Source organism: Eurosta solidaginis, chromosome X, assembly GCF_040869045.1.
Source record: "Eurosta solidaginis isolate ZX-2024a chromosome X, ASM4086904v1, whole genome shotgun sequence".
NCBI classification, from domain to species: domain Eukaryota; kingdom Metazoa; phylum Arthropoda; class Insecta; order Diptera; family Tephritidae; genus Eurosta; species Eurosta solidaginis.
Window position 1 is genome coordinate 189,978,250 of NC_090324.1, and position 1,153,433 is coordinate 191,131,682.

A 1,153,433-nucleotide genomic window follows, 5' to 3' on the forward strand; every position below is an offset into this window, starting at 1 on the left:
GATTGTTCAGATAAGGAACTTTTCGCAATTTCTACCCCATATTAACAGCGATAAGCTTCAAATTTCACCGATTGCTTACGTATATAGTATGTATTGTTGTGTCAAATAATCATAGAGATCGGTGATATATATAATATATATATGATGGTATATATAGTATATATATATAGTATATATATATTTTTTTTGCGATTTCGGCCTCATTTTAACAGCTTCAAATTTCACCAAATGCTTACGTGTATAGCATATATTGATGTCTGAAAAAATCATTGAGATCGGTGGTATACATAGTATATATCTCATACAACCGATTGTTCAGATAAGAAACTTTGCGCAATTTCTGCCCCCTTTTAACAGCTAGAAGCTTCAAAATTCACAAAATGCTTACGTATATAGCATATATTGTTGTCTGAAAAAATCATAGAGATCGGTGGTATATATATTATATACTTCATATAAACTATTATTTTTGCCCCTTTTTTACGGCTAGAAGCTTCAAAATTCATCAAATTTCATCAAATAGTTACGTTTACGTCATATATTTTTGAAAGACGTGATTCGTAGCCATAGTTTTTACATGCAGACCACAAAAAACGTGAAGCTTTGCATCCTCACACAGATTACCTACCTATTTTTATACCTTTCATGAAAATGAAATGGTATATTAATTTCGTCACGAAACCGAAAATTGTAAGTCCTTAAAGGAAAATAGATAGACCCACCATTAAGTATACCGAAATAATCAGGTTGAAGAGCTGAGTTGATTTAGCCATGTCCGTCTGTCCGTCTGTCTGTTTGTATGCAAACTAGTCCCTCAATTTTTGAGATATCTTGATAAAATTTGGTGAGCGGGTGTATTTGGGTGTCCGATTAGACATTTGTCGGAACCGACCGGATCGGACCACTATAGCATATATCCTCCATACAACCGATTTTCAGAAAAAGAGGATTTTTGTAATATCTTACCCAATTTAACAGATTGAAGCTTCAAACTTCACCATATACTTTCGTATATTGCACGTATTGTTGCCTGAAAAAATTGATGAGATCGGTCGTATATATAGTATATATCCCCCACAACCGATTGTTCAGATAAGGAACTTTTCGTAATTACTGCCCTATTTTAAGAGCTAGAGGCTTCAAATTTCAACGAATGCTTACGTATATAGCATATATTGTTGTCTAAAAAAATCATAAAGATCGGTAGTATATATAGTATATATATGGTGGTATATATAGTATATATATATAGAATATATATACATATATTCGCAAATTTTAGCCCCATTTTAACAGCTAGAAGCTTCAAATTTCACAGAATACTTACGCATATAGCATATATTGTTGTCTGAAAAAATCATAGAGATCGGTTGTATATATAGTATATATCTCATACAACCGATTGTTCAGATAAGAAACTTTTCGCAATTTCTACCCCATTTTAACAGCTATAAGCTTAAAATTTCACCGATTGCTTACGTATATAGCATATATTTTTGTCTGAAAAAATCATAGAGAGCGGTTGTATATATAGTATATATCTCATACAACCGATTGTTCAGATAAGAAACTTTTCGCAATTTCTACCCCATTTTAACAGCTATAAGCTTCAAATTTCACCGATTGCTTACGTATATAGCATATATTGTTGTCTGAAAAAATCATAGAGATCGGTTGTATATATAGTATATATCTCATACAACCGATTATTCAGATAAGAAACTTTTCGCAATTTCTACCCCATTTTAACAGCTATAAGTTTCAAATTTCACCGATTGCTTACGTATATAGTATGTATTGTTGTGTCAAAAGATCATAGAGATCGGTGATATATATAATATATATATGATGGTATATATAGTATATATATATAGTATATATATATTTTTTTTGCATTTCGGCCTCATTTTAACAGCTTCAAATTTCACCAAATGCTTACGTGTATAGCATATATTGATGTCTGAAAAAATCATTGAGATCGGTGGTATACATAGTATATATCTCATACAACCGATTGTTCAGATAAGAAACTTTGCGCAATTTCTGCCCCGTTTTAACAGCTAGAAGCTTCAAAATTCACAAAATTCTTACGTATATAGCATATATTGTTGTCTGAAAAAATCATAGAGATCGGTGGTATATATATTATATACTTCATATAAACTGTCATTTTTGCCCCTTTTTTACGGCTAGAAGCTTCAAAATTCATCAAATTTCATCAAATAGTTACGTTTACGTCATATATTTTTGAAAACGTGATTCGTAGTCATAGTTTTTACATGCAGACCACAAAAAACGTGAAGCTTTGCATCCTCACACAGATTACCTACCTATTTTTTATTTTATATTTATCTTAAAAATCGTTTAGATATGTTCAAATTTCACCAAATGCTTACGTGTGTAGCATGTATTGTTGTCTGAGAAAATCATAGATACCGGTGGTATATATAGTATATATCTCATACAACCGATTGTTCAGATAAGAAACTTTGCGCAATTTCTTCCCCATTTTAACAGCTAGAAGCTTAAAATTTCACCAAATGCTTACGTGTATAGCATATATTGTTGTCTGAAAAAATCATTGAGATCGGTGGTATATATAGTATATATCTCATACAACCGATTGTTCAGATAAGAAACTGTGCGCAATTTCTGCCCCTTTTTAACAGCTAGACGCTTCAAATTTCACCATATGCTTACGTATATAGCATATATTGTTGTCTGAAAAAATCATAGAAATCGGTGGTATATATATTATATACCCCATATAAACTCTAATTTTTGCCCCCTTTTTACGGCTAGAAGCTCCAAAACTCATCAAATTTCATCAAATAATTACGTTTACGTCATATATTGTTGAAATACGTGATTCCTTTCATGAAAATTAAATGGTATATTAATTTCGTCACGAAACCGAAAATTGTAAGTCCTTAAAGGAAAATAGATAGACCCACCATTAAGTATACCAAAATAATCAGGTTGAAGAGCTGAGTTGATTTAGCCATGTCCGTCTGTCCGTCTGTCCGTCTGTCTGTTTGTATGCAAACTAGTCCCTCAATTTTTGAGATATCTTGATAAAATTTGGTGAGCGTGTGTATTTGGGTGTCCGATTAGACATTTGTCGGAACCGACTGGATCGGACCACTATAGCATATATCCTCCATACAACCGATTTTTCAGAAAAAGAGGATTTTTGTAATATCTTACCCAATTTAACAGATTTAAGCTTCAAAGTTCACCATATACTTTCGTATATTGCACGTATTGTTGCCTGAAAAAATTGATGAGATCGGTCGTATATATAGTATATATCCCCCACAACCGATTGTTCAGATAAGGAACTTTTCGTAATTACTGCCCTATTTTAAGAGCTAGAGGCTTCAAATTTCAACGAATGCTTATGTATATAGCATGTATTGTTGTCTGAAAAAATCATAAAGATCGGTGGTATATATAGTATATATATGGTGGTATATATAGTATATATATATATATTTTCGCAAATTTTAGCCCAATTTCAACAGCTAGAAGCTTCAAATTTCACAGAATACTTACGTATATAGCATATATTGTTGTCTGAAAAAATCATAGAGATCGGTTGTATATATAGTATAAATCTCATACAACCGATTGTTCAGATAAGAAACTTTTCGCAATTTCTACCCCATTTTAACAGCTATAAGCTTAAAATTTCACCGATTGCTTACGTATATAGCATATATTGTTGTCTCAAAAAATCATAGAGATCGGTTGCATATATAGTATATATCTCATACAACCGATTGTTCGGATAAGAAACTTTTCGCAATTTCTACCAAATTTTAACAGCTATAAGCTTCAAATTTCACCGGTTGCTTACGTATATAGCATATATTGTTGTCTGAAAAAATCATAGAGATCGGTTGTATATATAGTATATATCTCATACAACCGATTGTTCAGATAAGAAACTTTTCGCAATTTCTACCCCATTTTAACAGCTTTAAGCTTCAAATTTCACCGATTGCTTACGTATATAGTATGTATTGTTGTGTCAAAAAATCATAGAGATCGGTGATATATATAATATATATATGATGGTATATATAGTATATATATATATGTTAAAAGTTATGTTGAGGTGTTTCCCAAAGATCAATAAGTAAAAACACGAGTGTACTGTTCAACGTTTATTAAGAGACTCAAAGTGTCAAAAACAATAAAAGAGTGAGATTATCTGACATACGCATTGCTACAAATTTAGGGTTGCTATTTTATGTATCATATTTCAACACCCCTCCTCAATGCGAATGTTATTCTTCTAAACTTAACAATTTCATTAAATCTATATGTTTCTTCTTCGACAAATTTTTTGTTAAAATATCAGCTATCATGTTATTAGTTGATACATATTCTAACTTTATTTCACCTTTCTCAACAATCTCTCTAATAAAATGATATCTGATATCAATGTGCTTCGATCTAGCATGATGCACTGGATTCTTTGCCAAATGTTGGGCACTAATGTTATCCCCGTACAATATCGTTGGAGTTTGACCGTTACCACATCCAATCTCAATTATAATACGTCTTAAATGTAGTGCTTCTTTTGCTGCCGATGACATGGCCATGTATTCGGCCTCGGTACTGCTTAAGGCTACTCAATCCTGTTTTTCTGACTTCCAGGAAATCGCCCCTCCTGCAAGGAAGAACACGTAGCCGGTGTATGATCTTCGATCAATTCTGTTGGTGCCCCAATCGGCATCTGCGTAACCCTTCAACCCTTGACCGCATGCTCTATATCGCAACTTCATATTTTTGGTTGATGCTAGGTATCTTAAAATGTGCTTTATGCCCGCCAAATGTTCGCTATGTGGATCTTTGTTTCGCTGTGCCAACTTGGCTACCGAATGGAATATATCCGGTCTTGTCGAAAGCGCCAGCCACATCAGCGCCCCAATCGTAGATTGGTATAATGTCTGATCAACCCTAGTACAACGTTCATCATCACACGCTACTTGGTAACCAGCATCTAATGGTGTCGATGCTGACCTACATACTTCCATACAATGCTGCGTCAATAAATCTTTGATATATTGGGATTGAACAATGGTGATATCACCTAGTTCACCTTCACGCTCAATCTGCATACCCAAAAACATATGAAGGGGACCCTTGTCTATGCATTCAAAAATATCACATATATTCGCCTTGACCCTAGTCATTTCCTTCGATTGGCATGCTAGAAGCAGATCATCAACATAAACAAGGATTAAGCAAAGGTTACCTTCTATATCTTGTTTATACAAACAGCGTTCGCTCTCGCACTGACTGAAACCTAAACTTCTCAACGCTTCATCTAACTTGAAATTCCAAGCTCTTCCAGACTGCTTCAAACCGTATATGGCCTTGTTCAACCTTAAGACTTTTGTTGGTTGACTTTCATCACGGTAACCTTGTGGTTGTTTCATGTATACGACATCATCTAGTTCGCTGTTTAAATATGCTGTGCATACATCCATCTGGTGTACATGTAGTTTCATCTCTGCTGCTAATGCCAATACCAACCGTATGGTCTCAAACCGACATACTGGAGAAAAAGTGTCCGAGTAATTCACTCCATATTTCTGTGAACACCCCTTTGCCACCAACCGTGCCTTATACCGCTCAATGCCACCATGTTCGTTGCGCTTTAGGGTATATACCCACTTGCACCCTACGATTGACTGGCCCTTTGGTAAGTCTACCAAAGACCATGTATTATTTCCAACCAACGAATCGTGTTCTTTTTTCATGGCGGCCTTCCATAAATCAACTTCATCGCTACTAATTGCCTCCTCGTATGTTTGAGGAACAAGCACCTCCTTAGTACTCATAGCATTTAAAACATTAAATACTTTTCGTGGACGACCTCGTTTACCATTACGCACGAGCTTAGGTTTACCACGCCCAATGTGCTCAACTTCTTCTTCAGCACTCGCATACATATCGCTTGCATTATCATCGCTACAGATTTCTTTATTATCATCGCTACAGATTTCTTTATCAGAATCTACATCACCAGCAGTACCAGTGTCAGCTTGAACCTGATGGTTATCAAAAAAATCGAATGTTATTTGTTCGTCGTTACACGCTTCCACGCTATGGCATTCATCAAATAATACGTCGCGTTTTTCAACCACCTGTCTAACATCAGGATCGTATAATCTATACGCTTTTGAAACCATTGAGTAACCAACCATTTTGTATTGTTTACCCTTCACTTTAAATTTGCTACGCTGCGTTTTATCTAATGCCACTGCCGTAGAGCCAAATACTCGCAAATGTTTTATTGTAGGTTTCTTACCACACCATGCTTCATATGGTGTCATATTATTTAATGCCTTAGTTGGCAATCGATTCCGCAAATACACGGTAGTTGCCACTGCCTCTGCCCATAGCGCCGCACACATACCCGAATGTGCCAATAAACACCTGGCCATTTCAACCAACGTGCGGTTTGCCCTCTCAGCCACCCCATTTTGCTGAGGAGTGTAGGGAACTGTTAATTGCCGCACTATGCCATGCTTATCAAAATATTCATTAAATGATTTGTTGACGTACTCACGTCCATTGTCACTACGAACTGCATTCACTTTTCTGCCAGTTTGTCGCTCTACCATTGAGCAAAACGATACAAATTTATCAAAAACTTCATCTTTTGATTTTAAGAAGTAAACAAAAACTCGCCTTGACATGTCGTCAATAAATAGTAAAAAATACTTCGCACCACCAAGTGAAGTTGTTTCAAATGGCCCACATACATCCGTATGTATCAATTCTAACAAATTCTTTGATTTGTTTTCTGCTGCACTTGGAAATGGTTGTGTGTGTATTTTGCTAAGCATACACGTTTGACACGATGGCTTCACAGAAAAATCTACATTTTCTAAACCATTTACAATGCACTTGTTTGACATTTCTTTCAAACTCGCATAATTTATGTGGCCAAATCTATTATGCCACATTACTGCGTCACTTTGAATAGCACCAAAACAACCACTTTTCTCATTACTCAGCGTAAACAAATGCTTTGTTCCTTTTTCACGCAAAATATCGGCGCCGTTTTTCTTAATTGTTGCAAATTCGCTGCCAAAAACTACTGCGCAGCCCATCTCGACTGCACGACCAACTGATATAAAATTGCCTCTCATACCAGGCACGAACAAAACGTCTTTTAGTGTCACAACATACATGTCCGTTTGTATTTTGACATCGCCTTTACCTTCTGCACGAATGCTGTTGTCACCGGCCAATGCGATCCACTCTGTATGATTCACAAAGTTCGAGAACAATTTTCGGTCGCAACACATATGCGCTGTCGCACCGCTATCTAAACACCACTTTCCTCTGTCGAATGTTTCGCAATCTGTTGCACCCAAAACAGTGAAGGAGCTTTGTTGTTGCTGTTTAGCTGAATCGTTTTCTTTCGTAGATTTGTTTAATTTCACCGAACAATTGCTTTTTATATGGCCCTTTTTTCCACAACGATAGCAAGTAACATTGTTGTAATTGCCTTTTTTCTTCTCTCTGTTGCCGCTAGACATCGACTTCGCTGCAAACGCTTGCGGTCCACTAAATTCGTTAGCTGTATGTTCATGCATGCTACCACGACGCTCACCTTCTTCTAGAAGCTTCAATTTTAGCACGTCAACCGCTGGAAGATTGTCCCTCGTTTCCATCGCAATGACAAAATTCTCGAATTCTTTTGGAAAACTAGATAATAATATAATGCCAACCAGCTCTTGATTTAGCTCTATGCCCACTTCAGCTAGTTTGTCCATAATTGTGGTGAACACATTCAAATACGCCGCAACGTTTTCACCCTCTGACATTTTTAGGCTCAATAACTTTTTATAAAGTGAAACTTTTCTTACCGGACCACTTGGCTGATAAACTTCTTTAAGTTTTTTCCACGCTTCTTCCGACGTTTTGCAATGCCGCAAATAATTCAGTTGCGTTGGCTTCACGCTTAATGTGACCATGGCCAAAGCCTTCTCGTCGCGAGCAATCCACTTTGCCACTTCGTCAGCATCACCTGTGTCGTCTCTTTTGCACTCCCCTGAAGTTATTTTCCATAGCTCAGAATGCACCAACACACTGCGCATCTGAACGGACCAAGAATCATAATTCTTATCGTCCAGCTTCTCGATCAGGTACATCGAACTCATTTTACGAAAAATATACTTTTTAACTTTCAATTGAACATGCGCTTACTGGGCCCATAACCTGTTAAAAGTTATGTTCAGGTGTTTCCCAAAGATCAATAAGTAAAAACACGAGTGTACTGTTCAACGTTTAATAAGAGACTCAAAGTGTCAAAAACAATAAAAGAGTGAGATTATCTGACATACGCATTGTTACAAATTTAGGGTTGCTATTTTATGTATCATATTTCAACAATATAGTATATATATATTTTTTTTGCGATTTCGGCCTCATTTAAACAGCTTCAAATTTCACCAAATGCTTACGTGTATAGCATATATTGTTGTCTGAAAAAATCATAGAGATCGGTGGTATACATAGTATATATCTCATACAACCGATTGTTCAGATAAGAAACTTTGCGCAATTTCTGCCCCGTTTTAACAGCTAGAAGCCTCAAAATTCACAAAATTCTTACCTATATAGCATATATTGTTGTCTGAAAAAATCATAGAGATCGGTGGTATATATATTATATACTTCATATAAACTGTCATTTTTGCCCCTTTTTTACGGCTAGAAGCTTCAAAATTCATCAACTTTCATCAAATAGTTACGTTTACGTCATATATTTTTGAAAGACGTGATTCGTAGTCATAGCTTGTACATGCAGACCACAAAAAACGTGAAGCTTTGCATCCTCACACAGATTACCTACCTATTTTTATACCTTTCATGAAAATGAAATGGTATATTAATTTCGTTTATAACTTTCATGAAAATGAAATGGTATATTAATTTCGTCACGAAACCGAAAATTGTAAGTCCTTAAAGGAAAATAGATAGACCCACCATTAAGTATACCGAAATAATCAGGTTGAAGAGCTGAGTTGATTTAGCCATGTCCGTCTGTCCCTCTGTCTGTTTGTATGCAAACTAGTCCCTCAATTTTTGAGATATTTTGATAAAATTTGGTGAGCGGGTGTATTTGGGTGTCCGATTAGACATTTGTCCGAACCGACCGGATCGGACCACTATAGCATATATCCTCCATACACCCGATTTTTCAGAAAAAGAGGATTTTTGTAATATCTTACCCAATTTAACAATTTGAAACTTCAAACTTCACCATATACTTTCGTATATTGCACGTATTGTTGCCTGAAAAAATTGATGAGATCGGTCGTATATATAGTATATATCCCCCACAACCGATTGTTCAGATAAGGATTTTTTCGTAATTACTGCCCTATTTTAAGAGCTAGAGGCTTCAAATTTCAACGAATGCTTACGTATATAGCATATATTGTTGTCTGAAAAAATCATAAAGATCGGTGGTATATATAGTATATATCTCATACAACCGATTGTTCAGATAAGAAACTTTTCGCAATTTCTACCCCATTTTAACAGCTATAAGCTTCAAATTTCACCGATTGCTTACGTATATAGCATATATTGTTGTCTGAAAAAATCATAAAGATCGGTGGTATATATAGTATATATATATAGCATATATATATATATTTTTTTTCGCAAATTTTAGCCCCATTTTAACAGCTAGAAGCTTCAAATTTCACAGAATACTTACGTATATAGCATATATTGTTTTCTGAAAAAATCATAGAGATCGGTTGTATATATAGTATATATCTCATACAACCGATTGTTCAGATAAGAAACTTTTCGCAATTTCTACCCCATTTTAATAGCTATAAGCTTAAAATTTCACCGATTGCTTACGTATATTGCATATATTGTTGTCTGAAAAAACCATAGAGATCGGTTGTATATATAGTATATATCTCATACAACCGATTGTTCAGATAAGAAACTTTTCGCAATTTCTACCCCATTTTAACAGCTATAAGCTTCAAATTTCACCGATTGCTTGCGTATATAGCATATATTTTTGTCTGAAAAAATCATTGAGATCGGTTGTATATATAGTATATATCTCATACAACCGATTGTTCAGATAAGAAACTTTTCGCAATTTCTACCCCATTTTAACAGCTATAAGCTTCAAATTTCACCGATTGCTTACGTATATAGTATGTATTATTGGTTCAAAAAATCATAGAGATCGGTGATATATATAATACATATATGATGGTATATATAGTATATATATATAGTATATATATATTTTTTTTGCGATTTCGGCCTCATTTTAACAGCTTCAAATTTCACCAAATGCTTACGTGTATAGCATATATTGATGTCTGAAAAAATCATTGAGATTGGTGGTATACATAGTATATATCTCATACAACCGATTGTTCAGATAAGAAACTTTGTGCAATTTCTGCCCCGTTTTAACAGCTAGAAGCTTCAAATTTCAACGATTGCTTACGTATATAGCATATATTGTTGTCTGAAAAAATCATAGAGATCGGTTGTATATATAGTATATATCTCATACAACCGATTGTTCAGATAAGAAACTTTTCGCAATTTCTACCCCATTTTAACAGCTATAAGCTTCAAATTTCACCGTTTGCTTACGTATATAGTATGTATTGTTGTGTCAAAAAATCATAGAGATCGGTGATATATATAATATATATATGATGGTATATATAGTATATATATATAGTATATATATATTTTTTTGCGATTTCGGCCTCATTTTAACAGGTTCAAATTTCACCAAATGCTTACGTGTATAGCATATATTGATGGCTGAAAAAATCATTGAGATCGGTGGTATACATAGTATATATCTCATACAACCGATTGTTCAGATAAGAAACTTTGCGCAATTTCTGCCCCGTTTTAACAGCTAGAAGCTTCAAAATTCACAAAATGCTTACGTATATAGCATATATTGTTGTCTGAAAAAATCATAGAGATCGGTGGTATATATATTATATACTTCATATAAACTGTCATTTTTGCCCCTTTTTTACGGCTAGAAGCTTCAAAATTCATCAAATTTCATCAAATAGTTACGTTGACGTCATATATTTTTGAAAGACGTGATTCGTAGTCATAGTTTTTACATGCAGACCACAAAAAACGTGAAGCTTTGCATCCTCACACAGATTACCTACCTATTTTTATACCTTTCATGAAAATGAAATGGTATATTAATTTCGTCACGAAACCGAAAATTGTAAGTCCTTAAAAGAAAATAGATAGACCCACCATTAAGTATACCGAAATAATCAGGTTGAAGAGCTGAGTTGATTTAGCCATGTCCGTCTGTCTGTTTGTATGCAAACTAGTCCCTCAATTTTTGAGATATCTTGATAAAATTTGGTGAGCGGGTGTATTCGGGTGTCCGATTAGACATTTGTCGGAACCAACCAGATCGGACCACTATAGCATATATCCTCCATACAACCGATTTTTCAGAAAAAGAGGATTTTTGTAATATCTTACCCAATTTAACAGATTGAAGCTTCAAACTTCACCATATACTTTCGTATATTGCACGTATTGTTGCCTGAAAAAATTTATGAGATCGGTCGTATATATAGTATATATCCCCCACAACCGATTGTTCAGATAAGGAACTTTTCGTAATTACTGCCCTATTTTAAAAGCTAGAGGCTTCAAATTTCAACGAATGCTTACGTATATAGCATATATCGTTGTCTGAAAAAATCATAAAGATCAGTGGTATATATGTTGAAATATATTGCACGGCACACTTATATACAACGACCATATTCATGCAACACTGTTTTTATTATTCTATGTTCTTTGTACATAATTTCAACTTGTTCAAATGAAATCGAAGTGACTTGCTTTTTAACTGCGTTCGAGTAAACATCTCAATAAATATATTATAATCAAAGTAACTTGTTTTTCTTCATTGGGTACCAGAAGCAAGTTTGGTATAGAAAGTGTTCTTGTAAATCCAAAGATATCTCAAGAGATATAAGCATACATTTCAAGAGGTTATGGGACCAGGTGCAAATTCCTTGGTATCTAGAAAATAACAAGTTCGAGATAGTTGCCAAAAAGAAATAATTGGTGAAACGCAATATATACGTATACAATAAGTGTGTATAGCAACGATGAGTTCGTCTCTGTTCAATATTGCGAAATTGGATGAGTCCAATTATGACTCGTGGAGCATCCAGCTCAAGAGTGTACTAATACACCAAGAATTGTGCGCAGTAACTTCTGGTAGTGAAACTTGTCCAGAGCCTGCGGAAAATGGCGACAATAAAGAAGTTTTGGCATGGAAAGCTAAAGATGAAAAAGCATCTGCTACAATTATTTTAAGCATTGGCGTTATGCAGATAAAGCCCATCAAAAATTGTACGACGGCAAACGAATCATGGAATACCCTACGCGATGTGCACAGACCAAAAGGGCCAATACGAAAAGTAACGCTATTCAAACGCTTACTTGGAATGCGTATGACCGATGGTGAGTGCGTGCAACAATATGTGTGTAACTTTGTGTCAGTGGCAGAGAAGCTTAGAGAAATTGGCGTATCGCTTCAAGATGAGTTCTTAGTGATAATGCTACTCGCAAGTTTGCCAAAATCTTTCGAAAGTTTGGTGGTAGCATTGGAATCAAGAGATGATCTTCCAAATCCAAGTGCTGTAAAGATTAAGCTAATTGAAGAAGGCGAGCGACGCAAGTGTACGAAGTCTGAAAATGCAGAAGGCAACGCACAAGCATTTATGGTGTGCGAAAATACATGCGCAAAATATTCAGCAAAAAATGAACAGATAAACACACGGTCGGGTACATCAAACAACAACAACAAAAACAATCAAAGAAACAAGCGTCAAAATTCAAAATGTTTCAGTTACGGCAAGAAAGGCCACTTTGCAGCCGAGTGCAGAGAGAAACAACAACAAAATCATCAGAAAGGCGACAACTACAATAGCAAGAACGGATTATTTGCAACAGTAAATGAAAACGTATTAAATACAGACGTTTGGTGCGTTGACAGTGGCGCCTCATCACATTTATGTTGTAATCGAAATATGTTCGTTGAATTTGAGAAATATGAAGAAATCATGCTAGCTGGCGACAACAAGATGTTGGCTACAGGCAGAGGAGTTGTGCGGTTGAAATCCAACAAGTTTGACGTAACACTAGTGAACGTGTTGTATGTGCAAGGGTTGCAATGCAACTTTGTATCAGTTTCAAGAGCAGTCAACAGTGGGTACAGCGTGGAATTTTACGGAAACACGGCAACAATCAAGAACAAGCACGGAGGCACAATTTTACGTGCAAATAAGGTCAGTGATTTGTTTATATTTGAAGCAAATAAAAACACACTATTTTTTGCAAGGAAATCTGTTGAAGAGGCAAATAAATGGCATTCTCCTTATGGCCATCTCAATTTTGCTAGCATAAAATATTTGAACGACAAACAAATGGTGCGGGGACTGAATGTGAGCATACCAAAAGATATGATTTGTACGGTATGTATGCAAAGCAAGTGTACACAGAAACCATATAGCAAAGCTGAAAACAGAGCAGTAGATGTTTTGGGTTTAGTACATACAGATGTATGTGGCCCTATGAGAAATTAATCAATTGGTGGCGCAAAATATGTTTTGACTTTCATTGACGACACGCCGCGATATGTATTTGTTTATTTTTTACGAACAAAAGATGAAGTCTTTGAAAAGTTTAAAGAATTTAAGATTATGGCTGAGTGCCAGACTGGTAAAAAACTTAAGATTCTGCGTAGCGATAATGGTACAGAATTTATTAATAATGCTTTTGGCAAATATTTAAAAGATAATGGTATAGTGAGACAGCTTACCGTGCCCTACACACCCCAGCAGAATGGTGTGGCAGAGCGGTTTAACCGAAATCTTATCGAAATGGCAAGATGTATGTTGCTGAGTTCAGGTGTAAGTGAATCGTTATGGGCAGATGCTGTGAATACTGCAGCTTATTTACGAAACCGGTCACCAACAAGGGCGTTATATGCGCAAACCCCATTTGAAGTATGGCATAATTATAAGCCGACGGTATCTCATTTACGTATTTTTGGTTCAGTTGCAATTGCATTAGATAAGCGACAAAATAATAAGTTCAAAGCAAAGGGGAAAGAGTACATATTTGTGGGATACTCTGATACATCGAAGGCATATCGGTTGTATGATAGTGAAGCTAGGCGATTGATTGTCAGCAGAGGTGTGTTCTTTGTTGAAAGTATGACGTCAATACCACGTAATGATTATTGTTCAGCTAAACATACAGCTGATGGTGTACAAGATGGTACACAGGTACTTGAAGTGGTCATACAGCACAACAGTGGCGATAAATGTGTAAATAGGAATGTAAATACAGACGAAGATGAAATGCAACAAGCAGCATCGACAGTAAACAGCGAAAATGAATTTGAATCAGCCGAGTCAGCTGAAGAAGAAGAAGCACATACTGTGGAAAATGTAAAGAGAGGCCGTGGTAGACCAAGTCTTTATCGTAGCGGATCAAGAGGTAGACCAAAAAAAGTATATAATTATTTGAACATAATGAAGTATGAAGGCATTCAGATACCTGATACAGTACAAGAAGCTATGGCAAGTAAATACAGTAATGAATGGTATAGAGATATGCAAAATGAATATGAATCATTGTTAAAAAATGATACGTGGCAAATTTCGGAATTACCTAAGGGCCAAAAGGCGGTACGTAGCAAATGGGTATTTACTTTGAAGAAAGATAAAAATGGCCATGTAGAGCGTTTCAAAGCAAGATTAGTTGCGAAAGGTTGTTCTCAAACTTATGGCGTAAATTATAATGAGACATTTTCTCCGGTGGTACGATATAGAACAATAAGAATGATTTTTGCAATAGCGGCTGAATTTGGTTTACATCACACCAAATGGATGTATCAACCGCGTACTTGAACAGTGAGTTGTGTGACGAAATATATATGTACCAGCCAGAGATGTTCATAGATAAACGTTTCCCAAATCATTATTTAAACTTAAAGAAAGCATTGTATGGCCTTAAACAGTCAGGACGACAATGGAATATTAAGCTTGACAGTATTTTAAAGAAGATAGGTTTCAAAGAATGTGAGAGTGAACCTTGTGTGTATGTAAAACACAGTGATGGTAATGTCAACATAATAGCAATCTATGTAGATGATTTGTTGATAGCGTGCTCTGAATATAAACAGATGCAACAAATAAAGAAAAGTATTTCCGATGAAGTCGAGGTAGTCGACAAAGGACCTGTACAACATTTTTTGAGTATGGAAATAGATCGTGATGGGGAAACAGGGCGTATATGTATTGGACAAAAATCACATATACGTAAATTGTTGAGCGAATATGGAATGCATGATTGCAGGCCAATTACAGTTCCATTAGATGCAGGGCATCAAGTTAATTGTGACAAAAGTGAGTGTCAGAAGGCTGATCAAACAAAATATCAGTCGTTAGTTGGGTCATTGATGTACTTAGCCATATGTACACGACCGGATATTTTACACTCAGAATGTAAACTTGCTCAACGTAACAACGATCCACATTCAGAGCATATGGCAGCAGCGAAACGAATCTTGAGTTATCTAAACACTACGCAAGACAAACAGTTAAGATACTATAGCACCGGAAAAGACATAGAAGGTTTTGTTGATGCAGATTGGAGCGGCGATGACAGCGATCGAAAATCTTATACTGGTTACGCATTTTTCTTCGCTGGTTGCGTATTTTCGTATGAATCGAAAAAACAGGCAACAGTTGCATTGAGTAGTACCGAAGCGGAGTATATGGCTTTAACAGCTGCAGCAAAGGAGGCAATTTATTTAAAGCAGCTACTGAATGAAATGAACCTTCAATGTCCGAAAGCGATTGTAGTGAATGGTGACAACTTAAGCGCCATGAATCTTGTTAAGAACTCGGTATATCATTCAAGGAGTAAACATATTGACATCAAGTATTATTATGTTAGAAATGCTTATAGAGGCGGCGAAATTGAATTAAAATATTGTTGCAGTAGTAACATGGTAGCAGATATATTAACTAAGAATTTGGCTAGACCTAGTCACGACAAATTTACTAAATTGTTAGGTTTAAGCTAAATTATTTGTGTATTGATTTAAATTGAATTTTAATGCACGAATATGACCGTTGAGGAGGCGTGTTGAAATATATTGCACGGCACACTTATATACAACGACCATATTCATGCAACACTGTTTTTATTATTCTATGTTCTTTGTACATAATTTCAACTTGTTCAAATGAAATCGAAGTGACTTGCTTTTTAACTGCGTTCGAGTAAACATCTCAATAAATATATTATAATCAAAGTAACTTGTTTTTCTTCATTGGGTACCAGAAGCAAGTTTAGTATAGAAAGTGTTCTTGTAAATCCAAAGATATCTCAAGAGATATAAGCATAAATTTCAAGAATATATAGTATATATATGGTGGTATATATAGTATATATATATAGTATATATATATATATATATATTTTCGCAAATTTTAGCCCCATTTTAACAGCTAGAAGCTTCAAATTTCACAGAATACTTACGTATATAGCATATATTGTTGTCTGAAAAAATCATAGAGATCGGTTGTGTATATAGTATATATCTCATACAACCGATTGTTCAGATAAGAAACTTTTCGCAATTTCTACCCCATTTTAACAGCTATAAGCTTAAAATTTCACCGATTGCTTACGTATATAGCATATATTGTTGTCTGAAAAAATCATAGAGATCGGTTGTATATATAGTATATATCTCATACAACCGATTGTTCAGATAAGAAACTTTTCGCAATTTCTACCCCATTTTAACAGCTATAAGCTTCAAATTTCACCGATTGCTTACGTATATAGCATATATTGTTGTGTGAAAAAATCATAGAGATCGGTTGTATATATAGTATATATCTCATACAACCGATTGTTCAGATAAGAAACTTTTCGCAATTTCTACCCCATTTTAACAGCTATAAGCTTCAAATTTCACCGATTGCTTACGTATATAGTATGTATTGTTGTGTCAAAAAATCATAGAGATCGGTGATATATATAATATATATATGATGGTATATATAGTATATATATATAGTATATATATATTTTTTTGCGATTTCGGCCTCATTTTATCAGCTTCAAATTTCACCAAATGCTTACGTGTATAGCATATATTGATGTCTGAAAAAATCATTGAGATCGGTGGTATACATAGTATATATCTCATACAACCGATTGTTCAGATAAGAAACTTTGCTCAATTTCTGCCCCGTTTTAACAGCTAGAAGCTTCAAAATTCATAAAATGCTTACGTATATAGCATATATTGTTGTCTGAAAAAATCATAGAGATCGGTGGTATATATATTATATACTTCATATAAACTGTCATTTTTGCCCCTTTTTTACGACTAGAAGCTTCAAAATTCATCAAATTTCATCAAATAGTTACGGTTACGTCATATATTTTTGAAATACGTGATTCGTAGTCATAGTTTTTACATGCAGACCACAAAAAACGTGAAGCTTTGCATCCTCACACAGATTACCTACCTATTTGTATACCTTTCATGAAAATGAAATGGTATATTAATTTCGTCACGAAACCGAAAATTGTAAGTCCTTAAAGGAAAATAGATAGACCCACCATTAAGTATACCGAAATAATCAGGTTGAAGAGCTGAGTTGATTTAGCCATGTCCGTCTGTCCGTCTGTCTGTTTGTATGCAAACTAGTCCCTCAATTTTTGAGATATTTATTTATTTATTTATTTATTATTTAAAGTCGACGACAAACTATGGTCGACTGCATAATATAAAATTTAAGATATATCGAGATTTCAACAATGTTATATTACAAACAAAGAAATATTAATGAACATTACTATTTAATTTCAAAATATAATAATAATAAGAAATATGAGTAGAAATAAGACCTTATGACGAAATCTTATACTGGCGGAATGCATCAGATTCCGCTCAGCATGATATCGGAATGCAGTGGATTCCAATCTCCCTGTTGGAATGCAACAAGATTCCAATCAGCATGTCATGGGAATCCGGCAGTGCTAAGAGTAGTGTAATGAGGATACGCCATCACAAGGCATAAAAAAGTAACATGACCTGTGTTGTTGGAATGCACCGGATTCCAATCAGCTCGATGCCTGACCCATAAGATTATACTGCCGGAATGCATACGATTCCGGTCAGTAACTCATGAAAAAGCATGTTTTTTACGTTGTTGGAATGTACCAGATTCCAATCAACACAGTACTGTCTTGTTCCTTCTTAATGATACATGTTGATAAATGTTCCTCCATCCTTAAGCGAAATAGTTCCTGTTTTTTATCGAAGGAATAAAATGCCGGCAAATTAAATTAGCTTGTATCTCTTAAATTAGATAGGCAAGTATTGCATTACGTATAGTGGCAAAAGTACATTCAAGACTGATGCAGCTATACAAGTCATTGTAGTGCGCGCACCAGATAAGAAGAGGATTATTTTTAGCAAAGTTTCGTCGACAAAGGGGTAAATAGAAAGGAACGTAGTGTCTGGATACTCTAGGGGGAACCGCAAAAAACAAGCGGCTGAGGAGGTCCGCGGAATCAATTTCTCCAATAATGAGCTTATGGATGAACAATACCCCCAGTAATATTCTCCGATTTTCCAGAGTGGGTAAGTTAATAAGAAGAAGTCTACTTCTGTATGGAGGAAGGTGGAGACTTGAGTCCCAATTAAGGCCGCGCAATGCAAATATCAAAAATTGCTTTTGAACTGACTCAAGACGCTTTATATGCTTTTGAGAAACAGAGGACCAAACGCATGAGCAATACTCGAGTATTGGACGAACCAGCGATGTGTAAAGAACCTTAGTGAGGTACGGATCATCGAACTCTTTAGCCCATCTTTTAACAAATCCAAGTAAACTCAAAGCTTTGTTGGCTATAGATGAAATATGCATGTTAAAATTCAATTTCGGATCAAAAAGAACACCTAGATCATTTGCAATAGATATACGCTCCAAAGGCGTACCATCTATTACATAAGATTTCAATGCTGGCTTCACTCGGTGAAATGTCATATGCTTACATATAGAGCAATTTAAAGCTAGTAAATTTGTTGTGCACCAACATTGGAACGAGTCCAAGTCGGCCTGAAGAAGATCCAAGGAACTCAAATCGGTAGGACAGTAAGTGTAGCAAAGTTTTACATCATCCGCATACATTATAGTATGGGAATATAATATTGTCTGTGGCAAGTCATTAATGAAAAGGGCAAAGAGCAAAGGGCCTAGATGACTTCCCTGGGGTACGCCGGAGGAAACTCCGAACGATTCCGACAGATTGCACTTGAACAGGACTTTTTGGGTCCGGTTAGAAAGATAGCTTTTCAGCCACATTAATAGGTGAAACGGAAAGCCCAGTAAATCAAGCTTATGAATAAGCAACTCATGGTTGACGGTATCAAATGCTTTGCTGAAGTCCGTGTAGATGACATCCGGTGAGCGGGTGTATTTGGGTGTCCGATTAGACATTTGTCGGAACCGACCGGATCGGACCGCTATAGCATATATCCTCCATACAACCGATTTTTCAGAAAAAGAGGATTTTTGTAAAGCTTACCCAATTTAACAGATTGAAGCTTCAAACTTCACCATATACTTTCGTATATTGCACGTATTGTTGCCTGAAAAAATTGATGAGATCGGTCGTATATATAGTATATATCCCCCACAACCGATTGTTCAGATAAGGAACTTTTCGTAATTACTGCCCTATTTTAAGAGCTAGAGGCTTCAAATTTCAACGAATGCCTACGTATATAGCATATATTGTTGTCTGAAAAAATCATAAAGATCGGTGGTATATATAGTATATGGTGGTATATATAGTATATATATATATATATATATTTTCGCAAATTTTAGCCCCATTTTAACAGCTAGAAGCTTCAAATTTCACAGAATACTTACGTATATAGCATATATTGTTGTCTGAAAAAATCATAGAGATCGGTTGTATATATAGTATATATCTCATACAACCGATTGTTCAGATAAGAAACTTTTCGCAATTTCTACCCCATTTTAACAGCTATAAGCTTAAAATTTCACCGATTGCTTACGTATATAGCATATATTGTTGTCTGAAAAAATCATATTATATGTATATTAGATCGGGGTACTTAGAAAGTTATCCGTCTGAAGTCTACAACCTTAGGAGCAATCTGCTTCCATCGGTACAAATCCCGTATGCTAGGACATCTCACTTCAGAAGTTTTTAGACATACACGTCGTGCAAAATGTTCAACACTCTCCCTACTTCTGTACAAGTTATAAGAAATCTTAACCTATTTCAAAATAAAATAAAAATGTATCTGATTAGTTTTAGCCACTACGATCTAGAAGCCTTGCTGAGGACGTTGTTGTAAGTCATATGTAACTTTTTTAACTATATCAACTGTTTCTCTATCGGAACCTTAACTAATTAACGAATTATCAATTGTTTCTCTATCGTAATCTTAACTAATTATCTGAATTATTATGAGTTTATTCTATAATATTATTAAAAACTATACACCCCACACTGAAAAAGAATTTTAATATGTGAACTGGCATTTAATACTATTTTAAAAATTTAATATAAAAAATGCCATGTACCTTTCTTATGCTATAGAGTAATAGAATGTGCTCTTTCAATATTGTAATTTATTTAAAATATGCATTAAGAAATGTTTAATAAATAAAAAAAAAAAAAAAAAATAGAGATCGGTTGTATATTATAGTATATATCTCATACAACCGATTGTTCAGATAAGAAACTTTTCGCAATTTCTACCCCTTTTTAACAGCTATAGCTTCAAATTTCACCGATTGCTTACGTATATAGCATATATTGTTGTCTGAAAAAATCATAGAGATCGGTTGTATATATAGTATATATCTCATACAACCGATTGTTCAGATAAGAAACTTTTCGCAATTTCTACCCCATTTTAACAGCTATAAGCTTCAAATTTCACCGATTGCTTACGTATATAGTATGTTTTGTTGTGTCAAAAAATCATAGAGATCGGTGATATATATAATATATATATGATGGTATATATAGAATACATATATAGTATATATATATTTTTTTTGCGATTTCGGCCTCATTTTAACAGCTTCAAATTTCACCAAATGCTTACGTGTATAGCATATATTGATGTCTGAAAAAATCATTGAGATCGGTGGTATACATAGTATATATCTCATACAACCGATTGTTCAGATAAGAAACTTTGCGAAATTTCTGCCCCGTTTTAACAGCTAGAAGCTTCAAAATTCACAAAATGCTTACGTATATAGCATATATTGTTGTCTGAAAAAATCATAGAGATCGGTGGTATATATATTATATACTTCATATAAACTGTCATTTTTGCCCCTTTTTTACGGCTAGAAGCTTCAAAATTCATCAAATAGTTACGTTTACGTCATATATTTTTGAAAGACGTGATTCGTAGCCATAGTTTTTACATGCAGACCACAAAAAACGTGAAGCTTTGCATCCTCACACAGATTACCTACCTATTTTTATACCTTTCATGAAAATGAAATGGTATATTAATTTCGTCACGAAACCGAAAATTGTAAGTCCTTAAAGGAAAATAGATAGACCCACCATTAAGTATACCGAAATAATCAGGTTGAAGAGCTGAGTTGATTTAGCCATGTCCGTCTGTCCGTCTGTCTGTTTGTATGCAAACTAGTCCCTCAATTTTTGAGATATCTTGATAAAATTTGGTGAGCGGGTGTATTTGGGTGTCCGATTAGACATTTGTCGGAACCGACCGGATCGGACCACTATAGCATATATCCTCCATACAACCGATTTTTCAGAAAAAGAGGATTTTTGTAATATCTTACCCAATTTAACAGATTGAAGCTTCAAACTTCACCATATACTTTCGTATATTGCACGTATTGTTGCCTGAAAAAATTTATGAGATCGGTCGTATATATAGTATATATCCCCCACAACCGATTGTTCAGATAAGGAACTTTTCGGAATTACTGCCCTATTTTAAGAGCTAGAGGCTTCAAATTTCAACGAATGCTTACGTATATAGCATGTATTGTTGTCTGAAAAAATCATAAAAATCGGTGGTATATATAGTATATATATGGTGGTATATATAATATATATATATCGTATATATATATATATATATTTTCGCAAATTTTAGCCCCATTTTAACAGCTAAAAGCTTCAAATTTCACAGAATACTTACGTATATAGCATATATTGTTGTCTGAAAAAAATCATAGGATCGGTTGTATATATAGTATATATCTCATACAACCGATTGTTCAGATAAGAAACTTTTCGCAATTTCTACCCCATTTTAACAGCTATAAGCTTCAAATTTCACCGATTGCTTACGCATATAGAATATATTGTTGTCTGAAAAAATCATAGAGATCGGTTGTATATATAGTATATATCTCATACAACCGATTGTTCAGATAAGAAACTTTTCGCAATTTCTACCCCATTTTAACAGCTATAAGCTTCAAATTTCACCGATTGCTTACGTATATAATATGTATTGTTGTGTCAAAAAATCATAGAAATCGGTGATATATATAATATATATATGAAGGTATATATAGTATATATATATAGTATATATATATTTTTTTTGCGATTTCGGCCTCATTTTAACAGCTTCAAATTTCACTAAATGCTTACGAATATAGCATATATTGTTGTCTGAAAAAATCATAGAGATCGGTGGTATATTTATTATATACTTCATATAAACTGTCATTTTTGCCCCTTTTTTACGGCTAGAAGCTTCAAAATTCATCAAATTTCATCAAATAGTTACGTTTACGTCATATATTTTTGAAAGACGTGATTCGTAGTCATAGTTTTTACATGCAGACCACAAAAAACGTGAAGCTTTGCATCCTCACACAGATTACCTACCTATTTTTATACCTTTCATGAAAATGAAATGGTATATTAATTTCGCCACGAAACCGAAAATTGTAAGTCCTTAAAGGAAAATAGATAGACCCACCATTAAGTATACCGAAATAATCAGGTTGAAGAGCTGAGTTGATTTAGCCATGTCCGTCTGTCCGTCTGTCTGTTTGTATGCAAACTAGTCCCTCAATTTTTGAGATATTTTGATAAAATTTGGTGAGCGGATGTATTTGGGTGTCCGATTAGACATTTGTCGGAACCGACCGGATCGGACAACTATAGCATATATCCTCCATACAACCGATTTTTCAGAAAAAGAGGATTTTTGTAATATCTTACCCAATTTAACAGATTGAAGCTTCAAACTTCACCATATACTTTCGTATATTGCACGTATTGTTGCCTGAAAAAATTGATGAGATCGGTCGTATACATAGTATATATCCCCCACAACCGATTGTTCAGATAAGGAACTTTTCGTAATTACTGCCCTATTTTAAGAGCTAGAGGTTTCAAATTTCAACGAATGCTTACGTATATAGCATATATTGTTGTCTGAAAAAATCATAAAGATCGGTGGTATATATAGTATATATATGGTGGTATATATAGTATATATATATAGTATATATATATATATATATATTCGCAAATTTTAGCCCCATTTTAACAGCTAGAAGCTTCAAATTTTACAGAATACTTACGTATATAGCATATATTGTTGTCTGAAAAAATCATAGAGATCGGTTATATATATAGTATATATCTCATACAACGGATTGTTCAGATAAGAAACTTTTCGCAATTTCTACCCCATTTTAACAGCTATAAGCTTCAAATTTCACCGATTGCTTACGTATATAGCATATATTGTTGTCTGAAAAAATCATAGAGATCGGTTGTATATATAGTATATATCTCATACAACCGATTGTTCAGATAAGAAACTTTTCGCAATTTCTACCCCATTTTAACAGCTATAAGCTTCAAATTTCACCGATTGCTTACGTATATAGTATGTATTGTTGTGTCAAAAAATCATAGAGATCGGTGATATATATAATATAAATATGATGGTATATATAGTATATATATATAGCATATATATATTTTTTTTGCGATTTCGGCCTCATTTTAACAGCTTCAAATTTCACCAAATGCTTACGTATATAGCATATATTGTTGTCTGAAAAAATCATAGAGATCGGTGGTATATATATTATATACTTCATATAAACTGTCATTTTTGCCCCTTTTTTACGGCTAGAAGCTTCAAAATTCATCAAATTTCATCAAATAGTTACGTTTACGTCATATATTTTTGAAAGACGTGATTCGTAGTCATAGTTTTTACATGCAGACCACAAAAAACGTGAAGCTTTGCATCCTCACACAGATTACCTACCTATTTTTATACCTTTCATGTAAATGAAATGGTATATTAATTTCGCCACGAAACCGAAAATTGTAAGTCCTTAAAGGAAAATAGATAGACCCACCATTAAGTATACCGAAATAATCAGGTTGAAGAGCTGAGTTGATTTAGCCATGTCCGTCTGTCTGTTTGTATGCAAACTAGTCCCTCAATTTTTGAGATATTTTGATAAAATTTGGTGAGCGGGTGTATTTGGGTGTCCGATTAGACATTTGTCGGAACCGACCGGATCGGACCACTATAGCATATATCCTCCATACAACCGATTTTTCAGAAAAAGAGGATTTTTGTAATATCTTACCCAATTTAACAGATTGAAGCTTCAAACTTCACCATGTACTTTCGTATATTGCACGTATTGTTGCCTGAAAAAATTGATGAGATCGGTCGTATATATAGTATATATCCCCCACAACCGATTGTTCAGATAAGGAACTTTTCGGAATTACTGCCCTATTTTAAGAGCTAGAGGCTTCAAATTTCAACGAATGCTTACGTATATAGCATGTATTGTTGTCTGAAAAAATCATAAAAATCGGTGGTATATATAGTATATATATGGTGGTATATATATTATATATATATATTTTCGCAAATTTTAGCCCCATTTTAACAGCTAGAAGCTTCAAATTTCACAGAATACTTACGTATATAGCCTATGTTGTTGTCTGAAAAAATCATAGGATCGGTTGTATATATAGTATATATCTCATACAACCGATTGTTCAGATAAGAAACTTTTCGCAATTTCTACCCCATTTTAACAGCTATAAGCTTCAAATTTCACCGATTGCTTACGCATATAGCATATATTGTTGTCTGAAAAAATCATAGAGATCGGTTGTATATATAGTATATATCTCATACAACCGATTGTTCAGATAAGAAACTTTTCGCAATTTCTACCCCATTTTAACAGCTATAAGCTTCAAATTTCACCGATTGCTTACGTATATAGTATGTATTGTTGTGTCAAAAAATCATAGAGATCGGTGATATATATAATATATATATGAAGGTATATATAGTATATATATATAGTATATATATATTTTTTTTGCGATTTCGGCCTCATTTTAACAGCTTCAAATTTCACTAAATGCTTACGAATATAGCATATATTGTTGTCTGAAAAAATCATAGAGATCGTTGGTATATTTATTATATACTTCATATAAACTGTCATTTTTGCCCCTTTTTTACGGCTAGAAGCTTCAAAATTCATCAAATTTCATCAAATAGTCACGTTTACGTCATATATTTTTGAAAAACGTGATTCGTAGTCATAGTTTTTACATGCAGACCACAAAAAACGTGAAGCTTTGCATCCTCACACAGATTACCTACCTATTTTTATACCTTTCATGAAAATGAAATGGTATATTAATTTCGTCACGAAACCGAAAATTGTAAGTCCTTAAAGGAAAATAGATAGACCCACCATTAAGTGTACCGAAATAATCAGGTTGAAGAGCTGAGTTGATTTAGCCATGTCCGTCTGTCCGTCTGTCGGTTTGTATGCAAACTAGTCCCTCAATTTTTGAGATATTTTGATAAAATTTGGTGAGCGGGTGTATTTGGGTGTCCGATTAGACATTTGTCGGAACCGACCGGATCGGACCACTATAGCATATATCCTCCATACAACCGATTTTTCAGAAAAAGAGGATTTTTGTAATATCTTACCCAATTTAACAGATTGAAGCTTCAAACTTCACCACATACTTTCGTATATTGCACGTATTGTTGCCTGAAAAAATTGATGAGATCGGTCGTATATATAGTATATATCCCCCACAACCGATTGTTCAGATAAGGAACTTTTCGGAATTACTGCCCTATTTTAAGAGCTAGAGGCTTCAAATTTCAACGAATGCTTACGTATATAGCATATATTGTTGTCTGAAAAAATCATAAAGATCGGTGGTATATATGTAAGTCGGGTGAGGAGGCACTGTGATAGCACGCATATACCAACACATATGGCAGCGCAAACGTAAAACACTCAAGGCGAATAACGAGCGCACAGCCTGAGTAAATTAGCTCGGAGAAAATCTAATAGCGAGCGGACAAGTGAGTCGTAATCAGCCGTCGACCAAAGCAGCCGTCGTTACTATAATTATTCGCTGTACCAACCTACTTTAATTGTAATCCACTTTAAACCATAACTTTAATTGTACTTATTTTTGAATACTCAACTTTGAATTGAATAATAAACGTTATTAATTGCATAACTTTACATTTGGGGGCTCAACCTGCCGAACCTTAATACAAATTGAATCAAACTTATCCGAATTGAAGAACAATAGGCAAGCAGTGCAATAAAGTGAAGTTGGCAAAACAGTACTTCTACAGTTGCAGTTCAGTCGCAAAAAAAAAAAAAAAAAAAAAAAAACAAAAAAAGGGTCGTTGATCGGTCAAAAAAAAATTCCGTTCAACGCATATGACTCGTGCTAGTCGCCAAAGCGCAGGCGATTCAAAAAACACCACCAAAGTCAAAAAGCAGACAAAGCAGGTAGAGGAAGTGAGACGGCGTTACAACACACGCTCAACAAAGCAGGCAACGAGGTGGAGAGAATACGCTCAGACAGCTTCCAAGAAAGTCATGGCCGAAGCAGAGCAGCAGAAAGCAGTAAAAGAAGCAGCGGCAATGGCAGAACAAAACAAAACAGTGGAATGTAAGAATAATTAATTGCTACAACAGCTGGTGCAATTGCTTACATTGAAAATCCAAGCAGACGAAACAAAGCAGGCCGAAACCAAAATTACGGCAGAAAGTTTTGGCAAAATTATACCCGAATTTGATGGAGGAAATATGCCAGTGAAACACTGGTTTACTAACTTTGAATTAAACGCAGCTGCATACGGTTTGAACAATGTACAGAAGTACGTGCAAGCAAGGGCGAAAATGACGAAAACTGCGAAACTTTTTCTTGAATCGGTAGCTGTTTACGAATATGGTGCAATGCGCACAATGTTGGAAGACGAATTTGACAAGTCAAAAATGTGTAGTGCTGATGTTCACGCAGAGCTACGAGAACGGAAAAACCAAAAGAATGAGAGTTTCCACGAATATGTGCTGCAGATGAAGAAATTGGCTACACGTAGTAATATAGACACGCAGTCGGTGATTCGTTATATAGTTGGTGGACTGCAATTAAAAGACGAATTTAAATACAACCTTTGGAGCTGTAAGTCATATAAGGAATTGCAAGATCAATACGAAGTTTACGAGAAAATAGTTTTGCGGGAAAAAAGCAACAAAGAGCATAAAGGGCAAGTACACGTAAACGAGAAGCGTTCGCACATTTCAAGCGAAAAGAAAACACACTGCTTTAACTGTGGCGCTACGGATCATATGCGGAAAAATTGCCAAGCAGAAACAAAGTGTTTTCGTTGCAATAAAAGTGGGCATATGTCGAAAGACTGTCCAACTGTAGCTGCTGCTGTAAACCTGGTTCATAATTCGAAACGCTGTAAAAACATAAAGATTAACAACGTCGAAGTAAGCGGGTTAGTAGACACGGGCGCAGATATAACTATTATGAAAAAAAGTACATTCGAAAAAGTTGGTGGAGGTGTGCTGCAAACATATATGCAACAGCTTCGCGGCCTCGGTACTAAATCTACAAAACCAATTGGGTGTTTCGTTGCTGAAGTAGGTGTTGACGACTTACTGACGCAGCAAAAATTCATTGTAGTATCTGACAAAGACGTTATGTATGATGCGCTACTGGGTTACGATTTCATTTCGAAGTTCAACTTGGCGGCGACGGCAGATGGATATAAGTTTTCTCCACTAAACGTGGGGGAAACTTATGAGGATCTTAATCAGATAAGTATTTATAATGTAACCGACACAAATTCTCATGTTGATGTTCCTCCGCAGTACGAAGCCGAAATTCGCTCCTTGATTGCCAACTACAGGCCAATCGATTATGTTGAGGAATGTCCAGTTGTATTGAAGATCATTCCGGAGGGTAACGTTGTCCCGTTCAGGCACGCTCCAAGTCGCATACCATTCCACGAAGTTGAAGCAGTCAACAAGCAAATTGATGAGTGGCTTAAAGCTGTAATCATAAGACAGTCTACGTCCAACTTCGCCAGCCGCATGGTTATCGTGAAGAAAAAGGACGGTACGTGCCGCATTTGTGTGGATTTTCGAAAACTTAACTCGGCTGTACTAAAAGATTGTTTTCCGGTCCCTATAATTGAGGACGTACTCGAAAAGTTGCAGAAGTCGAAATTTTTTACGGTTTTGGATTTGGAAAATGGGTTTTTCCACGTCCCCATTGAAGAGAGTTGCAAAAAATACACCGCTTTCACAACAACAAGGGGGCTTTACGAATTTAATAGGGCTCCGTTTGGCTTCTGCAACTCTCCCGCCGTTTTTATACGTTTCGTTAACTATGTCTTCCAGAATCTAATAAATAATAACGTATTAGACTTATATATGGACGATATTATCATTCACGCAGAAACAGCTGATGATTGTCTTCGTAAGACAAAGCTGGTTTTTGCAACGGCAGCAGAACACGGTTTGAAAATCAAATGGCCAAAATGCCATTTTATGCAGGCATCTGTAAGTTTCCTGGGTCACTTGGTTAAAGATGGATGCGTGTGGCCAGGCAAAGAGAAAACGGATGCGGTTAATAAGTTTGCAATCCCAAAAAATGTTAAGGCCGTGCAGTCGTTTTTAGGCCTAACGGGATTTTTTCGAAAGTTCATTAATTGCATATATATAGTATATATATATATATATTTTCGCAAATTTTTGCCCCATTTTAACAGCTAGAAGCTTCAAATTTCACAGAATACTTACGTATATAGCATATATTGTTGTCTGAAAAAATCATAGGATCAGTTGTATATATAGTATATATCTCATACAACCGATTGTTCAGATAAGAAACTTTTCGCAATTTCTACCCCATTTTAACAGCTATAAGCTTAAAATTTCACCGATTGCTTACGTATATAGCATATATTGTTGTCTGAAAAAATCATAGAGATCGGTTGTATATATAGTATATATCTCATACAACCGATTGTTCAGATAAGAAACTTTTCGCAATTTCTACCCCATTTTAACAGCTACGAGCTTCAAATTTCACCGATTGCTTACGTATATAGCAGATATTGTTGTCTGAAAAAATCATAGAGATCGGTTGTATATATAGTATATATCTCATACAACCGATTGTTCAGATAAGAAACTTTTCGCAATTTCTGCCCCATTTTAACAGCTATAAGCTTCAAATTTCACCGATTGCTTACGTATATAGTATGTATTGTTGTGTCAAAAAATCATAGAGATCGGTGATATATATAATATATATATGATGGTATATATAGTATATATATATAGTATATATATATTTTTTTGCGATTTCGGCCTCATTTTAACAGCTTCAAATTTCACCAAATGCTTACGTGTATAGAATATATTGATGTCTGAAAAAATCATTGAGATCGGTGGTATACATAGTATATATCTCATACAACCGATTGTTCAGATAAGAAACTTTGCGCAATTTCTGCCCCGTTTTAACAGCTAGAAGCTTCAAAATTCACAAAATGCTTACGTATATAGCATATATTGTTGTCTGAAAAAATCATAGATATCGGTGGTATATATATTATATACTTCATATAAACTGTCATTTTTGCCCCTTTTTTACGGCTAAAAGCTTCAAAATTCATCAAATTTCATCAAATAGTTACGTGTACGTCATATATTTTGGAAAGACGTGATCCGTAGTCATAGTTTCTACATGCAGACCACAAAAAACCTGAAGCTTTGCATCCTCACACACAGATTACCTAGCTATTTTTTATTTTATATTTATCTTAAAAATCGTTTAGATATGTTCAAATTTCACCAAATGCTTACGTGTATAGCATATATTGTTGTCTGAGAAAATCATAGATACCGGTGATATATATAGTATATATCTCATACAACCGATTGTTCAGATAAGAAACTGTGCGCAATTTCTGCCCCTTTTTAACAGCTAGACGCTTCAAATTTCACCATATGCTTACGTGTATAGCATATATTGTTGTCTGAAAAAATCATTGAGATCGGTGGTATATATAGTATATATCTCATACAACCGATTGTTCAGATAAGAAACTGTGCGCAATTTCTGCCCCTTTTTAACAGCTAGACGCTTCAAATTTCACCATATGCTTACGTATATACCATATATTGTTGTCTGAAAAAATCATAGAGATCGGTGGTATATATATTATATACCCCATATAAACTCTAATTTTTGCCCCCTTTTTACGGCTAGAAGCTTCAAAATTCATCAAATTTCATCAAATAGTTACGTTTACGTCATATATTGTTGAAATATTGATTCGTAGTCATAGTTTTTACACGCAGACCACAAAAAACCTGAAACTTTGCACCCTCACACAAAGTACCTACCTGTTTTTATACCTTTCATGAAAATGAAATGGTATATTAATTTCGTCACGAAACCGAAAATTGTAAGTCCTTAAAGGAAAATAGATAGACCCACCATTAAGTATACCGAAATAATCAGGTTGAAGAGCTGAGTTGATTTAGCCATGTCCGTCTGTCTGTTTGTATGCAAACTAGTCCCTCAATTTTTGAGATATCTTGATAAAATTTGGTGAGCGGGTGTATTTGGGTGTCCGATTAGACATTTGTCGGAACCGACCGGATCGGACCACTATAGCATATATCCTCCATACAACCGATTTTTCAGAAAAAGAGGATTTTTGTAATATCTTACCCATTTAACAGATTGAAGCTTCAAACTTCACCATATACTTTCGTATATTGCACGTATTGTTGCCTGAAAAAATTGATGAGATCGGTCGTATATATAGTATATATCCCCCACAACTGATTGTTCAGATAAGGAACTTTTCGTAATTACTGCCCTATTTTAACAGCTAGAGGCTTCAAATTTCAACGAATGCTTACGTATATAGCATATATCGTTGTCTGAAAAAATCATAAAGACCGGTGGTATATATAGTATATATATATAGTATATATATATATATATATATATATATATTTTCGCAAATTTTAGCCCCATTTTAACAGCTAGAAGCTTCAAATTTCACAGAATACTTACGTATATAGCATATATTGTTGTCTGAAAAAATCATAGAGATCGGTTGTATATATAGTATATATCTCATACAACCGATTGTTCAGATAAGAAACTTTTCGCAATATCTACCCCATTTTAACAGCTATAAGCTTAAAATTTCCCCGATTGCTTACGTATATAGCATATATTGTTGTCTGAAAAAATCATAGAGATCGGTTTGTATATATAGTATATATCTCATACAACCGATTGTTCGGATAAGAAACTTTTCGCAATTTCTACCCCATTTTAACAGCTATAAGCTTCAAATTTCACCAATTGCTTACGTATATAGTATGTATTGTTGTGTCAAAAATCATAGAGATCGGTAATATATATAATATATATATGATGGTATATATAATATATATATATAGTATATATATATTTTTTTTTGCGATTTCGGCCTCATTTTAACAGCTTCAAATTTCACCAAATGCTTACGTGTATAGCATATATTGATGTCTGAAAAAATCATTGAGATCGGTGGTATACATAGTATATATCTCATACAACTGATTGTTCAGATAAGAAACTTTGCGCAATTTCTGCCCCGCTTTAATAGCTAGAAGCTTCAAAATTCAAAAAATGCTTACGTATATAGCATATATTGTTGTCTGAAAAAATCATAGAGATCGGTGGTATATATATTATATACTTCATATAAACTGTCATTTTTGCCCCTTTTTTACGGCTAGAAGCTTCAAAATTCATCAAATTTCATCAAATAGTTACGTTTACGTCATATATTTTTGAAAGACGTGATTCGTAGTCATAGTTTTTGCATGGAGACCACAAAAAACGTGAAACTTTGCATCCTCACACAGATTACCTACCTATTTTTATACCTTTCATGAAAATGAAATGCTATATTAATTTCGTCACGAAACCGAAAATTGTAAGTCCTTAAAGGAAAATAGATAGACCCACCATTAAGTATACCGAAATAATCAGGTTGAAGAGCTGAGTTGATTTAGCCATGTCCGTCTGTCCGTCTGTCTGTTTGTATGCAAACTAGTCCCTCAATTTTTGAGATATCTTGATAAAATTTGGTGAGCGGGTGTATTTGGGTGTCCGATTAGACATTTGTCGGAACCGACCGGATCGGACCACTATAGCATATATCCTCCATACAACCGATTTTTCAGAAAAAGAGGATTTTTGTAATATCTTACCCAATTTAACAGATTGAAGCTTGAACCTTCACCATATACTTTCGTATATTGCACGTATTGTTGCCTGAAAAAATTGTTGAGATCGGTCGTATATATAGTATATATCCCCCACAACCGATTGTTCAGATAAGGAACTTTTCGGAATTACTGCCCTATTTTAAGAGCTAGAGGCTTCAAATTTCAACGAATGCTTACGTATATAGCATATATTGTTGTCTGAAAAAATCATAAAGATCGGTGGTATATATAGTATATATATATATATATTTTCGCAAATTTTTGCCCCATTTTAACAGCTAGAAGCTTCAAATTTCACAGAATACTTACGTATATAGCATATATTGTTGTCTGAAAAAATCATAGGATCGGTTGTATATATAGTATATATCTCATACAACCGATTGTTCAGATAAGAAACTTTTCGCAATTTCTACCCCATTTTAACAGCTAAAAGCTTAAAATTTCACCGATTGCTTACGTATATAGCATATATTGTTGTCTGAAAAAATCATAGAGATCGGTTGTATATATAGTATATATCTCATACAACCGATTGTTCAGATAAGAAACTTTTCGCAATTTCTACCCCATTTTAACAGCTAAAAGCTTCAAATTTCACCGATTGCTTACGTATATAGCAAATATTGTTGTCTGAAAAAATCATAGAGATCGGTTGTATATATAGTATATATCTCATACAACCGATTGTTCAGATAAGAAACTTTTCGCAATTTCTACCCCATTTTAACAGCTATAAGCTTCAAATTTCACCGATTGCTTACGAATATAGTATGTATTGTTGTGTCAAAAAATCATAGAGATCGGTGATATATATAATATATATATGATGGTATATATAGTATATATATATAGTATATATATATTTTTTTGCGATTTCGGCCTTATTTTAACAGCTTCAAGTTTCACCAAATGCTTACGTGTATAGCATATATTGATGTCTGAAAAAATCATTGAGATCGGTGGTATACATAGTATATATCTCATACAACCGATTGTTCAGATAAGAAACTTTGCGCAATTTCTGCCCCGTTTTAACAGCTAGAAGCTTCAAAATTCACAAAATGCTTACGTATATAGCATATATTGTTGTCTGAAAAAATCATAGAGATCGGTGGTATATATATTATATACTTCATATAAACTGTCATTTTTGCCCCTTTTTTACGGCTAAAAGCTTCAAAATTCATCAAATTTCATCAAATAGTTACGTTTACGTCATATATTTTGGAAATACGTGATTCGTAGTCATAGTTTTTACATGCAGACCACAAAAAACGTGAAGCTTTGCATTCTCACACAGATTACCTACCTATTTTTATACCTTTCATGAAAATGAAATGGTATATTAATTTCGTCACGAAACCAAAAATTGTAAGTCCTTAAAGGAAAATAGATAGACCCACCATTAAGTATACCGAAATAATCAATTTGAAGAGCTGAGTTGATTAAGCCATGTCCGTCTGTCCGTCTGTCCGTCTGTCTGTTTGTATGCAAACTAGTCCCTCAATTTTTGAGATATCTTGATCAAATTTGGTGAGCGGGTGTATTTGGGTGTCCGATTAGACATTTGTCGGAACCGACCGGATCGGACCACTATAGCATATATCCTCCATACAACCGATTTTTCAGAAAAAGAGGATTTTTGTAATATCTTACCCAATTTAACAGATTGAAGCTTCAAACTTCACCATATACTTTCGTATATTGCACGTATTGTTGCCTGAAAAAATTGATGAGATCGGTAGTATATATAGTATATATCCCCCACAACCGATTGTTCAGATAAGGAACTTTTCGTAATTACTGCCCTATTTTAAGAGCTAGAGGCTTCAAATTTCAACGAATGCTTACGAATATAGCATATATCGTTGTCTGAAAAAATCATAAAGATCGGTGGTATATATAGTATATATGATCTGGTAACCTTACCGTGCGCGGACGTGTTTTTGATCGCTCTTCAAATTGTTATTCTTTTTACTTTGTAAACAAGTTTTATCACTTATAAATATTTATTCATATAATAGACAACAGTTTATAAGTTTAATTTGGTATTAAATCTTTACACAGTGCAATATACATAGTGGCTTTTTGTGCAATTTAAACATTCAGTCTGGGTGTTCATATATCATAGATTTTCACAAAAATTTGTGTAACTGCATACCTTTTTGTTGGTAGCTGCTATGAGCAAGTCATTGTGTGCCCTTTTTGCTTTGTGTTATGTTCGCTGCTAGCTATACGCTGTCTTACGATTTGCATCCAGTGCTCCAAAATAACTCTCGCCCATAATTTTTGAACAGCTGTTCAATTTATCCTATACTCATAGTTTCTTTTGCCTATTTTTCTTTTGGGTTTGTTTAACTTTGCAACTATGTGTAACGACAGCCTGTCTCCATACTGGCCTAACTGAGTGGCAGAGTGTATATGCGTCTATGCGTTTATGTGTTTTGTGTCCAGGTCCGTGCCTTAGCCGCAATGTTGCCATCAACATAACATTAACATAATAACATTAACATTGACAACATTGTACCGATAATGAACACAATGTTGCAGCGGAAGTAAGATGTTGCGCTTGGCATCATGCTGGGATAATAAATAAAATGTCACCATGCTGCTAATAACTTAGCAGCATCGATGAATGCCATACACCTATGTGTTTGTTTCGTTCTGTGTTATGTACGTGGAGGTGTATTTGTGCAAGGCTATGAGCGTGTGAATGCATCAGTGTGAGCGGTAAAGGCACGAACCAAATGTATCTGTGTAGGTGTTCGTTGTGTGGAGCGGTAAGCGTATGAATGTATGAGTGCATGATTGTATAGATGGAAAATACGGGAAAGCCGAAAAGAAAGGTTGACATGTAATGGTAAAAATTTTCCGTTTCTGGGTAACGTTCCTAATCACGGCGGTAGTTATAAAAGGACACAACGTTAGGCAACGGGCCAAAGTATTATTTTATCGGTGCCAGTGAGTGTAAAGGAAAGTGGTTAACACAAAGAAAAAAAAAAATTTTTTTAAATCTTTAAATAATCCAAGTTTTTAGTGCGCGCCTCAAAACGAAGTACTAGCCGGTTTGCTAAATTTTGTAACCAAGTAGCTTCTTTTTAATTGTGTAGTGCGTGGCGAAAAGTGTCTCGCGACCGCTAGAACCAGGCAAATCTGGTTTGCCAGCTAGCTCCCGATCCTGACCGTTGCAGCAAAAACAAATTAGACCACAAAAGCTATCGCCACTGCTAAAACCAGGTAAGTCTGATGGATTTAATTGCCCTTGGATTTCTTTTTTGTTTTCCTCCAACTTGGCATGCCCACTGGGAAGCTGGTTGCTATATAGCCAATTTTCCAAGCAAGCCAAGAGCAAACTTGCAGGCATGTATACACGCCCACATACAGACATATGTGTGTCAGTGTGTATATTAATAATGCAGACAAAGATATAGATTCAACATCACCAGTTTTGCACACTAGGAATTCTTGAAGAATAACGTTTTTTGTATATTACTAGGGCACTTTTGGAAAGCACCACTGGGCACGTCAATTTTAACTACATACCGCTCGGCAACAACAACAACCACGCACTGCACTATGTTTTAATTGGTAGCGCACTCCACAGCATAAACCACTACAGCACTTTTTTTATTGGCAATATACGGCCGCAACAACCACAACAGAATTTTGCTTTGTATTGGTGGCATAACGCTCAACAACGCAACACGCATTTCTTTTCAACGGCACACCATTTGCTTCCACCAGCAACGAATCGTTATTCGCTTATTTGGTCATCAGCGGCGCAAAGCCAACAACAACTGCGTCACCTTTTCCACTGGCAATAACACCTCCCACCTGCGGCCACACGTTTTGTTATCGGCAATATATTGTCACCACAACAACATCTACAACAACACTACCCCTTTGGCCTCTCAGTCGACGGCAAAACACCCAATTTTCATTTCTTTAATTTTTCCACTTCAGTTTGACATTTAAATTTTTCGTGTATTTTCATGTCTCCGTCTTCTATCATATACACATTTTTCTTTTACACATGGTTTTTGCTACCTCTGGTAGCACCAAATTGGAACTTTAAAATTTTTGCAATTTTATATATATTTTTTTTTAGATATTTTTGTTTTACACTTACTCTTTAGGGGTATTGGCAATATCATTCCCAATATAACTTCTTTTAGCCTCAGAAACCCGAGATTAGTAATTTTAGCGTGCCTTCCGCACCAAAGGCATTTTTTTTGGGTAGAGGACACATTTTTTTTATCTCGCACTTAATGTTCACGCTGGTAGATTTGATACTACTAAAGCACTCATTACTAAAAGATTGCTAGCGAGTGATCTTGGCTGAGTGAGTACGGGTGGCCAACGTGGGCGTGGCCTGTAGAATTGTATGCATGATAGGAGTATCTCTTTTCAGCGTTTTCAGCAAAGCTACTCAACTGCAGCGGCACCGTTGGATAAGGAGAGTAACTTGGTGAGTGTTTTGAGTGAAATATAAAAATTTATCAATATACACCTGTTTAGTTGTATGTACATGTGTTAGTACAGATTCCTGCTCTTGCAAAAATAGAACAGGAATTAGCAAAGCAGAAAAATAAAAACAGATTGCAACGAACATATGTGCATGCATGAAAAACGTCACAAACGTACATTTGCCTTACATACATACCATTTGTTTTCATATACACATAAATTCTTTTCCTTGTTGACCTACTTTTGCTGTGTACATAATTGATCTTATGTTTATTTGAGCGGTTGCGGTAGGTCAGGGACTAGGGTATTTGAATTTTTTTTTCGCCCTCTTATTTTATTTTATTTGAATTTGTATCTTTAGAATTTAGGATTAGCTCCTATTAATAATATCGCATTAGAGTGGCCCTAAAAGTTTAAATTTTTTTATTTTAGGCCAGAAACTTTGTCTATTAGTCGTAGGTATTTTTCTTATTGAATTGAATTTGAAATGTATCTAGTTCCTCTTGCACTCTCATGAATTTTTAATATTCATTAGTAATAAAAATTAGCATTAAGTTTGAACAATTTTTTTTTTGTTACTTCTAGTAAATTGTTGGAAATCCTTGTCAAAGGATTGTATATTAAACTCGGAGTTTAAGAGTTTTTTTTTGAATTACTGAACCGTTAGCGTTGGTAATTTGTAAGCCTAAACTTTGTAAATAAATTATAAGAATTATGTTTGGATGAAAAATTTTAGATGTTTTCATAATGCAGGGCTAAAGTTTTAAGTCGGTGTTGGTGCTGCGCGGAAAGGTTAGGTGAAGGTGAGTGTTTAGGGAAAATGACTGAGTGACAGGGGACAGACCAGTGTCAGGTTTGGGGGCACTGTAAGTAGATAGGAGTCACCACAGTGCCCATGGTGCGGTGCAGGTTGCACTGCAGAGGGAGGGTAGACTCCACCTGACAGGACAGGTTTTCATCTTTTTCCTCCATTTAACTTAGCCCCTCACGTTTATTTCTATCTTTTTCAGCTTTTTCACTCCTTTCTATACACATGCAGGTATGAACCCTCTTTTTGTTCATGTGGCTGCGGGTGAGGTCGGTGGTGCAATACCCCGCCCAAGACGACGAGCTAGCCTGGGCCCGCAAGCATACCTGCTTGCCGCCGCTCCTCACCACCCAAACAGTCAGCCACGTAACAATGGCGCCCAACGTTAATAGCCCGGTAATCTTTTTAGTTTTTTTTTTGTCTTTCCATTTAGTTAATTTCATTCAGTTTTGTTTTGATCTACATAAATCCGCCTTAATTCCTTTTAGTTCCAAAAATTTTCTTTCAGTTCTTAGCTTTTGTATTCTCAACGTTCATAGCCCGATCAATTTTTCATTTCCACGCTAATTGACTACCTCTTACTTTAAATTTCCCAATATTTTTTTTTATTTTAATCCGTACTTTTAATTGTTGAATTTCTTAATCTATTTTTTTCTACCTTTCCTTCCTTAAATTTCCCAAATTTTGTTCTTCAGACCTTCTTACCCTTCCAAGCCCCATCCCTATTTCCGTCTTCCGACTTAGGACAGGGACAGTCAAGATGGCAACGCCGAGTGGGTTCACCTGATCGACAAGTGTCATCATGACCAGAGGATAGGGATTAGCTGAGTGTCCATGTCAGGGTTCCTTTGTTGAACTTTAACAGCTCGACAAAGTGGTAACTGGTATGGCACTTAGCTAGCGACGGACTTAGGTAGGAGATCGTGGCGAGCTGTTCAAGCTACCTTACCGGGAGTCCAGCACTGCGGGTAAGTGAGGTTTACAGTCGTCGCCACGATATTTAGGAGTAGGATGTGTGGCATCCACACATAGGAATAAGTTCTTGAACGTGAAGTGCCACACTTCCACGGACAGCACGATTGACCAGACTTCAAATACATAGAGACGGACTAACCACCTTCGCTGAACCTTCGCCAAGGCAGCACCACAGACACCAATACTAATACATTAAATTTCATTTGGTAACTTTTGATTTCAAATTCAAAATTTGATATTCTTGAAGTTTCGAGATTATTCAAAAATTTTTTTTACTGAATATTTCTTAGGAGGATTATTTCCAAACATCTTGCTTGAATTGCGTTTTTTTTTTTTTTTGAAAATTTACATTTACCTAGCTCACCCACACAAACATAGTGTTCGAGATTGGTTTTAGTTTTAGTTTAATTTTGTTTTCAGTTCTATCCCTGAGGTTTTTTTTTGATTCTGGGTCAGACCCTTAAATCGTGAAACCTAGATCACTAGGTTTGTCTTGCGACGCATACACACGCAAGCCAACATATAATTTGAATTCTCCCGTTTGCATGTCCTAAGTTTCTATGTTTCGATTAGCATATACATAATACTTTACACCTAAACAAACCTTGTTTTTATTCTCACACACACACACGCACATAGCCCCTGAATTTAACTTCAGTTTTAATATTTTTTTTTTTTTATACTTAAGCATTTTTGTTTTTGTAACTAGCGTATAAGTTTTTTTTTCTCATACGCACAAACCCACAAATCACTTGAATTACCATACACATACATACATACACACAAACCTATCACTTAATAATTGAATTGAAATTTTATATACATACATATATTGTAATTTTTATATCCGTTATTTAATATCCTTTATTTATTTTGTTTTTCCATTTGGGTTGCGGTCGGGATAGCGTTTCCTTGGAGGTATTATATATATTTAGTCGATTGTTCCTGCGTTTTTTTTGGGTTTTTGGATTAAAAGTTCTGGCCGCTGCAGACAGTGAATGTCTGACCAAGACCGGGAAAAATATACGGAGGAAAGACCTTTTGGGGGATTGGGAATTTTAGATTCCAATAGGCGTGTTACAAGGAGTCGTGCCAGGGCTCTGGAAAACCAGATTGCTGGCTCACTTTTCACGCAAATTGACACAGGGATACCGAGGCCCATAGACTTTGTGCCTACGGATTATTTCAATAGGTGTGCTTCGCGGATTTTCGGTTCGTTTGACCCTGAACGCCCGATTAGGATCTCTGTCGCGAACGGGGTGTCAGTCAGTGAGGCCGAAAATTCATTGAACTTTTCCCAGAATATCGATTTGGTGTGCCAAATGTTGGATAGCGGAGATGAGGGTGGCCGAGGGGGCGATGTTCCGGTGATGGGCGCACCAGCAGGGGGTCCCAGAGGTCTTAATGCCCCTCTTCCTGACGGCACCCGCCAAGACACCAATGTCGAACAGCTGAGCCGAATGATGGCTATGATGGCGCAACAGCAAGACTTGGTTGTGCAAATGGCAGGGGAGGTCAGGAGCATTAAGACCAATGTTGATATCCTTGGTGGTCGCGTAGCGGATATGGAGGCTTCCGCGCAACCTTCGGGACATCGGTCCGCCGTGGCATCAACGCCACAACCTCAAAACCAGAGGGGGAAACTACTGCTCGTGACGGTACGCCGAATACCAATCGGAATGCCGAGCGGGACGGTGGTAACCCTCCAAGGTGGAAAAAATTAGATTTGGACAAGTGGCACATCAAATTCGATGGGACAAACAAGGGAATGAGCGTCGAAAGCTTCGTATTCCGGGTGGAGAGAATGCGGGAACAACACAACATCTCCTACTACCAGTTATTCACGGACTTTCATTGTCTGGTTTCCGGTGGTGCCTTGAAGTGGTATTGGCAGGTGCTCGAAGACCATTCCGATGATCCCGATTTTGGGTATTTTGGTCTGAAAGCAGAACTGCTAAGTCACTTCAAGTCCGCCGAGTCCGACTATGAAATAATCCGTGAAATAATGGAACGGAAACAGCAGCCCGCAGAAGCTTTCGACGACTTTTATAGCGAAGTCCACAACCTGACGTTCCGTTTGCGGAAGAGGATCCCTGAGAGGGAATTGGTTAGCACAATTAGGGGAAATCTTAAACCGTACCTAGCCAACCTGACCTTCGCCATTAAAATGGACTCGTTGGCGGAGCTCAAAGCTGAGTGTAAGAGAGCGGAAAAACTTATTAGGGAATATAAGAACCGGTCCAGACCAGTTAGTGAGATAGGGTTCGAACAGCCCGATATACTGGGAGAGAGAAAGTTAGAAGCTTTTTATAGGAAGCCTCAGCGCCCACCCCAACACCAATCCCAATCCTTACCCCAACACCAAACCACAGCCAATCCCAATAGTGTTCGTCCTTCTGTTAGTCCTTCCGTGTCCAACTGTACCGTCAATTCCTTTTGTGCATCACCCTTCCACTTGATGTTGTGTTTTTCGTGCGGTATGCCGGTGGATCACTTTGTGAAAAACCCGGCAGAAGCACAAAAACCAAATAAATGTTCGTCCTCGTTCCACAATATGGTCTGTTTTGCGTGTGGAAGTGATTCGTTCTTTTGCGTGTTTAAGCCCAAACAGGGAAACACGGGGCTGGCGGAGTTGACCGGGGACTCCAGCCAGGAGTCAGGCAACCCGGCAGATCTGAAATAAAAATTTTGAAGAAAGAAGAAATAGAACAGAGAGGAGGTTAGGAAACCACAAGGGACGGTGGAAAAACGCGAGGTAAAGACTTTACACCAAAGAAAGATGGAGTATGAAGAAGCCAGAAGAAGGATATTTTGTGACACTATAAGTACTAATAGGAAAAAGAGAAATTTTGAGCAGATTCATAAGATGAGGGAGAAAAGGAGATATTTTAAGAAGTTGCGCAGCAAAATTGTCGCGACAATTGTCACTGTAAAAGGTGACAATAGATTTTTTGCAAAAACCGCGATAGGAGGTAGGGAAGTTTTAGCTCTCTTGGACTCAGGGGCGATTGCCAGCTGTTTAGGAAAAGGCTCAGCGGCACTCCTGTGCGGTAAAGAGGCCTTGATTGTGCCGATCAGGGGTCAAAATATCCGGACCGCGAACGGGGAGGAAACCGCTGTGGTGGGGGTAATAAAGTTACCTGTGGTTTGGGATAATGCCACAAAAGATTTGGAATTTTTGATAGTACCAGGCTTGCAGCAACAGGTTTATCTCGGCATAGATTTTTGGCAGGAATTTGGTATGAGTGTGGTGAGCAAAGGTATGAAAGGGAATGTGTGTCCAAGTGTTGCCAGTGTGGCGGAGCTCGTGCAAACCGAGGGTGACTTGTCTTTCGATGCTGTGCAGCACGTTTTAACGCCGGAGCAAAATAATAGGTTGGAGCGTCTAAAAGCCCAATTCCCGTCCTTCGCGTTATTAGGGTTAGGCCAAACAGATAAGGAGGAACACGTCATCGAGGTGGTTGACGAGAATCTTCCAGTAAAGCAGCGCCATTAACCGATTTCATCAGCTATTCAAAAACTCATATACGCAGAGCTAGATCGAATGTTGGGCATGGGAGTCATCGAGGAGTCCAACAGCAGCTGGAATTCGCCGGTATCGCTGGTAATAAAAGGGACGAAAAACCGCTTGTGCCTTGACGCTCGCAAAGTCAACGAACGAACAATTAAGGATGTCTACCCCTTACCCCACATTGATGGAATCCTCAGCCGACTACAAAATACACGATTTATTTCCGCGATAGATTTGAAGGATGCCTTCTGGCAGATTCCTCTGGAGAGGAAGTCAAGAGAAAAGGCTGCTTTTACTGTCCCTGGCCGACCCCTTTACCAATTTACCGTCATGCCTTTCGGGTTGTGCAATGCAGCACAACGAATGTGTCGCCTCATGGACAAGGTCATTCCGGCCGCTTTACGTGAATGTGTTTTTGTATATCTTGACGATTTTTTAGTTTGTTCTGTAGATTTCGAGTCCCATATGTGTTTACTGGAAAAGGTCGCTCGGTGTCTTCGCGAGGCTAAGTTAACAATTAATGTCGAAAAGAGCAAGTTTTGTTCCAAAGAAGTTCGATATCTAGGGTACGTAGTCGGGGATGGATGTATCAGGACGGACGCCAACAAAGTGGTAGCTGTGAGGGACTTTCCAGTTCCGAAAACCCCGAAGCAACTACGACGGTTCCTGGGTATGTCGGGCTGGTACCGACGTTTTATACAGGACTATGCGACTATTGCAGCCCCGCTGCACGACTGCCTCAAGAAAGACAAAATCAAAAAGTTTGCAATGATGGAAGAAGCAATAAAATCATTTGAAATTTTAAAGCAGAGTTTGGTTTCTGCACCGGTGCTCACACATCCTGACTTTAAGCGTCGTTTCTATATTCAATGTGATGCATCAACGGACGGAGTGGGAGGGGTTTTGTTTCAACTGGACGATGACCAGAACGAAAGACCGATTGCCTATGTTTCGGCAAAACTTAATAAGGCGCAGAAAAACTATAGCATTACTGAACTTGAATGCTACGCCGCGGTCGTGAGTGTGAAAAGATTCCGACCTTATGTGGAAGGAACCCCGTTCACCATCATAACTGATCATGAATCAGAAAGATCTTTCTGGGAGGTTGGCAAGGTGGAGTTTGAAACTCCAGGGTTATGATTTCGATATCCAACATCGAAAAGGTGCGCAAAACGTGGTTCCCGACACACTCTCACGAATGCACATGGACGAAATACAGACGAATGACAGAGCCATAGACGTGTGTCTCGAGTCACCGTACTTCGAGTCGGAGGAGTATACGGAGTTGAAAAAGACGGTCACCGAGAACAAAGACAAGTTACCGGATCTGTGTTTATCGGACGGTTACGTTTACAAACGGACGCAATTCGACAGGGGGACGATCTTCTAGCGGACCAGACCTGGAAGCTCTGGGTTCCGTCGGAACTGCGACCGGGGCTGGTAGAGTCGTCTCATAGCTCACCGTCGGCTGGTCATGGTGGCATCCACAAGACACTGTCACGACTACGTCAGAAATATTACTGGCCAGGAATGGTCACCGACGTATGCGCCCATGTAAAAGACTGCGAAACCTGCAAAACTAACAAAACTCAAAACGTGTTTAAACAACCCATGATGGGAAAGCAAAAGCTCACAGAGCAACCTTTCCAACGTCTGTACATTGATTTTATGGGTCCTTATCCGCGTACTAGTGAGGGTCATGTGTATGTCTTTGTATGTTTAGATATTTCTCGAAGTTTGTGTTTTTAAAACCGATGAGAAGGGCAACTTCAGCTGAAGTCAAAAAATATTTAGAGAAAGATGTCTTCCACGTATTCGGCGTGCCCGAATATGTCCATTCGGATAACGGAAAACAGTTTGTGTCTGAGATCTTCAACAACTTTTTAGAAAAATATGGTACCAAACATATAAAAACTGCATTTTATTCGCCACAGGGTAACGCTGCGGAGAGGGTAAATAGATCTGTTCTGCAGATCATTAGATCCTTTATAAGGAATAACCAGAAAAACTGGGACAAATGCGTCAGCGATGCCGCATTTGCCCTCCGCAGCGTTGTACACTCAGCCATCAACATGTATCCATATTATGCCACTTTCGGTATGCCTATGATACAGCATGCTGCATCATACGAGCTATACCGAAAGCTGGCGGCGGTAAAGGATGGTGATTGTGAGATAGAGGCAACAAGCGATAGAATGCAAATGATTAGGAGCAAGATTATGAAAGAGCTGAAGTTGGCCCATGATAGGAGTAAAAAGATATATGACACTAGAAGTAGAGATGTAAAGTTTCAAATTGGACAAGTGGTATACCGCCGAAACTTTAAAACAAGTAACAAGTAAAATGTATCGTACTTAATTTTATAGGTAATTCAATGTACGAGGTTGGCGATAGTAGTGGGAAAAAGATCGGCGTATACCATGCTAAAGACATGTTTGCAAAATAGTTTAATGCTTTTCGTAGTGCTAGTACTCTTGTTCTATGTTATTTATTTATTTATCGACGTATTGTATTTATTAATTTATTGACGTATGTGATTATATTATTAAATTATTTTTATTTATTTTTTTGACCTTTTTATTTATTTGATTATTTTTGCATTTATTTATTTATTTATTTTGCCTACTCGACTATTGGATCTGTGATATTTTATCCTATAAATTTTTTTTATTGTTCTGCTAACTGTGATATTTTGTGTTATTTTATTTTATTTTATTTTATTTTATTTTACTTTATATTTTTTTATTTATTTTTTTGTATTTATTCTATATGTGATATTTTATTTACTATTATATATGTAGAGTAGTATCTGTGATATAGGTTTAAGTAGTAGCATTAGCCCAGTGATTTAGTTTGTAAGTAAACAAAACAAAAGTTTAAAGGCGGGAAGAGAAATAGGCCCGGCATTGAGTCGTGGGTCGAGGCCACACGTTGGACGCGGGAAATGATATTTAGCAGGCTGCGTTTGAATTCTTTACGCCCACGCCCATAGTGCAGGCACCATCGGCGGTTGCGAGCCTGTAACGACAGCCTGTCTCCATACTGGCCTAACTGAGTGGCAGAGTGTATACGCGTCTATGTGTTTATGTGTTTTGTGTCCAGGTCCGTGCCTTAGCCGCAATGTTGCCATCAACATAACATTAACATTGACAACATTGTACCGATAATGAACACAATGTTGCAGCGGAAGTAAGATGTTGCGCTTGGCATCATGCTGGGATAATAAATAAAATGTCACCATGCTGCTAATAACTTAGCAGCATCGATGAATGCCATACACCTATGTGTTTGTTTCGTTCTGTGTTATGTACGTGGAGGTGTATTTGTGCAAGGCTATGAGCGTGTGAATGCATCAGTGTGAGCGGTCAAGGCACGAACCAATTGTATCTGTGTAGGTGTTCGTTGTGTGGAGCGGTAAGCGTATGAATGTATGAGTGCATGATTGTATAGATGGAAAATACGGGAAAGCCGAAAAGAAAGGTTGACATGTAATGGTACAAATTTTCCGTTTCTGGGTAACGTTCCTTACCACGGCGGTAGTTATAAAAGGGCACAACGTTAGGCAACGGGCCAAAGTATTATTTTATCGGTGCCAGTGAGTGTAAAGGAAAGTGGTTAACACAAAGAAAAAAAAAATTGTTAAAATCTTTAAATAATCCAAGTTTTTAGTGCGCGTCTGAAAACGAAGTACTAGCCGGTTTGCTAAATTTTGTAACCAAGTAGCTTCTTTTTAATTGTGTAGTGCGCGGCGAAAAGTGTCTCGCGACCGCTAGAACCAGACAAATCTGGTTTGCCAGCTAGCTCCCGCTCCTGACCGTTGCAGCAAAAATAAATTAGACCACAAAGGCTATCGCCACTGCTAAAACCAGTTAAGTCTGATGGATTTAATTGCCCTTGGATTTATTTTTTGTTTTCCTCCAACTTGGCATGCCCACTGGGAAGCTGGCTGCTATATAGCCAATTTTGCAAGCAAGCCAAGAGCAAACTTGCATGCATGTATACACGCCCACATACAGACATATGTGTGTCAGTGTGTATATTAATAATGCAGACAAAGATATAGATTCAACATCACCAGTTTTGCACACTAGGAATTCTTGAAGAATAACGTTTTTTGTATATTACTAGGGCACTTTTGGAAAGCACCACTGGGCACGTCAATTTTAACTACATACCGCTCGGCAACAACAACAACCACGCACTACACTATGTTTTAATTGGTAGCGCACTCCACAACATAAACCACTACAGCACTTTTTTTATTGGCAATATACGGCCGCAACAACCACAACAGAATTTTGCTTTGTATTGGTGGCATAACGCTCAACAACGCAACACGCATTTCTTTTCAACGGCACACCATTTGCTTCCACCAGCAACGAATCGTTATTCGCTTATTTGGTCATCAGCGGCGCAACGCCAACAATAACTGCGTCACCTTTTCCACTGGCAATAACAACTCCCACCTGCGGCCACACGTTTTGGTATCGGCAATATGTTGTCACCACAACAACAACTACAACAACACTACCCTTTTGGCCTCTCAGTCGACGGCAAAACACCCAACAACAACACCAGCAACAACCACAGCCATTGCCTATTTTTTATTGGCGATACACCGCCCAACAACAAGTACTACAAACACCCACAAACACTACATTGTATTTAATTTGTTGCATGCGCACACCTCAACAACAACCACAAGAAATTGGCAACTGTGAGTATCGCAATTTTCACCGGCGGCACTGGGCCGCAACAACAACAGCCACTACACCACACACAACAAAGAAAAAAAAACACAACAACAAACACCGGCGGAGGGATGAGCTTTGCAGACAACACATCTAGCTGTATTTTGAAATTCGTATATTTTGGATATATTATTAAGTTAATTTAAATATTGGTAAAAGGGTCATAATTTTTACAGGGAACTGGCAAAAGGGGCAGCATATCTCCGGGGTCAAGCATTTCCTTTTCGCGCATACAACGTCTGAGTGTTACTTTAACTCCATATTTCAGGAGTTAATGGTGGCACTTTTGCATCCATAATTTTTTTTCGTTTCGTCTCGTCATTTCTTTAATTTTTCCACTTCAGTTTGACATTTAAATTTTTCGTGTATTTTCATGTCTCCGTCTTCTATCATATACACATTTTTCTTTTACACATGGTTTTTGCTACCTCTGGTAGCACCAAATTGGAACTTTAAAATTTTTGCCATTTTATATATATTTTTTTTTTTAGATATTTTTGTTTTACACTTACGTTTTAGGGGTATTGGCAATATCATTCCCAATATAACTTCTTTTAGCCTCAGAAACCCGAGATTAGTAATTTTAGCGTGCCTTCCGCACCAAATGCATTTTTTTTGGGTAGAGGACACATTTTTTTTATCTCGCACTTGATGTTCACGCTGGTAGATTTGATACTACTAAAGCACTCATTACTAAAAGATTGCTAGCGAGTGATCTTGGCTGAGTGAGTACGGGTGGCCGAGGTGGGCGTGGCCTGTAGAATTGTATGCATGATAGGAGTATCTCTTTTCAGCGTTTTCAGCAAAGCTACTCAACTGCAGCGGCGCCGTTGGATAAGGAGAGTAACTTGGTGAGTGTTTTGAGTGAAATATAAAAATTTATCAATATACACCTGTTTAGTGGTATGTACATGTGTTAGTACAGATTCCTGCTCTTGCAAAAATAGAACAGGAATTAGCAAAGCAGAAAAATAAAAACAGATTGCAACGAACATATGTGCATGCATGAAAAACGTCACAAACGTACATTTGCACTTACATACATACCATTTGTTTTCATATACACATAAATTCTTTTCCTTGTTGACCTACTTTTGCTGTGTACATAATTGATCTTATGTTTATTTGAGCGGTTGCGGTAGGTCAGGGACTAGGGTATTTGAATTTTTTTTGTTCGCCCTCTTATTTTATTTTATTTGAATTTGTATCTTTAGAATTTAGGATTAGCTCCTATTAATAATATCGCATTAGGGTGGCCCTAAAAGTTTAAATTTTTTTATTTTAGGCCAGAAACTTTGTCTATTAGTCGTAGGAATTTTTCTTATTGAATTGAATTTGAAATGTATCTAGTTCCCCTTGCACTCTCATGAATTTTTAATATTCATTAGTAATAAAAATTAGCATTAAGTTTGAACAATTTTTTTATTGTTACTTCTGGTAAATTGTTGGAAATCCTTGTCAAAGGATTGTATATTAAACTCGGAGTTTAAGAGTTTTTTTTTTGAATTACTGAACCGTTAGCAGGGTGTTAGTTGGTAATTTGTAAGCCTAAACTTTGTAAATAAATTATAAGAATTATGTTTGGATGAAAAATTTTAGATGTTTTCATAATGCAGGGCTAAAGTTTTAAGTCGGTGTTGGTGCTGCGCTTGTGCGCGGAAAGGTTAGGTGAAGGTGAGTGTTTAGGGAAAATGACTGAGTGACAGGGGACAGACCAGTGTCAGGTTTGGGGGCACTGTAAGTAGATAGGAGTCAGCAAAGTGCCCATGGTGCGGTGCAGGTTGCACTGCAGAGGGAGGGTAGACTCCACCTGACAGGACAGGCCTTCATCTTTTTCCTCCATTTAACTTAGCCTCTCACGTTTATTTCTATCGTTTTCAGCTTTTTCACTCCTTTCTATACACATGCAGGTATGAACCCTCTTTTTGTTCATGTGGCTGCGGGTGAGGTCGGTGGTGCAATACCCCGCCCAAGACGACGAGCTAGCCTGGGCCCGCAAGCATATCTGCTTGCCGCCGCTCCTCACCACCCAAACAGTCAGCCACGTAACATATGTTGGATTGCTCTGTCAAGAAGTGCACCAATCAAAAGAAAATTTCCCGTGGTGATACTATCTGTGCCGGTTTCTCTCACATAGGTGGTCGGGTGGTTGACCTAATATCCAGCAAAATTGGACTGAACTGGACATGTCATGATTGTCGTTCCGTAGAAAATGACATGCGAGCTTTTATGAGGCAAACTCAGAAAGAGTTCAACAACATTTTTATTGGGTTTCGTGACCTTAACGAAAGATTCAAAACGATGGAGGCTCACTTTAAAAAATTGAAAGTGATATCTGAATCCCCAAAACGTAAGAAATGTATGCCCAACAATAACTCCAACTTGTCTTCGAGTCAGGGGCAAAGCTGTCCTCCTACGAATGTCCCTTCAACCACGTTGACTGATACGAACAGGATTACCAAAGACGTTATGAACAATGCAGCTCAGGAATCTCCACAAGGTTGTGTCGAGACTTCCAGTGAGACGATCTCTGGCAAATTAAATGATGCACGAACTAATAGTGGTACCTTTGCCGCTGTTTGTTCTACGTCACCAATGTTGATTTTGCTGGACTCCCCAATTCATCCTACACCTCCACCGGTATCTTTAGCTCCAACAATAACAGTTACCGATACTGGGGTTGTTGCTAACGATACAAGTGTACCTGAAAAAAATAGTACGGGCTCGATAACCAACGCTATAACGGCCGCACCTTCCCAGCTCTCTGGTGCGCTATCCGCTACTCCTTTGCAGGTGACTGCCGTGCCACCTTGTAGGGCTGTATTTGTGTCCCGATTACACGCCTCGCTTACCGAAAATGACATTGCTCATTACGTTTGCTCTAAACTTGGTGTTGCACCCACTAGTAACATCAATGTGTATAAATTTAACTTTAAATATAAGAGAGACATCTCCTCATTTAAAATATCCCTTTCAGATGAATATTTCGATAAGGTACTTGATTCCTCTTTTTGGCCCAAGCATACTGTGGTTCACTTGTTCACGAGAAAGGCGAGGGCCTAACCTGTTTTATTACAGCCAAAAAACGGTATGACGAACACAGTAATAACAACACAAAGGTAATTGCTGATCTGTCCCGTCTTCCCATTAATTACCAAAATGTTCGTGGTTTACGATCAAAACTTGTTCCATCCTTCTTTAATTCTTTCAACTTTTCTGCACAAGTTGTAGCTTTTACGGAGACCTGGCGAAAGCCTGATAATTACAATTCTGAGGTTTTATCAAATAAATATGCTGTTTATCGGCGTGATCGCATCTCTAGAGCGGGAGGTGTCCTTATTGCTGTTGAATCTAACCTTACGTCTGAGTTGATTTCGCTGGACCATATCTCTCATATCGAATTCATAGCAGTTAGGCTTTCATTCGGTAGCTATAGCGTAATTGTTTGCTGTTCGTATATACCACCTCGTTCGGATATGGATGTTTATGCTAGTCATAGCTCGGCCATCTGTGATTTGCATTCGCAGTTGGGAGATAACGATCGACTTGTTGTTGTTGGTGACTTTAACTTGCCAACAGTTAGTTGGGTTAATATAAGTGATTCAAACTTTTTAACTCCCACTGCTCAACATGAGTTTCTCAATTGCTTGTTAGACTCATCTCTTTTACAGATTAACAATGTTCCAAATAGTGGAAATAAAATGCTGGATTTAGTATTTGTGGATGGCTCGGTGGGTACTGCCCTTACGCGAATACCACCTTTATCCCTTCCAGAAGACCCTCTTCACCCTACGCTAGAGATATCACTTGATATCAGCCTACCCCGTAGGATTCAAGTACAGTCTCGTCCCCGATCTAGATGCTTCTACAAAGCGAATTTCATTATGCTCAATGATCTTTTGGCTTCCCATGATTGGTCGGATCTCTATGCTTGCACTGATGTCGATTCGGCTATCTCTATATTTTACAGTACGCTTGATGGCTTCTTTGATACCTGCATTCCTACTCGCTATACCCTATGTTCGAATAAGCCCCCTTGGTTTTCAAGGCAACTTATCAGACTTAATAACATTAAATCTAGGCTTTATAAGAGGTTCAAGAAATCTGGAGCATCTGCAGACCTCTCTAAATATCTAATAGCTCATTCTAAATTTCACCGTCTTAATCAGCTTTGTTATACAAATTACTTGAGTTGTTGTAAAGCCCAATTTTTTAGAAATCCAAAAAAGTTTTACAGTTTCGTAAATTCAAAGCGGAAAACTTCTGGGTATCCTTCCTCATTAACCTTTGGAGGTAAAAAAGCTTGCACTGATGACGACGTTGCTGAACTATTTTCTGAGTTCTTTAAGTCCACGTATTCATCCAGTGGTTTTCATTCCGGTCAATATCCCTATCACTTAGATAGCTCAAATTACATTAGGAATCCTGCTATTGATGGTAATATTATTCTTCAGAGTCTTCAATCTTTGAAGCCCACCTTTTCTCCGGGACCGGACGGTGTTCCTAGTTGCGTGCTTAGGTATTGCGCCGAAAACATGTATGAGCCTATTTTAAAATTGTTTGAGCTATCTCTGGGATCTGCGTCATTCCCGGCACTTTGGAAACAGTCTTTTATTATACCCCTGCATAAAAAAGGTAGTAGGTCAAAAGTTGAAAACTACAGGGGTATTGCTAAACTTTCAGTCATTCCTAAAGTCTTTGAACAGATTGTCACCAGTCAACTGCAATATCAGTGTTCTAGTCTTTTATCTGCATGCCAACACGGTTTTATTCGTCAAAGGTCAACCACTACAAATTTGCTTGTATTCACATCTATAGTTATGGAAGGATTTTTAGCGAACAAGCAAACGGATGTCATCTACACGGACTTCAGCAAAGCATTTGATACCGTCAACCATGAGTTGCTTATTCATAAGCTTTATTTACTGGGCTTTCCGTTTCACCTATTAATGTGACTGAAAAGCTATCTTTCTAACCGGACCCAAAAAGTCCTGTTCAAGTGCAATCTGTCGGAATCGTTCGGAGTTTCCTCCGGCGTACCCCAGGGAAGTCATCTAGGCCCTTTGCTCTTTGCCCTTTTCATTAATGACTTGCCACAGACAATATTATATTCCCATACTATAATGTATGCGGATGATGTAAAACTTTGCTACACTTACTGTCCTACCGATTTGAGTTCCTTGGATCTTCTTCAGGCCGACTTGGACTCGTTCCAATGTTGGTGCACAACAAATTTACTAGCTTTAAATTGCTCTAAATATAAGCATATGACATTTCACCGAGTGAAGCCAGCATTGAAATCTTATGTAATAGATGGTACGCCTTTGGAGCGTATATCTATTGCAAATGATCTAGGTGTTCTTTTTGATCCGAAATTGAATTTTAACATGCATATTTCATCTATAGCCAACAAAGCTTTGGGTTTACTTGGATTTGTTAAAAGATGGGCTAAAGAGTTCGATGATCCGTGCCTCACTAAGGTTCTTTACACATCGCTGGTTCGTCCAATACTCGAGTATTGCTCATGCGTTTGGTCCCCTGTTTCTCAAAAGCATATAAAGCGTCTTGAGTCAGTTCAAAAGCAATTTTCGATATTTGCATTGCGCGGCCTTAATTAGGACTCAAGTCTCCACCTTCCTCCATACAGAAATAGACTTCTTCTTATTAACTTACCCATCCTGGATAATCGGAGAATATTACTGGGGGTATTGTTCATCCATAAGCTCATTATTGGAGAAATTGATTCCGCGGACCTCCTCAGCCGCTTGTTTTTTGCGGTTCCCCCTAGAGTATCCAGACACTACGTTCCTTTCTATTTACCCCTTTGTCGACGAATCTTTGCTTAAAATAATCCTCTTCTTATCTGGTGCGCGCACTACAATGACTTGTATAGCTGCATCAGTCTTGAATGTACTTTTGCCACTATACGTAATGCAATACTTGCCTATCTAATTTAAGAGATACAAGCTAATTTAATTTGCCGGCATTTTATTCCTTCGATAAAAAACAGGAACTATTTCGCTTAAGGATCGAGGAACATTTATCAACATGTATCATTAAGAAGGAACAAGACAGTACTGTGTTGAGTGGAATCTGGTACATTCCAACAACGTAAAAAACATGCTTTTTCATGAGTTACTGACCGGAATCGTATGCATTCCGGCAGTATAATCTTATGGGTCAGGCATCGAGCTGATTGGAATCCGGTGCATTCCAACAGCACAGGTCATGTTACTTTTTTATGCCTTGTGATGGCGTATCCTCATCAAACTACTCTTAGCACTGCCGGATTCCCATGACATGCTGATTGGAATCTTGTTGCATTCCAACAGGGAGATTGGAATCCACTGCTTACGTGTATAGCATATATTGTTGTCTGAAAAAATCATTGAGATCGGTGGTATATATAGTATATATCTCATACAACCGATTGTTCAGATAAGAAACTGTGCGCAACTTCTGCCCCTTTTTAACAGCTAGACGCTTCAAATTTCACCATATGCTTACGTATATAGCATATATTGTTGTCTGAAAAAATTATAGAGATCGGTGGTATATATATTATATACCCCATATAAACTCTAATTTTTGCCCCCTTTTTACGGCTAGAAGCTTCAAAATTCATCAAATTTCATCAAATAGTTACGTTTACGTCATATATTGTTGAAATACGCGATTCGTAGTCATAGTTTTTACACGCAGACCACAAAAAACCTGAAACTTTGCATCCTCACACAAAGTACCTACCTGTTTTTATACCTTTCATGAAAATGAAATGGTATATTAATTTCGTCACGAAACCGAAAATTGTAAGTCCTTAAAGGAAAATAGATATACCCACCACTAAGTATACCGAAATAATCAGGTTGAAGAGCTGAGTTGATTTAGCCATGTCCGTCTGTCCGTCTGTCTGTTTGTATGCAAACTAGTCCCTCAATTTTTGAGATATCTTGATAAAATTTGGTGAGCTGGTGTACTTGGGTGTCCGTTTAGACATTTGTCGGAACCGACCGGATCGGACCACTATAGCATATATCCTCCATACAACAGATTTTTCAGAAAAAGGGGATTTTTGTAATATCTTACCCAATTTAACAGATTGAAGCTTCAAACTTCACCATATACTTTCGTATATTGCACGTATTGTTGCCTGAAAAAATTGATGAGATCGGCCGTATATATAGTATATATCCCCCACAACCGATTGTTCAGATAAGGAACTTTTCGTAATTACTGCCCTATTTTAAGAGCTAGAGTCTTCAAATTTCAACGAATGCTTACGTATATAGCATATATTGTTGTCTGAAAAAATCATAAAGATCGGTGGTATATATAGTATATATATGGTGGTATATATAGTATACATATATAGTATATATATATATATATATATTTTCGCAAATTTTAGCCCCATTTTAACAGCTAGAAGCTTTCAATTTCACAGAATACTTACGTATATAGCATATATTGTTGTCTGAAAAAATCATAGAGATCGGTTGTATATATAGTATATATCTCATACAACCGATTGTTCAGATAAGAAACTTTTCGCAATTTCTACCCCATTTTAACAGCTATAAGCTTCAAAATTCACAAAATGCTTACGTATATAGCATATATTGTTGTCTGAAAAAATCATAGAGATCGGTGGTATATATATTATATACTTCATATAAACTGTCATTTTTGCCCCTTTTTTACGGCTAGAAGCTTCAAAATTCATCAAATTTCATCAAATAGTTACACCGACCGGATCGGACCACTATAGCATATATCCTCCATACAACCGATTTTTCAGAAAAAGAGGATTTTTGTAATATCTTACCCAATTTAACAGATTGAAGCTTCAAACTTCACCATATATTTTCGTATATTGCACGTATGGTTGCCTGAAAAAATTGATGAGATCGGTCGTATATATAGTATATATCCTGTTGCGAAAGATGTGTTTCGACCTTAGTAGTCAGTCAAAGAAAAGTTTTGAAGTACGATGCAACCTTGCGCGTGAGTGTCCAATTCAGTGCAAATGGTTGCCGCGACCAACTTAACTCTGCCACTTCCGGCCTTTTCAACTCCAACCACCAAGCAGAACACACGGCGAAGAATAGACTAGGTAAGATTTGCAATCGAAATTAGAAAAGGGGAGCAGATTCTCATGAATGGCATCTCATTAGACTAGATTTGATTCCATCGCCCTACGTAAATGGCAATTCACAAGAAAATACTGTAAAAGATCAACAACACACAGTGTCTCAGCAGCAAAGCCGGCAGAGGAGTCACAAAATTGCATCCTCAAACTGGCAGGGCATCGAAGCACTAAGAAGCTTGGAATATTTCCACGGCAATTTGGTGTTGAATACGAATGTGCGCAAGCCAGCGCGAGAAAAGAATCGACGAAACACCAAGTAAAGGAGCAGAGCAGCGTGGACAGACTGTAGGCGCCGGCACAACAGTTCGATCATCACAGCGATTCAACAACAAGAACTCAGCACACGGGAGCAGTATATACAACCAGGTAGTTAGCTTTAAACCAAAAGTTCGGCTGGGGCCATGCGTTGCTAATTAATTCGAACACACACTTGCTTCAAGCAGCAAACGCTAGTGCAGGCAGAAACGCTTGGATGAGCGCGCAGCACGGAGTGCTCGCGAACAGTGGCCACTCGCCCGAGCAGCATAATGACACATATATGTACATAGGAAGTGGGTGGCGGCGCGCTGATCAAAGGGGGTGATTTTTGTGAGAAGGAAAAAGACAAACGCGAATCTATAAGTCAAGAGCAACAGACGTGTCTGTATCCAGCACAAGGAAGCTGGATAGCCAAAGCAGTGGATGAACGGCAGAAAATAACGAGCGCCATATATAATTTTAATAATGCTGTTGTTGTGGTAAGCGGGTTTATTTAAGAGCGACTATTGTTGCGGGCATCGGCGAGGGTAACTATTGGTATAGCGGCAACCGTGAATCTCTTCATCAAAAGCAACTAAACGGTGGCTGGTCGAATTGCTTGTAGCCAGCGCATGGAAGCTAGGAGGTAGTTTAAGAGCGTGCACAACAGCGAAAATATTGTTGATTAATTATTGTGGTTGTTATCTAAGAGTTGTTTGTGAGTGACCACTGTCTTGAGCGTGGGACAGAGAGTGAGTGGTGCGCTTGATATAGAAACATAATAGTAAAGCGCAATGAGCGCTGTGTGCCCCGTTGCTAGTTACCAAAGGCGCCTTAGGGTAATCAGCTGGTGAGGTTTTGTTTATTTTGCTTGGGTGTCTGTGCCAAGAGATTATGTCTCGCGGTTGTCGCCCCACTCAATCCCTATCTGATTCCCTCTATTCATACTGACACCACTATTTGTGTGCGCTCACATATAATGCACACTGGCACATTTCACATTTTCATATTCCGGGTGACTCTTAAAAGGAATGAATGAACGAAATATGCGGCCGTGGTGTTATGTATGCCTGTGTAAAAGCGCGTGAATCAACGCAAGGTTATTTAGTTCAGTTAAAGGTCCAAAAAGGGGACGGTCACATATTTCGTTAATTCAAAGTGAAGAGCTAACTGCAAGGCATTCGAGGACGGAATGGTAAGAGCATCTCATCGTAGTGGCTAATCCTAGAGGCGCGCACCCCTATTCGTGTTGATAGTCGTTTGTTATCTCGGCTGGAATGCTGAATACCGGTAAACGATTCCCTGCTCAAATGCCTTCGCTTCAGGCTTTTGTTTAAGCAAATTGGTTTAGATCAAGTATCCCCTTCCTAAACCACTATATTACACTACACGCATACATTTGAATTTGTACATATTCGTTCTCAAACGCGAGATGAAGTAAGTTTGAGTTAATGCACTGATGAAAGTGATCGGGTGTAGTAATAACTGAAGAATCGGAAAATTTAGTATAGGTCGATTTAGTTGTATAAAAACACGGCTGATGCACGCCGCTCAATGTGCATTAGGAATATAAGCCATTAGGTGCGATGACACCTGTAAATATGAAATTTAACCTTGTCGTAGATATAAGCTATTGCTAATAAATAATGAATTGCTAAGGATGAAGATGTAGTATGTGGTGAATGGGGGATGTCGGGGTGATCTGTTGGTGATGGACAGACGGACATAAGGACAGGTATTTACTATGGGGCCAGCCAGTGGTGGCCATGGCGGGCAATGGTAGGGGGGAGTTGTGAAGGCAGATGGGCCTGCCTCGATTGTATGGAGGCGAACTGCAGGACGATGGCGACGAGGTATCATGGTTGAGGTCAGGTGAGTAAGGGGGTTATGTTAGTGGCAGCGAAGGGGTACGATTTTTTTTTATTGTTTCTGCGGTTTACCTAAGCGGTGACACCTATGATGATTGCAAAACCCACCCCATCCGGCGAGCTAAGTCGATAATGCAAGCGTACCCAGCTGATCATCGTGCCCTATTTTCCTTTCGGGGGAACTTAATTGCGGCAACCGGGAGTAACAATAGAAAATGGCGCCCAACGTGGGGCCACGTGTAGTGGCTTCCACACAATTCGGAGTTAGATGAGGACCAATACCGTGATATATCGCTCGTCTAGACAGGGACGTAAGTAGACAGGGGAGCAACGTTGACAGCTTACTAGGCTTTGGTTGGTGCCTTATAAATGTGTCAACGCTGTTACATAATTTTTCTTGTTATTTTCTTGAGGGAGGGTCGGCTACTAACTATCGGGTCATTGTTCGATTTTTATGAGGTACATCCTCTGGCAGAGTGGGTGTTTAGATTGGAGGAGGTGGGCTACTGACCTATGGGCTTAGTAAGGAGAGCGTTCGTATGAGGGTAGCTCCCATGGACACGCACTGAGGGGACCTCGTGTCCAGCCCATTAGGATGAGGGTCAAGTCCTTTTGGTTGTGGACACTGGTTCTGGGGAGACGATGTTTATAAAATTGGGGGGTAAGGCCGACGGGGACAGGACTGAGTAGTCAAGATAGGTCACTCTAAGCTAAGTTCATCACACACACAGCTATTGAGCGTAAATACGGTGCTATTCAGAGGGATATACATATCAGGGAATTAACACAATTCAAAATTTTTCTATATAACCTACTGTCGCTAAAGCGTACATAAACACAAACAAAACATTTAATTGGCATTTAACAAAATTTAATTATGCCTAAAAAGGGTAGAAAGAAAAGGGCCGTCACGAGAAGCCAGGTTGATGCTTCGAAGTCGGTGGAGGAGATTGAGTCGGAAGAGGGAGGGAGCAGTTATCCTCGAACAAGGTTAGTCCAGGGGCCATCGGGCTCTGGGAATTCGAGGCAAAGAATGATCGCCGTTGGGGATGTTGCTACTCCGGAAGCGACTATACTAGATAAAGTGGGGGGCGAGCTTTTACAAAAGTTCGAATCATTATTCTTCCAATATCAGACGGAAGTTATCGCACATACGGCTGAAGCTATAGGCGAAGCCATAAACGGGATGCGAAAGGAGCTCAAGGTCACTGGGGGAGTGAGTCTCGAAAGTCCGAGAAGGCCTTGCGAGGGCCTTCGGGCAGACGCGAATTGTGGTCTCCCGGAAACTGACGTTCTTTCCGCATCGGCGGGATGCGAAGACACAAGGGGAGAAGGGGAGAGAGAAGAGAGAGAGACAGTGGACCAGGTGGAGCTCACCGGCCGTCGGCTCTTTACTCCATCTCCGCAGAAAAGACATTCTTACTCGGCTAGTAACAAGAACAAGTTCAAAACCATCAGGGACTGGGGGTTGAAGTACGACGGTGGTGCCAAATCAAATCCCTATAGAGCGGTTTCTGTTTAGAGTGGAGACTCTAAAAAGACAACACGCAGTGTCGTCTGAGGATCTACATGCCAATTTTCACCTGCTGTTGAGCGGAGCTGCCCAAGAGTGGTTTTGGTTGTATATGGAGGAACACGCTGGTCTGTGAAGGAGATGCTTTTACTCACCTGCGTGAGGCGCTCGTTGAGCAGTTCCACAAGGCGGACTGTGACGAGGAAATTCGTCAAGCGATGAACGAAAGGAAGCAGGATCAGCGCGAATCATTTGACGAATTTTACGCGTGCGTGAGGGGCATGGCGTTGACCATGAAAACCCAGATACCAGAACGGAGTTTGGTGAGTCTCATACGCAAGAACTTGAAGGCGAAGGTGAAGAATATCGTGTTGGTTGTCACATAACAACGCTCGCGGAGTTGAAAGCGGAGTGCAGACGTGCAGAGAAACATTTCGCGGACCAGGAGCGAAAGTTTGAGACGAGAAGGGTTCCGATGAAGTTGACCTAGTCCGGGAAGAGGTCGCCAAGGATGAGGATCGGCGAGCAGTAGAGGCACTGGAAAAACGAGGACGCGCGATGAATGCAAGGGAAAGCTCAGCAAGGCCATCAGACGCGGCCGGAGGAAATATGATGAACAGGGATGTGACTCACACTTCCACGAACTGCGGTGTTACAAATGCGATAAGACAGGTGCTAGACTAGTACCGTGCGAGAAGTGCGGGGACGAAAACCGTCTTCCTGGCGGAAGCACCGGGTCGTCTCGCCAGGAAAAGAAGATCCCGGAGACCCAGCAGCAGTCAAATCCATTTTAAAAGCAGTCGCCTCAACACCTAAGGTGGAATGCAAACCGGCGGTGACACCATTCAAGACATTGGAGGAAAGGGAGAAACAGTACCGAGAAGCAAAAAAGAGGATTATTTGGGACTGTGGGGACATAGCGAGAAGACGTGGAGTACCGGAGCCACAGGGAGGAATACGAAAAAGATCAAGGCATTGCGTAAGAAGGCGAGGAACGAAAGCGGCTGAGAAAAGCGATGACGTCGACCATAATAAAAGACGAGGTGGACCGAAGACCGTATGCGGATGGTCATAGTGGGAGACATTCGGATGCGCGCACTGTTAGACAGCGGGGCTTCAGTCAGCTGTCTGGGAGGACCCGCCATCGGAAGATTGGACCTGGAGGGCGTCGTTGCTATGGATGAGCAGCTAAGAACAGCGGACGGAAAGGGACAGGCAGTTGTGGGAAAAGTGAGGCTGAGATAAGCTGGCGTGGCAAGACAAGTGTTTTAGATGTGTACCTGGTGCCCAACTTAAAGCAGGAATTATACCTAGGGATAGATTTTTTGGAGGCATTTGGATTATGGACGTCGGAAATAGCGGAAATTGACATTGATAGTTCAGGTATGGTGGAGCTGACCCCAAAACAAAAGATGGAATTGCAGCGGGTAAAGCAGAAACTGGCCTATCAGGAAAATAGACAGAATGCTGGAACTCGGAGTAATAGAAGAGAGCGATAGTTGCTTGGAGCTCGCCTATAGTGCTTGTCCAAAAACCCGGAAAGAACCGACTTTGTGTAGATATGCGCAAGTTGAATGAATACACGAAGAAGGACGCTTACCCGACCCAGCATATCGAGGGCATCCTTAGTCGGCTACAGGATACCTACTTCATAACGGAGATCGATCTGAAGGATGCCTTTTGGCAGATCCCGTTAGCGAAGGCGGCACGCGAAAAGACGGCCTTCACAGTCCCCCCGGGCGTCCACTGTATCACTTCAAAGTAATGCCATTCGGGCTGTGTAATGCCAGTCAGCGACTTTGCCGATTGATGGATCGCGTCATTCCCTCAAGGCTACGAGAAAATGTCTTTGTGTATATTGATGATTTGCTGATATGCTCGCCGGACTTCGAGACGCATCTGCAACATCTCGCGGAGGTCGCGGAGTGTCTATCGAAGGCAGGGCTCACCATCAATCTGCTAAAGTCACAATTTCTGCCAAAAGGAGATAAAGTACTTAGGTTTCATAATAGGGGCAAGGAAAGGTGAAGACGGATCCAATCAAAGTGCAGGCTATGTTAGATTTTCCGGTTCCGAGTACCACCAAGCACTGCGACGATTTTGGGCTTGACAGGGTGGTACAGAAGATTCATCCCGAACTTTGCGACAAAGACCGCACCACTTACGGACTGCCTGAGGAAGAAGAAGGAGTTCGAGATGACGGCCGAGGCCGTAGAGGCTTTCGAACAACTCAAGCTGGAGCTGACTTCGCCAAAGGTGCTCACGAATCCAGACTTCGGGAAACGTTTTTATGTCCAGTGTGACGCATCCACCACAGGCGTAGGAGCAGTGCTATTTCAGTTAAACGAGGAAGGCAATGAGCGCCCTATTTCGTACATCTCGCAGAAGTTGAACGTGGCCCAGCGAAATTATACAATTGCGGAGTTGGAATGTCTGGCTGCGGTCAACAGTGTGAAGAAATTTCGCCCCTATATCGACGGAACTCCATTCACTATCATCACAGACCACATGAGTTTGAAATGGCTCATGGTCAAAAGGATCTGGCAGGTCGTCTGGCGTGCTGGAGTCTCAGGTTGCAAGCGTACGATTTTGACATCATGCATCGCAAGGGCACCCAGAATGTGGTGCCGGACGCGCTCAGCAGAATGCACATGGGCGAAATCGATGTCAGAAGCCTTTCGACGGACATCTCACAAGAGGACGCCGAGTTCAAGTCAGACACCTATCGGGACTTGGTAAGAGTCACGAGTTCCAATGCAGAGAGACTGCCTGACGTGAAGGTCATACGCGGTATAATTTATAAGAGAGACGGGTTCAGGAGAGAAGAGGATGATGAGGAGGGCTTTGGAAGATATGGGTAACCGGAGGGTCTTCGCGAGACGCTGCTGAAGAAGATGCATGATGGACCGGCAGCCGGTCATGGAGGCATAGCCAAAACGCTCAGGCGCTTGAGGGCCAGATACTATTGGCCAGGAGTGGTGACCTCGGTCAAAAGCTTCGTAGGAAACTGCGACGTTTGCAAACGCTGTAAGGCCTCGAACACCACGAGCCGACCTCTCATGGGCGGACGGACAGTGACGGACAGAGCGTTCCAGCGTCTATGCGTGGATTTTTGCGGACCTTATCCGCGATCTCAAGACGGAAACAGTTACGTGTTTGTGGTGCTGGATCACTTCTCCAAGTTTCTGTTCCTGAAGCCCATGAGGAGTGCCACGGCGAAGGAGGTGGTCCGTTACCTTGAGGCGGATGTATTCCATGTATTCGGAGTGCCCGAGGTTATCCATTCCGACAACGGGCGTCAGTTCGTATCGGAACTGTTTGCGAGCTTCCTGAATAGCTATGTCGTGAGACATGTTCGGACGGGGGTGTATTCCCCACAAGCGAATGCCTCAGAGAGGGTGAACAGATCGTTATTGGCGGTAATCCGGTCATACATTGAAGAGGACGACCAGAGGTCTTGGGACAGGCAGGTGTCAAGGGCAGCTTTTGCACTGCGCAGCGCGGTGCATGAGGCGATTGGAGCGGAGCCATACAGGGTTGTTTTCGGGCAGACAATGGTCCAACATGCGGAAACTTATCCGATACTGCGAGCTTTGGGCGAGGCCGCTGACTCGAAAACTGTGATAGCTCCGAAGGATGTGAGGCTCAAGCTGCTAAGAGAAAAGGTAACCAAGAACCTGAGGCTGGCATACGAGAAGGGTCAAAGAGCCTACAACACACGAGCCAAGCCGAGATCGTTCCAGGTGGGTCAATTGGTCTACCGAAGGAACTTCCGCCAAAGTGAGGCAACACAGGGTTATAACGCGAAACTGGCGCCGAAGTTCATTAGAGCGTTGGTAACAAAACGCGTTGGCCAATGCTTGTACCAGTTATCTGACTTACGGGGGAGGTCCATAGGGGTCTTCCATGCCAAAGATCTTAAGATCTGACATAGGGACGTGGGTTCGAGCCCCATACGCGCGGACGTATAGCAAAACATCTTCCTGCTTTTCGAGCTCATCGAATCCCCGTAGCATCTTCGATTAACTTGCCCTGTTCAAAGAAAAGTTTTGAAGTACGATGCAACCTTGCGCGTGAGTGTCCAATTCAATGCAAATGGTTGCCGCGACCAACTTAACTCTGCCACTTCCGGCCTTTTCAACTCCAACCACCAAGCAGAACACACGGCGAAGAATAGACTAGGTAAGATTTGCAATCGAAATTAAAAAAGGGGAGCAGATTCTCATGAATGGCATCTCATTAGACTAGATTTGATTCCATCGCCCTACGTAAATGGCAATTCACAAGAAAATACTGTAAAAGATCAACAACACACAGTGTCTCAGCAGCAAAGCCGGCAGAGGAGTCACAAAATTGCAGCCTCACACTGGCAGGGCATCGAAGCACTAAGAAGCTTGGAATATTTCCACGGCAATTTGGTGTTGAATACGAATGTGCGCAAGCCAGCGCGAGAAAAGAATCGACGAAACACCAAGTAAAGGAGCAGAGCAGCGTGGACAGACTGTAGGCGCCGGCACAACAGTTCGATCATCACAGCGATTCAACAACAAGAACTCAGCACACGGGAGCAGTATATACAACCAGGTAGTTAGTTTTAAACCAAAAGTTCGGCTGGGGCCATGCGTTGCTAATTAGTTCGAACACACACTTGCTTCAAGCAGCAAACGCTAGTGCAGGCAGAAACGCTTGGTTGAGCGCGCAGCACGGAGTGCTCGCGAACACGGGCCACTCGCCCGAGCAGCATAATAACACATATATGTGCATAGGGAGTGGGTGGCGGCGCGCTGATCAAAGGGGGTGATTTTTGTGAGAAGGAAAAAGACAAACGCGAATCTATTCGTCAAGAGCCACAGACGTGTCTGTATCCAGCACAAGGAAGCTGGATAGCCAAAGCAGTGGATGAACGGCAGAAAATAACGAGCGCCATATATAATTTTAATAATGCTGTTGTTGTGGTAAGCGGGTTTATTTAAGAGCGACTATTGTTGCGGGCATCGGCGAGGGTAACTATTGGTATAGCGGCAACCGTGAATCTCTTCATCAAAAGCAGCTAAACGGTGGCTGGTCGAATTGCTTGTAGCCAGCGCACGGAAGCTAGGAGGTAATTTAAGAGCATGCACAACAGCGAAAATATTGTTGATTAATTATTGTGGTTGTTATCTAAGAGTTGTTTGTGAGTGACCACTTTCTTGAGCGTGGGACAGAGAGTGAGTGGTGCGCTTGATATAGAAACATAATAGTAAAGCGCAATGAGCGCTGTGTGCCCCGTTGCTAGTTACCAAAGGCGCCTTAGGGTAATCAGCTGGTGAGGTTTTGTTTGTTTTGCTTGGGTGTCTGTGCCAAGAGATTATGTCTCGCGGTTGTCGCCCCACTCAATCCCTATCTGATTCCCTCTATTCATACTGACACTACTATTTGTGTGCACTCACATATAATGCACACTGGCACATTTCACATTTTCATATTCCGGGTGACTCTTAAAACGAATGAATGAACGAAATATGCGGCCGTGGTGTTATGTATGCCTGTGTAAAAGCGCGTGAATCAACGCAAGGTTATTTAGTTCAGTTAAAGGTCCAAAAAGGAGACGGTCACATATTCAAAGTGAAGAGCTAACTGCAAGGCATTCGAGGACGGAATGGTAAGAGCATCTCATCGTAGTGGCTAATCCTATAGGCGCGCACCCCTATTCGTGTTGATAGTCGTTTGTTATCTCGGCTGGAATGCTGGATTTCACCGATTGCTTACGTATATAGCATATGTTGTTGTCTGAAAAAATCATAGAGATCGGTTGTATATATAGTATATATCTCATACAACCGATTGTTCAGATAAGAAACTTTTCGCAATTTCTACCCCATTTTAACAGCTATAAGCTTCAAATTTCACCGATTGCTTACGTATATAGTATGTATTGTTGTGTCAAAAAATCATAGAGATCGGTGATATATATAATATAAATATGATGGTATATATAGTATATATATATAGCATATATATATTTTTTTGCGATTTCGGCCTCATTTTAACAGCTTCAAATTTCACCAAATGCTTACGTATATAGCATATATTGTTGTCTGAAAAAATCATAGAGATCGGTGGTATATATATTATATACTTCATATAAACTGTCATTTTTGCCCCTTTTTTACGGCTAGAAGCTTCAAAATTCATCAAATTTCATCAAATAGTTACGTTTACGTCATATATTTTTGAAAGACGTGATTCGTAGTCATAGTTTTTACATGCAGACCACAAAAAACGTGAAGCTTTGCGTCTTCACACACAGATTACCTACCTATTTTTATACCTTTCATGAAAATGAAAAGGTATATTAATTTCGCCACGAAACCGAAAATTGTAAGTCCTTAAAGGAAAATAGATAGACCCACCATTAAGTATACCGAAATAATCAGGTTGAAGAGCTGAGTTGATTTAGCCATGTCCGTCTGTCCGTCTGTCTGTTTGTATGCAAACTAGTCCCTCAATTTTTGAGATATTTTGATAAAATTTGGTGAGCGGGTGTATTTGGGTGTCCGATTAGACATTTGTCGGAACCGACCGGATCGGACCACTATAGCATATATCCTCAATACAACCGATTTTTCAGAAAAAGAGGATATTTGTAATATCTTACCCAATTTAACAGATTGAAGCTTCAAACTTCACCATATACTTTCGTATATTGCACGTATTGTTGCCTGAAAAAATTGATGAGATCGGTCGTATATATAGTATATATCCCCCACAACCGATTGTTCAGATAAGGAACTTTTCGGAATTACTGCCCTATTTTAAGAGCTAGAGGCTTCAAATTTCAACGAATGCTTACGTATATAGCATATATTGTTGTCTGAAAAAATCATAAACATCGGTGGTATATATAGTATATATAGTATATATATATATATATTTTCGCAAATTTTTACCCCATTTTAACAGCTAGAAGCTTCAAATTTCACAGAATACTTACGTATATAGCATATATTGTTGTCTGAAAAAATCATAGGATCGGTTGTATATATAGTATATATCTCATACAACCGATTGTTCAGATAAGAAACTTTTCGCAATTTCTACCCCATTTTAACACTATAAGCTTAAAATTTCACCGACTGCTTACGTATATAGCATATATTGTTGTCTGAAAAAATCATAGAGATCGGTTGTATATATAGTATATATCTCATACAACAGATTGTTCAGATAAGAAACTTTTCGCAATTTCTACCCCATTTTAACAGCTACGAGCTTCAAATTTCACCGATTGCTTACGTATATAGCAAATATTGTTGTCTGAAAAAATCTTAGAGATCGGTTGTATATATAGTATATATCTCATACAACCGATTGTTCAGATAAGAAACTTTTCGCAATTTCTACCCCATTTTAACAGCTATAAGCTTCAAATTTCACCGATTGCTTACGTATATAGTATGTATTGTTGTGTCAAAAAATCATAGAGATCGGTGATATATATAATATATATATGATGGTATATATAGTATATATATATATAGTATATATATATTTTTTTGCGATTTCGGCCTCATTTTAACAGCTTCAAATTTCACCAAATGCTTACGTGTATAGCATATATTGATGTCTGAAAAAATCATTGAGATCGGTGGTATACATAGTATATATCTCATACAACCGATTGTTCAGATAAGAAACTTTGCGCAATTTCTGCCCCGTTTTAACAGCTAGAAGCTTCAAAATTCACAAAATGCTTACGTATATAGCATATATTGTTGTCTGAAAAAATCATAGAGATCGGTGGTATATATATTATATACTTCATATAAACTGTCATTTTTGCCCCTTTTTTACGGCTAAAAGCTTCAAAATTCATCATAATTTCATCAAATAGTTACGTTTACGTCATATATTTTGGAAAGACGTGATTCGTAGTCATATTTTTTACATGCAGACCACAAAAAACCTGAAGCTTTGCATCCTCATACAGATTACCTACCTATTTTTTATTTTATATTTATCTTAAAAATCGTTTAGATATGTTCAAATTTCACCAAATGCTTACGTGTATAGCATATATTGTTGTCTGAGAAAATCATAGATACCGGTGATATATATAGTATATATCTCATACAACCGATTGTTCAGATAAGAAACTGTGCGCAATTTCTGCCCCTTTTTAACAGCTAGACGCTTCAAATTTCACCATATGCTTACGTGTATAGCATATATTGTTGTCTGAAAAAATCATTGAGATCGGTGGTATATATAGTATATATCTCATACAACCGATTGTTCAGATAAGAAACTGTGCGCAATTTCTGCCCCTTTTTAACAGCTAGACGCTTCAAATTTCACCATATGCTTACGTATATACCATATATTGTTGTCTGAAAAAATCATAGAGATCGGTGGTATATATATTATATACCCCATATAAACTCTAATTTTTGCCCCCTTTTTACGGCTAGAAGCTTCAAAATTCATCAAATTTCATCAAATAGTTACGTTTACGTCATATATTGTTGAAATACGTGATTCGTAGTCATAGTTTTTACATGCAGACCACAAAAAACGTGAAGCTTTGCATCCTCACACAGATTACCTACCTATTTTTATACCTTTCATGAAAATGAAATGGTATATTAATTTCGTCACGAAACCGAAAATTGTAAGTCCTTAAAGTAAAATAGATAGACCCACCATTAAGTATACCGAAATAATCAGGTTGAAGAGCTGAGTTGATTTAGCCATGTCCGTCTGTCCGTCTGTCTGTTTGTATGCAAACTAGTCCCTCAATTTTTGAGATATTTTGATAAAATTTGGCGAGCGGGTGTATTTGGGTGTCCGATTAGACATTTGTCGGAACCGACCGGATCGGACCACTATAGCTATATCCTCCATACAACCGATTTTTCAGAAAAAGAGGATTTTTGTAATATCTTACCCAATTTAACAGATTGAAGCTTCAAACTTCACCATATACTTTCGTATATTGCACGTATTGTTGCCTGAAAAAATTGATGAGATCGGTCGTATATATAGTATATATCCCCCACAACCGATTGTTCAGATAAGGAACTTTTCGGAATTACTGCCCTATTTTAAGAGCTAGAGGCTTCAAATTTCAACGAATGCTTACGTATATAGCATATATTGTTGTCTGAAAAAATCATAAAGATCGGTGGTATATATAGTATATATAGTATATATATATATATATTTTCTCAAATTTTTGCCCCATTTTAACAGCTAGAAGCTTCAAATTTCACAGAATACTTACGTATATAGCATATATTGTTGTCTGAAAAAATCATAGGATCGGTTGTATATATAGTATATATCTCATACAACCGATTGTTCAGATAAGAAACTTTTCGCAATTTCTACCCCATTTTAACAGCTATAAGCTTAAAATTTCACCGATTGCTTACGTATATAGCATATATTGTTGTCTGAAAAAATCATAGAGATCGGTTGTATATATAGTATATATCTCATACAACCGATTGTTCAGATAAGAAACTTTTCGCAATTTCTACCCCATTTTAACAGCTACAAGCTTCAAATTTCACCGATTGCTTACGTATATAGCAAATATTGTTGTCTGAAAAAATCATAGAGATCGGTTGTATATATGGTATATATCTCATACAACCGATTGTTCAGATAAGAAACTTTTCGCAATTTCTACCCCATTTTAACAGCTATAAGCTTCAAATTTCACCGATTGCTTACGTATATAGTATGTATTGTTGTGTCAAAAAATCATAGAGATCGGTGATATATATAATATATATAAGATGGTATATATAGTATGTATATATAGTATATATATATTTTTTTGCGATTTCGGCCTCATTTTAACAGCTTCAAATTTCACCAAATGCTTACGTGTATAGCATATATTGATGTCTGAAAAAATCATTGAGATCGGTGGTATACATAGTATATCTCATACAACCGATTGTTCAGATAAGAAACTTTGCGCAATTTCTGCCCCGTTTTAACAGCTAGAAGCTTCAAAATTCACAAAATGCTTACGTATATAGCATATATTGTTGTCTGAAAAAATCATAGAGATCGGTGGTATATATATTATATACTTCATATAAACTGTCATTTTTGCCCCTTTTTTACGGCTAGAAGCTTCAAAATTCATCAAATTTCATCAAATAGTTACGTTTACGTCATATATTTTTGAAACACGTGATTCGTAGTCATAGTTTTTACATGCAGACCACAAAAAACGTGAAGCTTTGCATCCTCACACAGATTACCTACCTATTTTTATACCTTTCATGAAAATGAAATGGTATATTAATTTCGTCACGAAACCGAAAATTGTAGGTCCTTAAAGGAAAATAGATAGACCCACCATTAAGTATACCGAAATAATCAGGTTGAAGAGCTGAGTTGATTTAGCCATGTCCGTCTGTCCGTCTGTCTGTTTTTATGCAAACTAGTCCCTCAATTTTTGAGATATCTTGATAAAATTTGGTGAGCGAGTGTATTTGGGTGTCCGATTAGACATTTGTCGGAACCGACCGGATCGGACCACAATAGCATATATCCTCCATACAACCGATTTTTCAGAAAAAGAGGATTTTTGTAATATCTTACCCATTTAACAGATTGAAGCTTCAAACTTCACCATATACTTTCGTATATTGCACGTATTGTTGCCTGAAAAAATTGATGAGATCGGTCGTATATATAGTATATATCCCCCACAACCGATTGTTCAGATAAGGAACTTTTCGTAATTACTGCCCTATTTTAACAGCTAGAGGCTTCAAATTTCAACGAATGCTTACGTATATAGCATATATCGTTGTCTGAAAAAATCATAAAGATCGGTGGTATATATAGTATATATATATAGTATATATATATATATATATTTTCGCAAATTTTAGCCCCATTTTAACAGCTAGAAGCTTCAAATTTCACAGAATTCTTACGTATATAGCATATATTGTTGTCTGAAAAAATCATAGAGATCGGTTGTATATATAGTATATATCTCATACAACCGATTGTTCAGATAAGAAACTTTTCGCAATTTCTACCCCATTTTAACAGCTATAAGCTTAAAATTTCACCGATTGATTACGTATATAGCATATATTGTTGTCTGAAAAAATCATAGAGATCGGTTTGTATATATAGTATATATCTCATACAACCGATTGTTCGGATAAGAAACTTTTCGCAATTTCTACCCCATTTTAACAGCTATAAGCTTCAAATTTCACCGATTGCTTACGTATATAGCATATATTGTTGTCTGAAAAAATCATAGAGATCGGTAATATATATAATATATATATGATGGTATATATAGTATATATATATAGTATATATATTTTTTTTTTGCGATTTCGGCCTTATTTTAACAGCTTTAAATTTCACCAAATGCTTACGTGTATAGCATATATTGATGTCTGAAAAAATCATTGAGATCGGTGGTATACATAGTATATCTCATACAACCGATTGTTCAGATAAGAAACTTTGCGCAATTTCTGCCCCGTTTTAACAGCTAGAAGCTTCAAAATTCACAAAATGCTTACGTATATAGCATATATTGTTGTCTGAAAAAATCATAGAGATCGGTGGTATATATATTATATACTTCATATAAACTGTCATTTTTGCCCCTTTTTTACAGCTAGAAGCTTCAAAATTCATCAAATTTCATCAAATAGTTACGTTTACGTCATATATTTTTGAAAGACGTGATTCGTAGTCATAGTTATTACATGCAGACCACAAAAAACGTGAAGCTTTGCATCCTCACACAGATTACCTACCTATTTTTATACCTTTCATGAAAATGAAATGCTATATTAATTCGTCACGAAACCGAAAATTGTAAGTCCTTAAAGGAAAATAGATAGACCCACCATTAAGTATACCGAAATAATCAGGTTGAAGAGCTGAGTTGATTTAGCCATGTCCGTCTGTCCGTCTGTCTGTTTGTATGCAAACTAGTCCCTCAATTTTTGAGATATCTTGATAAAATTTGGTGAGCGGGTGTATTTGGGTGTCCGATTAGACATTTGTCGGAACCGACCGGATCGGACCACTATAGCATATATCCTCCATACAACCGATTTTTCAGAAAAAGAGGATTTTTGTAATATCTTACCCAATTTAACAGATTGAAGCTTCAACCTTCACCATATACTTTCGTATATTGCACGTATTGTTGCCTGAAAAAATTGATGAGATCGGTCGTATATATAGTATATATCCCCCACAACCGATTGTTCAGATAAGGAACTTTTCGGAATTACTGCCCTATTTTAAGAGCTAGAGGCTTCAAATTTCAACGAATGCTTACGTATATAGCATATATTGTTGTCTGAAAAAATCATAAAGATCGGTGGTATATATAGTATATATAGTATATATGTATATATTTTCGCAAATTTTTGCCCCATTTTAACAGCTAGAAGTTTCAAATTTCACAGAATACTTACGTATATAGCATATATTGTTGTCTGGAAAAATCATAGGATCGGTTGTATATATAGTATATATCTCATACAACCGATTGTTCAGATAAGAAACTTTTCGCAATTTCTACCCCATTTTAACAGCTATGAGCTTAAAATTTCACCGATTGCTTACGTATATAGCATATATTGTTGTCTGAAAAAATCATAGAGATCGGTTGTATATATAGTATATATCTCATACAACCGATTGTTCAGATAAGAAACTTTTCGCAATTTCTACCCCATTTTAACAGCTACAAGCTTCAAATTTCACCGATTGCTTACGTATATAGTATGTATTGTTGTGTCAAAAAATCATAGAGATCGGTGATATATATAATATATATTTGATGGTATATATAGTATATATATATAGTATATATATATTTTTTTGCGATTTCGGCCTCATTTTAACAGCTTCAAATTTCACCAAATGCTTACGTGTATAGCATATATTGATGTCTGAAAAAATCATTGAGATCGGTGGTATACATAGTATATATCTCATACAACCGATTGTTCAGATAAGAAACTTTGCGCAATTTCTGCCCCGTTTTAACAGCTAGAAGCTTCAAAATTCACAAAATGCTTACGTATATAGCATATATTGTTGTCTGAAAAAATCATAGAGATCGGTGGTATATATATTATATACTTCATATAAACTGTCATTTTTGCCCCTTTTTTACGGCTAAAAGCTTCAAAATTCATCAAATTTCATCAAATAGTTACGTTTACGTCATATATTTTGGAAAGACGTGATTCGTAGTCATAGTTATTACATGCAGACCACAAAAAACGTGAAGCTTTGCATCCTCACACAGATTACCTACCTATTTTTATACCTTTCATGAAAATGAAATGGTATACTAATTTCGTCACGAAACCGAAAATTGTAAGTCCTTAAAGGAAAATAGATAGACCCACCATTAAGTATACCGAAATAATCAGGTTGAAGAGCTGATTTGATTAAGCCATGTCCGTCTGTCCGTCTGTCTGTTTGTATGCAAACTAGTCCCTCAATTTTTGAGATATCTTGATAAAATTTGGTGAGCGGGTGTATTTGGGTGTCCGATTAGACATTTGTCGGAACCGACCGGATCGGACCACTATAGTATATATCCTCCATACAACCGATTTTTCAGAAAAAGAGGATTTTTGTAATATCTTACCCAATTTAACAGATTGAAGCTTCAAACTTCACCATATACTTTCGTATATTGCACGTATTGTTGCCTGAAAAAATTGATGAGATCGGTAGTATATATAATATATATCCCCCACAACCGATTGTTCAGATAAGGAACTTTTCGTAATTACTGCCCTATTTTAAGAGCTAGAGGCTTCAAATTTCAACGAATGCTTACGTATATAGCATATATCGTTGTCTGAAAAAATCATAAAGATCAGTGGTATATATAGTATATATGATCTGGTAACCTTGCCGTGCGCGGACGTGTTTTTGATCGCTCTTCAAATTGTTATTCTTTTTACTTTGTAAACAAGTTTTATCACTTATAAATATTTATTCATATAATAGACAACAGTTTAAAAGTTTAATTTGGTATTAAATCTTTACACAGTGCAATATATATAGTGCCTTTTTGTGCAATTTAAACATTCAGTCTGGGTGTTCATATATCATAGATTTTCACAAAAATTTGTGTAACTGCATACCTTTTTGTTGGTAGCTGCTATTAGCAAGTCATTGTGTGCCCTTTTTGCTTTGTGTTGTGTTCGCTGCTAGCTATACGCTGTCTTGCGATTTGCATCCAGTGCTCCAAAATAACTCTCGCCCATAATTTTTGAACAGCTGTTCAATTTATCCTATACTCATAGTTTCTTTTGCCTATTTTTCTTTTGGGTTTGTTTAACTTTGCAACTATGTGTAACGACAGCCTGTCTCCATACTGGCCTAACTGAGTGGCAGAATGTATATGCGTCTATGTGTTTATGTGTTTTGTGTCCAGGTCCGTGCCTTAGCCGCAATGTTGCCATCAACATAACATTAACATAATAACATTAACATTGACAACATTGTACCGATAGTGAACACAATGTTGCAGCGGAAGTAAGATGTTGCGCTTGGCATCATGCTGGGATAATAAATAAAATGTCACCATGCTGCTAATAACTTAGCAGCATCGATGAATGCCATACACCTATGTGTTTGTTTCGTTCTGTGTTATGTACGTGGAGGTGTATTTGTGCAAGGCTATGAGCGTGTGAATGCATCAGTGTGAGTGGTCAAGGCACGAACCAATTGTATCTGTGTAGGTGTTCGTTGTGTGGAGCGGTAAGCGTATGAATGTATGAGTGCATGATTGTATAGATGGAAAATACGGGAAAGCCGAAAAGAAAGGTTGACATGTAATGGTAAAAATTTTCCGTTTCTGGGTAACGTTCCTTATCACGGCGGTAGTTATAAAAGGACACAACGTTAGGCAACGGGCCAAAGTATTATTTTATCGGTGCCAGTGAGTGTAAAGGAAAGTGGTTAACACAAAGAAAAAAAAAATTTGTTAAAATCTTTAAATAATCCAAGTTTTTAGTGCGCGCCTCAAAACGAAGTACTAGCCGGTTTGCTAAATTTTGTAACCAAGTAGCTTCTTTTTAATTGTGTAGTGCGCGGCGAAAAGTGTCTCGCGACCGCTAGAACCAGGCAAATCTGGTTTGCCAGCTAGCTCCCGATCCTGACCGTTGCAGCAAAAACAAATTAGACCACAAAGGCTATCGCCACTGCTAAAACCAGGTAAGTCTGATGGATTTAATTGCCCTTGGATTTCTTTTTTGTTTTCCTCCAACTTGGCATGCCCACTGGGAAGCTGGCTGCTATATAGCCAATTTTCCAAGCAAGCCAAGAGCAAACTTGCATGCATGTATACACGCCCACATACAGACATATGTGTGTCAGTGTGTATATTAATAATGCAGACAAAGATATAGATTCAACATCACCAGTTTTGCACACTAGGAATTCTTGAAGAATAACGTTTTTTGTATATTATTAGGGCACTTTTGGAAAGCACCACTGGGCACGTCAATTTTAACTACATACCGCTCGGCAACAACAACAACCACGCACTGCACTATGTTTTAATTGGTAGCGCACTCCACAGCATAAACCACTACAGCACTTTTTTTATTGGCAATATACGGCCGCAACAACCACAACAGAATTTTGCTTTGTATTGGTGGCATAACGCTCAACAACGCAACACGCATTTCTTTTCAACGGCACACCATTTGCTTCCACCAGCAACGAATCGTTATTCGCTTATTTGGTCATCAGCGGCGCAACGCCAACAACAACTGCCTCACCTTTTCCACTGGCAATAACAACTCCCACCTGCGGCCACACGTTTTGTTATCGGCAATATATTGTCACCACAACAACAACTACAACAACACTACCCTTTTGGCCTCTCAGTCGACGGCAAAACACCCAACAACAACACCAGCAACAACCACAGCCATTGCCTATTTTTTATTGGCGATACACCGCCCAACAACAAGTACTACAAACACCCACAAACACTACATTGTATTTAATTTGTTGCATGCGCACACCTCAACAACAACCACAAGAAATTGGCGACTGTGAGTATCGCAATTTTCACCGGCGGCACTGGGCCGCAACAACAACAGCCACTACACCACACACAACAAAGAAAAAAAAACACAACAACAAACACCGGCGGAGGGATGAGCTTTGCAGACAACCCATCTAGCTGTATTTTGAAATTCGTATATTTTGGATATATTATTAAGTTTATTTAAATATTGGTAAAAGGGTCATAATTTTTACAGGGAACGGGCAAAAGGGGCATCATATCTCCGGGGTCAAGCATTTCCTTTTCGCGCATATAACGTCTGAGTGTTACTTTAACTCCATATTTCAGGAGTTAATGGTGACACTTTTGCCTCCATAATTTTTTTTCGTTTCGTCTCGTCATTTCTTTAATTTTTCCACTTAAGTTTGACATTTAAATTTTTCGTGTATTTTCATGTCTCCGTCTTCTATCATATACACATTTTTCTTTTACACATGGTTTTTGCTACCTCTGGTAGCACCAAATTGGAACTTTAAAATTTTTGCAATTTTATATATATTTTTTTTAGATATTTTTGTTTTACACTTACTCTTTAGGGGTATTGGCAATATCATTCCCAATATAACTTCTTTTAGCCTCAGAAACCCGAGATTAGTAATTTTAGCGTGCCTTCCGCACCAAAGGCATTTTTTTTGGGTAGAGGACACATTTTTTTTATCTCGCACTTGATGTTCACGCTGGTAGATTTGATACTACTAAAGCACTCATTACTAAAAGATTGCTAGCGAGTGATCTTGGCTGAGTGAGTACGGGTGGCCAACGTGGGCGTGCCCTGTAAAATTGTATGCATGATAGGAGTATCTCTTTTCAGCGTTTTCAGCAAAGCTACTCAACTGCAGCGGCGCCGTTGGATAAGGAGAGTAACTTGGTGAGTGTTTTGAGTGAAATATAAAAATTTATCAATATACACCTGTTTAGTTGTATATACATGTGTTAGTACAGATTCCTGCTCTTGCAAAAATAGAACAGGAATTAGCAAAGCAGAAAAATAAAAACAGATTGCAACGAACATATGTGCATGCATGAAAAACGTCACAAACGTACATTTGCACTTACATACATACCATTTGTTTTCATATACACATAAATTCTTTTCCTTGTTGACCTACTTTTGCTGTGTACATAATTGATCTTATGTTTATTTGAGCGGTTGCGGTAGGTCAGGGACTAGGGTATTTGAATTTTTTTGTTCGCCCTCTTATTTTATTTTATTTGAATTTGTATCTTTAGAATTTTGGATTAGCTCCTATTAACAATATCGCATTAGGGTGGCCCTAAAAATTTAAATTTTTTTATTTTAGGCCAGAAATTTTGTCTATTAGTCGTAGGTATTTTTCTTATTGAATTGAATTTGAAATGTATCTAGTTCCTCTTGCACTCTCATGAATTTTTAATATTCATTAGTAATAAAAATTAGCATTAAGTTTGAACAATTTTTTTATTGTTACTTCTAGTAAATTGTTGGAAATCCTTGTCAAAGGATTGTATATTAAACTCGGAGTTTAAGAGTTTTTTTTTGAATTACTGAACCGTTAGCGTTGGTAATTTGTAAGCCTAAACTTTGTAAATAAATTATAAGAATTATGTTTGGATGAAAAATTTTAGATGTTTTCATAATGCAGGGCTAAAGTTTTAGGTCGGTGTTGGTGCTGCGCTTGTGCGCGGAAAGGTTAGGTGAAGGTGAGTGTTTAGGGAAAATGACTGAGTGACAGGGGACAGACCAGTGTCAGGTTTGGGGGCACTGTAAGTAGATAGGAGTCACCACAGTGCCCATGGTGCGGTGCAGGTTGCACTGCAGAGGGAGGGTAGACTCCACCTGACAGGACAGGTCTTCATCTTTTTCCTCCATTTAACTTAGCCCCTCACGTTTATTTCTATCTTTTTCAGCTTTTTCACTCCTTTCTATACACATGCAGGTATGAACCCTCTTTTTGTTCATGTGGCTGCGGGTGAGGTCGGTGGTGCAATACCCCGCCCAAGACGACGAGCTAGCCTGGGCCCGCAAGCATACCTGCTTGCCGCCGCTCCTCACCACCCAAACAGTCAGCCACGTAACAATGGCGCCCAACGTTAATAGCCCGGTAATCTTTTTAGTTTTTTTTTGTCTTTCCATTTAGTTAATTTCTTTCAGTTTTGTTTTGATCTACATAAATCCGCCTTAATTCCTTTTAGTTCCAAAAATTTTCTTTCAGTTCTTAGCTTTTGTATTCTCAACGTTCATAGCCCGATCAATTTTTCATTTCCACGCTAATTGACTACCTCTTACTTTAAATTTCCCAATATTTTTTTTTATTTTAATCCGTACTTTTAATTTTTGAATTTCTTAATCTATTTTTTTCTACCTTTCCTTCCTTAAATTTCCCAAATTTTGTTCTTCAGACCTTCTTACCCTTCCAAGCCCCATCCCTATTTCCGTCTTCCGACTTAGGACAGGGACAGTCAAGATGGCAACGCCGAGTGGGTTCACCTGATCGACAAGTGTCATCATGACCAGAGGATAGGGATTAGCTGAGTGTCCATGTCAAGGTTCCTTTGTTGAACTTTAACAGCTCGACAAAGTGGTAACTGGTATGGCACTTAGCTAGCGACGGACTTAGGTAGGAGATCGTGGCGAGCTGTTCAAGCTACCTTACCGGGAGTCCAGCACTGCCGGTAAGTGAGGTTTACAGTCGTCGCCACGATATTTAGGAGAAGGAGGTGTGGCATCCACACATAGGAATAAGTTCTTGAACGTGAAGTGCCACACTTCCACGGACAGCACGATTGACCAGACTTCAAATACATAGAGACGGCCTAACCACCTTCGCTGAACCTTCGCCAAGGCAGCACCACAGACACCAATACTAATACATTAAATTTCATTTGGTAACTTTTGATTTCAAATTCAAAATTTGATATTCTTGAAGTTTCGAGATTATTCAAAAATTTTTTTTACTGAATATTTCTTAGGAGGATTATTTCCAAACATCTTGCTTGAATTGCCTTTTTTTTTTTTTTTGAAAATTTACATTTACCTAGCTCACCCACACAAACATAGTGTTCGAGATTGGTTTCAGTTTTAGTTTAATTTTGTTTTCAGTTCTATTCCTGAGGTTTTTTTTTGATTCTGGGTCAGACCCTTAAATCGTGAAACCTAGATCACTAGGTTTGTCTTGCGACGCATACACACGCAAGCCAACATATAATTTGAATTCTCCCGTTTGCAAGTCCTAAGTTTCTATGTTTCGATTAGCATATACATAATACTTTACACCTAAACAAACCTTGTTTTAATTCTCACACACACACACGCACATAGCCCCTGAATTTAACTTCAGTTTTAATATATTTTTTTTTTTATATACTTAAGCATTTTTGTTTTTGATACTAGCGTATAAGTTTTTTTTTCTCATACGCACAAACCCACAAATCACTTGAATTATCATACACATACATACATACAACCAAACCTATCACTTAATAATTGAATTGAAATTTTATATACATACATATATTGTAATTTTTATATCCGTTATTTAATATCCTTTATTTATATATATTTTTTTTTATTGGGTTTTGGGTGAATTTGGACCTATTATCTTATATTATTTATTTTTTTTTTTGGATCTGCAAATACAAACAGATTGTTCTTACCGGAATATTTTCCGCGAACTGGGTGTCAGTCAGTGAGGCCGAAAATTCATTGAACGTTTCCCAGAAGATCGATTTGGTGTGCCAAATGTCGGATAGCGGAGATGAGGGTGGCCGAGGGGGCGATGTTCCGGTGATGGGCGCACCAGCAGGGGGTCCCAGAGGTCTTAATGCCCCTCTTCCTGACGCCACCCGCCAAGACACCAATGTCGAACAGCTGAGCCGAATGATGGCTATGATGGCGCAACAGCAAGACTTGGTTGTGCAAATGGCAGGGGAGGTCAGGAGCATTAAGACCAATGTTGATATCCTTGGTGGTCGCGTAGCGGATATGGAGGCTTCCGCGCAACCTTCGGGACATCGGTCCGCCGTGGCATCAACGCCACAACCTCAAAACCAGAGGGGGGAAACTACTGCTCGTGACGGTACGCCGAATACCAATCGGACTGCCGAGCGGGACGGTGGTAACCCTCCAAGGTGGAAAAAATTAGATTTGGACAAGTGGCACATCAAATTCGATGGGACAAACAAGGGAATGAGCGTCGAAAGCTTCGTATTCCGGGTGGAGAGAATGCGGGAACAACACAACATCTCCTACTACCAGTTATTCACGGACTTTCATTGTCTGGTTTCCGGCAGTGCCTTGAAGTGGTATTGGCAGGTGCTCGAAGACCATTCCGATGATCCCGATTTTGGGTATTTTGGTCTGAAAGCAGAACTGCTAAGTCACTTCTAGTCCGCCGAATCCGACTATGAAATAATCCGTGAAATAATGGAACGGAAACAGCAGCCCGCAGAAGCTTTCGACGACTTCTATAGCGAAGTCCACAACCTGACGTTCCGTTTGCGGAAGAGGATCCCTGAGAGGGAATTGGTTGGCACAATTAGGGGAAATCTTAAACCGTACCTAGCCAACCTGACCTTCGCCATTAAAATGGACTCGTTGGCGGAGCTCAAAGCTGAGTGTAAGAGAGCGGAAAAACTCATTAGAGAAAATAAGAACCGGTCCAGACCAGTTAGTGAGATAGGGTTCGAACAGCCCGATATACTGGGAGAGAGAAAGTTAGAAGCTTTTGATAGGAAGCCTCAGCGCCCACCTCAACACCAATCCCAATCCTTACCCCAACACCAAACCACAGCCAATCCCAATAGCGTTCGTCCTTCTGTTAGTCCTTCCGTGTCCAACTGTACCGTCAATTCCTTTTGTGCATCACCCTTCCACTTGATGTTGTGTTTTTCGTGCGGTATGCCGGTGGATCACTTTGTGAAAAACCCGGCAAGAGCACAAAAACCAAATAAATGTTCGTCCTCGTTCCACAATATGGTCTGTTTTGCGTGTGGAAATGATTCGTCCTTTTGCGTGTTTAAGCCCAAACAGGGAAACACGAGGCTGGCGGAGTTGACCGGGGACTCCAGCCAGGAGTCAGGCAACCCGGCAGATCTGAAATAAAAATTTTGAAGAAAGAAGAATTAGAACAGAGAGAGGAGGTTAGGAAAGCACAAGGGGCGGTGGAAAAACGCGAGGTAAAGAGTTTACACCAAAGAAAGATGGAGTATGAAGAAGCCAGAAGAAGGATATTTTGTGACACTATAAGTACTAATAGGAAAAAGAGAAATTTTGAGAAGATTCATAAGATGAGGGAGAAAAGGAGATATTTTAAGAAGTTGCGCAGCAAAATTGTCGCTACAATTGTCACTGTAAAAGGTGACAATAGATTTTTTGCAAAAACCGCGATAGGAGGTAGGGAAGTTTTAGCTCTCTTGGACTCAGGGGCGATTGCCAGCTGTTTAGGAAAAGGCGCAGCGGCACTCCTGTGCGGTAAAGAGGCCTTGATTGTGCCGATCAGGGGTCAAAATATCCGGACCGCGAACGGGGAGGAAACCGCTGTGGTGGGGGTAATAAAGTTACCTGTGGTTTGGGATAATGCCACAAAAGATTTGGAATTTTTGATAGTACCAGGCTTGCAGCAACAGGTTTATCTCGGCATAGATTTTTGGCAGGAATTTGGTATGAGTGTGGTGAGCAAAAGTATGAAAGGGAATGTGTGTCCAAGTGTTGCCAGTGTGGCGGAGCTCGTGCCCGCCGAGGGTGACTTGTCTTTCGATGCTGTGCAGCACGTTTTAACGCCGGAGCAAAATAATAGGTTGGATCGTGCAAAAGCCCAATTCCCGTCCTTCGCGGTATGAGGGTTAGGCCAAACAGATAAGGAGGAACACGTCATCGAGGTGGTTGACGAGAATCTGCCAGTAAAGCAGCGCCATTACCCGATTTCATATTCATATATTCATATTCATATTCATATTTATTGAGTCAATGGCAGAAACCTTACTGACTAGATTTACAAGTTTGCAAATTAACTTAAAACTAAGCAACTAAAATTAATTAATTCAAGGATGAGACAAATTTTCTCGATAGTAAGACTCAATCCGTAACTTAAACAAAGGCCTGGGCATTGCAAAGTCAAGATTTAGTATTCTGGAAATTTTATTAAACTCTTCGAGACCTCTTGTGAGAGGGGCAAAGCTAAGGTAATTGGTTCTCAGAACTTCGCCGTAGAATATATTATGAGAGCGTAGAGATCTACTAGGAACTAGAAAATTTAACTGCTCCAACAGAGCTGAGCAATCAATAGTACCAGAGATAATATCGTAAATAAACATTAAATGTTGTACTGAGCGTCTGACATGCAGTGGCATAACATTTATAAGCATGCACCTGTTTATATAAGGTGGTAGGGGATTAACAAAATGAAGGGGTAGGAGGGCGAATCGAATGAATTTACGTTAAACCCTTTCAATTCTAGCAGAGTATGTGCTGTAAATGGGATTCCATATGATAGAGGCGTACTCTAATTTAGATCGCACTAATGAATTATACAATATACTCCTAGTGTATGGGTCCTTAAAATCCTTCGCATAACGCCGTAAAAAAGCTAAATTAGCATACGCTTTTGGTATAAGATAGTTAACATGGTTAACGAAAGTGAACGAAGAGTCGAAAATGACACCAAGATCACGAAATTCTTTGACCGAGGCAAGATATGTATTAGCGATATAGTATGTTGACGTAAGCGCACTTGTAGATCTAGAAAACGTTATATGCCAACATTTGCTACTGTTAAGTCTCAGATGATTATTAAAAGCCCACACATTAAGAGCATCCAAATCTCTCTGTAGGAGCAATGCATCAGATACAGTGGTGATACGCCTAAACAGTTTTAAATCATCAGCATAAAGTAAATAATTTGAATGCTTTAAATATAAGCCGACGTCATTAATGAAGATAACAAATAAGATTGGACCGAGATACGACCTCATATTCTCGATTTCAACAAATAAAATTCGGTTTGTCAGGTATGACTTTAACCATGACAGAAAAGCTGAATGGAAACCAATGTACTCAAGTTTCTGAAGAAGTATCTTGTGGGACACTGTATCAAACGCCTTAGAGAAATCTGTATATATAGTATCAACTTGATACCCATCCTTAAAAGCAGAAACACAGTATTGCGAAAAAACAGCTAAGTTTGTCACTGTTGAACGACACGCAACAAACCCATGCTGACATGGATCGATTATTCCTTTAATAGCGAAAGCCAACTTCTCCTTTACTACTTTCTCAAACAGTTTTGAACAGGTTGATAGTTTAGAGATTGGCCTGTAGTTTGCTACCTCGCTCTTATTTCCAGACTTGAAGATTGGAGTAATAGAAGCCAATTTCCATCGATCAATGAAAACGCCAGTGGACAAAGACACATTAAAGATATGGCACAACGGCACGCATAGCGAACTACTACATTTTTTAACCAAAAAAGAAGACAGCCCATCAATATCTTTTTTTAAAGAAGATTGTAGGGACGAGATGCCAATAATAATATCTGATTCCGATACCAATAATGAGCCAAAGTCCAAGGAATTAACTGTATCAGAACCAACCCTAACATCAGAAATATTAGAGTCAACAACAAAATTAGATTTGAAAAAATCAGCAAAAAGGTTCACTGTTTCCACTAAACTGTTTGAACTAATGCCATTAAAATTGACAGAGGTTGGAATATTGGAGCAACCTTTTTTTGTACGGACAAAGTTCCAAAAGGCCTTGGGATTTTGCTTTAACTCTTCTTCGAAACGGGAGATGTATTTATTATATAAAAACTTATCAAGCACATTGAACTGACTCATGTATAATAAATATCGATCTCTAAATGAAAAGTCGTTGGTTGCTTTGTACAACTTAAAATACTTATTTCTAAGATTTTTAAGCTTTTTTAACCTGGTATTGTACCAGGGTAATTTATGTATTTTGCTTCGAAGAAGGGGGAGATTTCTACTAAATATATCAGATAATTGCACCAGAAAAATTTTAAAGCATTCAGAGGCATTTTTAGCACAGAAAATAGACTTCCAGTCAATTTCAGCAATACTCGAATTGAGTGCATCAAAATTTGCATCTTTGAAATTGTAGGAGGGAGTATTTTGAGTGGTATTGTTGGTAGGTACAAATTCAATGAATTTTAATAATAAAGATAAGGGTACGTGATGCATGTCCGATTTCCAGATAGGAAATTGACACTCAGATAAGTGAGAAATTAAATTTTCATCGACAAAAATAAGATCCAGTATGTTATTTAGCTGGTTCACAAATGAATTAATCTGAACAAAGTTGGCACTAAAAAGAGTATCTAAAAAATATATTTCATGTTGATGATTGACATTCATAGGTGTTAATAGATTGTCATTTAGCAATTTTGACCAAACAACCCTGTTCATATTAAAATCACCCAAAACGCAAAAATGACTGTTTACATTTTTTTCGTAAACTTCAAAAATATTATTCACATGCGCGCAGTACAGAGACTCATTACTACAAGGCGGAATATACGAAACACAAATAAACAGCTTTCCAAACAGCCCACAAATAGAGACACACATTTGGTCCAGTAGCGAGTCAGTATTGGGGAGCTGAACGAAAGAAGAAAGGAGGGTACGTCTTACGGCAATTAGTACCCCGCCACCTCTTTGGCATCCCGTTTTGATTGGATCCCTATCCTTACGATAGGTATGAAACAAAGTAGTATCAAAAAATTCTGCGTCAAAGAAATCATTGTTGAGCCAGGTCTCAACTATGACATACACATCATATTCACAGCGCGAAGTGACTAAGAAAATATCCTTAGCTTTAGTTCTCATCCCCGAGATATTTTGGTAGTAAATATTTACATTATTAAAAATTGAATTTTGCGGATTATTTACTAGGGGTTGAGCGTTTGGCCTTTGCCCTTTTGAAAAAAACGAAACGGCTTTACTTTAACATCAGTTGGCCATATAGAAGAGTCTAGTAATTTACTATAGATTGAAGTCGAGACCCCAAGTTTAAAATTGCATCTTACTAACGAGCTAGAATCTGTGTTTTTCTTTACTAACTTATAACAATGAATAAGAGATGGCGAAATATTTGCATTTTTTGATACATAACTGATGATATCACTTGCATTAACTGACGGCTTGAATGAGGATAAATGTAACCATTTTAGGCGAACAGCTAGATCAAGATCAGCATTTACATTACTGCCTACAACGATAGTAGCAGCCTTCTTGGATTTGTTTGTCTTAATTTCAGAAGTTACGTCATCAGATGTAGATTGCTTATTGTTGCCTTTATCCATAATAGTGACGCCACCACAGGTAGGCACGGTCTCACTGGCAGAAGCAACGTCATCAGATGCAGATTGTTTATTATTACCTGTCACCATAATAGTGACGTCAGCATAAGTAGGCACAGTTTCACTGGCAGACTTCAACGGCATCACATTCTTTGCAGTCATAGTGTTATTGCTTTGCATGGCAGGCGATTGAGAGTCACTACTGGTTGTGTTTGTCAAAGACAAATCAATTAGAGGCTGATTTGTTGTTGCAGCCGAATTGGTATTTGCATTTTGTTTAGCTATATTAGCTAATTGTTTAGCTTTAGAGGCCGAGACATTGTTAGTCGCCGATTTATTTACAGGCTGCATTGTTTTTGCACCCGAGAGCATGTCATTGTCTTTGTTTTTAGTGCTTGGATGCTTTGTTTTTTTGGACAATTCAGCCTGCATTGATTTTGCACTCGCATCAGATTTATTGTCTTTGTTGTTATTGGTTGGCTTCTTTGTTTTTTCAGCCAATTCTTTATTGTCATCTTTTTGTAAAGAACCAGCACGAGTTGATTTTTGCCCATTGGCAAAAGCAGCAATAACACTATGCACATTCTTTAGTTCCAATGATAAAGTAGAGATTTCTGTGATTTTATCAACAATCGAAGATTTTAGAGAGCGAACTTCAGCAAATAGAGAATCTTGCTTTTGCGAGTTTGATATTCAAAAACTCATATACGCAGAGTTAGATCGAATGTTGGGCATGGGAGTCATCGAGGAGTCCAACAGCAGCTGGAATTCGCCGGTATCGCTGGTAATAAAAGGGACGAAAAACCGCTTGTGCCTTGACGCTCGCAAAGTCAACGAACGAACAATTAAGGATGCCTACCCCTTACCCCACATTGATGGAATCCTCAGCCGACTACAAAATACACGATTTATTTCCGCGATAGATTTGAAGGATGCCTTCTGGCAGATTCCTCTGGAGAGGGAGTCAAGAGAAAAGACTGCTTTTACTGTCCCTGGCCGACCCCTTTACCAATTTACCGTCATGCCTTTCGGGTTGTGAAATGCAGCACAACGAATATGTCGTCTCATGGACAAGGTCATTCCGGCCGCTTTACGTGAATGTGTTTTTGTTTATCTTGACGATTTGTTAGTTTGTTCTGTAGATTTCGAGTCCCATATGTGTTTACTGGAAAAGGTCGCTCGGTGTCTTCGCGAGGCTAAGTTAACAATTAATGTCGAAAAGAGCAAGTTTTGTTCCAAAGAAGTTCGATATCTAGGGTACGTAGTCGGGGATGGATGTATCAGGACGGACGCCAACAAAGTGGTAGCTGTGAGGGACTTTCCAGTTCCGAAAACCCCGAAGCAACTACGACGGTTCCTGGGTATGTCGGGCTGGTACCGACGTTTTATACAGGACTATGCGACTATTGCAGCCCCGCTGCACGACTGCCTCAAGAAAGACAAAATCAAAAAGTTTGCAATGACGGAAGAAGCAATAAAATCATTTGAAATTTTAAAGCAGAGTTTGGTTTCTGCACCGGTGCTCACACATCCTAACTTTAAGCGTCGTTTCTATATTCAATGTGATGCATCAACGGACGGAGTGGGAGGGGTTTTGTTTCAACTGGACGATGACCAGAACGAAAGACCGATTGCCTATGTTTCGGCAAAACTTAATAAGGCGCAGAAAAACTATAAGATTACTGAACTTGAATGCTACGCCGCAATCGTGAGTGTGAAAAGATTCCGACCTTATGTGGAAGGAACCCCGTTCACCATCATAACTGACCATGCCAGCCTCAAATGGCTCATGAATCAGAAAGATCTTTCTGGGAGGTTGGCAAGGTGGAGTTTGAAACTCCAGGGTTATGGTTTCGATATCCAACATCGAAAAGGTGCGCAAAACGTGGTTCCCGACACACTCTCACGAATGAACATGGACGAAATACAGACGAATGACAGAGCCATAGACGTGTGTCTCGAGTCACCGTGCTTCGAGTCGGAGGAGTATACGGAGTTGAAAAAGACGGTCACCGAGAACAAAGACAAGTTACCGGATCTGTGTTTATCGGACGGTTACGTTTACAAACGGACGCAATTCGACAGGGGGACGATCTTCTAGCGGATCAGACCTGGAAGCTCTGGGTTCCGTCGGAACTGCGACCGGGGCTGGTAGAGTCGTCTCATAGCTCACCGTCCGCTGGTCATGGTGGCATCCACAAGACACTGTCACGACTACGTCAGAAATATTACTGGCCAGGAATGGTCACCGACGTATGCGCCCATGTAAAAGACTGCGAAACCTGCAAAACTAACAAAACTCAAAACGTGATTAAACAACCCATGATGGGAAAGCAAAAGCTCACAGAGCGACCTTTCCAACGTCTGTTCATTGATTTTATGGGTCCTTATCCGCGTACTAGTGAGGGTCATGTGTATGTCTTTGTATGTTTAGATATTTCTCGAAGTTTGTGTTTTTAAAACCGATGAGAAGGGCAACTTCAGCTGAAGTCAAAAAATATTTAGAGAAAGATGTCTTCCACGTATTCGGCGTGCCCGAATATGTCCATTCGGACAACGGAAAACAGTTTGTGTCTGAGATCTTCAACAACTTTTTAGAAAAATATGGTACCAAACATATAAAAACTGCATTTTATTCGCCACAGGGTAACGCTGCGGAGAGGGTAAATAGATCTGTTCTGCAGATCATTAGATCCTTTATAAGGGATAACCAGAAAAACTGGGACAAATGCGTCAGCGATGCCGCATTTGCCCTCCGCAGCGTTGTACACTCAGCCATCAACATGTCTCCATATTATGTCACTTTCGGTATGCCTATGATACAGCATGCTGCATCATACGAGCTATACCGAAAGCTGGCGGCGGTAAAGGATGTTGATTGTGAGATAGAGGCAACAAGCGATAGAATGCAAATGATTAGGAACAAGATTATGAAAGAGCTGAAGTTGGCCCATGATAGGAGTAAAAAGATATATGACACTAGAAGTAGAGATGTAAAGTTTCAAATTGGACAAGTGGTATACCGCCGAAACTTTAAGCAAAGTTCCCAGGTCGATAACTACAACGCCAAGCTAGCTCCGAAACAAGTAAAATGTATCGTACTTTATTTTATAGGTAATTCAATGTACGAGCTTGGCGATAGTAGTGGGAGAAAGATCGGCGTATACCATGCTAAAGACATGTTTGCAAAATAGTTTAATGTTTTTCGTAGTGCTAGTACTCTTGTTCTATGTTATTTATTTATTTATCGACGTATTGTATTTATTAATTTATTGACGTATGTGATTATATTATTAAATTATTTTTATTTATTTTTTTTTTACCTTTTTATTTATTTGATTATTTTTGCATTTATTTATTTTTTTATTTATTTATCTATTTTACCTACTCGACTATTGGATCTGTGATATTTTATCCTATAAATTTTTTTAATTGTTCTGCTAACTGTGATATTTTGTGTTATTTTATTTATTTTATTTTATTTTACTTTATATTTTTTTATTTATTTTTTTGTATTTATTCTATCTGTGATATTTTATTTACTATTAGATATGTAGAGTAGTATCTGTGATATAGGTTTAAGTAGTAGCATTAGCCCAGTGATTTAGTTTGTAAGTAAACAAAACAAAAGTTTAAAGGCGGGAAGAGAAATAGGCCCGGCATTGAGTCGTGGGTCGAGGCCACACGTTGGACGCGGGAAATGATATTTAGCAGGCTGCGTTTGAATTCTTTACGCCCACGCTCCATAGTGCAGGCACCATCGGCGGTTGCGAGCCTGTAACGACAGCATGTCTCCATACTGGCCTAACTGAGTGGCAGAGTGTATATGCGTCTATGTGTTTATGTGTTTTGTGTCCAGGTCCGTGCCTTAGCCGCAATGTTGCCATCAACATAACATTAACATTGACAACATTGTACCGATAATGAACACAATGTTGCAGCGGAAGTAAGATGTTGCGCTTGGCATCATGCTGGGATAATAAATAAAATGTCACCATGCTGCTAATAACTTAGCAACATCGATGAATGCCATACACCTATGTGTTTGTTTCGTTCTGTGTTATGTACGTGGAGGTGTATTTGTGCAAGGCTATGAGCGTGTGAATGCATCAGTGTGAGCGGTCAAGGCACGAACCAATTGTATCTGTGTAGGTGTTCGCTGTGTGGAGCGGTAAGCGTATGAATGTATGAGTGCATGATTGTATAGATGGAAAATACGGGAAAGCCGAAAAGAAAGTTTGACATGTAATGGTAAAAATTTTCCGTTTCTGGGTAACGTTCCTTACCACGGCGGTAGTTATAAAAGGGCACAACGTTAGGCAACGGGCCAAAGTATTATTTTATCGGTGCCAGTGAGTGTAAAAGAAAGTGGTTAACACAAAGAAAAAAACAAATGTTAAAATCTTTAAATAATCCAAGTTTTTAGTGCGCGCCTCAAAACGAAGTACTAGCCGGTTTGCTAAATTTTGTAACCAAGTAGCTTCTTTTTAATTGTGTAGTGCGCGGCGAAAAGTGTCTCGCGACCGCTAGCACCAGACAAATCTGGTTTGCCAGCTAGCTCCCGATCCTGACCGTTGCAGCAAAAATAAATTAGACCACAAAGGCTATCGCCACTGCTAAAACCAGGTAAGTCTGATGGATTTAATTGCCCTTGGATTTCTTTTTTGTTTTCCTCCAACTTGGCATGCCCACTGGGAAGCTGGCTGCTATATAGCCAATTTTCCAAGCAAGCCAAGAGCAAACTTGCATGCATGTATACACGCCCACATACAGACATATGTGTGTCAGTGTGTATATTAATAATGCAGACAAAGATATAGATTCAACATCACCAGTTTTGCACACTAGGAATTCTTGAAGAATAACGTTTTTTGTATATTACTAGGGCACTTTTGGAAAGCACCACTGGGCACGTCAATTTTAACTACATACCGCTCGGCAACAACAACAACCACGCACTACACTATGTTTTAATTGGTAGCGCACTCCACAACATAAACCACTACAGCACTTTTTTTATTGGCAATATACGGCCGCAACAACCACAACAGAATTTTGCTTTGTATTGGTGGCATAACGCTCAACAACGCAACACGCATTTCTTTTCAACGGCACACCATTTGCTTCCACCAGCAACGAATCGTTATTCGCTTATTTGGTCATCAGCGGCGCAACGCCAACAATAACTGCGTCACCTTTTCCACTGGCAATAACAACTCCCACCTGCGGCCACACGTTTTGGTATCGGCAATATATTGTCACCACAACAACAACTACAACAACACTACCCTTTTGGCCTCTCAGTCGACGGAAAAACACCCAACAACAACACCAGCAACAGCCATTGCCTATTTTTTATTGGCGATACACCGCCCAACAACAAGTACTACAAACACCCACAAACACTACATTGTATTTAATTTGTTGCATGCGCACACCTCAACAACAACCACAAGAAATTGGCAACTGTGAGTATCGCAATTTTCACCGGCGGCACTGGGCCGCAACAACAACAGCCACTACACCACACACAACAAAGAAAAAAAAACACAACAACAAACACCGGCGGAGGGATGAGCTTTGCAGACAACCCATCTAGCTGTATTTTGAAATTCGTATATTTTGGATATATTATTAAGTTTATTTAAATATTGGTAAAAGGGTCATAATTTTTACAGGGAACGGGCAAAAGGGGCATCATATCTCCGGGGTCAAGCATTTCCTTTTCGCGCATATAACGTCTGAGTGTTACTTTAACTCCATATTTCAGGAGTTAATGGTGGCACTTTTGCCTCCATAATTTTTTTTCGTTTCGTCTCGTCATTTTTTTAATTTTTCCACTTCAGTTTGACATTTAAATTTTTCGTGTATTTTCATGTCTCCGTCTTCTATCATATACACATTTTTCTTTTACACATGGTTTTTGCTACCTCTGGTAGCACCAAATTGGAACTTTAAAATTTTTGCCATTTTATATATATTGTTTTTTTAGATATTTTTGTTTTACACTTACGTTTTAGGGGTATTGGCAATATCATTCCCAATATAACTTCTTTTAGCCTCAGAAACCCGAGATTAGTAATTTTAGCGTGCCTTCCGCACCAAAGGCATTTTTTTTTGGGTAGAGGACACATTTTTTTTATCTCGCACTTGATGTTCACGCTGGTAGATTTGATACTACTAAAGCACTCATTACTAAAAGATTGTTAGCGAGTGATCTTGGCTGAGTGAGTACGGGTGGCCAACGTGGGCGTGGCCTGTAAAATTGTATGCATGATAGGAGTATCTCTTTTCAGCGTTTTCAGCAAAGCTACTCAACTGCAGCGGCGCCGTTGGATAAGGAGAGTAACTTGGTGAGTGTTTTGAGTGAAATATAAAAATTTATCAATATATACTTGTTTAGTTGTATGTACATGTGTTAGTACAGATTCCTGCTCTTGCAAAAATAGAACAGGAATTAGCAAAGCAGAAAAATAAAAACAGATTGCAACGAACATATGTGCATGCATGAAAAACGTCACAAACGTACATTTGCACTTACATACATACCATTTGTTTTCATATACACATAAATTCTTTTCCTTGTTGACCTACTTTTGCTGTGTACATAATTGATCTTATGTTTATTTGAGCGGTTGCGGTAGGTCAGGGACTAGGGTATTTGAATTTTTTTTGTTCGCCCTCTTATTTTATTTTATTTGAATTTGTATCTTTAGAATTCAGGATTAGCTCCTATTAATAATATCGCATTAGGGTGGCCCTAAAAGTTTAAATTTTTTTATTTTAGGCCAGAAACTTTGTCTATTAGTCGTAGGTATTTTTCTTATTGAATTGAATTTGAAATGTATCTAGTTCCTCTTGCACTCTCATGAATTTTTAATATTCATTAGTAATAAAAATTAGCATTAAGTTTGAACAATTTTTTTATTGTTACTTCTAGTAAATTGTTGGAAATCCTTGTCAAAGGATTGTATATTAAACTCGGAGTTTAAGAGTTTTTTTTTTGAATTACTGAACCATTAGCAGAGTGTTAGTTGGTAATTTGTAAGCATAAACTTTGTAAATAAATTATAAGAATTATGTTTGGATGAAAAATTTTAGATGTTTTCATAATGCAGGGCTAAAGTTTTAAGTCGGTGTTGGTGCTGCGCTTGTGCGCGGAAAGGTTAGGTGAAGGTGAGTGTTTAGGGAAAATGACTGAGTGACAGGGGACAGACCAGTGTCAGGTTTGGGGGCACTGTAAGTAGATAGGAGTCAGCACGGTGCAGGTTGCACTGCAGAGGGAGGGTAGACTCCACCTGACAGGACAGGCCTTCATCTTTTTCCTCCATTTAACTTAGCCCCTCACGTTTATTTCTATCGTTTTCAGCTTTTTCACTCCTTTCTATACACATGCAGGTATGAACCCTCTTTTTGTTCATGTGGCTGCGGGTGAGGTCGGTGGTGCAATACCCCGCCCAAGACGACGAGCTAGCCTGGGCCCGCAAGCATACCTGCTTGCCGCCGCTCCTCACCACCCAAACAGTCAGCCACGTAACATATGTTGGATTGCTCTGTCAAGAAGTGCACCAATCAAAAGAAAATTTCCCGTGGTGATACTATCTGTGCCGGTTTCTCTCACATAGGTGGTCGGGTGGTTGACCTAATATCCAGCAAAATTGGACTGAACTGGACATGTCATGATTGTCGTTCCGTAGAAAAAGACATGCGAGCTTTTATGAGGCAAACTCAGAAAGAGTTCAACAACATTTTTATTGGGTTTCGTGACCTTAACGAAAGATTCAAAACGATGGAGGCTCACTTTAAAAAATTGAAAGTGATATCTGAATCCCCAAAACGTAAGAAATGTATGCCCAACAATAACTCCAACTTGTCTTCGAGTCATGGGCAAAGCTGTCCTCCTACGAATGTCCCTTCAACCGCGTTGACTGATACGAACAGGCTTACCAAAGACGTTATGAACAATGAAGCTCAGGAATCTCCACAAGAATCTCCACAAGGTTGTGTCGAGACTTCCAGTGAGACGATCTCTGGCAAATTAAATGATGCACGAACTAATAGTGGTACCTTTGCGGCTGTTTGTTCTACGTCACCAATGTTGATTTTGCTGGACTCCCCAATTCATCCTACACCTCCACCGGTATCTTTAGCTCCAACAATAACAGCTACCGATACTGGGGTTGTTGCTAACGATACAAGTGTACCTGAAAAAAATAGTACGGGCTCGATAACCAACGCTATAACGGCCGCACCTTCCCAGCTCTCTGGTGCGCTATCCGCTACTCCTTTGCAGGTGACTGCCGTGCCACCTCGTAGGGCTGTATTTGTGTCCCGATTACACACCTCGCTTACCGAAAATGACATTGCTCATTACGTTTGCTCTAAACTTGGTGTTGCACCCACTAGTAACATCAATGTGTATAAATTTAACTTTAAATATGAGAGAGACATCTCCTCATTTAAAATATCCCTTTCAGATGAATATTTCGATAAGGTACTTGATTCCTCTTTTTGGCCCAAGCATACTGTGGTTCACTTGTTCACGAGAAAGGCGAGGGCCGCACCTGTTTTATTACAGCCAAAAAACGGTATGACGAACACAGTAATAACAACACAAAGGTAATTGCTGATCTGTCCCGTCTTCCCATTAATTACCAAAATGTTCGTGGTTTACGATCAAAACTTGTTCCATTCTTCTTTAATTCTTTCAACTTTTCTGCACAAGTTGTAGCTTTTACGGAGACCTGGCTAAAGCCTGATAATTACAATTCTGATGTTTTTTCAAATAAATATGCTGTTTATCGGCGTGATCGCATCTCTAGAGCGGGAGGTGTCCTTATTGCTGTTGAATCTAACCTTACGTCTGAGTTGATTTCGCTGGACCATATCTCTCATATCGAATTCATAGCAGTTAGGCTTTCATTCGGTAGCTATAGCGTAATTGTTTGCTGTTCGTATATACCACCTCGTTCGGATATGGATGTTTATGCTAGTCATAGCTCGGCCATCTGTGATTTGCATTCGCAGTTGGGAGATAACGATCGACTTGTTGTTGTTGGTGACTTTAACTTGCCAACAGTTAGTTGGGTTAATATAAGTGATTCAAACTTTTTAACTCCCACTGCTCAACATGAGTTTCTCAATTGCTTGTTAGACTCATCTCTTTTACAGATTAACAATGTTCCAAATAGTGGAAATAAAATGCTGGATTTAGTATTTGTGGATGGCTCGGTGGGTACTGCCCTTACGCGAATACCACCTTTATCCCTTCTAGAAGACCCTCTTCACCCTACGCTAGAGATATCACTTGATATCAGCCTACCCCGTAGGATTCAAGTACAGTCTCGTCCCCGATCTAGATGCTTCTACAAAGCGAATTTCATTATGCTCAATGATCTGTTGGCTTCCCATGATTGGTCGGATCTCTATGCTTGCACTGATGTCGATTCGGCTATCTCTATATTTTACAGTACGCTTGATGGCTTCTTTGATACCTGCATTCCTACTCGCTATACCCTATGTTCGAATAAGCCCCCTTGGTTTTCAAGGCAACTTATCAGACTTAATAACATTAAATCTAGGCTTTATAAGAGGTTCAAGAAATCTGGAGCATCTGCAGACCTCTCTAAATATCTAATAGCTCATTCTAAATTTCACCGTCTTAATCAGCTTTGTTATACAAATTACTTGAGTTGTTGTAAAGCCCAATTTTTTAGAAATCCAAAAAAGTTTTACAGTTTCGTAAATTCAAAGCGGAAAACTTCTGGGTATCCTTCCTCATTAACCTTTGGAGGTAAAAAAGCTTGCACTGATGACGACGTTGCTGAACTATTTTCTGAGTTCTTTAAGTCCACGTATTCATCCAGTGGTTTTCATTCCGGTCAATATCCCTATCACTTAGATAGCTCAAATTACATTAGGAATCCTGCTATTGATGGTAATATTATTCTTCAGAGTCTTCAATCTTTGAAGCCCACCTTTTCTCCGGGACCGGACGGTGTTCCTAGTTGCGTGCTTAGGTATTGCGCCGAAAGCATGTATGAGCCTATTTTAAAATTGTTTGAGCTATCTCTGGGATCTGCGTCATTCCCGGCACTTTGGAAACAGTCTTTTATTATACCCCTGCATAAAAAAGGTAGTAGGTCAAAAGTTGAAAACTACAGGGGTATTGCTAAACTTTCAGTCATTCCTAAAGTCTTTGAACAGATTGTCACCAGTCAACTGCAATATCAGTGTTCTAGTCTTTTATCTGCATGCCAACACGGTTTTATTCGTCAAAGGTCAACCACTACAAATTTGCTTGTATTCACATCTATAGTTATGGAAGGATTTTTAGCGAACAAGCAAACGGATGTCATCTACACGGACTTCAGCAAAGCATTTGATACCGTCAACCATGAGTTGCTTATTCATAAGCTTTATTTACTGGGCTTTCCGTTTCACCTATTAATGTGACTGAAAAGCTATCTTTCTAACCGGACCCAAAAAGTCCTGTTCAAGTGCAATCTGTCGGAATCGTTCGGAGTTTCCTCCGGCGTACCCCAGGGAAGTCATCTAGGCCCTTTGCTCTTTGCCCTTTTCATTAATGACTTGCCACAGACAATATTATATTCCCATACTATAATGTATGCGGATGATGTAAAACTTTGCTACACTTACTGTCCTACCGATTTGAGTTCCTTGGATCTTCTTCAGGCCGACTTGGACTCGTTCCAATGTTGGTGCACAACAAATTTACTAGCTTTAAATTGCTCTAAATGTAAGCATATGACATTTCACCGAGTGAAGCCAGCATTGAAATCTTATGTAATAGATGGTACGCCTTTGGAGCGTATATCTATTGCAAATGATCTAGGTGTTCTTTTTGATCCGAAATTGAATTTTAACATGCATATTTCATCTATAGCCAACAAAGCTTTGGGTTTACTTGGATTTGTTAAAAGATGGGCTAAAGAGTTCGATGATCCGTACCTCACTAAGGTTCTTTACACATCGCTGGTTCGTCCAATACTCGAGTATTGCTCATGCGTTTGATCCCCTGTTTCTCAAAAGCATATAAAGCGTCTTGAGTAAGTTCAAAAGCAATTTTTGATATTTGCATTGCGCGGCCTTAATTGGGACTCAAGTCTCCACCTTCCTCCATACAGAAGTAGACTTCTTATTAACTTACCCACTCTGGAAAATCGGAGAATATTACTGGGGGTATTGTTCATCCATAAGCTCATTATTGGAGAAATTGATTCCGCGGACCTCCTCAGCCGCTCGTTTTTTGCGGTTCCCCCTAGAGTATCCAGACACTACGTTCCTTTCTATTTACCCCTTTGTCGACGAAACTTTGCTAAAAATAATCCTCTTCTTATCTGGTGCGCGCACTACAATGACTTGTATAGCTGCATCAGTCTTGAATGTACTTTTGCCACTATACGTAATGCAATACTTGCCTATCTAATTTAAGAGATACAAGCTAATTTAATTTGCCGGCATTTCATTCCTTCGATAAAAAACAGGAACTATTTCGCTTAAGGATGGAGGAACATTTATCAACATGTATCATTAAGAAGGAACAAGACAGTACTGTGTTGATTGGAATCTGGTACATTCCAACAACGTAAAAAACATGCTTTTTCATGAGTTACTGACCGGAATCGTATGCATTCCGGCAGTATAATCTTATGGGTCAGGCATCGAGCTGATTGGAATCCGGTGCATTCCAACAGCACAGGTCATGTTACTTTTTTATGCCTTGTGATGGCGTATCCTCATCAAACTACTCTTAGCACTGCCGGATTCCCATGACATGCTGATTGGAATCTTGTTGCATTCCAACAGGGAGATTGGAATCCACTGCTTACGTGTATAGCATATATTGTTGTCTGAAAAAATCATTGAGATCGGTGGTATATATAGTATATATCTCATACAACCGATTGTTCAGATAAGAAACTGTGCGCAACTTCTGCCCCTTTTTAACAGCTAGACGCTTCAAATTTCACCATATGCTTACGTATATAGCATATATTGTTGTCTGAAAAAATCATAGAGATCGGTGGTATATATATTATATACCCCATATAAACTCTAATTTTTGCCCCCTTTTTACGGCTAGAAGCTTCAAAATTCATCAAATTTCATCAAATAGTTACGTTTACGTCATATATTGTTGAAATACGCGATTCGTAGTCATAGTTTTTACACGCAGACCACAAAAAACTGAAACCTGAAACTTTGCATCCTCACACAAAGTACCTGCCTGTTTTTATACCTTTCATGAAAATGAAATGGTATATTAATTTCGTCACGAAACCGAAAATTGTAAGTCCTTAAAGGAAAATAGATAGACCCACCACTAAGTATACCGAAATAATCAGGTTGAAGAGCTGAGTTGATTTAGCCATGTCCGTCTGTCCGTCTGTCTGTTTGTATGCAAACTAGTCCCTCAATTTTTGAGATATCTTGATAAAATTTGGTGAGCTGGTGTATTTGGGTGTCCGATTAGACATTTGTCGGAACCGACCGGATCGGACCACTATAGCATATATCCTCCATACAACCGATTTTTCAGAAAAAGAGGATTTTTGTAATATCTTACCCAATTTAACAGATTGAAGCTTCAAACTTCACCATATACTTTCGTATATTGCACGTATTGTTGCCTGAAAAAATTGATGAGATCGGCCGTATATGTAGTATATATCCCCCACACCGATTGTTCAGATAAGGAACTTTTCGTAATTACTGCCCTATTTTAAGAGCTAGAGTCTTCAAATTTCAACGAATGCTTACGTATATAGCATATATTGTTGTCTGAAAAAATCATAAAGATCGGTGGTATATATAGTATATATATGGTGGTATATATAGTATATATATATAGTATATATATATATATTTTTTCGCAAATTTTAGCCCCATTTTAACAGCTAGAAGCTTTCAATTTCACAGAATACTTACGTATATAGCATATATTGTTGTCTGAAAAAATCATAGAGATCGGTTGTATATATAGTATATATCTCATACAACCGATTGTTCAGATAAGAAACTTTTCGCAATTTCTACCCCATTTTAACAGCTATAAGCTTCAAAATTCACAAAATGCTTACGTATATAGCATATATTGTTGTCAGAAAAAATCATAGAGATCGGTGGTATATATATTATATACTTCATATAAACTGTAATTTTTGCCCCTTTTTTACGGCTAGAAGCTTCAAAATTCATCAAATTTCATCAAATAGTTACACCGATCGGATCGGACCACTATAGAATATATCCTCCATACAACCGATTTTTCAGAAAAAGAGGATTTTTGTAATATCTTACCCAATTTAACAGATTGAAGCTTCAAACTTCACCATATACTTTCGTATATTGCACGTATGGTTGCCTGAAAAAATTGATGAGATCGGTCGTATATATAGTATATATCCTGTTGCGAAAGATGTGTTTCGACCTTAGTGGTCAGTCAAAGAAAAGTTTTGAAGTACGATGCAACCTTGCGCGTGAGTGTCCAATTCAGTGCAAATGGTTGCCGCGACCAACTTAACTCTGCCACTTCCGGCCTTTTCAACTCCAACCACCAAGCAGAACACACGGCGAAGAATAGACTAGGTAAGATTTGCAATCGAAATTAGAAAAGGGGAGCAGATTCTCATGAATGGCATCTCATTAGACTAGATTTGATTCCATCGCTCTACGTAAATGGCAATTCACAAGAAAATACTGTAAAAGATCAACAACACACAGTGTCTCAGCAGCAAAGCCGGCAGGGGAGTCACAAAATTGCAGCCTCACACTGGCAGGGCATCGAAGCACTAAGAAGCTTGGAATATTTCCACGGCAATTTGGTGTTGAATACGAATGTGCGCATGCCAGCGCGAGAAAAGAATCGACGAAACACCAAGTAAAGGAGCAGAGCAGCGTGGACAGACTGTAGGCGCCGGCACAACAGTTCGATCATCACAGCGATTCAACAACAAGAACTCAGCACACGGGAGCAGTATATACAACCAGGTAGTTAGTTTTAAACCAAAAGTTCGGCTGGGGCCATGCGTTGCTAATTAGTTCGAACACACACTTGCTTCAAGCAGCAAACGCTAGTGCAGGCAGAAACGCTTGGTTGAGCGCGCAGCACGGAGTGCTCGCGAACACGGGCCACTCGCCCGAGCAGCATAATAACACATATATGTGCATAGGGAGTGGGTGGCGGCGCGCTGATCAAAGGGGGTGATTTTTGTGAGAAGGAAAAAGACAAACGCGAATCTATTCGTCAAGAGCAACAGACGTGTCTGTATCCAGCACAAGGAAGCTGGATAGCCAAAGCAGTGGATGAACGGCAGAAAATAACGAGCGCCATATATAATTTTAATAATGCTGTTGTTGTGGTAAGCGGGTTTATTTAAGAGCGACTATTGTTGCGGGCATCGGCGAGGGTAACTATTGGTATAGCGGCAACCGTGAATCTCTTCATCAAAAGCAGCTAAACGGTGGCTGGTCGAATTGCTTGTAGCCAGCGCATGGAAGCTAGGAGGTAGTTTAAGAGCATGCACAACAGCGAAAATATTGTTGATTAATTATTGTGGTTGTTATCTAAGAGTTGTTTGTGAGTGACCACTGTCTTGAGCGTAGGACAGAGAGTGAATGGTGCGCTTGATATAGAAACATAATAGTAAAGCGCAATGAGCGCTGTGTGCGCCGTTGTTAGTTACCAAAGGCGCCATAGGGTAATCAGCTGGTGAGGTTTTGTTTGTTTTGCTTGGGTGTCTGTGCCAAGAGATTATGTCTCGCGGTTGTCGCCCCACTCAATCCCTATCTGATTCCCTCTCTTCATACTGACACTACTATTTGTGTGCGCTCACATATTATGCACACTGGCACATTTCACATTTTCATATTCCGGGTGACTCTTAAAACGAATGAATGAACGAAATATGCGGCCATGGTGTTATGTATGCCTGTGTAAAAGCGCGTGAATCAACGCAAGGTTATTTAGTTCAGTTAAAGGTCCAAAAAGGGGACGGTCACATATTTCGTTAATTCAAAGTGAAGAGCTAACTGCAAGGCATTCGAGGACGGAATGGTAAGAGCATCTCATCGTAGTGGCTAATCCTAGAGGCGCGCACCCCTATTCGTGTTGATAGTCGTTTGTTATCTCGGCTGGAATGCTGAATACCGGTAAACGATTCCCTGCTCAAATGCCTTCGCTTCAGGCTTTTGTTTAAGCAAATTGGTTTAGATCAAGTATCCCCTTCCTAAACCACTATATTACACTACACGTATATACATACATTTGAATTTGTACATATTCGTTCTCAAACGCGAGATGAAGTAAGTTTGAGTTAATGCACTGATGAAAGTGATCGGGTGTAGTAATAACTGAAGAATCGGAAAATTTAGTATAGGTCGATTTAGTTGTATAAAAACACGGCTGATGCACGCCGCTCAATGTGCATTAGGAATATAAGCTATTAGGTGCGATGACACCTGTAAATATGAAATTTAACCTTGTCGTAGATATAAGCTATTGCTAAATAAATAATGAATTGCTAAGGATGAAGATGTAGTGTGTGGTGAATGGGGGATGTCGGGGTGATCTGTTGGTGATGGACAGACGGACATAAGGACAGGTATTTACTATGGGGCCAGCCAGTGGTGGCCATGGCGGGCAATGGTAGGGGGGAGTTGTGAAGGCAGATGGGCCTGCCTCGATTGTATGGAGGCGAACTGCAGGACGATGGCGATGAGGTATCATGGTTGAGGTCAGGTGAGTAAGGGGGTTATGTTAGTGGCAGCAAAGGGGTACGATTTTTTTTTATTGTTTCTGCGGTTTACCTAAGCGGTTTTTGACACCTATGATGATTGCAAAACCCACCCCATCCGGCGAGCTAAGTCGATAATTCAAGCGTACCCAGCTGATCATCGTGCCCTATTTTCCTTTCGGGGGAACTTAATTGCGGCAACCGGGGGTAAAAATCCCCCACAACCGATTGTTCAGATAAGGAACTTTTCGTAATTACTGCCCTATTTTAAGAGCTATAGGCTTCAAATTTCAACGAATGCTTACGTATATAGCATACATTGTTGTCTCAAAAAATCATAAAGATCGGTGGTATATATAGTATATATATGGTGGTATATACAGTATATATATATAGTATATATATATATATATTTTCGCAAATTTTAGCCCCATTTTAACAGCTAGAAGCTTCAAATTTCACCGAAAACTTACGTATATAGCATATATTGTTGTCTGAAAAAATCATAGAGATCGGTTGTATATATAGTATATATCTCATACAACCGATTGTTCAGATAAGAAACTTTTCGCAATTTCTACCACATTTTAACAGCTATAAGCTTAAAATTTCACCGATTGCTTACGTATATAGCATATATTGTTGTCTGAAAGAATCATAGAGATCGGTTGTATTATAGTATATATCTCATACAACCGATTGTTCAGATAAGAAACTTTTCGCAATTTCTACCCCATTTTAACAGCTATAAGCTTCAAATTTCACCGATTGCTTACGTATATATATATATATATATATCTCATACAACCGATTGTTCAGATAAGAAACTTTTCGCAATTTCTACCCCATTTTAACAGCTATAAGCTTCAAATTTCAACGATTGCTTACGTATATAGTATGTATTGTTGTGTCAAAAAATCATAGAGATCGGTGATATATATAATATATATATGATTGTATATATAGTATATATATATAGTATATATATTTTTTTTTGCGATTTCGGCCTCATTTTAACAGCTTCAAATTTCACCAAATGCTTACGTGTATAGCATATATTGATGTCTGAAAAAATCATTGAGATCGGTGGTATACATAGTATATATCTCATACAACCGATTGTTCAGATAAGAAACTGTGCGCAATTTCTGCCCCGTTTTAACAGCTAGAAGCTTCAAAATTCACAAAATGCTTACGTATATAGCATATATTGTTGTCTGAAAAAATCATAGAGATCGGTGGTATATATATTATATACTTCATATAAACTGTCATTTTTGCCCCTTTTTTACGGCTAGAAGCTTCAAAATTCATCAAATTTCATCAAATAGTTACGTTTAGTCATATATTTTTGAAAGACGTGATTCGTAGTCATAGTTTTTACATGCAGACCACAAAAAACGTGAAGCTTTGCATCCTCACACAGATTACCTACCTATTTTTTATACCTTTCATGAAAATGAAATGGTATATTAATTTCGTCACGAAACCGAAAATTGTAAGTCCTTAAAGGAAAATAGATAGACCCACCATTAAGTATACCGAAATAATCAGGTTGAAGAGCTGAGTTGATTTAGCCATGTCCGTCTGTCCGTCTGTCTGTTTGTATGCAAACTAGTCCCTCAATTTTTGAGATATCTTGATAAAATTTGGTGAGCGGGTGTATTTGGGTGTCCGATTAGACATTTGTCGGAACCGACCGAATCGGACCACTATAGCATATATCCTCCATACAACCGATTTTTCAGAAAAAGAGGATTTTTGTAATATCTTACCCAATTTAACAGATTGAAGCTTCAAACTTCACCATATACTTTCATATATTGTACGTATTGTTGCCTGAAAAAATTGATGAGATCGGTCGTATATATAGTATATATCCCTCACAACCGATTGCTCAGATAAGGAACTTTTCGTAATTACTGCCCTATTTTAAGAGCTAGAGGCTTCAAATTTCAACGAGTGCTTACGTATATAGCATATATTGTTGTCTGAAAAAATCATAAAGATCGGTGATATATATAGTATATATATGGTGGTATATATAGTATATATGTAAGTCGGGTGAGGAGGCACTGTGACAGCACGCATATACCAACACATATGGCAGCGCAAATGTAAAACACTCAAGGCGAATAACGAGCGCACAGCCTGAGTAAATTAGCTCGGAGAAAATCTAATAGCGGGCGGACAAGTGAGTCGTAATCAGCCGTCGACCAAAGCAGCCGTCGTTACTATAATTATTCGCTGTACCAACCTACTTTAATTGTAATCCACTTTAAACCATAACTTTAATTGTACTTATTTTTGAATACTCAACTTTGAATTGAATAATAAACGTTATTAATTGCATAACTTTACATTTGGGGGCTCAACCTGCCGAACCTTAATACAAATTGAATCAAACTTATCCGAATTGAAGAACAATAGGCAAGCAGTGCAATAAAGTGAAGTTGGCAAAACAGTACTTCTACAGTTGCAGTTCAGTCGCAAAAAAAAAAAAAAAAAACAAAAAAAGGGTCGTTGATCGGTCAAAACAAAAAATTCCGTTCAACGCATATGACTTGTGCTAGTCGCCAAAGCGCAGGCGATTCAAAAAACACCACCAAAGTCAAAAAGCAGACAAAGCAGGTAGAGGAAGTGAGACGGCGTTACAACACACGCTCAACAAAGCAGGCAACGAGGTGGAGAGAATACACTCAGACAGCTTCCAAGAAAGTCATGGCCGAAGCAGAGCAGCAGAAAGCAGTAAAAGAAGCAGCGGCAATGGCAGAACAAAACAAAACAGTGGAATGTAAGAATAATGAATTGCTACAACAGCTGGTGCAATTGCTTACATTGAAAATCCAAGCAGACGAAACAAAGCAGGCCGAAACCAAAATTACGGCAGAAAGTTTTGGCAAAATTATACCCGAATTTGATGGAGGAAATATGCCAGTGAAACACTGGTTTACTAACTTTGAATTAAACGCAGCTGCATACGGTTTGAACAATGTACAGAAGTACGTGCAAGCAAGGGCGAAAATGACGAAAACTGCGAAACTTTTTCTTGAATCGGTAGCTGTTTACGAATATGGTGCAATGCGCACAATGTTGGAAGACGAATTTGACAAGTCAAAAATGTGTAGTGCTGATGTTCACGCAGAGCTACGAGAACGGAAAAAACAAAAGAATGAGAGTTTCCACGAATATGTGCTGCAGATGAAGAAATTGGCTACACGTAGTAATATAGACACGCAGTCGGTGATTCGTTATATAGTTGGTGGACTGCAATTAAAAGACGAATTTAAATACAACCTTTGGAGCTGTAAGTCATATAAGGAATTGCAAGATCAATACGAAGTTTACGAGAAAATAGTTTTGCGGGAAAAAAGCAACAAAGAGCATAAAGGGCAAGTACACGTAAACGAGAAGCGTTCGCACATTTCAAGCGAAAAGAAAACACATTGCTTTAACTGTGGCGCTACGGATCATATGCGGAAAAATTGCCAAGCAGAAACAAAGTGTTTTCGTTGCAATAAAAGTGGGCATATGTCGAAAGACTGTCCAACTGTAGCTGCTGCTGTAAACCTGGTTCATAATTCGAAACGCTGTAAAAACATAAAGATTAACAACGTCGAAGTAAGCGGGTTAGTAGACACGGGCGCAGATATAACTATTATGAAAAAAAGTACATTCGAAAAAGTTGGTGGAGGTGTGCTGCAAACATATATGCAACAGCTTCGCGGCCTCGGTACTAAATCTACAAAACCAATTGGGTGTTTCGTTGCTGAAGTAGGTGTTGACGACTTACTGACGCAGCAAAAATTCATTGTAGTATCTGACAAAGACGTTATGTATGATGCGCTACTGGGTTACGATTTTATTTCGAAGTTCAACTTGGCGGCGACGGCAGATGGATATAAGTTTTCTCCACTAAACGTGGGGGAAACTTATGAGGATCTTAATCAGATAAGTATTTATAATGTAACCGACACAAATTCTCATGTTGATGTTCCTCCGCAGTACGAAGCCGAAATTCGCTCCTTGATTGCCAACTACAAGCCAATCGATTATGTTGAGGAATGTCCAGTTGTATTGAAGATCATTCCGGATGGTAACGTTGTCCCGTTCAGGCACGCTCCAAGTCGCATACCATTCCACGAAGTTGAAGCAGTCAACAAGCAAATTGATGAGTGGCTTAAAGCTGGAATCATAAGACAGTCTACGTCCAACTTTGCCAGCCGCATGGTTATCGTGAAGAAAAAGGACGGTACGTGCCGCATTTGTGTGGATTTTCGAAAACTTAACTCGGCTGTACTAAAAGATTGTTTTCCGGTCCCTATAATTGAGGACGTACTCGAAAAGTTGCAGAAGTCGAAATTTTTTACGGTTTTGGATTTGGAAAATGGGTTTTTCCACGTCCCCATTGAAGAGAGTAGCAAAAAATACACCGCTTTCACAACAACAAGGGGGCTTTACGAATTTAATAGGGCTCCGTTTGGCTTCTGCAACTCTCCCGCCGTTTTTATACGTTTCGTTAACTACGTCTTCCAGAATCTAATAAATAATAACGTATTAGACTTATATATGGACGATATTATCATTCACGCAGAAACAGCTGATGATTGTCTTCGTAAGACAAAGCTGGTTTTTGCAACGGCAGCAGAACACGGTTTGAAAATCAAATGGCCAAAATGCCATTTTATGCAGGCATCTGTAAGTTTCCTGGGTCACTTGGTTAAAGATGGATGCGTGTGGCCAGGCAAAGAGAAAACGGATGCCGTTAATAAGTTTGCAATCCCAAAAAATGTTAAGGCCGTGCAGTCGTTTTTAGGCCTAACGGGATTTTTTCGAAAGTTCATTAAAGGATACTCACACATCGCCAGACCATTAACAAATCTACTGGATAGCCGACCATACGGAGCTTTTAAAATAAAAGGTGGGCTGTTATATAAAAATATTGAGGGTAACGATCTTTTGGTGGTTCCAAAGCAGATGGAAAAAGAAATTATTGTCGATGCTCACAATGTTGGTCACTTTGCAGTACAGAAAACTATGCATGCTATACAACAAAATTATTGGATACCACACCTGGAACAAAAAGTTACGCAGGTAATCAACAATTGTGTGAAATGTATCATTTATAATAAGAAGTTGGGTAAAAAAGAGGGTTATCTGCACGTAATTGATAAAGGTGACCAACCATTGCATACGTTGCATATTGACCATCTGGGACCAATGGACGCTACCTCAAAGCAGTATAAATATATCTTAGCAATCGTCGACGCGTTTACCAAATTTGTGTGGCTGTACCCCACAAAGAGCACAAGTTGCGAAGAAGCGGTTCAGAAGCTGGAGTCATGGTCTGCGGTTTTTGGAAACCCCGCACGCATAGTTACCGATAGAGGTGCCGCGTTCACGGCACATATGTTTTCCGAGCACGTAAAGGAGAGGGGTATTGATCACATCTGGAGCACTACCGGGGTCCCACGTGGAAACGGACAGATTGAAAGAGTGAATCGAACGGTTATGTCGATTATTGCAAAGCTCTCGGCAGAAGAACCTGCAAAATGGTTCAAGTTAGTTCCAAAAGTACAGCAAGCTATTAATTCACATACTCATGCGTCTACAAAGCGGCCGCCGTTTGAACTTATGTTTGGTGTCAAAATGAACCACACATGCAGTGATCAGATACAACTTTTACTCGAGCAGGAGCTATATGATGCATACGACGAAGGGCGGCACAATTTGCGGCAAGAGGCGAGGCACGAAATCGAACGCGCTCAGAATCAATACAAAAAGCAGTTTGATAGCAAACGAAAGAAGGAATACGGGTACAAGATCGGCGATTTAGTAGCAATACGACGCACGCAGTTTGTAGCCGGACGAAAGCTGGCTAGCGAATATCTCGGCCCGTACGAAATCACACAAGTTAAACGAAATGGCCGGTTCAACGTTAGAAAGGCGGCAGATGTAGAGGGGCCCTGTAATACGTCCACGAGTTGCGATAATATGAAACTTTGGAAGTATACAGTCAACAACGAAGAGCTTTTGTCATCTGAGGCAGATGACTAATCAGGGTGGCCGAATGTAAGTCGGGTGAGGAGGCACTGTGACAGCACGCATATACCAACACATATGGCAGCGCAAATGTAAAACACTCAAGGCGAATAACGAGCGCACAGCCTGAGTAAATTAGCTCGGAGAAAATCTAATAGCGGGCGGACAAGTGAGTCGTAATCAGCCGTCGACCAAAGCAGCCGTCGTTACTATAATTATTCGCTGTACCAACCTACTTTAATTGTAATCCACTTTAAACCATAACTTTAATTGTACTTATTTTTGAATACTCAACTTTGAATTGAATAATAAACGTTATTAATTGCATAACTTTACATATATATACAGTATATACATATATATATTTTTTCGCAAATTTTAGCCCCATTTTAACAGCTAGAAGCTTCAAATTTCACCGAATACTTACGTATATAGCATATATTGTTGTCTGAAAAAATCATAGAGATCGGTTGTATATATAGTATATATCTCATACAACCGATTGTTCAGATAAGAAACTTTTCGCAATTTCTACCACATTTTAACAGCTATAAGCTTAAAATTTCACCGATTGCTTACGTATATAGCATATATTGTTGTCTGAAAGAATCATAGAGATCGGTTGTATTATAGTATATATCTCATACAACCGATTGTTCAGATAAGAAACTTTTCGCAATTTCTACCCCATTTTAACAGCTATAAGCTTCAAATTTCACCGATTGCTTACGTATATAGCATATATTGTTGTCTGAAAAAATCATAGAGATCGGTTGTATATATAGTATATATCTCATACAACCGATTGTTCAGATAAGAATCTTTTCGCAATTTCTACCCATTTTAACAGCTATAAGCTTCAAATTTCACCGATTGCTTACGTATATAGCATATATTGTTGTCTGAAAAAATCATAGAGATCGGTTGTATATATAGTATATATCTCATACAACCGATTGTTCAGATAAGAAACTTTTCGCAATTTCTACCACATTTTAACAGCTATAAGCTTAAAATTTCACCGATTGCTTACGTATATAGCATATATTGTTGTCTGAAAGAATCATAGAGATCGGTTGTATTATAGTATATATCTCATACAACCGATTGTTCAGATAAGAAACTTTTCGCAATTTCTACCCCATTTTAACAGCTATAAGCTTCAAATTTCACCGATTGCTTACGTATATAGCATATATTGTTGTCTGAAAAAATCATAGAGATCGGTTGTATATATAGTACATATCTCATACAACCGATTGTTCAGATAAGAAACTTTTCGCAATTTCTACCCCATTTTAACAGCTATAAGCTTCAAATTTCACCGATTGCTTACGTATATAGTATGTATTGTTGTGTCAAAAAATCATAGAGATCGGTGATATATATAAAATATATATGATTGTATATATAGTATATATATATAGTATATATATTTTTTTTGCGATTTCGGCCTCATTTTAACAGCTTCAAATTTCACCAAATGCTTACGTGTATAGCATATATTGATGTCTGAAAAAAACATTGAGATCGGTGGTATACATAGTATATATCTCATACAACCGATTGTTCAGATAAGAAACTTTGCGCAATTTCTGCCCCGTTTTAACAGCTAGAAGCTTCAAAATTCACAAAATGCTTACGTATATAGCATATATTGTTGTCTGAAAAAATCATAGAGATCGGTGGTATATATATTATATACTTCATATAAACTGTCATTTTTGCCCCTTTTTTACGGCTAGAAGCTTCAAAATTCATCAAATTTCATCAAATAGTTACGTTTACGTCATATATTTTTGAAAGACGTGATTCGTAGTCATAGTTTTTACATGCAGACCACAAAAAACGTGAAGCTTTGCATCCTCACACAGATTACCTACCTATTTTTTATTTTATATTTATCTTAAAATCGTTTAGATATGTTCAAATTTCACCAAATGCTTACGTGTCTAGCATGTATTGTTGTCTGAGAAAATCATAGATACCGGTGGTATATATAGTATATATCTCATACAACCGATTGTTTAGATAAGAAACTGTGCGCAATCTCTGCCCCATTTTAACAGCTAGACGCTTCAAATTTCACCATATGCTTACGTATATAGCATATATTGTTGTCTGAAAAAATCATAGAGATCGGTGGTATATATATTATATACCCCATATAAACTCTAATTTTTGCCCCCTTTTTACGGCTAGAAGCTTCAAAATTCATCAAATTTCATCAAATAGTTACGTTTACGTCATATATTGTTGAAATACGTGATTCGTAGTCATAGTTTTTACACGCAGACCAAAAAAACTTGAAACTTTGCATCCTCACACAAAGTACCTACCTGTTTTTATACTCAGTTGAGCAGAGCTCACAGAGTATATTAAGTTTGATTGGATAACGGTTGGTTGTACATATATAAAGGAATCGAGATAGATATAGACTTCCATATATCAAAATAATCAGGATCGAAAAAAAATTTGATTGAGCCATGTCCGTCCGTCCGTCCGTCCGTCCGTCCGTTAACACGATAACTTGAGTAAATTTTGAGGTATCTTGATGAAATTTGGTATGTAGGTTCCTGAGAACTCATCTCAGATCGCTATTTAAAATGAACGATATCGGACTATAACCACGCCCACTTTTTCGATATCGAAAATTTCGAAAAACCGAAAAAATGCGATAATTCATTGCCAAAGGCGGTTAAAGCGATGAAACTTGGTAGATGGGTTGAAGTTATGACGCAGAATAGAAAACTAGTAAGATTTTGGACAATGGGCGTGGCACCGCCCACTTTTACAAGAAGGTAATTTAAAAGTTTTGCAAGCTGTAATTTGGCAGTCGTTGAAGATATCATGATGAAATTTGGCAGGAACGTTACTACTATTACTATATATGTGATAAATAAAAATTAGCAAAATTGGATGAAGAACACGCCCACTTTTTAAAAAAAAATTTTTTTTAATTCAAATTTTAACAAAAAAGTTAATATCTTTACTGTATATAAGTAAATTAAGTCAAAATTCAACTCCAGTAATGATATGATGCAACAAAATCCAAAAATAAAAGAAAATTTCAAAATGGGCGTGGATCCGCCCATTTTCATTTAGTTTGTCTAGAATACTTTTAATGCCATAAGTCGAACAAAAATTTACCAATCCTTCTCAAATTTGGTAGGAGCATAGATTCTGTGACGATAACTATTCTCTGTGAAAATGGGCGAAATCGGTGGAAGCCACGCCCAGTTTTTATACACAGTCCACCGTCTGTCCTTCCGCTCGGCCGTTAACACAATAACTTGAGCAAAAACCGATATATCTTTACTAAACTTAGCCCACGTACTTATCTGAACTCACTTTATCTTGGTATAAAAAATGGCCGAAATCCGACCATAACCACGCCCACTTTATCGATATCGAAAATTACGAAAAATGAAAAAAATGCCATAATTCTATACCAACTACGAAAAAAGGGATGAAACATGGTAACTGGATTGGTTTATTGACGCAAAATATAACTTTGGAAAAAACTTTGTAAAATGGGTGTGACACCTACCATATTAAGTAGAAGAAAATGAAAAAGTTCTACAAGGCGAAATCAACAGCCCTTGGAATCTTGGCAGGAATACTGTTAGTGGTATTGCATATATAAATAAATTAGCAGTACCCGACAGATGATTTTCTGGATCACCTGGTCCACATTTTGGTCGATATCGCGAGAACGCCTTCACATATACATCTAAGGGCCACTCGCTTTTAAAACCCTCATTAATACTTTTAATTTGATATCCATATCGTACAAACACATTCTAGAATCACCCTGGCCCACCCTAATGGCGATATCTCGAAAAGGCGTCCACCTATAGACCTAATGCCCACTCCCTCTTAAAATGCTCAGTAACACCTTTCGTTTGATACCCATATCGTACAAACATTCTAGAGTCACCCCTGGCCCACCCTAATGGCGATATCTCGAAAAGGCGACCACCTATATACCTAATGTCCACTCCCTCTTAAAATGCTCAGTAACACCTTTCGTTTGATACCCATATCGTACAAACATTCTAGAGTCACCCCTGGCCCACCCTAATGGCGATATCTCGAAAAGGCGTCCACCTATAGACCTAATGCCCACTCCCTCTTAAAATGCTCAGTAACACCTTTCGTTTGATACCCATATCGTACAAACATTCTAGAGTCACCCCTGGCCCACCCTAATGGCGATATCTCGAAAAGGCGTCCACATATAGACCTAGTGCCCACTCCCTCTTAAAATGCTCAGTAACACCTTTCGTTTGATACCCATATCGTACAAACATTGTAGAGTCACCCTTGGTCCACCTTTATGGCGATATCTCGAAAAGGCGTCCACCTATAGAACTAAGGATTACTCCCTTTTAAAATACTCATTACCACCTTTCATTTGATACCCATATCGTACAAACACATTCTAGAGTCACCCTGGCCCACCCTAATGGCGATATCTCGAAAAGGCGTCCACCTATAGACCTAATGCCCACTCCCTCTTAAAATGCTCAGTAACACCTTTCGTTTGATACCCATATCGTACAAACATTCTAGAGTCACCCCTGGCCCACCCTAATGGCGATATCTCGAAAAGGCGTCCACCTATAGACCTAATGCCCACTCCCTCTTAAAATGCTCAGTAACACCTTTCGTTTGATATCCATATCGTACAAACATTCTAGAGTCACCCTTGGTCCACGTTTATGGCGATATCTCGAAAAGGCGTCCACCTATAGAACTAAGGATTACTCCCTTTTAAAATACTCATTACCACCTTTCATTTGATACCCATATCGTACAAAAACATTCTGGAGTCACCCCTTTCCCACCCTAATGGCGATATCTCGAAAAGGCGTCCACCTATAGACCTAATGCCCACTCCCTCTTAAAATGCTCAGTAACACCTTTCGTTTGATACCCATATCGTACAAACATTCTAGAGTCACCCCTGGCTCACCCTAATGGCGATATCTCGAAAAGGCGTCCACCTATAGACCTAATGCCCACTCCATCTTAAAATGATCAGTAACACCTTTCGTTTGATACCCATATCGTACAAACACAATCTAGAGTCACCCCTGGCCCACCCTAATGACGATACCTCGAAAAGGCGTCCACCTATAGACCTCATGCCCACTTCCTCTTAAAATGCTCAGTAGCACCTTTCGTTTGATACCCATATCGTACAAACATTCTAGAGTCACCATTGGTCCACCTTTATGGCGATATCTCGAAAAGGCGTCCACCTATAAAACTAAGGATTACTCCCTTTTAAAATACTCATTACCATCTTTCATTTGATACCCATATCATACAAACACATTCTGGAGTCACCCCTGGCCCACCCTAATGGCGACATTTCGAAAAGGCGTGCACCTATAGACCTAATACCCACTCCCTCTTAAAATGCTCAGTAACACCTTTCATTTGATTCCCATATCGTACAACTAGAGACACCCCTGGTCCACCTTTATGGCGATATCTCGAAACGGCGTCCACCTATGGAACTAAGGATCACTGCTTTTCAAAATATTCATTAACAGCTTTAATTTGATACCCATATCGTACAAACATATTCTAGAGTCACCCCTGGTCCACCTTTATGGCGATTTCTCGAAAAGGCGTTCACCTATAGAACTAAAGCCCATTCCCTTTTAAAGTACTCATTATCACCTTTCATTTGATACCCATATCGTACAAACACATTCTAGAGTCAGCCCTGGTCCACCTTTATGGCGATATCCCTAAATGGCGTCCATCCATAGAACTATGGCCTACTCTCTCTTAAAATACTCTTTAATACCTTCCATTTGATACACATGTCATACAACCACATTCCAGGGTTACCCTAGGTTCATTTTCCTACATGGTGATTTTCCTTATCTTGTCTCCATAGCTCTCAACTGAGTATGTAATGTTCGGTTACACCCGAACTTAGCCTTCCTTACTTGTTTATTTTATATTTATCTTAAAAATCGTTAAGGTATGTAGATCTGTTCCCTATATATTTCTTATCTTATACATCCGATTATTCGGAGATTAAGAGCGGGATAAGATTATTGTTCAGCCCCATTCATGAAAGGTATGAAGTCTTCGGCACAGCCGAAGACAGTCCCGTTTTTACTTGTTTATTTTAGATTTATCTTAAAAATCGTTTAGATATGTTGAAATTTCACCAAATGTTTACGTGTATACCATATATTGTTGTCTGAAAAAATCATAGAGACCGGTGGTATATATAATCTCATACAACCGATTGTTCAGATAAGAAACTTTGCGCAATTTCTTCCCCATTTTAACAGCTAGAAGCTTCAAATTTCACCAAATGCTTACGTGTATAGCATATATTGTTGTCTGAAAAAATCATAGAGATCGGTGGTATATATAGTATATATCTCATACAACCGATTTTTCAGGTAAGAAACTTTGCTCAATTTCTGCCCCATTTTAACAGCTAGAAGCTTCAAATTTCACCAAATGCTTACGTATATAGCATATATTGTTGTCTGAAAAAATCATAGAGATCTGTGGTACATATATTATATACCCCACATAAACTGTATTTTTTGCCCCTTTTTTACGGCTAGAAGCTTCAAAATTCATAAAATTTCATCAAATAGTTAAGTTTACGTCATATATTGTTGAAATACGTGATCCGTAGTCATAGTTTTTACACGCGGACCACAAAACACCTGAAACTTTGCATCGTCACACAAAGTACCTACCTATTTTTTATTTTATATTTATCTTAAAAATCGTTAAGGTATGTAGATCTGTTCACTATATATTTCTTATCTTATACATCCGATTATTCGGAGATTACGAACGGGATAAGATTATTGTTCAGCCCCATTCATGAAAGGTATGAAGTCTCCGGCACAGCCGAAGACAGTCCCGTCCTTACTTGTTTGACACTAGTGCGATTGTATTTTCGTTGGTAAATTCATGCCTTACTTCTTGCAGAAGGTTAGTTCTTACTAAATCTGTAGTAAGCTCTTTCCCACTATTGGCAATTGCCATCACCATTGGTCGATATACATCTGGTAAACCAATTAGCATAATTTGTGCAACGATATCGTCAGGAATTTTAGTTTCAGATTTGTCAAGCTTTTGTTGGGAGCATGACGTCTTATTTACATAATCTTCCATAGATGTACAATCAGAAAGTTCCAATCGCCTTAAATACTTTAAAAAGCCCATGCGACGTAAAACACCATTGTCCTCGAACGCTGTTTCAAGGCCATCCCTTGCGGCTTTTGCTGTTGTGCAGTTTTGCACATATGAATAGTTCGACGACTCAACAAGTAGTCCAATCGCTGAAATCGCATGCAGAGTTTTCTCCACATCAGTCTCGGAGCCTTAGATACATTTCCAGTATCCTTTTAGCACAAGGTACGATTTCGAATCGAACTTCCACGTGTCGTAGCTCTCAAGGCCTTTGTTATGGATACGCATTTTCTAAGGGAAGCAGTAAGGAAGGCGGTCGGCATGATGTGGTGGTGCACAGTGGCTAGTCATTGTCGGCTGGGGCGGGTCCTTGCCAACCTTACTGTTCCTGCGCCATAAACAGAAAAAAATTCCTATCATGCATATCAAAACTGAAAGCTGTCAAAATCAAAAACCCTGACAGAAGCGCAGAGGCCGACTCAAAACGCTAATCAATTCAAAATAAAACGACATTCGGTCGACCCGGATGCCACGGACAGACCGTTAGACATTCAAAATTTCAAAAATTCAAAAAAAAATAACGCAAAAAAAATGTTACCGAACCGGACATGGCCGGTTACTAACGCTGAAAATGGAAAAAAAAACGCTGAAAAATAAAAGGAAACCAAAAAGGCCGAATATACATAGGGGCGCCGCGGGTGGTGTTGCGACGCGCGGTGCATTATCACACCCTCAAAAACCATGGCCACCGTCGCACATAAAATTCCGGTGGCCCCTTACCTGGTACCTACGTGCCTTCTAAATAAATGGCGACGCCAGCATTCCCATATTATTTACAAGTTTATTCAAATTTCATTTTTACTAACGTATGTATGCTATAAAAGAAATATTTAAAGCTATACCTATATTTATGTCACCCCCTTTTTTTCTTGACAAGGGTTATAAGCGCTTGGTGTGAAAAAAAAAATTGTAAATAAATGAGCTTATGAATAGTAGATATATTACATACAAAGTAAACATTTGGTTAAATCCCGTTTTCGATTCATTCACAAACCTACTCTAGGGCTATACAGTTTGGATACAAATTCCGATAATTGGGGCCCCCTTACAAAATTAATATGTTGTTGTAGTAGAACTTATTTTTGAGTTTAACAAAATATCAATTCGGTATAATGCCTAGTATAATGACACTAATATGTAATAAGTACTAAGAAAATTTGTTATAAACGCAATTAAGATTAAATTTGGGATAAATCATACTCCTCGAAGAAATTGTTTCACATATTCAAGTAAAACATAACTTTTAAATTTATAGGAAAATTAACGGAATCGTTTTACATGTTCAGGTAAAAGGTGTACTTTAAATTCATAGAAAAATTAACGAAATCGTTTACATGTTCAGGTAAAACGTGAACTCTTAAATTTATGGTAAAATTAACGACATCGTTTTACATGTTCAGGTAAAACGTGAACTTTTAAATTTATAGTAAGACAAACGACATCGTTTTACCTGTTCAGGCAAAATGTGAACTTTTAAAATTATAGTAAAATTAATGAATCCGTTTTAAATGTTCAGGTAAAACGTAAACTGTTTTGCATTTACCAGTCAGTGCTGGTATTGTTTTGTTTTTTTTTTTTCTTGCTTATAAGTTAACTAAACCTATCTGCTTAACTTTACGTTACGTCTACTTTTTTTTTTTTTGCGTGGTATTATAAGTTAACTTTACTACAAGTGGATGCAGGTTGCTCTCTTTAACTTAGGTATATGCATGTATGTATGTATTACGTGTTAAGAATCTATACTAGGGTGATAGCCTTGAATTTGAATATGTCTGTCTATTAACAATATATGTTGTTGCAGAGTAAAAAAAAAAAATTAAAGAACAAGGTTGAGACTACAAATACGTATATTTAGTTCAGTATTGGAACGAACTCACCACTTTAACCGCTGATATTCGTTGTCGCAATTGAGATGGCCGCAGGCCGATGTTCGCTGCCCTGTGGTTGTTATTGTAGCTGGTGTTGTTGTAGCCCGTATGGTCGTAGCTGATAAGGTTGCGGCTAGTATTGTTGTAGCCGGTATGGTCGTAGCTGATAAGGATGCGGCTAGTATTGTTGTAGCCGTTATGGTCGTAGCTGATAGGGTTGCGCTAGCATTATCATAGCCGGTATAGTCGTAGCTGATAAGGATGCGGCTAGTATTGTTGTAGCCGTTATGGTCGTAGCTGATAGGGTTGCGCTAGCATTGTTATAGCCGGTATAATCGTAGCTGATAAGGATGCGGCTAGTATTGCTGTCGGTGGTGCCCGTGATAATAGTAGGCGCCGTTGGTGGTGGTTGGCGCTTTGGGTCGAGGTAACCGAGTGAACCGGGTGGCGATAAAGCTTCGTGCTACCCTTTACGAGCCGGATGACTCGGCTCTTTGACGTTGATTGTATTACGCGGCAGCGTACTGCTGGCCCTGGAGGCAGAGGTGAGGTGGTGTCGGATGCTTTTCCGCAGATGGTAGAGTTCTTCGTAAAAGTAGAGGAAGGGGTTTATCTCACTAGGTGTGACTGCGAACGCCGACCTACTTCAACTGGATCTTGTGTCCACGCAACACAACCGGTGCAAGGTATATTAGCACCCAAAATAGACGCGTAGACACGAGATTTGTCGGAAAGAACGGTTTCGGTGCTTTGCGCTATCGACTCTTTCCTAGTTTCTGGAGAATCACCTGCTTACGCGCACAGCCGGCGAGGATGTTTTGTGATTAGTTGAGTATCGTTGGGGATGCGCAGTGAGCAATAAGGTTACCAAAGCAGTATAGTTGAGTATCGTTGGGGATGCGAAGTGAGCAATAAGGTTACTAAAGCAGTATATTAGCGGAACTTGATGCCTTTGCTGCTGAAGTTATGCCCCTAGATGTTATATATCCCGTTTGTATAATTGTAGGGTCGCCAAAATTTCGCTCACGCAATTTTCCACCTTTCCTCTTTTTCTTTTTGCCAGAAACTCATGACAATATTCGCTAGTGATGGCCGGTCTGTTTTTTTTCCTTGTTTTTCGATACTTTTTATCGCCACTTTCGCCCCATCACTAGGTGTGTTCGCGCGAATACACTCCCAACTGGACCGTAACCGTAGACCGTAGCAGCAGACCCTAACAAACCTGCTTCGCTTTGAAGACCTGGCGATGAAGCGAACAGGAAACCGGATCCGCTGTGGGAAGCCACTTCCAGGGGCCTCCGATGTCAATCAACGTGGGGCACGACTCACCCCTGAGATAAGAGTCTCAAAGTCCTACTACGAAGCTAGCCGGGCAACATAGGTCCATCAAAAAAAAACTAAGTCAAGTTGGGAATTAATTCTGTTTCCTAGTTTAAAAGGGCTTTGCGGCAATTAGACATTTGTTATGGAGAACTCGTCAAAACTCCGAAAGATGATTTCTAGTGGTTATCGCTCCCACCGGAATGCAAAACAAAAAAAAACAGGTGTAGACATTTTGATCTGGAGAACTCGTCCAAACTCCGAAAGGATAGTCCGACCTAAGCGTGGACTGCCAGGGGGTTCACCGTCCGCGGTGAGTACGCGTGTGAACATCCTATGAGGTCAGTGCTCGGGGAGAATACTGGGCGAGATGTCTCCGACCGCCAAAACGCCCAGACACAAAAAAAAGGTCCAATTGGTAGAAAAAAAAATTCAAATCGTAATTTGGCAAAGAAACGTTCTTTCTGGTTCATTGCGGACGAATGTCCGAAGCGTGAAAGCGACCTATCAATTTCCCGTTTAGGTCTTCGAGATCATACAGTGCATTGCCTATTTTTCGAAGCACGCGACACTTCAGGTATTTTGGTAGGAATTTGGCATTAATGCCCTGTTTGAAGTTACTTAAGGCAAAGTTTCTCCGAAAAACTTCCTGACCTTCCTTAAAGTTGACTTGCCTAGAGCGCTTGTTATAAGTGGTTACTCCCCTATCCTTGGCCTGATCTAAATTTCTACGGATCTGCTCACGAATATTAGTCAAAGGCTGCCGAGTTTCCCTAAAATGTTGTACGTTGAGGCATGTTGGACCATATTTTGGCCATATAATGCAAAGTATGGAGAACACTGAATCGCCGTATGAAAATCACTTCTAAAAACTGATAAAATCTTGTTTATATGCTTATCCCAATCGGTATGTTCAGGCTTATCTTTCAGGAAAATCCTAATCTTCGAAACAATTTGTCTATTAACGCGCTCGGATGCGTTTGCTTGGGGAGAATATAACCCCGTCCTCACGTGCGTCACCCCGTAATTTGCAAAAAATTGGTTCATTTCCTTCGAGATAAACTGTTTACCATTGTCACTGTGAATAAACTCAGGGACCCCTACAGCCGGAAAAATTTCTGAAGCGAAGTAATTTATAACGTTTACAGTGGTGGCTCTCTGCATGGGCTTTAGCCAAACGTATTTTGAAAAATGGTCTAGTACTATGAAAAGAAATTGATTTCGCCGCTTAGATCTCGGATACGGTCCTAGGAAATCGCAATAAAATCGCTGAAATGGCCTCTCGGATACAAAGGTATTTTCTATAGGCGGTCTCGACTGCTGATTAGTAGGTTTTACTGATTTGCAGGTATCACAACGCTGGACGTAGTCCCTGACGTCCTAAGACTGCTGCGGCCAGAAGTACTTCTGCCTAACACGTTCTAAGGTTTTCTGCCACCCGCCATGGTAACTCCGGTTAGCGTCATGTGCTAGTCTCACTGCTTCCTCAGTCAACCTTTTCGGAAACCATAATCGCCACAGCGAGTCTTCTTCCCCTTCCACTCCCTTACGAAATTTAACTCGTTTGAAAATTACCCCGTCCACCACTCGTAAATCCGGAAGCGATTCCTCATTTTCTGCGACGGTCCGAATCAAGTCTAAATATTCGTTACTGCTGAATTCGGGAGAGACTAAACCTATTTCCCCGGGTGTGGTAGTGAAAGTTAACTCATCCGCATCAAACCGCGAAAGCGCATCGGGTACTACATTCAGGGTGCCCTTACGATGTTCCATTTTAAAATCGTATCTTTGCAGTAAGAGCGACCACCTCGCCAACCTCCCGCTCAAGTCCTTTTGTGTCATTAACCACTTGAGACTGGAGTGGTCCGTGATAATACGAAACGGTAATCCCTCAACATAGGGTCGGAAACGCTTCACGCTGATTATGGCGTCGAGACATTCCAGCTCGGTTACCGTGTAATTGCGTTGAGCATTATTCAGTTTTTTCGACACAAACGCGAACGGATGCTCAGCGCCCTCGTCATCGACCTGGAACAACACTCCGACAACACCTATTTTGGAAGCGTCGCATTGTATTACGAATTCCCTTGAAAAGTCTGGTTGGGCCAAGACAGGGGCGGAACTCAAAGCTACTTTTAGCTTTTCGAAGGCCTCTGTAGCTTCAGAGGTAAGCTTGAATGGGCCTGCTGACTTACGGAGACAGTCGGTCAAGGGACCAGCCAAGTCAGCAAAATTGGTAATAAACGCCCTGTACCAATTCGCCATGCCCACAAACCTACGCACTTGCCGAGGGGATTTAGGGATCGGGAAGTTTTGCATTGCTTCTATTTTTCCCGGATCCACTTTCAGACACCCGCTGCCTATCAAGTACCCTAAGTAGCGTATTTCCTTCTGACAAAATTTACTTTTCTTCACGTTTATTGTCAGCCCTGCGTCTCTCAAATATTGGGCCACTTCCGCTAGCAATTTCAGGTGGTCTTCAAAATTAGTGCTGCATACCATCAGGTCGTCCAGATAGACAAAGACGTTTCCTGGCAAACGCGAGGGGATTGCCTTGTCCATCAGCCTACTCATAGTCTGGGTGCATTGCACAGACCAAATGGCATTACTTTGTGGTACAGAGGCCTCCCCGAAACTGCGAATGCTGTTTTTTCCTTGGAGGACTCTGTCAATTTGATCTGGAAGAACGCGTCTTTCAGATCAATGCCACTAATAAAATGCGTATCCTTTAGTCTGCTCAATAAGCCGTTGATATGAGGAAGGGGGTAGGAGTCTTTCTTAGTCGCCGCGTTGACCTTCCTCGAATCTATGCACGGCCTAACTTTACCTGGTTTCCGGACCAGTACTACAGGACTACACCACGGGGAGTTTGATTCTTCTATAACTCCTAATTCGAGTAACCTGTCTAGTTCGCTAAAAGCTTCGGCTTGCCTCGGTGGCGAAAGAGGGAAATGTTTGCTTTTTATGGGAACGACATCACCGGTGTCGATGTGATGCTCCACTAATTTAGTTTTAGGCCTAACTTCTCGTACGAAGGCAACGTCTCGATGACCTTTTGCAGTTCTAATTTCCGTTCTGGTGACAATTCATGGAGGTTAAGTTCCTCTTCCTTTTCAAGTCTAATCTCTATGCACTCTACGCTTGGGAATATTTCGGGAGCTAACGCAAATGCTCTCCAAAAATCTACCCCGAAGTAGGCTTCTTGGAGAAGTGAAGGGACAAGGTAAAAACGAATAACCTTAGTGACATTTTTAAAGGTGACCGGTAGAGATACTGAGCCTAAAATTTTTTGCTTGTTGCCGCCCGCTGTGTATACGAACGCATGTAAGGGCTGATAATCCTAATCCATTTTTCCCTAAGATGGAGACGTTGGCTCCGGAGTCCAACAGCCCTACAAGAAAACTATCTTTAATTTTAGCCTCTACGAGAGGCCGTTCATCCTCTGTAAGCGTTAACGTGGTGGCTTGTAGCAGTCTACGCTCCTGTACTCTCCTGTGGTATCTCTTCCTACACTTCAAAATATTGTCCGATACCGGGTATTGTTCGAAAATGGTATGTCTTATTCGCTCATACCTAGGTTCCCTTTCTTCTAGGTTTGGTGGAAATTGCGTTTGGCAAGCGACATCCCTATGCTGGCGTTGCAGATTTCTGGTCGGTTCGCCCATCGCGGATGAGGACGTTTGACTCTCGGATTCAGAACTATTCGAATTGTCCGTACTGTCAGGGTAAGTTATTATCACATTTGAGGGTTCTTCTGCCAGGGTACTACTGCACCTCGGAAGCTCATCACTTCCATGCAGAGATTCACCCTCTGGTTCGGTGCACGGGACGACACCTCGAGCACCGGCTGGTGTGGGAGCTATGAAGCCGAACGAGGTTCCCCGCCTTCTCGCTCGGGTACTGGTTTCCCTGCCTGCGATGGTCCCTAGGGCATTTAGGAGTAAATACACCCTTATACCCACATTTAAAACAAAAAGGATTTTTAATAGGTTCCTTGCAGTATATGTATGAGTGGCCCATTGCCTGGCAATTCCAGCATTGGATTCCCGAATAGTCTGGCTTCCTGTTGCGTCGATCTTCCAGCGCCTCTATCTGTGGATCCATTTCGCCGTCCTCGCCTTCCATACTTATGTCCAGGGTTGTCACGCGTGCTTCGTTTACATGCCGTCCTGGGTAAGTGGATCCCAACAGCTTGCTTTCTTTCAGCACTTGTTCACCTCTGCGTGCTACATCGCGTAGATCATGAAGGGTCCTTACATCTGCGTTAAAAAGCATCAGCTTAAGGCTACTGTTGACGTTTCTTTTTATTGTGTCAATCAGTAGAAGCTCCGACATGGGTTCTCTTAAGCGTGCGTTCAAGGAGATTATGTCCGTGTGGAACACGTCATAGCACTCACTTGCTTTCTGCTTTCGCATGGAGATCTCCACCATGATCTCGTGGTTAGTTTTCAAGGTGCCAAACTCTCTTTTCAATGAGTAGCATAAAAAGGCATAGGTCGCATTAGGGTTTTGTTTTGTGAACAGCCAGTACCATTCTTCGGCCCGCCCGGAAAGAAACAGGTGGAAACTAGCCATGATTTGTTCGTCCGTGCATTGAGTGCGCTCACACAAGGTGTTCAGCTTAAAAAGGAAATCGGCTACGCTCCCAGTGCCGTCGAACGAGATTTTCCACTCCTGCGGTTTCACTACTATGCTGCTCGGAGTCGGGTACATTGGTGGTACTACTGTTGAAAGTGGGTTACGGTCCAGCCTATTTGCGTTCCGGTTTTGATGAATTGATTGCTGCGCGGATTCGAGAGCGGTGTTGAGCTGGTCCATGTTGGTTCTGATTGACCCTATCTCTCTCCGCATTTCCTCCTGCGAAGCCTGGAACAGCTGGTGTAGCACGTCCACCCACGAGCCTCCACGAGTAGCTTCGTCCTGCATTCCTAGGGTATTCGCCCGATCCCCTGCAGCTTTTCCAGAGTTTCCAACTCCTTGGTGTAATGGTAAGGCACCAGCTCCATCCGGTGCATAGGTCGACACATTGGTCATTAGCCCCGAAATATCATGCGTGTTTAATAAGGGCGCATTAAGGTTACTGGCGCTTACAGGTCTGTCTATTTTATCGCGAGGGTCATTCAGGTCCGAGCCCACGTTCATTACCGTGGGATCTCCGTATTGTTCCCCTACTGGGGTGCGCACCACCAAGGGACGCCTGGCCTTGGAGAAAGCCCCTCTATTATTACCACCCCGGGTCTGATTTCCCCGGCAATTCCCCGCACTCCCGAACGGAGTATTCCGGCCCGGTTGCCGAAAGACTGGTCGCGCGACATACTCAAAAAAAAAGGTCAAATCGTAGATTAAAAAAAACTTCTGCCACGTAAGGCAGTTAGGGATTGGAGGGAGAAAAAAAGTTAAAGTCCACCCCCTTCACCTAGTATACCTAGCGATTATTGATAGGAAAAAAATTTTTTTATATATATATATATCTACAGGTGCGCGAGGAAATACAAAAAAACTCGCAAATAATAATTACTACGATTGATAGCCGTACAAAAAAAAATCAATCTGCAAATAAAAATGATCAGTTATATAATCAATAGGAATGCTGGCATCCCCTTCCCGAAGGCACTCTGCCACAGGCAAAAACAAAAAATCACAAATCCATTCATACTTGTCCCTAGTGCTCCCAACCGCAATGCGAGGGGGTCTTAAAGCCCCCCTCCGAGCCTGGTTGGGGCCACTAGGGTCACTCCAGGCACATACGGGTTGGTCTCAACACGCCCAGCCGCAACGCAGGGGCAGTCTCCAGGGGCTTGCCCATGGGACTGGTTGGGAGTGTTGAGGCCTCCCGTCCATTCTTACTGGACACCCCTCCTGCCTCCGCCGCAATGGGTGGAGCGGTTTCGGAACCGCTCCCCCAGTCTGGTGGGACAGGAAGGAGTGCCACTTTGAATCCCAGCTCAACCCGTCACAAAACAGGTGGCACTAGGTGTTGCCACCTGAGACGTGGGATGAGCTGGGGTCCTTACAATTCACCCACTCACTCACAAAAGACAACACAAATTCGGCAGGTAAAAAGTTATAAAAATTAGGCGTTACAAAAAAAAACAATTAGCGGACAAAATTTACCAACGCCGACTACGGACAACATTCCGGCAACAAAAAAAAAAACCACTTACAAAAAAAAATAAAGTGCGTGCAGCACTGCCTCATCGGGTGAATACAAAGTCCGGAGGACACGACGTTCAGTCCCGTGGCTCCTTCGGCCACTGCCCCCGATGACCAGTCCGGACAACCTGATCCGTCAACCATTCCACCGCAACGCAGGTGGCTGCTCCTGCGGCTCCTCACCTCGGACTGGTGGAATGGTCAACTTCACACGTTGCCCGAACTGACCACCGAGACCAGCGCCTCGGTTGCCCCGTTGGGCGCCATCTGTTATGGCGCCCTCAGCAACTGTCATCGATGATCATTCTGGACAACCTGATCCGTTCAACCATCCCACCGCTACGCAGGTGGCTGCTCCTGCGGCTGCAAACCTCGGACTGATGGGATGGTCAACTTCACAAGTTGACCAAAATGACCAGCGCGACAGCGCCTCGGGCACCAAATCACGATACTCAATGGGAACGCTGACATCTCCTGTTCCCGGAAGGCACTCGGGCTCCAAAAAAAAATAAAAAAACACAAACTCATTCATTCTTGTCCCTGGTGCTCCCAACCGCAACGCATAAGGGGGTCTTAAGGACCGGCCTCTGGGACTGGTTGGGGCCACTAGGGTCAATTTCCTACACACTCAGGTTGGTCCCAACCCACCCAGCCCCAACGCAGAGGCGGTCTCCAAGGACGCGCTAGTGGGACTGGCTGGGGGTGTAGAGGCCTCCCGTCATTCACCCTGGACACCCCTCCTTCCTCCGCCGCAATGGGTGGAACGGTTTTCGAGCCGCTCCCCAGACTGGTGGGACAGGAAGAGGTGCCACTTTGAATCCCAGCTCAACCCGTCACAATACAGGTGGTATTCAACCTTAACACCTGGGACGTGGGATGAGCTGGGGTCCTTTCATCGCATACACACACGCACTCACACTAACATCACAAAACAAAACAAATTCGGCAGATAAAAAGTAAAAAAAAGATTTACCAAAAAAAATTATAACAATCCCAATTAGCGGACATATAGGTACGTAGGCCGACTAACGGACCACATTCCGGGAAAATAAAAACCCCAATTACAAAAAAATAAAGTGCGTGCAGCACTGCCTCATCGGGTGAATACAAAGTCCGGATGACTTGACTTGAAGTCTCGTGACTCCTTCGACTACTGCCTCCAATGACCGGTCCGGACAACCTGATCCGTCAACCATTCCACCGCAACGCAGGTGGCTGCTTCTGTGGCTGCCCACCTCGGACTGGTGGAATGGTCAACTTCACACGTTGCCCGAACTGACCACTGAGACCAGCGCCTCAGGTGCCACGTTGGGCGCCATCTGTTATGGCGCCCTCAGCAACTGTCAACGATGGTCACTCCGGACAACTTGATCCGTCCAACCATCCCACCGCAACGCAGGTGGCTGCTCCTGCGGCTGCTCACCTCGGACTGGCGGGATGGTCAACTTCCCAAGTTGACCCGGAATGATCAGCGCGACAGCGCCTCAGACACCAAATCCCGTTGGGCGCCATCTGTTATGGATACGCATTTTCTAAGGGAAGCAGTAAGGAAGGCGGTCGGCATGATGTGGTGGTGCACATTGACTAGTCATTGTCGGCTGGGGCGGGTCCTTGCCAACCTTACTATTCCTGCGCCATAAACAGAAAAAAATTCCTATCATGCCTATCAAAACTGAAAGCTGTCAAAATCAAAAACCCTGACAGAAGCGCAGAGGCCGACTCAATTCAAAATAAAACGACATCCGGTCGACCCGGATGCCACGGACAGACCGTTAGACATTCAAAATTTCAAAAAAAACTAACGCAAAAAAAATGTTACCGAACCGGACATGGCCGGTTACTAACGCTGAAAATGGAAAAAAACGCTGAAAATTGAAAGGAAACAAAAAAGGCCGAATATACCTAGGGTTCGCCGCGGGTGGTGTTGCGACGCCCGGTGCATTATCCCTCCCTCAAAAACCATGGCCACCGTCGCACCTAAAATTCCGGTGGCCCATTACCTGGTACCCCTACGTGCCTTCTAAATAAATGGCGATGCCAGCATTCCCATATTATTTACAAGTTTATTCAAATTTCATTTTTACTAACGTATGTATGCTACAAAAGAAATATTTAAAGCTATACCTATATTTATGTCACCCCCTTTTTTTCTTGACAAGGGTTATAATCGCTTGGTGTGAAAAAAAAATTGTAAATAAATGTGCTTATGAATAGTAGACATATTACATACAAAGTAAAAATTTGGTTAAATGCCCGTTTTCGTTTCATTCACAAACCTATTCTAGGGCTATACAGTTTGGATACAAATTCCGATCATTGGGGCCCCCTTACAAAATTAATATGTTGTTGTAGTAGAACTTATTTTTGAGTTTAACAAAATATCAATTCGGTATAACGCCTAGTATAATGACACTAATATGTAATATGTACTAAGAAAATTTGTTATAAACGCAATTAAGATTAAATTTGGGGTAAATCATACTCCTCGAAGAAATTGTTTCACATATTCAAGTAAAACATAACTTTTAAATTTATAGGAAAATTAACGGAATCGTTTTACATGTTCAGGTAAAACGTGTACTTTAAATTCATAGAAAAATTAACGAAATCGTTTACATGTTCAGGTAAAATGTGAACTCTTAAATTTATGGTAAAATTAACGACATCGTTTTACATGTTCAGGTAAAACGTGAACTTTTAAATTTATAGTAAGACTAACGACATCGTTTTACCTGTTCAGGCAAAATGTGAACTTTTAAAATTATAGTAAAATTAATGAAATCGTTTTACATGTTCAGGTAAATCGTAAACTGTTTTGCATTTACCAGTCAGTGCTGGTATTGTTTTTGTTTTCTAGCTTCTAAGTTAATTAAACCTATCTGCTTAACTTTACGTTACGTCTACTTTTTTTTTGCGTGGTATAATAAGTTAACTTTACTACAAGTGGATGCAGCTTGCTCTCTTTAACTTAGGTATATGCATGTATGTATGTATTACGTGTTAAGATTCTATACTAGGGTGGTAGCCTTGAATTTGAATATGTCTGTATATTAACAATATATGTTGTTGCAGAGTCAAAAAAAAAAAATTTAAAGAACGAGGTTGAGACTACAAATACGTATATTTAGTTCAGTATTGGAACGAACTCACCGCTTTAACCGCTGATATTCGTTGTCGCAATTGGGATGGCCGCAGGCCGATGTTCGCTGCCCTGTGGTTGTTATTGTATCTGGTGTTGTTGTAGCCCGTATGGTCGTAGCTGATAAGGTTGCGGCTAGTATTGTTGTAGCCGGTATGGTCGTAGCTGATAAGGATGCGGCTAGTATTGTTGTAGCCGTTATGGTCGTAGCTGGTAGGGTTGCGCTAGCATTGTTATAGCCGGTATAGTCGTAGCTGATAAGGATGCGGCTAGTATTGTTGTAGCCGTTATGGTCGTAGCTGATAGGGTTGCGCTAGCATTGTTATAGCCGGTATAGTCGTAGCTGATAAGGATGCGGCTAGTATTGATGTAGCCGTTATGGTCGTAGCTGATAAGGTTGCGGCTAACATTGTTGTCGGTGGTGCCCGTGATAATAGTAGGCGCCGTTGGTGGTGGTTGGCGCTTTGGGTCGAGGTAACCGAGTGAACCGGGTGGCGATAAAGCTTCGTGCTACCCTTGACGAGCCGGATGACTTGGCCATTTTAACGTTAGTTGTATTACGCGGCAGCGTACTGCTGGCCCTGGAGGCGGAGGTGGTGTCGGGCGCTTTTCCGCAGGTGGTAGTGTTCTTTGTAAACGTAGAGGAAGGGGTTTATCTCACTAGGTGTGACTGTGAACGCCGACCTACTTCAACTGGATCTTGTGTCAACACAACACAACCGGTGTAAGGTTTATTACCACCCAAAATTAGATGCGTAGAAGCGAGGTTTGTCGGAATGAACGGTTTCGGTACTTTGCGCTATCGACTCCTTCCTAGTTTCTGGGCATTTACCTGTTTACGCACACCGCCGGCGAGGGTGTTTTGTGGTTAGTTGAGTATCGTTGTGGAGGCGCAGTTGAAGTGAGCAATAAAGTTACTGAAGCAGTATATTAACTGAGCTTGACGCCTTTGCTGTTGAAGTTGTCTCCCTAGGTGTTATATGATCCCTTATATATAATTGCAGGACCGCCAAAAATTTTGCTCAAGCAATTTACCAACCTTCGCAGATCTGTCTTTTTCTTGTTTTTCGATACTTTTGTATCGCACCTTTCGCCCCATCACCAATCACTAGGTGTGTTCGCACGAAAACGCTCCCAAGTGGACCGTAACCGTAGACCATAACAGCAGACCGTAACACCTTTCAGCTTTTCAATCTTTTCAATCCCAATTGTAATAAAAGTATGTGAACTTTACCCAAGATCACTATTGCGCGACAACAACAATATTATAAATATATTTTCAATAAAATATATTTTCAATACTTTATTTTACAATATTACTCGAAAAATATACACGTGTAGGCCCATAACCTATTATAAATATACGAGTAAAAGAAGAGACGTCTTACTGTTTTGAGAAGAGCGAGAGAGCTTTTATTCAAAGTGTATAAAAAGTATAAATGTCAAATGACAAGTAAGAAATAAAGAGTGACATACATTGAAAGCTCTCATACTTCACAAATCTATTACATCTACAACAGTGTTGAATATTCATTTGAGAACTGTACATTTCTCAAAATCTGTCGAAATTATGATAATAATTGGAAAATATTAATGGCATTGGAGATCAACTCGAAAACTTTTAATTTTACAAAATTTTTAAAGGTTGGATAGTGATTTGTGAATGAAGTTGGATATCAACTCGAGAAATTTGTGGCTTAAGAATAATTAAAAAATGATGATGGATATCACTTCCGGAACTATTTATATATTTCGCTGTAGAAATTTTTTTTCATGTTTGTTGGGCAAACAAAATCCAGCTGTTGTTGTATCTACAAATTATCTAGATAATAAAAAGCCAATGTTGCCGCACAAAAAAGCATACCCCAAAGGCGGCCTTCAACTGTGATTGAAAAACTGCTCAGTAGTTTAACTGAAGTTTAAATTTGACTAGAGTTTAAGCAAACTTAGTTTAAGCTTAGCGTAACCAACTACTGAAACACCGGGCCTAAGATTTATTAAGATCGTAATGTAGTTTTATCAGGTCCGCTTACACACATCGTACATTTCTGCTTCACCTCCTCATATTTTCCCACGATGTGGACGAAAGCAATTATACTTCCAATTGCAAAAAAGCCATTAGTACGAGTGCAGGTGATTATAGGCCTATCAGCATACTGCCTACATTCTCGAAGGTATGTGAAAATTTAATGGCATCACAAATTTCTAACTTTATCTAGCAAAATAAATTACGCAGTCCGTTGCAATCTGCCTTCAGACCAAAGCACAGCTGCTCTACAGCAACGGTTAAAGTATTGGATGATATAAGTACAACTTTTGATACTGGCGACCGAACACTTTTTTATTCACTGGGTTTCCCCAAAGCATTTGATTCATAAGCTGCTACATATGTATGAAGATGAAGTATTTCTTCCGATTTGATGATAGCTCAGTCAAGCTTATTGTCAACAATCTTAAGTATAGGACGCAGAAAGTTAAGTCGGGAAATTGTCTGTCGCAGTCTAAACCTGTATATTCTGGCGTACCACAAAGGTAGGTCCTTGGTCCACTTCTTTTTAGTCTCTTTGTGAATTATATTTTTGATGTGTGCCAGTATGTCCATATTCATGCATATGCCGATGACATGCAATTGTATCGTCGTATTGGTCTTGTTGAAGATTTATGTTACAAAATTAATAACGATTTGTCTACAATCTCTGTTTGGGCTAGTGAAAATTCGTTGAGTATGAATGCATCTAAGTCTTATGTTTTTCCCATATGTCATAGTGCAGTATATAAAATTAACATTCCTGCGTTGTATATTGGAACTAGTCCACTTAAATTTGTTGGCAGAGTAGAAAGTATAGGTTTTATTGTGAACTGTAAACTTACTTGTATTGTTCATGTCAACAGAGTGGTTACCAATGCTTATGCAATATTACGGATGTTAACAGTCTCGGCCCCATTCACACCCGTTGAAACCAGGCGAAAACTTGTGCTGCAGTTAATTATGCCGCTTATAACTTACGCTGAAACAGTATATGCTAAAATGGACTCAGTGTCATACAACAAAGTTGATGTAGCGTTTAACAATGCTTGGAGATACGTTTACGGGATTGGTAGATATGATCACATATAGACCATTTTTCATTAGCGCTGTTAGATTATGGATTTCAATCCCAGATAATGTGAAACCTGGACTTAATAAACTCAACTACAAGGCTGTAATACTCAAGTAATTCAAAGCTGTTTAAAAACAATACAAAAACATTGTAAGGGTTTTAAGATCCCTGCTTCTCTTTTCTTTCCCCTTTTCTCACTTTGATTTTAACTATATTTTCTTTCGTTAAGGTTTAATTTATTCTTAATATGTTAGTTTTAAGTTAGGATATACATTTGTACTTGTTTTATGTTTAATAACTTATTTGAAGTACTTCTAAAAGACTATATCTGGTCTTACTCTGTACTACGTTGGTAAATAAATATAAATGCTATATTTCAAATAGAATAAACACTATTACTCTGTAGAATAACTTCGTCCTATTTTGTCCACGCCTTTCCTGCTTCATAGATTATATGCAACTCCTGTCTGCTTTTGATTTCTCCCAACTGAATTGAGGCGTCTATCGACGACTCAGCGAGTAATGCACCCAACTCATTGCCAACTCATAGGCCTTTTCATTACCTTCAACCCTTTTATGACCGGGAACACAGTAAAGATGTATGGTCCAGCCTGAGCGAAGTTTTTTCAATGCTTCTTTGCATTCCAGAACACTTCTTGATGAAGTACTGTGTGAGATTATTGCCTTAATCGCAGTCTGATGAAGTACTGTGTGAGATTATTGCCTTAATCGCAGCCTGAATATCAATATATATGTTTTGTTTGACAACTGTCACCATTCTTATTCATTTGAAAGTATATATTGACGCGAATGCAGCTAAACACGCTTCCTCCAGACTTTCTGCTGCTTTCTCCACTGCTATAATTTCCACCTGAAAAACGAGCAGCCTATAGGATCTACTTATTTCTGGGTCAACAAAGTAAAGAGCAGACCCAACCCCTTCCACTAATTTGGAACCATCCGTATACACGTGTATAGTATGTTGTGTCATTTCCGCACCCTGGCACCAACCCACCGGCTCAATTGTGGCCCCAAGATCGCTTTCGAAGCTCAGGTACGGGACCATATATTCCGTTTGACCGATATTAGATGGCGCTATCTGCTGTGGCCATAAGGCCTGCACCGAGGCCTTAAGCCTTGTTGCAGTTGCTAGGCGGGATGTGTAGAATGGCTTGCAATGCTGCTCTCGGGGTAGTTTTTAAGGCTCCCATCATGCTAATCATTGATACTCTGCACACCCTCCCAATTTTTTTGGTATACGCATTTTTTTGTGTGGCTGTCCACCAAACAAGAACCACACAGTAAAGAATGGGTTTGACGATTGCCGTAAATACCCAAAGAGAGGGGTTTGGGTGATAGGCCCCACGTGCATCCTAGCATCCCCTTGCATGCATACAGTGCAGCGGAGGCTTTCTTCGCTCTCTCTTCCACATGTAGTTTCTACGACAACTTACTATCCAGTATAACTCCTAAATACTATGTGCTATATTTTTCTTGCAGGGTTACCAATCCAATTAGGAACCTTATACTTCCCAGCAAATAATACTATAATACTAATATACTTTTAGTAATACTTTTTTACGCGTTGGCTCTTAACCGACTCCAGACGCCCAGGCATGAACATGCCGAAGTTCCTGATCTATCAGAGAGCTGATTTTAGTGAGGCATCTGCCGCTTGTGATGCGTAAAACGTCATCTGCATATGCCGTAAGTTTGATTGGTCATCCGTCGAACCCCCTAAGCAATTGGTTTAGAACCAGCGTCTACAGCATTAATTACGTTGCCTCGTACAGACCCCAATGCAATGTCATCATTCTGCAGCTTAACATGGGGCCGATCCAATTTTGGGCCGGTTTTTTACACTTTCCTTTTTTGGTTGGATAGTCAAGCAAACTGGGAGTGCATTTTTTTAATTTTTACATTGAAACATATTGGCCGATGCATTTACTTATTTCTGTTTATTCCTCTAACAAAATTTTTTGTCATTGAAAGGCATTTTGGCGCTTAGAACGATGTACAACTTTATGTTGAAATTTTTTCGTCTGTTTTCTTAAACAGTGCATAATTTAGATTTTTTAATAGGAATTCCCAATCAACGCATCCTGGTTTTAATGGGATATGGAACTTCAAGATTCTTTGCAATTACTGATTTGTTATCAGGATTTCATATGAAAAGAGCCTTTTTAATTTAATGAGTTTTTGAAACCGTTAATAATAATACAAAGATTTGGCGTTCGGACGTGGCCAAGTGAAATATCTGATCTGAATTTCAATGAATTTGTTACAATCTTCGACTTCTGAACACGGAATTGATTACGGGTTCTTAGTGAATACTCTTTTGTACATACAGTGAGGAGCAAAAATGAGTACAACTTTGTGCTTCGTGCATTTATTACTGCATAAGAATGGAAGTAACAAAGAGCTCGGAAATTCTTCTTGATATAACTTTTGAAAGGCCGAAAATAAAAATAAAAACATCATCAGTAACAAAGAAAATTTAAAACTTTCTCTGCTCATTTATTTCAACAAGTAAAATCAAAAACAATTCGCATGTACTCAATTTTGTATCCGTTACGTTTTGAGCAAAAATATATAAGTTTGCCATGAGATTCCGTATATTTTCGTTATAATGCGAATTATTTTTGATCGCTTGTCTCGTAGCGATATCGTTAATAAATGTGTTTCTATATCGAAAAATTCACATTACGATATGTTCGTGGTGGGCTATGTGAAAATAAAAAATGATTATTAAGCAGTGCACCACAACGCCTAGGTTCCAAATAGAGCATTTGCCACACGCAGCATATTAGTTGGAGTAGCCCAATGGTTACTCTGTTGCACAAGTCATCGAAGGGTGGCGGGATCAAATGGTGGCAGATATGAAGTTTTTAATTTTTTTTTTTTTTGTTTGGGAACTTAAGTTTTTTTTATAAAAATATTGGAATTATTTTGCTTTAAACACTAATTATCACTACCTTTATAAGCAGCGTTATCCATATCCGAATCCATAACGAAAATACATTAATACCACACTTATAAAAATACCATCCAGTCATAACTACGAAAAAGGGTTGCATTTTGCTTTAAAATTCGTCCCAATCGAAAATTGTGAAGGAATGGCTTTTGGAGCAAAAATTCTTGTTGATTGAGTGGCCAGCGAATTTATGACGCGTCCAACGCTTTTATTTAATTGTCTGATCAACGCTCTAGATTGATGAGGAGTGTGATGACTAGTACCTAGGACCTACCTAATTATTTTCTAACTTTTAGTATTATTATTACTTAATGTATTGTTTTCAATAAAACCTTTTAACTTTAAATTTTTTTTAAATTATTTTTTATTTAATTGCCTATTATTTCTCATTCTATTTAATTCATTTAGTGGCTCACTGTTACAAGGACTCTTACCTGACAATTTGTTACAATCTAGGTCACATAATCCTTCCAAAGACTCTATTGTACTCGGCGCAACTTATGATTGTCCCTCCTCGAACTCCAAAATATTTTGATGTTACTTCTACCGGACTGTATGGAATATGAGTATTTGTTCCAAATGTGAGCCAAATTGGACCACAAATACGATTATCTTTAATACCTCGATCTTTACCACATCTAGAGGGATTTTTTTTCATGAGGTGATTTCTATATCTGTATGTAATATGTGTTCAAAATATGAGGCACATCGGACCAAAAATACGATTTTTATAATATATCGATCCTTGCGCCAATTGGTGGCGATTTTTTTTCATATGTCGCTTTCTATTCATGTGTGTAATATTTGTTCCAAATATCAGCCTAATTGGACCACAATTGCGATTTTTTTGAATATCTCGTTCTCTGCGCCACCTGGCGGCGATTTTTTTAATGTGTCGCTTTCTATTCATGTATGTAATATGTGTTCCAAATATGAGCCTAATTGGACCACAATTTTTTTTTTAATATTTCGATCCATGCGCCACCTATCGGAGTTTTTTTTCATATTATTGCATTGTCATCGGGCTCTGAACTATATTCCAAGTTTCAAGCTTGTAGCTTATCGGGAAGTTACTTAAATTTTAATTACAAAATTCCTTCATTACGGCCGTGCGGCCGGCTATGCGGCCTCTCAAATCAAGCTAAATGAAACCTTTTAAAAACCAATGTTACCGCACAAAAAAGCATACCCCAAAGACAGCCTTAAATTGTCATTGAAAAACTTCTCAGTAGTTTTACTGAAGTTTAAATTTGACTAGAGTTTAAGCAAACTTAGTTTAAGCTTAGCGTAACCAACTACTGAAAGACCGGGCCTAAGATTTATTAAGATCGTAATGTAGTTTTATTAGGTCCGATTACACACATCATAAATTTGTGTTTCACCTCCTCATGTTTTCCCACGATGTAGAAGAAAACAATTATACATTCTATAATGCTACGAGTGATTATAGGCCTATCAGCATACTGCCTACATTCTCGAATTTCTAACTTTATCCAGCAAAATAAATTTGGCTTCAGAAGAAACACAGCTGCTCTACAGCAATGGTTAAAGTACTGGATGATATAAGAACTAGTTTTGATGCTGGCGACCTAACACTTCTTTGTATACTGGATTTCTCCAAAGCATTTGATTCTGTGAATCATAAGCCGATATGTACGAAGCTGAAGTATTTCTTCGGATTTGAGTATAGATCAGTCAAGCTTATTGCCAGTTATCTTAAGGATAGGACGCAGAAAGTTAAGTCGGGAAACTCTCTGTCGCATTCTAAACCTGTGTGTGCTGGCGTACCACAAGGGACAGCCCTTGGTCCACTTCTTTTTAGTCTCTTCGGGAATAATAATTTTGATGTGTGCCAGTATGTCAATATTTATGCATATGCCGATAACATGCAATTGTATTTGTCGAGTCGCATTGGTCTTGTTGAAGATTTGTGCTTCAAAATTAATAACGATCTGTCTACAATCTCTGTTTGGGCTAGTGAAAATTCGTTGAGTTTGAATGCATCTAAGTCTTATGTTTTGCCTATATGTCATAGTGTAGTATATAACATTGACATTCCTGCGTTGTATATTTAAACTTGTTCACTTAAATTTGTTGACAGAGTAAAAAGTCTAGGTTTTATTGTGAACTGTACTTACATGTATTGACTATGTCAACAGGGTGGTTACCAATGCTTATGCCATATTACGGAAGTTAAGAGTCTCGGCCCCATTCACCCGTTGAAACAAGGCGAAAACTTGTGCCGCAGTTAATTATGCCGCTTATAACTTACGTTGAGGCGGTATATGCTAAAATTTACTCAGTGTCATACAACAAAACTGCTGTAGCGTTTAACGCTTACTGGATTGGTAGATATGATCACATATCTTCCTGGCGAACGAAAATTGGGTGCTAGCCGCCAGGAATTGTATCTTTATATACAAATTATTATTCTGGAAGACACCAAATTACTTATTCAAAAAGTTGAGCCCAGTGACATCACTGAGACATCAGAGTCTGGTCGTACCATCGCATAATTACTTAACCTCATCTAGACTATTTGTTATTAACGCTGTTAGATTATGGATTTCAATCCCAGATAATGTGAAAGCTGGACTTAATAGATTCAACTACAAGGCTGTAATACCCAAGTACTTCAAAGCTGTATAAAAACAATATAAAAACATTGTAAGGGTGTTTAAGATCCCTGCTTCTCTTTTCTTTCCCCTTTTCTCTCTTTTATTTTGACTATCTTCTCTTTCGTTAAGGTTTAATTTATTGTAAATCTGTTAATTAGTTTTAAGTTAGGATATACATCTTTGTACTTGTTTTATGTTTAATAACTTAGTTGAATTATTTCTAAAGACTATATCTGGTCTTACAGGCCTATTCTGTGCACTTGACAAATTCACCATCTTGCTTATTTGTCAAGTTTGACAATTTATCAAGTAATTGCTATTCTATGTAAAAAATAAAAAGCTTTTTCGCTGACAAATTGTCAATAAATCAAACGCTCTTGATAATTGACTTTATACGGATAAATTTAAATTAGAATTCTGTTATTGTGCGATCGAGAGAAAATGGAAGAACATTTATTATTTTTGCTATTATTTTGGGAAGATCCTCCTGGGGTTTTTGGGGGTAATTTCGGGATGGTGTTTGAGACTCCCTCGGGGTCCTCCGGAGGTCATTTAGGGGTCGTTCTTGGATCTTTTTGGGGACTCTCTCGGGGTCATTTGGGGGACAATCCGGGATGGTTCTGGGGACTCCATCGGGTCCTCCCGGGGTCATTTGGGGAAATTATGGGATGGTTTTGGGGACTCCATCGGGGTCATTTTGGGGGTCATTGGGAGATAGTTTTGGGGACTCCCTCGGCGTCATTTTGGGGACATTCTGGGATGGTTTTGAGGACTCCACCGGGTCCTCCCGGGGTCATTAGGGGAACATTCTGGGATGGTTTTGGGGACTCTCTCGGGTCCTCTCGGGGTCATTTGGGGGACATTCTGGGATGGTTTTGGGGACTCCATCGGGTCCTCCCGGGGTCATTTGACGGACATTCTGGGATGGTTTTGGGGACACCCTCGGGGTCATTTGGGGGACATTCTTGGATGGTTTGGTGACTACCTCGGAGTAATTTGGGGGACATTATGGGATGGTTGTGGGTACTCTCTCGGGTCGTCCCAGTGTCATATAGTGGTCGTCCCAACCATCCCCCAATGACGCCCAAAATACCCCGAGGGAGTCCCTAAAACCATCCCAGAATGTCCCCGGGAGGACCTGATGGAGTCCCGAAAGACATCCTGGAATGTGCCCCAAATGACCCCGACGGAGTCCCCAAAACCATCTCGGAAAGTCCCCCAAATTACCCCGAGGGAGTACCCAAAACCATCCCAGAATGACTCCCAAATGTCCCCAATGGAGCCCCCAAAACCATGTCCCCCAAATGACCCCGGGAGGACCCGATGGAGTCCCCAAATCCATCCCAGAATGTCCCCAAATGACCCCGAGGGTATCCCCAAAAAGATCCCGGAATTACCCCAAAATGACCCCGAGGGAGTCCCCAAAACCATCCCAAAATGTCCCCGGGAGGACCTGAGGGAGTCCCCAAAGACATCCCGAAATGAGCCCCAAATGACCCCGACGGAGTCCCCAAAACCATCCCGGAATGTCCCCCAAATAACCCTGATGGAGTCCTCAAACCCATCCCAGAATATCCCTCAAATGACCCCGAGGGAGCCCTCAAAACCATCCAGGAATTTCCCCCAAATTACCTAGAGGGAGTCCCCAAAACCATCCCAGAATGTCCCCCAAATAACCCCGAGAGAGTTTCCAAAGCCATGCCGAAATGATCCTGAAAAAACTCCGCGGATTATTTTTTCCTATTCCCATTTCGAGGTTAGCAGCATAAAATGAGACATTTTATTTATTTATTAATTATTTAAAGCCGACGACAAACTATGGTCGACTGCATAATATAAAAGATATATAAATATACAACTCAAAAGATAAAACTTAAGATATATCGAGATTTCAACAATGTTATATTACAAACAATGATATATTAATGAACATTACTCTTTAATTTCAGAATATAATAATAATAAGAAATATGAGCAGAAAAAAGGTCTTATACCGAAATCTTATACTGGTGGAATGCATCAGATTCCGCTCAGCATGATTTCGGAATAAAGTGGATTCCAATCTTCCTGTTGGAATGCAACAAGATTCCAATCAGCATGTCATGGGAATCCGGCAGTGCTAAGAGTAGTGTAATGAGGATACACCATCACAAGGCATAAAAAAGTAACATGACCTGTGTTGTTGGAATGCACCGGATTCCAAGCAGCTCGAGCCTGACCCATAAGAATGCATACGATTCCGGTCAGTGACTCATGAAAAAGCATGTTTTTTACGTTGTTGGAATGCACCAGATTCCAATCAACACAGTACTGTCTTGTTCCTTCTTAATGATACATGTTGATAAATGTCCCTCCATCCTTAAACGAGATAGTTCCTGTTTTTTATGGAAGAAATAAAATGCCGGCAAATTAAATTAGCTTGTATCTCTTAAATTAGATAGGCAAGTATTGCATTACGTATAGTGGCAAAAGTACATTCAAGGCTGATACAGCTATACAAGTCATTGTAGTGCGCGCACCAGATAAGAAGAGGATTATTTTTAGCAAAGTTTCGTCGACAAAGAGGTAAATAGAAAGGAACGTAGTGTCTGGATACTCTAGGGGGAACCGCGAAAAACAAGCGGCTGAGAAGGTCCGCAGAATATATTTCTCCAATAATGAGCTTATGGATGAACAATACCCCCAGTAATATTCTCCGATTATCCAGGATGGGTAAGTTAATAAGAAGAAGTCTACTTCTGTATGGAGGAAGGTGGAGACTTGAGTCCTAATTAAGGCCGCGCAATGCAAATATCGAAAATTGCTTTTGAACTGACTCAAGACGCTTTATATGCTTTTGAGAAACAGGGGACCAAACGCATGAGCAATACTCGAGTATTGGACGAACCAGCGATGTGTAAAGAACCTTAATGAGGTACGGTTCATCGAACTCTTTAGCCCATCTTTTAACAAATCCAAGCAACCCCAACGCTTTGTTGGCAATAGATGAAATATGCATGTTAAAATTCAATTTCGGATCAACAATGACACCTAGATCATTTGCAATAGATATACGCTCCAAAGGCGTACCATCTATTACATAAGGTTTCAATGCTAGCCTCCTTCGGTGAAATGTCATATGCTTACATTTGGAGCAATTTAAAGCTAGTAAATTTGTTGTGCACCAAGACTGGAACGAGTCCAAGTCTGCCTGAAGAAGATCCAAGGAACTCAAATCGGTAGGACAGTAAGTGTAGCAAAGTTTTACATCATCCGCATACATTATAGTATGGGAATATAATATTGTCTGTGGCAAGTCATTAATGAAAAGGGCAAAGAGCAAAGGGCCTAGATGACTTCCCTGGAGTACGCCGGAGGAAACTCCGAACGATTCCGACAGATTGCACTTGAACAGGACTTTTTGGGTCCGGTTAGAAAGATAGCTTTTCAGCCACATTAATAGGTGAAACGGAAAGCCCAGTAAATCAAGCTTATGAATAAGCAACTCATGGTTAACGGTATCAAATGCTTTGCTGAAGTCCGTGTAGATGACATCCGTTTGCTTGTTCGCTAAAAATCCTTCCATAACTATAGAGGTGAATACAAGCAAATTTGTAGTGGTTGACCTTTGATGAATGAAACCGTGTTGGCATGGAGATAAAAGGCTAGAACACTGATATTGGAGTTGACTGGTAACAATCTGTTCAAAGACTTTAGGAATGACTGAAAGTTTAGCAATACCCCTGTAGTTTTCAACTTTTGACCTACTACCTTTTTATGCAGGGGTATAATAAAAGACTGTTTCCAAAGTGCCGGGAATGACGCAGATCCCAGAGATAGCTCAAATAATTTTAAAATAGGCTCATACATGTTTTCGGCGCAGTACCTAAGCAGGCAACTAGGAACACCGTCCGGTTCCGGAGAAAAGGTGGGCGTCAAAGACTGAAGACTCTGAAGAACAATATTACCATCAATAGCAGGATTCCTAATGGAATTCGAGCTATCTAAGCGATAGGGATATTGACCGGAATGAAAACCACTGGATGAATACGTGGACTTAAAGAACTCAGAAAATAGTTCAGAAACGTCGTCATCAGTGCAAGCTTTTTTACCTCCAAAGGTTAATGAGGAAGGATACCCAGAAGTTTTCCGCTTTGAATTTACGAAACTTTAAAACTTTTTTGGATTTCTAAAAAATTGGGCTTTACAACAACTCAAGTAATTTTTATAACAAAGCTGATTAAGATGGTGAAATTTAGAACGAGCTATTAGATATTTAGAGAGGTCTGCAGATGCTCCAGATTTCTTGAATCTCTTATGAAGCCTAGATTTAATGTTATTAAGTCTGATAAGTTGCCTTGAAAACAAAGGGGGCTTATTCGAACATACCCTATAGCGAGTAGGAATGCAGGTATCAAAGAAGCCATCAAGCGTACTGTAAAATATAGAGATAGCCGAATCGATACGAGTGTCACTATGCTAACCTCATTCGAGGAATTCAATGCAAAAGAGCCGTCTGGAGTTACATTTCCAAATAAAAGGTATTTTTGAAAACAAAGAACTTTGCACTAAGTTACTATTGCAATATATTGGGGCATCAAATTATGCATTTCTAGTGACGTTAGCAGTGCCACGTGCAATTAGCGAGTTTCAATATGCCGAAATCATTAATTTACTCGAAACCCATTTTAATGTCAGAAAGAATGTTCTGGTAGAACAACATCGGTTCTTATCCGAAATCCAGAACAAAGGCCAGACGGTCGCAGAATATTCAACTCAGTTGCAAAGAAAATCTAGCGATTGCGAATTCACATGCGAATGTAGAAAGTCAGTGGCAAACTTATTTTTACGCGCGCAATTCATACGAGGGTTGAGCGATAGTCACATTAGAGAACAACTACTACAAAATCCGGCAGACACATTTGCCAAGTTAGTTGAGCGAACATCAGCTCTGGAAGCAGCAAAAATTGATAGTGAAGAAATAGCATCGGGAATCGGTCCCACTGATGTAAAAAAGATTAGAACTAAAGACAAAAAACAACAAACTAAAGCGAAATAAATACAAAGAGTTAGGGTTAGAAAATAGGTGCTTGAGATGCGCGCGCCAAAACCATTTGACAAAGAACTGTAAAATAACAAAAAGCAAATTAAACTGTCAATACTGTCATAAGACAGGGCATGTAAAAGATGTATATATACAATAAAAAACAAAGCAACGAAAAGAGCTTAACAAAAAAATAAAGTTACAGATTCAGGAAGTGAATTTTCAGAAGATGCTGCGGATATTCACAAAGTGATAGACATATATAATAAATCAGAAATGTCGAAGGGTGGGATAGAAAAGTTGTATACAAAAGTACTAATAGAGGGCAAAAGCAAAAAGTTCGAAGTTGACTCAGGGGTCGGGTATACGTTATTGCCAGAAAAGGATTTCAATAAGCTGAAACTGGAGGTAAACCAAAAGAAATCAGACGTCGCGTTCCGCTCGTATACCGGGAACATTTTTCTACCAAAAGGAGTAGCAAAAGTAACTGTAGAGTACAAGAATAAAAAGTCAATAGAAGATCTGTATGTTGTATCTTCTAGACATACTACTCTCTTAGGTCGAGTTTGGATTCGCAAGCTAGATATAACGATATAAGATGTTGATAAACAATTAAAAGCTAAAACCATATGCAACATAAATTCTATTGAAACTTTAGTAACAAAATATCCAGAAGTATTCGAAGAAAAAGTTGGGTGCATACCAAATATTTTGTCCTCGCTGAAGTTAATATCAGGAGCAAAGCCTGTATTTCTGAAGGAGCGGCAAGTGCCCGTCGCATTAAGAGATACGGTGGAAGAAGAACTTGACGAATAGGAACGCGACGAAAGTAAAGACAAGTAACTGGGGATCCCCATTGGTGGTTATTCCGATACCGAATGGCAAGGTCCGCTTGTGCGTCGACTACAAAATAGCCGTGAGCCCACAGTTCTAGCCAGCACACTACCCAATCAAAAGAGTTGACGAAATACTGAATACGCTTAAAAATTGCAAACACTTCTGTAAGCTTGATTTGTATAAAGCCTACCTGCACGTGGAATTCCCCCCGGGCCCGGGGTTTTCGCAGAAAGCCCGCCATTTAGAGGTACTAAGACATTTTTTTTTTTTAATTCAGGAGAGTCTTTAGTTGTTCCATGTGCAAATTTTGAGCCGAATTTCAAAAGCAAGGAATATTGATAATGATTTTTTGCCTGGGCCTGAGGAGACAATAAAAACATCAAACAAAAATGTGTTTCTTAGGGGGCCCGCGATTTAGAGGTACTAAGACATTTTTTTAATTCAGGAGAGTCTTTAGTTGTTCCATGTGCAAATTTTAAGCCGAATTTCAAAAGCAACGAATATAGATAATGCTTTTTTGCCTGGGCCTGAGGAGGCAATAAAAAAATCAAACAAAAATGTATGTTTACATGAATCCGAAATCGTAAAGTTTTCGTGGTGACACTGATGAAGGTTCATCTTCAAAAACTCTTCCAACAATACCACCAACTCTGTATCAAAGTCCAGATTATTTAAACGACTTCGATATCGGTACCGTGAATAATGAGTTTTTGCAATCTGAAGAAGTCAACGAAATAATTCGTCGAGGTCATCAAAAGTGACCTGTTATTTTTCCACGTGATTGTGATGACGAGGCATTTCCTACCTCGTTGTTAAACAGAATCTTGCCAATTGGAGAGAAAGTGGAGCGTGACTGGTTAGTGTGGAGTGCCAGTAGCAATGCGTTTTATTGCCTACCATGTCGTCTGTTAAGCACCAATAATTTAAATTTGTTGTCCTGGCGGATATTCGAAATTCCAGGTATAGAACAAGCTATGCGATAAACTGCCATCACACGAAAATACTCAAGATCACATTAAATGTTATATTCAATGGCGCTCTTAACAAAATCTAATTCAAAAGGAGGCTACAATTGATACATTTATCAATGAAGAGCATATCACTGAAACTTAAAAGTGGAAAGAAATTTTATATAGAGTTTTGGACACTATTTTATTTTTGGGTTAAAGAGGCCTAGCTTTCAAAGGCGAAAGTATATATTTGGGTTACCGAAACAATGGACATTTTTTGGACATCTAAGATCACATAAGCCATTATGATCCGATACTTTGAGATCATTTAGAGAAAGTTAGGATTTCACAACAGCAGCACAAACGTTTACAAGTTCAATATCTTTCCCCAAACATTCAGAACGAGTTTATAGAAATTTGTGCAAATCACGTGAGGGAAACTATATTAGATAAAGGAAAGAAAGCCAAGTATTTTGCTATTATCGTTGATGCTATGCCTGATGCTAGTCACGTTGACTACGTTCTTTTTCGCTAACTCCATTTCAATTCGAAAGCAACAAATTTTACATTTCAAATGCAGAATGTTGTACGGCTGCAATTACTTTCTTGGGATTTGTACAAAAATGTTTTACTATTTTCAGCAGCACTCTACAAAGATGGGACATCCTCAAAAAAAAATGTACCGAGATCTCTTCATAGTCTTTCAGACAAAAGCCAAATTTTACTGCGCGGAGATGTTACCGGCATGCTGTCCTCAATTTGGTTCAAAATACTGACTACCATTAATGAAGGAAACGTGGTCCTCCAAGCCAGAGACGCCACCATAGATGTTGAGGGTAGACATCTTGATGCCTTATTAGCTTATTTGAAGTTGATCAGGAACCAATGGGAAACAATTTTAAACGAATGTAAAACAGTTTCTATTCAATTGAACATCTCGCCAAAGTTTCCGGACATTCGAAAGAGAAAACCCAAAAGATGTTCTGAAGATAATTTAAAAGAGATGATTACGGATTATTCATAGTCTGATAAAAATAATACATTCCTGTTGATCGTTGATTCGGTAATCACTGGCATTACTGAACGATTTGCAGCTATGAAAAATTTGAGCGAGGCGTTTTCCTTTTTGTGGCAATTTGAAGACATGGATGAAGCTACGGCTCGGGCGAGCGCAGCAAATGTTGTCGAAAAATAAAATTCGGGCATTTCTCAAAGATTAGAATGTGAAATAATTCATTTGAAACACATTTGCGAACCAAATGAATGAATCTTGAATCTTTTTATAAGTCTAAATACTCTTCCTGTGAGGCACTTGTACTACTATAAAGTTTTAAACATTTTTTTTATGAGGAGTGGATATTTGCGTAATCCAATATATACCACCCACAGATTAAGAAGCAAGTCACACTCAAATGTTGCAGTTCCTGCAGCTCGAACCACCCTTTTCCGCAACTTTTATACCATAGTATCTTGTATGATTTAAGTAAGCTTCCTAATGATATGAAAAGTATCAGAAGGTTACCAGTTTTTCTAAAGAAGGTGAAATTGTGGCTTCTTGATGTAACGCATAATGATATAGAGGTTCTGTTAAGGCCTATCACATAATCTGTTTTACTTCTTAAATATCGAAAGTTGTTTTCTTACTACTTTTATTAAGTTCTTAATGCTTTTTTTATAGTTTACATAAATTTAGCTTTTGATATTATTAAAATTTCTAAATACTTATGTACCAATGTTTAATACACTTTCTAGCGTAATTTTGTATAACTATTGTTTTATATGATTTTTGTATTGCACCCCACAATACTCAACATCCTTTTGTATTTATTAAATGAAATGACGCTATCACGCTTTATTAAATTATTTATATATGTATACTTATCGATTATTGTCAATGATATATGAGTTCATAAGATAATAAAGAATAATCAGTTACAACAACAACAACAACAAATTTTGATAAAGGTCTGTCACCATTGGAATTGCAAAATGCCATCTATGTTCAAAATCTGTATACAATTTTCCCCAAAATTTGTATTGCTTTACATTTCTTGCACTATACCTGTCATTGTAGCTGGTGCAGAACGTTCTTTCAGCGTCCTTGCAAGAATGAAAAACTTTCATAAATCGTGTTCATCTCAAGAACGTGTTTCAGGACTTGCCACGCTTTGTGTTGAATCCGTTTTGGCAAGACAGTTAAATGATTTTATTATAAAAGCGAAAAAACAAGAAAAGCCGCTCTTTGATATCCGAACCTTCTCTATTGAATAATTGAAATTTATAATCATCATTAAATTTATCAGAAATGTATTGAAATGTTACCAAGTAACTAGAAAAGATTATTTGAAACACTATGTGGCTGTTAAAAGAGAATTTTATTTCTACGTTACAATAAAACAGTATAAATAGTGAATATTCTGTGTTAAATTTAATTTCAGCTCTTAGTCCAAAAATCATTTAGTTGATGTGGCAAACATTGTTTTGATGTAATCCATCAATAATGATTCATGAATGAGACGTCATCTTTATGTCACATTAATCAAATGTATTAGTAGATTTTTTATAGGGGGCCCGTAAATTGTTTAGTCCCGGGCCCGGATTTTCTCTCTACGGCCCTGCTTACGGGACTTGCCAGGAACATTATCGTATTTTGATGACATTATTGTATTTGCGAAAACTAAACAAGAATTCGAAGAAAGGTTAATTAAATGCTTAGAAAAATTAAAAGAATGCAACTTGCACGTTAACAGAGAAAAATTTCAGTTCTACAGAGAAAGAAAATGGGAGCGTGTCATTATTCTGTATTACAAAATTCTGGGTGACAAAATTCTGTAAATTGCAAAAAAGTTCTGCTTTCTAAAATTCTGCTTTTTTTAAATTCTGCTTTTTAAAATTCTGCTTTCTAAAATTCTGCTTTTTCAAAATTCTGCAGGTTTAATTCTGAAGTAAAATTCCGGAATCATGGCATGGCGTAGCCGGTGTTGGATCGGCTAAGGGTTATTTTTTTAAAGTGCGGCCAAAGGCCGCCTACGCAGAAGGGTCTACTACGCAGAAGGACATCACCGTGGCGATAGCCACGGTTATACCACACACCCGGACTTGGCATGGCGTAGCCCAGGGTTATATTTTTTAAGCGCGGCCGAAAGCCGCCTACGCAGAAAGGTGTTCTACGCAGAATTACCGTGCATGGCGCACTTTTTCAAAAAAATTACATGACCTCTTTAACATTGTTAACATTTTATTTTAATACAGAATTTTGAAAGCAGAATTTTAGAAAGCAGAATTTTAAAAAAGCAGAATTTTAAAAAGCAGAATTTTGTTTTTAGAATTTTGTACATACAGAATTTCGAAACCAACCCAAAAAAAATACAATATTTGGGGTATACGATAGAATACAATAAAATTACAAAGTGTTCGGAAAAAGTAAAAGCCATTCGCAATATTCCGACTCCGAAGACCCCAAATGAGCTGAGGAGATTTTTGGAAATGATAACCTATTATTCACGGTTCATCCCAAATTTACTACTACGGCCCTGTTGAGGAAGCTACTGTCCAAAACTACAAAATTTAAATGTTCGGAGGACTGTCAATCCGCGTTTGAAAGACTTAAGTGCGAAATACTAACCGATAGGGTATTAAGGCCATACGACGCTGATTTGCCTGTGGTTTTACGTGTGATGCTAGCCCTACGGGAATTGGAGCAGTGCTGGCCCATGAAGAAAATTGGGTCGAACGCCCTGTATCATTTCCCTCACTAGGGTAGGCACCTTGTCGTTGGTGTGAGGGCTTAGCCGAACTCCATAGCGCCTGACTATGAGGCGGAGCTGGTTAGGACTGACATCTACGCCGTTTCGCCTCATACTAGGGCGGCGGGATGTCGGTGACCAAGAACTGCCAACCCCCTAATCCAGGGTGTTATGCGGACCGTGCCTATTGGACGATTTGCAGCCAGGGGATAAATTCGGCTGTATTCGAACGGAGCCTTCCCGATACCGGGCCACCTCGAAAAGTATTAATGGCCTTACCACAGCAGGGGGCGCTGCTGTGGCGGACGGTTCTTTCCCCGTATATAATACTGGACCGCTGAGCCCGCCTTGTCGGGCAGGTGGTCGTACGACCAAGATGAACGACTCATTAACTGACTGTAATAAGGACGATGTAAAGAGGAGGACTGAGTCGCAATCCAAGGACGAGAAATACGAATTAAGCGATGCGTCGGACTCGGGGAGCGAGAGTAGTGCTGATTCAATGAACTCCGTGTTGGAGAAGCACACAAATGAAAACGGAGTAGAAGAGTGGAGAAGGGTACGGAGCAGAGGAAGTAACAGAGCTCTCTCGCAGTACCGTGCAGCACTAAGAATTGTTCAACGCTTGGGAGCAGTGGTCGACCCAACAGAAGTGGAGATCGAGCGCTTGGAATGGGCCCATGAAGCGGTAGAAGTAGGTCGAAGGCAGTTCAAAAGGTTTGCTGCGAGAAACCCTCGGTTCTGCAACCGGTACGAGGAGGAAGAAGTGTCGAATGGCAGAATGAAGAGGCAACGTTCGACGGAAGGCGACAAGCCTGCTTTCAAGAGGCAGAAAGGACCCAGTCCTAGAGCCGCGAGGCAAAGCAGTCGCATAGACAAGACAAGTAGGCCCAAAGCTGTAAGACAGATGGGCTCCAATAGCGAGGTAGCAACTACCTCGAAAGCTGCGAGTCAGAGGGAAGTTCCAATTAAGGAAGTAGGAGATAAGCCAAAGGGAGATAACGCTAAGACTCCGGCATTCTCGGAGGCGCTAAAGGGAGTTAACGCTAAGACTCCGGCTTTCTCGGAGGTGCAAAGGGAGATAACACTAAGACTCCTGCTTTTCCCGAGAAGATGAGTGATGTGGCAAAGCAGTCACTGACTATGGCGCTGGTTGATCATAGCAGTCCTTTCGGACAAATGACTACTGAAAGGTGGAGATCTGTGGAAAGGGAGCTTATTAGCTGAATGCTTAAGATGATGCGGGAACAACCAAGTAAGCCCCTTCCAACCTTTGATTCGGGGGGATGGTATAACGGTGTGAAGATGATAGCGTGCGACAACATCGCGAGCTTGCAGTGGCTGGAGGAAGTGGTTCCAAACCTCCAAAGGCAAGGCACGAACGCGCGGTTTGAGGTGGTGGATAAAGCGCAAATCCCCACGGTACCAAAAGTTAAGGTATGGATACCATGCGTGATGAAGTCGGAGGATACACTGTGACTTCTGCAGAATCAGAATCCGAGCATACCGACACAGGATTGGAAGGTACTTACTGTATCTCGGCCTACCGAGGATGGTCAGTTCTACATCTTCCAAATAAACAAGCACGCGGAGGATATTTTGTACACGCAGCTTGGTAAATGTCCTTTGGCACTGGAAAAATTTACATGCGACTCAGGAAAAGAAGTCCCGAGGATAAAAACCCTAACACGCTAGAGGTGGGCGAAGTTGTTGTTGTTGTTGTGGGCGAAGTCGAAAAGGACCTCAAAAGCCTAAGAGAAAAAAGACAGGTGGAGGTCCCCGACGTCACCACGAACGTGCTAGAAGAGGACCAACCGCTAAATGGTGCTGTGACTCGCACAGAGGAACACCCTGCACAACAGTCACGAGAGGCTGAAGGGGGCCTCGAATACTCTAAACCAAAAGGGCAAGGGGAGGACGACGACGTCAAGACGAAGGTGCTGGAGGGGACAAACAGCCCAATGGTGCTGCGAGTCCTACAGATAAACCTCCAACACAATAAAGCGGCGTCGAGCGAACTCCTCCTAACCCTTGAGGAGGGTTCGTTTGACGTGGCGCTGATCCAGGAGCCGTGGCTCTCATCGGGAGGAAAGGTTTCTGGACTTAGCGCGCGCGGGTTTGGCGTTTTCTACGCGCAATCGGAAGGACGGGTGCGAGCTGTAGTAATGGTAAGGAAACAGCTGCATTCATATATGCTGCCTGATTACACCACTGAGGATCTCGTAGCGGTGGCCGTTGAGCAAAAGAATAAGCAGGCATTTATCCTGGCGTCCCGCTACATGGCCCATGCTGCGGAGGTCCCACCGATGGAGTGCAAAAGGCTAGTACAGGAGGAAGGGCGCAAAGGGCGGTTCGTCATAGGCGCAGATGCAAATGCGCACTAAAATGCGTGGCGAAGAGCAGATACGAACGAGAGAGGCGAATCTCTGTTTTGTTACATCCTGCAAACCAATTTGCAGATAGCCAACAGGGGAAATTTCCCTACATACATTGATCCAACATCCAGCAATGTTCTGGATATTACATTGAGCTCCGAGCGTGATATATCAAGGTATGATTGGATGGTTCTTGATAGACCATCCTTCTCCGACCATGCGTATATCAGCTTCAGCATCCCCCTAAAGAGGGTAGAGAAGGGAGGAACCTTTAGAAACCCTAGTCCAACGAACTGGACTAAATTCCAGAAACATGTAGAAACGAAACTGGGACAACCCAAAGAGGTTGCTAATGTAGAGGAACTGGAGGAGTCGAATGAATTCTTAACAAGGACGCTTATGACTGCGTATAACAAAGCTTGACCTCTAAGAAGATTCAGAGGAAAAGCAAAGCCGCCATGGTGGAGCAATGAGCTGAGTCTTCTAAGAAGACAGGTTAAAGAAATGTTTAAGCTCGCAAAGACCGCGGAAAGCGAAGCGTGTCGGGACGAGTACAGGGATCTACTGAGGATCTACAAGCGTGAAGTTACCAGGGCGAAGAGAAACACATGGAAAAGTTTCTGTACGGCCATAGAGTGCTCCAGCGAACAGCAAGGTTGAAAAAAATTCTAGCAAAGGGAAACATAGTCCAGGGACTAATAAAGAAAGAGAACGGGGAATGGTCACGTAATAGTGAGGAATCCCTTGTGGTGCTTCTCGATACACATTTCCCATCGGGAGACGGTTTAGAGGAGCCAGCAGACATCACTCACACTTCGATCACGGAGCTAGTAGTGCCGGGCTTGGTGACCGATATCAAGATCGAGTGGGCAGTGAAGACGTTTTCTAAGGTTAAATCGCCGGGCCCAGATGGTATATTCCCGGCCATGCTACAAGTCTCAAGTAGGGCGGTCGTGGAATGGCTTAAAATAATATTCGATGGGTGCATACGACTGAATCATGTACCGCACTCTTGGAGAACTGCTCGTTTAGCTTTTCTACCAAAGACGGGGAAGATCGGTCACATGTATTCCAAAGACTATAGACCCATTAGCTTAACATCATTTCTGCTCAAAACCTTTGAGAGGCTGATAGATGTGTACATAAAGTCGAACGTAGATGAAAAGCTGCTCTCCACAACACAGCATGCGTACACCAAAGGCAATTTGGTAGACACCGCATTGCATAGGGTGGTAATAAGCATAGAGAAATCCCTGGAATATAAGGAGTATGCTCTAGGAGTCTTCTTGGACATTGCCGGGGCTTTCAATAATGTTGCAAAATGGGCGATTATGGATGGTCTTAATTACACTAAAGTACATCCTGCCTTAATCAGATGGATCGGCTGCATGTTAAATTGCAGAAAGATTACATCACAATGGGGATTGTACGAGGCCACGAAATCAGTGGACAGGGGCACGCCGCAGGGAGGGGTGCTGTCACCTCTGCTGTGGACGCTGGTCATCAACCAACTGCTCAGGCAATTCGATGAGGGACCCGTAAAACTTACGGCTTACGCAGATGACGTTGCAATTGTCATAAGTGGAAAGTGCCTTCCAACGATTAGTTCTTTGATGGATCAGGCGCTTCGCGATATTCATACCTGGGCATCTAATGTCGGGTTGAAAGTCAATGCGGAGAAGACGGATATGGTCTTGTTTACAAAGAGGTACAAGGTCCCAAATTGGACCAGGCCTAAGTTAGGAGGGGTGACCTTACAGGAGAAACCTTGCACAAAATATTTAGGAATCATCCTATAGAGTAAGCTGTCATGGAAGCTCAACTTGGAGGAGAGGGTCAAGAAGGCCTCAACGGCACTCTACGCATGTAAAAGAATGCTGGGGTGTACGTGGGGCCTATCGCCCTCTCTTTCTCATTGGGTTTTTACAGCGATTAGAAGCCCTATTCTATACTATGGAGTTCTTGTTTGGTGGAAAGCCACACAAAAAACAACATACCTCAAAAAATTAGAGGGGGTATGCAGACTATCGATGCTTAGCATTACGGGAGCCCTGAACACAACCCCGACGGCTGCACTGTATGCAATTTTGCACATCCCACCTGTAGACCTGGTAGCAAAGAACAAAGCGTTAACGACCGCAACCAGGCTCGGCGCTTCGGGGCAGCTTGAGCGCCGACCATATGGCCATAGTAGTATAGCGTCATCAATCACAAGACGAACAGACTACCTGATTCCCCCGAGGGCGATCTTAAGGCCACAATAGAGGTAAATGGCTGGCGCAAGGGTGCTCAAATGGAGGATGAGGTAGTGGAAGGAGTAGGGCCTGCGGTATACTGCGCTGATCCGCAAATAAGCAGATCCTACAGGCTGCCGGATTACTGTAGCGTTTTCCAAGCGGAAATATTAGCCGCAACCAAAGCAGTAGAAACCCTGGAAGAGAATAGCTTAAGCTGCAACCGTGTTAACTTTATATTGATAGTCAAGCAGCAATTAAGGCAATAATCTCGCATAGCACAGCATCTAAATGCGTGTTAGAGTTGTAACGTAGCGTTACAATAACGTAACCACCCCCTGTATTTCCTTATTCACTTAAACCTGAACCTCTCTGTACTCATTTTTCTATAGCATGGCTAAAAACCACTTGTACTTATTGTTTTATAGCGTAGCCAACAACCACTAAAATAGCAAACCAATGAAAAACACAATAACGGAGCGTTGAATTCTCAACCAGTTTGTGTCACCACCCATATAAACACTGAATTTGCATTTTTGCAATTCAGTCCTCGCAGGTGAGCCAGCGGGAGTGGTTGTCCTTTTAAAGACAAAGTTGCCACTCCTGCTAGCCAGCTGAGTGGAAGGGGCGCTGTCATGGCGCGGGTCACCCTCCACCCAGGTAAGGACGAGCGGGGCGGATGCCTTTGTGCTATTGCCACCCGCCGCCCCCTGGGTATTGAGCGGCCCGACGCCTTGATGACTATGTCACCCCTCCCCCTCAGCTCTGGCTTCGGCCAGCTGAGTGGAAGGGGCGCTGTCATGGCGCGGGTCACCCTTCACCCAGGTAAGGACGAGCGGGGCGGATGCCTTTGTGCTATTGCCACCCGTCGCCCCCCTGGGTATTGAGCGGCCCGACGCCCTAAAGACTACATAACCCCCTCCCCCTCAGCTCTGGCTTCGGCTAGTTTAGTGGAAGGGGAGCCGTCATGGCACGGGTCACCCTTCACCCGGGTAAGGACGAGCGGGGCAGATGCCTTTGTGCTATTGCCACCCGTCGCCCCCCTGGGTGTTGAGCGGCCCGACGCCTTAATGACTATACCCCCCTCCCCCTCAACTCTGGGTTCGGCCGTGAGTCGATGCGTGCGCATAAGGGGCTACCGCTGTGCCGTTAGGGTGCACTTCCCCTCCGCGCACGGATCGATCCACGGTGTATCGGCTGGTACAGCCCCGCCCCTCTTACGCACCTTCTATAAGCGTGCAACTAGGGAGGCGGGGGTGTCCAGCAGTGAAACCAGCACTAACGAGTCCTCTCAGTCTCTTCCGCAGGTGACTGACCCCGCGACTACCACAGCTGCCGAAGAAGAGCGACTAGACGGATCCCGTTGCAGCCGACCGACCAATAACAGCCCGTTGGTACGCCTATCCCCGCCCGGAACACGCAGCCGCTGTCCAGGTAAACCCGGCGCCGGCCTATTTTCTCTCTCTCTCTCTCTGCCCTGGTACGCCCTCCGTAGCCCACCGCCGCTGCCGTCGCCTCTCTTGTGCCGCCGCTGCTACGACGACCGTTGGCCGTTCGCCATCCTACCGCCGTTGGGCCGCTGTATCCGTCCCGCCGCTGCTACGACGACCGTTGGCCGTTCGCCATCCTACCGCCGTTGAGCCGCTGTATCCGTCCCGCCGCTGCTACGACGACCGTTGGCCGTTCGCCATCCTACCGCCGTTGAGCCGCTGTATCCGTCCCGCCGCTGCTACGACGACCGTTGGCCGTTCGCCATCCTACCGCCGTTAAGCCGCTGCATCCGTCACGCCGCTGCTACGACGACCGTTGGCCGTTCGACATCCTACCGCCGTTAAGCCGCTGCATCCGTCACGCCCCTGCTACGACGACCGTTGGCCGTTCGCCATCCTACCGCCGTTAAGCCGCTGCATCACCGTCCCTCCAGTTCGCTGGTGCCGTCACTTCGTCTATACCGCTACACCCATCCGTCCGCTAATACTGTCCGCCGTCCAGCCACTGCGCTCATACTACTTTACCAATCCGTCCGCTAATACTGTCCGCCGTCCGGCCGCCGCGCTGATCCCGCCGCTGCTCCCGGACAACCGTACCATCCCGCCCGCTACTACACCGCCGCTAAACCACCGTACCGACCCCTCCGCTACTACTACGCCTATTAGCCACCGCCTCCATCTTTGTACGGAAAGCTGCTGTCCGCCTAATATCCCCAGCCGTGTGTGCGTGCGTTCGTAACACATAAATATCGTGTATTTATTCAGTAGGGGTTTGTGGGACCTTTACTCGACTCTGGATTGACTGAGTGTTACCCCAGCCTTAGACAAAACCCACCTCATAAATGGCGCCCGAGCAGGGACCCTCCTCCGCAGATGACCGTGGAAAAACAACTACAACCACCACCAACACTGCCGGGGCGGGTTCGACGAATGCACCGCTAGAAACCACACACACACAGGCTCCGGAAGGCACGCTGCTGAACACCGACTCGCTCAATTGGATCTACCTACTTAGGAGGGAGAAGCTGATCGAGGAGTGTAAGGAACACCGAATAGACGTGGAAGGCCAAACCGTAGCCGAGCTGCGTCGCGCACTGAGTACTTACGTGCGAGCGAAACGCGCCAGGAAATCCAGTGAAGGCCTGTTGAAAGAGCTGGAACGAGAAGTGAACGAGGAAGAGAGGAAGTTCGCTACGCTACCTCAGCCAACAACAAAGCCGATCCCTTCAATCCAGATCCACAGCCCACAGCCGCACGGAGGAAAGAGAGAGAACGCATCACCGAAACGAGACGAAATGAGCGACGGTGAACTTATGAATACCGTTCGTCGCTGGGATTTGCACTTTTCGGGAGAGGAGTCACTGCACGAGTTTCTTGAGAGGATAGAGGAGCTCGCCGAATGCTACCGCATCCCCGTCGACCGGCTCCTCCCAACGCTGCCGGAGCTTCTACGCGGGAAAGCACTGCAATGGTACCGCGTCCGTAAGCAACACATACACCGCTGGAGCGATTTGCGGAGGGAGGTACAAAATTTTTTTCTACCTAAGCGACACATACGACATTTGGAAGAAGCCATCCGACAACGCAAACAGCAAGGCCGGGAGAAGGCCAAGGACTACATCCTCGCACTGGAAACGCTGATCCGCCAACACCCGACGATGTGCGAAGAGAATCACCTCGAACGGATCTACGATGGCCTACGCGTGGAATACCGCCTTTTCGTCAAGCGCAGCGAGTTCAGGACGATCGAGGAGCTCCTGGAGCTAACGGAAGAGTACGAGCTGTTAAAAGGCGAGGAAGCGAAACAGGGAAAAATGGTGGCCCACAGCCTATACCACCTACCCATGGAATACGACAGCAAAGAGTGCTGTTGGCGCTGCAAGGAACGCGGACACCACCGCTTCCAATGTAAGGGCCCCTGGAGGAAGTTCTGCTCCCGGTGTGGCCAAGACAACATCCTCTCCAGGGACTGCCCATGCCCTCCGACTAGCCCAATTACCGAGAACGCATCCCGAACACCGTCCAACGCTATTAAAGGAAGCCGCCAAGTACCGTACGTCCGACCAGAGAAGCCGAGGGAACCACCCGCCAGCAAATCAACCGCAAAAACACAGGTAGATGGCCGATTCTATATACCAGTGGTCATCGAGGACATGAGCGTGCGCGCACTAGTGGACACCGGCGCCACCCTATCCTAACAAGCGAAGCATCCAGCTGGCAGACCAGACGTGTGTCTTTACCTCGAACTCCTACCCGGCAAGGATTGTGTATCAAGGACGAGCCACAGACGCGATGCTGTCCGTTATCCCAAACTTGGCCGAACAGGTAATCCTCGGAATGGACTTCCTAAGACAGAGGGGAATCATCCTCACGCTGGATGGTCAGCCGCTAGAGGCCACCGTGACCAAGAGAGCACCCGAACTGGATACGCTATGTGCATTGACGAGCCGAGAACACCTGAGCGACGAACAAAACACGGACCTGGGAAATTTCCTGGCGCATCACCAAAAGCGGTTTGGCGAAATCATCGGACCAAGCACTGAAGCCGAGCATACGATTCGTCTCAAACACAACCGACCGCTGAAGCAACGATACTACCCCCGCAACCCGGCCATGCAACAAGTCATCAACGAAGAGGTAGACGAGCTATTAGCAGGAGGAAGGATAGAACCATCGCGAAGCGCGTACAGCTCGCCAATCGTGCTAGTCCGCAAAAACCAGGGCACGTGGAGGATGTGCATCGATTACCGTCAACTCAACGCCGCCAGCGAACCAGACGCTTTCCCGTTGCCGCAAATTGGAGCCATTCTCGACCAGCTGAAAGAGGCGAAATTCATCTCGACCATTGACTTGAAGAACGGCTACTGGCAAATCCCGCTCGCCAGAGCATCCCGACCATACACCGCATCTACAGTTCCTGGCAGAGAGTTGTTCCAGTGGAAAGTCATGCCATATGGCCTACACTCTGCTCCGGCTACCTTTCAACGCGCTCTGGATTCGATACTTGGACCCGAACTCCAACCAAAAGTTTTCGCCTACCTGGACGATATCATCGTATTGGGAGATACCTTCGCAGAACACTTGGCGATCTTGAATGAAGTGTTCGAGCGCTTACAAAGTCACAGGATGCAAGTAAACTTCGAAAAATGCAGCTTCGTCCAGCAACAACTCCATTACCTAGGACATATCATCAGTTCGAAAGGAATTCACACCGATCCAGCAAAAGTATCCGCTGTACAGGAGATGCCCGCACCGAAAACGCTCAAAGAGCTCCGCCGTTTCCTTGGACTCGTGTCATGGTACCGCCGCTTCGTGGCAGACTTCTCTACGCTCGCCGCGCCGCTTAACCAACTGCTGAAAAAGGGACAAGTCTGGAAATGGGAGGCGCAACAAAATCACGCTTTCAAAGCACTCAAGGATAAGCTCTCCAGCGCGCCAATACTTTGTTGTCCGGACTTCTCTCGACCGTTTTTTCTCCAGACCGACGCGAGCGGAGAGGGCCTGGGCGTCGTGCTCTATCAACGCCATTCCGACCACGAGAATGTAGTAGCCTACGCCAGCCGAAGCCTAACCCAGCTGGAAAAGCGATACTCGGCCACCGAACAAGAATGCCCCGCCGTGCTATGGGGTATCCATAAGATGAGACCGTACCTGGAGGGGTATCACTTCACCGTCATCACCGACCACCACTCACTAAAATGGCTGCACTCACTCCAAAACCCCTCTGGACGTCTGGCAAGATGGGCACTGGAATTGCAACAATATAATTTCGAGATAGAATACCGAAAAGGAGCACAGAACGTGGTAGCCGACGCACTCTCCCGCTGCCCGCTACAACACGCCGATGGCGACATTTTGTACACCATAACCAACGGAACAAACGACTGGCACGAGAGGAAAGCAAGACAGGCGCGGGAAAAACCTCAAGCACATCCAGATTACCAGATCGTCGATAACCGACTCTTCCGCCACATTTCCCCGAGAAATCAACTGTCGCGGTCACCGCAATGGAAGCTGTGCATCCCAGCCGACCGACGAAAGGACGTACTAAAGGAAGTCCACGACGCCGCCGCCGCCGGACATCTCGGGGTGAAGAAGACGCTTAAGAGAGAACAACAGAACTATTACTGGCCCGGGATGTTCCGCGATGTCCTCAAACACGTACGGAAGTGTATCAGATGCGCAGAATACAAAGTCGAGCAAAGACGCCCAGCAGGATTGCTGGCAACCATGCAATCATCTCGACCGTGGGAAATAGTAACCGCTGACTTCGTAGGGCCACTACCCCGATCCAAGCAAGGAAATACTTGCCTCCTAGTCATGGTGGACAAATTCTCCAAGTGGGTGGAGTTGATCCCAGTGCGCCAAGCGGCAACGGCAAGCGTAATAAAAGCACTCCAAGAAAGAGTCATATACCGATTTGGCTGCCCGAAAACCCTCCTCACAGACAATGGCAAACAATTCGTCGGGAAGGCATTAGCAACGTTTTTGAACGACCACCGCATCGATCACAAGTTTACGGCAGCCTACGCCCCGCACTAAAACCCCACCGAGCGAACCAACCGAGTCGTGAAAACCATGATGGCTCAGCGATGCAAGGACGACCACCGCACCTGGGACCAGGAGATACCGCAAATAGCATTCGCGACAAACACGGCCAGCCACGAATCTACAACAGCATCAGCAGCAGAAATCAACTTCGGTAGAGACCTTACAGCACCGCAACAAGTGCGCACGGAGGGAGCAGTACCAGCAGAGCCACCAACCGTACCACCGTCCATCACCAAGTTGTGGGACGAGATAAAAGGGCACCTAGCCAAAGCTTCAAAGCAACAGAAAAAACACTACGACTTACGCAGACGGCAATGGAAGCCACGTATAGGCGAGCAGGTGATGAAAAGGGACCACCCACTCTCATCCGCGGCAGACAAATTCGCCCAGAAGTTAGCACCAAAATTTTCCGGCCCGTACTTGGTGATGGAATACGTTTCGACGAACACGGTAAAATTAGGCCACCCAGAGCAACCAAAGCGACAACGTGCACACGCGCACTTGCAAGACTTAAAGCCGTACAAATCATAAACAACCCGTTTACCTCTTCATTTCAGGAACCAGACCGTCCAATATGAGTCGAAAACACCGGCAACCCATACCACCGGACTCACCACAACCAATACGGCCGTGGCGCCCACCGTTTGAGGCAACATTATGGCCGGCGAACAAGCCAAAAATCCAAAGAATACAAATTTTTCACGGCCCACCAATCTACGACCACCTAATGGCCATCAGGGCACAGGAGTTGGCACCAGAGAGAGAAAAAGCCGACCCGCACGCAAAACAGGTGCCCACAGAAAAGGCAATAAATGAACGACCGGACCCAGAGGAGTCTATTAAAGAAATTACGCAACAAAAACGGGGCGACACCGAACACAACCAAACAGCAAAAAAAACATCATACGAAAAGTGTGACCCTGATCCCGAACAGTTCTTCAGAGAACTGAAATTAAAGCGCTCGAACCACAAGGACAGGAAGAGCTATACGTTCCGCTGGAAAACCAAGCGGGTCAAGGTAAAAATGATAGACCAAACACAGGCGACAGTTTCACTGATGGGGAGAAAAAGGGTGGTACCAATCGAATAGGACACGAAGAGAGGAGGCCGAAATATATATCTTTTCTTTATATACACTTATACCATTTACAAAACTGTTAGACTTAAGACATAAATGAATTGTGAATTATGTTTCAAATAATAAGAAAAAAAATATATACTACAAAAACAACAACAAAACAACAAAAAAACAAACAAAAAACAAAAAAAAAAAACAACCAATATATATATATATACATATATCTACATAACATTATACAGGGAACAAGAGAAGTACGACAACGGATACAGTTTAGTACGACTCCATCCCCGACAAAAAAAAAAAAAAAAAATAGGAAACTGAAAGATAAATTTTTTTTAAACAATACTTTTTGCCATTACAACCTGAAATGTTAACATTAACTCTGTTATATATATAAGTAGAATGACTGTATATTTTTGGAAAAAATAATAATTTTTAAATAAAATGCTTCGCCCACACGCACACCGGCATAACACCTAGGCCACGCCTGGAGATCCACCTTTCCCCCACCGCAGCTTTCCGTTAACCGAAGTGGGAGGGGGACTGTGACGTAGCGTTACAATAACGTAACCACCCCCTGTATTTCCTTATTCACTTAAACCTTTTTTTTTTTTTTTTCCTTATTGTTTTATAGCGTAGCCAACAACCACTAAAATAGCAAACCAATGAAAAACACAATAACGGAGCGTTGAATTCTCAACCAGTTTGTGTCACCACCCATATAAACACTGAATTTGCATTTTTGCAATTCAGTCCTCGCAGGTGAGCCAGCGGGAGTGGTTGTCCTTTTAAAGACAAAATTGCCACTCCTGCTACCCAGCTGAGTGGAAGGGGCGCTGTCATGGCGCGGGTCACCCTCCACCCAGGTAAGGACGAGCGGGGCGGATGCCTTTGTGCTATTGCCACCCGCCGCCCCCCTGGGTATTGAGCGGCCCGACGCCTTGATGACTATGTCACCCCTCCCCCTCAGCTCTGGCTTCGGCCAGATGAGTGGAAGGGGCGCTGTCATGGCGCGGGTCACCCTTCACCCAGGTAAGGACGAGCGGGGCGGATGCCTTTGTGCTATTGCCACCAGTCGCCCCCCTGGGTGTTGAGCGGCCCGACGCCCTAAAGACTACATAACCCCCTCCCCCTCAGCTCTGGCTTCGGCTAGTTTAGTGGAAGGGGAGCCGTCATGGCACGGGTCACCCTTCACCCGGGTAAGGACGAGCGGGGCGGATGCCTTTGTGCTATTGCCACCCGTCGCCCCCCTGGGTGTTGAGCGGCCCGACGCCTTAATGACTATACCCCCCCTCCCCCTCAACTCTGGGATCGGCCGTGAGTCGATGCGTGCGCATAAGGGGCTACCGCTGTGCCGTTAGGGTGCACTTCCCCTCCGCGCACGGATCGATCCACGGTGTATCGGCTGGTACAGCCCCGCCCCTCTTACGCACCTTCTATAAGCGTGCAACTAGGGAGGCGGGGGTGTCCAGCAGTGAAACCAGCACTAACGAGTCCTCGCAGTCTCTTCCGCAGGTGACTGACCCCGCGACTACCACAGCTGCCGAAGAAGAGCGACTAGACGGATCCCGTTGCAGCCGACCGACCAATAACAGCCCGTTGGTACGCCTATCCGACCCCGCCCGGAACACGCAGCCGTTGTCCAGGTAAACCCCGTCGCCGGCCTATTTTCTCTCTCTCTCTCTCTGCCCTGGTACGCGCTCCGTAGCCCACCGCCGCTGCCGTCGCCCCTCTGGTGCCGCCGCTGCTACGACGACCGTTGGCCGTTCGCCAGCCTACCGCCGTTGGGCCGCTGTATCCGTCCCGCCGCTGCTACGACGACCGTTGGCCGTTCGCCATCCTACCGCCGTTGAGCCGCTGTATCCGTCCCGCCGCTGCTACGACGACCGTTGGCCGTTCGCCATCCTACCGCCGTTGAGCCGCTGTATCCGTCCCGCCGCTGCTACGACGACCGTTGGCCGTTCGCCATCCTACCGCCGTTAAGCCGCTGCATCCGTCACGCCGCTGCTACGACGACCGTTGGCCCTTCGACATCCTACCGCCGTTAAGCCGCTGCATACGTCACGCCGCTGCTACGACGACCGTTGGCCGTTCGCCATCCTACCGCCGTTAAGCCGCTGCATCACCGTCCCTCCAGTTCGCTGGTGCCGTCACTTCGTCTATACCGCTACACCCATCCGTCCGCTAATACTGTCCGCCGTCCAGCCACTGCGCTCATACTACTGTACCAATCCGTCCGCTAATACTGTCCGCCGTCCGGCCGCCGCGCTGATCCCGCCGCTGCTCCCGGACAACCGTACCATCCCGCCCGCTACTGCACCGCCGCTAAACCACCGTACCGACCCCTCCGCTACTACTACGCCTATTAGCCACCGCCTCCATCTTTGTACGGAAAGCTGCTGTCCGCCTAATATCCCCAGCCGTGTGTGCGTGCGTTCGTAACACATAAATATCGTGTATTTATTCAGTAGGGGTTTGTGGGACTTTACTCGACTCTGGATTGACTGAGTGTTACCCCAGCCTTAGACAAAACCCACCTCATAGAGTGTAAGCAGTCTCTGGAGAGAATCGGGACAGGGAGAAGCATACATCTATATTGGGTCCCAGGGCATATGGGAATAGATGGGAATGAAAAAGCGGACGAACTAGCTAAAAAGGGCGCATCCCTTGAAGCTTGCTCCGTAGATGTCCCAATTAGATTGGGCGAGATTAAGCGAAGGCGAGAGGTGCACATGATCGACCAAGCGGGAAAGGCGTGGGTTCAAGCGCGGGGCTGTAAAGTGTCGAAGATTATGTGTAGGTGTTACAACCTTAGACTAACACAGTTGCTCCTATCATTAAAAAGAGAGGACTGTAGACTCATGACGGGTATTCTGACTGGACACTGCCTTCTGGCGTCACATGCCTTTAAACTAGGCTTGGTCAGTGATAGCAGATGTAGGAAGTGTCGGGTTGGAGGAGGAAACGATCGAGCACGTTCTGTGCTCGTGTCCTGCACTTGCCAGGCTAAGACTCCAGCTATTAGGAGTGATACAGCTGTCAGATCTAGAAGCAGCAAGTGGCTTAAGTCCTATGAAGCTTCTAGTATTTGCCAAGAGGACGGAGTTATTTTATAACATAGGTCCTGGTTTTTGATAGGGTTTTTCAGTTTGGTCGTTAAAACAAACTTCTGGTAACACTACGGACTCAATCAGTCTATGTGAGGTCCTCATGGACCGGCCAGTTCAACCTACCTACCTGTATCATTTACCTCACGAGCACTAACTAAAGCAGAGCAAAATTATAGTCAGTTAGATCCCGAAGCACTTGCAATACTATTTGCAGTTGATACATTTTTTCAATATCTGTACGCAAGAGAGTTTACATTAGTAACAGACAACCGGCCCCTTTCTCGGATTTTACATCAGAGTGAAAAAACTCCAGCAATGACATCAGATCGACTTCTACGCTACGCCTCGTTTTTTCAAGGTTTTAGTTATAAAATGAAACATGGACAATCGGAACTAATCACACACGTCGATTGTCTATTTAGAACACCATCAAAAGACTCGTCGAATAGATTCACATATTTTTTAGATGAAGAAGTAAAGGCTATAAAAACCCAAACAGTAAATACAATATCCACTAATATAGCTACAGCAATATCCATTGCAAAAAAAAAACGAAAATGATCCGGAGCTAGCTGAATTGAGAGCAGGATTAATAAATGGCAAAATTCAAGATCCAGAATACACGTTACAAAATGGTATTGTATGGAAATGATCCCAAAAGCCCTGCGTAATGAAATCCTAAAAGAACTGCACTATATGCACTTAGGAATAGTGAAAATGAAACAAATTGCTCGCCGGTATTGCTACTGGAAAGGTTTGATGCAGATATAGAAGGCCTGGTAAGGTCATGCCATCACTGTGCAATGATTCGAAAAGATCCAGCACAAATAACCACCCATTGCTGGGAACAGCCACAAGAAAATTTTGAAAGGGTTCACGTGGACTATGCAGGTCCATTTCAAAACCATTTTTTCTTCGTTCTCATTGACGCAAAGTGAAAATGACCAGAAATAAAAGTAGTAAAGAGCGCACCAACTTCCGAGAGCACGATCGAGTTATTACAAGAAATATTTTCAACACACACACAACTTTTCAAAGCCAATCGTTCAAATTATTCGAAAAGAGATCTTGCTGCAGCTGTGGACCTACCATCAGCGCGTCGTTTAGAGAGTTTCCCGAAGAAGTCTTCATGGAGGCGTTAAAGACGACTCTCATCTTGGTCGTGGCACTCGTGTCCTTGACCACAGCGTGATGCGGCATATAATTCGTATTGGATGTACTTGGACCTGCTAACTCCATGTGACCAAGCTCACCCAGCTCTTTCATGAAATCGCTGTACCCTTTATGAAGGTTTTTATCGTTCGTGAACCTTTTTTCCATGCGGAGTAGGGCTCGGACTGCGGCGTTTCGCGACTCACCGAACTCGATTCCCTCTTTAAGCGGTAGACGCACAATGTATCGCCCGTCGTCTGCTCGTTGAGCTATTTCATCGAAGAGCTTCTCACAAAGGGTTTCTTCTGGTGTGTAATGCTTTCTAGGATTTAGTTCCTCGAGCTCCCAAAACTTACTGACGAGTTGTGTTAGCTGCATGTCGCAGTACAATGCGGGGATGGAAACAGAATGTGTTTCGGAATTGGATGCGTTGCCAAACAACACCCATCCGAACGCGGTGTTTTGCGCCATTGGTGTGCCGAGCTGTCCCTTTCGCAACCCATTTAACAAAAACTTATCCATCTCATCCATACCGATTAAAATATCTATGGGACCTGGTTTAGAAAAATGTGGGTCAGCTAGAGCCAAGTCGCGAAGGTGTGCCCATGACGATATCGAGACATCGGTGGCGGGAAATCGTTGGTGATTTTCGGTAAAACGAGTGCGTTAAATTGGAATTTGGTACCCAACGACCGCGGTGAAATTGTAATTTTGCATTCTCCTCTTGTACGACCTCCTTGTGATGAGCCGATTCCTGTAACGTAAGGCGGATGATGCCTTTCGGGTTAAGCGAAGGCGTTGAACGCAGGATTCGGTAATAAGTGAAGCGTGCGAACCACTATCTGGTGGCGCACGAGCGGGTTGCCAAGAATCAGCGTTTTCTTTCAGAAGAACTTCAGCGGTTGCCAATAAAATCACACGCTCAGTATCGGCATAGTGAGATGCGATCTTTGCGTGCTGGCCGATTGTGTTGGCTGCGGACCCAACGGGTTGATCGATTAAACTAGCTTGTAATGAGGTATGGTAACGTCGTTGGCATATGCGACATGCCGACGTGCTGTGACATTTTGCTAGAATATGCCTCTTGCTAAGGCAATTCAAGCAAGCACCTTCTTTCTTTATAGCGAATAGTTTAGACTTAGGGTCAAGTTGAATAAATTGTAAGCATGAATATATTTTATGGTCACCTTTGCAGAAGAGACATGCCGACAATTTGTTAAAATGGGATGATGCGGATTTTGGTTTAGTGCATGTGGTGTGTAAAACATTTTTTGTTGACTGACGTTGTGTTGCATTGACTACTGGGACCATTTCCAATGAGCGAGCGCGTGTTTCAAGAAAGTCTCGAAGATCTTTGAACGATGGTAAATCGTCTACAACGAGAGATAACTCCCATTGTTTGCGGGTTTCGTGCGCCAGCTTGTAAACTGTCAAATGCACTAACCAGTCATCCCAAAATTCGACAGGACGCTTTAGCACGCGTAAAGCTCCGATATGCTGTAAAGTTGCATCTAAAACGAGCTTGATTGACTTGGCTGAATCTTTGGTTGCCTTTTCAATCGAAGGCAAAGCTTTGACATGGCTCTCTACTATTACGCGCATTACTTTGTATCTCGACGTAAGCAAATCCCAAGCTTAACTATAATTGCTATCGCATATGGCTAAGCCCTTTACCAAATCGAGCGCTTCACCTTTTAAGCAATTTCGAAGATATTGTAATTTTTGTCCGTCCGACAGACTCGTATTTGCGCTAACTAACGAGCAGAAGGTATCATGGAACGATAGCCATTCTGTGGCATCACCACTAAAAGACGGCAGTTGTAATTTTGGTAAAGACACATGAGCGGTTGCAACGTGAACAGGATTTTGTAAGAACTGCGGTTGCTTTTCAGGCATGCAAAGGCGTTTGAAATTTGTTTTGGCTATTGCATACCATGCTTCAGCTTGGACGCGTGACTGCTCCTCTACAGAAGCATTGTCTTCCCCGCATGAAAGCTCTACTTCTTCTTGAGCTTTGCAAAAACGTACCATTGCTCTTCAAGTAATTGGGAATATGTCGACATGGCATCGGTATCGATTGCAGTTGAATCAGCTTTACTAGTTTGTACATACCTTTTAATTGCATTTAAAGCTGAGTCGCGAACTTTCACTGAAGCCATGTTTGTGAATTTATTTGATGACGTTGTTTGTTATGGAACTCCCCAAATGTACTTGAAAAAATATGTATATATGTATGTATTATGGCTTGACCGATTTGCCTTTGCTAAAATTTATGTATATTAAATCAGACCACTTTATAACTGTTGATGTTGTTGTTGTTGTTAAAGTTGAGCCAATTTATTTCACGAAAAGAGATATGAAATTATGATGAATATGCGGGTTTACAAATCCGGTGCGAAGGATCAGCAAATGGTGTAGCGGATTATGTATGCGGGTTGCGGTGTACAGCGTATACTGATGATACGCTTGTTCCAATTAATTAAATAAAGACCGAACAATATTTATACTATTTCACTTAACTTTATTTACAATAATTTAAGCGGTAGAAAAGTATTGCTATGCTCGCGGTATAGTGGATTGTAAGAAAGCGAATGACAAAGCGGACAACATGATAATACCAAAATGTCAAATAGCAGCTAGTGTTACCATCTAGTTCTAAAATACTTAAGTATGAAATAAACAATTTGAGTTGAGGAATTAGAAAGGCAATATATACATATATGCAAATGCAGATTAGGGGCGGCCAGTTGGAGTTGCCCAATGGTTACGGTGTTGCACAAGTCACCGAAAGGTGGCGGGATCAAATCGTGGCAGATATCAGGTTTTTAATTTTTTTTTTTTTTTTGTGAACTTAAGTTTTTTTCATAACAATTAGTTAAAAAAATCCATAAAACGAAAAACTAGCGGATATTGCAATTATTTTGCTTTAAACTCTAATTATCACTACCTTTATAGGGAGCGTTATCCATATCCGAATCCATAACGAAAATACATTAATACCACACTTATAAAAATACTACCCAGCGATAACTACGAAAAAGAGTTGCATTTCGCGTAAAAATTCGTTTCCGATTTTGTGGACAGGAGCGCATTTCCTGAGGAAGAACTCATATTTCAACAGAATTGCGACCCAATCCAAAGAGGATAAATACAATAAGAGCAGTCACTCGTTATTTTGTCGAATGTTTTCTGAGAGGGACATTTTTAATAGTCTCGCATTTATCCATGCCGTGTAGGCCCCTTGTGCAACTGTGATTTTTGAAAAGAGAATTAAATTTTTTAAATACAGTCGAGAAATAAACACAAATACCCCACGAAAATGTATAGAGGACATTTATAAACATTTCGCCCAAAAAAAAGTAGCGACTACCTCTCAGTATACATCGAGTAAATGCCAAAAAAATAACGACGGCTCTTATTGTATTTATCCTCTTTGCCCAATCGAAAATCGTAAAGCAATGGCTTTTGGAGCAACAATTCTTTTTGATTGAGTGGCCAGCGAAAATTCCCGATCTCTATCCGATCGATTATTCATATTCTCGTGAGCTGAGTATTGAACTCGAATGTCCAACATTCATACTTCATACTGGAGTTAAGGCAGATGCTTTTAACCACTCAGGCATATGAATGCCCGCTGCTCGCGGTCCCTAAAAATTGTCTTTTTGTTGCTATTCCTTTTTATTCACTATTATTTTCTCTAATATAAATAACAAAAACCATTGTATAAATCAATATCAGCAAGTCTCGCTATTTAAATTCATGTGATAACATTGACGGATGTAAAGTTGGTAATCGGGGTGGCTGTTACGGAAGATTCGTTCCAGCCGCTGTTCGCTGGTGTACCCTACGTGTCTCATCAAGCTCTGGATTCCTAGTACGTAGTCCTTATATCTCTCCTTGTTGTGCTGCCTTCGTTGGCGTATGTCGTCGTCGAGCCGCTCGAAGTACCTGACTAGTAGGAAGAAACGTAAAAAATCCTTTTTGAAGCTTGTCCACTCTCCCCAGTGCGCATTGGTATTGCGGTACCATTGTAGCGCGGCGCCCCCTAGTAGCTCGGGCATGGTTTTTGGCAGGAGGTCCACGTTTAGCGCGTATACTTCGGCTAACTCCTCTAACCGTTCGATGAACGCTAACGGGTCCCGTCCACCTTCATACTTTACGGACCACTTTCTTACCTGGTCGATGATGGGCGCGAACACCACGGTCGGTGCTTGAGTTACCTGGCATGTATAGCTCATGGCTGGTGCCGTCATTCCCGCTGGTAAGTACGGTTGAGTGGGTTGAGATGTGCCGGTTGATGATGCCGTAATTTCTGATGGTACGTGCTGTTGTGTGGGTACTGTACTCCTGGGAGGTGCCTGAGATGTACCGTTGGGTAGTACTAACAGAGGAAGTATAAAAAACAAATACTGTAAAAATCCAAACAAAATGTTCCTAAGCTTTCAAAGTGCGAGAAAAAATATTCCACACAATTAGGATTAAATTATATACAGAGTGTATCCTAAATCTATATATATAAAAATGAATCCTGGTGAGTATATGTTCAGATGCTTGAAAACTACTCGACCGACTTTTATAAAATTTTGTAGGTATATTATCCAGGTACCCGAATAGGCTATAGGCTATATTTCATACCGCTGGGTGGCTAGGGTCTTGATACCAAAACGTAGACACGGGTACCACTAGAATGTGTCTATACAATATGGATATCAAATGAAAGCTGTTGATGAGTGCTTTACTGCAGGACAATTTTCAAATTTCTCTGGGTGACTAGGGCCTTGAGATATAACCCAAAACCTGGACCCGGTTACCAATAGAATGTGTGTATACAATATGGATATGAAATTAAAGCTGTTGATAAGGGCATTCGTAAAACGTATTTTTTATACCGCTGGGTGACTAGAAGTAAGAAGAAGGTTCAAAACATGCTATCAAGCAATATTTCATGCCATTATGGGATTAACCATTCTATTTTATATGAGAAAAATTTATTTCCATGTGGTGAATCCCATGCTCGCGTATTACGCACAGTGTTGAATAGTAGCAACTCTCGATTACAGATGTCGCCCGCTAATGCTACAATATTCGTAGGTGGCATTATATGACTAGCAGGAACTTTCGACTACCGAATGACAGATGTCGCCCGTTCATAACGCTATTTATTACCCGTCGAGCAGTGTTAGTGGCGGCATTGTGGTGAAGTTTTGACTATCAGCAACTTCCGATTACCGAATTACAGATATCGCCCGCTCATGTTATGATATTCGTAGGTGGTATTTTATGACTAGGAGCAACTTTCGATTACCGAATTACAGATGTGGGCCGCTCATAACGCTATTTATTACCAGTCATAGGTGGCGTCACAGCAGTGTTATTGGCGGCATTGGGGTGAAGTTTTGACTAACAGAAACTTCCGATTACCGAATTACAGATGTCGGCCGATCATAATACCAGTACTAAATACTAAGTAGATTAGTACAGGAGAGTTATTGGCGTTACTGGCGGCATTGAGTTGCGGTGTTGAGAATTGATGTTATGTCAAAGATGAGTCTGTAGTGGTACTGCTGTTAGTGGCGTCATTGCGCCACGGTATAACGAAACAGTGTGTTAACTTCAGTGACACCAGCCCCCAAATTCCAACTTTCGCTAAGCTAAAATTCCATCGTCAAAAATCTATAAAAGAAAATCAAGTGAGCAGAAAAGAATTCAGCATTTAGTACCATGTAGTCATACGCGATAACAGCCTAACATGTATTACTAAAGCGCCAAATACACGACACGAACATTTCCGCGAACATTCCGCAATCTTGTTCGCAGCTTTGGCCATACACCATACGAACTTTTGGCCGAACATTAGTTCTCTTTCAGACAGCGATGAATACGGACAACAATTGTGCTGCAGCAATATTGCTCGCTGTGGCAATTAAGCGTAAAAAAAAGATAGAAGATCGCAAAAAAAGAATTTGGTGCAAAGAATGATTTAAAAAACGAGCATAATCATTATACTTTTTAATTCTATTACAATAATCTTTGCTTTTTACTTGCCACAATGATGGCAAAGATTTATACATTTCAATAAATTCACTCAGAAATTTTTTATTGTCCATTTTACTTTTCCGCGCACGTCTGTTCCGTTCAGAAATTACTACGATTATAAGCTATTTCGCCATACACGCACGAACAGTTCGCGCAAATGTTCGCCAAAAATTAAAATATTTTGAATTTTGGCGAACATTTGCGCGAACTGGCAAACACGACCATACACGACAGAAAAGGTCTCAGAAACATGACATAACGGGAATGTTCGCGGAAATGTTCGTGTCGTGTATTTGGCGCTTTGGTTGGTGTTTGCTATCGACCACATGGTACTAAATATTGCATGCTTTTCTGCGCACTTGATTTTGTTTTAGATATTTTTGGCGATGGAATTTTAGCTAAGTGGAAATTGGAATTTGGGGGCAGGCTCGGTATCAACTCAATAACTCAACACCGCACAGAGTTACGCAGCCTTACTTTATTCTTTTAAATTTCATAATTTGTTGTACGATGCATGTACGTATAGATCGGGTTGCGTCCTAAACGGATCGACCGATCACAACTAAATCTGCACAATCCACTAGAAACCTTCCAAGGATGGTCATAGGCTGAAAATAATTTCGATATATAAAAGGGGCGTTGCAACTCCCATACAAATGGAAACTTTGGTACTGCATAACTCTGAAGGTATTCATGCTAGAACATTAAAATTCAGTAAGGAGTTATATGAGGTCAATCCCTAACACCACCAAGAAAATGTGGGGTGAGGGAGCAGGGGCGTGGCACCTCCCATACAACTGGAATATATCATACTGCATATCTCTGGATGTAGTAATGGTAGGATAATGAAAATTGGTAAGGAGCTATATGACGTTAAGTCCTAACACCTCCAGTAAATACGGAATTGGGAAAAGGGGGCTTGGCACCTTCCCTACAAATGGGATTTTTCAGAACTATGGCTACCTTACAAACTTAGGTTATTTTAACAGCTAAAGTTTGACTGTAAAGTTCAGTTTGGCTGTTATTCCTTTTGGACGTTTAGTAATCTGCCGCCGTTAAACATTTTTGTTAACTTCAATCTGTCTACATTTTCTATATTTGTATAAAATTCAAACAAACGAGATAACTTATCAACCCATTAACACAGTCGTGAAAGAATCGCAAGCTGTGCATTATCCGGTTGAGCTGCTTAACTCCTTGGAGCCATCAGAAAGCCATCCTCATCGATTAATCCTTAAAAAAGGGTCCATAATAATTATGCTTCGTAATCTGGATCCTAAGCGCTTATGTAATGGGACATGGCTTATCATCACAAAACTTTTACCGAATATCACTGAAGCAATGATTACACTTTACACTTTTGATCTAAGCCATAGGCCGAGAAGCGATTTTATCGGGAAATTTCGAAAACAACAAAGTTTTCATACCAAGGATTCCATTAATACCGACAGACATGCCTTTCAATTTAAACGCCTCCAATTTCTTATTCGGTTGGCTTTCGCAATGCCTATCAATAAAGCTCAAGCACAGTCATTAGCTCTAGTAGGAGTCAATCTTACCAACTCATGTATCACCCATGGACAATTATAATACGTAGCCTGCTCCAGAGTTGGCTCATCGAAAAACCTTTTTCTTTATACTCCAAATAATATTACATAAAAGATTGTATATCCTATGGCTTTTAGCAGTACCAAAATTCCCAAATACACAACCTTAAAATGTGTGTTATTTATTTTGTGTATTTTTATAGAAACGTGAAGTGAAACCCACGGGCATAAGCTAGTAGTGAATAAAAAGGAATAGCAACAAAAAGGCAATTATTAGAGACCAATTGCAAAGCGAGCCGCGGGGCATTCATATGGCTGAGTGGTTGAAGGCATCTGCCTTCAAACCAGTACGAAGTATGAATATTGGAATACTCAGCTCCCGATCAATCGCCGTTTGAAAACTTTGCAGTTTTTCTCTAATAGCAATAACAAAAAACATTTTATAAAGCAATATGAGCAAGTCTCGCTAATTAAATACAAATTATAACATTGATATAATAGTAACAGAGGAAGTATTAAAAACAAATACTGTAAAAATCCAAACAAAAGATTACTAAGCTTTCAAAGTGCCCCTAAAAAACCTTCCACACAATGAGGAATTACATACAGAGTGTAGGTACCTAAATCGTGAATAAAAAGTTATTGCAACAAAAAGGCAATTCTACGAGACCAATTGCAAAGCGAGCAGCGGGGCATTCATATGGCTGAGTGGTTAAAGGCATCTGCCTTCACACCAGTATGAAGTATTAGTGTTGGAGATTCGAGTTCAATACTCAGCTCCCGAGAAGCTAGCTGATGAAAAAGTAAAATTTAGAAACATGTCCTAGTAACCATCGCCGTTTGTAAACTTTGCAATTTTTCTCTAATATCAATAATGTAAGGTTCCATTCCGGAATCTCCGAAAAAGTTGTACTTACGTACACACCCTACTGCACACTCCACACCAATACCAAAAAACACGTACTTTTAGTCTTAAGTTTTACCCTTCTTTATTTAGGTTAGCTTTAGTTACTGTAGTATAGTTAATATATTAATTTATTTAGCAATATCCTTAGTTTGTAGTTTTGGTTTGATTTAATTTAATATTTTTTTCCGCACACACTTGCTCGCTTCAGTTCAACATTTATAATTGTGTGTATAACATTTTTTATGTCAGTCATGTGGGCTGCAGTTGTATTTGACATGCGCGTTGCCACCTGTACGCGCCTGTCAAATACAACTTAAGGCCAAACCAGATAGAATACCTTATTATATTTTGGTGTTATTATATCACCCTTCCTTTTCAAAAGAAGAATTTGGCAAATTAAACACGTGTGCCATATTCTTCTTTTGTATTCTATTAATTGGTTCGGATGAACGAAAATATTAGGGTGTACCTTCCTTTATGAAATTCGTTCATCCGGAGCAATTTTACATTTTGTTGTAAGATAAGTTAAAAAGTTAGAATTACATTAATATTTTTTGCTTTATGTTTTTTTTTTTTTGTATAATAAATTTAAATTGTATATAATTCAATTATGAATTCTCAATTTCTAAAATTATATTAAGATATGTAAATACATATGGGAAAATATTTTTTGTGTTTTACATTTTGCATTGATGCACATGCTAAATTCATATAAATTTGAATCTTTTTGTTAGACATTTAAATTTGTATTTGTTTTGACCTCCTTATTGGCTGTTTGTAAATATATTGTATGTACATGTGAACGTAATATTACTGTATTTATTAATTAATTTTGTTTATTCTATTTTTATGTACCGTCTTTTCTTTTTTGTTGTTTCATCAAAAATAGTAACATTAGGGTCGCTAATTTTAATTACAACAAAAGGACCCTGGTATATATTTTCATGTTTGTGGCGTGGTTCTTTTTGTACAAGAACTTTATCGCTTATTTTAATAGCTAATGGTCGTGCCGTTCTATCATAAAACGTTTTGGTTTGTACTTTATTTTTGATTATTAAATCTTTTGCCATTTCATGTGTTTCCTGCATTCTAAATTTAATCTCTTTAGCGTAGTTTTCGGCATGGTAAAGTGGGTAAATTTTTTCCTTTCGTAATTCATGAGGCAAAGTTGCCTTTTTACCAAATACTAACTCGAAGGGAGAAAATTTATTATCGAAAACTGTGCTAGTTGTTGTATTGCGTAGAAAAATAAAGTATTTTAAGTAAATATCCCAATCATAAAAAGTATTGTTTAAATATGCACGTAAGTATTAATTAAAAACTCCATGATTACGTGCAATTGTACCAACAGTTTCGTGATGGTATGCAGTTGAAAAATTATGTTTAATATTTTAAAGTTTAGTTAATTCTTCAAATAATTCATTTTTAAATTCTGTACCTAAATCTGATTTTATGGCATACATTACACCGTAGGTTAAAATAAATGTTTCGAAAATGGCTGATTTGCCTGGTATAGAAACTGTTGCCAGGTATTTAGTCATGTGTTGGTGTTAAAACGAGTTTTTCTTTCGTTTTTGGTTTAACCTTGTTTAAAAGACAATCATTACAACTTTCGATATATTTATATATATCACGATTCATGTTCTTCCAATAAAATTTTGTTCGAAGTTTTGCATAAAGTTTTTTTCATTCCGCAATGTCCACCTGAAATTGGATCGTTATGGTAAATTTTCATTTGTTTTAGTTTTGTGTCTTCGTCTGCTACTATCTCCACTGGATCTGTTAGAATGATTTCTAAGGATTTTAAAGTTTTATTTCCAATATCTTTGAAATTTGTAATAGTATAATGTTTGAATAAAGTATCGTTTTAAAGCCATTCAATGTGCCTAATTTTGCGTTTGCCGGCTTCTAATTCAAGCCTCGCAAGTAATTTCTCTAAAGTCATTATTTCGTTAACAAGCTCAAAACTAAGTAACTCAAGTTTTTTATGTTTAATATGCGCAAAAATTCTTAAATTTGTTGTTTTATTATTTTTATCGTACGTAATTTCAGATCTTATTCGTGGAATCTTTTTTGAAAAATTAAATGAAAATTTGTCGTAGACATGTAAAGTAAGTTGTTTTTCGTCGTTTTTCCTAGGAAGGTTATTGTCGTTTTACGTTTGATTTACCCTTAATATATACACTAGTGAAATTATATTCAGCTAGTTCCAGCCTTATTCTTGAAAGTTTTGAAGATGGGTCTTTCATGTTGAATAGGTATACTAGAGGTCTATGATCTGACTTTACAATAAAATGGGTGCCATAAACGTATGGTCGAAATTGCTTGATTGCAAACTAAATAGCTAAAAGCTCTAATTCTATAATGGGTTTTTTCTGTTCGGCTTTATTAAATGCTTTAGAAGCGAAACAAATTGGTAAATCACTGCCTTGCTGTTCTTGACTCATTGCTGTTCTCGACTCAAAATAGCGCCACATCCCGTTGTTGAAGCATCAACGGTAATAATGAATTGCTTAGTAAAATCTGGATATTGAAGTTATTTTGGTGAAAGTAACGCTGCTTTCAAAGATAAAAATGCCCTTTCGCACTCAACATCCCATACAAATTCAACTCTTTTTCTGCTTAATCGATTTAGAGGCGCTGTCAGAGATGCAAAGTTAGGTAAAACCGTCTGTAATAGTTTGCGAACGCGACGAATCGTCGTACTGCGTTTTGGTCAGTCGGTTTTGTATCCTGTTTGATTGCGTTTATTTTGGAGTCGTCTGGCGACAAACCTTTGGCTGCACATTTGTGATCTAAAAATGTAACTTCTGGTCGTAAAATGTTGCATTTATTTGGGTTAAGTTTGAGATTGAAAGACCTGCAAATATTGAAAACTTTTGAGAGATTTTTAATATGGTGTGCTTCACTACAACCTATGATGATAATATCGTCGACGTATAAAAATGCGACATTGCGACGAAAAAGCTATTGTCATCATTCGTGAGAATGAATTTGGTGCTATATTTAAACCGAATGGAAGCAATTTCCATCTAAATGCACCTCGGTCAGTGCTGACAGACGTAATGTCACTTGAGTCGGGATGCAAGGGGATTTGATGAAATCCCGAAAAAAGATCTAATCTGGAAAAATACTTTGCCCTGCCAAGATTGTCTAAAATATCGTCAACTCTAGCTAGTGGAAATTTATCAGCAATGAGTTTCTTGTTTACTGCACGAAAATCTACGCACATACGATACGTTTTTTGACCATTAGTATCCTTCTTTGGGACTACAATCAAAGGACTATTGTAATTGGAGTAACTGGGTTCTATCAAATCGTTGTTTAACAATTTATTTACTTGGCGATTTATTTCTTCGCGTTGAGAGTATGGCAATCGATAGTTTTTAACATATACCGGCTCGTTGTCTGTCAATCTTAATTTTTGCTCGTAGAAGTTGTTTAAAGTCATTTTTTCAGTGTCAAGAGCGAGAATGTCGGCTTAATCTATGCAAAGGTCAATTAGTTTACTATGAGCATGTTGAGGTATTTAATTTTTTAAAATTGAAATAAGTTTTTTCGTACGTTTGTCTTCTGTTTCTGTCTTGTTAATTGTATAAACATTATAAAATGAAAGTTTTTCTGTCCGAATACTTTTTCTTTTCACATACTTTACATCATCCGTCGTATTTATGACTTTAATTATTAGGTTACTGGAATTACCAATGCACCTAGTTGTGAAAACACCTTTTTAAATTTCCTTCGAGTCCACGAAAAGTGGCTCGGGTGAATCTCCTAAATTAAAAAGTCTGAATATTTCACATCTGGGAGGAATGATACAACTGTCACTTTCTGTTCTGTGTAGGATTTGTATCGCGACTTTTTCATTACCTACCCAAAAGGAAATACTATTTCTTTCATAATTAATAATGCATTTGTTAATTTTCAGAAAATCTTTACCCAGTATGCCATCGGATGGAATATTAAAGTTTTCACTTACTACATGTAAAGTATGTTTAATAGAAAAGTTTGAAAAATTTAGCTTTACGGTAATTTTACCTAAAGTCGAAACTGAATTTGAAGTGAAACCGGTAATGTTAATAATGTCATTTTTGTTTAATGAGATATTACTGTCTATACATGCTAGTTTTATTAATGAAATGTCTGCTTGAGTGTCTACTAAAAAAGAACAAATTTTTTGTGACTCGTTAAGTTGTAATTCTATAAAATCTGAGTAATTTAAATTTAAACAAAAGATGCCTATTGGTGAGGGAAATTCGCTTACTCGGTTATTTCGTCATCCCTCAGTGTTCGCTCCTGAGGGGCACTCGCGTTTAATGCGGCAGCTACCCATCGACCTGTGCCGTACGTACGGACGTTTGTCGTACGAAACAGGTTTGACCGAACTCTCAAGCCAGTAAGAATCAATGTGTGCATCTGTGTACATGTACATAACATATTTGTGTGTGTATTGTTTACAGATAAGCATTGTTGCCATTGACCATTTTGCATGCATGCTTATGGAAACATCAACTTTTTCCAATTTAATTTTTGATATTGTAAAAGGCCGGAATAAATACTAAATAAGTATAAATAGATAACATATTTATAATCTGCCCTTTTACATAATTATTTCAAATTATTTTCACAATTTTTCAAACTTTAATTAGGTGTTTTTGCATAAAAGTGCAAACGGTCAAAAATTAGCGCACAAAAGTTTACTAGGCAACTTTGTCTAGTGAGAGAGCGATCAGCTGACACGTTCTTACGGAAAAAATCAAAATTGTTTTGATTTCTACGTTCCGGGCTACGTACGAACGGGCGTTGCACGTCGGCGAGTTTTTGTTTACATTGCACACTCATAAGATAGGTCGTGTCAGCTGACACGTTTTTGGTACGTACGTTCGTGGGTAACTGCCGCATAAAGCGCGAACGTTTGCGTTTCTACCTCTACCGTTGGACGATCTTGAATTGTTACCTCTATTGCTACTATTATTTGAGTTTGAATTTGAATTTGAACGCGCATTACTGTTGTTATTATTTTGGTTTCTATTTCTATTGTCATATCGATACCTTTGATTATTGTTACCGTTACGGTTGCTATTGTATGCAAATGAACTATTGTTTCTATAACCAGTATAGCTATGATTTGGGTAAAAACCTCGACAACTACCACGTGAATTTCTGAATGTGTTGTTACCACGTGATCGAAAAGCTAAAACCTGACGGTCTGTTACTTCTTTTTTTTGTTCTACAATTAGTTTCGCTACTACGTTTTTCGGATCAGTAAATGCCGTTGAGGCTAAAATGGTTTTGACTAAATTTGATTTTGCGTTTAAACGACACACGTTAACAGTTTGTTCGACTGCCATTTCATGAGCTTTCGCCTGAGTGATCCCTTCGATAATAAGAGACCACTCAAGTGAGTCAGATGAATCTTCAACTTTTTTGGCAAAATCTGTATAATTGTTATTATTAACGTGCAACGCTGCAATTTGCCTTGCTACAACTTTCGAGTCGTCTGGTTTTATCCTATTACGTAGATCTACTTTAATTTCGTTAACTGACGTTACTTGCGTCGGTATTGCTTCACGGGGTTTACCCTCCAGTTTTGATTTTAATAACGCTATAAAAGTACCAGTTAAATCTGCATTAGCGAATTGTTCAAGTAATTCAATTTTGTCTATAAAAGTTTCAAGTGTTAGAGGATCACCACTGTAGTCTTCTCTAATGGAATTAGCACATGTGTTAATGAAAATTCTCTTTTCCTCAGGTGTTGCCATGATTTGATCGTTAAAATCTGAAGCTGAATTAAAAGAAGGTGAGGCAACGTTTGTACTAATTGGATCGTTAAAATCTGGGTTTACGTTAGAAGAAAGGGTAACTAAGTTTGTACTATTTGAGTCCTTAAGCTCTGATTTTAAAGTAGAAGAAGGTGAAGTTAATTTTGTACTATTTGAATCGTTAAGATTTGAAGCTAAATTAGAAGTTAAATTTTTACTGGAAGAATCTTCGAAGCCTGGAAAATCTGTTGGCATAGATGATCTATTTTCCTGGTTTGTGACTTCTTCGGTCGAAGATGAAGTTAAACTTTCGTAGCTTGAGGCTGAATTATCGGAATCGGATTCAGAATCTGAAGTTTTTTGCACTTGCTTACCACTTCTAAGTTACATATGTAGTTACCAGAATAGCAAAAAGGATTCAGTTCAAATTGCTATGAAATTAATGAAGTACTTTTTTGAATGTCTGAATTTATGTTTGAAGCTGAAGTGTTGAGGAAAAAGAGACAAAAAAAAAGGTTATAAAAGGGAACTGATTTACAAGTGAGTAGTCGCTAAAGGAATATTTAACACTTTACTGGAAGAATTAATTGAAACTGCAGTATACTTGTATAAAAAATTTGTAAAAAGTAATTGAGTTTAAAGTGGCATAAATGTATATATGTATGAATTGGTAAAAATCTCAAAAATGTGTTAATCGGTTCAAAAAAAATTCATATATTTTCACGGACGCACCGCTTTATTAAACAAATTCAATTGGTTTTTCACGGAACCACCGCTAATATAAAAAAAATCTTAGTTGGTTTTTCACGGAACCACCGCATGTATAAAAAAATGTGAATTGGTTTTTGACGGAAACACCGAGTATATCAAAAAAATTTTAATTGGTTTTTAACGGAACCGCCGCATATATCAAAAAAAAATTTAATTGGTTTTTAACGGAACCACCGCATATATCAAAAAAATTTTAATTCTATAGTGTACCTGCAGACTGTTTATCTAGTTCACTCAGTCTTATATGGTGATATTTTGTTGGAAAATGCACGTATTAAAAAAAAAACTGAAGTAGAATGAAAATCTAAAAAATTGAAATTCAGGCATCTGAAACTTTAAATTGAAGATTTGTGGAATGATTTGAAAATTTGGAAATGGAAAATGAGTTGAAGAGTTTTTAAATTAGAAATTTGAAAATATGAAAAACTTGAAGAAAATGTAACTGTAAACTGAATTTAAAGTTGAGAAAAAATTTAAATGTAGATCTGCAAATGTTGAGATTTATAAAATGGTTCGAAAAAATTTTAAAATTGTTGAAACTGAGGTAGTTAAATTTAGACGCACGCGCCGTTTTAGTAAAAAATCCAAGTGTTTTATATAAACGGATGCACCGTAGTTATCAAAGAAAAAATCCAAAATGTTTTACATAAACGGACGCACCGTTGTAATCAAAAAATGCATTATATTTAATGTGAACGCACCGCACTTAATAAAAATTGTAAATTTTTGTATACATATATGTAAAAACCCGTAGGAAAAATTTTATTAATACATACATATATCATAAACTTATTTTTCTGCTTCACTTCTGCTATGATAATGGCTGCCGCTGATGTTAATGCAGGTATTCGCTGCCGCTGGCGGTGGTATCTGGATCCATTATCTGAGTGGCGTGGGTTTTGCATGCCGTTATTATGTATATGTTAGTTAAATAATATTATTACTGTATATTTTAATTAAAAATTTTGTACAAAGTAGCATTTTTGTAGTTATTTTTATTAACTCCGTAGTTTTAGTTTTTAGATAATTTATTGTATTAGCAAATAGTATTTTGTAGATTTTTGTTATTTCCGCATTTTAGAATAGTAAAATTGTATATTGTAAATTTATTACATTTTTTAAGTAAATTTTATTATGTTCGGATCACACGCACTCAACTCACCTGTACCACCACCAAAGACCGGCCCGGTCACCATGTAAGGTTCTATTCCGGAACCTCCGAAAAAGTTGTACTTACGTACACAGCCTACTGCTCACTCCACACCAATACCAAAAAACACGTACTTTTAGTCTTAAGTTTTACCCTTCTTTATTTAGGTTAGCTTTAGTTACTGTAGTATAGTTAATATATTAATTTATTTAGCAATATCCTTAGTTTGTAGTTTTAGTTTGATTCAATTTAATATTTTTGTTCCGCAGACACTTGCTCGCTTCAGTTCAACATTTATAATTGTGTGTATAACATTTTTTATGTCAGTCATGTGGGCCGCAGTTGTATTTGACATGCGCGCTGCCACCTGTACGTGCCTGTCAAATACAACTTAAGGCCCAACCACATAGAATACCTTATTATATTTTGGTGTAAGGCTTATGTTCCTTATAGTAACAAAAACCACTATATAAAGCAATATGAGCAAGTCTCGCTAATTAAATACATATGTTAACATTGATATAATAGTAGCAGAGGTAGTATTAAAAATAAATACTGTAAAAATCTAAACAAAAGATTACTAAGCTTTCAAGGGCACCTAAAAACCTTCCACACAATGAGGATTAAATTACATACAGAGTGTATGTACCTAAATCGTAAATAAAAAGCAATAGCAACAAAAAGGCAATTCTACGAGACCAATTGCAAAGCGAGCAGCGGGGCATTCATATGGCTGAGTGGTTAAAGGCATCTGCCTTCACACCAGTATGAAGTATGGATGTTGATGATTCGAGTTCAATACTCAGCTCCCGAGAAGCTAGCTGATGAAGAAGTGAAATTCAGAAACATGTTCTAGTAACCATCGCCGTTTGTAAACTTTGCAATTTCTCTCTAATATCAATAAAAAAACACAATAATATAATAGGAGAAATTATTGTGAATACGTCTCAAACTCATTAAATTCATGAATGAATAGACGATTAAATCAAAGATCATAACCAACTCAGGGTTCAGGTAACAGTTGCTGCTTAAACAAAAGCAACAACAAAAACGCCTTGTGCATAGAGTACCTCATAGAATCAGAATGATTGAGCTCTACTGCATCAAGCAAATAAAATAAAATAATGTAATTTCTAATTTAACAAGTAAGGAAGGCTAAGTTCGGGTGTAACCGAACATTGCATACTCAGTTGAGAGCTGTGGAGACAAAGTAAGGGAAAATCACCATGTTGTAAAAAGAACCTAGGGTAACCCTGGAATGTGTTTGTATGACACGTGTATCAAATGGAAGGTATTAAAGAGTATTTTAAGAGGAAGTGGGCCATAGTTCTATAGATGGACACCATTTAGGGATATCGCCACAAAGGTGGACCAGGCTTGACTCTAGAATTTGTTTGTACGATATGGGTATCAAATGAAATGTGTTAATCATAATTTTAAAAGGGAGTGAGCCCAAGTTCTATAGGTGGACGCCTTTTCGGAATATCGTTATAAAAGTGGACCAGGGGTGACTCTAGAATGCGTTTGTACAATATGGGTATCAAATGAAAGGTGTTAATGAGTATTTTAAAAGGGCGTGGGCCTTAGTTCTATAGGTGTACGCCTTTTCGAGATATCGCCATAAAGGTGGACTAGGGGTGACTCTAGAATTTGTTTGTACGATATGGGTATCAAATGAAAGGTGTTAATGAGTATTATAAAAGGGCGTGGGCCTTAGTTCTATAGGTGGACGCCTTTTCGAAATATCGCCATAAAGGTGGACTAGGGGTGACTCTAGGATTTGTTTGTACGATATGGGTATCAAATGAAACGTGTTAATGAGTATTTTAAAAGGGCGTGGGCCTTAGTTCTATAGGTGGACGCCTTTTTGAAATATCGCCATAAAGGTGGACCAGGGGTGACTCTAGAATTTGTTTGTACGATATGGGTATCAAATCAAAGCTGTTAATGAGTATTTTAAAAAGGTGTGGGCCTTGGTTCTATATGTGGACGCCTTTTCGAGATACCGCCATAAACGTGGACCAGGGGTGACTCTAGAATGTGTTTGTACGATATGGGTATCAAATTAAAGGTATTAATAGGGGTTTTAAAAGGGGAATGGCCTTTAGTTGTATATGTGAAGGTGTTTTCGAGATATCGACCAAAATGGGGACCAGGGTGATCCAGAACATCATCTGTCGGGTGCCGCTAATTTATTTATATAAGGGCTTTATATTTCGCCCTGCAAAACATTATCATTTTCTTCTACTTAATATGGTAGGTGTCACACCCATTTTACCAAGTTTTTTTCTAAAGTTATATTTTGCGTCAATAGACCAATACAATTACCATGTTTCATCCCTTTTTTCGTATTTGGTATATAATTATGGCATTTTTTTTCATTTTTCGTAATTTTCGATATCGAAAAAGTGGGCGTGGTCATAGTCGGATTTCGACCATTTTTTACACCAATACAAAGTGAGTTCAGATAAGTACGTGAACTGAGTTTAGTAAAGATATATCGATTTTTGCTCATGTTATCGTGTTAACGGCCGAGCGGAAGGACAGACGGTCGACTGTGTATAAAAACTGGGCGTGGCTTCAACCGATTTCGCCCTTTTTCACAGAAAACAGTTATCGTCCTAGAATCTAAAAAAAAAAAAAAAAAAAAAAATGGGTGTGACACCTACCATATTACGTAGGATGAAATGAAAAAGTTCTGCAGGGCGAAATAAAAAACCCTTGAAATCTTGGCAGGAATACTGTTCGTGGTCATATATATATAAATAAATTAGCGGTACCCGACAGAAGATGTTCTGGGTCACCCTGGTCCACATTTTGGTCGATATCTCGAAAACGCCTTCACATATACAACTAAGGCCTACTCCCTTTTAAAACCCTCATTAATACTTTTAATTCGATATCCATATCGTACAAACACATTCTAGAATCACCCCTGGTCCACCCTTATTGCGATATCTCGAAAGGGCGTCCACCTATAGAACTAAGGCCCACTACGTTTTAAATAATCATTAACATCTTTCATTTGATACACATGTCATACAAACACATTCCAGGGTTGCCCTAGGTTCATTTTGCTAAATGGTGATTTTCCCTTATTTTGTCTCCAAAGCTCTCAGCTGAGTATGTAATGTTCGGTTACACCTGAACTTAGCCTTCCTTACTTGTTTCGCTACAGATTGTTTGATCCGAACCCGAAGTCTATAACTTTCATCATTCTTTCCAAAACAGAAAATGTTAAACTAACTTTTACAAAAGTAGTTGTACTTTTTACCTGTATTACTCATGAAAATGACTTTTGCTCTTCTCCTTAGCCTTGATATTTATAAATATTTCTGCGGAAATAATGAAAAGATACCGGCTACTACTGCCTCGTATTTCTCTCGCGCAAAGGCCGTCTATGATTTACCCCATTTTAAATGAAGAGCCTGGAACTTTCACAAAAAATACAAGTCATGTAATGCAAGTAAATTTGTTCTGACTATTTGTTCTTTCTTTTATGGAACGGTCCCCTGATCGTCTGACTGTACACGAAAACTATGCATTTAAGTTCAAATAAAATAAACGAAAGATATCAAATATGATGCCTGATTTCATTGATTTATCAGATTTCATTTGTTATTTTAATATAATTTTATGCATACGTTTTTGTAGAATTTAAATACCTTTTTAATAACGGGATTAAATTCTTCCCACTTTTCCTTTCGTTCTAAAAAACAACCATGAGTGCTGAGAGTAAAATTTTCAAAAATGCTACATCCGCAACCTCTTGTAATTGAATCATGAGTGCATTGATAGCTAAACGCTGCGCTGATCAGAATCACTTGTCCGACAGAATTATTACTACAACTAATATTTTACAGCTGAAAAAAGAGTGATAGAAAACACGTACTTTCCAATCAGCCAATACATGTTGAGCTATGCTGATCGGAGACTCGTTCATTCCGACAGCGTAAATACCAAAGTTAATTGGAAAAACTTAATGTTACAAAATGTGTTACCTTAAGCTGGAAGAGCGTCACCTCCAACGTCCCCTAAAAGTGTTGCGTAATGAAATAAATAAATAAGAATATATAAAAATATATATTTCGGCTATATTTGGAGGGATAAAAACATGTCCGATGACCATTCAACATAAGCTTCACATTTCGGGCCGGTTAGATTAGGTTGAACTGGCCGGCCAACAAAGACCTCAGACAGACTGATTGTGTCCATAGTGTTACCAGAATTTAACGAATTGACGACCAAATGAAGTAACCCAATCAGGCGCCAGGACATATGTTATAGATTATTTTGTAACTTGTGATCCCTGTCACAATATTTTGAGCAAATATCCTTTGTTTCTGATCACGATTTGATTTTCTGTAGTATAGATGTTGATATGAACCATTCTTACTTAGGTTGCACGTTTGTGTTTCGTGATTTTAAATCATTGAATGTTAATGCGTTGTATTTCGATATGTGTGGTGTTGATTTCTTGACATGGTTCATACCGAGCTAGATTTTCTTAATAATAACTTGACCAGATTGTTTAATGTGCATGTGCCTAATCGTTGTGCAAGTGTTATTAACAGTTCGTGTCCATGGTACAATTCGAGAGTTCGATAGGCTATTAAGAAGCATCAAAACTACTATGGCAAGTGGCGTAAAAATAGGATAAATATTTCCTGGTGTCGATACAAAAAAGTGCGAAATGAAACAAACAGCTATTATCAGGTGGGCAAAGTGTAGGTACAGTAAATCAAAGCTAGATCCCTCACTTCCATCCAGCTGTGGAGAAACTTGAAAAGGTTTAAAATATATGGATGTGGATGAACTAAATGACTTCTTTGTTAGCGCTAACAATGATTTAATGCTCCAGCCCTGCTAAAAGATTACTCCTCCTATGTCGACCCTGATAACAAATTTCAATTTGATGCAACTGGCGAGGCTGATATTTTGAAGTCTTTATTAAGTATAAAATCGAATGCCTTGGGGTTGGATAGAATCTCTCTAAGGCCCGATTTTGCAGTACAAGTTCAACTCAGATTGTCAGTTAAACCACACTTCAACTTATTATGCAGTTTTTCAGTCTACTTTAACTGAAGTTTAAGCTGAGCTTAAGCGGCCGCTCTGGCAGGGTCCAACTCTAGTTAACATATAAGTACGCTTACACAGCCACCGATTTTGATCGCCCGATGCCGGTCGTAATCGTTTGATAACAATAAAAACACATGTATTTAGATGAGCGTGTGTACTTTTCAACCGATCCACAGTGTTTCGTGTATAACAAGCTAGCTGGACAAAAACAAAGTTCTTATTCCAAGAAAAGTGTAATGAGAAATGAAAGAAAACAAACAAAATAACGGGAGTTTTGCTTTTTTTTTTGATATTTTTGCTCATATATATTGAGTAATTGAAGTAAGAGGGCAGGAGTGGCCGCGAAATGCATTGATTAATTTGCAAAATTCTTGTTGAATATTAAGCTTCATATTTCTTTTAAGTGAACACTTTTATATAATTTTTTTGATGGATTCTAAGCTCTAAGGTAAATTTTTTTAATAGTAATTATTTCGCAATTAGAGTATTTCAAATATATTTAACATTCCGTTATTAAGAAGAAAAGGTATTTTTTCTCTATATTTTTAACTTTAGGGACAAAAAAGTTACATACATCCGCGGATATCCGGGCTAAATTTTACATATGTTATAGTCGCAAGTATTCTCTAATAGTCGAACGAAAAAACCATTGCGAATTATTTGCACATCTATTTTTAATTTTTTTTTTTTTTTTGTAGATTTAGTTATCTCTACATATAAACTAGGATGTATGTACGTACCAGCTCCGACGAGATATTTGAACCTTTAAAGCTGATCTACAAACGGCAAAACCAATTCCCAGGTACAGGGAACAAACACGTAGCCATAAAACACACAAAATTAAACGCGCAAGGTCAACAAGGGCACACCAAAAGCAAAAAGGCGAAGATCACTGACTTCAACCTGCCACAACCTACCGCACCAGTCACCAAGGCATACAAACAGGTACATACAAAGCAATCCTAATGCAGGTATAACCACACAGGAACGCTACACAAAACAACCCCATTTGGTAGCATCTACGCCAATACCTGAATGTAATATAAATACTGCAAAACTTGGATTGATAGTAGATAAACCAAAACCATGTTTCGGCAATACTAATGACGGCAACACTGCTCGTAGGTTTTTCGAAAATTCTGAGGCTGGTGCTGACATTACGGGACTGGATGTTACGCTCATCAAAAGATTCGACACTCTCCTTCGCGCATTAGCATCTGGGTACAATATAAATATCCAAAGATTTGAAAAATTTGCGGTAGAGACTAAAAAACTATACATAGATCTCTATCCATGGTTTAATATACCTGTTACAGTTCATAAAATCTTAGTGCATAGTACTGATATTATAAAATCAGCAAATTTACCTATTGGTCAACTTTCTGAGGAAGCACAGGAAGCCCGTAACAAAGATCTGAGACGATTCAGGGATGATAACATACAAAAGCAGTTGCGTGAAGCCACGAATAGAGATCTTATGAATATGTTGCTTATAACATCGGATCCTTTAGTTAACAGTTTTAGAGAGATACCTAAGAAAAAATTTAAAAGTCTGACTTCAGAAGTCTTAAATTTACTGTCCCCCGATAATGTTGAGGAGTCAGTTAATACCCCAGTTGTTTCAAGCTTTCACAGTAGTGTTGCTGATGCTCATGACTATTCCACAAGTGACTCATCGAATGAAAGTGATGAAAGCGAATAATAACATAATTATAAAAGATAACCTACTCTATAACTTTTTGTTGGATCAGGTTTTATTTAATTTAAATCTATTGTTTTTGTACTTTGTATGATACTTTACTTTTAAGTTTTTGTAATAAGTAATTTTCACATAATTAATTTAATTATTTACATTGTTATTATTATTATTGTAATTCACTTTTACATTCCTGACGGGTACTATAAAATAATTTTGTAAAAATTGTAGTGCCAGGATAAATACTCAAATAAATACAAAATATGTATGTACATATGTACAGTCATTCACATAAATAAGTGGACACCCTTTTTGCACAATTCTTACAATTTTCGCTTTCGCAAATTTATTTTAACTAATTCCCATAAGAAAATTTGTCACGGTCTATAACAAAAACTAAATTATATTTAAAAAATGCTTGAAAAATTCGACGAATTTTCATAAAAAGTTTTAATTTTTTCCCGAATTTTTAGAATTTTTTAGAGTATTGAGATTTGTAGTCCATTCAATTTAAGTACAATAAAGTAATATTCTTAAGTCCTTTAAATTTTTTTGGATCTATGTCACTTATTCGCATGAGTTACTGTATATAAAATATGTATGCATATGAAGTAAAATTTTGCAAAAAAATAAAAAAAAGAACATATGGCTGAAAAAAATGACGTAGTTGTAATAAATGACTGCATATGAAACGGAAAATCTCATAAAATAATTTTGTCCAGCTAGCTTGTTCTACACGAAACACTGCGATCGCCGAATTGTTGTCGGCCGTTGTCGTTTTTCACTGCCGATGAATTTGAGCGTGTTCAGTTTTATCGTACGATTCTGTTTATTAAATTGCGTGGATTTAATTATTTGTGCGATGGACTGAAAAATCAAATAATTGTATGCAAAACAGGCAGCCTTTATGGGATAAACACATAAAAGCATAAACGCAATCGTATTTTTGCGAAAAAGTAAAATGTAAGAAAAAAAGCTGCCAGCCGATAATCGGTTGCAATTTTAACACCAGCCCGGCCGATTTCATCAGCTGATTGCTATTTTTCAGTTTGTCGGTGGCTGTGTAAGCATGTCCTATCAGTTATTTTCGTTCGTTCGAAATGGCGTCCACCAACAAGCATTTGGACTTGAGTACCATTAGAACTCATGTTGATAACTAGGCATACTTTTAAAATCACAAGAGCGTACTCAGAAAAAGAGGGTGTTTTTCAAATCAAAAAATGCTATTATGCTATGAAAATATTTAATTAACAACTTGTGATTCTCTAACTGGACTCAAATGTAAGATTCCATACTACAGTATTTTCACGAAAATAAAATGATATATATATAATTTAAAAAATAAATAAATGTGACGCGATAACCTCCGAAAAGATTTTAGGCCGAGCTTCTCTTCCAATTTGCGTCGTGCTCCTTTTAATTTTGCTACAAATTGGCGGGACGGGATCTACTTGTTTTATGCTGACTCAGAACGGCAACTGCAAGGCAGATGAGTTTTGACTGAGAGCTGTTTATGGCAGAAATAAACTCGGAGTGCTTGACAAACACGAGGAGCGAAGATTTTTTTCAACTCCACCTCAACTGGATATGCAATGTAGGATATCAACTGGAGAAATTTGTTTGTTATAAATATACGAGTAAAGACGTCTTACTGCTATGAGAGTTTGAGATCGAGAGAGCTTTTATTCAAAGTATGTAAAAAGTATAAATGTCAAATTACAAGTAAGAAATAAATAGTGACATACACTGAAAGCTCTCATATTTCATTAATCTATTACATCTACAACACCCTCAATTTATGTTTCTTTCATATTATATAAACCAAAGTATTCGTATGCAAATATGTATATGCATGTATATAGGTTTGATTAGGTTGAAGTGGCTGGTCACGTAGGCCGTTGTAGCCCGTTGTGGCCCGTTGTGCTACCACGCGAGGGGGCCCTGTTACCTATTTCCCTACTTCCGAAGAAAAATGTATAGACCCCAGTGAGGCTAAACCAGCGCGTTTGTCTGATGAAACGCAAGATGTCGTTTGTGTTTGCAGATGCAAACTCCGCAAGGCACCCAAAGTAGTGTCTGTGGAGGCATCGTTACCTGGTTTTCGACAGTGCGGGACAGTAACACAGATAATGCTCTACGCTTTCTATCTACTCTTCTTCCCTACATCTGCGGCAGAAGTCATTTGTCTGAAGGCCCATATAGGCACCGTGAGTGCCCATGAGACAGTGACCTGTAAGAAGGCCCACTAGTGGGCTTATAGAGATACGGCTTAACAATATCACCGATTGCGATCCCTTTTCATCCAGCTTAGGCCAGATTTGCTTGGATATACTACATGTAGGTTTGCAGGCAGTGTTTTCAGGTGTTTACAGGAGGGCTGGCCCAACCAGCGGAGGTTATTGTTTGCAGGTTGGTGCCTTCCCTAGCTAGCTCATCCGCAGCGCAGTTTCCTTAAATGTCTCAGTGGCCAGGAACCCATATTATGCTTAGTTTGCAATTATCAGCTAGTTTGTTGAGGGTTTCTCTGCACTTCAATGCCACTAGTGACGAGAGATTACTGCATTGCAGGGATTTTATGGCAGCTTTGCTGTCCGAGAAAATTTAAATAGAATTGGTCACCTGGAAGTTAGCAAGATAGAGGGCTGCTTCCCTGATAGCTATAAGTTCAGCCTGAAAAACACTGCAGTGGTCGAGTAGGCGAAAGCTCTCCCTTAGATTGAGCTTCTCCGAGAATATTCCGCTTCCGGCTCTGTTGTTTAGTTTAGAGCCGTCTGTAAAAACGGAGATTTCGTGAGATCCCGGCTCCCTGCCGTTTGCCCACTCGTTCTTCTTTGGGATTCTTGTGGAAAATTTGTTGTTCCAGCAAGGGAACGGTGTTGTATGGTCCAACCTCAACAATGTTTCGGGGACCTGCTTCAGGATCCGGGTTTGACCAAATCTGCAGTCCCTCCATGGTTCGATAGCGTTGAGCCTTACCGCATTGCAGGAGGTACAGTATTATCCATACAGATCAGTGGGGAGAAGGAATAATATGGTTTCAAGAGCTTTGGTAGGAGTGGAGGGAAGGGCACCGCTAGTAAGCATTGCCGCCATCCTCCGCACTCTCGTTACTTTGCTCTTGTTAGAATCGATATCGAGTGCCGTCCACCATACGGTGACGGCGTAGAAGAGTATGGGTCTCACCACTGCCGTGTAGATCCAATGAACGATGCGGGGCTGGAGACCCCACCTTTTTCCCATTGCCGACTTACAAGCGTAGAGAGCCATTGTGGCTTTCCTTGATCGTTCCTCGACATTTCGCTTCCATCTCAGCGTTTTCACTGCTGATGCTTAGTCCGCATTCCCTAGACCAAGTGTTTGTTAGATTAAGAGCATTTTGCAAGAGTTCGCCAAGCACCGGAAGGTGTTAGCCAGTAGCTGTCAAGGCTATGTCATCGGCATATGCAATGACTTGGCATCCGGTGGGCTGTAGTATAGATTACAGAGCGTTCACCGTCAGGTTCCATAGTGCATGCATGTATATAAGTTATTAAATATTTCAATTCACAACTATGTTCCAATTCAAATTCAAAAAAAGATTCGAAGATAGCTTATTAATTATGTTGAACCATACTGATTAATAAATTTTGCCAAAATGGAGCTGCTTACAGGCTTTGCCATAATATCAGCAGCCATCTCAGTAGTGCTTTTGTAGTTTAATTTTATTATACCATCAGTAAGCTTCTCAAGAACAAAATGATTTTTTAAGCCTATATGTTTTGTTCGAGCACGATAATTGCTATCCATTGCTAGTTTTATTCCTCCTTGGTTATCGCAATTTAGTTGGATTGATCGTTGTATTTGTCTCGAACCGTAAGAAAATAATTCAATTTACAGCCTTTTAAGCCAGATAGCCTCTTGAATAACTGCTACCATCGACATGAATTCGGCTTCCGTAGATGACAGCGCGATTGTAGGCTGCCTTGTGAGGACCGCAAAGTCGAGGGCTTTGTACCCTCACAACATATACATATACATTTTCTTGTAATATAATATTTGAATTTTATAACCTTGAATTTATAACAATATTTGAATTTGTAACTTATACATTTCCTATGAAGTACCCGAAATGTACATTTACCCGTAAGAGTTATGCGCCAAAATATATATATTATATTGTACATTGAATTACTAATTACTAAATTGAAGGACAAATTAGACTTGCGCACTTTTGCACGCAAGCAAAATATTTACATTTCCGCCCACATAAATTGTAAATATAGGATCACCCTAATATGCACTGAATATTTGGAAGAGAAGTAGATACGCACAAAACATAAAAATGCATCGGTCAACCAACCCTTTACACACGCCAAATCCAAGGCACCCGGCTACAAATACAACATACATAATAACTTAAGTGAACGGAGATCAGCAGCAAGTCGTCAAAAATAAGCGCCGCTACTAATTGGAATTTTGCTATACACACTTACGCGCTAGCATAAAACACACCAACGCACGCCGTACAACAGAAGACAGAAACATTGAGCAAAGCAAAACACAACGTTAGAATCAGGTGACAACAAACAAATGTACAAACACACAATAGTCAATGTGAAGGCTGGAAAGCAAGGTATGCGGGCAAATACAAATGCATTGTATTCAACAAGGAGTATTGTGGTGCGTGGATATTTATGGAAAGAAATATTCACCGGAATAACTGTTGTAATATATTGTTAATATTATTAGATGGAAATTGTTATTATAAAATAACCGTTTGCCTGCATTCAAAATTAGTATATAAGGGCGACGAATTTGCATTAAAATTTAGAGATTAGGAGATAGGCATACGAGTCGGTAAGTTTTATGACTACCGACGAAGAGTACACCTGAAGGTTTTGACTTCATTTGTACTAACGTATATTCGTCTGGAGGTTTTTTACTCCATTCGACCGCAGATGTTGGCCGAAGGCTTTATTACTTCAGTCACCTCTTACAAAGCAAGGGAATAAGTTGGGAGTAGAGACAGAATTTTTATCAAATAAATAATTATAACGTTCTTTACATGAAATCAACAGAGTTATTCATTTTGAAGGACCGGTAGAGATCTCTCTTTTCAGGAACCCTGGACGGACTGAGGCCAACCCCGGCAAAACCAAAGGAAAAGTGCGTCATATTTTGGCGCCCGAGCACGTTTAAATACAAATTTTAAGACATACTTTCTGAGCTTCAGCAACGAAGAGTTCAACAAGGATTTCACATTTCTGAGTTAATACTGCGAGGATATACAGAAGAACAATGGCAAATAATAGAAGGCAAATGGTGCATCCAATCAGCTGGAGGGGCAACCAGCGATATATTATATTCGGCAGCCTGGCACATACGCAACTTCCATGGACAGAGTAAGCAAGTGGGGATTAAAGTACGACGGAGGCAAAGATCCCCTAGGATTCATTGAGAGAGTGGGGGTGCATCAAATGGCTATGAAATCAACCGCAACATAATTTCGAAAGCTTTGCCGGAGTTTTTGAAGGACAAAGCGTTGGTATGGTATAGGAATAACAACCGGAACTGGTAAGAGTGGGACGCCTGCAAGAAGGACCTCCTGAAGTTCTTCCTAAGCTCTCGTTACTTAGAGCAATTGGAAGATGAAATTCGAATGCGCGTACAACGACAAGGTGAGCTATTTAAAGATTACGTCTTAGTACTACAAGAACTCATGCGTCACGCGGGCTACACCGAGGAGCAGAAACCAACCCGCATCTACAGAAACTCGCGCACAGATTACCAACTATATATAAAGCGGAGCGAGGTCAGCAATCTTGAGGAGCTGGTAAGTTTAGCTCAAGATTATGAAAATATTACTCCCCGACAGGGAGCCAATGCGACCAACCACATGGCCATTCATACCACCGCGTCAAGAAGGTCATTACCAGTGTCTCCAGGCAGAACAAAGACAGGAGGAGTGATTATAAGTCCAACAACAGCAGAGGTCAGAGCCACAACAAGAATATGTAGACACAAGAACGGCCTGCAGACGATGCGGAAGAGGTGGTCACTTTTCATACGGGGGCCGAGGCATAAGAAGAGAATTTTGCTGGGCATGTGGTAAGATAGGCGTGCTCACGCGTGATTGTTGTAGGAAGCCACAGGGACACGACCAGAGACCACATTGGAACCGAGGGATGGAGTCTTCGGAGGTGCAACTTCGGAGAAATTAGACATGTTCAAATACACAAAGGGCCGCATAATGGTAACAACGTATGTGAACCGAGAAGAAGCGGTAGCAGCGATTGACACGGGAGCGACGAGAGGAGCTTTATAAGTGATGCAATGGCGAAAAGATTAAAAGCTGGCAAATTCAAGGAAGTAAAGACGCGAGTAAGAATGGGCGAAGGAAGAGCAATAATAATCAAAGAAGCGGTAGATGCAGAATTAAGAATGGGTGATAAAGTACAGCGGAACGAGATGCTAGTCCCACCGGGACTGGGCGATGAGGAGGTAATTGGCATGAACTATCTGGCGAAGGTAAACCTGGAGATGGGATGTGGTGGCCAAGAAATAACGTTGAGAGTAGACGAACGAAAGCAAGTGGTAGTGGCATGTACAACTGTCGAAACGAATAGCAAAGAATTCAAGAAACACAACCCAATGGCGGCGATAATAACTAGCAAGATAGAGGATTCGGTGAGTAAATTTCTCAGCCAATAATTACAGGTGCTCGCAAAGATGTCAGGAGTATCCAACGTTGCCACTATCTGAAGAATCCCAAAATGCAAGAAATTATCAACAAGCAAATCGACGAGCTGATCGAAAAAGGTTGTTTCGGACAATCGAATAGCGCGCACAGCGTACCCATAGTTTTGGCAAAGAAGAAGAATGGCAAATGGAGACTCCTCATAGACTACCATCAACTAAAAGCAGGATCAGTACCAGACGCATACCCTTTACCACGTATACAACATATTTTGGACAAATTAACAAGCACGAGATTTATCAGTAGCCTCGACTTGAAGATGGATATTGGCAAATCCCTATAGAAGCAAGCAGTACACCGCATTCACAGTACTTGGGCGTGGACTATACCAATGGAGGGTAATGTCATTTGGCTTGCACTCAGCCCTAGCAAATTTCCAGAGAGCACTTGATCGTGTCATAGGACCAGAATTGGAACCACACGCGTTTGCTTATCTTGACGATATTATCATTACAAGCAAAACATTGGAAGAGCACATTTCACATTTAACAGAAGTATTTCGAAGACTGTATAGAGCGAACCTGAAGATAAACCCCGAAAAATGTGAGTTTTTTAAGAAAAGTTTTAAATATCTAGGTCATGTCGTTAGCGAGGAAGGCATCCATACCGACCCAGACAAGATAGCATCCATCAATGAACTGGAACCACCGAAGAACATACGAGAGTTACGACGTTTTCTAGGGGTCGTGTCGTGGTATAGAAGATTCGTGCCGGATTTCTCACAAGTCTCACATAACCTCGATGCTTAAGAAAGGTAGTAAGTGGAAGTGGTCTGAAGAGCAGCAATCAGCATTCGAAGCACTTAAGGCAGCACTGACGCAGGCGCCGGTACTCGCTTGCCCAAATTTTTCAAGGAATTTTAGTTTACAGACGGATGCATTTGATTTTGGTCTTGGTGCAGTACTTACGCAAGGGTCAGGCAACGAAGAGCGAGTAATAGCATACGCAAGCCGCAGTTTAAACAAGGCAGAGATGAACTACTCACCGACAGAAAAGGAGTGTTTGGCAATAGTGTGGGCAATACAAAAGATAAGGCCGTACGTAGAAGGATACACGTTTACAGTAATAACAGATAACCTAGCATTGAAATGGTTGAATGTGATAGAGAGTCCGACTGGACGGACTGCGAGATGAGCGCTGGAACTACAGCAATACTCATTTGACGTACAGTATCGAAAAGGAAAGTTGAAAGTTGTGGCAGATGAACTATCAAGGCAAGCGATGGACGAGCAGTTGGGTACGTTGACGATGGATGACGGAAAACCGAGTGTAAGTGGCTTAAAGCAAAGACAGCAGAGGGAAGAAAGCCTCCGGAGAAATTTCCAGAGTACGTTATAGAGGATGGAAAGTTGTGCAGACGCATAAGAAGTCAAGTGGATGGCGACGATGCAGTGCCATGGAAGCTATGTTTGCCGACTCCGCAGAGACGCAGAGTGCTAGAGGGCAGGGCATATGGGCATCCGAAAATCGATAGCAAGAGCAAAAACACTTTATTACTGGCCAGGAATGTTCAGGGATATAATAAATAACGTACATCAGTGTCACGCATGTCAAATATACAATCTGAATCAACAGCCACACGCGGGTAAGGTGCTAACGAAGATTTCAGAGGAGCCTTGGGTAACAGTCTGTGCAGACTTTGTAGGTCCAATGCCACGATCGAAGCATGGCAACGCAATGGCATTAGTCTTCCTAGACAAATTTTCAAAATGAGTGCAGGTAGTACCAATCAGAAAGACAACGACAGAATGTTTAATAAGAGGATTTCGAGAGAAGATTTTGGCACGGTTCGGCGTCCCAAAAGTATTTATTACGGACAACGGAGCGCAGTTTATCAGCAGACGTTTAAAGAGATTTTTAGAGGAACTTTGCGGTAAACACCAATTAACGGCACCGTACATACCGCAGGAGAACCCGACAGAGAAAGCAAATCAAGAGGATGATGGGAAAAGAGCAGAAGACATGGGATGAGTTGTTACCAGAGATAACGCTGGCATTGTATACAAGCGTATGTGAATCGACCGGTTACAGTCCAGCATACATAGTACAAGGGAGGGAACCGAGAATTCCCAACAGCCTTTACGATGAGCTGACATTTCGTACAGGTGGGAAATTAGCGAACCCAGAAGAGAAGTCAACGAGGATGAAAGAAATATTCGAGATGGTACGACGCACAGTGGCGACTTTTGAGTTTTTTCTTTGCAAAAATCATTACTTTTGAACCAATGAAGATATTTTAAATTTTAAATGCAAATGAAAGCTAATTATTTGGAGTTTTATTGTGTGAAAGCTCAGAATGTCACAGATACAGGGTGCTTAAAAAAAATTCGTCAAAGTCGAAAATTTTTAGAAAAATGCAAAACCAAAATGTTTTTAGTAAAAAATAAAAAAAATAAAATGAGATTTGTCTTATAATGACGTATTGAAGCATCAAATAAGATAAATAATGATTTTGATAAGATAGCGGCACTGCCCACTTATGATAAAAAGTTGTATCTAAGTAGTCACGTAATCAATAACTACCAAAATCGATAGACGTATTGTTTCTTTTAAATGACAATACTCTTATAAAACTCAAATGTCCGTTTTTGGTGCCACAATAACAAGTGCTTCAAAATTCATCGTAAAATTTTACATGTTTTTTTTTTTTTTTAATTTACAAGCCAAATGTGTATTTTATTAATAATTAAAAGTTACTGAAAGTGGTTCAATGAAATTTTATTTGAGCTAAAGATTAAACAACCAACGAATTTTGGAAAAAAGGAGTGGCACTGCCCATTTATGCTAAAAAGTTTGATCTTAGTAACCGCTTTACCAATTTGTACCAAACTCGATAGACGTATTGATTTCTATAAAAATGTAATACTCGTTTGAAGGCGAAATGCCTAAGCTTTGAAATAAATTTCATAAACTTTAGAGAAATGCTATAACGAAAAGTATATATTTATAAATTACTAAATTAATTAATTCTTTTTTTTGAAATAAAAAATTAACTTGTACATAGATATCTTATTTTTCAATAAAGTAACAAAATTGATTAATAAATCTCTTTTTATACTCAGTTGAGCAGAGCTCACAGAGTATATTAACTTTGATTGGATAACGGTTGGTTTTACAAGTATAAAGGGATCGAGATAGATATAGACTTCCATATATCCAAATCCTCAGGATCGAAAAAAAATTTGATTGAGCCATGTCCGTCCATCCGCCCGTTAACACGGTAACTTGAGCAAATTTTGAGGTATCTTCATGAAATTTGTTATGTAGGTTCCTGAGCACTCATCTCAGATCGCTATTTAAAATGAATAATATCGGACTATAACCACGCCCACTTTTTCGATATCGAAAATTCCGAAAAACCGAAGAAGTGCGATAATTTATTACCAAAGACGAATAAAGCGATGAAACTTGGTAGGTGAGTTGAACTTATGACGCAGAATAGAAAATTAGTAAAATGTTGGACAATGGGCGTGGCACCGCCCACTTTTAAAAGAAGGTAATTTAAAAATTTTGCAAGCTGTAATTTGGCAGTCGTCGAAAATATCATGATGAGATTTGGCAGGAACGTTACCCCTATTACTATATGTATGCTTAATAAAAATTAGCAAAATCGGAGAACGACCACGCCCACTTTAAAAAAAAAATTTTTTTTAAGTCAAATTTTAACAAAAATTTTAATATCTTTACAGTATATAAGTAAATTATGTCAGCGTTCAACTCCAGTAATGATATGGTGCAACAAAATGCAAAAATAAAAGAAAATTTCAAAGTGGTCGTGGCTCCGCCCTTTTTCATTTAATTTGTCTAGGATACTTTTAATGCCATAAGTCGAACAAAAATTTACCAATCCTTGTGAAATTTGGTAGGGACTTAGATTCTGGGACGATAACTTATTTCTGTGAAAAAGGGCGAAATAGGTTGAAGCCACGCCCAGTTTTTATACACAGCAAAAATCGATATATCTTTAATAAACTCAGTTCACGTACTTATCTGAACTCACTTTGTATTGGTGTAAAAAATGGCCGCAATCCGACTATGACCACGCCCACTTATTCGATATCGAAAATTACGAAAAACGAAAAAAAAAAATGCCATAATTCTATACCAAATACGAAAAAAGGGATGAAACATGGTATTTGGATTAGTTTATTGACGCAAAATATAACTTTAGAAAAAAACTTTGTAAAATAGGTGTGACACCTACCATATTAAGTAGAATGAAATGAAAAAGTTCTGCAGGGCGAAATAAAAAACCCTTGAAATATTGGCAGGAACACTGTTCGTGGTATTATATATATAAATAAATTAGCGGTATCCAACAGAAGATGTTCTGGTTCACCCTGGTCCACATTTTGGTCCATATCTGGAAAACGCCTTCGCATATACAACTACCACCACTCCCTTTTAAAAGCCTCATTAATACCTTTAATTTGATACCCATATCGTACAAACACATTCTAGAGTCACCCCTGGTCCACCTTTATGGCGATATCTCGAAAAGGCGTCCACCTATAGAACTAAGCCCCACGCCCTTTTAAAATACTCATTAACACCTTTCGTTTGATACCCATATTGTACAAACGCATTCTAGAGTCACCCCTGGTCCACCTTTTTGGCGATATCTCGAAAAGGATACCACCTATACAACTATCACCACTCCCTTTTAAAACCTTCATTAGTACCTTTAATTTGATACCCATATCGTACAAGCACATTCTAGAGTCACCCCTGGTCCACCTTTATGGCGATATCTCGAAAAGGCGTCCACCTGTAGAACTAAACCCCACGCCCTTTTGAAACACTCATTAACACCTTTCATTTGATACCCATACCGTACAAACAAACTTTAGGGTCACCCCTGGTCCACCTTTATGGCGATATCTCGAAACGGCGTCCACCTATGGAATTAAGGATCACTCCCTTTTAAAATACACATTAGCAGATTTCATTTGATACCCATATCGTACTAACAAATTCTAGAGTCAACCCTGATCCACCTTTATGGCGATATCCCTAAATGGCGTCCACCTATAGAACTATGGCCCACTCCCTCTTAAAATACTCTTTAATACCTTTCACTTGATACACATGTCATACAAACACATTCCAGGGTTACCCTCGCTTCATTTTCCTACATGGTTATTTTCCCTTATGTTGCCACCATAGCTATCAACTGAGTATGCAATGTTCGGTTACACCCGAACTTAACCTTCCTTACTTGTTCATTGTTGTGATAAGAAGTGAGAAACTTATTTTTTCTTAACATAGTCATCGTCACTGGAACATATATCTAACAAAGCAACCATTTCTGAGCTATATGCATCTGTAAGATCTTTTTGTGTTCTTACATACCTCATAGATGATATGACTGGATCAGAAGATATAGCTAACATGTTGAAAAGGTCTTCGTTTTGTCTAACTCGTGATACTTTGCAGGTGTTCATACATCTATATCTTTTGTAGTCCTTGTCTTGAGCTTCTACAGACAATTCTCCTAATGGTAAGCACTGGTAATCTATTAAATCTTTTCCATGTGCTAAAATTTTATGTACCGTTGGTGTAAGTTTCTTCTCGGGATACTTTTGATGCATATTCTCCAAAATTACTTCCAATCTTTTCACAATATCTCTATCAACTCCTGTTATGCGAGCAGTCACTTCATCGTTTTCAAAAAATCTTCTTGAGGAGTTACCATCATTTGTATTTCCGTATCCATACTTTGGACAGTCAACTCTAAGGCCAATCTCTTTATAGAATGCATCCTGAGTTATTTTTTTTTCTCCTATTTTGTTTCTCCTTACATGTTGTATTGTCGTCGAAAACTTCTCCTTGTTGTGGTAGTGTATAAGCCAGCTTCAAAACAAAGCCCATACATCTTATCCTAGCATGCAAAGGAGATATTCCATACGCATAATTTAGTTCGTTAGTTATTTAATCATCACGATTTTCTAAGTCCTTTTGGCTCTTCTTACAAATTGGACATTTCTTGTAGATGTCGTATTTATTATTAAGTTCAACACTTTTCCATCGACCATTGTTAGAAGAAAATCATGCTCTATTGTAATGACATTCCCCTCTTCAATTTCAATTATTGTTGGTTCTAATTTGGCAATTTGATTTTTTATATCACTCACTGTAGCTTTTATGAGTTCCGAAGACTCCTTCTCGTATTTAAATAATATCGGGCGGCACAATATAGTTGATGACGGACGTGGATTTTTCCAACATTCAGAAGCTTCATCTTTCAGTCGTAATGGAACAATAGAAGCCATAAACATATTACTATCTGTAATTGTTTCATCGTCCACATTTATTCTTTGTTTATATGCGCTTTGTCCTGATGATCCATCACAGCCCCACTTAGTTATTAATGCTAGCTTCTTTGGCAGTGATTTCAACTTTTCTTCAGTAAAACTTTGAAGGAGTCGTGTAGACGTATGATCCATTAGGTTTTGTAGCTCAATTTCAGCTGATACTTCGGTTATTTTGGTACTTAGAGGAACTGCTTCTTTCTTGGCTTGAGTAATTTTTTTGTATCCAGGTAAAATATAGGCATTACGTTCCAATAATGGCTTACGCAATATAATATATTTTTTCTTCGTTAAACCGATATCTATAAACAGCACCAAAGCTTCTTCGGGAGTGTATTTCCTTGGTAGCGCATTTGGTGGTGTGGGAATGCTGTTTTTGATCCTCATCAGTCCCACTGGACTTGCTACCGCAACTGCTTCTGTTATATGAGACTTCACGTTTTCTTCGTCTTTTTTATATTTAATAGCCAGTGCTTCTGAAAGATGAGTCATGGCCAAAGCTTTTGTGGTATCAGACAGCTTCCTTTTCCTTGTGTAGGTAGAACACTCTTCTATGGGTTTGTTGGCCTCCCTCTAGTTGGATTGGTTGACGTGCTAGGCGTTTCTTCGTCCAAAAAAGTTTTGTCAGCTAGCCACTTTTCATGCTTACTTAGAAATTTTGAATTGTTACGATAGACGTCCTTCCATTTTCTTTCTATCATAATGTATTGTAAACCAATTTTTTCTTCCAGGCCTTCATTTTCTTTAATGCTTGTTTCACTCGCTATTTCTCTCATAATAGCCTCAACGAAGTCCCGTCTTGACTTTGTAGATTTAAACACCGCAAATAGTTTCGAGTTTTCTAGATACATATTAGAATTGGCTTCGAGTGTATCTGACTAAATATTAATCTGTGAACTATTAAAAATACTATTCACCTTATTTAAGTATACAGAATACTAAGTTCCTTAATCTCCAAAAGACGAATGATAATGTGCATTGTTTCATAGATAACTTTATATACCTACTCAAATTATTAAAATGAATTTCAGGTATACAATTCGTAACTAAAAAAATGTATGTTGTTAACAAGTTCCAATAAAAAAACGACCTTACGGTCGTACTGAATAATATATACCTGCTCAGGCGCGTATTTATGCCCAAGGTTGTTTAACTTTATTTGATGTAAAAAGTGAAGTTGCAGCTGGACGCAGGTAGACTATATGAATTTAGGTAACTGAATATTTCACAAATAACTGCTGTTAATTTGACGGAGCACATATTTAAAATTTTTTTTTTCCATCAAAGTTTTAAAAAGAGCCTAAAAATAGGTATTTCGAAAAACAGGTATATCCGCCAACTTTTAAAAAAAAAAACAATTTTTATTTTTTTTCAATCCTAAATTAAATTATCTTTAATTGCTATACGAGAAAACGACAACCGGCCGCCTTATTTACTCACAAAACCATTTTAAATACAACGAAAAAGAAGAAAAATTTAAAATTTTTCCCAATGTTGAAATTGGTCAATTTTGAGCGGCTCTACCTGGTAAACTATAATTTTCTGTGAAAAAGCAGTTGTATATTCTTAAACGCTTTCCTTATTTTTTTGATTTTTGCCATGCTTTAACGGCAGAGGCGCCACTGTGTGACGTAAGCAAGAGAGATCATCTATAGAACAAGCAAAGCATTATAATTTGAGAAGAAGGCAATAGCGACCGGCGATAGGTGACCTAGTGCTGGTAAAGGAAAATCAGCTGTCAAAAGCGGTGGATAACTTTGCAGCGAAACAAGCGCCCTGGTACAGTGGGCCTCACCGGGAAACGAACTTTGTGTCACCAATGATCGTGGAGCTAGACAAATTCTTCAGAGGAAGGAGGAGGACAGCCCACCCAAGTGAGCTGAAAGCATACCACGCAACCGAGGCCGCCGACAACAATGAATCCAGGAAGCAAAGTCATAAACAGAACAACAAGAAGAACGCTAGCGAAAATCAAACACTTCAACATCGTCCAATCGAACAGCAAGCAATATTTCCGAGGTACAACGCCAGAGAGAGAACAGCGAAGTAGCCATTTGCGGTACGCTCACACGAGCCAGCGAAGAGACTGTCACGTGGCTGACTGTTTGGGTGGTGAGGAGCGGCGGCAAGCAGGTATGCTTGCGGGCCCAGGCTAGATCGTCGTCTTGGGCGGGGTATTGCACCACCGACCTCACCCGCCGCCACATGAACAAGAACGGTTCATACCTGCATGTGTTGTAAAATAAGGGAAAGCTGAAAAAGATGGAAACATACGTGAGGGGCAAAGTTAAGAGGGGGGAAAGATGAAGGCCTGTCCTCTCATGTGGAATTTACCCTCCCTCTGCAGTGCAACTTGCACCGCACCGTGGGCGCTGTGCGGACTCCTTTCTACTTACAGTGCCCCAATCCTGACATAAGTCCATCCGTCCGTCAAAAAGTCTTTCCCTATGTTCACCTTCACTTACCCTTATCGCGCGCAAGCGCAGCAACTACACCAAATATTTAAATTTAGCCCTGCATGGCAAAAAAAAAAGGAAACCTATATATTCAACCATACATGATTTAAGATTTATTAACAACTCAAATATTCCTTAACCTCTACGTAACAATAAGTTATGATTGATTTAAAAGAGAAAGGAAATAAAAAAAAATTGGCCTACGATTTCAAACAAAAACAAGTAACGAAGGCTAAGTTCGGGTGTAACCGAACATTACATACTCAGTTGAGAGCTATGGAGACAAAATAAGGAAAATCACCATGTAGGAAAATGAACCTAGGGTAACCCTGGAATGTGGTTGTATGGCATGTGTATCAAATGGAAGGTATTAAAGAGTATTTTAAGAGAGAGTAGGCCATAGTTCTATGGATGGACGCCATTTAGGGATATCGCCATAAAGGTGGACCAGGGCTGACTCTAGAATGTGTTTGTACGATATGGGTATCAAATGAAAGGTGATAATGAGTATTTTAAAAGGGAATGGGCTTTAGTTCTATAGGTGAACGCCTTTTCGAGAAATCGCCATAAAGATGGGCCAGGGGTGACTCTAGAATATGTTTGTACGATATGGGTATCAAATGAAAGCTGTTAATGAGTATTTTGAAAAGGAGTGCTCCTTAGTTCCATAGGTGGACGCCGTTTCGAGATATCGCCATAAAGGTGGACCAGGGGTGTCTCTAGTTGTACGATATGGGAATCAAATGAAAGGTGTTACTGAGCATTTTAAGAGGGAGTGGGCATTAGGTCTATAGGTGGACGCCTTTTCGAAATGTCGCCATTAGGGTGGGCCAGGGGTGACTCTAGAATGTGTTTGTATGATATGGGTATCAAATGAAAGATGGTAATGAGTATTTTAAAAGGGAGTAATCCCTAGTTCTATAGGTGGACGCCTTTTCGAGATATCGCCATAAAGGTGGACCAAGGGTGACCCTAGAATGTTTGTACGATATGGGTATCAAACGAAAGGTGCTACTGAGCATTTTAAGAGGGAGTGGGCATGAGGTCTATAGGTGGACGCCTTTTCGAGATATCGTCATTAGGGTGGGCCAGGGGTGACTCTAGAATATGCTTGGACGATATGGGTATCAAACGAAAGGTGTTACTGAGCATTTTAAGATGGAGGGGGCATTAGGTCTATAGGTGGACGCCTTTTCGAGATATCGCCATTAGGGTGGGCCAGGGGTGACTCTAGAATGTTTGTGCGATATGGGTATCAAACGAAAGGTGTTACTGAGCATTTTAAGAGGGAGTGTGCATTAGGTCTATAGGTGGACGCCTTTTCGAGATATCGCCATTAGGGTGGGCCAGGGGTGACTCTAGAATATTTTTGTACGATATGGGTATCAAATGAAAGGTGGTAATGAGTATTTTAAAAGGGAGTAATCCTTAGTTCTATAGGTGGACGCCTTTTCGAGATATCGCCATAAAGGTGGACCAAGGGTGACTCTAGAATGTTTGTACGATATGGGTATCAAACGAAAGGTGTTACTGAGCATTTTAAGAGGAAGTGGCATTAGGGCTATAGGTGGACGCCTTTTCGAGATATCGCCATTAGGGTGGGCCAGGGGTGACTCTAGAATGTTTGTACGGTATGGGTATCAAACGAAAGGTGTTACTGAGCATTTTAAGAGGGAGTGGGCATTAGGTCTATAGGTGGACGCTTTTTCGAGATATCGCCATTAGGGTGGGCCAGGGTGACTCTAGAATGTGTTTGTACGATATGGGTATCAAATGAAAGGTTGTAATGAGTATTTTAAAAGGGAGAAATCCTTAGTTCTATAGGTGGACGCCTTTTCGAGATATCGCCATTAGGGTGGGCCAGGGGTGACTCTAGAATATTTGTACGATATGGGTATCAAACGAAAGGTGTTACTGAGCATTTTAAGATGGAGGGGGCATTAGTTCTATAGGTGAACGCCTTTTCGAGAAATCGCCATAAAGGTGGGCCAGGGGTGACTCTAGAATATTTTTGTACGATATGGGTATCAAATGAAAGGTGGTAATGAGTATTTTAAAAGGGAGTAATCCTTAGTTCTATAGGTGGACGCCTTTTCGAGATATCGCCATAAAGGTGGACCAAGGGTGACTCTAGAATGTTTGTACGATATGGGTATCAAACGAAAGGTGTTACTGAGCATTTTAGGAGGAAGTGGCATTAGGGCTATAGGTGGACGCCTTTTCGAGATATCGCCATTAGGGTGGGCCAGGGGTGACTCTAGAATGTTTGTACGATATGGGTATCAAACGAAAGGTGTTACTGAGCATTTTAAGATGGAGGGGGCATTAGTTCTATAGGTGAACGCCTTTTCGAGAAATCGCCATAAAGGTGGGCCAGGGGTGACTCTAGAATATGTTTGTACGATATGGGTATCAAATGAAAGCTGTTAATGAGTATTTTGAAAAGGAGTGCTCCTTAGTTCCATAGGTGGACGCCGTTTCGAGATATCGCCATAAAGGTGGACCAGGGGTGTCTCTAGTTGTACGATATGGGAATCAAATGAAAGGTGTTACTGAGCATTTTAAGAGGGAGTGGGCATTAGGTCTATAGGTGGACGCCTTTTCGAGATATCGCCATTAGGGTGGGCCAGGGGTGACTCTAGAATGTTTGTACGATATGGGTATCAAACGAAAGGTGTTACTGAGCATTTTAAGAGGGAGTGGACATTAGGTATATAGGTGGACGCCTTTTCGAGATATCGCCATTAGGGTGGGCCAGGGGTGACTCTAGAATGTTTGTACGATATGGGTATCAAACGAAAGGTGTTACTGAGCATTTTAAGAGGGAGTGGGCATTAGGTCTATAGGTGGACGCCTTTTCGAGATATCGCCATTAGGATGGGCCAGGGGTGACTCTAGAATGTTTGTACGATATGGGTATCAAACGAAAGGTGTTACTGAGCATTTTAAGAGGGAGTGGGCATTAGGTCTATAGGTGGACGCCTTTTCGAGATATCGCCATTAGGGTGGGCCAGGGGTGACTCTAGAATGTTTGTACGATATGGGTATCAAACGAAAGGTGTTACTGAGCATTTTAAGAGGGAGTGGACATTAGGTATATAGGTGGTCGCCTTTTCGAGATATCGCCATTAGGGTGGGCCAGGGGTGACTCTAGAATGTTTGTACGATATGGGTATCAAACGAAAGGTGTTACTGAGCATTTTAAGAGGGAGTGGGCATTAGGTCTATAGGTGGACGCCTTTTCGAGATATCGCCATTAGGGTGGGCCAGGGTGATTCTAGAATGTGTTTGTACGATATGGATATCAAATTAAAAGTATTAATGAGGGTTTTAAAAGCGAGTGGCCCTTAGATGTATATGTGAAGGCGTTCTCGCGATATCGACCAAAATGTGGACCAGGTGATCCAGAAAATCATCTGTCGGGTACTGCTAATTTATTTATATATGCAATACCACTAACAGTATTCCTGCCAAGATTCCAAGGGCTGTTGATTTCGCCTTGTAGAACTTTTTCATTTTCTTCTACTTAATATGGTAGGTGTCACACCCATTTTACAAAGTTTTTTCCAAAGTTATATTTTGCGTCAATAAACCAATCCAGTTACCATGTTTCATCCCTTTTTTCGTAGTTGGTATAGAATTATGGCATTTTTTTCATTTTTCGTAATTTTCGATATCGTTAAAGTGGGCGTGGTTATGGTCGGATTTCGGCCATTTTTTATACCAAGATAAAGTGAGTTCAGATAAGTACGTCGGCTAAGTTTAGTAAAGATATATCGGTTTTTGCTCAAGTTATTGTGTTAACGGCCGAGCGGAAGGACAGACGGTGGACTGTGTATAAAAACTGGGCGTGGCTTCCACCGATTTCGCCCATTTTCACAGAGAAAAGTTACCGTCACAGAATCTAGGCTCCTACCAAATTTGAGAATGATTGGTAAATTTTTGTTCGACTTATGGCATTAAAAGTATTCTAGACAAACTAAATGAAAATGGGCGGAGCCACGCCCATTTTGAAATTTTCTTTTATTTTTGTATTTTGTTGCGTCATATCATTACTGGAGTTGAATTTTGACTTAATTTACTTATATATAGTAAAGATATTAAATTTTTTGTTAAAATTTGAATTTAAAAAAATTTTTTTTTAAAAAGTGGGCGTGTTCTTCATCCAATTTTGCTAACTTTTATTTAGCACATATATAGTAATAGTAGTAACGTTCCTGCCAAATTTCATCATGATATCTTCAACGACTGCCAAATTACAGTTTGTAAAACTTTTAAATTACCTTCTTGTAAAAGTGGGCGGTGCCACGCCCATTGTCCATAATCTTACTAATTTTCTATTCTGCGTCATAACGTCAACCCATCTACCAAGTTTCATCGCTTTAACCGCCTTTGGCAATGAATTATCGCATTTTTTCGGTTTTTCGAAATATTCGATATCGAAAAAGTGGGCGTGGTTATAGTCCGATATCGTTCATTTTAAATAGCGATCTGAGATGAGTGCTCAGGAACCTACATACCAAATTTCATCAAGATACCTTAAAATTTACTCAAGTTATCGTGTTAACGGACGGACGGACGGACGGACATGGCTCAATCAAATTTTTTTTCGATCCTATCTATACGATCTATATCTATCTCGATTCCTTTATATATGTACAACCAACCGTTATCCAATCAAACTTAATATACTCTGTGAGCTCTGCTCAACTGAGTATAAAAACCCTAAATAAATCTAATCATAATTGGCCTTATCTCACCCTAATACTACGACTACTATTTCAATTGCCAAATAATTCAAAATAAGCAAAAACGATTACCAATAATATATAAAAAAAAAACTTAAGCTACGTTGATGTCTAATTACAAAATATTTAACTTCCAATTCACAAAAAAAAACCGTAAATACAAAAGCAAAACAAAATTATATAAATGGACACAAGGCTAATTCAAATAATTTCGCGTGGGGTTCTGACCCACCCTAATATGCTACTTTCCGTATGGAATCTAATAGATACGATTTCAAAAAAAATTCAATGACAATATTCCTTACGCTAGTAACAAAAAAAGACCGACAAAACGAACAAACCCCTATTCCCTGACCTAACTCAACATATAAATGTAACAAGAAGGGAATGTATGTACAACGGGAAGAATTAATAGTTTTGAATATAAATAGAATGACAAAAAGAAATCGAAATTATAGAAATATGTACGTATCAAAATATGTATATGCAAATATAAATTTCCACGAAATTTTGCATGCATATATACTCAAATAATAATGCAAATTGTAGTTGTTTTACTCACTTACCAAATCACTCAATTCGTTCAGGGCGCCTTCAGGTGGTTGAGTAACTACGCTGGAAAGAGAGGAAAACACTCAAAGCATATACGCTCAATACTCAGTACCCATTCAGCTGTTGATTTATTGATCACTCGCTGTTGCTTATGGGTAATGAGTGAAATGGTAGTATCGATTCACCACGTCGTCTTAATTGAAATTTGTGTGCAGGATGTAAAAAAAAAATTAGGAAAATAAAAAAATGCAAATGCCAGTTTTCAAAGCGTGGACTGTTCGCAAAAAGGGGGCGTAAATTTGCGAATAATCAATTTGCAAGTTTTAGTGTAGCACCAACAAATGTTTAGGTAAGAATTACCAAAATCTCCAAACTTGGTAATTTTGAGTAAGTGTAATATTTGCGGATAAGAGAAAATCGAAATCTAGGTTGTAGTGCCCAGTTAGCGGCACCAGATAGAATTTACTGCCAATTGAAACGGCAGCAGGTTGAATTCTCTTCTTTATTCAAAAGTTGTTTTCTTTTATACAAAATTTCTATGAGCTAAAATACTTACTTACACTAATACTTACAAACTAAGTATAACACACATATACATTCAATTCAGTTCCCTGGGAACTGCATTCTAAGCATAATTAAAATTGGCTGTGGAATGTGCAACGCAAGCATAAATGAATCATGTTAATAATTTATCTACAGGTAAAGGCTTGTCGTGAGCAAGCTCTAAACAGTGATATACTAAGGCTCAGGTTACCGTATGATGCACGGTGTACAAAATATATGTTTGTACAAATGAATGAATGTGTCAATAGAATCTCATGCCGTACCAAAGCGAGCCAAAATATACGTATGTACAATTGTATGAATATGTATGTAAGAGTCAATATATTTTGGGATTCAAGGGGTTGTGTAGCGCAATATATAGCTTCTCCAACCCAATTGTCAACCTCACCTTCGAGCGGCGAATCCCGTTTCACTAACAGACGAGGCTCTGGCGACCCCAAGCTCCTCATGGAACTTGGGGGTGGGGAGGGAGGGATGGCCTGAAGGTTCAATGTGGCCATTTAAATCGTTCCCGAGATGGTCGGGCCAGCACCTTAATGGTGCTGTGTTACCGGAGCGTATCGGATCTGTATCCGACAAAGGACCATCACATCGATAACACTCCCCAAAGCCTTCGGGGAGTAACCTAATCGCTACAACAACAACAACAGTCAATATATTTTAAGGCATTCCAAAACGGGTTGAAATATATGTTTGTACAAATGAATGAATAACTTAATGAGTAGGAATATATAATTTTGTACACGAATTATCTATGGCTACTCAAGTTAGGTTAATGGTTTTGAATCCGTTTGTGCTTACTTTGCTTGATGGTTTTTTTTTTTTGTGACATTTAGCTTGATTTTCAAAGAATAATTTACATTTGTTTTTTTTCTCTTTTGCTTTGCTTTATTATTTATCTTTTGCATACAATAGAAATTTTCTTTGTGTTTATAAAGTTAAAGTGCTCTTATTCTATGAGTTTAAGTCTATTTTTATATATTACAATTTTCTTATTTTTATTAGTTTGATTTATGTTTTCTATGTTTCTATTTTCTACATTGTTTTTATCGATCTTTTCTACCTTATAGGGAATTAATGTAAAATTATTGTTTTCATCGATATTTACTACTCTAAAGGATCCTTTATACCTACTATCTAACTTATGCCCTGATTCATTTTTTACTAACACTAAATTTCCTGAATTTATTTCTTTATATTGTATTTTCCTATCATAACTCATTTTTTGTTTTTCCTTAGCCTGTTTTACTAATTTATATGCTCTATCTTGCGCTATTTGTAACCTATACTTAATTTTTTTGTCGTAAGCCTCATAATTGTATAATGGGCTTTCTGTGTTTTCTCTTAAAAATTCGTAAGTCTGGTGTTTTTTGGCAAATACTAGTTCGTATGGACAGTAATTATGAACTGTAGATGGGGTAGTATTGTAACAATACGCAAAATATTTAAGATATTCATCCCAATCATTTTTGTCAATGGATATGTAGGAATGTACGCATTCATTGAATGTTCTATGACTACGTTCAACTGTGCCTAAAGTTTGATGGTGGTAAGGTGTTGACGTTTTATGGTTTATTTTTAGAAGCTTGCATAATTCTTCAAATAAGCTATTTTTATATTCGCTTCCCATATCCGTTATAATTGTCTTCATGCAACCATAAACTAGGATAAAATTTTCGAATATCGCTTTGGCTATTGTTTTTGCGTGTTTTCTGGGTATTGGTATTGCAACCAAATACTTATTCAAGTCACATACTATAGTAACTGCATATTCATTTCCATTTTCCGTTATGGGAAGAGGGCCTATCCTATCTATTTGTACTGCATCGAACGCTTTCGTGGGCGTTTCAGTTATAATCATAGGCTCTTTCAAATTTTTAATTATTTTATTTGTATTACAATGAGCGTATTTTTTGATATATTTTCTGATATCATTTTTCATTCCTTTCCAATAGTAGTTTTGTTTTATTTTATTTGTCATGCGATTTATTCCTGGGTGGCCACCAAAAACAGGATCGTCATGAAATTTGTGAAGAATTTCTTTAATTTTTTCATTATTTGTCACATGCATAACTTCTGGAGTTAATGCTATAATTAAATTTTTGAGAACTTTGGTACCAATTTCTTTAAATGTGTCTACCCGGGTATAATTATCTTTAAACAATTTGTCTCCTAAGGACAACTGTATTTTTCTAATTCCTAAATTGCCGGCTTCTTTCATAAGCCTGGCAAAGAATTGACCTAAGTCAATCTTCGCCTCAACAATTAAATTTTTTATATTAATTTCGCTACAATTTTTCTTTCCTTTTTTGAAACGTAATTTCGGAGGATCGAAAACGAGCTGAACTAGTCTCTTTACTTCACATTTATTTAGCGCTTCAAATATTATTCGTTTCTCTTTGTGACTTTTTATTTCTTCATTTTTACTACTGGACTGTTTGTTGTTATGATTTTTGTTTGTTTCCGACCTAGTCGTAACTTTTAATATTCTACACGCTTCTACCGATATTTGTTTTAGTTCTTTAATATCTATGCGTGATAATGCGTCGGCTACATAGTTTTCTTTACCTGCGATATATTCCACCTCGAAATCATATTCTTCCAGATCTAATCTGATTCGAGTTAATTTTGATTGATAAGAATGTTAAGGGTCTGTGGTGTGTTTTGACCAAAAATTTTATACCGTAAACGTATGGTCTAAAATATGTTATAGCCCAATGAATGGCCGCTAATTCTTTCTCAATTGTTGCTTTATTAATTTCTCCTTTAGTAAATGATCTTGATGCATAGGCAATTGGTTTTCCTTCATACTCTTGGCTCAATACTGCTCCGCAAGCATATCCACTTGCGTCAGTTGTTATACAAAATTGTTTATTGAAATCGGGATATTGTAGGATATTAGGGCTTATTAACGCAGCTTTCAAATAGTCAAAGAATTTTTTGCAATCCTCTGCCCAGTCGAAAACTACATTTTTCTTGCAAAGTCTTGTTATTATTCTAGAATATTCTGCAAAATTTGGGATAAATCTTCTGTAGTAATTGCAAAATTCGACGAATCTCTTCACCTCATCCGCGTTTTTAGGTTTTGGGTAATTTTTAACTGTTTCGAATTTACTGGGATCTGGCAAAATTCCTTCGCTTGTGCATTTATGACCAAGATAAGTTAATTCTTGGTTGAAAAATAAACATTTATTAGGATGTAATTTTAAATTATATTTTCTAAAAGTAGCGAAAACATCTCGTAAATTTTTAATCATATGATTTTCGGAGCATGCTAATACGACTAAATCGTCCATGTATAGGAATGCTTGTGAAGGTTTTAAGCCTGAAAATGGTAATGTCATCATGTTTTGGAATGAGTTCGGTGCTACTTTAAGGCCATACGGTAGTCTTTTAAAACGATAAGTACCATTATCTGCTGTAAAGGATGTGATATCTCTTGACTATTCGCTGAGTTCAATCTGATGAAATCCAGACATTAAATCTAAGCATGAACAAGTAAGGAAGGCTAAGTTCGGGTGTAACCGAACATTACATAATCAGCTGAGAGCTTTGGAGACAAAATAAGGGAAAATCACCATGTAGGAAAATGAACCTAGGGTAACCCTGGAATGTGTTTGTATGACATGGGTATCAAATGGAAGGTATTAAAGGGTATTTTAAAAGGGAGTGGGCCATAGTTCTAAAGGTGGACCAGGGGTGACTCTAGAATGTGTTTGTACGACATGGGTATCAAACGAAAGGTGGTAATGAGTATTATAAAAGCGAGTGATCCTTAGTTCTATAGGTGGACGCCTTTTCGAGATATCGCCATAAAGGTGGACCAGGGGTGACTCTAGAATGTATTTGTACGATATGGGTATAAAATGAAAGGTGTTAATGAGTATTTCAAAAGGGAGTGGGCCTTAGTCCTATAGGTGGACGCCTTTTCGAGATATTGCCATAAAGGTGGACCAGGGGTGACTCTAGAATGTGTTTGTACGATATGGTTATCAAGTGAAAGGTGTTAATGAGTATTTTAAAAGGGAGTGATCCTTACCTTCATAGGTGGACGCCGTTTCGAGACATCGCCATAAAGGTGGACCAGGGGTGACTCTAGAATGTGTTTGTACGATATGGGTATCAAATGAAAGCTGTTAATGAGTATTTTAAAAGGGATGGGCCTTAGTTCTATGGGTGGACGCCTTTTAGATATATCGCGATAAATGTGGACCAGGGGTGACTCTATAATGTGTGGTTTTAAAAGGGGTGGCGGTAGTTGTATATGTGAAGGCGTTTTCGAGATATCGACCAAAATGTGGACCAGGGTGACCCAGAACATCATCTGTCGGGTACCGCTAATTTATTTATATATGTAATACTACGAACAGTATTCTTGCCAAAATTCCAAGGGCTTTTGATTTCGCCTTACAGAACTTTTTCATTTTCTTCTACTTAATATGGTAGGTGTCACACCCATTTTACAAAGTTTTTTCTAAAGTTATTTTTTGCGTCAATAAACCAATCAAATTACCGTGTTTCATCCCTTTTTTCGCATTTTTATATAGAATTATGGCATTTTTTTCATTTTTCGTAAATTTCGATTTCGAAAAAGTGGGCGCGGTTATAGTCGGATTTCGTCCATTTTTTGTACCAAGATAAAGTGAGCTCAGATAAGTACGTGGACTAAGTTTAGTAAAGCTGTATCGGTTTTTGCTCAAGTTATCGTGTTAACGGCCGAGGGGAAGGACAGACGGACGACTGTGTATAAAAACTGGGCATGGCTTCAACCGATTTCGCCCATTTTCACAGAAAATAGTTAGCGTCATAGAATCTATGCCCCTACCAAATTTCAGAAGGATTGGTAAATTTTTGTTCGACTTATGGCATTAAAAGTATTCTAGACAAATTAAATGAAAAAGGGCGGAGCCACGCCCATTTTGAAATTTTCTTTTATTTTTGTATTTTGTTGCACCATATCATTACTGGAGTTGAATGTTGACATAATTTACCTATATACTGTAAAGATATTAACTTTTTTTTTTAAATTTGACTTTAACAAGTAAGGAAGGTTAAGTTCGGGTGTAACCGAACATTACATACTCAGTTGAGAGCTATGGTGACAACATAAGGGAAAATAACCATGTAGGAAAATGAACCGAGGGAAACCCTGGAATGTGTTTGTATGACATGTGTATTAAATGAAAGGCATTAAAGAGTATTTTATGAGGGAGTGGGCCATAGTTCTATAGGTGGACGCCATTTAGGGATATAGCCATAAAGGTGGATCAGGGTTGACCCTAGAATGCGTTTGTACGATATGGGTATCAAATGAAAGGTATTAATGAATATTTTAAAAGGGCGTGGACCTAAGTTCTATAGATGGACGCCTTTTCGAGATATCGCCGTAAAGATGGACCAGGGGTGACTCTAGAATGCGTTTGCACAATATGGGCATCAAACGAAAGGTGTTAATGAGTATTTTAAAAGGGAGTGGGCCTTAGTTCTATAGGTGGACGCCGTTTCGAGATATCGTCATAAAGGTGGACCAGGGGTGACTCTAGAATGCGTTTGTACGATATGGGTATCAAATGAAAGGTGTTAATGAGTATTTTAAAAGGGAGTAATCCTTAGTTCCATAGGTGGACGCCGTTTCGAGATATCGCCATAAAGGTGGACCAGGGGTGACCCTAGATGTTGTTTGTACAATATGGGCATCAAACGAATGGTGTTAATGAGTATTTTAAAAGGGAGTGGGCCTTAGTTCTATATGTGGTCGCCTTTTCGAAATATCGCCATAAATGTGGACCAGGGGTGACTCTAGAATGCGTTTGTACGATATGGATATCAAATTAAAGGTATTAATGAGTATTTTAAAAGGGAGTAATCCTTAGTTCCATAGGTGGACGCCGTTTCGAGATATCGCCATAAAGGTGGACCAGGGGTGACCCTAGAATTTGTTTGTACGATATAGGTATCAAAAGAAAGGTGTTAATGAGTATTTTAAAAGGGAGTAATCCTTAGTTCCATAGGTGGACGCCGTTTCGAGATATCGCCATAAAGGTGGACCAGGGGTGACCCTAGAATTTGTTTGTACAATATGGGTATCAAAAGAAAGGTGTTAATGAGTATTTTAAAGGGTGTGGGCTTAGTTCTATAGGTGGACACCTTTTCGGAATATCGCCACAAAGGTGGACCAGGGGTGACTCTAGAATGTGTTTGTACGATATGGGTATCAAATTAAAGGTATTAATGAGGGTTTTAAAAGGGAGTGGTGGTTGTTGTATAGGTGGTCGCATTGTCGAGATATCGCCATAAAGGTGGACCAGGGGTGACCCTAGAATTTGTTTGTACAATATGGGCATCAAAAGAAAGGTGATAATGAGTATTTTAAAAGGGAGTATTCCTTAGTTCCATAGGTGGACGCCGTTTCGAGATATCGCCATAAAGGTGGAGCAGGGGTGACCCTAGAATTTGTTTGTACAATATGGGTATCAAAAGAAAGGTGTTAATGAGTATCGCCGTAAAGATGGACCAGGGGTGACTCTAGAATGCGTTTGCACAATATGGGCATCAAACGAAAGGTGTTAATGAGTATTTTAAAAGGGAGTGGGCCTTAGTTCTATAGGTGGACGCCGTTTCGAGATATCGTCATAAAGGTGGACCAGGGGTGACTCTAGAATGCGTTTGTACGATATGGGTATCAAATGAAAGGTGTTAATGAGTATTTTAAAAGGGAGTAATCCTTAGTTCCATAGGTGGACGCCGTTTCGAGATATCGCCATAAAGGTGGACCAGGGGTGACCCTAGATGTTGTTTGTACAATATGGGCATCAAACGAATGGTGTTAATGAGTATTTTAAAAGGGTGTGGGGCTTAGTTCTATAGGTGGACGCAGTTTCGAGATATCGCCATAAAGGTGGACCAGGGGTGACTCTAGAATGAGTTTGTACGATTTGGGTATCAAATTAAAGGTATTAATGAGAGTTTTAAAAGGGAGTGGTGGTAGTTGTATATGTGAAGGCGTTTTCCAAATATCGACCAAAATGTGGACTAGGGTGACCCAGAACATTATCGGTTGGATACCGCTAATTTATTTATATATGTAATACCTGGCAAGATTTTAAGGGTGTTTAATTTCGCCCTGCAGAACTTTTTCATTTTCTTCTACTTAATATAGTAGGTGTCACAACCATTTTATAAAGTTTTTTCTAAAGTTATATTTCGCGTCAATAAAACAATCCAATTACCTTACCATGTTTCATCCCTTTTTTCGTATTTGGTATAGAATTATGGCATTTTTTCATTTTTCGCAATTTTCGATATCGAAAAAGTGGGCGTGGTCATAGTCGGATTTCGTTCATTTTTCATACCAAGGTAAAGTGGGTTCAGATAAGTACGTGAACTGAGTTTAGTTAAGATATATCGATTTTTGCTCAAGTTATCGTGTTAACGGCCATGCGGAAGGACAGACGGACGACTGTGTATAAAAACTGGGCGTGGCATCAACCGATTTCGCCCATTTTCACAGAAAACAGTTAGCGCCATAAAATCTATGCCCCTACCAAATTTCGAAAGGATTGGTTAATTTTTGTTCGATTTATGGTATTAAAAGTATCCTAGACAAATTAAATGAAAAAGGGCGGAGCCACGCCCATTTTTAAATTTTCTTTTATTTTTGTATTTTGTTGCACCATATCATTACTGGAGTTGAATATTGACATAATTTACTTATATACTGTAAAGATATTAAATTTTTTGTTAAAATTTTACTTTAACAAATTTTTTTTTTAAAAGTGGGCGTGGTCCTTCTCCGATTTTGCTAATTTTTATTAAGCGTACATGCAATAATAAGGGTAACGTTCCTGCCAAATTTCATCATGATATCTTCAACGACTGCCAAATTACAGCTAGCAAAATTTTTAAATTACCTTCTTTAAAAAGTGGGCGGTGCCACGCCCATTGTCCAAAATTTTACTAATTTTATATTTTGCGTCATAAGCTAAACTCATCTACCAAGTTTCGTCGCTTTATCGGTCTTTTGTAATGAATTATCGCACTTTTTCGGTTTTTCGAAATTTCCATATCGAAAAAGTGGGCGTGGTTATAGTCCGATATCGTTCATTTTAAATAGCGATCTGAGATGATTGCTCAGGAACCTACATACCAAATTTCATCAAGATACCTCAAAATTTACTCAAGTTATCGTGTTAACGGACGGACGGACGGACGGACGGACGGACATGGCTCAATCAAATTTTTTTTCGATCCTGATTATTTTGATATATGGAAGTCTATATCTATCTCGATTTCTTTATATATGTACAACCAACCGTTATCCAATCAAACTTAATATACTCTGTGAGCTCTGCTCAACTGAGTATAAAAAAAATTTTTTTTAAAGTGGGCGTGGTCGTTCTCCGATTTTGCTAATTTTTATTATGCATACATATAGCAATAGGAGTAATGTTCCTGCCAAATTTCATCATGATATCTTCAACGACTGCCAAATTACAGCTGGCAAAACTTCCAAATTACTTTCTTTTAAAAGTGGGCGGTGCCACGCCCATTGTCCAAAAACGGACGGACGGACATGGCTCAATCAAATTTTTTTTTCGATACTGATGATTTTGATATATGGAAGTCTATATCTATCTCGATTCCTTTATACCTGTGCAACCAACCGTTATGCAATCAAAGTTAATATACCCTGTGAGCTCTGCTCAACTGCGTATAAAAATATTTAGCTCTTTCTAACTGATCTAGTATGCCATCAATTCTTGGTAAAGGGAATTTATCTCTGGTTAATTTTTTATTTACTTGTCTGTAATCTACAACCATTCTTCATCTTCTTTCTTGGTTATTCGGGAGTGTTTTTTGTCGATACTAATAAAATGGGACTATTGAATTCTGAAATTGAAGGTTCTATTATGTCATCTTTAACTAATTTGTTTACTTATTTATTAATTTCACTCTTATCAGCTTCTGGTATTCTATAATTCCTTACGTAGACTGGGTTATTGTCTTTCATATGAAGTTTTGTTTGTAAAAATTATTAGTGGTAAGTGATTCCAATGAAAAAATGTCAATGAATTTCGCACATAATGCATTAAGTGTTTTCTTTGCAAACTTTGGAAAATTTTTATTGGCCTCATTTTCGATTTTTTTATTTTTAACTATTGTATAATCATTCAATTTTCTGTACGAATATTAAAATCTTGAAGTGTTGCATTTTTATCTGTTGTATTTATAATTCTAACAAATGTTTGTTGTGAATTTGCTAGTGTGTTTGCAATAAAAATACTAGACAATCTTTGTTGTGGGATTAGTAAATCTGAATTGATATTTTCTATGTGAATTTGTCGAACTACTTCTGATCGTGCGGGAATTGAAATACTATTAATTGTTGGTTTGTTAGTCATCTGAATTATTATGCTTTCTGGGTAGTCATATGGTCTTAGTATTATAGTGTCACCTTCTGTTTGATAATCTAAAATGCAATTATATTTTTTAATGAAATTTAATCCCAGTATTCCATCGCATGGGAAATTGTTTTCTACTACGTGAAATTTGTGTCTAATTAGTAGGTAATCATCTTTTAAGTCCGCTTTAACCGTGCCAATAGTGCCTGTTATCCCTTGACCAATTCCTCTTACATCTGTTTTTTGAGAATAATTTATCGTGACATTACTGTCAATTTGACCCTTTTTTATTATTAAAATATCCGCTCCCGTATCGATTACGAGGGTTGATATGAAATCATTCAGAGTTGTTCTGGAAGATTGTAGCTATTGAGGTGTAAATTGAAAATATATAATTTTTTATTTATTGAGATGGAGTTTGTTGTTTTCCTGTTGTGTAACATTTCGGACATTTCTGGTATTATTGCGGGTATTTCCTCGCGATCCGAAATTTCGACCAGATCTTCGGTTATTTTGTCTGTTATTATTATTATTGTTAAATTGAAAGAACGTCTATAATTTCCTCTATAATTATTGTTTTGGTAACTCCTACGGAAGTTACTTCGGAACTGATTTTTTTGGCGAATATGTAATATTGAATTGGTATTTCCAGTTACTTCTGTGCAACTGTTAGTCACTTTTGATATAGCTTCGTTCATTGTTGTGAACGTTCCAGCTTGCATAATTGTTTTTTCTTTATCGCTGGAGCAGTTTTACACATAGCTTTCACAGCTGATTGTGTAGCATACTTGGTCGCTAACTCTGGTGTTAGTCCGTCAGATATGTATGCTACTTCCAACGATTTTGTGAGCTTTTCAATTTCAGCAGTGTATTGATTTGCAGTTCTACCGCGCTGTTGGATATTCAGGAGTTTTGCTGCCAAAACTTCAACTGATTCACCCTTAATTGCTGTTTTTAATTTTTGTTTTATTGCCTCAATCGAGCTTTCAGTGCTTATTAGGTTTCACGCTGTTCCTTTCAGCTTGTCTTTTATCATCGAAACCGCTACAGCTTCATGGGTATACTAAGATATCCAAAGCATCCAAAAAGCTATTCAAGTTTTCAGCTTTACCATCGAATTCTGGCAAAACTGATGAAGCAGTCTTTAAAAATTCGACTATTGTTTGTGACATTTTATTGCTTTCAGTTTGTGAGGTTTTATTAAAAATTCACATTTTTGGGGTTTCCCCTAGATTTGGTTAAGTTTCAGATAATAAGGTAGCGAAATCAATTTCTATCTCTCCTTCAAATGACATTGGGACTAATGCCTCAATGTTATATCTACCTAATGAGGATACTAATTTATCTCTAACACCGGAAAAAATTTGTTGTGCTTCTAGTTGATGGCTGGCAGTTAATTTGCTATGTACTTCTTGTATAGCTTTGCCTATATTATTCAATGACTGTAATATTGTCCTCTCTCGGCGAACGAAAATCATACTCTACAAGTCACTTATCGTACCCGTCCTGCTATATGGGGCAGAAGCATGGACCATGACAACAGCAGATGAAGCGGCTTTGGGAGTGTTCGAGAGAAAAGTTCTTCAAAAGATTTATGGACCTCTACGCGTTGGCGATGACGAGTACCGAAGAAGATTTAATGATGAGCTGTACGAGCTATACGCAGACATCACCATAGTCTAGCGAATTATCTTAGGCGATTTCAATGCCCATCATGATCTATGGCATTCAAACTTGCGGGCGGACAGTAGGGGTGAGATTTTGGCGGATCAAATAGAAGAAACGACGTTCTGCACAATAAACGGAGACGCCCCCACACGTATGGTAGGAAGCTGTCACAGCTCGCCAGATATCTCAATCGTGAGCGCAGAACTCGTAAACTGCGTCAACTGGCAGCCGATGGTAACATTGGCATCCGACTACCTGCCCATACTTATTTCGCTTGAGCGTACCGCCGACTTCATCGTCTCTGAAAAACGCACTTTCATAAACTTCAAAAAAGGAAAGTGGGAAGAATATAAATCCTTTACAGACAGCCGCTTTGCTGCCCTCCCTATCCCGACTGATGCCCGCCAAGGGGAGCGTGCCTTCCGTAAGGTCATTAAATCCGCCTCGGCACATTTCATTCCCGCCGAGAAAATTCCCGAAATCCGGCACCACTTCCCGGCGGAGGCCGCAAACTTAGCGAGAGAACGTGACCTTATAAGACAGCTTGATCCAGGCGACCCCCAAATAAGGGATATACACCAACGCATCAGATTGCTTGTGCATGAACACAAGCGGGCGAAATGGGAGGAGCACCTAAGAGGTTGTAACCTCTCTACCGGTGTGGGTAAAATTTGGTCCACCGTAAAGTCCCTATCGAATCCGACTAAGCACAAAGACAAAGTTTCCATCGCCTTTGGCGACAAAGTGCCGAAAGCGCAAAAATGCGCGAGCGCTTTCTGCCGACAATATATAATGCATCCTACGGTCGACAAAGATAGACGGAGAGCCAATAGACACGCACATAAACACAAATTCAGCGCGTCACCGATCACCATCACCGCTAAAGAGGTTGAGGACGCCATTGGTCGTGCTAAACCATCCAAAGCAGTGGGCCCTGACGGCATAGCCATGCCGATGCTCAAAAGCCTAGGGAAAGAGGGTTTCAAATATTTAGCGCATGTCTTCAATCTGTCTCTTTCCACCTTTGTCATACCTGAGAAATGGAAAATGGCCAAGGTGGTTCCGCTACTAAAGCCTGGGAAACCAGCTAACATAGGTGAGTCGTATCGTCCGATATCTCTCCTATCGCCAGTGGCAAAGACGCTTGAAGCCATTTTGCTCCCTTATTTCCAAGCAAATTTGCAGCTAGTCCCTCATCAGCATGGCCTCAGAAAACTCCATAGCACTATCACCGCGCTAAATGCCATTAGCACCCAGATAAATTACGGTTTAAATCAATACCCCACCATAGAACAGTACTCGTAGCGCTAGACCTATCAAAAGCTTTTGATACGGTCAACCATGGCTCGTTACTGCAGGACCTGGAAGGGTCTACCCTTCCCCCCATGTCTTAAAAGGTGGACCGCAAATTATCTGGGTGGTCGGCAGGCATCGGTGCAATTTAGAAACGAAACATCAAAACCAAGGAGAATTAAACAAGGGGTGCCACAGGGTGGTGTCCTATCCCCACTTTTGTTTAAATCCTACATATCTAAGCTACCTTCACCACCGGAAGGAGTCACAATCGTTTCCTACGCCGATGACTGCACAATAATGGCCACAGGCCCAGGCCCAAAGATCGATGCGCTATGCAATAAAATAAACGGCTACCTCCCTGATCTCTCCAGTTTTTTCGCCTCGCGAAACCTGGCATTATCACCGAATAAATATTCCGCGACCTTATTTACAACATGGACGTCCCAAATGTCGACCATTTTGAACATCCACGTCGATGGCCCTACGCTACCGACTGTCCTACACCCCAAAATCTTGGGTGTGACGTTTGATCAGGATCTACATTTTGGTGAGCACGCAGCCGCAATTGTTCCGAGAATTCAGAGCCGTAACAAAATCCTCAAATCCCTCGCTGGCAGCACTTGGGGAAAAGATAAAGAAACGCTCATGACTACATACAAAGCAATTAGCCACCCGATTACGTGCTACGCGTCACCCATATGGTCGCCAAGCCTAAAAGTCACCCACTGGAAGAAAATACAGGCCTGCCAAAATACTGCTCTCAGAATCGCCACGGGCTGTCTTCTTATGTCCCCAGAACACCATCTGCATAATGAGGCGAGAATACTCCCCATCAGGTAGAGAAATGAGATGCTGACCAAACAGTTCCTGTTGAATACCCAGAAACCTGGGCATCCCAACAGACATCTGATTGATGAACCAGCACCGCCTAGGGCCTTAAGGAGTCATCTCCGTAAGCATTTTGAGGAAATACGGCACCTGAGAACCCAGCCGTATGAAGTGAAAAAACACAAGCAGGTCCTTGGTGAACTCCATAAACAGGCGTCGGACCTTTATGCCGGGAATTGTCCGGTGAATCCAGTACTTAACGAAAATTATCCAAAACTCGCGGAAGAGGAACGCATACTCCCCAGGGAAACGCGTGTCACTCTTGCTCAACTTCGTTCTGGATACTGTAACAGGTTAAACTCTTACCTATCCAGAATCAACCCCGACATACAAAATGTATGCCCCGCTTGCAATGTGTCCCCACATGACACCAACCATCTCTCCAATTGTAATGTGGAACCATCGCCTCTAACACCCCTTTCCTTATGGTCCACCCCTGTTGAAACGGCAAGTTTCCTTGGTCTCCCGTTAGAGGATATTGATGACAATTTGTGATCGGTCGTGGCTGTTAGGTGGGGCGAGCATTGCTACAACAACAACAGCGAATTAAAACGCAGCGGCTGCGCTGGCTAGGCCATGTTATGCGAATGAAAGATGATGCTCCTGCCAAGAAAGTGTTTCAATGGAACCCGCCTATGGAAGCAAAGGTAGAGGGCGGCCCCCACTCCGTTGGAAGGACCAGGTGGAAAACGATTTAAACTCCCTTTGTGTGACCAATTGGCGCCGGTTGGCGGAGCGAAGGAGCGACTGGCGCGCCTTGTTGGACGGCCATAACCGTTTAGACGGTTAAGCGCCAATTAAGTAAGTAAGTAAGTAAGTAAGTTTTAAATTTATTTTCATTAATACATTTATAAGCTTTTTCTGCTAAAATTTTTTCTTCCACAAGTGTGTTGAGAATTGTTTCCCATTTGCCCATCGATGTAAAAAATATATTTTGCTTTTTTTTGGGTTTAGACTTTGTCTAGACCATCTGCTCGGCTCATGTATTTTTTCTTTAAAAATTTATTATGAGTTGAGTATAATTTTAGAAATAAATTGACGCAAGTGCAGACCGTCAAAATTATCAACAAGATTTTGATAAAGTCTAATGCCTCACTATGGTCAATTACTTGAATGGAACTAATTACGTTTGCTTTGGGTTCTTCTACTTTGGATTCTTTGCCTCCCATTTTGAAATAATAATTGTTAAAAAAATGTTTTCCATTGAAAAAGTTAGTGCGAGAAGAAAAAAAATTCTTAATTTTATTAGCAAAAATCTACTTTTTGCCCGTAAACTGGCAGCCGTTAGGTTGCCAAATGCTTTTAAAATAAACTACCTAAATAATTAAATACATAATCTGCTATCTCCGTTTGTCTTCTTGATGTATGTCTGCAGCCTAAGGTCTATTTCATGTTTTCTTGATGTGTGTCTGTAGCCCAAGGTCTATTCCACTTCCCTATGCCTTACGCTTCAATTCCATGTGTTCATAATAATGTGCTATCTTCTTGATATGTGCCTTCAGGCCAAGGTCTATTCCACTTCTATATGCCTTACGCTTCAATTCCATGTGTTCATAATAATCTGCTAGACACAACTTTACGCAAAATCGATCAACTTTAGGTATCGTCTCATTGTCAAAGTCTGCATCAACTTCCTGGTCCTCCACACCAATATTTTGCAGTAATTGTGAATCATTCGAGTACCACTTTTGTAGGTTGAGGCCATGTTTTATTTATTGTATTTAAGTTGTCTGAGCCACAAATTCCGTCATCCACATAAAAGTTGTCCTGTAGAAACTGGGCCCCAGCGGATATTGCAACATATTTTCTATTGCAATTTTTGGTAAGCACTTCGTCGCGTCCTGCTAAAGATGTTTAGCAGACTGCATTGTAAACAGCAGTTTGCCTAAGCAGAATTGGCAGGATCGCCATGTAATGTTTGCGGATAAGAGAAAATCGAAATCTAGGTTGCAGTGTCCAGTACGCGGCACCAGATAGAATTTACTGCCAATTGAAACGGCAGCAGGTTGAATTCTCTTCTTTATTCAAAAGTTGTTTTCTTTTATACCAAATTTCTATGAGCTCAAATACTTACTTACGCTAATATTTACAACCTAAGTATAACACACATATACATTCAATTCAGTTCCGTGGGAACTGCATTCTAAGCATAATTAAAATTGGCTGTGGAATGTGCAACGCAAGCATAAATGAATCATGTTCATAATTTGTCTACAGGTAAAGGCTTGTCGTGAGGAAGCTCTAAACAGTGACATACCAAGGCTCAGGTTACCGTATGATGCACGGTGTACAAAATAACAAACAATTAATTGAAAGCAAGTGATCGTGGGGCGCTCACTTTCAAAACAAATTTTAAGTAAATTTTTAATCATTTATAATATATGAATTGCTTAATTTGCAAAGGAAGAATCGATCGGAATAGTGCAAATAAAATTGATTGCTCGGACTGTATGAACTATTTTCATTGCATTTGTGTTAACATCAAAGCCGCCGATATGGAATTTTTTAAGGTAAATAATAAAAAGTATCGTTGTGACAAATGCACAGCTTTGCGCAGAAAAACACTACAGGCAACTACAATAACTGCTACAACGCAGTCTGCTACCCCAAAACTGAATTTAGCAAGTGTATCAAATGTGTTAAAAAAACAACACAGTGCTATTGACTGCGGGCCAAGTTCTGCAAACCGAGACGCGCATGGTAAACAAAAAACAGGTGAGCAGCGTAAAGCAGCAAACAAAGCTGAGCAGGCAGTAAACTGCGAACATTTGGATGAAGGTAAAACAACTCTTCAGCTTTTGTACGAGGAAATACTTAGCCTGAAACAAATTAACATCGATTGCTTAAACAAAATACAACAATTAAGCGATGAAAATGTAGCGTTAAAGAAAAGAGTGAATAAGCTGGAGAGTCGGCTAAATTTTAAAGAGCAATCGGAATTAGAGAATTGTTTTGAGGTTGTTGGTGTACCGAACGTCAACATAGAAAATGCTAAAGAATGTATGGCGAAAATTTTCAGTGATGCATTAAATGTGGAGTTAATGAACGATGATATCGAAAACATTAGCATTAAGCATGCCAGTGCACGGCGATCCCAATCATCAAATGTCAATGACAGTAAGATTGTCTGCGTAAAATTTAAATCGTTCGAAAGCAAAAAGAAAATCATGATGGCCAAACGAACTGCAAGGAAAAAGTTAAATACGTCGCTTTTTTCTGATGACCGAAATAAAAATATATACATAAACAATAGCTTTACAAGTTATTTTAGAGCTCTTTTTTCAGCTGCAAACAAAGTAAAAAAAGAAAAAAGATTTAAATACTTATGGTTAAAAAATTCGAGACTGCTAATGAAAAAAAATTAAAGCGATACTGCTGTTATTATAAGAACTTTTGACGATCTTGCTGATTTCAATTTAAATTGAACCTTTTATTATACATTTTTGTTTTCTTTTCTTTTACTTTTAACTTATTATGAACTCAAGATCCGTTTTTATTGATAACAGCCCCATCGCAAATGTCATCAATGACTCTAATTTATTAACCTCTGAAGATAATATATTTACTGTTGTTCACCAAAATGTAAGAAGTCTAAGACGGAATTTTGACTCCTTGGTTTGCAACCTTGAATCCCTTGGTGAACTTCTCGATATAATATTTGTTTCAGAAATTTGGATTTTTTCCTACGAAATTAACGATTATAATATACCTGGTTATAATTGTTCTGCTAATGCAAATTACTCGTATTCTGCCGGAGGTGTTGGCGTTTTTGTCCGAGATATCTATAAGTATGAAGTGACATGCGTTAGCTTATCAAGCGCTGATGTCATAAAAATTTCAATGCTAATATCCAATGTTCAATACACTTTTATTTGCCTGTATAGGTTCCATTCAATTTCTTTTAAACTCTTTCATGAGGAGTTTTCTCTCTTTTTAAGTAGAGAAAAAGCAGCAAATACTGTTATAATGGGTGATTTTAATTTTGACTTACATAGTCATAATGTTTTATTAGACAATTATCTTAAACTTCTTGCGGACCATGGTCTAGTTTCATTCATTCATGAGACTACCCGCCCAGATTCAGGAACCTGTTTAGACCATGTATATGGTAGGTTAAATAATTTGGAGGATAACATACATATTGGTATAAATATTGATTTCGGAATCTCTGATCATTGCATGACTGGTATTCAACTTCAAAACATAAATGTAAGTAGGCGTATTACCAATTTATATACCCCATCAGGTACCAGGAAAATAAATTTTAACGTTCTCAATGAATATCTTCGCGAGGAAAACTGGGAAACGGTTTATGGTGAAACAGACGTTGCCAAGGCATATAATTTATTTATGAATAAACTCACGGTTCACATTAACAATTCGAGTATTTGTTTCTTGCCAAGACCATCATCTTTAACTCTCAAGCCATGGATAACTCGTACTTTGTTACATAAGATCCGACTGAAGAATAGGTTACGCAAAAAATGCAAAAGAAATCCGGCCAATACTAAGCTGAGAAACCGTGTCCGCCGGTTGACATATAATCTTAATAAAGAAATAAGTTCAACTCGGGAAAAATATTATCAAAATCTCTTTCTATCAGCGCAATGTAATACGAAAAAGGAATGGGCAGCTGTAAATAGAATAATGAACCGAAGCTATAAGAAAAGGTCCACCTCGATTGTGTTAAATGTGGATGGCGTGGATACATCGGAGACTCTGGTAGTAGCTAATGAACTTAATAATTTTTTTGTAAATGTAGGAGCAGCTTCTAATACAATGAGGAATCCAAATATCTGCATGTGCCGTAAAAATCGAAACATCACAGAATTCAGAACTCCCAGTAATAGTTTTTTCTTTGATCCAATTACAGGTTCAGAAATTCTTAAAATAATTCAAACTTTGAGCAAGTCTGATTCAAGTGGCAGTGACAACATTTCAAATAGGACCTTAAAAAGCATAGCTTTTAATATCGTTGATATTTTAAAGCATATATTTAATTTGAGCATAACCTCCGGAGTTTTTCCAGAAGATTTAAAATGTGCTACCGTGATACCGCTGTTCAAAAAGGGAGATAAAAAAGACAAGAATAATTACAGGCCTATATCCTTGCTATCCTCAATCTCCAAAATCTTTGAAAAGGCAGTTAAGGCTAGGGTGTTAACTTATCTCAACAAAATAAAATTTTTTAGTCCCAAGCAATTTGGTTTTATGTCAGATCTCTCAACTGAAGATGCTCTTTTAGACTTTTCTTCCTTTATACATAAGGCGATTGACGAAAAAATGTGCTGCGCTAGTCTGTTTGTAGATATTACTAAAGCATTTGATATGGTGGACCATAATATTCTACTGAGTAAGCTTAGCTCCGCTGGTTTTCGTGGCAACGTTTTTAGTTGGTTTAAGTCATACTTAACGAATAGAATTCAGAAAGTTAAAGTTGTAAATATTCAAAGTGAACCCAGACCTATTACCTTAGGGGTGCCACAAGGCTCGGTTCTTGGACCTATCTTGTTTCTAATATACATTAACTCACTATTCTCGTTGCCATTTGTTGGTAAAGTAACGGCATTTGCAGATGACCTTGCCATTGCATATGGATCTACATATGAATTTAATCTTTTTGCTGATATCAATCACGATGTTTTTATGCTGAGGTCTTGGTTTGCTAGCCACAAACTCGTTGTAAGCAACAAGACAAAGTTGATGTACTTTAATCAATGCGGAAAGGAGTTACCTAGAAACGATATTTTCTTTCACGGCTCGAACTGTATGCGGTTTCGTATGTGTTCTAGTAACTGTAATCATCAGAACTCTGTCAACACCTTTGACGAGACAATAAGGTTGGTCATCACATATTTTTGCTTTGAAATCGTACATGTTGTCAGCGGTTCGTTCATTCTCTTACCTAAAAAGGCTGTGTTCAAATCGAATGTTAGCATTAATATATCATGGGTTAGTCCACTCAAAATTACAATATGGAATCAGTTGCTGGGGTGGAGCGTATGCTAGTAAGCTAAATGCGCTTTTAATCCTACAGAAGTGCTTTATCCGACAAATGTGTAACGCAGACCGTTTATCCCACTCTATGGACCTTTTCAAAAAATTAAACATACTTCCCATTCGACACTTGTACTATTACAAAGTTTTGAAAATTTTTTTTATAAGGAGTGGGTATTCACAAAGCCCGATATATAACCCTTACAGCCTAAGAAGTAGACCGTTATCAAGTGTAAAAATTCCTCGTTTTCGGACCACACTTTTCCGTAACTTTTACACAATCGTGTCATGTAAACTGTATAATAAATTACCTGCTGTAATACAACTCATTAGAATACTTTCTTAGTTTATGAGGGAAGTGAAACGGTCGCTACTTGGTTTCAATCATGAGGGCGTAGAAATTCTGTTGCGACCCATCGTATAAATTCCGCTATGTAATATTTATGAAGTTTTTAGCTTTATATGTAAGTACTTTGTTATTTATAGTATTTCTTTTTATTTAATAAAGTATTTTTTTTTTTTATTTAAAATAGTTATTCTCTGGTCGTTACTTTAACTAGAGATTGTAGCAATTATATCTTGTGATTATTATGCGCCCCACAAGCATTTATAATTATATTTAAAGGAAATGACATTTCCACTGCTTTTATAATTAGCATTTAATGTCATTAACTATTTTCTTATTTGAATTTGTTACTTTTTATATTGTACTACTTGGAAAATTGTACGTATTTATAAGAAAATAAAGAATATACAATACATACATACATACATACATGCATATATGTTTGTACAAATAAATGAACGTGTCAATAGAATCTCATGCCGTACCAAAGCGAGCCAAAATATACGTATGTACAATTGTATGAATATGTATGTAAGAGTCAGTATATTTTTAGACATTCCAAAACGGTTTGAAATATATGTTTGTACAAATGAATGAATAACTTAATGAGTGAATGCTACATTAGCCGCTGTAACTAACTAGGAAACGCGAGTATACCGAAAATAGAGTACGTGACCATACAAAATAATGTCAGAAATAAAGCAGGATTAAATGAAATGTAAAAGAAAAAAAAAATGAAGTGAACAATGCGCAAAAGAAAAAAATGAAAATTGGAAGCAAAAATGAAACCAACTAAATGGTAGGAAAAAAGGGCAAATGGAATTTTTTTATACAAAAACAGAGCTGAAGTGAATTTATGATAAAGAAAAATAAAAAAATGAAATTTTTGAACAAAAAAGAAACTAAATGAATTTATAAAAAAAAGGAAGGAAAATGACTCCGTGATCCGTGCCCTCTCGGACGTCGGGACTGCTTCCTCTCCACCTGGTGTTGTTGTTGTCGTCGTCTCCAAATGTTGCTGGTTTTATATAACAAGGTTGGTGGTTGTTGCTTTTCGATACCTTTGCTTCTTGTTTCGTGGCTAATTGTCAACCATGACTTTTGGACAGAATCTCGCCGGTGTATAAGTGGGTATTCTTAGTAATAGTGACTGCTGTTTTTGTTGTCGTTACCAAAATTTGTTGGAACTATGGGCCGGTGAATACGATTATAATTGCATGAGTTATGGTAGTTGATGTTACTGCAGAACTTTGTGCATGTGCCTGTGTGTTGCAAATGTTAGTGGTGCGTTTTGTGGATGTAAGCTTTGTTCCCGGTTATCATCGAACTATGTTGTGTGGAGGTACTATCACAAATTATTGTTGTAGTTGTGGTTATGGCTTAGTACCAAAAAGTATCAGGTCTAATGGCCGTTGCATAAAAACATTGAAATGTTGAGTTTTACGCCACAAAATCGGGGTTAGAGCTGCTAAGGTCAGTGCCCAGTGAATCCTATCCAACCGAACTGGGGGTGTTCTAAAAAAAATATTAGTAAAAAAGATTATTCATAAAAAAAACTTTCATGGTAATGGCGACACCGGATTCATTTATATGCATACGTATATTAATTAGTTGTTTGCATGGTTAATATATTCGCCAACATACATATGTCTGTATGGAGGTGGGAATACACGCCTGCAAGTTTGCTTTTGGCTTGCCTGAAAAAAATTGGTTATAGGGAAGCCAACTTCCCAATGGGCACGCCAGATAGACAGTAAAAATGTTGGTGTCACTTACTTCAGTCTCCAAGCTTATCTGCACCCAAAAATGGAAATATAGGTAGTTTAGTTCCCCAAGATTTTCCGGACTCCGTGCGCACTATCAACTTTTCCGCGGAAACTTTTCTGGCGGGTTGAAAATCGCGCACTAAAAACTTCTTTTCCTTTTTTTAATTAAGAAAAGTATTTATTTAACACTTGACACTTCACTTCGCACTTCACACCAAGCACTGAAATAGAACTTTGGCCCGTTGCCTAACGTTATGCCCTTTTATAGCTGCCGTCGTGGCAGCGAACGTTACCCAGAAGGGGAAACTGCTTTAGCTATACGTATAAAACTTTCTTTCGGCTTTCCCGTATTATCATCCTTATACTTTCACACTCATGCATTCATACTGAAACGGTTGTACGAACTAACACTTACATACTTAACAACACAACACAAACATATAGATACATAACATTCATGTCCTGGCCGCTCACACTGATGCAAACATATATGTACGTGTATAACATTTGTGTACAGGCCGCTATGTTTCTAGGCTGTTTGCAGCATGGTGGCTGCAGATAACAGCCTGATGCCAATGCGCAACATTTTACTTCCGCTGCAACATTGCGGCAGACACTTAACCTAGGAACATGTCGTATCTTTAAGCCAGTGTGGTGAAAGGCTGTCGTTACAGGCTCGCAACCGCCGATGGTGCCGGCACTATGGAGCGTGTGCGTAAAAAAAAAACTTTGAACGCAGCCTGCAACATCTTCCCGCCCAACGTGTGGCTTCGACCCACGTCTCAATGCCGGGCCTAACTCTACTGTAATGCCTGTATTTAATTTACCTACTGACTAAGCACTGGGCTATTTCTACTCCCTATACCATACTATGACTATCTCACAGATAAAGGGTAAAAAATAAAATTAAATTAAACTTTAAATATCACCGATAAAAATGTTGAAAATAAAATTAAATTAAAATATCACAGATAAAAATGTTAAAACAAAATAAAATTAAAAATAAAATATCGCAGATGGAATCTAAAATCTAGAATAATCAAAAAAATAAAATATTACTGATAATAAAACTTAATAAAAACTATAAAATAAAATGTCACTGGTAATAAAAAAAGATGAAATAAAAGGATTAAATAAAATAAAATATTACAGATCATAGAGTCAAGTAAAAAAATATGTAAAATAAATAAATAAATAAAAAAAATTTAAATAAATGAAAAAATAATCAAATAAATAAAAGTCAAGAAGAATAAAAATAATTTAATAAAATAATCACATACGTCAATAAATTAATAAATACAATACGTCAATAAATAAATAAACAACATGGAACAAGAGTACTAGCACTACAAAAAAACATTAAACTATTTTGCAAAAATATCTTTTGCGTGGTATACGCCGACCTTTTTCCCATTGCTATCGCCAAGCTCATACATTGAATTCCCTATGGAATTAAGTACGATACATTTTACTTGTTTTGGAGCTAGCTTGGCGTTGTAGTTATCGACCTGGGAACTCTGCTTAAAGTTTCGGCGATATACCACTTGTCCAATTTGAAACTTAACATCCCTACTCCTAGTGTCATATACTTTTTTACTTCTTTCATGGGTCAACTTCAGCTCAGTCATAATCTGGTTCCTAATCATTTGCATTCTATCGCTTGTTGCCTCTACCTCACAATCAACATCCTTTACCGCCGCCAGCTTTCGGTATAGCTCATATGATGCAGCATGCTGTATCATAGGCATACCGAGAGTGGCAAAATATGGTGACATGTTGATTGCGGAATGTGTAACGTTGCGGAATGCAAATGCGGCATCACTGACGCACTTGTCCCAATTCTTTTGATTTTCTTTTATAAAGGATCTTATGGTTTGCAAGACAGATCTATTTACCATCTCCGCAGCGTTACTCTGTGGCGAATAAAATGCGGTTTTTATATGTTTGGTGCCATATTTTTCTAAAAATTTGTTGAAGATCTCAGATAAAAACTGTTTTCGTTGTCCGAATGGACATATTCGGGCACGCCGAATATGTGGAAAACATCCCTTTCTAAATATTTTATGACTTCAGCTGAAGTTGTCCTTCTCATTGGTTTTAAAAATACAAATTTTGAGAAATGATCAAGACAAACAAAGACATATACGTTACCATCTACAGTACGCGGATACGGACCCATAAAATCTATGAATAAGCGTTGGAAAGGTCGTTCTGTGATTTTTTGTTTCCCCATTGACGGTTGCTTAAAAACATTTTGTGTCTTATTTGCTTTGCAAGTTTCGCAGTCTTTAACGAATACACATACATCGCTTGCCTAGCCTGGCCACAAATATTTTTGACGTAGTCGGGATAGCGTTTTGTGGATACCACCATGACCAGCGGACGGTGACCTGTGAGACGACTCTACCAGCCCCGGTCGCAATTCCGGCGGAACCCAGAGCTTGCAGATCTGGTCCGCTATAAGGCCATCCCCCCGGTCTAATTGCGTCCGTTTATACACGTAAAAGTCCGATACACATAAGTCGGGTAGTTTTTCCTTGTTCTCGGTCACCGTCTTTTTTAACTCCGTATACTCCTCCGACTCGAAGCACGGTGACTCGAGACACACGTCTATGGCTCTGTCATTCATCTGTATTTCGTCCATCCGCATTCGTGAGAGTGTGTCGGGAACCACGTTTTGCGCACCTTTTCGATGTTGAATAACGAAGTCATAACTTTTGAGCTTCAAACTCCACCTTGCCAACCTTCCAGAAAGATCTTTCTGATTCATGAGCCATTTTAGGCTGGCATGATCAGTTATGATGGTGAACGGGGTTCCCTCCACGTAAGGTCAGATACTCTTGACACTCACGATGGCGGCGTAGCATTCAAGTTCCGTCATGCTGTAATTTTTCTGTGCCTTATTTAATTCTGCCGAAACGTGAGCAATAGGTCTTTCGTTCTGGTCATCGTCCAACTGAAAAAAAACCCCTCCCACTCTTTCGATTGAAATCCGGGTGCGTAAGCACCGGTGCCGAAATAAACCTTTGCTTTAAAATTTCAAAAGATTTCATCGCTTCGTCAGTCATAGGGAATTTCTTAATTTGTTCTTTCTTGAGGCAGTCGTGCAGCAGAGCTGCAATAGTCGCATAGTCCTGTATGAAACGTCGGTACCAGCCCGACATACCCAGGATCCGTCGTAGGTGCTTCGGGGTTTTCGGAACTGGAAAGTCCCTTACAGCTACCACTTTATTGGCATCTGTTCTGATTCAACCATCCCCGACTACGTACGCTAGATATCGAACTTCTTTGAAACAGAACTTGCTCTTTTCTACATTTATAGTTAACCTAGCCTCACGAAGACACCGAGCGACCTTTTCCAACAGATACATATGGAAAATAAAATCTTCAGAACACACTAACAAATCATCTAAATAAACAAAAACACATTCACGTAAAGCGGCCTGAATGACCTTGTCCATTAGACGACACATTCGTTGTGCTGCATTGCACAACCCAAAAGGCATGAGAGTAAATTGGTAAAGGGGTCGACCAGGGACAGTGAAGGCAGTCTTTTCACGTGATTTCCTGTCGAGGGGAATCTGCAGAAAACATCCTTCAAGTCGATTGCGGAAATATATCTCGCGTATTGTAGGCGGCTCAAAATTCCATCAATATGTGGTAAGGGGTATGCGTCCTTTATAGTTCTTTCATTCACTTTGCGAGTATCTAGGCAAAGCCGATTCTTCGTTCCTTTAATAACTAGTGATACAGGGGAATTCCAACTACTGTTTGACTCCTCGATGACTCCCATGTCCAACATTCGATCTAGCTCTGCGTATATGAGTTTTTGTATGGCCGGCGAAATTGGATAATGGCGTTGCTTGACCGGCAGATTCTCGTCCACCACCTCGATGACGTGTTCTCTTTGTCTGTCCGACCTAACCCGAGTACCACGAAGGACGGGAATTGGGTCTTCACACGCTCCAACATATGGTTTTTTCCGTCGTCAAAACGTGTTGGACTGCGTCAAAAGAGAGGTCACCCCCGGCGGGCACGGGCTCCGCCACACTGGCAGCATTCACACCCCCATTCAAACCTTTACTCACAACATTCATACCGAAAGCCTTCCAAAAGTCCACCCCAGGTATACCTCCTCTTGTAGACCAGGTACAATCAAAAACTCTAATTCCCTGGAGGTGTTACTCCACACAACTGGTAACTTTATTACCCCTACCACGGCGGTTTCCTCCCCGTTCGCGGTCCGAATATTTTGGCCCTTGATTGGCACAATCAAGGCTTCCTTTCCGCGAAGGAGTGCAGCTGAGCCTTTGCCTAAGCAGCTGGCACTCGCCCCTGCGTCCCAGAGAGCCAGGACCTCGTGACCTCCTATATTAGTTTTAGCAAAAAACCTGTTATCACCTTTCACGGTGACTATGGTTGAAAAAATTTTATTCTTTAATGTTTTAAAAAATTTCCTTTTCTACCTCATCTTTTCTATTTTCTTGAAATTTCTCTTCTTCTTCCTATCCTTGTTCATCGACTCACAATATATACCGCGAAGGACGGGAATTGGGTCTTCACACGCTCCAACATATGGTTTTGTTCCGTCGTCAAAACGTGTTGGACTGCGTCAAAAGAGAGGGCACCCCCGGCGGGCACGACCTCCGCCACACTGGCAGCATTCACACTACCATTCAAGCGTTTACTCACAACATTCATACCGAAAGCCTTCCAAAATCCACCCCCAGTTATACCTCCTCTTGTAGACCAGGTACAATCAAAAACTCTAATTCCCTGGAGGTGTTATTCCACACAACTGGTAACTTTATTACCCCTACCACGGCAGTTTCCTCTCCGTTTTGGCCCTTGATTGGCACAATCAAGGCTTCCTTTCCCCGAAGGAGTGCAGCTGAGTCTTTGCCTAAGCAGCTGGCACCCGGCCCTGAGTCTAAGAGAGTTAGGACCTCGTGACCTCCTATATTAGCTTTAGCAAAAAACCTGTTATCACCTTTCACGGTGACTATGGTTGAAATAATTTTATTCTTTAGTCTTTTCAAAAAATTCCTTTTCTCCCTCATCTTTTCTATTTTCTTGAAATTTCTCTTCTTCTTCCTATCCTTGTTCATCGACTCACAAAATATTCTTCGCCTAGCTTCCTCATATTCTAATTTTCGTTGGTGTAAGCTTTTCATTTCCTGCCTTTCGGTCACCCTTCCCTCTACTCTAATTACATTCTCCTTCTTTTCCTTCTTCAAAATCGTTACTGATGGGTTGGCGGGTGGCGTTTCTCCTGGCTGGAGTTCCCGGTCAACTCCGCCACAAGGAAGAGGAGGCCGAGAATCGTGTTGCAGGGGGATTAGTTATACTGAGCACTGCTAGACCAGTCACTAGGAGCGTTACGAGGGCCGCCCTAGAAAACCTAATAGTTGGGTCAGTTTTTAACCAAATTGACACTGGGATTCCACATCCTGTAGACTCTGTGCCCACAGATTACCTAAATAGGTGTGCGTCGCGGATCTTCGGAACTTTTGGCCCTGAGCGTTCAATTAGTGTCTCGATTTAGTGTGCCAAATGTCCGATAGCGAGAACGTGGGTGCACAAGGGAGCGATGTTCCATCACGAAACGCACCAGAAATGGTTCACGGCGGCCTAAATGCTCCTCCCACCGACGCCAGTGAGCATGCAACCAATATTGAACTGCTGAGCCGCATTTGCGCAATTGATGGCGATGATTGCGCAACAACAAGATTTGGTGGTGCAAATGGCGGGTGAAGTGCGGAGCATCAAGACCAACGTCGATCATCTTGGTGGTCGCGTGGCAGAGATGGAGGCATCTAGTCACGCGGTGGGACATCGAACCGCTGTGGCATCCACGCCCGAGCCTCAGAACCGAATGGGGGAGCCTGCTACCCGCAACGGTATTCCGAGTGGCAGTCGGATTACTGAGCGAGATGGTAGTGACCCTCTAAGGTGGAAAAAGTTAGATTTAGAAAAATGGCACATCAAATTTGATGGGACCGATAAGGGTATGCGGGTCGAAAGCTTCATATTTCGAGTCGAACGCATACGGGAGCAACACAATATTTCCTACTTCCAGCTTTTCACGGACTTTCATAGTCTGGTTCCCGGCGGTGCTTTGAAGTGGTATTGGCAGGTCCTAGAGGACCATGCAGATGAGCCCGATTTCGGCTACTTCGAGCTGAAGGCCGAGATGCTAATCCACTCCAAGTCTGCTGAGTCCGACTATGAAATAATCCGTGAAATAATCCGATTCTCGGCCTCCTCGTCCTTGTCAGATATTTACTGTCTGAAGGAACCCAAAAAAACAATTAAAATGGAAATACGGACTGCAATAAATTTACAATTTGACACCGAACACCCTAATCTACGCCAGAGCTTTTACCATGATCCTACTGAGCTACAACGCACCAACGCTATTTTCAAAAAATCGAACACGAAATTAAAGACGGAAAATTTTACCCAGACGAAAAAATTATATATATTATAAACGAAAAAGTAATAGTAATTAGTAAAAAAAAATAAAAAGGCAAATTCAAAAACTTATTTATATAAGTGAGTAAGTGTTACAGGAATTCAACTCAATCCTTATGTTTGTATGTATATTTCCAGATTTCAGACAAAAAATGTGTGTGTGTTTTTAAAAAAACACGTACTTCAGTTTGTATCTGTGTATGTGTGTGCATGAGATTATATAATAAGCCTAAAGTACCAAATTTTGGAAAATTTTACCCAAAACCCAACAATACTAATAAACCAAAGGAATGATATTATAAAAACTAGGACGTCGTTTAATACAACCAATATGTTTATACCTAGATGTTTACACCCAGGACGTAGCGTATAATTAACTTTGCGACTGTCGATATACGAATAGAAAAATAAAAAAACCAAAAAAAAAACAAACTTCGATACCTTGTAAGCAATATTATCTAACTAGCTTTACAATAGAAATCGGTTGTATGGTTAAGAACACTATCTGCAACTCAAGAATTGTAAGTTTAGAGCTTCCAATACCGCAAAAAAATTAAAATATATTAGCTTTGGTGCGTTTGGTGCTGCCTTGGCGAAGGTTCGGCTCAGGTGATTATTCCGTCTCTAAGAATCTAGTGTCAAGTCGATCGTCATACTGTCCGTGGAAGTGTGGCACATCACGCTCGAGAGCTAGTCCCTAAGAGTGGATGTCACACCTCCTCCCCTAACTATCGTGGCGGCGACTGCAAACCTCACTAGGTAGCTTAAACAGCTCGCCACGACCTCCTACTAACGTCCGTTTTCTAGCTAAGTGTCATACCAGGTACCACTTAGTCAAATTGCAAGAACCCGAAGAAGGAACCCTGGTACGAGCAAATCGCTAATCCCTACCTCATTGTCATGATGACACTTGTCTTCCAGGTGAACCCAAACGGCGTTGCCATCATGACGGTCCCTGTCCAGTCAAAAGACGGAAATAGGGATTGGGTTTGGATGGAACATGGGATAAAAAAAAATCTGGGAGAAAAGTGTGAGGATTAAAGAATAGTGAAACATAGAGGTTACTTGAAAAATGTGGGAAATAAGAGAGGATCGGTCTATTGCCGTTGGGCGCCATTGTTACGTGGCTGACTGTTTGGGTGGTGAGAAGCGGCGGCAAGCAGGTATGCTTGCGGGCCCAGGCTAGCTCGTCGTCTTGGGCGGGGTATGGCACCACCGACCTCACCCGCCCCCACATGAACAAGAAGGGTTCATACCTGCATGTGTTGCAAAAGAAGGGAAAGCTGAAAAACATGGAAACATACGTGAGGGGAAAAGTTGATAGGGGGAAAAAGATGAAGGCCTGTCCTGTCAGGTGGAGTCTACCCTCCCTCTGCAGTGCAACTTGCACCGCACCGTGGGCACTGTGCTGACTCCTTTGTACTTACAGTGCCCCCAATCCTGACATAAGTCCATCCGTCCGTCAACAAGTCATTTCCCTATGTTCACCTTCACTAACCCTTATCGCGCGCAAGCGCAGCAACTACACCGAATATTTAAATTTAGCCCTGCATGACAAAAAAAAGGAAACCTATATATTCAACCATACATTATTTAAGATTTATTAACAACTCAAATATTCCTTAACCTCTACGTAACAATAAGTTATGATTGATTTAAAAGAGAAAGGAAATTAAAAAACTAGCCTACGATTTCAAACAAAAAACCCTAAATAAATCTAATCTCAATTGGCCTTATCTCACCCTAATACTACGACTACTATTTCAATTGCCAAATAATTCAAAATAAGCAAAAGCGATTACCAATAATATATAAAAAAAACTTAAGCTACGTTGATGTCTAACTACAAAATATTTAACTTCCAATTCACAAAGAAGAACCGTAAATATAAAAGCAAAACAAAATTATATAAATGGCCACAAGGCCAATTCACAACATTTCGTGTGGGGTTCTGACCCACCCTAATATGCAACTTTCCGTATGGAATCTTATAGATACGATGTCAAAAAAATTCAATAACAATATTCCTTATGCTAGTAACAAAAAAAGAACGACAAAACTGACCTAACTCAACATATAAATGTAACAAGAAGGGAATGTATGAACAACGGGAAGAATTAATAGTTTTGCATATAAAAAGAATGACAAAAAGAAATCGAAATTATAGAAATATGTACGTATCAAAATATGTATATGCAAGCATAAATTTCCGCGAAATTTTGCATGCATATATACTCAAAAAATAATGCAAATTGTAGTTGTTTTACTCACTTACCAAATCACTCAATTCGTTGAGGGTGCCTTCACGTGGTTGAGTAGCTACTCTGGAAAGAGAGGAAAACACTCAAAGCATATACGCTCAATACTCAACACCCATTCAGCTGTTGATTTATTGATCACTCGCTGTTGCTTATGCAACGTGGTAATCGTCTTAATTGAAATTTGTGTGCAGGAAGTAAAAAATGAAATTAGGAAAACAAAAAATGCAAATGCCAGCTTTCAAAGCGTGGACTGTGCGCAAAAAGAGAGCGTAAATTTCCGAATAATCTATTTGCATCTTTTAATGTTGCACCAACAAATGTTTAGGTAAGAATTACCAAAATCTCCAAACTTCGTAATTTTGAGTTAGCCGCCGTGACTAACTAGGAAACGCGAGTATACCGCAAATAGAATACGTGACCATAAAAAATAATGTCAGAAATAAAGCAGGATTAAATGAAAGGTAAAAGAAAAGAAATGAAATGAACAATGCGCAAAAGAAAAAAATGAAAATTGGGACCAAAAATGAAACCAACAAAATGGTAGGAGAAAAAGCGCAAAAGGAATTTTTTAATACAAAAACATAGCTGAAGTGAATTTATGATAAAAAAAAATAAAAAAATTGAATTTTTGAACAAAAAGGAAACTAAATGAATTTATAAAAAAGGAACACGAGTGAATGCGCACTAAAAGAAAAAAAGAAAAAGGAAAGCTATGAAATTTTTATGTAAGAAAACTAAAGCAAACGAGATAATTTATGATAAAAGAAAATTATGTGGCCAAAAAAAACTCCCCCTCCCCCCAAAAATTTACAAAAATTATGAAAGTAGGTAATTACTCTAATAATAATCTACAATAATCTAAGTCTACAACAATCTAAAAAAAATCAAAAATGACTCCGTGATCCGTGCCCTCTCGGACGTCGGGACTGCCTCTTCTCCACCTGGTGTTGTTGTCGTCGCCGTCTCCAAATGTTACTGGTTTTATATAACAAGGTTGGTGGTTGTTTCTTTTCGATACCTTTGCTTCTTTTTTCGTGGTTAATTGTCAACCATAACTTTTGGGCAGAATCTCGCCTATGTATAAGTGGGTATTCTTAGTAATAGTGACTGGTGTCTTTGTTGCCTTACCAAAATTTGTTGGAACTATGGGCCGGTGAATACGATTATAATGGGATGAGTTATGGTAGTTGCTGTTACTGCAGAACTTTTTGCATGTGCGTGAGTGTTGCCAACGTTAGTGGTGCGGTTTGTGGATGTAAGCCTTGTTCCCGGTTATCATCGAACTATGTTGTGTGGAGGTACTATCACAAATTATTGTTGTAGTTGTGGTCATGGCTTAGTACCAAAAAGTGCCAGGTCTAATGGCCGTTGCAGAAAAACATTGCAATGTTGAGTTTTACGCCACCAAATCGGGTTTAGAGCTGCCAAGGTCAGTGCCCAGTGAATCCACTCCAACCGAACTGGGGTGTTTTAAAAAAAATATTAGTAAAAAAATTATTCACAAAAAAACGTTCATGGTAATGGGGACACCGGATTCATTGATGTGCATACGTATATTAATTAGTTGTTTGCATGGTTAATATATTCGCCAACATACATATGTCTATATGGAGTTGGGAATATACGCCTGCAAGTTCGCTTTTGCAAGAAAAAAATTGGTTATATGGAAGCCAACTTCCCAATGGGCATGCCAGATAGACAGTAAAAATGTTGGTGTCACTTACCTCAGTCTCCAAGCTTAGCTGCACCCAAAAATGGAAATATAGGTAGTTTAGTTCCCCAAGACTTTCCGGACTCCGTGCGTACTATCAACTTTTCGCGGAAACTTTTCTGGCGGGCTCAAAATCGCGCACTAAAAACTTCTTTTTCTTTTTGTTTTCTTTTTCATTACTAAAAGTATTTATTTAACACTTGGCACTTCACTTTGCACTTCACACCAAGCACTGAAGTAGAACTTTGGCCCGTTGCCTAACGTTATGCCCTTTTATAGCTGCCGCCGTGGCTGCGAACGTTACCCAGAACGGGAAACTTCTTTACCTATACGTATAAAACTTTCTTCCGGCTTTCCCGTATTATCATCCTTATACTTTCATACTCATGCATTCATACCTAAGCGCTTGTACGAACTTACACTTACATATTTAAAAACACAACACAAATACATAGATACATAAAATTCATACCCTGACCGCTCACGCTGATGCAAACATATACGTGTATAACATTTGTGTACATGCCGCTATGTTTCTAGGCTGTTTGCAGCATGGTGGCTGCAGATAACAGCTTCATGCCAATGCGCAACATTTTACTTCCGCTGCAACATTGCGTCACTTGCGACACTTAACCTAGGAACATGTTGTCGTATCTTTAAGCCAGTTTGGTGAAAGGCTCTTGTTACAAGACCGAGAGACAACACGGAGAGAACCAAGGTACAAGTCAACAGCTGAAGCATACAGAGACGTTCAAGTGCACAACATTGCGGATAATCAGGTACGAACATTTCCAGAAAGTCAGGTATGGACCGCCAGAGGACTGGTACATGGATCAAGATTACACCAGGGAAGGCAGTTCGCTATGGCAGCCCTAAAAGAACACACACCCCGAGATAACTGCGGAATAACAGACTATTTTGTAAGATTCTACTTCAATCCGGATCAAATCAGTAGTAACGGGCACGCCCAACCGGTACAGTGTAAAACGAAGAAATTTCATTTCAAGAACTACCCAGAATTCGGATCAACCACTAAAAGCTCGGTAAACTCTAAGCACAATTGCATAATCACATAAATATATTTTTTAACTGGGCTCATGATATACCACATCTTTTTTTTTTAAATCCACCATATACGGTGGGAACACTGTAAGGAAAATCCACCAGTTTTCATTTAAAGCATAGACTGGCATCACACACACCACCGACCGTAAGGGCAGCGACGAGCAACAACATAGCAGCATCCTGATAAAAGGCACAAAAACTAAATTGGTAAGAATGATCGCATGATACCCGCTGCCAGTAAAAGTACCGTCTAACGCATTAGAAGAAAAACCATATATAAATACGGCCAGGGGGGGGCCAAACCCTAAAGTATTTTGAAGCAAAGCAAGAGGAGTACACCATACCAGACTGACGAGGAGCAGTACGCCGCCGAAGGGACCAACCTTGGATCCCTACGTATGGAACTGAGGCGAACCAGGCCGGTAGAGGTACGGGAACCGGCCACAAGCAGCAAGGGAGATAGCGACGCCACCGAGGATTTCGGCTACCTTACAGAGTCGAAGTCAGAGGCAGAGGAATCGGGACCCCCAACCGATCTCCATATCCTCGGAGAATGAAGAAGACGACGAAGATGAAGGACAACGGCGTAAGCAGGCGGGTGTGCTCTCCATAAGACAGGAAGACGAGGAGACTCAGGACCGAGGGTTCTTGGAGTACACTCGGCGCGTCAATCTCAGAATGTGCATATATAACGCGCATATCGAAACCGAACCCCCGGCCAAGCAGAGGGTCGTGGAGGCGGTATGCGAACCGCCAACACCGAACAACAACGACATCAATGAGGACAGCAAAATATTAAGCCGTTTGGCCAACGAACACTTGGCATCACTTAAAATGTTAGAGTGGAATTACGCGGAGATTCAACCCCATTGGCTGAATCTCCCGTTACTAGCTATAGCATCATACGATTTTCTCGTTATGCACTTTTGCATACCGGCAAAGCTGCTTTTGAAGCGTCAGCAGTTTTTCAGTATTGAGTGGAGTTTGAAGTAAACCGGCCGACGCGCAAATTAGAAAGTGAAACAAAATTTGTAATTGGTACAAATAAGGAGGACCAAAAATAAATTGTTAGAACAAAAACCTAAAGACATTAATCGTATGAAAAAACTTAAAAGTGAACCTAAATAAAAAGAAACTAAAGTTAAAAATTAAAATAGTTTTTATTGTGCGTTTGTGTGGGCGTGCGTTGGGCTAATTTCCAAAAACGAGTATGCCACTTTACATGTGGTAGGCGAAATCGAACGATGGCTGAACGGCGCACAAACCAACACGCCAGAGACATGGCAGAATCGCTCCGGCATTCAGCCTATGCCAGAGGAACTCATTAAAGATATTAAACGACACCTACACCAGCCAAAACCACAGCCACATCGACGACGACAGCAGTCCTTTAAGCGCTTTGTTGAAAGACACCTATACCGCATACGCATCCCACGCACTGTGTTGGTGACGGTAGGTCTCATTGCGGCAGGTGAGGGGGGCGTGTGCGGACCCCAAAGCCGAGGGTTTATACATATATACATATACATTTTCTTGTAATATAATATTTGAATTTTATAACCTTGAATTTATAATAATATGTGAATTTATAACTTATACATTTCCTATGAAGTACCCGAAATGTAAATTTCCTTTAAGAATTTTGCGCCAAAATATATATATTATATTGTACATTGAATTAATAATTACTAAACTGAATGACAAATTAGACTTGCGCCGCAAGAGAAATATTTACATTATCTATACACACAAAACATAAAAACATCGGTCAACCAACCCTTTCCATACGTCAAATCCAATGCACCCGGCTACAAATACAACATACATAATAATTTAAGTGAGGGGAATCTCCAGCAAGACGTCAAAAATAAGCGCCGCTACTAATTGGAATTTTGCAATACATACTTACGCACCAGCATACAACACACCACCGCACGCCGTACAACAGAAGGCAGAAGCATTGAGCAAAGCAAAACAGAACGGTAAAGCGATGACATTGGTGCCGTTTTTCGTATCGCTGTAGTCGTCTCCCTAACGTAATCAGCTGTTTTTCGTTACGGCGGAAACCCAAAAACCAATTGGTTGGCTACGATACGGTTACGACCTTTGCGGCACCAATAATCGATTGCATTGATTCCCATTAGATTGGTCGAATCAGCTGTTATAAGGTTACCGATACGGTTACCGATAACGCACCAATGTCTGCAGCTTTAGAATCAGGTGACAACAAACAAATGTACAAACACACAATAGTCAAAGCGAAGGCTGGAAAGCAAGGTATGCGGGTAAATACAAATGCATTGTATTAAACAAGGAGTATTATGGTGCGTCGATATTTATGGAAAGAAATATTCACCGGAATAACTGTTGTAATATATTGTTAATATTATTAGATAGAAATTGTTATTATAAAATAACCGTTTGCCTGCGGAAAAGTCCGTCAGATTTTGGCGCCCGAGCATGTTTAAATACAAATTTTAAGACATACTTTCAGAGCTTCAGCAACGAAGAGTTCAAGAAGGATTTCACATTTCTGGGTTAATACTACGAGGATATACAGCACAGCAATGGCAAATAATAGAAGGCAAATGGTGCATCCAATCAGCTGGAGGGGCAACCACCGATATATTATATTCAGCAGCCTGGCACATACCTAACGACCATGGACAGAGTAAGGAAGTGGGGATTAAAGTACGACGGAGGCAAGGATCCGCTAGGATTCATCGAAAGAGTGGAGGAGCTAGCAAATGGGTATGAAATCAACCGCAACACAATTCCGAAAGCTCTACCGGAGTTGTTGAAGGACTAAGCGTTGGTATGGTATAGGAATAACAACCGGCACTGGCAAGAGTGGGACGCCTTCAAGAAGGACCTCCTGAAGTCCTTCCTAAGCTCCCGATACATAGAGCAATTGAAAGATGAAACTCGAATGCGCGTACAACGACAAGGTGAGCTATTTAAAGATTACGTCTTAGTACTACAAGGACTCGTGCGTCACGCGGGCTACACCAAGGAGAAGAAACTAACCCGCATCTACAGAAACTCGCGCACAGCGTACCAATTATATATAAAGCGGAGCGAGGTCAGCAATCTTGAGGAGCTGGTTAGTTTAGCTCAAGAATATGAAAATATTTCTCCCCTACAGGGAACCAATCCGACCAACCAGAAGGCGATTCATAGCACGGCGTCAAGAAGGTCAGTACCAGTGTCTCCAGGCAGAACAAAGACAGGAGGAGCGAGTATAAGTCCAACAACAGCAGAGGTCAGAAACACAACAAGAATATCTAGACACAAGAACGGCCTGCAGACGATGCGGAAGAGGTGGTCACTTTTCATACGGGGGCCAAGGCATAAGAAGAGAATTTTGCTGGGCATGTGGTAAGATAGGCGTGCTCACGCGTGATTGTTGTAGGAAGCCACAGGGAAACGACCAGAGACCACATTGGAACCGGGGGATGGAGTCTTCGGAGGAGCAACTTCGGAGAAATTAGACATGTTCAAATACACAAAGGGCCGCATATTGGTAACAACGTATGTGAACGGAGAAGAAGCGGTAGCAGCGATTGACACGGGAGCGACGAGAGGAGCTTTATAAGTGATGCAATGGCGAAAAGATTAAAAGCTGGCAAATTCAAGGAAGTAAAGACGCGAGTAAGAATGGGCGACGGAAGAGCAATAATAATCAAAGAAGCGGTAGATGCAGAATTAAGAATGGGTGATAAAGTACAGCGGAACGGGGTGCTAGTCCTACCGGGACTGGGCGATGAGGTGGTAATTGGCACGGACTATCTGGCGAAGGTAAACCTGGAGATGAGATGTGGTGGTCAAGAAATAACTTTGAGAGTAGACGAAGGGAAGCAAGTGGTAGTGACATGTACAACTATGGTCGAAACGAATAGTAAAGGCTTCCACAACCCAATGGCACTGATAATAACAAGCAAGACAGAGGATTCGGTGAGTAAATTTCTCAGCCAATAATTACAGGTGTTCCAATGTGGCCACACACAAAATAGTTATGAGAGATGACCGTTCAATTAAGCAAAGGTACTATCCGAAGAATCCCAAAATGCAAGAATGTATCAACAAGCAAATCGACGAGCTGATCGAAAAAGGTTGCATCGAACCATCGAATAGCCCGCACAGCGCACCCATAGTTTTGGCAAAGAAGAAGAATGGCAAATGGAGACTCTGCGAAGACTACCGTCAACTAAACCCAGGATCAGTACCAGACGCATACCTTTTACCACGTATACAACATATCTTGGACAAATTAACAAGCGCGAGATTTATCAGTAGCCTCGGCTTGAAAATGGATATTGGAAAAATCCCTATGGAAGCAAGCAGCAAGCAATACACCGCATTCACAGTACCTGGGCGTGGACTATACCAATGGAGGGTAATGCCATTTGGCGTGCACTCAGCATCAGCAAATTTCCAGAGAGCACTTGATCGTGTCATAGGACAGAATTGGAACCATACGCGTTTGCTTATCTTGACGATATTATCATTACAAGCAAAATATTGGAAGAGCACATTGCACATTTAACAGAAGTATTTCGAAGACTCCATAGAGCGAACCTGAGGATAAACCCGGAAAAATGTGAGTTTTTTAAGAAAAGTTTGTAATATCTAGGTCATGTCGTTAGCGAGGAAGGCATCCATACCGGCCCAGACAAGACAGCAGCCATCAATGAACTGGAACCACCGAAGAACATACGAGAGTTACGACGTTATATAGAAGTGGTATAGAAGATTCGTGCCGGATCTCACACCCGTTAACATTGATGCTTAAGAAAGGTAGTAAGTGGATGTGGTATGAAGAGCAGCAATCAGCATTCGAAGCACTTAAGGCAGCACTGACGCAGGCACCGGTACTCGCTTGCCCAGATTTTTCGAGGAAGTTTAGGTTACAGACGGTTGCATGTGATTTTGGTCTTGGTGCAGTACTTACGCAAGGGTCAGGCAACGAAGAGCGAGTAATAGCATACGCAAGCCGCATTTTAAATAAGGCAGAGATGAACTACACACCGACAGAAAAGGAGTGTTTGGCAATAGTTTGGGCAATACGAAAGATAAGGCCGTACGTAGAAGTATACACGTTTACAGTAATAACAGATCACCTAGCGTTGAAATGGTTGAATGCGATAGAGAGTCCGATTGGTCGGATCGCGAGATGGGCGCTGGAACTACAACAATACTCACTTGACGTACAGTATCGAAAAGTAAAGTTGTGGCAGATGAACTATCAAGGCAACCGATGGACGAGCAGTTGGGTACTTTGACGATGGATGACGGAAAAGCCGAGTGTAAGTGGCTTAAAGCAAAGATGGCAAGGGTAAGAAAGGCCCCGGAGAAATTCCCAGAGTACGTTATCGAGGATGGAAAGTTTTACAGACGCATAAGAAGTCAAGTGGATGGCGACGATGCAGTGCCATAGAAGCTATGTGTGCCGACTCCGCAGAGACGCAAGGCAATCGATGGACGAGCAGTTGGGTACTTTGACGATGGATGACGGAAAAGCCGAGTGTAAGTGGCTTAAAGCAAAGATGGCAAGGGTAAGAAAGGCCCCGGAGAAATTCCCAGAGTACGTTATCGAGGATGGAAAGTTTTACAGACGCATAAGAAGTCAAGTGGATGGCGACGATGCAGTGCCATAGAAGCTATGTGTGCCGACTCCGCAGAGACGCAGAGTGCTAAAGGAGATTCACGACACATCGAGCGCAGGGCATATGGGCATCCGAAAATCGATAGCAAGAGCAACAACACGTTATTACTGACCAGGAATGTTCAGAGATATAATAAATAACGTACAGCAGTGCCACGCATGTAAAATATACAAACCGAGTCAACAGCCAGACACGGGTAAGATGCTAACGAAGATTTCAGAGGATCCTTGGGCAACAGTCTGTGCAGACTTTGTAGGTCCAATGCCACGATCGAAGCATGGCAGCACAATGGCATTAGTCTTCCTAGACAAATTTTCAAAATGGGTAGAGGTAGCACCAATCAGAAAGGCAACGACAGAATGTTTAATAAGAGGATTTCGATAGAGGATTTTGGCATGGTTCGGCGTCCCAAAAGTATTTATTACTGACAACGGAGCGCAGTTTATCAGCAAACGTTTAAAGAGATTTGTTGAGGACCTTGGCGTGAAACACCAATTAACGGCACCGTACACACCGCAGGAGAACCCGACAGAGAGAGAAAACAAGAGCATCGAGAGGATGATAGCACAATTTACGGGAAAGGAACAGAAGACATGGGATGAGTTGTTGCCAGAGATAACGCTGGCACTGAATACAAGCGTATGTGAATCGACCGGTTACAGTCCAGCATACATAGTACAAGGGAGGGAACCGAGAATTCCCAAAAGCCTTTACGATGAGCAGACATTTGGTACAGGTGAGAAATTAGCGAACCCAGGAGAGAAATCAACGAGGATGAAAGAAATATTCGAGATGGTACGACGTAAGCAATAGAGCATCTATTGAACAAGCAAAGCATTATAATTTGAGAAGAAGGCAATGGCGATCGGCGATATGCGACCTAGTGCTGGTAAAGGAACATCAGCTCTCAAAAGCGGTGGACAACTAGCGCCCAGGTACAGTGGACCTCACCTGGTAACGAACTTTTTGTCACCAATGGTCGTGGAGCTAGACAAAGTCTTCAGAGGAAGGAGGAGGACAGCCCACATAAGTACCGTCTAATGCATAAAAGAAAAACCATATATAAATCGGGCCACGGAGGGCCAAACCTTAAAGTATTTTGAAGCAAAGCAAGATGTACACCATACCAGACTGACGAGGAGCAGTACGCCACCGAAGGGACCAACTTTGGATCCCTACGTATGAAACTGAGGCGAACCAGGCCGGCAGAGCTACGAGAACTGGCCACAAGCAGCAATGGAGATAGCGACGCCACCGAGGAATTCGGCTACCTTACAGAGTGGCAGCACTACCGTCATTGAGGATGTAGAAGAATTCTGCTACCTTGGCAGCCAAACTACTAAAGATGGCGGCGCAGAATCGGATGTATCTACAAGGATCTGTAAGGCACGAACTGCATTCCATAAGTTAGGCCGAGTATGGCGCTCTCGCATATTTTCGATGAAAACAAAACTGAGGATTTTTAACACCAGCGTGAAATCAGTTCTGTTATACGGATCCGAAACCTGGCTTGTCTCTTACCGCATTAACCGACGACTGCAAACGTTTATAAACAAGTGTCTGAGAATAGTCTGCCATATCTTCTGGCCAAGAACAACAAGCAACGGCGATCTAGTGTCACTCACGAACAACCCCACAATCTACACTGAAAATAAAAATCTAGGTGGGGTTGGATCGGTCAGACTCTCCGTAAAGAAAATGACAACGTTGCCAAAATGACCTTCCAATGGAACCCGCAAGGAATCCAGCGCAGGGGACGTCCTCGACAAACTTGGATGCGTACGATTTTCAATGAGAGCTCTTCCACCGCCACCTGGAATGAAATAAGGCGTTTAGCGACTGATAGAAGTAGCTGGAGAGCGTTCGTCTCCGCCCTATGCTCCGACTAGGAGCGATAAATTGAGCTTCTGGATGGCTATGGTATTAGTTTTAACTTTTGCGATTGTCAACTAGATGTTCAATTCTATCTAGGAATATAACACTAACAGAGTCGGAGTCAGAGGCAGAGGAATGGGGACCCCACACCGATCTCCATATCCTCGGAGAGTGAAGAGGATGACGAAGATGAAGGACAACGGCGTAAGCAGACGGGTGAGCTCTCCATAAGACCGGAAGACGAGGAGACTCAGGGCCGAGGGTTAGTGGAGTACACTCGACGCGTCAATCTTAGAATGCGCATATATAACGCGCATGTCGAAACCGAACCTCCGGCCAAGCAGAGGATCGTGGAGGCGGTATGCGAACCGCCAACACCGAACAACAACGACAACAATGAGGACAGCAAAATATTAAGCCGTTTGGCCAACGAGGTCAACGTCAGCCTAAACGACAGCAACGAGGACAGCAAAGTTTTAAGCCGTTTGGCCAGCGAGATCAACGGCAGCCTCAACGACAGCAGCAGCGACGTGCTAAGTCTGACGGCGAGCGATGAAGACATCGGCGACAGCAACAATGACAACCATATGGATGAAGACGGCAGTAGTGTGGTAGGCGAAATCGAACGATGGCTGAACGGCGCACAAACCAACACGCCAGAGACATGGGAGAATCGCTCCGGCATTCAACCACTGCCAGAGGAACTCATTAAAGATATGAAACGACACCTGCACCAGCCACCATAGCAGCCACAGTGACGACGACAGCATTCCTTCAAGCGCTTTGTTGAAGGACACCTATACCGCATACGCATCCCACGCACTGGGTTGGTGATGGTGGGTCTCATTTCTGCAGGTGAAGGGAGAGTGTGAGGACTCCAAAGCCGAGGTCTTTATACCCTCGCAACATATACATATATACATATACATTTTCTTGTAAGGTAATATTTGAATTTTATAACCTTGAATTTATAACAATATGTGAATTTATAACTTATACATTTCCTACGAAGTACCCGAAATATACATTTACCCTTAAGAATTATGCGCCAAAATATATATATTATGTTGTGCATTAATAATTACTAAATTGAAGGACAAATTAGACTTGCGCACTTTTGCACTCAAGCAAAATATTTACATTTCCGCCTACATAAATTGTAAATATAGGATCACCCTAACATGCACTGATTATTTTTTGGAAGAGAAGTAGATACGTCAAATCCAATGCACCCGGCTACAAATACAACACACATAATAATTTAAGTTAGGGGAATCACCAGCAAGTCGTCAAAAATAAGCGCCGCTGCTAATTGGAACTTTGATGTACATACTTACGCACCAGCATACAGCACACAAACGCACGCCGTACAACAGAAGGCAGACGCATAGAGCAAAGCAAAACACAACGTTAAAGCGGAGTCATTGGTGCCGTTTGTCGTATCGCTGTAGTCGTATCCCTAACGTTATCAGCTGTTTATCGTTACAGCGGAAAACCACAAACCAATTGGTAGGCTACGATACGGTTACGACCTTAGCGGCACCAATAATCGATTCCATTGATTCCCATAAGGTTGGTCGAATCAGCTGTTATAAGGTTACCGATACGGTTACCAATAACGCACCAATGTCTGCAGCTTTAGAATCAGGTGACAACAAACAAATGTACAAATACACAATAGTCAAAGCGAAGGCTGGAAAGCAAGGTATGCGGGTAAATATAAATGCATTGTATTCAACAAGGAGTATTATGGTGCATCGATATTTATGGTAAGAAATATCCACCGGAATAACTGTTGTAATATATTGTTAATATTATTAGATAGAAATTATTATTATAAAATAACCGTTTGCCTGCGGAAAAGTCCGTCAGATTTTGGCGCCCGAGCATGTTTAAATACAAATTTTAAGACATACTTTCAGAGCTTCAACAACGAAGAGTTCAAGAAGGATTTCACATTTCTGGGTTAATACTACGAGGGTATACAGCACAGCAATGGCAAATAATAGAAGGCAAATGGTGCATCCAATCAGCTGGAGGGGCAACCACCGATATATTATATTCAGCAGCCTGGCACATACCCAACGACCATGGACAGAGTAAGGAAGTGGGGATTAAAGTACGACGGAGGCAAGGATCCGCTAAGATTCATCGAAAGAGTGGAGGAGCTAGCAAATGGGTATGAAATCAACCGCAACACAATTCCGAAAGCTCTGCCGGAGTTGTTGAAGGACAAAGCGTTAATATGGTATAGGAATAACAACCGGCACTGGCGAGAGTGGGACGCCTTCAAGAAGGACCTCCTGAAGTTCTTCCTAAGCTCCCGATACATAGAGCAATTGAAAGATGAAATTCGAATGCGCGTACAACGACAAGGTGAGCTATTTAAAGATTACGCCTTAGTACTACAAGGACTCATGCGTCACGCGGGCTACACCAAGGAGAAGAAACTAACCCGCATCTACAGAAACTCGCGCACAGCGTACCAATTATATATAAAGCGGAGCGAGGTCAGCAATCTTGAGGAGCTGGTTAGTTTAACTCAACAATATGAAAATATTACTCCCCTACAGGGAACCAATCCGACCAACCAGAAGGCGATTCATAGCACGGCGTCAAGAAGGTCAGTACCAGTGTCTCCAAGCAGAACAAAGACAGGAGTAGCGAGTAGAAGTCCAACAACAGCAGAGGTCAGAAACACAACAAGAATATCTAGACACAAGAACGGCCTGCAGACGATGCGGAAGAGGTGGTCACTTTTCATACGGGGGCTAAGGCATAAGAAGAGAATTTTGCTGGGCATGTGGTAAGATAGGCGTGCTCACGCGTGATTGTTGTAGGAAGCCACAGGGAAACGACCAGAGACCACATTGGAACCAGGGGATGGAGTCTTCGGAGGAGCAACTTCGGAGAAATTAGACATGTTCAAATACACAAAGGGCCGCATATTGGTAACAACGTATGTGAACGGAGAAGAAGCGGTAGCAGCGATTGACACGGGAGCGACGAGAGGAGCTTTATAAGTGATGCAATGGCGAAAAGATTAAAAGCTGGCAAATTCAAGGAAGTAAAGACGCGAGTAAGAATGGGCGACGGAAGAGCAATAATAATCAAAGAAGCGGTAGATGCAGAATTAAGAATGGGTGATAAAGTACAGCGGAACGGGGTGCTAGTCCTACCGGGACTGGGCGATGAGGTGGTAATTGGCACGGACTATCTGGCGAAGGTAAACCTGGAGATGAGATGTGGTGGCCAAGAAATAACTTTGAGAGTAGACGAACGGAAGCAAGTGGTAGTGACATGTACAACTATGGTCGAAACGAATAGTAAAGACTTCCACAACCCAATGGCACTGATAATACCAAGCAAGACAGAGGATTCGGTGAGTAAATTTCTCAGCCAATAATTACTGGTGTTCCAACGTGGCCACACACGAAATAGTTATGAGAGATGACCGTTCAATTAAGCAAAGGTACTATCCGAAGAATCCAAAAATGCAAGAATGTATCAACAAGCAAATCGACGAGCTGATCGAAAAAGGTTGCATCGAACAATCGAATAGCCCGCACAGCGCACCCATAGTTTTGGCAAAGAAGAAGAATGGCAAATGGAGACTCTGCGAAGACTACCGTCAACTAAACCCAGGATCAGCACCAGACGCATACCCTTTACCACGTATACAACATATCTTGGACAAATTAACAAGCGCGAGATTTATCAGTAGCCTCGACTTGAAAATGGATATTGGCAAAATCCCTATGGAAGCAAGCAGCAAGCAATACATCGCATTCACGGTACCTGGGCGTGGACTATACCAATGGAGGGTAATGCCATTTGGCGTGCACTCAGCATCAGCAACTTTTTAGAGAGCACTTGATCGTGTCATAGGACCAGAATTGGAACCATACGCGTTTGCTTATCTTGACGATATTATCATTACAAGCAAAATATTGGAAGAGCACATTGCACATTTAACAGAAGTATTACGAAGACTCCATAGAGCGAACCTGAGGATAAACCCGGAAAAATGTGAGTTTTTTAAGAAAAGTTTGTAATATCTAGATCATGTCGTTAGCGAGGAAGGCATCCATACCGACCCAGACAAGATAGCAGCCATCAATGAACTGGAACCACCGAAGAACATACGAGAGTTACGACGTTATATAGAAGTGGTATAGAAGATTCGTGCCGGATCTCACACCCGTTAACATTGATGCTTAAGAAAGGTAGTAAGTGGATGTGGTCTGAAGAGCAGCAACCAGCATTCGAAGCACTTAAGGCAGCACTGACGCAGGCACCGGTACTCGCTTGCCCACATTCTTCGAGGAAGTTTAGGTTACAGACGGTTGCATGTGATTTTGGTCTTGGTGCAGTACTTACGCAAGGGTCAGGCAACGAAGAGCGAGTAATAGCATACGCAAGCCGCAGTTTAAATAAGGCAGAGATGAACTACACACCGACAGAAAAGGAGTGTTTGGCAATAGTTTGGGCAATACGAAAGGTAAGGCCGTAAGTAGAAGTATACACGTTTACAGTAATAACAGATCACCTAGCGTTGAAATGGTTGAATGCGATAGAGAGTCCGACTGGTCGGATCGCGAGATGGGCGCTGGAACTACAACAATACTCATTTGACGTAAAGTATCGAAAAGTAAAGTAGTGGCAGATGAACTATCAAGGCAACCGATGGACGAGCAGTTGGTTATGTTGACAATGGATGACGGAAAAGCCGAGTGTAAGTGGCTTAAAGCAAAGATGGCAAGGGTAAGAAAGGCCCCGGAGAAATTCCCAGAGTACGTTATCGAGGATGGAAGGTTGTACAGACGCATAAGAAGTCAAGTGGATGGCGACGATGCAGTGCCATAGAAGCTATGTGTGCCGACTCCGCAGAGACGCAGAGTGCTAGAGGAGATTCACGACACATCGAGCGCAGGGCATATGGGCATCCGAAAATCGATAGCAAGAGCAACAACACGTTATTACTGACCAGGAATGTTCAGGGATATAATAAGTAACGTACAGCAGTGTCACGCATGTAAAATATACAAACCGAGTCAACAGCCAGACGCGGGTAAGATGCTAACGAAGATTTCAGAGGATCCTTGGGCAACAGTCTGTGCAGAATTTGTAGGTCCAATGCCACGATCGAAGCATGGCATTAGTCTTCCTAGACAAATTTTCAAAATGGGTAGAGGTTGCACCAATCAGAAAGGCAACGACAGAATGTTTAATAAGAGGATTTCGATTGAGAATTTTGGCATGGTTCGGCGTCCCAAAAGTATTTATTACTGACAACGGAGCGCAGTTTATCAGCAAACGTTTAAAGAGATTTGTTGAGGAACTTGGCGTGAAAAACCAATTAACGGCACCGTACACACCGCAGGAGAACCCGACAGAGAGAGAAAACAGGAGCATCGAGAGGATGATAGCACAATTTACGGGAAAAGAACAGAAGACATGGGATGAGTTGTTACCAGAGATAACGCTGGCATTGAATACAAGCGTATGTGAATCGACCGGTTACAGTCCAGCATACATAGTACAAGGGAGGGAACCGAGAATTCCCAAAAGCCTTTACGATGAGCAGACATTTGGTACAGGTGAGAAATTAGCGAACCCAGGAGAGAAGTCAACGAGGATGAAAGAAATATTCGAGATGGTACGACGTAAGCAAGAGAGCATCTATTGAACAAGCAAAGCATTATAATTTGAGAAGAAGGCAATGGCGATCGGCGATATGCGACCTAGTGCTGGTAAAGGAACATCAGCTGTGAAAAGCGGTGGATAACTTTGCAGCCAAACTAGCGGCCAGGTACAGTGGACCTCACCTGGTAACGAACTTTGTGCCACCAATGATCGTGGGGCTAGACAAAGTCTTCAGAGGAAGGATGAGGACAGCCCACCTAAGTGAGCTGAAAGCATACCACGCAACGGAGGCCGCCGACAACAATGAATCCAGGAAGCAAAGTCATAAACAGAACAACAAGAAGAACGCTAGCGAAAATCAAACCCCTTCAACATCGTCCAATCGAACAGCAAACAATATTTCCGAGGTACAACGGCAGAGAGAGAACAGAGAGGTAGCCATTTGCGGCACGTTCACACGAGCCAGCGAAGAGACCGAGAGACAACACGGAGAGAACCAAGGTACAAGTCAACAGCTGATAACATACAGAGACGGTCAAGTGCAAAACATTGCGGAGAAACAGGTACGAACATTTCCAGAAAGTCAGGTACGGACCGCCAGAGGACCGACACATGGATCAAGATTACACCCAGGAAGGCAGCTCGCTATGGCCGCCCTAATAGAACACACACCCGAGACAACTGCGGAATAACAGACTATTTTGTAAGATTCTACTTCAATCCGGATCAAATCAGTAGTAACGGACACTCCCACGAAGAAATTTCATTTCAAGAAGTACCCGGAAGTCGTATCAATCACTAAAAGCTCGGTAAACTCTAAGCACAATTACATAATCACATAAATATATTCTTTAACTAGGCTCATGATATACCACATTTTTTTTTAAATCCACCATATACGGTGGGAACACCCTAAGGAAAATCCACCAGTTTTCATTTAGAGCATAGACTGGCATCACACACACCACCGACCGTACCTTACAGAGTCGGAGTTAGAGGCAGAGGAATGGGGACCCCACACCGATCTCCGTATCCTCGGAGAGTGAAGAAGACGGTGAAGAGGAAGGACAACGGCGTAAGCAGACGGGTGAGCTCCCCATAAGACAGGAAGACGAGGAGACTCAGGACCGTGGGTTCGTGGAGTACTCTCGGCGCGACAATCTCAGAATGCGCATATATAACGCGCATGTCGAAACCGAACCCCCGGCCAAGCAGAGGATCGCGGAGGCGGTATGCGAACCGCCAACACCGAACAACAACGACAGCAATGAGGACAGCAAAATATTAATCCGTTTGGCCAGCGAGGTCAACGGCAGCCTCAACGACAGCAGCAACGACGTGCTAAGTCTGACGGCGAGCGATGAAGACATCGGAGACAGCAACAATGACAACCATATGGACGTAGACGGCAGTAGTGTGGTAGGCATACTGGAACGATGGCTGAACGGCGCACAAACCAACACGCCAGAGACATGGGAGGATCCCTCCGGAATTCAGCCACTGGCAGAGGAACTCATTAGAGATATCAAACGACACCTGCACTAGCCACAGCGACGACGACAGCAGTCCTTCAAGCGCTTTGTTGAAGGACACCTATACCGCATACGCATCCCACGCACTGGGTTGGTGACGGTGGGTCTCATTGCGGCAGATGAGGGGGGAGTGTGAGGACCCCAAAGCCTAGGGCTTTGTACCCTCGCAACATATATATATATATACATATACAATTTCTTGTAATATAATATTTGAATTTTATAACCTTGAATTTATAAAAATATGTGAATTTATAACTTATACATTTCCTATGAAGTACCCGAAATGCACATTAACCCTTAAGAATTATGCACCAAAATATATATTATGTTGTTCATTGAATTAATAATTACTAAATTGAAGGACAAATTAGACTTGCGCACTTTTGCACGCAAGCAAAATATTTACATTTCCACCCACATAAATTGTAAATATAAGATCACCCTAACATGCACTGAATATTTGGAAGAGAAGTAGACACGCACAAAACATAAAAATGCATCGGTCAACCAACCCTTTGCATACGCCAAATCCAATGCTCCCGGCTACAAATACAACACACATAATAATTTAAGTGAGGGAAATCAGCAGCAGTCGTCAACAATAAGCGCCGCTACTAATTGGAATATTGCTATTCATACTTCCGCACCAGCATACAACACACCAACGCACGCCGTACAACAGAAGGCAGAAGCATTGAGCAAAGCAAAACACAACGTTAAAGCGGAGTCATTAGTGCCGTTTGTCGTATCGCTGTAGTCGTATCCCTAATTTAATCAGCTGTTTATCGTTACGGAAACCAAAAACCAATTGGTTGACTACGATACGGTTACGACCTTAGCGGCACAAATAATCGATTGCATTGATTTCCACCGTGGTGTGATGGTAGCGTGCTCCGCCTATCACACCGTATGCCCTGGGTTCAACTCCCGGGCAAAGCAACATCAAAATTTTAGAAATAAGATTTTTCAATTAGAAGAAAATTTTTCTAAGCGGGGTCGCCCCTCGGCAGTGTCTGGCAAGCGCTCCGATTGTATTTCTGCCATGAAAAGCTCTCAGTGAAAACTCATCTGCCTTGCAGATGCCGTTCGGGGTCGGCATAAAACATGTAGGTCCCGTCCGGCCAATTTGTAGGGAAAAATCAAGAGGAGCACGACGCAAATTGGAAGAGAAGCTCGGCCTTAGATCTCTTCGGAGGTTATCGCGCCTTACATTTATTTATTTTTTTTATTGATTCCCATAAGGTTGGTCGAATCAGCTGTTATAAGGTTACCGACACGGTTACCGATAACGCACCAATGTCTGCAGCTTTAGAATCAGGTGACAACAAACCAATGTCAAAGCGAAGGCCGGAATGCAAGGTATGCGGGCAAATACAAATGCATTGTATTCAACAAGGAGTATTATGGTGCGTGGAAAGAAATATTCACCGGAATAACTGTTGTAATATATTGTTAATATTATTAGATAGAAATCTATATATATAAAAATTTAGTCGTTTTTCGCGTTTTTATTAACTTTACGGAGAAAGGCTAAACCGATTTTAACCAAACTTTGCCACATTGAAGAGACACATGTGGAGAAGGCTTATAACTACAATTGGTTAAAATCGGTTCACGCATTCGTGACTTATGCGTACATATGTGCGTAAAATGTACGCACCATACAAACCGTTTACAACAACAACCATACGTGTAAGAGAAACGCTGCTTCATGTGTCCTGTGTTTTTTTCTTCGTGTTCATTCGTTTCTTCTTTCACTTCTCCGTCAACAGTCAGTATACACGAGGTAGCATCGTTCAATTATATGGTTGGCTCAAGTCGACAAGAACAAAACACCTTTGCACAGCTTGCCATAATCTGTGTATTGGCGCATGGTTTAATTATCATTCAACCATGCCCAACAACAGCCTTTGTTTACATTTTGAATCTCCTTTTGACAACCGCAGCGACCATGCAATGAAAAAAATAAAATCAGCTGATGACTTGAGCCAACCATATCATTCAAACATGCGAGGTAGCGTTCCTCTTACGCGTGTGGTTGTTGTTGTAAACGGTTTGCATTTAGAGTATATTTTACACAAATATGTACACAAAACCAGCATTCAAATGCTGCAATGCGTGTATTGTGGTATTGGTGACTTTGACAGCATTGTTAAACAATAAAAATTTCCAAAATATTCAAAAATTTCGCCGATGAATAACGGTTTCTGTTCTAAGTTTTTTTGGTTTCGCACGTGGTCAATTTGGAGGGAAAAAAACATAGAACAGAAATCGGCAATCATCGGCTAAAATTTTGGATATTTTGGAAAATTTTAATGAAAATATTTAAGAAAAGAGATTGTGTTCAAATTTTCCAATGATATTTTTACGAAAATTTTACAAAATATATATTATTTTTCCATATGATTGATAACAAGTGAAACAATGATATAATGGAGTGAAAAATACACACAACAGAAATCGGCAAAAAAAAATAAATATTTTAGAAGTCTTTACTAAAAATATTTAAGAAAAGAGATTGTTTTCACACTTTCCGTAAATATTTCCAAGAAAATTATCAAAAATATATACTATTTTTGCTGATGATTGCCGATTTCTGTTCTGTGTAATTTCCATTTCAACACGTGGTTATATTCAACACGTGGTCACAGTTATTATTATATTTTCAAAAGATGACGCTAACAGTATGTTAATTTGAATTCCAGTTTAAAAACAGAAAAGTAGCAATCAAGAGCTCAGAGTGACATAATGAAGACCAGTTTGATTCGATTTTGATAAAAGTGTCGTTTGAATACAACTAAAAGGTAAAAGAAATGCCAAGAGGTGGAAAAGGTAGAAGACACGCTAACATCGGACCTAATATCCGTCACAATCGAAATGTGCAAAATCACAGACAAAATGAAAATGAAAATGCTGATAGATAAGTCAACAAAGAGATCATAATAGGTCACGTTCTCAAAATCGGCCAATAAATATCAATTCTGTAAATTTGAATGGTGCAGCATTTCAATATAACCTACAACTTCATTATTCATCTCACAAATACGTTATCATTGGAAGTATGGATAAAATTTGCGGATTTTGTCAAGCATTGAAATTTAAAACTGAAACACCAGGCATGCGTTGTGCTGCAGGAAAAGTTCTTTTACCAGACATATAATATCCGCCCGAACCATTAGCTACATTATTATCCGGAACATCACCCGATTCCGAACATTTTCTTGAAAAAATTGCAACATATAATTCATCTTTTCAAATGACATCCTTTGGTGCTGGACAAATTATAACCGATAACTTCATGCCAACGTTCAAGGTGATACATCAACTTGAACGTTCAACAACATTCGCTGACACATCTAATGAATCATTAGGTTTTATGGACTCTAATTATGGCGTTTTCTGATTCAAGGGCAAGCATATCATCTAATAGGTTCATTACTACCACTACCCGATCAAGAGTCAAAATTTTTCAAATTATTACATTAATGACAACGATGATGAGCTTGAAAGACGATGTGCATTTTCCAGAAATATAAACAGAGTCATCATGAGAGAGTTATTACACACACACAATGTTTTGGTGCAAAGTTTTAAAACAACAATCGAAAGATTGTCATCTGATAATCATAAAATCAAAATTGATGCAAATAAAACGCCTGCCGGCGCACATAGTGGAAGATACAAACAAGCAACGAGGTTGCAATTGTTATATCTGGTGATGAATTTCAACCAAGGGATATTGTTTTGCAAAGAAGAAATGATACACTGCAACGTGTTAATGAAACGCAACGAAAATATGATGCATTCCAATATCCTCTTATGTTCTGTCGTGGTGAAAATGGTTATTCGATTGGCGTAAAACAAATAAATCCAGCGCAATGAATTCACCGAGAAATCTCTCTCGAATAAAGTCCTTCATTTCCTCGAAGCTTGCAAGAAAGCTAGTAATTAATTTAAGGACTGTGCAATTTCGTGGTGGCAACGGCGCGCAGCCACGTAATTGTTAAAATAAAGTGCTAATGCAGATGTGCTAATGAATTGTGTAAGCCAATAAGTAATGGCTAGTGAAAAGTGGTGTTAGTGAAAAATAAAAAATATATATGAACGCTCGTTATGGACTTTTAAAGAGCCTAACCAAGGACTGTATTAAGACTTCAAAGTGATTAGTGTCTTTATATCACCAAAAATAGATCAGTCAAACTGATTTGTGTATTGCCGCAAGTTAAAACAAAAATAAAAATATTGCAATTTAAAAAAATACAAGAAATGAGCCTATTGGCCACCCAAACAACAACAAGAATATGTGCAGTTTAAAAATAAGTGCACTTAGCACTGAAACAACAAAATAAATTGCAGTCGTACTGCTGGTGTAAATGCAAGTGATTTACATGTGAGATAAAAAATTTTATTTAACTGAATGTGCGCGTAAATTAAGTTACATATTTCTATCTAAATAACCTTAACAGATCAAAATTTATTTCGGTAAATATTTTGAAAATGAAATTTATGCAAAAGCGAAAGCAAAAAAGTGTCGCTAAGCGGTGTTGCATAACCTCAACCTAGCCTTTTAGAGCAGTGTTGTGCTACCTTGAGCTGTGTCCGGAAAATGTTACCGCGGGTGGGGGATTGTTCCAGATAGTCACAAGGAGTGCTGCACAAACTTTAAATAACTGCCTGATGCTTTTCTACTTTCGCACGAAATATTAGATTTTCACTTGCACCGTTTTACTAAAAGGAAACACTTTCTACCGATTGATAATTTTATTTTTTGAAATTCTTATTGAAAGGGAAACCCCTACCTAGCAGGGAATATTTATAAAACCACGTACCTTTATTGTATTGTCGTGATCCGGAATTAAAAAAGTGTGATTTGTGGCGTTGATATTGGATGTTGGTGATATTCCCAAGAACAGTTGCTGGTAGCACCAAGAAAGTGTGTCACTAGTTGTGTAGTGTAGATTGACGGGTTGGTTGATTATATCACGAGATTTGACAGATTTTACTGCTTGCTGACTTTGTTGGTTGTAACAAATTGCTGCTTCTTGATTTTATCTGCTTTGGAGTGAAAGTGGGCTGTATTATTTTCTTTGTTCAGTTCTCCTGACCGGCGTGGTAAGGACCATGTACAAATGCGTGGTGGCCACGGCGCGCACCCACGTAATTGTATAGAAATTTGATTAGGCGGAGAAAAATAAATGAAAATAAAAACACCAAAAGGGTTTCGTATTAATATGGAATGTCAATGATTTTTTTTATTGAATATATTGAAAAATGAACAACAATTGTTAAGAAAACTGTTTAAGAAATGTTGTGGAATATGGTATTAAGTCTTTGAGGAATGTTAGCACTTACGTGACGTGTGTTGGCAGGATGCTTTCACTTCGACGGCTTGATCAAAAGAGGCCACACGCTTGGCAGATAAAAGCCATGAGCCCACCATACAGCCACCTTCGTTGAGCTTCCCCGCCGAAAGTTGCCGTATAGTCAGTCACTAGCAGTAAAGTAAAACAAGTTTAAGTTAATGTGTATAAACAATTGCAGCTTATACATATGCATGTGTGTGTGTATTTGTGAACACACCTTTATGAATATATTGGTTAACTAAGTACATTGCTACGAGGGTGGGCAGATATATTTTAGGCCTGTGGCCTAAATAACAACAAAAACGTTTTTCCAGTCGCACCTGGTGCATTTAAGAAGAATATTCCTCCTCTTTCATTTGCAACATTGTCTATAATTATGTCATATGCCTGCCTTTGTTCTTTGTTTACTTTTGGTAGGTTTTGTTGTTACAAATGTGTTCAGCTCATTTCGATCATATTCTTTTTCACGTCTTAATTCTGCATTGTATGCGTCATGAATCCGACGATTTGGTGCGATCATACCTAACTCACTCAGAGTTTTATTTGCAATCATCAGGCAAAAGTCTTCGATTTTAATTAATGCCTCATTATATAATTCATCTGTGTAATTCAAATTTGGATTTGCAGTAATGCGACGTACTTGATGTAGAATATCTTCTGTCGTGTATTCTCGGTAACTTCTCCACATTCCTATTGGGTTTGCTGGGAAACATATAGCAATAATGATGGCAAATAGTGTTCTTATTTGGTGTGGAGAACTTGTTGCACATGCATCCATAAGAGTTGCATGATTGTCATTTTCAAGCAAATTCAATTCTTCGCATGCTTGCCGATAAGTATAACAAAGATGACCATTAACTCGTTTCAAACTTTGGAATGATCTTGGGCCGGGAACATCAACTAAGAGTATACGTAAATAGAAACATTCCGCTTGACTTGGATGCACAGTGTAAAGTCGTCCGATTGCATCACCCAAATGAACACCAGGGTATCCATTTACAGGTATTCCTCGTTGCCTTCGTACCAATGACTTTGATGATGCATTCCAAGTATAATATTTAGGCACATTTGAATAAAGCCAAGAACATTGCTGAATCTGATGAATCTGTTTCACATTAGTTGAAAAATGCAGTTAGTGTTGTTGCTGGTGGTCGTTCGGCCATTTGTTGAGCAGTATTTTCAGTGAAATAAACACGTTGTCCATTTTCTAAATGGACTGACAAATGAATAACAGCTCGATGGCGATCATGAATCGGAAATGATTATATTATCCAAACTGCTTCGTTGCTACTAATGTATATTCCCATTTGGTAGTTAGTAATTTCATAATTTTCATTTGCAACTCCAAATACTGCCATGTCACTTCCTTTATTGATATATTTGCATATGTATTTGATAGATTTTACGGAGTTACAATATTTAACATTTATATGTGCGTTAAATATTTTCGATAATAATTTAGAATACGGAACTATCCAACGGTTATCGATCTCCACATCTTGATTATTTATTTTCACAGTGACTGTTTTTCCATTATCTACTGGTGATCTTCTACGGTACAATGGATATCCATCATTTCCAGTCATTGTTTCAGCAATTAATTAGTTTGAGTAATTTTTTGAACATTTACCATCAACCATACATGCAGAGTTTTGATTTAACGTACCACACGGTCCATGAATCATGTTTTGGTTACATTAGTCTGGAATTTCAGCACATATAATATCATCAATTTTATCTGTGATTAGTTTTTGTTTTAACCAAATCAAAATATGTGCATGAGGCAAGCCTCTTTTTTGCCATTCCACAGAATAAATGAATCATTGTACATCTCCGTAAACTTTATGTTTTACAATGAAATCCATTAGAGACTGTAGCTTTCGTCTAAAAACTCTTGCAGTAATGTCATGCCTATCAGTAGCTGATTGTCCAGGATCATTGATGCCATTTTAGCTATTTTATAGCTAGATTTACCTATTTTTTTCGGCGTTTAGCTATAGAAATTCAGGTTTAGCTATTAGCTATTTTTTAGCTATTTTTTTAATCGAGTTAGCTATTTTAACTAAAAAAATTTTGTAATTTGCCATTTTATTTTCACAGAACTTTTTAGAATATAAATATCGACCGTGTGCACTCTACCTTATGGCTATCAAATTGTTCAAAAGTTGGTAGTCTGGCATGCCCAATACATTTTTTTTATATCGATTATTGGTATGTAATCGAATTGCTACTTCCAAATTTAATAGTCAATCGCTTATTCATGTGCACGTTTTTTCAGAATAGACCGTTAAAATGGAAGGGTATTACAAATTAGCCGTTTTTATATTGAAATTCTTTGCTTATTACACCTTTTTTATTTTAGGAATGACAGCAGCGATAGCAGCACTGACGAAGAGCCGTGTACAAGTGAAAAGAGGTTGTATTTCCTTGGTGAATTGGTGCAATATTTTGTGTTTAATTTTTCACCTTAGAAAGTACAAGCAAGGCTTTCGATCATCTTGGTTGAAGGACAAACGATTTTAGAAGTGGATTAGCTACGATGGAGACAATATTACTTGCAAATATTGTCACTGCCTATTGAAGCCGAAGTTGTATTGTTGATTTTACATGCGAAAACTAAAAAGGCATACATCGATTTTATCTGTTGATCATCTGATACAATTACAAAGACATATATTTGACGATAGTTAAACTGCAGCCATTTTAAAGCTTGGTAGGACAAAATGTAGCGCTGTTATAAAAAATGTATTATTTCCTCATTTCAAAAAATTATTATTATTGGGTGACAAATAAGTTTAGTCTGATAATAGACGAGTCAACTGACATTAGCGTGAAAAATATCTGGGTATTGTCATTCGTTACTATAGCGAAAGTTCCAAACAAATTATAAATCTTTTTTTAAAATTAGCTGAGCTAAAAAACTATATACATCGGAGGGCATTGTTGAATCAATTCTTAAGTCGCTGGAAGAGTGCAACTTACGCATATAAAATATGGTAGGTCTAGGAACGGACAATGCTAATGTTATGACCGGTGTCAATAGAGGTGTAATCGCTCGACTGAAAGGGCTCAATCCGAAAATGAAGCTAGTACCATGTATTTTTCATTCGATACAGATAACTGTCTCTACCGCATCCAAAATTATTCCCAGTGAAATAGAATTTCTTGTGGCAGAAACGTATAATTGGTTCTCCAAGTCTGCTGCAAGACAAAATCAATACAGAGCCATTTTTTCTGCCATTAATGATGGACTGCAACCAATACAAATTGTCAGGGCATGTGACACTAGGTGGTTATCTATTGAAGTGGTGATCAAACGATTAGTAGATCAATGGCTGGAGCTGCGAACACATTTTAAAATTGCTGCACTTAAGGAAACATGCCACAAAGCAAAGTTATTGGCATCTCTTTATAATGATACTAATTTAGCATATCTTCGGTTTTTAAAGCCGCTGCTTAGCGAAGTTCAGAAAGTTAATAAATTATTCGAATCGAATGATGCAGGTCCCACAAAACTTTTTTCTGAGCTAGTTTTGTTGATCACTGATCTATGTAATCAAATAATATCTCCATGTAAAAATGTTGACCCTTTGTGTTCTCCGCTTACAACATATTTAACTCCATTTCGACAATTTCATTATTCTTTTGAAGAATATATAAAATTAAAAAAAGACGAAGGTAGCATTGTTGAAGATGCAAAACAATGCATTCGGAAATTTTGTCAGACTTTTACTATCAAGTTAATTGAGCAGCTACGTCAACGCCTACCACAGAATATCCAATCTTTAAAAAATATTGAGTTTTTTGCTATAAAAAATACTTTAAATGTTGTGAAGCCCAAAATATTTGATACGTTTAAGGCAAAAAAGGGCTCTTTTAACGAAGATGAAATTACTGTTATAGAAATGCAATGGAAAAAACTATATTCATATCCATGGGAAGAGACCACTTCTACAGTAAAGTTTTGGATAGAGGTAAGAGAGTTTAGAAATGCCATTAATGAAAATCCGTTTGAAGAATTACAACAGTTCGTATTTAGTTTGCTAATCCTACCGCTTAATAATGCGGAAATATAACGAACTTTTTCTGTAATGAATTTAATAGAAACTAAGCAAAGGAATAGAATGCAGATTTTGATGTTAAACTCTTTATTAACTATAAGATACGGTCTTAAAAGACTTGGAAAATGTTGTCATAACTTTAGTATACCTAGTGATCTCATAAAATCAATGAATTCAGGAAATATATACGATTCAACATGTGAATTAAACGAAGAAGATGATTTTGTTTTTGAACTGTGATTCAATTTCATTTTTGAATAAAACTTGAGTGATGTATATCAACTATTCGAGATTATAATTTATGTTACTATTATAATTTAATTTATGTACATATGTACATATTGCTACCTTAATTCACAAAGGCGCTATCTACATAGGAATTGCATTGAAGATAGGGCTTTGTGAATTAAGGTAACGATATGTATTTATAAAGACTATTTTCCATGACTGAATTATTATTATTATTTTTTTTTTTGCTTTATAATAATCTATTAACTACAGACATACATATGTGGTGCAATTTAATGTGAAATAAAGGCTTATTTAGCTATTTTTAAAGAAAAAAAATTTTAGCTATTTTTTTTGGCTATGAAATTTTTTTTAGCTATTTTCTTTTGTCAATTTAGCTATAAGCTCCAAAAAATGTCTGGCAACACTGTCCAGGATATAAATGATTCTTAAAATCATCCCATTTCGGATTGCATGTAAAAGTTATGAATAAGTCGGAACGACCATAATTTCTCGCTTCCCAAGGCAGTCGGTTCTATGTACCGGAGCGACTCGGGATTTTTCCCGACCAAGGACTGTCATTTCAGTGTAACCCCATTTAATTTGTTTCGTCCCTCCCACAAATTGTCATCCTCCCAGCAGCTCCTTGCAGCAGGACTGCTCCATATTCTCTTGCTCCGGGAAGGTATCGAATCCAATCCGGGTCCGTCTCCTGACCCCGGTCCTGAGAAATGGTTTTGCTGCATCTGCCGGAAAAGAATCTTTTTAGGACGGTCATACTCTGTTCAGTGTGTCTCGTGTAAGGGATGGTTGCATCGGACAGGTTGTTCTGGGCTTGATCCCAAAACCCGACGTCCACGTAACTTTTATAAATCTTTTGTGGCTCCTTGCTGTTCACGCCAAAGGGCGCCCCGTAGTCTACGTCTAAGCGCCCCCCCCCCCCACCATTACCTTCCAGCAGCCCCGCTGCTCAGCAAGCCACAACAAGTACCCGCTGCTGCTCACGCCTTACGGCGCCAACAACTCAAACAGCTGCTACCACTCATAACTACAATCTTCGTAGTAGAGTCAGAAGCAATGCTGAGCAACAGCCCCTGCCCCCGTCTTCTCCCCCCCCCCCCCCCCCCCCTCTTTTCCGGCAGCAATCGTGTAGGTCAGGGAAACAGACTCTTAGTCCCTACCTCCGTTTGCACCGTTTGCCAGCACAGAATATATATGTTTGCGACATCCGCCCAATGCAGCTCCTGCCTTGGGTGGTGCCACTTTCCTAGATGTTCTGGTCTCCGCGACGGCAACCCCTCGACGGGTTTCATCGCGCCATGTTGCCAGGTCCCAAACCCAAATCATCCGGGTACCCCAATGCTTGCCCAAGGACGCCCAGTATCAGGGCTACAACAGCAATTGCGTCCTGGCCTTCCTCAACCCAGGCGTAGTCACCCGTCACTTACCCCCAGAGTGGCGACGTCTCCCCTCATGCACTTCAGAATTCTGCAGTTAAACTGTAATGGACTTACTGGGAAGATTACGGAGATAGTCAATTTCATGAAGCGGCACAACATCCGCATCGCTGCGATTCAAGAGACTAAACTCACAGCACGATCTGCATTGCAGACCTGCTCTGGGTATAATGTCCACAGAAAAGATCGCGAGAGCGGAAATGGAGGCGGCTTCGCGTTTATAATACACCACTTTGTGCAATATCACATATTTGATCCTGGCATCGACCGCAGGGACAACGTATTAGAACGTCAAGGCCTATCTGTCCGGTCAGGCGATGCAAACCTAGAAATCATCAACATCTACATCCCCCCTGCCACCTGTTTCCCCGGTGGATACCGCCCTAATATCAGAGCCTTACTCACTGGAAACAATCGCATTATTTTAGGCGACTTCAATGCCCATCATGATCTATGGCGTTCAAATTTGCGGGCGGACAGTAGGGGCGAGATGTTGGCGGATCAAATAGAAGAAACGACGTTCTGCACAATAAACGGAGACGCCCCCACACGTATGGTAGGAAGCTGTCACAGTTCGCCAGATATCTCAATCGTGAGCGCAGAACTCGTAAACTGCGTCAACTGGCAGCCGATTGTATCATTGGCATCTGACCACCTGCCTATACTTGTTTCGCTCGAGCGTACCGCCGACTTCATCGTCACCGAAAAACGCACTTTCATAAACTTTAAAAAAGGAAAGTGGGAAGAATATAAATCCTTTACAGACAACCTCTTTGCTGCCCTCCCTATCCCGACTGATGCCCGCCAAGGGGAGCGTGCCTTCCCCAAGGTCATTGAATCCGCCTCGGCACGTTTCATTCCCGCCGGGAGAATTCCCGAAATCCGGCCCCACTTCCCGGCGAAGGCCGCAAACTTAGCGAGAGAACGTGACCTTATAAGGCAGCTTGATGCAGGCGACCCCCAAATAAGGGATATAAACCAACGCATCAGATTGCTTGTGGATGAACACAAGCGGGCGAAATGGGAGGAGCACCTAAGAGGTTGTAACCTCTCTACCGGTGTGGGTAAAGTTTGGTCCACCGTAAAGTCCCTATCGAATCCGACTAAGCACAAAGACAAAGTTTCCATCGCCTTTGGCGACAAAGTGCTGTCGGATGCGAAAAAATGCGCGAGCGCTTTCTGCCGACAATATATAATGCATTCTACGGTCGACAAAGTTAGACGGAGGGCCAACAGACACGCACATAAACACAAATTCAGCGCGTCACCAATCACCATCACCGCTAAAGAGGTTGAGGACGCCATTGGTCGCGCTAAACCATCCAAAGCAGTGGGCCCAGACGGCATAGCCATGCCGATGCTTAAAAGCCTAGGGAAAGAGGGTTTCAAATATTTAGGTCTTCAACCTGTCTCTTTCCACCTTTGTCATACCCGAGAAATGGAGAATGGCCAAGGTGGTCCCGCTACTAAAGCCTGGTAAACCAGCTAACATAGGAGAGTCGTATCGTCCGATATCTCTCCTATCGCCAGTAGCAAAGACGCTCGAAGCCATTTTGCTCCCTTATTTCCAAGCAAATTTGCAACTAGCCTCCCATCAGCATGGCTTCAGAAAACTCCACAGCACTACCTCCGCGCTAAATGCCATTAGCACCCAGATAAATTGCGGTTTAAATCAAAACCCCCACCATAGAACAGTACTCGTAGCGCTAGACCTATCAAAAGCTTTTGATACGGTCAACCATGGCTCGTTACTGCAAGACCTGGAAGGGTCTACCCTTCCCCCATGTCTAAAAAGGTGGACCGCAAATTATCTGGGTGGTCGGCAGGCATCGGTGCTATTTAGAAACGAAACATCAAAGCCAAGGAGAATTAAACAAGGGGTGCCACAGGGTGGTGTCCTATCCCCACTTTTGTTTAATTTCTACATATCTAAGCTACCTTCACCACCGGAAGGAGTCACAATCGTTTCCTACGCCGATGACTGCACAGTAATGGCCACAGGCCCAGGCCCACAGATCGATGAGCTATGCAATAAAATAAACGGCTACCTCCCTGATCTCTCCAGTTTTTTCGCCTCGCGAAACCTGGCATTATCACCGACTAAATCTTCCGCGACCTTATTTACAACATGGACGTCCCAAATGTCGACCATTTTGAGCATCCACGTCGATGGCTCAACGCTACCGACTGTCCTACACCCCAAAATCTTGGGTGTGACGTTTGATCAGGATCTACATTTTGGTGAGCACGCAGCCGCAATTGTTCCGAGAATTCAGAGCCGTAACAAAATCCTCAAATCCCTTGCTGGCAGTACCTGGGGAAAAGATAAAGAAACGCTCATGACTACATACAAAGCAATTAGCCAGCCGATTACGTGCTACGCGTCACCCATATGGTCGCCAAGCCTAAAAATTACCCACTGGAAGAAGCTACAGGCCTGCCAAAATACTGCTCTCAGAATTGCCACGGGCTGTCTTCTTATGTCCCCAGAACACCATCTACATAATGAGGCGAGAATACTCCCCATCAGGGAAAGAAACGAGATGCTGACCAAACAGTTCCTGTTGAATACCCAGAAACCGGGGCATCCCAACAGACATCTGATTGACGAGCCAGCACCGCCTAGGGGCTTAAGGAGTCATCTCCGTAAGCATTTCGAGGAAACACGGCATCTGAGAACACAGCCGTATGAAGCGAAAAAACACAAGCAGGTCCTTGGTGAACTCCACAAACAGGCGTCGGACCTTTATGCCGGGAATTGCCCGGTGAACCCAGTACTCAAAGTAAAGTATCCAAAACTTGCGGAAGAGGAACGCATACTCCCCAGGGAAACGCGTGTCACTCTGGCTCAACTTCGTTCTGGATACTGTAACAGGTTAAACTCTTACCTATCCAGAATCAACCCCGACATACAAAATGTATGCCCCGCTTGCAATGTGTCCCCACATGACACCAACCATCTCTTTAATTGTAGTGTGGAACCAACGCCTCTAACACCCCTTTCCCTATGGTCCACCCCTGTTGAAACAGCAAGTTTCCTTGGACTCCCGTTAGAGGATATTGATGACAGTTTGTGATTGGTCGCGTCTGTTAGGTGGGGCGAAGCACTGCTACAACAACAACAACAACAACCATAATTTCTGACATAACACATTGCATCTTGGGAGTAATCATGCATATCCCTTGGACTGCCTGTATACGATGGAGGTAATATTACCATTTGACTAATGTTATTCGCGTTGGTATCGTTGTTAATTGCGTCTCGTTAATGTATGTATTCGTCACAGCGTAATTTTCTTTGGTTGAATTTAATGTAATTCAATCGTTCTGTTTCTATTTTCGCATACATGTCAACAATGTACTGATGAAATAATTTACATTTTAAAATGTGATTCTCTTGATTTCTTCTTATCATGATTCGGTATGCATAATAATTCATTACGCTTACAGGTTTATTTGTTTCTTGACCATTTTCTAGATTTATTTTTTTTACATCAATCGAATAACCATCTTCACCACGACAGAACATAAGAGGATATTGGAATGCATCATATTTTCGATGCGTTTCATTAACACGTTGCAGTGTATAATTTCTTCTTTGCAAAACAATATCCCTTGGTTGAAATTCATCACCAGATATAACAATTGCAACCTCGTTGCTTGAAGTTGGCTGATCCACGATGTTCGCCGGCAGGCGTTTTATTTGCATCACTTTTGATTTTATGATTATCAGATGACAATCTTTCGATTGTTGTTTTAAAACTTTGCACCAAAACATTGTGTGTGTGTAATAAATATTGTAACTCTCTCATGATGACTCTGTTTATATTTCTGGAAAATGCACATCGCGTTTCAAGCTCATCATCGTTGTCATTAATGAAATAAATTTGCAAAAATTTTGACTCTTGATCGGGTAGTGGTAGTAATGAACCTATTAGGTGATATGCTTGCCCTTGAATCTGTAAAAAGCCATAATTAGAGTCCATAAAACCTAATGATTCATTAGATGTGTCAGCGAATGTTGTTGAACGTTCAAGTTGATGTCCAGCACCAAAAGATGTCATTTAAAAAGATGAATTATATGTGGAAATTTTTTCAAGAAAATGTTTGGAATCGGGTGATGTTCCGGATAATAATGTAGCTAAGGGTTCGGGCTGATATTGTATGTCTGGTAAACGAACTTTTCCTGCAGCGCAACACATGCCTGGTGTTTCAGTTTTAAATTTCAATGCTTGACAAAATCCGCAAATTTTATCCATACTTCCAATGACAACGTATTTGTGAGATGAATAATCAAGTTGTGGGTTATATTGAAATGCTGCACCATTCAAATTTACAGAATTGATATTTATTGGCCGATTTTGAGAACGTGACCTATTACGATCTCTTTGTTGACTTAATCTATCAGCATTTTCATTTTCATTTTGCCTGTGATTTTGCACATTTCGATTGTGACCGGTATTAGGTCCGATGTTAGCATGTCTTCTACCTTTTCCACCTCTTGGCATTTCTTTTACCTTTCAGTTGTATTCAAACGACACTTTAATCAAAATCGAATCAAACTGCTCTTCTATATGTCACCCTGAGCTCTTGATTGCTACTTTTCTGTTTTTAGACTGGAATACGTGTTGAAATGGAAATTACACAGAACAGAAATCGGCAATCATCAGCAAAAATAGTATATATTTTTGAAATTTTTCTTGAAAATATCTACGGATAGTGTGAAAACAATCTCTTTTCTTAAATAATTTTAGTAAAGACTTCTAAAATATTTATTATTTTTGCCGATTTCTATTGTGTGTATTTTTCACTCCATTTGTTCACTGTTTCGCTTGTTATCAATCATTTGGAAAAATAATAAATATGTTGTAAAATTATCGTGAAAATATCGTTGGAAAATGTGAACACAATCTCTTTTCTTAAATATTTTCATTAAAATTTTCCAAAATTTTAGCCGATGATTGCCGATTTCTGTTCTATATTTTTTTCACTCCGAATTGACCACATGCGGAAACCAAAAAAACTTAGAACAGAAACCGTCATTCATCGGCGAAATTTTTGGAAAATTTTATTGAAAATAACGGCTGTAATTTTGTATTTTTTCTTTACTTTTAATGAAAGTATTTAAGAAAAGAGATTGTTTTCACATTTTCCGTAGATATTTTCATTAAAATTTTCCAAAATAATAATTATTTTTGACCTTGATTTACACTTTTCACTTTTACTGTTTTGCCACCGTAATTTACCAAGTCCGTTCTGTTCCAATGCCACGGCGAAATGACGCGAGGTATACGCTTGTTCTTCGTCTCAAAACTACTGAAATCATCCACCACCTTCAAGACGATCACTAATAAACTTTCGTCTATTTTGCTCGATTATCGTCTCCCTTTCGTCTTGTATTCGAGTTACAAACTACCTACCTAAACGACAACAACGTAACAACAAACTGTTTTCGTGTGGCCAGACGAACGTTTACTTACATGATACATATACACGAACGAATCGTCTGGCAGACGAAACGATCGTTTGTCTCGAGATACACAATCAGGCGTATGTTTGTGTTTAACAATGCTGTCAAAGTCACCAATACCACAATACACGCATTGCAGCATTGCAGCATTTGAATGCTGGTTTTGTGTACATATTTGAGTAAAATGTACTCTAAATGCAAACCGTTTACAACAACAACCACACGCTTAAGGGGAACGCCACCTCGCAGGGTTGAATGATATGGTTGGCTCAAGCCATCAGCTGATTTTATTTTTTTTATTGCATGGTCGCTGCGGTTGTCAAAAGGAGATACACAATGTAAACAAAGGCTGTTGTTGGGCATGGTTGAATGATAATTAAACCATGCGCCAATAAACAGGTCATGACAATCTGTGCAAAGGTGTTTTGTTCTTGTAGACTTGAGCCAACCATATAATTGAACGATGCTACCTCGTGTATACTGTGTGTTGTCCATACAAAACACACCCTTTTAGTCCAAAATGAGTAGTTGAAATCGCTATGGGAGGAGGCGAAGCAGACACATGAAGAACTCTTGAGCTCCTCAGAACTCGAGGCAAAAGAGCAGTCGGCCATTAAAAAGAAGCACAAAGTTACATACTTCAGCTTTCTCAAGTGCCAGGCAGCAATGGCTGAACTTTCGGAAAAACTTGAGAAAGCTGAAAAGAAAGAAGAAAGCTCAGGAGATAGGGAATATCGTGTGCGCCTGCCACCGTGTGATACGGACGTTTTCAAAGAGATTACCTTTCTTGGCCTTCGTTTAGAGACATGTTTACTGCTATATATATACGTACCAAAAACCTCGAAGCAATAGAAAAATTATATTACTTAAACCAAAAGACTCAAGGTGAGGCCAAAGAGATAGTTGGACGATGTCCTTTAACGAAGGACGGTTTCGAAACAGCGTGGAAAAATCTTTGCGAGAGATACGAAAATAAACGTATCTTAGCAAACGCCCAATTAAAAATTATTTTTAGTTTGAAAGCAGTTGAGAGTGAATGCGGTAGCTCTATAAAGAAACTGCAACGTGAAATAAATAATTGCATCTCGGCGCTCCAATGTCATCACATAGACATATCAAACTGGGATGCAATTATAACATATCTATGTTCCACAAAACTGCCAGAAACCACACTGGCACTCTGGGAACAAACAATTGAAAACAAAACGGAAATTTCAAAATGGGCTGATATGGATAGATTCTTATCCATTCGTTCCCAAACCCTAGAAACCGTGACTGATCTGAGAGAGGATACAGTTGTGTAAGATGTGCAAAAGTTCTGCACATCGAATTGCAAAGTGCGAAAAGTTCTTAGGTTTAACGCCTACTAAACGGTTTGAAAAAATTAAGAGCAGCCGTGGGTGTATAAACTGCCTTTCTGCTGGCCATTCGGTTACAAAGTGCACCAGTCAAATGAACTGTGCCACATGTCATTTAAGACATCATACGCTGCTTCATATTTCGAATCAGCTAATACCAACAAATACTTTAGACACTATCGGAGCATCTACGTCACGAGAAGCTCAAATACGACGCAATGCTGAAAGAGAAAATGCTCCGATTAATAATGTGAACTCATGTTTTTCTAATACAAGTAAAGGCGTATTACTAGGGACAGCTCAGGTTAATATTCATTTTAATGGTGTTGACTATTCGGCGGGAGCCCTAATAGACTCGGGATCTGAATGTTCATTCATTACCGAGAAACTCAAGCGAAGAATTAATCTGACATCCAAACACTTGCATACCCAAGTTTCGGGCATCAATAATACAATGTCTGCACAAGTAAAAGAAACATGCAACATACAACTGCGGTTACCAACAGACCCATTAATCGAGATCAATACGATCATGCTGGTATTACCACAACTAACAGGGAATCTTCCAACTTGCCAATAAACGCAATAACTAGGCAAGCATTCCCTGACTTAGTACTGGCTGGCAAAAGATTCTTTGTTAATGAGCCAGTCGATCTAATTCTGGGCGGAGACATATACCCCCAAATTATGTTAGGAAAAGATGTGCTATACACATTAATAGCACAGGAAACGGTGTTCGGCTGAATTCTGACAGGCCGGACAGATGCGGTTGATACAAATAAAACCTTAGTTTCATATTTCAACGAGGTCACTTTAGATAAACAACGGGTGGCGTTTTGGGAGATAGAAGAAATTCCAAGGAAGAGGAGTATCAATAACGATGCCACTTACTGCGAGGAGCTATACAAATCCACAACAGTTCGGAACAACGATGGCAAATATATAGTTTCCTTACCCTTTAGGAAAGAATTTAGCTTAGATGCCTCTCTAAAAAGCGCGTGTTCTCAATTTTATCGCAATGAGACACGATTAGCTAAAAATCCCGACCTACAAACAGAATACAATAGAGTTGTATCAACCGACTGTTACTTTCTCCCTCACCATGCTTTTATAACAGGAGGGAAGTACAACAACAAAGGTCAGAGTCGTATTTAATGCATCTTGTCCTACCACTAATGGCAAAAGTCTAAATGATGCCTTATATCCAGGTCCGATTCTTCAATCCTACCTAACAATCCTTATACTACGTTGGCGGCTGTAAAATAAATGTACCCCAGATATGGGTCAATGAAGACCAAACAAAATACCAGCGAATCATATTTCGCAAATGCCCCAAAAACCCAATTAACATTTACGAATTGAAACCGATAACCTTTGGGGTTAATTGTGCCCCATACCTTGCGATTCGGACGCTGTACCAACTAGCTGATGACGTGGAGACATCGCATCCAATGGCAGCAGATATCGTGCGAAATTGCACGTACGTTGATGACGTACTCGCCGGTGGACACAGCATCGAAATTGCAATAAAGGCAAGGGACGAAATATCATCGGCATTACTGTAACAGCAGCCTTATGATCTTACCCTGTTTCCACTTGGTGCAACCCTGTTGTCTATTGTGAATGGTGCTAAAGTACTACAAGCTATTTAATATATTACAAAAACTAAAACTAACTTAAATAAATAGCACAAGTTAACTTAATTAAAATACTGTGTTCAGTCATTGAGTGGAGTGGGCGTGCAAAGCGCACAAGAACAATTTTTATTCGTTGTAGGGAAGAAATGGCACTCAAGGAAGTCACGTTCACATGGCGACTGTGATCAAGATAGGTGGTGGTGCGGAATTTTTCAATAAATCGTGGTAAAAAGTGGCAGTGGGTCAAATGAAAGAAAAAGTCAAAACTATAATAAAATAAACCTAAAACTACGACTAAAATAAACGGAAATAATGCAAAATCTTTTAAAATAATAAAAATTCTAAAACCTACAATTAAATACAGCGGAAATAATACAACTAACTAAAACCTACAAATAATAAGAAACAGAAGTAATAGAAGAACTTTTAAACAATAAAAATATACTAAAACTCACAAATAAAAAGAAACGGAGGAAATATTAACTCTGGAAAAAAAGAGAAAATTTTTCGGAAATAGTAACGGCATATAAACCCACGCCACTAAATAACGGCAGAGTATTCCCCATTTTACATCCACCACCACCACCAGCGAACATCAACGGCAGTAGCAATGCCAGCACCAGCGAACATAAACGACATGCATCAACGCCACCAGCGAACAAGAGTAGCGGCACATCAAACGGAGAAAATTAGCAGCAGCGAAGTGATGACGGCAGCAGCAGTGACAGCGTATGGTGAGGCGTAGCTTCCAGTATGTATGTATGTATGTGTGAGTTGTAATATGTAGTTGCTTTTGAAATATGCATATATAATTTTTCTTACAAATATTCTTCGATATAATTTTTAAAATACTTTAAATTCGATCAATCTCAAATCAATATTTTTCGCAAAAATACTTAAAATTTCTTTCAAATTCGATCAACCTCAAATCTATATTTTTCGGAAAAATTCTTAAAACTGAATGGCAATATCGGTTGTTTCTTCAACTTTGCCAATTTTTATAATATTTTCATACAAAATAACTTTAAATTTTCATAAGTAAAGCAATTTAGATTTGCAACAATAATGTGTATAGCTTGAAATATAATCAGTCTAAATCAAACTTGTACATGTATAACTCGCAATTACTAACATTCTGGCAAATACATACTTTTAATATTGTTCAAAATTGAAGCGAAATGGATATTCGCAAATTTATTAGTTAATTAAAGTAGTTTCTGATATTCTCATATACGTAATAGACGTAGATCGAAACAAAATTGATACACATACATTTTGAATTTTTTTTTTTGCATCACTTTAAATTATCTATATATTTTCAATAAATTTTTATATATATATATTACATAAATTGTGGCTAAAAGCGAGGCATTTAAGAAAAAAGGAAAGACGTATGCATATACATAGTACATTGTGTGAAGATTTAAGTAATTTTGAATATATCCAATACTTTGAAATATTTCAACAAACTTTAAAAATTCAATACATCGAAAACCTTATTAACTCACAATACAAAAAAAAAATTAAGAAAAAAAAACAAACAAACATTTTGGTGAAACGGTGCGGCCGACACGTAAAATAATGATGAAAATTTAATAAATTTTTACAATTATATACTCCACATTTTGCTGTGTAGGGGTGCGGCCGACACGTTAAATATTAAAATTTAATACTTTTTGTGCAACGGTGCGGCCGTCACGTTAAGCAATATTGTAATAAATACTAAATTGCAATAAATATATCACGTTTAAAATTAATATTTTCTTGGAAAATTGGAAAAAACGATCAGGATTCTCTCTTGTATACCGTATATGGTAGCACACCCGGTATAAACAAAAATTTTTTAAGCCAAAATTTAATTCATTGTTCACAGGAAATACGACCCAGCTGTCTTTCAAGTGACTCCAACTTCAAATAAATAACCAATTTATTCAATTCATTAATTTTACTTCAACATTCAATACAAAATTCAAGCAAAGCGGTTTCAACTTAGGTGATAAAACTATTTCAAATTCCCTTTCAATCCCAATTTGTTTATACTCATAGCCCAAGCAATCTAAGTTATAAAACCATTCCAAATTTATTTTTCATTCAAATTCGTCCATATTCATACCTCAAACTTGCAAATTTTTCACAATTCGATTTAGATTATAAAATCATTTAAACCTTCCTTTTCATCCAAATTTGTTAATATCCAAGCATACAAAGCTGCAAGTGTAAGAGTTTTCTTCTGCTATTGTCAAATTTCGAAACAAAATTCAAAGAACGTACAGGTCGTTCTTTACCGACAAGGCAAGAGAAGTTAGATGAATATAAAAATTCTTTAATTGAGGCATATATGAACATTTCAGTAGAGGTAAATGGTCATTTTGAAACCCGACCTAGGCCAGTTGCTGTGAATAAAAGTTTATCACGTTGTAGGGAAGAATTAATTAAATGTTTTACAAAACTCAACTGCACAGTTAAAGTACCAATGAACTACAGCGACTTAGTCCAAGATAACAGTTTTATATCAGATACTGATCGGGAAGAAAAAGAATCCTTCGACGCATACAAAATCGAATCTGAGGAAGAAGAAGAACTCTCTGACTCATCAAAGCCGGAAACACTCGACAGTCGTATCGGTGAACAAAGTTGTTCTTTACCTCATACTGAAAATATTCAATTGCAAGAAAACTTCTGTGGTTTCGATAACCCAGTCGTTACACCAAACAATTCTTTAGGGCTTTTAACAACTTTCTCAAATTCCAACCAATCTCGTACTAATTTTCTAGAACCAACAATAATGGCTACACCAGAGCAAAAGAGACAGTTTATTGGGTCGTGGGCGCCCTTGTTTAGGGAAAACTATAACGGTGACCCCTTAGCGCTAGACTCCTTCATAGATAAAATTGAACTAGTAGAAGGCTGTATAGATCTAGATCTTATGCCAACTTTCATTTCACTTGTTAAATCGAAGCTCGAAGGGAAAGCAAGAGAAGCAATTCCGACAAATATAACATCTATTCAAGAAATTAAAGATGCGCTTAAAAGCTGAATAAAGCCAGACAATTCAAAAGTCTTTGCAGGGAAAATAGCTTCACTAAAAATTACGAACAATAATTTAACCGAGTTTGCTAAACGCGTAGAGGAATTATCCGATGCTTTAGAGAGGTCTCTAATTATCGAGGGCATATCAAAAGTCAAAGCGCACGAGATGGCAGTCGAACAGTCAGTAAACGTCTGTAGGCTAAATACGCGCTCAGACTTAGTCAAATCAATTCTCGCATCAACCTCTTTTAGTGACGCAAAAGACGTCGCAGCAAAAATGATAGTCGAACAAAACAATCAGGCTACAGAAAGACAGGTATTAGCTTTTCGATCAAGGTTTAACAATCAAACCAACTTTCGCAATAACAATAGAGGCAATAACTACTACAACAACAATAATAGATACAACAACAATAGTAATTTCAACAGGTTCAATAACAATAATAATTTCAATAGGTACAACAACAATAATAACGGTAGATACAATAATAACAATCAAAATAGGCAAAACAACAACTATAGGCAAAACAACGACAATCGAAACAATAGTAACTCGCGTAACACTAGCAACAGTCAAAATAGGCTAGAAAACAGAACCAATACTAACGCCAGAAGTTCAAATACGCGAAATAATGCAAACGTTCGCTCTTTAAACTTGGACGCCCCTCAGCAGCGAACACTGAGGGACGAGGAGATAAGCGAATAAATACTAAAAATATTTTTTGTCTAAACTTAAATTACTTTGATTTTATCGAAATTTATATAACCGGATCTAACAAATTATGTACATGTTTACTAGATACACAAGCGGATATTTCGCAGATTAAAATTTCAAGCTTCAATAAGCAAATTCCAATTAATTCTGATTATATAGTTAATATCACTGGTGTAGCATCAACCTCAGTTCCTACTTTGGGTAAAATAAACATAGACCTAAATTTTTCTAATAATCTAGTCGATCATAGCTTACATGTGGTAACGATGACTTCAATATCCCATCAGATGGTATACTGGGTAAAAACTTTCTTCATCATAACAAATGTGTAATAAATTATTCAAATAGTAGCATCTCATTCTGGGCAAATAAAGAGAAAGTCATTATGCCAATCCTACACGGAACGGAAAGAGATATGTGTATTATACCACCAAGATGCGAAGTTTTTCGAATTTTCGACTTAGGTCACTCAACAACTCCACTTTTCGCTGAATCTCAAAAAATACAAAAAGGCGTATTTACCGCAAGATGCATTACAAATTCCAATAATCCAGTCATAAAATTAATCAATACCACAAGTTATGTACAATTCGTACACAAAAATTCTATTAAAGCAGAAGACTTATCTAATTATCACGTCTATGTAATCGATAAAGCTAAGGCAGATGAGAAGCGAATTAATGAAATAACTTCGATTTAAAAGATCAAATTCCAAAAGATGCATCATCTGAACTTTTAGACCTATGCATACAATATGCTGACATATTCGCGCTTGACAACGATCAAATGACATTAAATAATTTTTATGAGCAGAAATTGAGGTTAACTGACAACGAACCAGTGTATATAAAGAACTATCGTCTACCCTATTTGCAGCGGGAAGAAATTAACAGACAAGTTATAAAATTACTAGAAAATGATTTAATAGAAGAAAGCTATTCTAACTACAACAGCCTCTTATCCTAGTTCCTAAAAAGAAAATAAATGGCAAAAAGCATACCGAATGTGTGTTGACTTTCGCGCAGTTAACAAGAAGCTAATAGCAGACAAATTTCCATTAGCACGAATCGATGATATTTTAGACAATCTTGGCAGAGCCAAATTTTTCTCAACCTTAGAGAGTTTTTTCTGGATTTCACCAAATACCATTACACGTAGATTCACGCGATATAACCTCATTTTCTACTGATCGCGGAGCGTATCGATGGAAGATATTGCCATTTGGTTTGAACATTGCACCAAACTCGTTTTCAAGAATGATGACCATCGAATTTTCAGAAATACCACCTAATGCAACTTTTCTTTATGTAGATGACATTATAGTCATCGGCTGTAGCGAATTCCATCACATTAAAAATTTGTCTAAAGTATTCAATACTTGTATATCATTCAACCTTAAACTCAATCCAAACAAATGTAATTTTCTAAGACCAGAAGTAACATTCCTAGGACACAAATGCTCAGCTGAAGGTCTGTCACCAGACGAATCTAAATTAGACGCAATTCGTAGCTATACTAAACCAACAGAAAAGGACACTGTAAGAAGGTTTGTAGCTTTTGTCAACTACTACAAACTCCAAACTTTGCATCTCTGGCAGCACCTCTGAATAGACTGAATAGAAAAAGAGTAGAATTTAACTGGGACGAAGCATGCGATAAAGCTTTTGATGCACTAAGAGCATCCCTAATGTCACCAAAGATATTACAATACCCAGATTTTTCCAAACAGTTTACCATTACAGTAGACGCTTCTAAGACAGGATGTGGAGCAATACTCAGCCAAGAACATCAAGGCAGCGATTTACCCATATGCTATGCGTCAAAATCTTTTAATGAGGCAGAACAAAAGAAAGCCATCATTGAGTTGGAATTATTAGCCATTTATTTTGCCATTAAACAATTCAGACCATACGTTTATGGAAATCACTTTATTGTAAAATCATATCACAGGCCTTTAGTCTATTTATTCACTATGAAAAACCCATCTTCAAAACTTTCTAGAATTAGACTTGAGTTGGCAGAATACACTTTCACAATAGAGTAAATAAAGGGAAAATCAAATGTAAGAAAAAAGATAAATGTAGATCTATCGAAAATATAGACTTATGTGGAAATATACAAACATTAAACGTTTATGATAAATTCACTCATAACTTTTCAAAAAAAATGCCTCGTATTAGATCAGAAATATTTGATGACAAAAACAGTAAACAATTTCTAAGAATATGCGCGCATATAAAGCATGAAAGAACAATTTTACTTGATTTTGAATTTTCTAACGATATAAAGAATTTCGATACTTTACTTTCGACGCTAGAAAATGAAGCCGGAAAACTTAATATTAAGGAAACAGAATTGCCAAAAAAGGATTTAATTTTCAAATACATTACAATTACAAATTTTAAAGAAAGGGGAAATAAGCTTTACAATATTTAAAAATTATTTTAATGGATCCAATTGAAACAATCACTGATCAGGAACAAAAATCAAAATTATTAGCAATTTATCACAATAATCCCATCACTGGAGGTCACTGTGGAACGAAAAAATTATACGCCAAATTACGAAACAAATTTTACTGGAAAAACATGACATAAGACATAGCTAGTTATGTTAGGAAATGCGAAAAATGTCTTCTGAATAAAGTCAAAATAGGAAATAAAGAAGAACTCGTTCTAACTCCTACTCCTAATAATTCTTTTGACATTGTCGTAATTGATACCATAGGGCCATTGCCAGAATCGAGATATGGTCATAAGTTCGCACTTACCATAATCTGCGATCTGACAAAATACGTAGTTACAATATCAATACCTGATAAAAGTGCAAAAACCATCGCGTCAGCACTATTCGAAGGCTTCATTTTAATATACGGTGCTATGAAATCCATTAAATCAGACTTAGGCACTGAATTCAAAAATGAAATTTTTGCAAATTTAACCAGTTTATTAAATATCCATCACAACTTCTCTACACCATACCATCATGAAACCGTAGGAACTGTCGAAAGAAACCATAGAGTTTTTACCGAGTACCTACGTGCGTACTTAGATGATTCCTTTGATGATTGGGATACATATTTGAGATATTTTACGTTTTGTAAAATAAACAAGTAAGGAAGGCTAAGTTCGGGTGTAACCGAACATTACATACTCAGTTGAGAGCTATGGAGACAAAATAAGGAAAATCACCATGTAGGAAAATGAACCTAGGGTAACCCTGGAATGTGGTTGTATGGCATGTGTATCAAATGGAAGGTATTAAAGAGTATTTTAAGAGAGAGTAGGCCATAGTTCTATGGATGGACGCCATTTAGGGATATCGCCATAAAGGTGGACCAGGGCTGACTCTAGAATGTGTTTGTACGATATGGGTATCAAATGAAAGGTGATAATGAGTATTTTAAAAGGGAATGGGCTTTAGTTCTATAGGTGAACGCCTTTTCGAGAAATCGCCATAAAGGTGGGCCAGGGGTGACTCTATAATATTTTTGTACGATATGGATATCAAATGAAAGCTGTTAATGAGTATTTTGAAAAGGAGTGGTCCTTAGTTCCATAGGTGGACGCCGTTTCGAGATATCGCCATAAAGGTGGACCAGGGGTGTCTCTAGTTGTACGATATGGGAATCAAATGAAAGGTGTTACTGAGCATTTTAAGAGGGAGTGGGCATTAGGTCTATAGGTGGACGCCTTTTCGAAATGTCGCCATTAGGGTGGGCCAGGGGTGACTCTAGAATGTGTTTGTATGATATGGGTATCAAATGAAAGATGGTAATGAGTATTTTAAAAGGGAGTAATCCTTAGTTCTATAGGTGGACGCCTTTTCGAGATATCGCCATAAAGGTGGACCAAGGGTGACCCTAGAATGTTTGTACGATATGGGTATCAAACGAAAGGTGCTACTGAGCATTTTAAGAGGGAGTGGGCATGAGGTCTATAGGTGGACGCCTTTTCGAGATATCGTCATTAGGGTGGGCCAGGGGTGACTCTAGAATGTGCTTGGACGATATGGGTATCAAACGAAAGGTGTTACTGAGCATTTTAAGATGGAGGGGGCATTAGGTCTATAGGTGGACGCCTTTTCGAGATATCGCCATTAGGGTGGGCCAGGGGTGACTCTAGAATGTTTTTGTACGATATGGGTATCATATGAAAGGTGGTAATGAGTATTTTAAAAGGGAGTAATCCTTAGTTCTATAGGTGGACGCCTTTTCGAGATATCGCCATAAAGGTGGACCAAGGGTGACTCTAGAATGTTTGTACGATATGGGTATCAAACGAAAGGTGTTACTGAGCATTTTAAGAGGAAGTGGGCATTAGGTCTATAGGTGGACGCCTTTTCGAGATATCGCCATTAGGGTGGGCCAGGGGTGACTCTAGAATGTTTGTACGATATGGGTATCAAACGAAAGGTGTTACTGAGCATTTTAAGAGGGAGTGGGCATTAGGTCTATAGGTGGACGCCTTTTCGAGATATCGCCATTAGGGTGGGCCAGGGTGACTCTAGAATGTGTTTGTACGATATGGGTATCAAATGAAAGGTTGTAATGAGTATTTTAAAAGGGAGTAATCCTTAGATCTATAGGTGGACGCCTTTTCGAGATATCGCCATAAAGGTGGACCAAGGGTGACTCTAGAATGTTTGTACGATGTGGGTATCAAACGAAAGGTGTTACTGAGCATTTTAAGAGGGAGTGGGCATTAGGTCTATAGGTGGACGCCTTTTCGAGATATCGCCATTAGGGTGGGCCAGGGGTGACTCTAGAATGTTTGTACGATATGGGTATCAAACGAAAGGTGTTACTGAGCATTTTAAGAGGGAGTGGGCATTAGGTCTATAGGTGGACGCCTTTTCGAGATATCGCCATTAGGATGGGCCAGGGGTGACTCTAGAATGTTTGTACGATATGGGTATCAAGCGAAAGGTGTTACTGAGCATTTTAAGAGGGAGTGGACATTAGGTATATAGGTGGACGCCTTTCCGAGATATCGCCATTAGGGAGGGCCAGGGGTGACTGTAGAATGTTTGTACGATATGGGTATCAAACGAAAAGTGTTACTGAGCATTTTAAGAGGGAGTGGGCATTAGGTCTATAGGTGGACGCCTTTTCGAGATATCGCCATTAGGGTGGGCCAGGGTGACTCTAGAATGTGTTTGTTCGATATATGGATATCAAATTAAAAGTATTAATGAGGGTTTTAAAAGCGAGTGGCCCTTAGATGTATATGTGAAGGCGTTCTCGCGATGTCGACCAAAATGTGGACCAGGTGATCCAGAAAATCATCTGTCGGGTACTGCTAATTTATTTATATATGCAATACCACTAACAGTATTCCTGCCAAGATTCCAAGGGCTGTTGATTTCGCCTTGTAGAACTTTTTCATTTTCTTCTACTTAATATGGTAGGTGTCACACACATTTTACAAAGTTTTTTCCAAAGTTATATTTTGCGTCAATAAACCATCCAGTTACCATGTTTCATCCCTTTTTTCGTAGTTGGTATAGAATTATGGCATTTTTTTCATTTTTCGTAATTTTCGATATCGTTAAAGTGGGCGTGGTTATGGTCGGATTTCGGCCATTTTTTATACCAAGATAAAGTGAGTTCAGATAAGTACGTCGGCTAAGTTAAGTAAAGATATATCGGTTTTTGCTCAAGTTATTGTGTTAACGGCCGGTGGACTGTGTATAAAAACTGGGCGTGGCTTCCACCGATTTCGCCCATTTTCACAGAGAAAAGTTACCGTCACAGAATCTAGGCTCCTACCAAATTTGAGAAGGATTGGTAAATTTTTGTTCGACTTATGGCATTAAAAGTATTCTAGACAAACTAAATGAAAATGGGCGGAGCCACGCCCATTTTGAAATTTTCTTTTATTTTTGTATTTTGTTGCGTCATATCATTACTGGAGTTGAATTTTGACTTAATTTACTTATATATAGTAAAGATATTAAATTTTTTGTTAAAATTTGAATTAAAAAAATTTTTTTTTTACAAAGTGGGCGTGTTCTTCATCCAATTTTGCTAATTTTTATTTAGCACATATATAGTAATAGTAGTAACGTTCCTGCCAAATTTCATCATGATATCTTCAACGACTGCCAAATTACAGCTTGCAAAACTTTTAAATTACCTTCTTGTAAAAGTGGGCGGTGCCACGCCCATTGTCCAAAATCTTACTAATTTTCTATTCTGCGTCATAGCGTCAACCCATCTACCAAGTTTCATCGCTTTAACCGCCTTTGGCAATGAATTATCGCATTTTTTCGGTTTTTCGAAATATTCGATATCGAAAAAGTGGGCGTGGTTATAGTCCGATATCGTTCATTTTATATAGCGATCTGAGATGAGTGCTCAGGAACCTACATACCAAATTTCATCAAGATACCTTAAAATTTACTCAAGTTGGAAGTCTATATCTATCTCGATTCCTTTATATATGTACAACCAACCGTTATCCAATCAAACTTAATATACTCTGTGAGCTCTGCTCAACTGAGTATAACAAATAGAAAACGTATGTATAAGTTACTCTACAAAACCGATGTAAATGAAATTTTGAAGTACAAAGAAAACAAACAAAAAGGTATAAAAACTATTAATATCCATATATGTAATATGTAGGCTTAAAGCACAGATACATGTAATTAATTAAATAAACTAAGCTACTTACAGAAAAAAAGAGAATAATAAATAAACTATTAATATTCATATATGTAAATATGTAGGCTTACAACAAATGAAAAACTAGGCATAACACATATAAGTACAAATAAATGTAATATATTAAATTAACTAGAGTAACTTAACTAAATCTGCCACGAAAGTCCAATTTTTTTCTCAATTTGTTCAATTTGCTATTCGGAAGGTATTGAAACCCATACCACCAAAAAAGATTGAAGCCGACAAACTTGATCAAAGTGTCGACTTCAACCTTTTTTTCGAAAAGGGGAATGTTGTAACAGCAGCCTTATGATCTTACCCTGTTCCCACTTGGTGCAACCCTGTTGTCTATTGTGAATGGACAACAGGTGTTGAAACAAGTTGGAAACGGGGAGGTCGGCAAAAGAAAAAGGCGGCCATCATTATAATATTGGACTGGAGAAGAAGAACACTCAGTTGTTGTGAAAAACTAAAATACCTAATTGCCTTGTACAAACTAAAGAATAACTTAGTGCTAAAGTACTACAAACTATTTAATATATTACGAAAATTAAAACTAACTTAAATAAATAGCACAAGTGAACTTAATTAAAATACTGTGTTCAGTCATTGAGTGCAGTGGGCGTGCAAAGCGCACAAGAACAATTTTTATTCGTTGTAGGGAAGAAATGGAGCTTCTCGAGTGGCACTCAAGGAAGTCACGTTCACATTACACTCGGCAGGTTTCCCATTGCGAAAATGGACGTCCAACTGTAATAAAATTCTACAGGGTATACCGAAACAACACTTATTAAACGAGGATTTTCCAGAATTTGAAGAAACCAGGGTAAAAGCACTCGTTATCAGGTGGAACGCCCATTTCGACGGCTTCTACTTCACAGCGAAACCCTTTGACAATAACCATGCCGTAGCAAAAAGGTTAATTCTTTCTGCGATCGCAAAGCTAGCTTTTGGCTGGCTGGCAGCAGTCATAACATTAGCCAAGATGATAATGCAAAATATTTGGTTAGAAGGGACAGACTGGGATGAAGACGTGTCAGAAACAACTTTACATCGGTGGCAATCATTCATGACAGATTACGCGAAAATCAACGACATACGCATACCCCGATGGGTTCACTACACATTGAAGAACAATATTCAAATACATGGCTTCGGTGACGCATCTGAAAAGGCATACGGTTTTCCTAAGGGTTCAAACAAAGGAGTCTTCACTAATCTGCTGATGGCCAAGACGAGAGTATCCCCGGTAAAAACTATATCCTTGCCTCGAATCGAGCTCTGCGGTGCAGTTCTACTAGCAGAAATAATCGAATCTGTGATCAAAAATATGAAACTTTCCAATATTAAAGTAACGTTTTGGACAGATTCAACTATAGTGCTGGCATGGATCCGAAAACCACCATGTTCGTGGTCATTGTTCGTGGCACATCGAATAACTAAAATCATCGACAAAGTAGGTGGCAAAGTATGGCGGCACGTAGACTCCATGTCAAATCCTGCAGATTTTGCGAGCAGAGGCCTCTTCGCTTCGGATCTAATCGACAATTCCTTGTGATGGCAGTGACCTTCTTGGTTACAAGAAGACAACGAAAATTGGTCAACACAAGAAGAAGATTACAACACGAATATTGAGGAAAAGAGGGTAAAGGTTCACGCAACATCTGTTAAAAATGATTCGAACATCCTTGACAGGTTTTCCAACTTTTCAAGGGCTCTGCGGGTTATATCATAAATTTTTCGATTTTTCCATAGAACACACCCGAAAACTAAAGCTTCTTTCAAAAGGCAGTCTCATTTAATAACACCTGATGAAATAAAAAAACGACAGAACGATTGGTAGTAATATGCCAAAGGCAATACTATCAAGAAGAGTATGCAAATTTGAAATCAGGGAAACTAATTCATGGGAAGAGTGAAATTTTACCCTTAAACCTTTTCATTGGTACTTAAGGTATAATCAGAATTGGAGGGCGCGTCGACGCATCCCAAGACATGTCCTACAATGAGCGTCACCCCAATATCCTTCCATAAAATTGTAGGTTAGCCAGACTCCTAGTCGAATTTATCCATAAGATCTCCTTCCATGGAGAAACCCAGCTGATGCTGCGCCTTATTCGAACTCAGTACTGGATTCCGCGCGCTAAAAACATGACTAAGTCTGTCATCCACAACTGTAAAGTCTGCATTTTTTACAAGCGGGCGCAAACTCAACTTATGGGAATCCTTCCAAAGGAGCGAACAACCTTTACTAGGGCCTTCACCAACACAGAAGTAGATTTCGCCGGACCATTTGACATTAAGTCGGACCTCAAAGGGATATGTCTGTATTTTTGTCTGCTTTTCAATGAAAGCGATTCATCTTGAACCGACAAACGATCTCAGTACCGGGTCTTTCCTTGCTGCTTTCGCCAGATTTGTAGCCAGGCGCGGATGCTCAAAAACGTCTACTCCGACAATGGTACTAACTTTGTCGGAGGTTCGCAATCTTTACGATCCGAGTTCAAGGCCTTTCTGCGTGAAGCAAGGGACGACACAATGAACAAATATAGCCATCAAACGCTCGCATGTCATTTCATACCCCGAGTGCTCCTCAAATGGGTGGCTTGTGGGAAGCAGGGGTAAAAAGTTTTAAAACCCATTATAGTAAAATCGCGTTCGATCATATATACACATTCGAGGAGCTTACGACTCTCTTATGCAGAATTGAGGCATGCCTCAACTCCAGACCACTCATTCCCTTATCTAACGAACCTTCTGGCCTGGAGCCGCTTACTCCAGGCTACTTTCTCGTGGGTGGGCATCTGTTAGCTCCACCCGAAATCGACTGTAATGAAAACCCTGCCTCAGTTGTAAGCCGCTGGCACACCAGCAAAAATGAATTGCAGCGTTCAGAGGGTTGTAAATTAATTGAAGACTTTCGCAATGATCGAATACTCGATGATCCAACCCTACCGGCACGATTCTCTGTACTTTCCTTTTCGGATCTTTCTATTTACAATTACTATTATTGGTTTGCTTTTCCTTGTCCGCTTACCCCAACACTGACCATACACACAGCTACTCAACAATTATTAAACATTCCAGAATGAGAGCATTTTAATAATCTACTTAAAAATTGCGAAAAACGACTAAACTTTGTTATCAAACAAGGCAGACTTTATGAGCTGAAGGATATTTTAAAAGATAGCACAATAATAGCAGAGCAAGATATTTACTTCGCTTTTGCCGATCCTAGTGAATATGAACGTCCTTCATGGTTAATGTGTAAATATGCAGCATACATATCTTACAAAATTCCTTTATTGATAGGTAAGCCAGTAAAATTATACGTTTCAATAACAAACATGAATCTGGCAACAGTCTCGTTTATACTGTACAAAAAACGGATAAAGTCAATTACGCTGAGCAAACACAATTTGTTGGCTGGAAACGGAATCGAAATCATAAAATGGGCCAACGAATGATTTCGATGCGTAATAGCATGGACCCTACTGTTTTAGTTGAAAGTGCCATAAACTTGAATTTGAAACTGATGGAATGGCGTTTGGTCCCTGAATTTAGATTTGGATATAATATTGAAAACAAAGTGCTTACTCTTTGGTGCCGGCACACTTGGATGCAATGTCGCCCGAAATTTACTTGCATGGGTTTTTAAACATATAACATTTTTAAATAGTTGTCGTGTAAGCTATTCTAATCCATTACGGCAAACGCTCTATACTCATGTTGATGCAATTGCGGGGAATGCAATGAAAGCAGAAATTGCTGCAACGCGTGTCAAGGAAATTAATTCAAATGCGACTTCTAATAGTTACCTCATGCAAATACCCATGCCTGGATATACCATCGGCACATCGTTGGAGCAACAAAGGGATGCATATTTAAATACGATTAATAGTTTAGTAGAGGAGCATGATGTAATTTCTTTTACTAACCGATTCACGTGAAAGTCGATGGTTACCGACAATATTGGGTGCTGCCTTTCAAAAGATAATGATTAATGCCGCTTTAGGATTTGATAGCTACTTAGTTATGCGTCATGGCGCTGGTTTAGTGTTCGATGACAAAGCAGGAGGCGATGCTACGCAACCCATAGATATCGACGATCTTAAATGTATAAATGGGAGCAATTTGGGCTGCTATTTTTGTAACAATCCTGGAAATTCCCTCAAAGATCGTACTCTGGACCAGCAATGCACCATTACATGATCAGGAGCATCATGTATTGCGGTAAGTTATGCAGTCGAATTGCTTGTTTCGCCGCTGTTGTATTTCGCGTTTGGATGACTTGGTGGGGCCTCGTTGGAGCTCGATATCGCGGTGCCGCCAATTGTCTCGCTCCTTTCGAGGTTTCTTTATTTTCTCCGCGGTTCGTTCGTGCTGCAATTTCGGCCACCATTCGATCACTGAATAATATTGCATTGGCTTTGGCATCATCTGGAATAGCGGCAACTTTATTGGATGGCGGTCGCACTGCCCATTATGCATTAAAGTTACCATTAAATATGCAAGTAAATGAAGAACCAACTTGCAATATTTCTAAAAATTCTGGAATGGGAAAGGTTAACCAAAAATGTAAAATTATAGTATGGGATGAGTGTACGATGGCTCATAAAAAATCACTGAAAGCCTTAAATAGAACACTGAAAGATTTGCGAAATAACACAAACATATTTGGCGGTGCACTAATTCTATTGGATGGTGATTTTCGATAAACTTTGGTGTGAAAAACTAAAATACCTAATTCCGTTGTACAAACTAAAGAACAACTTAGTGCTAAAGTACTACAAGCTATTTAATATATTACAAAAACTAAAACTAACTTAAATAAATAGCACAAGTTAACTTAATTAAAATACTGTGTTCAGTCATTGAGTGGAGTGGGCGTGCAAAGCGCACAAGAACAATTTTTATTCGTTGTAGGGAAGAAATGGCACTCAAGGAAGTCACGTTCACATGGCGACTGTGATCAAGATAGGTGGTGGTGCGGAATTTTTCAATAAATCGTGGTAAAAAGTGGCAGTGGGTCAAATGAAAGAAAAAGTCAAAATTATAATAAAATAAACCTAAAACTACGACTAAAATAAACGGAAATAATGCAAAATCTTTTAAAATAATAAAAATTCTAAAACCTACAATTAAATACAGTGGAAATAATACATCTAACTAAAACCTACAAATAATAAGAAACAGAATAGAAAGAACTTTTATATAATAAAAATATACTAAAACTCACAAATAAAAAGAAACGGAGGAAATATTAACTCTGGAAAAAAATGGAAATTTTTTCGGAAATCCTAACGGCATATAAACCCACGCCACTAAATAACGGCAGAGTATTCCCCATTTTACGTCCACCACTACCACCAGCGAACATCAACGGCAGCAGCATCGCCACCATCAGCGAACATCAACGGCAGTAGCAATGCCAGCACCAGCGAACATTAGCGACATGCATCAACGTCACCAGCGAACAAGAGTAGCGGCACATCAAACGGAGAAAATTAGCAGCAGCGAAGTGATGAAGGCAGCAGCAGTGACAGCGTATGGTGAGGCGTAGCTTCCAGTATGTATGTATGTATGTATGAGTTGTAATATGTAGTTGCTTTTGAAATATGCATACATAATTTTTCTTATAAATATTCTTCGATATAATTTTTAAAATACTTTAAATTCGATCAATCTCAAATCAATATTTTTCGCAAAAATACTTAAAATTTCTTTCGAATTCGATCAACCTCAAATCTATATTTTTCGGAAAAATTCTTAAAACTGAATCGCAATATCGGTTATTTCTTCAACTTTGCCAATTTTTATAATATTTTCATACAAAATAACTTTAAATTTTCATAAGTAAAGCAATTTAGATTTGCAACAATAATGTGTATAGCTTGAAATATAATCAGTCTAAATCAAACTTGTACATGTATAACTCGCAAATTTATTTTCAACCAATGTAATTACTAACATTCTGGCAAATACATACTTTTAATATTGTTCAAAATTGAAGCGAAATGGATATTCGCAAATTTATTAGTTAATTAAAGTAGTTTCTGATATTCTATATACGTAATAGACGTAGATCGAAACAAAATTGATACACATACATTTTAAATTTTTTTTGCATCACTTTAAATTATATGTATATTTTCAATAAATTTTTATAGAGTGTGTATGTATATACTACATAAATTGTGGCTAAAAGCGAGGCATTTAAGAAAAAAAGGAAAGACGTATGCATATACATAGTACAACGTGTGAAGATTTAAGTAATTTTGAATATATCCAATACTTTGAAATATTTCAACAAACTTTAAAAATTCAATACATCGAAAACCTTATTAACTCACAATACAAAAAAAAAATTTTAACAAAAAAAAAAAAAACAAACAAACAAAACATTTTGGTGAAACGGTGCGGCCGACACGTAAAATAATGATGAAAATTTAATAAATTTTTACAATTATATACTCCACATTTTGCTGTGTAGGGGTGCGGCCGACACGTTAAATATTAAAATTTAATACTTTTTGTGCAACGGTGCGGCCGTCACGTTAAGCAATATTGTAATAAATACTAAATTGCCATAAATATATCACGTTTAAAATTAATATTTTCTTGGAAAATTGGAAAAAACGATCAGGATTCTCTCTTGTATACCGTATATGGTAGCACACCCGGTATAAACAAAAATTTTTTAAGCCAAAATTTAATTCATTGTTCACAGTAAATACGACCCAGCTGTCTTTCAAGTAACTCCAACTTCAAATAAATAACAAATTTATTCAATTCATTAATTTTACTTCAACATTCAATACAAAATTCAAGCAAAGCGGTTTCAACTTAGGTGATAGAACTATTTCAAATTCCCTTTCAATCCCAATTTGTTTATACTCATAACCCAAACAATCTAGGTTATAAAACCATTCTAAATTTATTTTTCATTCAAATTCGTCCATATCCATACCTCAAACTTGCAAATTTTTCACAATTCGATTTAGATTATAAAATCATTTAAACCTTCCTTTTCATCCAAATTTGTTAATATCCAAGCATACAAAGCTGCAAGTGTAAGAGTTTTCTTCTGCTAATGTCAAATTTCGAAACAAAATTCAAAGAATTGAGAGACAATTTCTTTAAAATTAAAAAACGCGTTTTACATACAGGTCGTTCTTTAGCGACAAAGCAAGAGAAGTTAGATGAATATAAAAATTCTTTAATTGAGGCATATATTAACATTTTAGTAGAGGTAAATGGTCATTTTGAAACCCGACCTAGGCCAGTTGCTGTAAATAAAAGTTTATCACGTTGTAGGGAAGAATTAATTAAATGTTTTACAAAACTCAACTGTACAGTTAAAGTACCAACGAACTACAGCGACTTAGTCCAAGATAACATTTTTATATCAGATACTGATCGAGAAGAAAAAGAATCCATCGACGCATACAAAATCGAATCTGAGGAAGAAGAAGAACTCTCTGACTTATCAAAGCCGGAAACACTCGACAGTCGTATCGGTGAACAAAGTTGTTCTTTACCTCATACTGAAAATATTTAATTGCAAGAAAACTTCTGTGGTTTCGATAACCCAGTCGTTACACCAAACAATTCTTTAGGGCTTTTAACAACTTTCTCAAATTCCAACCAATCTCGTACTAATTTCCTAGAACCAACAATAATGGCTACACCAGAGCAAAAGAGACAGTTTATTGGGTCGTGGGCGCCCTTATTTAGGGAAAACTATCACGGTGACCCCTTAGCGCTAGACTCCTTCATAGATAAAATTGAACTAGTAGAAGGCTGTATAGATCTAGATCTTATGCCAACTTTCATTTCACTTGTTAAATCGAAGCTCGAAGGGAAAGCAAGAGAAGCAATTCCGACAAATATAACATCTATTCAAGAAATTAAAGATGCGCTTAAAAGCCGAATAAAGCCAGACAATTCAAAAGTCTTTGCAGGGAAAATAGCTTCACTAAAAATTACGAACAATAATTTAACCGAGTTTGCTAAACGCGTAGAGGAATTATCCGATGCTTTAGAGAGGTCTCTAATTATCGAGGGCATATCAAAGGTCAAAGCGCACAAGATGACAGTCGAACAGTCAGTAAACGTCTGTAGGCTAAATACGCGCTCAGACTTAGTAAAATCAATTCTCGCATCAACCTCTTTTAGTGACGCAAAAGACGTCGTAGCAAAAATGATAGTCGAACAAAACAATCAGGCTACAGAAAGACAGGTATTAGCTTTTCGATCAAGGTTTAAGAATCAAACCAACTTTCGCAATAACAATAGAGGCAATAACTACTACAACAACAATAATAGATACAACAACAATAGTAATTTCAACAGGTTCAATAACAATAATAATTTCAATAGGTACAACAACAATAATAACGGTAGATACAATAATAACAATCAAAATAGGAAAAAAAACAACTATTGGCAAAACAACGACAATCGAAACAATAGTAACTCGCGTAACACTAGCAACAGTCAAAATAGGCTAGAAAACAGAACCAATACCAACGCCGGAAGTTCAAATACGCGAAATAATGCAAACGTTCGCTCTTTAAACTTGGACGCCCCTCAGCAGCGAACACTGAGGGACGAGGAGATAAGCGAATAAATACTAAAAATATTTTTTGTCTAAACTTAAATTACTCAGATTTTATCGAAATTTATATAACCGGATCTAACAAATTATGTACATTTTTACTAGATACACAAGCTGATATTTCGCAGATTAAAATTTCAAGCTTCAATAAGCAAATTCCAATTAATTCTGACGATATAGTTAATATCACTGGTGTAGCATCAACCTCAGTTCCTACTTTGGGTAAAATAAACATAGACCTAAATTTTTCTAATAATCTAGTCGAACATAGCTTACATGTGGTAACGATGACATCAATATCCCATCAGATGGTATACTGGGTAAAAACTTTCTTCATCATAACAAATGTGTAATAAATTATTCAAATAGTAGCATCTCATTCTGGGCAAATAAAGAGAAAGTCATTATGCCAATCCTACACGGAACGGAAAGAGATATGTGTATTATACCACCAAGATGCGAAGTTTTTCGAATTTTCGACTTAGGTCACTCAACAACTCCACTTTTCGCTGAATCTCAAAAAATACAAAAAGGCGTATTTACCGCAAGATGCATTACAAATTCCAATAATCCAGTCATAAAATTAATCAATACCACAAGTTATGTACAATTCGTACACAAAAATTCTATTAAAGCAGAAGACTTATCTAATTATCACGTCTATGTAATCGATAAAGCTAAGGCAGATGAGAAGCGAATTAATGAAATAACTTCGATTTAAAAGATCAAATTCCAAAAGATGCACCATCTGAACTTTTAGACCTATGCATACAATATGCTGACATATTCGCGCTTGACAACGATCAAATGACATTAAATAATTTTTATGAGCAGAAATTGAGGTTAACTGACAACGAACCAGTGTATATAAAGAACTATCGTCTACCCTATTTGCAGCGGGAAGAAATTAACAGACAAGTTATAAAAGTACTAGAAAATGATTTAATAGAAGAAAGCTATTCTAACTACAACAGTCCTCTTATCCTAGTTCCTAAAAAGAAAATAAATGGCAAAAAGCATACCGAATGTGTGTTGACTTTCGCGCAGTTAACAAGAAGCTAATAGCAGACAAATTTCCATTAGCACGAATCGATGATATTTTAGACAATCTTGGCAGAGCCAAATTTTTCTCAACCTTAGGCCTTTTTTCTGGATTTCGTCAAATACCATTACACGTAGATTCACGCGATATAACCTCATTTTCTACTGATCGCGGAGCGTATCGAAGGTATTGCCATTTGGTTTGAACATTGCACCAAACTCGTTTTCAAGAATGATGACCATCGAATTTTCAGAAATACCACCTAATGCAACTTTTCTTTATGTAGATGACATTATAGTCATCGGCTGTAGCGAATCCCATCACATTAAAAATTTGTCTAAAGTATTCAATACTTGTAGATCATTCAACCTTAAACTCAATCCAAACAAATGTAATTTTCTAAGACCAGAAGTAACATTCCTAGGACACAAATGATCAGCTGAAGGTCTGTCACCAGACGAATCTAAAATAGACGCAATTCGTAGCTATACTAAACCAAAAGAAAAGGACACTGTAAGAAGGTTTGTAGCTTTTGTCAACTACTACAGACGCTTTATTCCAAACTTTGCATCTCTGGCAGCACCTCTGAATAGACTGAATAGAAAAAGAGTAGAATTTAACTGGGACGAAACATGCGATAAAGCTTTTGATGCACTAAGAGCATCCCTAATGTCACCAAAGATATTACAATACCCAGATTTTTCCAAACAGTTTACCATTACAATAGACGCTTCTAAGACAGGATGTGGAGCAATACTCAGCCAAGAACATCAAGGCAGCGATTTACCCATATGCTATGCGTCAAAATCTTTTAATGAGGCAGAACAAAAGAAAGCCATCATTGAGTTGGAATTATTAGCCATTTATTTTGCCATTAAACAATTCAGACCATACGTTTATGGAAATCACTTTATTGTAAAATCATATCACAGGCCTTTAGTCTATTTATTCACTATGAAAGACCCATCTTCAAAACTTTCTAGAATTAGACGTGAGTTGGCAGAATACAATTTCACAATAGAGTACATAAAGGGAAAATCAAATGTAGGAGCAGATGCACTTTCTCGTATAACCATTGGCGAAATAAAAGAATCAACCAAAAATATATTTGCAGTTCAGACTAGGGCAATGAGTAAGAAAAAAGATAAATGTAGATCTATCGAAAATATAGACTTATGTGGAAATATACAAACATTAAACGTTTATGATAAATTCACTCATAACTTTTCAAAAAAAATGCCTCGTATTAGATCAGAAATATTTGATGACAAAAATGGTAAACAATTTCTAAGAATATGCGCGCATATAAAGCATGAAAGAACAATTTTACTTGATTTTGAATTTTCTAACGATATAAAGAATTTCGATACTTTACTTTCGACGCTAGAAAAAGAAGCCGGAAAACTTAATATTAAGGAAATAGAATTGCCAAAAAAGGATTTAATTTTCAAATACATTACAATTACAAATTTTAAAGAAAGAGTAAATAAGCTTTACAATTTTTAAAAATTATTTTAATGGATCCAATTGAAACAATCACTGATCAGGAACAAAAATCAAAATTATTACCAATTTATCACAATAATCCCATCACTGGATGTCACTGTGGAACGAAAAAATTATACGCCAATTTACGAAGCAAATTTTACTGGAAAAACATGACAAAAGACATAGCTAGTTATGTTAGGAAATGCGAAAAATGTCTTCTGAATAAAGTCAAAATAGGAAATAAAGAAGAACTCGTTCTAACTCCTACTCCTAATAATTCTTTTGACATTGTCGTAATTGATACCACAGGCCCATTGCCAGAATCGAGATATGGTAATAAGTTCGCACTTACCATAATCTGCGATCTGACAAAATACTTAGTTACAATATCAATACCTGATAAAAGTGCAAAAACCATCGCGTCAGCACTATTCGAAGGCTTCATTTTAATATACGGTGCTATGAAATCCATTAAATCAGACTTAGGCACTGAATTCAAAAATGAAATTTTTGCAAATTGAACCAGTTTATTAAATATCCATCACAACTTCTCTACACCATACCATCATGAAACCGTAGGAACTGTCGAAAGAAACCATAGAGTTTTTAACGAGTACCTATGTGCGTACTTAGATGATTCCTTTGATGATTGGGATACATATTTGAGATATTTTACGTTTTGTAAAATAAACAAATAGAAAACGTATGTATAAGTTACTCTACAAAACCGATGTAAATGAAATTTTGAAGTACAAAGAAAACAAACAAAAAGGTATAAAAACTATGAATATCCATATATGTAATATGTAGGTTTAAAGCACAGATACATGTAATTAATTAAATAAACTAAGCTACTTACAGAAAAAAAGAGAATAATAAATAAACTATTAATATTCATATATGTAAATATGTAGGCTTACAATAAATGAAAAACTAGGCATAACACATATAAGTACAAATAAATGTAATAAATTAAATTAACTAGAGTAACTTAACTAAATCTGCCACGAAAGTCCAATTTTTTTCTCAATTTGTTCAATTTGCTATTCGGAAGGTATTTGAAACCCATACCACCAAAAAAGATTGAACTTGATCAACTTGTCGACTTCAACCTTTTTTTCGAAAAGGGGAATGGTGTAACAGCAGCCTTATGATCTTACCCTGTTTCCCACTTGGTGCAACCCTGTTGTCTATTGTGAATGGACAACAGGTGTTGAAACAAGTTGGAAACGGGGAGGTCTGCAAAAGAAAAAGGCGGCCATCATTATAATATTGGACTGGAGAAGAAGAACACTCAGTTGGTGTGAAAAACTAAAATACCTGATTGCCTTGTACAAACTAAAAAATAACTTAGTGCTAAAGTACTACAAGCTATTTAATATATTACGAAAACTAAAACTAACTTATATAAATAGCACAAGTGAACTTAATTAAAATACTGTGTTCAGTTATTGAGTGGAGTAGGCGTGCAAAGCGCACAAGGACAATTTTTATTCGTTGTAGGGAAGAAATGGAGCTTCTCGAGTGGCACTCAAGGAAGTCACGTTCACATTACACTCGGCAGGTTTCCCATTGCGAAAATGGACGTCCAACTGTAAGAAAATTTTACAGGGTATACCGAAACAACACTTATTAAACGAGGATTTTCGAGAATTTGAAGAAACCAGGGTAAAAGCACTCGATATCAGGAGGAACGCCCATTTCGATGGCTTCTACTTCACAGCGAAACCCTTTGACAATAACCTTGCCGTAGCAAAAAGGTTAATTCTTTCTGCGATCGCAAAGCCAGCTTTTGGTTGGCTGGCAGCAGTCATAACATTAGCCAAGATGATAATGCAAAATATTTGGTTAGAAGGGACAGACTGGGATGAAGACGTGTCAGAAACAACTTTACATCGGTGGCAATCATTCATGACAGATTACGCGAAAATCATGTATGCGTATGTCAACCCGATGGGTTCACTACACATTGAAGAACAATATTCAAATACATGGCTTCGGTGACGCCTCGGAAAAGGCATACGCCGCTACGGTTTTCCTAAGGGTTCAAACAAAGGATCAAGTCTTCACTAATCTGCTGATGGCCAAGACGAGAGTAGCCCCGTTAAAAACTATATCCTTGCCTCGAATCGAGCTCTGCGGTGCAGTTCTACTAGCAGAAATAATCGAATCTGTGATCAAAAATATGAAACTTTCCAATATTAAAGTAACGTTTTGGACAGATTCAACTATAGTGCTGGCATGGATCCGAAAACCACCATGTTCGTGGTCATTGTTCGTGGCACATCGAATAACTAAAATCATCGACAAAGTAGGTGGCAAAGTATGGCGGCACGTAGACTCCATGTCAAATCCTGCAGATTTTGCGAGCAGAGGCCTCTTCGCTTCGGATCTAATCGACAATTCCTTGTGATGGCAGTGACCTTCTTGGTTACAAGAAGACAACGAAAATTGGTCAACACAAGAAGAAGATTACAACACGAATATTGAGGAAAAGAGGGTAAAGGTTCACGCAACATCTGTTAAAAATGATTCGAACATCCTTGACAGGTTTTCCAACTTTTCAAGGGCTCTGCGGGTTATATCATAAATTTTTCGATTTTTCCATAGAACACACCCGAAAACTAAAGCTTCTTTCAAAAGGCAGTCTCATTTAATAACACCTGATGAAATAAAAAAAACGACAGAACGATTGGTAGTAATATGCCAAAGGCAATACTATCAAGAAGAGTATGCAAATTTAAAATCAGGGAAACTAATTCATGGGAAGAGTGAGATTTTACCCTTAAACCTTTTCATTGGTACTTAAGGTATAATCAGAATTGGAGGGCGCGTCGACGCATCCCAAGACATGTCCTACAATGAGCGTCACCCCAATATCCTTCCATAAAATTGTAGGTTAGCCAGACTCCTAGTCGAATTTATCCATAAGATCTCCTTCCATGGAGAAACCCAGCTGATGCTGCGCCTTATTCGAACTATGAACGTCATTCATGGTTGATGTGTACATATGCAGCATACATATCTTACAAAATTCCTTTATTGATAGGTAAACCAGTAAAATTATACGTTTCAATAACAAACATGAATCTGGCAACAGTCTCGTTTATACTGTACAACAAACGGATAAAGTCAATTACGCTGAGCAAACACAATTCGTTGGCTGGAAACGGAATCAAAATCATAAAATGGGCCAACGAATGGTTTCGATGCGTGATAGCATCGACCTTACTGTTTTAGTTGAAAGTGCCATAAACTTGAATTTGAAACTGATGGAATGGCGTTTGGTCCTTGAATTAAATTTGGATATAATATGGAAAACAAAGTGCTTACTCTTTGGTGCCGGAACACTTGGATGCAATGTCGCCCGAAATTTACTTGCATGAGTTTTTAAACATATAACATTTGTAGATAGTTGTCGTGTAAGCTATTCCAATCGATTACGGCAAACGCTCTATACTCATGTTGATGCAGTTGCGGGGAATGCAATGAAAGCAGAAATTGCTGCAACGCGTGTCAAGGAAATTAATCCAAATGCGACTTCTAATAGTTACATTATGCAAATACCCATGCCTGGATATACCATCGGCACATCGTTGGAGCAACAAAGGGATGCAGATTTAAATACGATTGTTGAAGACATGAGCGATAACCTTATAGAGTTTGAGGATTAAAATAAATTTATATATATAATACATACATATTATCTGAAAAGAAAAATTATAATTATACTGAAATGAATTAATTTCTAATACTTACATTATAAATATTTACCTTTTACTTACCTTTGAAATATTTACCTATATGAAATATTTGCTTAAAATTACTTACCTTTATTCTATACTCACCCTTTTTGGAATACCATGTATATTATTTACCTGTTTGAAGAACCCTGTAAATAAGAAACATAATTACTGTTTAGCGTACACATATCTATGTATACCCACATACATATGTATGCTCTCAGCAAAAGAAGTAAACGGTCCAGTGGAATGTGCTGGGCCGTTGTAAAGTTAGTTATTCGCCATCAACCTAACTAATCACGCCGCTAAATATAATAACTACGAAAACGTGAAAATTGTTAAATTAAATAATTCAACAAATAAAAATAAAGTTTATATTTTTTATACGTTTAACCTGAAAGTTATCGCGTTTTTTATTTGATAAAGTGACGTACTACCGCCCCTTAATCCCTCAGTGCACCAACTTCATAGTGCAAAAATTATACATGGTCCTTTGGTACCATACAGTGAACTAGCGACCTAGGAAATAGTGAAAATAATAATTAAATATTAATTACATTGAAAACAATATATTAAAACACTAAAAACCGGTAGACGCGACGCGCTAACATATTAATCTAATACAAAGTGCTGAAAATATAAAAAGAAACAAAATTTTTAAAATACTTAAAAAATACATTACAAGTGCTGAAAACATAGAAAGACAAACAAAAGTTTCAAAATACCTGCGATATATACATTATATTAAAAATTATTAGAAATAAAATAAAAATACAAATTAAGTGAGAAACATTAAAGAATACAAATATACAAGTACAGAAAATGTAAAAGCAACAAAAGTGCATCCAATTTTACTGAGAAAGTGAGTGAGGTGAAGTGAAGAACGCAAACGGTGAAGCTACAGTGGCCAAGTTCTGGAAAAAAGACGGTGAAAATAAAAAAGGAATAAAAACCTAGAAATTATTAAAAAGAAAAAGAAGAGATATTATATAGAAAAAGTTGTCGAAAAACAGGAAGAAAAACAAAAGTTTGAAAATATTAAAAAAGGAAAGAACGTAGGAAAATAAAAGAATTTTTATAATAAAAAAAAAAAAACGTGGAGCGCTTGTTGAAAAAAATAAAAATAAAACCAAATTAGACATAATTTACAAAAAAAAAAAAACGATTTTCAAAGTGGTTTGGAAACGCATCCACAAAGTTTTTAATTTTTAAACCACGAGCAGTAGACCTGCAAAAGTGGTACCCGGCAGCAAAACCGACGCAACAACAACGAAGCAGTACTGCCGCTAGCGCAACAGCATCAGCGACACCGAGCGACAACAACAGCAACAATCCAGCAACAGAAAAATCAGGTGGTAAAAGCAAATATGCCAAAGTAAGTACACCTTGCCCAAAACATATGCATATATAAGTGCAGCGGAATTCCCCTAAGCAAATAATCGCACTCATCTACGGTAAGGTTGACAGGATCTTGGAAAGAATCCGTACAAAACACCGCTTTGCGCAAATCTCTCTCATTTAATAAAATTCCGCTAAGATCTTCTTATATATACATAGGTATATTGGTAATACTATCAAATTTGTGATTCTTACATATATCCATATATACTCATACCCATATCACATATTTACTTATATACCAACCCGCTGTAAGATTTGTCGGGTCTTATACTAGAATTTCCCCTTAAAATTTTACCGTATACCGTTTCTCACAGCCACCACAACAAATTTGCTCTCCTAGAATAAATTACTTTAGATATTGGTTGCGACTTACAAAAGTACAAAAGTTACATATATACACATATGTATTCGTCCCAAATCAAAAGGCAAACTCCGCCTTAAAACTGCAAAATATTTAATGCTGTTTCGGTCCCTGAAACATTCAAAGTTAATCAGCGCATTATTGACTCTCTCAATTCCTTTTAGGTGTACTTATTATAACACCATTTAATTTAGGTAATTTGCAAATTAACTCCGCCCAACACTATCTATTTCTGTTCGCTGAATATATATATTTGTATGCACATAAACATACTTGGACTTAGATGCGCTAAGACAAGTATTTCCCACCCTCACTTGTTTATGCAAATCCGGCTAGTCAAAAGTACAGTGGCCCTCAACTTATAAAAAACAACTCAAAATACAGTGGGTCAAAAGAACTCAAATCACCCTGAAACTTTTGATACAATTTTAGAACCCCTAAATCAACTTCTTCCTATTGAATTAAATTCACAATGGGCGGCACAGGTGAAGAAAAACCACAATCCCTTCTACCCCAAGCACCAAAGAAAACAAGAGCGAAATCTCAGAGTGACGAAGAGGAAGCAGCAATCTTTAATACAAAATTATTGTTTGAAGCCACAAGATTAGAGAAATTTTGCGACAAGTGGTGGAACATTGCGGAAACTGACCACTCGGAAGCTGGCCTCAAGACCTATCTGGAGCAACTAAACAAACACATGGCTTTGGTGGACATGGCGAATGAAAACCTTCAGATGAGCAACATTGAAGAGACAATAAGGAAATCGAGTGAGGAAAGATACGACCACATCAACGATTCAGGATTAAATACGAGACTACGGATAAATGAGATCCTCAGTAGTATTAGGCCAGCCCCAGAAGAAGCTAGCAGAACCAATCCGACTCCGCTGGCAACGCTCCCCCCTTCTAATCAACCCAATTATTTAAAGGTACCTGCATGTGACACAGAGGTCTTCTACGGAGGATATGAAGACTGGCCATCCTTCAGGGACATGTTCACTGCAGTGTACATTAGTCACCCCAAACTCTCTCCTGCCCAAAAACTTTACCATTTGAGGCAAAAAACCCGAGGTAAAGCAGCCCTCCTTATTAAAAATTACCCGCTTAATGACCAAAGTTTTGAGCTTGCGTGGAATGCATTAAAGCATCGATATGAAAACCGCAGAATTCTCGTCGACAACCAGCTCAAAACCCTCTTTAATATCCAACCCGTAACCAGCGAAAATGGTGAACGCATACAATATGTGCAAACCACAATCAATAATTGCCTCTCAACCCTTCAGGCAAACGGAGTATCCACAGCTAATTGTGACCCGATGCTAGTATATCTCTGCTCCTCCAAATTGCCAGACGAAACCCTAGCTTTATGGGAGCAATCCCTCAACTCTCGTAAGGAGTTACCTCTTTGGTCCGAATTGGACCAGTTTCTGACTACTCGGTATGAGGTGGTTGAACGCCTAACCACATATAGGCCTAACAAACCAAAGCCTAATCAATCGAATTTCACCCCGCGGTCTTCTACTCCTACTAATAACTCGTTCCACTCAAGGAACAAGACACACTCATTGCACACTGACCCAAAAAGGCAGGCTTCGTGCAAATTGTGCAACAGTAATCACTCGCTGATTAATTGTGTCAAATTTAAAGAGCTCTCAGTTCAAGATAGAAACAAATTCGTAAGGGAAAACAGGTATTGCCAGAACTGTTTGGCTTACTCCCACTCAGAAATACAATGCGGAAGCAGTTTCACTTGCGTTTACTGCCAAAAGCGACACCACTTCCTCCTACACTACTCAGCCAACAACCAAACGCAAAACAGCTCAAAACCGAAGAAAAATCTCGTCACATCTCACGTGACCATCGATGAAGAAAAGCCTTGTACCTCTCAACAAGCGGCATCGATGAACTCTGAGCTAGCTCCTCAAAACAGCACGAAGAACGTACTCTCACACTTCTCTAGTAGTAGAGAGCGAACCTTGCTCCCTACAGCAAACATTCCCGTGTTACACAAAGGAGAAACCTTTAATATTCGTGCTCTTCTGGACCAAGGATCCCAAAAAACTTTTGTAACCTCTAGAATACAAAAGCTACTTGTTCTACCCGTTCAAAAGACCAATTACGAAATATTGGGAATGGGCGGACGAACAGTCCAGAAAGCAGATAAGGTGTGCTCAATCACCATATGTTCTCCAGATCTCAATATTAAAATCGCAACTAATGCGATCATACTCCCTCAACTGACGCAATTCTTGCCAACGTTTAAAGTCTTAAAGTAAAGGTTTTGGGAACAAGAAGAAGTGCCATCGGCTTCCTCTCTCAAAGACGATGATCTAATATGCGAAGAGCTCTACAAAAGTACCACAATCCGAAGAAATGATGGCCGCTACGTAGTAAAACTCCCATTTAAAGACTCGTTTCCCAACTCAATAGCTTTAGGGCACTCTAGACCCGCTGCTCAGCAACAATACCTCAGCGTAGAACGAAGCATTGAGAAAAAACCAGAGCTTCGAACGACCTACTCCAACGTCTTAGCGGAATACTTAACCCTAGATCATATGGAGCCCACAACCCCTCGGGAAATTATACGTGATGGAAAGTATTTCTCGTTTTACTTACCACATCATGCCGTACTCAAACCCGATAGTAAAACTACTAAAGTCCGAGTAGTTTTCAATGCATCCAAACGATCTCACTCCGGCATCTCACTCAACGACGTGCTTCATACAGGTCCCGTTTTACAAAATGATTTAATGGTCGTTATACTCAACTGGCGACTCTACAAATATGTATTTAACGGCGACATTGAGAAGATGTATCGGCAAATATATGTCCACAAGGAAGATCAAGACTTCCAACGAATACTCTTTCGTCAATTTCCTCAAGGCCAAGTAGAAGATTTTAAATTAAAAACAGTAACCTTCGGTGTTAACTGTGCTCCCTACTTGGCGATTCGCACCCTGCAGCAGCTCGCAGAAGACTGCAAAGCCGAACTCCCCCTCGCTACCAACGTTCTCCTGCGAGAGACCTACGTGGATGATATTCTCTCAGGCGGACATAACATACAGTCCATTCGCGAAACCATGACTCAGTTGATCGAAGCACTAAAGTCAGCAGGCTTCCCACTCAAAAAAATGACAGCGAACCACCCAGAAATATTGGAATCAATCCCCGAATCTGATCTTCTCGATGCGGACTTTCTAAAATTCCACGACTCAAGCTCCACAAAAACTCTTGGAGTACGCTGGAACGCACTCGAAGACTCCTTCTCTTATTCTTACAACCCCATATCAGACGCACACTCGGCAACCAAGCGATATATTCTCTCGTCCGTCGCGAAACTTTTCGACCCGGCAGGATGGCTATCGCCTATAATGATAGTAGCAAAAACTCTCCTGCAACAGCTCTGGATGGAAGGAACGGATTGGGATGAGCACGTCAAACCCGGTTCACTACTCAAATGGAAATCCTTTACGGAAGACCTCTCAGCAATTGGAGATATAAAAATTCCACGTTGGGTTCAATTCACCCCCAACGTGCCCACTCAGATACATGGTTTCTCCGACGCCTCTGAAAAGGCATATTGTGCCTGCGTCTATTTAAGAGTTCAACACAGCGATAACTCTATATCCTCTCACTTACTCGTAGCAAAAAGTAAAGTTGCACCCCTACAAACAGTGAGCCTTCCCCGATTAGAGCTCTGCGGAGCGTTACTCCTCTCAAAATTAGTAAAGCATATTCGAACTTCGCTTAAACTCACAGAGAGCAACTTGACTCTGTGGACAGACTCCTCCATAGTGCTGGCTTGGCTCGAAAAGCCACCACATACATGGAAAACCTATGTAGCAAACCGCGTATCCCAGATAGTCGACAATGTCAGTAACGCAACGTGGCGACATGTACCCAGTGGAGAAAATCCAGCCGATATGGGCACTCGGGGATGTCGACCCCAGGACTTGGTCGACTGTTCACTCTGGTGGAACGGCCCAAGGTGGCTCGTACACTCCCTTCCTGACTGGCCGAAAGATAGCCATCATAATGACTCACCCCCAGAACAACGACGGATAGAAGCCCTGCACTCACTGGAAAATCATGACTTTCTGGACCGGTTTTCGTCATTTGCTCGAGCATTGAGAGTCCTCGCTTACATTCGCCGATTTGTCTCGAAGTCCAGGAAACAGCTGATACCCTCCAAAATTCATCTCACCCAAGAAGAGATTCGTCATGCAAAGGTGCAGCTCATTGCGAACGCTCAGAAAAACCAGTATGGAAAAGTGATTGCAGACCTCAAAGCCACAAAGTCTCTCGGAAAAGGAAGTGCGTTGCTCCCGCTCAACCCGGTCTTGGACGAAATGGGACTATTACGCGTAAATGGACCCTCGCCTATGCAGACATGAGTCACAACGAAAAGCACCCTATAATCATACCCGACAACTCACGGTACTGCGCTCTCCTTTTGGACTTCCTCCATGCAACCTTACTCCATGCCGATGCATAACTTATGATCCGCATGGTCCAACAAGAATATTATATTCCCCGCCTGAAACAAAGGGTGAAAAAATGCATATTTCAGTGCAAGAAATGCACTATCTATAAGCAAAAAATGAAATCTCAAGTGATGGCCGCTCTACCACCAGAGCGCGTAACTTACTCACTGCCCTTTCATACCACTGGAGTAGACTTTGCAGGGCCTTTCCTCGTCAAAACGTCAACTCTCCGACGTGCATCATACGCCAAAGCATACGTCTGCGTTTTCGTATGCTTTTCCACTAAAGCCATACATCTCGAAGTCTGCTCAGACCTCACCACTGAAGCTTTCAAAGCAGCATCGCCCGTTTTGTGGGCCGTCGAGGCATCCCCTCAAAGATTATGTCTGATAATGGTAAAACATTTGTAGGAGCCCAACGCAGCCTGCAACGCGAGTTTACCACATTTCTCCAGGAAGCTGCCGAAGACATCGTAAGCAAGTATGCTCTCCACGGACTCTCATGGCAGTTTATCCCTCCGTACGCCCCCAACATGGGAGGATTGTGGGAAGCAGCAGTGAGAAGCTTTAAAATTCACTTAACCAAGGTTACCGGAAATCAGAAGTTTACCTTTGAGGAGTTCAACACTCTCCTCATTCGCATAGAAGCGGTCCTCAACTCCAGACCGCTTTCACCAATGTCACAAGACCCCGACGACCTAAAAGCTTTAACTCCAGGTCATTTTATACGCGGTGCTCCCCTTCTGTCTATTTCTGAGCCTAACTGTGAGAACCTCTCTTTAGTGAACAAATGGCAAAAGCTAAAGGTACTGCATCACCAATTCAGCAAACGCTGGAAAACCGAATACCTTCAGGAACTCCACAAGCGATACAAATGGCAACGCCAAGAAGCCAACATTAAGGAAGGTGACCTCGTCGTCATTAAAGACGATCTCTTACCACCCAACGAATGGCGGTTAGGCCGAATCACAAAACTTTATACTGCTCGTGATCAAAGTGTTCGCGTAGTAGATATCCGAACCGAGGGCGGAACTGTCACTCGCAACATAACGAAACTCTGTCTGTTACCCCCCACCTAATCGTATTCCTCAGTTTTTATAGGACCCCTCATGATACCCGAATGTAATCTCTCCTCATCACACATACCCCTTCTAATAAGGTTTCGACGTTTCTTTCCAGATCCAAGGATTATCGGAAGTGCCGCCTCTGCTGCCGCATTCACTCACTTCGATTTTGCCGCGCTTTTCTGGCTATGACTCCAGACGATCGCTATGAATCCGCAAAGGCGCACCGTTACTGCATAAATTGTTTAGCCACCTCACACGTAACGGGCGCCTGTGACTCTCCAACAAGTTGTCGTCGCTGCGGGCTAGCACACCATACTCTGCTTCACAGGCCCCCCCGCGCTCTATCAAAACGCTCGCCAAATCATGACCACGAAACAAATCGACCTCCGAGGAATCAGAAACAGCGAACTAGCACGGCAACCAGGCCGAAGTCCACTACTCAGTCCCAGCGCAGTCGTGTAGAGAAGCCGCGCCAACCACGTCGTCCTATCCTCCAAAGGCGCCTTCGCGGCTTATTCAATCAAGCCAAGGAAACGCTGGAGGAGCTGCAGGATCTCATGCAGATCACCTCGCCCCAGGCCCGCCGGCATGTTGAAGACATGAGCGATAACCTTATAGAGTTTGAGGATTAAAATAAATTTATATATATAATACATACATATTATCTGAAAAGAAAAATTATAATTATACTGAAATGAATTAATTTCTAATACTTACATTATAAATATTTACCTTTTACTTACCTTTGAAATATTTACCTATATGAAATATTTGCTTAAAATTACTTACCTTTATTCTATACTCACCCTTTTTGGAATACCATGTATATTTACCTGTTTGAAGAACCCTGTAAATAAGAAACATAATTACTGTTTAGCGTACACATATCTATGTATACCCACATACATATGTATGCTCTCAGCAAAAGAAGTAAACGGTCCAGTGGAATGTGCTGGGCCGTTGTAAAGTTAGTTATTCGCCATCTTCCTAACTAATCACGCCGCTAAATATAATAACTACGAAAACGTGAAAATTGTTAAATTAAATAATTCAACAAATAAAAATAAAGTTTATATTTTTTATACGTTTAACCTGAAAGTTATCGCGTTTTTTATTTGATAAAGTGACGTACTACCGCCCCTTAATCCCTCAGTGCACCAACTTCATAGTGCAAAAATTATACAACGATTAATAGTTTAGTAGAGGAGTATGATGTAATTTCTTTTACTAACCGATTCACGTGAAAGTCGATGGTTACCGACAATATTGGGTGCTGCCTTTCAAAAGATAATGATTAATGCCGCTTTAGGATTTGATAGCTACTTAGTTATGTGACATGGCGCTGGTTCAGAGTTCGATGACAAAGCATCGATGATCTTAAATGTATAAATGGGAGCAATTTGGGCGGCTATTTTTGTAACGATCCTGGAAATCCCCTCAAAGATTGTACTCTGAACCAGCAATGCACCATTACACGATCAGGAGCATCATGTATTGCGGCAAGTTATGCAGTCGAATTGCTTGTTTCGCCGCTGTTGTATTTCGCGTTTGGATGACTTGGTGGGGCCTCGTTGAATTTCGATGTCGCGGTGCCGCCAATTATCTCGTTCCTTTCGAGGTTTCTTTATTTTCTCCGCGGCTCGTTCGTGCTGCAATTTTGGCCACCATTCGATCACTGAATAATATTGCATTGGCTTTGGCATCATCTGGAATAGCGGCAACTTTATTGGATGGCGGTCGCACTGCCCATTATGCATTAAAGTTACCATTAAATATGCAAGTAAATGAAGAACCAACTTGCAATATTTCTAAAAATTCTGGAATGGGAAAGGTTTTACCAAAAATGTAAAATTATAGTATGGGATGGAATGGAATGCTCATAAAAAATCACTGGAAGCCTTAAATAGAACACTGAAAGATTTGCGAAATAACACAAACATATTTGGTGGTGCACTAATTCTATTGGCCGGTGATTTTTGACAAACTTTGCCTGCTATTCCCAAATCAACGGCAGCTGATGAATTGAGAGCATGCCTTAAATATTCTAATCTGCAGAGATATGTTCAAAAACTCACAACATTTGTTGCAAATTGGAAATGGCCGAAAGCCAATTGATAAGAATACAGGCATGATCACACTTCCAATTAATTTCTGTACCGTAACAGAATTAAGAGTATAACTTGTGCAAAATGTATTCCCAAATATTGCACAAAACTATCGAAATCAAGATTGGATAAGCGAGAGAGCTATACAAGCTGCCGAAAATGTCGATGTCAATGAAATCAATTCCAGTATTTTGACTCAAATTCCAGGTGAAGTTGTGACCTATAAATCAATTTATTCAATCACTAATCCCGACGATGTAGTGAATTATCCAATTAAATTTTTGAACTCGCTCGATTTGCCTGGCTTGCCACCACATCGTTTGCAATTGAAAGTCGGCGCAGTGATCATTATGTTGTGAAATATCAATCAGCCGAAACTATGCAATGGGACAAGATAAGCAGTGAAACGGACAATAAACAATGTAATTGAAAGAACAATTTTGAAAGGCAAATTTAAAGGTGAAGATATTTTGATTCCGTGCATTCCAATGATTCAATCAGATTTGCCTTTTGATTATAAGCGACTTCAATTTCCCATTCGCCTTGCTTTTGCTATTACAATCAATAAGTCTCAAGGTCAAACACATCAATTGTGTGGAATTGACCTAACTTATCCATGCTTTGGACATGGACAACCATCGTTACTGTATATTTACACACCGCATGAAAATAAAACCAAAAATGATGTGTATCAGAAGGCTTAAGAATAAGTTGTTAGTTTACAATCATTAGAGTAATTCACTAAAATAAATAAAACATTGTTATTAGAATAAGTCACGAAATAATGGCCGAACATGAATTAAATGATAAAACAAGAAAAAAACAAAGAACACTTTTCATTTCTATTTTTCTTTCACCCAGCGAACCGGGTGACGGTCCCTAGTTGTTATTATAAAATAACCGTTTGCCTGCGTGCAAAATTAGTATATAAGGGCGACGAGTTCGCATTAAAATTTAGAGATTAGGAGACAGGCATACGAGTCGGTAGGTTTTATGACTACCGACCAAGAGTACACCTGAAGGTTTTGACGTCATTTGTACTAACGTATATTCGTCTGGAGGTTTTTTACTCCATTCGAACTTAGAGGTTGGCCGAGGGCTTTATTACCTCAGTCACCTCTTACAAAGCAAGGGAATAAGCTAGGAGTAGAGATAGAATTTTTATGAAATAAATAATTATAACGCTGTTTACATAAAATCAACAGGATTATTCATTTTGAAGGACGGGTAGGGAACTTTATTTTCAGGAACCCTGGACGTACTGAGGCCAACCCCGGCAAAACCAAAGGAAAAGTCCGTCACAGCCTGCGCGTAGCCCACGAAATTGCACCTCCTTTCATTAGAAACACGTAGCTTGTTTTAGAGCGGCGCTTATCTTGATCACCGGCACAGTCAGCGTCGCAATAACCGACTAACTCTTCTTCGCAGTTTTTGTGAAATGCCAACTTCCTGTTTATTTTACCTTTTAGGTAACGAAGCACTCTCTTAACCGTGACCCAATGTGCTTTGCCGTAATTAGTGTTGAATCGACTGAGCACACTAACTGCAAATGATATGTCTGGTCGACTAATTTGTGCTGGGTACACGATGCATCCAACTGCTTCCTGATATGGTATAGACAATAATTCTTGTCGTTCGGCATTCGACTTTGAACACATGTCTTTCGATAATCGCTGCTTTGGAACCATGGGTGTGCTCACTGGGCTGCAGTCGCACATTGAATCGACGCAAAATGTCTGACATGTAGTGCTTCTGATCTATGAAAATGGATCCGTCGTTGTGTCGTGTAAGGTTCATACCAAGCACAGTACTGGCAAGTTCCATATCCTTCATTTAAAATGAATAGATAAATCTTGTTTAAGGTTTGTAATAATTTTATCATGGTTAACAAAAATTAGTATATCGTCGACACATATAGCTAATAAAATAATATTTTGACCTGAATGCTTAAAATATACAAATTGGTCCACAGTTGATCGCGTAAACTTCAGATTCTCCGTCAGAACAGATCTGAGTTTTAAATTCCGCACGCGACTCGATTGTTTCAACCCATATAACGACATACGGAGGCGAAAACCCATATCGGTTTTGTCACCAACTCCGGTTGACGCATGTAAATTTCTTCCTTTGTAAGAATGCCGTTACTGCATCCATTTGATGTAAGGCCATATTGTACTTGACAGCAGTGGCGAATAAAAAACGTATAGTCGAGTAACGTACAACAGGAGAGTACGTCTCGTCATAACTGATACCTCTTATTTGAGAGTACCCTTTTATTACAAGTCGGGCTTTATATCTATCAACAATACCTTTTGAGCTTCTTTTAATTTTAAAAGCCCATTTGGAGCCGATTGCCTTCCTTCCCGGGGGCAAATCTGTCAACTCCCAAGTTGAATTTTGTACTAAAGCTTTATACTCGCATTACAATTCCTACCTTCCGCGCTGTATAATGTCTCCAGAACTGTTGATGGTTCACCGGGGTCGTTAATTGCTGTAAATAAACCAATATCTGTTGCGTTTGTTGCGGTGTTGCCATTGCTTCCACCTTGTTTTTGTTGTTGTTGTAGCAATGTTTCGACACACCTAATAGCTGCGACCGATTACAAATTGTCATCAATATCCTCTAACGGGAGTCTAAGGAAACTTGCTGTTTCGACAGGTGTGGACCGTAATGAAAGGGGTGTTAGAGGCGTTGGTTCCACATTACAATTAAAGAGATGGTTGGTGTCATGTGGGGACACATTGCAAGCGGGGCATACATTTTGTATGTCGGGGTTGATTCTGGATATGTAAGAGTTTAACCTGTTACAGTATCCAGAACGAAGTTGAGCCAGAGTGACTCGCGTTTCCCTGGGGAGTATGCGTTCTTCTTCCGCAAGTTTTGCGTACTGTTCCCTGAGTACTGGATTCACCGGGCAATTCCCGGCATAAAGGTCCGACGCCTGTTTGTGGAGTTCACCAAGGACCTGCTTGTGTTTTTTTGCTTCATACGTCTGAGTTTTCAGATGCCGTATTTCCTCAAAATGCTTAAGGAGATTACTCCTTAAGTCCCTAGGCGGTGTTGGCTCATCAATCAGATGTCTGTTGGGATGCCCAGGTTTCTGGGTATTCAACAGGAGCTGTTTGGTTAGCGTCTCATTTCTCTCACTGATGGGGAGTATTCTCGCCTCATTATGTAGATGGTGTTCTGGGGGCATATGAAGACAACCCGTGGCGGTTCTGAGCGCAGTATTTTGGCAGGCCTGTAACTTCTTCCAGTGGGTAGTTTTTAGGCTTGGCGACTATATAGGGGACGCATAGCACACAAACGGCTGGCCAATTGCTTTGTATGTGGTATACTGCCAGCAAGGGATTTGAGGACTTTATTACGGCTCTGGATTTTCGGAACAATTGCGGCTGCGTGCTCACCAAAATGTAGATCCTGATCAAACGTCACACCCAAGATTTTGGGGTGTAGGACAGTCGGTAGCGTAGTGCTATGTTGTTTTTGTTCACGTCCAAGTTGTAAATGAGGTCACGGATTATATAGTCGGTGATAATGCCAGGTTTCGCGAGGTGAAAAAACTGGAGAGATCAAGGAGGTAGCCGTTTATTCTGTTGCAAAGCTCATCGATCTGTGGGCCCGGGCCTGTGGCCATTATTGTGCAGTGATCGGCGTAGGAAACGATAGTAGCTCCTTCCGGTGGCGAAGGTAGTTTTGATATGTAAAAATTAAACAAAAGTGAGGATAGGACACTACCCTGTGGCACCCTTGTTTAATTCTTCTTGGCTTTGATGTTTCGTTTCTGAATTGCACCGATGCCTGCCGACAACCCAGATAATTTGCGGTCCACCTTTTGAGACATGGGGGAAGGGTAGACCCTTCCAAGTCTTGCAATAACATGCCATGGTTGACCGTATCAAAAGCTTTTGATAGGTCTACCGCTACGAGTACTCTTCTATGGTTGGGCTTCTGATTTAACCCACAATTTATCTGGGTGCTAATGGCATTTAGCGCGGTGGTGGTGCTATGGAGTTTTCTAAAGCCATGCTGACGACAGGCTAGCTGAAAATTTGCTTTGATGTAGGGGAGCAAAATGGCTTCAATCGTCTTGGCTTCTGGCGATAGGAGAGATATCGGGCGATATGACTCTCCTATGTTAGCTGCTTTCCCAAGCTTTAGTAGCGGGACCACCTTGGCCATTTTCCCTTTTTCGGGTATGACAAAGGTGGAAAGAGACAGGTTGAAGACATGTGCTAAATATTTGAAACCCACTTTCCCTAGGCTTTTAAGCATCGGCATGACTATGCCGTCTGCGCTCATTGCTTTGGATGGTTCAGCATGACCGATGGCATCCTCAACCTCTTTGGCGGTGATGGTAATTGGTGACGCGCTGAATTAATGTTTGCGTGCGTGTCTGTTGGCCCTCCGTCTATTTTTGTCGACCGTAAAATGCATTATGTATCGTCGGCAGAAAGCGCTCGCGCATTTTTTCACATCCGACAGCACTTTGTCGCCAAAGGCGATGGAAACTTTGTCATTGTGCCTAGACGGATTCGATAGGGACTTTACAGTGGACCAGACTTTACCTACACTGGCAGAGAGGTTACAACCGCTTAGTAGCTCCTCCCATTTTGTCCGCTTGTGTTCATCCACAAGCAATCTGATGCGTTGGTTTATATCCCTTATTTGGAGGTCGCCGGCATCGAGCTGATTCAATGACCTTGTGGAAAGCACGCTCCCCTTGGCGGGCATCAGTTGGGATAGGGAGGGCAGCAAAGCGGTTGCCTGTAAAGGATTTGTATTCGTCCCATTTTCCTTTTTTAAAGTTAATGAAAGTGCGTTTTTCTGCGACGATGAAGTCGGCGGGACGCTCGAGCGAAATAAGTATAGGCAGGTGGTCGGATGCCAATGTTACCATTGGCTGCCAGTTGACGCAGTTTACGAGTTCTGCACTCACGATTGAAATATCCGGCGAACTGTGACAGCTTCCTACCATACGTATGGGGGCGTCTTCGTTTATAGTGCAGAACGTCGTTTCTTCTATTTGATCCTCTAACACCTCACCCCTACTGTCCACCCGCAAGTTTGAATGCCATAGATCGTAATGGGCATTGAAATCGCCTAAGATAATGCGATTGTTTCCAGTGAGTACGCCGCTGATATTAGGGCGGTATCCACTGGGGCAACAGGTGACAGGAGGGATGTAGATGTTGATGATTTCTAGATTTGCATCGCCCGACCGGACAGATAATCGTTGACGTTTTAAGACACTGTCCCTGCGGTCGATGTCGGGATCAAATATATGATATTGCACAGTGTGGTGTATGATAAACGCGAGGCCGCCTCTCGCGATCTTTTCTGTGGACATTATACCCTGAACAGGTCTGCAATGCAGATCTTGCTGTGAGTTTAGTCTCTTAAATCGCATCAATGCGGATGTTGTGCCGCTTCATGAAGTCGACTATCTCCGTAATCTTCCCAGTTAATCCATTACAGTTTAACTGCAGAATTCTGAAGTGCATAGGGGGAGACGTCGTCACTCTGGGAGTAAATGACGGGTGACTATGCCTGGGTTGTGGAAGGCCAGAACGCGATTGCTGTTGTGGCCTTGGGACTAGACATCCTTGGGTAGGCATTGGGGTACCCGGTGTATTTGGGTATGGGGCCTGGCAACATGGCGCAATGAAACCTGTCCGGGGGTTGCCGTCGCGGAGACCCGAACATCTAGGAAAATGGCACCGTCCATGGCAGGAGCTGCATTGTGCGGATGTCGCAAACGTATATATTCTGTGCTGGCAAACGGTGCAAAGGGAGGTAGGGACTAAGAGTCTGTTTCCCTGACCTACACACCTGCTACCGGAAAAGAGGGGGGAAGAAAACGGGGGCAGGGGCTGATGCTCGGCATTGCTCCCGACTCTACTACGGAGATTGTAGGTATGGGTGGGAGCAGCCGTGTGAGTTGGTGGCGCCGTGGGGCGCGAGCAACAGTGGGTACTTGTTGTGGCTTGCTGAGCAGCGGGGCTGCTGGAAGGTAGCGGGGGGCGCTAAGGCGCAGACTACGGGACGTCCTAGGACGTGAACCGCAAGGAGCCACAAAAGATTTATAGAAGTTACGTGGACGCCTGGTTTTGGGGCCTAGCCCAGAACAACCTGTCCGCTGCAACCATCCCTTACACGAGACACACTGACAAGAGTATGACCATCCTTAAAAGATTCTTTTCCGGCAGACGCAGCAAAACCATTTCTCAGGGCCGGGGTCAGGATACGGACCCGGATTAGGTTCGATACCTTCCCGGAGCAAGAGAATATGGAGCAATTCCGCTGCAAGGAGCTGCTGGGAGGATGACAATTTGTGGGAGGGACGCAACAAATTCAATGGGGTTACACTGAAACGGCAGTCCTTGGTCGGGAAAAATCCCGAGTAGCTCCGGTACATAGAACCGACGGAACATAGAACCGACGTTCACCTTCGGAAACCTGCCTTCCAGAATCAGCATCACGAAAAGAATCATATGTTGGGTTCCCTGAGCAGCCTCTATCACTACTCCCACTGAAGCCTTGAAATGATTCAAGTAGCGAAATCTCATTGCTGCCATTCTCACCACCCGCACTGAATCCAATATGTGATTCATTCGACGTATTGTTCGTACTTTCCTCATGTGGCTCCTCCTGTGCACGTTGCGTTCCGTTATTGACCTCACACCTTTCCTCACGTGTTTGTCAAGCAGCACCTCTTCACCAATAATACTAATATCATCATCGCTTGAGCAATAATTGATGTCACTAGCGTTATCATCGTTATTAGTTGTACTTTGGTTGTGTTGCAATGAATAATTCATTTTATTTTTCTCTTTCACATTTTTATTAGAGCTATTCTCAAAAAATGTAACATCCCGGCTTACGAAAATTTGCCTAGTTTTCTGTTGTATAATCTATATGCCTTCGATTGCTCGCTGTATCCGAGTAAAACACATTCAACTGCTTTGGAGTCCAATTTTCTCCTTTCTCCTTCGGAATATGTACCAGCGATTTGCATCCAAACACTCGAATCGACTCTAAGTTGGGTTTTACCTTTATCCAGAACTCTTCGGGTGTAATGTTTTTCATATTACGACAGGAGTGCGGTTAACTAAATATGCGACAGTTGTTGTTGCCTCAGCCCAATACTGTTTTAGCAAATCAACATCAAAGAGCATACAACGTACTTTTTCAAAAATTGATCGATTCATGCGTTTCCCAACTCCGTTTTGTTTTGGTGTGTATGGTGCAGTAAATTGATGGGCAATCCCGTGCTCTGTAGTGAATGCTTTGAACATTTTGTTGCAGAACTCTTTGCCGTTGTCAGATCGTAGAATTTTTATTGTTGCTATTTGTTGGTTTTCCACCAACTGTTTAAAATTTACCAACAATTGAAATACCTCGCTTTTTTGCTTCATTGGGTATACAAACACTTTTCTACTGAAATCGGCCACGAAGGTAAGTAGGTACTTTGACCCGCCAAATGATGATGTTGGCATCGGGCCACACACATCTGTGTGTATAATTTGCAACAACTCAGTTGCACGATTGCCAATATGTTTAAAGATGCACGCTTCCGTTTTCCCTGTGCACAAACAGTACATGAATCCAAAGAACCATTTTGTAAATTACCACCTTCAACGGACATTTTGATGCGATGTAAATTGCCTTCACATGCATGGCCCATGCGCCTATGCCACAAGTGTGTGTCTACCATTGCAGTCAAAGCACTTGCACGTGGTTCTATTATGGAGTTCAGTTTGGACAAATCAACTATTAGTGGAGCAGTTGCTATCAGATTAAATTTCTCATCAAAAGTTCGGCAGTTTTTGTCATTAAACACAATAGTTTTGCCATTTGGCTAACCGATACTAAATTTGCGCAAATGTTCGGAATACATAGCACATCACTGAGAGTTACCTGGGAACTATTGGCTTTACCACCAGAACTTAAAGTCATTCTCACGTCTCCAGCACACTGCACATTGAGACGTTCATTGTTTCCCACAATGATTTCTTAAGATTTTGGTTCCCGCAAATTTTGTAGGTTATGTGCATTGCCTGTCATGTGGGCAGATGCACCAGAATCAATAAACCATTCGTTGGAGCTTTCCCTTTTTGCCATCAAAGATAGAGACATCAGCAATAAATTATTTAAATTTCTTTTGATTTTGAGGGGCACCTGTTTGCGTAATGTCCTTTTTCATTACACTCGAAACAAGTTACAGATGATTTCTTTTTAGATTTGGAAGCATGATTTTTGTTGTTGCTTTTTGACACCAGTGCGATAGTATTTTCGTCGGTAAATGCATGCCTTACATCTTGCAGAATGTTAGTTCTTACTAATATTTTATAAGCTCTTTCCCACTATTGGAAATTGCCATCACCATTGGTCGATATACATCTGGTGAACCACTTAGCATAATTTGTGCACCGATATCGCTAGGAAATTTAGTGCCGGCTTTGCCAAGCTTTTGTTGGGGGCATGAAGTCTTATTACATTATCTTTCATAGATGTACAGAAAGTTCCAATCGCATTAAATACTTTAACAAGTCCATGCGACGTAGAACACCATTGTCCTCGAACGCTGTTTCAAGGATATCCCATGCGGCTTTTGCTATTGTGCAGTTTTGCACATATGAATAGTTCGACGACTCAACAAGTAGCCCAATCGCTGAAATCGCATGCAGATTTTTCTCCATATCAGTCTCGAAGCCTTCGATACATTTCCAGTATCCTTTTAGCATAAGGTACGATTTCGCAGCCAATTTCCACGTGTTGTAACTCTCACGGCCTTTCAGCTTTTCAATCTTTTCAATCCCAATTGTAATAAAAGTATTTGAACTGTATCCAAGATCACTATTGCGCGTCAACAACAATGTTGTGACGAATATTGGCAACATTAAGGGATACAGTCATCTCTAAGCCGATACTGAGCAGTGACTTGTATGCACATAACCAAATCGATCATTATGTCTACACATATGTCCATAAAAGTAGCGGGGAGAAACGCACAAACACATGCATATATCTGAGATACTTCCAAAGGTAGGTAATCGGTGAAAGTATCACTCACATATACACGCGCATATGAGAAGCTATAAATATGCATCTGTAGTTATAACTGATAAGTTTATAGCTGGTAAACAAGTAGTAGATTCCAGAAATAGAAACGCCTAGAAGTATGCGAACGACACAGTACAGAGTATATAAATAATAGTTTAAAAAAACTAAAAAATCACGCTTTTGTAGCTAACCGAACTAAAAAATAGAAAATAATTTTCAATTAAAAAAAATTTATATAACAGTAGTAGAAGGTCAAAAAATCATTTATAGTTAATCACCTCAAAATAAAATTATAATAAAATTTAAGTTATTAACAGAATAATTAAATTCAGATTAAAAAGCGTGGGGTGGATTTGACTACATTTCATATCTTTCCTCTCAGATAGTTGCCAATAGAATGTTTGTAACATTCAATACCAAGCACCCCACGTTTTTTACTGTGAATTAAATTATTCTGTTAATAACTTAAATTTTATTATAATTTTATTTTGAGGTGATTAACTATAAATGATTGTTTGACCTTCTACTGCTGTTATATAAACTCTTTTTAATTGAAAATTATTTTCTATATTTTAGTTCGGTTAGCTATAAAAGCGTGATTTTTTAATTTTTTAAACTATTATTTATTTTTAATTTTTATTTCAAGTAATTTTAAAAGTTTTAGTCGAGAGTGATGAAACCTCGAAACGCAAGCGGTCCATGGCACCGAAAAAGGCCAAGACGCAGGGAGGCTGGACGCGGTCTTTCGCCGAAATTGCCAAGGGTCGGCAAATCATTGGCATTATAGACGAGATTAGCGAAAATGGCAGGATCCCGAAACAACAGTGGAAGTGGATCGAGGCCGCGCTCGCTACGGTGGTCGTTAAGGTTAAGAAAGACAACCCTGGTCCACCGCCATCTTACACCGACGCAGGGTGGTTCCAGGGCAATGTCAAGATAATTGCCTGTGACGACGCCTGGTCGGTAAACCTCTATAGGGCCGCCGTCACGCTGATGGGGGTGGTATATCCGGGCGCGCCTCAAGGTAGTGGAGGCGCGTGATATCCCCTCACGAGCAAGGGCTAGAGCCTGGGTTCCAGTGACGCCAATGGACCCAGCTGACATCCTGGAACTGCTCCAGGAGTACAGCGAGTGTAGGTTTTACACGAGTACCTGTCTTCGAAGACCTAACCTCACGTATGTACCAAGTACACAGGTCAAAGCAGGTCTGACCAGCCCCCAAGGCTCGCTTACCTTGGTACCAATCGATAATCTGAGTGGACACATCATCACCTTGGTGGGGTTGGAGGGCTATCTAACACCTCTTCCATTCTATGTGTCATGGCACCCGGTTGCAATGCAACTCCACATTCGAGCTGACCAACTCTTACCGCATTCGGATATCAACCACTGCCACCACGATGCTCCCAAAGGGGTCAACCGCAATCGAACAGAAACGGAGCAAGCTCCGCGGGCTATCTGTTCCCCGTGGTACCACTTTAAAGTCTTGGTCTGACTTTCGCAGCCGAAGCCACTTCCGGTTGAGTATCCACCTACTCCGGATCGGCCGCCTAGGGTGAGGTGGGGTTAGAACCCCCCACATCCACGGACACCCACACGAATTAACCAACACGATCACCACCACGTCTCCTCCGTCTAAACACCTCCAAAGCATACCTATTGAACAAATCAATAGTCCGACTAGTGGAGAGCGCTCCACTCACATCAACCCTACCTTCTTCAACATTAACTCCACAACTACCCAAATCCCTTATGTCCGAATACTCCGGGCACTCGCACAACACATGCACCCAATCCTCACATGCAGCCCCACATACACACCCCTCCGTTTCGCTCACCACGACCCGTAAGCAGAAAACCCAGGCTCAGATTAAATCTGAAGTCTGGATTTTCCGCCACAAATGAAACGTCCCGGATGTACCCGTACGTTACCCTACCGTTGGGACTATTGTCCCACGCTCCTGCCACTTCCCTCTAACCACCCCTTCTAATCGACGCCTATTTTCTAACCATCCACTCTCCACATTATCGTCGGCGGCCCATTCATCCTTCAACAGCGGCAAACTTACCCTCCTTCTCAGCCTGAAGGAAACAGCGAGCTGTATAACCACCAGGTCGAGAGGGGGTGCACCAAGAAACACCTGTATCGCATCCGTAGATACGGTACGACACAAGGGCAAGCATGGGAGCATCATGCACCTCTGTATGCTCAGCACGCGCCTCTGACCATGAGCAGTCATGACCGTTCGGTACCATATGGCGGCACCAAAAGTAGCGCAAGCTACGAATAGACCACGATATATTGTACGAACGGCACGACGACTCAGGCCCCAGTCACTCCGAATGATACGTCGCAACTGCCCCGAAACATTCTGCATCTTATCTCTGAAAGCATCCAAGTGTGGTAGGAAGTTCATTCGCTAACCCATTGTCAGCCCCAGGTATTTGACTTTCGTCGCATATCTGATGCTGAGCCCACCGATGCGGACAACCGGTGGGCGATTCTGTGACAATCTGCCCTTAAGCAGCATCATCACACTTTTTTCCACCGAGATCTCTTCGCCAACATGGGCGCCCCAGCCAGCCACTATTTGAAATAGGGACTCACTGGTACGCTCAATGCTGGCGCGAGAATCCCCCTCCACTAATAAGAGGAGGTCATCCGCATAGGCGCAGAGTTTGCAAAGATGCTCGAGTTGCCTTAACAGGGAGTCCATCATCATGTTCCATATATATGGACCACAGATGGATCCCTGCGGACAACCTCGAGCCACCTCCCTTTCCACACTTTCACAGGCACCAACGATAGTAGCTCGTCTGTCCGAGAAATAGCTCTGCCACAAAGCAATTTCTGGGCAGCTGAGCTCCACTAACCGCTCGATAACCCTATCTCAGCGCAGGAAGTCAAACGCCCCCTGAAGTCAATAAATATGCCTAGGACATATTTATTGGAGCTTCTCTCAACACAGTCTTGGACATGCATCCAGAAGTCTTCAATGCTGCATCCTTTCCTGAACCCAAACTGTCTATCCGACTGGTTATCACCAGGCTGATACCTCGGTATAACTGAGGATCAGATCTTATTTTGTCAGGCGACTTCAAGAGAACGACAACCCTAGCAGCTTTCCACTCACGTGGGAAGGAGCCTTCCCATATGCATTTATCATAAACGGCTTCCAAGTATTCCGGAATAAACTTCCACAAACACTTGCACATTTCTCCGTTTATTCCATCCAAACCCGGAGACCTTTTAGACCTAACCAGGCCAAATGCATATTCCAGCTCTTCAACTTCTAGTGGAGGTACAGGTACATCCTGCGCAAGGTACCTGGACCTACGCCCTAGGAAAGAACCCTTCGATGAGCAGCTCTGAACATTCCCTCCATGTTGATATTGTTCTTTCGCCTACACGGAGGGAATTAACTTCGGTCTGGCGGCCACCCCTACAGATCTTTTAGACCTGTCCCCAGGGGTCATTCGAATGTTCTGACACGAATTTGCGCCATTCTTCTTCTTTCACCTCTACAATAATTCTTTATATTCACGCGTTTCCACACTTAGTTGACTTCTGAGCCGGGACAGACCATCGGAATCAATATGCCGGGCGCGTTGAAACTGACGTCTCAGGCGCCTGACAGATCTCCTCTTCTGGGTTAGATCACGCGTCCACCACCTGACACGATGAAATCGCTGCTTCTTCCACCTTTTAAACATGCTGTCATTGACCCGCCAGATACAAGCATTCAAGAGGGCAATCTGCTGATCTACTGGAAGCGCTGCAAATACATCGAGGGGTGTAGAAGTCACCTCCTGCTCGACGTATAACCCGTATAGAGTCCAATTTGCCCCGACAGCACGCCACCCCATTACAGAAGGCGTACCAAGCATATCCGGGTTGGTACGGGGAGCAACCACAATCTCAATGAGATTATGGTCGCTTATCGGCGGCAGCCTCCAACCCACAGTCCCTCACCTGGTGATCAAAGCTCAGGCAACGGAAGCAGCTGTAGGTTTGGTTCCCTGGCCGAACCAGGAAGGAGAACCATTTAACGTAGCAACGGCCCGCATCCAAGAGAGAGGACATTAACTTGTCCGGTCCCTCCAGGGTGACGGTCACCGTTGCTCCCTCGACGTCCGCCTTCCAAGGTCGGCTGATCAGCCTAACCTCTGACTTCTGACACTCAGGGTCGACCTTCATGAGGTTTAGGCGAAAGACCCCCTCCATGAATTCATCAGGGGAGATTTGGGACCGCACAGGTTTCACTTGGTGCACTCGTACACCAAGTGTCGGCCCACCCTCCTTGTTTATTTCCTCGACTACTTCTTTCGAGGATACTCCGGGTTTGCTGCCCCTGACGACCACCGACCAGGTGTGAAGCGACCTTGGTACAGCAGGCGCAGGTACGATGGCAGCCGGGACCGTCGTGCTCGGAGGCGGCATCGCCAAACGATCTGCGGTGGCAGATCCACCGCTGCGTGGGGATGCACCCCCCATCATGACGCCCCGTAATGACATCGCCTCAATTTGTCCGCGGAGTCGGGCATTCTCGGCTATAGCCGTCATTAGAAGGGCCTCATACTCTGAGGAAACCTCCATCAGCCTTTCAGCAAACTTGAGGTCTGCACCGCTGTCTCCAAAGACCACCCTGCTAAAGCTAGCGGTGATCCTCTTTAGGGCGACAACCCAGGAGCCATTCACTCCAGAGGTAGTAATAGAAGCACTAGCGCTCCCGCCAGCTGCAGGGGATCCCCCATTCGCAGTATTGCCTCCAGCGGACTGACCGCCGGAAAGCTCGGTGCCAGCGGGGGGACCACAGCTATCAACAGCGCCAGTGCCCTTCTCCCCCGATTTCTCCACAGTTTTCTCCCCCCTTAAAGACTTCACCGGCTCGTTTGCGTCCTTGCCCGCAGTTATACTGCCGTCAATTACATCCTCACCGTCAGCAGCAGTCTCTGGCACGCCATCGGCTGCTTTACCGTCGGTTGAGGAGCCAGCGGCGACAGTGGGCACCACGGACTCAGCAGCGAAACCGGTACCCTCAGCAACAACAAATTTGTCCCAACTATAGGGACCTACCCCGGATAGCCCGGATTCCGGCAGACTACGTATATCCGCGTCGTCGTCGGATTTCGGGAGAATACTGTCCTCATCCTCCAACTTCGCGGACTTACTCGGCCCGCCCTTACCCTCCTGCTCTGCAATTTTCGAGGTGGTCGCTTTCCCCGACGTCACCGGTATCCCCGAATTACCCGCTTTTTTATCCGCTTTGCGACCGGTTTGCACAGCGGCAGCCTTCCCGGTGTTCACCTTTAAGAACTGCCGCGCACTTACCCCTTTATCCTCTCCCGAGGTCGACCCGTCAGCGGCCGTCAAAGAACGACCTCCGACGGAACGTGGCCCTGGGCGCTTCTTTGCACCGCCAACCATTTCCTCAAAGCGCCTGTCCTCAGAGGCAAACCCGGTTACACTTATACGACACGGTTGTGGAAGTATATACCAAGAGAAAACCGATGCCCACTGGGCGAATGCAGGCTGCCCTAAGTTAGAGGGCTATAACCTCTCAGAACCAGTGGTCAGCAGCAGTAGCAGCCCAACTCGTCAGCTATAGCAATAGCGCGGTGACGTAGCTCGTACGCTGTTTGTCAGCAAAGTGCTGACGTGGTCACTACCACCGCCCCGACGGACATAACACTGTTCCCCGTATCGGGGACGAGCCGACTGGCACGAAAGCTACGCCGAGCTGAACGGGCAGACTATAAACACTACAGCTGATACTGCCACTAATTCAAGTATGGGTTTATGCCCCCTCACGCAGGCAGTACACAATTGCTCACTGAGCAAGTAGTCCAACACTGTTCCCAAGCGGAACAGTGTGTAGTCACACACAAGTTTTCACCTGGGTACTCACTCACAGCCGATTGAATGCGCGCACACACAAGTTTACCTCCACGTGCAAGCACCTTGAGGTTAGGGCGAATATTGGTAGCAACCAAAATCACGCGCACAAAATTAGGGCTCCGCCGGAGATTGACCTTCGACTGACCGCTAAATTGGGGCTCCAAATGTCTATCACTTTACACAATTCACAACAACAAAGGATTTTTCCGCCCCTTTGTGTATGCTACTAAAACACTCTTAACGCACTCCACGAATTTCTTTAAACAACTGTCCGCGACTTCAATGCACAATCGTTCACAACGAAATCCACACTCAGAGTGCTCCAGGAGTAAAATCCGCCACAGGTTTGGAAGTCAACCCGGATAAAACCGAGCTTGTCCTCTTCACGAGGAGGTACAAAGTACTAAATCTTACACCGCCAAGAATTGGGATACGTTCTTAGCGTTTAGCGATCAAGTCAAGTATTTGGGAGTCATTCTGGATAGAAAGCTATTATGGAGTGACTATATAGTGGGGCGATCCAAGAAGGCAGCAGCAGAGCTGTTCACCTGTTAGAGGGCAATTGGCAACTCCTGGGGATTCTCCCCTAAGCTGACGGACTGGATTTACACAGCCATTGTGCGCCCGATTCTTTTTTATGTTGCTATTGGTGATCAAAGCTCAGGCAACGGAAGCAGCTGTAGGTTTGGTTCCCTGGCCGAACCAGGAAGGAGAACCATTTAACGTAGCAACGGCCCGCATCCAAGAGAGAGGACATTAACTTGTCCGGTCCCTCCAGGGTGACGGTCACCGTTGCTCCCTCGACGTCCGCCTTCCAAGGTCGGCTGATCAGCCTAACCTCTGACTTCTGACACTCAGGGTCGACCTTCATGAGGTTTAGGCGAAAGACCCCCTCCATGAATTCATCAGGGGAGATTTGGGACCGCACAGGTTTCACTTGGTGCACTCGTACACCAAGTGTCGGCCCACCCTCCTTGTTTATTTCCTCGACTACTTCTTTCGAGGATACTCCGGGTTTGCTGCCCCTGACGACCACCGACCAGGTGTGAAGCGACCTTGGTACAGCAGGCGCAGGTACGATGGCAGCCGGGACCGTCGTGCTCGGAGGCGGCATCGCCAAACGATCTGCGGTGGCAGATCCACCGCTGCGTGGGGATGCACCCCCCATCATGACGCCCCGTAATGACATCGCCTCAATTTGTCCGCGGAGTCGGGCATTCTCGGCTATAGCCGTCATTAGAAGGGCCTCATACTCTGAGGAAACCTCCATCAGCCTTTCAGCAAACTTGAGGTCTGCACCGCTGTCTCCAAAGACCACCCTGCTAAAGCTAGCGGTGATCCTCTTTAGGGCGACAACCCAGGAGCCATTCACTCCAGAGGTAGTAATAGAAGCACTAGCGCTCCCGCCAGCTGCAGGGGATCCCCCATTCGCAGTATTGCCTCCAGCGGACTGACCGCCGGAAAGCTCGGTGCCAGCGGGGGGACCACAGCTATCAACAGCGCCAGTGCCCTTCTCCCCCGATTTCTCCACAGTTTTCTCCCCCCTTAAAGACTTCACCGGCTCGTTTGCGTCCTTGCCCGCAGTTATACTGCCGTCAATTACATCCTCACCGTCAGCAGCAGTCTCTGGCACGCCATCGGCTGCTTTACCGTCGGTTGAGGAGCCAGCGGCGACAGTGGGCACCACGGACTCAGCAGCGAAACCGGTACCCTCAGCAACAACAAATTTGTCCCAACTATAGGGACCTACCCCGGATAGCCCGGATTCCGGCAGACTACGTATATCCGCGTCGTCGTCGGATTTCGGGAGAATACTGTCCTCATCCTCCAACTTCGCGGACTTACTCGGCCCGCCCTTACCCTCCTGCTCTGCAATTTTCGAGGTGGTCGCTTTCCCCGACGTCACCGGTATCCCCGAATTACCCGCTTTTTTATCCGCTTTGCGACCGGTTTGCACAGCGGCAGCCTTCCCGGTGTTCACCTTTAAGAACTGCCGCGCACTTACCCCTTTATCCTCTCCCGAGGTCGACCCGTCAGCGGCCGTCAAAGAACGACCTCCGACGGAACGTGGCCCTGGGCGCTTCTTTGCACCGCCAACCATTTCCTCAAAGCGCCTGTCCTCAGAGGCAAACCCGGTTACACTTATACGACACGGTTGTGGAAGTATATACCAAGAGAAAACCGATGCCCACTGGGCGAATGCAGGCTGCCCTAAGTTAGAGGGCTATAACCTCTCAGAACCAGTGGTCAGCAGCAGTAGCAGCCCAACTCGTCAGCTATAGCAATAGCGCGGTGACGTAGCTCGTACGCTGTTTGTCAGCAAAGTGCTGACGTGGTCACTACCACCGCCCCGACGGACATAACACTGTTCCCCGTATCGGGGACGAGCCGACTGGCACGAAAGCTACGCCGAGCTGAACGGGCAGACTATAAACACTACAGCTGATACTGCCACTAATTCAAGTATGGGTTTATGCCCCCTCACGCAGGCAGTACACAATTGCTCACTGAGCAAGTAGTCCAACACTGTTCCCAAGCGGAACAGTGTGTAGTCACACACAAGTTTTCACCTGGGTACTCACTCACAGCCGATTGAATGCGCGCACACACAAGTTTACCTCCACGTGCAAGCACCTTGAGGTTAGGGCGAATATTGGTAGCAACCAAAATCACGCGCACAAAATTAGGGCTCCGCCGGAGATTGACCTTCGACTGACCGCTAAATTGGGGCTCCAAATGTCTATCACTTTACACAATTCACAACAACAAAGGATTTTTCCGCCCCTTTGTGTATGCTACTAAAACACTCTTAACGCACTCCACGAATTTCTTTAAACAACTGTCCGCGACTTCAATGCACAATCGTTCACAACGAAATCCACACTCAGAGTGCTCCAGGAGTAAAATCCGCCACAGGTTTGGAAGTCAACCCGGATAAAACCGAGCTTGTCCTCTTCACGAGGAGGTACAAAGTACTAAATCTTACACCGCCAAGAATTGGGATACGTTCTTAGCGTTTAGCGATCAAGTCAAGTATTTGGGAGTCATTCTGGATAGAAAGCTATTATGGAGTGACTATATAGTGGGGCGATCCAAGAAGGCAGCAGCAGAGCTGTTCACCTGTTAGAGGGCAATTGGCAACTCCTGGGGATTCTCCCCTAAGCTGACGGACTGGATTTACACAGCCATTGTGCGCCCGATTCTTTTTTATGTTGACTTGGTCTGGTGGCCTGCACTAGCTAAAAGTACCTATCTTAAAATGCTTCAAAAGGTGCAACGGATTTCGGAGCTCTGCATTACTGTGGCTCTCGGCTCCACTCCAGATTCCGTTACATACATACATTGATACATAGATAGATACAGGCCAAGCTAAAAAAGCGTGTTAAAAAGGGCTCCAGTAAGCTCTTTCGTAGATGTGCCATGCATCCACTTCTATCATTAATAAAGGAATGCGTTTTTCGCATTATGTGCAAGGTTTCAAATCTATGGCCATTTGGGGTGGTCATAAGTTCAGTTGACCTTATGTCCGTTAACCTTATGTCAGCCCACCATCACATCATTGCATTGTCATCGAGCCTTGATACGTGTGCAAAGTTTCAATTAAACTTATGGCCATTCTAAGTGGTAATAAGGCCAATTGATCTTGTGGCCGTTGACCTTATGTCACCACATTAATGTATTATCATCGAGCCTTGATACGTGTGCAAAGTTTCGATCAAATTCATGGCTATTCAAAGTGTTAATAAGGCCAATTGATCTTATGGCCGTTGACCTTATGTCACCGCACCATCACATTAATGCATTGTCATCGAGACTTGATACGTGTGCAAAGTTTCAATCAAACTTATGGCCATTCAACCCTCACTAGGGTAGGCAACTTGTCGTTGGTGTGAGGACTTAGCAGAACTCCATAGCGCCCGACTATGAGGCGGAGCTGTTTAGGACTGACATCTACGCCGTTTCGCCTCATAGGAGGGCGGCGGGATGTCGGTGACCAAGAACTGCCAACCCCCTAATCCAGGGTGTTATGCGGACCGTGCCTATTGGACGATTTGCAGCCAGGGGATAAATTCGGCTGTATTCGAACGGAGCCTTCCCGACACCGGGCCACCTTGGGAAGTATTAATGGCCTTACCATAGTAAGGGGCGCTGCTGTGGCGGACGGTTCTTTCCCCGTATATAATACTGGACCGCTGAACCCGCCTTGTCGGGCAGGTGGTCGTACGACCAAGATGAACGACTCATTACCTGATTGTAATAAGGATGATGTAAAGAGGACTGAGTCGCAATCCAAGGACGACAAATACGAATTAAGTGATGCGTCGGACTCGGGGAGCGAGAGTAGTGCTGATTCAATGAACTCCGTGTTGGAGAAGCACACAAATGAACACGGAGTAGAAGAGTGGAGAAGGGTACGGAGCAGAGGAAGTAAAAGAGCTCTCTCGCAGTACCATGCAACACTAAGAATTGTACAACGCTTGGGAGCAGTGGTCGACCCAACAGAAGTGGAGATCGAGTGCTTGGAATGGGCCCATGAAGCGGTAGAAGTAGGTCCAATGTAGTTCAAAAGGTTTGCTGCGAGAAACCCTCGGTTCTGCAACCGATACGAGGAGGATGGCAGAATGAACAGGCAACGTTCTGCGGAAGGCGACAAGCCTGCTTTGAAGAGGCAGAAAGGACTTAGCCCTAGAGCCGCGAGGCAGGGCAGTCGCATAGACAAGTCAAGTAGGCCCAATGTTACGTGGCTGACTGTTTGGGGGGGTGAGGAGCGGCGGCAAGCAGGTATGCTTGCGGGCCCAGGCTAGCTCGTCGTCTTGGGCGGGGTATTGAACCACCGACCTCACCCGCAGCCACATAAACAAAAAGGGTTCATACCCGCATATGCATAGAAAGATAGAAATAAACGTGAGGGGCAAAGTTATAGAGGGGAAAGCGTACGAGGTAGAAAAAGATGAAGGCCTGTCCCGTCAGGTGGAGTCTGCCCTCCCTCTGCAGTGCAACTTGCACCGCACCGTGTGCACTGTGCTGACTCCTATCTACTTACAGTGCCCCCAAACCTGTCACTGGTCGGTCCTCTGTCACTCGGTCATTTTCCCTAACCACTCACCTTCACCTAACCTTTCCGCGTACAAGCGCAGCACCAACACCAAACATAAAACTTTAGCCCTGCATTATGAAAAGATCTAAAATTTTTCATCCAAACATAATTCTTATAATTTATTTACAAAATTTTTGGTTTACAAATTACCAACAAACTCCTTGCTACTGGTGCAGCAATTCAAAAAAAAAACCTTAAACTCCGAGTTTAATATAAAATACTTTGACAAGGATTTCCAAAAATTTACTCGAGGTAACAATAAAAAAATTGTTCAAACTTAATGCTAAATTTTATTACTAATGAATATTAAGAATTCATGAGAGTGCAAGAGGAAGTAGATACATTTCAAATCAAATTCAATACAAAATACCTATGACTAATAGAAAGAGTGTCTGAACTCACATAAAAAATTAAAATTTGTGGGGCCGCCCTAATGTAATATTATTAATATGAGCTAATTCCAAATCCTAGAGATACGAATTCAAACAAAATAAAATAAGAGGGCGAACAAAAAAAATCAAGTACCCTAATCCCTGACCTACCGCAACCGCTCAAGTAAACATAAGATCAAATATGTACAACGCAAAAGTAGGTCATCCAAGCAAAAGAATTTGTATGTTAATGAAAACAAAAGGTATGTATGTAAGTGCAAATGTACGTTTGTGATGTTTTTCCTGCATGTACATATGTTCGTTGCAATCTGTTTTTTATTTTTTTCTGATTTGCTAATTCCTGTTCTATTTTTGCAAGAGCAGTAAGCTGTGCTAACACATGTACATACACTCAAATATGTGTATTAGCAAAAATATTGTGCTCAATTTTCACTCACCCACATACTCGTACTCCAACGGCGCCGGTGCAGTTGAGTGGATGTGCTGAATTCGTTGAAATAGCAAGAGCCAAAACATACATATGCACCTACGACCACACTCAATCACTCAACCAGATCGCTCGCTTGCAATCTTGGTTATTGAGTGTTTTGATATTAACAACTTTACTGCCGTGGTGACAATATGTTAACTAAACGTGTAATAAAAAATTAAAAAAAAAAATTATGAAAACGATGAAAAATAACTTTCAGGTGTTTAAAAGCAAGCTCCTGGGGCAACGGTGTGAAAGGCGGGGGTAAGTTCGGCGGACGCGTTCCGACAACTATATATGGATGTGCAAACTGTGCAAACCAAATTAATTAAACTAAATCAAAATTCCATAATTCCGATTTAGTCAAAAAAACTAAAAACGCATGTGCGGAAGTGAAACTATGGGCAGAGCACACCGATAAAGATCGGCGTACTCAGAACATAGTAACTAACCGAATAAAAGGAACGTAAAGAATCAAAAAAAATAAATGAATATAAAAAAAATGTCAGAAGAAAAGGAAAAGTGTGAGTGAAGAACTACTCAACAAAAATTTAAAAATTAAAGTTAAATTACTTAACAAAAAATTACTTCGGAAAATTTTCAATTTAGAAACCAACAAAAAATAAAGCTCGAAGCCCTTCGTTTCTTCACACCTTTTTCCCACCAAAATCTACATCCAAAAAGGAATATACATATGGATAGATACATACATATATAAAAAGGTATGCGCTAAATACAAAAGTGTCACTTGTTACAACGACAGAAAAGAAATTTTGAAATTAAATTTTGATGATTATATCTGCTGCTGCCGTGGTGGTGTGTTTTGTTGTGAAATGGTGTTGTTGTTGGCCTCTGGAGGCTGATAAGAATTTATTATGTTGAGCAGGGATGAAGATGGAGTTGTTGTGGTTGTAGTTGTCGTGGCGATATATCGCCGATACAATAAAAAATGGTATTGTTGCTACTGTCTGAGTCACAGGTGGTAATTGTAATTGCCAGCAGTAAAAAGGTGTCGTACTTATTGTTGGTGTTGCACCGCCGATGAAGAAAATACGTGACGTTGGGCTAGACTTTGTGTGCCGTCGGTGAAAAAAATATGTGTAGTGTCGGTAAAAGCGAATGATAGTCTTTATGGTAGGTGTTGCACCGCCAATATTCAAAGATGGAGTATTTGTTGTTGGGTGGGATGTCGCCAAGAAAAAAAATTAATACCGGTTGTGGTTGATGTTGCGCCGCCAATATAGCAAAAATGGTGTAGTTGTTGTTGCGCGTTATGCCGCCAATATAAAAACGTTGTTGTAGAGCGGTACATCGCCAATATAAAACAAATGCTGTTGTGGTTGTTGCGGCCGTATATTGCCAATAAAAAAGGTGTAGTGGTTTTTGTTGTGGAGTACGCTACCAATTTAAAATTTTAGTGTCGTGCGTGGCAGTTGTTGCCGGGCGGTATATCGCTAAAATTGCCGTGCCCAGTGGTGCTTTCCAGCAGTGAGTGCCCTGTTAGGATACGAAAAGAAGGTTATTCCTGTGAAATCGCTAGCGTTACAAATTTGTGGGGATAATGATATTTGCTGTCTGCATGATTATCTGCTCACCGACATACATATGTCGGTATGCAGGCGTGCATACGTGCATGCAAGTTTGCTTTTGGCTTGCTTGGCAAATTAGCTATATAGAAGCCAACTTCCCAGTGGGCATGCCAAGTTGAAAAAAAAAACAAATCCAAAGCCAAGGGAAACCATTAGACTTACCTGGTTTTCAGCTGTTGCGACACACGTTGTAGTTTAGTTCATTTCTGCTGCAATGGTCAGGATCGGGTGCTAGGTGGAAAACCAGATTTATTTGGTTTTAACGTTCGCGATACACTTTTCGCCGCGCACTACTCAAAAAAAACTTTAGCTGGCCAAACGATTTAAAAAACAGGCTTTAACTCCGGTTTGAGGCGCGCACTAAAAACTTGGTGTAATTAAAAATATTTTTAAGTATTTCACACTTTGCCCTTCCACGCACTGGCACTGATAAAGTGATACTTTGGCCCGTTGGGTGATTTTCCCCCTTCTTATAGCCACCGCCGTGGTAAGAAACATTACCCAGAAACGGAAAATTCCTACCTATAAAAGCTAAACCTTCTTTTCGGCTTTCCCGTATTTTTCATCCATACAATCAGGTACTCATACATTCACACGCTTACCGCTCCACAAAACGAACACCTACACAGATACATTTGGTTCGTACCTTGACCGCTCACACTGATGCATTCACACGCTCATAGCCTTGCACAAACAAATACACATCCATATACATAATACAGAACAAATCAAACACATAGGTGCATGGCATTTATTAATGTTGCTAAGTTGTTTGCAGCATGGTGACATTTTACTTATTCTAACAGCATGATGCCAAGCGCAACATCTTATTTCCGCTGCAACATTGTGTCTACTGTAGGTACAATGTTGAATGTTGTCGTTAGATTAGTGGCAACATTGCGGCTAAGGCCCGAAATTGGACACAAACCACATAAACACATAGACACATATACACGCTGCCACTCATTCAAGCCAGTATGGAGACAGGCTGTCGTTACAGGCTCGCAACCGCCGATGGTGCCTGCACTATGGAGCGTGAGCGTAGAAAATTCAAACGCAGTCTGTTATGTATTATTTTCCGCGTCCAACGTGTGGCCTCGACCCACGACTCAATGCCGGGCCTATTTTTTTTCACGCCTTTAAATTTGCACACTGCTTACCTACAAACTAAATCACCGGGCTAATGCTACTACTTAAACCTATATCACAGATACTACTCTACCTATCTAATAGTAAATAAAATATCACAGATAAAAAATAAATAAAAAAATAAAATAAAACAAAATATCACAGTTAGCAGAACAATTATAAAAAAAAATGTATAAAATAAAATATCACAGATGGCAAAAAAATGAAAAAAAAAAATATGTCACAGATCAAATAGTCAGGTAGGTAAAAAAAGTAAAAATAAATAAATTAAATAAATGCAAAAATAATAAAATAAATAAAAAGTCAAGAAAAATAAAATAATTTAATAAAATAATTACGTACGTCAATGAGTTAATAAATAAAATACGTCATTAAATAAATGAATAAAATACGTCGATAAATAGATAAACAACATAGAACAAAAGTACTAGCATTACGAAAAACATTTACCTATTTTGCAAAAATGTCTTTAGCATGGTATACGCCGATCTTTTCCCCACTACTATCGCCAAGTTCATACATCGAATTCCTGATTACATTTCAAACTATACATTTGATTTGTTTCGGGGCCAACTTAGCGCTGTAATTGTCAACTTGGGATTTTTTTTGAAATTTCGGCGGTATACCACTTGTCCAATCTGAAACTTTACATCTCTACTTCTAGTGTCATATATCTTTTTACTCCTGTCATGGACCAACTTCAGCTCTTTCATGATTTTGTCTCTGATGAGTTGCATTCTATCGCTGGATGCTTCTATTTCACAATCAACATCCTTAACCACCGCCAGCTTTCGGTATAGCTCGTATGATGCAGCATGCTGTATCATAGGCACACCGAAAGTGGCAAAATAAGGCGACATGTTGATTGCGGAGTGTGTAACGCTGCGGAGGGCAAATGCGGCATCGCTGATGCATTTGTCTCAGTTTTTCTGGTTATCCTTTATAAAGGATCTAATGATCTGCAGGACAGATCGGTTTACCCTCTCTGCAGCGTTACCCTGAGGTAAATAAAAGGCTGTTTTTACATGTTTTGTGCCATATTTCTCTAAAAAGTTACCGAACATCTCAGAAACAAGCAAAAACATGAAAAACATCCTTTTCCAAAAACTTGACTACCTCAGCTGAAGTTGCCCTTTTCATTGGTTTTAAGAACACGAACTTTGAAAAATGATCTAAACATACAAAGACATACACATTACCATCACTAGAACGTGGATAAGGACCCATAAAATCAATGAATAAACGTTGGAAAGGTCGCTCTGTGAGCTTTTGTTTACCCATCATTGGTAGTTTGAAAACGTTTTGTGTCTTGTTGATTTTGCAAGATTCGCAATCTTTTATATGGGCGCATACATCTGTGACCATTCCTGGCCAGTAATATTTCTGACGTAGTCGGGACAGCGATTTGTGTATACCGCCGTGCCCAGCAGACGGTGAGCTGTGAGACGCCTCTACCAGCCCCGGTCGCAATTCCGACGGAACCCAGAGCTTCCAGGTCTGGTCCGCTAGAAGGTCGTCCCCCCTGTCGAATTGCGTCCGTTTATAGACGTAACCGTCCGATATGCATAAGTCTGGTAACTTGTCCTTGTTCTCGGTCACCGTCTTTTTCAACTCCGTATACTCCTCCGACTCGAAGCACGGTGACTAGAGACACACGTCGATGGCTCTGTCATTCGTGTGTATTTCGTCCATGTGCATTCGTGAGAGTGTGTCGGGAACCACGTTTTGCGCACCTTTTCGATGTTGGATATCGAAATCATAACCCTGGAGTTTCAAACTCCACCTTGCCAACCTCCCAGAAAGATCTTTCTGATTCATGAGCCATTTGAGGCTGGCATGATCAGTTATGGTGGTGAACGGGGTTCCTTCCACATAAGGTCGGAATCTCTTCGCACTCACGATGGCGGCGTAGCATTCAAGTTCCGTAATGCTGTAATTTTTCTGCGCCTTATTTAATTTTGCCGAAACGTAGGCAATCGGTCTTTCGTTCTGGTCATCGTCTAGTTGGAACAAAACCCTCCCACTCCGTCCGAGGACGCATCACATTGAATATAAAAAGGACGCTTAAAGTCAGGATGTGTGAGCACCGGTGCAGAAACCAAGCTCTGCTTTAAAATTTCAAATGATTTTATTGCTTCTTCAGTCATAGTGAATTTCTTAATTTTGTTCTTTTTGAGGCAGTCGTTCAGCGGAGCTGCAATGGTCGCATAGTCCTGTATGAAACGCCGGTACCAGCCCGACATACCCAGGAACCGTCGTTGTTTCTTCGGGGTTTTCGGAACTGGAAAGTCCCTCACAGCTACCACTTTGTTGGCGTCTGTCCTAATACATCCATCCCCGACTACGTATCCTAGATATCGAACTTCTTTAAAACAGAACTTGCTTTTTTCTACATTAGTTGTTAGCTTAGCCTCGCGAAGACACCGAGCGACCTTTTCCAACAGACACATATGAAACGCGAAATCTTCGGAACACACTAACAAATCGTCGAGATAAACAAAAACACATTCACGTAAAGCGGCCGGAATGACCTTGTCCATGAGACGACACATTCGTTGTGCTGCATTGCACAACCCGAAAGGCATAACCGTGAATTGGTATAGGGGTCGGCCAGGGACAGTAAGAGCAGTATTTTCTCTTGACTTCTTCTCCAGAGGAATCTGCCAGAAAGCGTCCTTCAAATCTATCGCGGAAACAAATCGTGTATTTTGTAGTCGGCTGAGGATTCCATCAATGTGGGGTAAGGGGTAAGCATCCTTAATTGTTCGTTCGTTGACTTTGCGAGCGTCCATGCACAAGCGGTTTTTCGTCCCTTTTATTGCCAGCGATACCGGCGAATTCCAGCTGCTGTTGGACTCCTCGATGGCTCCCATGTCCAACATTCGATCTAACTCTGCGTATATGAGTTTTTGAATAGCTGGTGAAATCGGGTAATGGCGCTGCTTTACTGGCAGATTCTCGTCAATCACCTCGATGACGTGTTCCTCCTTATCTGTTTGGCTTAACCCTAATACCGTGAAGGACGGGAATTGGGCTTTTACACGCTCCAACCTATTATATTGCTCCGGCGTCAAAACGTGCTGCACAGTATCGAAAGACAAGTCACCCTCGGCGGGCACGAGCTCCGCCACACTGGCACCATTCACACTACCACTCACACCCTTACTCACAACACTCATACCGAAAGCCTGCCAAAAATCTATCCCAAAATATACTTCCTGTTGCAGATCAGGAACTATCAAAAGTTCTAATTGCCTGGTCGTATTATCCCACACGACTGGTAACTTTATGACCCCTACCACGGCGGTTTCCTCCCCGTTCGCGGTTCGGATATTTTGGCCCCTGATTGGCACAATCAAGGCCTCTTTACCGCACAGGAGTGCCGCTGAGCCTTTCCCTAAACAGCTGCCACTCGCCCTGAGTTCAAGAGAGCCAATACTTCCTGACCTCCTATAGTGGTTTTTGCAAAAAATCTATTATCACCATTCACGGTGATTATGGTGGCAATTATTTTACTTTTCAGACGTTTAAAATATCTCCTCTTCTCACGCATTTTCTCTATTTTCTTAAAATTTCTCTTCTTTCTATTAATATCTATTGTTTCACAAAAAATTCTTCTTCTAGCTTCTTCATATTCTACCTTTCTCTGGTGTAAGCTTTTTACCTCGCGCTTTTTCAACTTTCCCTCTACCTTTTCAACCCTTCTATCTCCCTCTTCCCTACTCAAAATCTTTACAGTAGTGCTGCCGGGTTGCCTGTCTTCTGGTTGAAGTCCCCGGTCAATTCCGCCAGCCTGGGGTTTCCCTGCTTCGGTTTAAAAACACAAAAGGACAAATCACTTCCACACGCAAAACATACCATATTGTGGAACGAGGACGAACATTAATTTGGTTTTTGTGCTTCTACCGGGTTTTTCACAAAGTGATCCACCGGCATACCACACGAAAAACACAACATTAAGTGGAAGGGAGAAGCACAAAAGGAGTTGACAGTGGGCTTGGACGCGGGACTAACAGAAGGACGAACACTATTGGGATTGGTTGTGGTTTGGTGTTGGGGTAAGGATTGGGATTGGTGTTGGAGTGGGCGCTGAGGCTTCCTATCAAAAGCTTCGACTTTTGTTTTCCCTAATTGCTCTGGCTGTTCAAAATTAATTTCACTAATGACCCTCGACCTACTTTTATTTTCTTTAATAAGCTTTTCGGCTCTCTTGCATTCCGACTTGAGCTCCGCCAACGAGTCCATTTTTATGGCGAAGGTCAAGTTGGCCAGTTACGGTTTGAGGTTGCCCCTGATGATGCCAACCAACTCCCTCTCAGGGATCCTATTCCGCAAACGGAACGTTAGGTTGTGGACTTCGCTATAAAAGTCGTCGAAAGCTTCTGCGGGCTGCTGTTTCCATTCCATTATTTCACGGATTATTTCATAGTCGGACTAAGCAGACTTGAAGTGGCTTAGCATTTCGGCCTTCAGTTCGAAGTAGCCGAAATCGGGCTCATCTGCATGGTCCTCTAGGACCTGCCAATACCACTTCAAGGCACCGCCGGAAACCAGATTAAGAAAGTCCGTGAAAAGTTGGAAGTAGGAAATATTGTGTTGCTCCCGCATGCGTTCGACTCGAAAGATGAAGCTTTCGACGCTTATACCCTTATCGGTCCCATCAAATTTGATGTTCCATTTTTCTAAGTCTAATTTTTTCCACCTTGGAGGGTTACCACCGTCTCGCTCGGCAGTCCGATTGGCAGTAGTTTCCCCCCTCTGGTTTTGAGGTTGTGGCGTTGATGCCACGGTGGACCGATGTCCCGAAGGTTGCGCGGAAGCCTCCATATCCGCTACGCGACCACCAAGTATATCAACATTGGTCTTAATGCTCCTGACCTCCCCTGCCATTTGAACAACCAAGTCTTGTTGTTGCGCCATCATAGCCACCATTCGGCTCAGCTGTTCGACATTGGTGTATTGGTGGGTGGCTTCAGGAAGAGGGGCATTAAGACCTCTGGAATCCCCTACTGGTACGCTCGTCACCGGAACATCGCCCCCTCGGGCACCCTCATCTCCGCTATCCGACATTTGGCACATCAAATCGATCTTCTGGGAAAAGTTCAATAATTTTTCAGCCTCACTGACTGACACCCCGTTCGCGACAGAGATCCTAATCGGGCGTTCAGGGCCAAAATATCCGAAGATCCGCGAACTTACTTACTTAATTGGCGCTTAACCGTCTAAACGGTTATGGCCGTCCAACAAGGCGCGCCAGTCGCTCCTTCGCTCCGCCAACCGGCGCCAATTGGTCACACCAAGGGAGTTTAAATCGTTTTCCACCTGGTCCTTCCAACGGAGTGGGGGCCGCCCTCTACCTCTGCTTCCATAGGCGGGTTCCGATAGAAACACTTTCTTGGCCGGAGCATCATCTTTCATTCGCATAACATGGCCTAGCCAGCGCAGCCGCTGCGTTTTAATTCGCTGGACTATGTTGATGTCTGCGTATAGCTCGTACAGCTCATCATTAAATCTTCTTCGGTACTCGCCATCGCCAACGCGTAGAGGTCCATAAATCTTTCGAAGAACTTTTCTCTCGAACACTCCCAAAGCCGCTTCATCTGCTGTTGTCATGGTCCATGCTTCTGCCCCATATAGCAGGACGGGTACGATAAGTGACTTGTAGAGTATGATTTTCGTTCGCCGAGAGAGGACTTTACTTTTCAATTGCCTACCTAGTCCAAAGTAGCATTTATTGGCAAGATTGATTCTTCGCTGGATTTCAGTGCTGATGTTGTTGCTAATGTTGATGCTGGTTCCCAAATAAACGAAGTCTTTTATTATTTCGAAATTATGGCTGCCAACAGTAGCGTGGTTGCCAAGGCGCATATGCGCTGACTCTTTGCTCGATGACAGCAGGTACTTCGTTTTGTCCTCATTCACCATCAAACCCATCTTTACCGCTTCTTTTTCCAGCTTGGAGTAAGCAGAACTAACAGCGCGGGTGTTTAGGCCGATGATATCAATGTCATCAGCATATGCCAGTAATTGCACGCTTTTATAGTATATTGTTCCAGTGCGGTTAAGTTCTGCAGCTAGTATAATTTTCTCCAGCATCAAATTAAAGAAATCGCACGATAGGGGGTCACCCTGTCTGAAACCTCGTTTAGTTTCGAACGGCTCGGAGAGGTCCTTCCCAATTCTGACTGAGCTGATGGTGTTGCTCAACGTCATTTTGCACAGCCGTATAAGTTTTGCGGGGAAACCAAATTCAGACATAGCGGCATATAGGCAGCTCCTTTTCGTGCTGTCGAAGGCGGTTTTAAAGTCGACGAAGAGGTGATGTGTGTCGATTCTCTTTTCACGGGTTTTTTCCAAGATTTGGCGCATTGTGAAAATCTGGTCGATGGTAGATTTACCAGGTCTGAAGCCGCACTGATAAGGTCCAATCAGCCGGTTCACGGTGGGCTTCAATCTTTCGCACAATACACTTGAAAGGACCTTATATGCGATATTAAGAAGGCTGATTCCACGATAGTTGGTGCATTTTGCAGTATCCCCCTTCTTGTGGACTGGGCAAAGAACACTTAGATTCCAACCGTCGGGCATGCTTTCGTCCGCCCATATTTTGCTAAGAAGCTGCTGCATGCGCCTTACCAACTCCTCGCCGCCGAACTTGAATAGCTCCGCAGGCAATCCATCAGCGCCCACGGCCTTGTTGTTTTTCAATCTGGTTATTGCTATTCTAACTTCGTCATAATCGGGCGGGGGGACATATATTCCATCATCATCGATTGCGGGATCGGGTTCTTCATCTCTGCGCGGTGAATTGCTTCCTCCATTTAGGAGAGCAGAGAAGTGTTCCCTCCATAATCTAAGCACTCTCTGGACATCAGTTACAAGGTCGCCGTTTTCATTCCTACAGGAGTTTGCCCCGGTCTTAAAACCTTCCGTCTGTCGCCGTATTTTTTTGTAGAATTTTCGGGCGTTATTCCTGGTGGCTAGCAGCTCAAGCTCCTCGCACTCACGCCTTTCTGCTTCTGCTTTTTTCTTCCTGAAAAGGCGTCTCGCTTCCCTTTTCAACTCACGATAGCGTTCACACACTCCTCTTGTCGCGCTCGCTTTTAACGTAGCCCTGTAGGCAGCGTCTTTTCTTTCGGTTGCAACGCGGCATTCTTCATCATACCAGTTGTTTTTTCGTTGCCGCCGGTAACCAATCCGCGAAGCGAACCTATTAAAATAGTCTGTGGGCACAAAGTCGACGGCCCTCGGAATACCAGTGTCGATCTGGTTGAAAACTGAACCCACTATTTGATTTTCAAGCACTCGAGTGTGACTTCTCGTAACGCGCCTATCGGAATTTAAAATCCCCAATCCCCCAATTACGCGGTTCTCTGTCTCTATATCAGACATTCACTGTCTGAACCATACATTTATGTCAAACATTTGAAAAAAAAAAACAAAAGAATCTATTTAGCCAGACACCCTAATATATCCAAGGACACGATATCCAAACCGCAACCCAAATGGTAAAAAAAAAAAATTATGCGAAAAAGAAAAAAAAATAAAATAGGTGCGAAGAAAATATTCCGATAAAAGCAATCTCTTTGTATTTGCAGACCCAATTAATAAAAAAGTATATATAAGATCAATAATAGCTCCAAATTCACCCCAAAACCCAACAATTTTAAAACACAATTTCAAAAAAAATGTTTGGAAACAATCCTAATACGAAAATAATCCGTAAAATGTAAAAAAAAACAAAAATAGTTTATAACTTCGAAACTTCAAAAATATTTAATTTTGAATTCGAAATAAAAAGTTAACAAATGAAATTTAATGTATTTGTATTGGTGTCCGTGGTGCTGCCTTGGCGAAGGTTCAGCAAAGGTGGTTAGTCCGTCTCTATTTATTTGAAGTCTGGTCAATCGTGCCGTCCGTGGAAGTGTGGCACTTCACGTTCAAGAACTTATTCCTAAGCGTGGATGCCACACCTCCTACTCCTAAATATCGTGGCGACGATTGTAAACCTCACTTACCGGCAGTGCTGGACTCCCGGTACGGTAGCTTAAACAGCTCGCCACGACCTTCTGCTAACGTCCGTCTTCTGGCAGAGTGTCATACCAGGTACCACTTAGTCCAGTTGTAGAAACCAAAAGAAGGAAACCTGGCATGAATACTCAGCCACTCCCTATACCTTTGTCATGAAGACACTTGCCGACCAGGCGAGCCCAATCAGCGTTGCCATCACAACGGTCCCTGTTCTGTCAAAAGACGGAAATAGGGATTGGGTTTGGAAGGATGAGAAGGATTAAACAAAAGTTAAGAAAATTAAAAGTAGCAATTAAGAATTAAGTGCTCAAAAGAACGAGAGAAAATTGAAATTTAAAATACGAGATAATTAACTAACTGAAAAAATTACATAAAAAATGCACGGGCTATTTTCGCTGAGAATAGAAAGGCTAAAAACTGAAAGAAAATTTTGGAAACTAAAAGGGCTAAATAAGAAATAAAACGGAACTTGAAAAATTAATAAAAAAAATGGCGGTACAAAATACAAATTTAAGAACGATTAAAAAAAAATGAAATGGAAGAGTGAAAAAGGTGATCGGGCTATTACCGTTGGGCACCATTGTTACGTGGCTGACTGTTTGGGGTGGTGAGGAGCGGCGACAAGCAGGTATGCTTGCGGGCCCAGGCTAGCTCGTCGTCTTGGGCGGGGTATTGCACCACCGACCTCACCCGCAGCCACATGAACAAAAAGGATTCATACCTGCATATGTATAGAAAGGGAAGAAAGAGCTGAAAATATAGAAATAAACGTGAGGGGCAAAGTTATAGAGGGGAAAGCGTAAGGGGTAGAAAAAGATGAAGGCCTGTCCCGTCAGGTGGAGTCTTCCCTCCCTCTGCAGTGCAACTTGCACCGCACCGTGGGCAATGTGCTGACTCCTATCTACTTACAGTGCCCCCAAACCTGACACTGGTCGGTCCTCTGTCACTCGGTCATTTTCCCTAACCACTAACCTTCACCTAACCTTTCCGCGCACAAGCGCAGCACCAACACCAAACTTAAAACTTTAGCCCTGCATTATGAAAAGATCTAAAATTTTTGATCCAAACATAATTCTTATAATTTATTTACAAAATTTTTGGTTTACAAATTACCAACAAACTCCCTGCTACTGGTTCAGTAATTCAAAAAAAAACCTTAAACTCCGAGTTTAATATAAAATACTTTGACAAGGATTTCCAAAAATTTACTCAAGGTAACAATAAAAAAATTGTTCAAACTTAATGCTAAATTTTATTACTAATGAATATTAAGAATTCATGAGAGTGCAAGAGGAAGTAGATACATTTCAAATCAAATTCAATACAAAATACCTATGACTAATAGAAAGAGTGTCTGAACTCACATAAAAAATTAAAATTTGTGGGGCCGCCCTAATGTAATATTATTAATAGGAGCTAATTCCAAATCCTAGAGATACGAATTCAAACAAAACAAAACAAGAGGGCGAACAAAAAAAAACAAGTACCCTAATCCCTGACCTACCGCAACCGCTCAAGTAAACATAAGATCAAATATGTACAACGCAAAAGTAGGTCATCCAAGCAAAAGAATTTATGTGTTTATGGAAACAAAAGGTTTGTTTGTAAGTGCAAATGTAAGTTTGTGATGTTTTTCCTGCATGTACATGTGTTCGTTGCAATCTGTTTTTTCGGCGTACTCAGAATATAGTAACTAACCGAAAAAAAATGAATGTAAAGAATCGAAAAAAATAAATGAATATAAATAAATGTCAGAAGAAAAGGAAAAGTGTGAGTGAAAAACTACTCAACAAAAATTTAAAAAGTAAAGTTAAATTACTTAACAAAAAATTACTTCGGAAAATTTTCAATTTAGAAACCAACAAAAAATAAAGCTCGAAGCTTTCTTCACACCTTTTTCCCACCAAAATCTACATCCAAAAAGGAACATACATATGGATAGATACATATAAAAAGGTATGCGCTAAATACAAAAGTGTCACTTGTTACAACGACAGAAAAGAAATTTTGAAATTAGATTTTGATGATTATTTCTCCTGCTGCCGTGGTGGTGTGTTTTGTTGTGAAATGGTGTTGTTGTTGGCCTCTGGAGGCTGACCGAGCTGATAAGAATTTATTATGTTGAGCAGCGATGAAGATGGAGTTGTTGTGGTTGTAGTTGTCGAGGCGATATATCGCCGATACAATAAAAAATGTTATTGTTGCTGCTGCCTGCGTCACAGGTGGTAATTGTAATTGCCAGCAGTAAAAAGGTGTCGTACTTATTGTTGGTGTTGCACCGCCGATGAAGAAAATACGTGACGTTGGGCTAGACTTTGTGTGCCGTCGGTGAAAAAAATATATGTGTAGTGTCGGTGAAAGCGAATGATAGTCTTTATGGTAGGTGTTGCACAGCCAATATTCAAAGACGGAGTATTTGTTGTTGGGTGGGATGTCGCCAAGAAAAAAAATAAATACCGGTTGTGGTTAGTGTTGCGCCGCCAATATAGCAAAAATGGTGTAGTTGTTGTTGCGCGTTATGTCGCCAATATAAAAACGTTGTTGTAGAGCGGTACGTCGCCAATATAAAACCAATGCTATTGTGGTTGTTGCGGCCGTATATTGCCAATAAAAAAGGTGCTGTAGTGGTTTTTGTTGTGGAGTGCGCTACCAATTTAAGATTTTTGTGTCGTGCCTGGCAGTTGTTTCCGGGCGGTATATAGCTAAAATTGCCGTGCCCAGTGGTGCTTTCCAGCAGTGCGTGCCCTGTTCGGATACGAAAAGAAGGTTATTCCTGTGAAATCGCTAGCGTTACAAATTAGTGGGGATAATGATATTTGCTGTCTGCATGATTATCTGCTCACCGACATACATATGTCGGTATGCAGGCGTGCATACGTGCATGCAAGTTTGCTTTTGGCTTGCTTGGCAAATTGGCTATATAGAAGCCAACTTCCCAGTGGGCATGCCAAGTTGAAAAGAAAACAAATCCAAAGCCAAGGGAAACCATTAGACTTACCTGGTTTTCAGCTGTTGCGATACACGTTGTAGTTTAGTTCATTTCTGCTGCAATGGTCAGGATCGGGTGCTAGGTGGAAAACCAGATTTATTTGGTTTTAACTTTCGCGATACACTTTTCGCCGCGCACTACTCAAAAAAAAACTTTAGCTGGCCAAACGATTTAAAAAACAGGCTTTAACTCCGGTTTGAGGCGCGCACTAAAAACTTGGTGTAATTAAAAAAATTTTTAAGTATTTCACACTTTGCACTTCCACGCACTGGCACTGATAAAATGATACTTTGGCCCGTTGGCTGATTTTCCCCCTTCTTATAGCCACCGCCGTGGTAAGAAACGTCCCAGAAACGGAAAATTTCTACCTATACAAGCTAAACCTTCTTTTCGGCTTTCCAGTATTTTTCATCCATACAAGCAGGCACTCATACATTCACACGCTTACCGCTCCACAAAACGAACACCTACACAGATACATTCGGTTCGTGCCTTGACCGCTCACACTGATGCATTCACACGCTCATAGCCTTGCACAAACAAATACACATCCACTTACATAATACAGAACAAAACAAACACATAGGTGCATGACATTCATCAATGTTGCTAAGTTTTTAGCAGCATGGTGACATTTTACTTATTCTAACAGCATGATGCCAAGCGCAACATCTTATTTCCGCTGCAACATTGTGTCTACTGTAGGTACAATGTTGAATGTTGTTGTTAGATTAGTGGCAACATTGCGGCTAAGGCACGAAATTGGACACAAACCACATAAACACATAGACACATATACACGCTGCCACTCATTCAAGCCAGTATGGAGACAGGCTGTCGTTACACCAAAGCTGTAAGACAGATGGGCTCCAATAGCGAGGTAGCAACTACCTCGAAAGCTGCGAGTCAGAGGGAAGTTCCAATTAAGGAATTGGGAGATAAGCCAAAGGAAGATAACGCTAAGACTCCGCCTCTCTCGGAGGCGCTAAAAGGAGTTAACGCTAAGACTCCGGCTTTCTAGGGGCTGCCAAAGGGAGATATTTCTAAGACTCCTGCTTTTCCCGAGAAGATGAGTGATGTGGCAAAGCAGTCACTGACTGTGGCGCTGGTTGATCGTAGCAGTCCTTTCGGATAAATGACTACTGAAAGGTGGAGATCTGTGGAAAGGGAGCTTATTAGCTTAATGCTTAAGATGATGCGGGAACAGCCAAGTAAGCCCCTTCCAACCTTTGATTCGGGGGGATGGTATAATGGTGTGAAGATGATAGCGTGCGACAACATCGCGAGCTTGCGGTGGCTGGAGGAAGTGGTTCAAAACCTCCAAAGGCAAGGCACGAACGCGCGGTTTGAGGTGGTGGATAAAGCGCAAATCCCCACGGTACCAAAAGTCACGGTATGGATACCATGCATGATGAAGTCGGAGGATACACTGCGACTTCTGCAGAATCAGAATCCGAACATACCGACACAGGATTGGAAGGTACTTACTGTAATTTCGGCCTACCGAGGATGGTCATTTCTACATCTTCCAAATAAACAAGCAGGCGGAGGATATTTTGTACACGCAGCTTGGCAAAATTTCCTTTGGCACTGGCAAAATTTACATGCGACTCAGGAAAAGAAGTCCCGAGAATAAAACCCCTAACACGCTAGAGGTGGGCGAAGTCGAAAAGGACCTCAAAAGCCTAAGGGAAAAAAGACAGGTGGAGGTCCCCGACGTCACCACGAACGTGCTAGAAGAGGACCAACCGGTAAATGGTGCTGTGACTTGCACAGAGGAACACCCAACACAACAGTTACGAGAGGCTGAAGGGAGCCGCGAATTCTCTAAACCAAAAGGGCAAGGGGGGACGACGACGTCAAGACGAAGGTGCTGGAGGGGGACAAACAGCTCAATGGTGCTGCGAGTCCTACAGATAAACCTCCAACACAGTAAAGTGGCATCGAGCGAACTCCTCCTAACACTTGAGGAGGGTTCGTTTGACGTGGCGCTGATCCAGGAGCCGTTGCTCTCATCGTGAGGAAAGGTTTCTGGAATTAGCGCGCGCGGGTTTGGCGTTTACTACGCGAAGGATGGGTGCGACCTGTAGTAACGGTAAGGAAACAGCTGCATTCATATACGCTGCCTAATTACACCACTGAGGATCTCGCAGCGGTGGCCGTTGAGCAAAAGAATAAGCAGGCATTTATCCTGGCGTCCTGCTACATGGCCCATGCTGCGGAGGTTCCACCGATGGAGTGCAAAAGGCTAGTTCAGGAAGAAGGGCGCAAAGGGCGGTTGGTCATAGGCGCAGATGCAAATGCGCACCACAATGCATGTGGAGGAGCAGATACGAACGAGAGAGGTATATCTCTGTTTTGTTATATCCTACAAACCAATTTGCAGATAGCCAACATGGGAAATGTCCCTACATACATTGGTCCAATATCCAGCAATGTTCTGGATATTACATTGAGCTCCGAGCGTCATATATCAAGGTATGATTTGATGGTTCTTGATAGACCATCCTTCTCCGACCATGCTTATATAAGCTTCAGCATCCCCCTAAAGAAGTTAGAGAAGGGAGGTACCTTTAGAAACCCTAGGTCAACGAACTGGACTAAATTCCATAAACATGTAGAAACAAAACTGGGACAACCCAAAGAGGTTGCTAATGTAGAGGAACTGGAGGAGTCGAATGAATTCCTAACAAGGACGCTTATGACAGCGTATAACAGGGCTTGCCCTCTAATAAGATTCAGAGGAAAAGCAAAGCCGCCATGGTGGAACAATGAGCTTAGTCTTGTAAGAAGACAGGTAAAAGAAATGTTTAAGCTCGCAAAGACCGCGGAAAGCGAAGCGTGTCGGGACGAGTACAGGGACCTACTGAGGATCTACAAGCGTGAAATTAACAGACCGAAGAGAAACTCATGGAAAAGTTTCTGTACGGACATAGAGTGCTCCAGCGAAACAGCACTGTTGAAAAAGTCCTAGCAAAAGGAAACATAGTCCAGGGACTAATAAAGAAAGAGAACGGGGAATGGTCACGTAATAGTGAGGAATCCCTTGAGGTGCTTCTCGATACACATTTCCCATCGGGAGACGGTTTAGAAAAGCCAGCAGACATCACTCACACTTCGATCACGGAGCTAGTAGTGCCGGGCTTGGTGACCGATACCAAGATCGAGTGGGCAGTGAAGACGTTTTCTAAGTTTAATTCGCCGGGCCCAGATGGTATATTCCCGGCCATGCTACAAGTCTCAAGTAGGGCGGTGGTGGAATGGCTTAAAATAATATTCGATGGGTGCATAAGACTGAATCATGTACAGCACTCTTGGAGAACTGCTCGTGTAGCTTTTCTACCAAAGGCGGGGAAGATCGGTCACGGGTATCCCAAAGACTATAGACACATTAGCTTAAAATCATTTCTGCTCAAAACCTTTGAGAGGTTGATAGATGTGTACATAAAGTTCAACGTGGATAAAAAGCTGCTCTCCACAACACAGCATGCGTACACCAAAGGCAAGTCGGTAGACACCGCATTGCATAGGGTGGTAATAAGCATAGAGAAATCCCTAGAATATAAGGAGTATGCTCTAGGAGTCTTCTTGGACATTGCCGGGGCTTCCAATAATGTTGCAAAATGGGCGATTATGGATGGTCTTAATTACATTAAAGTACATCCTGCCTTAATCAGATGGATCGGCCGCATGTTAAATTGCAGAAAGATTACATCACAATGGGGATTGTACGAGGCCACGAAATCAGTGGACAGGGGCACGCCGCAGGGAGGGGTGCTATCACCTCTGCTGTGGACGCTGGCCATGAACCAACTGCTCAGGAAATTCGATGAGGGACCCCTAAAATTTACGGCTTACGCAGATGCAGTTGCAATTGTCATAAGTGGAAAGTGCCTTCCAACGATTAGTTCTTTGATGGATCGGGCGCTTCGGGATATTCATACCTGGGCATCTAATGTCGGGTTGAAAGTCAATGAGGAGAAGACGGATATGGTCTTGTTTACAAAGAGGTACAAGGTCCCAAATTGGACCAGGCCTAAGTTAGGAGGGGTGACCTTACAGGAGAAATCTTGCACAAAATACCTAGGAATCATCCTAGACAGTAAGCTGTCATGGAAGCTCAACGTGGAGGAGAGGGTCAAGAAGGCCTCAACGGCACTCTATGCATGTAAAAGAACGCTGGGGTGTACGTGGGGCCTATCGCCCTCTCTTTCTCTTTGGGTTTTTACAGCGATTGTAAGCCCTATTCTATACTATGGAGTTCTTGTTTGGTGGAAAGCCACACAAAAACAACATACCTCAAAAAATTAGAGGGGGTATGCAGACTATCGATGCTTAGCATTACGGGAGCCCTGAAAACAACCACGACGGCTGCACTGTATGCCATTCTGCACATACCACCTGTAGACCTGGTAGCAAAGAACAAAGCGTTAACGACCGCAACCAGGCTCGGTGCTTCGGGGCAGCTTGAGCGACGACCATATTGCCATAGTAGTATAGCGTCATCAATCACCATACGAACAGACTACATGATTCCCTATCTGCGCTTCGAGGGAGATCTTAAGGCCACAATAGAGGTGGGCGCAATGGTGCGGAAATAGCGGACGAGGCGATACATGTGTACACCGATGGTTCCAAAGTAGTGGAAGGAGTAGGGTCTGTGGTATACTGCGCTGATCCGGAAATAAGCAGAGCCTACAGGCTGCCGGATTACTGTAGCGTTTTGCAAGCAGAAATATTTGCCGTAACCAAATCAGTAGAAACCCCGGAAGAGAATAGCTTAAGCTACAACCGTGTTAACTTTTATATTGACAGTCAAATCTCATGCGTCTATCTAAATGCGTGTTAGGGTGTAAGCAGTCTCTGGAGAGAATCGGGACAGGGAGAAGCATACATCTATATTGGGTCCCAGGGCATATGGGAATAGATGGGAATGAAAAAGCGGACGAACTAGCTAAAAAGGGCGCATCCCTTGAAGCTTGTTCCGTAGAAGTCCCAATTAGGTTGGGCGAGATTAAGCGAAGGCGAGAGGTGCACATGATCGACCAAGCGGGAAAGGGCTGTAAAATGTCAAAGATTATGTGTAGGTCTAACAACCTTAGACTAACATAGTTGCTCCTATCATTAAAAAGAGAGGACTGTAGACTCATGACGGGTATTCTGACTGGGCACTGCCTTCTGGCGTCACATGCCTTTAAAGTAGGCTTGGTCAGTGATATCAGATGTAGGAAGTGCGGGTTGGAGGAGGAAACGATCGAGCACGTTCTGTGCTCGTGCTCTGCACTTGCCTGGCTAAGACTCCAGCTATTAGGAGTGATACATTTGTCAGATCTAAAAGCAGCAAGTGGCTTAAGTCCTAGAAAGCTTCTAGTATTTGCCAAGAGGACAGAGTTATTTTATAACATAGGTCCTGGTTTTTGATAGGGTTTTTCAGTTTGGTCGTTCTGGTAACACTACGGACTCAATCAGTCTATGTGAGGTCCTCATGGACCGGCCAGTTCAACCTACCTACCTATGGCCATTCAAAGTGTTATTAAGGCCAATTGACCTTATGGCCGTTAACCTTAAGTCACCACACCATCACATTAATGCATTTTCATCGAGCCTTGATACGTGTGCAAAGTTTCAATCAAATTTATGGCCATTCAAAGTGGTAATAAGGCCAATTGACCTTATGGCCCTTGACCTCATGTCACCACACCATCACATTAATGCATTGTCATCGAGCCTTGATACGTGTGCAAAGTTTTAATCAAACGTATGGCCATTCAAAGTGGTAATAAGGCCAATTGACCTTATGGCCGTTGACCTTATGTCACCACACCACCACACTAATGCATTGTCATCGGTCCTTGATACGTATGCAAAGTTTCAAATTAATTAGACTTCTAGAAACCGGTGAAAATTAAGCTCAAAAATTCCGTTACATACAGGCCAAGCTAATAAAGGCGTGATAAAAAGAGCGCAAGCTGAGCAATCAGTAATTAGTTTGATTTAAGCAAGATATTGGTTGTGAAGTATCAGTGTTATTGTGAATTACTTTAATAAAGGTCATCTTGCATTATTGAATATTGTAGTTATTTATTCAACAGTTTAGCGATACGAACTTCAGTAGACGATTTGGAATAAGAATTGCACTAAATTCGTTACAGTATTATAAATATATTTGCAATAAAATATATTTTCAATACTTTATTTTACAATATTACTCGAAGAATATACACGCGTAGGCCCATAACCTGCCATAAATACAAGTAAAAGAAAAGACGTCTTACTGCTTTGAGAATTTGCGATCGAGAGAGCTTTTATTCAAAGTGTATAAAAAGTATAAATGTCAAATGACAAGTAAGAAATAAAGAGTGACATACACTGAAAGCTCTAATACTTCATAAATCAATTACATCTACAACAGTGTTGAATATGAACTGTACATTTCTCAAAATCTCTCGAAATTATGATAATAATTGGAAAATATTAATGACATTGGAGATCAACTCGAAAACTTTTTTGTGTATTTTTAAGCTCGTTCGATCTAAGTGGGTTGAGTGCAAATAAAACGAGTTATTTCACCTTACGGCCCAACGTTTCGCCAACTTTCCTTGGCATCTTCAGGGGCGGATCTATATTTTTAACAATAAAACATACCAAACAACAGTTAATGATTTAAAATAATCCCTAGAAGAACATAGTTTCATACACCAATAAATTGAAAACATTCACTTACATTGGTATTTAAACATTGAAGCTAAAATACGAATTTAGACATTGATTGTTGTCATTAAACTAAACAACTGATTTTTACAATTAAAAACGATACCATCTAATGTGGTACACTTGTCATACTAAAACTAACTAAATAATATTAAAGCTCATAAGCATAATAGGTAGCTAGCCGCCGTCTGTGTCCTCTTTCTTGTTCATAGTTTTATCTCTGTTTTGCAAAATCCATAAGCTCTCTAATGTGTATCATGGTTTTTCTTTGGCTTCCTTTTATTGTGTATTGGTTGTTGTTGGTGATTGATTTGGGTTCTGTTGCATTTCATGTAATTTGTATTGTATTAGGTCCGATATGAGGTGGTTTGGGTAATTATTTCTTTTCAGCGTCATTCTTTTTTTCTGTATATTAGCGTCATGAAATTCGCTATGGCTTATTGTCAAAGCTTTGTTTATAAAATTTTTGGCAGTATTAATTTTGTATTTTCGTGGTTGCGCTGATAGGAAATTTATTAGGCGCCCAGAAGCTGATGGTTTGGCGTACCAATCAAATATGAGGCCTTTATTAACTTTATGTATGTGTGCATCTAGGAAAGGAATGCTGTTGTTTTCTTCCATTTCCATAGTGAATTGAAGTCTGCCGTGGTATTGGTTTAGTGTGTTTAGTATTGAAGTTGCGTCGTTTCTTTTGATAATGGCAAGTATATCGTCCAAATACTTCACCAAGAATTTAATGCTCTTGTGATGTTTGCTGAGCTCCGAGTATGTATTAGTTAGAAGATCGTCCATTATAATGTCTGCGATCGTGGGGGAAATAATTATTATCTTTTAAGCAAAATTCTAAAATATTTTGAAATTTGCTCTAAGGTATGCTTGTGTGATGCTGGATTTTATCCCATTTTTTCATTATAATCTTAATGGCAAGGGCAGTCGGTATGTTTGTAAAAAGTGAGACAACATCAAAAGATACTAATACATCTTTTAATTTTACAAAATTTTTTAAAAGTTGGATAGTGATTGGTGAATGAAGTTGAATATCAACTCCAGAACTATGTGGTTTAAGAATAATTAAAAAATGATGTTGGATATCACTTCCGGAATAAGATATATATATCGCTGGAGAAATTTTTGTCCAGGTTTGTTGGGCAAACAAAATCCAGCTGTTGTTGTATCTACAAATTATCTAGATAATAAAAAACCAATGTTGCCGCACAAAAAAGCATACCCCAAAGGCGGCCTTAAACTGTGATTGAAAAATTGCTCAGTAGTTTAACTGAAGCTTAAATTTGACTAGAGTTTAAGCAAACTTAGTTTAAGCTTAGCTTAAGCAACTACTGAAACACCGGGCCTAAGATTTATTAAGATCGTAATGCTGTTTGTATTAGGTCCGCTTACACACAACAAAAATGTCTGCTTCACCTCCTCATGTTTTCCCACGATGTGGACGAAAGCAATTATACTTCCTATTGCAAAAAAGCTATTGGTACGAGTGCAGGTGATTATAGGCCTATCAGCATACTGCCTACATTCTCGAGGGTATGTGAAAATTTAATGGCAGCACAAATTTCTAACTTTATCCAGCAAAATAAATTACTCAGTCCATTGCAATCTGCCTTCAGACCAAAGCACATCTGCTCTACAGCAACGGTTAAAGTAGTGGATGGTATAAGTATTACTTTTGATGCAGGCGACCTAACATTTCTTTGTTTACTGGATTTATCCAAAGCATTTGATTCATAAGCTGCTACAAATGTATGAAGCTGAAGTATTTCTTGCGATTTGATGATAGCTCAGTCAAGCTTATTGTCAGCTATCTTAAAGATAGGACGCAGAAAGTTAAGTCAGGAAATTGTTTGTCTCAGTCTAAACCTGTGTATTCTGGCGTACCACAAAGGTAGGTCCTTGGTCCACTTCTTTTTAGTCTCTTTGTGAATTATATTTTTGATGTGTGCCAGTATGTCAATATTAATGCATATGCCGATGACATGCAATTGTATCGTCGTATTGGTCTTGTTGAAGATTTATGTTTCAAAATTATTAACGACGACAATCTCTGTTTGGGCTAGTGAAAATTCGTTGAGTTTGAATGCATCTAAGTCTTATATTTTGCCTATATGTCATAGTGTAGTATATAAAATTGACATTCCTGCGTTGTATATTGGAACTAGTCCACTTAAATTTAATTAAAGTTGACAGAGTAAAAAGTCTAGCTTTTATTGTGAACTGTATTTGTACTTACTTGAAACCAGTAGTGGAATTCACTAACTTTTTTAACCACATTTGCCATCGCTTTATTTGCGAATCGATAACTATAACGATTTCGTTATTCAGTAACTATTCTGTAACGATATTTGTTTATTGAAGATCAGCTGTGTTGTTAAATAAACAGCAAGTAAATTGGCTGCGTTAAAATCACGAAATTAATATTTCTGGCAATTTTAGTTAAAAAAGAAAAATGGAACTTATAATATTATGCAAGGCTACTTGACCTATTGCGTTGTCAGTGCAAATAAAACAAGTTTATTTACTGTTACAGCCCGACGTTTCGCTAGTCATCCTAGCATTTTCAAGGGCGGAATCTATTTTCAACAACAAACAAAAAAATTTTTTACATTATTAAAAAATATTAAATAAAAGTTAATAACTACTACATATATGTATGTATAGAGTTAAAGAGTCAACAAATTTTTTAAGCACACAGAAAATACATACACAAACATGTAATTGAGTAAAAACAAAAACATCACTTACTTTAATTATATGTATTTTAAAACTTTAAAAACTAAGTTAGGGTCATCGGTACCACACATGTTGGGTATCATTGTCATACCAAATTTGTTACAAACACAAAAGTTAAGTTGCGGCGATGTCTGCGGTGTCTTCTTTTTTGTTTATTGCGTTTCATCTCTGCTGCATTATTCTCACGCTTGCTAAGGTATATCTGGCCCTCCCACGTTTGTTTTTGTCAAAAATTTTGTATTCGCCAGATCAGCTTTATATCCACTCGATGTGATATGCTGTGATAAGGCAGTATTGTTTCTGTGGTTCTTTATGTCCGCTTCGTGTTCTGTTAGTCGAACGCCCAATGCTCGTTTCGTAGTTCCTATGTACAATTTGTTTATTTATTTATTTATTTATTTACTTGTATGTCTATTATACAGCAGACACTTAAGAATATAGTACAATTAATGTAAATTAAGTATTACTTAAAAAATAGGTTTTTAGTTTGAACTGTATAACCGATTTGGTATACGTAAAATCTAAATCCAGAAAATTTGAGAAATAGTTGCAGACATAATTCTATTCAAGGGAGCGTTAGCACCATATATTGTTCTGTTAAGTCCAACACGAAAAACAACAAAATTCCGTAAATTTCTGCAGGGCACATTAAAGTTAACTAGCTGAAGTAAGGAAGGACAACCTATCCTGCCAGAAACAAGATCCATAATAAATGTAACCGATAATAGCGTTCTCCTATCGGATAACAATACCAAACTAATTAATCGACAACGAGCAACGTACGACGGAATCGGTTCAGTAAAGTTAAGAGAGCGTAAAGCAAAACGAACAAAGCACTTTTGGACTTTCTCCAGACGATTTATGTGGACTGAATGGTATGGTCTCCAAATGACAGCTGCGTATTCCATTTTAGAACGGACAAAAGCCGAGTACAAAAGCTTATAGGTATATGGGTCTGAAAAATTAGAAGAGTGGCGTTTCACAAAGGCAAGTGTTCTAAAAGAATTTGTAATTATGTAGTTTAAATGAGTAGTAAAATTTAGTTTGCTATCAAAATACACGCAGTCCTCATTCTCTTTTCCTTTACATGTTATCTCGTACACCACGTCGTTTTATTGCTTTTCAAGACTTCTATTATTTTAAGGACATTGGCATCTTAGAATCGCTCATGGCTTATGGACAACACTTTATTTATGAAATTTTGGGCTGTGTTAATCTTATACTTTAGAGGTTGAGAGGAGTGAAAATGTATCATGCGTCCAGAAGATGTGGGCTTAGTGTACCAATCAAACATTAGACAATTGTTTTCTTTGTGTATTATTACATCCAGGAATGGAATGCAATTGTCTTTTTCCAATTTAAATGTGAATTTTAGTGGTAGCTATTAAGTGAATCTATTATTGTTTTCACGTCATTACGTCGGACAATTGCGAATATGTAGTCTACGTGTTTGACTAGAAATTTTACTTGAATATTGTGCTGTTGCTTAAGAGTTTGAAAGGCTTTGTCAAGTAGGTCGTTCATTATGATATCTGCTATCGTGGGGGAGAGGTGTTTCCCATAGGTATTCCGAAATTTGCGTATGTATTTTGTTGTCAAACATAAAATAGTTGTTGTCCAATAACCAAAGTTCAATATATTTCGAAATTTTTTTTTGGGATATACGTTGCATTTTTTTTTTCCATTTGTTCATAATTATATTGATTGTAAGAGACGTCGGAATATTATTAAAAAGAGAGACGACGTCAAACAACGCCAACACTTCATCGTCCTTGAGATACATCCCTTTTAATCTCTCTTTTATGTCATACGCATTCTTTACATTAAACTCTTCGCATATTATGGTTATTATTGTATTTCCTACATACTTATATATGTGATAGCATGGGACGTTTACTGAGGACGGGATGGAACGTAGAGGGAAGTTTGGCTTGTGGGTTTTCTCTAACCCGTAAAGTCTCCTGCAATCAATATAATTATGAACAAGTGGGGAAAAAAAAGAATACAACGAATATTCCCAAAAACAAATTTCGATTTATATTGAACTTTGGTTATTGGACAACAACTATTTTATATTTGACAACGTGGGAAACACCGTCTCCCCCATGATAGCAGATATCATAATGGACGACCTACTTGACAAAGCCTTTCAAACTCTTAAGCAACAGCACAATATTCAAGTAAAATTTCTGGTCAAATACGTAGACTATATATTCGCAATTGTCCGAGGTAATGACGTGAAAACAATTATAGATACACTTAACAGCTACCACCAAAATTCACATTTGAATTGGAAAAAGACAATTGCATTCCATTCCTGAATGTAATAATACACAAAGAAAACAATTGTCTAATATTTGATTGGTACACTAAGCCCACATCTTCTGGACGCATGATACATTTTCACTCCTCTCAACCTCTAAAGTATAAGATTAACATAGCCCAAAATTTCATAAATAAAGTGTTGTCCATAAGCCATGAGCGATTCCAAGATGCCAATAACTTTAAAATAATAGAAGTCAATAATTATCCATACAACATGATGTTAACTTTAATAAAACAGCGAAGCCTGGAAATAGACAAAAAATGAAACAGAAAACAAAACAAAGCAATTTTACAGCGTTACATATATACCTAAACTCACCGAAGGCTTTAGAAAAAATGTTATTAACGAGAAGAATAGCATAGCTCTCGCATACAAATCAAACTACGCCTTAAATAATATACAACAAAACAACGTGGTGTACGAGATCACATGTAAAGGAAAAGAGAATGAGACCTGTAACAAATTGTACATAGGAACTACGAAACGAGCATTGGGCGTTCGACTAACAGAACACGAAGCAGACATAAAGAACCACAGAAACAATACTGCCTTATCACAGCATATCACATCGAGTGGGTATAAAGCTGATCTGGCGAATACAAAATTTTAGACAAAAACAAACGTGGGAGGGCCAGATATACCTTAGCAAGCGTGAGAATAATGCAGCAGAGAGAAAACACAATAAACAAAAAAGAAGACACCGCAGACTTTGCCGCAACTTAACCTTTGTGTTTATAACAAATTTAGTATGACAACGATACCCAACATGTGTGGTACCGATGACCCTAACTTAGTTTTTAAAGTTTTAAAATACATATTATTATAGTAAGTAATGTTTTTGTTTTTACTCAAATACATGTTTGTGTATGTATGTGCTTTCTGTGTGCTTAAAACATTTGTTGACTCTTTAACTCTATACATACATATATATACTAGTTATTAACTTTTATTTAATATGTTTTAATAATGTAAAAACATTTTTTGTTTGTTGTAGAAAATAGATTCCGCCCTTGAAAATGCTAGGATGACTAGCGAAACGTCGGGCTGTAACAGTGAATAAACTTGTTTTATTTGCACTGACAACGCAGTAGGTCAAGTAGCCTTGCATGATATTATAAATCTTAAAAAATTTACCGGAAAAACCTAAAATCGGAACTTTAGTTAAATACTTTCAAACACGAAAAGCTGCTTTATTAATAAATCAAATGGCATTTGAGTACTTGGCGAACGTTTTATCACAAGATGAAGAATTACTAAGTCCATCGCCAGTGGGCAGACACCTTCTTAGAGAAGTAGATGACCCATTCCACTTGAATGCAATGGAGTTCGAAAGCTGTACCGACTAACCCCAGACTTGACTCATGATATTATTTGTCAAGTTGATGGTCAATTAAGGGGTACAAGAATCAACAGGGGAAAAAAAGAAATTAATACCGCATTTACTTACCTTTTGTTAAAATAGGTAAAAACTTTACAAAAACGACTTTTAAAAGCAGCTAGTATACGGAATTTATTTATTTTTGGCATTCCATTTGTTCTTTTTGTTGTTGTTGTGCCACCTTTGTGCTGCCAGCTTTCTGCTATTAAAACGAAATTTAAATGTCATTTATTTCGAGTCGTTAAAACTAAGTTAGTGAATAGTAAAATCGATAAGGCAAGCGACAAAATCGTTAATTTAAATCTCGACAAATCGCATTGTTATAAGTTAGTGAATTCCACTACAGGCGAAAACTTGTGCTGCAGTTAATTATGCCGCTTATAACTTACGCTAAGACAGTATATGCTAAAATGGACTCAGTGGCATACAACAAAGTTGCTGTAGCGTTTAACAATGCTTAGAGATACGTTTACGGGATTGGTAGATATGATCACATATAGACCATTTTTCATTAACGCTGTTAGATTATGGATTTCAATCCCAGATAATGTAAAATCTGGACTTAATAAATTCAACTACAAGGTTGTAATACTCAAGTACTTCAAAGCTGTATAAAAACAATTCAAAAACAGTGTAAGGGTGTTTAAGATCCCTGCTTCTCTTTTCTTTCCCCTTTTCTCACTTTGATTTTGACTATCTTTTCTTTCGTTAAGGTTTAATTTATTCTGAATATGTTGCTTAGTTTTAAGTTTATATTGACGCAACTGCAGCTAAGCACGCTTCCTCCACACTTTCTGCTGCTTTCTTCACTGCTATAATTTCCGCCCGAAACGCTGCAATAATTTGGCAGCCTACATGATCTACTTATTTCTGGATCAACAAAGTAAACAGCAGACCCAACCCCTTCCACTAATTTCGAACCAACCGTATACACGTGTATAGAATGCTTTGTCATTTCCGCACCCTGGCACCAACCCTCCGGCTCAATTGTGACCCCAAGATCGCTTTCAAAGCTCAGGCATGGGACCATGTATTCCGTTTGACCGATATTAGATGGCGCTATGTGCTGTTGCCATAAGGCCTGCACTCAAGCTGCACCGGGGCCTTACACCTTGTTGCAGTTGCTAACGCTATGTTTTTGGCCGTTAGTTCTGCAGGCGGGATGTGTAGAATGGCTTGCAATGCTGCCGTCGGGGTAGTTTTTAAGGATCCCGTCATGCTAATCATTGATACTCTGCATACCCTCTCAAGTTTTGTGGTATACGCACTTTTTTGTGTGGCTGTCTACCAAACAAGAACCCCACAGTAAAGTATGGGTTTGACAATTGCCGTAAATACCCAAAGAGAGAGGATTAGGTAAAAGGCCCCACGTGCATCCTAGATCCCCTTGCATGCATACAGTGCAGCGGAGGCTTTTTTCGCTCTCTTTGCAACATGTAGTTTCCACGACAACTTAATATCCAGCATAGCTCCTAGATACTTTGTGCTATATTTTTCTTGCAGGGTTACCCCTCCAATTAGGAACCTTATACTTCCCAGCAAATAATACTATAATACTAATATACTTTTAATAATTCGTTTTTCCGCGTTGGCGGTTAACCCGACTCCAGATGCCCAGACATGAACATCCCGAAGTGCCTGATATATCTTACTTACTTACTTACTTAATTGGCGCTTAACCGTCTAAACGGTTATGGCCGTCCAACACGGCACCCCAGTCGCTCCTTCGTTCCGCCAACCGGCGCCAATTGGTCACACCAAGGGATTTTAAATCGTTTTCCACCTGGTTCTTCCAACGGAGTGGGGCCGCCCTCTACCTCAGCTTTCATAGGCGGGTTCCGATAGAAACACGTTCTTGGCCGGAGCATCATCTTTCATTAGCATAACATGGCCTAGCCAGCGCAGCCGCTGCGTTTTAATTCGCTGGACTATGTTTATGTCTGCGTATAGCTCGTACAGCTCATCATTAAATCTTCTTCGGTACTCGCCATCCCCAACGCGTAGAGGTCCATAAATCTTTCGAAGAACTTTTCTCTCGAACACTCCCAAAGCCGCTTCATCTGCTGTTGTCATAGTCCATGCTTCTGCCCCATATAACAGGACGGGTACGATAAGTGACTAGTTGAGTATGAGTTTCGTTCGCCGAGAGAGGACTTTCCTTTTCAATTGCCTACCTAGTCCAAGTTAGCATTAATTGGCAAGATTGATTCTTCGCTAGATTTCAGTGCTGATGTTGTTGCTGGTGTTGATGCTGGTTCCCAAATAAACGAAGTCTTTTACTATTTCGAAATTATGGCTGCCAACAGCAGCGTAGTTGTCGAGGCGCGTATGCGCTGACTCTTTGTTCGATGACAGCAGGTAGTTCGTTTTTTCCTCATTCACCATCAAACCCATCTTTACCGCTTCTTTTTCGAGTTTGGAGTAAGCAGAAATAACAGCGCGGGTGTTTAGGCCGATGATATCAATATCATCACCATATACCAGTAATTGCACGCTTTTATAGAATATTGTTCCAGTGCGGTTAAGTTCTGCAGCTAGTATAATTTTCTCCAGCATCAAATTAAAGAAATCGCACGATAGGGGGTCAACCTGTCTGAGATTTCGTTTAGTTTCGAACGGTTCGGAGAGGTCCTTCCCAACTCTGACTGAGCTGATGGTGTTGCTCAACGTCATTTTGCACAGCCGTATAAGTTTTGCGGGGGAACCAAACTCAGACATAGCGGCGTATAGGCAGCTCCTTTTCGTGCTGGCGAAGGCGGCTTTAAAGTCGACGAAGAGGTGATGTGTGTCGATTCTCTTTTCACGGGTTTTTTCCAAGATTTGGCGCATTGTGAAAATCTGGTCGATGGTAGATTTTCCAGGTCTGAAGCCGCACTGATAAGGTCCAATCAGCCGGTTCACGGTGGGCTTCAATCTTTCGCACAATACACTTGAAAGGACCTTATATGCGATATTAAGAAGGCTGATTACACGATAGTTGGTGCATTTTGCAGTATCCCCCTTCATGTGGACTGGGAAAGAACACTTAGATTCCAATCGTCGGGCATGCACCCGTCCACCCATATTTTCGCCAAGCACGACTTTTATATCATGACGGGGGCAGCATGCCCTCAATTCATTGTCCTTCAAACGTTTGCCATGGTCGTCATCAATAGAGAGTGTATTTCTCCGAGGTTTGTTGGTATATTTCATTGGAGTATGGTTTTACGTGGCGGGTCCCAAGCCCAGCGCACAACCCGCTCAGCGGGAGTGAAAATATTACTTGCACGTTTATATAGCGAGCCGCTTGCTCCAAGACAGACGCCCGCTTGCAGCCGCACCTAGAGGTTTACAGACGCTGCCGATGAGATCTCCCCGGCTAGCCCTTAAACCGATTATGTCAGAGTGGCCTAGCCAGGTTGTCGCCTTTTCACATTAGCTCACATCCGTTTAGCGGCCACCCAGAGGATACTTGGCCGCAAGCGACCGGCAGTAGTGAGGTTCTTGAACCGCATTGAAAAGAATCGCTCTGGCCATTCCCAGGTGAATGGTGGTCAGAAGCTTTCCCCACTTTCGTGGACTTCTACACACGGCTCCACCCTCCACCGCCGGATCTATCAGAGAGCTGATTTTTATGAGGCATCTGCCGCTTGTGATGTGTAAAACGTCATCTGAATATGCCGTAAGTTTGATTGGTCATCCGTCGAACCCCCTAAGCAATTGGTTTATAACCAGCGTCTACAGCATTCATTGCGTTGCCCATTGCAATGTGATCATTCTGCAGCTTAACATGGAGCCGATCCAATTTTGGGCCGATGTTTTGCAATTTCTTTTTTTGGTTGGGGAGTTAAGCATACTGGGATTGCGTTTTTTTAATTTTTAAATTGAAACATATTGGCCTATGCATTTACTTATTTCTATTCCCTCTAGCACAATTTTTTATCATTGAAAGAAACAGACATTTTGGCGCTTAGAAGGGTGTACAACTTTATGTTGAAATTTTTTTATTTTGAGTAAACGCCTTTTCGTCTATTTTCTTAAACAGTGTATAATTTAGATTGTTTAATAGGAATTCCCAATCAACGCATCCTGGTTTTAGTGGGATATGGAACTTCAAGATCCTTTGCAATTGCTGATTTGTCATGAGGATTTCATATGAAAACATCCTTTTTAATATAATGACTTTTTGAAACCGTTAATCATCACCACCATTACGGTTGTCAATAGTGAGAAAATTAGTGTCGACGCTCATGAATTGGTATCGGCGTTGTCAAGGTCGATAACTATTGACGGGTGTTGACGCTTTTTGGGTATTGGCTAAAACAATGTTGAAGTTGTGTTGACGTGACGCGACACAAAATTTGCCAGCACAGTTTTTGGTGACTACAAGCGCGACAATACAGAATTCAGCTATTAAAAATTAAAAAAATAAGCTTTTTTATGCTTTTTATGATCTTCATTTATTAATTTTTTATTCAATTTCAGAAAATAGTCAAAATAACCAGCAACAGTCAGTTTAACAGAATTGTGGTAATGTTCTAGGACAGCGGTCGACTGCTAAAATACGTTCAAAAAACTCAGCAGAGGTATCAAAAGACACGTATCGACCTCGATTTTGATGATCCGAAGGCGGAAAATAAAAATTTTACTTGCGTTAGGAAATATTTGAAAAAAAAAATAGTTGCAAGCTTTCAAGTGGTTTATTAAAATGTGATTTGTGAATATTCAAGGATTTTTTATTTCCGCCTTCGGATTATTAATACGGAGGTCAATACGGGTATTTTGATACCCCTCCCGAATTCGATTCAGTTTTCCATTAGTGCACCACGCTCTGGGAGGTAGAGGAGTCGCTAATGGTGTACTAAAGAGAAATGGAATCATCTAAAATATATTCACTAAAGTTCGTAAACTAATTCCTTGTGTGTATTTTGCCAGGAATGCTTATTGGTGCACTAATAGATTTCAGCAATTATTTAGATCCACAAATTGTTCACTAAACACAAAATAAAGTCAATACAAATTGTAACTAGGCTTACGTGCAGAATACATACATTTGTCAAATTAAAAAAATTTATATGAGTATCGGTAGTGGTGTTTATGGTGGGTTCAACCGTATAATTTTTTTTGGTGCAAATAATAACTATAGGGGTAATTCCACGTCAAAAGGAAATTTTACATTTTTTTTAAAACAAAATATCTTTGAAACTGTTAAGTTAATCTTGAAAATTGTAATGTCCTTAGATAGGTAGTAAAACAAGGTTTTGTTTGATATATAAAACATCTATATTTAGATGAAATTTCTATAATAAAATTATGTTTTTATGGGAAAATGATTGCTAACTTATCATAAATCGAATAATAAGGCGAAAAAATGTGTTATCGACAAAACACTTTAATACTATCTTGTTGAAAATAATTTCATTACCTTTAATTTGGTATATATATCTTTATATTAGAAGGTATAACTTGGTTATTTAGGGGCGAAAAACAAAAAAGGTGTCATATGAGTTCAATTATTTTTATCGATGTAGGTATATATATGATGTTATTTATGTATGTATGGGTTTATGCATTGTATTAATTAATTGCAAAAATACATAATGTATAACATTGCTAATTTTTTATTGCTAAAATATACGTGAAAGGTAAACTATTTAAAATTTTGCATTCGTGAACGAGCTGGTATTACCTTATAACTCTTATGTTTATTGTTATGTATTTTCCTGGCAACTCTAGAATAAAGCTTTTAATATCTGTAAAAAGCCCGTTATTATCGAAAGTGGAATTTAATTGTGCGTGATAAAATGGATAACTTAAACTTATTAAAATTTTTTAAAATCTTCGGTTGTAACGAAAGTGGTCCATTAACAAGAGATGCACTAGCAGCTCTTCAGGAGTGTCGTTTGGTGCCTTATGAAGGTACATATTTATGTGCAGAGGGCCATGAAACGAAATTGGTCGGGTGCGCCCAGAACATTGATGGGTTTGTTTGGAGGTGAGTTTTTATTTTAGTTTTCTTGTTGCCAGTGTCGGATCGGTTAAGGGTAATTTTTTTAAAGGTGTTCTACGCAGAATTAATGTGCATGGCGTAGCCGGTGTTGGATCGGCTAAGGGTGTTCTACGCAGAATTACTGTGCATGGCGTAGCCGGTTTTGGATCGGCTAAGGGCTATTTTTAATAATAATTTGTAGACTAAGTACACTAGGTTTTAAGAAAGCTAATTTAATATATATGTTTAAAATTTTTAGTCTAAGTTAACTAGGTTAAAAGGAAGCTGTGTTTAATATAGGAATAGATAAGACTAGTTTTAGATAGTTTTAGTTAACCCTTTTTTGAAAAAAATAAAATTTTAAAAATATCCACCAAAGAAGACCTTTTTCAAATTTTTGGTAAATAAAGGCTAGAAAAGTTAAAGATATATATATACATCAGATGAAAGGTATTTTTATAAGATATTTTTCGATTTTTCAATTTTTGAAATCCATCCACTAGTTTCGGAGATATTTTGATTTGAAAAATTCATAATTTCGCCTTTTGACATGGAATTACCCCCAAACCTTTCATTTGCACCAAAAAAGAAATATACCGTTGGAATCAGCATAAAAATCTCTATAAAGTCCGATTTTTTATTTTTATAGCAGAGCTCACAGAGTATATTAACTTTGATTGGATAACGGTTGGTTGTACAGGTATAAAGGAATCGAGATAGATATAGACTTCCATATATCAAAATCATCAGAATCAAAAAAAAATTTGATTGAGCCATGTCCGTCCGTTAACACGATAACTTGAGTAAATTTTGAGGTATCCTGATGAAATTTGGTATGTAGGTTCCTGAGCACTCATCTCAGATCGCTATTTAAAATGAACGATATCGGACTATAACCACGCCCACATTTCAATATCGAAAATTTCGAAAAACCGAAAAAGTGCGATAATTCATTACCAAAGACGGATAAAGCGATGAAACTTGGTAGGTGAGTTGAACTTATGACGCAGAATAGAAAATTAGTAAAATTTTGGACAATGGGTGTGGCACCGCCCACTTTTAAGCGAAGGCAATTTAAAACTTTTGCAAGCTGTAATTTGGCAGTCGTTGAAGATATCATAATGAAATTTGGCAGGAACGTTACTCCTATTAGTATATGTATGCCTAATAAATATGAGCAAAATCGGAGAACGACCACGCCCACTTAAAAAAAAAATTTTTTAAAGAAAAATTTTAACAAAAAATTTAATATCTTTACAGTATATAAGTAAATTATGTCCACATTCAACTACAGTAATGATATGGTGCAACAAAATACAAAAATAAAGGAAAATTTCTAAATGGGCGTGGCTCCGCCCTTTTTCATTTAATTTGTCTAGGACACTTTTAATGCCATAAGTCGAACAAATATTTTCCAATTCTTGTGAAATTTGGTAGGGGCTTAGATTCTAGGACTATAACTTATTTCTGTGAAAAAGGGCGAATTCGGTTGAAGCCACGCCCAGTTTTTATACACAGTCGACCGTCTGTCCTTCCGCTCAGCCGTTAACACGATAACTTGAGCAAAAACCGATATATCTTTACTAAACTCAGTTCATGTACTTATCCGAACTCACTTTGAATTGGTATAAAAAATGGCCGAAATCCGACTATGACCACGCCCACTTTTTCGATATCGAAAATTACGAAAAATGAAAAAATTCCATAATTCTATACCAAATACGAAAAAAGGGATGAAACATGGTAATTGGTTTGGTTTGTTGACGCAAAATATAACTTTAGAAAAAACTTTTTAAAATGGGCTGTGACACCTACCATATTAAGTAGAAGAAAATAAAAAGTTCTGCAGAGCGAAATAAAAACCCCTTGAAATCTTGGCAGGAATACTGTTCGTGGTATTACATATGTAAATAAATTAGCGGTATCCAACAGATGATGTTCTGGGTTACCTGGTTCACATTTTTGTCGATATCTAGAAAACGCCTTCACATATACAACTACCACCACTCCCTTTTAAAATCCTCATTAATACCTTTAATTTGATACCCATGTCGTACAAACACATTCTAGACTCACCCCCGGTCCACCTTTATGGCGATATCTCGAAAAGGCGTCCACCTATAGAACTAAGCCCCACGCCCTTTTAAAATACTCATTAACACCTTTCATTTGATACCCATATCGTAGAAACATATTCTAGAGTCACCCCTGGTCCACCTTTATGGCGATATCTCGAAAAGGCGTTCACCTATAGAACTAAGGCCCACTCCCTTTTAAAATACTCATTAACGCCTTTCGTTTGATACCCATATTGTACAAACGCATTCTAGAGTCACCCCTGGTCCACCTTTATGGCGATATCTCGAAAAGGCGTCCACCTATAGAACTAAGCCCCACGCCCTTTTAAAAAACTCATTAATACCTTTAATTTGATACCCATATCGTACAAACAAATTCTTGGGTCACCTCTGGTCCACCTTTATGGCGATATCTCGAAAAGGCGTCCACCTATAGAACTAAGTCCACTCCCTTTTAAAATACTCATTAACCCCTTACATTTGATACCCATATCGTACAAACAAATTCTAGGGTCACCCCTGTTCCACCTTTATGGCGATATCTCGAAAAGGCAACCACCTATACAACTACCACCACTCTCTTTTAAAATCCTCATTAATACCTTTATTTTGATACCCATATCGTACAAACACATCCTAGAGTCACCCCTGGTTCACCTTTATGGCGATATCTCGAAAAGGCGACCACCTATACAACTACCACCGCTCTCTTTTAAAACCCTCATTAATACCTTTAATTTGATACCCATATCGTACAAACACATTCTAGAGTCACCCCTGGTCCACCTTTATGGCGATATCTCGAAAAGGCGTCCACCTATAGAACTAAGTCCACTCCCTTTAAAAATACTCATTAACCCCTTTCATTTGATACCCATATCGTACAAACAAATTCTAGAGTCAACCCTGATCCACCTTTATGGCGATATCCCTATTTGGCGTCCACCTATAGTACTATGGCCCACTCCCTCATAAAATACTCTTTAATGCCTTTCATTTGATACACTGTCATACAAACACATTCCAGGGTTACTCTCGGTTCATTTTCCTATATAGTTATTTTCCCTTATGTTGTCACCATAGCTCTCAACTGAGTATGTAATGTTCGGTTACACCCGAACTTAACCTTCCTTACTTGTTTTTTTATGACAAATGTATGTATTCTGCACTTGTTTCTGTAAATAAACAACTGTAAAAAATATAGGGATCGTAGTTTTATCGATATCACGTCAACATCAATACATTGCCTTAGTATATACCAATTATACATTGACGTCACATTGATGTTGATACGACGTGATGTCGATGGCGACATTGTGAATGATGACAAAGTGTGATCTCTTATCTGTCAACTGCCTGACAGGCTGTTCAATATGACTACTTTTCAGCGTTTTGACAGGCTGTTCAATATGGCGGCGCCTATCTTCAGCGGGTGATAGAAAGAGATACAGAATGAGACAGCGATAGTCAAATACGAATCATTGGAATTTTGACGTTTATGCAGAAGAGATCACACTTTGCCATCATTCACAATGGATGGCGATACGAAGTGACGGTTGACGTTTGGCGGTTGGACGTGGCCAAGTGAAATATCTCATATGAATTTCAAAGAATTTGTTACAATCTTCGACTTCTGAACACAGAATTGATTACGGGTTCTTAGTGAATACTCTTCTGTACATACAGTGAGGAGCAAAAATTAATACAACTTTGTGCTTCGTGCATTTATTACTGCATAAGAATGGAAGTAGCAAAGAAAATTTAAAACTTTGCTGATTTATTTCAACAAGTAAATCAAAAACAATTCGCATGTACTCAATTTTGCATCCGTTACGTTTTGAGCAAAAATATACAAGTTTGCCATGAGTTTCCGTATATTTTCGTTATAAAGCGAACTATTTTTGATCGCTTGTCTCGTAACGATATCGTTAATAAATGTTTTTCTATATCGAAAAATTCACATTGCGATATGTTCGTGGTGGACTATGTGAAAATAAAAAATGATGATTAAGCAGTGCACCGCAAGGCCTAGGTTCCAAATAGAGCATTTGCCACACGCAGAGTATTGGTTGGAGTAGCCCAATGGTTACGGTTAGTTACAATTAGTTAAAAAAAATCCATAAAACGAAAAACTAGCGGATATTGCAATTATTTTATTTTAAACACTAACTTTATATGCAGCGTTATCCATATCCGAATCCATAACGAAAATACATTAATGCCACACTTATAAAAATACTATCCAGCGATAACTACGAAAGAGAGTTGCATTTTCTTTTTAAATTCGTTTCCGATTTTGTGGACAGGAGCGCATTTCCTGAGGAAGAACTCATATTTCAACAGAATTGCGACTCAATCGAAAATCGTGAAGGAATGGCTTTTGGAGAAAAATTCTTTTTGACTGAGTGGCCTGCGAAAATTCCCGATCTCAATCCGATCGAGAATTTATAGAATATAGAATCCATAGATATATATTTCGCGGGAGAAATTGTATTCCATGTTTGTTGGGTAGACAAAATCCAGCCGTTGTGGTATCTACAAATTATCTAGATAATAAAAACCAATGTTTGCCGCACAAAAAAGCATACCCCAAAGGCGGCCTTAAACTGTGATTGAAAAACTTCTCAGTAGTTCAACTGAAGTTTAAATTTGACTAGAGTTTAAGCAAACTTAGTTTAAGCTTAGCTCAACCAACTACCTTTTGTAAATATGTTACTTAGTTTCAAGGTAAGATATACATATTTGTACTTGTTTTATGTTTAATTACTTAGTTGAAATACTTCTAAAATACTATATCTGGTCTTACTCTGTACTACGTTGGTAAATAAATAAATAAATGTAAATGATATATTTCAAATACAATAAACACTACTACTTCGAAGAATAACTTCGCCGTCTTTTGTCCACGCCTATCCTGCTTCATGGATTATATGCAACTCCTGTCTCCTTTTGATTTCTCCCAAATGAATTGGGACGTCTATCGACGACTCAGCGTGTATTGCACCCTCCTTTGCCAACTCATAGGCTTTTCCGTTACCTTCCATCTGTTTATGACCGGGAACCCAGTAAAAATGTATGGTCCAGCCTGAGCGAAGTTTTTTCAATGCTTCTTTGCATTCCAGAACAATTCTTGATGCAGTACTGTATGGGATTATTGCCTTAATCGCAGCCTGAATATCAATATATATGTGCTGTCAATATTCTTATTCATTTGGAAGTATATATTGACGCGACTGCAGCTAAGCACGCTTCCTCGAGAATTTCTTCTGCTTTCTCCAGAACTTCTGCTGCTTTCTCCAGAATTTCTGCTGCTTTCTCCACTGCTATAATTTCCGCCTGAAAAACGCTGCAGTAATCTGGCAGCCTATAGGATCTACTTATTTCTGGGTCAACACAGTAAACAGCAGACCTAACCCCTTCCACTAGTTTCGAACCATCCGTATACACGTGTATAGTATGTTTTGTCATTTCCGCACCCTGGCACCAACCCTCCGGCTCAATTGTGGCCCCAAAACCGGTTTCGAAGCTCAGGCACGGGACCATATATTCCGTTTGACCGATATTAGATGGCGCTATACTGCTGTGGCCATAAGGCCTGCACTCAAGCTGCACCGAGGCCTTAAGCCTTGTTTCAGTTGCTAACGCTATGTTTTTGGACGTTACTTCTGCAGGCGGGATGTGCAGAAAGGTATGCAATGCTGCTGTCGGGGTAGTTTTTATGGCTCCGGTCATGCTAATCATTGATACTCTGCATACCCTCTCAAGTTTCTTGGCATACGCACTTTTTTGTATGGCTGTCCACCAAACAAGAACCCCACAGTAAAGTATGGGTTTCACAATTGCCTTAAATACCCAAAGAGAGAGGTTTAATTGATAGGCCCCACGTGCATCCTAGCATCCACTTGCATGCACTACATGCATTACAGTGCAGCGGAGGCTTTCTACGCTCTCTCTTCCACATGGACTACTTACTATCCAGTATAACTCCTAGATACTTTGTCCTATATTTTTCTTCTCAGTAAATAATACTAGATCGGTTTTTTCGCGTTGGCGGTTAACCCGACTCCAGATGCCCAGGCATGAACATCCCGAAGTGCTTGATCCATCAGAGAGCTGATTTTTGTGAGGCATCTGCCGCTTATGATGACTAAAACGTCATCTGCATATGCCGTAAGTTGAAGCATATTGGCCTATACATTTACTTATTTCTGTTCATTCCTATAGCACAATTTTTTGTCACTGAAAAAAAAAACAGACATTTTGGCGCTTGGAACGGTGTACAGCTTTATGTTGAAATTTTTTTATTTTGAGTAAACGCCTTTTCGTCTAGTCTCTTTGTACTTTTTAATTAATAAGTCTGTTAGAACTATTTGGTAGACAATAATAAATAAATAAATAAATAAATTGCTTAATAGGAATTCCCAATCAACGCATTCTGGTGTTGTTGTTGTTGTATTAACAGTGCTTCGCCCCACTCAATGGGCACGACCACTCACAAATTGTCATCAAAATCCTCTAACGAGAATCCTAGGAAACTAGCCGTTTCAAGAGGTGCGGACCATAGGGAGATGGGTGTTAGAGGCGTAGGTTCCACATTACAATTGAAAAGATGGTTGGTGTCATGTGGGGACACATCACATGCAGGACATACATTACGTATGTCTGGGTTGATTCTGAACAAGCAAAAGTTTAACCTGTTACAGTATCCAGAACGAAGTTGGGCCAGGGTGACTCGTGTTTCCCTTGGTAGTGTGATTTCTTCTTCTGCAAGTTTGGGATATTGCATATTAATAACGGGGTTCACCGGGCGCGTCCTGACAAAGGCGTTTACCGATTCTGTATGGATTTGGATCAGGGCCTGCTTATGCTTGCCTGTGATCAAACGACAGTGTTGGCAGGTGCCGGTTCTCATCATAGTGCTTTAGGAGATGATCCCTTAATTCCCGTGGAGGCGGTGCCGAATCAAGCAGTTGTTTGCTAGGATGTCCTGGTTTGTGACAATTAAGCAAGAACTGTTTGTTCAGCATTTCATTGTGCTCTTTAATATTAAACTCTTTGGCATCACTATGTAGATGGTGTTCGGGAGTCATAAGGAGACATCCGGTGGCAGTTGTGATTGCAGTATTTTGACAGGCCTGTAGCCTTTTCCAGTGTGTATTTTTAAGACCAGGTGACCAAACTGGTGACGCGTAGCTCATGAGCGGCCGGCCAATTGCTTTGTACTGTAATGTATCCAAAGTGAATCCATACATATCTACACACATAACACGCGCGGTGTCTAAGCTGTTTAGTCTGTAACTAAGAATTTGCTGACAACGCGTATTCCTCTACTCCAACATTTTCATCCGCTTTCAGCAAGTGCATTGAAGCAACTTATGAATGCGTGTATGCATGCGCTTGGCTACATGCCTTTTTTTATTTTGTTAGACTTAGTAAGAATGTAAGAATTAGAGTAAATATGTATATGTTTATGTAGTAACTAAGTAGCGCATAAGAATTATGTATAAATACGCTGAAGTTTTTATTAATAAAGAAGATTCGGTGTTCGGCACTCAAGGGTGCCACCTCCTTAAATAATCTTGTTTAATCATTTTGGGGTATTCGGCACTTAATGGTGCCTCCACCTAAATAAATAAATTAATCTATTTTACATGGCGATCCTGCCACTTGACAATCGCCATCAATAAAGGTCATCAACATTACCAGTTCCTGACAGCGACGTTTTCGAAAAATACGGTGGTAATTTATATAGACGTGCCCAGTTCCCGAGAGCGACGGTTTCGAAAAATAAGGTGATAATTAATATAGACCTGCCCAGTTCCTGAGAGTAACGGGATAAAAATGGAGCCTACATATTAAGCAAAAGCGTTCACAGTACACAACATAGAAGGGACATAATTGACCATCCATTAACGTAATAACAGACAGAAAATAATAAGCGGCATACAAAGTGGAATAATACTGAAGAAGGACAAGAAATAAAATAATAAAAAAAATTTTAAGTTAAACGGTTTTATTGAAAACAATACTTACATGAAGCAATACTAATACTAAAAGCTAGAAAAAAATTAGGTAGGTCCTAGGTACTAATCATCACACTCCTCAGCAATCTAGAGCGTTGATCAGACAATTAAATAAAAGCGTTGGGCGCGTGAAATTTCTAAAAATGTGAGGCGTAGCATAACCTGATTAAGGTTCAGTTGGTCTTATTTATCAATAGAAATTTGGCGCGTCCAACGCTTTTATTTAATTGTCTGATCAACGTTCTAGATTGCTGAGGAGTGTGATGACTAATACCTAGGACCTACCTAATTATTTTCTAGCTTTTAGTATTATTATTACTTCATGTAAGTATTGTTTTCAATAAAACCGTTTAACTTAAAAATTTTTTTTTTAATTACTTTATTTTGAAGTTTTTATGCTTTATTCAATAGCCTATTATTTCTCATTCTATTTAGTTCATTTAGTGACTCATTATTACAATAACTTTTTCCTAACAATTTGTTACAATCTAAGTCCTCAATACATAATCCTTCCAAAGACTTTACTCGACTCTGCGCCACGTATGCTTGTCTCTCCTCCAACTCCAAAATAGTTTGATGTCACTTCTACCGGACTGTATGTAATATTTGTTCCAAATATTAGCAAAATCGGACATCATAGGTCGCTTTCTATTCATGTATGTATTATGTGTTCCAAATATGGACCAAATCGGACCACAAATACGATTTTTTGAATATCTCGATCTTTGCGCCACGTAGCGGCTATTTTTTTTATAGGTCGCTTTCTATTCTTGTATGATTTATGTGTTCCAAATATGAGCCAAATTGGACCACAAATACGATTTTTGTGAATATCTCGATATTTGCGCCCCTAGCGGCGATTTTTTCATAGGTCGCTTTCTATTCTTGCATGTATCATGTGTTCCAAATATGAGCCAAATCGGACCACAAATACGATTTTTGTGAATATCTCGATCCTTGCGCCACTAGTGGCGATTTTTTTTCATAGGTCGCTTTCTATTCTTGCATGTATCATGTGTTCCAAATATGAGCCAAATCGGACCACAAATACGATTTTTGTGAATATTTCGATCCTTGCGCCACCTAGCGGCGATTTTTTCATATCTCGCTTTCTATTATTGTATGTATTATACGTTCCAAATATGAGCCAAATCGGACCACAAATACGATTTTTGTGAATATCTCGATCCTGGCGCCACCTAGCGCCGATTTTTTTCATAGGTCGCTTTCTATTCTTGCATGTATCATGCGTTCCAAATATGAGCCAAATCGGACCACAAATAAGATTTTTGTGAATATCTCCATCCTTGCGCCACCTAGCGACGATCTTTTTCTTATTATTGCATTGTCATCGGGTTCTGAACTATATTCCAAGTTTCAAGCTTGTAGCTTATCGGGAAGATGCTTAAATTTCAATTACAAAATTCGTGCCAACCAGCCAACTCAATCTAAATAAAACCGTTTAAAAAAAAAGAAGATAACAAGCTGATTCACATACGCTGAGGACGATAACTGGCAACAGGAACAACAGAAACCTGCAACAAAATTTAGGCATTATTATTAAGTAAAATAACATTAAAATTTAATTTTTGCTGTGAATTTTTGTTTTTTCTTCTCTAATTTTTGAATTATGTTCCCAGAAGAGGACATACAAAATCAACGTCAGTTTGACCATGTATTTAATAAATTAATTAGATTAAGTTTAAATTTGCAAAGAAGTGAAAAAGAAACAACCGAACAAGTCAAGCAAGGACCTAAGCCACTAACAATCGAGGAATATAGGAAGAGAAATAGGGTTCAAAAAATTCAGGAACCAAAAATTCCAAAGTCAATCAAATTGAAGACAAAAAGAGGAGGAAAACAGGTAAACTTTAGGAGATCCATAGCTAAGCTATACGAAGAAATAAACTTAAGTACAAATAGGGAAGAAAAAATTTAATTAAAGAAGGAAATACAGGAGTTAAGAAATAATAATAATAAAAAGAAAAATTAAATAATAATACAACTGCTATTAATTAAAAAGGATTGTTAAATAATGCCCACTAAAGGCCCAATTGAAGACCTTAAAAACGAATTAGAAGTAATAGATTACAATAAAGAATTAAAATGGCTAAAAGAATTCTGGAAAACTATAGGAATGACTAGGCAGCCAACTATTAATGATGTTATAAATCCTACAACTAGAGAGGAGGAAACTAGGCGTATGATGATATTGTATAACAATACAGATAATAAATAAATAAACAAAACAAAAAAAAAAAATACAACCATTTTTATATCTATCTTTTGACAATGGGAAGCCAAGAATCAAAAGTCACTAATCCAAATGCTAACGTGGTAAACCCAGTCCAAATAATAGACCACACTGAAGCGTTGGAAACCATAAAAATTTATATTCTGGCTATTGCCATTATTAGCGCTGTGAACTTATTTTTGATATGTTATTCAATACATAACAAAATTTTGAAAAAGAGGCATCAGAGCCGTGCTGACGACATAGATCTATATATATTAAAAGAAGTGTACATTTTGATTGTCACTCCATAACTCGAGAACGGATAAAAAGATTGCCATGAAATTTTTAGAAAAGATACAGGAAGGAGAGATGATGGTTAGTTGATTTTGAAATCCCAAATCGGTTTAGCCATTCTTGAGTTATGATTTTTTTAAGAAAAAATTCAATAGGTATATAAAATTCTTCTGTCACGGTGTTAGAGGCTTAACTCCTCCGAAACGGCTGAACCGATTCTCATCAAATTTTGTGAGCATATTGCGTAGGTCTGAGAATCGGCCAGCGTCTACATTTTTTTCACTACGAGCATAGGGTCTTGATATCAAAACGTGGACCCGGGTACCGCTAGAATGTGTTTATACAATATGGATATCAAATGAAAGCTGTTGATGAGTGCTATAGTACAGAATAATTTTCATACACCTGGGTGCCTAGGATCTCGAGATATAGGCCAAAACGTGGACCCGGGTACCCCTAGAATGTGTTTATACAATATGGATATCAAATGAAAGCTGTTGATGAGTGCTATAATACAGAATAATTTTCATACACCTGGGTGCCTAGGGTCTCGAGATATAGGCCAAAACATGGACCCGGATACCCCTAGAATGTGTGTGTATTATGGATATCAAATGAAAGCTGTTGCTGAGAGCTCTAAAATTCATTGTGATATTCGATTTAGTCGCATCAACCTGGCAAAACTGATAAATATGCATGCGAAGCCGAAATAAAGGCAAGAATTAATAATACCCACTTACCTATTTACATACGTCCTATTCGATTTGCCTGAAATTTCGTATATAAATTTGCCTATATTAATATTTACGATGCTTTTTTTCTGGGAAGTATTCCAGAGACGGACTGGGACTGGGATTAGGACTAGGACTGGGACTGAGACTGCGACTCGGAGTGGGAGTGGAACAAAATACATACCACCCTCTGGGACTGGCAATAAGAGATGAAGAAGAAGGAAAAAAAATTGAGAGAAGAGAAAAGAGAGAAGGAGACTGAGAAAGAGATAGAATGAGACGAAGATGGAGATGTAGCGAAAAAGACGGAGGGAGGAGTGAATTAAAAGATTAGGAAAAAGTGTAGAGGGGTAGGGCAGTTAGACGGAAAAAGCTTATTAAAATGTATGCAGATAGGCCAAATTTAGGGCAGAACAACGTCTGCCTGGTCTGCTAGTAAAATATAAAAAACTAATTTTTTTCTGTCTCTTTACTTCAATGGGTAAATGGGAAACTATTTTCAACACACTCGTGGAAGAAAAAGCTTTGGCCGAAAACGCTTATAAATGCATTAATAAAAATTCAAGCATAATAAATGAAACTGTGTTGAAGCATCTCACGATAATATTACAGTCGTTGAATAACATAGGCAAAGCTATACAAGAGGTAAATAGCCTATTAACAGGCAATCATCAGCTGGAAGCACATCAAATTTTTTCCAGTGTTAGGGATAAATTAGTATCCTCACTAACAAGATATAATATAGGGGCAACCGTCCCAATCACATTTAAAAACGTAATAGAAATAGACTTTAATACCCTCTTGGAATCTCGATCCATTTTAGAGGAAACTCCGAAAATGGAAACCCAACACAAAAATTTCCAAACAGAAGATTTGCAGACTAAAAAATGGCGCAAACAACAGTAGAATTTTTGAAAACAGCTTCGTCTATTCTGCCTGAGTTTGATCGTAAGCCTGAAAACTTACATAGTTTCTTAGACGCACTAGATATCCTGGAACAAATTAAGGATACTCAAGAGACCATAGCAGTCTCCATGATAAAAACTAAGCTGAAGGGAACAGCTAGAAACCTCTTGAGCACTGAAAATTCAATACTAGCAATAAGGCAAAAGTTCAGTTGAGCAATTAAAGGTGAATCCATAGAGGTATTGACAGCAAAACTCTTAAACGTCCAACAGCGCAGTAAAACAGCTAACCAATACACTGTAGGAATCGAAAAATTGACAAAATCGTTGGAGGGTGCTTACATATCTGATGGTCTTGCACCTGATTTGGCAACCAAATATGCCACACAATCAGCTGTAAAGGCTCTGTGTAAGAACTCGGCTAACGAAAGAGTTAAATTGATAATGCAAGCAGGAACGTTCACATCTATGAACGAGGCTATTTCAAAATTTACGAATAGCTGTACTGAAGTCACGGGTAACTCAAATACAGTGTTACGTCTGACGCGCTCACAAGGCAATTACCGGGGTAACTTCCGAAGAAGCTACCAAAATAACAATTATCGAGGTAACCAAAACCGAAGATATTATAATAACTCTAACCGGTATAATAATAATAACAATAGAAAAAATAATAATTTCCCAAGACGCAATTTTCCAGGTCAGTCAAGATCATCTAATCAAAGTAACACGCGAAATCTCCGTAATATAAACCAACAGGAAAACCAGCAAACTCCACTTCAACAGTAAAGTCCAAGGGTAATAAAGTACATTGTACATTTAACTTGCATCTGAACAGCTACATATCTGCCAATAAAAAAAATAAATAAATGTAAGGCGCGATAACCTCCGAAGAGATTTAAGGCCGAGCTTCTCTTCCAATTTGCGTCGTGCTCCTTTTTAATTTTTCCTACAGATTGGCGGGACGGGGCCTACTTGTTTTATGCCGACTCCGAACGGCATCTGCGAGGCAGATGAGTTTTCACTGAGAGCTTTTCATAGCAGAAATACACTCGGAGTGCTTGCCAAACACTTAGACGAAGGGCGACCCCGCTTAGAAAATTTTTCTTCTAATTGAAAAACTTTATTTCTAAAATTTTGATGTTGCTTTGCTCGGGGTGTGAACACAGGGCATTCGGTGTGGAAGGCGGAGCACGCTACTATCACACCACGGTGGCCGCCAATCTTCCACCATTACTCTAAATAAGTCAACTTCAACGTTTCTGATATATATAGAGCGGATATCTCAATTATAAAGAAGGGTATAATTGACAGTAATGTCACAATAAATAACTCACAGATCACAGATTTAAAAGGTATTGGTCGAGACATAACAAGCACACTTGGAACAGTAAAAGCAGATCTAACAGATGATAGCCTTTTAATACGACACAAATTTCACATAGTAGAAAATGATTTCCCAATCCCATGTGATGGAATTTTGGGACTCGATTTCATTAAAAAATACAATTGCATTTTAGATTATAATAAAAATGGGGACAGCCTAATACTACTGTCACATAATTTTATTAAGGTGGCAATGCCGTAATGCCCACCATGTTGACAAGTACTTATTCATTTCGACAGTCATAAAAGAGAGTGAGAAACGAGTAGTCGCAGAGTAACAACGTTGTCTTTTTAAAATGTTCTTGATAATAAAAACTGTAATTGAAATCCTGACTGAATAAAACATTATATTATTAACTTTGTATTAAAATAATTTCTGACAATTTTCATAAGTGAGATGTGCTTGCGCCTACGCGAAAATAAAAAAAGAAAAGTTCTTGAACGACACTCGGTCGAGCGGTAGATTGTGCATACACTTGTGCATACAAAAATACATTCGTAACGTCGTGTAAAAATTATTTTTAATACATACAATATGCCGAAATTCAGCGAATTAAAAGTGGAGCAATTGCGTCAGAAATTGCGAGAATTAGGTTTATCTGCCGCCGGTAATAAAGCGCAATTGGTAGAAAAGCTGTGTGAACATTTTAATGAAGAGCGTTTTATGAGTGCTATGAATAATAGTGCGGTATTTAATGAAAGTAAGGAGTTAGAAAATTCCTTTCAGCATACGCATGATGAAGGTAGGCCACTGAGTAGCTCGTCTCCAGTTACAGTGACGTTGCCTTCAAGTTCGAATACGTGTGTTACTACAACGGCAAATGGTCCAACGTTTATGGCGCCTTTGCCAACGGATATATATAAAAGTAGTTGGGGAACCAACGATGGCATCTCGCTGCCAACGTATTATGGTGGCGCGGCGCCGGGTTTCCCAGTCACTTTGCCCAACGTTCACGAGCAAGCGAAAATATATATGTCATCGGCCGACGCTAATGGTCGAGTAAATGTAAGTACAAACGTATATAGTGTACCAACCGTGGCACATACATACACAAACAACGCTATGCCTGGTGTTCAAAGCCAGCCTACGATTCAAATTTCATCTGCTAGCGAAAATCACAGACATGTTCATTGGGGTACGCAAACGATAATGTCGCAGCCGACGTTCTCTGCGGACAGCGCAGTTATCGCGAAACGACGTAGTAAGAAACGACCTTCAGTATAGCTACAACGCGAACAGGCAGCAACATGTTGGAATGCCTAACATATTCGGTCGAAACGAAATTTTAAATGGCAACGGTCAACATTTTTGTTGGGGAAATCAAGCACCGAGTGATTATCCAATACAACAAACGAATGCGAGAAGCAACGAAATAAGAAATAATGGAATGACAACATTAGAAGAACGAATGTTGCCACACGAAGTGTATAGAAATGTAAACAATGAAACGAATACAAATAAATCAGTGATTTTTGGTGATGTTCGCGATATTATTGCAATTTTGCCTACATACGACCCGAGTAAAAAGAATTTAACTTCTGAACAATTTGTAAAGCGTGTCGAACAACTACGAAATGTGTATAATTGGAACGATAAAATATTGTTGTATGCAGTGCAAACAAAACTTGAGGGTGTAGCAAAAATGTGGATAGATGACAGGGCAGAAATATTTCTAAATTGGTCACATTTTGCTAATGAATTGTTGAATGAATTTCCATGTTTTGTAAATGCTGTTGATGTTCATATGGAACTAATAAATATGAAGCGAAATTATAGTGAAAGTGCAGAATCTTTTTATTATAGAGTTTTAGCGACGGGTCGGCGCGGTAATATTGACGATGCATCTATAATAAAATACATTTTAAACGGAATGAATGACGTTGATTTAAACAGAAGTGTATCGGTTAATAACTACAATACGTGTAATGAACTTTTACGGGCGATAATTAATTATTGCAAATATAATACGGTGAAAACATCAAATGCGGTAAAGCGCGTTGAAGAATCAACTCAGGCCAGTGCAAAGAAAGATAATCAAACGAAGAAAATTATTTGTTATAATTGCTATAAGCCCGGACATCTTTCGCGAGATTGTTCAGAGCCGCAAAAACGTGAACGATGTACAAAATGTTTGAAGGTGGGTCATTCCACGAATAATTGCAAGACGACGGTAGCAAAAACAAATTGTAATTCTGTGAATAAAGTTGAGAAGGATTTTACTATTAAATAAATCGAAGTAAATGGTTTGAAAACTAATGCATTCGTAGATACTGGTAGTTGTCGTACGTTGATTAGAAAATCTTTGGCGTGTAAATTTGGACAATTGGATAATTGTTGTATAACATTGAAGGGTTTCGGAGGAGCATCATATGAGTGTACTTCGAAACTTAATGTTGCGTTGAATATAGACGGTAATATGTGTAACACGGAAATGTTAGTGGTAGAGGATAATATGATTGATTATCCGGTGCTACTGGGTATCAACGTAATACATGGTAACGATAAACATTTCGTGTTCAAAGGCAATCAAATGTGGGTTATTGAAAAACCGAATAACGAAATATTGAAACATAAAGATGGTGAATTTGGTAACTTGAGCAAGATGTTGCAAAAATATAAACAGTGTTTTAGCAACGAAATGGGTACAGTAGGTAAAACAAATATAGTAAAAATGAATATATTATTAACGTCAGATATACCTGTTAATGTGAAACCCTATCGACTTCCGTTCGCGCGCCGGTCTATTGTAAAGAACATTATCGAAGACTTATTGAAATGCGAAATAATCCGTCCGTCGAGTTCTCCGTACGCGTCTCCAATCGTGCTCGTGGAAAAAAATGATAACAGCTTCCGAATGTGTGTTGATTATCGCCAATTGAATAAGATTACTGTAAAACAGCCGTACCCGATGCCGATTATTGATGAGCTTTTTGCACAGTTGTCAGGTAATAACTTCTTTACTATGTTAGATTTTAAAATGGGTTATCACCAAATTGAAGTGAGTGAGTGTTCGAAGAAATACACTGCATTTGTGACCACCGAAGGTCACTACGAATACAATCGCATGCCGTTTGGGTTAGTGAATGCCCCTGCCGTGTTTCAAGAAACTATGAACAAACTTATTAAATCGTGTGAATCGAAGAACATTATTGCGTATTTGGATGATGTAATTATTCCAAGTCAGTCGGTAGAAGAGCGTATACGAAAACTAGAAAATTGTGTGTGTGTTGTTAAAGAAAACGGTCTAACTTTACGTTTAGATAAATGCGAAAGATGAAATTGATTTTCTTGGACATAAGATATCACGTGATGGTATAAAACCGGGTGAAAGAAAAGTGCAAGCGATAAAGGATTTTAAAGTATCCACGACACAAACTGAAATTAGAAGATTCCTCGGGTTAACCGGTTTTTTTAGAAAATTCGTGGAAAACTGTTCTTTAATTGCACGACCGTTAACGAAATTAACAACGAAAGCTTGTAGTGAAAAATTTGAATGGGGCGAGTGTCAACAGAGAGCATTTGCCACTTTAATTGACAGACTCTGTAACTCACCAGTGCTAGTTTTGTACGATTTTAATGCACAACATCAAGTACACACTGATGCAAGTAGTGTAGGTATCGCAGAAGTTTTGTTGCAAGCAAAAGGTGAAGGTGACAAGTGGCAAGCGGTTATGTATTTTAGTCGTCACTGTACACCTGCAGAATCAAGTTATCATAGCTATGAACTCGAAGTATTGGCAGTTGTTGAAGCATTACAGCGGTTCCGTATATACTTACTAGGTAAGTCGTTTAAAATTTTCACTGATTGTTCTGCGATTTCGTCTCTAAAAGCTAAAAATCCACCCATACCACGTATTTCGAGATGGTTAGTCCGTCTAATGCAATACGACGCTGAAATAATTCATAGATCTGGGACTAGAATGGCTCACGTCGACGCAATGAGTCGTGCTCCTGCACCATCGAACAAAATTCTACGTATTGATGATGCTGATGATGATTGGTTGTTGACAATGCAACTAAAAAACCAATCCATACGAGATGTAATAGCAGTGTTGAAAGGCGACAACGAATCACCTCAATCAAAACAGATTCGAAAGGATTACTGTCTTCAGCGAAATCGCCTATATCGGCGCATAGATGGTAATTTATTGTTTGTTGTTCCTAAGGCAGTACGATGGCGTGTAGCTCGTTATTGTCATGACGATTTCGGTCATTTTGGTATCGAGAAAACCATAAGACGAATTCTTCAACATTTTTGGTTTCCAAAAATGAGAAAGTATGTAAAAGACTACGTGGCATCTTTTGTGGAATGCTGCTACTCCAAATCGAAAGGTGGAAAACCAGAAGGTGTGTTATACACCGAACCCATGGAGCCAATTCCATTTCGACTTTTACATATTGATCATTTCGGGCCATTTGTTATAAGTAAACGAGGCAATACACATATTATTGCGATTAGTGACGATTTTACAAAATACATAGTGGTGAAACCGGTACGTAGTACTAAAACTTTACCGGTTATACAAGCGTTGAACGAGGTATCTAGCTATTTTGGGTTACCTGCTCGCATAGTCACCGACCGTGGCTCAGCATTTACTTCAAAACAGTTCGTGAAGTATTGCACTGACAACAATTTAGTACATATTAAAACTGCTGTCCGAACTCCACGCGCTAATGGACAGGTTGAACGTGCCAACCAGCTAATTTTAACATATCTCCGTACTACCTCTTCAAATCCAAAAGAATGGGACGACCATTTGCGTAAATTACAATGGTCAGTAAATTCCCAAACAAATTCTACAACTGGGTATACTCCGAATGAACTTATATTCGATTTTAAATTAAACGATATCATACGAAATCAACTACTTGCTGCAGTTGTCAACGAAGAGAATGAACAAACAACCATACAAGATAAACGTGACATCGCTTGGTCTTCAATTCAAGAACAACGTAATTTGTGGAAAGAGCGTTTTGATAAAAAACATAAAACGCCCACTGGTTATAAGGAACATGATTTAGTTGTAATTCAAAATGAACCTTCCGCAACAGGTGAATCCCGTAAATTAGAACCAAAGTATCGTGGTCCATTTGTGGTGGCTAAAATACTTGGTAAAGATCGTTACTTACTTACCGATATCGACGGTATGCAAATCAGTCAGAAAAAGTTTGCATCCGTTTATTCGGCAGACAAAATGAAACCGTGGTGTTCTATGCCACCCGAAATTGATACATCTATCGACGATAATTCATCTGACGAAGAAGATGGCGAGGTTGCTGACATCGGGGCGATGCCATTATCAGGAGAAGCCGAGCTGTCACATAATTTTATTAAGGTGGCAATGCCGTAATGCCCACCATGTTGACACGTACTTATTCATTTCGACAGTCATAAAAGAGAGTGAGAAACGAGTAGTCGCAGAGTAACAACGTTGTCTTTTTAAAATGTTCTTGATAATAAAAACTGTAATTGAAATCCTGACTGAATAAAACATTATATTATTAACTTTGTATTAAAATAATTTCTGACACTACGACCATTTGATTTACCCGGAAGATATAGTTATACAACTGACGAATAAACCAACTGAAAAAAATGATTTAAATAAAAACGCGCTATTTCGTAAGGTTCCTGATTTTAGACAGTCTCGGTGAACTATTTAATAAGAACTAAACTCAAAAGTAAATTTACGGAGGTAAGTACATTTGGTTGAGTACATAGGTACCAGTAAAAGAGAATATAGTACAATGAGTGAATTTAAGAATGCAAATAACTAAGCAAATATGTATATGGGGTATTCCAACCCATTTCGACCAATTTTGAACCCGACTCCTTTAGAATTGGCTGAAAGTTTTTCTTCTTTTTCTAGCTTACGAAAGACGTTTTTCAGAATTTTTTCAAATTTTTTCATTCAACTCAAAAAAGTTATGACTTTAAAAAAAAACACCGTTTTTGTTTTCAAAATTCTATAACTTATAAAATTCTATAAAATTCTATAACTATAATGCTATAACTTTTTTTGTGTATTTTTTCCGAAAAGCACATTTAAAAACAAATTTAAAAAAAAAAAAGATCCCAAACGGTCAATTTTTGAAAAAAGTTATAGAATTTTGAAAACAAAAACGGTGTTTTTTTAAAAATTCATAACTTTTTTTGAGTTGGATGAAAAAATTTGAAAAAATTATGAAAAACGTCTTTCGTAAGCTAGAAAAAGAAGAAAAACTTTCAGCCAACTCTAAAGGGGTCGGGTTCAAAATTGGTCGAAATGGGATGGAATACCCCATATATATGTCAAGGTATTGAGTGACAGAATTCTGTTATATATTTAATTTTCTACATCTTCGGCTCCGGAAATGGATGATGTAATTTCGAGACGATATAGAAGTTGGATAGGTCTCTTTAGCACTTTCTTATTTGAAAGCCGAATGTCGCATGCTCTAACGCGACCGTCTCGTCCAGGATACGTAGTTTGTACAACTGCCAACCGCCATAGAAGACGCGGCTTGTTATCTTCGTGGACCAACACAACATCACCGATTTTAATGCTGCGAACTGGGCCGCCTTGGTTATGGTGAATTGAATGAAGTTGATTTAGGTAGTCTTGCTGCCAGCGCTTTAAGAAGCGCTTCATTAAGGCTTGTCGCAAATGCCATGACTTCCGTCATTTTTGAGATCGGCCTGAAATAAAATGGATTTGCAGTTAGTGAGAAAATTAGATGGAGTAAGTGGCTTTCCCAACAGCAGCCTTCAATGACATTTTCACACTTCTAACAAGGCTGCTCGTTCGAGTATGTACTTCCAATTAATGCCTTGGTGAGCTGTTAATTGCTGCATTTCATTTTTTGTCATAAGCTCGTTTAGTTTAGCTAGTTCCAGGTCTGCGCGCTTAAACGTTTTGGCATTGTCAGAGACTATGGTCGCTGTTCCTCCACTACGCGCTATAAATCTTCTTAGTGCATCTATACAGCTTTTCGTTGACATATCGCCAACCAGTTCTAAATGTACCGCCCGAATCGCCGCTCATGTAAACAGCATAATGTAAACCTTTTTTTTTTTGTTGTTTTTCGCTCTCTGAGTTTATAAAAATAGGTCCGGCAAAGTCAACACCAGTCGTTTCGAATGGGCGACTAGCTGACACTCTCTCTATAGGCAATACAGTACATGGCTCGGAAGCGCTATTACCATGCAGCCGCTTACAAATAACGCAATGTCGCAAAACACTCTTTATCAGCTGCCTTCCTTGTACTCTCCAGTACTTCTGTCGAATTTGGGCTAAAACCGCATTACCACCGGCATGAAACATATTTTTGTGCACTTCAAGCACGAGCAGCTGACTGAAATGAGACTTTTTTGGTAATATTATTGGCATAGAGATATTCTTACCAAACTTGTACGCCGGTAAACGTCCACTTAGTCGTAAGATGCCGCTTTCCAGTTTAGGGCTTAAAGAATACATTTTTTAATCATACGAAACAGTCGATCCTTTGGACAGGGCCCGAATCTCATTGTAGTAAAAATTATGCTGTGTAGTTTTTATCCAGTATAGCTCCGCCGATTGTAATTCTTGGGACGTCAGCTCTTTTACTTCGCTAATTGATATTACATATTGATTTGAGGAACGTCGCTTTAAGTTACACAAAAACCTGAATATGAATGCTGTGACACGCAAGAGCCGCTTAAGTTGACTAAATTTCTCGACGGGTAAAATTGACATTTGTTCTGTCACGCTGTTAGTTTCAAGGGTAGCTACCATTAAATTATAAAAATAAAATAAATGTAAGGCGCGATAACCTCCGAAGAGATCTAAGGCCGAGCTTCTCTTCCAATTTGCGTCGTGCTCCTCTTGATTTTTCCCTACAAATTGGCCGGACGGGACCTACATGTTTTATGCCGACTCCGAACGGCATCTGCAAGGCAGATGAGTTTTCACTGAGAGCTTTTCATGGCAGAAATACAATCGGAGCGCTTGCCAGACACTGCCGAGGGGCGACCCCGCTTAGAAAAATTTCTTCTAATTGAAAAATCTTATTTCTAAAATTTTGATGTTGCTTTGCCCGGGAGTTGAACCCAGGGCATACGGTGTGATAGGCGAAGCACGCTACCATCACACCACGGTGGTCGCCGTTACCATTAAATTAGTAAAGTTTTCAATAACAAATTTCGGGGGCCAGCTTGATGAATCTTCTGATAGCCAAGGTGGACCACATTTCCATAACTTAGATCCTGCAAGTACCTTGACTCGAACGCCTCTGGTCAAAAGATCTGCAGGATTTGTCTTACCGTGACAATGTCTCCAATGTTGTTGTTGTTGTAGTAATGCTCGCCCCACCTAATAGCCGCGACCGATCACAAATTGTCATCAATATCCTCTAACGGGGGTCCAAGGAAACTTGCCGTTTCAACAGGGGTGGACCATAAGGAAAGGGGTGTTAGAGGCGTTGGTTCCACATTACAATTAAAGAGATGGTTGGTGTCATGTGGGGACACATTGCAAGCAGGGCATACATTTTGTATGTCGGGGTTGATTCTGGATAGGTAAGAGTTTAACCTGTTACAGTATCCAGAACGAAGTTGAGCAAGAGTGACACGCGTTTCCCTGGGGAGTATGCGTTCCTCTTCTGCGAGTTCTGGATATTTTTCTTCAAGTACTGGATTCACCGGGCAATTCCCGACATAAAGGTCCGACGCCTGTCTATGGAGTTCACCAAGGACCTGTTTGTGTTTTTCCGCTTCATACGGCTGGGTTCTCAGGTGCCGTATTTCCTCAAAATGCTTACGGAGATGACTCCTTAGGCCCCTAGGCGGTGCTGGTTCGTCAATCAGATGTCTGTTGGGATGCCCAGGTTTCTGGGTATTCAACAGAAACTGTTCGGTCAGCATCTCATTTCTCTCCCTGATGGGGAGTATTCTCGCCTCATTATGCAGATGGTGTTCTGGGGACATAAGAAGACAGCCCGTGGCGATTCTGAGAGCAGTATTTTGGCAGGCCTGTAGTTTCTTCCAGTGGGTGGTTTTTAGGCTTGGCGACCATATGGGTGACGCGTAGCACGTAATCGGTTGGCTAATTGCTTTGTATGTGGTCAAGAGCGTTTCTTTATCTTTTCCCAAGGTACTGCCAGCAAGGGATTTGAGGATTTTATTACGGCTCTGAATTCTTGGAACAATTGCGGTTGCGTGCGCACCAAAATGTAGATCCTGATCAAACGTCACACCCAAGATTTTGGGGTGTAGGACAGTCGGTAGCGTAGTGCCATCGACGTGGATGTTCAATATGGTCGACATTTGGGGCGTCCATGTTGTAAATAAGGTCGCGGAAGATTTAGTCGGTGACAATGCCAGGTTTCGCGAGGCGAAAAAACTGGAGAGATCAGGGAGATAGCCGTTTATTTTATTGCATAGATCATCGATCTTTGGGCCTGGGCCTGTGGCCATTATTGTGCAGTCATCGGCGTAGGAAACGATTGTGACTCCTTCCGGTGGTGAAGGTAGCTTAGATATGTAGAAATTAAACAAAAGCGGGGATAGGACACCACCCTGTGGCACCCCTTGTTTAATTCTCCTTTGTTTTGATGTTTCGTTTCTGAATTGCACCGATGCCTGCCGACCACCCAGCTAATTTGCGGTCCACCTTTTAAGACATGGGGGAAGGGTAGACCCTTCCAGGTCTTGCAGTAACGAGCCATGGTTGACCGTATGAAAAGCTTTTGATAGGTCTAACGCTACGAGTACTGTTCTATGGTGGGGATATTGATTCAAACCGCAATTTATCTGGGTGCTAATGACATTTAGCGCGGAGGTAGTGCTATGAAGTTTTCTGAAGCCATGCTGATGAGGGGCTAGCTGCAAATGTGCTTGGAAATAAGGGAGCAGAATGGCTTCAAGCGTCTTTGCCACTGGCGATAGGAGAGATATCGGACGATATGACTCACCTACGTTAGCTGGTTTCCCAGGCTTTAGTAGCGGGACCACCTTGGCCATTTTCCATTTCTCGGGTATGACAAAGATGGAAAGAGACAGGTTGAAGACATGCGCTAAATATTTGAAACCCTCTTTCCCTAGGTTTTTAAGCATCGGCATGGCTATGCCGTCTGGGCCCACTGCTTTGGATGGTTTAGCGCGACCAATGGCGTCCTCAACCTCTCTAGCGGTGATGGAAATTGGTGACGCGCTGAGTTTGTGTTTATGTGCGTGTCTATTGGCTCTCCGTCTATCTTTGTCGACCGTAGGATGCATTATATATTGTCGGCAGAAAGCGCTCGCGCATTTTTTCGCATCCGACAGCACCTTATCGCCAAAGGCGATGGAAACTTTGTCTTTGTGCTTAGTCGGATTCGATAGGGACTTTACGGTGGACCAAAGTTTACCTACACCGGTAGAGATGTTACAACCTCTTAGGTGCTCTTCCCATTTCGCCCGCTTGTGTTCGTCCACAAGCAATCTGATGCGTTGGTTTATATCCCTTATTTGGGGGTCGCCTGGATCAAGCTGTCTTATAAGGTCGCGTTCCCTCGCTAAGCTCGCGGCCTCTGCCGGGAAGTGGGGCCGGATTTCGGGAATTCTCCCGGCGGGAATGAAATGTGCCGAGGCGGATTCAATGACCTTACGGAAGGCACGCTCCCCTTGGCGGGCATCAGTCGGGATAGGGAGGGCAGCAAAGCTGCTGTCTGTTGCAGATTTATATTCTTCCCACTTTCCTTTTTTGAAGTTTATGAAAGTGCGTTTTTCGGTGACGATGAAGTCGGCGGTACGCTCGAACGAAATAAGTATGGGCAGGTGGTCGGATGCCAATGTTACCATCGGCTGCCAGTTGACGCAGTTTACGAGTTCTGCGCTCACGATTGAGATATCTGGCGAGCTATGACAGCTTCCTACCATACGTGTGGGGGCGTCTCCGTTTATTGTGCAGAACGTCGTTTCGTCTATTTGATCCGCCAACATCTCACCCCTACTGTCCGCCCGCAAGTTTGAATGCCATAGGTCGTGATGGGCATTGAAATCGCCTAAGATAATGCGATTGTTGCCAGTGAGTAAGGCCTCGATATTAGGGCGGTATCCACTGGGGCAACAGGTGACAGGAGGTATGTAGATGTTGATGATTTCTAGATTTGCATCGCCTGACCGGACAGATAGGCCTTGACGTTCTAAGACATTGTCACTGCGGTCGATGCCAGGATCAAATATATGATATTGCACAGAGTGGTGTATAATAAACGCGAGGCCGCCTCCATTTCCGCTCTCGCGGTCTTTCCTGTGGACATTATAACCAGAGCAGGTCTGCAATGCAGATCTTGCTGTGAGTTTAGTCTCTTGAATCGCAGCAATGCGGATGTTGTGCCGCTTCATGAAATCGACTATCTCCGTAATCTTCCCAGTTAGTCCATTACAGTTGAACTGCAGGATTCTGAAGTGCATGAGGGGTGACGCCGCCACTCTAGGGGTAAGTGAGGGGTGACTACGCCTAGGTTGTGGAAGGCCAGGACGCAATTGCTGTTGTGGCCTTGGGACTGGGCTCCCTTGGGCAAGCATTGGGGTACCCGGATGATTTGGGTTTGGGACCTGGCAACATGGCGCGATGAAACCCGTCGAGGGGTTGCCGTCGCGGAGACCAGAACATCTAGGAAAGTGGCACCACCCAAGGCAGGAGCTGCATTGAGCGGATGTCGCAAACCTATATATTCTGTGCTGGCAGACGGTGCAAACGGAGGCAGGGACTAAGAGTCTGTTTCCCTGACCTGCACGATTGCTGCCAGAAAAGAGGGGGGGAGAAGACGGGGGCAGGGGCTGATGCTCAGCATTGCTACCAGCTCTACTACGAAGGTAGTAGTTATGAGTGGTATCAGCTGTTTGAGTTGTTGGCGCCGTGGGGCGCGAGCAGCAGCGGGTACTTGTTGTGGCTTGCTGAGCAGCGAAGCTGCTGGAAGGTAGTGGGTATACGCTTAGGCGTAGACTACGGGACGCCCTTGGGCGTGAGCAGCAAGGAGCCACAAAAGAGTTATAAAAGTTACGTGGACGTCGGGTTTTGGGATCAAGCCCAGAACAACCTGTCCGATGCAACCATCCCTTGCACGAGACACACTGAACAGAGTATGACCGTCCTAAAAAGATTCTTTTTGTGCAAATGCAGCAAAACCATTTCTCAGGACCGGGGTCAGGAGACGGACCCGGATTGGGTTCGATACCTTCCCGGAGTAAGAGAATATGTAGCAGTCCTGCTGCAAGGAGCTGCTGGGAGGATGACAATTTGTGGGAGGGACGAAACAAATTAAATGGGGTCACACTGAAATGACAGTCCTTGGTCGGGAAAAATCCCGAGTCGCTCCGTTACATAGAACCGACTGCCTTGGGAAGCGCTCTCCAATCATAAATATTGGTAGGGTCATTGATCTCGCTTACCCGCGCTGCAATATAGTTTTTAATTTTCTTACCATGACCGATTATCCAGTTAAGTGCTATTGCGGATCAGTCCACAAATGAACAGATGCTATTTCGAAATCCAATGGCTTTATTAAAAATTTGCTTAATCTTGCTGCTATTAATGCCGCGGTCAACTCTAACTTTGGCAAAGTGAGTTCCCTCTTCGCGGAACCCTTTTGGATTGGACTCACTCGGTTTTTTGAGCATACGAAATGTGTAGTTATAGTTCCACGGGCTGATATTCGGCGAACATACGCAACAGCTCCGTATGCCTTGTTGCTAGCATCAGCAAATATGTGTAGCTCACATTTTGAATCACTCGTGGATAAACATCGCTGTATTGCAAAATCTTGTAGTAACTGCAAATCGTCTTGCCAACATTGAAAATTACTGGACAACTCGCCGCTCAACGCTTGGTCCCATCCAACATACACTTTCCAAACGTCTTGCAAAATAAGTTTAATTGTAATTGTAAATGGACCAAGAATCCCTATTGGATCGTAGATCTTCGCCATCGCTTTCATAATATTTCGTTTTGTGCCACGCACGGACTGTAAATAGTCGATGCTGCTTGACAGATCTACGCTGATATCATCGCTTAACGTGCACCAATGTATGCCAAGAATCTTTTGATTGGGTTCGGCTTGAAACCCATCATTAAGAAAACGTTTTCATAATTCGGCATCGTTTGTGTTCCACTTTCGTAAGTTAAACTTCGCTTCACCCATCATCTTAGAGGCTTGGCAATATGTGGCCATAGCCATATCTAAATTTTGCTCGCTTAAAACCAAGTCATCAACATAAAAGGACCTTTTCAAATTATCGCAAATAGTACCATACTGTTTCTCACTAAAAGTGCTTATGAATCGTAGCTGCCAACAGAAATGGGCGGAATGCGACACCAAAGGTAACTCTCGTCATTCGGAATTCAACTATTTCTGGGAGCTCGTCTTGTGAATTAGGCAGGAACTTATACCACAAAAATCGATGCGAATCCCGATCACAAACAGCTAGGGAAATTTGTAAAAATGCCTTTTCGATATCGGAAGTAATAGCAATTGCATTGGAACGAAACCTTAAAATAGTGCTCACCAAATCCGCCACCAAATTTTCTCCTGCACTCAAATGTTCGTTGAGAGATGTAAATCCCGGTTCGCTTGAGGACACATCAAACACAATACGCATTTTTGTGGTGGCTTTATGTTCGCGATAAACTGGTCGATTGGCATGTAGTATACTGGGTTACCAACGGCGGTTTCAGGCGCCTTCTCCACGATGTTATTGTGTATTAAATCGCGAATCGCGTTATCATATTCAGCAAATTTTTCATTATTCTTTCGCAATTTGTAGGTTAGTCCATAAAGCCGACTGACGGCTACTTGTTTATTATTGTTTAGAGTCGCACAGGAAATTATCCACCGCAATTTAACTACATATCGTCCATCGTCAATCGTTGTATTAGCCAGTGTGTTTTCAATTGCCAATTTTTCATCGTGATTTTTTACGTTCGCTATGCCAATTGACTCTAAATTCCAAATTTGTGAAATATAAAAATCTCCAGTGTCCTCTTCGCGCACCTGAAATACATATGCTGCGACTTTGTTGCCTTTATGTTGACCCTGAACTGTCCAACTGAAAAATGTTTTCACTGCTACTAAGTTATCCGCTACCGAGTTGCTCTCCGATGTATTGTATTTCCAATAGTAGTCTCGCCCAATCAATAGATTTATGCCGCTGATAAGCCTTTCATTACAACTCTTATAATCTGCTAATTCCATTCGCATATTGTTTAGCTTCGTGTTGTCAACTGTCGGCGTAGGTAAAGAGTCTTCACATATTGAAGGCACTACAGTCGCTATGACTTTACTTTGAACGCCGTTGTATTAGCTCATTAGTGAAAATTGTACTCGCTTAAATTCTGTTAGGCGTTTGCTCTGATTTTTATTGCCAAATGCAATGATTCGTAATTTTTTAGTATCATATGTTGGTAAATTGAGCCCTTTCACAACTCTCTGAGTACGTATGTTCGCTGGCTTCCATTGTTCATTATAATTCTGGACAGAATACGCTCTGAATTATTTTCGTTGCTAATTATTACCTTCGCTGTTTGCAAAAAAGTTTTTGCACCGCTCTCATCTGTCGTGCTTAACGTAGCAGCACTCGCTGTCGACCGTTTATTGCGCTTTGTTCGACCGACTTTGTCGGCCGCTCACACATTGACATCACATGCCGCCCACCGCAAAACTCACATTTAAGCCACTGGACTTTGCAGAATTTTGAATTATGGTTTTTGTTTGTGCAACGAAAGCATCTTCTTTCACGACGGAGAATGGCCTTCCGCTGTTCAGCACTCAAATTACTTTTACAATTTCTTGTGGTGTGATTAGTTTTCTTACAAAACACACATTGAGTCTCCTTTCCACTTGAGCTGGTGTACAAGGCAGTGACGGTACATGTTTTAGCATGCCATCCTTTACGTTCGTGGTCATCATATCGCTTACCTTCTCGCTCTGACAAGAATGACTTTTCCAAAGCTTCCAGTTCAACTTTAATGAAATCAAGTACAGTCTTTAACTGCGCGTCACTCGTGACGATATTTTGGGAGTTGTTAGTGGTTGTGGTAAGTGTCGTACTAGAAAGAGATGCCCTACCAGCTGATCTATGGAATTGAACGCGCATGGCTGATGGGAGAGGTTTAAGCAATACCAACTTCACCATAACTTCATAGTGTGACGATGGTATTTCAAGTGCCGTTAGGGATCTCATAGTGGCGCTTACCTGATTATACAGTTGGCATTGACCATGCACGTCGCTCGACGACTTTAATATTTTAAGATACATTAAGTTTTGCAAACATTTCTCTACTAGTTTGTCACTATCGCCTTACTCCTCTTGCAACAGGGCTATGGCATCGTTGTAGCATTGTTCAGACGAAGTAAATCCGGCTATCGTAGCTGCAGTTTTCCCTATCAACGCCTCGCTTAGGAAGTTAAACTTTGCCGCTGTTGTTAATTTTTGATTCTCATGAACCGCGGCTTGAACTGATCCCATATTGGCAACCAGTTTTCCAGCCTTCCGTCAAACTTCTTTATCTCGAAAACCTTTAGTTTAATGCCATAATGACCACTTTCATTGTTTTGAACGGGTGGCGCAGTGCCCTCGCTGCTGGGTTGATTGCTTTGCCCTGGCTTAAAATAGGTAGGAAGAATGTAATCCATCTCTGCTAGTAGCGTTATGGCCTTATCGTCGTACTCGATTACGCTTCCAACCTCCTTTTGCATATCATCCAGCTTTACAGTGTTTCGTACGGCTTCATCCGCCCTTTTGAGGTTGGAATGAGCATTCTTCCTCTACTATAGCTGGACAACTTGAACCGGAAAAAATTGTAGGTTTGATTGTTACATAGCTTAGTAACTTGCGTTCGACACGATGCTCGGATAACCGCTTCCATAGTCACTTATCAATTCGATTTTAATTAGGTTTTTATTAAATTCAACCGATCGCTAAGTCCGACTGTCCCGGGTTTCGGCACCATAAAAAAAAATGATTTAAATAAAAACGCGCTATTTCGTAAGGTTCCCGATTTTAGACAGTTTCGGCACCATAAAAAAAAATGATTTAAATAAAAACGCGCTATTTCGTAAGGTTCCCGATTTTAGACAGTCCGGTGAACTATTTAATAAGAACTAAACTCAAAAGTAAATTTACGTAGGTAAGTACATTTGGTTGAGTACATAGGTACCAGTAAAAGAGAATAGAGTACAATGTGTGAATTTAAGAATGCAAATAACTAAGTAGATATGTATACATATGTCAAGCTATTGAGTGACAGAATTCTGTTATATATTTAATTTCCTACACCAACAATCAATAGCATTACAATACCCGTAAGATCCGAAGTAATTAGACAGGTTCATATCAATAGTAACAATAATGAACTATTAGTACCTCATCAAGAATTGACTGATGGCATTTTTGTAGCCAATACGATAGTAAACTCAAATCAAGCTTTAATAAGAATAATAAATACAACAGATAATTATGCAATCATTCAAGATTATGACATCAAACAGAAAATTTAGAGGACTATGCAATAATTGAAAATACACCTCACAATAAAGCTAATAGTAAAGAAAAATTAGAAAGATTGAATAAAAATTTCCCGCCATTCGCTAGTAAATCACTCAACACATTATGCTCAGAATTTGTTGATATATTTTCATTACAAACAGAACCAATCAGGACCAACAATTTTTACAAACAAAAGTTGCATATGAAAGATAATACTCCTGTCTATATTAAAAATTATAGACTACCTCAAGCACATGAGAGTAGGATAAACAAACAAGGAAACAAATTAATTCAAGATGATATTGTAGAGCCATCAATTTCAGAATATAACAGCCCTATTTGATTGGCACTTAAAAAATCCCTTCCCGGTAAATAAGAAAAGAGGTGGAGATTAGTTGTTGATTTCAGACGAATAAATAAAAAATTAACAGCTGATAAATTCCCTTTGGCTAGAATAGATGATATTCTGGATCAATTAGGAAGAGGGAAATATTTCTCATGCCTAGATTTAATGTCAGGAATTCACCAAATAGAACTCAGCCCAGAGTCAAGGGATAGCACATTCTTTACAGCGGATAACGGTACTTATCGTTTCAAAATATGTCCTTATGGCCTCATAGTAGCTCCAAACTCATTCCAGAAGATGATGACATTGGCATTCGCAGGTCTAAAACAATCACAAGCATTTGTATACATGGACGATTTAGTAGTATTGGGCTGCTCCGAAAAACATATGACACAAAATTTAAGAAATGTCTTTTCAACATGCAGAAAATATAATTTAACTGACATCCCGATAAATGTTTATTCTTCAGTCAAGAAGTTACTTATCTTGGACATACATGCACAAGTACTGGAATTTTACCAGACCCAAATAAATTTAAAATTGTTCAAAATTACCCAACTCCCAAAAATGCCGATGCAGCAAAAAGATTTGTCGCATTTTGTAATTATTATAGAAGATTCATACCAAATTTCGCGGAATACGCAAGGATACTAACAAGACTTAGTAAGAAAAATGTCATCTTCAAATGGACAGACGACTGCGAAAAATCTTTTAACTACCTAAAAAATGCATTAGTTAGTCCAAATATCCTACAATATCCCGATTTTGATAGAGAGTTCTGTATTACAACTGACGCAAGTGGTTATGCTTAAGGTGCTGTGCTAAGCCAAGAATATGAAGGAAAACAATTACCCATTGCCTACGCCTCAAGATAATTTATTTACAAAAGGCGAAATAAATAAAGCCACGATCGAAAAAGAATTGGCGGCCATACATTGGGCAATTATATATTTTAGACCATAAGTTTATGGCAGAAAATTTACAGTGAAAACAGATCATCGACCCTTAACACATTTATTTTCAATGAAAAACCCTTCATCTAAATTAACTAGAATTAGATTAGATTTCGATGAGTATGACTGGGGTGGAGTACATAGCTGGAAAAGAAAATTACGTGGCAGACGCCCGACCGGGACATTCGTCGCACCTTCCTGCCAAAACAGTAGTACCAACTCACTGCCAGCAGGTACACTAGCAGCAATCGGACTGCACACTCGGCAAAGCCTATATCCTTCAAAGCGCCTTCATCCATCTCTGACTCCCAGAGTGGCGACTACCGCCCCCCCCCTTCCCCCTATCCACTTCAGAATTCTGCAACTTAATTGGAACGGTTTAACTACATGAATAAAATAATATCCGTATTGCCGCAATTCAAGAAACAAAGCTAACCGCCAGATCGGACCTCCAAACTTGCGATGGCTACAACATTCATAGGCAAGATCGCACAAGGGGAAATGGTGGTGGCCTTGCCTTTATCACTCATCACTCTGTGCAATATAGTATATTTCAACCCAACATCAGCCGCAGGGATAATACCTTAGAAAGTCAAGGCATAACTATCCGGTCAGGCGATGTTGACCTAGAAATAATTAACATTTACATTCCCCATGCCACCTGCTGTCCAAGTGACTATCGCCGTGATATCAGTACGCTACTAGACAGTACGCTCACACCTCCCTTCTTGTCTAAAAAGATGGACCGCTAATTACTTGAGTGGTCGACAGGTGTCAGTTGAATTTAGGAAATTTCTAAACCTAGAAAAATTAAACAGGGGGTCCCACAGGGTGGTGTCCCGTCCCCGCTTCTGTTTAATTTTTACATATCAAAACTCCCTTCCCCACCATAAGGAGTCACAATAATTTCCTATGCTGACGACTGCACGATTATGGCTACAGGACCTGGCCTTTCAGTTGATAAATTAGTTTCTAAAATAAACAGCTATCTTCCCGATCTTCCCAGTTTTTTCACCTCGCGCAGCTTAGCATTATCACCGCCAAAATCCACGGCCACCCTGCTCACGACGTGGAAGGAACAGATGTCGCAAATATTGGATGTACGCGTCGATGTTGTCGCACTACCGACTGGCAGTCACCCCAAGATCTTAGGGGTAACGTTCGATAATACTCTAACCTTCAAGGCTAATGCCACCGGAATTGTTTCTAAAGTGCAAAGTCGCAACAAAATCCTCAAGTCGCTTGCCGGCAGCACATGGGGAAAAGATAAAGAAACGTTGCCAGCGTACAAAGCAATTGGCCGGCCGCTCAAGAGCTACGCGTCACCAGTTTGGTCGCCTGGTCTTAAAAATACACACTGCAAAAGGCTACGGGCCGGTAAAAATACTGCAATCAGAACTGCCACCGGATGTCTCCTTATGACTCCTGAGCACCATCTACATAGTGAGGCCAAAGAGCTCAATATTAAAGAGCACAATGAAATGTTGAACAAACATTTCTTGCTTAATTGTCACAAACCAGGACATCCTAGCAAACAACTGCTTCATTTAGCACCGCCTCCACGGGGATTAAGGGAACATCTCCTAAATCACTATGACGAGATCCGGTACCTGCCAACGCTGCCTTTTGATCTTTATTTATTTATTTATACAGTCTTGTAGACCTAAATTATTTGTATATCTATCTATATGATCATTATCTAAAAGGTAGTGCTTTGCAGTAATTATACAGTAGTTTCTTAAATTCATTGATGTTTTGGCATTGTTTTATTTCAATTGGCAGATCGTTGTATTCTCTCAGCCCTTCGTAGTATATATTTTTCTTGTCAAACTCCGTTCGTCCTGCTGGCAGGCGAAAGTTGTTTCTGTTTCTTGTTTGGTAATCGTGAACCTCGTTGTTGTATATAAGTCGGTCGTTTAGATATTTCGGCTGATTTCCTATTTTAATGTTATGTATAAATTTTAAAGTATAGTATACGATGAGTTGTTTTACACTTAGCCAATTTAGGCTTTCAATCATTTCATGTATTGGTGCATCGTAACGTTTCTTAAGCATAAACCGCATTGCTTTATTTTGCTTCACCTGGAGTTTTGAGGTATTCGAGTCCGCTAATGTGAATAAAATTGTAGGGCAATATATGAAGTGAGGTTCTATAATGGATCTATATACCATTATTTTATAATATTTGCTCACATATTTACAGGTTCGAATCATGAATCCGAATTTTTTTGATATTTTAGCTTCTGTATATTTGAGGTGCTCGTTAAACTTTAGTTTCTCATCAATTATTATTCCGAGGTATTTCATTTCATTTACTATATGAATCGTACAATTTGCTATTTTCAGCGACGTATTTTCCTCTACGGAAGATTTCCTCTTTAATATCATACATTTTGTTTTGTCAATATTTATTTTAAGCCTGTTTTGACACAACCACTTATATACTGCGTCTAAGTCCTCTTGCACCTTGGACATAGCTTCTCTCTCCGATGCACAGTTTACAATAGTGCATCATCTGCAAAAAGCCTAATCTTGCAATGGCTCAGACAGTTTTTAATATCATTTATGTATATGATGAATAGTGTTGCTGCAAGTACAGATACTTGTGGTAGGCCTATCTCAATATCAATTTCAGGGGGAATTTGATTTCTAATTATGGTTTTCTGCTTCCTTCCAGTAAGGTAGATTTTAAACCACTCCAGGGTTTTATTACGTACTCCTATGTTATGTAGATTCCTCAGTAGTATTACCCTGTCAATAGTCTCAAATGCCCTTTTTAGGTCTAGGAACACTGAGACTGTCACTAACTTGTTTGTCATTCCTTCCTTCCATTCTGCTACAACCAGTTTCACAGGAGTGTTTGGATCTGAAACCTGATTGTTCACTTATGATAATTTCATATTTATTTAAATACTCGCGAAGCTGGTTTTTGTCGACTTTTTCTATTATTTTTTCATCGCTAGGCATCGTATCAATAGGTCGTATTTCTTCTGGTTTTTCTGTGCCTTTCACTTTTTCAACTGGTACAACCGTCGCAGTTTTCCAACATGACGGAAAGATCCCGTCTCTAAAGCTTTCATTAATTATGTATGTATACATGAAACCCAGATACCCCATACTATCTTTACATACACCTTCAGTTATCAGTTTTTTTCCTCCATATTTATTTTTCAAAGTAGCTGTTATGCGCTAATCTGTTCAACGTTTATAGGTTTAAGATTCATTAATTCTCTATTTATATCTTCCAGTGCATTTTCTGGTATAATTGCTTCTATATTATTACATATTTCTTTTATGCTTCCAACGAAGTACTGGTTTAGACGACTTGCGATTTCTTGATCTTCTTCAATTGGTATGTTATTTATAATAATCCGTCTTATTTGAGACGTTTCGCTGTTTAAATTTATCGCGTCTTTAAGACATTTTCACATTTTCTTTTGATTATTACAATTTCCCATAATTTTATTTTCCATATATTGCTTCTTTTTTATTTTGATCAGTTTTTTATATTCCCGTTTAGTATAATTATAATTATCCCACTCGTCGGTTCTCTTGGCTATCTTGGGAAGCTTATACTTTATTTTGTTAAGCTCTGTAAGCTCATGATCATACCATTTATTTATTATTTTTATTTGCACTCTTTTCTCGTACGTTAGAATTTCCATTACATCACATAAAATATTATTAATGGTTTGTAAACTAAGACCAATATCACAGCTGGTATGTTCCACGAAATTGTAATTTCTTAGGAGAGTTGTTAGATTCTCCTTTGTATATCTATCCTAACACCAGCGATTTTCATATATTCTCATTTTATGTGTTTCTTTCACAGGCAGTTTGAAACAGATCGTTTAATGGTCGGTTATACGTTCTTCTTCTAGATGTTTTATTTCTATTTTATCATTGTTACTAAAAAGCAGGCCTATTTTTGTTCTGGAAGCTTCGTTTATTCTTGTATCGAATTCGACTAACTGATTCATTGATGCTGTCGCGAATGTATGAGTTAGTTGGTTGGAATACGTTGACTGTGTATTTTTGTTTATGTTGAAGTCACCAATTATGATGTTATTTTCACTTTCACTGTAATATTCGTCAAGTATCTAACCGATATATTGTATGAATTCACCATCACTTGTATTAGGAGAGTGGTATACTAACCAATTTGCCATTTCATCGCTCCACCTAGTTTTTTTATCACAATACACCATAGGTTATTGTTTATACTGTTATTATATACAATTTTAAATTAATTCGATTGATGTATGTAGATATATTAAGACACCACCTGTATGTAGGTTATATGAATCAAATCTAATAATATTTAATTCAGACTCGTTTATATTCTCTGTTGTATGGGTCTCCGCACATAAAACAATACTAGGTTTTTCTTCTTCAACCATTCTTTCAACTTCGTTCTTGTTGGCTGTTATACTATTTGTATTTAGGTATATGCATTTTAATTCATTGTTGCAGGTATTACGTTGTTTCTTTTCTTCACCGTTTTTTAATTGTTGATACCCGAGCTTATTCTTTCTAGTTTGCAGCTTATTTACATACATAGCATGGACACTCTTTGTCAAACGTATCATGGTCTATGTCTAATGGTAGGTTTAATTTTTCCTTTGCTCTTATACAATTCAAATATTTTTTTATTGGATTTTGATTACATGTTTTTGAATTATGGTTCCCATGGCACTTGTGACAGGCTTCTTCATTCTTGCATTCCGCAGATTTGTGGTTAAAGCCTTTACACTTATAGCATCTTAGTACATCTATCGCGTCAAACACTTTACATCTTTCCCAACCGACACTTAATCGTTCCGCAGCAAGTATATTTGAAAAGTCATCTTTTTCAGTTTGCATAATTATATCCAAAACCACAATATTACCCCGTTTTCTTTCAATTTTCTTTACAACTTTTAACGAACTTTCGCTAACTTGAGTATTTTGTTTTCTTATTGTATCAATCAGCGCATTATTGTCACCTTGAAAATTTACTCCTCTCACTATAAAGCTCGGTAGAATTATGTCTGGCACCTTGATTTCGTATTCTTTCCCAATATTGCTTTCAATTGCTGTTTTTATTTTATCACGCTCATCAGTATTTTCACTGTGAATTACCATTACACCATTGCTTTTAGATGTATATTCGATATATTTAAATTTGTTGGGTCTACTTTGCTATTTAAGTCTTTTTTTGTTTTTTCCACATTTTTTTTTGATTTTGGTTTCACTATTATCGCTACATCCCTTTTCAATTGTGGAACTTCAGCTTTCTTGTTACCATTTTTCATAGCTTCTGCATATGACATTTCCTTTTGTATGTTTCTACTCCCTATTTTCTTCATTTCACTGTGCGCCTTTTCGTTGTCTTTTCCGATTGTCTCTGCTTTATTTTTTACTTCTTCAATCATATCATAGAAGCTTTTTATTTCACCAACTTTCTTTTCAAACAGCTTTTGCGATCTTTCCGTTGCTGCCACTCGCTGTGTGTACCGACTCTCTACAGCCTCTAATAGAGCTTTTATTTCGTTTTGGCTTTTTAACATCACATCTTCAAATTCATGTTTATAATCATTTAATATTGAGTTATTTTTTTTTACACTCATCTGCATTTCTTGCAGCACCAAATCTACATTCTGTATATATGTTACGCACTCATCGCACATGAAGCGTACCATTTTTTTTTTCATCAAAAATCTTTACACTGTATTCGTCTACACCCGCATATGCAAGGCTCAAATGGTAAACCTTATTGCACACTCCTTCACATCGCATGCCACACCCTCCTCTAATGGAGCGATTGCACTTCGCACACCCACTCATTTTTGTGTTCCGATTTTAGCGACTTGTCCGTTTGTTTGTACTTGTATGCGTTAAAATTTTTTTAATTTGAGTCTTTTTTCTCACAGTTATTTATTCTTGCAATTCAATGATTTTGCTATTAAAATGATAAAATTTTGTTATTTTTCCACTAATATTTTTTAAATTCCCCTTTACTATGTGAGTGTCTATCTCGCTCTTGGTTAATTTTTCGCCGATCATTGGCTTTTTGCCACTTTTAAACGCGAATTTTAGAGTTGTGCTTTTTCGTTCATTTCAGAGATTCGAATCTTTAGTTCTTTTTCTGATAAACGAAGAAGTTGTTCTCTTTGTTCATCTGTTATTTTTTTTTTCAAGCAAATTTGATCAGTGCTGCTCGCACCCGCGAAAAGCCAACAAGTATAGATGGGGGTGTGTATGCAGCAATGCTTTGTGTAGGTATATTTAAATGAGTAATGAATAAATAAGTTAATATATATGTATAATTAACTTCAAAAAAGGTTACAAATTTCGGAAGATCCAGGAAATTGAAAGAGTAAAAACACAAATTGTAAATATGAACTTTTCAAGTTTAATAACTGTAATTAGTTTCTTACAAAGCATATTTTTCATAAATTGTCCATACATATATTGTTGTAGCAGTGCCACACACAAAGATGGCAACACATATCTTTAGTGTAAGTGGCATCATCGACATTCGTGCTCACTGTGAATTTCTGCGTATGTATGTATGAATTTACAATGTTCGCGAACGAGAAGAGAGAAAGAATAACATTAGATAAAACGAACTAAAAGAACAAATGAACTAAAAGAACAAAAAGAACCGAAATCGAAGATCTAGTTCACTTGTTCAGTTGAGAGACCCGGTCAATTGAACAAGTTCAGAACGAAACGACCCAACTCTAGCGAATTTACCGGAGCCACACAATACACGTCCATTCCGTTCGACTTTGGGTACTTTTCTAGGTAAACATAAGCAGACCCTTAGCCAAATCCACACAGAATCGGTAAACGCCTTTTTCAGGACGCGCCCGGTGAACCCCGCTATTAATATGCAATATCCCACCCTTGCAGAAGAAGAAAGCACACTACCAGGGAAACACGAGTCACCCTGGCCCAACTTCGTTCTGGATACTGCAACAGGTTAAACTCTTACTTGTCCAGAATTAACCCCGACATACGTAATGTATGTCCTGCATGTGATGTGTCCCCACATGACACCAACCATCTTTTCAATTGTAATGTGGAACCTACGCCTCTAACACCCATCTCCCTATGATCCGCCCCTGCTGAAACAGCCAGTTTCCTTGGACTCCCGTTAGAGGATTTTGATGACAATTTGTGAGTGGTCGTGCCCATTGAATGGGGCGAAGCGCTGTTAATACAACAACAACAACATAAAACCAACCGAGAGTTCAGGTGACAATTGCTGCTTAACCAAAAGCAACAACAAAAAATCCTTGTTCACGGAGTACCACATGGAATCAGAATAATTCAGCTCTACTGCATCAAGCAAATAAAATAAAATTAAAATAACAAAAAACAACGAACGGGAAAAACTGAAGTTAAGCCACATACAAACAGACGCAGCGAAAGCCTAATGGTAGGCCTGCGGTGTTAGAAATTTGACGACTTTGGTTCAAATCTCACTCGGGGATAATATATGTAACTTCTAATTTAAAAATACAAAGATATCTGAAGGGATCTTTGCCAGGGTCGAAATAGCCATAATATCAGCCAGTTTAATTCTTTTCAGTTTTCCCGTCATAATAAAAAATGTAATAACAGAAATTATTGTGAATACGTCTCAAACTCATTAAATTTTCGAATCTAATAAATCAAAGACATACACTTTTCTAAAGTTCAATGACATTTTAATAAAATTTTGAAAAAAGACTCATAAAAATTCATCAAGGAGTTCAAATTAGAATACCTAGGACGTAAGGGGCAAGGAGAAACCAGTATATTACCGGAATTCGTGTTTTAATAATAACGTTCAGGGAAAATACCAGAACCTTCCACTATTGTTTAAGGAAAATTTACCGAAAAGCTACAGAATAAATAAAATACTAGTAAGCTACCGGAAAAGTAGCCATATATAAAGGTTTGTTTCATTAATAGATATAGCCGTCATCCAGTGAGTTTTACAGCTCCGGCTCACGCTCAATTCTCACGGGAATGCTCTGGATCATTGAGAGACTTGAGCAGATGTCGTGAAATTTTCGCACACGTGAAATGTGATAGGCAGATGTCGCCGCTGTTTTTCATTTAACTTATACGCCGAAGGCCTAAGCAGCGACATCTATTTTTGAAAAAGTAGGTATATTAAAAGCCGCGTTGCCAACCTAAAAAGAAGTAATTAGCAAATTATCTGGCTCACAAATTGAACCAAACTTCTATCTGGATTTATCTGGCAAATCGTTGTTGTTGTTGCATTTACATGCAAAATTATTTATCTGGCTCAGGATTTTGGCACCGGATGATAGCTATTGTTTACTATCAAGGCGAAAGCATACCAGGTGGTGGCAAAGCGAATTCAATCAATTCGCCGTGCAGATGAATGTCAAGTCAAAAGAAAATTTTCATAGATTTCGATTAACTGACATTTTGTTGTACAAGGCTTTGTATGGAAAATTATCAAGAATAAGCATTCAGCTGATGGGAAAACACCACCTCAACTGAATTCGCCTTGTGTACTTTATAGTTTGGCAGCTTAAATAGAGCTTATGTTGCGAATAGAGTGGAAGGCAGTGGACTAGGCAGTCGAATGTCATATAATGAAGGAATTTATGTTCGGAGTTGTTTCAAAATTTGCCCGAAACCCTGAATCACAAAAGGGAGTGTAGTTAAGTACGAAAATGAAAAAATGTAGTTTTAGCAAGAGATTTTCATTTTAAAAATGTAATATACACACCAATGTTCATTCTATTACTTTTTAGCAGGAGATTTTCATTTTCAAAATGTAATATATAAACCAATGTTCTTTCTATTACTCATTTTATGTATGGAGCTTCACATGCACTTTTAAAAACGTGCTTTTTATTTTTACGAACTTATTCCTCAATGAAAATAAATGAAACACGTATTAATGTAAGCATTTATCATGTTTCTTACTTCTTAAATATTCTTCTTAAATATTCACCCTTATCGCGAGTTTTATTTTCACCCGAAATTATTTACAGTTTTTGTTCACCCTATCGCAAAGGGTGGCGAATAAATTTTTCATGTTCGAAAAAGATTTCGCCTTATTGGCAAATTTTTGTTCGAGCGAAATGAACAGCGGGGAAACCCCAAATTTATTCACTTATATTTTACAGGCGAACGAAAGAAAATCAAAATGTGAGTAATTTTTTTTTGCATATTGATGATCTTATAATTTTATGTATTTTTATTATTAGGACTATATCAATAGATAATGCGCAATCAGAAATGCTACTTGAAAAAATGACGCAAAATCCCGAAATTGCAAGAGGGTTTTCAAAAGAAAATCGGGAAAAAGTCGTGGACTTCTGGAAGCAGCAGAATGAAGATGAGTGGAAAAAAGTAAAACCCCTTTTTTTCATTTTTTTTTGACAACGTATCTCTTTCTAGGTATGGAATGACCAAAAAAGATATGTACGGAAGAAGGCATCAAAAAATGCTATTTACGCGAGGGGGACAAGAAGCGGACCCAACAAAACACAAAAGCTTTCTACTGCAGAAGAGGCAATATACCAACTGCTGGATTTAAAAGATATAGTTGAAGGTATTCAAGACTCACAAAGCTACGGAGTTCCTTCAAAAAAGGCCAAAATTTGTTCGCTAATCGAAATAGTATCGAACATTGTACTATGCGACGGTCCTGGTTGTAGTAGCGATGACGTCCCTGATTGTAATACGGATTTGCCTACAAGCATGGCAGACAGCGAACCTGTTGATCTTGTTGCTGCTGAACGGGAATGTCCACCAAGCGATAGCAACACTCAGCCGGTTCTGCAAAGTAGACCTAAGTCCAACAAAAAATTTACAAACACGGAGTTAATTCGCAAGGAACTAGAGACTCAACAAGACCTATGTGGTAAATTGGGCGAAATTTTAGCAGAAATTAAACCAAATAACGATAGATTGTGCCGTACACTGGATCGTATGTGCGATCTAAAAGAAAAAAAATTTGTTGAATTGAGAAAGCATAACCTGAAAATGGAAAAGTTGCGAAAACGTGAAATTGAGGAGCAAATTGAATTTAATCGACGGACGTTAGAGTTAAAAGAATTAAAAATTGAAATTCTAAGACGAAAAACCAAAGACTAAGTTTTAAATTTTTTCAAATTTATTTTAAGCGAATTTTCAATGAATGAAATAGTTATTTATTTAGTTAAATATTTTCAGTTTTATATATATGTATATAGTTTAGTGCAATGCGGTATTTGTGTTCCTTTTTTTGTACCATAAAATGAAGTATTGATGTTTGATTTTGCTAGAAATAAGTTTGATAACAAAGGTACCTTAATGCTTTAAAATAAAAATAATGAATGAATTTAAATTAATATTTTTTATTTAAAGAGTGTTTGTGATTTCTATACGAATACGCGGACCTGTCACCATATAGGTGCTATTTTCTTCGCCAATATGTTGATTTTCTAATTTAGGAGTCTCTTTCAAATATCCGTTATCAGATGGCGTTGGCAAATTTGCTTCACTTTTGTAATGAATGCAAATGTTACGTTAAACTGCGCAAACGTTAATTATTTTTATTGCCTTTGCAGGAGAATAATACAACTCTCTTGCACTTAGAAAACACCTCCATCGATTTTTAAGAACACCATTTGTTCTTTCGATTATATTTCGGCAACGCGTGTGAACTTCATTAAATTTTGCCTCAGGTGAACCACTTTCTGTAGTTCTATGTGGAGTAAGTAGCCATGGCTCTAGAGGGTACCCAGCGTCACCTGAAAACTTTTTGATTTCATTTGCATTCGTTTCATTGGTTTTAAGCTATTACCTAGTAGACGTACATTGCTGTGACTTTGCAAATAATTCTGTTCCATTTCTGATCTTCAGTCGCTTATGTTCCATATAAAGGCATCGTGGCAAGCTCCCGGGTGTGTAGCTGTCACATACCTGGAAAAATATGTATGAATACAATTTATATTTTATTTTAGCTTTAGTTATATGCACAGCACTCACCAGCATAACATTTAAACTGCATTTGCCTTTTCTTTTGTAAAATTGGTGAACGTTCTTGAAAGAGGTTGCTATGTGAACGTGTGCTCCATCAACACATCCTACAAATAGCCTGTAATATTGTAGAAAACTAGTTGAAGAGAAGTTAATTTGTTATTCAAAAGTACTGAAAATAGTAATTTTTAACTTACAGTGAGTCACTTAGCTCTAAAGGGTTATAACTGTCCCTTAATTGCCTCCGAATCGCTTTCACATTTATATTCTCCTCGCGCTCAATCAACACCAACCTAAGTGCAATACTAAACATTTTTTTCAAAAATTTGTATCTCTATTTATGCTTGTCTACAAAATTTACGCAATTGCAAATAAATTATTTGTTCACTGCTTATTCACAATAGAGCATCAGCTGTTTCGAAGTGAACTTTTTTTCGCCCGAAATTGCCGATAGGCGGAAAAAGTTCGCCCGAACAAAAAAAGTTAAGGCGAACAATTTTCCGCGTGAACTTCGCGATAAGGGTGATTATAAATGTGTTAAAAGTAGCAGGACTAAAATTTTCACCCTTATCACGAAGTTCACGCGGAAAAGTGTTCGCCTTCAGTTCTTTTGTTCGGGTGAACTTTTTCCGCCTATCGGCTATTTCGGGCGAACAAAAGTTCACTTCGAAACAGCTGACGCTCTATTGGGAATTAGCAGTGAACAAATAATTTACTTACAATTGTATAAATTTTGTAACCAAGCATATATTTCCTTAAAATACTACAAAAATACCAATAAAAAATTTATAAAATAATGTTTAGTATTGCACTTAGGTTGGTATTGATTGAGCACGAGAATATAAATGTGAAATCGATTCGGAGGCAATTAAGGGACAGTTCTAACCCTTTGGAGCTAAATGATTCACTGTAAGCTAAAAATTACTGTTTTCAGCACTTTTGAATAACAAGTTAATTTTTTTTTTTTTCAATTAGCTTTCGCCAATATTACAGGTTAAACAAGCCGGCATTCTAATATTTGCTAGATATTCTTTCCAACTCCTTGCCACCATTGAAGCAAAAATTTGGGGTTCCACCAATTGTAAAGTTGAGTACATGTCTTCGGTTTTTCGCAGAGGGAGGAGGATCAAATTTCAAAACAAAAAATTACCTACATTTTGTTTTTCTCTCGTTCGCCTGTAAAATATAAGTGAACAAATTTGCGTTTCCCCGCTGTTCATTTCACCCGAACAAAGAGTTGCCGATAAGGTGAAATCTTTTTCGAACACGAAAAATTGTTTCGCCACCCTCTGCGATAGGGTGAACAAAAACTGTGAATATTTTCGGGTGAAAATAAAACTCGCAATAAGGGTGAATATTGACAAATCTGATATGTCAAACTAATTTTATATAATAAAAAGGATTTCATAAATTGCATGCATTTTATACATATGCATTATATTTTAAATTTTCTCTAACTATTCGTTTTGTGCTGACTAAATTTTGCTTACGCATAACTTTCTTTGGCTATATAAGATAACAATTCCAGGAGCCGTCTTCACCATCATCGGTGAACGCTAACGAACACTTTATTTGAAAGAAATCGTTCAGTGATTCGTCAAATAAGGGTTACTTTAAAATAACGGACGTTAAAAGTTCCCCTGTCACATGAGGAAAAATGAAATACAACTATTTTTATAACATGAAGATAGATAGAAAATTTATTGGGGATTGCATTGCGACCGTTAATCTATTGTGCCCTCATCAGATTGCGTCGCGTTCCAGGAGGACATGTTCCACCGTCTCTCCTGATCGATCACGAAATCGACATGAATACAAAATTATGTTTTTTATTTAGTTGAACGGCGATAGAAATTCTTATATTTTTCAAGAAATCCAGGAAACTTCAAGTAGAACCCTAAGTTTTTAATTATTTGTGCGTTGCATATAGATTGAAGCAATTAAAGCGCGTGCGTTCAAAGTCAGATCTAGACGCAACGCAAGTGCCAAAACGACTCAAAAGTCACCTTAAGCTTAGTTGCTTCACGTGTTATTTATCATTATTAATTAAAAATGTTAGATCTCATAGGAGCTAAACTTAGGCAAGATACACACGATACATAGCTTCGTAGACGCGTACAAAATATGGAATGCAGCTACGATTTTCTACGCCTCAAGATTTTTTATACTGTACCTAATACGCGTCTATGAAGATACGCCTCGTGTGCATCTTCCCTTAGATTATTTTCAAAGAAAAAATGTTTTGTTTTTAAACTTTGCTAATATTCACATACATGTCTACTACTATGGCTGTCGCTTCCATACTACTATTTCATTGTTTAGAAAAAAAAATTAGTTCTGAAAAACGCAACCTTGCTACATGCGTTCTGAAACACGGTTGCCACACCATGTTTTCATTTAGCACCAAAATGCATCGAAAAAAAGACCAGATCTAAAAAAGGGACCAAATTTTAGGTTTTTTATTGGTATACAAACAATAGGGATGTTTCAATGGTTTAATATATAAAATTTAAATAAAGTAGAAACTTGGTTTTAATTCAAACTGCACAAACAAAAATAAAGTGCACATTTAGGTATTATCTGTTCACATTTCTAGGATTACTCTATGTCTTTCACCAACCAAACGTTGTGAACCTAGTTTTACTTGATTGCAATGGAATAAAGTGCATAGCGCAGTTAGGTTTTATTAAAGAACGGTTAAAAAATTTGCGTTGTGGCAAACTCAGTAAATCGTAAATAAAACTAAGCAGTGGTGTTAATGCTATTTTTATAGATGTTTACTTTTTCTCTAACAGTTTAAACTTCATACCAGAGCCTAGATTCAGTAAGTGTGAGTTGGAAGTCAGACTAAAAATCAAGCGTCTTAAAAGTTTCAACTGTGTAATAACTGAATACCGATCGAAATATCTAACCACTAAAACAAGTCTTTTTTCTGATAAGTATGTTGTTTTATCAAAGATTAATGAAAATGTGTTTGCCCGAACATTCAACACTTCCATTTTTAATGCTTGCCTAAATTATCTACCGGGTGAAATGTTATTGTTCTGCTACATTTTATAGATAGAGCAATTTTCGTGGTAAGAATTCCATTGAAGTGTAAATTGGTTAGGTATTTCAATTATTTTATACGATGTTTAATGATTAAGTTGAAACACGACTTCTCTAGTCTTAAGATTTACCGGAAGTGCCGGCCACCTTATTTATTTCCAAGGTTGCCCTCTATTTTCATATCGTTAGTTTTACAATATTTACAATAGGGTTGCTTAATTTCTAATAACTTAAGCTACATGTACATAATGGGTTTACAGAAGTAAATTGAAAATTATGTGTGGGTAATAGATTTGCCGAAAATTTTATTAGCAGTATTTTTAATTTTTGTTTCAGTAAAAAAGAAATAAAAGTACCAAATCCGTGCCGAACAAGAACCAAAATTGAGAAAAAGGGACCAACGGACCATATGGGGTTGAAAAGGGCCATTTTTTGTTCAAATGGACTGAGGTGGCAACCGTGTGCAAGCTTCCACATCAAATACATACACATATAAGTACTTCGACATTACGAAATACATTGTCGCGTTGTAAGCCAAAGTATTTTTGCATAAAACCTGACCACCACAATACCACAGATTAAGTGTAAAATTTCACAAAAATAATACTTTTTTTCGAAAAATCACACCGAATAACTGCAGTCCTTGTTTACGAATTTAGAAACAATGAGAATGGCAAACACGAACGAGTATGAAATATGTCAAAACGTATATGCACATGGTTGTATTTCAATGCACGAAAATGTTAAAAACGCATGAAATTGTTAAATTAAAGTTGAAAAAAATGTTAAAAACTTTAATATTGTAACGAATTTGCTGCAAATCCTCTTATTTGCAATCCTCTGCTAAGTTCAAATCACTAAACTGTTGAATAAATAACTCCAATTTGTAATAATGCAAAATGGCCTTTATTAAAGTACTTCACAATAACACTCAAACTGTGCAACGAATAGCTTGCTTAATAATCACACTGATTGATAGCTCAATGAAACTCTACTATTCAAAATAATACTGCTATTGCTCGCTAGATATCGTCTTAATCGAAACTGCTTGACAACTCAAATCAAACTGAATAACAGCGCCTCTACATCTGTCGCCTTTTATACTCTTTGGTTTCCTCGTTCGCATTTTCTAGAATCTACTAGCATTGTCCATGAGCTCTCAAACTTCTCAGCTATAACTAAAATTGCACAATTTTATACATCTTCTAGGCGCTTCCAGAATCTACTAGTCCAGTAGCTCTCAAGCTTCTTAGCTGTAACTACAATTGCACAATTTTATAGCTTTTCTCATTGCATACTTATAGGAGTATCCCAGATATATGCATGTGTTAGTGCATTGACTCTCCACTGCTCGTATACGTACATGGTACATATATGTAGACGCAGTTATTGTTTCGTTTATGTAGATACATAATGATTGAATTATTGATGTGCATTCACGTCACTGCTTAGCATCGGCTTAGAGACGGCAGCACTCCTTAGTTTTGCTAATATTCGTAAGAATATAAATAATAAGCTTCTTTTAATAACAACAAATACGCCTTATACTATTTATACATCAATTAATAACGTTTATCTCACTTTAAAATTTAAGCTAAATAATCTAAATTTTTTTTTTGAAATTGAGTCGAGAACTGTGCGTGTGAATGTGCGAATCTCACCGATAAGCAGTTAGTTACGCTAATTGGTAAAATTTACAATGATCGTAATATCTCAGAAATGATAGGGGAAATTTTTACAATCGTGTATGACAGATGTTTTTCAGACGCAATCACGGAAAACCGATGTGACTCACAATCACAAATCACGTTGTTCCTCAAAAATCATGGGTTCGGCAAATATAGGGTAGGTGTAGTAGAAACGGAAATCAGCCAAAAATGTGATGAGTAGCTGCACTGTTGACACTTCCCTAGCAAAACTTGAAGGAGCGACTTTCGTTGAATGTAGCAGAACCTTACTAACTGACTAAGAAATGGCTATAAGGTTTCCCAGCTTTTTGGCTTATGAGCAACTGTTCATAAAGTTCATTCAAGCAAATTATTGTTTTATTATGTTTTCTTTATTTAGTTTTTTATTTGTTTCAGAGCATACGAAATAATTTAAGTTTTCTTACTTTATGTGTACAGATTTGTTTTGTTTGGCAAATATTAAATAGCTGATAACAATTTTCATAGACATAGTATGTAGACTTCAGTGCTCACTGTATGCAAAGGCAGTTTTCAACTTTCAATTACGTATAGAAGCGTTGTGTATACCCATTGTTAATATCGTCAATGGCTCGAAATCGTACAAATCCTTGCATAGCGACAAGCTCTGCACGTTCATCACTATAACCCAGAACAGGCCCTATTGTGCTAGAAATACTGGCAGTGTATGCATTTGATTCAGATGGGCTTAAAATGGGGTTTGAAGTTAAAACTGTTGTTTCTTGTTTTTGTTGCTCTTGGTTTTGCTTTAAGCCAGAACATCGTGGTTGACTGATAAAGCTGTTTAGCGATTCGAATGTTTTGGAATGTGTTCCATTTTTGCGTTGGATTTTGCCGAAAACATATTCTCCCGAACTGCTATTGTTCTCAGTTATGGTTTCATTTATACGCCCTCGACTGGTACAATTTGATGTGCGGTTACTATTTATGGTATTTGAAAACTCTTTAAAAGCGATTATATGAGAGCACTCTACATTATTACCTGCACATAAACCGTAATTTTTAGAGCTTTGGATCTAATGAGACTGATTTTGCTGGTGTGTAATTTTGCGGTCAAGAGATAAACGAGTAAAACGTTCATGTTCACGACCAGGATTATGATCACGTTCACGTTCAAGAGACTATTTGCGCTATTGACGCATTTATTACTCTGTTGGGGTTCAGAGGTTACAGCTTTTGAATGTCCATCAGATGAGTGCTCAGCTAGTGCATTTGGCGATGCAGCTGGTAAAGACGTGGTGTCGGAGCCACGGATTATACCTACACCGTTAACATTATAGTCCTCGATACTGTTTGAAGTTCCACTTTTATGTATACCATTGCGGATGCCATGATTAAAAGAGCTATATGCTCCACAGCGACTAGTATTGGGGTTACTGGATTTATCTGGATTCTCATACGTATTGCAATTTGGGTGTATGATCTTGGGATTTTTACCACTGTAACTGTCTAAAACCCTCGGTGCCACCAACCCGTGATGGAACTCTAACCAATAATCGTTTGGCTTGCCGACACTGTTTCCAGCAACGCCACTTCGCATTGCGATTATAAATAGATCCATTTGCAGGATTCAAGGGTTCAGAATAGCAACTTTCACTTTGTATTAACAATATTTGCTGTTGAGATACCGCAGACGAGCCTGAACCTCCACTACTACTAGCCGTTGTTGAAGGGGTTGATGTTTATGGGAAATTTCGATCTCCACTGTCGTTTGCTGCACCAAAACCCGAACTACTCACGGAACAGTGCAAATCTATATTTGGATTTTCATAGTGATCAGTGGATGCATCTCTGTAGTAATCTGTATATCTTCGCGTTCCCTTAGTGTAACATCCGCTGTCATCTCCTGTCAATGTACCCTTCGAATAATATTAATTTGCATTATGATTGGTATTGTTGCTGCTAAGAGAACCAGAGTCGTATGGTCGCTGATATGTAGGCTGAGTCAACATCTGACAATCACCTGCGTTTCGGTTTCCAATGGTGCTATTTCCTACACTTAGCAGTTGAGACTGTCTGTTGCCAGAGAGGGAATTTAATGCAAACGTATCATCATAAATAAGTTTTCCAGTTCGCATAGTGTACATATGAAGATTTAAAGAATTAAAATTGAAACTCCTTATAGTCGTTTATATATATATATATATGTTTGTTTTATTTGGCAAAACAATTGTTTCGACACTCGCGACGTGTCATCATCATTTGTATTTGCATTACAAACGGCTGGATAATCAGTTTCAAATTGCTCCCGGCTGGAAGTGGACGTACATGGTAAAAAGAAACCTGCCACATTTGAATGATTGTGGTGAAACTGATGGTGAATATGCTTCTCTCGATTGCTAGTAGCGATTCTACTACCAAATGCAACACTGTGGCCAAAATTTTCGCCGGATAATCCATAATACGTGTCCCTGTTGCTCATTGTTGCTCCCGAGACCATAGCACTACCACTTCCAGTCTCCAGACCAGCTACCCACGATAGTAATATAATTATAGCTATTTCGACTAACCGCAACGAAAACTGATAGCTCCATTGAAGCCAATCGATCTCAGCAGTCACCTTCTGTATGAGCGGTCTTGCTGTTGATATAATAATAGCTCCAAATATTTGCAAAGCAGCCAAGAGAACAAACAGCAAAGCAGTCGCTATAGTTATGTGTATAGCATAGGACAGATTTTGATATCCGTGTATGTAATTTTGTGACTTGTTCCGAAGTATTTGTTTTAATACGCGATAGAGATAAAGATTAATCTTAGGCGATTTCAATGCCCATCACGATCTATGGCATTCAAACTTGCGGGTGGACAGTCGGGGCGAGATGTTAGCGGATCAAATAGCAGAAACGACGTTCTGCACTATAAACGGAAACGCCCCCACACGTATGGTAGGAAGCTGTCACAGTTCGCCGGATATTTCAATCGTGAGCGCAGAACTCGTAAACTGCGTCAACTGGCAGCCGATGGTAACATTGGCATCCGACCACCTGCCTATACTTATTTCGTTCGAGCGTCCCGCCGACTTCATCGTCGCAGAAAAACGCACTTTCATTAACTTTAAAAAAGGAAAGTGGGACGAATACAAATCCTTTACAGGCAACCGCTTTGCTGCCCTCCCTATCCCAACTGTTGCCCGCCAAGGGGAGCGTGCTTTCCGCAAGGTCATTGAATCCGCCTCAGCTCGTTTCATTCCCGCCGGTCGAATTCCCGAAATTCAGCCCCACTTCCCGGCAGGGGCCGCAAGTTTAGCGAGAGAACGTGATATAAACCAACGAATCAGATTGCTTGTGGATGAACACAAGCGGGCGAAATGGGAGGAGCCTCTCTGCCGGTGGAGGTAAACTTTGGTCCACTGTAAAGTCCCTATCGAATCCGTCTAGGCACAATGACAAAGTTTCAATCGCCTTTGGCGATAAAGTGCTGTCGGATGCGAAAACATGCGCGAACGCTTTCTGCCGACAATACATAATGCGTTCAATGGTCGACAAAAATTGACGGAGGGCCAACAGACACGCACGTAAACATAAGTTCAGCGCGTCACCAATTACCATCACCGCCAAAGAGGTTGGGGATGCCATCGGTCATGCTAAACCATCCAAAGTAGTGGGCCCAGACGGCATAGCCATGCCGATGCTTAAAAGCCTAGGGAAATAGGGTTTCAAATATTTAGCACATGTCTGCAACCTGTCCTTTCCACCTTTGTCATACCCGAAAAATGGAAAATGACCAAGGTGGTCCCGCTACTAAAGCCTTGGAAACCAGCTAACATAGCAGAGTCATATCGCTCCATATCTCTCCTATCGCCAGTAGCCAAGACGCTTGAAGCAATTTTGCTTCCCCACTTCAAAGCAAATTTGCAGCTAGCCTGTCATCAGCATGGCTTTAGAAAACTCCATAGCACCACCACCGCGCTAAATGCCAATAGCACGCAGATAAATTGTGGTTTAAATCAGAAGCCCCACCATAGAACAGTACTCGTAGCGCTAGACCTATCAAAAGCTTTTGATACGGTCAACCATGGCACGTTACTGCAAGACTTGGAAGGGTCTACCCTTCCTCCATGTCTTAAAAGGTGGACCGCAAATTATCTGGGTGGTCGGCAGGCATCGGTGCAATTCAGAAACGAAATATCAAAGCCAAGAAGAATTAAACAAGGGGTGCCTCAGGGTGGTGTCCTATCCCCACTTTTATTTAATTTTTACATATCAAAGCTATCTTCGCCACCAGAAGGAGTTACTATCGTTTCTTACGCCGATGGCTGCACAATAATGGCCACAGGCCCGGGCCCAAAGATCGATGAGCTTTGCAACAGAATAAACGGCTACCTCCCTGATCTCTCCAGTTTTTTCGCCTCGCAAAATCTGGCATTATCACCGACTAAATCATCCGCGACCCTATTTACAGCTTGGACGTCCCAAATGTCGACCATTTTGAACATCCACGTCGATGGCACTACGCTACCGACTGTCCTACACCCCAAAATCTTGGGTGTGACGTTTGATCAGGATCTACATTTTGGTGAGCACGCAGCCGCAATTGTTCCGAAAATCCAGAGCCGTAATAAAAACCTCAAATCCCTTGCTGGCAGTACTTGGGGAAAAGACAAAGAAACGCTCATTACCACATACAAAGCAATTGGCCAGCGGTTTGCGTGCTACTCGTCCCCTATATGGTGGCCAAGCTTAAAAACTACCCACTGGAAGAAGCTACAGGCCTGCCAAAATACTGCGCTCATAACCGCCACGGGCTGTCTTCTTATCTCCCCAGAACACCATCTACATAATGAGGTGAGAATACTCCCCATCAGGGAGAGAAATGAGATGCTAACCAAACAGTTCCTGTTGAATACCCAGACACCTGGGCATCCCAACAGACATCTGATTGATGAGTCAGCACCGCCTAGGGACTGAAGGAGTATCTTCGTAAGCATTTTGAGGAAATACGGCACCTGAGAACTAAGCCGTATGAAGCAAAAAAACACAAGCAGGTCCTTGGTCAACTCAACACACAGGCGTCTGACCTTTATGCCGGGAATTGCCCGGTGATTCCAGTACTCGGGGAACAGTACCCAAAACTTGCGGAAGAGGAACGCATACTCCCCACGGAAACGCGAGTCACTCTGGCTCAACTTCGTTCTGGATACTGTAACAGGTTAAACTCTTACATATCCAGAATCAACCCCGACATACAAAATGTATGCCACGCTTGCAATGTGTCCCCACATGACACCAACCATCTCTTTAATTGTAATGTGGAACCAACGCCTCTAACACCCCTTTCATTATGGTCCACCCCTGTCGAAACATCAAGTTTCCTTGGACTCCCGTTAGAGGATATTGATGAAAATTTGTGATCGGTCGCAGCTATTAGGTGGGGCGAAACATTGCTACAACAATAGGTAGTGTCCCGTCCCCGCCAGAAGGAGTCACAATCATTTCCTATGCTGACGACTGCACGATTATGGGTACAAGACCTGGCCCTTCAGCTGATGAATTAGTTTCAAAAATAAACAGCTTTCTCCCCGAATTCTCGCAGCTTAGCATTATCACTGACAAAATCCACGGCCACCCTGCTCACGACGTGGAAGGAACAGATGTCACAAATATTGGACGTACGCGTCGATGGTGTCGCACTACCGACTGTCAGTCACCCCAAGATCTTAGGGGTAACGTTCGATATTACTCTAACCTTCAATGCTCATGCCACCGAGATTGTTTCTAAAGTGCAAAGTCGCAACAAAATCCTCAAGTCGCTTGCCGGCAGCACATGGGGAAAAGATAAAGAAACGTTGCTAACCACGTACAAAGCAATTGGCCGGCCGCTCATGAGCTATGCGTTACCAGTTTGGTCGCCTGGTCTTAAAAATACACACTGGAAAAGGCTACAGGCCTGTCAAAATACTGCAATCACAACTGCCACCGGATGTCTCCTTATGACTCCTGAACACCATCTACATAGGAGCCCAAAGAGCACAATGAAATGCTGAACAAACAGTTCTTGCTTGTCACAAACCAGGACATCCTAGCAAACAACTGCTTCCTTTAGCACCTGTGAGGTTCCATTTCGGAACCTCTTTGGAAGCCACTCACTTTTGGGCGACTAGCCCCACGTGCAGACTTGATGTCCAAGTAAATTATTCTTGTTTAGGTTTTCGTTTATTTATTTATGTTGTATTTCAGTGTGTTTATTTAATAAATACTTTGTAATCTTTATGTATCTAGTCTTAGTTTGTTTTAATTGTATAATCCTTTTTTATGTTGTTTGCTTAAATAACTTAGTTTTTATTTCCAATATTTAGTTCGCGTTTTCTCGTTGTTGTCCAAATTTATAATGGCAGGTATTTTTCTGCCGAGCCGAATTGCTCTGTTTCCAAGTTGTTCCAACACCTGTTGTTCGTTCACAGTAGACAACGGGTGTTGCAGCAATTTGGAAACGGGTGACATTTTTATTATTTGTTAAGGCTCTGTTACATCATCCTTTTTAGAGAAAAGAAGAATTGACAAAGTGATCAGTTTTGTCACATTCTTCTTTGGCCATAAACTTATAAAAATTGTTGTGTGGACTAACGAAAATGTTTACCATACACTAGGGTGTTCCTTCCCTTTTGGATTCGCTAGATCGGAACCATTTTTATTACTAATTAAAAAGGATTTTATACTTATATTACTCAAATTGTAGTTACATTTTTGTAGTTTATTGTAACTTAAATAAAAGCTATAAATGTTAATAACATTTTAATTTACTACAATATATGTTGAATGTTTCTTTGTAAGTATTTATGTTTGATATATTCAATTTAAGGTTTTACATTTTTACTACATATTATGTTTTTTTTTGTTGTTTTAGCAATTGAGAAATACCCTTTTTTTCTTAAATATACAAAATTTTGTGCTATTTTCCTTTTTTTGTTTTAACAGTTTTTGAGCATTCGTGGCTGCTTAAATGCTAGTAAAAAAAATTTTTTTTGGGATTTTTTTTTTCAACCAAATTTAAAGTTTAATCAAAATATTAAAGTAACGTTAATTTACTTTACTTAGCCGACCTTTATGTTCAACGTATTCTTTATTTTTAACTTCATCGAAAATAGTTACGTTAGGTTCGTTAATTTTAGTTATAATAAACGGACCTTGATTTTCGTGTTTATGATGTGGTTCTTTCTGTAAAAGTACTTTATCACCGATTTTGACAACTAAAGGACGTGCCGTTTTATCGTAGAGATTTTTACTTTGTAATTTATTCTTATTAATTAGGTTTTGTGCCATTTTGTGCGTTTTCTGCATTCTATACTTAACTTCTTTGGCATAGTTTTCGAAATTATAAATTGGGTCAATTATTTCTTTTGTCAATTCATTAGGCAAAGTGGCATTTTTCCCAAAAAATAACTCGAAAGTAGAAAACTGACTGTTGAAAACTGTGCTACTCGTAGTATTGTGTAGGAAAGTAAAGTATTTTAAATAAACATCCCAATCAGAAAAAGTATCTTTTAAATATGCACGTAAGTATTCATTAAAAACTCTATGATTACGTTCAATCGTGCCAACAGTTTCGTGATGGTATGCAGTTGAAAAATTATGTTTAATATTTAGAAGTTTAGTTAATTCTTCAAATAATTCATTTTTAAATTCAGTACCTAAATCTGATTTTATGGCATTCATTGTGCCGTAAGTTAAAATGAATCCTTCAAAAGCTGAAGCGATTGTTTTTGCCGATTTGTCTGGCACAACGACTGTTACCAGGTATTTAGTCATCCAGTGAGTTTTCTAGCTCCGTATCACGCTCAATTGGAGGTGGGGCCGTGTGTAGAAGTCCACGAAAGTGGGGAAAGCTTCTGACCGCCATTCACCTGGGAAAGGCCAGAGTGATTCTTTTGCATGCGGTTCAAGCAGCTCACTACTGCCGGTCGCTTGCGGCCAAGTATCCTCTGGGTAGCCGCTAAACACCCGTTTAGCGGTGAGCTAATGTGAGAAGGCGACAACCTGGCTAGGCCACTCTGACATAATCGGTTTAAGGGCTAGCCGAAGGAGATCTCATCGGCAGCGTCTGTACACCTCTAGGTGCGGCTGCAAGCGGGCGTCTGTCTTGGAGCAAGCGACTCGCTATAAAAACGTGCCAAGTAATATTTTCACCCCAGCTGAGCGGGTTGTGCGCTGGGCTTGGGACCCGCCACGTAAAAACGTACTCCAATGAAATATAACAACAAGCCTCGGATAAATACACTCTCTATTGATGACGACCATGGCAAACGTTTGAAGGACAATGAATTGAGTGCATGCACCTGGAACGTCCGCTCCCCGAATGGGATTGGTGCAGATGCCCGGCTGGTTGATGTCCTCGTCAAAGCAAAATCTGACATCACCGCCATCCAAGAAATGCGTTCGACGAAGCAAGGAAGAAAGAAGATCAAAAATTGTGACATATATTGGAGTGGCCATGCGAATAAGCGCAGTTTCGGCGTCGGATTCGTGGTGGGAGAGAGACTTTGTCGCCAAGTGCTGGCGTTCACGCCTGTGGACGAGCGTCTCGCCGCTATCCGAATAAAAGCAAAATTTTTTAATATATCATTCATCTGCGCCCATGCGCCGACAGAGGAGAAAGACGATGAGGTGAAAGACACTTTTTATGAACAATTAGAACGCACATACGAGCGCTGCCCCCGTCATGATATAAAAGTAGTGCTTGGCGACTTTAACGCCAAGGTGGGCAAAGAAGGTGTTTTTGGCCCTACAGTCGGAAAGTTCAGCCTACACAATGAAACTTCTCCTAACGGACTGAAGCTGATTGACTTTGCCGGTGCTCGAAACATGGTCATATCCAGCACGAGGTTCATGCATAAAAAGATACATCAAGCTACATGGCTGTCTCCTGATCGAAATACTCGCAACCAGATCGATCACGTTGTGATAGACGGACGGCATGCCTCCAGTGTTTTAGATGTGCGCACGATCCGAGGACCTAACATCGACTCGGACCATTATCTCGTTGCAGCCAAAATACGCACCCGCCTCAACGCGGCTAAAACCAAGGAACAAAAAACACAAGGAAAGCTAGACGAAAGCTTCAATCACAACAGACTGCCAATGATTTCGCAACTCGACTCTCACACCTGCTCTCTGAGAGCTCAACTCATCCTGAAGGAATACAGGAGCAGTGGGAGCATATCTCCAAAGCACTTCGTACTGCCGCCGAGGAAAAAATTGGTTACCGGCGGCCACGAAAAAACAACTGGTATGATGAAGAATGATGCGTTGCAACCGAAAGAAAATACGCTGCCTACAGGGCTACGTTAAAAGCAAGCGCGACAAGAGGAGTGTGTGAACGCTATCGTGAGTTGAAAAGGGAAGCGAGACGCCTTTTCAGGAAGAAAAAAGCAGAAGCAGAAAGGCGTGAGTGCGAGGAGCTTGAACTGCTAGCCACCAGGAATAACGCCCGAAAATTCTACCAAAAAATACGGCGACAGACGGAAGGTTTTAAGACCGGGGCAAACTCCTGAAGGAATGAAAACGGCGACCTTGTAACTGTTGGTCAGAGAGTGCTTAGCTTATGGAGGGAATACTTCTCTGCTCTCCTAAATGGAGGCAGCAATTCACAGTGCAGAGATGAAGAACCCGATCCCGCAATCGATGATCATGGAATATATGTCCCCCGCCCGATTATGACGAAGTTAGAAGAGCAATAACCAGATTGAAAAACAACAAGGCCGTGGGCGCTGATGGATTGCCTGCGGAGCTATTCAAGTTCGGCGGCGAGGAGTTGGTAAGGCGCATGCAGCAGCTTCTTAGCAAAATATGGGCGGACGAAAGCATGCCCGACGGTTGGAATCTAAGTGTTCTTTGCCCAGTCCACAAGAAGGGGGATACTGCAAAATGCACCAACTATCGTGGAATCAGCCTTCTTAATATCGCATATAAGGTCCTTTCAAGTGTATTGTGAGAAAGATTGAAGTCCACCGTGAACCGGCTGATTGGACCTTATCAGTGCGGCTTCAGACCTGGTAAATCTACCATCGACCAGATTTTCACAATGCGCCAAATCTTGGAATAAACCCGTGAAAAGAGAATCGACACACATCACCTCTTCGTCGACTTTAAAGCCGCCTTCGACAGCACGAAAAGGAGCTGCCTATATGCCGCTATGTCTGAATTTGGTTTCCCCGCAAAACTTATACGGCTGTGCAAAATGACGTTGAACAACACCATCATCTCATTCAGAATTGGGAAGGACCTCTCCGAGCCGTTCGAAACTAAACGAGGTTTCAGACAGGGTGACCCCCTATCGTGCGATTTCTTTAATTTGATGCTGGAGAAAATTATACTAGCTGCAGAACTTAACCGCACTGGAACAATATACTATAAAAGCGTGCAATTACTGGGATATACTGATGACATTGATATCATCGGCCTAAACACCCGCGCTGTTAGTTCTGCTTACTCCAAACTGGAAAAGGAAGCGGTAAAGATGGGTTTGATGGTGAATGAGGACAAAACGAAGTACCTGCTGTCATCGAAAAAAGAGTCAGCGAATACGCGCCTTGGCAACCAGGCTACTGTTGGCAGCCATAATTTCGAAATAGTAAAAGACTTCGTTTATTTGGGAACCAGCATCAACACTAGCAACAACATCAGCACTGAAATCCAGCGAAGAATCAATCTTGCCAATAAATGCTACTTTGGACTAGGTAGGCAATTGAAAAGTAAAGTCCTCTCTCGGCGAACGAAAATCATACTCTACAAGTCACTTATCGTACCCGTCCTGCTATATGGGGCAGAAGCATGGACCATGACAAGAGCAGATGAAGCGGCTTTGGGAGTGTTCGAGAGAAAAGTTCTTCGAAAGATTTATGGACCTCTACGCGTTGGCGATGGCGAGTACCGAAGAAGATTTAATGATGAGCTGTACGAGCTATACGCAGACATCAACATAGTCCAGCGAATTAAAACGCAGCGGCTGCGCTGGCTAGGCCATGTTATGCGAATGAATGATGATGCTCCGGCCAAGAAAGTGTTTCTATCGGAACCCGCCTATGGAAGCAAAGGTAGAGGGCGGCCCCACTCCGTTGGAAGGACCAGGTGGAAAACGATTTAAACTCCCTTGGTGTGAGCAATTGGCGCCGGTTGGCGGAGCGAATGAGCGACTGGCGCGCCTTGTTGGACGGCCATAACCGTTTAGACGGTTAAGCGCCAATTAAGTAAGTAAGTATCACGCTCAATTCTCCCGGGAATACGCTAGATCATTGGTAGACTTGAGAAGCAGAGGTTATATTATTTTTGTTCACATGAGTTGTGATAGGCAGATGTCGCCGGTGTGTTTCATTTAGTACATATAGCCGTCATCCAGTGAGTTTTACAGCTCCGGTTCATGCTCAATTCTCACGAGAATGCTCTAGATCATTGAGAGACTTGAGAAGCAGATGTCGTGAAATTTTCGCACACGTGAAATGTGATAGGCAGATGTCGCCGCTGTTTTTCATTTAACCCATACGGCGAAAGTCTAAGCAGCGACATCTATTTTTGAAAAAGTAGGTTTATTAAAGGCAGCGTTGCCCAACTAAAAATAAGTAATTAACAAATTATCTGGCTCACAAATTGAACCAGACTTCTGGATCTGGATTTATCTGGCTCAAATCGTTGTTGTTGCATTTACATGCAAAATTTTTTATCTGGCTCAGGATCTTTGCTACCGGATGATGGCTTATGGCTTAAGGCCAAACAGCGGCATCTGTTTTCGAAATATTATGTTTATTATTGGATTTATTTGGCTCAAATCGTCGGTGATGCATTTATATGCAAACGTAAGTATCTGCTTCAGGATCTTTCCGACGGGATGATGGCTAATATACACACGCTAAGAACAACACCTCACAAGTGGCGTGGATCAGAATTTTGCAGCTTTTTGGATCATAATCATTGTTTACTATATAGTTTGGCAGCTTAAATAGAGCTTATGTTGCGAATAGAGTGGAAGGCAGTAGACTAGGCAGTCGAATGTCATATAATGAAGGAATTGATGTTCGGAGTTGTTTCAAAATTTGCCCGAAATCCTGAATCACAAAAGGGAGTGAAGTTAAGTACGAAAATGAAAAAATGTAGTTTTAGCAAGAGATTTTCAATTTAAAAATGTAATATACAAACCAATATTCATTTTATTACTTTTTTAGCAGGAGAATTTCATTTTAAAAATGTAATATATAAACCAATGTTCCTTCTATTACTCATTTTATCTATGGAGCTTCACATGCACTTTTAAAAACGTGCTTTTTATTTTTACGAACTTACGTTCTTCTTAAATATTATAAATGTGTTAAAAGTAGCAGGACTAAAATATTCACCCTTATCGCGAAGTTCACGCGGAAAAGTGTTCGCCTTCACTTCTTTTGTTCCAGTGAACTTTTTCGCCTATCGGCTATTTCGGGCGAACAAAAGTTCACTTCGAAACAGCTGATGCTCTATTGTGAATTAGCAGTGAACAAAAAATTTACTTACAATTGTGTAAATTTTGTAACCAAGCATATATTTCCTTAAAATACAACAAATATACCAATACAAAATTTATAAAATAATGTTTATAGTATTGCACTTAGGTTGGTATTGATTGAGCAGGAGAATGTAAATCTGAAAGCGATTCGGGACAGTTCTAACCCTTTGGAGCTAAATGATTCACTGTAAGCTAAAAATAACTATTTTCAGCACTTTTGAATAACAAGTTGGTTAGTTTCTTACCAACTCCTTGTCACCATTGAAGCAAAAATTTGGAGTTCCACCAATTGTAAAGTTGAGTACATGTCTTCGTTTTTTCGCATAGGGAAAAGGCGTTGCAAAGGACGATGAAGCCAATCTTGTTTCAGTGAGGTACTCAACATTTTGGAACCGTTGCTTTGTCCACAGTGGATAACTTGGCCGACTGATACGTTGTCATAAAAATAGAACGTACATACTTAGGCTAAGTAACTTAGCAATACAGGAATTTCACTTTTTTCCACTCAACTTCCGATTGTACATTACTTATTGGTTTATTTCTAATAATAAAACTACAAATAATTATAAGAGTATCAAATTTCAAAACAAAAAATCACTTACATTTTTTTTCCTCTCGTTCGCCTGTAAAATATAAGTGAACAAATTTGCATTTCCCCGCTGTTCATTTCGCCCGAACAAAGAGTGCCGATAAGGTGAAATGGGATTCAAGGGGTTGTGTAGCGCAATATATAGCTTCTCCAACCCAATTGTCAACCTCACCTTCGAGCGGCGAATCCCGTTTCACTAACTTTTCTAATAATAAAACTACAAATAATCATAAGAGTATCAAATTTCAAAACAAAAAATCACTTACATTGTTTTTCCTCTCGTTCGCCTGTAAAATATAAGTGAACAAATTTGCATTTCCCCGCTGTTCATTTCGCCAGAACAAAGAGTGCCGATAAGGTGAAATGGGATTCAAGGGGTTGTGTAGCGCAATATATAGCTTCTCCAACCCAATTGTCAACCTCACCTTCGAGCGGCGAATCCCGTTTCACTAACAGACGAGGCTCTGGCGACCCCAAGCTCCACAGGGAACTTGGGGTGGGGAGGGAGGGATGGCCTGAAGGTTTAATGTGGCCATATAAATCGTTCCCGAGATGGTCGGGCCAGCACCTTAATGGTGCTGTTACCGGAGCGTATCGGATCTGTATCCGAAAAAGGATCATCACATCGATAACACTCCCCAAAGCCTTCGGGGAGTAACCTAATCGCTACAACAACAACAACAACATAAGGTGAAATCTTTTTCGAACACGAAAATTTGTTTCGCCACCCTCTGCGATAGGGTGAACAAAAATTGTGAATATTTTCGGGTGAAAATAAAACTCGCGATAAGGGTAAATATTGAATATTGACAAATCTTGCTTACGCATAACTTTCTTTGGCTATATAAGATAACAATTCCAGGGGCCGTTTTCACCATCATCGGTGAACGCTAACGAACACTTTATTTGAAAGAAATCATTCAGTGATTCGTCAAATAAGGGTTACTTTAAAATAACGGACATTAAAAGTTCCCCTGTCACATGAGGAAAAATGAAATACAACTATTTTTATAACATGAAGATAGATAGAAAATTTTTTGGGGATTGCACTGCGACCGTCAATCTATTGTGCCCTCATCAGATTGCGTCGCGTTCCAGGAGGACATGTTCCACCGTCTCTCCTGATCGATCACGAAATCGACATGAATACAAAATTATGTTTTTTATTTAGTTGAACGGCGATAGAAATTCTTATATTTTTCAAGAAATCCAGGACACTTCAAGAAGAACCCCAAGTTTTTAATTATTTGTGTTTTGTGCGTTGCTTATAGATTGAAGCAATTAAAGCGCGTGTGTTCAAAGTCAGATCTAGACGCAACGCAAGTGCCAAAACGACTCAAAAGTCACCTTAAGCTTAGTTGCTTCACGTGTTATTTATCATTATTAATTAAAAATGTTGGATCTCATAAGAAGCTAAACTTAGGCAAGATACACACGAGACATAGCTTCGTAGACGCGTACAAAATATGGAATGCAGCTACGATTTTCTACGCCTCAAGATTTCTTATACTGTACCTAATACGCGTCTATGAAGATACGCCTCGTGTGCATCTTCGCTTAGATTATTTTCAAAGAAAAAATGTTTTGTTTTTTAAACTTTGCTAATATTCACATACATGTTTACTACTATGGCTGTCGCTTCCATACTACTATTTCATTGTTTAGAAAAAAAAACATTAGTTCTGAAAAATGCAACCTTGCTACATGCGTTCTGAAACACGGTTGCCACACCATGTTTTCATTTAGGACCAAAATGCATCGAAAAAAAGACCAGATCTAAAAAAGAGACCAAATTTTAGGTTTTTTATTGGTATACAAACAATAGGGATGTTTCAATGGTTTAATATATAAAATTTTAATAAAGTAGAAACTTGGTTTTAATTCAAACTGCACAAACAAAAATAAAGTGCACATTTAGGTATTATGTGTTCACATTTCTAGGATTACTCTATGTCTTTCACCAACCAAACGTTGTGAACCTAGTTTTGCTTGATTGCAATGGAATAAAGTGCATAGCGCAGTTAGGTTTTATTAAAGAACGGTTAAAAAATTTGCGTTGTGGCAAACTCAGTAAATCGTAAATAAAACTAAGCAGTGGTGTTAATGCTATTTTTATAGATGTTTACTTTTTCTCTAACAGTTTAAACTTCATACCAGAGCCTAGATTCAGTAAGTGTGAGTTGCAAGTCAGACTAAAAATCAAGCGTCTTAAAAGTTTCAACTGTGTAATAACTGAATACCGATCGAAATATCTAACCACTAAAACAAGTCTTTTTTCTGATAAGTCCGTTGTTTCATCAAAAATTAATGACAATGTGTTTGTCCGAACATTCAACACTTCCGATTTTAATGCTTGCCTAAATTATCTACCGGGTGAAATGTCATTGTTCTGCTACATTTTATAGATAGAGCAATTTTCGTGGTAAGAATTCCATTGAAGTGTAAATTGGTTAGGTATTTCAATTATTTTATACGATGTTTAATGATTAAGTTGAAACACGATTTCTCTAGTCTGTAGATTTACCGGAAGTGCCGGCCACCATATTTATTTTCAAGGTTGCCCTCTATTTTCATATCGTTAGTTTTACAATATTTACAATAGGGTTGCTTAATTTCTAATAACTTAAGCTACATGTACATAATGGGTTTACAGAAGTAAATTGAAAATTATGTGTGGGTAATAGATTTGCCGAAAATTTTATTAGCAGTATTTTGAATTTTTGTTTCAGTAAAAAAGAAATAAAAGTACCAAATCCGTGCCGAACAAGAACCAAAATTGAGAAAAAGGGACCAGCGGACCATATGGGGTTGAAAAGGGCCATTTTTTGTTCAAATGGACTGTGGTGGCAACCGTGTGCAAGCTTCCACATCAAATACATACACATATAAGTACTTCGACATTACGAAATACATTGTCGCGTTGTAAGCCAAAGTATTTTTGCATAAAACCTTTTTGACCACCACAATACCACAGATTAAGTGTAAAATTTCACAAAAATAATACATTTTTTCGAAAAATCACACCGAATAACTGCAGTCCTTGTTTACGAATTTAGAAACAATTAGAATGGCAAACACGAACGAGTATGAAATATGTCAAAACGTATATGCACATGGTTGTATTTCAATGCACGAAAATGCTTAAAAACGCATGAAATTGTTAAATTAAAGTTAAAAAAAAAATGTTAAAAACTTTAGTATAAGTAAAAAGCTTCTTTTAATAACAACAAATACGCCTTATACTATTTATACATCAATTAATAACGTTTATCTCCCTTTAAAATTTAAGCTAAATAATCTAAAGTTTTTTTTTGAAATTGAGACGAGAACTGTGCGTGTAAATGTGCGAATTTCACCGATAAGCAGTTAGTTGCGCTAATTAGTAAAATTTACAATGATCGTAATATCTCAGAAATGATAGGAGAAATTTTTAAAATCGTGTATGACAGATGTTTTTCAGACGCAATCACCGAAAACCAATGTGACTCACAATCACAAATCACGTTGTTCCTCAAAAATCATGGGTTCGGCAAATATTGGGTAGGTGTAAAACGTAAATCAGTCAAAAATGTGGTGCTGCACTGTTGACACTTCCCTAGGAAACCTTGACGGAGCGACTTTCGTTAAATGTAGCAGAACCTTACTAACTGACTAAGAAATGGCTATAAGGTTTCCCAGCTTTTTGGCTTATGAGCAACTGCTCATAAAGTTCATTCAAGCAAATTATTGTTTTATTATGTTTTCTTTATTTAGTTTTTTATTTGTTTCAGAGCATACGAAATAATTTGAGTTTTCTTACTTTATGTGTACAGATTTGTTTTGTTTGGCAAATATTAAAAAGCAGATAACAATTTTCATAGACATAGTATGTAGACTTCAGTGCTCACTGTATGCAAAGGCAGTTTTCAACTTTCAATTACGTATAGAAGCGTTGTGTATACCTATTCCCTGCGCATTGTTAATATCGTCGATGGCTCGAAATCGTACAAATCCTTGCATAGCGACAAGCTCTGCACGTTCATCACTACAACCCAGAACAGACCCTATTGTGCTAGAAATACTGGCAGTGTATGCATTTGATTCAGATGGGCGTAAAATGGGGTTTGAAGTTAAAACTGTTGTTTCTTGTTTTTGTTGCTCTTCGTTTTGCTTTAAGCCAGAACATCGTGGTTGACTGGTAAAGCTGTTTAGCGATTCGAATGTTTTGGAATGTGTTCCATTTTTGCGTTGGATTTTGCCGAAAACATATTCTCCCGAACTGCTATTGTTCTCAGTTATGGTTTCATTTATACGCCCTCGACTGGTACAATTTAATGTGCGGTTACTATTTATGGTATTTGAAAACTCTTTAAAAGCGATTATATGAGAGCATTCTACATTATCACCTGCACATATAACGTCATTTTTAGAGCTTTGGATGTGATGAGACTGATTTTGCTGGTGTGTAATTTTGCGGTCAAGAGATAAACGAGTAAAACGTTCATGTTCACGACCAGGATTATGATCACGTTCACGTTCAAGAGACATACTTGCGCTATTGACGCATTTATTACTCTGTTGGTGTTCAGAGGTTACAGCTTTTAAATGTACATCAGATGCGTGCTCAGCTAGTGCATTTGGCGATGCAGCTGGTAAAGACGTGGTGTCGGAGCCACGGATTATACCTACACCGTTAACATTACAGTCCTCGATACTGTTTGAAGTTCCACTTTTATGTATACCATTGCAGATGCCATGATTAAAAGAGTTATATGCTCCACAGCGACTAGTATTGGGGTTAGTGGATTTATCTGGATTCTCATACGTATTGCAATTTGGGTGTATGATCTTGGGATTTTTACCACTGTAACTGTCTAAAACCCTCGGTACCACCAACCCGTGATGAGACTCTAACCAATAATCGTTTGGCTTGCCGCCACTGTTTCCATCAACGCCACTTCGCATTGCGATTTCTGCGTTATTAAAATTATAAATAGATCCATTTGCAGGATTCAAGGGTTCAGAATAGCAACTTTCCCTTTGTATTAACAATATTTGCTGTTGAGATACCGCAGACGAGCCTGAACCTCTACTACTACTAGCCGTTGTTGAAGGGGTTGATGTTTTTGGGAAATTTCGATCTCCACTGTCGTTTGCTGCACCAAAACCCGAACTACTCACGGAACAGTGCAAATCTATATTTGGATTTTCATAGTGATCAGTGGATGCATCTCTGTAGTAATCTGTATATCTTCGCGTTCCCTTAGTGTAACATCCGCTGCCATCTCCTGTCAATGTACCCTTCGAATAATATTCATTTGCATTATGATTGGTATTGTTGCTGCTAAGAGAACCAGAGTCGTATGGTCGCTGATATGTAGGCTGAGTCAACATCTGACAATCACCTGCGTTTCGGTTTTCAATGGTGCTATTTCCTACACTTAGCAGTTGAGACTGTCTGTTGCCAGAGAGGGAATTTAATGCAAACGTATCATCATAAATAAGTTTTCCAGTTCGCATAGTGTACATATGAAGATTTGTATTTGCATTACAAACGGCTGGATAATCAGTTTCAAATTGCTCCTGGCTGGAAGTGGACGTACATGGTAAAAAGAAACCTGCCACATTTGAATGATTGTGGTGAAACTGATGGTGAATATGCTTCTCTCGATTGCTAGTAGCGATTCTACTACCAAACGCAACACTGTGGCCAAAATTTTCGCCGGATAATCCATAATGCGTGTCCCTGTTGCTCATTGTTGTAGCTCCCGAGACCATAGCACTACCACTTCCAGTCTCCAGACCAGCTACCCACGATAGTAATATAATTATAGCTATTTCGATTAACCGCAACGAAAACTGATAGCTCCATTGAAGCCAATCGATCTCAGCAGTCACCTTCTGTATGAGCGGTCTTGTTGTTGATATACTAATAGCTCCAAATATTTGCAAAGCAGCCAAGAGAACAAACAGCAAAGCAGTCGCTATAGTTATGTGTATAGCATAGGACAGATTTTGATATCCGTGTATGTAATTTTGTGACTTGTTCCGAAGTATTTGTTTTAATACGCGATAGAGATAAAGATACAACAATCCCAAAAATAAACACACAAATATGTAAATAATTTGACATAAAAGTGATAATACTCTGGGCGGTAATGTTCCGCTTACCGCGAAAGAGGGTGCACCTGCAGCGGATTGCAACACTAGAGATGCCTGTGCATTGTCATTAACTGCCGATGTCACAAAATTAGATGTGGACACAGTAGTGATTTCACGCTGATTTTGCTGATGGTGATGGTGAATTTGGCGTCGATAAAGCTGTTGCTGCTGTTGGTACAACAGCTGATGGTGCATATGATTGTTAAGGGTGTAGGATTCTACATAATGAAGTGTAATACAGAGCACAACATGCACACCGCAGCCTATTGTGACCGTAAGTGGGCGTAAGAGTACTGAATATTGATTGGTTTTATGGTTACATGCTTTTAAAAATAGATATAACATTAAAACCGAAAAAGAGATGGTTAGAAACGTTGCCGGCATATATAACAACAGCTCGGAAAGAAAAAAGTTAAACGTGGCATGGATATTGTAAGCATCATAACATAGATAAAATATACGCAACGAGCATATCAAGATCAAAATGATATGAATACAGATGAAATATGATTGGGAGAAGAGGTGTGTCAACTTATTGTATGTAAGCAATTTATAGAACGAATAAACTGCTAGTATTGTAAAAAGAATTACGGAAAAATAAATATGAATATTCCATGCAACTGCCCAGGTAGAATGTGATACGGAAGCAGCTACTGAAGATGATGTTGAAGACGCAGTTCCATTTTCACTGTTACCATTCATCGATTTCGCTAAAATTTTTGGATTCTTCCCCAATGTCGCACTGGTCATTGTTGAAGTTGTTGTCGTGGTTGCGGCAATAGACGGATCCGCTCCTCCAAATATTTCTATTTCAGCCGCCGTTACCGAAGACGAACCGGCAGCTTTCGAAGACATGCTTTGTCCCTTATTAGACTTCTCGTATGACTTTGTATTTAATTTGTATTCAATGGAGGCATTTCTTTCTACAGTCGCAGCGGAAATACTTTTGCTTTTGTTTATATTCGAGGTACTTGATAATCCATTATCTTCACCATTTTCAATCTGCAGCTTATTAGTGCTATTAAAAGTAACCATCGGTGGTGATGGAGAGGTCTTAAATGTAACAATCGGACGAGAGGTGGCCTGTTTTAGAAGCACCTCAGGTATTTCACCTTTTTTACCATTAGACCCGCTTAAAATACGTCGTATGCCAGGCAAAACTTCTTGCTCAGCACTGTGTTTTCGGGTATGATCGTTGTTTAGCTGTAGAGTTTCCTGCGAGCCGTTATGCAAGTTCTTGATGGAATCTGTTGATAATATATCTACACTACTAGCATTTAGGCTGAAATGTTTTGCATAAGCGTAACCATCTATACTTTCCGATGGCGTGTTAAGAGCTTTTTTGAGATCTTTATCTGTGAATGTACCAATACGTATGTTGGCGGTACTCTTGTTTTCACCAGTTGACAAGGCGATATTCGGCCCAACTTGTGCGTGTCTGGTGCCTGTAGATGGCAATAAATCCGATGGACGATAGGGTACACGTTCTTGGCCCGGCATTAAACTCGGTGGTGGTATTGGGCGCCTGTTTATATATGAGCCAGTGTTAGCAATAACGCCCTCATTATTTGTGCCACGCAAAGTTGGTTTGTCAGCAAAAGGACTTTGATATTCTGGAGGTAATGGCGGTGTAAAAAATGAACGTGCTGGTGGAGAGTATGAAGGTATATCACCAGGGTACATCGGTATGGTAGGTAATTGACCAATATTTTTTTTGATAGCATTTGACACTGTAAATGACATAAAATATTTAAAGATCATTATTTAAAATCTATATTAAAATATTGCATATAATTACATGTTGGTAAAGGCGTCGTATTAAACGCATGCCGCTGACGATCACGTTCCTGATTATAATGCTTATTCGGGTTGGGGTACATTGGGTTATTATTACTTTTTAATATGTCAGCATTTGGGGCAGATGTTGGCAAAGCATGATCACGTTCCAAATCCAATTCATAATTCCGAAGATGAATACTTACTTCTTGATTGTGAGATGACCGCTCGGCATACCTACGAGAACGAAAAATATTTCATTTGTAAACGAATTTTTAGAATATAAGAAGCATAAAAATGTAAATTAATGTGTCGCAATATGTCAGGTAAAATTTTATTTTTTTGATTTTTATGGATTTATTTAATAAGAAGCCAGTGTGTTGAGTCTCATGTAATACTAAATGAGTTAAAAGTTGGCGGAAATAGATGTCTTTGCATATTTTTGTTTTTAAATGAACAGGAAATACAGTCGTCGACTAACTTTCATACAGAACGGTTGTATTTCTAATATATCTCTCTGTTAATTCATTTTCGCAGTGCAGTTATACACCAACAACTACAGTTGGATATATGGGAAAATCCGCCAAACTTTGGTTTTTTTTGAGAAAAAATTTTTTTTTTGAAACATGGTATCACGCAAATATCTTTTTGTTAGGAACATTGAGGGGTAAATTGGAGCTATAGTGCATCGCCGTTACTCGTCTTACATAATGCCTCATAAAGATATTGTCAAAATATCGAGCAAAATGTATATAGATTGAGGTCGCAATGTTAAATATACATTTATTCCAACACTTCTGTACCGATTATATCGAAACTTTAACAAAATATGGAAATATATGTAAAATTTTTTTGATACACGAGACACAGTTTTTTAGATATCGGTAAAAATATAAAACCGAATAACCGCCAAATATTTTTTACTGCAAAGTTTGCAACACATTTATTTTAACACCTTTCTACCGATTATTTTGAAACTTTAAAAACGTATAGATATGTGAACGAATTATGTTTAGGTAAAAAAAGTTTTAATACCCGAGATCCGGTTTTGGAGATATTGATAAAAATATAAACCCGGAAAACCTTAAATTTTTTTACTTATTTAAACACTTCTTAACCGATTGTGTTGAAATTTTATCAGGATGTACATATCTATGTGGGGTATATTTAGCTAAATTTTGTTGATACCCGAAACCCGGTTTTAGAGATATCGGCAAAAATATGAAACCGGGTAACCGTCAAATATTTCATATCCGTTTGTTAATTTTTTCTCTACACTACAGTAGTAGGTCCTATTAAGGTGGCAGACACACTATAGCAAACAACAATATTATATATTAAATAATTTATACCTCATTTATTGGCAATTTAATACCGCAAAAAAAATTTAAAGCTGCGTCCGGTTCCGAGAAACGGGAGTGTCTGCTAGCTTAAGACTCAAGCCAGCAGACACTTCGTGAAAACACGACCCACAGCTTCCGAACGACTTGGATAATTGATATTACATTTATTGGCAATTTAATACGGCAAAAAAAATTAAAGCTGCGTCCGGTTCCGAGAAACGGGAGTGTCTGCTAGCTTAAGACTCAAGCCAGCAGACACTTCGTGAAAACACGACCTACAGCTTCCGAACGACTTGGATAGTTGATACTACATTTATTGGCAATTTAATACCGCAAAAAAATTTAAAGCTGCGTCCGGTTCCGAGAAACGGGAGTGTCTGCTAGCTTAAATCCCCCATTACTGATACTTAGCATAGACTTGACTTGACTTGGCGTAAACTTGGCAACTTAGCCACGATTATACTCCACTTGGCGCATAAAATCTGGCATCATAATCAGCGTTGAAATTTATTTTTAAATAAATGTCAATTTGTATGACAAAATGTCAAAATGAAATGGAAACAAACAAATGGCATCTCAAAATGTAAACGTCACTTAGAACTTACATAGAAAATCAAAATTCAACAGACTTCTAAGTCAAGTTAAGTTTTGAGTAATCAGTAACATGCAATGTTCATTTAACAGAACTGTAAGTGACAGTTCGCAAGCCAAGGCAAGTCTATGCTAAGTATCAGTAATGGAGCCTTAAGACTCAAGCCAGTAGACACTTCGTGAAAACACGACCTACAGCTTCCGAACGACTTGGATAATTGATATTACATTTATTGGCAATTTAATACCGCAAAAAAAATTAAAGCTCCATCCGGTTCCGAGAAACGGGAGTGTCTGCTAGCTTAAGACTCAAGCCAGCAGACACTTCGTGAAAACACGACCTACAGCCTCCGAACGACTTCGATAATTGATATTACATTTATTGGCAATTTAATACCGCAAACAAAAAATTTAAAGCTGCGTCCGGTTCCGAGAAACCGGAGTGTCTGCTAGCTTAAGACTCAAGCCAGCAGACACTTCGTGAAAACACGACCTACGACTTCCGAACGACCTGGATAATTGATATTACATTTATTGGCAATTTAATACCGCAAAAAAAAATTAAAGCTGCGTCCGGTTCCAAGAAACGGGAGTGTCTGCTAGCTTAAGACTCAAGCCAGCAGACACTTCGTGAAAACACGACCTACAGCTTCCGAACGACTTGGATAATTGATATTACATTTATTGGCAATTTAATACCGCAAAAAAAATTTAAAGCTGCGTCCGGTTCCGATAAACGGGAGTTTCTGCTAGCTTAAGACTCAAGCCAGCAGACACTTCGTGAAAACACGACCTACAGCTTCCGAACGACTTCGATAATTGCTATTACAATTATTGGCAATTTAATACCGCAAAAAAAATTTAAAGCTGCGTCCGGTTCCGAGAAACGGGAGTGTCTGCTAGCTTAAGACTCAAGCCAGCAGACACTTCGTGAAGACACCATCTACGACTTCCGAACGACTTGGATAATTGATATTACATTTATTGGCAATTTAATACCGCAAAAAAATATAAAGCTGCGTCCGGTTCCGATAAACGGGAGTGTCTGCTAGCTTAAGACTCAAGCCAGCAGACACTTCGTGAAGACACGACCTACGACTTCCGAACGACTTGGATAATTGATATTACATTTATTGGCAATTTAATACCGCAAAAAAATATAAAGCTGCGTCCGGTTCCGATAAACGGGAGTGTCTGCTAGCTTAAGACTCAAGCCAGCAGACACTTCGTGAAAACACGATCTAAAGCTTCCGAACGACTTTGATAATTGATATTACATTTATTGGCAATTTAATACCGCAAAAAAAAATTTAAAGCTGCGTCCGGTTCTGATAAACGGGAGTTTCCGCTAGCTTAAGACTCAAGCCAGCAGACACTTCGTGACAACACGACGTACAGCTCCCTAACGACTACAATAATTTATACCTTGATTGCCTAAATGTTTCGTTGTCCTGAAAAATATTTTTACTATACCAAAAGGAAAAAATAAATTTTATATTTTGCCGACCCTAATAAACATAAATTATAAGTTTCGAACATCAGTGAGTTGCATGTTACTGATTACTCAAAACTTAGCAACACTTAACTTGACTTAGAAGTCTGTTGAATTTTGATTTTCTATGTAAGTTCTAAGTGACGTTTACATTTTGAGATGCCATTTGTTTGTTTCCATTTCATTTTGACATACAAATTGACATTCATTGGTTATGATGCCAGAGTGTGTGCGATAAGTGGGGTATAATCGGTGCTAAATTGCCAAGTTTACGCCAAGTCAAGTCAACTCTATGCTAAGTATCAGTAATGGGCCCTTAAGTCTGAAGCCAGCAGACGCTTCGCGAAAACACGTATGAACATACATGCATACATATGTACACATGTACAATGTACATGTCAGCGCGCATACAATAATTTAAGTAATGCGTAAATTTAGTTGCATAAATATGTTGATTGTTTTTGTGTTGATGATGTTTGCAACTATAACGGGTTATAAAATACATGTCGGTCTTCTTTCTTTCGAAAATCAGAGAAAAATGTGTACATAATTCGTATTTGTATTTTCCCGCTTGCGCGCAGGATTTCTGATAACGGGTACATATGCATGTACATATGTGCTTTAGGGTGTGCCGAGAAAAACAAGTTTTCAATTTCAACCTCTCAAATGTTTCTATTTTATTAAAAAAAAAACCTCACCAAAGATGGGTCCTATAACTCCACTCTACGGGGTACGATATTTTTATTTTTTTTTTTCAAGTTAACATGGGAAAATTATTTTTTGTCCTAAATTGAATTTACTCAACTTTTTACGAAAATCTTTTATGTGCCGTTTTGCCTAGTTTTGAGGTCTAATCATATCATTTGAAAACACTCTTAAGGTATTGAGACCTTAATTACGAATTTATGTTATTATTATATTGTTTTAGTTATGGCTATGTGAATTTATGCTTTCTCATTTCAATACACGTTTTAAGTGTGAAATAACTGTTTACACAATTTCGTCAAAGAACACAACTTCAAATGGCCATGACTTTTGGAAAAAAATCGTACTTAAGATCTCAATATATTAAAGAGTGTTTATAAATGATATGATTAGAGAAAAAAATCATAAAAATTGTTTGTAGCCTGTACAAGACCTTAAAACTATGCGGGAAATCCGTTTTTCGGGTACCAATCAGGGTGGAGTAATAGGACCAAACTTTGGTGAGGGTTTTATTTTTATATACTGGACAATTATTTTCCCGATGTCCCAGTTGCGCAGGGATCTTCGCCTGCATGGTCGGCGGTCGTTGGCCATGCAGAAGTGCCTGCAATTCCAATACGGGAAAATCAAATAACCTGGGCTATAGGGTCGTTCAAGCCCTATAAGTCTCCGGGCCCGGATGGAAACATTCCTGCGCAGCTTCAAAGGTCTTTGGGGATTTCCTGCCGCTGGTTGGCCATCATATATACTAACTGCCTCAGGCTTAACTATATCCCGAAGTCTTGGCACACGGTTAGGGTTATTTTCATTCCGAAGGCCGGCAGAAGCTCTCATGTATCACCTAAGGATTTCAGGCCAATCAGTCTCTCGTCGTTTCTTCTTAAGACGTTTGAGCGGTTGAATGACCTGTACCTACGGGAAAGGATACCTCGGGGGTTACTGTCGGCTTCACAGCATGCGTACTGCAAGGGCAGATTGACGGAAACGGCTCTCCATTCGATTGTAAAGCAAATAGAGGGGTCCCTAGAACACAAAGAGTATGCTCTGGGTGCCTTCCTAGACATCGAGGGAGCTTTTAACAATGTCTTACCGGGGGCAATCGAAAGAGCTCTGGTGGTTTTAGGAGTCGAGGCGGGTCTGGTTGAATTTATTAGCAAACTTCTATGCGGCAGAATTGTTGCAGCGGAGTGGGGAGGAGCCATAATTAAGAAGGTGTGCAGGGGCCCGCTACAGGGGGGTGTCCTATCTCCTCTCCTCTGGGTTGTGGTAGTCAACGAGCTTCTTGTGGAGCTGGAAGCAAATGGTTGTCGGGTGGTTGCCTATGCAGATGACCTCGCTATCCTAGTCAGAGGCAAATTTCTGGGCACCCTGCGCGATGTTCTGCAGGGCTACCTGGATACTGTGGCTAGGTGGGCTGAATCATGTGGGTTGCCGGTCAACCCGGGAAAAACGGAATTGGTCCTTTTCACAAGGATATATAAGATGCCCGATTTCAGAACTCCCTCGATTGGAGGGGCACCGTTGGTACTTTCTGATAGGGTTAAATATTTGCGGATTGCTTTGGACAAGAAACTGTCCTGGAGACCCAATGTGGAAGATCGGGCCAGGAGGGCCGCTATTGCCTTGTACTGCTGCAGAGGAGCTATCGGAAAGAGATGGGGACTCTCGCCAAGAATAGTACACTGGCTTTATGAGATGGTGGTCAAACCGATTCTGCTATATGGGGTGCTGGTCTGGTGGAAAGCACTGGACACGGCGAGCACCTCCAAAATGTTAGTGTCAGTGCAACGGACGGCGCTGATTGGTATCAGTGGCGCTCTCAGAAAAAGACCTACCTTGGCACTGAACGGCATGCTGAACATATACCCAGTAGATATTGCGGGAAAGGCGGCCGCGGCAAGGTCGTTGGTCAGGCTTCGTGATATGGGATATAGACTTTCTGACCGCGGACACTCTAGCCTTCTTACCAGTTTCGACATTATCCCGGACAGAACGGACTACTGTATGCCGATAACTGCTCCCTATACAACCTTCACCCCAGTTATTCCAGAGAGAGAGGATTGGGGAAGAGGAATTATCTGGGGCATGGGACCGGTTAACTTGTTCACGGATGGGTCAAAGCTGGATGGAAAGGTTGGTGGGGGGTCTTCTGTCAAGAGCTAAATTTAAGCCGCAAGTTTAAGTTGGCTGATCACTGCAGCGTATTACAAGCGGAAATTGCTGCGATTAAGGATGCGGTGGATGGAATGCTATCCAGTGCTACCACGGTTAGGGAATTTAACATCTACTCTGATAGCCAAGCGGCTATCAAGGCCTTGAGCTCAACTACAGTGCGATCGAGGGTGGTCTGGGAGTGACTGACCTCACTTGCCATTGCATCGAATTATTTTACAATTAAGATTATCTGGGTCCCGGGCCATAGTGATATCCCGGGTAACTGTCAAGCGGATCTCTTAGCCCGCATCGGTACAACTGAACCGGATGAAGATGGCTGTAGGGATTTCGGGATCCCGCTGGCCACCTGTCGATTGCTCCTCCATAGCTGGGCCTCGAATCAGCTCAGCAAACGTTGGGCGGATACCACGATCTTTCTGGCCAAAGGTGGATGGCGGGAGGTCTGCTGAAATAATTGGGTTCACTAAGGCTCACCTATCAATGGTCATTGGGGTTTTGACAGGGCACTGTCCCATGAGTATCCATGCGGTACGTCTCAATATACTGGAAACTCCATCCTGCTGCAGCTGTATGGAGGATGATGAGGTGGAATCACCAAATCACTTTATGCTTGATTGTCCAGCTTTTGCCAAAACTAGGCGAAAGTACTTCGGTCGCGACTCACTAGGATATATCCAAAGTTGAGATCGGTATCATTCGGAGCTTTATCGTTGCTACCCAACGATTCTCTAAGTAGCTAGATCTAAGTCACCGTTATTTTTGGTGTATGTGGTATCACAACGGTCCTTCGTGTTGTCCAAGTGAGCTATCCTTATCAGGGCAGCTATCACCTAACCTATCCTATCCTAATTACAGTTTTAAAAATAGGTTTAGATACTGAAAAGTCGATTTCTAAAGAATTTGAGCGAATATTAAATTCTGTTAATGTTCGAGAAATGGGAGCATTAGAAGCATAGGGGGTCCGAGTAAACCCCGTATAGAACATGTTGCCATTTCTAAGCGGCCTGTTTGGTACATGGAATCGAATACCCTCGAGGAGAGCTGGCGCATCGATTAAACCGTTGATAATGTCGAAAACAAAAGTCATAGACAGCAAGGTTCTTCTGGATTCTAGAGCCTGAAGGTTGATGAGTGCACATCTGGCTTCGTAGGAAGGAATCGGGTCGGAAAAATTCAATGAACGCAGTGCAAAACGAACAAAGATTTTTTGCACACTTTCGAGCCTCTTGATATGAAACTCATGATAGGGTCGCCAAATGAAACAGGCATATTCCAACTTGGAGCGAACAAGTGAGGTGAACAGTATCCTAAGAGTATAAGGATCCGTAAAATCTGAGTTAAAACGCCGGATAAAAGCAAGAAGAGAATAAGCCTTAGCAATTGTAGAGTTTAAATATACCGAGAACGAAAATTTAGAATCGAAAAATATCCCTAAATCTTTCAGTTCTGTAAGAGTCGAGAGGCGAGAACCGCAAATGGTATAATATCATCATATCATGTTCCTTACTTCAAAACTTACCAACCAAAGTCAAGACCAGGGTTATCGAGTTATACAACCATATATTCAATCAAGGCAATCTACCGCATGCGTGGAAGAACGCATCAGTTCTCCCCATTGCAAAGGGTGTCATTGATGGGGGTGTTGCGTTTTGCACAACCCACCGCCACCCCAAAGCATCGACTCGTAAGTGCTTAGCACCCTCCCCCCGGGGTAGGGGGGGGGGGGGGGGGAGCCTCCTCGTTGTGACACCTGGTAACGCTTCGGCGGCGAATTCGAGCGGAGACCTCTTTCCCACACCCCAAAACATATTTCCTGTCTTTTACCGATCCCGCCCATACCCTATATAGTGTTAACTACTTTGTACTCTTTACTTTAATTTTTAAAATAATTTTAATTGAGTTTTCGTGTTAACTTAAAATTTTGAATAACTTCAAAAAAAAGAAAATTCTAATTAGTTAGAAAATATCTAAACTCAAAAATAAACAAAATATAAATTTTTAAAAACAAAACCAAAATAAAAGTTTTTTAAAATATCAACTTGAATGTTGATATATTGGCGATCCTACCAACGATCCTTCTGACCTACTCTCGATTTACGCGATAACAAAATTACGAAAATTCCGGATGAAATTTCGCTGTTAAAAAATCTAATAAAACTTGATTTTACAAATAATTCAACAACTAATCTACCATTGTCATTGACCTCCTTGGTACATTTAATTAACTTACAAATCGACGGCAATTCGATTAAATCCATACTACGCGTATTCTATGAACATTACGTGAACGTGCGTGTGCCTCTATCGAAAAACAACAACATCTTTATCAAAGTGATACATCATCGACATCATCGACAATTTCATTTATACCAAATAGTTCATATAACATGAGTGTAAATAGTTTGAATAACCCACGTCGTCCAACTGACGACTGTAATGACAATGCAATATCTTTCAACAATTCTTGATGAGGTATTCCAAACGAAATCAGAGGAGAGCATATTAGCTACATACGTTAATTTATCTAAAAATCTTCTCGAAACATTGCCTGAATCGCTTCAATTTCTCAAAAGCTATTTGCTCATCAGAGAAATCGATATACATAACTCAATAGACCTTCTAATCACCAGACTGGCCAGACTTCCAACTACAATCAAAACGAAAATATTTATCAACAATCAAAATTTCTCGAATAACGTAAATGCCATTGCCAATCATCAATCAACTACTTATTAATTTTAATATTTTTTTATTAAATTTAATTTTATGTAAGTACAATTTTTATTCTAATATTAAATTTAAAATTTTTCAATTATAATTTAAATTAAAATTTTAAACCTTTTAAATTTCAAATTTATTTTAAGATTATTTTTATATCTTAAAAATTTTAATATACGTTATTTAAATTTATTTATTTTTTATATAAAATTAAATATTGTATTTAAATTGTTAACTCCCTTTCCAAAAAATTCTTAAATATTTTCTTATTTTCAAATTTTTCATTTAAATTTCTTTTCATATGGTTCTACGTTCACCAATACGAACTCGTAAATTTACAAATGCAGAAAATCAAAATATCAACCATACAAATAACATCATGACTCACAATACAACTCAAAATTCTAACATTAATACAACACAAAACAACATCTCTAATACAACACAAAATACTTCAACACAAGATAACTTTACAAATTTTCCTTCTACTAAATCTATTAAATTACCACAATTTTGGCAAGATTGTCCTGATGCCTGGTTTTTGCTTGTTGAAGGACAATTTGAAATTAACAATATCAATGATGATAATTTAAAATTTCAAAATATTCTAATTACTCTTCAACGAGATACTATATCTAAAATTTTAGATGTTATTAACCCTCCTCCTCTTTTTAATAAATATGATACAATCAAAAAAATTATATGTGAAAGATTTTCTCTTAGCGAAGAAAAACGATTAGAACAATTATTTTCAAAAACTGAACTTGGTGATCGTTCACCATCTGAATTATTCAGATTTATGAAATCACTTATAGGTACTGACTCCATTGTAAGTCAAGAGTTATTTTTCAAATTATGGATTCGTAAATTGCCACAAGAAATACAAATCCATTTAACTTCTAGTAACAATCAAAATAAAGATGAAGTAATTATTTTAGCTGACAAACTTTTTGATTTAATCAACAAACGTCATTCTTCCAAATCTCCTGTAGTCTCAAGTATAAATAATAATATTTTAGAACAATGCGTTAAAAATTTAACTGAATTAACTACGGCTATTTATCAAAATTTAAATAAAATTTCTAATGATATTAATCAATTACAAATCCGTTCAAGATCTAAAGATAGAGATAGATCTAAATCTCGAAATTTTTCAAGATCAAGAAATTTTTCAAACAATCGTAAATTTAATTCACAAACAACTATTTGTTGGTATCACAAACAATTTAAGAATAACGCTCTTAAGTGTATACCCCCATGCAATTTTAATCAAAATCATAATTCAAATTGCGAACAAAATTTAAACTGAAACGATCCATTATGACGGTGACGGATAATGGAACTATTATTAAACCTACTCGTCGCCTATTCATATTTGATAAATTCAATAAACTTAATTTTCTTATCGATACCGGCGCAGTTGTATCAGTTATTCCTTTTTCTAAATTTAAAATTTATAAAAGAAATTCGGATCTTACTTTAACTGCAGCAAACGGTTCTTCAATTGAAACTTTCGGTACAAAACTACTTAAAATTGATTTAGGTTTAAGAAGAGATTTTGAATTTCCATTCATTATTGCGAATATTGATACACCAATTTTGGGAGCAAACTTTTTAGAAAAATTCGGAATTATTGTCAATATTAAAAATAAAGAAATAATGGATTCTACTACAAAAATTAAAGTTACTGGATCTTCTGGATTTTCTGATATTTTCTCACTCAAAATTCCTATTGTCGAAAATAAGTTTTCAAAATTACTTAATGAATTTCCATCTATTACCTGTGAACCAGATTATACTAAAAAAGTTAAACACCATACGGTTCACAGGATAGAAACAAAAGGTATTTTACCATTTTCGAAACCCAGACGTCTTGATCCAATCAAACTTAAAATTGCTAAAGCTGAATTTGAATTTTTAGTTAAAACGGGTATATGCAGACCCTCAAATTCTCCTATTGCATCTCCACTTCATCTCGTTCCTAAAAAAGAACCAAATGATTGGAGACCTTGCGGAGACTATCGAAGACTTAATTTTATCACTACACCAGATCGGTATCCTTTACCACATATTCACGATTTAACAATTGATTTAAAAAACAAACAATTTTTTTCCAAAATTGATCTTGTGCGTGCTTACCACCAAATTCCAATGGCAGAAGAAGACATTCATAAAACTGCAATAACTACCCCTTTTGGAATGTTTGAATTCGTAAGAATGCCTTTCGGTTTACGAAACAGTGCTCAAACTTTCCAACGCTTTATTAATGAAGTATTTTCTGATTTCGATTTTGTATTTACATACATTGATGACATTCTTATTGCCAGTGATAATGAAGATCAACATATAAATCATTTAAAATCAGTTTTCAAAAGACTTGAAGAATATAATTTAAATATCAAACCTTCAAAATGTACTCTCGGTGTAAATAAATTAAATTTTTTAAGTTACGAAATTTCAGGCGAAGGTATTAAACCATCTTTAGATAGAATTGAAATCATAACAAATTTTGAAAAACCAATTTCTATAAATAAATTACAAAAATTTTTAGGTATGATAAATTACTATCACAGATATATTAAAATGTTAGCAACAGAACTTAGTCCTCTGCATGAAATGTTAACACATGCAATTAAAAACAAACTCAAACAATTAAATTGGACAAATGAAACCACAACAGCTTTCGAAAATGTTAAAAAACTTTTTGCTAAAAATACTTTACTTACACATTTCGACAAAAATGGTACTTTATCATTAGCAGTAGATGCATCAAATGTTGCTATTGGAGCAGTTCTTCAACAAACTAGCAATAATATACTAGAACCCTTAGCTTATTTTTCAAGAAAACTAACTACAACAGAAACTAAATATTCAACATTTGATCGTGAACTTTTGGCAATTTATAATTCAATTAAACATTTTAAACATTTTCTTGAAGGTAGAACTTTTACAATTTATACTGATCATAAACCTTTAATTCATGTTCTAAATTCTAAAGTAGATAGATCTCCTCGTCAACTACGTCATATTGAATATATTGCTCAATTTACAAATGATATTCAATATATACGTGGAAAAGACAACATAGTTGCCGACACACTTTCCCGTATTCCAGAAATAAATGCAATTTCAACTCAAGATATAAATTTAGAAACTTTATATAAAGAACAACAAACTGATACATTTTTACAAAAAACCATTTCTGATCAAAATTCTAAAAATAATCTAAAGGAAATTCATATTCCAGTTATTAATTTAAATATATGGTGTGATGTTTCTCTACAACCTTTTCGACCTTATGTTCCACATTCTATGAGAAGAATTATATTTGACAAAATTCACTCATTATCTCATCCAAGTATAAGAACAACTAGAAAATTAATTCAAAATAAATATTATTGGCCTAACATGCGTAAAGAGATTAACGATTGGACTTCATCTTGCATCAATTGTCAAAAATCCAAAATTTCAAGACATACTAAATCTCCTATCCAAAAAATTCAAATACCATCAGGCCGTTTTGAACGAATTCATATGGATATTGTTGGACCTCTTCCAGTTTCAAATGGAAATTGTTATATTTTAACAATTATTGACAGATTTTCACGTTGGCCTGAAGCTTATCCGCTTAAAGATATTTCAACAAATACTATAGTAAAAACTTTTATTCAAAATTATATACCACGATTTGGTATACCATTAAATATTACAGTAGATCAAGGTTCACAATTCACCTCAAAATTTTTTACAGAATTAACTAAACTTTTAGGTTCTCATAAAATTCATACATCTCCTTACCATCCCCAAGCAAATGGCATGATAGAGAGATTTCATCGAACTTTAAAAGCAGCAATTATAGCATCAAACGACTCGGTTCATTGGTCTGACATTTTACCATTCATTCTACTTGGTTTACGAACTTCTATTAAAGAAGATTTAAAATGTTCATCTGCTGAACTTGTTTATGGCCAAACACTTAGAATACCTGGTGAATTAATTATTTCAAATAGTAATAAAGAACATGATTTTTCTAATGACGTTCTTCATAAAATAAGAGAATATTTTTCACTTGTTCGTTCTAAAGTTTTTCATCATAATAAAGAAAATTTTTTCGTTCCTAAACAATTAGAAAATTGTGAGTATGTTTTTGTTAAAGTTCTTCGTAAATCTAATTTAGAATCACCTTATGAAGGACCTTTTAAAGTTATATCTAAGAAACATAAAACATTTACAATTCAATACAATAATACTATTAAAAATATTTCAATTGATTTACTTAAACCAGCAAACATACTTATTAACACTAATTTAAATACAAATACATTAAACAACAAAAAACAAAAAAAGGTTACATTTAATATTAATTAATAATTTGTTTGTTTCAAATTTTCTTGGAGGGGGAGTAAATATAGTGTTAACTACTTTGTACTCTTTACTTTAATTTTTAAAATAATTTTAATTGAGTTTTCGTGTTAACTTAAAATTTTGAATAACTTCAAAAAAAAGAAAATTCTAATTAGTTAGAAAATATCTAAACTCAAAAATAAACAAAATATAAATTTTTAAAAACAAAACCAAAATAAAAGTTTTTTAAAATATCAACTTGAATGTTGATATACCCTATCCCACCACTCTAAGTCAAGTTCGTCCCCTCCGATGCCCGGGCAAGGTCCGAGGTATAAGTACCTTCTCTACGCATGCCGGCTCTGCGGACGAGTGACCAACCCTTTCCGTGCATACACGTGGGAACAAAATATGAACAAAAATATGATGACAAACCTAAAAAAGATAACAAAGACAGGGACGACAATATGACTAAGACGGTAACGACAACGACGTCACTGACTTTAACAAGGACGGACTCTAGCACGGGTGTAGGGGTCGACAAAACTGACGGACCTAGACTCGGAGAGGGGACTCTTCGGATGTGGAGTTCCTATCTTCAAGTCAAGAGACGGGAACAGTACTGTGGGCAACGGTACTGCGCCACGCAATCAAACATATCCGACCGCTGCTAAGAAGCAGCGGGAAACAGCTACCAAGGCACAGTCCAAGGCATTACTTGGCAGAAGGCGGTATCAGCTGGCTCTGTCTGTCCTGGATAGGATAGAGCGGAACAGGGCAAACGGTACCGTCCATCCCAAGGATGCGGAGGACCGTGTTGCTTTCCAAGCAGTGGCGGACGAGTACAGGGCGTACTTGGAAGCCGAAAACAGGGCCACCGCTGGCAAAAGGAAACGGTCTCTTGAAGAGGCCCCTAGTACCTCCAAGAGGAGCAAAATTACCAGTGGTAACGCCTCTATATCAGCCGGAGCGCTGGGAGGGGCCAAAACTCTTTCAGAAAGGGTTCGGAGTAACCTTCAAGTTGCGCTAGTGGATGCGACCACCAACAGCGGCAAGCACGTCTTGGAGAAGTGGGGGGAGCTAGAGGCAAAGCTGTCTGAGATGGTCATTGACTTTGTCATGGGTAATTTCCCCTCCTTCGACTCGGCGCAGGTTGTTCGCGGGTACCGGGTGGTTAAATGCGAGGACCAGCAGTCCAAGGACTTCTTGGAGAAGTGCGTGCTGGCCCTAGGAGACGTCTGGGAGGGCTTAAGGATGAAGCTCATCCCGGTCGCCGATATACTAAAAAGACCCCGAGCTCGGGTATGGATCCCGAGAATGAAAATAGACAGCGGGCCGCTGTTGAAGTATTTGCGGGCTCACAACCGCGATGTGGCCATGGAGGACTGGGTAGTCATCAAGGCAGAGGAATCACGACGAAACAGCCTCTCTTTCGTGCTCCTCATATCAGAGGATAGCATTACTCCGCTTGAAAAAGCTTACTTCACCCTCCCTTTTGGCGTGCGGCGCGCCAAGGTGAAAATCATCCGGTCCCCTCAGGTGGAGGAGGAAGAACCGGGTGATGCCGACGATGCTAACAAGCGCCTGGAGGACTTGCAGCTCGCCGACCAAGAACCTGGACCCTAATAGTTCCAACGGGTCTAAAGGTTGTCCAAATTAACCTCCAACACTCTAGGCTGGCCTCGGACAACCTTGCCGTCTTCCTACTAGAGGAAGACGTTGATATAGCCCTTGTTCAGGAGCCCTGGGTGTGAAACACCCAGGTGAAAGGGTTCTCAATAAAGGGATACTCTACGTTTTACAAGCGTGAGGACGGTAAGCCTAGGACATGCGTTTTGATAAAATCTAACTACAATGTTTTTCTTGTTTCTTCTCACAGCTCTTCGGATCTGACAACGATTTCGCTAGACAGCTGATGGAGTCAACATACTAATTGCTTCTTGCCCGCACGACAAGGACGCTCCATCGGAGGAGGTCCGAGCATTGATGCAGGAATGGAGAACTGCAGACATTGTGCTGGGATGTGATGCCAATTCTAGGCTCTCCCTATGGGGAAGTAAGGAAATCAACACTCGGGGTGAGTCACTTTTCGATTTTATTATTAATACTGACCTAGTAGTATGCAATCGGGGAAACACACCCCTTTGTATTTCCAACCACGGACATATTCAACGGGTGGGAGGAGGTGTTAGATGTCACGCTACTAAGCGGAAACAGCAATATTCGGGTAGACAGCTAGAGGGTATCAGATAGTCAGTCGTTTTCTTACCACAGGAGGATACTATTCAATATCTGCCTTAATGTAGAAATTCCTATTCCCTATCGTAATCCAAAGAGGACCAATTGGCGAAAGTTCGTCAAAGTGGTAGGAAATAAGCTAGGTAGGCATTCGGCACAGGAAATTTCATTAGTGGAGGACCTTGATGCTAACAGTAGCAAGCTGGAGGAGGCCTTAGGGTCTGACCTCCGGATAGCTTGTCCAACTAGTTTTAGTGAAAAGGTATACCCCCCTGGTGGAATTCCAACCTTTTTACGCTCAGGAAAGAGACTCGCAAACTATTCAACCTGAGCCGGTTAAATGGAAACTGGGAACCGTATAAAAATAGTCTCAGGTGCTACAAAACAGCTGTTCAGAAGGCAAAGACGGAATGCGGGAAAGAATTTTGCTCTTCTATCGAGTCAACTAGAGAAAAAAAATTCTCTCGATGGAAAAATCCTGCCCATCCTTCTAGAGGAAAGAAGGTGGATCATGGACAGGGAGCTCCGCTGAAACAGTGGAGCTGCTGGTAAAAACGACCTTTCCAGGCTGTAGTTCCAGCCAAGTGGAACCGAGGGAGTATAAAGGGATAATACCCTCCCTCCTGTTAATAAATGAACTTATAACGGAAAAAAAGATAGAATGGGCTATTAACAGTTTTTCGCCATACAAATCCCCAGGGCCGGATGGAATTTTCCCAACGATGCTACAAAAAACTCGCTGTCTGGTGATACCTTGGATAGAACGCATCTTTAATGCCTGCATTCGACTTAATCATGTGCCCCTGAATTGGAGAGGGACCAGAGTGGTATTCATCCCAAAGGTCAATAAGAGGGGACATGAAAAGCCTAAGGATTTCGGACCCATCACTCTTTTGTCGTTTGTTCTAAAAACGTTTGAAAGACTACTGGACGTCCACATTCACGGTAAGTTGGATACCTCGGGGTTATCAACAGCCCAACACGCCTATCTCAGGGGCCGCTCAACAAAGACCGCTCTGGCTTTGCGTTATAGACAAGATACTTTTCGTCAACTCAAATACCAAAGTTTCTTTGAAAACCGCCGTACCAAGCATAGCTTTAACACATAATTGCATACGAAGTATGCAATGTGTAAAAGATTAAAATATGCAAAAAGAAGGCAATTGGGAAAAACTTTACAACAACGAAGGCATGACGTAGCTGAATGCGTTTGTAACCATTTCAACTATCGTAGGAGTGCGGGTTCGACTCCCACTCCCGGGAGAAAAGGCTTTGAAGAGATTTACAAGGTATAATCGAAACAGCTGTCGCCTTGTCCGTCCTGATGTCACGCTGTTTAAATATTTCCCAAATTATTAAATAAATTATAAAATTAAAAAATTCCTTCAAATAAATGTTTTCATACATTTAAAAAAGCAATACGGGCAATCCCCGATTAAATCATACAAACAGACAACATTGGTAAATTCGTTATAGTTCTATAAATAGAACAAAAACAGCAACAAATACCAAAGTTTCTTTGAAAACCGCCCTACCAAGCATAGCTTTAACACATACGAAGTATGCAATGTGTAAAAGATTAAAATATGCAAGAAAAACTTTACAACAACTAAGGCATGACGTAGCTGAATGCGTTTGTAACCATTTCAACTATCATAGGAGTGCGGGTTCGACTCCCACTCCCGGGAGAAAAGGCTTTGAAGAGATTTACAAGGTATAATCGAAACAGCTGTCGCCTTGTCCGTCCAGATGTCACGTTGTTTAAATTTTTACCAAATTATTAAATAAATTATAAAATTAAAAAATTGCTTCAAACAAATGTTTTCATACATTTAAAAAATCAATACGGGCAATCCCCGATTAAATCATACAAACAGACAAAATTGGTTAATTCGTTGTAGTTCTATAAATAGAACAAAAACAGCAACAGATACCAAAGTTTCTTTGAAAACCGCCGTACCAAGCATAGCTTTAACACATAATTGCATACGAAGTATGCAATGTGTAAAAGATTAAAATATGCAAAAAGAAGGCAATTGGGAAAAACTTTACAACAACTAAGGCATGACGTAGCTGAATGCGTTTGTAACCATTTCAACTATCGTAGGAGTGCGGGTTCGACTCCCACTCCCGGGAGAAAAGGCTTTGAAGAGATTTACAAGGTATAATCGAAACAGCTGTCGCCTTGTCCGTCCTGATGTCACGTTGTTTAAATTTTTCCCAAATTATTAAATTAATTATAAAAATATTTTTTTTTTTTTGTACTGTGCACTTGCGCCATCAGAAAAATATGTCATTTTGGGAATTTTTTCAAATTTTTTTTTAACATATTCCACTAGGTATTTTTGAAATAAATGCACGGCAATTGTGTTGTGATGTAAACAGTCCGAAATGACAACAAAGCTTTTCATACGAATTTCGCCGCTTTCATGGTAGCAGAGAAATGATGTTGAATTTTCCGATGAGCCCAATCTTTGCAAATAGTTACAATTCTAAGTTTTTTTGCTCGATCACTGGTGGTAGCGAATACGTCTTTAAGAGTTTGTAATATTTCGTTTCCATAATTTTCATCGAAGCAAAATTGTCATCACTGGGTATGCCAACATTTTTTCCTGAAATTGCTTCACAAACATTCTGCATTTTTTCAGTTGAATAGCGCTTTTGATGAACCTTTTTTTTTTTGAATTGGTGAAACTCCGATTATTTTTAAGCCTTTGTTGATTAAACTAGTTGCCTCGAACATTGCTTCTCTGTCTTTCTCTAATGATACAGATGTAGAACATTCCGGAGCGTAATTCACGTCGCTATCAGTTTCAGTGAGTAATTCGCTGGAAAAATTAATAAATGTATGATAAGTACCTATTATTTGACGAATTTAATAATAATGAAGTTAAAATATGGAAAACCATATGTGTACATGAGGGCAGCTGCCAATGCCTTACATATGAGTTCCATAAATAGACATATTGTTTCAAAATTTGTATATTCAATTATTATATGTGCAAGTATATGGGGTATTCCATCCCATTTCGACCAATTTTGAACCAGACCCCTTTAGAATTGGCTGAAAGTTTTTCTTCTTTTTCTAGCTTACGAAAGACGTTTTTCAGAATTTTTTCAAATTTTTTCATCGAACTCAAAAAAAGTTATGAATTTTTAAAAAAACACCGTTTTTGTTTTCAAAATGCTATAACTTTTTCAAAAATTTACCGTTTGGGATCTTTTTTTTTAATTTATTTTTAAATGTACTTTTCGGAAAAAATAAAAAAAAAATGTTTAAAGTTTTATTTTTTAATTTTTCAGTTTTTTGAGATTTTTCGAATTTTGCCATTTTTTTCTCATAAAAAACTTCAATCAATTCTGCAATCATCCCCACTAATCCCGGAGTGGGCCGATATTTGTTTGAGGAAATCCTGATATATGTGTTAACTTAAATTGCGAAAAGATTCCAACAAATAAATTTGGTGTCTTTTAAAAAAGTGAACATTTATTTTCTACAAATCCGCACGATTTGTAAAATAATGAACCATATATAAAAATCAAATTCTGTGTGTGTGTTCCCTATGGAAACGTATTGCGCACACTTCAATCATCACCAAATTTTGGCTATAGTTCCTACGATCAAGACGAAGGTTTCTCATATTTCAGAAGTAATAATTTTGAATAAAACTTCTTTTTTTTCAATTTCACGTGCGACAAATTTTGTATGTCTGCAAAAGTTATGCATACGCCATGTACGTACTTAAGTGCAGAACTTTTCTTTGGTCATAGCATTGAATTCACAAAAAGTTAAAGCGATTTCTTTAAGTGATTTAAAAGTTTTTATTAAATTTAAGCATTCCATTGCAAAAATAGCTGTCTATATGAGATGATAGACAATGAAAATGTACTGCTGGACAAACTTACCAACAATATCAAAAAGACACAAACCAAGAAGTACGAAAAACTAAGACAAAAAGAAATGGAGAAATTAAAGATTAGGGTGGCCCCATAATGGTTTCGAAACCTAACACCGATAGAAATCCCATACAACATACAGTTGGCCCAAAATACGCCCTCGCGTCAGATAACACCGTCGAACAAATTCAGGTTAGCAAAATTTAGGTCGATTCTGAAAGTGAGGGGTGAAAATAGAGACTTTTACTAGGTTCACACACACACCAAATTGGCAATTTACACCATTTGGGCATTTTATTACGCAATTTGTCATGTAATAAATTGTAATAATAAATTGCCAAATTAAAAAAAATTGCGTAATAAATTATTTCAAACAGCAAATGCAACATTGTAAAGTGTGTTTATTGAGTATATTTAAACGTCAGTTACGCATGGCTGAACTATATGGTTGGCTCATCTCATCAGCTGATTTTATGTCTTTCATTTCACTGGTGTAGGGATTGTCAAAAGAAGATGGCAAACTCAAAATGAAACCAAAACATTGAACACATTTTCTTACAACACACAAAAATTTCAAAGTTTTATGTTCTCAGTCCATTCCATTCACCTAATACCAACACGCACATTTTGACAGTCTCAACAAAGATATGTTGTTACTGTAGAGATGAGCCAACCAGCTATCAAATTACTATTGTATAAGCTAAATAGAGTTGTATGAACACCACTCAATTTAAATCGAAATTGCCTTAATTTATTTTTCTGTTTGAACATAGTATTAAAGAGAAGACCCGTATCGCGGCGTTTGTTTATGTTAGTTCGAATTTCTTTTAATCGACCTTCGAACTTTGCAGTCAAATGCAATAAATTGCTTCCCCTTCTTCCTCTTTTTCCTCGTCTTCCTCTTTTTTGTTTCCAACCACCGCACAGGTAGCGATTTTTATTTATTTCGTACATGCGAACTAATATCAAAAATAAAGATTCAGTTAAGACTTGAAACTCAGCCGAAGCTGATGTCTTTTAATTTTCGCTCGGTGGTATTAAAATTCGCTATTAATTTTTTTTGAACTTATTTCATTTTGTGAGTGATTTAAGCTAAGTGCGTCGGTTTCATAAAAATAACAAAAACAACATTGTATAATATATATTGTATTAAAAATGTCGAAACCAAAATGTAAAATGGACCATTTTTGTAATGCTTGTGGACGTTTCATAGCAAGCGATGAAAAATGTGGCAATGCGAGTGATTGTTTTTTGGAAGCCTATAAACAATATTTCTCGCAAGAGTTTATCACTGACGTAAACTATGCCCCGAAAAAAGTTTGCTTTAATTGCAATTCAAGTCTTATGCAATGGAAAAGTGAAAAGAAGAAGGCTATGCCTTTTGTTATACCATCAACAAGAAAGTTGCTATGGATGTACCAACTACCATAAAACTTTGAATAGAAGGAAAGCAAAGAATAAAACTTATGTAGCAGTGCTAAGTGTCCAGTTACCATTACCGCACTCAGAATTCGTTCCAGTACCAACATACCGAAGTACTGATCTTGAAACAGATATCAGCACTACAACCGCCGCTGCTATATCCATGCATTTCTTCTCAGAATACGACCCTGGTGAAGGTACATCCTATGAAACATCAAAGGACCCAATCCTAGTCACACAAAACCAATTGGATGCAATTGTTGCGTTTTTTGTTTGACTCAGAAGAAATCAGAACTGGCTTCATTTTTGAAAGGAAATAACTTGCTGGCGAAAGGTACCAAAGTAACAGCTTATCGAAAACGCCAAAAAGAGTTAGAAAAGTTCTTCTATGTGAACGATGCAAAAAATTTCGCTTATTGCAACGATATCGAAAAGTTAATGGAGACGATAGGGTTACTTACTTACTACGGTTACGATAGGGTTAACCTATAAAAAAGATGATTGGCGTTTATTCATCGATAGTTCACTAATCAGCTTAAAAGTTGTGCTTTTGCACAAGACAAATAGAATGCCTTCTGTTCCAATTGCGTATATCACTGACACTAGTGAAAATGTCGATAATTTGAAACACATTCTGGAAGTAGTCAAATATAACAAACACCAGTGGCGCATTTGCTGCGACCTCAAAATAGTTTCATTGATTACAGGCTTAACAGCATCTGGCCGTCCAAAATATTTTATATCCGTGTTTTTTGTGCGATTGGGATTCACGATACGGAGAAGGTATTAGAGGAAGAGACCAGTACAAACAGCATAACTGGAATAGTCGCATTGGACGGAAATGGCCTAAAGACAATAGCCTACACGAAAGTCTTGTTCCTGAAATTAAAATTTTGTTGCCGTTGCTCCACACTAAACTTGGCATTGCTAAACAAATTTTGAAATGTATCGCAAAAAGACCAGAAGTATTCAACCGCTTAAAAGACATTTTCCCAAGACTAAGTAAGCCAAAATTCAGGAAGGGGTTGTTAATGGTCCCGACATACGGAAAGTAATGAGTCGTCAAGATTTTGACCATGTTCTGACAGACCGAGAATTAAATGCATGGCTCGCATTGAAAGCAGCCATTAAAGGACAAAATTCATCTCTTGCATCTTGATCAACTCGCTCAACAGTTGCCAACTGAATCTGATGAGCAAGGCGAACGTTATCACCAAACTGCGCTTCCATTTGAAATAAGGTAACTAGTTAGCGATTAACGATTTACAACTATGTTCGTTTCAGGTACAGAGGAAAGAAATCACCAGAAGCAACACTCGCTGAAATTTGTTGGTGGTATAAAAGCACCTTTGAAGAAGAGGGAAAAGAGGAAGAAGGGGAAGACAAAGATGAAATTCCAGAAAATCAGTTGGACGAATTTATCGACCCTTCTGATGATGATGACGGTGACCAAGATATTAGAGAGAGCAGTGATGATGATCCACACCCGCCTGCTAAACGGAGACTGGACAAATCATTAATTTAATTTATTTAATTTTTTTACTTAAAACTTTTCATAACTAATATTTCAAAATTATATTTTTTCCGTATTTTTATAATTTCTTTTTCAATGTTTCTTCAAAATCAACACTGAAAAAATTGGTACATAAGAAATGAGAAGTAAATTAATGATGTATATTGGTTTCGAGACAAACCGGTTTCGGCGTTGTGCCATCATCAGTGTATATTTTCGTTCTGATCTGTTGTTGGCATTTGTCCTGTCTTTATAGTTCGTAAGTACATGATCAGGTATTGTCAAAATTGATGCTTGTGTATATTTAGGTATGTGTATGTGCTGTGTGCTCATTCACATCCGAAGGTGGGTTTTACTGATCGATTTGTGTGGCTGACTGAGGCAGGTAAAAGTCCGTCATTTTTGTCGTTTGACCTTCTTTGTGGTTTTGTTGGTTTTGAGCGTTAATTATTTTGTGTTCATTTGTTGTTGTGTGTTTGGCTGTTGTACCTGTGTGATTACTTTGTTTCTTGTAAACAAGTTTTAAGGGCTCGAATATTGTGTCAGAAATTGTGTTTATCTGTGCGTTTATTATTCTACCGTCGAATGTTTTCTGTTTGTAGATTTCCATGTTTTCGAGTATGTTGAGACGTTGGCCTTTTGCTTGTTTGTGAAGAACACTTACTGTTTTATTTATGTTTGCTGGGGAACATTCATTTTAGACCATGTGATTTACACGCCTAAGTTAGAATCTGGTATAATGTTTGGATTCCGTGTTTTTTTTTTTTTTTGTAATCTGTAATGTGCTTTTTGAACCTCGTTCTTATTTGCCGTCCTGTTTGTCCTATGTAACTATGTTGGCATCCACATGTAAGCTTGTATACGCCGTGGCTGCTAAACGGATCCTCTGAGTTAGTGTTAGTTCTTAGTTTTCGCCTTAGATTGTTCGATGTTTTCAACGTTGTGTTAATGTTGTATTTTTTAAAGAAGTTCACCAATTTATATGTTGCTTTTCCAGTATATGTCATAGTCGTCCAGGTGTTATTATTTCCCTTTTCATTATTTCTTTTTGGTTCACCATGCGTCCTTCTGAGCTTATCTACTAGTGCTTTTTTATATCCGTTGTTTGCAGCAATGTTATATATGATTTCAAGCTCTCTCTTATATGCCTCTTGTGTAAGAGGTGTTATTTCAAGTATATGTACAAAATGCCTTAATGCTGCATTTTTATGCTGTTGGGGGTGATTTGAGGTATTATGTATTATTGTGTCGGTGGCCGTTGGCTTTCTATATATGTGATAGTTAAATCGTTTGGCAACTTTATCAATATTTATCGTGAGGTCTAGATAGTTGATTCCTCCGTCTTTTTCGGTTTCCATTGTAAATTTTATATTTCCGTGTTGATTATTGAGGTACTCCAGTACAAGCTCTTCGTTATTACACGCCTAATTTAGACTTCAGCTCCTGTATGTACTTTTCTTCCAGATTTTGCATGAACATTTCCATAAGAATGGCTGATGTGGGGCTTCCCATTCCAAGATCGTTTGTTTGTCTATATATTTTATTGTTGAATTGAAAATAGTTTTGACGTAAAGTGGTTCAGGTCGCTGAACCGGAAATTGAACAAGCTGGCAGGACGGCAAGAGTGTAACCAAAAACAAAAAACTCACCAGTTTCATGACAAGTTCGTGAACCTCACAACAGCGGCCATTACCAAGGAAGAGGCACGACTTCTCGAAAAGGTTCTGAAGCACAATATCATGGATCAAAATACAGTAAGAAGAACGGAGCAGGCGATTGTAGATGCGGAAATCGCAATATCATTGATACCACAGGAGGAAGAGGAGCACGCAAGACACTTGTGCAGGGAAATAATAAAAAAGGAAGTGAAAGCAAAGGAAGGACAAACAGCTAATGCAGAAGAGAAAACGATAAAGAATCTACGGCATAAACTAAGGAAAAACAATATTGTCACAACGAAAGCGGACAAAGGAAACACCACTGTGCTTATCGAGAAAGAGGAATATATAGCAAAAACCGAAGAACTCATTGAGGAAATGAAATGTTGGAGAATAAGAGAGGATCCCACGGATGAATACCAAAAACAAATCAAAGTTGCTATAAAAAATGCAACAAATATAATAGATTCTAACATGGCACATATATTGGTCCAAATGAGCCCTTCGGCTCCTCCACTGATTGCGCTACCAAAAATCCACAAGCCGGACAGGCCAATGCGGCCCATCATTAATTTTAAATCGGCACCATGTTACAAACTGTCCAAATATTTAAAAACGATATTGAGAGATACTCCGGAGCTAAGGAAGGAATATGCAATAGCTAACACAACAGAACTAATAGAGAAACTTGTGACCGTAGAGCTAACAAAGAACAGCAAATTGGTATCTTTTGACATAAAAGATTTATACCCATCAATACCACTGTCGGAGACTTTGGACATATGTAGTTAGCTCAACAATAGTTCATAATACAAAAAACAAAGTGAAAAGTATGCAAATCACAAATACGCTAAACCACTTTACGTCAAAACTATTTTCAATTCAACAATAAAATATATAGACAAACAAACGGTCTTGGAATGGGAAGCCCCACATCAGCCATTCTTATGGAAGTGTTCATGCAAAATCTGGAAGAAAAGTACATACAGGAGCTGAAATCTAAATTAGGCGTGTCATTTTATGCTATATAAGTGGATGACATAATATGCGTTTTAACTACAAATAACGAAGAGCTTGTACTAGAGTACCTCAACAACCAACACGGAAATATAAAATTTACAATGGAAACCGAAAAAGACGGAGGAATAAACTATCTAGACCTCACGATAAATATTGATAAAGTTGCCAAAAGATTTAACTATGACATATATAGAAAGCCAACGGCCACCGACACAATAATACATAATACCTCAAATCACCCCAGCAGCATAAAAATGCAGCATTAAGGCATTTGGTACATTAACTTGAAAGAACGCCTCTTACACAAGAGGCATATAAGAGAGAGCTTGAATTCATTGCTGCCAACAAAGGATATAAAAAAGCATTAGTAGATACGCTGAGGACGCATGGTGAACCAAAAAGAAATAATGAAAAGGAAAATAATAACATCTGGACGACTATGACATATACTGCAAAACCAACATATAAATTGGCAAACTCCTTTAAAAAATACAGCATTAACACAGCGTTCAAAACATCGAACAATCTATTGCGGAAACTAAGAACTAACATTAACTCAGAGGATCCGTTTAGCAGCCACGGCGTATACAAGCTTATCTGTGGATGCCAACATAGTTATATAGGACAAACAGGACGGAAAATAAGAGAGCACATTAGAGATTACAACAAAAAACACTACACCAGAGTCTAACTTCGCGAATCACATGTCGAAAATGAATGTTCCCCAGCAATAGTTAGGGTTCTTCACATACAAGCAAAAGGCAGACGTCTCAACGTACTCGAAAACATGGAAATCTACAAATAGAAAACATTCAAGAATAATAAACGAATTCTGACACAATATTCGAGCCTTTAAAACTTGTTTACAAGAAACAAAGTAATCACACAGGTACAACAGACAAACACACAACAACAAATAAACACAAAACAATTAACGCTCAAAAATAACAAACCCACAAAGAAGGTCAAACGACAAAAATCACGGACTTTTACCTGCCTCAGTCAGCCACACAAATCGATCAGTAAAACCCACCCTCGGTTGACAATGAGCACACAGCACATACCATACCTAAATATACACAAGCATCAATTTTGACAATACCTGTTCATGTACTTACGAACTATAAATACAGGACAAACGCCAACAACAGATCAGAACGAAAATATACACTGATGATGGCACAACGCCGAAACCGGTTTGTCTCGAAACCAAATTTGAAAAGGGATGACGGAAAATCGTTCCACTATACATCATTTATCCACCCTGTCGGAAAATCAACAAAACAAAATAAGTCAAGTAAATTAATATTAAGCTGGAAAACGCAAGTGTTGTATTATGATTGGTTTCTTTTCAAATGAAATTTATTGAAGAAACTGAGAAGCATAATATAAATCAAACAGAAAGAAAAAAGACTTAGTTTTGTGGAAAATATGTTCAAAAAGCATGAAAAAAAATTTCCAACATTTTGCTTCATAAGCACAAACAAAATTTTCTAAATCAATTTTTTTTTAAGTTTTAATTGTTGCACAGGTCTCTAGCAAAAATTTGGCTTTAACAAATTGAAAAAATATCAATTAGTCGACGAGTTATAGCCATAAAACCATAAAACATATGCTGAAAATTAGCATTTGGCTGCAAAGTTCGAAGGTCAATTAAAAAAAATTCGAACTAACATAAACAAACGCCGCTATACGGGTCTTCTAATTTAGCCTCTATTTTCACTCCTCATTCCCAGAATTGACCTAACTTTTGCTAACCTGAATTTGTTCCACAGTGTAAAGAGAAGTTTCCATTGTTTAAGTTTATAGCAGACGGGGAGAGCATCATACAACCTGTAAAAGATAGAGATATGCAAGAAATAGCCAGAGGCAATTTCACGACACTAATACAGGATCACTTAAAGAAAAAGACGACTTCACTTGGAGACAAATTTATATGGCAAACCTTAGAAGACACAAAACTGTTCCTCAAACAAAACAAACTGTTACTCAACCTTAATCCCAACAAGGGAAACGTTACGGTTGTAATAGACAAAAAAGAATACGACTCAAAAATACAGACCGTAGTCAACGACATCTCTACCTACAGGGTTGTAAAACCGACTAACAAATTACAAGAGAAAAACAAAAATTAGTACAACGAATGTTCAACAATGGCTCTATATATGCCCAGGAAAAGAATCTTCTACTGTGTAAAAACGCAAATCCACCGAGAATTTACGGATTACCAAATATCCACAAAGAAAATATACCTGTACGGCCTATATGCTCCTCGAGTCACCCCCCTTCAAGCAATTTATGTAAATATGTTGTGAAAATTCTTAAAAATGTTACTATGTCGTCCAAGTATAATGTTAAGGACTGGGCAGAATTTAAAAACAAAGTGGGTGGCACTTACATATATGATGATGAATGCTTGGCGTCCTTCGACGTAGTCTACCTGTTCCCAAGCATTCCAGTTGATGTGGCCTTGGAAATCATTTCTCCAAACTGGGATGAAATAAAAGAGTACACGACGTTAACAAGGGAACTTTTTCTAACGAGTGTCCCATTTTGCATAAGGGAGAATAGATATTTCAAATACAATGAAAAGATATACGAACAACGGACAGGAATGCCCATGGGTTCTCCAGCCTACCCGGTCATAGCAGACATCGTCATAGAAGAGCTGCTACCAAGATTTGAGATGGAACCCAATGTAAACCACGCCTACTAACTAAATTTGTAGATGATTTATTTACGATTGTCAAACGGATGAAATAGAGAATATGCTCAACGAACTCAATAGCTACAACAAGAACATCAGATTTACAATGCAGGTCGAAAAAGACGGTCAACTACCATACCTTGACACGCTAATAAACACTCACAACAATAAAATATATTTTGACTGGTACAGAACACCCACAGCTTCGGGCAGATTAATTAATTACAACTCACACCATGAAAGGAAAACAATTTTAAATACAGCCAAAAACTTCATCAGTCGGGTACTCACTATTAGCGACAGAATATACCACGGAAAGAATATTGCGATTATAAAGCAAACTCTAAAAGAAAATGAATTTCCCGGTAACCTCATCAACAAACTCATACGAAATTTCAAAATAAGAACCTCTAATGATGAGGTAACATGTGAAACGAAAAGTAAAATATACAAGTCGATAATATATGTTCCAGGAATATCGGAGAGAATAAAGACATCGCAATTATATGATAAAGACAAAATAACACTAGCAAACACATATAACAATACGTTACGACAGGTTTACCGCAATACTAAGGACAGAATCTCGAAGGATGAGAAATCCAACAACGTACTGTTAGCGATGCTATACGAACTGTTGAGATTTGAACGAGACTTCGAGTAGGTTACGTGGAAGCATTTATTTATATTTAATGAAAGATGAGATCTAATGCAACAGGAGTAAAGTTTATCAATTCCAACTTGAAGATTTATCATATCGTTTGCGGAAATTACAACAGAGTAAACTTTGAGATCATCGACACAGAAATCTAGCGTAAGAGAAGCATGAGCTAATGTCATTGATGAATAAGACAAAAAGTAATGGTCCTAAAATACTACCCTAAGGAACGCCCGCTGTCGCCAAGAAGGGATCTGATGATACCCCTTCAATAGAGACCGCACACCATCTGTTACTTAGATATGATTTAAGCCATTGCAAAAAGGTTGAGTAAAAGCCAAGGCAGTACAGTTTGTGAATTAGAATATCATGCGATACCTTATCAAAAGCTTTGGAAAATTCGGTGTAAATCATATATATAATACTTCTATATCAATACCTTCCTATCTTCCTAATGTGCAAATTTTCTGTCAATCATTATTTGCTGAAACTGTGAAAATGTATGTTCTGCGCATGCGCGGGCTTTGCTAGTGTTAGTGAATTGTAGTAGCGTGTGTAAAAAAAGTATTAAAGGGGTAAAACGGGTCACTATTCCCTTTACCCAACTTCTGCATACTAATTGTTAAAAAATCTCAGTTTAGTCGATTAAAAAACGAAAAGGCCAACAAATACAATACAAGGCTTGATGTATTTATTATTTAAACATGGGCTGCAGCTATACAAAGTACACTATTTACATAAATAGTAAAAAAAAAAGACAAGGCGAAGAATTCATATTTTTGAGATAAAAGAATTCAAATATACATGTATAAAAATATACTTATACATACATCACAACAAGCATTTCTTTAAATGTTTTTAAAAATAATTTGAAGTGAATTAGCTTGAACAAACGATATATAAACGTCTTCAGAATTTTACTCATTTTGAGTTTTTTAATGAAATAAATTTTTGATGAAATAATATCAGTTTTGCAAATTTTACTTATAACAGCTGAAAATCTTACGACCGCTAACTAGATTTGTTTTCACATTTTGTAACTGTTAATTCTGTGCATGAGAAATTCGTAGTTTTGAGTTGGCATTATTTGTTTTTTTTGTCGCTTTTTGGTCACTAAGGGCTCATTTACATACGTATATCTGCACACTCAGCACAAATCGGTAATGCTATTCTGCGGAGTTCTTAAAACAATAAAAATTTTATAATACTAATGGAAAACAAAAAGCTTACTCATTCATTTGGAGAAAGAAATAGCCAATGTACAATATTAATAGAAGCAAGACGGCTTGTTGAAATATACATATATTTAGGCCCCTTTTTTTTACAAAAATTTAACGACAGCCTTGATATTTTGTCTCCTTCGCTCGTTGTATATCTGTACTGTAATGTTTGACAGGCAGCACAGTTCAGTAGTAGTGATATATAAGTATTACATATATGGTGTGAATACAGTCGACCTGATGACCAGATGAAAAGGCAGAGATACAATATTCACTGAACTCCACAAGATTGGAAACGGTAGAGCGCCCAGAAACAAACCCATGCTGTTTCGGACAGATCAAGTACTTCACTGAAAAATAAATCTTTTCCTTGACAATGCACTCAAATAGCTTAGAAACGGTGGAAAGCTTTGAAAAGCATCAATAAAGTCACCGAAGCTAAGTGACAAATTGAAGATGATCTCTAACGGGACAACTAGGGAAGTGCATCCTTTTAGCAAGACAGCCGAAATGAAATTGACATTGAACCAAAATTTAGGGAGGAAGAAATTTCAGACGAAGTCAGACGAGGGAATAGCATCATGATTAGCAAAATTAGAACTAAAAAATTCAGCAAACGCGTTAGCCACATCGTGGGGAGTGTTAGCAGGTCTGTCATTGTAGAAGATAGTGGCAGGCACCGAGGAGCAAGATTTCTTCGACTTCGACTTCGAGGAAATTCCAGAATGCTTTCGGATTAGACTTTATATTCGTCTCAAAGCTGGTAATGTAGTTTCTGTAAAGAAACTTCTCTAGACAGCTGAACTCCTTCATATAATCTTTATATTTAGTAAAAAATAACAGGTTTTTGGTTCTTTTGAACTTTTTGAAGAACTTGTTTCTTAAATTCTTCAACTTTTTTAACCTTGATGTGTACCATGGTAACCTATATGGTTTCCTTTTCACCACTGGTACATGCCTCGTACACAGATCAAAGAGAGTCGACTTAAATATATCAAAGCAATGACCAACATCAGAGATGGAAAGCATATTGGCCCAGTCTATTTCCGCTAGATCCTGATCGAGTCTAGAAAAGTCACACTTCGCAAAGTGCAGAATGGTGCATATCCGTCGGAGCGAATGGCGCATGGCACTCAGAAAGAATAAAATTTATGTCATTAGTAATAAAAATTAGATCTAATATTCTATAGAGGCTGTTTTTGAAACTATTGATTTGATGCAAATTTAGACTTAAAATATTATCTATACGTATGACTCAAAAGACTTAGTAATATTATTAGGTAATAGGCCTGACGCAGAGTAACTATGAGACCAAGAAATATCACAAAGGTTAAAATCCCCTAAAACACATAAGTGATTATCTCCCAATTTATTAAGAAATAGGGACAATATATTGTTAACATGAGCTTTATAAACTTCTTCCAAGCTATTCGGCGGTATGTATGATGCAACCAGCTATAGAGACCCAGACTGTGGAGAGCCACGGACATTGACGCAGATCTGGTCAAGGATGGTATCAGAGTTAGCCAACATAATAAAGGAGGCATTATACTTGCGTTGAACAGCGATTAGTACGCCACCCCCTCTTGAACGCCCAGTTTTAATACAGTCCCTGTCCTTACGAAACACGACGAATAGCTTGGGATCGAAGAACTCAGCGTCGAAGAAATCTGAAGTAAGCCAGGTTTCGGCAATGAGAAAAATATCGTACAATTGGCAACTAAATGCTCTCAAAATGTACGACTTGGTCCTGATACCAGAAGCATTTTGGAAATACCCTTTAAGCTGTTTGTTAATTATGTTCTCATTACTTCTGGAAGCTAGGTGAACTGCAGTTGCTTTTCCACTTGAGGAAAAAAACGGAAAGGGCGAACGTTCACACCAGCAGGCCACAAGTCGGGCGATAAAATTGTCTCATATACAGCATTAGTAACCCCAAGCTTAAAGTTGACTTTGGTTATTGAGTTAACAGGTGTATCTTTCTTAACGAGCCTTTTGCATGACAAATTAGACCAATCAGCCTGCAGATCTTACCAGGTAGCTAATAATATCATTTGATGAAAATGATGGCTGAAATGACGATAGATGAAGCCAAATCATTCCAACAACTCCTGACTCATTATTAGCATTATTGCCAACGAAATTTGGCATATGAGCCTTGAAAACTTCAGTACTATCTTTCAGCACAGAAGAGGATAAAGATGCAGGCGTAGGAATAGATGTAGATGTGAGCGTAGAAGTAGATGATGAGTCAGTTGCAGAAGTTGTAATCGAACCGACAGTGCTAGACTGCTTACGACGTTTGTGTGTTTGTTTGGTATTAACATTGTTTTTATTAACAGCGCCATCCATACAGGTAACACTAGAGTTATTAGCGTTCTACCACTATTAGCAGAGTTGTTAACATAATTATTCTCATAAGTTTGAGACACAGCTGTGGTGGTAGAATTGTTAATAGCTATTGAAACTGCATGATTCAATCACAGGAGGTTTGCTCGGCAGAGAAATTTTTTGACAATTGCAGCCATTTTGCTCCCAAATCGAGTTGACATCCGTTAAATGTGTTGTTTCTTTGCGATTTTTCGAAAAATATTAGTAGCAGAAATAGGAAGCAATTAGTTTACAAATACTGGATATGTACTGAACTGTATAATTCCTTAGAACAATTTTCTAAATTTTATGATGAACTTATTAACAAAGTCATGATCTATTAGTGTGGCTGAACATAGGTAATTTTATGAAAAGTGAGGACACCAAGAAATCGTGCACTTTCGTAACCTACGAATTTACGAAACCTAAACCAATTTAAAATTCATCATTCAACGTCAAAAACTCGACTAGTAAATCGATTCACGTAAAAATGTAATTAGTAAATAATGGAGACGCCATAACGAAATGTACTCGTTGAGCGTGTTAACTTATTCCTTCCGTACGTCGGAACATTCGTCTGCATTTCAGAATTTCTGGAGACAATTTATATTTGAATTATTATGTTTACACTTATTTGGAATATACCGACCTCGTGAGGTAGTATCAAACGACCGTCTCCGAATATTCTAAATAAATGGTTTATTTGGAACACTTCCATGAATACTTAAACGGAAAAGAAAAAAAGTAAATATTCCCTGTGTAGCAGGACCGCACAAAAGATTAATTCTTCTGCCAAAGTCAAGGCCGGAATATAAAGTTCTAAGACAATAACCCATTTCCTAAATTTTGTTTTGGAAAGGACGCGTTTCCAATCCTCCAGTGCTCCCAGCATAATGCAACAAAATACTTTTCAAAAATTTCCCATTTCAGGATTTGTCACAAAAACGCCCTATATGAGAATTAGGTTGAAGAACACCTTACCTCAGAACGATTTTCTTTAACTCCATGTTATGCCAAAATGCATTGAACTTATGTCCAGATAGGGAGTTTTCGAAACAAATTTTGAGATAGTGTATTTTTGAATAAAATTCTGACGAACGGCATCCTTGAAACAAATTCTGAAAGAATGACCAAACCAATTCACGAAATATTTAGTTGAAAACAAATTAATACCCCAAAACCTGCTGGCATTTACAAATTTATTATCACTCCTAATATACTACTAAAGGTACTTTTCTACTAAAATTTCGCTGAGGGGGATTGAATTATTCCCCTTTCTGCTTACTTCGTAAAAGCAACCCGTCCAGATTTTTGAACTTGGGAGTGTCAAAGCTCTGTCATCATTGGAGAACAAACCTGTAGTAATTGAATCATGTTGAAACTGAAGAATTATTGTTGTTGTTGTTTTCAACGTTCATAGCACTATCTTTAACAGTAGTATCAACATTGGCAGCCATAGCACAAGTAGTAGCAACTACTGTATGTATAGAAGCAGCAGGCAAAGTAGAAAAAATAACTACTTTTTCACTTGACATGTGTGACGTTGAGGAAGTACCATTAGAATGAGCAGCACCAATTATACCCACATTCGAACGAACATTGGAAACAGCAGCAATGCAAGACTCAGAGGAAGAGCGAGAGCGACAGGTAGCCAGCGGCAAGTCACAGAGCGCATTCTGCATAGAGCTTAACTTTACTTGCAGGTCGTTGACTTGTCGACGTAAACGATTACCTTCGTCTATTGATGTTTTAAGCAGACGTAAAATCTTCTCTTCATTGCCTTTTAGCACAGCAATATCACACACTAACGACTTCAATGTTTCTCCGATATTGCACAAATTATCGTGATTGTTTTTGTTTTGCATATCATCACTGAGTGAACCAGCAGGCAGCAAGGCAGGTGATTTACAATACTCGATGACGTTTTTTTTAGTAGATGATGATTTAAGAGAGGCAGGCGGCGATCGAATCGATCCACGACGCTCACACGCACAAACTTTACAGTAAAAAGCACTATTAGACTCTCTTAAAAAGTCTTAGCCAGCCTCCAAAACACCCACACAGGGAAGATGAAAAAGTACCGAACACTTAGCACATTGAACCTTAGGTTGAGTGCGCTCAACCCTAAGACCACAAATACAAGGCATTAGAGTAAAACAAGCAACAAAAGCGATTAACTATGTCACAGTACATATAGCAACAAATACGATTAACTATGTCACAGTACATATAGGAAATACAAAATCGTTGCAGAGCGATTAGAAAACACGTCCGGTCAGCACTACTGTTCACAGCGAAATTTAAATTAAAGCTAAAGACAAGGATTTCCGCTCATAAATCCAATACAAAGCTTGGAAACAATGCTTCGGACAATAAGACGGCCTTGACAGCGCATTGTAAGGATACTGGTCACTATCCTGACTTCAAAAATGTTTCTATTTTGGATGTAGAGAAACATTATAATAAGCGCTTTACCCTGGAAATGCTCCATAATATGAGCACACCTAATGATAAGAGAATTAATTTTAAAAGTGACTCCGGCCAATGTGCATATGCATACCGACATCTATTGGTTAAGCAACAACAACATGCAGTGGAAGCTTCACGGTGCTCAGCAAAGTCAAACAGCGTCCAGCCATCATCCCGCTTAAAATCAACCCAATGGCAACAACTAAACACCATAGTTATGACTCATACACTTTTTTCTGTCTTATTGTTCCGTGTTCTATGTATTATTGTTATTGCAAAAATTTCTTACACTCAGGGTATTTTGAATTGTTTACTTTCGTTCTTATGCTTTTTATATTTAATTTTTGAACATCTGATCAGTCGATCAAACATAGTCATATGTGTAAGTTTCTTTCTTATATACCCATGATGTAATAACGACAAGGTGGTCTAGGTAGTGACAGCTCATTTTGAAAGCTCCCAATTAATACGAATGATGAGAGAAAGGGGAAGAACAGAAGAGGCCGCTTTGTGAAACAGTATTAAATCGAGTACTTTTTTATAGCAAAGCACTTAATCCAAAATAATAACGAAACTAATATCTTGTCATTTGTTTATAAAAATAAAAAGTGAATATAGGTCACTACGACTGCCGCCATATATAGGCTTGTTTACCATAACGAAATTGTGGAAGCCAGCTCAAAGTACTTTAGAAACAATTTTTTTCTTTTTTTACTTAACGGATTGGTTCTCGCGGTAAATGAAGACAATACGAAGTACTTGCTGTCACCCAAGAAAGAATCGGCCCATTTGCACCTTGACGGGTATAATTTCGACACTGTAAAGGATTTCATCTATTTTGAAACCAGCATTAACAGAAAAAACAATGTCAGATTAGAAATCAATCGGAAAATGCCTTAGGCAAACAAGTGCTACTTTGAACTAAGTAGGCAACTGAAAAGTAAAGTCCCATCCCGAACAAACAACAAAAATCACTCTGTACAAGTCACTCATCATGCCTGTCGTGCTCTATGGCTCGGGAATCATTGACGGTGTCGAGAGAAGATGGCTCTTGGAGTGTTGAGAGAAGTTTTCCGGAAGATTTATGGTCGGGCACGTGATGCCGACGGCGAGTATCCAAGCATAATCAAGCGGGTTAGGGGGTTCGAATATACCCGTGGTAGGTATGCCTGTCGTATGAGGCAGACTAAAATACCAAATATATTCAAGGGGTTGTGTAGCGCAACCCTTTGAAGGGGTTGCCAGCGTAATATATAGCTTCTCCAAACCCAATTGTCAACCTCACCTATACGTGGCGAATCCGGTTTCATTAAAAGCTGAGGCTCTGGCGACCCCGAACTCCTCATAGATCTAGGGGGTGGGAGGGCGGAATGGCCTAGAAGGTCCCATTTGGTCTTAAAAAATCGTTCCCGAGGTGTACCGGATCTGCATCCGGCAAAGGACCATCAACTCGATAACACTCCCCAAGGCCTTCAGGGAGTGTCCTTATCGCTACAACAACATCGAAAGAGGTATAGTGATGACCTCTCTGAGCTTTAACACTTTTTCATGCAGAGCGAGTTTTGAGCTGTATAGGAAACTGCTACATAAAAACACATTTGTACTGAATTAAATAATTATTAAAGGATGCGATGGAAGCAGCATCATGCGATGTTTATTGCAGTGTGCATAAAAGAAATTGTTCTGGTGCAGATAGCGTGATTCATGGCTCTATTTGAATGTTTCGCTATAATGAGGTGAAATGTGTACATTGTTCTTCAATGTTGTGTTCATGTGCGCCGCCAAACATCAGACATATAAAACAACGCAGCCAGATCGACCATGTCGCGACACGCGGAAGGCACATGCTTTAATTCTTTTTGATATGGGCAGGATTCGAGAATCAATATCAAAACGGGTCACTATCTCGTCATAGCCAAAGTCAGCCCTTGCTCTTGAGCTGCAAAACGTGCATCCTGAAACAGCAGTTAAGCAGAAACATAAGATAATTAAAATATATATTAGTTATTATTAAAAAACATCTTGCCATTATTTTCGACGGAAGTATTAAAATTCAAACAAGTTCGTTTAATATAAAATGTTTTATATAAAAAATTTACGCATTTGAGTTATAGAAAAGTCAACTCAAAATAGAATTGGAGAAAAAAGTGATGTCTTTGCATACTTTTCCAGGAAAATTGATTTGAATGGTTTTTACTACAATTTTTCCTCTGAATGAAAAAGTAGTTTCGCAAAGAGGCAAATTGAGTTTTAGAGTGGGAGTTCAAGATGGTGGATTAGAAAGAGAAGCTGCCAACGTCAGTCACCTTGTAATTGCATCATGTTATGTACCTATATGCAAAATATCATTTTATTCTAATTGTTCCTCTTTCTATTTGTGTTTGATAGTCCTGAAAATGATTTCGGACTGAAATCGAAATATCGACGAATTGAAACTAAAATACAATTTTAAATATTGTGTTTTATTTAACTACGGCCATTTAACTCATTTAATGTTTTACAATGAAAATTGTGCAGCTAAAATATTTTGATTAAGTAATGAGATTTTGAGTATGAATTGTGTGTGACAAAATAAAATTTGAAAAATAAAGCAAAGAAAGATAAATTAGAGGAGTGAGGGATCTAAGAAAAAATAAGGAGAGAGGTAGATGGTCTAAAAAAAGAAGAGGGGGAGATAAGGAAATTTTAAAGGGTAAGATATACTGGTATGAGTAACGGGAAGGAATGCGTTAGTATGAATTTTAAAATGAAACTCTTTGAATTTAATACAAAATATTTATCAACCAAACAAGTATGTACAAATCTCATATCAACGTGTTTAAATTCAATATAATATAATAACATACGTAAAATAACGTTGTACGATAATACTGATATAACAAACTTATGGTGAGCCATATTTATTTGAACTATTGTGAATGCTTCACGACGAATTCCTAATAGACAACGAACGAAACGAAGTGAAAACAGATGCGTACGCACGATCAATGTGGCCATTTCAGTCCTTTTATACTTTAGTTATAGAGCTGATTTTTATCTAGTTGCATACATATGTGATCATACATTATAGTGCATACTCAAAATCAAGTAGGTTCATAAAGTTAGTTACAGCTTTTTGACATAATTTCGTTTGAAATATATGTCAAAAAACCTGTTATATATTTATTTATTTATTAAATGAACAATAGCAATAAAATTACTATTCTACATACCAAAAGGAGCACTAGCTTCCCAAGGCAGTCGGTTCTAGAAATCATCAACATCTACATCCCTCCTGCCACCTGTTGCCCCAGTGGATACCGCCCTAATATCAGGGCCTTACTCACTGGCAACAATCGCATTATCTTAGGCGATTTCAATGCCCATCATGATCTATGGCATTCAAACTTGCGGGCGGACAGTAGGGGTGAGATGTTGGCGGATCAAATAGAAGAAACGACGTTCTGCACAATAAACGGAGACGCTCCCACACGTATGGTAGGAAGCTGTCACAGCTCGCCAGATATCTCAATCGTGAGCGCAGAACTCGTAAACTGCGTCAACTGGCAGCCGATGGTAACATTGGCATCCGACCACCTGCCCATACTTATTTCGCTCGAGCGTACCGCCGACTTCATCGTCACTGAAAAACGCACTTTCATAAACTTCAAAAAAGGAAAGTGGGAAAAATATAAATCCTTTACAGACAACCGCTTTGCTGCCCTCCCTATCCCGACTGATGCCTGCCAAGGGGAGCGTGCCTTCCGTAAGGTCATTGAATCCTCGGCACATTTCATTCCCGCCGGGAGAATTCCCGAAATCCGGCCCACTTCCCGGCGGAGGCCGCAAACTTAGCGAGAGAACGTGACCTTATAAGACAGCTTGATCCAGGCGACCCCCAAATAAGGGATATAAACCAACGCATCAGATTGCTTGTGGATGAACACAAGCGGGCGAAATGGGAGGAGCACCTAAGAGTTTGTAACCTCTCTACCGGTGTGGGTAAACTTTGGTCCACCGTAAAGTCCATATCGAATCCGACTAAGCGTAAAGACAAAGTTTCCATCGCCTTTGGCGACAAAGTGCTGTCGGACGCGAAAAAATGCGCGAGCGCTTTCTGCCGACAATATATAATGCATCCTACGGTCGACAAAGATAGACGGAGAGCCAATAGACACGCACATAAACACAAATTCAGCGCGTCACCAATCACCATCACCGCTAAAGAGGTTGAGAACGCCATTGGTCGTGCTAAACCATCCAAAGCAGTGGGCCCAGACGGCATAGCCATGCCGATGCTTAAAAGCCTAGGGAAAGAGGGTTTCAAATATTTAGCGTCTGTCTTCAACCTGTCTCTTTCCACCTTTGTCATTCCCGAGAAATGGAAAATGGCCAAGGTGGTCCCGCTACGAAAGCCTGGGAAACCAGCTAACATAGGTGAGTCGTATCATCCGATATCTCTCCTATAGCTAGTGGCAAAGACGCTTGAAGCAATTTTGCTCCCTTATTTCCAAGCAAATTTGCAGCTAGCCCCTCATCAGCATGGCTTCAGAAAACTCCATAGCACTACCACCGCGATAAATGCCATTAGCACCCAGATAAATTGCGGTTTAAATCAATACCCCCACCATAGAACAGTACTGGCTCGTTACTGCAAGACCTGGAAGGGTCTACCCTTCCCCATGTCTTAAAAGGTGGACCGCAAATTATCTGGGTGGTCGGCAGGCATCGGTGCAATTTAGAAACGAAACATCAAAACCAAGGAGAATTAAACAAGGGGTGCCACAGGGTGGTGTCCTATCCCCACTTTTGTTTAATTTCTACATATGTAAGCTACCTTCACCACCGGAAGGAGTCACAATCGTTTCCTACGCCGATGACTGCACAATAATGGCCACAGGCCCAGGCCCAAAGATCGATGCGCTATGCAATAAAATAAACGGCTACCTCCCTGATCTCTCCAGTTTTTTCGCCTCGCGAAACCTGGAATTATCACCGACTAAATCTTCCGCGACCTTATTTACAACATGGACGTCCCAAATGTCGACCATTTTGAACATCCACGTCGATGGCACTACGCTACCGACTGTCCTACACCCCAAAATCTTGGGTGTGAGGTTTGATCAGGATCTACATTTTGGTGAGCACGCAGCCGCAATTGTTCCGAGAATGCAGAGCCGTAACAAAATCCTCAAATCCCTCGCTGGCAGTACCTGGGGAAAAGATAAAGAAACGCTCATGACTACATACAAAGCAATTAGCCAGCCGATTACGTGCTACGCGTCACCCATATGGTCGCCGAGCCTAAAAATCACCCACTGGAAGAAACTACAGGCCTGCCAAAATACTGCTCTCAGAATCGCCACGGGCTGTCTTCTTATGTCCCCAGAACACCATCTGCATAATGAGGCGAGAATACTCCCCATCAGGGAGAGAAATGAGATGCTGACCAAACAGTTCCTGTTGAATACCCAGAAACCTGGGCATCCCAACAGACATCTGATTGATGAACCAGCACCGCCTAGGGGCTTAAGGAGTCATCTCCGTAAGCATTTTGAGGAAATACGGCACCTGAGAACCCAGCCGTATGAAGTGAAAAAAGACAAGCAGGTCCTTGGTGAATTCCATAAACAGGCGTGGGACCTTTATGCCGGGAATTGCACGGTGAATCCAGTACTTAAAGAAAATTATCCAAAACTCGCGGAAGAGGAACGCATACTCCCCAGGGAAACGCGTGTCACTCTTGCTCAACTTCGTTCTGGATACTGTAACAGGTTAAACTCTTACCCATCCAGAATCAACCCCGACATACAAAATGTATGCCCCGCTTGCAATGTGTCCCCACATGACACCAACCATCTCTTCAATTGTAATGTGGAACAACGCCTCTAACACCCCTTTCCTTATGGTTCACCCCTGTTGAAACGGCAAGCTTCCTTGGACTCCCGTTAGAGGATATTGATGACAATTTGTGATCGGTCGCGGCTATTAGGTGGGGAGAGCATTACTACAACAACAACAACAACAGCACTAGCTGCCAGGGCCCTCGGATCGCTCTCTAATAAAATATGGTTTAATAAGCTAAATTTAAGATAAAAGAGATCTTATAGTCTTAAATAATATTACAGCATATATTAATAATTGGTATTAACAATGAGAATAATTTAATTGTGTGAAAAAAGGAAGTAAAATAATTAGACAGGTCAATTCCAACTAAACTCTTCAGGGGTATCCCACTCATTCCCATATAAAAGGAATGGAGATGGGGAAAATTCACCGGGAGAGATTATTTAAAATTGGGGTGATAGAGTAATTCTAAACTTATAATTAATTTAAATAGTTTTCTTTATGTCAGCTCTGATCAAAAACTGCAATTTTTTCGATGTTGTCCTTGGAGACAGATTTTAGCAACTCTGACGGGTTTCCGCTGTTAAATAAGGATTCCCTAGTTGTGTGGCAGTTGTATGTCCTATGCGGAGGCGAACAAAGGCAGTTATGTCGCCTGTACGACAATTTGATGGGTAAATTACCCTAGTGGCTGTGGGATTGATTTCGGTGTGTTGGTGTTGAAAAGTTCTCCAGTCAGTGATTCTTTGGGAATTATGATACTTATTTATAAGGTTGAAAATATCCTTGCTTATCATGTAATCAAAACCCAAGAGTGGTTGTTTGTGGGCGTCTTTAGCTTTTTGATCAGCCAGTTCATTTCCCTTAATGCCTGCGTGGCCCGGGACCCACATTATTTTTAGTTGTGCGTCGTTGTCGATAAGCAAACTGCGTATATCCGATATTAGGGCAGATTTGTTTGTCGTGTTCGTTGCAGATAGCAATTGTTTTTTCTTTGGCTATGAGAGCTGATTTTAAAGCATTGTGGATGGCTGCCGCTTCAGCTGTAAAAACTGAGCAATAGGTTGGAAGTATTCCAGCCGAGATCGTGCTCCCGTCCGCGTGAGTAACGGCAAACGTAGTGTGCTCGAAAGATTTGGAGCCGTCGGTGTAAATGAATTTCCAGTGTTTTCGGAACGGGGCAGAGTACTCTATAAAGAGGCGCTGGTATTCAGTGGAGCTTGTGCTCATTTTGGGAAATTTTTTTAGCCATAACAAGAATGAAGAATGCTTCAAATGCCAAGGGGGCGCTTTGCTAACAGGTTGAATTTATGGCAAGGTTGTTATTCCTAATTCTCTGGCGTACTCTATGCACCTAAATATAGCCGTTTTACGCTTTGGTGTCTTCGTAGCGGATGCCGTAACTGTAGTTTGATGTAGAAGACTATTTTTGCATGGAAATATCTTATATATCAGCCGCATTGTAGCGTATTTTACTCTTTCATTAATGCTTGGAAGGCCAGCTTCTGCTAGGATGCAACGGGTAGGTGATGTTGGAAAAGCCCGAATGCTCCTACGAACGGCCGCGTGGTATGTGGGGCACAGCATTTTGAGGTTGGTTTGTGAACAATTTCCGTATACTGGCAACCCATAATCGATTTTAGAAAGGATCAGAGCTCGCGTGATATTGATAAGGATTTCCGTGTGAATTAGACACCGTTTAGAAGATAAATACTTAAGTATATTTAACCTGGCAGCTAAGCTTTTTTTTTAAATATACACAATGTTCCTAGAAATCTTATGCTAGACTCATTTGTAATGTTGATATTATTATAAACTATATCTAGGCTATTACATTTGTGTTTTCTGCAAATGTGGAAAGTTCTACATTTGTTAAGTGATAAGTTTGCTCCTGCACAGTGCGACCAGCTCGCAATATCTGACAATATTGCATTAAAAATATTTTGAGCAGAGTTTAAATTATTCAGCTTGGAAAAAAGCAAAACGTCATCGGCGTACATGATATGCGAGACAGACTGATGTGCTGAAATAATTTGGCTTATTTTATCGAAAGCAATAGTGAATAAGGTAACTGATAAGGGGCACCATTGGGGTATTCCGTTATACAGATCGTGCACGTTTGAATAGGAATTGTTTACTTTTGTTTTGAATTTTCGATTCGATAAAAATGATTTTACAAAGTTGTAAAGGTTCGTACCGAAATTCCATTTGCTCAACTAACGTAACACGACATGCACTCCGAAGCGATCAAAAGCCTTTTCGAAATCAAGGCTTAACCTGATAGATGGTTACGATTTGATAAGGCAGCAGCACAAGAGTATTCAAAGTATAAAAGGGCATGGGTGGTACCTTGCCCTTCTTTGAAAGCAACTTGATGTGGACTTGCGAGGCTGTTATTCGTTATATACCACATAATACATTTCGATACTATTTTTTCTAATAACATGCTCATGCAGCTTATTAGAGATATTGGTTGAAAGCCCAAAACTTCCTGGAAGGGTTACTTGATTTAGGAATCGGGACTATTAAGGCTGTCTTCCAGGCTTGTGGGAAAACTCCAGTCATTAATATATTATTATAAAGCTTTACTAACCTGTGTTTAAGCACAGATGGTAGATTTCTTGACATTTCGTAAGAAATTCTATCCAAACCTGGAGATTTCCCTTTCAGTTTGGAGATTGTTACTTCAAATCCTAGAAGAGGTACGTCAGACTCAATGACTGCTGTAGGAGCGTTAGGCTTATCGTATACGTTACTTAGGGTCTCGTATTTCTTAGCGACGAATATGTCGTTAAAATTTGAGTCAAGCGAGTAGTCGGACCAGGTGGATGCAAAGTGCTCAGCCATTAGCGCAGAGTCGTAAATTTGACCGTTTTGGCTACTCATGATAAAACTGATAGGGGTGTGGGAAGAAGTTCCTGTGAGCATTTTTATGTCCGACCAGATTTTTTTAGTACTTGAATTAGGTGTTATCGCTGAAGTTAACTTTTCGAAACTTTCCCGTTTCGCTTCTTTCGATTTCTTGCGAAAAGCTGCGTTTGATTTTTGTATAATATGAGGTTTTCTACTGATCTCGTTCTTTTATACCTTTTCCAGTTTTGCTGTTTTGTGTTCCTTAAATTTTCTAACTCTTGAGACCAGTAGGGCACTACTTTTTTACGTGGCCTATATGTGGCTTGCGGTATGGAGAGATGTGCCGCGGAACGTATAATTTTAGTAATGTTTGCAGCCTCTTCGTTAACGTTACTTGACGCTGGTATATTAGCTACGGAAGCGGGCCAGTCCGCTTTGTGAGTTAAAAACTTATGACTGGGAAGACTTTGGTTGAACCGGGAGTGGTTAATTCCGTAACGATTGGAAAGTGATCGCTGTCACACAAGTTGTCGAGCGTTCGACAGGTAAGCTTTGGGGCAATAGTTGCCGAACAAATAGATAAGTATACATGCGTAAAGGTTTTATGCGTAGAAAAATGTGTGTTAAGTTTTGTGAAGTTATGAGATTCTCTAAGATTGCACCTCTGGGACTGGTAAGTGCGGAGCACCAGAGTGGAGACTACGAGTTAAAGTCCCCCACTAAAAGAATGGGAGTGGATACTGAATTTAAAATATGTTTTAACTCTGCTAATGTAAAGCTTTGTTGAGGTGGGATATATATGCAAATATTTGTTATATTAAAGCCAACGCATACTTCCACTGCTAAAACAGATATAGTTGAGTGAATCGGCACAACTTTGTGTGGAGTTCCCTTTTTGATTAGAGCAGCTATGCCCTGTTTGTTAGAAGTATTTTGGGTCAAGTTGGAAAAATAAGCCGTGTATTTCTGCGACACGGCTGCGTCTTTATTCGCGGCAATGTGTGTTTCTTGCAAAGCAATAAAACTTGGTGATTTATCTTTAATGAGAATTTCTAAATCTGTGTAATTGTTGTAGAGCCGGCTAAGGTTCCACTGTAAAACTTTAAACATTTTAAAAATTAAGAGAAAAAAGTATGACAAGTGAGAAAGTTAAAATTCTTCATCAGAGACTGTCATGCAGTTTTCTTGTAAATTATCTGTAGTGACAGGTACTGCAGTATCATTTGCTGCAGTAAGAGATGTGCTGTTAATTAATGTTGTTGGTTGGGTTAGTAGTGAGATGTGGGGTTGGTATTCGTAGGAAGAGGGAATGGGGATAGATTGAGATTGGGGGTCGCTGATGAGTTGATAGGAAGAGTTCGGTAATACAGCGTTGGTATTAATGTTGTTGAAAATGTGATTCAAAGAAGAATCGAAAGAAGAGAGGGCATAATATTGCTCTTTGGAGTTGCCAAGAGATTCGTTGTTTGTGGTATTGTTGGATGTGTGATTTGAATTATGGTGGATATGCGGGGAATTGCTTTGTGCATTATTTGAAATTGAGGTTTGGTTAGAATTTGCATTTTTGGTATTTTTATTTGAAGATGTTTCTGTACTTTTTGTATTTTGATCGTTGTTGCTAGCTTTCTTGTTTGGATCATTTTCTTTTACTACTTGTGAGAAGGAGATGTTAGGAAGGAAGACGCTTGAGCTTTATGAATGTTAATTGCTTCGCGCATAGTGCACTTGTCCTCTATCTTGATTTTGAGAATTGCTTTTGTTTGGAGGTAACGTGGGCACGTGTTTGAAGATGGCGGATGGTCGCCAGCACAATTAGCACAAAGAACTCGAGAGCAGTCATCTGTTCCGTGAGGGGGGAAGGTACAAGTAACACAAGCAGGCTTGTTGTTGCATCGTTTTATTGTGTGCCCTAAAAGTTGGCATGACTTACACCTCATGGGGTTCGGGAAATGTGGTTTTACGTGGGCAGTGCGCCAAGAAACATTCACTTTTTCAGGGCGACTATAAAGGTCGAAAGTTAGGAGCACAACACCTGTAGGTACTTGGACATTGGTAACTAATTTCCTGAATTTATAAATAGCAACAACTCCTTGGTCTTTCATGTTTTCGATGATTTCCGTGTCAGGAACGTCATTGAGGCACGGTGTGAAAATAGTTCCCTTAGTGAAGTTGAGATTATCTTGGAAATTGACTTTCACTTCACATATTCCACTTACTTTGTTGGTAGATATGAACCTTTGTGCGATTTTAGGCGTTTTCGCTAATAGTAGCAGATTACCGTCACGTAATTCGGAAATTGAAATAACTTCTTTGCTAATACCTTCTATGGCTTTGTGCACGGCAAAGCATGAGTATTTCGAAAGAGGTTTTGATGGATCGGATGCTGCAATGGTGATGTATTTTGGGTTTTCTTGTTTCTTTTTGGGGAAGCTAGGATAGGTTATAAGTGTATATGTCGGTTTTTTTCTTTTGGGTTTGGGACTATCGGCAAGCAAAGCGTACCGATTGTCCCCCAAGTTTGGTGGCCCGGGGGCCATTATATCACTATATTTACCACCAATATATTACACAAAACAACGAAAGTGAGATCAAAAGAATATTAAATCACACACGTTTTTCTACGTTGGCGGGAAAGTGAAAAAAGAAACTTCAGTAAACGAAGAGAGAGAAAAGCACAGTCAAAGCAAAAACGTCCGCTCACGATGAGTATCAGTCGGTGACTGCTGTTACATATATAAACATGCGTTAATAGGGATAAAGGTACTTTGGCGTTCGTGAAAAGGTTGTAATGAAGCTTTTCCGTGGCCCCGTTGCTTCTTTAATAATTGCTGGGGTATACTCGCCGTGTTCGGGGTTCGTTTACAATAAATTTGTATTTAAGGGGCACCTTGCAAATCGATTTAATAGAATACTTTACTTTATTCATTGACTGCTTAAATAATACACTATAAAAGAAGACGCGTTTGTATACTTCATTTGCAAATTCACTTAGACCATCTTGCGGTATCCTCGACTGTGGTGGCGGGCCTTAACGGTCCGGCCGTATCCCGTTAGTATGTAGCGTCTGTGTCCTGTCGCGGCTTATGCCGGCGTCTCTCTCTGCCGCGGTGCTCTGTCGTGCCTTGTGTTGGCGTCTACTTGTATTTCGGAGGCGATGCTCTGCCGAGCCTTGCGTCGGCGTCTACTTGTATTGCTGAGGCGGTGCTCTGTCACGCCTTCCGTCAGCGTCCACTTGTATTGCTGGGCGATGCTCTGCCACGCCTTGCGTCGGCGTCTACTTGTATTGCTGAGGCGGTGCTCTGTCACGCCTTGCGTCGCCGTCTACTTGTATTGCTGAGGCGGTGCTCTGTCACGCCTTGCGTCGGCGTCCACTTGTATTACTGGGCGATGGTCTGCCGCGCCTTGCATCGGCGTCCACTTGTGAAGCTGGGCGATGCTCTGCCACGCGTTGCGTCGACGTCTACTTGTATTGTTGGGCGATGCTCTGCCACCTTGCGTCGCGGCGCGGTCGACGTCGGCGAGCGGACGTCACCTGTTCGCGGGTGCGCGTTACTGTGGGGGGCCTCTGCCTACGCGGGTGTGAACGAAGTCTCAAGCGGTGTGTGGTGGTACAACCGACACATTCACCACTTGAAGCCCCGACTCACTCCTATGAAACGATCTCTCTTGGTGGTACAACCGACACATTCGAGGTACGCTTCACTGGTATGATAAGATGCTATACCGCGATATTGACGCACCTCTTCTTTGGTTTCAGGTCTTTGATGGCTGCAACTTTCTCGGGGTCGGTGTGAATTCCGCTGTCGCTTACTACGTGTCCTATGTATCGGATTTCCTTCTTGAAAAATTCACATTTCTCCGGATTTATTCTGAGGTTAGCGCGCTGCAGTCGTAGCATTACTTCTTTCAAGTTGCGAATGTGCTCCTCCAAGGTGGATCCTATGATGATTATGTCATCGAGGTATGCGAAAGCGTAGGGTTCCATCTCCGGCCCAATTACCTGATGAAATGTTGCAGGTGCGGAGTGTAGGCCGAACGGCATAACGCGCCACTGGAATAACCCGCGTCCCGGTACCGGGAAAGCTGTGTAGGGACGGCTCTGGGGCTCCAGTGGTATTTGCCAGTAGCAATTTTTCAAGTACAAGCTGCTGATGTACTTCGCTCGCCGTAGCTTGTCCAGTATATGTTGTATTCTGGGTACGGGGTATGCGTCGGGTACGGATCGAGCGTTAAGCTGCCGATAATCCACGCATAACCTTCACTTCCCGTTTTTCTTCTTGGCTAGTATGATTGGTGCACTGTGTGGGCTACAGGATGGCTCGATGCATGCTTTCTGATGGTCTGCATAGCTGGGTTGCGTGGGAAGTAACGTTGCTTGATAGGGCGGTCGTCCGTCAGGATAATCTTGTGCTCTGCTATTGTCGTCACCCCACTCATGCTCCCGAATTTTCGGAGTTCTTTACCCAGAAAACCGCGCACTCGTTCACCTCGTCATCATCGTAGGTACCGTTGATCCTGTCGATCCTATCACCTATGTTGTTGTTGTCCTCGCCTGGTGGCGTTACCTCCTCCGTGATCTGTGTCGGCTCGGCTGGTGGAAATGTATGCTGTGTGACTGGCCTGGATAGCGCTAGATGACCTCCTCCGCAGGATATGGTGGACCCCATGCTCCCTAGCGTATCTAGGCCCAGTATGATGCCGTCGATTGCTCCGGGCATGACGTGTAAAACTGTGTGGTGTGACGCTTCTCCGAGGCGTACGTCAGTCCTTATGGCGTTGAAGATTGTGGTGCTAGTCCCGTTTGCCATCGTTATTTTGATGGCCACTCTCACCATTTCTCCGCTCCCAGAGTTTACCACACGTTCTGCAAGGCTGCTCGAAACGAAACTCCTCGATGCCCCTGTATCGATGACCGCCTCGGGTGATTCCGCACCGAGCCTGGCTACGGCGTAAAGGCGGCCATGCTCTTGGTGAAGCCCTCTGTCGTTTCCCTGACGTCGACGGCAGCATTCGATTGTGCGTATATCACTGCGGCCACACTCCCAGCAAAAAATTTTCCGTGGGTTTCGGCATCTATTGACGTAGTGTCCTTGTTCACCGCACCTCCTGCATACGTTGTTGGGGTGGAATCTCTGATTGCCTGGAGGCGAGTGGTGCGGTATGTTCGGTGTTGTGGCGGTGGTGGGGGTGCAGGTTGCAGTGGTGGAACCAAAGTCTTGTTACCTACGACATGTCGCCTAACTTCGCGGCGATCTCCGTCTGATGGTCTTCGATAGCCCTTGTATATGCTTTCGTATTCATCGGCAAGGGTTAAGAGTTCTGCGAGATTGGTGAAATCCCTCCGACGGATATAAAGTAGGTAATCGGGGTGGCTATTACGGAAGATTCATTCCAGCCGCTGTTCGCTGGTGTACCCTGTGTGTCTCATCAAGCTCTGTATTACTAGCACGTAATCTTGTACTTCTCCCTGTTATGCTGCCTTCGTTGGCGTATGTCGTCCTCGAGACGCTCGAAATATCTGACTGGCAGGAAGAAACATAAAAAATCTTTGAGCTTTGAGCTTGTCCACCTATCCCTGTGCGCATTGTTATTGTGATACGATTGCAACGCTGTGCCCCCTAGTAGCTCGGGCATGGTTTTTGGTAGGATATCCACGTTTAGCGCGTACACTTCGGCTAACTCCTCTAGCCGCTCGATAAACGCTAACGGATCCCGTCCACCGTCGTACTTAACTGACCACTTCTGCACTTGGTCGATGATGGGTGCGAACACAACGGCCGGTGCTTGAGTTACCTGAGATGTATAATTTATGGCTGGTACCGTTATTCCCGATGGTTAGTACGGTTGCGCGGGTTGCAAATTCCGTGGAGGTATCTGAGATGTACCGTAGGATGAACACTCTGTTTACATCATTGGTGAGGCCAATTTTGGAATATGCTTCCCTAAACTGGAGCCCACGTTATCAGATTCACTTCGATAAACTGGAATCGGTCCAAACCCAGTTTTTGCTTTGAAACACTTCCCATGGGATACGTCTTCCGTCGTACTGCAGCCCGTTAAAACTATTACAGTTGCCTACATTACAGAGCCGTAGGGAGATGCTTGGTTTCTTATTTATAGTAAAACTCTAAGAGGGATGATAGCTAGCCCATTTTTGCCAGTCAGACAGTCTATATATTTTCAACAACTGCATATAATTGCAGATCGAACTGCGAAATGCATGACAAACTTCATGGCCTTTGTCATGATTTCAATAATCACTGCAAAAACTTAAATGCTTGCGACCTGATTTTCAGAATATGGAAGGTGTAACCCGCTATACCTCTGTATGTCTTTTATACTTTTAATTTGAATGATTTAATAAGTATGCAGTATATTTTTTTAATTATTATTTAAATGTACTTAAGTCGCCAAGATTTGTTTTTGTTTTTCTTTTTTTTTAATCTACTCTGTATTGGGTACCTATTATTATATAATTTTTTTATATTTTGTTGTATTTTGCTTATCTATGCGGACTATGTCCTGTAGATATATATAAAATAAATAAAAAAAAATAACTTTAAGTATCTACTAAATTTCTGCTATGAATACGCTCCTATGTTTTGTGTTTCAAAAGATATTCTGCAAAAAAATTTAGTTCTTGATGCAATTTTGCGATAAATGCTGTTAATAGTGAGTGTGCGCTAACTCCAATACAAATGAATTTGAAAAATTAAAATGTGGGGAATCAAGTTTAAAAGTTTACTGTTTTTTAAAATAAGTACATTTTCCTATATTCAAGTTGCTTAAATCGGAAAAATTACGGTGTCCTTTTGTACAAAGTTATCAAGGACAAAGTTCACATAAAACATTTTATGTGTTTGTATGTTTAATGGTGTGATCAAATTTACTTAAATTTTTTTAAGAATTAATGAGCTTAACACCGGTAAATAATAATTGCTATTCCGTTATTATTTTGGTGTTATTGGGAAAAACTGAAAAGAAGGAACCATTTACAGGCATATTGCGATGGTAACATTTCGAAAACCGCCACGTCTTCACTGCAGAAGATTGTTTGTGTACTATATTTGAGCTCGTGCTCTTTTTATATAGTTACATGTTTTTTATGTTTAATGGTGCGTTCAATTTTACTTAAGATTTTTAGTATAAATTGATGTAAAGACAGAATGTCTCAAATTGTACGAGAGCGTGAAAATGGGATAAAACTGAAATTACCAAAGAAAGCTAATAACACAATAGTCCAATGGTTGGGCGATTGTGATTTCAGCAGTTTGACAGTGGTTCGATCCCCGGTGAAACCTGCTGAAATAAATAACATTACTTAATTGCCTGACGATGATGACATGGCGGTTCTCGAAATGGTATCATCGCAATATGCCAGTAAAAGTTTCCTTCTTTTCAGTTCTTCCCAATAAACAAAAAATAATAACTGAAGAACAATTATTATTTACCGGGGTTAAGCTCATTAATTCCTAAAAAAAATAAAACATTTTATAAATCCAAATTGCTCAAAAATGTATGAATACATTTTGAATATTTATCCACAATTTGATTAATTATTTAAACTCCCTTTAACTCAATATTTAAATAGGGGCGTATTAATAGTCAAAAATAAGTAGGTACTTAAATTTAATTGCAGCATTTTTGACAGTTATCCCTACGTAGACTATAACTAAATTTAACTATCTACTATATTTTGACTTTGAATATGCCCCATACTTATTATGTCTATTATACGCTATAATCAAATAGGAAATAAATCAAACATAAATATGTTTGTCTTCACAAAATTCTTAATTTTCAAAAACCCTTGAAACAATAAGTATATAGTATGTAAATCAAATTATTGTGAACTAAAAGATCTGTCAAATGACATAAACAAAATCGGTAAATGCGTTTTTATAAATTTCTGTTTTATAAAATGCTAGGTATGAACTTTAAACTTAAATAACTCTAAATGTTATTGTTTCCCACCAAGAAAAAGTATATAGGTATAAGTACTAACTTATATCTATCGATCCCCATAATCTCCTTTTTATTTTTTGAGTGTTCAAAATTTTTTTACTTATGCTCAAAAATTATGTATTCAACTGATTACCACCGAATCTAATTCGAATTTTTTCACAGCGAGAAATAAGTTCCGCGTGTGTAATATTCCGTAAATTATTTAGAATTGGACAGTATGTTTTCCTTTTCGCTAAAAGTAACAATTAAATAATTACTTATTATTGTTGCAACATTCGGACCATTAGTATTACTCGAAATTGCTCTTAAAATTTCCATGCTAGTACAAATTCATGTAATGATAGTTGGCAACCATGCATGAAGAATGCTTCAAATGCCAAGGGGGCGCTTTGCTAACAGGTTGAATTTATGGCAAGGTTGTTATTCCTAATTCTCTGGCGTACTCTATGCACCTAAATATAGCCGTTTTACGCTTTGGTGTCTTCGTAGCGGATGCCGTTGTAACTGTAGTTTGATGTAGAAGACTATTTTTGCATGAAAATATCTTAGAATCAGCCGCATTGTAGCGTATTTTACTCTTTCATTAATGCTTGGAAGGCCAGCTTCTGCTAGGATGCAACGGGTAGGTGATGTTGGAAAAGCCCGAATGCTCCTAAGAACGGCCGCGTGGTATGTGGGGCACAGCATTTTGAGGTTGGTTTGTGAACAATTTCCGTATACTGGCAATCTATAATCGATTTTAGAAAGGATCAGAGCTCGCGTGATATTGATAAGGATTTCCGTGTGAATTAGACACCGTTTAGAAGATAAATACTTAAGTATATTTAACCTGGCAGCTAAGCTTTTTTTTAAATATACACAATGTTCCTAGAAATCTTATGCTAGACTCATTTGTAATGTTGATATTATTATAAACTATATCTAGGCTATTACATTTGTGTTTTCTGCAAATGTGGAAAGTTCTACATTTGTTAAGTGATAAGTTTGCTCTTGCACAGTGCGACCAGCTCGCAATATCTGACAATATTGCATTAAAAATATTTTGAGCAGAGTTTAAATTATTCAGCTTGGAAAAAAGCAAAACGTCATCGGCGTACATGATATGCGAGACAGACTGATGTGCTGAAATAATTTGGCGTATTTTATCGAAAGCAATAGTGAATAAGGTAACTGATAAGGGGCACCCTTGGGGTATTCCGTTATACAGATCGTGCACGTTTGAATAGGAATTGTTTACTTTTGTTTTGAATTTTCGATTCGATAAAAATGATTTTACAAAGTTGTAAAGGTTCGTATCGAAATTCCATTTGCTCAACTGACGTAACACGACATGCACTCCGAAGCGATCAAAAGCCTTTTCGAAATCAAGGCTTAACCTGATAGATGGTTACGATTTGATAAGGCAGCAGCACAAGAGTATTCAAAGTATAAAAGGGCATGGGTGGTACCTTGCCCTTCTTTGAAAGCAACTTGATGTGGACTTGCGAGGCTGTTATTCGTTATATACCACATAATACGTTTCGATACTATTTTTTCTAATAACATGCTCATGCAGCTTATTAGAGATATTGGTTGAAAGCCCAAAACTTCCGTGGAAGGGTTACTTGATTTAGGAATCGGGACTATTAAGGCTGTCTTCCAGGCTTGTGGGAAAACTCCAGTCATTAATATATTATTATAAAGCTTTACTAACCTGTGTTTAAGCACAGATGGTAGATTTCTTAACATTTCGTAAGAAATTCTATCCAAACCTGGAGATTTCCCTTTCAGTTTGGAGATTGTTACTTCAAATTCTAGAAGAGGTACGTCAGACTCAATGACTGCTGTAGGAGCGTTAGGCTTATCGTATACGTTACTTAGGGTCTCGTATTTCTTGGCGACGAATATGTCGTTAAAATTTGAGTCAAGCGAGTAGTCGGACCAGGTGGATGCAAAGTGCTCAGCCATTAGCGCAGAGTCGTAAATTTGACCGTTTTGGCTACTGATAAAACTGATAGGGGTGTGGGAAGAAGTTCCTGTGAGCATTTTTATGTCCGACCAGATTTTTTTAGTACTTGAATTAGGTGTTATCGCTGAAGTGAACTTTTCGAAACTTTCCCGTTTTGCTTCTTTAGATTTCTTGCGAAAAGCTGCGTTTGATTTTTTGTATAATATGAGGTTTTCTACTGATCTCGTTCTTTTATACCTTTTCCAGTTTTGCTGTTTTGTGTTCCTTAAATTTTCTAACTCTTGAGACCAGTAGGGCACTACTTTTTTACGTGGCCTATATGTGGCTTGCGGTATGGAGAGATGTGCCGCGGAACGTATAATTTTAGTAATGTTTGCAGCCTCTTCGTTAACGTTACTTGACGCTGGTATATTAGCTACGGAAGTGGGCCAGTCCGCTTTGTGAGTTAAAAACTTATGACTGGGAAGACTTTGGTTGAACCGGGAGTGGTTAATTCCGTAACGATTGGAAAGTGATCGCTGTCACACAAGTTGTCGAGCGTTCGACAGGTAAGCTTTGGGGCAATAGTTGCCGAACAAATAGATAAGTATACATGCGTAAAGGTTTTATGCGTAGAAAAATGTGTGTTAAGTTTTGTGAAGTTATGAGATTCTCTAAGATTGCACCTCTGGGACTGGTAAGTGCGGAGCACCAGAGTGGAGACTACGAGTTAAAGTCCCCCACTAAAAGAATGGGAGTGGATACTGAATTTAAAATATGTTTTAACTCTGCTAATGTAAAGCTTTGTTGAGGTGGGATATATATGCAAATATTTGTTATATTAAAGCCAACGCATACTTCCACTGCTAAAACAGATATAGTTGAGTGAATCGGCACAACTTTGTGTGGAGTTCCCTTTTTGATTAGAGCAGCTATGCCCTGTTTGTTAGAAGTATTTTGGGTCAAGTTGGAAAAATAAGCCGTGTATTTCTGCGACACGGCTGCGTCTTTATTCGCCGCAATGTGTGTTTCTTGCAAAGCAATAAAACTTGGTGATTGATCTTTAATGAGAATTTCTAATTCTGTGTAATTGTTGTAGAGCCGGCTAAGGTTCCACTGTAAAACTTTAAACATTTTAAAAATTAAGAGAAAAAAGTATGACAAGTGAGAAAGTTAAAATTCTTCATCAGAGACTGTCATGCAGTTTTCTTGTAAATTATCTGTAGTGACAGGTACTGCAGTATCATTTGCTGCAGTAAGAGATGTGCTGTTAATTAATGTTGTTGGTTGGGTTAGTAGTGAGATGTGGGGTTGGTATTCGTAGGAAGAGGGAATGGGGATAGATTGAGATTGGGGGTCGCTGATGAGTTGATAGGAAGAGTTCGCTAATACAGCGTTGGTATTAATGTTGTTGAAAATGTGATTCAAAGAAGAATCGAGAGAAGAGAGGGCATAATATTGCTCTTTGGAGTTGCCAAGAGATTCGTTGTTTGTGGTATTGTTGGATGTGTGATTTGAATTATGGTGGATATGCGGGGAATTGCTTTGTGCATTATTTGAAATTGAGGTTTGGTTAGAATTTGCATTTTTGGTATTTTTATTTGAAGATGTTTCTGTACTTTTTGTATTTTGATCGTTGTTGCTAGCTTTCTTGTTTGGATCATTTTCTTTTACTACTTGTGAGAAGGAGATGTTAGGAAGGAAGACGCTTGAGCTTTATGAATGTTAATTGCTTCGCGCATAGTGCACTTGTCCTCTATCTTGATTTTGAGAATTGCTTTTGTTTGGAGGTAACGTGGGCACGTGTTTGAAGATGGCGGATGGTCGCCAGCACAATTAGCACAAAGAACTCGAGAGCAGTCATCTGTTCCGTGAGGGGGGAAGGTACAAGTAACACAAGCAGGCTTGTTGTTGCATCGTTTTATTGTGTGCCCTAAAAGTTGGCATGACTTACACCTCATGGGGTTCGGGAAATGTGGTTTTACGTGGGCAGTGCGCCAAGAAACATTCACTTTTTCAGGGCGACTATAAAGGTCGAAAGTTAGGAGCACAACACCTGTAGGTACTTGGACATTGGTAACTAATTTCCTGAATTTATAAATAGCAACAACTCCTTGGTCTTTCATGTTTTCGATGATTTCCGTGTCAGGAACGTCATTGAGGCACGGTGCGAAAATAGTTCCCTTAGTGAAGTTGAGATTATCTTGGAAATTGACTTTCACTTCACATATTCCGCTTACTTTGTTGGTAGATATGAACCTTTGTGCGATTTCAGGCGTTTTCGCTAATAGTAGCAGATTACCGTCACGTAATTCGGAAATTGAAATAACTTCTTTGCTAATACCTTCTATGGCTTTGTGCACGGCAAAGCATGAGTATTTCGAAAGAGGTTTTGATGGATCGGATGCTGCAATGGTGATGTATTTTGGGTTTTCTTGTTTTTTTTTGGGAAAGCTAGGATAGGTTATAAGTGTATATGTCGGTTTTTTTCTTTTGGGTTTGGGACTATCGGCAAGCAAAGCGTACCGATTGTCCCCCAAGTTTGGTGGCCCGGGGGCCATTATATCACTATATTTACCACCAATATATTACACAAAACAACGAAAGTGAGATCAAAAGAATATTAAATCACACACGTTTTTCTACGTTGGCGGGAAAGTGAAAAAAGAAACTTCAGTAAACGAAGAGAGAGAAAAGCACAGTCAAAGCAAAAACGTCCGCTTACGATGAGTATCAGTCGGTGACTGCTGTTACATATATAAACATGCGTTAATAGGGATAAAGGTACTTTGGCGTTCGTGAAAAGGTTGTAACGAAGCTTTTCCGTGGCCCCGTTGCTTCTTTAATAATTGCTGGGGTATACTCGCCGTGTTCGGGGTTCGTTTACAATAAATTTGTATTTAAGGGGCACCTTGCAAATCGATTTAATAGAATACTTTACTTTATTCATTGACTGCTTAAATAATACACTATAAAAGAAGACGCGTTTGTATACTTCATTTGCAAATTCACTTAGATCATCTTGCGGTATCCTCGACTGTGGTGGCGGGCCTTAACGGTCCGGCCGTATCCCGTTAGTATGTGGCGTCTGTGTCCTGTCGCGGCTTATGCCGGCGTCTCTCTCTGCCGCGGTGCTCTGTCGTGCCTTGTGTCGGCGTCTACTTGTATTTCGGAGGCGATGCTCTGCCGCGCCTTGCGTCGGCGTCTACTTGTATTGCTGAGGCGGTGCTCTGTCACGCCTTCCGTCAGCGTCCACTTGTATTGCTGGGCGATGCTCTGCCACGCCTTGCGTCGGCGTCTACTTGTATTGCTGAGGCGGTGCTCTGTCACGCCTTGCGTCGCCGTCTACTTGTATTGCTGAGGCGGTGCTCTGTCACGCCTTGCGTCGGCGTCCACTTGTATTACTGGGCGATGGTCTGCCGCGCCTTGCATCGGCGTCCACTTGTGAAGCTGGGCGATGCTCTGCCACGCGTTGCGTCGACGTCTACTTGTATTGTTGGGCGATGCTCTGCCACCTTGCGTCGCGGCGCGGTCGACGTCGGCGAGCGGACGTCACCTGTTCGCGGGTGCGCGTTACTGTGGGGGGCCTCTGCCTACGCGGGTGTGAACGAAGTCTCAAGCGGTGTGTGGTGGTACAACCGACACATTCACCACTTGAAGCCCCGACTCACTCCTATGAAACGATCTCTCTTGGTGGTACAACCGACACATTCGAGGTACGCTTCACTGGTATGATAAGATGCTATACCGAGATATTGACGCACCCCTTCCTTGGTTTCAGGTCTTTGATGGCTGCAACTTTCTCGGGATCGGTGTGAATTCCGCTGTCGCTTACTACGTGTCCTATGTATCGGATTTCCTTCTTGAAAAATTCACATTTCTCCGGATTTATTCTGAGGTTAGCGCGCTGCAGTCGTAGCATTACTTCTTTCAAGTTGCGAATGTGCTCCTCCAAGGTGGATCCTATGATGATTATGTCATCGAGGTATGCGAAAGCGTAGGGTTCCATCTCCGGCCCAATTACCTGATGAAATGTTGCAGGTGCGGAGTGTAGGCCGAACGGCATAACGCGCCACTGGAATAACCCGCGTCCCGGTACCGGGAAAGCTGTGTAGGGACGGCTCTGGGGCTCCAGTGGTATTTGCCAGTAGCAATTTTTCAAGTACGAGCTGCTGATGTACTTCGCTCGCAGTAGCTTGTCCAGTATATGTTGTATTCTGGGTACGGGGTATGCGTCGGGTACGGATCGAGCGTTAAGCTGCCGATAATCCACGCATAACCTTCACTTCCCGTTTTTCTTCTTGGCTAGTATGATTGGTGCACTGTGTGGGCTACAGGATGGCTCGATGCATCCTTTCTGATGGTCTGCATAGCTGGGTTGCGTGGGAAGTAACGTTGCTTGATAGGGCGGTCGTCCGTCAGGATAATCTTGTGCTCTGCTATTGTCGTCACCCCACTCATGCTCCCGAATTTTCGGAGTTCTTTACCCAGAAAACCGCGCACTCGTTCACCTCGTCATCATCGTAGGCACCGTTGATCCTGTCGATCCTATCACCTATGTTATTGTTGTCCTCGCCTGGTGGCGTTACCTCCTCCGTGATCTGTGTCGGCTCGGCTGGTGGAAATGTATGCTGTGTGACTGGCCTGGATAGCGCTAGATGACCTCCTCCGCAGGATATGGTGGACCCCATGCTCCCTAGCGTATCTAGGCCCAGTATGATGCCGTCGATTGCTCCGGGCATGACGTGTAAAACTGTATGGTGTGACGCTTCTCCGAGGCGTACGTCAGTCCTTATGGCGTTGAAGATTGTGGTGCTAGTCCCGTTTGCCATCGTTATTTTGATGGCCACTCTCACCATTTCTCCGCTCCCAGAGTTTACCACACGTTCTGCAAGGCTGCTCGAAACGAAACTCCTCGATGCCCCTGTATCGATGACCGCCTCGGGTGATTCCGCACCGAGCCTGGCTACGGCGTAAAGGCGGCCATGCTCTTGGCGAAGCCCTCTGTCGTTTCCCTGACGTCGACGGCAGCATTCGATTGTGCGTATATCACTGCGGCCACACTCCCAGTAAAAAATTTTCCGTGGGTTTCGGCATCTATTGACGTAGTGTCCTTGTTCACCGCACCTCCTGCATACGTTGTTGGGGTGGAATCTCTGATTGCCTGGAGGCGAGTGGTGCGGTATGTTCGGTGTTGTGGCGGTGGTGGGGGTGCAGGTTGCAGTGGTGGAACCAAAGTCTTGTTACCTACGACATGTCGCCTAACTTCGCGGCGATCTCCGTCTGATGGTCTTCGATAGCCCTTGTGTATGCTTTCGTATTCATCGGCAAGGGTTAAGAGTTCTGCGAGATTGGCGAAATCCCTCCGACGGATATAAAGTAGGTAATCGGGGTGGCTATTACGGAAGATTCATTCCAGCCGCTGTTCGCTGGTGTACCCTGTGTGTCTCACCAAGCTCTGTATTACTAGCACGTAATCTTGTACTTCTCCCTGTTATGCTGCCTTCGTTGGCGTATGTCGTCCTCGAGACGCTCGAAATATCTGACTGGCAGGAAGAAACATAAAAAATCTTTGAGCTTTGAGCTTGTCCACCTATCCCTGTGCGCATTGTTATTGTGATACGATTGCAACGCGGTGCCCCCTAGTAGCTCGGGCATGGTTTTTGGTAGGATATCCACGTTTAGCGCGTACACTTCGGCTAACTCCTCTAGCCGCTCGATAAACGCTAACGGATCCCGTCCACCGTCGTACTTAACTGACCACTTCTGCACTTGGTCGATGATGGGTGCGAACACAACGGCCGGTGCTTGAGTTACCTGAGATGTATAATTTATGGCTGGTACCGTTATTCCCGATGGTTAGTACGGTTGCGCGGGTTGCAAATTCCGTGGAGGTATCTGAGATGTACCGTAGGATGAAAACTCTGTTTACATCATTGGTGAGGCCAATTTTGGAATATGCTTCCCTAAACTGGAGCCCACGTTATCAGATTCACTTCGATAAACTGGAATCGGTCCAAACCCAGTTTTTGCTTTGAAACACTTCCCATGGGATACGTCTTCCGTCGTACTGCAGCCCGTTAAAACTATTACAGTTGCCTACATTACAGAGCCGTAGGGAGATGCTTGGTTTCTTATTTATAGTAAAACTCTAAGAGGGATGATAGCTAGCCCATTTTTGCCAGTCAGACAGTCTATATATTTTCAACAACTGCATATAATTGCAGATCTACAAAAAAAAGTGGAATAAGACAAGCACCAGCCGATCTACAAACAAATTTGGAATAAGACAAGCAGCAGCAGATCTACAAAAAAAGTGGAATAAGACAATTAGCAGCAGATCTACAAAACAAATTTAAATAAGACAAGCAGCAGCAGATATTCAAAAAAAAAAGTAGAATAAGACAAGCAGCAGCAGATCTACAAAAAAAAAGTGGAATAAGACAAGCAGCAGCAGATCTACAAAAAAGTGGAATAAGACAAGCAGCAGCTGATATACAAAAAAAAGTGGAGTAAGACAAGCAGCAGCAGATCTACACAAAAAAATGCAGCAGCAGATATTCCAAAAAAAAAAAAGTAGAATAAGACAAGCAGCAGCAGATCTACAAAAAAGTGGAATAAGACAAGCAGCAGCAGGTCTACAAAAAAAAGTAGAATAAGACAAGCAGCAGCAGATCTACAAAAAAAGTACAATAAGACAACGCCAGGGTGGGCAAAGAAGGTGTTTTTGGCCCTACAGTCGGAAAGTTCAGCCTACACAATGAAACTTCTCCTAACGGACTGAGGCTGATTGACTTTGCCGGTGCTCGAAACATGGTCATATCAAGCACAAGGTTCATGCATAAAAAGATACATCAAGCTACATGGCTGTCTCCTGATCGAAATACTCGCAATCAGATCGATCACGTTGTGATAGACGGACGGCATGCCTCCAGTGTTTTAGATGTGCGAACGATCCGAGGACCTAACATCGATTCGGACCATTATCTCGTTGCAGCCAAAATACGCACCCGCCTCAACGCGGCTAAAAACAAGGAACAAAAAACACAAGGAAAGCTAGACGTCGAAAAGCTTCAATCACAACAGACTGCCAATGATTTCGCAACTCGACTCTCACACCTGCTCTCTGAGGGCACAACTCATCCTGAAGGAATACAGGAGCAGTGTGAGCATATCTCCAAAGCACTTCATACTGCCGCCGAGGAAAAAATTGGTTACCGGCGGCCACGAAAAAACAACTGGTATGATGAAGAATGCCGCGTTGCAACCGAAAGAAAAGACGCTGCCTACAGGGCTACGTTAAAAGCGAGCGCGACAAGAGGATTGTGTGAACGCTATCGTGAGTTGAAAAGGGAAGCGAGACGCCTTTTCAGGAAGAAAAAAGCAGAAGCAGAAAGGCGTGAGTGCGAGGAGCTTGAGCTGCTAGACACCAGGAATAACGCCCGAAAATTCTACCAAAAAATACGGCGACAGACGGAAGGTTTTAAGACCGGGGCAAACTCCTGTAGGAATGAAAACGGCGACCTTGTAACTGATGTCCAGAGAGTGCTTAGATTATGGAGGGAACACTTCTCTGCTCTCCTAAATGGAGGCAGCAATTCACCGCGCAGAGATGAAGAACCCGATCCCGCAATCGATGATGATGGAATATATGTCCCCCCGCCCGATTATGGCGAAGTTAGAATAGCAATAACCAGATTGAAAAACAACAAGGCCGTGGGCGCTGATGGATTGCCTGCGGAGCTATTCAAGTTCGGCGGCGAGGAGTTGGTAAGGCGCATGCAGCAGCTTCTTAGCAAAATATGGGCGGACGAAAGCATGCCCGACGGTTGGAATCTAAGTGTTCTTTGCCCAGTCCACAAGAAGGGGGATACTGCAAAATGCACCAACTATCGTGGAATCAGCCTTCTTAATATCGCATATAAGGTCCTTTCAAGTGTATTGTGCGAAAGATTGAAGTCCACCGTGAACCGGCTGATTGGACCTTAACAGTGCGGCTTCAGACCTGGTAAATCTACCATCGACCAGATTTTCACAATGCGCCAAATCTTGGAAAAAACCCGTGAAAAGAGAATCGACACACATCACCTCTTCGTCGACTTTAAAGCCGCCTTCGACAGCACGAAAAGGAGCTGCCTATATGCCGCTATGTCTGAATTTGGTTTCCCCGCAAAACTTATACGGCTGTGCAAAATGACGTTAAGCAACACCATCAGCTCAGTCAGAATTGGGAAGGACCTCTCCGAGCCGTTCGAAACTAAACGAGGTTTCAGACAGGGTGACCCCCTATCGTGCGATTTCTTTAATTTGATGCTGGAGAAAATTATACTAGCTGCAGAACTTAACCGCACTGGAACAATATACTATAAAAGCGTGCAATTACTGGCATATGCTGATGACATTGATATCATCGGCCTAAACACCCGCGCTGTTAGTTCTGCTTACTCCAAGCTGGAAAAAGAAGCGGTAAAGATGGGTTTGATGGTGAATGAGGACAAAACGAAGTACCTGCTGTCATCGAGCAAAGAGTCAGCGCATATGCGCCTTGGCAACCACGCTACTGTTGGCAGCCATAATTTCGAAATAGTAAAAGACTTCGTTTATTTGGGAACCAGCGTCAACATTAGCAACAACATCAGCACTGAAATCCAGCGAAGAATCAATCTTGCCAATAAATGCTACTTTGGACTAGGTAGGCAATTGAAAAGTAAAGTCCTCTCTCGGCGAACGAAAATCATACTCTACAAGTCACTTATCGCACCCGTCCTGCTATATGGGGCAGAAGCATGGACCATGACAACAGCAGATGAAGCGGCTTTGGGAGTGTTCGAGAGAAAAGTTCTTCGAAAGATTTATGGACCTCTACGCGTTGGCGATGGCGAGTACCGAAGAAGATTTAATGATGAGCTGTACGAGCTATACGCAGACATCAACATAGTCCAGCGAATTAAAACGCAGCGGCTGCGCTGGCTAGGCCATGTTATGCGAATGAAAGATGATGCTCCGGCCAAGAAAGTGTTTCTATCGGAACCCGCCTATGGAAGCAGAGGTAGAGGGCGGCCCCCACTCCGTTGGAAGGACCAGGTGGAAAACGATTTAAACTCCCTTGGTGTGACCAATTGGCGCCGGTTGGCGGAGCGAAGGAGCGACTGGCGCGCCTTGTTGGACGGCCATAACCGTTTAGACGGTTAAGCGCCAATTAAGTAAGTAAGTAAGACAAGCAGCAGTAGATATACAAAAAAAATGTGGAGTAAGACAAGCAGCAGCAGATCTACACAAAAAATGGAGTAAGACAAGCAGCAGCAGATCTACAAAAAAGTGGAATAAGACAAGCAGCAGCAGTGAAAAACCAACAACAGCAAATTTGAAAATCAGCGGTATACAAGAAGTACAATAGAACGAGCGGAGGTGAGCGAGGAAAACATAATTTGGATAGTTTGGAAAGGGAGGAACATTTACAAAAAAAAAAAAATATTTAACTAAAAAGAGGGAGTAAGAAATAAAAAGAAGTAATAGTAATCATAAAAATCGAATTGGCAAATCCTAATAACTTAATCCGTCCTCAAATCCTCATTCTAAGAAATAAAAAGAAGTAATAGTAATCATAAAAATCGAATTGGCAAATCCTAATAACTTCATCCGTCCTCAAATCCTTTCCCAAAGGCTACCGCCCCAGGCATCAAATGATAGACAGTTAAGCATAGATGACCTAAATGTTCTAAAAGCTAATATTGCAACAGATGTTTTGCAACAACAAGGACCAAGTGTAGTACAGGCCACTCTCAATCTCAACGCATTCCTCAGCTCGACAATATACCAAACAATTGTAGATAGGCATCGGGGTAACATGGAAGATAAAAAATAAATGTAAGGTGCGATAACCTCCGAGAGATCTAAGTTCGAGCTTCTCTTCCAATTTGCGTCGTGCTCCTATTTTTTCCTGCAAATTGGCGGGATGGGACCTAATTGTTTAATGCCGACTCCAAACGGCATCTGCAGGCAGATGAGTTTTCACTGAGAGCTTTTCATGCCAGAAATACACTCGGAGTGCTTGCCAAAAACTGCCGAGGGGCGACCCCGCTTAGAAAAATTTTCTTCTAATTGAAAAAAACTGTTTCTAAAGTTTTTGATATTGCTTTTTCCGGGGCGAGAACCCAGGATCTTCGGTGTGGTAGGTGGAGCACGCTACCATCACACCACGTCGGCCACCAAATTCTACCTAATGCCCTTATTAAAGTCGTTCGATGGCATTTTGGGCAACGACGCGCTTAGAGCAGTGAAGGCAGTAATATATACCGCGGAAAATGAAATGATTTTAGGAAATGGTCGTATGGTCAGACTAAATCAGCAAGATTCACATAGCATAAATGCTATAAATATAAAAGAGGAAGGTTTATCTTCCAAACAAAAGAATGTTATGAGGGATATTGTAAATACAAATGCCAATCTTTTCTCTGAAGCCGATGAAAAGCTTACATATACAACGAGGGTCTTAGTACAAATCAGAACAATAAATGGCTCCCCTGTATATTCAAAGTTCTATCCTTACCCAGCATCTTTAAAATTAGATGTAGAATTACAGGCAAACAAATTATTGAATGCTGGTATTATAAGAACATCCAGATCTATTTACAATTCACCCGTGTGGGTGGTACCTAAGAAACCAGACTCAGAAGGTAACAAACAATATCGAATGGTCATAGATTACAGGAAATTGAATTCGGTTACCATGGCCGGCAGGTACCCGATACCCGGGATATCGGAAGTGAAAGCAAATTTTTTTCCGTACTAGATTTGAAAAGCGGTTTTTACCAGATTCCTCTAAAGGACTCTGATATTGAAAAGACAGGCATTTTCAATCAAATCCGGCAAATACGAATTTACACGTTTTCCGTTTGGACTTAAAAATGTCCCATCCATTCTTTCAGAAAGCTCTGAATGACATTTTTTGCAACCTTAGTAGAGGCCATATTGGCCAGATGGGCAAACATTACGGTCGTGCCGTTTTATCGTACAGTTTTTTACTTTGTAACTTATTTTTATTTATTAGATTTTGTGCGTTTTCTGCATCCTAAACTTAACTTCTTTGGCATAGTTTTCGACATTATAAATTAGGTAAATTTTTTCTTTTGTCAGTTCATTAGGCAAAGTTGCCTTTTTGCCAAAAACTAACTCGAAAGGAGAAAACTGATTATCGAAAACTGTACTACTCGTAGTATTGTGTAGGAAAATAAAGTATTTTAAATAAACATCCCAATCAGAAAAAGTATCTTTTAAATATGCACGTAAGTATTCATTAAAAACTCTACGATTACGTTCAATTGTGCCAACAGTTTCGTGATGGTATGCAGTTGAAAAATTATGTTTAATATGTGAAAGTTTAGTTAATTCTTCGAATAATTAATTTTTAAATTCTGTACCTTAATCTGATTTTATGGCATTCATTGTACCGTATGTTAAAATGAATCCTTCAAAAATTGCTGAAGCGATTGTTTTTGCCGATTTGTCTGGCACAGCGACTGTAGCCAGGTATTTGGTCATGTCGCAAATCATGGTAAGTGCGAACTTGTTACCATATTTGGACTCAGGTAGTGGTCCTTCTGTGTCAATTACTAGTATATCGAATGGTTTACAAGGAGTTGGTGTTAAAACAAGTTTTTCTTTTGTTTTATGTTTAACCTTGTTTAAAAACAATCCTTACAACTTTTGATATATTTCGATATATCGCGAGTCATATCTTTCCAATAAAATTTTGTTCGTAGTTTTGCGTAAAGTCTTTTCATTCCGCAATGTCCACCAGAAATGGGATCATTATGGTAAATTTTCATTAGCTTTAATTTTGTATCTTCATCTGTTACTGTCCCCACTGGATCTGTTAAGATAATTTCTAATGATTTTAAAATCTTATTTCGAAAATTTTTGAAATTTGTAATAGTATAATGTTCGAACAAAATGTCGTTTTTAGGCCATTAAATCTGCTTAACTTTGCGTTTACCGGCTTCTGATTCAAGCCTCGAAGGTAATTTCTCTAATGTCATTATTTCGTTAACAAGCCCAAAACTAAGTAACTCGAGTTTTTTATGTTTAATATGCGCAAAAATTCTTAAACTTGTTTGTTATTATTTTTATCGTACGTAACTGCAGATCTTATCCGTGGAACTTTTTTCGAAAAATTAAATGAAAATTTGTCGTAGACATGTAAAGTAAGTTGTTTTTCGTCGTTTTTGTCTGTTTTCCTGGGAAGGTTATTGTCGTTTTGCCGTTTTGTCATTGATCTTGTCTGTACTGCTAGAATTTGTTTGTTCGATTCCTTAATCTCATCGATTGTAATACGCGATAGTGCATCAGCACCAACGTTTGATTTACCCTTTATATAAACTATAGTAAAGTTGTATTCTGCTAATTCTAGCCTAAGTTTTAAAGAGGGGTCTTTAATGTTGAATAGGTATACTAGAGGTCTATGATCTGACTTTACAATAAAATGTGTGCCATAAACGTATGGTCGAAATTGCTTGATTGCAAAGTAAATAGCTAAAAGTTCTAATTCTATAATGGGTTTTTTCTGTTCGGCTTTAGTAAATGCTTTAGAAGCGAAACAAATTGGTAAATCACTGCCTTGCTGTTCTTGACTCAAAATAGCGCCACATCCAGTTGTGGAAGCGTCAATCGGTAATCGGACGCAAAATTAGGTATAAACCGTCTGTAATAGTTTGCAAACACGACGAATCGTCGTACCGCGTCTTTATCAGTCGGTTTTGTATACTTTTTAATTGCGTTTATTTTGGAGTCGTCTGGCAACAAACCTTTGGCTGAACATTTGTGACCTAAAAATGTAACTTCTGGTCGTAAAAAGTTGCATTTATTTGGGTTAAGCTTGAGATTGAAAGACCTACAAGTATTGACAACTTTTGAAAGATTTTTAATATGGTGTGCTTCACTACAACCCATGACGATAATATCGTCGACGTATAAAAATGCGACGTTGGGCGGTATACCCGAAAAAGCTATTGTCATCATTCGTGAGAATGAATTTGGTGCTATATTTAAACCGAATGGAAGCACTTTCCATCTAAATGCACCTCGGTCAGTGCTGAAAGAAGTAATGTCACGTGAGTCAGTATGCAAGGGGATTTGATGAAATCCCGAAAAAAGATCTAATGTGGAAAAATACTTTGCTCTACCGAGATTATCTAAAATATCGTCAACTATAGCTAGTGGAAATTTATCAGCAATGAGTTTCTTATTTACTGCTCGAAAATCTACGCACATACGATAAGTTTTTTGACCATTAGTATCCTTCTTTGGGACTACAATCAAAGGACTATTGTAATTGGAGTAACTGGGTTCAATCAAATCGTTGTCTAACAGTTTATTTACTTGGCGATTTGTTTCTTCGCGTTGGCGTTGAGAGTATGGCAATCGATAGTTTTTAACATATACCGTCTCGTTTTCTGTCAATCTTAAATTTTGCTCGTAGAAGTTGTTTAAAGTCATTTTGTCAGTGTCAAGAGCGAAAATGTCGGCATAATCTATGCAAAGGTCAATTAGTTTACTATGAGCATGTTGAAGCATTTAATTTTTTTAAATAGAAATAAGTTTTTTCGTACATTTGTCTTCTGTTTCTGTCTTGTTAATTTCATAAACATTATAATTTGAAAGTTTTTCTGTCCGAATACTTTTTCTTTTCACATATTTTACATCATCCGTGGTATTTATGACTTTAATTATTGGGTTACTGGAATTAACAATGTACCTAGCTGTGAAAACACCTTTTTCAATTTCCTGCGAGTCCACGAAAAGTGGCTCGGGTGAATCTCCTAAATTAAAAAGTCTGAATATTTCACATCTGGGAGGAATGATACAACTGTCGCTTTCTGTTCCGTGTAGGATTGGTATCGCGACTTTTTCATTACCTATCCAAAAGGAAATACTATTACTTTCATAATTAATAATGCATTTGTTAATTTTCAGAAAATCTTTACCCAGTATGCCATCGGATGGAATATTAAAGTTTTCACTTACTACATGTAAAGTATGTTTAATAGAAAAGTTTGAAAATTTAAAATTTGCTGTAATTTTACCTAAAGTAGAAACTGAATTAGAAGTGACACCGGTAATGTTAATAATGTTGTTTGTATTTAAGGAAATGTTACTGTCTATACATGCTATTTTTATTACAGAAATGTCGGCTTGAGTGTCTACTAGGAAAGAACAAAATTTTTGTGACTCGTTAAGTTGTAATTCTATGAAATCTGAATAATTTAAGTTTAAACAATAGATGCCTATTGGTGAGGGAAATTACTCGGTTAGTTCGTCCTCCCCCAGTGTTCGCTCCTGAGGGGTACTCGCGTTTAAAGCGCGAACGTTTGCGTTTCTACCTCTACCGCTTGACGATCTAGAATTGTTACCTCTATTGTTACTGCTACTTGTGTTTGAATTGGAATTTGGACGTGCATTACTATTGTTGTTATTTTGGTATCTACTTCTGTTATCATATCGATATCTCTGATTATTGTTACCGCTACAGTTGCTGTTGTATGCAAATGAACTATTGTTTCTATAACCAGTATAGCCGAGGTTTGGGTAAAAGCCTCGATAACTAAACTACCACGTGAATTTCTGAATGTGTTGTTACCACGTGATCGAAAAGCTAAAATCTGACGCTCAGTTACTTCGTTGTTTTGTTCTACAATTAATTTCGCTACTACGTCTTTCGGATCAGTAAATGCCGTTGAGGTTAAAATGGTTTTGACTAAATTGGATTTTGCGTTTAAACGACACACGTTAACAGTTTGTTCGACTGCCATTTCATGAGCTTTCGCTTGAGTGATCCCTTCAATAATAAGAGACCGCTCAAGTGAGTCAGCTAAATCTTCAACTTTTTTGCAAAATCTGTGTAATTGTTATTGCTAACGCGCAACGCTGCAATTCTCCCTGCTACAACTTTCGGGTTGTCCGGTTTGATCCTACTACGTAGAGCTACTTTGATTTCGTTGACTGAAGTTACTTGTCTTGGTATTTCTTCACGGGCTTTACCCTCAAGTTTTGATTTTAAAAACGCTATAAAGGTATTAGTTAAATCTGCAGTAGCGAACTGTTCAAGTAATTCAATTTTGTCTATAAAAGTTTCAAGTGCTAGAGGATCACCACTGTAGTTTTCTCTAATAGAATTAGCACATGTGTTAATGAAAATTCTCTTTTCCTCAGGTGTTGCCATGATTTCATTGTTTAGATCTGAAGCTGAATTAGAAGGCGAGGCCACGTTTGTACTAATTGCATCGATAAGATCTGGGTTTACGTCAGAAGAAGGGTTAACTAAGGTTGTACTATTTGAGTCGTTAAGATCTAATTTTAAAGTAGAAGAAGTTGAAGTTAATTTTGCACTATTTGAATCGTTATGATTTGAAGCTAGATTAGAAGTGAAATTTTTACTGGAATAACCTTCGAAGCATGGAAAATCTGTTGACCAAGAAAATCTATTTTCCTGGTTTGTGACTTCTTCGGTCGAAGATGAAGCTAAACTTTCGTAGCTTGAGGCTGAATTATCGGAATCGGATTCTGAGTCTGATTTTTTTTTGCACTTGCTTACCACTTCTAAGGTACATATGTAGTTATCAGTAAAGCATGAAGAATTCAGTTCAAACTATGAAATTAATGAAGTACTTATTTGAATGTCTGAATTCATATTTGAAGCTGACATGTTGAGGAAAAAGATAAACATTTTTATAAAAGGGAACTGATTTACAGGTGAGTAGTCGCTAAAGAAATATTTAACACTTTATTGGAAGAATTAATTGAAACTGCAGTATACTTGTATGAAATATTTGTAAAAAGTATTTGAATTTAAAATGTCAAAAAAGTTTATAGGTATGAATTGGTAAAAATCCCAAAAATGTGGTAATCACGGACGCACCGTTTTAATCAAAAAAATCTCAATTGGTTTTTCACGGAACCACCGCATACATCAAAAAAATCTTAGTTGGTTTTTCACGGAACCACCGCATGTATTAAAAAAATGTTAATTGGTTTTTAACGGAACCACCGCATATATCAAAAAAGTTAATTGGTTTTTAACGGAACCACCGCATATATCAAAAAAGTTAATTGGTTTTTAACGAAACCACCGCATATATCAGAAAAAGTTTATTAGTTTTTAATGGAACCACCGCATATATCAAAAAAGTTAATTGGTACATAAAAGTTTAATTGGTTTTTCACAAACCACCGTTATATCAAAAATCCAAAATTTATATGAAATGCTATTGAAACAATCCAAGTATATTATACGAAAAGCGAACGCATTGCATTTAATAGGAATATTAATGTTTTATATGCGTATATATATGTGTTTAAAGAAAAAACCCGTAAGGAGAAAAATTTAAATACATACATATATATACTTAATTGTCGCTGCTGCTAGTTTCCGTTACTGCTGCTGCTGCGCTGGCAGACCTGAATCGCTGCTGGTGTTGTTGCTGCTGCTGGTGGTGGTGACGAAATGGCGTTGTATTGGGTGGAGTGGTTTTTCGCGTTCCGTTATGCGTGGCGTGGCGTGGCGTTAAGTACAGCCCCGCTGGTTTTACCAAAGTTACTACTTTAATTTGGTCGATTAGATTTAGGAATTGTAGTTTTATTAAATTTGCTTTTAGAAGTTAGTAGGTTGGTTAAATTAGGTTTAGAAAATGTAGTTTTATTAAATTTTATTTAGAAATTGTAGTTATATTGAATTTGGTTTAGAAATTGTAGCTTTATTAGAATTGTAGCTTTTGATTTAGAAAATAGTTAAATTTGCTTTATTACTTTGGTAAAATTAAATTTAGAAAATTGTTAAATTTGTTTTAGAAATTGTAGATTTAATTTAGAAATTGTAGTTTTATTAACTTTGATTTAGAAAATTGTAGTTTTAGTGAATTTGAATTAGAAAATTGTTAAATTTGCTTAGGAATTGTAGTTTTATTAAATTTGGTTTAAAAATTGTGGTTTTATTAGATTTGATTTAGAAAAAATTGTAGTTCTATTAAATTTCATTTAGAAAATTGTCGAATTTGTGTTAGAAATTGTAGTTTTATTAAATTTATTGATTTTATTAAATTTTATATTGAACACCACGCACTTTATTCTTGATTTCGCACACCACGCACTTTTCCTTTTCACCGCTAGCCAAAGACTGCCCTTATTTTAAAAAATTTTCACACTCACCACCAGTCCTTTGTCAAAAAATCCGGTTACCTGCCGAGGCTCCAGCCTCACGGTCGCCATATTGCTCCCCCTGGATGCTATGCACGCCTCCCTCGGTACACTAATGAAATTTAAGGTTACCTTGTACTGCATGTGATGCAGTCTGCTATGCCTCCTTACGATCTTGGAGGGCGCCGCCTCCATATGGTTGCCATTGTATGTCTCTTAATACCGTGGCGGTCTTCTACGCCACATTATTCCTTTATACAAAACACCGAAACGAATTTTACTTTTAAATTTTAAGTTCTTTTTATTGAGCTCGGAATTCACACGTTTTCAGTATACGAAGTCGGAAATTATAATGATGGCGGAGAAACATGAAAATGCCGAGCCATCATTGCCAATCGTCATTTTCATGTTTCACCCCACACATATATCTTATTCACTCTTACATGCTATATTTCAGCAGCTGAATACATAACGAACATACAATATTTTATTCTTTCTGACAAGATGCACTGTTCACAATGACACATCTTGTATTGTGAGCAACGATGTTGCCAGATGGTTTATAAAAGATGATTTGAGGGATTTTACCCTTACAAGTAATTGCACATGTAGGTGCCAACTTCACAGAGCTAATAATATCCGCCACGCGCAAGCCGGAAATATGCTGCCACAAGTGGAATAAAGTCATATTAGTAGCTAATTTAGAGTAGTAATTACGAATTAATCAATAAAGGTCATTTGACCCTAAAAAAAAATGTTTTTTTTCGAATTTAGCTTTCGAATCCGATAATTAGCGGCCGAGCTAAAAAGCTTGATTTGGTAAACGTATAGTGTCGAAAAGTCGGTATTAATAACACCCAACGGATTAATACCCTCCAAAACCCGCCCGAACGGCGCGTGGGGCGCATCCGCATGACGCACGGATTTGTTTTTGCGGAGTTGTTGATAGGCGGAGGTTTGTTAAGCGACGAGATCTAAAACTGCTCACCTACAGAATAAAAGTCATCAGCTGAGTACTATACATAACAGTTAGAAATTATACATATACCTACTACATTGTTAAATAAGTGAACATTTTTAGTTTATTTGATTTTTTTTGTTAAGAGTTAAGATAGGATAATACAGTTTTCTTTATGGTAAAAAGTGAGTTCGTTATATCAAATGAATTAGAATGAGTGTTAAAATCATGACACAAACACCGAAAAGGTTCATTTAATTTGAAATTAGTTCTACACTGCCTCAAAGGAAGAGGTTTGTGATGTCTTGACACCTGTGATGGGGCGTTAAAGTTTACTTAGTTCAAAAGAACTGGACTAGAAATCAATCCATTCAAGTCTACAAAATAGTTTACTGATAGAAGACAGAAATTATTAATTACGTAAAAGGCTGCTGGCAAAGATATTCGAGAGAGGCACATGAATTTGCATTTATTGAGGTTCAGCGGCATTGAATTTACGTTGCACCAAGTGACTAGGCAGTTTAAATCCGCTTGAAGCAAGGGATGCTCTTCGATAGACGCATAAGACCTGAAAAGTTTTACATCATCAGCATACATTAAGATTTTGGAATATTTTATAGTGGTACAGATATCATTAATAAATAGCAAGAACGAAATTGGACCAAGGTGACTGTCTTGTGGGACGCCAGAGGGAACATCGATGACATTTGAAAGAGTATTTTTAAAATTAACTTTTTGCTTTCGACCGCAGAGATACGACGAGATCCACTGAATGAGACCAGGTTGGAAGCCAAGCCGAGCCAGCTTGTGGATAAGTAAGGAGTGGGATACTTTGTCAAATGCTTTACTGAAATCAGTATAAATAACATCGGTGTGAAGATTTTCTCTAAATCCATTAGAAACATGAGTTGTGAATTCAAGTAGATTAGTAATGGTAGATTTGCCTTTACAGAATCCGAGTTGCGGTATCAAAGTAGAAATGGAAAATGTTAGCTGATTGGTAACGATAGCTTCAAACAACTTTGGGATGGCCGACAACTTGGCTATTCCTCGATAGTTTTCTACACACGACCTACTACCACTTTTGTGAAGGGGTATAAGAAAAGATTCCTTCCAAGCAGAAGAAAAAACTCCTTGTTTTAGGGACAGATTGAATAAACCAGTTAGAGGCTGGTGAATAAGTTCAGCGCATTTTTTAAGAAAACAAGTGGGAATTAAATCAGGACCGTACTTGTAAGATTCCTTCAAATACGTTAAATATGAAAAAACTTCATGAGGAGATATTGCTGGAATATTAATTGTGTTAAGTTGAAATGGGTATTTATTTGAAAAAGAATTAAATTCAGTGGAATAGTTGGACTTGAAAAATTGTGCAAAGAAGTTAGCAATATCTTGATCGTCGGTAGACAAATCATCCTGGTATTGTAAAGCAAAGGAAAATCCTTTAACCCTACGTTTAGAGTTCACGAAATCATAGAAGGCTTTCGGACTGCATGTTCTTTTCCTTTTCATCTTAAAGATGTACGTATTATAGCACGACTTGTTTAATTCAAAATATTTATGACGCAAAATAGAGTACTGCAAGTAATCGGAGTGAGAGCCCGACCGTTTGAATAATTTGAAGAAGCGCGATTTTCTGTTTTTAAAGACCTCAGCTCTTTAGTGAACCATATTCGGACTGGTTCGGTAAACACACGTTTTCGTTTACGTACGTGTTTTTCCAAAATACCGTAAATGGTGGTATAAAAGTCAGAATAAATATTGACAAAAATGTATTTGGGCCAAGCCACGGTAGATAAAGTTTGATTAAATTTACTAAAATTAGCCTTCGCAAAGTCAAATGTGAAACTAGAGTCGTATTTAGTAGCAATGCTACTCGGAGTATTTCTTTCGAATTCGTATACTATTTCCAGGGAGGGATGGTAAGGGTCTTCAGGTGCAGTAAGAGGTTCACCCCGGCTTAGAGTACATTTTGATGTATCGCCAACAAATACCAAATCAAGGGTCCTCCCGAACATGTTAGGAATTACTTTTATCTGGTAAAGGCAAAGTGCAGTTATTTCGGCTAAAAATTCGTTGTTGGACAGTTTTGAAGGAATGGGTACAATATCCTGGTCAGATATGGTCCATAATACATGCGGGAGATTAAAGTCACCCAGGACTATCATCGACCAATGGGCTTCACCATTGAATTAACAATTTCTAATATGATCTATATACACCGAAGGATCAGAAGATGGTGGGATATAGCAGACGGCGATATAGACACAACCCATTCCGAGCTTGATTCCAATGCATTTGAATTCTGTAGAATCAATAATGGGTAAATTAACCTCAGCTGAAGGTACAGAAGAATGTACCGCAAGCAAAACTCCACCTCCAATTCTGTTCAAGCGGTCATTTCTGTATATTTGGTAATCATGGCAAAGAATCTCGGAGTTAAATATATGAGGTTTTAGCCAAGTTTCAGTTAAAGCGATAATGTTCAAATTGCAGTTAAACGATTTCAAATACAATTCAGTTAGTGTTTAGTGTTTAAATCTCTAACATTTTGATAAAACAAATTTAGGGCCGATTTAACATTAAGTTTTTTGATGCAATATTGTTATGTGGAAGGGTAGCAAGATTTTAAATATTAGTATTACGCCTACGTTCGAATTCCCGCACAAAAGCACCAGGCGGCCAAAAAGAGTTATTTAATATAGTATCAAAATGTTGAGCAGATACATCAATCCTAAAAGACGAAATACCTCTAGGATAGGTAAAATTGAATTTTCGAACTGTCACGTCAAATTTAAGCTTAGCGATGATGTACGACTTTAGGTCCTCTTCTGTAGTGTCTTTATCAAATCTTGACACAAATACAGATTTTTTAATAGGGACAACAATAAGATTGTTAGTCGGCGGTTCGGATTCCGTAGAAGGGTTTTGTGGATCCTAATTACTTTTTGTGGAATATTTTTTGGGGTTTGTTAAAGAAACCTTGGCTGAGCTTTAAGGGACTTGGGCATGCCAGATTTATTAATTCGATAGTTGGGGGTGAAGTAACTACGGGTGCACGAACTTCAGCAACGGCATTGAGTGCCGGGGCACTAGAGGAAGCACTGGTAGGATTCCCATTTCTATGTGGAATGTTTACGTTAGTTAAATCATTCGAATATTTGAAGAACTTAAATAAGTTTTCATACTGGATGATTTCTTGGACAGTGCGTCAGTTTCTCTGCCTATTTCAGAGAACCCATCACCAGCCTGTTTGAAAACTTTGAAAAGATCAATCTCAGTTAGGCTACATTTCAAACAGGCCCAACGAACTCCCTTATCGCTAAAGTTGACTTAATAAAATGTCACCGGAATTTTTATTTAAACTTTCCGAAAGTGCCACCAGTATAGCATTAACTTAAAAAAAAAAGTGCCTCAATAGAAAAAGTGCCGCGAAGGAAGGAAAACTGATCGAAAAACGATACCTATAAAAAAGAGGCGTGAAAGTGGTAACGGAAACCTAATAAATAAGGGAAAAGGAGACTACACACTTACCGAGATGAAACTGAAATTAATGTAAGAAAGTAAATATTAAAGTTAAAAATGTTTTTAAACAAATTTAAGTATATTAATTTTCGAAATTTTATTTAAAAAATGAATATTTAGAGACATTTTAAAGTAACGAGTGAAAAAATTTAAGCCAATAGGAAAAGATCGAAAAAACAAGTAACCTTCAAAAAAACGTAAGATAAATTAAATACTAATTAACATTTTGAAAATTTGTCGAATTAAGAATAAACCTAAAATTACGAAATTCGAATAGTTTATTGGGAAAATCACTCTACTCTCAAATTTAAATAATTTAGGATTAATTTAAAATTGAATAATCTAGATGTTTCATTGAAAGAAAAAAACATTTCAAAAGTGAAAGTGTGTGTATTTAAAAAATCCATTCAATATTGGAGAATATAAATATTCGTTGGAAAAGAAGAAAGAAACACGTTAAAAGTGAAAGTGCGGAAATAAAATTAGTTAAAAATTTAAAATTTTTTTTAGGAAAACCTTGATCTTTTTTTGTTTTGTGATTATCAAATAAAATTCAGGAAATTAAACCCCTTGAACCCCTGAAAAGGAAAAAAAAGAATTTTTACAACGGCTAACCCAAATAATTTAACTAGGCCACAATGCTAGCTAATACTACTCCTCCTACTCTAGCAGCACCAGCATCAAATGCAGCACCCTCCACTTCAGCCCCCCAAATCTCCGGAAAATTAGAAACCTCATACGAACCATGATTGCCCAAATAATATAAGTAAACGGACCCACTTAAAATCAAAACGCCCTTAATCAAAATATAGCCCCAATAACAAGCGACCAAACAATCGACGCACGATACAGGGAAAACATGAACGAAATGGACAAAATACCGGACGTAGTACGTTCCTTACGAGTTTTCATGGAACGCTTCAGAGTTTATCTTCCTAAAAATTTACGACGATTTACCGTTAGAGTAGCAGATGACGTACCTGGTACCAGGACGCAAGAGTGTGAATGAGTTCTACCAAATAGTGTACGGCCATCTATCCCTGATCCTTAACAAAAGAGGATGCATTGGAATCGGTGAGGAAGCAGTCCACTTACTAACCGATAATTACCGTGCTAAGGCCCTCGACACATTTGTGAGAGGACTATCTGGCGACCTACCCCGACTTCTAGGCATTAAGAAACCAAAGAGCTTGCCAGAAGCCTTACACCATTGTATGAAGCTGGAAAATCAAAATTTCAGGGCATACCACGCTAACAATCAGGTGTTCAACGCACCATCGACCTCCCGCCAACAAAGCTTTAATTCCGCAAACCCACGACAACAATCCTTTACATCAATACATTCTCAACCGCAATTGAATCAACAATTTCAACCACCGTCAAAATTCTATCCTGAACTAGCTTACATACCTCAAACCTTAACAAATCCTAAATTATCGTCAATAAAATTTTAATCCGCCCAATCACCATCCCTACGCCAACCAAACCCAAAACAACTTAACCAAATAATAGATACCAACCACAAAACCCGTTAAACCAACAGGATTATCCTCCTCCAAGACCACCTAAACCACTTCAACCCATGGACGTAGATTTAATAGCTCTTCGTTGCCTTATTTCAGGTGCAAAACGAAGAGCGGCGAGATATTGAACATTTTGATATACACAGGACCCAATAAAAATTATACCCAGTCTAGTTTAGTAAAGAAAGCAATAGAAAACAAGTAAGGAAGGCTAAGTTCGGGTGTAACCGAACATTACTCAGCTGAGAGCTTTGTAGACAAAATAAGGGAAAATCACCATGTAGGAAAATGAACCTAGGGTAACCCTGGAATGTGTTTGTATGACATGTGTATCAAATGGAAGGTATTAGATAGTATTTTTAAAAGGGAGTGGGCCATAGTTCTATAGGTGGACGACATTTCGGGATATCGATATAAAGGTGGACCAGTAGTGCGATTCACTAACTTATATCGTTATGGAAGTCGTTATGTATATCGGCCAAATTTTTGGTTTGCTGTAACGAATGTGCGATTCAGTAACTTATATATAACGAGTCCAAACAGCTGACTTTTCGTATCTATTCAAAATGTTAAAGTGTGGCATCTCTGCTCACATCAGCCGTTCGAAATGTCAAAATATGCGAAAATCACAAAGAGGAATAAAGAAAAACTATTTGTTCAAGCTAATTTGATTCTTCAGTTTAATAATTGATTTTTTATAAGTGGAATTCACCATAATAGGAACTGAAATCAAATTTCTTTGTTCAGTGTATAAAAGAAAAGTAATATTAAAGGAAAGTATTTTTAATTATTACGTTATTACAACCTTATTTTAAACATTTATTGTTCTTTATTTTAGAATTTTATAATGGCGTCCACAAGTGCTGCTGCTAAGCGAAACCGGACATCACAGGAGCAGTTACGGGCACTAGTTGACCTTCTCACTGAGAACGACGGACTGGCAACAGGAAAATTCCAGCGTCAACATGGAAGGATTGAGTACTTGCGGAAATGGAGAGAGTTGACAGAAAAGCTCAACGCTATTGGAGAAGCTACAAAAACTATAGAACAATGGCAAACGGTAAGTACTTCTTTAGTAAAAAATAGCAACATACAAACCGTCATGAGGAACCAGTGCTTGTGATACATAAATGGAATCGCAAATTGTGAGACAATTTATGAATAATCATAGCATGGTGAGAACGGGATTCCACCAAATATTGTGAATAGCGGAAAGCGCTGACAAAGTTACGTTCGGCCATTTGTTTGCATATTAGTGTTTGGTTCTTATGTACAAATATGTGTGGATAGTATATGTACATTTAACTGGTACGCTAATCCCAAAAACATACATAAATGTGTTGCGGTGAAAAGTTAATATTGTGTGAAAATTCAAACGAAGAATTTAGTGATTCCGGTAAGTCTAGGTCTGTGGTAGACTGCTTAAAAACGTCCAAAAATATCGAGAGCTATCAAAAGACACGTTTTGACCACGGTATCAATAATCCGAAGGTGGAAAATAAAAATTTTACTTCTGTCAGGAAATATTTGTAGCCGATGTTTGTCCTAGACTTATCGTGTTATCAGAATTCACTTTTAACTTTGATTTTTCCGGAGATATTTATGTTTATTCATAAATGTGTCTATATTTCGTGTTATATTTCTTTGGAAGTAGGTGTGGCGCGATTTAAAAGGCCGCACGAGCAACCGCGTTCGGGACCGAAATGTCCAAAGAGCCCAAACAGGCAATCGGCCAATTACCGTCCCGGCGCCGAATGAAATGGAGATGCGTGTGTTAAATTTAATTGGGGAAAAATATGTTGAAGGCTCACACGATTGCCCGGATACAATGGAAGAAGAAGAGGTGAAGTTATAGTTTTACACTTATTTCCATATATGTGTCCGAATTATTTTGTTTGTTTTTATTATAATTAGGAGCTGCGTTTGATTTTCGAGGACGATGACGAGGAGGCGGTGACTCCGACTGTAGAATGTGTAGTTGCTGCAACACCGTCCGCTACCCCCGACCAAACACTGCGCAGGGGTTCAAAAAGGAAAAATAAGGAGCAAGAAGCTGATGATGACGAGGAGGCTGTTGAATGTGGGATGGCTACAACACCGTCCGCTCATCACTCGAGAGGGTCTAGGGCATTTTCTGCTACCCCCGCACAAACACAACGTAGGGGCTTAAAAAGTAAGCGTGCTGACGCAGAAGCCGACAAAACGCGGCGATTTTTAGAAATCGCTGAATTGCAGGCTCAAACACACAGGGTAAGAAACAATAATTCATTATAAAAAATTTATTTATTAAACTTTTTTCATTTTTCTCCCTATATCAACAGATACTGGCAGAAAATGAGACCAAACGATTGGAAAATGAGGCCAAGCTAATTGAAATGCAAGCGAAGCAGAACGAGGCATTGTTTGCAATTGTTAAAGAAATTGGAAAGTGGTCGGATGCGTTTAACCGGCTGTCTGATAGGCTATAAACTAGTATTTTAGTATTTAGCTTAGTTTTGATTTTTTTTTAACTCTCTTTTTTTAACTCGCTCTAGAAAATTAATCGAACTTCAAAAAAATGTCATCAACATTTTTAACTTTGTATTCAGAATTGTTAGAAAATGTAGTTTTGTAGCTCATTCAATTTTAGGTAAGGAAGTGAAAGTTTCATGACCGTAAACATTTCCGTTGATTTTTTAGAAACTTTTTTGCTAAGGGTGTTGCTAATTTTTTCCCCTGAAAAGTACATTTTGTTCATCTGTTATATGGAAGAAAATACGCAACACCCTTAGCAAAAAAGTTTCTAAAAAATCAACGGAAATGTTTACGGTCATGAAACTTGCACTTCCTTGCCTAAAATTGAATGAGATACAAAACTACATTTTCTAACAATTCTGAATAAAAAGTTAAAAATGTTGATGAAATTTTTTTGAAGTTCGATTAATTTTCTAGAGCTTCGTGTTAACTTTTAAATTTTTATTTATGTGGTTCCTATTTGCAAAAATATCACTTAGAATTTTGATTCTATTTTATTGACCGTAACTCTATGTTATAGGTACTATACAGTAGTCGCTCAAAAATTAGAACCTTTAGTAATTAAAATGTCCAGAATTAGAATCAACTTTTTCAATACATTACACGAATTTTCAATTCTAATTTCTGAGCGTATTTTTTTACAGTTTTTGTTAGTTTTTGTGTGAAATGCGCGTACACGTGTTTTGGCATTGTTTGTTTAAAAGCAAAGGTATTTCGCTGAAATGCCAAATAAATGTAAGAAAAATGCTTTGTCCTTGGAAACCAAAGTTCATATCTTGCAAAAGCTTGACAAAGGTGTTCAAGGGAAGCGGTTAGCCCAGGCATGCTTAACGAACGAAACGATATCATTTCGTTACGATAATCAACGTTAATAAACGAAACGAAGTCATTTCGTTTCGTTTATTAACGTTAAGAACGACAAATTAACGTTAATTTGACGATCTTAACGTTAATAAACGAAACGAAGTGACTTCGTTTCGTTTATTAGCGTTGATTATCGTAACGAAATGATATCGTTTCGTTCGTTAAGCATGCCTGGGTTAGCCCTAGAATTTGATGTGGCGCCATCTGCCATCAGCTATATCAACTCGAATAAACCATACATTTTAAACGCCGTTTCTAATACCTATCATAAGGCTGACAAAAAATCATTGCACATCGCGTTATGAAGTTTTTGTTTCATTTTTGGCTTTTTAATGTGTCCATCGATATTTTATGTATTTTGAAAGAAAAAATATATATATTATAATTGGATTTTTTGTTTTTTGGATCTTTTTTTGATTTAGCGTATATATACATACGTGTATATTTAATAAAAAAAAAACATGTGATATGTATTGTACTGAATTTTTATCTTGTTTTCTCGTTTTTATGTCTTAATTTTTAAGGTTTTATACAAATAAAAAACGTCCAGGAATTAATAAAAAATATAGAATATAAACTTGTGTTAGAGGAGAAAAATTAATTTTGTGCAAATACTCATGGACATCAGTCTTCGTCACAGGGTTTTTGGAGTTTCACCAAGTTTTTCTGAAACTATTTTCGATATTCTTTTTTCAAGTATATATCACGATGTAACACTAACAATGTGAATGAAAACTTACCACTTTTTGCTGAGAGTTTTTAGAATTTTTCTGAGTATGCAGTTTTGTGGCTTATTAAATTTTTATACAATAATGTCTTAACTTAATCCACTTGAATGGCTTTCTGATATTTGGGAATTTTTTCCAGCGGACCTCGTGAATTTTTTTATACAAAGTTTCGAACGCAAAACTTTTAAAAAATCGAACATAATTTAGCTTCAGCAAAACTTGGTGAAAATTTCAAAAATTAAAAAAAAAATATAAGTATTGTTCAGGAGAAAACATTTGCTATGAGTCTCTCTTGGACCGGTTTTCCAGCTGAAGATATCGAGTTAAAGGTTTCTTCTGAGTTGGTCACAGCATGTTCCACCAAAATTGGGTCGATGTCATCAATCTCAAAGCTCTGCTCACGCAAACGAATATTGTGTAAAGTTGAGCAAGCATTTACAATTTTCCCGGCGAAGCCCGGTTCATACAAAAGAACTCTTTGCCGTGAAAGACATCTCCAAGTTCCTTTCAAAACACCAAAGAGTCTCTCGATGGGATTTCGAGCTTTGCATAAAGCCTCGTTATATCGAAACTTGGGAGTACCCTCAGGCTGGTTCGGTAGTGGTGTCATAAGCCACGGCTCTAATGGGTACCCAGAATCACTTGAAAGTTGCTTATTTCAAATTATGAAAAATAATAAGAACAATCAATAGATATTACCTATTAAAAACATATGACGATTCCCATTTTCATGGGCTCTCTGCATTGCTCGCCGAGCTGCACAACTACTCCAATTATATGCGTCATGACGTGCTCCCGGAAACTTGGCATTCACATTTAAAATTTTTAAATTTGGGTCACATATCTACAAAAATGTAAAAATCATGTAGCAATGCACTTTATTATTAAGTAGTTAAATTAGTTAACCTACCATTTGCACATTTATGGAATGATATCCATGATGATTAACGTACGCTTCCTCATGAACTTTTGGAGCTAAAATGGAAACGTGCGTACAGTCAATCGCTCCTATCGTTCCTCCAACGAAGGGCGCAGGTGCTGACGAAAATACCTCTTTGGCAGCTTGTCGTTCTTCCTGCGTCATAGGAAATTTGATTTCGTCGAAAAGCACTTTCTCATTTATTGCATCAGTCACCCTATGGATACATCGGCTGATGGAAGACTGGCTCATCGAAATTCCCCACCGTTGATAACATCCAGTGGCATAAAAACGTAAGGCACACAAAACCTTCAAAGATACCTAGTAAGTAAGGACACTGCAAATTTTCAATGATTTTAGTAGCTTTACCTGTTTCTCTTCCGATATTGCTGAGATCCTCTGTCCTCTTAGATTTTCGTGTAGCCGATCAGCAAGTCCCATCACAATATCCGGAGATACGCGGTACAGTTTTTTGAATTCTGCATGCTCAAGCTCAAAAGGATCATCGATATCCCTGAGCAAGCGCCTATCTATTGTTGATGCACTCGACGCTGTTACATTTTGCGTTAAATTATTCGCTACAAACTCAAATGCCATTATTTTTATTGTTTGAAACACGAAAACACCAAAATATTAATAAATTTTGTTAATAAATTATCTTAACCACCTATAGCGTGAAAAACAAAACCGACGATATAAGTCTCTTGTCAAATCGTTATAGGAAACCGCTGATTGTTCTATATCGAGTTATAAATAAAGATAAGTTACTGAATAGCAAACTCGTTAAAATTACCGTTATGATATTATATCAATACTGAAAATCGTTATAGAAGTTAGTGAATCGCAGTACAGGGGTGACTCTAGAATGTGTTTGTACGATATGGGTATCAAATGAAAGGCGTTAATGAGTATTTTAATATTTTAACTGGTAGTGGGCCTTAGTTCTATAGGTTGACGCCTTTTCGAGATATCGCCATAAAGGTGGACCAGGGATGACTCTAGAATGTGTTTGTACGACATGGGAACCAAATGAAAAGTGTTAATAAGTATTTTAAAAGGGAGTGGGCCTTAGTTCTATAGGTGGACGCCTTTTCGAGATATCGCCATAAAGGTGGACCAGCTGTGACTCTAGAATGTGTTTGTGCGATATGGGTATCAAATGAAAGGTGTTAATGAGTATTTTAAATGGGTGTGGGCCTTAGTTTTATAGGTGGATACCTTTTGGAGATATCGCCATAAAGGTGGCCAAGGGTGACTCTAGAATGTGTTTGTACGATATGGGTATCAAATTAAAGGTAATAATGAGGGTTTTAAAAGGGAGTGGCCCTTAGTGGTATATGTGAAGGCGTTTTCGAGATATCGACCAAAATGTGGACCAGGGTGACCCAGAACATCACCTGTCGGGTACCGCTAATTTATTTATATATGTAATACCACGAACAGTATTCCTGCTAAGATTCCAAGGGCTTTTGATTTCGCCCTGCAGAACTTTTTCATTTTATTCTACGTAATATGGAAGGTGTCACACCCATTTTACAAAGTTATATTTGGCGTCAATAAACCAATCCAATTACAATGTTTCAACGCTTTTTTCATATTTGGTATAGAATTATGGCATTTTTTTCATTTTTCGTAATTTTTGATATCGAAAAAGTGGGCGTGGTCATAGCCGGATTTCGGCCATTTTTTATACCAAGATAAAGTGAGTTCAGATAAGTACGTGAACTAAGTTTAGTAAAGATATATCGATTTTTGCTCAAGTTATCGTGTTAACGGCCGAGCGGAAGGACGGACGGTCGACTGTGTATAAAAACTGGGCGTGGCTTCAACCGATTTCGCCCATTTTCACAGAAAACAGTTATCGTCACAGAATATATGGCCCTACCAAATTTTACAAGGATTGGTAAATTTTCGTTCGACTTATGGTATTAAAGGTATTCTAGACAAATTAAATGAAAAAGGGCGGAGCCACGCCCATTTTGAAATTTTCTTTTATTTTTGTATTTTGTTGCACCATATAATTTCTGGAGTTGAATGTTGACATAATTTACTTATATACCGTAAAGATATTCATTTTTTGTTATAGGGCGTCAGACAGGGTGACCCCCTATGGTGCGATTTCTTTAATTTGATGCTGGAGAAAATTATACTAGCTGCAGAACTTAACGGCTCTGGAACAATATTCTATAAAAGCGTGCAATTACTGGCATATGCTGATGACATTGATATCATAGGCCTAAACACCCGCGCCGTTAGTTCTGCTTACTCCAAACTGGAAAAAAAGCGGAAAGATGGGTTTTATGGTGAATGAGGACAAAGCGGAGTACCTGCTGTCATCGAGCAGAGTCAGCGCATATACGCCTTGGCATATGCTACTGTTGGCAGACATAATTTCGAAATAGTAAAAGACTTCGTTTATTTGGGAACCAGCACCAACACTAGCAACAACATCAGCTCCGCAATCCAGCGAAGAATCACTCTTGCCAATAAATGCTACTTTGGGCTAGGTAGGCAATTGAAAAGTAAAGTCCTCTCTGGGCAAACGAAAATCATACTCTACAAATCTTTTATCGTACCCGTCCTGCTATATGGTGCAGAAGCATGGACCATGACAACATCAGACAAAGCGGCTCTGGGAATGTTCGAGAGAAAAGTTCTTCGAAAGATTTATGGACCTCTACGCGTTGGCGATGGCGAGTGCCAACGAAGGTTTAACGATGAGCTGTACGAGCTCTACGCAGACATCAACATAGTCCAACGAATCGCAGCGGCTGCGCTGTCTAGGCCATGTTATGCGAATGAAAAATGACGTTCCGCCCAAGAAAGTGTTTCTATCGGAACCTGCTTATGGAAGCAGAGGTAGAGGGCGGCCCCCACTCCGCTGCAAGGAACGTGTGGAAAACGATTTAAACTCCCTAGGTGTGAACAATTGGCGCCGGTTGGCAGAGAGAAGGGGCGACTGGTGCGCATTGTTCGACGGTCATGACCGTTCAAACGGTTAAGAGCCAATTAAGTAAGTAAGTAAACAAAGCTGAGAAAAATTACGCAGTAAACGAAAAAGAAATGCTTGCGATAAAAGCAAAAGTGATCACACATACCGACCATCAGCCATTTACCTATGCTTGAAGTAATAAAAACAATAACTCAAAATTATAGAGATGGAAGGCAATATTAGAGAAATATAACTACGAAATATGCGGAGTTACACAGCACCTATGTTGCACAAAGAAATGCACTTAAAAATGCCATAAAAAAGAGCAAGAAGTTGTGCTTTAGGGAACTGCTGGATAATGTCGACCTAGATCCTTGGGGATCAGCCTACAGAACTGTAATGGCCAAAGTTAAAGGACCGATATCCCAGCAACTTACCTGCCCGATACTAACGAATACTATTGTTGAAACACTTTTCCCGGCGCAAGATCGCTGGACTTATCCAAGCGAGGATCTCGAAAGTACGGAAATTCCGCAAATTACAGGGCAAGAGGTTCTGGACGCTGCAAAAAAAAAAAAAATAAATGTAAGGCGCGATAACCTCCGAAGAGATCTAAGGCCGAGCTTCTCTTCCAATTTGCGTCGTGCTCCTCTTGATTTTCCCTACAAATTGGCCGGACGGGACCTACATGTTTTATGCCGACTCCGAACGGCATCTGCAAGGCAGATGAGTTTTCACTGAGAGCTTTTCATGGCAGAAATACAATCGGAGCGATTGCCAGACACTGCCGAAGGGCGACCCCGCTTAGAAAAATTTTCTTCTAATTGAAAAATCTTATTTCTAAAATTTTGATGTTGCTTTGCCCGGGAGTTGAACCCAGGGCATGCGGTGTGATAGGCGGAGCACGCTACCATCACACCACGGTGGTCGCAAAAAGAGTTGCTGATAACAAATCCCCAGGACCCGATGGAGTACCACACATAGCCCTTAAAGCCGCGATCACAACTAGGGCTACATTATTTACTGATCTTTTTAATGCCTGTATGCAAGAAGGCCTGTTCCCTCACCCATGGAAACGACAAAGACTTGTCCTATTGCTGAAACGTGGCAAACAGCCGGAGCAACCATCCTCGTATAGGCCACTTTGTATGCTGGATTCCCTAGGAAAGATATTCGAGCGTATAATTAGTGAGCGCCTACAGCTGACTCTAGAAAGCCAAGTGGCTTATCGAATAATCAATATAGATTTCGCAAATCAAGATCTACCATAGATGCAATACAAACATTCGTCAATATAGCTAGAGAAGCTATCTCTGGAGGCCAAAATAAAAGGAAGTTCTGTGCACTGATTACGTTGGACATCAAGAATGCTTTTAACATTGCGAACTTGATGCAGATAATGGCAGCGCTGCGAAGATTCGGCACACTAGCTTACTTACGCAGAATAATAGGTAGCTATCTTAAAGACAGAGTACTTCTTTTTGACACGGATCAAGGAGCAAAAGAGTAAAAAATCACTGGAGGCGTCCCACAGGGATCTGTTCTCGGTCCAACGCTTTGGAATGTAATGTATGACGGGGTGCTAAAGATTGATCTACCAGAAAACACGCAAATTGTGGGATGTGCTGATGATATTGCAGTGCGAACGGTGTCCGACGACGCGATCCTGTTCTAACCCGGAAAATCCCAGTGGACTTACTGGCAAGCGAAATGGCCGATCTGTATAACACTTATACCGAGCGACTATCTGAAAAAGCCAAAAAAAGAGCAAGGACACAAACAAACGCTAAGTGGCAAGAACGGTGGGGGGCCTCGAGTAAAGGGCGTTGGACCTTTATGCTAGTTTGGAACGTAGCTCAATGGAATGAGCGGAAGCACGGCTAACCGCTTCCCAAGGCAGTCGGTTCTATGTACCGGAGCTACTCGGGATTTTTCCCGACCAAGGACTGTCATTTCAGTGTAACCCCATTTAATTTGTTGCGTCCCTCCCACAAATTGTCATCCTCCCAGCAGCTCCTTGCAGCAGGACTGCTCCATATTCTCTTACTCCGGGAAGGCATCGAATCCAATCCGGGTCCGTCTCCTGACCCCGGTCCTGAGAAATGGTTTTGCTGCATCTGCCAGAAAAGAATCTTTTTAGGACGGTCATACTCTGTTCAGTGTGTCTCGTGTAAGGGATGGTTGCATCGGACAGGTTGTTCTGGGCTTGATCCCAAAACCCGACGTCCACGTAACTTTTATAAATCTTTTGTGGCTCCTTGCTGTTCACGCCCAAGGGCGTCCCGTAGTCTACGCCTAAGTTCCCCTCCCCACACTACCTTCCAGCAGCCCGCTGCTCAGCAAGCCACAACAAGTACCCGCTGCTGCTCGCGTCCCACGGCGCCAACAGCTGCTACCACTCATAACTACTACCTTCGTATTAGAGTCGGTAGCAATGCTGAGCATCAGCCCCTGCCCCGTCTTCTCCCCCCTCTTTTCCGGCAGCAATCGCGTAGGTCAGGGAAACAGACTCTTAGTCCCTACCTCCGTTTGCACCGTTTTCCAGCACAGAATATATATGTTTGCGACATCCGCCCAATGCAGCTCCTGCCTTGGGTGGTGCCACTTTCCTAGATGTTCTGGTCTCCGCGACGGCAACCCCCCGACGGGTTTCATCGCGCCATGTTGCCAGGTCGCAAACCCAAATCATCCGGGTACCCCAATGCTTGCCCAAGGACGCCCAGTCCCAGGGCCACAACAGCAGTTGCGTCCTGGCCTTACACAACCAAGGCGTAGTCACCCGTCACTTACCCCCAGAGTGGCGGCGTCTCCCCTTATGCACTTCAGAATTCTGCAGTGAAACTGTAATGGACTAACTGGGAAGATTACGGAGATAGTCGATTTCATGAAGCGGCACAACATCCGCATTGCTGCGATTCAAGAGACTAAACTCACAACAAGATCTGCATTGCAGACCTGCTATGGGTATAATGTCCACAGGAAAGACCGCGAGAGCGGAAATGGAGGCGGCCCTGCGTTTATCATTCACCACTCTGTGCAATATTATATATTTGATCCTGGTATCGACCGCAGGGACAATGTCTTAGAACGTCAAGGCCTATCTGTCCGGTCAGGCGATGCAAACCTAGAAACCATCAACATCTACATCCCTCCTGCCACCTGTTGCCCCAGTAGATACCGACCTAATATCAGAGCCTAACTCACTGGCAACAATCGCATTATCTTAGGCGATTTCAATGCCCATCACGATCTATGGCACTCAAACTTGCGGGCGGACAGTATGGGTGAGATGTCGGCGGGTCAAATAGAAGAAACGACGTTCTGCACAATAAACGGAGATGCCCCCACACGTATGGTAGGAAGCTGTCACAGTTCACCAGATATCTCAATCGTGAGCACAGAACTCGTAAACCGCGTCAACTGGCAGCCAATGGTAACATTGGCATCCGACCACCTGCCTATACTTATCTCGCTCGAGCGTACCGCCGACTTCATCCTCACCGAAAAACGCACTTTCATAAACTTCAAAAAAAGAAAGTGGGAAGAATATAAACCTTTTACAGACAACCTCTTTGCTGCCCTACCTATCCCGACTGATGCCCGCCAAGGGGAGCGTGCCTTCCGTAAGGTCATTGAATCCGCCTCGGCACGTTTCATTCCCGCCGGGAGAATTCCCGAAATCCGGCCCCACTTCCCGGCGGAGGCCGCACACTTAGCGAGAGAACGTGACCTTATAAGACAGCGTGATCCAGGCGACCCCCAAATAAGGGATATAAACCAACGCATCAGATTGCTTGTGGACGAACACAAGCGGGCGAAATGGGAGGTGCACCTAAGAGGTTGTACCCTCTCTACCGGTGTGGGTAAACTTTGGTCCACCGTAAAGTCCCTATCGAATCCGACTAAGCACAAAGACAAAGTTTCCATCGCCTTTGGCGACAAAGTGCCGAAAGCGCAAAAATGCGCGAGCGCTTTCTGCCGACAATATATAATGCATTCTACGGTCGACAAAGATAGACGGAGCGCCAATAGACACGCACATAAACACAAATTCAGCGCGTCACCAATCACCATCACCGCTAAAGAGGTTGAGGACGCCTTTGGTCGCGCTAAACCATCCAAAGCAGTGGGCTCACACGGCGTAGCCATGCCGATGCTTAAAAGCCTAGGGAAAGAGGGTTTCAAATATTTAGCGCATGTCTTCAACCTGTCTCTTTCCACCTTTGTCATACCCGAGAAATGAAAAATGGCTAAGGTGGTCCCGCTACTAAAGCCTGGGAAACCAGCTAACATAGGAGAGTCGTATCGTGCGATATCTCTCCTATCGCCAGTAGCAAAGACGCTTGAAGCCATTTTGCTCCCTTATTTCCAAGCAAATTTGCAGCTAGCCTCTCATCAGCATGGCTTCAGAAAACTCCATAGCACTACCACCGCGCTAAATGCCATTAGCACCCAGATAAATTGCGGTTTAAATCAATACCCCCACCATAGAACAGTACTCGTAGCGCTAGACCTATCAAAAGCTTTTGATACGGTCAACCATGGCTCGTTACTGCAAGACCTGGAAGGGTCTACCCTTCCCCCATGTTTTAAAAGGTGGACCGCAAATTATCTGGGTGGTCGGCAGGCATCGGTGCAATTTAGAAACGAAACATCAAAACCAAGGATAATTAAACAAGGGGTGCCACAGGGTGGTGTCCTATCCCCACTTTTGTTTAATTTCTACATATCTAAGCTACCTTCACCACCGGAAGGAGTTACAATCGTTTCCTGCGCCGATAACTGCACAATAATGGCCACAGGCCCAGGCCTAAAGATCGATGAGCTATGCAATAAAATAAACGGCTACCTCCCTGATCTCTCCAGTTTTTTCGCCTCGCGAAACCTGGCATTATCACCGACTAAATCTTCCGAGACCTTATTTACAACATGGACGTCCCAAATGTCGACCATTTACCATCCACGTCGATGGCACTACGCTACCGACTGTCCTACACCCCAAAATCTTGGGTGTGATGTTTGATCAGAATTCAGAGCCGTAACAAAATCCTCAAATCCCTCGCTGGCAGTACCTGGGGAAAAGATAAAGAAACGCTCATGACTACATACAAAGCAATTAGCCATAGCCAGCCGATTACGTGCTACGCGTCACCCATATGGTCCCCAAGCCTAAAAATTACCCACTGGAAGAAGCTACAGGCTTGCCAAAATACTGCTCTCAGAATTGCCACGGGCTGTCTTCTTATGTCCCCAGAACACCATCTGCATAATGAGGCGAGAATACTCCCCATCAGGGAGAGAAATGAGATGCTGACCAAACAGTTCCTGTTGAATATCCAGAAACCTGAGCATCCCAACAGACATCTGATTGATGAACCAGCACCGCCTAGGGGCTTAAGGAGTCATCTCCGTAAGCATTTTGAGGAAATACGGCACCTGAGAACCCAGCCGTATGAAGCGAAAAAACACAAGCAGGTCCTTGGTGAACTCCATAAACAGGCGTCGGACCTTTATGCCGGGAATTGCCCGGTGAATCCAGTACTCAAAGAAAAGTATCCAAAACTCGCGGAAGAGGAACGCATACTCCCCAGGGAAACGCGTGTCACTCTTGCTCAACTTCGTTCTGGATAATGTAACAGGAAAAACTCTTACCTATCCAGAATCAACCCCGACATACAAAATGTATGCCCCGCTTGCAATGTGTCCCCACATGACACCAACCATCGCTTTAATTGTAATGTGGAACCAACGCCTCTAACACCCCTCTCAGTATGGTCCACCCCTGTTGAAACAGCAAGTTTCCTTGGACTCCCGTTAGAGGATATTGATGACAATTTGTGATCGGTCGCAGCTGTTAAGTGGGGCGAAGCATTGCTACAACAACAACAACAACAACAACAAGCACGGCGAACTGAGCTGCCATCTCACGCAGATACTGAGTGGAGATGGCGGTTTCAAAGAGTATTTATGGAAGCGTAGGAGAGAGGAAAATCCGCTTTGCCAATGTGTACCACGGAGTTAGAAAACGCAGAACAGCTTATCTTCCATTGTCCCCGTTTCCACGAGGAAAGACTCGCTTTGCATAGAGTCTTTGGGGAAGAACCTACTACGAGAAATTTAGCATCACAAATGTGCAACAGGAAAGAGTGCTGGACTGCAGTGAGCAAAATGGCATTTATAGTCATGGCACGCCTGATGGATGCTGAGAGGTAGCGCAGAAAAATGCGCATGCGAAGCAGTGGCGACTAAATCGATACTCAAATCAAATAGCGGGAACCTGAACGCAGGGACAACAGTAGGCTCTTAAAAAATGAGAAATATGGAACGCCACCCTGAAGTAATGCGAAAGTGGTACCGGGCTGGGCGACGGTTCCAAAGCGGGGCTGTTTTTTAGTCTACGGACACACCGTTGCTGCGACGGCAGCAATTATGGTGCATTAGGTATTTTTCAGCCCTCCCGCAAAAAAAAAAAAAAAACTAGGAAATTAAATAAAAACCTGGTAAAGCCAACAAAGTTGCGGACACATTATCAAGGAAATTTAATTAAACTCCTTATCAGTCGCGACGCACTCAAACGAGAGCTCTTCGCACAACCTAATTCCGGCAGTAGAAGGTCCCATAAATGCCTTTAAAAAACCAAATTTAGATCTCAGTAGGTAATGGAGGATGGGAGTGCCCCTAAATCCCCAAACACAGAATCCCCAGGTAAAAAAAAATCCCAAATACATAATCCCCAAATTTAAAATCCCATAACCAAAATCCCCGCACTTTTTTTGGGGCTAAATCCCCAAACCTTTTTTGAGGAAATATCAAAAAACCTCGAACACAAAATCACAAAAATTTTAATTAAATAATAAAGTAAAGTTCTGACGCGTATAAATATAATTACGCATTTATATATATGTAAGTATGACTATAAGCATAAAGTAAAATGATGGGGAATAACCTAACGGCACACGTTCTATTTGCATTGTGTTTTCATATCTTCTTTCTCTTCTAACCATGTCAATGTTATATTGCGAATTTGACAACAACTTCTTATGTACATCAATGGCACAGAGGCTTACGTCTTCAACTACCGTGCAAAAGTCGTCGGTTCAATGCCAGACCAAGGATTTAAAATTCATTTTCTATTTATTTAATTTTGGTTTATAAATTTATTATTAAAAATACTGTGAAAAAATATTAAAAAATTTAAATGAAAAACCTAGATCTGGTAGTGATCCGACGATGAGAAAATATCGCAAAATTAGCATAATATCATTAATATAGCTATTGAATAGAAGGAAACTTCGAAAGCAAACTGCAAAAGTTCTCAAAATAATTGAAAAAATGAAAATTCAAAACCTTACAGATCTCCATCGCCTAATTATCTTCTTGGATTAAAAATTCCGTTAAAGTATAAGTTTTGTTTGTCAAATGAATTACTATCGCCTTATTAACTGCAAAATATATCAAATTAGTTACTTCTTGGCGATAGACGATAAAATTATCAGAAAACTGCTGGCAGGGTTTTGAAATGTAATTTATACATAAAAATATATGTATGTACATATGTATTTATAATTTGTAAAAACAAAAAAAATGTTCCGGTGCAGATAAACATGCAATAAAATGCAAAGATTTTTGAATTTTTTTGTTATGTAAATACTGTGTTAATTGTTTTTGTTATGTAAATACTGTATTAATTGTATTTATAAGTTATTGCGTTGCACTGTATTTTCTTTAATGTGCCCATTAAATATTTGTGAAATCATCAATACTGAAGTGTTAATTTGGAAATAGAATAAACATAACTATCTTTTTTGAATGTTTTTTACACAGAAAATGGGGATTTCGTGTAGGAGATTTTGATTATGGGATTTTGATTTGGGGATTTAGATTTTGGGGATAAAGGGGGTAACCCAATGAGGATAGCTATCATTTTAAAATACCATTCCCAACCTATCATAGGCACCTAATCTGTAAACCCTATTTTTCAATCGACGACTTAACTACACTACTAAAACGTTATTTAAACCCTTCAGTGATAAACGGTTTATTTACCACTGTGGAAATAATGGGAAGAATTCAGGAAATCTACCCACTTCATTTTTCCAATTATTCGTTATACGCAAACAAAATTAGAAGATTTAGCAAACGAGGATGCTCAAAATGAAGAAATCTTAAAAGAACATAGACGAGCACATAGAAATAGGGATGAAAATGAGAAGCAACTTATACAAATAAATAATTAGAAGAAAATAAATACGATCAACACCCTAATAAACCTCAACTACTCGAGACCCCCATTCCCCAGTACCCCGGCGAAATAGTTCACATAGATATTTATATTACAGAAATATACCTAGTACTAACTGCAGTAGATAAATTTTCTAAATATGCCCAAGTAAGAATAATAAAATCTTATCGCAGTCGGTGTACCGAATCCGATAATTTACATCCATATGTACAAATTTACATCTCGTGACGGAGATTTGTTCTGATAGAATATTAGGTGGGACAATATGACATAAATTTAACAAAATAATCGAAATTATACAAATAAACACTTTTCGCATAAAACAGTGTTAAGTCTGCTATTATTTAAAATATGTAATACAGTGTGCATACAAATATTTGTATTTTATACAGAACTAGCAGACCCGGCAGACGTTGTTCTGCCCTAAATTTGGTATATCTGCATACATTTTAATAAGCTTTTTCCGTCTAAATCTGCCCTCGCCCCTCTACTCTTTTTCCTAATCTTTGTATTCACTCCTCCCTCCGTATTTTTCGCTTCATCTATCTCCATCTTCGTCTCATTCTATCTCGTTCTCGGTCTCCTTCTCTCTTTTATTTTCTCTCAAGTTTTCCCCATTCTTCTTCATATCTTATTGCCAGCCCCACAGGGTGGTAAGTATTTTGTTCCAGTCCCATTCCGAGTCTCAGTCCCAGTCCCACTCCGAGTCTCAGTCTCAGTCCCAGTCCGTCTCTGGTCTACTTTCGGAAAAAAGCATCGTAAATACTAATATAGGCAAATTTATATAACAAATTTCAGGCAAATCGAATAGGAAGTATGTAAATAGGTATATGGGTATTATTAATTCATGACTTTATTTCGGATTCGCATGCATATTTATCAGTTTTGCCAGGTTGATGCGACTAAATCGAATATCACAATGAAAATTACTTAAAAGCTCTCAGCAACATCTTTCATTTGATATCCAAAATACACACACATTCTAGGGGTATCCGGGTCCATGTTTTGGCCTATATCTCGAGACCCTAGTCACCAGTAGGTATGAAAACTACCCTGTAGTAAAGCACTCATCAACAGTTTTCTTTTGATATCCATATTGTATAAACATTGTCTCGGGGTATCCGTGTCCACGTTTTGGCCTATATCTCGATACCCAAGACACCCAGCGGTATAAAAAATTATCTGTAGTAAAGCACACATCAACAGCTTCAATTTTTTTTATTTATTTATTTATTTATTTCTTTATTTAAAGTCGACGCAAACACAAAGCGGTCGACTAATTATTGTAATAGACAGATATATATGTAAAATACAGAGCCATTCTTAAAATTAAAAAATTAAAAAAAGGTACAATAGAAAATTTGTATGTTATAAACATTTGACATCGCATTGTACAAGAAAAAATAAAATTAAAATATCAGGCTAAACATAAGAGTATAGCAGTATGTAAAGCAGCAAACGAACATTCAAAGCCAATGCAGTTATACAAATCATTGTACCGCGAGCACCAATGGCGCAGGGGACTGTTTCTAGCAAAATTTTGCCGGCATAGAGGTAAATGAAAAGGCACAAAATGCCTGGACGCCCTAGCAGTAACCGCAAAATTTAGTTGACTGATTAGGTCAGGGGAGTCAATCACACCAATGATGAGCTTGTGAATGAACATAACGCCAAGTAATACTCTACGATTCTCTAGAGATGGAAAATTAATTAGAAGAAGTCTATTCCTGTATGGTGGAAGATGAGTACTTGATTCCCAGTTGAGACCTCGTAATGCAAAAATTAAAAACCGTCTCTGGACCGACTCAATCCGATCAACATGGATTTGATAGATCGGAGACCAGACACATGAACAGTACTCGAGAATAGGACGTACCAGCGAGGTATAAAGGATCTTTGTGAAATAAGGGTCATCAAACTCTTTAGCCCAACGTTTGATAAAACCTAATACACCAGTTGTTTTTTTTATAGCGGTTGAAATATGTGTGGTAAAACTTAATTTCGGATCAAAAATAACTCCCAGATCAGTTACAATAGATATCCGCTCCAAGGGGTCGCCGTTAAGTGTATAAGATGATAGGACCGGCTTCACACGGTGAAAAGTCATTTGCTTACATTTAGAGTAATTCAAAAAAAGTAAATTTGCAGTACACCAGCTTTGAAATGAGTCAAGATTGGTCTGAAGCTGATTAAAACAGAACAAGTTCGAAGGCAGATATGTGTAACAAAGTTTTACATCATCTGCATTTGATACCCATAATGTAAAAACGCATCCTAGTGTTACCCTGATCCACGTTTTGGCCTATATCTCGAGACCCTAGTCACCAATAGGTATGAAAACTACCCTGTATTAAAGCACTCATCAACAGCTTTCATTTGATATCCATATTGTATAAACACATTCTAGGGGTACCCGGGTCCACGTTTTGGCCTATATCTCGAGACCCTAGTCACCAATAGGTATGAAAACTACCCTGTACTAAAGCACTCATCAACGGCTTTCATTTGTCATCCATATTGTATAAACACAATATAGGGGTACCCGGGTCCACGTTTTGGCCTATATCTCGAGACCCTAGTCACCAATGGGTATGAAAACTACCCTGTATTAAAGCACTCATCAACAGCTTTCATTTGATATCCATATTGTATAAACACATTCTAGGGGTGCCCGGGTCCACGTTTTGGCCTATATCTCGATACCCTAGTCACGAATAGGTATGAAAACTACCCTGTACTAAAGCACTCATCAACAGCTTTCATTTGATCCATATTGTATAAACACACTCTAGGGGTACCCGGGTCCACGTTTTGGCCTATATCTCGAGACCCTAGTCACCAATAGGTATGAAAACTACCCTGTACTAAAGCACTCATCAACAGCTTTCATTTGTTATCCATATTGTATAAACACAATATAGGGGTACCCGGGTCCACGTTTTGGCCTATATCTCGAGACCCTAGTCACCAATAGGTATGAAAACTACCCTGTACTAAAGCACTCATCAGCAGCTTTCATTTGATCTATATTGTATAAACACACTCTAGGGGTGCCCGGGTCCACGTTTTGGCCTATATCTCGAGACTCTAGTCACCAATATGTATGAAAACTACTCTGTACTAAAGCACTCACCAACAGCTTTCATTTGATATCCATATTGTATAAACACATTCTAGGGGTGCCCGGGTCCATGTTTTGGCCTATATCTCGAGACCCTAGTCTCCCAGGGGTACGAAAAATACCCAGTGTAAAAGTACTCATAAACAGCTTCCATTTGATAACCATATTGTACAAACACTTCCTGGAGTTACCCGGGTCCATGTTTTGGCCTATATCTCGAGACCCTAGTCACCCGTTATCAAAGTACTCATTATATAAACCTTCCCCGTAGAAAAATACATATATATAGCAATTTTCATAATAATCGGTCCAGTAGTTTTTGAGTTAATCCATGACATACATACAAACATTCATTTTTATATATATAGATATATGGCTAAACCGATTTGGGATTTCAAAATCAACTAACCATCATCTCTCCTTCTTGTATCTTTCCTAAAAATTTCATGGCAATCTTTCTATCCGTTCTCGAGTTATGGAGTGACAATCAAAATGTACACTTCTTTTTATATATATAGACTAGAATCAGGTATCTCCTATTGAATTTCCTAATCAACAGGAAAATGTTTAATTTGCAAACTGAACAAAGTGATAACGATAAATTGGAAGAACTTTTTCGATTTGAATTTGGTGAAAAAGAAAAACACAAAAAACTCTTTTTCGTCATTTAATATATTTTTATTGTATTATAAAAACAATAATACTTTTCAATACAAAATTGTTTCGCCACTCGCGTGGTGCCATCCTCAGTTGGTAGTGTTCAACTAAACATTGTCTAATACATATATCGCAGAATAAGTCCATAAATATTAAAAATATGCAAACATAATTTACTAAATGCAGTAACTATAACAAGAATAATGAGAACATGTGAAATGACAAGAACAATAACAATAGCAAGCAAATCATAAGTTTACTGTATGGCTGAAAAAAGAGTAGAGTACAGTGGGCCAATATCCCGATTCCCCGCGCCATTTTTGTTGACTAAATATGTAACGATTCTAAGATATTTAATCTATTGATATTATATTCGGATTTAATCACTTTACAGTCATCCTCACTCAATACGTGCTCGTTCAATAAAGCGTGCTCCGCGATTCCATTTTCGGTTCGATATTTTTGATGTACTTCAAATGTTCGTTCATCCTGATACGTACAGTGCGAGTCGACTGGCCTATGTATTTTGCGCCACATATATCTCCATCGTTATTGATTTGTGAGCATGTGACCGAATAAACCCCCGGCTTATCTAAACTGTCACATTTGTCCTTCGTCGATTTAAGCAAAGACTTCAGCTTTGTCTTTGTTTTTGGAACAACCTTAACGTGTGCTTTATTGAAAACTTTTTTAATATTATTATTCAAATAATGTGCATCGTACGCGATACTGCAAATAGGGTTGCCACCATTTTGGCCCACTGTATGGAAAAACGAGGTGCATTCTCTTCTTTCCTTTTTTATTTGGTGTCTGTTAATTAGCTGTATGTTGATGTTAGGGCAGTACCGATTCGTTTCAGCCATACTTATTACTAGCTTATGCCCGTCGGTTTTACCCCACGTTTCTATAAAAATATGCAGGCTACGCGTAACTGGCCATGGGTAAAATATGAGTTGGTAAGATTGACTTCTGCTACAGCTAATGACTGTTGTTGTATGATATATTCATATTTGTAACAGGATTCCCCTCGCGTAGGTGAGGTTGACAATTGAGTTGCAGAAGCTCTGAAGCTATAAAGGTTTGTATTGCGGTCATCAATCCCTTGATTCGCAGCTAATGATCGTCCTTAGCTTCATTGATAGGGATAGGAAATTTGAGGCATTTAAAATTGAAAAGACAAATCTTCGGTATCAATGGAATCCTTGGTTTTAAACTTTTTTGTTTTCGAAATTTTCCGATAAAATTAATTGCTTCAATGACATTCACATATTATGGGCCCTTTTTTAAGGATAAATCGATGAGGAGAAATTTCTGATGGCTCAAAAGGGCTAATAAACTTATTGATATGTACAGCTTGGGACTCTTCCACGACTGTGTTAATAGAGTGATAAGTTGTCTAGAGATATTAACACAATCATTTTAAGGTGCCTAAAATTCCTTTTCTCAAAGCCATTTATAGTTTGTAAAGATAGATTCAATATATGGAAGAAACATTAGCTACTAAAGCGTCAGCTGATGTCATAATTTCTCAAAACTTGGTGGAAAAGAAATCAAATCTGTTAGTAAAGAAATAGGAACTTTGCCATAATTAATGTCAAGAAGTTGTTTAGCAAAAGCTGCTGCTGAAGTGCTTCCGCCAAAATGCCCTCTCATATTTCTAAAGAGAGTAAGTTATTGTGCGTAAAGCTGTCTATAGACGAAAAAGCACGCATTTTCGTCAACTGCGGCTGTTCCAGCAAGTAACAGGAAAGCATCACCTTTGTGATGATCATTATACCATAAATTCTTAAGGGTTCGGTCTAAAACTTGCAGCGACTGTTTATGAGTCATGGTGCACACATCGCACACCCTCACTTTGGCCTGACCGTTTGCCTATGTTGCACATCGGTGTACCAGATGTTTGCAGATAGTGGTCATTTAAATGCGGAGTTGTACGTCCACCACACAAAGGGTAGCCGCGATATCTGAGAAAGGAACTGTCATAGTGATTTTTCTTTTTGCTCTTAATTCAATTAATATCAAATTAAACAGAAATGTTTTTTTCCGGTTCCTCCAGGCGTATCCAAAAATACCAACCCTAAAGATAACATAAGAGTTATGCTGTATCAAATCCTCCATTTGTATGGTAGGTGCCATCCCCTTTTTTATATTGAAGTTATGTTTAGCCTATAACCATCTTTGGAAGGTTTCTAGTGGGTGATTCAAATTTAGTTGTGATAGGCCGATCGGTTTAGGGCGCAACCCGATTTATAACTACATACAAACATTCATAATTTTAGCTTTGTATATATATAGATAGAAGATGTGAATAGCCTGAAGTTAACACAAAATTTTAACGGCGGAAGATTACTAAACATCCAAAAGGAATAACAGCCAAATAGTCAAACTTTAGCTGTTATAATGGCCTAAGTTTGTACGGCAGCCATAGTTCTGAAAATCCCACTTGTAGCGAAGGTGCCATGCCCCCTTTTCCCCAATTCCACATTGTACTGGAGGTGTTAGGACTTAACCTCGTATAGCTCCTTACCAATTTTCATTATCCTACCATTACTACATCCAGAGATATGCAGTATGATAAATTCCATTTATATGGAAGGTTCCACGCCCCCTCGTCCCCCACCCCACATTTTTTTGGGGGTGTTAGGAATTAACCTCATATAACTCCTCACTGAACTTCAATGTTCTAGCATGAATTCCTTCAGAGTTATGTATTACCAATTATTTATTTTGTATCTGAGGTGCCACGCCCCATTTATATATCGGTATTATTTTTAGACTATGACCATCCTTCGAAGGTTTCTAGTGGGTTGTGCAAATTTGGTTGTGATCGATTGATCCGTTTAGGACGCAACTCGATCTATACCTACATACATAATTTGAATTTTATATATATAGATATATAGAAGATGTGGATAGACTGAAGTTAACAACAAATTTTAACGGCGGAAGATTACTAAACATCCAAAAGGAATAACAGCCAAACAACTCTGTAGTCAAACTTTAGCTGTTATAATGACCTAAGTTTGTACGGCAGTCATAGTTCTGAAAAATCCCACTTGTAGGGAAGGTGCCACGCGCCCTTTTCCCCAATTCCACATATTACTTGAGGTGTTAGGACTTAACCTCATATAGCTCCTTACCAATTTTCATTATCCTACCATTACTACCTCCAGAGATATGCAGTGTGATAAATTCCATTTATATGGGAGGTGCCATGCCCCCTTATCCCCAACACCACATTTTCTTGGGGGTGTTAGGGATTGACCTCATATAACTCCTCACTGAATTTCAATGTTCTAGCATGAATAACTTCAGAGTTATGTAGTACCAAATATTCATTTTGTATGGGAGGTGCCACGCCCCTTTTTTATATCGATATTATTTTTAGCCTATGACCATCCTTGGAAGGTTTCTAGTGGGTTGTGCAAATCTGATTGTGATCAGTCGATCCGTTTAGGACGCAACTAGATCTATACCTGCATAAACAATTTGAATTTTATATATATAGATAAATAGATAGATAGAAGATGTGGATAGCTGAAGTTAACAAAAAATTTTAACGGCGGAAGATTACTAAACATTCAAAAGGAATAACAGCCAAACAACTCTGTAGTCAAACTTTAGCTGTTATAATGACCTAAGTTTGTACGGCAGCCATAGTTTTGAAAAATTCCACTTGTAGGGAAGGTGCCACGTCCCCTTTTCCCCAATTCCACATTTTTCTGGAGGTGTTAGGACTTAACCTCGTATAGCTCCTTACCAATTTTCATTATCCTACCATTACTACATCCAGAGATATGCAGTATGATAAATTCCATTTATATGGGATGTGCCATGCCCCCTCGTCCCCCACCCCACATTTTCTTGGGGGTGTTAGGAATTAACCTCATATAACTCCTCACTGAACTTCAATGTTCTAGCATGAATTCCTTCAGAATTATGTATTACCAATTATTTATTTTGTATCTGAGGTGCCACGCCCCATTTATATATCGGTATTATTTTTAGCCTATGACCATCCTTCGAAGGTTTCTAGTGGGTTGTGCAAATTTGGTTGTGATCGATTGATCCGTTTAGGACGCAACTCGATCTATACCTACATACATAATTTGAATTTTATATATATATAGATATATAGAAGATGTGGATAGACTGAAGTTAACAAAAAATTTTAACGGCGGAAGATTACTAAACATCCAAAAGGAATAACAGCCAAACAACTCTGTAGTGAAACTTTAGCTGTTATAATGACCTATGTTTGTACGGCAGCCATAGTTTTGAAAAATGCCACTTGTAGGGAAGGTGCCACGTCCCCTTGTCCCCAATTCCACATTCTACTGGAGGTGTTAGGACTTAACCTCGTATAGCTCCTTACCAATTTTCAGTATCCTACCATTACTACATCCAGAGATATGCTGTGTGATAAATTCCACTTATATGGGAGGTGTCACGCCCCTTATCCCCCACCCCACATTTTCTTGGGGGTGTTAGGGATTGACCTCATATAACTCCTCACTGAATTTCAATGTTCTAGCATGAATACCTTCAGAGTTATGTAGTACCAAATATTCATTTTGTATAGGAGGTGCCACGCCCCTTTCATATATCGATATTATTTTTAGCCTATGACCATCCTTGGAAGGTTTCTAGTGGGTTGTGCAAATTTGGTTGTGATCGGTCGATCCGTTTAGGACGCAACTCGATCTATACCTACGTACATAATTTGAATTTTATATATATAGATCTTCTCTTTTTCTATTTTAAGTGCGCTACAGCTGAGCGATACATTTACAAGGCGATGAGCCATAGAATTAAAAGCTGCCAATTTGTGGGAGTAGTGGTGGTTTGATTCAATTGGAATGAAACGCTCAGTGGATGTGGGTTTTCGATAAATATCGAATTCGATAAATTCGTCGATATTGTGTATAAGTTTGAGATCAAGGAAATGTAGCTCATTATCTTCTTCAGTTTCATATGTAAATTGTATAGCATTATCAATTGACTTAAATACGTCAAAAGCGTGTTTTCTATTTGTTCCTTCTCAATAACGACCACGCAATCATCTACATATCGAAAATATACCCGTGGGAAAAGTGAGCTCTGGATTAATTGTTCTTCGACAGAGTTCATAAAGAGGTTGCATAAGAAGAGGCTTATATTTAATCCCATTGGTAAGCCATCGGTTTGCTCGAAGAATTCGCCTCTAAACTGGAAAAATGACTGGTTCACGCATAAAACGTTTTTTCAAATAAAGCACCGGCGACCGAGAGATTAATGTTTTACCTATCGAGCCAAACAAGTAGCGCGTCCAAGGCTCCTTTCTTCGGCACGTTGGAGACATACGATATATCGAATGACGCAAAGCATTCATTTGAGCTCAGTCGTACATCTTTTATTTTCGATACTGATTCCAAAGAGTTCTTTATGGAAAATTCGTCAAAGCTTTTGAGACTATTAAAATAATTGCTCAGCAATCTGGCTATATTAGATGTAGGGGAAGTATAACCGGCAATTATTGGTCGAAATGTATTTCTCGGTTTGTGTGCCTTGTATAGTCCATATAAACGGGGAACCCGCACATACGACTTATGCATTTTCATGTCCCACTGTCAGCCGGAAAGGACGGCATACTTTTTTCGATGCTCCACAACTTTTCTCTACATTTTTGGGAGGGGATTTTTTTACTTTGACGTATTTACCTTCCTCAATCAAAGCACGCATACCATTGTTGTAATCATCTTCATTCATCAAAACAACACATTTTCCCTTGTCGGATTTCGTAATAAAGATGTTCTTTTGGTTTAAAAATTTTACGGCGTTATGAAAATTATTGGATTGTTTATAATCATTAGGGCCTGATTTTATTAATAAAACTTATTTTAGGCTAAATCGTACATTTTCGGCCTGATCGGGTTCTATTCTTCCGAGGGCTAACTCCGAGTCAACGATCATGTCCTCCATAGGTGAGCATTTACACGGTAGTGCGAAGTTCAACCCTTTATTTAAAAGCTCAATTTCATTTTCTTCCAGACTCATATCTTATTTGAAGCCGTAAAATCTTTAAACCAAAAGAACATCTTTATTACGAAATCCGACAAGGGAAACTGTGTTGTTGTGATGAATAAAGATGATTACAACAATGATATGCGTGCTTTGATTGAGGAAGGTTGTTACGGGCCCTATGGAAAGGGGTCGTATGAAACGATTGAGAGTCGTTCAGAAGGTCTTGTGAGAGATGTCCTACAGCTGCTGCGTGTGCACTGGCTTGTTCCCGGAGCTTCAGCATGGGGCGGGGTAATTAAGCAACTGCAGGACCAAGATTCCCTCTCCCTAATCCATAGTCCTAACAAGAAATCTTTACACTTGCACACTACACCAAACACCTAGCAACTTACCCAAAGATGAAGGTACTAAGGTACTTACTGTTCCGGAATCCAACCCTGATCACCTGGCAGCGCACGCATGTATTTTGGCTGCTCTTCACCCACCCTACCATGGCCTTAAGATGGTAAAAAGGCCCCAATAAACCACCCTCACTACCTTCGATCAGACCAACCAAATTTAATTTAGGAGAACATTACGAAAGGTATATTTATATAATTCAAAGCATGATCCTAGTATAAGTGTAAGGATTGATAATAATACTTATGTATAACAATTCAAATTCAAGTCTCATGTATTTAAGTGCTAACAATATTTTCTGATAGGTATTTAAATATTAAATTCCTGCCCTACCTCAACAGCTGATTTGTAAAAGGGTCATTGGCATATATTTTAATGTATGTACATAAATTGTTCCATATGCAAGTTCATACATTCATATATACATTATAATGACAGGCACCAGAAGAAAACAAAGGTAAGGAAAGGGAGTGAGAGAACCACGTCTCAATCGAATTTAAAGAGGCAAAGAAAACATCTTCAAACAAGATAGAAGGTGTCCAGCACATTCATATGTACATATATAGGCATATGCAAACGCTGGTCATCCCAACGAAAGGATCAGGTGGCCAAAAAGAAAATCTAAGCACACATATCTCAGGTGCACAACCGCGTATAGATATGTGCATATGGATGACAGACCCAAAAAAAAATATTTAAATTATGATAATACAAATAAAGCAAAATAAAACATCTTCACTTACAGTTTCATACCATAATCCCACGTAGCGTTGAGGCCTCCTCGCCGTGTAGTTATGCTGTAAAGAATTTGTTAATAACGCCCATTTTCCTATTAACATTTATATTTCCGATATTTTCCACCTTCTCTTTAGTTTTTATACGATTTCGAAAGTAAGAAAAAATCAAGTTTATCGCTTTATAAGCATTGATTTTGGCAGGCTATACTGGTGTCCGGCACTGTATGCACTTATTTAAGTGAGCGCGAAAAGAAAAGAAAATTAAACTTATGCGAGAAACCAAAGCAACAAAAAAAAACAAGTTTGTTAAATGAAAAAGGTAAAAGCTTTGATCTCGCAAGCTCCCGCAATTTAGGCATATATGTATGTATGTAGATAACTATATGGAGACATGCATATTGGAAATGCAGTCGATCAAAAAAAAATAAAACTTGAAATTAACTTAAGAGAAAACAAAATGAAGAGACCGCATGTTGAGGGAGGCTAGTTAACATGTACTCTTATTATGAAATACAATAATATTATTCTAATTAGAATTTGTTTTCATTTTATTTGATAATCAACCTACTTAGGTTTTCTTTAAAAAGATACATTATCAATATGTGACTAAAGGGTACTTCGATACGAATTCGAATTGGATTATTCCCTTTTCATTTTATTTAGGGAAAGTATTTGAATGTTATTTCTTATATGTTGGTTTGCACATATAAGTATGTACATATATACTTGCATTAAGTATTATGCCTATTTAAGATATTTTTCTCTTAAAAATTGAAATGCACGAATTATTATTTTTGTGCATACTAATGAAAAAGAATTTATTAGTGGAAGCAAAATGGTTTTCTGTGTTAAAATTATGCAATGCTGCATGTATTGGGTTTTAACTTCTTTTGGTGGTCTCAATAAAAGGGTAAATGTGAGGTTATATTTTCCGCTTAGCTTAACAAAACTTTTTATAAAAACAGACAAATAAAAAAAATTTGTAAAGAGAAAACTTCACCAAACTGATTGCCGCCTGGATGGGAGGAAATAACCACCATATCCGATGCGCTGAGTATTCCGCTGGTCAGGATGCATGCGTCTCGTTTCGATGTGGACTTGATTGATGTTTAAGGTACTTTTATTTGTGAGCCAGCAGAGATTATGAGCGCGAACAAGAAATAGGTATATAAAGTTTTTGTGTTTTCCTGTACACTACTTTGTTGCACATTACTTTTAGTTACTCTTAAATTTACGGAAATAATCACGTATATATGCTGAAATATTCGCACGTTAAAAAAGTTGGTTGGCGAATTTTCAAGTAAAGAAAAAAAATCTCTGCTGGTCTTACCACGTTCGAAGCTCGTTCCAAAAGGAAAAAAGGAGGATTTTTCCGGAAACTTAGCTGAGGTTTTCTCTCCTCCTTTTTTTTTTTTTGACAGTCGATTAATCAGCTGTTTCCTAAGTGGTGTAAAAGGAAGTGTTCGGACAGAGGTAGGGTGAGTTGCTTTTCAGTATGATTGAAGGAAAAATATACCCGAAAGCAAGACATTAAATTATATGAGAAATTTAGTGCATATTCCTATTAATGCAGGTACGATAGTACACACCCCCCACCTAGAGTGTTGGTTCGTGGTTTTTGTCTTCTATAATATCTTTTCGATGGTACATCCCTCTTTTTCCACTCGCGTAGTCTTCCAGCTCGTACATGCAATTTCCATTGATCGACACTACCTTCGCTTTAAGAAACTTTGGTGCGAACTTCGCACAAACTTTCTTCGTTGCATCGCTTTGTATAAAGTTTCTTCTGTAAACTATGTCTCCGACTTGAAATCTTTTAGTCGAGCTACGCAAATTATAACGCTTAGCCTAGTTTTCAAATGCCTGTTTGATTTTATTCATTACCGATTCTCGAATGAGCTTTAGGTTGTCCGTTCGATCTAAGTTCTGGTCATCTAGCGCCTCAAGTGTTCGCAAAAGAGGGTACTCTTCACCATGCGAAAGCATTTGCTGGCCGAAAAGGGCATAATATGGTGAGCATCCTATTGATTGGTGATAAGCACTCCTTAAAGCTTCACTTATATCAGGGAGATGCTTATCCCAATGCGTTTGATCCTCTGTCAGATAAGCACGAATACCTTGTATTATCGATTGATTTACACGTTCACTAGCGTTAGCTTGAGGGCTGTACAACGCAGTATATCTGTGTTTTATTCCCCTTTCGTCAAGTAAGCCATTAAATTGCGACGACTTAAACTGTTTTCCGTTATCACTCAAAATTATTTCGGGAGTTCCGAAAACACTGAAGACATTTTCTCTCATAAAATTACAAATAGCGGACGAATTAAAATTTCTTACAGGTTTCAATAAAGGGAATTTCGTTAAATGGTCAAGGACAATCAAGATGCCGATATTGCCTTGCCTAGAGCGAGGATATGGGCCAAGTAAATCTATATACAACTTTTGAAATGGACGTTGGACGGTGTATTGAGTGGTCATTGGAGGTCGTAGCGTGACATTAGGTGATTTACTTTGGCGACAAATATCGCAATTGTTGACGTGATCTTTTACATTTGAAACCATGTTCGGCCAATAAAGATTCAATCTAAGTCGCTCTAACGTTTTTGCTATGCCTCCATGACATTTATTAGGTGGAGAATGCGCATCTTGCATAACTTTATCTACTAACGTTTTTGGAATCCATAGTTTCCAATTAAAGGCTTCCCGTGAAGGGTTTCCATCAGGATGTTCAGTTCGTTTGTATACACGATCATCTACTATCTGAAGGTCCGGAAAACGGCTTTCATTATCACGGACTTGACTTAATAGCTTTTTATATTCCTTGGACGAAAACTCGGACGAATTAAGATCAACCAACGGACGGACTTGCAATTCATTAATATCTTCAAAATTCTGTCGTGACAAACTATCGGGTACCACATTTTGCGAACCTTTCCGATGTTCGATATTAAATCTGTATCTCTGGAGCTTAAGAGACCATCGAGCTAATCGGCTAGACAGATCTGACTGGCGCATGAGCCATTGCAAGCTTGCATGGTCTGTGACGATGGTGAAGTCTTGGCCCTCCACATAAGCTCGAAACTTCTTTAGGCTAAGCATTGCCGCAAGGCACTCTAGTTCGGTAACACTGTAATTACTTTGAGCCTTATTGAGCTTTTGTGAGAAGTAAGCGATTGGGACTTCGACGCCATCGTAGTTCTTCTGCGATAGAACCGCACCAACACCAAGCTTACAGGCATCACATTGAATAATAAAAGGTTTTTCGTAATCAGGGCTTGTCAAAACTGGAGCACTACATAGTTTTCCCTTAAGGGTTTCAAACGCTGTTTGGGCTTCATCATTCCACTCAAAGCTTTTATTTTTCCTTAACAAATTTGTAAGAGGGGTGGTAATTGTGGCAAAGTTATCAACAAAACGTCTGTACCATCCAGCCATACCTAGAAAACGCCTTACTCTTTTACGTTAGTGGGTGCAGGATAGTTAGTAACAGCAGATATTTTATCGGGATCAGTTCTGAGTGTGCCATCACCAACAATGTAACCGAGATATCTTACCTCCTTTATACAAAATTTACTTTTTTCGACATTAATTGTCAAACCGGCTTTCCTTAAACTATGAGCAACATCGGCCAAAACGGACATGTGCGTGTCGAAATCTTCCGACACGATCAAAAGGTCATCTAAGTAGACAAACACTTGGTTCTTTAGTTGGGGAGGGATTACGCGATCCATCAAGCGACAGAGTGCTTGTGGGGCGTTGCATAGACCGAAAGGCATTACACGGTATCGGTAGAGCGGACGATTAGGGACTGTAAAACAGGTGTAATCTCTGGAGTTTTCTGCTAAGGGAATTTGCCAAAAGGCACGTCGCAGATAAAGAGAACTAATGAATTTAGCCTTAGGTATTCTACTCAATATACCATCTATATGTGGAAGGGGGTAAGCGTCCTTAACGGTAACACTATTTACTTTCCTAGAATCTAGACACAGACGGACTTTGTTAGGCTTTTTCACTAGGACAACCGGACTGGACCATGGACTATTTGGAGACTCCGCGATTACACCTAACTTAAGCATCTCATCAATCTCTGCATGGACAAGCTTTTCCACTGCAGGAGATATAGGGAAATATCTTTGATTAATCGGACGGACATTCGGTTGGAGTTCAATAACGTACTCCATTAACGAAGTTTTTCCCAAGCCTTCCTTCTCGAAACTTGGGAAACGATTTTTGGTTACTTCCAGACGTTGGTGTTCCTCAATACTTAAGGGGAGACTATTTTCCTCTTCTTTCAGTGAAGAATTTGATATCTCGGATACTATGTGGGGTGCTATTTGGAACTTAATCCAAAAATCTATTCCTAAAATTACTTTTTGCGAAAGACTAGGTATCACAAAAAACTGTATTCTTTCATTTTTGTTTTCAAATTGGACATCTAAATCTACTGTACCAAAAACAACTTGCACCTTGCCATCTGCGGTACAAACTGACGTTGTATGTTTACGTAACTTAGTTTTCGTGCAAATCTCTTCTGCTAATTCTGAACCTAGACAAGAGACTTGGGCTCCACTATCTAGTAGCGCTAAATATTCTACGTCAAGTATACGGATTTTCGCATAAGGTCTCAAGTCGAAGCTCTTTTGTTCGATCGAACAGACAATATTGTTTAGCTGTTTACGGGTTTGCCTAACTTTCTTCCAGAACTCTACAGCGCGTGCTGATGAACGACTAAAGAGGGGATTTGCTTTCCGACTAGAATTAAATATATTTTCTCTTATCTTTTTGTAGTTTTGCATGCGTATATCATAGGGTATAATTGTATGACCGAGTGGTGGATTTCGAGTATTGGTGTTGGATGGCAACGAATCATCACTGATATTATTAAAATGGTTCTGTCGTTTTAGTAATTTTATGCAGTCTTCGCTGTTCGACTGATCAGGGATTAGGGGTGAATGCGTTAGGTTTTCTTTGGGTCGTTGCGAGGAGTCGGTTTCGAAACCTCGCTCATTTTCGCGTTTCCCTGATTGCAATTTTTGCATGTAGGTCGATAAACGTTACTGGCACCACAGCCGTAACAGAACACGCTTCTTTCTTCCAGGCAATCGAAGTAACGATGCCCCTCAGCTTTACAGTTCCAACAAATCAGTTTTGGTTTGTCCGGATGCGTGGAGATTCCATCTATTTCATACTCCGTAATTCCTACTGAATCCTCTTCGGGGATTAGTTCGTTAACAAAACGTCGATGAGGTGGTCGTTGGTTGGTAAGAGGTACCGTAGTGCTGGATTTGGCAATTTCGTTCAGAAGACTTTCACCTTTTAGGCAAAGTCTTCTCAACTCCGCTAATGAACCGATTGGCAAGTACAGCAGTTGTTGCCGCACGCGCGGTCTTAAGTTGTGCTGCAGTATTTCCACTAATTCAGGTTCAGGCAATGGTGTTTGTAGCGATTCTGCAATTTTCAGAACTGCGTTACGATAATCGTCGAACGTTTCGTTTTGTCCCTGTTTTCTACTACGTATCGATTCCTTGATTTCAAAATCACTTTTGTGCTGTTGGAAATTGGTTCGCAGTGCCTGACAAGGAGAAGGCCAAGTAACCCTATCAACCGACCGGCGGTATCGCCAATACCAATCCTTCGCTTCATTGATAAAAAGGCTTTGGACATGCTCACACAACAAACTATAATTACTGCCAAGAGTGTCGACTACTTGGCATTCAATTCGGTATATAAAACTATCAACCGAAAGACGAGATGAACCATCAAATTTAATATCCCAGTTGGAAATAAGTTGGGCTATTCTTCCTGCATTAGGGATATTAGAAATGTCACTAAATCTTAATTGATCAATATTTCTGTGAAAGTTCTGATTAGAGTCATATCCTAGCTGGGGAATTGCCCTGGGCCAAGAAGGAGTGGACATGTTTGGTTGCGTATTGCGAGTTTGGCTTGCATTTGCAGGACTGGCATGCGTAACAGGTTGTGGTGGCTGTGCATTGATATTCAACCTCTCTATTAAATTCGAAACGAGGTTGTCAAGCCTTTGGTCTAAAATTTGTGAAACGCGTGTTTCCAGATCGCCAAAAAGAGCTGCATGCCTTGCAGATATAACAGCCGAAACAATGTTTTGGACTCGGTTATCCTCCTCAATATTGTTGTTAGTTGCTCCTTGTGATGGGGCTGCTGGTACACTTGCTGCGCCCTCCTCTTGCGATTCCTGACGTTGGAGACTAGCATTCTGACCTTGTTGTCTGCCATTGGGATGATTTCCGGTCTGATATGTTGTTTGACTTCTCGTACCTGGTTTCTTGTTAAATTCTTTACTGCTGCAATTCGCATTGCATTGAGGACACGAACTCTTCTTTTTAAGCCACGTCAACAAGCATGTTCGATGGAAAGTATGGGAACAAGCTGTCGTTAAGAGTTCATCATGCTCACGGAAAATCGATCTACAAATCGTACATCCATTACCTTGTCCTTGTGCAGGCATATTTTCGTTGCTATAACGCATGGTCATTTTCGTAAACCAAGACAAAAAAAAATTATCAAAAAAAAAATTAGACCAAATTCGTTCAGTCGCACAAAAAAAATATATCTTTCCCAACAAAATGGGGCTTCCTTAATCAAGCGTCTGATATGGTTCAACTAGCTTCGAGCAGTTAAAACCAGCATTAAAACTAGTATCAAAACTTGCTCAAAATCGATTTCCAAAAAGAATGTCTATGGTTATTCAAAAATACATCAAAAAGGATGAAAAATCTATCAAATTGAAATAAATTTAAGCATATATTACGATGCATGTACGCGAGATTCACAGCATAACATCAAATAAAAAAAACAGAAAGCAAAATCAAAATATAAAAAGGTCTTCTTCAAAAGTTTTGGTCTGATACTCCGGTCGTGAGAGTGTCAGAATTGGTGTCGGATGGCTTCGGGGTAGTGTTGGTACGTGTCCCTGGGCATTGGTTACTAGGTTGTAGAAACCTCAAAAAAAAATTGAAAGGAAAGAACAGATATTTTAAAATTCGAATCAATATACAAAGTATATAGAATTATGGATTATTGAGCTTATTTCCACATATTCACATCGTTCAACAATTGTTGGTAAGCCAGCTAGCATTTAGCTATACTGCAGCTCAAGTCCTAACAACTATACAATATGAAAATGCACAAAATGCTATAAGGAAAAAAAAATTGGCGTTGCACTTTTGTATAAATGCTCTAACAATCGCGGTCAATTCGCAAGGTATTCAACCTAAAGGAATAGCAATTCCAGCGATTATAGATGTATATTAACAAAAGTACTAAAATAACTTTTCAACAAAAGTATAAAATTTAAATATCTTATCGTGAAGAAAACTGGTCAGAGTCGTAAGCATGTAGCTACTAGGCTTGAATTCCAGAGAATTTCTTCACTTACGAAAAAAAACTATAAGATCTATCAGAATTTAGCAAAACGGATGGACATTAAAACATTCCAAGACGGAATAACGAGCAGAGGCCAAAGTTTGTTATAGGCATTCTCCTCTCGGGCCCCACACTTGGACGCCATTTTCTGTTATGGGCCCTATGGAAAGGGGTCGTATGAAACGATTGAGAGTCGTTCAGAAGGTCTTGTGAGAGATGTCCTACAGCTGCTGCGTGTGCACTGGCTTGTTCCCGGAGCTTCAGCATGGGGCGGGGTAATTAAGCAACTGCAGGACCAAGATTCCCTCTCCCTAATCCATAGTCCTAACAAGAAATCTTTACACTTGCACACTACACCAAACACCTAGCAACTTACCCAAAGATGAAGGTACTAAGGTACTTACTGTTCCGGAATCCAACCCTGATCACCTGGCAGCGCACGCATGTATTTTGGCTGCTCTTCACCCACCCTACCATGGCCTTAAGATGGTAAAAAGGCCCCAATAAACCACCCTCACTACCTTCGATCAGACCAAACAAATTTAATTTAGGAGAACATTACGAAAGGTATATTTATATAATTCAAAGCATGATCCTAGTATAAGTGTAAGGATTGATAATAATACTTATGTATAACAATTCAAATTCAAGTCTCATGTATTTAAGTGCTAACAATATTTTCTGGTAGGTATTTAAATATTAAATTCCTGCCCTACCTCAACAGCTGATTTGTAAAAGGGTCATTGGCATATATTTTAATGTATGTACATAAATTGTTCCATATGCAAGTTCATACATTCATATATACATTATAATGACAGGCACCAGAAGAAAACAAAGGTAAGGAAAGGGAGTGAGAGAACCACGTCTCAATCGAATTTAAAGAGGCAAAGAAAACATCTTCAAACAAGATAGAAGGTGTCCAGCACATTCATATGTACATATATAGGCATATGCAAACGCTGGTCATCCCAACGAAAGGATCAGGTGGCCAAAAAGAAAATCTAAGCACACATATCTCAGGTGCACAACCGCGTATAGATATGTGCATATGGATGACAGACCAAAAAAAAAATATTTAAATTATGATAATACAAATAAAGCAAAATAAAACATCTTAACTTACAGTTTCATACCATAATCCCACGTAGCGTTGGGCCTCCTCGCCGTGTAGTTATGCTGTAAAGAATTTGTTAATAACGCCCATTTTCCTATTAACATTTATATTTCCGATATTTTCCACCTTCTCTTTAGTTTTTATACGATTTCGAAAGTAAGAAAAAATCAAGTTTATCGCTTTATAAGCATTGATTTTGGCAGGCTATACTGGTGTCCGGCACTGTATGCACTTATTTAAGTGAGCGCGAAAAGAAAAGAAAATTAAACTTATGCGAGAAACCAAAGCAACAAAAAAAAACAAGTTTGTTAAATGAAAAAGGTAAAAGCTTTGATCTCGCAAGCTCCCGCAATTTAGGCATATATGTATGTATGTAGATAACTATATGGAGACATGCATATTGGAAATGCAGTCGATCAAAAAAAAATAAAACTTGAAATTAACTTAAGAGAAAACAAAATGAAGAGACCGCATGTTGAGGGAGGCTACTTAACATGTACTCTTATTATGAAATACAATAATATTATTCTAATTAGAATTTGTTTTCATTTTATTTGATAATCAACCTACTTAGGTTTTCTTTAAAAAGATACATTATCAATATGTGACTAAAGGGTACTTCGATACGAATTTTTTTTTTTTTGACAGTCGATTAATCAGCTGTTTCCTAAGTGGTGTAAAAGGAAGTGTTCGGACAGAGGTAGGGTGAGTTGCTTTTCAGTATGATTGAAGGAAAAATATACCCGAAAGCAAGACATTAAATTATATGAGAAATTTAGTGCATATTCCTATTAATGCAGGTACGATAGTACAAGGTAAATACGTCAAAGTAAAAAATCCCCTCCCAAAAATGAAGAGAGGAGTTGTGGAGCATCGGAAAAAGTATGCCGAACTTTTCGGCCGTCAGTGGGACGTGAAAATGCATAAGTCGTATGTGCGGGTCCCCTGTTTATATGGACTATACAAGGCGCGCAAACCGGGAAATATATTTCGACCAATAATTGCCGGTTATACTTCCCCTACATCTAATATAGCCAGATGGCAGAGCAATTATTTTAATAGTCTCAAAAGCTTTGACAAATCTTCCATAAAGAATTCTTTGGAATTAATATCGAAAATAAAAGATGTACGACTGAGCTCAAATGAATGCTTTGCGTCATTCGATATATCCTCGCATTTCTCCAACGCGCCGAAGAAAGAAGCCTTGGACGCGCTACTTGTTTGGCTCGATAGGCAAAACATTAATCCCTCGGTCGCCGGTGTTTTATTTGAACTAACCGTTTTATGCGTGAACCAGTCCTTTTTCTAGTTTAGTAGATTAAATATATAACAATCGTCGAGCAAACCGATGGCTTACCAATGGGATTAAATATAAGCCCCTTCTTATGCAACCTTTTTATGAACACTGTCGAAGAACAATTAATACAGAGCTCACTTTTCTAACGGGTATATTTTCGATATGTAGATGATTGCGTGGTCGTTATTGAGAAGGAACATATAGAAAACACGCTAACGTATTTAATTCAATTGATAATGCTATACAGTTTACATATGAAACTGAAGAAGATAATGAGCTACCTTTCCTTGATCTCAAACTTATACACAATATCGGATTTATCGAATTAGATATTTATCGAAAACCCACATCCACTGAGCGTTTCATTCCAATTGAATCAAACCACCACTACTCCCATAAATTGGCAGCTTTTAATTCTATGGCTCATCGCCTTGTAAATGTACCGCTCAGCTGCAGCGCGTTTAAAAGAGAAGATAATAAGTATAGCTGAAACGAATGGGTACTGCCCTAACATCATCATACAGCTAATTAAGAGACACCAAATAAAAAAGGAAAGAAGAGAATGCACCTCGTTGTTCCATACAGTGAGCAAAAATGGTGGCAACCCTATCTTTAGTATCGCGTACGATGCACATTATTTTAATAATATTAAAAAAGTTTTCAATAAAGCACACGTTAAGGTTGTTCCAAAAACAAAGACAAAGCTGAAGTCTTTGCTTAAATCGACGAAGGACAAATGTGACAGTTTAGATAAGCCGGGGGTTTATTCGGTCACATGCTCACAAATCAATAACGATGGAGATATATGTGGCGCAAAATACATAGGCCAGTCGACTCGCACTGTACGTATCAGGATGAACGAACATTTGAAGTACATCAAAAATATCGAACCGAAAATGGAATCGCGGAGCACGCTTTATTGAACGAGCACGTATTGAGTGAGGATGACTGTAAAGTGATTAAATCCGAATATAATATCAATAAATTAAATATCTTAGAATCGTTACATATTTATGTAAACAAAAATGTCGCGGTGAATCGGGAATCCTCGGAGGTTATCGCGCCTTACATTTATTTTTTTTATAGCAAAATGCGGACCTTTGAAATACGCTTGGGTTATGCGTTTTGAAGCCAAACATAAGGAAGATAAATCGTATTTAAGTACAATTATGTCTAGAGTAAATCCATGTCGTTCATTATCCATACAATTTTATCTAAAACATTCAAACTTTTTAGTTAAATATGAAAAAGGCATCCCACCTTCATTTCAAAAGTCTGCATTTAAACATATAAGCATACAAGACAAAGAACTTTTCGAAAATATTAACCCATTATATAATTTAGAATGTGTAAACTGTTAGTTTCTGATAAAATAGAATATAAATAAATTTTGTATAAAAAGAACTTTTATATAGCACACAAAGATACAATTTTAGAGTTGTATAAAATACAGTTATTATTTTATCAGCAAGGAAGTGTATACATTTTATGTAATAATGAAAGAGTAGAACGTTTCTATGATCATGTGCAAGCATATGCAATTGGTAAAAGAAACCGCGAAGCATTTGTCTTTGAAATAGCGTATTTTACAAGTTATCCTTTGCATTTGTACCAAATAAATAATAGAAAAAGGTACATAAGATACACATCACTTTAACTAACATACTTCTCAATGAATAGTGTACAAAACAAAAAATATTTAAATAAACCATTTTAAATAAATGTTGTCAAATTATTTAAATTACTTTATTTTGATTCGGAATACAAAATATTTATGGTAAGTATAAAACATAGTAAATACTACTACTAGTATGTGTTCAAAACTCGAAAATTTAACTATGAAAAATATATCTTATACTTATATATTGTAACGAATTTCGGGAAATTCGGCTTATTTCCAACCTTCTGCTTACGTTCGTATCGCTAAACTGTTGAGTAAACACTCCAATATTCTGTATTACAAAATGGTCTTTATTGTACTACTTTAAGAGTACTTCGCAACTGATAGCGTGCTTAAATCAAACTTATTTCATGACTACTCAGCTTGCGCTCTTTTATACTCTGCTGCTTCATTCGCATATTTCTACTGTAACGTAGCGTTACAATAACGTAACCCCTGTATTTCCTTATTCACTTAAACCTGAACCTCCCTGTACTTAATTTTCTATAGCATAGCCAACAACCACTTGTACTTATTCTTTTATAGCATAGCCAACAACCACTGATAGCAAACCAATGAGAATCACAATAATGGTGTGTTGACTTCTCAACCAGTTTGCGGCACCACCCATATAAACATCGAATTTGCATTTTTGCAATTCAGTCCTCGCAGGTGAGCCAGCGGGAGTGGCTGTCTTTTTAAAGGCAAAATTGGCACTCCGGCTAGCTAGCTGAGTGGAAGGGGGCGCTGTCATGGCGCGGGTCACCCCCACCAGAGTTGGACGACGCGAGTGGTGTCTTCGGACTATCCTTCCCTCCGTCGCCCACCTCGGTGTTGAGCGGCCCGCTGCCTTAATGACCAAATAACCCCCCCCCCTCCCCCGCGGCTCGGACTGAGCGGAAGGGGCGCTGTCATGGCGCGAGTCACCCTTCACCTGGGCTGGACGACGCGAGTGGTGTCTTCGGACTATCCTTCCCTCCGTCGCCCACCTCGGTGTTGAGCGGCCCGCTGCCTTAATGACCAACTAACACCCCTCCCCCTCAGATCTGGTGTTAGTAGGCTGGCCGGAGCGGAGGAACCACTCCCTCTAGTTAGCTGGGGAGAAGAGGGTGCGGCCGTAGCGCGAGTCACCCCCTGCTGCACCAAGATGACGCGAGTGGTGTTTTCGGCCGTGAGCCGATGCGTGCGCACAAGGGGCTACCGCTGTGCCGTTAAGGTGCACTTCCCCTCCGCCACGGGTCGATCCACGGCCTCTCGCCTGGTACAAACCCACCCCCCTTACGCACTTTCTACTAGTGTGCAAGTAGGGAGGCGGGGGTGTCCAGCGGTGAAACCAGCACTAACCCGAGTCCTCGCAGTCTTTTCCCCAGGTGACCGACCCCGCGGACTACCGATCCTGCCGAAGGCTACCGATCAATCCCATCCCGCCGATACTGTCAACCGAGCTTTCTCCTCCTGGTACGCGCTCCGTAGCCCACCGCCGCTCCTCTGGTGCCGCCGCTGCTTCCATCCCGCCGGTGCTACGCCGACCGTTGGCCGTCCGCCATACTACTGCCGTGCCCATCCCGCCTTGCTGGTGCCGCCGCTGCCACACTAACCATTGGCCGTTCGCCATCCTACCGCCGTTAAGCCGCTGCATCCGTCACGCCGTTGCTACGACGATCGTTGGCCGTCTGCCATCCTACCGCCGTTAAGCCGCTGCATCCGTCCCGCCGCTGCATCCGTCCCGCCGCTGCATCCGTCCCGCCGCTGCTACGACGACCGTTGATCGTTCGCCGTCCTACCGCCGTTAAGCTGCTGCATCCGTCACGCCGCTGCTACGACGACCGTTGGCCGTCTGCCACCCTACCGCCGTTAAGCCGAGGCATCCGTCCCGCCGCTGCTACACTAGCCACTGGCCGCTTGCCATCCTACCGCCGTTAAGCCGCTGCTTCCGTACCGCCGTACGAGTCCGCCCGTTACCCGACCGTTCAACCGCCCTACCGAACCCCCTCTACTCCAACGGCCGTTAGCCGCCGCTCCGCCCCCTCGCCATCTTGCGACGGAAAGCTGCTGCCCGCCTAATATCTCGAGCCGTGTGTGCGTATGTTCGTAACACATAAATATCGTGTATTTATTCAGTAGGGGTTTGTGGGACCTTTACTCGACTCTGGATTGACTGAGCGTTACCCCAGCCTTAGACAAAACCCACCTCATAAATGGCGCCCGAGCAGGGATCCTCCTCCGCAAATGACCATGGAAAAACAATACAACAACCACCAACACTGCCGGGGCGGGTTCGACGAACACACCATCAGAAACAACAAACACACTGGCCCCCGAAGTTACGACGCTGAATACCGACTCACTCAATTCGATCTACTTACTGAAAAGGGAGAGGCTGATAGAGGAGTGTAAGAAGCATAGCATTCCCGTGGAAGGCCAAACCGTAGCCGTTCTACGCCGCGCACTGAGCACGTACGTGCAAGCAAAACGCACGAGGAAATCAAGTGAAGACCTACTGAAGGAGTTGGAGAAGGAAGTAGAAGAAGACGAAGGGAAACCAGTTAAACTACCAACACCGACACAAAACATCACCCCAACACAACCGACCAAGTCAATAACCGCCATCCAGGTAAAAAATTCCCTCTCGCATGCGCATGAGGGAACGCGCGCAACCGAAACGAGACGGAATGAGCACCAGTGAGCTAATGAATACCGTCCGCCACTGGGATCTGCATTTTTCGGGAGAGGAGTCGCTGCACGAATTTCTGGAGAGAATAGAGGAGCTCGCCGAATGTTACCGCATCCCCGTCGACCGGCTCCTCCTAACGCTGCCGGAACTGCTGCGTGGCAAAGCACTCCAATGGTACCGCATCCGTAACCAACAAATCAACCACTGGAGCTATTTTCGAAGGGAGGTGAAATTTTTTTTTTCTGCCTAAGCGTCATCTTCAATTTAGAAGAGGCCATCCGAAAACGCAGGCAACAAGGCCGAGAAAAAGCCAAGGACTACGTCCTCGCATTGGAAACGCTGATCCGCCAGCATCCGACAATGTGCAAGGAAAATCACCTCGAGCGAATATACGATGGCCTACGCGTTGAATACCGCCTCTTCGTCAAGCGCAGCGAGTTTAAGACGATCGATGAGCTCCTGGAAATAACGGAGGAATATGAGTTGCTAAAAAGCGAGGAAGCGAAACAGGACAAAGAGGCGATCCACAGCCTGTATCATCTTCAAAAGGAGTACGATAGCAAGGAGCGCTGCATGGAACGCGGACACCGCCGCGTCCAATGCAGGGGCCGCTGGAGAATGTTCTGCTCCAGGTGTGGACAACACAACATCCTCTCCAGGGACTGCCTATGCCCTTCGACCAACCAATCCACCGACAACAACACATCCACGATGCCGTCAAGTTATGTGAGAGGAAGCCTCCAAGCATTATTTGTGCGGCCACAGAAGCCTATTGAACCACCAGCCTGTGATCCCGCTGCCGAAATGAAAGTAGATGACCGTTTCTATATACCGATAACCATCGAGGGCATGAGCGTGCATGCGCTAGTGGACACCGGCGCCACCCTGTCATACCTCGATGAGTCAATACGAAATCACCTGTAGAGAAGCAACATCAAACCACGTCTTAACAGGTGGAGCGTCCAATTGGCAGACCAGACGTGTGTCTATAGTTCGAATTCCTACACAGCAAGGATTACGTACCAAGGACGAACGACCAACATAATGATGTCAGTCATTCCGAACCTGGCAGAACGGATCTTAGGAATGGACTTTTTACGGGAAAGTGGAATCACCCTCACGCTAGATGGCCAGCCGTTAGAAGTCACCTTGACCAGAAGATCAGCCGAGTTAGACACACTATGTGTAATGACCAGCTGGGAACACGCGAACAATGGCCAAAATTCAGAGCAGGAAACTTTTTCGGCGCCGTACCAGAAGCGATCGAGCAAAACCGTTATCCCAATTACCGCATCCGAACATTCGACCATCCGTAAGCATAACCGACCGCTGAAGCAACGCTTCTATCCCCGTTACCCGGCTATACAAAAATACAACTTCAATAAATAGTACCGAAAAAGAGCGCCGTACGCGATATGCAATACGCTTTCCCGCCGCCCGTTACAAAAAACCGAACCAGACATATTTTACACAATAAAAAACGACAGAGAAGAGCCCGGTGAGATTATTAGCAACCATGTAATATCCGCAGCCATGGGAAATAGTAACCATCGACTTCGTGCCACCACTAACACGTTCCAAGCAAAGATGCAATTACCTCCTCGCCATGATCTACAAATTATACAAGTGGGTGGAGTTAATCCCGGCGCGCCAAGCAAAAACGGCAAGCGTGCTCAAAGCGCTACAAGAAAAGGTCATATACTTACTTGGTTGTCCGCAAACCTTCATAACCGACAATGGGAAGCAGTTCAGCGGAAAAGCGTTAGCACTGTTCCTGAGCGACCACCGCACATGGGATTAGGAGATTCCACAAATGGCACTTGCAATAAACACGGTCAGAAAAGAGGGTATAAAAGCATCTGCAGCAGGCATAAACTTCGGCGAAATAGAACGATGTCAGAGCGGGTGCACACGGAGGGAGCAGTGCCAGTGGCCAGCCAACCGAACAAAAACGCGAAGGGGACCTATTTTTTTCGGACCATATTTTACCGGATACCTGATAGCCATGATGAAATCAAAACCCGAGGAAGATGGAAACGAAGAAGAAGAATATTATGTATTATAATGAATTGTATGAAATATACTCTGTTAGTTTTAAGAACAATGAAATGTAATTATTCTTACGTTATACAAATGAATTAAAAACATAAACTCTGTTAGATATAAGTGGAATGACTGTATGTTTTTGAGAAAATAAAATTAATAAAGTGCTTCGCCCACATGCACACCGCCATAAGACCTAGGCCATGCCTGGAGATCCATCTTTCCCCACCGCAGCTTTCCGTCAGCTGAAGTGGGAGGGGAACTGTAACGTAACGTTACAATAACGTAACCCCCTGTATTTCCTTATTCACATAACCTGAACCTCCCTGTACTTAATATTCTATAGCATAGCCAACAGCCACTTGTACTTATTCTTTTATAGCATAGCCAACAACCACTGATAGCAAACCAATGAAAATCACAATAATGGTGTGTTGACTTCTCAACCAGTTTGCGGCACCACCCATATAAACATCGAATTTGCATTTTAGCAATTCAGTCCTCGCAGGTGAGCCAGCGGGAGTGGTTGTCTTTTTAAAGGCAAAACTGGCACTCCGGCTAGCTAGCTGAGTGGAAAGGGGGCGCTGTCATGGCGCGGGTCACCCTCCACCAGAGTTGGACGACGCGAGTGGTGTCTTCGGACTATCCTTCCCTCCGTCGCCCACCTCGGTGTTGAGCGGCCCGCTGCCTTAATGACCAAATAACCCCCCCCCCCCCTCCCCCGTGGCTCGGTCTGAGCGGAAGGGGCGCTGTCATGGCGGGAGTCACCCTTCACCTGGGCTGGACGACGCAAGTGGTGTCTTCGGACTATCCTTCCCTCCGTCGCCCACCTCGGTGTTGAGCGGCTCGCTGCCTTAATGACCAAATAACCCCCCTCCCCCTCAGATCTGGTTTTAGTAGGCTGGCAGTCTCTTCCCCAGGTGACCGACCCCGCGGACTACCGATCCTGCCGAAGGCTACCGATCAATCCCATCCCGCCGATACCGTCAACCGAGCCGCCGCTGTCCAGGTAAACACCATCGCCAGCCTACTTCCCCTCTCTCCCCGGTCCTGGTACGCGCTCCGTAGCCCACCGCCGCTGCCGTCGCATCGTCGCCCCTCCGGTGCCGCCGCTGCTTCCATCCCGCCGGTGCTACGCCGACCGTTGGCCGTACGCCATGCTACCACCGTGCCCATCCCGCGTTGCTGGTGCCGCCGCTGCCACACTAACCGTTGGCCGTTCGCCATCCTACCGCCGGTAAGCCGCTGCTACGACGACCGTTGGCCGTCTGCCATCCTACCACCGTTAAGCCGCTGCATCCGTCCCGGCGCTGCTACACTAGCCAATGGCCGCTTGCCATCCTACCGCCGTTAAGCCGCTGCTTCCGTACCGCCATACGAGTCCGCCCGTTACCCGACCTTTCAACCGCCCTACCGAACCTCCTCTACTCCAACGACCGTTAGCCGCCACTCCGCCTCCTCGCCATCTTGCGACGGAAAGCTGCTGCCCGCCTAATATCTCCAGCCGTGTGTGCGTGTGTTCGTAACACATAAATATCGTGTATTTATTCAGTAGGGGTTTGTGGGACCTTTACTCGACTCTGGATTGACTGAGCGTTACCCCAGCCTTAGACAAAACCCACCTCATACTATTACAGTCTAGACGTTTCGCCAGCTACAACTGCTGTACATAACTCCTACATAGCTATATACATGTATATTTGTAGTTTCTCATAATCATATGCGTGTGTATGTGTAGCAACTCTTCGGCTGATGACTACAAGTGTATGCACGTAATATCTCTTCGTGCCTTATATATATGGGTGTAAATGATGATTGATGTGTTTATGTACACAGTGTGGCTCGCTTCAATGTTTTTGTGTTGGGGTTTATTACTAGTGATGGTAATATTCCCTAAGTCTGATCGTCCCGATCAGACGAATCTCCCGATCCAACCGCTGCTAGCCTCTCCAACTGAACCACCCTTCTATTTCGTGGTTTCCCAATTGTTTGTATGCGGTAGATGGTATCACTGATCCTCTTCACAACTTTGTACGGGCCTCCCCAACTGCACCAGCATTTGGATGGAACACCTTTCTGCCAGTAAGGGTTATATATCAGTACCAAATCTCCCTCCAAGAAACCTTCCGAATTATTGTTCTTGTTGTACCTGTGTTTCATCCTACTAATCATTATCCTGGACCGTTCCCTCACACTCCGTTGTTTCGCCAATGAACTACTTCGTAGGGCTTGATCTTGACGAATTGGCTTTGCATAATCAGTATCGTGTTGACGTTTCTCAACAGTAGTGCGCGCTGGCTTAAAACCCCCCTTGCATTCTTTCTCAAAAATTGTTTTCGTTCATTTTACTGCGTTCATTAGGGTTTGCCAATGCCAGTGTTTTTCTCGCAGGACCCTCGGTTTTGATTTGTTTGGCCCATTCGTTCCATTAACCCTTGCCCGATCTGCTGCCTTCGAATTTTGTGTTTTTTGTCGAATCTTTTTCACCAGCACTCGCTTACTGCTGAACCCTTGCTCAAAACTGAAGTTAAGTGGCACATCCTTGTTCTTATACTGCATAATCCTTCTCTGCATATCGATCCCGATGTCATACTCAACTATCAAACAAATCCATTCCCAATATGACTTCATCAACGATCTCTGCCACTACGAATTTGTGTAGAACCATGACCTCCCCAATTAAGACTTCACATACCACTTCTACCTGGACTTGGTTATACTCGCCAATAATCGTACGAAATCTTGCTCCAGGTAATGGCTTTACTCTCCTGTTGACCAAATCAGATCAGATTAAAGAATGAGATGCGCCCGTCAGTACACGCTCCTTGCCATCCACATTTCCTTTGAGGGTAAGACTGCTCGATTTCCTTCCAGTTTGCGAGATAGGTACCACACGACATTCAATAGCTGGGGCAAGTTCTCGATCTTTACATCTGACTCGCTCTTGCTTATCTCCTCCAGCTTTGCGTTTACGACCAGCCAAGTTGGAACTACCATGACCGGTGCTGCAATGACGTGCAACGTGACTTGGGTTACCGCACTTGAAACACTTCATAACTCCGGCATTTTTCTGTTGTAATCACTTCAGTGCTTCCAAAATTGTGTCTACCCAATCTGGCCTTTCCACTTCCACGCGATGAGCTTTGTATGCGGGCTTACTCACTGAGTCAGTGCATGGGATACCGTTTCAGAAAATGTTGGCTTTGGGTTTGCGTATGTAGCTCGCTTCGTTTCCACGTCCCGTATGCCATTTATAAAGCTCTGGATTTTTACCCTCTCGGTGTATTCCACGGGTGCGGTTGCATTTGCGAGATGAGCCAATCTTTCCATATCCGACGCAAACTCCTGCAAAGTCTCATTCGCTTTTTGGGAACGTTTTTGCAACTCAATTTGGTGTATCTGTTTTCTATGCTCGCTTCCGTAACGTCGCTCTACAGCGGCCATCAATTCTTCATAATTGTTACGTTCGTACTCTGGGATGGTCTGTAAGATCTTAGCAGCTAGTCCTTTTAAAGCCACGAACAATGCAGCAACTTTATCTTCGGCATTCCAGTTGCTCGCTGCTGACGCCTTCTCAAATTGGAGCTTAAATACCTGGAAAGGAACAGAACCGTCAAACGTTGGGGATTTTACCTTCAGAGTAGACGTCGAAGTGATTGGACGGTTCAATTGTAACTCCTGAATACGATATTTTAAAGCATCTATCTGGCCTCCATTTTATCTTGTGGACACTGACCCCCTCCTGAAACTGCGTTAGTTTCTCTTCCATACGCGCTTCCAGTTGCGCAAAAATCTGCGATGATACAGGTGCTGAAATTTGTGCCGAAATTTCTGATATACGTGCCTCTTGTGCTTCAATTTTAGATGTTATTTCTGACGACATCTCTGAGATACGTGTCTCCTGTGATTCCAGTTGGGATGATATTTGCGACAAAATTTCTGAAATACGCGTTTCTTGTGCTTGAATCTTGGATGTTATACGTGTATCCTGGGTATCTAGTTGTGTTTTCATCTTGGATGTTGTGCGTGTCTCCAGAGGTTCCAGATGGGAAACCATATACGTCTTCCGTTCTTCCAGCTGAGATGACATTTCGGTTGATATTTGTGACGACATTTGCTTCAACACTGCTAGTATCGCGTTAGTGTCAACACTTGCCAATGGATTCGGAGTCTCTATCTTCTCCTTCATTTCAGTCGCTGACCCTTCGACATCAGGAAAAAAGACATACTCGTCCACATTATTTCCTTCCAACTCCATTACCTCTCGTAGCCGTGCTTGAAGTTCGAGCTTATTGCCGGTTGTATTCAATCCACGGCTCTCCAACTCCTTTTTCAGTTGCTGGATCCTTAATTCACTTAACTTTGCCATGCCCAAGTTGTATTCGAAATCTTCAGAATTTATTCAACAATTCCTCTTCTGACACCAATTGTAACGAATTTCGGGAAATTCCGCTTATTTGCAACCTCCTACTTACGTTCGTATCGCTAAACTGTTGAATAAAACACTCCAATATTCTGTATTACAAAATGGTATTTATTAGACTACTTTAAGAGTACTTCGCAATTAAACTTCACTTCGCAACTGATAGTGTGCTTATATCAAACTGATTTCTTGACTACTCAGCTTGCGCTCTTTTATACGCTCTGCTGCTTCATTCGCATATTTCTACTACAGTCTAGGCGTTTCGCCCAGTGCGCGGACTTTTAAAAAGAGAATGTTGGTAGACGAAAAATGAAAATAGTGGTAAAAGTTGGTAGATTTTTTCCAAGAAAACAATAGCTACAGTTTATATTTGTACAAAACAATTCATAATTTATTGTAAAACAAATAAAGCACATTTCACGGAAATTACACTTAAAAAAAAAACATGTAAACAAAACAAAAAAAAATACATGTAAATTTATATATACATAGCTTATGCCTATATGATACTTGCTTTTTCCTGTATTTCGAGCTTGAAATACTGACGAAAATTTACGCCTAATTACCACAACAATTTGCCAATGTACCAAAAATACTGCCACAAAATAACCTTCGGTATGTTATCGTTTACTTAAAATTTTTTTATTTTCGTTCAAAATCATTTCGTTCACAAAAAACTGATGAAAATAGCGCAGGAAAATATTTGGGTGCTCATTTACTACATTTATTTCACAAACAAATTTATTTCTTGTCTGAATTTGTGCAAAAATTTTTCAAAATTGGTTAGTTTGGTTAGTGTCACCTCCTAATGTTATTTGGGTGTGCTGGGCAATTAAATACGTTTACCTAATGATCGCAGTATTTGGTTTCAATGCGAACATATTGAAATGTTGGTAGATTTTTGGGCTTTGGTGGTAGAAAATGAAAATGGGTCAAAAAGTTGGTAGATCTACCAATAAAGTGGTAAAGTCCGTGCACTGGTTTCGCCTGCTAGAACTGCTGTACATATCTCCTACTTAGCTATATACATGTAACTTTGTAGTTTCTCATAAACATATGCGTGTGCATGTGTAGCAACTCTTCGGCTGATGACTATAAGTGTGTGCGTGCCTTATATATATGGGTGTAAATGATGATTGATGTGTTTATGTACACAGTGTGGCTCGCTTCAATGTTTTTGTGTTGGGAGTTTATTACTAGTGATGGTGCATCAGAATTCGTTTTAGAGGTATGGTTCCTTCGGCAAAGTTTCTTATTTTGATCCCTAGAATATGATTTTCACAGAGCAATGGACGATTTTTTTGCCTCCCCACAAATCGACCCGCCCTAATAAGTATGAATAATAGTAAATAATATTAGTGATTAGTTTAAAGTTAACTATGAAACATAGTAAATTTTACTATGGCCAAATTAATAACTAAGTGTGGATAGTAGTTTATTTATTTATTTATTTTTTTATCTACAGGACATAGTCCTCACAGATAGGTAATCATTAACATAATAATAATAATAACAGGAAAAATTAAAAATAACAACGATAACAAAGCAATTACAATAAAATTATATAATTACAAGATCACAATACATAGAGTTCAATATAACAGACGCAGCGCATTATAGACATACATTTACATAATAACACATATATAACGATGAATCGAAATCTGGCCTCAAAATTGCTCTATCAGCTCTGTTTTTTGAGATATCCTAATCTAAAAGTGCGAAAAACACCGGTTTTGCCCATATTTGAGGTTATGTAGCCTTGCAGATGTTTTCTTTCACCAAAATTAAAGGATGACATCTTTAAATACAAGTCTTCTTCTTTCAAATGGCGTGGAGTTTGCTCAAATATCATTTTTTTGGCTGATATCGCAATTTGAAATTTTCATGTTCTTTGTTGTTGTTGTTGTTGTAGCAATGCTCGCCCCACCTAATAGCCGCGACCGATCACAAATTGTCATCAATATCCTCTAACGGGAGTCCAAGGAAACTTGCCGTTTCAACAGGGGTGGACCATAAGGAAAGGGGTGTTAGAGGCGTTGGTTCCACATTACAATTAAAGAGATGGTTGGTGTCATGTGGGGACACATTGCAAGCAGGGCATACATTTTGTATGTCGGGGTTGATTCTGGATAGGTAAGAGTTTAACCTGTTACAGTATCCAGAACGAAGTTGAGCAAGAGTGACACGCGTTTCCCTGGGGAGTATGCGTTCCTCTTCTGCGAGTTCTGGATATTTTTCTTCAAGTACTGGATTCACCGGGCAACTCCCGACATAAACGTCCGAAGCCTGTCTATGGAGTTCACCAAGGACCTGCTTGTGTTTTTCCGCTTCATACGGCTGGGTTCTCAGGTGCCGTATTTCCTCAAAATGCTTACGGAGATGACTCCTTAGGCCCCTAGGCGGTGCTGGTTCGTCAATCAGATGTCTGTTGGGATGCCCAGGTTTCTGGGTATTCAACAGAAACTGTTTGGTCAGCATCTCATTTCTCTCCCTGATGGGGAGTATTCTCGCCTCATTATGCAGATGGTGTTCTGGAGACATAAGAAGACAGCCCGTGGCGATTCTGAGAGCAGTATTTTGGCAGGCCTGTAGTTTCTTCCAGTGGGTGGTTTTTAGGCTTGGCGACCATATGGGTGACGCGTAGCACGTAATCGGCTGGCTAATTGCTTTGTATGTGGTCAAGAGCGTTTCTTTATCTTTTCCCCAGGTACTGCCAGCAAGGGATTTGATGATTTTATTACGGCTCTGAATTCTTGGAACAATTGCAGTTGCGTGCGCACCAAAATGTAGATCCTGATCAAACGTCACACCCAAGATTTTGGGGTGTAGGACAGTCGGTAGCGTAGTGCCATCGACGTGGATGTTCAATATGGTCGACATTTGGGGCGTCCATGTTGTAAATAAGGTCGCGGAAGATTTATTCGTTGACAATGCCAGGTTTCGCGAGGCGAAAAAACTGGAGAGATCAGGGAGATAGCCGTTTATTTTATTGCGTAGCTCATCGATCTTTGGGCCTGGGCCTGTGGCCATTATTGTGCAGTCATCGGCGTAGGAAACGATTGTGACTCCTTCCGGTGGTGAAGGTAGCTTAGATATGTAGAAATTAAACAAAAGCGGGGATAGGACACCACCCTGTGGCACCCCTTGTTTAATCTCCTTTGTTTTGATGTTTCGTTTCTGAATTGCACCGATGCCTGCCGACCACCCAGATAATTTGCGGTCCACCTTTTAAGACATGGGGGAAGGGTGGACCCTTCCAGGTCTTGCAGTAACGAGCCATGGTTGACCGTATCAAAAGCTTTTGATAGGTCTAACGCTACGAGTACTGTTCTATGGTGGGGATATTGATTCAAACCGCAATTTATCTGGGTGCTAATGACATTTAGCGCGGAGGTAGTGCTATGGAGTTTTCTGAAGCCATGCTGATGAGGGGCTAGCTGCAAATGTGCTTGGAAATAAGGGAGCAAAATGGCTTCAAGCGTCTTTGCCACTGGCGATAGGAGAGATATCGGACGATATGACTCACCTACGTTAGCTGGTTTCCCAGGCTTTAGTAGCGGGACCACCTTGGCCATTTTCCATTTCTCGGGTATGACAAAGGTGGAAAGAGACAGGTTGAAGACATGCGCTAAATATTTGAAACCCTCTTTCCCTAGGTTTTTAAGCATCGGCATGGCTATGCCGTCTGCGCCCACTGCTTTGGATGGTTTAGCGCGACCAATGGCGTCCTCAACCTCTCTAGCGGTGATGGTAATTGGTGACGCGCTGAGTTTGTGTTTATGTGCGTGTCTATTGGCTCTCCGTATATCTTTGTCGACCGTAGGATGCATTATATATTGTCGGCAGAAAGCGCTCGCGCATTTTTTCGCATCCGACAGCACCTTATCGCCAAAGGCGATGGAAACTTTGTCTTTGTGCTTAGTCGGATTCGATAGGGACTTTACGGTGGACCAAAGTTTACCTACACCGGTAGAGAGGTTACAACCTCTTAGGTGCTCTTCCCATTTCGCCCGCTTGTGTTCGTCCACAAGCAATCTGATGCGTTGGTTTATATCCCTTATTTGGGGGTCGCCTGGATCAAGCTGTCTTATAAGGTCGCGTTCCCTCGCTAAACTCGCGGCCTCCGCCGGGAAGTGGGGCCGGATTTCGGGAATTCTCCCGGCGGGAATGAAATGTGCCGAGGCGGATTCAATGACCTTACGGAAGGCACGCTCCCCTTGGCGGGCATCAGTCGGGATAGGGAGGGCAGCAAAGCTGCTGTCTGTTGCAGATTTATATTCTTCCCACTTTCCTTTTTTGAAGTTTATGAAAGTGCGTTTTTCGGTGACGATGAAGTCGGCGGTACGCTCGAACGAAATAAGTATGGGCAGGTGGTCGGATGCCAATGTTACCATCGGCTGCCAGTTGAGGCAGTTTACGAGTTCTGCGCTCACGATTGAGATATCTGGCGAGCTATGACAGCTTCCTACCATACGTGTGGGGGCGTCTCCGTTTATTGTGCAGAACGTCGTTTCGTCTATTTGATCCGCCAACATCTCACCCCTACTGTCCGCCCGCAAGTTTGAATGCCATAGGTCGTGATGGGCATTGAAATCGCCTAAGATAATGCGATTGTTGCCAGTGAGTAAGGCCTCGATATTAGGGCGGTATCCACTGGGGCAACAGGTGACAGGAGGGATGTAGATGTTGATGATTTCTAGATTTGCATCGCCTGACCGGACAGATAGGCCTTGACGTTCTAAGACATTGTCACTGCGGTTGATGCCAGGATCAAATATATGATATTGCACAGAGTGGTGTATAATAAACGCGAGGCCGCCCCCATTTCCGCTCTCGCGGTCTTTCCTGTGGACATTATAACCAGAGCAGGTCTGCAATGCAGATCTTGCTGTGAGTTTAGTCTCTTGAATCGCAGCAATGCGGATGTTGTGCCGCTTCATGAAATCGACTATCTCCGTAATCTTCCCAGTTAGTCCATTACAGTTGAACTGCAGAATTCTGAAGTGCATGAGGTTGTGGAAGGCCAGGACGCAATTGCTGTTGTGGCCTTGGGACTGGGCGCCCTTGGGCAAGCATTGGGGTACCCGGATGATTTGGGTTTGCGACCTGGCAACATGGCGCGATGAAACCCGTCGAGGGGTTGCCGTCGCGGAGACCAGAACATCTAGGAAAGTGGCACCACCCAAGGCAGGAGCTGCATTGAGCGGATGTCGCAAACCTATATATTCTGTGCTGGCAGACGGTGCAAACGGAGGCAGGGACTAAGAGTCTGTTTCCCTGACCTGCACGATTGCTGCCAGAAAAGAGGGGGGAGAAGAAGACGGGGGCAGGGGCTGATGCTCAGCATTGCTACCAGCTCTACTACGAAGGTAGTAGTTATGAGTGGTATCAGCTGTTTGAGTTGTTGGCGCCGTGGGGCGCGAGCAGCAGCGGGTACTTGTTGTGGCTTGCTGAGCAGCGAAGCTGCTGGAAGGTAGTGGGGATACGCTTAGGCGTGGACTACGGGACGCCCTTGGGCGTGAGCAGCAAGGAGCCACAAAAGATTTATAAAAGTTACGTGGACGTCGGGTTTTGGGATCAAGCCCAGAACAACCTGTCCGATGCAACCATCCCTTGCACGAGACACACTGAACAGAGTATGACCGTCCTAAAAAGATTCTTTTCTGGCAAATGCAGCAAAACCATTTCTCAGGACCGGGGTCAGGAGACGGACCCGGATTGGGTTCGATACCTTCCCGGAGTAAGAGAATATGTAGCAGGCCTGCTGCAAGGAGCTGCTGGGAGGATGACAATTTGTGGGAGGGACGACACAAATTAAATGGGGTCACACTGAAATGACAGTCCTTGGTCGGGAAAAATCCCGAGTCGCTCCGGTGCATAGAACCGACTGCCTTGGGAAGCGTGTTCTTTGTGGTGTACCCCTATTTCTTTCTAGGGGTTAAGGGTGCGTGATGGGTTAACATTTAAGTTGGTTAGCCCACTTGTGGTGTGAGATAACTAAATAAATAAGACTTATTTTAAGAAAAATATGTGAGTAAACACTGTCCCCAGGGTTAAGTGGGTTAGCCTACTTGCTGTATGATAGGGGTGGTTAGGGCTGTGTGTGACTTGGTACGCGAGGGTTAGATAGTGTAGGGGTGTGGTGAGTTAGCACACTTATGGTGTGAGACAAAATTTTAAGAAAAATAAGACTCAATTCAAGAACATTAGTAATCTACTATATCATGTCTATGTTATCTCAATCGATTTTCTGGTGTAGGAAAATTTAGAAACATGAAAATTTCTAAATGCGATATCTCAGCGAAAAAAAAATTATATTTCAGCAAACTCAACGCTATTTGAAAGAAGAAGACTTGTATTTAAAGATGACATCCTTTAATTTTGGTGAAAGAAAACATCTGCAAGGCTACATAACCTCAAATATGTGCAAAACGGTGCTTTTTTTGCACTTTTAGGTTAGGATATCTCGAAAACCAGAGCTGATAGAGCAATTCTGAGATTTGGATTCAGCACATCATAAACCTTCGGAAATATATAGTCTTGTTTTTGGGTCTGAATGTTGGTTAAATTTTGTCGCCCTGTGTAATCGGTCAATGAATGAAACAATTGAATAATTATACTAACCAAAAAACAAACACTTAACTAAAGGATATAGGCGCATAGTCTAAGTCACAATAAAATAAGTTTAAAATTTAGTTGCAGCTTAATTAAACGCAAAATATTCTCAAATTCCTAAAGTATACAGAAGTTGAAAATAAGAAGTTGAAAAGAAATTTAATACAGAGTTATAGGGGACTGGAACACATTCATTTTTACCTACGTGTTTAAGGTGGTAAGCAGATATTTTTTAATTCCGAATATCGAGCCGCAAGAGTCTAAGTTTTTACAGTTTTAAGTTAACTTAAATACTTTATGGAGTTCGGTTGAATACGAATGGTCTTAAACATAACTATGTAGCTCTTATATTCTACTTAAAATATATTCAAAATTAGTATGACAGATATTTTAAAAAAATATGAACCACATTTAGGTTTACAATTTTTTTACCATTTGTAAACTCGAAACATATTTAAAATTAAGTTGAAAATACCTAAAATTAATACGTATTATTAATTAATGGCAGGAATTATGGTCGTATTAAGGTGGCGGACATACTATAGCAAACAACAATACTGTATATTAAATAATTTATACCTCATTTATTGGCAATTTATTACCGCAAAAAAAAATTATAGCTGCGTCCGGTTCCGAGAAAAGTGTCTGCTAGCTTAAGACTCAAGCCAGCAGGCGCTTCGTGAAAACACGATGTACAGTTTCGAACGACTTGAATAGTTTATATTACATTTATTGGCAATTTATTACCACAAAAAAAAATTTTAGCTGCGTCCGGTTCCGTGAAAAGTGAGTGTCTGCTAGCTTAAGACCCAAGCCAGCAGACACCTCGCGAAAACACGACGTACAGCTTCCGAACGACTTGAATAGTTTATATTACATTTATTGGCAATTTATTACCACAAAAAAAATTTATAGCTGCGTCCGGTTCCGAGTGTCTCCTAGCTTAACACTCAAGCCAGCAGACACTTCGTGAAAACACGATGTGCAGTTTCCGTACGACTTGAATATTTTATATTACATTTATTGGCAATTTATTACCACAAAAAAAATTTATAGCTGCATCCGGTTCCGAGAAAAGTGTCTGCTAGCTTAAGACTCAAGCCAGCAGACATTTCGTGAAAACTCTGTCTCTGACTCTGTCGCTAGACGATATTGTTAATGGGATTCAAAATATAAAATTGTCTACCCAGACAGATATTGACGGCTTATCGTCTTATCTTTTTAAACACTGTTTGGCTTTGGCCACCTCACTCCTGCAAATTTTTAACAAATCTTTCGAGTGCGGCGAGTTTTTAGATGCATGGAAGATGACCCTCATCACCCCTATTTTCAAACACGGTAACAAAAACAATGTTGCTAACTATATGCCCATTGCCAAGTTGTCTACCATTTCTAAACTCTTTGAGTATATTGTCAAACAGAAAATGTATTTTGCCGTTAGGCGTCTAATCATAGAGAATCAGCACGATTTTCTGTCTGGCAGATCTACTGTGACGAACCTGTCGATTTTCTCTGAATTCTGCCTATCAGCTTTTAACAGTCGCCTTCAAGTCAGTTTTCTAAAGCGTTGGACAAAATCAGCCATTCAATATTGATCTCAAAACTGGCCGTTGTAGGCTTCCACTCAATTTTTCTTTCTTGGCTAAAATCGTATCTTGTCCAGCGGAACTGTGTAGTTGTGATAAAAAATGCGCGTTCGAACTCTTTTGTTGCCACCTCAGGCGTACCTCAAGGTAGCATTCTTGGACCATTACTATTTATAATTTTTATAAATGACATATCGGTCTGTTTTCAACATTCAAACTTTCTGCTATATGCTGATGATTTAAATGTTTTCTCTACCATTTCAAACTTGTCAGATTCAGATAAGTTACAATCCGACTTGGACAATGTCGCTGCCTGGTGTAGCACAAACAATCTACCGCTAAACGTTAGTAACTGTTTTCACGTAACATTTTCCAAATCGCGTTATCCCATATTCACATCTTATACCATTTGCGGTTCTCGCCTCTCGACTCTTACAGAACTGAAAGATCTTGGGGTAGTTTTCGACTCTAAATTTTCGTTCTCGATACACTTAAACTCTACAATTGCTAAGGCCTATTCTCTTCTTGCTTTTATCCGGCGTTTTAGCTCAAATTTTACGGATCCTTATACTCTTAAGATACTGTTCACCTCACTTGTTCGCTCCAAGTTGGAATATGCCTGTTTCAATTAGCGACCCTATCATGAGTGTCATATCAAGAGGCTCGAAAGTGTGCAAAACGTCTTTGTTCGTTTTGCACCACGTTCTTTGAACTCATCAACCTTCAGTCTCTTGAATCTAGAAGAACCTTGCTGTCAATGACTTTAGTTTTCGACATTAGCTGTATTTCGTTGCAAACTATTACAATTAAAACACTAGCTAGCTTACCGAATTGCATGGAAAGCAACAAGAAAAAGTATTCGAGTTGAGTTGGCTAAGCGGTTTCAACTGCAACCGCTTAGGTAATTGTCGACCTGATTGATAGTGTTGTATAGTGTTGCATATTCAAAAATAGGGCACTATTGTGAACGAGCGAATGAAATGAGCATACGAATGTGCAGATAAACAAAAATAACAAAATTACAGCCTGGCGGCAGGGTGACATACATACAAACAAACACACGCATTTCATGTATTTTGTTTTTGTAATTCTCTAGTTGAGGGTCAAAAACATACTGCGCTAGAAGTAGAAATGTCAAAGCAGCTAAAAAAAGTAATCATCTGTATGGTTTTGCCATAATGAAACTGTTTAGCTAGTTGAAGCGTTTTTTAAAGCTCGCTTGCAAAAAAAACACCTATTATCAACAGTTTAATCGATGCACCAGCTCTCCTCGAGGGTATTCGATTCCATGTACCAAACAGGCCGCTTAGAAATAGCAACATGTTTTATACGGGGTTTATTCGGACCCTCTATGCTTCTAATGCTCCCATTTCTCGAATATTAGAAATCGACTTTTCATTATCTAAACCTATTTTTAAAGCTGTAGTTGCTCATGCATAATTATATTATATTTTATTTTTTTTTTTGTATTTTGTATTACATATCTTTATCTCTACGTAGTCTGTAAGTATATTTTTGTACTAGAATATTTGTAATTTGTAACTGATCAAATTACTAAATAAGTAAATAAAACAAACACGACGTACAGTTTCCGAACGACTTGAATAGCTTACATTACATTTATTGGTAATTTATTACCACAAAAAGAAATTTATAGCTGCGTTGGGTTCCGAGAAAAGTGAATGTCTGCTATCTTAAGACCCAAGCCAGCAGACACTTCGTGAAAACACGACGTGCAGCTTCCGAGCGGCTTGAATAGTAAACCACCCTCGGTTCTGAACGAACACACAGCACATACACATAACTAAATATACACAAGCATCAATTTGGCAATACCTGCTCATATACCTACGAACTATAAATACAGGACAAATGACAACAACAGATCAGAACGAAAATCGACACTGATGATGGCACAACGCCGAAACCGGTTTGTCTCAAAACCAAATTAAAAACTGCTTATGTGACGGGGCTTTAAGTCTCAAGCCAGCAGACACTTCGCAAAAACACATATCAACATACAGACGTACATATGTACGATGTACATGTTAGCGCGCAATGATTTGGGTAATGCGTAAATTTAGTTGCATCAATATGTTGATTGTTTTTGTGTTTACACAAAAGGAAATGTTTGCTACTATAACGGTTTATAAAATACATGTCGGTCTTCTTTCTTTCGAAAATCAAAGAAAAGTTTGTATTTCGTATTTGTATTTTCCTGCTTGCGCGCAGGATTTCTGACAACGGGTACATATATATGAAGATATGTGCTTTAGGGTGCGCCGAGAAAAACAAGTTATCAATTTCTATCCTCTCAAATGTTTCTATTTTATAAAAAAAAACCCTCACCAAAGATGGGTCCTATAACTCCACTCTACGGGGTACGATATTTTTATTTTATTTTCCCATTTCGTTAACATGGGAAAAATTATTTTTTGTCCTAACTTGAATTTACTCAACTTTTTACGACAATCTTTTATGTGGCGTTTGGCCTAGTTTTGAGGTCTTGCACAGGTAACAAAAAGGTTTTATGATTTTTTCTAATCATATCATTTGAAAACACTCTTAAGTTATTGAGAACTTAATTACGAATTTATGTTATTATTATATTATGTATTTTAGTTATGGCTATTTGAATTTATGCTTCGTCATTTCAATACACTTTTTAAGTGTCAAATAACGCTTTACACAATTTCGTCAAAAAGCATAAATAACTTCAAGTAGCCATGACTTTTGAAAAAAAATTTTGTAATTAAGATCTCAATATATTGAAGTGTTTATAAATGATATGATTAGAGAAAAAATCATAAAAATTGTTTGTAGCCTGTACAAGACCTAAAAACTAGGGGGGAAAACCGTTTTTCGGGTATCCCTTAGAGTGGAGTAATAGGACCAAACTTTGGTGAGGGTTTTATTTTTACATCAAATAGAAACATCTGAGAAGATAGAAGTTGGACAAATTTTTTTTCGAACCACCCTAATTTGCACTTTTTCATATGTACCCTCTAGCGCAGAAATCCTGCGCACATGCCATTTGAAGCATATCGAGATACAAACTTTACTCCGATTTTCGAGAAATAGCAGTGCGAGATGTATTTTATAAACCGTTATAGTAGCAAACGTATTTTGTGCTAACACGTATGTACACAATCAACACATTCATGCAACTAAATTTACTCATTACTCAAATCATTTGTAGTAAGTATACTCGCTAGCATGAATGTATGTTCCAGCGTTGCCACTTGCGCAATTTTTTGTCTTCCAAAAGTGTATCATTCCGGAAAAAATTTATCAATTCGTTTCAATAGATTGATACATAGTAGTTTTTGAGTCATTTCGTCAGAATTTGATATAATGTGTGAAACAAAATTCTGAAATTAATAATATTTAGAACAAAACATCACCGCACTATTTTGGCTAAACGGATAGCACAACTTAATTTTATAAAATTTTACCAACGCTCAGTCTTAAATAAATGTCGCTGTTATAAAGGTTTTTCTATTTAACATATCGAAACGCGTTTATTTAAACGTTTTTATTATTTATACGTTTTAAACAAACACTACATTTTAAACAAAACTAATGCCAACAAAATAATTATGTAGAAGAAATACGGTTTATCTATATATATAATATAGATATAAAGGAAAAAATAAATATTCTAAAATTTGATTTACTATAAAACTGCATATTCAAACATTTTTTAAAAATCTTACTGAAAATTTTTAGTTTCCATGACATCCTGCAAAAATCAGTGTGTCATGTGGTCCACTTGAGTCATACTGGAGTACTTACCATTATACTCCACTGTAATGCAGCAATAGACCAACTCATGTTTCTACACGAACATATTATAAGCCGATCATTGATCGTTTTTACCCTGCAAAAATCGCGAGTACTCCATGCATGCATGTATGGAGTACTCGCTATGGACCAACGGAATGCTCCAAAATTAACCACAATTCATACAAAAAATATGGTCCAATTAACATTGCGATGCCCTAGGACTGGACCATATACTCCAGCTCCGCATTACATCAGAGTAATCCATGGAGTACCCACAGCCCAATAAACATCGTGTAGTGATTACAATCGTTAAAAACGAGCAATTATCGGCTTACTATATGTTCGTGTAGAAACATGAGTTGGTCCATTGCTGCATTACAGTGGAGTATAATGGTAAGTACTCCAGTGGACCACATGATCCAACAACTTTTGCAGGGTAACGATTGTAATCACTACACGTTGTTTATTCATGTGGGTACTCCATCGATTACTCTGATGTAATGCAGAGCTGGAGTATATGGTCCAGTCCTAGGACATCGCAATGTTAATTGGACCATATTTTTTGTATGAATTGCGGTTAATTTTGGAGCACACGCTTGGTCCATAACGAGTACTCCATACATGGATGCATGGAGTACTCGCGATTTTCGCAGGGACAGGGACAGAGCTTAAATCTTCCAAAGTAAAAATGTATCAATTTTATTCAATAACGTGCTCGCAGAAAAACGACGATGGGAATATATGCGGCGCTAAGTACATTGGTCAGTCGTCCCGCACTATACGAATTCGGTTAAATGAGCATTTAAAATATATAAAGAATATTGACCCGAGAAGTGGAATCGCTGAACATGCTTTATCGAATAGGCACCAAATAAGCGAAGACGATTGTCAATTAATAAAAGCAGAAACAAATAATAGCAGTTTAATATTCTAGAATCTTAACATATATATGTAAACAAAACTGACTCGGTAAATCGTGATACAGGCCCACTGTATTCGAGTCTATTCGCAGCTCTTCAGTAATGTTTGATGGTTCCGTTTATTGTTGTACATACAGACATATATAATTACTTTGTTTTTTGTTCTTGTAACTCTCTTTAACTTGTTACATTGTATTAGCTTTTTCTAAATTCGTTTGTTTGATTTAGTTAAGCTTACTCTGTTTATTTTTATTTTGTTTTGGTTAGCTGATCGCAGCAACTGATGAAGACACTACGTATGTGTCGAAACAATTGTTTTGCTCTTGTATTTTTAATTTAATAAAGACAAAAACAATAAATATATTGTTTAAACGACTTTAAGGTGTATCAATGTTATATTGTCGTGTGTGTGAGTCGTTTACCGCTCTAAACTAACTATTTAGTTATTTTAGATTGTTTGTATCTTTGTATCCACTCATTAAAAATGTATCCATATGTATACAATTGTATCCAAACGGCAACCCTGGCATGCACATTGTACATATCTATTTTCATATGTACGCACTAGGGCAGATCTCCTGCGCGCATGCTATTAGAAAATATTGTTGAGGACAACGAAAAATTTAGCCTGTTAAAATTGCAGCTTTTAATTTTAATGTTAAGAGGTGGATCATGCGAATCTAATTTTCTCTTGCAAATTACATGGGGAATTTTTATTCGAACTGTACCAACATTTTAACGACTTTTACTCAAATGGTCCGGAAAAATTTCCATCAAAAAAACTTATTCGCCTGGAATATATGGCAAAAGTGCATAAATTAGTCTTAAAAAAATGTTTAAAAATCAACATGGCTTCTCAGCTACTTGAAACTCACACTTTGTCTTACTCAAATTTAATTGGCTCCAACACTGCTTAACCAGAATTCTTCATAAGGGCCTAAGTCAATGGTTCAAAGTTTACGTAAAATATGCAGATCTTTGCATTTGGGGTTAACATTCAACCCAGAATATCTTTCAAACGATCGCCTTATTGATGATGTTACAATTTTGCGTAGGACTGCAGCATTAATGGATCACTATGTTGCAGTAGTAAAACGTGGCAATAATTGGCATGAATTCGATGACATAAAATGCACTCGAAAAGCGCTCAAGGAAGATACAAAATTTATACCACACCTTTTGTTTTTTAAATAACACCGGGTTATACCCTACGCTTCTATAAATATATGCAAAATAAATAAAACAAATTTGAAATTTCAAACTTTTTGTATGGGTGTATATTTGCGACTTTTTTCCGCCCAAACGTTGCATGCTTTTCTGTGAGCTGTGTTTCCACGAAGTGTCTGCTGGCTTGAAGCTTATGCCAGCAGAGACTCACTTTTGTCGGAACCGGACGCAACTATAAATTTTTTTTTTTTTTGTGTAATAAATTGCCACTAAATGTAATATAAACTATTTAAGTAGCTCGGAAGCTGTACTTCGTGTTTTCACGAAGTGTCTGCTAGCTTGAGTCTTAAGATAGCAGACACTCACTTTTCTCGGAACCGGACGCAGCTATAAATTTTTTTTTGTGGAAGCTGTACGTCGTGTTTTCATGAAGTGTCTGCTGGCTTGGGTCTTAAGCTAGCAGACACTCACTTTTCTCGGAACCGGACGCAGCTATAAGTTTTTTTTTTTGTCGCAAAAATTGCCAAAAAATGTAATATAAACTATTCAAGTCGTTCGGAAGCTGTACGTCGTGTTTTCACGAAGTGTTTGCTGGCTTGAGTCTTAAGCTAGCAGACACTCACTTTTCTCGGAACCGGACGCAGCTATGAATTTTTTTTTTTGTCGTAAAAAATTGCCAAAAAATGTAATAAAAACTATTCAAGTCGTTCGGAAGATGTACGTCGTGTTTTCATGAAGTGTCTGCTGGCTTGGGCCTTAAGCTAGCAGACACTCACTTTTCTCGGAACCGGGCGCAGCTATAAGTTTTTTTTTTGTCGTAAAAAATTGCCAAAAATGTAATATAAACTATTCAAGTCGTTCGGAAGCTGTACGTCGTGTTTTCATGAAGTGGCTGCTGGCTTGGGTCTTAAGCTAGCAGACACTCACTTTTCTCGGAACCGGACGCAGCTATAAATTTTTCGTTGTGGTAACAACTTGCCAATAAATGTAATATAAACTATTCAAGTCGTTCGGAAGCTGTACGTCGTGTTTTCACGAAGTGTCTGCTGGCTGGAGTCTTAAGATAGCAGACACTATCTTTTCTCGGAACCGGACGCAGCTATAAGTTTTTTTTGTTTTTTGTCGTAAAAAATTGCCAAAAAATGCAATATAAACTATTCAAGTCGTTCGGAAGCTGTACGTCGTGTTTTCATGAAGTGTCTGCTGGCTTGAGTCTTAAGCTAGCAGACACTAACCTTTCTCGGAACCGGACGCAGCTATAAGTTTTTTTTTTTTTTGTCGTAAAAAATTGCCAAAAATGTAATATAAACTATTCAAGTCGTTCGGAAGCTGTACGTCGTGTTTTCATGAAGTGGCTGCTGGCTTGGGTCTTAAGCTAGCAGACACTCACTTTTCTCGGAACCGGACGCAGCTATAAATTTTTTGTTGTGGTAACAACTTGCCAATAAATGTAATATAAACTATTCAAGTCGTTCGGAAGCTGTACGTCGTGTTTTCACGAAGTGTCTGCTGGCTGGAGTCTTAAGATAGCAGACACTATCTTTTCTCGGAACCGGACGCAGCTATAAGTTTTTTTTTTTTTTGTCGTAAAAAATTGCGAAAAAATGTAATATAAACTATTCAAGTCGTTCAGAAGTTGTACGTCGTGTTTTTACGAAGTGTCTGCTGGCTGGAGTCTTAAGATAGCAGACACTATCTTTTCTCGGAACCGGACGCAGCTATGAGTTTTTTTTTTGTCGTAAAAAATTGCCAAAAATGTAATATAAACTATTCAAGTCGTTCGGAAGCTGTACGTCGTGTTTTCACGAAATGTCTGCTGGCTGGAGTCTTAAGATAGCAGACACTATCTTTTCTCGGAACCGGACGCAGCTATGAGTTTTTTTTTGTCGTACAAAATTGCCAAAAATGTAATATAAACTATTCAAGTCGTTCGGAAGCTGTACGTCGTGTTTTCATGAAGTGTCTGCTGGCTTGAGTCTTAAGCTAGCAGACACTAACCTTTCTCGGAACCGGACGCAGCTATAAATTTTTTTTGTGGTAATAAATTGCCAATAAATGTAATATAAACTATTCAAGTCGTTCGGAAGCTGTACGTCGTGTTTTCACGAAGTGTCTGCTGGCTGGAGTCTTAAGATAGCAGACACTATCTTTTCTCGGAACCGGACGCAGCTATGAGTTTTTTTTTGTCGTAAAAAATTGCCAAAAATGTAATATAAACTATTCAAGTCGTTCGGAAGCTGTACGTCGTGTTTTCATGAAGTGTCAGCTGGCTTGAGTCTTAAGCTAGCAGACACTAACTTTTCTCGGAACCGGAAGCAGCTATAAATTTTTTTTGTGGTAATAAATTGCCAATAAATGTAATATAAACTATTCAAGTCGTTCGGAAGCTGTACGTCGTGTTTTCACGAAGTGTCTGCTGGCTGGAGTCTTAAGATAGCAGACACTATCTTTTCTCGGAACCGGACGCAGCTATGAGTTTTTTTTTGTCGTAAAAAATTGCCAAAAATGTAATATAAACTATTCAAGTCGTTCGGAAGCTGTACGTCGTGTTTTCACGAAGTGTCTGCTGGCTGGAGTCTTAAGATAGCAGACACTCACTTTTCTCGGAACCGGACGCAGCTATACGTTTTTTTTTTGTCGTAAAAAATTGCCAAAAATGTAATATAAACTATTCAAGTCGTTCGGAAGCTGTACGTCGTGTTTTCATGAAGTGGCTGCTGGCTTGGGTCTTAAGCTAGCAGACACTCACTTTTCTCGGAACCGGACGCAGCTATAAATTTTTTGTTGTGGTAACAACTTGCCAATAAATGTAATATAAACTATTCAAGTCGTTCGGAAGCTGTACGTCGTGTTTTCACGAAGTGTCTGCTGGCTGGAGTCTTAAGATAGCAGACACTATCTTTTCTCGGAACCGGACGCAGCTATAAGTTTTTTTTGTTTTTTGTCGTAAAAAATTGCCAAAAAATGTAATATAAACTATTCAAGTCGTTCGGAAGCTGTACGTCGTGTTTTCATGAAGTGTCTGCTGGCTTGAGTCTTAAGCTAGCAGACACTATCTTTTCTCGGAACCGGACGCAGCTATAAGTTTTTTTTTTTTTTGTCGTAAAAAATTGCCAAAAAATATAATATAAACTATTCAAGTCGTTCAGAAGTTGTACGTCGTGTTTTTACGAAGTGTCTGCTGGCTGGAGTCTTAAGCTAGCAGACACTATCTTTTCTCGGAACCGGACGCAGCTATGAGTTTTTTGGTGGTATTAAATTGCTATTAAATGTAATATAAACTACTCAAGTCGTTCGGAAGCTGTACGTCGTGTTTTCACGAAGTGGATGCTGGCTTGAGTCTTAAGCTAGCCGACACGCACTTTTCTCGGAACCGGATGCAGCTATAAATTTTTTTTGTGGTAATAAATTGCCAATAAATGTAATATAAACTATTCAAGTCGTTCGGAAGCTGTACGTCGTGTTTTCACGAAGTGTCTGCTGGCTGGAGTCTTAAGATAGCAGACACTATCTTTTCTCGGAACCGGACGCAGCTATGAGTTTTTTTTTTGTCGTAAAAAATTGCCAAAAATGTAATATAAACTATTCAAGTCGTTCGGAAGCTGTACGTCGTGTTTTCATGAAGTGTCTGCTGGCTTGAGTCTTAAGCTAGCAGACACTAACTTTTCTCGGAACCGGACGCAGCTATACATTTTTTTTGTGGTAATAAATTGCCAATAAATGTAATATAAACTATTCAAGTCGTTCGGAAGCTGTACGTCGTGTTTTCACGAAGTGTCTGCTGGCTTGAGTCTTAAGATAGCAGACACTCACTTTTCTCGGAGCCTGACGCAGCTAAACATTTTTTTTGTGGAAGCTGTACGTCATGTTTTCATGAACGGTCTGCTGGCTTGGATCTTAAGCTAGCAGACACGCACTTTTCTTGGAACCGCACGCAACTATAAATTTTTTCGGTTGTTGTAATAAATTGCCAAAAAATGTTATATAAACTATTCAAGTCGTTCGGAAGCTGTACGTCGTGTTTTCATGAAGTGTCTGCTGGCTTGGGTCTTAAGCTAGCAGACACTCACTTTTCTCGGAACCGGACGCAGCTATAAGTTTTTTTTTGTCGTAAAAAATTGCCAAAAAATGTAATATAAACTATTCAAGTCGTTCGGAAGCTGTACGTCGTGTTTTCATGAAGTGTCTGCTGGCTTGGGTCTTAAGCTAGCAGACACTCACTTTTCTCGGAACCGGACGCAGCACTAAATTTTTTGTTGTGGTAATAAATTGCCAATAAATGTAATATAAACTATTCAAGTCGTTCAGAAGTTGTACGTCGTGTTTTTACGAAGTGCCTGCTGGCTTGAGTCTTAAGCTAGCAGACACTAACTTTTCTCGGAACCGGGCGCAGCTATAAATTTTTTGGTGGTATTAAATTGCAATTAAATGTAATATAAACTACTCAAGTCGTTCGGAAGCTGTACGTCGTGTTTTCACGAAGTGTCTGCTGGCTTGAGTCTTAAGCTAGCCGACACGCACTTTTCTCGGAACCGGATGCAGCTATAAATTTTTTTTTATGGTAACAATAAATGTAATATAAACTATTCAAGTGGTTCGGAAGCTGTACGTCGTGTTTTCACGAAGTGTCTATTGGCTTGAGTCTTAAGCTAGCAGATAGTCACTTTTCTCGGAACCGGACGCAGCTATAAGTTTTTTTGTCGTAATAAATTGCCAATAAATGTAATATAAACTATTCAAGTCGTTCGGAAGCTGTACATCGTGTTTTCACGAAGTGTCTGCTGGCTTGGGCCTTAAGCTAGCAGACACTCTATTTTTCGGAACCGGGCGCAGCTATAAATTTTTTTTGTTGTTGTAATAAATTGCCAATAAATGTAATATAAACCATTCAAGTCGTTCGGAAGCGGTACGTCGTGTTTTCACAAAGTGTCTGCTGGCTTGGGTCTTAAGCTAGCAGATACTCACTTTTCTCGGAACCGGGCGCAGCTATAATATTTTTTTGTTGTAATAAATTGCCAATAAATGTAATATAAACCATTCAAGTCGTTCGGAAGCTGCACGTCGTGTTTTCACGAAGTGTCTGCTGGCTTGAGTCTTAAGCTAGCAGACACTCACTTTTCTCGGAACCGGACGCAGCTATACATTTTTTTGTGGTAATAAATTGCCAATAAATGTAATATAAACTATTCAAGTCGTTCGGAAGCTGTACGTCGTGCTTTCACGAAGTGTCTGCTGGCTTGAGTCCTAAGTTAGCAGACACTCACTTTTCTCGGAACCGGACGCAGCTATACATTTTTTTTGTGGTAATAAATTGCCAATAAATGTAATATAAACTATTCAAGTCGCTCGGAAGCTGTACGTCGTATTTTCACGAAGTGTCTGCTGGCTTGAGACTTAAGCTAGCAGACACTCACTTTTCTCGGAACCGGACGCAGCTATACATTTTTTTTGTGGTAATAAATTGCCAATAAATGTAATATAAACTATTCAAGTCGTTCGGAAGCTGTACGTCGTATTTTCACGAAGTGTCTGCTGGCTTGAGACTTAAGCTAGCAGACACTCACTTTTCTCGGAACCGGACGCAGCTATACATTTTTTTTGTGGTAATAAATTGCCAATAAATGTAATATAAACTATTCAAGTCGCTCGGAAGCTGTACGTCGTGTTTTCACGAAGTGTCTGCTGGCTTGAGACTTAAGCTAGCAGACACTCACTTTTCTCGGAACCGGACGCAGCTATACATTCTTTTTTGTGGTAATAAATTGCCAATAAATGTAATATAAACTATTCAAGTCGTTCGGAAGCTGTACGTCGTATTTTCACGAAGTGTCTGCTGGCTTGAGACTTAAGCTAGCAGACACTCACTTTTCTCGGAACCGGACGCAGCTATACATTTTTTTTGTGGTAATAAATTGCCAATAAATGTAATATAAACTATTCAAGTCGCTCGGAAGCTGTACGTCGTGTTTTCACGAAGTGTCTGCTGGCTTGAGACTTAAGCTAGCAGACACTCATTTTTCTCGGAACCGGACGCAGCTATACATTCTTTCTTGTGGTAATAAATTGCCAATAAATGTAATATAAACTATTCAAGTCGTTCGGAAGCTGTACGTCGTGTTTTCACGAAGTGTCGGCTGACTTGAGTCTTAAGCTAGCAGACACTCACTTTTCTCGGAACCGGACGGAGCTATACATTTTTTTCTGTGGTAATAAATTGCCAATAAATGTAATATAAACTATTCAATCCGCTCGGAAGCTGCACGTCGTGTTTTCACGAAGTGTCTGCTGGCTTGGGTCTTAAGCTAGCAGATACTCACTTTTCTCGGAACCGGGCGCAGCTATAAATTTTTTTGTTGTGATAAATTGCCAATAAATGTAATATAAACCGACTTATCTTGTTTGGTTGATTTTCCGACAGGGTGGATAAATGATGTATATTGGAACGATTTTCCGTCATCCCTTGTCAAATTTGGTTTTGAGACAAACCGGTTTCGGCGTTGTGCCATCATCAGTGTCGATTTTCGTTCTGATCTGTTGTTGTCATTTGTCCTGTATTTATAGTTCGTAGGTATATGAGCAGGTATTGTCAAATTGATGCTTGTGTATGTTTAGTTATGTGTATGTGCTGTGTGTTCGTTCAGAACCGAGGGTGTTTACTAATCGATTTGCGTGGCTGACTGGGGTAGGTAAAAATCTGTGATTTTAGTCGTTTGACCTTCTTTGTCGGTTTTTTGTTTTGGTGTGTTAATTGTTTTGTGTTTATTTGTTGTTGTGTGTTTGTCTGTTGTACCTGTGTGATTAAGTCGTTTCCTGTAAACAAGTTTTAAAGGCTCGAATATTGTGTCAGAAATTGTGTTTATCTGTTCGTTTATTATTCTACCGTCGAATGTTTTCTGTTTGTAGATTTCCATGTTTTCGAGTACGTTGAGACGTCGGCCCTTTTCTTGTATGTGAAGAACCCTAACTGTTTTATTGATGTTTGCTGGGGAACATTCATTCTCGACCATGTGATTCGCGAAGTTAGACTCGGGTATAATGTTTGGATTCCGTATTTTTTTGTTGTAATCTCTAATATGTTCTCTGAACCTCGTTCTTATTTGCCGTCCTGTTTGTCCTATGTAACTATGCTGGCATCCGCAGGTAAGCTTGTATACGCCGTGGCTGCTAAACGGATCCTCTGAGTTAATGTTAGTTCTTAGTTTTCGCCCTAGATTGTTCGATGTTTTGAATGCTGTGTTAATGTTGTATTTTTTAAAGAAGTTTGCCAATTTATATGTTGCTTTTCCAGTATATGTCATAGTCGTCCAGCTATTATTTTCCTTTTCATTATTTCTTTTTGGTTCTCCATTTGTCCTTCTGAGCTTATCTACTAGTGCTTTTTTATATCCGTTGTTTGCAGCGATATTATATATGACCTCAAGTTCTCTCTTATATGCCTCTTGTGTAAGAGGTGTTCTTTCAAGTCTATGTACCAAGTGCCTTAATGCTGCATTTTTATGATGTTGAGGGTGATTTGAGGTATTGTGTATTATTGTGTCGGTGGCCGTTGACTTTCTATATATGTCATAGTTAAATCTTTTGGCTTCTTTATCAATATTTATCGTGAGGTCTAGATAGTTGATTCCTCCGTATTTTTCGGTTTCCATTGTAAATTTTATATTGCCGTGCTGTTTGTTGAGGTACTCCAGTACGAACTCTTCGTTATTAGTAGTTAAAACGCATATTATGTCATCCACGTATCTAGCATAAAATGACACGCCTAATTTGGACTTCAGCTCCTGTATGTACTTTTCTTCCAGATTTTGCATGAACACTTCCATAAGAATTGCTGATGTGGGGCTTCCCATTCCAAGACCGTTTGTTTGTTTATATATTTTATTGTTGAATTTAAAATAGTTTTGACGTAAAGTGGTTCTTAGCGTATTTGTGATTTGCATACTTTTCACTTTGTTTTTTGTGTTATGAACTATTGTTGAGCTAACTATGTCCAAAGTCTCCGATAGTGGTATAGATGGGTATAAATCTTTTATGTCAAAAGATACCAATTTGCTGTTTCTTGTTAGCTCTACGGTCTCGAGTCTCTCTATTAGTTCTGTTGTGTTAGCTATTGCATATTCGTTCCTTAGCTCCAGAGTATCTATCAATATCGTTTTTAAATATTTGGACAGTTTGTAACATGGTGCCGATTTGAAATTAATGATGGGCCTCATTGGCGTGTCCGGCTTGTGGATTTTTGGTAGCGCAACCAGTGGAGGAGCCGAAGGGTTCATTTGGACCAATCTATGTGCCATGTTAGAATCTACTATATTTGTTGCATTTTTTATAGCAACTTTGATTTGTTTTTGGTATTCATCTGTGGGATCCTCTCTCATTCTACGACATTTCATTTCCTCTATGAGATCCTCGGTTTTGGATATATATTGCTCTTTTTCGATTAGCACAGTGGTGTTTCCTTTGTCCGCTTTCGTTGTGACAATATTGTTTTTCCTTAGTTTATGCCGTAGATTCTTTATTGTTTTCTCCTCTGTATTCGGTTTTTGTCCTTCTTGTGCTTTCACCTCCTTTTTTATGATTTCCCTGCACATGTGTCTTGCGTGCTCCTGTTCCTCCTGTGGTATCAATGATATTGCGATCTCCGCATCTACAATCGCTTGCTCCGTTTTTCTTACTGTATTCTGGTCCATGATATTGTGCTTCAGGCCCTTTTCGAGAAGTTGTGCCTCTTCCTTGGTAATGGCCACTGTTGTGAGGTTAACGAACTTGTCATGAAACTGGTGAGTGTTTTGGTTTTGGTTACCCTCTCGTCGTCCTGCCAGCTTGTCCAATTTTCGGTTCAGCGACCTGTATTTTTGTTGTAGTTCCTGATCGACCTCTGTCTTAATGCGGTCGAAACATTCCATTAATGCAGTCGTAGGTAGTTGTTCTGCCAATCTTAAATGGATAGATAATAACTCGGCATTTATCTCATCCTTCTTCAAGTATAAGCTTTCCAACTCATATTTTAAAAAATCCTTTTCCGCTTTTCTAACTGTCTTCCTGCTAGATTTGGTATTTGCCTTTATTGTTATTTTTGCGAATTTCGGAGTAACATTCAATTCCAGGCATTGTTTGTTGAACCAAATGCTCGCCTTTGCTTTATAAATTTTCAGTAGGCGTCGCTTGTAAATTGTTAATAGTCCGTTCGCGTTCAAGTTAAAAGCCTGACAAGCAATAACTGACTTATCTTGTTTGGTTGATTTTCCGACAGGGTGGATAAATGATGTATATTGGAACGATTTTCCGTCATCCCTTGTCAAATTTGGTTTTGAGACAAACCGGTTTCGGCGTTGTGCCATCATCAGTGTCGATTTTCGTTCTGATCTGTTGTTGTCATTTGTCCTGTATTTATAGTTCGTAGGTATATGAGCAGGTATTGTCAAATTGATGCTTGTGTATGTTTAGTTATGTGTATGTGCTGTGTGTTCGTTCAGAACCGAGGGTGTTTACTAATCGATTTGCGTGGCTGACTGGGGTAGGTAAAAATCTGTGATTTTAGTCGTTTGACCTTCTTTGTCGGTTTTTTGTTTTGGTGTGTTAATTGTTTTGTGTTTATTTGTTGTTGTGTGTTTGTCTGTTGTACCTGTGTGATTAAGTCGTTTCCTGTAAACAAGTTTTAAAGGCTCGAATATTGTGTCAGAATTTGTGTTTATCTGTTCGTTTATTATTCTACCGTCGAATGTTTTCTGTTTGTAGATTTCCATGTTTTCGAGTACGTTGAGACGTCGGCCCTTTTCTTGTATGTGAAGAACCCTAACTGTTTTATTGATGTTTGCTGGGGAACATTCATTCTCGACCATGTGATTCGCGAAGTTAGACTCGGGTATAATGTTTGGATTCCGTATTTTTTTGTTGTAATCTCTAATATGTTCTCTGAACCTCGTTCTTATTTGCCGTCCTGTTTGTCCTATGTAACTATGCTGGCATCCGCAGGTAAGCTTGTATACGCCGTGGCTGCTAAACGGATCCTCTGAGTTAATGTTAGTTCTTAGTTTTCGCCCTAGATTGTTCGATGTTTTGAATGCTGTGTTAATGTTGTATTTTTTAAAGAAGTTTGCCAATTTATATGTTGCTTTTCCAGTATATGTCATAGTCGTCCAGCTATTATTTTCCTTTTCATTATTTCTTTTTGGTTCTCCATTTGTCCTTCTGAGCTTATCTACTAGTGCTTTTTTATATCCGTTGTTTGCAGCGATATTATATATGACCTCAAGTTCTCTCTTATATGCCTCTTGTGTAAGAGGTGTTCTTTCAAGTCTATGTACCAAGTGCCTTAATGCTGCATTTTTATGATGTTGAGGGTGATTTGAGGTATTGTGTATTATTGTGTCGGTGGCCGTTGACTTTCTATATATGTCATAGTTAAATCTTTTGGCTTCTTTATCAATATTTATCGTGAGGTCTAGATAGTTGATTCCTCCGTATTTTTCGGTTTCCATTGTAAATTTTATATTGCCGTGCTGTTTGTTGAGGTACTCCAGTACGAACTCTTCGTTATTAGTAGTTAAAACGCATATTATGTCATCCACGTATCTAGCATAAAATGACACGCCTAATTTGGACTTCAGCTCCTGTATGTACTTTTCTTCCAGATTTTGCATGAACACTTCCATAAGAATTGCTGATGTGGGGCTTCCCATTCCAAGACCGTTTGTTTGTTTATATATTTTATTGTTGAATTTAAAATAGTTTTGACGTAAAGTGGTTCTTAGCGTATTTGTGATTTGCATACTTTTCACTTTGTTTTTTGTGTTATGAACTATTGTTGAGCTAACTATGTCCAAAGTCTCCGATAGTGGTATAGATGGGTATAAATCTTTTATGTCAAAAGATACCAATTTGCTGTTTCTTGTTAGCTCTACGGTCTCGAGTCTCTCTATTAGTTCTGTTGTGTTAGCTATTGCATATTCGTTCCTTAGCTCCAGAGTATCTATCAATATCGTTTTTAAATATTTGGACAGTTTGTAACATGGTGCCGATTTGAAATTAATGATGGGCCTCATTGGCGTGTCCGGCTTGTGGATTTTTGGTAGCGCAACCAGTGGAGGAGCCGAAGGGTTCATTTGGACCAATCTATGTGCCATGTTAGAATCTACTATATTTGTTGCATTTTTTATAGCAACTTTGATTTGTTTTTGGTATTCATCTGTGGGATCCTCTCTCATTCTACGACATTTCATTTCCTCTATGAGATCCTCGCTTTTGGATATATATTGCTCTTTTTCGATTAGCACAGTGGTGTTTCCTTTGTCCGCTTTCGTTGTGACAATATTGTTTTTCCTTAGTTTATGCCGTAGATTCTTTATTGTTTTCTCCTCTGTATTCGGTTTTTGTCCTTCTTGTGCTTTCACCTCCTTTTTTATGATTTCCCTGCACATGTGTCTTGCGTGCTCCTGTTCCTCCTGTGGTATCAATGATATTGCGATCTCCGCATCTACAATCGCTTGCTCCGTTTTTCTTACTGTATTCTGGTCCATGATATTGTGCTTCAGGCCCTTTTCGAGAAGTTGTGCCTCTTCCTTGGTAATGGCCACTGTTGTGAGGTTAACGAACTTGTCATGAAACTGGTGAGTGTTTTGGTTTTGGTTACCCTCTCGTCGTCCTGCCAGCTTGTCCAATTTTCGGTTCAGCGACCTGTATTTTTGTTGTAGTTCCTGATCGACCTCTGTCTTAATGCGGTCGAAACATTCCATTAATGCAGTCGTAGGTAGTTGTTCTGCCAATCTTAAATGGATAGATAATAACTCGGCATTTATCTCATCCTTCTTCAAGTATAAGCTTTCCAACTCATATTTTAAAAAATCCTTTTCCGCTTTTCTAACTGTCTTCCTGCTAGATTTGGTATTTGCCTTTATTGTTATTTTTGCGAATTTCGGAGTAACATTCAATTCCAGGCATTGTTTGTTGAACCAAATGCTCGCCTTTGCTTTATAAATTTTCAGTAGGCGTCGCTTGTAAATTGTTAATAGTCCGTTCGCGTTCAAGTTAAAAGCCTGACAAGCAATAACTGACTTATCTTGTTTGGTTGATTTTCCGACAGGGTGGATAAATGATGTATATTGGAACGATTTTCCGTCATCCCTTGTCAAATTTGGTTTTGAGACAAACCGGTTTCGGCGTTGTGCCATCATCAGTGTCGATTTTCGTTCTGATCTGTTGTTGTCATTTGTCCTGTATTTATAGTTCGTAGGTATATGAGCAGGTATTGTCAAATTGATGCTTGTGTATGTTTAGTTATGTGTATGTGCTGTGTGTTCGTTCAGAACCGAGGGTGTTTACTAATCGATTTGCGTGGCTGACTGGGGTAGGTAAAAATCTGTGATTTTAGTCGTTTGACCTTCTTTGTCGGTTTTTTGTTTTGGTGTGTTAATTGTTTTGTGTTTATTTGTTGTTGTGTGTTTGTCTGTTGTACCTGTGTGATTAAGTCGTTTCCTGTAAACAAGTTTTAAAGGCTCGAATATTGTGTCAGAAATTGTGTTTATCTGTTCGTTTATTATTCTACCGTCGAATGTTTTCTGTTTGTAGATTTCCATGTTTTCGAGTACGTTGAGACGTCGGCCCTTTTCTTGTATGTGAAGAACCCTAACTGTTTTATTGATGTTTGCTGGGGAACATTCATTCTCGACCATGTGATTCGCGAAGTTAGACTCGGGTATAATGTTTGGATTCCGTATTTTTTTGTTGTAATCTCTAATATGTTCTCTGAACCTCGTTCTTATTTGCCGTCCTGTTTGTCCTATGTAACTATGCTGGCATCCGCAGGTAAGCTTGTATACGCCGTGGCTGCTAAACGGATCCTCTGAGTTAATGTTAGTTCTTAGTTTTCGCCCTAGATTGTTCGATGTTTTGAATGCTGTGTTAATGTTGTATTTTTTAAAGAAGTTTGCCAATTTATATGTTGCTTTTCCAGTATATGTCATAGTCGTCCAGCTATTATTTTCCTTTTCATTATTTCTTTTTGGTTCTCCATTTGTCCTTCTGAGCTTATCTACTAGTGCTTTTTTATATCCGTTGTTTGCAGCGATATTATATATGACCTCAAGTTCTCTCTTATATGCCTCTTGTGTAAGAGGTGTTCTTTCAAGTCTATGTACCAAGTGCCTTAATGCTGCATTTTTATGATGTTGAGGGTGATTTGAGGTATTGTGTATTATTGTGTCGGTGGCCGTTGACTTTCTATATATGTCATAGTTAAATCTTTTGGCTTCTTTATCAATATTTATCGTGAGGTCTAGATAGTTGATTCCTCCGTATTTTTCGGTTTCCATTGTAAATTTTATATTGCCGTGCTGTTTGTTGAGGTACTCCAGTACGAACTCTTCGTTATTAGTAGTTAAAACGCATATTATGTCATCCACGTATCTAGCATAAAATGACACGCCTAATTTGGACTTCAGCTCCTGTATGTACTTTTCTTCCAGATTTTGCATGAACACTTCCATAAGAATTGCTGATGTGGGGCTTCCCATTCCAAGACCGTTTGTTTGTTTATATATTTTATTGTTGAATTTAAAATAGTTTTGACGTAAAGTGGTTCTTAGCGTATTTGTGATTTGCACACTTTTCACTTTGTTTTTTGTGTTATGAACTATTGTTGAGCTAACTATGTCCAAAGTCTCCGATAGTGGTATAGATGGGTATAAATCTTTTATGTCAAAAGATACCAATTTGCTGTTTCTTGTTAGCTCTACGGTCTCGAGTCTCTCTATTAGTTCTGTTGTGTTAGCTATTGCATATTCGTTCCTTAGCTCCAGAGTATCTATCAATATCGTTTTTAAATATTTGGACAGTTTGTAACATGGTGCCGATTTGAAATTAATGATGGGCCTCATTGGCGTGTCCGGCTTGTGGATTTTTGGTAGCGCAACCAGTGGAGGAGCCGAAGGGTTCATTTGGACCAATCTATGTGCCATGTTAGAATCTACTATATTTGTTGCATTTTTTATAGCAACTTTGATTTGTTTTTGGTATTCATCTGTGGGATCCTCTCTCATTCTACGACATTTCATTTCCTCTATGAGATCCTCGGTTTTGGATATATATTGCTCTTTTTCGATTAGCACAGTGGTGTTTCCTTTGTCCGCTTTCGTTGTGACAATATTGTTTTTCCTTAGTTTATGCCGTAGATTCTTTATTGTTTTCTCCTCTGTATTCGGTTTTTGTCCTTCTTGTGCTTTCACCTCCTTTTTTATGATTTCCCTGCACATGTGTCTTGCGTGCTCCTGTTCCTCCTGTGGTATCAATGATATTGCGATCTCCGCATCTACAATCGCTTGCTCCGTTTTTCTTACTGTATTCTGGTCCATGATATTGTGCTTCAGGCCCTTTTCGAGAAGTTGTGCCTCTTCCTTGGTAATGGCCACTGTTGTGAGGTTAACGAACTTGTCATGAAACTGGTGAGTGTTTTGGTTTTGGTTACCCTCTCGTCGTCCTGCCAGCTTGTCCAATTTTCGGTTCAGCGACCTGTATTTTTGTTGTAGTTCCTGATCGACCTCTGTCTTAATGCGGTCGAAACATTCCATTAATGCAGTCGTAGGTAGTTGTTCTGCCAATCTTAAATGGATAGATAATAACTCGGCATTTATCTCATCCTTCTTCAAGTATAAGCTTTCCAACTCATATTTTAAAAAATCCTTTTCCGCTTTTCTAACTGTCTTCCTGCTAGATTTGGTATTTGCCTTTATTGTTATTTTTGCGAATTTCGGAGTAACATTCAATTCCAGGCATTGTTTGTTGAACCAAATGCTCGCCTTTGCTTTATAAATTTTCAGTAGGCGTCGCTTGTAAATTGTTAATAGTCCGTTCGCGTTCAAGTTAAAAGCCTGACAAGCAATAACTGACTTATCTTGTTTGGTTGATTTTCCGACAGGGTGGATAAATGATGTATATTGGAACGATTTTCCGTCATCCCTTGTCAAATTTGGTTTTGAGACAAACCGGTTTCGGCGTTGTGCCATCATCAGTGTCGATTTTCGTTCTGATCTGTTGTTGTCATTTGTCCTGTATTTATAGTTCGTAGGTATATGAGCAGGTATTGTCAAATTGATGCTTGTGTATGTTTAGTTATGTGTATGTGCTGTGTGTTCGTTCAGAACCGAGGGTGTTTACTAATCGATTACCGTAGAGCTAACAAGAAACAGCAAATTGGTATCTTTTGACATAAAAGATTTATACCCATCTATACCACTATCGGAGACTTTGGACATAGTTAGCTCAACAATAGTTCATAACACAAAAAACAAAGTGAAAAGTATGCAAATCACAAATACGCTAAGAACCACTTTACGTCAAAACTATTTTAAATTCAACAATAAAATATATAAACAAACAAACGGTCTTGGAATGGGAAGCCCCACATCAGCAATTCTTATGGAAGTGTTCATGCAAAATCTGGAAGAAAAGTACATACAGGAGCTGAAGTCCAAATTAGGCGTGTCATTTTATGCTAGATACGTGGATGACATAATATGCGTTTTAACTACTAATAACGAAGAGTTCGTACTGGAGTACCTCAACAAACAGCACGGCAATATAAAATTTACAATGGAAACCGAAAAATACGGAGGAATCAACTATCTAGACCTCACGATAAATATTGATAAAGAAGCCAAAAGATTTAACTATGACATATATAGAAAGTCAACGGCCACCGACACAATAATACACAATACCTCAAATCACCCTCAACATCATAAAAATGCAGCATTAAGGCACTTGGTACATAGACTTGAAAGAACACCTCTTACACAAGAGGCATATAAGAGAGAACTTGAGGTCATATATAATATCGCTGCAAACAACGGATATAAAAAAGCACTAGTAGATAAGCTCAGAAGGACAAATGGAGAACCAAAAAGAAATAATGAAAAGGAAAATAATAGCTGGACGACTATGACATATACTGGAAAAGCAACATATAAATTGGCAAACTTCTTTAAAAAATACAACATTAACACAGCATTCAAAACATCGAACAATCTAGGGCGAAAACTAAGAACTAACATTAACTCAGAGGATCCGTTTAGCAGCCACGGCGTATACAAGCTTACCTGCGGATGCCAGCATAGTTACATAGGACAAACAGGACGGCAAATAAGAACGAGGTTCAGAGAACATATTAGAGATTACAACAAAAAAATACGGAATCCAAACATTATACCCGAGTCTAACTTCGCGAATCACATGGTCGAGAATGAATGTTCCCCAGCAAACATCAATAAAACAGTTAGGGTTCTTCACATACAAGAAAAGGGCCGACGTCTCAACGTACTCGAAAACATGGAAATCTACAAACAGAAAACATTCGACGGTAGAATAATAAACGAACAGATAAACACAATTTCTGACACAATATTCGAGCCTTTAAAACTTGTTTACAGGAAACGACTTAATCACACAGGTACAACAGACAAACACACAACAACAAATAAACACAAAACAATTAACACACCAAAACAAAAAACCGACAAAGAAGGTCAAACGACTAAAATCACAGATTTTTACCTACCCCAGTCAGCCACGCAAATCGATTAGTAAACACCCTCGGTTCTGAACGAACACACAGCACATACACATAACTAAACATACACAAGCATCAATTTGACAATACCTGCTCATATACCTACGAACTATAAATACAGGACAAATGACAACAACAGATCAGAACGAAAATCGACACTGATGATGGCACAACGCCGAAACCGGTTTGTCTCAAAACCAAATTTGACAAGGGATGACGGAAAATCGTTCCAATATACATCATTTATCCACCCTGTCGGAAAATCAACCAAACAAGATAAGTCAGTTATTGCTTGTCAGGCTTTTAACTTGAACGCGAACGGACTATTAACAATTTACAAGCGACGCCTACTGAAAATTTATAAAGCAAAGGCGAGCATTTGGTTCAACAAACAATGCCTGGAATTGAATGTTACTCCGAAATTCGCAAAAATAACAATAAAGGCAAATACCAAATCTAGCAGGAAGACAGTTAGAAAAGCGGAAAAGGATTTTTTAAAATATGAGTTGGAAAGCTTATACTTGAAGAAGGATGAGATAAATGCCGAGTTATTATCTATCCATTTAAGATTGGCAGAACAACTACCTACGACTGCATTAATGGAATGTTTCGACCGCATTAAGACAGAGGTCGATCAGGAACTACAACAAAAATACAGGTCGCTGAACCGAAAATTGGACAAGCTGGCAGGACGACGAGAGGGTAACCAAAACCAAAACACTCACCAGTTTCATGACAAGTTCGTTAACCTCACAACAGTGGCCATTACCAAGGAAGAGGCACAACTTCTCGAAAAGGGCCTGAAGCACAATATCATGGACCAGAATACAGTAAGAAAAACGGAGCAAGCGATTGTAGATGCGGAGATCGCAATATCATTGATACCACAGGAGGAACAGGAGCACGCAAGACACATGTGCAGGGAAATCATAAAAAAGGAGGTGAAAGCACAAGAAGGACAAAAACCGAATACAGAGGAGAAAACAATAAAGAATCTACGGCATAAACTAAGGAAAAACAATATTGTCACAACGAAAGCGGACAAAGGAAACACCACTGTGCTAATCGAAAAAGAGCAATATATATCCAAAACCGAGGATCTCATAGAGGAAATGAAATGTCGTAGAATGAGAGAGGATCCCACAGATGAATACCAAAAACAAATCAAAGTTGCTATAAAAAATGCAACAAATATAGTAGATTCTAACATGGCACATAGATTGGTCCAAATGAACCCTTCGGCTCCTCCACTGGTTGCGCTACCAAAAATCCACAAGCCGGACACGCCAATGAGGCCCATCATTAATTTCAAATCGGCACCATGTTACAAACTGTCCAAATATTTAAAAACGATATTGATAGATACTCTGGAGCTAAGGAACGAATATGCAATAGCTAACACAACAGAACTAATAGAGAGACTCGAGACCGTAGAGCTAACAAGAAACAGCAAATTGGTATCTTTTGACATAAAAGATTTATACCCATCTATACCACTATCGGAGACTTTGGACATAGTTAGCTCAACAATAGTTCATAACACAAAAAACAAAGTGAAAAGTATGCAAATCACAAATACGCTAAGAACCACTTTACGTCAAAACTATTTTAAATTCAACAATAAAATATATAAACAAACAAACGGTCTTGGAATGGGAAGCCCCACATCAGCAATTCTTATGGAAGTGTTCATGCAAAATCTGGAAGAAAAGTACATACAGGAGCTGAAGTCCAAATTAGGCGTGTCATTTTATGCTAGATACGTGGATGACATAATATGCGTTTTAACTACTAATAACGAAGAGTTCGTACTGGAGTACCTCAACAAACAGCACGGCAATATAAAATTTACAATGGAAACCGAAAAATACGGAGGAATCAACTATCTAGACCTCACGATAAATATTGATAAAGAAGCCAAAAGATTTAACTATGACATATATAGAAAGTCAACGGCCACCGACACAATAATACACAATACCTCAAATCACCCTCAACATCATAAAAATGCAGCATTAAGGCACTTGGTACATAGACTTGAAAGAACACCTCTTACACAAGAGGCATATAAGAGAGAACTTGAGGTCATATATAATATCGCTGCAAACAACGGATATAAAAAAGCACTAGTAGATAAGCTCAGAAGGACAAATGGAGAACCAAAAAGAAATAATGAAAAGGAAAATAATAGCTGGACGACTATGACATATACTGGAAAAGCAACATATAAATTGGCAAACTTCTTTAAAAAATACAACATTAACACAGCATTCAAAACATCGAACAATCTAGGGCGAAAACTAAGAACTAACATTAACTCAGAGGATCCGTTTAGCAGCCACGGCGTATACAAGCTTACCTGCGGATGCCAGCATAGTTACATAGGACAAACAGGACGGCAAATAAGAACGAGGTTCAGAGAACATATTAGAGATTACAACAAAAAAATACGGAATCCAAACATTATACCCGAGTCTAACTTCGCGAATCACATGGTCGAGAATGAATGTTCCCCAGCAAACATCAATAAAACAGTTAGGGTTCTTCACATACAAGAAAAGGGCCGACGTCTCAACGTACTCGAAAACATGGAAATCTACAAACAGAAAACATTCGACGGTAGAATAATAAACGAACAGATAAACACAATTTCTGACACAATATTCGAGCCTTTAAAACTTGTTTACAGGAAACGACTTAATCACACAGGTACAACAGACAAACACACAACAACAAATAAACACAAAACAATTAACACACCAAAACAAAAAACCGACAAAGAAGGTCAAACGACTAAAATCACAGATTTTTACCTACCCCAGTCAGCCACGCAAATCGATTAGTAAACACCCTCGGTTCTGAACGAACACACAGCACATACACATAACTAAACATACACAAGCATCAATTTGACAATACCTGCTCATATACCTACGAACTATAAATACAGGACAAATGACAACAACAGATCAGAACGAAAATCGACACTGATGATGGCACAACGCCGAAACCGGTTTGTCTCAAAACCAAATTTGACAAGGGATGACGGAAAATCGTTCCAATATACATCATTTATCCACCCTGTCGGAAAATCAACCAAACAAGATAAGTCAGTTATTGCTTGTCAGGCTTTTAACTTGAACGCGAACGGACTATTAACAATTTACAAGCGACGCCTACTGAAAATTTATAAAGCAAAGGCGAGCATTTGGTTCAACAAACAATGCCTGGAATTGAATGTTACTCCGAAATTCGCAAAAATAACAATAAAGGCAAATACCAAATCTAGCAGGAAGACAGTTAGAAAAGCGGAAAAGGATTTTTTAAAATATGAGTTGGAAAGCTTATACTTGAAGAAGGATGAGATAAATGCCGAGTTATTATCTATCCATTTAAGATTGGCAGAACAACTACCTACGACTGCATTAATGGAATGTTTCGACCGCATTAAAACAGAGGTCGATCAGGAACTACAACAAAAATACAGGTCGCTGAACCGAAAATTGGACAAGCTGGCAGGACGACGAGAGGGTAACCAAAACCAAAACACTCACCAGTTTCATGACAAGTTCGTTAACCTCACAACAGTGGCCATTACCAAGGAAGAGGCACAACTTCTCGAAAAGGGCCTGAAGCACAATATCATGGACCAGAATACAGTAAGAAAAACGGAGCAAGCGATTGTAGATGCGGAGATCGCAATATCATTGATACCACAGGAGGAACAGGAGCACGCAAGACACATGTGCAGGGAAATCATAAAAAAGGAGGTGAAAGCACAAGAAGGACAAAAACCGAATACAGAGGAGAAAACAATAAAGAATCTACGGCATAAACTAAGGAAAAACAATATTGTCACAACGAAAGCGGACAAAGGAAACACCACTGTGCTAATCGAAAAAGAGCAATATATATCCAAAACCGAGGATCTCATAGAGGAAATGAAATGTCGTAGAATGAGAGAGGATCCCACAGATGAATACCAAAAACAAATCAAAGTTGCTATAAAAAATGCAACAAATATAGTAGATTCTAACATGGCACATAGATTGGTCCAAATGAACCCTTCGGCTCCTCCACTGGTTGCGCTACCAAAAATCCACAAGCCGGACACGCCAATGAGGCCCATCATTAATTTCAAATCGGCACCATGTTACAAACTGTCCAAATATTTAAAAACGATATTGATAGATACTCTGGAGCTAAGGAACGAATATGCAATAGCTAACACAACAGAACTAATAGAGAGACTCGAGACCGTAGAGCTAACAAGAAACAGCAAATTGGTATCTTTTGACATAAAAGATTTATACCCATCTATACCACTATCGGAGACTTTGGACATAGTTAGCTCAACAATAGTTCATAACACAAAAAACAAAGTGAAAAGTATGCAAATCACAAATACGCTAAGAACCACTTTACGTCAAAACTATTTTAAATTCAACAATAAAATATATAAACAAACAAACGGTCTTGGAATGGGAAGCCCCACATCAGCAATTCTTATGGAAGTGTTCATGCAAAATCTGGAAGAAAAGTACATACAGGAGCTGAAGTCCAAATTAGGCGTGTCATTTTATGCTAGATACGTGGATGACATAATATGCGTTTTAACTACTAATAACGAAGAGTTCGTACTGGAGTACCTCAACAAACAGCACGGCAATATAAAATTTACAATGGAAACCGAAAAATACGGAGGAATCAACTATCTAGACCTCACGATAAATATTGATAAAGAAGCCAAAAGATTTAACTATGACATATATAGAAAGTCAACGGCCACCGACACAATAATACACAATACCTCAAATCACCCTCAACATCATAAAAATGCAGCATTAAGGCACTTGGTACATAGACTTGAAAGAACACCTCTTACACAAGAGGCATATAAGAGAGAACTTGAGGTCATATATAATATCGCTGCAAACAACGGATATAAAAAAGCACTAGTAGATAAGCTCAGAAGGACAAATGGAGAACCAAAAAGAAATAATGAAAAGGAAAATAATAGCTGGACGACTATGACATATACTGGAAAAGCAACATATAAATTGGCAAACTTCTTTAAAAAATACAACATTAACACAGCATTCAAAACATCGAACAATCTAGGGCGAAAACTAAGAACTAACATTAACTCAGAGGATCCGTTTAGCAGCCACGGCGTATACAAGCTTACCTGCGGATGCCAGCATAGTTACATAGGACAAACAGGACGGCAAATAAGAACGAGGTTCAGAGAACATATTAGAGATTACAACAAAAAAATACGGAATCCAAACATTATACCCGAGTCTAACTTCGCGAATCACATGGTCGAGAATGAATGTTCCCCAGCAAACATCAATAAAACAGTTAGGGTTCTTCACATACAAGAAAAGGGCCGACGTCTCAACGTACTCGAAAACATGGAAATCTACAAACAGAAAACATTCGACGGTAGAATAATAAACGAACAGATAAACACAATTTCTGACACAATATTCGAGCCTTTAAAACTTGTTTACAGGAAACGACTTAATCACACAGGTACAACAGACAAACACACAACAACAAATAAACACAAAACAATTAACACACCAAAACAAAAAACCGACAAAGAAGGTCAAACGACTAAAATCACAGATTTTTACCTACCCCAGTCAGCCACGCAAATCGATTAGTAAACACCCTCGGTTCTGAACGAACACACAGCACATACACATAACTAAACATACACAAGCATCAATTTGACAATACCTGCTCATATACCTACGAACTATAAATACAGGACAAATGACAACAACAGATCAGAACGAAAATCGACACTGATGATGGCACAACGCCGAAACCGGTTTGTCTCAAAACCAAATTTGACAAGGGATGACGGAAAATCGTTCCAATATACATCATTTATCCACCCTGTCGGAAAATCAACCAAACAAGATAAGTCAGTTATTGCTTGTCAGGCTTTTAACTTGAACGCGAACGGACTATTAACAATTTACAAGCGACGCCTACTGAAAATTTATAAAGCAAAGGCGAGCATTTGGTTCAACAAACAATGCCTGGAATTGAATGTTACTCCGAAATTCGCAAAAATAACAATAAAGGCAAATACCAAATCTAGCAGGAAGACAGTTAGAAAAGCGGAAAAGGATTTTTTAAAATATGAGTTGGAAAGCTTATACTTGAAGAAGGATGAGATAAATGCCGAGTTATTATCTATCCATTTAAGATTGGCAGAACAACTACCTACGACTGCATTAATGGAATGTTTCGACCGCATTAAGACAGAGGTCGATCAGGAACTACAACAAAAATACAGGTCGCTGAACCGAAAATTGGACAAGCTGGCAGGACGACGAGAGGGTAACCAAAACCAAAACACTCACCAGTTTCATGACAAGTTCGTTAACCTCACAACAGTGGCCATTACCAAGGAAGAGGCACAACTTCTCGAAAAGGGCCTGAAGCACAATATCATGGACCAGAATACAGTAAGAAAAACGGAGCAAGCGATTGTAGATGCGGAGATCGCAATATCATTGATACCACAGGAGGAACAGGAGCACGCAAGACACATGTGCAGGGAAATCATAAAAAAGGAGGTGAAAGCACAAGAAGGACAAAAACCGAATACAGAGGAGAAAACAATAAAGAATCTACGGCATAAACTAAGGAAAAACAATATTGTCACAACGAAAGCGGACAAAGGAAACACCACTGTGCTAATCGAAAAAGAGCAATATATATCCAAAACCGAGGATCTCATAGAGGAAATGAAATGTCGTAGAATGAGAGAGGATCCCACAGATGAATACCAAAAACAAATCAAAGTTGCTATAAAAAATGCAACAAATATAGTAGATTCTAACATGGCACATAGATTGGTCCAAATGAACCCTTCGGCTCCTCCACTGGTTGCGCTACCAAAAATCCACAAGCCGGACACGCCAATGAGGCCCATCATTAATTTCAAATCGGCACCATGTTACAAACTGTCCAAATATTTAAAAACGATATTGATAGATACTCTGGAGCTAAGGAACGAATATGCAATAGCTAACACAACAGAACTAATAGAGAGACTCGAGACCGTAGAGCTAACAAGAAACAGCAAATTGGTATCTTTTGACATAAAAGATTTATACCCATCTATACCACTATCGGAGACTTTGGACATAGTTAGCTCAACAATAGTTCATAACACAAAAAACAAAGTGAAAAGTATGCAAATCACAAATACGCTAAGAACCACTTTACGTCAAAACTATTTTAATTCAACAATAAAATATATAAACAAACAAACGGTCTTGGAATGGGAAGCCCCACATCAGCAATTCTTATGGAAGTGTTCATGCAAAATCTGGAAGAAAAGTACATACAGGAGCTGAAGTCCAAATTAGGCGTGTCATTTTATGCTAGATACGTGGATGACATAATATGCGTTTTAACTACTAATAACGAAGAGTTCGTACTGGAGTACCTCAACAAACAGCACGGCAATATAAAATTTACAATGGAAACCGAAAAATACGGAGGAATCAACTATCTAGACCTCACGATAAATATTGATAAAGAAGCCAAAAGATTTAACTATGACATATATAGAAAGTCAACGGCCACCGACACAATAATACACAATACCTCAAATCACCCTCAACATCATAAAAATGCAGCATTAAGGCACTTGGTACATAGACTTGAAAGAACACCTCTTACACAAGAGGCATATAAGAGAGAACTTGAGGTCATATATAATATCGCTGCAAACAACGGATATAAAAAAGCACTAGTAGATAAGCTCAGAAGGACAAATGGAGAACCAAAAAGAAATAATGAAAAGGAAAATAATAGCTGGACGACTATGACATATACTGGAAAAGCAACATATAAATTGGCAAACTTCTTTAAAAAATACAACATTAACACAGCATTCAAAACATCGAACAATCTAGGGCGAAAACTAAGAACTAACATTAACTCAGAGGATCCGTTTAGCAGCCACGGCGTATACAAGCTTACCTGCGGATGCCAGCATAGTTACATAGGACAAACAGGACGGCAAATAAGAACGAGGTTCAGAGAACATATTAGAGATTACAACAAAAAAATACGGAATCCAAACATTATACCCGAGTCTAACTTCGCGAATCACATGGTCGAGAATGAATGTTCCCCAGCAAACATCAATAAAACAGTTAGGGTTCTTCACATACAAGAAAAGGGCCGACGTCTCAACGTACTCGAAAACATGGAAATCTACAAACAGAAAACATTCGACGGTAGAATAATAAACGAACAGATAAACACAATTTCTGACACAATATTCGAGCCTTTAAAACTTGTTTACAGGAAACGACTTAATCACACAGGTACAACAGACAAACACACAACAACAAATAAACACAAAACAATTAACACACCAAAACAAAAAACCGACAAAGAAGGTCAAACGACTAAAATCACAGATTTTTACCTACCCCAGTCAGCCACGCAAATCGATTAGTAAACACCCTCGGTTCTGAACGAACACACAGCACATACACATAACTAAACATACACAAGCATCAATTTGACAATACCTGCTCATATACCTACGAACTATAAATACAGGACAAATGACAACAACAGATCAGAACGAAAATCGACACTGATGATGGCACAACGCCGAAACCGGTTTGTCTCAAAACCAAATTTGACAAGGGATGACGGAAAATCGTTCCAATATACATCATTTATCCACCCTGTCGGAAAATCAACCAAACAAGATAAGTCAGTTATTGCTTGTCAGGCTTTTAACTTGAACGCGAACGGACTATTAACAATTTACAAGCGACGCCTACTGAAAATTTATAAAGCAAAGGCGAGCATTTGGTTCAACAAACAATGCCTGGAATTGAATGTTACTCCGAAATTCGCAAAAATAACAATAAAGGCAAATACCAAATCTAGCAGGAAGACAGTTAGAAAAGCGGAAAAGGATTTTTTAAAATATGAGTTGGAAAGCTTATACTTGAAGAAGGATGAGATAAATGCCGAGTTATTATCTATCCATTTAAGATTGGCAGAACAACTACCTACGACTGCATTAATGGAATGTTTCGACCGCATTAAGACAGAGGTCGATCAGGAACTACAACAAAAATACAGGTCGCTGAACCGAAAATTGGACAAGCTGGCAGGACGACGAGAGGGTAACCAAAACCAAAACACTCACCAGTTTCATGACAAGTTCGTTAACCTCACAACAGTGGCCATTACCAAGGAAGAGGCACAACTTCTCGAAAAGGGCCTGAAGCACAATATCATGGACCAGAATACAGTAAGAAAAACGGAGCAAGCGATTGTAGATGCGGAGATCGCAATATCATTGATACCACAGGAGGAACAGGAGCACGCAAGACACATGTGCAGGGAAATCATAAAAAAGGAGGTGAAAGCACAAGAAGGACAAAAACCGAATACAGAGGAGAAAACAATAAAGAATCTACGGCATAAACTAAGGAAAAACAATATTGTCACAACGAAAGCGGACAAAGGAAACACCACTGTGCTAATCGAAAAAGAGCAATATATATCCAAAACCGAGGATCTCATAGAGGAAATGAAATGTCGTAGAATGAGAGAGGATCCCACAGATGAATACCAAAAACAAATCAAAGTTGCTATAAAAAATGCAACAAATATAGTAGATTCTAACATGGCACATAGATTGGTCCAAATGAACCCTTCGGCTCCTCCACTGGTTGCGCTACCAAAAATCCACAAGCCGGACACGCCAATGAGGCCCATCATTAATTTCAAATCGGCACCATGTTACAAACTGTCCAAATATTTAAAAACGATATTGATAGATACTCTGGAGCTAAGGAACGAATATGCAATAGCTAACACAACAGAACTAATAGAGAGACTCGAGACCGTAGAGCTAACAAGAAACAGCAAATTGGTATCTTTTGACATAAAAGATTTATACCCATCTATACCACTATCGGAGACTTTGGACATAGTTAGCTCAACAATAGTTCATAACACAAAAAACAAAGTGAAAAGTATGCAAATCACAAATACGCTAAGAACCACTTTACGTCAAAACTATTTTAAATTCAACAATAAAATATATAAACAAACAAACGGTCTTGGAATGGGAAGCCCCACATCAGCAATTCTTATGGAAGTGTTCATGCAAAATCTGGAAGAAAAGTACATACAGGAGCTGAAGTCCAAATTAGGCGTGTCATTTTATGCTAGATACGTGGATGACATAATATGCGTTTTAACTACTAATAACGAAGAGTTCGTACTGGAGTACCTCAACAAACAGCACGGCAATATAAAATTTACAATGGAAACCGAAAAATACGGAGGAATCAACTATCTAGACCTCACGATAAATATTGATAAAGAAGCCAAAAGATTTAACTATGACATATATAGAAAGTCAACGGCCACCGACACAATAATACACAATACCTCAAATCACCCTCAACATCATAAAAATGCAGCATTAAGGCACTTGGTACATAGACTTGAAAGAACACCTCTTACACAAGAGGCATATAAGAGAGAACTTGAGGTCATATATAATATCGCTGCAAACAACGGATATAAAAAAGCACTAGTAGATAAGCTCAGAAGGACAAATGGAGAACCAAAAAGAAATAATGAAAAGGAAAATAATAGCTGGACGACTATGACATATACTGGAAAAGCAACATATAAATTGGCAAACTTCTTTAAAAAATACAACATTAACACAGCATTCAAAACATCGAACAATCTAGGGCGAAAACTAAGAACTAACATTAACTCAGAGGATCCGTTTAGCAGCCACGGCGTATACAAGCTTACCTGCGGATGCCAGCATAGTTACATAGGACAAACAGGACGGCAAATAAGAACGAGGTTCAGAGAACATATTAGAGATTACAACAAAAAAATACGGAATCCAAACATTATACCCGAGTCTAACTTCGCGAATCACATGGTCGAGAATGAATGTTCCCCAGCAAACATCAATAAAACAGTTAGGGTTCTTCACATACAAGAAAAGGGCCGACGTCTCAACGTACTCGAAAACATGGAAATCTACAAACAGAAAACATTCGACGGTAGAATAATAAACGAACAGATAAACACAATTTCTGACACAATATTCGAGCCTTTAAAACTTGTTTACAGGAAACGACTTAATCACACAGGTACAACAGACAAACACACAACAACAAATAAACACAAAACAATTAACACACCAAAACAAAAAACCGACAAAGAAGGTCAAACGACTAAAATCACAGATTTTTACCTACCCCAGTCAGCCACGCAAATCGATTAGTAAACACCCTCGGTTCTGAACGAACACACAGCACATACACATAACTAAACATACACAAGCATCAATTTGACAATACCTGCTCATATACCTACGAACTATAAATACAGGACAAATGACAACAACAGATCAGAACGAAAATCGACACTGATGATGGCACAACGCCGAAACCGGTTTGTCTCAAAACCAAATTTGACAAGGGATGACGGAAAATCGTTCCAATATACATCATTTATCCACCCTGTCGGAAAATCAACCAAACAAGATAAGTCAGTTATTGCTTGTCAGGCTTTTAACTTGAACGCGAACGGACTATTAACAATTTACAAGCGACGCCTACTGAAAATTTATAAAGCAAAGGCGAGCATTTGGTTCAACAAACAATGCCTGGAATTGAATGTTACTCCGAAATTCGCAAAAATAACAATAAAGGCAAATACCAAATCTAGCAGGAAGACAGTTAGAAAAGCGGAAAGCTATAAATTTTTTTCTGTGGTAATAAATTGCCAATAAATGTAATATAAACTATTCAAGTCGCTCGGAAGCTGTACGTCGTGTTTTCACGAAGTGTCTGCTCGCTTGAGACTTAAGCTAGCAGACACTCATTTTTCTCGGAACCGGACGCAGCTATACATTCTTTTTTGTGGTAATAAATTGCCAATAAATGTAATATAAACTATTCAAGTCGTTCGGAAGCTGTACGTCGTGTTTTCACGAAGTGTCTGCTGGTTTGGGTCTTAAGCTAGCAGATACTCACTTTTCTCGGAACCGGGCGCAGCTATAAATTTTTTTTGTTGTCATAAATTGCCAATAAATGTAATATAAACCATTCAAGTCGTTCGGAAGCTGTACGTCGTGTCTGCTGGCTTGAGTTTTAAGCTAGCAGACACTCACTTTTCTCGGAACCGGACGCAGCTATACATTTTTTTTGTGGTAATAAATTGCCAATAAATGTAATATAAACTATTCAAGTCTTTCGGAAGCTGTACGTTGTGTTTTTACGAAGTGTCGGCTGGCTTGTGTCTTAAGCTAGCAGACACACATTTTTCTCGGAACCGGACGCAGCTATAAATTTTTTTCTGTGGTAATAAATTGCCAATAAATGTAATATAAACTATTCAAGTCGCTCGGAAGCTGTACGTCGTGTTTTCACGAAGTGTCTGCTGGCTTGAGACTTAAGCTAGCAGACACTCATTTTTCTCGGAACCGGACGCAGCTATACATTCTTTTTTGTGGTAATAAATTGCCAATAAATGTAATATAAACTATTCAAGTCGCTCGGAAGCTGTACGTCGTGTTTTCACGAAGTGTCTGCTGGCTTGAGACTTAAGCTAGCAGACACTCATTTTTCTCGGAACCGGACGCAGCTATACATTCCTTTTTGTGGTAATAATTTGCCAATAAATGTAATATAAACTATTCAAGTCGTTCGGAAGCTGTACGCCGTGTTTTCACGAAGTGTCTGCTGGCTTGAGACTAAGGCTAGCAGACACTCACTTTTCTCGGAACCGGACGCAGCTATAAATTTTTTTTGTCGTAATAAATTGCCAATAAAAGTAATATAAACTATTCAAGTCGCTCGGAAGCTGTACGTCGTGCTTTCACGTCAATAAATGTATTTTTGGCATAAACCTATTTATGAAGCTGATGTTTACCAGTTAACTCATTTTCAGTAGAAATACGCAAAGGATATTTATTTTTGTTCAGATGTTTTAAATAAAAACAACAGTGAAATGAACTGATTTTAAGGGATGAAAAGGCGAATTTTCTCAATTTTCGTTAAAAACAAAAAAAAAAACTTTTTACGCTACCTTTCAACCTAAAAAAATCGCCCAATTTTAATTGCCTCGATTGGAGTTCCTGGGCGTAAGCGACATTCGTAATAGCAATTATACCAAAGGACACTAATGGGTAAAACTGGCCGTTATGTTGTGTTACAATAAACATTAACAAATGTGTAGATGTGCAACTCACCTTAAAGTTGTCAGTGGAGGAGTGGCAATTGTTGTTATAGTTGCCACATAACTGTTGGTGGGAATACTACGCTTAGTGGTCGATGTTGTGCCATATGCAACTTTTATTAGAACAGCAGCAACACTCCGTTCCAAGTTATTCATCTTATTCATGTAACTGATGACACCGGATGAATGACTTTTTAGATTTTCACTCCTTCTGCCCAGTCCGATCGCGGATTTCACATTAATCACATTAGTACCGCTGGCAATGCTAGTATTTGTATACGGTTTATGGGAACTATCGGAAATAAAATCATCATCAAGGCCTGCATATTTCGGTTCAACAAGTAAAGCTTGCGTCCAACAAACTTGTGATAAAGATAACAATAATATAAGTATATACTGAATTAAACTTCCATATTCTTGAGTTACTAGTATGCCACCGCTTTCGCCACTTGTACCGGAAGAGCAATAGACTGCACGACTGTTCCCCAAACTAAGTTGCTTCTTATTGTTACTGACGTTGGATTCTTTGCTGGTGCATGTAATCCTTCTCGAATCAGATTCATTACAACAAAATGTATGCAAATCATATGTAGATACTTCATTGACAGACGTACGATAGCATTTCTTGTTATTTAGTTCCAATTGATTTAAATTTATAATTTCATCAAAACTATAATTAACTGTCAATATGGGCTTACATGATTTGATAATTAAGCTAGCCGAAGATTTATAAATATGATACCTTTGTAGATTCGTTATCAATGATTTGATGATGATTTCATTTTGCGCTCGTTCAATGACGCTATTGTAGTACACATATATATCCCTCGCATTTAGTACACATCGAAGAACTGTGGGCTGCGATTGCAATTGAAATATATCGCTTTTAATTTTTAAAAATATTGTGTTATTTAACATCAAAGTTGAATCACGATACTCGTTCCTCTTCTTGATAAATCGAGCGTAACTGCTCTTAACAACATGCCAATCAGGGCTACATTTTGTGGTGGTACGAGAAATAACCAGTTGGAGTATAGTGATTTTTTCTTTAAAACTTGATACATTGCTATTCAAACGGGCATAAGATGAACTAACCGGGTCTGCGCTCGACATGCTTTCTATGATCATAGCTGTATCCATCGAATACTTGTGTAATACTGATCACGTAAACTACATTTCACGTTCGTTCGTGGTGGATTTCCAATTTTTTAAATGCTACCAATATATTACTATTCGTTCTTTAGTGAAGAGATGATGTTTCCTGGAAATACAAGCATTACTCCTTAATATGAAAAATAATATAACAAATCAAATTTGGGTTGAATTTTCTTTTTGTGGCTTACATTTGTTTGGTTGACAAAAATAATAAAAAAAAACTGTGTTAATGTTTTTAGACATTCAGTTTTTTGCAAAGTTATAGCACTTTTCCCGCTTTGTGGGGCAGGTGGCCGTACGACCAAGATGAACTCAAAAATTTTAAAACAAAGTAGGGATAAGAAGGAAAAGTCGATGGCGTCGCAAGCCGGGGAGGAAGAAGTTGCTATCGGTGATGATTCGGACACGGATAGTGATGATAGTATGCAGTCAGTGCGCTCGATAAATCGCAGTATATTAGCCCGGACAAGGAACTAACGGTAGAAAGGGAACAACGAGATAGGGAGCTTAAGAAAACCCTCTGACAATACCGGCCAGAATTAAAAATTATACAACTCTTGGCTCCAGTGGTTAATACAACCAACGATGAGAGCGATCGCTCGCATGAACCCGAGAGACAGTGGAAGAATGTCGAAGAGAGGATACTGACACAAATTTGCTACGAGTAATCCTCAGTTCTGCAACCACTACGAAGAAAAAGAAGTCCCGAGAGGCAAGAGGCAGCGATCGCCTGAACCTGACAAGCCTGCTCTTAAGAGGCAGCAGGGGGAGGGCAAACGCCCCAGCATCAGACCCACGAGGCAAACCAGTTGGAATGACAGAAACAAAAATCTGCAAAGCATCGTCGATACAAGTATAAGTACTGGAAAGCCATATACCAAGTACTTAAAAGCTTGAGAAATAAAGACAAAAATGTTAATAAGCTAAATAGAGATAACGATCAGACTCCAGCTTACTCGATGATGTTTAAGGGAGCTTACGCTGAGACTTCCATAACATTCGGGGAGTGTCATCGCTACAACAACAAGGTCTAAACAGTTTACCACCGTCGAGGAGTTGAAGGAGTGCAACAACTTCTCACAGGCTCTGACAACTGCGTGCAACAGAGCTCGTCCCCGAGAAGGGAAAAGCAAAGTCACCATAGTAAGGAAATATGTCTTCTTAGAGGGTAAAGAGAATTTTAAGCTTGCACAAGTTGCGGAAAACAAGGAGTGCTGGGATGGTATTGGGGTTTATCACCAACGCTGTGGACGCTGGTTATCAGCCAACGACCTAGGCGGTCGACGGAGGACCAGTCAAACTTACGGCATATCCAGATGACGTTTCAGTCATCATAAGCGGCAGATGCCTAACAAACAGCTCTATGATGGATCAGGCACTTGGGATGTACATGCTTGGACACCTGGAGTCGGGTTACCACCAACGCGGAAAAAGCCGATCTAGTTGTTGTTGTTGTTGTAGCAGTGCTTCGCCCCATCTAATAGGTGTGAACGATCATAAAATTCTCATCAATATCCTCTAACGGGAGTCCAAGGAAACTTGCTGTTTCAACAGGGGTGGACTATACTGAGAGGGGTGTTAGAGGCGTTGGTTCCACATTACAATTGAAGAGATGGTTGGTGTCATGTGAGGACATATTGCAATAATGCTTACGGAGATGACTCCTTAATCCCCTGGGCGGTGTTGGCTCATCAATCAGATGTCTGTTGGGATGCCCAGGTTTCTAGGTATTCAACAGGAACTGTTTGGTTAGCATTTCATTTCTCTCCCTGATGGGGAGTATTCTCGCCTCATTATGTAGATGGTGTTCTGGGGACATAAGAAGACAACCCGTGGCGGTTCTGAGGGCAGTATTTTGGCAGGCCTGTAGCTTCTTCCAGAGTGTTGGCATAGGCGCCTGGGTACATAAATGGCAGAGCATACTAGACAAGTGTATAACGATGGTTCTAAACTAACGGAAGGGGTTGGCTCCCTTGTTTACTGTGCCGATCAAGTAATAAGTATATCCTCCAGGCTGCCAGATTACTGAAGCCTCTATCAGGTGGAAATTATAGGCGTGAAGAAAGAAGCAGAAAATTTGGAGGAAGCCTGCTTAGGCTGCGGTTGCGTCAATATATATTGATAGTTAGGCAGCGGCTGAGGCAATAATCTCACACAGTACTTCATCAAGAAGTGGCCTGGAATGCAAAGCATTGTAAAAACTTTGCTCAGGCCGGACCTCACATCTATACTGGATTCGCGGCCATGATGGTCATACTTTCTGGACACTGCCTTCTGGCGTAAGTTAGGCCTCGTCAGGAACGGAAGATGTAGGAAGTGCGTGCTGTGGGAAGAAGCGGTTAAGCACGCTCTGCGTTCGTGTCCTGCACTCGCCAGGTCAAGGCTCCAGCTATAAGAGGCAGCAGAGTTGCAAGATGTCGAGACAGCAATTAAGCTAAGACCTAGAAAACTTTTAATATTTGCCAAGAGGACGGTGTTATTCTATAACGTTAGTCCTGGCACCTGACTGATGTTCTTTGTTTGGTCTTCAAACGAATTCTGGTAACACTATAGACACATTCAGTCTATGTGAGGTCTTTATAGACAGGCCAGCTCAACTTACCTAACCTGTATCACTTTTGGTTAAACTTTTCTTCGTAACTCTTGATGGCGTCGGTTTTGCCCAATTCTTTACACTTGCTAGCGTTCCCGATTTTTTCTTCTACCATTTTTAAATGTTCTCAAAATAACTGTTGTGCAAGTTATGAGTAAATATAAACATGTCTAACGTCCCAATGCCCTTATAATATTTTCGAAATTTTGTGCTTTACCTGTTTCATAATAACTTACCGTCAAAACTAAAAACTTGAATATTTTTCACAAACAGAAGCTACTTCCACTTTTCTTTCCCCCTTCTAGAGAAAGAACATTTTTCCAAATTTTCTCTATTTCTGATAAGCCTATTTGCCTTTTGTGAACGATCTGGAGGCATAGACAAATGGTAATTCTTTTCCTTCATATTCTTTAGTAAGAACTGCTCCGAAGGCATAGCTCCCAACATCTGTCATTATGCAAAATTCTTTGTTAAACTAATTAATGCATTTTTTAGATAATTGAACTATCTTCAACATTCCGTTGTCCAACTGAAAGCAATTTTTTTTCTGCAAAGTATGGTTAATATTCTAGATTATTCTGCTTAAGCCTCATGTCCTTAATTTAGAGATTCTGAATAGCGACTATAAAATATATACAAATGACCGCTTGAACAAAATTGGTCGTGGCGTTTATTCGCCATGCATTCTTCAATGCCATCTGAACGCCATTGACACAATCGAGTTCTTGTGTATACACGTCCAGCTTGAAACTAGTTATGTTTACTTCGCTATTTGTTATATTCCGCCCTCGTCTGAACTGTCAGTGTATATGCATCACGTTTCCCTGGTGAAAAACTATAGTTCAATGCTTAAGTTTCCTGACTCGCTTGAACAAAATTGCACGTGGCGTTTTATTTGCCATTCATTCTTCAATGCCATGTGAAGAAGGAAATGTGCCCGCCATTGACACAATGGAGTTCTTGTGTATACGCGCCCAGCTTGAAACTAGTTATGTTTACTTCACTATTTGTTATGTTCCGCCCTCGCCTGAACTGTCAGTGTATATGCATCACATTCCCTGGTAAAAATCTATAGTTCATTTCCTAAGTATCTTCCTAAGTATCATGGACCATCTCCGGTTTTAACATTGTGCCAGTTTCGTCAAATTTATCCAACATGAATTCTTGGACGGAATGGCTGACCTTTGCCTTAAACAAATTAATGTTCTTCCTAACAAATTCGGTAAAATATTAGAATAAGTCTTTGTTTATGACATTTCGAGATCATCTCTTAGTTGGTATGATGCCCTTATGTGACTCTAGTTATCGCTTTGATTTTACGTTATCACTTACCTAAAGTAGTATGGCTAAAATACTGTGCAGACGTTGAGCAAAACTTTTTTCATTTTTATAATACAATTTACTGTCTTTCGGAAAAACATGTACCTAAGCTTAGTTTTGTTTTTACCGAAATGATGCAAGTTGTATAAGAAGACGGGTTGACATTCTTATTATTTACAGTACTCAATTCCACGCCATAGGTATTTTGATTTGTATAAAACGTGCTATATATATCACATCCGTACAATGAAAAGGAACATAACCCATAATCCAAAGGCGTTCTATAGTTTCGTAAATTCTAAACGAAGGGTAAAAGGATATCCTGCATATATGAAATACCAAGATAATATTTGGCAAAACCCCTGTTTAAGCGAAAAAATTCCTTTTTTTACCAAAAATTTATTTTAACCAACACAATTTCCAGCTGGTAAAGCTACTGAGTATTAAATAAATCATAAACTTGCATTAAGCGTGCTATTTTCAAATCAAAGCACTGCGTTTTTATACTTATCAGCTCTTAACAGTACTTACATATGTCCACTGTTCTTCCCAACAAATGATGGTCATCAAGTGTGGGATGTTTTTAAAGTGAGTAAAAGAGAACAGCTGAGATTTAGTACTCATTCAATAGCATCAAATATTTGATAAAAGTGTATAATACCAGCTCTAAAATAAAAAAATGTCTGAAAAAGAATGTGAAGCAATTGTGCAATCGAAATTTTGTTGTGTGTGCGCTAAATTTAGTATTAAAACAAGTTTGGTAAATACTACTCCAGTAGTGGAATCACTCTATACGCAGTATTTTGGTCAGCCGATTATAAAAGGCGAGTCGTGGGCTCCCAACAAGATATGCCTAACCTGCTATAACCATTTAAAAATAGTCTACCAAAGAAATTAATCAATTGTCCTTTGGAGTTCCTGCAATTTCGTATAAACCAGGTATGTATGTACTTAGATACAGTATTGTATATGACCATGATATAACTATTTTTTTTACATGTACATAACAGAAGCACTTGTCATGTATGTCTAAATTACCATATTGGTGATAACCGGATAAAATGTCGCAAAAAAAAGTGCATTGAAAGTTTGTATGTGCGACTGCCAAGACCACATGGCCATAACATTCCCGCACCTCCCAGAAGAAGCCCTTGTCAAGCAACGCTGGAAACAGCTTCTGCGAATATTCCATACGAAGGTGATGAGACATTTGTTCCATGTGAATCAACTGGATTAGTGAGGCTCATTACATAACGGGAGTTAGATGAACTGGTGAGAAAACTTGCCCTATCAAAAAGACAATCCGAAGAATTGGCAAAATTTTTAAAGTATGGAAACCCCTTGGCATCAGATGTAAGAACGTCGAGCTATCGTGACAGGCAAGCATCTATTAAACAATATTTTACGGTAAATGATGCTAACTCGTTTACCTATTGCCAAGATGTCGCCGGATTGATGAACGAGATGAGTATAAATCATAATCCACCCGATTGACGCCTATTCGTAGATTCTAACAAAGCCAGTTTAAAATCAGTCTTGTTATACAAAGACAAAAGTATTCCACCAGTTCCACTAGCGCACAATACAGGCTTGAAACGTACAAGCAACTTAAAAGTCCTTCTCAATATATACAGTACGAGCAATTCCAGTGGAGAGGATGTGCAGACATGAAAGTAGTAGCCACTATCATGGGACTGCCACCGCCTGGATGGCTAAGGAATATGTGCTTTATTTGTTTGTGCGATACGCGTTATCCCGGAGACCAATACAATAAAAAAGATTGGCCACTTCTATTCGAATATACTGTTGGCAAAGCAAACGTCATTAACAGTCCTCTAGTAAGTCGTGCGAAAATCTTGATTCCGCCACTACATATAAAATTGGGACTAGTAACAAACTTTATTAAGTCATTCATTAAAACCAATGATGCCTCAAAAGCGTGTCTGAGACAAATGTTTCCTAAACTTTCCTGCGCAAAATTGAAGCAGGTTCGTATTTAAATTACATATTCACATGCCTTTGATTTAGAGATTTTTATACATGTTTAGATATTTTTAACGGTCCGCACATTCGAAAGATGATAAAAAGCGAAGATTTCACTAAAACCTTAGATACGAATGCTGCGATTACTTGGGGTACGTTAAAGGTTGTTATTACAAAGGTTCTTGGAAATCAGCGCGATACAAATTTTCGAGAGTATGTCAACAATAGAGTCCTGCATAAATGCATTCACACGTGAATGTACAATGAGACATACTGATACTGTCTCAGTATCCATTGCACTTCACGCCAATGAGTTTGTATTGTATGAGTGATGGTATGCAAAGAGAAGTTGTATGTACCCGCATTTTGTCTGCGTTGTATATGCGCGCATTCACATGTCTCATCGAGAAGCACAATGAGATAAACGTTGTACAAGTTGTACCAATGATTATACTATGAGTACTAAGTACCTATGTACTTGTTTTCGTTCTAAAATGATGTGTGCATTTATGAAAATTTAAATGTTTGCGTTGAAACTATGAAAAACGTAACAAAAAATATGGATATTTTTAAGTGGCGAATGCAAAATTTTTTAATAAGAAATAAAAATACTAAATATCTTTTCTTAAGAGCTAATAAACGTTTACAAATCAGACATGCTGGAGAAATTTGCAATGTTTCCCGCCTTTCATAAAAAAATTTCAAAAATTAACAAAACTTCAAAATATATATTGCGCCGTTATCCCTAATCACCATCAACTTGTATGATGTATGTATAGAATTATTCTAGGCTGAAAGTCATTGATTATTTGGTAAAACGTTATTTCCTTAAAATGAATATACACGCATACATACATAAAACTATTTTCATTAGACAATGAAAATCCGCGATACAAAACAATGGTAGGCATTCTCAATTTATGTGGGGATTTCCCATAACTAACGATCCTGAAACATGTATGTTGTGCACCGCTAATCACCATACATACACTTGTATGATGATAGACACTTGCCTGCCTGAAGGCCATCGATTATGGCCTTAAAAATGGGTTAGGATATATTTATGTATGTATATACATATTGCATTGTAGAAAAATGTCATCTATTTCTTTAACTATTTATATAATTAAACGCACTTCAGTATATATAGAATACATGTACATACGCTTTGAAATAAAACGCGGAATAGAACTATATAAATAGAGAAATTAACTGAAGAAAGATCATACCAATGGATAACTACATTGAAGTATCACCAACTAAACCACAATACTTTTTCTGAAGCCTTTTAATATTTAGTGCACAAATATATACATATATCATGGACCAATTAACATCAGCCAATTCACCGATGTCCGTAAAAAATCGCCAATTTGCCGAAATAAAAGAAAAAATTGTCAAGGGAGACGATAAAATCATTTTAACTGCCGGAAAGAGCAAAGTTTGGAATATTTTCGGCAAAGCAGATATTGGCGGCAGCTTTTTGGACAAAGTAGTAGCTTGCACAGACTGCAGTAGCGTTTTAACCTTTACAAAGATCACATCGAATTTAGTCAAACACAAGTGTTACAAAACTTTTACAGATCGAGTTGACAATATGCCCCGAATAGATGTTGATGACGACACAAGAAAGGACGTTGTCCGATCTGTTACAAGATGGGTTGTAAAAAATTGCCGAGCGTTTCAAATTGTCGAGGATGAAGGCCTGCAGGAATACATAGAGCTAATATTGTCAATAGGAGTCAAGTATGGTCCAAATGTAGACGTTTAAAAAATTGCTACCACACCTGTATCCAGAAGCATAGACAAACTCTACAAAATTGCCTACGATGAAATGAGAACAGAATTAAAGGAACTAAGTGGCGGATTTCTTGGACTCACTTCGGATATATGGACAGACACTGTTTCAAAGCATTCCTACTTATCACTAACAGTGCACTTTATTATAAATGCAAAATTAGTCACAAATCTGCTTGCTTTTAAGTCCATGGACTCCGAGCCCTGTACCAGTAAGAATTGCCTATTTCAATACCCTGCTGAATACCCTGATTGTTTTTTCACGAACTTTTTCACAATAGATCAAAGTATTCTGCAAAAAGTGACGGAAGCTTTGGACGAATTTGATTGCTCCTTGGATAAAGCCATTATTGTTACGTATAGAGGAACTAACATGAAAGCCGCTTTCCAACATCACAACCACATATTTTGTATTACCCATTTATTGCACAACATAGTGGAAAAATCTCTTAACGAGTCAGCCGATATTAGCGAAATGAAAGAAAAATGTTCACATGTCGCCAGGTATTTCAAGAAATCTGGAGCCAATGCACAATTAACAACAACCCTTAAAAGCATTTCTCCGACAAGATGGAACACAATTTACTACATGCTACAGTCTCTCAAAAATAACTGGGTTGACATTGGAAATATTTTGGAGGAAAATCGTCAACTGAGCTGTATTAGTGGAATAAGCTTAAATGCCTTAACAGATACCCTTAAAGTTCTGGCTAAATTTGAGAAAACATCAAAAGATTTGGAAGGCGATAGCTATCCAACCTTACATTTAGTAATATTATATGTTTACTACATAATGCTGCATTGTGAATCAACCAACGATGAGTCAGAATGCATACAAGATTTGAAGCTACGGCTGCGCACATTGCTTAAAGACACTGTACTTAACAATTTAACAATGATTCATAAAATAGCTCTATTTCTGTTCCCACCGACTAACAATCTCTCCCAGTTTGCTGCTGTTGAGAAAAATGAAGTCAAAGAACATTGTAAAACTTTGCTTGAAAGGCTAATAAATGAAGACAGTTGGATAAACAATGAAAACTGTCAGCAGAATTCTCTTACAAACGAAAAAGAATGCCTATTTTCCGGATTTTTCCAGCCTCAAAACATTCCTAGTAGTATTGACGGAGTACAACAAGAATTTATGCTATATGAAAATATTTCTGAGGTCATGCACAACGATTTTGACGTTCTAAAGTGGTGGGAGTTTAATAAACTTAAATATCCTCTATTATTCCAGCTAAGCCGAAAAATATTTGCTACTCCTGCTAGTAGTGCCCCTTCAGAAAGAGTATTTTCAAGCGCCAAGCAATTACTTTCAGATAAGCGTAGTTCCCTAGGGTTTAAACCGACATGTGTTGAAAAAATTATGTTTTTACATATCAATATGAAAAATATTTAGAACATATATAAAAAAAAACATGGTTCCTAAATAGTATAAGTTAAATCTACTTAGTTAGAGATATTAATATCTAACATAAGAAAACGCATTAATATGAAAAATTAATAAAATCCTAAAATGGCACGTTTATGCACTTTATTTTGTTATAATAAATGGGTTTTACACGGGCAAATAGTGTACATTTTTATAATTCATTAAAATTTACCAAACTGTAGTTGTATACACAAATACACCTGCGATACATTTAGTACTACTGAATATACAAGAATATACTGAATATAAAAGTTGTACTATTGAATATACAAGTTGTACTAGTGAATATACAAGTTGTACTACACACATGCGTTGACGCCATTGGTTGTAGTTGTGCTGCATGAGACGAGACCAAGCAAGTACTTGTATATTTTGCTACTCACAGCCTTTTGTACGCATACACATAAGTTCTCATGCCAGTGAATTGAATGAGTGCTTGTACAAAATTTGTTAGAATGTATTCATAGGCATATTTTTGTGCATTCATGCAGGGGTCTAGTCAACAACCCAGTGGAAGCGTTTTCAAAAGCACACGTTCATATGTCTTTAAAAGTGCATTTGATGCATGCTCATGTCGACTGGTTAGAGAGACAACTTTCTACCGAATCCGATGAACAGGGCGAACGCTTCCACTAAACAGCTATACCGATGAAGTCTCGATACAAAGGAAAAAAGCTAAACGCCACGATAGCTGATATATGTTGGTGGCTAAAGATTGCTGATAAAAGATTGGACGAGGACGAGAACGAAATTGACGGTGACCAAGGCCGTAACGGTGTAGATTAAGAAAATTATCTTGTTTCAAACAATATGTAAAATCACTTGTAATATGTATATCTTTTGATAAATTTAGCTTAATAAAAAACAAGTTTAACTGCAGTTCTACTGTGTAGTCAAGCTTTATTTGATTTAATTTTACAAAATTTTTATGTAGGGACTGCCCGCCTTGTCGGGCAGGTGGTCGTACGACCAAGATGAACGACTTATTACCTAATTGTAATGAGGACGATGATAAGAGGACTGAGTCGCAAGCCAAGGACGACAAATACGCATTAGGCGATGCGTCGGACTCGGGGAGCGAGAGTAGTGCTAATTCAATGAACTCCGTATTGGAAAAGCACACAAATGAAAACGGAGTAGAAGAGTGGAGAAGGGTACGAAGCAGAGGAAGTAAAAGAGCTCTCTCGCAGTACCGTGCAGCACTAAGAATTGTCCAACGCCTGGGAGCAGTGGTCGACACAACAGAAGTGGAGATCGAGCGCTTGAAATGGGCCCATGAGGCGGTAGGAGTAGGTCGAAGGCAGTTCAAAAGGTTTGCTGCGAGAAACCCTCGGTTCTGCAACCGGTACGAGGAGGAAGAAACGTCGAATGGCGGAATGAAGAGGCAACGGGGGAGTGGTTCCAAACCTCCAAAGGCAAGGCACGAACGCGCGGTTTGAGGTGGTGGATAAAGCGCAAATCGCCACGGTACCAAAAGTTAAGGTATGGATACCATGCGTGATGAAGTCGGAGGACACACTGCGACATCTGCAGAATCAGACTCCGAACATACCGACACAGGATTGGAAGGTACTTACTGTATCTCGACCTACGGAGGAAGGTCCGTTCTACATCTTCCAAATAAACAAGCAGGCGGAGGATATATTGTACACGCAGCTTGGAAAAATGTCCTTTGGAATAGGTAAAATGTATATGCGACTCAGGAAAAGAAGTCCCGAGGATAAAAATCCTAACACGCTAGAAGTGGGCGAAGTCGAAAAGGGCCTCAAAAGTCTAAGAGAAAAAAGACAGGCGGAGGTAGTCGACGTCACCACGAAGGTGTTGGAAGAGGATCAACAGCCAAATAGTGCTGCGAGTCGCACAGAGGTACACCCGGCACAACAGTTATGAGAGGCTGAAAGGGGCCTCGAATACTCTAAACCAAAAGGGCAAAGGGAGGACGACGACGTCACGACGAAGGTGCTGGAGGGGGACAAACAGCCCAATGGTGCTGCTAGTCCTACAGATAAACCTCCAACACAGTAAAGTGGCGTCGAGACAACTCCTAACCCTTGAAGAGGGTTCGTTTGACGTGGCGCTGATCCAGGAGCCGTGGCTCTCATCTGGAGGAAAGGTTTCTGGACTAAGCGCGCGTGGATTTGGCGTTTACTACGCGCAAACGGAAGGACGGGTGCGAGCTGTAGTAATGGTAAGGAAACAGCTGCATTCATATATGCTGCCTTATTACACTACTGAGGACCTCGTAGTGGTGGCCGTTGAGCAAAGGAATAAGCAGGCATTCATCCTGGCATCCTGCTACATGGCCCATGCTCCGGAGGTTCCACCGATGGAGTGCAAGAGGCTAGTACAGGACGAAGGGCGCAAAGGGCGGTGGGTCATAGGCGCGGATGCAAATGCGCACCACAATGCGTGGGGGAAGCAGATACGAACGAGGCGAATCTCTATTTTGTTACATCCTGCAACCAATTTGCAGATAGCCAACAGGGGTAATGTCCCTACATACATTGGTCCAACATCCAACAATGTTTTGGATATTACATTGAGCTCCGAACGTGATATATCAAGGTATGATTGGATGGTTCTTGATAGACCATCCTTCTCCGACCATGCGTATATCAGCTTCAGCATCCTTCTAAAGAGGATAGAGAAGGGAGGAACTTTTAGAAACCCTAGGTCAACGAACTGGACTAAATTCCAGAAACGGGTAGAAACAAAACTGGGACAAACCAAAGAGGTTGCCAATGTGGAGGAACTGGAGGAGTCTAATGAATTCCTAACCTAACAAGGACGCTTATGACTGCGTATAACAAAGCTTGCCCTCTAAGAAGATTCACAGGAATAGCAAAGCCGCCATGGTGGAGCAATGAGCTGAAGCATGTCGGCACGAGTACAGGGATCTACTGAGGATCTACAAGCGGTAAATTTCCAGAGCGAAGAGAATCTCATGGAAAAGTTTCTGTACGGATATAGAGTTCTCCATCAAAACAGCACGGTTGAAAAAACTAGCAAGGGCAAACATATTCCAGGGACTAATAAAGAGGGAGAGCGGGGAATGGTCACGTTATAGTAAGAATCACTTTAGGTGCTTCTCTATACACATTTCCCATCGAGAGATGGTTTAGAAAAGCCAGCACTCACACTTCGATCACGGAGCGGGTAGTGCCGGGCTTGGTGACCTATACCAAGATCGAATGGGCAGTGAAGACGTTTTCTAAGTTTAAATCGCCGGGCCCAGATGGCATATTCCCGGCCATGCTACAAGTTTCAAGTAGAGCGGTCGTGGAATGGCTTAAAATAATATTCGATGGGTGCATACGACTGAATTATGTACCGCACTTCCTACCAAAGGCGGGGAAGATCGGTCACGTGTATCCCAAAGACTATAGACCCATTAGCTTAACATTATTTCTGCTCAAAACCTTTTAGAGGCTGATAGATGTGTACATAAAGTCCAATGTGAATGAAAAGCTGCTCTCCACAACACAACATTACACAAATTACAAAATACAAAGAAATCAAGATGAAACACTTTTCCAACACATTAGATACAAATACGATGTCAACACCTGTCTTAATATCAAACAATACGGAAAACACCAGAAAACTCTTGCTAAGCAACAACAAAGGCTAAAATATCTTCTGAAATGTAGGACTTTGGAATTGTACCACCACATTTAAAGGGCAAGACCACAAAAATAATGATCGGGTTTACACTGGAAAAAACAAAAAATGAAATGCGAAAAATTGAAAACCACTTTTTGAACAAAATTCTTTGTCTGGAAATCAAAGAGACAAACATGAAAATTAATATAGAAAATCGAGCCATTAGGAAGCTTCAACAACAGTTGCACGACACTTTAGAGATAAAGGAATACAATTCTGTAGTAGAAACGCAAAAACAATTCATGCTACGCACAAAAAGCGTTATAGAAAAGAATCATGATAAAAAACTGCAAAATTCGATCAAGGAAAACTTTGAGAAATTCGACCTAAAGCACAATACCGACTGGTTTATGAATAACACCAGAATATACATCCCTCCTGAATGTCAATGGTTACTATCCATGGGTAATAAATTCGCCCTTCCCATATCTAGAAAAACGTTCTCACCCCTGCACATTATAGCGGACGTCGAACAAAGTATACAAACCATAACCGATGAGAGAGAAAAAGATATGGTGAGATGTAAATTCGCAACAAGGGTAAACACGTTTAAAAATAAACTAAGAAATAGCCAAAAAGATAAATTTATTTTGCAAGTGTAAGAAGAAACAAAACGGGTCATATACCAACACAAAGATGATATTGTGATTACGAATGCAGACAAAGGGAACAGAACCATAATGATGTATAAAGCGGAGTATAAGAAGAAAATGGAAGACCTCTTGAACGACAAAGGCACATACAAAACCATAAGAAATGATCCCACCCAATATTTGTTGAGAAAAAACAATAGAATTGTCAAAGACATGTACAAGACCCACAATATTGATGCAAAACTGAAGCAGTATTTAACATGCTCGGCTGCCACAGCCCCACGACTTTATGGCTTACCGAAAGTGCACAAGGAGAACACACCACTTCGCCCAATTTCATCCTCGATTAATGTTCCCTGCTCGAAACTATCCAAATTCGTGGGAAAAATTTTAAAAAACATTATTTCCGAAAAATTCAATATTAAAATTCATAATGTAAATATCATAAAAAATTCAGTTCAATTAAAAGAAAAAATAAAAGCTGTAACCATTGACGAGGAGGAAATACTTATATCCATAGACGTCGTATCATTATTTACGAATATCCCCATCCATCTAGGGATCAGCACAATTATGAAACAATGGTCGAATCTAAAAAGTCATACTAAAATTACTAAAACCCAATTCCTCAATATACTAGAGTTCTGCCTGAGAGAAAACAACTACTTTGTATACGACAATAAATATTACCAGCAAGTTTATGGGATGCCGATGGGAAATCCTCTATCACCAACAATAGCAGATATAGTCCTCGACAAAATTATTGACGACAGCATCATTGAGCTAAAATCTAAAAACATAAATATAAAATACATAACGAAATATGTAGATGATATTTTCGCTATTGTTAGGGCAAAAGACGTAGACGAAATTCTAAAAACTTTCAACGAGCAACACAAAAAATTAAAATTTACACTAGAAAAAGAAAAACATCACAAATTAGCTTTTCTGGACTTGGAAATCCACAACATCGGGAACAAAGTAAAAACGAATTGGTACAAAAAAGCCGTGGCATCATCTAGAATGATCAATTACCAATCAAACCACCCATGGAATCAAAAAAGAAATACAGTAATCAACTTTATTAACAAAGTTTACTCCTTGAGTGACCAGGAGTTCATGGAGGAGAACAAGAAAACGATTCAGATCATACTTGAAAAAAATGGATATCCAAATAAAATAATACACGGTCTAATACGCACGGCGAGAAACAAAACTAAACAAAAAACGAGCAACAATACGACAACACCAAATGAAGAAAACAATAGAAAAATATACACAGGCGTCACATACATACCAAAACTAACTGACAACAATACATTACATAAAATGATTAAAGCCAACAACATAAGCTATGCACACAAACCAAATCACACAATCCAAAACATATACACGAAAACCAAAGACAAAATCAAAAAGGAGCAACTACACAACGTAATCTACGAAATTCCATATGGGGGAGGAAAAGAGGGGGAATTTTGCGGGAAGGTATACATAGGACAAACAAAAAGATTGGTCAACACGAGAATAAATGAACACAGGTTAGACGCAAAAAACAACAAAAACACCACAGCTTTAGCGCAGCACCTGACGGATTGCAAGCACACAGCTGATTTCGATAATGTAAAGATTTTGGACGTGGAGAACAGAATAAGAAGAAGGTTGACGTTAGAAGGGCTGCGCATACAACAAAATATATCGAAAGTTGTAAATTATCGAGAAGATGTAGACAGCATAAATTGCGCGTATGCAAGCGCCATCACATTAAATGTTTAGCTTTTGAGAGAAGAAGTAAACATTTGTTTTATTTTAAAGGAAAGCCGGCCAGAAAGCTCCAAAAAAGTACTATTATACAACATGCGTACACCAAAGGGAAGTCGGTAGAGGAAGCCCTGAAATATAAGGAGCATGCTCTAGGAGTCTTCTTAGAAATTGCCGGGGCTTTCAATAATGTTTCTAAATGGGCGATTATGGATGGTCTTAATTACATTAAAGTACATCCAGCCTTAACGAGATGGATCGGCTGGATGTTAAATTGCAGGAAGATTACATCACAATGGGGATTGTGCGAGGCCACGAAATCAGTGGACAGGGGCACGCCGCAGGGAGGGGTGCTATCACCTCTGCTGTGGACGGTGGTCATAAACCAACTGCTCAGGCGATTCGATGAGGGACCCGTAAGACTTACGGCTAACGCAGATGGCGTTGTAATGGTCACAAGTGGAAAGTGCCTTACAACGATTAGCTTTTTGATGGATCGGGCGATTCGGGATATTCATACCTGGGTATCAAATGTCGGGTTGAAAGTCAATGCGGAAAATACGGATATGGTCTTGTTTACAAAGAGGTACAAGGTCCCAAATTGGATCAGGCCTAAGTTAGGAGGGGTGACCCTACAGGAGAAACCTTGCACAAAATATCTAGGAATCATCCTAGACAGTAAGCTGTCATGGAAGCTCAACGTGGACGAGAGAGTGAAGAAGGCTTCAACGGCACTTTATGCATGTAAGAGTATGCTGGGGTGGACGTGGGACTTATTGCCCTCTCTTTCTCATTGTGTTTTTACAGTAATTGTAGGCCCTATTCTATACTATGGAGTTCTTGTTTGGTGGAAAGCCACACAAAAAACAACCTACTTCAAAAAATTAGAGGGGTATGCAGACTATCAATGCTTAGCATTACGGGAGCCCTGAAAACAACCCCGACGGCTGCATTGTATGCCATTCTGCACATTCCACCTGTAGACCTGGTAGCAAAGAACATAGCATTAACAACTGCAACAAGGCTCGGTGCCTCGGGGCAGTTTGAGCGCCGACCATATGGCCATAGTAGTATAGCGTCATCAATCACAAGACGAACAGACTATATGATTCCCTATCTGCGCTTCGAGGGAGATCTTAAGGCCACAATAGAGGTGGACGGTTGGCGCAAGGGTGCGCAAATGGCGGACGAGGCGATACATGTGTACATAGATGGTTCCCAAGTAGTGGAAGGAGTAAGGTCTGCGGTATACTGTGCTGATCCGGAAATAAGCAGATCATACAGGCTGCCGGATCACTGTAGCGCTTTCCAAGCGGAAATATTAGCCGTGACCAAAGCAGTAGACACCCTGGAAGAGAATAGCTTAAGCTGCAACCGTGTTAACTTTTATATTGACAGTCAAGCAGCAATTAAGGCAATAATCTCGCATAGCACAGCATCTAAATACGTGTTAGGGTGTAAGCAATCCCTGGAGAGAATCGGGATAGGGAGAAGCATACATCTATATTGGAGAAAATTATACTAGCTGCAGAACTTAACCGCACTGGAACAATATTCTATAAAAGCGTGCAGCTACTGACATATACTGATGACATTGATATCATCGGCCTAAACACCCGCGCTGTTAGTTCTGCTTACTCCAAACTGGAAAAGGAAGCGGTAAAGATGCGTTTGATGGTGAATGAGGACAAAACGAAGTACCTGCTGTCATCGAGCAAAGAGTCAGCGAATACGCGCCTTGGCAACCACGCTACTGTTGGCAGCCATAATTTGGAAATAGTAAAAGACTTCGTTTATTTGGGAACCAGCATCAACACTAGCAACAACATCAGCACTGAAATCCAGTGAATAAATGCTACTCTGGACTAGGTAGGTACCCGTCCTGCTATATGGGGCAGAAGCATGGACCATGACAACAGCAGATGAAGCGGCTTTGGGAGTGTTCGAGATAAAAGTTCTTCGATAGATTTATGGACCTCTACGCGTTGGCGATGGCGAGTACCGAAGAAGATTTAATGATGAGCTGTACGAGCTATACGCAGACATCAACATAGTCCCTCGTTGGCGATGGCGAGTACCGAAGAAGATTTAATGATGAGCTGTACGAGCTGTACGCAGACATCAACATAGTCCAGCGAATTAAAACGCAGCGGCTGCGCTGGCTAGGCCATGTTATGCGAATGAAAGATGGTGCTCCGGCCAAGCAAGTGTTTCTATCGGAACCCGCCTATGGAAGCAGAGGTAGAGGCGGCCCCACTCCGTTGGAAGGACCAGGTGGCAAACGATTTAAACTCCCTTGGTGTGACTAATTGGCGCCGGTTGGCGGAGCGACTGGCGCGTCTTGTTGGACGGCCATAACCGTTTAGACGGTTAAGCGCCAATTAATTAAGTAAGTAATATTGGGTACCAGGGCATATGGGAATAGATTGGAATGAAAAAGCGGAGGAACTAGCTAAAAAGGGCGCATCCCTTGAAGCTTGCTCCGTAGACGTCCCAATTAGACTGGGCGAGATTAAGCGAAGGCGAGAGGTGCACATGATCGAGCAAGCGGGAAAGGCGTGGGTTCAAGCGCGGGGCTGTAAAGTGTCGAAGGTTATGTGTAGGTCTTACAACCTTAGACTAACAAAGTTGCTTCTATCTTTAAAAAGAGACGACTGTAGACTCGTGACGGATATTCTCAATGGGCACTGCCTTCTGGCGTCACATGCCTTTAAATTAGGCTTGGTCAGTGATAGCAGATGTAGGAAGTGCGGGTTGGAGGAGGAAACGATCGAGCACGTTCTATGCACTTGCCAGGCTAAGACTCCAGCTATTAGGAGTGATACAGCTGTCAGATTTAGAAGCAGCAAGTGGCTTAAGTCCTAGGAAGCTTCTAGTATTTGCCAAGAGGACGGAGTTATTTTATAACATATGTCCTGGTTTTTGATAGGGTTTTTCAGTTTGGTCGTTAAAACAAACTTCTGGTAACACTACGGACTCAATCAGTCTATGTTAAGTCCTCATGGACTGGCCAGTTCAACCTAACCTAACCTAACCTAACCATACTAATAATTTGTCAAACCCTTTTTTTATTCTTTAACTGTGTAAATAACTCTCTAATATTACTTTACTTTATATTAGTTATTTTAGGATTAGTATAGTTAACTAAAAGTAAATTGTGAAATCCACTTTTCTTCTTATACTTTGTTTATTTAAATAACTTCCAATCCCCAATATTACGTTAAATTATTTGTAATATAATAAATAGTCAAATCCACCATTTATGATTATATTGTTCTTTTGTTAATTACCTCCAATCCCTAATACCGGTTTTACATAGATCGTTTTGCCGCGTGCCTCGCTTCTTCGATATAAATCTTGCTGTACAAAGTTCGTTGAATATTGAGTTATGTATGGTCAACTTATGCCGTATCCAAGCGAAGCACGCGACAAAACGTTCTATGTGAATTCTCAGCATAACTCGTGTCTATGTTAAACACTTTTCTTACTTAGAAATGCCCAGTAGAAGAAGTCAGTGGACAATATATTTGAAGCAAATGTTATACATTTTTTTTTCGAGCTTAACTATGTTTATAGTTTTATATATTTGTTTTTAGTTTATTGTTGTTTGCATTGTTTATGGTATAAATTACAGAATAGCCCCTTTTTAATTGCTACTGTTGGCAGCCATAATTTCGAAATAGTAAAAGACTTCGTTTATTTGGGAACCAGCATCAACACTAGCAACAACATCAGCACTGAAATCCAGTGAATAAATGCTACTCTGGACTAGGTAGGTACCCGTCCTGCTATATGGGGCAGAAGCATGGACCATGACAACAGCAGATGAAGCAGATTTGGGAGTGTTCGAGAGAAAAGTTCTTCGAAAGATTTATGGACCTCTACGCATTGGCGATGGCGAGTACCGAAGAAGATTTAATGATGAGCTGTACGAGCTATACGCAGATATCAACATAGTCCAGCGAATTAAAACGCAGCGGCTGCGCTGGCTAGGCCATGTTATGCGAATGAAAGATGATGCTCCGGCCAAGAAAGTGTTTCTATCGGAACCCTCCTATGGAAGCAGAGGTAGAGGGCGGCCCCCACTCCGTTGGAAGGACCAGGTGGAAAACGATTTAAACTCCCTTGGTGTGACCAATTGGCGCCTTTGGCGGAGCGAAGGAGCGACTGGCGCGCCTTGTTGGACGGCCATAGCCGTTTAGACGGTTAAGCGCCAATTAAGTAAGTAAGTAATGTACATGTTCTTTTCTTATGAAAGTCACCTTCGGTGTTCGCAAATTTACTAAATGTAAATGTGGAACTAAGTATATGGGGCCTTTATCTTTCCAATATTTCACTACGCCATTTCGTTTTCTTTTCAGATTTGATGTGGATTCCGGACTTTAATTTGTACACTTAAACGCTAGCTTTATAACCCAAATTTTAACTTCAATGTGATCACAAGTTCCACTTAAAAGATTTCCTCAAATTATCGTAATGCAATGAAAATTTTCTGTATTAATATCGCCCTTATTATCAAGTTTGTTTGCTACTTGTTCGACGTGAATAAATTTGTAGTGGAACTTTTGATGCAAAAGTCATGATCAAGTGTTTTTAGTCAAAAATAATGTTCTTAATTTCTTACAGGCAAGTTCAGGAAAGCCCTGGAGAAGAAGGGGGCATCGACCCATGTTAAATGCAGTGAGTGACAGGGTGGTGCGGAGACTGTTTCACTTAAGGAAAGTGATTTAAATTATTGAATAGTCAGGGTAAATAATGTAAAGTTGAGTCACAGTTTAGATTTCATTAGAAGCAATTTAAAGTTGTAGGGAAAGCCATTTTTTAGATGGAAAGTAGTTTTTTTAGATTAGCGTTAAGGAACTCTGAATGTTAGCATGCATCAAAAGAAAGGTAACTCAATTACTTTTCTTTTGATGGAAAGTTCTTTATAGCCAATTAAATATTTTTTTGGAAAATATTGCGAATTTCGGAAACGTTGATATGAAGTCAGAGCAAATAGTGTAAAGTTGCAAGGAAAGTAATTTATTTTGGATGATCCTTAAGGAATTTTAAATGTTAACATGTATCAAAAGAAAGGTAATTCAATTACTTTTCTTTTGATTCCTTATAGCCAATTAAGTATTTTTTGGAAAATATTGCGAATTTGGAAAACATGAATATGTAGTCAGAGCAAATAGTGTAAAGTTGCAAGGAAAGTAATTTTTTCTGGATGATCCTTAAGGAATTTAAATGTTAACGTGCATCAAAAGAAAGGTAATTCAATTACTTTTCTTTTGATGGAAAATTCCTTAGAGCCAATTAAATATTTTTTTGAAAATATTGCGAATATCGGAAGCATTAATATGTAGTCAGAGCAAATAGTGTAAAGTTGCAAGGAAATTAATTTTTTCTGGATGATCCTTAAGGAAGTTAAATGTTAACGTGCATCAAAAGAAAGGTAATTCAATTACTTTTCTTTTGATGGACAATTCCTTACAGCCAATTAAATATTTTTTTGAAAATATTGCGGATTTTGGAAACATTAATATGAAGTCAGAGCAAATAGTGTAAAGTTGCAAGGAAAATAATTTTTTCTTTGATGATCCTTAAGGAATTTTAAATGTTAACATGCATCAAAAGAAAGGTAATTGTGCAATTAAATATTATTTGGAAAATGTTGCGAATTTCAGATCAATAATGTAATGCTGTAAGGAACGTAACTTTTTCACTTAAATTCCTTATTTTTGATAGTATTGCTACTAAAACTAATGAAGTTTAACAAAATTTCTTTGATTACTGAATAGGTAACAAATCAGAAAAGGTGGTCTAAACTATGACAAATATGCCGGAAGTGGAAGAACAAGGACGTTGAGGATATTGTGGATGACAGCATTATTTTAACCTGCGGCGTTTTAAATTATTTAATTCAATAAAAAACTTTTCTTAAATTATTAAAACTAAATTTTGAAAGTAAAAGTATATGTTAAATTCAAATGAAAGTTTAGTTTTTAAGTCAATGATAACTAAGTAAATTAAATCTATCTATATTTTATATAAGAAAAATATTTATTTTAATTATAAATCAAAACGAAAACGTAATACTAATCAAAAGAAAAATTAAATGTATTAATATTAAATGAATGAATGAATTAAAACGAATTTTTGTTAAAATTTTTATTGTAAGTATCTAAAATATGCATATATCTAAATTATTCATATTTCCTTAAAATGAATTTGTTGTATTTTTAAATTGAAAACCATAATTTCTAAATAAAAACATACAAAGAAAAATTTTTGACATTTTTTGGGCGGTTTGTGGTTATTTTGTGGGGTTTTTGTAATTTTCAATTCGAATTATAGGTTATTTGATCATCGGGCTGGCAACTGTGGAGTGCCTAAAAGTATGCAGCTTCTTTAAAATTACATTTTGAGAGCAGTTCAGCTATTCTTTTTTGATATGGCGGTTCTGAATGAGTGAATGAATGAAACCGAGATGGAAGATCACACTTTTTTTGGGTAGCGTCTCTATATGATTACCCAATTTAGCCATGTCCGTCCGTCCGCCCTTCTGTCCGTTAACACAATAACTTGAGTAAATTTTGAGGTATCTTAATGAAATTTGGTATGTAAGTATCTGGGCACTCATCACAGATCGGTATTTAAAATGAACGATATCGGACTATAACCACGCCCACTTTTTCGATATCGAAAATTTCGAAAAATCGAAAAAGTGCGATAATTCATTACCAAATACGGATAAAGCGATGAAACTTGGTAGGTGGGTTGACCTTATGACGCAGAATAGAAAATTAGTAAAGTTTTGGCTTTGCAAGCTGTAATTTGGCAGTCGTTGAAGATATCATGATGGAATTTGGCAGGAATGTTAATCCTATTACTAAATGTGTTATAAATAAAAATTAGCAAAATCGGATGACGAACACGCCCACTTTAAAAGTAAAATTTTAACAAAGAATTGAATATCTTTAAAGCATATAAGTAAATTATGTCAACATTCAACTCCAGTTATGATATGGTGCAACGTGGCTCCGTTCTTTTTCATTCAATTTGTCTAGAATACTTTTAATGGCATAAGTCGAACAAAAATGACAAAGGCTGACACAAGGTGATTGATTGGTTTTTTGACGCAAAATATAATTCTAGAAAAAACTTTGCAAAATGGGCACTGTTTTTTCGTTCTATTTTTAATTATTTTAAATTAATCCTGTAACGAACTGTTATAGCTATAATTACACGTTTTGTAATATTTTAACCAACTAAACACACGAAAAAGCAACACTATTTTTATCTAAAAAATTCTCTTTGGTTTTAGCTAATTGTAGTATTACTCCTTTGTTCTATGAATAGTAATTCCTTCACCCCTGTCATATCAATTAATATAACTTAAAAACAAAATTTTAACTTCTTGGTTAATTATTGAGCTCAAGGCCGCAAAGATAAATAAAACACTATATATTTTGTGGTATTATAATTTATATTATTGGTCGATATTTCGGTTTCAATCTGAAACCATCAAAATGCCTAATTTGTGTTTTTCTAGTCCTGAGGATGGTTTCATATTGAAACCGAAATACCGGCCAATTATATAAATTATAATACCACAAAATATATGGTGTTCTATTTATCTTTGCGACCTTGAGCTCAATAATTAACCAAGAAGTTAAAATTTTGTTTTTAAGTTAAATTAATTGATATGACAGGAGTGAAGGAATTACTATTCATAGAACAAAGGAGTAAAACTACAATTAGCTAAAACCAAAGAGAATTTTTTAGATGAAAATAGTGTTGCTTTTTCGTGTATTAAGTTGGTTAAATATTACAAAAAGTGTAATTATAGCTATAACAGTTAGTTACAGGACTCATTTAAAATAATCAAAAATAGAACGAAAAGGCTGTGTTAAAATAAATAAATGTAAGGCCCGATAACCTCCGAAGAGATTTTAGGCCGAGCTTCTCTTCCAATTTGCGTCGTTGTCATGGCACCACTAACGATATGGCAACGCATATTAAAAGAATGCAATATCGATAATGGGCTGGCAATGCCGTCATTCCGAATGGAATGCCATAACGGCATAGTGAAAATTTGCAAAAAGCCAAATTCACAATATAGATACGCGCTTACTGTCGAGGACGCATCTCTTTAAGAATTGTTCTGTAGAATAGCGGTTTTATATCTTAAAATAAATAAGTTGTACTTTGGTGCATCCAATTGAGCATTGAACTCAAATAAACTTGTTTTATTTATTATGAAAAGTGTGTGGCAATTCAAGCACCATCAGCATATTACGTACCTGGACAAATGGAGCTCCAAAACGAGCGTTTATATAGCGACCGTGGGCCGTGCCGCAAAATGGCGGTGGCTCGCAAAAAAAGCGCGGAACCAAAAACGTGGCCTATAATGGCAAATAGCTACGGCAAACAAATGCCGTTTCAGTGAATAATTTATCGTCAAAATATCTAAGAATTTAAACATTGCAAATTAAATTAAATTACTTCAATATACATTAAATTTACATATTCAGTCTCTCATTAAATTGTCGGATAATTATTTAAATTTCACATCAACATTCAATTCAATTTCAATTTCTGTTAAACTTTCGTAAGCAAATTCTATAAATTCGACTTTAAATCAGGTTAAACATTTCTTCTTTGCTTTCTACTACATATGTTTCTTAGAAACATGAAAGTAGTTCCCAAAACTTAAGATTTCAACTCCAAAAATTTTAATTCCGAAAGTTCCGATTCCGAAAATCTTGATTTTGAAAGCCCAGAGTCCGAAGGCTCAACCACTTCTCCGCCCAGTATAATCAAAAACCTTGTTGTTAGATTTTCTTTGTCCGGAGAATTTCACGGATTTGAGGATTTGCCCGAAACACATATTTCAACTCCTCCGAATTCCGATACAAATATGGCAACTCCTGGGGAAAAAAGATCGTTCATCGGCATGTGTGCTGGTATTATGCGTGAAAATTATAGCGGTGAGCCCCTGGGTCTTGAATCTTTCATTAATAAAATTGAGTTAATCGAAGAATTTGTCGACGGAAATTTAACTGGCACTTGTATTTTGTTTATTAAATCCAAACTCGAGAAGCAATACCAACTCAAATACTTTCAGTTAATGATATAAAAATAGCGCTACGTAACCGTATAAAACCCGACAACTCCAAAGTTGTGGCCGGAAAAATTGCAGCTTTGCAAGTTAATAATAATAATTACACCGATTTCGCAAAACGCGTCGAGGAATTGTCTGATTCTTTAGAACGTTCGCTCATTATCGAAGAGATTACTCAGGCCAAAGCCCATGAAATAGCCATCGAGCAAACCGTTAACGTTTGCCGATTGAAGCCAAAAACCAGTTTAGTCAAATCAATCCTCGCTTCAACCAATTTCTCTGACTCCAAGACGTAGTAGCTAAATTGATTGTAGAGCAATCAAATGAAATAAAAGAACGCCAAGTTTTAGCATTTAGGGCTCGAAACAATAACAATTTCAGAAATTTGCAAAGTAATAACCGAGGTAGAAATTTCCAAAATCAAAGTCGTAAGTTTAACAATTATAGACAAAACAGACCATCTTTTAGTAACAGTAACTATGGCAACAACTTCAATCGCGGCAATCAAAGGCATAATTTCCGTTCCGGCGGCGGAAATCGGTATCAGTCTAATAATAATAATAATAGCAGCAATAGTCGTACTAGCAATAATAACGGTTCTAACACTTCCAATAATAGAGGTAGAAATGCAAGTGTCCGGACTTTAAACAGGGAAGCTCCTCAGGAGCGAATACTGAGGGAGGACGAGACAGATTACTAATTAATTCATCTCACACTTTTGCTTCTAAAAACGTTTATTGTCTTAACTTAAATTATTCCGATTTTATACAAATAAATATTACTGGCCCTAACAAATTTTGTACATTTTTAGTCGACACGCAAGCCGACATTTCGTTAGTTAAAATTTCTTCTCTCAATAAAAATTCGTCAATTAATAACAATGATACAATTAATATACTGGAGTAACTACAGATACAGTTTCTACATTAGGTACTTTTACAACTAACTTATACTTTTCAAATTTTTATATCAAACATACGTTGCACATGGTAGAAAATGATTTCAACATTCCATCAGATGGAATACTTGGTAAGGATTTCTTAAAATCAAATAGATGCGATATCAGCTATGCAACAGATTGCATTTCCTTCTGGATAGGCAATGAAAATATCGCACTTCCCATCCTTCACGGAATGTAATGCGAAGTTTATAGAGTTTTCGCCTTGAAAAAAGACTCAGAACCACTTTTCGTGGATTCTCAAGAGATTTCTGACGTTGTTTTCACACCGAAATGTATAGTTAATACTAGTAATCCGTGGTAATAAATACCACAAATAGCGTAAAGTACGTAAATAACTGCAACATCCAAACAGAAAAACTTTCTAATTATCACGTTTATAAAATCAATAACCCAGTAAAACAAGATAGTCGTATTAAAGAACTTAAAATCATTTTAGAAAAACTAATACCTAATTATGCTGGAAATAAACTTATTAACTTATGTTTACAATATTCCGATATTTTTGCGCTAGACAATGATTCAAGGTTCGATTCGAGCTCAAGGCCAGAACAATAATTTTTTTTCAAATTTAGAAAAATTAAAAAATAACAATAATTATCATTAGAAAAAAATTATTGTTCTGGCCTTGAGCTCGAATCGAACCTTGAATCATTAACCAATAGGACGATAAAAAAAAAACAAAAACAATTGTTAATAAACCATGAGCACTTGGAAATGTCAAACAAAGTAATTGACAATAAACAAAAATCTAGCATTATCAGTGATTTGCACCAGATGGCGCAACACTGAATAAATATAGTTGGTAAAAAGGAATAGAAGTAGCAAATTTGCCAGTCAAACAAACCACCGCTGTATAGCTAAATAGTTAGCGCAGCATGCCTAAAGCGTACTGATGATGAAGGCTTAGCACCCTTCGAAATGGATCTATCTGCGCAGCTATGGCAGGTTGTATGAAAAATTTTCTACTTACTTTTCCAAAAACAAAATACAATTTTTCAAATTTAGAAAAATTTAAAAATAACAATAATTATCATTAGAAAAATATTATTGTTCTGGCCTTGAGCTCGAATCGAACCTTGAATCATTTATCAATAGGCCGATAAAAAACACAAACACGCGCTAGACAATGATAAAATGACAATAAAAAATTTTTATGAACAAAAACTAACACTAAACGATACGATGCCAGTATACATTAAAAATTACCGCTTACCGTACTCTCAGCGCGAAGAAATAAATAAATAAAATAATTAAAAAAAAAAATTTTAAATTAAACGGTTTTATTGAAAACAATACTTACTTTTATTTAATTGTCTGATCAACGCCCTAGATTGATGAGGAGTGTGATGATTAGTACTTAAGGCCTACCTAATTATTTTCTAGCTTTTAATATTATTATTACTTCATGTAAGTATTGTTTTCAATAAAACCGTTTAACTTTAATATTTTTTTTAATTATTTTATTTTCAAGTTTTTAGTCTTTATTTAATTGCCTATTATTTCTCATTCTATTTAGTTCCTTTAGTGACTCATTATTACAAGGACTCTTTCCTGACAATTTGTTACAATCTAAGTCCTCAATACATAATCCTTCCAAACACTTTACTCGACTCTGCGCCACGTGAGCTTTTTTTTTTGATGTCACATCTACCGGGCTGTATGTAATATTTGTTCCAAATATGAGCCAAATCGGACATCATAGTTCTATTCATGTATGTATTATGTGTTCCAAATATGGACCAAATCGGACCACAAGTACGATTTTTTGAATATCTCGATCTTTGCGCCACCTAGCGGCGATTTTTTTTCATAGGTCGCTTTCTATTCTTGTATGCATTATGTGTTCCAAATATGAGCCAAATCGGACCACAAATAAAATTTTTTTAATATCTCGATCTTTGCGCCACCTAGCGGCGATTTTTTTCATAGGTCGCTTTCTATTCCTGTATGTATTAAAAAATAAATAAATGTAAGGCGCGATAACCTTAGAAGAGATCTAAGGCCGAGCTTCCCTTCCAATTTGCGTCGTGCTCCTCTTGATTTTGCCTACAAGTTGGCCGGACAGGACCTACATGTTTTATGCCGACTCCGAACGGCATCTGCAAGGCAGATGAGTTTTCCCTGAGAGCTTTTCAGGACAGAAATACACCCGGAGCGCTTGCCAAACACTGCCGAGGGGCGACCCCGCTTAGAAAAATTTTCTTCTAATTGAAAAACCTTATTTCTTACATTTTGATGTTGCTTTGCCCGGGGTGTGAACCCAGGGCATACGGTGTGGTAGGCGGAGCACGCTACCATCACACCACGGTGGCCGCCGTCTTGTATGTATTATGTGTTCCAAATATGAGCCAAACCGGCCAAAAAATACGATTTTTGTGAATATCTCGATCCTTGCGTTACCTAGCGGCGATTTTTTTCATAGGTCGCTTTTTATTCTTGTATGTATTATGTGTTCCAAATATGAGCCAAATCGGACGACAAATACGATTTTTGTGAATATCTCGATCCTTGCTGCACCTAGTGGCGTTTTTTTCCCATAGGTCGCTTTCTATTCTTGTATGTATTATGTGTTCCAAATATGAGCCAAATCGGACCACAAATACGCATGCAGCCGTGCGGCCAGTCAAGTCAAGTTAAATAAAACCGTTTAACAAGTTAATAAATTATTGGAAAATGATCTGATCGAAGATAGTTGTTCGAATTATAACAGTCCCTTGATTTTGGTACCGAAAGAAGACTTAAAGGGCCAAAAATCTTATAGAATGTGCGTTGACTTTAGGGCTATAAATAAAAAGTTAATTGCCGATAAATTTCCTTTGGCACGTGTAGACGCTATTTTGGATAACCTTGGCCGTGCGAAATTCTTTTCTACTTTACATCTTTTTTGGGGCTTTCATCAAATTCACTTCACAATGATTCGAGAGATATAACATCATTTAGTACAGATCGCGGAACTTTCCGTTGGAAAGTCTTACCGTTTGGTCTAAACGTTGCTCCTAATTCCTTTTCAAGAATGATTTCAATAGAATTTTTCGGTATTTCACCCATCCAAGTATTTATGTATGTAGACGACGTTATAGTCATTGGATGCAGTGAAGCGCACCATTTAAAAAATTTAGAAACAATTTTCGAGACATGCAGAAAGTTTAATTTACGGCTTAACCCTATCAAATGCAATTTTCTAAGATCTGAGGTAACATTTTTAGGGCATAAATGCCCAGCTAAAGGTCTATTACCTGACGATTAAAAAATATTCTAAGCCCTGTTACAAAGATGCAGTTAGAAGATTCGTTGCATTTGCCAACTACTATAGGAGGTTTATACCAGATTTCGCTACTTTAGCAGCACCATTTATTTATTTATTTGTTTATCAGTCTACAAATTAAACAATTATGCAGACCAGATATACCGACACTTAAATCTTAGATGTAATACACGATATAAACAACATAAGCAGTCATCAACCTTAAAGTAACATTTAAACAGTATTGAATTAAACGCTTGACAATTTCAATAAAAACTTAGAAGTAAGCAAAAGATAAAATGTTGTAAATGTGTTAAAATGTACTCATGAAGGAGCTAGTAAATAATAATTTATGAAATTGACAATAAAGCAAATTAATAGTAGATAAAATATATACAGAATAGAATTTATACAGAGTAAATTTGGTTGCATACATATAAAAATAATGATCACAACGCAATTTTGCAAACAAGTTTCAAGTAACTGGTACTTCAAATTTGAAACAGAGGGTTGAACAGTATATCACGGTTTAGCGTTCTTTGCTTCATTTCGAATTACAAATTTAATGTAGTTAAAAGGTTTTTAATACCAAGAAACGAGTCGCAGACGTCTAAATTTTTACAGTGCTTATTAAAATCACGACATAAACAGTGAAGTGGTTCGTGCATTTCATAATTCGACCTGCATGTAGCTACAAAAATTGACTGAAAATGTCTAGGCCTAATAGGAACGTTAAACTTAATTTCACCAAGCAAAAATTGATTGACCCTCTTATTAATTTAACAATAAATAAGACACCAAGCATCTCCCTGCGGCTCTGCAATGTGGGCAGCTGTATTAGTTTTAACCGGCTGCAATAGGGGGGAAGATTTTTTGAAGGATCCCATGGTAAGTGTTTTAAAGCGAAAAGCAAAAATTGTTTCTGGACAGATTCCAGCTTGTCGGAATGAACCTGATAACGCGGATTCCAAATTATTGAAGCATATTCCAAAGTAGGTCTGACCAATGATATAAAAAGAGTTTTTGTAACGTATGGGTCATTAAATTCTTTAGACCAACGTTTAACGAAAGCCAAAGTATCTTTAGCGCTATTCACGCAAGATTCAATATGAAGTTTAAAATCGAGTTTTGGGTCCATTGCAACGCCTAAATCAATAAAATTAGTGACTTGCTTGATTACATAGTCGCCAATAACATAATCATGGGATTGGAAGGACTTCCTTGTAAAACACATGAACTTACATTTAGGTAGGTTTAGTGATATGGCGTTTACATTACACCAGTCACCAAGACTATTCAGATCAGCCTGAAGACATGCCCTATCCACGGGTGAGCGGATAGGCATTACAAGTTTGACATCATCAGCGTACATCAACGGCTTGCAGCTCTTCACAACACTAGGAAGGTCATTAATGAACAACAGGAACAAAACCGGACCAAGATGGCTGCCTTGAGGAACACCAGAAGTTACGTTTATGAACCGAGACCAACAATTACTAAATATAACTGTTTGTTTTCTTTCCTTCACATAAGAAGAAACCCAAGATAGAAGCAAAGGAGGAAATCCTAACCGATCAAGTTTGAATAAAAGTATAGAATGAGAAATTTTATCAAATGCCTTACTAAAATCAGTATAAATAACACCGTTGATTTACCCTTGCAAAAGCCATGTTGTGAAAAGTCAATTAATGAAGATACTCTAAAAGCAATCTGTTTTGTGATAATCTATTCAAATAGCTTAGGAATAATGTTGAGTTTGGCTATTCCTCTATAATTTATAACACACGTTCTGCTTCCATTTTTATGCAGTGGTATAATGAATGATTCTTTCCACTTCTTGGGGAACACCCCTTGCTTCAGGGACGCATTAAACAAACAGGCTAAAGGTCGATATAAGTATCGAGCACAAAATTTCAGCACTACCGACGGAATTTGATCCGGACCACTAGAGTAAGAAATTTTTAGATTTTCCAGATGAGTTAAAACATCATCAGCACATATATATCGGACTGCCTGGGAATCCAGAGGAGACAATCTGAAAGGATAATTCGATGGCGGGTAATCATAGGTGTATGAATAAGTAGATTCGAAGAAATCCGCAAACATGTTAGCAATTTCGAAGCTTGTGACGGACTTTTCCTTGCGCCGGGGTATGCTCAGTCCGCCCAGGATCCCTGTGGAATTAGAGAAGAATCCCTATCGTCTCCTTTTAAAGAGAAAGATCCCGTTTTGTTGTTAAAAAAGAAACGTTATAAACTCTTTATTCCAAAATATTCAAACTACCCTTAAAGCTATGGCGACGGAGGTGGGAAACCACCGTCGGTTCTACGCCGATGGGGTTGGGAAAACTCCCCACCGGGACTACGCTTAAACTAAAAATCTCAGACTACTTCGTAAAGAAAGTGGAGGTGGAGAACCACCACTTCCTCCCAGTCAGTGGAGTTGGTAAAACCCCCACCGAGTATATAGCTTAAGAATACCCTGCTCTTTCTGAAGGTTGCGGAGGTGGAAAAACCACCACAATCCCTCTAACTATGGGGTTGGAAAAAACCCCAAAGTTGCTAAAATAAAGAACTCGTGAGATGGAAAAATCCCAGGAGTCCCATTCACCGCTAAACAAGGCGTTAGCAGGCTACTATACCTAGCTGGCTACTGTCTCAATTCGCGAAATTTGTCGCCCTTTTATAATTGTCCACGCGCAACAATAAATTTTACTTATTATATGTATTTACTTAAGGTATCTTACATTTAACTGTATTATTCTACCCATATATCGCATTATAAGTACATATTTATCTCCAAATTGCGTATGTAAAAATGCCTCTTGTACTGCCCCCCCCCCCCCCCCCCCCCCAAACATGTGAGTTCGTTGGTACGCATCTCCAGTTAGCTAGCATAGTTATTTTTGTTTTCCCTCTGCTGCTTGCTTATTGGGTCTTGATTTTGTCGACGAGTCGGTTGCCCTTCGTAGGTAACTTGTGTCTAGTACCCACGCTGTGTTGTTGGTATGCTAACGTGACCGCTTCCTAGTACATTGCATTTTTTCGTTTCTCTTTGTGCGATGTCCGCCCCGACGGTTCGCTTTAATGCCTGCTGTGCTTGGTCGCAATGGCTTGGTATACGTATGTGGCCCCAAGGCTGATGGATTTGGGTCCTCACGCTCTCTCCTCACCTGCCGTAATGTGACTTACTGTCACCATTGTAAAATTCAATTTCTCGTAGCGGTCAATACTTGCGTTATTTATAGGGTAATCTCTCGCGATCTGGGTCTTGTTCTAAAATGAAATGTTATGCAGAATTCCGGCACCAGGTTATAGCATTGGCTGGCTATGTGGTTGACGTAGTTCATCGTCGTCAGGATCCCGTTGTCTAGGGTTGGGGCTTGCGCTCGTGCTGTGTGCCACCCACTCCGGTCTTCATCTACCACCTGTTGGTTGTTGATTATGTCTGCGCGTTCGATTCCGAAACCATTTGCACCTGAATTGGCGAGTGCTAGTGAACCACACGTCGCTACCGTGCTGTAATCCGTCTGATCTTCTTCCGTGACCTGGACTGTTTGCGATGTTGACGCGCGTGGCGTTGCTCTTACTACGGCCAGTTGCTCTGTGTGTTCCTTGGTGGATATCTCGGTGGAATATTGGTTCGAGGTTCTACTACACGATGCTGATGATGGCGCGCGTCGCGTTGTTGCTATCGTCGTCGGTAGTCTCGTTTGTTCCCCGATGGGGACTTCGGTGAAGCCCCCATTTGGGGCTTGGCGGGGCGCTTTTGACTTACCACGTTCGCGGGGTGAACGTATTCTTCTTTCTGTTCCTGGACTTGCTTCTTCTTCGACTGTCGCTTGATGGTATGCTTTTAGCTCGCTTATGTGTGCCGTCATCCTTTTGCCGTTATGCACCTCGTCTAGCTCGACGATTACGGGCGATACGAAGTTCGTTACACGATGAGGCCGACTGTATCTTGGTGCTAACTTTGCTGCGAAATTGTCCACTGCTTTGGACAGCTGATGCTCTTTTACTAGTACCAAGTCGCCCACCGCCGGTTGCCATTGCCTCCTACGTAAATTATAATGCCTTGCCTGCTCCGCTGACGCTTGCTGTTGTCTACGACGTGCCATCTGATATACCTCTCGCATTTTCGCCATCTTTTCACTGAGAGCCACCTTCTCCTCGCCTGTGCCAAGTGTTTGCTCATCGTAGAGGGCGTTGGGGATCCTCGGTTCCCTACCCTGTACCACGAATGCTGGACTGTAGCCTGTTGACTCGCATACGCTCGTATTCAGTGCTAGTGTCATCTCTGGCAACAACTCATCCCATGTCTTATGCTCCTTCCCAGTGAATTGTGCTATCATCCTCTTGATGTTGCGATTCGCTCTCTCCGTCGGGTTCTCTTGCGGTGTGTACGGTGCCGTTAGCTGGTGCTTTATGCCGGCTTCTTGTAAAAACTTCTTGAAATTCCTGCTTGTGAACTGTGCTCCATTGTCTGTGATTAGAATTTTTGGCGCGCCAAATCGGGCCAAAATCCTCTCCCTCATACCTCTGATCACATTCTCCGTCGTCGTCTTCCGTATTGCTATGATCTCTACCCATTTCGAGAATTTATCCACGAAAACTAATGCCATCGTATTACCATGCTTCGAACGAGGGAGTGGTCCAACGAAATCTGCACAAACGGTAGCAAAAGGTTCATCTGAAATCTGCGTTAGCATCTTACCTGCAGCTTGTTGCTGGCTGGGTTTGTAGACTTGGCATGCGTGGCATTGTTGCACGTACTTCCGTACGTCCCTGAACATCCCAGGCCAGTAATACCGCATCATTGCACGCGCGATGGATTTCCGTATACCCATGTGCCCCGCGCTTGGTATGTCGTGAATCTCGTTAAGCACTCTTCGCCTCTCCGATTTCGGTACGCATAACTTCCACGGTACCGCATCCTCACCATCCATTTGACTTCCAATTCGTCTGTATAGTCTTCCTCCCTCTATGACGTATTCGGGAAACTTCTCTGGTGTCCTCGTTACTTCAGCCATCTTTGACGTGTACCACTTGCAACTCAAACTTTCTTCATGTGTCGTAAGGCTACCCAGCTGTTCCTCCAAAGGGTGCCACGACAGTGCATCTGCGACCACGTTCATCTTGCCCTTCCTATACTGCACGTCGAACGAATACTGCTGTAACTCGAGCGCCCATCGAGCGATCCGGCCTGACGGACTTTCGATCGCGTTCAACCATTTCAAAGCCAGGTGATCGGCGATAACCGTGAAATTGTACCCTTCTAAATACGGTCTCATTTTCCTTATTGCCCACACGATTGCTAAACATTCCTTCTCAGTTGGTGAGTAGTTCATCTCGGCTTTATTCAGCCGGCGGCTAGCATACGCTATTACTCGCTCTTCGTCATCCAACCCCTGTGTGAGAACTGCTCCGAGACCATAATCGCTCGCGTCTGTCTGTAATCGAAATCTTTTCGTAAAATCTGGGCAAGCTAGTGCTGGTGCTTGTATTAGTGCATTCTTCAACGCTTCGAATGCCGCCTGTTGTTCTTCGGACCATTTCCACCTACTTCCCTTCTTCAACATTGACGTCAGTGTGTGCGCAACTTGTGAAAAGTCGGGTACGAACCTCCGGTACCAAGAAACTATTCCCAGAAATCGCCTTAACTCTCGTATGTTGTGTGGTGGCGTCAGCTCCTTGATAGCCGCAACTTTGTCGGGATCCGTGTGTATTCCTTCCTCGCTGACGACGTGTCCTAGATATTTCAAACTGTTCTTAAAAAACTCACATTTCTCTGGGTTGATCTTCAGATTCGCCCTCCGTAGCCGCCGAAATACTTCCCCTAGGTGCTTTATATGCTCTTCCAAAGTTGTGCTGGTAATGATGATGTCATCCAGGTAGACAAACGCATTTGATTCCAACTCTGGGCCAATGACACGGTCGAGTGCTCGCTGAAACGTAGCCGGAGCGGAATGTAGACCGAACGGCATCACTTTCCATTGATACAACCCTCGGCCGGGTACGGTAAATGCTGTATACTTCTTGCTATCTTCTTCCATCGGGATTTGCCTAGGATCACCAGGTTTTAAGCAACCGATTCAGAAACAGGGGCTGCGAGTGCGGTTATTGTTACAGCAGTCGAATCCTTACCAGAATTGGGTTGAATAGCAGGAACATTAACAGCATCAGAATCGTCAGCATTAACAGAATTAGTGCTGTTCCCAACAGCATTCGCTTTGTTTCGAAGCTGGAGTCTTGTTCTTACTAGACATTGCAGTCGAATAATTAACAGTATCAACAGCAGTATCAGCAGCATTGGCATTTGCTACAGTAGATTTAGATTTATTAACAATTACAGCTGGAGCCGCGAGCTGTTGTGCATAAGACATATTACTCTTTTCATTATCTGAGTTAGCAGTAGAAAGCAATGTAGACGATGGCCCACCGTTATTAACAGCAGTATTAACACTTACAAAAACAGGTGATCGGTCGAACAATTGCACACACTGTTGAATGGGGGGGGCAAGAGACGGCGACAACGACACATGTGTAAGCACGCAACTATTAATATCACTGCGCAATGTTTTCTCAGCATTGAAAGAGCTGACACCACTTGACATTTTGTTGATACCATCAGTCGTCTCATCCACACAGTCTTCATTGTTTTTTTGAGAATTAGTTTTTGATTTAACATGAATGTTAATATCATTTTTTATTTCAGCAATTTGTTCAGTCAAAAGTTTAAATTTTACATCAATTGCAAGCAAGGCAGATTCCAGGCCAACTTTATGTGACGCTAAGACGGTGTCATATGCCTTACAAAGCTTGTCATAGGCATTTAAGCATTCCGTGCACACGTAACTGAGATGCCGGCTCTTAGCTAGCAATTCTACATCGTATGTAGACATGTTGCCTTCACAGCATGTACGATGGAAGAATTTTTTACAAAAGCCACCGCATGGCACAATTAGAGTCTCACCTCCGCCAAAACTCTTGTCACACTTAGCACAGAAACTATCCATTGCACCAATATTGGCAAAAAAAAAACAGAATACCAGGTTAAACAAAATAAAGTTCGTAGAGCGATAACACAACATGTCTGTACATCACGACTGTTCGTCGGAAACCGTTTGAGCAGAAAAAATTTCGAATATAACTGGGATACTTCATGTGAATTGGCAGTCGAAAAACTTAAGCGCAGCCTAATGTCACCTAAATTATTGCAATATCCTGACTTCACTAAAGAATTTTTAATAACAGTAGATGCTTCAAAGAATGGTTGTGGTGCGATACTTAGTCAAAATCACAATGGTAACGATTTACCAATTTGTTTCGCTTCAAAAGCATTTAGCAAATCAAAACAAAATAAAGCAATTATAGAACTAGAACTTTTGGCAATATACTTCGCAATTAAACAGTTTCGACCATACGTCTATGGTAAAGATTTCAGAGTTAGATCAGACCATCGGCCGTTAGTTTATTTATTCAATATGAAAGATCCTTCATCCAAATTATCGAGAATACGTTTAGAACTCCCTGAGTATAATTTCACAATCGAATACATAAAAGGTAAATCAAATGTAGGCGCTGACGCCCTATCACGTATAACAATAGATGAACTAAAAAACCCGACAAAAAATATACTGGCAGTACAAACAACAACAACATGACAAAACAAAAAGAGGAAACACAATTACAGAACGATGTCCAAAAAATTCAAACAGAAACATTACAAGTTTACGATAAATACGCCTATAATTTTTCAAAAAGAATCCCGAGGGCAAAATCAAATATAAATTATGATAGAAATGGAAAAATTAAAAATATACAAATATGCGCACATTTAAAACATAAAAAGCTCGAGTTACTTAATTTTGCGGTTGTTAGCAAAATAGCGAATATAGATGAGCTACTTTTGAGGTTGGAACGAAAGGCCGGCAATCACAATATTAAGAAAATAGAATGGTAAAAGGATGATACAATTTTTCATTACTTTAGTATTACAAAATTCAAAGATACCGGGAATAAGATTTTAAAACATTTAACTATTATATTAACGGAACCAGTTGAAACATTAACTGACGAAGACAAGAAACTTAAACTCATGCAAATTTATCACAATGTTCCGATATCAGGCGGTATTTCGGAAACAAAAAATTATACGCGAAAATACGCACTAAATACTACTGGAAAAATATGACACGCGACATTTCCAAATTTGTCAAAAATTGCGAAAAATGCCTATTAAACAAAGTTAAACCAAAAATTTAAGAAAATATCGTGCTCACACCAACTCCTTGCAAGCCTTTTGAAATTGTTGTTATAGACACGATAGGACCTTTGCCTGAATCAAACAATGGAAATAAGTTCGCTATTACCATGATGTGCGATTTAACCAAATACCTTGCGAGAATAGCTATACCGGATAAAACTGCAAAAGCAGTTGCATCCGCAATTTTCGAAGGTTTTGTCTTAACCTATGACATAATGGATTCAATAAAGTCCGATTTAGGGACAGAATTTACAAATGAAATTTTCTCGGAATTGACCAAGCTTTTGAAAATCAATCACAATTTTTCTACACCCTATCATCACGAAACCGTTGGTACTATTGAAAGAAACCATCGAGTATTTAGTGAGTACTTACGAGCTTACCTTAATAATAATTTTCCTGAGTGGGATGTCTATCTAAAATACTTTAAATTTTTGCATAATACAACACGTATACGGTCTTTGATAACAAATTTACACCATTAGAGCTAATACTCGGTAGAAAAGCTACTTTGCCAAATGAGTTAACAAAAGAAAAAATCGATCCAGTTTACAACATTGAAAATTATACTAACGAAGTAAAATACAGAATGCAAAAATCTTATATTTTAGCAAAAGAACTTATTGAAAAACATAAACAAAGAAATAAGAAAATGTACGATAGAGATGCTCGCCCAGTAAACGTAAATAAAAACGATATGGTACTAGTTCAAAAAGAGCCTCATGATAAACACAAAAATGTATATAAAGGTCCATACAAAGTGACTGCGGTAGACGGTGTTAATGTAAAAATGTTTGATAAAGCTAAAAACAAAGAAAAACCCATTCATAAAACCGTATCCAAAAAATTACTTAAAGAAATTAATAAATGAATTCTGACTTATACTTAATCAGATTTAAGATTTTACAAATTTTTTTTTTTTTTTGTTATATCGGCCTACTGATTTGTAAGATCGCGGGTTCGAATCGAGCTCAAGGCCTAACAATAATTATTTTATCATTATTATTATGATACATTTTTTCTTAATTGAAAAAATTATTAAATTAGAATAGAAGAAAGCAAAAATTTTAGAAAACTGCCAAAGCTCGTTGTATAGATCCATTTCGGGAACTGCTAAATTCCTTCATCGGCAACGTTTTGGCGTTTGGAGGGTGGAGCCGTGTTTAGAAGTCCACGAAAGTGGGGAAAGCTTCTGACCGCAATTCACCTGGGAATGGCCAGAGCGATTCTTTTGCATGCGGTTCAAACAGCTCACTACTACCGGTCGCTTGCGGCCAAGTATCCTCTGGGTAGCCGCTAAACATCCGTCTAGCGGTGAGCTAATGTGAGAAGGCGAAAACCTGGCTAGGCCACTCTGACATAATCGGTTTAAGGGCTAGCCGGGGGAGATCTCATCGGCAGCGTCTGTACACCTCTAGGTGCGGCTGCAAGCGGGCGTCTGTCTTGGAGCAAGCGGCTCGCTATATAAACGTGCAAGTAATATTTTCACCCCCGCTGAGCGGGTTGTGCGCTGGGCTTGGGACCCGCCACGTAAAACCATACTCCAATGAAATATAACAACAAGCTTCGGATAAATACACTCTCTATTGATGACGACCATGGCAAACGTTTGAAGGACAATGAATTGAGGGCATGCACCTCAACTTCCGCTCCCTGAATGGGATTGGTTGATGGCTGGTTGATGTCCTCGTCAAATCAAAATCTGACATCACCGCCATCCAAGAAATGCGTTGGACGAAGCAAGGAAGAAAGATCAAAAATTGTGTCATCTATTGGAGTGGCCATACGAATAAGCGCAGTTTCGGCGTCCGATTCGTGGTGGGAGAGAGACTTTGTCGCCAAGTGCTGGTGTTCACGCCTGTGGACGAGCGTCTCGCCGCTATCCGAATAAAAGCAAAATTTTTTAATATATCATTCATCTGCGCCCATGCGCCGACAGAGGAGAAAGACGATGAGGGGAAAGACACTTTTTATGAACAATTAGAACGCACATCGAGCGCTGCCCCCGTCATGATATAAAAGTCGTGCTTGGCGACTTTAACGCCAGGGTGGGCAAAGAAGGTGTTTTTGGCCCTACAGTCGGAAAGTTCAGCCTACACAATGAAACTTCTCCTAACGGACTGAGGCTGATTGACTTTGCCGGTGCTCGAAACATGGTCATATCCAGCACGAGGTTCATGCATAAAAAGATACATCAAGCTACATGGCTGTCTCCTGATCGAAACACCCGCAATCAGATCGATCACGTTGTGATAGACGGACGGCATGCCTCCAGTGTTTTAGATGTGCGCACGATCCGAGGACCTAACATCGACTCCGACCATTATCTCGTTGCAGCCAAAATACGCACCCGCCTCAGCGCGGCTAAAACCAATAAACAAAAAACACAAGGAAAGCTAGATATCGAAAAGCTTCAATCACAACAGACTGCCAATGATTTCGCAACTCAACTCTCACACCTGCTCTCTGAGAGCACAACTCAGCCTGAAGGCATACAGGAGCAGTGGGAGCATATCTCCAAAGCACTTCGTACTGCCGCCGAGGAAAAAACTGGTTACCGGCGGCCACGAAAAAACAACTGGTACGATGAAGAATGCCGCGTTGCCACCGAAAGAAAAGACGCTGCCTACAGGGCTACGTTAAAAGCGAGCGCGACAAGAGGAGTGTGTGAACGCTATCGTGAGTTGAAAAGGGAAGTGAGACGCCTTTTCAGGAAGAAAAAAGCAGAAGCAGAAAGACGTGAGTGCGAGAAGCTTGAGCTGCTAGCCACCAGGAATAATGCCCGAAAATTCTACCAAAAAATACGGCGACAGACGGAAGGTTTTAAAACCGGGGACAACTCCTGTAGGCACGAAAACGGCGACCTTAGAGAGTGCTTAGATTATGGAGGGAATACTTCTCTGCTCTCCTAAATGGAGGCAGCATTTCACCGAGCAGAGATGAAGAACCCGATCCCGCAATCGATGATGATGGAATATATGTCCCCCGCCCGATTATGACGAAGTTAGAATAGCAATAACCAGATTGAAAAATAACAAGGCCGTGGGCGCTGATGGATTGCCTGCAGAGCTATTTAAGTACGGCGGTGAGGAGTTGGTAAGGCGCATGCAGCAGCTTCTTACCAAAATATGGGCGGACGAGTGCATGCCCGACGGTTGGAATCTAAGTGTTCTTTGCCCAGTCCACAAGAATGGGGATACTGCAAAATGCATCAACTATCGTGGAATCAGCCTTCTTAATATCGCATATAAGGTCCTTTCAAGTGTATTGTGCGAAAGATTGAAGCCCACCGTGAACCGGCTGATTGGACCTTATCAGTGCGGCTTCAGACCTGGTAAATCTACCATCGACCAGATTTTCACAATGCGCCAAATCTTGGAAAAAACCCGTGAAAAGAGAATCGACACACATCACCTCTTCGTCGACTTTAAAGCCGCCTACGACAGCACGAAAAGGAGCTGCCTATATGCCGCTATGTCTGAATTTGGTTTCCCCGCAAAGCTTATACGGCTGTGCAAAATGACGTTGAACAACACCATCAGCTCAATCAGAATTGGGAAAGACCTCTCCGAGCCGTTCGAAACTAAACGAGGTTTCAGACAGGGTGACCCCCTATCGTGCGATTTCTTTAATTTGATGCTGGAGAAAATTATACTAGCTGCAGAACTTAACCGCACTGGAACAATATACTATAAAAGCGTGCAATTACTGGGATATACTGATGACATTGATATCATCGGCCTAAACACCCGCGCTGTTAGTTCTGTTTACTCGAAACTGGAAAAAGAAGCGGTAAAGATGGGTTTGATGGTGAATGAGGACAAAACGAAGTACCTGCTGTCATCCAGCAAAGAGTCAGCGCATACGCGCCTTGGCAACCACGCTACTGTTGGCAGCCATAATTTAGAAATAGTAAAAGACTTCGTGTATTTGGGAACCAGCATCAACACTAGCAACAACATCAGCACTGAAATCCAGCGAAGAATCAATCTTGCCAATAAATGCTACTTTGGACTAGGTAGGCAATTGAAAAGTAAAGTCCTCTCTCGTCGAACGAAATCATACTCTACAAGTCACTTATCGTACCCGTCCTGCTATATGGGGCAGAAGCATGGACCATGACAACAGCAGATGAAGCGGCTTTGGGAGTGGTCGAGAGAAAAGTTCTTCGAAAGATTTATGGAACTCTACGCGTTGGCGATGGCGAGTACCGAAGAAGATTTAATGATGAGCTGTACGAGCTATACGCAGACATCAACATAGTCCAGCGAATTAAAACGCAGCGGCTGCGCTAGCTAGGCCATGTTATGCGAATGAATGATGATGCTCCGGCCAAGAAAGTGTTTCTATCGGAACCCGCCTATGGAAGCAGAGGTAGAGGGCGGCCCCCACTCCGTTGGAAGGTGGAAAACGATTTAAACTCCCTTGGTGTGACCAATAGGCGCCGGTTGGCGTAGCGAAGGAGCGACTGGCGCGCCTTGTTGGACGGCCATAACCGTTTAGACGGTTAAGCGCCAATTAAGTAAGTAAGTAAGTAAGTTTTCCCCGTGCTCTGGGATGTATTAACATTTTTTTTTTTGTTGTTATATCGTCCTACTTCTATTCTGGTCCTTGCCAATTGATATTCACAACACTGCGACATTTGTTGCAGAATGAATGTGAAAATTGGACTTTTTTGATGGCAATGCTGCCATAGTGTCATATTTTATTGACACATTTTCCCCGTGCTCTGGGATGTATTAACAATTTTTTTTTGTTGTTATATCGGCCTACTGATTTGTAAGATCGCGGGTTCGAATCGAGCTCAAGGCCTAACAATAATATTTTATCATTATTATTGTTATGATACATTTTTTCTTAATTGAAAAAATTATTAAATTAGAATAGAAGAAAGAAAAAATTTTTAGAAAACTGCCAAAGCTCGTTGTATAAATCCATTTCGGGAACTGCTAAATTCCTTCATCGGCAACGCCATCAAACACATTCATTCTGCAACAGATGTCGCAGTGTTGTGAATATCAATTGGCAAGAACCAGAATAGAATTAGGAATAAAAAAGACAAACAAAAAACCGCTGTGGTGGCTGAATGGTTATAGAAGCGGCGCCTAAACGTTGCCGATGAAGGAATTTAGCAGTTTCCGAAATGGATCTATACAACGAGCTTTGGCAGTTTTCTAAAAATGATTTCTTTCTTCTATTCTAATTTAATAATTTTTTCAATTAAGAAAAAATTTATCATAACAATAATAATGATAAAATAATTATTGTTAGGCCTTGAGCTCGATTCGAACCCGCGATCTTACAAATCAGTAGGCCGATATAACAACAAAAAAAAAATTGTTAATACATCCCAGAGCACGGGGAAAAAGTGTCAATAAAATATGACACTGTGGCAGCATTGCCATCAAACAAGTCCAATTTTCACATTCATTCTGCAACAGATGTCGCAGTGTTGTGAATATCAATTGGCAAGAACCAGAATAGAAGTAGGAATAATGAAGACAAACAAAAAACCGCTGTGATGGCTGAATGGTTATAGAAGCGGCGCCTAAACGTTGCCGATGAAGGAATTTAGCAGTTCCCGAAATGGATCTATACAACGAGCTTTGGCAGTTTTCTAAAAATTTTTCTTCCTTCTATTCTAATTTAATAATTTTTGCAATTACGAAAAAGTTATCATAACAATAATAATGATAAAATAATTATTGTTAGGCCTTGAGCTCGATTCGAATCCGCGATCTTACAAATCAGTAGGCCGATATAACAACAAAAAAAAAATTGTTAATACATCCCAGAGCAAGGGGAAAAAGTGTCAATAAAATATGACACTGTGGCAGCATTGCCATCAAACAAGTCCAATTTTCACATTCATTCTGCAACAGATGTCGCAGTGTTGTGAATATCAATTGGCAAGAACCAGAATAGAAGTAGGAATAATGAAGACAAACAAAAAACCGCTGTGATAGCTGAATGGTTATAGAAGCGGCGCCTAAACGTTGCCGATGAAGGAATTCAGCAGTTCCCGAAATGAAACTATACAACGAGCTTTGACAGTTCTCTAAAATTGTTTCTTTCTTCTATTCTAAGTTAATAATTTTTTCAATTAAGAAAAAATTTATCATAACAATAACAATGATAAAATAATTATTGTTAAGCCTTGAGTTCGATTCGAACCCGCGATTTAACAAATATTAAAATGTCCATTTTCAAAACATGAAAAATAGCAATGTACATTTAAATTATGTGTATTGAAAATTTAATACCTACCGCTAATATAATTAGTAATATAACTAGTAATATAATTAGTAATATAACTAGTAATATAATTAGCAATACAACTAGTAGTATGTTTAGTAATTATTAATTACGCGATAACAGTAAGCTATAATAAACACCTAGAGTAGAAAATTAAAATTTAATACAAAATTGATATGGATGAACGAGTTAAAGTGGGGAAGTAATTAAGTAATTTAATGTAAAGAAATCTTGTTCCTCCAAATCAATTTACATCACTGCAGGGTAAAGGGATTTTTGCAGGACTGATCACCCTACAAAAATCTTTTCCCTAGGGGGGTGGTGTCATGGCACCACTAACGATATGGCAACGCATATTAAAAGAATGCAATATCGATAGTGGGCTGGCAATGCCGTCATTCCGAATGGAGTGCCATAACGGCATAGTGAAAATTTTCAAAAAGACAAATTCACAATCGCACAATTCGCACAATTCGCACTTACACGTCTCTTTAAGAATTGTTCTGTAGAATAGCAGTTTTATATCTTAAAATAAATAAGTTGTACTTTGGTGCATCCAATTGAGCATTGAACTCAAATAAACTTGTTTTATTTATTATAAAAAGCGTGTGGCAATTCAAGCGCCATCAGCATATTACGTGAGTATCAACCTGCACAAATGGAGCTCAACAACGAGCGTTTATATCGTGCTCCTTTTTAATTTTTCTTACAAATTGGCGGGACGGGACCTACTTGTTTTATACCGACTCCGAACGGCATCTGCGAGGCAGATGAGTTTTCACTGAGAGCTTTTCATTGCAGAAATACACTCGGAGTGCTTGCCAAACACTGCCGAGGGGCGACCCCGCTTAGAAAAATCTTATTTCTAAAATTTAGATGTTGCTTTGCCCGGGGTGTGAACCCAGGGCATTCGGTGTGGTAGGCGGAGCACGCTACCATCACACCACGGTGGCCGCCAAAGCTGTGTTAAGATATTAAAAATAAAACATACCGAATTTTAATTACGAATAATTTGCAGCAAATCCATGGCCATAAAAGCTCATAATTTAAAAAAAACATGTGTGCTGAGTTACCGGTTTCGAAGGGTCCTTAAATGATCACGGAAGGGTCCCAAAATGATATCGAAATAGTTCCGAAATGATCCCGACGGCATCCCGGACAAATCCCGAAAACTATACAGAAATGATGCCGGAAGGATCCCCAATTGATCCCGAAAAAGTACCGAAATGGCACTGGCGGGATCCCGAAATTCATCCAGGAATGATACCGGAAGGATCCCCAAATGATCCCGCATTAGTCCCGAAATAAGTCCGACATATTCACTTATTTAGCAATGAATTAAAGTAGCCAGTTTTGATATTTTTATATACAAGTGGGTGTGACTGTCGGTATGTACAAATGCAAATAAAAAGTTCGCTTTCCAATTTGCAAAAACATAGCTCAAAGTGTGTATGAGTTATCGCTCTTGAAAGTCCAAAAAATTTTATTTGGAAAGTAGGCGGTGAAACGCCCATTGTCCAAAAAAATTATGTGGATCAACTACATGCAATGTCAGTAATTTACATGCCAAATTTAAATAACGTGGCTTCTTTAGATACTTAAATATCGCATGTTTTGTGCGGAAATTTCTATATACAGAAAGAGGGGTGGCTACTGACCGATTACGCCCATTTTATTTATTTTTTTCAGAAAGCTTTCCTATCATAGCAGAATGTGGTGTACCAATTTTCACTCTAATAGTTGTATTGGAACGAAAGTTATTGCAAAAATTCACTTCAAGTTCAGTATTTATACTACGAGATTTTCGATATAGTTTGTTTATGATAAATTTCTAGTATTATTAACATAAATTTTCAAAAGTCTATAAGGTTTTTAATTTTAGGAATACAGGAGAATCGATTGGTACAAAACTTTATCTTGATCCAAATATATTAAAAGTCCAAAATTAATAGCTTTGCAAGGAATTATATTATAAAAGGAATAACAGTTTCGGCCCCTGATCGTTACAGATCAGCTTACATTTTCTACATCTTCTTTTTTGCAAGCTCTCAACATGGGCTACCCACCAAATCTACCATAACCAATTTACTCAACTCGCGTTTCTAAAGGTTTCAGACAAAATCTTCACACTGATGTAGTTTACAAGGATTTCAGTAAGGCATTTGACCAATAATGCCATTCTCTACTTGTTAACAAGCTGGTATTTTATAAAAACTCACATTCCGTCACCATAGGCGTTTCCTTTGGTGTTCCACAAGGCAGCGATCTTGGTCCAGTTTTGTTCTTACTCTTCATAAATATACTGCTACTACAGTAGAATTTTCAAAATTCTTAATGTATGCTGACGATATAAAATTTTTCAAGTCCTACTCATCGATTGAGGAACGGTATTTACTTCAAATGGATTTAAACAATTAGTTACTTGGTGCAACGTAAATTATGTAAGTATATGCCGCTCAATCTTAAAAAATGTAATTTATGTGTTATGTGAATTTTGCGACCAGTCTAGAGATTGCAAATAATTTTGTTTAATATGGTAGGTGTCACACCCATTTTACAAAGTGTTTTCTAAAGTTATATTTTGCTATATGTTTGTATGTTTAATTTTGTGTTCAATCTTACTTAAGATTTTTAGGAGTTAATGAGCTTAACACCGATAAATGATAATTGCTATTCAATTATTGGTTTTATTAGGAAAAACTGAAAAGAAGGAAACCTTTTCTGGCATATTGCGATGGTACCATTTCGAAAACCGCCACGTCATCATCTTCAGGCAATTTCGTAATGTTTATATTTATTTCAACAGGCTTTACCGGGAATCGACCCGCGGTCAAACTGCTGAAATCACAATCGCCTAACTATTGGGCTATTATGTTGTATTTGCTTTCTTGGCTTATTTCAGTTTTATCCTATTTTCACGCTCTCTCACAATTTGAGACATTCTGTCTCTACATTAATTTGTACTAGGCGTGCTTTTTTTTGTTATTGGTATTCTACCACTCCTCTTCACTGCAGAAGATAAGAATAAAACCAAAAATAATAATTTAATAACAATTATCAATTATGGGTGTTAAGCTCATTAATTCTTAAAAATCTTAAGTTATATTTTGGGTCAAAAAACCAATCCAATCACCATGTTTCATCCCTTTTTTCGTATTTGGTATAGAATTATGGAATTTTTTTAATTTTTTGAAATTTTCGATATCGAAAAAGTGGGCGTGGTCATAGTCGGATTTCGCCCATTTTTAATACCAAGATAAAGTGAGTTCAGGTAAGTATGTGAACTAAGTTTAGTAAAGATATATCGATTTTTGCTCAAGTTATCGTGTTAACGGCCGAACGGAAGGACAGACGGTCGACTGTGTATAAAAACTGGGCGTGGCTTCTATCGATTTCGCCCATTTTCACAGAAAACAGTTATCGTCATAGAAGCTATGTCCTTACCAAATTTCACAAGGATTGGTAAATTTTTGTTCGACTTATGGTATTAAAAGTATTCTAGACAAATTAAATGAAAAAGGGCGGAGCCCTGTCATTACTGCGCCATATCATTACTGGAGTTGAATGTTCAGATAATTTACTTATATACTGTAAATTAATTAAATTTTTTTATAAAAATTTGACTTTTAAACATTTTTTTAAGGCGTGTTCGTCATCCGATTTTGCTAATTTTTATTTGGAACACATATAGTAATAGGAGTAACGTTCCTGCCAAATTTCATCATAATATCTTCAACCACTGCCAAATTACAGCTTGCAAAACTTTTAAATTACCTTCTTTTAAAAGCGGGCGGTGCCACGCCCATTGTCCAAAATTTTACTAATTTTCTATTCTGCGTCATAAGATCAACTCACCTACCAAGTTTCATCGCTTTAACCGTCTTTCGTAATGAATTATCGCACTTTTTCGGTTTTTCGAAATTTTCGATATCGAAAAAGTGGGCGTGGTTATAGTCCGATTTCAGTCATTTTAAATAGCGATCTGAGATTAGTGCCCAGGAACGTACATACCAAATTTCATTAAGATACCTTAAAATTTACTCAAGTTATCGTGTTTACGGACGGACGGACGGACATGGCTAAATGAATTTCTTTTTTCGCCCAGATCATTTTGATATATAGAAGTCTATATCTATCTCGATTAGTTTATGCCGTTACGGGGTACCGTTATGCAAACAAAATTAATATACTCTGGAGCTCTGTTCAGCTGAGTATAAAAAAATTACTCAAGAAACAACTAAATACGAGTATATTATTACTGCATTACCTCACGAAGTCATAATGATGATTTGTTTATTCAAAATCCACCGGAAATAAATAAATATTCTGGATTAAAAAAAACTAGTCTCGCCTGTGGTCGAAATTCGACCAACTTTATTTTTTTCAACTCAGTCTATGCATCCAGTGTTTGGGGGTAGTGCAATACTCAATGCGTTAATAATTGAGCAGTGAGTGGAAATATAGCAAACTGGTCTAACTTACTTAAATTTTTCATTAAAATTTTGAATTTGATCGAAGACGTTATACTTTTTGATTGCAATTTCTTAAATTTGCTAGAAACTTTTCAAATGTAATTATAAAATTTTGGTATGGAGCTCCTTAAACAAAAATATAAATTCAAATTCAAATTCAAATTTATTAGTTGAACAAAGTGGTTGTGACAGTAAGACGGAGTCTTTTATAGCACATCGTATATGTAATATGTAAAATCAAATGAAATTGATATAGAATTATGGTGAAATTACTTGAAATTTAATTGAAAATAGTTTTTTCCACACCACCCGGGAGGTACGCCCTTGGCGCGCTACCGAAGTTAGTTTGGGGTGCTCGGTTCCCCAGTAGGCTTATATCACCCATATAAACTACCTATACATATATCGCCCATTTACTTCAATAGTGTCATTATTCAAAAAACATGAACTTTTAGTTAAAAACGAAGAAATGCGCTAAAGGAATTTAGCCTATTTTACACCCCCCGTTAGGTATCCACTTGGCGCTTTGCCAAGTTTAATTTTGTATAAATACATATGTAATATTAAGTGTGACACAAAACGAAAATTTCGAATAGAATAGAGGATACCTTCATAAAAAATTTATTAAAAATATAAACAAATTATGTTATGGGAAATAAGGCAGAGTTTACTAAAAAAACTTAAAGTGCGAAAAAATGAAGTGAAGTGAATAATCAGTTCCATATAAAAACGCATTAAGTGCACTTAGACTTTTTTCAGGGTTTTAATATTATCATTGTGGAAATATGAAGATTCTAATGTTCGGATATTTAATGTTGGTATTCCCATTACGATCTATGTACATAATTAATTTATATTAAATTTGTAAACACTGCATCTCATGAATAAATATGACCGTATCTACCATAAAATATCGTCTGTGAACGATATAATACTAAGATATAACAAAGCAGAACAAATTAGAAAGAAAAGAAAAGCCAAACAAAAAAATTTAAATTATTCACGCAAACATATTTACTAAAATAAAAATAATTTCATAACTTTAAGCGACATAAACAAATTAGGGTTATGGGATCTAAGCAACCGATTAATGGGCATATAATCCAACAATGTTATATAATATACGGCCTATGCAATACGGCCGCTATGATGCCGGTTGCCGTTTTGAGCTAAAATCAAAAACGTTTTTGGGACGTTTTAACGTGAAATTTTGCGATTCAGTCAAGCTGCATTTAAATAATAATAAACTAAGTTGAAATAAAATAAACAAGTAAAGGTGTCTAAGTTCGGGTGTAACCGAACATTATATACTCAGCGAGAGCTTCAATTGTACATTTCATTTCAGATAAATTACTTTTCTGTATAACACGTGGCACCGCCCGTTTAAAAAAAAATGTCTCCCCATTTCCTCTTAAAATAAAACTTGATAAGTGAAATATCATTGATTCAAAACTATTTTTTGTTAAGTTATAGCTTATTATTCTAGTCGACGACCTTTTTAAATTTGTTTTATATCTAAGTTGCCGTGGTCTCTAACCGATCCCGTCCATTTTTACTAGAAATATTTTCTACTATAGGGAGAATTTGTGTACCGAATTTTATTACGATCCGTTAATTTTTCTTCGAGTTATGGCTCCCGAAACATAGAAAATTGCTTAGTCATAAAGAGGGCGGTGCCACACCCGTTTTCAAAAATTTTAGTGTTTTCCAATTTAATGTTATAATTTAATTTAGAAAGTAAAATTCTATTGATACAAAGCTCTTTTTCGCTAAGATATAGCTTATTATTTTCGTCTACGACCATTTTAAAAATCTTGTATATAAAAGTGGACGTGCCCTTTAATCGATCTCGTCCATTTTTTCAAGAAATATTTCCTGCTATAGGGAAAATCTGTGTACCCAATTTTATTACGATCCGTTAATTTTTCTTCGAGTTGTGGCTCCCGAAACATAGAAAATTGCTTAGTCATAAAACGGGGCGGTGCCACGGCCATTTTTTAAAATTTGAAGTTTTTCCTATTTATTGTTATAAATCCACTTGGGAAATGAAATACCATTGATGTAAAGCTCTTTTTTGCAAAGATAAAGTTTCTTTTATGGGGGGGATTAGCCCCGAGCCCGGGTTTTCTGAGGGGTCCGCGATTTAGAGGTACGACATTTTTTTTTAATTCAGAAGAGTCCTTAGTTGTTCCATGTGCAATTTTTAAGCCGAATTTCAAAAGCAACGAAAATTTGCATTTCGCTTTAATATTATAGTGAAGTGTGAAAAATAAAAACCTAAATATGTGACCCTGCCTATGAAAAGGTGGTTTATGACTCAAAAAAAAAACAGCTGTTAACAGCTGTTTCTCGCAATTTCTTGTTTTAGTCATAAGCCACCTTTTCATAGGCCGGGTCACACATATAAAAAGAAAGGCTAAAATGTGTGTTAGTTGGTCGCCGGTGTTTGAAGAGATCTGTCGGTCGATTTTGTTCAAACTTTCACACAAGTTGCGTATACCTCACGCGGGTGGTTACTACATAGGTTTGGTTGCGATCGACGTACAGGGTCTCGAGAATTAGGCCGACGTGGACCCGGGTACCCCTAGAATGTGTTTATAGTATATGGATAACAAATGAAAGCTGTTGATGGGTGCTTTAGTAGAGGGTAATTTTCATACCCCTGGGTGACTAGGGTCTCGAGATATAGGCCAAAACGTGGGGCCGTGAATGCCTAGGCAGTGTTTATACAATATGGATATCAAATGAGAGCTGTTGATGAGTGCTTTTGTACAGAGTAATATATTATAACGCTGGGTGACTAGGGTCTCGAGATATAGGCCAAAACGTGGACCCGGATACCCCTAGAATGTGTGCGTAAATTGGATATCAAATGAAAGCTATTTCAATGAAATGTAATTTTCATTGTGATATTCGATTTAGTCGCATCAACCTGGTAAAACTGATAAATATGCTTGCGAAGCCGAAATAAAGACATGAATTAATAATACCCACATACCTATTTACATACGTAATGTTCGATTTGCCTGAAATTTGGTATATAAATTTACCTATATTAGTATTTACGATCCTTTTTTCCGGGAAGTAGACCAGAGATGGACTGGGACTGCGATTAGGACTAGGACCGGGACCAAGACTCGGATTGGGACTGGGACTGGAACAAAATACATACCACCCTCTGGGACAGGCAATAAGGCATTAAGAAGAATGAGAACTTGAGAGAAAAGAAAAGAGAGAAGGAGACTGAGAAAGAGATAGAATGAGACGAAGATGGAGATATATGAAGCGAAAAAGACGGAAGGAGGGGTGATTAAAAGGATTAGGAAAAAGTGATGAGGGGTTAGATGGAAAAGGCTTATTAAAATGTATGGAGATAGGCCAGATTTAGGGCAGAACAACGTCTGCTGGGTCTGCTAGGAAATATATAAAAAGCGGGCGTGGTTATCATCCGATTTCGTTCATTTTCAATACCAATCTATTCTGGGTCCGGATAAGCTCGTGTACCAAATTCGGTGAAGATATCTCAATATTTACTGAAGTTATCGTGTTAACGGACAGAAGGACGGACGGACGGACATGGCTCAATCAATTTTTTTTTCGACACTGATGATTTCGATATATGGAAATCTATATCTATCTCGATTCCTTTATACCTGTACAGCCAACCGTTATCCAATCAAAGTTAATATACTCTGTGTGCAAAGCACGCTGAGTATAATTAGCATAAAAGAAAATATAACAAATTTAATGTTATATTTTTGTAGCAAATTTATTTATTTTTATACTCAGTTGAGCAGAGCTCACAGAGTATATTAAGTTTGATTGGATAACGGTTGGTTGTACATATATAAAGGAATCGAGATAGATATAGACTTCCATATATCAAAATAATCAGGATCGAAAAAAAATTTGATTGAGCCATGTCCGTCCGTCCGTCCGTCCGTTAACACGATAACTTGAGTAAATTTTGAAGTAACTTGATGAAATTTGGTACGTAGGTTCCTGAGCACTCATCTCAGATCGCTATTTAAAATGAACGATATTGGACTATAACCACGCCCACTTTTTCGATATCGAAAATTTCGTAAAACCGAAAAAGTGCGATAATTCATTACCAAAGACAGATAAAGCGACGAAACTTGGTAGATGAGTTGAATTTATGACGCAGAATAGAAAATTAGTAAAATTTTGGACAATGGGCGTGGCACCGCCGACTTTTAAAAGAAGGTAATTTATAAATTTTGCAAGCTGTAATTTGTCAGTCGTTGAAGATATCATGATGAAATTTGGCAGGGACGTTACTCCTATTACTATATGTACGCCTAATAAAAATTAGCAAAATCGGAGAAGGACCACGCCCACTTTTAAAAAAATTTTTTTTTTAAAGTAAAATTTTAACAAAAAATTTAATATCTTTACAGTATATAAGTAAATTATGTCAACATTCAACTCCAGTAATGACATGGTGCAACAAAATACAAAAATAAAAGAAAATTTCAAAATGGGCGTGGCTCCGCCCTTTTTCATTTAATTTGTCTAGGATACTTTTAACGCCATAAGTCGAACAAAAATTAACCAATCCTTTTCAAATTTGGTAGGGGCATAGATTTTATGATGTTAACTGTTTTCTGAGAAAACGGGCGAAATCGGTTGATGCCACGCCCAGTTTTTATACACAGTCGTCCGTCTGTCCTTCCGCATGCCGTTAACACGATAACTTGAGTAATTTTTGAGGTAACTTGATGAAATTTGGTATGTAGGTTCCTGAGCACTCATCTCAGATCACTATTTAAAATGAACAATATCGGACTATAACCACGCCCACTTTTTCGATATCGAAAATTTCGTAAAACCGAAAAAGTGCGATAATTCATTACCAAACACAGATAAAGTGACGAAACTTGGTAGATGAGTTGAATTTATGACGCAGAATAGAAAATTAGTAAAATTTTGGACAATGGGCGTGGCACCGCCCACTTTTAAAAGAAGGTAATTTAAAACTTTTGCAAACTGTAATTTGTCAGTCGTTGAAGATATCATGATGAAATTTGGCAGGGACGTTACTCCTATTACTATATGTACGCCTAATAAAAATTAGCAAAATCGGAGAAGGACCACGCCCACTTTAAAAAAAATTTTTTTTTTAAGTAAAATTTTAACAAAAAATTTAATATCTTTACAGTATATAAGTAAATTATGTCAACATTCAACTGCAGTAATGACATGGTGCAACAAAATACAAAAATAAAAGAAAATTTCAAAATGGGCGTGGCTCCGCCCTTTTTCATTTAATTTGTCTAGGATACTTTTAACGCCATAAGTCGAACAAAAATTAACCAATCCTTTTGAAATTTGGTAGGGGCATAGATTTTATGATGTTAACTATTTTCTGTGAAAACGGGCGAAATCGGTTTATGCCACGCCCAGTTTTTATACACAGTCGTTCGTCTGTCCTTCCGCATGGCCGTTAACACGATAACTTGAGCAAAAATCGACATATCTTTAATGAACTTAGTTCACGTACTTACTTGAACTCACTTTATTTCGGTATGAAAAATGAACGAAATCCGACAATGACCACGCCCACTTTTTCAATATCGAAAATTACGAAAAATGAAAAAAATGCCATAATTCTATACCAAATACGAAAAAAGGGATGAAACATGGTGAGGTAACTGGATTGGTTTATTGACACGAAATATAACTTTATAAAATGGTTGTGACACCTACCATATTAAGTAGAAGAAAATGAAAAAGTTCCGCAGGGCGAAATAAAAAACCCTTAAAATCTTGGCAGGTATTACATATGTATATAAATAAATTAGCGGTATCCAACAGATGATGTTCTGTGTCACCCTGGTCCACATTTTGGTCGCGATCTGGAAAACGCCTTCACATATACAACTACCACCACTCCCTTTTAAAACTCTCATTAATACCTTTAATTTGATACCCATATCGTACAAACACATTCTAGAGTCACCCTGGTCCACCTTTATGGCGATATTTCGAAATGGCGTCCACCTATAGAACTAAGGCCCACTCCCTTTTAAAATACTCATTAACACCTTTCTTTTGATACCCGTATTGTACAAACAAATTCTAGGGTCACCCCTGGTCCACCTTTATGGCGATATCTCGAAACGGCGTCCCCTATGGAACTAAGGATTACTCCCTTTTAAAATACTCATTAACACCTTTCTTTTGATACCCATATTGTACAAACAAATTCTAGGGTCACCCCTGGTCCACCTATATGGCGGTATCTCGAAACGGCGTCCACCTATGGAACTAAGGATTACTCCTTTTTAAAATACTCATTAACACCTTTCATTTGATACCCATATCGTACAAACGCATTCTAGAGTCAACCCTGATCCACCTTTATGGCTATATCACTAAATGGCGTCCACCTATAGAACTATGGCCCACTCCCTCATAAAATACTCTTTAACACCTTTCATTTGATACCCATATCGTACAAACGCATTCTAGAGTCACCCCTGGTCCACCTTTATGGCGATATCTCGAAAAGGCGACCACCTATACAACAACCACCACTCCCTTTTAAAACCCTCATTAATACCTTTAATTTGATACCCATATCGTACAAACACATTCTAGAGTCACCCCTGGTCCACCTTTATGGCGATATTTCGAAACGGCGTCCACCTATAGAACTAAGGCACACTCCCTTTTAAAATACTCATTAACACCATTCGTTTGATGCCCATATTGTACAAACAAATTCTAGGGTCACTCCTGGTCCACCTTTGTGGCGATATCTCGAAACGGCGTCCACCTGTGGAACTAAGCATCACTCCCTTTTAAAATACTCATTAACACCTTTCTTTTGATACCAATATTGTACAAACAAATTCTAGGGTCACACCTGGTCCACCTTTGTGGCGATATCTCGAAACGGCGTCTACCTGTGGAACTAAGGATTACTCCCTTTTAAAATACTCATTAACACCTTTCATTTGATACCCATATCGTACAAACGCATTCTAGAGTCACCCCTGATCCACCTTTATGGCGATATCTCGAAAAGGCGACCACCTATACAACTACCACCTCTCCCTTTTAAAACCCTCATTAATACCTTTAATTTGATACCCATATCGTACAAACAAATTCTAGGGTCACACCTGGTCCACCTTTATGGCGATATCTCGAAACGGTGTCCACCTCTGCAACTAAGCATCACTCCCTTTTAAAATACTCATTAACACCTTTCTTTTGATACCCATATTGTACAAAAAAATTCTAGGGTCACCCCTGGTCCACCTTTATGGCGATATCTCGAAACGGTGTCCACCTATGGAACTAAGGATTACTCCCTTTTAAAATACTCATTAACATCTTTCGTTTGATACCCATATTGTACAAACGCATTCTAGGGTCACACCTGGTCCACCTTTATGGCGATATCTCGAAACGGCGTCCACCTGTGGAACTAAGCATCACTCCCTTTTAAAATACTCATTAACACCTTTCTTTTGATACCCATATCGTACAAACGCATTCTAGAGTCACCCCTGGTCCACCTTTATGGCGATATCTCGAAAAGGCGACCACCTATACAACTACCACCACTCCGTTTTAAAACCCTCCTTAATACCTTTAATTTGATACCCATATCGTACAAACAAATTCTAGGGTCACACCTGGTCCACCTTTATGGCGATATCTCGAAACGGCGTCCACCTGTGGAACTAAGCATCACTCGCTTTTAAAATACTCATTAACACCTTTCTTTTGATACCCATATTGTACAAACAAATTCTAGGGTCACCCCTGGTCCACCTTTATGGCGATATCTCGAAACGGCGTCCACCTATGGAACTAAGGATTACTCCCTTTTAAAATACTCGTTAACACCTTTCTTTTGATACCCATATTGTACAAACAAATTCTAGGGTCACCCCTGGTCCACCTTTATGGCGGTATCTCGAAACGGCGTCCACCTATGGAACTAAGGATTACTCCCTTTTAAAATACTCATTAACACCTTTCATTTGATACCCATATCGTACAAACACATTCTAGAGTCAACCTGATCCACCTTTATGGCTATATCTCAAAAAGGCGACCACTTATACAACTACCACCACTCTCTTTTAAAACCCTCATTAATACCTTCAATTTGATACCCATGTCGTACAAACAAATTCTAGGGTCACACCTGGTCCACCTTTATGGCGATATCTCGAAACAGCGTCCACCTGTGGAACTAAGCATCACTCCCTTTTAAAATACTCATTAACACCTTTCTTTTGATACCCATATTGTACAAACAAATTCTAGGGTCACCCCTGGTCCACCTTTATGGCGATATCTCGAAACGGCGTCCACCTATGGAACTAAGGGTTACTCCCTTTTAAAATACTCATTAACACCTTTCATTTGATACCCATATCGTACAAACGCATTCTAGAGTCAACCTGATCCACCTTTACGGCTATATCCCTAAATGGCGTCCACCTATAGAACTATGGCCCACTCCCTCATAAAATACTCTTTAATGCCTTTCATTTGATACACATGTCATACAAACACATTCCAGGGTTTCCCTCGGTTCATTTTCCTACATGGTTATTTTCCCTTATGTTGTCACCATGGCTCTCAACTGAGTATGTAATGTTCGGTTACACCCGAACTTAACCTTCCTTACTTGTTTTCGTTCAGTATAGTATAAGACGTACTATGTCTAAAATGAGGATTAAATCTTCAAATGCAAATCATTTTCGGGAAAATTATAAATAAATTTAATTAGTTTCAACAAAAGTTAACTCATTATTTGATTTCATGGTTTTTTGAAAGCAACTAAAATAAAAAACAAAGAATATGTTAAATAAAGACCTATGTATTTACGTGTAAGTGAAATTTGCCACAAAAAATGGGCAGGTCAAAAATTAATTCTATTTAATAATAGAAACAAAACCAGAAACTTTAATAAGGACATATTTGTGTGATAAATAATTAAAATAATAAATATAGTGAATTTAGAACTACATTTAAAGGGTTAATATATTAATTAAAAGATCTGTGCAATTGCATACATATATGAACATATAAATAAAAATAGAAAATAATAAAATGTTGAATTTCTATAATGACACTTAAATTGGAGATTTATTGAAAGTTCAAAATATTTAAAAGTGTAAAACCAAAAAGAGAATGTCATAAAAAGACAAAAGACATCTGTGTATAAGAATATTACATAACAAATTTTGATTGTATAAATGGTCTTATTTTCAAATTTACAAAGGTTTACTACATATAACAACATAATAACAAAGGTAATATAACAAAAATTTGAACGAATGTGAAAATAAAGGAGCAGCAGATATCGTGGGGTGACAGAAATTATTCAACAATAAACAAATCAAATACAACAACAAATAAAGGGATTTATCAGTCAGTTCAAAATCAGTAAAAAGAAGTAAGGAAGGTTAAGTTCGGGTGTAACCGAACATTACATACTCAGTTGAGAGCTATGGTGACAACATAAGGGAAAATAACCATGTAGGAAAATGAACCGAGGGAAACCCTGGAATGTGTTTGTATGACATGTGTATCAAATGAAAGGCATTAAAGAGTATTTTATGAGGGAGTGGGCCATAGTTCTATAGGTGGACGCCATTTAGAGATATCACCATAAAGGTGGATCAGGGTTGACTCTAGAATTTGTTTGCACGATATGGGTATCAAATGAAAGGTGTTATTGAGTATTTTAAAATGGAGTAATCCTTAGTTCCATAGGTGGGCGCCGTTTCGAGATATCGCCATAAAGGTGGACCAGGGGTGGCCCTAGAATATGTTTGTACAATATGGGTATCAAAAGAAAGGTATTAATGAGGGTTTTAAAAGGGGGTGGTGGTAGTTGTATAGGTGGTCGCCTTTTCGAGATATCGCCATAAAGGTGGACCAGGGGTGACTCTAGAATGCGTTTGTACAATATGGGAATCAAACGAAAGGTCTTAATGAGTATTCTAAAAGGGAGTGTGCCTAAGTTCTATAGGTGGAAGCCGTTTCGAAATATCGCCATAAAGGTGGACCAGGGGTGACTCTAGAATGTGTTTGTACGATATGGGTATCAAATTAAAGGTATTAATGAGGGTTTTAAAAGGGAGTGGTGGTAGTTGTATAGGTGGTCGCCTTTTCGAGATATCGCCATAAAGGTGGACCAGGGGTGACTCTAGAATGCGTTTGCACAATATGGGTATGGAACGAAAGGTGTTAATGAGTATTTTAAAAGGGAGTGGGCCTTAGTTCTATAGGTGGACGCCTTTTCGAGGTATCGCAATAAAGGTGGACCAGGGGTGACTCTAGACTTTGTTTGTACGATATGGGTATCAAATGAAAGGTGTTAATGAGTATTTTTAAAAGGGAGTGGGCCTTTGTTCTATAGGTGATCGCTTTTTCGAAATATCGCCATAAAGGTGGACCAGGGATGACTCTAGAATATGTTTGTACGATATGGGTATCAAATGAAAGTTGTTAATGAGTATTTTAAAAGGGTGTGGGGCTTAGTTCTATAGGTGGACGCCTTTTCGAGATATAGCCATAAAGGTGGACCAGGGGTGACTCTCGAATGTGTTTGTACGATATCAAATTAAAGGTATTAATAAGAGTTTTAAAAGGGAGTGGTGGTAGTTGTATATGTGAAGGCGTTTTCCAGATATCGACCAAAATGTGGACCAGGGTGACCCAGAACATCATCTGTTGGATACCGCTAATCTAATATATAAAATTCTTCTGTCACGGTTTTAGAGGCTTCACTCCTCCGAAACGGCTGAACCGATTCTCATGAAATTTTGGGTAGGTCTGAGAATCGGCCAACGTCTACCTTTTTTTTGCTACGTGCCTAGGGTCCTGAGATCAAAACGTGGACCCGGGTACCCCGAGAATGATGAGTGCTATAGTACAGGATAATTTTCATACCACTGGGTGACTAGGGTCTTGAGATATAGGCCAAAACGTGGACCCGGGTACCCCTAGAATGTGTTTATACAATATGAATATCAAATGAAAGCTGTTGATGAGTGCTATAGTACAGGATAATTTTCATACAACTGGGAGGCTAGGGTCTCGAGATATAGCCCAAAACGTGACCCGGGTACCCCTAGAATGTGTTTATACAATATGGATATCAAATGAAAGCTGTTGATGAGTGCTATAGTACAGGATAATTTTCATACAACTGGGAGCTAGGGTCTCGAGATATAGTCCAAAACGTGGACCCGAGTACCCCTAGAATGTGTTTATACAATATGGATATGAAATGACAGCTGTTGATGAGTGCTATAGTACAGGATAATTTTCATACAACTGGGAGGCTAGGGTCTCGAGATATAGGGCAAAACGTGGACCCGGGTACCCCTAGAATGTGTTTATAGAATATGGATATCAAATGAAATCTGTTGATGAGTGCTATAGTACACGATAATTGTCATACAACTGGGAGGCTAGGGTCTCGAGATATAGCCCAAAACGTGGACCCGGGTACCCCTAGAATGTGTTTATACAATATGGACATCAAATAAAAGCTGTTGATGAGTGCTATAGTAAGGATAATTTTCATACTCCTGGGTGACTGGGGTCTCGAGATATAGGCCAAAACGTGGACCCGGGTACCACTAGAATGTGTTTATACAATATGGATATCAAATGAAAGCTGTTGATGAGTGCTATAGTTCAGGATCATATCCATACAACTGGGAGGCTAGGTCTCGAGATATAGCCCAAATCGTGGACCCGGGTACCCCTAGAATGTGTTTATACAATATGGATATCAAATGAAAACTGCTGATGAGTGCTATAGTACAGGATAATTTTCATACAACTGGGAGGCTAGGGTCTCGAGATATAGCCCAAAACGTGCACCCGGGTACTCCTAGAATGTGTTTATACAATATGGATATCAAATGAAAACTGTTGATAAGTGATTTAGTGCAGGATAATTTTCATACAACTGGGAGGCTAGGGTCTCGAGATATATCGCAAAACGTGGACCCGGGTACCCCTAGAATGTGTTTATACAATATGGATATCAAATGAAAGCTGTAGATGAGTGCTATAGTTCAGGATCATTTTCATACAACTGGGAGGCTAGGGTCTCGAGATATAGCCCAAAACGTGGACCCGGGTACCCCTAGAATGTGTTTATACAATATGGATATCAATCGAAAGCTGTTGATGAGTGCTATAGTACAAGATGATTTTCATACAACTGGGAGGCTAGGGTCTCGAGATATAGCCCAAAACGTGCACCCGGGTACTCCTAGAATGTGTTTATACAATATGGATATCAAATGAAAACTGTTGATAAGTGATTTAGTGCAGGATAATTTTCATACAACTGGGAGGCTAGGGTCTCGAGACATAGCGCAAAACGTGGACCCGGGTACCCCTAGAATGTGTTTATACAATATGGATATCAAATGAAAGCTTTTGATGAGTGCTATAGTTCAGGATCATTTTCATACAACTGGGAGGCTAGCGTCTCGAGATATAGCCCAAATTGTGGACCCGGGTACCCCTAGAATGTGTTTATACAATATGGATATCAAATGAAAACTGTTGATGAGTGCTATAGTACAGGATAATTTTCATTCAACTGGGAGGCTAGAGTCTCGAGATATAGCCCAAAACGTGGACCCGGGTACCCCTAGGATGTGTTTATACAATATGGATAACAAAAATAACAAAGCTGTTGATGAGTGATTTAGTAGAGGATAATTTTCATACTCCTGAGTGACTAGGGTCTGGAGATATAGGCCAAACGTGGGCCCGGGAACGCCTAGACAATGTTTTTACATTGTGGGTATCAAATTGAGGCTGTTGATGAGTGCTTTAGTACAGGTAGTTTTCATATTGGTGACTAGGGTTTCGAGATAAAGGCCAAAACGTGGATCAGGGTAACACTAGGATGTGTTTTTATATTATGGGTATCAAATTGAAGCTGTTGATGTGTGCTTTAGTACAGAGTAAGTTTTATGCCGCTGTGTGACTACGGTCTCGAGATGTAGGCCAAAACGTGGACCCGGATACACCTAGAATGTGTTTTTACATTATGGGAATCAAATTGAAGCTGTTGATGTATGCTTTAGTACAGAGTAAGTTTTACACCGCTGGGTGACTACGGTGTCGAGACTTGGGCAAAAACATGGTCCCGGATACACCCGGAATGTGTTTTTATATTATGGGCATCAAATTGAAGCTGTTGATGTGTGCTTTAGTACAGAGTTAGTTTTACACCGCTGGGTGACTAGGGTCTCGAGATATAGGCCAAAACATGGACTCGGATACCCCTAGAATGTGTGTGTAGTATTATGGATATCAAATGAAAGCTGTTGCTGAGATCTCTAAAATTCATTGTGATATTAGATTTAGTCGCATCAACCTGGCAAAACTGATAAATATGCATGCGAAGCCGAAATAAAGACAAGAATTAATAATACCCACATACCTATTTACATACGTCCTATTCGATTTGCCTGACATTTCGTATATAAATTTGCCTATATTAGTATTTACGATGTTTTTTTCCGGGAAGTACACCAGAGACGGACTGGGACTGGGATTAGGACTAGGACTGGGACTGAGACTGAGACTCGGAGTGGGACTGGAACAAAATACATACCACCCAAGAGAAAAGAGAGAAGGAGACTGAGAAAGAGATAGAATGAGACGAAGATGGAGATGAAGCCAAAAAGACGGAGGGAGGAGTGAATAAAAAGATTAGGAAAAAGTGTAGAGGGGTAGGGCAAAGTTAGACGAAAAAGCTTATTAAAATGTATGCAGATAGGCCAAATTTAGGACAGAACAACGTCTGCCGGGTCTGCTAGTTTATTGATATATGTAATACCTGCCAAGATTTCAAGGGTTTTTTATTTCGCCCTGCAGAACTTTTTCATTTTCTTCTATTTAATATGGTAGGTGTCACAAACATTTTACAAAGTTTTTTCTAAAGTTATATTTCGCGTCAATAAACCAATCCAATTACCATGCTTCATCCCTTTTTTCGTATTTGGTATAGAATTATGGCATTTTTTTCATTTTTCGTAATTTTCGATATCGACAAAGTAGGCGTGGTCATAGTCGGATTTCGTTCATTTTTTATACCAAGATAAAGTGAGTTCAGATAAGTACGTGAACTAAGTTCAGTAAAGATATGTCGATTTTTGCTCAAGTTATCGTGTTAAGGGCCATGCGGAAGGACAGACGGACGACTGTGTATAAAAACTGGGCGTGGCTTCAGCCGATTTCGCCCATTTTCACAGAAAACAGTTAGCGTCATAAAATCTATGCCCCTACCAAATTTCAAAAGGACTGGTAAATTTTTGTTCGACTTATGGCATTAAAAGTATCCTAGACAAATTAAATGAAAAAGGACGGAGCCACGCCCATTTTGAAATTTTCTTTTATTTTTGTATTTTGTTGCACCATATGATTACTGGAGTTGAAAGTTGACATAATTTTTACTTATATACTGTAAAGATATTAAATTTTTTGTTAAAATTTTACTTTAAAAATTTTTTTTTAAAAGTGGGCGTGGCCCTTCTCCGATTTTGCTAATTTTTATTAAGCGTACATATAGTAATAGGAGTAACGTTCCTGCCAAATTTCATCATGATATCTTCAACGACTGCCAAATTACAGCTTGCAAAATTTTTAAATTACCTTCTTTTAAAAGTGGGCGGTAACACGCCCATTGTCCAAAATTTTACTAATTTTCTATTCTGCGTCATAAGTTCAACTCACCTACCAAGTTTTATCGATTTATCTGTCTTTGGTAATGAATTATCGCACTTTTTCTGTTTTTAGAAATTTTCGATATCGAAAAAGTGGGCGTGGTTATAGTCCGATATCGTTCATTTTAAATAGCGATCTGAGATGAGTGCTCAGGAACCTACATACCAAATTTCATCAAGATACGTCAAAATTTACTCAAGTTATCGTGTTAACGGACGGACGGACGGACGGACATGGCTCAATCAAATTCTTTTCGATCCTGATGATTTTGATATATGGAAGTCAACCAACCGTTATCCAATCAAACTTAATATACTCTGTGAGCTCTGCTCAACTGAGTATAAATATACAATTGTGACAACTATCAAATACCAAAAATTTAAAAGATTATCAACAACAAAATAAGGGATTTGGTGAGCCGTATCTAACACTTATTTTATTTAAGTTTATATTATTTATAAGTAAATACGTATATGTATATTAGAGTGAACACAAAACATATGGGATTTGCAAAAGTATTGAATTTTTTCGCTCCCCGCGCATTTTTTGATACCTTGACAATTGAAAATAAGATCTGCATAAAAATCTGATCACCTGTAGTGGGAAATAGCTACGCGCATTTGACCTAAAGTTCAAAAATTGACCTAAAAACTATGCATGGCTTTAGATACCAATATCTCTTTAAACAATGATTTTCGGAGAAATAATGTAATAATCGTTTTTATACAAAATGAAACTGGGAACATATTCTCCATATGATATTTATACCTGCCGTTATCCTTTCAGGACATATTGAGTCCTCAAAGTGAAATTTAAATTTTTTTGTTTGTTAAAAAGGCAAAAATTAATATTTAAAAAATAGAGAATTGCATAAGCTATACATCATTTAATAGGTTATTCAAAGTAGCTTTACACATCATAAATTTTTTAATTAACATGCACTATTATAGTCAAGAAAATGATTTAAAATAAGCAAGCCGCATTTTTTCAAACTTTTTTTTTACCAAACTGAAAATATCGTAGTAGGCTTTGCAATTAAAAAAAAATGTGGTATAGTTTCATTCTTAAGGTACGTACTTACCTAACGTCGCGGCATGTAACAGCAGCGTCGCGTCACTGTACGTCATAATTTGGTATATCGCACTAAAGCGGCAGTAGAGCGGCACGTCCGGGCAAAATAGTTGTTGTTGTTTAAGCATATAGTGGTTTAAAAATGACATAACATGCCTCTAAGTGTGATATACGAAGCAGCACCTGAGCGGCAGCAGCGCGTCAGTTTTGCCTAGTTGCTCAAATTTGTCGCTACGTGACGCGACGCGCAGTTCAGCTGCCGCTAAATGTGATATGCTCCATAAGAATACATGCAAAGAATATGTGGTCGTGACGTGCTGCTCAGCTGCTGTTACGTGACGCGACGCTAGGTGTGATATTACCTTTAGTAGGTTATGAAAATATTTCAGCCCATTCAATAGTGTGTTGAACCTTCTTTAAAGTGAACTTGTAGCGGAAGTGCTCATAAGTGTGTTATATTCAGTTCAAAAAAGTTTTGTTCAAATTTTTTTAAAACTATTATTGTAATGGCATTAAGATCCAGATGCATTCCCTTAATTGGTAATTATTTAATAATATCTTACGAGCTAAGTGCTATGTAAGGCTTTTCTATTGTATAAAGTAACAGTATCTTTTTTAAACACAGGCTGGAAAAAAACTCTTTGAATGGAAATATGCTTCCAAGCAGAAGAGATGTGTTAAGCTATTTATTTTATTTGATTCGTGATGAACATGAAACGGCAAAGGAAAGCATTCCTATTTTGTCCAATAGATTGATTGAGGTCTATACGAAATTCGGAATTCCGACCAAAGAAATGATGGAATAGAGAAAATGATTAAAAGGCGTTTAAATCAATACAACAAAATTATTAAATTGAAATGTGGTAAGGCAAAAAAACATTTTACTGACTCTCTGGACGTGTTATTTGACATATCTCATGCAAATGCCATTAAAAAATTGCAAAAGAATAAAAATACGAAAGCCATAAACTTTTTAAACGAACATCGCGTATCAATAGAAGCTGTGCGCTCAAAATTGGCTTTAGAAATTGAAGTACAGTCATCAGACCCACAAGCAGAACCAGAAGCATGTAATTTTAATGCCGTGGTACAGTCTAATGAAGCTCATGTGTCGCATTATGATTTAGATGACCAAATCGATGAACCACAGACAGAAGAAGAGGATTCCATTGACATATCAATACCTGAAGATGACTTTTCCATAGAGTATTTGAAACAAAATAATAGTAAATAAAAGGAAGATATTAATGCTTAACTCTAAGGTTCGAGGAACTGGTTAAAATATTAGAACAGTCAATATAAATATAAAAATGCGGTCGCTTCTTAAAAGCTCGACGGATACCTTTTTTTATTTACATTTTTTATTTTCGTATCAATACATATTTTTATTCACTTATACATATATATATTCACTTATACATATATAATACATATTTTTATTCTACATTTTGTGAAAAAAAGAGTACTACTTTTTGTAAAATTCGACACCGTTTTTTTCTTTGTAATCTTTCTTTCGTATCAATACATATTTTTATTCACTTAGTAAAGCCTACTACGTTTTGTGAAAAAAAAAGAGTTCTAATTTTTGTAAAATTCGACACCGTTTTTTTCTTTGTAATAATGCATGTAAATCAAAAAAACTAATGGTGTGTAAAGATACTAAAAAAAACTAATTAAATGAAGTAGAGTTTATCGTTGTTGCGCCAACAACTACAACAGTTTTTTTTTTGTTTAATGCACATTTAATTTGCCCTATCTCAACATTTTCATAGCCTGCTAAGAATGAAGCTATACCACGATATTTTCAGTTCGGTAAAAAAAAAGTTTGAAAAAATGCGGCTTGCTTATTTTAAATAATTTTCTTGACTATAATAGTGCATGTAAATTAAAAAAATGTATGATGTGTAAAACTACTTTAAATAACCTATCAAATGATGTATAGTTTATGCAATTCTCTATTTTTTAAATATTTATTTTTGCCTTTTTAACAAACAAAAAAATTTTAATTTCACTTTAAGGACTCAATATGTCCTGAAAGGTTAACGGTAGGTATAAATATCATATGGAGAATATGTTCCCAGATTCATTTTGTATAAAAATGACTATTACATTATTTCTCCGAAAATCATTGTTTGAAGAGATATTAGTCTCTAAGGCCATGCATAATTTTTAGGTCAATTTTTGAACTTTAGGTCAAATGCCCGTGGCTATTTCCCACTACAGGTGGTCAGATTTTTATGCATATCTTATTTTCTATTGTCAAGCTATCAGAAAATGCGCGGGGAGCAAAAAAAGTCAGCACTTTTGCATTTGTGGTCACTCTAATGTATATGTATATACATCAAAGTAAATTAAACTTTCTTGATTTTTGAATTTGTACACGCTGCTTTCCAGACATTTTTCTTATAATATAATTTTTGTAGTTATTTTAATTAACAATGTTTCATTCACCATCAAATAATACACGCACATCTACACCAAGAAATCACGTAAACGATTCGCTTATTGATTTAGATAATGAAAATTATCAAAATGACTTACCAAATCCATATGCGAATCAAAATAACGAAATTTTTGCTACAACTGTAAAACTTCCCCAATTTTGGACTAATTGCCCTGCCACGGACTATCTGGCGAAGGTAAACCTGGAGATGAGATGTGGTGGTCAAGAAATAACGTTGAGAGTAGACGAACGGAAGCAAGAGGTAGTGACATGTACAACTATGGTCGAAACGAATAGCAAATACTTCAAGAAACACAACCCAATGGCGGTGATAATAACTAGCAAGATAGAGGATTCGGTGAGTAAATTTCTCAGCCAATAATTACAGGTGTTCGCAAAGATGTCAGGAGTATCCAACGTTGCCACACACAAAATAGTTATGAGAGACGACCGTCCAATTAAGCAAAGGTACTATCTGAAGAATCCCAAAATGCAAGAAATTATCAACAAGCAAATCGACGAGCTGATCGAAAAAGGTTGCATCGAACCATCGAATAGTCCGCACAGCGCACCCATAGTTTTGGCAAAGAAGAAGAATGACAAATGGAGACTCTGCGTAGACTACCATCAACTAAACGCAGGATCAGTACCAGACGCATACCGTTTACCACGTATACAACATATTTTGGACAAATTAACAAGCGCGAGATTTATCAGTAGCCTCGACTTGAAAATGGATATTGGCAAATCCATATGGAAGCAAGCAGCAAGCAGTACACCGCATTCACAGTACCTGGGCGTGGACTATACCAATGGAGGGTAATGCCATTTGGCTTGCACTCAGCCCTAGCAAATTTCCAGAGAGCACTTGATCGTGTCATAGGACCAGAATTGGAACCATACTTATCTTGACGATATTATCATTACAAGCAAATAATTGGAAGAGCACATTGCACATTTAACAGAAGTATTTCGAAGACTGCATAGAGCGAACTTGAAGATAAACCCGGAAAATGTGAGTTTTTTAAGAATAGTTTGAAATATCTAGGTCATATCGTTAGCGAGGAAGGCATCCATACCGACCCAGACAAGATAGCAGCCATCAATGAACTGGAACCACTGAAGAACATACGAGAGTTACGACGATTTCGAGGGGTCGTGTCGTGGTATAAAAGATTCGTGCCGGATTTCTCACAAGTCTCACACAACCTCGATGCTTAAGAAAGGTAGTAAGTGGAGGTGGTCTGAAGAGCAGCAATCAGCATTCGAAGCGCTTAAGGCAGCACTGACGCAGGCACCGGTACTCGCTTGCCCAGATTTTTCGAGGAAGTTTAATTTACAGACGGATGCATGTGATTTTGGTCGTGGTGCAGTACTTACGCAAGGGTCAGGCAACGAAAAGCGAGTAATAGCATACGCAAGCCGCAGTTTAAACAAGGCAGAGATGAACTACTCACCCACAGAAAAGGAGTGTTTGGCAATAGTTTGGGCAATACGAAAGATAAGGCCGTACGTAGAAGGATACACGTTTACAGTAATAACAGATCACCTAGCGTTGAAATGGTTGAATGCGATAGAGAGTCCGACTGGTCGGATCGCGAGATGGGCGCTGGAACTACAGCAATACTCATTTGGCGTACAGTATCGAAAAGGAAAGTTGAAAGTTGTGGCAGTATAACTATCAAGGCAACCGATGGACGAGCAGTTGGGTACGTTGACGATGGATGACGGAAAAGCCGAGTGTAAGTGGCTTAAAGCAAAGAAAGCAGAGGAAAGAAAGGCCCCGGAGAAATTCCCAGAGTACGTTATAGAGGATGGAAAGTTGTGCAGACGCATAAGAAGTCAAGTGGATGGCGACGATGCAGTGCCATGGAAGCTATGTGTGCCGACTCCGCAGAGACGCAGAGTGCTAGAGGAGATTCACGACACACCGAGCGCAGGGCATATGGGCATCCGAAAATCGATAGCAAGAGCAACCACACGTTATTACTGGCCAGTGATGTTCAGGGATATAATAAATAACGTACAACAGTGTCACGCATGTCAAATATACAAACCGAGTCAACAGCCACACGTGGGTAAAGTGCTAACGAAGATTTCAGAGGAGCCTTGGGCAACAGTCTGTGCAGACTTTGTAGGTCCAATGCCACGATCGAAGCGTGGCAACACAATGGCATTAGTCCTCCTAGACAAATTTTCAAAATGGGTGCAGGTAGTACCAGTCAGAAAGGCAACGACAGAATGTTTAATAAGAGGATTTCGAGAGGATTTTGGCACGGTTCGGCGTCCCAAAAGTATTTATTACGGACAACGGAGCGCAGTTTATCACCAGACATTTTAAGAGATTTTTAGAGGAACTTGGCGTGAAACACTAATTAACGGCACCGTACATACCGCAGGAGAACCCGACAGAGATAGCAAACAGGAACATCAAGAGGATGATAGCACAATTTACGGGAAAAGAGCAGAAGACATGGGATTAGTTGTTACCAGAGATAACGCTGGCATTGAATACAAGCGTATGTGAATCGACCGGTTATAGCCCAGCATACATAGTACAAGGGAGGGAACCGAGAATTCCCAACAGCCTTTACGATGAGCAGACATTTGGTACAGGTGAGAAATTAGCGAACCCAGGAGAGAAGTCAACGAGGATGAAACAAATATTCGAAATGGTACGACGCACAGTGTTTGAATTTTTTCTTTGCAAAAATCATAACAATTGAACCAATGAAGATATTTTAAAAATGTCAAAGATACAGGGTGCTTCAAAAAAATTCGTCAAAGTCGAAAATTTTTAGAAAAATGCAAAAACAAAATGTTTTTAGTAAAAAATAAAAAAAAATAAATGAGATTTGTCTTATAAAGAAGTATTTAAGCATTAAATAAGATAAACTAATGATTTTGATAAGATAGCGTGGCACTGCCCACTTATGATAAAAAGTTGTATCTAAGTAGTCACGTAATCAATAACTACCAAAATCGATAGACGTATTGTTTCTTTTAAATGGCAATACTCTTATAAAACTCTAATGTCCGTTTTTGGTGCCACAATAACAAGGTGCTTCAAAATTCATCGTAAAATTTTACATGTTTTTTTTTAATTTACAAGCCAAATATGTACTTTATTAATAACTAAAAGTTATTGAAAGTGGTTCAATGAAATTTTATTTGAGCTACAGATTAAACAACCAACGAATTTTGGAAAAGGGAGTGGCACTGCCCATTTATGCTAAAAAGTGTGATCTTAGTAACCGCTTTACCAATTTGTACCAAACTCGATAGACGTATTGATTTCTATAAAAATTTAATACTCGTTTGAAGGCGAAATGCCTAAGCTTTGAAATAAATTTGATAAACTTTATAGAAATGCAATAACGAAAAGTATATATTTATAAATTACTAAATTAATTAATTCTTTTTTTTTTAAATATAAAATTAACTTGTACATAGATATCTTATTTTTCAATAAAGTAACAAAATTGATTAGTAAATCTCTTTTTCATTGTTGTGATAAGAAGTGAGAAACTTATTTTATCTTAACATAGTCATCGTCACTGAAATATATATCTAACTAAGCAACCATTTCTGAGCTATACGCATCTGTAAGATCTTTTTGTGTTCTTACATACCTCATAGATGATATGACTGGATCAGAAGAGATAGCTAACATGTTGAAAATGTCTTCGTTTTGTCTAACTCGTGATACTTTGCAGGTGTTCATACATCTATATCTTTTGTAGTCCTTGTTCGTAGATTCTTGAGCTTCTTCAGACAATTCTCCTAATGGTAAGCATTAGTACTCTATTAAATCTTTTCCATGTGCTAAAATTTTATGTACCGTTGGTGTAAGTTTCTTCTCAGGATACTTTTGGTGCAGCAACTCAGTAGTTTTAGATGCATATTCTCCAAATTTGGGTCCATTAACTGATTCATGGCAGTTTAAAATATTTAAAATTACTCCCAATCTTTTCACAATATCTCTATCAACTCCTGTTATGCGAGCAGTCACTTCATCGTTTTCAAAAAATATTCTTGAGGAGTTACTATCATTTGTATTTCCGTATCCATACTTTGGACAGTCAACTCTAAGGCCAATCTCTTTATAGAATGCATCCTGAATTATTTTTATTCTCCTGTTTTGTTTCTCCTTACATGTTGTATTGTCGTCGAAAACTTCTCCTTGTTGTGGTAGTGTATAAGCCAGCTTCAAAACAAATTCCATACATCTTATTCTAGCTTGCAAAGGAGATATTCCATACTCATAATTTAGTTCGTCAGTTATTGAATCATCACGATTTTCTAAGTCCTTTTGGCTCTTCTTACAAATTGGACATTTCATTGTAGATGTCGTATTTGTTATTAGGGCCCGTATTATGTATGTCACCGTGAATGTTTGCATCGCATTCACTTACATTCACATTCACCCAGAATTCGTATAGAATACGTATTCACTGAGACTGTCAAACCCAATACATAGCCAATATAGCCACTTATTACTTTTGTTATTTCGGAAAACTTTGCAGTGCAATTTTTTCGGAATAACTTCGTTTCAACGAGCTGGCAATATTGCAGCGAAACACCAATTGTAAAAAAAGAAAACAGTGTAAATTGCAATATTGATTGTCTGATTGCTAATGTTTTTAAAACCGGTTGCTTGTTTATTTTTCAATTGCGGTTGAATTTTGTATGTTTCTTTATCTTTTTCCCAAGTACTGTCGGCAATCGATTTGAGGATTTTGTTGCGGCCTTGCACTACAGCTACAATTTTGATACCATGCGCCTTGAAGTTCATACCACTATGGCCGTATGGGCTGCGCTCAAGCTTCCGTAGGCACAGCCTCGTTGCAGTTGTTAACGCTACACTGTTTGTAACGTTGACCTGTTCTTTCTCATAATCAAAGTTCATAATATAAAATTGAAATTTTTTACGACAAACAAAATTTCTGGTAAAAGTCCAGAACAGGGGCCGACTGCTAATACGCGTCCAAAAATATAGAGAGAGGTGTCAAAAGACGCGTATTGACCTCGACAACAATCCGAAGGTCCGTAGATATTTGCAGTTGAAGTTGGCAATTTTTAGTGGTTGTTGTAATGGTGTGCACTGAAAAAAATGTTGTGTAAAAAGGGATTTTGGCCGCATTTAAATTTTATCCCACCCCATTGGTACATCGGCCAGAGTAATTTTTGATAATCTCGGCCGAAGACCACCAACGCAGAAAGGTGTTATGCGCAAAAATACTATGGATGCCACCCCCGGTTTCGGAGGGGCCCGGGGTCATTTTTCGGTTTTTCGTTAATAAACTTTGAACGAGACAATATTTTTATTTTCGTTTGACACCTCTCACGATATTTTTGGACGCATATTAGCAGTCGACCCCTGTTCTGGACTTTTACCAGAAATTTTGTTTGTCGTAAAAAATTTCAATTTTATATTATGAGAAAGAACAGGTCAACGTTACAAACAGTGTAGTCGACCCCTGTTCTAGAGTATTACCAAATTTCTAATTTTTTTTTTCAATATTTTGTGTTCGAATTTTATTTTAAACTTCCTTCAGTGTTCTTTCAAGTTGTATGTCGGGGTTGATTCTGGATAGGTAATTTAACCTGTTACAGTACCCAGATGGAAGTTTAGCTAGAGTGACGCGCATTTCCCTAGGGAGCGTGAGTTCTTCCTCTGCTAGTTCTGGGAATTTTTCTTTGAGTATCGGATTTGTCGGGCAATTCCTGGCATAGAGGTCCGACGCTTGTTTGTGGATATCACTGAGGATTTGTTTGTGCTTTTTTGCTTCATACGGGTCTGTTCTCAGGTGACGTATTTCCTCATAATGTTTACGGAGATTACCGCTTAGCCCCTGGGCGGTGTAGCCTCATCAATCAGATCTCTGTTGGGATGCCCAGATTTCTGGGTATTCAACAGAAACTGTTTGGTTAGCATTTCATTTCAGTGTTGTTGTTGTTGTAGCGATAAATCGTTATGGATTTTGATGGTCCTTCACCGGATACATATCAGGTTTGTTCCGGTAACAAGCACCATTAAGGTACAAGCCCGACCATCTCGGGAACGATTTAATATGACCGCATTAAACCTTCTAGGCCATACCACCAATAAATTTTTCTGAAGGACTTTTATTACAAAAGAAATAACAGTTTGGGTCCCTGGCTGTAATTTTTATAGGTTTCGCCTTTTTTATTCCTGTAAAATTTGACGAAATATGCATCCACATTGAACGAAGCTCTAAATATAACCTTTATCGGCTGTCTATGGAATATTTCAATAATTTTTCTCACGAAATGTTAAGATTCTTCAGTTTTAACTCAAAAATTATAAAAAAACGACAATAAAAAAGCGAAGTGAATAAAGCAAACGCGACCCAGAAGCAAGTGAATATTTTGACAGCAAAAATGAGTGTTCGTGACACTTTGCGTCGCTATATAATACGAAAAAACGTAATACAATCACCTACAGTCACCTATAGTCACCGAAGTGAATGAATGCTCTTCTTATATGATACGAACTTGGTTTCACTTGGGTGAAAGTGACTCTTCGCGTCGCTTTGCGTTATACATAATAACGCCGTAAGTTCAAAACTTTTCCTTCGACCATTGTTAGAAGAAAATCATGCTTTATTGTAATGACATTCCGCTCTTCAATTTCACATATTTTTGGTTCTAATTTGGCAATTTGATTTTTTATATCACTCACTGTAGCTTTTATGAATTCCGAAGACTCCTTTTAGTATTTAAATAATATCGGGCGGCACAAAATAGTTGATGACGGACGTGGATTTTTCCAATATTCTGAAGCTTCATCTTTTAGTCGTAATGGAACAATAGAAGCCATAAACATATTACTACTTGTAATTGTTTCATCGTCTACATTTATTCTTTGTTTATATGCGCTTTGTCCTGCTGATCCATCACAGCCCCAATTAGTTATCAATGCTAGCTCCTTTGGCAGTGATTTCAACTTTTCTTCAATAAAACTTTGAAGGAGTCGTGTAGACGTATGATCCATTAGGTTTTGTAGCTCAATTTCAGGTGATACTTCGGTTATTTTGGAACTTAGAGGAACTGCTTCTTTCTTGGCTTGAGTAATTTTTTTGTATCCAGTAAAATATCGGCATTACGTTGCAATAATGACTTACGCAATATAATATATTTTTTCTTCATTAAACCGAGATCTATAAACAGGGCCAAAGCTTCTTCGGGAGTGTATTTCCTAGGCAGCGCATTTGGTGGTGTGGGAATGCTGTTTTTGATCCTCATCAGTCGCACTGGACTTGCTACCGCAACTGCTTCTGTTATATGAGACTTCACGTTTTCTTCGTCTTTTTTATATTTAATAGCCAGTGCTTCTGAAAGATGAGTCGTGGCCAAAGCTTTTGTGGTATCAGACAGCTTCCTTTTCCTTGTGTAGATAGAACACTCTTCTATGGGTTTTGTTGGTCTTCCTCTAGTTGGAAGTTTTGTCCGCTAGCCACTTTTCATGCTTACTTAGAAATTTTGAATTGTTACGATAGACGTCCTTCCATTTTCTTTCTATAATAATGCATTGTAAAGCAATTTTTTCTTCCAGGCCTTCCTTTTCTTTAATGCTTGTTTCACTCGCTAATTCTCTCATAATAGCCTCAACGAAGTCCCGTCTTGACTTTGTAGATACACCGCAAATAGTTTCGAGTTTTCTAGATATATATTAGAATTGGCTTCGAGTGTATCTGACTAAATATTAAACTGTGAACTATATTTAAAAATACTATTCACTTTATTTAGTTCCTTAATCTCCAAAAGACGAATGATAATGTGCATTGTATGATGGATAGCTTTATATACCTACTCAAATTATTAAAATGAATTTCAGGTATACAATTCGTAACTAAAACAAGTAAGGAAGGCTAAGTTCGGGTGTAACCGAACATTACATACTCTCATTACACACTCAGCTGAGAGCTATGGAGAAAAAATAAGGGAAAATCACCATGTAGGAAAATGAACCTAGGGTAACCCTGGAATGTGTTTGTATGACACGTGTATCAAATGGAAGGTATTAAAGAGTATTTTAAGAGGGAGTGGGCCATAGTTCTATAGGTGGACGCCATTTAAGGATATCGCCATAAAGGTGGACCAGGGCTGACTCTAGAATTTGTTTATACGATATGGGTATCAAATGAAAGATGTTAATGAGAATTTTAAAAGGCGTGGGCTTAGTTCTATAAAAAAAAAAAATTAATGTAAGGCGCGATAACCTCCGAAGAGATCTAAGGCCGAGCTCCTCTTCCAATTTGCGTCGTGCTCCTCTTGATTTTCCCTACAAATTGGCCGGACGGGACCTACATGTTTTTGCCGACTCCGAACGGCATCTGCAAGGCAGATGAGTTTTCACTGAGAGCTTTTCATGGCAGAAATACACCCGGAGCGCTTGCCAGTCACTGCCGAGGGGCAACCCCGCTTAGAAAAATTTTCTTCTAATTGAAAAACCTTATTTCTAAAATTTTGATGTTGCTTTGCCCGGGAGTTGAACCCAGGGCATACTGTGTGATAGGCGGAGCACGCTACCATCACACCACGGTGGACGCCTTTTCGAGATATCGCCATAAAGGTGGACCAGGGTTGACTCTAGAATGCGTTTGTACAATATGGGTATCAAACGAAAGGTGATAATGAGTATTTTAAAAGGGAGTGGGCCTTAGTTCTATAGGTGGACGCCTTTTCCAGATATCGCCACAAAGGTGGACCAGGGGTGACTCTATAATGTGTTTGTACGATATGGGTATCAAATTAAAGGTATTAATGAGGGTTTTAAAAGGGAGTGGTGGTAGTTGTATATGTGAAGGCATTTTCGCGATATCGGCCAAAATGTGGACCAGGGTGACCCAGAACATCATCTGTCAGGTACCGCTAATTTATTTATATATGTAACACCACGAACAGTATTCCTGCCATTATTCCAAGGGCTTTTGATTTCGCCCTGATATATAAACGGTAGGTCACCTGGTGATATGAGTGGCGAATTTACGTTTTGCAGTGCTATAGGGTGTTCTGTTATAGACTACGTTATATCCTCGTTTGAGCTTCTACCAGCCGTTAAGAGCCTTTCAGTTAGCAAAAAATAATATTCTGATCACATGCCGCTTTGCGTAGTTTTGGAGGTTTCAGATAAAAACGCTAAGGACACCTCAAGGAACTGCCCACCCAAGTTAGTGTGGAAGCCGAAGCACATGCAAAGGTATGTCAATCTTATTAGCTCAATGCCCAGCAGCAGTTTTGACATTACAGATGTTAGCATTGATGTTATGGTGTCTTCCTTACAAAATAAAATAAAATCTGCTGCCCCAGACAGTCCTGGAAAATCAAAATACGTCCCAGAAAATAGTTGCTTTGACAACCAGTGCTTTAAAGCCCGTAGAAAAATGTTAGTACACCTAGACGAGTGGAGGAGTGGCTTGGAAGCAGCTAGTATATCGTATGTCGCATTACGTTCAAGTTACTACAAGCTTTGCTCTGAGAAAAAACTGGAAAATGAAGGAAAGGATATTGACCTCTTAAGTACTATGAGAAGCACAAGGGACTGGTGGCGGATTGCTAACTCTTTGAAAAGTCAACCCCATAGGGTTTCGTGTAGTCTGTCGCTGACAGATTTCTACAACCACTTCAAGTTATTGTTATCTAGTACAGTAGAAGCACCTTGCATGCATTGGACGTTACCTTCAGTGATAGACCTTTTTCTCGATTCTCCTTTTGAGCTCCGCGAGTTACAGCTTGTATTGAAAAGTCTAAAAGACAACAAAGCTCCGGATCAAGATCGAATTTCTTATGAATTTTACAAGTACGCCCCGCAGTGTCTCTTAATAGAACTACTGGCTTTGTTCAATGCAATATTTCTTAAGAAACAAATTCTGCAATGTTTCCGCAGCGCAATTGTTATCGCCCTCTTCAAAAAAGGCGACCCTGACCTTCCTTCCAACTACAGGGGACTATCACTGCTTGACACCATATATAAGATTTTCGCTGCTTTGCTTCTGAGTCGCATTAACGCTTGGCTCGAATGCAATAATGTTATTACCGAGTTCCAGGCGGGCTTCCGCAAAAACTATTCAACAATTGACAATATGTTCAACCTGACCAGCATTGTACTCTTGAACTTTAGTGCGAAAAAGAAAACTTTCGCTTTCTTTGTCGATTTTTCATGTGCTTTTGACACAGTTCCAAGGAATTTGCTTTTCTACAAGCTTGCCCAGCCCGGTCTATCTAGTCACGTTATTGAGGTACTTCGCTTAATTTATGAAGATACAACTAGTCAGGTTTGGATGGATGGAGCGCTTTCGAAACCATTTTCTGTTAAACAGGGTGTACGGCAAGGGTGCATGCTAAGTCCAGCTCTGTTCTCTTTATATATTAATGACTAAGTGACATTCTCCCCAGTGGTGTAAAAGTTGCTGACGTTGTAGTTAAAGTTCTTTTGTACGCTGACGATATTGTGCTTCTGGCAGACTCTGCGACAGATATACAGAAAATGATAGATGCGCTTTACCTTTACAGTAAGCAGTGGGGTTGAAGTTAATCTCTCTAAATCCAAAATATTAGTTTTTAGGGAAACTAGCAGCCATAAGTCAAGAGATTTTAAAAATGTAACTTCTGTAAACTGCTCGGTTTGCAACTTATGTACTGCTGAAGACACCTTGCATTTTATTGGGATATGTCCTATTTACAAAGATATCCGTTTTCAATGTTTTGGTGAGAAAGTTTTGGACCTGCAAAAGGTTTTAACTATTCTTAGTGGTGGTAGCTATCACTCGCTACGCTCTTATATAAGTAGTTGCGTTAAATATAGGGAACTTATTGTAACAGAATTTGTTTAAACTATTGTTTTTAACTATATGTGCTATGTAGACACACAACAATTAATGTTATTGTCTAAGATGCACTATTTACTATTTTAAAGTATAGTCTTACAATTTCTACTTTTGTAATTCTTTGTTGTAATATAATAACTATCTCTCTCTCTCATTTAGTTGATGTGGCAAACATTTTTTTTGATGTAATCCATCAATAATGATTCATGAATGAGACGTCATAAATTCAAGTTAATCAAATGTATTAGTGGATTTTTTATAGGGGGCCCGTAAAGTGTTTAGTTCCGGGCCCGGATTATCTCTCTACGGCCCTGTTTGATATACATATAAAAACTCTGCGTGGCTATATACCGATTACGGGCACTTCTTGTAGGAACCTTACTCGTGTTCGAAAGTAGCGGCATGACAAATTTCGTTACAACAATTAGCAACAAACGAGAATTTTGTCTGGCTATCAGACCAGCTTTGGTGCTAATAGATGCCGAAGGAACGGAGGTGCGCTTAAACGCGGCGTGAACCGCTCTTGGTTGTGAACAGAAAGGAGCCATACATGTTTTAAAGAAATCGCGTCTACACCAAGTATTAGGGGTTAGCCTAAAACATCGCGTTTTGCATGTGACATATATTTGCCCGTTTTATAAATATGCATTCTTCGGTGGACGCGGCAGTGCTAGTCTCTAGGACCGAATGAAGGACAGTCTCTCCACAATGAGCTACTCATTGGATGACAAATTTTGAACAATCCGCAAGAAATTGAGCCATGCTACATTGAAATACCATGCTTTGGTCCCGGAAAAAACCCCGAATGACTCCAGTACATATACCAAGCTACCGGTGGAGATGCAGATTTTGTACGTACGTTTTTGTTTTTTTTTTTCAGTAGATGTGCGTATATATGTGTGTCGGGTGTTAAAACAACATTAAATCAAGAAATACCTACTCGTAGATGAAAGCTATTACGATCAATACATCGTACAATTGTTTGTATGTCCCTCTGAAAATCAAATATTTCTGCTGCAATAGTAAACAAAATTTACTTTTACTTATTTTCAGCAAGTAATTTGAAACCAGGATTTCGGCTGTTAAAAAACTGAAAAATGTTTACTTAATTTACTTAACTGATCATGAAATACTTATAGCTTCAAAGCACAGTAAAATATTCAAGTTTTTTTTTGTCTGCTGACGACGACAGCTCGCATCCATTCAAGTAATATCTGAAGTAAAATGAAAAAAAAAATTTGTTTTCTTGTTGGGCCAAATATATTCGTTATGCTTGCTTTTGCGGAGCTATACGGCCGAGAAATTAGAAGGCAAAATTAAATTTTCGTTTTCCCTCCTACGCGCTTCGACGATCTCACGTCTTCCTCAGGGAGTCTAATGATTTTATTTAAAAACAATTCATTAACAACAATCATAATTACAATTAAATAACATTAATTTGGACACTTACATTATTAAATTAAACTTAGTTCATTTTTGAGTACTTTTTATATTTATTTACACACAGTACCAACATACATATATATTAACTATTACTTGCTATTTCTGCATCTATCTCTGTACTGCATGACCGCTGTGTAAGCGTTGCTTATTTTGTCCATATCCTCTTTAAAATTCATCACCGTGTTTAATTGTTGTAGTATGCGAAGGCTTTCTAACGTCATTCTCACATTTCCTCTGTTCTCGATGTCTAATATTTTTGTATTTGCGAAATCCGCTACATGTTTTTTGTTTGTAAGGTGGTGTGCTAGCGCTGTTGTTGTTTTTTCGTTTTTAGCATCAGACATATGTTCTTCAACACGTACTCCCCGTACTTCGTTGTACCTATGTAGCGCTGTTTACATATTTCGCGATCATTGCCTTTACATCTAATTTCTTATACAACGTTGTGTTGTTTTTCTTTCTCAATACTGTCCTTTGTTCTTGTGAATAATCTGTTTATGGTATTGTGTGGTTTATGTGCATACTTTATGTTATCATCTTTTACTATTTTTCTGAGCGCTTGGTTGTTCGTTAGTCCAGGTATATAGCTTAATCCAATGTATCGACCCTCTGATTTATACCTATGATGTTTTTCGCAGTACTCAATTGGTTTATTGTATTTTTAACTAGCTTTTAGATTACTGTAATTGGATAGCTATTTTTTAAAAGTAAATTTTTAACTTTGATTTTGTTAGTGTCAATAAACTGTTCGTCACTTAGCAACCCTGTTCGCGTAAAGTGAAAATTAAAGTGTGTGCTGTCAAAACATAAGAAACAATATAAATAATAAAGCTCTAAGTGAGATAAAAACAAAAAAAGTCACCCTATGGGTACAAGAAATAAGTGAGTTTCCCCCTGAAAACAAAATACGGCAAAAACAATAGTGCTTAAAAATAGAACATAAAAATAAAAGTGAGACTCCATATCGAAAACATAAACAAAGTGAAACCAAAAAAAAAGAAAACACAAACAAATATATACGTGTACATAATTGGCGCCAATTTTGGTATGTAGATATTTTCACCCACGCCTAAAGGTAGGCAATATATTCCAACCGTCACCAGCTCTGATGACTAATATTCTCCTTCATAAATAAGAGTTGCCAGGATACTCAAAATAAAAAAATAAATAAAATAAAAAAATATCCACATTAACTTAATAAACGTTAATAAATTAAAATATAATACAAAATAATAAATAAATAAATAAAAATAATAGTATAATAATAATAGTAGCATAATATTAATAATAATAATAATAAAAATAATAATAAATATATTGGTTTGATGAGCTTGAGGCCGTAAAGTAAATAAAAAACGTTTATTTTCCTTTTTCAAAAATATTTAATTGGTCGATATTTCGACTTCAGTCGATCAAGCACATCATTGCGTTCATGATGATGACTTCAGGTTGAAGTCGATATATCGACCAATTAAATATATTTGAAAAAGGAAAATAAACGTGTTTTATTTACTTTACGGCCTCAAGTTCATCATCAAACCAAAATATTTAATCATATCAAATAAGGCCAACAAAATATAGAAATAATAATAATAACAATATAAGAATAAGCCAATATAAAATAAGTGAATAGCGAGTGGCGAGAATGCCACTTAACCGCACTCCTCCTAAGGGAGGGGGACCCCTGCTATCTCAGCAAACCCCAACCCATCAAATCAGCCAGCAGCAACACAAGCTACCGCTGACCCAACCGACCCAATCTCAACCGCTCACCTCACGAACAACAGCAACAAAACTCGGAGCTACAAAAAACTCCCACAATCCCTACTGGGAGCGCCGGAAGTGTTGAGCAGCAGATAGAGTTCCCCCAGCAGCCATTGCAACTACTCTATAGTCAGCAACAAGTCGCACCCACCCAAAAAGTCACTAGCCCGACTCCAACGACCAACGAATGGAAGAACGTACCACCCCTAAACGCCAACGCGAAAGCCCAGGTAAGAGTACAGGGTCAAAAAAACAGGCCAAGCTCGAACAATATTGGCTTGGTAAGCGCCAAGTAAATGCCCCATATACGGAAAATAGATTTTCCGTCCTTGAAGACGAAGAACCAATCCAACCCAAAGACAAAGAACTGAAACCTCCCCCGATTTTCGTCGACAAAGTCAGGAATGTATCTCCACTGATGAGTTTATTACAAGAAATTGCCCCAAACTCGTTTCACCTTGTTGTGCCGACAATAAATTGTATTTTACTCGGGCTCCAATTTCCCAATAAAAATTCAACAAGTATTTAAATTTCATTTAAATAAATCAAAAGTGCGTGTTTTATTGTTACGACTATATTTAAACGGTATGCAGCCTCCTGAATCCAGGAATCAGACAGTTTGGCCACGCGCCACTTCAAGAAGGAAGCAACCGAAATTAAAACACCAAATGAATGGTATGTTAGTATAAGTGTGTGTGCGCGCCTACAGCACTGACTGGCCTGGGGGACACCAACTAAAATATATTTAATCTTCATTGGCAAATAATGCCAATACATGGCGACCGTGACAATGTGTCGCAACAATTTATATAGTTGAATTCATTTTCTTTAAACATGGAAAATTTGGCAATCCACGTGCCCACATCACATTCTATATACATAACGGGTCCCAATAACGGACCCCTAATTCCCGTTACAAACACCACACGCTAACACACACACAGGCGAACACAACTTAAATACAAATTCCAGTGCATGCGAATATATACAAAATAAGTGGATGCGTTTCGAGCGAGATTGTGTAACTATGCAGCTACAACGTAAACAAATTACATTCGACAAATAGTGGCAAAGGTGGTACACCTTGGAGGACGGCGCCGGAGCGCCAGGTGCGTTAGCAGAAAAGCTGTATGTATGAGTATATGTATAAAGTAGGGTACATATGTAAATTTTTGCATGGAAATGGCCAAATTCGTTTTATTAAAAAGATTCACGTTTTTTCAATACTGCTTGTTCAATTTTGCCAAATTAAACTCCTTTCAACCAATTAAATTTAAAGTACATTAGTATATAAATTTTTTCGTTTTCCAATAATGCAAGATTTTTAAACCTTACGTATCATACATATATTGAGCACATAAGTATACGCATATTTCGGTTGTCCAATAACTCAAAATTTGTAAATTACTTTCACATTTCTTGTATATTTTACATTATGTATACATACAATACAAACTCGAACGCAATCACGTGTATTAACTTGCATTTGAAGACCCTAATGCATGATACCTTCCTTTGCATGGCAATTTCATATGTTTTCAGGTGGCTTTTGCAAACGACACTTCTAGAATTTCGTAAGTTCAATCTTAACGTTTCTTTTTCCCTACCAGATACAATTAGGAAACCCTAGCTCAGTTCAGTGCGCCCTTAACGCACACTACAAAATAACTCTTCATTCCAATTCCGCTTCTTCCTCGAAATTTCTTCTTTTCAATTAATTTGATTTAAATAACGGGCTGGAAATACATCAAGCTCTTCGAAACTTGTGATATTTTATTTAATAACTTCTAACACCAAATATATAAAATAATGATTTCGCTTCGGCAACGACATCACTCGTTTTCACTTTATATACTTTTGTTTAAATCAAACAAGATTTCTCTTCAATTTTAAACGCATTTTTTCTTCGAGTTTAAATACAAATTCATATCTCATTGAACCGTTCATTTAGCCACAATTTCCAGATTGATATCCGCTATAACACTCCTTACAAATTCCTTATTAATTCCATCCAAATGCTGATACACCTTATAAAATTCTTATTATATCATATTCAATTTACTTAATAAATCAATACATATGGGATTTTTTTTAAATAAAGCGGTGCGTCCGTGGATATATGAGATTTTTTTGCATAAAGCGGTGGTTCCGTAAATAACCAAAGAGACTTTTTTTGCGTAAACGGTGGTTCCGTGAAAAACCAATGGAATTTTTTTTTTAATCCCGGTGCGTCCGAGGATATTCATATTACAAGTTTGAAAAGATGCGGTGCGCTCGTATCTATAAAAAAAAAACCATAGAATTTTAATAAAAACGGTGCGTTCGTAATAACACCAACACATTGAGATCTTTTTAATAAAGCGGTGCGTCCGTTATCAACAGCCAGGTCCTTTTACCAACATAAAATATTTTCCTTTGAAATCAAATTAAATTAAATTACTTCAATATACATTCAATTTATCATTAAATATTCAGTCTTTCATTAAATTGCCGGATAATTCTTTCAATTTCACATCAACATTCAATTCAATTTCAATTTCGGTTAAATTTTCGTAAGCAATTTCTATACATTCGACTTTAATCAGTTTAAATATTTCTTCTTTGCTTCCTACTACATATGTTTCTTAGAAACAAGAAAGTAGTTCCCAAAATTTCAGAGCATGACTCAGATTCCGAAACTTCAGATTCCAATTCCAAAAATTTTAATTCCGAAAGTTCCGATTCCGAAAATCTTGATTTTAAAACCCCAGTTTCCGAAGGCTCAACCACATATTCGCCCAGTACAATCAAAAACCTTGTTGTTAGACTTTCTTTGTCCGGAGAGTTTCACGGATTTGAGGAATTGCCCGAAACACATATTTCAAATCCTTCTAAAACGAACGTTTATCGGCATGTGTGTTGGCATTATGCGTGAAAATTATAGCGGCGAGCCCCTGGGTCTTGAATCTTTCATTAATAAAATTGAATTAATCGAAGAATTTGTCGACGAAAATTTAACTGGCACTTGTATTTCATTTATTAAATCCAAACTCGGTGGTAAAGCTCGAGAAGCGATACCAACTTAAATACTTTCAGTTAATGATATAAAAATAGCACTACGTAACCGTATAAAACCCGACAACTCGAAAGTTGTGGCTGGAAAAATTGCAATTTTGCAAATAAACAATAATAACTATACTGATTTTGCTAAACAAGTTTAGGAATTAGCCGATTCATTAAAACGTTCGCTTATTATTGAGGGCAATTGTTTGACAGCAACTTACTGTCTGGTCATACGGCTGTACAGGTAAGCAGAAAATCTAAGGCAGTTATGCTAGATGCTAAAGGCAAAAAGCTACTAAATTTTGTCGAGGATGTGGGCGGAGTTATACTAAACGGTAGGTCACCTGATGGATCGGGCGTTTCGGGATATTCATACCTGGGCATCAAATGTCGGGTTGAAAGACAACGCGGATAAGACGGATATGGTCTTGTTTACAAAGAGGTACAAGGTCCCAAATTGGATCAGGCCTAAGTTAGGAGGATTGACCCTACAGAAGAAATCTTGCACAAAGTATATACGAATCATCCTAGACAGTAAGCTGTAAATGAAGCTCAACGTGGAGGAGAGGGTCAAGAAGGCCTCAACGGCACTCTATGCATGTAAAAGAATGCTGGGGTGTACGTGGGGCTTATCGCCCTCTCTTTCTCATTGGGTTTTTACAGCGGTTGTAAGCCCTATCCTATACTATGGAGTTCTTGTTTGGTAAAAAGCCACACAAAAAGCACCCTACCTCAAAAAATATAGGGGATATGCAGACTATCAATGCTTAGCATTACGGGAGCCCTGAAAACAACCCCGACAGCTGCACTGTATGCCATTCTGTACATTCCACCTATAGACCTGGTGCAACCAGGCTCGGTGCCTCGGGGCAGCTTGAGCGCCATAGTAGTATAGCGTCATCAATCACAAGGCGAACAGACTACCTGATTCCCTATCTGGGCTTCGAGGGCGATCTTAAGACCACAAAAAAGGTGGACGGTTGGCGCAAGGGTGCTCAAATGGCGGACGAGGCAATACACGTGTACACAGATGGTTCCAAAGTAGCGGAAGGAGTTGGGTCTGCGGTATACTGTGCTGATCCGGAAATAAACAGATCCTACAGGCTGCCGGATAACTGTAGCGTTTTCCAAGCGGAAATAGTAGCCGTAACCAAAGCAGTAGAAACCCTGGAAAAAATAGCCCAAGCTGCAATATTGTTAACTTTTATATTGACCGTCAAGCAGAAATTAAGGCAATAATCTCGCATACCACAGCATCTAAATGCGTGTTAGAGTGTAAGCAGTCCCTGGAGAGAATCGGGACAGGGAGAAGCATACATCTATATTTGGTCCCAGGGCATATGGTATTAGATGGGAATGAAAAAGCGGATGAATTAGCTAAAAAGGGCACCTCCCTTGAAGCTTGCTCCGTAGACGTCCCAATTAGACTGAGCGAAATTAAGCGAAGGCGAGAGGTGTACATGGACCAAGCAGGAAAGGCGTGAGTTTAAGCGCGGGGCTGTAAAGTGTCGAAAATTATGTGCAGGTCTTACAACCTTAGACTAACACAGTTGCTTTATCATTAAAAAGAGAGGACTGTAGACTCATGACGGGTATACTGACTGGACACTGCCTTCTGGCGTCAAATGCCTTTAAATTAGGCTTGGTAAGTGATAGCAGATGTAGGAAGTGCGGGCTGGAGGAAAAACGATCGAGCACGTTCTGTGCTCTTGCCCTGCGCTTGCCAGGCTAAGACTCCAGCTATTAGGAGTGATACAGCTGTCAGATCTAGAAGCAGCAAGTGGCTTAAATCCTTGGAAGCTTCTAGTATTTTCCAAGAGGACGGAGTTATTTTATAACATAGGTCCTGGTTTTTTATAGGGTTTTTCAGTTTGGTCGTTAAAACAAACTTCTGGTAACACTACGGACTTATTCAGTCGATGTGAGGTCCTCATGGACCGGCCAGTTCAACCTAACCTAACCTTCTGTTTTGTTTACAACTAATATTTTTATATTACTACCACCATTATAATTATTTATTTTCAATAAAAAGTCCATAAGGTCATTTACGCAGCAATAAATAGCCTTATTTTCTATTATATTATCCTCCATACATTAATATTGGGCCAAAATGGGTTTGCATTAGCGTTTTCTATAACATTGGATGTATATTGCTCTACAACCCTTGACTTGCTGTGTTCATTATAATGGACCACCCACAAAAAAGTAACCCGAGCAGGTAAAAATCAAATTTGATTTTTTTATATCTTCTTAGGGCCTAAGTGGTGGGAATATTGCCCTAAAAAAATTATTTCACAGCTAGTTTGGTTTAGCCATTGAAAGGGTTAAAGAAATCGCGTCGACACTTGTTGTTGTTAGGAGTTAGCCTAAAACATCGCGTTTTGCATGTGACATATATTTGCCCGTTTTACAAATATGCATTCTTCGGTAGACGTGGCAGTGCTAGTCTCTAGGACCGAATGAAGGACAGTCTCTCTACAAGGAGCTACTCATTGGATGACAAATTTTGAACAATCCGCGAGAAATTGAGCCATGCTACATTGAAATGCCATGCTTTGGTCCCGGAAAAAACCCCGAATGACTCCAGTACATATACCAAGCTACCGGTGGAGATGCAGATTTTGTACGTACGTTTTCGTCTTTTTTTTCAGTAGAAGCATGCGTATATGTGTGTCGGGTGTTAAAACAACATTAAATCAAGAAATACCTACTCATAGATGAAAGCTATTACGACCAATACATCGTACAATTGTTTGTATGTCCCTCTGAAAATCAAATATTTCTGCTGCAATAGTAAAAAAATTTACTTTTACTTATTTTCAGCAAGTAATTTGAAACCAGGATTTCGGCTGTTAAAAAACTGAAAAATGTTTACTTAAATTTACTTAATTGATCACGAAATACTTATAGCTTCAAAGCACAGTAAAATATTCAAGTTTTTTTTTCTGCTGACGACGACAGCTCGCATAAATTCAAGTAATATCTGAAGTAAAATGAAAAAAAAAATTTGTTTTCTTGTTGGGCCAAATATATTCGTTATGCATGCTTTTGCGGAGCTTTACAGCCGAGAAATTTGAAGGCAACATTAAATTTTCCTTTTCCCTCCTACGCGCTTCGAGGCTCTCACGTCTTCCTCAGGGAGTCTAATGATTTTATTTTAAAAAACAATTCATTAACAACAATCATAATTACAATTAAATAATACTAATTTGGGCACTTACATTATTAAATTAAACTTATTTCATTTTTGAGTACTTTTTATATTTATTTACACACAGTACCAACGTACATATATATTAACTATTACTTGCTATCTCTGCATCTAACTCTGTACTGCATGACCGCTGTGTAAGCGTTGCTTATTTTGTCCATATCATCTTTAAAATTCATCAACGTGTTTAATTGTTGTTGTATGCGAAGGCTTTCTAACGTCATTCTCACATTTCCTCTGTTCTCGATGTCTAATATTTTTGTATTTGGAAAATCCGCTACATGTTTTTTGTTTGTAAGGTGGTGTGCTAGCGCTGTTGTTGTTTTTTCGTTTTCGTACTCCCAAAGCTCGCTTCGTTGTACCTATGTAGCGCTGTTTACATATTTCGCGATCATTGCCTTTACATCTAATTTCGTATACAACGTTGTGTTGTTTTTCTTTCTCAATACTGTCCTTTGTTCTTGTGAATAATCTGTTTATGGTATTGTGTGGTTTATGTGCATACTTTATGTTATCATCTTTTACTATTTTTCTGAGCGCTTGGTTGTTCGTTAGTCCAGGTATATAGCTTAATCCAATGTATCTACCCTCTGATTTATCCCTATGATGTTTTTTCGCAGTTCTCAATTGGTTTATTGTATTATTAACTAGCTTTTAGATTACTGTAATTGGATAGCTATTTTTTAAAAGTAAATTTTTAACTTTGATTTTGTTAGGGTTAATAAATTGTTCGTCACTTAGCAACCATGTTCGCGTAAAGTGAAAATTAAAGTGTGTGCTGTCAAAACATAAGAAACAATATAAATAATAAAGCTCTAAGTGAGATAAAAACAAAAAAGTCACCCTCTGGGTACAAGAAATAAGTGATTTTACCCCTGAAAACAAAATACGGCAAAAAACAATAGTGCTTAAAGATAAAACATAAAAATAAAGTGAGACTCCATATCGAAAACATAAACAAAGTGAAACCAAAAAAAAAAAAGAAAACACAAACAAATATATACGTGTACAATATTGGCGCCAATTTTGGTATGTAGATATTTTCACCCACGCCTAAAGGTAGGCAATATATTCCAACCGTCACCACCTCTGATGACTAATATTCTCCTTTATAAATAAGAGTTGCCAGGATACTCAAAATAAAAAAATTTATAAAATAAAAAAATATCCACATTAACTTAATAAACGTTAATAAATTAAAATATAATACAAAATAATAAATAAATAAATAATAATAATAGTATAATTAATAATAGTAGCATAATAATAATAATAATAATAATGCGAATGCGGATAGAGGTGCTGGGCATGGACTGTCTGGCAACCGCCGAAGAGGTTGCCGAGGCTGTTAGGAAAGCTGCTGGCGGGGAAATGACGGGACAGGTCCGTGTGTCTATTTTCTCGGCAAACCAGCGTGAACAGAAGATGGCAGCCATTGAAGTGGACGAAGCTGTTGGCGTCCTTTTACTAGCCAAGGGCAAGATCTGTATCGGCTGGCTGCAATGCAGGCTTAGACAGAGGGTAGACGTGCAACGATGCTTCAGGTGTCTAGGCTACGGACACCAAAAAGCAGACTGCAAAGGCCCTGATAGAAGCAGTGCTTGCTGGAAGTGCGGACAGAGTGGCCACCAGGCCTCGGCCTGCACGGAAACTCCAAAGTGCTTTTTATGCAGGCAGGGAAGGTCGACCACTTTCCCGGGTCTGGAGCATGCAGCACCTTCAGGGAGGCACTCGCTGCCGCAAAGGCCAAACAGGCGCGCAAGTGACCAGGTTCATCCAAGGCAACCTGAACCGAAGCAGGTTAGCCGATAGTCTGCTGGACCAACTGGTTCTTAAAAACAGAGCCAGCTATGCCATCATCAGCGAACCTTATAGAGTCAGGAGTGACTGGCACGTAGACTTAACAGGTGCTGCTGCGATCTGGATCCTAGACGCTGGCACCCACGTACGAAGCCGAGTTGTCGGAAACGGCTAAGTACGCGTAACAGTGCGCACACCACAATAGTGAGCTGCTACCTGTCCCCAAACGATCCAATTCAAGGGTTTAAAGATAAGCTAGAACTACTCGAAGACGATTTGCGTGATGAAACCGGTAACGTGGTCGTCGCTGGAGATTTCAATGCTAGGGCTGTTGAGTGGGGAATGCCCCAGACTAACTCCAGAGGAAGGCTAGTGCTAGAAATGGCTGCCCGACTTGGATTGGTCATTCTGAATACCGGCACGACGCCGACGTATCGGCGACCAGGCTTTGGACACTCCATCCCTGATATTACATTAGTATCGGAAAACCTGCTGTCAAAGGCGGCTGGATGGAGGGTGATGGAGGATATCACGGGTAGTGACCATAACTACATCACCTTCCATCTCAATGAATCAGGGCAAAGTCGGACAGGGAGACCGCCCCGTATGAAAACAAAATGGGACGCCTCTAAGGTTGACGCTGCAAAGTTCTCCGCTGTTGTACAAGCGAACGCACGACATATAGTCGACAGTGCCGAAGCGGTGAACGCTACGGTAGAAGCCACCATGCGTTGCCTGAACAACGCATGCAAGACCTCAATGCCACGAAAAGGGCCTAGGAGAGGTAAAAAAACAAGTGCATTGGTGGAGTAGCGAAATCGCCGAACTACGCAGGGTATGCCACAGAAAGCGAAGGCTGGCAACCCGCGCACGCAGCAGGCCTGACGCGCTAGAGCATGCGGAGGCATACAAAAGAGCAAAAAGGTTCTCTGTGCCGCCATAAAGCAAAGCAAACTTGATAGCTGGAGAAAGCTTTGCAAAGAAGTTGATCGTGATCCTTGGGGACAAGGGTATAAAATAGTAATGGGGGAAATTCCGCCCACCGAACCAAACGATGGATGAGGGAAAGATGCGAAGTATAGTAGATGCTCTGTTCCTCACTCGCACAAGCAGAGAGGGTGACCACGTCACCAACGAAGGCCACGACGTGCAGCCGTTCAGTGAAGGTGAGCTAAAAGCGGCCCTACACAGAATGAAGCCCGGTAAAGCGACAGGACCGGATGGGATACCAGCTGAAGCAATAAGACTGGCTGCTAAGAGCAGTCCTGAGTTGCTGTTGCACATGTATAACAAATTCCTGGAAGCCAGGATCTTTCCTACAAGGTGGAAGACAGCGCACCTCGTGCTAATCCCGAAAAGCAAGGGAGACCCGAACTCCCCGTCGTCTTTTCGACCATTATGCATGCTCGACACGGCCGGGAAAATGACGGAAAGCCTCCTTAAACAACGGCTGATAGCAGCCATTGACGATGGAGGTGGTCTGTCCCATCGGCAGTATGGGTTCCGGAAAGGTCACTCCACAATAGATGCCATAGCCGAGGTTATAAATGCGGTATGGAAAGCCGAAACCGCGTGCCACCAAGCTAGGCCGGTTGTCTTACTGGTCACGCTGGACGTGAAAAATGCCTTCAATTCCGTCAGGTGGGACGATATGCTCGATGCGCTGAAACACTCTTTCAAGGTTCCTCCTTATCTACTAGCCATATTAAGGGACTACCTAAAAGATTGCTGGCTCACGTACGAAACAAATCAAGGTCAGAGAAAGGTAAAGATAACAGGCGGGGCAGCCCAGGGATCGGTCCCGCTTGCTTCCGCTTCGGATTCTATACTCTTGTACGGCGCAGAAATTAGGGCGGACGCAATGAAATTCCGAAAGTATCGAGCAGCTATTACTTCTGTCCAACGCAGAGGGGCGCTAGGAATTGCCTCAGCTTACCGCACGGTATCCGCAGACGCAGTTATTGTTATAGCGGGAACCATACCGATACATCTTCTCGCTGAGGAGAGGAAATCAATTTACCACATCCGAGGAGAAGTACGTAGAGATGTTGCTGCCGCGCAGGCGCGAAAAGATTCTGTCCGACGCTGGCAACAGCAATGGAGCTGCAGCACTGCAGGCAAGTGGACCAGGGAACTGATTCCCGAGCTGGAGCCATGGTTAGAACGGCGACATGGAGAGGTCGACTTCTACCTGACACAGTTTTTAAGTGGCCGTGGCTACTTCCGGGAATACCTCCACAGGATAGGCAAGGTTGAAAATCCGAATTGCTTATACTGTGGGCTCATAGACGACGTAAGCCACACCTTTTTCGAATGCGATCACTTCGCACAGCAACGAAGAAAAGTGGAAGTAACACTAGGCGACCTATCCCCGGGCAGTGTCATCCATAAAATGACCTGCGGTAATGACAGATGGGACATGGTCAGCAGATATGCAAGGAATATTCTCCTCGCTAAACGGCAAGATGGCTGCTTAGCCCAATAACGTGAAAGTAACCAAAGAGCTCACGTAGCGCGCTTCCGTGCCCGAAGTTATGCTAAACGCGGTCCCAGTTGCGGAAAATGCGCGGGCCGTGGGAGGTTAGGTTTTAGTGGGTAGCCCATGAAGAAAAAGAAAGGGAGTCACACACTCGGAGAGGCTCGCTGCTACAGAGAGTAGCACCGAGGCTTAACAACCCGGCTAGTACATAAAGCATTTCCTCCTTCTACGTAACAAAAAAAAAAAAATTTTAAAAAAATAATAATAATAATAATAAAAATAATAATAATAATAATAATAATAATAAATATATTGGTTTGATGAGCGTGAGCCCGTAAAGTAAATAAAACACGTTTATTTTCCTTTTTCAAAAATATTTAATTGGTCGATATTTCGATCAAGCATATCATTGCGTTCCTGATGATGACTTCAGGTTGAAGTCGATATATCGACCAATTAAATATTTTTGAAAAAGGAAAATAAACGTGTTTTATTTACTTTACGGCCTCAAGCTCATCATCAAACCAATATATTTAATCATATCAAATAAGGCCAACAAAATATAGAAATAATAATAATAATAATATAAGAATAAGCCAATATAAAATAAGTGAATAGCGAGTGGCGAGAATGCCACTTAACCGCACTCTTCCTAGGGGGGACTCCTGCTATCTCAGCAAACCCCAACCCATCAAATCAGGCAGCAGCAACACAAGCTACCGCTGACCCAACCGACCCAATCTCAACCGCTCACCTCACGAACACAACAGCAACAAAACTCGGAGCTACAAAAAACTCCCACAATCCCTACTGGGAGCACCGGAAGTGTTGAGCAGCAGATAGAATTCCTCCAGCAGCCATTGCAACTACTCTATAGTCAGCAACAAGTCGCACCCACCCAAAAAGTCACTAGCCCGACTCCACCGACCAACAAACGTACCACCCCTAATCGCCAACGCGAAAGCCCAGGTAAGAGTACAGAGTCAAAAAAACAGCCAAGCTCGAACAATATTGGCTGGGTAAGCGCCAAGTAAATGCCCCAGATACGGAAAATAGATTTTCCGTCCTTGAAGACGAAGAAACAATCCAACCTAAAGAGAAAGAACTGAAACCTCCCCCGATTTTCGTCGACAAAGTCAGTAATATATCTCCACTGATGAGTTTATTACAAGAAATTGCCCCAAACTCGTTTCACCTAAAGCTAATAGGTAACGACCAAGTCAAAGTCCAAGATGTAATGGCACATGTGAACTGGCCTTAAGTTCACCAATCATCACTCACCACAACAAATATAAAATGCAACCCTGCATCAGCTGGCGTTCCGATGGTCGAGCCGTGAGATGAGAGAAATGTTCACGGTTCGGCCATCTTGTTCGATTACACATTTTCTGATTGAACTGAGCGGCTGTGCCGACAATAAATTGTATTTTACTCGGGCTGCAATTTCCCAATAAAAATTCAACAAGTATTTAAATTTCATTTAAATAAATCAAAAGTGCGTGTTTTATTCTTACGACGATATTTAAACGGTATGCAGCCTCCTGAATCCAGGAATCAGACAGTTTGGCCACGTGCCACTTCAAGAAGGAAGCAACCGAAATTAAAACACCAAATGAATGGTATGTTAGTATGTGTGTGTGTGCGCGCCTACAGCACGGACTGGCCTGAGGGACACCAACTAAAATATATTTAATCTTCATTGGCAAATAATGCCAATACATGGCGACCGTGACAATGTGTCGCAACAATTTATATAGTTGAATTCATTTTCTTTAAACGTGGAAAATTTGGCAATCCACGTGCCCACATCCCCTTATATATACATAACGGGTCCCAATAACGGACCCCTAATTCCCGTTACAAACACCACATGCCAACACACACAGGCGAACACAACTTAAATACAAATTCCAATGCAATAAGGGTACATGCGAATATATACGAAATAAGTGGAGGCGCTTCGAGCGAGATTGTGTAACTATGCAGCTACAACGTAAACAAATTACATTCGACAAATAGTGGCAAAGGTGGTACACCTTGGAGGACGGCGCCGGAGCGCCAGGTGCGTTAGCAGAAAAGCTGTATGTATGAGTATATGTATAAAGTAGGGTACATATGTAAATTTTTGCATGGAAATGGCCAAATTCATTTTATTAAAAAGATTCACGTTTTTTCAATACTGATGGTTCAATTTTTCCAAATTAAACTCCTTTCAACCAATTAAATTTAAAGTACGTTAGTATATACATTTTTTCGTTTTCCAATAATGCAAGATTTTTAAACCTTACGTATCATACATATATTAAGCACATAAGTATACGCATATTTCGGTTGTCCAATCACTCAAAATTTTTAAATTACTTTCACATTTCTTGTACATTTTACATTATGTATACATACAATACAAACTCGAACGCAATCACGTGTATTAACTTGCATTTGAAGACCCTAATGCATGATACCTTCCTTTGCATGGCAATTTCATATGTTTTCAGGTGGCTTTTGCAAACGATACTTCTAGAATTTCGTAAGTTCAATCCTAACGTTCCTTTTTCCCTACCAGATACAATTAGGAAACCCTAGCTCAGTTCAGTGCGTCCTTAACGCACACCACAAAATAACTCTTCATTCCAATTCCGCTTCTTCCTCGAAATTTCTTCTTTTCAATTAATTTGATTTAAACAGCGGGTTGGAAATACATCAAGCTCTTCGAAACTTGTGATATTTTATTTAATAACTTCTAACACCAAATATATAAAGTTAATGATTTCGCTTCGGCAACGACATCACTCGTTTTCACTTTATATACTTTTGTTTAAATCAAACAAGATTTCTCTTCAATTTTAAACAAATTTTTTCTTCGAGTTTAAATACAAATTCATATCTCATTAAACCGTTCATTTAGCCACAATTTCCAGATTGATATCCGCTATAACACTCCTTACAAATTTTTTATTAATTCCATCCACACCTTATAAAACCCTTATTATATCATATTCAATTTACTTAATAAATCAATATATATGGGATTTTTTTTTAAATAAAGCGGTGCGTCCGTGGATATATGAGATTTTTTTGCATAAAGCGGTGGTTCCGTAAATAACCAAAGATACTTTTTTTCCGTAAATGGTGGTTCCGTGAAAAACCAATGGAAGTTTTTTTAATCCCGGTGCGTCCGAGGACATTCATATTACAAGTTTGAAAAGATGCGGTGCGCTCGTATCTATAAAAATAAAACCATACAATTTTAATAAAAGCGGTGTGTCCGTTATCAACAGCCAGGTCCTTTTACCAACATAAAATATTATCCTTTGAAATCAAATTAAATTAAAATACTTCAATATACATTCAATTTATCATTAAATATTCAGTCTTTCATTAAATTGCCGGGTAATTCTTTCAATTTCACACCAACATTCAATTCAATTTCAATTTCGGTTAAATTTTCGTAAGCAATTTCTATAAATTCGACTTTAATCAGTTTAAATATTTCTTCTTTGCTTCCTACTACATATGTTTCTTAGAAACAAGAAAGTAGTTCCCAAAATTTCAGAGCACGACTCAGATTCCGAAAATTCAGATTCCAATTCCAAAAATTTTAATTCCAAAAGTTCCGATTCCGAAAATCTTGATTTTAAAAGCCCAGTTTCCAAAGGCTCAACCACATATTCGCCCAGTACAATCAAAAACCTTGTTGTTAGACTTTCTTTGTCCGGAGAGTTTCACGGATTTGAGGAATTGCCCGAAACACATATTTCAAATCCTCCTAAAACGAACGTTTATCGGCATGTGTGCTGGCATTATGCGTGAAAATTATAGCGGCGAGCCCCTGGGTCTTGAATCTTTCATTAATAAAATTGACTTAATCGAAGAATTTGTCGACGAAAATTTAACTGGCACTTGTATTTCATTTATTAAATCCAAACTCGGTGGTAAAGCTCGATATGCGATACCAACTCAAATACTTTCAGTTAATGATATAAAAATAGCACTACGTAACCGTATAAAACCCGACAACTAGAAAGTTGTGGCTGGAAAAATTGCAGCTTTGCAAAAAAACAATAATAACTACACTGATTTTGCTAAACAAGTTGAGGAATTAGCCGATTCATTAAAACGTTCGCTTATTATTGAGGGCAATTGTTTGACAAAAACTTACTGTCTGGTCATTCGGGTGTACAGGTAAGCAGAAAATCTAAGGATGTAGTGCTAGATGCTAAAGGCAAAAAGCTACTAAATTTTGTCGAGGATGTGGGCGGAGTTATACTAAACGGTAGGTCACCTGGTGATATGAGTGGCGAATTTACGTTTTGCAGTGCTATAGGGTGTTCTGTTATAGACTACGTTATATCTTCGTTTGAGCTTCTACCAGCCGTTAAGAGCCTTTCAGTTAGCAAAAAAGAATATTCTGATGTTGTTGTTGTTTTTGTTGTAGCGATAAGGTTGCTCCCCGAAGGCTTTGGGGAATGTTATCGATGTGATGGTCCTTTGCCGGATACAAATCCGGTACGCTCCGGTACCATAGCACCATTAAGGTGCTAGCCCGACCATCTCGGGAACGATTTATGTGGCCACATTAAACCTCCAGGCCATTCCCTCCCTCCCTACCCCCAAGTTCCATGAGGAGCTTGGGGTCGCCAGAGCCTCGTCTGTTAGTGAAACAGGATTCGCCGCGGATAGGTGAGGTTGACAATTGGGTTTGGAGAAGCTATATATTGCGCTGGCAACCTGAAAGGTTGCGCTACACAGCCCCTTGAATCTGGTATTTTAGTCGCCACTTACGACAGGCATACCTACCGCGGGTATATTCTGATCCCCCAACCCGCTGGGGTAGAATATTCTGATTATATGCCGCTTTGCGTAATTTTGGAGGTTTCAGATAAAAACGCTAAGGACACCTCAAGGACCTGCCCACCCAATTTAGTGTGGAAGCCGAAGCACATGCAAAGGTATGTCAATCTTATTATCTCAATGCCCAGCAGCAGTTTTGACATTACAGATGTTAGCATTGATGTTATGGTGTATTCCATACAAAATAAAATAAAATCTGTGCAATGTGTAAAAGATTAAACTATGCAAAAAGAAGGCAATTGGGAAAAACTTTACAACAACTAAGGCATGACGTAGCTGAATGCGTTTATAACCATTTCAACTATCGTAGGAGTGCGAGTTCGACTCCCACTCCCGGGAGAAAAGGCTTTGAAGAGATTTACAAGGTATAATCGAAACAGCTGTCGCCTTTTCCGTCCTGATGTCACGTTGTTTAAATTTTTCCCAAATTATTAAATAAATTATAAAAATTAAAAAATTGCTTCAAACAAATGTTTTCATACATTTATAAAAGCAATATGGGCAATCCCCGATTATTAAAATCATAAAATCTGCTGCCTTGGACAGTCCTGGAAAATCAAAATACGTCCCAGAAAATAGTTGGTTTGACAACCAGTGCTTTAAAGCCCGTAGAAAAATGTTATTACACCTAGACGAGTGGAGGAGGAGTGGCTTGGAAGCAGCTCGTATATCGTATGTCGCATTACGTTCAAGTTACTACAAGCTTTGCACTGAGAAAAAACTGGAATATGAAGGAAAGGATATTGAGCTCTTAAGTACTGTGAGAAGCACAAGGGACTGGTGGCGGATTGCTAACTCTTTGAAAAGTCATCCCCATAGGGTGTCGTGTAGTCTGTCGTTGACAGATTTCAACAACCACTTCAAGTTATTGTTATCTAGTACAGTAGAAGCACCTTGCATGCATTGGACGTTACCTTCAGTGATAGACCCTTTTCTCGATTCTCCTTTTGAGCTCTGCGAGTTACAGCTTGTATTGAAAAGTCTAAAAGACAACAAAGCTCCGGATCAAGATCGAATTTCTTATGAATTTTACAAGTACGCCCCGCAGTGTCTCTTAATAGAACTACTGGCTTTGTTCAATGCAATATTTCTTAAGAAACAGATTCTGCAATGTTTCCGCAGCGCAATTGTTATTGTCCTCTTCAAAAAAGGCGACCCTGACCTTCCAACTACAGGGGACTATCACTGCTTGACACCATATATAAGATTTTCGTCGCATTAACGCTTGGCTCAATGCAATAATGTTATTACCGAGTTCCAGGCAGCGGTGTGAAGTTAGCCCCCCCAACTAAAAATTTTTAATTTTTTAAAATGCTAATCGTTTGATAGTCGTTTGATAATGATTGATACGCTTCTATTTTCGTTTGATAGTTATTCGTTTGTTAGAAAAAAAATTTAAATATCTATGTGAAGTTAGCCCCCCCAACTAAAAATGTTTAATTTTTTAAAACGCTAATCGTTTGATAGTCGTTTGATAATGATTGATACACTTCGATATTCGTTTGATAGTTATTCGTTTGTTAGAAAAACGAAATTTTTTAAAACACTAATCGTTTGATAGTCGTTTGATAATGATTGATACACTTCGATATTCGTTTGATAGTTATTCGTTTGTTAGAAAAATGAAATTTTTTAAAATATCTATGTGAAGTTAACCCCCCAATTAAAAATTTTTAATTTTTTAAAACGCTAATCGTTTGATAGTCGTTTGGTAATGATTGATACACTTCGCTATTCGTTTGATAGTTATTCGTTTGTTAGAAAAACGTAATTTTTTAAAATATCTATGTGAAGTTAGCCCCCCCCCCCCAACTAAAAATTTTTAATTTTTTAAAACGCTAATCGTTTTATAGTCGTTTGATAATGATTGATACACTTCCATATTCATTTGATAGTTATTCGTTTGTTAGAAAAACGAAATTATTAAAATATCTATGTGAAGTTAGCCCCCCCAACTAAAAATTTTTAATTTTTTAAAACGCTAATCGTTTGATAGTCGTTTGATAATGATTGATACACTTCGATATTCGTTTGATAGTTATTCGTTTGTTAGAAAAAACGAAATTTTTAAAATATCTATGTGAAGTTAGCCCCCCAACTAAAAATTTTTAATTTTTTAAAACGCTAATCGTTTGATAGTCGTTTGATAATGATTGATACACTTCGATATTCGTTTGATAGTTATTCGTTTGTTATAAAAACGAAATTTTTTAAAATATCTATGTGAAGTTAGCCCCCCCCAACTAAAAATTTTTAATTTTTAAAACGCTAATCGTTTGATAGTCGTTTGATAATGATTGATACACTTCGATATTCGTTTGATAGTTATTCGTTTGTTAGAAAAACGAAATTTTTTAAAATATCTATGTGAAGTTAGCCCCCCCCAACTAAAAGTTTTTAATTTTTTAAAACGCTAATCGTTTTATAGTCGTTTGATAATGATTGATACACTTCGATATTCGTTTCATAGTTATTCGTTTGTTAGAAAAACGAAATTTTTAAAAATATCTATGTGAAGTTAGCCCCCCCAACTAAAATTTTTTAATTTTTTTAAAACGCTAATCGTTTGATAATGATTGATACGCTTTTATATGCGTTTGATAGTTATTCGTTCGTTAAAAAAAAATTTAAATATCTACATGTGTCAAATTGCCCCAGTTGATAATTTTTCAGGCTCTAGAGGCCTAGGAGGTCGAAGCGATGTCTATGTCATTATCTGGTTGATAATACGTGATAATGCAACTGGCTGCACTCCCCTCGTTGCGGCTCTTAAGTTAGAAGGGCATACACATTTTATGTCATTTTTATATATAGGAAGAAGATAAACATTAATTTCAGGGTACCTCTTATCCGTAGTTTTGATTATATCTGTTAAACGGCTTTAAATAAACCAAATAGTTTACTTTTATGTCATCAGCATCTTTATTTGATATCCATTTTGTACAATTACATAAAAAAATTCCGGGGTCCCTAATATGGGTTTCGACACCATAGGCAATAATAATAAAAAAGAATTTAGCCGATTGTCATATCCAATAGGTACACAAAATTTCATGAGAATCGGTCCAGCTGTTTCGGAGGAGTATGGTAACGAAAATTGGGCCACGAGAATTTTATAAGGAGCGTTACATATGTACAAACTTACATACAGGTTCAATTAATAAAAGAGTGTTAAAAATATTAAAATTTCATGTGAAGTTAATCCCCCAATTGATAAGTTATAATTTTTTCGAGTTGGGTACATGTATGCATATTTTTCTGAGTTTTAGTATTTTTTCATAACGAATTTTGGTCCCAAAAATAAACGTGTTGTGGCAACAATATAATGCAGTAGAATTCAAAACTACATACATATATTAAAATTTAAGCCTATATTTTTGCATTGATTGTTGTACCGTTAACTTCAAGTGATAGCCACGTCGGCGCCGACGAAAATCAACATACTGTAGACCATTAAGGTGAATAATTAGGGCTGATCACATTCAGCACGGCGTCTACAGACTACAACCACAATAAAGATAAGCTTGGCGAAAACCGTAGCGAATGTCAGGGTCAAATAGATTATATTGCACAGAGTAGTGGGTGATGAAAGCAAGTCCTTTCTGTGACGTTGTAACCGTGTGCAACTCCAGAACTTCTAGGAAAGTGAGACCGCCCAAGGCAGGAACTGCACTGGAGGGATGACGCAAACGTATATATTCTGTAGCTGCAAACAGTGCACAACGGGACAGGTACTAAGAGATTGTGTCCACGACGTGCTTGTGTGTTTTTGCTGGAAAAGATAGGGGAAGATGGGGGCGGGGGCTGATGCTCGGTATTGCTCCTGACTGTGCTACTATGATTGTAGTGATGGGTTGGAGCGGCCGTGAGAGTAGGAGGCGCCGATCGGCGCCAGCAACAGCGGGCAGCAGATATAGTATGCAAAGCAGGGTTGCTGCTGGAGTGTTGCACAGGTACGCTTCTGCGTCGGCCGCGGGGCGTCGTTAGACGTGAACAGCAGGGAGCCACAAATGCGTTGAAAATTTTTCGGGGACGGGTATGGAGCAAACCAGCAAGGTATGGAGCAAACCAGCTGCAGGGAACTGCTCCGAGGATAACAATTTATGGGAGGGACGCAACAAATAAAATGGAAAGTGCAGTTATGCTAGTTTCGAAATTAAAAATGAAGTAAATTTAAAATTATAAATATTTGTGATTATTTAGAAAATAAAACTATGTAACACATTGTTTTAACACGAAAATAAAATAATTAAAAAAAAATTTTAAGTTAAACGGTTTTATTGAAAACAATACTTACATGAAGTAATAATAATACGAAAAGCTAGAAAATAATTAGGTAGGTCCTAGGTACTAGTCATCACACTCTTTATCAATCTATGGCATAGATCAGATAATTAAATAAAAGCGTTGGACGCGTCATATTTCTATAGATAGTCATAAGTAAAGCCAACTGAATCTTAATCAGGTTATGCTACGCCTCACATTTTTAGAAATTTTACGCGCCCAACGATTTTATTTAATTGTCTGATCTATGCCATAGATTGATAAGGAGTGTGATGACTAGTACCTAGGACCTACCTAATTATTTTCTAGCTTTTCGTATTATTATTACTTCATGTAAGTATTGTTTTCAATAAAACCGTTTAACTTAAAATTTTTTTTTTAATTATATTATTTTCGTGTTAAAACAATGTGTAACATAGTTTTATTTTCTAAATAATCACAAATATTTATAATTTTACATTTACTTCATTTTTAATTTCGAAACTAGCATAACTGCACTTTCCATTTTATTTGTTGCGTCCCTCCCATAAATTGTTATCCTCGGAGCAGTTCCCTGCAGCTGGTTTGCTCCATACCCTGCTGGTTTGCTTCATACCCGTCCCCGAAAAATTTTCAACGCATTTGTGGCTCCCTGCTGTTCACGTCTAACGACGCCCCGCGGCCGACGCAGAAGCGTACCTGTGCAACACTCCAGCAGCAACCCTGCTTTGCATACTATATCTACTGCCCGCTGTTGCTGGCGCCGATTGGCGCCTCCTACTCTTACGGCCGCTCCAACCCATCACTACAATCATAGTAGCACAGTCAGGAGCAATGCCGAGCATCAGCCCCCGCCCCCATCTTCCCATATCTTTTCCAGCAAAAACACACAAGCACGTCGTGGACACAATCTCTTAGTACCTGTCCCGTTGTGCACTGTTTGCAACTACAGAATATATACGTTTGCGTCATCCCTCCAGTGCAGTTCCTGCCTTGGGCGGTCTCACTTTCCTAGAAGTTCTGGAGTTGCACACGGTTACAACGGGACAGGTACTAAGAGATTGTGTCCACGACGTGCTTGTGTGTTTTTGCTGGAAAAGATAGGGGAAGATGGGGGCGGGGGCTGATGCTCGGTATTGCTCCTGACTGTGCTACTATGATTGTAGTGATGGGTTGGAGCGGCCGTAAGAGTAGGAGGCGCCGATCGGCGCCAGTAACAGCGGGCAGCAGATATAGTATGCAAAGCAGAGTTGCTGCTGGAGTATTGCACAGGTACGCTTCTGCGTCAGCCGCGGGGCGTTGTTAGACGTGAACAGCAGGGAGCCACAAATGCGTTGAAAATTTTTCGGGGACGGGTATGGAGCAAACCAGCTGCAGGGAACTGCTCCGAGGATAACAATTTATGGGAGGGACGCAACAAATAAAATGGAAAGTGCAGTTATGCTAGTTTCGAAATTAAAAATGAAGTAAATTTAAAATTATAAATATTTGTGATTATTTAGAAAATAAAACTATGTAACACATTGTTTTAACACGAAAATAAAATAATTAAAAAAAAATTTTTAAGTTAAACGGTTTTATTGAAAACAATACTTACATGAAGTAATAATAATACGAAAAGCTAGAAAATAATTCGGTAGGTCCTAGGTACTAGTCATCACACTCCTTATCAATCTATGGCATAGATCAGACAATTAAATAAAATCGTTGGGCGCGTAAAACTTCTAAAAATGTGAGGCGTAGCATAACCTGATTAAGATTCAGTTGGCTTTACTTATGACTATCTATAGTCTCACTTTCCTAGAAGTTCTGGAGTTGCACACGGTTACAACGTCACAGAAAGGACTTGCTTTCATCACCCACTACTCTGTGCAATATAATCTATTTGACCCTGACATTCGCTACGGTTTTCGCCAAGCTTATCTTTATTGTGGTTGTAGTCTGTAGACGCCGTGCTGAATGTGATCAGCCCTAATTATTCACCTTAATGGTCTACAGTATGTTGATTTTCGTCGGCGCCGACGTGGCTATCACTTGAAGTTAACGGTACAACAATCAATGCAAAAATATAGGTTTAAATTTTAATATATGTATGTAGTTTTGAATTCTACTGCATTATATTGTTGCCACAACACGTTTATTTTTGGGACCAAAATTCGTTATGAAAAAATACTAAAACTCAGAAAAATATGCATACATGTACCCAACTCGAAAAAATTATAACTTATCAATTGGGGGATTAACTTCACATGAAATTTTAATATTTTTAACACTCTTTTATTAATTGAACCTGTATGTAAGTTTGTACATATGTAACGCTCCTTATAAAATTCTCGTGGCCCAATTTTCGTTACCATACTCCTCCGAAACAGCTGGACCGATTCTCATGAAATGTTGTGTACCTATTGGATATGACAATCGGCTAAATTCTTTTTTATTATTATTGCCTATGGTGTCGAGACCCATATTAGGGACCCCGGAATTTTTTTATGTAATTGTACAAAATGGATATCAAATAAAGATGCTGATGACATAAAAGTAAACTATTTGGTTTATTTAAAGCCGTTTAACAGATATAATCAAAACTACGGATAAGAGGTACCCTGAAATTAATGTTTATCTTCTTCCTATATATAAAAATGACATAAAATGTGTATGCCCTTCTAACTTAAGAGCCGCAACGAGGGGAGTGCAGCCAGTTGCATTATCACGTATTATCAACCAGATAATGTTATAGACATCGCTTCGACCTCCTAGGCCTCTAGAGCCTGAAAAATTATCAACTGGGGCAATTTGACACATGTAGATATTTAAATTTTTTTTTAACGAACGAATAACTATCAAACGCATATAAAAGCGTATCAATCATTATCAAACGATTAGCGTTTTAAAAAATTAAAAAATTTTAGTTGGGGGGGCTAACTTCACATAGATATTTTTAAAAATTTCGTTTTTCTAACAAACGAATAACTATGAAACGAATATCGAAGTGTATCAATCATTATCAAACGACTATAAAACGATTAGCGTTTTAAAAAATTAAAAACTTTTAGTTGGGGGGGCTAACTTCACATAGATATTTTAAAAAATTTCGTTTTTCTAACAAACGAATAACTATCAAACGAATATCGAAGTGTATCAATCATTATCAAACGACTATCAAACGATTAGCGTTTTAAAAAATTAAAAATTTTTAGTTGGGGGGGCTAACTTCACATAGATATTTTAAAAAATTTCGTTTTTATAACAAACGAATAACTATCAAACGAATATCGAAGTGTATCAATCATTATCAAACGACTATCAAACGATTAGCGTTTTAAAAAATTAAAAATTTTTAGTTGGGGGGCTAACTTCACATAGATATTTTAAAAAATTTCCTTTTTCTAACAAACGAATAACTATCATACGAATATCGAAGTGTATCAATCATTATCAAACGATTAGCGTTTTAAAAAATTAAAAATTTTTAGTTGGGGGGGGCTAACTTCACATAGATATTTTAAAAAATTTTGTTTTTCTAACAAACGAATAACTATCAAACGAATATCGAAGTGTATCAATCATTATCAAACGACTATCAAACGATTAGCGTTTTAAAAAATTAAAGATTTTTAGTTGGGGGGCTAACTTCACATAGATATTTTAAAAAATTTCGTTTTTCTAACAAACGAATAACTATCAAACGAATATCGAAGTGTATCAATAATTATCAAACGACTATCAAACGATTAGCGTTTTAAAAAATTAAAAATTTTTAGTTGGGGGGGCTAACTTCACATAGATATTTTAAAAAATTTTGTTTTTCTAACAAACGAATAACTATCAAACGAATATCGAAGTGTATCAATCATTATCAAACGACTATCAAACGATTAGCGTTTTAAAAAACTAAACATTTTTAGTTGGGGGGGCTAACTTCACATAGATATTTAAATTTTTTTTTCTAACAAACGAATAACTATCAAACGAAAATAGAAGCGTATCAATCATTATCAAACGACTATCAAACGATTAGCATTTTAAAAAATTAAAAATTTTTAGTTGGGGGGGCTAACTTCACACCGCTGTTTCAGGCGGGCTTCCGCAAAAACTATTCAACAATTGACAATATGTTCAACCTGACCAGTATTGTACACTTGAACTTTCGCTTTCTTTGTCGATTTTTCATGTGCTTTTGACACAGTTCCAAGGAATTTGCTTTTCTACAAGCTTGCCCAGCTCAGTATATCTAGTCACGTTATTGAGGTACTTCGCTTAATTTATAAAGATACAACTAGTCAGGTTTGGATGGATGGAGCGCTTTCGGAACCATTTTCTGTTAAACAGGGTGTACGGCAAGGGTGCATGCTAAGCCCAGCTCTGTTCTCTTTATATATTAATGACTTAAGTGACATTCTCCCCAGTGGTGTAAAAGTTGCTGACGTTGTAGTTAAAGTTCTTTTGTACGCTGACGATATTGTGCTTCTGGCAGACTCTGCGACAGATTTACAGAAAATGATAGATGCGCTTTACCTTTACAGTAAGCAGTGGGGTTGACAGTTAATCTCTCTAAATCCAAAATAATAGTTTTTAGGGAAACTAGCAGCCATAAGTCAAGAGCTTTTAAAAATGTAACTTCTGTAAACTGCTCGGTTTGCAACTTATGTACTGCTGAAGACACCTTGCATTTTATTGGGATATGTCCTATTTACAAAGATATCCGTTTTTAATGTTTTAGTGAGAAAGTTTTGAACCTGCAAAAGGTTTTAACTATTCTTAGTGGTGGTAGCTATCACTCGCTACGCTCTTATATAAGTAGTTGCGTTAAATAAAGGGAACTTATTGTAACAGAATTTGCTTAAGCTATTGTTTTTAACTATATGTGCTATGTAGACACACGGCAATTAATGTTATTGTCTAAGATGCACTATTTATTATTTTAAAGTATAGTCTTACAATTTCTACTTTTGTAATCCTTTGTTGTAATATAATAAATAACTATCTCTCTCTCTCTCATTTAGTTGATGTGGCAAAAATTTTTTTTGATGTAATCCATCAATAATGATTCATGAATGAGACGTCATTAATTCAAGTTAATCAAATGTATTAGTGGATTTTTTATAGGGGCCCGTAAATTGTTGTGTTGTTCCGGGCCCGGATTATCTCTCTACGGCCCTGTTTGATATGCATATAAAAACTCTGCGTGGCTATATACCGATTACGGGCACTTCTTGTAGGAACCTTACTCGTGTTCGAAAGTAGCGGCATGACAAATTTCGTTACAACAATTAGCAACAAACGAGAAGTTTGTCTGATGACAATTTTGAACAATCCACAAATTGAGCCATGCTACATTGAAATGCCATGCTTTGGTCCCGGAAAAAAACCGCGAATGACTCCAGTACATATACCAAGCTACCGGTGGAGACGCAGATTTTGTACGTACGTGTTTGTCTTTTTTTTCAGTAGAAGCATGCGTATATATGTGTGTCGGGTGTTAAAACAACATTAAATCAAGAAATATCTACTCGTAGAAGAAAGCTATTACGATCAATACATCGTAAAATTGTTTGTATGTCCCTCTGAAAATCAAGTATTTCTGCGGCAATAGTAAAAAACATTTACTTTTACTTATTTTCAGCAAGTAATTTGAAACCAGGATTTCGGCTGTTAAAAAACTTAAAAATGTTTACTTAAATTTACTTAATTGATCATGAAATACTTATAGCTTCAAAGCACAGTAAAATATTCAAGTTTTTTTTCTGCTGACGACGACAGCTCGCATCCATTCAAGTAACATCTGAAGTAAAATGAAAAAAAAAAAATTGTTTTCTTGTTGGGCCAAATATATTCGTTATGCTTGCTTTTGTGGAGCTTTACGGCCGAGAAATTAGAAGGCAAAATTCAATTTTCGTTTTCCATCCTACGCGCTTCGACGCTCTCACGTCTTCCTCAGGGAGTCTAATGATTTTATTTTAAAAAAACAATTCATTAACAACAATCATAATTACAATTAAATAACATTAATTTGGACACTTACATTATTAAATTAAACTTATTTCATTTTTGAGTACTTTTTATATTTATTTACACACAGTACCTTACTTCTTACTTGATTGGCGCTTAACCGTCTAAACGGTTATGGCCGTCCAACAAGGCGCGCCAGTCGCTCCTTCGCTCCGCCAACCGGCGCCAATTGGTCACACCAAGGGAGTTTAAATCGTTTTCCACCTGGTCCTTCCAACGGAGTGGGGGCCGCCCTCTACCTCTGCTTCCATAGGTGGGTTCCGATAGAAACACTTTCTTGGCCGGAGCATCATCTTTCATTCGCATAACATGGCCTAGCCAGCGCAGCCGCTGCGTTTTAATTCGCTGGACTATGTTGATGTCTGCGTATAGCTCGTACAGCTCATCATTAAATCTTCTTCGGTACTCGCCATCGCCAACGCGTAGATGTCCATAAATCTTTCGAAGAACTTTTCTCTCGAACACTCCCAAAGCCGCTTCATCTGCTGTTGTCATGGCCCATGCTTCTGCCCCATATAGCAGGACGGGTACGATAAGTGACTTGTAGAGTATGATTTTCGTTCGCCGAGAGAGGACTTTACTTTTCAATTGCCTACCTAGTCCAAAGTAGCATTTATTGGCAAGATTGATTCTTCGCTGGATTTCAGTGCTGATGTTGTTGCTAGTGTTGATGCTGGTTCCCAAATAAACGAAGTCTTTTACTATTTCGAAATTATGGCTGCCAACAGTAGCGTGGCTGCCAAGGCGCATATGCGCTGACTCTTTGGTCGATGACAGCAGGTACTTCGTTTTGTCCTCATTCACCATCAAACCCATCTTTACCGCTTCTTTTTCCAGCTTGGAGTAAGCAGAACTAACAGCGCGGGTGTTTAGGCCGATGATATCAATGTCATCAGCATATGCCAGTAATTGCACGCTTTTATAGTATATTGTTCCAGTGCGGTTAAGTTCTGCAGCTAGTATAATTTTCTCCAGCATCAAATTAAAGAAATCGCACGATAGGGGGTCACCCTGTCTGAAACCTCGTTTAGTTTCGAACGGCTCGGAGAGGTCCTTCCCAATTCTGACTGAGCTGATGGTGTTGCTCAACGTCATTTTGCACAGCCGTATAAGTTTTGCGGGGAAACCAAATTCAGACATAGCGGGATATAGGCAGCTTCTTTTCGTGCTGTCGAAGGCGGCTTTAAAGTCGACGAAGAGGAGATGTGTGTCGATTCTATTTTCACGGGTTTTTTTCAAGATTTGGCGCATTGTGAAAATCTGGTCGATGGTAGATTTACCAGGTCTGAAGCCGCACTGATAAGGTCCAATCAGCCGGTTCACGGTGGGCTTCAATCTTTCGCACAATACACTTGAAAGGACCTTATATGCGATATTAAGAAGGCTGATTCCACGATAGTGGGTGCATTTTGCAGTATCCCCCTTCTTGTGGACTGGGCAAAGAACACTTAGATTCCAACCGTAGGGCATGCTTTCGTCCGCCCATATTTTGCTAAGAAGCTGCTGCATGCGCCTTACCAACTCCTCGCCGCCGAACTTGAATAGCTCCGCAGGCAATCCATCAGCGCCCACGGCCTTGTTATTTTTCAATCTGCTTATTGCTATTCTAACTTCGTCATAATCGGGCGGGGGGACATATATTCCATCATCATCGATTGCGGGATCTGGCTCTTCATCTCTGCGCGGTGAATTGCTGCATCCATTTAGGAGAGCAGAGAAGTGTTCCCTCCATAATATAAGCACTCTCTGGACATCAGTTACAAGGTCGCCGTTTTCATTCCTACAGGAGTTTGCCCGGTTCTTAAAACCTTCCGTCTGTCGCCGTATTTTTTGGTAGAATTTTCGGGCGTTATTCCTGGTGGCTAGCAGCTCAAGCTCCTCGCAATCACGCCTTTCTGCTTCTGCTTTTTTCTTCCTGAAAAGGCGTCTCGCTTCCCTTTTCAACTCACGATAGCGTTTACACACTCCTCTTGTCGCCCTCGCTTTTAACGTAGCCCTGTAGGCAGCGTCTTTTCTTTCGGTTGCAACGCGGCATTCTTCATCATACCAGTTGTTTTTTCGTGGCCGCCGGTAACCAAATTTTTTCCTCGGGGGCAGTACGAAGTGCTTTGGAGATATGCTCCCACTGCTCCTGTGTTCCTTCAGGATGAGTTGTGCCCGCAGAGAGCAGGTGTGAGAGTCGAGTTGCGAAATCATTGGCAGTCTGTTGTGATTGAAGCTTTTCGACGTCTAGCTTTCCTTGTGTTTTTTGTTCCTTGTTTTTAGCCGCGTTGAGGCGGGTGCCTATTTTGGCTGCAACGAGATAATGGTCCGAATCGATGTTAGGTCCTCGGATCGCGCGCACATCTAAAACACAGGAGGCATGCCGTCCGTCTATCACAACGTGATCGATCTGATTGCGAGTATTTCGATCAGGAGACAGCCATGTAGCTTGATGTATCTTTTTATGCATGAACCTCGTGCTTGATATGACCATGTTTCGAGCACCGGCAAAGTCAATCACCCTCAGTCCGTTAGGAGAAGTCTCATTGTGTAGGCTGAACTTTCCGACTGTAGGGCCAAAAACACCTTCTTTGCCCACCCTGGCGTTAAAGTCGCCAAGCACGACTTTTATATCATGACGGGGGCAGCGCTCATATGTGCGTTCTAATTGTTCATAAAAAGTGTCTTTCACCTCATCGTCTTTCTCTTCTGTCGGCGCATGGGCGCAGATGAATGATATATTAAACAATTTTTTTTTAATCGGATAGCGGCGAGACGCTCGTCCACAGGCGTGAACGCCAGCACTTGGCGACAAAGTCTCTCTCCCACCACGAATCCGACGCCGAAACTGCGCTTATTCGCATGGCCACTCCAATATATGTCACAATTTTTGATCTTCTTTCTTCCTTGCTTCGTCCAACGCATTTCTTGGATGGCGGTGATGTCAGATTTTGCTTTGACGAGGACATCAACCAGCCGGGCATCTGCACCAATCCCATTCAGGGAGCGGACGTTCCAGTTGCATGCCCTCAATTCATTGTCCTTCAAACGTTTGCCATGGTCGTCATCAATAGATAGTGTATTTATCCGAGGCTTGTTGTTATATTTCATTGGAGTATGGTTTTACGTGGCGGGTCCCAAGCCCAGCGCACAGCCCGCTCAGCGGGGGTGAAAATATTACTTGGCACGTTTATATAGCGAGCCGCTTGCTCCAAGACAGACGCCCGCTTGCAGCCGCACCTAGAGGTGTACAGACGCTGCCGATGAGATCTCCCCCGGTTAGCCCTTAAACCGATTATGTCAGAGTGGCCTAGCCAGGTTGTCGCTTTCTCACATTAGCTCACCGCTAAACGGGTGTTTAGCGGCTACCCAGAGGATACTTGGCCGCAAGCGACCGGCAGTAGTGAGCTGCTTGAACCGCATGCAAAAGAATCGCTCTGGCCATTCCCAGGTGAATGGCGGTCAGAAGCTTTCCCTATTTTTGTATTTGCGAAATCCGCTACATGTTTTTTGTTTGTAAGGTGGCGTGCTAGCGCTGTTGTTGTTTTTTCGTTTTTTGCATCAGACATATGTTCTTTAACACGTACTCCCAAAGCTCGGTTCGTTGTACCTATGTAGCGATGTTTACATATTTCGCGATCATTGCCTTTACATCTAATTTCGTATACAACGTTGTGTTGTTTTTCTTTCTCATTACTGTCCTTTGTTCTTGTGAATAATCTGTTTATGGTATTGTGTGGTTGCATACTTTATGTTATCATCTTTTACTATTTTTCTGAGCGCTTGGTTGTTCGTTAGTCCAGGTATATAGCTTAATCCAATGTATCGACCCTCTGATTTATACCTATGATGTTTTTTCGCAGTACTCAATTGGTTTATTATATTTAGATTACTGTAATGGGATAGCTATTTTTTAAAAGTAAATTTTTAACTTTTATTTTGTTAGTGTCAATAAATTGTTCGTCACTTAGCAACCCTGTTCGCGTAAAGTGAAAATTAAAGTGTGTGCTGTCAAAACATAAGAAACAATATAAATAATAAAGCTCTAAATGAGATAAAAACAAAAAAAGTCACCCCCTGGGTACAAGAAATAAGTGATTTTCCCCCTGAAAACAAAATACGGCAGAAAACAATAGTGCTTAAAAATAAAACATAAAAATAAAAGTGAGACTCCATATCGAAAACATAAACAAAGTGAAACCAAAAAAAAAAAGAAAACACAAACAAATATATAAATAAATAAATGTAAGGCGCGATAACCTCCGAAGAGATCTAAGGCCGAGCGTCTCTTCCAATTTGCGTCGTGCTCCTCTTGATTTTCCCTACAAATTGGCCGGACGGGACCTACATGTTTTATGCCGACTCCGAACGGCATCTGCAAGGCAGATGGGTTTTCACTGAGAGCTTTTCATGGCAGAAATACACCCGGAGCGCTTGCCAAACACTGCCGAGGGGCGACTCCGCTTAGAAAAATTTTCTTCTAATTGAAAAATCTTATTTCTAAAATTTTGATGTTGCTTTACCCGGGGTTTGAACCCAGGGCATACGGTGTGGTAGGCGGAGCACGCTACCATCACACCACGGTGGTCGCCAATATATACGTGTACATAATTGGCGCCAATTTTGGTATGTAGATATTTTCACCCACGCCTAAAGGTAGGCAATATATTCCAACCGTCACCAGCTCTAATGACTAATATTCTCCTTCATAAATAGTCGCACCCACCCAAAAAGTCACTAGCCCGACTCCAACGATCAACGAATGGAAGAACGTACCACATCTAAACGCCAACGCGAAAGCCCAGGTAAGAGTACAGAGTCAAAAAAACAGGCCAAGCTCGAACAATATTGGCTGGGTAAGCGCCAAGTAAATGCCCCAGATACGGAAAATAGATTTTCCGTCCTTGAAGACGAAGAACCAATCCAACCCAAAGAGAAAGAACTGAAACCTCCTCCGATTTTCGTCGACAAAGTCAGGAATATATCTCCACTGATGAGTTTATTACAAGAAATTGCCCCAAACTCGTTTCACCTAAAGGTAATAGGTAACGACCAAGTCAAAGTCCAAGATGTAATGGCACATGTGAACTGGCCTTAAGTTCACCAATCATCACTCACCACAACAAATATAAAATGCAACCCTGCATCAGCTGGCGTTCCGATGGTCGAGCCGTGAGATGAGAGAAATGTTCACGGTTCGGCCATCTTGTTCGATTACACATTTTCTGATTGAACTGAGCGGTTGTGTCGACAATAAATTGTATTTTACTCGGGCTGCAATTTCCCAATAAAAATTCAACAAGTATTTAAATTTCATTTAAATAAATCAAAAGTGCGTGTTTTATTGTTACAATATTTAAACGGTATGCAGCCTCCTGAATCCAGGAATCACGACAGTTTGCCCACGCGCCACTTCAAGAAGGAAGCAACCGAAATTAAAACACCAAATGAATGGTATGTTAGTATGTGTGTGTGTGCGCGCCTACAGCACTGACTGCCCTGAGGGACACCAACTAAAATATATTTAATCTTCATTGGCAAATAATGCCAATACATGGCGACCGCGACAATGTGTCGCAACAATTTATATAGTTGAATTCATTTTCTTTAAACGTGGAAAATTTGGCAATCCACGTGCCCACATCACATTCTATATACATAACGGGTCCCAATAACGGACCCCTAATTCCCGTTACAAACACCACACGCCAACCCACACACAGGCGAACACAACTTAAATAGAAATTCCAATGCAATAAGGGTGCATGCGAATATATGCAAAATAAGTGGATGCGTTTCGAGAGAGATTGTGTAACTATGCAGCTACAACGTAAACAATTACAATCTTAACGATTCTTTTTCCCTACCAGATACAATTAGGAAACCCTAGCTCAGTTCAGTGCGTCCTTAACGTACACTACAAAATAACTCTTCATTCCAATTCCGCTTCTTCCTCGAAATTTCTTCTTTTCAATTAATTTGATTTAAATAACGGGCTGGAAATACATCAAGCTCTTCGAAACTTGTGATATTTTATTTAATAACTTATAACACCAAATATATAAGATTAATGATTTCGCTTCGGCAACACCACTCGTTTTCACTTTATATACTTTTGTTTAAATCAAACAAGATTTCTCTTCAATTTTAAACGCATTTTTTCTTCGAGTTTAAATACAAATTCATATCTCATTAAACCGTTCATTTAACCACAATTTCCAGATTGATATCCGCTATAACACTCCTTACAAATTTTTTATTAATTCCATCCACACCTTATAAAACCCTTATTATATCATATTCAATTTACTTAATAAATCAATATATATGGGATTTTTTTTTTAAAGAAAGCGGTGCGTCCGCGGATATATGAGATTTTTGCCGACGATAAATTGTATTTTACTCGGGCTGCAATTTCCCACTAAAAATTCAACAAGTATTTAAATTTCATTTAAATAAATCAAAAGTGCGTGTTTTATTGTTACGACTATATTTAAACGGTATGCAGCCTCCTGAATCCAGGAATCAGACAGTTTGGCCACGCGCCACTTCAAGAAGGAAGCAACCGAAATTAAAACACCAAATGAATGGTATGTTAGTATAAGTGTGTGTGCGCGCCTACAGCACTGACTGGCCTGAGGGACACCAACTAAAATATATTTAATCTTCATTGGCAAATAATGCCAATACATGGCGACCGTGACAATGTGTCGCAACAATTTATATAGTTGAATTCATTTTCTTTAAACATGGAAAATTTGGCAATCCACGTGCCCACATCACATTCTATATACATAACGGGTCCCAATAACGGACCCCTAATTCCCGTTACAAACACCACACGCTAACACACACACAGGCGAACACAACTTAAATACAAATTCCAATGCAATAAGGGTGCATGCGAATATATACAAAATAAGTGGATGCGTTTCGAGCGAGATTGTGTAACTATGCAGCTACAACGTAAACAAATTACATTCGACAAATAGTGGCAAAGGTGGTACACCTTGGAGGACGGCGCCGGAGCGCCAGGTGCGTTAGCAGAAAAGCTGTATGTATGAGTATATGTATAAAGTAGGGTACATATGTAAATTTTTGCATGGAAATGGCCAAATTCGTTTTATTAAAAAGATTCACGTTTTTTCAATACTGCTTGTTCAATTTTGCCAAATTAAACTCTTTTCAACCAATTATTTTAAAGTACATTAGTATATAAATTTTTTCGTTTTCCAATAATGCAAGATTTTTAAACCTTACGTATCATACATATATTGAGCACATAAGTATACGCATATTTCGGTTGTCCAATAACTCAAAATTTGTAAATTACTTTCACATTTCTTGTATATTTTACATTATGTATACATACAATACAAACTCGAACGCAATCACGTGTAGTAACTTGCATTTGAAGACCCTAATGCATGATACCTTCCTTTGCATGGCAATTTCATATGTTTTCAGGTGGCTTTTGCAAACGATACTTCTAGAATTTCGTAAGTTCAATCTTAACGTTTCTTTTTCCCTACCAGATACAATTAGGAAACCCTAGCTCAGTTCAGTGCGCCCTTAACGCACACTACAAAATAACTCTTCATTCCAATTCCGCTTCTTCCTCGAAATTTCTTCTTTTCAATTAATTTGATTTAAATAACGGGCTGGAAATACATCAAGCTCTTCGAAACTTGTGATATTTTATTTAATAACTTCTAACACCAAATATATAAAATTAATGATTTCGCTTCGGCAACGACATCACTCGTTTTCACTTTATATACTTTTGTTTAAATCAAACAAGATTTCTCTTCAATTTTAAACACATTTTTTCTTCGAGTTTAAATACAAATTCATATCTCATTGAACCGTTCATTTAGCCACAATTTCCAGATTGATATCCGCTATAACACTCCTTACAAATTCCTTATTAATTCCATCCAAATGCTGATACACCTTATAAAATTCTTATTATATCATATTCAATTTACTTAATAAATCAATATATAGGGTTTTTTTTTTAAATAAAGCGGTGCGTCCGTGGATATATGAGATTTTTTTGCATAAAGCGGTGGTTCCGTAAATAACCAAAGAGACTTTTTTTGCGTAAACGGTGGTTCCGTGAAAAACCAATGGAATTTTTTTTTAATCCCGGTGCGTCCGAGGATATTCATATTACAAGTTTGAAAAGATGCGGTGCGCTCGTATCTATAAAAAAAAAACCATAGAATTTTAATAAAAACGGTGCGTCCGTAATAACACCAACACATTGAGATCTTTTTAATAAAGCTGTGCGTTCGTTATCAACAGCCAGGTCCTTTTACCAACATACAATATTTTCCTTTGAAATCAAATTAAATTAAATTACTTCAATATACATTCAATGTATCATGAAATATTCAGTCTTTCATTAAATTGCCGGATAATTCTTTCAATTTCACATCAACATTCAAATCAATTTCAATTTCGGTTAAATTTTCGTAAGCAATTTCTATAAATTCGACTTTATAAAAAAAAAAAAAAAATGTAAGGCGCGATAACCTCCGAAGAGATCTAAGGCCGAGCTTCTCTTCCAATTTGCGTCGTGCTCCTCTCGATTTTCCCTACAAATTGGCCGGACGGGACGTACATGATTTTATCCCGACCCCGAACGGCATCTGCACGGCAGATGAGTTTTCACTGAGAGCTTTTCATGGCAGAAATACACCCGGAGCACTTGCCAAACACTGCCGAGGGGCAACCCCGCTTAGAAAAATTTTCTTCTAATTGAAAAACCTTATTTTGTAAAATTTTTGATGTTGCTTTTCCCGGGGTTTGAACCCAGGGCATACGGTGTGGTAGGCGGAGCACGCTACCATCACACCACGGTGGCCGTCGACTTTAATCAGTTTAAATATTTCTTCTTTGTTTCCTACTACATATGTTTCTTAGAAACAAGAAAGTAGCTCCCAAAATTTCAGAGCACGACTCAGATTCCGAAAATTCAGATTCCAATTCCAAAATTTTAATTCCAAAATTTCCGATTCCGAAAATCTTGATTTTAAAAGCCCAGTTTCCGAAGGCTCAACCACATATTCGCCCAGTACAATCAAAAACCTTGTTGTTAGACTTTCTTTGTCCGGAGAATTTCACGGATTTGAGGAATTGCCCGACACACATATTTCAAATCCTCCTAATTCCGATACAAATATGGCAACTCCTGAGGAAAAGCGAACGTTAATCGGCATGTGTGCTGGCATTTTGCGTGAAAATTATAGCGGCGAGCCCCTGGGTCTTGAATCTTTCATTAATAAAATTGACTTAATCGAAGAATTTGTCGACGAAAATTTAACTGGCACTTGTATTTCATTTATTAAATCCAAACTCGATGGTAAAGCTCGAGAAGCGATACCAACTCAAATACTTTCAGTTAATGATATAAAAATAGCACTACGTAACCGTATAAAACCCGACAACTCGAAAGTTGTGGCTGGAAAAATTGCAGCTTTGCAAATAAACAATAATAACTACACTGATTTTGCTAAACAAGTTGAGGAATTAGCCGATTCATTAAAACGTTCGCTTATTATTGAGGGCATAACTCAATCCAAAGCACACGAGATGGCTATCGAACAAACAGTTAATGTTTGTCGGTTAAACGTGAGATTTTGCTTTTGCGATTCCAAAGACGTAGTAGCTAAACTGATTGTTGAACAATCAAACGAAATAAAAGAACGCCAAGTTTTAGCGTTTAGGGCTAGTAGAAATAATCAGTATAGAAGTTTTGAAGGTACAAATCGTGGTCGCGGTTTTCACAACCAATATCGTAATTCTAATACATATAGGCAAAACAGGCAAAATTTTAACAACAACTTTACTCGAGGCAATCAAAGGCAAAACTTTCGTCCGACATATAGTCGTTTCCAATGCAATAGTAATAGCAGTAACAACAGCAACAATACAGGCAATACAAATGATTCTCGAACTTCCAACAACAGAAATAGAAATGCGAATGTCAGGACTTTAAACGCGGAAGCCCCTCAGTAGCGAACACTGAGGGAGGAAGCGACAGATTACTAATAGATTCTTCACAAAAATCCAATCCTTTAAATATTTACTGTTTAAATTTAAATTTCTCTGACTTCATCCAAATTAACCTAAATGGTTCTAAAAAACTTTGCACATTTCTTGTCGACACACAAGCCGACATCTCCTTAATCAAAATTTCTTGTATCAACAAAACTTCATCAGTTAATCATAGGTAGGATAGGCTAGGCACTTTTACAACCAAGATACATTTTTCTAATTTTTTCATCACACATACACTACACGTGGTAAATAATGATTTTAATATCCCGATAGACGGAATACTAGGGAAAGATTTCTTAAAAGAAAACAAATGTAATATCAACTATAACTCAAATAGTATTTCTTTTTGGATAGGCAACGAAAAAATATCACTTCCAATCCTGCACGGAACGGAACGGACGATACTTGCGTTATTCCACCTCGATGCGAAGTTTTTCGAATTTTTGATTTAAAGAAATCACCATAATCACTTTTCGTGGACTTACAAGAAATCACAGATGGTGCTTTTACAGCAAGATGTATCATAGATGCAAGTAATCCTATTCTAAAAGTAATAAATACTACCAACAGCATAAAATATATAAAAAATTGTAACATTCGCACTGAGCCTATTTCTAATTATGACGTTTATAAAATCAACAAAACGTCAAAAGAAAATAATCGCATTGACGAGTTAAAGAGAATTTTAAAAAACCAAATGCCTAAGTACGCCGCAAGCAATTTACTAGACTTATGTTTAGAATATTCGGACATTTTTGCCCTTAACGATGACAAAATGACACTAAACAATTTCTACGAACAAAGATTAAGACTGAATGACACCACGCCGGTGTATATAAAAAATTACCGCTTACCGCATTCGCAACGCGAAGAGATAAACAAGCAGGTTAGCAAATTGTTAGAAAACGATTAAATCGAAGAAAGATATTCCAACTATAACAGTCCACTTATTATAGTTCCAAAAAAAGATACGAATGGGCAAAAGGCATATAGGATGTGTGTAGATTTTCGAGCGGTAAACAAAAAGCTCATCGCCGATAAATTCCCTCTCGCTAGAGTGGATGACATCCTTATAAATTTGGCAGATCGAAGTATATTTCAACGCTAGATTTATTTTCCGGTTTTCATCAAATACCGTTACATCCCGACTCGCGAGATATAACATCCTTTAGTACCGATCGTGGATCATTTAGATGGAAAGTTTTACCTTTTGGCTTAAACATTCTCAAGAATGATGACTATAGCTTTTTCTGGTATACCACCTAACGTAGCATTTTTATACGTTGACGACATTATCGTCATAGGTTGCAGCGGAGCGCATCATATTAAGAATTTATCAGAAGTTTTCAGCACTTGTCGGAAATTTAACCTAAAATAAAATCCTAATATATGCCATTTTCTTAGACCAGAAGTAACGTTTTTGGGTCACAAGTGTTCGACAAAGGGCTTGTTGCCAGATTCGTAAAAAATTTAAGCAATAATTAAATATACAAAACCAACCGACAAAGGCGCTGTGCGACGCTTCGTAGCGTTTGCAAATTACTATCGAAGATTTATTCCTAATTTTCGTTCCTGGCAGCACCCTTGAATCGCTTGAATAGGAAAAAGGTAGACCTTATTGGGGACAGTGCTTGTGAAAACGCATTTCAATCATTAAAATCCGGTTTAATGTCACCACATCTACTACAATATTCAGATTTCAAAAAAGAGTTTATTATTACAGTCGATGCGTTCAAAGGAGGTTGTGGTGCTATACTCAGTCAAATCCATGAAGCTAACGACTTACCCATAAGCTTTGCGTCGAAATCATTTAACAACGCAGAATAAAAGAAACCCATAATAGAGTTAGAGCTACTAGCGATTTACTTTGCCATTAAGCATTTCAGGCCATATATTTACGGAACTCATTTTCTTGTTAAATCTGATCATAGGCCACTTGTATATCTTTTTAATATGAAAGATCCAACATCGAAACTTGCGAGAATACGACTCGAGTTAGCAGAATACAATTTTGAAATAGAATACATTAAAGGAAAGTCAAACGTTGGTGCCGATGCACTTTCACGTATCACTTTCAAGGAAATAAAGAGTCAACAAAAAACGTTTTGGCGGTACAAACTAGAGCGATGACAAAACAAAAAAACGACACAGACGTACAAAATAGCGATAACGACACAGAGAGTCCATATAACGCAAAGGTCTGTCCTAGGACCTCTTTTGTTTAGTTTATTTTTGAATGATGTGTTCTCAGTTTGTAAATATGTTAATGTACACGCATATGCTGATGATATCCAATTGTACTTGTCTAGTCGGATTGGTCTTGTTGACGATTTATGTTTCAAAGTGATCTGTCAAATAGTGATCTGTCAGCTATATCCCAATGGGCAAGTGATAACAATTTATGCCTTAATGCGTCTAAGTCATATGTGTTGCCAATATGTAATAGAGTAGTGCATGTTGAGGATATTCCAGAACAGTTTATCGGTAATAGTACTCTACACATTACAAACAAAACTAAAAACTTAGGCTTTGTCGTCAACTCAAGGCTGACCTGCTGTGATCACATTAATGGTACTGTCAGTAAGGTGTATTGTACCTTACGTAGTTTGGGAATGTCTGCGTCGTTCACGCCTTTGGAAACTAGGCGAAAATTAGCTAAACAGCTTATCATTCCCCACTTAACGTATGCTGAACTTGTCTACAGCAAGCTTGATTCAATTTCCGCTCACAAAATTAATGTCCTATTTAATAATGTTACCCGTTATATTTATGGTCTAAAGAAATTCGATCACATATCCCAATGTAGGAACGATATTCTAGGTTGTAGTATTCATGACTACCTTGCTGTTAGAAACTGTATGTTCATATTCAAATTACTAGAATGGAGGTCCCCAAACTATTTGTATGAAAAGTTAAATCCAACAAAATCCGTTAGGGTTCATAATCTGGTTATACCGAAATACAACTACCTGACATCATCCAGACTGTTCTTCATCAACGCTGTGAGGCTCTGTAACAACATCCCAGAGTCTGTTAAATCCGTGATGAACAGGAATAACTACAAGGAAATTATACATAACTGCTTTAAATCGAGATAATGAGTGCGATTGTATATAACTACTTCCTACTATCGGTACACTCTCTGTCTTTTTCGTCTTTTTCGTCTTTTTTTTTTTTTTCTTGTCTTCTCCCATTGATTTTTTTACTTAGAGTTCAATTAAATTTAAGTTTAATGCATTTTATTTAATTTAATTTTATTATGTTAATTAATGTTAGTTGATGTACTCTTAAAATACTGTTGTCTTACATGTACAACCGCTGTTTGTTGTTAAATAAATATATGAAATTTGCATACAAATTCTCTAAAAAGGTTCCGCGTATCAGATCCATAATTTTTCACGATGATAAAAATAAAATTTCTAGAATGCATATCAACGCGCATATGCGTCGTAAAAAGATCGAACTACTTAATATGGAGATTGCTAACGAAATAACAAACTTAGGAGAGTTACTTTTGAAGTTACAAGCAGTTGCTAACAGACCCAGTCGAAACCATAATAGACGACAATACAAAAATCAAAATCATGACAATTTATCACAATGACCTTATATCAGGCGGTCACTGCGGTGTTAAAAAGCTTTACGCGAAAATTTGTACTAAAAACTATTGGAAAAGTATGACTCGCGACATTGCAAAATTTGTTAAGAATTGTCAACAATGTTTGTTGAACAAAGTCAAAGCTAAAATCAAAGAAAATCTAATACTGACTCTAACGCCGAGTAAACCATTTGATATAGTTGTTATAGATACAATCGGACCTTTACCACAATCAAGTTACGGTAACAAGTTCGCAGTTACCATTATATGCGATTTAACAAAATACCTGGTAACAATAGCTGTGCCAGATAAAAGCGCTAAAACAATAGCTTCAGCAATTTTCGAAAGTTTTATTTTGATATATGGACTTATGAAATCCATCAAGTCAGATTTAGGTACCGAGTATAAGAATGAAATTCTTGCAGAACTTATCAAACTTTTAAATATCAAACACGACTTTTCAACAGCATATCATCACGAAACGGTATGCTCAATCGAACGTAACCATAGGGTATTTAACGAATACCTTCGGGCTTATCTTAATGATACATTTTCTGATTGGAATACATACTTAAAGTATTTTACTTTCTTGCACAACACAACATCCAATACTGTGTTCGATAATAAATTCACTCCCTTTGAACTAACATTTGGTAGAAAACCAGTTTTACTAAATGAGCTAAAGAAAGAAACCATTGATCCAATATATAATATTGAAAATAATGCAAATGAGGTAAAGTACCGCATGCAAAAGTCCCATACATTAGCAAAAGAGCTCATAACTAAACACAAAGAACGTAATAAATTGTATTACGACAGAAATACACGTCTTTCAAATATAGAAGTAAACGATATGGTTGTAATACAAAAAGAACCACGCAACAAACATACAAGCATTTACGAGGGTCCACATGTAGTCGAAACAAGTGGATGGCGTAAATGTAACGATCCTTGACAAAGAAACTAAAAAGCCAAAAACAATACACAAAAATAGATTACAAAAAGTAAGATAAATCGTTTTTCCATTGTATACCATTGCATAAACACAAAAAGAAAAAAAAAAAGTTTTGAATCTAAAATTTTCCTCATAAGCATTGCTACATACAAAGCAAACTTCATGAATTACCTAGTAAACAACCCTATACATAAGAACAAAAATAAAAATCAAAACTATTTTATAAGTTTTTTTCATCGTTATTGTAACAAAACAAAACATTCCTAAGGAAAACTAGAAATTAATGTACCAACACTTTCAACTAATGTACAAAGTACTTAGAAAAAAAAAAAAACAGATTTGTCATACCAAATTTTCATATTAATCTATACTCAATACTTGTATACTGAAATACAAAAAAAAAACAACTACATTGTATAAATCGATTTAAGTAGTAGTATAAAACTATACTAATTATACTAAATAAGGTTAACAACTAAATTAAATAAGTTTAACACTCTTTAAAATTCATTGGAACACAAGTTGATGCCGGGTTAAATCTCTTTTATTTAAAATTATTTTGCATAAATGATCGAATTTAAAATTAAAAGGGAAGGAACATCCACTTATCAAAATTAAATACGTTCATTATTTCGCTACTCTAACTGTGTCTTGAAAATGCACACTAAACTTCCTTAACGTAATGACGTAACAAAGTGAGAAATTCTTCATTCAACAGGCTTGATCACCCAGCCGACTTCTTCTTTTGCCAAAGGAGGGTGATGTAATGGCACATGTGAACTGGCCTTAAGTTCACCAATCATCACTCACCACAACAAACATAAAATGCAACCCTGCATCTGCTGGCGTTCCGATGGTCGAGCCGTGAGATGAGAGAAATGTTCACGGTTCGGCTATCTTGTGCGATTACCCATTTTCTGATTGAACTGAGCGGTTGTGCCGACAATAAATTGTATTTTACTCGGGCTGCAATTTCCCAATAAAAATACAACAAGTATTTAAATTTCATTTAAATAAATCAAAAGTGTGTGTTTTCTTGTTACGACGATATTTAAACGGTATGCAGCCTCCTGAATCCAGGAATCAGACAGTTTGGCCAGGTGCCACTTCAAGAAGGAAGCAACCGAAATTAAAACAACAAATGAATGGTATGTAAGTATGTGTGTGTGTGCGCGCCTACAGCACTGACTGGCCTGAGGGACACCAACTAAAATATATTTATTCTTCACTGGCAAATAATACCAATACAAGGCATCATCTCTCGATGGCTACAAAACTATCGTGACCCAATTAGAACTGAAGAACACAGAGTTCTTTACATATAAATCAAAACAAGAACGTTCATTTAAAGTAGTTCTTAAAAATATGCACTTCTCGATAGATAGCAAAGAAATCGTAGACGCACTTAAACATTTTGGCCACTCCGTTACTAACATATGGAACATGAAACACAGAATCACCAAAAATCCGCTACCCGTGTTCATAATTGAGCTCAAGCCCGATACCAACAATAAAGAGATTTACGAAATTAAAAGTCTCATACATTCAAAAAATGTATTCGAGCCCCCACACCCAACGCGTGAAATACCCCAATGTGCTAACTGCCAGCAATATGGGCATACGAAATCGTACTGCCGTCGAAAATCGGTATGTATAAAATGTGCTGGTAGCCACATGTCTGCAGAATGTAGTCGAAAATCCAATTCTGATGATGTCAAATGCGCTTTATGCGAAGGTAATCACCCAGCCAATTACAAAGATGCGCGGTCCATAAAAACTTACAAGACATAAAATACCCACCATTGAGGAAAAAAACTCACCCAAGTACTGTTGTCTTACATGGAAAAGAGAAATTCAATCAACAAGGTGCATCCTCAAGCCAAGTCAACCCAACCAGCAACACTATATTGTACGCTCAAGCCTTAGAAGGGCCCCAACCCAGCTCAAACTTACAAAACATAAAATACCCATCATTGAGGAAAAAAGCTCACCCAAGTACTGTTAGCTCACATGAAAAGATAAATCTAAACAACAAGGTGCATATTTAAGCCAAGTCAACCCAGCCAGCAACACTAAATCGTATGCTCAAGCCTTAGAAGGGCCCCAACCCAGCTCAAACTCTAGCAATGCTAACCCAAATAACATAGACGCATCTACCCCAACCCAAAATGGTAGCGAAGTGCGAGAAATGATTGCTCTATTGAAACAAATTATGCAGCAAATCACAATAATGATGACACTTCTTGTCACCCTCACTACTAAAAACTTTTCATCCCCGGCCCCTTAAAGATCATTATCTGGAATGCCAATGGACTTTCCAAGCATTTACTTGAAGTAAAGGCATTACTCCAGACCCACAATATAGACATACTTCTCATATCTGAGACCCACTTCACTGATAAAAGCTACATTGAAGTCCAAAGATATAAGTTTTATCGCACAAAACACCCAGATAACAAAGCACATGCTGGATCAAGTATCCTAATAAGGAGCAGTATTAAGCATTGTAATACAAACTCGTACCGCACGAATGCTATCCAAGCCACTAATGTTACTGTCGAAGACTCGAATGGCCCAATTACGCTCTCAGATCTCTATAGCCCACCCAGACACGCTATCACTGCGGAAGAGTATGAACATTTCTTTAAAACTCTTGGAAATCGATTCTTAGTTGGCGGTGATTACAACGCAAAACACACCTTCTGGGGCTCTCGCCTTATCACCCCTAAAGGAAGGCAATTATATCACGCTATTAGCCGCCTCATATTGGCCCTCAGATAAAAATAAACTACCCGACTTGATCGATTTCTGTGTGGTAAAAGGCATATCTTCTCCAGAAATAACTTGCAAATCGTGCTTTGAATTGTCTTCTGACCACTCCCCAATATCGGTAACAATTGATAATCTCACACCCGCAGCTAATCATTGTAGCCTCTATAATCGGAAGACTAACTGGGAGTACTTCCGATCTATGATCTCGTCTAATATTGACTTAAAACTATCGCTGAAATCCGAAGAAGATATGGCTGAAGCAGTCGAACACTTTAACAGGTGTATCCAACAAGCTGCATGGAACTCAACTCCCACCCTCAGCAGGCAAAAAACCGTGGGCGTTACACACGAAGTAAAAGCCAAGCTTAAAGAAAAGCGCATCGCACGGAAAAGGTGGCAGAAAACCCGGCATCCCGATGACAAAAAACGGTTGAATGCATTAACTAATGAACTTAAATCCATCTTTAATAAGGAGCGCAACAGAGAAATACAACAATACCTCAGTAATATTGATGCAACAACTGCAACTGATTACTCCCTTTGGAAAGCGACTAGCAAGCTTAAGAGGCCAATTATCTCAAATGCACCTATACGAATGGAGAATAACGAATGGGCAAAAAGTGATGTTGAAAAAGCAAATACTTTCGCACGCCACCTAAAACTAGTATTCACCCCGCATGATATTGAACCCCACTAAGAATAGCTAAGGAAGTGGAAACTTCCTTAGGTCATACATATCAAATGGACCCACCCATAAAAAAATTCTCAATATCGGAGGTAAAACATTATTCTATAACATTACATTCTATAACATTACATACTCAGTTGAGAGCTATGGTGGCAACATAAGGGAAAATAACCATGTAGGAAAATGAACCGAGGGTAACCCTGGAATGTGTTTGTATGACATGTGTATCAAATGAAAGGTATTAAAGAGTATTTTAAGAGGGAGTGGGCCATAGTTCTATAGGTGGACACCATTTAGGGATATCGCCATAAAGGTGGATCAGGGTTGACTCTAGAATTTGCTTGTACGATATGGGAATCAAATGAAAGGTGTTAATGAGTATTTTAAAAGGGAGTGGGCTTTAGTTCTATAGGTGGACGACTTTTCGAAATATCGCCATACAGGTGGACCAGGGGTGACTCTAGAATGCGTTTGTACAATATGGGTATCAAACGAAAGGTGTTAATGAGTGTTTCAAAAGGGCGTGGGGTTTAGTTCTACAGGTGGACGCCTGTTCGAGATATCGCCATAAAGGTGGACCAGGGGTGACTCTAGAATGTGTTTGTACGATATCGGTATCAAATTAAGGGTATTAATGAGGGTTTTAAAAGGGAGTGGTGGTAGTTGTATAGGTGGTCGCCTTTTCGAGATATCGGCATAAAGGTGGACCAGGGGTGACTCTAGAATGTGTTTGTACGACATCGGTATCAAATTAAGGGTATTAATGAGGGTTTTAAAAGGGAGTGGTGGTAGTTCCATAGGTGGACGCCGTTTGGAGATATCGCCATAAAGGTGGACCAGGGGTGACCCTAGAATTTGTTTGTACGATACGGGTATCAAATGAAAGGGGTTAATGAGCATTTTAAAAGGGAGTGGGCCTTAGTTCTATAGGTGAACGCCTTTTCGAGATATCGCTATAAAGGTGGACCATATGGGTATCAACCGAAAGGTGTTAATGAGTATTTCAAAAGGGCGTGGGGCTTAGTTCTATAGGTGGACTCCTTTTCGAGATATCGCCATAAAGGTGGACCAGGGGTGACTCTAGAATGTGTTTGTACGATATCGGTATCAAATTAAGGGTATTAATGAGGGTTTTAAAAGGGAGTGGTGGTAGTTGTATAGGTGGTCGCCTTTTCGAGATATCGGCATAAAGGTGGACCAGGGGTGACTCTAGAATGCGTTTGTACAATACGGGTATCAAACGAAAGGTATTAATGAGTATTTTAAAAGGGAGTGGGCCTTAGTTCTATAGGTTGACGCCTTCTCGAGATATAGCCATAAAGGTGGACCAGGGGTGACTCTAGAATGTGTTTGTAAGATATGGGTATCAAATCAAAGTCATTAATGAGGCTTTTAAAAGGGAGTGGTGGTAGTCGTATATGTGATGGCGTTTTCCAGATATCGACCAAAATGTGGACCAGGGTGACCCAGAACATCATCTGTTGGATACCGCTAATTTATTTATATATATAATACCACGAACAGTATTCCTGCCAAGATTTCAAGGGTTTTTTACTTCGCCCTGCAGAACTTGTTCACTTCATTCTACTTAATATGGTAGCTGCCACACCCATTTTACAAAGTTTTTTTCTAAAGTTATATTTTGCGTCAATAAACTAATCCAAATATCATGTTTCATCCCTTTTTTCGTATTTGGTATAGAATTATGGCATTTTTTTTCGTAATTTTCGTTATCGAAAAAGTGGGCGTGGTCATAGTCCGATTTCGGCCATTTTTTATAACAATACAAATTGAGTTCAGACAAGTACGTGAACTGAGTTTAATAAAGATATATCGATTTTTGCTTAAGTTATCGTGTTAACGGCCGAGCGGAAGGACAGACGGTCGACTGTGTTTAAAAATTGGGCGTGGCTTCAACCGATTTCGCCCTTTTTCACAGAAATAAGTTATCGTCCCAGAATCTAAGCCCCTACCAATTTTCACAAGGATTGGTAAATTTTTGTGCTACTTATGGCATTAAAAGTATCGTAGACAAATTAAATGAAAAAGGGCGGAGCCACGCCCATTTTGAAATTCTCTTTTATTTTTGCATTTTGTTGCACCATATCATTACTGGAGTTGAATGTTGACATAATTTACTTATATACTGTAAAGATATAAAAAATTTTGTTAAAATTTGACTTTAAAAAAAATTTTTTTTAAAGTGGCCGTGGTCGTTCTCCGATTTTGCTAAGAGTAACGTTCCTGCCCAATTTCATCATGATATCTTCAATGACTGCCAAATTACAGCTTGCAAAAGTTTTAAATTACCTTCTTTTAAAAGTGGGCGGTGCCACGCCCATTGTCCAAAATTTTACTAATTTTCTATTCTGCGTCATAAGTTCAACTCGCCTACCAAGTTTCATCGCTTTATTTGTCTTTGGTAATGAATTATCGCACTTTTTCGCACTTGTTCATTTTAAATAGCGATCTGAGATGAGTGCTCAGGAACCTACATACCAAATTTCATCAAGATACCTCAAAATTTACTCAAGTTATCGTGTTAACGGACAGACGGACGGACATGGCTCAATCAAATTTTTTTTCGATCCTGATGATTTGATACAGGGATGCACCTTAACGTTAAGCTAATCGTTTATCAAAAAATTTCCACCGTTTCCGTTGAAACACTTCGAAATATTATCGATAAAGAAATTATCAAGATAAAATGTATCTCGTTTTTAACCGAAACGAAAAGATTTCGTTAACGTTAAAAACGTTAACGAAAACGTGATACTTTATGTTTGAATTGTGCTGGCAATGCTATAGCCATGGTGAAGCCGTAAGGTGGCAACAACGAGCGCACATACACACACAAACTCTATGTAATTTGTTTGTGTAATTCGTTGGTGGTAATGTCAAAAATACTCTGAGAAATGTTCGTACTGTCAAAATTCATGAGAAAAGTTGCAATCAGCTTGGATAATTCTTTCACCTTTAATGACTCCGCCATCAATCAGCTTTGCCAGCATAGTTTGAAATTAATAATCAACATAAACGATTTGATTTCGTTTTGATATGGCAGAAAACGAAACGAAATCATTTCGTTAATTTGACGATCTTAACGTTACTAAACAAAACGAAATGACTTCGTTTCGTTTATTAACGTTGATTATCGTAACGAAATGATATCGTTTCGTTGGTTAAGCATGCCTGATTTGATATATGGAAGTCTATATCTATCTCGATTCCTTTATACCTGTAAAACCAACCGTTATCCAATCAAAGTTAATATACTCTGTGAGCTCTGCTCAACTGAGTATAAAAAAGCTGCGGGCTACGACCTTATCAATGGCACTATTCTAAAAAATTTACCCCACGAAGGCATACAATTCTTGACACAATTGTTTAATGCAGTACTAAAAACTCAATTCATACCCCCACAGTGGAAAGTTTCGCAGATGAAAATGATTCTCAATCCCGGAAAGCCAGCTGATACAGTTGCGTCTTACAGACCTATTAGTCTGCTGCCTATCGTCTCAAAAGTCATGGAAGTTCTCTTCCTTAAAAGACTCTTGCCCATAACAAAAGAACGTAAAATCATACCCAATCACCAGTTTGGCTTCAGAAGAGGGCACGGAACAATTGAGCTGGTCCACAGACTCACCGAGCAAATATACTGCGCTTTTGTGAAGAAAAAATACTGCACAGCTGCTTTTCTAGATATTTCACAAGCTTTTGATCGCGTATGGCATGACGGACTTCTCTATAAAGCAAAATACACCCTCCATATAAACTACCTCTTATTTATACAATCATATTGTGACGAATATTAGCAACACTAAGGGATACTATCATCTCTAAGCCGATGCTAAGCAGTAACTTGTATGCACATCAATAGATTAATCATTATGTCTACACATATGTACGTACACGCAGCGGAGAAGAGACGCACAAACACATGTAGATATCTTATCTGAGATGGTCCCAAAAGTATGCAATTATAATTGTGGAAGTGTCGCTCACAAATACACGCGCATATAAGAAGCTATACACGTGCATGTGTAGTTATAAATTTATAGCTGATAACTAACTAGTAAGTTCTGGAAATGGAAGCGCCTAGAAATATGTGAACGAGGAAACCGCAAAGTATAAAAGCAGCAACAGTAGAGGCGCGACAATCAGTTTGATTTAAGCATTCCATCTGTCGAGCAGTAGCAGTGTTATTTTTGGAAGTACTTTAATAAAGGCCATTTTGCATTATTGAATAGTGGTGTTATTTATTCAACGGTTTAGTGATTCGAATGTTAGCAGAAGGGTGCAAATAACGTAAATGCACCGTTTATCGAACGGCCTCCTCTATCCGACCATTTTAGTTTTTATTGGTTTAAACATATAAAAAGTAGCTAAAAAGCCGTAAAACCGGCCCCATTCGCTTCAAGAAATCATCGTGCGTCAATTGTCAAAACTTGAGTTTCAAACGTTAACGGATACTCTGTCAGTTTAATAAAACCTACGCAGCAGTACAGTTCGCATCAAATTTGATGCGAAAAAAACACAAACCGGACAAAACAAGTATTGAGATTTTTCTAAACTATTCAGCGGTAAGTTTGCCATTTATTTATTTTATATGATTTATTAGTGTTTTAACGTCTTTAAATTTTAATATGCAAGAAAAATTTGTTTATCTTAATATATTAATCGGTCAATTAATTGTGGACGGAAAGAGGGGCTCTAAAAAATATTAACGTTCCTAATACCGACCATTTGGTCGGTAACAGAAATTTTCAAGTTTGTAACTTAAGCTAATTTTCTATTTTTTTAATGTTATTTTGTGAGTGTTTAGTGCTTATTTACTTATTCTTTAAGATATTTTTTTATAATACACCGGTATCCGACCTATTAATACTTTAATGGAGTTTTTGTAATTTACGTTAAATTTGCTCTATTTTTGCGCTTTATTTCCAATTCATTTCGAAAAACCAATCGGGTTTTAAAGTCTTTTGCTTTAAGTTTATTGGATATAATTGCATAATTACTATATTGCTAATTCTTATAAGTCCGTGGAAGTAGAAAATTCCTAAAAAATTTGAATAAACCTCGGATTCGAGGACTTATTAGGTAAATTTCGGTTTTGTCGGAATCTGGATACGATTTATTTCGCTGTCCCTGTTTCCGTCCAACTCCGGTGCTTTTGGTTTTTGTGTGCTTGTTTGAAATCGCATGTATTTTTTCCAGGTTATTCGTATTCGCAGGAGAATATGGAAAATCGTTACAAGAGATAAGAGAAAAAAAATTAGCATAAACCAGGCTGGGAAAATTTACAAGGTTCCAAAAACAATGATATTAGACACATTAAAAGAAAAGTATAAAAATCCATGCAATATAGGGGGTGCAACGGTATTTACAAGTTCTGAAGAGATGTATCTGGTGCAATGGATTCTAGAATTGGGTGAAGTTGGTTTTCCGATAACGAAGACCCAGTTGCTAGACTCTGTCAATAAGTTAATTAAGAGTTTAAACCGTAAAAATCCTTCCAAAGATGGCAAACCGGGTAAAAAATGGTATAATGGGTTTCTAGCTCGCCACCCGGAAGTTTCAAAGAGTTCCACAATCTCTCACAATATGCAGAGCCATGGTTTCGGAGAATAATATTAGGAGTTGGTTTTCAAAATACGGCAGTATTTTGTGGAAAATGATTTATTGGAACTTCTCCAAGATCCTAAACGTATCTTCAATTGTGATGTGAGTGGTTTTTATCTGTCGCCTCAAGAAAAGCAAGTATTGGTCAGAAAAGGCTCGAAAAAAGTATACAATCGTACTGCTAACGACGAGAAAGAGTGTTTGACGGTTTTACTTACAGTAGCTGCTGATGGAGCAATACCTCCTCCATTAGTAATGTTTCCGTATAAACGCTATGTTTCGTCGCATATCACAGTCAGCATGCCTAAAGGGTGGGGAATGGGTCACCCTGACTCTGGGTGGATGACCAGTGAGGCATTTTTTGAATACATCACAATTGTCTTTCACCCATGGTTAAAGAAAAAGGAATCAAAATACCAGTCGGTCTTTTTCTGGATGGTCATTCATTCCACATTAACATTAATCTGAGTGAATACTGTAAAGAAAATAAAATAATTTTAATAGCATTTTATCCCAATGCTACCCATCGTCTACAGTTTTTGGATGTAGGGGTATTTTATCCTTTAAAAATTTTTTGGCGTAATGATGTCCGAGAATGGCGTATGATAAAAATGGGAACGTATATTTTGCATAAGTCTATAAATGCAACACTTTCGCCTGAAATTATTTCAAAAGCATTCCAGACGTGTGGCTCTATCCGTTTAATGAGGATGCTATAGATTTCTCGAAGCTAGTAAAAGAAATTCCCAATTACAAAAATAACAACCTAGCAGTATCTACTCCTAATCAACTCGTCAAACACAACACAGATGAGAGTCAACCATGGGATTTACTAAATGAAGTTGAAGCGCGTTTGAATAAGGAAGTTGTGAATAAATTTAAAAATCTTGACTCTGAAATTGATCTTGAAGAGAGATTTCTTGAACTCTAACAGCACCAACAGTGAATTCTGGAAAAACATACATTCTGAAAAAAAATTATCTATGAATGAATCTTCCTTTCAAAATAATCTCCCTTGCACCATATATCAAACTGCTTCTGATATAATCATTACTGAAGATTTTTGGTTAGCTAAAAAAACAAGCCCAAGCAAGAGATTCAATTTCAATACAGATTTAAACCTTCAATATAGGCAACAACAAGAGCAGAAAACACCAGTCAAGATATCAGAAGACAACGCCACCGGGTATCCTACACCTTTTAAAAACGCCCTTTTTGGCCGGCAAATATAGAAAAGAAAAGAGAGACCACCACAGATAACAAGGGTCAATTAAAAAAAAACCAAAAATGTATCCCACTGTAGCAACTAGCGACCAATTCATGGAGTATCAACGACGAGTTGAGGCAGAGAAAGTAGCTAAAGAGAAGGAAAAACAAGTAAGGACGGGACTGTCTTCGGCTGTGCCGAAGACTTCATACCTTTCATGAATGGGGCTGAACAATAGTCTTATCCCATTCGTAATCTCCGAATAATCGGATGTATAAGATATGAAATATATAGTGAACAGATCTACATACCTAAACGATTTTTAAGATAAATATAAAATAAAAAACAGGTAGGTACTTTGTGTGCGGATGGAAAGTTTCAGGTTTTTTGTGGTCTGCGTGTAAAAACTATGACTACGAATCACGTATTTCAACAATATATGACCTAGACGTAACTATTTGATGAAATTTTATGAATTTTGAAGCTTCTAGCCGTAAAAAAGGGGCAAAAAAATACTGTTTATATGGGGTATATAATATATGTACCACCGATCTCTATGATTTTTTCAGACAACAATATATGCTATATACGTAAGCATTTGGTGAAATTTGAAGCTTCTAGGTGTTAAAATGGGGCAGAAATTTCGCAAAGTTTCTTATCTGAACAATCGGTTGTATGAGATATATACTATATATACCACCGATCTCAATGATTTTTTCAGACAACAATATATACTATACACATAAGCATTTGGTGAAATTTGAAGCTTCTAGCTGTTAAAATCGGGAAGAAATTGCGCAAAGTTTCTTATCTGAACAATCGGTTGTATGAGATTATATATACCACCGGTCTCTATGGTTTTTTCAGACAACAATATATGCTATACACGTAAACATTTGGTGAAATTTGAACATATCTAAACGATTTTTAAGATAAATATAAAATAAAAAATAGGTAGGTACTTTGTGTGAGGATGCAAAGCTTCACGTTTTTTGTGGTCTGAATGTAAAAACTATGACTACGAATCACGTATTTCAAAAATATATGACGTAAACGTAACTATTTGATGAAATTTGATGAATTTTCAAGCTTCTATCCGTAAAAAAGGGGCAAAAATGACAGTTTATATGAAGTATATAATATATATACCACCGATCTCTATGATTTTTTCAGACAAAAATATATACGTAAGCGTTTGGTGAAAATTGAAGCTTCTAGGTGTTAAAATGGGGCAGAAATTTCGCAGTTTCTTATCTGAACAATCGGTTGTATGAGATATATACTATATATACCACCGATCTCAATGATTTTTTCAGACAACAATATATACTATACACGTAAGCATTTGGTGAAATTTGAAGCTTCTAGCTGTTAAAATGGGGAAGAAATTGCGCAAAGTTTCTTATCTGAACAATCGGTTGTATAAGATATATACTAAATATACAACCGATCTCTATGATTTTTCCAGACAACAATATATGCCATATACGTAAGCATTCGGTGAAATTTTAAGCTTCTAGCTGTTAAAATGGAGCTAAAATTGCGAAAAAATATATATATACTATATATATATACTATATATATATACTATATATATATACTATATATATATACTATATATATATACTATATATATATACTATATATACCACCATATATATACTATATGTACCACCGATCTGTATGATTTTTTCAGACAACAATATATGCTATATACGTAAGCATTCGTTGAAATTTAAAGCCTCTAGCTCTTAAAATAGGGCAGCAATTACGAAAAGTTTCTTATCTGAACAATCGGTTGTGGGGGATATATACTATATATACGACCGATCTCATTAATTTTTTCAGGCAACAATATGTGCAATATACGAAAATATATTGTGAAGTTTGAAGCTTCAATCTGTTAAATTAAGTAAGATATTACAAAAATTCTCTTTTTCTGAAAAATCGGTTGTATGGAGGATATATGATATAGTGGTCCGATCCGGCCGGTTCCGACTAATGTCTAATCCGAAACCCAAATACACCCGCTCACCAAATTTTATCACGATATCTCAAAAATTGAGGGACTAGTTTGCATACAAACAGACAGACGGACAGACGGACATGGCTAAATCAACTCAGCTCTTCAACCTGATTATTTCGGTATACTTAATGGTGGGTCTATCTATTTTCCTTTAAGGACTTACAATTTTGGGTTTCGTGACGAAATTAATATACCATTTCATATTCATGAAAGGTATAAAAATAGGTAGGTACTTTGTGTGAGGATGCAAAGATTCACGTTTTTTGTGGTCTGCATGTAAAAACTATGACTACGAATCACGTATTTCAAAAATATATGACGTAAACGTAACTATTTGATGAAATTTGAAGAATTTTGAAGCTTCTAGCCGTAAAAAAGGGGCAAAAATGACAGTTTATATGGGGTATATAATATATATACCACCGATCTCTATGATTTTTTCAGACAACAATATATGCTATACGCGTAAGCATTTGGTGAAATTTGGACATATCTAAACGATTTTTAAGATAAATATAAAATAAAAAATAGATAGGTACTTTGTGTGAGGATGCAAAGCTTCACGTTTTTTGTGGTCTGCATGTAAAAACTATGACTACGAATCACGTATTTCAAAAATATATGACGTAAACGTAACTATTAGATGAAATTTGATGAATTTTGAAGCTTCTAGCCGTAAAAAAGGGGCAAAAATGACAGTTTATATGGGGTATATAATATATATAGCACCGATCGCTATGATTTTTTCAGACAACAATATATGCTATATACGTAAGCATTTGGTGAAACTTGAAGCTTCTATCTGTTAAAATGGGGCAGAAATTGCGCAAAGTTTCTTATCTGAACAATCGGTTGTATGAGATATATACTATGTATACCACCGATCTCAATGATTTTTTCAGACATCAATATATACTATACACGTAAGCATTTGGTGAAATTTGAAGCTTCTAGCTGTTAGAATGGGGCTCAAATTGCAAAAAAAAATATATATATACTATATATATATATATATACTATATATATATATACTATATATATATATATTATATATATATATACTATATATATATATACTATATATATATATATTATATATATATATATACTATATATATATATACTATATATACCATCATATATATATTATATATATCACCGATCTCTATGATTTTTTCACACAACAATATATACTATATACGTAAGCAATCGGTGAAATTTGAAGCTTATAGCTGTTAAAATGGGGTAGATATTGCGAAAAGCTTCTTATTTGAACAATCGGTTGTATGAGATATATATTATATATAGAACCGATCTCTATGATTTTTTCAGACAACAATATATGCTATATACGTAAGCATTCGGTGAAATTTGAAGCTTCTAGCTGTTCAAATGGGGCTAAAATTGCGAAAATATATATATATATACTATCGGGGTTATTCTGTGTACTTGACAAATTGTCAATAAGTTGACAAGTAATCAAGATTTTTATCAAGTTGACAAATATTTCTATTCTGTGCATAGCTTGACAACTCTAAAAAGCTCTACGACCTGTGCTTTTTACCATATTGGGGTGAACTAAATTAGCTAAGCGTGGGGCAGTTGAGGGCGAGCAGTTTAATGTGAGTTATAAGGGAGTCATTTGACGCGGTTGTAGATGTATGAGTCGTGGCACAGTGGATGACGTACCCGACTTACACGTTTGGGGTTGCGGGTTCAAAGCCCACTGCAAGCAAGAATTTTTTAAATTTATTATTTTTTTTATTTTATAAATTTATTATTTTTTTTTTTATTTTATAAATTATTATTTTGATGGACTGTATTTTATTTTCATTTAAATCAACGGTTTAGTGCAACAATCGCGGAATGGAAAAAACGTAAGAGTTAAATATTGTTCTTAATTTTTTGTAACAAATATTTTAAAATCATAGTTTTTTCAAAGAAATCAAAAGTGGAACTTGCTACGCATGAGCACTTGGAGCGATATGTCTCATTTTATGCTTCTAACCCCGAAATTGGAATAGGGAAAAATAATCCGCTGGGTTTTTTGGGGGTCATTTCGGCATGGCTTTGGGGACTGCCTCGGGGCATTTGGGGTTTCCCTCGGGGTCATTTCGGGACGGGTTTGGGGACTCGCTCGGGGTCATTTGGGGGACATTGCGGGATTGTTTTGGGGTCCCCATCGGGTGCATTTGGGGGTCGTTACGGGATCTTTTTGGGGACTCTCGGGATAATTTGGGTGTCTTCTGGGATGATTTTGGGGACTCCATCGGGGTCATTTAGGTGTCGTTCCGGAATGTTTATGGGACTCCCTCGGGGTATTTCCGGGGTGGTTTTGGCGACTCCCTCGGGGTCTTCCCAGGGTGTATTGGGGTCGTGCCGGAATGTTTTTAGGTACTCCCTCGGAGTCATTTGGGAGAATTCTGGGATGGTTTTGGGGACTCCATCGGGTCCTCCCGGTGTCATTTAGGGGTCGTTCCGAGATCTTTTTGGAGACTCTCTGGTGGTAATTTGGGGGACATAACCCCCAAATAACCTCGAGGGAGTCCGCAAAACCATTCTGGAATGACCTCGGGAGAGTCCCCAAAAAGATACCGGAACGACCTCTAAATGCCGCCGGGAGGACCAGATGGAGTCCCCAAAACCGTTCCGGAATGATCCCCAAATGACCACGAGGGACTCCCCAAAACCTCCCCGTAATGATCCCCAAATGACCCCGCGGGAGTCCCCAAAGCCATGCCAAAATTACCCCTACACAACCCCCGAGAGAGTCCCCATAAACATCCCGGAACGACCCCCAAATACACCGAGGGAGTCCCCAAAACTGTACCGGAATGATCCCCAAATGACCCCGAGAGTCCCCAAAACCTCCCCGTAATGATCACCAAATGACGCCGCGGGAGTCCCCAAAATCATGCCAAAATTACCCCTAAACGACCCCGAGAGAGTCCCCATAAACATCCCGGAACGACCTCCAAATACCCCGAGGGAGTCCCCAAAACTGTACCGGAATGATCCCCAAATGACCCCGAGAGAGTCCCGATAAACTTGCCGGAAAGACCCCCAAATGCCCCGAGGGAGTTCTCAAAACTGTACCGGAATGATCCCCAAATGACCCCGAGGGAGTCCCCAAAACGATACAGGAACGACCCCCAAATGACCCCGGGAGCACCCAATGGAAACCCCAAAACCATCCCGGAATGTCCCCCAAATGACCCCGAGGGAGTCCCCAAAACCGTCCTGAAATTACCCCCAAAATCCCCAGAGGATCTTCCCACAATAATAGAAAAAGTAATAAATCTTCCATTTTCTCTCGATCGCACAATAACAGAATTCTAATTTAAGTTTATCCGTATAAATTAAATTATCAAGAGCGTTTGACTTATTGACAATTTGTCAGCGAAAAGGCTTTTTATTTTTTACATAGAATAGCAATTACTTGATAAATTATCAAACCTGACAAATAAGCAAGATGGTGAATTTGTCAAGTGCACCGAATAGGGCTGTATATATATATACTGTATATACCACCATATATATACTATATATACCACCGATCTTTATGATTTTTTCAGACAACAATATATGCTATATACGTAAGCATTCGTTGAAATTTGAAGCCTCTAGCTCTTAAAATAGGGCAGTAATTACGAAAAGTTTCTTATCTGAACAATCGGTTGCGGGGGATATACACTATATATACGACCGATCCCATCAGTTTTTTCAGGCTACAATATGTGCAATATACGAAATTATATGGTGAAGTTTGAAGCTTCAATCTGTTAAATTGAGTAAGATATGAAAAAAATCCTTTTTTTCTGAAAAATCGGTTGTATGGAGGATATATGCTATAGTGGCCCGACCCGGTTCCGACAAATGTCTAATCGGACACCCAAATACACCCGCTCACCAAATTTTATCAAGATATCTCAAAAATTGAGGGACTTGTTTGCATACAAACAGACAGACGGACAGACGGACATGGCTAAATCAACTCAGCTCTTCATCCTTATTATTTCGGTATACTTAATGGTGGGTCTATCTATTTTCCTTTAAGGACTTACAATTTTGGGTTTCGTGACGATATACAACGAGAAACAACGTTTGACAACCTTTAAACAGTTTTAATAACTATCTCAAAAATTGTCGCTCTGATGCAAACAACTGATGAGTTATCTACTTAAATTTGTTGAACAAAACGACTTACGTATTTTAAGCATGCTAACCTTTAGCCCGGTAAGCAAATTAAAAAAAAAACGCAATATGTAGGCTACACGAGAACGGAGACGTCGAGTAACCAAAACATATGCGTTAAACAAATTCGTACACGTTATTTATCAATTTAACTCTAGAATTAAAGGATATAAAACGAGAAACAACGTTTGACAACCTTTAAACAGTTTTAATAACTATCTCAAAAATTGTCGCTCTGATGCAAACAACTGATGAGTTATCTACTTAAATTTGTTGAACAAAACGACTTACGTATTTTAAGCATGCTAACCTTTAGCCCGGTAAGCAAATTAGTTTCAAATTTTCATGAAAGGTATAAAAATAGGTAGGTACTTTGTGTTAAGATGCAAAGCTTCACGTTTTTTGTGGTCTGAATGTAAAAACTATGACTACGAATTACGTATTTCAAAAATATATGACGTAAACGTAACTATTTGATGAAATTTGATGAATTTTGAAGCTTCTATCCGTAAAAAAGGGGAAAAATGACAGTTTATATGAAGTATATAATATATATACCACCGATCTCTATGATTTTTTCAGACAACAATATATACTATACACGTAAGCATTTGGTGAAATTTGAAGCTTCTAGCTGTTAAAATGGGGAAGAAATTGCGCAAAGTTTCTTATCTGAACAATCGGTTGTATGAGATATTTACTATATATCAACCGATCTCTATGATTTTTTCAGACAACAATATATACTATACACGTAAGCATTCGGTGAAGTTTGAAGCTTCTAGCTGTTAAAATGGGGCTAAAATTGCGAAAATATATATATATACTATATATACATATATACTATATATACCACCATATATATACTATATATACCACCGATCTGTATGATTTTTTCAGACAACAATATATGCTATATACGTAAGCATTCGTTGAAATTTAAAGCCTCTAGCTCTTAAAATAGGGCAGCAATTACGAAAAGTTTCTTATCTGAACAATCGGTTGTGGGGGATATATACTAGATATACGACCGATCTCATTAATTTTTTCAGGCAACAATATGTGCAATATACGAAAATATATGGTGAAGTTTGAAGCTTCAATCTTTTAAATTGAGTAAGATATTACAAAAATCCTCTTTTTCTCAAAAATCGGTTGTATGGTGGATATATGCTATAGTGGTCCGATCCGGCCGGTTCCGACAAATGTCTAATCGGACACCAAAATACACCCGCTCACCAAATTTTATCAAGATATCTCAAAAATTGAGGGACTAGTTTGCATACAAACATACAGACGGACAGACGGACATGGCTAAATCAACTCAGCTCTTCAACCTGATTATTTCGGTATACTTAATGGTGGGTCTATCTATTTTCCTTTAAGGACTTACAATTTTGGGTTTCGTGACGAAATTAATATACCATTTCATATTCATGAAAGGTATAATTAGACAGAGCTCAAAAAAGGAAAGAAAAGAGCTAGCAAACTAAGGCAAAAAATGAAAAGAGCCAGCAAGCTAAGGCAAAAAATGGTATCAAAGTAGATATTGCAGAAGCAAAAGAAAAAATTGAGTCACAAGAAGGTGCGTTTGTTGTTGTGCAGTATGAGGGAGAATATTTCCCCGGTATTGCAATCGAAAATATAGATAACAATTTGAAAGTAAAGACAATGACAATGAGTGGAAATTACTGGAAATGGCTGGTGAAAGACGATATCCTAGTCTATGATATTTCAGACAAAATTTGCAAAATTGAAGGTTCGGATCTAGTATCAAGCCGTGGGACTTATGATGTTCCACTAAACGCATATAAGTGGTGGTGTATATATGTATTAATTTATTTTTGCTAGTTTTATATATAATTTTTAATAAATATTGAAGTAATATTCAAAAATATTGTGTTTTTAAAAATTTATTCTACCATTCTGAGCCATATTACTGATTTTACAAGAAAGGAATTGGGTGGTCGGAATCTAGGTACTTAGTGATCGGATACAGGAGCATTTGTAGTCAGTCGGTGGGAAAACGGTGCTTTCAGATTATTTTCAGACTTAAAAGATTAAATCGAAAAAAATATATATTTAAGCTTTTATAAGAAAAAAGTGTGCATATATTTTCAAATTAAAGTTCCTTTTCTATCAGAAAACCATATTTTCTAATAACCTCTAGGGTTTTTATTTTATCTTTTGAGCGATTCATTTTGCGATATCGATCAGTGGTCGGAATTCGGTGCCTTTGCGTTAAGGGGAATTGTAGTAAATTCGTTACAATTGGTGTCAGAAGAGGAAGTGTTGAATAAATTCTGGAGATTTCGAATACAACTTGGACATGGCAAAGTTAAGTGAATTGAAGATCCAGCAACTGAAGAAGGAGTTGGAGAGCCGTGGATTGAATACAACCGGCATTAAACTAGAACTTCAGGAACGACTACGACAGGCAATGGAATTAGAAGGAATTGACGTGGAAGATGGCGATGAGACAACAAAATTGGAGGAGAAAAATTAAACACCGCAGACAATGGCGAACACAGACCTGAACATGATATTGGCTGCAATATCGGCACAAATGTCCGAAATGTCATCATAAATATCCACCAACATGACATCTCAACTGGATGAACAGAAGACAAGTATTGCATCTCAACTCGAATCGCAGGAGACACGCATAACATCGAAGTTTGAAGCACAAGAAACGCGAATTTCAGAAATGGCGACACAGATTACATCAAAGATGGAAACATAACTGAAAGAACAAGAGGCAAGCATAACAGTACAACTCGAAGCGCAATAGGCGCGTATATCATCAAAACTCGAAAAGCGTATGGACGAGAAAATAATGCAGTTTGAAGAAAAAATCGAAGCCGAGGTGGATGCTTTGAGAGGTCGTATACAGGAGTTGCAATTAAATCACCCAGCTGTTTCAGAAAGCAATCCAAAGGTAAAAACACCATCCTTTGACGGTTCTGTTCCTTTCCAGGTCTTTAAGTTACAGTTTGAGAAGACCGCAGCAGTGAACAACTGGAATGCTGAAGATAAAGTTGCAGCTCTATTCGTAGCATTGAAGGGGCCAGCAGCCGAAATCCTACAGACGATTCCCGAAGGAGAGCGGAACAACTATGAAGCATTGATGGCCGCTGTCGAGAGACGTTATGGAAGCGAGCAGAGAAAACAGATATAACAAATTGAGTTGCAAAACAGTCACCAAAGAGCGAATGAGACTTTGTGCAGGAGTTTGCCTCGGATGTTGAAAGATTGGCTCATCTCGCAAATGCGGACGCACCCGTGTAATACACCGAGGGTAAAAATCCATAGTTTTATAAATGGCATATTTGCCCCAGCTATTGAAAGTCCTGTGATATCTGTGTCGCAAATTGGAGGGAAATCAAGCAGTCTTACCGTCAGAGGGAATGTGGATGGCAAAGAACGTGTACTGACTGTAGATACGGGCGCATCTCATTCCTTGATTCGATCTGATTTGGTCTACAGGAGAGTAAAGCCATTACCGGGAGCAAGGTTGCGCACGGTCACTGGCGAGTATAACCAAGTCCTGGGAGAAGTGATCTGTGAAGTGTTAATTGGGAAGGTCATGGTTCTACACAAATTCGTTGTAGCGGAGATTATTGATGAAGTCATATTGGGAGTGGACTTCTTAGTTGACCTTGACATCAGGATCGACATTCAGAGAAGGATTAAGCATTATAAGAACCAGGATATACCACTTAACTTTAGTTTGGAGGAAGGGTTCAATAGTAATCGAGTACTGGTGGAGAAGACTCGACAAAGGCCACGAAAGTCAAAGGCAAAGGTTGATGGATCGAATGGGCCAAATAAAGCGAAATCAAAAGTACCTGCGAGAGAAACACTGGCATTGACAAAACCAAAGGGATGCACGAAAACGAAGGAAAGAATTTCCCAGAAGGAATGCGAGGGTAGTATCAAACCGGGGCCCACCACTGTTGTGAAACGTGGGGACGATACTGATTATGCGAACCAATCCGTCAAGCGCAAGCTCTGCGAAGTAGTTCGTTGGCCAAACAACAGAGTGGGAGGGAACGATCCAGGATAATGAGTAGTAAGATGAAACGTAGGTACGATGAGAACAATAATTCGGAAGGTTTCTTGGCGGGAGATTTGGTACTGTTATACAACCCTCACCGGCGGAAAGGTGTTCCATCCAAATTTCGGTGCAGTTTGGAAGGCCCGTACAAAGTTGTGAAGATCAGTGATACCATGTACCGCATACAAACCATTGCCAAACGAAGAACCAAAATGAAAGTGGTTCATTTGGAAAGGCTGGCAGCGTTTAGATCGAGAGATTTGTCTGATCGGGACGATCAGACTTAGGTGGAGGGCAGTGTGACGAATATTAGCAACACTAAGGGATACTATCATCTCTATTAAGCCGATGCTAAGCAGGGAATTGTATGTACATCAATAGATTAATCATTATGTCTACACATATGTACGTACACGCAGCGGAGAAGAGACGCACAAACACATGCAGATATCTTATCTGAGATGCTCCCAAAAGTATGCAATTATAATTGTGGTAGTGTCGCTCACAAATACACGTGCATACAAGAAGCTATACACGTGCATCTGCAGTTATAATTTTATAGCTGATAACTAACTAGTAAGTTCTGGAAATTGAAGCGCCTAGAAATATGTGAACGAGGAAACCGCACAGTATAAAAGCAGCAACAGTAGAGTCGCGAAAATCAGTTTGACTTTAATAAAGGCCATTTTGCATTATTGAATAGTGGTGTTATTTATTCAACAGTTGAGTGATTCGAACGTTAGCAGAAGGGTGCAAATAAGGGGAATTGCAGTAAATTCGTAAAAATATCTAAAAGATCGTTATTTTTTCGGTAAACAAGGTGTGGAGCAGACTGCCCTTTATGAGTGCTTAGCAGACGTCCCGCAAGGCAGTGTAATGGGCCCAATACTTTATCTACTTCACACGTATGACCTCCCAATAACACAAGGCGTCACTATAGGCACGTTTTCCGATGATACTGCGGTACTGGACGCTGATGCTGACCCTAGCGTGGCTTCACTCAAGCTCCAAGAAAGTTTAAATAAAATTACCCATTGGCTGAAAGAATGGAGGATCAAATCCAATGAATCAAAATCCGTTCAAGTGACGTTTACTACCAGACGTAACACTTGCCCACCCGTTAAACACAACGATATTAATATACCACAAAGGGACGAAACAAAGTACCTTGGTTGCACCTCGACAGAAAATTAACTTGGAGGACCCACAAATTCAACAAAAGAAAAGCCCTTGGAATCAAACTAAGAAATCTGTACTGGCTTATGAACCGAAATTCACAATTATCTGTTGGTAACAAAGTCCTGCTTTACTCACCCATCATAAAACCCATTTGGACATATGGAATACAACTGTGGGGAGCTGCAGCAAACTCAAACATAGAAATTCTCCAAAGATTCTAATCGAAAACCCTTAGAATGATTGTAAACGCACCCTACTATGTGACCAACAACCAGCTACATCGGGATCTAAAGGTTCCAACAGTAGCTGAAGAAATCAAAAAGTATGCTATTTCATACAACACGAGGCTTCTAACTCACCCCAATCCATTCATTCTAGCCCTGTCAGCAAAACCAACTAATTTCACGCGGCTGAAAAGAAAGTCAATCACAGATCTTCAACACTGGTTAATTCTTAAAAAAAATGGTTGCAGTATATGAAATATATATGAAAATTTCTTTGCTCCAAGAAGTCAATACCAATCAGAAGTTTATACAGTGAAATGCTATCTGAAATTACATGTACTAGAATGGGAAAACTATGCTCATCTATAATAATGCATGCTTCGAATTCACAAATTACAGTGTGAGAAAGAGAGCCAAGTCCAGAAAAACGCACTCCACAGTTATGTAATGTCGGTGACCCAATTGTTTTATACTGGTCGTGGGACATCAACGTTAAATCACTACCAGTATCTATAATCGCATCGATTTTTTCTCCACCCATTTCTACCGACTTCAAACAACCCGTATTACACACTACAAAATTAGTCTGTTTGTCATAAGTTGCTTCTTTTGGAAATTCTGATGCGATATGTCCATACTTACTACATTTAAAACATTTTCGTCCTTGGGCTTTTGTTGGACACATTGCACTTATATGATCCTTCTCGCCACAGTTAAAACAAATCTTTTTAACTACTCTCTGTTGTACGCTACTATCATTTGATAATCTCTTAACAACGGAAGATTCGCTCAAGCTAATTTTTTCTAAATCTAGGAAGGCTAGTTTATTTTGTTTTTCTGTTGCCACAGTGAAAATTGATTTTGGTATGTTGCGCATTTAATACTTTTAGTATGTCTTCCACGTCTTTAGTTTTAATTATAGCAAATACATCATCTACGTATTTTGTAATGTATTTGATGCATATGTCGTTGGTTTTTAGTTCAGCTAGGCTATCGTCAATAATTTTATCAAGTACGATATCTGCGATTGTCGGATATAGTGGACTGCCCATTGGCATACCGTGAACCTGTTGGGTTTTTTCTCCACCCATTTCTACCGACTTCAAACAACCCGTATTACACACTACAAAATTAGTCTGTTTGTCATAAGTTGCTTCTTTTGGAAATTCTGATGCGATATGTCCATACTTACTACATTTAAAACATTTTCGTCCTTGGGCTTTTGTTGGACACATTGCACTTATATGATCCTTCTCGCCACAGTTAAAACAAATCTTTTTAACTACTCTCTGTTGTACGCTACTATCATTTGATAATCTCTTAACAACGGAAGATTCGCTCAAGCTAATTTTTTCGAATGCTTCTATTAAGTTTTCCTTTGTATGAAATTGTTGCATCTTTGCTTGATTGCACAATAAACGATCAGGAATTCCCCCAATTAAATGCTCCACCAAATCGGAATCTTCGACAGTAATTTTATTACTCATAATAATTTTGTCATGAGCATACTCCCTAAATGTTTCATTCTTTCTGCTGTTCAATCTTGCTCATCTTTGGTCTATACATTCGCTCTATCTCCAACATCAAATTATCAAACGTCATCTCCATATGTTATGCTTTTGAATGTAGCCACTCAATTGCCTTTTTCTTCAATTTCATCGGGATTAAAGCCTTAGCTTCAATATCACTGATATTGTGTGCTATTTTGATAAAATTTAACTGCTTCTTCCACACATTAAACTCCCATCTCTCCAGTTGCAATTCACTGCCGTCACGTCTTCCGTCAGCATTGTTATCTTCAAGTATTTCACCATCAGTGACTCCTCTTCGTCGTCCATTGCTTTCTTCGTTTAACTGATTATAGTGCATGCCAACTGCTGATGCAGCACCTTCCCCTTCTGTATCGTCATTCACCCAGCAACCACTTGGATCATACTCCATAAGTCGCGCAATTAATTCAGCCTTTGTACCACCGACTGCGAGTCCCAACTCTCTTGCCTTTCCTCGTATTTGCTGCACAGACCAATCATTTGCACCCATCTTTCTGAGATTTCTATCCAGTCCTCTCGTTATTCATATGAATACCACATACGGACGAGCCACCAAATGTAATACCAGATTTTAAAATGAAGAATAAATGTCTTTATTGATACAAAATTAAACGTGTGCGATGTTTACAATTTGAGTGCTTCAAGAAATCTCCATCTTAAAAATTTTCATCAATGACAAATCGAATTTCAAATTAAGTAATATTCAAGATCAACATAATTCGTAGAAATATAACAAGACAAGTATATCGAAAGACAGTAATATAATAAATTAACCTACACATATGTCGTTGGTTTTTAATTCAGCTAGGCTATCGTCAATAATTTTATCAAGTATGATATCTGCGATTGTCGGAGATAGTGGACTGCCCATTGGCATCCCGTGAACCTGTTGGTAAACTTTTCCATTATTTTTACCATCATCCCTGCAAAAATCGCGTGTACTCCATGCATGCATGTATGGAGTACTCGCTATGGACCAACCGAGTACTCCAAAATTAACCACAATTCATACAAAACATATGGTCCAATTAACATTGCGATGTCCTAGGACTGGACCATATACTCCAGCTCCGCATTACATCAGAGTAATCCATGGAGTACCCACAGTCCAATAAACATCGTGTAGTGATTACAATCGTTAAAAACGAGCAATGATCGGCTTACAATGTGTTCGTGTAGAAACATGAGTTGGGCCATTGCTGCATTACAGTGGAGTATAATGGTAAGTACTCCAGTGGACCACATGATCCAACGATTTTTCAGGGATAGTCCCTTTTGTACATCAATTACTAAATATGTAGATGATGTATTTGCTATAATTAAAACTAAAGACGTGGAAGACATACTAAAAGTATTAAATGTGCAACATACTAAAATCAAATTCACTGGGGAAACAGAAAAACAAAATAAACTAGCCTTCCTAGATTTAGAAATACATAGAATTAACAATTTAACATTCAACCGGTATGCAAAAGAAGTTGCGTCTGGTAGAATTATAAACTACCATTCCAATCATCCGAGGTATCAAAAAATTAATACAGCGACCAGTCTAATAATGAAAATATTTTCGCTAAGTGACGAACAATTTATTGACACTAAGAAAATCAAAGTTAAAAATTTAATTTTAAAAAATAGCTATCCAATTACAGTAATCGAAAAGCTAGTTAATAATACAATAAACCAATTGAGTACTGCGAAAAAACATCATAGGGATAAATTAGAGGGTAGACACATTGGATTAAGCTATATACCTGGACTAACGAGCATTCAGGCGCTCAGAAAAATAATAAAAGATGATAACATAAAGTATCCACATAAACCACACAATACCCTAAACAGATTATTAACAAGAATAAAGGACAGTATTGGGAAAGAAAAACAACTCAACGTTGTATACGAAATTAGATGTAAAGGCAATGATCGCGAAATATGTAAACAGCGCTACATACGTACAACGAAGCGAGCTTTGGGAGTACGTGTTAAAGAACATATGGCTGATGCAAAAAACGAAGAAACAACAACAGCGCTAACACACCACCTTACAAACAAAAAACATCTAGCGGATTTCGGAAATACAAAAATATTAGACATCGAGAACAGAGGAAATGTGAGAACGACGTTAGAAAGCCTTCGCATACAACAACAATTAAACACGATGATGAATTTTAAAGAGGATATGGACAAAATAAGCAACGCTTACACAACGGTCATGCAGTACAAAGATAGATGCAGAGCTAGCAAGTAATAGTTAATATATATGTTGGTACTGTGTGTAAATAAATACAAAATGTACTCAAAATGAAATAAGTTTAATTTAATAATGTAAGTGTGCAAATTAATGTTATTTAATTGTAATTATGTCTGTTGTTAATGAATTGCTTTTTAAAATAAAATCATTAGACTCCCTGGGGAAGACGTGAGAGCGTCGAAACGCGTAGGAGGGAAAAGGAAAATTTAATTTTGCTTTCTAATTTCTCGGCCGTAAAGCTCCGTAAAAGCAAGCATAAAAAAAAAATTTGTTTGCTTTGCTTTTTTCTGTTGCTGAAATATTTTTCAAATACAAATGTAAGCTGTGTACAAAAATTCCAAACCGACAAAAAACTCATTGCCGATTAAATTCAAAGTAGCCAAAACCGAATTTGATTTTTTGTTAACTGGAATTTGTAGACCATCAAATTCATCCGTTGCATCCCCTCTTCATTTAGTGCCCAAAAAAGAAGCTAATGACTGGCGTCCATGTGGCGATTTTCGTAGACTGAATGTTATTACAGTGCCTGATCATTATCCTTTAGCTCATATACACGATTTCAATATGAATCTTCGAAACAAAATTATATTTTTAAAAATTGATTTAGTGAAAGCATACCATCAGATACCAATGGCCAAAGAAGATATCTTCAAAACGGCAATAACAACACCTTTCGGTATGTTCGAGTTTTTGCGTATGCCTTTCGGATTAAGAAATTCTTCACAAACCTTCCAGAGCTTTATTAATGTATTTGCATACACTGATAACATACTTATTGCGAGTGAGAATGAAGAAGAACATTTAACACATCTACGTGGACTTTTCGAACGACTATCCGACTATGGGACAAATATTAAATCAAGTAAATGTATTTTTGGTGTTAACAATATTGATTTTTAGGGCACAATATTTCTAGTTCTGGAATCAGGCCATCCGATGAGAAAACAGCAGCCATACGTAATTTTGAACGTCCAAAAACTATTAAACAGGCACAAAAATTTATAGGAATGGTAAACTTTTACCATAGGTATATTCCAAATCTAGCTGAGTACACGAATGTGATATATGATTTAATTAATAGAACAAACAAAAAACGCGATAAAACATTAACATGGGACGACACATCAACTCAAAGCTTTGAACGTATTAAAGAAAAGTTTGCATCTAAGGTATTATTAAATCATTTTAATAAAGATGCGAAATTTTCCTTAAATGTTGATGCATCTAATACGGCAATTGGTGGTGTCATACAACAACACTTTAATGGTACATCTGAGCCATTAGGTTTTTACTCGAAAACGCTTTCTCCATCAGAGACAAAGTATAGCGCATTTGATCGAGAGTTATTAGCCATTTATTTAAATATCAAGCATTTTAGATACCTTTTAGAAGGGCGACAGTTTACGGTTAACACGGACCACAAACCATTAACTTTTGCTTTAAGCTCAAAAACGGAGCGCAGCCCTAGGCAAACAAGACATCTTGAATTTGTTGCGCAGTTTACTAATGATATACAGTATTTAAAAGGAAAAGATAATGTTGTAGCTGACACATTGTCACGAGCTTTTGAAGTTGATTCAATTAAAAATTCAGAGCTAAATTTTAAAGTTTTTCAAAATGAACAACAAAACAACAATGAACTAAATGAACTAACGAACAGTCAAAAATTTAATAATCTTAAGTTAATCAAAATTCCTGTACTAAATTTTAATATTTTTATGTGAAATTTCGGGTGAATATCCCCGACCGTATATTCCATACAATTTAAGAAAAACGACTTTTGAAATGTTACATGGAATATCACATCCAGGTACAAAGGCTACTCGTAGATTAATAATTAAAAAATATTTTTGGCCAGATATGAACAAACAACTTAATCTATGATCTCGAGAATGTATCAGTTGCCAAAAGTCGAAGGTTTATCGTCATACAAAAACACCTATTTTCAAAATTCCAATACCAAAAAGGTGATTTGAGCATATCCATTTGGATATTGTAGGCCCTTTACCAATAACAAAGGGACATCAAAATATTTTTAATTTAAGATAGATTTACTCGTTGGCCGGAGGCATATCCATTAAAAGATATTTCTGCTGCAACTATTGCAAAGAAATTGTTTAATGAATATATTTCTCGTTTTGGCGTTCCTTTAGAAATAACAACAGATCAGGGCACTCAGTTCACATTTGTTCTCGGAACTAACTAAATTACTTGGGAGTCATCATATAACAATATCTGCCTACCATCCTCAACCTAATGGAATGGTGGAACGCTTTCGTAGACAGTTGAAATCATCAATAATGGCTAGAAATGGGCTCAGAGATTGGTATCAAGAGTTGCCGATAATACTTTTAGGTTTGGGATCAACTTTCAAAGCATATGTTTCGGCTACACCTGCAGAAATGGTTTATGGTCAAAATTAACGGTTACCTGGTGAGCTTTTTGTCTCGGTTAATGAAAATTTAAGTGCATCAGATGTCTTAAGTAGTTTTTGTGAACACTTTAAAAATTTTAGATCAAATTTAGTCCATCATCAAAATTCTTCTAATATTTTTATTTCAAAGGACTTAAGATTGTAAGTTTGTTTTTGTGCGTGTTGTAAACAAACATGCTTTACAACATCCATATGAGGGTCCTTATAGGGTTATCGAAAAAAAATTTCAAGGTGGAAATAAATGAATAAATAAAAAATATTGCTGTTGATCGTTTAAAACCAGCCTTTATTGATGTTGCACAAATTCCTAACACTAAAACCAAAAAGAAAGTTACTTTTAATTTGTTTAACAAAAATTCTTCGGAAGGGGGAGTAATGTAGGGTTCTTATTATTTTTATTTAACTTTGTGTTTGTAATTTTAATATGTTTTATTAATATTTTAATTTTCAATTTTGATTTTTCAATTATCAAAAATTTTCATTGTTTGAAGTTGGTAAAATAAAAAATAGTTAAAAGATCAAAATAAAATATAATCAAAATACGTTTTTACAAAAAGAATTTTTAATTATAACCTACAAGAGTAATATTTATTAACAAAAATAGGCCTATGAACTGCGGCTGATGCATACGAATCAATTCATATAACTTTTATATGATTTTACGTACGCTAACTATGCGAAACAGCCTGTCAATTGATTGTACGGAAATTTTGTTAGCGTATTAATATATACATAGTAGAGTAATATACGGCCTATGCAATATTTCGACCTAAAATCGAATACGTTTATGGGTCGTTTTTTCGTTTAATATCCAACTTGAAATTTTCCGATTCAATCAAGTTACATTTAAATAATAATAAACTAAGTTGAAATAAAAGATAATAAAATAAAATAATAAATATCAAAATAAATTAGCATAAAAGACAATATACAAATTTTAATATAATATCTTTGTAGCAAATTTATTTATTTTTTGTTCAGTATAAGACGTGCTATATCTTAAATGAGCATCCGGAAATGCAAAAAACATTTTTGGTCAAATTTGCCATTAATTGTTATAAATAAACAAATTTAGTGAGTTTGAACAAAAGTTGGCTCATTATTTGTGATTTCATGTTTTTCTGAAAGCAACTAAAATAAAAAACAAAGAATCTGTTAAATAAAGATCTATGTATTTACGTGTAAGTAAAATTTGCCACAAAAAATGGGCCGGTCAAAAATTAATTCTAATTAAAATTTTTTTTTGTACGCTACAAATTATTTTGGAACAATTTTTAGGATTTTGGTAGAGGCCACTATAGGTAAGTGGCAACAATGGGAAACCATGTTTTATTCTTACACCGTCTGGCGCGTACGCATATGTATGTAGGTGAAACATTTGAGCAACACGACTACGCATCTTTTCGAATTTCGATTTCAGCGGGGTTACATAATATGTAGGTTTGTGTCTTAGAGCACTTGCATAATTGGTCCTACAGATGGTGCGCTTTTGTGCACGAAAGTAAATTTCGATATTTGGATTGTTCGAATTTACAAACAAATTTTTCTATTAATTATAAACAAATAGAGTAATATTTGCTAAAAAAAATAGACCTATGCACTGAGGCTGATCCATACGAATCGATTCATATAACTTTTATATGATTTTACGTATGCCAAGTATGCGAAACAGCCTGACAATTGATTGTATGGAAATTTTGTAAGCGTATTAATATATAGATAGTAGGTAATATACGGCCTATGCAATACGGCCGCTATGATGCCGGTTGCCGTTTTGATCTAAAATCAAAAACGTTTTTGGGACGTTTTTTATACTCAGTTGAGCAGAGCTCACAGAGTATATTAACTTTGATTGGATAACGGTTGGTTGTACAGGTATAAAGGAATCGAGATAGATATAGACTTCCATATATCAAAATCATCAGTATCAAAAAAAAATTCGATTGAGCCATGTCCGTCCGTTAACACGATAACTTGAGTAAATTTTGAGGTATCTTGATGAAATTTGGTATGTAGGTTCCTGGGCACTCATCACAGATCGCTATTTAAAATGAACGATATCGGACTATAACCACGCCCACTTTTTCGATATCGAAAATTTCGAAAAATCGAAAAAGTGCGATAATTCATTACCAAATACGGATAAAGCGATGAAGCTTGGTAGGTGAGTTGAACTTATGACGCAGAATAGAAAACTAGTAAAATTTTGGGCAATGGGCGTGGCACCGCCCACTTTTAAAAGAAGGTAATTTAGAAGTTTTGCAGGCTGTAATTTGGCAGTCGTTGAAGATATCATGATGAAATTTGGCAGGAACGTTACTCTTATTACTATATGTATGCTTATTAAAAATTTGCAAAATTGGAGAACGACCACGCCCACTTTTTAAAAACAAATTTTTTTAAAGTCAAATTTTAAAAGAAAAGTTAATATCTTTACAGTATATAAGTAAATTATGTCAACATTCAACTCCAGTAATGATATGGTGCAACAAAATACAAATATAAAAGAAATTTTCAAAATGGGCGTGGCTCCGCCCTTTTTCATTTAATTTGTCTAGGATACTTTTAATGCCATATGTCGAACAAAACATTACCAATCCTTGTGAAATTTGGTAGAGGCTTAGATTCTATGACGATAACTGTTTTCTGTGAAAAAGGGCGAAATCGGTTGAAGCCATGCCCAGTTTTTATGCACAGTCGACCGTATGTCCTTCCGCTCGGCCGTTAACACGATAACTTGAGCAAAAATCGATATATCTTTACTAAACTCAGTTCACGTACTTATCTGAACTCACTTTATTTATATTAGTGTAAAAAATGGCCGAAATCCGACTATGACCACGCCCACTTTTTCGATATCGAAATTTACTAAAAATGAAAAAAATGCCATAATAATATACCAAATACGAAAAAAGGGATGAAACATATTAATTGGATTGGTCTATTGACGCAATATATAACCTTAGAAAAAAACTTTGTAAAATGGGTGTGACACCTACCATATTAAGTAGAAGAAAATGAAAAAGTTTTGCAGGGCGAAATCAAAAGCCCTTGGAATCTTGGAAGGATAACTGTTCGTGGTATTACATATATAAATAAATTAGCGGTCCCCGACAGATGATGTTCTGGGTCACCCTGGTCCACATTTTGGTCGATATCTCGAAAACGCCTTCACATATACAACTACCACCACTCCCTTTTAAAACCCTCATTAATACCTTTAGCTTGAAACCCATATCGTACAAACACATTATAGAGTCACCCCTGGTCCACCTTTATGGCGATATCTCGAAAAGGCGTCCACCTATAGAACTAAGGCCCACTCCCTTTTAAAATACTCATGATCACCTTTCGTTTGATACCCATATCGTACAAACAAATTCTAGGGTCACCCCTGGTCCACCTTTATAGCGATATCTTGAAAAGGCGTCCACCTATAGAACTAAGGTCCACTCCCTTTTAAAATACTTATTAACACCTTTCATTTGATACCCATATCGTACAAATAAATTCTAGAGTCAGCCCTGGTCCAACTTTATGGCGATATCTCGAAAAGGCGTCCACCCATAGAACTAAGGCCCCCTCCGTTTTAAAATACTCATCAACACCTTTCGTTTGATACCAATATTGTACAAACGTATTCTAGAGTCACCCCTGGTCCACGTTTATGGCGATATCTCGAAAAGGCGTCCACTTATAGATTTAAGGCCCACTCCCTTTTAAAATACTCATTAACACCTTTCATTTGATACGCATATTGTACAAAAAAAGTCTAGAGTCACCCCTTGTCCACCTTTATGGCGATATCTCGAAAAGGCGCCCACCTATAGAACTAAGGCCCACTCCCTTTTAAAATACTCATTAGCACTTTTCATTTGATATCCATTTTGTACAAACGCATTCTAAAGTCACCCCTGGTCCACGTTTATGTTGATATCCCGAAAAGGCCTCCACGAATAGAACTAAAGCCCATTCCTTTTAAAATACTTATTAACACCTTTCGTTTGATACCCATATTGTACAAAAGCATTCTAGAGTCACCCCTGGTCCACCTTTATGGCAATATCTCGAAAAAGCGTCCACCTATAGACCTATAGAATTAAAGCCCATGCCCTTTTCAAATACTCATTAACACCTTTCATTTGATACCCATATTGTACAAACGCATTCTAGGGTCACCCCTAGTCCACGTTTATGGTGATATCCCGAAAAGGCGTCCACCCATAGAACTAAGGCCCATTCCCTTTTAAAATACTTATTAACACCTTTCGTTTGATACCCATATTGTACAAAAGCGTTCTAGTCAACCCTGGTCCACCTTTATAACGATATTCCGAAAAGGCGTCCACCTATAGACCTAAGGCCCACTCCCTTCTAAAATACTCATTAACACTTTTCATTTGATACCCATATCGTACAAACAAATTCTAGAGTCACCCTTGGTCCAACTTTATGGCGATATCTCGAAAAGCCGTCCACTTATAGAACTAAGGCCCACGCCCTTTTAAAATACTCATTAACACCTTTCATTTGATACCCATATCGTACAAACAAATTCTAGAGTCACCTCTGGTCCACCTTTATGGCGATATCTCGAAAAGGCGTCCACCTATAGAACTAAGACCCACTCCCTTATAAAATACTCATTAACACCTTTCATTTGATACCCATAACGTACAAAGAAATTCTAGAGTCACCCCTGGTCCACCTTTATGGCGATATCTCGAAAAGGCGTCCACCCATAGAACTAAGGCCCACTCCCTTTTAAAATACTCATTAACACCTTTCGTTTGATACCCATATTGTACAAACGCATTCTAGAGTCACCCCTGGTCCACGTTTAAGGCGATATCACGAAAAGGCGTCCACCCATAGAACTAAGGCCCACTCCCTTTTAAAATACTCATTAACACCTTTCATTTGATACCCATATAGTACAAAGAAATTCTAGAGTCACCCCTGGTCCACCTTTTTGACGATATCTCGAAAAGGCGTCCACCTATAGAACTTAGGCCCACTCCCTTTTAAAATACTCATTAACATCTTTCATTTGATACCCATATCGTACAAACAAATTCTAGAGTCACCCCTGGTCCACCTTTATGGCGATATCTCAAAAAGACGTCCTCCTATAGAACTTAGGCCCACTCCCTCTTAAAATTCTCTTTAATACCTTCCATTTGATACACATGTCATACAAACACATTCCAGGATTACCCTAGGTTCATTTTACTACGAGGTGATTTTCCCTTATTTTGTCTCCATAGCTCTCAACTGATTATGTAATGTTCGGTTACACTCGAACTTAGCCTTCCTTACTTGTTTCGTTTAATATACACGTGCAAACTTTTCCGATTCAGTGAAGTTGCATTTAAATAATAATAAACTAAGTTGAAATGAATGAATATATAAAAAAATAAAATAAATGTAAGGCGCGATAACCTCCGAAGAGATCTAAGGCCGAGCTTCTCTTCCAATTTGCGTCGTGCTCCTCTAGATTTTCCCTACAAATTGGCCGGACGGGACCTACATGTTTTATGCCGACTCCGAACGGCATCTGCAAGGCACTGAGAGCTTTTCATGGCAGAAATACACCCGGAGCGCTTGCCAAACACTGCCGAGGGGCGACCCCGCTTAGAAAAATTTTCTTCTAATTGAAAAACTTTATTTCTAAAATTTTGGTGTTGCTTTGCCCGGGATGCGAACCCAGGGCATACGGTTTGGTAGGCGGAGCACGCTACCATCACACCACGGTGGCCGCCTCTCTTTGTCTAAAATGAGGATTAAATCTTCAAATGCAAATCATTTTCGGGCAAATTTGCCATTAATTGTTATAAATAAATTTAATTAGTTTCAACAAAAGTTAACTTTATATTTGTGATTTCATGTTTTTTTTTTTTTTTTTTGAAAGCAACTAAAATAAAAAACAAAGGATCTGTTAAATAAAGACCTATGTATTTAGGTGTAAGTGAAATTCGCCACAAAAAATGGTTCGGTCAAAAATTTATTCTATTTAAGATTTTTTTGTAGGCTACAAATTATTTTGGAACAATTTTTTAGGATTTTGGTAGAGGCCACTATAGGTAAGTGGCAACAATGGGAAACAATATTTTATTTGAACTGAAAATGAGTGAGGCAGTAGTTCTCTAACCGCTTGGCGCGTACAAATTTGTACATATGTAGATAAAACATTTGAGCAACGCGACAATGCAGCTTTTGGAATTTCAAATTCAGGGGGGTCTATGCACTGCGGCTGATCCATACGAATCGATTCATATAACTTTTATATGATTTTACGTACGCTAACTATGCGAAACAGCCTGTCAATTGATTGTACGGAAATTTTGTTAGCGTATTAATATATAGATAGTATATAGAAGCTCGGCCTTAGATCTCTTCGGAGGTTATCGCGCCTTACATTTATTTTTTTTTTTAGTATATAGATAGTAGAGTAATATACGGCCTATGCAATATTTCGACCTAAAATCAAAAACGTTTTTGGGTCGTTTTTTCGTTTAATATGCAACTTGAAATTATCCGATTCAATCAAGTTACATTTAAATAATAATAAACTCAGTTGAAATAAAAGATAATATAATAAAATAAAATAATAAATATCCAAATAAATTAGCATAAAAGACAATATACAAATTTTAATGTAATATCTTTGTAGCAAATTTATTTATTTTTTGTTCAGTATAAGACGTGCTATATCTTAAATGAGCATCTGGAAATGCAAAAAACATTTTAGGTCAAATTATATTGGTACAACATTTTTAGGATTTTGGAACAGGCCACTATATGTAAGTGGCAACAATGGGGAAACCATGTTTGTATGTAGGTGAAACATTTGAGCAACACGACTACGCAGCTTTTCGAATTTCGAATTCAGCGGGGTTACATAATATGTAGGTTTGTGTGTTAGAGCACGTACATAATTGGTCCTACACAAAGTGCGCTTTTGTGCACTAAAGTAAATTTCGATATTTGGAGAAATTGTTCGAATTTACAAAAAACTTTTTCTATTAATTATAAACAAATAGAGTATTATTTGTTAACAAAAATAGGCCTATGTACTGCGGCTGATCCATACGAATCGATTCATATAACTTTTATATGATTTTACGTATTCAATTGATTGTATGGAAATTTTGTTAGCGTTTTAATATTGTAACGAATTTAGTGAAATTCCTCTTATTTGCAACCTTCTGCTAACGTTCGTATCGCTAAACTGTTGAATAAAATAACTCCAATATTCAATAATGCAAAATGGTCTTTATTAGACTACAATAACACTTATACTTCGCAACTGATAGCGTGCTTAAATCAAACTGATTGGTCGTGCCTCAGCTGGTGCTGCTTTTATACTCTTCCGTTTCCTCGTTGGCATATTTCTAGGCGTTTCTATTTCTAGAATTTACCACTTGTTTACCAGCTATAAACTACAGATGCACGTTTATAGCTTCTCATATGCGCGTGTATATTGAGTGATACTTGCACAAATGATTGCTTACTCAGATATATGCATCTCAGATATATGCATGTGTATGTGTGAGAAATACTTTGCTGATGATTGCATACTTTTGTGAGCTTCTCTCCGCTGCTGGCATGTACATATGTGTAGATATAATGATTTATTTGTTTATGTACATACAAGTCACTGCTTAGTATCGGCTTAGATATGATAGTATCCCGTAGTGTTGCTAATATTCGTCACACTGCCCTCCACCTCAGTCTGATCGTCCCGATCAGACAAATTTCCCAATCTAAACGACGCCAGCCTTTCCAGATGAACCACTTTAATTTCGTGGTTTACCAATGGTTTGTATGCGGTAAACTACATCGTTGAACCGTTTTACAACTTTGTATGGGCCTTCCCAGTTACACTGCAATTTCGGGGACAAACCTTTTTTTTGTTGTGGGTTGAATAAAAGCACCAAATCTCCTTCCTGAAAACCTTCCGAATTAAGTGCTTTATCGTATCTGACTTTCATCTTGTCTCTCATTCTTTGCTCGTTGCTTTACAAGATCGTATCTCTATCAGCTCTTCTTCCAAGACACCAATGGATCTATCATCTATCCCAAACTTCAAATCAGCTGGTAGTCGAAGGTCATTGCCAAAAAATTACCTTTGCGGGAGTTTGGCCCGTTGTCTCATGCACTGCCGATCGGTAAGCCATCAAGAATAATGATATGTGTGTATCCCACTCCTTATGGTACTTGTCTACTACTTTCCTTAAATGCTCCTCCAAGGTTCTATTGAAACGTTCCACCATACCATCGGACTGAGGATGCAATGCAGTTGTCCGTGTTTTTCGAATGCCCAACCTCTTACCCATTTCTTGGAACACAGCTGATTCAAAATTCCTGTCTTGGTCAGAATGTAACTCCATTGGTACACCATACCTTGCAACCCTATCATTTGTAATCACTTCTGCTACTGTTTCCGCTTCTTGGTTGGGGATTGGGTATATCTCTGGCCATTTACTGAAATAATCCATAACCACCAGTACGTATTTGTTTCCGCGGTTGCTAGTAGGAAATGGACCTGCGACATCCATGGCGATCCTTTCAAATGGTGCACCTGAAATATACTGCTTCATCTGGCTATGACTTCGTCTTTTGGGCCCTTTCGCTCTGTTGCAAACCTCGCAGTTGGCAATCCACTCGGTGACCGACTGACGACAACCAACCCAATAGAATCTCTGCTTAATTTTCTCGAGTGTCTTCGTGATTCCAAGATGACCTCCACTTGGACCGTTATGTAGTTCACTGATAACGTCGGGAATTCTTTTCCTTGGAACAACTATCAGTTTCCTCTTACTTTGACCACCCTCACTCTCCCACACTCGATGCAAGCAACCGGATATCAATTCTAAACTGTTCCACTGTGCCCAATATGACTTCGCAATGGGACTCTCTGCTCATATCTCCTCTCTATTTGGTCTTCGTTTCATTCGAGCCCTTGCATAACATGTGACAGATCTGTATCTTCTAGCTGAGACTTCCTTAGTTGTTCCTTGTCCCATTCATCTGTACATGTTACAGTCACTATCCGGACATCTATAATGTCTTCTTTAGCCTTGGTAACGGCTAACGTTCCCACTTGTGACTTCACATGCTACTTCCCCTAGAACCGTGGTGTCTTCTCCAGTGGCTGTACGCAATCTTGCTCCATACAATGGTCTTATCTTCTTGTTAACTAAATCCGCTCGAATGATGGAATGAAATGTACAAGTATCTACAGTCAGTAAACGTTCCTTTCCATCCACATGTCCTTCGACAGTAAGATTATTTGACCTTCTTCCAATTTGCGAGATAGAGATTATGGGGCATTCAATTGAGGGAGCCAGCTGTCGCCCCTTGCGGCTGACTCGCTTTAGTTTAACGATTGAGTGGACTGGGGGATTTGCTCATCTCCTTCAGCTCTGCGTTTACGGCCACCCATATTATTGGAACTGTTGGGACCGGTGCTGCAATGACGTGCAATGTGCCCTGGCTTTCCACACTTAAAGCATTTGACGGCACCATCGTTTTTCTGCTGCGTTCCTTTTAATGCTTCCAAAATTGTGTCTACCCAGTCTGGCCTTTCCACTTCCACGCGATGAGCTTTGTATGCGGGCTTACTCAAAAGTGACGCTGTTTCCTGGATCAGTTCATGGGATACCGTTTCAGCAAACGTTAGTTTTGGATTCGCATATGTAGCTCGTTTCATTTCCACATCCCGTATGCCATTTATAAAACTCTGAATCTTTAGCCTTTCAGTGTATTCCACAGGTGCGTCCGCATTTGCGAGATGAGCCAATCTTTCAACATCCGGCGCAAACTCCTGCAAAGTCTCATTAGCTTAACGGCAGCTATTGGTTCAACGATTTTTACATACGGGAAAAAACTTGTAAATTTTAATTTATGTTTAAGGCGAGAATTTCCTTTTGTGTTTTTGATCGCTGATATAGCGAAACCGACTATATGCGATTTTTTATGCAAATATAAACTTCTCATTTATATTAAAAACAATTATTTAGTAGATCCATTAACAAATGTATCAGTTAACAGAGATTCGTACTATTGTAATGTTTCTCTTCCAAATTTTTTTTCGGTAGAAGATCAATACACAAAACTGTTGAAAGAATTTCCCTCCCTTATAACTAAGCCAAATTTTTCGAAACCGGTTAAACATGCCACGGTACATAGACCTGTTACAGAAGGCAATGTAGGGTTCTTAAATTATCTTGACTCAATTATTTTTAAATACGTATTTATATCTGGCTTTAGGTCCGTGTTTAATAATTGAAAAATTAAAAACACCCTTTGATTTTGTTTGATTGATATGTGCGCTGTGATGTTGTTGTTGTTGTTGTTGTAGCGATTAGGTTACTCCCCGAAGGCTTTGGGGAGTGTTATCGATGTGATGGTCCTTTGTCGGATACAGATCCGATACGCTCCGGTAACACAGCACCATTAGGGTGCTGGCCCGACCATCTCGGGAACGATTTATATGGCCACATTAAACCTTCAGGCCATCCCTCCCTCCCCACCCCCAAGTTCCATGAGGAGCTTGGGGTCGCCAGATCCTCGTCTGTTAGTGAAACGGGATTCGCCGCTCGAAGGTGAGGTTGACAATTGGGTTGGAGAAGCTATATATTGCGCTACACAACCCCTTGAATCCCTTGCGCTGTGATCTACGTCGCTCTTATAGTTGAGTCGTGTGTTAGTCGGAATATTAATAATGTGTAACATTTCTAGTGTGAAGCGTTTTTTATAGTGTTGTTCCTGTTGCAAAGTTTGGTGTGTGGTCGCTGTCTGCACGGTGGGCCATGAGTGCTGTTTTTTGATTACTAACTTGATGAAAAAATTTAAAATCAGACTTATGCTGTGAAATTCTCGTTCTGAGTTTGGACTTTGTAGTACCTATATATATATTATTGCACGTTTCATCGCTATTGCCTTTACATGGTATCTTGTAAACTACGTTATTTTTTCCATTATTGGTATTTTCGATTTTGTTTTAATAAACATGTTTTTAAAGTGTTAATAGGTTTATGCGCAATTTTTGCGCTTTCTTTATCATAGAAGTCAGATTTTGCTAAACGCTCTGATAGCTGTGGTACATAAGCCACCGACTCCCCAATAATAGCGGATATAGTTATGGAAAAATTATTAGATGACACTATGCTGAAGTTGCGACATAAACCACGAATACTTACCAAATACGTCGACGACTTATTCGCGATAATAAAAGAAAATGAAATACAAAACACACTTGACACACTAAAGCATATATGACACTACTTTGTTTTCTTGTATTTTTTGTTTGAAAAACTAACTTTAACCTATCGAAAGTCAAAATACAAAAACAATTCGGCAGTAAGCTGAAGAGGGACAAATATGCGCTCAAAATTACCTGGGTTGACGTTTAATTGTAAACTGAACGAAACTCAAATTGAAAAAATAATTATTACAAAAAGGAAAAATAATTTGAAATACAATTTAAAAACAGGAAAAATGAAATTAAGACGGGAAGAAATTACGTCTACCATATTATTAATAAAGTTCAAAACGCGGAATTTATTTGGAACCACACGCTTCCTGCATATAAACTGAAATACAAAAAGGAACAATTTTGAATTGAGCTGGTGAAGGAAATAAATTCAATATTCACTCCCAATGTACCCTTCCAATACGGTGAGGTTTCAAGATCAATTTTAATGTTATTTGAGAAGTAGAGAGGTATGTGGTGAGGGTCATCAACATATTGTGCCATCATCTCGTTCACAACACCTCGTCCAAGCAAACATCCCACATAATTTCCTTTGGCTTACGGGTTTGTGGGCACGTTTACGCATAAGTGGTGCAACTTAAAATCGTACTTTAGTACAGAGAAGCAGCGGATAGAGAATGCAAGGCGAAGTGGAGCAAGCGTTGATGAGAGGAGTCCCTGGAAATTTTATGGCTCCTTGAAATTCCTGGTCGTCGTGAGCCAGCATACACCGTCGGTGAATAATTTCAATAAAAGAAGTTTGGAGGTAATGCATTTTTCTTTTCTCTATTGTTGTATAGAAGTTTGAGTAGAGTAGAGCCCAATGTAGATCCGATCCATATGAGTTTCCTCCCCGCGGTAGAGCCTGTCACAAGAGACGACTAAATCTCGTACATGGGAGTAAATAACCGCTGTTCGGCTTTTTGATATCCTCATGAAGGCATTCAAAAAGCACAATGGAGCATACAAAATAATAGTAATGTCTTCTGGTAAATCTACAATCGCCCATATGTTCAAATCCACCAGAACCATATTTCAGAGCGGAGTTTCCCAAGGCAGCCGGTTCTATGCACCGGAGCGGCTCGGGATTTTTCCCGACCAGGGGCTGTCATTTTAGTGTAACCCCATTTAATTTGTTGCGGGAAAAGAATCTTTTTAGGACGGTCACACTCTTGTCAGTGTGTCAGTGTGTCACGTGCAAGGGATGGTTGCATCGGACATGTTGTTCTGGGCTGGACCCCAAAACCCGACGTCCTTGTAACTTTTATAAATCTTTTGTGGCTCCTTACTGTTCACGCCCAAGGGCGTCCCGTAGTATGCGCCTAAATCACTACCGGGACGACCCCTCTTAGAAAAACTTTCTTCGATCTGGAAGAACTTGTTTCTTACATTTTGATGTTCTTTTGCCCGATGCCTGAACCCACGGCGATGCTGATGGTTGGCTAACCAAATATTCGCTCCGGTTTCCGGAGTGATATCGGTCAAAACCACCTTCGCTAGCTGGTTTTACACGCTTTGGTAGCGGAATTATCCTTGCCTATTGGAATGAGGTAGGACTTCAGTGACAAATTGAAAACGTGTAGTTTACTCCCTCATCGCCAAGGTGTCGTCATGGCTATACCATCTGGGATAATTGACTTGGTGGCTTGGCCTTTTTAATGCCTTCCTTAACCTCGGTTGAGATTCCATATATGAGGGTCCTGACCCTTATCGTGATGAGCTCGGCCGTGAAATGAACAACAATGTTCTCGGGAATCATATAATGTCGCCATTTGGGTGTTTAGTCGCCTCTTACAACAGGCATACCTGCCGCGCCTATATTCTTAACCCTCTAACCCCCTTCTTGTTTGCTTCGTGTCTCCGATATGGTTACCGAGCTTAGAAGAAAAATACACCAGAGGAAACTGCAGGTCTGTCGAAACGCCGCTCTCAGAACTGTAATGGGATATCTTATATTACTGTAACATCATCCACACAGTAAGGCGACACATCACACCAACCTTCTTTTCAATTACAATGAGAAACCAACGCCTTTAAAAGACCTCTCATAATGGTCCTCTGTAGACACAGCAAGTTCCTTTGGACCCCCGTTAGGACATTGATGACAATTTGTGATTGGTCGCACCTATTGGGTGGGGCGAAGCTCTGCTACAACAACAATAGAGCAGATGATGATTTATAACTTTAACTATCATATCGCGTCTTGCATATAAATAATTTTAAATATTTTTTAGGTTCTCAGACAAGAAAACAACGATGATCTCGACGACTGCATTGAATTCTTAGATGAAGATATCGACGCGGAACAGTTCAACTCTGATAGCCAGCCATTAGAAGCCATCGGCGCTACCGATGCAAATAGTTCTAAAATAGTTTCCGATGTAGTCCTTTCACCATTAGGTACCAATGAAGATAGTGTTCAACTTGTAGAAAAAAAATCAAATAAGTTGGGCCATGTTTTAAAAAAACGACGTACTAAAAAAGAAAATGATGCAAATGACAACGCTTCTGCTTTAATCGCAGCATCCCTAAATTTAACTAATGCTTATTGTACTGCATCCAAAAATGAAAAAGCAAACAGTTTTGCCACCTACATTGCTGATGAAATATATAAACTCGATGTTGTTCTTCAGCTATCAGCTAGAAAAGATATGCATAATATTTTGATAAATTTGCAAATGTAGGAGCAAAATCGGAACGGCCAATGCGACTAGTATATACTATTTGCGAGTTTACCTTTTTATTTAACACTGTATGAACTTTAACTATGTACATATAAAATTTTTCATATTAGTTTGCTACTGAAAATATAATTAGAGAAGTTTTTGGATGCTTCCACGATGGCAAAAGCTCTTTCAAACCGCAATATATATATGTATACTCTTCTTTTTTTTAGTAGGGTGCATCTTAATTGATTATTCTGCTTTACTGTACTTGAAGCATGGTTTGGCGCAGTGTACAATAATTAAAATTTAATTGTAATATATAAATATACCATGTCAATAAATACAATTTAAATTAAGTTTTTCTTTCCTTTATTCCATAACTAGCCTTTACCCGCGGCCCCGTCCGCAAGGAGAAAATGAGATATATGGGCTATTCACGTTAGCCTGCTTATCAAGTTATCTGCTTAAACATTTTTTTCTGTCTAATGCATTTTATTTTTGTAATTTAGCAAATTTAGAACTAAATGATAACCTGATAGGATCCCCAAATGATCCCGAAATTATCCAGAAAAAGCCAAGAAATGATCCCGACGCTATCGCGGACGGATCCCGAAGGGTTCCATAACTATCCCGAAACAGTAACAAAAAAAATCTCAAAATGACTCCTATGGCATCCTCTAAGGATCCAGAAATGACCTCGGAAGGGTCCCCAAATGATCCCAAATGGTCCCGAAATGACCCTGATGGATCCAGCAAACCATCAAGAAATGATGCCGGAAGGGACACCAAATGATCCCGAAAAAGTGCCGACGGGATCCCGAAAACCATCCAGAAATGATACCAAAAGGGTCCCCAAATTATCCCGTATTAGTCGAGAAAAAGTCGCGAAATGACCCCGACGGGATCCCGGTCGAATCCGGAAAACCCTCCAGAAGTGATGCCGGAAGGGACATCAAATGTTCCCGAAAAGGTCCTGAAATTACTACGACGGGATCCCGAAAACCATTCACAAATAAGGTCGGAAAGGACCCCAAATGATCCCAAAAAAGTCCCGAAATGACCCCGACGGGATCCCGGACGGATCCCGAAAACTATCCAGAAATGATACCGGATAGGTCCTCAAATGATCCCGTAATAGTCCCAAAATGACCCTGACGGGATCCCGCACGGATTCCGAAAACCATTCAGAAATGATGCCGAAAGTGTCCCCCGACGGGATCCCGGACGGAACTCGAAACCCATCCAGAAATGATGCCGAAAGTGTCCCTCGACGGGATCCCGGACGGATCTCGAAACCCATCCAGAAATGATGCCGGAAGGGTCCCCAAATGATCGCGAAATAGTCCCGAAATGATCCCGGACTCATCCCGAAAACTATATAGAAATGATCCCGAAATAGTCCGAAAAAGTTCCGAAATGACTCCGACGGGATCCCGGACGGGTGCCGAAAACCATCCAGAAATGATCCCGGAAGGGTCTCGGTATGACCCCAACGGGATTACAAACAAGGTGAAGCTAATTATAAAACCATGTTAATAAGGCAGCAGGCGCATTGGAGCGATGAAAAGTTACAAAGAAACATACAGGTAAAGCTAATAAAAGCGTGCTAATAAAAACAATTGAAGGAGGGTGGATGGCGGGAGGAGACGGAGAGCACCACCGACTGCTTTTCCAAAATTGTTTAGTTCTCGATCTGTATGAGCCAGATACCAAAAACTATTGATTTAGAACATTTATATTGAGTTATAACAATTTATAGATTTTGCTCCAGAGGGGGTGAGGGGAAGGGGGGGGGGGGGGTGAGGAGATGGAGGGTGTCACTGCTCACTTTGTAAGCCCTCGACTTATTTGACCTATTGAGTTTGTAATATTGGTGGTCAGTAAAGGTAGTCATAATGTGTAAAAATTATTAAAAAGTAATTTTTCGAAGGGGTCGTGGGACCCCACCCCCTTTCCATGTTCGAAAAAAATTTCACTAGTAGACTGTTGTCTGTGTCCCAAATTTCATCAAAATCCGTGTAGTCGTTCTGGCGTAATTCAGTCACAAAGATGAAAAAATATAATAATTAAACTGTAACTGTACCTAGGGGGCAGGAACCTCCCCTCTTTTTAAAAATATACAGCTAGTAGATACTTCTAGACTATTGGCTATATGTGTGCCAAATTTCATCCAAATCCGTCCAGCCGTTCTTACGTGATTGAGGCACATAGACAAACGTCTGGACATACAAACATCAAAACATCTAAACATCCAAACTTTCCCATTTATAATATATATTAGATTAGATTAGATTATTTATCTTTATTTTTATTTCTTTCTATACAAGATGTATCAATATAGAAGTATTATAATAGAACGTTGTCCCTTTATGCACCTGTGCAACAAGCTTGCATGGGTGGGACCATAATTAATTTAAAGCTGCGAAATAGTTTTCAAAATTTCGCCTTATTTCATCTGCACCCCTCTTTGGCATATTTCTTTCGCTTGAAGTTGACGTATAATTGCTTCCTATTATTTGGTCAATTTCAGCATCCGAAATCGCGTCGAAACTACTTTTTGTGTGCATATTTTGGGTTCCTAAAAGATTATGCACACATATGCAAGCGAGCACTACTTGAACGGCTGCAGCTGGAGCTCGGTGTATGGCAGAAAATAAAACACGAAAACGATTTGCCAGAATTCCAAAAGTGCTTTCGACAACACGCCTGTTTCTCGAAACCATGTAATTATATTTAATTTCGGAATCTGTAAGTCTCAGATGAGAGTAAGGCTTCATCAAATACTCCTTGAGAGCAAATGCGTCATCGGCTAATAGTACATACGGTGATAAAGTTGATGATAACGGAAGAAAACTTGGAGGAGGTATTTTAACTTCATTTCTTTCTATAGCGTATTTCAATTCCGAGTTTAGCCAAATTCCGGCGTCTCCTACTCTTCCGTTAACACCTACATCTGCATAAATAAAACGGTAATTGGCATCTGCGACTGCCATCAACACAAATGAATGATATCCTTTATAATTAAAATATGTAGATCCACTTTTCCTCATTGGCAGTATCTTACAATGCTTCCCTGAAAAGTGTCATTATAGCTTGTAATTGAACTCCTTAATAATAAATATATTTTAATTTACCATCTAAAGCACCGATGCGATTCGGAAATCCCCACATTTCATAAAAATCCTTCGCAATATTCAGCCAGTCCTCTTCCGTTGCTGGAAATTTTAAATACTCCTCGTTTAAAGCTAAATATAGGGCAGGAATAGATTCCTTTAAAATTTTTGAAATTGTCGATTGCTGAATGCGGAATGGCAATTGAAGAGACATTTGGTTTTCACCTACGATGGTAAAAAGTTGTACAACATTTCAAGGGGAAATCACACACACTGCTTCTGAACGAACAGTTGCTTGCGTAAAAATGACACCTTAAACTAAAAGCGCCATTTCGTTTGGGGTTTTATCCTACATATATAAGCAGAGCACGCTACCATCACACCAACACCACGGCGGCTTACATCGAAACCGATCAATTATTTCTATCAAAATTGGTTATATTCGGAAAATATCTCAAAACAAATACCAAATTAGTTAAGAATTTATCCCAAAAACTACACCCAAAAAGTCCGCAAAAGTGGTCGCAGATTAATCCCGAAATAATCTTTGTTAATTCCAGAAATATAAGACTTGCTTCCCCCAGAAAACCTCAATCCGTCGCCAAAGACCCCAAGTAGTCCACATTATCAGCATAAAAACCCAAATGAAGTGCTGGTTTTTAGTAGATTTTATGCTATGTCTGTTAGTTACCAGTGGCCAAATAGCGCAGGGTCAATTGTAATCGTTCTCCTGGCCCAATACAGCTCCTCATTTTTGTATCTTTTTTCGTGATGTACGGACGCACTTTTTCCAGCAGCATCTCGAACTGAGCAGGAGTCATTCGTAAGATGTTTCGATATAGCTTGCTGTCTTCGCACTGAATTTCCCTAAATAGCTTACAACTAAATCCTACCACGAAAATAAAGTATATATATAATGCAAGTAAATTCCTATTTAAGGTATTGTAGTTTACAATTCTTTGCTGCTCTCCCCATTCCGATGGATGTCCGGCAAGGTGAGCGCGCGAAACTGCAACCCTAGTAAAAAGAACGTGACTTGGCGAGGCAACTCAACCCTAGAATCCCTCATGTCAGGAATCTTGAGTTGGATATTATGCGAGTGGTAAATGAACAAAAACTTGCCAAATGGGAAGAACATATTAAGAACTGTAGCCTCTCTGCTGGTGTCGGTTAATTCTGGTTAACCGTCAAATCTTTGCCTAGCTGGAAAAAATACAATGCTGAAATTTCCATCGCATTTGGCGATCAAACTCTCGACGAAATGCGCTAGCGCTTTCTGCCGGTAATTCATAGTGCATCATTCAATAGAAAAGGCTATAAGTCCTACAAATAGACGGACACATAAGCAAAAGCACGCCCATTACCGTCACCACCACAGAGGGTACAACATCCATGTATATTGTATATTTCTTCTTTGTATTCTTGCAAACTGCATTATTAATTAATAAGTTTAGGGCTTACCCTCTGTTTCTCTTTTTAAAAGCCATTGTGCGGCGTATTTTTTTTTCTTTAGTTTCTGTTTCCCTCTTATGGTAAGAGCGGAAGCCTGCAACAAACAATTTGTTGCAATATTTAAAATTTCCAACTCCATTATTTTTTATTTATTTAGTTTTAATTTATCAAAATAAAATGTATTGTCAGAAAAAAATGAACGAAAATATCCAAGTGTCACAAAATATAAAGAAAAAACGGGCGAATGTCAAAAAAACCTATCGAAATACGAACTGGCTAGTTTGTTTTTAACAGCCTAGATTGTATTTTCTTTGCATTTCGATAGCTTTTTCTTACATAGGTTGCCCGTTTCCACTTACATCAAAATTGTATGTTCCATTTCTTTCGCACAAAATACAGGAAAAATACAAGAAAATAAAGTAGTGTCATATAGGTATAAACAATTTTGACAAAAATATAAAATTTACTATAGAACTAGAGAACGACGAGGAATTACCATAACTCGACTCCACAATAAACATACAAGGAAATCAATTAAAACTAAAGTGGTATCAAAATCCTACAGCATCAGGACGAATTATAAACTTTAATTCAAAACATCCGAAAACAATGATTATGAATACAGCAAAGGGCTGTATACGGAAAATGTTGCAGACCACAGATGAAGTATACCACAAAGAAGTTAAAAAAGAAATTTTCACATTACTAAGAAACAATGATTTTCCGAAAAAAACCATACAAACTTTATTAAGAAAAACCAAAAATTCAAATAGGCCAAAAACTCCCGATAAAACAATTATTTTCAAGTCGGTGGCTTATGTACCGCAGCTATCAGAGCGCTTAGCGAAATCTGACTGCTATGATAAAGAAAGCACAAAAATTCCGCATAAACCTATTAACACTTTAAAAAACATATTTATTAAAACAAAATCGAAAATACCAATAATGAAAAAAAATAACGTAGTTTACAAGATACCATGTAAAGGCAATAGAGATGAAACGTGCAATAATATATATATAGGTACTACAAAGTCCAAACTCAGAACGAGAATTTCACAGCATAAGTCTGATTTTAAATTTTGCCATCAAGTTAGTAATCAAAAAACAGCACTCATGGCCCACTGTGCAGACAGCGGCCACACACCAAACTTTAATGAGACTAAAATACTGCAACAAGAACAACACTATAAAAAACGCTTCACACTAGAAATGTTACACATTATTAATATTCCGACTAACACACGACTCAACTATAAGAGCGACGTAGATCACAGCGCACATATCTACAAACACCTGCTCACTAAAAAACAGTACCACACTCCACGTCAGACAAAGCAGACGTGTTAATAAAAGTATGTATTTATGTGATATGTAAAATGCAAAATTTGTTTATTGTGAATGTTTATTATTTTTGTTAGTTGCTACAATCCTGAAGATGATTGCCGTTGAGCAATCGAAATATATCGATTTAAAAGAAAAATCAAAGGGTGTTTTTAATTTTTCAATTATTAAACACGGACTTAAGCCAGATATATATACATATTTAAAGATAAAAGGTCGCCAAAAAATTCATAACTCAATTATTTTTATTTAGCTTTGTGTTTAAGTTACTTTGAACTTTGTAATTTTAATATGTTTTATCAATATTTTAATTTTCACTATTGATTTTTTAATTTTCAATAATTATTCAATTTTACATCATGAAGATATAATATTTTCTTTTGAATAATGTCTATGTGAATATGAATATTAATAAAAAATAAAGCATTCTACAAACCTACTAACCGACTCAAAGGAAATCGCCAACCACTTCTGCTCGGAATGGACTGAATACAGTGCGGATCGAAACTTATCGACCGAATTCCATTGTGCAAAAGATAGAGCCAAACATTTATTGCCAAGTGCACCACCAAACGCACAAGCAAAAGCCCTCGAAACCCCTATCAACTTTTCAGAACTTACACATTCTTTAAAACAACAAAGGAAGTACGCCAACGCCACTAAATATGTGGGGCATCGAACATTTCTCAGTAAATATTTTTCAAATTGCGTTCAACCGCCTTAGTACAATCATTTTTCAACATTCATTAGATCACTGCATCTATGTCGACGACTACATTATGGCTAAAAGTAATTCGAACGTCGACAACATGTTACTCTCCTCAGTAATAAGCGATATACATAATTGGGGTCAAGAAGCCGGGGGAAAAATTAACCTCCGAAAAACCAATACTACATATCTGCAGGAAACACGGATGTAAACCCCAAAACCTAACAATCAACAACACCCAAATCAACTACACTTACGGTCATAAAAAGAGCCGACAACAATGTAGTCCCCTTTTACATCGTTTCTACGGTCATTGCAGCTACGTAACGAAACTTTTTAGTTATTGTGATTAACATCGACAATTCCTTAACTCATAAGGTGATATCTTAAAGCGAAAAAGTTAGAAAGTTCCTAGCAGCTTGAGTAAAAGCAAACATGTTTTATAAAAGTAATATCCTTGGAGAAAAAATTAACATAATTGTCCACGAAAGGCAAATCACGCAAAATTTGGAAATCGTAGGCGGAATACATCGCAATAAAATATTCTTAAAAAGATTATGGACGAAATATATTGAATAGGCGACTTTAATATCTCATTTTCGAAGTGGACGACCACGAAACCCTAATGTACGCGTAGATAGGAATATCGTCATCATGGCTCTTCTGAATACATTTAAAAATACTCCAGAAACTTCCGCGGAATTGAAGGATAATATAAACATGAAAACTACAATAGAAACGGCACAGTGTCTCTGGAGAAAAAATAATTTGATGGCCCATGGTCAAAAAAGAACCCACTTTCCACCACAAAAAAAGCGATCCCGCACGGTAACTGGTATTACAAAAACATAAATTGGACAGGGAACGATTGGTCTTGATTCATATTTTCTTATGAGTGCAAAATAAGTTTTATTCAGTTAAGGTAACGTATTGGAGAGGGTGCGAATCAAATCAAAAACGTATTTTCAGCGTATCAAATTGCTGGTAGTAATGCTAAAATCTATATTTATTTAATTTATTAACAAATCAAGTGTATTTATATTTTTTACAAGATTCTTACACTTATATTTTTGCGTGCTAAGAAGCGACCTTCTCCAATTAAGTTAGAATCCAAAAAGAGCAAATTGTATTCACGAACGTAGGGAAAGCAATTGACAGAGCAGCCAGGTAAATGCAAAGCAGCGCAAAAGAATTAAATGTATTGTAGACGTGGGCAATACATTCACAGCTAAGCAGAAGTTAAGTAGTGCAAAGAGAGCGAATTGTATTTGCGAACGTAAGCAAAGGCAAACTCAGAAATACAACGCCGATCAGTCTCGGCGTACGGCGTTAAACTGGAAGCTGCGTAACATACTCCCCTCCGTGAACTTCGTGCTGCTCCGCTGTACGTGGTTCACTTCGCACATCAAGCTTCGCAAGCTTAACAACTGGCCTGGTATAAAATCCTTCACTGGTTTTGATTACAGCACTGCGTACCTTACCGTCAGTTGATTGATTGACGTCCACAACGATCCCTTTTTTTCAAGTATTTCGTTTAACGTTTTCGTCAACGACGATCACTATATCCCCAATTCGTATAGGGGTAGCGGTTTTGTCGAACCATTTTGTCCTTCTTGTCAGCCAAGGTAAATATTCTCGTAACCATCTTTTCCAGAAATGTTCAGCCACTTGTCCAGAGATTCGTAGGTTTTTATTCAGTGTCGCATTATCAGTATCATCAAAGCAGAATTTTCTTTCCCCGTTTGAACTACCCAGCAGAAAATGGTTAGGCGTAATCGCATCTGCCTCTGGTGCATCAAGCGGAAGTGGTCTAGAGTTTAAAATGAACTCCACCTCTGCCAAAGTCGCTCTTAGTATATCTGCCCGTAAATTAGCCGGAGGTAATATGTCCATAAGTACAGATTTAACAGAGCGTACCATTCTCTCCCAACAGCCTCCCATATGTGGTGCTGCGGGCGGTATAAATTTCCATTTGATGTCCGGGTGGCGGTCTTTGAGTTTATCGGCTGACAGTTTTTTAATTTCGCTTTCCAGTATGCGGTTGGCTCCACGAAAATTCGTACCATTATCTGACCAAATGCATGCTGGCACCCCACGGCGAGAAACAAACTGTTTCAGCACAAGCAAGAAGCAGTCAGTTGAAAGTGATGACGCCAACTCGATATGGACGGCGCGTACTGTTAAGCAAGTGAAAAGGACACCCCAGCGTTTCTCTCGTCGTCGTCCAACTATAACTTCAATTGGACCAAAGTAGTCGACGCCCGTATTTGTGAAAGGACGAGTAAAGGCCCCAAGCCTTTCTATCGGTAAAGCTCCCATTTCTGGTGGATGGGGGTCGCGCGATTATTGCGGCACACTTGGCAGGTTTTCACGGTGTCCTTTATTAATGCCCTCAAGCCTTGTATCCAATACCTTTGCCGCATTTCGTTCACCACGATTTCATTATGGTGATGGTGAAACTTACGATGATAAAAGTCTGCTATGAGACGTGTCACCTGGTGATGACGGGGCAGAATCGTAGGGCGCTTTACCGAGTAACTAACTCCTTCTATTGCGTCGACTCTTCCTTGTACTCTCAAGATTCCATATTCGTCCAAGAAGGGAGAGCATTTGTAAATGCTACTTTTCGGAGATATATTTCCACCCGCAATAAGACATGAGATCTCTTCGTAATAAATTTCCTCTTGACAATTGCGAATAATAACACATTCGTATCCTTCGACGTCTAGCTTACTCCACAAATTAAACATTTTGGAAGACTGCAATATCTTCAACGCGATTTTGTTGAGGAAGCGTATTACATAGCCTTGCGCGTTTCTTAGCCTCTCCCACCTACACAATCTATCAGATTCGGGGCTAATGATCTTAGGAGGTGACATCGTTTTTCGTATTAACTCCATATGAAACAGAGGTTCTGACTCACAGACTAGATTTCCCTTCGGCCATTCACTTTCAGGAAGGGTTAAAAAATGCGGGCCCTTAAACCATCGGGCGTCCGAGTCTAACACCGGTTCCCTCGACCACTTGGTACCTTCGTCGGCCACGTTTTCTGATGTGGGGACCCACCTCCATTCATCCACTAACGAGTCTTCCAATATTTCGCCTACCCTTACATCCACGAGCTGCTGAAATTTTCTTGCATCGGATAGGATCCAGTATAATACATTTTTCGAGTCAGACCAAAAATCCTGCGTTCAAGGGAAACCGAAAGCTCCTTTTCTAAAAATTTTGCTAATCGTAACCCAAGAATCGCAGCCATTAATTCCAATCTGGGAATCGAAATGGGCTTCAAAGGCGCCACGCGGGTTTTCGAAGCCACCGGACTGCAAACAAATATGTTCCTTCTTTCTGCGCGCAAATATGCGACCGCTGCGTAAGCGTCCATACTGGCATCCACAAAAACGTGCAGCTCGACCCTCTCGGCGGAGTTAACTAAGGAACAACAACGAGGAACACGCACATTTGTTATAGATCCTAGGCGGCTTAACCAGGTCTTCCACTTTTCCTCTTGCTCAGCCTTAATGCACTCGTCCCACATGACACCTGATCGCCATATCTCTTGCATTAGTACCTTCGCATAAATAAGATAGAATCCCAAAAGTCCTAAGGGGTCAAATATTCTCATTAACCGAAGTATCTCACGTTTAGTTGGAGATTTATCCACACCATAAACTTCTCTCGAAAACCTATCATGGAACGTGAACACGTCGTCGACCGGAGACCACCACATTCCCAAAATTTTCTCTTGATAGGTACTTGGGTTTTCGATATGTTTGTCCTCTTGATGAAAATGTCCGCTTAAGGCACCCAACACGGCTGTCGAGTTCGATTTCCAGCTTCTCATATCGAAACCACCGTCAGCGTGGATACCACGTACAACTGAAGCCTGTTCTATCATCTCCTCCTCTGTATTTGCACTTTGAAGCCAGTCATCTACGAAGGTGTTTTCGATTATCACATCTACCGCGGCAGGGTGCTGGTCCCGGAATCGCTCAGCGTTTTTGTTTTTTACGTAATTGGCTGATGAAGGCGAACATGAGGCTCCGAACGTCATTACCTGCATGATATATATATCGGGATCTCTTGATTTGTCTCCCTCACGCCATAAAAATTTCTGCGCAGCTTGGTCGTCTTTATTCACTAATACTTGATGATACATTTCGCCAATATCGCCACATAAGGCGATTGGCTTTTCCCGAAATCGGATTAGTATGCCTACAAGAGACTTCGTGAGATCTGGGCCTTTCATAAAAAAGGAATTTAGGGACATATTATTAACAGCCGCTGCCGCATCCCACACCAGACGAGTTTTGTTTTTGTTAACGTTAGCAACAGTAAAAATTGGAATATACCACGATTTATCACTCTGGCATGAATCATGCTTACCAAGTTTTTTCACATACCCTCTGCGCTCGTATTCTGCGATATAAGAAACTGTTTCAAACCAGGATCGCCACTAAACACTGCAGCCTGCGGCTTGCCATTTGAAAGGAGTCGGGTGGCTTTACGTTGTCGGACTTCCACAAAAGACCCGTCTCCCATCTTCTTTCGTTAGGACGATATCTTGTTGTAGACTCCATAATTCGAAGAGAGCGTTCGTCTTCCTTTGAGATGAGGGGTTCAACTGCTCGAATTCCTACCGACTCTAAGGAAAAGTATGACTGAAGCAGCTTCTCCAAACGGCCGCTATTATCGCAATCGCAAACGTGCATCACCCTCTGCGAAGTATCTTCATTGTTGCTATTCTTACCGAATACCGACCACTCTAGCTCACACCTAACTGCGATGACGTTGTCTAACTCCGATTGCCGAATTTCTAGTGGTACGCAAAGTATAATGTTGTCTAAGCCTATAAGAACTCTGGCTCGTACTGCTTCATAGGGATAAACTGGTACATTCTTTAAATGTTCACGTTCTGATATGTCTTGTTCATTCAAAGATTGTAATGGTAAATTTAGTTTTGACACTGTACGAGCATTATGCAGATAGAAATCTGGCGCTCCTCTATTCTGAGCTGATATTTTCACTCTAACTGTCTTTGTTTTTAATTCATTCTGAGTTATGTCGCCCGTCCATTGCAGACAAAGCTCTTTCTGCGGGCCGTCTAAACCCAACTCGTTTGCTAAACTGTGCTCTATTAGCGTGCATGCTGATCCTTCGTCAGCGAATGCGTACGTATTTACGACTTTGTTTTGGCCAAACAATGTCACAGGTATATAACGAAAGAGAGTGCGCTTACTATACTTCAGGTGACATAAAATGGGAGACGTCGTCTGATTTTTGACGTCTGTTTGATTTTTCGTTTGCACGTCGCCGTTGGTTTTAGTAATGGTATGCAAGAGTGGGTTATGAGCCATTTGACAGCCGTCAACACCACATTTCTTCTCTGAGTTACAATTCCTAACGAAATGCTGTTTAAAACAACGAATACATAGCTTTTCCTTGCGCACAAATTCCCACCTAGCCTATTTTTTCATAGCTAGAAACTCACTACAATTTGTCAATAGATGATTAACGTGGCATTTCGGACAATCAATTTGCTTCCGATCTCCCCCAACTACGTCGTGCGTCATAAGGATTTCACGTTGCTGCTTACGACTACCCCTTTTTTCTTCTACACGAGACGAGGATAAAACAGAGCTGCCGATAGGCGTAACCTGACTGGCACATATGGCCAGAGCGAATAACCACTCGTCAAATGCAATGATGTCAACTCGTTGGTGCGTTAACCTATAACGTCCCCAATCTAGCTTAAGGTCATAAGGCAACTTGGCCAGCAAATCGTTGAGCAACATTGGGTCATTTAAATAAGTGTCTAACCCGATTGCTTGCATGGTCGTTCTGTAGTTTTGAACGGCCAATGCGAAATTAATTAAAGTATCCATTTTATTCATCCTTACCTCTGGGTATTGTCTTAGCTTAACTTGCAATGTTTGCTGTATTACGTCGGCACGGCCATATAACATGCGCAAGGTTTCGAGTGCAAAAGGAGCAGTGCTCGGCGTCATGAGCTTTCCCCGTACAGCTTCCAGAGCCTGACCTCTTAGGCATTTTTGTAGACGAATCAATTTCTCTTGATTGCTAAAACCGCAGCGCTCTGTAGATTGCTGGAAATTGGTGATAAAAACTGGCCACTCCTCCAGGTTACCCGAAAATAGCGGTAGATCCTTTGAAATTACGTGTCGTGCAGAAATATGAGATGCAGACAACGTTATGTCGTTCTCCGAGTTGTGTCCATATAGCTGATTGCCAAAGGAAGCGTTGAAAAATTTGGTAGGTTATGGAATGACGTTGGCGGTAAAGCGCGGTCATATTGGTTAGAGCGATTTGAAAAATTCCGAAATGTGTTTGGTTGGTAACCAATAAACGGTTGCGAAGAACTTATCGGATAATGCAATGAAGCCGTCGGCACGTCTATGGGAAATTTGTTTGAACGGGCTCCGCAACTCTGTATACCAGAGAATAAGGACATGCCTTCCCGGTGGTTGCCCGATATGCTGAACACGGGACCCAGATTTGGTGCGAATGCATTTGATACGTTTGTGCCGCTAGATGCAGTATTCTGCGAAGAAATTTCAGAAAAAATTCCAGAAGAACAAGTAGTCGTATGCATTTGTTGTGCATAATTGCGACCAATCACGCCGGTCGTTGCGGGAAAATTTTGAGAAAGGCTGTAATTCAAGAGGTGGAAAGTTACTTTGCGGCTGACCGCATGTCAAAAACGGTTGATGGAACATACTGACAGTAGGGTTATTACGCAACCCCATTTCCGACGACTGTGTTCCCAGTTCTAGCGACGCATCGTTACGAATAGATATAGGTGGCAGTGAACTAGGAACGTAGCTGCTAGAACCGGTACCCCATCTTACTTGCAGATTACTTTCAATACTTGCGGCGTCTCTGGCAATATTTGCTGGTGCAGACCGTGCTCGCTTTTTAGGATTTTCCCTTTCTTTGAGCAAAGTTCCCGCCCGAGTTCGCCGAGGCGAAGGATCACGTGACGACCCTTCTGATGGTTGATGTACAGGTGAGGTTGCTTGCAAGGGCATTGGTGTAGATGCGACGAATGTTTGAGTGGCATGAGTACCAGCCGCAGTTATTGCAGGTGCATGTGCTTCAGTGGACGTGCAAACAGTAGACAAAGCTGTGGCGCCGGTTGGAGCGATTTGGCCATCCAAGTTAACAGTGGCTGCATTTTGGTCAACCGAATGCTGTTCTGTCTGAACATTCATTTTCGTTTTTCAGGTTATGATTACACGTGCCTATTTGATCGTTTACAAGATGCGGAAGCACCAAAGTATTTTAAATTATTGGAGAGGGTGCGAATCAAATCAAAAACGTATTTTCAGCGTATCCAATTGCTGGTAGTAATGCTAAAATCTATATTTATTTAATTTATTAACAAATCAAGTGTATTTATATTTTTTACAAGATTCTTACACTTATATTTTTGCGTGCTAAGAAGCGACCTTCTCCAATTAAGTTAGAATCCAAAAAGAGCGAATTGTATTCACGAACGTAGGGAAAGCAATTGACAGCGCATCCAGGTAAATGCAAAGCAGCGCAAAAGAATTAAATGTATTGTAGACGTGGACAAGCAGAAGTTAAGTAGTGCAAAGAGAGCGAATTGTATTTGCGAACGTAAGCAAAGGCAAACTCAGAAATACAACGCCGATCAGTCTCGGCGTACGGCGTTAAACTGGAAGCGGCGTAACAGTAACGTGAGAGTTGCTTAGATTTTGCTAATGGGGAGTTAAACTAATTCCGCCGCCTACATTGACAGCATTCAACACGGCATCTCACCAAGAATTTGGGGCTAGTCGAGCAAAGTAATCTGAACGCATCTGTGAATCCATATTTTTGTATTTTTGGGGTTAACCACGCATTACAAAACTGGATTAAATTTATTTATTTTGCACTATCCAGAGAATATGACTCGTCCCCAGTCACTCCGAGGCCAGTTTCTTTTTTCGCAGAACCAGCTTAGCAGGAAGGATTTTTGTGCTAAGAAGCTGGATTTATTCTAGCCAGGGACCATCTAATTATTTTAACTCAAGTGACGGCGGACCAACAATATTATAGTTTTCGTGTTTATACCATCCTTCAATTCCGCGAAAGTTTCTGGAACAATTTTAAATGTATTCAGAGGATAGCTCCTCTTATAATTATTACTTATATGAAATATAGTTGATTTTACGAAAAATTCTGGGGATTTTCTAACTTTCTCGCCGTAAGATACCACACAATTAGCTAAGGAATTATCGATATTAACCACAATAATTAAAAAGTTTCGTTACGCAGCTGTAGTGACTATAGAAACGCGGTAACAGGGAAACAGTTTCCTCGACTTTTTTTTTGACCGTAAGTGTATGTGGGCAACTTAAAAGTACTTGGCATAACATTTACAAAAAACTTCAAATGGAAAGTTCATGTTTCAAACCTAAGGAAATCTATAACTACCAGAACCAACATAGTCCGTTACCTATCGGGAAAAGGCTATGCACATACTCTAACATACCTCACAAGCTCATCCTGAGTAAAATCGATTGCAGATTATTTGTATACCACCAAGCGATTCGGAAAAGCCTATACGTATTTCCCACTACACCCATCGCTAACCTTCTAACAGAATCAGGACTGCCGGGTCTGGAAGAACGGCATAATTCATCACTTGATAGACTTTTCCCAAAAACAATCTACAAGCAAAACTCAGTCATTGACGCTGATGTCACCAAGGCAATGGCCAGTAAAACGCATCCGGCTCCCTTCTGCCATTCATCGCATTATTAGCAATCCGGCTCGGGACCTTTTGGACAGATCCCAACTTAACTTTCCACATAAGACACCTCCGTGATTCTTCAGCCCATGATCATGCTTAATTGATCTCGCCAAACTCCTGAAACACAGGGCATCCGTCGAAGCCTACCGCCAAGCATTCTACGAGTTAATATTCACATATCGAAACCAAAACTACCAAATACTGTACACGGATGAATTAAAAAATGTACACAACTCGGCCCATGCTGTAGTCGATTCCCAAGGACTAACACTTAAACACAATAACTCGAACGGTATAACTTCAATATTCTCTGCAGATGCAGCTGCTATACTCGATGCTTATATCCACCGACATCCTATCAGTGCTAAAAGCTATAAAAAACCAGTTCAATTTGGATTGCGGATTAGTGAACGCAATTCGTGACCACCTATACAAAAACAAAAATATAGTACTTATATGGTGCCCAGGACATGTTGGCATAACAGGCAATGAATGCGCTGACAAAGCTGACTTGCATCTCACCAACAATACTTAATTATTTAACTGAGAAAATTGATTTACAGCGTTACATTCAGCACCAGATAAAGCACACTACAAAGAAATAAACCTTAACCTTACGCCACCAAGATATCCAACTAACATTGAAAAGCTCAAAGTCATAATTTTTTCACGCCTACGGCTCGGGCACACTAACTACACCCACTCACACCTATTAGAAAAAATAGAAACAACCACTGCCAATATTGTCAGACTTCTACCACACCTATTTGCATAACCCAACAATCGAAAACATCAATAATCGGCCTTATCACGCACTCCATCGTATACTGTCTTTCGGAGAAGTTACTACAAAAGCATTCACGCATTTCGAACAACTCCGAACGTACCTAAATTGGAAATTCGGAGAATAGCATTCACTGAACACACTGTAAATGTCAAATTTTCAAATTTCCCACAATTTTTCTACGACAATTCACGAAAAATTGAAATAAATTAAAACAAATTGAAAAAATTATAAAAATGTAAGTATTTATTGAGTAAACGCGTAATCAGTATTTAATTTGTCAAAATACAGGTCCAAAATAACAAGGCAACAGTATGCAGATTTGCTGGAGTTGCTGCAAGAAAAGCCCTCTATGGCACACGGCTTTTCAAAGTGCTCTGAGGAAGAAGCGTCGGAGTTCTGGAAAAAGGTGGCGGAGGAGCTTAACAGCATGGGCCAACCTCAGAAAGACATCACTAGCTGGAAAAAGGTAAAATGTGTAATTTACTGTGCCTTGCGTGTGTGTATAAATGTATATATATCGTTTTTACTAGGTATGGCTAGACTGGAAGGCGTATATTAAAAGGAAGCTAGCGGAAAACAAAAAAGAACAGACAGCTACTGGTGGCGGTCGAAATAGGCAGCACCATTTTAATGAAATGGAGGAAGCTGTCGTCCGATTGACAGCACTAGAGACTAGCACGAATGGAATTGAAAACACTGTGCGTGTTGGGCTATCTATTGCAGCCGACTCTGAAAATGAGATCGAGGCTGACGTGTCAATGACGTCATCGAGCCGCAGTCCAGCGCCTCCGAGACGTGTTTCCTCTGCGCGCAAGCCAACTGATACAAATACAGCAGAAGTACTTCAAGACCATTTTTTGCTTCAAAAGGAATTTCAGGAAAAGACCATAGCACACTATTCAATACAGGAACAAAAGTTGGAAGATTTTTGTTCCGGTATACGACGCTTATACCGAGCAATGGAAAAGCACTGCGACCTGAAGAATGCAGAAGTGGAAGAAACTCGTAGACACAACCAATCCATGGAAGATTTGATCAATGCTAAAAATTCAATAAAAAAACAAATGGTATTAGTTGAAGAAAAAAGCTTAAATGCGATTTCCAAATAACACTGAAATTTATACATATGTAAGTATGTATATGTACATTCCTTTATTTATATACAAGTAAGTGCCTATCAAAAGTTTCAATAAAAAAGTGTAAATGAATTAATACATATATATATATGTACATAGCTTTATTTATATACCAAAAGTTTCTATAAAAAAAGTGTAAATGAATTAATACATATAAGTCTTGCTATTTTTTAATTGAATATTATAGTCGTGTTAATGTTGAAGGGGAAGTTTCATACGCTTGATTAAAATGGTTTTCTTCAACATTTTCTGAAAAATCATCAACCACGCGATAATGGATACAAATATTGTGCAATGCTGCGGTAACGTTCACTATTTGGCAAACCTTCATGGGTTCATAATAAAGCTCACGAGCACCCAGAAGGCATCTGAAGCGGTTCTTAAATACACCTATGGACCTTTCTATAGTATTTCTCGCTTTTGCATGTATTTTATTGTAGTTTCCTTCGGCGCTTCCTGTTGTAGGTGAACGAAAAGGTGTCATTAACCACGGCTCTAGAGCGTATCCAGCGTCTCCTGTGGAATAAATAAAATCATTTTAGCTAAAAATTATTCAAACGGTCTATATCTGTATACACATACCCAAAAGCCAAATGTTTCGTTCGCCGTTTAGGTATTTATTTTCAAAAAAATTTCGCGCGCTGCTTACGTTCCAAATATGGGCATCGTGGTTTCTGCCAGGATACTGCGCATTCACGTAACGAATTCTCATTTTATTATCGCATATCTGCAATAAATAACAAATTAGAAAGATATTTGAAATATCAGTTTTTGCAAGACTTACAATCATAGCATTGATGCTATAGTACCCTTTACGATTAAAATACAGGAATTTGTCTTTACCTGGCGCAACAATTTTAATGTATGTTCCGTCTACACATAAAATCGCACCAGGAAATCCATATTTTTGATAAAAGTCCATATTTGCTTGTCTTTTTTCTTCGTTGCTCAAATCAAGATTCACCCACTGAGGACATAGATCACCTTGAAGAGTGGATAACACGTCTTTTAATACGCCACAAAATATGGATTGAGCCATGGGAATGTCAGTCCTCTCCCACTCCATGCTGGTACCCACCCTCCGCACAAAAACGTAATACGGAAGACAAACGATGGAGCGAAGAGATGGAGCATGGCCTATGTGAGCGTGCATTCCCATCTAGGACACTTAAGACGTACAAAAAGGCCGCCTTATTCAAGCGGTAATTTTTAGTAAACCTGTTTCATAAAATAAAGTTAACCTATGAAGTTATTCCTATACTTGCATTGTGTCCTCGACATCGAGCGGATTGCTTGCGTCCCTTAATATTTTTCGTTGAATTTTCATATTTGATCTACTTCTTTCACCTTCCGCCTCCACCAACATTATAGAAAATATCAACGAAGAATCCATAACACTTAAAAGCTTTGTTTTTTCCTATATATATTTCAGTTTAATTAAATTTATTTACCCTTGTATTTATTGAAATTTCAATTTATTGCAAAACATCTGATTTCGAAACGTCAAAATTTTAAATTTGCATATGGCAACAACTTTTTCGAATTCACATGGGTTGCATGATAAAAAATTGCTCCGATTCGGAGCGGACATTTACATTCGAAGATTTGCTACGATGGATTGTGTGATAGGGCAGAATATCTACAAACACATAAAAGCAATTAATATCAATATATAGCTATACCGTAACACCACGCCACATATACATAACATACATTAATACATATACTTTTTTTTTACATTTGACTACCTATCCGATTTTCATTTATTTATTTACAGTCTTGTAGACCTAGATTAGGTACATGTATGTATGAGATCATTATCTAAATGGTATTGCTTTGCCATAGTTATATAATAATTTCTTTAATTTATTAATATTTTGGCGGCCACCGTGGTGTGATGGTAGCGTGCTCCGCCTACCACACCGTATGCCCTGGGTTCACACCCCGGGCAAAGCAACATCAAAATTTTAGAAATACGGTTTTTCAATTAGAAGAAAATTTTTCTAAGCGGGGTCGCCCCTCGGCAGTGTTTGGAAAACGCTCCGAGTGTATTTCTGCCATGAAAAGCGCTCAGTGAAAACTCATCTGCCTTGCAGATGCCGTTCGGAGTCGGCATAAAGCATGTAGGTACCGTCCGGCCAATTTGTAGGGAAAATCAAGAGGAGCACGACGCAAATTGGAAGAGAAGCTCGGCCTTAGATCTCCTCGGAGGCTATCGCGCCTATATATATTTATATATATATATATTTATATATATATATATTAATATTTTGACATTGTTTTATTTCACATGGTGGTAGTTCGTTGTACGAGTATTCTCTCAATCCCTCGTAGTTTATATTGTTCTTGTCGAATTCTGATCGAACAGCTGGTAGACGAAAGTTATTTCTGTTTCTTGTGTGGTAACCATGAACCTCGTTGTTATATGTTACTCTCTCATTTAAATATTTCGGCAGGTTGCCTAATTTGCCTAGTTGCCAATTTAAACTTTCTAGCATAAGAATAAACCTTTATTTTGTTTCACCTGTAGCTTTGCAATGTTCGAGTCGGCTAACATGAATAAAATCGTAGGGCAGGATATGAAATGAGGTTCTATTCTAAAATATGTTTATTCATTTACCTCCAGTACAGAAGAATATAAAGACGGATTATTGAAATTGTATTGTGTCGCTTTATTTAAGTTTCACTTTGCCATCAAGTTGTAGGCAAATATATGTAAAATACCATTTAAGAATTTATATTGTATTAATTAGTATTTTCTCACGACACGAATTACAGCAAGTCCCAATTTTTTTTTTTGAGCCACTCACGCACTGGGTTGCATTCGGTCAACTAGTACATGAACAACTGATGCATGTTTGATGTGGTGAGTTGCGCTTAGGGTGTCGTTACATCACCCCCTTTCGGAAGAAGAAGTCGGCAGAGTGATCATTTCTGCTAGCTTCTTCTTGCCCGACATTATTTAATGTAAAATATGTTGTATATTGGGCTCAAACATACATCAGCCTATGTTCCAATTAATATATAGTTTAAACTATAGATAATTTAATTTATTATATATTATATATTTAATGTACAATGTTATTGGAAATTTTTGCACTGCAATATGCAAATAGTAGTTGCATGATATATGTATAAAATTTTGATTCAAGAATTCAGTTCAGTTTTTTTTTGTATTTTTAATGTATTTTGTACTATTAGTTAAAGTATTTTTTTTGTTTATAACGTTTAAAGTATTATTAACTTATAATATAGTATTTTTTCGTTTTGTTACAATTTCATTTATCTTAAGTGTATAGTTTAACATTTGTTTGTCTTATGTTTTTGAAACTAGGGGGTTTTTGTTATGCCATTAATTCGCATACGTTTATGGTTTAGCTTTTAGCTACTAAGTCGTATGTTTACATCTTATATTTATTTGTAAATTTGATTCATTTCAAGTGTTTTTTTTGGAATAGAAAAACGTTTCAAACTAGTTATTATTTGAGTGTTACAATTCTAAATTTTGTATTTGTAAATAAAGCGTGAGTTGCCTAAAGTTATTTATTGTACCTTTTGTACACGATTTTTGTGTACAGTTTTTAATTTTTTCTTTTCTTTATCAAAAACTTTTAGATTCGTCCCATCTATTTCTTTAACTACATACGGCCCCTGATATATACTTGTATGTTTATCGCGTGGTTCTTTTTGTGTTAGAACCTTATCATTTACGCTAACTGTTGACGGACAGGCATGTTTGTCATAATAATATTTATTTCGAACTTTATGTTTGTTTAAAAGTTCTTGTGCCAATATGTGTGATTTTTGCATGCGGTATTTCGCCTCTTTCGCGTAATTCTCTACATCATAAATTGGATAAATTTTTGCTTTTTGAAGTTCACTAGGTAAAATGGGTTTTTACCGAATACTAATTCGAACGGTGTAAATTCATTATCGAAAACTGTATTCTATTGTGAAATAATGTGAAATACTTCAAGAAAGTATCCCAGTCCGACAACGTATCATTAAGATATGCTCGCAATTATTCGTTAAATACTCGATGGTTTCGTTCGATTCAACCTAGCGTCTCATGATGATACGCTGTGGAAAATCGTGTTTGATTTTTAAAAGTTTTGTCAGCTCTGAGAACACTTCATTTTTATATTCCGTGCCTAGATCAGATTTGATAGAATTCATTGGACCATATGTTAAAATAAATGAGTCGAATACCGCAGAAGCTATTGTTTTCGCACTTTTATCCGGAACCGCTACTGTTACTAAGTATTTTGTTAAATCGCAAATTATGGTAACTGCGAAACTGTTACCATACTTCGATTCTGGCAACGGTCCTATTGTATCAATGACTACTATTCCTAATAGTTTACAAGGTGTTGGTGTTAACACTAGCTTTTCTTTAGTTTTTGGTCAGTATTATCTCTATCGTCTTTAATATTTTGTTTCCACTTTGTTTTAACTTTAAAACAGTACAATATTTGAAAAATAAATCGTCTATTGGCCATTCTATCTTATTAATACCGTGATTGTCGGCTTCGGATTCTAACCTCGAAAGTAACTCGTCTAGATTTGTTATTTCGTTAGCAATCTCAGTATTAAATACTTCAAATTTTAGTTTTCTCATCATAGAAAATTGTGGATTTAATACGTGGTTTTATTAGAAAATGTAAATGAAAATTTGTCATAAACCTTGACTGTCTGAGTCGTTAGAAATAGTTGGTAAATTTGTATCAGATTGTTGTTTTGACATCGCCCGTGTTTTTACCGCAAGAATTTATTTAGTCGAGTCCTTTATTTCGCCAAATGAGATGCGTGAGAGTGCGTCAGCACCAACATTACTTTTTCCTTTGATATACTCTAATGTGAAGTTGTACTCGGCTAGTTCAAGACGTATCCTTGCTAATTTTGATGTCGGATGCTTCATATTAAACAAATAAACCAAGGGTCTATGATCTGATTTTACGAGAAAGTTGGTTCCATAAATATATGGTCTGAATTTCTTTATCGCAAAATATATCGCTAATAACTCTAATTTAATAATTGGTTTCTTTTGCTCCGCCTTAGTGAATGACTTAGACGCAAAACAAATGGGTAAATCGTTATCTTCATGAACCTGACCCAGTATAGCACCACAACCTGCCTTGGATTCATCGACCGTAATTATGAACTGTTTTTTGAAATCCGGATATTGTTGTAACTGTGGTGACATTAAAGCGGATTTTAATGATTGGGATGCGTTTTCACAAGCACTGTCCCAAATAAAGTGTACCTTTTTCCTATTCAAGCGGTTTAAAGGTGCTGCCAGAGAAGCAAAATTAGGTACATATAAACCTTCGATAATAATTCGCAAACGCTACAAAGCGTCACACAGCGTCTTTGTCGGTTGGTTTTGTATATTTATTAACTGCTTCAATTTTTGACGGGTCTGGCAACAAGCCCTTTTCCGAACATTTGTGACCCAAAAAGGTTACTTCTGGTCTAAGGAAATGACATTTATTAGGATTTAATTTAAGCTTAAACTTTCTACATGTGCTGAAAACTTGAGACAGATTTTTAATGTGATGTTTTTCGCTACATCCAATGACTATAATGTCATCCACATACAAAAAAGCTACGTTAGGCGGAATGCCTGAAAAAGCAATCGGCATCATTCTGGAAAAAGAGTTAGGTGCAACGTTTAACCCAAAAGGTAATACTTTCCATCTGAATGATCCACGGTCAGTGCAAAACGAGGTAATGTCGCGTGAGTCGGGATGAAGCGGTATTTGGTGGAATCCCGAAAAGAGATCAAGCGTTGAAAAATATTTGGACGGCCAAGATTGTCAAGAATGTCATCTACTCGAGCGAGCGGAAATTTGTCGGCTATTAGTTTTTTGTTTACTAGTCGGAAATCTACGCACATTCTATACGCTTTTTCGCCGATAGTATCTTTCTTTGGCACAATTATAAGTGAACTATTATAGTTTGAAAAGCTTTCTTCGATTAAATCATTTTGCAATAGTTTACCAACTTGGTTGTTTATTTCTTCGCGCTGAGAATGTGGAAGGCGATAATTTTTGATGTACACTGGCGTTGTGCCTAAAAGTCGGAGTTTTTGTTTGTAGAAGTTGTTTTGTGCCATTTTGTCATTATTCAATGCAAAAATATCCGAATACTCTAAACATAAATCAGGCAAATTACTTTCTGCATATTTAGGTATTTGTTTTTGTAAAATTAGTTTTAGTTCGCTAACACGATCAGATCGATTGTTTGTTTTGTTGATTTTGTAAACGTTATATTTAGATAGTTTTTCTGTACGAATGTTGCAACTTTTTATGCATTTAATTGTATTTGTGGTATTTATAACTTTTACTATCGGATTTTCGGTATCGATGATGCATCTTGCTGTAAAGACGCCTTCGGCTATTTCTTGTGAGTCCACGAACAGTGGTTCTGGTGACTTTTCTAAGTAAAAAATTCGGAAAACTTCGCATCTTGGCGGAATAACACGAGAGTCACTTTCCGTACCGTGAAGGATTGGAAGTGAGACTTGTTTGCCTTTTATCCAAAAAGAAATACTATTTGTCGCGTAGCTGACTTCGCATTGGTTTTGTTTTAAAAAATCTTTACCTAATATTCCGTTCGACGGAATATTGAAATCGTCATTCATTACATGCAATGTATGCTTAATAAAAAAATTTGAAAAATGTTAATTTGCTGTGAACGTTCCCAAGGTAGGAACCACATCTGAAGTAACTCCCGTAATATTAATTATATCATTATCATTGATTGATAAATTTTTGTTAATGCATGAGATTTTAATTAATGACATGTCGACTTGCGTGTCGACTAAAAAGGTGTAACATTTGTTAGATCCGGTTATGTTTAATTGGATATAGTCTGAGAAATGAAGATTTAGACAGTAAATTTTTTTTGTAGAAAATTTTTTAGAAGAATCGGTTAATCGTAAATCTCAGCTGGTAGTTTGCGTTGTTACTACTTCTAGGAGCGGAAGTTCGTCGATTCGCATTATTCGCGCGATCGTTATTACTACTATTGTTGCTGTTCTTGCCCTGATACCGGTTACCGTTTGAAGAACGAAAATTTTGACGTTGATTGCCACGATTTGAATTGTAAACGTTATTGAAATTTTGCCTATTTTGTCTGTAACCATTAAAGTTACGATTATTTTGATTGGAAAAATTACGACCCCGATAACCACCTTGAAAATTTCGAAAATTGCTGTTACCGTGAGACCTGAAAGCGAGTACTTGGCGTTCTTTAACTTCGTTAGACTGTTCAACTATTAATTTTGCTACGACATCTTTTGAGTCGGTGAATGAAGTAGAAGCGAGAATTGACTTAACGAGGCTTGACTTTGTATTCAACCGGCAAACGTTTACAGTTTGCTCAATCGCCATTTCATGCGCTTTAGCCTGGGTTATACCCTCAATAAATCGCGAACGCTCCAATGAGTCCGACAATTCCTCAATACGTCTAGCAAAATCAGTATAGTTGTTGTTATTTACTTGTAACGCCGCGATTCTTCCAGCCACGACCTTCGAGTTGTCTGGTTTTATCCTATTACGTAGAGATATTTTAATTTCGTTAAAGTTTCATCGGCAAACTCTTCGAGTAATTCAATTTTATCTGTAAAGGTCTCGAGTGCTAGAGGATCACCGCTGTAGTTTTCTCTAATCGAAGTAGCACACATGCTAATGAAATTTTTCTTTTCCTCAAGTGTTGCCATGATTTGATCGTTAAGATCTGAAGCTGAATTAGAAGAAGGTAAGGCAACGTTTGTACTAATTGAATCGTCAGGATTTGACTTTAAATTAGAAGAAGGTGAAGTTAATTTTGCACTGTTTGTATCGCTAAGATTTGGATCCGGGTTGAGAGAAGTTAAATTTTTGCTAGATAAATCTTCGAAGCCTGCGAAATCTGTCGCCAAAGATAATTTATTTTTCTGGTTTGTGGCGGTTTCGGTCGAAGATGAAGTTAACCTTTCGTAGCTTGAAACTGATTTATCGGATCGGAATCGGATTCCGAACCTCAAGTTTTGCGAACTCGCTTCCTATTTCTAAGGTTGTACATATGTAGTTATCAGAATAGCAAAAAGAATTCAGTTCAAACTATGAAATTAATGAAGCGCTTGTTTGAATGTCCAAATTTATATTTGAAGCTGAAATGATGAGCAGAAAGAAATTTGAAAACAGGAACTTATTTACAGTGAATTGTCGCTGGCGAAATATTTAGAAATTTAGTGGAAAATTTATTTGACACTGCACTATCGACATGAAAAATCTGTAGGAAGTAATTGAATTTGAAATTGGTTCAAAGTATATAGGTATGTGGTAATCACAGACGCACCGCTTTATTTAAAAAGATCTTAATTGGTTTTTCACTGAACCACCGTTTTATATAAAAAATCTCATTTGGTTTTACGAAACCACCGTATATAATGAAAAAATCCAAACTTTACAATATGTACAATATGTGCGTGGAAATAGGTCAAAAATGCCCAAAAATTTGAAAAAAAAAATATTTGTAAAAGACTATTTGAAAAATAGGTTTAGGGAACCCGTTAGGAGTTTAGGGAAATACCGTTTGCAAAAATCGCACTTTTGGATTCACTTTAAATCACTTTATAACATACATAACCTGTAAAGTTCACATGCAAAAGAAAATATTCGTGTGTAATAATAATGGTACACATGCAAACAAAACAAATGTAGATGAATAGATGTGGTTAATATTTATGCAATATTTCCCATTTAGCATTTTACCAATTATGTAAAAGAAATATAATTTTAACACTAGTTTTAAGCAGAAGTAGTTAGTACTAATTTGAAAAGAAAAATTGTGGTTGTAAGAGTGGTTTTAGGCAAAGTAGTTTTAACAATAACTTTAAGAGAAGGTAGCTTTAGGCAAGTGTAGTTGTAAATATGAAAAATTAGTGGTATTTTTAATCAAAAGTAGTTGTAGTAAAGTAGTTTTGATTAATCATATTTTTAACTCTAACTTTAGTTAACAAAAGTGATTTTTTCTCTTCGCGCAAAATATTTATATAAACGAAAGGTGATAAGTTTAAGTTAGCATTGTAGACTTAGTCACTTAATTTAAGCTAATATAGTTTTAAGTTCACCGTATTTTAAGCAAATGTAGCTTTAAGTTTGTAAATTACTACATTTGGAGAACGGTCCTCGTGGAACTAGTACTGGTCGCACAAAAGCCTGGTGCTACCGTAAGTAAGGTTATTTTACGTGCTCCCACGCCGCAGTCACAAAAAGTAAGGTTATTTTAGGTGCTTATGCGCCGCAGTTACAAAAAGTTAGGTTATTTTAGGTGCTTGTTAAATTTTTCGGTATTCCCGTACTAAAGCGTGAATATGTTGTTTGTCAATAGCATGATGTATGCGATGCAGCCGGATAAAAATTGAAGACTTGAAAAAATGAGAGATGGTGGCGTACGGCGCCATTTTGTGTCCACGGCTACGTGTATGGATGCTTTTAATTTTCACTCGCGGCTGGCCCGCGCCTCACGGTCGCCATCTAAAATATGTTTATTCATTTACCTCCAGTACAGAAGATTTATAAAGACGGACTATTGAACCTGTATTGTGTCGCTTTATTTAAGCTTCACTTTTCCATCAAGTTGTAGGCAAATATATGTAAAATACTATTTAAGACTTTATATTGTATTAATTTGTCTTTTCTCACGACACGAATTACAGCAAGTCTAATTTTTTTTCGAGCCACTCACGCGCTGGGTTGCATTCGGTCAACTAGTACATGAACAGCTGATGCATGTTTAATGTGGTCAGTTGCGCTTAGGGTGTCGTTACACTATAATGGAAACCATAATTGTATAATATTTGCTGACGTGCTTGCATGTTCGGAACATAAATAAATTTTTTTTTTTTGATATTTTTGCCTCTGTATATTTAAGATGCTCATCGTACTTTAGTTTCTCATCAATTATAATTCCTAGGTATTTGATTTCATTGACTTTTTGTATGGTACTATTTGCTATTTTCAAGGCTATATTATTTTCTTCGGCATGCTTTCTTTTTTTTTTTTGGTTTGGGTTTGTTGGCCAGAGACTTTGTCTCCACACAACAGGTTTTTCCTCCTGCTTTATGGTTTGCGTTTAGTTTCTGCACGAGAATGCAGACTTTGATGATTGGATTCCTTTTATTATAATTCTGTTGCTACACGAACGTATAGATATATTTCCATGTATTTATGATGAACAAATGTTTGTAAAACGTATTTGCATTAATTGCAAAATGACAGGAACAATGTTGCCATATCTCATTTAGATGGTGTCTTATTTTGTTTTTTGGTGCTTTAATTCACGTATTTTTATTTTTTTTTTCCAATTATGTTTTGGGAGATTAGGATGGGTATATGAAATGTGGTGGACGGTACTAGCATCTTTGGTACACCAAAGTTTTGCAGGTGATATGAGTGTTTGATAATAGTACAGATGTTTTTTCTGTTTTTCTTTTAAATTTTTAAACAGTTTATTTCAAAAAGTTATTTTTGCTTTGGTATAAAAGTCTGCAAGCTGAGTGATCTTATTTGGATCAAACCCTTGGAAAACTTGTTCAAAGCTGGTACACTCTGCAAAAATATTTAGACCTGTGCGAGCGTATTCTAGAAGTCTACACTCAAAGGCTTTGTGGATATAGTTGTTGATGTGTCCACATGAACATACGTTAGAATCTGTTATGCTGATTTTATGTAAGTAAGCACCGTCATACGTGCATCCAACGAGAACTCTGTTTAGAGTTTTTATTTGTTTAGGCGTTAAATTGCAATTGCGAAACCATGTTTTGTTTTGTCTGTTAGGAAAAAGCGTGGAGAAAAGGATTTGTTTGTCTCTGGCGTAATTTATGGTTTCTTCGTACCATGTGTCCATTATTTGATTTTTTATGACTCTGAGGGGTTCTTCTTTAGATAATTTGACTAGTTTTATGTTATCACAGTTTAGTGCGTTTTTTGCGAGTGTGTCTGCCTTTTCATTCCCTATAATGCCTTTATGACTGGGCGTCCAGATTATGTCTACTTTGTCGAAGTTTGTCTCCTGTATAAGTTCATGTATTTTCAAGATGTAACAGTTTTGTGTGCGGTCTTTGGAGAGGAGTTGGCACGCCCCTAGGCTGTCTGTGAAGATTGCGATGTTACTGCATTGTTTGTCTCTAGCCTGTTTTAGTGCCATATATATTGCTACAATTTCTCCAAAGTATGAAGAGAAATTAAGATTGAGTTTGAAGGATGATTCAACTTTGTGAGTATGGTTATATATTCCACAGCCTGTGGCTGTGGTGCCAACAGATGCATCTGTGAAAAATATGTTGTGGTTGTACGTTACGTAATGGTTTAGAATGCTGCCATATATAGATTTTATTGTGCTTGAGGGCAGGTTAGACTTTTTGTCGGGTAGTGTTGATGTTGTTACTCTGAGGTTGGGAGAGAGTACAGACGTGTCTACCATTTGAAGTCTGTCGAAAATTTCTTTGTATTCGTTGTATGTTTGGCTATAGCTAGATTTAACATTAGGCTGATTCGCTAGAAGTTGGGGTCTCGAGAGACAATGTTTATTATTTCTTTAGCCGTGAGCCATTTTCCTCTTTCAGTAGGTGGGAGTTCGTTTGAAATTGCATATATAAGTGGCACTGGGGTTGCGGGGGTTAGGCCTAATCCTCTCCGAAGGAAGCTGTTTTGGTACGTTTGAATTTTTTTGTTTGTTGTTTCGGGAAATGGGAAGTGGACGTTCTGCAATACTCAATTTTGCTACGTACAATGGATTTATATTAGTTTAGTGCTACTTGAGGGTGCAGCCCGGACTTGATGGACGTTATTGATTTAAAGAGGTTTGAGTTTTTCCTGGATTGCTTTATTACATCATCATAGTGCTCACTAACAGCTAGGGATGCACTTATGCTTCGTCCTAGAAATTTAAATACTCGTGCCTGTTGAAGGGATCTATTTTGATATGTGATGTCAAAGATGGATTTGGAACTTTGGCTTAAGGCCATGACATTAGTTTTGTCCGGGTTGAACGATAAGTTTAGTTGTTGACAACAGCTTGCCAACTCATGGAGTTTAGCTTGCAGGTTATTTGAAGCTTGTTCAAGGTTGTGGTGGAACGACATTATAATGAAATCGTCAGCGAATTGGAACAATTTGGTGTTGGAGTCTTCAATGGTGTGTAGGTTTTTGGTATATATATTGAAAAGACACGGGGACAGAAGTCCGTCGTTAGTTGGATTTTTTCTTTTCCTAACTGAAGATTCCTAGAGGCCAGAAAGTTTGTGATCCAACAGATATATTGATGGTGGATGTTGGTTTGTTCAGAATGGTTTTAGGTTGTTTTCTGCTAACGCAGTTGTACGCGTTGCTGATGTCGGTTGAGCAGATGAGGACTTTAAGACCTCTACTTTTGAGTATTGCAGCTTCGTGCAAGAGGTAATTAATACAGACAGTTGCGGATTTGTTTTTCCGATTGGCAAAGGAGTGCTTGGGGAGTATTTGATCTTCTAGAAGGTTGGAAATTCTGTCTTTAATGCATAGATTTATTCAAGTTAACAGTACACTTCCCACAGTGCCCTTATGGCAATCATAAACAAATATTCCATTTCTCAAGCCACTGGCATTTCAGTAAGCAGACTAAACAAATATTGTATTTCTCAAGCCACTGGCATTTCAGTAAGCAGACTAAACAAACATTATATTTCTCAAGCCACTGGCACTTCATTGAATAAACATTCCATTTCTCACGCATCGGTTTTCAGGGGCAAATCCGATGCAACGCTTATATTGTGAATATTAAATTAAGTTATAAATAAGAGCAATTGTGGAAAATAAAGGCAGTTTGGTTTCTGAGTTTGGTGTCAATGTTACACTCTGTAACTAACCATACAAAATTATTATTTTTTTTAAAAACCCCTCCTAAAGTAGGAGGCGCCCGGCGTGTGGGGCACGCGTTGTAAAAAATAAGTATCGTCAAAGGACGAGAAAGAATAAAAAAACACAAAAGTTAAACAACAAAATTTTTTAAATAAGTATCGTCAAAGGACGAGGAAGAATAAAAAAAATACAAAAGTTAAACAACAAAATTTTTAAATAAGTATCGTCAAAGGACGAGAAAGAACAAAAAAAATACAAAAGTTAAACAACAAAATTTTGTAAATAAGTATCGTCACTGGACGAGAAAGAACAAAAAACACAAAAGTAAAACAACAAAAAATTGTTTTCAAAACTTTAACTAACTACCATTGTGAATTCATACAAGTGGTTTAAAAAAAACATTGACAATAGTAAACAGCTTCAATCATCTGTTGAATCGCTGTTCGAATACTTAAATCATTTAATGTGAAGTTCGTGGGTTGAAATTTGAAAATTGACTAGAAAAATACAAGTGAGCAGCTAACAGCAAAATAAGTCCATGGAGAAATAAATTTAATAAAGTGTGCAAAAACAAAAACAAATTTAAAAATCTAATTCTTGAATTACTCGTATCACAACAACAACAAAACAAACATACAACCATAACGTTAAATAAGAGGAAGAAGTAAATGAGAGGAGAAGAGCAGTTCAAAAAGGAGCAGAGGAAAAAATAGGAAGCTGTATATAAATTCGATGTTACAGGACCAGTGAGAGCAGCAGTACGGCAGTGAAGTATGATTAATTTTTATGCTATTTAGTGACTAAAGATTCATTCTTGTACTTACGCTATTTAAAAAAAAAAAAAAACAATTACTAAAAATATTTAAGTGTGGATTTGTTGATACAAGTATTTAGAAGTATGTCGTTAGAAAGTGAAAATAGCCGCGACTAACGCTTCATTAAAATTAGAGGTAGCGGAGTTGCGCAGGTAAATCGAGGGGATGACTCAGGCAGCTACCATTGCGGAGTACAAGCCTGAGATCATCAACCAGCAAATAAAGTGCGAGGAGTCTTCAGAGATAATAAAGTCTTTGCCCGAATTCACGGGAAAGCAAAATAGATATGTTAGTTGGAGGGAATCCGCTAATAACACAATGAGTTTATACGTTAGATGCAGCCTGTTCAAGCGAGCGATTAGCGCACGCACCTTTTATTGAATTTGTACCTTTTGAATTAATAACCCTAATCACCATACCACGGTAACACACCCAACACTTTAAATGCGTGGTTGGCAACGCGTGCGCTACTCGCTCGCCTGAACGAGCATCAGCTGTCAGTCATGTTGACATTTTTTTATTATATCTTTTTTCTCACATATAAATTGAATTCGATTCGAGTCGTTAATCCTCCCGGTTCGCCAAAAAGAACGAAACCAGCCTGTTTGAATTAAAATCCGATTTTTCTATCAATTATATTTATAAAGTTTAAATAAACCGAGCTTGAAATTTGTAGTGTAAATACGCGCCTTTTTTTCATCAACTTTGTGAAAGTTAATAAGAACGCCGTGCGAAATAACCCTAACTAGTGGACATAAGCGTACTGCAGACATCTACGGAAGAAAAACAGTTCACACAAGTTGTGCAAGAAATTTGATTGCGTTCCACGCTTTTCCGGAAGCCCCGAGCGCCACCCTCGTCACCGTCGTCAACATCACCAGCATTGCCGTCCGAGCGAGCATTCCCGGTAGCTACAGCAAAGGTATTTCGCTGCACTAACTATATTAAGAAATATATTACCCAGGAAGCCAATGATTTGCTATCAAATCATGGGACAGTGCTAAATTTTGATGCCATTTTGGCACGATTAGATTTCGCGATCATGACATACGGTACTGACAGTTCAGTCACTAGGGAACTTAATGCCAAGAATAGGCGAGATGCTTTACGCATATTTATAACCGGACTGAATGGGAATTTATCAAATATCCTGTTTTTATTGTCGCCAAGTGATCTGCCGAACGCTTTGGCAAAGGCCCAAGAATTGGAGTCTAACAATATGCGAGCAAATTTTGCTTTACAGTTCGGTAGACCGACCCATTTTTCGCATTCAGCAAATAATGGGCAAAATAATTATAACCATAGAAGAAACTTCAATTATAATCTGAGATTTGCACAAGAACAGCCTCAAAGAAATTTCGACCAAAGAATTGAAAGGGTGCAACCACGCCCCAATGGATGTTGATTCCAGCATCAGGGTACAAAATCGGCCGCAGCTAAAACCTGCTTATAATTACCAAAGTAATAACAATCAAAGTGGTAATATAGAAAAAAGACCACATGGAAGCACGCAGCAGACCGTGCAACCGCCAATAAGGCATTACGTGTCAAGAATATAAATGAGGATCATTTTTTAAACCAAAATTAGCTTTGCCGTACATTTTTTTGTATGACAGGGCAATAGGTAAAACTTTTATAATCTTAGTTGACACAGGAGCAACTAGCTATTATATAAAGTCAGGTATTTACAAGAATAGAAATGAACTGGCTATACAAAAAAGAGTTAAAACAATTAACGGCTATTCAATAATACGTTACTATCATTTTATAACTTTGTTCGGTAAAAAGCAAGTTTTTTATGAAATTGAAAATTTAGAAGCAGATTTGCTAATCGGATATAACTTCTTGAGAGATATAAAAGTGGTAATTAATTTTGAAAAGAAGAGGTTGATAATAAATAACGATAAAGAAGAAGAAATATTTAGCTTGGGAAGTGAATCCGAGCGGCAGGAAAATTTAGAAAATGAAAATACTTTGGGAGCAAGGACTTCTAAAGTGCCACCCGATGGTAATACCGGCAAAAGAAAGGAAGATAAAAAGAAAAACATTCGGGACAAAGAAATCCTGAGACGCCAGCCGGAGAGAATTCCGGCAAGTTTTAAAATAAAACACTTTAATAAAAATAATTTGAATACAAATAATTCGGGAGAAGATCCTGAAAAGCCAGTCGTTGAATTATCCGACAACGTAAATAGTGAAAAGGGAGTGTTGAATACAATTACCTTGGAGGAAGAATCCTTTGAAGCACCAGCCGATGTATGTTCTGGCTATACAGAAGATAATTACAAACCTTGTAGTAGGAAAGGGTCAAATAAATTTATTGTTATGGAAAAGGAAATAATAGCGGAAATTAAGAAAATTTCTAAATACTTTTCTACAATTGACCTTGAGTCGGGATTTCATCAAATTTTGATGAAGGATAGTGATGTGGAAAAGACAGCATTTTCAGTTAATAACGGCAAGTATGAATTTCTAAAAATGCCTTTTGGACTGAAAAACGCACCTAGTATTTTTCAAAGAGCTATGGATAACGTTCTTAGGGATTACATTGGCAAATTTTGTCACGTATATATAGATGATATCATTGTGTTTTCGAAAACATTTACGGAGCACACGGAGCATTTAAAGAAGGTTGATACGTTGAAGAAATCAAATATGAAAATTTTTTTTTTTTGATATTTTTGCCTCTGTATATTTAAGATGCTCATCGTACTTTAGTTTCTCATCAATTATAATTCCTAGGTATTTGATTTCATTGACTTTTTGTATGGTACTATTTGCTATTTTCAAGGCTATATTATTTTCTTCGGCATGCTTTCTTTTTTTTTTTTGGTTTGGGTTTGTTGGCCAGAGACTTTGTCTCCACACAACAGGTTTTTCCTCCTGCTTTATGGTTTGCGTTTAGTTTCTGCACGAGAATGCAGACTTTGATGATTGGATTCCTTTTATTATAATTCTGTTGCTACACGAACGTATAGATATATTTCCATGTATTTATGATGAACAAATGTTTGTAAAACGTATTTGCATTAATTGCAAAATGACAGGAACAATGTTGCCATATCTCATTTAGATGGTGTCTTATTTTGTTTTTTGGTGCTTTAATTCACGTATTTTTATTTTTTTTTTCCAATTATGTTTTGGGAGATTAGGATGGGTATATGAAATGTGGTGGACGGTACTAGCATCTTTGGTACACCAAAGTTTTGCAGGTGATATGAGTGTTTGATAATAGTACAGATGTTTTTTCTGTTTTTCTTTTAAATTTTTAAACAGTTTATTTCAAAAAGTTATTTTTGCTTTGGTATAAAAGTCTGCAAGCTGAGTGATCTTATTTGGATCAAACCCTTGGAAAACTTGTTCAAAGCTGGTACACTCTGCAAAAATATTTAGACCTGTGCGAGCGTATTCTAGAAGTCTACACTCAAAGGCTTTGTGGATATAGTTGTTGATGTGTCCACATGAACATACGTTAGAATCTGTTATGCTGATTTTATGTAAGTAAGCACCGTCATACGTGCATCCAACGAGAACTCTGTTTAGAGTTTTTATTTGTTTAGGCGTTAAATTGCAATTGCGAAACCATGTTTTGTTTTGTCTGTTAGGAAAAAGCGTGGAGAAAAGGATTTGTTTGTCTCTGGCGTAATTTATGGTTTCTTCGTACCATGTGTCCATTATTTGATTTTTTATGACTCTGAGGGGTTCTTCTTTAGATAATTTGACTAGTTTTATGTTATCACAGTTTAGTGCGTTTTTTGCGAGTGTGTCTGCCTTTTCATTCCCTATAATGCCTTTATGACTGGGCGTCCAGATTATGTCTACTTTGTCGAAGTTTGTCTCCTGTATAAGTTCATGTATTTTCAAGATGTAACAGTTTTGTGTGCGGTCTTTGGAGAGGAGTTGGCACGCCCCTAGGCTGTCTGTGAAGATTGCGATGTTACTGCATTGTTTGTCTCTAGCCTGTTTTAGTGCCATATATATTGCTACAATTTCTCCAAAGTATGAAGAGAAATTAAGATTGAGTTTGAAGGATGATTCAACTTTGTGAGTATGGTTATATATTCCACAGCCTGTGGCTGTGGTGCCAACAGATGCATCTGTGAAAAATATGTTGTGGTTGTACGTTACGTAATGGTTTAGAATGCTGCCATATATAGATTTTATTGTGCTTGAGGGCAGGTTAGACTTTTTGTCGGGTAGTGTTGATGTTGTTACTCTGAGGTTGGGAGAGAGTACAGACGTGTCTACCATTTGAAGTCTGTCGAAAATTTCTTTGTATTCGTTGTATGTTTGGCTATAGCTAGATTTAACATTAGGCTGATTCGCTAGAAGTTGGGGTCTCGAGAGACAATGTTTATTATTTCTTTAGCCGTGAGCCATTTTCCTCTTTCAGTAGGTGGGAGTTCGTTTGAAATTGCATATATAAGTGGCACTGGGGTTGCGGGGGTTAGGCCTAATCCTCTCCGAAGGAAGCTGTTTTGGTACGTTTGAATTTTTTTGTTTGTTGTTTCGGGAAATGGGAAGTGGACGTTCTGCAATACTCAATTTTGCTACGTACAATGGATTTATATTAGTTTAGTGCTACTTGAGGGTGCAGCCCGGACTTGATGGACGTTATTGATTTAAAGAGGTTTGAGTTTTTCCTGGATTGCTTTATTACATCATCATAGTGCTCACTAACAGCTAGGGATGCACTTATGCTTCGTCCTAGAAATTTAAATACTCGTGCCTGTTGAAGGGATCTATTTTGATATGTGATGTCAAAGATGGATTTGGAACTTTGGCTTAAGGCCATGACATTAGTTTTGTCCGGGTTGAACGATAAGTTTAGTTGTTGACAACAGCTTGCCAACTCATGGAGTTTAGCTTGCAGGTTATTTGAAGCTTGTTCAAGGTTGTGGTGGAACGACATTATAATGAAATCGTCAGCGAATTGGAACAATTTGGTGTTGGAGTCTTCAATGGTGTGTAGGTTTTTGGTATATATATTGAAAAGACACGGGGACAGAAGTCCGTCGTTAGTTGGATTTTTTCTTTTCCTAACTGAAGATTCCTAGAGGCCAGAAAGTTTGTGATCCAACAGATATATTGATGGTGGATGTTGGTTTGTTCAGAATGGTTTTAGGTTGTTTTCTGCTAACGCAGTTGTACGCGTTGCTGATGTCGGTTGAGCAGATGAGGACTTTAAGACCTCTACTTTTGAGTATTGCAGCTTCGTGCAAGAGGTAATTAATACAGACAGTTGCGGATTTGTTTTTCCGATTGGCAAAGGAGTGCTTGGGGAGTATTTGATCTTCTAGAAGGTTGGAAATTCTGTCTTTAATGCATAGATTTATTCAAGTTAACAGTACACTTCCCACAGTGCCCTTATGGCAATCATAAACAAATATTCCATTTCTCAAGCCACTGGCATTTCAGTAAGCAGACTAAACAAATATTGTATTTCTCAAGCCACTGGCATTTCAGTAAGCAGACTAAACAAACATTATATTTCTCAAGCCACTGGCACTTCATTGAATAAACATTCCATTTCTCACGCATCGGTTTTCAGGGGCAAATCCGATGCAACGCTTATATTGTGAATATTAAATTAAGTTATAAATAAGAGCAATTGTGGAAAATAAAGGCAGTTTGGTTTCTGAGTTTGGTGTCAATGTTACACTCTGTAACTAACCATACAAAATTATTATTTTTTTTAAAAACCCCTCCTAAAGTAGGAGGCGCCCGGCGTGTGGGGCACGCGTTGTAAAAAATAAGTATCGTCAAAGGACGAGAAAGAATAAAAAAACACAAAAGTTAAACAACAAAATTTTTTAAATAAGTATCGTCAAAGGACGAGGAAGAATAAAAAAAATACAAAAGTTAAACAACAAAATTTTTAAATAAGTATCGTCAAAGGACGAGAAAGAACAAAAAAAATACAAAAGTTAAACAACAAAATTTTGTAAATAAGTATCGTCACTGGACGAGAAAGAACAAAAAACACAAAAGTAAAACAACAAAAAATTGTTTTCAAAACTTTAACTAACTACCATTGTGAATTCATACAAGTGGTTTAAAAAAAACATTGACAATAGTAAACAGCTTCAATCATCTGTTGAATCGCTGTTCGAATACTTAAATCATTTAATGTGAAGTTCGTGGGTTGAAATTTGAAAATTGACTAGAAAAATACAAGTGAGCAGCTAACAGCAAAATAAGTCCATGGAGAAATAAATTTAATAAAGTGTGCAAAAACAAAAACAAATTTAAAAATCTAATTCTTGAATTACTCGTATCACAACAACAACAAAACAAACATACAACCATAACGTTAAATAAGAGGAAGAAGTAAATGAGAGGAGAAGAGCAGTTCAAAAAGGAGCAGAGGAAAAAATAGGAAGCTGTATATAAATTCGATGTTACAGGACCAGTGAGAGCAGCAGTACGGCAGTGAAGTATGATTAATTTTTATGCTATTTAGTGACTAAAGATTCATTCTTGTACTTACGCTATTTAAAAAAAAAAAAAAACAATTACTAAAAATATTTAAGTGTGGATTTGTTGATACAAGTATTTAGAAGTATGTCGTTAGAAAGTGAAAATAGCCGCGACTAACGCTTCATTAAAATTAGAGGTAGCGGAGTTGCGCAGGTAAATCGAGGGGATGACTCAGGCAGCTACCATTGCGGAGTACAAGCCTGAGATCATCAACCAGCAAATAAAGTGCGAGGAGTCTTCAGAGATAATAAAGTCTTTGCCCGAATTCACGGGAAAGCAAAATAGATATGTTAGTTGGAGGGAATCCGCTAATAACACAATGAGTTTATACGTTAGATGCAGCCTGTTCAAGCGAGCGATTAGCGCACGCACCTTTTATTGAATTTGTACCTTTTGAATTAATAACCCTAATCACCATACCACGGTAACACACCCAACACTTTAAATGCGTGGTTGGCAACGCGTGCGCTACTCGCTCGCCTGAACGAGCATCAGCTGTCAGTCATGTTGACATTTTTTTATTATATCTTTTTTCTCACATATAAATTGAATTCGATTCGAGTCGTTAATCCTCCCGGTTCGCCAAAAAGAACGAAACCAGCCTGTTTGAATTAAAATCCGATTTTTCTATCAATTATATTTATAAAGTTTAAATAAACCGAGCTTGAAATTTGTAGTGTAAATACGCGCCTTTTTTTCATCAACTTTGTGAAAGTTAATAAGAACGCCGTGCGAAATAACCCTAACTAGTGGACATAAGCGTACTGCAGACATCTACGGAAGAAAAACAGTTCACACAAGTTGTGCAAGAAATTTGATTGCGTTCCACGCTTTTCCGGAAGCCCCGAGCGCCACCCTCGTCACCGTCGTCAACATCACCAGCATTGCCGTCCGAGCGAGCATTCCCGGTAGCTACAGCAAAGGTATTTCGCTGCACTAACTATATTAAGAAATATATTACCCAGGAAGCCAATGATTTGCTATCAAATCATGGGACAGTGCTAAATTTTGATGCCATTTTGGCACGATTAGATTTCGCGATCATGACATACGGTACTGACAGTTCAGTCACTAGGGAACTTAATGCCAAGAATAGGCGAGATGCTTTACGCATATTTATAACCGGACTGAATGGGAATTTATCAAATATCCTGTTTTTATTGTCGCCAAGTGATCTGCCGAACGCTTTGGCAAAGGCCCAAGAATTGGAGTCTAACAATATGCGAGCAAATTTTGCTTTACAGTTCGGTAGACCGACCCATTTTTCGCATTCAGCAAATAATGGGCAAAATAATTATAACCATAGAAGAAACTTCAATTATAATCTGAGATTTGCACAAGAACAGCCTCAAAGAAATTTCGACCAAAGAATTGAAAGGGTGCAACCACGCCCCAATGGATGTTGATTCCAGCATCAGGGTACAAAATCGGCCGCAGCTAAAACCTGCTTATAATTACCAAAGTAATAACAATCAAAGTGGTAATATAGAAAAAAGACCACATGGAAGCACGCAGCAGACCGTGCAACCGCCAATAAGGCATTACGTGTCAAGAATATAAATGAGGATCATTTTTTAAACCAAAATTAGCTTTGCCGTACATTTTTTTGTATGACAGGGCAATAGGTAAAACTTTTATAATCTTAGTTGACACAGGAGCAACTAGCTATTATATAAAGTCAGGTATTTACAAGAATAGAAATGAACTGGCTATACAAAAAAGAGTTAAAACAATTAACGGCTATTCAATAATACGTTACTATCATTTTATAACTTTGTTCGGTAAAAAGCAAGTTTTTTATGAAATTGAAAATTTAGAAGCAGATTTGCTAATCGGATATAACTTCTTGAGAGATATAAAAGTGGTAATTAATTTTGAAAAGAAGAGGTTGATAATAAATAACGATAAAGAAGAAGAAATATTTAGCTTGGGAAGTGAATCCGAGCGGCAGGAAAATTTAGAAAATGAAAATACTTTGGGAGCAAGGACTTCTAAAGTGCCACCCGATGGTAATACCGGCAAAAGAAAGGAAGATAAAAAGAAAAACATTCGGGACAAAGAAATCCTGAGACGCCAGCCGGAGAGAATTCCGGCAAGTTTTAAAATAAAACACTTTAATAAAAATAATTTGAATACAAATAATTCGGGAGAAGATCCTGAAAAGCCAGTCGTTGAATTATCCGACAACGTAAATAGTGAAAAGGGAGTGTTGAATACAATTACCTTGGAGGAAGAATCCTTTGAAGCACCAGCCGATGTATGTTCTGGCTATACAGAAGATAATTACAAACCTTGTAGTAGGAAAGGGTCAAATAAATTTATTGTTATGGAAAAGGAAATAATAGCGGAAATTAAGAAAATTTCTAAATACTTTTCTACAATTGACCTTGAGTCGGGATTTCATCAAATTTTGATGAAGGATAGTGATGTGGAAAAGACAGCATTTTCAGTTAATAACGGCAAGTATGAATTTCTAAAAATGCCTTTTGGACTGAAAAACGCACCTAGTATTTTTCAAAGAGCTATGGATAACGTTCTTAGGGATTACATTGGCAAATTTTGTCACGTATATATAGATGATATCATTGTGTTTTCGAAAACATTTACGGAGCACACGGAGCATTTAAAGAAGGTTGATACGTTGAAGAAATCAAATATGAAAATTTCATTGGAAAAATAGAAATTTTACAGAAAGGAAGTAGAATTTTTACTGTATATTGTAGCTAACAATATTATTAAAACCGATCCGGAAAAGATCGAAACGATTTCGAGGTATCCATTACCTAAAACAGTGAGACAACTTCGTAGTTTTCTGGGGATGGCAGGTTATTATAGAAAATTTATTAAAGATTATGCAGCGATAGCGAAACCATTGACGAAGCATTTATCAGGGAAAAATGGACATGTGTCACAGCACATGTCTAAAAAAATTGAGGTTAGATTAGAACAAGACGCAATTATGGCTTTTGAAAGATTAAAGAAATTACTGGCAAACCAAGTCGAACTCAGCCGGATTTTACAAAAAAAATTTATATTGGCAACAGATGCCTCAAATGACGCATTGGGAGGAGTATTAAGTCAGGAATGAAAGCCCATTGCTTTTATATCGAAAACATTAAATTCGACAGAAAGAAATTATGCGACAAACGAAAAGGAGCTTTATGCCATAGTTTGGGCATTAAAAACTTTAAGAAATTACCTTTATGGGGTATCAGATCTGGAGATTCACACAGATCATCAGCCATTATCTTTTTCGGTTTCTCAAAGAAACCCTAATGTTAAAATGAAAAGATGACACACTATAATCGAGGAATATGCTCCAAAAATAATTTATAAGCCAGGTAAAGTGAATATAGTAGCGGATGCGTTGTCTAGGCAATATTTAAATCAGGTACCTGATGACTCATCGGATCGTGCTACGCAGCATTCTGCGGAAAGCTCAGATAATGTGGAAATTCCGGAGACAAAAAAAACCGTTTAATCAGTTTAAACAGCAGATATTGCTGAGTAAAGGACGTTTTACCATACATGAGTCAGTGATAAACTTTGGTAGGACAAGACATCTTATTGAATACGATACGGTGGAAAATTTGATAACAATTTTAAAGGAATTTATACAACCCAGTCTTGTGACTGCAATTCACTGTACACCAGAAGATCTCTATGAGATTAAAACTAAGTTAAAGGAAACGTTTACAAATAAATTTTTATATGCGAGGAATTTTGCTATAGATGTAACAAACAGGGAGGACCAAGGTGCGATAATAGAACAAACACATAACAGAGCACACAGAAGTTTTGAAGAAAATATAAAGCAAATTTGTAAGATGTACTATTGGCCTGAAATGCATAAGCAATTCAGAGAATATATTAGAAACTGCGATACTTGTAATAGAAAAAAATATGATAGGCACCCGAAGAAAATACCGATTGGAGAGGCTCCTGCACCTGATGAGGAAGGAATAGAGATTCATATGGATATATTTTATGCTCAATCTTTGAAATTTATTACATGTATTGACGCATATTCAAAGTTTTCGATTATTAAACGAATTGAGGATAAGACTGAGTTGGAAGATAAAGTATTGGAGATATTACAGGGTTTCCCTAATGTAAAGATGATAACACTAGATAATGTACCAGGATTTACTACTGTGCAATTTAAAACCTTGATGGAGATACTTCATATTGAGGTTTATTTTTGTAACCCAAATCACAGTACTACAAATGGACAGGTTGAGAGAGATCATTCAACGATAATTGAGATTGCGAGATGTATGAAGCAGGAATATGATTTGATCAGTTTTTCTGAATCAGTATATAGAGCGGTTCAACAATACAATAAAACTAAAAAATTTGTAGGATGTACTATTGGCCTGAAATGCATAAGCAATTCAGAGAATATATTAGAAACTGCGATATTTGTAATAGAAATAAATATGATAGGCACCCGAAGAAAATACCGATTGGAGAGGCTCCTGTACCTGATGAGGAAGGAATAGAGATTCATATGGATATATTTTATGCTCAATCTTTGAAATTTATTACATGTATTGACGCATATTCAAAGTTTTTGATTATTAAACGAATTGAGGATAAGACTGAGTTGGAAGATAAAGTATTGGAGATATTACAGGGTTTCCCTAATGTAAAGATGATAACACTAGATAATGAACCAGGATTTACTACTGTGCAATTTAAAACCTTGATGGAGATACTTCATATTGAGGTTTATTTTTGTAACCCAAATCACAGTACTACAAATGGGCAGGTTGAGAGAGTTCATTCAACGATAATTGAGATTGCGAGATGTATGAAGCAGGAATATGATTTGATCAGTTTTTCTGAATCAGTATATAGAGCGGTTCAACAATACAATAAAACTATACACTCCGTAATTGAGAATAAACCTTTTGAGGTACTTTATAATAAAATTAAACATGATACTGCGCCACAAAAATTAGTACTGGCCCAAGAAAAGATGTTAGACAGACAAAATAAAAACGTATTCAAGTGGTGATATTATATACGAAAAAATCATAGGAGAGAGAAATAAATTAGGACCTAGGTATAGGAAACTGATAGTAAAGGAGGATTTAGGCAATAGTAGAAATAGAATAGTGCATAAAGATAATATAAAATCTTAATTATACATTTTTAGATGATACCAGTAATAATTGTATCACTAATTGCTCTAGCGATATCAGATATAATAGACGTATCTACTTTTAAAATATTGCAAAATGAAGATGTAATAGTTATTTACATAAAATATCCAAAAATTATATTTGATTGTAAATTGTTTGAAGTAAGGCCAATTGCCCAAATAGATGGTAAGCTATTAATTGCAAAAGAAATTGCAAAATGTAACGACAAATATGTTAATGTTGAAAATTGTAAAAAAGAATTGATAAATACCTATTGTAAAATTAATAATACAAATAGTTGCTTGTCAGATATTTTAACTGGAAATAAAGCTAAATGTAAAAAAATTAAAGAAGGCAATAAACAAATAGATGAAATAAAACAGGGTGCTATATTAGTTTCAGGGAAGCATATTATCAATAATCAGGAAGTAGATGGAATTTATTTAGTTACATTTGAAAATCAAACAAATATTGATAATGTTACATATGAAAAAATAGATTCAAAAATATGGCAGTATGTCAGGAATAGTAAAGTAAGTAATTTTGAAATTGTAGATTACATTGAATAAACATTCCATTTCTCACGCATCAGTTTTCAAGGGCAAATCCGATGCAACGCTTATATTGTAAATATTAAATTAAGTTATAAATAAGAGCAATTGTGGAAAATAAAGGCAGTTTGGTTTCTGCGTTTGGTGTCACTGTTACATTCTGTAACTAACCATACAAAATTCTTATTATTTTTTAAAAACCCCTCCTAAAGTAGGAGGACGATAATTTGCATTTGATAAAGACGGGTATGAGGGCTATAGGCCTGAAGTTGTTCAGATCACGTACATCCTTTCCTTTCTTAGGGATCGGGACTATCTTGGTGGTACGCCACTTTTCAGGGATGTTGTTTGTTAGGAAAACGTTATTAAGTACTGTTCTGATGTTGTTGAGTGTTGGATCCGGTAAGGCTCTCAACATGGCATATGTTATCCCGTCGACCCCACCGGCTGACTTCTTTTTCAGCAAAATGGATTTTAGTTCATCAAAGCTGATTGCATGCGAATTTTCTGGGATTGTTTCACTGTTGATTGGCATTGTTTCGGAAATGGGTAGGGGATTTGTAGGTAATCCTTGTCATTGTCTGGGGACCATTCAAATTTGTTCGAGTTTTTGAAATCTCTTAATGCCTTTACAAATCTCCAGGAATCTTTTGTTGTTGGGTTTTCATTGAGTTCTTTAATTTTTAATTCGAAGCTTTCAGCTTTGGCTTTTTGACAACTTTTTTATGCTCCTTTTTGGTGTCCTGAAGAATTTGAAAATTTTCCGGAGAGGGTTGACGTTTAACTTTTTGATAGGCAATTTTAAGGAATCGATAACTTTTTGCCACGGTTTCGTTCCACTAGACTTTGGGGGATTTATTTTCTTTGATGACATGCGTTGCAGCTTTAATTTCCTGGTTAAATTTTAGGTGGATTTCGCCAATGTCCGGTTCTATTTCCATGTGTTTCAGATTTTCCATAAGCTTTTTGTTGGAGCGGAACTTTATGCCGGACATTCACCCTTATCGCGAGTTTTTTTTCGCCCGAAAATATTCACAGTTTTTGTTCACCCTATCGCAGAGGGTGGCGAAACAATTTTTCGTGTTCGAAAAAGATTTCACCTTATCGGCAACTCCTTGTTCGGGCGAAATGAACACCCAAATTTGTTCACTTATATTTTACAGGCGAACGAGAGGAAAATAAAATGTAAGTAATTTTTTTTGTTTTGAAATTTGGTACTCGTATAAGTATATGTACTTTTATTATTAGAAATAAATCAATAAATAATGCACAATCGGAAGCTGAGTGGAAAAAAAGTGAAATTCCTGTATTGCTAAGTATTTAAATTCTCTTTTTTATGACAACGTATCAGTCGGCCAAGTTATCCATTGTGGTCAAAACAACGGTTCCAAAATGTGGAGCACCTCGCTGAAACAAGATTGGCTAAGATGCACTCCTTGGTCCTTTAGAACGCCTTTCCCTATGCGAAAAAACGAACACATGTACTCAACGTTACAATTGGTGGAACTCCAAATTTGTGCTTCAATGGGGGGCAAGGAGTTGGTAAGATATCTAGCAAATATTAGAATGCCGGCTTGTTTACCCTGTAATATTGGCGAAAGCGAATTGAAAAAAATATAACTTGTTATTCAAAAGTGCTGAAAATAGTAATTTTTAGCTTACAGTGAATCATTTAGCTTCAAAGGGTTACAACTGTCCCTTAATTGCCTCCGAATCACTTTCACATTTATATTCTCCTCGCGCCCAATTAATACCAACCTAAGTGCAATACTAAACATTATTTTATACATTTTTTATTTCTATTTTTGTTGTATTTAAAGGAAATATATGCTTCTTTACAAAATTTACACAATTGCAAGTAAATTATTTGTTCACTGCTAGTTAACAATAGAGCGTCAGCTGTTTCGAAGTGAACTTTTGTTCGCCCGAAATTGCCGATAGGCGGAAAAAGTTCACCCGAACAAAAAAAGTGAAGGCGAACATTTTTCCGCGTGAACTTCGCGATAAGAATGATTGTGATTGCGACAGTTTCAATGATGATTGGAAAGTGGTGACTTCCGCCCAACCTGACATTGTCTACTTTCCACTTAAAGGGTATGCTGCAGTTGGAAAACGATAGGTCTAGAACTGATCCTGTGTTTGACGTTAAGTCTGATTGGAAAGTGGGCGAACCATCATTTAGACATAAGTTATGTTCGTATATTATGTTATGTAGGTTATTGCCTCTGCATGTTTTTGTTGATATTAATTTAAATAATACATCCACATATAGTACACAACTAACTGATCTGTTTGAATCATTCTGTATGTATCAAACAATTTATTTCGATACTCGTATAACGGATATATCTAGAACAAAAATCGATTTACTATTTTCGGATAACAATGATATTGTTTGCGAAAGGTTAGATGAACATCAAATAACTGATCATGAAACAATCCAATTTAAAATTAAATGTAGTCCACAATTAAAAATGAGAAGTATTAGAAAAATAATCTCATGGGAGTATTATAATAATGAATCACTTCTTAACCAACTGCGTCTGTGTGATTTCAGTAATTTTGATCATATCGATTTAGAGAGTAAGGTTTTGCTGATTAATAATAGCATTTTAAATATCATGCAAAATCTTACCAGAGAAAAAGTAGTGCATTTAAAAATACATAATAAATGGTATGACAATGAGCTAGCCAATATGAACAAATTCAAATTTGAACTTTTCAAACTGGCTCAAATCTCAGGAAACTGGGACGAATACCGGTATATAGAAAATAAATACAAACAGTTGGTAAAAATTAAAAAAGTTAAGTATATGGAATATAATATAAATAAAAATTGTCATGATAGCAAAATGATGTGGAAATATCTAAAACAGGCCATAAGTATGGGAAAAGATGATACATCAATAAAGAAGATTTTAATAAGCGGTCAAATATACAATGGCGAATCGGAAATTGCTGTCAACTTAAATAAACATTTTGTTGATAGTATTACTGATATTTGTAATAATATAGAGGTATTTGATAGAGTAGTATATATAACTAATCAAAGAAACTGCGTTTTTAAATTTATCAAAGTCGGATCAGATGACATCGCTGAACTTGTCAGTAAGTTCAAAGCTGTCAGAGGTGGAAAAAAATGTTATCGGATGGTGTGGTGAAATAAGCAACCCCCTATTTAGGCTTCTTCTATTCTCAAATAGTAAATGAAAGTTTAAGTAGTGGCATAGTGCCTAGTATGTGGAAAACTTCAACAATTGTTCCCATAGAGAAAGTTAAAAATACTATTAAAGCAGAGGAGTTACGGCCCATAAATACATTGCCCAGCGATGAAAAAATTTTAGAACTTGTGGTAAAGAACCAATTGGTTCAGTACTTAGAAAAAAATAAGATACTTATACCTCAACAATCAGGCATTAGAAAAAATCATTCCTGTGAAACAGCATTAAATATGGTTTTAGCTGAATGGAAAGATGATCTTAGTAATAAAATGTCGATTTTAGCAGTTTTTGTTGATCTTAAAAGAGCTTTTGAAACCATAGATATAAAAATACTAGTGGAAAAATTATCAGATATAGGCATTCAAGGTTTAGAACTAGACTGGTTTAAAAGTTTTTAAGCAACCGTAAACAAAGAACAATCATTGGCTCATCTTTGTCAGATGAAGTGGATGTTAGGATTGGGCTTCCACAAGGCTCTGTCCTCGCTCCAATTTTATTCAACATTTATATTAATGATATTAATTCAATTTTGAAATATAGTTCAATAAAGTTGTTTGCTGACGATGCACTAATTTGGATAAGTGGTAAAATGAAAATGATTCTAGAAATAAATTACAAAGTGACTTAAATACCCTTTATATTTGGTTGTGCGCTAACAAACTTAAACTTAATATCGAAAAAACTAAATACATGTTAATAACTAGAAAGAATGTTTCCGATATTGGTACTCTCAAAATAAATAATTCAGAAATTGAAAACGTAGATTCTATTAAATACCTTGGTATCGTAATGGATTGTAAATTAAAATTCAACGCCCATGTCGCTTATATAACAAATAAAATAGCAACTAAAATATGGTTTATGCAAAGAACCTGCAAAAACCTAAGTAATTACTATAAAACTAAAGTATATCGATCCGTTGTTGAACCTTACTTTTTATATTGCTCTACAATTTTATTTGTTATGAAAGATTCGCAAATCGATAAATTGCAAAAAAATGCAGAATAAAGCTATGCTGGTGCTGTATCTGATTTTAGTAAGTTTCCTGTTTTTTTGTTCGGTCCTTGTCTTTCGTGGTGTTGTTTGTGTCCGGGAGTTTCGGAAATTCCTCGTCGTCGTTTGAGACGTTTTTTACCCAGTTTATGGTTCGTTCTTTCTGCCATGCTAAGCATTTTGCCTTGTCAGTTGAAATATGTTCTGTGCTTGCACAGAGAATACATTTTTTGACGCACGTATCTTCGTCACATTCCTGGAGGCCGCAGTTGATGCACCTCTCTTTGGATTTGCAAGGCTTTTTGATGTGGCCAAGCCTGCCGCATTTTAGGCATTGGCGCAGGGGAGGAATATAAAAATCGTCTGGGAGTCTTACAAAGTCTAAAACTATCGCGTTTGGTATGTCTTTACCAATGAAACCTAGCTTAACTGTTTTTGTACTTGTCAGGGTGTTGTCGTCATGGTTTTTCCGCATAAACCGCCTAACCGAATTGATTGGCACTGAAGATTGTGCATGAAGTTTTATTTAATTATCATCATAATTTGTAGGAATGCCCCTAACTACTCCGTAGGTTTCGAAGGCTGATCTAGGCACAAATGCTTTCAGCTTCTTTTTTTTCACCTAAGCGTTTAAAAGAAAATTGTTGGCTGCGACTGCGCTTTTGAACAGAATTTTGTATAGAGATTTACCTAAGGCATAAATAAGGTCAATTTCTCTTATTTTCATGTGCTTTAAAATGTTGAAAAGATTTAAGCCATTTGTCGTTTTTTCATTTGTCATTTCTGCGCACGCAGATGAGTCGACAAGCACAAAATAAGTACCTGTATATATTCAGGTGGGTATAAAATGGTTTCCGCGGCTGTACTTCCTTGTTCTGCGCATGAATGTGTTTTTGTGTTTTCGTTTTGTCTTGGTCCGTTGTTCGTGTCACCTACATATGTCTGTATCTGCACATTTTGGTTTTGTATTTGGTGTACCGTTATTAATGGCTGCAGCCATCGTGTCAGTTCTTTTCTCCTGTGGCTTTTTCCTAACCTCACTATTTTTTCGTTGGATGCTAAGGAGGCTTTTACTAAAGTAAAATCCTGCGTCTTAACGATTTTGATCATTTTTGGTTCCATTTCCATTTTTGGTTTTATTAGTTTTTGTATTCAACGATACAAAATTGTCTTTTCCCGGTGCCGCCGTCGTTTTGGAAAACGAGGACGCCGCATTGGGTTTGCTTTTTCTTGAGTTAAAATTTAACATAATGGAAATGGAGCCAAATAAATGATGTCCTAATCTACCAGCTAAGCACAGTTTGGGTTGGGCCAAATAGAAAACTCACCTGAGGTTGGTTTACACGAAATTTTGATGCACTTAACTCTTAAAGGTGGCGATGCAAATTTGTTTTTTGTTTAGATTACTTTAAATTACTTTTTTTTCCTTTGTGATATTCTAGTCATTGCCAAAGGGCCTTAATTATTTTGGTTTCTTTAAGCTTGATCACAATTAGAAAAGAAAAAACAAATTTTTTCAATTTAAAATTTTACAAGGCACTCTTATTACTTTTTTATTATTAATTTTTTATTTGATCACTTTGCTTTTAGCGCGCAGACACGTCCACTCACATTTGGGGTTAGGGAAGGAATGGCATGCTTTCTTCTCATGATCATCCATTTCGTTCCGTTTCGGCATAAAGCCGTAAATCATCTTTAATACATAAAATAACGGCACTTATGCAGTCTCCTCAGTCACAGCAGCAGCAGAAGGGTAATGCGGCAGTTACCCACCGACGTGTGCCGTACGTACGGACGTTTGTCGTACGAAGCACGTTTGACCGAACCCTCAAGCCCGTACGAATCAATGTGTGCGTCTGTGTACATGTACATAAGATATTTGTGTGTGTATTGTTTACAGATAAGCACTGTTGCCATTGACCATTTTGCATGCATGCTTATGGAAACATAAACTTTTTCCAATTTAATTTTTGATGTTCCAAAAGGTTGGAATCAATATCAAATAAATATAAATAGATTACATATATATAATCTGCACTTTTACATAATTATTTCGAATTATTTTCACGATTTTTCAAACTTTAATTAGGTGTTTTTGCATAAAACTGCAAACGGTCAAAAATTAGCGCACAAAAGTTTACTAGGCAGCTCTGTCTAGTGAGAGAGCGATCAGGTGACACGTTCATACGGAAAAAATCAAAATTGTTTTGATTTCTACGTTCCGGGCTACGTACGTACGGGCGTTGCACGTCGGTGAGTTTTCGTTTACATTGCACACTCATAAGATAGGTCGTGTCAGCTGACACGTTTTTTCTACGTACGTTCGTGAGTAACCACGGCTTAAAAGAGGACAGAGCAGCAGGCAGAGTAGCGGCAGCATAGAATGGCAGAGGAGCGCAGTAAAGTACAGTCATGTACACATGTATGTATGTATAAAGTTTTATTTTAATACATGTATGTATATCGAATTGATTTTTCCATTACAATAAAAAATTTCACTTTAATAGCTTTCTGAATTCTACACTTTACAAAGTTACCATTATTTAATTGCAATTTCAAATATTATTGATATCGAGATATAAAATTAAACAACGTAACTTCATTTAGCTAAATAATATTTTAAATAATTTCATATTAAAACTACAATTCTAATCTTCTGTTTTTCCAAGTCAAAAAGTTGCAATAGTTTTTCGTATTTTTCGTAATTTCACAGTTAAAATATTCATAAACAGTTCCCTCAATGCTTATAAAATTGTTTTTTTTCTGGCAAAATTAAAATGAAACATTATTATATATAAAATTAACGCTATTATATTATTATCACAGCAAATCTGTTTCTAAGCCTCTTTAAAACAAAAAAAATATATATAATATTTTTATAATAAAATTGTTCTCTGACATGCCAGGGAATGAAATTTTTGCCTTCATATATAAAAACTGAATTTAACTTGAAAACAATAAAATATTTTCATTCATTTCGTTCGGTTGCTATAGGAATTATAGAAACATTTTGGAAATTTTTTTAACGTCATACTTTTCATACCTTCAATATAAAGCGATGTGGTCGTAAACATCGCCGTATATTCGAAAAATAAATTAAAATTCGGGTTAGGCTTGTGAAAACAAGTGGGTTTTTTTTATTTTTTTCCAATAGTCCGGAAAAAAATATGCTAGCCTGTTTCGGTTTTTCATAAAATAAATAAAACCGGAACACGCTTGCTTATTTCCTATTGCAAAGCTCATTCTGGGGGGCGAGAAACCACAGACCAAGTGTCCTTTTTAGGACAGCCTGTCCATTGGTTAGCTAGCGGGGCTAACCTAGTGGGGGATAGTCGATAAGTCCGACTAAGATCGGCACGGAAGGGGGGTAGGTATTTCTCTAGCCTATAATTTAGAGAAAATCCGCAAACCGGATATTCCTTTGTTTAAAAAAAAAAAACAGATTATATAATTTTCTTAACCAGACTTACCATTTTATAAAATTTATACCAAGCGCGACAACTATTAACCGGATTTTCAAATAATACTCGGATTTACAAAATATTTACCTGATTTACAAAATTTTTTCTTTTAAAGTAATAATTTTCAATAAAATTGCCCTGTTTCAAACAGATGTTCGATTCTGAGGGCAATTCCAACGATAAATCAAGCTCTAAAGGAAGGTGCTCACTAGCTCGCCAAGAAGATTTTTTAGGATTTAATGACTCAGATATCGCAGAAAATAATAATTCAAATTTTCAGTCAGTAACTAATATTATAAACAGTCAGCCTTCAGCAGATTCGTCTAATAATTCAGACAACCTACTAGCTATCACTTCCAATTTTCAGTCAGAAGCTGACTTTTTCAATTCTCATTACTTCGAATTCTTCTAATTTGCGTTCGACAAATAATTCTTCAGATTTACAATCGAATAGCAATATTTCAATCATGGCAACCTCAGAACAGAAAAAGTTGTTCATTACCAGTTGCGCCTCAATTATTAGGGAAAACTACAGCGGCGATCCGCTGACATTAGAATCTTTTATCGACAAAATAAAATTAATTGAAGTCTTCTCAGATGAAAATTTAAATAGCACTTTTATTGCATTTTTGAATTCCAAACTTGAGGGAAAAGCACGCGAAGCATTGCCAACCGAGATAAACTCAGTTGATGACATAAAGACTGCCTTGAGAAATAGAATAAAACCGGAACACTCGAAAGTTGTTTCTGGTAAAATCGCGTCCTTACATGTCATCAATAATAACTACTCGGACTTTGCTAAGCGCGTAAGAACTATCCGACGTATTGGAACGTTCTTTGATTATTGAGGGTATGACACAAGCCAAGGCAATTAAATGGCCGTAGAGCAAACAGTGAATGTGTGCAGGTTGAACACTCGTTCAGAATTGGTCAAATCCATCCTGGCTTCAACTACCTTCAGTGATTCAAAAGACGTAGTTGCAAAAATGATATTTGAACGTAATAATGAAGTTAAAGAAAGACAAGTACTAGCATTTAAACGTGAACGACCCTCAGGACCGAACACTGGGGGATCGGAATCACGATTTAGACAATTAAACGAATCTTCTTCAAAAATATTGAAATCCATCTACTGCTTGAACCTTAATTATTCAGATTTTATTGAACTTCAATGTAGCGATTCCTACAAACCTTGTACTTTTGTAGTAGACTCTCAAGCAGATATTTTTTTAATCAAAATTTCAAATTTATCTCAAAATTTTAACTTTAATAGTAATGAAATTATTAATATAACAGGCATAACAGCAGAAACAATGTCAACATTAGGAATCTTAAAAACCAACTTAATTGCATATACATTTTTAATACCGCATACTTTACATGTAGTTAACGACGATTTCAATATACCTTCAGACGGAATACTCCGCAAAGACTTTTTAAAATTAAATAAATGCATTATTAGTTATGCAAGCGATAGCATAACTATTAATACCGGCTTAAAAACTCTAAATATTCCAATTTTGCATGGCACAAGTACCAATTCTTTAGTTATTCCTCCGAGATGTGAAGTTTATCGTTTATTTAAATTACCAAAATCTGACAATCCTGTTTTTGTAGACTCACAAGAAATCTGTAGTGGTGTTTTTACGGCAAAGTGCATTGTTGACACAAATAATCCAGTTATAAAAATTTTAAATGTTACTGACGAAGTAAAACATGTCAACAATTGCAATATCGTAACAGAAGATATCACCAACTACAATGTCTACAAAATCAATAAAACTTCTAAAGATCAAAAACGCTTAGAGGAATTAACGAAAATTTTGAAAAATCAAATGCCAGGTTATGCTCAAAAACAATTACTAGATTTATGCTTAAAATATGCCGATGTATTCGCTTTAAAAACTGATCGTATGACTTTTAAATAACTTTTAGAACAAAAACTACGTTTAACTGATAAAAATCCAGTCTATATAAAAAATTATCGTTTACCATATACACAACGCAAAGAAATTAATAAACAAGTCGAAAATTTAATGCGAAATGATTTAATAGAACCCAGCTTTTCTAATTATAACAGTCCTTTAATTCTGGTACCGAAAAAAGATCCTTCAGGCCAAGTCTTATCGTATGTGCGTTGATTTCAGAGCAGTCAACAAAAAGCTCATCGCAGACAAATTTCCGTTGGCACGTGTAGACGACATTCTCGACAATCTTGGCAGAGCCAAATATTTTTCGACTTTAGTTCTTTTTACTGGTTTTCACCAAATACCACTTCATGTCAATTCTAGAGACGTTACATCTTTCAGTACAGATCGAGGAGCTTTTCGTTGGAAAGTTTTACCTTTCGGTTTAAATATAGCACCAAACTCTTTTTCGCGTATGATGTCATTATCATTTTCAGGCATTTCGCCAAATCAAGCTTTTATGTACTTTGACGATATTATCGTCATCGGTTGTAGCGAGACACATCACCTCAAAAATTTAGAAAAAGTATTCGAAACTTGTAGAAAAGTCAATTTAAAGTTAAATCCCAACAAATGCAATTTCCTTCGTTCCGAAGTAACTTTTTTAGGCCACAAATGTACCTCAAAAGGCCTGCTGCCAGATGACTCAAAAATATACGCAATTAAAAAATATACTAAGCCTAAAGACAAAGACGCTGTTAGGCGATTCGTTGCATTTGCAAATTGTTATAGGCGTTTTATACCTAACTTTGCGTCACTGGCAGCCCCTTTAAATCGTCTAAATCGGAAAAAAGTTGAATTTGTTTGGGATGATGCTTGCGAAAATGCATTCGAAAAACTAAGATTATCATTAATGTCTCCTCAACTATTACAATACCCTAATTTTTCAAAAGAATTTATTATCACTGTAGATGCATCTAAGAGTGGTTGTGGCGCTATATAGGAGATAATGATTTACCGATTTGCTTTGCATCAAAATCTTTCAATAAAGCCGAACAGAAAAGGCAATCATAGAGTTGGAACTTTTAGCAATACATTTTGCTATTAAACATTTTCGGCCGTATGTTTAAGGTACACATTTCACGGTAAAAACAGACCATAGACCATTAGTTTATCTATTTAATATGGAAGATCCTTCCTCGAAACTCTCTAGAATTAGATTAGATTTATCAGAATACAACTTTACAATTGAATATATTAAAGAAAAATCGAATGTTGTGGCTGATGCACTTTCGCGTATAAGTATAGACGAAATTAAAGATTGGACAAAACACGTTTTAGCCGCTAAAACGCCATCACAAACTAAACAGCAAGAATTACAATACGAAAATATTACTTTATATATAATATACTTAATCTCGTGAATGTTAACGAAACAAAGAATTTAGATGAGTTACTTTCGAGGCTTGAAATAGCAGCCGACAATCACAATATTAAACAATTAGAATGGCCAAAAAATTACATATTTTTCAATAATTATACAATTACAAATTTTAAAATCCGCGGAAATGAAATTTTAAAATCATTACAAATAATATTGACGGACCCTATAGAGACCGTAACAGACAATGAACAGAAACAAAAACTTATGACAATTTATCACGAAGATCCAGTGTTAGGAGGTCATTGCGGAACAAAAAGGTTATATGCCAAATTAAGAACTAAATATTACTGGAAAAACATGACATGTGATATAGCGAAATTTGTGAAAAATTTCAATAAATGTCTTTTAAATAAATTGAGACCCAAAACAAAAGAAAACCTTGTCCTTACGCCAACACCCTGCAAACCATTTGATATAGTAATTGTCGATACAATAGGTCCACTTCCAGAATCAAACTATGGTAACAAGTTCGCTGTTACTATGATTTGTGATTTTTCTAAATACCTGGTAACAGTAGCTGTACCAGATAAATCAGCAAAAACTATCGCATGTGCTATTTTTGAAACTTTATATTAACATATGGTAAAATGAAAGCCATTAGATCCGATTTAGGGACGGAATACAAAACTAAATTATTCTCGTAATTAACAAAACTTTTAAAAATTAATCATGATTTCTCAACAGCTTATCACCACGAAACTGTTGCATATCTAGATGTCAGATTGGGATACATATTTGAAATACTTTACATTTTTACATAATACCACAAGTAGTTCGGTTTTTGATAATAAATTTACTCCTTTCTAATTAATATTTGGCAGAAAATCTTCAATGCCACATGAATTACAAAAGGAACAAATCGATCCGATTTATAATATAGAAAATTATACAAAAGAGCTAAAATATAGAATGCAAAAATCTCATAACATGGCAACAAATTTGATTAATAAACATAAAATTAGAAATAAAGAATTATACGATAAAACGGCTAAGCCTTTAGAATTTTAAATTAATGATGGGTTCTAGTAGAAACAGAACCGAGAAATAAACATAAAAATATATATCAAGGTCCCTACATAATAAAGAATATCGATGGACCAAATGTAACAATTTACGATGAAATTAATAAAATTGAAAAAACTGTACATAAAAACCGGAGCCAAAAATTTAATTAAAATTGATAGTACTTTTAAATTTTACTAATTAATCTTTAAATATAAATATATTTTAAGAATGCGCCAATGAATGTAAAAAAAAAATGTTTAATGTTAATTTCGATACGGGCTAATTTACTAAATATATGTCACCTAAATAATACATAAAAGATAGCAACTTACTTACGTTAAGTAGTAGTAATAGTAGTAGGTTATACAAAATAAAATAATAATAACGGCTCACTTCAAACTAAACTAAATTATCAAAATCTAAAAATTTACTTTTCCTACATATTTCTTTTTGCAAATTTCAATTTTAATTCTTTTTGATATAGCCTAAAGAAGAATGTGGCAAGACTGATCACCTTGCCAAATTCTTCTTTTCTAAAGGGGGATGATGTAGTGTCGAATTGGGTCACTGCATTAAGCTGCATTTAAATCTGGCAACTTAGTGGAATGACGCGGAGATTCAAGCTCATTGGTTGAATCTCCCGTTACTCGAATCTATCACGCCATCGCGCCATACGATTTTCCCGTTATGCGCAAAAATGCATACCGAGATGGTTGCTGCTGAAAGCGCAGTTAAGTTTTTTAGTTTTCAGTTTTGAAGAAGTTAAGTTAACGTGTACAAGTTTAAAAACAGTTATATAAATAAACAAACGAAAACTACACATATATTGGAAATTAAAAACTAAACGAAACAAACATAAACCTAATAAAATACAAATCAAATTAAGCAAAGAAAAGAGTATTTTTTTATTGTTGTGTGTGTGTGCGTGCGTGTGGCTGCGAGCCCAAAAATAAGTACCATCGAAATTCCACTTTACAAGCTTGGGAAAATCTCTTTAATTCTCAGGACGTCATCGCTTGCTTCGATACCTTCCTGTTTAAGGTGTATGAGATATTAAATATCAAGGTGCCTCCCCTTGGGCCAAAACTATATAAACTGCCTTGGTACAACAAAAGTCTAAAAATTTAAAAAATAATCGTAATAGGTACAACAAGTTGTATAGGGCTAGGTTAGGTTAGGTTGAACTGGCCGGTCCACGAGGACTTCACATAGACTGAATAAGTCCGTAGTGTTACCAGAAGTTTGTTTTAACAACCAAACTGAAAACCCTATCAAAAACCAGGACCTATGTTATAAAATAACTCCGTCCTCTTGGCAAATACTAGAAGCTTCCTAGGACTTAAGCCACTTGCTGCTTCTAGGTCTGACAGCTGTATCACTCCCAATAGCTGGAGTCTTAGCCTGGCAAGCGCGGGCACGAGTAAAGAACGCCCTCGATCGTTTCCTCCTCCAGCCCGCACTTCCTACATCTGCTATCACTGACCAAGCCTAATTTAAAGGCATGTGACGCCAGAAGGCAGTGTCCAGTCAGAATACCCGCCATAAGTCTACAGTCCTCTCTTTTTAATGACTTTGTGAATGACTTTGTTAGTCTAAGGTTGTAACACCTACACATAATCTTCGACACTTTACAGCCCCGCGCTTGAACCTACGCTTTTCCTGCTTGGCCGATCATGTGAACGTCTCGCTTTCGCTTAATTTCCCCCAGTCTAATTGGGACGTCTACGGAGCAAGCTTCAAGTGATGCGCCCTTTTTAGCATGTTCATCCGCTTTTTCATTCCCATCTATTCCCATATGCCCTGGGACCCAATATAGATGTATGCCCTGCAAAAATCGTTGGATCATGTGGTCCACTGGAGTACTTACCATTATATTCCACTGTAATGCAGCAATGGACCAACTCATGTTTCTACACGAACACATTGTAAGCCGATCATTGCTCGTTTTTAACGATTGTAATCACTACACGATGTTTATTGGACTGTGGGTACTCCATGGATTACTCTCATGTAATGCGAAGCTGAGGTATATGGTCCAGTCCTAGGACATCGCAATGTTAATTGGACCATATTTTTTGTATGAATTTTGGTTAATTTTGGAGTACTCGGTTGGTCCATAGCGAGTACTCCATACATGCATGCATGGAGTACTCGCGATTTTTGGAGGGTGCTTCTCTCTGTCCCGATTCTCTCCAGGGACTGCTTACACTCTAGCACGCATTTATATGCTGTGCTATGTGAGATTATTGCCTTAATTGCTGCTTCACTGCCAATATAAAAGTTAACACGATTGCAGCTTGCGCTATTTTCTTCCAGGGTTTCTACTGCTTTGGTTACGGCTACTATTTCCGGATCATCACAGTATACCGCAGACCCTACTCCTTTCACTGCTTTTGAACCATCTGTGTACACCTGTATCGCCTCGTCCGCCATTTGAGCACCCTTGCGCCAACCGTCCACCTCTATTGTGGCCTTAAGATCGCCCTCGAAGCGCAGATAGGGAATCAGGTAGTCTGTTCGTCTTGTGATTGATGGCGCTATACTACTATGGCCGTATGGTCGGCGCTCAAGCTGCCCCGACGCACCGAGCCTGGTTGCAGTTGTTAACGCTATGTTCTTTGCTACCATGTCTACAGGTGGAATGTGCAGAATGGCCTACAGTGCAGCTGTCGGGGTTGTTTGCAGGGCTCCCGCAATGCTAAGCATTGATAGTCTGCATACCCACTCAAATGTTTTGAGGTAGGCTACTTTTTGTGTGGCTTTCCACCAAACAAGAGCTCCATAGTACAGCATAGGGCTTACAATCGCTGTAAAAACCTAATGAGAAAGATAGGACGATAAGTCCCACGTACACCCCAGCATACTTTTACATGCATAAAGTGCCGTTGAAGCCTTCTTCACCCTCTCCTCCACGTTGAGCTTCCATGACAGCTTACTCTCTAGGATGATTCCTAGATATTTTGTGCAAGGTTTCTCCTGTAGGGTCACCCCTCCTAACTTAGGCCTGTCCAATTTGGGACCTTGTACCTCTTTGTAAACAAGACCATATCCGTCTTATCCGCGTTGACTTTCAACCCGACATTTGATGCCCAGGTATGAATATCCCAAAGCGCCCGATCCATCAAAGAGCTAATCGTTGGAAGGCACTTTCCACTTATGACAATTGCAACGTCATCCGCGTAAGCCGTAAGTTTTACGGGTCCCTCATCGAATCGCCTGAGCAGTTGGTTGATGGCCAGCGTCCACAGCAGAGGTGATAGCACCCCTCCCTGCGGCGTTCCCTGTCCACTGATTTCGTGGCCTCGTACAATCCCCACTGTGATGTAATCTTCCTGCAATTTAGCATAAAGCTGATCCATCTCGTTAAGGCTGGATGCACTTTAATGTAATTAAGACCATCCATAATCACCCATTTAGAAACATTGTTGAAAGCCCCGGCAATGTCTAAGAAGACTCGTAGAGCATATTCCTTATATTCCAGGGCTCTCTCTATGCTTATTACCACCCTATGCAATGCGGTGTCTACCGACTTGCCTTTGGTGTACGCATGTTTTGTTGTGGAGAGTAGCTTTTCATCCTCATAGGACTTTATGTACACATCTATCAGCCTCTCAAAGGTTTTGAGCAGAAATGATGTTAAGCTAATGGGTCTATAGTCTTTGGGATACACGTGACCGATCTTCCCCGCTTTTGGTAGGAAAGCTACACGAGCAGTTCTCCAAGACTGGGGTAGGTAGATGATTCAGTCTTATGCACCCATCGAATATTTCTTTAAGCCATTCCACGACCGCCCTACTTGAAACTTGTAGCATGGCCGGGAATATACAATCTGGGCCCGGCGATTTAAACTTAGAAAACGTCTTCACTGCCCATTCGATCTTAGTATCGGTCACCAAGCCCGGCACTACCCGCTCCGTGATCGAAGTGTGAGTGCTGTCTGCTGGCTCTTCTAAACCATCTCCCGATGGGAAATGTGTATCGAGAAGCACCTCAAGGGATTCCTCACTATTACGTGACCATTCCCCGTTCTCTTTCTTTATTAGTCCCTGGACTATGTTTCCCCTTGCTAGGACTTTTCTCAACCGTGCTGTTTCGCTGGACACGCTTCGCTTTCCGCGGTCTTCACTAGCTTAAACATTAGTTTTACCTGTCTTCTTAGAAGGCTCAGCTCATTGCTCCACCATGGCGGATTTTTTTTCCTCTGAATCTTCTTAGAGGCAAGCTTTGTTATACGCTGTCATAAGCGTCCTTGTTAGGAATTCATTGGATTGCTCCAGTTCTTCCACATTGGCAACCTCTTTGGGTTGTCCCATTTTCATTTCTACCTGTTTCTGGAATTCAGTCCAGTTTGTTGACCTAGGGTTTCTAAAGGTTCCTGCCTTCTCTACCCTCTTTAGGGGGATGCTGAAGCTGATATACGCATGGTCGGAGAAGGATGGTCTCTCAAGAACCATTCAATCATTCCTTGATATATCACGTTCGGAGCTCAGTGTAATATCCAAAACATTGCTGGATGTTAGACCAATGTATGTAGGGACATTTCCCCTGTTGGCTATCTGCAAATTGGTTTGAAGGATGTAACAAAATGGAGAGTCGCCTCTCTCGTTCGTATCTGCTCCTCCCCACGAATTGTGGTGCGCATTTGCATCCGCGCCTATGACCAACCGCCCTTTGCACCCTTCGTCCTGTACTAGCCTGGGCCATGTAGCAGAATTCCAGGATAAATGCCTGCTTATTCCTTTGCTCAACGGCAACCACTACGAGGTCCTCAGTAGTGTAATTAGGCAGCATATATGAATGCAGCTGTTTCCTTACCATTACTACAGCTCGCACTCGTCCTTCCGTTTCCGCATAGTAAACACCAAATCCGCGCACGTATAGGGCTAATACTGCGGATACTTTCCTCAAAGAACAATATACAACCAATGTGAAACAGTTTAACGTTTTCGATAAATTTCTGTACAACCAGTATATGGCAAGGCTCGAAACGGATCTAAAAGAAAATCTTAAGGCCTTTTGGAATTTTATGCGCTCCAAACGTGGCTCTTCTAATATTCCCACTTGCATGTACTTTAATGGCAAGAGTGCCCAGTCTCTGGATGGTTCTGTTGAACTCTTCGCTGAATTCTTTATTTATTTATTTATTAGTCTACAAATTTAACAATTAATCAGACTAAATAGTGTATAGTATAAAAAACAAACAAAAGGCTTGGCAACTTAAATATATAATAATTACAAAAATATACTGTATACTTATGTATTAAATCATTCAAATGAAAAGACACACAGAGGTATAGGGGGTTACACCTTACATATTTAAGGTAGTAAGTAGGTACTTTTTAATTCTGAGAATCGGATCGCATGTATCTAAATTTTTGCAGTGACTATTGAAATCATGACAAATACCACGAAGTGGGTCATGCATTTCAATGTTCGATCTGCATGTACTTATATGCAGTTCTTGAATCTAGACGGTCTGACTGGCACGTTGAACTTAATTTCGCTAAGCAGAAATGGGCTAGCTATCATCCCTCTTAGGAGTTTTACTATAAATAAGACATTAAGCATCTCCCTACGGCTCTGTAATGTAGGCAACTGTAATAGTTTTAACCGGCTGCAGTACGGTGGAAGATTCTTTGACGTGTCGCAAGGCAATTGTTTCAAAGCAAAAAGCGAAAACTGTTTTTGGACCGATTCCAGTTTATCACAGTGAATTTGATAACGTGGGCTCCAGATTATCGAAGCATTCCAATATTGGCCTCACCAATGATGTAAAAAGAGTTTTAGTAACGTACGGATCATTAAATTCCTTAGACCACCTTTTCACGAACGCCAAAGTACATTTAGCCCTATTAAAGCAAGTTTCTATATGTAACCTAAAGTCAAGCTTAGGGTCCATTGTAACACCTAGGTCAGTGAAGTTGGTGACTTGCTTAATAACATAATCTCCAATCACATACTCATGGGAATTAAAGGGTTTTCGTGTAAAACACATGAACTTACACTTCGGAAGGTTTAGTGACATGAGGTTAGCATTACACCATACAACTGAGCTGCTCAGATCCAACTGAAGAAGTGCTCTATCCTCTGGTGAGCGGATAGGCATAATAAGTTTCACGTCATCCGCATACATCAACGGCTTGCAGTGCTGCAAAACACTTGGTAGGTCGTTAATGAATAGTAGAAATAACACAGGCCCAAGGTGGAACACCAGAAGTTACATTGATGAATTTGGACCAACAGTTGGTAAAAATAACTGTTTGTTTACGTTTATTCAAATAAGAAGAAACCCAAGAGAAAAGTAAAGGAGGAAAGCCTAACGCTTCCCGCGGCAGTCGGTTCTATGTACCGGAGCGACTCGGGATTTTTCCCGACCAAGGACTGTCATTTCAGTGTAACCCCATTTAATTTGTTTCGTCCCTCCCACAAATTGTCATCCTCCCAGCAGCTCCTTGCAGCAGGACTGCTCCATATTCTCTTGCTCCGGGAAGGTATCGAATCCAATCCGGGTCCGTCTCCTGGCCCCGGTCCTGAGAAATGGTTTTGCTGCATCTGCCGGAAAAGAATCTTTTTAGGACGGTCATACTCTGTTCAGTGTGTCTCGTGTAAGGGATGGTTGCATCGGACAGGTTGTTCTGGGCTTGATCCCAAAACCCGACGTCCACGTAACTTTTATAAATCTTTTGTGGCTCCTTGCTGTTCACGCCCAAGGGCGCCTCGTAGTCTACGTCTAAGCGCCCCCCCATTACCTTCCAGCAGCCCCGCTGCTCAGCAAGCCACAACAAGTACCCGCTGCTGCTCGCGCCTTACGGCGCCAACAACTCAAACAGCTGCTACCACTCATAACTACAATCTTCGTAGTAGAGTCGGAAGCAATGCTGAGCAACAGCCCCTGCCCCCGTCTTCTCCCCCCCTCTTTTCCGGCAGCAATCGTGTAGGTCAGGGAACCAGACTCTTAGTCCCTACCTCCGTTTGCACCGTTTGCCAGCACAGAATATATATGTTTGCGACATCCGCCCAAAGCAGCTCCTGCCTTGGGTGGTGCCACTTTCCTAGATGTTCTGGTCTCCGCGACGGCAACCCCTCGACGGGTTTCATCGCGCCATGTTGCCAGGTCGCAAACCCAAATCATCCGGGTACCCCAATGCTTGCCCAAGGACGCCCAGTCCCAGGGCCACAACAGCAATTGCGTCCTGGCCTTCCTCAACCCAGGCGTAGTCACCCGTCACTTACCCCCAGAGTGGCGACGTCTCCCCTCTTGCACTTCAGAATTCTGCAGTTAAACTGTAATGGACTAACTGGGAAGATTACGGAGATAGTCAATTTCATGAAGCGGCACAACATCCGCATTGCTGCGATTCAAGAGACTAAACTCACAGCACGATCTGCATTGCAGACCTGCTCTGGGTATAATGTCCACAGAAAAGATCGCGAGAGCGGAAATGGAGGCGGCCTCGCGTTTATAATACACCACTCTGTGCAGTATCACATATTTGATCCTGGCATCGACCGCAGGGACAACGTCTTAGAACGTCAAGGCCTATCTGTCCGGTCAGGCGATGCAAACCTAGAAATCATCAACATCTACATCCCCCCTGCCACCTGTTGCCCCGGTGGATACCGCCCTAATATCAGAGCCTTACTCACTGGAAACAATCGCATTATTTTAGGCGACTTCAATGCCCATCATGATCTATGGCATTCAAATTTGCGGGCGGACAGTAGGGGCGAGATGTTGGCGGATCAAATAGAAGAAACGACGTTCTGCACAATAAACGGAGACGCCCCCACACGTATGGTAGGAAGCTGTCACAGTTCGCCAGATATCTCAATCGTGAGCGCAGAACTCGTAAACTGCGTCAACTGGCAGCCGATGGTATCATTGGCATCCGACCACCTGCCTATACTTGTTTCGCTCGAGCGTACCGCCGACTTCATCGTCACCGAAAAACGCACTTTCATAAACTTTAAAAAAGGAAAGTGGGAAGAATATAAATCCTTTACAGACAACCTCTTTGCTGCCCTCCCTATCCCGACTGATGCCCGCCAAGGGGAGCGTGCCTTCCGCAAGGTCATTGAATCCGCCTCGGCACGTTTCATTCCCGCCGGGAGAATTCCCGAAATCCGGCCTCACTTCCCGGCGGAGGCCGCAAACTTAGCGAGAGAACGTGACCTTATAAGGCAGCTTGATCCAGGCGACCGCCAAATAAGGGATATAAACCAACGCATCAGATTGCTTGTGGATGAACACAAGCGGGCGAAATGGGAGGAGCACCTAAGAGGTTGTAACCTCTCTACCGGTGTGGGTAAACTTTGGTCCACCGTAAAGTCCCTATCGAATCCGACTAAGCACAAAGACAAAGTTTCCATCGCCTTTGGTGACAAAGTGCTGTCGGATGCGAAAAAATGCGCGAGCGCTTTCTGCCGACAATATATAATGCATTCTACGGTCGACAAAGTTAGACGGAGGGCCAACAGACACGCACATAAACACAAATTCAGCGCGTCACCAATCACCATCACCGCTAAAGAGGTTGAGGACGCCATTGGTCGCGCTAAACCATCCAAAGCAGTGGGCCCAGACGGCATAGCCATGCCGATGCTTAAAAGCCTAGGGAAAGAGGGTTTCAAATATTTAGCGCAGGTCTTCAACCTGTCTCTTTCCACCTTTGTCATACCCGAGAAATGGAGAATGGCCAAGGTGGTCCCGCTACTAAAGCCTGGTAAACCTGCTAACATAGGAGAGTCGTATCGTCCGATATCTCTCCTATCGCCAGTAGCAAAGACGCTCGAAGCCATTTTGCTCCCTTATTTGCAAGCAAATTTGCAACTAGCCTCCCATCAGCATGGCTTCAGAAAACTCCATAGCACTACCTCCGCGCTAAATGCCATCAGCACCCAGATAAATTGCGGTTTAAATCAAAACCCCCACCATAGAACAGTACTCGTAGCGCTAGACCTATCAAAAGCTTTTGATACGGTCAACCATGGCTCGTTACTGCAAGACCTGGAAGGGTCTACCCTTCCCCCATGTCTTAAAAGGTGGACCGCAAATTATCTGGGTGGTCGGCAGGCATCGGTGCTATTTAGAAACGAAACATCAAAGCCAAGGAGAATTAAACAAGGGGTGCCGCAGGGTGGTGTCCTATCCCCACTTTTGTTTAATTTCTACATATCTAAGCTATCTTCACCACCGGAAGGAGTCACAATCGTTTCCTACGCCGATGACTGCACAGTAATGGCCACAGGCCCAGGCCCACAGATCGATGAGCTATGCAATAAAATAAACGGCTACCTCCCTGATCTCTCCAGTTTTTTCGCCTCGCGAAACCTGGCATTATCACCGACTAAATCTTCCGCGACCTTATTTACAACATGGACGTCCCAAATGTCGACCATTTTGAACATCCACGTCGATGGCTCTACGCTACCGACTGTCCTACACCCCAAAATCTTGGGTGTGACGTTTGATCAGGATCTACATTTTGGTGAGCACGCAGCCGCAATTGTTCCGAGAATTCAGAGCCGTAACAAAATCCTCAAATCCCTTGCTGGCAGTACCTGGGGAAAAGATAAAGAAACGCTCATGACTACATACAAAGCAATTAGCCAGCCGATTACGTGCTACGCGTCACCCATATGGTCGCCAAGCCTAAAAATTACCCACTGGAAGAAGCTACAGGCCTGCCAAAATACTGCTCTCAGAATTGCCACGGGCTGTCTTCTTATGTCCCCAGAACACCATCTACATAATGAGGCGAGAATACTCCCCATCAGGGAAAGAAACGAGATGCTGACCAAACAGTTCCTGTTGAATACCCAGAAACCTGGGCATCCCAACAGACATCTGATTGACGAGCCAGCACCGCCTAGGGGCTTACGGAGTCATCTCCGTAAGCATTTTGAGGAAATACGGCATCTGAGAACACAGCCGTATGAAGCGAAAAAACATAAGCAGGTCCTTGGTGAACTCCACAAACAGGCGTCGGACCTTTATGCCGGGAATTGCCCGGTGAACCCAGTACTCAAAGTAAAGTATCCAAAACTTGCGGAAGAGGAACGCATACTCCCCAGGGAAACGCGTGTCACTCTGGCTCAACTTCGTTCTGGATACTGTAACAGGTTAAACTCTTACCTATCCAGAATCAACCCCGACATACAAAATGTATGCCCCGCTTGCAATGTGTCCCCACATGACACCAATCATCTCTTTAATTGTAATGTGGAACCAACGCCTCTAACACCCCTTTCCCTATGGTCCACCCCTGTTGAAACAGCAAGTTTCCTTGGACTCCCGTTAGAGGATATTGATGACAGTTTGTGATCGGTCGCGTCTGTTAGGTGGGGCGAAGCACTGCTACAACAACAACAACAACAACAGGAAAGCCTAACCGGTCGAGTTTGTGTAAGAGCAGAGAATGGGATACTTTATCAAAAGCCTTACTAAAATCTGTGTAAATAACATCAATTTCGCAGTTAGATTTAAAGCTATTGGATACAAGGGTCGTTAGACACTGTTGACTTTCCCTTACAAAATCCGTGCTGTGATAAGTCAATAACCTAAGATAGACTGAACGCCAGTTGCTTTGTGACAATGGCTTCGAACAGCTTGGGAATGGCATTGAGTTTAGCTATTCCTCTGTAATTTGTGAATTTGTGACACAAGATCTGCTGCCACTCTTATGGAGAGGAATTATAAATGGCTCTAATTTTGAAGATGATGTTGCTGTTCCGAATCTGCTCTAGGCTGTCACTGAACGATTAGATTTTGGATCGCTCACGATCTCCAATACCGATGTTGGCAATTCTATGTTAACACTAAAGCCCTCGCTGAAATGCGACAGTGATAGCGTCTGCGCGTATGTTCTGAAGCAGTGCAGCGTATCTGTATATTCACCTCTTTAGGTTAGGTTAGGTTGCAAGGACTGAGCTGGACACTATGGTAACAGCTCACTACTTAGGCCACCAATGGGCCAATTGTAATAACCTCTTTGCTACATCTTTAATTTCTCTCTTTCATCTGGCATTTTTATTGATACATGGAAACACCAGTTTTCTGCTTTTTGCTCAGGATCTCAAATTTTTCTGTAGAATCATTCCCCCATGACATTCCTGCCTTCTTCAAAGTGACCTTAATAATGTGGACGATTTGTGTCGCACCAATAATATTTTCTTAAATGTTAAAAAATGCTTTAATATGTCTTTCTCAAAATCCATGAGCTCCTATTCTTCGTTGTACTCTATTTCAGGCATCCAGTTGGCGTAAATTAACGAACATGTTGATTTAGGCGTTGTCTCTAACTCAAATTTCAAATTCACCAATCACATATGTTATGTGCTCCCAATGGCCTAAAGCAACCTTGCTTTTCTTCGCATATTTTTTTTTTTGTCCAAAGGTTCATCGTGTGCAGACGTGTTTTTGCTGGCTCCGTGTTTTTAATATTTTTCACTCTTCCTGTTGCGCCTTTTGCCTTTTTGACTTTTCAAATATAAAAATGGATAAATGCGATAAACCTTTCTCAAAAAAAGATAGCTTGATGGTGCCATGCAGTGGATTTTGCAAAAAATATTTCATCTCGCACCTGCTGTGAAGGCATCATATCCGAGTATGATGTGGGTTTATTCGTAAAAAACCGCAACATTAATTATATGTGCAATGAGTGTTTAAATGCATGTGATAAACTGAGTAATCTTATGAAAACATGCCGGTTTCATTAAAATCTGGATTTGAATCTACATATTTTGACCGCGTTTGAGTTGAGATTCAAGGTTTTGTCTGTGCAAATTAATGGCCTAAAAGAAGAGATTAACATAAATAATTCAAAACACGAATCGACCAACAATAACAATTTAAAGTGCTTGCAGGCAATGTCGTACACACTACATAATGGTGGTCATCCGCTTAGTAATTCAATCAACAATAAATATAATCTTAATTGCACGCATGTTCCACAACCATTATGAGTGTCTGGTTCTATCACTCCCACACTAGGCCAGTCGCACGCACTGTGCCAATGTTCTAAGGGTCGATCTCCTTTACCTAATGCTTTTGGCTTTAATATTGTCCTGTCAAGTATGCATGTAAACGATAATTTAAATATTACTGTTAACACAAGCAGAGCCGATGCTAATGCTGCTGCTATTAACAGTGTTTTACTGCTGTTAACACGAAACTGATATCGCCAATACTTGCCGCCCTACATTTAAGTTAACGTCACATTCACCCATAGCACTTACCCGCCAAGTAAACAAATATATCATTGAGCCACTTAGGCACCTGAGTCAAATATGTCTTAGCCACACTGGCAATTAGTAACCACACATTTTTAATTTAAACAGGAAAAGCTAAAGTAAATGATAACTCAAATATCCAGTTGGCTATTTTTATTGATTTTTCAAGGGCAAGCCATTTCAAGGCTAAACCTATTTCATCGTATGATGAAATTAGTTTTAAGTAAACATTTAAACATTACTTAGAACTTAAGCACAAAACGATTGTATGTAGTGGTAAGTAAATAACTTATAAATAAGAGCTGAATAAAGATGAACAGATTTTGATTGACTTACCAAACAAGGCGGTGTACTTTTTAAAAACCTTCCGCGTTTCGTGTGAAAGTTAAGTGGCGATCCTGCCAGGAGGCAAAAATAATAATCCTCGAAGACATAACGTAACATTTTGAGCGGGATTAAATAAAGAATAAGTATATTTAGAAGGAGGAGAAAAAAACACACACAAAAAAAAGAAAACAACAACAACAAGTAAGGAAGGTTAAGTTCGGGTGTAACCGAACATTACATACTCAGTTGAGAGCTATGGTGACAACATAAGGGAAAATAACCATGCAGGAAAATGAACCGAAGGTAATCCTGGAATGTGTTTGTATGACATGTGTATCAAATGAAAGGTATTAAAGAGTATTTTATGAGGGAGTGGGCATTGTTCTATAGGTGGACGCCATAAAGGTTGATCAGGGTTGACTCTAGAATTTGTTTGTACGATATGGGTATCAAATGAAAGGTGTTAATGAGTATTTTAAAAGGGAGTGATCCTTAGTTCCATAGGTGGACGCCGTTTCGAGATATCGCCATAAAAGTGGACCAGGGATGACCCTAGAATTTGTTTGTACGATATGGGTATCAAATGAAAGGGGTTAAAGAACATTTTAAAAGAGATTGGGCCTTAGTTCTATAGGTGGACGCCTTTTCGAGATACCGCCATAAAGGTGGACCAGGGGTGACTCTAGAATGCGTTTGTACAATATGGGTATCAAACGAAAGGTGTTAATGAGTATTTCAAAAGGGCGTGGGGCGTGGTGGACGCCTTTTCGAGATATCGCCATTAAGGTGGACCAGGGGTGACTCTAGAATGTGTTTGTACGATATGGGTATCAAATTAAAGGTATTAATGGGGGTTTTAAAAGGGAGTGGTTGTAGTTGTATAGGTGGTCGCCTTTTCGAGATATCGGCATAAAGGTGGACCAGGGGTGACTTTAGAATGCGTTTGTACAATATGGGTATCAAACGAAAGGTGTTAATAAGTATTTTAAAAGGGCGTGGGGCTTAGTTCTATAGGTGGACGCCTTTTCGAGATATCGCCATAAAGGTGGACCAGGGGTGACTCTAGGATGTGTTTGTACGATATGGGTATCAAATTAAAGGTATTAATGAGGGTTTTAAAAGTGAGTGGTGGTAGTTGTATAGGTGGTCGCCTTTTCGGGATATCGGCATAAAGGTGGACCAGGGGTGACACTAGAATTTGTTTGTACGATATGGGTATCAAATAAAAGGTGTTAATTAGTATTTTAAAAGGGAGTGATCCTTAGTTCAATAGGTGGACGCCGTTTCGAGATATCGCCATAAAGGTGGACCAGGGGTGACCCTAGAATTTGTTTGTACGATATGGGTATCTAATGAAAGGGGATAATGAGCATTTTAAAAGGTTCTATAGGTTCTATAGGTGGACGCCTTTTCGAGATATCGCCATAAAGGTGGAACCGGGGTGACTCTAGAATGCGTTTGTACAATATGGGTATCAAACGAAAGGTGTTAATGAGTATTTTAAAAGGGCGTGGGGCTTAGTTCTATAGGTTAACGCCTTTTCGAGATATCGCCATAAAGGTGGACCAGGCGGGACTCTAGAATGTGTTTGTACAATATGGGTATCAAACGAAAGGTGTTAATGAGTATTTCAAAAGGGCGTGGGGCGTGGTGGACGCCTTTTCGAGATATCGCCATAAAGGTGGACCAGGGGTGACTCTAGAATGTGTTTGTACAATATGGGTATCAAAGGAAAGTGTTAATGAGTATTTTAAAAGGGCGTGGGGCTTAGTTCTATAGGTTAACGCCTTTTCGAGATATCGCCATAAAGGTGGACCAGGCGGGACTCTAGAATGTGTTTGTACGATATGGGTATCAAATTAAAGGTATTAATGAGGGTTTTAAAAGAGAGTGGGGGTAGTTGTATAGGTGGTCGCCTTTTCGAGATATCGGCATAAAGGTGGACCAGGGGTGACTCTAGAATGCGTTTGTACAATATGGGTATCAAACGAAAGGTGTTAATGAGTATTTTAAAAGGGAGTGGGCCTTAGTTCTATAGGTGGACGCCTTTTCGAGATATCGCCATAAAGGTGGACCATGGGTGAATCTAGAATGTGTTTGTACGATATGGGTATCAAATTAAAGGTATTAATGAGGGTTTTAAAAGGGAGTGTTGGTAGTTGTATACGTGGTCGCCTTTTCGAGATATCGGGATAAAGGTGGACCAGGGGTGACACTAGAATTTGTTTGTACGATATGGGTATCAAATAAAAGGTTTTAATGAGTATTTTAAAAGGGAGTGATCCTTAGTTCAATAGGTGGACGCCGTTTCGAGATATCGCCATAAAGGTGGACCAGGGGTGACCCTAGAATTTGTTTGTACGATATGGGTATCTAATGAAAGGGGTTAATGAGCATTTTAAAAGGTTCTATAGGTGGACGCCTTTTCGAGATATCGCCATAAAGGTGGAACCGGGGTGACTCTAGAATGCGTTTGTACAATATGGGTATCAAACGAAAGGTGTTAATGAGTATTTCAAAAGGGCGTGGGGCTTAGTTCTATAGGTGGACGCCTTTTCGAGATATCTCCATAAAGGTGGACCAGTGGTGACTCTAGAATGTGTTTGTACGATATCGGTATCAAATTAAAAGTATTAATGAGGGTTTTAAAAGGGAGTGGTGGTAGTTGTATAGGTGGTCGCCTTTTCGAGATATCGCCATAAAGGTGGACCAAGGGTGACTCTAGACTTTGTTTGTACGATATACCTATCAAATGAAAGGTTTTAATGAGTCTTTTTAAAAGGGAGTGGGCCTTAGTTCTATAGGTGGTCGACTTTTCGAGATATCGCCGTAAAGGTGGACCAGGGGTGACTCTAGAATATGTTTGTACGAAATGGGTATCAAATGAAAGGTGTTAATGAGTATTTTAAAAGGGCGTGGGGCTAAGTTCTATAGGTGGACGCCTTTTCGATATATCGCCATAAAGGTGGACCAGGGGTGACTCTAGAATGGGTTGTACGATATGGGTATCAAATGAAAGATGTCAATGAGTCTTTTTAAAAGGGAGTGGGCCTTAGTTCTATAGGTGGTCGACTTTTCGATATATCGCCATAAAGGTGGACCAGGGGTGACTCTAGAATGGGTTTGTACGATATGGGTATCAAATTAAAGGTATTAACGAGGCTTTTAAAAGGGAGTGGTGGTAGTTGTATATGTGAAGGCGTTTTCCAGATATCGACCAAAATATGGACCAGGGTGACCCAGAACATCATCTGTTGGATACCGCTAATTTATTTATATATATAATACCACGAACAGTATTCCTGCCAAGATTTCAAGTGTTTTTTATTTCGCCCTGCAGAACTTTTTCATTTCATTCTACTTAATATGGTAGGTGTCCACTCATTTTACAAAGTTTTTTTCTAAAGTTATATTTTGCGTCAATAAACCAATCCAAGTACCATGTTTCATCCCTTTTTTCGTATTTGGTATAGAATTATGGCATTTTTTTCGTTTTTGGTAATTTTCGATATCGAAAAAGTGGGCGTGGTCATAGTCGGATTTCGGCCATTTTTTATACCAATACAAAGTGAGTTCAGATAAGTACGTGAACTGAGTTTAGTAAAGATACATATATCGACTGTGTATAAAAACTGGGCGTGGCTTCAGCGATTTCGCCCTTTTTCACAGAAATAAGTTATTGTCCCAGAATCTAAGCCCCTACCAAACTTCACAAGGATTGGTAAATTTTTGTTCGACTTATGGCATTAAAAGTATCCTAGACAAATTAAATGAAAAAGGTCGGAGCCACGCACATTTTGAAATTTTCTTTTATTTTTGCATTTTGTTGCACCATATCATTAATGGAGTTGAATTTTGATATAATTTACTTATATACTGTAAAGGTGTTAAATTTTTTGTTAAAATTTGACTTAAAAAAATTTTTTTTTTAAAAGTGGGCGTGGTCGTTCTCCGATTTTGCTAATTTTTATTAAGCATACATATAGTAATAGGAGTAAAGTTCCTGCCAAATTTCATCATGATATCTTCAACGACTGCCAAATTACAGCTTGCAAAAATTTTAAATTACATTCTTTTAAAAGTGGGCGGTGCCACGCCCATTGTCCAAAATTTTACTAATTTTCTATTCAGCGTCATCTGTTCAACTCACCTACCAAGTTTCATCGCTTTATCAGTCTTTGGTAATGAATTATCGCACATTTTCGGTTTTTCGAAATTTTCGATATCGAAAAAGTGGGCGTGGTTATAGTCCGATATTGTTCATTTTAAATAGCGATCTGAGATGAGTGCTCAGGAACCTACATACCAAATTTCATCAAGATACCTAAAAATTTACTCAAGTTATCGTGTTAACGGACAGACGGACGGAGGGACGGACATGGCTCAATCAAATTTTTTTTCGATCCTGATGATTTTGATATATGGAAGTCTATATCTATCTCGATTCCTTTATACCTGTACAACCAACCGTTATCCAATCAAAGTTAATATACTCTGTGAGCTCTGCTCAACTGAGTATAAAAACATAAAATTCCCTGTGCTAAGGGATATGTTTAAATAAACAAAGAAAAATAAATATCTCCATAGGGAACAAAAATTGCATTGAAACCAAAGTGGTGATTTAATGGTAATTGAAACAGCCTATCTATGATTAAAACATACACCAGAGCGCACCCAGTTGCATTTCTTTGATATCATCAGCGAATCCAGATAAAAGTGGACAACTACAAAAGGACAACTACAGTGAGTCGATGTTTGTTTATAAGATATGTATTTACATTAAAACTAGGAATTATTTCGTAAGTATTTCGCTGCCTTGACAATATTGAGGAACAAGGTAACGAATGAAGCAAATGATATACTTTCAAATTATGGGACAGTATTGAACTTTGACGCCATATTGGCCCGCCTTGATTTCGCGTATGCTGACAAGAGACCTGCTCACATTATTGAGCAGGAAATTAGTATATTGCGTTAGGGCAATAACACTATCATTGAATACTATAATAAAGTGAATGAAAAATTAACCTTACTTATAAATAAAACGATAATGACCTACGGATCAGATAGTGCGGTGACCAAAGAATTAAATTCTAAAACTAGGCGCGATGTGTACGAATATTTATTACGGGATTAAATGGAAATTTTTCCCAAGTACTGTTTTCACTTTCGCTGTTTTCGATTTGCCAAGAAAGAAATTGGCAGGTCAAACTTTCTCCAACAAGAACTAGTTATGGGAATGTGTTCAAAAAACTTGGTTTGATATACCCGTAGAAACCTGCCAGACTTTAATCAATAATATGGTCAAAAGAATGGGTAAAGTAGTTCAAAATGAAGGTGGATATACTGGTTATTAACTAAGCAATGTTAAATGTGTTAAAAAAAGTTTTGTTTCATATATTTTTTTTATACTTACTATCTCATCAAAATTGTACCTATTTTTATGAGCAGGTTAATTTCGGCGAAACAATGTTTTTAAATAATAACTAATATGTTTTTCGTTACTTTAATGTGAAGTTTATTTATTTTCATTAATAAACAGGACAAGGATAAAATTGTGTTTTGCTTTCATAATATTGATTTAATAAAATGGATTTATATTGTCTTGAAATTGAAGAACTGCTGTGTAACTATTATTTTGAGCAGGTGTGTATATCGACTGTGTATAAAAACTGGGCGTAGCTTCAGCGATTTCGCCCTTTTTCACAGAAATAAGTTATTGTCCCAGAATCTAAGCCCCTACCAAATTTCACAAGGATTGGTAAATTTTTGTTCGACTTATGCCTTAAAAGTATCTTAGACAAATTAAATGAAAAAGGGCGGAGCCACGCACATTTTGAAATTTGTAGCGGCAGCCTGTGGGTCAATGCAACATTGCAAAAGTCCGAACACCGCTGTATCTGTGTGTTAACAGCAACGGAGTTACCCTTATGTGTGTTAGTAACGTGATTTGGATGTATGAATATGTATCTGTTAGTGTGGGTGAAATTAGTATCGTGAAAGTTTATGTCTGTCGTTTCCCGCCAAAATAGGATTGTATGTATTGGTGTCTTTTGTTCTTGAGTGAAAGTGGTGAGAAAGAAATGCTTTCGATCTATGGGGTACGATTGCCAAACGATGACAGGGTATGTCTCAAATGTAAAGTACATTCAAGTGAGTGCGGAAGCTACTAAAGTCGTGGTAAATGCAAAGTTAGTCTTTTGTGAAAAAAAAAAATAAGTTTCGGTTTACGGTTGTTGCTAACCGCGTTATTGGCCCGTTAAGCACCGGTACAGAGAAAAAAAAAGCTCGATGTCCTGGATCCTGTTCAGGTGAGTCAGTGAAATCCCCATCCCCAGTCCCTGGTGCGTGTGGACTATTCCTGAACATAAATAAAATTGTTAAAAATGTTAATTAAATTAAATAAAATTAAATACCTAAAATTCATAAAATTGAATAAATAAATATAAGTAAATACAAAGATAACGTGAAGTAATAAAGTTAAATAAAATAATGAAAGTTAAAAGTAAAATCAAATTAAAATAAATTAACTAAAATTATAAAATGAAATAAAATAAAAGTAATTAAAATAAAATATAGTTAAAAGTAAATAAAATAAAATAACATACATAAATACATAAAGCCCAACATTTGAGTAAAATCTAATACCTAGATAACATTAAATATACAGATAAAGTTAAGTAAAATAAATAAAATCAAATGAATAAATAAAATGACATAAATAGGTATAATGGAATAATTAAATAAAAGCAAATAAATAAATAAAATAACACAACTCGACGAAAGTTAATAAATATAATAAGTCCACATGTACCCTAATGTCTGGTTTCGTTGTCAGCATGACCCTAGTCCCTAAAATTCTTTCTCTTGCCTATTCAGATTGCGGCACAAAGGTTTAAACTTGCAACACCAGCCAACATCATAAGTGCCACGACACGCACGCACACACACAGACACCAAAGATAAGCAGATAAGCGGGGTAGTATCTGAAGTCCAGCAGGAGGGGAAACATAGAGCCGGTGCCGGACTCCACGCCGAAGGGTATAAAGGAGGGGCATTTTGGCGCTCCTGTCCCGGCACCGCAGCATTTTTTTGAAGCTTCGCCTGCAGAGAGAACAACGAAGGGGAGGAGCAAGTCTCGAGCTACCGCCGAGCAGGGATCAAAAATTAATCAACATTTTTTTTTTGGGTTTTTTTTGGATTTTTTTGTTAGTATAATATTTGCATTCGGTTTTTTTATTAGACGGTTTAGTTTGAGAATAATTTTGATTTGGTCATTTAAATTTGAGATTTTTTTCGGTAAATAATTTTAGTTTCCTAAATTTTTTTTTGGTTCAGATATACATACATACATATGTACACATATGTGTATATATGTAGATAATTATATCCATTCCACTAGGCCCTAACTTGGCCCCTCCTGTTTTATTTTTTGTCGTTCATATTAATTCTTTTTTTGTTTACATATTTTTATAAATTTTTGATTCTTGCCAAAAACCACAATTCCCCTTTTTTTGTTGTTTGTGATCATTCGCCTTTATTCGTAGTTATCTTATTTTCTCTTTATGCATAATCAGTTGCACAGTTGCTTTGAACTTCTACTTTATTTTACTTGCTTTTAGTTTCAATAGTTCTCATAAGGCCAATGAATTTTTTTATTTCATCTTGTTTAGCTTTCTTTGCTTCTAAATCACCTTTTTTTGTTTTTTTTTTGGAGTCACTATTCGCCTTTTTTTTTAAGCCACATTTTTTTATTTCTGTGCTTTTAATTAAATTAGCCAAACATTATTTTTCGTCCGCACAAGGAAAAGAGGAAATATTCTGCTTTGATTCGGACAGCGACCGCATGCCCGAATAACGTCAAAGCAAAATATCTCCTCCATTGCCGGTAGTTGATTGGGAAACTTCCAGCATAAAGTGTCTTAGGTATATAATACATATGTATGTGCTCTTAAATTTTCAGCTACCCTCCCCCTCCGACGCAGGCGCCTTCGTTGCTGGTTAGATCGGTGAGTGCTAATATTTAAGGTATCACATTTCTGAGACAATACACTATGGATACATTTGCATATATATATGTATAAACCCATCTATCTTACAATAGGGAAGACTTTGTTTTTGAATTCGCACAAACTACAGAGGCGGTGCGATAATTCCTATTTTCACTACTTTTACAAAATTTTCCTTTCGATTTTTTTATTTACCGCGGGCCGAACTTCTAAACACTCATAAAATCCCATACCAACTTGGGTTTAAATCGTTATTACGTTATCCTTTTTTTTTCTTTAAAATTAATCCTTTTTTGTATTTGTTTATTCACAGGCATATAAATAGTTACATATATACATATATGTATTTATTATTCATTAATATTTGAAGTCAAGGTTAGGTATTAGTAATAAGTTAGATTAATAGATACTTCTTTTTTTTGAATTCCAATTAATTTTAGACTGGATTTAGTTTCCATGAATTTGTAGTTCAACTAAATTAATTATATAATAAACTATCTGTAAAATTTCCAGCTGAAATCGGATAGTTTTCTTGTACATCATTTGGTCTTACATTGAATGGGTTGAAGTCTAAATAACATGTCAGGCTAATTAGGCATAAATTTGGTGTGGGTGTTGCACAGGTGTATTAGAGGAGACGTAGATGTGAGGTTACCGTGACAGACTAGATAGATTAGGGACATGGGACATTGACGGACGGACACATGTCAGGCTAAGGGGGCGTTGCTAAAGTTTCGGAGTCAGTGCAACGCCCAAGGCTGCGTCAAGGTTTTACGCAGAAGGGGAGAGATGACTCCACCTGACACGGACAGACCTTTTCTTCCAGCTTTCCTTTTCTTTTCGTAGATTTCAGGCATGAACCTTTTTTTTTTTGTTTATATAACTGTAGGTAAGGCTGGTGAGCAAAAAACTCACCCCACCCGACGAGCTGGCAGGGGCCCGCCACCATGCCACATGCCACCTCCGCTTTACCCCAACAGTCAGTTATATAACAAATTTTCTTTTATTTTTGCATTTTGTTGCACCATATCATTAATGGAGTTGAATGTTGACATAATTTACTTATATACTGTAAAGATATTAAATTTTTTGTTAAAATTTGACTCAAACAAATTTTTTTAAAAGTGGGCGTGGTCGTTCTCCGATTTTGCTAATTTTTATTAAGCATACATATAGTAATAGGAGTAACGTTCCTGCCAAATTTCATCATGATATCTTCAACGACTGCCAAATTACAGCTTGCAAAAATTTTAAATTACCTTCTTTTAGAAGTGGGCGGTGCCACGCCCATTGTCTAAAATTTTACTAATTTTCTATTCAGCGTCATCTGTTCAACTCACCTACTAAGTTTCATCGCTTTATCCGTCTTTGGTAAAGAATTATCGCACTTTTTCGGTTTTTCGGTTTTTCGAAATTTTCGATATCGAAAAAGTGGGCGTGGTTATAGTCCGATATTGTTCATTTTAAATAGCGATCTGAGATGATTGCTCAGGAACCTACATACCAAATTTCATCAAGATACCTCAAAATTTACTCAAGTTATCGTGTTAACGGACAGACGGACTGACGGACGGACATGGCTCAATCAAATTTTTTTTCGATCCTGATGATTTTGATATATGGAAGTCTATATCTATCTCGATTCCTTTATACCTGTACAACCAACCGTTATCCAATCAAAGTTAATATACTCTGTGAGCTCTGCTCAACTGAGTATAAAAACATAAAATTCCCTGTGCTAAGGGATATGTTTAAATAAACAAAGAAAAATAAATATCTCCATAGGGAACAAAAATTGCATTGAAACCAAAGTGGTGATTTAATGGTAATTGAAACAGCCTATCTATGATTAAAACATACACCAGAGCGCACCCAGTTGCATTTCTTTGATATCATCAGCGAATCCAGATAGAAGTGGACAACTACAAAAGGACAACTACAGTGAGTCGCTGTTTGTTTATAAGATATGTATTTACATTAAAACTAGGAATTATAACTAAGAAAATTTACATAGAATTTTAGAACAAATTAAACGTTTGTATGGGCAATAAACCAAGTCGGCCCCGTTACGAAAGACTTTACTATTGTAATTATTGTAGTAATAACCATGAAATAAAAAAGTGGTCGTATTTGAAGAATAAACAAAGATTGAAGAGAAAGTTATTTTATTAATTTGAACTAGGTTAGGTTAGGTTAGGTGGTAGCTACCCTGATAAGGACAGCTCACTTGGACAACACGAAGGTCCGTTGTGATACCACATACACCAAAAATAACGGTGACTTAGATCTAGTACTTAGAGAATCGTTGGGTAGCAACGATAAAGCTCCGAATGATACCGATCTCAACTTTGGATAAATCCTCGGGAGATCCAAGTGAGTTGCGACCGAAGTACTTTCGCCTAATTCTGGCAAAAGCTGGGCAATTAAGCATAACATTATTTGGTGATTCCACCTCATCATCCTCCATACAGCTGCAGCAGGATGAAGTTTCCAATATATTGCGACGTACCGCATGGATACCCATGGGACAGTGCCCTGTTAAAACCCCAATGACCATTGATACGTGATCCTCAGTGAACCCAATTATTTCAGCAGACCTCCTGCCATCCACTTTCGGCCAAAAAGATCTTGCTACCCTGCAAGACGTGGTGTCCGCCCAACGTTTGCTGAGCTGAAATTTTAACTAAATTAAGGAGGAAATTATTTTATTGGTTTCGCCGACATTCTGGACAGTTTGATGGAGGGTTTTTCTAAGATGACAGTCAGTAAATGGAGATAATGAGACAATTATAGCCAGATTGATAGCAGCTACCAATGCTACCAATGCTGGAGGTCTCGGATTTGAAAAGACAAATCGAGAACCTTACAAGGACAGCAACAGTGACGGATTATAGGACAGAAGAAATAGATCACCAGATTCATTGCGACGAATCTTTGGATGTCATAAAATCTTTACCGGAATTTAACGGTAAACAAACCAGGTATGTTAGCTGGAGGGAGTCAGCTAATAATACAATGAGCTTGTACATTAGGGGTAGCCGTATGTATTTCGCTGCCTTGACAATATTGAGGAACAAGGTAACGAATGAAGCAAATGATATACTTTCAAATTATGGGACAGTATTGAACTTTGACGCCATATTGGCCCGCCTTGATTTCGCGTATGCTGACAAGAGACCTGCTCACATTATTGAGCAGGAAATTAGTATATTGCGTTAGGGCAATAACAATATCATTGCATACTATAATAAAGTGAATGAAAAATTAACCTTACTTATAAATAAAACGATAATGACCTACGGATCAGATAGTGCGGTGACCAAAGAATTAAATTCTAAAAATAGGCGCGATGCGTTACGAATATTTATTACGGGATTAAATGGAAATTTTTCCCAAGTACTGTTTTCACTTTCGCCAAGTGATTTGCCAAATGCTTTTGCGAAAGCTCAAGAGCTTGCATCAAATAATATGCGAGCGAATTTCGCATTACAGTTTGGAAAAACACCAACTTTTTCGGACATAGTTAAGGGTAGGCAACAACATAATTTAACAACAATTTTAATAATAAGTTACGATTAGCGCAAAGCCAACCTCGAAGAATTAACTTTGGCAATAATTTACGGTTGGGGCGAAGCCAATCACAAATTGATTACAACCAAAGGACGGTTCAAGAGCATGATCAACCTCGACCATTATGAAATTCCTTTGTAAAATCACCTCCTGATTCCGAAAATTAAGGTTATTTTTAAATTTATGGTAACGTTTTTGAGATATTTACGAATTACCGTTTTTTCACAAAAAAAAAAATTGGTCCACTTAATCATATGTATCACAAGAACGAATTGAGCAATTCCAAAACGGTTTGAAGCTTTTAAAAGGTAATAAAATTTGCTATAAACTGTGCATACAACACATTTTGCTAGACCCTGCAGATTCAAAGATAACGAACAATCATTACGGATTTTTTAAATTTGGAATTGCTCAATTCGTTCTTGAGATATATATGATTAAGTGGACCCAATTTTTTTTTTTTGGAAAAACCCGTTATTCGTAAATATCTCAAAAACGTTACCATATAATTAAAAATAACCTTGATTTTTGAAATCAGGGAGTGATTTTACATAGGAATTTCATAATGGCGTCTCTGGTGCAGAAAAAAAATTGGAATTTGTGATCCAGTGTAATTAAAAGTATAACTCACACATATAATAAATTTCCAGAAGGTCGATGTCTGCTCTTTAAAGATATTTCAGAAAAATTGATATCAGTACTTATGAACTCCCTGAACCCAAATCATCAGTTTAAAAACGTGTGTATGTCTTTCTATATGTTTGTACCCGAATCCCTCAGAAACCCTTGCACAGAATTCAATGCAACTTTCGCTGTTGCATTATTCGAGGTCTAAGATAGATTTAAGGATAAATTTCAAACCCTTGTATAGGTGGTCGCCTTTTTGAGATATCGGCATAAAGGTGGACCAAGGGTGACTCTAGAATGTGTTTGTACAATATGGGTATCAAACGAAAGGAGTTAATGAGTATTTTAAAAGGGCGTGGTCTTAGTTCTATAGGTGGACGCCTTTTCGAGATATCGCCATAAAGGTGGACCAGGGGTGACTCTAGAATGTGTTTGTACGATATGGGTATCAAATTAAAGGTATTAATGAGGGTTTTAAAAGGGAGTGGTGGTAGTTGTATAGGTGGTCGCCTTTTCGAGATATCGGCATAAAGATGGACCAGGGGTGACTCTAGAATGCGTTTGTACAATATGGGTATCAAACGAGAGGTGTTAATGAGTATTTTAAAAGGGCGTGGTCTTAGTTCTATAGGTGGACGCCTTTTCGAGATATCGCCTTAAAGGTGGACCAGGGGTGACTCTAGAATGTGTTTGTACGATATGGGTATCAAATTAAAGGTATTAATGGGGGTTTTAAAAGGGAGTGGTGGTAGTTGTATAGGTGGTCGCCTTTTCGGGATATCGGCATAAAGGTGGACCAGGGGTGACTCTAGAATGCGTTTGTACAATATGGCTATCAAACGAAAGGCGTTAATGAGTATTTTAAAGGGAGTGGGCCTTAGTTCTATAGGTGGACGCCTTTTCGAGATATCGCCATAAAGGTGGACCAGGGGTGACTCTAGAATGTGTTTGTACGATATGGGTATCAAATTAAAGGTATTAATGAGGGTTTTAAAAGGGAGTGGTGGTAGTTGTATAGGTGGTCGCCTTTTCGAGATATCGCCATAAAGGTGGACCAGGGGTGACTCTAGAATGTGTTTGTACGATATGGGTATCAAATTAAAGGTATTAATGAGGGTTTTAAAAGGGAGTGGTTGTAGTTGTATAGGTGGTCGCCTTTTCGGGATATCGGCATAAAGGTGGACCAGGGGTGACTCTAGAATGCGTTTGTACAATATGGCTATCAAACGAAAGGTGTTAATGAGTATTTTAAAGGGAGTGGGCCTTAGTTCTATAGGTGGACGCCTTTTCGAGATCTCGCCATAAAGGTGGACCAGGGGTGACTCTAGAATGTGTTTGTACGATATGGGTATCAAATTAAAGGTATTAATGAGGGTTTTAAAAGGGAGTGGTGGTAGTTGTATAGGTGGTCGCCATTTCGGGATATCGGCATAAAGGTGAACCAGGGGTGACTCTAGAATGCGTTTGTACAATATGGGTATCAAACGAAAGGTGTTAATGAGTATTTGGAGGAGTGGGCCTTAGTTCTATAGGTGGACGCCTTTTCGAGATATCGCCATAAAGGTGGACCATGGGTGAATTTAGAATGTTTTTGTACTATATGGGTATCAAATTAAAGGTATTAATGATGGTTTTAAAAGGGAGTGTTGGTAATTGTATAGGTGGTCGCCTTTTCGAGATATCGGCATAAAGGTGGACCAGGGGTGACACTAGAATTTGTTTGTACGATATGGGTATCAAATAAAAGGTGTTAATGAGTATTATAAAAGGGAGTGATCCTTAGTTCCATAGGTGGACGCCATTTCGAGATATCGCCATAAAGATGGACCAGGGGTGACCCTAGAATTTGTTTGTACGATATGGGTATCAAATGAAAGGGGTTAATGAGCATTTTAAGAGGGAGTGGGCCTTAGTTCTATAGGTGGACGCCTTTTTGAGATATCGCCATAAAGGTGGACCCGGGGTGACTCTAGAATGCGTTTGTACAATATGGGTATCAAACGAAAGGTGTTAATGAGTATTTCAAAAGGGCGTGGGGCTTAGTTCTCTAGGTGGACGCCTTTTCGAGATATCGCCATAAAGGTGGACCAGGGGTGACTTTAGAATGTGTTTGTACGATATCGGTATCAAATTAAAGGTATTAATGAGGCTTTTAAAAGGGAGTGGTGGTACTTGTATAGGTGGTCGCCTTTTCGAGATATCGCCATAAAGGTGGACCAGGGGTGACTCTAGACTTTGTTTGTACGATATGGGTATCAAATGAAAGGTGTTAATGAGTCTTTTTAAAAGGGAGTGGGCCTTAGTTCTATAGGTGGTCGACTTTTCGAGATATCGCCACAATGGTGGACCAGGGGTGACTCTAGAATATGTTTGTACGATATGGGTATCAAATGAAAGGTGTTAATGAGTATTTTAAAAGGGCGTGGGGCTTAGTTCTATAGGTGGACGCCTTTTCGATATATCGCCATAAAGGTGGACCAGGAGTGACTCTAGAATGGGTTTGTACGATATGGGTATCAAATTAAAGGTATTAATGACGCTTTTAAAAGGGAGTGGTGGTAGTTGTATATGTGAAGGCGTTTTCCAGATATCGACCAAAATGTGGACCAGGGTGACCCCGAACATCATCTGTTGGATACCGCTAATTTATTTATATATATAATACCGCGAACAGTATTCCTGCCAAGATTTCAAGTGTTTCTTATTTCGCCCTGCAGAACTTTTTCATTTCATTCTACTTAATATGGTAGGTGTCACACCCATTTTACAAAGTTTTTTTCTAAAGTTATATTTTGCGTCAATAAACCAATCCAAATACCATGTTTCATCCCTTTTTTCGTATTTGGTATAGAATTATGGCATTTTTTCGTTTTTGGTAATTTTCGATATCGAAAAAGTGGGCGTGGTCAGTCGGATTTCGGCCATTTCTTATACCAATACAAAGTGAGTTCAGATAAGTACGTGAACTGAGTTTAGTAAACATATATCGATTTTTGCTCAAGTTATCGTGTTAACAGCCGAACGGAAGGACAGACGGTCGACTGTATATAAAAACTGGGCGTGGCTTCAGCGATTTCGTCCTTTTTCACAGAAATAAGTTACTGTCTCAGAATCTAAGCCCCTGCCAAATTTCACAAGGATTGGTAAATTTTTGTTCGACTTATGGCATTAAAAGTATCCTAGACAAATTAAATGAAAAAGGGCGGAGCCACGCCCATTTTGAAATTTTCTTTTATTTTTGCATTTTGTTGCACCATATCATTAATGGAGTTGAATGTTGACATAATTTACTTATATACTGTAAAGATATTAAATTTTTTGTTAAAATTTGACGCGTGGTCGTTCTCCGATTTTACTAATTTTTATTAAGCATACATATAGTAATAGGAGTAACGTTCCTGCCAAATTTCATCATGATATCTTCAACGACTGCCAAATTACAGCTTGCAAAAATTTTAAATTACCTTCTTTTAAAAGTGGGCGGTGCCACGCCCATTGTCCAAAATTTTACTAATTTTCTATTCAGCGTCATCTGTTCAACTCACCTACCAAGTTTCATCGCTTTATCCGTCTTTGGTAATGAATTATCGCACTTTTCCGGTTTTTCGAAATTTTCGATATCGGAAAAGTGGGCGTGGTTATAGTCCGATATTGTTCATTTTAAATAGCGATCTGAGATGAGTGCTCAGGAACCTACATACCAAATTTCATCAAGATACCTCAAAATTTACTCAAGTTATCGTGTTAATGGACAGACGGACGGACGGACATGGCTCAATCAAATTTTTTTTCGATCCTGATGATTTTGATATATAGAAGTCTATATCTATCTCGACTCCTTTATACCTGTACAACCAACCGTTATCCAATCAAAGTTAATATACTCTGTGAGCTCTGCTCAACAGAGTATAAAAACTTATAAAATTCCCTGTGCTAAGGGATATGTTTAAATAAACAAAGAAAAATAAATATCTCCATAGGGAACAAAAATGGCATTGAAACCAAAGTGGTGATTTAATGGTAATTGAAACTGCCTATCTATGATTAAAACATACACCAGAGCGCACCCAGTTGCATTTCTTTGATATCATCAGCAAATCCAGATAAAAGTGGACAACTACAAAAGGACAACTACAGTGAGTCGCTATTTGTTTATAAGATATGTATTTACATTAAAATTAGGAATTATAACTAAGAATATTTACATAGAATTTTAGAACAAATTAAACGTTTGTATGGGCAATAAACCAAGTCGGCCCCGTTACGAAAGACTTTACTATTGCAATTATTGTGGTAATAACCATGAAATAAAAAAGTGGTCGTATTGGAAGAATAAACAAAGATTGAAGAGAAAGTTATTTTATTAATTTGAACTAGGTTAGGTTAGGTTAGGTGGTAGCTACCCTGATAAGGACAGCTCACTTGGACAACACGAAAGTGCGTTGTGATACCACATACACCAAAAATAACGGTGACTTAGATCTAGTACTTAGAGAATCGTTGGGTAGCAACGATAAAGCTCCGAATGATACCGATCTCAACTTTGGATAAATCCTCGGGAGATCCAAGTGAGTCGCGACCGAAGTACTTTCGCCTAGTTCTGGCAAAAGCTGGGCAATTAAGCATAAAATGATTTGGTGATTCCACCTCATCATCCTCCATACAGCTGCAGCAGGATAGAGTTTCCAATATATTGAGACGTACCGCATGGATACCCATGGGACAGTGCTCTGTCAAAACCCCAATGACCATTGATAGGTGATCCTCAGTGAACCCAATTATTTCAGCAGACCGCCAGCCATCCACTTTCGGCCAGAAAGATCTTGCTACCCTGCAAGACGTGGTGGCCGCCCAATGTTTGCTGAGCTGAAATTTTAACTAAATTAAGGAGGAAATTATTTTATTGGTTTGTGCGACATTCTGGACAGTTTGATGGAGGGTTTTTCTAAGATGACAGTCAGTAAATGGAGATAATGAGGCAATTATAGCCAGATTGATAGCAGCTACCAATGCTACCAATGCTGGAGGTCTCGGATTTGAAAAGACAAATCGAGAACCTTACAAGGACAGCAACAGTGACGGATTATAGGACAGAAGAAATAGATCACCAGATTCATTGCGACGAATCTTTGGATGTCACTATGTAAGCTTGTTAATTTTACACTGTAATCCGCATTTATATTCATTCATTCATTCATATTTAGTCTGATTGATTGTAAAATTTGTAGACTAACAAATAAATAAATAAATTTAGTTAAAGGTAGGCAACAACATAATTTAACAACAATTTTAATAATAAGTTACGATTAGTGCAAAGCCAACCTCGAAGAATTAACTTTGGCAATAATTTACGGTTGGGGCGAAGCCAATCACAAATTGATTACAACCAAAGGACGGTTCAAGAGCATGATCAACCTCGACCAACACCTATGGATGCCGATTGGAGTATCCTGATTTAAAACCGACCACAACAAATGCCAAATAATATTCAAAGTAATTATCGAAATAATTACTTATCAAATAACACTGGATCACAAATTCAAACTTTTTTTTCTGCACCAGACACGCCATTATGAAATTCCTTTGTAAAATCACCCCCTGATTCCGAAAATTAAGGTTATTTTTAAATTTATGGTAACGTTTTTGAGATATTTACGAATTACCGTTTTTTCACAAAAAAAAAAATTGGTCCACTTAATCATATGTATCACAAGAACGAATTGAGCAATTCCAAAACGGTTTGAAGCTTTTAAAAGGTAATAAAATTTGCTATAAACTGTGCATACAACACATTTTGCTAGACCCTGCAGATTCAAAGATAACGAACAATCATTACGGATTTTTTAAATTTGGAATTGCTCAATTCGTTCTTGAGATATATATGATTAAGTGGACCCAATTTTTTTTTTTTGGAAAAACCCGTTATTCGTAAATATCTCAAAAACGTTACCATATAATTAAAAATAACCTTGATTTTTGAAATCAGGGAGTGATTTTACATAGGAATTTCATAATGGCGTCTCTGGTGCAGAAAAAAAATTGGAATTTGTGATCCAGTGTAATTAAAAGTATAACTCACACATATAATAAATTTCCAGAAGGTCGATGTCTGCTCTTTAAAGATATTTCAGAAAAATTGATATCAGTCCTTATGAACTCCCTGAACCCAAATCATCAGTTTAAAAACGTGTGTATGTCTTTCTATATGTTTGTACCCGAATCCCTCAGAAACCCTTGCACAGAATTCAATGCAACTTTCGCTGTTGCATTATTCGAGGTCTAAGATAGATTTAAGGATAAATTTCAAACCCTTGTATAGGTGGTCGCCTTTTTGAGATATCGGCATAAAGGTGGACCAAGGGTGACTCTAGAATGTGTTTGTACAATATGGGTATCAAACGAAAGGGGTTAATGAGTATTTTAAAAGGGCGTGGTCTTAGTTCTATAGGTGGACGCCTTTTCGAGATATCGCCATAAAGGTGGACCAGGGGTGACTCTAGAATGTGTTTGTACGATATGGGTATCAAATTAAAGGTATTAATGAGAGTTTTAAAAGGGAGTGGTGGTAGTTGTATAGGTGGTCGCCTTTTCGAGATATCGGCATAAAGATGGACCAGGGGTGACTCTAGAATGCGTTTGTACAATATGGGTATCAAACGAGAGGTGTTAATGAGTATTTTAAAAGGGCGTGGTCTTAGTTCTATAGGTGGACGCCTTTTCGAGATATCGCCTTAAAGGTGGACCAGGGGTGACTCTAGAATGTGTTTGTACGATATGGGTATCAAATTAAAGGTATTAATGGGGGTTTTAAAAGGGAGTGGTGGTAGTTGTATAGGTGGTCGCCTTTTCGGGATATCGGCATAAAGGTGGACCAGGGGTGACTCTAGAATGCGTTTGTACAATATGGCTATCAAACGAAAGGCGTTAATGAGTATTTTAAAGGGAGTGGGCCTTAGTTCTATAGGTGGACGCCTTTTCGAGATATCGCCATAAAGGTGGACCAGGGGTGACTCTAGAATGTGTTTGTACGATATGGGTATCAAATTAAAGGTATTAATGAGGGTTTTAAAAGGGAGTGGTGGTAGTTGTATAGGTGGTCGCCTTTTCGAGATATCGCCATAAAGGTGGACCAGGGGTGACTCTAGAATGTGTTTGTACGATATGGGTATCAAATTAAAGGTATTAACGAGGGTTTTAAAAGGGAGTGGTTGTAGTTGTATAGGTGGTCGCCTTTTCGGGATATCGGCATAAAGGTGGACCAGGGGTGACTCTAGAATGCGTTTGTACAATATGGCTATCAAACGAAAGGTGTTAATGAGTATTTTAAAGGGAGTGGGCCTTAGTTCTATAGGTGGACGCCTTTTCGAGATCTCGCCATAAAGGTGGACCAGGGGTGACTCTAGAATGTGTTTGTACGATATGGGTATCAAATTAAAGGTATTAATGAGGGTTTTAAAAGGGAGTGGTGGTAGTTGTATAGGTGGTCGCCATTTCGGGATATCGGCATAAAGGTGAACCAGGGGTGACTCTAGAATGCGTTTGTACAATATGGGTATCAAACGAAAGGTGTTAATGAGTATTTGGAGGAGTGGGCCTTAGTTCTATAGGTGGACGCCTTTTCGAGATATCGCCATAAAGGTGGACCATGGGTGAATTTAGAATGTTTTTGTACTATATGGGTATCAAATTAAAGGTATTAATGATGGTTTTAAAAGGGAGTGTTGGTAATTGTATAGGTGGTCGCCTTTTCGAGATATCGGCATAAAGGTGGACCAGGGGTGACACTAGAATTTGTTTGTACGATATGGGTATCAAATAAAAGGTGTTAATGAGTATTATAAAAGGGAGTGATCCTTAGTTCCATAGGTGGACGCCATTTCGAGATATCGCCATAAAGATGGACCAGGGGTGACCCTAGAATTTGTTTGTACGATATGGGTATCAAATGAAAGGGGTTAATGAGCATTTTAAGAGGGAGTGGGCCTTAGTTCTATAGGTGGACGCCTTTTTGAGATATCGCCATAAAGGTGGACCCGGGGTGACTCTAGAATGCGTTTGTACAATATGGGTATCAAACGAAAGGTGTTAATGAGTATTTCAAAAGGGCGTGGGGCTTAGTTCTCTAGGTGGACGCCTTTTCGAGATATCGCCATAAAGGTGGACCAGGGGTGACTCTAGAATGTGTTTGTACGATATCGGTATCAAATTAAAGGTATTAATGAGGCTTTTAAAAGGGAGTGGTGGTACTTGTATAGGTGGTCGCCTTTTCGAGATATCGCCATAAAGGTGGACCAGGGGTGACTCTAGTCTTTGTTTGTACGATATGGGTATCAAATGAAAGGTGTTAATGAGTCTTTTTAAAAGGGAGTGGGCCTTAGTTCTATAGGTGGTCGACTTTTCGAGATATCGCCACAATGGTGGACCAGGGGTGACTCTAGAATATGTTTGTACGATATGGGTATCAAATGAAAGGTGTTAATGAGTATTTTAAAAGGGCGTGGGGCTTAGTTCTATAGGTGGACGCCTTTTCGATATATCGCCATAAAGGTGGACCAGGAGTGACTCTAGAATGGGTTTGTACGATATGGGTATCAAATTAAAGGTATTAATGACGCTTTTAAAAGGGAGTGGTGGTAGTTGTATATGTGAAGGCGTTTTCCAGATATCGACCAAAATGTGGACCAGGGTGACCCCGAACATCATCTGTTGGATACCGCTAATTTATTTATATATATAATACCACGAACAGTATTCCTGCCAAGATTTCAAGTGTTTCTTATTTCGCCCTGCAGAACTTTTTCATTTCATTCTACTTAATATGGTAGGTGTCACACCCATTTTACAAAGTTTTTTTCTAAAGTTATATTTTGCGTCAATAAACCAATCCAAATACCATGTTTCATCCCTTTTTTCGTATTTGGTATAGAATTATGGCATTTTTTCGTTTTTGGTAATTTTCGATATCGAAAAAGTGAGCGTGGTCAGTCGGATTTCGGCCATTTCTTATACCAATACAAAGTGAGTTCAGATAAGTACGTGAACTGAGTTTAGTAAACATATATCGATTTTTGCTCAAGTTATCGTGTTAACAGCCGAACGGAAGGACAGACGGTCGACTGTATATAAAAACTGGGCGTGGCTTCAGTGATTTCGTCCTTTTTCACAGAAATAAGTTACTGTCTCAGAATCTAAGCCCCTGCCAAATTTCACAAGAATTGGTAAATTTTTGTTCGACTTATGGCATTAAAAGTATCCTAGAAAAATTAAATGAAAAAGGGCGGAGCCACGCCCATTTTGAAATTTTCTTTTATTTTTGCATTTTGTTGCACCATATCATTAATGGAGTTGAATGTTGACATAATTTACTTATATACTGTAAAGATATTAAATTTTTTGTTAAAATTTGACGCGTGGTCGTTCTCCGATTTTACTAATTTTTATTAAGCATACATATAGTAATAGGAGTAACGTTCCTGCCAAATTTCATCATGATATCTTCAACGACTGCCAAATTACAGCTTGCAAAAATTTTAAATTACCTTCTTTTAAAAGTGGGCGGTGCCACGCCCATTGTCCAAAATTTTACTAATTTTCTATTCAGCGTCATCTGTTCAACTCACCTACCAAGTTTCATCGCTTTATCCGTCTTTGGTAATGAATTATCGCACTTTTCCGGTTTTTCGAAATTTTCGATATCGGAGAAGTGGGCGTGGTTATAGTCCGATATTGTTCATTTTAAATAGCGATCTGAGATGAGTGCTCAGGAACCTACATACCAAATTTCATCAAGATACCTCAAAATTTACTCAAGTTATCGTGTTAATGGACAGACGGACGGACGGACATGGCTCAATCAAATTTTTTTTCGATCCTGATGATTTTGATATATAGAAGTCTATATCTATCTCGACTCCTTTATACCTGTACAACCAACCGTTATCCAATCAAAGTTAATATACTCTGTGAGCTCTGCTCAACAGAGTATAAAAACTTATAAAATTCCCTGTGCTAAGGGATATGTTTAAATAAACAAAGAAAAATAAATATCTCCATAGGGAACAAAAATGGCATTGAAACCAAAGTGGTGATTTAATGGTAATTGAAACTGCCTATCTATGATTAAAACATACACCAGAGCGCACCCAGTTGCATTTCTTTGATATCATCAGCAAATCCAGATAAAAGTGGACAACTACAAAAGGACAACTACAGTGAGTCGCTATTTGTTTATAAGATATGTATTTACATTAAAATTAGGAATTATAACTAAGAATATTTACATAGAATTTTAGAACAAATTAAACGTTTGTATGGGCAATAAACCAAGTCGGCCCCGTTACGAAAGACTTTACTATTGCAATTATTGTGGTAATAACCATGAAATAAAAAAGTGGTCGTATTGGAAGAATAAACAAAGATTGAAGAGAAAGTTATTTTATTAATTTGAACTAGGTTAGGTTAGGTTAGGTGGTAGCTACCCTGATAAGGACAGCTCACTTGGACAACACGAAAGTGCGTTGTGATACCACATACACCAAAAATAACGGTGACTTAGATCTAGTACTTAGAGAATCGTTGGGTAGCAACGATAAAGCTCCGAATGATACCGATCTCAACTTTGGATAAATCCTCGGGAGATCCAAGTGAGTCGCGACCGAAGTACTTTCGCCTAGTTCTGGCAAAAGCTGGGCAATTAAGCATAAAATGATTTGGTGATTCCACCTCATCATCCTCCATACAGCTGCAGCAGGATAGAGTTTCCAATATATTGAGACGTACCGCATGGATACCCATGGGACAGTGCTCTGTCAAAACCCCAATGACCATTGATAGGTGATCCTCATTGAACCCAATTATTTCAGCAGACCGCCAGCCATCCACTTTCGGCCGGAAAGATCTTGCTACCCTGCAAGACGTGGTGGCCGCCCAATGTTTGCTGAGCTGAAATTTTAACTAAATTAAGGAGGAAATTATTTTATTGGTTTGTGCGACATTCTGGACAGTTTGATGGAGGGTTTTTCTAAGATGACAGTCAGTAAATGGAGATAATGAGGCAATTATAGCCAGATTGATAGCAGCTACCAATGCTACCAATGCTGGAGGTCTCGGATTTGAAAAGACAAATCGAGAACCTTACAAGGACAGCAACAGTGACGGATTATAGGACAGAAGAAATAGATCACCAGATTCATTGCGACGAATCTTTGGATGTCACTATGTAAGCTTGTTAATTTTACACTGTAATCCGCATTTATATTCATTCATTCATTCATATTTAGTCTGATTGATTGTAAAATTTGTAGACTAACAAATAAATAAATAAATTTAGTTAAGGGTAGGCAACAACATAATTTAACAACAATTTTAATAATAATTTACGATTTGCGCAAAGCCAACCTCGAAGAATTAACTTTGGCAATAATTTACGGTTGGGGCAAATCCAACCACAAATTGATTACAACCAAAGGACGGTTCAAGATCATGATCAACCTCGACCGACACCTATGGATGCCGATTGGAGTATCCAGATTTAAAACCGACCACAACAAATGCCAAATAATATTCAAAGTAATTATCGAAATAATTACTTATCAAATAACACTGGATCACAAATTCAAACTTTTTTTTCTGCACCAGACACGCCATTATGAAATTCCTTTGTAAAATCACCCCCTGATTCCGAAAATTAAGGTTATTTTTAAATTTATGGTAACGTTTTTGAGATATTTACGAATTACCGTTTTTTCACAAAAAAAAAATTGGTCCACTTAATCATATGTATCACAAGAACGAATTGAGCAATTCCAAAACGGTTTGAAGCTTTTAAAAGGTAATAAAATTTGCTATAAACTGTGCATACAACACATTTTGCTAGACCCTGCAGATTCAAAGATAACGAACAATCATTACGGATTTTTTAAATTTGGAATTGCTCAATTCGTTCTTGAGATATATATGATTAAGTGGACCCAATTTTTTTTTTTTGGAAAAACCCGTTATTCGTAAATATCTCAAAAACGTTACCATATAATTAAAAATAACCTTGATTTTTGAAATCAGGGAGTGATTTTACATAGGAATTTCATAATGGCGTCTCTGGTGCAGAAAAAAAATTGGAATTTGTGATCCAGTGTAATTAAAAGTATAACTCACACATATAATAAATTTCCAGAAGGTCGATGTCTGCTCTTTAAAGATATTTCAGAAAAATTGATATCAGTCCTTATGAACTCCCTGAACCCAAATCAACAGTTTAAAAACGTGTGTATGTCTTTCTATATGTTTGTACCCGAATCCCTCAGAAACCCTTGCACAGAATTCAATGCAACTTTCGCTGTTGCATTATTCGAGGTCTAAGATAGATTTAAGGATAAATTTCAAACCCTTGTATAGGTGGTCGCCTTTTTGAGATATCGGCATAAAGGTGGACCAAGGGTGACTCTAGAATGTGTTTGTACAATATGGGTATCAAACGAAAGGGGTTAATGAGTATTTTAAAAGGGCGTGGTCTTAGTTCTATAGGTGGACGCCTTTTCGAGATATCGCCATAAAGGTGGACCAGGGGTGACTCTAGAATGTGTTTGTACGATATGGGTATCAAATTAAAGGTATTAATGAGGGTTTTAAAAGGGAGTGGTGGTAGTTGTATAGGTGGTCGCCTTTTCGAGATATCGGCATAAAGATGGACCAGGGGTGACTCTAGAATGCGTTTGTACAATATGGGTATCAAACGAGAGGTGTTAATGAGTATTTTAAAAGGGCGTGGTCTTAGTTCTATAGGTGGACGCCTTTTCGAGATATCGCCTTAAAGGTGGACCAGGGGTGACTCTAGAATGTGTTTGTACGATATGGGTATCAAATTAAAGGTATTAATGGGGGTTTTAAAAGGGAGTGGTGGTAGTTGTATAGGTGGTCGCCTTTTCGGGATATCGGCATAAAGGTGGACCAGGGGTGACTCTAGAATGCGTTTGTACAATATGGCTATCAAACGAAAGGCGTTAATGAGTATTTTAAAGGGAGTGGGCCTTAGTTCTATAGGTGGACGCCTTTTCGAGATATCGCCATAAAGGTGGACCAGGGGTGACTCTAGAATGTGTTTGTACGATATGGGTATCAAATTAAAGGTATTAATGAGGGTTTTAAAAGGGAGTGGTGGTAGTTGTATAGGTGGTCGCCTTTTCGAGATATCGCCATAAAGGTGGACCAGGGGTGACTCTAGAATGTGTTTGTACGATATGGGTATCAAATTAAAGGTATTAATGAGGGTTTTAAAAGGGAGTGGTTGTAGTTGTATAGGTGGTCGCCTTTTCGGGATATCGGCATAAAGGTGGACCAGGGGTGACTCTAGAATGCGTTTGTACAATATGGCTATCAAACGAAAGGTGTTAATGAGTATTTTAAAGGGAGTGGGCCTTAGTTCTATAGGTGGACGCCTTTTCGAGATCTCGCCATAAAGGTGGACCAGGGGTGACTCTAGAATGTGTTTGTACGATATGGGTATCAAATTAAAGGTATTAATGAGGGTTTTAAAAGGGAGTGGTGGTAGTTGTATAGGTGGTCGCCATTTCGGGATATCGGCATAAAGGTGAACCAGGGGTGACTCTAGAATGCGTTTGTACAATATGGGTATCAAACGAAAGGTGTTAATGAGTATTTGGAGGAGTGGGCCTTAGTTCTATAGGTGGACGCCTTTTCGAGATATCGCCATAAAGGTGGACCATGGGTGAATTTAGAATGTTTTTGTACTATATGGGTATCAAATTAAAGGTATTAATGATGGTTTTAAAAGGGAGTGTTGGTAATTGTATAGGTGGTCGCCTTTTCGAGATATCGGCATAAAGGTGGACCAGGGGTGACACTAGAATTTGTTTGTACGATATGGGTATCAAATAAAAGGTGTTAATGAGTATTATAAAAGGGAGTGATCCTTAGTTCCATAGGTGGACGCCATTTCGAGATATCGCCATAAAGATGGACCAGGGGTGACCCTAGAATTTGTTTGTACGATATGGGTATCAAATGAAAGGGGTTAATGAGCATTTTAAGAGGGAGTGGGCCTTAGTTCTATAGGTGGACGCCTTTTTGAGATATCGCCATAAAGGTGGACCCGGGGTGACTCTAGAATGCGTTTGTACAATATGGGTATCAAACGAAAGGTGTTAATGAGTATTTCAAAAGGGCGTGGGGCTTAGTTCTCTAGGTGGACGCCTTTTCGAGATATCGCCATAAAGGTGGACCAGGGGTGACTCTAGAATGTGTTTGTACGATATCGGTATCAAATTAAAGGTATTAATGAGGCTTTTAAAAGGGAGTGGTGGTACTTGTATAGGTGGTCGCCTTTTCGAGATATCGCCATAAAGGTGGACCAGGGGTGACTCTAGACTTTGTTTGTACGATATGGGTATCAAATGAAAGGTGTTAATGAGTCTTTTTAAAAGGGAGTGGGCCTTAGTTCTATAGGTGGTCGACTTTTCGAGATATCGCCACAATGGTGGACCAGGGGTGACTCTAGAATATGTTTGTACGATATGGGTATCAAATGAAAGGTGTTAATGAGTATTTTAAAAGGGCGTGGGGCTTAGTTCTATAGGTGGACGCCTTTTCGATATATCGCCATAAAGGTGGACCAGGAGTGACTCTAGAATGGGTTTGTACGATATGGGTATCAAATTAAAGGTATTAATGACGCTTTTAAAAGGGAGTGGTGGTAGTTGTATATGTGAAGGCGTTTTCCAGATATCGACCAAAATGTGGACCAGGGTGACCCCGAACATCATCTGTTGGATACCGCTAATTTATTTATATATATAATACCACGAACAGTATTCCTGCCAAGATTTCAAGTGTTTCTTATTTCGCCCTGCAGAACTTTTTCATTTCATTCTACTTAATATGGTAGGTGTCACACCCATTTTACAAAGTTTTTTTCTAAAGTTATATTTTGCGTCAATAAACCAATCCAAATACCATGTTTCATCCCTTTTTTCGTATTTGGTATAGAATTATGGCATTTTTTCGTTTTTGGTAATTTTCGATATCGAAAAAGTGGGCGTGGTCAGTCGGATTTCGGCCATTTCTTATACCAATACAAAGTGAGTTCAGATAAGTACGTGAACTGAGTTTAGTAAACATATATCGATTTTTGCTCAAGTTATCGTGTTAACAGCCGAACGGAAGGACAGACGGTCGACTGTATATAAAAACTGGGCGTGGCTTCAGCGATTTCGTCCTTTTTCACAGAAATAAGTTACTGTCTCAGAATCTAAGCCCCTGCCAAATTTCACAAGGATTGGTAAATTTTTGTTCGACTTATGGCATTAAAAGTATCCTAGACAAATTAAATGAAAAAGGGCGGAGCCACGCCCATTTTGAAATTTTCTTTTATTTTTGCATTTTGTTGCACCATATCATTAATGGAGTTGAATGTTGACATAATTTACTTATATACTGTAAAGATATTAAATTTTTTGTTAAAATTTGACGCGTGGTCGTTCTCCGATTTTACTAATTTTTATTAAGCATACATATAGTAATAGGAGTAACGTTCCTGCCAAATTTCATCATGATATCTTCAACGACTGCCAAATTACAGCTTGCAAAAATTTTAAATTACCTTCTTTTAAAAGTGGGCGGTGCCACGCCCATTGTCCAAAATTTTACTAATTTTCTATTCAGCGTCATCTGTTCAACTCACCTACCAAGTTTCATCGCTTTATCCGTCTTTGGTAATGAATTATCGCACTTTTCCGGTTTTTCGAAATTTTCGATATCGGAAAAGTGGGCGTGGTTATAGTCCGATATTGTTCATTTTAAATAGCGATCTGAGATGAGTGCTCAGGAACCTACATACCAAATTTCATCAAGATACCTCAAAATTTACTCAAGTTATCGTGTTAATGGACAGACGGACGGACGGACATGGCTCAATCAAATTTTTTTTCGATCCTGATGATTTTGATATATAGAAGTCTATATCTATCTCGACTCCTTTATACCTGTACAACCAACCGTTATCCAATCAAAGTTGATATACTCTGTGAGCTCTGCTCAACAGAGTATAAAAAACTTATAAAATTCCCTGTGCTAAGGGATATGTTTAAATAAACAAAGAAAAATAAATATCTCCATAGGGAACAAAAATGGCATTGAAACCAAAGTGGTGATTTAATGGTAATTGAAACTGCCTATCTATGATTAAAACATACACCAGAGCGCACCCAGTTGCATTTCTTTGATATCATCAGCAAATCCAGATAAAAGTGGACAACTACAAAAGGACAACTACAGTGAGTCGCTATTTGTTTATAAGATATGTATTTACATTAAAATTAGGAATTATAACTAAGAATATTTACATAGAATTTTAGAACAAATTAAACGTTTGTATGGGCAATAAACCAAGTCGGCCCCGTTACGAAAGACTTTACTATTGCAATTATTGTGGTAATAACCATGAAATAAAAAAGTGGTCGTATTGGAAGAATAAACAAAGATTGAAGAGAAAGTTATTTTATTAATTTGAACTAGGTTAGGTTAGGTTAGGTGGTAGCTACCCTGATAAGGACAGCTCACTTGGACAACACGAAAGTGCGTTGTGATACCACATACACCAAAAATAACGGTGACTTAGATCTAGTACTTAGAGAATCGTTGGGTAGCAACGATAAAGCTCCGAATGATACCGATCTCAACTTTGGATAAATCCTCGGGAGATCCAAGTGAGTCGCGACCGAAGTACTTTCGCCTAGTTCTGGCAAAAGCTGGGCAATTAAGCATAAAATGATTTGGTGATTCCACCTCATCATCCTCCATACAGCTGCAGCAGGATAGAGTTTCCAATATATTGAGACGTACCCGCATGGATACCCATGGGACAGTGCTCTGTCAAAACCCCAATGACCATTGATAGGTGATCCTCAGTGAACCCAATTATTTCAGCAGACCGCCAGCCATCCACTTTCGGCCAGAAAGATCTTGCTACCCTGCAAGACGTGGTGGCCGCCCAATGTTTGCTGATGAAATTTTAACTAAATTAAGGAGGAAATTATTTTATTGGTTTGTGCGACATTCTGGACAGTTTGATGGAGGGTTTTTCTAAGATGACAGTCAGTAAATGGAGATAATGAGGCAATTATAGCCAGATTGATAGCAGCTACCAATGCTACCAATGCTGGAGGTCTCGGATTTGAAAAGACAAATCGAGAACCTTACAAGGACAGCAACAGTGACGGATTATAGGACAGAAGAAATAGATCACCAGATTCATTGCGACGAATCTTTGGATGTCACTATGTAAGCTTGTTAATTTTACACTGTAATCCGCATTTATATTCATTCATTCATTCATATTTAGTCTGATTGATTGTAAAATTTGTAGACTAACAAATAAATAAATAAATTTAGTTAAGGGTAGGCAACAACATAATTTAACAACAATTTTAATAATAAGTTACGATTAGCGCAAAGCCAACCTCGAAGAATTAACTTTGGCAATAATTTACGGTTGGGGCGAAGCCAATCACAAATTGATTACAACCAAAGGACGGTTCAAGAGCATGATCAACCTCGACCAACACCTATGGATGCCGATTGGAGTATCCTGATTTAAAACCGACCACAACAAATGCCAAATAATATTCAAAGTAATTATCGAAATAATTACTTATCAAATAACACTGGATCACAAATTCAAACTTTTTTTTCTGCACCAGACACGCCATTATGAAATTCCTTTGTAAAATCACCCCCTGATTCCGAAAATTAAGGTTATTTTTAAATTTATGGTAACGTTTTTGAGATATTTACGAATTACCGTTTTTTCACAAAAAAAAAAATTGGTCCACTTAATCATATGTATCACAAGAACGAATTGAGCAATTCCAAAACGGTTTGAAGCTTTTAAAAGGTAATAAAATTTGCTATAAACTGTGCATACAACACATTTTGCTAGACCCTGCAGATTCAAAGATAACGAACAATCATTACGGATTTTTTAAATTTGGAATTGCTCAATTCGTTCTTGAGATATATATGATTAAGTGGACCCAATTTTTTTTTTTTGGAAAAACCCGTTATTCGTAAATATCTCAAAAACGTTACCATATAATTAAAAATAACCTTGATTTTTGAAATCAGGGAGTGATTTTACATAGGAATTTCATAATGGCGTCTCTGGTGCAGAAAAAAAATTGGAATTTGTGATCCAGTGTAATTAAAAGTATAACTCACACATATAATAAATTTCCAGAAGGTCGATGTCTGCTCTTTAAAGATATTTCAGAAAAATTGATATCAGTCCTTATGAACTCCCTGAACCCAAATCATCAGTTTAAAAACGTGTGTATGTCTTTCTATATGTTTGTACCCGAATCCCTCAGAAACCCTTGCACAGAATTCAATGCAACTTTCGCTGTTGCATTATTCGAGGTCTAAGATAGATTTAAGGATAAATTTCAAACCCTTGTATAGGTGGTCGCCTTTTTGAGATATCGGCATAAAGGTGGACCAAGGGTGACTCTAGAATGTGTTTGTACAATATGGGTATCAAACGAAAGGGGTTAATGAGTATTTTAAAAGGGCGTGGTCTTAGTTCTATAGGTGGACGCCTTTTCGAGATATCGCCATAAAGGTGGACCAGGGGTGACTCTAGAATGTGTTTGTACGATATGGGTATCAAATTAAAGGTATTAATGAGGGTTTTAAAAGGGAGTGGTGGTAGTTGTATAGGTGGTCGCCTTTTCGAGATATCGGCATAAAGATGGACCAGGGGTGACTCTAGAATGCGTTTGTACAATATGGGTATCAAACGAGAGGTGTTAATGAGTATTTTAAAAGGGCGTGGTCTTAGTTCTATAGGTGGACGCCTTTTCGAGATATCGCCTTAAAGGTGGACCAGGGGTGACTCTAGAATGTGTTTGTACGATATGGGTATCAAATTAAAGGTATTAATGGGGTTTTAAAAGGGAGTGGTGGTAGTTGTATAGGTGGTCGCCTTTTCGGGATATCGGCATAAAGGTGGACCAGGGGTGACTCTAGAATGCGTTTGTACAATATGGCTATCAAACGAAAGGCGTTAATGAGTATTTTAAAGGGAGTGGGCCTTAGTTCTATAGGTGGACGCCTTTTCGAGATATCGCCATAAAGGTGGACCAGGGGTGACTCTAGAATGTGTTTGTACGATATGGGTATCAAATTAAAGGTATTAATGAGGGTTTTAAAAGGGAGTGGTGGTAGTTGTATAGGTGGTCGCCTTTTCGAGATATCGCCATAAAGGTGGACCAGGGTGACTCTAGAATGTGTTTGTACGATATGGGTATCAAATTAAAGGTATTAATGAGGGTTTTAAAAGGGAGTGGTTGTAGTTGTATAGGTGGTCGCCTTTTCGGGATATCGGCATAAAGGTGGACCAGGGGTGACTCTAGAATGCGTTTGTACAATATGGCTATCAAACGAAAGGTGTTAATGAGTATTTTAAAGGGAGTGGGCCTTAGTTCTATAGGTGGACGCCTTTTCGAGATCTCGCCATAAAGGTGGACCAGGGGTGACTCTAGAATGTGTTTGTACGATATGGGTATCAAATTAAAGGTATTAATGAGGGTTTTAAAAGGGAGTGGTGGTAGTTGTATAGGTGGTCGCCATTTCGGGATATCGGCATAAAGGTGAACCAGGGGTGACTCTAGAATGCGTTTGTACAATATGGGTATCAAACGAAAGGTGTTAATGAGTATTTGGAGGAGTGGGCCTTAGTTCTATAGGTGGACGCCTTTTCGAGATATCGCCATAAAGGTGGACCATGGGTGAATTTAGAATGTTTTTGTACTATATGGGTATCAAATTAAAGGTATTAATGATGGTTTTAAAAGGGAGTGTTGGTAATTGTATAGGTGGTCGCCTTTTCGAGATATCGGCATAAAGGTGGACCAGGGGTGACACTAGAATTTGTTTGTACGATATGGGTATCAAATAAAAGGTGTTAATGAGTATTATAAAAGGGAGTGATCCTTAGTTCCATAGGTGGACGCCATTTCGAGATATCGCCATAAAGATGGACCAGGGGTGACCCTAGAATTTGTTTGTACGATATGGGTATCAAATGAAAGGGGTTAATGAGCATTTTAAGAGGGAGTGGGCCTTAGTTCTATAGGTGGACGCCTTTTTGAGATATCGCCATAAAGGTGGACCCGGGGTGACTCTAGAATGCGTTTGTACAATATGGGTATCAAACGAAAGGTGTTAATGAGTATTTCAAAAGGGCGTGGGGCTTAGTTCTCTAGGTGGACGCCTTTTCGAGATATCGCCATAAAGGTGGACCAGGGGTGACTCTAGAATGTGTTTGTACGGTATCGGTATCAAATTAAAGGTATTAATGAGGCTTTTAAAAGGGAGTGGTGGTACTTGTATAGGTGGTCGCCTTTTCGAGATATCGCCATAAAGGTGGACCAGGGGTGACTCTAGACTTTGTTTGTACGATATGGGTATCAAATGAAAGGTGTTAATGAGTCTTTTTAAAAGGGAGTGGGCCTTAGTTCTATAGGTGGTCGACTTTTCGAGATATCGCCACAATGGTGGACCAGGGGTGACTCTAGAATATGTTTGTACGATATGGGTATCAAATGAAAGGTGTTAATGAGTATTTTAAAAGGGCGTGGGGCTTAGTTCTATAGGTGGACGCCTTTTCGATATATCGCCATAAAGGTGGACCAGGAGTGACTCTAGAATGGGTTTGTACGATATGGGTATCAAATTAAAGGTATTAATGACGCTTTTAAAAGGGAGTGGTGGTAGTTGTATATGTGAAGGCGTTTTCCAGATATCGACCAAAATGTGGACCAGGGTGACCCCGAACATCATCTGTTGGATACCGCTAATTTATTTATATATATAATACCACGAACAGTATTCCTGCCAAGATTTCAAGTGTTTCTTATTTCGCCCTGCAGAACTTTTTCATTTCATTCTACTTAATATGGTAGGTGTCACACCCATTTTACAAAGTTTTTTTCTAAAGTTATATTTTGCGTCAATAAACCAATCCAAATACCATGTTTCATCCCTTTTTTCGTATTTGGTATAGAATTATGGCATTTTTTCGTTTTTGGTAATTTTCGATATCGAAAAAGTGGGCGTGGTCAGTCGGATTTCGGCCATTTCTTATACCAATACAAAGTGAGTTCAGATAAGTACGTGAACTGAGTTTAGTAAACATATATCGATTTTTGCTCAAGTTATCGTGTTAACAGCCGAACGGAAGGACAGACGGTCGACTGTATATAAAAACTGGGCGTGGCTTCAGCGATTTCGTCCTTTTTCACAGAAATAAGTTACTGTCTCAGAATCTAAGCCCCTGCCAAATTTCACAAGGATTGGTAAATTTTTGTTCGACTTATGGCATTAAAAGTATCCTAGACAAATTAAATGAAAAAGGGCGGAGCCACGCCCATTTTGAAATTTTCTTTTATTTTTGCATTTTGTTGCACCATATCATTAATGGAGTTGAATGTTGACATAATTTACTTATATACTGTAAAGATATTAAATTTTTTGTTAAAATTTGACGCGTGGTCGTTCTCCGATTTTACTAATTTTTATTAAGCATACATATAGTAATAGGAGTAACGTTCCTGCCAAATTTCATCATGATATCTTCAACGACTGCCAAATTACAGCTTGCAAAAATTTTAAATTACCTTCTTTTAAAAGTGGGCGGTGCCACGCCCATTGTCCAAAATTTTACTAATTTTCTATTCAGCGTCATCTGTTCAACTCACCTACCAAGTTTCATCGCTTTATCCGTCTTTGGTAATGAATTATCGCACTTTTCCGGTTTTTCGAAATTTTCGATATCGGAAAAGTGGGCGTGGTTATAGTCCGATATTGTTCATTTTAAATAGCGATCTGAGATGAGTGCTCAGGAACCTACATACCAAATTTCATCAAGATACCTCAAAATTTACTCAAGTTATCGTGTTAATGGACAGACGGACGGACGGACATGGCTCAATCAAATTTTTTTTCGATCCTGATGATTTTGATATATAGAAGTCTATATCTATCTCGACTCCTTTATACCTGTACAACCAACCGTTATCCAATCAAAGTTAATATACTCTGTGAGCTCTGCTCAACAGAGTATAAAAACTTATAAAATTCCCTGTGCTAAGGGATATGTTTAAATAAACAAAGAAAAATAAATATCTCCATAGGGAACAAAAATGGCATTGAAACCAAAGTGGTGATTTAATGGTAATTGAAACTGCCTATCTATGATTAAAACATACACCAGAGCGCACCCAGTTGCATTTCTTTGATATCATCAGCAAATCCAGATAAAAGTGGACAACTACAAAAGGACAACTACAGTGAGTCGCTATTTGTTTATAAGATATGTATTTACATTAAAATTAGGAATTATAACTAAGAATATTTACATAGAATTTTAGAACAAATTAAACGTTTGTATGGGCAATAAACCAAGTCGGCCCCGTTACGAAAGACTTTACTATTGCAATTATTGTGGTAATAACCATGAAATAAAAAAGTGGTCGTATTGGAAGAATAAACAAAGATTGAAGAGAAAGTTATTTTATTAATTTGAACTAGGTTAGGTTAGGTTAGGTGGTAGCTACCCTGATAAGGACAGCTCACTTGGACAACACGAAAGTGCGTTGTGATACCACATACACCAAAAATAACGGTGACTTAGATCTAGTACTTAGAGAATCGTTGGGTAGCAACGATAAAGCTCCGAATGATACCGATCTCAACTTTGGATAAATCCTCGGGAGATCCAAGTGAGTCGCGACCGAAGTACTTTCGCCTAGTTCTGGCAAAAGCTGGGCAATTAAGCATAAAATGATTTGGTGATTCCACCTCATCATCCTCCATACAGCTGCAGCAGGATAGAGTTTCCAATATATTGAGACGTACCGCATGGATACCCATGGGACAGTGCTCTGTCAAAACCCCAATGACCATTGATAGGTGATCCTCAGTGAACCCAATTATTTCAGCAGACCGCCAGCCATCCACTTTCGGCCAGAAAGATCTTGCTACCCTGCAAGACGTGGTGGCCGCCCAATGTTTGCTGAGCTGAAATTTTAACTAAATTAAGGAGGAAATTATTTTATTGGTTTGTGCGACATTCTGGACAGTTTGATGGAGGGTTTTTCTAAGATGACAGTCAGTAAATGGAGATAATGAGGCAATTATAGCCAGATTGATAGCAGCTACCAATGCTACCAATGCTGGAGGTCTCGGATTTGAAAAGACAAATCGAGAACCTTACAAGGACAGCAACAGTGACGGATTATAGGACAGAAGAAATAGATCACCAGATTCATTGCGACGAATCTTTGGATGTCACTATGTAAGCTTGTTAATTTTACACTGTAATCCGCATTTATATTCATTCATTCATTCATATTTAGTCTGATTGATTGTAAAATTTGTAGACTAACAAATAAATAAATAAATTTAGTTAAGGGTAGGCAACAACATAATTTAACAACAATTTTAATAATAATTTACGATTTGCGCAAAGCCAACCTCGAAGAATTAACTTTGGCAATAATTTACGGTTGGGGCAAATCCAACCACAAATTGATTACAACCAAAGGACGGTTCAAGATCATGATCAACCTCGACCGACACCTATGGATGCCGATTGGAGTATCCAGATTTAAAACCGACCACAACAAATGCCAAATAATATTCAAAGTAATTATCGAAATAATTACTTATCAAATAACACTGGATCACAAATTCAAACTTTTTTTTCTGCACCAGACACGCCATTATGAAATTCCTTTGTAAAATCACCCCCTGATTCCGAAAATTAAGGTTATTTTTAAATTTATGGTAACGTTTTTGAGATATTTACGAATTACCGTTTTTTCACAAAAAAAAAAAAATTGGTCCACTTAATCATATGTATCACAAGAACGAATTGAGCAATTCCAAAACGGTTTGAAGCTTTTAAAAGGTAATAAAATTTGCTATAAACTGTGCATACAACACATTTTGCTAGACCCTGCAGATTCAAAGATAACGAACAATCATTACGGATTTTTTAAATTTGGAATTGCTCAATTCGTTCTTGAGATATATATGATTAAGTGGACCCAATTTTTTTTTTTGGAAAAACCCGTTATTTGTAAATATCTCAAAAACGTTACCATATAATTAAAAATAACCTTGATTTTTGAAATCAGGGAGTGATTTTACATAGGAATTTCATAATGGCGTCTCTGGTGCAGAAAAAAAATTGGAATTTGTGATCCAGTGTAATTAAAAGTATAACTCACACATATAATAAATTTCCAGAAGGTCGATGTCTGCTCTTTAAAGATATTTCAGAAAAATTGATATCAGTCCTTATGAACTCCCTGAACCCAAATCATCAGTTTAAAAACGTGTGTATGTCTTTCTATATGTTTGTACCCGAATCCCTCAGAAACCCTTGCACAGAATTCAATGCAACTTTCGCTGTTGCATTATTCGAGGTCTAAGATAGATTTAAGGATAAATTTCAAACCCTTGTATAGGTGGTCGCCTTTTTGAGATATCGGCATAAAGGTGGACCAAGGGTGACTCTAGAATGTGTTTGTACAATATGGGTATCAAACGAAAGGGGTTAATGAGTATTTTAAAAGGGCGTGGTCTTAGTTCTATAGGTGGACGCCTTTTCGAGATATCGCCATAAAGGTGGACCAGGGGTGACTCTAGAATGTGTTTGTACGATATGGGTATCAAATTAAAGGTATTAATGAGGGTTTTAAAAGGGAGTGGTGGTAGTTGTATAGGTGGTCGCCTTTTCGAGATATCGGCATAAAGATGGACCAGGGGTGACTCTAGAATGCGTTTGTACAATATGGGTATCAAACGAGAGGTGTTAATGAGTATTTTAAAAGGGCGTGGTCTTAGTTCTATAGGTGGACGCCTTTTCGAGATATCGCCTTAAAGGTGGACCAGGGGTGACTCTAGAATGTGTTTGTACGATATGGGTATCAAATTAAAGGTATTAATGAGGGTTTTAAAAGGGAGTGGTGGTAGTTGTATAGGTGGTCGCCTTTTCGGGATATCGGCATAAAGGTGGACCAGGGGTGACTCTAGAATGCGTTTGTACAATATGGCTATCAAACGAAAGGCGTTAATGAGTATTTTAAAGGGAGTGGGCCTTAGTTCTATAGGTGGACGCCTTTTCGAGATATCGCCATAAAGGTGGACCAGGGGTGACTCTAGAATGTGTTTGTACGATATGGGTATCAAATTAAAGGTATTAATGAGGGTTTTAAAAGGGAGTGGTGGTAGTTGTATAGGTGGTCGCCTTTTCGAGATATCGCCATAAAGGTGGACCAGGGGTGACTCTAGAATGTGTTTGTACGATATGGGTATCAAATTAAAGGTATTAATGAGGGTTTTAAAAGGGAGTGGTTGTAGTTGTATAGGTGGTCGCCTTTTCGGGATATCGGCATAAAGGTGGACCAGGGGTGACTCTAGAATGCGTTTGTACAATATGGCTATCAAACGAAAGGTGTTAATGAGTATTTTAAAGGGAGTGGGCCTTAGTTCTATAGGTGGACGCCTTTTCGAGATCTCGCCATAAAGGTGGACCAGGGGTGACTCTAGAATGTGTTTGTACGATATGGGTATCAAATTAAAGGTATTAATGAGGGTTTTAAAAGGGAGTGGTGGTAGTTGTATAGGTGGTCGCCATTTCGGGATATCGGCATAAAGGTGAACCAGGGGTGACTCTAGAATGCGTTTGTACAATATGGGTATCAAACGAAAGGTGTTAATGAGTATTTGGAGGAGTGGGCCTTAGTTCTATAGGTGGACGCCTTTTCGAGATATCGCCATAAAGGTGGACCATGGGTGAATTTAGAATGTTTTTGTACTATATGGGTATCAAATTAAAGGTATTAATGATGGTTTTAAAAGGGAGTGTTGGTAATTGTATAGGTGGTCGCCTTTTCGAGACATCGGCATAAAGGTGGACCAGGGGTGACACTAGAATTTGTTTGTACGATATGGGTATCAAATAAAAGGTGTTAATGAGTATTATAAAAGGGAGTGATCCTTAGTTCCATAGGTGGACGCCATTTCGAGATATCGCCATAAAGATGGACCAGGGGTGACCCTAGAATTTGTTTGTACGATATGGGTATCAAATGAAAGGGGTTAATGAGCATTTTAAGAGGGAGTGGGCCTTAGTTCTATAGGTGGACGCCTTTTTGAGATATCGCCATAAAGGTGGACCCGGGGTGACTTTAGAATGCGTTTGTACAATATGGGTATCAAACGAAAGGTGTTAATGAGTATTTCAAAAGGGCGTGGGGCTTAGTTCTCTAGGTGGACGCCTTTTCGAGATATCGCCATAAAGGTGGACCAGGGGTGACTCTAGAATGTGTTTGTACGATATCGGTATCAAATTAAAGGTATTAATGAGGCTTTTAAAAGGGAGTGGTGGTACTTGTATAGGTGGTCGCCTTTTCGAGATATCGCCATAAAGGTGGACCAGGGGTGACTCTAGACTTTGTTTGTACGATATGGGTATCAAATGAAAGGTGTTAATGAGTCTTTTTAAAAGGGAGTGGGCCTTGGTTCTATAGGTGGTCGACTTTTCGAGATATCGCCACAATGGTGGACCAGGGGTGACTCTAGAATATGTTTGTACGATATGGGTATCAAATGAAAGGTGTTAATGAGTATTTTAAAAGTGCGTGGGGCTTAGTTCTATAGGTGGACGCCTTTTCGATATATCGCCATAAAGGTGGACCAGGAGTGACTCTAGAATGGGTTTGTACGATATGGGTATCAAATTAAAGGTATTAATGACGCTTTTAAAAGGGAGTGGTGGTAGTTGTATATGTGAAGGCGTTTTCCAGATATCGACCAAAATGTGGACCAGGGTGACCCCGAACATCATCTGTTGGATACCGCTAATTTATTTATATATATAATACCACGAACAGTATTCCTGCCAAGATTTCAAGTGTTTCTTATTTCGCCCTGCAGAACTTTTTCATTTCATTCTACTTAATATGGTAGGTGTCACACCCATTTTACAAAGTTTTTTTCTAAAGTTATATTTTGCGTCAATAAACCAATCCAAATACCATGTTTCATCCCTTTTTTCGTATTTGGTATAGAATTATGGCATTTTTTCGTTTTTGGTAATTTTCGATATCGAAAAAGTGGGCGTGGTCAGTCGGATTTCGGCCATTTCTTATACCAATACAAAGTGAGTTCAGATAAGTACGTGAACTGAGTTTAGTAAACATATATCGATTTTTGCTCAAGTTATCGTGTTAACAGCCGAACGGAAGGACAGACGGTCGACTGTATATAAAAACTGGGCGTGGCTTCAGCGATTTCGTCCTTTTTCACAGAAATAAGTTACTGTCTCAGAATCTAAGCCCCTGCCAAATTTCACAAGGATTGGTAAATTTTTGTTCGACTTATGGCATTAAAAGTATCCTAGACAAATTAAATGAAAAAGGGCGGAGCCACGCCCATTTTGAAATTTTCTTTTATTTTTGCATTTTGTTGCACCATATCATTAATGGAGTTGAATGTTGACATAATTTACTTATATACTGTAAAGATATTAAATTTTTTGTTAAAATTTGACGCGTGGTCGTTCTCCGATTTTACTAATTTTTATTAAGCATACATATAGTAATAGGAGTAACGTTCCTGCCAAATTTCATCATGATATCTTCAACGGCTGCCAAATTACAGCTTGCAAAAATTTTAAATTACCTTCTTTTAAAAGTGGGCGGTGCCACGCCCATTGTCCAAAATTTTACTAATTTTCTATTCAGCGTCATCTGTTCAACTCACCTACCAAGTTTCATCGCTTTATCCGTCTTTGGTAATGAATTATCGCACTTTTCCGGTTTTTCGAAATTTTCGATATCGGAAAAGTGGGCGTGGTTATAGTGCGATATTGTTCATTTTAAATAGCGATCTGAGATGAGTGCTCAGGAACCTACATACCAAATTTCATCAAGATACCTCAAAATTTACTCAAGTTATCGTGTTAATGGACAGACGGACGGACGGACATGGCTCAATCAAATTTTATATTATATCTATCTCGACTCCTTTATACCTGTACAACCAACCGTTATCCAATCAAAGTTAATATACTCTGTGAGCTCTGCTCAACGGAGTATAAAAACTTATAAAATTCCCTGTGCTAAGGGATATGTTTAAATAAACAAAGAAAAATAAATATCTCCATAGGGAACAAAAATGGCATTGAAACCAAAGTGGTGATTTAATGGTAATTGAAACTGCCTATCTATGATTAAAGCATACACCAGAGCGCACCCAGTTGCATTTCTTTGATATCATCAGCAAATCCAGATAAAAGTGGACAACTACAAAAGGACAACTACAGTGAGTCGCTATTTGTTTATAAGATATGTATTTACATTAAAATTAGGAATTATAACTAAGAATATTTACATAGAATTTTAGAACAAATTAAACGTTTGTATGGGCAATAAACCAAGTCGGCCCCGTTACGAAAGACTTTACTATTGCAATTATTGTGGTAATAACCATGAAATAAAAAAGTGTTCGTATTGGAAGAATAAACAAAGATTGAAGAGAAAGTTATTTTATTAATTTGAACTAGGTTAGGTTAGGTTAGGTGGTAGCTACCCTGATAAGGACAGCTCACTTGGACAACACGAAAGTGCGTTGTGATACCACATACACCAAAAATAACGGTGACTTAGATCTAGTACTTAGAGAATCGTTGGGTAGCAACGATAAAGCTCCGAATGATACCGATCTCAACTTTGGATAAATCCTCGGGAGATCCAAGTGAGTCGCGACCGAAGTACTTTCGCCTAGTTCTGGCAAAAGCTGGGCAATTAAGCATAAAATGATTTGGTGATTCCACCTCATCATCCTCCATACAGCTGCAGCAGGATAGAGTTTCCAATATATTGAGACGTACCGCATGGATACCCATGGGACAGTGCTCTGTCAAAACCCCAATGACCATTGATAGGTGATCCTCAGTGAACCCAATTATTTCAGCAGACCGCCAGCCATCCACTTTCGGCCAGAAAGATCTTGCTACCCTGCAAGACGTGGTGGCCGCCCAATGTTTGCTGAGCTGAAATTTTAACTAAATTAAGGAGGAAATTATTTTATTGGTTTGTGCGACATTCTGGACAGTTTGATGGAGGGTTTTTCTAAGATGACAGTCAGTAAATGGAGATAATGAGGCAATTACAGCCAGATTGATAGCAGCTACCAATGCTACCAATGCTGGAGGTCTCGGATTTGAAAAGACAAATCGAGAACCTTACAAGGACAGCAACAGTGACGGATTATAGGACAGAAGAAATAGATCACCAGATTCATTGCGACGAATCTTTGGATGTCACTATGTAAGCTTGTTAATTTTACACTGTAATCCGCATTTATATTCATTCATTCATTCATATTTAGTCTGATTGATTGTAAAATTTGTAGACTAACAAATAAATAAATAAATTTAGTTAAGGGTAGGCAACAACATAATTTAACAACAATTTTAATAATAATTTACGATTTGCGCAAAGCCAACCTCGAAGAATTAACTTTGGCAATAATTTACGGTTGGGGCAAATCCAACCACAAATTGATTACAACCAAAGGACGGTTCAAGATCATGATCAACCTCGACCGACACCTATGGATGCCGATTGGAGTATCCAGATTTAAAACCGACCACAACAAATGCCAAATAATATTCAAAGTAATTATCGAAATAATTACTTATCAAATAACACTGGATCACAAATTCCAACTGTTTTTTCTGCACCAGAGACGCCATTATGAAATTCCTTTGTAAAATCACCCCCTGATTCCGAAAATTAAGGTTATTTTTAATTCTATGGTAACGTTTTTGAGATATTTACGAATAACGTAAGGCGGAAAATAAAATTATGGCAAACTGTAATAATCAAAAGAAAATGTGGAAATGTCTTAAAGACGCGATAAATTTAAACAACGAAACATCTCAAATAAGACGGATTATTATAAATAACATACCAATTGAAGAAGATCAAGAAATCGCAAGTCGTTTAAACCAGTACTTCTTTGGAAGCATAAAAGAAATTTGTAATACTATAGAAGCAATTATACCAGAAAATGCAACGGAAGATATAAATAGAAAATTAATGAATCTTAAACCTATAAACCTTGAACAGATTATGCGCATAACAGCTTCTTTGAAAAATAAATATGGAGGGAAAAAACTGATAACTGAAGGTGTATGTAAAGATAGTATGGAGTATCTGGGTTAATGAAAGCTTTAGAGACGGGATCTTTCCGTCATGTTGGAAAACTGCGACGGTTGTACCAGCTGAAAAAGTGAAAGGCACAGAAAAACCAGAAGAAATAAAACCTATTAATACGATGCCCAGCGATGAAAAAATAATAGAGAAAGTCGTAAAAGACCAGCTTCTCGAATATTTAAACAAATATGAGATTATCATAAGTGAACAATCAGGTTTCAGATCCAAACACTCCTGTGAAACCGCTCTAAACCTGGTTGTCGCGGAATGGAAGGAAGGAATTTCAAACAAGTTAGTGACAGTCTCAGTGTTCCTAGACCTTAAAAGCGAAATTGAGACTATTGACAGGGTAATACATCTGAGGAAACTACATAACATAGGAGTACGTAATAAAACCCTGGAGTGGTTTAAAAACTACCTTACTGGAAGGAAGCAGAAAACCATAATTAGAAATCAAACTTCCCCTGAAATTGATATTGAGATAGGCCTACCACAAGGATGTGTACTTGCAGCAATACTATTCATCATATACATAAATGATATTAAAAACTATCGTGAGCCATTGCAAGATTAGGCTTTTTGCAGATGATGCATTATTGACTGTAAGCTGTGCATCGGAGAGAGAAGCTATGTCAAAGATGCAAGAGGACTTAGACGCAATATATAAGTGGTTGTGTCAAAACAGGCTTAAAATAAATATTGGCAAAACAAAATTTATGATATTAAAGAGAAAATCTTCCGTAGAAGAAAATACGTCGCTGAAAATAGCAAATTGTACGATACATAAAGTAAATTAAATGAAATACCTTGGAATAATAATTGATGAGAAACTAAAGTTTAACGAGCACCTTAAATATACAGAAGCTAAAATAAATAAATATCGGATTCATGATTCGAACCTGTAAACATGTTAGCAAATATTATAAAATAATGGTATATAGATCCATTATAGAACCTCACCTCATATATTGCCCTACAATTTTATTCACATTACCGGACTCGAATATCTCAAAACTCCAGATGAAGCAATTTAAAGCAATGCGGTTTATCCTTGTTGGGACGAGACATTATGGCAATCTGGCAACACATGATCAAAGCTTGACATCCTGCTAACATATCGACACACGGCGGTCACTTAAGAAAGGGAAGCATCATGCAAACAAGGGTACCCACACAAAGAAAAACCCAGCGCCGATACGAAAACAATATTTGCAGTCAACAATATAAGCTGTAGAAATTATCAGAACAACAACAACTTAAATGTTGCTGAGTCATATGGTTGTCCGAATGTCAGAAATAGTGCGCTATTTATTTCTGCTCTCCCCATGGCATCCAATAACAACAACTTAATAAAAAGCAACCTAATGGATTTTCCCGCAACCCCGCTTGGCACGGAGTTCTCTAATTCTCCTATCGATAATCTGAGAGCTAATGCTTCATCACCTGCACCTACTACTACTCTTACATCTAAACCTGCTGCTATTATTACTCAGCCGCAAACATCGATATTCTCTCTACTAGTTCTAGTACAAAGACAACTTCTACTTCGCCTGCATCTACATCTACATCTAAAAACGCCTCATCTTCTACAGTCTCTCATTCGTCTAAAACTACGTATACTTCTGGAAATACATCAACATCAATTAGTTCCAATTCTACATCTAAAACTAAATCTACTGCATCCACATCTAAATTAACTAAAGCTAACAATAATAAAAATAATTCAAATGCGCCTTCTGAAAATTCCAATAAGTCTGATGCTGAAATGATTGTCAACAATGTGACAAATACTAGTGCAGTATCGCGCTCTGCTGGCACTGTATCGTATGCAGATGCTGCAGCTAGCGCAGTTAATGCAAATGTGCCATCTGTTGATGTTTCTGACAGACAACGAAAGAGTTCTTCAAAAGAAATTACGCAAAAATCGCGTGTTGTTAGTGGTAGCAATGACAATGCTGAATTAGATGTATTTGTGCGGTATAAATGGATTCATTTGTCCTCATTTAAGCCATCGGTCACTGAGGAGAGTATTGCTAAATACATCTCTGATCACTTTGGCATTTCTGCTTCTAATGTCGCTTGTTTTAAGTTAGTAAAGAGAGATGTCGACATTAACACTTTAGTGAGAGTCGCTTTTAAAGTTCGAGTGATTGAAAGTGAATATAGCAAACTTTTCAATGCTTCTCTTTGGCCCAGTAACGTATACATTAAGCCCTTCCGTTTTTTTCGAAAAGATGTAGAAATTCCCGCGGAGTCATAGATTTGTCTGACACCTTTCATAATGGCCTCAACGTCTATTATCAGAATGTTAGGGGTCTAAATACTAAACTAGTTGATCTTTTTCTCCGTAGTCATGAACTCTGTTATGACGTTTTGGTTTTTACTGAGACATGGTTGAAACCAACTGTGTTTAACTCTGAGATATTAGCAGATTCTTATGGGATCTTTAGAATAGACCGACGAAACAGAGTTGGTGGAGGCGTGTTAATCGCCGTACATACCAGGTTCTCTGCTGAAGAAGTGTACTTCGATGATTCTTCTGATCTTGAAATCCTCTGCGTGCGAGTTAAACTTTTATCTACTTATAAATATTTTGTTGCGTCCTATATTCCGCCCGTCAGATATCTCTGTATACTTAATACATTCTTCCCTATTGAAATTTATATTTGCTATGTCTGTTGAGTCTGTCTTAGTGGCTGGCGATTTTAATCTGCCCTTTGTGTCGTAGAATTTTATTGACGGAATGCTAGTTCCCACTGCTAGTAATATTGTATTCTACGAGTTTTTAAATGACCTTGCAGACATTGGTCTTTATCAACTTAACAGAATTCATAATAAATTCGGCAAATATCTTGATTTGATTCTTTCAGACGACACATCGAATTGTTCTGTTACTCGATGTGATCCAGTGGTATTGCCTGAGGATGTTTATCATCCAGCACTTTCAATTTACCTGGATTGTCTTAGCTTACCGGTGCGGAACACTACCGATCCGAATGCGTCTTCGCGCCGGTTTCTGTTTAGAAAGGCCAATTGGTCTTTACTAATCGAACAAGTCTCTAAAATAAAGTGGTCTGAGTACGACGGAGATATTGAAGCGAGCTCCGTCCATTTCACCAACGTTTTACATGCGATATTCCTCAAATGTGTGCCTTTTTCCAAAACCTCCTCAGCATCTCCAGCTACTGCTTGGAGCTCTAGAGAACTTAATTATCTAAAAAACAAAAAAACACGCTTCTTCAAGCGTTTCAAATTATCTGGCTCCAATAGTGACTATGGTGCATACTCCATCTTGCGCCTTAAGTACAACAGGCTACAGATAAGATGGTATAAGAATTATCTGATGAAGATTAAGTATCGGATTTCTTCCAATCCAAAAACATTTTATTCCTTCAACTCCAAAAGAAAAATTAAAGGGTTTCCTTCTGTAATGAAGTATGACGATCGGATTTCTAGTATTGACTCCGAGATTGCAAATATGTTTGCTGACTTTAAAAGTGGGAGTAGATCTTGTGTCACAAACTATAGAGGAATAGCCAAACTTTGTGCTATTCCAAAACTATTTGAATCAGTTGTCACAAATCAACTGGCTTCGGCAGTGGACCTTTCACAACATGGCTTTTGCGGGGGTAATTCCATTGTGTCTAACTTGCTGGAGTTCACAATCCTCGTATCCAATAGCTTAAGGACGAACTGCGAAGTTGATGTCATTTACACTGATTTCAGTAAGGCGTTTGATAAAGTTTCCCATTCCTTACTCCTACTAAAACTCGATAGATTGGGTTTTCCATCACGGCTTCTCTCTTGGGTCTCTTCGTACTTGATAGGTAGAAAGCAAACCGTTGGGTTTAACAATTGCTTGTCTGAATTCATCAATGTATCTTCTGGAGTTCCACAGGGCAGTCACCTTGGTCCAGTGTTGTTTCTGCTCTTCATTAGTGACCTCCCAAATGCTTTGAAGCGCTGCATAACGCTGATGTACGCTGACGATGTCAAACTGGTTATGCCCATTCGTTCACCTGAAGATAGGGCACTTCTTCAATCGGATCTGAATAACCTGATTGAGTGGTGTGACATGAAAGTCATGTCACTAAATTTACCGAAGTGCAAGTTTATGTGTTTTACGAGGAAATCTTTTAAAACCTATCAGTACATGATAGGCGATTATATCATTAAGCAAGTCACAAACTTTACTGATATTGGCGTTATAATGGACCCCAAACTGGACTTCAAATTACATATCGAATCGTGTGTAAATAGGGCTAGAGGCACTTTGGCTTTCGTAAAAAGGTGGTCAAAGGAATTCAATGACCCCTATGTCACTAAAACTCGTTTTTTATCGTTAGTAAGACCTATATTGGAATATGCTTCCATTATCTGGAACCCGCGTTATCAGGTTCATAGCGAAAAATTGGAATCGGTCCAGAAGCAATTTTTGCTCTTTGCTTTAAATCATTTGCCCTGGGATCCATCAAGGAACCTACCGCCCTATTGCAGCCGGTTAAAACTTTTACTATTAAGGGGGATGATAAACAGTCCATTTCTGCTTGGCGAGGTGATGTTTAATGTCCCTTTTAGACCCTCTCGGTATTTCCAACCGCTATATTTAAATACATGTAGATCGAATTTTCAAATGCATGAACCTCTTCGTTGTCTGTGTCAAGATTTCAATAATCACTGTAATAATATTGATACTTGCGACACACTTTACAGTATAAAAAAATATCTACTCACTGCCTTGAACTCATAACTGTTTCAAAATCACATGTTAAACTAAATCTGTTACCTGCTCCAGTTACTTTGGGCGGGTGGCTTGGAATCACGTCCTTTCCAACCTCCCACACATTGCAGCCCTACTCATTGTGTGTTAAATATACATCAGCTGCTCGAAATCACGCCCATTCCGACAGCACTAATAATCAATAAATACTTTGGGCGGGTGGCTTGGAATCACGTCCTTTCCAACCTCCCACACATCACAGCCCTACTCATTGTGTGTTAAATATACATCAGCTGCTGGAAATCACGTCCATTCCGACAACACTAATAATCAATAATTACTTTGGGCGGGTGGCTTGGAATCACGTCCTCTCCAACCTCCCACACATCGCAGCCCTACTAATTGTGTGTTAAATATACATCAGTTGCTCGAAATCACGTCCATTCCGACAGCACTGTTAATCAATTCCGTTGCTCGGCATCACAGTCCATCCCGACAACGGATTCAATAATATATGTATATACATATTTTATAATATAATTTTGCTCACTATGTATGCTTGTTAATTTTACACTGTAATCCGCATTTATATTCATTCATTCATTCATATTTAGTCTGATTAATTGTAAAATTTGTAGACTAACAAATAAATAAATAAATAAATGATGAATCGAAACATCTACTTACAATAAACACACATATAGGTTTGTTTCGGTACAACGGCATGGTTTTTGGGGTAAAAATATTTCTATCAATATTCCAACATATTATGGACCAAATGCTCGCTGGATTGGAAGGTGTCACCGCATATATCGACATTTTCGTTTCCGGAGCTACTCAGGAAATACATGACACAAATCTTGAAAAAGTTTTACTCCGCATACAAGAACACGGATTTAAGCTCAAAATTGAAAAATGCATATTTTCACTTCAAGAAATAAAATATCTTGGTTACATTATAAACTCACAGGGGTTGAAACCAAATACAGAAAGAACCGCAGCAATCCGCGAAATGCTGGACCCAACAAACATTTCGGAACTTCGGTCGTTTTAGGTGCCATAAACTTCTATGGAAAATTCGTAGACAAAATGCGCTTATACCGTGGTCCACTAGACGAGTTGCTGAAAATTAACACAAAATGGCAATGGAAAAGCAATCATGCAAAATGTTTCAAACATCTTAAGGATATCCTGTCATCCGATTTATTGCTCGCACATTATGATCCAAATCAAAAGATAATCGTGGCAGCAGACGCGTCAAATTACGGACTTGGCGCTTGCATCATGCACGAATATCCAGATGGTACGCAAAAAGCAATTAGTCATGCGTCGAAATCACTGATTGAAACCGAAAAGGGATACAGCCAGATTGAGAAAGAGGCTTTAGCGTTAATATTTGCTGTAACCAAATTCCACGAAATGATCTTCGGGCGTAGGTTTACCCTACATACCGACCATAAAACACTTTTAGCGATCTTTGGGAAGAAGTTCGGTATTAACTATTAACGCTCACCAAGCAAACTGTCTCCAGAGATGGGCTATAAAACTACTCGCGTATGATTTCGACATCAGATTCATAAACACAAATAGTTTCGGTTATGCTAATGTTCTATCACGACTCATTAAAAACACCGTAACCGATTCAGAAGATTTCATCATAGCTTCCATCAAGCTAGAAAACGAGGTAAATTTAATTATTACAGAAAACATAGAAAAAATGCCAATCACGCACAAAATGTTACAATACGAAACTGCAAGAGATCCAATCCTGAAAAACATTCTCGAGTTTTACAAATCGGGCTGGCCAGTAAAACTTCCAGAGAATACAGACATCAGACAATATCTTGCGCGAAAAGATTCCATTACCGTCACCAAGGACTGTATAATGGTAGGAAATCGAATTGCTATACCTAGAATCTACCAGAAGCGAATTCTAAAAGAACTTCACCGGGGTCATCAGGGTATACAACGAACAAAAGCAATCGCTCGTAGCTATGTATATTGACATTATAAATTTTATTAACGACTGCCATCAATGTGCAGCCGCGGCCAAATTTCCGACAAAAACATTAAGCCCATGGCCTCCAACTAATGAACCATGGCAACGCATACACATCGACTACCAGGTATTGAGGATCTATATTCGGACCTGCAGAAACGTTCTGCGCACTCACCCGGCTGCCAGGCGCACACACTCACCTTCAATTTTCCTTTTATATCAATTAATGAAAACTGTCTTTATTTTTTTATTTCAACTATATTTAATTGTAGGTAGGTAGGTTGAACTGGCCGGTCCATGAGGACCTCACATAGACTGATTGAGTCCGTAGTGTTACCAGAAGTTTGTTTTAACGACCAAACTGCAAAACCCTATCAAAAACCAGGAGCAATGTTATAAAATAACTCCGTCCTCTTGGCAAATACTAGAAGCTTCCAAGAACTTAAGCCACTTGCTGCTTCTAGATCTGACAGCTGTATCACTCCTAATAGCTGGAGTCTTAGCCTGGCAAGTGCAGGGCACGAGCACAGAACGTGCTCGATCGTTTCCTCCTCCAACCCGCACTTCCTACACCTGCTATCACTGACCAAGCCTAATTTAAAGGCATGTGACGCCAGAAGGCAGTGTCCAGTCAGAATACCCGTCATGAGTCTACAGTCCTCTCTTTTTAATGATAGAAGCAACTGTGTTAGTCTAAGGTTGTAAGACCTACACATAATCTTCGACACTTTACAGCCCCGCGCTTGAACCCACGCCTTTTCTGCTTGGTCGATCATGTGCACCTCTCGCCTTCGCTTAATCTCGCCCAATCTAATTGGGACGTCTACGGAGCAAGCTTCATGGGATGCGCCCTTTTTAGCTAATTCGTCCGCTTTTTCATTCCCATCTATTCCCATATGCCCTGGGACCCAATATAGATGTATGCTTCTCCCTGTCCCGATTCTCTCCAGAGACTGCTTACACTCTAACACGCATTTAGATGCTGTGCTATGCGAGATTATTGCCTTAATTGCTGCTTGACTGTCAATATAAAAGTTAACACGGTTGCAGCTTAAGCTATTCTCTTCCAGGGTTTCTACTGCTTTGGTTACGGCTAATATTTCCGCTTGGAAAACGCTACAGTAATCCGGCAGCCTGTAGGATCTGCTTAATTCCGGATCAGCGCAGTATACCGCAGACCCTACTCCTTCCACTATTTTGGAACCATTGGTGTACACATGTATCGCCTCGTCCGCCATTTGCGCACCCTTGCGCCAACCGTCCACCTCTATTGTGGCCTTAAGATCTCCCTCAAAGTGCAGGTAGGGAATCATGTAGTCTGTTCGTCTTGTGACTGATGACGCTATACTATGGCCATATGGTCGGCGCTCAAGCTGCCCCGAAGCATCGAGCCTGGTTGCGGTCGTTAACGCTTTGTTCTTTGCCACCAGGTCTACAGGTGGGATGTGCAGAATGGCATACAGTGCAGCCGTCGGGGTTGTTTTCAGGGCTCCCGTAATGCAAAGCATCGATAGTCTGCATATCCCCTCTAATTTTTTGAGGTATGTTGTTTTTTGTGTGGCTTTCCACCAAACAAGAACTCCATAGTATAGAATAGGGCTTACAATCGCTGTAAAAACCCAATGAGAAAGAGAGGGCGATAGGCCCCACGTACACCCCAGCATTCTTTTACATGCATAGAGTGCCGTTGAGGCCTTCTTGACCCTCTCCTCCACGTTGAGCTTCCATGACAGCTTACTGTCTAGGATGATTCCTAGATATTTTGTGCAAGGTTTCTCCTGTAAGGTCACAGCTCCTAACTTAGGCCTGGTCCAATTTGGGACCTTGTACCTCTTTGTAAACAAGACCATATCCGTCTTCTCCGCATTGACTTTCAGACAGACATTAGATGCCCAGGTATGAACATCCCGAAGCGCACGATCCATCAAAGAACTAATCGTTGGAAGGCGTTTTCCACTTATGACAATTGCAACGTCATCTGCGTAAGCCGTAAGTTTTACGGGTCCCTCATCGAATTGCCTGAGCAGTTGGTTGATGACCAGTGTCCACAGCAGAGGTGATAGCACCCCTCCCTGCGGCGTGCCCCTGTCCACTGATTTCGTGGCCTCGTACAATCCCCATTGTGATGTAATCTTTCTGCAATTTAACATGCAGCCGATCCATCTGATTAAGGCAGGATGTACTTTAATGTAATTAAGACCATCCATAATCGCCCATTTTGCAACATTATTGAAAGCCCCGGCAACGTCCAAGAAGACTCCTAGAGCATACTCCTTATATTCCAGGGATTTCTCTATGCTTATTACCACCCTATGCAATGCGGTGTCTACCGACTTGCCTTTGGTGTACGCATGCTGTGTTGTGGAGAGCAGCTTTTCATCCACGTTGGACTTTATGTACACATCTATCAGCCTCTCAAAGGTTTTGAGCAGAAATGATGTTAAGCTAATGGATCTATAGTCTTTGGGATACACGTGACCGATCTTCTCCGCCTTTGGTAGAAAAGCTACACGAGCAGTTCTCCAAGAGTGCGGTACATGATTCAGTCTTATGCACCCATCGAATATTATTTTAAGCCATTCCACGACCGCCCTACTTGAGACTTGTAGCATGGCCGGGAATATACCATCTGGGCCCGGCGATTTAAACTTAGAAAACGTCTTCACTGCCCACTCGATCTTGGTATCGGTCACCAAGCCCGGCACCACTAGCTCCATGTTCGAAGTGTGAGTGATGTTTGCTGGTTCTTCTAAACCGTCTCCCGATGGGAAATGTGTATCGAGAAGCACCTCAAGGGATTCCTGACTATCACGTGACCATTCCCCGTTCTCTTTCTTTATTAGTCCCTGGACTATGTTTCCCTTTGCTAGGACTTTTTTCCAACCGTGCTGTTTCACTGGAGCACTCTATGTCCGTACAGAAACTTTTCCATGAGTTTCTCTTCGCCCTGGTAATTTCACGCTTGTAGATCCTCAGTAGATCCCTGTACTCGTCCCGACACGCTTCGCTTTCCGCGGTCTTTGCGAGTTTAAACATTTCTTTTACCTGTCTTCTTAGAAGACTTAGCTCATTGCTCCACCATGGCGGCTTTGCTTTTCCTCTGAATCTTCTTAGAGGGCAAGCTTTGTTATACGCAGTCATAAGCGTCCTTGTTAGGAATTCATTCGACTCCTCCAGTTCCTCTACATTAGCAACCTCTTTGGGTTGTCCCAGTTTTGTTTCTACATGTTTCTGGAATTTAGTCCAATTCGTTGCCCTAGGGTTTCTAAAGGTTCCTCCCTTCTCTACCCTCTTTAGTGGGATGCTGAAGCTTATATACGCATGGTCGGAGAAGGATGGTCTATCAAGAACCATCCAATCATACCTTGATATATCACGCTCGGAGCTCAATGTAATATCCAGAACATTGCCGGATGCTGGACCAATGTATGTAGGAACATTTCCCCTGTTGGCTATCTGCAAATTGGATTGTAGGATGTAACAAAATAGAGATTCGCCTCTCTCGTTCGTATCTGCTCCTCCCCACGCATTGTGGTGCGCATTTGCATCTGCGCCTATGACCAACCCTATATATATTTAATTGTATTTTCGTAAAACTTAGTTCACACCTTCTTTTACAGCTTTATTTACAATTTTTTAGTTTCTTTATAACTTTGTTAAAAACTCTCTACTTTATTTACTGTTCTTAACACTGCACTTTGCTGAACTATAACTTTTTAGTTAGCACACTTATTTTTGCTACTTTAGTTTTCGCGAGTGATGCGTCGGCCGATTTACTTTAAACTGAAAACTGCCGCTAACGCAACTCTGTAGCTCGGCAGTTTTTCTTTACGTTGCTTAGCAACGAAATTAATGATGGCGTCGAAATAAATCATGGCGTCGAGCAACGGCAGTTTTAGCCAATCAGAAACTCTCCGAGTTGCTCGACTCTAACAATTTTAGTGATGCCAAGTGCATCTGATGTATGGTTGCATCTTGCACATATCTAAAGACGGTTGCCATCTACAATTTATTTTAATGCAATTTATTATGGCACTACATCATCCCCCTTTAGAAAAGAAGAATTTGGTGAGATTAGTAATCTTGCCACATTCTTCTTTAGGCTTTAATATGTTGTTGTAATGTTATGAACGAAGGAGTTTGCTAGCATTAGGGTGTTCTAACCCGAGACTCATTCGTTCATCACAGTGCAACTTCTAAAAAGATGATTAAAAATGAAAATTAAATTTTTTAATAAATTGAAATATATAAAAGTTAGTTTGAAATATTTGTTTTAATGTTTGAAGTAAACCGGTGTTTTTTTCGTTCTTATTGTAAAATCTACCTAATTAAATGTATATTTATTTGTTACATTTTTTTGCCTTCATTGGCGGATTTTTAAAATATATTTATATCTAAAGATGATTAGTAATAGGCTATTAAATTAATTAATTTTTTGTACTCGATTTTTGTGTACAATTTTTTCGTTTTCTTTACTTATCTCACAAATTGTTACATTTGGCCCATCAATATTCTTTACTATGTAGGGACCTTGATATATATTTTTATGTTTATTTCTAGGTTCTGTTTCTACTAACACTTTATCATTAATTTTAATTTCTAAAGGCTTAGCTGTTTTATCGTATAAATCTTTATTTCTAATCTTATGCTTATTATTAATCAAATTTTTTGCCATTTTATGCGATGTTTGCATTCTAAACTTAAGCTTTTTTGCGTAATTTTCTACGTTATAGATCGGATCAATTTGCTTTTTTTGCAATTCATGTGGCATTATAGTTTTTCTGCCAAATATTAATTCAAAGGGAGTAAATTTATTATCAAAAACCGAACTACTTGTAGTATTGTGTAAAAATGTAAAGTATTTTAAATATGTATCCCAATCTGAATACGTTTCGGTTAGGTATGCACGCAAGTATTCGTTAAAGACTCTATGATTTCTTTCAACAGTACCAACAGTTTCGTGGTGGTAAGCTGTTGAGAAATCATGATCAATCTTTAAAAGTTTTGTCAATTCAGAGAATAATTCGTTTTTATATTCCGTTCCTAAATCGGATCTAATAGCTTTCATTGTACCATATGTTAATATAAAGGTTTCAAAAATAGCGCAAGCAATAGTTTTTGCTGATTTATCTGGTACAGCTACTGTTACCAGGTATTTAGAAAAGTCACAAATCATACTAACAGCGAACTTGTTCCCATATTTGGATTCCGGAAGTGGACCTATTGTATCGACAATTACTATGTCAAAGGGTTTGCAGGGCGTTGGAGTCAAAACAAGAGTTTCCTTTGTTTTTGGTTTTACTTTATTCAAAAGACATTTATTGCAATTTTTGACAAATTTCGCAATGTCTCTTGTCATATTTTGCCAATAGTATTTTGTTCTTAATTTGGAATATAATCGTTTTATACCGCAATGACCGCCTAACAAAGGGTCCTCATGATAAATTGTCATAAGTTTTTGTTTTTGCTCTGTTTCTGTTACAGTTTCTACAGGGTCTATTAATATTATTTGTAATGATTTTAAAATTTTATTACCGCTGATTTGTATTGCAAAACGGTATGGTTGTGTTTATTTCTGCTCCTTGAATTTTACATTTTAAAATGGTAAAACTATATTCAAATACTTTTTAAGAATAAATAATGACTCAAAAAGCGGAAGCAGAAGTTGGTTTCGAGAATATCATACCAAATAAAGTTTGATTTTTTAAATTTAATATATTTGCGAGAAAGTGACTCTAAATAAAGAAAGCAAAACGCATACACTTACAAAGTTTGATACATATATATACATATATTCATTCTATATAAAAAATGGAGAGTAAATGCGACAAGTGCAAAAGTACAATACGTGGAGAAGTGTCAAAAATTCGTTGCGAAGGGGTGTGTGGGAAATATTATCATTTAGCACCAAAATGCTCTGGCATAGACCAATACAGTGTTAATAAATTAGACGAATGTGAAATGCTTAGATTTATGTGTAATGATTGTGTGCAGTATGTGCATAACGTAGATGACATTCTAAAAGATATGCAGATGGTAGTGAGCAAAAATGGCAAACAACTATCTGAGTACAGGAATGAATTTGATAATGCTCTCAAGAAACATGAAAGAGAAATAAAGCAAGTTTTAAAAGCAGTGGAAGTTGCATTTAGCGACAGAATTAAGGCAATGCAAAAAGCGCAAGAATCATGCGAAAAGAGTGTTGTAGAAGTGAACAAAATACGGGAAATTGCTGAAGGCTTCAAGCGAAGCAGCGAGCAGGTCTGTGATGAGTTGAAATCAAACAAGGATGGCAATAAGAAAATGATTGAAGAAATAAGTAAAGAAAATAAAAAAATGTGCAATGAAATAAAGAAAAATGTTAATAGTGTTGAAGCCAAAGTGTCATACGCAGCGATAACAAAAAATGATGGACAAAAAAAGAAGTGTTACCAGACATTAGAAAGAATCATCCCCTAATTGTCAAGCCGAATAAAAAGCAAAATATAGAAATAACCAAAACTGACCTAAACTCGAAAGTTGATCCTAAAGGGCTGCAAATAACTAATATAGTAGCAAGGCAAAGCGGAGTTGTTATTGTTGAAAGCGAAAATGACCATGAGAGTGACAAAATAAAAAATGCCATTGAGAACAATCTGGGAAATAACTATGAGGTTAAGATTCCCAAAAAAGTGAAACCAGCAGTCATGGTGACTGGTATAAATTTTAAATATAGCGACGAGGAACTGGTGCAAAGAATTAAACGACAAAACATTTGTTTAAGTGAAACGGACATCAAAATTGTTAAGCAATATGAAGTGAAAAAGAACGCGAAAACTATTATAATGCTGTGATAGAAATGAATGCTGAAGCGTTCGCAAATGTACTAGCTGGAGAGAGGCTTAATGTAGGTTGGGAACGTTGCCGAGTATATGATGCAGTGCAGGTATTGTGTTGTTTTAAATGCAAAAGCTTCAATCACAAAGCGGCAGACTGCAAGGAAAAGGAAGTATGCACAAAATGCTTGGGTGAGCATAAACATACACAATGCATAAAGGATGCAGTAAACAAGTGCATTAACTGCATACGAGCAAACAAGGAGCTGAATCTAGGACTTGACGAAAACCATGATACTCTGGATAGAACTTGTCCCGTATACCAACAAAAGCTAGATGCAAGGAAAAGGAAAGTTGTTTGTTAGCAACCAAAGAAAATCCTTACTGCAGCGCAAAAGTCAAAATATTATTTAAATCGAGATAGCAATATATGCAACTTGGAATGCATTTATCTTAATATTAGTAGTATCATAGCAAATAAAATCGAGCTGGAACGTCTTATTGAAATAAGAAGACCAAGTATTGTGTTATGTACGGAAACGTGTACAACAGAACATATCTTGGATTCTGAACTTAGTATTCCGACATACAAATGCATTCGTTGCGACTCTCAAAGTAGGCATACTGGCGGTGTTGTCATGTATGTGAATGAAAATATACAATTTAGCATAGTTTGTAATAAAGCTATCAACATGAATGTGTGGTGCATTATTGTAAAAATAAACAAATGCGCGTTAAAATGGAAAATCGGTGTACTATATCACTCACCAAGTAGCAGTGACTCCACCTTTATTACTTATGTAAATGAAATCATCACTGAAAATCTCAAGGAGGCGGATAATAATTTAATAATTGGTGATTTTAATATCAATGTAAATGTATCGTCAACATACTCAAACCAGCTAACAAGTTTATTTGCACAAATGGCAATGATACAAAGGATAAACTTCGACACAAGGATAACAGAGTACTCGTCTACAAGAATTGATTTGCTATTCAGTAACAATGATAAAGTTAAAGCAGTAAATATAGGTGAACATCGCATTTCTGACCATGAGACAATCCACTTCGAAGTGCCAACAACAAAGCTTTGTAAAATGAGAAGGTATGCTACTGTTACATGTTGGGAGTACTATAGTGCTGAAAATCTTTTAACTTTGCTACGAACAAGCGATTTCAGCTTTATGTCAATTTCCGGAGTAGAAACTTAAACTAAAGCCCTAAACGAAGTTTTAACTGTGGCTATGCAAGCACTGACTTATATAAAGAGGACCCAAATACAGATAAGAAATAAGTGGTACGACCGAGAATTAACAAACCTGCATAAAAGAAAAATAGAATCTTATAAAACTGCTCGAAATACTGGATTTTGGGACGAATATAACGTCATTAAGAAAATATATAAAAGAACCATAATTTATAAAAAAAAGAAATACATGGAAGATAGAGTAAATCATAACAATGGCGATATGAAACGTATGTGGAAGTGTCTAAAAGACCTCGTCGAGCTTAATGATGTTAAAAAACATATCACTAAAATTGTAATTAACGGTGAATGCCTGGAAAATGAATATGATATAGCTAATGCCTAAATAACTTTTTTATACAAAGTATTGTTGAAATTAATGATAGCATCGAAGAAATTGTAAATGGGGATGAAATAAGCGCAAATCATAGTAATCCATTTGAAACATTTAAATTTACTGACATTGTAGTGGACGATATTATTATTATCACAAAATCACTTAAAAACAAATATGGCGGCGACAAGCTTTTATCGGAGGGTGTCGTTAAAGATGCCATGACATATACTGCTAATTTCTACAAAGACATAATTAACGAATCCTTAAACAGCGGTATTGTACCTAGTTACTGGAAAATTTCAACAATAATACCTGTTGAAAAAGTAAAAAATACAATGAAACCTGAGGAACTACGTCCAGCTAACACGTTACCTACAGATGAAAAAATTATGGAGACAGTGGTGAAGGATCAACTTGTGGCATACTTAGAGAAGCACAATGTGATTATCCCAGAACAATCGGGATTCAGGAAGAGCCATTCTTGTGAAACAGCGTTGAATATGGTAATTGCAGATTGGAAAGAAGACATGGCGGACAAAAAATTTACGGTGTGTCTTCTTGGATTTAAAACGGGCTTTTGAAACTGTCGATAGATCTGAGCTATTGGACGTTATGTTTAAAATTGGTATAAGAGGAAAGGCGTTGGAATGGTTCCGGTGTTATTTGGGTGACAGAAAACAGAGAACGATAATTGGAAAGGTTTCATTAGTGGTGGATGTTAACATTGGTTTACCACAAGGCTCGGTCTTGGCGCCAATATTGTTTACATTGTATATCAATGATATCAAAAGATGCTTAAAATATTGTAAAATACGTCTATTTGCGGATGATGCATTGCTTATCATAAGTGAAAAATATGCAGAATGTGCCATGCTGAAAGTACAAGAAGACCTGGACTCGCTATACAAATGGTTATGCCTTAGAAAACTGAAATTAAATGTCGAAAAAACTAAGTTCATGATATTTTGTAAAAACACTAATATCATAAGTAACAATAGTTTAAATAATATTACGCTGAAGGTAAAAAACATGGAAATCCAAAGAGTAGACAAAATTAAGTATTTAGGAGTTTTGATTGATGATAATCTAAATTTTGGAGAGCATGTAACTTATCTGGAAAGGAAAATTGCACAGAAAATAGGCTTCATGTATAGAACATGTAAACATAACAGTCAAAGTCATAAAATATTGGTATATCGTTCAATTATTGAACCACACTTTATTTATTGTCCTACTATTCTGCTATTAAGTAATGATATATATATTAAGAAACTTCCAATACAGCAAAACAAGGCAATGCGATTTATTTTAAAATGTCCTCCAAGAACGCCAAAAATTGTAATGCTCAATAGATTAAACTGGCTTAGTATTAAACAGTCAGTTAGTTATTTCACATTGAAATTTATACACCAACTTAGGTTAGGAATGTTACCGAATTACCTGAGTAGTAAAATACATTATAATCATGAAATCCACAATTATGGAACAAGAAATTGCAATAATATAAGACTGCCTAGAATAAGAACTGCGTTTGCCAAAAGGTCTCTTGAATATTTAGGGTATAAAATGTACAATGAGTTACCTTCTGATTTAAAGACTGTGAAAATATTAGTAAGTTCAAAGAAAAATTGTTTTTATATTGTACGTCACTAAATGTGAAATGAGTATTTATGTTTAATCTCTTATTTTAACCTAAACTAGGTCTTAAAGACCGTAATAATAAATAAATAAATAAATAAAATAAAATATGTAATTGAAAATTCTTTGAAAAATATATAATTTTTTGGCCATTCTAACTGCTTAATATTGTGACTGCCGGCTGCTTTTTCAAGCCTCGAAAATAACTCATCTAAATTTGTTTTTCCGTTAAAAAAAAATAAATGTAAGGCGCAATAACCTCCGAAGAGATCTAAGGCCGAGCTTCTCTTCCAATTTGCGTCGTGCTCCTCTTGATTTTCCCTACAAATTGGCCGGACGGGACCTACATGTTTTATGCCGACTCCGAACGGCATCTGCAAGGCAGATGAGTTTTCACTGAGAGCTTTTCATGGCAGAAATACACCCGGAGGGCTTGCCAAACACTGCCGAGGGGCGACCCCGCTTAGAAAAATTTTCTTCTACTTGAAAAACCTTATTTCTAAAATTTTGATGTTGCTTTGCCCGGGGTGCGAACCCAGGGCATATGGTGTGATAGGCGGAGCACGCTACCATCACACCACGGTGGCCGCCGTTTTTCCGTTAGCATTCGCAAAATTAAGTAAATTTAGTTTTTTATGTTTTAAATGCGCATAAATTTCTATATTAGAGATCTCATTATTCTTATTAAATTGTATAGTCGACTTTATTCGCGGTATCTTTTTTGAAAAATTGTATGAAAATTTGTCATAAACTTGTACTTTAGGCGTTTCGCAAAAAGTATCAGTAAAATTATCGTCTTTATTTTGTAATTCCTTTTGTTTGGTTTGTGATCGCATTTGGACTGCTAAAACATGCTTTGTAGATTCTTTTATTTCGTCTATACTAATGCGTGAAAGAGCATCAGCCACAACGTTAGATTTTCCTTTTATATATTCAATCGTAAATTTATATTCTGATAGTTCTAATCGAATTCTAGAAAGTTTAGACGAAGGTTCTTTCATGTTAAAAAGATAAACTAGTGGTCTATGATCGGATTTTACTGTGAAATTTGTACCGTAAACATATGGACGAAAATGCTTTATAGCGAAATGTATTGCTAGAAGTTCTAATTCGATAATTGCTTTTTTCTGTTCTGCTTTATTAAAAGATTTTGACGCGAAACAAATTGATAAATCGTTATCACCATGCTTTTGGCTTAATATAGCACCACACCCACTCTTAGAAGCATCTACTGTAATTATAAATTCTTTTGTGAAGTCAGGGTATTGCAGTAGTTGAGGAGACATTAATGCTAGTTTTAGTTTTTCGAAAGCGTTTTCGCACGCTTCGTCCCAAACAAATTCAACTTTTTTCCGATTTAAACGATTTAAAGGCGCTGCCAGTGACGCAAAATTCGGTATAAATCGCCTGTAATAATTTGCAAATGCGACAAATCGCCTAACCGCATCTTTGTGTTTGGGCTTAGTATACCTTTTAATAGCGTCTATTTTTGAATCGTCTGGCAGCAAACCTTTTGACGTACATTTATGGCCTAGAAAAGTTACTTCGGAACGAAGGAAATTGCATTTGTTCGGATTCAGCTTTAAAGTAAACTTTCAATATACATAAAAGCCTGATTTGGCGAAATGCCTGAAAATGCTATTGACATCATACGAGAAAAAGAGTTTGGTGCAATATTTAACCCGAAAGGTAAAACTTTCCAACGAAAAGCTCCTCGATCTGTACTGAAAGAAGTTACGTCTCTGGATTTAGGGTGAAGGGGTATTTGGTGAAAACCAGAAAAATGGTCTGAAGTTGAAAAGTATTTGGCTCTGCCAAGATTGTCGAGTATGTCATCAACGCGTGCTAGTGGAAATTTGTCGGCTATAAGCTTTTTATTGACTGCTCTAAAATCTACGCACATGCGATACGATTTTTTGCCTGTTGGATCTTTCTTCGGTACCAAAATTAAAGGACTGTTATAATTTGAAAAACTAGGTTCGATTAAATCATTCTGTAATAGGTTTTCGACTTGTTTATTTATTTCTTCGCGTTGTGTGTATGACAAACGGTAATTTTTAATATAGACAGGGGTTTTGTCAGTTAATCTAAGTTTTTGTTCGTAAAAATTATTAAGCGTCATTAAGTCGGTTTTTAATGCAAAAATATCAGAATATTTCAAACATAACTCAAGTAATTTCTTTTTAACATAAGAAGGCATTTGTTTTGCTAAAATTGATTTAAGCTCTTCTATGCGTTTTGAATCGACAGGTGTATCATTTATGCGACAGACATTGAAGTTTTCAATGTCTTCAGTTTGAATATTGAAATCTTTTACGTACTTGATCTCGTCGGTGGTGTTAGTAACTTTTATTACTGGGTTTTTTGTAACAACGATACATTTTGCTGTGAAAACACCGTTACAAAGTTCCTGAGAATCTACAAAAACTGAAATTGTCGAATTTTTCAAACTAAAAACACGAAAAACTTCGCATCTTGGTGGAATTACAAGAGTATTTGTTGAAGTGCTATGCAAAATTGAAATATTTACCTTTTGTGTCCCTTGTCCGAATGTAATTGTGTCATTAGCATAATTGATTATGCATTTTTTCGTTTTTAGAAAATCTTTCCCTATTATACCGAAGGAATATTAAAGTTGTCATTGACAACGTGAAGAGTCAGAGGAAAAAATGTATTTGATGCGATTATACTTGTGTTAACTGTTTCTAGTGTTTTGCCGTGTCTGTTGTTATGCCTGTTATATTTATTACGTTACTATCTTGTTTGCCAAACTGGAAATTTTTATTAGTGAAATGTCTGCCTGTGAATCTACTAGAAAAGAACATTGTTTGTGAGAATCGCTACAAGCGACTTCGACGAAATCGGATTTCGCTTCCCAAGGCAGTCGGTTCTATGTACCGGAGCGACTCGGGATTTTTCCCGACCAAGGACTGTCATTTCAGTGTGACCCCATTTAATTTGTTTCGTCCGTCCCACAAATTGTCATCCTCCCAGCAGCTCCTTGCAGCAGGACTGCTACATATTCTCTTACTCCGGGAAGGTATCGAACCCAATCCGGGTCCGTCTCCTGACCCCGGTCATGAGAAATGGTTTTGCTGCATTTGCCAGAAAAGAATCTTTTTAGGACGGTCATACTCTGTTCAGTGTGTCTCGTGCAAGGGATGGTTGCATCGGACAGGTTGTTCTGGGCTTGATCCCAAAACCCGACGTCCACGTAACTTTTATAAATCTTTTGTGGCTCCTTGCTGCTCACGCCCAAGGGCGTCCCGTAGTCTACGCCTAAGCGTATCCCCACTACCTTCCAGCAGCTTCGCTGCTCAGCAAGCCACAACAAGTACCCGCTGCTGCTCGCGCCCCACGGCGCCAACAACTCAAACAGCTGATACCACTCATGACTACTACCTTCGTAGTAGAGCTGGTAGCAATGCTGAGCATCAGCCCCTGCCCCCGTCTTCTTCTCCCCCCTCTTTTCTGACAGCAATCGTGCAGGTCAGGGAAACAGACTCTTAGTCCCTGCCTCCGTTTGCACCGTCTGCCAGCACAGAATATATAGGTTTGCGACATCCGCTCAATGCAGCTCCTGCCTTGGGTGGTGCCACTTTCCTAGATGTTCTGGTCTCCGCGACGGCAACCCCCCGACGGGTTTCATCGCGCCATGTTGCCAGGTCGCAAACCCAAATCATCCGGGTACCCCAATGCTTGCCCAAGGGCGCCCAGTCCCAAGGCCACAACAGCAATTGCGTCCTGGCCTTCCACAACCTAGGCGTAGTCACCCCTCACTTACCCCTAGAGTGGCGGCGTCACCCCTCATGCACTTCAGAATTCTGCAGTTCAACTGTAATGGACTAACTGGGAAGATTACGGAGATAGTCGATTTCATGAAGCGGCACAACATCCGCATTGCTGCGATTCAAGAGACTAAACTCACAGCAAGATCTGCATTGCAGACCTGCTCTGAGTATAATGTCCACAGGAAGGACCGCGAGAGCGGAAATGGAGGCGGCCTCGCGTTTATTATACACCACTCTGTGCAATATCATATATTTGATCCTGGCATCGACCGCAGGGACAATGTCTTAGAACGTCAAGGCCTATCTGTCCGGTCAGGCGATGCAAATCTAGAAATCATCTACATCTACATCCCTCCTGTCACCTGTTGCCCCAGTGGATACCGCCCTAAAATCGAGGCCTTACTCACTGGCAACAATCGCATTATCTTAGGCGATTTCAATGCCCATCACGACCTATGGCATTCAAAGTTGCGGGCGGACAGTAGGGGTGAGATGTTGGCGGATCAAATAGACGAAACGACGTTCTGCACAATAAACGGAGACGCCCCCACACGTATGGTAGGAAGCTGTCATAGCTCGCCAGATATCTCAATCGTGAGCGCAGAACTCGTAAACTGCGTCAACTGGCAGCCGATGGTAACATTGGCATCCGACCACCTGCCCATTCTTATTTCGTTCGAGCGTACTGCCGACTTCATCGTCACCGAAAAACGCACTTTCATAAACTTCAAAAAAGGAAAGTGGGAAGAATATAAATCTGCAACAGACAGCAGCTTTGCTGCCCTCCCTATCCCGACTGATGCCCGCCAAGGGGAGCGTGCCTTCCGTAAGGTCATTGAATCCGCCTCGGCACATTTCATTCCCGCCGGGAGAATTCCCGAAATCCGGCCCCACTTCCCGGCGGAGGCCGCGAGCTTAGCGAGGGAACGCGACCTTATAAGACAGCTTGATCCAGGCGACCCCCAAATAAGGGATATAAACCAACGCATCAGATTGCTTGTGGACGAACACAAGCGGGCGAAATGGGAAGAGCACCTAAGAGGTTGTAACCTCTCTACCGGTGTAGGTAAACTTTGGTCCACCGTAAAGTCCCTATCGAATCCGACTAAGGACAAAGACAAAGTTTCCATCGCCTTTGGCGATAAGGTGCTGTCGGATGCGAAAAAATGCGCGAGCGCTTTCTGCCGACAATATATAATGCATCCTACGGTCGACAAAGATAGACGGAGAGCCAATAGACACGCACATAAACACAAACTCAGCGCGTCACCAATTACCATCACCGCTAGAGAGGTTGAGGACGCCAATGGTCGCGCTAAACCATCCAAAGCAGTGGGCCCAGACGGCATAGCCATGCCGATGCTTAAAAACCTAGGGAAAGAGGGTTTCAAATACTTAGCGCATGTCTTCAACCTGTCTCTTTCCACCTTTGTCATACCCGAGAAATGGAAAATGGCCAAGGTGGTCCCGCTACTAAAGCCTGGGAAACCAGCTAACGTAGGTGAGTCATATCGTCCGATATCTCTCCTATCGCCAGTGGCAAAGACGCTTGAAGCCATTTTGCTCCCTTATTTCCAAGCACATTTGCAGCTAGCCCCTCATCAGCATGGCTTTAGAAAACTCCATAGCACTACCTCCGCGCTAAATGTCATTAGCACCCAGATAAATTGCGGTTTGAATCAATATCCCCACCATAGAACAGTACTCGTAGCGTTAGACCTATCAAAAGCTTTTCATACGGTCAACCATGGCTCGTTACTGCAAGACCTGGAAGGGTCCACCCTTCCCCCGTGTCTTAAAAGGTGGACCGCAAATTATCTGGGTGGTCGGCAGGCATCGGTGCAATTCAGAAACGAAACATCAAAACAAAGGAGAATTAAACAAGGGGTGCCACAGGGTGGTGTCCTATCCCCGCTTTTGTTTAATTTCTACATATCTAAGCTACCTTCACCACCGGAAGGAGTCACAATCGTTTCCTACGCCGATGACTGCACAATAATGGCCACAGGCCCAGGCCCAAAGATCGATGAGCTATGCAATAAAATAAACGGCTATCTCCCTGATCTCTCCAGTTTTTTCGCCTCGCGAAACCTGGCATTGTCACCGACTAAATCTTCCGCGACCTTATTTACAACATGGACGCCCCAAATGTCGACCATATTGAACATCCACGTCGATGGCACTACGCTACCGACTGTCCTACACCCCAAAATCTTGGGTGTGACGTTTGATCAGGATCTACATTTTGGTGCGCACGCAACCGCAATTGTTCCAAGAATTCAGAGCCGTAATAAAATCCTCAAATCCCTTGCTGGCAGTACCTGGGGAAAAGATAAAGAAACGCTCTTGACCACATACAAAGCAATTAGCCAGCCGATTACGTGCTACGCGTCACCCATATGGTCGCCAAGCCTAAAAACCACCCACTGGAAGAAACTACAGGCCAGCCAAAATACTGCTCTCAGAATCGCCACGGGCTGTCTTCTTATGTCCCCAGAACACCATCTGCATAATGAGGCGAGAATACTCCCCATCAGGGAGAGAAATGAGATGCTGACTAAACAGTTTCTGTTGAATACCCAGAAACCTGGGCATCCCAACAGACATCTGATTGACGAACCAGCACCGCCTAGGGGCCTAAGGAGTCATCTCCGTAAGCATTTTGAGGAAATACGGCACCTGAGAACCCAGCCGTATGAAGCGGAAAAACACAAGCAGGTCCTTGGTGAACTCCATAGACAGGCGTCGGACCTTTATGTCGGGAATTGCCCGGTGAATCCAGTACTTGAAGAAAAATATCCAGAACTCGCAGAAGAGGAACGCATACTCCCCAGGGAAACGCGTGTCACTCTTGCTCAACTTCGTTCTGGATACTGTAACAGGTTAAACTCTTACCTATCCAGAATCAATCCCGACATACAAAATGTATGCCCTGCTTGCAATGTGTCCCCACATGACGCCAACCATCTCTTTAATTGTAATGTGGAACCAACGCCTCTAACACCCCTTTCCTTATGGTCCACCCCTGTTGAAACGGCAAGTTTCCTTGGACTCCCGTTAGAGGATATTGATGACAATTTGTGATCGGTCGCGCCTATTGGGTGGGGCGAGCATTGCTACAACAACAACAACAACGAAATCGGATAAATTTAAATTTAGACAATATATTGACTGACAAGTATTTAGTCGAATTGCTCCTGCTCCCTCAATGCTCGCGCTTGAGGGGCTTCGGCATTTAAAGAACGAACATTGGCTGAATTTCTAGAACTTGAACCCTGATTATTGGAATTTCTGTTAATTACGGATCGATTATTATTGTTATTGTTGGAATTGCTATTGCCTCTATTGTAATTGCGATTATTGCCTCTGTTGTAATTGTTATTTCGGAAATTTGTATTATTGTGTTGCCTATTTGCATTACCGTTAAATCGAAAATTACTATTGTTGTTATATCTGAAATTACTGTTACCTCTGGAATTTCCACGGAAATTATTATATCTTATCGGACGTGACTGAAACGCTAACACTTGCCGCTCTTTAATTTCCTGTTCTCGCTCTATAATCATTTTCGCTACTACGTCCTTTGAATCTTTTAATGTTGTTGACGCAAGGATTGATTTCACTATATCTGACCTACTATTTAATCTACAAACGCTAATGGTTTGTTCAACCGCCATCTCATGGACTTTTGCCTGCGTCATACCTTCAATGATTAGACATCGCTCTAACGAGTCAGAAAGCTCTTCTACCCTGCAAATATCGTTGGATCATGTGGTCCACTGGAGTACTTACCATTATACTCCACTGTAATGCAGCAATGGTCCAACTCATGTATCTACACGAACATATTGTAAGCCGATCATTGCTCGTTTTTAACGATTGTAATCGCTATACGATGTTTATTGCACTGTGGGTACTCCATGGATTACTCTGATGTAATGCGGAGCTGGAGTATATGGTCCAATCCTAGGACATCGCAATGTTAATTGGACCATATTTTTTGTATGAATTGTGGTTAATTTTGGAGCACTCGCTTGGTCCATAGCGAGTACTCCATACATGCATGCATAGAGTACTCGCGATTTTTGCAGGGTACTGCTTTGAAAATTCTGAAAAATTGTTATTGGTTACTCTTAAGGCTGCAATTTTTCCCGCGACAACTTTCGAGTTGTCTGGCCTAATTTTACTACATAGCGCTTCTTTAATGTGGCTGACTGATTCTATATGCGTTGGTAGGGCTTCGCGAGTTTTGCCTTCGAGCTTGCATTTTAAAAATGCAATAAAAGTAGGACTTAAATTTTCGTTAGAGAATACTTACATTAATTCAACTTTATTTATAAATGAGCTAACGGGTCTCCACTGTAGTTTTCTCGCATAATCGAGGCACAAGTACTAATAAACGATTTTTTCTCCTCGATTGTGGCCATGGTTGTAACGTTAAGAATCGGAGTTAGAATAGAAAAACTGTAATTTGGAATTACAGGTTGATCATCAAATTCTAAAAGGTATGTACTCAGGGATAATTTATTATGTTCACTTGTTAAGGTATCAGTTGAAGATGCAACTGAAGATGAATCAGAATCTGAATTATTGGAATCTAAATCTTGCTCTGAGTTTTTGGAATCGAAATCTTGCTCTGAATTTTTGGCATTTGAACCTGGATGTGAATTTTTAGAAACTACCTTCCCGTTTCTTAGGTCCATACGTGTTGAAATGAACAGACAAAATATTAAAATTTTATCGGAGCAAGATATGTGGAATTTGTTTATGAAGATTGAATAGAAATTGAATTTAAAGGAAATTGAATTTGAACGAGGGAATTATTCGAAAATAGATTGTGCTTGATTAGAGAAGTTATGCAGAATTGCAAGACAAGTGGGATTTGAGAGAGTAAAGCTGAAAGAATTATCCGATAATTTAACGAAAACCTGCATTTTGATTATAGAACTGATTTAAGTTGAGCTCAAAAGGAAATTATGAAAGTACTTTTAAAGGAAATTTATGAAAATATAAGAAATTTGTGAAAGTATGTATTTTTGAAAGCTTTTAGATTTTATAATTATACAATTGGTTAGGGAATACTTATTGGAAAAAGTTAGTGAATTTTATTTAAATACTAGAAGTTGAATGTTGTTTATGAATATATGTATTGAAATGTAAGAATTTTTAATTGTAATGTGAGAAAAAAATTGAATTTGAAATGTATGGCAAAAATTATAATTTTTAATTGAATTTTTATTATTAAATGCAAAGATTAAAGAATGGCAAATAATTTCATATAAGGCCTGACAGGGACGCACCGCTTTTATCAAAATTGTATGGTTTTATTTTTATAAAGACGGGCGCACCGCATCTTTTCAAACTTGTAATATAATGTCCTCGGACGCACCGGGATTTTAAAAAAATGTATGTCATGTTTATACACGGACGCACCGCTTTAAAGAAAAATTGTAATCGTATTTTTAACTGCTTATATGCGGACGCACCGCTTTTGAAAAAGTAACAAAATTTTTGTTTGTATTCTTTTGTGATGGAGCCCACTGTAGGGCAGTGGGACTAAAACTAGAAGCAATTAATAAAAAATGTTTTTCTGTTTTTGTCCCACCCTGTCCCACAGTGCCTACCTGAAACCTTACGCATATACCTATGTATGTGTATTTTAGTAAATTTGATAGATGTATTGTATGTATGTATTTATTAATCAAAATAATTTTTTTTTTTTTTTGTGTTCTTTTTTTTAGTTAATATAATAGAAAATGGTATGAAAATTGGATATGCAACGTATTGAAAAAAAAGTAATTTTAAGTAGTTTTTATAAAATGAGTTTAAATAGTATAAAAGTGAGTATAATAATTAAGAAAAAATTCCATACCAAATGCCTCTGCGTTTTACCGTTTGATGTTTTTCTGCTGCGTTTGGTGTACTGCTGCTGCGCTTGCTGTTGTGCTGCTGCCACCTGATATTCTGCCGCTGCACTTGCTGTTCCTGATGGCGTCACTAGCCTTCCGTTATTCGGTTTTTCAATGTATGGTGGTTTGCCGTTATGACGGTGGCGTGGCTAGTGCCGTTATTGAAATGGCGTGGCTAGTGTCGTTTTTCCACTAGTTTTTTGGTACAGTTTCAATTTTTTGATTTTATAGTGCAAAATTTCATTTTTTCCAGTTTTTTCTAATTTCTTTTATTATTTCTGCTGCCGATTAGTTTGTTGTTTTATAAGCTTTGAATTTTCGTATTATTTCCGATTTTTATTAAGTCTTGGTATTATTTGTATATGTATAGTTTTCCAACCGATTTTTTTTTCTACCACTAGCCACGACCAAAAAATCCACCACCACTGCCTTATTTGGTGATTTCGTAAAAAGTTTTTTTTTCTTTTACAGTTTCAAATTGTGGGTTTTTGTTAATTTTTACATATTTTTGGTTTTTAATGATTTTAAATTTTTTTGTAAATTTTCCTGTTTTATATATTTTTGTTTGTAATGATTTTAAATTTTTTTGTAAATTTTCCTGTTTTATATATTTTTGTTTGTAATGATTTTAAGTATTATAATTTTGTGAAAAGGTTTTTGAAATTTTTGTATTTTTTTTGTAGCTTTTCCAAATTTTTAAAAATTTTTTTGTAGTGGTTTTTAATCTTTTGTACTTTTTTTGTAATTTTTGATTTTAAACTTTTTGTGCTATTTTTGATTTTATATACTTGTAGAATTTTAAACTTGTATTTCATGTAGATTTTTTAAATTTTTTTTTTGTATCTTTTTTTCCAAATTTTTTTTTTTTTTTTTGTAATAGTTGCTAATGTTTTATATTTTTTTTGTAAGAATTTTTAAATGTTTTGTATTTTTTTTTTTTTTGTAAATGGCTTTTAATTTTTGTAGTTTTTTTTTGTAGATTTTTGATGTTTTTAATTTTTTTTGTAGATTTTTTTTTTTGTAGATAGGTTTTTAACTTTTATATTTTTTGTAATTTTTGTAAATTATTAATTTTTCCATTATTTTTTAAATTTTTGCAGGGCTTCTCTTTTTTTCTGAGCACCCACGTCTGTTGGGAGGCTTGCCTCCTTTCGGCCACACACCGTTTTTACAGGGCTTCGGCCCACGGTCGCCATATTGAGGATCCATATTCGGATCCTGCAGAAACGTTCTGCGCACTCACCCGGCTGCCAGGCGCACACACACACCTTCAATTTTCCTTTTATATCAATTAATGAAAACTGTCTTTATTTTTTTATTTCAACTATATTTAATTGTATTTTTCGTAAAACTTAGTTCACACCTTTATTTACAATTTTTTAGTTTCTTTATAACTTTGTTAAAAAATCTCTACTTTCTTTACTGTTCTTAACACTGCACTTTGCTGAACTATAACTTTTTAGTTAGCACACTTATTTTTGCTACTTTAGTTTTCGCGAGTGATGCGTCGGCCGGTTTACTTTAAACTGAAAACTGCCGCTAACGCAACTCTGTAGCTCGGCAGTTTTTCTTTACGTTGCTTAGCAACGAAATTAATGATGGCGTCGAAATAAATCATGGCGTCGAGCAACGGCAGTTTTAGCCAATCAGAAACTCTCCGAGTTGCTCGACTCTAACAATTTTAGTGATGCCAAGTGCATCTGATGTATGGTTGCATCTTGCACATTTCTAAAGAGGGTTGCCATCTACAATTTATTTTAATGCAATTTATTATGGCACTACACAGGTCCCGTCGATGGACATTATTTTTTAGTAGTAGTGGACTCCTATTCCAAATGGCCAGAAATAGTGATGACCAAGTCAATCTCTACTCACCAGACCATCAATATTTTAAATGAAATCTTTTCAAGTCACGGCTTTCCAAGTACGTTGGTATCAGACAATGGAACTCAATTCATGAGAGCAGAGTTTCAAAACTTCATCCGTGAACGCGGTATCCAACATCTTTGTTGCAGTCCGTATTACCCAATGTCAAATGGTCAGGCGGAACGATTTGTTTACACACTCAAGAGAGCATTAAAAAAACTTAGTGAGGAGGGTACAACCGACCAAAACTTACAAACATTCTTAATGAGTTATCGCTCCACCCCAAACCAAAATTGTATGGATTTCAAATCAGCTTCCGAGCTATTATACAATCGAAAACTCCGTACGCATTTGGATTTACTGCTCCCACCAAGCGAGGAAAAAGCACCAAATGAGAAACAAAGCTCGGATATGAAATACCAGTACAACAGAAAACACGGGGCCAGTCCGAAACAGTTCCATCCCGAGGACAAGGTTTACGCTGCGATACATACATCTTACAACAAATATGAGTGGAAACCTGGCTCGATAATAGAACGTATTGGTAGCGTCATGTACGTCTTAATGGACACTGGAAAGTTGAAAAGAATGCACGCAAATCAATTGCGCCATCGTAGATCACAGACCAAACAGGTACCAGAACGCGCAGATCATATTCTAGACCATTTGGAAAAAGAACCAGAAACTCAAAACGTAGACAACGATGAGTTGTCCTCGAATGAAAACTCAGGTCAAGCTAATCATGAAATTGCGCGCAATGATTATGATTCAGCTCAAACCAATCACAATTGCGAAGGCCAAGGGACTCCATCCCTACGTCGCTCAGATCGTCCTCGACGCCCGCCATTTAGGTTTTCACCGTGCTCATTAAACTAAACAGCGAAGGTGTTGGGACGAGACATTATGGCAATCTGGCAACACATGAGCAAGAGTTACACACGTGAATTAAAAAGTAATATTTTACTATTAACTATCTTTTGTATTTTCCTTAATATTTAATAATAAATATATGAAATATTCGTACGTCTGTACCACCAGACGTAACAATCCTTAAGAAACGTTACGATACACCAATACATGAAATGCTTGAAACCTAAAATTGGCTAAGCGTAAAACAACTCATGGTATACTATACTTTAAAATTTATACATAACATTAAAATAGGAAACCAGCCGAAATATCTAAACGACCGACTGATATACAACAACGAGGTTCACGATTACCAAACAAGAAACAGAAACAACTTTCGCCTGCCAGAAGTCCGATCCGAGTTCGACAAGAAAAATATATACTACGAAGGACTGTGTCTTGAAAAGATTTCATTTAAAATATTGATGGTCTGGTGAGTAGAGATTGACTTGGTCATCACTTTTCTGGCCATTTCGAATAGGAGTTCACCACTACTAAAAAATAATGTCCATCGACGGGACCTGCGTAGTCGATGTGTATGCGTTGCCATGGTTCATTAGTTGGAGGCCATGGGCTTAATGTTGTTTTTGTCGGAAATTTGGCCGCGGCAGCACATTGATGGCAGTCGTTAATAAAATTTATAATGTCAATATACATAGCTACGAGCGATTGCTTTTGTTCATTGTATACCCTGATGACCCCGGTGAAGTTCTTTTAAAATTCGCTTCTGGTAGATTCTAGGTATAGCAATTCGATTTCCTACCATTATACAGTCCTTGGTGACGGTAATGAAATCTTTTCGCCCAAGATATTGTCTGATGTCTGTATTCTCTGGAAGTTTTACTGGCCAGATTTTCAGCAACTCGTCTAGTGGACCACGGTATAAGCGCATTTTGTCTACGAATTTTCCATAGAAGTTTATGGCACCTAAAAACGACCGAAGTTCCGAAATGTTTGTTGGTTCCGGCATTTCGCGGACTGCTGCGGTTCTTTCTGTATTTGGTTTCAAACCTTTGAGTTTATAATGTAACCAAGATATTTTATTTCTTGAAGTGAAAATTTGCATTTTTCAATTTTGAGCTTAAATCCGTGTGCTTGTCTGATAAAAACACATGAAAATTTCATATATAAAATTGCGCGATTTTTTATTAAAAATTTTCGCCTGTGGCGCTTTTCTTCAACGAGTACAAAAACATTTTATGTTTAAATTCGTATGATAACAAAAACAAGCACATTTTCAATATCAAATCGCGCAATTTTTTATTAAAAAATTTTCGCATGCGGCGCAAATGTACAACAAATAAAAATACCCCTTTTTCTAAATTCTTATCATAAGAAGTTTAAATTTTTAAATTTCTTATCATAAAAAATTTAAATGTTTACTTTAAAATCTTGCGTTTCGTTAAATTAAGTACATTAATTACATATTATTCAGAGAATTACAAAAACAAGATACATTGATAAGTGTATATTTGTTTGCATTTATGTCGACCTGCCACCACCTTATATCGTTAAATTAAGTACATTAATTACATATTATTCAGAGACACTCTGTACACTGATTTCGTAAAAGCTTTCGATAGTCTCAATCATAATATTTTACTTAATAAACTCGAGAAACTCGGAATCCACTCCAACGCCCTAAGTTGGCTTGAGTCGTATCTCCAAAACAGGAAATTAATAGTAAAGATCGGCAGCAATCTCCCCAAGCCTATAATCGTTACATCAGGAGTACCACAAGGTAGTCATCTGGGCCCTTTACTTTTTTCTTTATTTATAAATGATATCTGCCAATGTTTTAAATTTTGTAGTTGCCTGATGTACGCTGATGATCTAAAACTTTATTACAGAGTTAAACACATTAGCGACTGCATAGAGCTACAGCAAGACATCTTGGAATTGATAAAATGGTGTAATAGTAACGGTCTTTTCTTGAACTTCTCCAAGTGTAACATTATCACATTCACTCGGAGAAACGCATGCATAATGAACAGCTATTACTTTAACGATAGCGACTCATTCAATCGTACAACTACTGTTAAGGATTTAGGAGTATACTTAGACTCGAAGCTTAGATTCGACTTTCATAGGGAGTACATAATCAGTGCTGCCAATTCAAAACTCGGCTTTCTCAAACGTAATTCCAAAGACTTTTTTGATCCGCTAACGCTGAAAAGTCTTTACATTAGCCTTGTAAGATCCACTTTGGAATATGCCTGCATCATTTGGGACTCAGACTTTGTAACACATTCCAGCCGGTTAGAAAGAGTTCAAAGGAGATTCACTAAATTCGCGCTTCGGCGAATGTTCACTTTTGAATCGATGCCATCTTATGCACTAAGATGTAGAATTTTAAATATTCAGTGCCTTAATACTCGAAGGAAAATTTGTGGTATTTTCTTTATCAAAGACATTTACGACAACAAAATCGATTCTCCGGAACTACTTTTTCTTCTCCCCTTCTATGCACCTGAAAGGTGTCTAAGGGACAAATACATTTTCTACGTCCAAACGCGTAGAACGAATTTTGGAAATAATGAACCTATTCACAGAATGATCTCCTTATGTAACTCTGTTTGCAATCATGCCGATTTTAGCTCATGTAAAGAACATTTTAAAGCTGATGTTATTGATTACTTTCTTTTCAATTAATATGTTTCAGTATTCGTATTACTATATAAATGTTTTTACATGTAGTTTTATTTAAGCCGTAGCGAATTTTTTACAAAAATTTTTTGTTATAATGTCGTTGTATTTATAAATTGTTACCATATATTTTTCTATCTCGATAATTTTTGTTTAAGTTGTTACATATCTGTGAGGACTATGTCCGGTAGATAATAATAATAATAATAAATAATAATAATAATAATAAAATTACAAAAACAAGATGCATTGATAGTGTATATTTGTTTGCATTTATGTCGAACTGCTTCTCCTAGGGAGAAGAATAATTGGGGAATAGGAATTTCGAATTTCCGAAGTCAGCTGTTTTTTATTTATTTATTTATCATCTTGAAATTTCGTTGCGCATTTCTTATTTTGTTTAAAAAATGTAAAAGTTTAATTATTGTTGCGAATTTGTTTGAAATTAAGAAATAAGGTATAAACAATGCACATTATTGCATTTCATGTGGTATTCACTGGAATAAGTAATGAATTGGTGCCACAGCAACACCAACAGAGGAGCATTAGACGGCGGGATAACACAAATCCGCCGGAATTGCATGCATTCATTCTGCAAAGCAATTTTCTGGCGGCCAAGTCGAGTTGAGTTCGCCTTTCGCCATATACCAAAATCTATTTAAGCCTTCTTAAAAATCCTTGCGCAATTTCTGGATGGCTGCATCAAATATACGAAGAGCTCTTCCGTTGTTTATGATATACTTTTCGACTTAAATTAATGAATATAGTGGTTGTTGTTGTATTAACAGTGGAAATATTGTGGTAGAATGTAAATACATATTTTAGCACAAATTTGTACAAATAAGTGTTTTTTCTTAAAAGAACCAATTTCCTTTAACTATTTTGATGCATTCCCTTTAATTTACCTAGTGAAAAAACTCCTATGAAATGGCAGAGAAATCTCCCTCTCCCTCACATTCATAATACCTACTTTTCTCACATAACCGGTTACCGCTTTTTCGAACATTGTTCAGAATAGGAGGAAAGGGAGAAGTGAAAAAACTCACAAGGAAATTTTATTAAGAATACGAGGAATGGGAGAAGGGAAAAAACTCGCACGGAATTTTCGTTTATAATCGGGCTGATTGTTGCGGAGCTGGCAACACTATTCACCACTTTCATATGTTTTCGGTTGTTTAATTGCAACAACGAAGAAAGCGACTATAGTAGGGACCGGTTTTTTGCGAATCACTTTTAAAGGAGTTAAAAAATATAATTTCTGCTTTCGGAATCTTATCGAAAATACGCGTCTTTGGGTACCACTTTCGACAAGTTCTTCGCATCCCCAGCGGGTAAGGGGGTAAGAATATACCCGCGGTAGGTATGGCTTTCGTAAGAGGCGACTAAAATACCACATTCAAGGGGTGTGTAGCGCAACCCTTCAGGTTGCCAGCGCAATATATAGCTTCTCCAAACCTAATTGTCAACCTCACCTATCCGCGGCGAATCCTGTTTCACTAACAGACGAGGCTCTGCCGACCCCAAGCTCCTCATGGAACTTGGGGTGGGGAGGGAGGGGATGACCTGAAGGTTTAAATATCGTTAAATCGTTCCCGAGATGGTCGGGCAAGCACCTTAATGGTGCTGTGGTACCGGAGCGTACCGGATCTGTATCCGGCAAAGGACCATGACATCGATAACACTCCCCGAAGCCTTCGGGGAGCAACCTTATCGCTACAACAACAACAACACTAGTTCGCCGCGAATTTCAAGTGCAAAACTTAAGTTGTAATATTACCAAATTTCGGAATTTAAAAGTTTTTTTTTTCATAAACTAAGAGTTTCCCAAAGTTCCGAATGATTATTTTGTCATATTTACGACCCCCGCTACCCTTCCAAAAAAAAAAAAATAATAAAAATTGGAAAATCGCGGCACCTTATTCAAAATATTCCCCGAAGTGTTTTGCGCGGATATAGTGTTCGTCTCCAAACCGGTGTTGGACCCACCCAGGGTAATTTTTTATAATCGCTGCCGAAGGCCGCCAAAGCAGAAAGGTGTTCTGCGCACAAATACTATGGAGGGCAAATTTTAGAATAGCCCCCCGGATTTCAGGCTAAAACTTGGTATCAAATGAAAGAGGGAGTTCTCCCGAGCACAAATATATATATTTGGTAATAGTCTAGTTGAGGGGTCGACTGCTAATACGCTACCAAAAATATCGAGGGAGGTGTCAAACGACGCGTATTAATCTCGAGAACAATAATCCGATGGCGGAAAATTTCATCTCTGTCCGGAGATATTTGCATTTGAAGTTGGCGATTTCCATGTGGTTGTTGTTGTGTACCCCCAAAAAAAATTGTGCATCACCGTGGCGGTAGCCACGGTTATACCACACACCCGGACTTGGCACGGCGTAGCCCAGGGTTATTTTTTATAAGCGCGGCCGAAGGCCGCCTATGCAGAAAGGTGTTCTACCAGCTCGTTCACGAATACAAAAAAGAGCTTTTTCAAATTTGTTGCAAATAAAGACTAGAAAAGTTAAAGATATATATACATCAGATGAAAGGTATTTGTATAAGTTATTTTTCGATTCTGCACTTGTTCCGTTTTTTAGCACAGATTTGTAATGTCATAAAATATATATATACGTATACACATATAAAAGTTGTATAGAAATTTGCAAACTTTAACAACAAATAACTTTTAAATTATAAGTTTGCGCACTTTAAGATATATATATTTGTGATCGGGAGAACTCCCTCTTTCATTTGATACCAAGTTAAACCCCGAACTCGGGGGGTGCTAAACTAAATCGCTGCCACTATGGATCCCACCCCCGGGGTCGGAGCGCTCCTGCCATTTTTCGATTTTTTGGAAATATATTTTGACAGAAATAAAATTTTGAATTTCCGCTTTCGAATTCGTGGTCTTGGGATCAAAAGGGTCGAGTTTTAACACTTGTGATCTAAAGTAAAGAATTACCATTTTTTTATTTTCCGCCTTCGGATTATTAATACTGATGTCAAGACGCGTCGTTTGACACCTCTCGCGTATTAGCAGTCTACCCCTCAACTAGACTTTTACCAAATTTCCCGATTGTGAGCGCTAACAGTATTTAAACAGTGCCAAAAAGTATTTTGACACTGAAAATAGTTAAATAAGTTTTAAGTCTGCCTAATGATATTTGGGCTATTCTAAACGGCAGCATGGCACTCTTCATGTACGTCCAAATATCGGGTGGCGTGTAAGGATATTCGTTTTGGTCAAAAGCCTGCGAATCCGAAAACGGAAATAAAAATTTTTTTGTTGTTGTTGTTGTTGTAGCAATGCTCGCCCCACCTAACAGCCGCGACCGATCACAAATTGTCATCAATATCCTCTAACGGGAGTCCAAGGAAACTTGCCGTTTCAACAGGGGTGGACCATAAGGAAAGGGGTGTTAGAGGCGTTGGTTCCACATTACAATCAAAGAGATGGTTGGTGTCATGTGGGATGTGGGGACACATTGCAAGCGGGGCATACATTTTGTATGTCGGGGTTGATTCTGGATAGGTAAGAGTTTAACCTGTTACAGTATCCAGAACGAAGTTGAGCAAGAGTGACACGCGTTTCCCTGGGGAGTATGCGTTCCTCTTCCGCGAGTTCTGGATATTTTTCTTCAAGTACTGGATTCACCGGGCAATTCCCGACATAAAGGTCCGACGCCTGTCTATGGAGTTCACCAAGGACCTGCTTGTATTTTTTCGCATCATACGGCTGGGTTCTCAGGTGCCGTATTTCCTCAAAATGCTTACGGAGATGACTCCTTAGGCCCCTAGGCGGTGCTGGTTCGTCAATCAGATGTCTGTTGGGATGCCCAGGTTTCTGGGAATTCAACAGAAACTGTTTGGTCAGCATCTCATTTCTCTCCCTGATGGGGAGTATTCTCGCCTCATTATGCAGATGGTGTTCTGGGGACATAAGAAGACAGCCCGTGGCGATTCTGAGAGCAGTATTTTGGCAGGCCTGTAGTTTCGTCCAGTGGGTAGTTTTTAGGCTTGGCGACCATATGGGTGACGCGTAGCACGTAATCGGCTGGCTAATTGCTTTGTATGTGGTCATGAGCGTTTCTTTATCTTTTCCCCAGGTACTGCCAGCAAGGGATTTGAGGATTTTATTACGGCTTTGAATTCTCGGATCAATTGCGGTTGCGTGCGCACCAAAATGTAGATCCTGATCAAACGTCACACCCAAGATTTTGGGGTGTAGGACAGTCGGTAGCGTAGTGCCATCGACGTGGATGTTCAATATGGTCGAAATTTGGGGCGTCCATGTTGTAAATAAGGTCGCGGAAGATTTTGTCGGTGACAATGCCAGGTTTCGCGAGGCGAAAAAACTGGAGAGATCAGGGAGATAGCCGTTTATTTTATTGCATAGCTCATCGATCTCTGGGCCTGGGCCTGTGGCCATTATTGTGCAGTCATCGGCGTAGGAAACGATTGTGACTCCTTCCGGTGGTTAAGGTAGCTTAGATATGTAGAAATTAAGCAGAAGTGGGGATAGGACACCACTCTGTGGCACCCCTTGTTTAATTCTCCTTGGTTTTGATGTTTCGTTTCTGAATTGCCCCGATGCCTGCCGACCACCCAGATATTTTCCGGTCCACCTTTTAAGACATGGGGGAAGGGTAGACCCTTCCAGGTCTTGCAGTAATGAGCCATGGTTGACCGTATCAAAGGCTTTTGATAGGTCTAGCGCTACGAGTACTGTTCTATGGTGGGGGTATTGATTCAAACCGCAATTTATCTGGGTGCTAATGACATTTAGCGCGGAGGTAGTGCTATAGTTTTCTGAAGCCATGCTGATGAGGGGCTAGCTGCAAATGTGCTTGGAAATAATGGAGCAAAATGGCTTCAAGCGTCTTTGCCACTGGCGATAGGAGAGATATCGGACGATATGAATCACATACGTTAGCTTGTTTTTCAGGCTTTAGTAGCGGGACCACCTTGGCCATTTTCCATTTCTCGGGTATGGCAAAGGTGGAGAGAGACAGGTTGAAGACAGGCGCTAAATATTTGAAACCCTCTTTCCCTAGGTTTTTAAGCATCGGCATGGCTATGCCGTCTGGGCCCACTGCTTTGGATGGTTTGGCGCACCCATGGGGTCCTCAACCTCTCTAGCAGTGATGGTGATTGGTGACGCGCTGAATTTGTGTTTATGTGCGCGTCTATTGGCTCTCCGTCTATCTTTGTCGACCGTAGGATGCATTATATATTGTCGGCAGAAAGCGCTCGCGCATTTTTCCGCATCCGACAGCACCTTATCGCCAAAGGCGATGGAAACTTTGTCTTTGTGCTTAGTCGGATTCGATAGGGACTTTACGGTGGACGAAAGTTTACCTACACCGGTAGAGAGGTTACAACCTCTTAGGTGCTCTTCCCATTTCGCCCGCTTGTGTTCGTCCACAAGCAATCTGATGCGTTGGTTTATATCCCTTATTTGGGGGTCGCCTGGATCAAGCTGTCTTATAAGGTCGCGTTCCCTCGCTAAGCTCGCGGCCTCCGCCGGGAAGTGGGGCCGGATTTCGGGAATTCTCCCGGCGGGAATGAAATGTGCCGAGGCGGATTCAGTGACCTTACGGAAGGCACGCTCCCCTTGGCGGGCATCAGTCGGGATAGGGAGGGCAGCAAAGCTGCTGTCTGTTGCAGATTTATATTCTTCCCACTTTCCTTTTTTGAAGTTTATGAAAGTGCGTTTTTCGGTGACGATGAAATCGGCGGAACGCTCGAACGAAATAAGTATGGGCAGGTGGTCGGATGCCAATGTTACCATAGGCTGCCAGTTGACGCAGTTTACGAGTTCTGCGCTCACGATTGAGATATCTGGCGAGCTATGACAGCTTCCTACCATACGTGTGGGGGCGTCGTCGTTTATTGTGCAGAACGTCGTTTCTTCTATTTGATCCGCCAACATCTCACCCCTACTGTCCGCCCGCAAGTTTGAATGCCATAGGTCGTGATGGGCATTGAAATCGCCTAAGATAATGCGATTGTTGCCAGTGAGTAAGGCCTCGATTTTAGGGCGGTATCCACTGGGGATGTAGGGGGATGTAGATGTAGATGATTTCTAGATTTACATCGCCTGACCGGACAGATAGGCCTTGACGTTCTAAGACATTGTCCCTGCGGTCGATGCCAGGATCAAATATATGATATTGCACAGAGTGGTGTATAATAAACGCGAGACCGCCTCCATTTCCGCTCTCGCGGTCCTTCCTGTGGACATTATACCCAGAGCAGGTCTGCAATGCAGATCTTGCTGTGAGTTTAGTCTCTTGAATCGCAGCAATGCGGATGTTGTGCCGCTTCATGAAATCGACTATCTCCGAAATCTTCGCAGTTAGTCCATTACAGTTTAACTGCAGAATTCTGAAGTTCATGAGGGGTGACGCCGCCACTCTAGGGGTAAGTGACGGGTGACTACGCCTAGGTTGTGGAAGGCCAGGACGCAACTGCTGTTGTGGCCTTGGGACTGGGCGCCCTTGGGCAAGCATTGGAGACCAGAACATCTAGGAAAGTGGCACCACCCAAGGCAGGAGCTGCATTGAGCGGATGTCGCAAACCTATATATTCTGTGCTGGCAGACGGTGCAAACGGAGGTAGGGACTAAGAGTCTGTTTCCCTGACCTGCACGATTGTTGCCAGAAAAGAGGGGGGGAGAAGAAGACGGGGGCAGGGGCTGATGCTCAGCATTGCTACCAGCTCTACTACGAAGGTAGTAGTTATGAGTGGTATCAGCTGTTTGAGTTGTTGGCGCCGTGGGGCGCGAGCAGCACCGAGGGGATTCAAGGGGTGTGTAGCGCAATATATAGCTTCTCCAACCCAATTGTCAACCTCACCTTCGAGCGGCGAATCCCGTTTCACTAACAGACGAGGCTCTGGCGCCCAAAGCTCCTCATGGAACTTGGGGGTGGAGAGGGAGGGATGGCCTGAAGGTTAAATGTGGCCATATAAATCGTTCCCGAGATGGTCGGGCCAGCACCTTAATGGTGCTGTGTTACCGGAGCGTATCGGATCTGTATCCGACAAAGGACCATCACATCGATAACACTCCCCAAAGCCTTCGGGGAGTAACCTAATTGCTACAACAACAACAACAAGCAGCACCGGGTACTTGTTGTGGCTTGCTGAGCAGCGAGGCTGCTGGAAGGTAGTGGAGGGGCGCTTAGGCGTAGACTCCGGGACGCCCTTGGGCGTGAGCAGCAAGGAGCCACAAAAGATTTATAAAAGTGACGTGGACGTCGGGTTTTGGGATCAAGCCCAGAACAACCTGTCCGATGCAACCATCCCATGAGACACACTGAACAGAGTATGACCGTCCTAAAAAGATTCTTTTCTGGCAAATGCAGCAAAACCATTTCTCAGGACCGGGGTCAGGAGACGGACCCGGATGGGGTTCGATACCTTCCCGGAGTAAGAGAATATGTAGCTGTCCTGCTGCAAGGAGCTGCTGGGAGGATGACAATTTGTGGGAGGGACGAAACAAATTAAATGGGGTCACACTGAAATGACAGTCCTTGGTCGGGAAAAATCCCGAGTCGCTCCGGTACATAGAACCGACTGCCTTGGGAAGCGTAAAATAAAAAAATAAAAATTTGTTAATACGCCTCCGTAACAATCTTTAGTATATTACCCCTCAGACTATAAATGAGCCGTTTATTTTGAAAGTGGCATAAGTCTTTTCATGTCGTTTAGGTTCAGTGATAATTTATTTGTAGCTCTCCTCGCCTCCAGTTTGTTAGTCCAATATCCAAAAGATGCAACTCTTATTATTATTTTATAATTGTAGAACCATCTATATATGCAATCGTTCAAAAATAACAATGCATTTAAGACGACGAGTTGGAAATGACTTATGCCACTTTCAAAATAAACAGCTCAAATGTTTTGGACTTCCAAGAACAAAATATTTTAGATGAAATGCAAAGTTAACAAAATGGCCACTCAATAACGCATCACCACAAGTCAGGAATACCAATACCTTCAAACACATCTAAGCACATTTGCATTTAGAACCTTTGCTTATTTTATGTCATTACTTTGAACTAAAGAGTTTTATACAAAGGTAATTTTCTTTGTCCGTAGACATGTTACACATACCAGTTTATTAAACCATTGTAGATCCCAGCTACCATACATTAGCCACAGCTCACATATAGAAATAGTTCTAAGATTTTTAATAAGGATTATTTTATTATATGTTGAACGAAACTGCAAAGCCTGAATATGTTTTATTATGTATTTTGCTATTGGAACTACTCACTCACACAAAAAGCTTATTTCAACTACCGCAACGTTCCCTTAAGCAACACTTGCAGAAATCGATTTCGTGACGAATCGCTTGTTCAAAGCCTTGACGGAAAAGTTGGTTGTACGAACAATGCATTAAAGTTTGGACTTTAATGCCCCTATTACCGTTTACAACTCACCTCTGGTTGGGTTGAAATTTCGCAATTTGGTATTACAGATTACAACTCAACCTGTCAAAAAAATCTCGGTTGAGTTGTCTAGTCTAACAACTTTTTGTGGCATTACCGTTTACAACCTTGTGTTGGTGTTGTTGTCAAAGACGTCAAAATTTTACAACTGATTACTAGCAGCTGTCTCATACAAAATTGTAGTTGTTTTGAAGAAAAAGGTAACGTTTTACAAGACGGTTCACCACCCAATTTTTAGCAAAAATTTTCAAAGTTGGTATCAAAAGATACGTTCCGACCTCCGATTTTAGAATCCGAAAACAAAAATTAAAAATTTAATTTCTGTCATATCATTTCGGTTCAAATTTTCATGTGGTTGTTGAATTTTGCCAGATTTTTTGTACACACTAATGCAGAAAGAAGTTAGATCCACCCAGGCCGAAGGCCGCCAACGCAGAAAAATGTTCTGTGCAAAAAAACTATGGATTGGGTCTCATATTTCGGACCCTCTCGGGGCCATTTTGTGGGTTTTTATTAATATTTTGATACAGAAATAAAGTTATTAATTTCCGCTTTCAAATCCTAAAAACGGAGATCGAAACACGTGTTTTGATACCACCTTTTATAAGAGTTAGATGGTGCACGGGCTCATAAAACGTTACCGAATAAAAACAAAAATTGGAAGCCGGTAATTAAACCTTTTTTATGGTTTGCTGGGTTGAGCTTATTGGTCGTCTAAATAAGCAAAATTTGTTTTTGTTTAATTTGCTTCAACGCGTTTCAACGCTTCATGTGTCATCCTCAGGGAGCTATTTATTGAAATATTTTAATAGTTTAACAATTTTTTAACAACAAACATGAAATTATTACTTACATTGATTAATTTACATAAATAGTATCACATTTTTTTAACACTGTGTACAGAATACATATATATAGGTATCTTAATGTTGACATTTACTTATTTTGTTATGTTGTTTATATCTTCTTTGAAGTCATTACCTTGTGTATCTTTTGCTGTATTCTTAAGCTCTCTAAAATTAGTCTTGTCTTTTCTCTTTTTTCTATATTTAATATTTATGCATGGTCAAAGTCCGCTATATGGTTACTCTTAGTCAAGTGTTCCGCGAGAGCTGTGGTCATTTTCTTGTTTTTTTTTTGCATCTGCTCTGTGTTCGTTTAGCCGTATACCGGCTTTGTTGTGCCCACATAGTACTGATCGCATTTTTTCTCATCTTTGCCGTTGCACTTTATTTGGTACACTACGTTATTTCGTTGCTCTTTTTCCACTTTGTCCTTTGTTTTGGTAAAAATATGTCGTATAGTTGTTGTATATGTATGCCCATACTATTTATAACAACATAACCCTACAAAAATTGTTGGATTACGTGTTCCATTTTCTTCATGTTGGAGTACTCTAACAATACTCCTCTGCAATGCGTTTGCGGACCACCATCAGCCGATCATTGCTCGTTTTTTAACGACAGTGATCACGACACGATGACGACCGAACAGAGCTGCCAAAAGTAAAATATTGCATGCAAATAACTAATAATAAAATTTTACTTTGGCAACTCTGATAAAATGCAACAGCGCACTGGTTTTATGTATACATATTATATAAGTTTCTTTATTAACGTATGCGTATGCGTATTATATTAGTTTCTTTATTCACGCAAATGCTAAATAACATAAGAATATTCGTAGTATAAAATATAAAAGGGGGACTCATGTAACCGTATAAATGCCTTATAAAGTGTGTAAACGTATAAATTTATCTAGTGCGTAAACGAGCTGTCAAATTTTGTATGAAAAATCATTTACACAATTTGTATAAATTTACGAGCACATTTCATTGTGTAAACGCGGTAAACTCAAAGGAATGCAACCTTGCAGACATTACAGCAGACATTTTCATCAGAAATCTCCAATATCAGCAAGTAAAGGCGTTTTAGTTTTGATTTTTCATTTGATCTTGGCATTTTTTAATTTGTACAACAATCAAAAAAATTTTGTTTGGCAATAATACAGCTGATAAACAATCAAGTTTATCAAGAGTATTACTAGGTGCGTTCATATAACAGCGTGTGTAAATGGATATAATTTTACACCTTATAAGTTTATATGCTTTCATGAGTCCACCTAAAAGTTGTATTGCCCCTTTTCATTAACTTTAATTTTAAATTAAATTCACTTCGATAATTCTTTCCGACACAATTCCTCTTTAGTACTTTGGCATATGATCCTCTGTGGGTGCTCCATGGAGTACTACAGTGAAAGTACTTTGGAAAGTACTCTCACGTATGTACTCTATGGAATACTCACAAACAAAGCGAGAGTGGGATCACCTACTCCTCTCCTAGGACATCGCAATGTTAATTGGAGCACATTTTTTTATGAATATAGATTAGTTTTGGAATACTCCTATACTCCCAAAGGAGTATTCCTTACATTATTTATGGAGTTTTTTGAAGTGAACTAGGCATCCCTAGTTCAGTTATGCATTAGAAAACACATCTCTATGTACAATGACTAAAGGTTCCATTACTGATGCTTAGCATAGACTTGACTTGGCTTGCGAACTGTCACTTACAGTTCTGTTAAATGAACATTGCATGTTACTGATTACTCAAAACTTAACTTGACTTAGAAGTCTGTTGAATTTTGATGTTCTATGTAAGTTCTAAGTGACGTTTACATTTTGAGATGCCATTTGTTTGTTTCCATTTCATTTTGACATTTTGTCATACAAATTGACATTTATTTAAAAATAAATTTCAACGCTGATTATGATGCCAGATTTTATGCGCCAAGTGGAGTATAATTGTGGCTAAGTTGCCAAGTTTACGCCAAGTCAAGTCAAGTCTATGCTAAGTATCAGTAATGGGGGCTTAATCATTAAATAAAGCACGAGGTTAAAGACAACACGTAGTTATAACATGGGCCCCTATTATGAGACAAATTCGATCTTCGACTGTGGTCGAAAGAGCCGATCGAACGAATTTTCATTCGGTATTACGACGCGCGTTCGATGAAGGCAAGCGTTATTGTGAATTTCGATAAATTCAAAAGTTCACAATAGCACCTTTCCAATACTCTGTGAAATAAAATAAAATAAATAAACAAAAGCAGAACTAGTTATTAAATGCAAATATTAAAAATAAAAGTATGACTACAACGGAATTGTGGTTTGATGATTCGTCAGCTGAAGAGGAAAGCTTACTGGAGCTAGCCAGAAGTAGAAGACAGGTGAGATGCTTCAAATCCTTTGGAAATGAATTCCACCACGTAAGTGTAGCTTTCTAAATAAGTTGTTAAATTGTTGAAATTATAAGTTTTGTTTATAGATTTATTCAAAATTTCAGACTGTCCAAAGAAGCGTTCATGGACTTGTCGTCCAGTACAGATGAACTGCTGCAGCAATGCACAAGAGCCAAGTCTATTCCTAATATTTTTTTAGTTTTGGCAACAGTTCTCCGATTTTGTGCTCAGGGATCCTACCAACTGAGCGTTGGAAACGAAAATGCACTCGGACTTGCCCAGCCGACTGTGTCTGTGGTACTATCAGAGGTGTTGAATGTCTTGGAAAATTTTATTTGTGAAAGATGGATAAAATTGAATTACGAGGAGGCTGAGCTGCATCAAGCAAAGTTGCATTTCTATAATGTGCAAGTTCCTTTGCTATATGGGAATTTTGTTCCATAATTGAAACCAGTCTTTCAAGCTGTTGTTTTGTACTCACGACCTTGGACCTATATAAAATTAATTCAAATAGTTTAAAATTACTAGTAGGTAGTAAAAAAGTAGAACATAAATACAAAAAACTTACATTTTAAACAATTCGTTTTCTATTCGATACAGCATCGACAACAAATTTCTATTCGCTTGAAAATTAGATACACAACGAAAATTTCGACAGAGATGAGTTGTCATAATACCAATTTCAAATTCGATTTTCGATGTTCGATAGCCAGCGAAGATCGAATAATGCTCATAATAGGGGCCATGGTGTCAGGTGTTCGAACCATTTAATTAATAATAACTAAATTAAACATGGCAAACGGAAAAGAAGAATTGGTGGCAAATTCACAAAAGCCAGCAATGACTTTTGCTTCAACCATTGGGCCAATAAATTTGGCGGCAAGTAATTTTGCAGTAGAGTGGAAAAATTGGTCTACTCAATTCAAACTTTTCTTACGCACGTCAAATTTGGAGGACCAACCAAACGCGCGAAAATTCGCTTTATTAATACACCATCTCGGGGCAGAGTCCGTACAGATATTCAACTCATTTAATGAAGATGTGGACACGGTCGAATAGAGTGAGTTGATTAAAAAATTCGAGGGCTATTTTGTGCCAAAAGCCAACATAGCGATGGAGCGCCACATATTTTTCACACGTGATCAACTTACAGGCGAATCCATAAATGAATATGTGGCTGTCTTGAAAAATTTAAGTTCGACGTGCGAATTTGGCAGTCTCCGTGACGACCTTGTCCGGGACATTTTTATATGTGGCCTGTCACACAAATTTTCAAAAATAAAGGAGAGGCTTCTGAGCGAAGGTGACATACGCTTGCAAAAAACACTCGACATAGCAAAATCCATTGAATTAGCGACAGCTCACAAAAACGTCATTGAAAACTCGGGAGAACAAGAAGTGAGCACCATTGCGGCATTGACGCGTTCAAACAGGAAGCGCAGAAAGCCCTCTAAGAAGGAGCAAACGACAACAACGAAATGTGGAAAGTTTTATCAAAACAAATGTCCAGCTGCAGGTGTCAAATGTCATGCTTGCGGTAAGCCCAACCACTTCGCCATGTATTGTCACAACAAACAAGAACGGAAGAAATACATAAAAAGTTATCAGAAAGATGAAAGCGAAAGTGAAAGTGAAGAAGAGAGCGAGGAACTTTTTGTGGGCGTCATGAAAAATCTAAAATCACGTCAGTCAGATAGGGAGTGAAACATCACCGTGCAAATTGGCAGCAGCAAGATTATTTGTCAGATAGATACAGGAGCACAAGCGAATGTTATGTCATTGAGTATGTATAATACATTGAAGCTAAACAATTTAAAAAAACATGTCAAAACCAAAATATTAAATTTTAGTGGCGAAAAATTGCCAACTGTAGGCATGTGCAACATACGTTTGTTTTTTAAACAGAAAGTATATTCACTTGAATTATATATTATAAATATGAATTGCAATAATATTATAGGTCTACAAAGCGCCATTTTGATGGATTTAGTGAAACAGGTCAATATGGTAAAGTGCCTAAATAAAAAGTTCGAAGAATATTCAAATGTGTTTGAGGGTCTAGGGCTACTTAAAGATTAATGTCATTTTAAAATCAATCAGGAGGTGGAACCAGTAACAGATCCTCCTAGGAAAATTCCATTTACACTGTATGAGCCTTTACAAAATGAACTGAATAGAATGGTGGATTTAAAAGTTATTACACCTGTTAAAGAACCAACCGAGTGGGTGAGCTCAATTGTGTTAGTTACAAAACCTAATGGCAATTTACGCTGATGTCTAGATCCACGAAATCTGAATGAAGCTATTTTGCGACCACGTTTTGCGTTTCCGAATATTGATGAATGTAAATCTAAATTAAGCGGGTCTAAACTTTTTAGTACACTGGATGCGAATTCAGGGTTTTTGATGATGAAATTGGATGAACACTCCTCCAAGCTATGTACATTTAATACACCATTCAGCAGGTATCGCAGGTTTTTACGCTTACCCTTTGGTATCAATGCAGCGCCGAAATGGTAAAATTATTTTGTGACATTGAAGGGTTAATAATTTACATGGATGACTTTTTGATACATGCATCTAACATCGCGGAACATGACAGAATATTGAAGAAAGCACTAGAAAGGGCTTAAAACGTAGGTTTGAAGTTTAATAAAACAAAATCACATTTTTATAGACGCGAAATTAAGTTCATAGGGCATATTTTTAATGAGCAAGGAATTAAACCAGACCCAGAAAAAATTTAAGCCATAACAGAGTTACCAGCACCTCGTTCAGTGCCTGAGTTAGAGATTCCTGGGCATGATTAACTATTTAGGGGCTTTTATAGAAAATATGTCAGCCAAAAATAAAAACTTACTCGAATTACTGAAAAAAGATATACAGTGGCATTGGAATGATGCTCATGAAAGGGAATTCATTAATCTAAAAAATGAAATTACAAGAGCACCGGTGCTGACGTATTTTGATACCCGCAAACAGCTGAGGTTGTCTGTAGACGCCTCTAAATTTGCAGTCGGTGCTGCTATTTTTCATGAGGAAAACCCGATTGCGTTCGCCTCAGCCTCTTTGACTAGCTCTCAGATTAATTATGCACAAATAGAAAAAGAACTGTTCGCTATTCTTTTCGGCTGCGACAAGTTCCACCAATACGTTTACGGGTTGAAAGTTATTGTAGAGACCGATCATAAACCTTTAGTATTGCTGTTTAATAAACATCTTTCTAAAATTCCACCATGACTACAACGCTTTATGATGCGTTTATAACGTTACAACTTACAAGTTGTGTATAAGCCTGGCAAATATTTATTTGTAGCCGATACACTCTCTAGAGCGCCATTGAGGGAAAAAACCAACCTTGATGTGGATAAAGAATTGGATTTACAGTGCAATTTGTTAATGTCTCACATAGGACTTTCAGAAGAGTCCATAAAAGAAATAAAGAATGCCACGCAAGTGGATGAAGTCTTGCAAAAAGTGAAAAAGTATGTTAAAGACGGATGGCCATCAAATAAAAAAAGAGTTGACCAGGCAGCCATGCCTTACTTTAGTTACAAAGATGACCTTTCAATTGTAGATAATTTACTTTTAAAAAATAATTGCATTGTTATCCCCAAGGTACTTCGTAAAAAGGTTTTATTTAACATACATGAGGGCCATATGGGCGTGCAGCGCTGTCAAAGTCTAGCTAAAGAATCAGTGTTTTGGCCTAACATAAATAATGACATCTTAAACGTAGTCTCTAGGTGCGAGCTTTGCATGAAATACAGAGTAGCAAATCGAAAACAAGAATTGATGAACAATGAGGTACCAGATATACCAAGGTACAAATTAGGCTGTGATTTATTTGAGTTCAACAAAAGAACGTATGTACTGGTCGTAGACTACTATTCAAAGTATATTGAAATTTAACTTCTTAATTCGGGTTTCTCAAGCTTGGCAGTAGTAACTAAATTGAAATCTATTTTTGCCCGATATGGGGTACCGGGAATTCTTGTTTCGGATAACGGCCGCCATTCAATTCTATTGATTTTAAAAAAATTTGTGTCGAATGGAATATTCAACATACAACTTCCAGCCCATATCTACCTAGGTCGAATGGCCTGGCCGAGAGGCCAATTCAAATCATTAAGAAAATGTTACATAAATATCTAGATGAAAAAACCGATCCATATACAGCACTTTTACATTACAGAACAACGCCGAAAAAAAGCATGCCAAGCCCAAGCGAGTTGCTCATGTCTCGAAGACTGAGAACTAAAATACCATCAATGACATAAAATTTTGAAGCAAGGCTTGTTAACAAATCGGCGTATAGAATGGAAATCGAAAAACAAAGTAAAAATCAGCTAAAAATTTCAATAAGAAAACCAGACCTCTTAAACCAATTAATGAAAAAGAGAAAATTATGTATAAGAAATCTCCCACTTCTGTTTGGTATCCCGGTGTAATAATTCAAAAATGCCCAGAGCCGAGGTCCTATTTAGTTCAAGATACTGAAGGCGGTTTATATAGAAGAAGCCGAGAAAATATTCTCAAAAAACCTTTAAATGAAGAAAATATAAATGAAAATGGCGCAATAAGTGATGATATGGCAAAAGACCGGAATGTAATAGATTACCATACACATGTAAATGAAAAGACTAGAATCCAAGAAAACAAGACTGTAGAAAATAAAAATATGAATTTTGAAAATACTAGTATAGCTAACCAAACTAAAATCCAAGAAAATAAAAATATGAATTTTGAAAATACTAGAATAGCTAACCAAACTGATAAACCAAATGAAATGTATACAACTCAAAGAGGAAGAAAAGTTAAACCACCAGACAAACTGAACTTGTAAAGCATAATCATTAATCATTAAATAGAGCACGAGGTTAAAGACAACACGTAGTTATAACAATAGTGTTGTTAGGTTTGTGGGCGTAATTTGTATTTGGAGTTTTTATGGTTTTTTGGAGTATTTTGCTATCCGTTAAGCCCGGTATAAATGTTACTCCGATAAATTTTTGGTTTTTCCCCTTTCACAATCAAGTGTTTCCTTTTCCTCTTTGCGTATTTTTTCCTTTGTATTTTCTAGAAGCCTGTCAATGAGCTTCTGGGGATAGCTGCTTTTAAATAAAATACTTTTTACAATGTTTTGGGTTTCTGCCATGAATTCGATGTCGGTAAGAGTTATGGCTTTTCTAATAAGGCTTGTCGCTGTATTTAGTTTTTGATTGTACAGATGGTTCGAATGGTAGTTAATAATTCTTCCTGATACAATGGTTATTGCGTACCAACTCGTTAATAATTTTTTATTATATCTAATTATTTGTAAGTCTAGGAAGGCTATTTTACTTTCTTGCTTGTGAATTTTAAACTATTATGCTGTGCGTTCAATACTCTTAAAATTTCTTCCACGTCCTTTCTCTTTATGATAGCGAATATATCATCTACATACTTATTTATGTATTTGATATATATGTCATTTGCGTTAAGTTCAGCTATGCTGTCGTCAAGTATTTTGTCCAGTACTATGTCGGCTATGGTGGGAGATAGTGGATTACCCATGGGCATGCTGTATATTTGTTGGTATATTGTTGAGTTTTACATGAAGTAATTGTTTTCTCTCAGACAAAATTCGAGTACATTTTGAAATCGTTTCTTTGTAAATTTTGTATGATTTTCCAACTCTGACCAATTTTTCATTATTGTCTGTATTGCAAAGTGTATCGGGATGTTAGTGAACAGTGAAACTACGTCAAATGATATGAGGATTTCGCCATCTTCTATATGGATATTTTTAAGATTGTCTTTTAATTGGAATGAATTTTTAATATCATATTCGCCAGAAACTATATTTTTGAGTATAGACCCGATATGTTTGGATAAGTTGTAACATGGTACTTTTGTCGATGATGCGATTGGTTTAAGGGGCATGTTTTCTTTGTGTATTTTGGAAAGACCGTATAGTCTCGGTGCGATGGATGCTACACTGGACAAGTGAAATTTTTCCTTCACAATCAGGTGTTTCCTTTTCCTCTTTGCGTATTTTTTCCTTTGTATTTTGTAGAAGCCTGTCAATGAGCTTCTGGGGATAGCTGCTTTTAAATAAAATTCTTTTTATAATGTTTTGGGTTTCTGCCAATAATTCGATGTCGGTAAGCGTTATGGCTTTTCTAATAAGGCTTGTCGCTGTATTTAGTTTTGGATTGTACAGATGGTTCGAATGGTAGTTAATAATTCTTGCTGATGCAATGGTTATTGCGTACCAACTCGTTAATAATTTTTTATTATATCTAATTATTTGTAAGTCTAGGAAGGCTATTTTACTTTCTTGCTCTTTTTCTACTGTGAATTTTAAACTATTATGCTGTGCGTTTAATACTCTTAAAATTTCTTCCACGTCCTTTCTCTTTATGATAGCGAATATATCATCTACATACTTATTTATGTATTTGATATATATGTCATTTGCGTTAAGTTCAGCTATGCTGTCGTCAAGTATTTTGTCCAGTACTATGTCGGTTATGGTGGGAGATAGTGGATTACCCATGGGCATGCCGTATATTTGTTGGTATATTGTTGAGTTGTACATGAAGTAATTGTTTTCTCTCAGACAAAATTCGAGTATATTTTGAAATCGTTTCTTTGTAATTTTTGTATGTTTTTCCAACTCTGACCAATTTTTCATTATTGTCTGTATTGCAAAGTGTATCGGGATGTTAGTGAACAGTGAAACCACGTCAAATGATATGAGGATTTCGTCATCTTCAATATGGATATTTTTAAGTTTGTCTTTTAATTGGAATGAATTTTTAATATTATATACGCCAGAAACTATATTTTTGAGTATAGCCCCGATATACTTGGATAAGTTGTAACATGGTACTTTTGTCGATGATGCGATTGGTCTAAGGGGCATGTTTTCTTTGTGTATTTTGGGAAGACCGTATAGTCTCGGTGCGATGGATGCTACACTGGACAAGTGAAATTTTTCTTTAATGTCCATTTCGTTTCTTTTCAGCATTTCGCTTACAATTTTGTTATTTTTTGGTTTGCTAAAATGAGTGTTATTTTTTCTCATAAGTTGTTGTGTTGGGTCTTTCTTTATCGTTTTATACACTTTTCTGTCACTTAGTAATTCATTCTTTTTCTTTACATAATCGTTTCTGTACATCAAGACTGTTTTGTTCCCTTTGTCAGCCTGAGTTAAAACTATTTCCTCTTTATATTTTGATATGAATTTTTTCGTGGCTTCATATGTTTTCATTATAAATTTGTCTTTCGGGTTGTTGCTGAGCCTTCTTTGGTAGTTGCTAATTTTCATTGCAATGTTGCTTCTTGCACTATCTTCGGTTCTGTCATCTTCGATTTCCTGAACCGCCTGCTCTAGTTCTGCGATGATATGCAATGGTGAAAAACTATTTTTGGTGACTGGTACAGCAAATTTTGTGCCTAACTAAAGTAACCAACGGTACTCTTCTGGTATTTCAATTTTAGTTTTGTTTATAAACCAGTCTTCGTTAAATCGAATCCCAAATTGTTGTATGTTTTAAGAAATTTGTTTTTGTAGCTTTTTTTGATGCGTTCTTTCCATCCCGGTATTGATGTATTTGATGTAATGATCTTGTTTTTCTACAATGTTATTGTAGTCTGCTTCTCCGAGCATCGTTTTCAGCGAGTCTTTTGTGCGTTTTAGATCCCTTTCGATTACTTTGATAGTTATATTTGTTTCTTTGATTTCCAAATTTAAAATTTGTCGTAGAAAGCATTCCTCTATTATTTCAAAAATGCGACGTTTTGTCTCATTTTTAAAACAATATAACAAAGACTTTGTCCTACCTCGAGGGTGTGTTGATATAATTCCTTTTTTAATCAAACAATAATCAACTATTTTGTACAGATTTATAGAAAAAACAACGTTTAAACGAAGGATTACATTGAATAACTTTTTGACTTTATGGAACGAGGCTGGCCGCAGTTCGGATGCAGCCAAAATAGGTGAAATTATGCGAACGTGAGTCCAATCGATACTACCCACTACTCCTGGGAGTCCTGTTTTATAGTAATATAAAATTTTTGCTGTTTGGGTTTTAATCCACTTCGCACAAATATGTTCCTCAATAAGATCTAAAACCAGTCCAACACCAAAATAATTTCCACAGCATTTTTGATAGCTGCCATAGCAAGGAATCTCGAGAGTGGCGAATAATTTTAGAATAGAGATAAAGCATTCCCTCGAACGCGTTTGCGGAATGGTCCTTAATTGTGTTTAGTAATGAGCAAAATGCTTCAAAGCTGCAAGATAACTTCATTTGAAGCTCATCGTTTGTCACTTAAACATTTTCTTACTTGGTGCTTGTTAGTTCCAAGGGATTGGAGTATTCACGCGAATGTTTTTCGTATTCGCGACATATCAATCGCCAACATTTTCGCCATTATAAAATAAATTTCATAAAATATCCCTTTTGCTTTTAATAACAAAATCCCTTTTGCAAATGCTTAAATTTCAGCCACAAATTGATCAGCTGTTCATTTATCTGTCAAATCATCACTTTCTGAAGTTGGAAACTCAATTCAACTTCAACTGAAATAAGTTGTAATTCGTAGTATCAAACAGGAGTTGAGTTGTCTTAAAAATGAGTTGTTTTAATTACAACCCAACTAAGTTCAGTTGTAATCAGTAATAGGGGCATAAATAATGTACCTTCTTTTCACACAATATTTTTATGCAAGTGATATATGGTAATATTTTGAATCGCGTAGAGGGGGTCGTACAAATCACAAGATTTACATCTGGAACTCTAGGAAACTCTTAGTTTAATAAAAAAATGTTGTTTAATTGACCACCTTGGTGAGTGTAACGAAAGTTGTCATCATCCGATCAGGCGAACGTGAATTTATTCTTGAACAAAAAAAATTGGTTCTCTAGCTGTGAGCTGAGTTTTAGCTGCCGGCGAATTGGCTTTATTTAAAAGCTACAACAACAAAAATGTACTGCCTGCGCAAAAAGGACGTGGTTTATGTATTTGCTAAGGTTCATATATTTTTCCCATGCTGCCAGTAAAAAGATATTTGAAAACGTAAGCTGGCGGTTTCCAGATTAGTTTCTCTTTTAATATATGCGGGGACTCTGCGTTCTGGCGGTGTGACGTTGAACTTGCGGCTTGAAGACGTTCGAGCGTGCGTAAACTGCTGCGGTTTTAATCCAAGTGAAAAAGTTTCCTTTCCACGCATTCCGTTTACCCCCAAAGCTAACAAGCCTTTGGCGGGGTAACTTAACTTGACTTAGCACGTCTGCCCCGAGAACTAGGCGTACTGGCGACGCGACGTAGAATTTTGGATCGGCGAGACAGATGTGTGTATACATAGCCGCGATGGCTGGATCCAGGCTGTAACTAGGCGCCACTCGGTGGAAATGTGGTGTGACGACGGCATGGGTCGCAATGCGTTTGTTATCGCCGTGCTTCCCCCGCAGACGCACCACACAGCCTGTCTGGCTACCCACTCGAGTTTCGTCCAGCCGCAGATCCCGGACCAAGTCGGCCGATATGACGGTTAACGGCGAACAAACATCGATCAATGCTCGCACCAGATGTAGTCGTCCTCCAGCTTCTATTTTGAAGATAGCGGTCGGCGAAAGCGAGATCATGGGCCGCAGTACCGGTCCAGCGACGGGGTCCAGCCCTGTACGTCCACTGCGGAACGTTAGCGGCGTCCTTAGCTGACGAGTGGCAATAACTCCTCGAGGATCGGCGGCGGTCGACGTAGAGCGAGGCAGGCTAGTAGCGATGGCTTCGTGACGGCGATTTGTGTTGTTGTTGGCCAGCTGGGGGCGTTGTCGTTGTCGGCGACGACGATGAGGGGTTTTGTTCGACTGTTGGCGCTCATGTTGTAGCAGGGGTCGGAAGAGCCGTGGTTCCGATCCCCCTGATAGTCGGAGGGGCAGTGGTTCCGATCTATCGGAGAGTCGGAAGGGCAGTGGTTCCGATCTCTCTTGGACCATGCTGGCCAGTTGAGAATAGATGTCCCTCTCCGTGGTTTCTCGTTCCATCTCCTCCGCCTCAATATCGGAGGCGTATAGTGATAACGCCCCTTCGAGGTTCTCGCGTTCTTCCTCCTCTACCTGTACGCTCCACGGCTTGTACGGCTCACGCGAGGTTTTGGCTTGCTCATCCACGTGAAGGGTGGTGTGGTGTTTCTCGCCACATCGCCGACATCTCCCGTTGCTTGAGCAACCAGCCGTGCGGTGCGCCATGGAGAGGCAATTGCCACAATAATTGCCCAGAAGAGCTTCGCGCATCCGTTCCTCAGGCGTCTTTGAACGGTAGACTGGGCATAAACGGATCGGATGCCTAGCCGAACACAAATGGCATGGGACCTTGAAATAGCTGGCCTTTTTTTCATATGCCTTGCGCAATTGGCCGTAGCGGGTCATGATGCCTGCAATTAAACTCATTAAGTCATATTATATACGTGTCGATTATTTTTCACAAAAAAATATCTGGTTGTGGCTGAGTGACGAGATTACCTCAAAATTGTGACTTATAAAATTTTTCAGAACCCGGTATACAAATTTCGGTATACAAAATGAGGTATACAAAATTTAGAAACAGGTATACAAAATTAGGTATACAAAATTTAGAAACAGGTATACAAATTTAGCTATACAAATTTCAGAACCCGGTGTATAAATTTCGAACTTAGGTATACAAATCCAGGTATACAACATTAGGTATACAAAATTTAGTAGTATTTTAAAGTGCAGAGCCTTGCTATACATGGTGGTGATGTTTACTATAAACCACCCTGGACTCCCACCAACAAAAAATTTGTTCACAAAACTTTACAATGTCCATGCAAATGGGCACCAACAAGGTGCAAAACTTTGCTGGATTAATGTGTGGACATTATTACACTGGTGGTTAGATCGGTTATTACCCCTTCCCTTGTACTAATTTTTCACCTCATACATTCATTCGTAAACGAGTTGGTCAACGTTCTGAATTGGTATTTCATTGAATAGCAACGTCTTATTTGCTATTAACGATCTACCAGAATATTTGGTGCATTTGGCTTTTTGGCCTAAAATGGTGCAGGGTGAGTCAAGTGCTCATTAATTGCGGCCGTGGGTGTTGGCATCACTGTTGATTAGTTATTAAAGGCATTTCCTGAATGAGAAATGTCATAATGAAAAATTCCACGAGGCGGTACGGTGGCATAGCAGCGGTAAGTATAGTAAATCGATTGTGATTTCTTTTTACTATTATTTTTTTAATTTCTTCTATTTTCAGGACAACTCCCTACTTTTCCTATTGCTGGCAGGAAAAAAATTTCGATTAATACTTCATTGTGAAAACTTCCAGCAAAAATTTTATCATAGCTAAAACTAATATTCTAGAATCGTATGCATCAACAATGCGAACCATGTAAGCGCATTGTACAAGCGCATAAGAAATGCTTTCATGTTTAGAAATAGCGCTTTCACAGCCACTTTTAGAATTTATTGACGGGATTGCCGATGAAATTGGAAATCAAAAGGAACAATTTTCCAGTACTTTGCTAAATCGTTTTCATGATGAAGTTTCCACCCTTTTCGGTGATAGTCCAAAAAATGGAGGAACTACGAAGTGCATCGGGTATGTTGTATGTGCATTCAATTTCCACTTTGTAATATTATTAGTATTTTGTATATATGTATATAGTAATAGCTAATAATTAACCGAACAGTCCTTTAAGGTGAATCACTAAAGGTTATGCCTGCGCATATCTTAATATTTTCATACATTATTTGTATATATGACGTGTTACTTATCATAAGCCTGCTTTTGCAATGGGCAATTACGCCTTAATTTAAAAAACACAAAGGAAAGCACACTGATTTCTCTGTACATTTCGTTAAGCAAAACGAAACCTTAATTATTTGAGCAAATAATTTCTATCTCTATGGTTTGGCTAACTTAACACCAAAACAACAGAAAAATTTAAACAACGATGCCAGTAGATGGTTTAGTACCCAAAATGTCTGATAAGTTTTGCTGATATGAAGCTAAAACATTTGCTTCTACTATGCCGCGCGCCTTACACGGTCATTGCAGTGCATTTAGATATTGCATTTCGGTAAACTGAGCTCCTTTCTCAACGATGTTAGTTAGAATATCATCTGGTTCCTTGCATAGCAACTGTTAAAGGTTTTCCGCCTAATCCAATGCCACTTCATGCAATGCTGTACTATTGCTGAGTGTTTGTTATAATGCTAGCGCATTGCGACACATACGTTGCACTGTCGCCTGATCGATGTGCTCCAAATAGTTAGAGGCTTGAATAAGTATACGTGCGGCCAAGTGTGCTAATCCTTCAAAAATGTACCTCGTTTTGCGTGGATGTAGTGCCGCACTGAAGGCTTCATCCATTTCTGATAAACACTTAGTTAACATTTGCACCTGTCGGTCGGGCTCAAGAATATCATCGTCCTTGGTTCCCATAAAACGGTGGGATTTGTTGGCGGGCTTAGTTCGCAAATAATGGAAACATTGTACGCGTACGTCCAAATGTAACACCAACAGACATGTGTTGGCTAATTCATCGATCTCCAGCTCTAAATTAGTTAATCCTTTAATTGTGCCATCCTTTATTGCTGTCGGATGTGTAGCCGTGCATTCGACCGTTAAGATTTTAAGGCCATTAACTAAAGGCTTGCGTCGTTCGTTCGCGAATTCCGATACGCGCCCAGAAAACCATTCCATACTCTCTTGAAGTACGGCAAGTTCTTTTAGTACACTTATATCAGCTAAAATTTCTTGCGTGTAATACCACCTTAACCCAAGTTACTAGTAAGCATTTCAGCTTCACGTATATTACGTTGTTCCACTTGTAGGGGACTTTCCTCCTCGGAGGCGTCGAAATTGTTACGTTGCAGCTTCTTGCTGTGTTTTACGCGGTGGCTAGACGACTTTAAATCGGTCCAATTGGGAAGTGGTTTTTAAAAACCGACTAATATCTTCATCCTTCAGCCAAGCTACACTGTAAATACGCTTATCCTCAGAGTCAGGCTGCACAACACCTCTATAAGCCGTTTGTGATATCTCGCGATATGTCTTCAATAGCGCGCGTACCATTTTCAATAATTCATCAGAATAGCATGGCAATTCCTGTATGAGCGTTTTGGTCTCTTGCAAACGCCGTTCTACCATGGCAGTGGACTGCAGTAGTGGACGAGAAAAGCCCATTACTTTCACTTCTTCTGGCGTAATAATCATGCGCCAAGCATCCTGATTTTTCGATAGAGATTCGATGGTTAATTGCAAATTACGATAGTGCCCTTTGGAAAGGAACGTATCCTTAATGTAATTACCAATGAAGTCATGTGAACGGCATGGTTGTCCAGGTTTGCACTTATGAATCCTTCAACTTCTCGCATATAGGTCAGAAGTGGCAAATATACCTTCGTAATCACACTTTGATCGGCCTTACAATAAGCACTTTTCCCGGTGCTGTTTCGTATGCGCGAAATTGCCACTGCCACTGCCACTGCCGCCACTTCCCAGTGCTGTGGCTGTCAGATTGTCATCTGTGGAGACATCAGAGGCTTTACGTCGATGCTCTTTTACGGTACCATCCCCAATTGTTTGGCCAGCACTCTGTTGCAGTGGAATGTGATGATTTATCTAATTTGAAGAGCGACTTTTTGGTGCTTGGAACTTTGCGTCGGAGGAAATAAGAATTAATATTATTAGTTGGTTCAGCGAATGCCGACTGTGTAGCGTTATCACCGGAAGCATTTTGTATGTCCAAATAATCGGTTAACAGCAATCGTAACACACACTGTGATCTTGCCTAAAAATCAGTTAAATCGTATAGCTGTGGTCCGACCACAGCAGACCTTTGTCCTACGGACAAATAGTTTTTCAACAACAACGAATGTGTCGTCGCTATAGCTTTAAATTGTTTAACGATGACTTCAAGCAGTGTGAGTAAGGGATTATCGCGTCCATTTGTATTTAAATTGAGCGAAATTAAATGATACGGGGTTTGGCGCACCACTTCCAGCAACGGTGTTTGAATTTGTACACGTAATACCTCAAACGAATCCGGTACTTTACTCAACATCCCAAAACTCGACTATAATGGAAATAAAATAGGTCATACTCAATTCTGGATCAATTAAGTCCGCATTTTCAATCACTTCGGACTTGTCTATATCGAATCCTTGAGTCATTTCCATAAGCGCTTTACGTCCATGTGCATTAGCTTCTGTTCGATCTGTGGGACGGCGGGCATCAATACCCCGCGTAAAACTCGAATTTAAACGGTTCCACTTGCTGCGCTGAAAAGTGGAGAATGCTTCTGCAGCGGAATTTTTTGTATAGCTGCGTTACAAGCTCTTCATGTCTACACTGCAACAAACGTTTGCACGCACCCAGATTTTCCTTTACACCGTGTATACGTTCCCGGCTTGCTGTTATCTCGTTCGATACTTGACTGAATAATGGCAAAACCTGAGTCAGTTGTTGGTCATGGCGTGATACTAACTCATTTAAATGTTGATCGGAACGCTTGTATTCTTTTTCAATTTTGAGTTTTTCTTGTTGTCGCTCCTCCGTAGTCTCACTAAAGCCAAGTGACTTGATGACGTTAAGGAGGAATCCACAGCCCGACTCACCTTTTCCATATTTAACTCCGCGCGGAGGTTTTCTTGTGCTTTGTGTTACCTCATCGCTTGTAAATTTTAATTTATTCAAATCGATATTTAATTTTTGTTCATGCTGTGGCATAAACTGTTGAGACTTTTGTGATTGCTGATAGTAGTGACGCTGATTACTTGAGAAAATTGCTTTGCTGAAACGTCACATATTAGGTTGAAAGTTCGACTGAACATGTTGAATTGTCAACGGTGGTTGTTTTTATTATTGTGTTTGTAGAAGATTTTGTATTGAACAGACTACTTTTATTATTTACAGAATTTGAATTTGACTTTCCCAACATTAAATTCAAGCTAGCCGCTTTACTTTTGATGCTATTATTGCTAAATCGACGCTTTTTCAAAAGTGTCTTATTGAATGTCCCTTTCGTTTTTAATGAATATGAGAATTTCACTGGTATGGATAGTTTTTTAAATACAGGTATTAAATCACCATTGAAAGGTGAAGGAGCGCGTAAAGGCCGACAGTTGTGTTTCTCCCCCTTTTTTAATATTTGAACATGCATTCAAGGCAACTTGATGCTATCGAAAAGTGCTTTTACTACGTCTGTTTTCGATATGGTTGTCAGTTCACTGGTTGAAATTCCACTAGATTTATAAGTTGGGCGGCTCACGACGTAGACTCATTAGTTTGGTCTTTCGTGAAGTGGAAGACAATAGAAAGGATTTTTAATTGGATGCCGCAGATTCTTCTGCCTCATCGCGATTGTAGGGCAAGATTATGAGTTTTACTAAGGGTCGGGTTATCTGGCCTTTCATCGTCATGATATCGACCACTCTGACGCGATCGTCAGGTCCTGGGTGTAATTTGACCACCCGTCCGAGTCTCCATTCATTTGGAGACAAATTATCCTCCTTTATTACGACCAAGTCCCCGATTTTTAGGTTCGTTTTGGGAAATCTCCATTTGTTTCTTTTCTGCAGTTCAGAGAGGTATTCCGATTTCCACCTCTTGCAGAAGGAGTGATGTAGGGATTTTAACTTTTGCCATCGATTTATGATTGAAGCAGAGTTTTCGCTGGCGTCAGGTTCTGGTGGAGATAAGAGGTGTCCTCCTACCAGAAAGTGACCTGGGGTTAGTGGCTCCAGGTCTGATGCATTGTTTGACGCAGGGCTCAATGGTCGGGAGTTGAGGCAGGCTTCGATCCTGCATAGCAAAGTCGCAAACTCCTCAAAGGTGAATTTGCTACTGGACGCGATTTTTGTGAAGTGGCTTTTAAAACTTTTCACTCCCGCCTCACACAGTCCCCCCATGTGAGGAGCTGATGCGGGAATGAAGTGCCACGATAAGGATTGATGGGAGTACTTGGATAGGGTGTTATCGCGAGCATTTTGTAGGAATTCCCTCATTTCCGCTTTAAGTGCTCTAGAAGCCCCGACAAAATTCGTGCCATTGTCGGAAAACATTTTACTAGGGCAGCCTCTCCGCGATACGAACCTCGCAAATGCTGCTAAAAATGATTGGGTGCTGAGGTCGGAGGTGGGTTCCAGGTGAATCGCTTTCGTTGCAAAGCAAAAGAACAAGCACACATACCCCTTCGACACTCGACAACCTCGCCCTCGAAAGTTCTTCATATCGAAGGGTCCCGCAAAATCAACTCCTGCGTTTGTGAATGCCCGTGAGTACGTAGTTCTCTCCTTGGGTAAAATTCCCATTAGCTGGGTTTGAACACGTTTTCGGTAAATCGTGCATTCCTTGCAATTGTGGATTGTCGATTTTATCATATTCTTGACCCGTGGTATCCAATACTGCGTACGGATGAGGCGTAGCATAAGTTGGTTTTCCCCATGGAGTGAGATCCTATGGGTAAACTTTACAATAAGACGCGACAACTGGCAATTATACGGCAAAATGACTGGATGTCGCTCGTTGTACGGGATATCTTCGGAAGCTTTGAGGCGGCCGCCTGCCCTCATAACCCCCCTTTCATCTAAGAATGGGTTCAGTGGTAGTACCTCGCTCTTTGCTCCTATAAGTTTTTTAGACTTTAAAGCTGAATACTCCTCCCCATAATGCCTCTTTTGATAAATAATAGTCAGACGTTGGGTCGTTGCTTTTATTTCGCTTGACGAAATTGAGCAAGACTTCGACTGAAATGAGGCTCTTGTTTTTGGGTTAGTGCTTTGAAAGAATCTCCAGACGTAGGATAGTACTTTCAAAGCTCTCGAGAGGTCAGAAAATCTTGTGAGGATATCAGAGTCGGTATCTACTATTGATGAGTGTACCTGGACCCGCTTTTCTTCTGACGTGGTGGTATATTCTGTTTCTTGGGTAGGCCAATTTGAGCTATCTTCATGAAGCCAAGAAGGGCCCTCCCACCACAGGGCTTTGTTGATAAGATCTTCAGCGGGTATACCTCTACTTGCGAGATCTGCCGGGTTTGATGCTGAGTCGACATGAAGCCAGTTTTCTTTCCCTACTTTGTCGATTATTTTTGTCACCCTATGGGCAACGAAAGTGGACCACGAGCATGGGGGCTTGCGAATCCATGCAAGGACGATTGTCGAATCCGTCCATAGATAGGTGGTAGGGTTGTCAAAATTAAGATTTTTCGCGACTGACTGTACTATTTCTGCTAGCAGGACCGCATCACATAGTTCAAGGCGGGGCAGAGATATAGTCTTCACCGGGGCTACCCGGGTTTTTGCGTAGAGCAGATTTACGAACACATGATTATCAACTTGTACCCTCAGGTATATTGCGGCTGCGTATGCTTTCTCGGAAGCATCGCAGAAGCCATGTAGTTCGCTGCTCGCTACCGGGGAAAACTGTACCCAACGTGGTATACGAATACTTTCAATATGTCTGTAGCTTTCTAAAAAATCATGCCATCTATCTAATATCGCGGGAGACACGGCTTCGTCCCAGCCCGTGCCTTCCAGCCAAATACATTGCATAATGATTTTCGAGGTAATAATAAATGGCCCTAGCCAACCTAGTGGATCAAATAATTTTGCTATAGCAGATAATATTGTTCTCTTTGTGAACACTACTTGGTTATCGATGGGTTTTGCAGAAAAATAGAAATAGTCAGAGTGGGCATTCCACCTGATCCCTAATGCTTTAACCATGCTAGCATCTTCAAAATTTAAAAAATTTTCGTTTAATAAATGCGATCTTGGAATACCTTCCAGTAGTTGGTCGCAATTGGAAGTCCACTTCCTGAGGGAGAAGCCGGCTGATTGTAATGCCGCTTGAATTTCGTCCCTTGCCTTCGTGGCGGTGGCAATGGTGTGTCCGCCCGCTAAAACGTCGTCGACATACATAAACTGTCGTAGGATGTCCGATGCGATGGGATAGGTTTCCTCTACGTTCTCTGCTAGTTGAAGAAGGGTCCTTATGGCCAGGTAGGGCGCGCAGTTTACTCCGAAGGTCACCGTCTTCAATTCGTATAAGCTGATGGGTTCGCTGGTGGATGACCTGAAGACGATGCGTTGATACCTGGTGTCCCTGGGCTCTAGCAATATCTGCCGGTACATCTTTTCGATGTCACTGTTGAATACGTATCGGAACAATCTCCAACGGAGTATGAGAATTGTTAGATCACTCTGAAGGACTGGGCCTGAATGAAGGACATCATTTAAACTGATTCCATTAGCAGTGGGCAGGAGGCGTTAAAAACAACTCTCACTTTAGTGGTGGTGCTTTCTTCCTTAATTACTGCGTGATGGGGTAAAAAATAGGTGTCGCATGTATCTGCCGGAACATGCTCTTCTACTCGTGCCATATGAGCTAATGTTTCATATTCTGATACGACTCGGTTATATTCCGTCTGCAATTCGGGATTTTTGGCTAACCGGGTTTCATTTCTGAAAAATTGTGAGCACGCGCTCTTTAGCGACGGTCCTAATGAGATACCCTTTTTAAAATCCTGCTTAAAGGGCAAAGACACGATATATTTGCCATCCTCATTTCTTTTGGTGGTTTTTTGATACAACTCCTCGCAGTAATTTTCGTCTTTGGTATAAATATGGTTTCTGGGAATGTCTTCCAGCTCCCAAAATGACGCTATTTGTTTGTCCAGCGATACCTCATTAAAAAACGACACACACCTGCCGGCTGGGCTGGCCGTTTCCGTTTGGCCAGTTAATATCCAGCCAAATACTGTTTCCTGCGCAAGGAGGGTGCCTAAAACATTTTTTCGTATACCGCCTAGCATTATCTGTGCGTAAATATCCCCACCCAGAATAAGATCTACTTGTTCATTTACAAAGAACCTCCGATCTGCTAGCACCAAGTCCGGGAAAACTTGGTGTGTCATGGGGTCAATTTGACAGGTTGGCAGATTGCCAGTAAGCTGGGCTAAAACCAATGCCGTAGTGTGTATGCGTACATTCGGGTTTATTGATGACCGCAACTGAATGAAGCATGCCTCTTTCACTTGGGCTGACACGGTGTTGTTTATCCCTGACACTTGTGCATTTAGCTTCCGACTAGGTAGATTTATTCTTCTTTTAAGTCGCTCCGAAATGAACGAGCACTCTGATCCGGAGTCTATTAGGGCGCGGGCCGAAAAGTTTTCGTTGTTATAAAAGATACTGACTTGCGCAGTATCTAATAGAACCCCCTTGCTTGTATTCGCGAAACAGGAATTGAAGTTGGTTGGTTGATTATTTGCCGTGGCAAACTGACGTTCGGCCTGTGCCGAAGTAGATGGTCTTTGATCTAACTGTGTTTGTTGGGTTGTGGTTGGCCTTGCACTCGTGCCCGCACTTTGTTGAATATGCAGGAGTGTATGATGCCTTAGATGGCAAATGCTACAATTAAAGGAGCATGTACATTTGGATACTGTGTGTTTCGCTGAGAGGCAATTCAGATACCCCCTACTGTCTTTTATAAACGCCACTCTGTCTACGACAGAGAGCCGTTGGAAGCTTTGGCATTGTGACAGCTTGTGGTTATTTTTCTTACAGCATCTGCAAGTGTTTCTAGCTACATTTGCTTGGTAGGCGCCTACTTTCTTTTGAGACGAATCATTATTATGTTTGGGTGGTGGTTGTTTGGGAGCTTTGGTACTTTTGCTACCTGTTAATCCCGAGACTGTTTCCAAGGTCTGGAACCTATTCGATAAAAATTTATCCATATCTTCCCATTTTGATATTTCAGTTTTATTCTCTATGGTCTGTTCCCATAAAGCTAGCGTGCTTTCGGGTAGTTTGGTGGAGCATAGATATGTGAATATCGCATCCCAATTGCTTATCTCAATTTGATGAGCTTTTAGAGCTGAGATGCAGTTATTTATTTCCCGCTGAAGTGTTTTAATCGCGATGCCACACTCACTTTCTACGCTTTCAAGATTGAATAATATTTTTAATTGGGTATTGACGAGAATTCGTTTATTCTCATATCTTTCCCCTAAATTCTTCCACGCTGTGTCAAACCCATCGTTTGTGAGGGGGCATTTTTTAACTATATCCCTTGACTCACCCTGCGTTTTTTGGTTGAGGTGAAATAACTTCTCAACTGGAGTGAGGCGCTTATTCCGTATGTATATTGCCGTGAACATGTCACGGAACGTTGGCCAGGAGAGGTAGTCACCTTTGAATACATCCGTATCGCACGGAGGTAGTCGCATGCTGCGTTCTGGATCAGGTGTCCCTTCTCCTTCCTTATCGCGTTTAGTTAGCTTTGCTATTAATTCAGCCATAGTTGAACTGCCGCGTACATATGCGGTATACGTCGCCTGGTATTTCGGCTTGGCCTGCGGTAACACCTTTTTCTCTGCCGTTTCAGAGTACAAGAGATCCTCATAAGCTAACTTTGCCTTTCTCCAGTTATTCTTTAACTCTTCTTGGTGAATGGCTAGAGTATATTTTGTGTGTTCAGCTTGAGGTCTGTCGTTGAATTCAGCCTCAAACTGTACCACCTCGTCAGCTGCTTTAATGAATTTCTCCATATCGTTTAATATTTAGCAGAGAAGAACTATTATGCAGGGCCTAATTAGCAAATTCGAGTTTGATGCTCAGAAGCAAAGGGAAGGGTTTCAATAAACTAACACCACCACTCAAAAACAAATTTTCACGCAAAAGAAAAATTTTGGAATCACCTCTTTATGATCTTTTTAAAATTTATTATAAATAAATATATATGTATATATATGCAATAAAGTGTTATTTTCAGCTCTTCGCCACTGAATACCAGATTTTATGAAAAATAATTATATACGTGTGTGTGATATAAGTATGATAAATATGTGATATAAAAATACAGTGAACAAAAAAATCGAATATAAATGTGAGGATTAAACGACTCGATCCCAATTTATATTGATTTTAAAGAAAAAGAAGATATTGTATTTAAAAGGAAAACACAGTGAGCCTGTATGTGTGACCGGTGTGCAATATAATATGTGAGGTTATGTCTCCTCCGCTAAAATGAATATTGCTGGTGCTAAGTGTTCAAAGAAAAGTTTGCTTGCCACAATTAACGCGTGTAGCTAGAGCCAATAAATGGTCTGTTGCAATATGAGCGTTTGTGTTTGCGCGTTTGAATTTTTAACGAGCAGAAAGCACTGTGTTAGCGAGTTTTTCAATATTCTAAGAACGACCAAATTGGTGTCATAGAAGTTGGACAAGCACCTTTTGTCACGATTAAGCTCAAAATATGTTTAATGATTTATAAACGCGATGGTTGCAAGAACCGAAAGTGCAGTGCAGTGGAACGTTTTAAGGAAAGTTACTAAGATTTTATGCCACTGACTGCTAGCCTTAGGCTGTGTCCAATACCTCTTACCACGGGTGGGGGAGAGTATCGGATAGACAAAAGGCTTTGTAATAACACTGTTTATTCAGTAAATTTCAATCACCGCATGTGATTTATATGAAAAGAAAAAATATTTTTTACACTTTTCGTTTGTGTCACTTTTTTAGCAAATCTTTTATCACCGCATGTGATTTAAATGAAAAAACTTAAACACTTTTTTATTTGTGTCACTTTTAATTTGAGCACATACCTTTTAACCAAACGCTTTGAAGTGATTTGATGAAATTCTTCAGTGATGAGCTGTGAACTCTGACGCTGTACAAATTCCGTTGTTGTCCGGAATGGCTGTGTACTCAACGATTAAAAACGTGATGAATATTGTGGTTTTGGTTAGTGGACTGTATTTCCTCTAGGCTTGCTTCCCTTACTGGCGCTGAAGGACCATGAAAACGTAAGCTGGCGGTTTCCAGATTAGTTTCTCTTTTAATATATGCGGGGACTCTGCGTTCTGGCGGTGTGACGTTTGATGTGGTTTTTAACTTGCGGCTTGAAGACGTTCGAGCGTGCGTAAACTGCTGCGGTTTTAATCCAATTGAAAAAGTTTCCTTTCCACGCATTCCGTTTACCCCCAAAGCTAACAAGCCTTTGGCGGGGTAACTTAACGAAAACGTCACTTTTTATTTTAGTATAGGTGCTAACGGCCGTAACAAATAAGCGGTTTTGTATTAAATTGCATTAGGGTGGCCGGCCCTTAATTTTCCTTTGGGGTTAGCCTGCTGGCCTAAACAATATTTGAATATGGATGACTTCTGTGGTAAATGTAAGGTTTTGGCCGTAATTTATTTATTTTTATTTATTCACTATATTAAAGTCAACACAGAAACAAAGCGGTAGACTACTGGATACAAGATACAGTACAAACAATAAGAAAAAAACAAAAGTTTAAAACAATAAAATTAATTAAGTTAAATTTTAATCACAAATTTTAATATAAATCAAAATTAATATTGAAATAAAAATTGACATCTTATTAAAAATCTTTGAAAAATATCATGCCAGACGTGAGAGTATGGCAACGTGCACACGAGGCAACGCGTCATAGACGCGTACAAGATATTTCATATAGCTACAATTTCTCTACGCCTCAAGATCTGCCACGGATCTACTTTCGAGCGTCGCTACAAAAAGCAAAAAATTATTGAAAAAAATAAAAAATTTAATTTCTTCAGTTATATCCGTCCCCAAAATCAAAGGAAAATAAGTATTAAACGTTGTTTGCATCCCCGTGCCTTTGTAAATTATGAAAGGCAATTTTAAACCACCACGGACTAGAGAAAAGGGTGATTTCTAGTTTCCAACACTTTTTAGCCTTTTAAACGCTTCAACAATGTCTACCCAAGCTGTTGTGGGGTTTAATACTCTCTTTCGCTTTGGTAATATACCTTTCACGCACTTTTATTAACTAAAGTAACATTTTTTAACTAATTACACAAATTTGCATCCAAAAAAATGGATGCAAACATCCTGTTCTTCCTTTTTTTTAAGCGTACCTACACTGAGCGACCAATATTGCTGTACGCTTAGCTACACGAAAATTTCATGTTTTGTCGCTTTTATGCAGCTGACGCCTCGTATGCAGCTCTCCATTCAAATACATGTGTTCGGCATCAGAGCGTACAAATTTCGCCTGCAGCGTCTATGACGCGTAGCCTCGTGTGCACCTTGCCCATTTCCTTACGAATAGCAGCAACCAAATATTCAAAACTAATTCAGTTGTACAGTTCATTATAGCGCGAGCACCAATTGGGAGGAGGGCTAAATTTGGCAAAATTACGCCGGAGAAAGGGTAAATGAAAGAGAACATAGTGTCTCGAAGGAACAGAAAAATTTAGACCTTTTTATGAGACAAATTCCATCTTCGACTGTGGTCGAAAGAGACTTATTCGATCAACAGTAGTGTCATTGTTCGATAAATTCAACCGTTGAAAAGCACATTCCCATCAGCTGTCAAAGAAAATAAAAGCAAAATTATTTATTACTAGCGGCTCGGTCCGTGCTTCGCTACGTATAAAGTGAAATATTAAATCAAACTCATTTATTACAAAAAAAAAGATATTTTATTATTTGCTAGCTATTTTAAAACTTAATCCAAAACATTTGGATAACAATATTTTTTGTTTTTCCATTTTGAGCATGAATAAACAAACGGCTGGGGGTACCGACTCTGGAAAAGGCAACATAAAGTTAAAAAAAAAAAAAATTAAGGCGCGATAACCTCCGAAGAGATCTAAGGCCGAGATTCTCTTCCAATTTGCGTCGTGCTCCTCTTGATTTTCCCTACAAATTGGCCGGACGGGACCTACATGTTTTATGCCGACTCCGAACGGCATCTGCAAGGCAGATGAGTTTTCGCTCAGAGCTTTTCATGGCAGAAATACACCCGGAGCGCCTGCCAAACACTGCCGAGGGGCGACCCCGCTTAGAAAAATTTTCTTCTAATTTAAAAACCTTATTTCTAAAATTTTGATGTTGCTTTGCCCGGGGTGCTAATCCAGGGCATACGGTGTGGTAGGCGGAGCACGCTACCATCACACCACGGTGGCCACATAAAGTTGGTCATGTGAAAAACATGATTCCTCCAAATTCACACCACAAACGTTAAGTGTTTGCCCTTGGGCTTTGTTGATGGACATCGCAAATGATAAACGCACAGGATATTGTAATCGCTTGAATTCAAATGGCATATTCATGTGAGTCACGTATATTCCTACAACAATGATATATTATAATTGGTTGTGTTTACATAAAAGCTGGTACAGGGAGGATTGGAAACGCGTCCTTTCCAACCGTCCGATAAGAGTGGCTCGTTCTGCTGAGCTGCTAGCTTTTGGGTTGACCGGAATCAAATGCATTCCGACAGCATAAATAATAAACTGTGTGATCATGCGTCTTGGAGTAGGGCAGGATTGAGAACACGTCCTTCCAACCTCCCAATGAGATGACTCCAAGACTCTCCCGTTGGGACCACCAGTTCCCGTGCTGATTGGAATCTCATGCATTCCGATACCCCAAACGCTAGAAATCCTATTATTATTAAAATGTATTTATAATTTGTAATAATCTAAGTTTTAGGCTTAAAACGCCGTAATAATAAATAAATAATAATATCAGTTGGAATCATAGGGATACGCGGTATTAAACAAACTTCTCCTTTCGATTTACCAGTTAAGATGGTAACTTCAATCAAAAATAAATTTTTACTGCCAATCTGGTGCCATTACACAGTTTTGGTGGATTAATATTTCGCAATAATATAATCAAAGAACCTACTTACAGATGCAAACAATGCGGTGGCATACCAGCCGGTTCTAATGAATTTAAAAATTCAATTGGATAATTCATTGCCTCATTTTGATTCATAGCACTGTCAATAGATTTATGTGTCGTGACTACACATGGGAGTTTTGCTTGAATTTGAAAATTAATGGCATTGATATGAATGTTCTTCGGTGCTAAAATGACGCTTTCTCTTAACCAATCATGATTTCTGTAATTCTGAAGAATATTTGGAAAAACACATTCAATCAATTCATCTATCGATTTCGTAATTGTACAAAAATTGTTCGGTACAGTGATCAATCCGTTGGTTCTGTCGACTTGTATTTTGCCATCACCAATTTTTAACAATTGTTTTGAAAATTCATGGGCAGCTGGGTACACTTTGAAGGTGAATTCAGTGTCAATTTTTGTACATATCTCCAACGAACTGATGACTTCAAACAGGCATTTATTTCATCAGCAGGTCTTGATCGAGGAATGACAGGCAATGTTTGTCGAAAATCCCCTGAGAGTAATATCAAAGCACCACCAAAAAGCTGTTGATTACCACGTTAATCTTGCATTGTTCGATTAAATGTTTCTAGTAATTTTTTATTCGCCATTGTACACTCATCCCATAAAATAATTTACGTTAATCGCAGAACTTTTGCCATAGCAGAATTTCTTGAAATATTGCAAGTTGGAGTTTCAATCACCTGTAGATTCAATGGCAATTTTAATGCAGAGTGTGCTGTCCGACCACCTTCTAATAATGTAGCAGCAATTCCCGAAGATGCAAGTGCCAATGCAGTTTTCTGTTCCGATCGAATAGTCGATAAAATCAGTGCATCCAAGAAATATAATCCACCTGCATTATTGGAAATGGCTTGCATGATTGTGTCATATACATATTTTTGCTGAATATTCATTTTGGTTATATCCGATTGTACAAATAAACGCAAATCATTAGAATTGAATTCCTGCTCACGTTGCAATTCACGATCAAAGAGATCATGCATCTCACGATTTGGTGCGATCATACCCAATTTTACTAATGTTTTATTTGCAATCGTTAGACACATATCTTCAATTATTATCAAAGCTTTGTTGTACATTTCCAAAGTTGTCAACAAATCAGGATTTCTTGCATGATGACGCATACGAATTAAAATATCTTCTGCAATATAATGTTTATATTTGTTCCATAATTCAAGTGGATTTGCTGGCATACATGTTGATAATATAATGGCAAATAGCATTCGTATTTGTTGAAGATGAGCCGAAATAGATGCATCATAAAGTGTTGAATCCCAATGTGCATCATCCTACAACAAATGCAAAAGTTGGCATGCTTCACGGTATGTTTGACACAAATGACCGTTGACTGTTCTCAATTCTTGAAATGATTTTGGGCCATTCACGTTAACTAATAACAATCTCAAATAAAACACTCAACATTGTTTGGATGTACTGTATATATTCAATATATTGCATCTGTTTGGAAAATTACAGGATGCCCATTAACTGCTGTTCCTTTTTTACGTCTTTGAAATTTTTTCGAAGACACATTCCATGTGTAATACTGAGGCACTTCAGAATATAACAAAGTTATCGCAAATTTATCAGTTTCGCATAATTTTAAAAAAGCTGTTAACGTAGTTGCTGGTGGTTGTGCTGCTCTTTCCAATACTTTTGCTACGTTAAAATAAACACGTTGGCCATTCTCAAGATGTACAGCCAAGTGAACAACCGCAGGATGTCTTTCGTGCATTGGAAACGACATAATCCTCCAGACAGCTTCATTGCTACTAATATAGCGCTCCATTTGATACTGAGTAATTTCATCATTTGTATTATCACCAGCAACACCGAAAATTGCCATATCGCTCCCTTTATTTACATACTTGCAAATATATTTAATGGATTTGACAGAATTACAATATTCCACATTTATATGAGCATTGAATATTTTCGATAATAATGGACAACACGCAACCACCCAACGATTATCAACTTCAACTTCCTGGTTATGCATTCTAATGGTTGCCGTTTTGCCATTATCATTATGTGATCTACGTCGATACAACGGATATCCGCCATTGCCGTTATTCTGTCTGAAGTAAATTGCCTTGGGTATCGTTTCGAACACTTTTCATGAATCATACATGGTGAATTCATATTTAGTTCACCACACGGTCCATGTATCATGTTTTTAACGACAACTTGAAATAACTCAGGATCAGCAGTGTGATCAGGAATTTCAGCTGATATAAGGTTATCGATTTGATCCGGAGTTATTTTATGTACAAGCCAAATTAGTATATGTGCGTGCGGCAATCCCCTTTTCTGCCATTCGATGGAGTACATATGGCAACGCACCTCCCCAAATACATATAATTTCACAATTAAATCCATAAGTTCTTTACATTTTTGCCAAAAAACACGCGCAGTAAAGTCATGACGATCGGTTGTCGACTGTCCTGCAAATAAATTGTTTTTGATGTCATCCCACTGCGGATTACATGTAAATGTAATGAATAGATCCGGTCGACCGTATTTTCGTACATAATATATCGTACCAATATACGAAGATGGCAATATAGTTAAACGTCCGATGTCATTTATATTAGCATCATTCGCTATCGCATCTTACAAATGAATATATTGTTCAGATCTTAATTTTGCTTGGTTGAAACGAATAAAATTAAGACGTTCTGTTTCTATTTTGGCATACATCATCACCATCGTCACCTTTCCAATGCAATATTGGGCATTGTAATGCGTTGTAACTACGATGAAGTTCCGAAATACGTTGCAATTGCTCATTTCTGCGATGAAGTATAATATCACGGGATTGAAACTGATCACCAAGAATTACAATTGCAATCTCATCATTAGAAACCTCATGATTATCAGATGGCATACGATCGCAATTTTGAACAATTGAACTAATGCGTTATGCTGATGGAAAAACCTTTGTAGCTCACAAATAATTTATCGTCTTGTATTCAAAGCAATTGTACAACGTTGATCCAATTCACGTTTTTCATCACCAATAAAATAAATTTGCAAAAATTTATAATCAGCGTCGTGGTATGGCAATAACGACCCAGCTTGATGATAAATTTGGCCCTGAATCTGCAACATGTATGCAATTTTAGGTATATGTTGCATAATAATTTTTAAAACTATAGAATACTTTTATGATTCATATTGATTGGGACAATCCTGTTTAAGTATTTATCTTAAACGTCGGCATAAAATTATCTCTAGTAATGTTAGTAGCACAAAAAGAAGTCATTTGAAATGCCATTGAATTGTATTGTTGAATATGACTCAAAAAGTGCTTCGAATTTTCAGAAGTCCCAAAAATTAATGAAGACGATGGTTTGGGTGGAGTTTCTAATGCTGGAAATCTCACTTTGCCATTAGCACAACACACGCCGGGCGTTTCACTTGGAAATTTAGCCGCATCACAATGTTAACAAATTGCGTTCATTATTCCAATATATCCGTACATACTGTAATCAATCTGACTGTTGTAATTAAAAGCAGCACGCATAATTTCAGTGCATTATGTTCACGCTGCGATGCATTAGCTTGTGCTTGTTCATCTGGAGTCTGTGATCGCCTTTGTAATGCCGCAGCATTTGCATGACGCGTTCGGCGACCTATATTTCCTCGTGTGGGTCGTGGCATTTTTCTTTCAATTATAAAAGAATAAATTAAATTTAAAAAAATTTCTAAATTAATAGTGGTACACCATATGTTTTTTCAAATAAGGAAAAACACATGCATTCAACAGTTCAAAACTTACCGTTTTTTGCTCGGAAATTCGCTTTGCGCTATATTTCTTCTTTTCACAAATTCACACAAACTTCAATAACTATTAAACAAAAACACTATTTGCATTTTTGTGTAATAATTTTCACCGCGGTAATTTCGTAAACTACTGAACGTATTGGGCTGCTTCGTTTATTCTGCTAACGAATGGTGTTGTGGCCAAAGAAAACGCTCCAGCGATGTTTACACTCCAATGTCATTTATCCTCCTAATTTGAATTTTCTTAATGTTAAGAGCCAAAGCTCTGTATACCTATCTATAAAAAATATTCATGTATTTCTCTATGCAAAAAAAATGCACCGTAATATTGTTCGATGTCTTTTCAAAGCGTACTTTGTTTGTTGATCTGCCTGCTACATACATACATGTTGATATAAATATAATGCAAGTAAGTTTGTAGGTGGGAATAATAAGTAAGCTAGTTAAGACGAAAGTACATAAATTTTGAGAGCGAAAGAGCGTAGCTAAGTAGGTAATAAATCGTTTAGTAAATGATTAAACTATTATTGATATATGTATGTTAAGATGAAAACGTATAATCCGCTGGCTAAGTGGGATGAATCTGACCAAACAAATGAGTTTTTGGTGTGTTTTTCAAAATAATTTCACCATACATTGAGCGCTTTTCAGCGCCTTCAGGTAAAAAGATTATATTGTTATGTGATTGAATATACCATTTTAACTGGTTGTAGTACATAAGAAAGCAATCTCTTAACCTGAAAGCGAGTTCCCAGTTGGTCTATATCTCGAGTCCTTAGTTACTCAGCGAAAAGAAAAGCCCTCTTTTCATTAGCATTTATCAACAACTTACAATGGATACTCATGTGGTTCAAACACATCCTAGGGTTATCCGGGTCCACGTTTTGGTCTATATCTCGAGACCCTAGTTACGGAGGGGCAAGAAAAATAATTTATACTATAGCAATCATCAACAGCTCCCATTTGCTACCCATATTGTACAAACACATCCTAAAGTTATCCGGGTCCACGTTTTGGTCTATATCTCGAGACCCTAGTTACGGAGGGGCAAGAAAAATAATTTATACTATAGCAATCATCAACAGCTCCCATTTGCTACCCATATTGTACAAACACATCCTAAAGTTATCCGGGTCCACATTTTTGTCTATATCTCGAGACCCTAGTCACGGAGCGGCATGAAAAGTACTCTATACTATAGCATTCATCAACAGCTTCCATTTGATACCCATATTGTACAAACACATCCTGGGGTCCCCGGGTCCACGTTTTGGCCTATATCTCCAGACCCTGGTATCCGATTCTTAAAATTTCAAAACGCGAACCATCTACTGAATAGTCAGAACAAAGCCTAAACATTTGGTTTGGATAGGTGAGCCCGTTCTTGAGTTATAAAATCACAACGAAAAATGGCATTAATTTTTATATATATAGATGAAGAAAATAACTTAAGTACTGGAACTAGCCAGAAGTATAAAACGCTGAAATTAATTTCAACGCGTAATTGTAGCTTTCTAAACATTGTAACTTTCTAAACATGTTGTCACATGTGCTAAAAACTAAACTTCATAATGGCCATAGAAGCGTTCATGGACTTGCTATCCAGTAAAGATGAATGACTGCAACAATGCACAAGAGCCAAGTCTATTCCAATCATTTTGAAATTGGCAACAATTCTCAGATTTTGCGCTAGGGATTGTCTCAACTGAGCAACGGATACCAGAATGCACTCGGAATTTTTTTCACTTGGTCCTTTCTGCAAGTTCCTTTTGTTATAAACGGATTTTGTCCAATTTTTGGAAGCAGTCTTCCAAGCAGTTCTTTTGTATTCACGATCTTGGACCTATATGTAGGGTTCTTAAGTTATATTGACTCAATTATTTTTATTTAACTTTGTTATTATGTTACTTTGAACTTTGTAATTTTAATCAGCCCAATTATAAATATTCTCTCAGAATTTTGTTCTCGTGGATTTGTTTATTCCCGTGGAAAAATTCCTCAAATTATTTTCTCCTAGGGAGAACAATAATTGGGGAATAGGAATTTCGAATTTTCGAAGTCAATTGAAATTTCGTTGCGCATTTCTTATTTTGTTTAAAAAATTGAAAAGTTTAATTATTGTTGCGAATCTGTTTGAAATTAAGAAATAAAGTATAAACAATGCACAGTATTGCATTTCATATGGACTGAAATGAGTAATGGGATAACACAAATCCGGCGGAGTTGCCTACTTCCATTCAGCAAAGCAATTTTCTGGCAAACAAGTCGAGTTGAATTCGTCTTTCGTCATATGCCAAAATCTATTTAAGCCTTCTTAAAAAATCTTTGCGCAATTTCTGGATGGCTGCATCAAATATACCAAGAGCCCTTCCGTTGCTTATGATATACTTTTCGACTTAAAATAAAGAATATTGTGGTAGAAATAAGTGTTCTTTCTTAAAAGAACCAATCTCCTTTAACTATTTCGATGCATTCCCTTTAATTTAACAAGTGAAAAAACTCCTAAGTAATGGCAGAGAAATCTCCGTCACTCACATTCATAATACCTACTTTTCTCCCATAACCGGTTTCCGCTTTTTCGAACATTATTCAGAATAGGAGGAAAGGGAGAAGGGAAAAAACTCACAAGGAATTTTTATTTAGAATACGAAGAATGGGAGAAGGGAAAAAACCCGCACGGAATTTTTTTTATAATTGGGCTGAATATGTTTTACAATATTTTAATTTTCAATATTGATTTTTTTTTTTTAATTTTCATTATTATTCAATTTTGCATCATGAAAATATAACATTTTCTTTTAAATAATTTTTGTGAGGATGTTAATTTTAATAAAAATAAAGCATCCTACACTATATACGATTAATACAAATAGTTTGAAATTACTATTAGGTAGCAAAAAAGTAGAAGATAAACACAAAAAACATACGTTTCAAACAATTTTCTTCTAATTCGATACAGCGTCGACAACAAATTTCTATTCGCTTCAAAATTAGATACACAACGAAAATTTCGACAGATATTAGATGTCATAATACCGATTTCAAATTCGATTTTCGATGTTCGATAGCCAGTAAAGATCGAAGATCGAAAAATGTTCATAATAGGGGCCTATTATAAATAATCTAATATATTATAAAAATGTTGAATAAAAGAAATGTTAATGGATTTGAATTAAAGAAATGTTTTTTGATATAGCAGTTTCAGTAAAGGGTAAGTAAATTTTCAGAGCAATAAGAGCACCAACAACAACACTAATCACCACAATGTGCCAGCAATCAAATCAGTGGCTGTGGCACTGATATATCCGATGCAACCTCCGATGAAATAGCGGCTGATATAGCAGCCTTATCAATTAACAACGAAAACCAAAACATCAGCATTAGCAGTAGAGAAAGCTGCAGCATTGGAAATAATCTAAATAAAGGGCGGAGAACACTACAGCAATACAATTCCGATACAGAACTGAGTCGTTGCTATGTAAGCGAAACGAGTTCGTTAGCGGGCGGCTACGAGAATCCAACTTTTGCACATTTTGCCACAGCGGTGCCAGGAAAATCGATAGCCGCCTCATCGGGCGTGGATGAACCCAGCCCGATGTTGGCAGCCTTCTTGGTGATAGTCGCTCGCTGATGGCAGTGTCGTCAACGACGGGTGAAGATAGCGTGTCGCATACCTCTGACACAAATCACCAGCAACAGCAATGGGACCATGGCGGCGGTTGTGGAAGTAATGTTGTTGTCATCTATGATCATCAGATACCCATAAGACCGGATATTGATTATCTTAAACAAAATTCCGAAATTGTAGTGTTACGCTCAAAGGATTACCAGTTAGTCTTTGTATGTCACTTGATGTTGGGCATGCGCCAGGCGTGGCATTGTCATCGTTGTCATGTTCGGTACCAACCTCGCCGCCGCACACCGCGACCATAGCGCCTGCAAACAACGACTCTCCTCGTTTCGTGCGTCGAGTGAACAACATTTACAGCTGATCGGTTGCAGAGAGTCGACGAATAGTAGCGGCAGCGAATTATCACTTTCACGCACGCCACATCAGCATATGCAGGTATGCAAAATGATCAAGAAGAGAATAAGGGAGGTAATAGAAAAGTGGTGGAAGGACCGAATGCATACAACAACAGTAATACCATAATTTGTCGTAAAGCAGTGTTGACACCAAATCCAAGCTTAAGTATTTTCAATGGCCAAATGGCGGCAGTTAATTTGTTAGAGGCTAATATCTCCGCAGCGTGTAAGATTAATAGTAAAAGTAGTAGTAATAATAATAGCGGTAATAGCTTTGAGGGGGTGGAGGAGCGTTTATTGGGTGCAGCTCCAGCGTCACCACCACCTCTCATGATGAAGGCTAATTTCAAGGTCGATTTAGATGCGAAAATTCGTAAGCAAAAATTAAAATTGCAATTACAACACGAACAGCAGCAACATCAACAGCTAATGCAACAAAGGCAAAAATTGTTAGTAGAACAACAGCAATTACAACAACAACATTCACCTCAGTCAGTCGCTAGTAACACAACAAATACTCCTCCAACGTAACTTAGCAACCGCAATCTTAGCAATATTAATTCCAATTCCAAAAATACCAACATTGCAAATACAACCAACACCACTAGCACACCAAACGGAAGTGGAAATATCAGCAGTCCCAGCAGCATCAACACTAACATACTAGCAGCACCAATAATTGTAATGCGATTACATTAACTAAGCGCAATGGTAGCGCGCATATTCCAAATTCAATAGCAACAAAAAATATGAAATCCGCATCCTTATATGCATCTCCATCAAATCATATGGTATCTGCAGTGAAAGCTACATCATCATCATCACTATCCCATCCAAATTCATCATCAGCATCTGCTCAGCTTGTGTATCAAAATATGTCAGTTACTTCCAGTACTTCTATTTCTTATGAATCCACATTACCACCCACCCACACCAGTCAAAGTCAATAAGCTAATTCCGCTACGGGATCGAATATTACATCCACGTCCAAATCAAACATGAATTTCTCCCTCGCCAAACCGAATGTCACACCGAGACCGGCTTCATTGTCGGGAAGCGTAACTCGTATAGCTCGTCGTTCATCTGTGAATACCGCCAACCCGCCACCGCCAGTGCGTCGCAGCTCATCAGGGACACCGATTCACAATTCCACAAGCACCGGGACTTCAGCAACGCCACAACAAAATCAATACCAACAAACTCAAGACCAGATCCATCAACAGCCATCACAGAACCCCGAATATGATATGGTTGATACGTTGCAACCTCCGCCCGCTTATCTGCTAGATTCGCGACCATCACAATCGACGCCCACTCCCCCTCCACCATCGGATGTTGCAGGACTGGCAATGCCAAATTCTTCATTGAAAGTTGCTGAAACGGTAAAAGCATAAGCCAGCTTCGCCTAATTCGATTAGACACATGCAACAACAGCAACAATACAACCACCTCCACCACCAACAACAACTTCAGTTGCAGAAACATACGACGTTGCAGTCATTCCGACCATCATCGCCTGTCATGAGCGTGTCAAGTTTCCGTTCGGCAACTTCAGCTGCGAATTAGCATCGTAATCAACATCATTATGTTATACCGCCAACACAATCAAATATTCGGCCGGGTGCGTCTGATCCTTGCGAGAGGTGGGCGCACCGGGTCAATCTCAATGAACGGGTGTATTTGGAAATAAAATAAGAGAAGGCGAGAATTTCTCGTTATAAATTATAGGCTTTATTGGGTAAAGTTGAGAAATATCAAAGGTTACAATATTACCTGAATAAACGCAATGATATGGCAGAGATCGCTGGCGGCTGATGTGTACAGAACGGCTGTTGAAATCCAAGAGGCCAGTTGTATCGCCGGCGACAACTGTTGGCCCGAAAAAATCCTCCGTTTGGAAGGGGAAAGTCACCCACACTTAACACCGACATTCATGTGCATGAGTGCTGACAAAAAACACACATACACGTGCATGTATTTGCATGCATATGCGTGTAGCGGTGATGGTGTGGGTGGCTATAAATTACAATCGAGGATCGAGTTGCAGAGTTGCATTAGCGGGGCCGCAATCATATGCGGAAAATTTAGCCATCCTTGCGATCCGCAACATCGTTTTCCACCAACGATCTCCGACCGCTTAAAAGGAACGAGAAAAAAAAATTGGCATTAAAACTAAACTTAACCTAGATTGTGTATTTCGCCAGCGCCGCGGGGGCCGGGAGTCCTGCCCGACTTGCTCAGCATGCCACCCAAGCTTGGATGAACATGAGCGGTTATGAAAAGATATAAGTGAATATTTCTTGCCATTGGATTATACATAATTCTTAAATATAAAAATTCATGAAGTAATATATAGTCGAAGGTCAATAAGGCTGGACTAAGATGCCGAGATCTCCGTTCCAGTCTGGCAAAATTTTTTTCTCTTTTGTTGAACGGAGAGGCCGAGGTCTCTGTTCCAGACTCGCAGTTTTTTGAGGTTTTCCTGGGCTGGACGAAGAGGCCGAGGTCTCCGTTCCAACGTCTGACGTATCGTATCGCTCTCAGGGTGACTGCTTTCTTTGTTCGACGAGGTGTGACATCTTATGAATGTGCCGGGCCGAGTGGTGAGGTTGGTTGGGTGATGATTATTGGTGCTGTCGGAATGGACTTGATTTCGAGCAGCTGATATAGATGTCATACAATAAGTAGGATTGCGGTGTTTGCGAGGTTGGAAAGGACGTGATTCCAAGCCACCCGCGCAAAATTACTGGAGCTGGAGCCGCCCACCCAGATCATTGCGTATTTAAAGTAGTCAGTAGATGTTTTATCATTGCGTGGAGCGATTCACCTGTAGAAAATGTTGCAAATCGTTACGTTGTAAAAAGGAATTGTTCTTACCAAATATCCAAAATGGGGAAATAATTATCCGGAAGGTTGAGGTTCTGACGAGGCTGGTCCAAATATCCGAAAAGTGGAAGTTCTTGACAATACTTAGTGGGCGCGTGCCGGCAGCAACACAATGAAAAACGTATGACTTTATAGTATGTCACATTGCAGCTTTATTTGTTCCAAATTGTTGCAATGCATGTAGCTTTTACTTTATTTTTAAGCTGATTTACAAAGAGGGTTGGTTTTACCCAAAAACTTAAACTTTTAAAATTTCACAATTTCTAGCTGCCGCTCAAGTCAAAATTTAAAGGAAGTCAATTATTATAATAATGTATGTATCTGCATTTTGCGTGCAGGGCCGCATTATTGCCGATAGGCATGTTATAAGAATGAAACATCAGCTGATTGATTTTGATGTGGTGAGATTGAACTTAGGGTGCCATTACATCACCGTCCCTTCGAAAAGAAGGAGTCGGCAGGGTGATCAATTCTGCCGGCTTCTTCTTGCTCAAGATCATTTGATGTAAGACAGCCTATCTGAATGAACTCAAACATACATCAGCTTATGTTGCAATTAATAACAAGTTTTACGAACTTAGTTATAATAGCTGTATTTCGTTGCTAACTAGTACAATTAAAGCACTAGCTAGCTTACGAATTGCATGGAAAGCAACAATAAAAAGTAATCGAGTTGAGTTGGCTAAGCGCTTTCAGTTGAAACCGCTTAGGTAATTGTCGACCTGATTGATAGTGTTGTATAGTGTTGCATATTCAAAAATTGGGCACTTTTGTGAACGAGCGAATGAAATGAACATACGAATGTGCAGATAAACAAAAATACTAAAATAACAGTGTGGCGGCAGGGTGACATACATACAAACAAACACACGCATTTCATGTATTTTGTTTTTGTAATTCTCTGGTTGAGTGTCAAAAACATACTGTGCTAGAAGTAGAAATGTCATAGCAGCTAAAAAAAGTAACAATTAGCTGATAAACTTCCACCATCTGTATGGTTTTGGCATAATGAAACTGTTTAGCTAGTTAAAGCGTTTTTTTCAAGCTCGCTTGAAAAAAAAAACACCTAATGTGAAATAGTTTCAATAATAAGTAAATGATAAGTAAATTTATTTATACAATGCTATTGAACTTATTTAATATTTAATATGTAAAGTAGTTTTAATTAATTGTAATTAAATTTATTTATACATTGTTATATGATATATGTATGAAATTTTGTTACAAGAATTCAGTTCGGTTTTTTTTTTTTAATATATTTTTGTACTATTAGTTAAAGGATTTTTTTTTACATTAAGCTCTAATTTATTTTAGGGTTTTCCTGTGGTTTTTTTTGTTACAATAACGATGAAAGCTTTTAATATGGTTTTTATTATGATTTTTTGTACTTATGTGTAAGATCTTTTAATATATTAATGAATGTAATCAAAACTTCTAATTCGAAACAAAATTGTTTTTTTTGTGTTTGTGTAATGATGTTTTAGCCGTATCAATGTGACTAGGTATACAATGAAATGTTACTTTTTGTAATCTAGTTTTGTGAATTGTTTTTGACTTTTTAGTTTTTTTGTCATAAATTGTTACATTTACGCCATCCATTTGTTTAACTACATGTGGACCTTCATAAATGCTTGCGTGTTTATCGCGCTGTTATTTATCTACTAGGGCCATATCTTTTAATGCAATGTCTGAAGGATGTATATTTCTATCGTAATCCCTCTGTTCCCTCTGTTTATTTATGAGCTCTTTTGCTAGTATGTGGGATTTTTGCATACGGTACCTTACTTCCTTTGCGTAATCCTCAACATTATATATTGGATGGATGGTTTCTTTCCTTAGCTCATTTGGTAAAACTGGCTTTCTACCAAATGTTAGTTCAAAGGGAGTGAATTTATTATCGAAAACAGTATTGGATGTTGTATTGTGCAAGAAAGTAAAGTACTTTAAATATGTATCCCTATCAGAGAAGGTATCGTTAAGATATGCCCGTAGGTATTCGTTAAATACTCTATGGTTACGTTCTATTGAGCCAACAGTTTGGTGATGATACTCTGTTGAAAAGTCATGTTTGATATTCAAAAGTTTCAGAAGTTCTGCAAGAATTTCATTCTTATACTCGGTACCTAAATCTGACCTGATGGATTTCTTAGGACCATATATCAAAATAAAATTCTCGAAAATTGCTGAAGCTATTGTTTTGGCGCTTTTATCTGGCACTGCTATTGTTACCAGGTATTTTGTTAAATCGCATATAATGATAACTGCGTACTTGTTACCGTTACTCGATTGTGGTAAAGGTCCGATTGTATCAATAACAACTATATCAAATGGTTTACTCGGCGTTGGAGTCAGTACTATATTCTTTTTGATTTTTGTCTTGACTTTGTTTACTAAACATTTTTGACAATTTTTGACGAATTTGGCAATGTCAGGAGTCATGTTTTTCCAAAAGTATTTAGTACGAATTTTTGCGTAAAGCTTTTTAACACCGCAGTGACCGCCTGATATAGGGTCATTATGATAAATTGTCATGATTTTGATTTTTGTATTGTCGTCTGTTGTAGTTTCGACTGGGTCTGTAAGTAGTATTTCTAACGTTTTTAAAATTTTATTTCCGCATTGTTTTAAATTTAAAATTGTACAATATTTGAAAAATAGATTTGGCCCTTCAACTTTGTTAATATGGTGATTGTTAGCTACTACTTCGAAAGTAAGGCAAGGTGCACACGAGGCTACGCGTCATAGACGCGTACAAGATATTATATGTAGCTACAATTCCTCTACGCTTCAAGATCTGCATACGTAGCTACTTACAAGCGTCGCTACAAAAATTTATTTATGCTGTATAATTGCCCTTATACAAAAGTTGATTTTGTATAAAATTAAAAACAAAAGTTTTCACCACCGCGCATAAGAGAAAAAAAAGAATTTTCAATTCAAAACGGTTTTCAATAACAATTTTTGTTTGTATCGGTCAACATAAACATGTCCAGCGACGAAGAATTGGTATTGCTAAATTTTCTTCGTCGCAGAAATGAAAAGAAAGCAAAGAGAAAATATTGGGCACATCCATATATTCAGAAAAATGTTAATTGTAGACTGTTTGTATGTGCAAAGGAGTTGTCTCAGGATGATACAAAGTTCCGGATATTTTATCGCATGTCAAAAGCTACATTCAAGGATTTGGTTATGCTCGTTGGTGCTTCCATACAGAAAGAAAACACCAATATGCGTGAAAGTGTCCCTCCTGAAGAACGGCTTATGGTAACATTAAGGCATGTGTATAACACTGTTTCGACAGGGGTGGACCATAATTAAAGGGGTGTTAGAGGCGTTGGTTCCACATTACAATTAAAGAGATGGTTGGTGTCATGTTGGGACACATTGCAAGCGGGGCATAGATTTTGTATGTCGGGGTTGATTCTGGATATGTAAGAGTTTAACCTGTTACAGTATCCAGATCGAAGTTGAGCTAGAGTGACGCGCGTTTCCCTAGGCAGAGTGCGCTTCTCCTGTTGTTGTGTTAACAGTGGTCGTTCCTCTTCTGTTAGTTTTGGGTATTGTTCTTTAAGTACTGGATTCACCGGGCAATTCTTTGTGAATTTCACTGAGGACCTGTTTGTGCTTTTTAGCTTTATATGGCTGTGTCCTCAGGTACCTTATTTCCTCATAATGCTTACGGAGATGACCTCTTAAGCCCTGGGCGGTGTAGCCTCATCAATCAGATGTCTGTTGGGAAGTCCAGGTTTCTGGGTATTCAACAGAAACTGTTTCGTTATCATTTCATTTCTCTCCCTAATGGGAGTATTCTCGCCTCATTATGTAGATGGTGTTCTGGGGATGTAAGACGACAGTCCGTAGCGGTTCTAAGGGCGGTATTTTGGCAGGCCTGTAAATTCTTCCAGTGAGTAGCCTTTAGGCTTGGCCACCATAACGGGGACGCGTAGAATGCAATCGGCCGACCAATTGCTTTGTAAGTGGTAATGAGCGTTTCTTTATCTTTACCCCAAGTGCTGCCGGCAAGAGGTTTGAGGATTTTATTACGCCTCTGGATTTTCGGTACAATTGCGGTTGCATGCTCTCCAAGTTAAACAAAATAGGGAATAGGACACCACCCTGTTCCACACCTTGTTTAATTCCTCTTGGTTTGGATGTTGCATTCCTGAATTGCACCGATGCTAGCCGACCAGACAGATAATTTGCGGTCCACCTTTTAAGATTAGAGTAAGGGGAGACCCTTCCAGGTCTTGCAGTAACGTGCCATAGTTGACCGTATCAAAAGCTTATGACAGGTCTAACGCAATGAGTACTGTCCGATGATGAGGGTTTTGATTTAATCCGCAATTTATTTGAGTACTAATGGCATTTAACGCGGTGGATGTGCTGTGTAGTTTTCTGAAGCCATGCTGATGATTGGCTAGTTGCAAATTTGCTTTGAAGTAGGGGAGCAAAATGGCTTCAAGCGCCTTGGCTACTGGCGACAGGAGAGATATCGGGCGATATGACTCTCCTATGTTAGCTGGTTTCCCTGGATTTAGTAGCGGGCCATTAGCCTAGGCCATTTAAACTGCCTAGGCCATTTAAACTGCTGCGTAGAGATGCGACACAAAATCGCTTGCAGCACCTGGGGGAAAGTACAAATCAACACCTTTGACGATGTAGAACGCAATTGGCCGACCGATCTTTTTTGTGAGCCACCAGTATGGTCTTCCGATCTACATAACCTCCACTGGATACAGTTGCAGGCCTACCATAATTCTACACTCATAACTGCTATGGAATGCTTGGTTATGACATCTGAATAACACGAGCTCCTCCTTGTTGAAGATCGAAATGATATGCTAAACAAGCTGCTTCTGAAATTTTCTAAGCCGGGATTTCCCGACCGAAAACCGTTTTATCCAGATAAATACGCGCTGGCCCGAAAAGGTTTCTAAACACAGTTGGCTTAAACCGCATTTCCAATTGTTGCAGATAAGTACGCACATTTCCAGGGCCCGATACCATCTCGCCTTTCATAATCTGGTTAAAATACTTTCAATAGTGCTTAGTCCCTCCAAAACTTTCCGGGACCTGGGGTAAATAAACACTTCCCAGTGAGTTCCTGGTCACCTTGTCACTTGCTCAGCTTCGATATTGTTACAGAGTAAATTCTTACTTATCCAGAATCACCCCGGCATGCGTTATGTAATCCGCATGACATACACCACCGAGTCAATTGTAATGTAGAACCAACAACTCTAGCAGTAATTTCTTTGTCGTCCAACTCTGTTGAAAATCCTAGTATTAGGTGTTGCTACAACAACATCTACCCTGTTCTGGTGACAAATTCGATTTGTTATAGGAATATTTTCTGAGTCGGAGCTTTTCATTAGATATGACTATCTTTGAATTGGGGCCACTACTGAGTTGGTGGCGAACATGTTGTTGTGTATGTGCGTGGTGTAAATTCTTTTTACCTTTTTGTTTAGGTATCTGGCTACAGGATGCACGTTCAATGCGCTTGCTTTATATTTTCAAAGAGGAGAACGTACAATCGGAGTAATTGTTGAAGAAACAACAAAAGCTATATGGAATTCATTAAAAGATTGTTATATGACGTTGCCAAATGAGGAGCGTTGGAAGAGTATTGCGGGACGGTTCTCTGATCTATGGCAGCTGCCAAATTGCTTAGGAGCTATCGACGGAAAGCATGTGCGAATTCAAAAATATCCAAATTCGGGTTCAGATAATTTCAATTACAAAAACTACCATTCAGTAATATTACTTGCCTGTTGCGATGCCGACGGGATATTTACATCAATAGAATGCGGATTTGCAGGACGAAATAGCGACGGGGGAGTTTTTAGAATTTCGACGTTTGGACGTTGGTTAGAAAGTTACAATAATTTACCATCCCCAAAGGAACTACCGCATGACGACAGTGGAAATAAGTTTCCATATTATTTCGTAGCAGATAACGCCTTTTCTTTAAGGAAAAATGTTATGCGGCCTTATCTGGAAAGAAACATTGTCAACAAGATGCGCATATTTAATTATAGACTAAGTCGCGGTAGGAAGAACATAGAGTGCAGTTTCGGGATGATGGTAAAAAAAATTGGAGTTTTCTCAACACCTATACGATGCCAAAAGTACGAAACAATCATTTCAATTATACAAAGTGCTTGTATCCTACATAAATTTATAAGGAAAAAAGATGGCATATCATACACGACCTTCCTTCCCGATATCGAAAACCAGCAACCAGTTCAACGGAACCCAAGTACTCTGCCAGAGTTCGATAATGTAAACATAATGGAAAATTCTGCCCCACAAAACTTACGACACTATTTAAACAATTATTTTTTATTACCAAATGTTTCTTTGCCCTGGCAGTGAATTATTGTTTATAAAAACTGTTAGACTGTTTTTATTTTCATTTAACAACATTTATTGCAATAAATTTTAATTCAAATAGTTGAAAAAAAGTGAGATCGATCACGTTGTGATAGACGGACGGCATGCCTCCAGTGTTTTAGATGTGCGCACGATCCGAGGACCTACCCCCCAGCGGGTAAGGGGGTCAGAATATACCCGCGTTAGGTATGCCTGTCGTAAGAGGCGACTAAAATACCAGATTCAAGGGGTGTGTAGCGCAACCCTTCAGGTTGCCAGCGCAATATATAGCTTCTCCAAACCCAATTGTCAACCTCACCTATCCGCGGCGAATCCTGTTTCACTAACAGACGAGGCTCTGGCGACCCCAAGCTCCTCATGGAACTTGGGGTGGGGAGGGAGGGGATGGCCTGAAGGTTTAATGTGGCCACATAAATCGTTCCCGAGATGGTCGGGCTAGTACCTTAATGGTGCTGTGGTACCGGAGCGTACCGGATCTGTATCCGGCAAAGGACCATCACATCGATAACACTCCCCAAAGCCTTCGGGGAGCAACCTTATCGCTACAACAACAACAACAACATCCGAGGACCTAACATCGATTCGGACCATTATCTCGTTGCAGCCAAAATACGCACCCGCCTCAACGCGGCTAAAAACAAGGAACAAAAAACACAAGGAAAGCTAGACGTCGAAAAGCTTCAATCACAACAGACTGCCAATGATTTCGCAACTCGACTCTCACACCTGCTCTCTGAGGGCATAACTCATCCTGAAGGAATACAGGAGCAGTGGGAGCATATCTCCAAAGCACTTCGTACCGCCGCCGAGGAAAAAATTGGTTACCGGCGGCCACGAAAAAACAACTGGTATGATGAAGAATGCCGCGTTGCAACCGAAAGAAAAGGCGCTGCCTACAGGGCTACGTTAAAAGCGAGCGCGACAAGAGGAGTGTGTGAACGCTATCGTGAGTTGAAAAGGGAAGCGAGACGCCTTTTCAGGAAGAAAAAAGCAGAAGCAGAAAGGCGTGAGTGCGAGGAGCTTGAGCTGCTAGCCACCAGGAATAACGCCCGAAAATTCTACCAAAAAATACGGCGGCAGACGGAAGGTTTTAAGACCGGGGCAAACTCCTGTAGGAATGAAAACGGCGACCTTGTAATTGATGTCCAGAGAGTGCTTAGATTATGGAGGGAACACTTCTCTGCTCTCCTAAATGGAGGCAGTAATTCACCGCGCAGTGATGAAGAACCCGATCCCGCAATCGATGATGATGGAATATATGTCCCCCCGCCCGATTATGAGGAAGTTAGAATAGCAATAACCAGATTGAAAAACAACAAGGCCGTGGGCGCTGATGGATTGCCTGCGGAGCTATTCAAGTTCGGCGGCGAGGAGTTGGTAAGGCGCATGCAGCAGCTTCTTAGCAAAATATGGGCGGACGAAAGCATGCCCGACGGTTGGAATCTAAGTGTTCTTTGCCCAGTCCACAAGAAGGGGGATACTGCAAAATGCACCAACCATCGTGGAATCAGCCTTCTTAATATCGCATATAAGGTCCTTTCAAGTGTATTGTGCGAAAGATTGAAGCCCACCGTGAACCGGCTGATTGGACCTTATCAGTGCGGCTTCAGACCTGGTAAATCTACCATCGACCAGATTTTCACAATGCGCCAAATCTTGGAAAAAACCAGTGAAAAGAGAATCGACACACATCACCTCTTCGTCGACTTTAAAGCCGCCTTCGACAGCACGAAAAGGAGCTGCCTATATGCCGCTATGTCTGAATTTGGTTTCCCCGCAAAACTTATACGGCTGTGCAAAATGACGTTGAGCAACATCAGCTCAGCCAGAATTGGGAAGGACCTCTCCGAGCTGTTCGAAACTAAACGAGGTTTCAGACAGGGTGACCCCCTATCGTGCGATTTCTTTAATTTGATGCTGGAGAAAATTATACTAGCTGCAGAACTTAATCGCACTGTAACAATATACTATAAAAGCGTGCAATTACTGGCATATGCTGATGACATTGATATCATCGGCCTAAACACCCGCGCTGTTAGTTCTGCTTACTCGAAGCTGGAAAAAGAAGCGGTAAAGATGGGTTTGATGGTGAATGAGGACAAAACGAAGTACCTGCTGTCATCGAGCAAAGAGTCAGCGCATATGCGCCTTGGCAACCACGCTACTGTTGGCAGCCATAATTTCGAAATAGTAAAAGACTTCGTTTATTTGGGAACCAGCATCAACACTAGCAACAACATCAGCACTGAAATCCAGCGAAGAATCAATCTTGCCAATAAATGCTACTTTGGACTAGGTAGGCAATTGAAAAGTAAAGTCCTCTCTCGGCGAACGAAAATCATACTCTACAAGTCACTTATCGTACCCGTCCTGCTATATGGGGCAGAAGCATGGACCATGACAGCAGCAGATGAAGCGGCTTTGGGAGTGTTCGAGAGAAAAGTTCTTCGAAAGATTTATGGACCTCTACGCGTTGGGGATGGCGAGTACCGAAGAAGATTTAATGATGAGCTGTACGAGCATACGCAGACATCAACATAGTCCAGCGAATTAAAACGCAGCGGCTGCGCTGGCTAGGCCATGTTATGCGAATGAAAGATGATGCTCCGGCCAAGAAAGTGTTTCTATCGGAACCCGCCTATGGAAGCAGAGGTAGAGGGCGGCCCCCACTCCGTTGGAAGGACCAGGTGGAAAACGATTTAAACTCCCTTGGTGTGACCAATTGGCGCCGGTTGGCGGAGCGAAGGAGCGACTGGCGCGCCTTGTTGGACGGCCATAACCGTTTAGACGGTTAAGCGCCAATTAAGTAAGTAATTCACTTTTAATTTAACAAAATCTAATATCAATAACGATTCAAAACCTAGTGAAATACCACATAAATATTTAGTAATTTTATACCAGTGAGAAAGTGACTCAAGTCTAGCGAATAGAAACGCATACATATGCATATATAATTACAAATTAACACAAAACGAAAACGGCATAGTGAAAACGATAGCAAAGGCAATATGTCTGAGAGCGAAAATAAGTGTGACAAGTGCAAACTTGCAATTCGCGGGGAGACGGGAATTAGATGTGTGGGTGTGTGTGCGAAAGTATACCACTCGGCAGCAAAATGTTCCGGCTTGGATAGCTATAAAGCTACTGTAATAGGAACACATCCAATGGTGAATTTTATTTGCGAAGAGTGTATTACATACATACATAATATTGATCTGGTATTGCGAGACATGCAAGAGAGTGTTAATAGGAACAGTGGCTATTTAAAAGAATACAAAAACGAATTTGAAGAAGCTTTAAAAACCAACCAAAAAGAGATGCGGGCGTTAATGAAAACAATGGAGGAAAAATACAATGAACGTTTGGCGACCTTAAAAATGCATCAAGAAATGTATATTAAAAATGCAGCTGAAATTAAGAAAGTGCGGGAGATAGCAGAGAAAATAAAAAATCAAGCTGAAGTAGTGGGGAGGGAGAATGAGAAATTTTGTACTGAAATAAAAACAATAGTAAAGGAGAAGAACGATGGGATACCACAACAAACATATGCAAATATTCTAAGAACGGGTGAAAATAAAAACACAGCTAGGGCCGTTCCAGAGCTTAAGAAACGGGCTCCTATTATTGTTAAACCGAAGGCAAAACAAACTAGTGAAAGAACAAGGCAAGATCTAAATAATAAAATTAACCCTAACGAGCTAAAGATAACAGACATTAAAGCGGGCCATAATGGTATTATGGTGATCGATAGTATTAATGAAGATGAAAGAAATAAGATTAAACAAATTATGGATAAAAAAATAAGTGATGAATATGAAATAAAGATACCACGTGAATATAAACCAAAATTATTTATAACAGGCATGCAGTTTGAAAAGAATAGAGATGACCTGATCGAGTGTCTAAGAAAGCAAAACAAATGCCTAGAACAGGGTGAAATAAAAATTATTAAGCAATATAATGTTAAAACTAGCAACAAAAACTATTACAACGCAATATTGGAGGTGGACGAGGAAATGTTTACTAATGCTTTAAAATTGGATAAGCTCAACGTAGGATGGGAAAGGTGCAAAGTTTACGATGGCGTTGATGTGACAACGTGTTTCAAATGTAGAGGATACAATCACAAGGCGACTGAATGCAAAAACGAGGAAGTTTGTACCAAATGCTTGGGTAAGCATAAGACCATTGAATGTAATGAACAACCAGCAAACAAGTGTATAAACTGCATAAAGGAAAATGAGAAGTAAAATCTAGGACTAGATGTCAATCACTCGTGCAATAGCAGACAGTGCCCAGTCTACCTAAAGCACTTGAATGCAAAAAAACAAAGGCTAGGATACTAGCAGCGAACACCCGACGCACTGATAAGCCCGCCACAATTCAATGAGATACCGCTGAAGAAAATTCGATACAAAGAAAGACTGCAGACTAGACACAATGAACTTAAGTGCATATACTTGAATATTAACAGCATAGTATCAAACAAATGTGAACTGGAAGTGTTGGCTGAAGTACATACACCAAGTATCATATTATGTTCGGAAACGTGTACAACGAAAGATGTTGTTAAAAATAAAGAAAGTTAAATATATGGAAAATAAAGTCGAAATGAATGAAAATAACGCCAGAGAAATGTGGAAACATCTTAAGCAAGCGGTTTGCTTAACGAGAGATAACGAAGGGATTAAAAAGGCGATAATAGATGGTATGATGGTAGAAAATGAAACTGAGCTGGCAAATGGTCTAAATAGGTTCTTTATAAATAGCGTAATAGAAATTAATAACATCATAGAACCTTGCCGTATAGCACTAAGTGATGTACAAGTCAATTCTAGATTAAAGTTTGCCAAAATAACAACAGATGAAGTTATTAATATTCTGAAAGAGTTCAAATATAAAATAGGCGGCAGAAAACTTATATCTGATGGAGTACTTAAAGATTGTATATCGTATACAGAATATTTCTACGCACAAATAATCAATAACAGCCTAGAAGAGGGTCTTGTACCAGAAAAGTGGAAAACGTCAACGGTGATACCAGTGGAAAAAGTTAAAAAGACAGTAAAACCTGAAGAACTTAGACCCATAAACACCCTGCCTAGTGATTGTAAAATACTTGAAGCTTATGTTAAGAACCAGTTAACGAAATACCTTGAAGATAATAATATACTAGCCCACCAGCAGTCAGGCTTTAGAAAGAAACATTCATGTGAGACAGCTCTTAATTTGGTGATACATGACTGGAAAGAAGAGTTAAATAAAAAAAAAGTGGTTGTTTCAGTCTTCCTAGACCTCAAACGAGCTTTTGAAACAGTGGATAGGGAGATCTTAATCAAAAAAATGGAACGTATTGGTATAACTGGTATAGAACTTGACTGGTTTCGCAGCTATTTGAAGCAGAGGAGACAGAAAACGGTTATAAATACCGTGATGTCTGATGAATTGGAAGTACCCATAGGGTTACCACAAGGCTCAGTTTTGGCACCGATACTGTTCTTAATTTATATTAATTTATATTAATGATATAGTTAACGCTATTGAAGGTTGTGAAATCAAACTATTCGCTGATGATGCATTAATAATGATTAGTGAGAATAATATTAATTCTGCACTTTCTAAAATACAACATGAACTGAATAACCTGTATAAATGGTTGTGCGGAAATAGACTGAAACTTAATATAAATAAAACGAAATTTATGATAATAACAAGGAGGAACGTTAATGAGGATATAATTGGTTTAAAAATAAATTATGAAAGCATACAAAAAGTTGACAGTATAAAATATTTGGGAATTATAATTGATAACAAACTCAAGTTTGAAGAACATATAAACTACACAGTCCAGAAAGTTGCGAAAAAAATTGGGGTTATGCAGAGAACATCCAAATATATTCAAAAAAAGTACAAAATAATTATATATAAGTCCATTATAGAACCGCACTTTGTAAACTGCCCATCTATTCTATTCATTGTGTCAGACAAAGAAATAGATAAACTTCAAAAGATGCAAAACAGATGTATGAGATTTATTCTTAAAAAACCTAGAGATACTCGTACGGCTGATATGCTGAGAAGTTTGAACTGGTTAAGTGTAAAGCAAAAGATTTTTTTTCACGCTATGAAGTTTATATTTAATATTAAAAGTGAAAATGTACCTGAATATCTAAGTAAAAACGTATATTAGTTAAGCAAACACATAACATTAATACAAGGAATAAACACAATTTCAAACTGCCTTTATTCAGAACTGAAATAGATCAGCAAAATATTTTTTATAAAGGTCTAAAAAGTTTCAATGAACTGCCTATAGATATAAAAAGTTGTAATGAAATCGGGGCTTTTAAAGCAAAACTTTATGAATATTGTAAAACCTTAGCAATAAGATAGTAAATTGTAATATAATTTAATTTATGAATTAGGCTTTTTTGCCGTAATAAATAAATGAAATGAAATGAAATGAAATGAAGTAAGTTGAAAAAAAGTGAATAATAATTCATATCAAATAATATTACGAATAGTACTCGATCTGTTCTGTGAATGAGGCTAGTTTGAACTATGTGTACACATGCGAATAAAATTATAGCAGCAAAAATTAAAAGTTGTTTCAGCTACTTCCTTTTTTGTTTTCACTATTTTTAAATAAAATTTAAATTAATTGTAGAACGAAAACTATGCAAACCGATTTCAAAAACATGTTCTAAATTTTGGGAAACATTTTAAGCATATGATTTTTTAGTCCATCTTATTTATATATATATTTATATAGTTATTTTTCTAAAGCAAAACTAGGTGAAAACCGCAAAAAGGCCTTGTGCCAATACTTACTTCCCTGGGTGTACATGTATTCAAACTAGCATCCACTTGTAACACTGGTACTTTTTTCGTTCACTATTGTATCGTCTAATTCATGACTACTTCTATGTAGTAAGATACTTATGAGATCAGCCCATTGAAAACATACCCATTCTAACATCTGTTTATAACTAAATAATAGTATAATTATATAACAAATAATATACAAAAACGCAAGTATACTCGTTTGTGTAAAAGGCTCTTTCATTTTCACAGTCAATTTGTTCAAATAGTACTGGAGTATAGGTTGGAGTATCATCGGGCGAAGGAGCTGGGGTGCAGACTTCTATATTTTGGCCATAAGACGTTGCTGGATCAAACAGTTCCCGCCTGACAGATTGTGCCCTTTGTTCATTTAAAAGCTCCTCTAGCAGCATCATAGATCGAATTCTAAATGTGCGCAAATTCTCGAGAGAAAGACTTCTTACGTCGGGAAGTAAGCTCATTAGAAACATTTTTTTTTGGATCTTCCGAAGTTGTATTTCCCTTTTTTGTTTTAAGGTAATTTAGCACCGCCACATCGACTTCATCTCGGGCTGTTTTCTTTCTTTTCTTGGCACTAAATGTTGGTTCAAAATTGCTTTCTTTGGCTGGATGTGATTCTAGGTTGTTGCAGATCAAAGACCCTGTCTTCGTGGGGGCACAATCGCTGTAGTTGTCGTCAACAATTGATCCATTTGCAATTTCATCCAAATATTGTTCTTCCATTTCTGATATTATAATGTTGCTGGTATTTTCAGAATGATGCACTGGTTTTACATATGGAAGAACGAATTGCATGATCGTGCAAATAGTAAGGCCTCTTCGCTTTAGTAGAAGATCCACTAGGAGATGGCTTGAGACTTCTTACAAAGCCATTTCGCAAGTTCTTCCACTTTTCTTTGCAATCAGGCACTGTAAGGAAGAGCGTAATAAATTTAGATCTATTTAGACATATTCTTTGTTTTTATTTATAAAAAGAAATCCAAAATCTACACACCTGACCAATTCATTTCCACACCAATTGCTGCCCAGGCTCTTTCTGTAACATCTTTCCTCGAATATTCTGCTAAATTGTTTTTGTATAGGCAAGGATAATTCTCAACCAATTGAACGAATTTAGTCGCGTCGACCATTTTATATTTTTTTATATGAAATAAATTCAATATATAATTATAGCAAAAGAAGCACAGCACACAAGTTTGCAAACGAAAAATTGTAAACAAACATCTTCTTCTTGCTCTTTTCTAGGCGTATTTACGCCTAGCGACCAACATTGCTGTACGCCCAGCTACACGAAAATTTCATGCTTTGTCGCTTTCATGCAGCTGACGCCTCGTATGCAGCTCTCCATTCAAATACATGTGTTCGGCATCAAAGCGTACAAATTTCGCTTGCAGCGTCTATGATGCGTAGCCTCGTGTGCACCTTGCCTAACTCTCCTAAGTTTGTTATTTCGTTACCAATCTCTATATTAAGTAATTCGATCTTTTTACGTCGCATATGTGCGTTTATATGCATTTTAGAAATTTGACTTTTATCATCATAAAAAATTGTGGTTCTTATACGCGGAACTTTTTTCGAATAATTAAATGAAAATTTGTCATAAACAATGTAAGTTCTTTTTCGTCGTTTTTGTCAGTTTTCCTTCCAACGTTTGCTTTACCCTTCAAATAAACTATAGCAAAGTTACATTCTGCTGATTCTAGCATAATTCTCAAAAGTTTTGAAGAGGGGTCTTTCATGTTAAATAGGTATACTAGGCGTCTATGGTCTGATTTTACAATGAAATGTGTGCCATATGCTCGAAATTGCTTTATTGCGAAGTAAATAGCTAAAAGTTCCAATTCTATTATTGGTTTTTTCTGCTCTGCTTTATTAAATGCTTTAGAAGCGAAACAAATTGGTAAATCACTGCCTTGCTGTTCTTGACTCAAAATAGCGCCACATCCAGTTGTTGAAGCATCGACGGTAATAATGAATTGTTTTGTAAAATCTGGATATTGTAGTAATTTTGGTGAAAGTAATGCTGCTTTCAAAGATAAAAATGCCCTTTCGCGCTCAACATCCCAAACGAATGCAACTCTTTTTCTACTTAATCGATTTAGAGGCGCTGCCAGAGATGCAAAATTTGGTATAAACCGTCTGTAATAGTTTGCAAAAGTGACGAATCGTCGTACCGCGTCTTTATCAGTCGGTGTTGTATACTTTTTAAATGCGTTTATTTTGACGTCGTCTGGCAACAAACCTTTGGCTGAACATTTGTGACCTAAAAATGTAAGTTATGGTCGTAAAAAGTTGCATTTATTTGGGTTAAGTGTGAGATTGAAAGACCAACAAGTATTGAAAATTTTTGAAATATTTTTAATATGGTGTGCTTCACTACAACCTATGACGATAATATCGTCGACGTACAAAAATGCGACATTGGGTGTTACACCCGAAAAAGCGATTTTCATCATTCGTGAGAATGAATTTGGTGCTATATTTAATCCGAATGGAAGAACTTTCCATCTAAATGCACCTCGGTCAGTGCTGAAAGAAGTAATGTCACGTGAGTCAGGATGCAAAGGGATTTGATGAAATCCCGAAACAAGATCTAATGTCGAAAAATATTTTGCTCTACCAAGATTATCTAAAATATCGTCAACTCTAGATAGTGGAAATTTATCAGCAATTAGTTTCTTGTTTACTGCGCGAAAATCTACGCAAATACGATAAGCTTTTTGACCCTTAGTATGCTTCTTTGGGACTAAGTCAAAGGACTATTGTAATTACAGTAACTAGGTTCAATCAAATCGTTATCTAACAGTTTATTTACTTGGCGGTTTATTTCTTCGCGCTGGGAGTATGGCAATCGGTAGTTTTTAACTTATACCGGTACGTTGTCTGTCAATCTTAATTTTTGCTCATAGAAGATGTTTAAAGTCATTTTGTCCGTCTCAAGAGCGAAAATGTCGGCATAATCTATGCAAAGGTCAATTAATTTACTTTGATCATGTTGAGGTATTTGATTTTTTAAAATTGAAATTAGTTCGAAGTTCTAGATTGAAATGTTCAAATTTCATTAATTTATGGTCTAATGAATTATAGGGCGGATACCGATTGCAGAAAAAAAAAAACTTAGAAACTCAGAATATTCAAAATTTATTTTATTGGCATACCCATGTAAAATAAGTGAAAGGCATTATGAGGAACACGTGTTCGGAAAGAAAAATCTCAAAGGATAAGAAAATTGGAATGAGAATTATATACTACAGGTTAAAACGCACTAAATTGAAACCCTCTACCATGGCAATTATAATTATATGCAAAAACCGAAATAATATTTAAAATATTTTATATATTGTAATTACGAAATTCTGGAAAGTACCGTTTGCAAAATCACCTGTAAAAAATGTGTGGGGTAACATGCAGGAGGATGTCCACATGTAATTTTAAACATAGTGAATGCGTTGAAATGTGTATTGTATGTATGATAAATTTGCAGTATACACCTTTTTATAAAAATTTATGAAAATATTGAAAATTATTTACATACATATAAATACATAAACGTTGGTGTACCAGCGTTACAGATGGGGATTGGGTGGATGGAACACGATGATGTAAGCCATATAAAATAAACGTGGTTACCAATGGACGCTGGTACTAAGTACAACAGTAACGAATGATGATGTTGAAATTTCATTTAGTGATGGTTGCGATGCAGCCGGATAGATAAAATTGACATTTTTCATATATTTAAAATATATATCTTACCGGTGGCAGCATGGGTTTAAAAATAGAGAAATGGTGGCGTACGGCGCTATTTTGTATCCACGAGGCATACCTCGACCTTACGGTCACCATGTAACAAATGTCGCAAATCGCTACGTTGTAAAAAGGAATTGTTTTTACCAAATATCCAAAATGGGGAAACAATTATCCGGAAGGTTGAGGTTCTGACCGGGCTGGTTCAAATATCTGAAAAGTGGAAGTTCTTGATAATACTTAGTGGGTGCGTGCCGCCAGCAACACAATGAAAAACGTATGACTTTATAGTATGCCACATTAGAGCTTTATTTGTTCCAAATTGTTGCAATGCATGTAGCTTTTACTTTATTTTTAAGCTGATTTACAAACAGGGTTGATTTTACCCAAAAACTTAAACTTTTATAATTTCACAATTTATACCTGCCGCTCAAGTCAAAAGTAAAAGTAAGTCAATTATTATAATAATGTGTGTATCTGCATTTTGCGTGCAGGGTCGCATTATTGCGATAGGCATGTTACAAGAATAAAACATCAGCTGATTGATTTTGATGTGGTGAGATTGAACTTAGGGTGTCGATTAGATGCGATTTCTTCTTTTCAGCGAAACGAAGTTGCGATATGTAGAAAAAATGTTATTTTATTAAAAAACGTATGTTAAATTAAATAAATCAAGTGCAAACGAAGGCGATTTAAGCAAATCGTGAAACGCCAACGAAATGATGCATTTAATTATTTGCGAAAGCTCATGACGAATAGAGGAAATCATAATTAAATTCGAAGATCCACCAACTGCATGTGCTTATATGAAGTGGTTGAAAATGTCTAGATGGTTTAAACGGAATATTAAATACAATTTCACCAAGTAGAATTGTGTTATTTCCCATCCCCTGACATGAATTTTCTGATTGGCGATGGGTTCTCCACGATGGGTTCTATCTGCACGTACCATTATGCTAAATGTTACGGGCAACCCTGTCGTATTTTTCTTGGTCAGCTGATAGCTGGTGTGGTGTGAATATATATATATATATATATATATATATATATATATATATATATATATATATATGTATATATGTATATGCTTGTCATTGAAACTAGGTCACTAGGGCAGTAGCACACTAGGGCTGTAGAAAAAATATACTTTTTCTAATTCCGGGACTTATTCCTTTCCTGCCCCAGCCAAAAAAGGAGAACTCGAAAAAGACAGAGGACGCAAAAAAGAATAAACAAAACTTCTTTATATAATTGAAAAATTTTGTTTTGTTTTTGGAATAGTAAGTAGAAAATTTTTCAGACAACCTGCCATATCTGCGCAGATAGATCCATTTCGAAGGGTGCTAAGCCTTCATCATCAGTACGCTTTAGGCATGCTACGCTAACCGTTTAGCTATACAGCGGTGGTTTATTTGACTGATATATTGCTACTTCTATTCCTTCTTACCAACTATATTTATTCAGCAATTTATCAGTCAAATAAACCACCGCTGTATAGTTTATTGTTAGCGCCTAATGGTAGTGCCTAAAGCGTACTGATGATGAAGGTTTAGCACCCTTTGAAATGGATCTATCTGCGCAGCTATGGCAGGTTGCCTGAAACATTTTCTACTTACTATTCCAAAAACAAAATAAAAATTTTCAATTATAGAAAAATTAAAAAAAACAATAGTCATTACAAAAAATTATTGTTCTGGCCTTGAACAATCTCCGAACCTTGAATACTTTATCAATAGGGCGATAAAACAAAAACAATTGTCAACATTTTTTTCTTAAAAAAGAAAACTGTATGAATTTTTTTTGTAGAGACGTTTTTTTTTGTTAGTTCCTATTTGCGTGTGATTGGTTGGGTTGGGACTGCACGAGGCGCCCATATGAGTAAAAAAAGAAACAGATCCAGTACAGATTTTGATGTTTGGCGGTTTTCGGCACTAATTTTGTGTATTTGGTTTTCAGTACCGGCTTTTGTTCTCTTAGGATGACTGCGCTAATGAGACTGCCGTTGTCGTGCTGCAGGTTGCCATTCAGTTGTTTACTAGTAACAGGAATTTTCCAGGACGTGTTAACGGAGGATTGTGACTAACCGATCACCACCGTATTGTCCTTATTGAAGCGTGTCTCTATTGAGTAAGACTTAAGTATAACCTCAAACACTAAATTCTCCTACCTTTTTTCTAATTAGTGCTTGTTTTTGGTTTCAGCTTTTTTAGGAGATGCAGCTCATACCAATTACGTTAGATTACGGGGATCAGGACCCGATCACAGTGGTTTTGGACATCCGATATACAGAGCGGCGGAGGGGATCCTTTGAATGCTATGTGCCAGACGAACTTCTGCAGCAGGCGGTGGTGGAGGCGTTGCGGAGCATCGCTCCGAGAGTGCTACGGGCCCGGCAGACGCCCATCATTTTGCGGGTGCGCGGGAGGACCACCGCCTGGTATGCGCAATTTTTAATTAAATTTTTTATTTATTTTTTATTTGCTTATTTATTTTTATACAGTCTTTTAGACCTAAATTATTTGTATATCTATGAGATCATTATCTAAAAGGTAGTGCTTTGCAGTAATTATGCAGTAGTTTCTTAAATTCATTGATATTTTGGCATTGTTTTATTTCAATTGGAAGATCGTTGTATTCTCTCAGTCCTTCGTAGTATATATTTTTCTTGTCAAACTCCTTTCGTACTGCTGGCAGGCGAAAGTTGTTTCTGTTTCTTGTTTGGTAATCGTGAACCTCGTTGTTGTATATCAGTCGGTCGTTTAGATATTTCGGCTGATTTCCTATTTTAATGTTAGCCAATTTAGGCTTTCAAGCATTTCATGTATTGGTGCATCGTAACGTTTCTTAAGGATAAACCGCATTGCTTTATTTTGCTTCACCTGGAGTTTTGAGATATTCGAGTCCGCTAATGTGAATAAAATTGTAGGGCAATATATGAAGTGAGGTTCTATAATGGATCTATATACCATTATTTTATAATATTTGCTCACATGTTTACAGGTTCGAATCATGAATCCGAATTTTTTTGATATTTTAGCTTCTGTATATTTGAGGTGCTCGTTAAACTTTAGTTTCTCATCAATTATTATTCCGAGGTATTTCATTTCATTTACTGTATGAATCGTACAATTTGCTATTTTCAGCGACGTATTTTCCTCTACGGAAGATTTCCTCTTTAATATCATACATTTTGTTTTGTCAATATTTATTTTAAGCCTGTTTTGACACAACCACTTATATACTGCGTCTAAGTCCTCTTGCAGCTTGGACATAGCTTCTCTCTCCGATGCACAGCTTACAGTCAATAGTGCATCATCTGCAAAAAGCCTAATCTGGGGGGAAATTTTATTTCTAATTATGGTTTTCTGCTTCCTTACAGTAAGGTAGATTTTAAACCACTCCAGGGTTTTATTACGTACTCCTATGTTATGTAGATTCCTCAGTAGTATTACCCTGTCAATAGTCTCAAATGCCCTTTTTAGGTCTAGGAACACTGAGACTCTCACTAACTTGTTTGACATTCCTTCCTTCCATTCTGCTACAACCAGGTTTAGAGCAGTTTCACAGGAGTGTTTGGATCTGAAACCTGATTGTTCATTTATGATAATTTCATATTTGTTTAAATACTCGCGAAGCTGGTTTTTGACGACTTTTTCTATTATTTTTTCATCGCTGGGCATCGTATCAATAGGTCGTATTTCTTCTGGGTTTTCTGTGCCTTTCAATTTTTCAAATGGTACAACCGTCGCAGTTTTCCAACATGACGGAAAGATCCCGTCTCTAAAGCTTTCATTAATTATGGATGTATACATGAAACCCAGATACCCCATATCATCTTTACATACACATTCAGTTATCAGTTTTTTTCCTCCATATTTATTTTTCCAAGTAGCTGTTATGCGCTAATCTGTTCAACGTTTATAGGTTAAAGATTCATTAATTCTCTATTTATATCTTCCAGTGTATTTTCTGGTATAATTGCTTCTATAGTATTACATATTTCTTTTATGCTTCCAACGAAGTACTGGTTTAGACGACTTGCGATTTCTTGATCTTCTTCAATTGGTATGTTATTTATAATAATCCGTCTTATTTGAGATGTTTCGTTGTTTAAATTTATCGCGTCTTTAAGACATTTCCACATTTTCTTTTGATTATTACAATTTGCCATAATTTTATTTTCAATATATTGCTTCTTTTTTATTTTGATCAGTTTTTTATATTCCCGTTTACTATAATTATAATTATCCCATTCGTTGGTTCTCTTGGCTATGTTGGAAAGCTCTTACATTAATTTGTTAAGCTCTGTAAGCTCGTGATCATACCATTTATTTATTATTTTTATTCGCACTCTTTTCTCGTACGTTAGCGATTCCATTACACCACATAAAATATTATTAATGGTTTGTGCTCTAAGTCCAATATCACAGCTGGTATGTTCCACGAAATTGGGATTTCTTAGGAGAGTTATTAGATTCTCCCTTGTATATCTATCCCAACACCGGCGATTTTCATATATTCTCATTTTATGTTTTTCTTTCACAGGCAGTTTGAAACAGATCGTTTCATGGTCGGATATACGTTGTTTTTCTAGATCTTTTATTTCTATTTTATCATTGTTACTAAAAAGCAGGTATATTTTTGTTCTGGAAGCTTCAGTTATTCTTGTATGGAATTCAACTCACTGATTCATTGATGCTGTCGCGAATGTATGAGTTAGTTGGTTGGAATACGTTGACTGTGTATTTATGTTTATGTTAAAGTCACCAATTATGATGTTATTTTCACTTTCGCTGTAATATTCGTCAATTATCTCACCGATATATTGTATGAATTCAGCATCACTTGTATTAGGAGAGTGGTATACTAAACCAATTTGCCCTTTCATCGCTCCACCTAGTATTTTTATCACAATACACCATAGGTTATTGTTTATACTGTTATTATATACAATTTTAAATTTAATCGATTTATGTATATATATTAAGACACCACCTGTATATCGGCTATGTGAATCACATCTAATATGATTAAAACTAATAATATTTAATTCAGACTCGTTTATATTCTCTGTTGTATGGGTCTCCGCACATAAAACAATACTAGGCTTTTCTTCTTCAACCATTCTTTCAACTTCGTTCTTGTTGGCTGTTATACAATTTGTATTTAGGTATATGCATTTCAATTCATTGTTCCAGGTATTACGTTGTTTCTTTTCTTCACCGTTTTTTAATTGCTAAACCCGAGCTTATTCTTTCTAGTTTGCAGCTTATTTACATAGCATGGGCACTCTTTGTCAAACGTCTATGTCTAATGGTAGGTTTAATTTTTCCTTTGCTCTTATACAATTCAAACATTTTTTTATTGGATTTTGATAACATGTTTTCGAATTATGGTTCCCATGGCACTTGTGACAGGCTTCTTCATTCTTGCATTCCGCAGATTCGTGGTTAAAGCCTTTACACTTATAGCATCTTAGTACATCTATCGCGTCAAACACTTTACATTTTTCCCAACCGACATTTATTCGTTCCGCAGCAAGTATCTTTGAAAAGTCATCTTTTTCAGTTTGTATAATTATATCCAAAACCACTGTATTACCCCGTTTTCTTTCAACTTTCTTAACAACTTTTAACGAACTTTCGCTAACTTGAGTATTTTGTTTTCTTATTGTATCAATCAGCGCATTATTGTCACCTTGAAAATTTACTCCTCTCACTATAAAGCTCGGTCGAATTATGTCTGGCAGCTTGATTTCGTATTCTTTCCCAATATTGCTTTCAATTGCTGTTGTTGTTGTTGTTGTAGCGATAAGGTTGCTCCCCGAAGGCTTTCAATTGGTGTTTTTATTTTGTCACGCTCATCAGTATTTTCACTGTGAATTACCATTACACCATTGCTTTTTGATGCTATATTCGATATTTTTTAAATTTGTTGGGTCTACTTTGCTATTTAAGTCTTTTTTTGTTTTTTCCACATTTTGTTTTGATTTTGGTTTCACTATTATCGCTACACCCGTTTTTAATTGTGAAACTACAGCTTTCTTGTTACCATTTTTCATAGCTTCTGCATATGATATTTCCTTTTGTATATTTCTACTGCCTCTTTTCTTTATTTCACTGTGCACCTTTTCGTTGTCTTTTCCGATTGTCTCTGTTTTATTTTTTACTTCTTCAGTCATATCATACAAGCTTTTTATTTCACCAACTTTCTTTTCAAACAGCTTTTGTGATTTTCCATTGCTGCCACTCGCTGTGTGTACCGACTCTCTACAGCTTCTAATAGAGTTTTTATTTCATTTTGGCTTTTTAACATCACATCTTCAAATTTATGTTTATAATCATTTAATATTGAGTTATTTTTGTTTACACTCATTTACATTTCCTGGAGCACTAAGTCTACATTCTGTATATATGTTACGCACTCATCGCACATGAAGCGTACCATTTTTTTTAATAAAAAATCTTTACACTGTATTCGTCTACACCCGTACATGCAAGGCTCAAATGGTAAACCTTATTGCACACTCCTTCACATCGCATACCACTCCCTCCTCTAATGGAGCGATTGCACTTATCAAACCCACTCATTTTTGTGTTTCGATTTTAGCGACTTGTGTATGCGTTAAAATTTGTTTAATTTGAGGATTTTTTCTCACAGTTATTTATTTTTGCAATTCAATGATTTTGCAATTAAAATGATAAAATTTTGTTATTTTTCCACTAATATTTTTTAAATTCCCCTTTACTATTTGAGTCTCTATCTCGCTCTTGGTTATTTTACGCCGACCAATTGCTTTTTGCCACATTTAAACGCGAATTTACCGGAGCCACACAATACACGTCCATTTTATTCGACTATTACAATTCTTTAGGGGACACGGGGGTGAGTTATGGGTGCGGCGGACACCCCAGGGTCCAGCGCCTCAAGGGACGTATCGATGCCGGGCGTGCCAGCAATCGCTAAGTAGTTTCCCCTGTTTGGTTTCCTATTTGAAAGGGCATATGGGCTTTTACCCGTACCGGTCCGGGGACTGTCCAAAGCGGTATGCGTCTTCGGCTGCGTTGTCCCTGCACCGAAAACGGATTCATTGGGGTTTGCCGTATCACTATTTTAAGTTGTTTTTGTAATATTAGAATTTCGTTTTGTTCTGGTTTTTTAATATCCATGGATTGGATTTTTAAGTTGTTTGTAAATTTAAAATAAAGATTAATTGTTTAAAATTAAATCGACCTGATTATTTGGAAAAGGGGGGGCGTCTGGTCGATCATCGTGTTCGTCCTGTGTCATAAAACGGGAGTGGTGAACACCGACAGAGGTGTACTGCAACGTATCATTTGGTGGTTGAGTTAGCTCCGATGGCAACTCTTCCGTTTCTCGTTCCCTTGTATGGATTGAGTGCTGTGTTGAAATTGTAAACCGGTATCTGTGGCGTGAAAAAACACACGCCACTTCCATTGACAAACGAACACGCGCAATAACTGTGCTTGGGAAAGCAAGGGTACTTGACCAGAAACATCATTCATTCATCCGAATTTTCACATAAACGAAAAGAATTAAATAACTACTTAACAAATTTTGTGTCCAGAGCGTGCTGCGAAATGGGAAAATTAAAACGAGCAGCGCAAGTCTCTGTGTGCTTCTGTAACAAATTGTAGGTCACAGCAACACATGAGGAAAATCCTCCGAAAGTCAGCGAATAAACTGGAATTAGTTAAACGGAAATTGCTAAAGGCCAAAAAATAAAATCCTGTCTATATATTCTCGTGCGCACAGTTCAGCTAATGAAAGTTCGCCATAGACTTTCAACACGGACGAGAGTTAGTTACCGTGGTGTGTGAGATGGGTATGGGTAATGTCATCGTCTATGAATTTGCTGACGGTGTGGATGATGCGCTTGGAGAACAATTACGTATGGCGGTTGGTTATGAGCCAAGTGGAACGACTTCCTCCATCCAACAACAACAACAACTTCCTCCATCGGAAAGGCCAGCAACGCAAATGCCAGTGTTACGCAAGAAACCAGATTTGCGAAGCTTTCACCGTACCAGGTTGTACAATGAAATGAAAACCTTATCTGCATGACCAGCAGGGCGCAATCGACCCAGTGATCATGTATCCTTCAACCGAGGGAATGGCATTTGCAGCACGTCCAGCTGGCTCGTTTACACCACATTAAAAACGTCGTATAGCCAATCTAGTTGTGCCTACCAATAAGGAGGATCATCTTGGGTCTTTGGAAGCTAAAGGTTTTGCTGGCAAATTCAATGGAGATGGCAGCAAGTTGACTACAGCTTGTACGGATTCAATTCTTCATGTTTTTGCCTCATAAAACCCCACATACCGCCGGATAAATCGCATAAGAGCTGATGTATGTAGTTTTTAATCCTTGTGGACGATTTTTGTGTGTTCTCAGTACATAAATGGTGAAAGTAGAGACTTTTCAGTGGTTTAATTTGAATTTTGCATTATCAACTTTATGCACATAATAGAAGTCAGACCCGCCATAAACAATTGGTATCAGTTTTGGTTGAAAAAGACCACAGTGGTAGCACCGAATCCACCTTCAAAAAACTTCCCTGGCTCACAACAGCTGACCACAGAAAATTGCTTGAATATCATTGTTTTCGTAAAGTGTATCATGCACTTTTAATAAATTTTTTATAACATCCCTTAATATTGCAATTTAAATAATATATACTGGATATGACGAATCTACAGCGTTGATTCATATTGTGACGAATATGAGTGACACTAAGTGATACTCATATCCCTAGTCTGATGCTAAGTAAATGAAGTCACAGCAACAATAAAGCAGACAGTCACTTGTATCTACATAAACGAATCAATCATTATGTCTACACATATGTACGTACACGCAGCAGAGAAGGGATGCACAAAACATGTAGATATCTTATCTGAGATGCTCCCAAAAGTATGCAATTGTAATTGTTGAAGTGTCGCTCACAAATACACGCATATGAGAAGCTATATACGTACATCTGTAGTTATAATTATATGGCGGTAACTAAGTAAATTCTGGAAGCGCCTAGAAGATGCCACGAGGAAATCACAGAGTATAAAAGTACCAGCGGTAGAGGCGCTACAAGCAGTTTCGATTAAGACGCTATCTAGCAAGCAATAGCAGTTTTATTTGAAAATAGTAGAGTCCTTTATTGTGAAGTACTTTAATAAAGGCCATTTTGCATTATTAAATATTGGAGTTATTTATTCAACAGTTTAGTGATCGAACTTAGCAAAAGCGCAAATAAGAGGATTTGCAGTAAATTCTTTAAAATTGGTGTGAGAAGAGGAATTGTTGAATAAATTCCGAAGATTGGGAATACAACTTGGACATGGCAAAATTGAGTGAATTGAGGATCCAGCAACTGAAAAAGGAGTTGGAGAACCGTGGATTGAATACAACCGGAAATAAGATCGAACTTCAAGCACGGCTACGAGAGGTAATGAAGTCGCAAGGAATCGATGTGGACGAGTATGTGTTTTATCCTGATGGGGACGAGATAACCCCAAAAATTGAAGAGAAAAACGAAACATCGCAGACAGTTACGAGCACAGACTTGAACATGATTTTGGCTGCAATATCTGCTCAAACATCGACAGTGTCATCTCAACTGGAAAAACAGAAAACGTATATGTCATCACAGATGGAGTCCCAAGAGACACGAATAACATCGAAGATTGAAGCACAAGAAACCCATATGTCAGAAATGTCGACACAGATAACATCCAAGATGGAAACACAGCTGGAAGAATAGAAGACATATATGGCATCCCAACTGGAATCACAGGAGGCACGTATTTCAGAAATGACGTCGCAAGTGTTATCTCAACTGGAAGACCAAAAGACATATATGGCATCTCAATTGGAAGCGCAAGAGGCACGTATATCTGAAATGTCAACAGACATTTTTGAACAGGTATCAGCAAAACTGGAAGCACAGGATGCAAAAATGGCTCAATTTCAGGCAGAAGTAGATGATTTAAAAGGTCGTATGGAGCAGTTACAACTAAATCGCCCAGTTGTTTCAGCAAGCAATCCAAAGGTAAAAACACCATCCTTTGACGGTTCTGTTCCTTTCCAGGTGTTTAAGATTCAGTTAAGAAGACCGCAGCAGTGAACAACTGGAGTGCTGAAGATATAGTTGCTGCAATTTTCGTGGCATTGAAAGGATCTGCTGCTGAAATCCTACAGACTGTTCCCGAGGGAAGCGGAACAACTACGAAACATTGATGAGTGCTCTAGAGAGGCGATACGGAAGCGAACACAGGAAGCAGATATACCAAATGGAGTTACTGAACCGCTTCCAGAGGCCTGGTGAAACATTGCAAGAGTTTGCGTCGGATGTTGAAAGGCTGGCACATTTAGCGAATGCGGATGCACCCGTGGAATACACTGAAAGGGTAAAGATTCAGAGCTTTATAAATGGCATACGGGACGTCCAAACAAAGCGAGCTACATACGCAAACCCAAAGCCAAAATTCGCAGAAACGGTGTCACAAGCTCTGATTCAGGAAACAGCGTCTCTTCTGTGTAAGCCAGTTTTCAATCTGACTTTGTCAACAGGAGAGTAAAATCGTTACCTGGAGCAAGGTTGCGTACGGTCACTGGCGAGTATAATCAAGTCCAAGGAGAAGTGGAATGTGAGGTATTAATTGGAAGGGTCATGGTTCTACACAAATTCATTGTGGCGGAGATTGTTGATGAAGTCATATTGGGAGTGGACTTCTTGGTTGACCATGACATCAAGATCGATATGCCGAGAAGGGTGATGCGTTATGAGAACCAGGATGTGCCACTTAACTTCAGTTTGGAAAAAGGGTTCAGCAGTAAGCGAGTGCTGGTGGAGGAGATTCGACAGAGACCACGAAACTCAAAGGTAAAAGTTGATGGAACGAATGGGCCAAACAAAACAAAATCAAAGGTACCTGCGAGAGAAACATTGGCATTGACAAACCCGAACGGACGCACCAAACCGACTGAAAGAATTTTCCAGAAAGGATGCAAGAGTGGTTTCGAGCCAGCGCGCACTACTGTTGTGAAACGTCAAGACAATACTGATGATGCACAGTCAATCCGTCAAGATCAAGCTCTGCGAAGTAGTTCTTCATTGGCCAAACAACAGAGTGTGAAGGAACGGCCCAGGGTAATGAGTAGTAAGATGAAACACAGGTACGACAAGGAAAATAATTCGGAAGGTTTCCAGAAGGGAGATTTGGTACTGCTATACAACCCTCACCGGCGGAAAGGTGTTCCATCCAAGATTCGGTGCAGTTGGGCAGGCCCGCACAAAGTTGTGAAGAATATCAGTGACACCATCTACCTCATACAAACCATTGGAAAACCACGGAGTAGAAGAGTGGTACATTTGGAGATGCTAGCGGCGTTTAGATCGGGAGATTTGTCTGATCGGGACGATGCTAAGTGATGCTAAGTAAATGAAGTCACAACAACAATAAAGCAGACAGTCACTTGTATCTACATAAACGAATCAATCATTATGTCTACACATATGTACCTACACGCAGCAGAGAAGAGATGCACAAACACATGCAGATATCTTATCCGAGATGCTCCCAAAAGTATGCAATTTTAATTGTGGAAGTGTCGCTCACAAATACGCGCATATGAGAAGCTATATACGTACATCTGTAGTTATAATTATATGGCGGTAACTATGTAAATTCTGGAAGCGCCTAGAAGATGCCACGAGGAAATCACAGAGTATAAAAAAAACACCAGCGGTAGAGGCACTACAAGCAGTTTCGATTAAGACGATATCTAGCGAGCAATAGCAATATTATTTGAAAATAGTAGAGTTCTTTATTGTGAAGTACTTTAGTAAAGGCCATTTTGCATTATTAAATATTGGAGTTATTTAATCAACACTTTAGTGATCGAACTTAGCAAAAGGGAAAATAAGAGGCTTTGCAGTAATCTCGTTACAATATATATTGGGCTGTGTATAAAAATCGACCACTGCACTAGGCACTTTATTTATAAAAGGACGGCACACGGGTTTGAGTTGTATGTGTTTTATTTGAAATGTAAAACTTTTATAATACATAACAAGTTATATAATAATTTATTCGTTTAAATATTTAAAGCAAATAAAAAAAATTAAATATTTGCGCGACAGCGGACGGGCGATAAAAAGAAAAAAAATGATTGCGGCTCGGCGATGCGTACGATCGGGTAGTTTTAGATAAACTAAAAAATATTAAGAGAGTGAGCGCGGTGGTGGTTGCAGCCACAGCTGAGCTGCACTTTATGCGCTTGGCCGCACTGGCCGGGTATTGCCAGACGGAGGGGGCGGCTTAGTCCAAGAACTGGATCATGTTTTCAACATGCTCCCCCCCGCCCGACGCGTTGATGGATTGAGGGCGGCATCAACCCTGTCCAGGGCCGCCAGTGCCTTTTTGATTAATATGCGGAGTTTTTCGTCCTTTTGACGAGCCCATTGGCTTTGTACCACGCTCTATCGGTTTTTCGTGCGGGCTCGTGGGGTTGCCCTGTCCCGTCGTCGAATGTCGTTGGGTTGGCGTCTCGTGTTGTTGTCCTGTCGAGCCCGGTGCAGTAACGTATTATGGCCAAGGGAGCACTTTCCGCAGCTGCTCGCGGAGTCGCACGCCCAGTGGTATGCGAAATGGCGAGGCAGTTGAAGCAGTGCCGGTGGGGATTCGCACACTGATATCGTTCCTCCGGTTGCATCGCTAAAAATGCCCGGCCCTGTCTCAACACATGCCGTTGGCCACAGAGGCGACACTTTGGTCCTTCTCGTGTTCTGCGGGTCCTGTAAAGACAAGAAAAGAAAAAATCGTATTTTTCAGGTATGGTTGAGGGTAGCTTATATATCTTTTGAGGTTGCTAGGGGGTATGAAAGCAGAGGATACCAGAGGTAGGGTTAGCACTGCTAGGCAGTTGGTACCACGCAGCAATATTTCGGGTTATTAGTCCGTTTTGGGTTTTGAGTTCCACAACTCGAACATGGTTTTCCGATCCAGGGTGTAAAGTGATTACCCGCCCCAAGCGCCGTTCGTTCGGGGTAGTAAATCATCCTTTGCCATGACTAAATCTCCAACTTGAGTATTGTGTTGAGGGCATTTCCATTTGTATCGCTTGTGCAACTCCTTGAGATACTCGTTCTTCCTTCGTGTGCTGAACTGTCACGAGAACATACATGCCTACCAAATGATAGCGCATATTTATACCTATGGCGAAGGCATATTATATGTATATTCGTTTGCACATATATACAAGTTCCACATATGCATTTACATTTACTTCATTACTCAATAAAGTCAGTCTTTAACTTGCACTCAGCGTATTTAGTCATGCGGTCAGTACTCTATCGTCACAGTTGAAGTACTTTTAATTTCTGCCATTTATTGACCAAGGTGAGATGCACTGCAGTTGGCTCCGGCAATGATAGGAGTGGCGCGCCACGTAGGAAATGCCCTGGGGTTAGGGCTAGGGGATCCATGGGATCTTCGGACATAGGAGAGAGCGGTCTCGAGCTGAGGACCGCCTCTATGCGTGCTAAGAGGGTAGTGAGCTCTTCGAAGGAAAACTTCTGGTTTCCTGCTACCTTCTTAAACTGTATCTTGAAACTTTTCACGCCGCTTCCCATAGATCACCCATGTGTGGAGCGTATGGTGGGATGAATTTCCATGAGAAACCTTGAGTTGCATACTTTTCGACGACGTCTGTAGCGACTTCCTTGAGGAATGTGGTGTAGTCGATGAACGTTTTTCCGCTGTCAGAATATATCTGATGCGTTGAAGGCGTTCGTGGTGAGGTCAGAGCACACTTCTAAATGAACGGCCTTTGTGGAAAAACAGACGAACACACAAACGTAAGCTTACACATATGAAGCTCGGGAAGGGGAGAAGTTTTTACCAAAAATGGTCCAGCAAAGTCGATTCCTGTTGTATGGAAGGGTAGGAAATATGTTGATCTTTCGGGTGGCAAGGCTGCCATTATCTGTGTTTTCGTCTGCTGTTTGTAGATGTTGCAGGTTTTGCAGTGGAAGATGAGCTTTTTGACCTTTTGCTTCAAACGTGGAATGTAGTACTGTTGCTGTACCATTCGGATCATAAGCTATTTGCGGCGTGCAGCATTTTCGAATGGAGGAAGTCCAACAGAAGAGAACCGTTTGAAGCAGTTCTTTCATGTCTTCGTAATAATTTCGTTGAGTTTGATTGATGATTTTGATTTGGGCATTATTCACTTCGGCGTTAGTGAGGGTGAGCGTGGTTGGAACTTTCAGTTTCCTTGCTTCCCGGACAAACCGCAACATATAGGCCACGACTCTAAGCGCTCAAGAAAACGACGAAAAATTGTCGGGTATATCTCTATTTTCTTCCTGCAGGGTGTGGAATACCTCCACATGTCGTTGTTCGGGGGGAGTTGGGTGGTGAGATATATCCTTTGGCTATGAAGTTGATGGATTGATAAGCCAATTAGGTCCTTCCCACCATAATGGACATTCGACTAAGTCCTGAGGCTTGCAGCCTCGAGTGCCCAAATCCGCTGGGTTATCTCTGCTGGAAACGTGTCTCCAACTGGCGTTATCAACGTTTTTAAGGATTTCTGATGTCTTGTTGGCGACGTACGTTTTCCAGGTATGGGGGTGGTTTTTCTAACCATGCCAGTACGATGTCAGAATCGCACCAGAGAACGAGTTCGTGTTGGGGTAGATTCAGCTCACTTTGCAGCTGTTTCACTAATTTGGAGAGTAACACTGCTCCACAGAGTTCCAACCGTGGAAGACTCACGGTTTGAAGGGGTGCTACTTTGCTTTTAGCAGCTGCAAATGGGATGAAAAACTATTTTCATGGGTTTCTACCCGTAAATATACACAGGCACAAAACGCTTTTTCCGAAGCATCTGAAAATCGATGCAGCTGGATGGGTTTATCGGGGGAATGCTGTACCCACCTAGGGATTTTAATTTCTCTGATGTGAGGTAAGTTTTCGTAAACTGAGGTTCATTTTTGGAGAGCTCCGGGCTTCACGTCTTCGTCCCAATCCGTTCCTTCCATCCAAAGTTGTTGCAGCAACATTTTCGCAAGAATCATTATTGGCGAAAGCCATCCAGCGGGTTCAAAGAGTTTCGCAACTGGTGATAAAATCGTGGAATTTAAGAAAGTCGACGTCTAGCAAATCAGGGTCGGGAACGGGTTTTAAAATTTCAGGGTGATTTGCCGACATCTTTCTCAAAGGGAACCCTGCCGATTTTAAGGCTTCGATAACTTGAGTCATGGAGTTCAAAGTGGACTGTATATTATGACCGCCTGACAAAATATCGTCAACATAAGCTTCATTAAATAAAATGTTTTTAGCGAGCGGATATTCGTCTTGACAGTCGTGGGCGAGTTGCTGTTTTCAGTCGAAAATCTTCTATCGGCAGAGTTGGGTGTTTACGAAAAACGATTCGATGAAAATCTTTATCTTCTTCATGGATTTGGCGATACATTTTCTCAATATCGCCGTTAAAAACGAACTTATAAAGTCGCCATTTAAGTATAACGAGCATTAAGTCATTTTGTAGTATGGGGCCTGTATGGAGAACGTCGTTCTACGAGTAGCCAGAATGTGACGTTTTTGATGCGTTGAAGACTCGCACTTTTTAGTTTTGCTGTCGGGTTTTATGACAGCATGATGGGGTAGATAAAATAATAGATATTTACCATCTCTAATTATCTCTTGTTGGGAGGCGGGTTCCATGTGATCCATGGTTAAATAATCATTAAGAACTTCAAAATATTTGTCTCTTATTTCGGGTTTTCTTTCGAGGGTTCGTTCGATGCTGATGTACTGCTGTTGTGCTGCGGGTCGTGAAGGCCAGATTTTCTAGAAATTCCGTCTTGAACAGCAGTTTGACTTTGTAGCGTCCATCTTCTTCGCGAATTGTGGTCGTCCGGTAGAGTGCTTCACGGTATTCGTCATCAGCTGGTCGTTGTTGGGTTTGGTGAACTTCTTCCTGTTTCCAAAATTGTCTCAAAAGTCGATTGATGGGGTCATCGGTGCATTCCGTGACATGAGTGCTGAAGGTTGATACCTTTTCAGCTACAGCTAATGTTCCACTCAAATTCCGTAGGAGCCCTTCGGTGAGGATTTGCGGGGTGATATCGCTGCCGATTACCACATCGATTCTCGATGGTATCGAATACTGTGGATCGGCTAAAGGTAATCGGAAGAGTTCTTCGAGATCGATGCTTGAACCTCTGACTTTGGGCAAGAACATAGTTAGTTTCGGCAAAATTATTGCTTGTGCGTCTATCATTTGGGTTAAGTCTGCGAACAGAATGTTATCTGGCAGACTTTATTTGCATTCTTCACAACCGCTCCACCCATTCAAGATATCTGGTGGAGAGATTCTTTTGATTCAAAAATTATCGGTAATTCTATACGGCAGCATGACACTGCTAATACTCGTCCAAAAATATCAAAAAAAGGTGTCAAAAGACGCGTATTAATCTCGACAAAAATAATCCGAAACCGGAAAATAAAACTTTTATCTCTGTCCGGAGATATTTGCAGTTGAAGTTGGCGATTTTCATGTGGTTGTTGTAATTCATACCTATAAAAAAATTTTTGAACATAAGTGTTTTGTGCGGATATAGTTTTGGTCTCCAAACCGGTGTTGGACCCACCCAGGATAATTTTTTATAAGCGCAGCCGAAGGCCGCCAATGCAGAAAGGTGTTCTGCGCAAAAATACTATGGATACCACCCCCGGTTTCGGAGGGACCCGCGGTTAATTTTCGGTTTTTCTGTTAATCGGTTTTTTGTTAATAACTTTTGAACGAGTTAAAATTTTTATTTTCCGGGATTATTAATACTGATGTCAAGGCGCGTCGTTTGATACCTCTCTCGATATTTTTGGACGCGTATTAGCAGTGTCATGCTGTCGTAAAGAATTGCCAAATTATCAAAGGTGGTGTCAAAAAACGCGTCGTGACCTCTGTTTTTAGAACCCGAAAGCGAAAAATGTAAATTTTCAAAAGATATAAGCAAAAAATCGGTTCAAATTTTCATGTAGTATTTGTAATTTTGATGATTTCGTGGTACCCACAAAAAACACTGTGGGTAAAAGCTAGCTCAGCTCTATAAATTTATAATGTCTTAGTTTACAAATTATTTATTGTTTATATGTTATTGTAATATTATTGAATTTTTCGCTCTTGTCCTCTGTTACTGTTCGGACTAGCACTATAAAATAATTTTGCCAAATTGTTGTGCTAGGAAAAACTTAATAAAATACAAAATACAAAAGTGTTTTGCGCGGATATATAAAACAAGTAGGTCCCGTCCGGCCAATTTGTAGGAAAAATTAAAAAGGAGCACGACACAAATTGGAAGAGAAGCTCGCCTAAAATCTCTTCGGAAATTATTGCACCTTACATTTATTTATTTTATTTTTAAGGGATGTCGCCGGAAAGGAATTTTTTTAGGACGGTCATACTCTTGTCAGTGTGTCACGTATAAGGGATGGTTGCAGCTGACGGGATGTTCTGGGCTAGATCCCAAAACCCGACTTCCCGTTAAAAAAAAATAAAACTACTAATACGCATCCAAAAATATCTGAAGTGGTGTCAAAATACACGTATTGACCTTGACCACAATAATCCGATGGCGGAATAGAAAAATTTTATCTCTGTCCCGAGATTAAATAATTTTAATATCTAAGTTTTTTTTTTAATAACGTTTGTTGTTTTTTTCCCAGAACAGATGTTATCCCAAGCGGACAAAAATGGGAATTATAACAATTCCTTTTTTTGCTTAATATTCCCGCACTGTTTTCCTGTTTTATTTAAAATTTCACTTTGTTTTCTACTTCAATTTTTCATTTCATTCATATATTAACATGTTTCATGAGCTCAGGTTGATATAAGCAACATAATACTTTTTTAACTAACCGCTTATTCTCTAATATCAATTACAAAAACCATTGTATAAAGCAATATGAGCAAAGCTCGCTAATTAAATACATATGATCATATTGATATAATAGTAACAGCGGATGTATTAAAAACAAATACTGTAAAAATCTGAACAAATGTTACTAAGCTTTCAAAAGCGCGCCTAAAAATCATATCCGCACCATTAGGAATAAACTACATACAGAGTGTATGTGCCTACATGGTGATCAAAAGGAATATAAACAAAAAAGGCAACTCTTAGAGACCAATTGTACAGCGAACAACAGGACATTCATATGGCTTAGCAGCTAAAGGCTTGCACTGATATGAATGTTGGAGATTCCAGTTCAACGCTCAGCTCCCGAAAAGCTAGCTGATGAAGAAGTGAAATTCAGAAACATGTCCTAGTAACCATCGCCGTTTGTAAACTTACAATTTTTCTCTAATATCAATTACAAAAACCATTGTATAAAGCAATATGAGCAAAGCTCGCTAATTAAATACATACTAACCGCTTAACTTAAAACGGCTTAGCCTTGAATTATATTGTTGTACGCATTATATTATGAGTACGAATGTAATTAATCTTACTAATTCCAGCTTTTTTTTCGACAGGCGGCTTGAATGGCTTCGTTTGTTGGGTGTGGTTGGCCCAAAAGCTAAGAATATTTTTGCATGCCAGAGGCATTTCTCCGAACGCATGCGACTGGGACGATTCCTTAAGAAAAACGCGGTTCCAGATATAAATTTAAGTTTATGTTCACCCATAGCGATAGTTGATAGGCCACCTGAGCTTAGTGATAGTTTCATTGAAATCGGTAGTGATGATTTCGCCCGGTACTTTCTTCTACAGTACTAATGGTAAGCCCCTTGGCTTGAAATAGTAACGAATTTGAAGCTGAGGCATCCTTGGAGGAGGCTCATCAACCAATTGACCATGTAGATCATCCATATGCTTCCACTTTAAAAAATTCTACTTTGATGAGGACATGGGCTAATAGTCGACAAACCCAGACAAATAAATATTTAAGCGATGGCACTCCTAGAAAACGAAAGTATCGGGAAGAGATAAATATATTAGTTGAGGAAAATGTTCCACTCCACAATAAGGTGCAATTTTTAGAAGAGAAGGTTGAAGCTTTAGAAGGGAGTAGAAGTGTTGCTGTCCTTGATCGGGATACACAAATAACAGAGCTAATTGGTAATTTGCCCAAACATCTTCAGGCATGTGTGAAGAATTGCCTGATAAACAAACCCCGCATTCCGAAAGGTTATAGATTTGATAGGGAATTAAAAACCTTCTCTGGTCGTTAAGTTTTTAGCACCTATCGTATATAGATATTTAAGGCCCATTCTAAACTTTCCTTCGAGGAAAACTCTTGAACTATTTGTTCAAGGATGGCTTTGAAATCCTGGCTGCAACTCTAGCAGTATTAAAGCCCTGGAGCTTTAAAGCCGTGGCTTCACGGACGCGGAGACATATGTTTCAATATGCATTGATGAAATATCTCTGAAAACCCATGTCCAATATGAGAGAAGTAGAGATGTAATTATAGGTGTGGAAGGTTATGGTGACGAAAATCGCACCTCCAGAGTTGCTTCAAGTGTTTTGACGATATTGGTCCAAGGTATCGGTGGGGAGACTTGGACTCACCCCCTAGCTTATTTTTTTGTCCACAAAGCGTGCAAAGGAGATATTGTGAAAAAATATATATTCGAAGCCATTGGACAGCTCCAGGGTATTGGTCTGCGTCCGTGCCAAATTGTTTCCGATCAAGGAGAAAATTTCGTAGGGTTTACTAGGTTAGTTGGTGTGACCAAGGATGGGCCTTTCTTCGAAGTAAATGGCCAAGAGATCGTTAACTTTTTTGACGCTCCCAATCTTCTTAAAAATACCCGAAACTGTTTAGAGAACAAAAAAAAACCGTCAGTTTTCAAGGACGTCCTGTAAATTGGAAGGACATCATCCATTTGTACAATCAGGGGAAAAATAGCGATTTCTCATGCACACATAAGTTGACATGGGTACATATTAGACCAAAAAATCAAAATAAAATGAGTGTGAAATTAGCTTCACAGGTTTTCAGCAACTCAGTTGCAAGTGCAATGTTCGCCCTTTATAGCTCCGGGCTTTTAAATTCCGCAGAATCTTCTTAATTTTTTACTACAGCCGAATTTGTACTTTTTTTGATAAATTATTTAATATTTTTAACAGTCTTGTTTTTGGAGCAACTGGAATTTTCAAAGAACCTTTCACTGCGTCTGCGGAGCAACTAAGATTCCTTGACGAAGCTTAACTTTTTTTAAAATCCATGAGAGTCTATGAAGCCGATAATAGTAATGTAGATCATGATATCACAAATAGCTTTCAATTCATTAAGGGGTGGCTCCTCAATATAAGTAGCTTGAGCAAGCATGTAATGACGATTTGGTCCGCGACACTTCCTGGCAGACTTTTCAAGGTCTTCCTTGGCCCACCCCAAGCTCTTTTCAAAATGTTCAAGTTGACGTATATGTTGATATAGATAAAAGCAGTTTTCTTCATCGAAGTGCCTTTACATATTTTTGCGGTTATTTATATTTCAAATATTTCAAAATACATAACTGTTTAATGCCTTTACCCAGATTCGATGGTGATATAAGTGAAAAAGACTTCCTCTTCACGATGGGTAAGCAGTTTAGTAACTGTCAACTTGTTGAGCCTCCGTCCGAGTTTATTGACTTTATCAAAAAGATAGAGCAAATTTTTTCAGAGAATTTCGATTCCACCTGCCATAGAGTCGGATTTTCTCAAATACTATTTGAGAAGATGGTGGATGTTGATTCTTATTTTTTTGCGAAAATTGCAACCCAGACGTAATTAAAATAGTTTTTATTAGAATTAGAACATACTTTTTAGTAAACTATTTTAATAAAAAGGCTAATGAGCCAACTTTAAAAAATAGAGAATTTGATGTTTTAAAACGCAATTAATTCCAGCTTTCAATCTGGGGTCTGTCTGCTTTAGTCCGAAGTTTTGCGAGAAATAATTTAATAGAATCGTATTTTTTTTATATTTTGATTTAAACATTTGAAAAGAGCTTAAATGTTTTACATTTAATTCTAAACCTTAACCTTAAATTTTTCTTAAGCAGATTTCGGGTATTTTTTTTTAGCAATAGCTTCCACCCTTCTCCCCACCTCTCTGATATTTCCGGGAAAAGTTTTTAGGGTTTCGCTGTGGGTGATTTTGTATATATTGTAAATATTCATTTTTGAATTATGTAACTGATTTATTTTTATTAAGTAGTTCTATTTGCTTGAAATGTGCAATTTTTTTTAAACAAGTATTCTTTTTTGTTTTGTTTTTTTATGTATTAATGTAAATATTATGTATGTTATTTATGCGGGTGAAAATAAGCCTACAGGGGAACCGAACACCCAAAAAAAATCGGTAACGCGCCTAAATTGCAACCTCCTGGGTGGTGTGGAAAAGCAATTATAATAAATAAAGCGATAATTGATAAACTCTGAGTTTTTTATTTAATATAGTAGTATGGTATTACATACATATATGGTTAAAACACTTTGCTGAGCATAAAAATGTGTGCCCAATATTCCTCTTATGCCAAAATTCCACAGTAAAAACATGGTTGTAAAAAATCCATAGGAATATTGTACCATTATAAATTGTTAGCTTAATTAATCCTTAATTTAATTCATTAATTTTTATTTAGACATAGACAAATATTTTTCAGAATTTCAAGGTCTTACACATCTGTTTTATTGTACATAAGACATATAATTATTACCGGCTTCGTAAATCACAGGAACTTACTTAAGCAAGGAAAGTATTCATGATGATAAGTGCCCACCATTATTAAGTGCATTTTGTACGTCCTTCATTTCTGGTAACTTTCCTATATTGCCTCTGACGGCCATTGATGGAGGTGTAGTTAAAAGTCGGTGGGCTACTCGCTGAATATCAGCTTGGCTGATTTTTTATAAAAAAAAATAACATGTTATAAAAACAAACTAAAAACACTAGAATTTTATTTACCGATCTCGCAAATGAAATGTTCAGGCCGTTTACGATGACCTGTGGCTAAAACTTGCCTACCAACACCTTCAATTACAACTGGTCTTGATTCGAGGTTCAATAAAAGCATTGATTCAAGTTGTATTTTAGAGCGGTTTAATTCACCTTTGCTTGGTTCACTAGCCATATTAAGAAGTTCACTTGTAATAACGTCATCATTCGTAAAACTGCCTCCGTTGTTCTGCAGGCTGCTGCTTAAACCCATACTGATGCCATTGTGATTGTTGTTAATCGATTTACAAGCATTATTATTATGTATTTTAATATTTGATTTTAGCGACCTTTATACGTTTAAATGTAAAGTTTTTATTTTGCCGGCTCTAGGTCAAAAGTAATAAAACGATTTGGTTTTTTATTTTCCAAATATATTTCGATCACCTTCGGAGATCTTCATCAGGGGGCTACAACAATAATAAACAATTCAGCTTAATTTGTAATAACTAACAATAATAACTAAATAAACCATCCTATGTATATAATCGCATTCATATTTATATACATACATACATTTATATTTTTACTTTGCTAATCTGCTTCCGTTCGGTTCGCCATGAAGCTTTGAACTAATTTTCCACGATTCTAGCAAGTGTCTGTAGATATGTGAGCAGCCGTCGGTATCTATTTTATAGTTAAGTCTCTTGTTTATTGGGGTGTTTGTTATGTGGAGCATTTCTAAAGTGAAGCGTTTTTTGTAATTTTGCTCTGTTTGAAGTATGCTCACTGCTTCCAAATCTGGTCTCTCTGCACAGTGGGCCGCAAGTGCAGTTTTTTGCGTGTTACTAGCTGCTCTGCATTTTATATCAGATCGGTGGCCTGATATCCTCGTTTTCAATTTATTCTTAGTTGTACCAACATACTCTTTATTAAATTTATCGTTTTCATTTCCAGCGCATGTAATTTTGTATACAATGTTGTTTTTGTCTAATAATGCTACTTTACTTTTCATGTTGTTGTAGAAAATATTCGTCGTATAGGCTGGTTTATGTGCAATTTTGATGTTTTCCTTGTCATATATGTCGGAACCTTTTAATCTGTCGGAGAAGCCTGGTATATATAACATCGATTTGTACTTTGTAGTTGTTTTTTCTCCATTTTTGGGTATTTTTATTTCACTGTAAGCTTTTATCATCCCCGTATAATTCCATGAGGGAAGTCATTCATTTTTAGTATATTTGCAATTTTTCTTTTGTTTTCAGGGTAGAACACTGCATCACTCGTGTCCAGCGCCTTCCCAATAAAGTTTTTGGCTGTATTTGTAATCATGCTTCTCGGATGTTTGGATTTGTAGCTCATTATCCGTCCTGATGATGTGGGCTTTTGGTACCAATCTACTTTTATTTGGTTACCTCTCTTACATACGAGACAATCCAAGAAGGGTAATCTGTTTTCAGTCTCTAGCTCCATGGTAAATTGTATATCTTTATGATATGTGTTTAGGGTTTTCATTGTTTTCTCTAGTTCGTCCTCCCTTATTATTGCAAACACATCATCTACGTACTTACTAAGCAGTCTCGTGTTTGTCAATTTCTTCAATATTTCTTCCATGATGATGTCGGCTACTATCGGTGATGCCGGAGATCCCATTGGAAGCCCTCTTAACTGCGTATAAATAATTTCTTCATACTTAAAATATCTATTCTCTGTGATACAAAAGGTCAATATTTCCATAAAGAGATTTTTTGGTATATCTGTGTATTGTTTAATGTCATCCCACTTTGTCATTAAAGTCCCTATAGCTAAATCCGTTGGTACACTTGGAAACAATGACACTACATCAAACGACACAAGACGTTCATCATCACATATACAGGAGTTGTTTATCTTATTTTTGAACTCTATTGCACTTTTTACATTAAATTCTGATTCGGAAGTCAGATTTTTTAAAACGTTGGTCAAGTATTTACACAAATTATAGGACGGAGAATTAATCATTGAACAAATTGGTCCTAAAGGTATATTACCTTTGTGTACTTTTGGCGCACCATATATTCGTGGTGGTAGAGCGGTATGGGTTGTCATTTGTGATCTTTCTCTTTTTGTAATGATACCTAGTTTCTCTAATTTATCTACTAATTGATTGTTTTTTTGTTTGTAAACACAACGTTGGGTCTTGTCGTAATATTCTATATGTTGACAGATCGGATAATATATTATTCATCTTTACCATGTAGTCACTTTTTTTCATTGCAACAGTCACGTTACCCTTATCTGCATTTAAAATAACTATATTTTTGTTTTGGTTTAGAAATTTTCGGGTTCGCCCCACTGTATCGTTAATGGAAATATCAGCTGTGTTCGTTTTATGTTTTGTTACTGTTTCTTTTATCAGCAACGATAGTTTTGTTCTCGCAGACTCTTGATCCTCTTTATTTTTCATGCTCTGTATTAGCTCTTCTCCATCCGCTATACATTTGAATAAATAGAAAGTGTTTTTTGCAACCGGTAGAGCAAACTTTGGAACTTTTGCAAGAAGCGCCTCAACATCAGGTGGAAAATCTGTCTTTGTTTGGTTTACAAACCAATGTCTGTTGTTGTTGTTTTCGAGTGCTTCGTTGTTTCGTGGGCTTCTCAATTTTTCGAGCTTGCTTGTTGCGTGTTTTTGCAAATGCTGGTACGTGTGAGTGCGAGTTGCTGTTCACTCTCGAAAAAAGCTTTCAGATCACCCTCTTTTATATTTTGTCTTAAAGTGGCCTTAGTATAAGTAAGTTTTTTTGTTTTCACTTTTAAAATATCGTGTTTGAATTTAATTAAAGTATTTAGTATTTTACTGTGAAATAATCTTATGTGTTTGTCTAATATGTGTTTTATATATTTAGGTATGTGATTGTTAATGGTAAATATGTAATTTAGTTTTGTTGTGTTTTTTAAAAACTTAGGTATAATTTTAGCTTCCCTACATTTTAATAAAAACCTTATGTTTGACTGCAACTTTGTCATCTGGATGGATTCTGATTTATACTTGTTGATAGCTTGTTTTGTCTTGTTGTTGTAGGTGTTTTTTAATTTTGCATAAACCATCTTGTTGGTTTCTTTTGTTGACGGCGTGCAAACTGCACTTGCGGCCCACTGTGCAGAGAGCGGCCATCAACCAGATTTCGAAGCAGTGAGCATACTTCAAACAGAGCAAAATTACAAAAAACGCTTCACTTTGGAAATGCTCCACATAACAAACATACCAATAAACAAGAGACTTAACTATAAAATAGATTCCGACGGCTGCTCACATATCTACAGACACTTGCTAGAATCGTGGAAAATTAGTTCAAAGCTACATGGCGAACTGAACGGACGCAGATTAGCAAAGTAAAAATATAAATGTATGTATGTATATAAATATGAATGCGATTATATACATAGGATGATTTATTTAGTTATTATTGTTAGTTATTACAAATTAAGCTGAATTGTTTATTATAGTTGTAGCCCCCTGATGATGATCTCCGAAGGTGATCGAAATATATTGGGAAAATAAAAAAACAAATCGTTTTATTACTTTTGACCTAGAGCCGGCAAAATTATGTATTTTATTTAGTTGCTTATTTGGTTTTATAAGAGAGATAAGTATAACGCAGAGTAAGGATTCACGGCAGATATATATATATATATATATTGCATATATATATATAAATGCATTTCAATGCTTTAGTTGAAATACCCTTTATCGGTAGCACCTTCCACAATTGTTTTTATTACAACAAATGCCTCTTTGGCTGTATCCTCTATTTCATTAGCTGGTAGGTACAAACATGTCCGGACTATCAGGACGTCCTCGCAGCTCGAAATTATAAGCAATTGGCACTTTCATCCTGCTATATTTCCAATCCATACTGCCACAACTGGATGGATAGTATAATTACTACCCGTCAATTCACGTATAAATCCAGCAGCATTACGGCCAAACTCTTGCAAATCATCATAGTTTGCAACATGCTCTGTGGTGTAACCATATGGAAACATTATCATTTCCGAATATCAATGCATGTTCTAATTTTCTCCTTTTCCACATTTTAAGATGTAAAGTCTATAAAGCGTTAGGTTTCCATTTGACTACTAGCACTGGCACCACAGTAATAAAACGACAAGGATCACCACTAGCGCCAGTGGTATTCCAGTGATCAGGGTAGTTACTATTTAAAACAACACCGCGACAAGTGCTAAATAATTGCCGATTCTTACGTCACATGCGATCATGTTCAAAAGTGTATTTGTACCAATCCGGATTGATGCAAGGGAATATAATCCAATTATAGTTATTTGCCAATTTTTCTACATTCCTTTCTTTGGATGTCAACAGTTCATTGATTATATACGTAGCTGCCACTCTCGATGAATATTGCTTTATTTGAAGCATTGCGCGACAGATTCATGCTCTTTATGGGAACACCTTGCGTACTATTACCCATGTCAACACGTGAAAGATCATTAGGATGCTGTGCCACCATATATTCCAACCATGAATTGATCGTTTGCAAGTACAAAAGTGTTTCCAATCGAATGCAGCAGGGGCGGTGTCAGCAGGCAATACTTTCTTCATATTACGATCGATTTTCTCTTGAAAGTTTTATGTCTAAAAAAAAAAAATTATTACAATTTAGCGCACATACTTTTAGGCTATAACTCACCAAGACACGATGCTTCACAGCATACGTATGCAATAAGTCCACAAAATCAGCCACTCTGTGCGCAGCAACCAATATTGAGAGCTTATGGCCCACTTCTCGAGCATATCCTATAAAAGTCAAGCTATCACTTTGCTCGTCCAGTTTTTGAAATAGATCGACATGCTGATCTGTATCTATTTCAATCTTGTAGACACGGTAATTTTATGATAAATCCAAAGAAGCGAATTAGACAAGATAAAAAGATAACTGAACTCTTTATTGTAGCCAACCGGCCTTTTATACGCAAAGAAAACAACGGCACAATCGTATGATTATTATTCTGTTATGACAATGAAAAACACATAGAGATGATACTTTGAGTAGACGGTAATACATAAGGCGGTCAGCACATACTAATCGAACTGCACCGACTCAATCTCGTACATCCTCCCCGGCTGAGTCCTGTGGACTTAGGATTCCTTCGCTAGATTCGACAATGCGGCATACCCGCTGGACTGGGCGCTGACACACATGTTTGCGATGTAAACCTCTTTCGAATGTGCTAAATTCTATGGTGACCACACGTACCAATCCATCGCTCCCCGGATGTACCTCAGTAATGCGACCAATTCGCCAACGGGAAGGTGGTAGTTGCTCATTTTGAATAGCTACGATGTCACCAACCTGCATATTAGGGGTAGGTCGCGCCCATTTGCTACGAACCTGCAGCTGTACCAAGTACTCCTCCTTCCACCGTTGCCAAAAATGTTGGAGCATGCGCTGCAGTCGCTGATAATACTTGAGACGGTTGTCAGGTGCATCTAAATCACTGGCTTCTGGTCGTAAATTCAATGGACGACCGATAAGGAAATCCCCAGGCGATAGCGCAACAGCACCTTCAGGATCGTCATGGACAGCGATAATCGGTCTCGAATTGAGGCATGCCTCGATGCGCACCAGCAATGTACTAAGCTGAGGGTAGGGGAGTACTGTATCACCAATGACGCGCTTAAGATGCTTCTTGGCGGAGCGGACCGCAGCCTTCCATAAACCTCCTTGATATGGCGCTGAGGGAGTTATGAATTGCCAATGGACACCGGCATCCGACAGTCGTTGTTTGGAATACGTGTTGTTCCAGTTCGCCAAGTCAGATTGGAGTAGACGATTTGCACCGACAAATTGACTGCCATTGTCACTATAGAGATTGGTACAATAACCTCGGCGACTGACAAACCTATCGAAGATATCAAGAAATGCTCTGGTGCTTAGGTCCTCTGCCAATTCAATGTGCACAGCCTTGCTACACATGCATACGAAAATCGCTGCATAGGTCTTTGTGGTGGTCTTAGAGCGTTTGCCGCCATGACGGACTAGAAAAGGCCCAGCGTAGTCCAACCCACTGTTGGAAAATGGTGGAGCAACTAACACGCGGGAACGAGGAAGATCAGCCATTTGTTGTTGTTGCATAGCCTGTTGATGTAACCTGCAAACTTTACACTGATGTATACAACGCTTTACCAGATCTCTCACGTGCACAATCCATAATTCCCGACGAAGATACTGTAGCATCTCTCGTATACCACCATGCATAGTTACGTTATGTGCATTGCGCACCAAGAGGGTAGCCAATGTGCATTCCTTTGGCAAAATTATGGGGTGACGCTGCTCGTAGGGGAGATCTGCGTTTCGCAGTCGACCACCAACACGTAGAACTTCATCGTCACCCAGCATGGGACTCAAAGGGAGCAACTTGCTTGAGGCAGAAACACTGGAAGAAGCTAGCAAACGATTAATTTCTGACATGTAATATTTACCTTGTGCTTTGCGAACGAGCAGCAGCAATGCTTGGCGAATCTCTTCTGCTGATATCACTGGTGTACGCCAATGGGATCTACCAGCTGATCGAAATCGTAATACATAGGCTGTTGTGTACAAAACTCGCTGTAGTGTGCTAAATCGGTCAACAAGTGGAATGAAGGCTGAAGAATCATTGGCATATCGAAACTGTATTGTCGGAGTTGTGGTAGTGCATAGGAGTGCTCGAATTGGTCTCAGCTCAGAATCGTGTACCTGTTGCTCTACGTTGTCGAATGTGTGGGATTCTTCCTGATCGTAATTACCATTGTAAATTATGCTTGGCCCGTTCCACCACAAAGGCCAATTTTTGAGCGTTGCTGGTGTCATGCCCCTACAGGCGCAGTCGGCTGGATTGTCCTTTGTACGAATGTGATGCCAGTCTGGAATATTAGAGTGCTTCTGAATGTATGCCACCCGATTTGAGACGTATTGCATCAACGTATGAGGTGATTTGCGGATCCAGGACCGAACTATGCTGGAATCGCTCCAATAAACGCATTGATTTTTGTTGAGCTGAAGCGCCTCTCGTACGCTGACCATAGTCATTGTCAGTAAGTGTGCGGCACATAATCCTAGCCGTGGAATCGTCATCGTCTTAAGTAGGCTCACCTTTGTTCTCGCTGCGACTAGTCTGATCTTAACCTCGTCATCTGCGTCGCAACTGCGCGAATATATAACAGCAACATACGCTCTCTCGCTGGCATCGCAAAAACCGTGGAGCATGATAGCTGCCAATCTTGACATCCCAATCCATCGTGGTATTCGCAATGAGGTGATCGTTGGTAGTGTGCTTCGAAATTTGAGCCACTTCTCTCGGAGTTCTGGTGGTAAGGGCGTATCCCAATCGATCTTGGCTGCCCATGTTAGTTGCATCATTATTTTGGCTGTCACTGATATTGGAGCCAAGAGTCCAAGAGGATCGAGGATTTTAGCCACCTCACTCAACACCTGTCGCTTTGTGGGAATAAGATTACCATCTTGCAGCGATACTCGATAAAGAAGCTCATCATTAGAAGGTTCCCAGTGAGGTCCCAAAACCTTGGCCTCGGCGTCGCCCAAGCTGAGTGCTGAGGTGGATAGTTCAGCGTTAGATATCACATCGGAAATGTTGGATTTCCATTTACAAAGCCGAAACTGACCTTCATTTAATATTGTAGAAATATCACGCGCTAAAATGATTACCTCATGTGGTGTATCAGCGCTATCAAGTAGATCATCTACGTAGAAATTCTGAAGAATACTCTCCCGTGCTCGACTGGCTCGCTTTACGTCAGGTACAGAGAATTGGTTGTCAACGGCGCACAAAATGAGAACGCGAATCGCATTGAAAGGGCTGCAGGCCATACCACATGTTATTGTCTTGAGTTGATACGTACATAAGGGGTCCTTTGGATTTTCTCGCCAGAGGATTTGTTGCCAACAGCGATGCCTCGGGTCGATTTCAATCTGTCGGAACATCTTTTCGATGTCTGCCGTAATAGCCACACGAAACCGGCGAAAGCGTAGAAGAATATCGAATAGTGGATCTTGAACTGATGGTCCAACCAGCTGAGTGTCGTTCAGGGATATACCATTGCTGGTCTTTGCCGAAGCATTAAAAACCACACGGAACTTCGCAGTGACGGCGTAGTGTGGTATGAAATAGCCAAGAGAGCTGTCATGCCCCTCGTGTGCGATCTTCTCCATGTGCCCGAGTCCTTCGTACTCGGCCATAAACTCCACATATTTACTTCTTAATTGCTCATCTTTGCCCAGACGCCGCTCAAGATTGAAAATACTACGAATTGCATTGATGTACGACTCCCCGAGTCGTGGCGCATTTGGAGCGAACGGTATCTGAACACTATAGCGACCATCAGGTTTACGTGATACGGTCTGTTGAAAAATATCTTCGCAGATGGTTTCTGTAGCTTTGGGACGAGGTGCTTCCTCCAGTTACCAGAAGCGTTGTAGAAGCTCATCAAGCCGCTCTTCCGCTATACTAATTTCGGACTGGGTGTCCAAGGCTACAAGTGACGAACAGCGTGGTGACGTAGGTCAGCAAATGACCCAACCAAGACGCGTGTGAAGAGCACATGGCTCCTTGGGCCCACCGATGATTGTATCACCCTGGAGAAGCATAGCCAAAATATCAGCTCCAATGAGCACATCGATGATACCTGGTGTGTGAAATGTCGGATCCGCAAGTGGAATACCATGTAAATGCTTGTACTGGCTAATGTCTATTGGTGACGATGGAATAGTTGAAGTAATGTCCGGTAAGATGTGTGCCTCAAAGCAGCACTCGAACTTCGCATCATGATAAGAACGCATAATCAAAGTCGTCTGTACACGCGATGTAGTGGAGCTCTGTGAACCGATACCCTCCACAATGAGTTTGGATCGTCTTCTGTGGAGACTCAAACGGTTAAAAAATGACTCCGTAATGAAGCTTACCTGAGAGCCCATGTCGCATAAGACGCGGCACTCCACCTCTTCTCCCACGCTATCTACCACTAAGGCTTTTGCAGTTGCCAGAACGATTCCCTCGGAATGTGCCAGGAGGGACTGAACAGCGTCAATAAGGGGTAGTACTTGAGGAGCGGTGGTGCCGGCTCCCGATCATGATTGCAATACCGTACTTGTGTTTGTTGGTGCCCGCTCGCTTGCCGAGTTGCCCTTACAAAGCAATGTGTTGTGTTTCTGCTTGCAATTGTTGCAATTGCCCGAGGTACAATCCCTGAAAGAGTGACCTGATCCCAAGCAATTAAAGCAAAGCGATGACTGACGTACCATCTGTAGGCGTTGATCCAGACTTAATGCTTGAAATTGAGGGCACTTGAATAGACGATGTGACTCGGAGCACCGTGGGCACGTAGATCGCATATTGGAAGTTGAAGATTTCGGTGTCACCACATGTGACTGTACAGAACGGTTAGCTGCGGAATGTCTTAACGGCGCAGTGGAGCTCATCCTCAATGTGCCAGCATAGGTCTCGATCTCTTCTAGCATTTTCTGTAACTGTGGAAGCGTATCCGAGTGGTTGAGGACAGTCCAGTGAGTCACCGCTGATGTGGGTAAATTTCGGAGAACTATGGGATATTTTTTTATTTTATTTTATGGGATATACGATGGCATCCCATTGATCTGTTGCCAATCCCAGCACATTTAGTGCGCGTAGTGTGCTTCGTACCACATCGATAACATTTCGAACATTACGTTGCGTTAGAGCTGGATGCTCTGGCAAGTCTAATAAACGATTCACATGAGACTCAACCAACCACCTTGGATTGTCGTACCGCCGCTTCAACTCTGCCCATAGCTGTTCATAACCTCCAGTGTATACGCCAACAACCATAGGCACGGCCTGGGCATCCACGCACTGTCTCAACCGGCTGAGTTTGTAGGTATCGTCTAGCTCAGTATGATTGTGCACCATTGATTCGAAAACGTGTTTAAACATCAGCCAGTTTTCCTGCTTACCATCGAATGTAGCTAGCTTCACAGGATCGAGCCGGTGGTCCATTTGGCAACGACTAGACGCAAAGTTTGTTGTTGTATTTGCTGCAACATGAATAAGCTGCAGTTTTGTAACTATGCTGCCATATATGGTCTCCACCTGCGCTAGTAGCTGCTCATGTGCATCAAGCTCTTCTGAGGTGGCTTCTCCCACTAAAATCATGTGGTTTTCCATAAAGCGATCGTAATGGCTGGCCAGCGTAGTGATTGTGTGTTCTACCTGTACATCGTCCGGCCTATACCCTTCAGCGTCCACCTCTGCTTTGATGCGCAAAATACTGCTCCTTGCGGATCTCCTTATGTTGATTGCTGCCATGGTTGTACGCTTGCAAATTTGGTAGTTCGCAAATTTTAATTAAATTAAACAAGTAAACTAAACGCGACTATACAAACATATACGATTTTAAAAATACTGAAAATTATTAACGCGTTTGCCCTCCTCACAGGAGGCACCAAAATGTATGATAAACCAAAGAAGCGAATTAGACAAGATAAAAAGATAACTGAACTCTTTATTGTAGCCAACCGGCCTTTTATACGCAAAGAAAACAACGGCACAATCGTATGATTATTATTCTGTTATGACAATGAAAAGCATACTGATACTTTGAGTAGACGGTAATACATAAGGCAGTCAGCACATACTAATCGAACTGCACCGACTCAATCTCGTACAGTAATGATCATACCGAGCGATATCTTCATGCGATTCCTTAAAATCGTTATTGGCACAGTGCATCGAAAATGAATCCACTGCACTGACATGTTCGCAACTATAGTGATCAGCACGAAGAATATGCGCAGACTTGAAGACGAAGGTAGACGGTGCATATCTATATTTTCTCTTCTCTAGTTTGAATATATGTATGTATTTAGGTACATTCTTATGCCAACAAATGTTTTCTGTGGTATGTTTGGCTTGCTATTATCAGTTTTTATATGTACAATACACTGGATCACTGCTGCTGGATCTAATATTCTGCTATACATTCGCAAAAACGAAAAAGATAATAACTGAACGACAACATAATTTACTTGACTCCAAAAACACTCGAATATTATCTTTGCGTGCTACCCAGCAAGCATCTGGTTTGGTACATGGTAAAAAAAATATTTCGTGAATCACAGTATTCTGAGCACTTCTCACTCGTACATAACCGGGTGGGGTTATTAAGCAACAATATTCTTTACTTTAGCTAACAACTGCCAAAACTCGTCCAAAAAAAGACGCGTTTTGAACATAGGACCATGAATTGAAAATTGTATTTCTGCCAGAAGATATTTCCAAAAACCCGAAAAATTTCCCCGGAGCGCTCCGAAACCGGTGGTATAGTATTTTTGCCTTTCTGTGTTAGCGGCCCTCGGCTGCGCTTATAAAAAATAACCCTGGGTGGGTCCAACACCGGTTTGAAGACCAAAACTATATACGCGCAAAACACTTTTACCCACAGTTTTTTTTGTGGCTACAAAATAATCAAAATTACACCAACCACATGAAAATTGCAATTTTGTTTGCAAATATCTCCGGAAAGTTATACAATTTTCAATTTCCGCTTTCGGATTCGTGTTCCTGGGTCTTTTGACACCTCTCCCGATATGGACGAGCTTTATATTGGACGCAAAGTTATATCGGCAAGTAATCTCGTCGCTGATACAAAAGCTCTGCTATCTATACTTGCTGCATAAGGGAGTGTCTCGTGAACTTTAACAATCACATATACCACCATTTTTTTCAAGCTCCTTCAATACTGCATCTTTATTTGGAAATAAAGGTCTCCCAATATATATTGTTTACTTACATTAAACGCTAACTTCTCTAAAAAGTACGAAGCACCGCTTGGATATGTAACCTTATAACAAGGGCCTGAGTCAATTACCAGCCGGACAGTGTAAAATTTCCGAATCTTGGTGCATTTCTTGGTGCAACTCGCAAATTGCCATTGATTTAATCTACAATCCATAGCAATCAATATCTATAAGACATTTTATTGTAAACAAGCAAGAACAAGAGAAATTGTTTTTCTTCGTACATGGTTGCTTTTTTCGTACTTCGCCAACTTAAAACAAATTTTATAAAATTATCAAAAAAATTTAAGAAAACATGGAAATTTTTACACAAACTTTATCTCTTGTAAGTATTTACTATAAATTATAGTTTTTAAAAACTTCATTCCAATATTTCAACATTTTTTACGCAGTTTTCTTTGGCAGCTAAACGCTTTTTTTGCACTTATGAAGTACAACAGTGCCAAATCATGCCAAATAGCATCCACAAAAAAACGAACAAGAACAAGCATTTTCATCAGGTGAGCGAGGCTGTGTATGTGCGTGCTGCTACATATCCTACTTGTAGACCTGTACTATGGTAGTTGTTGTGGCGATATATCGCCGATACAATAAAAAATGTTATTGTTGCTGCTGCCTGAGTCACAGGTGGTAATTGTAATTGCCAGCAGTAAAAAGGTGTCGTACTTATTGTTGGTATTGTACAGCCGATGAAGAAAATATGTGACGTTGGGCTAGAGTTTGTGTGCCGTCGGTGAAAAAAAGTATGTGTAGTTGCTGAATGCGTTGGGTGCCGTCCAAGAAAGCCAGTGGGTGTTGCTGTAGTGGGCGTGCCGTGCCGTCAGTTTAAAAGGCGATGTAGTTGTTGTTGAGCGGTATGTCGCCGGAAAGCCAATGTGTGTATTTGTTGTATGCGCTGTGTGTCATCTGAAAGCAAAATTATGTGGTGTTGTTGTAGGCGTGGTGTGCCGTCGAAAAATAAATGTGTATAGTTGTTGTAGATGCAGTGAGCCGTCTAAGAACGCAAATTTGTGTAGTTGTTGTGGATGCGGTGTGCCGTCGGCCCGCTGTGCCCAGTGTATCCTTGCGTTGGCGAGGTGGCCTTGAATACAAATGGAATTAGTTAAAAGTATTTACTTTTGGATCAAAACGCTTAGTGAATATGTACATGGGGGCTTTTGTGTTTGCATGGCTGCAGATGCATATACACACATCTGCGTATATATACATCTTCATTAATGCAGTTTTCTATTTGGCTTGCTTGGGCAATTCGCTAGGTGGGAGCAAATTGCCTGCATACACGCCAAGTAGCAGATGACTTTCGACTTACCTCTATCCTTGGTTTCCCGGGCAGGTTTTCTGATCCTCGTATGGCACTTGTAAGGGTACGCGCAACGACCTTTTTTTTCGAATCCTTCTGCCGACTGAGGACAGGGACCGTCATGATGGCAACGTCGTTTGGGTCCGCCTGGCCGATAAGTGTCATCATGACGAAAGGATAGGGATAAGCTGAGTGACCATGTCAGGGTTCCTTTGCTGAACTTCAACAGTTTGGCAAAGTGGTATCTGGTATGGCACCCAGCTAGCAGACGGACGTTAGTAGCAGATCGTGGCGAGCTGTTGAAACTGCCTTACCTGTGATCCCGCATGCCCGGTAAGTGAGGCTTGCAGACGTCGCCACGATAGATAGGAGTAGGGGGTGTGGCAGCCACACCTGGAAACTAGTTAATAGGTATGATGTGCCACAATTCCACGGGCAGCAAGACGACTGACTAGACACATTATAGAGACGGACGTCATCGCCTTCACCGAACCTTCACCAAGGCAGCACCAGAATCACCAAAGCAAACATAAATTTTCCTTTTTTTTGATAGAAGTTGATTTTGCACATTGGGTGTTAGGAAGTTTTGGATTTTAAGTCACAATTTTTTTATTTCGAAATTATTAGAGTTTTGAAATATCCTAAAGTACAACCATATTGTTTGAATGGTACTTTTGTTTTAGCATTTTTTTACCTATTATTAATTTTTTTGATACCTTTCTCTCATTTTTTGTTTCATCACTCATACAACTTGAATTGGAATTCTGTTTTACATACATATATTCACGCAAACATATTCGAATCTAATTTTGGTTTTAATCATTTTAATACTTTATTTTTTTTGTTACATATATTGACATAAACTTCATTTCCTTATTATGTAAAAACCGATTTGATTTGAGCAATATCTTGTTTTTTTGTTTATATTTTGGTTTAAATTATTTTTTTATAACACACTCAACCATAGTGTTTGGATTCAGCTTATCACTTTTCTAAGTTATTTTGAAAATTTTTATTTTTCTTTGGTCGAATAGAGCAGTGGAAGCAATACCTGTTTTCTCTTAATCTGTGAGTTTAGGATCATTTTCCCTTTATGGTATTGGGTTTGGGTAAATTTTAATAAGTTTTTTTACTAGGCATTTAAGACATAGTAGTTTACTTTTCTTTATACACACATCCATAACTTGAATTCTCCCTTGTATACACACATACTCACGAACATATTAACTAAATTGCTTTTATATATATTAAGTTTTTATATTGTTTTTTTTTTATATTATTTAATATCGTATATATTTATACTTATATTTTTTTTTTGGTTTTCTTAAGTCCCTCGCATTTCGAGTTACATTTATTTTTATCCTTCTTGGTTTTATTTGTTTTCTTTAAGATAAACTATTTATTTCCATAGCATCTCGTTTTTTTTGTTTTTCTCAAATTGCGGTTGAGTTTTACATTGGTCGGAATTTGGGTACCTTGTCATTACGGTGTCTGGCTCTATCGCCGTAATTTTCTTGCACGTCTTATTGCCGTTTTGTTTTGGTTTTCTCAGGCGCAACAACAAGATTTGGTGGTGCAAATGGCGGGTGAAGTGCGGAGCATCAAGACCAATGTCGATCATCTTGGTGGTCGCGTGGCAGAGATGGAGGCATCCACGCCCGAGCCTGAGAACCGAAGGGGGGAAACTGCTACACGCAGCAGTATTCCGAGTGGCAGTCGGATTACTGAACGAGATGGTAGTGACCCTCAAAAGTGGAAAAAATTAGACCTCGAAAAATGGCACATCAAATTCGATGGGACCAACAAAGGGATGAGCGTCGAAAGCTTCATATTTCGTGTTGAGTGAATGCGGGAACAACATGCTATTTCCTTCTTCCAGCTTTTCACGGACTTTCATTGTCTGGTGTCCGGCGGTGCCTTGAAGTGGTATTGGCAGGTCCCGAAGACCATTCAGATGAGCCCGATTTCGGTTACTTCGAGCTGAAAGCCGAGATGCTAAGCCACTTAAAGTCCGCTGAGTCCGATTATGAAATAATCCGTGAAACCATGGAGAGGAAACCGCAACCCGCAGAAGCTTTCGACGACTTCTATAGCGAAGTACATAATTTGACATTCCGTTTGCGGAAGAGAATCCCTGAGAAGGAGCTGGTGGGCATAGTCAGGGGCAACCTCAGGCCGTACCTTGCACATTTGACCTTCGCGATCAAAATGGACTCGTTAGTGGAGCTCAAAACCGAATGCAAGAGAGCCGAGAAACTCATTAACGAAAACAAGAATAGGTCAAGGGCGGTTAATGAATTAGGGTTTGAAATGCCATATTTAGAGGGAAGAAAAGTAGAAGCTTTCGATAGGAAACTCCAACCCCAAATCCCAGCCCATCCCAATAGTGCCCGTCCGTCTGTTAGTAATTCTGTTAGTCCTGCGTCTAAATCCACTGTCAATTCCTTTTGTGCGTCTCCCTTCCATTTAATGTTGTGTCTTTCGTGCGGTATGCCGGTGTATCATTATGTGAAAAACCCGGCAGAAACACAAAATCCAAATAAATGTTCGTCCACGTTTCACAACATGGTGTGATTTGCTTGTGGTAGTGATGCGTCCTTCTGTGTTTTTAAACCCAAACAGGGAAACCCGAGGCTGGCGGAGTTGACCGGGGACTCCAGCCAGGAGTTAGGCTACCCGGCAGCCCTGAAATAAGAATTCTGAAGAGAGAAGAAATAGAAAAGAGAGGGGAGGTTAGGAAAGCACAAGGGACCGTGGAAAAACGCGAAGTAAAGAGACTACACCAAAGAAAGCTAGAGTACGAAGAAGCAATAAAAAGAGTATTTTGTGATACAATAAAAGCAAGTAGGAAAAACAGAAATTTCAAGAAGATAGAGAAGATGAGGGAAAAGAGAAAAGATTTTAAAAGGTTGAAGAATAAAATAGTTGCAACAATTGTTACAATGAAAGGAGATAACAGGTTTTACGCCAAAACAAAGATAGGAGGTCATGAGGTCCTGGCTCTCTTGGACTCAGGGGCGAGTGCCAGCTGCTTAGGAAAGACTCAGTTGCATTCCTTCGGGGAAAGGAAGCCTTGATTGTGCCAATCAGGGGCCAAAATATCCGAACCGCGAACGGGGAGGAAACCGCCGTGGTAGGGGTCATAAAGTTACCAGTCGTGTGGGATAATACGACCAGAGAATTGGAATGTTTGATAGTTCCTGATCTGCAACAGGAAGTATATTTTGGGATAGACTTCTGGCAGGCCTTTGGTATAAGTGTTGTGAGTAAAGGTATGAATGGGAATGTGTGTCCAAATGTTGCCAGTGTGGCGGAGCTTGTACCCGCCGAGGGTGACTTGTCTTTCGATGCCGTGCAACACGTTTTAACGACGGAACAGCATAATATGTTGGAGCGTGTGAAGGCCCAATTCCCGTCCTTCGCGGTACTGGGGTTAGGCCGGACAGACAAAGAGGAACACGTCATCGAGGTGGTGGACGAGAATCTGCCAGTCAAACAACGCCACTATCCAATATCACCAGCAATACAAAAATTTATATATGCAGAGTTGGACAGGATGTTAAGCATAGGAGTAATAGAGGAGTCCAACAGCAGCTGGAATTCACCGGTCTCCTTGGTCATTAAAGGAACAAAGAATCGCCTATGCTTGGACGCTCGTAAGGTGAATGAGAGAACAGTTAAAGGCGCATACCCGTTACCCCACATCGATGGAATACTCAGCCGGCTACAAAACACGAGATATATCTCTGCAATTGACCTCAAGGACGCTTCTGGCAGATTCCCCTCGAGAGAAAATCACGTGAGAAGACTGCCTTCACTGTCCCTGGCCGACCCCTATACCAATTACCGGTCATGCCTTTCGGGTTGTGCAATGCAGCACAACGAATGTGTCGTCTCATGGACAAGGTCATTCCGGCCGCTTTACGTGAATGCGTTTTTGTTTATATTGACGATTTGTTAGTGTGTTCGGTAGATTTCGAGTCTCATATGTGTTTCTTGGAAAAGGTCGCTCGGTGTCTTCGTGAGGGCAAGTTAACTATAAATGTAGAAAAGAGCAAGTTCTGTTTCAAAGAAGTTCGATATCTAGGGTACCTAGTCGGGGATGGATGCATTAGGACAGATGTCAATAAAGTGGTGGCTGTGAGGGACTTTCCCGAATTTTCCCGACTGCCTCAAGAAAGACAAAATCAAAACGTTCGCAATGACGGACGAAGCAACGAAATCATTTGAAATTTTAAAGCAGAATTTGGTTTCTGCACCGGTGCTCACACATCCTGACTTCAATCGTCGTGTTTATGTTAAATGTGATGCATCAACTGACGGAGTGGGAGGGGGTTTGTTTCAACTGGACGATGACCAGAACGAAACACCGATTGCCTATGTTTCGGCAAAACTTAATAAGGCGCAGAAAAACTATAGCATTACTGAACTTGAATGCTACGCCGCGATCGTGAGTGTGAAAAGATTCCGACCTTATGTGGAAGGAACTCCGTTCACCATCATAACTTATCATGCCAGCCTCAGAATCAGAAAGATCTTTCTGGGATGCTGGCAAGGTGGAGTTTGAAACTCCAGGGTTATGATTTCGATATTCAACATCGAAAAGGTGCGCAAAACGTGGTTCCCGACACACTCTCACGAATGAACATGGACGAAATACAGACGAACGACAGAGCCATCGACGTGTGTCTCGAGTCACCGTGCTTCGAGTCGGAGGAGTATACGGAGTTGAAAAAGACGGTGACCGAGAACAAAGACAAGTTACCAGATTTATGCATATCGGACGGTTACGTCTATAAACGGACGCAATTCGACAGGGGGGACGACCTTCTAGCGGACCAGACCTGGAAGCTCTGGGTTCCGTCGGAGTTGCGACCGGGGCTGGTAGAGTCATCTCATAGCTCACCGTCCGCTAGTCATGGTGGCATCCACAAGACACTGTCCCGACTACGTCAAAAATATTATTGGCCAGGAATGGTCACCGACGTATGCGCCCATGTAAAAGATTGCGAAATTTGTAAAGTTAATAAAACTCAAAACGTGTTTTTATTGATTTTATGGGTCCCTATCCTCGTTCTAGTGATGGTAACGTGTATGTCTTTGTTTGTCTAGATCACTTTACTAAGTTTGTGTTCTCTACTGAGTCATGAGAATTCTTATGATGTACTCGTTTTTACTGAGACTTGTCCAAAACCAACAGTTTTTAATGTTGAAGTTTTATCGAGTTCGTTTCAAGTGCTTAGAAAAGACCGACTGGCCAGAGCTGGTGGAGGTATGTTAATTGCCGTTCACACTAGGTTTTCCGTGGAGGAACTACATTTTCCTGACTTTGAGGATGCTGAGCTTCTTTGTGTGAGAGTAAAACTTTCCTCAACCTACAAATATTTTATAGCCAACTACATTCCCCCACAATCTGACATTTCCTTATATTTGAACCATTCCTCAATTGTGAAGTCTGTGTGCAGCACTGCGAGGGCCTGTGATTCTGTCACTGTACTTGGCGATTTTAATCTGCCATGTGTGTCATGGAGTCTTATCGACGGGAAGCTAGTCCCTACTTCTTCTCGCGCTATCCACTATGATTTCCTAGACGAGTTTGCAGATGTTGGACTTTTTCAAGTTAACAATATTCAGAATAAATTCGGTAAATGCTTGGATTTAATTTTCTCAGCCGATTCAAATTGTTTTGTAAATCGATGCGTTCCCCTTACCCTGCCTGAAGATGTGTATCATCCTGCTCTCGCGATGTTTATGGAATCTCATAATTTATCTGAGCATTCCTCCAACGTAGTGCGAAAGACCCCTCACCAGTTTCTGTTTAGAAAAGCCAATTGGTCTAAAGTAATACTCGAAGTATCGAGAATAAATTGGCCTGGGTACGATAGGGATATTGATGAGAGTATATCCCATTTTAATAATGTATTATACGGAATATTTAAAAAATGCATACCTACGTCCGAAACCACTGCTATATCATCATTGGCTTGGAGCACTAAAGAATTGAAACGCCTGAAAAATCAGAAGACGCGTTCAGTCAAACGTTACAAACTTTCTGGATCAATGACTGACTATGCCGCCTACTCAATTTTACGTCACAAATATAACACATTGAACAGAATTTGTTATAGGAACTATATCAGTACGATAAAAAGCCAAATTTTTGTCAATCCTAAGTCGTTTTACAGCTTTGTTAATTCAAAAAGGAAGATAAAAGGGTTTCCTTCTACAATGAAGCTAAATGATCAGATTTCCAACGATAGCTTCGAAATTGCTAATATGTTTGCGGATTTCTTCGAATCTAATTATTCAAACACTTATGATTACCTGCCATCGAATTATCCTTTCAGATTGTCTCCTCTAGATTCCCATGCAGTCCCATATATATGTACTGATGATGTTTTAACTCATCTGGAAAATCTAAAAATTTCTTATTCTAGTGGTCCGGATCAAATTCCGTCGGTAGTGCTGAAATCTTGTGCTCTATACTTGTATCGACCTCTAGCCTGTTTGTTTAATGCGTCCCTGAAGCAAGGGGTATTCCCCAAGAAGTGGAAAGAATCATTCATTATACCACTGCATAAGAATGGAAGCAGAACGTGTGTTATAAATTATAGAGGAATAGCCAAACTCAACACTATTCCTAAGCTATTTGAATTGATTATCACAAAACAGATTGCTTTTAAAGTATCTTCATTAATGGACTTTTCACAATATGGCTTTTGCAAGGGTAAATCAACGGTTTCCAACTTGCTCGAGTTTACAACCTTTGTATCCAGCAGTTTTAAGACTAATTGTGAAGTTGATGTTATTTATACTGATTTTAGTAAGGCATTTGATAAAGTTTCTCATTCTATACTTTTATTCAAACTTGATCGGTTAGGATTTCCTCCTTTGCTTCTATCTTGGGTTTCTTCTTATGTGAAGCAAAGAAAAACGTAACTTCTGGTGTTCCTCAAGGCAGCCATCTTGGTCCGGTTTTGTTCCTGTTGTTCATTAATGACCTTCCTAGTGTTTTGAAGAGCTGCAAGCCGTTGATGTACACTGATGATGTCAAACTTGTAATGCCTATCCGCTCACCCGGTGATAGGGCATGTCTTCAGGCTGATCTGAATAGTCTTGGTGACTGGTGTAATGTAAACGCCATGTCACTAAACCTACCTACATGTAAGTTCATGTGTTTTACAAGGAAGTCCTTCCAATCCCATGATTATGTTATTGGCGACTATGTAATCAAGCAAGTCACTAATTTTATTGATTTAGGCGTTACAATGGACCCAAAACTCGATTTTAAACTTCATATTGAATCTTGCGTGAATAGCGCTAAAGGTACATCGTTAAACGTTGGTCTAAAGAATTTAATGACCCATACGTTACAAAAACCCTTTTTATATCATTGGTCAGACCTACTTTGAAATATGCTTCAATAATTTGGAATCCGCGTTATCAGGTTCATTCTGACAAGCTGGAATCGGTCCAGAAACAATTTTTGCTTTTCGCTTTAAAACACTTACCATGGGATCCTTCTAAAAATCTTCCCCCCTATTGCAGCCGGTTAAAACTAATACAGCTGGCCACATTGCAGAGCCGCAGGGAGATGCTTGGTGTTTTATTTATTGTTAAATTAATAAGAGGGTCAATAAATAGTCCATTTTTGCTTGGTGAAATTAAGCTTAACGTTCCTATTAGGCCATCTAGACATTTTCAATAAATTTTTGTAGCTACATGCAGGTCGAATTATGAAATGCACGAACCACTTCACTGTTTATGTCGTGATTTTAATAAACACTGTAAAAATTTAGACGTCTGCGACTCGTTTCTTGGCATTAAAAAATACCTTTTAACTACATTAAATTTGTAATTCGAAATGAAGCAAAGAACGCTAAGCCGTGATATACTGTTCAACCCTCTGTTTCAAATTTGAAGTACCAGTTACTTGAAACTTGTTTGAAAAATTGCGTTGTGATCATTATTTTTATATGTATGCAATCAAATTTACTCTGTATAAATTCTATTCTGTATATATTTTATCTACTATTAATTTGCTTTATTGTCAATTTCATAAGTTATTATTTACTAGCTCCTTCATGAGTACATTTTAACACATTTACAACATTTTAACTTTTGCTTACTTCAAAGTTTTTAATTGAAATTGTCAAGCGTTTAATTCAATACTGTTTAAATATTACTTTAAAATTGATGACAGCTTATTTTGTTTATATCGTGTATTACATCTGAGAATTAAGTGTCGGTATATTTGGTCTGTATAATTGTTTAAATTGTAGACTGATAAATAAATAAATAAATAAATAAATAAAAACCTATGAGAAGGGCCACTTCAGCTGAGGTTATAAAATTTTTAGGGAAAGAAGTCTTTCACGTGTTTGGTGTGCCCGAATATGTCCATTCGGACAACGGCAAACAATTCGTCTCGGAAATGTTCAAAGAGTTTTTGGAGAAGTACGGCACGACACACGTGAAAACTGCATTTTATTCACCTCAGGGTAACGCTGCGAAAGAGTCAACCGATCTGTGCTGCAGATAATTAGGTCCTTCATAAAGGGCAACCAAAAGAATTGGGACGAATTCGTCAGCGATGCCGCATTTGCACTACGCAGCGTTACTCACTCAGCCATCAACATGTCACCATACTATGCCACTTTCGGTATGCCTATGATACAGCATGCTGCATCATATGAGCTATACCGAAAGTTGGCGGCACTGAAGGATGGTGACGTGGAGGTGGATACGGCTGGTGATAAAATGCAGCTCATCAGAAAAAGAGTTATGAAGGAGCTGAAGTTGGCCCATGATAGAAGTCAAAAGGTCTACGACACCAGGAGTTAGTATATTAAGTTTCAAATTGGACGAGTGGTATATCGCCGAAACTTTAAGCAAAGTTCCCAGGTCGAAAACTACAACGCCAAGCTAGCCCCGAAACAAGTAAAATGTATCGTACTTAATTCCGTAGGGAATTCAATGTATGAGCTTGGCGATAGCAATGGGAAAAAGATCAGCGTATACCACGCTAAAGATATTTTTGCAAAATATTATAATATTTTTTGTAGTGCTAGTACTCTTGTTCTATGTTGTTTATTTATTTATCGACGTATTTTATTTATTTATTTATTGACGAATTGTATTTATTGATTTATTGACGTATGTGATTATTTTATTAAATTATTTTTATTTTTCTTAACTTTTTTTTATTTATTTGATTATTTTTGCATTTATTTAGATTTTTTTTATTTATTTATTTATTTACTTTTAGGGCCACCCTAATGCAATATTATTAATAGGAGCTAATTCTAAATCCTAAAGATACAAATTCAAATAAAATAAAATCAAAAAAAAAAAATAAAATAAGAGGGCGAAGAAAAAAAATCAAGAACCCTAATCCCTGTCCTACTGCAACCGCTCAAGTAAACATAAGATCAAAAATGTACAAAGCAAAAGTAGGTCATCGAAACAAAAGAATTTATATGTTTATGAAAACAAAAGGTATGTATGTAAGTGAAAATGTACGTTTGTGACGTTTTTCATGCATGTACATATGTTCGTTGCAATCTGTTTTTATTTTTCTGATTTACTAATCCTGTTCTATTTTTGCAAGAGCAGGAATCTGTGCTAACACCTGTACATACAACTAAACAGGTGTATGTATTTTGATAAAATTTAATGTTTCACTCAAAACACTCACCATGTTACTCTTCTTAGCCAACGGCGCCGCTGCAGTTTAGTAGCTGAAACAAAAAAACTCAAACATACATATGTACATATGACCACGCTCAAACACTGATCAAGATCGATCGCTTACGATCTTGGATGTGAGCGTATTAATAGTAATAAAGTTATAGCCGTGCTGATAATATAAAAAAACGTGGGTAAAAAAAATTCGAAAGAAAAAAAATATGAACAAAAGCAAGATCCTGAGGCTAAATGTGCGGAAGCCAGTGGTAAGTTTGCCGGAAGCGTATGTATGTGCGATCTGTGCAAACCAAATTAATAAAATAAGTTCAAAATTGCATAATTTCAACTTAGTCCGAAAAAAGCATGTGCGGAGGTGGAACTATGGGCAGAAAAGGGAATGTAAAGAATCAAAAATAGATGAATATAAATAAATGTCAGAAGAAAAGGAAAAGTGTGAGTGAAAAATTACTCAACAAAAATTTAAAAAGTTAAGTTGAATTACTTAACAAAAAATTACTTAGAAAAATTTTCTATTTAGAAACCACAAAAAATAAAGTTCGAAGCCCTTCGCTTTCTTTAAACCTTTTTCCCATCAAAATCTATATCCAAAAAGGAACATACATATGGATAGATATATACATACATATATAAAAAGGTATGCGCTAAATACAAAAGTGTCACGTGTTACAAACGACAGAAAAGAAGTTTCGAAATTAAATTTTGGTGATTATTTCTGCTGCTACCGTGGTGGTGTGTTGTGTTGTGAAATGATGTTGTTGTTGGTCTCTGGAGGCTGACCGAGCTGATAAAAATTTATTATGTTGAGCAGGGATGAAAGTGGAGTTGTTGTGGCGATATATCGCCGATACAATAAAAAATGTTATTGTTGCTGCTGCCTGAGTCACAGGTGGTAATTGTAATTGCGAGCAGTAAAAAGGTGTCGTACTTATTGTTGGTATTGCACAGCCGATGAAGAAAATATGTGACGTTGGGCTAGGCTTTGTGTGCCGTCGGTGAAAAAAAGTATGTGTAGTTGTTGAATGCGTTGGGCCGTCCAAGAAAGCCAATGTGTGTTGCTATAGTAGGCGTGCCGTGCCGTCAGTTTAAAAGGTGATGTAGTTGTTGTTGAGCGGTATGTCGCCGGAAAGCCAATGTGTGTATTTGTTGTATGCGCAAAGTTATGTGGTGTTGTTGTAGGCGTGGTGTGCCGTCGAAAAATAAATGTGTATAGTTGTTGTAGATGCAGTGAGCCGTGTAAGAATGCAAATTTGTGTAGTTGTTGTGGATGCGGTGTGCCGTCGGCACGCTGTGCCCAGTGTATTCTTGCGTTGGCGAGGTGGCCTGGAATACAAATGGAATTAGTTAAAAGTATTTACTTTTGGATCAAAACGCTTAGTGAATATGTACATGGGGGCTTTTGTCTTTGCATGGCTGCAGATGCATATACACACATCTGTGTATATATACATCTTCATTAATGCAGTTTTCTATTTGCCTGCATGCACGCCAAATAGCAGATGACTTTCGACTTACCTCTATCCTTGGTTTCCCGGGCAGGTTTTCTGATCCTCGTCTGGCACTTGTAAGGGTACGCGCGCTAAGTCGCGCACTTTGCTTTACTCTGGCACTTGCACTGGGCACTGATAGAATAAAACTTTATCCGTTGCCTAACATTGTGCCCTTTTATAGCTACCGCTGTGGCAGAGAACGTTACTTAGAACGGTAATTTTTTTTACCTATACGTGCATAACTATCTTTCGGCTTTCCCGTATTTTCATTTACCCATCCATACACTCATACATTCATATACTTAAACGCTTACACAAACTAACACCTACACAGCAACATTTAGTTCGTCTTGACGGCAATGTTGCTACGCCGCCTCCTCCAGACACAATGTTGCCATTGTGCTGTTGCGCCAGTCATTGCAACATTGCGGCCAACACACGAGCCTAGACACATCACACGTAGTCACAGATACATGATGCCATTCATTCGAACCAGTGCTTATAATGCAAGGCTGTCGTTACAGGCTCGCAACCGCCGATGGTGCCTGCGCTATGCAGCGTGTGCGTAAAGAAATTCATAAGCAGCCTGCAACATTTTGTTTCCCGTCCAACGTGTGGCCTCGACCCACGACTCAATGCCGGGCTTAATTTTATTGTTAGCGCTTGGTTCTATTGCTACATCTACATAATACGTCACTGGGTCACTTCTACTCCTTATACCATACATAACCTATGTCACAGATAGAATCTAAAATCTAAAATAATTTAAAAAAATAGAATATCACAGATAATAAAACTTAATAAAAATTGTAAAATAAAATATCACTGGTAATAAAAAAATGAAATAAAAGGACAAAATAAAATAAAATATCACAGGTCATATAGTCAAGTAAAAAAAAATACGTAAAATAAATAAATAAATAAAAAAAATCTAAATAAATGCAAAAATAATGAAATAAATAAAAAAGTCAAGAAAAATAAAAATAATTTAATAAAATAATCACATACGTCAGTAAATTAATAAATACAATTCGTCAATAAATAAATAAATAAAATAGGTCGATAAATAAATAAAAAACATAGAACAGGAGTACTAGCACTACAAAAAACATTAAACTATTTTGCAAAAATATCTTAAGCGTGGTATACGCTGATCTTTTTCCGATTGCTATCGCCAAGTTCGTACATTGAATCCCCTATGGAATTAAGTACGATACATTTTACTTATTTCGCGGCTAGCTTGGCGTTGTAGTTATCGACCTGGGAACTTTGCTTCAAGTTTCGGCGATATACCACTTGTCCAATTTGAAACTTAATATCCTTACTCCTGGTGTCGTATACCTTTTGACTTCTATCATGGGCCAACTTTAGCTCCTTCATAACTCTTTTTCTGATGAGCTGCATTTTATCACCAGCCGCCAACTTTCGGTACAGCTGAAATGATGCAGCATGCTGTATCATAGGCATACCGAAAGTGGCATAGTATGGTGACATGTTTATAGCTGAGTGAGTAACGCTGCGTAGTACAAATGCGGCGTCGCTGACGCATTTGTCCCAGTTATTTTGGTTGCTCTTTATGAAGGACCTAATTATCTGCAGCACAGATCGGTTGACTCTTTCCGCAGCGTTACCCTGAGGTGAAGTTTTCACGTGTGTCGTGCCGTACTTCTCCAAAAACTCTTTGAACATTTCCGAGACGAATTATTTGCCGTTGTCCGAATGGACATATTCGGGCACACCAAACATGTGAACCGTTTTAGACGGTTAAGCGCCAATTAAGTAAGTAAGAAACACGTGAAAGACTTTCTCTAAAAATTGTATAACCTCAGCTGAAGTGGCCCTTCTCATTGGTTTTAAAAACACAAACTTAGTAAAGTGATCTAGACAAATAAAGACATACACGTTACCATCACTAGAACGAGGATAGGGACCCATAAAATCAATAAAAAGACGCTGGAAAGGTCGCTCTGTGAGTTTTCGCTTTCCCATCATGGGTTGTTTAAACACGTTTTGAGTTTTATTAACTTTACAAATTTCGCAATCTTTTACATGGGCGCATACGTCGGTGATCATTCCTGGCCAATAATATTTTTGACGTAGTCGGGACAGTGTCTTGTGGATGCTACCATGACTAGCGGACGGTGAGCTATGAGACGACTCTACCAGCCCCGGTTGCAACTCCGATGGAACCCAGAGCTTCCAGGTCTGGTCCGCTTCCAGGTCTGGTTCTCGGTCACCGTCTTTTTCAACTCCGTATACTCCTCCGACTCGAAGCACGGTGACTCGAGACACACGTCGATGGCTCTGTCCTTCGTCTGTATTTCGTCCATGTGCATTCGTGAGAGTGTGTCGGGAACCACGTTTTGCACACCTTTTCGAAGTTGGATATCGAAATCATAACCCTGGAGTTTCAAACTCCACCTTGCCAGCATCCCAGAAAGATCTTTCTGATTCATGAGCCATTTGAGGCTGGCATGATCAGTTATGATGGTGAACGGGGTTCCTTCCACATAAGGTCGGAATCTTTTCACACTCACGATCGCGGCGTAGCATTCAAGTTCAGTAATGCTATAGTTTTTCTGCGCCTTATTAAGTTTTGCCGAAACGTAGGCAATCGGTCTTTCGTTCTGGTCATCGTCCAGTTGAAACAAAACCCCTCCCACTCCGTCAGTTGATGCATCACATTGAATATAAAAGCGACGATCGGAAATAAATAGTTTATCTTAAGGAAAACAAATCAAACCAAGAAGGATAAAAATAAATGTAACTCGAAATGCGATGGACTTAAGAAATACCAAAAAAAAAAAAAAATATAAGTATAAATTTGTACGATATTAAATAATATAAAAAAAACAATATAAAAACTTAATATATATAAAAGCAATATAGTTAATATGTTCGTGAGTATGTGTGTATATAAGGGAGAATTCAAGTTATGGATGTGTGTATAAAGAAAAGTAAACTACTATGTCCTAAATGCCTAGTAAAAAAACTTATTAAAGTTTACCCTTATGTCAATATATGTAACAAAAAAATAAAGTATTAAAATGATTAAAACATAAATTAGATTCGAATATGTTTGCGTGAATATATGTGTGTATATGTATGTAAAACAGAATTCCAATTCAAGTTTTATGAGTAATGAAACAAAAAATGAGAAAAAGGTATCAAAAAAGTTAATAATAGGTAAAAAAATGCTAAAACAAAAGTACCATTCAAACAATATGGTTGTACTTTAAGATATTTCAAAATACTAATAATTTCGAAATAAAAAAATTGTGACTTAAAATCCAAAACTTCCTAACACCCAATGTGCAAAATCCACTTCTGTCAAAAAAAAAGGAAAATTTATGTTTGCTTTGGTGATTCTGGTGCTGCCTTGGCGAAGGTTCGGCGAAGGCGATGACGTCCGGCTCTATAATGTGTCTAGTCAGTCGTCTTGCTGTCCGTGGAATTGTGGCACATCATACCTATTAACTAGTTTCCAGGTGTCACTGACACACCCCCCTATTCCTATCTATCGTGGCGACGTCTGCAAGCCTCACTTACCGGGCATGCGGGATCACAAGTAAGGCAGCTTCAACAGCTCGCCACGATCTGCTACTAACGTCCGTCTGCTAGCTGGGTGCCATGCCAGATACCACTTTGCCAAACTGTTGAAGTTCAGCAAAGGAACCCTGACATGGTTACTCAGCTTATCCCTATCCTTTTGTCATGATGACACTTATCGGCTAGGCGGACCCAAACGACATTGCCATCATGGCCGTCCAGTCGGGAAAAGGAAACTAGGGTTGCGATTTCAAGAAAAAAGTGTAGGTAGAAAGCGTTACAATTAGTGAAGTGTAAACAAAAGGAAGAAGTAGTAACATAACAGTAAAATGGTAAGCAAAAAAACAAGAACGTTATTTGGCTATTACGTTGTGGATTTAAGGCCAAAAGGAAAACTGAAAACAACTTTTTGTAACTAGAAGCAAATATGCAAAAGATTACAAGGATTTTTGCTATTGCGTTGAGAAACAAGAAAAAAAAATAAAAGGAAACTGAATGAAAATTTTGTAAACTAATAAAGCTAAGTAAGAAATAAAAACTGAACTTTAAAGGTTAATGGAGATTGAAAAAGAACAAAATAGGAGATACAATTTTAAAAGTGATTTGAAAAGAAAAATGAGAAAAATGAAAAAAAGCTGAACGGGCTATTAATCGTTGGGCGTCATTCTTACGTGGCTGACTGTTTGGGTGGTGAGGACCGGCGGCAAGCAGGTATGCTTGTGGGCCCAGGCTAGGTCGTCGTTTTGGGTGGGGTATTGCACCACCGACCTCACCCGCAGCCAAATGAACAAATAGGTTTCATACCTGCATATGTATAGAAAGGAGAGAAAAAGCTGAAAAAGATGGAAATAAACGTGAGGGGCAAAGTTATAGAGGGGAAAGCGTAAGGGGTAGAAAAAGATGAAGGCTTGTCCTGTCAGGTGGAGTCTACCCTCCCTCTGCAGTGCAACTTGCACCACACCGTGGGCACTGTGCTGACTCCTATCTACTTACAGTGCCCCCAAACCTGACATAAGTCCGTCCATCCGTCAACAAGTCATTTCCCTATGTTCACCTTCACCTTACCTGGCCACGCACAAGCGCAGCACCAACACCAAATATTGCCAGCCTAGCCCTGCATAATGAATGTATTAAAATTTCATCCAAACGTAATTCTTATAATTTATTTACAAAATATTTTGGTTTACAAATTACAAACTAACACCCTACTACCAGTTCAATAATTTCAACAAAACTTTAAACTCAAAGTTTACTACAAAATAATTTGCCAAGGATTTCAAAAGGCTTAACTAGTATCAATTTCTAAAGTTTCTATTTGCTCAAAGTAAAAATTAAAAAAAAAAAAGCTCAAATATAATGCTGAACTTTATTACTAGCTAACTTTACAAATTCATGGGAATGCAGGAAGAAGATGATAAATTTCAAATTCAATGCAATACAAAATACATATGACTAATAGCCAGTGTCTGAATTCAATTAAAAAAATTTAAGCTTTTAGGGCCACCCTGATGCAATATTATTAATGGGAGCTAATTCTAAATCCTAAAGATACAAATTAAAATAAAATAAAATAAAATAAAATAAGAGGGCGAACAAAAAAAAAAAAAATCAAGAACCCTAATCCCTGTCCTACTGCAACCGCTCAAGTAAACATAAGATCAAATATGTGCAAAGCAAAAGTAGGTCATCGAAGCAAAAGAATTTATATGTTTATGAAAACAAAAGGTATGTATGTAAGTGCAAATGTACGTTTGTGATGTTTTTGCATGCATGTACATATGTTCGTTGCAATCTGTTTTTATTTTTCTGATTTGCTAATTCCTGTTCTAGAGCAGGAATCTGTGCTAACACTTGTACATACAACTAAACAGGTGTATGTATTTTGATAAATTTTAATGTTCCACTCAAAACACTCACCAAGTTACTCTTCTTATCCAACGGCGCCGCTGCAGTTGAGTAGCTGAAACAAAAAAACTCAAACATACATATGTACATATGACCACGCTCAAACACTGATCAAGATCGATCGCTTACGATCTTGGATGTGAGCGTATTAATAGTAATAAAGTTATAGCCGTGCTTACAATAAAAAAAAAATGTGGGTAAAAAAAATTCGAAAGAAAAAAAATACGAAAAAGATTCAAACGATTTTTTCAGGTGCTTAAAAGCAAGTTCCTGAGGCTAAATGTGCGGAAGCCAGTGGTAAGTTAGCCGGAAGCGTTCCGGCAAATAAGTATGTATGTATGTGCGATCTGTGCAAACCAAATTAATAAAATAAGTTCAAAATTGCATAATTTCGACTTAGTCCGAAAAAAGCATGTGCGGAAGTGGAACTATGGGCAGAGTACATCGATAAAAATCGGCGTACTCAGAATATAGTAACTAACCGCAAAAAAGGGAATGTAAAGAATTAAAAATAGATGAATACAAATAAATGTCAGAAGAAAAGGAAAAGTGTGAGTGAAAAATTACTCAACAAAAATTTAAAAAGTTAAGTTGAATTACTTAACAAAAAATTACTTAGAAAAATTTTCAATTTAGAAACCGCACAAAATAAAGCTCGAAGCCCTTCGCTTTCTTCAAACCTTTTTCCCACCAAAATCTACATCCAAAAAGGAACATACATATGGATAGATACGTACATATATAAAACGGTATGCGCTAAATACAAAAGTGTCACGTGTCACAAACGACATAAAAGAAATTTCGAAATTAAATTTTGGTGATAATTTTTGCTGCTGCCGTGGTGGTGTGTTTTGTTGTGAAATGATGTTGCTGGTGGCCTCTGGAGGCTGACCGAGCTGATAAAAATGTATTATGTTGAGCAGGGATGAAGATGGATTTGTTGTGGTTGTAGTTGTTGTGGCGATATATCGCCGATACAATAAAAAAAGGTTATTGCTGCTGCAGCCTGAGTCACAGATGGTAATTGTAATTGCCAGCAGTAAAAAGGTGTCGTACTTATTGTTGGTGTTGCACAGCCGATGAAGAAAATATGTGACGTTGGGCTAGACTTTGTGTGCCGTCGGTGAAAAAAAGTATGTGTAGTTGTTGAATGCGTTGGGTGCCGTCCAAGAAAGCCAATGGGTGTTGCTGTAGTAGGCGTGCCGTGCCGTCAGTATAAAAGGTGATGTAGTTGTTGTTAAGCGGTATGTCGCCGGAAAGCCAATGTGTGTATTTGTTGTATGCGCTGTGTGTCATCTGAAAGCAAAATTATGTGGTGTTGTTGTAGGCGTGGTGTGCCGTCGAAAAATAAATGTGTATAGTTGTTGTAGATGCAGTGAGCCGTCTAAGAACGCAAATTTGTGTAGTTGTTGTGGATGCGGTGTGCCGTCGGCACGCTGTGCCCAGTGTATCCTTGCGTTGGCGAAGTGGCCTGGAATACAAATGGAATTAGTTAAACGTATTTATTTTTAGTGAATATGTACATGGGGGCTTTTGTGTTTGCATGGCTGCAGATGCATATACATACACCTGCGTATATATACATCTTCATTAATGCAGTTTTCTATTTGGCTTGCTTGAGCTATTCGCTAGGTGGGAGCAAATCTCCTGCATGCACGCCAAGTAGCACATGACTTTCGACTTACCTCTATCCTTGGTTTCCCGGGCAGGTTTTCTGATCCTCGTCTGGCACTTGTAAGTGTACGCGCGTTAACTTGCGGCGGGCACCGCAATGAGCACATACGTTACGCCGAAATTGCGTTGATTTTGTTCGCATGCCGCTGACGTTGTGATAATACATTGTATACTTTGATGTCATGTTAGTTGAAGAAGTAGACGCATTGTTGTTGTCATTGTTCTTGGACATTTGATTTGGCGGGTTGAAAAACCCGAAATGGTTGGACCCTTACATTGTGTAGTTACATATGGTCAGCACTTACTTTGTTAAGGGTAGGTTTTTGGCTTATGGGAAAAGATATACAAGTGCGGTATTATGGCTGCGTATACTTGTAGGTTTGTATGCAAAAATAATATTGGGTGCACCGGTAAAAAAAACTTTAGGAAAAGTGACAAGAATTTGGCAAAGTTCATTGCTATGTGTTTTTTATAAAATATATTTTATGTAATATATGGGCAAATCCCAAAAACTTTTACTTTTTTGGATACTCGGGTTCATAGTACAGGTCTACAAGTAGGATATGTAGCAGCACGCACATACACAGCCACCTTCACATGATAAAATGCTTGTTCTTGTTCGTTTTTTTTTTGTGGATGCTAGTTGGCACTTCTTAGGTCCACGAAAAGTGTATTAGCTGCTAAGGAACACTGCGTAAAATTTTTATTGTAATTACAAAGAAATAACCTTATTTACTTTCAAACGAGCACTTAATTACATCTCTCTTTGAAATCCATATGTTTTGGACAATTTTAATTAACAAATTGTGATACTTAATTACCGGGCACGATTGCTAAAACACGACCAAAACCGTCGGGTGAGGTACTAATAGACGCTTTTTTGCCTCGCTTCCAATAATTCGAATACTTTTTGGACTATTAATACCAGGACAAAACGCGTCTTTTCATTTCTCTTTCCACATTTTTTTACGGGTTATTGCAGTCGACCTCGGTTTCAAACTGTTTTTCGCGGAGAACTTTTGAACGGGTAGAAAAACTTAGCACCCGGGTTTGTATTCTTAATGCTGGAATAACTACGCGTCCTCAGATACCGCAATTCAAGACTTTTGTGTAATTTTCTGTAGGACCCATATATGTGCACTACATTTTCATACTAAATTCGTTCAAAAAAATTTACCATCACAGCAACCCATATCTGATATTCCGCTCCTTTTTTTGTTTCCCTGCGTCGCTTTCCACGACGGCAACACCGGTAATTTTGACACTTCGTTCAGTGTCAAACGCATGTTCCACGCAGGTTCCACTGAGTTCCACAATAGTTTGACACTGACCGAGGTGTCAAACGGCAGTGTGTTAGAAAGAGAAAGGAATTGTTTCCTTCTCATACATATCATATTTGTAAACCTGTACTATGCTCGGGTAAAAAACTGAAGGCCAGAAAAAAGTACAAGGACATTAAGTTTGACCTTTTGACTATCCGATCTGATGATTTTAAAAATTAAGAAAGTTTATAGTAAGTATTTGCAGAACTTCGAAACGGAAAAAACGTCGATATTTGCAATTTTTCAAGCGATTCCCTTGATTTTTTTGAATTTTTTCGATAAAATTTCGAGGCATCGCTAAAACGCTATGGAATTTAAAGTGAATGTTGTTTTTGAGACGGAATTTCAAAAAGTATGAGCAAAATTAATGTGCCCCTCCAATACTTAAAACTATCACCAATCAAAGTAGCGATACTTTTTTTTGTCATTTTCAATATTGACCTTTTTTTTGTTTATAGCTTTTTGAGGCAACTGAGTATTGAAATTTGGATTATGCACGATAATAGCCTATCAGGGACTAAAAATACCTGGGGCTTCAAATTCGATGTACCCGTTTCAGTTTTGAAGGTGGAGGCAAAAAAGTGGAAGCACTTGGTTGCGTCAATTTTTTTCAGGAGCATGTTTTTTGTGGGCACAGCTACAATTTTACTTTTATCACTTCATACCATTTTGTTAATTTTTTCTCTACACCACAGTAGTATACCATCAATTGCCCCATCTTGGAATATTCACGCAAGGAAAGTTATTGATGTTTTTACATGGGGCAAATATACGAAATTTCCGACAAAAATTGGCAATCGTCAAAAAGTGAAGAAAAAAATTTTTTTTGAACCAGGTTTTATTGAAAAGTAAATGAAAAGAACCACAAAAATTAAAAAAAACAAAAAAAATTTTCTACACTTTTTGACGGTTGCCATTTTTTGGCGAAAATTTCGTATATTTGCCTCATGTACAAACATCAATAACTTTCCTTGCGTGAATATTCCAAGATGAGGCAATTGAGGGTACACTACTGTGGTGTAGAGAAAAAATTAACAAACGGGTATGAAATATTTGACGGTTACCCGGCTTCATATTTTTGCCGATATTTCTAAAACCGGGTTTCGGGTATCAACAAAATTTTACCTAAATATACCCCACATAGATATGTACATCCTGATAAAATTTCAACACAATCGGTTAAGAAGTGTTTAAATAAGTAAAAAAAATTAAGGTTTTCCGGGTTTATATTTTTTTCAATATCTCCAAAACCGGATCTCGTGTATTAAAATTTTTTTTACCTAAACATACTTCGTTCACATATCTATACGGTTTTAAAGTTTCGAAAGAATCGGTGGAAAGGTGTTAAAATAAATGTGTTGCAAACTTTGCAGTAAAAAATATTTGGCGGTTATTCGATTTATATTTTTACCGATATCTACAAACCCGGGTCTCGTGTATCAAAAAAATTTTACATAGCTAACAGCTACATATATCTCCATATTTTGTTAAAATTTCGATATAATCGGTACAGAAGTGTGGAAATAGATGTATATTTAACATTGCGACCTCAATTTATATTTGGCGCAACGAACTTTTTAAGTATATATAACCGGGCAGTAGAATTTTCCGTTGGTACGGGAATGAAATTTTATTTATTGTTTGTTTTTTTTTTCATCAAAAGGTTTTTTAAGGGACTGTACCTTTTGGTACCAGTGGGTAGGCAAATGAAAATTTTGCCTTTTAAGCTTTATAATGTTGGTATATAACCGGGGTCCAGATCTTAAGATAGGAGGGTCTAAAATTGGGGAATTTTTAGAATTTGGGTCCGTACTTTAGACGGAGAAAAAATATATGTGGATATATAATGGGTGATGAGTACTTACTCAGGCATTTTTTATTTAAAATGTGTTACTTGTGTTGTCCTTTAGCCTTTGTTCTATTGTGCTCCTCGTTGTTGTTGCAGTATCTTCTTCGATGTTGTGTGTCTTTGTTGTAATGGTGATGTTCTTTTGATGTGTGTGTTATGTTTTTCAACTTTTATTTTATTTTAAAAATTTGTATTTTTCCTCTTGGTTTTTCCAAATAACTCTCTTTTTTCAAATACTTATATATATTTTTTTTAATGTATTTTTTTTCTTTTTCTTAAAAATTTTCCCTGTTTCCACCAAACTTTTTTTTTCTTCTTTTTTTTCTCAACACTTAATTCTTTAGTTTTTTTCTCAACATTATCTTCTTTTTTTTGTATTTATATTTTTCGTTTTTTGTGTTTTCGTGAAAAAATTAAATTAAAATATTTTTTATTTTTCAAAAAATTTTCCACTTTTTAAATTTTTTTTGTTTTTTGTTTTTCTCAAGGATTTTATGTTTTTTCTTCCTTCACTTTTCCTTATTAAATTTTTTGATTTCTAAAATTTTTTTCTTGACTCACCTTAGGTAAATTTTTTCTTTTTTGTGTTGTATGTTGTATGGTTGAATGTATCTTTTTTCAAATTTTTTTCTTTCAGTACCCTAACGTGTATTACTTAATTTTTTTTTATGTACACACGTGTATGTATGTATTTATGTGTGTTTCTTGATTAAACACTTTCATTTTTTTTATAAATATCAAAAAGAAGAATTTCCGAGCTCTAGGCCACACATATATATTAATAATAAAAATGCAATTATTTATACCATATATGTTGTATTTATTTATTTTGTCGATATTTCGATTTCAATTAGAAATCATCTTCAGGGCTGTAAAAAATAAATTTTTCTATGTATAAAAACCACAAATGTACAAACATAATCTAACACTTACACTTGTGAATGCACCTTGTCGACTAATTTAAAATTTCAGTGCAGAAAACAGAATATCATAAACAGAAAACAAAGATGTATACAAATAATAAACAGTAATAATAAACAAAATATCTGCTGACAACAACGTATATATTAACTTGTTGGACACCCTCAGCATTATTGTTGCTAACTTCTCTTCATTACCAAATGTCTGTATGCGTGAGCGATGTTGTCGGTGTCGCTCTTAAAATTCATGCGTATGTCATTAGGTGTATTGATAATATGTAGCATTTCGAGAGTGTACCGCTTGGAATATTGTTTTTCTTCTTGCAATATTGTAACATTCTCTAAGCCCGGAGAGTGTTCCGTGGTCTTGCAATGTTGCGATAAAGCCGACCTGTTGTCGTTAGAGTGGTCGCAATTTTTGATGTTCGATTTGTGAGCGGAAATCCTTGTCTTTAGTTTTGTTTTAGTAGTACCCACATATACTTTGTTGCATACGTGGGACCCGTCGCCATTACATTTAATTTTGTATATTACGTCGGATTTCTCGTATTTTTCGATTTTGCTTTTTGTATTGCTGTATATTTGTTGTAGGGTATTTTTATATTGGAACGCAATTTGAAATTTTTCTTTGTCATACATGTTTGAATGTTTTATTCGGTTAGACAAACCAGGTACAAATACGGCAGTCTTATATATTTTGTTTATGTTTTGTTCTTTATTTTTATTCGTAGCGTAAAATTGGTGGATATAACCACTAATAAGGTGGATCGGAAACTCGTTGTTTTGAAGCATTTTTTTGATGATGCTTATATTTTTCGGGTGATATATTCTATCGCTGATAGAGAGAACTCGCCTGATAAAATTTTTGGCGGTGTTTATTATTATACTCCTATCATGTTTCGAGTTAAAATTTATTAACCTTCCGGAAGCCGTAGGCTTTTTATACCAGTCAAAGGTTAGGTGGTTGTTATTTCTTATTACTACCGTGTCCAGAAACGGCAACATTCCATTATTTTCCATCTCAGATGTGAATTTTATTGAGTTATGAAATGAGTTCAAGAGGCCCAGCATTTCTTCAACGGAATCGGTTTTCACAATAGCGAATAAATCGTCAACGTACTTTGTGAGCAGACGAGGTTTGTGCCGTGATTCTTCCTCAAATTTCAATAGTAATTCCTCCATTACTATATCGGCTATTACCGGTGATGCTGGTGATCCCATAGGCATACCCGATCGTTGTTCATAAACTTTGTTGTTGTACTTAAAGTATCTGTTGTCTTTTATACAGAAGCGTAAAATACTTAAAAATAGCTCTTGGTTAAGGGATGTGTGGGGTTTTATTTGGTCCCATTTGGACGATATGATCTCTAGGGCATGGTCTACTGGAATACTAGGAAACAGGGACATAACATCAAACGATACCAGACTCTCATCATCATAAATATATGTATTTTTAATATTATTCTTAAACTCAATCGTGTCTTGAACATTGTACTTGGACTCTTTAGTGATATTTTTCAGGATATTAACAACGTATTTACACAAATTATACGACGGAGAATTAATGGACGAACATATAGGTCTAAGTGGAGTTCCTTCTTTGTGGATCTTTGGTAGTCCATACAATCTGGGCGCATTGGCCGTTCTGCTCATTAGTTTATATTTTTCTTTTTCATCTATCATTTGGTTTTTAAACAGTTTTTCTACAATCTCGTTATTCCTATCTTGCAATTTGTTAGTAGGATCACGGTTTAAAACACGGTATGAGGAAATATCGTTAACTAATGTTTGCAATTTTCTATCGTAATCGGATTTTTCCATTACAACTGTTACGTTTCCTTTGTCTGCATTGAGAACTAACAGATGGTTATTTTGTTTGAAGAATTTCTTTGTCGTTTGTAAGGTATCTAAAATATATTTATCACGCATGCTAATGTTTGTTCTATTGAGGTGGTCCCGTATTAATGTAGTCAAATTGTTCCTCTCAATCTCTTGTTGCGCTTTGTCTTTGATCGTCTGTATAAAGTCTTCGCCGTCTGCGATAAGCTTAGATAAGGGAAATTCGTTATTAGTTGTTGGTATGGAGTATTTCGGCCCCAGGGAGAGAATCCACTGTACATCCGTCGGTATACTAATATTTGTGGTATTGTGAAACCACTCGGGTACATTTTGTATGTTAAGTAATTGGGTTTGTTTGTCTTTGAGCCTCTCAAATTTGTTTATTTGTATTTTTCTAATTTTGGCTCTGAGGTTTTGAGACAATACTCTTTCACTATCGAAAAATACCTTAGAATCCTCCGCGTTAAGCTTTATTTGTAATCTATTGTTTAATTTATTTACCTCTCTTCCTTTTTGTTTTTGTAGATCATGCTTAATTTTAATAATAAGATTTATTAGTTTTTCTGCACAGTAGCCAAGTACGTTTCTATTGAGTTGGTGATTTTCTCTGATATCTTTCCATTGTTGGTGTTGCATTTTAAAGTGTACGAGATGTTCTTAGTAGCATTGCTAATGAAGTTGGGTATGACACCACTTTTTCTGCATCTCACTAGAAACTTTATGGATTGAGACAGCTTTGTGAGTTGTTGTGTATTTTGGCGATAACGTTTTGTACACTTGTTGGTTTCTATGTCGTATTTATATAAATTAAATATATTTCCAGAAAATTGTATTTTCCGTTTCTTCCCTTTTTTCCTCGTATTTCAGATTTTGTGTAGTATTTGTATGTAAAATTTTTTGTTTTTTATTAACTTTTTGATTTCTCGATTTACAAATTTTTTTTTCACACCTTAATGTTTTGTTTTTTGTGCACATATATGTAAATATGTTTAAATAATTTCTATTTGTTACACTTTTGTTTTTTGTGTCCGTACCGACCGCGTTTATTTATATAAAATAGTTTTTAATTTTTGTAAAAAAAATTTGTGTTTTTTAATTACTTTTACTTTTTAGGTGTTTGTTTTTGGTCGCTGGCCTTTTCAACACAAAAGGGGCCATGTATAAAACTCTACCACTGTACTAGGCACTTTTATGTATGTGTTTTATTTGAAATGTAAAACTTTTATAATACACAACAAGTTATATAAAAATTTATTTGTTTAAATATTTAAAGCAAATAAAAAAAATGAAATATTTGCGCGACAGCGGACGGGCGATAAAAAGAATGATTGCGGCTCGGCGATGCGTGCGATCGGGTAGTTTTAGATAAACTAAAAAATATTAAGAGGGTGAGCGCGGTGGTGGTTGCAGCCACAGCTGAGCTGCACTGTATGCGCGTGGCCGCACTGGCCGGGTGTTTCCAGACGGAGGGGGGCGGACTTAGTCCGAAAACTGGATCATGTCTTCAACAGGCTATTTGCGATACCTTACCTAGCCGTAGTGAGCGGCGGTGTACAAACATTCCGACTGAAGAAATGGAAAATGGGAATTTCAACTTTTGCCACTTGCACTGCTCCTGTTATGTGGAGCTTATTCTACACCCGTAGTTCTTCACCGCACTTTCACATTTAACGATTGCCCGCAGGCGGTTAAAAAAGTACAACAACAAGTCGAGAAGGCATGCAAACATTTAATAGCAAAAGGTTTTGTTTTCCGCGACTGACTTTAAAATATACTAAGCATGATTATTTTTATAGGTTATTCAATGCATAAAATACTTGAAAACTAACCTCAAATATATCATCAATGAAAGGAAAATTTTACGGTACATGTTTGGTAAGCCTTCTTTCTAATAAATATAACTCCAAAATAATCAGTGAAGTTTAAAACTGTAAAAATCGGGCTTCTAATAGTGAAAACTCTTATGATGCAACGTAACACAACCACCTTTTTTATATAAGCAGTTCACACGGTCTCATCTTCGGCCGTATATGCCATGCTTCAAAACGGGTTTGATATTGGGAACTGTAGGAAAAACTCATCTGCAAATTTTACATGAAGACGATGAATTGCCCACTAGTATTTATGATTCGACTACATACCGGTTCTAGTAAAGTATGGTTCACATAGCTTTCTTGATGGAAGACAACGATATAGCGTAGATTTTGTTTTTTTTGTTGCTGTCGTAGTAACCTCCAAAACCATTCCGAAAGCTTTGTGGTAATCTGCAACGAAGGGTGCGTCTATACTATACTGCATAAATAAATAGGCAAAACTAGTATACCAAACTCCTCCCCTCCGTGGCTGTTGGGTGGAGATTTCACTGTCACTTATCGTACATTTTTCACCATATTGTGTGGGAGCATGCGCGTTGGCGTCAGAACCTGAAGCTCCATTAGGGTGTGGAGTCAAATTGTAGGGGGTGGTTTCTATCACGGTACGTGCTTATGCGTACGTGGGTGGATTCCACTCATACCTTTTGGTTCGTGAACAAATTCCACCGTTTAGGCGACGGCGTTTGGATTGATATACAACAAAGGCTGTTAACGCTTGTGGGGATTAACTTTAAATAATTTTTTCCATTCAGCCTTCTGAATCTTTCTGATTATCTTTGTTGAGTGAATAATGAATATTCTACTTGCTAAAATTTTCCTTCTCATTGAAGATCTTATTTTGTATGAGGTTTGAAGAATAAATGCATGATAATCGTATTCGCAAGTCATTCATTAGTCTCAACCAAAACGATTGAAATATGTTCACGAATACGATCTGAAAATGACTGCGAAAAGCAATCAAATATCACTCCAAAACAATTAAAGCTCACCTTTACAATGATAGCGATTATGAATAAAGCGTTTCGAAATATGAATCATAAATGATTATTCAAGAATAGTCACATTTAAGGTACACTTTCCTCCAGACGCTACGTTAATTTAATAATCGAAAATACTTTTAAGTTTGAACGTTTTAATCATCTGGGGGCTGTATATTCTGGTGACGATATGATATACCGATTAAACACTTCTATTTTTTATAAATTAAATATATTTCCAGAAAATTTAATTTTCCTTTTCTTCCCTTTTTTCCTCGTATTTCAGATTTTGTGTAGTATTTTTATGTAAAATTTTTTGGTTTTTATTAACTTTTTGATTTCTCAAATTATAATTTTTTTATAATTTTTTTTCACACCTTAATTTTTTGTTTTTTGTGCACATATATGTATATATATTTAAATAATTTCTATTTGTTACCCTTTTGTTTTTTGTGTCCGTACCGACCGCGTTTACTTTTTGTTATTTATATAAAATAGATTTTAATTTTTGTAAAAAAAATTTGTGTTTTTTAATTACTTTTACTTTTTTCGTGTTTGTTTTTGGTCGCTGGGCTTTTCAACACAAAAGGACCATGTATAAAAATCTACCACTGCATTAGGCACTTTATTAATAAAAGGAGGGCACACGGGTTTAAGTTGTATGTTTTTTATTTGAAATGTAAAACTTTTATAATACACAACAAGTTATATAAAAATTTATTTGTTTAAATATTTAAAGCAAATAAAAAAAAATTAAATATTTGCGCGACAGCGGACGGGCGATAAAAAGAATGATTGCGGCTCGGCGATGCGTGCGATCGGGTAGTTTTAGATAAACTAAAAAATATTAAGAGAGTGAGCGCGGTGGTGGTTGCAGCCACAGCTGAGCTGCACTGTATGCGCTGGCCGCACTGGCCGGGTGTTGCCAGACGGAGGGGGACGGACTTAGTCCGGAAACTGGATCATATCTTCAACAGGCTGTTTGCGATACCTTACGTAGCCGTAGTGGGCGGCGGTGTACAAACTTTCGGACTGAAGAAATGAAAAATGGGAATTTCCACTTTTGCCACTTGCACTGCTCCTGTTATGTGGAGCTTATTCTGCACCCGTAGTTTTCACCGCACTTTCACATTTAACGATTGCCCCCAGGCGGTTAAAAAAGTACAACAACAAGTCGAGAAGGCACGCAAAGATTTAATAGAAAAAGGTTTTTAAATTTTGGTTAGGCTTTTTTGACCAATGTATTTTAGATGCAAAATAAAAACTTTATTTCATCTTTCTACCCGACGTTTCGCTAGTCTCTCTAGCTTCTTCAGGGGGATATCTGTTTATTTAGGAAAAACAACAAAAACATTAAAGCATGTGGTAAAAACCGAAATGAAAACTAATATTACATCACATTTTTATATACACATGAATACATGATAAATATCACAAATCACAAATAAACACGTAACACCCTAATAAAACATTTATCACACTTACATATTTATATTGTTTTAAATATTAAATTATTCTAAAAAATATTATTTGTACCATTCTTTAGTGGTATCCTTGTCATACTAAACTAATAAATTTGACTATAGACATAAAGTGTAGGCAGCGGCGACATCATCGGTATCTTCCTTTTTATTTATTGTTTTGTCTCTATTTTGTAAAATTCTTAAGCTTTCCAATGTTAGTCTGGTTTTTCCTTGTTTGTTTTTATCAAGTGTCCGTATATTCGCTAAATCAGCTGTATGGTCGTTTTCTGTTGTGTGCTGTGATAATGCTGTGCTTTGCTTCTTTTTCTTTATATCAGCTGTATGTTCGGTTAGTCGAACTTGTAACGCCCGTTTCGTCTGACCGATGTATATTTTGTTGCAGTCTTCGTTTTCATTGCCTTTGCATGTTATTTCGTAGATTACATTGCTTTGCTGTAGTTTTTCAATAGGGCTTTTTGTTCTTGTGAATATCGTCGATAATGTTTGGTTTGATTTGTAGGCTAGTGATATTTTCAGTTTGTTGTTGGTAAGTGTTTTGCTAAAGTTTTCTGTGAGTTTCGGTATGTATGTTACACTGAAATATTGTTTTGTTTCTGCCTCTTCTCGTGTTGATTTTCCTTTGTTGTTATGTATTCTTATGTCCAGAAAGGGTACGATCTTTTTCCATTTCGTACGTGAATTGAATGTTTTTATGGTAGCTGTTAAGGGCATTTAAAATTTGTTCCAAATCATTTTGTTTTACTATCGCGAAGATATCGTCCACATATTTGACTAGAAATTTAATACTGATGTTAAGATTTTGCTTAAGTGCCTTAAGTGTGTTGTCAAGTAAATCATCCATAATTATGTCAGCTATTGTCGGGGAAAGTGGGTTGCCCATTGGCATACCAAAAGTTTGTGTGTAGTTTGTATTATTGTGTATAAAATAGTTATTTTCTAATAGACAAAATTTTAGTATGTCATGAAACTTGTTCTTTGGTATATTAGTTGTGGGCTTAATTTGGTCCCATTTGCTCATGATTATGTTTATGGCTAGATTGGTGGGAATGTTTGTGAACAGGGACACTACATCAAAGGACACTAACACTTCATCTTCATCTACATGTATATCTTGAAGTATTTCTTTTAATCTGAATACATTCTTGATATTGTATTCTTCTGACGTTACATTTTGAATTTTTTCTCCTATATATTTAGAAAATTGGTAGCAGGGTACATTTACGGAGGACGATATTGGACGTAGGGGCATATCGGGTTTATGGAGTTTTGGCAGTCTATAAAGCCTGGGTGCAATGGCTGCCGAGCAGAATAATTTAAACTTTTCACTTGCGTTGATATATTTTTGTTTATAAAGATCATCCACTATCTTATTATTTTTCTTTTGTAGGGAGTCTGCTGGGTCAGCTCTGACTTTTTTGTATGTCTTTTTGTCGTCTAATAGCGTGTCCATTTTCTCCATATATTCTCTTTTGTACATTGCCACTGTTTTGTTTCCCTTGTCTGCCTCCGTTATGATGATTTTGTTTTTGTGTAAGTTCAGGGAGGACTTGCTTTTATTATACGCTGTTGTAATAAATTTTTCCATCGCATTGTTTTTTATATTCCTTTTGAATTGGAGAATTCGGTTGCTCAGTTTATTTCTTGCCATTTCTTTTGCCTTATCGTCGTTCAGTGCTTGGATAGCTTGCTCCATTTCAGCTATTATGTGTATAGGTGAGAAATTCGTTTTTGTTGTAGGTAATGTGAATTTCTTCCCTAGAGATAGTAGCCATTTTACTTCTTCAGGAAAACTTATTTTTGTGTTGTTGACGAACCGATTGTTGTTTGTCCGAATTCCTAGGTTGCGTAGTTGTTGTTCTTTTAAGGTATGTATTTTCGATGCGTGCGTTTCTTCAGTTTCTTTTCCTATATTTTGACTAATGAAGTGTTGTTTGCTTTTAAATGTATTGAACTCTGTTTCACTTAGTTTGTATTTAAGCTCTTTTTCCGTGTAATGAATGCAATCTTTTGTGGTTTTTATATCCAGATTTGTTTGTGTTATTTCCATTTTTAGTATTTTGCGTAGAAATTCAAGTTTGGTTTTTTGTAGTCGCTGTTTTAATTTTTGTGATGTAGTTGTTATTGTGATACTTTTCACAGAATTTTTGAGGTGGTTTGGTGTTAGATCGTATCTTTTGCATTCTAATAAGAATTTTAGGCGCTCAACTTGTTTAGCTAGTTTTGCTAATTGCTTGCTGTAATATTTTAGTCGCATGCATGTGTGTTCGCCATACTTATATTTCATGTGTTTAAAATAGTCCTTCATTTTTGATTTTTCACCGTTTTTGAGCCTTTTGGTGTTGTTGGTTTTGTTTTCCGCGACTGACTTTAAAATATACTAAGCATGATTATTTTTATAGGTTATCCAATGCATACATGTTGAATATTTCAGAACAAAAAGTTATTGCAGCCCTCAATAAATGTGAGCAGAAATTGTACGGAAGGTTAGGACACTGCATTTTAAGCACTGGAATTTATGTATGGCAGTGAAGTCGGAGGTTCGTAAGTTTTGTGATGAACGTAATTAATGATTGTGTTGTTTCGAATCGGTAGCTGAAGGTCTTCATAACTTAGCCTTGTTATTTTTATGAATGTGGTTGGTAAGTATACTTGGTGTTTAAGTTCAATTTTGCCTTTGTTAATTGTTTAATTTTATGTCCGATTCGTTTTATGAAGAGATGCCCGCTTAATTCGATGAAGAAAAAGAGAGGGATCTGAGAGCGTATGCTGGAAGGAGCCAAGCGGCGTTGATTCCCAATATGTGCTACCTTATAAGGGGCTACAATACTTGAAAACTAACCCCAAATATATCATCAATGAAAGGAAAATTGTACTGTACATGTTTGGTAAGCCTTGCCTTTCTAATAAGTTTAACTCCAAAATAATCAGTGAAGTTTAAAACTGTAAAAATCGGGATGCAACGTAACACAACCACCTTTATATATAAGCAGTTCACACGGTCTCCTCTTCTGCCGTATATGCCATGCTTTAAAACGGGTTTGATATTGGGAACTGTGGGAAAAACTCATCCGCAAATTTTACATGAAGACGACCCCCCTATGAATTGCCCACTAGTATTTATGATTCGACTGCATACCGTTTCTAGTAAAGTATGGTTCACATAGCTTTCTTGATGGAAGGCTTGAAGTAGATATAGGATGTTATATGGGCATCCGCTATAAGGTAATATTCCGCTTAGACAAAGATATAGCGTAGAATTTGTTTTTGTTGTTGCTGTCGTAATAACCTCCAAAACCATTCCGAGAGCTTTGTGGTAATCTGCAATGAAGGGTGCGTCTATACTATACTGCATAAATAAATAGGCAATACTAGTATACCCAACCCTCCCCTCCGTGGCCATTGGGTGGAGATTGCACTGTCACTTATCGTACCTTTTTCCCCATATTGTGTGGGAGCATGCGCGTTGACGTCAGAACCTGAAGCTCCATTAGGGTGTGGAGTCAAATTGTAGGGCGTGGTTTCTACCACGGTACGTGCTTATGCGTACGTGGGTGGAATCCACTCATACCTTTTGGTTCGTGAACAAATCCCACCGTTTAGGCGACGGCGTTTGGATTGATATACAACAAAGGCTGTTATGTTTGTGGGGATTAACAACACGATTTTTACCATTTGTTACCTGGCTGACTGTTTGGGTGGTGAAGAGCGGCGGCAAGCAGGTATGATTGCGGACCCAGGCTAGCTCGTCGTCTTGGGCGAGGTATTGCACCACCGACCTCACCCGCAGCAACATGGAAAAGGAAGGGTTCATACCTGCATGTGTTGTAAAAGAAGGGAAGCTGAAAAAGATGGAAATATACGTGAGGGGCAAAGTTAGGAGGAGGAAAAAGATGAAGGCCTGTCCTCTCAGGTGGAGTCTACCCTCCCTCTGCAGTGCAACTTGCACTGCACCGTGGGCACTCTGCTGACTCTTGTTTACTTACAGTGCCACCAAACCTGACATTGGTCTGTCTGTCCTCATTCGGTCATTTCCCTACTACTCACCCTAACCTAACCTAACCACGCACAAGCGCAGCAGAAACACCAATATTCGATCCTAGCCCTGCATTATTAAAATTTCACGATTTCATCCATACATGCCTGTGAGTTGAGGTGTTTTTCGTAAAAAAAGAAAATCGCAAACTTATATTTAAAAGTTTATATAAAAAAACAATTCATAGGCAGGGAAACTCAAAATTTCAAATTTTTGAGTTAGTCACTCTGCTAGTGACAGGAAAGAAAAGGGAGCACATGTAGAGTGGACTAAATAAAAGGAACTAGAAAAGAAAAATAGTTATGACTTCGCAAAAAGGCAATACTATCAGATAAATGTCACAAGGCAAGGAAATGAAACGAAACGTGAAAGACAAACATTGAACTCAAGCAAATTGAAGGTGTACGAAAATTTAAGAAAATGATGTAAAAATGGATTTTTTTTTCTTACCTTCTTTTTTTTCAACTAAAAAAAAAGGAACTCCTTTATGCCCTATACCTCGTCTTTCGTCAAAATTTAGACCATTGCATGCAATTAGAAAAATGAAATGAAAATTAAGACCTTATGAATTGTAAGCAGATGGGAAGTTAGAAACGGAAGCTAAGTAAAAAACAACGAAGAAGATATTTGCCCAAAAAAAGGAAATTTCACCAAGAACTACTTAAATAGATGTTAACAATGCAATGAATACAAATATTTCAGAAAATTACGTATTTAAAAAGAAGGAAACACCAGGAATCTGCTTCTCCTGTAAGGTGTTTTTGTTGTTAGGGTGACATGTTTGAGGTAGTCTGCTTCAGATGTTGCTGGTTTTTGCGTTCACCGTGTTCGGTAGGATTGTATCCACCACGATGATATTCACTGTTGCCAAAAAGTGTAGCGTCTAGGGATCAGTGGGGAATGTTGTATAGGTCGTTGTTGTTGCTGTTCTTGCTAAACTTTCCTTGAACTTGGTGTTGTGTTTGTGTTGATGTGCGTGTTTCAATTATCGCCCTGTTGTGAATTTGCGTGTATAATTTGCATGAAAGAGTGTATTGCCAGTGTGGGATCTGTAGTAGTTGTTGTTTTTGTGTAGACCGCCACCAATTTGGCCCTTTTTGCTGCCAACGGTTCCGGGTTTTAGCCACCTTTTTCCCGATGCTAGTAACCAGTGTGCTATTTCCGCAAATTAAAAATGATCTGGTACAAAAAAGACAAAACAAAAAAATTTATTAGTTATATAAAAAAAATTATTCATGAAATACAGGTTACTCTATAGACGTATCCATACTTATTTGACTGCTTTATCTCCTCACCTGCATATATATATATACATAAAAACTTTTCGCGGACTTTTCTGGCGCTTTTAAATAACGCGCACTAAAAACTGTTAAACCTTTAAAAAGGTATTACTACTTGGCGCTGCACTTGCACTGGGCACTGTTACAAGGAAACGCTTGCCCGTTGCCTAACTTGTTGCCCTTTTATAGCCACCGCCGTGATAAGGAACATTATCCAGAAACGGTCAACTTTCACCTATACATGTTCAACTTTCTTCTCGGCTTTCCCGTATTTCCGTTTATGCGTCCACGCAATCATACACTCACATGTTCACACATAAACGCTTATACAAACTAACATTAACATACTTAACAAAACAACACAAACACATAGATACATAGCATTCGTGCCTTGACCGCTCACGCTGATTCATTCACACGCTCATACATTCATACACTTAAACGCTTACACAAAAGGGCCCATTACTGATACAGATATTTAGTTCGTGTCTTGGCTCCAATGTTGCTACGTCATCAGCAACATCGTATCTACTCCAGACACAATGTTGCCATTTTGCTGTAACAACCGACGTTGCAACACTGCGGCCAACACACGAAGCTGGACACATCACACGTAGTCACAGATACATCCTGCCATTCACTCGAACCAAGGCTGTCGTTACAGGCTCTCAACAGCCGATGGTGCCTGCAATATGGAGCGTGTGCGTAAAAAAAAATTCAAACGCAGCCTGCAACATTGTGTTTCCCGTCTAACGTGTGGCCTCGACCCACCACTCAATGCCGGGCTTAGCGTCACTACCATTACCTAATTCCGTTAACTACAGACTAACAATCGGTTGATACCTCTACTCAATCTACTTAATCCTATATCACAGATACTGCTCTACGTAGCTAATAGTAAATAAAATATCACAGATAATAAAACTTAATAAAAAATATAAAATAAAATATCACTGGTAGTAAAAGAAGGATTAATTTAAATAAAATATCACAAAACATATAGTCAAGTAAAAAAAATGGATAAATAAAAAATAAATAAATGCAAAAATAATCAAATAAATAAAAAAGTAAAGAAAAATAAAAATAATTTAATAAAATAATCACATACGTCAATAAGTTAATAAATAAAATACGTCAATAAATAAATAACAAACTACGTCAATACATAACACAGAACACAGGCAAAACATTGCACAAAGGTACTAGCACTACAAAAAAAAAAAATTTTGCAAAAATATCTTTAGCGTGGTATACGCCGATCTTTTTCTCATTGCTGTCGCCAAGCTAATACATCGAATTCCCGATTACATTTAAAACGATACATTTAATTTGTTTCGGGGCTAGCTTGGCATTATAGTTGTCCATTTGTGAACTTTGCTTAAAGTTTCGGCGATATACCACTTGTCCAATATTAACATCTCTACTTCTAGTGTCGTATACCTTTTGGCTTCTTTCATGGGCCAACTTCAGCTCTTTCATAACTTTATTCCTAATCAGTTGCAGTTTGTCACTTGGAGCCTCTACCTCGCAATCAACATCCTTTACCGCTGCCAGCTTTCGGTATAGCTCATATGATGCAGCATGCAGCGTGAAAAAATTAAATTAAAATATTCTTTTTTATTTTTCAAAAAATTTCCACTTTATATATTTTTTTGTTTTTTTTTCTCAAGGTGTTTAGGCCACCAGCCTAAATATTCGCTACCACACTAATGCACATTTTTTGGCAATATTATTATTTACCGGTAACGGCCCACCCCTGCCGAGCGCTAACTTCAAAGGGGAAAACTCAACGAAAGTTGGCTATCGGCAGGTGGTGCGGACCTTTTTCGTTTTTAAATCTTTCTTTCTATTTTGGAACGTTCACGAGCCAGCAGCCAGCCCCAGGTGAGTAGTATAAACCAACCATTTTCACATATTTTCCATTTTTTACTAAGTGCGAATTCCACTGTAATTAATATTTGAAAATTAATAATTTGCATAAATGTGAATTTTCCAAGTGCACAGTGAATTGGTGATTTAATAGATATATGTATATAGCTTTTCCGCATTATAATTGCGCTCATTTGTAAGCATTTGAATTAATAAAATTATAATTCTACGCTGTGAATTGCCAAGTGTAAACTTCTTATATCTTAACTATTTGCACTTCCTTTTTAATTTCTTTCTGCACTACTGCATATTAAATCGGAATTGCTATTTATATTGTGAAATAATTAGTTTGTGAGAGTTTTATTTTTATAAACACATATCGTAGCTCGTCGCTAATACCTTCCTTTATATTTTATAAATAAACAATAATAAATTGTGATTACTCGATATTAACTCTCCCTTTTTATTTCTTTCATTTGCGTGCGAACGCGCCCCACGACACGGGTGCCACATTGCCCCCGCAACATTTGGTCCTTCGAGCCGGATATGAACCAGCGACCTATGGTCCTTACGCGCCGAGGAAATTAATATTCAGACGCATACTTCAAAATCCCATTTTTTTTTTTTTATTTATTATATCCAACAACATAAAAACCAGCGAAAACACAAAACAAGCGAGCACACATACAGCCACAAATCATCACATACAGTCTATTGACGTCGAGATCACATCATACAGTCCATTATCACTCATACAGTCCACTAATATCATCGTCACGACATCACATACAATCTTATCATCATCATACTCATCAGTAAAAGTCCATCATCAAACACATACATTAGCATCACATCTTACAGTCATACACATCATATCATCATCATAACATCACATTCATCAGCCACAGTCCATTTATCACATCGATCAACTAAAAACACAAGGTACGTGGTTGCTTGGTTGCACAAAAACTTTTTTTATTAGTTCCGTGATTTTACGCACGGAAAGTGCACTCCGTGTTAGAGATAATAAATGCAAAGCAAGTGAAATTGCTAAATTTCGTGTTTAAACACACCAATCGCCTTTTGACGATCGGGTAATTCCCCCCACCAGTGGTAAGGGTTACTCGACACCGCTCAAGGCAGACAGTCAGTGAATTTTTTTTTTTTAGTTTTTTTTTTCACACATATTACTGCACTGTGTTGTACCCCCTCATCGTCACACACGTTGACAAAACTTCCTAGTCAGGAACCATACTTTCACTTGGTTGATAGCCTTAGCTTGTCTATCCCGGAATTCGCTTTATTAATCAGTTTGCGAGCTGAAATAATACCAAAAGCCAAAAAAGTATCACTACGTTGGGTGGCTAGTGGCTTGATCACACAACTTATACTGATCGCTTTATATTATATAGCTGTATTTTTATCACTTTTTTCTTAATAAATACTTTAAATCGTAATTTTCCACAGTAAGTTGGATAAACAAATTTATTTTTTATATTGGGAAAATACCCTGGTTGGCTACTGGGGGATACTCATCAGCGTTCACTTTCACCTTGTATACACATTAAATCCTCGTCAGGATTTCTATCTGTGTTTCATATCACTAGGTATACACATTAAATCCTCGTCGGGATTTCTATCTGTGGTTCAAATTTCTAGAATTACACACATTAAATCCACGGGATTTCGATTTGTGGTTCAAATCTCGAGGTTGACACACTATACCCACATCGGGATTACATCTGCGTTTTTAAACTTTTTTTCAGAAAATATTTCTATCTGTGTCCAATACACCCTTTAGACACATTAAATATTTGCAGACGATTTCTCTTCTCTGCATTGCACACCACTGTAGACACATTAAATCCTCGTCAGGATTTCTATCTGTGTTTGATATCACTTTGTACACACTAGAACCTTTCAGGATTTCTATCTGTGCTGCATATCACTATATACACATTAAATCCTCGTCAGGATTTCTATCTATAACACTGTATACACATTAAATCCTCGTCAGGATTTCTATCTGTGGCTTACATAATCCTCGTGAGGATCTCTATAAGTGGTTCATATCACTGGCCACACATTACACCACGTCAAGATTTACATCTGATTCAAATTTTTTCTTATCACTAAATTCACATAAGATTGCTTTATGTGTTAACACATACAATCCGATCAGAGTTCAAATCCGTATATTTTTTAGATTTTACTCACACAGCACAATCACAGCAGGATTGATAGCTGGGCTACGCACAAAAAACAAAACACTCTTATAATTTTTGCTGCGGTTGAATATACACCAACGCCACTAAGTCTTTTGCCTTCACGCTCGGCACCTTCAAAGAAACAAAATATTCAGATTAATAAAATCAATGGAGACTTATATTAGATTGGCTGATTCCATAGTGGAGTTTGAACAAGATTTCAACTCGACCCCGGCCGAATCACGGAACAAGCACACCCTTGCACTACTGCAAGAGGAGCTAAAGGCACTATGGAAGAAAACCAAATCTACGTATGAAAATCTTCTCAGCAATTCTGAGCTGTCCAAAGAGGAACTCAGCTCGCTGAGAAAAAAGAATAAAAGTTGCTTCGCTTGCTACCTACAATGCATGTCTGCTGTGGAGGCTGAAGCCGAAGCTATCACCCCACAGCCGGCGAAAGATGAAGCAAAGGATGAAGACTCTTCGCGCCGTGGACATAAAATGCGGCTGCCGCCTTGAGACACCGATGTATTTAAAGGCGACTACCTTTCCTGGTCAGCTTTTAGAGATATGTTCACGGCGATATACATCCACAATACCGATCTGAAAGATGTCGAGAAATTATACTATTTAAAACAAAAAACGCAAGGGGAGGCAAAAGAAATAGTGGGCAGGTGCTCGTTAACAAACGAGGGTTTTGCAACCGCCTGGAAAAACTTAAGCGACAGATATGAAAATAAACGTATCCTAGTAAACACACAACTTAAACTCTTATTTAATCTGACGGCAGTCGAACAAGAGTGTGGAACCTCAATCAAAAAATTGCAACGGGAGATAAACAATTGCATCTCCGCGCTACAATGTCATAATATTGACATCACAAATTGGGACGCAATCATAACCTACTTATGCTCCACAAAACTCCCTGAATCTACATTGGCTCTTTGGGAACAGACCGTAGAACGGAAGACAGATATCCCGAAATGGGAGGATATGGACAAATTCCTGTCCAATCGCTTCCAGAAATTAGAGACGGTTTCTGATCTTAGGGGTAACAAAACTACAAAAGCACTCAAAAGTCAAAATTCGAATTCTAGGGAAAATTCTACAAAACTTGGGGTTTACCAAGCTAGCGTACCCAAATCAGCCTGTAAGATGTGCAACAGTACGGAGCACAAATTACGAAAGTGCCAAAAATTCCGTAGGTTGTCTACATCAGGGAAAATCGAGTTTGTAAAAAGCAATAGTTATTGTCTGAATTGTCTGTCGGGTGGACACACTGTGACACGATGCACCAGCCCGTTCAACTGCAGCACGTGCCACGCAAGGCACAACACCTTGCTCCATCTCCCGACAGCACAACAAAAGACAACGCCTCAAAGTTGGACTCAAAACGCCACCGACAACACACCTTCAACCTCACAACAGGCTAGGGCAAGGATGGAGTCTGATAAAAGACAAGATAGTACTAACAACGTCACGTCGTGTCATGCTAACACAACAAACGGGGTGTTATTAGGAACAGCGCGGGTTAATATAATCCACAACGGAGTTAAATTTTCCGCCAGAGCGCTGATAGACTCTGGGTCCGAATGCTCTTTCATAACTGAAAGACTAAAGAAGCGAATAAACCTTCCGTCCAAACGTCTGCATGTGCAAGTGTCAGGAATAAACAATACACCATCTGCACAGGTAAAGGAATCATGTTCGATTAACTTAGGTTCGCTTACAGACCCCTTAGTAAGCATCAATACAGTGGCCCTAGTCCTGCCTCAATTAACAGGGGACCATCCGACTTGCCAAGTGAGCGCAACGACTCGGCAAGCGTTCCCTGATCTGATTCTGGCGGATAAAAGGTTCTTCATTAATGAACCAGTCGATCTCATACTTGGAGGCGACATTTATCCGCAGATAATACTAAACGGTATACGGAAGAACGTTCTAAATACGCTTCTCGCCCAAGAAACCGTCTTCGGTTAGATTTTAACCGGTCGTGCAGATGCACCTCACCCAACCAATACGCGGGTATCCTTTTTCAATGAAATTAGCCTAGAGCTAGCCGCTTTCTGGGAACTGGAAAACGTACCTACAAAAAAGGCCCTGACCGAAGATAATGCCTATTGCGAGGCACTATATAAAAACACAACGGAAAGGAATTCAGATGGAAGATATACCGTCGCCCTTCCATTCAAACAAAGCTTCCCAAAAACCGTCTGTTTGGGCCCATCTCTCAAGAGCGTCTGCTCTCAGTTCTATCGGAACGAGACGCGCCTAGCCAAGACACCGGCAGACGGAATACAATAGGGTACTGACAGAATACGTCACGTTAGGGCACAATTCTAGGTTGCACACCGTAGTACCACCACAATCAACTGATTGCTATTTCTTACCGCATCATGCGGTGATCAAAGAAGAAAGCAAAACGACTAAAGTAAGGGTCGTATTCAACGCGTCGTGCCCGACATCCAATGGCACCAGCCTGAACGATGTTCTACACACCGGCCCAGTACTTCAAGCCGACTTAACAACACTACTCCTTCGATGGAGATTCTACAAGTACGTCTTCAACAGCGACATTGAGAAGATGTACAGGCAAATTTGGGTAAAGGAAAATCAAACCCAATACCAAAGAATAGATTTTCGACTCAAAGCAGAGGACCCTGTCAGCGTGTTTGAGCTCAACACGGTAACCTTTGGGGTCAACTGTGCCCCCTATCGAGCGATCAGAACCCTACATCAACTTGCAGATGACGTCGAGGCATCTCTGCCAACCGCAGCGCACATCTTGCGAAACAGTATGTACGTCGATGACGTCCTTGCAGGGGGGCATAGCATCGAGGCAGCAATCGCGGCTCGCGATGAAATCACAGCTGCATTAAAGTCAGCAGGATTCCCTCTGCGAAAGTGGACCTCTAATTGCAGTAGGATACTACAGGGCATACCCAAACCTCACAGGCTTACGGAAGGCTTTCTGGAGTTCGAGGACGCGAGCATGGTAAAAACCCTAGGCATCCGTTCGAACGCGCATTCCGACTATTTTTATTTCGCAGCGAAACCAATCGAAAACCAGGACATCGTAACAAAGAGGGCGATCCTATCTGCCATCGCCAGACTCTTCGACCCTTTAGGCTGGCTCGCCCCAGTTATCATCTTAGCTAAGATATTAATGCAGAACATTTGGCTGGAGGGGACGGATTGGGATGAACCGGTATCCACAATCACTCTAGATCGGTGGCAAACCTTTATGCAGTAGTACCCCGCCATTAATCGGATTCGTATACCTCGGTGGGTGCACTTCACCCCAACCAACGATATAGAAATTCACGGCTTCTGTGACGCGTCCGAAAAAGCCTACGCGGCTACGGTTTACGTGCGTGCTAAAATCAACGATAGGATCTACGTTAGTCTACTCATCGCAAAAACGAGGGTGGCACCAGTAAAAACAATTTCAATACTAGGATTGGAGTTATGCGGTGCCGTCTTGCTGGCTGAGACTTTGGAAACTGTGATGGAGAACCTGAACTTAGGCACATTTAATATTCACCTATGGACAGATTCGACCATCGTCCTAGCATGGATCAGAAAACCACCTTGTTCCTGGTCAACGTTTGTAGCTCACAGGGTAACAAAAATCGTGGAGAAGGTAGGAACTAAAGCATGGCATCATGTCGAGTCTGCATCAAATCCAGCGGACTTAGCCAGCAGAAGACTTCCAGCCACGGAACTAGTCGCCAACTCTTTGTGGTGGCAGGGACCTTCTTGGCTGCAAGAAGGCACAGCGAAATGGCCATCTCAAGGCGAACAGGAGTACCACACAAACATCGAAGAAAAACGAGTACAAGTGCATGCAGCAACAAACATCAACAATAGCGAGGATATTCTTGACCGGTTTTCCGATCTATCAAGAGCGTTGCGGGTAATCTCCTACATTATAAGATTCGCCAATAGAACCCAGCCAAAAACTAAAACGTCCTTTAAAGCAGAGTCGCACCAGATTTCGCCTGAGGAAATCAAGGCTACGACTAGCCGCCTCATCAGGATATCCCAAACCAACCACTATGCCGAAGAAATAAGCTCTCTGAGAACTAGGAAATCCATCGCGACCAAAAGCGAGATTCTCTCTCTAGACCCCTTAAACGACGAAGACAATGTCCTTCGGGTGGGGGGTCGTCTCAACGCATCCAGGGACGTTCCCGTCGACGAGCGTCACCCGATAATCCTCCCTTACGTCTGCCGACTCACCCGTCTCCTAGTCCAGTTTGTCCACACCATTTCTATACATGGCGGAAACCAACTAATGCTGCGGCTCCTACGCACGCAGTATTGGATACCTCGGGTCAAAAACATGATCCGATCCATCATTCACAACTGCAAGGCCTGTACGCTATTCCGCAAACGTTCCCCGACGCAACTCATGGGAGTTCTCCCTGCGGAACGTACTACCTTTTCTCGGGCATTTACCAACACCGGGGTGGATTTTGCCGGACCGTTTGACATCAAGTCTTACAGCGGACGAGGATGCCGCATGTCTAAGGGATACGTCTGCCTATTCGTCTGCTTTGCGAGTAAGGCGATCCACTTACAGGCGACTAGCGACCTCAGCACCGCCGCGTTTCTCGCAGCATTTAGCCGGTTTGTCGCCAGACGAGGATGCCCGAAAAACCTCTATTCCGAAAACGGGACGAACTTTGTCGGCGCGTCAAGGGCTCTCCGCTCAGAGGTCAAGGAATTCCTCGTTGATGCGCGCAACCAAACCCTCTCTAAATATGCCCACCAAACCCTGACATGGCATTTCATACCAGCAGCTGCTCCTCATATGGGCGGACTGTGGGAAGCGGGAGTCAAGAGTTTCAAAACTCATTTCAAAAAGATAGCATCGGATCATAAATTTAATCTCGAGGAATTTAGCACCCTCCTGTGTAGGATTGAATCCTGTCTCAACTCCCGACCCCTAAGCCCATCTTGAAATGACCCGCCCAACCTGGAGCCACTTACCCCCGGGCACTTCCTAGTCGGGGGCCACCTACTAGCGCCACCCGAGATTGACGGAAGCGAGAATCGCGCTTCACTCGTCAATCGATGGGAAAAACTTAAGGCGCTGCATCAAACCTTCTGCAAACGGTGGAAAACGGAGTATCTAACCGAATTGCAGAAGCGCGTTAAGTGGAGGCATCCACAATCCAATCTCAAACAGGGGGACCTAGTCGTCATTAAGGAGGATAATCTGCCCCCCAACGAATGGATACTAGGTCGGATAGCTACCCTTCATTATGGCCCCGATAACCGTGTTCGAGTCGTCGGACTGGATACGGCAAGGGGACAAACCACCAGACCAATTACGAAATTGGTCCTACTACCACCCTCCAGTGAGGGTGAGGGAGACTTGTAACTCCCAACCGTTATAACCAACCTCCCTAACCCAGCTCTCCTTCACCCCGAACGAGGCCAACAACTCGCTCAACCCAGCTCTCGTTCACCCCGAACGAGGCCAACACAATCCTAACGCAGATCCATTATCTGCCACAGAACACCAAATATCATTACCCAAAATGATTAAAAAAACATTGAAATTTAAAAAGCACTTTGCGAATTTTTATGAAAGATTAAAATTTAAGCACCAAAGAGCTTCCAAAATGATTCCAAATAGTGAGCGAAAACTGCTTCTCGTTTTTTTACCATCAAAAGTACACAAATTTGACTAGTTCGTTTGGTCACTTGTATGACAACTCATTATTTAGTTCGAAAGAGTAATCTAATTGCATTCCTATGTAGGGTAATTCAAAGTTCAATTATCTAAATGCTGAGTCGTTTGGCATTCTGAAACATTATTTTCAGTTCTCGAACTAACAATGTTAACGGATTTACGTACAAATACTAAGTACATTGAGAGTGTGTTACAATTAAGCGGGGGATAGGATACCCTTTCTCCAGTCTCAGACCACATTGTTGACGCAAGAGCCAATGTTCATCGAGGCATTGGCCAACAACAATAGCAACTCCCAAAAACCCCTAATGCAAATAGAGATCTATACAATAGTCATCACGGGTGCAGACAATCCCAAATCTAAAAGGACTCAGCACCACCATGACCAACACACTCTCCCCTCTCATCCACTGTAACTACCCCTAAATGGTGAGCTATCAGCCTTGAAAAGACAATTAAATACAAATTAAATAATATACCGAACATGTCACCTGGTAAGATGTGGTGAGCGATATGATCACTATACATATCAAAAGGGCAGACTCTCACCTTCTCTTTAGTGAGCAATCGTATCTAATCATATAACAGGGGCAACGCTGCGAGACGATGTGTGGCTATGTCGAGCTAAAGAATTTAATGCCAAGTTTCAACCCGGTGTCGCATGCATATTAACCGGGATGAAAGTCATATCAAATTTAGTTAGCCGTGAGCCAACGTTCTCGCACCGTACCTATAAATTGCCTCTTTCAGCTTTGAAAAATTTTTGTGGGCCAAAATCAAAGAAAATCATTGCTCTGGATTACATGCATAAAGTTTCGTGGTTTGGGAGCCAGCAATTTTTCATTTAATACTCACCCTGAGTCTCCCTGTCAGGCTATATGGTTGCTGTAGGGAGAAATCGGTTCTGTCCCCCCTGACAAGAGCCGCACAATCTACAACAGCGCCTTTTCCATTGACGTATTAATCCGCGTTCAACATCCCACCAACATTGTCAACGGTTATGAGCGTTTTGCCGATATATAAACGTGATTAAGTGCTCAAAGGTATCGCTGTCGCTCTTTACGTAGACAGAACCCGTATGCCAAAGCGTCAGCCTAACTAGTAAGAAGAAAGGAAAATGTTGTGGTTCATTATGGTTTTAGCCCATGGATTTTCGCAAAACCTACCTTGTCGAGTGCCTAAATCCATTTGCTGGTAGGCTGCATTGAAGCAAGCGCCATCACAAAAAAAAGCCATAGCCCGATGACAACACTTCAATGCTAAAATCAATTTCTTGTGGGATTCTTGCATTAGCCAAATGTTGTTTGAAGCTCAAATTTTAAATCTTGAGCGAGACCTATATCTTGAAACATACGTTGCAGCTTGATTGTATATTCATAACCACAAGCTTGTTTTAATTTTGAAATCATCATTGCTTCGGCATCATTTGATGCAGATGTATGATATACCAGACGCTTGGCAAGCATTTCGGAATAGAATTTCTGAAATACATCCTCATCTTCAATATATTTAAAAACTACCATAACTTGATTGAGATTATCTTCCAGTTCTCTATCCTCGGGATTCTTAGAAGATTTCTTCAGTAACAAGTCACCGTATTTTGCAAGCAACTCTGGCGATTTATTGGCACTATTTGCCTGTGTTATTTCGTTCAAATTAATGCATTTCTCATAAGCCTTATCCAATGCTGCCACAAAACCATTATCATTATTAGAGGCCAGCACAACGAGACCAATCAAATATGTTTTCAGGAACTCCTTGAGACGATCAAATAATTTTTTTGCCCACAAGTTGTGCACCACCTGCCCTAACCACTGAACGCTGAACCGTATTTACACTTGTACAATAATTATAAACATATGTATATGGGTGCATATAATATATGTATATGGGTGCATATAATGTATATATGTAAAGAGTACACATTAGGTTTATTCATAATAAGTAGCATTTGAGAATTTTCACAAATATCGCAAATGCATATGCAGTAACTATTGACACACGGTTCGGCTCTGCGAGTGCTTCATTATTTTTCCAAGCTTTGCTGTTTTCATCTTTTTTTATCATTTATCGTAAAAAAAATTGTGCGTTAAATTTTATACTTTACGTACTAATTTTTGATCTTTCTCATACTTTGCATAATGTATATAGTTGTAGTAAGAATGCATACATTTTAAAGTTTAAAATAATGTATGTTTCATATTGACATTGCGTGTGCAATCTTGAGCTAAAGCGATCTAACCCATATACTGATATGAAGCAAAAATCGGCTCTTGATGTCGCACATGTGGCGAAGATTGTTGCATGGCCAAACGTTGCAAATGACATGAACGACATAAGAGGCGCCCATCTAATGGATAACAACGTTTATCTGGTTCATCAGTAAGCTGCATGCCGCACTCTTCGCATATATAACAATCAACACGAAAATCTTTATCCATTGAGACTACACGCACCGTTTCATCAGTGCCCTCGACAGGTGTTATGCCTTTGCCACAGCTAGCGCATTTCGGAGCAAACATTCAATGATAATCGTTTATACAGTGAATCTTGTGATCCACATCAACCGTAAAAGGAACACCATCTAAATATTCATTACAAACGCAGCAACGGAGACAGCCAGGATGATAGGACTTTCCCATTGCTTGGAGAATCATTTCCATTATCAATTGCCCACAGATTGCACATTTTTCTGCTGTTTGTTGAAAACCGGAATACATATAATCTTCCTCGCAATAAACACGCCCATGTACATTATAGAACGCCTTGCCGCGCAGCGCACGTCCACAAGAACAACAAATAAAACAATTGGTATGATATAAATTTCCCATAGCTTGACCAGCTATCGCTTTCATGATAGAAATTGTCTCTGCGTATTGAAGTTCCGATAAAGTTTCGTCAGTCCTTTTAGATTGAAATCCAAGCAAGAATAAAGTAGTGTCATATATGCTTTCGATACTACAAACAAGGGAGAAATTAAACTTTTTCGAAAAGACTATAAATTTTATGTCGCGTCAGAACTCTGACGCGAGCTTCCCTTAAATAATACATGACATGACCATTATGTCTCATTACGCTTCCAAATTGGCAGCACCGCACAGCTGCCTCATTCCAGTGAGTGGAAGAGTTATCAGCTGACAGCGCTACAAACTGCCACACTCGATAGTGTAGCCTATTCTGGCCAGGGTTGTGTTGAAATCAACAAATACACCACAATTTGTGATTCTCACACAACATGGCCCAAAACAACACCAAGAGTGTTCCCAGACAGCGGAGAAAAGCCTCTTTCCATCTGTCGCAAATTTATCTGCACGACGTCATTTGACTAATCATTTTGCAGTCATTCATAGGTTATATTCATAGTCACATTTGCATGGGCGTGGGTAAGTTTTGTGACCAAATTTTGTAGGGCAATTACAAGGAGCCGTGACAACACACGGGTTTACCGTGATATACCGTATATTATCGCGTATTGCCTGCCTTAGGCAAACGCCAAAAATATAGTTTGCCCTAAGTCTATAGTAAATAATTCTTAATTTTACTATTGGTGGCTTTCAATATCAGCATATTCATTCTGATGAAACTATTTTCAAAACGAAGGATAATTTTAGGCGTATGTCAATCAAAGTTTACTAAACCTAACAGCGAGTGTAGGTTTTACGTGAGTGCCTGTCTTCGAAGACCTAACCTCACGCATGTACCAAGTACACAGGTCAAAGCGGGTCTGACCAGCCCCCAAGGCTCGCTTACCTTGGTACCAATCGATAATGTGAGTGGACACATCATCACCTTGGTGGGGTTGGAGGCCTATCTAACACCTCTTCCATTCTATGGGTCATGGCACCCGGTTGCAATGCAACTCCACATTCGAGCTGACCAACTCTTACCGCATTCGGATATCAACCACAGCCACCACGATGCTCCCAAAGGGGCCAACCGCAATGAACAGAAACGGAGCAAGCTCCGCGGGCTATCTGTTCCCCGTGGTACCACTTTAAAGTCTTGGTCTGACTTTCGCAGCCGAAGCCACTTCCGGTTGAGTATCCACCTACTCCGGACCGGCCGCCTAGGGGTGAGGTGGGGTTAGAACCCCCCCCACATCCACGAACACACACACAATTTAACCACCACGGTCACCACCACGTCTCCTCCGTCTAAACACCTCGAAAGCATACCTATTGAGCAAATCAATAGTCCGACTAGTGGAGAGCGCTCCGCTTACATCAACTCTACCTTCATCAACATTAACCCCAAAACTACCCAAATCCCTTATGTCCGAGTACTCCGGGCACTCGCACAACACATGCAACCAATCCTCATATGCAGCCCCACATACACACCCCTCCGTTTCGCTCAAGCTCCTCTTATGCAAGAATGCATTAAGAGGACCATGACCAGTAAGCAGAAAGCCCAGGCTCAGACTAAATCTGAAGTCTGGATTTTCCGCCACAAATGAAACGTCCCGGATGTACCCGTACGTTACCCTGCCGTTGGGACTATTGTCCCAGCGCTCCTGCCACTTCCCTCTAACCACCCCTTCTAATCGACGCCTATTTTCCAACCATCCACTCTCCACATTATCGTCGGCGGCCCATTCATCCTCCAACAGCGGCAAACTTGCCCTCCTTCTCAGCCTGAAGGAAACAGCAAGCTGTATAACCACCAGGTCGAGAGGGGGTGCACCAAGAAGCACCTGCATCGCATCCGTGGAAACGGTACGGCACAAGGGCAAGCATGGGAGCATCATGCACCTCTGTATGCTCAGCACGCGCCTCTGACCATGAGCAGTCATGACCGTTCGGTACCATATGGCGGCACCAAAAGTAGCGCATGCTACGAATAGGCCACGATATATTGTACGAACGGCACGGCGACTCAGGCCCCAGTCACTCCGAATGATTCGTCGTAACTGCCCCGAAACATTCTGCATCCTATCTCTGACAGCATCCAAGTGTGGCAGGAAGTTCATTCGCTCACCCATTGTCAGCCCCAGGTATTTGACTTTCGTCGCGTACCTGATGCTAACCCCGCCGATACGGACAACCGGTGGGCGATTCTGTGACAATCTGCCCTTGAGCAGCATCATCACAGTTTTGTCCACCGAGATCTCTACGCCAACATGGGCGCCCCAGCCAGCCACTACTTGACATAGTGACTCGCTGGTACGCTCAATGCTGGCGCGAGAATCCCCCTCTACTAATAAGAGGAGGTCATCCGCATAGGCGCTGAATTTGCAAAGATGCTCGAGTTGCCTTAACAAGGAGTCCATCATCATGTTCCATATATATGGACCACAGATGGATCCCTGCGGGCAACCACGAGCCACCTCCCTTTCCACACTTTCGCAGGCACCAACGATAGTAGCTCGTCTGTCCGAGAAATAGCTCTGCCACAAAGCAATTTCCGGGCAGCCGAGCTCCACTAACCGCTCGATAACCCTGTCCCAGCGCAGGAAGTCAAACGCCCCCTTGAAGTCAATAAATATGCCAAGGGCATATTTATTGGAGCTTCTCTCTACACAGTCTTGGACATGCATCCAGGCGTCTTCAATGCTGCGTCCTTTCCTGAACCCAAACTGTCTATCCGATTGGTTACCCCCAACTAGCTCCTGAAGCCGCTCAACCATAACCCTCTCCAGCACTTTACCAAGCACTGGAAGAAGGCTGATACCTCGGTAAGACCGAGGATCAGATCTTATTTTGTCAGGCGACTTCAGAAGAACGACAACCCTAGCAGCTTTCCACTCACGTGGGAAGTAACCCTCCCATATGCATTTGTCATAAACGGCTTCCAAGTATTCCGGAATAAACTTCCACAAACACTTGCACATTTCTCCGTTTATTCCATCCAAACCCGGAGACCGTTTAGACCTAACCAGGCCAAATGCATAGTCCAACTCTTCAACTTCTAGTGGAGGTACAGGTACGTCTTGTGCAAGGGGAGGCACCTGGACCTCCGCCCTAGGAAAGAACCCTTCAATAAGCAGCTCCGAACATTCCCTCCATGTTGATATTGTTCGCTCGCCCACACGGAGGGAATTAACTTCGGTCTGGCGGCGACCCCTACAGATCTTGTAGACCTGTCCCCAGGGGTCGTTCAATTTTCAGACACGAAGTTGCGCCATTGTTCCTCTTTCACCTCTACAACCATTCTCTTATACTCACGCGTTTCCACACTTAATTGACTTCTAAGCTGGGACAGACCATCGGAATCGATATGCCGGGCGCGTTGAAACCGACGTCTCAGGCGCCTGACAGATCTCCTCTTCTGGGTCAGTTCGCGCGTCCACCACCTGACACAGCGAAAACGCTCCTTCTTCCACCTTTCAAACATGCTGTCATTGACCCGCCAGATACAGGCGTTCAAGAGGGCAATCTGCTGATCTACTGGGAGCTCTGCAAATACATCGAGGGGTGTAGCAGTCACCTCCTGCTCGACGTATAACCCGTACAGAGTCCAATTTGCCCCGGCAGTACGCCACCCCATTACGGAAGGCGTACCAAGCATATCCGGGGTGGTACGGGGAGCAACCACAATCTCAATGAGATTATGATCGCTTATCCCCTCACCCCCCCTTACTCTCCATCCGCAACTGAATGCTCTCGCTGCTGGCTCATTCATCAGAGTAACATCAATGTCACTCCTGCCCATGGGCCCATCGAATGTGTACCACCCACTCGGTTCGTTCACAACATGAACGTGAGAGGTGAGTACCCACTCGCCCAACGCCTCGCCCCGTCCATGACTAGCATATCCAGGAGAAGTCCTGGATATTTTGCTATGCCATATAGGGGATACGGCATTGGCATCCACACCAATGATAACTGGCGTGCTACTCGCAAGTAGTAGCACCGTATCGAGGTATCGGATGTATGGTTCCATGGGTTCTCCAAACTTACAATATATGCTTGCAAAGACGGCTCTCCCGAAGGAGCCCTCAATGCTCACACATATTCCCCATTCAGACGCATTCAACAACAAGCATTCATAATTAGGCTCATTCACCACAACCGCAGCATTGCCCCGAAGGTCACAAAAGGACCTAAACCCTCCAGGAAGCCCTCTCACCACACCATTGGTAGTGTAGGGTTCCTGGAGCAGGGCAATACTGCAACTCTCCTCGGCCATGCGCGCCCCCAATTCACACACAACGGAGTACGCTCCCTGACAATTGAGTTGAAGGACTAACCCCATCAATGTCTGGCGAGTGCACGGGCAACAACGGCAGCATATGTCGGGCATTCCGCCGACATCATAAGATGTGCGGCGGGTCTGCCCCTGAATGCACAATTTCGGCAATGCACCCCGTTAGGGCACTTTGCCTCAATATGCCCTTCCTGTCCGCACCTCCGACAGACGGCAGCCTTCAACCCGCAATCCCTCACCTGGTGGTCAAAACTCAGACAGCGGAAGCAGCTATAGGTTTGACTCTCCGGCCGAACCGGGAAGGAAAACCATTTGATGTAGCAACGGCCCGCATCCAAGAGGGGGGACATTAACTTGTCCGGTCCCTCCAGGGTGACGGTCACCGTTGCTCCATCGACGTCTGCCTTCCAAGGTCGACTGATCAGCCTAACCTCTGACTTCTGGCACTCAGGGTCAACCTTCGCGAGGTTCAGACGGAAGACCTCCTCCATGAATTCATCAGGGGAGATTTGCGCGTAAACCCCCCGAATGATCACCCTAGTGCCTTGCTTCCGGTTTTCGCTCACTTCTAATCCCACCTCGGAAAACTTCTTGTTAGCGAGGACTTTGTCCCGCTCCTCCTTGGAGGGTAGGCGAATAACTACCCCCCCCGACCGCACAGGTTTCACTTGGTGCACACGTACACCAAGTGTCGGCCCAACCTCCTTATTTATCTTCTCCACTACCTCTTTTGCAGAGACCCCGGGTTTGCCGCCCTTGACGACCGCCGACCAGGTGTGGAGCGGCTTTGGTACAGCAGGCGCAGGTACGATGGCAGCCGGGATCGTCGTGACCGGAGGCGGCATCGCCAAACGATCTGCGGCGGCAGGTCCACCGCTTCGCGGGGATGCACCTCCCAGCATGACGCCCCGCAGTGACATCGCCTCAATTTGTCCGCGGAGTCGGGCATTCTCGGCTATAGCCGTCATTAGGAGGCCCTCATATTCTGGGGAAACCTCCATCAGCCTCTCAGCAGACTTGAGGTCTGTACCGCTGTCTCCAAAGACCACCTTGCTAAATCTAGCGGTGATCCTCTTTAGGGCAACAACCCAGGAGCCGTCCACTCCAGAGGCAGCTCTCGAAGCACTAGCGCTCCCTCCAGCTGCAGGGGATCCCCCGCCCGCAACCTTACCTCCAGCGGACTGGCCGCCGGAAAGCTCGGTGCCAGCGGGTGGTCCACAGCTGTCAACAGCGCCAGCACCTTTCTCCCCAGAATTCTTTCCCCTTAGCTCCCCCCCTAAAGACTTCGCCGGCTCATTTGCGTCATTGCCCGCAGATTTACCACCGTCGATTGCACCCTCAACGTCGGCAGCAGTCTTTGGCGCGCCATCGGCTGCTCTACCTTCGGTTGAGGAGCCAGCGACAGTAGTCACCACGGACTCAGCAGCGAATCCGGCACCCCCCACTACATCTGATTTGTCCCAACTTAAGGGACATACCCCGGATACCCCGGATTCGGGCAGACTGGGTAAGTCCGCGTCGTCGTCGGATTTCGGGAGAACACTCTCCTCATCCTCTGACTTCGCGGACTTACTCGGCCCGCCCTTGCCTCCCCGTTCGGCGATTTTTGAGGTGGTCGCCCTCCCCGACGCCACCGGTATCCCCGACTTACCCGTCTCCTTTACCGCTTTTCGACCGGGTTGCACAGCGGCAGCCTTCCCGGTGTTCGTTTTAAGGAACTGCCGCGAGCTTACCCCTTTTTCGTCCCCCGAGGTCGACCCATCAGCGGCGGCCGCAGAAGCACGACCTCCGGCGGAGCGCGGCCCCGGACGCTTCCTTACACCCCCCCTTGTACCGCCCTTCATTTCCCCAAAGCGCCTGCCGCCAGAGACAAACTTGGTCACACTTGCACGACACGGATGTGGAAGTAGTCACCAGGAGAAGACCGATGCCCACTGGGCGAATGTAGGCTGTCCTAAATTAGAGGGCTATAACCACTCGGAACCAGTGGTCAGCAGCAGTAGCAGCCCAACCCGTCAGCTATAGCAAAACGCGGTGACGTAGCTCGTACGCTGTTTGTCAGCAAAATGCTGACGTGGTCACTACCAACGCCCCGACGGACGGAACACTGTTCCCCGTATCGGGGACGAGTCGACCGGCACGAAGCTACGCCGAGCTGAACGGACAGACTATAAATGCTACAGCTGATACTGCCACTAATTCGAGTTTGGGTTTATGCCCCCTTACGCAGGCAGTCCACAATTGCTCACTGAGCGAGTAGACCAACACTGGTCCCAAGCGGAACAGTGTATAGTCACACACAAGTTTTCACCTGGGTACTCACACACAACCGGTTTAATGCGCGCACACACACAAGTCTACCTCCACGTGCAAGCACTTTGAGGTTAGGGTGAAAATTGGTAACAACCAAAACACGCGCACAGAAATTAGGGCTCCGCCGGAGATTGACCTTCGGCTGACCGCTAACTTGGGGCTCCAAATGTCCAATACTTACAGTAATACTGTAATTGCTTACAGTAAATAACACAAACAAAGGTTTTTACTGCTTTGTTTTGCTACACAACGCACTAAGCACACTCTTTCGGTATATACACTGAATTTATCAACACAACTGTCCGCGACTACAAAACACGTCTGTACACAGCGAAATCCACACCTAACAGTGGGTTCAACCACTACACCTCACTACATCGGCAGAATAACTTAACCAGATTATTCATGCCAAATAAACCCTTAACCCGAGTACGCCAACCACAAGCTCGAACAAACAAACTTCTACTCTCCTCCCATTAGCCACCCAACCAACCTATGCAGCGATATTACTAAACGCTACCACTTCCAGACATGCCTGAATTTGCATTCAAACGCTCCAAAGCCGAGGCACGCCCCAATGCGTTCACCATCGCTTGCCGTCTGTGCACCAAACCGCACGGAGTGCGATTGTGCCCAATTTACCGTGTTATGTCGACTGAGGAGCGACTACGTGCAATACTCATTCACCGCTATTGTCCCAAATGCCTATCCCCGTTCCACCGCCTGGAAATATGCTCCAGCCAAGACCGATTCCGACGTTGCAGTGAACCACATCACACGACGCTACATATGGACGAGGATCAGCCGTCGCCACCTCAAAGCAAGCACGACGACGACGATGCGAGTTCGGATGGGGTCCTCTCCATCCATGTCACGAAGCAAACGAAATCATGGGCCCAGAAAGTCGAGGAAGAAGAGAAAGAAGAGAGGCTGGCCAATGCAGCAGAGGTAGCCCAATCGGGCAACTTAGAAACGCCGCGATTCCGGCCACCATTACGTCATGAGAGACCCGAGAACCGCTCGCCTATGCACGGCGCTTTCGCGCGCTTACAAATCGGGGATGGCGCGGAGACACGTCCTTTCCGCCCATCGCACCACCCTACTGGTAACCAGCGTGACGACACGGAACCGCGTCCGTTCCGCTCGTCACGACAGTTCACTGGGAAGGCGGCCCCTAATAAGATGCGCAACAACCATCGAGCTCTCGTGAGGTAACAACAAACCCCCACTGGCTTCAGGAGTGGTAGACTCCGGGACAATTTAGCGGCATCGACTATAACTCGTGCATTGATAGCCATCGCGCCGACAGCCATCGTCCGAATTGAGGCAGGAGGTCGTTTACACCTGGTCCGCGCCCTGTTAGATGCCTGCGCTCCCACCAGCATTATCGATGCCAATCCGCACGTCTTTCGAGGTGCACCGTCGTTCTTCGAGGGAAGTATGGGGTAGCGGGAAAGATCACGACCCAAGCTACCAAAATAGCAAACTATGCCAGGTTAAACCCCACGGCAAATCTGGACCCGTCGGTAGCGGCCCCATTCCAATTCATGAAGCTGGCCGATCCGACATTTTACCGATCGTCCCCAGTGTTGCTCACTTTGGGCGCCGACGTCTACGCCAGTATTATGGTCGGAGGCACACCCACGTCGACTGTCGGCGGGCTCCTCACCCAAGCCACAATTTTCGGCCTCGTCGTGTCTGGAGCCCACCCCATATGAAAACTTTAATTATACCATAAGGTGCATTTTAAACCAAGCAACCCCACGTACTTGAATACTAACGCTTTTCTTTTTCATCCACAGTTCAGCGAGGCTGCATTACTGCGAGCACGGATGTCCGCCGGAGATCGTACTTATGATCCAAATATACATACATATCATAGTTTTAATTTATTTAGTTTATCCTGCCTTGGGAAGGTTGCTGGCGTACTCACCAGTTTTTTTTTCTTTTGCTCTTTCGAGTTGCTCGCCGCAAGGGGGCCGGCATGTTTAGGCCACCAGCCTAAATATTCGCTACCACCCTAATGAACATTTTTTGGCAATATTATTATTTACCGGTAACGGCCCACCCCTGCCGAGCGCTAACTTCAAAGGGGAAAACTCGACGAAAGTTGGCTATCGGCAGGTGGTGCGGACCTTTTTCGTTTTTAAATCTTTCTTTCTATTTTGGAACGTTCACGAGCCAGCAGCCAGCCCCAGGTGAGTAGTATAAACCAACCATTTTCACACATTTTCCATTTTTTACTAAGTGCGAATTCCATTGTAATTAATATTTGAAAATTAATAATTTGCATAAATGTGAATTTTCCAAGTGCACAGTGAATTGGTGATTTAATAGATATATGTATATAGCTTTTCCGCATCATAATTGCGCTCATTTGAAAGCATTTGAATTAATAAAATTATAATTCTACGCTGTGAATTGCCAAGTGTAAACTTCTTATATCTTAACTATTTGCACTTCCTTTTTAATTTCTTTCTGCACTTTTGCATATTAAATCGGAATTGCTATTTATATTGTGAAATAATTAGTTTGTGAGAGTTTTATTTTTATAAACACATATCGTAGCTCGTCGCTAATACCTTCCTTTATATTTTATAAATAAACAATAATAAATTGTGATTACTCGATATTAACTCTCCCTTTTTATTTTTTTCATTTGCGTGCGAACGCGCCCCACGACACGGGTGCCATATTCCCCCGCAACACAAGGACTTTATGTTTTTTCTTCCTTCAATTTTCCTTATTAAATTTTTTGATTTCTAAAATTTTTTCTTAACACACCTTAAGTAAATTTTTTCTTTTTTTGTGTTGTATGTTGTATGGTTGTATGTATCTTTGTTCAAATCTTTTGTCTTTCACTACCCTAACGTGTATTACTTTATTTTTTTTTATGTACACCAGCGTATGTGCGTATTTATGTGTGTTTCTTGATTAAACACTTTCATTTTTTATAAATTAAATATATTTACAGAAAATTGTCTTTTCCGTTTCTTCCCTTTTTTCCTCGTATTTCAGATTATGTGTAGTATTTGTATGTAGAATTTTTTGTTTTTTATTAACTTTTTGATTTCTCAATTTATAATTTTTTTTCACACCTTAATGTTTTGTTTTTTGTGCACATATATGTATATATGTTTAAATAATTTCTATTTGTTACACTTTTTTTTTGTGTTCGTACCGACCGCGATTATTTGTATAAAATAGCTTTTAATTTTTGTAAAGAAATTTGTGTTTTTTAATTACTTTTATTTTTTCGTGTTTGTTTTGGTCGCTGGCCTTTCAACACAAAAGGACCATGTATAAAAATCTACCACTGCACTAGCCACTTTATTAATAAAAGGAGGGCACACGGGTTTAAGTTGTGTGTTTTTTATTTGAAATGTAAAACTTTTATAATACACAACAAGTTATATAAAAATTTATTTGTTTAAATATTTAAAGCAAATAAAAAAATGAAATATTTGCGCGACAGCGGACGGGCGATAAAAAAATGATTGCGGCTAGGCGATGCGTCCGATCGGGTAGTTTTAGATAAACTAAAAAATATTAAGAGAGTGAGCGCGGTGGTGGTTGCAGCCACAGCTGAGATGCACTGTATGCGCTTGGCCGCAATGGCCGGGTGTTGCCAGACGGAGGGGGCGGACTTAGTCCGAAAACTGGATCATGTCTTCAACAGGCTATTTGCGATACCTTACCTAGACGTAGTGACCGGCGGTGTACAAACTTTCCGACTGAAGAAATGGAAAATGGGAATTTCAACTTTTGCCACTTGCACTGCTCCTGTTATGTGGAGCTTATTCTGCACCCGTAGTTCTTCACCGCACTTTCACATTTAACGATTGCCCCCAGGTGGTTAAAAAAGTACAACAACAATTCGAGAAGGCACGCAAAGATTTAATAGCAAAAGGTTTTGTTTTCCGCGAATGACTTTAAAATATACTAAGCTTGATTATTTTTATAGGTTATCCAATGCATACATGTTGAATATTTCAGAACAAAAAGTTATTGCAGCCCTCAATAAATGTGAGCAGAAATTGTACGGAAGGTTAGGACACTGCATTTTAAGCTCCGCAATTTATATATGGCAGTGAAGTCGGAGGTTCGTAAGTTTTGTGATGAACGTAATTAATGATTGTTTTGTTTCGAATCGGCAGAAGGTCTTCATAACTTAGCCTTGCTATTTTTATGAATGTGTTTGGTAATTATACTTGGTGTTTAAGTTCAACTTTCCTCTTGTTAATTGTTTAATTTTATGTCCGATTCGTTTTACGAAGAGATGCCCGATTCATTCGATGAAGAAAAAGAGAGGGATCTGAGAGCGTATGCTGGAAGGAGCCAAGCGGCTATAGGGGGCTACAATACTTGAAAACTAACCCCAAATATATCATCAATGAAAGGAAAATTGTACGGTACATGTTTGGTAAGCCTTGTCTTTCTAATAAATATAACTCCAAAATAAACAGTGAAGTTTAAAACGGTAAAAATTGGGATGCAACGTAACACAAACACCTTTATATAAAAGCAGTTCAAACGGTCTCCTCTTCTGCCGTATATACCATGCTTTAAAACGGGTTTGATATTGGGAACTGTGGGAAAAACTCATCTGCAAATTTTACATGAAGACGACCCCCATATGAATTGCCCACTAGTATTTATGATTCGACTGCCTACCGTTTCTAGTAAAGTATGGTTCACATAGCTTTCTTGATGGAAGGCTTGAAGTTGATATAGAGTGTTATATGGGCATCCGCTATAAGGTAATATTCCGCTTAGACAAAGATATAGCGGAGAGTTTGTTTTTGTTGTTGCTGTCGTAATAACCTCCAAAACCATTCCAAGAGCTTTGTGGTAATCTGCAATGAAGGGTGCGTCTATACTATACTGCATAAATAAGTAGGCAATACTAGTATACCCAACCCTCCCCTCCGTGGCCGTTGGGTGGAGATTCCACTGTCACTTATCGTACCTTTTTCACCATATTGTGTGGGAGCATGCGCGTTGACGTCAGAACCTGAAGCTCTATTAGGGTGTGGAGTCAAATTGTAGGGGTGCTTTCTACCACGGTACGTGCTTATGCGTACGTGGGTGGATTCCACTCATACCTTTTGGTTCGTGAAAAAATCCCACCGTTAAGGCGACGGCTTTTGGATTGATATACAACAAAGGCTGTTATGTTTGTGAGGATTAACAACACGATTTTTACCCTTTGTTACCTGGCTGACTGTTTGGGTGGTGAAGAGCGGCGGCAAGCAGGTATGCTTGCGGACCCAGATTAGCTCGTCGTCTTGGGCGGGATATCGCTTCACCGACCTCACCCGCAGCCACATGAACAAGGAAGGGTTCATACCTGCAGGTGTTGTAAAAGAAGGGAAGCTGAAAAAGATGGAAACATACGTGAGGGGCAAAGTTAGGAGGAGGAAAAAGATGAAGGCCTGTCCTCTCAGGTGGAGTCTACCCTCCCTCTGCAGTGCAACTTGCACCGCACCGTGGGCACTGTGCTGACTCTTGTTTACTTACAGTGCCACCAAACCTGACATTGGTCTGTGTGTCCTCATTCGGTCATTTCCCTACTACTCACCCTAACCTAACCTAACCACGCACAAGCGCAGCACCAACGCCAATATTCGAACCTAGCCCTGCATTATTAAAGTTTGACGATTTCTGCCATACATTCCGTATAACTTATTAACAACTCAGATATTTCCGAACCTGTGTTTTGATGCCTAGTTATTAAAACTCCAGCTTGTAAGGCATACAAAAAAAAAAAAAAAACATCTGGTGGTAAAAAGAACTATGAAAAAAAATTTTAAATAAAAGAATTGTTTAGCCCAAAGTGGTCTACGTAATAGCTGGATCTTGATTGTTGCAATATTCAAAAAGAGGATCCGCGGGTGTGAGTTAGGCGTGCATAAAAAATAAAAATTACAACATGTGTACTTGCCCTGCGGTATGCAGGGGGCTGGTAGACATGCCTGTGAGTTGAGGTGTTTTTCGTAAAAAAAGAAAATCGCAAACTTATATTTAAAAGTTTATATAAAAAAACAATTCATAGGCAGGGAAACTCAAAATTTTAAATTTTTGAGTTAGTCACTCTGCTAGTGATAGGAAGGAAAAGGGAGCATATGTAGAGTGGACTAAATAAAAGGAACTAGAAAAGAAAAATAGTTATGACTTCGCAAAAAGGCAATACTAACAGATAAATGTCACAAGGCAAGGAAATGAAACGAAACGTGAAAGACAAACATTGAACTCAAGCAAATTGAAGGTGTACGAAAATTTAAGAAAATGATACGAAAAAATGGATTTTTTTTTCTTACCTTCTTTTTTTTTCAACTAAAAAAAAAAGGAACTCCTTTATGCCCTACACCTCGTCTTTCCTCAATATTTAGACCATTGCGTGCAATTAGAAAAATGAAATGAAAATTAAGACCTTGTGAATAGTAAGCAGATGGGAAGTTAGAAACGGAAGCTAAGTAAAAAACAACGAAGAAGATATTTGCCCCAAAAAAGGAAATTTCCCCAAGAACTACTTAAATAGATGTTAACAATGCAATGAATACAAATATTTCAGAAAATTACGTATTTAAAAAGAAGGAAACACCTGGAATCTGCTTCTCCTGTATGGTGTTGTTGTTGTTATGGTGACATGTTTGAGGTAGCCTGCTTCAGATGTTGCTGGTTTTTGCGTTCACGGTGTTCGGTGGGATTGTATCTACCACGATGATATTCACTGTTGCCAAAAAGTGTAGCGTCTAGGGATCAGTGGGGAATGTTGTATAGGCCGTTGTTGTTGCTGTTCTTGCTAAATTTTCCTTGAACTTGGTGTGGTGTTTGTGTTGATGTGCGTGTTTCAAATATCGCCCTGTTGTGAATTTGCGTGTATAATTTGCATGAAAGAGTGTATTTCCAGTGTGGGATCTGTAGTAGTTGTTGTGTTGACCGCCACCTATTTGGGCCTTTTTGCTGCCAACGATTCCGGGTTTTAGCCACCTTTTTCCCGATGCTAGTGCCCAGTGTGCTATTTTCGCAAATTAAAAATGATCTGGTACAAAAAAGACAAAACAAAAAAATTTATTAGTTATATAAAAAAAATTATTCATGAAATACAGGTTACATTATAGACGTATGCATACTTATTTGACTGCTTTATCTCCTCACCTGCATATATATATACATAAAAACTTTTCGCGGACTTTTCTGGCGCTTTTAAATAACGCGCACTAAAAACTGTTAACCCTTTAAAAAGGTATTACTACTTGGCGCTTCACTTGCACTGGGCACTGTTACGGTCAACTTTCACCTATACATGTTCAACTTTCTTCTCGGCTTTCCCGTATTTCCGTTTATGCGTCCACGCAATCATACACTCACATGTTCACACATAAACGCTTATACAAACTAACATTAACATACTTAACAAAACAACACAAACACATAGATACATAGCATTCGTGCCTTGACCGCTCACGCTGATTCATTCACACGCTCATACATTCATACACTTAAACGCTTACACAAAAGGGCCCATTACTGATACAGATATTTAGTTCGTGTCTTGGCTCCAATGTTGCTACGTCATCAGCAACATCGTATCTACTCCAGACACAATGTTGCCATTTTGCTGTAACAACCGACGTTGCAACACTGCGGCCAACACACGAAGCTGGACACATCACACGTAGTCACAGATACATCCTGCCATTCACTCGAACCAAGGCTGTCGTTACAGGCTCTCAACAGCCGATGGTGCCTGCAATATGGAGCGTGTGCGTAAAAAAAAATTCAAACGCAGCCTGCAACATTTTGTTTCCCGTCTAACGTGTGGCCTCGACCCATCACTCAATGCCGGGCTTAGCGTCACTACCATTACCTAATTCCGTTAACTACAGACTAACAATCGGTTGATACCTCTACTCAATCTACTTAATCCTATATCACAGATACTGCTCTACGTAGCTAATAGTAAATAAAATATCACAGATAATAAAACTTAATAAAAAATATAAAATAAAATATCACTGGTAGTAACAGAAGGATTAATTAAAATAAAATATCACAAAACATATAGTCAAGTAAAAAAAATGGATAAATAAAAAAATCTAAATAAATACAAAAATAATCAAATAAATAAAAAAGTAAAGAAAAATAAAAATAATTTAATAAAATAATCACATACGTCAATAAGTTAATAAATAAAATACAACAATAAATAAATAAATAAACTACGTCAATACATAACACAGAACACAGGCAAAACATTGCACAAAGGTACTAGCACTACAAAAAAAAAATATATATTTTGCAAAAATATCTTTAGCGTGGTATACGCCGATCTTTTTCTCATTGCTGTCGCCAAGCTAATACATCGAATTCCCGATTACATTTAAAACGATACATTTAATTTGTTTCGGGGCTAGCTTGGCATTATAGTTGTCCATTTGTGAACTTTGCTTAAAGTTTCGGCGATATACCACTTGTCCAATATTAACATCTCTACTTCTAGTGTCGTATACCTTTTGGCTTCTTTCATGGGCCAACTTCAGCTCTTTCATAACTTTATTCCTAATCAGTTGCAGTTTGTCACTTGGAGCCTCTACCTCGCAATCAACTCCTTTACCGCTGCCAGCTTTCGGTATAGCTCATATGATGCAGCATGCAGCGTGAAAAAATTTAATTAAAATATTCTTCTTTATTTTTCAAAAAATTTCCACTTTTTATATTTTTTTGTTTTTTTCTCAAGGTGTTTAGGCCACCAGCCTAAATATTCGCTACCACCCTAATGCACATTTTTTGGCAATATTATTATTTACCGGTAACGGCCCACCCCTGCCGAGCGCTAACTTCAAAGGGGAAAACTCGACGAAAGTTGGCTATCGGCAGGTGGTGCGGACCTTTTTCGTTTTTAAATCTTTCTTTCTATTTTGGAACGTTCACGAGCCAGCAGCCAGCCCCAGGTGAGTAGTATAAACCAACCATTTTCACACATTTTCCATTTTTTACTAAGTGCGAATTCCACTGTAATTAATATTTGAAAATTAATAATTTGCATAAATGTGAATTTTCCAAGTGCACAGTGAATTGGTGATTTAATAGATATATGTATATAGCTTTTCCGCATCATAATTGCGCTCATTTGTAAGCATTTGAATTAATAAAATTATAATTCTACGCTGTGAATTGCCAAGTGTAAATTTCTTATATCTTAACTATTTGCACTTCCTTTTTAATTTCTTTCTGCACTACTGCATATTAAATCGGAATTGCTATTTATATTGTGAAATAATTAGTTTGTGAGAGTTTTATTTTTATAAACACATATCGTAGCTCGTCGCTAATACCTTCCTTTATATTTTATAAATAAACAATAATAAATTGTAATTACTCGATATTAACTCTCCCTTTTTATTTCTTTCATTTGCGTGCGAACGCGCCCCACGACACGGGTGCCACATTCCCCCCGCAACATTTGGTCCTTCGAGCCGGATATGAACCAGCGACCTATGGTCCTTACGCGCCGAGGAAATTAATATTCAGACGCATACTTCAAAATCCCATTTTTTTTTTTTTTTATTTATTATATCCAACAACATAAAAACCAGCGAAAACACAAAACAAGCGAGCACACATACAGCCACAAATCATCACATACAGTCTATTGACGTCGAGATCACATCATACAGTCCATTATCACTCATACAGTCCACTAATATCATCGTCACGACATCACATACAATCTTATCATCATCATACTCATCAGTCAAAGTCCATCAGCAAACACATACATTAGCATCACATCTTACAGTCATACACATCATATCATCATCATAACATCACATTCATCAGCCACAGTCCATTTATCACATCGATCAACTAAAAACACAAGGTACGTGGTTGCTTGGTTGCACAAAAACTTTTTTTATTAGTTGCGTGATTTTACGCACGGAAAGTGCACTCCGTGTTAGAGATAATAAAGGCAAAGCAAGTGAAATTGCTAAATTTCGTGTTTAAACACACCAATCGCCTTTTGACGATCGGGTAATTCCCCCCACCAGTGGTAAGGGCTACTCGACACCGCTCAAGGCAGACAGTCAGTGAATTTTTTTTTTTTTTTTTTTAGTTTTTTTTTCACACTCATTACTGCACTGTGTTGTACCCCCTCATCGTCACACACGTTGACAAAACTTCCTAGTCAGGAACCATACTTTCACTTGGTTGATAGCCTTAGCTTGTCTATCCCGGAATTCGCTTTATTAATCAGTTTGCGAGCTGAAATAATACCAAAAGCCAAAAAAGTATCACTACGTTGGGTGGCTAGTGGCTTGATCACACAATTTATACTGATCGCTTTATATTATATAGCTGTATTTTTATCACTTTTTTTCTTAATAAATACTTTAAATCGTAATTTTCCACAGTAAGTTGGATAAACAAATTTATTTTTTATATTGGGAAAATACCCTGGTTGGCTACTGGGGGATACTCATCAGCGTTCACTTTCACCTTGTATACACATTAAATCCTCGTCAGGATTTCTATCTGTGTTTCATATCACTAGGTATACACATTAAATCCTCGTCGGGATTTCTATCTGTGGTTCAAATTTCTAGAATTACACACATTAAATCCACAGGATTTCGATTTGTGGTTCAAATCTCGAGGTTGACACACTATACCCACATCGGGATTACATCTGCGTTTTTAAACTTTTTTTCAGAAAATATTTCTATTTGTGTCCAATACACCCTTTAGACACATTAAATATTTGCAGACGATTTCTCTTCTCTGCATTGCACACCACTGTAGGCACATTAAATCCTCGTCAGGATATCTATCTGTGTTTGATATCACTTTGTACACACTAGAACCTTTCAGGATTTCTATCTGTGCTGCATATCACTATATACACATTAAATCCTCGTCAGGATTTCTATCTATAACACTGTATACACATTAAATCCTCGTCAGGATTTCTATCTGTGGCTTACATAATCCTCGTGAGGATCTCTATAAGTGGTTCATATCACTGGCCACACATTACACCACGTCAAGATTTACATCTGATTCAAATTTTTTCTTATCACTAAATTCACATAAGATTGCTTTCTGTGTTAACACATACAATCCGATCAGAGTTCAAATCCGTGTATTTTTTAGATTTTACTCACACAGCACAATCACAGCAGGATTGATAGCTGGGCTACGTACAAAAAACAAAACACTCTTATAATTTTTGCTGCGGTTGAATATACACCAACGCCACTAAGTCTTTTGCCTTCACGCTCGACACCTTCAAAGAAACAAAATATTCAGATTAATAAAATCAATGGAGACTTATATTAGATTGGCTGATTCCATAGTGGAGTTTGAACAAGATTTCAACTCGACCCCGGCCGAATCACGGAACAAGCACACCCTTGCACTACTGCAAGAGGAGCTAAGGGCACTATGGATGAAAACCAAGTCTACGTATGAAAATCTTCTCAGCAATTCTTAGCTGTCCAAAGAGGAACTCAGCTCGCTGAGAAAAAAGAATAAAAGTTGCTTCGCTTGCTACCTACAATGCATGTCTGCTGTGGAGGCTGAAGCCGAAGCTATCACCCCACAGCCGGCGAAAGATGAAGCAAAGGATGAAGACTCTTCGCGCCGTGGACATAAAATGCGGCTGCCGCCTTGTGACACCGATGTATTTAAAGGCGACTACCTTTCCTGGCCAGCCTTTAGAGATATGTTCACGGCGATATACATCCACAATACCGATCTGAAAGATTTCGAGAAATTATACTATTTAAAACAAAAAACGCAAGGGGAGGCAAAAGAAATAGTGGGTAGGTGCTCGTTAACAAACGAGGGTTTTGCAACCGCCTGGAAAAACTTAAGCGACGGATATGAAAATAAACGTATCCTAGTAAACACACAACTTAATCTCTTATTTAATCTGACGGCAGTCGAACAAGAGTGTGGAACCTCAATCAAAAAATTGCAACGGGAGATAAACAATTGCATCTCCGCGCTACAATGTCATAATATTGACATCACAAATTGGGACGCAATCATAACCTACTTATGCTCCACAAAACTCCCTGAATCTACATTGGCTCTTTGGGAACAGACCGTAGAACGGAAGACAGATATCCCGAAATGGGAGGATATGGACAAATTCCTGTCCAATCGCTTCCAGAAATTAGAGACGGTTTCTGATCTTAGGGGTAACAAAACTACAAAAGCACTCAAAAGTCAAAATTCGAATTCTAGGGAAAATTCTACAAAACTTGGGGTTTACCAAGCCAGCGTACCCAAATCAGCCTGTAAGATGTGCAACAGTACGGAGCACAAATTACGAAAGTGTCAAAAATTCTGTAGGTTGTCTAGATCAGGGAAAACCGAGTTTGTAAAAAGCAATAGTATTCTCTGAATTGTCTGTCGGGTGGACACACCGTGACACGATGCACCAGCCCGTTCAACTGCAGCACGTGCCACGCAAGGCACAACACCTTGCTCCATCTCCCGACAGCACAACAAAAGACAACGCCTCAAAGGTGGACTCAAAACGCCACCGACAACACTCACAATAGGCTAGGGCAAGGATGGAGTCTGATAAAAGACAAGATAGTACTAACAACGTCACGTCGGGTCATGCTAACACAACAAAAGGGGTGTTATTAGGAACAGCGCGGGTTAATATAATCCACAACGGAGTTAAATTTTCCGCCAGAGCGCTGATGGACTCTGGGTCCGAATGCTCTTTCATAACTGAAAGACTAAAGAAGCGAATAAACCTTCCGTCCAAACGTCTGCATGTGCAAGTGTCAGGAATAAACAATACACCATCTGCACAGGTAAAGGAATCATGTTCGATTAACTTAGGTTCGCTTACAGACCCCTTAGTAAGCATCAATACAGTGGCCCTAGTCCTGCCTCAATTAACAAGGGACCTTCCGACTTGCCAAGTGAGCGCAACGACTCGGCAAGCGTTCCCTGATATGATTCTGGCGGATAAAAGGTTCTTCATTAATGAACCAGTCGATCTCATACTTGGAGGCGACATTTATCCGCAGATAATACTAAACGGTATACGGAAGAACGTTCTAAATACGCTTCTCGCCCAAGAAACCGTCTTCGGTTAGATTTTAACCGGTCGTGCAGATGCACCAGACCCAACCAATACGCGGGTATCCTTTTTCAATGAAATTAGCCTAGAGCTAGCCGCTTTCTGGGAACTTGAAAACGTACCTACAAAAAAGGCCCTGACCGAAGATAATGCCTATTGCGAGGCACTATATAAAAACACAACGGAAAGGAATTCAGATGGAAGATATACCGTCGCCCTTCCATTCAAACAAAGCTTCCCAAAAACCGTCTGTTTGGGCCCATCTCTCAAGAGCGTCTGCTCTCAGTTCTATCGGAACGAGACGCGCCCAGCCAAGACACCGGCAGACGGAATACAATAGGGTACTGACAGAATACGTCACGTTAGGGCACATATCTAGGGTGCACACCGTAGTACCACCACAATCAACTGATTGCTATTTCTTACCGCATCATGCGGTGATCAAAGAAGAAAGCACAACGACTAAAGTAAGGGTCGTATTCAACGCGTCGTGCCCGACATCCAATGGCATCAGCCTGAACGATGTTCTACACACCGGCCCAGTACTTCAAGCCGACTTAACAACACTACTCCTTCGAAGGAGATTCTACAAGTACGTCTTCAACAGCGACATTGAGAAGATGTACAGGCAAATTTGGGTAAAGGAAAATCAAACCCAATACCAAAGAACAGATTTTCGACTCAAAGCAGAGGACCCTGTCAGCGTGTTTGAGCTCAACACGGTAACCTTTGGGGTCAACTGTGCCCCCTATCGAGCGATCAGAACCCTACATCAACTTGCAGATGACGTCGAGGCATCTCTGCCAACCGCAGCGCACATCTTGCGAAACAGTATGTACGTCGATGACGGTCTTGCAGGGGGGCATAGCATCGAGGCAGCAATCGCGGCTCGCGATGAAATCACAGCTGCATTAAAGTCAGCAGGATTCCCTCTGTGAAAGTGGACCTCTAATTGCAGTAGGATACTACAGGGTATACCCAAACCTCACAGGCTTACGGAAGACTTTCTGGAGTTCGAGGACGCGAGCGTGGTAAAAACCCTAGGCATCCGTTCGAACGCGCATTCCGACTATTTTTATTTCGCAGCGAAACCAATCGAAAACCAGGACATCGTAACAAAGAGGGCGATCCTATCTGCCATCGCCAGACTCTTCGACCCTTTAGGCTGGCTCGCCCCAGTTATCATCGTAGCTAAGATATTAATGCAGAACATTTGGCTGGAGGGGACGGATTGGGATGAACCGGTATCCACAATCACTCTAGATCGGTGGCAAACCTTTATGCAGGAGTACCCCGCCATTAACCGGATTCGTATACCTCGGTGGGTGCACTTCACCCAAACCAACGATATAGAAATTCACGGCTTCTGTGACGCGTCCGAAAAAGCCTACGCGGCTACGGTTTACGTGCGAGCTAAAATCAACGATAGGATCTACGTTAGTCTACTCATCGCAAAAACGAGGGTGGCACCAGTAAAAACAATTTCACTACTAGGATTGGAGTTATGCGGTGCCGTCTTGCTGGCTGAGACTTTGGAAACTGTGATGGAGAACCTGAACTTAGGCACATTTAATATTCACCTATGGACAGATTCGACCATCGTCCTAGCATGGATCCGAAAACCACCTTGTCCCTGGTCAACGTTTGTAGCTAACAGGGTAACAAAAATCGTGGAGAAGGTAGGAACTAAAGCATGGCATCATGTCGAGTCTGCATCAAATCCAGCGGACTTAGCCAGCAGAGGACTTCCAGCCACGGAACTAGTCGCCAACTCTTTGTGGTGGCAGGGACCTTCTTGGCTGCAAGAAGGCACAGCGAAATGGCCATCTCAAGGCGAACAGGAGTACCACACAAACATCGAAGAAAAACGAGTACAAGTGCATGCAGCAACAAACATCAACAATAGCGAGGATATTCTTGACCGGTTTTCTGATCTATCAAGAGCGTCACGGGAGCACCGATACTTGCCTGCCCGGACTTCACCAAGACCTTCACCTTACAAACGGACGCAAGCAATTTCGGTCTGGGCACCGTATTGACACAGGACTTGTAGGGTGGAGAACGCGTGATCGCCTACGCCAGCGGGAAACTCAACAAGGCGGAAACCAACTACTCGCCCACCGAGAAGGAATGCCTCGCGATAGTCTGGGGAATACGCAAGATGAGGCCCTACTTGAAAGGATACCGATTCAAGGTAATCACGGACCATATGTCTCTAAAGTGGCTAAAGTCCATCGAAAGCCCCTCAGGCCGTACAGCACGATGGGCCTTGGAGCTTCAGCAACACACTTTCGACATTGAGTACAAGAAAGGGAAGCTGAACCTGGTGGCGGACGCACTATCACGACAACCACTGGAGACCCTACGACTGGCAACGACAACAGAGCCGCAATGCAAGTGGTGGCACAAGCGCGTCGGCGAAGTACGCACCAACCCGGAAAAATACGCCGACTACATAATACAAGATGGACAACTGTACCGCCATATTCCCTGCCGTTCACACGATGAAGAAGCGGTCCTTTGGAAATTTTGTGTACCCACACCACTGCGACAACGATTATTAGAAGAAAACCACGACATCCCAAGCGCTGGACACATGGGCATCCGCCGGACGGTAGCGCGGATTGCCAACCGGTATTACTGGCCCGGTATGTTTCAGGACATCAGTCGACATGTACGACAGTGCGAGTATTGCCAGAAATACAAGGAAGCATAGCAAAAGCCAGCTGGAAAGATGCTCACACAGGTGGCCCAAGAACCATTCGCCACGGTATGCGTCGATTTCGTCGGACCACTCCCACGATCCACACACGGGAAAACGATGCTATTAGTATTTTTCGCCAGCTTCAACAAATGGGTGGAATTGGTCCCCATGAGGCGTGCTACAGCAGATGGCCTTCGCCGCGCGTTCAGAGAACGCATCCTCCCAAGGTTTGGTGCTCCCAAGATACTGATATCGGACAACGGCGTGCAGTTCACCAGCACAATGTGGCAGCGTTACCTCAGGGAAATGAGGACACGAAAACAATTCACGGCGCCCTACACACCGCAAGAAAACCCAACGCGAACAGAATAGTCTAGAGGATCATAGCGCAACTCACCAGATCACAGCACAACAGATAGGACGACTTTCTCCCAGAGATCGAGCTGGCCATCAACACCATTGTGACCGCGTCCACCGGATACAGTCCAGCTTTCCTCGTACAAGGACGGGAGCCGCGACTACCAGGGGCATTGTTTGACGAAGTCAACTTGGGGACGGGCACAGCCCCACCACGGCAGAATAAAATTCCGCCAGAATGCAAGAGGCATTCAGAATAGTGAGGCAGAACATGGAACGAGCGGCGGCAGACCAAGCACGGCATTACAATCTACGACGGAGAAAATGGACCCCCGTAGTCGGCGAACTAGTGCTCGCAAAGGAACACCATCTCTCCAAGGTCGGGGAAAATTTCGCGGCAAAGTTGGCCCTACCAAATCCTAGGATATGTGTCCCCAGTGATACTTAAAATACGAAAACCCAACGGAGGAAAGGAGAAAACGGTCAACATCGCAGAGTTAAAGGCATATCATGCAGCAGAGATAATCGCGGGAAATTAAAATAAATCCAGGGAGAACAATTTTTAAATTATTAATTAATATCAAATACCTAACGCCTAAGATAATATTCCCGGCAGGACCAGGCGGCGTATCTCTCTATACGACTGACCTCGACACCCTCAAAAATTGAAATGGTTGACCGACACCATCATTGACGCTTGGGCAAAGGGACTGGAAGAGCAACACGGACAACAAAATGCGACTCTCAGCCCGTTCATGATCTGGCAGTTGGAACAGAAGAGGAACACTGAGGAAGACTACCAACGCATATGCCGATGGGTCCGGAACGTCGACCTATTTGGCAAGAGTGTGTTTCTAGCACCCCACAACACAGCTAAACACTGGTACCTACTCGGTCTCGCAAACGTAGCAGTCACCCACCATGTTGCCGACACGGAATGCTGGCAGGAACGATATGTATGGGTAGCGGACTCAATGCACAGGGAAAAAGTTCCGCACGCAACACATGCTTGGGCAGATTTCCTCCGGTGGGAATACATACAGCGGTACGGGCACGACGGTTTTACAGCTCAGGAGCTAGAACTCGAGGTGTCACAACAATACAACAACAAAAACTGTGGCGCCTACGTAGGCGAGAACATGGAGAGAATTTTACGATACACGGGGAGCGGATAAGGAATGCCCGGACTGTGAAGACAGCCATTCACGGAGGAAATGGCGAGAAAGAAGCGCACAGAAATGCTGCGGTTCCTACGGGACGGTCGAAAACCCCAGGAGATTATACAAAACACTAACACCACATACCACCCTCACACAGTTCCACAACCAAACACCGAAGACAACACTCACTCCCTAGTTCCAGACATCAAAACGAAGCCACGACCGACAACAGAAGGCCATAAATTGGTAACGATCAAGGCCAGAGACGCAGATGGACCAATGATGGACCTATTCCTGGAGATAGCAAGGGAAGTACGGGATACAATCCGACGCATCGCCGAAGGCAAAGCCCAATACCGAATACGATTCGTTACAGAGAAGTACCAGGTCACCATAGTGAAAAGCAAGGCGCGCATACGATTACTGGTTACCGAGGGCCGACTCTCCGAAGTGGGGAAGGAGGGGGGGGGGGGTGTGTGAGGACCAAATAAAACACCATTAATTTGGCCCACACAAAAGGACCCCACAACATATTCAGTACAGATTTAACACAACAGCCAGCCACAAAAGGCCCTAGCAACACGACAAACCAACAAGTCTCAGTAACACGACTAGCAATCACAACACTTAATAGCAACACAACAAACTAACAAGTCTCAGCAACACAACGAGCGTTCGCAACATTTAATAGCAACACGGTAACCATGGCAACGCAACCATTTGAGCTAGCAACACCAAAAACCACAGCTATAAAAGGAGCGGCACTGCAGTACAGCAGTTAGTTAGCGCGGAGGTGTGGTCGTGACCGGAGCTACCAGTGGAGCGTCCCTCGAATGTGTCGGTTATACCACCAGAAGAGGTCGTTTCGTGGAGTGAGTCGTGGCCTCAGGTGGTGAATGTGTCGGTTATACCACCAAATACCGCTTGAGACTTCGTAAGCAACGGCCCTACCACAGTAACGCGAACAGGTGACGCCCGCCCGCCTGTGCCGACGGTGACCGCGCCACAGCAGACCGGAGCTACCAGTGGAGCGCATCTCGAAGGTATCGGTTGTACCATTTGGAGAGATCGTTTCATAGGAGTAAGTCGTGGCCTCAAGTGATGAATGTGTCGGTTATACCACCAAACACCGCTTGAGACTTCGTAAGCAACGGCTCTGCCACAGTGACGCGCACCCGCGAACAGGTAACGTCCGCCCGCCTGCGCCGACGGCGACCGCGGCACAGAAGACATACGCAAGCATACGACGTTGGCCACAGCAGAGTCACGCGGCCACAACAGCCCTACGTAAACACACTACGCTGGCCGCAACATAACTACGCAAATATACTACGTTGGCCACAGCAGAGTCACGATAACCTACGACGCTGGCCGCAACAGCGCTACACAAGCATACTACGTTGACCGCAGCAGAGTTATGCAAATACACGACGTCAACCATACTAGAGTTACACACGCGCACGCAGACGCACCGACATAAGCCGCAGCCGAGACAGCGGAGCCGCTAGCCGTACGAGAGACACGCCGACGCAGGGCGTCACGGAAATACATTTACACACACCCAGGCAACGACCAGCAAGGCGTCCTAACGGGACGATCCTAACGGGACACGAGGACCGTTAGCCCACCACTAACCATAGAGCAAGCACAAAGCGAAGTGAAGAATACAAATACATCTTTCTTTTATTACATTTTTTTCATTATAGTTATAAAATATATAGAGTTAAAGAAATAAAGTGAATTTTATGCGAAAACGATTTGCAAGGTGTCCCGAATTACAAATTTATTGTAAGTGAATCTTGGACACGGCGAGTATACCCCAAGCACTTATTGAAGAAGCACCGGGTCAGGAAAAAAGCTTCGTTACAAAGCAAATATTGCTAAGACGATCTGACTGGAAGAAATCCTGCCAGTTTGAAAAGTAGGACAATAAATGAAAAAAAAATTTTGATAAATTGGAAAAGCTAACACCTTGGAAGGAGCAAAGGTAAATAACGCATATGCATACCCAAATGCAAACTCAATCGCAAACACAAACAACAGGAATTATGTTCAGCCACTAAACAGAATGCATTATTTTCAAACAACCAACGTACGAGCAATTTTTACATATTTACATATTTACATCCTTCATGCATATATGGCTACATACTTCATGGTATCCTCTACAACGCATAAAAGGGTGGAATAAATTGGGCAATTTAGCAGCAAAACGGGACCGGAAGATATCTTTTCAATTGGCGGCGTACCGTTTGAGGTGACAGCAAAACTGGCAGCAATATAGAGTATAAGTATAAAATTTAGAAACAAATTGGGCAGCCTTTATGGACGCTAAACCATTAACAAAAAGGAAAGTTTTTGCTTAGGAAATTTTTTTAAAAAGTAGGACTTGAAATTAAAAAACAAAAAAAAAATTTAATAAATAATAATATTATGTAAAAGGCTTCTTTCAATGAAAATTTCCTTGAAAAAAAAAGAGAGAAGTAGCAAGAAAATTAAAATATCTTATTTGAAAAAGAGAAAAAATTTTAAATTTTACAGAAAATATTTTAATAGCTTGAAAAAAAATTTATAAAAAGGGTTCAGTAATTTCTTTGCTATGCAAGAAATAAAAACGGAAGAAGAATTGAAGAGAATTTTTAAAAAGTGTGAAGACACTATAAGAGAATTTATAAAAATCTCTGAGGAAACTCTTAAAAATCGTAACACTATTATACAAGGTCCGACACCAATTACTATAGAAGAGTATTGGCGACGGAACCAGTCTTATAAAAAGGAAGAAATTCCAAAGATACCTACCCCAATAATCCGAAAAAGAAAACGGGGAGGTAAACAATTCAAAATAAAGAAAGAAATTGCTGAGACCTTTAAGCTATTAAATTTAACTACAAACACTACAGATAGGTTAAAATTAAAAGAAAAAATTAAAGAATTAAGAAACAGGAAATAAATAATTTAGTTGAAAAAAATGTTTTTTTGAAACGCTACATTGCTAACAATTAAAGAAATTTTTTTTATTTGAGTAAATTGGAATGCCAGGTAAATATTGGGAATACCCCATTAAATGGGAGGATATGGTAATTGTAGATGAAGGAAAAGTAGATTATGAAAAAAAGCTGCAATGGTTAAAACCATTTTGGAAGAAAATAGGAATAAAGAGGGAACCTACAATAGAAGATGTAAAAAATCCTACAACAAGGGAAGAAGATACCATTAGAATGATGCGAATGGTTTTTCCAAACGAAAAAAATTTTTTTTCATTAATTGGAAACAAATAGAAGTAGAAACTTACAGAAGGAAAAATTTTAAATAACTAAATTAGGAATGAAAACAAAATAAAACAAAAATTACAAATTTTAGAATTAAATCATAATACTAAGCCATATATAGGTTGGTAAATAAATAAATAAATAAAAATTTAATACAATTTTTCTTTATTTAAATCTAAACAATGGCGTGCTGAAAAACCATATTAAATGGTATCCTAATAGGTATTGCAGGATGCGAAGTTGGTAAGGAAAATACCGAAAACAATTTTCAAAATAAGTTGGTAAAGTATGAACCAAAAACAAATATAGAAAATAAAGAAAACATTTCTGATAAATGGGTAACTATTTTTGGTTGTGTAACTACATTTTCAATTGTCGCAATTGGAATTCTAATAAAAAATTATATAAAAAAAAAGTTGAGACAATTGAATAATGTACAAAGAGTTTAAAGGAAAATTCAATACAAAGAGAGATGAATACATGGCAAGAAATCTATGATAAATTAACAGAAGAAAAATTAAAAGCCGATAAATCATATAAGTGCATAAACAAAAATACTACCATAAAAACAGAAACGATAGCAAAACATTTGAACATAATATTAGAAGCTTTAAATGTTATAAAAGATTTAATCAGTAGAGTAAATCACATACTTACTAACGATCACCAAAAAGAAGCTCAACAAATTTTTTCAACAGTACGGGATAAATTAGTATCTTCATTAGCAAGATATAACATTGAAATTCCCATACCAACCACAATTGAAGAAAATTTCCAGATTGACTTTAATTTAGCTTTATCAGAACTTTCACGAAGCCGCACTCCATCACCACCACTGAGTCAGACTTCATCGGTGGAAGAAAATGAATTCTCTAATTGCCAAGCTATAAATATTATAGTGGCACAAACAGTAGTTGAATTCATCAAAACTGCTTCATCAGTACTACCAGAGTTTGATGGAAAGCCCGAAAATTTGCATAGTTTCCTATATCCTCTTGATATCCTAGACCAAATCAAGGATAGTCACGAAGCCTTAGCAATAACCATGATAAAGACAAAGCTAAAAGGCAAGGCAAGGAACTTCATAAGTAACGAAAATACAATTGCACAAATAAAACAAAAACTAAAAATTGCAATAAAGGGAGAATCAGTAGAGGCTTTGACAGCAAAACTACTAAATATCCAACAGCGCAGCAAAACTGCAAACCAGTATACTGCAGAAATAGAAAAGATAACTAGGTCATTGGAAGGAGCTTATATCTCGGACGGATTAAACCCAGACTTGGCAACGAGATATGCTACCCAAGTAGCAGTCAAAGCTATGAGTAAGAACTGCTCAAACGAAAAAGTGAAAATGATTATGCAGGCGGGAACGTTCACAACAATGAACGACGCAATCTCAAAGTTCACAAACAGCTGTACGGAAATCACAGGCAGCTCGAACACAATTCTAAGTATACGTCAACAAAACCAATACCGAAGTAATTCCCGTGGAAGTTACCAAGTTAACAGCTATGGAGGTTACCGAGGTAGGAGATTTAGACCACAGCCGATATATAAAAATAACTTTAGAGCGAATACTAACAATAATAATAATCCTAAAGGAAGATTACAAAACCAAAATATATCCTATAATCAAACACGCAATCAGACACGCAATGTACGTAGCTGTAATCAGCAGGAAAACCAGGAAACTTCACTTCAAAATCAGTAGATAGGAAAATATATGTACTGAATCTACACTTAAATAGTTATATATCTACAAAAACGTCTTTAAATAGCTCAATTTCAAATTTTTTAGTAGACACTGGAGCAGATATCTCCATAATCAAAAAGAATCAAATAACTAATAATGAAAAATAAATACAAAACAAATAACAGACTTAAAGGGCATTGGTCAAGGTATAACCAGTACATTAGGCACAATCAAAGCTGATTTAAAAGCAGGGATGCACCTTAACGTTAAGCTAATCGTTTATCAAAAAATTTCCACCGTTTCCGTTGAAACACTTCGAAATATTATCGATAAAGAAATTATCAAGATAAGTTGTATCTCGTTTTTAACCGAAACGAAAAGCTTTCGTTAACGTTAAAAACGTTAACAAAAACGTGATACTTTATGTTTGAATTGTGCTGGCAATGCTATAGCCATGGTGAAGCCGTAAGGTGGTAACAACGAGCGCACATACACACAAACTCCATGTAATTTGTTTGTGTAATTCGTTGGTGGTAATGTCAAAAATACTCTGAGAAATGTTCGTGCTGTCAAAATTCATGAGAAAAGTTGCAATCAGCTTGGCTAATGCTTTCACCTTTAATGACTCCGCCATTAATCAGCTTTGCCAGCATAGTTTGAAATTAATAATCAACATAAACGATTTGATTTCGTTTTGATATGGCAGAAAACGAAACGAAATATTTTCGTTAATTTGACGTTCTTAACGTTAATAAACGAAACGAAATGACCTTGTTTCGTTTATTAACGTTAATTATCGTAACGAAATGATATCGGTTCGTTGGTTAAGCATGCCTGTTTAAAAGGCGATGACCTTCTAATTTATCATAAATTTCACGTCGTAGAAGACGACTTTCCAATACCGTGCGATGGAATAATAGGTTTGGATTTTATAAAGAAATATAATTGTATTCTAGATTATGGCAAAACAGAGGATAAACTAATCCTAAGACCATATGATTTTCCCCAAACCATCACAATGTATCTAACAGATTACCCAACTGCTAACACAATTACAATCCCTGCTAGATCTGAAGGTAACAGTCAACACTGATAATAAATCCATTCTTCATACCCCACCAACAACTGGCTGAAGGCATTTTTGTAGCAAACACAATCACAAATAAGGATCAAACTTTCGTCAGAATTATTAACACCACACATAAAAATACAACTATTCAAAATTACAAAGTACATACTGAAAACTTAGATGACACAGAAAAATTAAAAAGATTAACCAAAAATTTCCAAAAATTTTTCAATGCACAATTAACTTTATTATGCACAGAATTCATAGATATATTTGCACTAGAAACAGAACCAATTTCCACTAATAATTTTTATAAACAAAAACTACACATGAAAGATGACACACCAGTCTATATAAAAACTATAGATTACCCGAGACACAAAAAGGAGAAATATGTAAACAGGTTAATAAATTGATTGAAGATGACATTATAGAACCTTCAATATCAGAGTACAACAGTCCAATTTTACTAGTACCTAAAAAATCACTACCAGGTAATACAGAAAAGAGATGGAGACTGGTAGTTGTTTACAGAAAAGTAAACAAAAAACTAGCAGCGGAAAAATTCCCACTTCCAAGAATCGATGCTATTTTAGACCAACTTGGAACAGCAAAATATTTTTCATGCCTAGACCTTTTGTCCGGTTTTCATCAAATAGAATTACACCCAGACTCTAGAGATTTAACCTCATTCACAGCAGAAAATGGTACATATAGATTCAAAAGACTACCCTATGGATTAAAAGTAGCACCTAATTCATTCCAAAGAATAATGACACTAGCATTTGCGGGCCTCAAACCATCCCAAGCATTTCTCTATATGGATGATTTAGTTGTACTAGGGTGTTCAGAAAAACACATGCTGATAAATTTAAAAGATGTTTTCTCGGCTTGTAGGAAATATAACTTAAAATTACATCGAGATAAATGCCTATTTTTCAGTGAAGAAGTAACTTATTTAGGGCATAAATTCACAAGCAAGGGAATACTACCTGACCCAAGCAAATTTGAAACAGTTCAAAACTACCCAACACCAAAAACAACAGATGAAGTTAAAATGTTCGTAGCGTTCTGCAACTATTACAGAAGATTTGTACCGAATTTCGCAGAGTACTCAAGAACATTAACTAGGCTTTGCATAGAATGTTTCCTTCGACTGGACAGAAGAATGCCAAAAAGCGTTTCTCTACTTAAAGGAAGTATTAATCAGCCCACAACTTTTGCAATACCCCGACTTCAATAAAGAATGCTGCATAACAACAGACGATAGTGTGTATGCTTGCGGAGCAGTCCTCAGCCAAGAACACGATAGTAAACAGTTACCAATTGCTTACGCTTCTAGACCATTCACAAAAGGTGAAACAAACAAAGCAACAATAGAAAAAGAATTATGAGCAATCCATTAGCTTTTCTCTACTTAAAGGAAGCATTAATCAGCCCACAACTTTTGCAATACCCCAACTTCAATAAAGAATGCTGCATAACAACAGACGCTAGTGGGTATGCTTGCGGAGCAGTCCTCAGCCAAGAACACGATAGCAAACAGTTACCAATTGCTTACGCGTCTAGATCATTCACAAAAGGTGAAACAAACAAAGCAATAATAGAAAAAGAATTAGCAGCAATCCATTGGGCCATAACCTTTTTCACACCATTTGTTTATGGCAGAAAATTCCTAATTAAAATCGACCATCGTCCATTAACATACCTTTTCTCGATGAACAGCCCTTCATCTAAGTTAAAAAGAGTGAGACTTGATTTAGAAGAATACGATGTCGAAGTGGAGTACATTGCAGGTAAAGAAAATCATGTAGCGGACGCATTGACGCATTAACATTACAAATTTAAAAGAAATGTCAGTGGAAGCATGCAAAATAATGAAAGTCACCACTAGATCAGCAGCTAAAGTTATCAAAAGTAATGTAAGAACTGAAGAAAGTCACACAGAGAAACCCAAAATATATGAAGCGCTAAATAAATTTGAAGTAATAAGACATGTCAGGCTCATTTTCAATCCTCCGAAATTATATTTCAAAAGGGGAAAGAAAATTTGTAGCACTATGAATACTGTAACGAAGCTTTTCCTTGCCCCGGTGCTTCTTCAGTAACTGCTGGGGTATACTCGCCGTGTCCAAGGTTCGTTTACAATGAATTTGTATTTCGGGGCGCCTTGCAAATCGTTTTCATATAAATTCACTTTATTGGTAAATTCCCTAAACTATAATATAAAATGTATAAAATGTGTATCTATAATTCACTTAATTTCATTGCTTGCTTTATAATTCGTGATGGGCTAGCGGTCCCTCGTGTCCCGTTAGGAACGTTCTGTTAGGGCGCCGTACTGGTCGCCGTCTAGGTATGTGTGAATGTGTCTCGGTGACGCCTTGCGCCGGCGTGTTCCTATTATGGTTAGTGGCAGTGCTAAGCCTGCTGCGGCCAGCGTCGTATGCCTGCGTATCTCTGCTGCGGCCAACGTCGTATGTACGCGTAGTTCTGCTGCTGCCAACGTCGTGTGACTATGTATGTGTGACTCTGCTGTGGCCAACGTCGTATATTTGCGTAGCTCTGCTGCTGCCAACGTCGTGTGTATGCGTGACTCTGCTGTGGCCAACGTCGTATATTTGCGTAGCTCTGCTGCGGCCAACGTCGTATGTAAGCGTGACTCTGCTGTGGCCAACGTCGTGTGTATGCGTAACTCTGCTGGCGTCGTGTGTATGCGTGACTCTGCCGCCGAGGCTTATGGCGATGGCGCGCGTGATCGTTACGTTGTGGGCCTTCGCTTAGCGGGGAGCGAGCGTAGTTTAAGGCGTTGTAGAGCGGTCAAAACCAGCTTACCCACATTCCTCAACCCACGGCTCTCTCCTATGACGGGAACTGTCTTGCGATGGTCAAAACCGATACGCCTTTCAGAAGCCCTTCAATTGCTGCTGAGGTGACAGTCGCAACTTTGCGCCCCGTTAGGTGAGATCCGTTAGCCTCGGTACAGTCAAGTTGTTGCGTTTCACCTCGACTCACTCCTACTGCGGTTGCCGACGTACTTCTGCCGCGGACGACGTTTGGCTGAGCGCGGGATCACGATGCTGTGGAGGGCGTTTGCTTGCGAGGGAGCAAACGTGATCTAAAGCGTTGTAGAACGGTCAAAACCTGCTTACCCACAATCTTCAGTCCACGACTTTCTCCTAAGAAACGCACTGGCTTGCAATGGTCAAAACCGATATGCCTTCCAGAGTGCTCCAATAGTAGCTCCGGTCGCAACCACAACCGCGTGCTGACTGACTCCTGTCTTTTCGTGTTGCCCTTTTTATAGCCAATGCTCTTGATGTTGCTAGCATAGTTCGTTGCGTTGCCATGGTTACGGTGTTGCTGTGGCGTGTTGCGGCAACTTGTTGCGCTAGTGATGTTTCTGACACTTGTTTGTGTCCCGTGTTGTGTTGGCAATGTTGATAATCGTGTTTTTATGATGTTTAAGAGACTCGTTTGTATCTCGTATTGTCTGTAGTACTGCTCCTGTGTTATGGGGTGGTGGTTTTGTGTGGGCCAAATTAATGGATTATATTTGGTCCTCACAATACATTTGGTTGCTTGTAGATGATAAAATTGACTCAGGACAATTCGTTATCAGGCTTGAAAAAGAAGCCGCCAATTTAGGACTTGAAAAGATACAGTTGTCCTTAGGGGACAAATTGTTTAAAAGTAATTATACTCGAGTAGGCAAATTTATTGAAACAGGAAATAGGGTTCTCAAAACACTAACAATTGCACTAACCCCAGACGTTATGTACGTGATTAATCCCGGGAAAATTAAAGAAATTCTGCAGAAATATCATGACGATCATATTAGTGGTGGCCACCCAGGAATAAATCGCATGATAAAGAAAATCAAAGAAAGCTATACCTGGAAAAATATGCGAGGTGACATAAAGAAATACGTAAATAACTGCATCCACTGCAAGAAAAGTAAAATAAATAAGCATATAAAAGAGCCAATGACAATAACGGAGACACCTCCTAAGGCTTTTGATATAGTACAGATCGATACGGTCGGACCATTACCGAAATCGATAAGTGGAAACGAATACGCAGTGACCATCATATGCGATCTCACGCGATAACAGTTGCTAAAGCCGTATTCCAGCGCTTCATTCTGATTTATGGTTGCATGAAAATAATCCTAACAGACATGGGAACCGAATACAAAAATTGCTTATTCGAAGAACTATGCAAACTGTTAAAAATTGAGCATAACACCTCAACACCATACCGTCATCAAACTTTGGGCACCGTGGAATGCAATCATAGAACGTCCAACGAATATTTACGTTCATACATATCCAGTGACAAAGATGATTGGGATGAATACCTCAAGTATTTCGCGTACTGCTACAACACGAGCTCATCGACCGTACACGGGTATTGCCCTAACGAGCTTATATTTGCGAAAAATCCACCGACATACGAATTCCTAGATGAGAATAAAATAAGCCCAGTGTATAATCACGAAGCATATGATAAGGAAGTTAAATATAGACTTCAAATAGCACAACAAAGAGCTAGAAAGTTAGTGAAAGAAGCTAAAGAAAAACAAAAAGTTAATTATGATAAAAGTAGCACCAGTAAGAAAATAAAAATAGTTGACCTAGTATTAGTTAGAGAAGAAGCTAGCCATAAGCTAGGCAGTAGATATAAAGGAAGGTATAAGGTAAAGAAAATTGACAAAAATAATAATTTTACTTTAATACCACATAGAGAAGAAACTAGTAATAGGAACAATGAAGATAAGGAATTAATAATTCATAAGAATAGGCTTAAACATATTTGAAACACCTTTTAATAATTTAAAGCAAATAATCGTAAAATAAGCATTCCAATTTACTAGGTTATTTAATAAAAACTTCTAGAAACAGGCAGATTTTAGGTGGGTCGACACATTTAAAATCCGGCTCTGTAAAATAAGTAAAATATGTAAAATAATAATGTAATAATGGCGGCCACCGTGGTGTGATGGGTAGCGTGCTCCGCCTATCACACCGTATGCCCTGGGTTCAACTCCCGGGCAAAGCAACATCAAAATTTTAGAAATAAGATTTTTCAATTAGAAGAAAATTTTTCTAAGCGGGGTCGCCCCTCGGCAGTGTTTGGCAAGCACTCCGGGTCTATTTCTGCCATGAAAAGCTCTCAGTGAAAACTCATCTGCTTTGCAGATGCCGTTCGGAGTCGGCATAAAACATGTAGGTCCCGTCCGGCCAATTTGTAGGGAAAATCAAGAGGAGCACGACGCAAATTGGAAGAGAAGCTCGGCCTTAGATCTCTTCGGAGGTTATCGCGCCTTACATTTATTTTTTTTTTATTTATGTAAAATAAGTAAAATAACTAAAATAAAAAAAAAAAATAGTTAAATTTAAAATTTTGAAAGAAAATTTGTACAAAACATTGTTCAGCAAAAAAATAAAATGTAAAAATAATAGAAGTATCAAGGCCAGCATATTAGAAACAAAGTACACAAACTCTTTCACTTTCATATCAAGTTACCAAAACATTCAAAACTCAAACAAAGAGTCTACACAATTGTGCACACAATTATATAAGCCTCTTCTTCGAAGGCGGATGGTGTAGCATTATGCGTCATGCCCACCTATTCAATACATTTGCGGCATTACGCATCATGAACTTCTATGCCAATGCATTTTTGTGAACCGACCACACGCAGTCATAGCATAATCATATTACAATATTATGTGACATAAATTACATTGACCCAACACAGCGGTAAGCTAACATCAATGGAATGCCGAATATGAAACACTTGTCAGTTCACACCTTACTATTTTTTGCTGAGTCACTCACCCCGGTCAATACACTTGCCGATCGTCAATGTTAGCTTGTCACCAAAATATTTACACACAACTAATTTACATTGTTTACTTTGTTAATGTTACCCAAATATTCACATACAAACATTTTACATGGTTCATATAAATATCATTTTGCTGACTTTGCATACCATTAATAAAAATCTACATATATGCATACCATTAATACAAATCTACATATATGCTTGACAATTTTGCGTAAACGAGGTTTCAGAAATCGTGACCAACCCATGAACTTGAAAAATGATGCACTGCCGTACACGACAGAGCTGTAATACTTGATATTGAAGTACATTGGCACATAACATTTAATTATAAATTCAACCAGAATTCTTAAATTTGCATCTGTAATTTCCGTTTTCACATATAGTCGCAATAATCTAGCGGCCTTGGTGAGCCACCGAGAATGTACAATTTTCCCTGGTTTGATGTTAGCCAGATCCACCGGAACCACGCCGCTAGAAATTGCATGGGCCATGTCGTGTAAGTACTTCGAATCGATGGAAAATTCAATTTTTTCTGGAGCAGGGGGCATATTTTGCAACTCAATTTTCTGGAAGCCGTCCACCACCTGAAAATATATAATAATAAAATAATTAAAAATGGTTGACAATTATAATAAATGAGAGATAGCAATAACTTACCGGAAGAGTTTCACAAGTTTCGATTTGACGGCTCAGTTTCCGGTTGCCGATCTTGGTCTAGTGCTGGTTGATTTATCCAAAGTTTTAAACAAATGCCGAAACAGAAGTTCGTTGAAGTGTAGAAGGCAAACGAACCAATGCAATGGTCTTTTTAACAGCAATTCGAATCGTCGTTTAATTCCACCGTGTGGGCCAGTGTTTGTTGGCTCACCGTCAGTGCATATTCCAATTAATGCATCCAGTGATATATTTTTATCGTTGAAAAACCCATTTAATTTGGTTGTTTTGTATTCAGCGGTTTCATGTTCCAGTCTTACGTAACCAATCAATTCAGAATTGGGTTCTCTCAAAATAACAACATGAGGTTCTTTTACCATCCTAGTATGATACTTCTCATCAATTTTATCTATCGTTAAAGTATCATCTTTTCTGCCATCGAATGAAAACGCTAACAAATTGGTATCATCTAACCGTTTGCAAAGCACTTCTTATCTGCATTTCTCTTTTTCTCTGCGAACTTTCGATTTATCCATGATGAGAGGTTTCCCATGCTTATCTTTAATTTTAAAATCTTGCAAAAGAGCGGTTCCCAATGCTGTTGCTATTCAGTCTGGCACACCAAATCTGTCACATACCAAGGCAAAGTTAAAACAATCGTATCTCTCTGTGTATTGTGAACTTGTGCTTCTATCCATATCTTCTTGAACCGGTGGCGGTGCGTATGTTGAATCATCGGGATCTTGGTATGTTGGCATTGATGACATAGACGTTGCTCCTTGCTCTTCAATTTCCATCATAAATGCATCCATTGTTAGTCTTCTCTGATTATGTTGATCGTGCATGAACTCTTTGAGGCATTCGGGAACCCAGCCGCATGCACATGGAGCTGCCTTCAAATCGCATTTACATGTTCCAATGTAAAAAATTGTTTCCAGAGATTTTACATACTCTGTAAATTGTTGGGTGTTGTTTCTTCTCTTGATTTGCTCTTGACACTTGTCACGTAATTTATTCAATTTATTAAATACACTTTTTTTCAGCATTATTTCAATACCAAGTTTTTCCCAAATTCCAATCAACTTAATTTGTACTTGAATAAAATAAAAATAAATGTAAGGCGCGATAACCTCCGAAGAGATCTAAGGCCGGACGGGACCTACATGTTTATGCCGACTCCGAACGGCATCTGCAAGGCAGATGAGTTTTCACTGAGAGCTTTTCATGGCAGAAATACACCCGGAGCGCTTGCCAAACACTGCCGAGGGGCGACCCCGCTTAGAAAAATTTTCTTCTAATTAAAAACCTTATTTCTAAAATTTTGATGTTGCTTTGCCCGGGGTGCGAACCCAGGGCATTCGGTGTGGTAGGCGGAGCACGCTACCATCACACCACGGTGATGAATAGTGAAAGATTTATGGGAAAACTTTTTTTGATCTGTTTTAGCACGTTGGCTTAAGTAAAAATAATATCTCAAGATATCCAGATGGGTTGGTAAACTAAGATCAGTTAAATCAGAAGACACACCAAAACAGTAACAACATGCTTGGGTATATGACTCATTGGGTTTTCGATAGTTGTTGATGTAGTTGGTTCATCTTGCGGTGTAGAGGATGGTGGATTCATTGTAAACTTTTTGATTTAGAATGGTCACTTCACTTATTATTTTTTTGAAATATTTTTTTATCTGAAATTAGCACTTCATACTTTGAGTTCTTCACAACGATTTAATGCATTCACAAAAATTGTTGCGTTATATATGGTCTACGAGACGAGGTAATAAGAATGAAATGGTAATTTCAATTCTACCTGTTGTGTCTTGTGGTGGCTTTATAAAAAAACAACACAAGCAATTTTACGATCTGCAGTTGTGTCACAGTGATACCTTCATTTTTTAAAAGGGTTGAATAAAAAACCCACACAACTATGTTTACGACATGCAAATGCATCACCGTGATATCTTGGTTTTAAAAGGGTTGTAAAAACGCTAATTTCTAATAATTTTTTTTTAATTTCTTTTCTATTACTAAGTTAAATTTATTTTTTCATTTACATATGTTCTGACTAAATAAATTTCTAAAGAGAAAAATAAACTCCAAAAAGAAAAAATATAGGCATTTCGCTGATTTTTCATGTAAAGTGCAAAAACCGGCGATTTTTTGAAATGTTTGTATGGTGAACCCCTAGGGGCTTCCAGGGGTTGTGCCACTGGCATCGGTGTGTCGGGCCTCCAAAGTTAGTGGGGTCGGTCATACATTTGGACTCGATTGGAGCACTCTAAATGGGTCAAAGTGGGATTTTTCAAATTTTGCCCTACCCAAAAGTTCGACCCAAATTGGGGGACACCAGAATTCGTTTTAGAGGTATGGTTCCTTCGGCAAAGTTTCTTATTTTGATCCCTAGAATATGATTTTCACAGAGCAATGGGCGATTTTTTTGCCTCCCCACAAATCGACCCGGCCTAATGCATACCATTTATGCAAATCTACATATTTTTAGTTCGTAAGTATTAGAATAATTATGAATGTATAGGTTAAGAAATTATGTATAAAACGGAAAGAATTTCTTTTAATAAAGACAATTATTATCTGACTCCCAAAGCGAGCAAATATTTTATTTTTGAATATTTAAAACTTTTCAGCACCACTTGAGTAACTTTCAGCCCTTGGTATATTGGTTGGAAGTAGGTTGGATGAAATCAGACTTGAAATTTCCTGGGAAGATATTGAACATAAGTATTTTTGTATTCCTTTTGAAAATAAATACCTTCTCATACCCTTACTTCATAACCTTTTTCACAAGTTTTCAAACTAATATTCTTATATTATCGCTTGCTCAAATTTGATCACATGCGGAGGTCCACACCAAAACTTGACATTTCCAAAATGTTTATTTTGGAAAATATATTATATTCGTAATAAGCTTTCATAAGGGATCAATGGTAAAATCAACTTTACAATTTACTCGAATTCACATATGAATGAAATGTTACGTTTTGGTAAGGACCTCCTCATATATTTTCAAACAAAATTATATAAATGCTGTGAAGTATAGTCTTGCAAATGCGCACCACAATGCGTGGGGAGGAGCAGATACGAACGAGAGAGGCGAATCTCTATTTTGTTACATCCTGCAAACCAATTTGCAGATAGCCAACAGGGGAAATGTTCCTACATACATTGGTCCAACATCCAGCAATGTTCTGGATATTACATTGAGCTCCGAGCGTGATATATCAATGTATGATTGGATGGTTCTCGATAGACCATCCTTCTCCGACCATGCGTATATAAGCTTCAGCATCCCACTAAAGAGGGTAGAGAAGGGAGGAACCTTTAGAAACCCTAGGGCAACGAATTGGACTAAATTCCAGAAACATGTAGAAACGAAACTGGGACAACCCAAAGAGGTTGCTAATGTAGAGGAACTGGAGGAGTCGAAGGAATTCCTAACAAGGACGCTTATGACTGCGTATAACAAAGCTTGCCCTCTAAGAAGATTCAGAGGAAAAGCAAAGCCGCCATGGTGGAGCAATGAGCTGAGTCTTCTAAGAAGACAGGTAAAAGAAATGTTTAAACTCGCAAAGACCGCGGAAAGCGAAGCGTGTCGGGACGAGTACAGGGATCTACTGAGGATCTACAAGCGTGAAATTACCAGGGCGAAGAGAAACTCATGGAAAAGTTTCTGTACGGACATAGAGTGATCCAGTGAAACAGCACGGTTGAAAAAAGTCCTAGCAAAGGGAAACATAGTCCAGGGACTAATAAAGAAAGAGAACGGGGAATGGTCACGTGATAGTGAGGAATCCCTTGAGGTGCTTCTCGATACACATTTCCCATCGGGAGACGGTTTAGAAGAACCAGCAGACATCACTCACACTTCGATCACGGAGCTAGTGGTGCCGGGCTTGGTGACCGATACCAAGATCGAGTGGGCAGTGAAGACGTTTTCTAAGTTTAAATCGCCGGGCCCAGATGGTATATTCCCGGCCATGCTACAAGTCTCAAGTAGGGCGGTCGTGGAATGGCTTCAAATAATATTCGATGGGTGCATAAGACTGAATCATGTACCGCACTCTTGGAGAACTGCTCGTGTAGCTTTTCTACCAAAGGCGGGGAAGATCGGTCACGTGTATCCCAAAGACTATAGACCCATTAGCTTAACATCATTTCTGCTCAAAACCTTTGAGAGGCTGATAGATGTGTACATAAAGTCCAACGTGGATGAAAAGCTGCTCTCCGCAACACAGCATGCGTACACCAAAGGCAAGTCGGTAGACACCGCATTGCATAGGGTAGTAATAAGCATAGAGAAATCCCTGGAATATAAGGAGTATGCTCTAGGAGTCTTCTTGGACATTGCCGGGGCTTTCAATAATGTTGCAAAATGGGCGATTATGGATGGTCTTAATTACATTAAAGTACATCCTGCCTTAATCAGATGGATCGGCTGCATGTTAAATTGCAGGAAGATTACATCACAATGGGGATTGTACGAGGCCACGAAATCAGTGGACAGGGGCACGCCGCAGGGAGGGGTGCTATCACCTCTGCTGTGGACGCTGGTCATCAACCAACTGCTCAGGCAATTCGATGAGGGACCCGTAAAACTTACGGCTTACGCAGATGACGTTGCAATTGTCATAAGTGGAAAGTGCCTTCCAACGATTAGTTCTTTGATGGATCGGGCGCTTCGCGATATTCATACCTGGGCATCTAGTGTCAGGTTGAAAGTCAATGCGGAGAAGACGGATATGGTCTTGTTTACAAAGAGGTACAAGGTCCCAAATTGGACCAGGCCTAAGTTAGGAGCGGTGACCTTACAGGAGAAACCTTGCACAAAATATCTAGGAATCATCCTAGACAGTAAGCTGTCATGGAAGCTCAACGTGGAGGAGAGGGTCAAGAAGGCCTCAACGGCACTCTATGCATGTAAAAGAATGCTGGGGTGTACGTGGGGCCTATCGCCCTCTCTTTCTCATTGGGTTTTTACAGCGATTGTAAGCCCTATTCTATACTATGGAGTTCTTGTTTGGTGGAAAACCACACAAAAAACAACATACCTCAAAAAATTAGAGGGGGTATGCAGACTATCGATGCTTTGCATTACGGGAGCCCTGAAAACAACCCCGACGGCTGCACTGTATGCCATTCTGCACATTCCACCTGTAGACCTGGTAGCAAAGAACAAAGCGTTAACGACCGCAACCAGGCTCGATGCTTCGGGGCAGCTTGAGCGCCGACCATATGGCCATAGTAGTATAGCGTCCTCAGTCACAAGACGAACAGACTACATGATTCCCTACCTGCACTTTGAGGGAGATCTTAAGGCCACAATAGAGGTGGACGGTTGGCGCAAGGGTGCGCAAATGGCGGACGAGGCGATATATGTGTACACCGATGGTTCCAAAATAGTGGAAGGAGTAGGGTCTGCGGTATACTGCGCTGATCCGGAATTAAGCAGATCCTACAGGCTGCCGGATTACTGTAGCGTTTTCCAAGCGGAAATATTAGCCGTAACCAAAGCAGTAGAAACCCTGGAAGAGAATAGCTTAAGCTGCAACCGTGTTAACTTTTATATTGACAGTCAAGCAGCAATTAAGGCAATAATCTCGCATAGCACAGCATCTAAATGCGTGTTAAGAGTGTAAGCAGTCTCTGGAGAGAATCGGGACAGGGAGAAGCATACATCTATATTGGGTCCCAGGGCATATGGGAATAGATGGGAATGAAAAAGCGGACGAATTAGCTAAAAAGGGCGCATCCCTTGAAGCTTGCTCCGTAGACGTCCCAATTAGATTGGGCGAGATTAAGCGAAGGCGAGAGGTGCACATGATCGACCAAGCAGAAAAGGCGTGGGTTCAAGCGCGGGGCTGTAAAGTGTCGAAGATTATGTGTAGGTCTTACAACCTTAGACTAACACAGTTGCTTCTATCATTAAAAAGAGGGGGCTGTGGACTCATCACGGGTATTCTGACTGGACACTGCCTTCTGGCGTCACATGCCTTTAAATTAGGCTTGGTCAGTGATAGCAGGTGTAGGAAGTGCGGGTTGGAGGAGGAAACGATCGAGCACGTTCTGTGCTCGTGCCCTGCACTTGCCAGGCTAAGACTCCAGCTATTAGGAGTGATACAGCTGTCAGATCTAGAAGCAGCAAGTGGCTTAAGTCCTAGGAAGATTCTAGTATTTGCCAAGAGGACGGAGTTATTTTATAACATAGGTCCTGGTTTTTGATATTGTTTTTCAGTTTGGTCGTTAAAACAAACTTCTGGTAACACTACGGACTCAATCAGTCTATGTGAGGTCCTCATGGACCGGCCAGTTCAACCTACCTACCTATATAAATGCTGCTCGTAATTGTATTTATTTGTTTGAATGGAGAACATATGATCAGAAAGAATGGCGAGCCAGGACATATTTGAGGGAGACATAGATATGTATACCTCTTCTCCGTATAGGAAAAGCAACGCCTTTTTAAATATCTCCAGCTCTAGTACCAACCAAACATCCAAGGATATGGCAGATGTACTTCCCTTCGCTCCCAATACAAAGAACCCCTATTTCGTCGATGTAGCAGAAAACACTGAGCCAGTACCATCTAAATCAAACGCAAATAACACCAATTTCCGTACTTCGTCTAGCTCTACAGCCAACCAAATAAGGATTAAAAAGATTAAGCTGGTAAAAGGGAAAGCAAATGTCAATTTGGTCGATGCGTTTCCTTCCACTTCTAATGCAACAAAGCCCCATTTCGTCGATGTAGCACAAATCAGTGAGCCAATTCCATCCAGATCATATGAAAAGAACGCCAATCTCCGTACTCCGTTTAGCGCCAAAACCAACCAACCATACAAGCCAATATTTCGAAAGTTTTATTTGTCAAAGGGCTTCAATGCAACAAATGCCCATTTTTTCGATGTAGCACAACACAGCGAACCGTTTCCATATAGCTCAAACGCTGTAAACAACAATTTCAATAATTGATTGATGTACCTCCCTCCAAAACCAATTCAACAAATGCCGATTTCGTCGATGTAGCACAACACAGCGCGTCCTTTCGCTCCACCTTAAATACAACGAATACCGTTTTGAATAATGCGGCTACTTCCATAACCAACGAAGACTTCCATAACAAAATATAATGGCGATACTACAAACAATATTATAGAAGCATATCGACCTGGAATCTAGATTGACTAAGATCGAAGAAAAGGTGCATAGTGAAATATTGAACTGTTTGGAACCCTAGTAGTTGTAGTCGCAATACCTTGATTCTCATTTATTAATATTTATGCTATCATTTCAGCTTCCAGAATTGGCAGAAGTCATGGTTCAACATAAAGTCGTGCGTGACTCAAAAGTGCTGATTAAGAAAACGCACAAAATAGTATCCCGTATCAGCGGAGAAACGGAAAATGATACTCACACCGAGTTCGCCGTCGTTATGCCACTAACATCGCTGGATTCAGTTTATGACATTGAGAAAAAGTTGGACTCAGATGATTATCAAGAATCAATGGTATTTTTGAATATTTTTAATTGTGTTTCATAACTTAAATTGGTTTTTCGGTATTTAGAAATCATATATCTTTATGCTGAAAGGTGCATCATCAGACATTATTGGAGTAATGAGGAAAATTTTCTCTGACAACGTTCTTTTCTATTTTAACTGGGGCGAAATACATGGCAAACGATCTTTATCTAAACTGAAACTCGTGAACAGCGTACTTTTTGGTAGTGTAATTTAAATTGTTTTAAAATCTCATTACTTACATTGTCCATGCCTACTAATTTAGATGTTTTCAAACTGCAAGGCAGGATCGAATTTTTGAAGACACCATGAGAAGATATTTAACACTGAGCCACAACCGGCATAAACAAAGGCGGTATCTCAAAAATAAATCCAGCATATAAATAATGCATAACCGTATACGTCAAACTACATTATTTTGCCTATTGCGGTATCCCTCTGATAGTTTTCAGAGCCATACCATGCCAAAAGGAAGTTAATTTTAATTTTAATTACATATATGTCTTTGGGGATTTCCTGCCGCTGATTGGCCATCATCTATACTAACTGTCTCAGGCTTAACTATATCCCGAAGTCTTGGCACACGGTTAGGGTTATTTTCATTCCGAAGGCCAGCAGAAGCTCTCATGTATCACCTAAGGATTTCAGGCCAATCAGCCTCTCGTCGTTTCTTCTTAAGACGTTTGAGCGGTTGATTGAACTGTATCTACGGGAAAGGATACCTCGGGGGTTACTGTCAGCTTCACAGCATGTGTACTGCAAGGGCAGATCGACGGAAACTGCTCTCCATTCGATTGTAAAGCAAATAGAGGGGTCCCTAGAACAGAAAGAGTATGCTCTGGGTGCCTTTCTAGACATCGAAGGGGCTTTTAACAATGTCTTACCGGGGGCAATCGAAAGAGCTCTGGTGGGTTTAGGAGTCGAGGCGGCTCTGGTTGAATTTGTTAGCAAACTTCTATGCGGAAGAATTGTCCCAGCGGAGTGGAGAGGGGCCATAATTTAGAGGAAGGTGTGCAGGGGTACGCCACAGGGGGATATCCTAACTCCTCTCCTCTGGGTTGTGGTGGTCAACGAGCTTCTTGTGGATCTGGAAGCCAATGGTTGTCGGGTGGTTGCCTATGCAGATGACCTCGCTATCCTAGTCAGAGGCAAATTTCTGGGCACCGTGCGCGATGTTCTGCAGGGCTACCTATATACCGTGGCTAGGTGGGCTGAATCATGTGGATTGGCGGTAAACCCGGGAAAAATGGAATTGGTTCTTTTCACAAGGAGATATAAGTTGCCCGATTTCAGAACTCCCTCAATTGGAGGGGTACCATTGGTACTTTCTGATAGGGTTAAATATTTGGGGATTGTTTTGGAAAAGAAACTGTCCTGGAGACCCAATGTGAAAGATCGGGCCAGGAAGGCCGCCATTGCCTTGTACTGCTGCAGAGGGGCTATCGTAAGGGATGGGGACTCTCGCCAAGAGTAGTACACTGGCTTTATGAGATGGTGGTCAAACCGATTCTGTTATATGGGGTGCTGGTCTGGTGGAAAGCGCTGGACACGGCGACCATCTCCAAAATGTTAGTGTCAGTGCAACGGACGGCGCTGATCGGTATCAGTGGCGCTCTCAGAACAACACCTACCTTGGCATTTAACGTCATGCTGAACATATACCCAGTAGATATTGCGGGAAAGGCGGCCGCGGCAAGGGCGTTGGTCAGGCTTCGTGATATGGGATATGGGCTTTCTGACCGCGGACACTCTAGCCTTTTTACCAGTTTCGACTTTATCCCGGACATAACGGACTATTGTACGCCGATAACTGCTCCCTATACAACATTCACCCCAGTCTTTCCGGAGAGAGAGGAGTGGGGAACAGGAATTATCTGGGGCATGGGACCGGTTAACTTGTTCACTGATGGGTCGAAGCTGGATAGAAAGGTTGGTGGGGGGGGTCTTTTGTCAAGAGCTAAATTTAAGCCGCAAGTTTAAGTTGGCTGATCACTGCAGTGTATTCCAAGCGGAAGTTGCTGCGATTAAGGATGCGGTGGATGGATTGCTATCCAGTGCTACAACGGTTAGGCAATTTAACATCTACACTGATAGCCAAGCGGCTATCAAGGCCTTGAGCTCGACTACAGTGCGATCGAGGGTGGTCTGGGAGTCCTGACCTCGCTTGCGATTGAATCGAATTATTTTACAAATGAGATTATCTGGGTCCCGGGTCATAGTGATATCCCTGGTAACTGTCAAGCGGATCTCTTTGCCCGCATCGGTACAACTGAACCGGATGAAGATTGTAGGGATTTCGGGATCCCGCAGCTCAGCAAACGTTGGGCGGACACCACGTCTTGCAAGGTAGCAAGATCTTTCTGACCGAAAGTGGATGGCAGGAGGTCTGCAGAAATAATTGGGTTCACTAAGGCTCACCTATCAATGGTCATTGGGATTTTGACAGGGCACTGTCCCATGGGTATCCAAGCGATACGTCTCAATATACTGGAAACTCCATCCTGCTGCAGCTGTATGGAGGATGATGAGGTGGAATCACCAAATCACTTTATGCTTGATTGCCCAGCTTTTGCCAGAACTAGGCGAAAGTACTTCGGTCGCGACTCACTTAGGATAGGATAGGTTAGGTGGTAGCTGCCCTGATAAGGATAGCTCACTTGGACAACACGAAGGTCCGTTGTGATACCAAATACACCAAAAATAACGGTGACTTAGATCTAGCTACTTAGAAAATCGTTGGGTAGCAACGATAAAGCTCCGAATAATACCGATCTCAACTTTGGATATATTTCCTCGGGAGATCCAACTGAGTCGCGACCGAAGTACTTTCGCCTAGTTCTGGCAAAAGCTGGACAATCAAGCATAAAGTGATTTGGTGATTCCACTTCATCATCCTCCATACAGCTGCAGCAGGATGGAGTTTCCAGTATATTGAGACGTACCGCATGGATACCCATGGGACAGTGCCCTGTCAAAACCCCAATGACCATTGATAGGTGAGCCTTAGTTAACCCAATTATTTCAGCAGACCTCCTGCCATCCACTTTTGGCCAGAAAGATCTTGCTACCCTGCAAGACGTGGTATCCGCCCAACGTTTGCTGAGCTGATTCGAGGCCCAGCTATGGAGGAGCAATCCACAGGTGGCCAGTGGGATCCCGAAATCCCTACCATCTTCATCCGGTTCAGTTGTACCGATGCGGGCTAAGAGATCCGCTTGACAGTTACCCGGGATATCACTATGGCCCGGGACCCAGATAATCTTAATTGTAAAATAATTCGATGCAATCGCAAGCGAGGTCAGGCACTCCCAGACCACCCTCGATCGCACTGTAGTTGAGCTCAAGGCCTTGATAGCCGCTTGGCTATCAGAGTAGATGTTAAATTCCCTAACCGTGGTAGAACTGGATAGCAATCCATCCACCGCATCCTTAATCGCAGCAATTTCCGCTTGGAATGCACTGCAGTGATCAGCCAACTTAAACTTGCGGCTTAAATTTAGCTCTTGACAAAAGACCCCCCCCAGGCAGTTAGTATATATGATGGCCAACCAGCGGCAGGAAATCCCCAAAGACCATTGAAGCTGCGCAGGAATGATTCCATCCGGGCCCGGAGACTTATAGGGCTTGAACGACCCTATAGCTCAGGTTATTTGACTTTCCCGTATTGGAATGGCAGGCACTCCTGCATGGCCAACGACCGCCGACCATGCAGGCTAAGATCCCTGCGCAACTGGTACATCGGGAAAATGATTGTCCAGTAAAAGCCTTAGGGACTCCTCGCTACTCATCGACCAGTCCGCACCATCATCTCTCAGATACCCCAGAGGAGCGGGGTTCCTAGAGAGTATTTTTCTAAATCTCGCGGATTCATTGCAGCCTTCTACGTTTTCGCAGAAGCTTCGCCATGCATCTCGCTTGGCTATCCTTATTTCATATTTATAAATCCCCATACTCACCTTATAGAGCTCCCAGTCCGAGGGTAATTTACTCTTCCTGGCTCTGTTGAAGAGCCGCCGACTGGAAGCTCTTAGGTCGTCAAGAGAATCCGACCACCAGGGCGGATTGCCCTTCCCCCTGTAAGTTTTCAATGGGCAGGACAGCTGAAAGGCGCTATTGCTTGCCGAGGTGAAGTTTTCCACCAGAACGTCTATCTCAGATTCGGACAGGCCCGAACTAATGATAGGCACCGCAGGCAGTAGCTGTCCCAGCTTCCTACAATACAAGTCCCAGTTAGTACTTTTAGGGTTCCTAAAAGATATTTTACCGGGACGTTCTTCGTTGACTGAGAACTGAATATATCGGTGATCAGAGAAGGAGTGCTCGTTGAGAACCCTCCATCCAGATATCCGACCTTCCAGTTCTCTACTAACCAGGGTGAGGTCCAGGACCTCCTCCCTTACCGCAGTAATAAAAGTCGGATCATTCCCCCTATTACATATACAAAGTCCCTCATCTACAATAAAAGTAAATAAAGACTCACCCCTAGTGTTGGTATCCGAGCTTCCCCAAATGCTATGATGGGCATTAGCATCGGCACCGATGATCACGCCAACACCTCTCCGCCTTGCTTCAGCGGTGATTTCACCCAGTATCGCAGGTGGTGGTTCTTCTACGTCCCCGTGGGGCATGTACGCTGAGACCACCCACATTTCATTACTTCCTCGCTCGAGGCAGACCGTGGTTACGTCAGCATTGCTGAAATTAGAGAGAATAAATGATTTAATCTCTTTTTTAGCAAGCACACAGGATCTAGGCCTACTTGCCTCCCCATGCACCAAGGTGTTGAATTTTCCAGTCCTTAATCCAGAAATCTTACTGCCGTTGCTACTCAGCCACGGCTCCTGGACAAGGACTTTATCCACTCCGCCTTTTTCAAGGCAGAGCAACAAATTTGCGGAAGCCGCCTTAGAGTGCTGAAGATTGATTTGACGGATTTCCATCAAAAGCGCTCTTCTTCCGCACCCCATCCTTGGCGGATTCGTATTAGTCTTGTCCATTCTAAAAAAGTCCCCCTCAAGGCCGCTATCCGGAGCCGATTGTGTAGTCGCCCTTTAACGGTCTCGTGGTTATCTATGCTACGCATGGAGGCCACGCGAGGGTTGACGCATTACCTTATGAGTAATGCGTTCAGAGCCAGACCGGACGCGAAGCGGGAAAATCTTCAACCGCACCTACACCACCAACTTAACGGCGACGGAGCCGGAACGTACCTTGAGGCCCGCCACGGTTTTAACGGGACGTGGGCAGGTGCAGCATTAGCCTACCAGCCATTTCGGTAGGGTTTCACCCCGACCTACTAAAGTGGCAGAATACCGCACCCACCAGCCCAAAGTCATCAAGTCCAAATTTAATGTCAAATCAAAGCCCTAAAACAGTCCAGTTCGTCACCGTTGTGTACCGATCTTGACTCTTAAAGAGTCCTCCGTCCCCTGAGCTCGGCACAATGACTCAGGGGGTGCGGGTTTTATCGAGTTGTCCTCTCTAGATCCGCCGTTATCAGTAGAAGCAGGGGCACCTCGTGCAGGACGTGAAAACTAATCACGCGTGACATTCGTCACTATTGCCGGTCTAAGACTGAAATCAGTCCCTGATCCAGAGCCTGAAACCACTTATGATATCCAAGCCAAGTATCTTAGCCCCGACTCACTTGGATTTCCCGAGTATTTATCCAAAGTTGAGATCGGTATCATTCGGAGCTTTATCGTTGCTACCCAACGATTCTCTAAGTAGCTAGATCTAAGTCACCGTTATTTTTGGTGTATGTGGTATCACAACGGACCTTCGTGTTGTCCAAGTGAGCTATCCTGATCAGGGCAGCTACCACCTAACCTATCCTATCCTATCCTACATAAATGTAATCACTTGTTTCTTATTCCAAGCTTTTTAAAAAAATATTCAACAATCGCGTCAAGTTTGCAAAGATTTTTAAAGCAATTTAATTGCAACGAATTTGTCAATAATTTTTAACCAAAGTTTATAAACTATGTAGATGTAAAACAGAAAAATTTTTTGAATATCAACCATCAACTAAATGGTCCTTATAAATATTGTAATCACATAATTCAAAACAAAAAATTACTATGAGTACCTACGTTTATTATTGGAAAATCACGAAAAAACAAGGAAACCTTGGTGAAAATTGCATAACGTACCCTGAATGTAGAATTATTCCACTGAATGTATATATCGCATCCTAAACTAAAAATGTCACAACTTAAAAAAATTTTACATCGGTATTTAAGTGAAAATCGATCCATGAAAGCATCGTGAAATAACTTATGTTTTTTTGGTAGTCAACGTTATCGTTTAGTCTGGTTTTGTTATTTTCGTGGTATAAATCAACATTCAAAACACAAAGCTACTCTGACTATGAGTTGCACCACTTTTTGGTTTAGGTTGCGATATGTAAAATTACACATTTTTGTACACAGTTCTAAAGAACAAAATTTATATTTTTCTATTAATTAATTATGTTTGTGCAAACGTCAAGCTATGTAGTTGATTTTTTTTACTTGTGCTCTTGTGTTTTCAATAAATATAGTGTTTAATATTATTAATATAGTTTTATTGTTTTATTGTTCACATAGTTGGTGAAGTGCTATAATTTGTGTATGCTGAATCAAGAAATTAAATTTAAATTCAATTGCTTTTACTTAAAGTTTTAATATTCAAAATTAAAATTTTCATCAATTTTGCATATACACACATATATACATAATTATTTGCAGTTGAATTGCCGAGTATTTTTGCATTGTGTTGTTGCTGTTGATAGGCTTCAGTTTTTAATAGTGTAATTTTGTTTTTATTTTTGATTTTTTGCGTGCACATTCTTTCCCCAGTGTTACAGCTGTGTGCGCGGTTTGTTCAGTGTTATTACAGTGCATCTCAAACTGCTCATACAGCATATCTCTTTCTAATAGCTACTTTCAAACTGTTGTATTTTTTCTTATGACCCGTTGTGCTATCGTTCAATTAATACTCATACTTTTCCTATTTTATTAATTCTCGGTTTTCCGTAGCATTTATATATATATTTATTCCTCATCCTCTTTAAATTTATTAAGAATGTCGTGTTTATATCCTAACTGATTAGTAAAAAGTGAATCACATCCCTTCGTGGCATGCTGGCTTTGCGATGGGCTTGCCCATATGAAGTGCGCCGGTTTATCAGCACGAGTGGTTGACGCACTTAACGATAACGATAAGGAAGTACGTTGGGCTTGTTTGAAATGTAGGCCTACCCAAATTGACCTTTTCAAGGTCTTCAAACAGGCCCGAGATGGATTTTCTGAAATAGGCAGAGAGATTTCCTCTTTATCCGAGAAGTTTAAGCATTATGAAAGCTTATTTAAGTCTTTCAAACATTCAAATGTGAACATTCCGGATAATAATCGTAGGTCTATCGATGTTTCCCTTCCAGCTCCGACTATGGATGCTGATCCCAAAGTTCCTTCACCTCCAGATCTTCCACCCCCAACTATTGAATTGATAAATCTGTCCTCTCCAAGTCCCTTAGCAGTTCAACCATCGACATTGAATGCTCATTCAGCTGTATCTACTGTACCCTCTACAAAAAGGAACCAGGTTCCCCAAAACCCTTCTGCGGAATCTGAACCGCCGGCTGGTAGATTGATTACTGTCCCGATTAAAAAGTCGATTTTCGTCTCCAGATTCGAGAGAGACACTACAGAAGAGGACCTGAAGTCGTACATCATAAGCAAACTTAAATCTGAAAATGTGTCCATTCGTAAATTTAATTTTAATTATCCTAGAGACATTTCGTCATTTAGGATTGACGTATCAGCGCAACATTTTCAAACAATTTTGAATAAATCATTTTGGCCACCCGGAGCCTTTGTGAGTGAATTCGAGCAAAGACGCAACGTTAATATTCGTAATCTTGCTACCGTTCCTCAAACCAATAATGCTGCAAAAACTAAATATTAATCCTGTCCTTAATATATTTTATCAAAATGTAAGAGGCTTAAACACAAAACTAACTGAACTATACTTGAGATCATTTAACTGTAATTACAATATCATCGCTTTTACTGAAACTTGGTTAAAGCCTCATATTTTAAATTCGGAGATTCTTTGCAATGATTGCCAAATATATAGAAATGTCCACTTGAACAGAGTTGGAGGTGGAGTTTTGCTCGCGGTACATTCTTGTATACCTTCCGCTGAGGTAAATTTACCTGTTATTGAAGCTCCGGAATTTAAGTGCATTAGAACCCAGCTGGGAATAGGTTTTACCTATATTGCCATTTGCTATATCCCACCATCTTCAGATCCCTCGGTGTATATGAACCAAGATATCAGTTCAATGTTGAAGCCTATTGACTCGATAATTGTCTTGGGTGATTTTAATCTTCCGCACGTATAATGGACCACATCCGGCCATGGTATTGTACCGATTTCTTCAAAGTTCTCCAGCATCGCCTTTTTAGCTGAAATAACTGAACTTTGCCTAAGACAGATAAATATAGTTCCAAACATGTACGGGACGGTACTTGATCTGGTATTTGGGGTGAACCTCTTACTGTACCTGAGGATCCTTACAATCCTTCGCTGGAAATAGTTTACGAATTCGAAGAAAGTTCTCGGAGTTGCACTACCACAGAAAACGACTCTAGTTTTAGATTCGAATTCGCGAAGGCTAATTTTAATAAACTCAACCAAATTTTATCTACAATAGTTTGGGCCAAATACGGTGCAGATATTGACAAAAACGTTTCTGACTTCAACGCCGTCATTCACGCTATTCTGGAAAGACATGTACCTAAGCGTAAACGTGTTTTCACTGAACTAGTCCAAATATGGTACACCAAAGAACTGAAATCTTTAAAAAACAAAAAATCGCGTTCCTTCAAGCTGTTCAAGAAGACGGGGTCACACTCCGACAACTTGAAGTACTCTATATTGCGTCATAAACATTTTTAATTAAATAAAAAGTGTTACAATACCTATCTCTGTGCCATGAAAAAGAAAATAACTTGCAGTCCGAAAGCTTTCTACCATTTCGTGAACTCTAAACGTAGGGTTAAAGGCTTTCCTTCTGGTATGAAATACCGTGATGATTTCTCTAGCGACGATCAAGTTATTGCTAATTTATTTGCACAATTTTTCAAATATAACTATTCCGCTGAATTAATTTCTTTGTCTAGTGAATACCCGTATCAACTCGACTCACTTAACGCAATTAATATTCCATCAATATCTCCAGAAGAGGTTCTTACATATTTAACTTCTTTGAAGGAATCTTATAAATACGGTCCTGATCTAATTCCCACATGTTTTCTCAAAAGATGTGTAGAACACATTTATCTGCCCCTAACTGATTTATTCAACATGTCCCTAAAACATGGAGTTTTTGCTTCTGCTTGGAGGGAATCTTTTCTAATACCCCTCCACAAAAACGGCAGTAGGTCATGTGTAGAAAATTATCGAGGAATTGCAAAATTATCTGCCATTCCTAAGGTGTATGAGGTGGGTTTTGTCGATGGCTGAGGTAAGCTCAGCCGCTCCAGGGTCAGGCGAAGGTCCCACTAAACTCTACCAATTAATAACACAATTAGTTGTTGTTTTGTTCCGAACACGCCCACACACACGATGCGGCTTTTGCCTTTCGATGCCGGCAGCCTTTGATCCCAGAGGGAGAGAGAGAGGGGTAGAGAGAGACGCCACGGATAATAGCGCAGGAGCGGCGGAAAGATGACAGTACGGGTTGCAGTTTTCAGGAAACGGTGGTGATAATCAAGTATCTTACCCCAGAGAAAGCTTACGGATTGGGCGGATTACGGTGATGCTCCTACGGTTAATGCTTGACAGCGGCGGGCAAGGAGGGCGCAGTTTCACCTAGGTGAAGTATAGATAAAGGTTCTATTAATACTACCCAACGTCTAGATGTGTGTGTATACATGTGAGCTGGGTAGACTCAGTACCCCTCTCAGGGAGCCTCGGACGAGAGTCCTAGCGACCATGAGCGGGGTAGTGGAGTCCACCATTGCATTCGGCTCGGCACCCCAATCAGGAGGCGGGGGAGGGAATGCTCCTCGGCCACCCTGAGTGGACTGTCCGCGCCTCATGCCATCCCCCACTTGTTGCTGGGTAGGCCCAGTACTCCTCGCAGGGAGCCTCGGACAGGAGTCCTAGCGACCGTGAGGGGTGTAGTAAGGTCCACCGTTGCATATGGCTCGGCACCTCACCTAGGGAGCGGGGGAGCGGGATGATCCTCTGCAACCCTGGGTGAACTGTCCGCGCCAAACGCCACCCGTATTTGTTGCTAGGTAGACCAAGTACTCCTCTCAGGGAGCCTCGGACAAGAGTCCTAGCGACCGTGAGGGGTGTAGTAAGGTCCACCATTGCATATGGCTCGGCACCTCACCCAGGGAGCGGGGGAGCGAGATGATACTCGGCAACCCTGGGTGAACTGTCCGCGACAAATGCCACCCGTATTAATATGTATTGGGCCTGGCATGTCCCTCAAGTGGAGCCTAGGACTGGTCCTGGACGCGCCTTGGGGGAACTACCCGTGCCCATCCGTCCTTCAAGGTAGAAAGGGAGCGTATCCCCTTCTACCCCGTGCGAGGTTGTGCAAAGGTTGGTTTCCCATAGGTGAGGGGGGGGGGAGATCCATGAGCCCGATGGGTTCGCTGGGAGTCTTCCCCGTTCACCTTGGGGCCCCTTTGATACCTACCATTGGAAGTTTGGCCTCGGCCTCACTTACCTAGGTGAAGTATGCAGTGAGTTGTGGCGTTTGTCATTTCATACTAGTTAGCGTATAAAATGGTTAAGAATTCAGCTCATCAATAACTCCTCGTTATGATAGCGAATGAAAAATGCACGCCAGATAGTCAGTACCACACGTGCTGAGTATGTTTGGTTGTTCGCTGTTGGTACTTGGCATACTATGTGCGGGTGGTTGTTCGCTGTGCAAGGCGATCGTAGGGTATGTATATTTACCTGGTATATTATGTGCGGATGGTTGTTCGCTGTGCAGGGCGATCGTAGGGTATGTATATTTAAATGATAGGGTATGTACATATTTAATGTTAGGGCTTGTGAGTGGGTTATTGTGACGTAGAAAATTGCTACGTTACAGTCCCCCTCCCACTTCAGGGAAAAAAAAACTTTGGCATTCGGGAGTTTGTGGGCTTAAGGCCTGCGGTGCCGTGGACAAAGTGGTCCCGGTATTTTGTTACCGCCTCGGAGGTGGCGCTGCCGACGCACGTGTGTGTGTTTGTTGTCCGGTATTTCTCTTTATTCATATATTTACTTCTATATATATATATATATATTTGTTTTTTTTTTTCTAAACTTGTATATAAATCAGCATAAAAACATTGTACATTGTATTATTTTTTGTTTATGAAAAAAAAAAAAATTCTTCTTTTAGCTTAATACTAATTTATTGAAATTCATGTGTAATTCTCCTTTTTTGCTTTTGTAGGAGTGTTTGTATAAAGTTGAACATTTTGTTTGAAAGGTGTTTTGGAGTCAAAAAAAAGGGTATATATTTGGACAATATATTTTTTTTTCCTTAGTTTTAGAGGTAAATTTTTATGATGTATATGTTACGTACAATCATTCATCAAAAAAAAAAAAATGTTTTCAACTTATATTTACAATTGTTAACAAAAAAGATTTGTGACAATGATTTGCTCAAGCTAACAATTAAGTCGCAACGGCATATTATGTGGTTTGGGGAATGGTGTGTATTACTAAGAAAATATATCTCTTTCTCCACGTGTTGTTTTTTTTTTTTTTTTTTTTTTTTTTTTTTTTTTTTTTTTTGTGGTAGTAACAATTCATATAAAAGTATATTCTTTTCTTCTTTCTAGTAGCGTGTATAAAAACGTTTTTTTTTATCTGTATGACTTTATATAAATAAAAAAAGAAATTGAACTCCTTTTTTTTTTCTAAGGTTGCATGGATTTTTTTTTTTTTTTTTTTTTACAATTTTTACCATGCAATAAAATAAATAAAAAAAATAATTTAAAAAATATAAAAAATATTGAATGAATCGGAGCCTAAGATTACGGTGGTGCCCAGGTTAATCCTTATATTTCATTATTCTCTTTTTGGTTTTCGCTTATCTTTATGCCTCTGTTTCGGTGGGTCGAGCTGTTTTGTCTTCTATCTTTTTACGGTCGGTTGTGTTGTCAGCGCACTCGCTTATGCTTAGCAGCGGGTGTAATGTTTGCATCAATTTGGAATAAAGCCGTGAAATATTTGTACCCGATGTATTATCGTCTTGTTGGGTGGCCATGGCCATTCCTTTACCTTTCGTGGCGAATCCGGTGGGACTGGCTAACGCATCGTAATCTGTAATGATAAGAGCAGATTTATGTACGTGTTGTGTTAGGTGGTGATATTACTGGATCGGCAGTGAGTGGGCGTTCGCCGGCGTAGGGTTTTAAGTCCTGTAGATGCGTATGCGCGGTCCGTTTGTGATGCTCTTCGGAGTGTCTCAGCTGGACGGTATTGGATGATATGTATTTTTCTACCACATAGGGGCCGGAGTACTTTGGTGCTAATTTTTGTGTAAATATATTGATAGCGGAGGAGAGCGGATGCTTTCGTTTCATCACCTTTTCCCCAACCTGTGGTTTCCAAGGTCTACGGCGTAGATCGTAGTATTTTTTCTGTGTCTTGGCTGCTTTAGCCAAATTCTTTTTGATTTCTTCCCATAGGTCGGTTATTGTTGGGGATACGGTCGGTGATTCTTTGGGGACGGCACCTTCGGTGCGTATTTGCTGAGCTGTCGCTATGTTTCTTCCAAAGTTGATTTCAGCAGCCGATGCTCGGGTTGCTTCGTGGTGTGCTGTGTTCATAGCGAAAGCGATTTTCGGGATTTCCCTGTCCCAGGTGCGGTGATCGGCTTTTGAGCGCTGCGCTATCATGGTCTTTATTACTCTGTTAGCTCTTCCGGTCGGGTTTTTGTGGGGGGCGTATGCGGCTGTGAATTTGTGGGCTATTCGATGTTCGTCGACTTCAGCATTTTTTACCTGTTGCATCGCTGAGTTCCGTGGGTAATATCGCTGTTTTAACGGGCGATCATATTTCAGCGAGATTACATGTTCTGCTGCCCTGCTGGGACCAGTTATTCCCCCGAATATCCGTTGGTGGTGGTTTAAAAAAACTGCGAGTTCGGCATTTTGAGTTGCTCTTAAATGCTTTGCTTCTGTCACGGTACTTAGTTTTGCAATTATGGTGTTCTGGGTTGGCGTGGCTGGCGGTAATATGTTTCCATCTAAGGTGAGGGTGAGCCCCCTTTCCATGAGAAAGTCCATGCCTAGAATCATGTATTCGGCCAAATTAGGCAGGGTGGACACTCGCATGTCGGTCGGTTTATTGTTACAGAGTATGGTTACTTGGTAGGTGTACGAACTAACAACGCACGTCCTATCGGCAAGCTGTACGTTGCGGACGCTGGATGTGCATGTTATTTTCTTGCCTTCCAGATGCTTGCGTATAGTGTCACCCACGTAGGTGAGCGTTGCGCCGGTGTCCACCAAGGCTCGGACTTTTAACCCTTCGATAGTGAGCTTGACGTAGTGACGGTCATCCATCTTTTCATTCAGCGGTTGTTCGTCGATGGCTGCTGATTGTGGTATTTTCCCGTGTCGTAGCCTGACGGGAGTCAAGGTGCTCGTATTATCGCACCTGCAATCTCTGGACATAACTTTGTCCCGACCACATCTGGAGCAAAATAGTCTTCGGGCTTTTCGGCATTGGTGGCGCATATGTCATCGCTCCTTGCATCTCCAACAGGATTCCTCTCGGCTATATTCTTCGGTCAACGGTGATAAAGAATGCGCTGTTTGTCTGCTTTGTCTGGTGGCCTCTAATTGTAGCAACTCGAATTCGTCGGTGAGCTCCATCAGCTCTTCAATAGTTCGGAACTCGCTACGCTTTGCGAATAACCGGTATTCGACGCGCAGCCCGTCATAAATGCGTTCTAGGTGGTTCTCTCGTGACATAATTGGATGTTGTCGGATCATGGTTTGCATGGCGAGAATGTAATCCTTAGCCTTTTCCCGCCCCTGCTGTCTCCTCTGGCGTATGGCGTCCTCTAGTTGGTGTAGATGCCGTCTGGGTAGGAAGAATTGCTCGGCCGCTGTGCGGAACTGTGCCCACGAGAGTATCTCGGCTTTGCGTACGCGGAACCATTGCAATGCCTTGCCGCGCAACGTCTCTGGCAGCGTTGGGAGCAATCTGTTCAATGGAATGCTATAGCACTCGGCCAGCTCCTCAATTCTCTCCAAAAAGTCATAAAGCGTTTCTCCACCCGTGAAATGGACATCCCATCGGCGGACCGTATTCATTACTTCGGCGTCGGTTAACTCGGTACGGGGTGGTGACGGTCGTTGATTGGCCTTTGTAACTGCAGATGGTGTAGTCACATGGAAAGAGGGAGTTTGGTCGAGGGGGGTTTTAATTTGGCTATTCTCTTCTGCCTTGATTTCATCTTCAACCTCTCTCAGTAGATTTTCAGTTGACTTGCGATTTCGTTTTGCCTTGACGTAGGCACTGAGCGCTATGCGTAGCCCAGCGACAGTGCTGCCGTTATCGAATATCCGGTATCTCTTGCACTCCTCGATGAGTCTCTCTTTCTTCAGCGAATATATCCAGTTCAAGCTGTCGGTATTCAATAGGTGGGTGTTGTCCTCTGATTGTGGTTGTGTGTTCGGTGGCCCATCTCCCGGTGGGCTGGTGCTTGTTGTTGCTTTTACACTTTCCTCTCCGGAGGTGGGTCCCTGCTCGGGCGCCATTTATGAGGTGGGTTTTGTCGAAGGCTGAGGTAAGCTCAGCCGCTCCAGGGTCAGGCGAAGGTCCCACTAACCTCTACCAATTAATAACACAATTAGTTGTTGTTTTGTTCCGAACACGCCCACACACACGATGCGGCTTTTGCCTTTCGATGCCGGCAGCCTTTGATCCCAGAGGGAGAGAGAGAGGGGTAGAGAGAGACGCCACGGATAATAGCGCAGGAGCGGCGGAAAGATGACAGTACGGGTTGCAGTTTTCAGGAAACGGTGGTGATAATCAAGTATCTTACCCCAGAGAAAGCTTACGGATTGGGCGGATTACGGTGATGCTCCTACGGTTAATGCTTGACAGCGGCGGGCAAGGAGGGCGCAGTTTCACCTAGGTGAAGTATAGATAAAGGTTCTATTAATACTACCCAACGTCTAGATGTGTGTGTATACATGTGAGCTGGGTAGACTCAGTACCCCTCTCAGGGAGCCTCGGACGAGAATCCTAGCGACCATGAGCGGGGTAGTGGAGTCCACCGTTGCATTCGGCTCGGCACCCCAATCAGGGGGCGGGGGAGGGAATGCTCCTCGGCCACCCTGAGTGGACTGTCCGCGCCATCCCCCACTTGTTGCTGGGTAGGCCCAGTACCCCTCGCAGGGAGCCTCGGACAGGAGTCCTAGCGACCGTGAGGGGTGTAGCAAGGTCCACCGTTGCATATGGCTCGGCACCTCACCCAGGGAGCGGGGGAGTGAGATGATCCTCGGCAACCCTGGGTGAACTGTCCGCGACAAATGCCACCCGTATTAATATGTATTGGGCCTGGCATGTCCCTCAAGTGGAGCCCAGGACTGGTCCTGGACGCGCCTTGGGGGAACTACCCGTGCCCATCCGTCCTTCAAGGTAGAAAGGGAGCGTATCCCCTTCTACCCCGTGCGACGTTGTGCAAAGGTTGGTTTCCCATAGGTGAGGGGGGGGGAGATCCATGAGCCCGATGGGTTCGCTGGGAGTCTTTCCCGTTCACCTTGGGGCCCCTTTGATACCTACCATTGGAAGTTTGGCCTCGGCCTCACTTACCTAGGTGAAGTATGCAGTGAGTTGTGGCATTTGCCATTTCATACTAGTTAGCGTATAAAATGGTTAAGAATTCAGCTCATCAATAACTCCTCGTTATGATAGCGAATGAAAAATGCACGCCAGATAGTCAGTACCACACGTGCTGAGTATGCTTGGTTGTTCGCTGTTGGTACTTGGCATACTATGTGCGGGTGGTTGTTCGCTGTGCAAGGCGATCGTAGGGTATGTATATTTACCTGGTATATTATGTGCGGATGGTATTTAAATGATAGGGTATGTACATATTTAATGTTAGGGCTTGTGAGTGGGTTATTGTGACGTAGCATTTTGCTACGTTACAGGTGTTTGAAGCCATTGTTACTAATCAGCTAACATTTTCCATTTCTTCATTGATTGCAGAATCTCAACATGGATTCTGTAGAGGCAAATCTACCATTACCAACCTACTTGAATTCACAACGCATGTTTCTAATGGATTTAGAGAAAATCTTCACACCGATGTTATTTACACTGATTTCAGTAAAGCATTTGACAAAGTTTCTCATTCATTGCTTATCCACAAGCTGGATCGACTTGGTTTCCAACCAGGTCTCACTCATTGAATATCTTCTTATCTCTGCGGTAGAACGCAACAAGTAATTTTTAAAAATACTCTTTCAGAGGTCATTAATGTTCCCTCTGGCGTCCCACAGGGCAGTCATCTCGGTCCAATTCTGTTCTTGCTATTTATTAATGATATCTGTACCATAATTAAATATTCCAAAATTTTAATGTATGCTGATGATGTAAAACTTTTTAGGTCTTATGAGTCTATTGAAGAACGTCCATTGCTTCAAGCGGATTTAAACTGCTTAGTTGCTTGGTGCAACGCGAATTCAATGCCGCTGAACATCCATAAATGTGAGTTCATGTGCCTCTCCCGGAGATCTTTGCCAGCAGCCTCTTACGTAATTGATAATTTTTTTCTTGCATCAGTAAATTATTTTGTTGACTTGGGAGTCACGATGGATGCTAAACTTAGTTTCAACCTTCATATTATGACTACTGCCAATAAGGCTAGAGGTGTTCTATCATACGTGAAGAGATGGTCTAACGAATTTAGTGACCCTTATGTAACCAAAGCCCTTTTTACTACATTAGTTAGACCGATACTAGAATATGGATCAGTAGTCTGGAATCCACGATATCAAGTTCATGCAGATGGGCTTGAGTCAATACAGAAGCAATTTTTACTTTTTTCTTTAAGGAATTTTCATTGGGAGTCTGCATTTAATCTTCCGCCTTTTACTAGTCGGTTAAGGCTTATCAATCTTCCAACTCTCGCTAGCCGTAGAGAAATGCTAGGCGTATTATTTATGGCTAAACTACTGAATGGACTAATTTCTAGCCCCTTTCTTTTGAACGAAGTAAACTTCAATGTCCCATCACGAGCGTCAAGACATTACAAACCTCTTCTTTTGAGGCAGTGTAGAACAAATTTCGAATTAAATGAACCTTTCCGGTGTTTGTGTTATAATTTTAACTCTCACTCGAATTCATTTGATATAACGGATTCACTTTTTACTGTAAGGAAAACTGTCCTATCATATCTTAACTCGTAACAAAATAAAAATAAAAAAAATAAAAATCTTTATATGCTAAATCGTTGACTTATTTAACAATTTACTATATGTATAATTTTCTACTGTTATGTATATAATACTCAGCTGATGATTTTTATTCTGTAGCTGAGCAGTTTTAGATCTCGACGCTTAACAAACCTCCGCCTATCAACAACTCGGCAAAAACAAAAACAAATCCGTGCGTCATGCGGATGCGCCCCTCGTGTCGGTTGGGCGGGCTTTGGAGGGTATTAATCCGTTGGGTTTATTATTATTATTATTAAAAAGATATTGTTATATTAATGATATAGAGAAGCGCCAACACGAATGCAAGCGGTTTCAAACTACTGGTTGGAAATTCACCCCTTTATCTGACAGAGAAAATGTTAACTGTTCACTTTATATAAAAAATTGTGTTACCACACCTTTTTCAGGTTTAGTTCAGAAGGTTGCAATTGAAGTTCTGAAAGTTTCAATTCAAGTTCAGAAAATTACACTTGAAGCTCTGAATTTTCAATAGAAGTTCAGTAAATTACAATTGAATCTCAGGAATCTCAACTAAAGTTCAAGAAATTACAGTTGAAGTTCAGAAAATTATAATTTATAAAAATTATAATTTAAGTTCAATTATAATTTTCTGAACTACAAACAGAAATTCTGAACTTCAATTTTTGTTTAGGCAGGATGCCTAACTTTTCCGCATCTGATTGCGACCCCTCTTAGGCAACTCTGCAACTCGATACTCGATTGTACCTTATAGCAACCCACACCATCACCGCCACACGCATGTGTATGCATGTACATGCACGTGAATGTGTGCTTTTTGTCAGCACTCATGCACATGCATGTCGACGTTTATGTGTGGGTGACTTTCCCCTCCAAACGGAAGATTTTTCGGGCCAACGGTTGTCGCCGGCGGTACAACCGGCCTCTTGGATTTCAACAGCCGTTCTGTACACATCTGCTGCCAGCGATCTCTGCCGTATCATTGCGTTTATTGGTAATATTGTAACCTTTGATATTTCTTAATTTTACCCAATAAAGCCTATAATTTATAACGAGAAATTCTTGTCTTCTCTTATTTTATTTCCAAATATACCCGTCCATTGAGGTCGACCCGCTGTGCCCACCTCTCGCAAGGATCAGATGCACCCCGGCCGAACATTTAGTCCTTCTTCTCCAGGAATTTGGAATACAGCACCTTAAAACAAAAAATACAGTCCACAAATCAGCCAGAAAAATGTATCCAGAAAAGCCATTTGCCCACAAAGAGCAAAAGTTATATTAAATTTTAAATCAGCGTCAAAACACTGAGCAACCATAATGGCCAAACCAACTGCAACACCACAAGTCATCTTGCCACATCATCACAAGAGCAGCAAATCGCCAAATAAAAGTAAGTGCAATATTTCTTGCCACAATTTTTTTTGGTTAAAAACCGTTTTTAAAATATATTCTGAGTGCCACACGCATAGTGTTAACCGCGAAAAGTGTGAAACCTTTTTTAGTGTCGAAAAGATAATTAAGTGCAAACGCATTAACGTTGTCTTAAATTCTTTGTGACTATCTGGTCTGTCCCCCCATCAGTGGTAAGACTCTCCGGACACATAACAAGGAAGCGGTACACATAACCTCATTTTCACAAAACTTTCACGCCACTCGATTGCGGCAAATTTCAGTTTCTTTTTGCGTCACTATTATTTTCACTAGTTTTCTAATCAATCTTTGTTACAAAGTTTTCTTTGTCTTTGTGGCACAAGATTTATCACACGTTTTTAAACTTTTCGTCGAGTTTCATATCAGCGCGCGCACTTATTTTATAATAAAATTGAATGTTGAAGTGGCGAGTGGCCCCGCTTTACTTCACACAATACACATTGGTGTTGCTTCCCCCTCTCTCTTTTTTTACGGCACAAAATAATCTGCAAAGTCAGAAAATTAAACAAATAAAAGTAATAAATAAAATTTTTCGTAATATAGTAGTTATTGATTGGGTGATTCTCTCAGGTTTATTCAGATTTATATCCCTTTTTTTAAATTCGTTCACGACTTTTCATCCATGAACATAGAAGCGTACATCAGATTGGCCGATCGAATAACCGAGTTCGAGGCCGACTTTAACGACATAGGTGCGGTTCTGCACACAGTACACAGTCTAGCAATACAGCAAAAAGTGTTGCAAGCTAAGTTGGCAGAAGTAGAGACCGCCCTCGATGAGTTACTTGACTCTGACACGCTTGACGCAAAAAAGATTTCAGCGGTCAAGATCAAGCATAATGCGGCATATGCCGTATTCCTGCGATGCATGTCTAACATGACTGAACTTCAAGCTAAATTGAAGCAGGAAAAAGATGGTGGGGTTCCACCCGAAGGAGGTCGTGCGCGTGAACATAGTATCCGCCTGCCAGCTTGCGATACTGAGCTATTCAAGGACGACAACCTATCTTGGCCAACTTCTTGGGGTTCACGACAGGAAGGTGGAGTTCGGAAGGGAGTTACGGAGAGGAAAGGAGGGGTTGTTAGGAGGAGCTCTTAGCCTTATTGAAATCCGTTGGAAGAAGAATCAGTTTGATCAAAGGTCGTCTGAATTTACCCTTCTCGGTTTTGAGGTCGACTACGCGTACTCGGTCATCTTCGCCGGGGTGTACGTTGACAACTCGACCTAACCTCCATTCGTTGGGAGATAAGTTGTCTTCTTTGAGGACAGCGAGATCTCCCACTTCTATATTTTGTTTGGGATACTTCCACTTCACTCGTTTTTGAACTTCGGATAGATATTCCACTTTCCATCGTTTACAAAATTGTTATGGAGGGTTTTGAGTTTCTGCCACCGATTGATCATCGAGGCAGAGCTTTCACTAGCATCTGGTTATGGCGGGGTCAGTAGGTGGCTGCCCGTGAGGAAGTGGCCTGTGGTAAGCGGCTCTAGGCCCGTTGGGTCATTGGATGCCGGGCTGAGCAGCCACGAGTTCAGGCATGCCTCGATGCGGCACAAGAGTGTATGGAATTCCTCGAAGGTGAATTTTGTGGTGGGGCTATCTTTTTGAAGTGGCTTTTGAAGTTTTTCACTCCAGCCTCCCACAGCCCTCCGATACGAGGAACGCCCGCAGGGATGAAATGCCACGTTTTCCGTTTTTAGTCGATTTGCGACTTTTTATATTCGGCGACAAAAGGTACTTTTCTGCAAAAAGCCTGTTACGGACTTACTTTTTAATTAAATGCTGTCAAACTTACAGTTCTAACTTGAAATTTCACCAGCATTCTGAAAATTAAGTGTTATTTCCGTGAAATGTGCTTTATTTGTTTTACAATAAATTATGAATTGTTTTGTACAAATATAAACTGCAGCTATTGTTTTCTTGGAAAAACATCTTGCAACTTCTACCACTATTTGAATTTTTCGTTTGTTGGTCTTATTTTAAAAGTCCGTGCACTGGACACGAACTAGATATCTGTATCAATAGTGGGCCCTTTTTTTAAATAAAAGAATTGTTTGGCCCAAAGTGGTCTACGAAATAGCTGGATCTTGATCTTGTTGCAAGATTCAAAAAGAGGATCCGCGGGTGTGAGTTAGGCGTGCATAAAAAATAAAACATGTGTACTTGCCCTGCGGTATGCAGAGGGCTGGTAAACAAGCCTGTGGGTTGAGGTGTTTTTCGTAAAAAAAGAAAATCGCAAACTTATATTTAAAAGTTTATATAAAAAAACAATTCATAGGCAGGGAAACTCAAAATTTAAAATTTTTGAGTTAGTCACTCTGCTAGTGACAGGAAGGAAAATGGAGCATATGTAGAGTAGACTAAATAAAAGGAACTAGAAAAAAAATAGTTATGCTTTCGCAAAAAAGGCAATACTAACAGATAAATGTGACAAAGCAAGGAAATGAAACGAAACGTGAAAGACAAAAATTTAACTCAAGCAAATTGAAGGTGTACAAAAAATGAAGAAAATGATGCGAAAAAATGGATTTTTTTTCTTATCTTCTTTTTTTCAACTAACAAAAAAAGGAACTCCTTTATGCCCTATACCCCCTCTTTCCCTCAAAATTTAGACCATTGCATGCAATTAGCAAAATGAAATGAAAATTAAGACCTTATGAATTGTAAGCAGATGGGAAGTTAGAAAAGGAAGCTAAGTAAAAAAACAACGAAGAAGATATTTGCCCAAAAAAAGGAAATTTCCCCAAGAACTACTTAAATGAATGATAACAATGCAATGAATACAAATATTTCAGAAAATTACGTATTTAAAAAAAAGAAACATCCGGACTCTGCTTCTCCTGTATGGTGTTGTTGTTGTTATGGTGACATGTTTGAGGTAGCCTGCTTCATATGTTTCTTGTTTTTGCGTTCACGGTGTTCGGTGGGATTGTATCTACCACGATGATATTCACTGTTGCCAAAAAGTTTAGCGTCTGGAGATCGGTGGGGAATGTTTTATAGGTCGTTGTTGTTGCTGTTCTTGCTAAGATTTCCTTGAACTTGGTGTGGTGTTTGTGTTGATGTGCGTGTTTCAAATATCGCCCTGTTGTGAATTTGCGTGTATCATTTGTGTGAAAGAGTGTATTGCCAGTGTGGGATCTGTAGTAGTTGTTGTTGTTGTGTTGACCGCCACCAATTTGGGCCTTTTTTCTGCCAACGATTCCGGGTTTTAGCCACCTTTTTCCCGATGCTAGTACCCAGTGTGCTATTTTCGCAAATTAAAAATGATCTGGTACAAAAAAGACTTTGTTATATAAAAAAATTATTCATGAAATACAGGTTAGTCTATAGACGTATGCATACTTGTTTGCCTGCTTTATTTCCTCACCTGCATACATATATACTTATATGTATGGGGGTGTGGAGACATTCATGCCAGTTTACTTTTGGCTTGTTTGGAAACTTGGCTATATAGAAGCCAACTTCCCAGTGGGCATGCCAGGTTGGCAGAGGGAGTTAAAATACGGAAAGGTTACACTTACCTGGTATTATAAATTTTGATGGCGGGATCCAAATGAAAACTGCTGGACTAGGGTGTAAGTAGGCCTCGCAAATCCGCGCAATAAAAACTTTTCGCGGACTTTTCTGGCGCTTTTAAATAACGCGCACTAAAAACTTTTAAACCTTTAAAAAGGTATTACTACTTGGCACTTCACTTGCACTGTTACAAGAAAACGTTTGCTCGTTGCCGAACTTGTTGCCTTTTTATAGCCACCGCCGTGGTAAGGAACGTTATCCAGAAACGGACAACTTTCACCTAAAGATTTTCAACTTTCTTCTCGGCTTTCCCCTATTTTCGTTTATGCGTCCACGCAATCATACACTCACATGTTCACACATAAACGCTTATACAAACTAACATTAACATACCTAACAAAACAACACAAACACATAGATACATAGCATTTGTGCCATGACCGCTCACAGTGATTCATTCACACGCTCACACAATTATACACTTAAACGCTTACACAAAAGGGCCCATTACTGATACAGATATTTAGTTCGTGTCTTGGCTGCAATGTTGCTACGTCATCAGCAACATCGTATCTACCCCAGGCACAATGTTGCCATTTTGCTGTAGCAGCCGACGTTGCAACACTGCGGCCAACACACAAAGCTGGACACATCACACGTAGTCACAGATACATCCGCCCAATCACTCGAACCAGTGCTTATGATGAAAGGCTGTCGTTACAGGCTCGCAACCGCCGATGGTGCCTGCATTATGGAGCGTGTGCGTAAAAAAAATTCAAACGCAGCCTGCAACATTTTGTTTCCCGTCCAACGTGTGGCCTCGACCCACGACTCAATGCCGGGCTTAGCGTCACTGCCATTGCCTAATTCCGTTAACTACAGACTAACACTCAGTTGATACCACTACTCAATCTACTTAATCCTATATCACAGATACTGCTCTACGTAGCTAATAGTAAATAAAATATCACAGATAATAAAACTTAATAAAAAATATAAAATAAAATATCACTGGTACTAAAAAATGGATGAAATAAAATATAATATCACAGATCATATAGTCAAGTAAAAAAAATTTGTAAAATAATTATATAAATAAAAAAAATTTAAATAAATGCAAAAATAATCATATAAATAACAAAGTCAAGAAAAATAAAAATAATTTGATAAAATAATCACATACGCCAATAAGTTAATAAATAAAATACGTCAATAAATAAATAAATAAACTACGTCAATACATAACACAGAACACAGGCCAAACATTGCCCAAAGCACTACAAAAAAAACATAACTATTTTGCAAAAATATCTTTAGCGTGGTATACGCCGATCTTTTTCTCATTGCTGTCGCAAAGCTCATACATCGAATTCCCGATTACATTTAAAACTATATATTTAATTTGTGTCGGGGATAGCTTGGCATTATAATTATCCATTTGTGAACTTTCCTTAAAGTTTCGGCGATATACCACTTGTCCAATATTAACATCTCTACTTCTAGTGTCGTATAACTTTTGGCTTCTTTCATGGGCCAACTTCAGCTCTTTCATAATTTTATTCCTAATCAGTTGCATTTTGTCAATTGGAGCCTCTACCTCACAATCAATATCCTTTACCGCTGCCAGCTTTCGGTATAGCTCATATGATGCAGCATGCTGTATCATAGGCATACCGAAAGTGGCGTAGTACGGCGACATGTTGATGGCTGCATGTGTAATGCTGCGGAGTGCAAATGCGGCTTCACTGACACATTTGTCCCAATTTTCTGATTCTCTTTTATAAATGATCTAATGACCTGTAGGACAGATCGGTTTACCCTCTCCGCAGCGTTACCCTGAGGTGAGTAGAAGGCGGTTTTTACATGTTTTGTGCCATATTTCTCTAAAAAGTTACCGAACATCTCAGAAACAAACTGTTTTCCATTGTCCGAATGAACATGTGCGGGCTCGCCAAAAATATGAAAAACATCTTTTTCTAAAAACTTTACTACCTCAGCTGAAGTTGCCCTTTTCATTGGCTTTAAGAACACCAACTTCAAGAAATGGTCTAAACACACAAAGACAAACACATTACCATCACTAGAACGTGGAGAAGGACCCATAAAATAAATGAACAAACGTTGGGAAGGACGCTCTCCGAGCTTGAAAACGTTTTGTGTCTTGTTGATTTTGCAAGTTTCGCAATCATTTATATATGCGCAAACATCTGAAAACATGCCTGGCCAGTAATATTTCTGACCTAGTCGGGATAGCGTTTTGTGAATACCGCCATGCCCAGACGGTGAGCTGTGAGACGCCTCTACCAGCCCCGGTCATAATTCCGACGGCACACAGAGCTTCCAGGTCTGGTGCGCTAGAAGATTATGCCCTGTCGAATTGTGTCCGTTCAAATCCATTGCAAATCCGGTAACTTGTCTTTGTTTGTAACGACAACCTGTCTCCATACTGGCTTGAATGAGTGCCAGCGTGTATATGTATCTATGTGTCGACGTGTGATATGTCCAGGTTCGTGTGTTGGCCGACTGTCCCAACAGAACAATGGCAACATTGTGCCTGAAGTAGATACAATGATGCTGGGGGCGTATCAACATTGCAGTCAAGACACGAACTAAACATATCTGTGTAGGTGTTAGCTTGTGTAAGCGTTCAAGTGTATGCATGTATGAGCGTGTGAAGGTATCAGTGTGAGCGGTCAAGGCACGAACTAAATGTATCTGTGTAGGTGTCAGTTCGGTGGAGCGGTAAGCGTGTGAATGTATGAGTGCACGGTTGTATGAATGTATCGATGAGAAATACGGGAAAGCCGAAAAGAAAGTTTGGCACAGTGCCCAGTAAAGTTAAGAAAAAGTTGTAAAAAAATAAATAAAAAGTGAAGTGCGCGTTTTCAGCCATAATTGCCAAAGGTAGTAAGTGTTGTAGTGCGGGAATTAACACGAGTCGCAAAAAAAAATAAAAAATATATAAATAAAATTTGAAGCGCGCGTTGGGTGTGTCCGCGATCCCTTTTAAGGGAGTTCCAAGCAGTTTCCAGCAGAGCATATAGTACCAGAGGTAAGAGAAGATATACCTTGTTTTTATCTTTCCCCAGGCATACTTGACGGGAGCTAGGTCTTCAACCTGGCCTATCTCCCAAGCAAGCCGAAAGAAAACGTGCATCAACCTATACACCTCTGCGTATATGGCCATGCAGACATGGAATCTATAGACAAATGTAGCTATAGATGCCTAGACACGCCTGCTCTTTTGAATTTGTCTTCATAGATTTTCTTTTATATTTAATTACAGCACACTTCACACTTGTTGTTTTTCCTGGGAAGGATCAACTGGGCATAGCCTAAGTACCGGCGGCAGACCGGTCAACAACAACTACAAGAACTTGGGGACGTACTTTCATTGGCGGGATAGAACACAGCGGCAACAAAAACCATAGCCACCTCATATTTTTTACATTGGTGACATACAACAATAACAACCACACATCCACAAACACCACTCTACGTTTTTGTTTGGCCGACGGCAAAACATCCCCCAACAATACCCTCGATACACAATTCTGCTAGCATTCTTTTATTGGCGGGTAAAAGCCGCATTAGTACAACAACAACAACTTCACAAAGCACAGAAACAACAACCATTACACATTTTTCTGCTGGCGACCACATATTTCGGATCGGCGATATATCGCCACAATAGCGACAACCACAACAACGAACACCACTAGTTGCATCCCGCCCGACAACAAATACATCATATTTTTTATATTAGCGGCGCGACGCCTACAATAACAACTACCATTGGCTTGCACCAACAATTACACCATTCCTACCACAACAATTGCGATGCACATTCACTGCGGCTAACCACAACAGGTGTCGGCAACACAGATACATCGCCACCATAACAACCACCATTACTCATGTTTATATAGGCCAGCAAAACTACCACAACAACTACAACATTTCGTTATAACGCTGGAAAAGGGTGCCTGCGACACGAAAATAACCACAAAACACTGGATCTGCTACCAGATTGGAGGAACAACACAAGCAGCAAGATACATTTTTTTTTACCTTTGTATTATACAAATATTGTTACTTGCTTTTTCTCTGTACATACCCATATTAGAGGTGTTATTATTTGGATTAAAGGGTGCAGGTAGGCCTGGAGGACGCAAAGTTAGGCATGGGAGTTCCGTTTCTAATAAATTAGGGATTAATATGACCGCGTGGCGGGTTTAGAGGAGTTGCGCCGGTCACTAGAGGGGATATTATTAAATTTGTAAACGGATGGACAAGTTTTTTTTTGTCGTTCATTTTTCTATTTTTTCACAAGTTTTGCTTTGATTCCAGTTGGAAGAATTCTTGCACTTGCATTGTTTTTAGCAAACTTTCGGTTTTTTTTTTCTTTCATGTTAGGTACTCTTTTTTTTTCTTTCCACCACACTTCCACCCACATACTCGTGTAAGAACCCATGCGGTTCATCTAAATTTTCTTTAATTTAATAATTGTTTTTTTTTTTTGTTTTGGCACTTACTACATTTTTTCTATAATTCCCGTGGGTTCCCTGGGGTCTCCGATGCACTCTCATCCCTGAAAGAAACCAGAAAACTAGTCCACTTTTTTTTTGAATAGGAATGTACACAGTAACAGGCATTTTGGTATTGTCATCGACGCTTTGTCAAACTAACTAACTCAATTTCCAAGATCACAAACGAGTGATCTGGCTGAGTATTGAGAAAAAAACCTGTGCCGGATATATGTATGTGCATTGAGCATGTATGCTTTGAGTGTTTTTCTCTTTACAGCTCGCGGACTCAACTTCATGCAGGCGCCTCCAACGGAGTGAGTAACACGGTGAGTGAAAATATTGTACATTTGGAGAAGTAGATATTTACGTATGAATGTATGTACATATATTGCCAGTCAATTCCTAATCTTGCAAAATTAGAAGAGGAATTGGTGATGATGAAAGAAATCAGAATAATATATGTGCATGCATGAAAACGTCACAAACATACATTTGCACCCACATACTTTTCCTATTACTTTGATGACCTACTTCTGCTTTGTGGAAAATTTATTTCGGATTTGTTTTGATTATTGAGATAGGTCAGGGAATAGGGTTTCACCTTTTTCGCGTTTTATGTTTTTTTGCTTTGGATTGCCGACCTTACGAGCGTTTGAATATCTGCATATCTAGGATTTTGAATTGACCCCTAGTAGCAGCTGTATATTAGGGTTGATTAGAAACCAAGTGGGATTTGTGCTTTTAAGCAATTATAGGATTTCATATCTGCTTCTATGTCTAATTTATAATTGAAATTGAACTTGAATTACTCCTAGTTATAAGTTAACTTAGACTAAGTTTTTGGATTCTTTGTAAATTGTTTTATTTAATCCAATCGATAGTAAGGATAGGGGCATTAGTATTAGGGAGAATTACTGAATAATTAAACTTAGGCTATTTAAATTTTCTTGGAGTCGTAGTTTATCTATACATTTTTCTTTTCGTTATCTGTACTGTTTGTCTTAAACATAGCTGAGTAGATGTTCGGAAATATCGGGATTGTTAATAAATTATAAGGAATGTATGGATTAAAACATAGGTTTTTCAATAATGCAGGGCTAAAATTTTAGGCTTGGTGTTGGTGCTGCGCTTGCGCGTGGCAAGGTTAGGCGAAGGTGAGTAATAGGGAAAAATGACTTATTGACGGACGGACCGACTTATGTCAGGTTTGAGGGCACTGTAAGTAGATAGGAGTGAGCACAGTGCCCACGGTGCGGTGCAAGTTGCACTGCAGAGGGAGGGTAGACTCCACCTGAAAGGACAGGCCTTCATCTTTTTCTACCCCTTACGCTTTCCCCTCTATAACTTTGCCCCTCACGTTTATTTCTATCTTTTTCTGCTTTTTCTCATCCTTCTATACATATGCAGGTATGAACCCTTTTTGTTCATGTGGCTGCGGGTGAGGTCGGTGGTGCAACACCCCGCCCAAAACGACGAGCTAGGCTGGGCCCGCAAGCATACCTGCTTGCCACCGCCCCTCACCACCCAAACAGCCAGCCACGTAACAATGGCGCCCAACGATAAATAGCCCGATCCTCTTTCATTTCCCACATTTTTCAAGTAACCTCTATTTTTCACTATTCTCTAATCTTCCCACTTTTCTTCTAGATTTCCTTCCTTTTTTTATCCCATGTTCCATCCAAACCCAATCCCTATTTCCGTCTTTTGACAGAACAGGGACCGTCATGATGGCAACGCCGATTGGGCTCGCCTGGTCGACAAGTGTCGTCATGACAAAGGTATGGAGAGTGGCTGAGTAGTCATGCCAGGGTTCCTTCTTTTGGTCTCTAGAACTGGACTAAGTGGTACCTGGTATGACACTCAGCCAGAAGACGGACGATAGCACAAGGTTGTGGCGAGCTGTTTAGGCTACCTTACCGGGAGTCCAGCACTGCCGGTAAGTGAAGTTTACTGTCGTCGCCACGATAGTTAGGAAAGGAGGTGTGGCATCCACTCTTAGGGACTAGCTCTTGAGCGTGATGTGCCACACTTCCACGGACAGCACGAAAATTGACTTGACAGTAATTAGATACGGACGAACATACCGCCTTCGCTGAACCTTCGCCAAGGCAGCACCACAGACACCAATACCAATACATTAAATTTCATTTGTTAACTTTTGATTTCAAATTCAAAATTTAATATTCTTGAAGTTTCGAGATTATTCAAAATTTTTTTTACTGAATATTTCTTAGGAGGATTATTTCCAAACATCTTGCTTGAATTGCGTTTTTTTTCGAAAATTTACATCTAACTAGTTCACCCACACAAACATAGTGTTAGGGATTGGTTTTAGTTTTAGTTTAATTTTGTTTTCAGTTTTATCCCTGAGGTATTTTTTTTTGGATTCTGGGTCAGACCCTTAAATCGTCAAACCTAGATCACTAGGTATCAAAAATATTATTCGCATTTAATTTTTGATCCCTGAGTTATTTTGTTTTTGGTTTTGGGTCGTATCGTTGGGTTGGATACGAGACATTTAAGGCAGAAAAATAAAAAAAAAAAGGTTGCCTTGCTACGCATACACACACAAGCCAACATATAATTTGAATTCTCCCTTTTGCAAGTCTTAAGTTTCTACTGTTTCGATTAGCATATACATAATATTTTACACCCAAACAAAACTTTGTTTTAATTCTCACACACACACACACGCACGTAGCCCCTGAATTTAACTTCAGTTTTAATAAATTTTTTTTATATACTTAAAAAATTTTGTTTTTGATATTAACGTGTAAGTTTTTTTTTCTTTCCTCATACGCTTAAACCCACAAATAACTTGAATTACCATACACATACATACATACACACAAACCTATTACTTAATCATTGAATTGAATTTTGATATCCATACATATATTGTAATTTTTATATCCATTATTTAATATCCTTTATTTATATATTCTTTTTTATTGGGTTTTGGGTGAATTTGGACCTGTTATCTTATAGTATTTACTTTTTTATTATTTATTGGATCTGCAAATACAAACATATTGTTGTTATCGGGATATTTTCTTTGCATCTCATTTTTTTTTCTTTTTCGCATAATTTTTTTTCTCTTCTTTTTTTCCATTTGGGTTGTGGTCGGGATATCGTTTCCTTGGAGGTATTAGGGTGTCCGGGGAAAAATCTCTAGTTCGCTCTTTTTATTTTTTTCGATTGTTCTTGCGTTTTTGGGTTATTGGTTAAAAGTTTCGCCGCTGCAGACAGTGAATGTCCGACCAAGGCCAGGGCAAACATACCGAGGAAAGACCTTTTGGGGATTGGGAATTTTAGACTCCAATAAGTGTGTTACAAGGAGTCGTGCCAGGGCTCTTGAAAACCAGATAGCTGGTTCACTGTTCACACAAATTGACACAGGGATTCCGAGACCCATAGACTTTGTGCCTACGGATTATTTCAATAGGTGCGCTTCGCGGATTTTTGGTTCGCTTGGCCCTGAACGCCCGATTAGGCTCTCTGTCGCGAACGGGGTGTCGTTCAACGACTCGGAAAATAGTTTAAATTTTTCCCAGAAGATCGATTTGGTGTGCCAAATGTCCGATAGCGACAACGTGGGTGCACAGGGGGGCGATGTTACATCGCGAAACGCACCAGCAATGGTTAAATGGTTAACGGCGGCACAAATGCTCCTTGCACCGACGCTAATGAGCATGCAACCAATGTTGAACAGCTGAGCCGCATGATGGCGATGATGGCGCAACAACACGATTTGGTGGTGCAAATGGCGGGTGAAATGCGAAGCATCAAGACCAACGTCGATCATCTTGGTGGTCGCGTGGCAGAGATGGAGGCATCCAGTCACGCGGTGGGACATCGGTACGCTGTGGCATCCACGCCCGAGCCTCAGAACCGTAGGGGGGAGCTTGCTACCCGCAACGGTATTCCGAGTGGCAGTCGGATTACTGAGCGAGATGGTAGTGACCCTCCAAGGTGGAAAAAGTTAGATTTCGAAAATTGGCACATCAAATTCGATGGAACAAGTAAAGGTAGAAGCGTCGAAAGCTTCATCTTTCGGGTGGAAAGGATGCGCGAGCAGCATAATATTTCTTTCTTCCAGCTTTTCACGGACTTTCATTGTCTGGTTTCCGTCGGGGCCTTGAAGTGGTATTGGCAGGTCCTTGAAGACCATGCGGAGGAGCCGAACTTTGGCTACTTTGAGCTAATGTCCGAGCTGCTGAGCCACTTTAAGACTGCCGAGTCCGACTATGAAATAATCCGTGAAATCATGGAGAGGAAACAGCTGCCCGCGGAAGCTTTCGACGACTTTTATGCCGAAGTCCATAATATGACATTCCGTTTGCGGAAGAGAATCCCTGAGAGGGAATTGGTTGGCATAATTAGGGGAAATCTTAAACCGTACTTAGCCAACCTGACCTTCGCCATTAAAATGGACTCGTTGGCGGAGCTCAAAGCTGAGTATAAGAGAGCGGAAAAACTCATTAAGGAAAATAAGAGCCGGTCCAGACCAGTTAATGAGATAGGGTTCGAACAGCCCGATATACTGGGAGAGAGAAAGTTAGAAGCTTTTGATAGGAAGCCTCAGCGCACACCTCAATACCAACCACAACCTCAACCCCTACACCAAACCCCAGCCAATCCCAATAGTGTTCGTCCTTCTGTTAGTCCTGCGTCTAGGTCGACTGTGAATTCCTTTTGTGCTTCTCCCTTCCACTTGATGTTGTGTTTTTCGTGCGGTATGCCGGTGGATCACTTTGTGAAAAACCCGGCAGAAGCCCAAAAGCCGAATAAGTGTACGTCCTCGTTTCACAATATGGTCTGTTTTGCTTGTGGTAGTGATTCGTCCTTTTGTGTGTTTAAGCCTCAGCAGGGAAACTCGAGACTGGCGGAGTTGACCGGGGACTCCAGCCAGCAGACAGACAACCCGGCAACCCAGCAGTAAAGATTTTGAAGAAGGAAATGAAAGAGAATAAAGCTAAGGTAGAGGAAAGGATAACAGAAAAACGGGAGGTCAAAAGTTTGCACCAGAGAAAGTTAGATTACGAGGAGGCAAGACGTAGGATTTTTTGTGAAACAATACTAAATAATAGGAGAAATAGGAATTTTAAAAAGATAGAAAAGATGAGGGAGAAGGGGAAATATTTCAAACGTTTAAGAAATAAAATAATTTCAACAATTGTGACTGTAAAAGGCGATAACAGTTTTTTCGCCAAAACCGCGATAGGAGGTAGGGAAGGTTTAGCTCTCTTGGACTCAGGGGCGAGTGCCAGCTGTTTAGGGAAAGGCTCAGCGGCACTCCTGTGCGGTAAGGAGGCCTTGATTGTGCCGATCAGGGGCCAAAATATCCGGACCGCGAACGGGGAGGAAACCGCCGTGGTAGGGGTCATAAAGTTACCAGTCGAGTGGGATGATACGACCAGAGAATTGGAATTTTTGATAGTTCCAGATCTGCAACAGGAAGTATATTTTGGAATAGACTTTTGGCAGGCCTTTGGTATGAGTGTTGTGAGTAAAGGTATGAATGGGAATGTGTGTCCAAATGGTGCCAGTGTGGCGGAGCTCGTGCCCGCCGAGGGTGACTTGTCTTTCGACGCTGTGCAGCACGTTTTAACGCCGGAGCAAGATGTGATGTTGGAGCGTGTAAAAGCCCAATTCCCGTCCTTCGCGGTATTGGGGTTAGGCCAGACAGACAAAGAGGAACACGTCATCGAGGTGGTGGACGAGAATCTGCCGGTCAAGCAACGGCATTATCCAATTTCACCTGCCATCCAAAAATTGATCTACGCTGAATTGGACCGTATGATGACCATGGGAGTCATCGAGGAGTCCAACAGCAGTTGGAGTTCGCCAGTTTCACTCGTGATTAAGGGCACAAAGAATTGTCTTTGTTTGGACGCACGAAAAGTGAATGAGAGGACGACTAAAGACGCATACCCCTTACCCCACATCGATGGAATCCTCAGCAGGTTGCAGAACACACGCTTTATATCCGCAATTGACCTTATGGACGCTTTCTGGCAGATCCCCCTCGAGAGGAAATCACGTGAAAAGACTGCCTTCACTGTCCCTGGCCGACCCCTTTACCAATTTACTGTCATGCCTTTTGGGTTGTGCAATGCAGCACAACGAATGTGTCGTCTGATGGACAAGGTCATTCCGGCTGCTTTACGTGAATGTGTTTTTGTTTATTTGGATGATTTGTTAGTGTGTTCTGAAGATTTTATGTCCCATATGTGTCTGTTGGAAAAGGTCGCTCGGTGTCTTCGTGAGGCTAAGTTAACGATAAATGTAGAAAAGAGCAAGTTCTGTTTTAAAGAAGTTCGATATCTAGGGTACGTAGTCGGGGATTGATGCATTAGAACAGACGCCAATAAAGTGGTAGCTGTGAGGGACTTTCCGGTTCCGGAAACCCCGAAGTAACTACGACGGTTCCTGGGTATGTCGGGCTGGTACCGACGTTTCATACAGGACTATGCGACTATTGCAGCTCCACTGCACGACTGCCTCAAGAACTTACTGACGAAGCGATGAAATCTTTTGAAATTTTAAAGCAAAGGTTGATTTCGGCACCGGTGCTTACGCCCCCGGATTTCAATCGAAAGTTTTACATACAATGCGATGCATCGACAGACGGAGTGGGAGGGGTTTTGTTTCAGTTGGACGATGACCAGAACGAAGACCTATTGCCTACGTTTCGACAAAATTAAATAAGGCGCAGAAAAATTACAGCATTACGGAACTTGAATGCTACGCCGCCATCGTGAGTGTTAAGAGATTCCGACCTTACATGGAGGGAACCCCGTTCACCATCATAACTGACAATGCCAGCCTCAAATGGCTCATGAATCAGAAAGATCTTTCTGGGAGGTTGGCAAGGTGGAGTTTGACACTCCAGCGTTATGACCTCGATATTCAACATCGAAAAGGTGCACAAAACGTGGTTCCTGACACACTCTCGCGAATGCATATGGACGAAATACAGACGAATGACAGAGCCATAGACGTATGTCTCGAGTCACCGTGCTTCGAGTCGGAGGAGCATACGGAGTTGAAAAAGACGGTGACCAAGAACAAAGACAAGTTACCGGATTTGTGTTTATCGGACGGTTACGTTTACAAACGGATGCAATTCGACAGGGGGGACGACCTTCTAGCGGACCAGACCTGGAAGCTCTGGGTTCCGTCGGAGTTGCGACCGGGGCTGGTAGAGTTGTCTCATAGCTCACCGTCCGCTGGTCATGGTGGCATCCACAAGACACTGCCCCGACTACGTCAAAAATATTACTGGCCAGGAATGGGCACAGATGTATGCGCCCATATAAAAGATTGCGAAACTTGCAAAGCAAATAAGACACAAAACGTTTTTAAACAACCGTTAATGGGGAAACAAAAAGTCACAGAACGACCTTCCCAACGTTGATTCATTGATTTTATGGGTCCTTATCCACGTTCTAATGATGGTAATGTGTATGTCTTTGTATGTTTAGATCATTTTTCAAAGTTTGTGTTCTTAGAACCAATGAAAAGGGCAACTTCAGCAGAGGTAGTCAAGTTTTTGGAAAAGGATGTTTTTCATGTTTTTGGCGTGCCCGAATATGTCCATTCGGACAACGGAAAACAGTTTGTATCTGAGATCTTCAACAACTTTTTAGAAAAATATGGCACAAAACATATAAAAACAGCCTTTTGTTTACCTCAGGGCAACGCTGCAGAGAGGGTAAACCGATTTGTCCTACAGGTAGGTAGGTTGAACTGGCCGGTCCTTGAGGACCTCACATAGACTGATTGAGTCCCTAGTTTTACCAGAAGTTTTTTTAACGACCAAACTGAAAAACCCTATCAAAAACCAGGACCTATGTTATAAAATAACTTCGCCCTCTTGGCAAACAATAGAAGCTTCCTAGGACTTAAGCCACTTGCTGCTTCTAGATCTGACAGCTGTATCACTCCTAATAACTGGAGTCTTAGCCTTGCAAGTGCAGGGCACGAGCACAGAACGTGCTCGATCGTTTCCTCCTCCAACCCGCACTTCCTACATCTGCTAGCACTGACCAAGCCTAGTTTAAAGGCATGTGACGCCAGAAGGCAGTGTCCAGTCAGAATACCCGTCATGAGTATACAGTCCTCTCTTTTTAATGATAGGAGCAACTGTGTTAGTCTAAGATTGTAAGACCTACACATAATCTTCGACACTTTACAGCCCCGCGCTTGAACCCACACCTTTCCCGCTTGGTCGATCATGTGCACCTCTCGCCTTCGCTTAATCTCGCCCAATCTAATTGGGACATCTACGGAGCAAGCTTCAAGGGATGCGCCCTTTTTAGCTAGTTCGTCCGCTTTTTCATTCCCATCTATTCCCATATGCCTTGGGACCCAATATAGATATATGCTTCTCCCTGTCCCGATTCTCTCCAGAGACTGCTTACACTCTAACACGCATTTTGATGATGTGCTATGCGAGATTATTGCCTTAATTGCTGCTTGACTGTCAATATAAAAGTTAACACGGTTGCAGCTTAAGCTATTCTCTTCCAGGGTTTCTACTGCTTTGGTTACGGCTAATATTTCCGCTTGGAAAACGCTACAGTAATCCGGCAGCCTGTAGAATCTGTTTATTACGGGATCAGCACAGTATACCGCAGACCCGACACCGTCCACTACATTGGAACCATCTGTGTACACATGTATCGCCCCGTCCGCCATTTGAGAACCCTTGCGCCAACCATCCAACTCTATTGTGGCCTTAAGATCTCCCTCGAAGCGCAGATAGGGAATCATGTATTCTGTTCGTCTTGTGATTGATGACGCTATACTACTCTGGCCATATGGTCGGCTCTCAAGCTGCCTCGAAGCACCGAGCCTGGTTGCGGTCGTTAACGCTTTGTTCTTTGCTACCAGGTCTACAGGTGGGATGTGCAAAATGGCATACAGTGCAGCCGTCGGGGTTGTTTTCAGGGCTCCCGTAATGCTAAGCATCGATAGTCTGCATACCCCTCTAATTTTTTGAGGTATGTTGTTTTTTGTGTGGCTTTCAACCAAACAAGAACTCCATAGTATAGAATAGGGCTTACAATCGCTGTAGAAACCCAATGAGAAAGAGAGGGCGATAGGCCCCACGTACACCCCAGCATTCTTTTATATGAGTAAAGTGCCGTTGAGGCCTTCTTGACCCTCTCCTCCACATTGACTTTCCATGACAGCTTACTGTCTAGGATGATTCCTAAATATTTTGTGCAAGGTTTCTCCTGTAAAGTCACCTTCTAAATTAGGCCTGGTCCAATTTGGGACCTTGTACCTCTTTGTAAACAAGACCATATCCGTCTTCTCCGCATTGACTTTCAACCTGACACTAGATGCCCAGGTATGAATATCGCGAAGCGCCCGATCCATCAAAGAACTAATCGTTGGAAGGCACTTTCCACTTATGACAATTGCAACGTCATCTGCGTAAGCCGTAAGTTTTACGGGTCCCTCATCGAATTGCCTGAGCAGTTGGTTGATGACCAGCGTCCACAGCAGAGGTGATAGCACCCCTCCCTGCGGCGTGCCCCTGTCCACTGATTTCGTGGCCTCGTACAATCCCCGTTGTGATATAATCTTTCTGCAATTTAACATGCAGCCGATCCATCTTATTAAGGCAGGATGTACTTTAATGTAATTAAGACCATCCATAATCGCCCATTTTGCAACATTATTGAAAGCCCCGGCAATGTCCAAGAAGACTCCTAGAGCATACTCCTTATATTCCAGGGATTTCTCTATGCTTATTACCACCCTATGCAATGCGGTGTTTACCGACTTGCCTTTGGTGTACACATGCTGTGTTGTGGAGAGCAGCTTTTCATCCACGTTGGACTTTATGTACTCCAAGAGTGCGGTACATGATTCAGTCGTATGCACCCATCGAATATTATTTTAAGCCATTCCACGACCGCCCTACTTGAGACTTGTAGCATGGCCGGGAATACACCATCTGGGCCCGGCGATTTAAACTTAGAAAACGTCTTCACTGCCCACTCGATCTTGGTATCGGTCACCAAGCCCGGCACTACTAGCTCCGTGATCGAAGTGTGAGTGATGTCTGCTGGCTCCTCTAAACCGTCTCCCGATGGGAAATGTGTATCGAGAAGCACCTCAAGGGATTCCTCACTATTACGTGACCATTCCCCGTTATCTTTCTTTATTAATCCCTGGACTATGTTTCCCTTTGCTAGGACTTTTTTCAACCGTGCTGTTTCGCTGGAGCACTCTATGTCCGTACAGAAACTTTTCCATGAGTTTCTCTTCGCCCTGGTAATTTCACGCTTGTAGATCCTCAGTAGATCCCTGTTCTCGTCCCGACACGCTTCGCTTTCCGCGGTCTTTGCGAGCTTTAACCTGTCTTCTTAGAAGACTCAGCTCATTGCTCCACCATGGCGGCTTTGCTTTTCCTCTGAATCTTCTTAGAGGGCAAGCTTTGTTATACGCAGTCATAAGCGTCCTTGTTAGGAATTCATTCGACTCCTCCAGTTCCTCTACATAAGCAACCTCTTTGGGTTGTCCCAGTTTTGTTTCTACATGTTTCTGGAATTTAGTCCAGTTCATTGACCTAGGGTTTCTAAAGGTTCCTCCCTTCTCTACCCTCTTTAGGGAGATGTTGAAGCTGATATATGCATGGTAGGAGAAGGATGGTCTATCAAGAACCATCCAATCATACCTTGATATATCACGCTCAGAGCTCAATGTAATATCCAGAACATTGCTGGATGTTGGACCAATGTATGTAGGGATATTTCCCCTGTTGGCTATCTGCAAATTGGTTTGCAGGATATAGCAAAACAGAGATTCGCCTCTCTCGTTCGTATCTGCTCTTCCCCACGCATTTTAGTGCGCATTTGCATCTGCGCCTATGACCAACCGGCCTTTGCGCCCTTCCTCCTGTACTAGCCTTTTGCACTCCATCGGTGGGACCTCCGCAGCATGGGCCATGTAGCACGACGCCGGGATAAATACCTGCTTATTCTTTTGCTCAACGGCCACCGCTACGAGATCCTCAGTGGTGTAATTAGGCAGCATATATGAATGTAGCTGTTTCCTTACCATTACTACAGCTCGCACCCATCCTTCCGTTTGCGCGTAGTAAACGCAAACCCGCGCGCGTCCAGAAACCTTTCCTCCGGATGAGAACCACGGCTCCTGGGTCAGCGCGACGTCGAACGAACCCTCCTCAAGGGTTAGGAGGAGTTCGCTCGATGCCACTTTACTGTGTTGGAGGTTTATCTGTAGGACTCGCAGCACCATTGGGCTGTTTGTCCCCCTCCAGCACCTTCGTCTTGACGTCGTCGTCCTCCCCTTGCCCTTTTGGTTTAGAGTATTCGAGGCCCCCTTCAACCTCTCGTGACTGTTGTGCAGGGTGTTCCTCTGTGCGAGTCACAGCGGTTGGCCCTCTTCTAGCACGTTCGTGGTGATGTCGCGGACCTCCACCTGTCTTTTTTCTCTTAGGCTTTTGAGGTCCTTTTCGACTTCGCCCACCTCTATCGTGTTAGGGTTTTTATCCTCGGGACTTCTTTTCCTGATTCGCATGTAAATTTTGCCAGTGTCAAAGGAAATTTTGCCAAGATGCGTGTACAAAATATCCTCCGCCTGCTTGTTTGTTTGGAAGATGTGGAACTGACCATCCTCGGTAGGCCGAGATACAGTAAGTACCTTCCAATCCTGTGTCGGTATGTTCGGATTCTGATTCTGCAGAAGTCGCAGTGTATCCTCAGACTTCATCACGCATGGTATCCATACCTTAACTTTTGGTACCGTGGGGATTTGCGCTTTATCCACCACCTCAAACCGCGCGTTCGTGCCTTGCCTTTGGAGGTTTGGAACCACTTCCTCCAGCCACTGCAAGCTCGTATTGTTGTCGCACGCTATCATCTTCACACCGTTATACCATCCCCCCGAATCAAAGGTTGGAAGGGGCTTACTTGGTTGTTCCCGCATCATCTTAAGCATTAAGCTAATAAGCTCCCTTTCCACAGATCTCCACCTTCCAGTAGTCATTTGTCCGAAAGGACTGCTACGATCAACCAGCGCCACAGTCAGTGACAGCTTTACCACGTCACTCATCTTCTCGGGAAAAGCAGGAGTCTTAGTGTTATCTCCCTTTGGCACCTCCGAGAAAGCCGGAGTCTTAGTGTTAACTCCCTTTAGCGCCTCTGAGAAAGCCGGAGTCTTAGCGTTATCTCACTTTGGCTTATCTGCTACTTCCTTAATTGGAACTTCCCTCTGACTCGCAGCTTTCGAGGTAGTTGCTACCTCGCTATTGGAGCCCATCTGTCTTACAGCTTTGGGCCTATTTGTCTTGTCTATGCGACTGCGCTGCCGCGCGGTTCTAGGACTGGGTCCTTTCTGCCTCTTGAAAGCAGGCTTGATCTGTCCTACAGATCGTTAGATCATTTATAAAAGAGAATCAGAAAAATTGGGACAAATGCGTCAGTGATGCCGCTTTTGCACTCCGCAGCGTTACACATGCAGCAATCAACATGTCGCCGTACTACGCCACTTTCGGTATGCCTATGATACAGCATGCTGCATCATATGACCTATACCGAAAGCTGGTAGCGGTGAAGGATGTTGATTGCGAGGTAGAGGCCCCAGGTGATTAACTGCAACTAATTTGGAACAAAATTATGAAAGAGCTGAAGTTGGCCCATGAAAGAAGCCAAAAGGTATACGACACTAGGAGTAGGGATGTTAAGTTTCAAATTGGACAAGTGGTATATCGCCGAAACTTTAAACAATGTTCCCAGGTCGATAACTACAACGCCAAGCTAGCTCCGCAACAAGTAAAATGTATCGTACTTAATTCTATAGGGAATTCAATGTACGAGCTTGGCGATAGTAGTGGGAAAAAGATCGGCGTATACCACGCTAAAGACATTTTTGCAAAATAGTTTAATGTTTTTTGTAGTGCTAGTACTTTTGTTCTATGTTATTTATTTATTTATCGACGTATTCTATTTATTTATCTATTGACGTATTTTATTTATTAACTCATTGGCGTATGTAATTATTTTATTAAATTATTTTTATTTATCTTGACTTTTTTATTTATTTGATTATTTTTGCATTTATTTAGATTTTTTTTATTTATTTATTTATTTTAAAAATTTTGGTACTTGACTATATGATCTGTGATATTTTATTTTATAGTTTTTATTAAGTTCTATTATCTGTGATATTTTATTTAATGTTATTTTTTTTTTTGTGTTTTTTTTTTTATCTGTGATACTTCCTTTATTTTTAGATATGTAGGGTAATATCTGTGATATAGGTTAAGTAGTAGCGTTAGCCCAGTGATTTAGTTTGTAGGTAAACGGTAGAGAATTTTAAAGGCATGAAGAAAAATAGGCCCGGCATTGAGTCGTGGGTCGAGGCCACACGCTGGACGCAGGAAATTATACTCCACAGGCTGCGTTGAAAACTTTTTACGCACACGCTCCATAGTGCAGGCACCATTGGCGGTTGCGAGCCTGTAACGACAGCCTGTCTCCATACTGGCTTGAATGAGTGCCAGCGTGTATATGTATCTATGTGTCGACGTGTGATATGTCCAGGTTCGTGTGTTGGCCGCAATGTTGCAACGACAATGGCAACGTGGTGCCTGAAGTAGATACAATGATGCTGAGGGCGTATCAACATTGCGGTCAAGACACGAACTAAACATATCTGTGTAGGTGTTAGCTTGTGTAAGCGTTTAAGTGTATGCATGTATGAGCGTGTGAAGGTATCAGTGTGAGCGGTCAAGGCACGAACTAAATGTATCTGTGTAGGTGTCAGTTCGGTGGAGCGGTAAGCGTGTGAATGTATGAGTGCACGGTTGTATGAATGTATCGATGAGAAATACGGGAAAGCCTAAAAGAAAGTTTGGCATGTAATGGTAAAAATTTTCCGTTCCTGGCTAACGTTCCTGATCACGGCGGTGGTTATAAAAAGGGGAAAAATAAGTCAACGGGCCAAAGTCTTGTTTCAACAGTGCCCAGTGCAGTTAAGAAAAAGTTGTAAAAAAATAAATAAAAAGTGAAGTGCGCGTTTTCAGCCGTAATTGCCAAAGGTAGTAAGTGCTGTAGTGCGCGAATTAACACGAGTCGCAAAAAAAAATAAAAAATATATAAATAAAATTTGAAGCGCGCGTTGGGTGTGTCCGCGATCCCTTTTAAGGGAGTTCCAAGCAGTTTCCAGCAGAGCATAGAGAACCAGAGGTAAGAGAAGATATACCTTGTTTTTATCTTTCCCCAGGCATGCTTGACGGGAACTAGGTCTTCAACCTGGCCTATCTCCCAAGCAAGCCTCTGCGTATATGGCCATGCAGACATGGAACCTATAGACAAATGTAGCTATAGATGCCTAGACACGCCTGCTCTTTTGAATTTGTCTTCATAGATTTTCTTTTATATTTAATTACAGCACACTTCACACTTGTTGTTTTTCCTGGGAAGGATCAACTGGGCACAGCCTAAGTACCGGTGACAGACCGGTCAACAACAACTACAAGAACTTGGGGACGTACTTTCATTGGCGGGATAGAACACAGCGGCAACAAAAACCATAGCCACCTCATATTTTTTACATTGGTGACATACAACAACAACAACCACACATCCACAAACACCACTCTACGTTTTTGTTTGGCCGACGGCAAAACATCCCCCAACAATACCCTCGATACACAATTCTGCTAGCATTCTTTTATTGGCGGGTAAAAGCCGCATTAGTACAACAACAACAACTTCACAAAGCACAGAAACAACAACCATTACACATTTTTCTGCTGGCGACCACATATTTCGGATCGGCGATATATCGCCACAACAGCGACAAACACAACAACTAACACCACTAGTTGCATCCCGCCCGACAACAAATACATCATATTTTTTATATTAGCGGCGCGATGCCTACAACAACAACTACCATTGGCTTGCATCAACAATTGCACCATTCCTTCCACAACAATTGCGATGCACATTCACTGCGGCTAACCACAACATGTGTCGGCAACACGGATACATCGCCACCATAACAACCACCATTACTCATGTTTATATAGGCCAGCAAAACTACCACAACAACTACAACATTTCGTTTTAACGCTGGAAAAGGGTGCCTGCGACACGAAAATAACCACAAAACACTGGATCTGCTACCAGATTGGAGGAACAACACAAGCAGCAAGATACATTTTTTTTTACCTTTGTATTATACAAATATTGTTACTTGCTTTTTCTCTGTACATACCCATATTAGAGGTGTTATTATTTGGACTAAAGGGTGCAGGTAGGCCTGGAGGACACAAAGTTAGGCATGGGAGTTCCGTTTCTAATAAATTAGGGATTAATATGACCGCGTGGCGGGTTTAGAGGAGTTGCGCCGGTCACTCCTAGAGGGGATATTATTAAATTTGTAAACGGATGGACAAGTTTTTTTTTGTCGTTCATTTTTCTATTTTTTCACAAGTTTTGTTTGATTCCAGTTGGAAGAATTCTTGCACTTGCATTGTTTTTAGCAAACTTTCGGTTTTTTTTTTCTTTCATTTTAGGTACTCTTTTTTTTTCTTTCCACCACACTTCCACCCACATACTCGTGTAAGAACCCATGCGGTTCATCTAAATTTTCTTTAATTTAATAATTGTTTTTTTTTTGTTTTGGCACTTACTACATTTTTTCTATAATTCCCGTGGGGTCTCTGGGGTCTCCGATGCACTCTCATCCCTGAAAGAAATCAGAAAACTAGTCCACTTTTTTTTTGAATAGGAATGTACACAGTAACAGGCATTTTGGTATTGTCATCGACGCTTTGTCAAACTAACTAACTCAATGTCCAAGATCACAAGCGAGTGATCTGGCTGAGTATTGAGAAAGAAAGGTGTGCCGGATAAATGTATGTGCATTGAGCATGTATGCTTTGAGTGCTTTTCTCTTTACAGCTCGCGGACTCAACTTCATGCAGGCGCCTCCAACGGAGTGAGTAACATGGTGAGTGAAAATATTGTACATTTGGAGAAGTAGATTTGTACGTATGAATGTATGTACATATATTGCCAGTCAATTCCTAGTCTTGCAAAATTAGAAGAGGAATTGGTGATGATGAAAGAAATCAGAATAATATATGTGCATGCATGAAAACGTCACAAACATACATTTGCACCCACATACTTTTTCTATTACTTTGATGACCTACTTCTGCTTTGTGGAAAATTTATTTCGGATTTGTTTTGATTATTGAGATAGGTCAGGGAATAGGGTTTCACCTTTTTCGCGTTTTATGTTTTTTTGCTTTGGCTTGCCGACCTTACGAGCGTTTGAATATCTGCATATCTAGGATTTTGAATTGACCCCTAGTAGCAGCTGTATATTAGGGTGGATTAGAAACCAAGTGGGATTTGTGCTTTTAAGCAATTATAGGATTTCATACATGCTTCTATATCTAATTTATAATTGAAATTGAACTTGAATTACTTCTAGTTATAAGTTAGCTTAGACTAAGTTCTTGGATTCTTTGTAAATTTTTTTATTTAAGCCAATCGATAGTAAGGATAGGGGCATTAGTATTAGGGAGAATTACTGAAGAATTAAACCTAGGCTATTTAAACTTTCTTGGAGTCATAGTTTATCTATACATTTTTCTTTTCGTTATCTGTACTGATTGTCTTAAACATAGCTGAGTAGAGGTTCGGAAATATCGGAATTGTTAATAAATTATAAGGAATATATGGATGAAAACATAGGTTTTTCAATAATGCAGGGCTAAAGGTTTAGGCTTGGTGTTGGTGCTGCGCTTGCGCGTGGCAAGGTTAGGCGAAGGTGAGTAATAGGGAAAAATGACTTATTGAAGGACGGACCGACTTATGTCAGGTTTGGGGGCACTGTAAGTAGATAGGAGTCAGCACAGTGCCCACGGTGCGGTGCAAGTTGCACTGCAGAGGGAGGGTAGACTCCACCTGACAGGACAGGCCTTCATCTTTTTCTACCCCTTACGCTTTCACCTCTATAACTTTGCCCCTCACGTTTATTTCTATCTTTTTCTGCTTTTTCTCATCCTTCTATACATATGCAGGTATGAACCCTTTTTGTTCATGTGGCTGCGGGTGAGGTCGGTGGTGCAACACCCCGCCCAAAACGACGAGCTAGCCTGGGCCCGCAAGCATACCTGCTTGCCGCCGCTCCTCACCACCCAAACAGTCAGCCACGTAACATGTTCGCCGTCACCGGCTTTTGTCAACTCCGTATACTCCTCCGACTCGAAGCACGGTGACTCGAGACACACGTCTATGGCTCTGTCATTCGTCTGTATTTCGTCCATGTGCATTCGTGGGAGTGTGTCAGGAACAACGTTTTGCGCACCTTTTCGATGTTGAATATCGAAGTCATAAACTTGGAGCTTCAAACTCCACCTTGCAATCCTCCCAGAATGATCTTTCTGATTCATGAGCCATTTGAGGCTGGCATGATCAGGTATGATGGTGAAAGGGGTTCCTTCCACATAAGGTCGGAATCTTTTAACACTCACGATCGCTGCATAGCATTCTAGTTCTCTTATGCTGTAGTTTTTTTGCGCCTTATTTAGTTTTGCCGAAACGTAGGCAATCAGTCTTTCGTTCTGGTCATCGTCTAGTTGGAACAAAATCCCTCACACTCCGTCAGTTGATTCATCACATTGAATAAAAAATTTTCGGGGCTGAAATCAAACTTTGCTTCAAAATGTCAAAAGATTTCAAAGCTTCGCCCGTCACGGTAAATTTCTTTATTTTGTCCTTTTTGAGGCAGTCATGCAACGGAGCTGCAATTGTCGCATAGTCCTGTATGAAACGACGGTACCAGCCCGACATACCTGGGAACCGTCGTAGTTGCTTCGGGGTTTTTGGGATTGAAAAGTCTCTCACAGCCACCACTTTTTTGGCGTCTGTTCTAATACAACCATCCCCGTCTGCGTATCCTAAATTGCGAACCTCTTTAAAACAAAACTTCCTTTTTTCGACATTAATCGTTAAGTTAGCCTCGAGAAGACACCGAGCGACTTTTTCCAACAAACACATATGAGACGAGAAATCTTCGGAACACACTAACAAATCATCCAAATAAACGAAAACACATTCACGTAAAGCGGCGGGAATGACCTTGTCAATTAGACGATACATTCGTTGTGCTGCATTGCAAAACCCAAAAGGCATGACAGTAAATTGGTAAAGGGGTCGGCCAGGGACAGTGAAGGCAGTCTTTTCACATGATTTCCTCTCGAGGGGAATCTGCCAGAAAGCATCCTTCAAGTCGATTTCGGAAATATACCTCGTGTTTTGTAGGCGACTCAAAATTCCATCAATATGTGGTAATAGGTATGCGTCCTTTATAGTTCTTTCATTCACTTTGCGAGCATCTAGGCAAAGCCGATTCTTCGTTCCTTTAATAAACAGTGATACGGAGAATTCCAACTACTGTTGGACTCCTCAATGACTCCCATGTCCAACATTCGATCTAACTCTGCGTATATGAGTTTTTGTATGGCCGGCGAAATTGGATAATGGCGTTGCTTGACCGACAGATTCTCGTCCACCACCTCGATGACGTGTTCCTCTTTGTCTGTCCGGCCTAATCCCAATACCGCGAAGGACGGGAATTAGTTCTTCACACGCTCCAACATATGGTTTTGTTCCGTCGTCAAAACGTGCTGGGCTGCGTCAAAAGAGAGGACACCCTCGGCGGGCACGAGCTCCGCCACACTGGCAGCATTCACACTCCACTTCAAACCTTTACTCACAACACTCATACGGAATGCCTTCCAAAAGTCTATACCTAAATAAACTTGTTCTTGTAGACCTGGGACTATCAAAAGTTCTAATTCTTCCATCGAATTTTCCCACACAACTGGTAACTTTCTTACTCCTACTACGGCGGTTTCCTCCCCGGTCGCGGTTCGGATATTTTGGACACTGATTGGCACAATCAAGCCCTCTTTATCGCCTAGGAGTGCCGCTGAGCCTTTTCCTAAGCAGCTGGCACTCGCCCCTGAGTCCAAGAGAGCCAGGACCTAATGACCTCCTATCTTTGTTTTGGCGTAAAACCTGTTATCTCTTTTCACTGTAACAATTGTTGAAATTATTTTATTCTTAAACTTTTTAAAATATTTTCTCTTTTCCCTCATCTTCTCTATCTTCTTAAAATTTCTGTTTTTCCTACTTGCATTTATTGTTTCACAAAATATTCTTTTACTTGCTTCTTCGTATTCTAGCTTTCTTTGGTGTAAACTCTTAATTTCCTTCTTTTCCCGTGTCATTCCTGCCTGCTTCACTTCTTCCCTGTTTTCCGTATCCCTTCTCCTCAAAATTTTTACTTGAGTGTTGCCGGGTTGCTTATCTCCTGACTGGAGTCCCCGGTCAGCTCCGCCAGCCTCGGGGTTCCCTGTTTGGGTTTAAAAACACAGAAGGACGTGTCACTACCACAAGCAAAACAGACCATACTGTGAAATGCGGACGAACATTTACTTGGTTTTTGTGCTTCTGCCGGGTTTTTCACGTAGTGATCCACCGGCATTCCGCACGAAAAACACAACATCAGGTGGAAGGGAGATGCACAAAAGGAATACACAGTGGACTTGGACGCAGGAATAACAGAAGGACTAGCACTATTGGAATGGTTTGCGATTTGGGACTGCGGTTGGAGTCCCTGATAAATGCTTCTACTTTCTTTTCTCCTAATTCTAGTAATTCAAAATCTAATTCGTTAACCGTCCTGGGCCTACTTTTATTTTCTTTAATGAGTTTTTCAGCTCTTTTGCACTCAGTTTTGAGCTCCGCCAGAGAGTCCATTTTTACGGCGAAGGTCAAGTTGGCTAGGTATGGCTTAAGGTTGCCCCGGACTATGCCAACAAATTCCCTCTCAGGGATTCTCTTCCGCAAACGGAACGTCATGTTGTGGACTTCGGCATAAAAGTCATCGAAAGCTTCCGCGGGCAGCTGTTTCCTCTGAATTATTTCACGGATTATTTCATAGTCGGACTCGGCAGAATTGAAGTGGCTTAGCATCTCGGCCTTCAGCTCATGATAGCCGAAGTCGGGCTCGTCCGCATAGTCCTCGAGGACCTGCCAGTACCACTTCATGGCACCGCCGGAAACCAGACTATGAAAGTCCGTGAAGAGCTGGAAGAAGGAAATATTAAGCTGCTCGCGCATCCTCTCCACCCGAAAGATGAAGCTTTCGACGCTTATGCCTTTACTGGTCCCATCGAATTTGATGTGCCACTTTTCTAAATCTAACTTTTTCCACCTTGGGGGGTTACCACTATCTTTCTCGGTAGTCTGATTGGTAATCGGAGTACCATCGCGAGCAGTAGCTCCCCCCTCTGGTTCCGAGGTTTGGGACGCGGATGACAAGGCGGAACGATGTCTCGACGCTTGTGCAGAAGCCTCCATTTCTGCTACGCGACCACCAAGATTCCCAACATTGGTTTTGATGTTCCGCACCTCTGCCGCCATTTTTACAACAAAATCCTGTTGTTGCGCCATCATGCCCATCATTCGGCTCAGCTGTTCAACATTGGTTGCATTTTCACTGGCGTTAGCGTGGGAACACCAAGGCCGCCGGAAGCCGTTGGTGGTGCGTTCACTGCCGAAACACCGCCCCCCGCCACGTCCTCACTATCCGACATATGGCACAACAAATCGATCTTTTGTGAGAAGTTCAAACTATTTTCGGACTCTTTTAACGACACCCCCTTGGCGAAAGAGACCCTAACTGAACGTTGAGGGTCAAAAGCTCCGAAGATCCGCGCCGCACACTTATTTAGGTAATCTGTGGGCACAAAGTCTACAGGACGTGGAATCCCAGTGTCGATTTGGGTGAAGAGAGACCCAGCAATTTGGTTTTCGAGTGTCCGAGTGCGACTCCTAGTAACCCGCCTGTTAGAATCCTAGTCCTCCAACAACTCTATTTTCGCGTTCCTCGTTCTCAGACATTCACTGCCTGAGAAAACCAAAACAAAACAAAAATAAGACGCGCAAGAAAATTACGGCGATAGAGTCAGGCACCCCTAATGTCAAAGTACCCAAATTCCGACCAATGTAAAACTCAACCGCAAACTGAAAAAACAACAAAAAAAAAAAACAGATGCTATCGGAAATAAATAGTTTATCTTAAGGAAAACAAATCAAACCAAGAAGAATAAAAATTAATGTAACTCAAAGGGCTTAAGGAAACCCAAAAAAATAAGTATAAATCTTTACGACATTAAATAATATAAAACAAAAAAAAAAAACAATATAAAAACTTAATATATATAAAAGCAATTTAGTTAATATGTTCGTGAGTATGTGTGTATATAAAGGAGAATCCAAATTATGGATGTGTGTATAAAGAAAATTAAAGTACTATGTCTTAAATGCCTAGTAAAAAACTTATTTTTAACCCAAACCCAATAACATAAAAGGAAAGTGATCTTAAACTCACAGATTAAGAGAAAACAGGTATTGCTTCCACTGCTCTGTCGACCAAAGTACAATACAAATTTTCAATATAACTAAGAAAGGTGATAAGCTGAATCCAAGCACTATGGTTAAGTGTGTTATAAAAAAAAATTATAAAAACCAAAATATCAAAAAAAAGATATTGATCAAATCAAATCGGTTTTTGAAAAAAAATATTTAAAAAAATAATAAGGAAATGAAGCTTATGTCAATATATGTATGTAACAAAAAAAATAAAGTATTAAAATGATTAAAACAAAAATTAGATTCGAATATGTGAATATATGTATATGTATGTAAAACAGAATTACAATTCAAGTTGTATGAGTGATGAAACAAAAAATGAGAAAAAGGTATTAAAAAAAATTAATAATAGATAAAAAAATGCTAAAACAAAAGTACCATTCAAACAATATTGTTGTACTTTAGGAGATTTCAAAATACTAATAATTTCGAAATTAAAGAAAATTGTGACTTAAAGTCCAAAACTTCCTAACAGCCAATGTCAAAAATCAACTTCTGTCAAAAAAAAAAAAAAAAAAATTGGAAAATTTATATTTGCTTTGGTGATTCTGGTGCTGCCTTGGCGAAGGTTCGGTGAAGGCGATGACGTCCATCTCTATAATGTGTCTAGTCAGTCGTCTTACTGTCCGTGGAAGTGTCGCACATCATACCTATCAACTAGTTTCTAGGTGTGGCTGCCACACCGCCCTACTCCCATCTATCGTTGCGACGTCTGCAAGCCTCACTTAGCGGCCATGCGGGATCACATGTAAGGCAGCTTCAACAGCTCGCCACGATCTGCTACTAACGTCCGTCTGCTAGCTGGGTGCTATGCCAGATACCACTTTGCCAAACTGTCGAAGTTCAGCAAAGGAACCATGACATGGGCACTTAGCTTATCTTTAGCTTATCTTTATTATCGTCATGATGACACTTATCGGCCAGGCGGACCCAAACGACGTTGCCATCATGACGGTCCCTGTCCTCAGTCGGGAGGAGAAAACTAGGATTGTGATTTCAAGAAAAAAAGTGGAGATAGAAGCATTACAATTAGCAAAGGGCAAACCAAAAAAAAAGTAGTAACATAACAGAAAAATGATGAGCAAAAAATAGCAAGAACGTTATTTGGATATTGTGTTGTGGATTTAAGGCAAAACGGAAAACTGAAAAAAACTTTTGTAACTAGAAGCAAATATGCAGAAGATTACAAGGTTTTTTCGCTATTGCGTTGAGAAATAAAAAAATAAAAGGAAACTGAATGAAAATTTTGTAAGCTAATAAGGCTAAATAAGAAATAAAAATGCAACTTTAAAGGTTAATGGAGATTGAAAAAGAACAAAAAAAGGAGATACAATTTTAAAAGTGATTTAAAAAAAAAAATGAGATAAATTAAAAAAAAGCTGATCGGGCTGTTACCGTTGGGCGCCATTGTTTCATGGCTGACTGTTTGGGTGGTGAGGAGCGGCGGCAAGCAGGTATGCTTGCGGGCCCAGTCGTCTTGGGCGGGGTATTGCACCACCGACCTCACCCGCAGCCACACGAACAATAAGGATTCATACCTGCATGTGTTGGAAAAGAAGGGAAGGCTGAAAAAGATGGAAGCATACGCGAGGGCAAAGTTAAGAGTGGGAAAAAGATGAAGGCCTGTCCTGTTAGGTGGAGTCTACCCTCCCTCTGCAGTGCTACTTGCACCACACCGTGGGCACTGTGCTGATTCATGTTTACTTACAGTGCCCCCAAACCTGACATTGGTCTGTCTGTCCTCATTCGGTCATTTCCCTACTACTCACCCTCACTTTACCTTACCACGCACAAGCGCAGAACCAACACCAATATTCGAACCTAGCCCTGCATTATTAAAATTTCACGATTTCATCCATACATTCCTTATAATTTATTAACAACTCAGATATTTCCGAATCTTTACCCCGCTATGTTTAAGACAATCAATACAGATAAAGAAAATAAAAATATATAGATAAACTATGACTCCAAGAAAATTCGAATAACCTATGTTTAATTTTTCAGTAATTCACCCTAATACTAATGCCTCCATTTTTAATATCAATTGCTTCAAATAAAAAAAATTACAAAGAATCCAAAAGCTTTGTTTAAGTTAACTTATAACTAGGAGTAATTCAAGTTCAAATGCAATTATAAATTAGATACAGAAACAGATATGAAATCCTATAATTGCTTAATAGTACAAATCCCACCTGGTTTCTGACCCACCCTAACATACAACAGCTACTAGGGGTCAGTTCAAAATCCTAGAGATACAGATATTCAAATGCTCATGGGTTCGGCAAGCAAAAGCAAAAAAACATAAAACGCAAAAAAAAAGGTAAGGCCCTGTTCCATGGCCTATCTCAACAATCCATTATGGAAGCAAAAGCAGATCATAAAAAGAGCAAAAGAAACCAGATTGGCGTATTAATAAAATGTGTGTATGTTTGTAGCTATGCATGTACTTAGGTTTAGGTTTCCTCTTTTGCTAATCTTCTATTTTTCAAGAATAGGCAGTATGTGTTAATATATGTACGTTCATTCAAATATGTGTAGTGGCAAAAATATAGTCTCAAATTTCACTCACCCGTATACTCGTACTCCAACGGCGCCGGTGCAGTTGAGTGGATGTGCTGAGTTTGCTGAAATAGTAAGAGTTAAAAACATACATACATTCACACCCTCGGCCACGCTCAAGTTAGCCACCCTCAATCACTCAACCAGATCGCTCGCTTGCGATTTTGGTTATTGAGTGCTTTGATGCCTAGTTATTAAAACTCCGGCTTGTAAGGCATACAAAAACAAACTTGGTGGTAAAAAAAATATGAAAAAAAAAATTTTAGATAAAAGAATTGTTTGGCCCAAAGTGTTCTACGAAATAGCTGGATCTTTTTCTTGTTGCAAGATTCAGAAAGAGGATCCGCAGGTGTGAGTTAGGTGTGCATAAGAAAATAAAAAAATAAAACATGTGTACTTGCCCAGCGGTATGCAGAGGGCTGGTAGACATGCCTGTGAGTTGAGGTGTTTTTCGTAAGAAACGAAAATCACAAACTTATATTTAAAAGTTGCAACGAACCCGGTTAGTCGTGTTTATAGCTGGGGTAAAACTCAGCGAATGGGTTCGCCTATACAATAAAAGATGTTAGTTAAACGTTATAAAAAATGATGATTTATTTCAATCATTCTGAAAATCTAAATACATATGTGATTATAATATGTTTAATCACCGAGTGTTTTACACGCCTCGGTGGTATACTTTGTGAATATACGTAATCGGTGAGCGTTTTACACAACTCGGCGGATCCCTGGTAAAATACGTAATCGGCGAGCGTTTTACACAACTCACCGAATCCCTAGTAAAATACGTAATCGGTGAGCATTTTACACAACTCGACGGTATACCTATCATAAACAGCTGAAGCTTGACACCACCAGCTGCTCCGTAGTGGTTATAAACAAAAAATAATAAAAACCAAAAATCAAAAAAAAAAGATATTGATCAAATCAAATCGGTTTTTGAAAAAAATATATAAAAAAAATAATAAGGAAATGAAGCTTATGTCAATATATGTATGTAACAAAAAAAAAATAAAGTATTAAAATGATCAAAATAAAAATTAGATTCGAATATGTGAATATATGTATATGTATGTAAAACAGAATTCCAATTAAAGTTGTATGAGTGATGAAACAAAAAATGAGAAAAAGGTATTAAAAAAAATTAATAATATATAAAAAAATGCTAAAACAAAAGTACCATTCAAACAATATTGTTGTACTTTAGGAGATTTCAAAATACTAATAATTTCGAAATTAAAGAAAATTATGACTTAAAATCCAAAACTTCCAATCAGCCAATGTCAAAAATCAACTTCTGTCAAAAAAACAAAAAAAAAATTGGAAAATTTATGTTTGCTTTGGTGATTCTGGTGCTGCCTTGGCGAAGGTTCGGTGAAGGCGATGACTCCGTCTCTATAATGTGTCTAGTCAGTCGTCTTGCTGTCCGTGGAAGTGTCGCACATCATACCTATCAACTAGTTTCTAGGTGTGGCTGCCACACCGCCCTACTCCTATCTATCGTTGCGACGTCTGCAAGCCTCACTTAGCGGCCATGCGGGATCACATGAAAGGCAGCTTCAACAGCTCGCCACGATCTGCTACTAAAGTCCGTCTGCTAGCTGGGTGCCATGCCAGATACCACTTTGCCAAACTGTCGAAGTTCAGCAAAGGAACCCTGACATGGGCACTCAGCTTATTCCTATCCTTTCGTCATGATGACACTTATCGGCCAGGCGGACCCAAACGACGTTGCCATCATGACGGTCCCTCTCCTCAGTCGGGAGAACGAAACTAGGATTGTGATTTCAAGAAAAAAAGTGGAGATAGAAAGCATTACAATTAGCAAAGGGCAAACCAAAGGAAAAAGTAGTAACATAACAGAAAAATGGTGAGCAAAAAATAGCAAGAACGTTATTTGGATATTGTGTTGTGGATTTAAGGCAAAAAGGAAAACTGAAAAAAACTTTTGTAACTAGAAGCAAATATGCAGAAGATTACAAGGTTTTTTCGCTATTGCGTTGAGAAATAAAAAAATAAAAAGAAACTGAATGAAAATTTTGTAAGCTAATAAGGCTAAATAAGAAATAAAAATGCAACTTTAAAGGTTAATGGAGATTGAAAAAGAACAAAAAAAGGAGATACTATTTTAAAAGGGATTTGAAAAAAAAAAAAAAAATTAGAAAAATTAAAACAAAGCTGATCGGGCTGTTACCGTTGGGCGCCATTGTTTCATGGCTCATTGTTTGGGTGGTGAGGAGCGGCGGCAAGGAGGTATGCTTGCGGGCCCAGTCGTCTTGTGCGGGGTATTGCACCACCGACCTCCCCCCGCAGCCACATGAACAAGAAGGATTCATACCTGCATGTGTTGTAAAAGAAGGGAAAGCTGAAAAAGATTGAAACATACGTGAGGGGCAAAGTTAAGAGTGGGAAAAAGATGAAGGACTGTCCTGTCAGGTGGAGTATACCCTCACTCTGCAGTGCAACTTGCACCACACCGTGGGCACTGTGCTGATTCCTGTTTACTTACAGTGCCACCAAACCTGACATTAGTCTGTCTGTTCTCATTCGGTAATTTCCCTACTACTCACCCTCACCTAACATTACCACGCACAAGCGCAGCACCAACACCAATATTCGAACCTAGCCCTGCATTATTAAAATTTCACGATTTCATCCATACATTCCTTATAGTTTATTAACAACTCAGATATTTCCGAACCTCTATCCCGCTATGTTTAAGACAATCAATACAGATAAAGAAAGTAAAAATATATAGATAAACTATGACTCCAAGAAAATTCGAATAACCTATGTTTAATTTTTCAGTAATTCACCCTAATACTAATGCCTCCATTTTTAATATCAATTGCCTCAAATAAAAAAAATTACAAAGAATCCAAAAAATTTATTTAAGTTAATTTATAACTAGGAGTAATTCAAGTTCAAATGCAATTAGAAATTAGATACAGAAGCAGATATGAAATCCTATAATTGCTTAAAAGTACAAATCCCACTTGGTTTCTGGCCCACCCTAACATACAACAGCTACTAGGGGTCAATTCAAAATCCTAGAGATACAGATATTCAAATGCTCATGGGGTCGGCGAGCAAAAGCAAAAAAAAAACATACAACGCAAAAAAAAGGTAAGGCCCTGTTCGTTGGCCTATCTCAACAATCCATTATGGAAGCAAAAGCAGATCATAAAAGAGCAAAAGAAACCAGTTAGGCGTATTAATAAAATGTGTGTATGTTTGTAGCTATGTATGTACATATATTCCTTGGGTTTAGGTTTCCTCTTTTGCTAATCTTCTATTTTTCAAGAATAGGCAGTATGTGTTAATATATGTACATACATTCAAATATGTGTAGTGGCAAAAATAGAGTCTCAAATTTCACTCACCCGTATACTCGTACTCCAACGGCGCCGGTGCAGTTGAGTGGATGTGCTGAGTTTGCTGAAATAGTAAGAGTTAAAAAGATACATACATTAACACCCTCGGCCACGCTCAAGTTAGCCACCCTCAATAATTCAACCAGATCGCTCGCTTGCGGTCTTAATTATTGAGTGCTTTGATGCCTAGTTATTAAAACTCCGGCTTGTAAGGCATTTTTGTATGCCTTTGTATTTTTGTATGAACTTGGTGGTAAAAAAAATATGAAAAAAAATTTTAAATAAAATAATTGTTTGGCCCAAAGTGTTCTATAAAATAGCTGAATCTTGATCTCGTTGCAAGATTCAAAAAGAGGATCCGCGGGTGTGAGTTAGGTGTGCATAAGAAAATAAAAAAATAAAACATGTGTACTTGCCTTGCGGTATGCAGCTGGTAGATATGCCTGTAAGTTGAGGTGTTTTTCGTAAAAAAAGAAAATCGCAAACTTATATTTAAAAGTTGTAACGAGCCCCGTTAGTCGGGTTTATAGCTGTGGTATAACTCAGCGAATGGGTTCGCCTATACAATAAAAGATGTTAGTTAAACGTTATAAAAAATGATGATTTATTTCAATCCTTCTGAAAATCTATATACATATGTGATTATAATATATTTAATCACCGAGTGTTTTACACGCCTCGGTGGTATGCCTTGTGAATATACGTAATCGGTGAGCGTTTTACACAACTCGGCGGATCCCTAGTAAAATACGTAATCGGCGAGCGTTTTGCAAAACTCACCGGATCCCTAGTAAAACACGTAATCGGTGAGCGTTTTACACAACTCGACGGTATAACTATCATAAACAGCTGAAGTTTGACACCACCAGCTGCTCCGTAGTGGATGTTTAACACAGCCCACTATATAGCCCACTCTACGACTTCTAAGCCAAGAGTGCCTTGCTCATAAATTTTCCGCTCCTTTTATACCATTTTTGAGTCGACTTCCGTTGATTTACAATAAAAGTTCTTATAACTAAGCTATGAGTACTAAATATATATTTGTACGCATGTGTGTTCGCTATCGTTTGACAATTCCATTTCTCCTTGTTCGCTTATACGTAAGTATGTATGTTTGTGCATAATTATGTGAGTTCATATACTCTGCGATAAATTTTTCATATCCTATATATAATTTAATATGTATTATAATTATATATGTTTTAAAATGTATGTATGATTGTACAAAGTATATTTAATTCAAAATGTATGTACATATATGTATAAGTGAATTCATTTCATGCCATATATATATATAAATTATTATACTTCAGTTTATAATATTAATATGAAATTGTATTATCTACAATGAAAAATCAAAATTTGTGGAGGCCCGAAAGCCTGTAATTTTGGGGTCTTCACATCCCCCACTTACTTCCGGCTCGTGATTGTTACCTCGCCGCCTCTGTTGATCCGTTGTCATCGCGTGAAAGCTGTAAATTTTGTCCAAAACCATCTGAACATAACCCGAACCGCGTTGGTATTTCCATCATTAAATTTCCCAAGGTTTCCCATTTTGCAAAATTTGATATGTTTTTGTGTATAAATGTACGTGTGAGTTTGCTTATTTCGTACTTGTTGTTGTTGTCACCAAATAATTATTCCTTCTTAAGTTACGTTGACCTTTGTTGTTGTTAGTTGCTGTCAGTGTCCTCGTGTTTTGCCCTTCCTTGTATTGCTTGTGTTTGTGGTTGTTGTACCACTGTATCTTTTCATTTCGTGCTTGCTTGCGTTGTTTGTTATTGTACCATGTAGCTGTGATATTTTCTATTACTTATGTTAATTACTATTGGTATGCGCGTGCATCTTCCCTTTATTGTATTGCTTGTGTTTGTTGTTGTTGTACCACTGCATTTATATTTCGTGTTTGCACGTGTTGTTTGTTGTTGTACCATTGCATTTCTTTGCTCCTTGTTATTGTTAGGATAGGATAGGTTAGGTGGTAGCTTCCCTGATAAGGATAGCTCACTTGGACAACACGAAGGTCCGTTGTGATACCACATACACCAAAAATAACGGTGACCTAGATCCAGCTACTTAGAGAATCGTTGGGTAGCAACGATAAAGCTCCGAATGATACCGATCTCAACTTTGGATATATCCTCGGGAGATCCAAGTGAGTCGCGACCGAAGTACTTTCGCCTAATTCTGGCAAAAGCTGGACAATCAAGCATAAAGTGATTTGTTGATTCCACCTCATCATCCTCCATACAGCTGCAGCAGGATGGAGTTTCTAGTATATTGAGACGTACCGCATGGATACCCATGGGACAGTGCCCTGTCAAAACCCCAATGACCATTGATAGGTGAGCCTTAGTGAACCCAATTATTTCAGCAGACCTCCTGCCATCCACTTTCGGCCAGAAAGATCTTGCTACCCTGCAAGACGTGGTATCCGCCCAACGTTTGCTGAGCTGATTCGAGGCCCAGCTATGGAGGAGCAATCCACAGGTGGCCAGCGGGATCCCGAAGTCCCTACAGCCATCTTCATCCGGTTCAGTTGTACCGATGCGGGCTAAGAGATCCGCTTGACAGTTACCCGGGATATCACTATGGCCCGGGACCCAGATAATCTTAATTGTAAAATAATTCGATGCAATCGCAAGCGAGGTCAGGCACTCCCAGACCACCCTCGATCGCACTGTAGTTGAGCTCAAGGCCTTGATAGCCGATTGGCTATCAGAGTAGATGTTAAATTCCCTAACCGTGGTAGCACTGGATAGCATTCCATCCACCGCATCCTTAATCGCAGCAATTTCCGCTTGGAATACACTGCAGTGATCAGCCAGCTTAAACTTGCGGCTTAAATTTAGCTCTTGACAAAAGACCCCCCCACCAACCTTTCCATCCAGCTTTGACCCATCCGTGAACAAGTTAACGGGTCCCATGCCCCAGATAATTCCTCTTCCCCAATCCTCTCTCTCTGGAATAACTGGGGTGAAGGTTGTATAGGGAGCTGTTATCGGCATACAGTAGTCCGTTCTGTCCGGGATGAAGTCGAAACTGGTAAGAAGGCTAGAGTGTCCGCGGTCAGAAAGTCTATATCCCATATCACGAAGCCTGACCAACGACCTTGCCGCGGCCGCCTTTCCCGCAATATCTACTGGGTATATGTTCAGCATGACGTTCAGTGCCAAGGTAGGCGTTGTTCTGAGAGCGCCACTGATACCGATCAGCGCCGTCCGTTGCACTGACACTAACATTTTGGAGGTGCTCGCCGTGTCCAGTGCTTTCCACCAGACCAGCACCCCATATAGCAGAATCGGTTTGACCACCATCTCATAAAGCCAGTGTACTATTCTTGGCGAGAGTCCCCATCTCTTTCCGATAGCTCCTCTGCAGCAGTACAAGGCAATGGCGGCCTTCCTGGCCCGATCTTCCGCATTGGGTCTCCAGGACAGTTTCTTGTCCAAAACAATCCCCAAATATTTAACCCTATCAGAAAGTACCAACGGTACCCCTGCAATCGAGGGAGTTCTGAAATCGGGCACCTTATATCTTCTTGTGAAAAGGACCAATTCCGTTTTTCCCGGGTTGACCGCCAATCCACATGATTCAGCCCACCTAGCCACAGTATCCAGGTAGCCCTGAAGAACATCGCGCAGGGCGCCCAGAAATTTGCCTCTGACTAGGATAGCGAGGTCATCTGCATAGGCAACCACCCGACAACCATTGGCTTCCAGCTCCACAAGAAGCTCGTTGACTACCACAACCCAGAGGAGAGGAGATAGGACACCCCCCTGTGGCGTGCCCCTGCACACCTTCCTCTTAATTATGGCCCCTCCCCACGCCGCTGCGACAATTCTGCCGCATAGAAGTTTGCTAATAAATTCAACCAGAGCCGCCTCGACTCCTAAACCCACCAGAGCTCTTTCGATTGACCCCGGTAAGACATTGTTAAAAGCTCCCTCGATGTCTAGAAAGGCACCCAGAGCATACTCTTTGTGTTCTAGGGACCCCTCTATTTGCTTTACAATCGAATGGAGAGCCGTTTCCGTCGATCTGCCCTTGCAGTACGCATGTTGTGAAGCCGACAGTAACCCCCGAGGTATCCTTTCCCGTAGGTACAGGTCAATCAACCGCTCAAACGTCTTAAGAAGAAACGACGAGAGACTGATTGGCCTGAAATCCTTAGGTGATACATGAGAGCTTCTGCCGGCCTTCGGAATGAAAATAACCCTAACCGTGTGCCAAGACTTCGGGATATAGTTAAGCCTGAGGCAGTTAGTATATATGATGGCCAACCAGCGGCAGGAAATCCCCAAAGACCTTTGAAGCTGCGCAGGAATGATTCCATCCGGGCCCGGAGACTTATAGGGCTTGAACGACCCTATAGCCCAGGTTATCTGACTTTCCCGTATTGGAATGGCAGGCACTTCTGCATGGCCAACGACCGCCGACCATGCAGGCGAAGATCCCTGCGCAACTCGGACATCGGGAAAACGATTGTCCAGTAAAAGCCTTAGGGACTCCTCGCTACTCATCGACCAGTCCCCACCATCATCTCTCAGATACCCCAGAGGAGCGGAGTTCCTAGAGAGTATTTTTCTAAATCTCGCGGATTCATTGCAGCCTTCTACGTTTTCGCAGAAGCTTCGCCATGCATCTCGCTTGGCTATCCTTATTTCATATTTATAAATCCCCAGACTCACCTTATAGAGCTCCCAGTCCGAGGGTAATTTACTCCTCCTGGCTCTGTTGAAGAGCCGCCGACTGGACGCTCTTAGGTCGTCAAGAGAATCCGACCACCAGGGCGGCTTGCCCTTCCCCCTGTAAGTTTTCAATGGGCAGGACAGCTGAAAGGCGCTATTGCTTGCCGAGGTGAAGTTTTCCACCAGAACGTCTATCTCAGATTCGGACAGGCCCGAACTAATGATAGGCACCGCAGGCAGTAGCTCTCCCAGCTTCCTACAATACAAGTCCCAGTTAGTACTTTTAGGGTTCCTAAAAGATATTTTACCGGGACGTTCTTCGTTCACTGAGAACTGAATATATCGGTGATCAGAGAAGGAGTGCTCGTTGAGAACCCTCCATCCAGATATCCGACCTTCCAGTTCTCTACTAACCAGGGTGAGGTCCAGGACCTCCTCCCTTAACGCAGTAATAAAAGTCGGGTCATTCCCCCTATTACATATACAAAGTCCCTCATCTACAATAAAAGTAAATAAAGACTCACCTCTAGTGTTGGTATCCGAGCTTCCCCAAATGCTATGATGGGCATTTGCATCGGCACCGATGATCACGCCAACACCTCTCCGCCTTGCTTCAGCGGTGATTTCACCCAGTATCGCAGGTGGTGGTCCCACTACGTCCCCGTGGGGCATGTACGCTGAGACCACCCACATTTCATTACTTCCTCGCTCGAGGCAGACCGTGGTTACGTCAGCATTGCTGAAATTAGAGAGAATAAAAGCTTTAATCTCTTTTTTAACAAGCACACAGGATCTAGGCCTACTTGCCTCCGCATGCACCAAGGTGTTGAATTTTCCAGTCCTTAATCCAGAAATCTTACCGCCGTTACTACTCAGCCACGGCTCCTGGACAAGGACTATATCCACTCCGCCTTTTTCAAGGCAGAGCAACAAATTTGCGGAAGCCGCCTTAGAGTGCTGAAGATTGATTTGACGGATTTCCATCAAAAGCGCTCTTCTTCCGCACCCCATCCTTGGCGGATTCGTATTAGTATTGTCCATTCTAAAAAAGTCCCCCCTCAAGGCCGCTATCCGGAGCCGATTGTGTAGTCGCCCTTTAACGATCTCGTGGTTATCTATGCTACGCAGGGAGGCCACGCGAGGGTTGACGCATTACCTTATGAGTAATGCGTTCAGAGCCAGACCGGACGCGAAGCGGGAAAATCTTCAACCGCACCTACACCACCAACTTAACGGCGACGGAGCCGGAACGTACCTTGAGGCCCGCCACGGTTTTAATGGGACGTGGGCAGGTGCAGCATTAGCCTACCAGCCATTTTGGTAGGGTTTCACCCCGACCTACTAAAGTGGCAGAATACCGCACCTACCAGCCCAATGTCATCAAGTCAAAATGTAAAGTGAAATCAAAGTCCTTAAACAGTCCAGTTCGTCACCGTTGTGTACCGATCTTGACTCTCCCTCCCCTGAGCTCGGCACAATGACTCAAGGGGTGCGGGTTTTATCGAGTTGTCCTCTCTAGATCCGCCATTATCAGTAGAAGCAGGGGCACCTCGTGCAGGACGTGATAACTAATCACGCGTGACATTCGTCACTATGGCCGGTCTAAGACTGATATCAGTCCCTGATCCAGAGCCTGAAACCACTTATGATATCCAAGCCAAGTATCTTAGCCCCCCCTTGTTATTGTTAGTCGGCTGTGATTTGTTTGGGGATGCTGTT

General features: G+C 39.2%; 4 protein-coding genes and 5 pseudogenes across 6 annotated transcripts; 5 read left to right on the plus strand and 4 right to left on the minus strand.

Annotated features, from left to right (window-relative positions):
- Nucleotides 1-273,375: 273,375 nt before the first annotated feature.
- Nucleotides 273,376-287,467, plus strand: LOC137235339 (uncharacterized; annotated as a pseudogene).
- A 1,138-nt stretch (nt 287,468-288,605) lies between these two features.
- LOC137235340 (uncharacterized) lies at nt 288,606-306,937 on the plus strand (annotated as a pseudogene).
- Nucleotides 299,405-305,215, plus strand: LOC137234746 (uncharacterized). Its single transcript, XM_067758184.1, has 3 exons — nt 299,405-299,445; nt 299,786-301,521; nt 305,098-305,215. Exons 2-3 carry the CDS (start codon nt 300,305-300,307, stop codon nt 305,213-305,215), a joined length of 1,335 nt encoding a protein of 444 aa, XP_067614285.1. The 5' UTR covers nt 299,405-299,445; nt 299,786-300,304.
- A 118,310-nt stretch (nt 306,938-425,247) lies between the features above and the next one.
- LOC137234670 (uncharacterized) lies at nt 425,248-911,190 on the minus strand. 3 transcript variants are annotated; one of them, XM_067758146.1, is made up of 5 exons: nt 911,012-911,190; nt 897,436-899,217; nt 597,412-598,659; nt 429,464-429,678; nt 425,248-429,395 (listed from the first exon to the last, which is right to left on the minus strand). In XM_067758146.1, the coding sequence occupies exons 3-5, from the start codon at nt 598,536-598,538 to the stop codon at nt 425,437-425,439; spliced, it is 5,301 nt and encodes a 1,766-aa protein (XP_067614247.1). In that variant the 5' UTR covers nt 598,539-598,659; nt 897,436-899,217; nt 911,012-911,190; the 3' UTR covers nt 425,248-425,436. The 3 variants fall into 3 exon arrangements, with proteins under 3 accessions (XP_067614247.1, XP_067614246.1, XP_067614248.1); XM_067758145.1 differs by lacking the exon at nt 897,436-899,217; XM_067758147.1 differs by lacking the exons at nt 897,436-899,217; nt 911,012-911,190 and adding an exon at nt 828,519-828,536.
- Nucleotides 507,475-508,278, plus strand: LOC137234671 (uncharacterized). The gene is made up of 3 exons (XM_067758148.1): nt 507,475-507,588; nt 507,660-507,995; nt 508,067-508,278. The coding sequence occupies exons 1-3, from the start codon at nt 507,505-507,507 to the stop codon at nt 508,211-508,213; spliced, it is 567 nt and encodes a 188-aa protein (XP_067614249.1). The 5' UTR covers nt 507,475-507,504; the 3' UTR covers nt 508,214-508,278.
- Nucleotides 774,587-778,013, plus strand: LOC137235341 (uncharacterized). The gene is made up of 3 exons (XM_067758359.1): nt 774,587-774,657; nt 777,193-777,370; nt 777,435-778,013. Exons 1-3 carry the CDS (start codon nt 774,587-774,589, stop codon nt 778,011-778,013), a joined length of 828 nt encoding a protein of 275 aa, XP_067614460.1.
- A 15,371-nt stretch (nt 911,191-926,561) lies between the features above and the next one.
- On the minus strand, nt 926,562-947,052 carry LOC137235342 (exocyst complex component 4-like; annotated as a pseudogene).
- A 45,634-nt stretch (nt 947,053-992,686) lies between these two features.
- On the minus strand, nt 992,687-1,000,941 carry LOC137235343 (zinc carboxypeptidase-like; annotated as a pseudogene).
- A 47,083-nt stretch (nt 1,000,942-1,048,024) lies between these two features.
- On the minus strand, nt 1,048,025-1,048,618 carry LOC137234230 (LIM domain-containing protein jub-like; annotated as a pseudogene).
- Between the last annotated feature and the right edge of the window lie 104,815 nt (nt 1,048,619-1,153,433).

What these genes read in the sequence shown, in the direction of transcription:
- LOC137235341 (XM_067758359.1), top strand. Translation starts at nt 774,587, where the DNA reads ATGATTACACGTGCCTATTTGATCGTTTACAAGATGCGGAAGCACCAA. An exon ending in ATTTTAAATTATTGGAGAGG is followed by an intron (nt 774,658 to 777,192) that starts GTGCGAATCAAA and finishes GTCAAAATACAG; the next exon opens with GTCCAAAATAACAAGGCAAC. An exon ending in ACATCACTAGCTGGAAAAAG is followed by an intron (nt 777,371 to 777,434) that starts GTAAAATGTGTA and finishes CGTTTTTACTAG; the next exon opens with GTATGGCTAGACTGGAAGGC.
- LOC137234746 (XM_067758184.1), top strand. Translation starts at nt 300,305, where the DNA reads ATGGGCGGCACAGGTGAAGAAAAACCACAATCCCTTCTACCCCAAGCA. An exon ending in AAATTCGTAAGGGAAAACAG is followed by an intron (nt 301,522 to 305,097) that starts GTATTGCCAGAA and finishes ACCTCTCTTTAG; the next exon opens with TGAACAAATGGCAAAAGCTA.
- LOC137234671 (XM_067758148.1), top strand. Translation starts at nt 507,505, where the DNA reads ATGGAGATGCGTGTGTTAAATTTAATTGGGGAAAAATATGTTGAAGGC. An exon ending in ATACAATGGAAGAAGAAGAG is followed by an intron (nt 507,589 to 507,659) that starts GTGAAGTTATAG and finishes TATTATAATTAG; the next exon opens with GAGCTGCGTTTGATTTTCGA. An exon ending in TGCAGGCTCAAACACACAGG is followed by an intron (nt 507,996 to 508,066) that starts GTAAGAAACAAT and finishes CTATATCAACAG; the next exon opens with ATACTGGCAGAAAATGAGAC.
- LOC137234670 (XM_067758145.1), bottom strand. Translation starts at nt 598,538, where the DNA reads ATGGATACAGCTATGATCATAGAAAGCATGTCGAGCGCAGACCCGGTT. An exon ending in CCTCCACTGACAACTTTAAG is followed by an intron (nt 429,679 to 597,411) that starts GTGAGTTGCACA and finishes TCGTTCTCGTAG; the next exon opens with GTATGCCGAGCGGTCATCTC. An exon ending in TACGACGCCTTTACCAACAT is followed by an intron (nt 429,396 to 429,463) that starts GTAATTATATGC and finishes TGTCATTTACAG; the next exon opens with TGTCAAATGCTATCAAAAAA.